General features: G+C 40.6%; 10 protein-coding genes, 6 non-coding genes and 2 pseudogenes across 16 annotated transcripts; 8 read left to right on the top strand and 10 right to left on the bottom strand.

Annotated features, from left to right (window-relative positions):
- Nucleotides 1–12,023: 12,023 nt before the first annotated feature.
- Nucleotides 12,024–45,428, top strand: LOC135708871 (uncharacterized). Its single transcript, XM_065231047.1, has 15 exons — nucleotides 12,024–12,311; nucleotides 21,792–21,992; nucleotides 22,050–22,351; nucleotides 22,415–22,591; nucleotides 22,650–23,010; nucleotides 23,070–23,700; nucleotides 23,764–23,944; nucleotides 33,777–33,849; nucleotides 35,882–36,157; nucleotides 36,473–36,660; nucleotides 36,724–37,012; nucleotides 44,131–44,415; nucleotides 44,470–44,625; nucleotides 44,688–45,171; nucleotides 45,234–45,428. Exons 1-15 carry the CDS (start codon nucleotides 12,306–12,308, stop codon nucleotides 45,419–45,421), a joined length of 3,798 nt encoding a protein of 1,265 aa, XP_065087119.1. The 5' UTR covers nucleotides 12,024–12,305; the 3' UTR covers nucleotides 45,422–45,428.
- Nucleotides 45,429–45,492: 64 nt separating this feature from the next.
- Ufm1 (Ubiquitin-fold modifier 1) lies at nucleotides 45,493–46,255 on the bottom strand. Its single transcript, XM_065231673.1, has 3 exons — nucleotides 46,097–46,255; nucleotides 45,977–46,033; nucleotides 45,493–45,907 (listed from the first exon to the last, which is right to left on the bottom strand). The coding sequence occupies exons 1-3, from the start codon at nucleotides 46,099–46,101 to the stop codon at nucleotides 45,706–45,708; spliced, it is 264 nt and encodes an 87-aa protein (XP_065087745.1). The 5' UTR covers nucleotides 46,102–46,255; the 3' UTR covers nucleotides 45,493–45,705.
- Nucleotides 46,256–60,360: 14,105 nt separating this feature from the next.
- On the top strand, nucleotides 60,361–91,292 carry LOC135708975 (poly(A) RNA polymerase gld-2 homolog B-like). The gene is made up of 10 exons (XM_065231171.1): nucleotides 60,361–60,760; nucleotides 60,921–61,464; nucleotides 73,483–74,904; nucleotides 75,266–76,329; nucleotides 78,139–79,338; nucleotides 79,405–80,174; nucleotides 80,239–80,426; nucleotides 80,490–80,608; nucleotides 89,707–89,822; nucleotides 89,897–91,292. Exons 3-10 carry the CDS (start codon nucleotides 73,999–74,001, stop codon nucleotides 90,073–90,075), a joined length of 4,542 nt encoding a protein of 1,513 aa, XP_065087243.1. The 5' UTR covers nucleotides 60,361–60,760; nucleotides 60,921–61,464; nucleotides 73,483–73,998; the 3' UTR covers nucleotides 90,076–91,292.
- Nucleotides 91,293–283,503: 192,211 nt separating this feature from the next.
- On the bottom strand, nucleotides 283,504–283,576 carry TRNAF-GAA (transfer RNA phenylalanine (anticodon GAA)). Its single transcript has one exon. It is a non-coding gene; the product is annotated as a tRNA-Phe (tRNA).
- A 15,781-nt stretch (nucleotides 283,577–299,357) lies between these two features.
- Nucleotides 299,358–299,431, top strand: TRNAT-AGU (transfer RNA threonine (anticodon AGU)). The gene has a single exon. It is a non-coding gene; the product is annotated as a tRNA-Thr (tRNA).
- Nucleotides 299,432–301,020: 1,589 nt separating this feature from the next.
- Nucleotides 301,021–301,094, bottom strand: TRNAT-AGU (transfer RNA threonine (anticodon AGU)). Its single transcript has one exon. It is a non-coding gene; the product is annotated as a tRNA-Thr (tRNA).
- A 998-nt stretch (nucleotides 301,095–302,092) lies between these two features.
- TRNAF-GAA (transfer RNA phenylalanine (anticodon GAA)) lies at nucleotides 302,093–302,165 on the top strand. The gene has a single exon. It is a non-coding gene; the product is annotated as a tRNA-Phe (tRNA).
- A 19,297-nt stretch (nucleotides 302,166–321,462) lies between these two features.
- On the top strand, nucleotides 321,463–321,535 carry TRNAF-GAA (transfer RNA phenylalanine (anticodon GAA)). Its single transcript has one exon. It is a non-coding gene; the product is annotated as a tRNA-Phe (tRNA).
- A 19,220-nt stretch (nucleotides 321,536–340,755) lies between these two features.
- Nucleotides 340,756–340,827, bottom strand: TRNAD-GUC (transfer RNA aspartic acid (anticodon GUC)). Its single transcript has one exon. It is a non-coding gene; the product is annotated as a tRNA-Asp (tRNA).
- A 65,753-nt stretch (nucleotides 340,828–406,580) lies between these two features.
- Nucleotides 406,581–426,167, bottom strand: LOC135708793 (cytochrome P450 4V2-like). The gene is made up of 5 exons (XM_065230943.1): nucleotides 425,814–426,167; nucleotides 407,670–407,928; nucleotides 407,482–407,602; nucleotides 407,245–407,415; nucleotides 406,581–407,181 (listed from the first exon to the last, which is right to left on the bottom strand). The coding sequence occupies exons 1-5, from the start codon at nucleotides 426,163–426,165 to the stop codon at nucleotides 406,591–406,593; spliced, it is 1,494 nt and encodes a 497-aa protein (XP_065087015.1). The 5' UTR covers nucleotides 426,166–426,167; the 3' UTR covers nucleotides 406,581–406,590.
- A 324-nt stretch (nucleotides 426,168–426,491) lies between these two features.
- LOC135708860 (cytochrome P450 4V2-like) lies at nucleotides 426,492–429,547 on the bottom strand (annotated as a pseudogene).
- A 16,095-nt stretch (nucleotides 429,548–445,642) lies between these two features.
- On the bottom strand, nucleotides 445,643–447,071 carry LOC135708786 (leucine-rich repeat-containing G-protein coupled receptor 4-like). The gene has a single exon (XM_065230930.1). It carries the CDS (start codon nucleotides 447,069–447,071, stop codon nucleotides 445,647–445,649), a length of 1,425 nt encoding a protein of 474 aa, XP_065087002.1. The 3' UTR covers nucleotides 445,643–445,646.
- A 38,759-nt stretch (nucleotides 447,072–485,830) lies between these two features.
- Nucleotides 485,831–486,868, top strand: LOC135708851 (uncharacterized). Its single transcript, XM_065231032.1, has 2 exons — nucleotides 485,831–485,976; nucleotides 486,016–486,868. Exons 1-2 carry the CDS (start codon nucleotides 485,846–485,848, stop codon nucleotides 486,866–486,868), a joined length of 984 nt encoding a protein of 327 aa, XP_065087104.1. The 5' UTR covers nucleotides 485,831–485,845.
- A 2,891-nt stretch (nucleotides 486,869–489,759) lies between these two features.
- Nucleotides 489,760–1,065,468, bottom strand: LOC135709260 (zwei Ig domain protein zig-8-like). The gene is made up of 8 exons (XM_065231563.1): nucleotides 1,065,242–1,065,468; nucleotides 1,053,257–1,054,112; nucleotides 1,018,285–1,018,332; nucleotides 539,151–539,320; nucleotides 503,771–503,981; nucleotides 501,708–501,835; nucleotides 501,412–501,580; nucleotides 489,760–490,709 (listed from the first exon to the last, which is right to left on the bottom strand). The coding sequence occupies exons 2-8, from the start codon at nucleotides 1,053,339–1,053,341 to the stop codon at nucleotides 490,582–490,584; spliced, it is 939 nt and encodes a 312-aa protein (XP_065087635.1). The 5' UTR covers nucleotides 1,053,342–1,054,112; nucleotides 1,065,242–1,065,468; the 3' UTR covers nucleotides 489,760–490,581.
- LOC135708777 (uncharacterized) lies at nucleotides 629,007–630,848 on the bottom strand. The gene is made up of 2 exons (XM_065230920.1): nucleotides 629,880–630,848; nucleotides 629,007–629,835 (listed from the first exon to the last, which is right to left on the bottom strand). Exons 1-2 carry the CDS (start codon nucleotides 630,740–630,742, stop codon nucleotides 629,757–629,759), a joined length of 942 nt encoding a protein of 313 aa, XP_065086992.1. The 5' UTR covers nucleotides 630,743–630,848; the 3' UTR covers nucleotides 629,007–629,756.
- Nucleotides 716,237–717,973, top strand: LOC135708750 (cytochrome P450 4c21-like). The gene is made up of 4 exons (XM_065230888.1): nucleotides 716,237–716,591; nucleotides 716,646–716,904; nucleotides 716,961–717,279; nucleotides 717,341–717,973. The coding sequence occupies exons 1-4, from the start codon at nucleotides 716,237–716,239 to the stop codon at nucleotides 717,971–717,973; spliced, it is 1,566 nt and encodes a 521-aa protein (XP_065086960.1).
- On the bottom strand, nucleotides 1,059,490–1,060,233 carry LOC135708930 (uncharacterized). The gene has a single exon (XM_065231115.1). The coding sequence runs from the start codon at nucleotides 1,060,231–1,060,233 to the stop codon at nucleotides 1,059,490–1,059,492; it is 744 nt and encodes a 247-aa protein (XP_065087187.1).
- Nucleotides 1,065,469–1,066,038: 570 nt separating the features above from the next.
- LOC135708921 (NADH-ubiquinone oxidoreductase chain 2-like) lies at nucleotides 1,066,039–1,090,045 on the top strand (annotated as a pseudogene).
- Nucleotides 1,090,046–1,108,881: the final 18,836 nt, after the last annotated feature.

The following is a 1,108,881-nucleotide window of genomic DNA, read 5'->3' as shown; positions in this document are numbered from 1 at the left end:
CCACAAGGGGCTCTATCGTTTCAATCGGCTTTCCCCCGGTGTCAAGTGTGCCATGCTAAGTGGACTCCCGTGTACATCTCCATATCTCGACGACATCCTTGTCGGTGGCCGCAACGCCGAAGAACACAAACAGAATCTGTACCGTGTTCTACAGCGCCTTCAAGAGTATGGATTTACGGTAAAATACGAAAAGTGCCGATTCTGGATACAGAGGGCATTCGTCCGGACCCGGACAAAGTGAAAGCAATCGTCAACATGCCTCCTCCTCACGATGTTCCTACGCTTCGTTCGTACTTAGGTGCGATAAACTATTACGGAAAATACATTCGGGAAATGCGTACACTACGCCAACCGGTGGATGAGCTGCTCAAGGAGGGTTCCAACTACCAGTGGTCCGACGCTTGCCAGTGTTCCTTTGATCGTTTCAAGGAAATCCTCCAGTCACCGCTCATGCTGACGCACTATAATCATAGGGGTAACTCTAAGACTAGAAGGTCCCGAAGAAACGTGCTCAACTTTTTGGCTCAGCTCTGGTACTCTCTTCGGTCCCAAGCTAATCGATTCACCTCTCGAAACATAGGAAAATCCACTAACCCCTCATTTTATCTGTCAAACTTTCATACCGAATAAAAACAAACATTGTGTAGTACTAGAATTTCGTCTAAAATGGGGTACGTTAATCGTTTGCTTGGGACCAATAGGCTAGTCAAGTAGTGAGCCAATTAAAAATCGTTAGTTTCGTATTGATTTTCTATAGTCCTCGTCTTGAAATAGTTGTGTCTGCATATGCGTCAAATGTGGGCATTGGTGCTCGCATTGCACACCGATTTCCAGACGGATCAGAGAAGGCTATTTACCATGCATCCCGAAGCCTGACGCCAGCTGAGTCCCGGTACAGCCAGATAGAGAAGGAAGCCTTTGGTCTGGTGTATGCGGTCACAAAATTCCACAGAATGATCTACAGAAGGCAGTTTGTTCTTCAGACCGACACAGCTAACCGGCTTCAAAGGTGGGCCCTCACTATGCTTCTGTAGGACTTTCGGATCGAGTACATTTCCACTGACCATTTCGGACATACAGACATCCTTTCTCGCCTAATCAACTCACATATTAAGTCGGACGAGGACTACATCATTGCGTCGATTGAGGTTGAAACTGTAATCTGCAACATCGTCTGCCAGTCCATCGAGCATCTTCCTATCAAGTCTCTCTCCGGAACACCGGAGGTCCAGCAGTTCTTCGCACGTCGAGATTCGCTGTATGCTGCCCACAAAGTCCTGATGTACAGTGACCGGATCGTAGTCCCGAAGAAGCTGCAGCAGAAAATTCTCCAACAACTGCACAGAGGACATCCAGGGATCGATCGCATGCGTTCGCTAGTGCGCAATTTCGTTTATTGGCCCAATATCGATGACCAAATCACCACGCTAGTACGCGCTTGTCAGGAATGCGCCTCGGTCGCAAAAGCTGACACTAAGACAAAGCTTGAATCGTGGCCGACCCCCGAAAAACCTTGGCAGAGAGTACACGCAGATTTCGCTGGTCCCATCCCATCACATACTTCCTACTAGTGGTGGATTCATTCTCCAAATGGCCAGAAATCATTCCGACCAAACGCATAACCACCGCTGCTACAGTGTCGAGTCTTCGAAAGATCTTCGGAAGATTTGGTATGCCGGAAGTTTTGGTGACCGACAACGGTCCGCAGCTTACTAGCGACACCTTCGGGGAATTCAACGGACAACGGACAGGCGGAACGCTTTGTCGACACCTTTAAAAGGACTGTCAAGAAGATTCAGGCTGGAGGGGGCTGAACGAAGCACTCGATATCTTCCTAAATTGCTACAGATCAACACCCTGTCGTTGTTGCGCCTGGTGGGAAATCACCTGCTGAAATCCTGCTTGGCCGACACATGCGCAACTCTTTGGAACTCCTGCGTCCACCCAGTTCACCAAGCATGACAACAGCAAGAAAGATCGTCAATTCAACACAAAACATAGTGAGAAGGAGAAGAACTTTGATGTGCAGGACAAGGTGTATGCACAAGTTCACCAAGGCAACAACTGGAGCTGGATCGCTGAAGAAATCGTAGAACGTGTAGTACGAGTAATGTATAATGTGTGGCTCCCGGAACGGCAACGTTTAATCCGCTCACACAGCAATCAGCTACGGAAACGTTATGACGATCAAGCAGAGCAAACCATTCCACTTAATATTCTGCTAGACACTTGGGGTCTGAAGCCGTCTGAAGATTCGACTGCTACTGGAGCAGCAACACCACCAGCTGAACCGGAAGGGTTAAATGAACTGCAGCGAGAGTTCTTGCGAGGGCTATTCGAACCGTCTACTCCACAACGTCGAGCTCGAGTTCCATTTCGAGTACCTGATCCAGAGGAAACACTCCTGCGAGCCGTACCAGCTCTTCTGAAAGGGGAGGTGTTGGAGTGCGACCCTATTCCCCTACACTCACGGCTGTCACCCGACAGCTGTCATTCGATCGGATGCTATTGCAGTCATCTAGTCATCAGATAATGAAACGTCATTAGTAATCGCCGGTTGAACAGTATTAATTATAACTTTGTATTCTGTCATAAAATAAAGTTTATTTGTTTGTTACGTTACATCACTCGGTTCACTCTTACATCGTAACACCACGCTTCCGCAATTGCCGGGATTGATTCCGCAGATTCAGACAGTTTTTCTGTTAAAAATTGAATCAAATCAGCCTTGTTGTTCTCGAACTCGATGTATTTTTTTCGCAACACTTTTATTCAGTAGCATTATGCCACAAACAAAATAAACTTTGACCAAAGAAATCTATGTCAACAATGAAAAATATCTAATTTGAAAAGTTCCCTGGAATAATATCCATTCCCTAGATATTGGTTTCAACATAGATGTAAGCAATGCTGACATCACATACACTTTAAAGAGCCTGAATTTATAAAGAGACGACATCTTATCGATTTGACAGGTCTTCTGCTCGATTGGAATGACTTTTCCTATGACTTTGACAGATAATAGATGGTTCCAATTTTGACATGTTGTCTCTTTATAAATTCAGGCTCTTTAATACACTTTTATAATTTGAAGCATAGCTGACACTTCTATTTGAGCATACGTGTACGGAAAGTAGGGGCATAAGGAACAGGTGGGGCATAGTGAGCTTCCTGTGCTTTAGCCTTAGATTTCTTATGGTTTGAAGCAAATTAATAGCAATGGTGATATTGAACCTACAACCAATTAATTTGATTTGAACAATTAGAGGTTTGGAACTGGAGTGCGGGATGCTTATTATGCCCCATCTGTTCACTATGCCCCTCTTAAACTTATGCACGATTAAAACTGTACAGACTTGAACGTGCTTGGCGTCCGCATGCGAGATTTGCGTTGGTAAGAAAGAGAGAGAGAAAAGAACTAGTTGTCGCTCCCATACCTGAATGCACCTGAGTAGGCAAAACCAGCAAATATAGCAAAACCATGCTGGAGGTGGCTGGGTTCAATTCCCGGTCGGTCTAGTTAAATTTTCGAACCAAATTAAAAAGAATGGTCGTCATTAAAAAAGGGATAACATTCAAGTTACTTAACAAATAAATCATGTAACAAGAGTACCGGTGAAAAACAAGGTTTATACTCAAACATGCCTAATTTTGGTGTTATAGACTATTGCAACCAATTTTCTGAGTATTTTGTACAGCGTTTTGTATGTCATTCAACATGAGCAAACTTGTATATGAGACACATGGATTATTTGACCCCACATTCTCCTATAAATGTTTCCAATAGTTAATCAAAGCTCACTTACTGGCTTCTAAATGGTATATTAGGAAATTTCCAAAGAAAGTTATTGTCTATTTAAGCCAATCAACCAGTTCAAATGATTTCAACTGATAGAGGATTTTGGGGTAAATCAGACGCTAAACATGTATTTATTTGGGGATTGGTTGGAAATGCTAACATGAAGCTATAGTGTAATAATTTATTAGCTAGAGAAATGATCTTTAGAAGAGGGTAGGTGGAAAGTTCCGTCAGAGTACTGCAGTATGAAAATTGAATAGAAGTTGAAAATGAGCGAAGGGCCATTAATGCGACAGTTTTTAAAGTCAGACGCACATCTTTTGCCTAACCCGTACGATGTACTTGGAGACTTGAAGTATGTCCGAGGGGGACGACACATCTAAATCTCAAGTTTAGATGATCAACAAATCTCACACTAGCGAATCAATCTTCGAAAAATCTTCTTTCATTTTCTCATCTACTTGCATCGCACATCATCTTTTTGCAGGAAATCTTCAGAATCGTCATCAATCTTCTTTCTATCTACTCAGCGTGTGTGCAGCCACAGCAAAACACAATCTTTTCTGCATTGTAGATAGAGTCGTCCCCCTCGAGTATGTCTTCAAGTCTACAGGCAAAAGATGTGCGTCCTCCATTTGCTCATAACTGACTGCGGCTTTGGAATAGTTCTAGCGACGTTTCATCACTACCTAAAGCCCCACGTTGCGAGAGCATTTCCAGTCGATTGTGTGTTATAATGCAATTCTTCTTTACCCAACTATTGTGTTGCTTGTATTTATTTGTCCGTATACAATATAAAAACAAGCACATTTCATGCTTAGATTCCTTTTTACTTCAAGAAAACCTAAATCCGTGTTAGCATTTCAGCGGCAAAAACTGTTCAGTCATCAGAAATCTTTCAAAAAAGTGAATTGTTTTGATATGAGATACCGGGGAAAAATACGCTCAAAACATGCACTTGAATCAGTTTTGTCCTTTAGACTATTGTAATCCACTTTCTGGGTATCTCATATTTTATTTTTTAATATGAAGTTTAAATTCGGAAAATTTTATATTTTATTACAAAATCTGGGGTCAAACATGCACTCCTATAAATGTTATCAACTTACCTTACCATACCTTACCAATCAGGCTAAGGCCTTGTTGTCCTCTGCTGTCCGAAGAAGTCGTCTCCACTCTACTCGATCCATGGCCACACTTCGCCAGCCTCCTAGTCTGCGAAGGGTCCGCAGGTCGCCTTCTACTTGGTCGATCCACCTTGTCCGCTGCGCGCCTCTTCTTCTTGTTACTGTTGGGTCGCTTTCTAGAACCATTTTCACTGGGTCGTCGTGCGGAATTCTTACGACGTGCCCAGCCCATCGTAGTCGCCCATTTTTGCAATGTGGACGATGGTTGGTTCTCCCAGAAGCTCGTGCAATTTAGTGGTTCATTCGCCTCCTCCACGTTCCGTCATCCATCTGCACGTCACCGTCAATCTGAACACGGGGTGGGAGGCTAACGTTGTCTTCCCTAGAACCTCTTCCTTTCATGTATTTTGTCTTTGATGCGTTGATGGTCAGTCCAATCCGCCTAGCTTCAGCCTTAAGTCTGATGAATGTTTCCGCCATCGTCTCAAAGTTCCGTGCGATGATGTCAATGTCATCGGTGAATCAAAGAAGCTGGATAGACTTTCTGAAGATCGTGCCACTCGTGTCTATCCCAGCTCTTCTGATCACACCTTCTACTTAACGCGATGTTGAATAGCAGACACGAAAGTCCATCACCTTGCCGTAACCCCCTTCGAGATTCAAAGGGACTCGAGAGTGTCCCCGATACTCGAACAACGCACATCACTCGATCCATCGTCGCCTTGACCAATCGCGTCAGTTTATCCGGAAATCCGTACTCGTGCATAATCTGCCATAGCTGATCTCGATCGATTGTGTCGTATACGGATTGGAAATCGATGAACAAATGATGTGTGGGCACGTTGTATTCGCGGCATTTCTGCAGAACCTGCCGAATCGCGAAAATTTGATCCGTGGTAGCGCGGGCACCCATGAATCCCGCCTGGTATTGCCCCACGAACTCTCTTGCAAATGGTGACAGGCGGCGGCATAGAAATTGGGAGAGTACTTTGTAGGCGACGCTCAGCAGTGCGATCGCGCGGTAGTTGCAGCAATCCAACTTGTCGCCCTTTTTGTAGATTGGGCATACGACACCTTCCATCCACTCCTCCGGTAATATCTCCTCCTCCCAAATCCTGGCAATTACCCAGTGCAGCGTTCTAGCCAGTGCTTAACCACCGTATTTTAATAGCTCACTTGGTAGTTGATCTACACCAGTTGCTTTGTTGTTCTTCAGCCGACCGATCTCCTCCTCAACTGCTTGAAGATCAGGGGCCGGTAGCCTGTCATCTTCTGCGTATGCTCCAAGGTCTGTTGCCGTGCCACCTTCGTTTTCTGCTGCTTCGCCGTTGAGGTGCTCGTCATAGTACTGCTTCCACCTCTCAATCACCTCACACTCGTTCGTGAGAAGGTTACCGTCCAAGTCCTTGCACATATCGGCTTGCGGCACGTAGCCTTTGCGCGAACTATTTAGCTTCTCATAGAACTTCCGTGTGTCGTTTACGCGGTACAGATTTTCCATCGCCTCGCGATCTCGGTCTTCCTGCTGACGCTTCTTCCTTCGGAAAACCGATTTTAGTCTGTTCTGCACTTGTCTGTATCAGCGCCAGCATTCTCGCCCGTGCTGCATTCTTCTCCTCTACAAACAGTTTGCATTCGCCATCAAACCAGTCATTTCTTCGGTCCGGGATTGCAGTACCTAGTGCCGCTGCAGCAGTACTACCAATGGCGGAACGGATGTCCCTCCAGCCATCTTCAAGAGAAGCTGCACCAAGCTGCTCTTCCGTGGGTAGTGCAACTTCCAGCTGCTGCGCGTAGTCCTGGCCAACTCCGGCGTCCCGTAGTTGCTCAATGTTGGGTCGCGGCGTTCGACTTCGACGGGTGTTATGCACCGTCGAGAGTTTTGAGCGCATTCATACTGCAACTAGGTAGTGGTCCGAATCTATGTTCGCACTGCGGAACGTGCGGACGTTGATAATGTCGGAGAAGAATTTCCCGTCGATTAGAACGTGATCGATTTGGTTTCCCCGAGAGGCTGCAACGCGTTGTCGTTCGATACGGCATGCAGGCTGTTTGGCCCGATTGCCGGTCTATACATTGCCTCCCGCCTGAGTGTTCATGTCGCCGATGACGATTTTGACGTCCCGTAGCGAACAGCCGTCGTAAATCTGCTCCAGCTGCGCATACAACGCCTCTTTCTCGTCGTCGGGTCTCCCTTCGTGTGGGCATGTTATCAATAGTTTTTAGAAGGCATAAGCTGAATAATAGAAGACAAGATGGCTAATTCTGAGATAAGAGGTACTGACTATTTGAATCAGTGAAGTATCATAATGGGAAAGAACTACAGAAAATGTAGGATATAGGGGAAAAATAGGCTCCAAACATGCACTTATCACAGCGTGCGCCGATTGACATTTTTCCCAAAGGAAGTCATGTGTTACAATGTGTGGTTTCAGCGGCAGACAATTTCAAACCTTTTTGTTAAGCAAAATCCCCAGTGTGCGTTGGTAGCATTGGTGCTCAGTACGGAAAACAAGATCGACGGAAAACAAATCAAAGAAAAAACTACAAGGGACAGCCCTATGGGGTTGTACGCAATGGTGACGTAGGACTACTTGGTCTTATATAAAGGGTGTCCACGATGAAATTGCCACACACAAAATTGATTCGCAAAATTCGAGTTTTCATCCGATTGCCATCAAATTTTCAGGGATTGAGAAATAACTATTAAACTTCATTTTACCATTTTACTCGTATTTTATTTACAGTCCATACGCAAATGCCCGCACCTTGGCCTTAACCCCGGCCATAAGATTCTGCACAACCTGTGAATCAACCGTTTTTTGCATGTAAACCCATACTTTCTTCAGTTCCTCGACTGTCTTCACTGTCTTAGGTCGTTTAAGAAGGTGCTGCTTCATAATCGCCCAGTACTTCTCGATGGGGTGGAGCTCCGGAGTGTTGGGAGGGTTGAACATTTTCGGCACGAAATTGACCTTATTGTCCGCATACCACTTCAGCACGTCCTTGGAGTAGTGGCATGAGGCCAAATCCGGCCAGAAGATTGTTGGGACGTTGTGGGCCTTCAGGAGAGGAAGCAGCCGCTTCTGGAGGCACTCTTTTATGTACACCTGTCCGTTCATCGTGTCCTGGGTCACGAAAGGTGCACTCCGCTTCCCGCACGTGCAGATGGCTTGCCAAACCAGGAATTTCTTCGCAAATTTGGACATCTTCTGAGTGCGGACATGCTCCGGAACGCTGAACTTATCCTTGGCCGTGAAAAACAGGTTGCCGGGGATCTGTTTGAAGTCGGCCTTCACATATGTTTTGTCGTCCATGATGCAGCATTCAACTTTCGTCAGCATGTTGAGGTACAACTTCCTGGCACGGGTTTTGGCGGACTTGTTCTGCTTCTCGTCGCGATTAGGGGCCTTTTGTACCTTGAACGTTCGAAGCCCAGCCTTAGTTTTGGCCTTCTGGACAAAACTTCGGCTTAGGTGCAGCTTCTTAGCCACATCCCTAACGGAGGCGTTCGGATTTCGGTTGAAGGCCCCAACTACGCGGTTGTGATTTTTGGTGTTATACGGAATACTTTTTCCTTCACTTCTGGGCTTCCGATCGGTGGTCAACCGTTCCTCGAACCGCTTAATCACTCGCGACACCGTGGAATTCGCGATTCCCAACGTTTGAGCGATGGAACGATGCGAGAGATCCTTGTTCTCGTGATGAATGCGCAAGATTTTATCACGCACGAGCTGTTCTTTCGACTCCATTTCCGCGAGTTTTGATCACAGGACTTTAAAACTTGCAGGATGTAAATAATGCACTATGAACTAAATCCACCCAAATTTTCATTATATTCTACCCAACGGTTAAAAAGTTAGAGCAAGTTCATAGTGTGGCAATTTCATCGTGGACACCCTTTAATAAATCTTATTTGTTAACTGCAGCTGGAGCTTGTGTTTTGTGCAGGAATAGGAATTTGAGCGGGGTTCTCTCTGTTTACACTCTTTTGTATGACGCGTTTGACAAAGATGGTCCACAGCGACTCACGAAGAGCTACTGATTCCGATCAATAGCGGTGCGGCTTCTTCTTCCTTCTATGGATGCTTATGTGGGCTGCAGCTCGCTGCTTACAGGCAGCTTTTCGTTGTGTACTGGAGAACGATGTCAACGCCACGTGCCTAAAGCACTGCTGCTGCTGCTGCTGATGCCGACGACCGGACAACACCACACACGGTGATTGGAACTGAATTCGATCAGCGGTTGTGGGCAGCCTTGATAGCAAGCTGCTTGTGGGGAGCCTTTCGTTGTGTACTGGAGAACATCACCACTCACCACCGTTTGGTGAGACCGGATGGAATTCAACTATGAAATCTGTGTTGGGGAAATCGCTTTTCCCAGGCAATCGGTGATAATTTGAATTATCATAGTAACAGTTGTACGTGTAATTTTCAAGAGTGACATCTTGAAGAAGTCCTCAATTAAACAGATCTTCTTCTTCTTCGCATTTCAAGCTTATTGCATATCGCATATTAGCTTATTGCGTGCTCTCAACTTAGTGTTCTAGATGCACTTCCACAGTTATTAATTGAGAGCTTTCGATGCCTGTACCATTTTTGCATTGATATGATTGTGTGGCAAGTCCAATCATACTTCTATGCCCAGGGAAGTCGAGAAATTTTCCAACCCGAAAAATTCCTAGACCGGTCGGGAATCGAACCCAGCCGCCTCCAGCACGGTCTTGCTTTGTAGCTGCGCCTTTACCGACTGAGCTAAGGGAAGCCCCAATTAAACAGATGCGTAGAAATATTTCTGATCGATTGGTGATAAAATTATTGAAATTGGTCCAGGGGCAGCTGAGTTATTAACGTTCAAAATCTTTCATAATTTTGTTACTTGTTCCATTTTGGTTTTTCACAAAGTGTACCCCCATATAGAAATCACAGACGTAGTCCTACGTCATTGTCACAAAAATGATGGCCAAACTATAAGGAACAGCTTTGTAGAATACATTTTTGGTCTAAAATTTCAATTTCAGGCTCAAAACTTATCCTTCCACCTAAATCTGCATTCTGGACCACTGTGCAATGCTATTACCAACACTAGGGGGCCACTCATTTGAAGCTCTCCTCTTTTAAAGAGGGGAACCAGCCTCTGGCAGAAATCCTCTATAATAAAGAAAAAAATGTTTGGGCTACAAACAGAAAATGTTAAAATTCATTTGGTTCATTATTTTACAAGAAATAACAATTTTCAAAAGAGTTAGCAAATATGATTCGTTTGACTATAAGTACGCAAACTTCTTACAAACAGAATCATTCAAAATAATACCAAGATGTGAAATTTGAATTTTTGATACACCAGCAAAAATAAATTCCAGAATTCCATACAAAGTCTGCTTTGATCGATTCTCTTCATCGACTTTCTCTTTTGATAACCACGGCTATGCAAACAGCTTTTGTGCTTTCTTTGTCACATAGCATGATAAAGGAGGTTTTTATCTATCGTCCAAATCGTCAAATACAACAGGGAATGTGGTTGCAGTTGAGTTATTAACGAAAGAGAAAGTCGATGAAGAGAATCGATCAAAGCAGATAGGCCCTTTTTCCAGCTCTGTATAGAATTGTGAATGCACATACTGGAAAGTTACAGCACTTTGAAGTTTTTGGAGTGGCAAAAAAATTACGATGATTACTTTATTATTGCCAGTACAGTACATAAAGGATGTTTATCTCATCCCAAGCCTCATTTATTTGGATTTAAATTATGTGCAATTAAGCTGGATCTTGTCAGTCATGAAGTAGCAATTACAAAACTCGTTTATCCATGTAAAACGTTTGTTTTCGAAAATTGTATGCAGTGTAAACCTGGGTGTCATCTGTAATGTAGTACTATTTTATCGGTTTTAACCAAAACAGCATATAAGCCTTTTCTTCATTTATGGACAGTGTAGTTTCGAAGGAAAAAACATGTGACACGTCAATTTGCTTTAACCCTTTGTCTGTACCTCTAACCTTAATTTGTCTAAAGCTAAGTTCATTGCTGGTATTAAATAAAATTTGAAATATGTCTCAACTAAGAGACAGCCATACCAAGAAGAATTTAGCATGTAAAAATGTTAGAGAAAAAATAGATTTGATGAACAATCAAGATTGCAAAAATTGCCTGGGGTCATATTGAAGCCAAGATACAGACAAAAGGTTAAGTGGACCCTACACGTTTGCTTTTATTGGCAATAATCGTATTGTCAATACATTCTATATTGACGTCAATACATCGGTATTGACAGTAATTCTGTATTCACATCATCAATATAATTGTCAATAGTTCCCCTTCGCGTCAATATATTGATACGTGTGGGGTTCGCTTTAACGACGAATTGGAATCTGAAAATTTTGTGTTTCAACCTTTCAACCTACGGAATGTTAGTGCCTTAAGCAGCGTGCGCAACAGTTAGGTTGCCTATGGGTAATTTTCCACACACAGAAAACAGGTCATCAAAACTTTCCACAACCAGTCCACTATATTGAACGATGAACACGCATTTTTTTGATTCGCAAGATCTGCCATTTCAACCGCTGCTTTTTTATCGTCATCGTCTTCGTCGTCATTCTACATTGGCACTACAACTACTGTTCTAGAGGTAAAACGGATAAAGGACCATTCATAAATGACGTGGCATTTTTTGTCGAGTGGAGGAGGGCTCTGCAAAAGCTAAGGTGTGAAGAAGAGATCTCAAATGTGTATAAAAGTGCTACGTCACTTAGTCATGCCCCCTAAATAGATTAACTATGATAAAAGCAACATGATTACCGGTATTAACGTGGGTATCAACTTAATCACTATTTGTGGTGCGGCGATTATTTTTAGCTGGTATGCTTTCAGCTCAAAGATTGTTTTTAACTTTTCATAAGCGTTTATAGGACTAAACCATAAGATAAAACAAAAACAAAATAAATTGATTCGCGGTTATTCCAGATCTACAACCTCGCTATTCTGATCGACCGAAAACGAAGAAACCTGACCCGAGCGCCTGTTGTTAGTGTGGTAGTTCTCGCTCCATCTCGATCCACCAACCGACATCTGTACAACGCAGCAGACGATCGTCAGGTACTTAATAAGCTGTTCATTACTTTGCCGATCTTTCTTCGATAAACTCAACCCTTCGGGAATTGGCTACCTGGACCTGGGGTTGCGAAGCAATATTAGTTGCAATTTTTATTCCACGCCGGTCGGATCGTGACTTCGGGTGCAAGTAAAAGTTGTAGGCACGCGTGTTGTCTGGCATTAGGGCGAGAGTGATTAATCGATCGGGGTGTAACGTGCAAATGGTAGTGCATTAGACGGAATTTAAGTGAAGAAGTGAAATTGAACTGCATGTTACTCGGGAGGCAGTCATGAAGGTTAATATAGGCTTAATCAATTTAGAATGTGAATAATGGCTCAATTTGAGAAATCTTACGACGGAAAATATAAAAGTTCATTTGTGCTAGGAAACAAGTTAAAGAGACTCAAACAATCTTCATGCATCCTTCTCGTCGTCGATCGCCTAGGATCAAGTTTCAGTACGTGTGGGGAAATACGTATATGTCGGATTATAGTGCGCTCGGTTATGAATACATTGATAGTGTTTTTTTTTAATTTATGAAACTGTTCATAGCGCATTAAGCTTTACGACTCTTTGTTGGTTCTTTCTGTGTGCTTTATTTTATTTATTTTTTATCCGTCGATCTTGTTTTCCGTACTGAGTACCAATGCTACCGACGCCAGGGGGCACACCTCTTACACCTAAACCCTACCTATCGACCCATCAAACTCATGGACCGCGGACGGCTTTACTGCCCTTCCGAAGGAAAACGGGATCAGTGATTTTATGCCTCAGAAAATCCCGACGGTGCCAACTGGGATTTAACCCAGGCCCTTTGGAGTGAGAGGCAGTCACGTTTATCACCGGCGGCGATGTACCGTGTGCTGCATAACTTCACTATAAATTTGATTTTAATAAGGAGCTATCGTGATCAAATTCATTTGAGAAAATTGAAGAATTTATAAATCAAGTATTCAACACTTTCTTCATCATCGCATTTGCGTACGTATTTTGGATTGTATTGGACAATGCCAAATTTACAAAAAATAAATGATAATGCTGTAAGAAGTGTAGGTAGGTTTAGCGTGTAGTAACGGAGCCCGAAATCACCTAAATACCTATAGGGTGGCAATGGCTTAGTCAGGTGGTGACTGTTTTAATCAGTTGAAGAAAAATGGGCCTAAATCTGCTACGAGACAGTGATTGTGAACCGAGAGCGGACGGTGAGAAATTTGAAGTAAGACGCAAATTAATATCTTGTCTATTTCGATTCGTCTTCCGATACGGTATTCCACGCATACAAAACCAGGTATTGTATCTTATACATGACGTCCCCATGCACACTATTGCCACATAGCGAGATAATCCTCAAATAATCTGCCCACCATTTGGAAAGCCTTGGTCAGCTTTCATCTATAAAAGTTAAATTTTGATCTAGTACTAATCCAAGATATTTCACTTGGTTTGACCAGGATATTGGAACTCCGTTCATAGTGACTATGTAACTACTACTAGGTTTCAAAAACGAAAGCTCTAGGCTTATGTGGAAATATTATAAGTTGAGTTTTGGAAGCGTTGTTAGAAATCTTCCATTTTTGTAAATAAGAAGAGAAAATATCTGAACTTTTCTGCAGTCTGCTGCAAATAACACGAAGACTTCTTCATGTAGTGGAAATGTCTATGTCATCGGTGAACAAAGATTTGTGGCAACCCTGAGGCAAATGAGGGAGGTCCGAAGTGAAAATGTTATACAATATAGGCCCAAGAATACTACCCTGAGGAACTCCTGCTCTAACAGGTAGTCGTTCAGATTTGGAATTTTGATAATTTACTTGCAGAGTTCTGTCAGTTAAATCATTTTGAACTAATTTCATAATATAGAGTGGACAATTAAACTTTTCCAATTTAGCAATCAAACCTTCATGCCAAACACTGTCGAATGCTTTATCTATGTCTAGAAGCGGCTACCAAGCCTTTGGGATTTTCCTTATTAGAGAGTTGTATAGATTTTTCTCCTTTAGTTTACTTAATTCTTTGGTTTTTACTAGTTAGGTAGGTTCCGATTCAACACATTGTAGTTTCATTTTCATACCTGTGATCTTGACTGTTTTACCTGGGGATGATTTTTATAAGTTATTTAGTGGGAATGACACTGATGAAGACTGCACATTGTAGTCGAAATACGTATCTGTCATGGATACCAAAATTAATTAAGTGGAATTAAATGGAAGAGAACCCTTTTTGCTGTTTTATTTAAGCATTTCCGCTAACAACCCATTTTCGTTACTTCATAACTCTATAGAGTTGATGAGTAGTTGAATGCCCATGGCGAAATCCAAACTGCTCATCTGCAAAAAAAATGAGCTCGTTTTGATGTGAAGCATCATTTTATTCAAAATTATCTTTTCAAAAAGTTTATTTTTTGAAGAAAGCAAACATATTGGACGGTAGCTACATAGAGGTAACTGTTGGTAGCTAGCAACTTCAGCTGGATTTTAATCCGGCTTCAAAATTGAATCATCTTTTGCGTTTTTTGATTTATTAGGAAAATAGGCCAAATAATTCTTCGCAAAATTTGTAGCTCAGAAAATATCAAGCAACTTTGTTTGAAAAAAAAACGTGTTTTATTCAAGAGTCCGATCTAGAACAAAATAATGTTTTACATCAAATTTCTAAGCAGATTGCCTGCAGATAACGTTTAGAACTTTTGAAGACGCAATGTTTGCCACGCAGATCTGGTATATCCAGCATAATACGAGCGCTTATGGCCACCACAATCTGACTGAGTTTTTGGTAGAGAACATATGATTTGACGTTTGGGTTGTGTTGTTTGACGTGTAAACGTTCAAATTTGAACGTTTACACGTCAAACGACACAAGCCAGATTTCAAATCTTATGTGCCCTGCCAAAAACTCAGTCAGATTGTGGCGGCCATAAGCCATAAACTTCGTCCAAATCAGTCCCCCAGAAATTATCAAAAATATTTTCCCGAGAGAAAATATTCAGATAATCTAGAGAAACCTGATTGTCAACAGGAGTTGTAAGACCCAAACTGAAATTATGGGAACTTTCGAATTGCTTAGGAAGTTTCTGTGCTTTTCCGAATTTGTGATCAACATTTTACCATTATTTTCAAAAGTTTTGTTCCTCAGGGCAGAGAATCACTTTTTAACCACCCCGATGGCCAATTTAAAGTGAAACCTTAAATTTAAGGAAGTTCAAAGGTTCCGTGTGAAGAGCATGTAAATCGGAAGTGGTTATCACAATAGTAGGGGCCTTTTCCTTTTTGGGATTAAGCCGATATTTATTCAAATATTGCCAAAAAATAACTCTTAAAGCTCGATGAATCGATTTATTGTCGGACAAATCCACGATTCGCTATCAATTCCGGTAGTCAATTAGGTCACCAATCCTCCGTGCAGATATTTTGGTTGCTTCCAAAGTTCCAGCTTGTAGGGTTTGAAATAATCACAAAAGCAGGTTCTCAGCAGCGTTGCCAACGATACCGATTTTCGAACTTGATACCGATATACAGATAAGGATTCACAGAATACCGATTTATGGGATTTTATAACTATTGATACCGATTTTTTTTTAATATTAAAAATTATTATTGCCTGTCCGTGCTGAGCTGTCAGAGAAAACTATTGTGAGCGACTTTTTGAATATCTCAAATTCTTTGAGTCTGTTCAAAACAAATATTCATCTATATAAATGTCTTATGCTTGATACTCATTCGACTAATGTTTACATTCCCCCGCCGGTTTTGTCTACCCATGAAACGAGAAACAGCTGATGGCTCATCTCGATAATTCGTGGGAACCAAGAAATACTTTTGTTCAGTGAACAAACAGGTCCATCAAAAGATTCTTTTTTTCACTTCCTGAATTTCCGAAGTTTCTACCAACTTGCCGCTAGAAACTTTCTTCCACCTAGCCCCGTAAATTATTTCCGATTCCTACCGGAAACTTATTTCAACTCCCCTTGGAAGCTTCTTCTGGCTTCGCTCGAAAGGTTCTTCCATTTTCTCCCACCAGTTTTCTTTTTCAACTTGCGCGGAACTTTAGGGATGCCTCCAAAGTTTTATTGCGGTTCCACTAGCGTCAGGAAAACTGCATGCATTGTTAAGAAGTTATGGGTAAGTTTAAAGATCTGTAAAGGTAACTTGTGTTAAAATTCGTGAACCCGGGAAACTTCGACCGGGATTTCAAGAAAATTCTGAGAGCACAAGAAAGTCTAGAGACCTTCAAAGAAGATAAGAGATTTTCCGGTAGTTTCCCAGTACTTCATGAACGATCCGACAACTTCAAAACAGCCTCATTCACTTAAGAAAAATTGCAGGAACCTTCAAGGAGTTTCGAGGAAGCATGGGATATTCCGAAGTGCATTTCCGAAATTTTCCGAAAAATTCAGCAATATTGCGGGGTCTTGTTTTATGAATATTAGAAAAATTTCAGGATAAAGAACTTCAGGGAATATTGTTCTAACATCTCCAAGAAATCTCTTTATTCCGGATTTTTTCCCAACTACTCCTTGAAGTTTCTTTCGACTGTTCTGTATGCCGTCTGGCTTCCGACTTTCTCCAGAAGATTCTTTCAATCTACCTTAGGATATTTTTTCCAGCACCTTCAGGAAATTTCCTCCGTATGCTCCAGGAAGTTCGATTAAACTTCTACCGAATGTGTCTAGAGAATTCTCCCAGAAGTTTCTTTCGTCTTCTTCTGGAAATTTCTCCATAGATTTTTTCCAACTTCTATTCGAAGGTTTTTCTGAGCTTCTTATGACTTCCCCTGGAATTGGCTATTCCAAAAATTCTTTACTATTTCCGATTTTCGAATCTTTTCTGGATTCCTCTGGATGTGCCATACGATTTTTTCTGAAAGTTTTTTCAAATTTTTGCCTGAACTTTCTCAATATTTGTTTTGCATGGCATCCGGGATGATTTTCCTACTTTTCTTAGAACTTTCTTCAAACTTCCGTAAGAAGAGCTTCTTAATTCTTTCTCTGTGAAATTTTTCGGCATCCTGGACAAGCTAATTCAAACTTTCCCGGACATTATTTCTGACTTCTTCTGGAAAGCAAGTTTTGCGTTCTTAGTCCAATAGTATTAATTTTCTCCTACAAGAACGGCACAAATATAAAATGAATTAAAATCGTAATTACCGATAAACACCGATTTTTAAAACATTTCATACCGATTAGCTAGAAAACAATCTGGCAACGCTGGTTCACAGGATAGTGACAGTAAAGAGCCTGAATTTACAAAAAGACGAGATGTCAAAATTGGAGCAATCGATTGTCTGTCAAAGTCATGGGAGAAGTCATTCCAATCGAGCAGAAGACCTGTCAAATGGATAAGATGTCGCCTGTTTATAAATTCAGGCTCTTTAAGTGACAGTTCTCATCACGCTACACACTAAAAATAATATCAGCATAATGCTCGATAATTCTTACACCTTCAAGATAATCGATGAATAGTGGATGAAATCGGATAATATCTACAGGCACGCGTTAATTCATAACAAATGGAATTGATCCAAAACTAATTCGAGGAAAATAAGCAAATTTAATTGACATTCGTTAAAAGACATATAGAATGGATCACTTTCGTTCCCCTCACATTACCAAAAATTTTTAATGGAATTTTGCCTCGATGACAGAACATTCTTATCATCCGTGAGCATATCAAATTGATTGTTCAATTGAATTTCATCATAAGGGGGCCAAGAGATTGTCCTTTTCTTTTACGTTTAGGCGCCATGGCGACAGAAGAAGGTTTCTCTAAATCGACTTCGAAGCAGATTACTATAAGAAGGCGAATGATCGAAGAGGAATTTTCCAAATCGATATCCAAACAGGTAGTATAGGGTCCAAACAACGATCGAATAGGAATAATAATCGAACAAGATAGAAAATTTATAGGTAATATGTAGCACGGGAAGTGCTGTACGGAATAATCATAAACACGCAGTGAACATTCAATTGTCATGGGATACGTTTGATAATGATTAGTAATGAAAATTTCTACTATTTTTTGTTAAGATAATTTGACAAAATCACTGATATAGTGGTTTACAACAGCCTCTATTTTTTTTTCGCTAGAAGTCATCTGAAGTTGATGTAGAAGTCCTCTGTTGCCAAGTGAAAAGAAAGGGAATCTTTCGAAAACCGTGATGCGCGTTCAACTGTTTTTCTCTTGGCGTGACTCATTATACACCGCGTGTAGGAAAATATAGTTCACTAGTTTGTTCTATAGATACCATAGATTCCATAGATAAGCGGAGGAAAAGTATAATGTAGCCAAACGAACTGTCAGTTAGTGTAGCCAAACGAGCATGACGTCATCATGGTGCTGTTTGAGGGAGAAGTATTGTAATATTATAAGCACAAAACGCTTTCCACACTCCACATTCTGATTTATTTCGCGGACAACGGAAGAAAGAAAGATAAAGCAAACCAGTGCTCGATTCATTGGTGCAAAGAATTGGTTTGCACTTCATTTTGAAGTTTTGCCCACCTTACAAAACAAAACTGCACATCGAAGAGCTCTATGATGGCATGAACGTTTTTCACGGATGCCAGAAAGAATATTTATTTTTCATGGTTGCCAAAACAACTTTTTGTGCCTCCGCTTATCTATGGAATATATAGTATCTATAGTTTGTTCTATAGTCGCTATATTCATAGTCTGGCGGATAGAATCTCGGGAACCAATTGAGCTGTCATATAGCGGAACAGCTATTGCGATCAAAACTTCGGAAACCCTTTTCTCGTGATTCAAGGCTCGCCTACGCAAACTAACATCTTTGGGTTGGGGAAAGTTTCCCCTATCCGATGATGCTGGTAGTTTTCGATCGATTGGCGAGGAAAGAATAACCAACGTTTATAAAAGTTGATAGTACCTTTTCAATTGTTGGTCTACAGTATTTTGAATTGGTTCCGCTTTTTGATAGATCAAAATTCTATCCACCAGACTATTCATATAGCGACTATAGTTTGTTCCACGTTTGAAGCAATCATCTGCCTAGAAGGAGGCTTGCTGAAGCCACCACCATCGGTGGTGTCAGCACTGTAGCCTATAGTTTTTATGCTGTGTTTATATGTGCATTGACGACACGTATGCGTTAAAAAATCTTGTGTGAATAATCATTAATGAAACTTGAATTGTTCATGATTAGCTTACCTAATTTAAAAATTATATAATACATATTTAATTCCTACAAGTACGCGCTTGTTGAACATTTATCACGATTATTTTGCCACACAACAAATCAAACATCTATGTGAACGGAGCATAATTTCTCAATGTTAGCATCAGCTGTCTTAAGGCCCACGCACATTAGATCCGGATCGGACGCGATGCGGAAAAGTGACCGCTAAATCTATTGTCTAACTGTCAAATTTACGTCAACGCAACGCAAACGGATCTAATGTGGGTGGCCCTTTAGATTGGCAGATAATCGAGCCAAAGAACCAACAGCTTTGGCTTCAAGCCAAATGTTCGTGGATGACGTTTCTGCCACCGGCTCTTTAGTTTGAAGAAAGCGATCGAGTTTTGCTTTGCACGGCCAATCATACCAACTCAGTGACCGAGATTAATTGACTCAGAGAATTTTCTTTCCATACGAAATTTACTCAGATTTGGAATAAACTGCAGTTACTCATAGCTTGTGTTTATTCCAATCCATAGTTTATTCCAATTCTCCGAGTCAATTAATCTCAGTCGCTGAGTTGGTATGATTGGCCGTTTGGATCTCGGTTTGGATACGGGATGAACAAATACACGTTTGAAACTGAAGTACTGCTAGAATCATACTGGTAGGCTTATAAATTACTGTTCTGATTGTTGATCTTTTCCTCTCTCGATGGTCCCGTCAATTTCGAGAAATAAAAAGATGACAGTACTTTCATAACCATGAGGATACAAAAACCGGGTTAGTCAGCATCCCTTTTTTATAAAAATCTACCACAAAAAAATTCGCAACTCCAGATCGATGAAAAGTACTAGATTTTGGATAATTTTCCTGGTCTGTAACAAGGTATAAAAACTTAAAATATTGTTATTTTTGACAGGATCATGAAAATTTTTCCAATAAAGATCGCATATGTTAAAACATTGGTCCGACTTATAATGTTTTTCGAGTGAGATGCTTATGTTACTGATACATGAAAACGCCTGGGAGTTGTGTTCAAACAAACTTAATGTCTAATTAAATCGGAAAATGAGACTAACAAAATGTTCAAACAATTCACCTTTGCGATGTCACGATACACGAAATCGATACTAAACGATCAAACCAGTATTGTCTACCACGATTGCTGTCTAAAGGGTGATACGGTCAAAATTTGGTCAAGGGAAAACGCGTGTAAATCGGTGAAATCGTTTATTTAAAAAATCAAATTAAATTTCTTTTTCATGTTCAATTAGTATAAAATTCAGGAAAAATATTCAGTTAGGCTTCCGCTTTTCCAAATCCGAATTGCCGGGCCTTACGCTTGACCCCTGCCATCAGATTTTGTACAGCCACCTTGTCCACCTTCTTCGCCGCAGAAAGCCAGTTTGCCTTGAACTGCTGCTCGCCCTTAGCAGTTTTTTGGTCTTCTTTAGGTTCTGCTTGACAATAGCCCAGTATTTCTCAATTGGGCGGAGCTCTGGCGTGTTGGGAGGGTTCTTGTCCTTGGGAACCACCTGCACGTTGTTGGCGGCATACCACTCCATGGCCTTTTTACCGTAATGGCAAGATGCCAAATCCGGCCAAAACAGTACGGAACAACCGTGTTTCTTCAGGAAAGGCAGCAGACGTTTATTCAAACACTCTTTCACGTAAATTTCTTGGTTGACAGTCCCGGAAGCTATGAAAATGCTGCTTTTCAAGCCACAGGTACAGATGGCTTGCCAAACCAGATATTTCTTTGCGAACTTTGACAGTTTCATGTGCTTGAAAACATCTGCTACCTTTCCCCTTCCTTTTGCCGTATAAAACTCCTGTCCCGGAAGCTGCTTGTAGTCGGCTTTGACGTAGGTTTCGTCGTCCATTACCACGCAGTCAAACTTCGTCAGCATCGTCGTGTACAGCCTCCGGGATCGCGCTTTGGCCGTCGTATTTTGTTTATCATCGCGATTTGGAGTCACTACCTTCTTGTAAGTCGATAGTCCGGCTCGTTTTTTGGCTCGATGCACGGTTGTAGACGATACACCCAGCTTATTTGCTGCATCTCGGAGAGAGAGGTTAGGGTTTCGCTTGAAACTACCGGCAACTCTCTTTGTCGTCTCAGCGGCTTCCGGTTTTCGATTTCCCCCCGATCCAGACTTCCTGGCTGTCGACAAACGTTCCCCAAACACTTTAATTACATTTGTAACGGTTGATTTGACAACTTTTAGCGATTTTGCCAACTTTGCGTGCGAGTAGCTCGGATTTTCGCGATGCGCGAGCAAAATTTTGATACGCTGCTCTTCTTGCTTGGACGGCATTTTGACAACTGAACAGTGAATTCCAAAATCAAAATAGGAGCAACATTCTACACACACACACCTTCAAAATGAGGGGTGTTCAGGTTTTTTAAATGCAAAATTGAAAGAAATACGTCAAGTTGAAATTGACCAAATTTTGACCGTATCACCCTTTACGTCTATAATCGATTGCTCAATCGACTTATATAATTATAGCGTAGCAAAAGAACCAGTTTCAAGCGTACCGTTCCCACACGAGAGAACGATCCATCTTGGACGGCATCTTAGAAGAACCGGAAATAACGATCATACTTGCTAATTTAAAACCAAACTTATTGTTTCAGTACCTATTCCTGGTAACACTGCTGACAGTGGCAGTATCCCGGAGCCATCAGAAAACTTCTCCATGTCCTGCAGTTTTCAGCTACGATGAAAAGGATGACACATCGGACACGTGGTACGGAACGTTACGGTTGAAAACGAACGTACCACTTCACGGAATCTTTGTTGATGTCATTTTCGACGGGCAAGTTTACGTTTTTGGGGTATGAAATCAGATTGTTCCCACTACTGTTCCTAAAATTTACAATCGAAAAATTTAGCAGGCATATTTTAAAGACGTTACAACCAAGGACAACCTCCGCTTCTACATCGAGGACAAAACCTACCAATTGAATGCAGGGGAAACTATGATCTTAAAATTTTATGTCAAGCATTCGGAGTATGGACGAACCCCGGCAATACGGCAGATCCGCTTCAATGGACAAAACATCTGTGTGGATATTCCCATCGTGCGACCCACCACCATCGACCGTCATCAAATCAAACCGATTGTGGCCAGTTCGTACGACAAACCCATTGTTTATCCGGATGATCCAGTAAGGCGAGAGAATCGACCAAACAAGTATGATAATCTGTTATTGTTTGTAGTTGCAAATTAATGAGTTTGTAAAAAATAACATTACAGCAGTGATAACTTGCATGAAATAACCGCCCATTCAGTCCAAGCAATCAATCCCGCTGTTCAGCATGAATCTGAAACTAACCTTCCTGCTAACCATACTTACTCCACTTTAAATCCTTCTTACTTGAATGTAAAACCCAACTCGGTGATTACTGAAGACTCCTCTAAAGTGGAAACAAGGTATACGTGTGTTGTAGCTTTTATGCAAATTTATGAATGCAACAAAAATTCTGTTCAGATTTGCAGAATCATCCAACGTTTCGCATGAAACCAAACGACCTTCAGTCGAGGAAAATCACAATAACTACGACCCGATTCAGGATCCAAACATTTGGAAGAAAGCGACAACGGAAGCTTCGACTACCAGACCCATCCGCCAACCGGTTCCAAACTATGAAAACAATCGCGATACTAACTACTACGCCAACAGTAGGACTACACCTCCCAAAAATGATCACCACTACGTAGCCGATCGTACGACAACTACCGAAACGTCCTATTACCAGGGTGACTACCAGCAGCACAATTCGCGAAGTACTACCAAAAAACCATCCTACTTCCAGGGAGACTACGCTTTCATCCAACCACTGGAGACTTCTGTATGATTATTCGAAAATGTATCCTCATGCATAGAAATTCAAACTATTTTCATCCGCAGACCCACTACATCAATTCCAACGACGAAGACATCTGCGGTTCGGTCGTACCTAAAGCAAACCCATTGGTAACCCACGGTTCATCCACCCAGCATGCCCAGTTCCCATGGCATGGAGCCCTGTACCTTTCATCCGTTACTGATCTTCGATACCTCTGCGGATCGACGCTGATAGCGGCCCGGTATGCACTCACGGCAGCGCATTGCGTTGCCCTAGAGAGAAGCCGTCGCCCGGTAGAAGCCGACAATCTACTGCTCTATTTAGGCAAGACCAATCTCAAGAAGTGGAACGGTCCGGAACAGGACGCCAAGATCAATCGCGTCATCATCCATCCGGACTACAATCACGAACGTTTCTTCGCCGACATCGCAATGCTAGTACTGAAGCAAGATGTCAAATTCAACAACTACATCCGACCGGCCTGCTTGTGGAACTTCGACGAGGATTACAAAGCTTTGATCAACAAGGTGGGATTCGTTCCGGGCTGGGGCTACAACGAGCGCGGTTTGGTGAGCGAGGATTTGTCCTTCGCCCAGATGCCGGTGGTGGCGCACGAGACGTGCATCTGGTCCAATCGGGACTTTTTCAGCAAGGTGACTTCGAATACGTCGTACTGCGCCGGTTTTAGGAATGGTAATGAGAATATTTTGAATATGAGAAAAAAGATATTCTTTTGAGATTTTATTCTTTCTACAGGAACGTCGGTCTGCAACGGGGATAGCGGTGGCGGAATGGTGTTCAAACAAAGCAGCCGCTGGTATCTTCGCGGAGTTGTGTCGGTTAGTGCCGCGCTGCAGGACAAGATAACCTGCGATCCCAATCACTATGCTGTTTTTACCGATGTGGCAAAGTTTTTACGATGGATCAAGAGTTATATGTGAAGGAATGAAAAGTTTTAAGACTGTTCTTTTATATACAAATTTGACGATAGAATTATTGTCAATTTACATTGTATTTCATGAAATAAACTTAATTTTAATATATGTTTAATGTTGGATATCTTTTAAAGCGCTTTATTATTTGCGAAAATGAAAAAAAAAAAATTGTGCGAAATGGCACCATAATTATGATTATAAGAATTATATAATTAAAATAGTAAGTGTTTGTGCAACTGTCCACTAAGTGTGTACTTACCCTACCCGCCGTACTGATGAACACTACACAAACAGGTGCCGCTGGTAGTGGAATGAATGTATCGTCCTCAGTGTATTGTATCCATTTTCACTATCAATAAAAGCAATAGTTCGTATGCCTCCGCCATGGCAGGGCGGCCAGACAATCGTTCGTCTTTTACTTTTGATTTATAAAATAACACAACGTAGGAAAAGGTCCTGTCCGTGCGCGATCAGTAGGATTTATACTATTATGACATAGTTCTATAGTATTGGCGTTGACGGCACCGTTGAAAAATCGTCTCGTCTAGCAAAGATTGACAGTTTCTTGTGGAAATTTTCAGTGGAGTGAAAGGATAGTACGAAGTCCGCCATGTTTCACGCACAGTCTGACGTTTGCTTATGGATTTTACCATTGGAGTAAAGAGCTACAGAGTCGCCGTCCACGCTAATTAGATGTACACATGGAATCGAAAACGCCTTTATCATGACAAAATGGCATACGACATACGAGCCAAGGATGATCAGTAACGGCAGCACGAAAGATAAAATTGTTTGAAAGATTGTTTGCAACAAACCCGGTTAATGACTTAGCTTGTTCGGAATGGTGGATTGACATAGCCAAAAATATTCCATTGATTCACATGTATAATCCACGGTGTTTATTTCAGTTGAACTTCCAAACAATTTTATCTTTTTGCTTCCACCGTTTCGATCAAGCTATTTTGCAGAGAAAGTTTGTCATAACGACGCCATTACAGAAAACACAAAATCTGCTCATATCGTTTCAAAACGATGACACCGCAAAAAAATAAAATAAATAAGCTGCTAAATCTGCCTCAATCGTTTCAAAACGATGCCATCATCTGCCTCAATCGTTTCAAAACGATGCCATCATTGAAAAAAAAAAACCTTAATCGTTTCAAAGCGACGCTTTTGCAAAAAAATCAATTGGCCTCAATTGCTAGAAAATGACGGCACGATCCCTAAATAGGGATTTCACGCCAACTCATCCAGTGGTTGGCAGCACCCTCTCAGGACCTTATGGAACTTTGTGGGTGTGGAGACTTAGCAATTTTAAGCAACTTTGCGTACTTATTTTTTTCAAAATTTATCTCGCCTAACATTTGATAAGGGTCAAAGTTTTTTGTCGATTTTTTTTTCAAATCGATATAGCTTAAAAATGACAAGCCCTACAAAAAAGTGATGTATGGCGAACTTTTAGCAAGTAATCTGAAATTTTATAAAAAAATTTAAATAAATTAAAAAATTGGTTTCTACACTCTAAAAAAATATATTTAAAAATTAAAAGTCATTTTCCCAAAAATGGTACCTCTCAGATTTGCTTGATATTTTTTCTCATGAAAGGCAATATAATTACCTAACTTTTCTTCATACATCGCAAAGTGGGCGCTTTTAAGGAAAAAAAGTTGTTCGAACAACAACTTTTTCATGTTAATTTTTTTTTAGCGTGTTTCACTCAAAGTCGAATAGTAATACGCGCACAACCTTATTAAAATTCGATTAAACTTTATGGGTATACTTTTCGATAATCTGGGCGAAATCTAGCCTAACATTTGAAAAGGGTACAGAGAAGTTACCTGCAAATCGTCCAATAAGAGTTCAGAACAAAACGTTCTAATGAGGAACAGCCATCTCAGCATGGTTTGCACTTTCCTGTGATGGATTGTATTATAATATATGCATACACTCTATCCAACTTCTATAAAACCACCCTCAAATTGTTCCAAATCAACAGGTAAACTAAGTAAAAATCACTTAGTATGTTTTATTCATGAAAAGATTTCAATTCATGTATTTATGATTAATTTAATTAGAAAAATAATCATTCATTTATTTTTATGTATTAGGTGTGTCCATTAGTAAGCAATATGCATATATGTTTATACCTCATCTCTCAAGTGAATACATATAATAGCGCAGGTTTAATGGATTTAATGATACTGAAAAACAAATTGTTTTAAATTTCTTTGACAGTGATGATATTAGTAGGCCTATGCCAGGAAGTAATGATTATGTTTCTGAATATCGAAATGGATATAAAGAGCATGTTCAGAAACGTTTATTGATGATGTCTCTTAAAGAGGCTTTTATGATTTTTGAAGAGAAATACAAAAGTGTTAAAATCGGATTTACTTCGTTCACTCAGCTCCGACCAAAGCATTGCATACTGTTGGATAGTACAGGTACACATAATGTATGTGTCTGTACTATACATGAAAATGTTAAATTGATTATTAATAGCGTAAAATTTGATTCATATAAAGAAATTGCAGACAAAATACTTTGCAGTAGTCCTATTAGAACCATAGATTGTTTTTATCGTACATGTGAAGAATGCATTTCCACAGATAGTATCGTGAGGGAACTTACATCAGTATTAGAAGCAGATGATATGGAAGAAGTTTTATTTCAACAGTGGTTGACTACCGACCGTTGTAATTTGGAAACTATTATTAAACCTGCAGATGAGTTTGTTCAATATTTGACGGAAAAAGTTGAAAAGCTCATAACCCATGATTTTATTCATAAAGAGCAATCATCTTACCTAAGTAATAAAAAAATTCTCTTCAAACGGTGAAATTTTAGTGATTTGCGACTTTTCTGAAAATTATTCATTTATTATTCAAAACTCAGCACAGGGGTATCATTGGAACAATAATCAAGCTACGATACATCCTTTCGAAATTTACTACATAAAAGAAAACAAGTTGGAAAATTTAAGCTTTATTATTATTTCAGAAGTATTGACCCATGATACAATAGCAGTTCAATTATTTATATCAAAATTGTTAGATTTCATTAAACAATCTATTAGTTTCACAAAAATTACTTTCATGTCAGATGGAGCAGCGGCTCATTACAAAAATAAAAAGAATTTTGCCAGTTTGTGCAACTTCAAGTCCAAGTATGGATTGGAAGCAGAATGGCACTTCTTCGCAACGTCTCATTGGAAAGGCCCATGTGACGCAATTGGAGGAACTCTCAAACGAATGGCAAAGAGAGCAAGTCTTGCTCGAGATTATGGAAACACAATCACAACTCCACAAGAACTGTATGACTGGGCAGTTAAACAAACAGATACAAGCATAACAAAATTGAACTTCTGCTTCATATCAAATGATCAATACACAAAGATGTCCGATGAACTCAAGGAGCTGTTCAGTCATGTAAAAACTATACCTGGTACACAAAAATTTCATTGTTTTGTACCTATTTCTCAAAACATAATTTCTACTAAGCGATTTTCACATTCAAAGGAAACTCCGAAAAATTTCACTCTGTTTCCGATAGACTAATAATCAATGAAAAACTCAAATTATGTATGGAGAATTATAGGAAAATAAATTATGCACTAAACAAAAACACTAGAGTTTTCATTTATTAAAACACCATTCGAAATGCCTCTGTATTAGGCCCTTTCAAATGTTAGGCTAGATTTTTGTTTTAAGCACGCCCAGATTATCAAAAGGTCAAAATCTTTATGCTCATTAAGTTTCAACGGATTTTAATAAGGTTGTGCGCGTATTACTATTCGACTTTGAGTGAAACACGCTAAAAAAAATTAACATGAAAAAGTTGTTGTTCGAACAACTTTTTTTCCTTAAAAGCGCCCACTTTGCGATGTATGAAGAAAAGTTAGCTAATTATATTGCCTTTCATGAGAAAAAATATCAAGCAAATCTGAGGGGTACCATTTTTGGGAAAATGACTTTTAATTTTTAAATATATTTTTTTAGAGTGTAGAAACCAATTTTTTAATTTATTTAAATTTTTTTATAAAATTTCAGATTATTTGCTAAAAGTTCGCCATACATCACTATTTTGTAGGGCTTGTCATTTTTAAGCTATATCGATTTGAAAAAAAAATCGACAAAAAACTTTGACCCTTATCAAATGTTAGGCGAGATAAATTTTGAAAAAAATAAGTACTCAAAGTTGCTTAAAATTGCTAAGTCTCCACACCCACAAAGTTTCATAAGGTTCTGAGAGGGTGCTGCCAACTCCGAAGACGAGTTGGCGTGAAATCCGTCTATTACAAAAAAAAATAACGCATACTATACATTTTACCAGCACTATCTAATGCATATCAGTACGGATGCACCAGCAGGACCGTTTGACACATGAAATCGCCGTCATGGACAGTAGCACTCCGAAAAAAACGGAAGGCAACCTCCCCCATCAAGGGTGTCCTAAAGGTCCGTTCGCTATCCAACGGCGAAATGCTGGTGAACGACCATCTGGCCAACGAAATGTTCTCCACACCGGTGTCCTCGCAGAAGATCCGCCGTAAAGCTGGCCAGCTGGCGAAGTTGAAAAGCAGGCGCTTTGCACTGCCTTCGTCCATCTAGCAGCAGAGGACAGCCGAAGCTTCTAATTGTATTCAACCTGCCATTGCATGAAGGGCCAACAACGGTTTGGGTGAATCCGTGAGCAACATCGCAACCACTTGCATCCACGGACTAAATGAGAATCTCCTTCCAATAACAGGATCATACAATCGGTCAAAAAACAGGCCATCCAACAGGAGGATATCCCAATGAGAGGGGAGAAGAGCCCACCCTCTTTTCACGAAATGTTAAAGACAGGGAGTTGGCATTTCCACTCTCCTCATCCATTTCGCGTCAATCGGGTGCCCTGGTGGACCGTCCTGTCACAAACGAAGTCACAGACGGAGCGGCTTTGGTGACGAACCTGCTATTGCAATTTTTCAGTTTACCACATGGCAACACTAATACTGGATTGTACCACATGGCAACACTACATGCATTAGAATGTTTTGGTGCTATCTCTTTTACTCTACTCAAAACTGAAATGCATAAAAAATGACACAATTAGGTTTTGCACCGTCGGGGTTAACCTCAATCTGATGACAGTTCAGTGGTACTGTTTACGTGGACTTAGTCGATTTTTTCTTGGGTGGATTTTCTCGATAATTTTTCAGACTGCAGTGAGATGCAAACCACACTTCTGCAATGTCCATGAGCAACATCCTTTCATCGCGCTGTTCCTCGACAATTTTCAAGTTAAAATTCTGAAATTTTAGAATTTGTTTTTTCGAAAAAACGACTAAGTGCTTGTAAACAGTACCACTGAACTGTCAAAAAGGTTCAGCCTATTAACACTGAGTTCATTTGTGACGTCACGCTGCAGAACCTAATAGACGAGTGCACGGATGGATTTGAGTTCACTCACTCGACAAAAAGTGACACAACAGCGGAGTCCTGTTTACTAAAAATGAACACATGAATAATACTCACGAAACATTTGAAATGGGTCTATCAGCTTATGTACACAAAACTTGTTAAGCCTTTTTCGCGCGAACCGAATACGCTCACGCAAACTAACAACACTATCGGGCAGAGGAAATTCTCCCCTTCCCGATAGTGCTCTTGGTTTGCGTGGGCGTACTTTGGTTCTCGTGAAAAGGACCTAGCAAATAATTTACAAAAGTTAATAGGCCCTTTTCAAATATTACGCGAGCATTATTCATGTGTTCATTTTTAGTAAGCAGGGCCCCGCTGTTGTGTCAAAAAAAAATCAGTAGATGAACTAAAGTTCACCCGTGCACTATGATACACTCTTTGCACACTTTCAGACATCATTGCACACAAAATCAACTTTGTTCAAATCAAACCAAAAATACTAGCCCATCTGGTGGCTGATGGCACAAGTTTTTAAGAAAATTCTATTATAGCGAACCACATTATTTTAATTGATTTCTTCGCCAGTTAGTCGTCTGCCACTTCTTTTGTGGTCCTGTCCACAACATTTAATGTTTCATATAATAATGGAATGAAATTTAAGACAAAATAAAGGAATGATCTCACCAGATATGTTGTAAAGAAATCCATGACATCATGTTGATCACGAAGATTTCTAAGAGCTCCCATAGATATGCTGCCACTATATCTTCAACAGCACTCTCGCTTTTCGTTCCTCACAGCAGCGTAAATCCCCATCAACCACGAAACACACTCTAGCTGCTCCAACTAGAGAGATCTCAGCAGAGAAAACAAAGCCTGCGTCCACTTTCCATCACCAATCACTCGTGACACAACGGCTTCAGTTCGCCAGTACACAGTCTACCAACATTTTGTTATACAACCATCCCACATTGCGCCCCAGGAGTCCCAGGATGCAATCGGGTCAATTTTTCTCCGAGCAACTATGGGATTAATTGAAAAATCATCCATTTCGATTTTCGAACGAGAGATTCCTAAGCTCCCTATCACCGTTCCCATTGATCTTCATGATGATGGTGATGATGGTATCAGAGCAATGGTGCATTCACGACTGAAAAGGAAAATCGAGTAAAATTCTTTTGTTTTGTGAGGAGAGAGGGACATGTGTGGCATATATAAGGTTTTGCACCGTCGAGGTTAACCTCAATCTGATGACAGTTCAGTGGTACTTTTTACGTGGACTCAGTCAATTTTTTCTTGGGTAGATTTTCTCGATAATTTTTCAGACTGCAGTGAGATGTAAACCCATGAGGTAAGTCACTCAGCACATTGTGCCGAAATTAGATTCAGCACAGCTTGGGCACATCCTTCGGCACAATCTTGTAGGCATTAGATTGTTGTAAATAGAATAGGAGCACTGCTGGACAACTGCTATTGAAGCTGTTCACTATATTACGTGCTGTTTGGCTGTATATTCAGGAACATCCTCTCATTGAATATACCTGAGGGACTCAGACCAGCAGTTACCTTCTCGGTTCACCTATAGATTTAAATCCGAAATTTAGGTTCTAACGTAGGCTCGAGAGAAAGAGGCAGTTAATCAGACCCAATTAGTACTCTTTATTCAAATAATGCTGCAACTCACACGAAACAAACTACAGAAGTCATATTCATCATCCTCTATATTCGGTCTCCAACAATGTTCCTCACCGATTTCAACTGGTCGTCGATAGACCATTGCTTTTCGCATCACGAAAGGCTAGTTTTCTGGTCTGCCTTTGAGGACTTTTAGGATAGAACATCATCATCAACATTGAGCATCATCTGCAACCGATGTAGACATTGCATTTCTCCATGGTTGCCACTAGACCGATTTATCCATGCGATTTTAAACCAAAACATTCTAGGTGTCAGAAATACCAGGTAGCCGGGTTGGGTATTTTAGAAACAATCGCAGCTTGCTCAATGACCGGTACAATCGGCACACCTGCGGCACACTGATAACAAAGATGACCCAAGATTGGTGTGCGGAGTGACCTACTCCTTGTGTAAGCTGAGCTGAGCCAAAAAGTTGAGCACGTTATTTCGGGACCTTCTAGTCTTAGAGTTACGTCTATGATTTCACCACGCATTTCCTTGACAATTTTCAAATTAAAGTTCAGGAATTTTAAAATATTTGTTTTTGAAAAAACGACAAGTGCTTGTAAACAGTACCACTGAACTGTCAAAAAGGTTAAGCCGATTAACATTGAGGTCATTCGTGACGTCACACTGCTGAACCTAATTAGCGCTAGTGTAAACAGATCTTTTTTATTTTTACTATAGAGATTTTTAGCCATATGGCTAGTTCATCTCTTCAAAGTATGTAAACAGGTCTTAACTTGACGCTTAATGAGTCAGCAAGCCATGTGTGCAGCCTGGTAAACAGAGGTCTCTATGGCAACGCTTCATAAACACACACGGGCAACTCTCCACTCACTTTCGGACTAGCTTTTCACAAGGTAAGTCGCACATTTGGAATCTGGATCGCCAATGTGTGACTTAGCTTGTGAAGAGCTAGTCCGAAAGTGAGTAGAGAGTTGCTCGTGTGTGTTTATGAAGCGTTGCCATAGAGACTTCTGTTTACCAGGCTGCACATACGGCTTGCTGACTCGTTAAGCGTCAAGTTAAGACCTGCTTACACTAGTGCTAATATATGCCACACAAATAGGGGGACTTTTATGAACGAATCACGGCTTACATATGCCAGGCTAGCTCATTAGAGAGTAAACATCAACCGAAGTAGGCCGAAGTTACGTCATCAGAATCGTTAAAGTAAATTGTGCAGAAGGGAAGTTTTTTTTTCACAGGTCTCGGGTTTTCTTCTTCTTATTTCCTTTATTTAACGTCGGTCTCTGTTCCGCAATCTAGTGCCAATCACCGACGGACATCGATTGCCATCCATTGACGGCAATCGAATGTGCAGGAAGGCAGCTTTCACACCTGCGTAGGATATCGCACCCCTTCAACACACATTGGCCTGGACCAACGGCTTTACTTCCCTTCCGAAGGAGTGACCAGAATTTTTTATACCTCAGAAAAATCCCACCGACCTCGGTTGGGATTGAACCCAGACCCATTGGGGTGACGAAAGCAGTCACGCTTACCACTACACCACCGGCGTCGGCGGTCTCGGATTTTCGACGTGCCTCACGGGATTTTAATTCATCCGGGTGTTGGCACATGGTGGCAAACCCCGAACTCAAGCAGCTCTAAGAGATGTTGTAGAGGTGCCTGATAGCTTCGTGGTCCGACAGCAGTTCCTTTTCCCTGACATCGAACATCTAACTCATCTTGAGCATCGGATCCAGTCCCTTCGGGGTAAAACAGCAAAAAAGGTTATCTTCCATTTAATTCCACTTAATTAATTTTGGTATCCATGACAGATACGTATTTCGACTACAATGTGCAGTCGTCATCAGTGTCATTCCCACTAAATCTGGACTTTTTTTACCTAGGGGATGAGTACTTAAGGGGGTTAGATTTTGATAAGTTCTTTAGTGGGAATGACACTTTCATTACTTCATTATGATGGCTACCAAGCCTTTGGGGATTTTCCTTTTTAGAGAGTTTTATAGATTTTCCTTTAGCTTACTTAAATCTTTGGTTTTTATTAGTTAGGTAGGTTCCGATTCAACACATTGTAGTTTCATTTTTATACCTATGATCTTGACTTTTTTTACCTAGGGGATGAGTACTTAAGGGGGTTAGATTTTGATAAGTTCTTTAGTGGGAATGACACTGATGACGACTGCACATTGTAGTCGAAATACGTATCTGTCATGGATACCAAAATTAATTAAGTGGAATTAAATGGAAGATAACCTTTTTTGCTGTTTTATTTAGCATTCCGCTAACAACCCAATTTCATTACTTCATTATGATGGCTACCTGTTCATTATGTTGGTTTGCCTTTGCGGACTTCGGTTCGCGAGAAAATGGCCTTACAAGGTTTGTTTACAAAATGGAGTTAAGGCCATTTCAATTGTTGGTCTTGACTTGTTTGTTTATTTCAACGATTCTCATGAAGAGGGAGAAGCAAATACTACACACAAAATCTAATAAATCAATCACAATATTGCGCAAGAAAATTCTTGGCAAATAAAAATTATCAAGTAATTTGTTCCCATAATGAGGGGTTTCGGTTTTTCGTGTCTCTGTTGTTTACGTGTTACCGTCGGATGACTTAATGCTTGTGAAAAGTTGGAGTTGAAAAATCACTCGTAGAGACTCGTACTCGGACTCGTAGTGAATCAGCCAAAATGAAGTGTCAGGTGAAATACTGCGGCCGGAACAGCAGGAATTATCCTGGATTGGGTTTTTTGCGCTTTCCTACTGATTATATCACAAGATCCCAATGGATTAAGTTCTGTCGGATGTATTCCGGAACCGGCGAAATTAAACCAAGCTCACGAGTCTGTAGCGTAAGTGTTGACGGTACAAGTGTTTTGCATTTTATCAATGTTGCTATGATCTTTTTTAATTATTTGCAGGCCCATTTCTTAGAGGACTGCTTCCGCGTCGATAAAAATGAGAAGAAAACGAAAAAAAAAAAGATGCCGTTCCGTCGATTGAAGCTTTCTTGCTACCTCCTGAAGACGAACCGAAAGAGAGCGATCGGTTGTTGGACTTTTATAAATCCCGTCCCGTGGATAGCCGAAGTATGTTGAGTTGATTTGAGCTGAAATTTTGTTGTTACCAACTGTTATGAAATGATGAATAAATGTGTGAATATTTTAAGCATTTCCTTTATTGACCAATAACAATACATCACATTAACAAACAATCCCATAAAGATGGTCAGATATAGACATTTGAATACCCGAACCAAACCCGTACCCAATTCATAAAAATTTCAAGAACCCGAACCCGACCTGACCCCTGTAATTAATGGAATTAATTTAATTACGGCTACTTTCTGTGCCGGAGTTGAAGTTTTTGCATGCCCCTTGATGCTACCCGCACCCAAGTATACCCCTTACCCCATCCGAACTCAAAAATATTTTCTTCGTATACTCGTACCCGACACGAACCCGAAAATTTAGAGTAACCGTACCTGAATATCTCTACAACCCCCTCCATTTTGAGAAAACTATCAAATTTACGATACAACATGCTTGATACACTACAATTTAGCTAAACTACATACCGATTCCTGAACTGAAGAAACGAAAATATTGCAGTGCAAATGGTTCAAGCAAGAAAATATTTTGTATTCGATATCAATACTTCCCATTGATTGATGTTTTGTACTGCTGGCTCCCACTGACAGTTTGTGACAGCTCATTTCTGGCTTCACTTGACATTCACATTTTCCGAGTCTGTTTCTCCCTACATATACCAGCTCATGACGTTACATAAAACATGACAAGAGCGGAGTAGCTAGCCTAGTATAAGTAAGCCGTGCTAGATTTCTAGCTGTCAGTTCCTCTGAGAAACGTCTCTTGGGTCACCTTATGGAACCACCGACTATCCCTACGATGGGACTTTGCACTTATTACGTAAGATTAGAAAAAATAAAAATTCTTACATTTTCTCACAAGGGAATCTCAGAAATACCTTACGAAGAACATGTTAATGCTAGATCTAACTAAAGGGGAGCTGAGATAGAAAAATCTTACGTAATAAATGCATGGGCCGTCCGCACAATGCACCATACTGACTTTCCTTCAATAAAAAGTCATTTAAAAACGTCTTTTCCTAAAACCAGAAACCTTCTGAAGACGCAATTGTCCGTTAAATCATGTTGCTTCATAATCCATCTTGCTATCTGTCTAGCCAGTTGTTTGTATTTCTTCTTCTACTTCAGTTATCAACACGCAAAAATCATGACCGGACTTAGCTAGCAAATCATACCGGGCAGGACTATTATCACCTTTAACCACGTCGCACACCCCGATGACACTCAATTTAAATTTGAGCTACTCGTGCAACGGTCACGATTTTACATCGTTTTGCCCGATCACCCTCGTCCATCCCAACGCGGCTCACTCTCTTCAGCTTGTCGATCTTCTCAAAGCATCACGCGAGCCACCGATCTGTTGTCGTATATAAATCACGCTTTTATAATTAATTGCAGTTTCAGTACAAAACATTTAGCACGTCATTAATTCAATACTGTTTTTCCATTTTATTTTGACTACGGTTCTTCGCCTCCGATTCAGACGGCGACGCATACCTTCCCAGTAGGAGCTATGAATCTCTTATCAACTCAACCGCCGTCACACGCCGCACAAATCTAGCAAAAACAACTCTCATTTCGCGAATAGCCTTCGAACCGTGAGGATGCTGTAAGGAACTTTCTTCCTGTTATCATCGTTGGTACTTTTCCAGAAAGATATTCTATACCTAGTGCTTAGTGAGCTATAACTGCCGTAGAAATGTTCGTAACAATAATGGCAAGTATATAATCCGGCTGTGAGCCTACAGTTTTCAAAAACAAATTCCAAATTCCAGCGATGCGTGTCGTTCCGGTCCATGCTGTTGGTGCTGATTCTACAATCCGCTGGCTTCTGGCGCCAATCCAACGGTCATTCATACTACATTCAACCTGCTGCCAGCGAAACCACATCAACTGCTTCGGAGAAGATCAGCTGTAGTGAGCTGTTCACCGTGGACCGTACAAACTACTATCAGAAACGATACGAGGGAAGCCTGCTACTGAAGAGTGATGTCACGCTGCATGACGTTGAGATCGACCTGCGATTCGATCGCCAAGTCGACCTGCTTGTAGTAAGTATAACGGAATGGCAACGCTGCTTTGCTGAACTTGAATTGGGCAGGGCGATCTCTCTCAAGTGTCTACTTACGTTCCTTCTATTTAAAGTTCGAAGGTAAACAAGTGCAACGGTGTTGGTGCTTTAGGTACCTACTCGAGTATCAATGAAGGAAACGATCGCAACAGCATGCAAAATAAGTGCATATTGATTACACGTTTTATTGTGATTCGCGGAACTTGAACGCATTCCTCAGGGGAACCCCCCACGACCGATGAAGATGAATAAATTCAAATGAATTCAAATCATTCACCTTGCTATGTGTTTTCAGAACTATTTCGGAGTTTCAAGCAGTGTGAACAACCGTGGTTTCCGTATAATGAAATCCGGTTACAAGTTATTCCCTCAAACGATTTTGAAACTCAAACTTGAAGTAAGCTATTCCACCTCCATACAACCAGGGTTGGAGGAAGTCCGACTCAATGGAGCTATACTGTGTCCTCTGGAGCCAGTCACCAGGTACGCTTAGAACTGCTTCTGCTAATTGGCATGCTTTCAAACTAAAATACTTCTCCGCCGTAGAATCAACGTGGCAGGGGAATCATCAACTCCAGTCTACCGCTATCCGCCAAGCAGCTGGAATCTTGGCATGAATCCCGTGCCACTGTTACGGCCAACGGTGGCCGTAACTGCTCCAAGGAACTTTACGGACACTCGGGAGGACAGATTCAATTCATCGTGTGCAGCGATGGGGCCGAACATTATCATCACTTCCGGACGATGGGATGGAGTGCTCACGCTCAATACCGATGTGGCCGTTGATCTCGTGCACATTGAGATTGTTTTCGATCGCCCGATCTATGTCCTTGGGGTAAGTAGGAGTAACGTGTTCTATGATAACAACCAGACGTGTCAATTTAGCCCAGACGTTCAAATGGAACAAATTTCTTCGAAAATGTTGTATAAATTTTCAAATTCAAATTCGTTAGAAATGGTTTGCTCACTAGCGCCACAAACGAAGTGACAGACGGAGCGGCTCGAAAACTTTGATGACGAACCTGCTATTGCAATTTTTCAGTGTACCACATGGCAACACTACTACCAACCGTTGGCAACTAAAAATTTAAATTGGCTAACTACTTCACTAGCCTATTGGTCCCAAGTACATCTATAAGCGTATCCCATTCTAGTCAAAAGTGTAGTACAGTAAAATTTCGCTCGTTGGGCTATGTTTAGGTGGGCTACGTTTTAGTTGGGCTCCCGTTAGTTGGGCTGTAGCCCACCTAAATCGAAGTCAAATGTCATTTTGAACAGTACTATTTCTTTTTCGAGGGGCTCATGTATGAACAATTTGGATAGTTACTAAAGCCTCGGCTAAAGCATTGTGATGATAATTAACAATCGGTGTTTCCCTCAACCAATTTTCAAGTTGACACCTCAACCCAACTAACGAAAGTCTTTCACTAAGTGGGCTACAGGTTAAGCACAACGAGCGAAAGTTGACTGTACTACATTATGTTTGTTTTGATTCGCTATGAAAGTTTGACAGATAAAATTGGATTTTGGATTTTTCTATGTTTCGAGCTCGGATTCGAGGGGTGCATCGATTAGCTAGGAACCGAGGATAGTACCAGAGCTGAGCCAAAAAGTTGGGCACGTTTCTTCGGGACCTTCTGGTCTTAGTTACCTCTATGGTACTACCATATCTTCGGTCCCAAGCTAATCGATGCATCCCTCGAAACATTGGAAAATCCACGAACCCCTCATTTTATCTGTCAAACTTTCATAGCGAATCAAAACAAACAAAGTGTAGTACTGGAATTTATACTAGAATGGGATACGTTAATCGATTTTCTTGGGACCAATAGGCTAGTCAAGTAGTGAGCCAATTTAAAATCGTTAGTTTCTAATTGATTGTTTGTTGGTACTACTGGATTGTACTAGTATTTTCACCAAATGTACTAGAATGTTTTGGTTCTATCTCTTTCACTCTACTCTAAACTGAAATGCATAAAAAATGACAAAATGATACACTCTTTGCATATTGTCAAAGATCATTGCACACAAAATCAACTTTGTTCAAATCAAAACAAAAATACTAGCCCATCTGGTGGCTGATGGCATAAGCTTCTAAGAAAATTCTATTTCAGCGAACCTCATTATTTTAATTGATTTCTTCGCCAGTTAGTCGTCTGTCACTTCGTTTGTATATTACCATTCAAAATTCTAAACTTTATGTGGAATATATCGCGGCTGGTGGACGGAGTAAGTCCAGACTGGTCTTAATTCTGCGCCCAAACATGGCTTCGGACGGAGATCTGCTTTGTGGTGCTGACAGGTTTGGTGTGGTTCGGTAGGTCAACAGAAAAGTGTCCAGTGCTTTCTGAATTGATCTTCTCCCCTCTCGAATCTTTTTGACCGCTCGCTTGAAGGTGTCCACGGAACGCTCAGCTTGGCCGTTGGACCAACAATCAATACGAAACTAACGATTTAAAATTGGCTCACTACTTGACTAGCCTATTGGTCCCAAGAAAAACGACTAACGTACCCCATTCTAGTGTAAATTCCAGTACCACACTATGTTTGTTTTGATTCACTATGAAAGTTTGACAGATAAAATGAGGGGTTAGTGGATTTTCCTATGTTTCGAGGGGTGAATCGATTAGCTTGGGATCGAAGATAATACCAGAGCTGAGCCAAAAAGTTGAGCTCGTTTCTTCGGGACCTTTTGGTCTTAGAGTTACATCTATGGTTGGACTGCGGATGAAACAACGCAGTTGTCACGTGATCGATACCGTTCTCGAGGCAGAATTGTGGAAACTCGGCGTTGGTGAACTGCGTACCGTTGTAGCGGACTCTTGCGTACGCGCTTTGGGCGGACTCTTGGCTGCAACTGCGCAGTGACGGCACGATTTGACATGCGCAGCGATATCGGAATCGATAGACGGCCAGTAGACGAAGCTGCGCGCAATCGCCTTCATGCGCTGGATGCCCGGATGACCACGATGGAGATGGTGTAGGCAACGCATCCGGAAATCGATCGGAATCACTAAACGTTCGGCAAACATCACGCACCCTTGAACCGTAGATAGTGAATCTCTTCGGTTGAAGAATTGTTGGATCTCTCGGTCCGAAATGGCCGTTTTAAACTGTGGCCAACCTTGCTGAACGAAGCGGTAGACCTTGATAAGTGCAGGGTCGAAACGGGTGGCGTGCTGTATTGCCCTGAAACTGAGAGGAAGTGCGTTAACTGCTGTTACCGGCGTTTAACATTTTGTTTTCCATCATTAGATGTGGGGAGTAGGGCAAATAAAATTGTTAGTGTAGCTAACGGTCGATTTGTAGTGGGGGCGATCAACACCCGACGGTGTGGATCGCGTGTGCCGTCTGATAGCAGTAGGTAGCTGATAGCGCTCTACGCTACCTACGATCGTGGGCGGATGGAGAGGATCGCAAACGACTGGCCGAAGGAGAACGGAGGAGAGGTTAAAACAGACGTTTTCGGGATCAAGACCCCCGTTTCGACCCACGCGGTTTGTGAAGTGTCCGGTATCAGTACGGCCGTCCAATCATCTCTGGGTCCGGGTTATCGGACCGAAAGTTATCCAGCAACTGTGCTTGTCGGGTCGTCACCAAAGCGCCTAGCAAGGATTGGCCTCTCGTTGCCTTGAAAGCGCGGACTGTTAGTTCCAGCAGCAAGTCGACCATTGCGGCCGCCAACCACCGCTATTACCAGGCCAAGCCGCCCACGTACCGGCCAGGTACAGCGATCATCCCCGGTTCTACTTCCACGGATTGCCCGTTCGTCGGTCGCCCTCCCGCCGGCCTTCCACCGGCGCCATAGCGCTGTCCGCTAGTCCCTCGTTACATCATCGGACAACGTCGGCCTATGCTGGCTCCGGGCGACCCCACAACCAAGGTCACATCGCCGTAGCCAGGCTTCCCGGCGGTTCAAGAATACGCCCTGCTGGTCCGCTATCCACCAAGCTATCATCACTCATGGTACAGCGTCGGCAGCCGACGACGCCGAATAGTGAACAGGCGCAGTTGAGCGCTGGGTCCATAGCCGTCACCATCGTCGCATCCATCACTGCCACCAACGCTGCAAGAATCGATTTCCTTCCTTGCGGCCGCCCGATCACCGTCTAGAGCGGCACTACCGCCCGTCATCCCGCCCGAGCTGCCAACCTCGGTATTCTTCAGCCACGTTGGGCCGAGATCTAACCATCACCCGATTTCTGCACTGCCCCCACTGTCATCACTGGCCGAATAAAGCGTAAGGTAACAAAATTCACATTTTTCTAGGTCTCCTCACATCCGAAAGGTCTCCCTCGCCCGAACGCCCTGAGACCCGGAACCTTAGTGGATTTGTGTGCCCACCCTGGATGCTACCGTCGGCTCTAGACCAGTAGCTTGGGGTCTTGGCTGGTCTTCTTCTGGGACACAGCGGTTCCGGGGCCAAAAATTGGTCTTATACTGCATCTAATGCAATGGATCTTACATCGTTCTCCGTGATGATGCTGGCTACGACGAAGTCTACCTCTGGTTTGACGTGTTGATTGATCTACCGGGACAGGATATCGGCGTTTCCGAATTTCGTCGTGTTTACGTAAACAATGTTGAAGTCGTAGAGAAGCAACTGTAAAGCCCAACGTTGTAGCCGGTTCGTTGTGTAGACTGGGATGCCATTTTTCGACCCGAAGATCCGAAGAAGTGGAGCATGATCAGTTTGTAGTGTGAAGCTCCGACCAAACAGCATCTTGTGGAACTTGGTCACAGCGAAGATGATCGCAAGCCCCTCACGGTCTGGTTGACTGTAGGCTTGCTCGGCGGCTGTCAGTGCTCTAGAAGCGTGCTGCACCCGCCTGGAAACTTATGACTAATGGTCGCACCAACTCCAACCGATGACGCATCCGCTGCTACCACTATCTCGCGTTGCGGGTTGTAGTGCGTCAGTGGTAAATCTGAGGTGAGAATCTGCTTGATGGTGGAGAAAGCCTTGTCGCATTCCACTGACTAGACAAACTTCTTGTCGGCTTTGAGAAGCTCATCCAGCGGATATCGCAACGTACGCATACTCGGGACGAATTTCCCGTAGTAACTGATCGCTCCCAGAAACGATTGAACTCCAGAGACGTCTGTCGGCGCTGGCAGATAGATTCAACTTTCGCTGGATCTGAACGCAGACCTTGCCCGTCGATGAGGTGTCCCAGATACTTGATTTGACGCTGGCCAAACGAGTACTTTTCTGCTTTGATGGTGAATCCGAACTCCTGAATTCGACGAAGGGCGGCTTGGACGACCAGAACATCATCGAGATACCCCGAAGTGCAGTTGAGTCCAGCGAGCATTGTGTCTATAAGCTGCTGAAACGCTCCGGGTGCTGCCTTAACTCCCGTTGGAAGCCGATTGTACCGATAGAGACCTCGATGTGTGCCAGCCTAGCGAAGATGTCCTGCGGTAGAGGAAGTGGGTACTGATACGACTGCAGCGCATCGTTGAGGCCCGTGGAGTAGTCACCGCAGATGCGGATTGCACCACTTGCCTTACGAACAACGACGATTGGAGCTACCCACTCCGAGAAATCGACAGGTGTGATGATGTTGGCACGTTCCAGCCAAGGATTTACATTCCCTCAACGTGAACTTAACCTTGGTCTACGAGCACAACCCTAGTTCATCATTGAACACCGTTGGAAAGCTGCTTGGAGGAAGCTGATCGATGTTGGATAGCTGCTGATTTGATTGCAGAACTGATCCATAGGCACCAACCCGAAGTTAAACGTGTCGATTAGGTCCAGTCCAAGCAGATTAAGCTGCTGCATAACCACGAAAAATCGACCTTGATGGTTCTCCCCTTTGATTGCAACTTCACAGGAACACTGAAAATCCAGTTTCAAGGGTTTGCCCGATGCAGTAGCGGCTTGAATCGTTGCAGGACTTGCTGTGACTGCACGCTTCTAGTTACCGGCTTGGACGAGTACCACTTGCCTAGAGATTTCACCTTTTTAGCGCTTTGTGGCCCACCTGACCACATTCCTCACACCGATTTTTGAGGAAAGGGCAGTCCTTGGAATAGTGTATGGCGCCACAGTTCCAACAAGTACTGGAACTGCACCTCGCTGATTCGGGGATCTTGAACCTGGTGATCCTCGTCCTCCGCGGGAATGCTTCCCACGAACTGCTTCCGTTTCAATGCTTGCACTACTGTCGACGAAGACGCTGCCTCTATCATCGCCGTGTCGTGCCTGAGGTTCACAAGTCGTTGACATTCGTCGGAAATCTGCTCCAGCGTGATGACATTCTGCATCTCGATTCTGCTCAGCAACTTGGTTCTAACCTCCGCATTGCTTTCCGCTTTCAGCCCGCAGACGAACACGAGGCATTCCTAACAAAACCTTATAACGCACGTACCATCCAGCAAACGTGACGTTATGATCCGTCTCGTACCGAAATTCGCGAGAAGTTGCTCAGGGTTCGTCGGCACTTGAATGTTGATAGCCGACATCACCGCCCGAAACATCTGCTCCTGCGGTTTCAAAAACGACTGTTGCTGCTGCATCTGCTGTTGCACCTGCTGCTGCATTTGCTGAAAAAAATGCAACATCGCTGGATCTATCGATGGAATGTTTTGTTGTTGTTGCTGCTGCTGGTGGTGGAGGTGAGGTTGAGTTTGCTGGAACATCGGCGGACGGATGATTGGGTTTAATTGCGGCTGGGTGTTCACTCCCGGTTGCTGGTTTTGCACTGCTGGATCCTGCTGCAGTCCATTTCCCGACACTGATTGTTTATGTAGTTCACTCCCAGGTGAAAACATACTGTTGTCCGCAATTCTTCTCCTCTTCAGTGAACGAAACACTTTCGCTCACTCGCGTGAAATGTTCTCAAACAATTTCGTTCTTCCGACGTCGCCAGTGTTACGAACGCGCTAACGGGGTGGCCGTGTACATCATGTACAATAAAATGAACGTGAACGTAAACTAGCAAATAAAATTTTATTAAAATGACGAACTAAAAGTATACATTGACTTGCGGGAAGCGCACACGATACAAGATGACGGACTCGAACATATTATATGCGGAGTGATTTGAGATTTAAGCGTAAAAATATACCGATTTTTATAGGGGAAAAGCTGGCTTCGTCAATACCTTAACCTATTATCGTCAGGGGGTAAACAACGTCCTTGAGAGCATTGTGTTTCAGAGCGACTATTGACCAAATTTGAGTGCTCTAGGACTTTGTTTACCTCCTGACGATAAGGTATTGCCGAAGCCAACATTTCCTCTACATCATCTGATAGAGCTTTGTTTTCTGAGTACAACGATATTTTTATCGATCCTGTAAGACATTCATCTCGATTTTTAATCCCACCAAGAGGCGCTAAGATGTTGATTTTTGCTAATGTAATCATACTTATTTATAATAGTTCCCAGTGTATCAAAATTTATGAAATTTTGGATTTCGGTTCCATTTTTAATGCATAGGTACCTAGAAATATTTCGTGTGATTTTTAAGGAGACTTTACTACGAAAATCTGAAGAGATGGCAAAGGATATTCAGAGCATAATAAGAAAGGATATTCTTAAAATACTTGATGGGAATGCTGACAATTGCAAGTAAATGGAATTCTACATATTTTTACAAAGAAATTTTGAGGATAACTGGAATTTTCGGAAGCATTTTTGACAATTATGAAGACAATATCAGAGGATAATTCAATGTGAATCGTAAGCAGAATTCCTAGAAGAATTCCAGAGAATTTCTTAGGACGATATAAAGACAATTTTGATGATTATTTTATGCAAAATCTAAGAGGAAAACTTGAGAAAATACTTAATGTATGCTAAAGAAAATTCCAATGGAATTTTCGGTCGAATTCAGTGGATTATATGTAAAGTTATTTATAAAGGTTGAATTTAACATTAAATTGGTAATAACCTGTAATAACTATGTTGATTCCAAAACCAATGCAATCTATATTTTCCTCAGAACCTATTCGGCGAAGTGCACACCACCGACGGCATTCGGTTCGTGCTTGAAAATAGCACACTGGCACTGGCTGCGGATGCCGAAGTGACGCTAAACTTTTTCGTCAAGTTCAACGAGAATGGTCGCATTCCGGACGTCCAGGAAGTCAACTTCAACGGTCGGGACGTATGCCGGCAGCGGAAACGGCGAGTTTCCATCACAACCGAAACCTCGCTCGGTGTATTTGGCGAATCTCGACCGTCATGGAGCAGCTCGACCACGGAATCGTCGTTTGAACGGTCGACTGTAAGTAGATGACGAAATGCTTGATCTAAGTCATTTAATAACATTGAACTTCAGACCAGTGGCAGAGGGGATTCGGAGGAACAATACGACGATAGCGACTGCGCCACGGTTTATCCTTCAACTGAACCGGTGGTGCAGTCTAGGATCATCGGAGGAACAAATGCCAAATCCGGTGAAATTCCGTGGCACGTTGCCATCTACTATGACGAGGTAGGTCTACATTCTAAACCATAATCTAGTTTAAATGAGTTGAAAATATTCCTGAATTTCAGCAATACCAGTGTGGTGGCAGTATCATTTCACAGCGGAACATTCTAACGGCCGCACATTGTCTTACGAAGGAAAATAGTAACGAAACGCTGGAAATGGACCTCTTCAAGGTGTACATCGGTATCGTGGATATCGGCCTGATAGATGACTATTTCTTTCATACCGCTGAGAGTGCAGTCATTCATCGAGACTACAATTCAGCCACACAGACGACCGACATTGGCATTTTAAAACTGAAACGAGATATTATTTTCAACAATTTCATAAAACCAGTCTGTCTGTATAGAAACACGACGGACATCAGTGCGTTCTACAGCCGATACGGAAAGGTAGCCGGATGGGGCATTAATCGAAGTGGAGTCGTTACCAACCATTTGAATTATCTGGATATGCCAGTGGTGTCGCAAAAGAAATGCTCACAGACAAACATACAGTACAATACGGTTCTGGCTTTTGGGGAATCGTTCTGCGCTGGACATGCTGATGGTACGTAACTTATGCTATCACTATGAACCTAACTTGACCACGATCATTTATTCCACTTCCAGGAAATTCTGTGTGCAATGGAGATAGCGGTGGAGGCTTGGTATTCGTCGACGACTATCGATACTATCTGCGGGGAATCGTATCGATCAGTGCCCAGAAACGCAATCAACTAATGTGTGACCCAAATCGATACTCGGTGTTTACCGATGTATCGAAATTTCTCAGATGGGTTCGACAAAACATGGATTAGATTATTAGCCAAGTATCATAGGAATGTAATATTTATTCAGAGAAAGCCCCCGCCTGACACGCCGGATTCCATTTCAATAAACTGATCTATCTATATTCTTGCTTTTAAATACTTACAAAACTCAAACAAATGGAACCGAGTTACAAAACAAACAAAAATCATCAGATAAGCTTCCATATGCTTTCGAAGCTAAAATTCATCTAAAATGCTCGTGATAGCTGGAATTTCGCATAGGTTGAATCAGGCTAATCCTATAAGCGCGTTATAAACCCTTCTCATTGCCTTCATTGTGGTGACCCCACGCGATCCCGCGGGATTAACCGGAGCTCGGAGCCGTGCTTCAGGAACACATTGCCGGCCGTTTGCTGCGGATTGATACCGATACCGTCGTCGGTGATGATGGCACTCGTTGCCGGCGGGACCTTGAACTCTTCGGCGGCAAACTTAAGGACGGCCGTAAAAGGAGTTGCCTCCGGGACGCTAAGCCTGGAGCGAGAATGTTTTTACGTTGGTCACGCAATCATATATAAACAGGCGCAAGTGATTGGTACTTACACTTTGAACGGGAGCTTGGGATCCGAAGTGAGCGTAATTTTAAATGTAACTTTCGATCTGTGGAATAAAGGAAAAAGTGAAAGTATAACCCGACATCCAGGAGTATCAGCCTGCACTTACGCCATGTTTAACGCACTTAACTGATTACTTCTTCAACTTAGTAACACTAGAAATATGTAGTCTCGAATCTCTTCAATAATTTTATATGCTTAAAACCTTTAAATTATTTAGCAAAATCGGACAAAAATCTGTTCACGTCTGCACTGAGAGCTGCTGCAGATGGAACGATGAAAACAAATTTTGACAGCTGTTTGTAGACACGTTGCGAATTATCGATTGGCTGCGTCCTGGACGAGCATGCATTCAGGTGATATAAGTCGGAAAGGCCTAACTCGAAATATAAACAATCTCACGAGACGATATTTTATAAGAGACGCGTGAAGACTGGAAACCAAAAGTTCAAATCAAACCGTCAAACGCGGTTCCAATCGAGCAATGTAAGTAAACACGAGCGCTTCACGATGAAAAGCATGAAAGCACCGTAGAAATCCGTTTGTTGGAACAGCTAAAATGGCAATTAAACTCAACTTAAGTATTTTCGACTCATCTACCCGACTTGAAAAGGTGTATCAACAATCAATACGAAACGAACGATTTTAAATTGAATCACTACTTGACTAGCCTATTGGTCCCAAGCAAATCGATAAACGTATCCCATTCTAGTATAAATTCCAGTACTACACTATGTTTGTTTTGATTCGCTATGAAAGTTAGACAGATAAAATGAGGGGTTAGTGGATTTTTTCTATGTTTCGAGGGGTGAATCGATTAGCTTGAGACCGAAGAGAGTACCAGAGCTGAGCCAAAAAGTTGAGCACGTTTCTTCGGGAACTTCTGGCCTTAGAGTTACCTCTATGCTACTACTGGATTGAACTAGCATTTTCACCAAATATACTAGAATGTTTTGGTTCTATCTCTTTCACTCTACTCAAAACTGAAATGCATAAAAAAAATGACAAAATAATACACTCTTTGCACACTATCAAAGAATCATTGTACACAAAATCAACGTTGTGCAAAACCAAAACAAAAATACTATCCCATCTGGTGGATGATGGCATAAGCTTCTAAGAAAATTCTATTACAGTGAACCACATTATTTTAATCGATTTCTTCGCCAGTTAGTCGTCTGTCACTTCGTTTGTGGTTTTACTGTGACGCTGAAGCAGACGACAGTCGCTCAAATTAAGTCACTCGACGTAACCACAAAATTGCCAGTTTCTAAACCTTGCAGACAAAATAACTTAGTTGGGCGGGCATCCAGATTAACTGTTAATCTCACCACGCGACTCTTATAAAACCTCGTCTCTGACCCCAGCGTACCTGGGGTCGATCCCAGCCGAGGTCGATGGATTTTTTTTTCCGTGCGTAAAAATCTTCGGTCACGGCTTCTTAGGAAGGGAACACAGCAAAAAAAGTTGTTGAATATTACATCGAAACTGCTGCAACCAGGTCAATCCCTCGGTTGTGTAATATCACATTGTACGATGTACATCGATTTTGCGAACAAAATTACATCCATTGATGTAAAATTGTATCTGCTTTTTGCTATTACATCATTATTTCATACATCAGCTTGAATTACGTTGATCGATATTACATTTTTTTTTGCTGTGAAGTAGAGCCATAGAGGTAACTCTAAGACCACTGGGTCCCGAAGAAAATCATTATTATTTTTGGCTCACTCAGTACCAGAACAACGGTCCCAAGCAGTCCCAAGCTATTTCACTCACCCCTGCATGTTCTGCATGAATCCACACACCCCTGATGTTATCTGTCAAACTTTCATAGCGAATCAAAACAAACATAGTGTAGTAATAGAATTTCAACTAGAATAGGGTACGTTAATCGTTTGCTTGGGACCAATAGGCTACTAAAGTGGTGAGCCAATTTAAAATCGTTAGTTTCGTATTGATTGTTGGTAGAGCCGTTGGTCTCGACCCACGTGTTGATGGATGCGATATATACCCAGGTGTGGAAGCTACTTAGGGCCCATGCATTAATTATGTCACGCTAAATATAGGAGAAATTTACCCCCCCCCCCCTCTATCGTGACGTTTTCCTATACCTAATGTATTGCTTGTCACAAAATCTTAGACCCCCCCCCTAGAGCGTGACATAATATATGCATCAACCCTTATCTGAAATTCGATTGCCGTCAACGGATAGCAAGTAGGTACCTTGACCACCTTAAACATCCACGTGGCCCCGGTTTGCTGCCAGGTAGTCATCTGATCTCCACTGCCAATTTTGATCCTCAAATTAGTTTCAGTTCAACATTAGCAACAACTTGCCCCGGTGGCTTTAAATTCTGAATGCCATCATATGCGTTTCGATGCTGTCTTTGCTAAGCATCTGCAACGGTCGGGTCAGTTTGTCCAGTTGGAGTGTCTCTGGATTATTGTCTTGGTTTGGATCCCACTGCTTGTTGGAATGGTAATGGTTCTTTACAACTCATTTTTGTAAGTATCACTTACAAAAAACCATAACACATAAGGTTGAAACTTTATCTCACAAACGTTCATGTTTAGTTCCATAACCATTTCAGTTAAAGTTTAGCCGGGATTATAAACAATTCTTAATAGTGCTGGAATTAGGGCGTAACATCTTTTGTAAACAATGACTTCTCTCGTCGATTTCTCGAAAGTCATGGCTCTCCCTGTCAAATTGACGTCACCATCGAGTAGGGGAAGAGTTCCCCTACCCGATGGTGATGTTTGTTTGTGAAGGCGTGCCTTGAATTCCTAGAAATCAACGAGAAAAGTCATTGTTTACAAAAGCTGTTACTACTAATTCCAGCTCTATCTAGAATTTTTAACCATTTTTGGTAAGGTCAAGCAATGGTTCGCATTTATACATGTAACAAGGGGTAAGTCACTCAGCACATTGTGTCGAAATTAGAGTTGGCACACCTTCGGCACAATCTCGTAGGCATTAGATTGTTGTAAATACTATGGGAGCACTGCTGGACAACTGTCATTGAAGTTGTCCACAACATTACGTGCTGTTTGACTGCTGCTGACATCCTCTAATTGAATATTCAAGAGGAACTCTGACCAGCTTACTTCTCGGTTCACTTATAGATCTAAATACAAAATTTAGATTCTAGAGTGGGCTTACGAGAAAGAAGCAGTTATTCAGACCCCATTAGTACCCTTACATTCAAATAATACTGCAACTCACACAAAACAAACTATAGAAGTCATGTCGATCATCCTCTAAAGTCGGTCTCCAACAATGTTACCACCCCCCACTATTTCCTGCCGCTGCTTTTCACATCACGAAAGGCTAGATTTCTGGTCTGCCTTTGAGGGCATTATAAAACACTAAAACACAGGACTTTTATTATCCTATGAACGCAAAACACCAACATTTCGCACACCCGCCACGTCATCCTCATTCCGATTTCAAACCAAAACATTCAAGGTGTCAGAAATACCGGGTTGCCGAGATTGATATTTTACAAACAATCGCAGCTTGCGCTATGACCGGAACAATTGGCACACTTGAGGCACACTGACAAAAAAGATGACCAAAAATTGGTGTGCGGAGTGACCTACCCCTTGGCATGTAATCAAATTTGTATGGTTATTTTGTTCAGGGTAACATTCAAAGCATATGCGGAAAAGTTCTATCATTTGGGTTATCGTTCGGGTATGGTATTTTTAATTGAGGTCTGTGGAAAGAAAAACGATTGGAAGAAGAAGGGAAACTGCGAGCATGCATATGTGTTTTAGAAAAATTTATAGGTTTACTTGGTTTTATAAGCACAAGGATATTTTTCGAACCCATAGACTTTCATCTCGATTATCAAATCAAGATACATAGCAACATAAAAACTGCACTGTTTGACACTAAACTAGCAAATTGACAGCTCACTTCCATACAAGGGACGCTAAGATGGTGATATTTGCTAATGTAATCACACTTATAATTTATATAAAAATAATTCCAGTGCTTCAAACTTGATGAAATTTTGGATTTCGGTTGCATTTGTAATGCAGATTTCGAATATGCATACACATAAAGAATAAAAATTGTTGCTATAAAAATAATGCATTATCAAACTAAAAGTACCCCAAATTTTGTAGTTTCATCTACGAAAATTTTCAAAATTAAACTTAATTTTTTGGTTTAAAACCAAGAGAGAGGAGCCAGCTCAAATGACAGATGCTTTGTTTTGGTTGTCTTCTTTTTCTTCCTTTTTGTTGAAAAAATTGTTGATGGAAAGAATCATTCAAGCGAGGATGCGCGTTTGTCACTCGGTTTGTTGATATAGTTTTGCCGTCGGAGTGTTCAAACTTGTCGTGAACTGTATGTTGTGAGCAAGTATCTTACTGCATATTGCTTAGAGCTATCGGGTTCGTATTAAACGGGTTTGATTTTGTGAATTCTGGTGATTAGGAGGAGGTTAAAAGTGATACACAGCAGATAAAATGCGTTGTCAAGTGAAGCGTTGCGGCCGGAACAAGAAAACCCACCCGGATGTGTTGTTTCACCGGTTTCCAAACGATCCATTGCTTCAAGCACGGTGGGTTGAGTTTTGTAATGTAGGAGCTGATTTTATTGTCACAGATGCAATGAGAGTACTGGGCAGAGCTCGTCAGAAGCCATTTGTTTTTGTTACACGATCCATATTTTATTTTTTTATTTGTATGGAAGAAAGCATCAACCAGCATTTTGAAAATAACCTCCAGTTAACCAAGCATCAATTTTCTTCTCTTGAAAAGTCTTTAAAATCATTACCTTTGGAAATTCCTGGTTGCCACAATTTAAAAACCAAAATTATCAAAAGGTTTTTGAGATTCAAAGCAAACTCAAATCGTACGAAGAAATCGCGTAAGCGAAAATATGATAGTCGAAGTATGCTAAATTGAAACAAAAACTTCAAATAAGAATCAAGAGATAACACAATAAATATGTCTTTATTTCACAAATTAACAATTATTTAGTCAGAAATCTGAAATAGACCACCCACTCCTTCACAGTAGTCGCCAAATAGTCAATGTATTGTGCAAAAAAAATGGTTATTTTTTAGGAGCTCGGAATAGCAGCGTACGAATATTTGAGCAACATTGTGCATTAGGTACGACTTCTAGCTTTTTCGGCATCAAAAAGATTGTTGCTTGCTCCGATTTTCATACTTCTAATGGATAGACGATAATCAATTTTTAATTACGTAACGATTGTTCACTTCAATCCCTACAAGTTGTCTCTATTTCAATGGAAAATAAATCCTTTGCGTGAAAACTACTAATAACACCCTCTCCCTGCTTCACAATAAGTAACAGAAACGCCGAACGTCCAAAAACATTTGTATTCTGCACCGTCATTAACTGCCATTTCAAAAGAACTATCTTGAAAAAAAAAACAATACGCAGATTTTTTTCCTATTAACAATACTTCCCCCACTTTATTGAATCAAAATTTCGGTTCGCAGTGACAGATCATGACTGGTTCGCATTGACGTTTACGCGATCGGCTTCAGAGTTAGCTGGCGCCTCTCTCTTGGGTTTAAAAGTGTTTCTTTCAGTACACTGAAACAAATCGACATGTACCGTTTATTGGATCCATCTTATAACATAGCAATGTCAGCAGATTTATTCATTCTATGTGATGATTGATAGATTCCATTGGATTATCACTTAAAAACTATGACTGCGATATGGAATGATTTCTATCGTAATTTCACATACTTAGTACTTGATAATACTTTGCTTCGAACGTGGTTAGCGAAGGTAAGAATTATATGAATATTGTCTGATTTATTTCATGGTGAAAAACCGTTGATATGTCATGGGTGGGAACAGACATCTAGAAACTAATGGAAAATCATATAAGTTTGCACTATGCACAGCAAAAAAAGTTGTTGAATATTACATCGAAACTGCTGCAACCAGGTCAATCCATCGGTTGTGTAATATCACATTGTACGATGCACATCGATTTTGCGAACAAAATTACATCCATTGATGTAATATTGTATCTGCTTTTTGCTATTACATCATTATTTCATACATCAGCTTGAATTACGTTGATTGATATTACATTTTTTTTTGCTGTGTGAGAAAATTCAGTAAAATATACCTGTTTTAATGATGAATATTGCTCACTAAAATATATATCTTATAAGATAATCATGTATGTTTTATTGGAGTTGCTTTTACTGATTTTTGACGTTTGTTGATATGTCGCGTGTAAATAGAAATGTAGAAACTATTGGACTGTCATTTAACTTTGCAGTATAGGAAAACATGTATATCTCATTGGAATAGCTTCCTTTGATTTTTGAGGTTTAGAGATTGTAAACAGATCTATCCCAATCATTAAATAGTCATATAGAAATGCCTTTTAAGAAATCCAACAGCAAGCATTTGTTTTGGCATGTTTTTCTGGGATGAATATCGCTCCCAATAAAATACATCTTACATGATTGTTCTTTATAAATTATTGAAACAATTTTCAACGATGTTAACGTACACTCATTAAAATGATTAGTTGAACTAAATACTACTAACCACAATGATACTGTATTGAATATTCTTTGTTTGTTATTGTTTCATAAGATAATTGGTTCCGGAAAAGAATGTATTGAGATTGAAAAAAAAATGATTCTACTGTAATATTTACTTTGCTATGATTCTAATTGTAAGCCTTCTACACGGCTAATTCAGATTCCAGCCCTGAGTAGTACTCGAACTTCATGAGCCAGTTCTATCAAATTATATAATTTAGTCGTTGATTTATTGCACACAGGTGCCTTAAGAAAGATTTGAACAAATCACACCACCAAAACGGAACATAAATTTGTCAGTGCTATTTGTCTTCACTCTAGCAAAACGAGCATAAAGTTGCACTACATTCCATGATGTTCTTACTTTATGCTATTTAAACGAGCTCAATCTTGAAGTCAGCCGTGGCCCAGTGGAATCGAGCACAGACACCGAAAGCATCACACCTCAACAGTTCTTGATCGAATCCCAAATCAGCTACAATAAAAAAAGGCACAACTGTGAAAGCTCCCACTGCCTGATGTTTATTTTTTCGAATTTATTTTTAGAAATCGATTAAATATATGTGTCAAAGAAGAAGTAAATTTCATGTTATTTTCACATAAACTTTACTTCGATTGATTAATGACACATATATTATATTGTGGTGAAAAGTATCCCGACCAACCATTTCGTTAGTTTTCTTTAATTTTCTATACATCGATCTTCAAAGCCATTCATAAGAAAAATCGATAGCGATCGTCACCATTTCATGAATAATTGTAAAGATGCTAAAAGTATAACCGTGAATCGTTTATAAAGATCTTTCTCAAAATATTGCTACCAATCGTTACCAATGTTAAAATATCGATTGTGTTGCCAGATCAAAATATCGATTTCTGTTGTAAAATCAAAATATCGATACACACACACAACTGCTGATTTTATTTGTGATTTTTTATCTGCATAATTTCTAGTTTCGATCCCATGCCATCTGGGGTGTACTGATTTCGTTGTTGGTTGCTAATCCTCGGGTCCACAGCTGCTGTTGATGAGCTTATCAACGACAGGCAAACACACTCTAGTATGTGGTGTATTGAAATTTCTGTACATGAATTCAATATTTATATAAATTTATTTGTCATAATCATCAACCAGTCAGCCATGTAATAGTCTCAAAAATGTAATAGAGGTCAGAAAGGTATCAATTTTCCTCATTGGGTTCCAAATGCCGAGAATCCCACCACGCATGCTATAACGGGTTATTAAATATATAGACGTAAACTTGTAGAACTACAATTGTAAACATTTCCTGCGTCGCGGCCATCGGTCTTCTCGTTTATTTACCGGCAGATTGCTTCTTCCGATGAAATGCCGAATATGCCGATAAATAATATAAACATTAACATCTGTCACCTGGTGTGTCTCGAACTCTCTTTAAAAAGCGATGCAAATCGATAACAAGGAGATTATAAATGTGCATCGATAGCAATCTTTGTTGTTCTTTGTCAAAGTTCAAAGTTACGATGATATCAGTATTTAAATATTTATTGATGAATATTTGCAAAGAATACTAACGCCTATGTGACATATCGAAATTAAAAGAAAATTAGTATGGCACCTTTATAGATTACTATCATATGACCGATGAATAAATAATCTATAATGTAAGTATCGATCAATAAAGATTTTTAAATGTGTACATCGAAATCATAGAAAATTTAAAGTAAAGAATTGCCGATATAAATCTTTATTTCTGTATAAAGAACTTTGAATAAGTTTCACGAATGGTTGGTCGGGGTAGCTTATGCTTACACACAAAAAATTATTGTTAGTAAAATTGAAAAATCCATTGGTAGAATTAAAAGTTTCCGTTGGTTCTTTTTGGTAGAAAGTCTTTAGCTTTCAAAACAAAGGTCAGCTAACTGTTAATTCAAAAGTAACTCGTTTTTTACTTTTAAAAGTTGAAACTTTCAAATCGAATTATAGAACTGTCAATACGAAAACCTATTTTGTTAAATAGACTTATGAAAGGATTTAATTTAAAAGATGGGCAGTTTTATCGCAATGATTTATGTTTTCATTTCAAATATGAATCTTTTTAATTAAATTGCTTTTTACTTTGAAAGAAATAAAGCATAGAAATATTAAATTTAATATATTTTAGTTTATTTATATGATGCTGACTGAAAGGGCACGGCATTATGGAACTTCAAAGCATGGGAAGCGTATTACGCAAATATACAGTTGGCTGAACAGCTGGTGATGGTGATGGTGGGAGCAGCCTTCCTTTCCGGCAATTCTGACGAGGCTGCTGGAAATCAAAACACATCAATTAGGAAAATTGGCAAGCAAACTCTTCGAAAATTTCATCATCTTACCTCCAAATCCCGCAGCTGGAGGATCTTTCCAAATTTCCAATCCTTCCACTTCATAGCGTCACCACGAATGTCTCCATCTTATTTTTAGTATCTTACAGAAGAGAAACAAGCGCACCGGTGGATGAAAATGTGGAAAAGTTCATGAAACTGCTGCTGCTCATGCTAATTCTCACAGCTGCTTTTGTTTTGTTTGTTTGTTTCGCATGTCCAATTTGGCGGGAAACACAGGTTCAGTACTGTCAAACACATCGCAAGGAAGAGATTTTTTTTGACAATTTTACAAATTTTATTCTAAAAAATAAACTTTTAAAATTACAAGCCGAAAGTGAAAGAAACACTTTTAAATCAAAAAAATTATTTTACATTTGAAAAATTTCATAGTTGAAACTACGAAATTTGGGAAACTTTTAATTTGATCATGCGTTATTCTTAAAGGAACAATTTTTGTTTTTTGTGTGTATGGGTTTCAAATCCATTTCGGTTAATTATTATAATTTGATCGATTTTCATTTATCATATGACGATCATATAAAAGTTACCAAATTATCAGCATTGTAAATGTATCAGATATTCATATAGAATTTACCTGACACATTTTCAATCATATCATTTTCAATGGATTATCTTATAGCGCAAATTTATTAGACTTCCACATAACAGGAATATGTCAAATTCGTTCAGTGTATCGACTTGTAATTTCAAAAGTGTTTTTTTTTTAACAAAAGTTGTAAAACCTTGTTGTAAAAATACCTCTTCGTTTCGAAGTCTTTGGCAGTACTGGACCTATGTTTCCCGCTAAATCTGGCATGCGAAACAGAAAACAACATGAAAGCAACTGTCAGAACTAGCAGGAGCAGCGGCAGTGTCTTTCACTTCACCTCATTTTTCATCCGCCAGTGCACTAGTTTCTCTTCTGCGCGATACGAATAGTACGCGGTGACGCTAGCAAGATGAAGGATGCTTCTGTTGCGGGATTTGGAAGTAAGTTGATGACATTTTCAAATACTTTCGATCTTGCTTCCGATTTTATTATTTGAAGTCCTTTGATCTTTACATGGAAATTCGTCAATAAAAATGTGTGGAATTGTATTAGTGTACGCTTAAAGAACCCTATTTTCAACCGAGTTTTAAGAATAAGAAGAAGGCAAATAAGCAGAAAAAGGATGTGGAACAATCAGAGGATCAAGAAGAAGAAGAGGAAGAATTTGAGCAGGAGGAAACACAGAAGAGGAAGCGAAAAGCGACGGACAAAATGGTGCAGATACGGAACCAGGAAGAATCTATGTCGGTTAAACAACATTTGGAACTTCGGCAACGATGGGAAGAAAAAATGAAACAGATGGCAGAACAACGAGAAATTTACAAGAACATGGCCAGCGAAACGTTCAAAAACCTTTCGACGGCTATTAACCGTAACGACGGGTCCAGTTATACGCTAATCGTACAGGCAATGAAAAGTTTGGCGCATTCATTAGGATATACAGTGGAAGAAGTCAAAGGGAATTCTTCTACTACTGGCAGTGAAATTCAAGGTCTTCCAAAATAACATCCAGAGTCTAGGAAAAAACAAAGTAGAACTAGCACACGAACTTCATTCAAACAAGTATGATGCTGCCATCTTGGCAGAAATCTGGGTTGATGATAACAAAGTCAATTCATTAAACATTTCCGGGTATCATAAAATTCTGGCTCCGCGTCCAACCGAGATAGGAGGTGGAGTTGGAATTTACCTTAGGGCTACATATAACTATCAAAAGCTAGATCTCACCACCACAAATATGTTTGAGGTTGTTGGCATAAAAATAACCAGTCTCCAATTTCATATAGTATCAGTGTATATCAATCCACGGATTACGACAGAAGATTTGAAGTTAGGTTTGAACAATTTGGTTACAGAAACTAGAGGCTCACATAGATTACTGGTCGGAGGAGACTTTAACGCTCACAATATTATATGGGGATGTAATAGTAATAACAACAAAGGCAACATAGTCTATGACACAATGATAACATCAGAACTTTTAATTCTTAACAATGGTCAGAAAACACACATACCTACTAATTTGTCACATAGACCAAGTGCAATAGATTTAACTTTTTGTAACGCTGCTATTTATAACGATGCACAGTGGAAAGTTTTAGAGCACACCATAGGAGGGTCAAGTCACTTAGTGATCCATATAGAGATTGGTAACAGGCAAACTAAAAAAGCTAGAGTAAAATACAATTACAATAAGATTAATCAACAGTTGAAAACAATCAGCAGTTCAGAATTCGAATCAATCCAAGAACTAGAAACAATAATCAAAACTAAAATGATAAACTGCAAAATTGTAAATGACTACATACCAAAATACTATTGGAGTGAAGAACTAGGCAAACTGTATGAGGAGAAAAAGGAAGCGAGAAAGAGATACAACCAGTGCTCTAACGTGAATAATCTTTGTGTGCTCCAGAGAGCGAACGCAAAATTTCTAAGAGCGAAAAGAGTTCTTATGAAAGAAAAGCTGGCCGAGATCACAAAAAACATTGACCCGAGAGACACCAAAGGGAACTGGAAATTAGTTAAAAATCTGAAACATCGTCATGAAGATAAACCGAAAAACAACCTAGTGATGACATCTAAAGAAACAGCACTAACGTTTTTGGAAGCCAACTTCGAAGAAACTCCGGTAAATGACCAGCTAGATACACGTATCTGGAATCTTGACGAATCACAACCACAAGCACTAATAACGCTAGACAGTTGGAATGAGTTCCTACAAAAAAAGAAAAAACATTCAGCCCCTGGTACAGACCGAATCAGCTACAACATGTTGAGGCAACTAAGTACAGAAGTCAAACAAAAAATAATAAAAGAGCTGAACGAGTATTATGAAAAAGGACACCTACCGGAACACCTTAAGGAAGTCAAATTAATACCGATACTGAAAGCAGGACGAGACCCAAGTGACTGCACGGCATACAGACCAATAGCAATGCTATCAACTTTAACAAAATCGATCAACGGAAATGTTTTGTTAAAAATAAAAAAGCATACTCAACAATATGATCTGCTACCTAAGCACTCGTTCGGTTTTCAAGCAGAAAAATCAACCGAAGATTGTCTAGAATATGCCACCAACTATATAATGCAAGGTAAAAGGAAAGGTCTAATTAGCATTGGGATCTTTTTTGATTTCTCAAATGCTTTTAACACCGTGGAATTGGAAATATTGATAAGGACTCTTGAAGAAATGAACTTTCCTGTAGATATAACTAGATGGGTAACAAACTTCCTTAGTAACAGGAAGCTAATCCTGCAAACGGAAGAAGGAACAGTACAAATGAATGTTTCGAAGGGATTACCACAAGGAGATGTGTTGTCACCGATGCTGTTCAACCTCTACACAGTAAAGCTGCACAATGAAACACTGGAAGATGTAATAACGGTTCAATTCGCAGATGATTTCTTCAAAATAGTTAGAGGAAAGACACGTGAAGAAGCAGCATCTAAAGCACAAATGATTATAAATAGTTTTGCGGACAAATGCGCAGAATTACAACTGAAGCTTAACGAATCGAAAACAAAGACAATACTATTTTCTCCTGCAAATGTTGATCTGAAACTGATGGTTGGAGGTTCGGAAATTGAAACAGTAAGATACTACAAATATTTGGGAATTAATATTGATAAAAATCTAAACTTCGGAACGCTCATCAGAACCACCACACAAAAAATCACAGACCGACAAAATATGCTAAAAATAATAGGAAGCATTAAAAAAGGTGCCACCCCCAAAGTCATGACCCTGTTCCACAAAGCACTCTATGGAAATTTTCTTCTGTATGGATCGTCTGTCTATGGAAGAACTCCCAAAACCTATCAGAACATGTTAGATGTATCTAACAGGCAATGTCAAAGGATAGCTACTGGTTGCACAAAGACAACACCAATAAACACGCTAGCGGCCTTGAGCAATGAGAAACCTTTAGACCTCACACGACAACACCACACCATGAAGAGAATTGCACAGCACATAAGGAGACAGGACCCGATTGGAGAGCAGCTCTTGCAATTAGAACAACCAGACAAGCTAGAAGACCATCTATACACTTTTATGGAAAAAGTGTATTTAGAAAACAGTAAACAACTTTTAAATGGATACCACAATAGTAAAAACAACGCGGAAATACAAGAGGTTTCAATCAAACCACTAGTGGCCGGAATTCCACTTTCAAAACAAAACTTAGCACCAATGGCCATACGGCAGATAACAAAAGAGATGATTCATACCAAATATGATAACTGGCAACATATTTACACCGATGCATCGCGTTCGGAGGAAGAATGTAGCATTGGAGTATACAGCGTAGGAAACAACATGGAGATAAGTATGAAACTACAAAACTGTTGCAGTATCATGACAGCGGAGATCTTGGCAATATGGATAGCTACGAGAGAGGCAACGATATTACAAAATGGCAAAACGGTCCTCTTGACGGACTCAAAATCAGCATGCTGGTATTTGATGGACCAGGCTCAAAAGGAAAAATCCGATCAAATATCAAATGAGATTTTCGAGAACATGATAAGTAAACGAATAACAATCCAGTGGATACCAGCGCATGTCGGAGTAGAAGGCAACGAACGCGCTGATCAATTAGCAAAAAAAGGATTAACAAGTCCAGCTATACTGGTAAATAAATTACTATGGCACGACATGGTACTTACATTAAAGCAGCTACTCGAAAAAAGAACAAACGACTGGTATCGACAGATGGCCTTAGCAGATGGAAAAGGCAAGAAATTCTTCGATTTAGTAGAGAACTTTCCGGACAGACCATGGTACTGGAATTTGCATATGAATGGAGAGGATGTCAGACTCTTAAACAGGGTTATATCAGGACATGACTATTCAAATTTTTGGTTAGCTAAACTAAAAATCAACGAATTCGAAGAATGTGATTTATGCGACGAAACGGATACGACAGAACATGCGCTATTATACTGCATAAAATATGGACACATCAGGAATCACTTCGAATGGGATAGATATCGAAACCTTAAGGACGTAATAGGAAATTTTGAAGAATCAAGGTTGAAAGACATGGTTAAATTCATCAAAATGGCCAGACTGAAATTGTAAAGCATACATCAAAATATACCAGAGGGCAGTCACTGGCGGATATGAGGCACCGATCCTCGAGCCATCAAACAACAAAATCCAACAACAACAACAACAACAACCGAGTTTTCAACACCTTATTTGCTGGATACAGTCATGGCTCTAAATAATTGGGATTCACTGTACCAAGTACGCAGCTAAAAACTCTTATTCCATCTTCTCTGGCAGCACTGGCCGCTGTTGTTTTGACAGTCCTTTTTTCGTCTGTTCTTTCCTCTCTCGCTCTTTGTTCGTCGGCTAAATTTTCTTCACACACTACTTGCAGTTTTCTCTCGGATGAAGCCTTCAGTGGTTGATACGGAAAGAAACCTCAGTTTTTAATTTGGAAGTGATTCGGTTTTATTCATTTTAGCTGAAAAATATCCTGTGTAAAATACTTCGTCGGCGAACGGTGATTACCACCCAGAACGGTCAGATGTTTTTTCAGTGCTGGTCACTTTCGTGAGTGAGAAATTGAAGCAAGGAAAAGTGTGACCGAATGGACAATCAGTGCCCGTTGCGTTGTTGCATATTTCTTTTTATCAGCTTCATCGCGGTCGGATTTCGGTGGAAGATCACGCACTAACGAAGAGCAGCGGAAAGAAAACAGTCGACTGCGAAGAGTGACAGTAGTTTGCACGAAGTGTCAGAAGCATCCGTGAAGAGGAGTCGGCGGCATCGCTGGCCGTGTTGTCGGCTTGTTAGGTTAGTTTTTTTTATATCGATTGGTCTGGGGTTTTACTTGATTTTTTCTAGTTTTTACTGTAGATGTTTCCGTTATAGGACAACAGTTATCTTTTATTTAATTTCATTTTCATCATGTTGTGATATAGTGTGAATATAATAAACATTCTTCATTTTACAGGTTCTGCAGCACTGGTCGAAAGGTTTTGAAAGAACGGCAGAAGCGGCAAAGCAGCAGTACGACAAAAACAAAGAGAGAGAAAGAGAGATCGAAAATCTCACGGCACGACACTGAGCAAGTAAGAGAGGCTTCTTGTCGATGAGAGTACGCAACCAGAAAAAAGAAGAGGAAATTCTATGCAGCAGCAGTGCGAAGACGAAGGGTGAGAGCGCGAGGCATTTTCTTGTGAAAAAGAAGCGATTTTTCAGTTTGGAGGATTTTCGGCCTGTGTGGTGCGTTTTCGGAGCTGATCTCCCAAGACAAGGAAGAAGGATCGAAACGTTCTGATCCGAACGAGGCTGGTAATAGGGATTGTGGTTCTAGCGAAGAAGAAGCCAGCGAAAGATCTACTACCGGAGGATTGTTCTACTGCCTAGGCTGTGGCGAAGGCAGTCCCAAAGTTCTGCTACTGAGGAGAAGGAGGAGACATTTTTTCGGCATCCAAGGATGGGAATGGTGCGAATTCTGTGCGATTGAAGCTGAGCAAAAATCAAGGGGAAAAAAGGTAAGCGTGTGTGAAACGATAGAAATGCTAGAAAACTCGCTCGACTCGAGAACGGAAGACATTTTTTCGTCGCTAGCGTGTGTGTATTTGTGCTGATATTGTGCCTTTAAAAGGACATTGTTGAAAATTTATTATTGTCGAAAAAGTCAAATGTTAGCCATTGTTGCGAGGGGCCAGCGGAGAGCGAAAAAATAGTTTCGATCTGAAGAAGGAAAAGCTGTGGCTCGTCTCGCCCTTATTAACACGTATTGTGTAATAGTTTGACTTTCGACGTTTCGATTCGATATTACTTTAAGAAAAAAAATCCCACAGCACCCCAAACATGGCCAATTAGCATGGTCTCGGGGGCTTCGGGGGAGAGGTGGTGCATTTTTCAGCGATTACTCTGTGTGTGCCAAGGTGTTTGCAGTGTATTTTTTCTTTCTTTATTCCTATTCTAATGCCCGTCTCGCGAAGGAGTGTCCTAACCTAGATCAGAGCGGTGATTAATTCGATGGTTGTTTTAGGTGACTTGTAGTCGTGCCCTAAGGTTGCTGCCCGGTGGATCGATCTGAACTGCATTGGTTCAGGCTAGCCCGTAGAGGGTCCGTAGAGCAGTGTTCAACCTCTGTGATTAAAATGGTGACCTTGGTGTGAAAAATTGAAATAATTTTGATTGTGTACAGCGTGAAATTCTTGTGTATGTGTGGGAACATCTCAAATTCATGTCGCAGAACCATTTTTGTATTGAGATAATTGATCCGATTAACTGTTCTTAACTACATTTAATTTGTTAAAAAGCTTTGTACATTTGTAGAGAGGGGGAAGTGAAGTGTTGATTAATCTAAGCTAGTAAAATAATGTTTCTTTTATTGACTGCCTATGTGATCTGAATTAATTTCAAATTATGCTTAACGAAACTTAACAAAATTTTAAAGGTTCACTTCACGCATGAAGTAATACGTTTAGTCAGAATATGCGTTGTGATATTTAGTAATGTTCATAAACTACGTAAACAGTTTAGGGGGATGAGTTGTTGATAGTATATGATTCATGCCAGTTCCTAGCGAAGCATCAAACTTTCGGATAGAGATTGCATGTAAATAATTTTTCACTTTACGGCTAGAGTATGACCAGAATCTCGGTTGGAATCGTTTCGAATATTAGTATTTAACCAGCACATTGTAGAAGAAAAATGTCGAGTATGAGTGATTATGATAGTGGATTTAAATGGTTGTTACTGACTAGAGCTACAATACTGTTTGATATTATAGCAGTGCATGCCGATTTTCATACAGAATTGACAACTAAGATCAATTGAGTTGAAACGTTCGCCACAGAACTACAAATATGTTCAATTTTACGATTACAAATTACCAAATTTTTGGAAGCCCTTGCCGAAAAGTGAGATACTCGGTAGAATTGAAATGCATGTTCAATCAATTTTTGATTGACCCTTGCGCTGTCCATAAACGCATAGCAGTACCATGTAGAAAACCAACAAGCCGAGAAAAACAGTTCACTTTATGTGCACATATTAAAATTTAGATATTATCGAAGATAACTCATTTTTGCCAAAAAGTCAATCTAGTTCCAATGCTTTTCACTGGTACGTTGAGCTAGTGGAAATTAAAAAAAAAAATGTTTGATTTGATGAGGAATTAAACTCAGAATATTACCATCACTGATCAAAGTTAACTTCTGAGCTCTGATCAGTTTTGGTAGATACGGAGAAAGATTGATGTACACTGAGGCAAAGGAACGTTAGCATTCCATAAGGATCACTTATGACATTTCAACAAAATGATTTCTTATGACAATCATAAGTTTGGCGTATGAAACAGAATTCATAAGTTAGCTTATGAAACTCAAAAAAATATAATATGTAGCAACCCGGAATCGCATTCTGAGCATTCAGATTATTGACGGTACGTGATTTTTTCTAATGTCTATCAACGATTGAGAAATATAATAGGTTAAAAGAGTATAGGAACCACTCGAAGTAGCTCCACCGACAAACAGACATGACACTTAATTTTCACTTATGCTCGATAATCGTAATTGCCAATTTAAATGTGCAGTGATTCGAACTGTCAAAACCAAAGGAGTTTTTCATCTAGATAAAAATAATTTGTCCAGAATAGATCAGACACGAACCAAATCAAGCTTAACTTTTCAAAAGGACGTATGTAACATTGGATAGGAAATTAGAAACATTGGATAGCAATGTCTATTTGAGATTATTTAATGCTATTTAAAAGTTAATGCTATTTTTGTAAATCTGTTTGTGCTATTAGTTGGAAAAAGGGATAGCGTTTAAGAGAATTGTGAAAAATGTCGAGTTTCGCAAACACGGACACTACTGTTGATAAAACAAAATCATACACCTTTTACTTGTGTACTACTCACATACACCCTGATTGATTCGTCGATATCACACCTGGATTGTAGCATACACCCTGCATGATTCTTGATTCGTCTATTTGACAGAAGGGTTTTCACATACGTCAAATCAGATACACCGGTTTTTTTTTAGATGGAGCGGAGATGAGAGGGTCACCGCATTATCTGCTGTCAGATGTTATACGTTTTGTGTTTTTCGTATTAGTATGTGAAGTTGGTATGTGAAGTTCAATATTAAAGTCAAGATTAAAGTGCAATTTTATTAGAATACTTTTGAAATAATAAACATGTTGCTCCCGGAAATACAAAAACAAACATACAAACTTGACGCATTTGCTGATTGATAGTGGTTGCTTTGTTTTTTCACATACGACGCTTCACTGTGAGTGTATCTGCAGTTTTTGTGTTATCATCAAATTTTAACTGTTAAGTCATGTTGACAATATAAGGGTGTATCAACACCATTTTAAAAACAATGAAAGAAGGTCACATAGGGCGTCCATTAAATATATTTTCTATAATGCATTACAATTTCAAACCTTGTTTTTCATTAACTCGTAGGAAAAGCATGTATTTTATATTCGGTTAGATGCAAAATATCGAATTGTTTATTTTTGCGACTTACCGTCCTTTTGAAAAGTTATGCTTGAAATCATAGCTTAGCTAAATATTTCCCGCAAACACGGAGCTGACATCTGGCATCTAGTGTGCTTTGGTCAGAACTTTTATTGTTTTTGCTATGGTCATTCATGTCGGTTTGTCGGTGGTACCTCTATTACGATAATCATTCATACGCCGGAATGGAATGCATAACTCTTACTTATGGAATTCATAAGTATCTTATGAAATTCAAATGGTCCAGGTTCATAAGTCATGTCTTATAAAATTCTTAAGATTTTTTTGCCTGGGCACTCAAGTCCCTTGTAGTTTCCGCGTCTCAGGGCCTATTGGCGTAGAAGACTTTTTGGATGTGAAAAGACCTATAATAACAGAAAGATATATGTTTCATGGAGCTTTATTCGGTAGCTGGGTATAGTGGACAGCGGGTGTAGAGTTGAACGGTTGTATCGGCTGATAGTTCAGCCAAACCTGGCCTCGGAATGGCGAGGAGGCGATGTGACCGGATCCGTGGCTAGCCGGGTGACTTGGCCGGTGTGATGTCGTTTCGACTGGCCAGCAATAGCCGGGGCCAGCGGCGAACAGTGGCAGGAAGGATTGTTGATCAAAGCTGATACGGCGTCGAGGCTAGCTAGCAGACCGACAATGTGGGTCCGCGAATAGCGGGATGACTTGCCCGGAGCGATGATGAACGTTCTGAAACTGGTTGACCACGAGAGAGGGCTAACAATTAACCGGGATAGCGGCCGCGATGGTGACAGATCTGACTCAAAGTGACTTTGACCAAAGCAGCCACACGATGTGGGCTAACCGTCTGGCAAACCTGCAATCCGGCCGTTCAGATTACCGAGTAACTTGCCCGATAACGGTGACGGGTCGGTGGACGATAGTCAGCAGCAATGACCAGGTTGGGCGTCGACTAAAGGCGGTGGGCTTCCGGCTCCATCCGCCCACGATCGTAGATAACGAACACGAGACTACCCCTACTGATCCACAACACAAGATGCACACATTGCCCGAGTAAGGTTAGAGATCAAATTGAAATCAGAATTTGCTGTTATGATGTAACTTATTTTGAATACACCATTTGATCTCATTTTGGTTGACTTAACGGTTAACACAGCAAAAATGAGAGCAACATTTTACACTATTGAATCAAACGGAAAACTAATCCTGCTTTCAATTAAATCAATGTGATTACTGATTTTGCATTCATAATGTTTAACTGAATACGGGCCTGGCGTAAATGGTTAGCATCCATGCTTCTCACGCTGAAACACTTAAGCTCAAATCTCACCTCGGGCTAGTCAGGAATGACCAAAAATGTGTAATACAAAACAAATAAACAATAACGACCGATGAACTTAAATCAAATTTTAAACAAGAAATTAACAGCAGAACTTCAAGTTAAGTTGCTTTGATTTAAAAAGTCTTGACTGCATAATGAAAGCACAATATGATATCAGACTTCTGTCGCGACAATTGAAATCAAAATGAGTTTTCATTATGATAGGAACTTCAAACTTTAATATCGATTTGCTTTCATTTTGTTAACCGACTTTGCTCGGGTGGTCTACTCTACTTAAAAATGACCGTTAGGTGGACATGGTTGGTCCTAAAGGGTGTCCACGATGAAATTGCCACACTATGAAATTGCTCTAACTTTTTAACCGTTGGGTAGAATTTAATGAAAATTTGGGTGGATTTAGTTCATAGTGCATTATTTACATCCTGCAAGTTTTAAAGTCCTGTGATAAAAACTCGCGGAAATGGAGTCGAAAGAACAGCTCGTGCGTGATAAAATCTTGCGCATTCATCACGAGAACAAGGATCTCCCGCATCGTTCCATCGCTAAAACGTTGGGAATCGCGAATTCCACGGTGTCGCGAGTGATTAAGCGGTTCGAGGAACGGTTGACCACCGATCGGAAGCCCAGAAGTGAAGGAAAAAGTATTCCGTACAACACCAAAAATCACAACCGCGTAGTTGGGGCCTTCAACCGAAATCCGAACGCCTCCGTTAGGGATGTGGCTAAGAAGCTGCACCTAAGCCGAAGTTTTGTCCAGAAGGCCAAAACTAAGGCTGGGCTTCGAACGTTCAAGGTACAAAAGGCCCCTAATCGCGACGAGAAGCAGAACAAGTCCGCCAAAACCCGTGCCAGGAAGTTGTACCTCAACATGCTGACGAAAGTTGAATGCTGCATCATGGACGACGAAACATATGTGAAGGCCGACTTCAAACAGATCCCCGGCAACCTGTTTTTCACGACCAAGGATAAGTTCAGCGTTCCGGAGCATGTCCGCACTCATAAGATGTCCAAATTTGCGAAGAAATTCCTGGTTTGGCAAGCCATCTGCACGTGCGGGAAGCGGAGTGCACCTTTCGTGACCCAGGACACGATGAACGGACAGGTGTACATAAAAGAGTGCCTCCAGAAGCGGCTGCTTCCTCTCCTGAAGGCCCACAACGTCCCAACAATCTTCTGGCCGGATTTGGCCTCATGCCACTACTCCAAGGACGTGCTGAAGTGGTATGCGGACAATAAGGTCAATTTCGTGCCGAAAATGTTCAACCCTCCCAACACTCCGGATCTCCGCCCCATCGAGAAGTACTGGGCGATTATGAAGCAGCACCTTCTTAAACGACCTAAGGTAGTGAAGACAGTCGAGGAACTGAAGAAAGTATGGGTTTACATGCAAAAAACGGTTGATTCACAGGTTGTGCAGAATCTTATGACCGGGGTTAAGGCCAAGGTGCGGGCATTTGGGTATGGACTGTAAATAAAATACGAGTAAAATGGTAAAATGAAGTTTAATAGTTATTTCTCAATCCCGGAAAATTTGATGGCAATCGGATGAAAACTCGAATTTTGCGAATCAATTTTGTGTGTGGCAATTTCATCGTGGACACCCTTTACTTCCCACATCAATATTTTAAACAACACAATGTTAACCGCCGTTAACAATAATATGGTGCAGAAGGTACGGGAACGCACTACATTTTTTCTACCGAGCTCGGCTGTGCAAATCTCGGCAAAAAAAGTTTTACTGAGATCTCAGCAAGCCTTTCATTTGTTTGCTCAGATTCAGCTAAGCACTATCCGAGACTCAGCAATCAAATGTCACTTTTGCTGAGATTTCAGCGAATCTTATTTTTACCGAGATTTGTACAGCTAAGCTCGGTAGAAAAAACTAAGTGTGTAATCTGTACATTATCGTACAGAAAAGCAAGTACGGGAACAGACCTATTGTTGAGATTCCTATCGGGCAGGCCTGTCTTACATGGTCGTGGTGATTCTAAAACAACAAAGATGAAGATAATCGATACTAGTTCATTGGACCTTTGAGGACATTGAGCAATTACGGGACGCCGGAGTTGCCTAGGACTACGCGCAGTAGCTGGAAGTTGCACTACCTACGGAAGAGCAGCTTGGCGCAACTTTTTGTTTTGTTTTTTATGTTTCTGGGGAATGGTCTATTCTGGAGAGTGGTTTTCCGAGGAATTCTCCATTCTGGGGAATGACATATAATCATATTGGCCATCAGATGTCACTGCTGTTGTTTTGTGGCGACATCATACCTCTCTCGCCAAAATCACGAGTTCAAATCTCATCCCCGGACAAGTCACCAATGAGTCAAGAGTGTCGATGTGATTATAATTATAAAAACTTAATTAATCCAACTATGGTGAGATCTGACCCTTCTTATAGAATTCTTATAGAAAATCCGACAAAAGTGCTCATATGATGTGAGGTGATAGATGAACACTGTCATGTGATTTGAGTTATTGCATGATGAATTTTGACCCTATTCAGAAACTGGTCACTTCGCCGGGGTACCTTTACCATAGCCGGATGTGGTCCTGGACACTCCAAAAGTCAACAATCCTAGCAATCCCTTTCACATATTACATAATAGAGTACCTGGTTCTGCAAAACATGTCCGGTACATCTATACATGCATTTAGATTCACATCCAAAATTCCAACACAAAAAATGGAGCTTAGGAAGCATTGTATGTGTTGAGTATGCTTAAAAGGAGGGACTTCGGATGTGAATCTAAATGCATAAATAAGGGTAACGACAATTGTTTCAGTTTCAGGTATTGTATTCTGGAGTCTGTGAGAGGGAAATCATAAATCGTGTGTTATCAAAATACATGGCATGTTGAGAGATTGAGCTCGTGAGACGTATTATATGGTTTGTAAGTTATTAATGTATTTGATATTCATTAAACACTCGCCTTTGTTATGAAATATTGATAGTAATATCTATTTTAAGTTTATTTTTGGAGTGGGCGGTGAAGGGAACCCTTGATCGTTTTTGGGTTTCTATTTAACGCTCATATGGATGTAAACAAAAGCATTTTTTTCTACAATAAACAGTGAAATAAAAGTTCCGATGGTTAAATATGATCAGCAGGCATCTTAAACTAGTCGGTTAATCGCTTAGAACTCATTTTGGAAACTTCTTCAACAAATGTTGATATAATGAGCGGTGAATGGAGGTCGAGAGGGGAAAGGGCACCACACGGAATTTAAAATTAAATGTTACAAAGAAGGTAGATATTTAATGATTGAAAATATTGATTTTCTCTCTTCTTCCATACTGATTTTCTACGATGACTACAAAGGGAACAGTGCCATCTCTGATAAAAGTTTTTATGGGAACCACGGAATTGGAATACAGGCTTCACAATGTTGCGTCTTCAGAATCAGTTTCCAACCAAATATAATTTTATAATTTTCAGATTTTTCAATTCTTCTATATAGCGGCGCCGGTGGTGTAGTGGTAAGCGTGATTGCCTCTCACCCCAGCAGGCCTGGGTTCAATCCCAGTCGGCGCCGCCGGGATGTTCTGAGGCATAACATCTCTGATCACGCCTTCCTTCGGAAGGGAAGTAAAGCCGTTGGTCCCCGGTTCATGAGTTGATGGGTCGATAGGTAGGGTCCAGGTGTGGGAGCTGCCTCCCTGGCGTCGGTAGCATTGGTGCTCAGCACGGAAAACAAGATCGACGGAAAACAAATCAAGGAAAAAAAAAAAAAAAAAAAAAATTCTTCTATATCAGAACTGGTAGCGAGTCACTTTTTAGTGACTTGGTAACTTTTTCACACCAGTCACTAAAAAGTTTCTTTTTAAAGGCCAAGTCACTAAAGTCACTTTTTCTTGTAATCAGTCACTATTTTAAACTTTTTTAATCGTGAATTTATTTCAAGATTGGTCATTCTTTGCTTTGTGGCGTTTAATCGTCTTTCTCTATCTACATGTTGTCTACTCATTTTTCTAAATAAAAAAAACCTGTATTTTCCAGGTTTTTCCAGTACTTAAACGGATAAATTTCAGGTTTATAATAAAAAAGCTATTTTTTAAATGCGTTAAAAATATGCTTTTTTTTTTGGTGGATCAAAACAAAAAAGCAAATTATACAAACGTTTAAGACATGGCAATCACTTTTAAAGAAACAGCTTTACAATCAAATCCATTCAATGTTGAAGTTTAAAACTTACTTAATTTCTCACTTAATAAAGTTAAAAAAAAACTTACTTAATTTGAGTTAGTCCAGGATCTAAAATTATTCAACATCTTGAAGTTTCGTATTCCATGTACAAGTTCAAGATATTGAAAATTTTCAGAGTGCCAGAACCAAGTAAAAAAAATAATGATTTATTTAAAGTTCGTAAACGTAGGAACTTTGGAGAAGTTCTGAGTAACGAAAAGAAATGTTGAGAATTTCAGGGAAGCTCCATAAACAAACTGCGGGAACATAAGGGAAGTTAGTACGCTGAAAATATGGGGAACTTACTGGAAACTTTAAGAACCTCAAAGCGGTTCTTTTAGCATTCGTAAATTTTCGGGAGCTTTTATGAAGTTCCTAGAATTTCAGAGAACTTCACAGGTGTCAAACGAACTTGAGAAACATAGAACACATGAGGGGTATTGTGCAAATTTTTAGAAGTTCTAAGTACCTCAGAAAAGCTAGATTTAGAGATTTTTGGGGAATTTCAGATCTTAAGAGCAGTTTCCGTAGCTGTCCTGGACGATTTGGAAAACCTATAATTTCCGGTATAGGTACATAGTAATAAGTCGTACATGATCCACAAAGTCACATATATACGATTCCAATATAATTTGACACCAAAAAGTGCTAGGTTCGGATTAGAAATAAAAAAAATATGAAGATTTCTCACCATTTGACAGAACCCAAGGAATATCCGTGTAAATACACAACTGCGACGTGACCAACAAGTGTGACTTATGAATCTCTGGTAATTTCTCGATTATGTGCAGGGTGCTTGGTTTGAATCGGAAAAAAAAATTGAGAATACTAGAGCCAAATTAACTACAACATTTAGGACAGCAAAATAGGTCAGCGACGCAAAGGTTAATTTTCAAGAAAATTTGCATTTCAAATGAAAACGCATTAATTAAAAAAAAAATAATATTTCATAAAATCTAGGCCGATATTATTCAATAGAATCTCATAATGTAAGGGTGTTTTATTATTTTCACTAATTACTCAGAATTTAAACTATACCTAAATAAATGAAGATGATACAATGCTATTAAAAAAATTAAAAAGTAACAAAAGGCGCAGCTACAAAGCAAGTCCATGCTGAAGGCGACTGAGTTCGATTCCCGTTCGGTCTAATAATTTTTCGGGTTGGACAATTTCTCTACTTTCTTGGGAACAGGATGGTACAGGCATAGAAAGCTCTCAATTAAAATGTGAAAGTACTTCAAAGAACACTAAGTTGAGGGCAGGCAAAAATCTAATATGCTACTTTATAAGCAAAAGGCTTGTAATGATATTTTTCGGCAATGAAAACAGTTTTTCTGTCGCGGATTAGTACTTGAAGTCGCGGATTTCTTTTGAGAAATCGCGGATTTCGCAGATCAAATTTAGAAAATCTTGTTACAGCCCTGGAAATGACGTTGTCATTAGCTGCTAATACCTGCTAACCTGCAAGGTACACCCCCTTAAAGATAGTGTGAAAAAAAAATGTAAAAACTGGCGTAAATCCTTTTAACAAAGAGATAGCGATTTACTGTCGTCTGCAAAAATGTGCATTTTATAAGCACTTACAACTTTGTAGAATATTTAAAAAACGAGAAAATTCAAAGAAAAAAGTTATGGTGAAGAAACGTTTTTTTAGGGGGTACTACCGTTTGTCGTCCATTTTCACCATATAACTTCGTCCACTTGAGAGATAGAAAGTTTTGGACAAAGTTTTTTAAAAAGACTTCATCTTCAATGTTTCCATAGGTGTTCATCAAATTTAACAAGACATAAAAAGGTTATTTTTTTATCTGAGTATATACCCTCCTTAACCAAAATTTTTACTACTTAAATAAACTACTTAAAAAAAGAAACATTCTAGAAGACAACAAAAAGCTATACTCAATAGTTTCGTCGCAAATAGCCATGTCCCACTTTTTTTGAATTCGTCCCACTGTGCAGCGTGCAGATTAGCGGGGTTCAAACTAAAAAGTGTTCGAATTAAAAACGGTCAGATTACTGGGGGTCCACGGTACACTACCCATTTTTCCCCTCTGTTCGGGACATAAATCCACTGCGACTAGTAATTTGATTTATTGTAATTTATCCCGTGTCCTTAGTTTAGAGAATGTCGTATTACTCCATCACTATTGAGAAATGATGAAGTATTTGGTTTTGATACAGTTCCAGACCAACAATTGAAAAGGCCTCAACTCCATTTTGTAAACAAACCATTTTCTCCCGAACCGAAACCTACATTCGCAAACGTAAAACACAATCGCCTTCATCACAAGGAATCGATTCTAATTTAAAGGTCCCGCTATTTATACCCTTCGAAGAGTGAGAGCACCCTCCAATGGCGCACCCCTATGTCAGTCAAAATTGGATTCCTAAGCAACGAAATTAAGCAATGACACCGATAATGACCATGCATCAGAACCCTAGTCTTAATCACTTCAAACTAGAGAACAACGAATAGAAGATTAGGAATCAAATAGATAAAGACTAACCCATTTTTTCCTTGTTTCAAGATCATCCTCGGTGATGCAACCCGAGGACTTGTCACTACTAACAAGGTATAAAACGTAACAAGTACACTGGAGTCGCTTTTTACGCGGGGGATATGTGCCGCGTAAAAAAAACCGCGTAAAAAAAAACTACCGAGATTTTGATTTTTCACATGCTTAAATATTTTTTTATAAATCGGATTTTGATGCCATTCGTTATTATAGCATGCTATGGTCCATATAGACATATTTTAAAAATTTCTGTATTTACACCAAAAATTGTGATTTTTTTAAAAGTATGCCATTTGATTAATAGTTTGAAACGGATAATGTGATTGGAATCAAGTCGATAGGACGTATCGTTGTCGAGAAATCGTTAAAAACGTACCGCGTAAATTGCGACTCAGCGGCACTAACCGCGTAAAAAAAACCGTTTAAAAAAAAACCGCGTAAAAAAAAAAACCGCGTAAAAAGCGACTCCAGTGTACAAAGATGTGTTCCTTTGATGACTAAAAAATCCTGTTCCCCTACTTCAAAAGTTCGGACTAGGAATCGGCGGTAGATCTTACATCTCGTAACGTACCACGATAAGGTGATCTACCCACGTTATGGGGCTACATTACCCATAATCGCATATCAGTCCCATATGGATAGGAAATCGAGCTAAGATAGGACTTATATGCGATTATGGGCAGTACAGTAATGATCCGATTTTGTCGGCCCCTGCGCGCAATCATATAATTGTGATTTCAAATCTTTCTCAGGTATACTCTGGTGCAATAAAACCACTGAAAAAGCGCATTGGTTTCGTAGAGCATTAACAAATATTTTCAAAAAGGGGGCTGTCAAAATTGGGTCATCACTGAATAAACTAGATTTTTTGTATATTGCCCGTTAAATGCGTGTACGGCGAACAACGTGCGAGAGTTATGTTTGTTTGCCTGTGATCTTAGTATACTTCGAACTTGTAAAACTAACTTAACTTGACGTTAATGGGTTTGTTTCTCTCTTTCCAGGATTAGAATGTGTAGCTCTCGTTGGAATGGTTCGTTCCACATCGTACGGTTATCAAAATGTAACTAAAACAGCCATCAATTGAGCAGTAAATCACCATCCAAGGTTTCGGAGAGCGTCAATCTGGCTGGTGGCATTTCGATTGACTGCCACAAGTCGTTTAACAATCATCCAGAAAAGAGAAACAATTCTGCTTTCGACGAACGAAAAGAAAACAAGCGCGGTATCAGGACCCCGCAAAGTTAATCTCAAGTCAAAACTGCCCCCCCCCCACACACACACACACACACATAAGAGTTGTGCGAGTCTGAACCGACGACGGATGCCGCAGTAGTAGTTATTATTTTAAAAGGAATATTTATTTATTTATTTAGTTCTATTTATTCGCCCTACCTTCCCTATCAATCTTCCTACTATTATTAAGTTGAGACATTGTGCTCATATGAAATTCGCTGCTAGAAAGTAAAAGCTACGAAGCTGGCAACTTTTAAAGTGGTTTAAACACGAGAGTAAGCTTAATGTCTACGAAGAAAATGCATCCGCCGGCAATGGTACATACGAATGGACCGATCGCCGTGAGCAAGGGTGGCAATTTGATAGCCACCGGGGGTGGAAAAGCGACTAAAGATCGCCAAAATGTAGAGAACATTGTTCCGTCGTTCCACCAGAATGGATCCAATGGCAATGAGCCGCAAGCAAACGGCAAGAAAGTAAGCAATAAAACATCCACCACGGCTCAACCGGCGGCAGCTGCAGCAGCAGTAGCTCCAACACCTGCACCAGTATCGGCGAATGCGATAAAGACTGTTCCGGCCAATGTGGCACACGGATCTTCAGTTATATCGACGCTGAACAGTGCCAATCGAAGGAAAAGTAATCGAACCAATTCGCCCAACCGGAAGCGGCGGGAACAGCAGAACATTTTCAATAGCCTGAGGGCATATAATGTGAAGATTGTGCCGAGTGGGCAAACGGCCGGACAGGAGAATCATGGGAAAAGCGAAAAACAGTCCGCTGGAGGCGGGGTTTTGAACTCCGCCGGAAGTGGCACCAGCAGTAGTGAGGCCAGTAAAGCTAACAGTGAGAGAAGTAGCAGTGTCAGTAGTACGGCAACTTCGGGAAGTGTGTCGAGTAGCGTTAGCAGCAATACTAGCAGTAATAGTAGTAGTAATAGTTTAAGTGATAGTACTAAAGACATTAACGGGCTGTTGAAGGGCAAGAAGCGAGCGGTGGCAACGTGTCCAACGGTAGTTCATGTCAAGGAACCAATAGCCACGGTTGTGGTAATTGCCCAACATGTGAAGAAAAAGGAAGAACCTGGCCAGCCGAATGAAGCTAACGGTGAGGCGAAGCGCAATTCGAATACGCCGGTGATAGGTGGCCTTAATGGCACCGGCGGTTCCCACAGCAAGGGAGAGAAGAAGGTAAGTTGGGAATGTTTGTTCTTTGTATGTGATGTGGTCCATTATTTTCTGTTTTGTAGTTCAAATCAATGTTTTTTTTTTGTTTTGTTCAATCAAAGCAAGCCAGACTTCTGCCATGTTGTATCAGCGGGAAGAGTTTGTGTTAAACGGATTTGAAGGCTAGAATGTCAGGCTTGGTCTGCTGCAACGAAGTACAACCGGAAGCCTCTTCTGGGTTTCATCGTGGTGTTTTTGTTTGTGTTGTTTTTTTCGGTTTCATTAACATCCTCATCAAATGGACCACAAGGCAGAGAAAAGCTTTCGACGCTTACGCAGAAATCTAATCGTACATCCGTGTGTTCCCTCTCCTCTTCTATTCAAGCTGTGGAGTGGAGGCTTCAGCACGAACCATCGTCATCCGGCAGCGACCATTTCGTCATCACATTCATCATCCGCGGGAACCGTCATTCCATCGCCATCGTTACCGTCCTCAGTCTCGCATTCATCTCAGACATCTCCAGTAATGTCGACATCATCGCCGGCAGTGCTAACAACATCACCAACAAATCATTCGAGGCACAACACTCGGGCAGCCAACGCTGGCAAGGTGCTACTGCCGAACGTGAACCCCATGTCCGGAACGCCACTGGATCCGATTGCGATGCTCCAGGGGAAACTGCGGAACTCGATTATCGGGCCGCAGCAACAGCCGCATCATATTTCCCATCATCATTCCACTCATTCGCACCTGCCGGGACAAGGCCAGCAGCAGCAGCATCATGGCCAACCGCAGCAGCAAATGGCACCCACTACTCCCCCGCATTATAGTTTGGACTTTTTGCACTACGTTGGCATGCGAATGTCTACCGCTAACGGAACTAGTCAGTCTGTGAATGCATCCTCGGCAGCCGCTTCCGCGCTTTTACGTGCCAATCCACATTTTAACTACAATCATTTCAACCAACAGCTGCAACAGCAACAGTTGATACATCAACACCAACAGCAACAACAACAACAGCAGCAGCAGCAACAGCAACCGTTTCAGCATCTGCAAAGGCACTATCCAAATTTTTACAACTGTGATGAACTGTTGCTTCAGACTTCCGGTGTGGCCGATCCAATGTACACTAATTTCAGCGTTTCGGATCACTTGGCCAGTGGCGGCAGTAGTGTCACAACCTTAACTGCTGCGGGGACGGGTGGTAACAGTGCAAATGATTCCGGAATGGCATATTGCTATTCGCAAAATCATCAGCACCACCATCACCAGCAACAGCAGCAGCAGCAGCACAATCATTCTACGCATCAACAGCATCACCCGCACCACCAGCAGCAGCAGCAGCACCATCAACAGCAACAACCGTTCAGCAATGGCGGTGGTTTCCATCAGAACAACAACTACCAGCAGCACAATCGGAATTACGGACGGGCTTTGCCAGGAGGCGGGTGAGTGAATCAATCTATATGTTAACTTCTTCGGTGTTTTCCGGTGGCAGGGCACTGTCCGTTGCTTGGGAATTTAGGGGTAGAACCATCAATTTGCATGATCGCTTGAACAGGTACGCTTAGTCCCATTTAGGCTGTGATCTTTCTATCAACACTTGGATGGCATGGTATTTTTTTCCGGAAACGGTCAACTTGTCCAGTTTTAGCGTGAATTTATTTCAAGATTGATCATTCTTCTTGCAGTGTGTAAACTGTTTAGTAGGCTCCAAAATAGGGGGAATTTCAGGGAGGGTTCAGTTTTATTAGTTTCAGAAAATCAGTGGGAAATTTTTAAGAAGTTTTCAGCGAAGATAAGAAGATCATTGTGGTCTTCACATGATTTCAGAAGTTCACGGAAGCTTAAACACTTTTTGGGCAGTTCATTTAAATTCAGGGCAGTACAACGAGGTTCATGAGAACTTCAAAGGTTTCGATAACTTCAGAAAATAACAGAGAACCTCAGAGCAGTACCGTTAACAGAAATTACTTAAGTTTAAAGGAAGTTTAGAGAACTTAAGCGAATTGTTTAAACTTTTGAGAAGATCCATGATCGTTATGAAAATTGAAAAAAACTTTAGGGTTTCAGGGAAGTTAAAACATTTGATGAGAAGTATTGTGAGCTAGTTTCTCAACCAAGAGATGAACCAGCCTCTGGCTGAAAGTCTCGCTAATAAAGATAACCTATCCTAACCTAGTTTCTCAAACTACAAAAGAACTTCAAGGCAGTTTCATTAACTTCAGGAGAAATTTGTAGTTCTGAAGACTTCAGAATAGTCCATTCCTTTGTTATTCTCCCGAAGCTCCCACGGAATTATTCTTGAAATTCACATGGAAATATAAACTTAGGCTATGTTCCATTTGGTGAATTTTCACTTAAATTTGACTTGGGAAATTTTCAAATAAATCTGCTATTGTACCAGATTTATTTCTGACATATCAGGAATCAATTTTGATAAACAGTTTCTCGAAAATCAAAAGATAACAACAGAGGGATTTTCGAATATTATAATTTATTTTCGAAGTGTCAAATTTAAGTGAAAATTCTCCTAATTGAACACAGCCTTAGAATACTTCTCGCAATTCCATTGTAATATTCCTCAAAATTTCGTTGAAACTATCCTCCGAATTTAATTTTCCTCGGAATTATCTCCTCAGTAAGAAATGCTTTCGAAAGATTCTCAGGATTTTGATTGAATTCATTTCAGAATTTCTTTTGAGTATCACTCCATCGCTTGGAATTCTACTGACATTGAAAGTCTCATATGAAATCATTCGCCCTTCTGCTCACAAATTTCTTTGATTTCTCTTCATAATTTGTTTGGCAAACTCTCCTGGAATTCTTTTCCGAATTGCTTTGAAGATCTCCTGGATTTATTCTCAGATTTAATTGTAATCCTCCTTGTAGCATCCTCCTCACCCTCTAAGCATTCGCAACAAAAAAAAAAAAAAATCCAAGCTTCATGAAATTATCTTCAGCATACCGTTGGAATTTTCCACCGAAGTTCCCAGGCGTTCTGCTCCTCAGAAATTCCTATGAGTTTCAATTAAATTTTACTTTGAACTCAATTCAGGATTTTCTAGAAATTCTACTCACAACTATCTCTGACTTTACGTGAAATCTAAAGTTCCTAAGTGCTCCCTTGAAAGCAGATTGCTCTTGATGTTTTTCTCAAAGATTTTTTTCCAGGAATCCCTTGGAATACGGTACTTGTAGATATTCAAAATTCCCGTCGTCCTAATTATTTACCTATCTTATCTTCTTTACAACAGCGGACATCTCCAAAATGGCGGCGGTAAGAAAACGTGGAACAGCAGCTGGTCGAACGGCAAGAAAATCATTCACGGAAAATACGGCAACAAGGGTTCCGGCTACAATTATGGCTATCGCAAGAGTTATAACTACTACAACAATAATCACTACGGTGGTGGTCATCACTATGACCATAACCAGAATCAACAGCAATCGGAAGCCCTTCGCAATCTGATCTACATCAAGGGCTACAACAGTGGTCAGCGGGCACCCGGAAGCCATGACAGCACAAGCCGGTCACCTACGCCCAGTCCACAGTCGGCGAGTCCCACCATCGAAGCGACCGAGGCAAGTCAAACGACTGTTCCCACCCGGAGTGCACTTCAAGATGAACGTTCCGACAGTGGAATCGAAGAAGCCGTAAACAAACACAAGAAATCGGGCACCGTTCCGAGTTCTTCGTCTTCCTCGTCCTCGATGGTGTCGATTCCGTCGACGGATTCTTCCACCATCTCGGCGTCAGCTGCGCAGAATCTCAGTTTGGAACTGGACTGCGGAAATGGACAGGGCTACGAATCCGACTCTTCACATTCCTCTAGCTACAAAAGTAACACCTACCGACATCGAAAGTACACCAACGGTGGTCAGGTTTACCGGTCTTCCTCGTCCACTTCTTCGGGTGTTTCATCGACAGCCACTTTTCCGCCGCTCACCTCGGACTATTGTTCGATGCCGTCATCGTCTGCGTCCGCCAACAACACACCTACGGCAATGACTGCTCAAATGACAGATTTCTTTTTGCGAAGTCAGAGTTATCACGGTTCACATCAGAACCTGACGGCAGTCAGTGCGAGTACTAGTCCCAATCCACCGGATTCACCCATCAGTACACCTCGCTCTATGATCGGAACGCAATCCATGCCAATGTTCAGTGAACTATTTACTGGAAAGCAGCATCATCAAGTACAACAACAACCACCGCACTCTCACCAACAAAAGCAGCAACGAAGTCAGCCAAGCTCGCACTACGGCAGTGACAACTCGCTGGAACTGGCTCTGCCAACGGGAAACGAAAGCTCGGGAGCGGCATCGACCAGTTCCAACAACAGTAATAGCAGCATTGCTAGTCACGGTGGAAGCAGTGGTTATGGAAGTGCTCCAGCGTCTACGGTGCCGCCCAACGAGGTTCACTCGATGCAGAGCGGACATCCGAAGAAACGGTAAGTCCTTTGAATACTAGGCATTCGAATGCTCAAATTCCAAAAAAACACATTCATCACTTTCAGCTACTCCGGTCGCACATCACCTGTTCCGCATGCCGCTTTCCAAAAAGCAAACCGACCACCAAGTGTAAGTGTTTCCGGCAGTACAACAGCTTCTAGTCAACAATCCAGTCCGACGGCATCTAACCGGAATGCTCAGCAACCAGCCGCTAATGCCGCCACATCCCCAGCAGCTTCACAACCAATGCCAGCTGCGCCCGTAAGCCCGATCGCCAATGGGCCATTTATGTATCCTTTCGATGGTGTCAATATGCACACACCGGCTGATCGGTTTTTGGCTCGAGCTCACCTGGTAGAACTAACTTCGCCACCGGCTGAATTGGCACCGAGTGGAAGCAAGTACGGTCCACTGTCGACAGCCATTTGGGAGAAATTCGCCGCCGCTCAGCAAACGCAGGACAAGTTCGTCCAGAAGATCCATCTCTGGAGGTATCTGTTCATGTGCATTAGGGTGACATTTCCGCGTTTCAGTCTGTATCTGGTTGGTAGTACCATCTCCGGGTTCGCTTCTGACAGTTCCGATGTGGATATGTGCTTGGTATGCCGAACCAACAACGTTTCGTTCGATATGCGAGGGGAAGCACTGGTCCAGTTGGGTCAACTGAAGAACTACTTTATGAACATAAGCACGTACTTCGAGGAATTCAGTGTCATCCAAGCCAAGGTGCCGATTCTGAGGTTCCGAGATTCCATCAACTCGATCGTTGTGGACTTGAACTACAACAATTGCGTTGGCATCCGAAACACCCACCTGCTGTATCTGTATTCGCAAAGTAAGTGTCCGTCATGAAGGTGGTTGGTTGTTTAATAATTGATAATTTTTTTGTCTATTTACAGTGGATTGGCGCCTGCGACCGTTGACATTGGTCGTCAAACTGTGGGCCCAGCATCACAATATTAACGATGCGAAGAATATGACCATTTCTAGCTACTCGCTTGTACTTATGGTGATCCATTTTCTGCAGTACGGAGTGAGCCCTCCGATATTGCCCTGCTTGCATGCAATGTATCCGGATAAGTTTCTGGTATGGTGCTTCTGATGCGAGGGGTTGTGGAATGTTTTGATAGCATATTGATTTCTATTGCAGCGAATGTCAGATATCAGCACGTTGGATCTTACGGAAACGGTGGAACCTTACAAAAACGATAATTCCGCATCTTTGGGCGAGCTTTTCGTGCAGTTCTTGGAGTATTATGCCAACTTTGAGTAAGTATATACATGAATGAAGATATTAACTGGCAAATGAGTGAGTTTTGGGCGACGACAGGATCTCTAAACGACGATTAAGGTGCTTAGGCGTCACTAATGTCAACTCTTGAAACCGGGAGCCAATTTTCCTTTGAATTGCCAATTGTGATATGCGACAAATTTTACCGTATTTTAATGGATTAAACGGGTAACTCTCATCGATGTCGGAGTACTGTTGGATCATTGGCGCCGGTGGTGTAGTGGTAAGCGTGATTACCTCTCACCCCAGCAGGCCTGGGTTCAATCCCAGTCGGCGCCGCCGGGATGTTCTGAGGCATAACATCTCTGATCACGCCTTCCTTCGGATGGGAAGTAAAGCCGTTGGTCCCCGGTTCATGAGTTGATGGGTCGATAGGTAGGGTCCAGGTGTGGGAGCTGCCTTCCTGGCACGTCGGTAGCATTGGTGCTCAGCACGGAAAACAAGATCGACGGAAAAAAAAACCAAAGGAAAAAAAAAAAAATACTGTTGGATCGGGATTATGTCCTGTCTATGTTAACGATTTGAAGTTAAAAAGTACCACTATGTAACGGAATAGCTAAAACAGATGTGGCAACTGGAGAATGTGCATATTATATGTTCCTTGAGAAGCTGAAACTACAGAGTGGCAACTACCTGAAAACCCTTGAAAACCTTGAATTATCAGGGGATCTAAAAATGTCTGGAAAACCAGGAAATATCACGACATATTGCCATCAATCAGGGAACTCTCCAACTACAGTAATAACCCGATTTTGTCCGGGATCACACTTTTATCTTTCAATAATTTCACATAGCTGGAATTCAAAATCTTTCTCATTCATCTTCAAGATGGATGTTTAAAGTATACTTTGGTGCAATAAGACCATTGAAAAACACATGGGTTACGTAGATCATTAAAATTGAGTTTCAAATAGGGGGCTGACAAAATCAGGTCAATATTGAGTTGTTGAGTTCTATTTTTTGATTTGTTGATTAATTGTATGTTCAAGTCCCGGTGTCTTAAAACTCCGTGATTGTCCATATTTCTTTAAATCAAATTGAAAAAGGGCTCTACAATTTTCAAACAAATTTAGGAAACGGCACTTTTTATCCGTACCGTAGGGACAGAGAAAGAAAAGTTAAAGCAAAGAACGAGAGAACTTCATTCAAGCAAGAAAATTCTCACGAGGAAAGTAGCCATGATAATTTCGTCTCACTCGGTAGTGACAGCCGCTAATTTCGTTTCCTTTTCGGCAATTCTATTATATGATTTTCACCCTTTCCGAGAACCCGATTTTAAGCTGTCTTCAGACAAAACCGAGCTTGGTTGCACGGGGCTGGATTCGCGGGAGGTACACTGTTCCAAAACATCATCCTCTGTTCAAATAAAACCTCAGACCATTCAAATCGAAATCGCTTTTTCGAATGATAGCTGCTTATTAGACCATGCCTGTTTTGGAGCAGGTCTGCTCAGAGGCACACAAGCCATTATTAATCGGCTCACAACTACGTCGAAGAAGTTAACGGCTTCATCAATGGACGAACAAAAGTCAAGCGATTGTCAGACTACCTGGACCAGTCAGTGATTCAATGCAACGAAGTCAGTTCTACGAAAGTCCGGGCTGTGTAGATCAGCGATGTCTTCATAGAGAATAGGAGCTGATGGATTGATTAATGCTTCCAACGCTGGATGATCGGCGTCTAGATGTATCCGAGGCAACACTGCACTCTAGTGCAACGGCTTCGTTCACCAGCACCAGACCAAGCAGCCGAGAGTTTCTGTTTGGTACAGAATTAATTTGCATTAAACCACGACCGTTCTACATTTCACTCTGTAGCTGTAAGCCTTTTGGATCATTACAGTATCGCCACTCTGAAGCAAATCAACCACGTGGTTAATGGGAGGATACTGCTCCGCATTTGTCTATGGCTGTTTCTCCGTTGATAAAGACTGTTCCACACCATCCTCCTTTAGTTATTGCACTTGAAGGCAACCAACTTCCTGAGGTCATTACACCCCCCTAGAGGTGTCCCAAGATTTCCGAAATGCTGACTACGACAGTATCGGTGAACTTCTTTTGAATTTGGACTGGCACAGGATCCTCGTCCCTGCCGATGTCAATGCAGCTGCCCAAACGCTCTCGCATATTTTGACTTAATTCATTGAGCGACACGTTTCGAAAAAAGTTCCTAAACAAGGTAATCATCATCCTTGGCAAACAAGTGAACTCCGTATGTTAAAGTCTTCCAAAAGAGCCGCGCTAAGAGAATACACCAAGTAACACACCCTACAACTCAAGAACCATTATCTTCTTCTTCTTCTTCGCATTTTAAGCTTATTGCATATCGCATATTAGCTTATTGCGTGCTCTCAACTTAGGGTTCTAGATGCACTTCCACAGATATTAATTGAGAGTTTTCGATGCCTGTACCATTTATGCATTAGTATAATTGTGTGGCAAGTGCAATCATACTCTATATGCCCAGGGAAGTCGAGAAATTTTCCAACCCGAAAAATTCCTAGACCGGACCGGGAATCGAACCCAGCCACCTCCAGCATGGCCTTGCTTTGTAGCTGCGCCTTTACTGACTGAGCTAAGGGAGGCCCCTGCGTATCACCGAACCAGTCGCCAATGTTATCGGCGTTATCAACAAGATGTTCAACGGAAGCTTCGATCTCACCCGAAAACTTTTTGGAAATATGTGAATGAGCAACGCAAGGAATCTGGCCTTCCATCGACTATGGTACTAAACAGCGAAGAAGTTTCATCCCCTCAGGACATTTGGCGTCGGTAGGTTCTCATCCGAGGATACACTCGCAAACTTGGTTGAGAAGTTTGCGAGTGTATCCTCGGATGAGAACCTACCTGGCGAGCACGTTACTCTAGCAGCCAGTAATGTTCTAATGTCTGGTCAATATTTGGCAGCTATCAACATCGACCTCGCTATGATAACTAGGGCGGCTTCGCAACTGAAGTCTTCATTTAAGCCTGGACCTGACGGGGTTCTTTCCGTCTTTCAAGCAACACATCGATAGCCTGGTGGCTCCTCTCTACCTTCTGTTCGAAATGTCCCTCTCCAGTGGGGTCGTTCCTTCCTGCTGGAAATCAGCTGAGATGTTTCCAGTGCATAGGAAGGGATGAAAAAGAAACATCGACAACTATCGCGGCATCACATCGTTGTGTGCCATATCTAAACTGTTCGAGTTGGTCGTTGGTCGACTACTTCCAACGTTCTGTGTCTCACCTCGTACAGTACGGAGAGTATGACAGACCATATGCAAACAGATGTCATCTATACTGACCTATCAGCCGCCTTCGACAAGTTGAACCATCCTATAGCGATCGCCAAACTGGATAGGCTCGGTATAAACGGCAGTCTCCTACGATGGTTCGCATCCTATCTATCTGATCGTCAGTTGGAAGTTTCAATCGACGACTGCCGATCTCCTTCGTTCCCTGCCACTTCGGGTATTCCACAAGGTAGCCCCTCGGCCCGCTGATATTTCTTGTGTATTTCAACGACGTCAATTTCGTCCTCGTCCACGACTAGTTTCTGTCGTTCGCAGACGACATGAAAATCTATTTCCGAATCCGAGCCATCGCTGACTGCCACCTTCTCCAACTCCAACTAAACGCTTTTGCTAATTGGTGCCAACTGAACCGGATGGTTGTAAAGCCAACAAAATGTTCAGTAATCACGTTCTCACGGAAGAAACATCCAATTAAATTCAGTTATATCCTAGAAGGCGTTGACGTACATCGTGTGAATCACATTAAGGATCTGGCAGTCATGTTAGATTGTCAACTCACATACAGCCAGGACATCTCGTACGTGATCGACAAGGCATCCAGAACGCTCGGCTTCATTTTCAGGATAGCTAAAAGTTTCACGGACATCTACTGTTTGAAGTCGCTTTACTGCTCCCTCGTCCGGTCGGTGTTAGCAGGGTGGCCAGCAAACCGGGAATACCGGGAAATATCCGGGAATTTGAAAACTAACCGGGAAAACCGGGAAAAACTCGGGAATTCGGCAAGGGAACCGGGAAAAATAAATTAACCATACCATAAGAACAAACTTTTACACCAGAGTTTCAGAATAAACCATTAAAACGGAGTGATCCTTTATCAAATAAATATCTCTATTAGTTGCATGATTTTCTTCAGTCTCCCGTTTTATTGTTTTTTATAATTTAATCACTCAGCAATATTGCAAATTGATTTTTGTCATTTCAATTTCAGATGTAAAGTGCATGGTCCTTAAAAGAAAATATTGAAGATGCTGGACTTTCGAAACAAATGTTTGTAAAAACCGGGGTTTTAATTTTTCGTTGGTTAAAATTCTCATGATATGAACTCCAAAATTAACTTGGAATTCTGCTCTGAATTACCTTGAAATTATTCTAAAATAAACCAGAAAACACTCAGTGTAATAATTACCGTTGAATTCTTTTTGGAATTTCCTTGCAACCACTTGTAAGAAGTTAATTGGAATCCTTCTTAGAATTCCCTTGAGCCTATCCGGAGACTTTGATTCATTTGAAAATCTTTTCAAACATTTCTTCTAACTCTATTCAAAACAGTAGAAATTTTTAGAAATTTTATTTAGAAACCCCTTGGAGTATTGTAAAGAATTTCTTTCTTAATATCAGCCATTTATTTTTTTTGCAATCAGTTCTGTGATGAATTTTTCGCTCTAGGGTTGAAATTATTGCCATAACACTCTTAGAACTTTGTTTCTTGTTGAATTCTGCTCATAATTCTCTTGGAATTCTTCTTAAAATTCATCTGTCATTTTCCTCACGATCCCCAAACAAATCTCCTCAAAATCACGTAGGAATTTTGTGTCAGAATAATTCAAGGATTCTGCTCCGAACTTCTCCTTCGAAAACTGTGTGGGAATCCTTCTCAATATTTGTTTGAAATCAACACTTTGAATTCTTTTAAATTTTTCTAAAAGTGCCAGGGTTTGTCCGCTAGATTCTATAGATTGTTCTGTAATTTGTTATGACTCTTAAAATGCTTCCAATTCTTAGAGCGTGACAATTATGACTCCACGACTCATAAGTATAATTTTTTTTTTAAATACTGTGATTTTTTTTTTCAAAATCTCACATTTTAGTTATTTTTTCTCCAAATCTTGCATCACAAAGATTGTATTAATCTCAAATTATGAAAAAAAAAGTTTAAGTTTCAGACTCTACACAAATTGTAAAGCCCAGAATCTTGGGAATCTTCTTAAATCATTTTTTTTTATCCTTTCACTAAATTCCTTTCAGCACGTTCTTAAAAATGCGTTCAATTTCGTTTTTTGTTGAATATTAACAACCGGGAATTTTTTAAGATTTGAACCGGGAAAACCGGGAAAAAAACAGGGAATTTCAAAATGAAAAAATTCACTGGCCACCCTGTGTTAGAATACTGCTCTCCTGTATGGAATCCCAATTACCAAAACAGTGTACAAAGAGTAGAGTCTATTCAACGGCGATTCATCTGGTTTGCCCTTCGACGATTGCCTTGGAGGGATCCTCATTGCCTTCCAAGCTACGAAAGTCGGTGCCAGTTAATTCACCTGGATCCTTTGTGGAGTCGAAGAGATACGACAAGGGCCCTTTTTGTGGCAGACTCTTCTACAGGACAGAATCAATTGTCCTTCTATTCTACAACAATTCGACGTTAACGTTCAACCACGAGCACTCCGTAACAACGCAATGCGGAGGATACCTTTTCGTCGTACAAACTATAGTTCGTATGGTGCTATCAATGGGGTACAAAGGGTACAAAGGGTTTCGTGATATATTTTTAAGAATTAGGAATTAAGTTGGACTTCACGGCCTTTGCAGCTTGTTATGTCTTGACTATATTGTATTTCCTAGTATTGCTTAATCCATCATTAGGACTAAACCCAAACTGTTGATGTAGAACCAAATAAACAAATAAACCATCCAAAAGAGCACAGCAGGAAGCAGGTATGTACGACCGAAGAATGTCAATGGTTGAATGATCATTCGCGGAAATATTCCAAACAAACCTAGACTGGTTGTAGTCGCCAAGTAGCAGAGCTAGATCATTTTGATGTAATCGAGACAATACAGCACCAATGGAACTGGCATGGTTATTAACGCAGCTCAAATAAGGTTTACGGTCAGGAGGAAGCTACATAACGCCGATGCTTATAGTGTTGTGTTATGTCGTAATCTTTACCAATAACTGCTCAAGAGAAGTACTGATCGGAGCAGAATCGAGGCAGCAGTTCAGTCGTTTGGAAACCGCAATCAAGACACCACTAGCACCTGATTTGGCACTGTTCATCCGGTTACGGTCATTGCGAAAAACTGAGAACATACTGCCAAATAATTGTGCTAAGTGAATTCGATCATCTAGCCAGGTCAACAGAATTCAAGAATAAGTCGTCAATCTTAGTTCGCAGGGCACGCACATTTTGATAATACACCATAAGTCCATCGGATAACATAGGTTGGCAATCGGAAAGGCGAGGTTCAGTCGGTGGTAAAGAAGATGTTATCATATGTTAGACAACCGGTCAAAACCAGGAAATAACCGGGAATTTAAATTCCCCAATGCAGAGGCCACTCTGAAGCTGTCAGTTTTTTGTTTGTTTTTTGAGCTGAAAATGCTCCATATAGGATGGAAGAATATATTATGGTGTTTTACAAAATAAATGCTATTTGTGCAAATCAGCGAAAGAAGAAAGAACATCAGCAAGGAAAGCAAGTTAATTGTTGTTTTGCTGATCGAGTCCGGGACAATGAACTCATCGATACTCACTGTCGGTCAGTTTTCACAGTTATCGAAAGTGCCACTCCAGTTGATGAGATATTCATTTTTGGTGACTTCAATCTGCCAGGCGTTTCGTGGAGTCCATCTCATAGCGGATTCCTGTACCCAGATCCTGATAGCTCTACATTTAACGCAGGAGCTATTAGCCTTCTCGACAACCCCAGCGCAGCGACGCTTTCTCAAATTAACCATGTAGTTAACGAAAATGATCGTAGTTTGGACCTCTGCTTCGTGAGCACCAGGACAGGGCTCCATTAATTTCCTCGGCTCCTTGTGCACTAACTAAGTTAGTTCCACATCACCCTCCTCTAACTGTCACTGTTGAGGACACACTCGTGCGTGATTTCGACGATTATCCTGCTACAGTTTCTTATGACTTCCATAAAGCTGATCACCGTAGCATCATAGATTTATTGTCTTGCATGGTATGGGAGAACAGCCTTGATCCAGATGACGTTGAGGCTGCAGCGCAAACCTTTTCACATGTCTTGGCATATGTCATTGACAGACACGTCCCGAAAAGAACTCACCACAAAGTGTCTCACCCTCCCTGGCAGACGACAGAGCTGCGTAGGTTAATGTCAATCATTGAGAAGATTTACGAAGTATCGCACGCTTCCTCTGAAACTACATTATGTGAGGCTGAATCACCAGCGAGTTAGTCGTGAATGCTTTTCAAGTTTCCAACGAGGCATCCAGCGCAAACTTAAGCTACACCCGAAATCCTTTTGGAACTACGTGAACGAGCAACGCATGGAATCCGGCCTCCCATCGTCTATGGAATTCAACGGAGAAGATGCTGCCACCGTTTAGGATATATGCCACCTTTTTTTCCGAAAAGTTTGCCAGTGTATTCACTAATGAGATACTAACTGACGACCATATTAACCTGGCTGCCAGGAACGTTCCAGTAAATGATCAAACGCTGGGTGCAATTGATGTTAATGCTGAGATGATTTCCAAGGCCGTGACTCTGCTCAAGTCATCCTTAAATCCTGGACCTGATGGAGTTCCATCTGTATTTTTGGAGAGACACATTGCTAGCTTGTTAATTCCGCTTCTTCGCCTGTTCCGAATGTCTCTCTCCAGTGGCATATTTCCATCTTGCTGGAAATTTGCGCACATGTTTCCCGTCCACAAAAAAGGAGGGAAACGAGCTGTGGATAACTATCGAGGAATTACATTGTTAAGTGCCGTTTCGAAGCTATTCGAGCCAGTGATTATGGAACCGTTGCTGTCCCATTGCAAGCAGTATTTGAGTGCTGATCAACATGGGCTTACTGTCGGCCGCTCTACAACCACCAATCTGTTGTGTCTCATATCGTATATCGGAAGCATGTCGGATCGGCTTCAAACGGACGTTATTTATTCAGACCTATCCGCAGCATTCGACAAGTTGAACCATGCTATTGCGATTGCTAAACTCGGTAATCTGCGGTAATCTTCTGAGTTGGTTTTGATCATATCTTACCGGTCGGCAACTAAAGGTTGCCATAGGAGATAGCAGACCAGCTAGCTTCGTCGCCACATCAGGTATACTTACCGCAGGGAAGCCACATGGGACAGTTGATTTTTATACTGTACTTCAACGACGTGCATCTGATCATCGAAGCTCTGCAGATGACCTCAAAATCTTCCTACGAATCGACCTAGAACTTCTCCGGACTAGAAGAGACAAAAGCAGTGACCTAACCGTGGCCGATATCCTGCAAGGAAGGACAGATTGCGAGGCTATCCTGAGGCAAATTGACCTGAATGTTCAATCCCGACCGCTTCGTAACAACCTTATGCTAAGGCTGCCTCTACGTCGCACAACTTATGGAGCATACGGTGCGATTTGCGGACTGCAGAGAACATTCAACAGAGTTGCAACTGTTTTCGACTTTCATCTCTCCCGTGATGCGCTTCGTCGAAAGTTTTCTTCTGTTTTTCGCTGGCAGGAGTATCTGACTATAAGATATATGTTTTTTTTTATGCTATGACCATGCTTGAATGTATTTTTTTTACTATAGTTGATAAGGTTAACATCATTGGAGCTTCATCCAGCCTGTTGATGTAAAACAACAATAAACACGACCGTAGATTTTATAGCTTACGTACATAATATATACTGGAATTAATTTTGTCAATGGAATAGATTAAACCAAAATCATGTATGCGCAAATGTTAAATGGTAAACATTTGTTTTTTTTTGTTGATCAATTAAGACATTTAATCATTTGCAATTTACTTTCTTATTATACCATTTGAAAACCGCGTGTATCTAAACTCTTTATGCTACTTTGACTCATTTACAGTTATGCGCACTATGCCATCTCGGTACGGACGGCTTCGGTGATTTCGATCGAAAGTGCACGTGTAGCGCGAAGCTACAAAAACGATCCTCACCATTGGCGGCAGTTGTGCATAGAAGGTAACTATCGAAAATCATCCATCCTCCCAATTCCAAAAATACGACAGCAAATCTCTAACGTTCACCCATTCCAGAACCCTTCGATCTGACCAACACGGCTCGGTCGGTGTTCGATGCGGACATTTTCGAGCAAATCAAATCCGTGTTTTCCACCTGCTGGCAACGGCTGAAGGATACGAACGATCTCAGTTCGATCTTCGAGTGTGAGCCACTGTTCATACCGGTGGCTTCGGCGCTCTCAATCACGTCATGATCGCTGCCATTGGCGATCCAATTTGTTGCTGCAGTTTGTGGCGGTTGACTTGCGCGTTCCGATGCAACTCACCTGATTGCTGATGGAGAAGGTGAGCTTCAAAAGACTGATCACTATACTATTAGGAAGAAAGGAAACAAACAAAAAATGCTAAACCATGCGTTCAATCAACCAACTCGGTGGTGATGAGTGTGCGTTCGCATTATTAATCCTCGCACGGTTTGGTGAGGATGCCGGGGGGGACCACACCTACACATATCATCGGCTATTGTGGCCGATATCACCCCCGCCCCATGTGTGAATGTAGGCAAACCAGCAAACAGTTATACAGGCTGGCACGTACTTTAGCTGCAAGCAATGAAACTAAAAAGGCATTAACCAGAGTCAACAAAAATGGCAAAAATGTGTTCATTTTATCGCCAGTCGAATTGTGCGAGTGTGTGACCCGAACGATAGAGTGCGCTGTTTGTGTGAGTGCTAACGAAAGTCACTAGAATTTTAAGGTCAGTTTTGCGACCTCCGCCGATCGCGTTCTAGGCCCTAGAAATCGGCGGAACGCTATATCATGAAATGATCTCTTTAATTATTACGTTTTTCTGTGCCATCGGTTTTTTGTTGTTTTGTACATTTGTACACTCGTAACGTACGCGGAAAGTTTTTCGTTTATTTTTTTTTGCGACTGAAGGGGGGCAACCCTGGAGAGATGCTCAATGTGAGGGGACCAAATGGTTATAGAAACCCAGAAAACTGCTTACAGAAAGAATCTTCCCCCGCATAGTTAGCAAACCAGCAACAAGTAGCAGTCCGGATATACATACATACAGATATATTTTCTCCTTTCGCCTCTAGTATTAACTCTCGGTAGACTTGAATCAAATACTCTTTCTAGCTAGTGCAGGCTTTACACATACACAAAGAAAGCTAAAGGACTAAAAAGGAAACTGAAAGATCCTAAAAGTAATAATATATAGAAAGAAAGTAGGAAAACGGCTAAAAGAGATACAATAATTCAGTGGGCGAAACAAAGACAAAGTTTGCAAACACGAAATGAATACACTTTTTAAGGGTTCATTTTTAAAACGAAAAAAAAAAAAAGATTTATATTAGAGATGAAAAAACACGGCTGTGAAAATTAAGAAATTTAAATTATTATTACAAAAAAAAAGAGTGAAGCAAAACTTAAGAAAACTAATTAAAGATATATTTTTAGATTTAATTTATATGAACAAGGGAAGATGAAGATGGTCAAGAAGAAGAAGAAGGAAGCGCTCGAGTCAAGAATGAAGGAGTAGGAGAGGAATGAAGAAAAGTAAAACAAAAAACAAAAAAAAAGTATTAAAAACAGAAAAAGTTTAAAACAAAAAAAAGTAAACAAAAGTAGGAAAACCGTCTGACGAAAGCCGCTCTAGTGCACGGAAGCAAATGAAGAAAATGAATCCGCGAAATCAAGAATCAATACGTCGCAGTTTGCAGTTACGGTAGTGTTCATGTCTGCCCGGCGGGCAGCTTTCGTTATACGAACCAAAAAAAAAAAATAATAAGAAAGTAAAAAATCCTCAAAAAAATAAGATCAAGGAAAGATGCGTTTTGTTTGGAGAGGTGAATTCTATCTCAATTTTTGTAAATCGGTTTAAAAATGCCAGGGCAAGAAGAGGACAGATAAGACCGGGCAAAAGAGGACGGGACGCCGGAAAGAAGTTTTTGAAGAGTAGCGCCTCGTATAAAAATGAATAGGGAAGAACGCTTTCGTTAGCAGATCCCAAACCGACCGAAATGTTAGTTCAAGTAGCTCCGACAGCATCAGTGTTCCGTTTCAAGTGCTGTCAACAAGCCTAGGAAAATTAATCATTCCCATATTTGCCCAATTTATGTTCGTTCCTTTTTCTGCATCACATATGTATAATAGCTTTTGTAAGAGGCAGATTACTTCCGTAAGAAAAGGTCAAAAAGTCTTGTGAACAAAAAAAAAAAGTTTAAAACACATCGGAGGAAAAAGTTTGTTTTGTTTCTATCAAAATTGCTTCTTCTTTTTTATTGCCACTTGAAGTGTACAAGCACTGTTAGTTGACCACTTTTCGTTCGTCGGAATCGGACAGCTGCGCAGAGGGCGTTCTTCTTTGTTTTCATGTGTTCTTTTTCGCGGTACGCCAAAGTTGAATATTTCAGATTATGGAAATGGGATCGTTTGGGGGGGGGAAATATGAGTGGATGATGTGGGATTGAGTTTGTTGGCGCTATAAAATGTCGACCCGAAGATGGAACGCTAAATCCACCCAAATCAAATGTGAAAACCAGAGACAGAGATGTATAGTATAGTAGGATTTATCTACTGTGTAAAACGGTAGGATGAAATAAAATCGTGCAAACGTTTGAAACGATACGTATTTTGCCAGTGAGCAGAAAAAGGTCGTAAAAAAAGTTGAATAAAAAGAGAAAAAGTGAAGCTTTTTGTGTTGTGTAATTATTTCGTGGGTTGTTAAGATCCGAAATGGCGGCCTTTATTTACATACTGGGGTGAATTTTAAAGCGTCCCAACAAGAACAACAAGAAGGGGCGTGCAGCGGGCTGGATCGACCAAGTAGAAGGCGACCTGCGGACCCTTCGCAGACTACGAGGCTGGCGACGTGTGGCCATGGATCGAGTAGAGTGGAGACGGCTGAATTAAAATCGTTTAAAGAACACTTTTTTTTTTTTTTTTTTTCATTTCGTTTATTTGGCAGGCTCAAATGTTATAAAAATAACTTAGCGGAGCCGAGTAACATAGAATACCAATTATGGTACTCAAAATACAAAAGAAAAATATGTACAAATATATTTTATCATATCATTTTTCTGGGTGGCGATCGAAGCGGCGACAAAGCGATCTTCTCCCGTGCACGCAACTTCTTTCTTTCCCGAATTTGTTCCTCATTTTCATTGAACCCGAATCGTGATCGCTGCTGCTGTTTCTGGACATCGTTTCCCGTTGCATGCTCTCCGCTACTCTCGTCGGTCGTCGGGGTAGTCACGTCCATTTCGTTATCTGCATTCAACATCTCCAACCCCGTATCCGTTTCCTGATCGCTAATGACAAACGACGCACCTTCCACCACTACACCAGCATACGTACTGCTGCTGTGTTGTTTTCTTTCACTTTGCTTTCCTTTTTCCTTCAGTTGCTTCTCCGGTTCCTTCCGAGCATTCCGCTTGGGACAGGAAAGCTTCCGGTGTCCGTCCGCCTTGCACAGAAAACATTTGTCTTTGTTGCCATCATAAAAAATGTTTCCTTTGCGATTGAAGAAATGTAATGACGTGGGGATTTCCTTCTTCACATCCATATATACACCGCGTATCCCTGTATACACCTCAAAACACAGATCAGTTGGAAATTTCTCCCGGATGATGCGTTTAATTTTCCCATATTTCCCCAGCACTTTATCCAGCTCGTTGTCGGGTACCTCTGGTGGCAAGTCATACACACGCACATATTGAATGAATTCACCAGCATGCGACATGCGTACCTTTGCCGTCGTTCCATTCGCATAATGGAAGATTAAATCCTCCGAATTGAATGTCAGAGCATGGAGCATCGCTTCCTCTGATTTGAACTTCATGAAGACTCCCCTTTCCTCACCAATGCGATAAACAGCTTCCATTTCAGCCGGATCCGCGTCGAGTGCTTTGGCGAAATTTACTATCTCTCCGATGTTTGGTTTGGCATCACAATGGCTGAAGCTAAACTTGATGGTGTTTTTTACTTCACACATCTTGCACCGTAGCAACAAAAGGCACCGAACTGCTAGCAACGAACAAAGAGCAACTATATAATAGCGAGTCTCGAAAACAGGCTATCGTGTGGTTCACAACGAAATAAAAAATCGACTGCTGCTGTAGACAGCTGTAGGGCAACTGTTTAAAGAACACTTAAGCTTCACATTGTTACCTGTGAAACATCGCTATAGCGTATATCTCGAGAAGGAGTGAAGATATCACAAAATGGACAAAATTTTCGCTAAGGGTCACAAAATCACGTGTTTACTTCTAGCAGGGCTGGTAGTGAGTAACTTTTTAGTGACTTGGTCACTTTTTTCAAGTCAGTCATTAAAAAGTCTCTTTTTTAAGGTCAAGTCACTAAAGTCACTTTTTCTTGTAATCAGTCACTATTTTCAACTATTTTAGCGTGAATTTATTTCAATATTGATCATTATTTGCTTTGTGACGTTTAATCGTCTTTCTCTATCTACTGGCTGTCTACTCATTTTTATAAATAACATTTCCTGAGTTTTCCAAGTTTTCCCAGAACTTTAACGAATAACTGGCTAAGGGCCTTATTACGGGTTTTCATAACACGGTGATAAGGAAGTGATAAATACTCAGAATAAGCACCGTGGTTGCCGTACAAATCAAATGGGAATCACTTCACCTTGACGACAAGTGACAAGTTTTCACCGTGAAGTGACATCCGTAATAAGCCCCGAAATCTTTTTTTAAATGCGTTCAAAATATGCTTTTTCTGGAAGATTAACAGTAATTAACCCAAGCGTTTTTAGACATGGCAATCAGTTTTAAAGAAACAAGTTTGTAATCAAATCAAATGTTGAACATAATTTTTCACTGTTCACAGTTTAAAAAAACGTACTTAATTTGAGTAAGTCCAAAATCTAAAAACATTCAATGTCTTGTAGTTTAGTATTCCATGTACAAGTTCATGATATTGAAAATTTTCAAAGTGCCTGAATTAAGGAAAACATTAAATGATTTATTTCAAGTTCGTAATTAACTTTATGAAATATTAAAGATCTTCATTGCAGTCCCATTAACTTCACAACAATTGTAGGAACTTTGAAGAAGTTCTGAGGAATGAAAGGAAATTCTGAGAATTTCAGTAAAGCTCCACAAACAAACTGCGGGAACATAAGGGAAGTTAACACACTGAAATTATGGGGAACTTACTGGAAGCTTTAAGATCCTCAAATCGGTTCTTTTAACATTCTAAAATTTTCAGAAACTTTTGAAGTTCCTAGAATTTCAGAGCACATCACAGGTGTTAAGCAAACTTGAGAAATATAGAAACCTTGAGGGGTATTTTGCAAATTTAAAAAAATCTAAGCACATCAGAAAAGCTAGATGTATAGATCTTTGGGGAATTTCAGATCTTAAGAGCAGTTCCCATGACTTTAGTTCAGACTTTTTAGAACGGTTTAAATATCTATAATCGTACATTTTGGAAAATTTAGAACCCTTAAGATGTTCAGAGAATTTCAGGGAAGTACAGAGACCATCAGATAATTTATGAAAACTTCATAAATATTTCAGGAACTTCACAGAAGTCCAAAGAATTTCAGGGAAATTTATCTTCAATAGAACTGAGAGCTTTAGGGAAGCTTCGAGAACATCAAAAGAGATCAGAGAATCAAGGGCAGTTCAAATAATTTAAAGAAAATTGTAGAAACCTTAAAGAAGTTCCGGAAACTTCAACAATGCTCCGACAGAACTTCTGGAACGTGATAAAAATTATATGAACATCCGGAAAACGTTAGAGTATTTTAAAGGTGTTATATCATGGAAATATCAAGAACTACGAAAGTTTAGCTAAGTTGATTAGAGAATATAAACGAAGTTCCATTCATTTAAAAAAAAATGCGAGAGCTTTTAGCAAGCAGCGATAAATATCTTCAAGAAATTCCAGGGAAGTTAGTATTTAGATAGTTTCATGATATTCAGCAGTTTCGAGTACTTCAAGGACGATCAAATAGCTTCAGAATAATCTCATTAACTTAAGCAAATTTGCAGTGACTTACAAGAAATTCCGTGGAATTATGGGGTATTCCAAGAATTCTATGATTGATCAGGGTCAGGGAATTTTAAATATATAATATATATATCAGAAAATTTGTCGGACAAACAAATTTAGAGAAATTTCAGGTAAGCATAGCTCAGGGAAAATAAGTGACCATTTTTAATGGTTAGAATACTTAAGGAAAATTGTCCAAACTTCAAGGCAAATAAATTTATTTCAGTAAAGTTGCAGGTTGTTAAAAATACTGATACATTCAGGGCAACCTAGAGAACTTGAAAGAAATTCGTTTAGGCAGTTTCAATAACACCCGGAAAGTCTAGACTATTGAAGAAGTTTTAAATTAGTGTCGATAATTTAATGGAAGATTCATGAACTTCAGAAAAATCATGAGAACTTGAGTGAAAATCATAAAACTATACTAATTATGTCATTCTAATTCCATGAAAATGGCGGGAGCGCAAAAGTTCCAGAAATTTAGATAAACTTCGAAAACTTCACAGAAGGACTGTGGTATTCAGAAACATTTCGAGAACTTCATAGGAAAAAATTGGGAAGTTCTCATTTCATATTCAATGGAAATTTCGATGAAGCTATCCTCCGAATTCAATTTTCTTTTAATTTTTATCGGAATTACCTTGAAATTCTCCACACCCTTTGGAAAGATTATCAGAATATTCATTGAATTCATTTCAGATTTCCTTTTGAATCTCACTCCTTCCCTTGGAATTCTACTCACATTGAAAGTCTCCTAAGAATTCATTGGCATTTCTACTCACAAATTCCTTAGATTTCTTCTCATAATTTGTTTGGCTAACTCTCCTGAATTTATTTTCCGAATTCCTTTGAAGATGTCCTGGAGTTATTCTCAGATTTAATTGTAAATATCCGTCTTTCAGTATTTAAAAAAAATTCCAACGACTTATGATCCGAATTTGTTTTCTACCACAATCTTTATGAAATTATTCTCAGAATGCCCTTGGAATTTTCCTTTGAAGTTCACAGGAGTTGTGCTCCTCAGAAATTCCTAAGAGTTTTCAATAAAATTTATTTTTAATTCAATTCAGGGTCACTTTTTAGTCACTATTTTTACAATTATCAGTCACTATTTAGTCACTTATTTCTTCAACATGGTCACTTAATCACTATTTTTGACAGCAGTGATGGCTACCAGTCCTTTTTGACTTAGACTTTAAAATAATAATTTACCTGCTTGCATCAAACTCACATGTAATTTGGAACATTCTGCGTCAACCCTATGCAAAATCATCGGCCCATGTGTGTTGAATTGGTGCGATATCTTCCGCATGTGTGGAAGCTTCCTTCCTGCACATTCGATTGCCGTCAATGGATGGCAATCGATGTCCGTCGGTGATTGGTACTAAAGAGCTTGAATTCATAAAGAGACGACATCTTATCCATTTGACAGGTCTTCTGCTCGATTGGAATAAATTTTCCTATGACTTTGACAGATTATCGATTGTTCCAATTTTGACAAGTCGTCTCTTTATAAATTTTGGCTCTTTAATTGGCACTAGATTGCGGAACAGAGACCGACGTTAAATAATGGAAAGAAGAAAAAGAAGTTCCAAGCTTACTATACGTACAAAAGCGTAAAATGGAATTTTCGAAAACTACAAAAAATTGCTTATTTTATTATTTTACAATAAACTGTTGGCGAAATGGGAATCGGAAAACAAAGCTGCCAGGTAATATCAACAATCAATACGAAACTAACGATTTTAAATTGGCTCACTAGTTGACTAGCCTATTGGTCCCAAGCAAATCGACTAACGTACCCCATTCTAGTATAAATTCCAGTACTACAATATGTTTGTTTTGATTCGCTATGAAAGTTTGACAGATAAAATGAGGGGTTAGGGATGGTTCATTAATTATGTCACGCAAATTTGGACCATTTTCAACCCCCCCTCCCCCTTTGTCACATTTTTTGTATGAACCTTAATTTTTTTTGTATGGCTCGTCACAGTTTTCAAAACCCCCCCTCCTCCCTAAATGTATGACATAATTAATGGACGACCCCTTAGTGGATTTTCCTATGTTTCGAGGGGTGAATCGATTAGCTTGGGACCGAAGATATTACCAGAGCTGAACCAAAAAGTTGAGCTCGCTTATTCGGGACCTCCTGGTCTTAGAGTTACCTCTATGGTAATATATTGTCTTGAAAGTTTTTTTTAATAGCATAAAGGGCGAACACGAAATTATTGCGACACCGAAAATGTCATGCCAAACCAAATTAAACCAAACCAAACCAAACCAAATCAAACCAAAATTTTAGGGTAGTTTTATACATATATTTACTTCAAAAATCAAAAGAAAAGTTAATCGATGGAGCCTTGAGTGTAAAATTGAACGCATTTTCGCTTGATGCCCTCCATCAAAGTCTTTACAGTGTCATCCGGTACCAGTTTCTCAGTTTTTTTTTCCATTTTCTTAACATGTCCTTCCCGTCTTTGACTGTCTTCTTGCTCTTCTGAAGTTCCCGCTTCATTATTGCCCAGTACTGCTCCACCGGGCGCAGCTCCGGACAGTTTGGCGGATTCATGTCCTTTGGAACAAAATGGACAGAATTGGCCTCATACCACTCCAGGACACTTTTAGAATAGTGGCATGATGCCAAATCTGGCCAAAATAGCGGAGCTTCGTCGTGCTGCTGCAAGAACGGCAAAAGGCGCTTCTCGAGGCACTCAGATTTGTAGATCTCGCCATTTACTGTGCCCTTTGTCACGAAAGGCTCACTCCTCAGTCCGCAAGAGCAGATGGCCTACCAAATGAGATATTTGGAGGCGAACTTCGACATTTTCTTCTTCTTAAATTTGTCGTCCACATCGAACTTGCTCTTGCCGGTAAACAACTCCAACCCCGGAATTTGCTTAAAATCGGCTTTTATATACGTTTCGTCGTCCATCACACAGCAGCCATATTTTGTCAGCATCTTCTCGTAGAGCTTCCGTGCCCGAGTTTTAGCCGTCGATTGTTGCCGCTCATCGCGGTTTGGGAAGTTCTGTACCTTGTATGTATGTAGTCCAGCTCTCTTCTTTGCATTAGCTCTGCGACATGCCGATCTTTTTAGCCAAATCACGGCTTGAGACGTTGGGATTTGCTTTAATCATCCGCTTCACCTTTCCCTCCGTCTTTTTGTTCTCCGGTCCCGGTTTTCTTCCAGCTCCTTTGCCGTGGTCCAACGTCAACCGCTCCTGGAACCGCTTCAACACTCTGGAGACGGTTGAATGGTGAATGTTCAACATTTTTCCCAACTGCCGGTGCGACAGGTCAGGAAATTCCAGGTGTTTGGAAAGAATTTGTTCTCTCAACTCGCGTTGGTTCACCTCCATTTTCGTTGAATCGAAAAACACGACTTCGAGTTTGACAGCATGTACACAATACACATCAATGAGAAACTGTGCAAAATTTGGTTGATTTTTACCCAATGGTAAAAAAGTTATGCCCTGTTAAATGTGTCGCAATAATTTCGTGTTCGCCCTTTATACCTAGGTAAATACCCTTTTTTACTTTACAGGAAATCAACAGCCTACCACATCTAAACATAATCCGACACAAATCGCTTTATTACGGGTGTCACTACACGGTGTTAAGGAAGTAATACTCATAATAAGAGCCGTGTTTGCCGTACAAATCAAATGGGAATCACTTTACCGTGACGACAAGTGACAAGTTTTCACCGTGAAGAGTGACATTCGTAATAAGCCCCAAAAAGAAATTGATATAGACTTCCAAGAAATACAGTAACATACGAAGAAGTTAAACCTGAAGACGAAGACAGTGAAATTGAGGATTTCATTGGGATTGACGACGACTCATTCGATGATTCAGGTCCATCAGGTGGTGGTGGAGGTGGGGGTGCTGTTGTTCAGAGATTGTCTCAAATGCAGCGGGTGGTGGTGATGGGTTGGTGTTGTTACTTGAGGTAGGATTTCATCCCGAACACTTCCTCTTACCTTGATGATGCCGGGGGTCGGTGGTGTGGTTGCTTGTGTTTTTAGGGGGACGGGTGTGTTTTCCAGAAGAAGCATTTTCTGAAAGATATCGGTTTCGCGAATTTGGTGTTTTCTCTTACGGTGAATGATGATGATTCTCCGGACAATTCTTCCAACAAACGCTTCCCTTCAGCGAAAGATGATATTGTGTATGGCAGGATAATTTCTCAAAATTGGACTATAGTATCTATTTTCTGTTTATGGCTGTACGACTGCGCCCATTGATTTAACACACGGCGACTCTTTATCCATGATTCGCTCCTCAAGCTGCTGCCATAAAATACTATCTTAGTTACACACCTGTGTATAATCGAAGACAAAAAAACAAGAAGACTGGCAACTTCGCCAGAATCCAAGCGACAGATACAATGGCGCTGCGCTTGAGTGAAGGTGGAAGCAACGCATAGAAAAAATAGCAAACACACAAACCCTTCTCCTGAGGGTGTAATCTTTGCCATCAAATTCGTTCGAAGCATTTACCTTTGAGCGGCAGATGACGCGATTGTACCTGTCTCATATAAAGCCCTGCAGTAAAAGTATGGACGTCTGTCAAAATTTGTTCCAATCGAACCGTCAAAATGCACCGCTTTGCTCGATTGGAACAGCTTTTTTCAGTTTTGTGGTGACAGTCGTCCATACTTTTACTGTAGGGTTTTAGTTTCATAGCGTTCGTATGAGAAAATGGAAGAGTTGCCAGTCTTCTTGATTTGTTGTCTTCGGTATAACCCCGCAGCGCGTTTATGAGCGGCGCGCTTCGACCGTCATCAAATGAGAATTTAACATAGCGCGACAATATAGGATTTCGTCTCACCGTACATCCGAACTTCAGTCATGACCTTTTTGGGTAGCTGTTTTCGTCACGGATCAATTCATCTTGTTCTGCGACACTGTTTGCGTTTGGCCAGAACAAAATGTGTCCACTTTTTGATTTCCGCAGCCATTGATCTGGAACGACCGACAGCTCTTTAGAGCCTTGAGCGTTCAATGTTTCTACTACGGCGAATGGTATTTCTGTAAGTAAAAAAAAAATACATTATTTTATTGAATTGTATTGAGGTTTGCGTTCCACTACCATACCTTAATGATTTTCTGAATAAAACAAGTCGCAAAACAGGTAAATTTACTGAAATTAAGTCGAATTGTTTCGTACTTTTCGAGGCTACTGAAACTTCTGCGGAAAACAAAACAAGCTGTCAAATGTCAAACGGCGTAAGTTCACAATAAGTTCCGTACATATGAACTTTTTAGCAACTTTAAAGTTCCGATAGGGTTCTACATGAACTAATCAGAGACTTAGAAGTTCAAAAATAGTTCTTACGGAACTTGAAAGTAGATTTGGCTACTTTGAAAACCATTTTCAAGAAGGAAATCAACCCATCGAGTAAAATCATATGACATTCCACTTCGTTCGCATAGAGCAGTGGTATGTATCTCGGTTTCAAAGAGGAAGACTCGAGGTCGAGACTTGTGGTAAGTAATTTAAAAACATATAGTTTAAATTACATATTTGACCATATTACAAACATTTATCTTCCGACGATGCAGCAGCACATATGTAAGTGCTAGTGTCTTTGTTTCGAGTATTTTTGAGATTATCGTGGTTTTTTTGTTTAGTTCCGTTAAAGTGTAAAAAAATAATGGCAGGTAATGTTCGTGAGTGTTGTGCAGTTTTCTCCGTTGTCAAACTCCCTAGAATGCAGAGGTAGGACAGCTTACTGTAGAACGCAACAATCCACCCCACCGAAAATTGTAAAAACCCGCCACCAGATGGACAAACAACTGCCTGTTCGGAGGCCATGGGGGGTGGCGATGGAGATGGCCATTTTGAATTGAGCATAACGGGCACGACAAACTGGCGATGAACGACGAATGGGCCGGGTCACTGACCGACAGCCTGGAGCAGTGACCCAATGACTCACTCAATTTTGAAATTAATAAGGACTGATCGTAAGACTACCAGCGAAAACGGTTTAACAAGAAAGCAAGCCAGCTAAATTTACGCAAGTAAGAGTGGAAACAGTGAAAAAGTGTGAGGAGAGAGTCAAGGACAGCAGGACCCCGCTGTATTTAGTACAGATCACTTGTACGCAGTGAAGTTCCGGTAGACGTACCGGAAGGTTACACCGTCATTGCCTGCCGGCCCGAGTTCGTCACCAACTCATAGGTCCAGGATGTGTAACCTGGTGCTCGTCATCGCCACCCCGTACAGCAAGCGCGCGAACGAGGTAAACGACGAGGAAGTGGAGAGGAAGCGGACGTCGACCGAGGACACGTAGTGTAGGTGTTGCGAGGGGCCCCGACGAAGAAAACAGGTCAGATAGATTGTAAGAAAGAGGGAGAATAAGGTAGTAAAGAGGGAGAATAAAAGTTGTCAGGACAGTGAAATAAATCTTTAATCTTGAGTAGTGAAGTGCTTGTGGAGTTTTTTCTGTGTGTCACGTGCGATCATTCCCTGTCCCGCGTAGTTGCAATCGGTAAGCGTGCCGACCCTGAGGCCATTGGAATCAGGGAGTCTCGAAAGTGCTCCTGACTGAGGTGGCTGACACTTACACATAATAAATTAGAAGAGAACGTGGTAAACAGCAAAATTAAAAAGATATATTTGTTTTATATTTTTGATTGTTGATTTCATTCAAGTTTTCATTTTGGGCTGAATAGCATTCCCTCCAACAGTTAAACGAACCTTTTGTGAACTTTCAAGTTCTCTTTAAAAGTGAAACAGCATTCTGTTAGAAGCTTAAACATCGAATGTGAACTTGGAAGTTTGGTTAATTACTTAAAAAGTAAGCTGAATAGAAATCTCTTCATAATCCTTCGATTAGCTGATGAAGCCAAAAAAGGGCTTTTATCCGAACTGTTGTTTGCTTGGGTATTCATCAACTCTGTATTCGTTCGATTAGTAAGTGGTATGTGTCTCCAGTGGATGCTTTGGCCCTCTTATCATTTTCAGGAAATAATATCTACTAAATTTACCTGAAAAAGAACTGGGATCACTGACAAGTTAAAGCTTCAGTGGTGCCACCAAGACAAATTCGAGCATATTCCCTACTAAAACTTTATTTGTGAAGTATGTGATTGTGAGTGATACGTCTGTTTATCTGTGCTTAAAGTGAACTAAATAAAAATCATTGAAAATCTCGTTGCGTGAATCTCCAGGACAGGATTTCATTTTCATTTTGATTACTTCAAGTAATTTAGTCAATTAATCTATATCTGATCCAGGGATTCACCACAAGGCAGACCTTTCAAGACAACCTTGTACAGACGTTCAGTTTTGATGTCATAAGCAGATATGGAAAAGTTCGCAAAAAATCACTATGACTCACGATTTTTTTCCTTGGTGAACTTCGTGAAATATCGCGAACTTTTCCAACACTGGTCATAAGTAAAAACTATGTGTTGCTTCTCAGTAAGGTACTCTAGAAGACTTTTGAATCCGTCCAAGGTTTCAGCTAACTTACGGAATTCACCCCGACGGCCAATTTGAAGTGAAAACTTAAATTGAACGAAGTTCAAAACTTCCTTGCGAAGAGTGTACAATGCTGAATAAAACAGGATGGCGAATTATGTGCTGAAAAAAGCTCATTGAGATCGATAGATGTGCCTTTATTCCGCCGTTTGCTCTGATATGACTAATTTACTTATTAAAAGCTTTATAAACGTTGACTGTCTTCCTGATTCAGAACCAGAAGTTTGATCTAATAACAAACTGAATAAGTGTAATTTGCACATACATTGTCGTTTTAATTTGACTGTTTTCAATCGATTTAATAAAATGCCTTATTAGACGTCTAATAGTTGTTTTCTAGCTCCATTATTAGATTCCATTGCATTGCTTTACAATATTGCTGAATAAAGGTGAATACAGTCAGCAAAATAGCTCTTAAACCACTATGCGTCCATGTTTTAATTGAATGCTTTGTAAATGCTTTATAAACGACGTATAAGATTCATTATTCCACAAAACTGCCCAACAAACAATTCAGAGTCACAAATAAGCATATAGATTGAATAAATGCTTTATAACAGTGTAAAATGCTGAATAAAACTGGTTGTCAAATTATGTGCTCAGAAAATCATTGAGATCGATGATGCGCCTTTATTCCGCTGATTGCTCTGATTTGATTAATATACTTATTAAAATCTATACAAACGATGACTGTCTTCCTGATCCAACACCAGAAGTTTGATCTAATAACACACTGAATAAGTGTAATTTTCACATACATTGACGCTTTAATTCGACTGTTTTAAATGGATTTAATAACATGCTTTATTATACGTCTAATCATTGTTTTCTAGCTCCATTATTTGATTCCATTGCATTGCTGAATAATATTGCTGAATAATGGTGAATACAGTCAGCAGAATAGCTTTTATACCACTATGCGTCCATGTTTTAATTTCATGCTTTACAAACGGCGTATTCATTCATTATTCCACAACACTGCTTCAGGCTAACAACAAAACGAAATTGGTAGCATACTGGTAAGTTTCCCCAAGTAGAAGGTCGCGAGTTCAATCGCAGCCTCAACCCTTTTTTTTTTTATTTATTTTCTAAGCCTTATTAATTTAAATCGTAATCATAGATCGTATAACTCACGACAACCAATTCATAGATCTATCGAAAAGAATAGCATCCTTTCCATCGAAATTTATAGAAATTGAGAGGTAACGTTGGTCTCATGCTAAACAATTATGAATGTATGAATGTATTAATCATTCTCACAACTCCTTGAATTAGCTAGAGTTACGGCTGGGAGTACTGATAGGTTTTCAGATTCAAGCTCTTATTACTTATTTAGCTGCCCATATGATGTATTCTAGGATAGCTCAGATGGCAAGGCAAGCGGCTGGTGATCCAGAAGGCCATAGTTCGAATCCCATCTAAGACATGTGTGTATGTAATAAATTTTCTAGCATCTATGCGTGCTACGACAGAAATAATGTGACACATCAATCACTAACGAGAACAAACCATGCTCTGTACCGTTCTTATTTTCGGTAATTATCCCGTAGTTGAATAATCGTTTAATAAATGTATAATAGTGTCTAATTAAACATTATTTCTAGACCAACATTTGAAAAGGGCGTAATTCCAAAATGACCATATCGAGAAAATCGCTTCTGAATTTTGTTGACCTAAAAATTAATCCTATTTCACGACTTTCCATTTTCTGGTTGATTTTATAAGCTTGACATATAGTTAATAGTGTAATCTATCATCATGCATCACTTAAAACTCAAAAAAAGTTTTCTTTGTCGTGAAATTGAGAAGAAAACATCATACGCCCTGATAATTTCATACATGTTGTTACCCCCCAGATCTTCCACCCTTTGAACTGCCAACACTGGTGATACGCCGTGGAAGTACACCCTCGGGATTTTTTGTTTGTTGTTCCGCCTTGGTTCTTCGTTCGCAAATTTTGTGAGAGTGGAATTACGCCCGGAGATTTTTTGGTCTTCTTTTTGTTCGTTGTTTACACGTGAACTATCAATCGGATGCATTTCAAATGAATCGGGTGTGACTAGATACTACAGAATCAAAACATTTGGCATATTAAAACGATATAATTCGTCGTTCTGGTGCAAGGCGTAACAACCAGATTCATCATAGAGTTGAAAGTTGGAAATACGCCATGTAAGAAGAAACGTTTTTGATGATTTGAAGTGATATTTTCTTCTACTTTTTCGTGTTTATCGAGTAGAACTATTCTCTCTATATGTGGCAAAATATGGTTTGTTTACATTTTGGCTCTTCCGCCCCTTTCAAATGTTAGTCTAGATTTCACATGAGCATGAAGCGTCTATATACACCTTTATACCATCGCTGTTTAAGGAAGAAATGATGTCTAGTAAACGCTGAATACTTAAAAATTTGATCGAATAAGCTCTGTCACAACTTTTGTAAGTCGAATAAAAGCTTCTCGACATACTTTATTCAACACCAAATATTTCGATTTTGTGGTTGAATAAATTCTCCAGATTTGTGTGAACAAAGCCTGAACAGAAGTTATTATTAAACATAATACAAGTATTATTAAGCATGAAGTGGATCAAAATCGTCAAGAAGTCGTTTCTTCAATAGGCAATTGTTTGTTGGGGGGAATCGAAAGTGATTACCGTAAAACGGGGTAACATTGATAGTTTTTCAAAGTGTATTTTAAATATTTTTCACAGCAATGAATGTTTTTCAAATTTTATATTTTTAGAATAAGTACTGAGGATCCAAGAGTTAATTCGTTAGTAATATGTTGAACGAAAATTAAAGCATTTGCACTATTTTTTTAGTTTTGTGACCGAATTTCAGTATTTTGATTTGGGGTTACTTTGATAAGTGTAGCTCGATAAATGTAGAAAAAAATGAATGAAACTCAAACAATTTAGCTCTTTAAATATGAAACTTTGAATGAGTATATAATCAGAAAACTTTATAAGCAATAAGAATACAACATTGAATTTGTGATGGCTGTATCGGAAATACATTTCATAAGTGATGGTTTGAGTGCTTTTTCAAAAGGGGGGAAAACACGAAAATTGTATTTTAATATGTTTGTAAAATATGCAACACATACCATATAAAAATTATATACGATATCAACGGAAATACCCTTAGCTACAATATGGAATCAATGTTTCTAATTTGGAAAACGCACAACGAGTAAATTTAATCTTCATATTATACTATCAAAGTTACCCGCATTATCAAAGATACCCCGTTTACGGTACTACAATAAGGGTAGCTTTTCCTTTTTGGCATTAAGTCGGGAATATTTAATGGAATTTTGCCTGGATGATGGATCATACCCATTGCTTAATTGAATTTCATCAGAAGGGGGATCAAGCGATTGCCCTTTTGTTTTGCGCTCAGGCCCCATGGCGGCAGAACCAAGTTTCTCCAAAACGACTTCAAGCAGATTTCTATAAGAATCCGAAGGTTCGAAGAGGATTTTTCTAAGTCGATGACCAAGCACGATTACCTCGAGTAGGGTCCAAACAAGGATCGATGGGGAATAAGAGTCATAAAAGGTAGAAATTTTACAGGTTGAGCACTGAAAAGTGCTGTCTAAATTCGTTGTACCTTTAGGTAGCTGTAACACTTCCTTCAGCCAAAAAGCAAATAATTCCGCACGGCAAGAGAGCACGATGTGGACTGTGGATTAATAAAGAATAATTGGCCCGGTTTCACCATGTTTCACTGGTCTGCCGCCATTGATTGCTTCTCTTGGAATCCCTTGTACTTTTTCTCTAACGCTCCGTATTTCATTCCGTACTTCACCGGCAATTTCCTTCCGTATGTCGTCCTAGGTCGGTTCTGGCATGATTCCGCCTTTTCCGGATCACCATCTGTCATTGTATTGCCATGGTCATCTGGCATAAGGCTCGCGTCCTGGTCCACCGAGCGCTCTGTACGTAATTGAATCAATGTAGAGATTAGTATGAGATGGTGTTATATGCAAAGTGCGAAAAGAGAATGAAAGAAATACGAAAGGGATTAGTTTCAAGAAATGATAGTTTAATCTGATTCCCCAACTAACTTGAGAATGGTTAGCAAAGTAAGTATATACAAGCTATATTGCGACTATATCAGGCATAACATTTGATAACGGCACAAAAGCATTTGTAAACAAACTTTCTAAGGCCATTTACACGCGAACCAAAGTACGCCCACACAAACCAATATCACTTTCGGAAAGGTGATAGCTGCCCCTATCCGATGATGTTGTTGGTTTGCGTGAGCGTACTTTGGTTCGCGTGTAGATGGCCTTGGAAAGTTTGTTTACAAATGCTTTTGTGTCGTTATCAAATGTTATATGGTTACTTGGGCTATGGCCGTCAGAATGGTTCATCGGTTGCCAAAAGAAGTATTTTTGAAAGTGATGCGTTATGTTTCTCAATGTTTTGATTGTATCCTATTGTTACCTCAATGTTATTTCACAGACAAACAGACGCAACACATTGAACGTTTCTCATTGTAATCCCTACCGCCATATGTCGTATGCACTGTGATGGGCAATACACTCAATAGATGGCTGTAGTGTGTAAACGTCAGAAGAAAGAGAATTGATTATGTGCACCACAAGTGGCGGTACTACCAACTAAAAGCGATTTCGATGAACATTTTAGGAGTGTTACGTCTGCTTGTCTGTGATCATACCTTCACTATCGCAACTTTGGGTAATCCGCGAAAGTACTTGCATTTTTCTCAGACACTTTGAATCTAACTGCAATCACTCTCTCATACTCGAAATGTGCCCCGACCAAATTGGCACATCGACGCCCTATACACTCTCTGACCAAAACGCAGGGAGCCTCTCAGTACCAAAATACCAGTACTCGCAAAAATGGTCCGGTACTGACAACCCTAATTGATATACTCGTAAACTGAGTAAACTTGTTATCAATTATTCTGTTATTCGAGCCGATTTTTGAGGAAAAGCGTGGAAAATTTTACTTAGGGTGGGTGAGCCAGTAGTGGAGGTACTAAACCAATTTATTAATTAAAAAATAAATATACGATGTACACACAATTTTTATACGTCAATCTAGAGCTTTCAACCACTATTTTAATATAAAAATATTACATTGTAATAAAATTGCATAAAATTTTAAAAAAGATCATCCTCCATTAATAGAACACTGTTCCAGTAGTAGTCGTAGTTGCTAACTTTGGTTCCTATAATAGTGGAATGCGTTGGTTTATTATGGGTTTCACTATTGTAGGAACACTACCACAACTATAGGTGCAAAGGAGTGAAAATCTTAAGGAAAATTGATTATTTTTCGTCATTTTTGGGCATATTTTAAGTTTGAAATATGCAAATATGCTTTATTTTAGAAGAGCTACCGATAAAAAATAATCTTATCCGGATCCTCCTCACTATTCCGGCACAACCTCCATACCGCAACTATAGGTACACCACCATTACTGGAACACCTACCCTATCCTCTTTCGAAATCAACTGCATTTTGAGTTACTCTCATCATCGTTGGTGATATTCCTCACGACCACGTTTGAAACACATGTGCGGTGGTGATACGATGCTACCCTCCTCAGTCGCTTATCTGTTATGCAATCAACCATTTATTGTTTATCTTTGTGTTTTCCAGTTAGTACCAGCACATCTGGAGGCTTTGGAAGCATTTAAGAAAAAGGTAAGATCATAAAAATCTAATTTCTTCGTAGAAAGCTTCGGAGGCTAAGCAGCCTCATAACGGAATGCAAACGAACGTGTCCAATGTTATCATCGCACAGCAGTGGTAAATCTAATGGTCTGGCTTCGTAATCTGAAATTACATCATTGAATCCGAGAGCACGCCGCGTTCGTAGCTTGGATTGGACAAAAGGGATCCACAGTGGGAAAATCTACTACTAAGCCACATACAACCCACAGCACGGGATTCCAGACTTCATAAAGAACATCAGCAATCATCTGGCAGCAGGCTACTTCCCTGAAGCAACATAGTAGAATACATACCGTCTATAAATGGAGACCAGCAGCAAAGTCAGTCATGCCATGCCGTGCTGTGTATATTCTTTGTTCCTGCTGGCTTGCCACTGCCGGAGGCTTGTCTGATGTACGAATATTTATGATGGACGAGACATGTGTGAGCTCACAAGAGAAAGAAATATGGGAGCGTAGCAGCAAACATCAAAAGTGGCTATGTTATGCAAATCCCCGCACGCATTAGTGATAATCCTTATTTGCGACAAAATTGTGAGCACAATTGTCTTGTTGGAAGTTGGAAGGTAGGAGTCTACGGCTATGATGCCACTCTACACACGCCGGTACATATTCGTCTATCTGAATGTATGAATAGCAAGTCTATCGCATTCATATATGAGTGAGTCTCCCCTTGAAGTCTGGTACAGGGGGTCGTTGCCGGAGAGGAAGAATGCTGATCCTACATATGTGATACTATTGGCTTCCTCTACATCCTCCGGAATGTTCCGGAGTATGCGAAATAAAAGGAACGAATGGCTTTAGATGAAAGTGACTGCTTGGTTGGTTCGGAGAGGAAAAGGAATGGATGAATGTAAAATAGATTTTTTTTTTTCGTCTAAGTCATATCGGTTGTAACACGTATAAAGTTCCTTTGTCGTTTTGAATACGAGCATATGTAAGTTGTGAATTATTTAATATCCTTCTCGAAAGCTAATGCCGAGAACATGATTGACTTCCTTGAATGTTGAGTGGTCTTTAGGACAGAGATGGCATATCTAGACTAGCTGCTTTTGCATTTTTTTTTTATTCAAAGCAGCCTTTAATCGTTTTACGCTCAGTGCTAATAAGGGATTCCACGTTCGAGGGAGCACATCGATTTCGACCAGCTATACAATTAGATTCAACTAAATGTTAGGAGGATAATTGCATGCTTCAAAATAATGCCATTTCCTATTTTACCACTGACGACTACAGGCGCAATCATTGAGCACGATGCATTCCCATGGTGACACCGCTAATATAAATTTGTTCTCGAATTCAAATTATAAGTGTTAATCTCTGCATAAACATGAAAGTCATCGATATATAAATAGGTTATGCGGAACGACGTGACGGTTACCAACTGCGACCGCGGCCTATAATATTGCATACGAACAATGCCACCAGGATATTACTCGGTATAGGTACTGCCATCGCATTCAATTAGTGCATAATTTGATTTCGGATCGTATGCAAAATCTAATCATTCCCGGGTCGGTCATCGTCACCACTCGGTGACTGCGGGAACCAATTTTCTGGTATGCTACTGATGATATCTGAGCTAACAAAAAGTAATTCCTCTTCAATCAGCGGGGATCACACCGGAATCGCATCGCATCCGTCGTATCGGCTCTGTTGTGATATAGGGCTAGACCGGTCCGCAATGCATGAGCAATTTTTTTCCACATATGATTATATGTTATTCAAAATCCATTTCAAAGCCAATTCGGCCAAACTAAAATTAGTGTACTCATACCTATCGAAACGGTCTATAGCTCGGTCAGTGACGAACCGAAATTCCAAACAAAAAAACCCGATTTTGTTTGGGATATGAAATTGTGATTTATTTAGTTTTATGAAGCTCATCGTCCGAACTACCGGCGCCGGCCGTCTTCCTGCTACCCTGCTGTCCATGCCACGACAGAAACGTGATCGTGATTGGGGAAACACATTTGCATCGGACAAAAAGCTGCTCCGTGTATGAATAGCTCATCATTTTCATGTCACTTGCTAAATATAGCCGTACAGCCTGGAAGGGATGAATATTGGGCTGATGGGACCATCGATAGAGGAATCAGGCGAGTTCAATTGGCTACGGCAGAGAACGATACATCAATTTTCATTTGTTCGCTAAAACCGTCCAGATTATCCCTTATCATTCGGTGTAGAGGCAATGCGTTGCCCGTTCTAAGCGAAGTATCGAAGCGGAAACACGATAGGGTTCACAATCTCTGTTGTCAAACTTTTCCCATAAATAGTTTAATAGTTTTAGTCAGAAAAGACATAAACAAGCCTAAATGAGCTTTAAAGTGTCCAAAATAGGACTGATCTCGAGGTAAATTCCTATAGTATGTACAATAATTTCATCGGAATCTCCTATATAGATTTTTTAAAGTGGGATGAGTGCTTTTGATTACAATATATTTCTAGCGTTCAGAATCATAAGGGCCTAACTGCTATGATCGATTCTCTTAATCGATTTACAAAAATAACTTGGCTAGAGTAACATTTCTCGATACGTTTGATATTGCTTTTGCTAGCTAATACAAGCTTTTCTACACTGTATTGTGATAATTTCGGAAAATTGGTTCACTGAATTGTGGTAATGCAAGAGAAAAATCGATGAGGAGAATCGATCATCGCAGCTAGGCTCTTATGATTTTGAACGCTAGATTTATTTATCTTTTGACAGATACTCTTATTTAGTGCACTTCCAGAAGACAAATGCGTTGTCAAGTACTCAAATAACGCTGCTGTTTCTGAGGATCGCTTGCATCCTCTCCTCTGGTCTATGGTGGGTATAATGTGGTGATACAGCTTTGTTGGTTAAGTGGTAAAGTGTGGTTTCAGAGCAAATTGTAAACAAACTCGGTCGCTCCTCCACATAAGAATCCAACATGGCATCGTGGCTTTGACGCATTAGAACACCTAAAGGGCGAACACGAAATTATTGCGACACCGAAAATGTCATGCCAATTTTCTTATAATGTTTAGAATCAAACCAAAATTTTAGGGTAGTTTTATACATATATTTACTTCAAAAATCAAAAGAAAAGTTAATCGATGGAGCCTTGAGTGTAAAATTGAACGCATTTTCGCTTGATGCCCTCCATCAAAGTCTTTACAGTGTCATCTGGTACCAGTTTCTCAGTTTTTTTTTCCATTTTCTTAACATGTCCTTCTCGTCTTTGACTGTCTTCTTGCTCTTCCGAAGTTCCCGCTTCATTATTGCCCAGTACTGCTCCACCGGGCGCAGCTCCGGACAGTTTGGCGGATTCATGTCCTTTGGAACAAAATGGACAGAATTGGCCTCATACCACTCCAGGACACTTTTAGAATAGTGGCATGATGCCAAATCTGGCCAAAATAGCGGAGCTTCGTCGTGCTGCTGCAAGAACGGCAAAAGGCGCTTCTCGAGGCACTCAGATTTGTAGATCTCGCCATTTACTGTGCCCTTTGTCACGAAAGGCTCACTCCTCAGTCCGCAAGAGCAGATGGCCTGCCAAATGAGATATTTGGAGGCGAACTTCGACATTTTCTTCTTCTTAAATTTGTCGTCCACATCGAACTTGCTCTTGCCGGTGAAAAACTCCAACCCCGGAATTTGCTTAAAATCGGCTTTTATATACGTTTCGTCGTCCATCACACAGCAGCCATATTTTGTCAGCATCTTCTCGTAGAGCTGCCGTGCCCGAGTTTTAGCCGTCGATTGTTGCCGCTCATCGCGGTTTGGGAAGTTCTGTACCTTGTATGTATGTAGTCCAGCTCTCTTCTTTGCATTCTGGACGTAGCTCTGCGACATGCCGATCTTTTTAGCCAAATCACGGCTTGAGACGTTGGGATTTGCTTTAATCATCCGCTTCACCTTTCCCTCCGTCTTTTTGTTCTCCGGTCCCGGTTTTCTTCCAGCTCCTTTGCCGTGGTCCAACGTCAACCGCTCCTGGAACCGCTTCAACACTCTGGAGACGGTTGAATGGTGAATGTTCAACATTTTTCCCAACTGCCGGTGCGACAGGTCAGGAAATTCCAGGTGTTTGGAAAGAATTTGTTTTCTCAACTCGCGTTGGTTCACCTCCATTTTCGTTGAATCGAAAAACACGACTTCGAGTTTGATAGCATGTACACAATACACATCAATGAGAAAGTGTGTAAAATTTGGTTGATTTTTACCCAATGGTAAAAAAGTTATGCCCTGTTGAATGTGTCGCAATAATTTCGTGTTCGCCCTTTATATGTACTCTCTGGTCCTTGGTCATCACCATGGTTGAAATATTAGAACATATGGCTTCATTTTGAAGACATGGCTTCATTTTGAAGACACTTGAAGTTCTGCGGAGACTTTTATTTTCTGCAGACATTTTGAAAACATTTATAGCGGTAGCTCAATCGAGGATAATACGCGATTTAATCCAGATTTTCAAAATTCTAGATAAAATTTTAATAACCCATTCGGTAAGTACCAAGAGAGGTTTAAACTTTTAAAGCACCAGTTATTCTCTATCGGCTAACTAGTAGCGAGTAACGGCGCCGGTGTTGTAGTGGTAAGCATGATTACTTCTCACCCCAGCAGGCCTGGGTTCAATCCCAGTCGGCGCCGCCGGGATGTTCTGAGGCATAACATCTCTGATCACGCCTTCCTTCGGATGGGAAGTAAAGCCGTTCACAGTGGTCCAAACGGCGAAAAACGTGATCGTGTGAGATTGCGCAAAATCCTTTGACTTTAGGTATATAGTGTCTTCAGAGAAGTTTTAAGGCATAATTGGCGCCATATTTTGACGGCAGCCATTTTGTGATCAATCCCCCTAAAAGTGGGATCCAACACTCATTTTTTTATAAAGTTGAGATAGAAGGTTTGTGTATTCAGCAAAGTTGTACATTATGTAAAAACAAACAACTTTGCTGAAGACATAAACCTTCTATCTTTTTGCTCAATTGATCTATAAAGCGTTTTTGGTGGACGTGCCCCTTAAATATATTTTTTTTTACCATAACTTTGTAATTTTTACAGGTTTGCAATGTTGCAAGGACTTCTTTGTATTGTTAAAATACATGTTTTTGTAAAACATTGTTTCTCGCTATTTCCTATATACTTGGAGATATTTGGGATTTTTCAATAAAATTGGCATATTTTTTAACTCAAATATTTCATAAGGTGGCAAATGGTGGCAGATCAAACAACTTACATTTGAAAGTACAACAAAAATGCTGCAAAATCATGCCAGAGTTGTCTACATTGGACTACATCCGGAAAAGTTACAGCTGTTTTAATGGCAACATTCAGCTATTCAATTTTCTTTCCCGTAAGGATTGCCATGAATACAAAAAAAAAAGAAAAATGCATCTCTTGAGTTAATGAAATACGAAACCAAATGTACAACCATTTCACACAACAGTGATGCCATGTTTGCAAAAGGTGAAATAGAGTTTGCTGTACCCATTGCAAAAAGCTATGACAGAAGCATGTCGCCATACTTTTTCTGGTCGGTCTGTCAGTTTCTAAGATGATCACAAAACTGAGCGAAGAAAGTGCTCATTACCGAACCGCCATGTACTGGTAAGTTCACACCTCCTGACAGCACCTTCGGTGGTTCGTTTATGAGCAATATTTCTGCAGGGAAAGTGTTTTAGGTTGATCACAAACCACGTATCGGTTACGTTTGTGGTGGTAAGAGAGCTGTCAGCAATCTCTATTGTTTAGATTTTTATTGGTTTAGTTTGATGTTTATAAAAAGCATCTCACGCACACTTGTTCAATTATTCCGATAGTACAATGCTCTTTGTAAAACCACGGCTTGAAGGTCACTTTGGAAGGAGCTTTCATCCGTAGTGCTCGGAAGTGTTTTTTGTGAAGTGCTCTAAGTTTTCTAAAATTCAGCCGAAATAACTTCTTAACTATCCGGTAAATATATTATAATGATTCTTCAGATATTTTCTTCTACTCTGGCGTTCAGCATAATTTGAATGCTTTCCAATAACATTAATATGGTAACACATTATTTACTTATATTATACTAAAATGTTCTATCAGTATCTGCAGGAGAAATGGATTATCGTCAGGTGTTTCTGCTTTGGAAAAATGCGGAAGGTGACAAAAAACCAAATTGGGTTTTTTGGTTAAAGAAATAACACGATGTCTTGAAATAGATGCAGAACTTGTTGATGTTATGTCAGAGATTGAAAATTACTTGGATAACATTTACAAATATTTCAGCCAGCTGTGGCAGATGCATAACCGCACAATGGCTAGAGTTCTGGAAAATAACGTTGCTTATTTTGACAAACCATTTTGTTTACCGCAACATATCCTTAAAAACATTCCATCAACGTCCAATGTTACACACAAAATAATTAAAGCGTTTGTCGAAACCTCAGACTGTGTGAAAAGACGTAGAACAGCGGTGCTTCGCTCAGCTCATAATGCTGATGAGTTGACCTATGCTGCACAAATGTCATTGCGTTCAACTGGGCAAAATGATGCTGCTTCTATTGTCAAAGAAGCCACACAAACTTGCCCAACTCGTTCGACAAAAATTTTAAAATCCTGGAAATCATCGAAACTTCCGGAAATAGTTCCATTCTCTGACTCGGAAGCGTTAGCTTTGATTATTGAACAGAATTTGACAAAATCTCAATACATCAATATTCGAAAGGGTGCAAGATTGAGAAATGCGCAATTATATCCTTCGTACCATAAGGTTTTAGCAGCAAAACAACAATGTTACCCTGATCAGGAATATATTCATGTTAGCGAAACTTTAATTGAAGTACAACTGCAACAACTCGTGGATCACACTAATTTACGGATTTTGCAATCTTCTGCAGATATAGTGAAAGAGCTTTCCGCCGATGAGCTTTTAAAAGTGGAAATGATTGTGAAATCGGGGTTTGACGGAAGCAGCGATCACAGCCAATATAAACAACGGTTTACAACGGACGAATATGCATCAGATTCGCACATGTTTTTAACGTCAATTGTCTCGATAAAGGCGGAAACTAACGGAAAAATTGTTTTTCAAAATCCCACCCCATCATCAACTCGGTTCTGTCGGCCATTAAGAATTCAGTTGATCAAAGAAACAACAGAAGTATCGGTAACCGAAAAACAAATTGTTGATCGTGAAATAGCAGATCTCGCTCCATTCAAAACGAGCATAAATGGGAAAACTGTGATTGTGGAATACAGCATGGTTTTAACAATGATTGACGGGAAAGTTTGTAATGCTATCACATCTACAGCATCCTCTCAAAGATGTTACGTTTGTGGTGCAACTCCGAAACAGATGAACCAAATTGAAGATGTTCAAAAACGCCTTGCTGATGAAACAACGTTCCAATTTGGACTATCGACTCTTCACGCCTGGATTCGATTAATGGAATTTTTTTCTACATGTTTCGTATAGGCTTGATATAGAAAAATGGCGAATTCAAGGAGTTGAAATTGAAAGGATGAAAGAATGGAAGAAGACAATACAGAATCGGTTCAAAAGGGAACTTGGATTAATAATCGACAAACCGCGTTCGACTGGGGCAGGAACGTCAAACGACGGTAACACAGCTCGTCGATTTTTCAGAGATGCAGAAAAGTCTGCAGAAATCTTAGGTAAATATATATCAGTTTATACTTTTCTTTATTCCAGCACGCATTTTTTATTATCTAGGTCTAGACTTACATGTGATTCAGCGATGTGGTACAATTTTGCAAGTTTTGGCTTCTGGTCGTACAGTAAATGTGGAAAAATTCAATATTTACTGTATAGAAACGGCACGAAAACTATTTCACCTGTATCCGTGGTTCTACTTGCCTGCCTCTGTGCACAAAATCCTGTTACATGGTTCGAGAATCATCAACCAATTTATGGTGCCCATTGGCAAAGATATCTAATAACAAGATATCCCACTAATCAATTCCTCATACAAGGCATATAATTACCACCCGTATGTGATCGCAGTGCCATCTGTTGAGTGCACATTGAAACCGTTGGGAGTTCCCCGCCAACTTCACCACCTGGGCTCAATAACTGACAGGTGTCAGCATGATAGATGTCAATGCGGACGTTGATGATCAGCCGAGGAAAGAGGACGATCATCCTCGAAGTCATCATCATTATATTGCGATAGCAAGATTCTTACTTGTTTGTGATTGTTCCGATTTTCAATTATTACCACTTTATATGCAACAGAAACACTTGAGAAAACAATCACACATCCAAGCGCGCATCATGATGTGCTTGTAATGTTTTGCTTTCGAGCGAAAGAGTTTCCAATATACCACCGGTATCAGTAAGATGCAAATCTCTAATAGTAATTGATGATTTGCGAAGCTGGTGCTCAAAAGAATCTTAATAAGCATAGAAGTAAACATGGGAAAAGCATTCACTTTCTCTAAAGAATTATTCCAACACTCCAGTCACTGGAAATGCAACGTATCGAAATCATTGCTAAACGTAATAAAATATGCCGTCTTCTTTGGCCAACGCAGCACGCATTCTATTCAAAAATTATATTGGAATAATCATTACTTTCCTATTTTATATTACATAGGAAGTATTTGTCAACGTCGGTGAAAGCAAACGCAAACGGAAGTAGAAGAAGCTGAATGAAGACGATGAATGATGACACCGCTTTTTGTTTTGATTTGCGCTGTACCGTCCGCTCAGTTGTGTGGGTTCGTACATGTATAGATGTTGGTGTGCGTGTTTTCTTCCAACGCTGCAGTTCAACGTTGTCTCGTCACAAACCGTTTGGCGCTGTTATCTGTCTCTAAAAAATCCAAAGAGTGAAGGGGGTCTGCCATTGGTCAACTTTCCGAGGAGGCACAAGAATCGATGAATAAAGTCATCCGACAGACACGAGCGTTCCATTCAAGGAAAATTTCTCGGGTGGCAACGAATACCGATCTGCTGCATAGATTGTTTGAGTTGTCTGATCCATTCCTTACAATGAATAGGATTAGTACGTGCAAGCCAAATATGTTATTTTCTAATGATGCTCGATTCCTACTAGATATGAACGACTCAAGTACTGGGTCTGATTCTGACGATACTGATAGCGAGTAAAGCAACATAAAAAGCGGGTTTTATTTTGTATTTTAATTCAAAAGAGAGTGTCATTAACGCAACATATCAATACAAGAATGTTCATAAAGCTTTGGAAAATGATCTAACGAAGAATTAAGATCTTTATAAACATACCAGACAGATAGTCACAGTATCTCGATTGTCGCCTTTTGAATGAAATCAAATATTTAATAGGAGACATTTGATTTCGATCCCTTCTTAAAACAGCTGTAACTTTTCCGGATGTAGTCCGATGTAGACAGCTCTGGCATGATTTTGCAGCATTTTTGTTGTACTTTCAAATGTAATTTGTTTGATCTGCCACCATTTGCCACCTTATGAAATATTTGAGTTCAAAAATAGGCCAATTTTATTGAAAAATCCCAAATATCTCCAAGTATATAGGAAATAGCGAGAAACAATGTTCCACAAAAACACGTATTTTAACAATACAAAGAAGTCCTTAGGACATTGCAAACCTGTAAAAATTACCTAGAAAAAGATATGGTAAAAATATGATTTAAGGAGCACGTCCACAAAAAACGGTTTATAGATAAATTGAGCAAAAAGATAGAAGGTTTATGTCTTCAGCAAAGTTGTTTGTATTGACATAATCTACAATTTTGCTGAATACACAAACCTTCTATCTCAACTTTAAAAAAAATTGAATGTTGAATACCACTTTTAGGAGGATTGATCACAAAATGGTTGACGTCAAAAGATGGCGCCAGCTATGCCTTAAAACTTCTCTCAAGACACTATATACCTACAGTCAAAGGATTTTGCGTAATCTCACACGATCACGTTTTTCGCCGTTTGGACCACTGTGCGTTGGTCCCCGGTTCATGAGTTGATGGGTCGATAGGTAGGGTCCAGGTGTGGGAGCTGCCTTCCTGGCACGTCGGTAGCATTGGTGCTCAGCACGGAAAACAAGATCGACGGAAAAAAACAAACCAAAGGAAAAAAAACTAGTAGCGAGTGTATATGTGTGCGTGTATTCAACTCGCTGGCAAAACTGGTCAAAGAATTGAAAAGGGGCTATCAGCTTTTCTAACCAAAACTTTGTAAACCCTTTCCTCGCAAATCGTAGGCCACCCTCGCAAACCAATGCAGGTATTCTTTCCCCAGAAAGATGATGCTGTTGATTTGCGTGGGTGACCTACGCTTTGCGCGGAAAGAACGTACAATTTTTGTTTTACAAAAACTGATGGTCCCTTTTCAATTATTGGACCAGAAAAAAGTCGCTTTGATTTTGGTGATCGTGAAACGTCTAGAAGCCTTTCTCTGAAGGATATCATTATCACTTTGAATTTTTCCGTGCATAAATATTAGCCTCCACACAACATAAAATGACTAAATATGCATCCAAACGTTTGCTGCAGTGTAGTAAATATGATAAAGCAAATTTCAAGCGCCAAGTCTCAATAATGTCCGAGATTTGTATTCTAGAAAACTCTAGAATTCCCCGAACTTCTAGTTGAAAGTTCTCTGAATTTCTTATCGAAAAATCTCTGAACCTATCTATCCTCAGAAGTTCTCTGAAGCTCTTGTGAGAAGTTCGCTGAACTTCTAGTCGGAAGTTCTATAAATTTATAGTGGGATGTTCTCTGAACTTCTAGTCGGAAGTTCTCAGAACTTCAGGAGTTCACGAAATCTTCTGACAAGTTCACGGAACTTCCGAAATGTTCCAACGAGAAGTTCATGGAACTTCCGATGAAAAGTTCAAAGAATTTCCAAGGAGAGGTTCAGAGGACTTCCGACTAGATGTTCTGAGAGGTTCTCTCGGAACTTTCCTTCCGAAGTTTTCTGAACTTGTCCTCGGAAAATCTCTGAACTTCTCGTCAGAATTTCTCTGAACCTTTCCTTGGAAATTCATTGAACTTTTCATCGGAAGTTCTCTGAATTCCTTTTTGAAAGTTCTTAGAATTTCTCACCAGAAACTTTTCCTCGGAAGTTCTCTGAAGTTCTCCTCGGAATTTATTAGAAATTCTCTTCAGAAGTTCTCTGATATTCTCTAACCATGTCGTCGGAAGTTCTAAGAACTTTTCGTCAGAAGTTCTCTGAACACCTCTCAGAACTTCTCATTTGAAGTTTTCTGAACTTCACGTTAAAAGTTCTCAGTACTATTTATCGGAATTTCTCTGAATTCTTGTCGGATGTTCTCCTCGGAAGATCCCTCAATTTTTCGTCAGAACCTCATTGAAGTTGTAATCGGAATTTTTTTGACCTTCTCGAACTGCTCTGAATTTCTTATCGGAAGTTCTCTTAACTTCTCCACTTTCCGGAAAATTCTCTTAACAAGCAAACGAAACTTCAGAGCAGTTTAAAAAAGTTCACAAAAATTGAAAGAAGCTCAAGGGACTTTAAAGACGCTCACAGATCTTCAAAGAAGCTCACGGTTCTTCAGAGACGTTATCGAAATTTCAGTTATGCTCAAGTATTTTCAGAGAAGTTAACGAAACTTCAGAGATGCTCAGGTATTTTCAGGGAATTTCACAGAACTTTAGAGAAGTTCACGAAACGTTCAAGAAGCTAACGGATCTTTTGAGAATCTGACGGATGTGTCGAGACGTTCACGAACTTCCGGCAAGTGCATGGAACTTTCGAAAAATTTTACACTAGAACCGAGGGGGGCGACTCTATCTACGATGCAGGAAAATTGTATTTTGCTATCGTTAGCTGCACGCACGCTGAATAGATAGAAAGAAGATTGAAGACTGAAGGTTTCCTGCAAAAAGATGATGCGCGTTGCAAGTAGATGCGAGAAATGAAAGAAGATTTTTCGAAGATTGATTCGCTAGTGTCAGATTTGTTGAGCATCTAGAATTGAGATTTAGATGTGTCGCACCCCTCGACTATAACCCTAAAACATGTTTTTGTAACTTTCAACTGGGAAGCTGGAATGGAACTTGTGGCCAGTACCAACGAAACTGCTTTGAAGTTCACCAGTTTTCTCAAAAATTGTTGGAATTTTTCTGCAGTTCCCTCGGAACTTCCCTGAAGATCCCTCAAAACTTTGCTGAAGTTTCCTCGCCACACCTCTGAATTCCTCTCGGCTCTCTTACAAATTTCCGAAACCTGTCAGAGAAAGTGCTTCCGGAACTTATGTTTAGTCCACCCGGAGCTTTCCTAAATCTTCCTCAAATTTGATTGATGTTGAATCTATGTACACTAACCCCGCAAAACACCTCCACATCTCCACACCTCCATTTTATTAATACCCTAAATCAAGGGATAGGTCACTCCGCACACCAATCTTGGGTCATCTTTTTTGTCAGTGTACCGCAAGTGTGCCGATTGTGCCGGTCATAGAGCAAGCTGCAATTGTTTGTAAAACCCGGTATTTCTGACACCTTGAATGTTTTAGTTTGAAATCGCAAGGATAAATCGGATTGAGGATGACGCGGGAAGTGGCGGGTGTTGGTGTTTTATGTTCATAGGATGATAAAAGTCCTGTGTTTTATAATGCCTTCAAAGGCAGGCCAGAAACCTAGCCTATCGTGCTGTGAAAAACAACGGTCTATCAGCGGCCGGAAAGAGATGCAACCGGTGGGTAACATTGATGGAGACCGACTATAGCGGATGTTTAATAGACTTCTGTAGTTTGTTTTGTATGAGTTGGATCATTATTTGAATTAAGGGTGCAAATGGGGTCTGAATAACTGCCTCTTTCTGTTGGGCCCACTCTAGAACTTACATTTCGTATTTAGATCTATAAGTGAACTGCTGGTCTGGGTTCCTCTAGTATATTCAATTAGGGGCTGTTCATTAGCTACGTAGACAGTTTTTTTTTTAAATTCTTGAACCCCCTCCCCCTGCGTAGAAAATTGTCCATACAATTTATTTAACCCCCCCCCCCCTAAACTGTCTACATAGTTTATGAACAGCCCCTTAGAGGATGTTCCTGAATATACAGTAAAACAACACGTAATTTTGTGAACAACTTCAATGACAGTTACCCGCAGTGCTCCCATTTAATTTACAACAGCCTAATGGCTACGTGATTGAACCCAAGATGTGCCGATGGATGTACCCAAGCTGTGCCAAATCTAATTTTGGCACAATGTGCTGATTGACTAACCCCTTGTCCCAAGATCCATAATTATTTTTAGCTAACCAAGCAAACCAACGTGTTCCTTTATTATAGGAACCAAAGGTGGCAACTTCCACAACTTGTGGTAGTTGCCACCTTTGGTTCCTATAATAAAGGAATACATTGGTTTCTTACAAGAACACTGCCGCAATCAGATCTCATAGATTTTCAGTAAAATGTTTGAAACTCTAGAAAATTTGTTTGCGTTCAAAATCTTGAAAATTGTCTAAATTCCAGCCTCACACATTTGATTTTTTTTATAAATGTTAAAAAGTCCAATATTTCAAATAATTGAGAAAATTATCCATCTTCGGGATATTATTGTGCATTCTTGATTTCTTTGTGTGCCTCAAATTTCTTTGGGATTTGTTCAAGAATTTCTTTAAAATCGTCGAAAGAATCCATGATGGTACTCCGACTTAACTTTTACTTAAAACACTCTAGAAATTCTCTAGAGGGACTTTACCCTCTATACCCTCCCACCGGGATTTCCGGGAAAACCGGGAAAAAATCCGGGAATTCAATGGCACCACAGCAACACAAAATTTGCTTAAAGAACCGATATCTTCACTTAAACCGTTTATGCAACATGAAATGTTAGCAACACTTTCGTTTAGTTGATTCTGTAACTTTTTCCGTTTTAAAATTGTTGCACAGTCTAACAAACTTTGACACATTTGGTTGGTTTGTTTGGATTCCTTTATTAGTTAACTCTTTTACTCGATGACACAAACTCTGAAATCTTCAGCAGCTAGCCATTTGTAAAGTACGTAATAAATTCAGCCATTTATTTTTAAATTTTTGATATAATAACAGAAACTGTCACTAGACTTCACTAGATTGTTTTTCCAACTTTCGCTGGTTTCTAACTACCTCCGAAAGTTTACTCCAATTTCCTTTGAATGATTCTTCAGACATCCCCCGGAAGTTTCTTCCGACTGCTCCTGGAAGTTTTACTGACTCCTGTGTGTGTGTCATCTGAGGTCATTTTTTGAAGACATTTTTTGAATTTCGCTAAACACTGTTTCTGAAAACACCTGGTATCCCTCAACACGTCAATTTCCATCGTATCTTCCTCAGGCACCGCAACCATTTCCTCTGTTTCCTGGTCGTTGTTGTCGCAACGATGCAATTTCAGCCACCACCATTCTGTTGTTCCTTTTCTTCCTGCATAAGAAGCATTTGTTTCCAATCCCGTCGTAGAGTATATTCCCCTTCCGATTGAGGAAATGACGCGAGGGGGTTTTCTGTATGACCCATTCGGTCTAAAAGATTTCATTCTCGATTTCATTCTTATGGCTTCCGGTCTAGGGTATTTCGGTTCAATGACCCATTCGCCCTGTTGGTCTTGGACAAATATACAGCTTTCTGGATCTTATTTATAAGGAACTTTTGCAGAGTAAAAGAAAGTAAGTCCACTCGGTTCGAGTGACTAAAGACTAGTGAAAATTTATTTCTAATCAACAACTACTGTTGCTATGTTGGTTGCTAAGCTACAGTAGTATATAAGGCATTATGTACAAAGTATAGGAAATCGTAGGTTGCTTCGATCTCTTCTAACACTCCCTCCTAAGCTACGAATCCTAATAATGTCTTAAATTCTTCCAGCTTCTGATTCATCAGCGGTTTGGTGAAACCATCTGCTGGTTGCTGCTTCGTGCTAACATATCCCAGCTCGACGACTCCTCTTTCTAGCACATCTTTGACGAAATGGTACCTGATGTCCAGATGCTTGGTCCTGGGATTGTAGCCTTGATTGCGGCTGATTGATTGTCGCACCGGAGCGGAATCCCTTGGATGCCAAATCTGCGACTGGAAATGATGCCACCATAATGCTTCCTGGATGGTGCGGGAAAGCGCGATATATTCCGCTTCGCACGAGGATAGTGCCACTGTTGGTTGTCGCTTAACGTTCCAAGACACTGCTCCTCCCATGAACGTGAAAACATATCCGGTGGTGGATTTCCTGGAATCCGGATCTCCTCCCCAATCGGCATCTGTATAACCAACCCTAATCCGCGCAGTGCTCCTTCGAGTATGTCAGCCGTACTGTACTAGTACCTCGCAGGTACCGGATGATTCGCTTAACAGCGTTCCAGTGGCTACGGCCGGGATTGCTGTTGAATTGGCTAACTTGGTTGACCGCAAAACTGATGTCTGGCCGCGTCGCTTGCGCCAGATAGGTGACACAGCCAACTGCCTCCTGGTAAGGAACTTGCTTCATTTCAAGGATCTCTTCTTGGGTCGCCGGTGCCATCGACTTATCCAGTCTGATACTAGCCTCCGCAGGTGTGGAGACGGGATTACAGTTCGCCAGGTTGAACCGTCGCAAAATGCTGTCGATGTAGTGCTCCTGATCTACCCCCGGCTTCCCTTTCTTCCTATCCCGCGTGATCTTCAATCCGAGACAGAAAGTCGCTTCACCAAGGTCCTTCATTTTGAAACGGTTATTTAGGAACATCTTCAGCTTCCGCTTTGACTTGGCATCGTTGGTGAAGATTAAGAAATCGTCGACATAGATGGTGACGAAAATCATTTTTTCACCGGCGATCCGAAAGTACAGGCATGGATCAACTTTGGACCGCTCCAGACCAAACTCTTTCAGCGCTTCGTCCAGCTGGTTGTTCCACACACGGCTGGACTGCTTCAAGCCATATAATGCTTTCCGCAAAAGACAGACTTGCTTCGAGTTCCCGGCAAACCCTTCCGATGCCTGGCCGCTGCGAGCACCCTTTGACGACCAGACGAGCCTTGTACCGCTCGATCGCACCGGTTGGTCATCGCTTCGTCTTGAAGATCCACTTGTTTTGAATGGGCTTCCGGTCACTTGGAAGGTTCGTCAACTCCCACGTCTCGTTTTCTTCCAGAGCGGCGATCTCCTCACGCATTGCCGCAATCCACTGCTCGCGGTCCGGTCCATTGATCGCTTCCTCGTAGCTTTCGGGGTCATCAGACGGCATCTCAGATTGTATCGGTGACGGCTGGGGAGAAACAGCTTCACCAGTAAACGAACTATAAGTAACGAAATCAGAATACTTGCCTGGAAATCGGCGCTCCCGGCCGCTGCGCCTAAACCCTTGCTGCTCTTCAGCTGGTCTATCAGATTGCGGCGGGAGCGCAGGCTCGTTTTCGACATACTCGCTGCCGGCGTCTTCGTATACAGCATCGCTTGGGTCGCTTCCCGATGTACCGTCCGTATCATCTGATGCTTCAATGGTGTCGTTGTTATCCATGCTTGGTTGTTCGATCGTGTACAGCTCCATGAACTGCACCTGTTGCACACTTTCGACGAGCTCGACCAAGTCCTGCGGTTTGCCTTCCTGAACCACAATCACGTCACGGCTGATCTGGATGTCACGCTTGACCGGATCGTATACCCGATATCCCTTGACATCGGCGGCGTATCCCACGAAAACTGCTTTCTGGGATTTTGCGTCGAACTTCTTCCTTCTGTGCTTCGGTACGTGGACCAGTACTAGCGATCCGAAAATACGCAAATGGCTCAGATCTGGCTTCTTACCGGTCCATGCTTCCTCCGGTGTCATCTCAAGGGGCCTCGTTGGACTCCTGTTAACGAGATACGCTGCCGTTGACACCGCCTCGGCCCAAAATTCCTTCGGGAGACGCGAATCGTTCAGCATGCTTCGGGCCTTCTCGATGAGCGTCCGGTTCATTCGTTCCGCTACACCGTTTTGCTGTGGTGTGTACGGACTGACGCACTCCATCCTTCTCCAAGCTGCTTCTGAACGGCGCATTGACGTATTCGGTCCCATTGTCCGTCCTCAGAACCTTCAGCTTTCGGCAGGTCTGCCGTTCAGCCATGGACTTGAACTTCACGTATGCTTCAAATGCTTCACTTTTTCGTTCCAGGAAGTCGAGAAAAACTTTTCGACTCGCATCGTCGATGAAAGTCATCACATAACGGCTGCCACCGAGAGATGGAACCTCGATGGGTCCAACCAGGTCCGAGTGAACTAAGTCCAGCAGACCTTCAGCTCGCGACACACTGGAAGGAAAAGGATTACGTGCATGCTTACCCTCGCTACAGGCGATGCACTCCGGGATAACGTCGTTTGCCAATTCGATGCCGTCGGCCATCGCCATCAGCTTCCGTAAACTTTGAAGGTTGAGATGCCCTAGTCGTCTGTGCCAGATTCTTGAACTCGTTGTAAGTAAGGATTCCTCGTTCCTTCGGTTGAGCATGTACAGGCCGCCTACCTGTGTGCCCAATGCGAGCACGTTGCCATCGCTTTCGTGTACCTCGCATTTATCTGCAGTAAACACCACTGTCAATCCTTTTTGACACATCTTGCTGACTGATAGGAGATTAGTGGCCAGTTCCGGAATCTGCAGCACTTCTTGAACTTCGATGAGGCCTTCACTTAGCTCGAGATTGACTAACCCCTTCGCGACCGACTTCATGCTGTCGTTGTTTGCCGTTCCCACAGAACGCGACAATTCTTGCTGCACCACAAAATCGCTGCCACTCCGGGACATGTGACATGTGGCACCAGAATCGAAGTACCACTCCGAGGCGCTTACATTACCGATCGCAAAAACGCTGCACAAAGCCTTACCAGACGTCCGTGGAGGATTTTGCTTCTGTGGACATTTCGCTGCAAAATGCCCACGCTTCTTGCAATTGTGGCATGTGTCGTCCTTCTTTGCAGAACCACAGTTGCCACCACGACGCTTCGATTTTTGGTTTGAGTACAGCGCACCGTCTGCGCTGTCATTCTTGGGTCCGCTCTGCACCTTCACGTCTTGCAAAATTTTTGCCTTTACTGCGTCAGACGTCAATGCAGTACCCGATGCCTCAAGTCCCATTATCATGGGTTCGTAATGCTCCGGAAGTCCCATCAGCAACAACGCAGCGAGCCATGAATCATCGACCTTGAATCCGATTCCCGCAAGTTTGTGTGTCGTGGACATCAATTCATCGACGTACGATTCCACGCTACCGCATTTGTCCAACCGGATCGACGTTAGCTTCCTCAGCAACCCGATTTTCCGCGTCAGACCGTTGTCCTGAAAAGCATTCAGCAGCTTCTCCCACGCTTCCTTGGCATCATTCGCGTCCTGGACCAGACTGTAATTTGTCGTCTCCAGGCTCAAGCAGATGGTGGCCAACGCCCGCAAACTAACCTCACCGTCGACTTGCTGACCTTCAGTCGGCGACACAGCGCACCAGGATCCATCGCGGATGAGCGTCATTTTCATGGCGAACGCCCACGTCGTGTAATTTTCACGACCCTTCAGCTTTTCGATGATCGGCATAGCGACCGCGTTGATCCGTCCATGTCCAGCAGCTGACACTCCGGCTCCGCCTCCAGCGGCCGATTGCCCAGTTCCTCTTCCGTTGGCACCGTTCATCTGCTTACCGCTTGGTATCTTGAGTTGGAGTTTTTACTGCTTCTCGAAGCTTCTTTCTTCCGGCTATGACCAGTTTGGGCCCATAACCTTTTGCAGAGTAAAAGAAAGTAAGTCCGCTCGGTTCGAGTGACTAAAGACTAGTGAAAATTTATTTCTAATCAACAACTACTGTTGCTATGTTGGTTGCTAAGCTACAGTAGTATATAAGGCATTATGTACAAAGTATAAGAAATCGTAGGTTGCTTCGATCTCTTCTAACAGGAACCCATCTGAGTCATTGTAGGTTTTTAGAGTTTTTTTTTAAAGTTCTTTATTTGTACAGGCTCAATCGAATAAACTTCACAGAGCCTAGTAATCGTTTGTGTTATAGGTTATTAAAGTTTTAAATCTATAGTTAAGGGAATTGAACCGAATACCTAAGGTTCAAGTTTTTTTTAGAGATAATGAACATTATTTCTAGCATTTTATATAGTCTGATAAGCCAAGAAAGTCTGATAGGTCAAAAAGGCATTATCATAAATGTGCAGAATTTTGTACAGAGTCTGAATAGATTTAAAGGTTATTTCACAAGTTCCTTAGTTGTTTCTGTTTGTTCGCTTATACACGGAAACAAATTCGATTCCATTTTCATGAATACAAAATCATGAAATGAAAAAAACTTACCATCCCATGAAATCGTAACAATGATTCATGATTTCGGGATGGAAATTCATGATCTCATAATGCAGAGGAATCAAGACCGCTAAAAGCGTTACTCGTACTTGGCAAACCGTGTTCATAAACCGCACTACATAGGTATCTGTTATACGCCTTTTGCCTTCCATATTATACAAGTACTGATAGTCTAGTAATCAAAGTATGGGTTTAGTGATCTCAAGGTTCTTGGTTCGAATCCAGTCTGATGCTTTAATTTATTCTTTTTACATTTTTTGGTTAAACCCATGAATTTAACTCATGATGTTTGCTGCATTACCCAAAAGTTGCTCATGATACCATTAATATTATTCATGGTGTATTTTCATAACATGAAAATACGCTATGTTCATGAAATCATGAGCCATTTATCTCATTTCGGAGATCGGATTTTTTCCCGTGATACAGTCAACTTTCCATAAATCAATATCTTGATACATGTGATTATTTTCTTCTCTATCTCGATGTTTTTTACAGTCCCTTCCATATTAAGATATGTATCCAAGTAACATTGCAAGCTTTATAGAGGTTTTATAGCATTCTACAAGTCTAAATCATGGTCTACAGAATCCTCATAAAACCAAAATCGTTACTTGGGTAGCGAAGACGATATAACATTACGTTTGTGGAAATCAATATCCCGAAAAGCCAGTTGGTTGACAGTTTGCTCAAAATTTTACCTCTATGGTTTTACTACTATCCTTATCCCGGAATAATTCACACCGAATAAAACATCCCATAAGGTTTCATATCATAAACAACAAACTACAGCTGCAGCGAGCACACTCTTATCGAAATCAATAACCCTATTCTCCCGCTGCTTTCTCATTCACAGTCACGGCAATAAATTCATTAGCCAAGCCTTGTACGTCCATTAACTCGTCCTCTTCCTCATCACCATCACCATCATCATCATCATTGCGCATATCCGGAAATCGCTTTTCTTTGACACAACTGCCAAAACCATCGGCAGCGGCAGCCAACGGTCACCAGCCAGCATCCGGCACAACCGGTTTCGCTTTTATCGAGCTCGATATAACGAAAAATAACGACTCAACATCCGGCACCATATAGGTAGAGGTAACGGTTGTATGGGATCCGATGGCAGACAATGATCACAATATATGGCGCTGCCGGTCGACTCTGCGGGAAAAGCCTACCTTGAACGATAGAAAAATTGGAAATGCCAACCAAAAGCACCACGCTCTGCACCCTGCGTCATTTGCATATTTCGTGGTGGGAAGAATTTCAGAATATTTACACAGCCACTGTCACCGGACTGATTCGGGTGCGTCCGTTGGGAAGGAATCGAAGGGTGAAACGATTCTGGTTTGGTCACCCTATTTTGGGTCTGTTTGGCAAAAAATTTCTTCACAATTGTGCCCAGCAAACTTTTTGACTTCTGTATGCCAGAAATAAGCTCTTGAGGTAAAGTAGCGTATTACTCTAGGAGTATGACGGTGAAAGAGATGGTTTTTGGTCAAACGAAATATGCTGCGAAGCGTGCGAAACTGATGCTAATTGATATACTATGAAGAAATAATGAACATGGTACATATGTGATGAGGATGAGCTGTTTGTGGCTTAGATTGGCCAGCACAAATACCTCTATGGAGTCTGAATGAGAAGAGTCTTATTGGCTAATTTGAATTTCCCGAACGACGGCAGCTCTAATCCTTTTATCAGAAATTTAAACCTCAGTAATGGTCTGGGAATTGCTTCCGTTGCCACAAAATGACAGGCACTGATGGGATTTCATTGTCCATGAAAAGTTAAATTAAGATATATACCAAGGAAGATTCTCTGAACGGTAATACTATGCTCGAGTGACTACCGATTGTTTCGAGAAGAGTTTCCACGTACAAGAACAACTTTGGATTGAACTTTCGATCGGATCAAATTTCTAACCGACATTTCCGGGTTGGTTTTCGGTGTCTGTGCAAGCCGTGAAAACAACTAGGCAGCGGTTGACTGAACAATGAAATTGAATTTTCCGGCCTTTTCGCCTTCATCAAAAAATAACTTCTTCGAATGAAAACCCGGAAAATAAACGCATAAAAACTTTACCCCGATTCTTTGTGAAGCTCAAATCACAGTGATTTATTTATTCACTAAGATTGTACAGAACTTTACCGAAGCGTATGGTCGAAGAGAAAACGGATTCTACACCAACTGTTGTTTGTTTCATCAGATTGCCTTGGATCAAAGGCGATGATGATGAAGAAGAACAACAACTGTGGCCAGTCAGATTCAGTCAAAGTCGTTCCAGCGGAAACTATTCCCCCAACAAAGCGAATCAACATTTCCTTCGAACAAGGCGCGGCTTGAAAATGTGTTGGTTCCTGCCGTTAGTAACATGTTTCTTTTGGCGTTTGGCATTGTAGAACCTCGAGGGGTTGACCATTGATTGCGGAATGATGGATTTTCTGGAAATCATTGGAAAGTAGCATGTGGTTGTAAATGGGAGATCAGTTTCTCGGCACCTATAGTCTGTGGCTATCACCCCCACGCTGTAGCGGCGTAGCATTCTTTGAGCTCTTCCACAATCGTTATGCCTGTGGGGCTTTTTAGACGTTGTAAACCCACCCTCATCCCGCGAAGACAATCGTCCATACATATTTTTTAGAAATTTGTATGGACTGTAAACACTCGTTAAACCCGAAACCCCTCTCCCCCCTAAGGTGTCTACATGGTTTATGAATAGCTCCTGTCCTATTTCATAAATTCAAATATTATTTGGCAAGTACATACAATGCTAGCGTAACGCCCCGCATAAATCGCCCATTTTATCACATCAATGAAATCAAAATAATAAAAACTGCAAGAGACAGCCCTATGGGTTTGTACGCAATGGTGACGTAGGACTACGTGGTCTTATATAATAAATCCTATTTGTGAGCTGCAGCAGGAGCTTGTGTTTTGTGTAGGAATAGGAATTTAAGTGGGGTTCTCTCTGTTTATAGTTTTATACTCTTTAGTATGATGCGCTTGACATTGATGGCCCACAGAGCCTCACGAAGAGCTACTGTTTCCGATCAATAGCGGTGCGGCTTCTTCCTCCTTCTATGGATGCTCATGTGGGCTGCAGCTCGCTGCATGCAGGTGGCCTTTCGTTGTGTACTGAAGAACACCACCACTCACCACGCGGTGATTGAATAAACACCGTTTGGTGAGACCGGATGGAATTCAACTTTGAAATTTGTGTTAGGAAAATCGCTTTTTGCAGGCAATCGGTAATAATTGTAATTATCATAGCAACAGTTGCAACAGAAAGGTTAATAAGTACCATGAAATCAGCTGAAATGTTCAGTAAAAATGCACAAATGCACACAATGATTTACTGAACATTTCAGCTGATTTCATGGTACTTATTAGCCTTTCTACAGCAGCTTTTCCGATGATATATGGTACAATTACACTTCAAAATGGTGCAAAGCGGTGCATACTAAGGAGCATTTTCAAATGCTTAATGTACAGTTTTCTCTATTTTAGGGAGCGTACTTTAAACATTTACTGATCATTTTAAGATTTTTAACGTATTTTGATCAATCATTTAAGGAGCAACCCGATCTATTTTAAGGAGATTTTATTTTATTGTTAAGGATAATTTCATCTGTTTTATTGAGCAAAAGTAGGGCTGCCGCCAAAGACTGTGCCACGTTCTTGGTGATCGTCGATTATTACAGACGGTTTTTAAAGGTAATTGAAATGTAGAACACGAACGCTGCTAAGACGATTGAAGCATTGGATGGAATTTTTCGTGAGCAAACTTATCCGGAAACTGTCCGCAGCGATAATGGCCCACCGTTTGCAAGCGAAGAGTTTGCAGCATATTGCGAGAGCAGGAACATAAGGCTGGTACGTACCATCCCCTATTGGCCACAAATGAACGGTTTAGTAGAGAGGCAAAACCAAGGAATTCTGCGAGCGTTGCGTATTGCGAAGGCTACCAATTGCGATTGGCGGAAATCGGTTCAAGACTACGTATACATGTACAATACTACACCACACTCTGTAACAGAGAAAGCTCCGTTGGAATTATTGACCGGACGTCCGGTTAAGGATCTTCTGCCTTCTTTGAGAACGGACCCACACTGGCGCCGAGATGTTGAGGTCCGAGAAAAAGATGCTATGAAAAAGATGCAAGGGAACCATTACGCGGATGGACGCAGGCAGGCTAAACCGTCTGATATAGAAGTAGGTGATTCCGTGATGCTTCGGAACTACGAAACAGGGAAGCTCGAACCAAAGCTTCGACTAGAGAAATTTACTGTTTTGAAGAAAAATGGGAGTGATACTATCGTTGCCAACAAAGAAGGTGTTATGTATCGTCGATCGGTAACACATTTGCGGAAATTTCCGATGCCCATTGAAAACGATGCTTCAAGAGATCCAACGCCGGAACCAGATAACGAATCTCAAGAATGCGATGATCCAGATATGGAGGTACCACGAACCCAGACAATGAAGCGGAAGCAAGTTGACAAGCAAAGCCATGGACAAGAACACTCATTGAAACGTCCAGTTCGAGAAAAGAAGGTTCCAGCAAGATACGTGTAGGGGTGCCTCTGCTTTTTTTTTTTTAATTTGTTTCCCACATGACATCAGTAAGAGAAATAAAATCAGTTTTACAAATATCTGCCTATATTTTTCTCGGAGAAGAAGAAAGATGTAGAGTTCAAACTATTTAATAGTGCCTTGGAGGCGAACCAGCCTAAGGCTGAAAGCCTCCTAAATAAAGCTAAATAATAATAATACTATTTAATAGTGACAATTAGGACCAGTGTTTATTTGTAGAATCCACCTACCCCGAAAAGGCCGATTCACCAATGGTCTGTGTTACTGTGTGAGTAAGATCGGCTTGCTAGTTGTGAAAACGCGCGAACAACAACGAGACAAACGACTAGGGCACTTGAATCCCGACCAGCGTAGTGAACGGCAGCAGAGTAGCTGAACTCCCGATCGAACCAACTCTACAGTAGGTCACAGGAGTGGAACTTTGGATCAGAAAGTGGCTCCACTTGTCATTTGCGAACACTAGCGCACCTAGCGGTAGAAGGCATCTTCTGCCTGCAGTTGAGATAGGCAGCATGCTATAATAGTGTGAGTGCACATAGAAAGCCCGTGTGGAACGCTACCACAACACATCGCTTGTTGAGCAGAAAAACGAACACTTTTTGATTCACCGATTTGTTTGCACTTCTCCTTCTGTTCTGTGAGTAGGTAGTTTAGAGCACTTCAAAATGCGGATCCATTCTTTAAATCTGGTGTCACTCTGTGCTGGAAAGCTGTGTAACTTTGTTTTTCCTTCAGTACGAGAACGGCATCCATTAACAAAGCATATCCGGTTACTCCTTGGTTTATCAGCATAGAAAATATAGTTGTGGGTACACGACATTAGGCATACGGTCGTTAGGCATAATGTACGATAGACATAATGGACGTTAGGGATAATCTACCCGATGAATTCCAGAAGGATGATAATGGGGACCCTTCTATTGATTGCTGACTTCGGTGACAATAATGAAAGAACCTTAATTTTTGGAACTCATGAAAACTTGCGACGTCTTGGACAGGCAAAGTATTGGGTTACATATAGATGGTACGTTTGCCACAGTTCCTTGTTTGTTTCGGCAACTCGTCACTGTTCATGGAACTATCGCTCCCTTCCATCAGCAGACGGTTCCTCTAGTTTTCATTTTCATTACAACAAAAACAGAATCGTTGTATCGAAAAGTATGGCAGGAAATCCTGGAAGCAGCAGGTATGTTTTTTTGTTTTTGAATGAAAAACTACAGAATTCACCATTCTTCATTTCATGAGCTGTCCTTTGACATCATACTTTATTCAACCTTAGCTGTTTTTTTGTTATTGAATGAAAAAATCACAGAATTCATCATTCTTTATGTCATGAGCTGTTCTTTGAGGCAAACCTTTTCTTCTTTGACAATTGCAATATGTGTGTAAGAATGTATTACAACAAATGCGTGATTTTTTTTTATTTCTAGATGCTATTGATTTCAAGATATAGTTCAAAACTATGCCTAGTTTTCATTGCCAGATTACTTAACCGCTATCGCTACTAGTCTTGGATCTAAGTAAATATATAGCTACGTTACTTATGATATGATAAATAATGGATTCCAAACTGTGTTTATTAAATAAACTATGTTTGTTTAACTTGTATCATTTTTTATTAAACGCTTAGCCTAATTCAAGCATTGGTTTACCATGCTCGAAACAGGTTGCTAGAGTTGCACAGCAGCAAGGTATTTTATGCCTAACATCCATTATGCCTAACGTATATTATGCCAAACGTCCATTATGCTTAATGACTTTATGCCTAACGTCCATTATGCCTAACGTCCGTATGCCTAACGTGTTTATGCCTAACGTATTAATGCCTAACTCATAGTTGATATCCGTAAGATGATCCGGAATTTTAATCTTCAGCAGAACTCGTCGTGGTACACGAATTAACCATTGAATTTTTTTAGACGGAACAGTGCTGGCCTTGAGGTATCTGGAAGTGACTAAAAGAAGTATGACAGGACAATGCAAAAAAGAGTAAAGAAAACAATATTAACTTACTTTTGACAAAATCCGTCTCACGGAAATGTTTCTTACACACCAAAAATCCACCTGTACTGGATTTATATTCAACTCCAAAGGCTATTTTCCACTTTCGCAGCAGTTTCTTTTCGGACGGGAAGTTTTTTTTGTCTTGCATCCGTCGACACTACATACTTGTCCAGTATGCAACTTGGGGCTCTTTTTTGGGATCTTTAATGTGGGGATTGCATCCTTTTTCAATTGTATACGGGTATCTAATCACAGAGTGAATAGAATATTATATATGTCATAGTGCACAATCTATGACAAAAAAGGTGGTTAATATTTACTTTCAAAAAAATCACACACAAATGCTGAGCACAAATTTTTTCTATTCGCCTGCCGGATAATTTGACAAATTTTGTCTATCGTTTGAAAACTTAATGCCCGGTCGATATGACAGAAAAAAAATCAACACAACAACCTGAAACTCCCTGTCGATTTTAACAGGTTGGAACGATGCACTTTTGCCTTGGATTTTGCACTGGATTTATTTTAACATTGACTGTTCAAGCATCGGAACTAAGCCCAGTTCTTCGTTTTTTCCCTTCTTAAAGTGATAAAAATTACCGGATTTAGAGTATTTTACTGGAATTTTTTAAATTAAATTTTAATATTTACATATAATCAAAGAATTTGACAGATGAAAGCAGAAGTATCATCACAAGGACGAAAGCGCCACCTACATGTCGGTACCAGCTTTTGAATGCGAATTGAATAAACACCGTTTGGTGAGACCGGATGCAATTGAACTTTAAAATCTGTGTTAGGGAAATCGCTATTCACAGACAACCAGAAACTGCCTGAACAGGTTGTGACGTTCTCTTCGCATTGCTCCACGTGAGCGTTCACGTACTCCACAAGACTACTTTGGAAAGCATGTCGTCCGTAAATGCACCAACTAAGTCGAGTTTTTGCTGCAACCAACTCTCCAGTACCGCTTTCTCGACTCTTGAGTGCACTAATCAGCTTAGCGTTGTCTACACCGATTATCAGTCGAGGAGCGACATCTGCGTATCCACGCAGTGGCAGTTTCTTCAGATATGGATGCACTTCGCAGAGCTCCTCGTAATCAACAGTCTGACTAGGTAGTTTCTACTGTTCTACCGTCCTTGCTTTCAACGGGAAACTCTTCTCCTCGCTCCGTCCTGAGATGGTTATCTTAATACGTTGCGATCCATTCTCGGTTCTTTTCACATTACCCGTCCAGCACAGACCCAACGGTTCATTGGGCCCTTTTACTCCTAGCACGTTCGAAACTTCCACTTCCAACATGGTTGACGAGGATCCGTCGTCAAGGAACGCGTACACGTCTACGCTCTTCCCGTTTCCGTACAGTGTCACGGGAATATAGCGCAGCAACGCAGATGAAGTTAGGGAGTGATGATGCTGGTGCGCGACGTTTCTGTTGGTAGATGTTGATGGTGATGGTGTAGTTGACTCTGGTTTCCTCGAGTGCAGCAGAGGATGGTGACGCATGTGACAGTCTCCGACTCCACACTCTTGTTTGGAGCGACATGGCCAGGAACTAAGCATAGCCGACACAATCCCTTCTGCCGCATCACCTTTCACCGTTCGTCTATATTCAGCTTCTTGAACTCTGGGCACTCAGCGATACGATGGTCCGATTTTCCGCAGTGTAAACAGGGCTTGCTAACTGGGCTGATGACTTCCTTTTGACCAGTGCTTCTTTCCGCAGGTCCCGTTGTTGTCGATGCTTGTTGATGCACGAACAGCTTCTCCTTCGTAGGTTTTTCCCGCCTACTTTTCTCCAACTTTCCCGAACTATGCAATCCCAGATCTACGTGTAGAGTTACATCACTTGCCATTATTACAAGCTTCTTCATGAAGTCGTTGAATGCGGCCAAGTTGACAGTATAGTAGCTGCGTTTGTAGGATACCCATTGTAGCTTCAGGTTCGGTGGAAGTCTATCTACCATCTCTTGCAGTAACATAGGGTTACTAATATGCTGCTGTTGGTCCGCCAGAATCATGTGCTCAACTAGATTTTCCACCCCCATACCAAACTTGATCAAGGTTTTGAGATCATCGCCTCTGGGAGAGGGAATTTCGCGCATCCGCCTCAGAAGTGAAAGGATGATAACTTCTGGCCTTCCGTAGAGTCTTTGCAGTGTAGCCATAACGTGAGGGACTGACTCCGGTATCAGCAAACGGCTGCGAACACTTTCCAAAGCATGACCGCGAAGGCACCGTTGAAGTCTTGCCAAATTCTCGGCATCATTGTAGAATTCCGGAAGGAGCTGAAGAAAAGCGGCCAATTCTGCGGATCTCTAGTGAATACGGGTAGCTCTCGTGGTATAACTTGACGAGCGGCTAGTTGTTCGGCTGTAGGCCCTGCTGCGCATCGTGGACGAAGTGGATTATGAACATTCTGCTGCACTGACACTGACTGATCGTTCTGGCTCCCCGATGCAAACGGCTGGTCAGGCCCCGGCGGTGGCTCTGGCGCCATCGAGTTTGGTGCGCGATACTGCTGACGCCCCGACGGTGGCACAAACACCGATGACGATGGTACCTGAAACGGCTGGTGCCCCGGCGGTGGCACAAACTCTAACGAAGTTGGTACCTGGTAATGCTGATGCCCCGGCGGTGGCAAAAACAACGACGAGCTCGACGCAGGGAATTGTTGTTGCTCCGGCTGCAGCAAGTACTCCACTGAATGTCGGTAACCCCCGGAATGTTGATAACCACGTGACATGATGGGTTTTGTGTGTTGCCCTTGATTCAAAACTGACGACTGCTCACGTCTGTTATCCCTCAGAAATTCTGGATGTTGTGATTGGCGATACAGGTTAGTTTCCTGCTGCTGTTAGGAACTCTGGACCGTCCCCTGATCTGGGACCGATGACCATGTATTGGGCACGAAATACTGGGTTTGTCCCATCGGTGGCTGCTGCACGATTGGAATCGTACACAAACTTGGATCGGTTGGTAATCTCGCTGGAGGCACTGTTGGTTTCCCCATAAAACTTTCGTATCCGACTGGTTGGGGCACCGACTGTTTCCACTGGGTACGTTGGTCAAGGCGTGGCTGCTGGATTGACGACTGCAGATTCGATCCTGTATACTGCTTGTGCCCCGACGATGGCAGAAGCACCGACAAATTCGGCTCGACGACTTGCGTGTGCCCCGACGGTGGCAGAAACACCGACGCATTTGATTCGATACCCAGCTTTTGCCCCGACGGTGGCAGAAGCACCGATTGATTCGGTTCGAAAAACTGCTCGTGCCCCGGCGGTGGCAGAAGCACCGACGAGTTTGACTTTGTCTGTCGGATGTTCCCTGGCGGCAGCACAGGGGCCGACGTATTGGGCCCAGGAGAAGGCTCGCCTTCATGTTGCGTTGCATTTGGGTGAGGAGGTTGGGATAATTCGTCCTTACTTATTTGATTTTCATTCCTACTCTCATTCCTACTTATAGGGTTTTTAGGTGTTCTAGTTTTAACAACCTCAACTGTAGGTTGCAATCCTACCTTTAAATTGCTCCTACTACTTCTCACCTTCACTGCTGACTGTCCTGTACTGGTGGGTTTACCGTTGTGTACTGATGTACTTCCCATGTACGTCGCCTTGTACATGGTGCTCATCGATGAAGAAGCCACTGGCTCCGACTGTGTACCTACAGTGGGCTGGGTCTCTCTCCGCGTCTGCACTGGCGTCCCGAAGTCGTTGTTGATGATGGTAGGATTTTCAGTCACATTAACTGTCGCTGCGATAGATGCCGGAATCGAAACTTCCTCCTGGAATATGGTGGGAACTAAATCTGCTTCTTCCTGCTCTCTTACGATGCTTGCTGACGTTTGCATTGGCACTTGAATCCCGATCGCTTCGGGGTTTACTTCTTGCTGCAATACTGCACCCTCGCTCGACGTCGCAGTAGCAACTTCTCCCAGTTGGGATGAACCTACGGCTTCAGCAACGCTGCCTATTGGGGTATTCCTCTTCGATCCGAACTGACTTCCAGACTGATTTTGTGTTACAGCATCCGTGTATGTAAGAGTGGCAACAGTGGTTGTCGACGTGGTAACTGCTCGACCCTCGGTCTGACTTGCTGCTCCAATCCACCTACCGGTATTCTCTCGGATGATTCTGGAGCTTACTCTGCTCCTCATGCTGCGATGCTCGTCCTCTTCAAGCAGTTGAGCTTTGAGCGTCTCGAAACGCTGCTTCTTAAAGTCAGCTTCCACTTGACGTCGTAGTCGCTGAAACTTTTCAGCATCTTCCAGTTCCTTAAGCTTAATCTGCCGGTTCGTGTTCAGCTGCTGTAGCCGCAACCTTAATCGCGTCGCACTGATACTACTGCCGGATGTCGTGTGGGAGCGTCTGCTAGTGGGGTGGGAAGATATGGTGACGACATCTTCCCTATCGATGCACTTCTTGCAGGTGAAACTCCGATCTGCATCGGCAATCGATTCACCCACATCTGCGCACGAAAAGTGCATATTTATCCGTCGCACTTGTCGTACTGGACTAAGTTGTCGACATTGTCTGGCCGATCACACAGCAGAAAATGGCTTTCCGGATTCATCTTTCCGAAACTCTGACCACGCCGTGAATCCGACCTCAAATCTGCCACAAAATATTTGAAGTTTTGTTCGGGAGAAAACTTTCTTGGCGGGATGTAAAAGAAACACCTCTCTGTTAGCAGGTTACTCAACACAGCTTCAAAGCTGAAAATTTATTTCGGGGTTAGCTTGGGTCAAATCGTTTTAAAGAAACTTACATTTTGGTGCCTTTTATAAATTTTTCCACGCGAAATTTTTCCAACAATCCTTCGTGCAAATCACTGCTTTTTTTACTACAAACTACAAAGCAGGTTTTTTAATAATATAAATAATTGAATAGATTTTTCTGTATTGTTTACTTTCCTTTCTCCTTTTCTTTCCCCTGACAGTTCCCATGACAGTTTAGCATGACAGCTGCGGTTAATGCTCGTGCGCACATTCGTAACGGGCGTAACCGGGACTCACTTGGTAGCCGGTGACGACTGCCCTGAGGGTTCGCCATCACACCTTAAACATCTGCAATATTCATCCTACACAGTCTAATGTCCTGAACATGTTCATAATTATTGCCTAGAACATCAGACAAAGAGCTCCTTAAACATGCCGCTTCATTAATTTTACCAAACAAGAGTATTTTATGGAATCTCCCTCCCCGCATAACGGTCCAACACTCAGCAAAGAAAACATCTTTGACGAAGCGAATAAAAGCAGGAAAATACGGCAGAAAAGTGCCAAGATGAAAATAAGTAAAGTTTATTGAGTTAAGTTTCGTGGCTCTCAGGAAGGTATCCGATTTCCGTTCGACCTGGCAGAGAAATTAAATGAAATGAAATTTTGCTTCATAGACACGGAGCACGGATCCCACACGGCCCACCGGTCGTCGGTCAAACCCAAAGATGATAATGACGATGAAGGCCCTTCAGGCTCTTGTCAGTGTCCGAGAAAAGTTGCCCAAACCGGGCTGAGCGAAAAATTATTTATTTTTTTATGATCCATTTCGTTCAATAAAACGTGAAAACCGATATAAACGGTTAAGCAGGAGAGGGAGGTTTGTGAATGGAGGGGCGCACCAGGGGGTTCATCATTTATAGGATCAAAAAACGAAAACAGCCGTTTGGTCCGTCCTTAACTTGCGTTAGACGTAGTTAGTATGCCACGTGGGTAAATACGTCGGTGGAAAAGTTTGCTCGTTAGAAATGGAAGGACCGGAGAAGCGGGCAAAAATATAGCTCGACTTGAGCAGAAAAAGATCATCAAACATGGCTTTGACGACTGTTTTATTACTTCGCAGCCCCGAAGCAACATGGAAGAATTGATGCTTATTTTTATATAAAATGGAATACCGCATGTGTTGTTACGCAAGCATACCCGAGGCAATTGATTTCCCATTACTGGGATGTACTCTCTGAGATCGGGAAGGTCCCTCGAAAAACCTTCTACCAGAATATACTATCGCATGAACCTATCTTGAAAGTTGAAAATAAGATCTTTCATACAAGGTCTTTTATTTTCGGTATCAGTATAAAAATCAGTGATCTGACACTAACGCACGTCCCACTGGAAATAAAACCTGATACCGGATGCCCAAATCGGATGTTAAAATTTGTTTTGCATTCATGCCGGGTGGAATATTTCGCAACAAACAGGAAAGATGCACAGTGGGAAAACGACGACATAAGGTCTGGTTAAAAACATTTTACTATTTGTGGTCAAAACATAAACTCAATTATGTTAGCTACAATCAATATGTCCAGTAAAAAAAAGTTTTATCAAAGCATTCAGTTTGCTGTGCGAAGTGGAATTCATCGTTTGGCTCCCGAGCGGGATCGATGCAATTTATTGGGATATTGATACGGATGCACTCAAAGCAACAACCAACAAACTTATAACGACGAGGAAAACGAGCCGGCATCAAATAGTGCATTCCATGCATTTATTGTCGATGCTGTCTGTATAAACTATTGAAACCCAGTAGTGCGGAAGGAAAACCGATACGAAGAATGTATGCAGCACTACCGGTGCCATAGCTACGATGCTGATTGATTTTTGTGCAAGTGCAAAAGTAAATTTTGATTGTCAACATTGGGATATATCATAATTGAGCATTTCCAGGTCAAATAGCGAAATAAAATTAATCGACCTGAAACTTTGAGAAATTCTGCAAATCGTCAAATATTATGGACGAGCTTGATAGAATCCACAAATTACCATTTACTAAAACATTGCATTTCGATTGAAAGTGACATTTTCTAGTTATGAAAATAAAGGTCACGTCAGATCGATTCGTCATTTGGTGTGGATCTCCTCAATTGCGTTAAGGTTATCATCAGTTCAGGACAAGATTGATAGAATCCAAAAATGGCCTCTATCAAGGCTGATCTTACAAAGCAAGGCAAGACAACGGGAATTTGTGGATTATATCAGCCTTGTCGTTAATATTTGATGATTTGCGGAATTTCATTACGGGAATTTAAATTTTCTCCATAGGAAATGGTTGAAAAATACAGTTCGTTGGTTGAGACTCTCAACTTAAGAGAATTATTGTCAAATTTGTTGTAAATTTATTGCATGCATGATACATATACATCTTGATATTCACTGATATGTTGGAACCGTTGCTGGAAACCGTATATGTATATCACCGACATCAGATCCCATTTTATTCGGGTGTTTTCTGCTCGGTATGATGCATCACACAACTGCAGGATAGCGCACTGGAAAATTGATATTTGCATAGGAAAAGGGAATGCACATCGTGCATGACATATGATGGAAAAACTATCTACTATTTGTACACACGTCGTATATGTGTAGGTTAGATGCTCAAAGGTGGCGTATGTTCCTACCTAGCTGTCATATGCATACCGTTCCAATAGATGCCTCTGTTCCAATAACGGATTACGGATAAAATGATCATGATAGTCGGATCCTTTTCACAATCTATTGGAGGAAATTGAAATGAAAATAAGTGTGTGGTATGGATGCTCCTACATGGTACGATTTATTTAAATGGCGCTTCGGTCTATAAAACAAAAACATTTAAAGTTTGAGTCATTTAATATCTGGATGCACCGTTTATTTGACTGCAGTGTTGTTTCCTTTTTCAGTGCTGAAAAGTTTGTCACGATTGATTTTGTTTAAAAGAAGTTATGCTTGATGGAAGCCGCGAACCGAAAATTAATTTTGAATGCCCACTTGGAAAATCCATCATGGTCAGGTTAAAAAATCGCGAAGTTGTTGGAATTGGCTAAATCGACCGAGTGCAGTGTTCTTAACGTTACCGTGAGCGGCATACTATCGATCGGCAGGATTTTAGCAAGCGTGTTGAGAACGGCTAGGGCAATCCCAGGGCTGTCGGATTATGATATCGCCAAGAAATTCAACGGCAACCAAAGCACCGTCAGAAGGATTCGTCAGCGAGAAGGATTTCCACCTTTTCGGGCCAGTAAGCAACCAAACAGGACACTGAAGCAGAATCTAGTGGCCAAAAGACGTGCCTGGAAGTTGTACAATGAGGTTCTTACAAAGTACGAAGGATGCATTCTCATAGACAACGAGACGTACGTGAAGATGGGTTATGGGCAGCTTCCCGGACAAAAGTTCCATAAAGTCGCTGGTCGAGGTGATGACCCTAGCAAGTTCAAATTCGTTTTTGCCAATAAATTTGCATGAAAGCTTATGATCTGGCAAGGCATTTGCAGCTGCGGGCAAAAAAAACCAGATTTTCGTGACAAACAAGACTATGGATTCCAAAATGTACAAGCAGGAGTGCCTGAAAAAACGTATTCTTCCGTACATTAAGGCTCACAATGGACCTGTAAAGTTTTAGCCTAATTTGGCAAGCTGCCACTACAGCGGAGAAGTTCTACAGTGGTATCGAGACAACGGGGTAGATTTCTTCGAAAAGAACATCAATCTACTCAACTGCCCTCAATTTCACCCAATTGAGAAATATTGGGCAATTGCCAAACAGAATTTGAAGAAGAGTGGAAAGGTGACTCTGGATGCGACAGAGATGAAGAGATGATGGAACAAAACGGCCGCTCCGGTTAGACAACAGAGTGTCCAAAATATGATGAGTGGTATTCGAACAAAAGTTCGAGATTTCATCAAAACCAAATCGGTGTAATTTTATTTGCTATTTTTCCTCTAAAGTGCAATAAATGACCTTCATTTTTGGTACTCAACATTTTTATTGCATTAAGATGGTTCCAAGATACATCCGTTTTTGTGTGTCCAGCTATTTTATGACTCAAGCTTTGCCATATGACAATGTGTTATTTTGTTCTAATTCCTCAATTTTGTATAAATTAAACCATCAGAAATGTTATTTTTAGAACATGAATGCTTGCTATTTTCATAATTCTCACAAGTACAAATTTAACAGGAAAACTAAATAACATTAATACGCGACAAAGTCGTACCAAACCAGATCAGCGCGCAGCGAATCCAAATACATAAAGCAACCAACGATACAGACAAAACGCTTGCTACGACTACCACGACAAACTTTCACTGCAACACAGCTCGATCGGAGTGGTAGAAGGATAATGATATATTGCTTGCCTGCTTTGTTGCAATATACACGGATGAGGATATAGCTTGATCTAAACCGAGAAAAGATAAAAAAAATCCTATTAACACACGTGTATCATCTTCGGCTTTGCTTCGTGAAGCAGGTTGCCAACAATTGGCGTTGACGGCACCTTCGAAAAATTGACAGTTTCTTATGGGATGTTTTTGTGGAGTGAAAGGATAGTACGAAGTACGCCATGTTTCACGCACAGTCTGACTTTTGCTTATGGATTTTACCATAGGAGTAAAGAGGTACAGAGTCGCCGTCAACATTAATTTGCTCGTTTCCTTCTACCGCCATGAGTGAGCTGTGTCGCACGGGCTGCTTGTCATGAAAAATAATGAAGAAGATTATATCATTATTGCTTTCCACTTCTGACATAGCGATATCATTCGGTTCGTTGATCGCTAGTCATTTTGTCATTTGGAGGTATTTTTGATTCCTTGCGTATGACATTTTAGTTTGGTACTGTTTTTTGAAAGCTTGTTTTGCAAATGTCGGAAGCAAAGGCTGTTTCGAATATTATTGAGAGGAGCGTGGATTTTCCATTCGTGGTCGGAAATTTAGATGAATTTACAGCTGTTCTTAATAACGCTTTAAAAACGTGTACCAATCAACTAGTTGAGCAAAAGCTTATTTCTTTAAAAAGCTCGAACAGCGTCTTAAACAGAAAAGGAACAAATGGTACAAAAAGTTTTGTAGATCAAATAATAACAATCATTGGAATAGGTACACAATCGCGCGTAATAAGTATTCACAGTCGATAAAGAAAACTCGTTGTGAATATGTTCAAAGGAAGATTGATCAGCATCAAAACAACAGCAGAGAGTTATGGAAAATTTTGAAATCTTTATTAAAACCCAGTAATTGCAAACCACGGTCCATAACTTTTAATGGCACATTAGAACAGTCTGAACAAGTAATTGCAGCTAAGTTTAGTGATTATTTAGTAGACAGTGTTTCATTGATTAATCCATCCATTGAATTGGTCGATGAACCTGACGAAATAAAACAGCCAGTTAATAGTAGTTGTAGATTTGAAGTTTTTCACCCAATTACATTAGATGAACTTAGAGTTATTTGTTTATCGTTAGGAAAATCGGCTGGAGTAGATAATGTTAATGCTAGAGTTATTCAAGATTGCTTTCATGTCATTGGCCACATCTTTCTGGACCTTATTAATGAATCATTGCAAACTGGACATGTGCCTCAAATTTGGAAGGAATCCTTAGTGGTTCCTATTCAAAAAGTTGCTGAAACGATTAAAACCGAAGAGTTTCGTCCCATCAACATGTTGCACACATTAGAGAAAATTTTAGAACTTGTTGTTAAAGGCCAGCTGTTGGAGTATTTAAACAGTAATAGTTTGTTGATACCAGAAAAATCGGGATATCAGGAAAATCATTCTTGTGAAACCGCGTTGAATTTGATATTAGCGAAGTGGAAAAATAACTTGGAGTGTAAAGATACGATTGTTGCTGTTTTTTGGATCTTAGACGCGCTTTTGAAACAATTTCTAGGCCCTTATTGTTGAGATCAAACAAGCGCTTTGGAATTACGAGTGCTGCATATAAATGGTTTGAAAGTTATTTGTCTGACAGAACTCAACGGACTGCTTTTAATGATTCTGTTTGCAGTCCCGTGTGGAATAATCTTGGAGTTCCCCAGAGAAGTGTATTAGGCCCCCTGTTATTTATTATGTATATTAATGACTTGCGACATGTTTTACGATTTTGCGACATTAATCTTTTTGCAGATGATACTGTGTTATTCATTGCAGCTAAGGATTTAGATGATGCCGTTTTACACTTGAATGAAGATTTGCGTTCTCTAAGTAGATGATTGAAGTATGAGCAATTGAAATTGAACACAAGTAAAACTGAATTTATGGTAATATCACGGAATCGAGTAAATGAGAACGTCTCTGTTGTAATTGATGATGAGACTATTAATCGTGTTTGCGAGATTAAATATCCTGGCGTGATTAAAGGGTGTCCACGATGAAATTGCCATACACAAAATTGATTCGCAAAATTCGAGTTTTCATCCGATTGCCATCAAATTTTCAGGGATTGAGAAATAACTATTAAACTTCATTTTACCATTTTACTCGTATTTTATTTACAGTCCATACGCAAATGCCCGCACCTTGGCCTTAACCCCGGCCATAAGATTCTGCACAACCTTTGAATCAACCGTTTTTTGCATGTAAACCCATACTTTCTTCAGTTCCTCGACTGTCTTCACTACCTTAGGTCGTTTAAGAAGGTGCTGCTTCATAATCGCCCAGTACTTCTCGATGGGGCGGAGCTCCGGAGTGTTGGGAGGGTTGAACATTTTCGGCACGAAATTGACCTTATTGTCCGCATACCACTTCAGCACGTCCTTGGAGTAGTGGCATGAGGCCAAATCTGGCCAGAAGATTGTTGGGACGTTGTGGGCCTTTAGGAGAGGAAGCAGCCGCTTCTGGAGGCACTCTTTTATGTACACCTGTCCGTTCATCGTGTCCTGGGTCACGAAAGGTGCACTCCGCTTCCCGCACGTGCAGATGGCTTGCCAAACCAGGAATTTCTTCGCAAATTTGGACATCTTCTGAGTGCGGACATGCTCCGGAACGCTGAACTTATCCTTGGCCGTGAAAAACAGGTTGCCGGGGATCTGTTTGAAGTCGGCCTTCACATATGTTTCGTCGTCCATGATGCAGCATTCAACTTTCGTCAGCATGTTGAGGTACAACTTCCTGGCACGGGTTTTGGCGGACTTGTTCTGCTTCTCGTCGAGATTAGGGGCCTTTTGTACCTTGAACGTTCGAAGCCCAGCCTTAGTTTTGGCCTTCTGGACAAAACTTCGGCTTAGGTGCAGCTTCTTAGCCACATCCCTAACGGAGGCGTTCGGATTTCGGTTGAAGGCCCCAACTACGCGGTTGTGATTTTTGGTGTTGTACGGAATACTTTTTCCTTCACTTCTGGACTTCCGATCGGTGGTCAACCGTTCCTCGGACCGCTTAATCACTCGCGACACCGTGGAATTCGCGATTCCCAACGTTTTAGCGATGGAACGATGCGAGAGATCCTTGTTCTCGTGATGAATGCGCAAGATTTTATCACGCACGAGCTGTTCTTTCGACTCCATTTCCGCGAGTTTTGATCACAGGACTTTAAAACTTGCAGGATGTAAAAAATGCACTATGAACTAAATCCACCCAAATTTTCATTAAATTCTACCCAACGGTTAAAAAGTTAGAGCAATTTCATAGTGTGGCAATTTCATCGTGGACACCCTTTATTGATGACAAACTTAAGTTCAATTCTCACATTGACAATGTCATGAAGAAAATTGCCAAGAAGTATGGAATTCTATGTCGACTGAAAAACGATTTAACTATTGCCGGTAAAATACAGCTATACAAATCAATCATCTCTCCTCATCTAGACTTTTGCCCTTCCATTTTATTTCTAGCCAATGTAACATTTGCGATCGAGATTACAGCGCTTCCAGAATAAAATAATGCGTTTAATTTTGAGATGTAATAGATTCGCTTCTTCAACTTTGATGCTAGACGCCTTACAATGGTTGTCGGTGTATATTTGACTTTGATGTTCATTTTTAAAGTAGTTAACGGTTTGCTGCCTCGATATTTGTGTGATCGAATTGAAAGAGGAAGTGACTTTCATAGACATAATACTAAAAACGCGGTTGGAATAAGAACACCACATTTCTGGACTTGTGCTTCACAAATTTCATTATATTATAAAGGAATAATTGTTTTCAATTCGATGCCTAGACATATTAAACGTTCAGCAACACTTACAGTTTTTCAAAGACACTGCATTTCACACGTTAAAACTGTCTTTTGAACAGTTATCCAGTGATTTTTTTTTATGAATTGACAAAAAATATGTATCTTGACGAAGTTATCTCTAACGGATAATTTTATATGGATAGCTGTCATAACGACTTTTTTAATAATTATTGTAGCACTGCAAAAACTATTTTTGTTCGCCACGATGGTGATGATGGATTTTTAATATTTGATTTAATAGTAGATTAATTAAAAAAAAGTAGTCTACGAAGGTTTAAGGCTCGCGCGCGTATTACGGATAAAGAGGACTGAATTTAACAATTGATAAAAACAAAATGCAATTTTGAAGCTTATTTGGAAGATACCTTGAGTTAGTAGTAAGTTTTCTGGCAAATGTTGGGGGTTCGTGAGCATTCCTGACATTGCTGAAAATTATGATAGCATCAGATTGCGGGGTTGCTAGTGTAATAGGATGCTTTGTTGATTGTTCATTAACTCTTGATTGCTTGTAATACTTATGAATATTTTAGGTGGACAAAAAGGCGAGCTAAGAGGTGAACGCCTGAACTTTTCCTCATTTATATCGCTGTGAAGCAACTGTGAACTTTAGAGGGAATTTATATCTGTAACTGAAACCAGTTCGATTTTGTTTGCTAACCTGCTTAAAATGTCATATCTAATTATTTTAAAGATAAACCGTCCAGCTCAAACCTTTGTAGGGATGAGAGGTGGGACCATCATCATCAAATGCAATCGACAATCCCAGAAAATGCGTCAACTGCGGTGACTGCTTACACCACGGGTTTCGATAAATCACCTTTCTTTCCAACACTGCCGGTGTACCAATGAAGGTCAGATTCCAAACTGTAATAATTTCCAACTTTCACAAGAAATCCACCGAACACAAAGTTCATCAGCAATATTTGTTTCAGGGGATCGAATAGCATCGAAAAGATTATCCTAAGAAATCGTAGAACATAGTAAACTGAAATATAATCATTACAATCCTATGACATTTGTGTGAAAACAACTGACATTGTATATTACCAAAAGAGTAGGGAAGGGAGTGGAGGTACCGTAAAACGTGACAACTTTGATAGTTTTTTTGAAGTGTATTCTAAATATTTTGAACCACTACACTCATAAAATAAATCACATAACCAGTGGAAAATATCCATGTGAATTTCACATAACTTTCATGTGATCCCATAATTGGAAATTGCACCAATGAAATCTATATGATTAGTCACATAGAATTTCTGATGTTATGTGATATTCACATAAAAATTATTATTTTTGTTTTTGGAAAATTATTATGTGCTTTCCTAATAGAAACTAAGTGAAAACTTTTTTCAGTGTATTAATATTTTTAAATATAACGGGTGTTCAATAAAAAATGAGATTTTTTTCAGTCATATTAAAGTAAATTTTTTTTTAGTTGGTGAATTAATGGCACAAAGAAATGTGCAAAATATTGCGATGTAATCAAGTATTATTTTGCACGTTAATCGAATCAAAAGTAACAGTCATGTGAAATGCTAGCTTCTAGCAAGGGTTGCAAGATTATTTAGGTACAAATCCCTGCTGCCGAATTGTATTATGTCTCCGCCCATCTCTCTCTCTGAGTATTTCTGGTAATTTCCATTTAATTCCACGGCTAACCACTCATTTATTTCATTTCATTGATTGATTGATTGACTGATAATTTTCAAACCTAAAATGATTTATATTGAATTTATTTGATGTTGATAATGACGCGAATATGAATGCCTAAAATACTTCAGTTTTCTTAAATATAAATTGAATAAAGGGTGATACGGTCAAAATTTGGTCAATATCAACTTGACGTATTTCTTTCAATTTTGCATTTAAAAAACCTGAACACCCCTCATTTTGAAGGTGTGTGTGTGTGTGTAGAATGTTGCTCCTATTTTGATTTTGGAAGTCACTCTTCAGTTGTCAAAATGCCGTCCAAGCAAGAAGAGCAGCGTATCAAAATTTTGCTCGCGCATCGCAAATATCCAAGCTACTCGCACGCAAAGTTGGCAAAATCGCTAAAAGTTGCCAAATCAACCGTTACAAATGTAATTAAAGTGTTTGGGGAACGTTTGTCGACAGCCAGGAAGTCTGGATCGGGGGGAAATCGAAAACCGGAAGCCGCTGAGACGACAAAGAGAGTTGCCGGTAGTTTCAAGCGAAACCCTAACCTCTCTCTCCGAGATGCCGCAAATAAGCTGGGTGTATCGTCTACAACCGTGCATCGAGCCAAAAAACGAGCCGGACTATCGACTTACAAGAAGGTAGTGACTCCAAATCGCGATGATAAACAAAATACGACGGCCAAAGCGCGATCCCGGAGGCTGTACACGACGATGCTGACGAAGTTTGACTGCGTGGTAATGGACGACGAAACCTACGTCAAAGCCGACTACAAGCAGCTTCCGGGACAGGAGTTTTATACGGCAAAAGGAAGGGGAAAGGTAGCAGATGTTTTCAAGCACATGAAACTGTCAAAGTTCGCAAAGAAATATCTGGTTTGGCAAGCCATCTGTACCTGTGGCTTGAAAAGCAGCATTTTCATAGCTTCCGGGACTGTCAACCAAGAAATTTACGTGAAAGAGTGTTTGAATAAACGTCTGCTGCCTTTCCTGAAGAAACACGGTTGTTCCGTACTGTTTTGGCCGGATTTGGCATCTTGCCATTACGGTAAAAAGGCCATGGAGTGGTACGCCGCCAACAACGTGCAGGTGGTTCCCAAGGACAAGAACCCTCCCAACACGCCAGAGAACTATGAACTAAATCCACCCAAATTTTCATTAAATTCTACCCAACGGTTAAAAAGTTAGAGCAATTTCATAGTGTGGCAATTTCATCGTGGACACCCTTTATTGATGACAAACTTAAGTTCAATTCTCACATTGACAATGTCATGAAGAAAATTGCCAAGAAGTATGGAATTCTATGTCGACTGAAAAACGATTTAACTATTGCCGGTAAAATACAGCTATACAAATCAATCATCTCTCCTCATCTAGACTTTTGCCCTTCCATTTTATTTCTAGCCAATGTAACATTTGCGATCGAGATTACAGCGCTTCCAGAATAAAATAATGCGTTTAATTTTGAGATGTAATAGATTCGCTTCTTCAACTTTGATGCTAGACGCCTTACAATGGTTGTCGGTGTATATTTGACTTTGATGTTCATTTTTAAAGTAGTTAACGGTTTGCTGCCTCGATATTTGTGTGATCGAATTGAAAGAGGAAGTGACTTTCATAGACATAATACTAAAAACGCGGTTGGAATAAGAACACCACATTTCTGGACTTGTGCTTCACAAATTTCATTATATTATAAAGGAATAATTGTTTTCAATTCGATGCCTAGACATATTAAACGTTCAGCAACACTTACAGTTTTTCAAAGACACTGCATTTCACACGTTAAAACTGTCTTTTGAACAGTTATCCAGTGATTTTTTTTTATGAATTGACAAAAAATATGTATCTTGACGAAGTTATCTCTAACGGATAATTTTATATGGATAGCTGTCATAACGACTTTTTTAATAATTATTGTAGCACTGCAAAAACTATTTTTGTTCGCCACGATGGTGATGATGGATTTTTAATATTTGATTTAATAGTAGATTAATTAAAAAAAAGTAGTCTACGAAGGTTTAAGGCTCGCGCGCGTATTACGGATAAAGAGGACTGAATTTAACAATTGATAAAAACAAAATGCAATTTTGAAGCTTATTTGGAAGATACCTTGAGTTAGTAGTAAGTTTTCTGGCAAATGTTGGGGGTTCGTGAGCATTCCTGACATTGCTGAAAATTATGATAGCATCAGATTGCGGGGTTGCTAGTGTAATAGGATGCTTTGTTGATTGTTCATTAACTCTTGATTGCTTGTAATACTTATGAATATTTTAGGTGGACAAAAAGGCGAGCTAAGAGGTGAACGCCTGAACTTTTCCTCATTTATATCGCTGTGAAGCAACTGTGAACTTTAGAGGGAATTTATATCTGTAACTGAAACCAGTTCGATTTTGTTTGCTAACCTGCTTAAAATGTCATATCTAATTATTTTAAAGATAAACCGTCCAGCTCAAACCTTTGTAGGGATGAGAGGTGGGACCATCATCATCAAATGCAATCGACAATCCCAGAAAATGCGTCAACTGCGGTGACTGCTTACACCACGGGTTTCGATAAATCACCTTTCTTTCCAACACTGCCGGTGTACCAATGAAGGTCAGATTCCAAACTGTAATAATTTCCAACTTTCACAAGAAATCCACCGAACACAAAGTTCATCAGCAATATTTGTTTCAGGGGATCGAATAGCATCGAAAAGATTATCCTAAGAAATCGTAGAACATAGTAAACTGAAATATAATCATTACAATCCTATGACATTTGTGTGAAAACAACTGACATTGTATATTACCAAAAGAGTAGGGAAGGGAGTGGAGGTACCGTAAAACGTGACAACTTTGATAGTTTTTTTGAAGTGTATTCTAAATATTTTGAACCACTACACTCATAAAATAAATCACATAACCAGTGGAAAATATCCATGTGAATTTCACATAACTTTCATGTGATCCCATAATTGGAAATTGCACCAATGAAATCTATATGATTAGTCACATAGAATTTCTGATGTTATGTGATATTCACATAAAAATTATTATTTTTGTTTTTGGAAAATTATTATGTGCTTTCCTAATAGAAACTAAGTGAAAACTTTTTTCAGTGTATTAATATTTTTAAATATAACGGGTGTTCAATAAAAAATGAGATTTTTTTCAGTCATATTAAAGTAAATTTTTTTTTAGTTGGTGAATTAATGGCACAAAGAAATGTGCAAAATATTGCGATGTAATCAAGTATTATTTTGCACGTTAATCGAATCAAAAGTAACAGTCATGTGAAATGCTAGCTTCTAGCAAGGGTTGCAAGATTATTTAGGTACAAATCCCTGCTGCCGAATTGTATTATGTCTCCGCCCATCTCTCTCTCTGAGTATTTCTGGTAATTTCCATTTAATTCCACGGCTAACCACTCATTTATTTCATTTCATTGATTGATTGATTGACTGATAATTTTCAAACCTAAAATGATTTATATTGAATTTATTTGATGTTGATAATGACGCGAATATGAATGCCTAAAATACTTCAGTTTTCTTAAATATAAATTGAATAAAGGGTGATACGGTCAAAATTTGGTCAATATCAACTTGACGTATTTCTTTCAATTTTGCATTTAAAAAACCTGAACACCCCTCATTTTGAAGGTGTGTGTGTGTGTGTAGAATGTTGCTCCTATTTTGATTTTGGAAGTCACTCTTCAGTTGTCAAAATGCCGTCCAAGCAAGAAGAGCAGCGTATCAAAATTTTGCTCGCGCATCGCAAATATCCAAGCTACTCGCACGCAAAGTTGGCAAAATCGCTAAAAGTTGCCAAATCAACCGTTACAAATGTAATTAAAGTGTTTGGGGAACGTTTGTCGACAGCCAGGAAGTCTGGATCGGGGGGAAATCGAAAACCGGAAGCCGCTGAGACGACAAAGAGAGTTGCCGGTAGTTTCAAGCGAAACCCTAACCTCTCTCTCCGAGATGCCGCAAATAAGCTGGGTGTATCGTCTACAACCGTGCATCGAGCCAAAAAACGAGCCGGACTATCGACTTACAAGAAGGTAGTGACTCCAAATCGCGATGATAAACAAAATACGACGGCCAAAGCGCGATCCCGGAGGCTGTACACGACGATGCTGACGAAGTTTGACTGCGTGGTAATGGACGACGAAACCTACGTCAAAGCCGACTACAAGCAGCTTCCGGGACAGGAGTTTTATACGGCAAAAGGAAGGGGAAAGGTAGCAGATGTTTTCAAGCACATGAAACTGTCAAAGTTCGCAAAGAAATATCTGGTTTGGCAAGCCATCTGTACCTGTGGCTTGAAAAGCAGCATTTTCATAGCTTCCGGGACTGTCAACCAAGAAATTTACGTGAAAGAGTGTTTGAATAAACGTCTGCTGCCTTTCCTGAAGAAACACGGTTGTTCCGTACTGTTTTGGCCGGATTTGGCATCTTGCCATTACGGTAAAAAGGCCATGGAGTGGTACGCCGCCAACAACGTGCAGGTGGTTCCCAAGGACAAGAACCCTCCCAACACGCCAGAGCTCCGCCCAATTGAGAAATACTGGGCTATTGTCAAGCGGAACCTAAAGAAGACCAAAAAAACTGCTAAGGGCGAGCAGCAGTTCAAGGCAAACTGGCTTTCTGCGGCGAAGAAGGTGGACAAGGTGGCTGTACAAAATCTGATGGCAGGGGTCAAGCGTAAGGCCCGGCAATTCGGATTTGGAAAAGCGGAAGCCTAACTGAATATTTTTCCTGAATTTTATACTAATTGAACTTGAAAAAGAAATTTAATTTGATTTTTTAAATAAACGATTTCACCGATCTACACGCGTTTTCCCTTGACCAAATTTTGACCGTATCACCCTTTAGTGGTGGAAAAATTAAAAACAAATTCGTCAGAGTAAACGGCAACCAGTTAGCATTGGATGACTTTCATTCAGAAGTGAAACATTTCATGTCGATAGCGGAGTTTCTGGAAGACAAAAACAATTATAGAACCTGAACAAAATTTAAACAAGTGCTTGGTATAACTTATAAATACTACAATGTACTAAATAAAGCGACGATATTTTTTTGCATCTAAAATTACTAAAATATTGTCAGTAATGAATGCAATACTTGTAGCATAGAGGTAACTCTAAGACTAGTAGGTTCCGAAGAAACGTGCTCTACTTTTTGGCTCAGCTCTGGTACTATCTTCGGTCCCAAGCTAATCGATGCACCCTTCGAAACATAGGAAAATCCAAGAGCCCCTCATTTTATCTGTCAAACTTTCATAGCGAATCAAAACAAACATAGTGCAGTACTAGAATTTCAACTGGAATGGGGTACGTTAATCGATTTGCTTGGGACCAGTAGGCTAGTCAAGTAGTGAGCAAATTTAAAATCGTTAATTTCCACCGGTTGCTTGAAGTTCACTAACTGTGGGAACAATAATGTTTATTTAATTTGCTTGTTTGGTACCACACTTGACAATTCGATTGGTACTTCTGGCTTCACTGTTGGCGGTACTCTTATTATAAAATTGACTCTGACCCACATTAGATCCGTTTGCGTTGCGTTGACGTAAGTTTGACAGTTAGATAATAGATTTAGATGTCACTTTATCGTTGGTATCATTGTGCTTTGTGCTTGCCTTGCCACACGATATACAAATTCACGCATTTGTTGGCATTGAGATCTCTCAATTAATAACTGCGGAAGTGCATCTATAGAACACTAAGTTGAGAGCCGATAAAACGCTCACTAAAGAAGCATAAAAAGCTTAGAAGAAGAAGTGACTGTGTTATAGACTAATGCAACATTTGAAAAAGCTCGCTCCAGAGTGCCCAAACGATTCCAAATCGGGTCATCATTAGCATACCAAAAAATTAAACCAATTTGATAAGAACCTGACTCGGCACAAATCATTTGAATTTATATGGAAATTACTATGTGAAATCCAAACTTTTTGTTCAATATCTTCTAGCATTTTTTTATATGCACTGTTAAAAAGATCTATAGCTATTTTAATGGGATGACGAAATGATCAAGCAGCTGTTTTCTGGGTAACACTGTATTCCGCAATGTAGCCATGATTTTATCTGCTTTATTCTACGCAGCCCAGTGGCAGACGCGTAGGTAACATGTTATACCGTGACAGCGGGCCCAGCACAGAAAAATAAATTATATGAGCCCGGGACATGCTACTGTCAAACGCTGCTGTTGGTTTAGGCCTTGTCACTGGCCTGATTCTACGTGCCAGAAACACTTATCTTGCCTGCCTAACAGTTGATTGAGAATATTCATAAGACATCAGTGACTTGAATCCTTAATACCATTTGTTGTCAACTTCTACTCAATTTTCATACTGCCGTACTCTAACGGAACTATCTACCTGCCCTCTTCTAAGATCATTCTCTAGCTAATAACATTATCACACTAAAGCTTCATGTTAGATAGCATTTCCAACCAACTCTGAAAATCGCAAACTTCGCATATGAAGTAACATAAAAACACTTTGAATGGATGAAATCATATCCTTCCTTAAGGATAAACAGACATCAAATCTAAACCACTTATCATCTACGTGCGGATAGGACACGCGTGGGCGTGTTTAACTTAATTTGAGCACAGTATCGTTCCTAGATAAATAGTGCAGATAGATTATGTAAACGAGCGATCGTTCCTTTTTCCCTCCTTCTCATTTCATTTTCTTGAATCTGCTATCATCATCAGCAACTTGTGCAACTATGTGGATTTGCTATTTTGGCTTTGATTTTAAATTAATTGCCTCGCGGTAGCAAGTGCAAATTTTCAATCGTCAAATTTCCGAAGCTCGTAGCAATCTCATGCAATCCAATACCATCTTAAGGAAAGATACGAGTTTCAACAAATTGACTTTTAAATCTTTGTTTACAGAAGCTTCTATTAGATAATTGAGCATGCATACAACATCGGTTAGATATGTGCACTTTCTCGAGAGATTGGTTGCTTTTCCATCCAAAAATGGGTGGCTCATATTATCGTGTGCTCAATTTCGAAATAGAGCATTTCCAGGCCAAACTACAACAGAATAAATTGAATTTCAGACTCGACCTTCTTCTTCTGCTCAAATGTTATGAACAATCATTTACGTTGGTTTGCTGAAACGGATGGCATATCCGGTCAGCATTCTTCCTGCCAAAGTCAAGCATCTAGGAATCCGAATAAAGGGATGCGGGGAAAAAAACCATCCGGGAATAATCCAAGTAGCATACTTCTCACAAACCGGTTGAGGTAACTGCTATAGGACTGATTTAAGTCACAATCAAGTTGCTGCAATTTTGTGTGGCAGATGTCTGCTTCTTGGCAAGGATTCAGCTATTTTGAATCTCGCGTATTAAAAAAAAAGCTAATGAACTTTTCAAATACTTGAAATATTGAAAACCTTTGACATTCGAAAATTGACGAAAATCATAAAAACAACTTTTGAACTTTTTGCTATTATGCTTTCTTTATTTTTTTGCTCTGCTCAGAATTCAATAGTTGATATCTTTTAAATCGATTTCTTTTTTTATAAAATAGACCGTGCATTTTGTAGTTGCTCCTCCGTGATTGATCAGAACTAATGCACTTGCTCAGAGAACCACGTAGATGGTGCATGGGATTAGTTTTCCATTTTCAATGTACAAGCTCACTAATTCAATCTATTTATAGATCAATCACAGCGCCGGCCAAGTCCTCACGGTCTTTTGGGGAGGCAATGATGATTAGTTCGACGTCCGTTGTTACTAGAGACCGAAAACACCTCTGCATATCCACGGTTTTTCAGTGTTCACTCGGCTGTCGACAAAAGCAGGCCACTCTTGATGTGTGCCACGTGATTGTCTATTTTCTCGGCAGCAACCATTGTGTGGTCCTCCTCATTGTTCTTTCGGTCGATGCGTCGTCGACTTTGGAAAGCAACCGTTTCGTGATGAGTGTGTTAGTGCTGACCATGTTTTGCGTCCATTGCTGAAATGGACGCGCTCTGACCCTCGTTGGGGTAACCGCCTTATAATGAAACTACTGGAAGCGGCTTTAGTTCTGATGGAGGAGGCTTTTTGGACAGCAGAATTCGTTTTTCATTTAAATCTAGTGGGGATAGAATAAGGCAAAGTGAAAAATTGCAAGGAAGGGAATTGTCCTCCCGACCTTCTGCTAAGTAAGCAGAAACGGTAACCACTGAGCTACCAAGCGTTGTCAGATCTTTCAAATTGTTTTATGTTCATAAATGACAAACAATATTTCACAACAAAATTTTTAAATTTGACTTATAGTTGTTGTTTTAAGCTTTCGTTTTTTTTTAAATTTTTAAGTGCCTTTAGGTTTTTAATATTTAAAAAGTTTGCATTTTTCATAAGCTTTAAAGAAAATAATCGAAAATATTGAACAAGTATTTTTTTTTGTTATTTATGTTTTTAACACTTTGTGTTAGACGTCATATCAATTTAAAGTGACGTTTCCGTGCTCCGATTCATTAAAAAAATGTCAAATACACCATTTTGAAAAAAAAAAAATTCGTTTCAAAATGACCTAATGTTAGCACAAATGTGAATCGCAGCCCATAACAAACAATTATGAAAAGTTTCATGTATATCAGAGAAGGTCGAGTCTGATCGATTCATCATTTTATATGTAACTGCTCAAATCTATTGAAATCAATTTAAAAATATCTATTTTACCACAGACAAACAGGCGTAACACACTGAATATTTTTACAGTAAAACCACCCTCAAACCGACGTGGCTGATTGATATTACAATAAAACCTTTTGAAATACTTCCCTTTTCTTCACTAGCTCCACCTATTCGATTGTGTACACATCTTACTGCTTGCTTATGTTTTCGTACGAGTTTACGTTCGAGCGACACGGTAAGATTATTGCAAACACACTATTGTGCAATCTAATCGAACGAGTGCGAGCAGGACGGGTTCACACGTGCTTTGCTTTGTCAAGTTTCTGTCACTCGAAAAATTACAGAACTGATTGCTTTCAGAGGAATGCGACGAATGCGGCTGACACGTGGTTTCGCCAAAATGGAAAACTGAGTCGTCGGTTTGTCGGTGGTAAACGTCGTCGCTAAAATAGTACCGCAATCTATTGAGTAAAGCCTGGCACGCCGCTGAAAAGAAAACGGAAAACTAATTTTTGAGGAATATTCCCAAAAGTAAATTTGGCAGCTCATCAATTCCATAGAAAAAAGTTATAGTGGGTCTCAGAATATCATGAAAATTGGTATAGTTCTTCTTTATCAAAAATATTAGACTCGTATTTTTTATTGCGCCATTAGGGTGACCATTTCCGTGTTAGGGTGCTCCAAAAAATCATTTTTTTTCAAAAATGTATTTTTTCAAAAATTTATAACTTCTGAACCTCTTGACCGATTTTTACAATTGACCCTTTAAATGAAAGATGTTTTAATGTAGTTTTAAGAAAAATTATGAAACACTCAGAGATATTTGATTTTGTAGGAAAAAATATGTTACAAATGCTTTTTCTTGATTTTCACTGCGAGGGTCTTCAACAACTTCTTATTTTTAATTGAAAGATCATTTAATTTTACATAACATATCAAAAAATTAGCTATGTCGGAGAAGCAGTTTTGGAGATACAATTTTTTTAAATAAAAAATTATTGTTCCGCAATATATGCACCACACGTGCATGGAAACGATGAAGACGCAAGGTAGTTCACAATGCGTCTCCATCGAGTCACAGCAGCTGTGACTAATGAAATCTATGAGTAACTTACAAGCTGGGTGCAACATTCAGTTCAGCCTGGAGGCTGTCCATAAACCACGTAGACCAATTTTTAAACATTGCAGATCCTACCTCCCCCTCGTATACTTTACTAAAATTTTAAAATATTTTTACCGAGCGTATACTGTGGCTGGACTCCCCTCTCCCATTGAAGTCTTCGTGGCTTTAAAACAGGCCCCAGTTTGACATTATTAATTTTGGTATCAAAATTCTGGGAGAAGTACTTAAATGCTACAAATAATGACGAGGTCGAAGAAAAATAAGTAAAACATGAAGCATTTATTTTCTTTAATTACAATTTCACACATTTTTCTTCCGTTGAAAATGAATACCGTTTGACAATAATATACTTTTCGTTTTGAGGCTTAAAACTATGGAATGACTGTGTCCCCGAAATTTGGTTCACATGTATATAACGGTTTTTCAATTTTCTTTCCATTTTATTGTAATCGGATTCCGAAAAAAACTGATAGTGTATTTTTGAATCTGGCTTAGAAATAGCTCATGAGTAAAGTTCTTGGGCCGTTGTTATATGGTGGCCTTGCAAACTCGCTTTCGCAGCGTTTCGTTTTAATACTCCTCCCAAAGCATCACAAGGGCCCTTTCCATGACAAGTTGCGAAAAAATTCCACTCGGCAGCAATGCCAAAATCTTTTTGCATGTTGCATAAATTAAAAGCGGTCATCTTATTTTTATATTGGCTTCCTGATCCATCTGAGAAAAAGTAAATCTTTAGTAAGCTTGGCAATTTACATTTTATGAACGCTAGACAATGCGTAAGAAATAAACGAACTGCGACATGATTATGTTTAGTGAAATCAGCAATTGCAATAAAACTAGTAAATTTCAAATCGTTAGATTCTTCGTCTTTAAAATAAATAGCACAAGGGTGAATAGTACATTGGGCGTTCGCCCAATGAAAGCCTTGAACTGCATCCTGCACAACGAAACGATTATGATGCATTCTGTAGCTTTCAAATTGCTTTTGACGTGTTTCATGTAATTTGCCTGTTGCTCAGCTATAAAGTTATGCGGCAATAAATTGAATAATTTTTCTAAAAAAGTATCAATAAATTCCTATGAGTCCATTTCAACTAAGTCCATAATGCATCTCTCTACTTGACGCCATTGTTTGAATTGTATTGATTCAACATGTCCGTTACTAAGAATAGTCATTAGTTCTGTGGCCAAAATTTGCGTTCCTGAACAATTTTTGCAACACTGCAGCCAGCATTGTTCACTTGGATTTCTGGGAGTGATTGTCTGCTTTGTAGTGTTTTAAAAATAAGTTTAACGTTCTGATGATATATACAAACGCATACGGTATGCGTGCCACTTGTCCCTGCCAAAATGCAGTGTTTTGGACGGCTACTCGCGAACATGGAAAATCATATTTTAATATCAGGATATGTATTTTTAAAGATGGAGTACGCCTCCTGCAAGTTACACAAAACTAATCTTCTTTGTACGTAGATATCGCCTATTAAATAATCTCTTTTCCCCGGACAAACACGACTTATATCGTCACTATTGTAAAAATCACGAACAAGCATTATCGTTGGTTCTCCTAATGAAGCTCTGCTGAACCTCTTTACAGGCACCGACATTATTCCTTTCTCTTGCTGCAGTGCTTTTGCTTGGTTGGCCATATGTTGGGAAACATTGAACTCCTTCATAATTCTATATGTAGACCAACTTTTGGGAAGTGTGGTTAAAATCCTGTATCACTCATTGCTGTCTCTTGTTTCTTTATATTTATCCTTAAGTTGTATAAGGAATTCATTTTCGTCCGACAAAGGTGCGTTGTAGGTGGTAACGATCGATTCAGAACTGGTTGTTTCCACTGATTCTGAAAATAAATATAAAAAATGATTGATTATTAGAAAAAAAACATACAAATGATTTATTTTTTATTATTTACCTTGGCAGGGAAAAGGAACCATTCTGGACGATCCCGCAACGGAAATTGATTCAATGCTGGTTGCTTCGATGGACTCTGAAAAATGATTGCAAAAAAGAAGAGTTTAAGTTAGTAGTTAGAAGAAAAGAATTGAAATTTAAAGAAGAATCACATGAATTTTCAAATAACGTACCTGCAGCAGCGATTCTGGATGGTCCTGCAACGGCTTCTTCGGTCACGGCATCATTGGGTTCATATAGTTTGTGGTAGCATCGTTGACAAATGAAGGAGCTACTCTCATCTATTTTAATCTTTTTTTCCACTGCATAATCGTACAATTTATTGGTGATTTTTCTGGCACATGAACTCAACATCCAAACATCACACATTGAACACTTACTATTCTTCAATTCAACTGTTCTAGTAGGAAACTTTGATTTCTAACTGATCATTTCTTTCATAACATTCGTTGTTTTATGTGAAGCATTATATCGTACCTACGAGTGAGTGATATACCTACGAGTCTAAGCTGTAACTCATAGGTAAATCACCTGTTCGTAAGCAATGACGTCACTTCAAACAGCTGATTCAGGTAAATAGATGAATATTGCGAATAAATACAAACACCACCAAACATTTCCAAATGTCACTAACACCGCGAAGCCTATTGGGCTGGAGCTTATGTAAAAGTCATTGCCTACAAACGAGTGATATACCTATGAGGTACAGCTTGGACTCTTAGGTACTGATGCAACTGCAAAAAAAAAATTTGGCATTGCTGCCGTGTGGCATTTTTTCACAACTTGTCATGGAAAAGGACCTATGGGAGGAGTATTGAAACGAAACGCTTTAAAATTTGAGTATACGAAGGGAAAGGTAGGATCTGCAATGTTTAAAACTTGGTCTACGTGGTTTATGGACGGCCCGCAGGTTGAACTGAATGTTGCACCAAGCTTGTAAGTTACTCATAGATTTCATTAGTCACAGCTGCTGTGACTCGATGGAGACGCATTGTGAACTACCTTGCGTCTTCATCGTTTCCATGCACGTGTGGTGCATATATTGCGGAACAATATTTTTTTATTTAAAAAAATTGTATCTCCAAAACTGCTTCTCCGGCATCGCTAATTTTTGATATGTTATGTAAAATTAAATGATCTTTCAATTAAAAATACTAAAATAAGAAGTTGTTGAAGACCCTCGCAGTGAAAATCAAGAAAAAGAATTTGTAACATATTTTTTTCCTACAAAATCAAATATCTCTGAGTGTTTCATAATTTTTCTTAAAACTACATTAAAACATCTTTCATTTGAAGGGTCAATCGTTCAGAAGTTATAAATTTTTGAAAAAAGACATTTTTGAAAAAAAAATGATTTTTTGGACCACCCTAACACGAAAATGGTCACCCTAATGGCGCAATAAAAAAATACGAGTCTAATATTTTTTTGATAAGGAAGAACTATACCAATTTTCATGAAATTCTGAGACCCACTATAACTTTTTTCTATGGAATTGCTGAGCTATAGGGAGGTGTCTTTTGCTAAATTTAGAGATCAAAGGGAGGTGTCGTCTAATTTTAAAATCAACAATTATCAGTTTTTATGTTGTTAGAATTCATCCAAAACATCATTTTACAATAACCGTTAAAATTACCTAACGGAATAATTGATCAGATCATCATCAGATCGCAAGGAAAGTGAAATTTCATTCAGACCTTAATGTCGATCACCATACTAATGTAATCAATCTTTCTTTTTTTTTTCCTTTGGTTTCTTTTTTCCGTCGATCTTGTTTTCCGTGCTGAGCACCAATGCTACCGACGTGCCAGGAAGGCAGCTCCCACACCTGGACCCTACCTATCGACCCATCAACTCATGAACCGGGGACCAACGGCTTTACTTCCCATCCGAAGGAAGGCGTGATCAAAGATGTTATGCCTCAGAACATCCCGGCGGCGCTGACTGGGATTGAACCCAGGCCTGCTGCGGTGAGAGGTAATCACGCTTACCACTACACCACCGGCACCTTTCCTTTATCGATTTCTTTTGAACTGCGTACTGGGTCAAGAAATGCTAAGGAAAAGTATTTTTTTTAGCATTCCGTGTCCTATCCCGCACGTAAAAACTTCATTACTTTTCAGCTGCGTACCAGGCTTAAACTGTAACGGGTAGTACGCTCAGGTAGTTTTTTTTTATATATCTTTATTAAAAAACGCTCAGGTAGTGTGTAAACATCAAACTCAAGGGAATTGACTATGTAGTACTGCCAACTGAAACAAATTTAAATTGACCGTCAAATGATCGATCGTGATCGATGAACTACATGTGAGTGTTGCGTCAGTTTGTCTGTGCTTTAACTATTGAACTAGCAAAAAAAGATCAATTCGAAATCGCAATCAAATTTCGCCAAACTAACCTTCCCCATTTATTGGCATCGTCTACAAACTGAATCGAACTGCATTTGGCAAAAGCTAGTCAATTTCCGTAATTAAGTTCCTTTCAGCATTCAATTGCATGTTGCTCGCAAAACGGGATCGGTGCATTCAAACAGTATGCTGCAAACAAAAACAGCAGCTGCTAGTACAAGCAAAACAAAAGCACCAAAACTTCGCACGCCGGAAAAGACCACTAAATTGAAACAACCACATTGCATTTGCTCCCTGCTACCACACCAGCACTAAACCACCCGTCGACGTCGTCGTCATCACCACCGGAAGCATATGTACATTTATCCTACCATCCGGGAATTAGTGCCAGAAACAATCACACGGTGGCTGGGTGGGGGGTGCACGTTGGCTTCCGATTCCCATTCTCCGCGAAAACGCACGCCCGCGTCATTAGAACAAAACCGAAAAACAAGCCAACAACTGATTGCATATTATTGCGCACGAATGCAGGGAAAGCTTTAGCTGCTCACATTTTCCATTTTGCTTCGAAATGTATCGAAGAAGTGAGGCAAATTACAGTTTCACTCGGCCGAACTCCTTCACAATCACCGGAAGTTGTATAGCTTGACCACGTGACAGTCGTTTTGGTAAAATTCGGAAGATGGACAAATTCCTGCATGGGTGAACACAGGAAATTTCAGAACAATGTGTCATGCCTGCCAGCTATTCTCTGATGGCATATTAAAAAAATAAAGTACATATGTACACCTACTCTTATGTTTTATTGAGTCAGTTTGCATCTCTACATCAGTGAATGCAACCTTCTGGTAGGGGTTGTACATAAAGGGTGTATTCTAAAAAAATGGCACACCGAAAATCTTCTGTAACTTTTGAACCTGAGTAAAAAACCTGAAAATTTGAGCAAATTTTATTCATAGTGTATTGTTTACATCCATCAAGTTTCATAGTTATTGATACAGTAGTTCCAGTCATGTCGTCGAAACAAGAAATTGTCCGTGAAAAAAATGTGTGCACACAATCAAAATACAGAGGCGTCCCACCGATGGTTCGCTGTCTCGTGTGATAAGAACCTTCAAGGAGCATCTGAGTTCTCGAAGGAAGGAAAGTGGTGCAACCGTTCAAATATGTCAATTTTAGATGGCGCTAAAAAGTCCAAGGTGTCAGTTGGTTTTGTGCAGAAACCCATGAAGCGTGCTGGGTTACATGTTTACAAGGTGCAAAAAGCCCCAAACCGGAATGAAAAGCAAAACATCACTGTGAAAACCCGCCCCCGGAAACTTTACACGAAGTTGCTCACCAAATCGTGTTGCATCGTGATGGATTATGTCAAGGCCGACTTCCGTCAACTTCCTGGGCAAGAATATTTCGTTGCCAAGTCTAAGTTCGATGTTCCGGAGGATGTTCGAAAGAAGAAATTATCGAAATTTGCAAAGAAGTTCCTGAAATAAGCGCTCCCGTCATCACTACCTTAAGAAGCGTCTCTTGCCATTCATAAGGAAGCACAAAGAATCAACTATGTTTTGACCTGATCTAGCATCCTGCCCAGGGGGACCCTATCCCTGTCAAGGACATATAGATGCACCATAGCTTACATGATTTTTACCTTTTTGGACAATCTAACACTTGGGCACTGACAGCAGTAAAACTAACGGTGGAACGACAGAACAAAACAGCTTACTCTTTCATACTATCATCGCAGTGCTGGATACTAGAAAGAGTAGTCTGTTGCAGTCTTCCTCACCCACTATATTTATCACGTTGATGAGAGCTCCGCCGAAATTCGTGATTGTTGCCCCCGTGATCCTGCCACTACGCTCGAAACGTTTTCGAGTAAAAAGGAAGGTGCGGGCATTCGGGGTGGGAGACGAAATTGAATAAAACATACTTTTTTTTTCCTTTGGTTTGTTTTTTTCCGTCGATCTTGTTTGCCGTGCTGAGCACCAATGCTACCGACGTGCCAGGAAGGCAGCTCCCACACCTGGACTCTACCTATCGACCCATCAACTCATGAACCGGGGACCAACGGCTTTACTTCCCATCCGAAGGAAGGCGTGATCAGAGATGTTATGCCTCAGAACATCCCAGCGGCGCCGACTGGGATTGAACCCAGACCTGCTGGGGTGAGAGGCAATCACGCTTACCACTATACCACCGGCGCCGTTTTTTGTTTATTAATTTATTTGATAAGGCTCAACCGAATTAACTTTACAGAGCCGAGGATTCTTGGTCACTATACAATACATCTTAAAACTATAGTCAAAAGGTACAACACAATAAACACTTTATCTTCCGCTATCCAAAAAGCCTCCTCCATCAGAACTGCAGCCGCTTCCAGTGGTTTCATTGTATGGCAAATTGTTGTACGCCAACGAGGGTCAGAGCGCGTCCATTGCAGCAATGGACGCAAAACGTGGTCAGCACTCACACACTCATCACGAAACGGTTGCTTTCCAAAGTCGACGACGCATCGACTGAAAGAACTGTGGTCTGCTTTTGTCGACAGCCGAGTGAACACTGCGGCCCCACCGGCGCCGTTGCATAAAACATATTTTGTAAATCAAAACTCATTACAAGGGGTGAGACAGGTTTACTCTGCTTTTTTGCAGCGAGTACCTCGCGAGTAACTCAATGTACCTATGCGTGGTAATGTTTGCATCATCGTACAAATAAGGTTCCCGTTTCACCTGTGCATACAATGCCTTGGTTTTCTTTGCATGCACGTAACCTATAGCTCATACCGTAGTAGGCTGTGTATAAAAGAAAATGATTTACTTAGTTTTACAGTTGCACCATGACGACGTGGCAGCGTATTCGTGATTTGTTCCACGCGCAAATGTCGCAAAAAGACATTTCAATCGCCGTGGCTATGTCCCGGTGGACCGTCAAAAGGGTTTTAGAACGAGAAAAGAAAGGACAACTATCCGCGAATGTGGCCACAGGTCGTCCGAGGTCAGCTCGGGTTCCGAGGGTTATCGCTGCTATCAACAGGAAGATTCGGGTGAATCCAGTGCGTTCAATAAGGAAAATGGCAAAGGAACACGGGATCAGTGACTTTACGGCAAGGAAGATCGTAAAGGAAGATTGCGGGGTGAAGCCGAGGGCACGGAGAAAAAACTCACATGATTATCAACCGCATCCGGGAGCTACGAGTCTTGAACTTCCTTAAGCGAAAAAATCCGGTAATCCTGTTCACCGACGAGAGCATGTTTACCGTCGATCCCGTATCAAATTCCAGAACAAACCGGTATATTAGTTCTCTTCGGGTAAAAGACGTGGCCAAGCATCTTGCTAGCGTTATGGTGTTTGGATTGGTGGCTTCCGATGGCAAAAAAGGACCCGGTGTTCATTCCAGAAGGCGACAACGTCAACACGGAGGTCACCCGAGTACAGCAAGCCTCAGACAAACATTATTAGAACCTGCCGTGCATTCCGGAAGCGTGTGGAGGCCGTAATTGCAGCAAGTGGAAACTCAATCGATGATTAACATAGTTTAAGACTCTGACCCCCTTTGAATAAATAAAAAAAACTCGAAAACGAAATTTTTTAGATTTTTTTTATAATTTTGACATTGCTCAATGGTGCAAACATTATCACGCATACGGTATACGTGTCATATTAGACGTCAGTTTTGTTTGTAAATAAAGTAATCCCAAGTGTATCCTGAGCCTTTCGAATAACTGGAATATTATGGAAGAACCTTTGTCGGTGCCTGCTTACTACCAATAACAACCTACACTTGCAACCAGCTTTAGGGGTTGTTCTACTTCCTCAGCAACCAGTCCCAGTCGTCACTCCGAAAGGATCATCTCTGATCAAAAAAGCTCTCCAATATTCTTCTAAACATCTAGAATTAGACCTATAATGCAGCGATCCCATCATCTTCAATTTCTCCAGTCGTAACAGCAGTCCCATTGGAAAAGGCATCACCAGTCAATGTGGTAATGACTAGCTCCGATCCCCTTTCGACTAACATTCCCGTTGGCACCATGGAGTAGTGAGCAATATTTCAACCTTGGTTCCTCCAACGGCACCCGCCGCCACAGTTTCCGGTATTGAAAATATCTCTCCAGTGGGGCAACAACCGATTAACACCCAATTCCAGCTCTGAATACAACGCTACAAACCATTACCCAGTGGAATGTTCAGCCAGAACATCAGAGCAGCCGCTGCCACTGCCAAAGCCGAAGAGGAGGATGACGATGAAGTAGCTGCTGTTTCCGATGAGTGCAATCCTCATTTGAACTTCAAACCCATTGACGATCTACCGGACGAAACCGAAGTGAAAACCCGTCAGGAAGACGAAGCACAAATCAAGCTGACAGATTACCTTCGTCGACTTTCTCTCTATATCCTGGAGACTTCGGTCGACGGCCGCAGCAAAATCTCAGTGGGGTATAGCAAAAACGGAACCGTATTATGACCATCCGGATGGCCCAGTAAAAGCACCAAAAGCGGGGATGGATGTCCCTTGTCAGCGAAACGACTCCGTGGTAATTCAGAGCTCGGTTCGCAGTTCCATCCTACGGCAGTTCGTCAAGCGATGGGACGGGATTGCTTCGACGACATCAATCAGATAAGCATTCGACCGTCGTAAGTGTAAGGTTGCAACAGGTTCCTTTCACGTTCACGGTTGGTAAGGGTCGAACGAAGGTTATTAAACTGAGATGATCTAAATGTTGAGTATATACAACGCAGTATGCCTTGCTTTTAGAGCATAACTTCATTTTCTTCAGTTCAAATTATACTACTGACAAATAAAGACGTTCCCTTCAATTGTAGTTCGAATAGTATTTCGAGTCCAGTCCGATTTTTCCCACTTCTGCCGATAGGTTATGGGCCCAGGCAGTGCAATCGGAACTGGTGAAGATAGAATTTGAATTCGTAACGAGATGGCGGACAAGCTAATGTCGTTTTCAAGGCTTAATGGATCCAATTACGATAACTGGAGTTTCCGGATGAAGCTGTTGCTGACCAAGGAAGGAAATTGGACGACCATAGCGGACGCAAGGCCAGAAGCGGTTACAAGTGCGTGGAAGACCAAGGATGATCAAGCGCTGGCATCGATTGGATTGGCCGTGGAGGATAACCAAGTAATCCACATAAGGAAGGCCAAATCGGCGGCGGAGGCGTGGAAAGCTCTAGAAAAATTCCATGTCAAGAAAACGTTAACGACGAAGGTCTCTGTGATGCGGAAAATGTGTAGTCAACACCTGGAAAAACATGAAGATATGGAAGCGCACGTATCGAAGTTGTCGGAATTGTTCGAGAAGCTCAACAATTTACAGCCGGAAAAGATCCTTGACGACCAATGGTTGGTGGCGATTTTGTTCAGCAGTCTGCCGGAGGAGTACGAGACGTTGGTAACCGGCCTTGAAGCTCGATCAGAGAATGATTTGACCCTGGATATGGTGAAGGGCAAGCTCATTGATGAATGGCAGAAAAAGAAGCAGCGCAACGATGAAAGCGATAATCCTGAAGCTGTTCTCTATGCAAGTTCAAAGGCCGAAAAAGACCGGTGCTTCTTCTGCAAAAAGTTAGGTCACCAGAAGGCAAATTGCGAAAAGTTCAGAGTATGGATGGCGGAGAAAGGAAACGGAGCTGTATCCAAGCACCGAAAGGCAGTATCCAAGCAACAGAAAGCCAACATCGTATCGCAGCAAGATGATGATGATAGCTACGCGTTTCTCACTGGATGCAATAGTCAAGCGGAAGACTAATGGATTTTGGATTCTGGTGCAACCTGCCACATTGCAAATTACCGGAACTTCTTCGAGGATTTGGATGATGCAGCTACTGAGGACGTTTGGGTCGCCAGCGGGACGAAGGTACGTTCGAAAGGCAGAGGTGCCGGATGGTTCTGGTCGACTACGTGAAGTTCCAATACAAAGCGCTTTGTATGTTCCTGAAATGAAGTCAAGTTTGCTATCCGTGAAGCGGCTGGTACAGAAAGGATTCATCGTCACATTCGACGCAACTGGAGCGAGAATCATGAAAGGTGAAAAGATATGTGCTATGGCGGAGTCCGTTGGTAACTTGTTCATAATTCGTCAATCAACCGAAAACGTATCCATGGTGATGACGAACGAAGAATGCGTGCAAGCATGGCACAGACGATTGGGACACAGAGACTGCGAAGCGGTGTTGAAATTGCAGACCTTGGTCAACGACGTGAGGGTGAAGAGATGCAGCTGCGCTGATGCATGTGAAGTGTGCATTGAAGGTAAGATGCACAGGACATCGTTTCCTAAGACGTCAGAATGTGTGTCATCGGCGGTGATGGATTTGGTTCACACTGATATCTGTGGACCAATGAGGACGGCGACTCTGGGCGGAAGACGATATTTCATTACATTCATCGACGACTACAGTAAGTACACGGTCGTTTATTTGCTGTGGAAGAAGTCTGAAGCGCTCCAGAAACTGAAGGAATATGTTGAGCTAGTCAAGACGCAGTTTGGAAGGAAGCTCAAAATTCTCCGCTCGGACAGGGGTGGTGAGTTTACTGGCAAGACATTCAATGCATTCCTGAAGCAAAACGGCCCACCCCACAGTACACCCCACAGCAAAATGGGATAACAGAACGAAAGAATCGTTACCTTGTCGAAATGGCCAGGTGCATGCTCATTGACGGACATCTGGACAAGCGTTTCTGGGGAGAAGCAGTGGTAACTGCAAATTACATGCAGAACAGGCTGCCATCACGGCGATCAGTGGCACACCATATGAGCGGTGGTTCAGGAAGAAGCCCAATCTCGGACACATTCAGCGGTTTGGTGTGGATGCGTACTGCCATGTATCAAATGAAAAGCGAGGTAAGCTGGATCGGAAGGCTGTCAAGCTCAGGTTCGTCGGATACAGTGAAGTATCGAAGGCATACCGCCTGGTGGACGAGACGAATGGAAAGGTAACTGTTAGCCGTGATGTTAAATTTCTTACTTCTTGCGGGCCCATGCCAGGTTCGGTGGGAGAAAGTCTGTTTGTGCCATCCATCTGTTTCGAACGAGTGGACCTAATAAGTGAGCCAGGATCAACTTAATCGGATGACGGCGATGTCTGGGATGATCCAGATGAACAACCGGACGAAGCAACTCTCCGTGAAATCGAAGTGCAGTTCGATGCCGTACGTGTGGACGGGAGCATGTCCAGTGTAGATGTCGATCCACCTCAAAGATCAAGAAGAGCTAATCTCGGAGCTATTCCAGAGCGGTATGCTTGTACAGCAGAAACTGTGGTTCAGCAGGAGCCAAAATCGTTGAAGCAAGCGTTATCCAGTCCAAACAGCGCCAAGTGGTGCACGGCTATGAAGAGTTAGCATCCATCGAAGAAAACGACGTCTGGGATATAGTCGACCTGCCGGCGGGTAGCCGCGCCATTGGATGCAAGTGGGTGTATAAACAGAAGCGAGACGAAAATGGCAATGTAGTTCGGTACAAAGCCAGGCTGGTAGCCCAGGGCTACACTCAACGTTTTGGGACGGAATACGATGAAGTTTTTGCGCCAGTCGTTCGACACGTTACGTTCCGCACCATGATGTCCGTGGCAGCCAAGAAGAAGATGATCGTCAAGCAATTCGACGTAAAAACGGCGTTCCTCAATGGCAAACTTGAGGAATAGATCTACATGAAGCAGCCTCTCGGGTATGTCGTCAGCGGTATGGAAAACAAGGTATGCAATTTAAAGAAAAGTTTGTACGGGCTCAAGCAAGCGGCTCGTTCTTGGAACCAGCGACTGCATGAGGTGATGGAAGCGGATGGTTTTGAGCGATGTGACGCAGATCCCTGCCTGTACAGAAAGCGAGCTGGTAGCAAGTGGTGCTATGTTCTCGTGTATGTGGATGATCTCATCGTAGCGAGCGAGGATGAACGCATGATCGACGCATTGAAGCGAATGCTTGCAAGAAATTTCCAGATCAGCTGCCTCGGTGATGTCTGATGTCAAGTTTTACCTCGGGATCGAAGTCGATCGAGACCATGCTGGAGATTTTCTTATCAACCAGCGGAAATACATTGCAGACGTCATCTGTTCTGTTGGCCTACAGGATGCGAAATTGTCAACCGTGCCAATTGATCCTGGGTACATCAAGACGGAAGATAACGATGGCCAGCTCCCAAATAATCAAGAATATCAAAAGGTAGTTGGGCAGCTGTTGTACATCGCAGTCAACAGCAGACCTGACATCGCAACGGCAATCTCAATCTTGAGTCGTTAGGTGAGTTACCCAACCCAACGTGACTGGAACGAGTTGAAGCAATGGTTTGCTACATGAAGGGGACGATTGATCTGAAGCTTCGACTGAGTAGCATCTGGTCTGGTGGGTTACGCTGATGCTGATTGGACAGAATGTCGCGACGACAGGAAGTCCAATAGTGGATATGTAATCAAATACTGCGGAGGAACCATTGCATGGGCATGCCGAAAGCAATCCTGCGTTTCAATATCTACAGTAGAGGCGGAATTCGTGGCTCTTTCCGAAGCATCCCAAGAAGCGGATTGGCTGCAGAGACTATTGAAGTACCTAGGGGAGAAAACAGAAGCAATATTATTCGAAGACAACCAAAGCTGTTTGAAGATGCTGGACTCCGAAAAGTTCAGTAACCGGACCAAACACATTTCAACAAAATTTCACTACTCCAAGGACCTGAAGACGAAAGGTGTTATCAAGTATGAGTACTGCCCTACGGAAAAGATGGCCGCGGATCTTTTAACCAAACCTCTACCACGAATACGGTTGGAATTTCTAAGGAAGCAGTGTGGTGTACTGTAGCAGCGTTGAGGAGGAGTGTTGAGTATATAAAACGCAGTATGCCTTGCTTTTAGAGCATAACTTCATTTTCTTCAGTTCAAATTATACTACTGACAAATAAAGACGTTCCTTTCAATTGTAGTTCGAATAGTATTTCGAGTCCAGTCCGTTTGTTCCCACTTCTGCCGATACTAAATGTCTCCGAGTTCCGCTTTTCTTGTTGTTTTGTTCGATCGCAGCTTTTCGGCTTCGCATGAAGGTGCACCTTCAAATGTTGCTGTGATGCGAAAAGTGGGAAAGCGAATGACAGCGATCTTGCTCACTGAGCAATGTGAGATACTCGAGGTGCCTGAAAAGCAACTCTGAAATTGCTCATGATTAGGAGCTGTCTTGCCCCTTGACCGATAATCGGTTTAATTTTGGTGAGTAAATATGTGTGTGCCATTTCGATCGAATACACCCTTTACTGTGTATAATATGTTACTAGGTTTCATACGTGAATTGTTAGGGTAGTGTACATTAAGGTTGGCAATTATCGAAGGCCCTGAGTCAATTGAATTCAGTCGTTGAGTTGTTCTGGTTGGCCGTGCAGCATCTCAGTCTCGCCTTTCTTATAATGTGTCAGTGTCTATTCAATGTTTACTTCGTACCGGGTCTACATTTAAAAATTATTATTTTTTTTCTTCATAAAGGGGAAATGCCTTAAATGTCGGCCTATGGATCTAAGATTGGACCCATCGCTAAAAATCTGTTATTTATCAATTTATCAATTTATCAACGCGCCATTAGGATGGTACTAATGGATATTTTTGGTCGCTATTGAAAATTTAGTCGATTGCTGAATTTATGTATGGGCCCAAATTAAGGGCATTTAGGCCGACATTACATCCATTTCCCCTATTTGATTGATTTTCCAAACATCATAACACCATTTATTTCCACCTACTTTAAATCTGAACTCTGTATCTAACATCTCGTTTCACTCTCTTTCACAGATTGCATGTTTCGAAAACTTTTATACTCTTGGCAATAACCTACAGGTTTCACTCGCTGCTCGTAATCACTTTTTTCCTGTGTATACATTTCCCCCGGTCAATGTCAACCGATTGAGTTGACGTATCTGTAAGAGTAAATATGTATGTGTTCATCTTTTCCTCTGCCCTCGGACAATCTCTCTCCACAATCCGCAGGGAGCATGTTGAAGTTTCTGGATGTAATAGAAAATGGACTTTTCCGGGAAAATATGGTAATGCTCAACAACAGACGGTGACCTCCCGTGCCTCCCTTTTCCGACTCGATGCCATTGTATGTATGTGTGATACGGTTGTTTTACTATAGATATGTACATGTGTCCCCTGGGAGTGAACAAGTCCACTCTGTATGCTGTCCGCCAACCTACCAGGCAGCGCAAGGATCCGATTGGTGTCGGAAATGTCGAGCAAAGAGGAAATATGAAAAACCTTTGACATTCGCCACCACCACCACCAGCCTCGTCCCGTCGTCGCCAGTATCGGCATAAGGGGGTGGAGGACATTTTTCCTACAAATGAACACGGCATGCCGGAATAAGAAATATAACTAACCACTATTGCTCACTAGAATACGAGGTAGCAATAAAATGCTTTCATGTCTACCATTTGTGAACAACACAATCCCAATAACTTCATATCGGTTACTACTAACCGTAGTGGTTTATGGAGAGCTTGATATGACTATGTTCTTTCCAATAAATATATATATAGGTCTATCAAGCTATACATTTCCGCCAAAAACTCAACAATTGAAGGAACTGAAAGCAAGATATCAAAACATTTGTTCACAAAATAGGAGAACCGAAACGCAAAACTTTCTTCCGCTCTCCACACCCGCGGTGTACCACAAGAGTGTGATGTGGATGCCATTTGAAATTCAATCTGGGACGATGCAATCATAGCGTGCTTTGAACGCCTTTTGGGAAACTAACTTTTTTTCAAGGTGGAATAAGAAGAAATGGCAGCTCAGCAAAATAAAACCACGCTCCCGAAACTTGTGCACCTTTCAAGAACGCTTTCACAACCACACCAACGGGTTTTTTTTCCAACACTAAGTAAAAACTTTGTCACCCGGAACCTTTCGAAAGTGTCCAGTAAAGTTTTGCACGGAAAACCGGAAGAAAGTGCAGGTCATCTGTAGCTATCTACAGTCAGTGCCGGCGCCTTGTGGCAATGACGTTTGTTCTGCAGGAAGGAGTTCGAGAGCAGCTATACTGTATTTTGTTGGGAATTTTCATCTTTGTAGGGGAAATGACTCTAATGTTGGCCTATGGATCTAAGATTGGGTCCATCGGTAAAAATCTGCTATTTATCAATTTTATCTAGATGAACGCGTCATTGGGACGGTACTAATGAATATTTTTGGTCGCTATTGAAAATTTAGTCGATTGCTAAATTTATGTATGGGCCCAAATTAAGGGCACTTAGGCCGACATTGCATCCATTTCCTCTACTTTATATTTTAATGCACGCAATGGTAGAAACAACTGAAAAATATTGTTAAAACAACACATTTTTGCTGGTTACATCAAAACAAATCATATGGTTGATTTTAATGAGTATATGATTGATTTCAACAACAGCTTGAATTTGATTAAATTTCTTTTTATTGTTGATGTTGGAGTAAACAGACAGATATGGAATTACTTTTGAACCATTATTTAGTTTACCAACTCAAACCATCTCCGGTTGAATTACAATAGCCGATGTTAATTATTTTCTGTAGAAGAAAAATCCTCAGAACGGTTTATCAGAATACAAGTATTTTGCTATCATTCCATAATTTCCACATTGCTTTTCCTGTAATTGCAGTAATGCAATCAACAATTCAGGAATTTATTTCTATAACCATCCGAACCAAACGGATAAAATTCATCCAGAAATTGGTATTTTTTTAAAACGCACCTGTAAAACTGCCATTCATTTAATCACTTCCATTGCATATAGGGTGTCCCAGAATGTCTAAGCACGACTTTGGAACACCACTGCTTGTTTCAGATGATGTTTAAATAGCTGATTATCACGCTGAATAATTGTTTACATTTCGACCAACAGTTTCGTGTATTGCAAGTGTCAGTTCTTTAAATCTTCGTGATAATTAGAAGCAATTCTTTGGAAAAGCGCAAACAGATCGTGCACAAATGGTGTACAATCCCCAACCTTTCTCTGAGTCAATTAGCGAAATTGAAAGGTGTATGTATCGGATCCGTTCGAAACGCGATTCGGAAGAACTTTCCATGACAAGCAAAAATCTGGACGTAAACCGTAATCTGGACCGGAAAATCGTCCAAGCTTTCACTCGCAAGAAAAGTGCTTCGGTTCGAGACGTGACTAAAACAGTGGAATCCTCTAAGACTAACGTCCAGCGGGCCAAGGCAAGCATGGGTCTAAAGACCTATAAGAAGCAGAAGAAGCAAAAGCGGAGTGAAAAACAACCCGCATCCGTCAAACCGAGGGGTCGGAAGTTATCCGACCAATTGCTGTGCAGAAAATCGATGTGCGGAGATTATGGACGATGAATCATATGTTGAATTTGATTACAAAACTCTTCCTGGTGTGATGGCAGAAGTGTTGACGGCGCGGATAAGTCGATTTTCACCGAAAAATTCGGTAAAAAGGCTGTGGTTTGGCAACCCATTTGTGAGTGCGGTATGCTTTCCAAACCGTTTGTGAAAACGGAGACAATGACAACCGATGTTTACGTACGTGAGTGTTTAAACAAACGTCTGCTACCCATGATCCGCAAACACGACGCCTCAGTACTGTTATGGTCGGATTTGGCCTGGTATAAAGCCAACAAGGTCATATTCTTACCCAAGGAGATGAATCCGCCAAACTGTTCCCAGGCCTGCACTTTTTGGGCCCTGACCAAAGCATATTTGCGGAAACATGTAGAGGCAGCGGATTCCGCTACAATGTTTGCGAAAGACTGGGAAAAACTATCCAAAATTGTTGGAAAGGCATCTGAAGCTGATGAGTAGCGTGAGATCCAAAATCCGCTCCTTGGCTTACGACTGATCGGATCTCAGATTTTCTACGTCAAACTGTAAGAGAATACTATAGAGAACATGAATACCGAATTTGCTGTAAACAGAGCTACGTTATCGTTTTTTTTATTCGTGCCTTTTTTTATACAAGGGGAATTTGCTCACAGACACCTGAGAAAGTAACTCAGGGTGTGGGGATGGGAGAATTGCACTCCCGACCCACTAAACTTAACTTGCATGTCCGAACCTATGCAAGTAACTCCTAAAGCAGCCATGGCCTGACAGGAACTGTGTCAGGCACGCGTTGTTGCGCACCCCTCGAACGGTCCTCGTGTCATAAAGGGTGATACGGTCAAAATTTGGTCAATATCAACTTGACGTATTTCTTTCAATTTTGCATTTAAAAAACCTGAACACCCCTCATTTTGAAGGTGTGTGTGTGTAGAATGTTGCTCCTATTTTGATTTTGGAATTCACTCTTCAGTTGTCAAAATGCCGTCCAAGCAAGAAGAGCAGCGTATCAAAATTTTGCTCGCGCATCGCGAAAATCCGAGCTACTCGCACGCAAAGTTGGCAAAATCGCTAAAAGTTGCCAAATCAACCGTTACAAATGTAATTAAAGTGTTTGGGGAACGTTTGTCGACAGCCAGGAAGTCTGGATCGGGGGGAAATCGAAAACCGGAAGCTGCTGAGACGACAAAGAGAGTTGCCGGTAGTTTCAAGCGAAACCCTAACCTCTCTCTCCGAGATGCCGCAAATAAGCTGGGTGTATCGTCTACAACCGTGCATCGAGCCAAAAAACGAGCCGGACTATCGACTTACAAGAAGGTAGTGACTCCAAATCGCGATGATAAACAAAATACGACGGCCAAAGCGCGATCCCGGAGGCTGTACACGACGATGCTGACGAAGTTTGACTGCGTGGTAATGGACGACGAAACCTACGTCAAAGCCGACTACAAGCAGCTTCAGGGACAGGAGTTTTATACGGCAAAAGGAAGGGGAAAGGTAGCAGATGTTTTCAAGCACATGAAACTGTCAAAGTTCGCAAAGAAATATCTGGTTTGGCAAGCCATCTGTACCTGTGGCTTGAAAAGCAGCATTTTCATAGCTTCCGGGACTGTCAACCAAGAAATTTACGTGAAAGAGTGTTTGAATAAACGTCTGCTGCCTTTCCTGAAGAAACACGGTTGTTCCGTACTGTTTTGGCCGGATTTGGCATCTTGCCATTACGGTAAAAAGGCCATGGAGTGGTACGCCGTCAACAACGTGCAGGTGGTTCCCAAGGACAAGAACCCTCCCAACACGCCAGAGCTCCGCCCAATTGAGAAATACTGGGCTATTGTCAAGCGGAACCTAAAGAAGACCAAAAAAACTGCTAAGGGCGAGCAGCAGTTCAAGGCAAACTGGCTTTCTGCGGCGAAGAAGGTGGACAAGGTGGCTGTACAAAATCGGATGGCAGGGGTCAAGCGTAAGGCCCGGCAATTCGGATTTGGAAAAGCGGAAGCCTAACTGAATATTTTTCCTGAATTTTATACTAATTAAGAAATTTAATTTGATTTTTTAAATAAACGATTTCACCGATTTACACGCGTTTTCCCTTGACCAAATTTTGACCGTATCACCCTTTAGCACTCATCATGCTCCTTAATAATGAGACCGATTGGCATCATCGGGATGGTGCGGTATGCACTGGCCACCCTCAAGCACATTAGCCTATGTATACTTTCTAATTTCCGCCTGTGGCAGTCAGTATCCAGTACCGCAGCCCACGCAGGGCCTCCGTATCTGAGGATAGATACTATGACCCCGGCGAGGAGCCTGCGCTTACTGGCACTCACCGCCGAGCTGTTTGACATCATGCGGGATAATGCCCCACAGCCGTAGACACTCTCATGCAGGCGTACTCGACGTGGCAGCCGAAGCGGAGCTTATCATCGAGCATAACCCCCAAGAGTTTCAGAGAGCGCACAGACCTAATTGTGCTCTCGCCAACTGTCAACGTCGCATGCTGCACCGACATGCGATTGTTGACTACGACCACCTCCGTCTTGTGGTGGGCAAGCTCGAGTTTCTTGGATCTCATCCATTCCTCCACAAGCTTAACGGAGTGAGCCGCTGTCAGCTCTACCTCTTCGAGGGATTCCCCGTAGACTACAAGCGTGACATCGTCGTCGGGAATTTTATCCTCAACGCTCCGTCGTACATGACGTTCCATAACACCGGGCCCAGCATGGAGCCTTGTGGCACTCCTGCGGTGACTCTAACGCATTTTTCGCCATCTTCTGTGTCATACTTCAACACACGATTCTGGAAGTAGCTTTCCAGAATCTTGTACAGCCTTCCGGGGATTCGGAGTTGGTGTAGCGAGCGGGTTACCGCCCCCAGCACGCGCTGTTGAACGCGTTCTTCACGTCTAGAGTTATCACCGCGTAGTAACGAATACCCCTTCGTTTCCGATGGACCTCTGCCGTCTGGATGACGTCGCGGATGGCTTCCACCGTAGATCTGCCTTTGCGGAACCCGTACTGGCTGCTTGACGGGCCGTCTACACCTTCGGTGTAAGCCGACATCCTGTTGAGGATGACCCTCTCAAGCAGTTTACCAGTAGTGTCCAGCAAACAGATGGGCCTGTATGCTGATGGGTCCCCAGAGGGTTTTCCTGACTTCGAGAGAAGCACCAGCCTCTGCCGCTTCCACGCATCTGGGAAGACGCCTACCTCCAGACAGGTCTGAAATACAGACCTGAACATGTCTGGATTTTCCGCAACGGCCACCGTCAGAGCCACAACCGGGATCCCATCCGGGCCCGGGGCCTAGTCCACCACCAGCGACTTGGAAATGTCGGTCAGTTCATTGTTAGTCACTCTAGACACTTCTTCCTGTTCCGCGACTGGGATACCCCGCGGCCAGGAGTCAACGTCCCTACGTGGAAACAAGAACTGCACGATCGACGCCAGCATCCCCGGTGATCTCTCCGGGGGTGCTGCCACGCCACAGGTCTTGACCATGACCACTTTGTAGGCATCCCCCCAGAACGACGTCCGCCAGCCTCGAGCGCAGGAGGGACTCCCTCCTCCTACTCGCCTCTCACCTTGCCCCACACTATAGCGAATCGCCTGATGGTCACTGTGGGTGTAACCCTCATCGACCTTCCAGTGTAGGTTGCCCTCCAAACACGGGCTGCAGTACGTCACATCAATGACGGATTCTGCACCATTCCTTCTGTAGATACTGACCGAACCGGTGTTGGCTAGTAGAACGTCCAGTTTGGCCATTGCCTCCAGTAGGATGCATCCTCTATGGTTGGTGTGGTGGCTTCCCCACTCCACCACCCATGCGTTAAAGTTGCCCGCAATGATCACCGGTCTTAGGCCGACAAGTACTGCAGTGAGTCTGTCCACCATCTGCAGGAACTGCTCGATGGACCACTTGGGCGGAGCATAACAGCTACTTAGATATACCTTAGAGAAATAATTATAATAGAGAGCTCATTTCGAAGGAAACTTCGCATCACTGAAACAGCGTCTCTTTCAATTATGACAGCCAACGGGTGAACTAATTCACAGCAAGCGTGCGCATTTTACATGTACGATGAACTACCAGCTGTCAACTTACCAAACAAGGTAATTATTTATTGATACACGCTTCAAGATTGAAAGGCAGGAGTAAACTTGTGAAGATTATACATTCGACGAAAATCAGATATCGAGTGTACATTGGACTACCGGATAGGCGTGCAGCAAAATAAAGCACGAAGCGTGTCTGAAACGGGCACAGTGACGAAGAATTCCAAAATCCGTTCGAAGCTGGTTCAACACCGGAGGAATGACAGTAACGGGATATAATTTGATAATATTAATTTTAGAAATGCAAAAAATGCTTTCCAACGCACTTTTTTCCGTAAAAGCAAAGATCTTTTTGTATCAATAATTACCACATAATTCTCGATGAACATTTTAAATGATCCTATCTGCTTTCATCGATTCTCTTCATCGACTTCAAATACAACAGGGAAAAGTTTTGCAGCTGAGTTATTAGCGAAAGAGGAAGTCGATGAAGAAAATCGATCAATGCAGATAGCACCCTTTGAAATGTTTATCTAGAATTAATAAAAAATGAGGGAAGCATCAAAAATTGAGGTTGTTTTTATTATTGTGGTATAGACTTTTTGTATGGACCTAGATTGATTTTAGAATAGGTCCTATCTCCATTTTTCGATCAAAGAATCGGATAAATTTATTCGGTTTCTACCGCAACCGCGATGGATTTGCAATATTGACTCACGAAATCAAAAGCTCAAACCTTGAACTGTTGATTGCATGCATAAGTATAACAAATCGATCGCTCAGATCGCGGTAGAAAGCGAATAAAGTAAATCGATTATTTGGTCGACAAATGAAGATCGGACCTATTCTAAAATTAATCGAGTTTAACTTCCAGCTGATCAAGTTGTCATCTCGGTTTTCATTGTCAAAGAAAATGCGCCGGTAATTAATATGCGTGCGCACGGTACGAACATAAAATGCACAGGGCAGGAACAAAAAGCTTCACCCGTTTATTAATAGATTGCGCTCATGACAGTGTTGAAATTATTTTATTGGGGAAATGATTAAGTGAGCTCTCTATTATAATTATTTCTCTAAGGATATACCAACAATCAATACGAAACTAATGATTTTAAATTAGCTCACTACTTGACTAGCCTTTTGGTCACAAGCAAACGGTTAACGTACCCCATTCTAGTCGAAATGTTTGTTTTGATTCGCTATGAAAATTTGACAGATAAAATGAGGGGTTAGTGGATTTTCCTATGTTTCGAGGGGTGAATCGATTAGCTTAGGGCCGAAGAGAGTACCAGAGATGAGCCAAAAAGTTGAGCACATTTCTTCGGGACCTTCTAGTCTTAGAGTTACCTCTATGGACATACTCCGTTGACCCTGGCGATCACGAATCTCTCGCTCGAGTTGGACGAGACCACCTCCTGAACAGGGAAGCTCCCCATCGTGCATATCGCTGTCATCCCCAACGCGTCCGTGACCCAATTTCCGTTGCCGGATGGGACCCGGTACGGGTCGAAGATGATTGCGACATCCACTCCCTATTCCACTGCTGATTGCCACAACAGTTGCTGGGCAGCCGCGCAATGGTTTAGGTTCAACTGCGCTACCTCTAACATGGCTGAGCATTGCTCTTAGCCCCCGGGCAGCGCGGGCCACTTGCCATGTGGTTGGTAGGGGATTTCCTTTTCTCCACGCATATTGTGCACTTTGGCGGATTTTGGCAACTTTGCGCCTTATGGCCCTCCGAGCCGCACCGTCTGCACAGCTTGCTTCTATCGGTGTTCTTTCAGTCACGAGCCAAATGGCCCTGAAGCACCTGAAGCAAGCCGTAACCGGTCGGGGAATGCTCACGGGGCAAACCGACCAACCCACTCGCACCCTCCCTGTGGCAGCCGCCTTTCTGACATCAGCTGCCGAGAGCTTGACGGTAGCCACCTGGGTGGAGAACAGTCCCTTCCTCAGGGTAATCGCTATTGGTGGTACCTAGATTTGGCACTGCTCCCTGAGCGCCGTGACTAGTTCGGTCGCCTCTGTCACCTCGTCCAAGTCCTTAACCTTAACGAGCCTAGCGACTTCACCTGCACCCCATTACCAATGACCTCCTTTGCCAGTTTCTGGTAAGCCGGTCCCTGGTCTTTAGCATCACGCTTAAGCACCAGGAGCATCTCGCCAGTACGAGTGCGCCTGATTGCTCCTCACGTTGCTGCCCATCTCGACGCGTCCGTCTTGATGATGAGAGCTTCGCCCTTCGTCTTGTTCTTGTTCCGGGCAGTGCTGCTCTTAGGGGTAGTTTTTTTAGGGGGTTTCGGGGGCCCTTGTTACCGCCCTGCTTGGAGCCGCAACTTTTCTCAATAGCTCTGTTTCCTACTTCAGACCTCTTCTGCGGCTCGCCCACTGCTGCATTGGACTGGTCAACCACTGCCACGCACTCTACCTGGACAGAGACTTTCCATCTCTTAGGGCGTGCCGCACCCTTGACTGGCGAGGGCCGGTCGCGCTTCTGCCCATGCGTCACGGCAAAGTGGAGGGCCTCGCTGGCCATCGTGCTGTTGCCTGCGAAGTTGAAGGCGTCTTGCCCTCTCGGCGACTTCTAGTCGCTTTTTAAGCCGCTCGTGGTCGTCCTGGGCCTCGTTCACAGTTGCGTGGAGCTGTCGCAAGGCCTGCTTGAGGTCCTTCGCGATATTGTTCCGCGTGCTCGTGAACTCGATGATGGCTGTCCCGCTATAGCCAGCATCCTAGAGAGGGCCCCAAAGCCACTCATGACTTTTATTAACCTGGGCCTTAGCTCCGCGTCTTGCAGAGATTTCGGCCGCTTGGTGTCCTTGTTCGGATCACTGGTTGAGGGAGATCTCGTAAGACCACCCTTCGCGAATGGGTTCGCGGTCGCCTCCTTGGCGACTCGATCTCTGGGTTGGTTTTTTGACTGGTTTTCTGACTATTGGGTCCCCCTTAGACCGCTATCCTAACCGTGCAACTGGAATAGTCGCTGTTTGATCCCCATGGGTGCCTATGCAAGCAGTGAGGTCCATGGCGACGGTTGACATAGGCCTTCATGGGGCGCTACGTTCAGCGACGGATCGCGTAAGACGGGAATAATTCATTCGAACCTATTCCCACCGCAGTTTCCCAACTGGGTGGCATGGTAGGAACATATTCTAAGGCCTGCCAGGGTTTTATGGGACGGAGACGGACAAGACATTAGCTCAAACGTCGTTTCGGTCGGTTCTATTCGACGGTACTAAGAGAATGAAATACCTAGGCCACCAGCCCGTAGCATGGTTTGTATAAACGGGTTTCCGCTCGACTTAGTCCTACATTAGGGCCAGTGTGTCAGTACACATACTTGTGATCTTACTGACATCGATCGCAAGGCGCCGTCTGGCGCATCCTCTCGTTTGTTGTTCGTTTAGCCGACTGGGTCAGTACCGCAGCACTGATGATCCATCGTTTCCAGGGTGCACCACGAGGAGGTGAACAACTCCATACCCCGAGCATTCTGGGATACCCTATAGTTATTTTTTGTTTATTATAGAGCTATCAGCTAATTTGAGCCTCCTACAATTCTAAACCTTGATAACCCAAATAACAATTTTCACAATGTAAACGCTTTACTCATTTCATTTATACAGTCTCAAGCTGTATTCAAACGTTATACGATATGAGGAAACCTTTACTCAACCTCTATACTAGCAAATCTGGCGAACTTAGTCAGCTACTTATGGCTGTTGGAACGGTCGGGAGAAGCTCTTATTGCATATCCATTAACGCTTCTATACAGCTGTTATCCTGCTGTTAAGTTGTGTGTGAACTTGAAAGGCGCTTATTCAACCTTTTCCCGGTTATCCAATAATCACTACACAGCTTTCTCTTGAAGCCGAGTTAAATACTGTTTACGCTTTTTTATGAAGGAATTTATTGAGTTTATTTTGCTGTGAATCAAATTAATCGAAATTAGTTACAAATCATCACCAAATTATTTACCCTGCACCGGAACCTAGAATCGAACTCGAGACGACCTCATTGGCAAACCTTGACACTACCAACTGTGCTACGCCAACACTTTGAACTTATGTAAACAAATCAACATTCGCTTCTACAACAAAATCGCTGAGTAGAGGCTTTATAATAGTACACATGAATCAATTTTCTCGACTAGTTATAAAAGAGCAGAGTAAAAGCTGTAAAACTTCACACGTCTAAAAATAAACCTAGTTGACTGTGAAAATGCTTTCGAATTTGCTCTAACACAGTTTATAAGCTGAGTACAGGTTGTTTAGTTGTTGAAAAAGCACTTTTGATGTTAATGTTATTCAGCAAGAGTGGTTGGTTGTGTAGAAGCCATCAAATGAGTAATATATTCACTTTGTAAGCTTTGTTTTGCAGCTACAAGTTGAAAGTTGGGTAGTTTGTGTATAGAAGTGACATTAGCGTTTATTGGCTGATTTTATTCAGTGCGACTGACAAATTGAATAATGGTTGTGAGAAAGTTGAGTAAACGCTAACCAAAACTATTATGCTAGCTTTTTCTAGTAGCTGTATCTGCAGCTTCTTTTCAGCTACTTTACAGCACAACGCTGGAAAAGTTGGCTTACAAAGCTGAAAATGTTAGTTGGGAAATAACCACCATCACTAAGGCCATCACAATTCACGGCAGTATCTAACAAATTATGTGATAAACCTCGACAATAACTCACGATGTTTACTGAAAACCAATTGCAATTTCAATTGCCAAAAAAAAAACATGACATTCTATTCAATGCCTAACAAATTAAAAAAATATTATTGCATTAATAGGTTCTGTAGGGTGTTTTCCCACTGACAGATCGTTTCGCTGAGCTGTCTTTCCGGTATCATGTGAAGTAATGAATCCTTTGGTAATTGAAAACTTTGAGAAGCTGCTCGACCGAAATTCTCAAACAAGACTCATGACTTTGTACTATGAGTACATGACGCTGGAGGTTGGTCCTTCTTCATTAATCTCCAAGCATGATTGCTTTCAAGCCTTCTATAGTTCCTTTGTAAATTTTGATCGGACCATGATGCAAGAAATCCAGATCACAATCGGTCGATGGTTGTTCCCTTATTTTTTGCAATCAAGTAACGGGTGTTCAATAAAAAATGGGAATTTTTTCAGTCATATAGCGAATAAATTTTTTTTAACGAATTCAGTATTTTTTATTAAAAACATAATGTTTATTCTTCAAAACAACGTCAATGAATATTGGAGAAGGGGCCCTGGTCAGCCGTACGACGCAACTTAGTCGCGATTGTCTCACAAGAGCGCTGGACGGCACTGAAGTCATTCTCATATTCTATTGAGCACCCGCTACCACCATGTAAGTAACGATAAAAGTTTTTTCCAACCATAAAGGCTTTCACTGGATTTCAACTTCTAATCACCATGTTTCAAAAAATAGTCCATTAGGGTGTACGCTCAATTTTGAGATACACTGTATATCTTTTAAGAAAGATTCGTTTTTTTCCGTTCGGTATACCTGTAATATTGTACTGGTTGTTAGTGGAAAGTGCAGTTCGTTGCGATAATCATCTAATTAGAGCATATTTTGTGTTGTGAAAACAGTGAAAAAGTGATCCAAACAGACATATTGTCTAGCATTGGGCGATCTTGAGATTCCAATTCCTCTTTGCGTATTAGAGCATCTCCACCGCTGTTTCTAAATCACTTTTGGAAACTGAGTCAGCATGACTTTCGCTAGTGACCAATGCGCTAAACCAGTTAAAGGCGATGAAGAATCCGTCTCCTGCATGGCTTTTTTGCGACAGGACAGTTTGTTCTCTGTTTTGTGCGTGCGTTCGCTCTCATAGTTTTCGGCTGCAATTGCCGGATTATCGCTGGCGCTCTACCTCCCGGACGTTTATACGTGTGTGATTGGTAGTTTTCTCGCTTTCCGGGAAGTTTTAGAATAGAGAAAGAAAACGTGATTCAACATGTTTGCAAGCATCAGAAGAGATGTCGCGATCTGCGTTGTTTGATTTTCTCCCGGACCAGAAATTAGTGGCATCGCGAGTGATAATTTTTAATTTCAGTTTATTTACGTGCTGCAAGGTGCGTGAAAGAGCTCGGCACATTCGGTGTTGATGTTGGCTCGCTTATAACTTTTTTGGTTGTGTTTTCCAAAGAAATTGATCGAAATTGTACCAAAAGTGCTTCTGAACGTGTTTCGCAGTTGGGGGTGGTGAAATTCGTGAATTCGCGGCTTATGGTCAGTGAAAATTCCGTGTCACAAAATTGCTCACCGAGTTCCCTTTTTTTTGCCGTTTGACGACGACGGGTTTGCGAGAGAAAAATAAGCATCGGGAATTTTCTCCCGGATGTATTGATTTGGTGAGTACGTTCCAGTTGGAGATTGTTCTTATACATATCTCGATTGCATTTTCGAGGGGACGTTCGGAGAGCTTTAAGATTTAGGCGTTGTTGCATTTGCGGGCAGATGAGTTGGTCACCGGTAAGGGCCAGCAAGTGCTGCCAGCAGATAAATCAAGAGGTATTCGAAACAAAATTGATAATAAATGTCCATTCAAATCGATTTAATACAGTTGAACAAATTTCAAAACTATATACGTGCCAGATTTGGAAATAATATTTTTTGAATCTGGAAGTGTGTTTATGATACCATTATCCATTTGATAAAGGTAGAGTGAACATGCGGGGCTTATTGTAAGTAAAAGTGACCTCGGAGTGGTCGTGAATTACCAGGCATTCTGAAATGGGTCACTGGAGCTGCAATAGAGCTAACACCTTCTAACTCCCGGACTAAACCTGCTTTAATTTAAGGGTAATAAAAAGCAGTTTTCTTCCATAATAACACTGCCGGACAGTGGGGGTTAGATTGTACACACACACACACACACATAAAAAGCAGTTTTCTTCCATAATAACACTGCCGGACAGTGGGGGTTAGATTGTACACACACACACACACACATAAAGGCTTTCACTGGATTTGGTGTATTTAATCAATTTCATAGCTCCTCCTAAAAACTGCAAAAACCATGCTCCGTATACGTTGCGGAATTCGCAGCCATATTTTACGCAGTAGAGCGAATTGCCTCACTACCTTCTGACCATTATATCAGCTTTTACGGATAGTCTGATGAAAATGATCCGTCATCCAGCCAAAACTCCACTAACATTTCCCAGATTAATCCCAAGAAGGAAAAGGTCCACCCTATTGTGATATCCACTTACGATTTCCATGCTCTTTGCACAAAACTTTTGAACTCCTGAACCATCCGTGCCAAACAGTGGTGGCTCAAGAGCGAACATTTGCATCCGTGTCGGACAGTAACATAAAAATCGTGGACTCAGAGGTGGTAAATGTCATCAAAATGTCGGTACGACGTGAACACTGAGAAATGTTTACTCAATTATGAGTACCGTGTATGCTCAATTCGTGGGTACCGTTTACTCGGTGCATGAGTATCCCGGTTTTGCGAAATTGAACGACATTCTAGCCATTATTCACTCCATTTTCAGCGGTCCCAGCGGTTTCGACTGGAAATATACGTATTCGAAATTGGATCCTGGTTTTGATTCAAAATCTATGCTCGTGCTCGTATATCTGTAGTTTCTAGATTGCCAATGATTTCCACCATAAAAGAGCTAATCAGAAAGCATTGTTGACAAATCCATCATTGTGCTTCGTGTTGACTCCGCGAAATAGTCATCGAATTTCAAAGTATCGCGCTAAACATTGCACGTTTTCAATCAATCGATTTATACCTGGAAAGGCATGCAGGTTGTGTTCGGCGTTTGGATGCTTTTGATGTCGCTCTCTATGTACCTTTTCAAAAAAATCAGCTCAATAGTCAGACAATGCCATTTGATATTCGATGATCAATGAATTTTGCCATCCACTCTGGATACGTCGGTCGTGTGAGCAATAGTGCAATCATGTTAAGTGGGAGGTGCTTGATTTTGGAAAACAAAAATCTACAATCATGTCAACCAGCTCCATATTTGCCAGTTTGATTCATAACCTAAACACATATATTGTGCAGGAAACAATACAGGTTGATGAAGGTTTAGGAATCACCCCAAAAGGATTAAAATTTGTGTGGAGAAACTGTGTCTCGAACAGTGGTCAACAAGACTGCCCCTGCACAAGAGCTTTAAATGTGTAAATTAGTCAAAATTGGCTACACGGTCCAAAATCATTAACTAGCTAATCATCTTTTCAAGATGGTATACTTTAAGATAAAACATTTTTTTATTGTCTTACTATTCTCTTCCATTTTCCGAATGAATCATCTAAACCGGGCTTAGCAAAGCTCAAACCAAGCACAAAAAGAGCTTTCGAATACATCGTCAATCAACAGTGGGCTTAATTGCCGGAACCTGTCGGAAACTACAACTGCTGTCCGGTAAAGGCTGTACTATTCAAGTGTGCTATGTTAACGATCTTTTGCTACTGGTTTCCGTAATCTTCCCACGAACTATCCGCAGGAGAAGAGATTAGCAATTGTTCGTCCCCCTTTGTGAAATTGATTGTCAGTAGATCGATTCTAGTGGGTACTGGTTGGTTCTTTGTAATAAAGCACTAACTACCACCGTTCATTTCCGTGACGCGAGCAAAATGGATCTGCATATTTGAATCGAATGTGTTCACAGTTGATGAGAATCTCCTGGCCTCAAGCAGTTAACCATAGCATGTGAAGCTCATGAGATTTTATTTATGCTGCATGTGGACTCTTACCGTGTGGACTCTATGGGTGCTTGCATTCAAAAGTTATTTATCTAATGGCATCGCCATTGGACGGACGGGCATCGTTTTACTTTTTCTCGGTGCTTGAGGCGAGCCGCACCTCACAGTGAGAACAGTGGCGATAAAGCGAGAGCACAATATGTTACCAACACCTGAGGGTTAATAATGAAAATGAAATAGGTACCTACCTACCTACCTACCTACTCCTGCCTCGAGTATATTACTGTAGATGTATGTATGCTTCTGCGGTTGGGACATGGTCCGTTATTTAATTAAAAAGGAAGTATATTACCGAGCCATTCATACAGAAAATATATTCTTCCGTGTGTTGCACTTGTGAATAGCGAGTAAAAAGTGCAGAAACCCGAAACGTGCCCTTACGGGGGTACACCTCCGGGGGACAGCAATCCACGTCCATCGCAGAACGACGACGCTGCTGGTTAGCCGGGCAGATCTAGTCGAGTAGGACTTACCTTCTACTTACAAGGGGGTTTCCGTTCCGGTCCAATCCAGCGATATGATATGGTTGATACAGGTTAGCCACAGCTGCCAACTTTTCACGGGTGGAAAATTGCACACGACACTGGTGGTTTGCAAGAGGCAGTGAGCGTCCTGTTGCTTGACAGAGGAAGTGGAGTTTCCTGCCGGAAAGTTACTCACTCACTGTTACATGGTCGTGGTACGGACGAATGAATGGTGATGATGATTGCATCAGTGATAAGTACATTTTTAGCTTATTTTACTCTCGGACATGTGTGGTTTGCTTCAAATGATCAGTATCAAATTTGACTTTTCTCTTAACGTTTGGTTCTGCTAAATGAAAGATATTAGCGAAATTAGTTGAACGGGGCTTAAAACGCTGTTTTTCTAATTTGAGGATGTTCTAAATGTTGAAAAGTATGTTTGGCTGTACCTCATCATTAATTGCTGTTATCTCTGCAAATTAGTGGTGTTTGTGTATTTCAAAACATTAAATGTATTTATCTCCCTTTTTAAGGATGTTTGGATGTTTAGAATCTTTATGCGCATTTATTTCCGTAAATAAGGCCTATGTTTCGGTATTCCAAATTTTTAAATGCACTCAACTCTTCCACGCCAAATGACGAATCGGATAAACTCGACTTTCTCCGATTTGTATAAACTTTGCATAATTGTGTGTCATGGGCAATCATTCATATTTTTGTAAATTTTTTGGCCATTTTTAATGTGGATTTTTTTTCTTTTCTTTTCTTTTTCATTTCTTTCAAAATGGCATATTTGTCATTTTCCAGTAAATAGCACGAAAACGTCACTTCTGATCGAAATGATACAGCCAATCCATAGCAAAAAGATATAGTTGTTCTCAGAATTTCGTAACAGTTGGTAGTTTTGTTTCTAATCGAAAAATATTAGATGCGTTTTTTTTAATTTTCTTATTAGGGTGACAATTTCCATGTTAGGGTGGTCCAAACAATTGTCGATTTTTTCCAATTTTTTTTTGAAATCATAACTTTTGAACCACTGGGCCGCTTTGAATGATCAAAATATCAAATAAAATGTTATTAAAAACTCGTTTCAGAAAAAATACAATTTTTAAATTGAAGTTTTGTATTGAAGAACTTTGATTGTATTTGTTTTTTTTTTATGATTTCCATGGTTTGTAGACAATGGGCATAACACGTTTTTACATTTTTCTTTGAAAATTTAGGCTTTTCTTCACAAAATCTAAAAAAAATCAGCAATGTATTTTTCTTCGTTTTTGAGTTACGGTCTTTTGAAATTATCATATTTAGAAATTGCGGGTTGTCAAAGATCCCCTAATTTAAATTTCAATTTTAAACTAAATTAGATAATTACAACCAGAATCAAAATGCTGTACCTTGGTTTTGTTTGACAAGTTGATAAAAAAATGCTTATGAAAAAAAAACAACTTCTGAAGAAATGAATTACAAATTAGGTGTAACCAAGGCAATGAATTGAATTTTTGGTAGTTCAGCTATCACAACTACCATTTTTCTTGAGCCAAAAAGTTGAACAAAAACTTGAGTAAATATTTTTAAATATTTTCAAAAATATTGAGATGATCATGTTGGGCTATGGATCTAAGATTGGGCCCATTGCTAAAAATCTGCTATTTATCAATTTTATCTAGATGAACGCGTCATTGGACTGTACTAATGGATATTTTTGGTAGCTATTGAACATTTAGTCGATTGCTGAATTTACAGTCAGGAATCCTTATTGCCGGGGTAACGGGGGCGTGAATAAGGAACCGCGAATAAGGATACCCACAGTAGGGTGTTTCATTTTGAAAAAAGTGATGAATTTTTGATAGGCCACCCTCCAGTTCGATTCATAGCCCCAAAATATGAACCTGTGCAAAAAATGGTAAAGATTGATGAAGGTTTAGAGGTCGCGCCAATGATTTGGATTTTGTATGGAGATTTTGGTGAATTAGTATGGGAAATTATTGATTTTCGTTTACATTGCTCTAACTTTGGTTGTAGTTGTCCAAACGTTGAAAAAAAAAAATATGTGGTTGTCATGACAATGATCAACAAGCCTGTTGTTGTTGCGATGAAATTGGCGTTGTTGCCTTGTACATATTCATCTGTCAATTTACCCTATTTTGCCATTTTTTCACATTTTTATAATTCTTGATACGCTGCAAAACTGAGCGTAGCAACTGTAGGCTTTTTGTTTATTGCCATAGCAATAACATACTAAATTTTTTCGACATTTGGACAAGTAGAAGCAAAGTTATAGCGATATAAGCGATTTTTTAAATTCTTCCATAGTAATTCCCATACAAATTTCAAATCATTGGCGCGACCTCTAAACCTTCATCAATCTTTACCAATTTTTGCACAGGTTCATATTTTGGGGCTATGAATCGAACTGGAGGGTGGCCCATCAGAAATTCATCACTTTTTTCAGAATGAAGCACCCTAACCCACAGCTTATGGGATTTTCACTAATGGGGGCTGTAGTGGATTATCTCATTTGTTTCAATACATAAAGCTATACTGTCTTGGACAAAGTTGCTGTACTGGGTTAGACCAACAAGCCTGTGCCATTGGATTCGGGTTTAATTGAGAACTACGCCGCTAGATGCGCTTCACTTTTATGTTACTTATGACGGGCGCTATAATATATGGATCATATTTCCAACATAGAATATTTCGTGATCCTGACCATATAGAAAGTTACTGTCTTGAGCAAAGTTGTTCAGGTGACCAAGTCCTTTCGGAAGGTGGCCATATTAGTTCAGAACTCTCTCACTACGCAGCGCTAGTATGCATGTGCAATTCCTATATAAACTGTATCTCGAGAGCCTGGCCATATAGAAAGTTGCTGTTTTCAGCAAAGTTGGGCAGGTGATCAAGTCCTTTTGGATGGTGGCCATATTAGTTCAGAACTCTCTCACTACGCAGCGCTAGTGTGCATGTGCAATTCCTATATAAACTGTATCTCGAGAGCCTGGCCATATAGAAAGTTGCTGTTTTCAGCAAAGTTGTGCAGGTGAGCAAGTCCTTTCGGATGATGGTCATATTATTTCAGAACCCTCACACTACGCGGCGCTAGTGTGCAAGTGAATTTCCTGTATAAGCTGTATCTCGAGAACCTGGCCATATAGAAGGTTACTGTCTTGAGAAAAGTTGTTCAGGTCACTAAGTCCTTTCGGATGATGGTCATATTATTTCAGAACCCTCACTCTACGCGGCGCTAGTGTGCACATGAACTTTCTTAATATGTTATGACTCCAAAGCTTGTCCATATAAGATGTTGCTGTGAAATGTGAGAACAGGAACCGGAAAAAGGATGATGTGTAGAGGCCGGAAATCGATGTCAGATGCCATTTTGGAATCCAAGATGGCGGTCATCGGTTCAAGAAAAACTGTCAAATACCGTACAATATGGATATTTTTGGAAAGGGGACATCGATTTCTCTTGAATAGCGGCAACTCAGTATAAATGTCAACGAAACTAGTATAAAAGCATGTTTCACAAAACATATGCACCAACAAAAGATTGCTGTCTCACTCATTCCTTCGTCATTCATAGCTTGCAGTAACTAAAACGTTGTTTTGGTGCTCCATTTAAATGCAACGGGAATCAATGAGACATTTCCAGGTCTGTTTTATTTGAGCACCGTAGAAAAAAATGTAAACAGGTTAAACCACCGTCAATTAAAAGTTATTTTTCAAGCTGAAGAAAATGCCTTTGAAGAAGTGCTTTAACCCATCTTGCTGCAATATCTCAAGAACAGCTGGACTCTCTTTTCACTCATTAGCCAAACGGTAGTAGGAATTTCGCAAAAATATGAAATTATAATTAATACTCACTGTTCAACCTTTAAAAATTGATATGCCCGGAAGTGCAAGAGTGCTGGATGCTGACGATAAATTCAAGCATGAAATTGACTGAAAAAGAAAAAGAGTCAATATTTATTTGTTCGGAGTCAAAAGGGAAGTAGAATATTTTCGTAGTGCACAAAATCTCCATCAACATAAGAACTGTTACAGTGGGTCTTTAGTTAGCACGGTGTAAATATCTACGCATTATTTTATTCACTTCCTTTTGACACTACAGTTATTACAATTTTTATTTTCATGACTTATAAATATTTTTAAGCTATCTGGTACGTACCACATAATAATACTATTGCGAAATCGGGAAACATATTTAACCATACACAGATGATGTGCCATATTTTAACCTACAATGGGGTTATGAAGTTAATTGTAAATACCAGAAAGCTTCATACAGTCGTAAACAAAACTATAATTATATTCACCGAGAATGTCCCACCGTAGGAACCATAATAACTTGCTAACAAGTAACCGCATATGAAGGTAACAAAATATGTGTACAATGGTATATTAATATACACAATATTGCAAAGTTTTTCATTTGACTGCGGTTAAACGCTTAAAGGAATCCCTTAAATATTGTATTGTGCAAAGGTAAGAATAATTAATAACTTTGACCATCTTTTCGTTAATACGGAAATTTTACTCCGCGCAAATACTGCTTTAACATTAATTATACCAGTTTTAAGAGGAACGACATATCAATCAGAAACATTTTATATTTTGTTTACGAATTTCAAGTGACAGATCGATGTCCAACTATACCAGTTATACAACCTTTATCAGCAATAGAAGGGGTCAGGTTTTGATAAATTTTTATTTAGAAGTTCCACATATGTTATGTGTCTGAGGTCAAGCTTCCAACCATTAAATAACCACTTGTTGCCTCTCTCATAGGTCACAAAACATAGTAAGAGAGAGCGCTGGCAGTGTTGAAACTAATCATACGACCTATCAAAGCATATGAGACTTCAAAAATAAGATCATTTTTTATTGCATTGTTCTGGGTATTCCCGGAGAAGTGACCAGAATTTGACTTGAGTCAAAACTCATCATGGGAATCATATAACCACATGGAAAAATTGACAACAAGATGATTAGTGATCATATTTTGTGTGTTTAGAATTACAATGACAACAACCATACATGTTCCGGGTGCTGTCGTAGAATATCACAGCTCTTTACAATATTATACACATCTAACATTCAAAAATATGATATTGATCTTCCAGAACTACATTGACCATTATCGGGCAGATAATTTATTATCTTAAATTAGAACAAAATCTAATTTTAGCCATGAAAAAATAAAAATATGAAAATCATTAGCGACTGGACCTCATTGGGTGTGAAGTATTTAGGGCTGCGTTTATCAATACATGGGTCGCGACCCACCGATGGGTCATGGGACAACCAAACAAATAGAAGCATTGACATTTTGTTAAACTAATTGAAGCATCTTAACGGAATTTTAAATTCTTGAAAATTATGGCATTTCACAAAAGTAATTTGTGTTTTGGTATGTTCAGGGCTGTTCTATTGCCGGGATATTTTGGCGTTTTGAGGCAATTTCATGATGATTCTGACATTTTAAAGTAAGGTTGAAAGTTCTAGGCTTTTGTGATATGTTTGGGCCATTTATTGGACCATTTTAACGTTTAAAATTATGTATTATGAGAGCTGTCGATTCGTTTTCAAGATTATTTAAAACTTGGCAGCGATTGTGAGTTCATTTTTGGATATTTTGATATTTTCAAGATTATATTATGGAATCTCAGGATGCTTTAAAAAGCCATTCCAGTGATTTATTACATATTTTTTGGTGTTTTGGCCATGGATTTTGTGGTGATTTATAACCATTTTGGTTTTACCGCATTTGTATTCAATATAGATGGGTCACGAGCTTATGGAATTTCACAAAGTGGGTCGCTGATTTGGAGTACATGTCGCTAATTTGGGTCTAATAAGCAGCTATGGTTAGTAATTTTAATCATATATCAACTAATTCATTGACCAGCAGACGAAATTCGTGTAAGCTTATTCATTTCGAACAATAGATCATGAAAAGCAATTACAAAACTTTCCATTATCACATGAAAATATTTCAGGAAAATGGATGTAATATTGGCCTACTGTTCCCATCCTAGGCCTATAAATTGATGCTTTTACGACCACTCGAAAAAGTCCTTGATATTAGATTGCTAGAATAAGCCGGCGTAAGTGGTGTAGTGGTCAGCGTGACTGCTTTCTCATCTTAATTGGTCCAGCCGAGGTCGGTGGGATTTTTCTGAGGCATAAAAATATCCTTTGGAAGGGAAGTAAAGCCATTGGTCCCGGCCCATGTGTGTTGAATTGAATGGGTGCGATATCCTACGCAGGTGTGGAAGTTGCCTTGCTGCACATTCGATTGCCGTCAATGGATTGCCACTAGATTGCGGAACAGAGACCGACGTTAAATAAAGGAATGAAGAATAAGATTGCTGGTTGTTTTTTTTTTTTCAAAACAGCTACACCAAAAAAGCCATGCAAATATTTTTTGTTCAATGATCTCTCATTTTACATTCAATTTTCGATCTCCAAAGGTTATTTGAATGGTATGAGGTATAGCATAAGTGTTCTACTACTACTTTTATTTCAAAATTTGGCCAACCCAATTCTGAGAAAATCAGTCACGATTCTTCAGAGTAAATTTTGAAAAATATTGTAACTTTAGGTGAACTTTAAGCACACAAAATTTGAAAAATTTATTGAACAATTTGCTTACGGGGGAAGTTCCATTCAATACCTTTCAAATGATCTAAAGAGAACGAAAATTGGACGTAACATGACAGAGATATGAATATAACAAATTTGTCCTGTTTTTTGGGGGGTGTCCTTAAACTTAAGATCGGGAGTGTAGGACCTATTCTTAAATTAATCGAAATTAATTTCTAGATAAACATATGTTAATAGGTCAGCTGCAAACGCTTTCCCTGTTCTATTTGACGTTCTGGATGGTAGATATTATCCTCCTTAATCAAACTATGTTGCAAAAATAGCGCGACATATATTTGCATAGCGGTGGTTATCAAAAGAGAAATTCTAAATAAATCGATCAATGCAGATTAGGTTGCTTCATTTTTAAATAAGAGATGAATTTGTGATAGGCTACCCTTCAGTTCGATTCGTAGCCCCAAAATATAATCCTGTGCAAAAATTGGCAAAGATTTATGAAGGTTTTGAGGTCGGGGTAATTTTGACGATTGTTACAAAACTGAGGGTTTGGATGCATTTTAACAACATGAAAACTAAGTATTGTTGAATTTAAAATTTAACGATCCCTCGCTATGATCTCAAAATTTAGCAAAAGATACCTCCCTATAGAGGTAAAATTTTCTTTTGGGGATAATCCTCAAAAATTACTTTTCCGTTTTCTTTTCAGGTGCGTACCAGGCTTAAATAGGTGTTGGCGATTTAAGCGTTCGCCCTCGCTTTTTTCGACCAAAGGTTTTTGGCCCGATAACTATGGCTTTTTAGGTCGTAATTAATTGATCCTGACTCCTCATGTAGCGGTATTAGCCGGAATTTGTTGCGAACTCTTTTCACTTCACTGTAAAACGGCAAAAGTTCTTAAACTCGTTTCTTATTCAGTAAAAGAGAACCTTCTATTTGGAGACGAACCAACCCAGGGCTGAAAGTTTTCTTAATAAAGATATATATATATATATATATATATTTATATATACAGGGTGCGTGACGAATTTTTGCAGTAAATGGCATATTTGAGAAAAAATACACCAGTTAGTTATTCTAGCAATGAATTTTGTGCGATTTATTTTCTTTCGCAACATATGGAAGTTGTAAGTAAATTTATTCATAAAAATTGCCTTCCCTTTCGACGACTGTAGTTAGACGCTTCCGAAAACTGCAGTATGCCCGTTTTAAAATGTTTGGATCCATAGATGTCATCACTGCCTTGATTTTAGCTTTTAGCGACTTAAGTGTGGTGTGAGGGGTTCTATTGGTATCCCGTTGGACGACGCCCTATACAAAATAATCCAACGGATTGATATCGGGACTGCTTGGGGGCCAAATTTCTTCCTCCCAAATTTACGAAATATTTTCCGTAAGCCATTTCTGTGCTTTATTAGCAGTATGAGCAGGTGCTCCGTCTTATCACTTTACCCAAGCCTTTTTTAATATTATACACTGTTCTTTCAGACACATTTACCGACCGAATTATTTCTTTCATGCATACTCCGGCGCGCAACAAAGCGACAACGGCTGACAGATTGCTCTCTTGTTTCGACATCTTTACGTTTACTCAACATTGTTTGTTTAAATCTTACACCTAACAGTATAAGCTATCCAGTGCTGCCAAATATATCTAAATCATGATGCACAAGCATGAGAAATTACTATTTGAAATTTACTGCAAAAATTCGTCATGCACCCTGTATATATATATACCTTTGATCAAAACCCATTTCTACCCATACCGTCACACTTTTCTACCACCTTTTTGTCCACGTCCTTCATCCTTACTCCTTCCCGTTACGTGTTCTGTGTTCTGTGTTCTGTGTTGTTTGTGTGATTGGGCTACAATGGATTGTTGCTACGATGTAATTGTCCTGTGCGAAACGTGGCTCGAATATCGAACGCTTTCCAGCCAAGTCTTTGGACCTGACTAAGAGGTCTTTCGTTGATATTGAATTCTTACAACAACCGTAAATCTACTGGTGGAGGTGTCCTTGTAGCTGTCCGTGGCGGGTTGGAGGCAAAGGCGATCAAGAAAGATTCATGGAACTATATGGAGCAGGTTTGGACAGCCATCAATCTGGGTGATCGCACACTATTTCTATGCGCTCTGTACATTCCACCTGATCGAGTCCGGGACAATGAACTTATCGATACTCAGTTTTCACAGTTATCGAAAGTGCCAGTCCAGTTGATGAGATATTCATTTTGGGTGACTTCAATCTGCCAGGCGTTTCGTGGAGTCCATCTCAAGCGGATTCCTGTATCCAGATTCTGATAGCTCTACATTTCGCGCTGGAGCTATTAGCCTTCTCAACAACTACAGCGCAGCAACGCTTTCTCAAATTAACCATATAGTTAACGAAAGTGATCGTAGTTTGGATCTCTGCGTCATGAGAACACAGGACAGGGCTCCATTAATTTCCTCGGCTCCTTGTGCACTAACTAAGCTAGTTCCACATCACCCTCCTCTAATTATCACTGTTGAGGACAAACTCGTGCGTGATTTCGACGATTATCCTGCTACGGTTTCTTATGACTTCCGTAAAGCTGACCACCGTATTCCCAAGTAGCTTTGCAAGTTTTATCGTGGTTTTATAGCATTCTATAAGTCTAAATAATGGTCTTCAGAACTATTACATTTTATCTTAAATTTTTCAAGTATTTCAATGTTTCGGTTATGGTTCAATGTTGGAGCAAGTATTTTTCCTGGAATGTAATAAATTATGAAAATAAAAATGTGGGGTCCAAAACAAGCCGTTATATATTTTGAAGTACCAACCCAGTATAGTCCACAAAGACGCCATGCATGTAGTGGGATAAAACAATTGCCAAAAAATACGTTAATTTTTTTCAGTAACTTCCATGATTTGAAATTCTTAACTGTCACGTACGAGCGAAATGAACCAATGAGTTCATTATACATCAACGAATACACGTTTATTGATATTCATCAGTGCTTGATTATCCAATCCAAAATTGTCAAAATCAGAGGCGATCCTCAAAAGCAAAATAATCAATTTCGTTTTGAGCTAAATGATTATTTTGAATATCGTCACCCCACGGCCTTAAACCTCGATATTATCATCAATTTAGCAAGAGAAAATAAATTTCCACCGATCTGTGTGAAAAAACCAACATGACACGTTCCTATATTGGTGTGAATCGAAAATAATCATTTTGCATTTGATCATCAAAATCATCCCCACCAAGATGAAGACGATTATTATTATTGACAACAACACAGGCGATAATCAACAGCCACGAATGAAGACAAAGTGTTTATTTCAGCAGACTCGTAAAGTAATATCCCATCGATTGGCGTACTTGGATTTTAATTTAATCTATAAATGACAAAGTTACAAGCGTTCAAAGCCTAACATTTTGCACCCCCATTATTTTTTGATTTGCACCCTAGTATAGTCGATTACTAGCTTGTCTGAAATTAACATAATGGGCACTTCAATATTGACCAAAATCGTACAAGATACACTTTTAGTATTTTTTTTTTTGATAGTATTGAAAAATATCGGATACGCCATTTTGAAGATTTAGACTTGCATCAAAATAGCCGAATTTCAGCACAAACTTGGTTCCTTAACCCTAGTGAACAATTACGCGAAGTTTCATGGGATTAGGAGAGGATAAAATAAAATCGAATCGTGACGTGGAACTGCTCACTTGGCTAAATGCAGTCAATGAGCAGCAGTGGTGATGTGTAGAATCATCAGCTTTGTTTTGCAAATTTTTGCAGCAGCAGCATAGATGTTGATTCCAATATGTTTGCTCGTTATCGGTTCAACATTCTGTGAAATAATTTAATTGTGTGTTGAAAACCCATCCACCATTGAAATGAGACAAATCATTACTGTTTGCATTACATTTCTATTCACGCGTTCATTTCGGAGGAAATCGAGACTTCCTCTCGCGATCCTAATTCATTAGGGATTCTGGACCAGAGATCCCGTTTGCCCGAACCCATTAATCAAAACCCCATCGCGAAACACCAAACACATTAAAATAATAAACCATTGTTGGAAGCAATTTGAAGCGGAGCGCATTCATTATAATATCAAATTTCCGGCCGTGACTTTGCTCCCATTGCAATTCTCGCCGTCGGTCGGGATTGTTTTCGTGAAACCCAAAATCCATCACTCTGAAAACCGACGCACGTTGCGGAAAAATATAGCACATTTCTATCTGCTGCCACAATTCACGCGGGTATCCGGATCCGGTGTAACATTATCAGCAGAGCATAACCCACAATTCACCCGAAAGTATCAAATTTCACTTACACATGAGTAGCGGGAATGTGTAATGCGTAATCATCACCCATACGCGGATGCCGATAGAGAATGCAATGCTAGTGCCCAAGGCTAGTCTTTTCTACAAATCATCAGAAAAGAAGGAACCACGCTTCCAAGCCGGTTCCAAGCGAAGAGAACGGAAACCGGGTAATCAATCATTGCAAGAAGGCGAAATCTAGCCGGCACGCGTATGCCACTCACTCCTACACATGGCAGCAGAAACCTTTCATCAGGAAGCTTTTCCAGGATCTATGAAATGCGGAATCACACATCAGCGTCGATGATGGTGGTGATGCGGCCGAGGTGGGGCGACGACATTGTATGCCAGTGCTATGTAGGCCTACGTGTTCCATGTTCCAATGTCTAGCGCCGCCGCGCCTGCTAGTGCGTGTGCCTAATTCAGTTGGAAATTATGATTATTATTAGCTGGCCCATACCTACTACCATTAGGCTGCAGCGGGCCCGCATCGTCAGCCGTTTGGGCTCCGGCAAATGTGCGGTAGATCGCAACTGCCAGAGGCACTTCGTCTTGTGGAGAAAGATGTACGAGCCTGTAGCCTCGTTACTGCAGATTCTGTATCCATCCCGTGTTGATGGGCACACAACGAGGGGTTGCTTTCAGCGGTTATTGATGGGATCATGTTACATCAATTCTTCAATATAAAGTGTTATATCAAAAAGCTGACCATGTGAGATTTCATTACTCAACGGAGTTTTACGACGATTGGTTGAAAGAAGACTTGCTGAGCGAACGAGACTACCCTGGCAAGTGTGGTAGTGCCAATAAATAGGTTTTCTAACAAAATTGATGTTAACCAAACATATTTTTAAAATGTTGAATAAATTTAGCGTGTTTTTGACCTGAATTTGATTGATAAAAAAAGAGGTTGTATCCAAGACACGACCGCAGATTAGACGTGCGATTACGAGCTCGCTATCAATATTCAGCGACTGCGTTAGGGAAACCACTTTTTCCTATCACGAAAAAGCCTCGTTTTCAGATGACAAAACTACGGTCATGTGGTCATGTGGAATTCGGTCATTGCGAGAAGTTGTATGTACCATTTCAATACTGTTACGCATTTTATCATAAAAGTTTGGTTCTGGGTACTGTGCAATTCCTAGTACGTTATCCTGGATTACTATACTGATTGTTGAGAAGTACTACGAAGATTTAAATCGCAACCGTGCATTCAACACAAAATTCTGCAACCGAATGCTGCATGGGATTGTGGAATGTGTTGAGCTGTCACTGTCTGGATGATCAGAAGTGTTAACACGATTCCACCACTACAACAGTCGGAGAAAAAAAATGAATTGCATATGCACTTTGTGGAAGGTTAAGAACCGAGAAAGAATAGGTATTTAGGTATTTTAGTGACGATTAAGTATTGAACTACCCGATTGGACCATTGTACGTACCTGTAGAGGAGAAACAGTTTTGTATTGTGAAGGTCAGTAGCTCTACAGTGTATGTCTAGTCGAGGCTAGGCGTCAATACGGAATACTACAACTGCTTTCGTTTTTCATTGAACCCATGAACAAATTCTCAGGCCGTTAGAAACCCTGCTCAACTCATTCTTAGAGATGTTCAAGCAAATCTATAAGTTCGCTGAGTCAATGAATGAGAAAACTACAGCTATTGAGGTGTCAGTTAGGTTAAATAAGTTAGAATAATTGTGGAAACAGGTCAACGATTCCTTAGTCGACTTACAATCACACGAAGATTATTCCGAGACGATGACAAATGTGCTAAGTAGAGAGAGAAGGAGAGTTAATTCAACATTATTTGGCCGTAAAAACTTCATTACTGAAGAAGTTTAAGGAACTGGAAGACAGCCACGCCTTGAATCAGTCTCTCATTGAAGGAACGCATTCTACGTTAGAGCACGTTCGACTCCCACAAGTTGCAGACCTTTGATGGTAACATTGATGAGTGGTTGAGCTTCCGTGATTTGTACACTTCTCTGATTCAAAAGGGAGCCTCACTGGTGAAGCTAAAGCCTTGATTGATCCGCTTTCCATCACAAAGGCGAATTATCAAGTGGCTTGGGAAACATTAACGAAACGATACAACGACAGCAAATTACTCAAGCGCCGCCAGGTCCAAGCGTTATTCAAGTTTCCTACGCTAGGTAAGGAGTCATCAGAGTCCGAGCTTCACACCTTGTTGGAAGGATTTGAGCGTATTCTTCAAAATCTGGATCAGCTTGTCCAACCGCAGGACTATAAGAATTTGCTGTTATTTGACATTCTTGGTTCTCGACTAGATCCTGTCACGCGGCGAGGATGGGAAGAATATGCAGCCTCCAAGGATCAGGATTCCATTAAGGATCTAACGGGATTTCTCCAAAATTCGCTTCCATCCAAATCTGTTGAACTCAAGGGAGATTCAGCAACATTTTTCAAGAAGAAGTTCTCCGTTCCACGAACAAGTCATAACCAGGCATACCAAAAGTACCGCCTCATGACAGTATTCCAACGGCTGTCGCTTTCTTTTCTCTACGACAGCCTTGAGATTGAGCTATAAGCGACAGCCCACAGTGAGGCTGTTATATGCAACGTTGCCGTCTTGTGCAGTACACGACAGCTCGTTCTTAGTCATGTATTTTGTTCGTTCGGCTATGACAGCCTCGGATGGTCATTCGTAACGTTCCTCGTACATACAACAAGCAGTCCGTCGAACTGCCGATTCGTTGCTGCTGTCTTTGAAATTTTGTTTGTATTTGTATGTCGTAAGACTGCTACTACACTACCAGTGTGGCGCCGGAGCTCGTTCGGTTGCTATCACGTTCGTGCTGCCCATTGCAAAATTTTCATCCGATATTTTTTTAAACACGCGCGGTCTCCGGCGATAAATATAAGCCTACCCGACACCAACCTGACTTCTACCAAACCCCAACCCGATGTTGGTCCGACATTGACCGGACATAAACACAAAATTGACCCGACATCGACCCGACATTTGACCGACGTCGACCATAAATTGACCTTACATTGATCCGACATCGGGCTGATATATCTGTTCGGGATCATTCTTCTGGGTTTCTTCCCTACTCCACTGCCGTATATAATGTCTCGTGACAGCCTTTTCGTGACAGCCACTTGGGTAAGCTGAGGGATGTCGTCGGTTTGTGAAGGCTGTCATGACGACAGAAACATTGAGAACCTGGTCATAAAGAAATGTATAAATACAGCCCATTCGGTTTACTACGTTCCAATTCTGAGATTCACCACCTGGCCGGTCTTCAAACACTCGAGGAGCGAAAGACTTCCACGCTGGAAAGGTTCAGAGTCGCCTGTCTGCGATCAAACCACCAGATCATTCGTGATTTGGCAACCTAGTATAAGTAGTTAGGTGCTCAAGTAGGTAGGTTATCAAATTTTTAAATTCAAACCAAAACAATCCCACAAAGGGTATCCTGTAAATTAGCGCTAAACGCAATCATCACATTAGAATAACCAATTAACTAGAACAAAGATGAAGAGCCAAAGGCTAACCAATTGAAATGTTAAATCAAATGTTGAAACATAAAACCCAGAAATAAACGTAAATTTTACTACTACTTACTACGTTCCAAGCACGATGATTTTAGCAAAGCGGGTATAGATGCGACTGTTCTAATACAGCTTTCATTCGTTCGTGCGTGCGCTGTTGCCAATACACTTCGAATTCAGATCTGAACGTACGGTAGCAAGCGGCAGAAAAGCACACAAAGCAACAGTCAATTCAGGTATAAACCAACTGTCGCGAGGAGGCTGTACTATTTGGAAGCCTGGTCATAACGTGGTGCAAGAATCTGGTGGTCATAAACGTGGTGCAAGCATCTGGCTTGTTCTGAAGTTCATCTCTTATACCAATGTCCGCCATTTTAACGTTTAACGGTGTCCGCTCGAGATAAGCTGCTTCGATATCACTCGCTTTGTCGCAACTGCTTCAGACGTGGACATCAGGCTTCCGAATGTTCATCTCACGGCGAATGAGAACGACTCAAATTTGAGTTTAGTTCACTCATAATCGCCAAAAGTGCAGGAACTCAGCGATGAGTAAAATTTGTCCCATGGTTTCCTGTGGAAAACCTAAAAAATCTGCTGGAAAATGAGGAAATTGACGAAAATTTTATTCAGTCTCGGAGTAGTACCAATAGACTGAGTGAATCCAATCTTTACTTTTCTCAAATTCGGGCATTTTTCCCTGGAAAATCCTGGAAAAACCTAGGAAAACATGAGACAAATTAACTCATCGCTGAGTTCCTGCATTTTTGGCGATTATGAGTGAACTAAACTCAAATTTGAGTCGTTCTCATTCGCCGTGCTCGCTTTGTTTGCCGAAGCTGTTAGGCGAATTATCATACAATGGTATGTTTCCGACCAGATGGGACAGAGGGGAATGCATCGCAGAAACCTACTCAAGCAGAGAACAGCAATTCTGCTACGGCGGAGCAAAATCCAAACCCGGCTACGGGAGCAGTGTCATCCAATATGGCGCACCATCATTCTTCGTCAGTACTGCTTGCTACGTCTTGGTGGAAAATGATCAAGGGATCAGTTTTCCTGCGGGGGCTTGTTGGACTCAGGGCAATGTTGCAAATTTTCGCATCAATGAAAACTCAGTACCAGTATTTGAGAGATACAACTCACTATGTTCATTTTCCTACCAGGCTCTCACTACGAATAGGACAGAGGCAATAACAGAAATATTCCGACTCAGCTCAGCGGGAGAACAGACAAATGCTGAGAATGTGTTCATCCAACCAGACTCTCTCTCTCTCAGTCATTGAGCTTAGTCGTTCTGATTCACCATGAATCTAACTCGAGCTCTGAGTCAGAGTGTGCTGATAGAGACAAATTGAGTCAGCTTGAGTCTACCTGTTCGCTGAAGCAGTTGTGCCTTTGTAAGTTGTTTTATCTTCAACTTTGTTTGTACGCGTGTGATGATGGCAAAACGCAAGCCGCTAAAAGAGCCAGTGTTGAGCGTAGTGAAGGAAGTACCGATGGAGGGAGGATCAGTTTTTCGGTACAATGCTGATCCCGACGCCAAGTGCAGTTATGAGCAAAAAAAATTCTTAGCGGGGAATTTCAAGCGACACATGGTGTCCCACCACGCTGTGGTGGCCAAAAGTTTGGGGTTTGGCCAAAGTGAAGATGCTGGAGAAGAAATCCCGTGCGAGTGGTAAATTATTGGTTGACACCAACAAAACCAACGTCATTCTAGGAACGTTGCAGCTTGTGACAAGCCATAGCTTGCCACAAAGATTCCCGGACTGGAACGGTGCCAAAACTCTGCTTAAACCACTATATGAGGCAGCCGGGGTACCTTTTACAAGAGTGTTTATTTCAAGCCTGATTGAGAAAGGGGCAAAGGAAATACAACAGCTCATTAGTAAGCGTGCAAAGGGGCGACTGTTGAACCTGAAAATAGATTCAGCGTCACGTCGGGGTCGCCACATTTTTGCAATAAACGCGCAGTGCATGGATGAGAATGAGAATATTGAAATCATTCATTTGGGTAAGTACCGAGAACAATTATTTTTAAAACTGAAAAAGAAATTTAAAATAATCTATTGCGATTTGCATTACAAAAAACGTAACATATGTGGGGAAAGAGTGATTTTTCGTTACTTATTATTACCATAGAGGTAACTCTAAGACTAGAAGGTCCCGAAATAACGTGCTCAACTTTTTGGCTCAGCTCTGGTACTCTCTTCGGTCCCAAGCTAATCGATTCACCCCTCGAAACATAGGAAAAACGAATAACCCCTCATTTCATCTGTCAAACTTTCATAGCGAATCAAAACAAACATTGCGTAGTACTAGAATTTCGACTAGAATGGGATACGTTAATCGTTTGCTTGGGACCAATAGGCGGCTAGTCAAGTAGTGAGCCAATTTAAAATCGTTAGTTTCGTATTGATTGTTGTTATTACTTAGGGGCGGGGAATATAGGGCCAGATGAAACAAGAGTGCCACCGAAATAAAAACTAATTTTGAATAAACTTTTACAAAGTTTAATTTCCAAACTTTGTACATGGGAACACAATTAATATTTTCATGGATAAACTAGCATTGAAATGTGTTTGTTGTCAAAAGTATTGAGGGATGGTACTTATTGTACTACCTGTAAACACCAAAAAATCCGGTAATTAAAATAAACGAAAAAAATCTTGGAAATATCAGGGATTTTTGTAAATTAGACAAGTAAAAGCTTATGATCTCGTGATTGTTTTACTTACTATAAAAATAAATAAGTTGTTACTTTTCTACCTACGTAAACTTTCTTTAGGATAAATGAAAAACGTGTTTTTGCTTCTCGTTTTTTTTAATATCAAAATGATTTTGTTTTGCATTGAGTCCGCTTCAACTTATTTTCTTGTTTTACGTATAATTATTCTAATGTTACAACAGCTACACATGAGATGACCGAGCGTCAAACGGCGATCAATATCAAGAATGTCATGGAAGCTGAACTGTCTGCATTTGATATTGACCTTAAGCAGATACTTGCTATAACCAGTGATAACGGTACTAATTTACTGGCAGCTGTCCGAGAGCTCAAGCAGATCCTGGTGTCGAAAAAAAATGATGTTGGAGTTCAACTTGGATTGATGATGCCTGATCAGCTTGCCCTGCTCACTGCAATTGCCGAAGATAATTGTTGCGATGATGAGGGGACGGATGACGATGGAAATGATAACTATGAAAAGGTGGACTGCGAGGAAGTTGAGGAACTGGATGATTTTGTCGAAGATGAAAATCTAAATAACGCTATTATATGCTCATCCATGGATCACAGCGATATTGACGATGATGACATTGAAATCCTAGAGAGTGTCAGGTGTGGAGCTCATACGGTTCAGCTAGCCGTATGGGACGTTATTAAGAATTACAAGAAAAGGCTTGGAAATCTCAACAAGAAATGCATTAAAATGCGCCACATTGCTAACCGGAAGTTATTTGTACTACACAAAATTCCATTGCCACCAAAAGTTAACGAAACGAGATGGAATATGTGGTATGTTCTTTTGAAATATCTACAGTCACTAAAGGAATCAGAACTACTGTCAATGTTGGCAAATCAAGATAAGGATTACAGTAAGTGAACTTATTTACTTTTAATGAATAATTGTCAAAGTCTTATATTGGTTATCTCTCATCACTTCAGCATAACTATATATAACAATTTAGAACTACTACATAAATAAATAGGTCTATCTAAATGGAACAGACTTATATTGGTAAAGACACGAAAAAATACGGAGCATCCTGAAAATCTGCATAAAAGTGCAACTTATACTTCCAAAACGCGTAGTTACTTTTTGAATAAGGATAAAATACTTTTTTTTATTTATTTGTTAAAGTGGTAAACGGGACATATCCTTTGAGCAAGGTAAAAATATGAGTTTTTCGTGATTAATTGAAGTGTAATGTTGCTATCATATACCAACCAACTTCCCTTTGTTTATCTATTATTCAAATCAACGAAGTTAGTTCTAAAGTTGTGATATATACAAACCAAAATACGCTTCTCTTTTAACATTTATTCATATGTTTCTTTATAAATTTAAGTGTGAATCAGAATACATTGAAACTATTTTTAATCTAGGTTTGTTGAAGCACTGGAAGTTCATCGATCAATTCTGTCAAGCATTCGAACCCATGTTCAACCTCACCATAAGACTACAGAAAACACATGTACCACTTTCTCAATTCTACACGGAATGGCTAGTATGCCAAGCTCATTTGAGTGCCGTTAGTGGATGTGGAAATAAGTTGGCGAAAAAGCTGCTAAGTGCTATGCAGGAACGCATAATTAAGCTGAGCAGCAACGCAGCGTTTAAGGCGTGTCTTTACGTCGATCCTCGGTACAATTTTTTGGGTTCGGGACGGTTGAGCGCTGACGACAAAAGTGAAGCTCAGGTACATCTCAGAATACAGAACGTCATATGCAGGATTAACTTTTTCTCAAACATAAATTTCACAGAAGTATCTACTCACTCTCAACAAGAGGTTGGATGATATTGCCGGTTTGACGGTATCACAGGATCCGATAATCAATAGTGCCGAAGTTGGACATTCCTCCAATTTCGTTGAAAACTATCTTGCAGACTTCTTCAAAGAAGATAGTGTTTCGTCTCTGGATGACTCCAATTCAGGAGATGAACTGCTTATGGAGTCTCAGGGTCGGAGTGTTCATGTACCAGTGTTTAAACATCCAACGAAGGCAGGCGTTCGGATATATCAGTCCTGGGGATTGTGAGTACATGCGCACAACCCTACCCACAGTGTGAAAGGGTTTTGCACACCGCTAGGAATACTACCAACCAAACCGCGTGAACGGCAATGATTTGACATCGACTCTCGGCATCGCTGTGAGTCGGCATCAGTGGTATTCAAGCAGTCAAGTAGGTAAGTGTAGTGGAGAGAGCTCGTCGTGCTCGACGATTTCTGCTGGATGCCGGAGGGTTTCCACAGGGATAAGACAATCAAATATGCGGGTAAAGCATAAAGTCAAGGCAACGGTCAGGTCACGACTTTCTGGAATCTCTCGTGATATGGAATTCCTTCGCCAATGTGCGACTTACCTTGTGAAGAGCTGGTCCGAAAGTGAGTGGAGAGTTGCCCGTGTGTGTTTATGAAGCGTTGCCATAGAGACCTCTGTTTACCAGGCTGCACATACGGCTTGCTGACTCGTTAAGCGTTAAGTTAAGACCTGCTTACTAGCGCTAATATATGCCACACAGGTACATGATCAAAGAGTTTTGGGGGTGATGTGGCTGGCAGCAAGGCGAGCGAACGTTCAATGAAAATTAACTCTTTTAAACAACAATAATTTATGGTGGTCCTGACAAGAGCTGTTTTGTTGTTATGATTGAGTAATGCTGAGCTATTAGGGTGTTCAACACGGATGAGGCTGGCGAGCTGTATGTTGTTTGGAACGAGGGTGACGCGCTTGGCATTGATGGCCCACAGTGGTTGACACCTCTCCAAAGGGGGAAGAGAGATGAAAAAACCGATTTGTACCTTCCTTAAAAGTTGTCCTAGCTCGCTATCTACTATCTATATGCAATTTTCACACTGCCGTATTCTAACGGAACTATCAATTCTATACTTTCATCTCCTCCATCTATCGTATAAAAATTACCACTTCAGTCTGTTATTTGAAATTAGCATCTTCAAGTATGTAAATCGTTGACTTCACGCAGAAGTAATACTAAACATATTTACAAAGTTTATAAACGTGTTCTTTCATTATCAAAGCAACCATAAAACCATAAGGTTAGGTTTTGCATTACAGTTAAAAGTATTTATTGTTGCTTTTTAGGCTTTTTAAAGGGCATCATAAACTCCCCAATTATTCTGTTTTTAAATTCGAGCTTAAAAGATGGTTCCTCATACTTAATAAAATCCAAATTTATGTCAAGAAAATCTCAAAATTCATGTCGATTTCAGAAAAATTTACTTCTTTAGAAGAACCAGCACACCATCAACGAGCGTGGCCCTCGAATTCATATAACATTGTCGAAAGTTTAAAAACATACCAGCCTTCTCCAGATCTTGCGAATAGATGACAATCGAAATAACAACCGACAGCCAACCACTGAAACTGTTAGTTAGCGGAGATAAGCTGGTTTCACAAACCAATCCCACCAAGGTGGTCATACTCTAATAACAGGCCTGATAGGACTAGGAACTGTAAATAATAATTAAAATTTCAAATGTATCAAAGTTGAAAAGACGCATCTGTGTCACACACAAATACAAGAGATAAAGATAATTTAAATGTCAAATGATAAGCTGGTTTCCGATCCATAGCAGAGATTTTATTCGGCGAAAGAATCAACTCTTTGAAAATTTCTTTCAAGCGTACATCCCTGCATCGTTGGATGGTGCAATTTTGTAAACAACCGGAAGAAGACCGCCTAGAAGAACCCTAGATCTCACAGCACAACTAAATATCGAAAGATAAACAAACTTTGACGTTTAACTTTTTGCAGGCAACTTTGCCTCCATAACTGCTGCCATAAATCTGAACGGGTTAGGGTCAAGCAAAATGGCTTTAGATAAATACAATTCAGACTGGAAGTTTTTTTTTTCATAAAAGCCATTTTAAAACCTTATGGATTTGTCAAGGATTTCTTGAAAGCAAAACAACTTTTTCACAAATGACCCATGAAAATCAACTTTTATGCCAGCGCCATGTTACAATCAATTTGCTTGGTTTTTACAATCTGCGATTTTCAATCTATGTTTCCTTGGATATAACTATATTTTGGTAAATTTAGCAATGAGCAAACATTTAAATGAGAAAATCATAAAAAAAATCTCGGCCAAGCTCGATCCGAAGAATTTTTTTTGCAACGTAAAATAAATAGTCAAATCGATGTTTTACGTGGGCGGCCTTATTTTTTCGATGTTTTCATGTACATTTCACATAAAATTTAATAAGGCACTTAAAACTAGGCCACTTAATGACAACTATTTAAAAAAAATTGGATATTCAACATTATTTTTATACCATCAGTTTCTATTTTATCTTATCAAAATAGATCGGATTCATAGCTCCTTTTCTATCTTGATTGATGCTTTCCTAGTGGATTTAGCAAGCGGCTAGGAGAAATGGCTCGGAAAGGGTTTTATTGTTGCTAAATGGGCTTTTATTGTAGCTTTCAAATGGTTCTCAATGCGTTCGTCATACAACCTTTTGCAGTAAATCAATCTTGAAGAGCTTCGAGAATTCACCCTTCAGAACCTTCTCCAGGGTGGGCCAACTAGACACATCCTAGTCTTAATGAGCTTTTGGTGGATGCATTAATGACAAAATAGCCTTGACCAGGAATTTATGAATGTTGTTTTATAGTTGCTTTGTAGTATTTCATAAAACTTAAAACGTTACTTGGGTTATTAATGTCTGTGTTGTTGTAAATATTAATATTCGGAATTATTTTGAGGATTGAATGCAAAATAATTAATTTTATTTTACAGGAACTTGTCGTGTTGGTTTTTACCCAAAATTATTGCCTCTTGCTGAATTGTCGAGGTGTTAGGCTCTGGGGTCGACAATTTTCAAAATAATAATTTTGCCCAAAATGAATTTCATTATTTTGGTTTAGAGGATAGCTTCTGATTTTGACAATTTTGGTTGGATAACCAAGCACTGGGAAATATCAACAAACGCACATTCGATGATGTGTAAATAGCTAATTTCAGTGCTAACATTTCAAAGGGGCGTAATTGCTTTTGTTAACAATGGCTTTAGCCGTCGATTTCTCGCAAATAAAAGCCCACTCTTCCAAATTACCAATGCTAGCTGGTACAGGAAACATTTCTCTACCTGCTGGTTTCATTAATTTTTATGATTGAGCTTTCAACCGCGAGAAATCGACGACTAAAAGCATTGTTTACAATTGCAATTACGCCCCTTTGAAATGTTGGCACTGATTTGTTCATTTCTCGTGTACGTGACAGCGAAGATTTTCTAAGCAAACGCAATTCATCTACACTGGATTGAAGCGCTACTCCTTGCGTGTGATAGTAAATGATAAACACATACACTGGTTCGGACATGATTAATTATGGCTATTTTGCAGCGTTTAGTTGAATAACATATTTTGTTCCTATTTACGAAAATTACTATATCAATTAAGTATGAAGAAATACTGAGTGAAATTTGCCTATTATTACTAAATCTAATATGTAATTTCGGTTAAAATGTTCAAGACAGTAAAACATAGCATGAGTTTTTTTTTATTTAAAATATAAGGAGAAGAACTTGCAGGGTATGATTAAAATCATAAAAATGTCTTGTTCAAAATTCTTTGTTTTCGAATTGTTTCGGGATTAACATTGTATGTTATAAAGATCCATGTTTCATATCCGTTGAAAAGCCCCTCGACGATGTGCTTTATGAATCGATTCCTTACAACCCGCTGGCTAAACATACCTAAGTGTGGCGCTCGAGTCTGGCTGAGTTATGTAGGCGTACATCTTCCCCATTATTTGCAGTTCATGATGCGGTTATTAATAAATAACGCTCGGTGAGGAACTATTCATTCCTCAGTTCGCACACACCCAAACGACGCATGTAGTTCACCTCGAAGCAAAGGGTTGGTTCAACGCCCAGAATAATACGATATCGAAGTTTATGATGGTGTTTTACATACCTACCATCAAGTATATAGTTAGAGAACCTTGCTATTCAACGCAGTTTGATTAGTGTAGTATTTTTCCCACTATGACGATGAATCAATAGAAACTACCCTTTGGGTGGAACTTTTACGCCTATTCAAACACAACGCATATTCATTAGCCTCCAAGTCAGAGCCAGTCCATCGGACGCCTTCTTTTGATCATCAGAAGGCAACGATTCCTTGGAAGCTAATTACAACCTTTACTTTGATGACGGAAGTAAAGTAGAAATTTGCATTCATTTACGATGCAGCGGGGATTTGTGGTATCAGGCCGTAAAAATCGACCAGCATTAAAACTAATTATACTGTCTGAGAAGGGAGCATACACATACACGCTGCCGTTAATGAAATACTCCCGGAGTTGTCAGCACCATGTCAGTCGAGTGATTTCCCGGCCCAAATGTAATACCCGAAAACCCGGCTAATCCCACCCCGAAAGCAATTCCATTGTTATACCCACGTCATCCGAAACACATCGAAATTAATCATTTACCGGCCGGAGCTCTCGGTTTCAATCTGTCCATGTTCCTGTTCCGTATGCCAGTAGGCATACAGAATACTCTGCTGGGAGCTACCTGGTCGAATCATTAGTAGCTAATATATTGTTGGTTTCAACTCTAACTGGACTGCTCCAAAAGTCAAAAATAGTGTGATAAAAGTACACGTTTTCGTCAAATCGCGTTGTTATCTTCTTGTTATGTGATTTAATGTAAACGTGCATTTTTATCACACTTTTTAATAAGTGAAAATGCGCTTATTAGTCTAGTTGGGTGAGAAATGCACAATACATCTACACATGTCGCTTGTTGTCGGTTCAGCATAGGCTCCAAAAATATACACCATCAACATCATTCATGTCAGCTACCCACTCGGGTGCCGGTCTATTAACGATTGTGGTAAAATAATTAAAATTTCAATATTAATAAGCAGATTTGCGGTGTATAACGCACGAAGGGAGTAGAATGTGGAGCTAATTAAGATTTTCATTCATTTTAGGAGACTGACACATTGTTCGAAAAACTTGAATACCTGAATATCTGTCTGTCGGTGTAATGAAAATTGACGGAGGTAGCAAATTTAGTGGCGAGTTGGGTGGAATTAATTCATGCGGATGGAAATGTGTTTGTAATTAGTAGCTTGTGGAAATGGTTTTTTCATACTCAATGCATCATTTGGAGTGTCAGTTGTTAGTTTCACCAAATAGGGTGTCTTTTTCAGCATTTTCCATTCAATAGATTTGTTGCAATAAAGCATGTCCGTGCCGAAATTTCTTCAATGATGATGATGATGATGCTATGGAATTACCACTCAATGTGGCAAGACTGTTGGTAGACTGTGGACTATCCTTGCTGTTCAACTTGATCAAGTTTAATAACCTCCAATTGTACTCAACCTGCCGAAAACGATTTGAGTGAATCCGTGGGCAACATCGCCCACGTGCATCCATGGAGCAAATAAGAATCTCCTTCCAAGAACAGAATCATACAGCTGGTCAAAAACCAAGTCATCCACCCTCTATTCACGAAATGTTAAAGACAGGGATTTGGTATTTCCACTCTCCCCATCCATTTTGCTTCAATCGGGTGCCCTGTTGGACCCTCCGGAGCCCAGCATCTGGTGATTCATTTAATAATATAATATAAATTTTAGAAATAAAAAAAAAAAAAAAAAAATTGACATACCTTTGTGATTAAGCAACTTACCTACCCGATAGTATATTTTTTATACATACATGGCATTATTTATAAAATGCACTGTTGAAAATTGGCCAACAGATTCACGGATCGGGGTGTAGCACGTCCAAAGTTTTTATCACTTCTCGGTTTCCTCTCGACCGTCAAACGTTCCGAAAATGATTTGAACACACCGTGTACAGTGGATTTAGGTAAATACAATTTTGTTGCAAGTTCCCGTATTGACAAGTCAGGATTTACGTGTTTTTCATTCGTCGCTATCTTGAACACTAAACATGGAATGTAAGCAGTGATGCCAGACGATTTTTTCAAAAGTCTGTATGAGTGTCAAAAAAATATGTCTGTATTTGTCTGTAATCTAGTAAAATCACCGCATTGCAGATTTCGTATTTTCCACATGTATTTTGACTATAACATTACTCGCCACACACTAAACTAAACAAATAAGCATTTTTAAACTTAAAAAAGTGCGTTTTTAGCGGTTTTTTAAATTTTAGTACAAAAAAAAATACGAAGTCAAAGCATTTTGCTGTTTAAAATCACGAGATAAAAAAAAATAAAATTCCGTTCAAGGTCCATGTACCGAACCATCGCAATTAAATGACAACGTAAAAAGGGAACATAGGCATGTGGGTAAGGCTAGAAGAGGGGAACATCTATTTTTTTAAATAAAAATAAATGAGAAATGATCAGAACTTACCGCAAGTTAAAATTAACGCAAACGTTTTTAAGACCTGACAATCAGTTTAAAAAACAGCTTTACTTTATTTTAGTAAGTCTAAGATCAGAACATGTTTAATGTCTTGAAGTTTCGTACCAGCAAAATTGTGGAAACTTAAAAAAATAAATAGATTTATTTTTCAGAAAAAGTTCTAGGTCTCGAGATCTTTGGGGAATTTCAGAGATCTTAAGCGGAAGTCCCCGAAATTTTAGCCCAGACTATTGGATTGGTTTGAAAATCTATAAACGTGAGTTTAGATAAGTTCAGGATAATTCCATGATGTGCTGAAAAATAAATTGAGAACCCTTAAAATGTTCTGAAAAATTCAGTACAGAGACCTTCAGAATTTTTTTTTTAAGACTTCAGAAATATTTCAGGAATTTCACAGAAATGCAGAGAATTCCAGGGATGTTTAAAAGTGTTCACCAGAATTCCATTTATTTTAAAACAGAACCGAGATCTTCATTAGAATTGAGAGCTTTAGGGAAGCTCCGAGAACACCAAGACAGATCATAGAATTGAAGGGTAGTTTAAAAAAATCAAGGAAATTGCAGAAACCTTAAAAAAGATTCTAGGAAATTTCCGGGAATTTCCGAAAACTTCGGTTTGCTCAGAGGAAATTTCTGGAACGCAATAAAAATTATATGAACATCCGGAAAATGTGAGAGTATTTCAAGGGTGTTATATCATGGAAATGTCAAGATCTAAAAAAATTCGACAATTTAGCTAAGCTGATTAGAGAACATCAACGAAGTTCCATTAATTAAAAGAAAATGCTAGAACTTTCAGCAAGCACCGCCATTTTCAAGAAATTCCAGAGAACTTCTAAGTAATTTATATATTTTTTATTGTTTTGTTATATTCAGTGAAGTTCCGAGTACTTCGAGGACGATCAGATAACATCACAAAAATCCCATTAATTTAAAGAAAGAGGCAGCAACTTACAAGAAGTTCCTTGGAATTATGGGATATTCCAAGAATTATATGATTGATTTGAAAACATTAGAAGATTCAGGGAATTATAAATATATTTTCATTGTCATATATTTTAAATAAAATTCACCGGAACATTTGATCAATTTAGAGAAATTAAGGTTAACATAGAAAACTTCAGGGCTGGACCTTCCATGGAAAATTAGTGATTTAGGGCAAATTCCGTGAACGTGTATAAATTTTTTAAAACTTAAGGAAAATTGTATAACTTAAAGGCAATTCACCCAATGCCAGTACAATTTTGGATTCATTTAAAAAATACTAAGATATTCAGGGCAGTCTAGAGAATTTTAAGGAAATTGAGAAATATTTTGGGCAGTTTTAAAAGCATCAAGAAACGCTAGACTATTGAAGAACCTACGAATTAGTTTCGAAAATTGACAAATCTTGAGAACTTTCGTGAAAATCAAAGAACTCAATTAATCATTTCGTTGCGGGAGCTTAAAGAAGTTCCTGAACTTCCCAGAAGTACAGAGATCTTCAGAAACTTTTCGAGAACTTCATAAAAGTCTATGGAACTTAAGGAAAGATCCGAGAACTCCAGGAACATATATGGACATTTCGGGAGCATTTCAAATTAGGTTAGTAAAGCTCAAAAACAAGGGGAGTTCAGTTCAGCTTATTTTACTAAATTAGCGGAAAATTTCAAGAAGTTCCCAGATTTTCAGAGAACTTTAGAGATGATAAGAAAATTATGGAGGTTTTCACATAAGTCCAGAAGTTCACGGAAGCTTAAACATGTTTAGAACAGTTCAATTAAATTCAGGGTATTTCTCATGAAAATTCGCTTGGAGTTCTCCTCATAATTCGCTCGTATTCTACCGAAACTCTCATGGAATTATTTCAGAAATTCACCTGGAATGCTTCTCTGAATTTTCTAAACAATATCACAAGAATATAGTTAAAATACTTCTCGCAACTATGCTCCGAATCCAATTTTCTTTTAATTTTCCTAGGAATTGCATTAAAATTCTCTTCAGTAAGAAATTCTATGGAAAGATGGAAATTCATTGAATTCATTTCAGATTTCTTTTTTAATCTCACTTGGAATTCTACTCACATTGAAAGCCTCTTAAGAATTCATTTACTTTCCTCACAAATTTCTTAGACTTCCCCCCCTTAATGTATTTGGCAATCTCTCCTGGAATTATTTTCCGAATTTCTTTGAAGATCTCCTGGACTTATTCTCAAATTTAACTGTAATCCTTCTTTCAGCATCCCCTTCACCCCCGATTTCAAATGTGTGAATGAAAATTACTAGTAATAATGAATGTTTTATTGTAAAATGCATTCTTTTCTTTGGAATATCCTTAGTAAAAAAAAAAATATTAAATTTCCTGAGTACTGATGAGATTCCCTGAGACTTCCAGGTATTTTCAGGAGGAATAAAGTTCCCTGAGAATTCCTCTTTTCTCAGGTAGTATACACTTGGAGGTTTAGTCGTAAACTTTCTATCGAATCTTTCGCTCTAAAGGTTCCTATCGTACATATTTAAGTGTTTATGAGATTTTAATTGAATAAGTCTAAAAAATCAAACATTTATTTGGTATGCCATCAGAACGACAAACGACACTAAAATCACTATTTTTGACTGCATTGATCGCTACCTGGCCTGATATTCCTTGGACACTAGGATTCCCTGCATCATAGCTGCATCCATCCTGTTACGCAGTTTAGTTTTGTTTAGGGTGATCGACGAAAACATCCTTTCAACTGCCGCTGAGGAGTGTGGCATTGGCAAGTAGGGTTGCCACAATTCGTCTGTGATGAGGAAAAGCGATTTCACCATTCACCCGTTAGGTGGCCAGTACCACTCCCCAAAATTCAACACCACCATCAAAATTAGTATCCATTGGCAAATCCATGTTTCTCACTTCGCGGTATTCGTCGTCTACCATTTGCATTTCGAATTTGTTGATAACATTTGGGAACATCCGCAAAACTGGGTACATTGAGGGGTGCGTTTTATTTTTGAGATTTTTTGGGTCAATGCCTTACCTCAAAAACCTGGCAATGGTTTACGAGAATCATATCATCATCCATATTGATACGTTTCCCGTTTTGATTTACAAGCGTTATGTAGAAGTTCATCGCCATTGTTCTGAAGTGATGAACATCCTCAAGCTTGATGCTATTGGATGACAAAACATCATCCAAATGTTTTTGTACGCCAGTACCCATATAAACCTTTTCCACAGTAGTTTTTGGGTTGCAAAATTAACGAACCCAGGTCTTCAAGCTTCGCAATGTAGTCTGGTCTCATGAAATTATCGTGGTAGTTAAATAAACGAACTAGCTTAGAATTGAGTCGGGATATTTAAGGCGCTTCCGATTGGAACAAGCGGTTTAGTTTGTTTACTTTAGCTAGAACAAATTCCAAAAACCTCAAGGCTCCTTCATGGGGTTCTCCAAGATACTGCTGATTTCTTTCATCTTCTCGGCATCAAGTCCACATTCGAATTAGTATAATTTAAGTATACTCTGAAAGCTGGAAGTCTTTCTAGCATCCGTTTCACCACCTGCTCTAATGACAACCAGCGTGTGGCAGCCGGGTGGAGCATTTTCAATGGTTTCAAGTCCATAATTGTTTGAATCTGTTCAAATTTGTTAAATGTCAGGAACCAATTGATAAAAATCTGTACAAAATCTGTATTAAGTTTCAAATATCTGTATAATGTCTGTAGTCTGTATTGGGTCTGTACGAAACTTCAAATATCTGGATAAATACAGACATATCTGTATATCTGGCACCGCTGAATGTAAGCACCAATCATAGTCTTTTTCATCGATGACTCCCAGCTATACATCAGCGAAATTTTTCACTCCTACGTGAAATATTTTAAAAGGTACAGTGATTTGAAGGTGCCGTATTAATGTGGATACAGTCCTTAATTGGTTGGTCGTTGGAAGCTCCATTTTCCTCTGTTGGCTGGGACATGAGCGATAACTATTGTCCTAGCCGTTTATGGCTTATGGCACCATTACTCGCTTTCTGAAAAGAGAAGAGGGAAAGGAAAAGGAGAAGGAGCGAGAGAAAAGGATTATACATTCCAAGCAACATTGCAAATTTTATAACGGTTTTGAAGCATGCTACAAGTCTAATTCATAGTCTACAGAACCCCCATAAAACCTTAATTGCTACTTGGGATATTCACGCTATAAACACAAACAATATTTTTGATTTAAAATATGTTTTGTATACAATGGCTTCATCCTACGATTTCTCACTTTAAAATTAACGATGCCAGCTGGTAGAGGAAACATTCCGGTGTCATTAATTTGCATTCGCTTGGAATCGACGGTGGAAGTCAATGTTTCCAAAAGCAATTTGCCCTTTTGGAATGTTGACGAAGAAGTAGTTTTTAAAATTATTTGTATTATGTTTTATTCACTCCACTCTGTGCACTGTGGTCCAGAATGCAGATGTAGGTGGAAGGATATGTTTTGAGTCTGAAATTGAAGCTTTAGACTTAAAAAAAAAACAAAAATCTATCTTTTTGGTGTTAAGAAATTAAGGTATATATTGATCGATTTAGAGCTATTTTCCTAAATTGAGTTAGGGTGTTTATCAAATTTTCTTGTTTCAAATTTCTCAGTAAAGGTGTCTTCAAATAGTTTTTTGATCTTTTGAAGGCACAATTTTTTGCTATACAGAGCTTGTCGATATCTTTCGCTGATCAAGAGTTATTGGCGTTTTTCTACTAAAAATATGCCCTTTCAAATGTTAATATCTTTAGCATTGGAAGCTGCCGCGGGAGCTGCATCGCTAATTCGTGTAGCCGTGGCCGACGCTGGAAATCTCGGGCCGGTCACGACAAGCGGTGCTTGAGTTTTAATCGGAAAGTTAACAACCAAACAAAAAACTATACCATCCGACCATTCGAACTGCTCGAATACATCCATGGCAGTGGCTGCAACACCAACCGTTCCATCGTCCAACATATAATGTAGGAGTACCGTCTTGGCAAAATCTCAAAAAGTTCAACAAATTATTTGTACTCTCCTGCCTTTTTGCACTTCCAACTAACACAATAAGAAATTACCTATAATCAGGCTTGCTTCCACTCACTTGCTATAAAAAAATATTTTCGGAATTTTAGAATCATTAAATGTTATAATGATATTTTGTACTTGCTAGATGCAAGAATAGGTTGAAAGACAAGTGGTTGAAACATAAAACTTGTCAAATTCGCTTTCAGGTAGTCACAATCAACGATTTAACGACTCGCGAGTACTCACTCTCAGCAGGGTTACTTCCACTCACTTGCTATAAAAAATTGTTTTTCAGAATTATGAAATCATTAGATGTTATAATGATAATTAGTACTTGTAAGTTACAAGAAGGGATCGTTACAACATATCGTTACATCATCTAATGATTTTATAATTCCGAAAAACAATTTTTTATAGCAAGTGAGTGGAAGCAACCCTGACTCTGAGTGAACGCTCACGAATCATAAAATCGCTACTTGTGACACTCTGAAAGCAAAATTGACAGGTTTCAATTGTCAAACACATACTTTACTACCTCTTCTTTTAACTTACAAGTACAAAATATCAAATCATCCAATGATTTTACATTTCCGAAAAACATTTTTTTTATAGCAAGTGAGTGGAAGCAACCCTGCAATTATGAATCAAAAAAATTTACTACACAGACACAGGCTTGCTTCCACTCACTTGCTATAAAAGGATGATTTTCTGAATTTTGAAATCATTAGCTGTTCTAATGATGTTTTGTACTTGTTGGATACAGGTGGAGCTTGAAAGGCGGGTGCTTGACACATGGAACCTGTCAAATTCGCTTTCAGATAGTTGCAATCGGCGATTTAACGACTCGCGAGCGCTCACTCTGAGTGAACGCTCACAAGTCGTAAAATCGCTGATTGTGGCACTCTGGAAGCGAGGTTGACAGGTTTTGTGTGTCAGATACTTGCCTTTCAGTATCTTCTTGTATCTAATAGGTGCAAAATATCATTGTTAACGTCTAATGATTTAAAAATTCAGAAAATATATTTTTTTAAAGCAAGTGAGTGGAAGCAACTCTGCACATAAAAAGGAAAATCCTTTCTTTTCTCAGAAAAACAAACTTCCGCTCTTTCAAAGCTAACGTGCCCCACACACCGTTCATCTTCTTGGAGGAGGAGAAGCACAGGATGAACGGGAATTTTGTGTATTTGTGATCGATCGCGCTGTGGTTACACTTCATGATGGCGTTCACCGCCAGGGCTACGCTCGGGAACTCGACCAATCCGGAGCAGGAAATTTCCGATTTCAGCGGGAACATTCGCACTTGCGACGTGTGGCAGTGCTTGGTGGTGAATGCAGTCAGCAGCAGATCCTCGGACGGCATACGAGTGGGGTATTGAAGAAGTCAAGAATGCGATTTTTGCTGGCGTGGAAAGTGATTGTTCTTGGAGGCGCTGTAGACCTTGAAGCTGATCGAATTGACCGACAGGGTGTACGTTCGACTGGTTTGACTGCGATGGCGTCTCCCATCAGGACCATGGTGGTACCCTCTTTGGTCTTCAGGAACATTATCCTGGCAACATTTCCATACAGGCTGAACAGATTGAACAGCTTATTGGTGTTGGCTGTGTTGTTATCGAGTCCGTAGACCATTATCACTGCCCCGGTTGAATAAAGTTGGCTGGTCCGTTTCGGGTCAGCGGTCAGTCCGACGTGTGTTGGTTTCCAGTTTTCCGATGGATGATACTCGGGCGGTGACAAATTCGGTGCAAATCTGATTCCTCTGCCAGCTGGTTGACTAATGATTGACATTCGTTGTGCGGGGTCGGCCTTACGCCGAAGATGGAAGGATCGTGTAACAATGGAGCTCGTCCGTTGCAGGCATCCTTGGAGACGGATGCACCAATATGTAGTCCCAACTGGAGTCCGTGTCGTTTTTGAAAACATTGAAAATCAAAACAAAAACAAAAGCTGTTAAAAAACCGGGTTGCCAAACAAGGCATTATTCACAAGCAATCAAAAGTCAGTTCAATGACTTCTTGGCACTGCCGATAAAGCTGCGGCAGACTGAGGTACACTGAGAAAAATGTTGGCGCAAAATAAGTGTGAAGAGTGACCACCCCTTGGGGTGGACGGAAAATTGATTTAATTTTTCAAAAATGACTTTTTGAAAGAAATCATAACTTCGATTTCAAAGATCTAAATAACAAATAAAAGGTAATTAAAAATATTTTTTGGGAAATATCTTATGATATAAAAAAGTTGGGATATAGTATTGAAAAAAAATTGATTGTATTTGTTAATTTGTATGGTTTTCATGGTTTGTAGATGGAGGGTGCAATATGTTTTTATATTTTTCTTTGAAAATTTAGGCTTTTTTCCTAGGGGCACGCAATAACAGTTAACTCCAACGCAGGCAACGGTTGCAATTAAATTAATTCAATTAACTACTGCTTTAATTACATTAATTACACAATGTAGAACATTAACTACTTTATAACTCCATTAATTACAGTCGAAAATTTGTAATTAAAGTACATTAATTACATTTTCAATACTTTTAATTACATTAATTAAGGATAGATAATTTTAATAACCGTCAGTACTACTTCAAAACGCATTAATTACTTTAAGTACGTTTGATTGTATTTTAACTTCAACGTACCGGTTCTTTGTATTGCGTGCCCCTTGTTTTTTCACAACATATAACAAAATTGGCGATGAATTTTTTTTCGTTTTTGTGTTATATTTTTTAAACTTTAAAAAATATAAAGTTTTGGGTTTTCGCTCAATACTCCTGCCATGACCATTGCAAAAACAATAAAATTTCTGACAAAAGCACACTACTGACATCTGGCTCCGTGTTCGCGAGAAATATTTAGCTAAGTCATGAACCCGCATGCAAAAGTTATGAATTGATTCGTGTCTGATCTATTCTGGAAAAAATATTTTTATACAGATAAAAAAAATCCTATGGTTTTGACAGTTTGGATCACTGCTCATTTAAATCGGCCGTTTACGATTTTCGGGCATAAGTCAGAATTAAGTGTCATGTTTCTCGGTGGTCTAGTCGCATAGGAGTATTGAGCGAAAACCCTAAACTTGATAACTTCCAAAAAATTCATCACGCATCGCTGATGTTTTAATATATTGTGTAAGAAAGCCTACATTTTCAAGGAAAAATATAAAACATATTGCACCCTCTGTCGACAAACCACAAAAACCTTAAAGAGGAAATACAGTCAATGTTTTTTAATGCATTTTTTTTTAAATATCATTATATTTTTATTTATATTTCATTAGATATTTCGATCTTTGAAATCGCTCTAGTGGTTCAAAAGTTATAAATTTTTGAAAAAAGTAATTTTTGAAAAAACAAAAATCGATTTTTTGGACATTCTTAGCATGGAAATGGTCATTCTAACGACACAATAAAAAAAAAAAACGTGTCTAATATTTCGCAGGAGCAAAATTTCAAATTTTTATGAAATTATGAGAACCACTGTACCGTTTTGTTATGGAATTACTACATACACTTATATTTATAATTCACCCATAATTACATAATTGCACTCACAGATGTTGGACTGCTTCCCATCCCCGGCGATTGTAAGGACGTGACCAGGTATATATTGCGATGCTCGTTTTGCAAATTTTGTTGTGTGGGGGAAATCACTAATCTCAAGTTATTTTTCGCAGCAAAACGTTGTGCTTGATAGGGTGGACCATGTGACCGATCTGGGTGTTGTGTTGAATTCGAAGCTCTCCTTTCATTCCCATTACGCATCGATTATTACCAAGGCAAACCGTCAACTTGGCTTCATCTCTAAGATTGCCAAGTATTTCACGGATCCACACTGTCATTGTATTGTATTGTTCACTCGTAAGGCTGATCCTAAAAAATGCTTCAGTTTCATGGGCTCCAAATGACGTTACATGGAACCTAAGAATCGAGCGAGTCCAAAAAAGGTTTATGCGGCTTGCTCGCAGGAATCTAATATGGCGTGATCCGTCTAACATTCCAGCGTATCCCGCGAGCTGCCGTCTGCTTGGTCTTGAAACGCTTGATCGAAGACGAAAATTACAACAAGCTTCTATCGCTCCTTGACTTATGTGCCTCAGGTAGGATATTACGTCAGCGGTCCCTGATGCAGCCGGGATCTCATCGTACGCTGTATGGTTATAACCAGCCTAAATATATCTGCCATGGTTCGATTGTTTGCATCGGTTAAATGCGCGTTTAATTTTGGTATGCCAACGCCTCAATTTGTAAATAGAGTAAGAAGATTGAACATAATTTAGGTATTCATTAAGATTGTTTGTCAGATGATTTACTAAACAATAACCACAAGCAACCCACGATTCGTACAATTTCATATGCTGTTATGCTATGCTTTTCTGCAGATGGTACTAAAATTTCGCGGCCAAGGCCAGATCTCGTGTAGTTTGCGATTTTTCACAGTCCATATCGTATAAATCTTGTAGATCGTCAGGTATGAATTCTAGAATACTTAAAATAGAATACATTAATGAGATAGATACTGGGTCTTCCCCTTTGGTAGGAGTTCATCAAATGCCCCTTCATCGAGCTAAAGATACTCTCGTTTTCTTATGTTCTCCTTCAGATTGAAGAAATGAAGCGTCGGTGGAGTTTCCTTTTCCTTTTTTCATACCACGCACACCTGTGTACATGTCGAGACCCAACTACGCAGGCATTTTTTCCCGGGTGACACAATTAGCTTTCCCGTATTTTCCCAGCACAAACGATAGTTTGTGGTCTGGCACTTCCGGTGGTTGATCATACACTGGCATGTATTGAACCATATCCCGCAGGTGATATGTGCACCTCCACTTCCTTTCTGTCAGTATAATGAAACATTTATAGCCCGGATTCAAGTATGCAACTGGGTATATTGCATACGGTAAATTACGGCTTCGAAAAATCCCTTAACCTATTATCGTCAGTGGAAGCCCTTGACCACTAATTATTGGCATTAAAGTCCATCATGTTTCAGTGCAACGCTTGGCCAATTACCTGAAGCCGTCAATTGCTCTACTTGTTTGTGATTTGAATTTGAAAAAATCAGCCCTTTCCGAAATTCTTAACTTCAACCGGCATCAACACCACTTTTTATCCTGATGAATGTGGGCGTCTTAGTGGAATACCTGTATAATGAGAGAGAGAAGGATTAGTATTTTCCATTTAATTCCACTACTTTATTTGCTTATCCTTGACAGATACGCGTATTTCGTCTACAATGTGTCGAGTATTAGTACAAGACACTGAAGAAGTCTGCACATTGTAGACGAAATACGCGTATCTGTCAAGGATAAGCAAATAAAGTAGTGGAATTAAATGGAAAATACTAATCCTTCTCTCTACCACTTTTTAGCTTTCACGGAAACGATAATAGGTGGCACCGACTGAGCTGCAGGCAATGAACAATGTGCACTGAAACAATGGCTTCTTTCAAATATAGGTAAATACGTGATCGCATGATCATCTCTGAGTGGTACAACCGCTAAGTGGAAAAGTATCTCACCAAAACGATTTAAACTACTCAAATCAGAATTTATTAATCATTTTTCATAGGAAATTTAACGCATTTTTCAAATCTGAAATAATACTTCGGGTTTACTTTTTCAGTTTAATTACACAAACTGAATAAAAAATAGGTCCAACCACTGTAACGTCACGGTAGAAATAGTCTTTTTTTTCAGCTGTGTGTAATGGTTCTTATTTTCAGTACAAAGTTGCTCAGCAAATGTAGCTGCAACTTTTCCATTAAAAGTTTCTGAATGTAATTAAGCGTTATGTCACACTAAAATGCAATGGGGCTTTGCTTTTAAAAATATCACGACCAACAATACCACCATGGTTCAGCTTCAAATGGGATCCAAAAACGCTACTCAAACCGCAACCTTGAAAAGTTGGAAATAGTTTTATCACGCCATCATACGCAGCACTTTAGTTCATCCCTCTCGACCCTTCGCCTCGTAATAAAATCTAATTACTCCATCGCAGACCCCTGAAGAAGTCCTCTTAATTACTATTGCATTTGATACTGTACCCAAATGCTCTTACACATACCAACTCTGACACCAGACCGTCAGAGAGAGCAATTTTCACCCCGAAAAACTATCCCCATTAGCAGCAGACTGCAGCCAGACAATTTATTATCTCCTTCCTCTGCAGAATGAACCATCCATATTCAAATGTGATTATCTGCCCGTGGGACCCTCGCCGGGGAACCCAAGAGAAAAGGATTCCCAACTGCGAGTCGGGGTAATAATAACGAAAACAGTCACTTTGCGGCACAAAAATAACGTCCATCGTTGTCGGAGTCCGCTACTGACGCTGACTACACTGTGTTCAAACAGAGAAAGGAAAACATCCCGTTGGCTTCGCACTTACGGATATAAGTGAAGTCATTTCTCAGCCCTGCTTGGTTCCCTCGGTTGTACTATTCTTACAACTACCCGGGCCAAGAAAACAGGGAAACTTCCACAACTACGGCGGATGAGCCTCATGTAATAACTTCCTTTGAACATTCACATGCTTCATTGCAAAAATTCTCTTTATTAATTCCAGTAATGTTTTTCTTAAATCTTCTTGGAAATCATTTAACTGTTTAGCAGTTCCAGGTCAAATACCAAAAAGAGTATTGAATTTTTGACTCGTCCTTCTCCGATTTGCATGAAATTTTCAGGCTTGCTGAAACTCCTCCAACTCACTGGAGGTTTTACAACACTCTTGTCCTGCGAGTTTTGCCAGCCCTCATCTCGAGTTAGTGGCGGCAGAAATATGGAAGAAGTAAACAAAACCTCCTCGAGAGAAAGGGAGAGGGAACTTCAGCGAGAGGATGATTTGTCGTGAGGTGCGCTTGTCGAGACTCCGGATGACTTTTTTGTGCAACGCAAAAAGCTCAGAGTTCACCCAGAGTGAGAGTAAGAGCGTGTGATAGAAAGCATGAACATGAATGGCAGCAAACTTCACTCTCATTTTATCCCCCTTCGCTCACATGCTATGAAGCTCAGTGGAATGAAATGGCAGTAGGCATTCTACTCCTCAGAAAAATGCTACTCTCGGCTCATTTCAAACTCGCGAGCGAGGCTCCATCAAGCCTGGAAATTTTGCGTTATTGTTTGTTATGGGCAATCATTCACATTTCTGCTAAAATTCGCCCATTTTGAATCATACACATTTTTTCAAAAGGCCTGTTCGAAATTTTTCATTAAATCGTAGTACGAAAACGTCACTTCTGACCGAAAAAAAAATGACTTGAAATTTTCAGAGAAGATTCTTGGACGACTTTTAGCAAGACAAAAGTAGACCAAGGTTCAATGGAAAACTAATACCCACTTTTCAATCAGGTAATCCAAAAGCTGTCTTTAAACTTTGTATAGTAGCAAAAAATTCCACCCTCAAAATTCCTTGAGGTTCTTTTCGAAATTTTTAAAATTCTTCTCAGAAGTCCTCTGGAATTATTTTTGTAACGCTTCTTGACTTTTACTCAGAACACATTGGAACTGAAATTCCCTTAGAGTTTCAGAAGAATTTCCTCAAAAAAAATATTCCCGGAATGAGGCAGAAACTATCGGTACTCCCTTGAAATTTTCCTCAAAATCCCGTTGGAATTTCACTCAAAATTCAATTTTCTCGGTATTATTTTCGGAATTATCTTGGAACTATCTGGAGGATTCACTAGAAATTATACGCAGGATTTTCCATGGAATACTTCCCAGAAATCCTTTGGAACTGTCCTCAGAATTCAATATCATATCCTTGAGGTTCTTCTCGGATTTTTTGAGAACTCTCCTAAAAGCTCTTTTGAAATTCTTCTCAGAAGTCCACTGCAATTATATTTAGAACTCTTTATAATTTTTTCTCAGAACACCATGGAACTGAATGAGCTAGAAATTATTCTCGGAATTCGCTTGAAATTTTGCTTAAAATACCTTTGGAATTTCACTCAAAATTTGATTTTCTCGGTATTCTTTTTGAAATTATCTTGCAACTATCTGCAAGATGCGCTTGAAATTATCCGCAGAATTTTCTTTGAACTCTCCCCAGAAATATTTTTGAACTGTCATAAGAATTGAATATCCTTGAGGTTCTTCTCGGAATATTTTAGAACCTTTTTTTCTCATAACACCTTGCAACTGAAATTCTCCTAAAGTTTCAGAAGAATTTCCTCTGCATTCTCCAGAAATTCTTCCCAGAATGAGCTTAAAATTATCCTCGGAGTTCCCTTGAAATTTTTCTCAACATACCTTTGGAATGTTATTCAAAATTTGATTCTCTCGGAATTATTTTCGAAATTATCTTGGAACCATCTGCAGGATTCACTAGAAATTATTCGCAGAATTTTCATGGAATCATCCCCAGAAATCTTTTCTTTTAGAACTGCCCTCAGAGTTCAATACCCTTGAGGTTCTCCTCGGAAGTCAAGTTTAGTTTACCCGCGCATTCACCAAAACGTTGTAGTTTTTCTACCAAAAATGTTCAATAAAGCTTGGCCCTCCATTCACAACTGTACATTTTTTACATCAGGAATTTTCAATTCAGCTTGCCTCTTGATGCAGCAGCTTGTTGCAAATCTTACACCAGAAATTGTTAATACAAACTTGCCCCCATACAATTTTACACCAGCAAATTTAAATAGATCAGAACGATGCAAATTTTCAACCGTTAATGTTCAATAAAAATTGCTTCTCCAATCTTCTGATTGTTACAGATTTCCTTTTTTCCATTTTCCATCAGACATTTTCAATATAGCTTGCTTCTCCTATCATCAGAATGTTGCAGGTTTTCCACCAAATAAGCTTGCCCTATTTTCAGATTTTTCATCATAAATTTTCAGTAAAGCAGCTTCCCTCCAATCATCAGAATGATGCAAATTTTACACCAGAAATTATTATTAAAGATTGTTTCTCTATTCAGCAGAAGGGTGTAAATTTAAGACCAACAATTTTCCAAAAAGCTTGCCCATCCGTTCACCAGAACGGTGCAGATTTTCCACCAGAAATTAGCTTAATTTTAAATAAAACTTGTGCCTTCATTTAATAGACCTGTGTAAGTTTTCCACCAGAAATTTTCCGTTCATTTCATTTATCAGAGCGACGCTAATTTTGCACCGGAAATTTTCAATAAAGCATGCTCCTCCATTCACCAGAACGGTCCACCAAAAATTTTCACGGAAGTTTGTTTCACCATGAACCTTTGTGGTGCAATTTTCAGGCTTAGCCTCTTCATATACCAGAATGCTGCATTCAGCAGAACGATGCAAATTATGCACCAGAAAAATGAATAAACCCTGCTTCTACATTCACCCCAGTGTACCGAACTTTCCACCAGAAATTTTTCAGTTAAATGCGCACTTCCAAATTTTTAGTGTGATTCATCTTTAATTCAATTTCATTTTAATTAGTCCCTCCATGCAACACCTTGTTGTTATTTTTACACCAGAAATATTAATTACAAAACTTTTTCTTCTATTTACCACCACGAACCTTATATTATTAAATACAAGAAGGGTTGCAAATCATCGGCGATGGATTGATTTCCTTTATTGCAGCTTCTTGGCCCAGAACTTTCAACGGTCGCGTTTTTCTCTGCGATTTTTTCTTGTATTCTGCTGCAAGCTACATTTTTTTAGTTTTAATTAAGTTCTTTCATTCGCTTCCATTACTCAAGTGGTTATTTTACTGGCACCGAGCTTCAATTTGGACTCCCATCTCCGGTCCAGAGCCGGCTGACTGCGGCAAAAAGAAAAAGCATCCTTTTTTGCTCGATTCATCTCAGTTCAACTGTATTTCACGGCCTGTGCCGCGCCATTGCATGGTCCTTTCTAAAGCGAATCGCTTTACGGTTAGTCAGTGTTACAAATGAGAGAAAATTACAAGCATCCTTATTTCTTTTCTTTTCCGCGGGATTCTTCTACGCCGGATCTGGGAGGGGGTCTAGTTTGAAGGGAGAAAAACAGCATCTCCTCGTTGGAAGTGGTCCAAATCATTTGTTTTCCAGCAAAATGGATTTTTTTTCGCCCTTTTATAACAGAAAGACCGGACTGGGGAAAATCACGAGAACAACTCGGTCCGGAAAAATAAACGCCAAAGTTTTACTCGCTGATTGATACATCAACTCTCGGGGTTGTTGGTGAATGGAAGCAGTCGCAATAGCGGCAAAAAGTGGTACTCTGGAGCAATGGAAAAGACATGATTGCTTTTCGCCTCTGGGAAAAATTGCGCCATTCCGGAAGTGGTTGAAACAAATTTGATGGCCTGACTCTTTCCGCAGTCGACATTTCCTTTTTTTTGTATATTAAGCTGAAATGATACCTTCTAGCAGCAGGTCAGTCGAACGGTGGCGGTACGGTTAATAAAAGGAGAAAAGCACTCAACAGGACTTTATTCAAAATTTATTTCAGTTAACGTGTGCTTTTAGATTTCACTTTTCCCTGCTGGAGGTGTACGCTTTTAAGTAGGAAAAATATTACCTCTACCTGACGAAGACCGGCGGATACTTTGAATGGGATCCGTGACCGGTGCTAGTTATGGGGAACGGATTCTGTGGAAGCGAAAAAAATAAATGGGGAGAGGTGATAATTGGCAATTTAAATTCCTGAACGTACCGATGGCAGCGGGGTCTTACTCCAGTTGTATAAAGCCATTATTGGACAGTGGGATTGAAAGCGGATGAATTATATTGAAGGAATGGAACGACAGTGCTGAATTTCACGTCGTTTAAGGGCAAGGGGATATCTAGACCTTTATCGTGATTTACGGCTGAACAACGGGGTCCTGCTGACACTGTTTGCCTCCTTAATAAATCACTCGGGTCAGTTAGGTGCCTCTTTTGGAACTAATTGTTTTTGGAATTGTGACAGTCGCACGCCAGTTAGATTTATTAACCAATAATATAAGCCTGTGCAAGAAAATGATTGATTGACCAAGGTATGGCAAGTTTTATCGAGGTTTCTAAAAATATACGTTTTCTTCTGCTAGGCTTTTTACGCTTCATTTGCAGGCCTTTTGTCGGCTCAGATAAATCCATGATTTCGGCGTTAACAGGTAAATTATGCGGTTGGTACGAAACTTTAGTTCAAATGCTACCGAAAGAAGTCAATAAGAACGCGTGATATGAATTTTTGCACCCAAATGAAGCGTTCCGACCGAATCAATCTTGATCTTCATCCGATAGCCCAAGTTAATTCATTAGTGTTTGAATGGCGTTTCAATGCGTTAGGCCGGGTTTAGTATCCGTAGGTCGAGTTTGGCGTCAAGAAGCAGTGTTAGACTTTTAACAATATCTTAACAATTTGTTACTCTTTATCAAATCTTGCTGTACGTAGGGAAAGGTAAATATATTTGGAAGCCATCATTAATATTTAATAACATTCAGTTTGGTGCTAAACTACGCTAGATTAAGGGGGATTTCCGGTTCAATTGACCTAAACTTTGGATTTTTTTTTCCAGGGAACTGGTAAGAGTTAGAGACCTGAGTTTTTTATCAAATCTTTATTCATTCTTGCTGGCGGGCATTCAAATGGCGGGCATTTGAAAAAAAGTCATTTACCTAGTTACCGCCATTTTGTCAAATTTTGAAATTTTTCAAAGATTCTAGTTTTTTTTTTTTTTTTTATATCTTTATTAAGGAGACTTTCAGCCGTTGGCTGGCTCGTCTCCGACAAGATTCTAGTTCATTCCATTTTCTGAACTATACTCTTCAAGAAACTGAGCCGATTTTCTTTCTAGGTGACAATTTGCGACCTCTAGGCTGCTCACAGTTTTGGGAAGTACCATAGTACCATATTGGACGCCATTTTGGATTTTTGGACTTGAAAAAAAATTCCCAGTTGTAGAGCAAGAATGAATAAAGATTTGACAAAAAACTCAGGTCTCTAACTCTTACCAGTTCCCTGGAAAAAAAATCCAAAGTTTAGGTCAATTGAACCGGAAATCCCTTAAGAAAGACTAAGTGCGGGTTGTTCTCAATAGGCCGGAAATGGGGTAGTTAACCCTACTTGTCAAAATATTACAGTTGAAAATTTTTCTGGCAACGTGATCACACTACCTACAATTTAAGTGACTGTCACTGGCAAATTTGACTGTCGACAGACAAGATTTTTGCACTCATGTTTTTTGACTGTTACAGACTTTTTAGGCATTTCTGAATGAAGATTACACTGTAAGGACAGAGAAAATCCTGTAAGCTGTGATCACATTCCAAGACAATCTGCGAGTTTCACAACTTGATGGTTGACAATGAACAGAATAGCGATTAAAATTCATAGAATTTGTTTCCAATTTGAGCGATAGAACGCTGGTAATGTAATGTCCTCATTTGACCACTTTTAGGTCACCGTTCGACGATTGCGATTGGCAGTTTTTGGCTCACTGCTTAAATTTTCCCCACAATCATCATTGTTCACGTCACTTGTGAATCGCACAACCAAATTCTGGCTGATCCAAACCAACCAAATCGAACACTGAAAATAAAAACGTACACGCTATTTCAAAACTACACAAATTTGGGTAGAATCTAGCGCTAGCAAATCCGCACAGATGCAAACACCACATTAACCGCAAACTTGCCCCTGTTTGCAGGACCCAATGCCATGCCATCCGAAGCGGTAATGAGCAGAAGCACGACAGCAGCGCAGTTTTATATATTTTTAGGTTCAAACAGAACGATATGCAGCCAAATGATACTCGATTATAATGACTGGGTTTGGGGAAAACGTTTATTTCAGAAAACAAAGACGTAGTTCTACGTCAAAAGTGTGTCGATTTTTATGAATCATCTGAAAGAGCTTAGTTTTTTTAGCACAACGATATTTTTTTTCGAAACCGTAGATTTTCATCTCGATTTTTAAATCAAAGTTTAAAGCAAAATATTAGCTCCACTGTTTGACACTAAACTAACAAATTGAAAGCTCGCTCCCATACAAAGTCCCACTGAGTGGCGCTAAGATGGTGATATTTGCTAAGGTAATCGCACTTATATAAAAAAGTTCCAGTGCTCCAATTTTGATCAAATTTCGGTTTTCTATTCCATGTTGAATGTAGATTACAAATATGCCTTTACGTCAATACCCTTAAAGAACCCAATTGGAAACAGTAGATAGAGCTTCTTTCTCTATGATGCACGGTATATGCATTTGGGTTAACATCCGAAGTCCATCCTTTTTTACATATTCTGCACAAAAAATACTTTCTAAGCCCCGCCCCTGACAGGATTTCCCACCGTCCCCTTAGTTGAACGGGACCCAAGTCTCCTTTAACCACTGACTTGCTCCTGCTTACTGCAGGACCAAGCGCCACGCCGTCCGAAGCGGTAATGAGCAGAAGCGCAACAGCAGCGCTGTTTTATGTTTTCAGAACGATGTACAACCAAGTGGTACTCGATTTTGATGACTGGGTTTGGGAAAATAGCTTATTTCATGAAAACAGTGATAAAATTATCATTTGTGCATTTTTCAAAAGTTTTATTACAGAAAAATTGGAAAAATATTTATTTCAGCAGGTTTGTAATGTAATATCCTATCAATTGACGTATTTAGATTTTAATTTCATCTGTAAATGACAAAGTTACAGGCGTTAAAAACCTAACACTACTTCAGCTTAATATTTTTTTGATTTGCACCCCATTATAGTCGACAAAGACGTAGTTCTACGTCAAAAGAAAGAGATGTCTCTGATTCAGCTTGTAAGCATAATTTCTTCGACTATAAATGTAAATAAAAGTCAACGCAATAATCAGTTGTCATAATTCTTTATCTTGTAACCTATGCAACGTTTCCTGAACATTTATAAAACCTATTTAAATTTTATAAATTTTCCCCAACTTCTACTAAGTTCCCTGAATTAATTTGAAGTTCCATATATATTCCATCTCTCGTAATCCTTCAAAGATCTCTGAGCATCTTTGCCCTTCTGTAAAGACATCTATCATCTACAAATATTCTTGAACATCTGAAAATTTCCTTGAAATTTAACGAAGTTCCCAAAAACTCCAAGAAGTTCATTAAGCTTTTTTAAAGAAAGATCTCTGACAAACTGCAACGAAGTTCCCTAAAATGTTGCAAGGATCGCTGAAGATCTTAGAAGTTTGCTAAACTATTTTTAGATATTCTACAAAATTCCCTGAACTTTTTCAAAATTCCAGTCCCACAAAATGCTACAAAATTCGTTTCTTTTTGATTTTCCACGAAGTTTCACGAATGAAATTTTTTGAATTTGTACGTAATTTCCATAACTATTTCAAGTCCATGAGGCTTCAAAAAGTGCCCTGAAATTATTTAGAGTTTTCGGATCAAAAAAAAAAATAAAATAATGTTCCCTTAACTTCTACGAAGCACCTCAAACTTAAGTGAATTTTCCACTTTACGCAGTTTTCAGAACTATTCCAAGTTCCTTGTTTCTATGATTTTTCTAAAGATCTATGAAGTTTTTTAAAATTTCCACTAAGTTTCTTCAATTTCTACGATGTTTCCTGATTTTTTTTAGAAGTCCTTGAAGTTTTACGAAAAGTTCTCAGTAGTTGAATAATTTGGCTCATGGCCAATTTGTAAAGCCTGAAGACGCCTTATTATGCCATCGATTAAATATCCACATAATATAATTTATTAAAACTTTTTCTTCTAGTCCAGAATATAATAAAATTATTCTACTTAAAGAACTTTAAAAAAATCGTTGTGTGTGGTTCAATTTTATTAAACGCTGCTAAATAGTAACATCGAACTTGACAAGCTTGAAAAAATAATGGCAAGTCAAAAAAAAAACACCTAAAATTCTGAGTAACGACCAATACAATTCTGGAGGAGGCCTGCCCAACAAACAATCGTCTTTTGAAGAAACAACTTCTTGACGATTTTATTCAAATGCATGCTTACTAATGCTTGCATTATTTTTAATGATAACTTCTGTTCAGGCTTTGTTCACAAAAATCTGAAGAATTTATTCAACCACAAACATCGAAATATTTGGTGTTGAATAAGGTATGTCGAGAAGCTGTTATTCGACTTTGTATATGAGTTGTATGTAACAGAAGCTCTGTTACGCTTCGATAACATTTTTGATTATTTAAGCGATTATTAGACATCACTGCTTCCCCTTAAATAAAACAGCGATGCTCTGTATACGCTTGATTCTCATGTGAAGTAACGTTTGATTAGACATTATTATACATTTATTCAACAATGGAAAATTTACCCGAAAATAAGAGAGACGGGGACACAGGGATGGGTGTTAGTTATCCTTCCCAAGTAACATTGCAAGTTTTAAAGAGGTTTTAAAGCACTCTGCAAGTCTAAATCATGGTCTACAGAACCCTCATAAAACCCAAATTGTTGCTTGGGTTTAGTAGTGATTGTTTTTCATTATTTCTGATGTGGCACGTATCACACAGATATTAGAAAATGAGCTACTACATACATATACATGTCGTTTCATGGGATTCGAACCATGGATCTTCGGATCACCAGCCGCTTGCCTTGTCATCTGAGCTATCCCAGAATGCATCATAAGGGCAGCTCAATAATCAAAAAAAGCTTGCTTGAAAATGAAAACCTATCAGCACTCCCGATTGCAACTCTAGCTCCTTCAAGACCCTGTGGGAATGATTAATTCATTCATCATTGTTTTACATGAGACCAATGTTACCTTTTCACCTCTCCAATTCCAAGGAAAGGATGCTCGGTTATTTTTTAAACTTGATCAATGCATTCATTGTCGTGAGTCATGTGATCGATGATTACTATTTGAATTAGGCGTAGAACAGTAATTAAAAAAAAAAAAAAAACAATTGAACTTGGGATTGAACTCACCTCCTTCTACTCGGAGAGCGGAAATGGTAACCGCTACTCTACTGATTTCGTCTTGTTGTTAGACTGAACTAGTGTTGTGGAAAAATACGTCGTCCCTAATCTAATACGTCGTTTATAAAGCATTCACAAGGCATGCGATTAAAACATGGATGCATATTGGTATCAGAGCTATTATGCTTACTGTATTCACCTTTATTCAGCAATATTGTAAAGCAATGCAATGAAATCGAATAGTGGAGCTAGAAAACATTTATTAGACGTCTAATAAGGTATGTTTTTAAATCATTTGAAAACAGTCGAATTAAAGCGTCAATGTATGTGCAAATTAAACTTATTCAGTTTCTTATTAGATCAAACTTCTGGCGTTGAATTGGGAAGACAGTTAACGTTTATACAGCTTTTAATAACAAAATTAATCAGATCAAAGTAAACAGTCGATTTCAAAGCTACTCACTTGTCGAACACTGTAATACAGCATGTATTCAATATGTATGTTTATTTGTCACTCTGAATTGTTTTTTGGGTGGCCCCCTTGGCACCTTAATTAGCATAAACAACAAAACTGTTTAAAAATTTGCATACAATATTGCTTATTTATGCGATGTTGCGCTTAAATTTACATGAAATATCGTGTAAATGTATGTCAAATCTAGCGTTAATTTTGTGTGCGCTATATCTCGCAGAAATTTCCATAAATTTTTAAAACGGTTTACAGATAATCTGTACTTAACTACTTATTATCATTTAAAGAGTGCCATCTAAATAAATGTGATAACATATGTTGGCAAGTTGATTAATTTTGGTTTCAACTTATTTACTACTGAGCTTTGTATCAAATTAGTTGATTTAAAGAACGTATCAATCATTTCAAGAATTCGCGACCGCACCGAACAAATTCTATACTACATAAGCTCAAAAGAGTTTGACAAGCTCTACCGAATTGCGTATCACTTTTGCGTAAGCTCCGTAGCCGTAGGCGCGTTAATTTCGTCAGCCGCAAAACGTGAAACATGCATCAACACCACATAAGGAAAAATTGATTTTACGGTCACGTAGGGCTTAGATCATAGATTAACATTGACTGCTATTTACAAATGTAAGTACTTTAACACTAAGAAATAAGTTAACTCAAATGCTTTAACCGCATATATCAGAGAAACAATACCTACAAAAGATTAAAAGTTATCAATTGTCACATACCTCTACTTTTACTTATTCCTTAAACTATTCCTCTCCGTGTTAATTTGCTAAATGCTATTGGTTTGCTTTCGTTTTCATATTGAAGTTCAATACTAAATAGGAAGATTTATTCTACAACCTTAAAGGTTAGTTGCCTCCCTAAGCGGACCCCCCGCATCGTCATTCTTTTGTTAATCAACTTAATGTTATTTGTCTTTCTGAAGTTGCCTATTTAAGTTCTTTTGATTATTATGATATCTCATTTGTCTAATTTAATAAATTATTGAAATCTCTAATTCACCTAATCAATCATAACCCATGCTTTATGTACCTGCCCTTGTGCTTATAATCTAAAATTAAACGTGTTTCAAGTACTTTTGACTTTGACCTATATTTATTATATCTTAGTTCGACCCAGGTGACTCCTTTAAGTGACTAAAATGCTTCACTTTGAAGTTTCCTAGCTGATTTTTAAATTATATCGGGTATATGCTCCAACTATGCTAACACGCTTCCACTATGTCGCACCACAAAAATGCGTATGGGTATGTCACAATAGAAGCACGCCATAGTGGACATCTCGAGCTATAGTTCAAACACTTATCTCAAATCAAAATGAAGCACATATAAGATTAGTTACAATACCATGTACAAAAATAATGTTTAACGTTGTTCCCTGAGTTATACCTCAATGAAAACAACAATGAAAGCTTGTCACGCATTTAGAAGGAGCACTGTTGGCACTTTCTGAACTATTTCAATAATATAATTCCCTTGCAAACCCAAATAAATCTATCTGTGTAAAAATAAATAAAATAAGAGTGATTTGCGACAAAACCCGCCAGTATCGCACCCAACGTCAGCGCCTATACGAAAGCGTACTACGACGCGGTTCTCAAACAAAGGAGTAACAAGTGTGATACTATCACTGCTCGACTAGATCTTTGGTTTTCTCATGTAGTGGTTCATCAGAGAGGGGGAAGCTTAGCAATCCCCATCGCCTGCCCATGGCACCATTCTATCGCGTCATAAGCCAGCAACGCCGGTCATAAACCTACCATCTCGAACATTCCACTATAAAGCATGAAATTAAGCCCGCCCACCAGCAACAAGGTGCAAAAACTAGCGAAGGGGAGGGATATTTATTAGGAGTTTTCTAAGCCAAAACCAATGCATGAAATTGTATATTGTGTGGCAAGCAAAATGATGCTCTATACCCAGGGGAGTCGAGAAAATTTCCACCCAAATGATATCCACCGACCGGACCGGGAATCGAACCCATCTCCCACCAACGGCTTGCTAATATCGTGCCTTCACTGAATAGTCTATCCCAACAAACAATTAAGAGCTACAAATGAGCATATATGCCGAAGTAATGCTGAACAACAGTGTACATTGCTGAACAAAATGGGGTGTCGAATTATATGCGTGTTTGTTCCGTTTTTGGCTCTGATATGCTTTTAAAACGTTTTATAAACATTGTCTTACTTCCTGCTTGCATAGCTGAAGGTTGGTTTAATAATAATAATAATAATAATAATTGAATATCAGCAATTTGCACCAAAATCGACAATATTATTTAGTTTTTTGCCTGAAAAGCTTGCTTATTAGATGTATATTTTATGCTATCTTGGTGCATTGTTACATTACATTAGATTACTTAAGAATGCTAATTATAGTTAACTTATAAGCTCCTATTCCAATATGCGTTCATTTTTTAGTAGCATGCTTAGCAAGCTTTATAAACTTTACATGAATTCATTTTTTCACAACACTGGATCAGCTTAACAACAAGACCAGGCTGGTTAATTTAGTGGCTTCCAGTCCACAGGACTTCAGAGAACTGTCAAGGAGAAGTTCACAGAGCTTTCGAGGAGAAGATCAGAGAACTTCTGGCGAGAAGTTCAAAGGTCTTCCGAGGAGATGTACAATGCTTCCGAAGAGAAATTTAGCGAACATCTGAGGAGAAGTTCAGAGAAGTTAATAGAAGTTCTGAGATGAAGATTTGAGAACATCTGACTAAAAATTTAGAGTACCTACAATGAACACTTTACAAAATTACTGACGAGAAGTTCAGAGAACTTCCGAGGAGAAATTCACAGAATCTCCGACAAAAAATACAGAGAACTTCAACGTTAAATTCTGAGAACTACTGAAGGTAAATTTCGAGAACTTCCTACTAGAAATTCACAGTACTTTCGACGAGATGTTCACTCAGAAGAGCAGCATAATCAGAAGCATAATCCTTCCCGAATAAGCAACAAGTTTCTAGGCAAACATGGAACATGAAATAGGGGAAATAGGATGTTGCGGAAAAGTTCGTTGTGGGATTTCACATTCTTGCCTACACTTTCAATCACTCGCTGCTTCCTCCCAAATAAGATGCGTTGGTATAACTTTTACAAAATTTGCAAGATGCAAGATTAAATATCTAGAATATTTGTCTGCATATATTTGTTGTATTTTTTTCAGTGTATCAATTCCTTTTTTGTAAATTGTAAGTGCACAGGTAGGGCAGAAGCGCAGCGATGACTAAATTTGCCTCATGGTTTCCTGTGGAAAACTGCAAAAATCTGCCGGAAAATGAGGGAATTGACGGAAATTTTATTCAGTCCGGGAGAAATACCAATGGACTGAGTTAATCCAATCTTAATTTTTCTCATATTCGGGATTTTTTCATGGAAAAACCTGGGAAAACATGAGGCAAATTTACTTATCGCTGAGCTCCTTCTCTATATGTGATTTATGAGTTAACTAAACTAAAATTTGCGTCGTTCTCATTCGCCGTGTATAATATCGTTTATTGCCGCTACCTACGGATTTTCAATCGCAAACACTCAAAACAAGTTCACGCAAATTACTTCTCAGTTTCTGACAAAAATCCATATCAGCGAGCAATTTAACCCTTCCTACATGCCATCTTATTTCATCTAAACTACACTACCGAAGGAAACGAAATCCTTATCGCATCCCATAGTTCCGCACATACGTAGCCATCTCGTACGTAGCTATTTTTAAATTATCTTCAGCCACACCTATCCTTACTATCCGGTCGGTTCGGTACGGTAACGACTGCCTTACGCTGTGCATGATTGGATCTAGGAGATCATCCGATAAAATATTCAAATTCAAATCACTGCAGCAGCAGTAGAAGCATCATCATCTATTCCGAGAGTTCCTTTTTCTTCCCAAGTACTAAAAGCAGCAAAAAAAAAGGCACCACACATGCCGCCTGCACGTTCACCTAGGTTCTCTACCGGCAGCCGTTCCGAGGGAACCTTCTGTTATGGTTTCCGTGCCCGTTCGAACAGGGACGTGATCATCGAGAGAAGGCAACATTAAACGGTCTGCCAGAAACGGCAGCAACGGTAAGATCCGCAAAAAAAAGGTTAACTTTTTAAAAACCTAGTTTATGAATATTTACTCAAATTGCCTCGAAATGGCTTCATCTTCGTGTGCAACCAGTTCCGATTTCTCGCTACGATGGTGGGGTGGGATTTTCCCTCCAGGATAAAACTGGGCCAATTCTATCCGAAATATTTCGATGGCGTGGGTTGAATTCCTGGAAAGTTAAACACAAGCCAAGCCAAGTTTGCCGAAGCGACGATCGGCGGAGCGTTGAAATAAGACTCCACCCCCGGGCTCCGGCCCGACTCTCGGTCGCTACACTCGATACTTTCGACATTTTTCGGTTGTTTCGAGGCAAAACTTCAGCTGTTGCAAATTTCTGCCATTCCGCGCGCATATCGGATGCAGCAGTTCTCCGTGTTTCCCCGGAAAGAGGTCGTTTTCGGTATCAAAACTATGGGAGATGAAAGTGCGGAGATAGCTGAGCTAAAGAAGAGCCTGTGTGTGGGGGGGGGGGGGGGGGGACAAAAAAGAGTGAAATTGAAATATAAAGCAGATTCGACGGACGACTGTGTTGTTGAAGCGAGTGTGGTGGAGGCCAAGAGTTGCTGAAAAAGAATATCGCTTTTTTGTTTGAACTCGACTTGTTCGCATTAGTCGCATAGCTTTTTGAAGGAATTTCACTTAGCATTGGAAAGTACAAGTCAATCGAAACTTTGCTCGCTGCTGGCAATCTTTGGAGCATTTGGAGAAAATCAAATCCGAACATAGCGACAGACGAAGTTGCGTCGATGAAAATTTGCTGGCTGGAGGTGGAGGAAATGTTGATTTTGATTTATTTAATGGGAAAACAATTGCGTAAATGGCACTGAGATGAATTAACGGGTAAACATTTATTTCAAGGACGGGGTGACTCTATTTGAAGCTCGTGGAGAGTTTGTCAAAACAGTACTCACCAATTTGAGCATCTTACACCACAAAATTATTGTTTGCATCAATTATCCCAAGTATCGTGAAACGGGGGGAAGTTGATTGCTTTTTACCGAAAAACCTGAATATTTTTCCAACCATATGTTTGGTACACTAACAAATACCTCTAAAACCTGTTCTAATAGTCGAATTTTGTTTTTGAAATCAAATGCTTGGTTAATGAGTTGGTAACAACGCGACCCGCTTCATTACTTTTTTTTTAATGCGTTTATTTTCCAGGCTCATTTGCCGTAGCTTTACGGAGCCGATATTCATCGTTTGGGTACAAAATTACTTAAAACTAACGTTAGTAAAGCGGGGGCCGATTACTCGCGGCTTTCTCGAGGTTAGGGGTAACAAATTGTAACAAACGGGTGGCAGGGTAGGGATTGAGAACACAAGGTTTTTTAGAGCAATGTGCTCTTGATCTAGAACTAAGCGACATACTGGAGAAAAAGACAAACATGGGGGTACACCGATGGAGACCTAGCAACTTGACAGAACACAAGATGACACTAACTACTAAATCCTCAGATCGATCCATTTTAAAAACACATAAATTAAATTAAAATATTCGAGATCTCGGCTCGCCAAGATGTCTCTAACGGGCCGCATAGGTTGTTTTCCTCGGGCCCTGAGGGATGCGGATAACTCGGATGTAGCAACACAATGTAGGGTGCATGACCAAAGCACGTGGTCGATATCGTGATAGCCACTACCACAAGCGCACAAATTGCTGCCTGCGAGCCCGATTCGGAAGAAATGCGAGTCTAACGAGTAGTGATTGGACATGAGCCTTGACATGACACGTATAAAGTCACGGCTCATGTCCAATCCTTTGAACCATGGCTTGTTCGACACCTGTGGGAGAATAGAATGTAACCATCTTCCCAGATCACTCTCATTCCATTTTTGTTGCCAGTTGGTGAGGACGTGCTGACGGGTAATTGAGAAAAATTCCGCAAAGGCGATTTGTCGATCAAAAATATCGCCTTCCATAGCGCCCACCTTAGGTAGCAAGTCCGCTTTCTCATTACCCGGAATTGAGCAATGAGATGGGACCCAAACTAAGGTGATAGTATAGGAGCAGTTAGATAAAGTACTCAATTTAGCTCGGATTTCGGTCAGGAAATACGAGGAGTGCTTCATCGGCCTCATTGATCGAATAGCCTCCAACGAGCTAAGGCTATCAGTAAAAATGAAATAGTGATCAGATGGTAGTGAGGCAATTTGCTCTACTGCGTAAAATATGGCTGCTAGTTCCGCAACGTATACGGAACAGGGTTTTTGCAGTTGATATGAGGCGCTATGAAATTCGTTGAATACTCCAAATCCAGTGGAAGCGTTTATAGTTGACCCATCTGTGAAAAACTCTTATTGTTACTAATATGGTGGTACTTGTTTGCAAAAATTAAGGGAACAACCATCGACCGATGGTGATCTGGTATTCCACGGATTTCTTGCAACATGGTCAGATCAAAATTTACAGAGGAACTATAAAAGTCTTGGAGGCAAACACGAGAGGAATTGAATGAAGAAGGGTACGCTTCATTACTTAGCAGATTCCCACCATCACACCAGATCCCAAACAATAAACACTTTCATCGATTAGCCGAGTCAGCTAATTGTATGCCAAGCCAAACGATAGTTTTTTTTTTTTTTTTTTTTTTTTTTTTTTTTTTTTTTTTTTTTTTTTAATAGGCTCAAATGTCAATAAGACTCAACGGAGCCGAATGCTATGAACAAATAGACAATTTATTTTAATTAGGAAGCACTTTTTTTCTTTTTCTTGTGCATTAACTGCTCTAAATAGGCGGCATCAATCCTCCTCTTGTTCTCCTCGATCAATGCACACCGTTCTTCTGGATCTTCAATGTGTGAAACATCTGGAATCACCACTCACTGGGATCAAGCTGCTATCACTTTCGGTGGAGTCGTTTGCGTTCAATTTTTTCGTTACATTGTTCGTAGTGTCCGAGTCGATCGATCTTTGGCGTTTTGTTTCAGTTTTATTGTTGTGCTGTTGCTCTGCAATAGGTGTTGATTTGGAAAGAGAGGGCCACTGCTTACCGTTGGCTGCGTTTGATTGTTGTTTGTTGACTGTTTGACTGTTCACGCTGTTACTGTTGTTGATGCCTCTATTCTGTTGATCAGTTGGGGGATTATTGTCCTCGTTTGCAGTTTCTGTTGCCACCTCAGAGCAACGTTGTTTGGAATGGGATTTGCGCCCGCAATTACGGCATGTTTTTACCTGATTATGGTAGGATACCATCGTAATTTCGTCGTCGACGGTTATGTACGATGGGATGGGGAGAGTAAGCTTAATTTTGACAACGCGTACTCCATTACTAAAGCCTGGAAAATAGCTCTTCCAGACTTCGCTTCTAATGGCTATCACTTCACCATACTGACGCATATGATCAATGATAGCCACATTATCCATGTCGTCCGGAAGATCATGCAAGCGCACGTCGACCGCACTGCTCTCGACGTAAATTGGAATCAAGATTTTCTTCCTTTCGTATTCCATGAAATGCTTCAGGTGATGAGCTGAAGCGATTCTTTCTGCTACTACGTCACTTTTCATACGAAAATACACAACGTTCTTGACATTATGTGGCTGGATACTTTTCACCAGTGACATGTCGAGCTGCAGCTCATTGTCCAAGAAATTTTTAATATCTGAGATACACAGTCGCTTCGGAAGAATTGATGTGTCTAACACGACACAATTTGCTCTTAAAGCCCGCATGGCAAAAAAAAAAACACACGCGCGTCGTACAAAAGATGCTCGAAAGTATTGTCTGGTGATACAACGTCCAATCAGTCTGAGAGATGGATAGCAACTGAAGCCAGACGATAGTTAGATTGAATCACTTTCATTGGAATCACGACGATCACCGATAGCATGTTGTCACCAGACCACCGAGCAGGAGAATCACCAGAACGCATTAGCAGCGTTTGCAGAAACAAATAAATACCCGCATTGTTCTCACACTTGATACTAACCCAGAACTAACTTCGTAGCATAAGTCGAAATTGTAATTTAGTCTTAACCGATCATTGAATAAAAGTGGAGCATAGCTCCAAGAATATATTTTTTTGGACTTCCTTAACCGGAAATCCTTAACTAATGTTTAATTAAAATTAGATTAAAAATGCAAATGACCAATTCTGCGTTGAAGTTGATCATGCAGGTATGTATGCAATGCAATATTCAGAAGTTAGCATTTATACTTGATTTGTGTCAGCTGAAGACGAATCTTGCGTTAAAGAAAATAAAGTAAAGTTAATGCAAAGTTAAAGTAAAGTTAAAGTAAAATTAAAGTTAAGTTGTGTTGGAGTGTTCGACTGTGAGGTTTTACAATAAACAGTTTCGGCTTGGAAGTCTGGCAATCACTCAATCAGAACAAATTAATTTTGTAATTTTACAGCCAAATCAATCAATGCCCAACAGCAATACCAATTATGCCCACCTGAATCCAACTAAAAAGCTCAACTATAATACCCGTTCCCACCATTTCACCATAGCCACCATAACCCTCGAAGAGTGCACAACCGCAAAAAAATTTTATACCCGACACAAATTATATAAAAAAATCAAAAAAAAAAAAAAAACTTTGAATATTCAACTAAAAACCGCTATGTATAAAAACTTACCACCAGAAAAACAGACGTTAGACTTCAAACAGTATTTAGACAAAGAACAAATCCAACAATTGTGAGTGTAAAATATTTATTAAATGTGAAATAATAAATTTAAAAAAAAAACAAAATTCCACTCAGTTTCCCCTGAAGAAGGCCCTAATCAGAGCCGAAACGTAACAAATTACAAAATTAATTTGCTCTGATTGAGTGACTGCCAGACTGCCAAGCCGAAACTGTTTATTTTTCAAGTTAAGTTAATGTTAAGTTAAAGTTTAGTTAAAGTTAAGTTAAAGTTAAGTTAAAGTTAAGTTAAAGTTAAGTTAAAGTTAAGTTAAAGTTAAGTTAAAGTTAAGTTAAAGTTAAGTTAAAGTTAAGTTAAAGTTAAGTTAAAGTTAAGTTAAAGTTAAGTTAAAGTTAAGTTAAAGTTAAGTTAAAGTTAAGTTAAAGTTAAGTTAAAGTTAAGTTAAAGTTAAGTTAAAGTTAAGTTAAAGTTAAGTTAAAGTTAAGTTAAAGTTAAGTTAAAGTTAAGTTAAAGTTAAGTTAAAGTTAAGTTAAAGTTAGGTTAAAGTTAAGTTAAAGTTAAGTTTAAGTTAAGTTTAAGTTAAGTTAAAGTTAAGCTAAAGTTAAGTTAAAGTTAAGTTAAAGTTAAGTTAAAGTTAAGTTAAAGTTAAGTTCAAGTTAAGTTCAAGTTAAGTTAAAGTTAAGTTAAAGTTAAGTTAAAGTTAAGTTAAAGTTAAGTTAAAGTTAAGTTAAAGTTAAGTTAAAGTTAAGTTAAAGTTAAGTTAAAGTTAAGTTAAAGTTAAGTTAAAGTTAAGTTAAAGTTAAGTTAAAGTTAAGTTAAAGTTAAGTTAAAGTTAAGTTAAAGTTAAGTTAAAGTTAAGTTAAAGTTAAGTTAAAGTTAAGTTAAAGTTAAGTTAAAGTTAAGTTAAAGTTAAGTTAAAGTTAAGTTAAAGTTAAGTTAAAGTTAAGTTAAAGTTAAGTTAAAGTTAAGTTAAAGTTAAGTTAAAGTTAAGTTAAAGTTAAGTTAAAGTTAAGTTAAAGTTAAGTTAAAGTTAAGTTAAAGTTAAGTTAAAGTTAAGTTAAAGTTAAGTTAAAGTTAAGTTAAAGTTAAGTTAAAGTTAAGTTAAAGTTAAGTTAAAGTTAAGTTAAAGTTAAGTTAAAGTTAAGTTAAAGTTAAGTTAAAGTTAAGTTAAAGTTAAGTTAAAGTTAAGTTAAAGTTAAGTTAAAGTTAAGTTAAAGTTAAGTTAAATTTAAGTTAAAGTTAAGTTAAAGTTAAGTTAAAGTTAAGTTAAAGTTAAGTTAAAGTTAAGTTAAAGTTAAGTTAAAGTTAAGTTTAAGTTAAATTAAAGTTAAGTTAAAGTTAAGTTAAAGTTAAGTTGAAGTTAAGTTAAAGTTAAGTTAAAGTTAAGTTAAAGTTAAGTTAAAGTTAAGTTAAAGTTAAGTTAAAGTTAAGTTAAAGTTAAGTTAAAGTTAAGTTAAAGTTAAGTTAAAGTTAAGTTAAAGTTAAGTTAAAATTAAGTTAAAGTTAAGTTAAAGTTAAGTTAAAGTTAAGTTAAATTTAAGTTAAAGTTAAGTTAAAGTTTAGTTAAAGCTAAGTTAAAGTTAAGTTAAAGTTAAGTTAAAGTTAAGTTAATGTTAAGTTAAAGTTAAGTTAAATTTAAGTTAAAGTTAAGTTAAAGTTTAGTTAAAGCTAAGTTAAAGTTAAGTTAAAGTTAAGTTAAAGTTAAATTAAAGTTAAGTTAAAGTTAAGTTAAAGTTAAGTTAAAGTTAAGTTAAAGTTAAGTTAAAGTTAAGTTAAAGTTAAGTTTAGGTTAAGTTAAAGTTAAGTTGAAGCTATGTTAAAGTTAAGTGAAAGTTAAGTTAAAGTTAAGTTAAAGTTAAGTTTAAATTAAGTTAAAGTTAAGTTAAAGTTAAGTTCAAGTTATGTTGAAGTTATGTTAAAGTTAAGTTAAAATAAAGTTAAAGTTCAATTAAATATCATTGTATATTCTGTTTATACTCACGAAAGCGTGTGTGTGCGTGTGTATGCGTGCGTTTTTGTGTTTGTTTACCTATTATAAATCACTACAATCAGCATTAGTCAAGGTTGCAAAGACTCATTTCAGCTAAAACAATGTTTTTCTAAATTATGAAATAATTAAATGCCATGATCAAATTTTGAATTGGTAGGATACAAGAAGAGGTTGCAAAGAATGTGTTTGACATATTAAACCTGTTTATTTCACTTCATGAGAGTCACAATCAGCGATTTTTCACAAACTCACTCACTCACTCACTCACTCACTCACTCACTCACTCACTCAGCGATCAGCAAATCGCTGATTGTGACTCATAGAGAGCAAAATTTACAGGTTTTATGTTTCCAACGCATACTTTGTAACCTCTTCTTGTAAGTTACAAGTAAAACATGCCATCATACCATCTTTTGGTTTTATTATTCCGAAAAACATTATTTTAGCTGAAATGAGTCTTTGCAACCTTGGCATTAGTATACCAAAAACGATCCCTGCTGCTGCAAACCTTTCCCCACATCCAACATCCCAGTGATTTCTCGTGGAAGCGCAGAGGATTTCTCGGTTTCCTTCACAGCGAGTATCACGTCAACACATTCCTTCCCATTCCCTATTGGACCTGCATTCGGACACGGCCGGCGCTGGTATTGCTAAATATTAGATCTTCAGTTTTTTCACATTGAGGATGAATGTTAGTCCCAAAAATCATCTGTTGGTTCTCTGTGTCATTGCAGCTGATCTGGTAATAACAGAGTAGCAACCGTGGGCGGTCAATAATGCTAATGCTTATGCTAATGCTAATGCTGAAGACGAATCTTGCGTTAAAATTTAAACAAAAGATGTGGTTTACGAAAAAACTGCACACAGTCAACTCTCCATAACTCGATATTGAAGGGCCAATCGAGTTATAGAATTGGGTTCTTAAGGTGTATTTAGTTAATTACATATTCGTAATCAACATTACGAATGGGACCGGAATCCAAAATATCATCAATTTTGGAGCATTGGAACTTTTTTAAATAAGTGTGATTACATTAGAAAAAAAAAAACATCCTAGCGCCCCTCGGTGGTACTTTGTATGGGAGTGAGCTGTCAATTTGTTAGTTTAGTGCAAAAAAGTGAAGTGATTGTTTTGCTTTAAATTTTGATTAAAAATCAAGATAGAGCAAATAGAATCGAAAAAAAAATTCTTGAGCTCAAAAACATGAAGCCCTTTCAAATTATGTATAGTAATCCATATATTTTTCAAAATTAAAGAACTCAATTATCGACTAATAGAATAAATTAAATATTTGTTTTGATCGTCTATACTTTTAATAATAATACCGAAATGCTCCATTTACTGGAATATCTAGCCTTATTTACTCATATGAATTTGGAAAATGGTTCAAGAATTAATGGAAGTTCTGAGTAGGTAATTTATAATATTGAGCCAATATGTACATAACACGCGATAGGGCTGCCTGTTCATGAAATATAATTTGTCGAGATATCTAAGGTTCTGGTGATAAAGTATACAATAATGAATACTGATTCTGGTATGTTTAGAAAAAGTTAAAAGTTGCATATTTTATCACCTCCACAATTGTACATTTAGAGTGGTAGAATGCATCATTTGTTAGGGTAAACGTTCCGAAAGTACTATTTAAAACTACTCAATGAAATACTAAACAAATTGTCTGATATTAATATCATGTAAAAGGATTGTTGAGAATTGAAAATTGAACGGCATAGGGATCAACTTCACCCCGTTTTACGGTTGGTACCCATGCATAGAACGAGCAGCTCAGTGCCGATGAAGTGTTCATGTAAATGCTAGAAAGTCCTTCGGGTGGTGCATATTTGCGCTTTCAACATTTCAATTTGCAAACCAACAGTTCCGCGAACAGTATTTGCGAAGATTGCAGGGAACATTTATCTGTTTGCGGTAGATTTCCCACACTTTGGTTGAGAAGTGCAACCTAGATCATAACATTCCAGTAGATTCCTAGCTGAAACCCAAAGTTGATTTGCGCGCAATATTCCTCTATAATAAACAGATGCGGAAATAATTCAAGTGGCTCGAATTAGTGCCGAGGTTAACATGCAAATTTCATGCAGCTGGAGCGCGGGAATGGGTCTCCCGGGTCTCGGGCTTGGATTGTTTGAATAATACATGATTCGCTCGGTAAACATCTTCTTCCCATCGCCACCTTTGGTGAAGAGTCTGCAGTGTGGGGAGATTTGCTCCCATAGAAGATGCGTAGAGTGAATATTATCATAAAGCAAATTAATTTCCTAATGCCAATGCGATGTTGGCTAGCTATGCTTGCTGCTAGACATGTCCGCGAGAACTATGCATGGCTGGGGGACGTGTGATGTTCAGTATCCAGTTTGTTACTATAAAGTGCCAACAAGGGAAAGTACAAGATCGGATGAATTTTGAACTTCTCCGAAGAGTTATCAGAGTGCAGTGCAGTGCGTCAGTGTCGAACACGTAACCCTTGGAAACAGATGGTGGAACATAAGCTTCCTGTGCTGTGTGTAGTCCTCGAGACAGACCGGGTAGTAGTTCACTTGTAAACATTGCGGATGAATTGTTAAGTGTGGGGAAAATTTGTACATACAACGCTTTCAAAGAGAATTTGTCGTTTCGCGTAATAAGGTTACAAACCCGACCGTGGTTTGGTGGTTCGGTGGTTGGTTAGCTGGTTGGTTGGATGGAAGGATGCAATCGAGAGCAGAGAAGCATCCACCGATAGGTACATCAGCAACGACGGAGGAAACGCGCCGGTACCTACAAGTTCAAGACATTGTACAACGGTTGCTTCATTATGCAGTAATTTGTCGCAAGGACGCGATGGCGATGGTGTACAAATTTGTAGAAATGTTAAATGTACCTGCTTGAAATTATGTTCAAGGGGGAATGATTGTGCTTGGCAGGCAGTGAGCGACAAGAAACTTTGTCTGTGAAATGACAAGCGTGCTGAATGCGAAATTCGTTACAACAGCTAGCAACTTTAATGATTCAGCTGTGACCTTGCAGATAGGCATTTGACCCCGCAAAGGTACCGATTGGCCAACTCTAATAAGCCTTTAAATTGACATGGAATTTGAAGTTAGTGCTTTTGTTTAAAGTCACGGTATTACCAAGCCAGAGGTGGCGGGTTTGATTGCACCATAATATACAAATTCATGCGTTGATTGGCATAGAAAGCTCTCAATTAATAACTGTGGAAGTGCATTTAGAACACTAAGTTGGAAGTCGGAAAATTGCTCGCTACAGAAGCATAAAAGTCTAGAAGAAGAAGAAGAATAAGCAGAAAATGGATAATAGAAAAGGGGAAAACTGTTGATAATCCGAAAGTTTTCTGCGATGGACTCTTCCCGGAGCAGGGCCCAATGACCTTGCCGCCTACACCGTACGGCGAAACAGAAGGATACAACGCTGAAGGTAGTGATGGGCGATTTTGAAACGAAACTCGGTTCGAATAGGCGATTTTTTGAATCGATCTCAAACACACCCACACAAAATCGACTCATTATAATATTTTTTTAAAACAAATTCAGTTAGTTTCATCCAAATTCAGGTAACTTCGACAGAGTTTAACAAAAATATGACAGATCACTTTAGAGATCTTCAGAAAAGTTCGGAAAGCTCCTGAGAATTTTGAAGAAATGGAACATCTTAAAATGACGTTTCCTACCAGTCGAACTTTGCCGCAGAACAATGTTTTGATATTTTTGCCTCTCTTACAAAGAACTGACTTTCAATCCGAAACCCGGAGAACCGAGTGTCATATACCAATCGATTTAGCTCGACGAGATCAGATAATGTCTGTGTGTTTGCTATCTGAAATAATGTGAAATTTTCTCTGCTATAACTTTGCTCAAGATCGCATTTGGATTGAACGTCAGAATGATTAGATATTAAAGGGTGCCCCACATCAAATTGCAAAAAACGCTGTAGAAAACTACTCATTGGGTATTTTCTCTTGAAAATTTTGTTAGATGTAATTTAGAGTGTATTGTTTACACTGTATTTTTATCGCTGTCAGTTTTTGGAAAGTTTAAAAAAATGGCGTCATCCGAAAAGCAACGGCTACCGGGACTGTAAACGGGGAGATCTACCTCAAGGACTGTCTACAGAAGCGTCTGCTTCCTCTGTTGAAGCAACACGAGGGCCCTACGATCTTCTGGCCGGATCTAGCTTCGTGTCACTATTCAAATGAGTGGAGTTAAGCTTAAGGGTTGATGCATATATTATGTCACGCTCTAAGGGGGGAGGAAAGGTCTAAGATATTGTCACAAGCAATGCATTAGGTATAGGAAAAACGTCACGAATGGGGGTGGGGGAGGTGGGGTTAATTTTTTGCTCGATTTAGCGTGACATAATTTATGCATGGGCCCTAAGGTGCGAGCGTACGGTATTGAAGTTGAATGAAATAAATATGCCAAAAGCTTACTAATGGGTTATATTTTATTGTCTGAAAGTTTGAAAAGGAACGGTCAACTAAGTAAGTTTTTTTTTCCGCAATTTGATGTGGGACACCTTTCAATTAATTATGAAGATTATATTCTTCTGAAATGCTCCGTAAACCGCTCAGCAGGCAACATTGGTCTGCTTGATGTGAAGAATAAATAGAGCAAACAATCCAGGCTACTATGTAATAAGTGCAAGATGCAGTGTTTCCCGGAAAGCCGTCGATTAATCATATCAGAAAGTTGTTGTCTTGGATATAAATTAATAACTAATTACCATGAAGTCTGTTACCGTTTTGGTTCCTGTACCCTATTGATGCACTTCGAGTGAGAAAAATCAGGAGATAGCGAGAGCGCGGAATAGGGTATATGTGTGTGTACTCATTGTGAATTAAATCAGTATGTCAGTTTCTTGTATGCAATATTGTATTGTTTTTGAATGTAAATATAATTAAATATGTAAGTCAAATGAAAGACCACTCCCAAACCAACGGTCCAATTAAATATTGTAACCCAGTCACACCAACAACACATAACACGGAACACCTAACGGGAAGGAGTAAGGATGAAAGTGGGCGTTGGGAACAGGAGAAGGATATGGACAAGGGGTGGTGGAAAAGTGGGAGGGAGGTGGAAATGGGCTTAGGTCAAGGGGGAAGCTACTGGGTCAAACTGAAAAGAAGGTTCTCTTTGCGCGAGATAGATCGATCTGCCAAGTTTGTTATAAGTTTTTGAAAAGAAGTGAAATATACAGAGTCGCCAACAAATACCGGCTAATACCACCGAATACGGAGTCAGGTAGGACCCAATTTATAACCCGGTAGCGGAAGTCTCAGCCCTAAGACCACCTCTCATATTCCCCTCAGGACCCATTAATTACGGGCTAAACCACGAGGGCGCCCGTTAACACGCCAACACCCGCGTAGCAAGCGTCCATCGGTAATACACCGACGACCACTGAGCGACGACCACCCGATCGAGCCCCAGTGCAACATCTGTCGTGCCACCGCCGAAAAACCCCACCCACTACAGAATTCCGTCATCGCTGGCCAGCAATCTACACACCCACAAGTGAGACAATAAAGAGTAAAAGTGATTAATAGGAGTTTTGTGCTTCTGATCAGTGTCGACTAGCCAGGAGCCGACCTTGAAGCTCTAGGGTTTCAAGCTCGAGCTAGCCAACAAAAGAGGCGAGTATAGCCCACCCCAGACGATCTCCGTGGCTAGACCAGAGGTTAGGGGAATCCCTTTAAACTAGCCCATCTGGTAATTGCTTGCAAAAAGTCAAATCAAAAAGTGGTCTACATCAAAGATTTTTTTTTTTCCTTTGTTTTGTTTTTTCCGTCGATCTTGTTTTCCGTGCTGAGTACCAATACTACCGACGTGCCAGGAAGGCAGCTCCCACACCTGGACCCTACCTATTGACCCATCAACTCATGAACCGGGGACCAACGGCTTTACTTCCCATCCGAAGGAAGGCGTGATCAGAGATGTTATGCCTCTGATCATCCCGGCGGCGCCGACTGGGATTGAACCCAGGCCTGCTGGGGTGAGAGGTAATCACGCTTACCACTACACCACCGGCGCCGTTACATCAAAGATGTAGTTGATGAAATTTCACATATGTGCAGTTAGCAACAATGCTCACCTTTTACCACAGAGAACAGACATCCAAGTAAGAATTTAAATTAAAATAAGTTAGAAACACTAGTGCCGCCATACGGAGTGTTGCGACTCACCTTTTGAGATTAATGAGTAAACTGAACTAAAATTTGGATTGATCTTATTGACCGTGTATACAAGTGAACTGTCAAATCAGTTCAAAACAAACAAGACAAAACAACGGAAATCAATCGAGTTTCTTCGGAACCATTGTTTACGAATAAAAAACTAAGCTCGCGGAGTATCAGCAAATGATTCAGTGAGGGTGTGAACTCCAATTAGCCCTCATTTAAATTCAGAAAAATGTGGTAAGATTTGAACACTGCTTACCCTGCATCTGTTCTTCCAGTAATGCAGAATTGGCATAACTTTTTCGTTGAAAGCACTTGGACTCCAAGTGAGAAGAAAAACTCCTGTAGTTCGGACAATTCAGCATCCTTAGGAAAATTGTGAAAAGATTTTCGCTTGGTAACACCTTGTTTATTTGCGCACCAATAAAACTCGCACTTGCGGCACATATTTTGATCAGTTGTAAACAAACAATGTTTTGCTCACAACAATTTTGAAATTTATGTTAAGATGACGTCGGTCGTCGACATCGATGGGTAGCGCCACCACGATATTGCTAGTTTCAAATGTATATTCAAAATAGCAGTTAAATTTCTTACACACTGTAGGAATTTGACTTGGATGTCTGTTCTCTGTGATTTAGGCGTTGTTGCTTTTGCGGACAGACGCGTTAGTTGCCGGTAAGGGTCAGTAAGTGCTGCCAGCAGATGAATCAAGAGGTATTCGAAACAAAATTGATAAGAAATGTCCATTCAAATCGATTTAATGCAGTTGAACAAATGCATTTATTTTTTCGTTGTAAAAATGAGGTGAGAAATGCTCGCTGCACATCTCGGACTGTAAGAGTAAAAAATCATTGGCGTTGATTCAGATGTTAAGATTTACCTACTCTTTGCATATCTAAAGTAAACTGCGATCCTAATCTATCAATTACTCTAAAGAAAAACAAATTTCAACAACTGACTGAAAAGTTATTAACAAATGAGCAGTTGGTGTGTAGAACAGTGTATGCCAAGCATGCCTGTGATTTGCTTTCCCTCTCATGGCGGTCAACTCCAACTGGGATGAACATTTCATACCGGTCCTGATTGAAGGATGTGCTAATTGTTTGTTAAGATATTTTTTTTCTTTATTAAGGAGATTTTTAGCCTAAGGCTAGTTCATCTCCGGAGAAAGGAGAGGTCTCTAAACTCCAAATACATGGTATATTAACATTTTGTAAATAACTTTGGTTGCTGGCTCTTCAACTTATATGGAAAAAATAAAAAAAATATATTAAATAGTGAAACAGAGGAACAACAGAAAACAAAATGATTTAAAACAAGCTACAAACGAATAATCCAAACAAAACAGAGCTCAGCTGGCATGGGTCCAATAGGGGAAATACATCCAGCTGAGATGTTCCGACGGCCGAAAGAAATTTCTGCTATACCAAGTGTTAGATTTTGGCTTCTTTGAAGAAGGCTACTAGTGCTGCCGAGGCCGGAGTATCTTTCCCGAGCAGATCCCTGATGCTGGAAGTTAGGCAGAGCGACTCCCGAAGATTTTATAACTCCGGGCAGTTGCACAGGGTGTGTTCGACGGTGTACCTAGGGTACCCCGCAGATGATGCAACTTCTGCGGAACGGCAGGCCACCATAGTTATAGAAGAGTTTGGTGTGTCCTGTCCGAAGCCTCGTGTCCTGTCACGCGTTGATATCTCAGGTTGTCCAGTTCGCCCCATGCTTCAGTTGACCCTTTGACTTTGCGGATGAAGGCAGTTCTGTTGCGGAACCACTCGGCTTCCCATGCCACTCGAATGGTCCGCATGATCCACCGTCTGACGTCTTGTAGGGGTACCTTGTCGGTGAGTCTGGGACCCGATGTCCCGACTCCGGCAAGGTGATCAGCAGACTCGTTACCTGGCACTCCGCAGTGTCCGGGAATCCATGTGTACACGGTGTTCGGTGGGGTGTACTTGATAATCGCCTGCATCCATGGGTGTTTTGGTACTTCCGAGGTGATCGCTTGAACGACGCTGTGTTAGTCGTTTAAGACAAGTATCGGTTTGATGGCTGGCGTCGTAGCGGCACGGAAGATCGCTGCAGCCTCGGCCGAGAAAGTCGAGCACTGTGGAGGAAGACTGCTGCTTTCAGCAATACCGTCTCTGGAAATCCCGATACCTACTCCGTTTATCGATCGGGAGCCGTCGGTGTACCGGTGTACGTGGTCGGCATAGTTGGACCGATCTGCGCAGAATCACGGATGCATCCCCTGCTTTTAAGCGGTTCTTGATCCGATTGTATTCGTGAAGAGTGCCAAATTTTCTCTCCATGCCAATGGACTTTGGCCACTGGGGAAGGTCGATGTCGGTGGCCGTGCAAAGGACTCTGTTCCCCTCGTCGAGGCGAAAGATCCTATTGTTTTCGGAGGTCTTGGCGGCAAAGGCGGCGGCTTTTGTGGCAATATTTGCGTTTAAGCAGAACCGGAAAGGCTTCGATACATGCAGCATCTGCTGGAGTGGATGGCAGGAGACCAGATATGAAATGTTTGTTAAATATGTGTTAAGGATCGTATTGATTAACATCGACATCGACACCATAACAGCTTGACATTCGTGATCAGGGGTGTAAACACAATTCCATACAGCGAGGTCTGGCAATATGATTTTGTCTACCTGTACTCATGCAATAGGTAGTGTGACGTCACATTTGTTGTTGTAGTGAAATGAAAGAGGAAACGAGATGGTTAAACTTTCCTCACCATACCAGTTGATATTTATGAAACATAGACAGATTTGGCGTGGTGACATGCATTTCCAATAGAGTTCTCTAACACCGTTAGTATTAGTGAGCAATTTCACTAATCCATGCGTTTTACTGGTTGAAAATAAAAATAAAACAAACCGCTGTCAAGTCGAACACTTCGACAGCTGATTTCAAGCTGAACATTGCATTAGGTCCTAAGTAACATTGATCGATTGTCTTCATCGACTTTCTCTTTCGTTAATAACTTGGGTATAGAACCATTTCTTGTCATGTTTGTCGTATTAGAAGATAGTTAATAGTTTCTTTCATCGATTTGTGAGCTGAAAATAGTTGGGAGAGTCTCCTTTTGACCTTGTGTAAGTATAAAATTTACAACAGTGTTAGCAGATGTTACTGTAGATGAAATTCAGCACCCACGGCTACTCAATATAACGAACGTTGAAGTTTGCTTTCCAGCCTACAAGACTAAACTCGCTCAACCACAACCAAATCAATTTGCTCGTCAAGTATCTGTTTAGTCGGCATGGGGTAGCACGAAGAGCTCTTGGAAGAAACTACGATATCACAAAATGTATTTTTAGGTGTACTCACAATGAACTGCTACTCTATTGGAAATTATTACACCAAGCGGGTTCCTTTCCTCAAAACAGCAACAACGGCAGCAACCACAAGTGGAGGCACGAGCAAACAGCACAAACAATGGACCCTTTTCGGAAAAGAATGCACTAGCTACTATCTGTTATGTAGGATTTTTCTAATAGTATTCCACCATAACACCACTTAGTTCACAGCAGCAACGGTATCACTATCAAAAGATACAATTATTGAAAATAAAATTGTTAATTTATAAATAATACGCGGACAATACGAAATTCGTGTCAACCATCAACGACAGTGTTGTCAGCCATTTCCAGTTTATTATATGTACTTAAATAAATTGCAGTTTCAAAAAAGATATACCAAAAAGAGGCGTTTTACTGAAATAGTCAAAAGTTCACTCACATTCTGTTGAATAAAGCTCAAAATTATATCGAATATTTTTGGATACTTGACCAACCAGCAACCAAGATTTTAGGACATTTCATGTACATGCTGATTACATTGACTACAACCATGGAGGAAGCTGTTCAGATCAGTTATATGGCATTTTCAAGTCGGTTTAGAGTATACCATGAGCGTTCTTAACCAGAAATGTTGCGTCCTTACAGATGCAAGATTCCTTCCTTACTTCGACCCTAGTTGAAGTGCATTGGACTCGCTACATAAATTGCGTTAATTGAATGTTGTGGAACTTAAACAATCTAAACATTTGCTTTTAAAAACAGTGCACTCAAGCAAATACCACATCAGCACTGTTGATTGCATATTTAGATTAAAAGATCACGATTGGCGATAAATCTGCATGCTCCTGGTCTCAATTGCTCTTCAATCGAACAAATGACGATTGTGCAAGTGTATGGTTTAGTTTATGTTGGCTATGTCGAACTGAAGAAGAATTACCAAATAGGTAGTCAATATCCCACCTAGCTGTAAAAAGAGAAATCGTTAATTCGACAAAACTGTATAACTAACCGCATTAGGAGCAAAACCGTGTAGAGAAGCGTCCAATCAAAGTCAAACATCTGGCAAGATATCTTCGGAGCATGATGGCTCAATTGCTGCGAGAAATGATGCAGCTCCCGATGAAGTCGGCTACGAAATGGAACGTATCCAACTATTTTATGAACCATCGATGATGACGTTTTGCACTGTAATAACCAAGAATCTCGATGAGTTCCATTTTCGTGTGAAGACAAAACCTATCTCACTTCATTATTAACCCGGGCAGCTGACACCACTAGCTGAATGATGAAGACAAAGCTAATTCCACTGAACAGCACGTTGACCCAAGCGAATCGAACGGTGTTATCTTCCGATCCGGCAGCGTAAGCATGAATCAACCCAAAAATTGTAAAGATTATAAATGATATACAGCACCATATACCAAACATTGCCCCTAAACCATAGCAATCATTGAACAATTCCATGGTGCAACTAAGGTGATCATGCATTTCAGCCATCTTGCTAATCAATCTGCATTGTTGCTCTTGGTGTGATATCCCATTTATCGTCCGAATATATTTCCTGCAAATATGAGCTAGCTAATTATCATTGACTTGATTGCAATCGAATTCACGTACGCCATAGCCTCGTTTAGTAAACTGTAGCGAATTTTGAGAAACATCAGCGTTAAACAAAAAATACAACCGAACATTATCGATCCACTATTTGATCTAATGAACGCTATCATCGTCCAGTGATTCGGAAAGACAGCGGACAAATTCAACCAGCTATTATCAGAGCCAAAGGTCAACGAAACGGCAATCGCGCTGACAGCAGTGCTCAATACCCAACACATGGACAGAACGCTGTGACGATGGCTTCGCTGATGGTCGACCGGAAACCCTAACTTGAGCATTTCGTCATCAAATTCCGCAATTCTATCTATCAGTTGGAAAATTATAGCTCCCTTGAACTGAATTATACACGATAAGCTTAAACCAAACGCGGAAGTCAACACGATTGTTCCGTAGATGCCAACGTTCAGAAGGTTCGAGTCTGTCATAGTCAGAAATCCGGAATTACCTCGAATACCGACTTGCAGCAAGTACAGGTCAACTAGCACCGCTAGGATGGAACAGAATTGGTCGAACAGCGTCCTTCGTATGATACGGTGCTGGACGTCGTAGGTTCCGAAGAATAAAAGATTAATTTTAGCCATCACTTCTATCGGCCGGATGGTATCGAAAATGCTGTGCACCCTGGGGTAGCGCATTTTCGACAGGACTGTGTTTGAATGTATGATACGATGGATGGTAGGAATGTTTTCCTCAGTCGTGGTGATTAATTATTCGTGGCGGGTAATCAAAACCATTGATGTGCTTAGTGTGCAATCCATTTAGTTGAATCCTGATCCAATCGCTTCCAGTGGCTGGATCGTTAAGCGATGTCTGTCTGAACCGGAATCGATACTATCTTCGTTTGTCGTTCTTCCGGCAGCCGTGCTATCTACCCTGATTACCGTAGATTGCCGTAGTTTATAAGCTTCGCACTTTCTTCAGTGGTCTTCTACTACTTCTTGCAATAGGATATGATCCAATTCTGGTCGGCTACCATGAAACCTTCAGTTTCTGCGAAGAGAGCACCTCGCACCAACCACGTATTCTACGCCATTTTGTCACCATTTGCTTCTTCCAACCGATGAAGCTTCCACGATCCGACTGTTTTTAGGCCGCAATATAACTGGTAGTCTTCTCGCGCTAGATGCAGGGCGCTGAACCTATGGTATGCCTCAAAAACCGCACGGTAGACTTCGTGACGGTTCTAGCTTTCTATGAAGTAGGGTAGGATGGGGATAATGCCCTCCTGGGGTAAAATGGTACCAGTGGGGGGAATACCCCTCACCATCCCTCTCCAACGGGGGAGTTTGGTAAAGAGAGATGATCAAATCAATTTGTACCTTCCTAAAGTTGTCCTTGCTCACTTTCTACTCTCTATATGCAATTTTCACACAGCTGGAAGTCTCCTTAATAAAGATATAAAAAAAAAATTTCACACTGCCGTACTCTAACGGAACTATCAATTCTATACTTTCATCTCCGCTTTAGTCTGTTATTTGAAATTATCATCTTCAACTATGTAAGTCTTTATCTTGTTTCCGGTAGAAAGTTACGAATGCAGAACACGCTTGACTCGATATCATCTTTCATTTTCATTTTGCAGCGTTTGGTGGGGCATTGGGGGCGCAAATCAATCCAAAGCCGACGATAAGGGAAGAGTAATGGCTGAATAGTCTATGCGGACCACTTGAACGCCATGGACAAAGGAAGGGATTGAAGAGGTCGGTTATTGGGATTTTGAGGAAATGACGCATATTACTAGCTTTGTGCTGCAAAACGTTGTGAACACTGATTCATCCTTTTACACAAATACCAAATTGATATTTAAAGCAACCTTCAAAATAAACAGACAATATAATCAGTGTTAAGCAGTTAATATAAATGTGTTACTTACTTTGATTGGATAAACTTCTCTGTTAATGCTGCTGTGATGTCTTTATTTTCGAAGAAGTTTCCATTATTTGCCCTTGCGTTGTTGTCTCTGGAACTGTTGACATTATTAAAATGCATGCTCAATACGTATAAGTAACGTATTGAAGCATGCAAACAAGACATATCATAAAAAGAAAAGAATAATATTAGTTAAATTCGATTATTATCTCTTGTTATATTAATAAAGTAAAATCAAAGCTTAAATCAAAAGTAATATGTTCTTGTTTCCTATTTTGTTTCAATGATTTTCATATTTTTCTGCTATACCTTTTTTTTTTTTTTTTTTTTTTTTTAACTCTTTATTTGTTCCAAATTCAAAATAAATTACATTTCATTTTAACCTAGGTGCTCCAGTTACTGCAGTAACGTACCAGCCTTAATTGTTATGATATATATCTAAGTGTTTTTACATTGTTCATGTCTTGGCAATTCAGTATTTTAAACAATTGATATCTTAAAACTAAAAACTAAAACTAAATCTTATCTAAGTATTAAGGGAATTAATCGTTGCAAGTGAGGATTGCAACGATTTTTGCCTGAAATTATTAATTATTTTGTTGGACATTTGTGCTAAAGTCTCAACATTCGAAATTCTATGTACTTCGGTTGTACTGTACCAGGGAGGCAACTTCAAAATCATTTTCAGAATTTTGTTCTGAATCCTTTGAAGTGCTTTTTTCCTGGTAGTGCAGCAACTAGACCATATTGGCACAGCGTAAAGCATGGCCGGTCTAAAAACTTGTTTAAATATTAGAAGTTTATTCGTCAGGCAAAGTTTGGATTTCCTGTTTATAAGAGGATACAAACATTTTATATATTTGTTACATTTGGCTTGAATGCCCTCAATGTGGTCTTTAAAAGTTAATTTTTGGTCAAGTATTAATCCAAGATATTTCACTTGGTTTGACCAGGAAATTGGAACTCCGTTCATAGTGACTATGTGACTACTACTAGGTTTCAAAAACGAAGCTCTAGGCTTATGTGGAAATATTATAAGTTGAGTTTTGGAAGCGTTGGGAGAAATCTTCCATTTTTGTAAATAAGAAGAGAAAATATCTAAACTTTTCTGCAGTCTGCTGCAAATAACACGAAGACTTCTTCCTTTAGCGGAAATGCCTGTGTCATCAGCGAACAAAGATTTGTGGCAACCCTGAGGCAAATCAGGGAGGTCCGAAGTGAAAATGTTATACAATATAGGCCCAAGAATGCTACCCTGAGGAACTCCTGCCCTAACAGGTAGTCGATTAGATTTGGAATTTTGATAATTTACTTGAAGAGTTCTGTCAGTTAAATAATTTTGAACTAATTTCATAATATAAAGTGGAAAATTAAACTTTTTCAATTTAGCAATCAAACCTTCATGCCAAACACTGTCGAATGCTTTTTCTATGTCTAGAAGAGCAACTCCAGTTGAGTGGCCTTCAGATTTGTTTGAACGAATTAAATTGTTAACTCTTAAGAGTTGATGAGTAGTTGAATGCCCATGGCGAAATCCAAACTGCTCATCTGCAAAAATTGAGTTCGTTTTGATGTGAAGCATCATTCTATTCAAAATTATCTTTTCAAAAAGTTTACTTATTGAAGAAAGCAAACTTATTGGACGGTAGCTAGAAGCTTCAGCTGGATTTTTATCCGGCTTCAAAATTGGAACAACTTTTGCATTTTTCCATTTATCAGGAAAGTATGCCAAATGGAAACATCTGTTAAATAATTTTACCAAGAAAGACAAGGTACTCTCTGGGAGTTTTTTGATGAGGATATAGAAAATTCCATCATCACCTGGAGCTTTCATATTTTGAAAATTTTTAGTTATAGACCTTACTTCGTCCAAATCAGTCCCCCAGGAATCATCAAAAATATTTTCCCGAGAGAAAATATTCAGAAAATCCCGAGCAACCTGATTCTCAATAGGACTAGTAAGACCCAAACTGAAATTATGGGAACTCTCGAATTGCTTAGCAAGTTTCTGAGCTTTTTCCAAATTTGTGATCAAAATTTTACCACCTTCTTTAAGCGCTGGAATAGGCTTTTGAGGTTTTTTCAAAATTTTTGTGAGTTTCCAAAAGGGTTTGGAACTCGGGTCTAATTTAGAAATATTATTTTCAAAAGTTTTGTTCCTCAGGGCAGAGAATCGCTTTTTAATTTGTTTTTGCAAATCCCGCCAGATAACTTTCATGGCAGGATCGCGTGTTCTTTGATATTGTCTCCTACGGACATTTTTAAGACGGATCAAGAGCTGAAGATCATCGTCTATTATAAATGAATCGAATTTAACCTCGCATTTTGGTACTGAGGCAGCTCTTGCTTCAACTATAGAAGTAGTCAGAGATTCAAGAGCATAATTAATTTCATCTTTGGTTTGCAAAGGAATGTTTGGATCGAAGTTATATTCCATAAATGTTTGATACCGCTCCCAATTAGCTCTATGGTAATTGAAAGTAGAGCTGTTGGGATTAGAAATTATTTCTTGGGATATTTCAAAAGTTACTGGAAGGTGATCAGAACCGAAGTCAGCATGGGTAACCAATTGGCTACAAAGTTGACATGAATCAGTTAAGACCAAATCAATAGTGGAGGGATTTCTTGCAGAAGAAAAGCATGTTGGGCTGTTTGGATATTGAATAGTGTAATAACCTGCAGAACAATCATCAAACAGAATATTACCATTGGAATTGCTTTGAGCATTATTCCATGAGCGGTGTTTTGCATTAAAATCACCAATAATGAAGAATTTAGACCTACGACGGGTAAGTTTCTGGAGGTCACCCTTGAGAAAATTCTTTTGCTGGCCTACGCATTGGAATGGCAAATAGGCAGCTATAAACGTAAGTTGTCCAAATTTTGTTTCAACAGAAACCCCCAAAGTTTCAAAAACTTTGGTTTCAAATGAAGAAAGAATTTTATGTTTGATTCGTCTATGAATAATGATGGCAACGCCACCACAGGGTCCATCAAGACGATCATTTCTATAAATCAAGTAATTTGCGTCCTTCTTAACCTTATGGGCAGGTTTAAGGAACGTTTCAGTTATAACGGCAATATGCACGTTATGAACTCTCAAAAAGTTAAATAGCTCGTCTTCATTATCTTTAAGAGATCGAGCATTCCAATTTACAATATTTAATGCTTTAAAATCCATTACTGAATTTTAAAGTCATGACAATATTATTTGCAAATTTTACTCCAGTTTGAATAGCATCAAGCATGGAGTTAGATTTAAGCATATCAGAAATCATGTCAATTAATGAATTCTGTAAAAATTCCATTTTGGGGGCAGTAATGCTTCCTAAGCCAAAATTGTCAAAATTTCCGTTAGAACGTTGGTTAGTATTTTGATTTCTACCCGCTGCAATAGCAGCATAGGTAGCTCCATTAACTCGCTGAACATTGTTAGCAGCGAGGGGAGTAGGTACAGATGAAACATTTGAAGCAGGGGTGATATTTGTACCTACGGGTACGAATGTAGAATTTGTTCCTCGCTGACCGTTGTTAACAGCAGAGGAATTTGTACCTGGTCGGAAACGTGGAGCGTTTCCTACCTGACGGTTAGAACGAGATTGTAGGATCGCTTTGCGAGTCTTACATTCCCAAAAATTGGATTTGTGGTTTTCACCACAATTTGAATATTTAAATTTCTTAGGATCTTCCTTCACAGGACAGTCGTCCTTTGCGTGAGAGGAATCACCACAATTCATGCATTTAGCTGGCATGTAGCAATTTTTAGTTCCGTGACCCCATCCCTGGCACTTCCGGCACTGAGTGAGGTTTTGGAAATTTCCTCCAGTCTTCCTGAAGTGTTCCCACTTCACTCGGACATGGAGCATAAGGCTAGCTTTTTCTAAGGCCTTAAGGTTGTTTAGTTCACTAGACTTGAAGTGAACTAAATAAAAATCATTAGAAATCCCGTTGCGCGAATCGCCAGGACGGGATTTCATTTTCATTTTGATTACTTGGAGTGGCACAACTCCAAGTAATTTTGCCAGTTCATCTTTGATCTGATCCAGGGATTCACCACTGGGCAGTCCTTTCATGACAACCTTGAACACACGTTCAGTTTTGGTGTCGTAAGTAAAAAATTTGTGCTTCTTCTCAGTAAGATACTTGAGAAGACATTTAAATCCGTCCAAGGTTTCAGCCAATACACGGCATTCACCCCGACGTCCAATTTGTAGTGAAAACTTAACTTTCACGAAATTCAAAAGTTCCATGCGAAGAGCATGGAAATCGGTAGTGGTTATCACAATAGGGGAAATCTTTTCCTTCTTGGCATTAAGCCGGGAAAGTTTACTAGAATTTTTCTTGGATGATGGATCATTCTCATCATCCATGAGCAAATCAAATTGATTACTCAAATTAATTTCATCAGAAGGGGGGTCAAGAGTTTGCCCCTTTCTTTTGCGTTTAGGCGCCATGGCGGCAGTAAATTTTTATCCAAATCGACTTCCAAGCAGATTACTATAAGAATCTGAAGGATCGAAGAGGAATTTTCCAAATCGATATCCAAGAAGGATTACCTCGGGTAGGGTCCAAACAAGGATCGAAGAGGAATAAGAGTTGAACAAGGTAGAAAATTTTTACAGGTTGAGCACTGAAAAGTGCAGTTTAAATTTGTTGTAGCTTCAGGTAGTAGTAACACTTCCTTCAGCAAAAAGCAAATAGATCCGCACGGCAAGAGAGCACGATGCGGACTGACTCTGCTATACCTTATTATCTAACTTAACATATGCATTCAAACATGCATAACTTATTCATTAACCGGCTAATGATCTGGAAACCCTTGCAAAATTGAAGAGCCGTCGCTTGTGAAATCTTCAAAGTCCGATGGAAGTATCTCATTATCCGTGTTTTCATCTTGCTCACTGTTGCTATCATCATATGATTCCCGGAGTGAGCCATATAGCTTTTTGGTTTCAGAATCCATTACTGTTTTATCATGGGCCCATTCTTGCCAGACTTGTGCAGGATTTCACTTCTCTCGATGTCTTGACGTATCGATGTTCGCCAAGTGAAAGCCGGTTTTCTAATTTTCTTCTTTTTTGGCAGCTTATACCGTAACGCAGTTCTTAGTATACCTTCATTACCACTCCTAATGACGTGGCCATAGAATTTTAATCTGGCTACTCTTATTTTATTGTTGACTGTACGGCCCTCTAGAATTTTCATTGGCGCAAATGGTTCCTCATCTTCTGCTGGTTCTTGTCTCTCCGCTCCTTCCATCTGTTCACTTTTCACATTTGCGGTCAACGTTGATGTTTTTACTATGTCGGTCTTGTCTTTTCTTAGTGACATTAGAGTTATCAGCATTTCCCGTTCCATTGTGCGAAGATAATTTCTATTTTGTTTCAGTACTGCTGATACTTTCATACTAAAGGGTGATACGGTCAAAATTTGGTCAAGGGAAAACGCGTGTAAATCGGTGAAATCGTTTATTTAAAAAATCAAATTAAATTTCTTTTTCAAGTTCAATTAGTATAAAATTCAGGAAAAATATTCAGTTAGGCTTCCGCTTTTCCAAATCCGAATTGCCGGGCCTTACGCTTGACCCCTGCCATCAGATTTTGTACAGCCACCTTGTCCACCTTCTTCGCCGCAGAAAGCCAGTTTGCCTTGAACTGCTGCTCGCCCTTAGCAGTTTTTTTGGTCTTCTTTAGGTTCCGCTTGACAATAGCCCAGTATTTCTCAATTGGGCGGAGCTCTGGCGTGTTGGGAGGGTTCTTGTCCTTGGGAACCACCTGCACGTTGTTGGCGGCGTACCACTCCATGGCCTTTCTACCGTAATGGCAAGATGCCAAATCCGGCCAAAACAGTACGGAACAACCGTGTTTCTTCAGGAAAGGCAGCAGACGTTTATTCAAACACTCTTTCACGTAAATTTCTTGGTTGACAGTCCCGGGAGCTATGAAAATGCTGCTTTTCAAGCCACAGGTACAGATGGCTTGCCAAACCAGATATTTCTTTGCGAACTTTGACAGTTTCATGTGCTTGAAAACATCTGCTACCTTTCCCCTTCCTTTTGCCGTATAAAACTCCTGTCCCGGAAGCTGCTTGTAGTCGGCTTTGACGTAGGTTTCGTCGTCCATTACCACGCAGTCAAACTTCGTCAGCATCGTCGTGTACAGCCTCCGGGATCGCGCTTTGGCCGTCGTATTTTGTTTATCATCGCGATTTGGAGTCACTACCTTCTTGTAAGTCGATAGTCCGGCTCATTTTTTGGCTCGATGCACGGTTGTAGACGATACACCCAGCTTATTTGCGGCATCTCGGAGAGAGAGGTTAGGGTTTCGCTTGAAACTACCGGCAACTCTCTTTGTCGTCTCAGCGGCTTCCGGTTTTCGATTTCCCCCCGATCCAGACTTCCTGGCTGTCGACAAACGTTCCCCAAACACTTTAATTACATTTGTAACGGTTGATTTGGCAACTTTTAGCGATTTTGCCAACTTTGCGTGCGAGTAGCTCGGATTTTCGCGATGCGCGAGCAAAATTTTGATACGCTGCTCTTCTTGCTTGGACGGCATTTTAACAACTGAAGAGTGAATTCCAAAATCAAAATAGGAGCAACATTCTACACACACACACCTTCAAAATGAGGGGTGTTCAGGTTTTTTAAATGCAAAATTGAAAGAAATACGTCAAGTTGATATTGACCAAATTTTGACCGTATCACCCTTTATATGTTACCACTGGTGTTATTAGTGTATGGTACGATTTCCCATTTTAATTTATATTTTCTTAGAAATGAACACAGCACATGGAAAGCTTTTTTGGCTTTCTTAATTCGTTCGGCGGTGATTTCTTACCGTGCCAGACTACTGGTTATAAATGCCCCAAGATACCGGAGCTTTGTAACCACTACTAGTTTGTATTCTCCAAACTGTCTAGTGTAGTCAGGATCCGTATTTTTAATATCGTATGGGTTTCTGAACAATACCTTGGGTTTGATTGTATTGATTTGAAGGACCACAGATGCCAGCAGTGGTTTTAATAGTTCTATTAGTTTTTCAACATCCTCCTCATTCTCGTAGAGAACCAAAATGTCATCCGCATATGCCAATATGCATGGTAGCATCATGTGCCCAATGTGTTCAAAATTCATCTCTGGGACAAATTCTTTTAGTGTCATCAACACATGGTGTAGCATCAGTATAAACAGAATTGGGCTAAGGGGGCATCCTTGTTTGATTCCCTTTCCTTTGGAGATAGTTGGGGTTCGTTGTCAATTCTACCAAACACGCTTCTACGATTCTATTGATCAATGCGGTGGACACTCCCATTTGTTGTAAGATTGGCGCCAGTTTTGAAACCTCTATTGTGTCGAATGCTTGCTTCAAGTCAATTGATACCAAAATAGTGGTACAAACTTTTCTCCATCTTTCGTCTAGAATTCTCCTCAATACGAATATTTGATCTGAAGCGCTTCGGGATTCCTGAAATGCCATCTGATACGATATCATTGCTGGTAGTTGATCTCTCAAACGGTTGAGTAGTATTCAGGCATATATTTTGTATACACTGGAGTCGCTTTTTACGCGGGTGATACGTCCCGCGTAAAAAAAAACCGCGTAAAAAAAACCGCGTAAAAAAAAACCGCGTAAATTCCGGAATCCGCGTAAAAAAAAACCGCGTAAATTCCGAAATCCGCGTAAAAAAAAAACCGAGTAAAAAAAGACCGTGTAAGAAAAAATCGCGTAAAAAGCGATATACCGCGTAAATTCTGAAATCCGCGTAAAAAAAACCAAAATCCGCGTAAAAAAAAACCGCGTAAATTCCGGAATCCGCGTAAAAAAAACCGCGTAAATTCCGAAATCCGCGTAAAAAAAAACCGTGTAAAAAAAAACCGCGTAAAAAGCGACTCCAGTGTACTACGTTGCATAGCGTTATACACCGTAGTCGTCTACTTTTTGCGGGTTGCCGACTTTCGGAATGGGAACTTGTAGAGTAGATGTCCAAGTCTTCGGGACAATATTTTCTTCGAATGCCTTTTTTTATTACTACCAGTAGTGATTCGCTTAGATTTTCGGTGCCGTATTTGAAGAGTTCTGCAGGTAGTCCATCCGTTCCAGGAGTAGCATTGTTTTTCATATGTTTAAGAATATTCTCAATCTCTATTGTTTCCTTCCTCATTAAAACGTGTGAATTATTTTTTTCCGCGTTCAGCGTTTCTCAGCTTCTCTTCCCATTTTTGGATGTTTATATATCTCCTTTTCTTTGACTTAACACCCCTTTTATGTGCCTTTATGAACCTAAAGGTGCGTGTCATTTGTTCAAAGGGTTAGTATCTTGGATGTCTTCTAGAAAGGCTTTAACCTTTGCTTCGAAATGCTCTGCTTCTGCATCATTTTTGTGCTTTCTCGCATAAGCTCTTTCTTTTTTAAGATGTCCATTGTTACGGTCCTCCAAAAGTTTTTGCCTAGCCAAGAAATATCGTTTTGAGGCAGCCACTCTTTTCGGCGTTTGGGGGGATGTTTTCGGTTCTATTGTTGTCGAGGCTGCTGTATGCAGCGCTTTTGACATTTTTCCCCATCTTTCATCTATTGTGTCATTCTGATTTTCATTGATTGTACTTAACCGCTGATCCAGTACGATTTGGAATCTATCGCGGCAATCCTTATCAGACTTAAGCTTGTCTAAGTCAAATTTCAGTTTTTCAGTAGGCACTCCTATGTTGCTTCTCGCTATTACTGTCCTGAATCTTTATTTTAAGCACGCATTCCAACAGTTTGTGGTCACTATTTAAAGTTGGATGGAAACATGTTTTGACGTCTGGAAATAACATGTCCTTCATTCTACTGATGAGAATGTGACCTATTTGAGAGCTTGTTCTACGATTGGCCCATGTGTAACTGACCGATTTTGATTTGCTCAACGATACGTAGTTTCTTAATTTGAGACAATGCAATGCTGTTTTAAGCTTTATCCAATTTGCATTGAAATCATTGTGAAACAAGTTTCTTCCGATATGCTCACGGTCACCCTCTGCCAAATCATTTTGAAGTAGGCCTACGTCTTTGATTTCTATATGGGGGTACACTTTGTGAAAACCGAAAATGGAACATATAACAAATTAAGAAAGATTTTGAACGTTAATAACTCAGCTGCCCCTCGTCCAATTTCAATAATTGTATCAACAATCGATCAGAAATATGGCTACGCATCGATAACAATGCTTCCGAATGTTGAATTTCAACAAGAAATTATTGAAAAACTGGTGAATGTCCAGCATTGTTCAAAAGCGTCGAATTAACTAACAAATCCTCCAATAACCTACATACATATGCTGCTTCCCCAGCACAGTCGTCAGAGAGTAGTAAGTAGACGAAACAAGTCGAAGTGGCATTCGCCTCCGATCCTCGGGCGCGTGCGAATAGGAAGGATGGAATTGCGTAATATTTTGCACACTCATCGCCATATTCAGAACCAAACGCAAGTTCTTCGAGATAACCACCATCCGTCGTCTGGCTCGCCGTTGCGGTGTCTGACGTATCTCCGGTCTGATTTACGAGGTGTGCTGAAGGTGTTCCTGAAAAATGAGATCCGTGATGCTGTCACCTATACTAAACACGCCAAGCGTAAGCGGCCATGGATGTCATCTACGTTTTGAAGTGACAGAGACGCACTCTGTTTGGTTTCGGTGGTTAAATCATCACCAACTTTGGTAACAAAATGGCTCTTTTCAGGGCCACCAAGTTTATTACAGTAAAGAGTAGGAATAGAATTCATCTGCCTGTTTGTCCATATTCAGAACCAACGATCACACAAAATGCTAATGTAATCAAACTGGAAGCAGGGCTACAAATTATTTTGATCAACCTTGATCAACTTTGAATCGCCATGGCCGGATATTTTCGATGGAAGAAGCAATAATCTAGCATCTAATTCGACGAAGACGGCAGGAAATACTTGTGAAGCCGAGTTATTTACGAAAGAGAGTGTCGATGAAGAGAATCGATCAATGTAGATAGGACCTATTGAAAAGGGACGCGAGATTTCTTTTCCGTACTGAGCTCCAATGCTACCGACGCCAGTTAGGCAGCTCTCACACATGGACCCTACCAATCGACCCATCAACTCAACCGGGGACCAACGGCTTTACTTCCCGAAGGAAGGCGTGATCAGAGATGTTATGCCTTAGAACATGCCGGTGGCGCCGACTGAGATTGGACCCAGGCCTGCTGGGGTGAGAGGTAATCACGCTAACCACCGGCGCCGATATCTTTCAAGGTGATATCACGGTGAATGAGATCGACCCAAATTTGAGTTTAGTTATCTCAGAAATCAGAAATAAAGTGCAGGAACTCAGCGATGAAAGTAAAGATTGGATTCACTCAGTCTATTGGTACTACTCCGAGACTGAATAAAATTTTCGTCAATTTCCTCAATTTCTGGCAGATATTTTAGAATTTCCACAGGAAACCATGAGACAAATTTACCCATCGCTGAGTTCCTGCACTTTTGGCGATTATGAGTGAATTAAACTCAAATTTGGGTCGTTCTCATTCGCCATGTACGCAAAAGGAAAAGAGCCAGTGTCGCTACTTGATAGCAAACTACTCATAATGGGAGGAGTCTTTGTAGCTTTAATACCACTTGGTTGCACATCATTCTGCTTTAACCTGAAAAGATATAAAAGAGCGCTGCTGTATGGCATTAGCTCAACATTCTCTGCTTGATCGTCAAGCAGTATAGTTCGGTCTTTGCTCGCTTTGTCGAGTTGTTCGATAAATCTATAGTTTGTTACAAACGTTTGCAGATATACTGCACGTCGCGTCGTCAGTAGTGTCGGTCGCATCGCGTGATGGGAAGACAGCGCTCTCGGAGCCGACTTCGTGAACAAGCGGAGAAGAAGAACAGTGGTGAGGGTAGCTCGGTACCTACCTCAAATAGGTACGCTACTCTGCCCACCGATGTTGGAAATACCAACCCAGTCCCTGTGAAGCGGACGAAAAAGAGGAAGAAGAACCAAGGTCAGTCCGATGGTACGAGCGGACGCGACGATGTTACCGCGACGAACGCCAGCGACATCGGTGATTTCGGCGACGCCGTCGAAACCGAGAATTCTGCCGGTCCGAGTGCGGCGAAAATCAAGCTTCCTCCACTGGTGGTGAAGGTAGTGCCACTCAAGACGCTCATTGGCGATTTCGCATCGCTGGGCATCGCAGCTGAGTACAAGATCAGCAGGATCGGCACTAAGGTGATGCTCCGGACGAAAGCGGAATACGAAATCGCAGTCAAATTCCTGAAGGATTCCAATGCGGAATACTTCACGCACGACATCCCCGGTGAAAAGCCCTTCAAGGTAGTCATCAGGGGTCTACCGGATGTTGATCCCAAGGCGATCGAAGAAGAACTCAAGGACCGGTACAAGCTGGCCCCAATCGCTGTCTTTCGGATGACGAGGCGAGACGAAAACGTGAAGACGTACCCGGATTGTCTTTTCCTGGTGCACTTCCAGAAGGGAACGGTGACGCTGAATGCGCTGCAGGCTATCCGCTCAATCTACTCCATAATCGTACGATGGGAGCCATACCGTGGAGGCCATCGCGATGTGACCCAGTGCCAACGATGTCTAAACTTTGGACACGGCACTCGCAACTGCAACATCAAGCCACGCTGTAGCAACTGCGCTCAAGAACACGCCACTTCCAACTGCCCTGCGGATGGAGCCGTGGCGTTAAAATGCGCCAACTGTGGTGGTGCTCATCAAGGTTCCGACAGACAGTGCTCCAAACGCGAGGACTTCAAACGCATCCGAAAACAGGCGGCAACTAACAACCAACCAGGACGCAAGAAGGACAAAGTCCCGGCATTTCGGACGGAGGATTTCCCGCCCCTTCGTGCTCCTCAGCAAAGGCAAGTGAATTCACGGGTGCATTCCGCTCAAGCAACTTCCGGTGATTCTGCTGGCCAAAGCTCTCCATCCCCCCCTGGATTCTGGAGACAACCAACAGCGCAAAACAACAACCCCGATCTGTTCTCAGCGGATGAACTGATGGAAATCTTCGTCAACATGTCCGGTGCTCTTCGTAAGTGCCGCAATAAGCCCGAACAGATCCAAGTGCTCGGTAAGTTCATCATCCAGTATGGCGTCTAAACCGCTAAGTATCGTCACCTGGAATGCTTGCTCTGTAAGAGCAAAAGAGATTGAGCTTGCCGACTTCCTCCGCAAGCACAGCATCGACGTGGGCCTTCTAACCGAGACCCATCTAAAGTCCGGTGACAGCTTCTGGTTGCCTGACCACAACATTATCCGGCTTGATCGCACCAGCTCCAGGGGGGGTGGTGTTGCGGTCGTCGTCAAGAAAGGAATAAAATACCACACTCTGTCCCATATCCGCACCACTATCATCGAGGCCCTTGGTGTGGAGGTGGAGTCGTCGACTGGATACGTCCAGTTCATCGCCGTCTACTGCCCTCGACAGTGTGCCGCCAGCAGTGGACTAGCGGCTAAATTCAAGAAGGACCTGTCCACCATCACCCGTACCGGTTCCCGCTTCGTAGTTGGAGGAGATCTGAATGCTCGCCATGAGGCCTGGCGGAACTACCAGCAGAACCAGAACGGTCGTCTCCTGTTCGACCACTCACAGCATGGGCTGTATTCCGTTTGGTTTTCGGATGAACCAACATTCATCTCACCGGCGGGCAACCCATCGACGCTAGACCTGTTCCTGACAAATATCGGCTTGTCCAAGCCGGTAGCCTTGAACGAACTCAGTTCCGACCACCAACCGGTGGTGTCTGAGCTGGGCTGCAACGTGGCTCCTGCTTCAAGCCTGCGCAAGGACTATCATCGCGTAAACTGGGCCCAGTTTGGACGCGTGGTAGACAGGCACATCATCGACAACCCGCCGCTTGACACCGTGGAGGACATCGACCGAGCGTTGGAGGGACTCCACCAAGCCATAACCGTAGCTGACGAGGCGTGCGTCCGACGAGTTCCTGTGAGGGGTAAGTTTATTGCTAGTGATTCCCACACCCAACTCTTAATTCGCCTGAGAAATGTTCGTAGACGCCAGTTTCAGAGGACTGGAGATCAAGCGATGAAACGTGAAATGGCCGATCTGAACAAGGAGATTGCTTCCAGAATGGTCTCACTCCGGAACGAAAGCTTCGGGCGGCTTGTCCAGAATCTGGACGACCGCTCCAGACCATTCTGGAAAGTTGCCAAGGTCTTAAAGACGCACCCTAAGCCCATTCCGCCACTAAAAGATGAAAATGATGACGATCGGCTCATAATCACCCCTCAGGAGAAAGCAAATGCGATTGGTGAGCATATTGCCAAATCGCACTTGCTTGGCTCCAACATCCAAAGTCCGCTCGAAGTTCAGGTTGAGCAATGCGTACTCAACTTTGATTCCTCCCCTTGTGCCATCCCTCCGGAGGATAGAATCACAGTGGAACAGATTTGCTCAGCGCTGAAATGCACCAAAAACATGAAGGCCCCCGGGTTTGACGGAATATTCAACCTAGTGTTGAAAAATCTCAGCATGAAGGTTCACTCTCTGCTGGCTGCTGTCTTCAACAGATGCTTGGAACTGCACTACTTTCCAAGCATCTGGAAGACAGCGAAAATCATACCTATCCGCAAACCCGGGAAGGACCCAACGCTAGCTTCAAGCTACAGACCAATTAGCCTCCTTTCAGCGCTGAGCAAATTGTTCGAGAAACTCATTCTCAATCGTTTGCTCAAGTTTGTCGAGGAAAATAACATTCTCCTTCCGGAACAGTTTGGGTTCAGAAAGGGGCACTCCACCAATCACCAGCTAGTGCGGGTGATGAATAACATCCGAAGTAACAAAGCTGTATCCAAGTCCACAGCCATGGCCTTGTTAGACGTTGAGAAAGCGTTTGATAATGTCTGGCACAATGGGCTTGTATACAAGCTCTGTAACTTCAACTTTCCATTACATCTGGTTAAAATCACCCGTAGCTACCTCCAGCAAAGGTCGTTTAAGGTATCGTTGAATGGTTGTCTTTCAGACACGTTTTCCATCCCTGCAGGAGTCCCGCAAGGCAGTCTGCTGGGCCCCTTGCTCTACAGCATTTACACTTCCGACATTCCTCCCCTTGGAAACGGTTGCGTGTTTTTCCTGTTCGCAGATGATACCGCAATAGCCGTCAAAGGAAGGATGCCTCGCGAAATAACGAACAAACTTCAACGATGCCTTAACGCCTTTGCTGATTATGCCACCACGTGGAAAATCAAAATCAATGCTTCCAAAACACAAACAATCATGTTCCTCCATCGACAATCACCCAAACTAAAACCGGCTCCCTCTTGTACTGTAATCATGGATGGCACAAGGGTTGAGTGGTCCGCCGAAGTTACCTATCTCGGGATGTTGTTTGACGAAAAGCTTCTATTCCGCTCGCATGTGGAGAAAACCGTAGTCAAGTGTTCCGCCTTGGTTAGGTGTCTGTATCCGCTGATTTGCCGCAGATCCCGCCTCTCAAGGGTGAACAAACTGGCCGTCTACAAACAAATCGTAGCACCTGCGATCCTCTACGCAGCTCCGGTGTGGGAATCATGTGCACAGACTCACAGGAACAAAATTCAGGTCGCTCAGAATAGAGTGCTGAGGATGGTTCTTGATCGTCCTTTTGACACTAGAATAACAAATTTACACGAAGAGGCAGGCATTGCCAAAATAGATTCCAAAATTAACGAAATTAAGACTAAATTTGCACAAAAATGTAATTTATCAGAACATGCTTTGATAAGCAATTTGTATATAGTAGGTTAGGTGTACATAGTAGTTGTAGGTTAGTTGTAGTTGTAAATAGTAGTTATACGTAGTCTCCTTTTTCCAATTCAAATTAAACCAATCCCACCAAGGTGGTCATACTTTAAAATAGGCCTGATAGGACTAGGAACTGTAAATAATAATTAAAATCTCAAATGTACTAAAGTTGAAAAGACGCATCTGTGTCACTTGAAAATTCATACATGTAAACCACACAATCACAAGAAATAAAGATCATTTAAATGGCAAAAAATGGCATTAGCTCATTTTCGCTTCGGACGGCGTGGTGAACAGCAATACCAGCAGTAGGAAGGCAGTGGCTAGTCCACTTTTTCACACCTAGCAAGCAACAATTGACTGGTCGTGGCAAAGTTCTTCGAGATAACCGCTATCGGTCGTCTGGCTCGCCGTGGTGGTGTCAAACGTATCTCCGGTCTGATCTACGAGGTGTGCTGAAGGTGTTCCTGGAAAATGAGGTCCGTGATGCTGTCACCTACACTTAACACGCCAAGCGTAAGTGGCCATGGATGTCCTCTTCAATAAAACGGCCCTTTTTAGGGCCATCAAGCTTACATCAGTAAAGAGTTGGAATAGAATTTATCTGTGCTTGTTTTTCCATATTCAGGACCACAAGCCCCCAACGATCACACAAAATGCTCTCCAGAGTTGTAATCTTGTAACCAAACTTGGAAGCAGGGGTGCAAATGATTTTGATTGATTCTCTTACTCAAAATTCTCTTTGAAAAAGATTACTACAAATTTGGTACGCCTACAATTCAAAAACGGAAAGAGTAGAGATAATAGATAATTGATCAATTAAAAGAACTAAATGCTCTTCACATTAATTCCGTCCACTAGCGGTCCTACGTCAAGCTTCCGTTTGTGCCCCTAGGCACAGACCCTTCTACTTTTTTTGGTAAGAAGGGTCAGGTTTCCCTTCTTAATTTTCTTAAAATTGCTGGTAGAAGATCGCCCCAAAATTGCTGGAATAATAATTGGAAATCCAGAATAATTGGAAATTTTGAGAAAATGGGAATTCAGAGGATTTAAGAGAAGTTCGAAGAAATTTAGAGAATTGTTTACAAGTTGCTCGGTTGCGTAAAATGAAATACAAGTTTACGTGAATGAACATTAACAGCACCATTAAAATTCAGAATTTTTATCAGTGTAAACACAGGAGTGGTTTTTCAATTAACTGGGACACATTTTCATCGGGAGTGGTTGGGATACCCCATACTACTGCATTATTACATATCAAGGCCAACAATTGAAATGGCATGTAAACAAACCTTGTGAGGCCATTTTCTCGCGAACCGAAACCTACATTCGCAATCCTAAATAACAATCGGGTAGAGGAGAATTCCCCCTACCTTTTAATTATGTTGGTTTGCCTTTGCGGACTTCGGTTCGCGAGAAAATGGCCTTACAAGGTTTGTTTACAAAATGGAGTTAAGGCCATTTCAATTGTTGGTCTTGATATGGCAGCTTTGTCTGACATTAGCTTCCATCGTATAAACATCACCATGCAATGAATTTTGTGATTTTTTCAAATGATCTATTTCACCTTTTAACTTTTCATTTTCTAACTCGAGGTCCTTAAAATCGGTAACAATCTCATCAAACTTAGCAGATAAGAATTCCTGGTATTTTTTGATTGTAAAAGTAATCTACATAACTTCAGCTGTAACTGATTGCATTTCCTTAGCAACGAAGGCTGACATGGTTGCCTTCATCTCAGCAACCAGTGAAGCCACCAGGAAATGATTACTATTCTGTATCGTTACAATTCGATGGTAGATCGAAGAACAATCTGATGAACAATTGTAATTGGTTTCTCTCATACGACGCACTGCATTAAAAAAATATTCCTACATTTGAAGTGGACACTCGAAAAGCAGTACATGCACGTTAAAACTACTATCGACTTTTTTTTTTTTTTGAAAAAAGGTGCAGAAAAATTTCGTTTGTCAAGTATCCGTTAAGGCGGCAAGGGCTAGCACGAAGAGCTCTTGGAAGAAACTATGATATCATAAAATATATTTTTAGGTGTACTCACAATGAACTTCTACTCTATTGGAAATAATTTCACCAAACGGGTTCCTTCACTCAATACAGCAACAACGGCAGCAACCACAAGTGGAGGCACGAGCAAACAGCACAAACAATGGACCCCTTTCGGAAACGAATGCACTAGCTACTATCTGTTATGTAGGATTTTTCTAATAGTATTCCACCATAACACCACTTAGTTCACAGCAGCAACGTTATCACTATCAAAAGATACAATTATTGAAAATAAAATTGAGTTGAAACACAATTAATTTATAAATCGACGACAGTGTTGTCAGCCATTTCCAGTTTATTATACTAAAATAAATTGCAGTTTCAAAAAAGATATACGAAAAAGAGGCGTTTTACTGAAATAGTCAAAAGTTCACTCACATTCTGTTGAATAAAGCTCAAAATTATATCGAATATTTTTGGATACTTGACCAACCAGCAACCAAGATTTTAGGACATTTCATGTACATGCTGATTACATTGACTACAACCATGGAGGAAGCTGTTCAGATCAGTTATATGGCATTTTCAAGTCGGTTTAGAGTATACCATGAGCGTTCTTAACCAGAAATGTTGCGTCCTTACAGATGCAAGATTCCTTCCTTACTTCGACCCTAGTTGAAGTGCATTGGACTCGCTACATAAATTACGTTAATTGAATGTTGTGGAATGTAAACAATCTAAGCATTTGCTTTTAAAAACAGTGCACTCAAGCAAATACCACATCAGCACTGTTGATTGCATATTTAGATTAAAAGATCACGATTGGCGATAAATCTGCATGCTCCTGGTCTCAATTGCTCTTCAATCGAACAAATGACGATTGTGCAAGTGTATGGTTTAGTTTATGTTGGCTATGTCGAACTGAAGAAGAATTACCAAATAGGTAGTCAATATCCCACCTAGCTGTAAAAAGAGAGAGCGTTAATTTGACAAAACTGTATAACTAACCGCATTAGGAGCAAAACCGTGTAGAGAAGCGTCCAATCAAAGTCAAACATCTGGCAAGATATCTTCGGAGCATGATGGCTCAATTGCTGCGAGAAATGATGCAGCTCCCGATGAAGTCGGCTACGAAATGGAACGTATCCAACTATTTTATGAACCATCGATGATGACGTTTTGCACTGTAATAACCAAGAATCTCGATGAGTTCCATTTTCGTGTGAAGACAAAACCTATCTCACTTCATTATTAACCCGGGCGGCTGACACCACTAGCTGAATGATGGTGACAAAGCTAATTCCGCTGAACAGCACGTTGACCCAAGCGAATCGAACGGTGTTATCTTCCGATCCGGCAGCGTAAGCATGAATCAACCCAAAAATTGTAAAGATTGTAAATGATATACAGCTCCATATACCATACATCGCCCCTAAACCATAGCAATCATTGAACAATTCAATGGTGTAACTAAGGTGATCATGCATTTCAGCCATCTTGCTAATCAATCTGCATTGTTGCTCTTGGTGTGATATCCCATTTATCGTCTGAATATATTTCCTGCAAATATGAGTTAGCTAATTATCGTTGACTTGATTGCAATCGAATTCACGTACGCCATAGCCTCGTTTAGTAAACTGTAGCGAATTTTGAGAAACATCAGCGTTAAACAAAAAATACAACCGAACATTATCGATCCACTATATGATCTAATGAACGCTATCATCGTCCAGTGATTCGGAAAGACGGCGGACAAATTCAACCAGCTATTATCAGAGCCAAAGGTCAACGAAACGGTCATCGCGCTGACAGCAGTGCTCAATACCCAACACATGGACAGAACGCTGTGACGATGGCTTCGCTGATGGTCGACCGGAAACCCTAACTTGAGCATTTCGTCATCAAATTCCGCAATTCTATCTATCAGTTGGAAAATTATAGCTCCCTTGAACTGAATTATACACGATAAGCTTAAACCAAACGCGAAACTTAACACGATTGTTCCGTAGATGCCAACGTTTAGAAGGTTCGAGTCTGTCATAGTCAGAAATCCGGAATTACCACGAATACCGACTTGCATCAAGTACAGGTCAACTAGCACCGCTAGGATGGAACAGAATTGGTCGAACAGCGTCCTTCGTATGATACGGTGCTGGACGTCGTAGGTTCCGAAGAATAAAAGATTAATTTTAGCCACCATTTCTATCGGCCGGATAGTATCGAAAATGCTGTGTACCCTGAGGTAGCGCATTTTCGACAGGACTGTGTTTGAATGTATGATACGATGGATGGTAGGAATGTTTTCCTCAGTCGTGGTGATTAATTATTCGTGGCGGGTAATCAAAACGATTGATGTGCTTAGTGTGCAATCCATTTAGGTGAATCCTGATCCAATCGCTTCCAGTGGCTGGATCGTTAAGCGACGTCTGTCTGAACCGGAATCGATACTATCTTTGTTTGTCGTTCTTCCGGCAGCCGTGCTATCTACCCAGATTACTGTAGATTGCCGTAGTTTATTCACACTTTCTTCAGTGGTCTTCTACTACTTCTTGCAATAGGATATGATCCAATTCTGGGTGGCTTCCATGAAACCTTCAGTTTCTGCGAAGAGAGCACCTCGCACCAACCACGTATTCTACGCCATTTTGTCACCATTTGCTTCTTCCAACTGATGAAGCTTTCACGATCCGACTGTTTTTAAGCCGCAATATAACTGGTACTCTTCTCGCGCTAGATGTAGGGCGCTGAACCTGTGGTATGCCTCAAAAACCACACGGTAGACTTCGTGACGGATCTAGCTTTCTATGAAGTAGGGTAGGATGGGGATAATGCACTCCTGGGGTAAAATGGTACCAGTGGTTGGAATACCCCTCACCATCCCTCTCCAACGGGGGAGTTTGGTAAAGAGAGATGATCAAATCAATGTGTACCTTCTTAAAGTTGTCCTTGCTCACTTTCTACTCTCTATATGCAATTTTCACACTGCCGTACTCTAACGGAACTATCAATTCTATACTTTCATCTCCGCTTTAGTCTGTTATTTGAAATTATCATCTTCAACTATCTAAGTCTTTATCTTGTTTCCGGTAGAAGGTTACGAACTCAGAACACGGTTGACTCGATATCGGGTTCAAATTTGATAATAGCAATTCCTAGAAATGTACTCGGAAGCCATTTGAGCGGTTAATCAATTTCACCCCACAACGATAGCTTCAATTTGAAATTTCAAAAATGTCTTAAAAATTAAACAAACATCCAGTACGATAAGTATTGAAGAAATCGATATTGAAGCTACCGAAGACTTTATTAGTTGTTAGCAAGTCCTCAGCAAACGCTACTGATTTCAAGTAACAAGTCGATAAAATCGTTCATTCCAATTGTAACACTCCACAAGATCAGTCCAATATAACACTTGTTCCCGTTTCCATACCGCTGCTGTTTATTTGCTCTCAAGAGGTTATGGGCGACTCACGGAAGGAAACTGTCCACAGAATAATTCCATTTTGCGGGACTGGATTTGAAAATTGGAAGTCCTGCGTGGACCAAGAGTGCGCCAACGGCTGCAGCTGAACTGGACTTGTTCCAGAAAATAGACAGCAAGGCATCGAATGAACTTTTGGACCTGATCCACGACAAGAATTTTGTAAAGGAAATCTGAACCGTGTTGGAGAACGTCTACACGAAGCAGTCAGTATCCTTGTATCGAGCAAGGAACATCTCAAGGTCTTTGATGAGCTCATTCGGCAACTCAAGTCTGCTGGTGCGAAGCTTGAGGAAGAACACATGGTCTCGCAGCTTTTTGTGACCCTGTCTGAATCCTATGATTGCCTGGTTACTGCGTTGGTGAATCTAGGTGAAGACCAGCTGACTCTAGATGTGATTCGTAAAGGTTTGATGGCCGAAGAACTAAAGAAAACCGACCGGATGGTGGATACTGGTAGAGAGAAATCTGCTGCCTTCGCTGGATTCAAGTAGAAGCCTAAGAAATTCATGGGAAAGGGTCATAGGTGCCACAAGAAGGGCGAACGTCGTTGCTGAGAACTAAGCTGTTGCATTCATGGTTGGCAAGAATAAGTCTGCGGTTGACAGCCACAGCAAAGTTACGTTCAAGCTAGATTCCGGGACTAGTCAGTCATCACTTGGTGAATGACAAGACAGTTTTCGAGTCACTGGAGAAGCTCAAACAACCTGTGGTGATCGGTTTTGCCAAGGACGACCAATCAATGACTGCTTGGCATCTAGGAACGATTTGTGGAGTCAATCTTCAAGGCGTTAGGATGACCATAAGAAATGTTCTGTAGGTACCGGATCTGCACCGGAATTTCGGTGAAATGCAGCATAAAAACTCGATGATAGCGATCTGCCCATTGAAAGGTGACTTCTACCTTAGAGAAATTATTATAATAGAGAGCTCATTTCGAAGGAAACTTCACATCACTGAAACAGCGCCTCTTTCAATTATGACAGCGAACGGGTGAACTAATTCACAGCAAGCGTGCGCATTTTACCTGGGGGAGGACGTGCTGTCAAATCAGCCTACTGATCATTTTGTATGAAACTGGTTCCAAACGTAAACAAACGCTGTAGGTTTCTTATGGCTTGTTTACGTTTTGAACCAGCTATGCGAGGTAGGCGACGATTGTTCGTATTTGACAGCCACCTCCCCCCTTGCATTTTACATGTACGATGAACTACCAGCTGTCAACTTACCAAACAAGTAATTCAAGAGCAAATTTTCATTATGTCGTAAGTAACATTCGCACCAATCCGAGAAAAATAAAGTTTTGTTTTGATGACCGAAAAGTTATTCCTATTTTCAATTAAACTCGTATAATCTCAAAGTGATAGCAATGTTTAACATATATAGCAGGGTTCTAATCATACAAATGCAATTCGCTAGCTTTCATGTTAAAAAATACTGGTTTTTAAGTCAAAAGTTATTATACGTCGTTTGGTGGCCCCTATTGTTACTTAAGTCAAAGTGTATTTACCAGAATATTCGGGAGAATTATCAATTACATCTCCTTACGTGCAGCCCATTCATCATTTTAGGACCATCGAAATCATCTTAGCAACAAACAGTTCGATTTATTCACTTTAATAATGAGAAAGCGAAACGACGAACGTACACTTTTCACGGGTTTCTCAGCGCTGTTACTTAAGTCAAACGGCATCTCCATAGAAATCGGGTGACTTAAGTAACATCGAAAACTATTTTGATCGGAAGGTGATTACGTCAAAAAGCAATTAAATAAAAAACAAATTAATTCAAATATCGAGTGTACATTGGACTACCGGATAGGCGTGCAGCAAAATAAAGCACGAAGCGTGTCTGAAACGGGCACAGTGACGAAGAATTCCAAAATCCGTTCGAAGCTGGTTCAACACCGAAGGAATGACAGTACCGGGATATAATTTGATAATATTAATTTTAGAAATGCAAAAAATGCATTCCAACGCACTTTTTTTCCGTAGCAGCAAAGATCTTTTTGTATCAATACGAAAGAAGAAGTCGATGAAGAGAATCGATCAATGCAGATAGCACCCTTTGAAATGTTTATCTAGAATTAATCAAAAATGAGGAAAGCATAAAAAATTGAGGTTGTTTTTATTATTGTGGTATAGACCTTTTGTATGGACCTAGATTGATTTTAGAATAGGTCCTATCTCCATTTTTCGATCAAAGAATCGAATAAATTTATTCGGTTTCTACCGCAACCGCGATGGATTTGCAATATTGACTCACGCATTCAAAAGCTCAAACCTTGAACTGTTGATTGCATGTGTAAGTATTGCAAATCCAGCGATCAGATCGCGGTAGAAAGCGAATAAAGTAAATCGATTATTTGATCGACAAATGAAGATTTGACCTATTCTAAAATCAATCGATTTTAACTTCCAGCTGATCAAGTTGTCATCTCGGCTTTCATTGTCAAAGAAAATGTGCCGGTAATTAATATGCGTGCGCACGGTACGAACACAAAATGCACAGGGCAGGAACAAAAAGCCTCACCCGTTTATTAATAGATTGCGCTCATGACAGTGTTGAAATTATTTTATTCGGGAAATGATTAAGTGAGCTCTCTATTATAATTATTTATCTAAGCTTCTACGAGAACTGGACGTCTTCTATTCCAACGATTCTGCAAATCGGTATGCAACGCAAGACGTCAATCTCTGGCATCGTCGATTAGGCTACAAATGACGTTGACGGTGACTCTGTAGCTCTTTACTCCTATGAGAAAATCCATAAACAAACGTCAGACTGTGCGTGAAACATGGCAGACTTTGTACTGTCCTTTCGCTCCACCGAAAATTCCCATAAGACGCTGTCTATATTTGCTGGAAGAGAAAATTTTTCGACGGTGCCGTCAACGCCAATGGTATGAGAAATCTGGACTTGTCAAGCAAAACATGGTTACAGGTATTTCAAATATAAATGGTGATCTGAAATTTTGCGATGTATGTGGAAAGCAGGGCGTGATCGATTCAACTGAACATGGCCACGTGCTAGCCGTCCATTGAAAAGGTTCGATTCTGATGTTTGTGGTCCAATCATACCTGTTGCCTGGAATGGATGACGGTACATCGTTTCGTTTTTAGATGATTTGCTGACCCATGACGCCATTGCTAAGCGAAAGAATTCCCTAGTGGGGAGCAGTGTGGTATCTGCCATTGCCTTTTGTACAAACATGGCCACGCGGTGACTGCTGCCATTGTTCCTAGGACAGAAGCTGCTGGAAATAATTTGTACAAGGCCTAGAATTTTCCAGTGACAGGTTAGTAGCTGTCCAACTCCATTCTGCTCCCCGCTGGTACGCTTTAGATCGCGTTTTTTCTCTCTTCCTACGTGTGAGCTATCAACATCGCTGCACCGTCATCCTTTGGAGCATGGTCATCCTGCGGTACATCCATTGGCACATTGTTGGTATACGACTATCAACAGCCACTGTTATCAGGCCGGCATTACAACCATTTCCTCTACATAAAAAATCTCTTTGAAGTGATTAATTTTTTAGTGTTTACTTCATTGTGATGGGGAGGCGGATAAACATGTGGTGTATTTTATTAAATTATAACTAAGGTAATTTTTAAATTGATCAATTACCTTACTTATGTTAAAATTTATATGATTACGCCCCGCACCGCCCCCCCCCCCCTTTCATCGATTCATGGATATTTGTACCTTATGAATTACTAAAATATTCGCTGCCGAAACCCGGGATTGAACCGGGGACCTTTAGATCTTCAGTCTAACGCTCTCCCAACTGAGCTATTTCGGCGTCACATCTAATATTGTGCATTGAGGCAACAGATGGCTCCAGTATTGATCCATCCATTACCATAATAACATTAATGAAGTCATGGAATAGCCAACTACAGACGACCAAACGAGTATGGTTATCTCTGTAGCATGTAACTGTGACAATGAAGCCATAACCCTCATAACCGTTGCGAAATGCACTGTCGATAGTAACACTATTACGACTGCCCTTGCTAGTTGCAGCACAATATGCACCAGTCCGATATGGCGTCCGATAATGATGATGGGTAATAATATTCCCATCTCTCAAATCGCGGTCAATTTCAATAGTGCTGGTTGGTTTACACCATCGACGACGGCCGGCGGCTCTATTTGCGCATGTGGTATTGCGGTGGTGAAATGGACCGAAAGTGCATCAAATTGCTATTTTATGCTCATAGTCTGTGGTCGGCAGTGTGCGGTCGCATAATCATCACATTGTCCCCTGGCTATGCCCGTGAACCAAGTGAACGTCCTCTCGTTTTGGAGACTTTCGTTTGCCCTCACCACCCACGTCGGTTGAGGTAGAAGGTCCATATTTCTAGGGACATTACAATCGGGGCTCGGCATTTTGGGAATCTTCTGTGAATTTAAGAACTAAGCTCTTCATACCTTTTTCTGTAGGATCATTGTAAAACAATGGTGAGTAACCAAAGCAAAGTTTTTATTTTAATCATCTGTATGTGATCCGATGCCAGTGCTGCAGTAGGTGATTTGCAATGAATAATATTTATAATTAAACGATAAATGCGCGAACGACGTTCTCGAATGAAGAGTTTAGTCTGATAGGACTGCGCTTGTGAAATAATGTATCACGTTTTCTGGGATAAGAAATTTAGTTCCGGTCGCTTTCAAATAGTCCCAATATTTATAAACGGCCATAAAGTTTACACTAACGTTGGATGCCAAAATGACGTTTTACATGCATCTAGTGAGATCCGGTTTTTATTCTAATAAACGATTAATCGATTAACGATCCAAATGTTCTAAGGAGGATCATAACTCATAGTTTCAAATATGTTCTGTAAAGGGTGTCCACAGTTAAATTGCATCACTTAGAAGTACTCGCCAAAAATAAGTCACTAAACCGATTGTCAGGAAATTTTCAGGGAATGTAATACTATATATAGATGCTTGGCTTACGTATCTTTATTTCACTCTATTTCTTCACCAAATCCAAATGCCCGAACTTTCTTCTAAATTCCACCCATAAGGTTTTGTACAACAGTTAAATCGACATTTTTTCCTGCTTTGAACCATGATTTCAACATTTCCTGCTCCGTAGTGACAACTGTAGGATGCTTACGCAGTTTGTGCTTCATTTTAGCCTTAGAGAAATAATTATTGTTCCCGTAAGCGACATCAAGAGGCGGTAAACAAATTTCCGTAAACTTAACGAACTTTATTAACAGTTGTTAAATTTTCCCTGTAGGTTAAATTTTCATCAGTTTTAAGCATAACTACTCCTACTGTTAGATGTGTTCTGTGACTTACGTTTAGTGTTTTCCTTTTAATTTCGCAACGTCCGGAAAGCTGTCTTGTACGGTAGTAGTTGTTTGGAGATCCTTGAACTAACGATTCTGCCGTGACCTTTGACCTCCAACTAATGGTTTTAAGTAATACGGCAGAATCTGTGCCATAGTGTAAGTTTCAGGTTAAATTTTGAACGAACTAATAAACAGCAATAAATATCTTTTTAAATTCATTTACCTTGATAAATCACTAAATCACTTATGCTAACCAGCTAACTAACTAATTAAATTCACAATTTAAGCTCCGACTAGCTTTTAGATTTGTTTTTAACTGCATAAGTATAAAGAAGTGTAAACACGCGTAACTATGTTTACTTATGCTGGTGTTGTATATTCATCGCTTTTTGACGGCTCTCCATTCCACCGAGTCGTACCAGTGGCGGTGTGTTCCGATGGGGTTCTGCTGACAGCGGAGGCGCGTTCGCATATTGCGTAACACTCCCCCCCAGTACGCAGGGTCCTGGTTCCTGCTTACTCGAATTTGCGCCGACGTCCAGAACTGCAAGTTTTACCACAGGCAGTGCTGAGATTTGTCATTGTCATTGACAGACTTTTGCACGATATTGACAAAATTGTTTTTCACATAGTCAATGATAGACTTGATCCTCAAAAAAATCTTTGTCAAAATCTCATTCATTTTTTCGTCAATGACAAAGATTCACCTGGTAACAGAAAGTGTAATTTCTTGCATTCTGAGTCACATTATTGTTATCCAAGCAGTTCAGGACGTAGATGCTTATTCACTTTAATGGCTCCATATAATTGTATTGCTCTTGCCATTTAATTTCATTTCAAATTTAGCTAATAAACAAATCAGCACATGTTCGTCACTGACAAAAATGCTACTGACAATTGACATGGTTTGCCTTGACGATGACTGTTAGCTCAAACGAGTGACCAAAGCAGAATTTTGAGTATCACCGTGTATTGTCGAAATTTTGCGGCACTGACCACAGGTCGTTCGTATACGTTGAGTGTAGTCTTCACCGTTGCGCTTCGTACTTGTCCGTCCTTACATTTGACGTCTACAACGCGTCCTTTTGGCCACGAGTTTCGTGGTAAATCCGGATCCACGATTATCACAACGTCGTCGATCTGGATTGGTTTCACCGGATAATGCCATTTTGTCCGACGGCATATTGACGGCAGGTACTCCCGTAACCATCTTTTCCAAAAGTGGTTGGCGTAGATTTGAGAAGTTTTCCAAGTGTTGGTTAGCGTAGCGATGCTGTCGTTGTATGGCACGAGAGGTTTCGAACCATTGGATGAACCCAACAAGAAATGATTGGGAGTTAGAGCTTCGTTTTCACCGTCTTCGATAGGCACGTATGTGAGGGGGCGCGAATTAATAATATTTTCCACCTCCAGCAAGCTGTTCCGAAGGACTTCGTCGGTGGGAGATCTTGGAAGCTGCATGTTATTCAAAACCTTTTTCACTGACTGCACCAGTCTCTCCCAGCTTCCACCCATGTGCGGACTGCTCGGAGGCAAGAAGGTCCACTTGGTATCTGGTGTCACGAATTCCTGCATAAGCTTATTTTGATCGAGAGACCGGAACGCTTCGGTAAGTTCCCGCTTGGCACTGACGAAATTCGTTCCCCTGTCGCTGAAGAATTCCAAAGGAGAGCCTCGTCTGGCCACGAAGTTCCGTATTGCCATGATGCAGGAGCTAGTGTTGAGAGAATGTGCAATTTCAATGTGGATAGCACGTACCACTAGGCATGTAATCAGCACGCCCCACCTCTTTTCAGTTCGTCTACCAACGACGACTTGCATTGGTCCGAAGTAGTCGATCCCGACATAAGAGAACGGTCGGGAATAAGCTGCTAGACGAGCCGATGGAAGATCAGCCATGATCGGCGGCTGCGGTTGAGCTCGGGCGTTCTTGCAGAACTGACACTGTCGACGGACTTTGTTGCACACACTTCGTAGCTGCGGGATCCGATACTTTTGTCGTAGTTCGTTGACGATGCTTTCATGGTTGAGATGGTGATAGCGTTGGTGGACAAATTGTACGACGAGTGTCGTAACCGGATGCTTCTTTGGCAGCACGATAGGATGGGCAGCATCTGAATCGATGAATTGACAGGCAGCAGTTCTTCCTTGCATACGAAGTACTCCGTAGTCATCAAGGAACGGCGAAAGTTTGTAGAGTGAACTACTTTTAAGAATAGGAATCACCTTCTTCTCGCTTGCCTCCTTGTGACAGATCAGCGACGATACTTCCTCACCGAACGTTTCTAGCTGGGCTTGTCGGTAAATGCAACATTCCGCTTCAAATAGCTCCGATTGATTGAGGATTCCGGTAGATGGTGGTTGACGCTGTAGTCTAGCTCGAAGGTTTTTCATGAATCTGAGAACGTACGCGGAGACCCGTAGAAGTTTACGCCAGTTGGATTATTTAGCGAAGTTAAGAACGGGTTCGCCGGCTACGTGGATGTTGACCGAAACTTTCATTTCGGAGGTGGTTTCTCCATGGTTTGCCGGCTGAACAGGCCAAGCGCTCCGCTGTTCCCACAGAAATGCTGGTCCCTTGAACCAGCGGCTTGATGGTGATAGGTCGGGAGTCCGCTGCCACTTAGTGCCATCATCGGCCACGTTCTGCTTTGTTGGTACCCAGAGCCACTCTGCCTGTTCAGTGCTTTCCAAAATTTCGCCAACTCTAGCACCGACGAATTTGCTGTACCTCCTGTGATCGGATCGTAACCAGCAGAGCACGTCCCTTGAGTCGGTCCAGAAGAACCGTTTTCGGATTCCAATGCGATGGGTTTCTCCTATAGACTTCGCCAGCCGGGTTCCGATCACCGCTGCTTGTAGCTCTAGTCGAGGTATCGAGACGTATTTTAAAGGAGCGACCCGAGTTTTCGCTTCAACGAAGGCGCACTCAACTGTGCTGTCCTCTTCGAAACGGAAGTAAGCAACCGCAGCGTAGCCATTCTCGCTCGCGTCTACGAAGACGTGTAGTTGAATTTCGTTGAACTCACTGGACGAAGTTGTCATCGTGCGATAGCACCGAGGAACGGAAACTGTATTCACCTTGTTCAATACACTGAGCCATGTTCTCCACTTTTCCAGCTGCTGGTCGGGTATCGGCTCGTCCCAACCAATATTAGAGCGCCAGATCTCTTGCAGCAAAACCTTCAGGTACATCAATACGTTGGAAAGAAGTCCTAGCGGGTCGTAGACTGACATGAGAATCCGCAGAACTTCCCGCTTCGTGGGAACTTGCTCTCCGGATAACAGCTCCTGTCTGCATCGGTTCGGGATTTTGAACGTTAACGTGTCGTTGATCGTATTCCACCACATCCCTAGAACTTTCTCGGTCACCAGCTCTCCGGTCTTGTTTAGATCCTTTTCAGGAGCTCTCTGCTCGCCCATGGAATCTGCTACTTTCTTGGAGTTTGACAGCCATCCTCGGATTTCGAACCCACCTTCTGCATGTATGTATCGCACATTTTGCGCGAGCTTTACCGCCTCTGCTTCAGATTCGACACTGCTGAGCATATCGTCCACATACGTTCCTTTGCATATTGCCTCCACCGCTTCCGGAAATAGAGTCCTGAATCGTTCTGCATTTCGCTTCATAACGTACTGTGCACTACTAGGTGAACAGCTGGCACCGAATGTCATCACCTCCATCACGTAAGTCGAAGGACCTTATCCGGGAACGTCATCATCCCACAGGAATCGCTGGCAATGCTGGTCTTTGGGTCTCATCCGCACTTGATGAAACATTTCACGAACATCCCCTGACACAGCCGTACGATATTCACGAAACCGCTGAAGGACATGTGGAAGGGGCGTGACTTGGTCAGGACCTTTTAGCAGAAATGTATTCAACGAGAGGTTACCCACTTTGGCGGCGGCATCCCAGACAATACGCAGCTTGCCGGGTTTGTTGGGGTTAACCACTGGAAAGATCGGCAGATACCACGAGCGTCCAGTGTACGTTGCTTCTTCCTGCGCCGAAAGCTTGCGGATATATCCTTTCGTTCGGTAATCCAGTATTTTTTCCTGAAGAGCTTTACCTAGCGCAGGTTCTCGAACCATGCGTTTACTCAAACAGTCATGTCGCTTCAGGGCCATGCCTTTGCTCTCCGGTAGCCGGATTTCTTCATAACGCCACAGTAGGCCAGTCTCGTATCTCTTATTCTGGAGAATCGTGTTTGTCTGCAGCAACATCATCGCTCGTTCGTCGTCCTTCGACATCAGCGATTTCCCAGCAAGTTGAACCCCGAGGCTGTCCAGAGAGAAGTAATTGTTGACTGCAGAATGAAGCCCATCACACTGACAGATATGGTAACTGTAGGTCACGTCTTTTTTCGCCATCGTTTGCTCTGACACCGAGCACGGACCGTATACCAACCACCCTAGCCGTGTTAGTACCGCGGTCGGCTGATTATCACTCCCTTCTCTGGAATCGAACGGATACTCCAGCCTAGCGTTGTAGACACCCAACAAAATGCGTGGTTTGACTGCGACGTACGATTCGATTGGCAGGCCCGACATATGCTGGAAATGTTTCGCTAGATCCTTCACCGACATTGACTGTGGAGGAAGGTCTAGGTTTCGCACCGTGTGCACTTCCGAAAGCTGGAAACTTTGGCCGGGAGTCTGAGCACCTGCGATCTCGGCGGAGAATTTCACCGAGTCTTCTTCGTATCTTCTTTGTCCGCCAGTCCATGACATGCACAATGGAGATTTCTCACCGTTCAGATTCAATTCCTCCCACAAGCTGTGCTCCATTAACGTCGAGGTCGATCCTGCGTCGAGGAATGCGTACGTCGTGATCGATTTACCCTTGCCATGCACCGTGACACGAATGTACTTCAACAGAACTCCTCCCAGCGAACTATGATGCGTGTTACAAGATGCGATCTGTGCTGGAATGATTGACGTCTGTTTCTTGTGTTTACTGTCATCATGCAATAGCTGGTGATGTAGGAAGCTGCACCCGTTCCGATTGCATGGAACCTTCCTCTCACAAGTTTTAAAGTGCTTAGTTAGACATTTCCGACAGATCTTCTTCTCATTTACCAACGCCCATCGTGCATTCGGTGTCATCTTGAGAAAACTACTGCACTTGTCGAGGGAACTGCACTCATTTCTGCACGCTAGGCAAGCTTTGCGGTCCACCTGCTCCGGTGAGTGCGTAGAATGCACATGTATATACGCTTCTTCTTTCCGACCTTTCCTCTCCGGCTTGTTCTCCAACTTCTGTGATTTAGTCCACACAGCCGGTCTGATCACCTGACTGAACGCCTCCTTACGGTGAAATGCCCATTTCATTTTCAACGCTGACGGTAAATTATCTACAAGCTCCTGCAGCAAAGCGACATTGTATAACCGTTCATCCATTTCGCACACTTGTATAGTTGCACACAAATTCTGAACTGCCACGCCGAAGTCAACAATAGTTTCCAGTTTATCAGCCTTCGGAGGCGGCATCGTCCGAATTCTCCGAACCATTGTCTCAACGATAGACTCCGGGTTGCCGAACAGTATTTTCAGCCGATTGATTATGACTGGAACGTTATCGGGATGTAGGAGGAGGCTTTTAACAGCATTGAGTGCCTTATCGTGCAGGCTCCTTTCGAGACGATCGAGTAACTCATCGTTCCTAAAGGCACATCCTGACAGTTCGCTCGTACGCCGCGATGAAACGTGGCCAATCTTCTGGATCTCCACCGAACTTCGGCAGATCTTTTACCGTCTGTCTTCCTGTCAATGGTCTCTGTTTAGCAGTACAGGATCACTACATGGTTGTTGCTGATACTGTTGCCGCGGGGTTGACGTTACCATCGGTGGTTGTCCAATGTTTTGAGACATGCCCGCTATATTCTGGAAGTTCTGAGCGCCTAGGTACGGATAGCTCATTGCCGGATTAGCTGTCGTCATTACCGGCTGCTGTGACGGTATAGTGTAGACTGGGGCCGACGGTTGACTGGATACTGGTGCTGAATATCCGCCAAATGTTGGATGATGACTCGCTGTTGCTCTTGGAAAGTTTTCGCCAGGTCGAGGCTGCTCGATGTACCTGCCACCATGACCGTAACTTCCACCAAAATGCTCCAAAACGCGTGGCTGAAACGAAGTAGGATTCACCACAGGTTGCTGAAGACTAGATGGTGGAACTGGGCCGCAGCTGCTAGTGAGGCACGGTTGGGTTGAAGACACCACCGGTTTTCGCAGAGATTCGTCATACACCGGCAGAGGTGTTCCATTTATAGAATTTCCTACACCCTTCCCTACGTTGTCCGTTTTCTCCAGCCACTCGTTGATCTTGTCAAAACTCGTAATCGACTCTACCTCGGAATCAGTGACCTCCAACATCTCATACTCAAACGCCAGTCGCTCTTCTAGCTGCCTTATTTCTAACGCTTGTCTCGCTTCCAGGGCCTTCACTTGCAGTTCCCGTAATTTCGCTGAGCGTCTTGATAACTTCGAAGATGCCTTGTCACTACTGTCGGATGTTCTCTCATTATTGCCGGTCGAGCTTGCCAGCGGTTCTGTGTTGCACTGTTCATCCGCTATGAACCCTTTTGGAACAACCTTCTCCACAAATTTGACCTGATGCTGTAACTGCTTCGGAATCGCACCAAGCAATCTCGAAGGTACTTCAAGTCTCGTTGCAGCATCTCCCGACAGCGAACTCTGCTGCTGCAACTGCAACATCCCCTTCTGCAACTGATCGAACTGCTCCTGCATTCGCAGCTGCCACTCTTCTGGTTTCTGCCGCTGCTCAATATGCTTTTGTTGTTCGTCAGTCTGCTGTAGGCGTTTTTGTTGCTCTTGTTGCCACTGCTTCTGTTGCTGTTCAAAGCGCTCCAACTTCTCACTCAAAGCATGCCTCTGCTTATCCAATGATCTCCGTACGCATGCGTTACAGCTCCAATCATCATCCTGGATACTGTCGTCCACGTTCACGCAATCATAATGATACCAGACGTCGCACTCATCGCATTGCACCATCCGACTGGTATCGACTTCATGACACTTAGGGCAGATGCATAAATGACGTAGCATTTGAGGGGGGAGGTGGGGGTTTCAGAATTTGTGACCGGCCATGTATTGGATATAGCCAAATACGCTACGAGGGGGGGAGGAGGGGTCTAAAATTGATCAAAAATATGCTACGTCATTTATGGATGCTCCCTTACCGCAGCTCGCCCCCTCACCACCAGGAGCATTACTTTTTCTCTTGGGAGACTTCCCAGCACTCGCTACGCTACCGTTCGACATTCCGGAAATTAAACGGAAAATTTAATTTGTTCCCGTAAGCGACATCAAGAGGCGGTAAACAAATTTCTCTAAACTTAACGAACCTTATTAACAGTTGTTAAATTTTCCCTGTAGGTTAAATTTTCATCAGTTTTAAGCATAACTACTCCTACTGTTAGATGTGTTCTGTGACTTACGTTTAGTGTTTTCCTTTTAATTTCGCAACGTCCGGAAAGCTGTCTTGTACGGTAGTAGTTGTTTGGAGATCCTTGAACTAACGATTCTGCCGTGACCTTTGACCTCCAACTAATGGTTTTAAGTAATACGGCAGAATCTGTGCCATAGTGTAAGTTTCAGGTTAAATTTTGAACGAACTAATAAACAGCAATAAATATCTTTTTAAATTCATTTACCTTGATAAATCACTAAATCACTTATGCTAACCAGCTAACTAACTAATTAAATTCACAATTTAAGCTCCGACTAGCTTTTAGATTAGTTTTTAACTGCATAAGTATAAAGAAGTGTAAGCACGCGTAACTATGTTTACTTATGCTGGTGTTGTATATTCTTCGCTTTTTGACGGCTCTCCATTCCACCGAGTCGTACCAGTGGCGGTGTGTTCCGATGGGGTTCTGCTGACAGCGGAGGCGCGTTCGCATATTGCGTAACAATTATAATAGTGAGCTCATTTCGAAGGAAACTTCGCATCACTGAAACAGCGCCTTTTTCAATTATGACAGCGAACGGGTGAACTAATTCACAGCAAGCGTGCGCATTTTACATTTACGATGAACTACCAGCTGTCAACTTACCAAACAAGTAATTATTTATTGATACACGCTTCAAGATTGAAAGGCAGGAGTAAACTTGTGAAGATTATACATTCGACGAAAATCAGATATCGAGTGTACATTGGACTACCGGATAGGCGTGCAGCAAAATAAAGCACGAAGCGTGTCTGAAACAGGCACAGTGACGAAGAATTCCAAAATCCATTCGAAGCTGGTTCAACACCGAAGGAATGACAGTACCGGGATATAATTTGATAATATTAATTTTAGAAATGCAAAAAATGCATTCCAACGCACTTTTTTCCTTAGAAGCAAAGATCTTTTTGTATCAATACGAAAGAGGAAGTCGATGAAGAGAATCGATCAATGCAGATAGCACCCTTTGAAATGTTTATCTAGAATTAATCAAAAATGAGGAAAGCATCAAAAATTGAGGTTGTTTTTATTATTGTGGTATAGACCTTTTGTATGGGCCTAGATTGATTTTAAAATCCTATCTCCATTTTTCGATCAAAGAATCGAATAAATTTATTCGGTTTCTACCGCAACCGCGATGGATTTGCAATATTGACTCACGGAATCAAAAGCTCAAACCTTGAACTGTTGATTGCATGTATAAGTATTGCAAATCCATCGCTCAGATCGCGGTAGAAAGCGAATAAAGTAAATCGATTATTTGATCGACAAATGAAGATCGGACCTATTCTAAAATTAATCGAGTTTAACTTCCAGCTGATCAAGTTGTCATCTCGGTTTTCATTGTCAAAGAAAATGCGCCGGTAATTAATATGCGTGCGCAGGGTACGAACATAAAATGCACAGGGCACGAACATAAAATGCACAGGGCAGGAACAAAAAGCTTCACCCGTTTATTAATAGATTGCGCTCATGACAGTGTTGAAATTATTTTATTCGGGAAATGATTAAGTGAGCTCTCTATTATAATTATTTCTCTAAGCTACACTGTGGTGCATAATTTGCATTGTTCTGATGAATGCAAGCTTAAAATTCATGGTGGAAAATTTATACCATTCTGGTGCATGAAGAGACAAAGCCTGAAAATTGCACCACAAAGGTTCATGTTGAAACAAACTTCCCTGAACATTTTTGGTGCAATGGAGGAGCATACTTTATTGAAAATTTCTGGTGCAGAATTAGCATCGCTCTAATAAATGAAATGAACAGAAAATTTCTGGTGGAAAACTTGCACCGGTCTGGTAAATGAAGGCACAAGCTTTATTTAAAATTAAGCTATGTTGTAAATTTCTGGTGGAAAATCTGCACCGTTCTGGTGCATGGACGGGCAAGCTTTTTGGAAAATTGTTGGTCTTAAATTTGCATCATTCTGCTGAATAGAGAAACACATTTTAATAATAATTTCTGGTGTAAAATTTGCACCATTCTGATGATTGGAGGGAAGCTGCTTTACTGAAAATTTATGATGAAAAATCCGAAAATAGGGTCAAGCTTTATTTGGTGGAAAACCTGCAACATTCTGATAATAAAGGAAGCAATCTATATTGAAAATGTCTGGTGGAAAATGGAAAAAGGAAATTTTCTGGTGTAAAATTTTATGAGGGCAAGTTTGTATTCAAAATTTCTGGCGTAAGATTTGCAACAATCTGCTGCATGGATAGGCAAGCTGAATTGAATATTCCTGATGTAAAAATTTCACAGTTCTGGTGAATGGAGGGCCAAGCTTTATTGAACATTTCTGGTAGAAAAACTATAACGTTTTGGTGAATGCGCGGGCAAACTAAACTTGACTTCCGAGGAGAACCTCAAGGGTATTGAATTCTGAGGACAGCTCTAAAATAAAAGATTTCTGGGATTTTGATGAAAATTCTGCGAATAATTTCTAGTGAATCCTGCAGATAGTTCCAAGATAATTTCGAAAAGGATTCAGAGAGAATCAAATTTTGAATAAAATTCCAAAGGGATATTGAGAAAAATTTCAAGGGAATTCCGAGGATAATTTCAAGCTCATTCTGGGAAGAATTTCTGGAGAATGCAGAGGAAATTCTTCTGAATCTTTAGGGGAATTTCAGTTCCAAGGTGTTGTGAGAAAAAAAGTTCTAAAATATTTCAAGAAGAACCTGAAGGATATTCAATTCTTATGACAGTTCCAAAATATTTCTGGAGAGAAATAAAAGAAAATTCTGCGGATAATTTCTAGTGCATTTTGCAGATAGTTCCAAGATAATTTCAAAAAGAATACCGAGAAAATCAAATTTTGAATAAAATTCCAAAAGGATTTTAAGCAAAATTTCAAGTGAATTCCGAGGATTCCTAGCTCATTCAGTTTCAAGGTTTTCTGCGAAAAAATCATTAAGAGTTCTAAATATAATTTCGGTGGACTTCTGAGAAGAATTTCAAAAGAGCTCTTAGGAGAGTTCTAAAAAATCCGAGAAGAACCTCAAGGATATTGAATTCTGCGGACAGTTCCAAAGGATTTCTGGGAACTATTCCAAAAAAAATCTGCGTGTAATTTCTAGTGAATCCTGCAGATAGTTCCAAGATAATTCCGAAAAGAATACAGAAAAAAAAAATAATTTTGAGTGAAATTCCAAAGGGATTTTGAGGAAAATTTCCAGGGAGTACCGATAATTTCTTGTTCATTCCGGGAATAATTTTTTTGAGGAAATTCGTCTGAAACTCTAAGGGAATGTCAGTTCCAATGTGTTCTGAGTTAAAATCAAGAAGTGTTAAAAAAATAATTCCAGAGGACTTCTGAGAAGAATTTTAAAAGAGCTCATAGAGTTCGAAACATTTCGAAAAGAATCTCAAGGAATTCTGAGGATGGACTTTTTTGCAACTGTACAAAGTTTTAAGACAGCTTTTGGATTCCCTAATTGAAAAGTGGGTAGGTATTAGTTTGCCATTGAACCTTGGTCTATTGTTGTCTTACTAAAAAATCGTCTAAGAATCTTTTCTGAAAATTTCAAGTCATTTGTTACCGTGGTTAAAAGTTACAGCTGTTCATGTGCGTTGCAAGAAATTCGGGTTTGTCCTTTATATCATCTTTAAAAAATCATTTTCTGTCACCCCGACTGGCGGTACTTTGGGACGGTTCATCATCGACATCGTCGATGGGATTAAATTGCCAATTTCCATTGGCTGTCTGAAAGCAGTTTGCATTGAAGAGAATGAACCACCACCAGAGCAAAAAATAAATAAAATTAGTTAAATTAAACCGTAGGGAAACAGTGGTGGGTGCACAGCACCATCTCCCACGCACTTTGGAGTACTCCTCATCCCCAGATAAAAAGCAGCATAGAAAAAAATGCCCATCCTTAACAAGATTCCTGCGGACGCTAGTGGATAATATGCTCTTGATCAAGGCAACCGCCGAGTTTCGAAGTCAACAATTGTTTTTGTTCATTCAAATATGTCAAGCATAACTTTTCAAAAGGACGTAAGTCACAAAAAATAAACAAATCGATATTTTGCATCTAACAGTATATAAAATACATGCTGTTTCTACGAGTTAATGAAAAATAAGGTTTGAAATTATAATGCATTATGGAAAATATATTTAATGAATGCCCTATGTGACCTTCTTTCATTGTTTTTAAAATGGTGTTGATACACCCTTTTATTGTCAACATGACTTAACAGTTAAAATTTGATGATAACACAAAAACTGCAGATACACTCACAGTGAAGCGTCGTATGTGAAAAAACAAAGCAACCACTATCAATCAGCAAATGCGTCAAGTTTGTATGTTTGTTTTTGTATTTCCGGGAGCAACATGTCTATTATTTCAAAAGTATTCTAATAAAATTGCACTTTAATCTTGACTTTAATATTGAACTTCACATAACAATCTGACCAGCGCTTTCTTAATACAAACAACACAAAACGTATAACATCTGACAGCAGATAATGCGGTGACCCTCTCATCTCCGCTTTTAACATCGATTATTTCACAACTCTGGGTAGTTATGTACATAAACCAACCAACCGACAATTCCTTAATGCTTTCCGAGCTGCCGACGTATCTTCACTGCAAAACAAAAACCGGTGTATCTGATTTGACGTATGTGAAAACCCTTCTGTCAAATAGACGAATCATGCAGGGTGTACGTAACAATCAAGGTGTGATACCGACGAATCAATCAGGGTGTATGTGAGTAGTACTCAAGAAAAAGGTGTATAATTTTGTTTTATCAAAAGTATTGTCCGTGATTGCAAAACTCTACATTTTTCACAATTCTCTTAAATGCTATCCCTTTATCCAACTAATAGCACAAATAGATTTAAAAAAATAGCATTAACTTTTAAATAGCATTTAATAATTTCATATAGACATTGCTATCCAATGTTTCTATTTTCCTATCCAATGTTACATACGTCCTTTTGAAAAGTTATGCTTGATGTGTATTCATTATCATCTGTTCTGTTGTCATATCAATATTCATTATCATCTTGGTGGGGATGATTTTGAGTATCAAATGCGAAATGATTATTTTTGTTTTACACAAATAGACCGTTGTGGAACATGTTATGTTGCTTTCTTCACTCAGATAGATGGAGGATTATTGCCTATTGCAGAATACATGATAATATCAAGGTTTTATACCCCGTACAGACTATGGCTTATATCATGTAATGTAGGCTGTCTTGCAATGAACACTCATACATCTAGTTTTTACTTGAAATCCTATGTATGAGTGCTCATTGCAAGACAGCCTATATTACATGATATAAGCCATAGTCTGTACGGGTTATTAGCATAGAGGTAACTCTAAGACTAGTAGGTCCCGAAGAAACGTGCTCAACTTTTTGGCTCAGCTCTGGTACTATCTTCGGTCCCTAGCTAATCGATGCACCCCTTGAAATATAGGAAATCCACGAACCCCTCATTTTATCTGTCAAACTTTCATAGCGAATAAAAACAAACATAGTGTAGTACTAGAATTTTAACTAGAATGGGGTACGTTAATCGATTTTCTTGGGACCAATAGGCTAGTCAAGTAGTGAGCCAATTTAAAATCGTTAGTTTCCACCGGTTGCTATTAGGCTCTGCAATCGATACGATAGATATTTTGTGTTAGAAATTCAAGCCTTGATGAATATCAACAAACGCGTATTCGTTGATGGACAATGGACTCATTTTTTGTTCATTTCACTCGTACGTTGACAGCGAAGATTTTCAAAACAACCAGAATTCATCTATACTGGGTAGAAGCGTGCATGTGAGGGTAAATGAGAAAAGCATACACAGCACCAAGATTTTTCCAGCTTAAAGGTTGATCTTATCAAGCGACCATTTTGAGAGTTTTTATCATCTTTACAAGACATTCTAGGACTCCCACGCGGTTTGTCCCTTTGAATGGTCTCGTTTCCAATTTATTACAATATAACACCAAAGCACTAGTCGAGTTTTATTCCATTGCATTGTATTCCACTAGACACTGACACTGTATATATATAGACTGGGCAATGCGTGACAAATTAATTAAAAAATGCTTATCAAAAATGGGCGATGCTCGTTTGGCTGCATAAGACAACCATTGCTCAGTCTATAGATTTATTGTCTTTCTCTTCCCCGCGCTGTTTCCCCCCCCACAAACTAACGATTCTGTTAAACCTCCTAACTGGACAAATCTTGCGATGACATAAACTTTACATACCTCGTCCCAGACAAAACCCGTAAACATTTGTGAGCATTTTCGTTGACATAAAATATTATCTCCTCAAAAGCATATCAACGACGAGTGACTGAGCGAGCTACATGTACGTCGTCATCGTTACTGCATTCCACTATTGTTGCCTCTACCTCTCATTGCGTTCGCCTTACTCTCCCCACATGTGGCTCACGAGTTGCTTTGCTGTAAGCACCGACCGCTTTAAAATTATGCCAGTAGTGATATTATGACTAACTGTCATGCCCTCCGTGTGCGTTTGCCGTCGTTGTCGTTCTACAACGATGATGACGACGGGGTCGATGAGAGATGTGTCCGTGTCGGTGAATCCGGTGTTACCCGCGAAATGTGAAACGCATGTATATCCACATAGGTATATCTGCTAAACTGAATGATACAGCAACATCATCATTTCGTTTTTAGTGGAACATTGTGAAGTTTGCTTGTTTTATGGCGATGACGATTGTGTTTTCGTCATTTACACCCCGTGGCGATGATAACAAGTTCGTAATACGTGCTGAATTTGCCCGAAATATTGGTCTTTGAGGAGCACCGGAACGCAAGCGGCGCCGTGGCTTAGTTGGTTAAAGCGCCTGTCTAGTAAACAGGAGATCGTGAGTTCGAATCTCGCCGGAGCCTATGTGTTGTGATGGAACTTTTTACAGAGAACACTGTTATATCGACCTGAGTCCAGGAGAAGTTCAGCCACACATCATTCTTCACATTCTCTAGTATCTGTCCATTATTATCGAAAAATAGAAATGCTCCGTGAAAACTGAGATTACCTGTCTATTTTTTTTTAGGCTATCCTCCATTCCTGAACAAATTTTCAAAATAAATCGTTGGTGAATTCTTTTTAGCAGTAATTTGTTAATTGAATTATTGTTACAAAACGATAGCTACAGTAGTCTCAGCTAAGTTATTACTTATACAATATGTTTGACGAGTTCAAACATGCCGAAGAAAATTTTTAGACCTACTTCATGGAAATTTGTTGCGAAAAGTTCAGGATAGTCTGAAATTTTTTGAATTTTTTTCTGCTATCGGACAGTCGCAGAGAAGTCAGTCAGCATCTAAAAAATACGATGTGAACACTGACAACGCGTGGCTGAGTACCGTCGTCAGGCTTGCCAAAAGCTGCATCAAGAGTCATCAATAATCTGAGCTCCAGCATATTTTGATGATGAAATATTTTGCCACTCCAGGGTGCTGACCAACCACATGTCTTTTCAAATTGAAGTTGTGTTTTGTTTTAATTTTTTTTTCTCACAAGATTTACACTTTATTTCACCATCTGCTGAATATCCTAACTTGCTGAAGAACAGAGCCGTACCAAAATTTGATTGGCGTTTCTGCGACATCTTGCAACCAACTGAAGGTTATGAATTAATCGATTCAGACTCCACCTGATTTAAACAACGCTAGACCAACAATTGAAATAGGCGGAACAACAAAATGTAAACAATGGCTTTAAACATAAATTCTTCTAAAATCAAAGCACATCCAAACAATCTAACGCCATCATCTGATAGAGTAAACATCCTTTATCAAATGGAAATTGTAGTTTAAGTGGTAGTGTCTTGATTCTCAAGAAGTTTGTGCCATGTCTTACGGTTGGTTGTTCTGCCTATTTCAATTGTTGGTCCAGAAAGATTTCCAAACTACCGTGTGTGCAGTGAGGGTAGCGAATTTAATGAATGGACATGTTAAAAGGCAACAGGAGAATACGAAGACAGCACCAAGGGATACTCCATAAACGGAGTAATTAGTGCTTTAACTAGTTTTTCCCTCGTACATTCTAGGTCTAGGTTCCATCATAATAATGAATGGAAGAACCGTGCATAAATCAAAGGCCGTGCGTGCTCTCTACGAATGCATAAAGAAGCTCTATATTTACAGTTTCAACGAGTGCATCCCGAAGTTCAAAATTTTGTTTGGTGAGCAGAGCCGATGTAAATCATGCCTCACTCAAGAACGAACCCCGCATCACCCATCATGATGCGTGTTTGTGGAAGTCCAGCTTGAGCATCAATCTGAGCTCGAGCTCTTTTGCGCTCTTTGGATTTGACACCATTGCTCTTTATATGTGAGGGATGGCCTAGCTCACGATGAATGAGCATCTCTATACGGCATAATCTGAGTTCGAGGAGTTTAGGGCAAAAGCCTGACCGTCGTTACCTCAAGTCGATATAACAGAGAACTGTAAAAAGTTGTTTTTTATTCCATATAGGCTCCGGCGAGATTCGAACTCACGATCTCCTGTTTACTAGACAGGCGCTTTAACCAACTAAGCCACGGCGCCGTTGAGGTGCAGTGCTCCTCGCAGGGGTTACAAAGGAGTACCTCGATTGCAGACACGTTCTACTCTTTCCTTCCCATGATGGTATGGTAAGGGCTGTTCAAGTTGTAAAACGGACACACACTTTCAGTTCCAACTTTTTTATTTGACTACTTAGCTTAATGCAAGTTTTAAGCTCTACTTATACGCAACATAGAAAAAGTAATAAAAAATATATTTAAAGCAGCATGTACGAAATTTTAAATCACATGTACTCTTAAATACAATATTTATACTCATGTCAATATAACTTGAACACCAGGATACATTTTGCAATTTTTTCAAGTGTGATATTTTTTATTTCAGCTCTTCTAAAAGATGATACACACCAACTTAAATAAATATTAGTTTCGTATAACAAAGTGCTTGTACGATTCGGCATTATTTTTAGGTGTCATTTTTCGTTAACCGTTTACAACTTTGCGAAATTGACAATGATATCTAAAAAATTCGGATTCTTCCTAATAACGTACACACTTCGAAAAAATCATGTAAATTTAGGTGCTCTGAGACTGACATATACGAGCATCAATTTTGACATAAAATTGAGTCATAATAAACGTGAAATTCAGCTCAATCAAACGTTCTTTTCGTCGAGTAACGAACTTTTCAGTCTCGGACACTTAATTTTACATGACATGTTTGTTTACGTCTCGTCCTTTCTGTCAAAGATGGATTTCGTCACGTATAAAATTAGATATTTCTAGGTGTGTAAGTTTAAACTTATCATTGACAGTTACTAGAATATTCTCGATTGAAACATATAAAATTAACTTCGTTCTAACTATTAACTATTTCAACTCACTTTTCATCACATTTTGTTCTAATGAAATGATTTGACAAATATAAGGGATAAGATTTTTTTTACCTAAAGTCGTATCCAGTGTACAAATCACAGATACTATAACAAAGAAGACACGAAGAGAAAATAATAACTCGATAAGACTTCCAAGGTATTCATTGCCGAAATAGCTCAGTTGGGAGAGCGTTAGACTGAAGATCTAAATGTCCCCGGTTCAATCCCGGGTTTCGGCAGACTTTTATTTTAAGAATATTTAAATTTTAAGAGTATTCATTAATATGATGGGTCGATCATCTGTTAATAAATCGTTGCGAGATTTGTTGTTAAATCGTTGCAGATTCTACTCTACGGTCGTGTGTAAATGATGGAAATCATCAGCAACGCGCGTAACCCTCCGTATACTTTTATGCAGCCCGCGGGCCACTTGTTGCATTTGAAGAAACCGGTTATATTCATTGAACAAATTGCTGTAACGGTCAACATCCAACGGATTTACTCGCTGCATTTGTGTTCGTGAGATTTTGCTTCGAGAACTCACATTGAAAATAAAAATTTAGTTTTACAACTAAATCGTTCGTATTGATCCCTAAATTTTATCGGACATTTCGATGATCTTCATGCAGGATTCACTTAAAAGCTACGTGAATTTTCAAGTACATGTAACTGGATGTTGTTGATCGGTGTACTGAGATCATCAAATATCGATACAAAGGGAAATGGCTATAACGTTGGCCTATGGATCTAAGATTGGGCCTATCGTTAAAAATCTGCTATTTATCAATTTCATCTAGATGAACGCGTCATTGCGACGGTACTAATGGATATTTTTGGTTTTGTTGATTCAGATTGTGAGGTGCTCAAACAATTCGATTCCACATTCTGCAATTTAATTTTGCATTTAATAAATAAGTATTAAATTATTAATATTGAACTCACACTTATATAAGTTCAAGTAGACAATCTGGGGATCTGTAACAGTCCAAATACTTATTTTTGTCGCCATATTGAATGCTATTTCATAAAATCTACGTGAATCTCTTTTCGTAAAATCATTTTCACCAGTATTACACTTTCACTCGACCAGTCAATCCATATTATGTGCAGTAAGTAATTCTAACTAAATTACTATCTTTGAGATGTTAACTGAATTTTCAGGTGAAATTTACGATTCTCGTTGGTTCAATGTAGATAAGAAGTTTATTTTTTATTTTTATAGATTCGCTAACACTCCGATTACGATGAGTAAAGAACTTAAAGCCGTCTACGAAACGAATGTGTAACGGCAAGTTTGCAATGGCAAAACTTAGCCATTTCTTAATGAATTTCAAAAAAATGTAGTATCTTTAGAATTCCTAGGGCTGTCGATGATTTGTAAAAATATTGAAAATAGAGTCGTCTAATTTTTTAAAAAGCGAACAGAGTTGTTACACGTTTTTTTGAAAGGTGTCTTTATAGGGTTTTGCAAGTGGCTCAAGAGCTGTAATTTAGATTATTGTTCATAATATTACCAGCCAGAAAACAATCATGGTTCCTATATATGGATCCTGGAGACAACGGAACGGTCCTCGAAAAATCCGGAGCATCCGTATTAGTGCTCAATCCATGAACCTGATCCTAGAGCTCCGTGGTTTTTTTGAAACCATTAGGAACTGTGATATTAGAATGAATTTGGGATCGTGACATAAACATGTACCTAGAAAGCCATGAGACCGTCCTCCACAAGATCTAGAACATCTTTAAAAATGGTAAATCCTCGAAACTGATCCTAGAGTTCTACGGTTTTTTCGTAAGCATGTGGAATTGTGATGTAAGAATGAATTTGGGGTCATGACATTAACATGGACCCAAATGGCCATGGGGCCATCTTCTGGTAAGTCCAGAACATCTTTAAAAGAGGTCAACCAATGAAACTGATCCTAGAGCTCCGCAGTTATTTTTTTCAAAAACCATTAGGAACTGTGATATAAGAATGAATTAGGGGTCGTGACATAAAAATGTACCTAGATAACCATGGGACCGTCGCCCGGAAGATCAACAACATCCGTAAAATGCTCACTCCATAAAATTGAGAGGTGGAAGCAGTACTATGACGAGCACCTCAACGGTGATGCAGCAGAAAACGAAGGTGGCACGGCAACAGACCTTGAAGCACGCGCAGAAGATGACAGGCTACTGGCCCCTGATCTTGAATAATTTGAGGAGAAGATCGGTTGGCTGAAGAACAACAAAGCAACTGGTGTAGATCAACTACCAAGTGAGCTATTAAAATACGGTGGTGAAGCACTGGCTAGAGCGCTGCCATGAGTAATTGCCAAGATTTGGAAGGAGGAGATATTACCGGAGGAGTGGATGGAAGGTGTCGTATGCCCAATCTACAAAAAGGGCGACAAGTTGGATTGCTGCAACTACCGCGCGATCACACTGCTGAGCGCCGCCTACAAGGTACTCTCGCAAATTCTATGCCGCCGTCTGTCACCATATGCAAGAGAGTTCGTGGGGCAATACCAGGCGGGATTCATGGGTGCCCGCGCTACCACGGACCAAATTTTCGCGATTCGGCAGGTTCTGTAGAAATTTCGCGAATACAACGTGCCCACACATCACATGTTCATCGATTTCATGGCACGGAACTTTGAGACGATGGCGAACACGTACATCAGACTGAAGGCTGAAGCTAGGCAGATTGGACTTGCCATCAACGCATCAAAGACAAAATCTAGGGAAGACAATGTTAGCCTCCCACCCCCAGTTCAGATTGACGGTGACGAAATCGAGGTGATCGTTGAGTTAGTGTATTTGGGCTTACTGGTGACCACCGAAAATGATACCAGCAGAGAAATTCAAAGACGCATTATGGCATGGAATCGTGCCTACTTTAGACTCCGGAGGAAGCCGCACGAAGTTGACTATCTACAAGACGCCGATAAGACCTCTACGGCCACGAGACTTTTTTTGGGGATGTCCTTAAACTTATGATCGGTAGTGTATAGGGTAACCAACTGATTTTGGACCCCTAGAGGAAGTGAGATCACGTTTATGTCAAAATAATATTATTTGTTTATTATTATTATGCAATTTACATGCGGTTGTGTTCGAAAGCTACTCATCTTGGATGTAAAATGTCACTAGATGTTTTATTTATTGATATATACTCGAAAAAATAATTCTTTTCACATCATGATATTCACATATTTTGGACCCTTCCACTTGATTTTGGACAGTGTCCATAATATATTTTGGACACACTGAATGGGAACGAATATATTTTGGACATGCTGAAGTTCTTTCAACCTATGAGCCTAAAATTAATTACGATGGTCACTTCTTCCTATCTCGCATTTGTTAGGTCCGTCTAGGTGGGAAAATTTTCAAAGAAGGTGCCGTAAAACGGGGTGAAATTGATCAGCGGGGTGAATTTGATCGCTGAGTATACCCAATATTGTACTTATGCATAATATTTTTACAATGTATACAAAGATACATTCGTACGCTTAGTAACGAAAAACATGTTACACATGAAAAAATATCACGAGAAATTTCAGCGATCAATTTTGCCCCGCTGATCAATTACACCCCGTTTTACGGTATGCATAAAAGATAACCCCCCGTTTCTCGCGCTGTTGTACTTTGTACAACACATATGAGTTTTCCATTGCCATTTTGTTGCTGCCAATCGATCTGAAACCAACTTGTATTCCTCAAAAAACTAGTTTTGAACTAAAAAAGCTAAACTTTGATTACAATCAACCCCCAAAATGAGGATAATAGAGAAAATGTAAATGGAAACCGCGTAAACGGTGTCGATACTACGTGGGATTGACTTAATTGGATACAACATGGAATATCTCGAGATCCTGACCAGATAGAAAGTTACTGTCTTCGGCAAAATTGTTCAGGAGGTCAAAGCCTATTTCTTAGTGGACAATAGTTCAGAATTATCTCACTTCGTGGTGCTAGTATACATGTGAAATTCTCGTGTATAAAATATCTCTAGATCCTGACTAGATAGAAAGTAAATGCCTTCAGCAAAGTTGTTCAGGAAGTCAAGCTCTTTTCGTTGGTGGAGTAGTTCAGAAATTTCACACTACGAGGCGCTAGTATATACGTGTAATTCTCGCTCGAGTTCTTGACCAGCTAGAAAGTTACTGTATTGGGCAAACTTGTTCAGAGGGTCAAGACTTTTCGACTGGTAGACAGTAGTTCAGAATTTTCTCACCACGTGGCGTTTGTATACATATAAACTTCTCGCATATGATATATCTCGAGATCCTGACCAAATAGAAAGTTACTGTCTTTGAAAAAGTTGTTCAGGAGGTCAAAGCCTATTGCTTGGTGTAGAATAGTTCAGAATTTTCTTAATGTAGTTCTAGTATACACGTTAAATTCTCTCATATAAAATATCTAGAGAGCATGACAAGATAGAATCTTACTGTCTTGTGCAAAGTTGTTCAGGGGATCAAGGCCTTTTGGCTAGTGGACGGTAGTTCAGAATATTTCACTTCATGGTACTAGTATATACGTGCAATTCTCTCATATGATATATCTCAAGACCTGCTAAAAATGTACTGTAATCGGCAAAGTTGTCCAGGAGATCAAACCCTATCGTTGGTGGAAAGTACATAATTTTCTCACTAGGTGACGTTGAAAGACACGTGAAATCCTTGCATATAAAATATCTCTGAATGACCCGCATACTAGTGCCACGTAAAAGGAAAATTCTGAATTACTGTACACCAACGAAAAGATCCTAACATCCTGAACAACTTTGCCCAAGACAGTAACTTTCTGTCTGGTCAGGATCTAGAGATATTTTATATGCGAGAATTGCTCATGTAAACTAGCGTTGCAAAGTAAGAAAACTCTGAACTTAAGTCCACCAGCAAAAAGGCGTTGACTTCCTGAACAACTTTGCCGAAGACAGTAACTTTTTATATGATCAGGATTTCGAGATATTTTATATGAGAATTTCACGTATATACTAGCACCATATAGTGAAAAAATTCTGAACTATAGGCTTTGAACTCCTGAACAACTTTTTCGAAGACAGTAACTTTGGGGGTTAACTGTAATAAATTTTTAGCTTGTTTAGTTAAAAGCAAGTTTTTTGAGGAATACTAGTTGATTTCAGACCGATTGGTAGCTCGGCTGCAAAATGGAAATGGAAAACTCACACTGTTGTACAAAGTACAACGCGTGAGTACTCGTGTTACAAAAGTTGGCGCGAGTAACGGAGGAAATATAATATAACATAAGGAAACAACTGATCATACCATAAAAAAATCATTCAGAAGTAAATCTTAATACGGAGACCTGACTCTATGCTTGCAGTCCATATTATTTTTGTATGGGCTGTTCATAAACTACGTAGACGGTTTTTGAGAGATTTCAACCCCCCCCCCTTCCGTAGAAGACAGTCTCAAACACAAAATTTAAAAAATTGTATGGACCGTAGACATCTGCCAAGCGCTCCCACCCCCCTAAAGCGTCTACGTAGTTTATGAACAGCCCCTTAGTTAAATGCCTTTGGGAGATAGGAAAACTAGGAAAACTCAGAGTGGACCATTCTACGTGTTTTGCCGTTTTTCCCATTTTGAATCGCCTGATAAACAAGAAATATATTTAAAAACAATGAATTCATATAATTTTGATTGATTTACTTACCAATTTAATCAGAAATCTGATATAATAGCACGATCGACCAACCGGAATTTTTTTTGTCGCTCTTTTGATGATTCTCATTTGATAAGTGTCCAAAATAAGTTGGTAACATTTTTTTACGATCTTTTTTGGACACTTTTTATTTAATATTTTTTAAGTAAAATCTTAAGGTGAAATCTTTATAAACACGTGAAATACATCTTCCAAAGTCAGATAAACTGATTTGATAAAAAAAAATCATTGAATTGTATATTTTAGACCAAATTTAAAACAAGTACACTAACGCCGATTCCTCTAGACAAACGTCGAAACATGAAACTTTTTCGATAACATTTTCTAAAACTGCATAAATTGAGCAATTGTAAGCAATTTGAGGTGAACTAATGATCTTGAGACATAGCAAGTAATTGAAAGAATGTAATTACAACATCAACCCAGATGAATTTGAAGAAACTAGACAGTAAGCGAGGAAAATATATGAAAAGGGTCCAAAATATGTAGGGGTCCAATTCAAGTTGGTTACCCTATATGCAGACGAAATGAAGCTCTTTATGGTAGGATGGACTTTCATAGCTTAAAATGTAAATAGAGGTACCGTCTGATAATTTCAGTGATTGGTACACAAATGTTTCCCTACCTGATATAGTGGTGTTAGTATGCGATGGCGAGCTATCAGCTACGCCAAACCGACGATAAAATGCGTTGTTTACAAAAGCTGATGTGTCCTTTCCAAAAAGTAATCAATATTTGTAGAACGCGGGATCGTTATCATTCAGGCAAGGAGCCTCAATTTTAGATTTTCGATTTACCCCCAGTACCTTCCCGTAAGACGTAGTCTACGTCAAAACGCAGTCAGTACGAGAAAGCATTCTTAAATATGATTAACGTAGATAATGATATTAAAATTAAAATATTGTTGGGGACTCTTTTCACGTCACTACTTGTTAAACTCGTATTAAACTTGGCAGATCGATGTACCTCGCGCAATGGTTGAAAAAAAGGAGAACCTTCTATTCAGTTTGACCCAGTAGCTTCCCTCTTGACCTCAGCCCATGTCCACCTTCCTTCCACTTTTTCACCATCCCCTTGTCCATATCCTTCTCCTGCTTCCAACGCACACCTTCATCCATTTTCCTTCCCGTTACGTGGTCTGTGTGATATGTTGTTGGTGTGACTGGGTTACATTATTTAATTTGACCATTGATGTGGGAGCGGGTTTTCATTATATACTATATAATATAAAAAAAAAAAAACAAAACATTATTGTATACATGAAACCGATAATAAACTTCCATGAGCATAATCGAGTTCGTAACGATTACACGTATACCCTATTCCTCGCTCTCGATATTTCCTGATATCTCGCTCGAAATAGATAAGAAGGGTATAGGAACCAAAACTGTAACAACGTATCGCCTCCCATGCAAGAACTAATCTTTGTCGTGAAAATTCCAGACGCATACATATTTTTTGATATTTATCCTGACTTCGAATAACCTGAAAAACGAATGTATTTGTAGAACAAACATTGTTCAGCTCAAAAAGCTCTATCTTTTACGTGGATTAGTTTTTGAACCTACTTTTTTTAACTCTATTTGTTCCAAATTCAAAATAAATTAAATTTTATGTTAACCTAGGTGTTCCAGTTACCACAGTGACTTACCAGCTTTAATTGTTATGATATATAGCTAAGTGTTTTTACATTGTTCCTGTCTTGGCAATTCAGTATTTTAAACAGGTTTTTTAAACCTGCATGTCAGTATTACAATTGAAATCTTAAAACGTTAAACTAAAACTAAATCTTATCTAAGTATAAAGGGAATTAATCGTTGCAATTGAGGATTGCAACGATTTTTGCCTGAAATTATTGATTATTTTGTTGGACATTTGTTCTAAAGTCTCAACATTCGAAATTCTATGTACCTCGGTAGTACTGTACCAGGAAGGCAACTTCAAAATCATTTTCAGAACTTTGTTCTGAGTCCTTTGAAGTTGTTTTTTTCTGGTAGTGCAACAACTAGACCATATTGGCACAGCGTAAAGCATGGCCGGTCTAAAAACTTGTTTAAATCTTAGAAGTTTATTCGTCAGGCAAAGTTTGGATTTCCTGTTTATAAGAGGATACAAACATTTAATATATTTGTTACATTTAGCTTGAATGCCCTCAATGTGATCTTTAAAAGTTATTTTTTGGTCAAGTATTAATCCAAGATATTTCACTTGGTTTGACCAGGAAATTGGAACTCCGTTCATAGTGACTATGTGACTACTACTAGGTTTTAAAAACGAAGCTCTAGGCTTGTGTGGAAATATTATAAGTCGAGTTTTGGAAGCGTTGGGAGAAATCTTTCATTTTTGTAAATAAGAAGAGAAAATATCTAAACTTTTCTGTAGTCTGCTGCAAATAACACGAAGACTTCTTTCTTTAGCGGAAATGCCTGTGTCATCAGCGAACAAAGATTTGTGGCAACCCTGAGGCAATATAACCCTGAGGAACTCCTGCTCTAACAGGTAATTTATTAGATTTGGAATTTTGATAATTTACCTGCAGAGTTCTGTCCGTTGAATAATTTTGAGCTAATTTCATAATGTAAAGTGGAAAATTAAACTTTTTCAATTTAGCAATCAAACCTTCATGCCAAACACTGTCGAATGCTTTTTCTATGTCTAGAAGAGCAACTCCAGTTGAGTGGCCTTCAGATTTGTTTGAACGAATTAAATTGTTAACTCTTAAGAGTTGATGAGTAGTTGAATGCCCATGGCGAAATCCAAACTGCTCATCTGCAAAAATTGAGTTCGTATTGATGTGAAGCATCATTCTATTCAAAATTATCTTTTCAAAAAGTTTACTTATTGAAGAAAGCAAACTTATTGGGCGGTAGCTAGAAGCTTCAGCTGGATTTTTATCCGGCTTCAAAATTGGAGTAACTTTTGCATTTTTCCATTTATCAGGAGAGGAAAGTATGCCAAATGGAAACATCTGTTAAATAATTTTACCAAGAAAGACAAGGTACTCTCAGGGAGTTTTTTGATGAGGATATAGAAAATTCCATCATCACCTGGAGCTTTCATTTTATGAAACTTAGTTATAGACCTTACTTCGTTCAAATCAGTCCCCCAGGAATCATCAAAAATATTTTCCCGAGAGAAAATATTCAGAAAATCCCGAGCAACCTGATTCTCAATAGGACTAGTAAAACCCAAGCTGAAATTATGGGAGCTCTCGAATTGCTTAGCAAGTTTCTGAGCTTTTTACAAATTTGTGATCAAAATTTTACCACCTTCTTTAAGCGCTGGAATTGGCTTTTGAGGTTTTTTCAAAATTTTTGTGAGTTTCCAAAAAGGTTTGGAACTCGGGTCTAATTTAGAAACATTATTTTCAAAAGTTTTGTTCCTCAGGGCAGAGAATCGCTTTTTAATTTGTTTTTGCAAATCCCGCCAAATACCTTTCATGGCAGGATCGCGTGATATTTGATATTGTCTCCTACGGACATTTTTAAGACGGATCAAGAGCTGAAGATCGTCGTCTATTATAATTAAATCGAACTTAACCTCGCATTTTGGTACTGAGGCAGCTCTTGCTTCAACTATAGAAGTAGTCAGAGATTCAAGAGCATAATTAATTTTATATTTGGTTTGCAAAGGAATGTTTGGATCGAAGTTATATTCCATAAATGTTCGATATTGCTCCCAATCAGCTCTATGGTAATTTAAAGTAGGGCTGTTGGGATTACAAATTATTTCTTGGGATATTTCAAAAGTTACTGGAAGGTGATCAGAACCAAAGTCAGCATGGGTAACCAATTGGCTGCAAAGTTGACATGAATCAGTTAAGACTGTTTGGATATTGAATACTGTTTGGATATTGAATAGTGTAATAACCTGCAGAACAATCTTCAAACAGAATACTACCATTGGATTTGCTTTGAGCATTATTCCATGAGCGGTGTTTTGCATTAAAATCACCAATAATGAAGAATTTAGACCTATGACGGGTAAGTTTCTGGAGGTCACCCTTGAGAAAATTGAATGACCTATAAACGTAAGTTGTCCAAATTTTGTTTCAACAGAAACTCCCAAAGTTTCACAAACTTTGGTTTCAAATGAAGAAAGAATTTTATGTTTGATTCGTCTATGAACAATGATGGCAACGCCACCACAGGGTCCATCAAGACGATCATTTCTATAAATTAAATAATTTGAGTCCTTCTTAACCTTATGGCCAGGTTTAAGGAACGTTTCAGTAATAACGGCAATATGCACGTTATGAACTCTCAAAACGTTAAATAGCTCGTCTTCATTATCTTTAAGAGATCGGGCATTCCAATTTAAAATATTTAAAGCTTTAAAATCCATTACTGAATTTTAAAGTCATGACAATATTATAAGCAAATTTTACTCCAGTTTGAATAGCATCAAACATGGAGTTAGATTTAAGTATATCAGAAAATGTCAATTAATGATTTCTGTAAAAATTCCATTTAAGGGGCAGTAATGCTTCCTAAGTCAAAATTGTCAAAATTTCCGTTAGAATTACGTTGGTTAGTATTTTGATTTCTACCCACTGCAATAGCAGCATAGGCAGCTCCATTAACTCGCTGAACATTGTTAGCAGCAAGGGGAGTAGGTACAGATGAAAAATTTGAAGCAGGGGTGATATTTGTACCTACGGGTACGAATGTAGAATTTGTTCCTCGCTGACCGTTGTTAACAGTTGAGGAATTTGTACCTGGTCGGAAACGTGGAGCGTTTCCTACCTGTCGGTTAGAACGAGATTGTAGGATCGCTTTGCGAGTCTTACATTCCCAAAAATTGGATTTGTGGTTTTCACCACAATTTGAACATTTAAATTTCTTAGGATCTTCCTTCACAGGACAGTCGTCCTTTGCGTGAGAGGAATCACCACAATTCATGCATTTAGGTGGCATGTAGCAATTTTTAGTTCCGTGACCCCATCCCTGGCACTTACGGCACTGGGTGAGGTTTTGGAAATTTCCTCCAGTCTTCCTGAAGTGTTCCCACTTCACTCGGACATGAAGCATAAGGCTAGCTTTTTCTAAGACCTTAAGGTGGTTTAGTTCACTAGACTTGAAGTGAACTAAATAAAAATCATTAGAAATCCCGTTGCGCGAATCGCCAGGACGGGATTTAATTTTCATTTTGATTACTTGGAGAGGCACAACTCCAAGTAATTTTGTCAGTTCATCTTTGATCTGATCCAGGGATTCACCACTGGGCAGTCCTTTCAGGACAACCTTGAACACACGTTCAGTTTTGGTGTCGTAAGTAAAAAATGTGTGCTTCTTCTCAGTAAGATACTTGAGAAGACATTTAAATCCGTCCAAGGTTTCAGCCAATACATGGCATTCACCCCGACGTCCAATTTGTAGTGAAAACTTAACTTTCACGAAATTCAAAAGTTCCATGCGAAGAGCATGGAAATCGGAAGTGGTAATCACAATAGGGGGAATCTTTTCCTTCTTGGCATTAAGCCGGGAAAGTTTACTAGAATGTTTCTTGGATGATGGATCATTCTCATCATCCGTGAGCAAATCAAATTGATTACTCCAATTAATTTCATCAGAAGGGGGATCAAGAGATTGCCCCTTTCTTTTGCGTTTAGGCGCCATGGCGGCAGTAAATTTTTATCCAAATCGACTTCCAAGCAGATTACTATAAGAATCTAAATGATCGAAGAGGAATTTTCCAAATCGATATCCAAGACGGATTACCTCGGGTAGGGTCCGAACAAGGATCGAAGAGGAATAAGAGTCAAACAAAGTAGAAAATTAACAGGTATATTGAGCACTGAAAAGTGCTGTTTAAATTTAGGTTTAAGTTTTAGGTAGTAGTAACACTTCCTTCAGCAAAAAGCAAATAGATCCGCACGGCAAGAGAGCACGATGCGGACTGATTTGAACATACTTTAATTTAATTGATGTTTCAAGCTTGGGTTTTCACGACGTTTTATAATGTATTTATATTTATTACTCGTTGCCAGTGCCTCTAAAATATAATAAGCATCGAATATTGAAATTATCATCATAATTTTTCAAATGACCAGTACCGAAATTCCGGTATTTTTTCATGCCAGTAACGGTATTTCGGTACCAGAAAATCACCCGCTCTTACCGGTTACTGGTAATACCGTCATACCACATCGCTTTGAATAATAATTTACACTTTTTTCAACTTACTTGATACATCCACTCCTCTCGACATTCTTTGTCAAAACGACAAAAAGCAATTCATTACAAGATTCTTGTGAACAGAACGACGGAAGAAAAGAGAAAATCACTTAAAAACAAATAAAAATAGAACAGAAATAAACACACGCAATCGCCGCACAGTGGGGATTTTAGGAACAAAAAAAGATTAAAATTCACTGCCGCTGAAATTCCAAACATGTAATATAAGAAATATATGTTTTAGTAATGGAAAAAAACCCATAAAATCAATTCTACTAGCGCACGCTACAGTGCGTATGTATTTTGGTGCTCTTTTTATTTAAATCTCCCGTATTTTTTTTATTTAAACGTGTTTAACAATCTTTTCAGTCAGTAAACTTCAGTATAAGTTACTAGTTATTATTTTATCGAAGTTTGTTGATTCACGGTATAAACACACTATAGCCAGCTTAGTAGGGTTAGCGTTACATGAAAGCTGTAGTTTAGCTTGCGCTGAACTACTGCAGTGTTGTACGAAAGTTCACGAAAGCTACCGATTGTACCGAACTTATACGAAGTGGCCGTTTCTTCTCGATATTGTCGATTGTAATAATGTAATATATCTCGCCCATGATTTAGGATTAGTTATCAAATAGTACTTTGGCACGGTTGGTCACCGAATAAATAATTAGAAGTAGTTAGTTTAATAAATGTAGTATAAACCGTTCAATAAAGTGTTTGCTTAAATGTAATAAGTGTATTAAACGAATAAAGTGGCTGTAAAGTTGTACGACAGACTATGTGTGATTGTGTGCGATAAGAAGAACACAACTTGCGCATCTGCTAAAGGGAGAGCTCAATTCTATCACCTGAAAGGTGTACTGCACGTCGGATTTTGTGTAAGAACGTTATTCCCGGGGGCCACAACATTGGTGCCGTGACCAGGATAGCGTTTCTTTGGAACTTACCGACGCCAAGAAGCCATTGGAACATCGGACAATTGGATTGGCGGCGCCATTCATGATCGCTTCAAAGGTACGAGGCGCCATTACGATCATTGAGCACACGCGATTTCACTGGGCGCTGCCATCACGAATTTCGTACACATGGATAACTGGGCACAGCCATAACGTTTTTTTGGAAATGCAATCAAGGATAGATTGAATAATTATACAAGGCTTATTACAGAGGACCTGTCCAACTACTTACCTTCCGCTTTCATCTCTACCTGGTCATTTCTTGGTTCTCGCATTTTAACTACTTCGACGGAGGATTCGGTGAAAGCATTGTTTTTTCTAAATTTCTTTCATCCAATTGGACCACAGGTGGACTCGGTAGATCGCCTTGAGGACCAACTTGGTGGACACTAAGCGCTATCGACCATACGTGGAAGGAACTGGACTGACTGGGTTACGCAAAACTCAAATATACACACTTAAAAAAATTCATGTAAATTTAGGTGCTCTGAGACTGACATATACGAGCGTCATTTTTGACATAAAATTGAGTCGTAATAGACGCAAAACTCAGCTCAATCAAACGTACTTTTTGTCGAGTACCGAACTTTTCAGTCTCGGAGCACTTAATTTTACATGACATGTTTGTTTACGTCTCATCCTTTATGTCAAAGATGGATTCCATCACGTGTAAAATTAGGTATTTCTAAGTGTGTAAGCACCAGACAAGAGAGGCAAGCAGATACCACGATAATTAAATACAAGGCCTGATTGACAGGCTCACCAGGTGAGTCACTGTCCAAACATCTTATTATCTGTTGGATGGTGCTTTTCTTGTTGTAGTTTTACAGAATAGTGTATTCACTACCGGGTCCGTGCTGCATGACGTCATCACAGACTGGATCATATCGTACCTTTACGACACGGTGGACGATTCTAGGGTCGAGGAAAGCCTCTACATACCCTTCCCTACTTACGATAGCTGTCGCTGCTCCAGGGACATACATTGCATACAAGGCCTATTTGACAGGCTCACCAGGTGAGTTCCTGCCCATAAATCCATTTTATTCTCTGGAAGGTGCTTTGCTGGTTGTTCTTTACAGTTTCTGCCTGTTAGCAGAGTGTCATTTCATTACGATAGTGTGGCTTGCTCTTCGTGAATTTCGTCGTGTTTGAGGACCATGTCGACGTCGAAGAAATACAAGAATCTGGTACGCAGCAGAGACAGCATTTTCGAGTTCGTAGAACGGATTGAACGATTCCTGAAAAATACCAAGGAGTTCGATTAGCAACCAGTCAAAATTCTTTGGGGAAACTCGAGCAAAAATGGAACGAATTCGAGGATCTACAGAGTGACATCGAAGGCATGGTAGACAACGAAGAGAGCATGCCAGAACATCAACAATTAAGGGCTGTTTTCCAAGAGAAATATTTCGAGGTGAGGGCAGGGTTGGCGAAAAAGTATCCCAAACGCATGCGACAGCAAACACTTCTACTGCACACACAAATCACGCTCCAAATATACAAGCTTCCGTACGACTTTCTCAAATGAATCTGCCAGAGTTTGACGGTAATTTCCAAAACTGGTTGCCGTTTCACGACACTTACGTGGCCTTGATCGATTCTTCAACAGAACTAACCGACATAAAGAAGTTTCACTATTTGAGTGCGTCCCTGAAAGGCGATGCTCTAAAGTTGATCGATGAGTGAGGCCAATCATAAGATTGCTTGGGATGTTATCTCCTCAAGGGTAAAGAGGGAGTCAGCGACTTGCTTACACGAACTTATAGATTGTTTTGAGCGTAACACGAAGATCCTGGATGAATTAGGAGAAAAGCCAAACGGTTGGGGATCGATGCTAGTGCATTTGATGGTTTCGAAACTGGACGAGGTTGTTCAGAAGCGGTGGGAGGGGAATGTAGTACCAGAAAAGGAACCGACGCGTCGTTTGGATCATTGGCCGATTTTCTCAAAAAGCATACTCGAGTCTAGGATGCGGTATCGGTCGATTAGCATATGTTCTCAACGACAACGTCGTCAAGTGGTAGCAAATTCCGTCCGGCTAAAGTTTCGGTAAACTCGGTGACTGAAAACATTCCCTCAAACTGCTTAGCATGTAGTGAAAAACATTGGATTACTCGATGTCCAACATTCGCTAATCTTCCGGTAGATAAACGGCTGCAGCTTACCAACTCCAAGCGGCTCTGTAGCAATTGCCTGGGCCAGAATCACTTAGATTGTCCTTGAAAATATCGTTGCAGAACGTGTTCGAAGAAACATCATTCGTTGCTGCATCCTGGTTTCCTTGGTTCTGGTTCTAATCCCACTCCTACCTCCACTCTAGCAGCGAATGAAAACGTGAATACTTCTGCTCCATCAACAACCGGCGGTGCTTCGAACTATGGTGAATCGGTTTCTAGTTCAGTGGCATCGGTTTCATCTAATGTGGCGGTGGGACAGTCAAGATCACAGTATTACTCCCAGTACTACTCAAGGTGAAGGATGCATGGATAAGGACACATAACGCAAGGGCGCTTCTCGACTCTGGGTCTCAAGTCAATATGATGTCAGAAAATCTCTGCAAGCTGCTCCAACTGTCTCGGTGCGACAAGAAGGTGGAAATAATCGGTATTGGACGATCACGAAGCCGCACAGCTTATGAAGTCTCCACCACAATCTCTTCTCGGGTGCTCAATTTCTCGACGTCAATGGATTTCTTGGTTCTGTGACAGGTCACCGATGACCAACCATCAGTTTCGCTTCCGCTAGCTCAATGGAAACTTCCATCCGATATTGTTCTAGCTGATCCAGAATTCAACGTCTCTGGTCCGATCGATTTGGTCTTGGGTGTACAATACTTCTACGAGTGCCATGTACGCGATGGTGGCCGGTTGCAAATCCGCAAATTTGGCAATACACGCCCAGTATATGTCAATACGGTCTTCGGATGGGTGGCAACAGGAGAAACGAAATGCATGGAGGAACCAACACGGGTTAGTTGTCACGTTACTAAAGTAGAATCCCTGGAAACATTTTGGGCGGTGGAGGAATTTACAGAAAAACTTCCACGCTCGCAGGAAGAAGAAGCCTGTGAGACGTACTTTATCAACACAGTCAAACGCGACGACACTGGCTGGTATATTGTGCGATACTCTAAGAGCATGAATTTCAATAGCATGATTGATGAATCGAAACAGACAGCAGCTCTACGACAATTTCAATAAACGGTTGGAACGGGACTCAAATCTACGATCGCAATACAGTGCCTTCATGAAGGAGTATATTGAGTTAGGCCACATGAAATGCGTCGGCGAGGCAAACGAACCCAGTTTGGATGAAGACAAAACGGTCTGCTACCTTCCACACCATCCGGTGTTTAACATTCCCAACACGATGCCTCCGGTAAAATGTGTAACGGCAAAATTGCAAGGTTTGAAAAATTTTTGCTCAGCAATTTATCGATTTTACATCTATTGATACCAAATGAATCTTTAAAGTCTTCAGTTTCAAATGGTGCCAACAAATTTGTAATTGGACAATAAATGGCTTTGCTTTGATTTTTCAAAGATTGCAAATTTTTCCGTTACACATTTTAGTGGAGGCATCGTGTTCGGAGTGTGGTTCTACTACGAAGATACGTGTGGTTTTCGATGGATCGGCGAAAATGTCTACGAACTATTCGCTCAACGAAGCCCTACTCACCGGACCTACGATTCAGGATGAACTTTTGAATTTGATACTCCGTTTCTGCAAACATGGCATTGCATTGATCGCAGATGTCGCAAAAATGTACCGCCAAATACGGGTCCACGAAGACGACACACCGCTTCAACGAATTCTCTGGCGATTCGATCCGTCGAAACCAATCCAGGTGTACGAGCTACAGACTGTCACCTACGGTTTGCCTCAATCGTCATTTCTCGCCACTCGGGTGTTGTAACAGCTGGTTGGATTTGGGACATAAATACAGTCTTGCAGCCAGTGCCGTGCAAGACGACTTCTACGTGGATGACTTACTATCTGGAGCGCATTGCTTCAAAGGGAAATTCAAGTTCTGATGGCAGAAGGAGGCCTCGAACTTCGGAAATGGTGCTTAAATAATTCGGAAATCATACAAAACTTACCCACCAAAGCACTTGGAGTTGACACAACGCTGCACTTCGAAACAGATCAGAGAATCAAAACACTAGGTGTGCGATGGGAAATGGGCCAGACCAGTTGTGCATCGAGGTTCAACCATCTACGAGCGAAGACAGTTGGACAAAACGCAAGACCTTCTCAGCGATTGCGTAGCTCTACGACCCACTCGGATTGGTCTCTCTGAATGCAACATCTTTGGTTAGTCACTGTTGACTTGGACGATCCAGTACCGGAAGATGTAGCAAGCAAATGGGATGATTTGGGGGGCACAATTGCCACTCCTGGAAGACTGCAAGGTTTCTCGATTCATCTTTCTACCAAATTCGGTCTCCATATAGTTCCACGTCTTTTCTGATGCGTCCGAAGTTAGGTATGGTGCTGCACTTCTGGGGACGAAACTTTACGCCAAGGTTTCAGCAGCACTGCGGATGGAACGCACTCCTTGCTGGTTCTGGTCAGACTCAACGGTCACACTCCACTGAATCCAGGCACCATCCAATACTTGGCAGACTTTCATCGGAAATAGAACTTCTGAAATTCAACAACTAACACACGGCCACCACTGGAATCATGTGAAAGGAATCGCCAACCCAGCGGACCTCGTTTCATGCGGGATTCATCACATTATACAGCAGAACGTCAGGTTAGATCCTACCTAAAAAATAGGTTTCATTTTGACATGAACGTGACGTTAACTGGCTCTGATTACCCAACGAATGGGACAGACAACATTTTAAAAACTTAATGTAAGGTGAGGATTAGATCGGGGTGGGAGACAGTGCCCGGTCCGGTGGAGAAACCCCGACGGCAGAAAAAAAAATAGAAACGTGACGAACACACGATCAGTGCAGCCACCGACGGGGGGCTAGCTTTGGTCATACATGTTGTCCATGTTGTTCGCGTAGATTCTGGAACTCCGAGCAGACACACAGCACGTGTTCCACCGAGGCGGGGATGCTGCAAATTGAACAGACATTGCGGAAAGGTGTCCCACCGAAATTACAGGAGATCCTCACATGGCCGGTCCGGAGTCTTGAAATGATCCGCTGGTCCTTGTACTTTTGGATGTCCGGCCAGGAGCGTACGGTTTCCTTGATCTTCTTGAGGAAAGGAGTCCGTGACTGGCACCATTCCTGCTGCCAGGCTTCCACAATCCAACGCCTGACGTCTAGGAGGGATACGTTCCTGGTGTAGCGGGGACGGGATGCGCCAGATTCCACCAGTGTGTCCGCACCCTCGTTTCCGGCAAAACCGCAGTGTCCGGGGATCCACGTAACGACGGTTGAAGGTGGGGCGTACCGTGTAATGGCTTGTACCCAGGGGTGGTTCGGGGCTTCGACGCTGTGTGAGTCAGTTAATACGAGGATCGGTTGATCTGCCGGAGTGATGGCTGCGTTTAGAATAGCTGCGGCTTCAGCGGAAAAGACGGAACACTCATCCGGTAGACTTTGACTCGTTGTAGTGTTCGGCCCTGCCACTCCGAGTCCGACTCCAGCCCGCGACCGCGATCCGTTCGTAAAACGATGAACGTGCCCCGGATGAACCGGCCCGGGAGGCTCTGCACGCGTAATTTGTCATTAACCCTATTTGGTGCTCTGCTCTGCTCAGTAATTTGTCATTAACCCTATCTGGCGCTATGGCCCACCATGGCTTGCAAAAGAGGGTGAAAATTGGCCAAACTAAATTAAAAAAAAAAATGTTTCTACTAAAATACTGAGAAAGCCATCCCCTTAATCTTTTAGTAGACACGATTTGTTTTTTACGTTCCCGGGTTGTAATATAGAAAGGCCGAAACCAAACGGTCGAAACGTCGGGAACGTTAAAAACAAATCGTTTCTACTAAAAGGCTGAGAAAGGTTATTCCAATCAACCAGTCGAAACCACCATTAGCGTTACTAATTATGTTTTAAATGGTCAATTTAAAAAAAATATGGGGTCAAATATGCCCGGTATGTCCAATTTAAGTAAAAGTGGATTTCAACTCCATTTTGATAAATTATTTGTACGATGTATTCAATTTTCAGAATGTTAAAAACCGAAAATAAAGTAGGCGCATGTTTTTTTTTATAATTCTTTATTGGGTGATTTTTGACCAATTCTGGGCTATTTTCGAGCTATTTTTGCACCGGTATTCCTTGTCCGAATAATCGCTTGATTCGAGAAAGTTCATGGAATTTTAGGGTAGAACAGTCGCAAAAAACTACTACCATAGCATGCGGCGAATGCAATTGTGCGAAAAGGATGCCTTGATCCATTAACCTAAATTTATAGTGTTTCATATTGGGATTTCAGCAGCAGCCAATTATAATCGTTTTCGCTTCGGAAATCTCCACTGTGCGGTCGACGATTCGCTCTTCAGCACTCATCGTTCACTCGCTGCTTCACCCTTCTTATAATAACAAACAGGTCGCCGAACGACACACTTGATAACGGAATGAAGTTGTTGTTGGTTTCCGCTCCCGTGCCGCCACTCTAGCCGAAACATATGTCGGTACATTTTTATCAGCTTCATAAAGCCTGCGCGCTTGTTGTGTGGAAGTTTATTTTTGTTGAAGGGGGGGGGGGGAACCCCAGTTTTGAGTTGCCGTGAGACTACAAAATTTCTATGCGCCGAAATAGCTCAGTTGGGAGAGCGTTAGACTGAAGATCTAAATGTCCCCGGTTCAATCCCGGGTTTCGGCAGCACATACATTTTTACACGGGAGAGCTCTGGTTTACCTATCATTAGAATTAATTTCGAATTCCCTGAATCAATCATATCGAGCTTTTTCTTCCAACATTCAACTCTTGTATGGTGGGGTACTACTTCGTCACACGGGACCCATTTCCGTCATATTTGCTATTTGTTAAATTAGGCTTAATTTAAAATAAATTCCACAGGCCGAATTACCGACTAAGGGGTGTGTGCCGAAGCGAAGTGAAGTAAATGTGACGTACCCTATGACAAAACACTCGAGGGCGGCACAACTCTTTGCCAGTCCCTGATTACATCAGATCTAGCGTGCCATTATCTCACTAGAAATCATGATAAATGGGCGAATTTCCATTTGGATTTGATTCGTTCCAAGCGCAATAACGCTGGCCCATAAATCATAGCTATGCTGATGCCACCAGCGTCATTCCACTGAGCACGTAAAAACTCAAATATTATTTCGAATAACAAACTTCTTCCTTTACGACGACGTACATAGATGAGGACGGCCGTTTCGGGGAGCAAAGGACGGGTGTCATCGTTTTCATTTTCGCTGTCGTAGAGCCGTCGTAGCAGCATTGAGTGTCATTGCCGAAGCGCTTCTTTTTCTCCGCGAGGCTCAATGGCTTTAACGAGAAGAAATTCGAGAGATGGTAATTTGCGGCACGACATTTTTGGGGTTTCGGTTTCAGGTTTCAGTTGGCTCTGTTTTTGGTGAGATGCCGCGAGATACCATCGCGACGCCTACGTACGGATTTCCGGCGAAGAAGTAAAGCTCGTATTCTAAATCAACATTCTTCCGATGGAAATCGTTAGGGGGGCTTTATAGCCATCGTTAGCTTGGGAAAATTTGCACGGGATGGAGAAGGATGACATCAATAATTTTTGCAAGACCCGTGCTACATCGCTGTTCTAAATGAGTTCTGCTGGATGAGACGCTCCGTGCTCGATAGATGCTAATGGATGTACAGAGTTTGCCCATTTAGGCACGACAATGCCAATCGCCAGAAACTGGCCATCCATCATAAATAAATGCGCCAATTGAATCGAGTTAAGAAATTGACATCCTGTTGATGGAAATGTTAGACGAAAGCTGATTGATTTGCTTTTACAAATTGTACACGATAGCATGCTTTAAATATTTCAATCCTCAGTTTTATAAGTAACTTAAACTGTTCGCTGTAGCTTTCAAATCGATCAATACTTGTAAAATTTTCTCAATCGAAATTTATTAAATATATTAAATTGGTCAGTACTTGTTACAGCAGTCTGTATTTAAACTCCCGATTATAGAGCCAAATCTCCAAACTCGTCTTTTAAATTAACTTCTTGCACCGAAAATCCCTGCAAATGACTACCGAAGAGCATTTCCAACTTTTCTTTACATCTATAGATTAGTTGCAATCGTTGCTGCTAGTACCTGAAAAGCCATTGCCCATCATGCTTGACCTAACTGGGAAACATGATAGACCCTTCAGATAAATCAGATACCATGCTGGTTGGTGAGGCCTATTTCGGGAAAATCGACTTTGTGGTTTGCAGTCAGATGAGCACAGTACACCTTACTGATGTAGTTCCAGCTGGTAAGCCTCCTCCCCTAAAGACTCCACATATTTGGCCCAAATTCTATTCCTCTATGCTGTCTACCGGGAATGCGCACCAGATTAAAGTTATAAACAAAAGTTCCGACGAATAATTCCATTCGTTTCATACCCATTGATAGTTGGAGCCAAGTGCCCTGGAGGTTCCCACCGACCTGCTGGGACTCTGTGTGAGAGAGACAGTCCAAAATGGTAGTTTATGTTGCACATGCACTGAACCAGACAGCTTATCATCAATCTTGCGTTTTTGATGCACCCTGCTACGAAGTGCTTCACCGAATAAACCAAAGCTATGCTCTGGACCATGAATATGTGAGAATAGTGAGTTCGAGGTTTGTGGTTCGTTGCATGTCAGGTCTGTATTTTTCCGATTCTCGTTCGGTCTTCCGAAAAACACCGTACACCAAGGCAAAACCGAGCGAGCTAAGTCCAAAACCGTAATATCTACTACCTCTGCCGGAGCTATTAAAATGTTGATTGTATGTGCTAACACCGTTGCTGACCTCATCTCATACCCCATCTCTGAACCTCTTCTATGCGGGTGCGTGCTCTTGGCAGAAGTGGATTTTGGTCATAATTGTCCGACACTCAGCTCAGCAAAACGGACCGATCTTACACGACCTGCCCCCCTCTCGGTTCCCTCTTTCAGGAGATTGTGGAATGAATTTTGCCGCAGCAAGCAAATTCCGACGTGTTTGTGGTCCGAGTTCTAATCTAGTGCCTTCTGATAACAGCATAGCATTCATTCTGGGCGGTGAGCTTTTCTTGGCTCGGCCGGTATCCACTCGGTAGTTTTATATGCATCACCGGATTTTGCTTACAATTTTGCAACTCAATGGTTTGTTGAAATTCGGAATTGAGTGCGATTTTGAACTTGGGAAACTTGGTCCCTGGCCTGAATCTATGTGGGTGGTTCTTTGGTTTCGATCAGAGATGAAGAGAGATTGGAATGCGGCTGGCTACAATGAACGCCACACGTTAATGCTTATTAGATTCTGTGGTCGGCCAAAGAGGAATAATTGTTGTTGCTAAAATCTCCTCTGCAGGGTGGAGTATGTGCTATCAGAACGACACATTAGAGAACTGTGAATATATCATGTAAATTCTTGAAATGGGCCTTTGTTGTGTCAGAAATTCACAATTACATTACAATAGATTACAGTAGGGATCTTTTTTATAATTATCGGACAGGTTTGGGCCGAAAGTTCCCAGAATGCTATGAAATTTCCCCCACAGGTATGGTTCAGAAAATTTGGGTTGGACAATTTTACGGAAAAACTTTAGCGCTTAGTGTTCAGATTTTCCCGGACATCACGAAATTTGAGAATTCATAACTCATTAGACAAGCATTGTAGAACAAATGTACAATGTCCAGACCGGCAATCGGGCCAAACAGCCAGCATGCCGTATCGAACGACAACGGCCAACGGTGCGTGAGCTGTGCAGCCTCCCGTGGTATAGAAGTCTGAAGCACCTTTTTCCCCCGCAAGGACATCCACAAAACAACCTGGATATCACCTGACCAACACACAGAAAACCAAATCGATCACGTTTTAATCTATGGGAAATTCTTCTCCGACATTATCGACGTCCGCACGTGCCGCAGTGCAAACATAGATTCGGACCACTACCTAGTTGCAGTATGCATGCGCTCAAAACTCTCCACGGTTCATAACACCCGTCGAAGTCGAACGCCGCGACCCAACATTGAGCAACTACGGGACACATAGATTCGGACTTCTAAAGATTGTACTCGAAAAAAATGCAACACTTTCTTTTGTGTATACATTTTTTTGCTTGGGTAAAAATTTATGAAATTTTGAGTAAAAATATTTAGAGTGTAATGTTTACGTGTGCAAACCTCGTCGGTTATCGAGATGGCTGCCAAGCAAGAAGTGCTTCGATAAAAAAAAATGGGAGATGTCGTGGAAAATCCAGACCACTCCCACAGGTGGATCCCGAATCGACAATTCGACCGTGTCTCGTGTGGTAAAATTGTTCAAGAAGACCCAAAAAACCCAGCGGCGAGCTGGCAGTGGAAGAAAAGCGAAGACGACTGACCCCGCAAGGAAGGTGAGGGATTACTTCAAGCGCAATCCGAACCTTTCGATTTGGGACGTGGCCAAGAAGTTCAATTCTTTCGTCTGGTTCGTCCAGCAGACAATGAGCCGTGATTAAATCCCGCGCCAGGAAGCTTTACCGCGAGTGGTTTATAATTACGTTATTAGTACAGGCTCAATCGAATAAACTTTACAGAGCCGTTAAAGGAACTGGACCGAATACTCGCGGTTGTCTCGAGGTTAATGGATATTTACAATATTGTGGATGGGAAAAAGGAGAAGAAGGTACCACGAGTGGTTGGTGCAGTCGAAATGCATCGTAATGGATGACGAGGTCCCCTGCCTGGGGTTCGCCGGGATGTTTCGGAAAAGTGCCGGAAGAAGAAGGTCGACAAATTTTCCAGGAAGTACTTAGTATGGCAGGCGATCTGTGAGTACGGCAAATTCAGCAAGCCGTACATAGCGACCGGCCCCATCATCGGCTAAATATATTAATAAGAATGCCTCCAGAAGCGCCTGTTGTCTTCCTCCGGTCCCACGAAGGTGACACTCTATTTTGGCAGGATCTGGCATCGTGCTATTACGCAAAACCAGTGATGGAGTGGTACGAAGCCAACGATGTTTTTTTGTGCCGAAGGAGGCAAATCTGCCAAACTCGCCAGAACTACACCCAATATAAAATTCTAAGCGATTAAGAAGGGAAAGCTTAGGAAAACAGGGATGTTCTTCAAACACGACAAGGATTTGAAGAAAAAATGGATGAAAGTGTGTAAGAAAGATAACGCACGTGTTGCACAGGATTTGATGGGTAGCGTTAAGTTCAAGGTGCGGGCATTTAGCCTAGGAGAGGAGGTTGAATAAACAAACTTTACAAAAACATAGTTAATATGTGTTTATTTATTCCCTGAGTGTTTCAAAAATATCCGACTTAAAATAAATGTTTGGTGATAATTTTTGTCTGTTGCAGTACAGTCTTTACTTAGTTTCAGTATGCATGCGCTCAAAACTTTGGACAGTGCCTAACAGGGGTTTGACATAGAGCTGATTACACGTACTCAACATCAAAACAACAAAACATATCATGGTACCGCTGACAACGTTGCAGATGTTCGGTACGCAGCAAACTTAAGCGATATGACAGCCATATCCATCCCCTGGTGCCTAACACCCATCGAAGACGAACGCCGCGACCCAACATTGAGCAAATACGGGACGCCGGAGTTGCCCAGGATTAAGCGGAGCAGCTGGAAGCCGCAGTACCCATGGAAGAGCACCTTGGTGCAGCTACTCTTTTTTTTTTTTTTTTTTTTTTTTTTTTTTTTTTTTTTTTTTTTTTTTTTTATACAGTGGGGAATCTGCTCACAGACACCTGAGAAGGAACTCAGGGTGTGGGGATGGGAGAATTTCACTCCCGACCCACTAAACCTTACCCTGTGCGCTTGGCCCTTGGCCTCCCCGGAACCGCCCGAAGGCATTACTTTGTGGGAGGGGCCGCTGTAGCGCTATGGCGCCTCTCTAGCAATACTCTAACGATCTGGTCGGGCAGTAGGTAACTGCTGCTCGGCGCGCCACTGTCGTTGTAGTACCGAAACTATGTGGGTGACCGCAGTCACCACCGCGCTCCAGTTCTCGGTGGTACCACACATCCTATGAACGATGTTGTCCGGACTGGTATCCGCTCCGCCTATCGCTAGCATAGCGCTCGATACTGGCTCGAAACGTGGACAGGCAAACACGACGTGTTCGGCGGTCTCCTCGACACCAGCACATGTGGGGCAGGTGGGAGTACTTGCATGTCCGAACCTATGCAGGTAGCTCCTAAAGCAGCCATGGCCTGACAGGAACTGTGTCAGGTGGAAGTTTACTTCCCCATGGCGCCTGTTGACCCAGCTTGATACGGAAGGTATCAAGCGGTAAGTCCACCTCCCCTTTGTGGAGTTTTCCCACTCCAATTGCCATCTCGCGGTCGACACAACTCGCGCGTTGTTGCGCACCCCTCGAACGGTCCTCGCGTCATAACACGCCACATCCTCCTTAATGATAAGGCTGATTGGCATCATCTCTGCTATGACACAGACGGCCTCTCTCGAGATAGTGCGGTATGCACTGGCCACCCTTAAGCACATTAGCCTGTGTGTACTCTCTAATTTCTGCCTGTGGCAGTCAATATCCAGTACCGCAGCCCACGCAGGGCCGCCGTATCTGAGGATAGATACTACGACCCCAGCGAGGAGCCTGCGCTTACTGGCATTCACTGCCGAGCTGTTTGACATCATACGGGATAATGCCCCCACAGCCATAGACGCTCTCTTGCAGGCGTACTCGACGTGGCAGCCGAAGCTGAGCTTATCGTCGAGCATGACCCCCAAGAGTTTTAGAGAGCGCACAGACCTAATTGTGCTTCCGCCGACTGTCAACGTTGCATGCTGTACTGACATGCGATTGTTGACTACGACCACTTCCGTCTTGTGATGGGCGAGCTCCAGTTTCCTGGTTCTCATCCATTCCTCCACAAGCCTGACGCAGTGGGCCGCTGTCAGCTCTACCTCCTCGAGGGATTCCCCGCAGACTACCAGCGTGACATCGTCGGCAAAACCTACAATTTTCACGCCTACCGGGAATTTTATCCTCAACAGTCCATCGTACATGACGTTCCATAACACCGGGCCCAGGATGGAGCCTTGTGGCACACCTGCGGTGACTCTAACGCATTTTTCGCCATCTTCTGTGTCGTACGTCAACACACGATTCTGGAAGTAGCTTTCCAGAATCTTATACAGCCCTCCGGGAATTTGGAGCTGGTGTAGCGAGCGGGCTATCGCCCCCCAGCACGCGCTGTTGAACGCGTTCTTCACGTCTAAGGTTAGCACCGCGCAGTAGCGAATGCCCCTTCGTTTCCGATGGACCACCTCTGCCGTCTGGATGACGTCGCGGATGGCGTCCACCGTGGATCTGCCTTTTCGGAACCCGTACTGGCTGCTTGACAGGCCGTCTACACCTTCGGTGTAGGCCGACAGCCTGTTGAGGATGACCCTCTCAAGCAGTTTCCCAGTGGTGTCCAGCAAACAGATGGGTCTGTATGCTGACGGGTCCCCAGGGGGTTTTCTTGGCTTCGGAAGCAGCACCAGCTTCTGCCGCTTCCACGCGTCTGGGAAGACGCCTACGTCCAGACAAGTCTGAAAAACAGAACGGAACATGTCTGGATTTTCCGCAACGGCCGCCCTCAGAGCCACAACCGGGATCCCATCTGGGCCCGGGGCCTTGCCCACCACCAGCGACCTGGCAATACCGCCAAGTTCACTGTTCGTCACTCTAGACACTTCTCCCTGATCCGCGCCTGGGATCCGCGGCCAGGAGTCTACGTCCCTACGCGGGAACAGGAACCCAACGATCGGAGCCAGTACCGCTGGTGATCTCTCCGGGGGTGCCGTCACGCCGCGGGTCTTTGCCATGACCACTTTGTAAGCATCCCCCATGGGTTCGTGTTGGCGCTTTGGCAAATGGCTGTCAAAGCACGCGCGCTTGCGTCTGGCGATCTCTTTATTGAGGGCTGCCTTAGCCGCTCGGAGAGCGACGCGGCGTTCCTCCCGAGATTCAGTCGTACGAGCTCGTTGCATCCTCCTTCTCGCCTGGAGGCAAGACGCCCTGAGTATAGCAATCGACTCGCTCCACCAGTACACCGGTCTGTGGCCATGCCTGGGATAGGCTCTCCTAGGTATGGTTGTATCGCACGCCCTTGTCAGTGCTGCTACCAGTTCTTCCCCCGTCAGATCCGGGGTTATTCGCTCCCGCCTCAGTGCTTCGCCGAAGACCTCCTCCTCGAAGAACGACGTCCGCCAGCCTCGAGCGCAGGAAGAATTTCCTCCTGCCACTCGCCTCTCACCTGGCCCCACACTGTACCGAATCGCCTGATGGTCACTATGAGTGTAACCCTCTTCGACCCTCCAGTGTAGGTTGCCCTCCAAACTCGGGCTGCAGTATGTCACGTCGATGACGGATTCTGCAACAATCCTTCTGTAGGTACTGACCGAGCCGGTGTTGGATAGTACAACGTCCAGCTTGGCCATTGCCTCCAGTAGGATGCATCCTCTCTGGTTGGTGTGGTGGCTACCCCACTCTACCGCCCATGCGTTAAAGTCGCCCGCAATGACCACCGGTCTTAGGCCGACAAGTCCCGCAGTCAGTCTGTCCACCATCTGCGAGAATTGCTCGATAGACCACCTGGGCGGAGCATAGCAGCTACTTAAGTATACTCTGTTAACCCTGGCGATCACGAATCCCTCGCTCGAGTTGGACACGACTACCTCCTGAATGGGGAAGCTCCCCATCGTGCATATCGCCGCCATCCCCGACGCGTCCGTGACCCAATTCCCGTTGCCGGTTGGGACGCGGTACGGGTCAGAGATGATTGCGACATCCGCTCCCCATTCCACTACCGATTGCCACAGCAGTTGCTGGGCAGCCGAACAGTGGTTCAGGTTCAACTGCGCTACCTCGAACATGGCTGAGCATTGCTCTTTGCCTTAGCAGCATTGCTCTTGGACCCCGGGCAGCGGGGGCCACCTGCCATGTGGTTGGTAGGGGTATTCCCCTTCTCCGCGCATATAGTGCACCTCGGCGGCTTTTGGCAACCTCGCGCCTTAGGGCCCTCCGAGCCGCACCATCTGCAAAGCTTGCTCCTGTCGGTGTTCTTACAGTCACGGGCCACATGGCCCTGACCGAAGCACCTAAAGCAAGCCGTCACCGGTCGGGGAATACTGACGGGGCAGACCGACCAGCCCACTCTCACCCTCCCTGCGGCTACCGCCTTTCTGGCCTCAGCTGGTGCAGCTACTCTTGAAGATGGCTGTATGTAATACTGCTGCAGTGGCACTAGGTACTACGATCCCGAACCGAAGAAATGACTGGTTTGACGACAAATGCAAACTGTTAGTAGAGGAGAAGAATGCAGCACGGGAGAGAATGCTGTAGAAGCACGAGATTTTTTTTAAACTAGTTCGTTTATTTACTAGGCTCAGTCGTATGTAACACTTTGCGGAGCCAAAAATCATTAATGTTTGAATTAAAATTTTAAACACCAGTAGTTCTATAGTAGTATCAATTACTTGTGGCGGGCTCGAGGTTAATGGGTAACAATTTCGATTGGAAGGATCTAGGTAGGAAACTGGTTTCTAAAGCCTCCTTCAGAACTCTCGGACGGTTGACCAAATCCTGGCTGGGCAGGGGAAAGTAGCCCAGAAACAGGAGGATAATAAGACTGGCGTTATGGCTGGAAATTGTTTGGAAAAGAGGGGATGGTCACATCAAACTTTAATATCAGACAAACAAAGGAATTCGTAGATCGGGGAAGATCACGGGTTCCATGGGTGCATGTAGGGAAGATCACGGGTTCCCAATACATCTCTTACTTCACGGAAGGGTTGTCTACCTCTGGCCACAAGGGTATCCAACAGTCGTGCTTTGGAGGCGTCATTACCCAAACTGCGCGATCGATGCCATCTTATCCGGTCTGCACCTACATATATTACTGTCAACGAGGTTTATTCTGTAGAGATGTGCGTCTAGCGAGTAGAAATTGGACATAAGTCTTGAAATCATGTGAGAGAATTACTTGTCCAATCGTTGTGCCAACTTAAAAGAGAACTCTGATGTACTAATGGGAAAAAATCATCATGTGAAATTCTTCTATCATAAATCTCGCCTTGTTGTGCCGCCCAGCTTTGCACGAGATTGAATGTGGAGCGATAAATAAAAGCGTGGGAACAGCAAAACTCAGGTTTTCGAAGGACGAAGTGTCAGCAGGAAACCCAAAATCGCAAGGCGATGGAAAATCTGTAGGGGTAACATCAAGGTTGCAAAGACTCATTTCAGCTAAAACAATGTTTTTCTAAATTATGAAATAATTAGATGCCATGATCAAATTTTGAATTGGTAGGATACAAGAAGAGGTTGCAAAGAATGTGTTTGACATATTAAACCTGTTTATTTCACTTCATGAGAGTCACAATCAGCGATTTTTCACAAACTCACTCACTCACTCACTCACTCACTCAGCGATCAGCAAATCGCTGATTGTGACTCATAGAAAGCAAAATTTACAGGTTTTATGTTTCCAACGCATACTTTGTAACCTCTTCTTGTAAGTTACAAGTAAAACATGCCATCATACCATTTTTTGGTTTTATTATTCCGAAAAACATTATTTTAGCTGAAATGAGTCTTTGCAACCTTGGGTAACATGCACCGTTGGGAAAAAACACTTCCTTCGTTTTAAGCATGAAATACATTTTTACAACACGGTGCTTTGGACATCGTGTCAATTTTGCATCTCTATGTTATCAGGTCCTCCGCATTGTTAAGGCTTTGTTAAATGGTTTGCTACGTTCCGAAGTTTATTACGCGAGCATAGACCTTTGAACAACTACGAGGTAGTCAAAAACGAAGACTTTGGTCTGCCTTATTGGTCGTCATCATTTATAAGACGGCAAGGATAGTCATACTGCCCCATTGTTGGGGTGCATTTTGCCTCATCATTATGGTGCGTCTTACTCCTTTGTTGTAGTGCATTTTACCCAAGCATGGGTGCATTTTGCCCTGATTAGAGGCATTTACAGATTAATTGATCAATTTCTAAAATCACTTTTAAAGGTATTATTTTTCAATGTTTTCATGTATGTTGCGAATATGAACAACTAAATAATGCTTAAGGTAATGTATTCAGTACACTATATTCACTGCTACTTTTAATTTTATCGGGAAAAACACCTTGATTTCCTTAACTGGCGCATTTTACCCCTACCGCGTAAACGACACACGGAAGTTCTACGAGAAGCCGATATGTGCAAGGACTTGGATGGTAGCCTTCTCACGAACGAAAGTGAGGTGATTGAGAGATAAGAGCAGTACTAAAGTCTGGAACGTGCAAAAATTGGTAAAATTCAAATTGGTGTATTTCTGTTAAAATCCATAAAAACAAACCTGAAATGCTGCATTTGGAAGTTGAGTGTATATGCAATGATTGCTGTGTTAAGTTTCCACCGTTTGCAATCCAGTTTGCAAAATGACGTCCAAGCAAGAGGAGCAGTGTGTCAACATTTTGCTCGCGCAGCAAGAGAATTCGACGTTCTCACACGCCATGTTGGTAAAATTGCTGGATGTGGCCAAATCGACCGTGACAAACGTTTTAAAAGTGTTCGGGTAGCGTCTGTCGACCGCCAGGAAGTCTGGAAGCGGCGGTAATCGTAATCCGGACGTGGCAGCAACGACGAAGAAGGTGGTGGTGAAATATAAGCGGAATCCTAACCTCTCCATCCGGGACGTCGCTGGCAAGCTCAAAGTCTCCCATACTACTGTGCAGCGGGCCAAGAAACGAGCCGGGTTGTCGACGTTTAAGAAGGGGAAGGTGGCGAATCAAGATTACAAATAAAACAAGTCGGCAAAGCAGCAGTCCCGAAAGCTGTATATGAATCTGCTCACAAAGTTCGACGACGAAACTTATGTGAAGGCGGATTTCAAGCAGCTTCCGGGACATACTGCATCAGGAAAAGGGAAGGTGGCTGAAAGCTAGGTGGATTGGACTTCCCGTCAACGCATCGAAGACGAAATATGTGCGAGGAAGAGATTCTAGGGAATACAATGTTTACCTCAAGTTCAGATTGATGGTAAAGCTATGTCCATTTAAAATCCGAAATAATAAAATCATCTCTATCTCGGTAACGGATTGACGTACAAATAAGGTTAATACATCAAAACAAAGTTTATTTACTGTACTCTTAGGAAAATATCAATACAAATCATTTCTCTTCGTTTCTAATGAAAATTCACACTTTATTCTTAATTCCTCCCACTAAACGCTGCACACCACGGAGTCAACTTCCTTGGCACATTTGTTCCACATTTTTGTCACCTGGATCGCGTCCCGAACCGTTTTTCCACTTTTCTTAAGCTTCCACTTCATTACTACCCAAAATCTCTCGATGGGTTGGAACTGCGGGCAGTTGGGTGGATTTATGTTTTTATCGATAAAATCTACTTTATTATCGCGGTACCACTGGATGACTTCCCGGCTGTAGTGGAAACTCGCCAAATCTGGCCAAAACTTCACGGGACCTTTATGGGCTTTAATGGTCCATGGTACGCGATTTTTGAGGCATTCTTCCTTGTACAGCTTAAAGTCCATCGTCTTATTCGTCCCGAACACTTTGGTCTTTGCTCCGCAGCTGCATATCCCTTGCCAAATCATCAGTTTATTGGCAAATTTGTCCCATAAAAGAAAACTTAAGCTTCGCAGGAACATCATTGTGCCGTCGCCATGTAGAATTTTCGGCCAGGAAGCTGTCCGAAATCCATTTTGACGTAGGTTTCATCGTCGATGAGCAGGCATCCTTGGTACTTCGTCAAAAATTGCTGGTAAAATTTCCGAGCTCGAGTTTTGATGACGAAACTTTGCTTCAACGTTCTGTTTGGTTGCTTGCTGGCTCGATAAGAACGATATCCTGCTCGCAAACGAATTCTTCGAACGGTACTGCGAGCAGCAGCGTATTTTTGTATTTTTGTCCAAGGTTTGCTCTGACGGTTCTCAACACCTTCTGGTTCAGCTTGCGGTCATATGTTCCACTACGACGCTTACCTTGAGGCACTCGATCCACGCTCTTTCGCTCCCTTAAACGTTTGAGCACATCATACTCGGTTGATTTGGCGATTTTCAACGTTTTGGCGTTTTTTTTTATTGCGGACTACGCTGGATTATCAACGTGGGTGTGCAGAATTTTTTCTCTCCTCTCGTCTTCCATCTGGAATAATTTTTGAGTCACTGCACGAAACACCGTGAAATTTATACCACAGAAAGTGGGCGCCTATTTAGGTAAACAAACCTCTGTAAAATAATTCTTGCAGCGGTCACTTTCCGTGCCGCTGCAACACAATAAGTGATTCCGGATTCTAACTGGACAGACCTTTACGCAATAGAAGTGGTCAACGAGTTCGTGTATTTGGGCTGGTGACCGCCGAAAATGATACCAGCAGAGAAATTCAAAGACGCATTTTGGCAGGGAATCGTGTCTGCTTTGGACTCCGGAGGACGCTGCGGTCGAATAAAATTCGCTGCCACACGAAGTTGACTGTCTACAAGACGCTGATTCGACCGGTGGTCCTCTACGGCCACGCTGATTCGACCGGTGTCTTCGAACGGAAGGTGTTGCCGACAATCTACGGTGGAGTGCAGATGGATGACGGAACGTGGAGGAGGCAAAAGAACCACGAATTGCACCAGCTGCTGGGAGAGCCATCCATCGTCCACATTGCAAAAATTGGGCGACTACGGTGGCTGGGTACGTCGTAAAAATGCCAGACGACGACCCAGTGAAAATGGTTCTCGAAAGCAACCCAACAGGAATAAGAAGAAGAGGCGCGCAGCGGGCAAGGTGGATTAACCAAGTAGAAGGCGACCTGCGGACCCTTTGCAGACTACGAGGCTGGCGAAGTGTGGCCAGGAATCGAGTAGAGTGGAGACGACTTCTTCGGACAGCAGAGGACAACAAGGCCTTAGCCTGATTGGTAAGGTAAGTAAACTATAACAAATTATAACGGCCCGTGCCTTGTCACTATTATCAAGGCATAAATGTAGCTAGGACTAGAATATGTTCCTTTAATTACTGAAAACTATCTGTTCTCCTAGTTAAAAGTTGTGAGAACTAGGGTTTAGGCCGGTAGATCTTATACCAGAAACACACCACGAAAAGGTGATCTACCAGGTGGTTTGAAAAGATAAAAATGGACAAAAAGGAACGAAGTCACCAAGTTTAGCCAATTGGTCCTAAAGTCCAAATTGTAGACGGTCCACTTGACGAACACCAGTATGAACTAGTCTGGTTTTGTAGAGCTAATTGAGGTTCGGATATAGTCGATTTTTGATGCGCAATGGCAAGCATTTTCGTGGCCAATAAATAAAGTTCAGCCTTGGGTTCAGCGCTGTAACTCAACGATGCGACGAATGATGGGACGTCAAGGACCTCATTTTGGTTCTACTTGTCATGTCAGCGGCAAATAACAGGGACGTAAGCTCTGGCAGAACTTCTTCCGTCTTAGTATACTCGATGAAGAACTTGAAATAATATCTCCTGGCCATGTTTTGGACCACATCAGCAACTGATTATAGAATAAAAACTCCACGAAAAAAAAAACAAACTTCACGTTAAATCACAAGCACAGCCTATTCTAGCAATACCGTTCAAAAGCTTAAAAAAATTATGATTCAGTAAATCAATCAAATTTAAAATAAAAAAAAAACTTTGAAAATCTTTAGGCATTTTAGACATTAACAATACAAGCAGCTACGAGGACTTGGATAATTTGCTGTTATCTTAAGGGTTGTCCATAAACTACGTATACAGTTTTTCATACAAAATATTTAAATATTTGTATGGACATTGGAACAAACGCATCCCATCGCATTAAGCTGTTTGTTGATGGACAGCTCCTTAGTCAAAATTCAGGAGTAGGACATTTTCAAAATCAAAATAAAGAGTGAAGACATTTAAATATATTTTGTCGATTTTGTTGAAGACTTTTTCTTAAACCTTCTGGCATCTCTGCTAGTACCAGGTCAAATAGGAAACAGGCAGGTTTAATTTTGGGCCTACTATGTACAAACTCGAGCAGAGGGTTCTAAATTCCGCCTTAGCGCATTGAACTACCATTGGCTTTACTTTGGCCTACGGATGCTGATAAAAATGTAAAAGAAAAATAGATTTGGTCCAAGAGTTTAATCTTTTTTAATTAATTTATTTGATAAGGGTCAATCGAATTAACTTTTCCGAGGCGAGGATTCTTGTTCACTATACAAAACATCTTAAAACTAATGTCAAATGGTACAACACAATAAACACTTTATCTTCCGCTATCCAAAAAGCCTCCTCCATCAGAACGGGAGCCGCTTCCAGGGGTTTCATTGCATGGCAGTTTCGCCAATAAGGGGGCAAAGCGCTTCCATTGTAGCAATGGAAGAAAAACGTAGTAAACACTCATGATGATGATGATGATAGTAGTTTACCACCCATTGTAGTACGGAAACTAATTCCGACAGCAGTGGGCTCTCTTCTCTGTTTGTCTTGATCAAGCTTAATAACCTCTGATTGTCCTCAACATGTCGCTGTATGAAGGGCCAAAAACAGATTGGGTAGATCGATAGGCAAAGTCGCCTATACGCATCTACGGAACAATAAAGAATCTCCTTCCAGCAACTTGATCAGCCAATTGGTCAAAAAGACAAGCCCCCAAACAGGAAGATGCCCTAATGAGTGGGGAGAAGAGCCCGCCCTTTATCCACGAAATGTTATCAACAGGGAGTTGGCATTCCCACTCTCCCCGTCCAAATCGCTTCAATCGGGTGCCCTGTTGGACCGTCCCTTCCCTTTTATTTATGTATTTCAATGTATATACGAGTTTATTGTAATGATTATTGTCAATAATACTTACATTTCGATGAAAATCGTGATACTTATCATTACAGAAACCAATTTTGAATCGTAGACCATGTCGTTCAACAATCGACTCGTTCCGAGACGGGGCTCTGTGATAAAGCCATCTTCTTCATCATGTTCGCTCGTCACCCGGAATGCATGCAAATGAAAAAGAGATACAATTTTTTTTTGCAATAGTCCTTGTTACACATTCTCTGTCGATCTTCTTCCTCTGTCGATACTCCATCTGAAATGTTGCTATCCTCATTATTATAAATTTCTTCCACTTTCTTTTTTTAATTTTTCTTTGTCCTTAGCTAGTTCTTCCCATTCTTCTATATCAAGTTCTTCATATCTATCAAAGTCCTGATTTAACGATTTCCTCCAAGTAAGGCTTGGTCTACCCTCTTTTTTCTTGTTGAATTTGAATCTATACGCTGATTGCAGTGGATGATTCATCTCTCTTCTTCTGATATTTCCAAAATAACTTATTCTGCCTACCCTAACTCGTCTATTTATTGTTTTTCCTGCTAAAATTTTTCTTGCATTAAATTTCATATTACTTGGAGCCTGTGGAGTGCAAGTTTGCACAAAAGTAAAATTTCTCATAAGAAGACGAACAAGTGTTAGGTATGTGTTGTAGGTAAAATTTCTTTTGGAAATGGAAAATAACAACAGCCAACAATGGTATTCAATTTCTATCAAATGGCAAAAATATATTTTTTTTGCAAACAAAATCAAGATTTACTTGCCTATTTTAGTTTTGGATATTACTTCGAAGCAGTGGAGGTTTAAAGAATATTTTATGTAGGAGCAAATCACGTTTAATTTTTTTTAATCTCACTTCTAGAGGGATCAATCGTTAATCTGTCTATGTTAAAAGAAGAACCATCTTTTCACAGTTCTGGACCACTGTGCGCCGCCACCGTCTCTGGTTTGGTCTCTATTTTAGCTCAGAAACTTCGAAATCCGACATCCCACCACACTCGCCTGAACGACGAGTGACGCCGTTAACCCCACGACCTCGCCACGCCATAAAATTGTAGCAGACTACTGTGTTACCTGACTCATAACGAATATACGATCTATCCGCGGGAATGAAGTCTAATTCAACATAGAATAATGAACGTAACATTAGACGAGTTCGTGTTTTTCGGATAATACGTATAATTCGATGTATTAGATCCTTACAATTATCACAAAAAATGTAGTAAACACTCATACACGTAAACAGACGATCGCGGGACACATATCGAGAGTGGCCTATTTCTACCGACAGCCGAGTTAACACTGTAAGCGCATCTTTTGTTTTTGAGAAAATAGTGTGTAGGGTAGGTAATCCAGTAATGGATGAACTAAGACAATTTATTTTTTTAAAAATTAAATAAAAGCTGTACATACAATTGTTATACGTGAATCTATAGCTTCCAATCTCTATTTTGCTAGAAGAACTTTACATCGTAATTAGATTGTAAACATCTTTCAAAAAGTTGTCCTCCATTAATAAGAACAGTAGTGGAAGTTCCTTTAATTCCTATAATAGTAGAACACATTGGTTTTTTATGGGTTTCCCTATTATAGAAACACAACCGCAACTAAAGGTGCAAATGAATTCAAATCATAAAAATCTATTAGTTTCCGTCATGTTTTTAGTTTGAAATATACCAATCTCCTTTAGATTAGGAGAGCTACCAACGAAACATAACTTTATCCGGTTTTCCCTCATTATTCCAGCACAACCCCCATACCATAACTATAGGTAGTTACACCACTATTTTAGTGGAAAACCTACCCTACATATTCATACTTTGCGCTCTTAAAGACTTTGTGTTGTAGCTTTTGAATTCAAGTATCGTACCAAAGATGTAATTGACTCGTTAATGTTGAAATCAATGATATATGTGATGTTTTCTACAAGATAGGGCCTAAATGGGTGATTAGACCGATGAAGTTCTCTACCCTAACAGGGGAAGCTTTTAGATTTATTTTTTGATGAGGAATTTAGTAAGTATTTGCAGGATATATTTTTTAAAAGTTTTTATTTAACTCCTTAAGAGCTATCACAGATTGGAGTTGAACATACTGGCTTTTTGACATTAAAAATTCATGCATGCAATGTTGAATCACGATGGAACTTTCAGCAATGTTTTGTATTTGGGTTTACTAGTTCCTAAATGATAAGCTCAATCCGGTGTATGGTCTGCAGACTTTGATCATGACTGTTTACAACAGTGGAGTCTAGGTAACTCGCTTCGGTTCATTTGAAGAGAAATAGCTCTTATATTAAGACAAATGAATCCAACTAAATGCAACGAACCGGCGAAAAATTTCCACAAACTTGTTCATCCATAACAACCATCTGGCATGAGTTTCTGGGTTGAACTTCTTTCGTAGAATGCCACCTCAGCTATTCTTGCATGCACAACTGCAACCTGCAGCATGCACTACTTACCACCAGTATCGCTTTCATCTGGTGAAAGCTAAGGCAGAAAAAAAAAATACCGGCTGCCATTATTGTAATTTAACTTTTCGCCTTACATTGCCACATGCACCGTTCTAAGGAGCCGGTTTTCGGAAAAGTCAAGTGGGAAACAGCCTCCTTCCTTCCTACGTGGCGGCAAACCCATACGGGAGAGATGCATGATTGCCTATTTTTTCTCGTTTAACACAGCCTCAACGATATTCGAATCACTTCGGTTCCGGATCGGTGGCAAAGTTCAGAAAAGCACTTTTCCCGAGACACACTAGAAGACGCCCTTGCCTGCCCGCACATGTAGCATTTACGTGTAACAGAATTGTGCACTGCTGTGCTATCGTTATAAGCGCCATAGTTAGGGTTAGGTCTGGATTTTGCCACGGTTCATGCGAGATGTGTCTCCGGCCGCCAGCACCATGCATTCTTGGAAACGCTGTCAAACCGGGCGGGAACATTTCGCACCCGATACCCACCTCTACGGTGTCGGAACGGAGAATTTTTCTCCGTTCAAAGGCGGAAAAGCACAATGTGAAATTCGATCACCTACAAAATGGGTACAGGGATGTAGTCAGACTACAGATCAGGATGTAATCAGACTACAGATCAATAGACTACCAGCATGGCTGATATTCACAACAGATGGCGCTAGTAAATAAAAGATACGGCCAGAGTTACGGCATTTTATTTTGTATGCAGCAAATCGAGAAATGTAAATTTTTATGAAATTAGAACCTTTCTCGAAAACATTTTTTGGCACATGTGGGAAGATGTTCAATCCTCCATTCATAATTTTTTGAATAACATTTCCCCCATGCTGTCAATAGTTGTGAGACTAAACCGGACAGCTCACGCTAATCCATTGAATCGCTCTCAAGTCCATCCCTGTCGTTCATTGCCACCGGTGCAAGCTGCAGGCTGAAGTGCATTGGCAGATGCACCAGGAACTTCTAGTGCCTGTTCTACTGAGAACAAAGCTTCTTATTGTCGGTGGCATTATGTGCCTCCGTTTGATAACAGTTTGAATACAGCAGTTTTTCGCTTCGGCTCGTTTGCTCGACGAGCGTGAGCATGCCAATAAGTACCCGCCTTTTGGCCTAGGTCGGAAATGCATCACTGCCAAAGTGCAATAACAGCATTCTCGCTGAGGGTATGAGACCAATTGTGTAGCTGGGGTCCTCTTCTGAGATGATTTCCCTCGTTGAACGGATCGACCGGTAAGTGAGGCGGCCGGTTCAAGTGGTTGGCAGGCGCGACACGGCATCCTTGAAGAAAAACAACCACTTTGAATGAGAACGTAATTTAAAGTTGGAGAGTTATTTTTCACCGGGTCAAGATGGGTCCTCTCCGTGCCCGTTGTGACGCGCATTTCGCGATGGGAAGGATTTCAGTCCTAGAGGGCTAGCGCACCGTACATACTTCAAGGATTCTTCGGGGTGAGTAGTTTTAAATTGGCCAAACGACAAAAAAGCGAAGAATTTATGATCTCGAAATGCGGGAAAACATTGTTCGGGAGAGTGCTTTTTGCTAGGTCCCGGAGAATTCGATAATGCCTATTTAATTGATTTTCGCTATCTGTGATTTATGGAAATTTTAGAGGAATAAAAAACTACTCCTCTCCCCGACGGGGAATTGAACCCCGGTCTCCCGCGTGACAGGCGGGGATACTGACCACTATACTATCGAGGACTGGTGTAGTCTTAGCAGTATGCTAACTGAGCGCTAATTGCATTTAGCGTTGGCCAGATCAAGCGACGATAGCAGTTTCTCAGCTCATTTCTCTATTGGTCGTACGAGCATGGCAACTAAATGTTAGCGTGAGGTAAATATTTTGCTTGCCTTATCAACCAGGCTGCTCAAACAGAGAGAAAGTGAGAGTGCACTGAGCGTGATGTATGGTTGGTAGCAACGCTGCCAATATAATGGTTGTTCCAATAATATATTATGAAAGTTACAACATTGGCTGATGGCGAGCGTGTTGGGTGCTAATTTGCTTGGTTGCAGTTTCAACTGCCTATAATGGTTATCATCTAATACAGCGGTTCTCAAGCTTTTGTCGATTGCGACCCAGTTTGAAAAAAATCATGAGTTTGCGACCCACCAACACTGAATATAGATTTTGTATGTACGCCAAAAAAATATGTATTCAAAATGTATGATTGCCTATCCAAAAACTGAATGGGTTTAAAACGCAAAAACTACGACGAAACTTAAGAACGCAAAATCAATTGAAAAACGGCCTTAAATGTGTGAAAATGGTCTGATACACAGAAAGTGAGCAGTATCAAAACGATAAAAACTTAATAGAAAAGCACCTCAAAACGATAAAAAGATAAAAGAAAACCAATTTGCAACTTAAAAAAAAAATACGAATTTCACCGAAGCTCGACTATGGAGTTGGCAGCACCGTCTCAGATTTCAGTGAAACATTGTGGGTGTATTTTTATCAAATTTTCTACAAAAACAAAAATTGAATAGAAGTTGAAAATGAGCGAAGTATAAAGTCAAACGCACATCTTTTGCCTAACCCGTACGATGTACGCGGAGACTTGAAGTATGTCTTCAAGTCAAAAGATATGCGTCCTCCTTTTGCTCATTACTGACTGCTGCTGTGGAATAGTTCTAGCGATGTTTGATCACTAGTTAAAGCCCCACGTTGCGAGAGAATTTCCAGTCGATGGTGTTACACACTAAAGCTTCATGTTAGCATTTCCAACCAACTCTGAAAATCGCTAACTTCGCGTATGAAGTAACACAAAAACACTTTGAAATATTTTGAGATTTAACAATGTAGCCATATCTTCAGTACTTGTTCTAAATCACCATGTAACCTTTCGTTTGTTGACCAATTCGGTCAACAAATTTTGTTATTTTTTCATACCTAGACAGAAAAAAAATCATAGTTTTAACTTGCATAAATATTCTAAGTCTTCGCATCAACAATATTGTGTTATGACCAGCGGGTCGTGGTCAGTAGATTGAGAAACGCTGATCTAATATAATGTTTGCACATCAAATTACTGGACGCAGAGGATTTATGTACCGATCAGAGCAAAAAAATGAACATTGTTAAGCGGTATTTGTAGGGAATAGGAAGCATGAATAAAATCAATATTTTAATATATGATGAATAGTTAACCTATTGATGTACCCCTTGATACACGTGGTAGAACGAATAGACTTCTCTGACGTTTGCTCATTTGGGTAAATTTTGAGTAATGGTGCGTGTATATGTACACTGAAACCTCCATTTACGAACCAAAACGGGGGTTCGTAAATCGAATTAGTGCGTAAAAAAAACCTCGTTATTTGGGATTTACTTCGTAAAAAGAAAACTCGTTATTTGGGATTTACTTCGTAAAAAGAGATGGCGGTTTCCGGTAACAAAAAAACTTGGACATTCTGCCAAATACCCCACAATATGGGTATTTTTGGAATCGGAGTGACGTGTAGGGACCGGAAATCGATGTGTGACGCCATTTTTTAATCCAAGATAGCGTATACACGGTTTTCGTGCACAGCAAATATCAGCGAAGTAGACCTGTGCAAATTTCAGCGAAGTAGATATTTTCGGCAGCGGCGTGATATGTTGTTTTCTGCCGGCGGCGGCGGCATGGCGGCGTCACGCCATTTGCTCTCGGTTGCGGCCGCGTGGCAGCGTTGGTCGGCGTGAGTATATTTCTAGATAGAGCTGGAATTAGGGCGTAACAGCTTTTGTAAACAATGACTTCTCTCGTTTATTTCTAGCAACTCAAGGCACGCCTACACAAACCAACATATCCATCGGGTAGGGGAAGTCTTCCTCTATTCGATGGTAATGTTAATTTGCCAGGGAGAGTCATATCTTTCGAGAAATCATCGAGAGAAGTCATTGTTTACGAAAGCTGCTACGCCCTAATTCCAGCTCTATCTAGATTTAAGGTTCAATTTACTTTGATGCGTTTTTTAAAAATTCAAAAGCAGTTTTTTTCGACGCATTATTTTAAATTGCAAAAAGCTCGCGTTATTTTGTGTAAAATATAAAAAGGAATCGAATAGTGCGAGCTTTTTGCAATCTGAAATAATGCGTCGGAAAAAAAACTGCTTTTGAAATTTTCATTAAAGCATCAAGTAAATTGAACCATAAATGATTTAGAAAACAAAATACTTTTCAAACCAATCATGTGCTACACTCAAAAATATTACAAAACGAATATAGATTAAATTTTATGCATTTTATGGTTTTTCAAAATTTATACATTGGTTCGATTAAAATTTTCGTCAAAATTATACTAAGTCCGAATAACGGAGTGAAATTCGATCAGTGTTTACTAAAATGACAGGAAAAATAACATTTGGATTCTCTTCGTAGCTTCGTGCTGGTGAAGAGCTTTGTTCCGGTGGATTTCAACTGCGCCTGTGATCTGCTGGGCAGCTAGACTACGTGAGCACGAGTTCATATTAATGAACATCGAAATTGTAAGTATTTTTTAAATAATAATTTTATTAAAAAATAAAACAATGAAAAAACCTTCCTAAGACAATTTTTATTTTTATTTGAAAACAATAATATTTACCATCAATGAAATAAAGAAGCGAAAAAGACATTCTCTCGAATAAACCGTATCTATGCATTGTAAGGGCATCTTTAGTGATGGTCTGATCTAGATCCAAATTTATGTCACATTTGAACCAGCTAAAATTAAAAAGATCAAGTCAAAATAGATCAAATTGTGTGCGTACGCACCGGTTGGTATATTTTTGGCCGTTCTATTTCAAACGTCAAAACCCGAATCAAAACCAACTCACACCCTGATTTTGTGGTCAGCCATTTTTTAATCTCGTGCGCATTCGTACACGGTTTTTTAATCCGGCAATTACCGTGAAATTGACCTCCGATGGTTGTCTCCGGGATTGATGTGCGGCTTTAACAAAAAGCCTTGAACTGCTCGTCCTCCTGCTCTTCGTGCTTCCCAGTGAGATAATAATAAAAACCTGTATTTATTGAAATTTGTCTGGTATGTTGTTGCGTGTTGTGTTTTGGCCCAAGTCAGAAACTGGAAAATTCCCTGCGGGGTACCCGGAACATACCAGAATGTGGCCAATGTGGATCTAAGCACTATATTTGACTTAAACTGATCTTGTTTTTTAATTTCTGTGATGTTTTATGTGTCAAATCACAGGGTTTGGACCATATCAGAAACTAGTCACTTCCCTAGGGGTTCCTGAAAGATGCCTGGAAGTAAGAAAGGTGGTCCTGACCACATTATTTGACTTTCATTGATCTTGGTTTTGAAATCTAATGTGATTTGCTATGTGTTTCATGATGGACTTTGAATTAAATCAGAAACTGGCCATTTCCTTGGAGGTGCCCGGAACATATCCTATAGGGGTCAACATGATTCTGTGCACTATATTTAACTACCATTGATATTGCTTTTGAAATCTAATGTGATTTGATGTGTCACATGATGAATTTTGGACCAAGTCAGAAATTGGCCACTTCCCTGGGAGTTTCCAGAACATGCCCGGAAGTGGCCAAGGTGGTCCTGGGTACTTTATTTGATTACCAATGATTTTGTTTTTGAATTCGCATGTGATTTGATGTGTCGCATGATAGGTTTGCAATCTCCAGAACCGGTTGACGGAATGCAAAAGTATTCAATAGCGTTCAATGGGACCACAGTACCTTTCATTTGACGCTAGTTGTGTCCAATTCGGTGCAGCGGTTGCTGACAAGCATGAGCGTATTATTTTCGTTACACACATGAACACACATACATTTTCCGATGTCGTTGAGCTGAGTCGATTGGTATGAAAAACTCGGCCCTCCGAGCCTCGAATCGAAAGTTGGTAAAAAATCTTGCAGAACAGAAGCGTCCGGATATTTCCCTTGTGATCCTTTCGCAGCTGCTACACCAACTACACCAATGTCAACAGCAGTCGATTGTTCCGTCCACGTTTCTTAGAAAATCGAGGAACTAAATCGGTTTGTTTTGCAGAAAAAAACCCCAACAACGAAACAAAACAACAAAAAATCTCGAGTGCGACAGCTGTCAAACTAGTTTGGAACAGTGCTTGCCTTGATCCAAATTCAGTTCAAAATAGATCGAGAATTATACTGATTTAAAAAAATTACATTTTAGAACTAGTCTAAAACAAAATATAGACCACCAGTGCAAGGGCTCGGTCTGGGTCTGTTCCAAAATTTTAGACCAAACCAACCAATTGGATCGCCGCTAAAGATGCCCTAAGTATATTTCGATTTTATACTATGGCACGCATAAACCATTTTTATACTAAGTTTGCATTCTCTCCATTTATACCGACCATTGCGTCGGTACGGAGAGTTGCGATTTAGCGTAACTTTTATACTATTTAGATTTCATTATTTTTTGAGTGTACCCACATTTGAGTTCAGATTACTCAAAATCGCTGAAGCGTAGGTTACTCATAGAATGAGTTAATTTTCCGACGCTTTTCCGAGGAAAACTTCTCGAATATGGGAAAAATTTAAGAAAATTGTTCACAGGTTAGAAGTGTACTAGTGGACAGACTTAAACCATTATCAGTTTTCCTCATATTCGAGAAGTTTTCCTCGGAAATGCGTCGGAAAATTTACTCATTCTATGAGTGACCTACGTTTTAGCGAATTTGATTAACCTGAACTCAAATATGAGTAACTTTTACTTATTTTTAAGTCGTTCTCATTGATCGTGCATGCGGAATTTGTTTAGAAAAGTAGGTCAAGTGCTTGTTAAGATTGCAGGGGGTGGAGTCGTATGACAAAGTGTTACAACTCTTTTATTAAGTATAAGAAAAGCAGGGGGATTAGGGGCATAATGAGCAGACGGGGTGGAATGAGCACCCATAGTTTCATGAAAACTATGCAATCTTGAATATAGTTTTAAATGCAAAACACTTCTGTACTTATTTAACGATCTGTTTTTCATTAAAACTATTCATTATTCCTTCAAAATATGTAAATAAACTGCGAAATGAAACGTAATTCTCAAGTGGTGAAATAATTATAATTTAAGAGCATCACGAAATAAGCTTTCACAAGCGTTTTAATGTGTGTATCTGCTTTTATTTTGAACAAGAACATGTTTCCAACATCAGTCCTCAGATTTGGCACCCATTGCATTTTGATTTATTACTTTGATTACTAAAAAACGCGTTTTGAATTTTTTAGTTTATTAGGGGCACATCAGCACCACTAGTCGGGGTAAAACTGAGCGTGGTCTATTTCACCATCTAACTTCAAATCTCTCTCAGCTGGCTTGACAGCTACGTTGTTTACCTACGGCAGTTCTTATTTACAGTGATGGTGCAAACATATAAAAAAAAAAAACATCCGGGAGGCAAAATTGGTTGGAAACGGCCTTAAAAGCGGCCATGGCAACTATCAAACGGGACGGAACATCCACAAAACGAGCCGCAAAGGACCATAATATTCCGAGACAGACGCTTGCTCGATACGTGAAATCAGAAGTGTCACCGAGGCAAGAGGTGAAACAAATAGGATCGTTTTAAAACAGTTTTCTCCCCCGATGAAGGAAACGAGCTACTGTCTCACATTTTTAAACTGGAGGTTCGATGCTATGGAATAACTACTCGCGAAATAAGATGCCTCGCATATCAGCTGGCAGAACTAAACGGAAAAGCCTATGTTTTCAACACCGAGACAGAGCTTGCTGGTTGGAATTGGCTGCATGGTTTCCGAACTTGCATTACGAGCTCCTGAGGCAACCTCTGCGGCACGTTTGCCAGGCTTCAACAGGGTAGCGGTCAATGAGTTTTTCGATGTTTTGATACGCGAGTTGGAAGGAACCAAATTTAGTGCAAGCAGGACTTTCAACGTTGACGAAACATCTGTAGCTACCGTAAGTTGTGCAATATTTATTTCCATGAGTTGAGCATTCACATTCCTTCATCTACTATATTGTTGTTAGGTTCAAACGAAAAGCTCTAAGGTGTTTGCCTTGAAGGGCCGACGTCAAGTAGGATCAGTGACTTCTGCGGAGAGAGGGATTCTGGACAGATACTTCTGCCAATGCTGATCTTCCCCAGGGCTCGATTGACGGACAACCTGAAGAAAGGTGCTCCACCGGACACAATTTTTGTTTGTAACTCCTCCAGTTGGATGACAGTGAAGGATTTCAACACCTGGTTCGAGCATTTTGTAAACCACACACGCCCGACATCTGATAACCCTGTGCTTCTTCTGTTGGATGGGCATAGCTCCCATACCAAAAACCTCATCTTCATCAAGAGAGCACGAGAGTGCTTTCTCACAGTTGTGTTCTTGCCTCCACACTGCAGCCACAAGCTGCAACCACTCGACAAAAGCTTTATGGGCCCACTTAAAACTTTCGAAATCAGTGGAGGATAATCTCAAGTCTAATCCGGGTTAAGTTGTGACTCTCAACGAAATAAGCCAGCTATTTGGCTTGGCTTTCATGAAAACTTCCAGTGCAACTCTAGCCATCAACTCTAGCCGGTACAGATTCGATTCCTTCATGCAGTGGAATGGACGATATATTTGCTGTACCAAAGAGATAGATTCCAAGCCAGGACCTTCACAGACCATGAGCAATTCATTCGGAAACGTTGAGGATGGTACCATACCATCAAACCTGAACCGTTTCCATCGAATTCAACACCTGATTCATCCTTTTAGAGCTCTTACAAAGTTTCACCTTTGGAAATTGTGCCAGTACCAAAAACGTCCACCAGAAAAATTGCACATGGCAGAAAGCGGGAAAAGGCACGCAATATATTTGAATGATATTGACCATCTGAAGAGGATTAAGAAATTGGATCAAAAACCCATTTCTACCAATGATTCCGAAACCCCCAAATGAAAGCGAAGTCGACCAAAAGGAACGAAAAACCACGCAAGATTCACTTTGTGAACAATGTGGCAGTTGTTTCAGTTCTTCTGACGATGGAGAAACTTGGTCGAAGTGTTCAAAGTGCTTGTTGTGGTTTCATGAATGTAAGGATTCACGATGCCCTTCGTGTGACCTTCCATAAATCCAGTTCGGAACCCTACATTGTTTTTGCTTATACTTTTATGATGTCTCAGTTGAAATAAATAAAAACTCAATAAACATGAATAGAAATGTTACCTAAAGTTCACAGAAAATCGGAGATTTTTGGTTGTGTTGTGTGTGTATGTATGTGTGTGAGTGTGTGTGTTGGTGAATCTATGCACCTCTAGAGTGATAAAATCTACTATTTAGTAAGGTGCTCATTATGCCCCATACGTCAACTGTTTGAGTGGTTTTAGACCACAATCCTTACTCGTATTTTTGCGCATAATACCTTGTTTTTTCTTACTCAAATCAGCTTATCCATATATGTATTTAGTTATTTCTGTAAAGACTTTTGAAAATTGCAGCTATTTTCTATGCTTAAATCAGCAATCAACTTAAGGTGCTCATTATGCCCCTAATCCCCTTACGTTATGTAGGGGTGTATAGTATATAAAAGCAATCTGTTGCATTACGTAACATTTTAATGGGCCCTAGGAATTCTTTCATTTATTGAGCATTACACGGTATTAATATGTGGATAGCGATAAATTATATGCTTTTCTACTCTGATACATATTTGAATCTACATGTATTGTAGTCATATAACTTTTTTTTATGAATTTGAAGATGATGTCTTTCGGACATACGTAGAATCCCGCACAACTTGGACCTTTAAGAGGTCCAAAATCAACGTGTTGTTAATAATAGTCACTTATTCATCTTTATTCGAATCCGATCCTCGTCAGAAAGCCACTGCTTACTGCAAAACTCTATTTTTGCAAATGCTGTAATTGTCATGAATGAAGATTGCTTTATCCGTTATTGTTATTGTTTGGGTGGATGCCTGACCGACATGCAGATACGGTCAGTCCACCCATGTTAAAACTCATTCACTTGGTTGGTGGCGGGCACACACAATACCTTGCGATCCAAGGCTGCCAACCAAGGATACTGCAGCTTATGATTTTCCAAAAGCATAGAATATCTCCTTCTACAACGTTGTTCGGGTATGAACATAATGCGCAGTAGTCCAATCTGAATGAAACATCCGGAGTTTTCGTCGGATCGAGAGAAACAAAGAGTCAACTAGTTTCCTTCTGTCTCACCTATAGGTCTCGCTCATCGAGATGAAACCACTAAGCTGAGATTTTTGACGTTTGATCAGCGTTCTCAGAACGTTCACTATCTCGAACAGGAGGAAAAATAATGATTCATCCGATTCATCCCTGTGTGCAAGATAGAGAAAGCGCGAACAAACTACTTTTGAAACATCAAATCATGAGTAGTTGTGATTTGTGAAGTTACTAAAACTCAATAATAAATAAATAAAGGTGGATAATGTAAAAATGCGAAGTTTGCCTTTCCGTAGTGGTAGAAAATTTGAAAAATTTCAAAAGAAATCATTCAACAATGGAGCAAATTGCAGCCGCCGTGGATGCGGAAACGTAACGCAAACTGAGAGGTAATAGTTTTGATTCTGTTTTCTATAAAATCAAATATTTTTCAGGTTGATTTATTAATCCCAAAGAAAAAATGAAAAGAAACGAAATGTTTGCCCATGTGTGCATTTTTGACTCATTTTCCTATATTTTGTATTTTATGGGAATTAGTAGAAATATCTCATAAACAAATATCTAGCCTCAACATTCTGTTCTGGCTATCTTACTCAATTTAGAGTAGATCTGGTTTTAATTAAATTGAGTGGTTTTTCACTCAATTTTGAGAAGCCACGAACGAGTGTGCACACAAGTTAAAATTTCAACGCGTTCAAGATGCATTTTACCAAATAGATGTTACGGAATTTTCATTGGCGTGACATAAATTTATTCGGCAGCGTGAACTATTTTACTGCGCTGGCGCGCCGGCTCAATTTCATCGGCAGCGGTGGCGTATGAAAATCTTCAGAGAAGGAAATTGACTCTCGATGAGTCTCATCGTCGCCCACTGGATCACTGGTCAGACGAAACTAGAACCGCACTACCATTGACACTGGTGACAACGCTCTGATGAGACAACGAAACCCCACTCTCTAGCTCCTCCCCTGATCCAATCCTTCGTCAATGTACCCGTATAACCACGGGTAAGCCGCGAGTATTCGGCCCAACTCCAAGTAGATATAGAAATAAGTAAATTTTGTGCAAACAATGAACAATGGAGTATCGACTCCGTAGAGCTAACGCGATTGAGCTTTCCAAATAAACCAACTAGATAAAAACAAAAAGTAAATTCACTCCATACTCATCCATTCTTGATTTGCCGAGCGATGGATAGTGGGCCGTTCTGACAAAAGACGGTCAAACCCTTTTTCTTTTCTTTCTTAAAGTTTTATAGGTTAGGTATCTTCAAAGAAGCTGCTTCAAATGTTACTCTGCATCCTTTTTAAATTATTACCTTAATGTGTATTGACCTTGTATGCAGGAGGTTTCCTGTTCGCTGATTCAACTTGTTGGAACATTTATATCGATCCGACACCTGTTCCGATGCTCTAGAACAGCTGTGGGTTAGAATCACTGATTGAATTGCTAGTGTAGGCGTGATCTATTTACCTCCTAACCGCCGCATGTCAGCAGATCATCAGATGTTATTATGATGTTTTGTGCTTGTAAGTTAAAAGAAGAAGTTGTAAAGTATGTGTTTGACACATAAAACCTGTCAATTTCGCTTTCAGGGTGTCACAATCAGCGATTTTATGATTCTTGATCGTTCACTCAGAGAGAAGCGCTCGTGAGGCGTAAAATCGCTGATTGTGATCATCTGAAAGCGAATTTGACAGGTTTTATGTGTCAAACACTTGCTTTTCAACCTCTTATTGCATCTAACAAGTACAACATATTTTTTATACCTTTCTTAAGGAGACTCTCAGCCCTGGCCATCTACAAAATCATTTTTTATAGCAAATGAGTGGAAGCAACCCTGGGCAGAAGTTTAACAAAAAGCCCGGTAATGCGGATTCGGTCAACCAGAAGTTTAGTTGAATACTTTTGTTGCATTTTTTACTAATTGATACTAAAAAAATTACTTGATTCTTTTAATACAAATTTTAATAAATTTACAAGCATTCTTTTCTGACCACATTTTGATCGTAACACCCGTTAAAGCAATGAACCATTTAGTCAGGGTTATTTTTCACACAAGATGGCGCTGTTCCATTGATGTTAAGTTGTAAAAATCCCCATATGCCTATTGAAATCAAAAGAAAGTTGACGACAACCTAGAAATCATTCATGGACTTTGTCATACGGTTTTTTCCCGAAAACTATTATTAAACAAGCTACAATTAAATAAAAAACGTTGTATCCCACTTGTTTTACCCACGGTACTACCAGCCTCCAGCCAAAAAATAAAATTTAAGGGAGAAAATTCTCTCTCACAAGCTCAGTCTCTCCACATACCTTCGATTGACACTCAATTTGTGATTTCTCTATCACGGACTTCAGAATAGAGTACCTTACACTAAAAATGTAGTTAGTACTCAAAGATCATGAAACTCAATGTCACCAAAGTTTGGTGACATTTGCAGCAGGCGATTTTAGTTGGCTTGATATTCCAACCACAGTTGTTTGCTTGTTGATTTTTATCTGACAAAATCAAGCGTGATCTTGTTCTTTGGTGAGATTTGATTTTTTTAATATTTTCCCAACACTGATCGTAATTATGGGAAGTACACACAAAAATAGAGCGTATCAGTAATCAATGTAATCATAAAAACTTAAAAATAACAATATTTTTGGATATTGGATTTTCAGTTTAACGGTGGATCAACAGGCTACGATGTTTGATGTCCAACGTACCAGTCTTTCGACTTGACCTTCTTCATGGGATATAAAGTTGTACCATCTTCCGTTCAGAGCAAAAAGTTTTACGATCGCCTAAAACTAGCCCTGATAATGATCCTTGCCTGGATCGAAACCCAAACATAATTAAAGTGCATGGATCGAGTTGAATGGATATGACTTCTTTGTACAACAAAGGCCACCAAGGTCTTCTTTAATCATTTTTGGGTGGCCATGAAATATAGCCTATAGGTACGCCTAATTGGTTTCAAGCAGAAATTATAATTTATATTTATGCTGCTGAAATGGTCATCTCGATGATAACACAAACAGAAGGTCCATGGTTCAAAACCAAACACAATCATGCTCTGCCATTATCGACAATCCATTCATGAATGGAAAATGCCCACAGCACATCTACTTCCAATTCCAATTCATTACATTTTTCATATCGATCCGATTCCGCGTACACGCCCCATCTCCTAGCGAGATGAAATTTCCATTAAGAAAATTGTTTACTCAGTGTTCCTTTTTCGTCTTCATGCCCCGCTCCCAAACGGAACAACCTGTGCGGTGGTGGCCTCGCGAGGAGTAAATCGACCTCCTGTTCAATTTATACAGCAATGTTCCTAAGTTAATCAACCTCGGTCGTCTTCGTCTGTATCGCCGGGTTTGGGGCCAAAATCTGATCTGAAAAATACAGAAAAAAGATAATTCCAAAAGCATACATCTCAGCATCCATTCGATCCGCTGCTTCAATGCTGCTCCATTAATATCATTAGCAATTTTTTATTCGTTGAATTTTATGCGAATCTTCGATGAGCGTGGTGAAATCTGTCAACGGGACCTTCAACCGTTATCAATCGGTCAACCGGAAACGAGAGTCGACCAATATGCGGGTGAATGCTTCTTCATTTTACTTCTTCCATAGGTTTTGGTTGGGGGCCATATCTTCCGGTCACCAGCTGCAAGCATCCCAAGCTACTGAGCTCTATAAGGTAAAGCAAAAAAAAAAGAGAATCTGGATTCAATTTAAAGTTTATCATTGATCGGGAGATGTGGTCTGCTCTTTGTTGGGTATTTCTTTCGAGATTTTCATTTTTATTTGGTTCAGTGTGGGATGTGCCGATAGGAAATTGGGAAGCTGTTTCAGGAAAAGGATCATTCACTTGGGGGTTGATGGAAATCAGAGCAAGGGAATCGTTAATCTCATCGAAGAATTGAGGTGAAACTTTGATGATGCCTCTTTTCGGATGAGATGAATAAATATCAGCTTCCAGTGAGTGGGAGCCTCCCACATTAGATTACATTAATGAACCATTGCACAGTGGTCCAGAATGGAGATTTAGCTGGAAGGATATGTTTTGAACCTGAAATTGAAACTTTAGACTTAAAGTATCCTCTACTAAGTTGTTCCTTATAGTTAGGCCCTCATTTTTAAGACATTTAATTCTAGGGTGGTTCTTATATCATTGAAATAAAAAAATTAACTTTTTTGTATGAAGAAATTAAGGTATACATTCTTCGACAAATTTATGGCTGACCTAATTTGAAGAAACTATAACAAACACTTTATTTTATCGTAGTATAAAATAAAGTTATCGTAGTATATCACCCAATCGGGAATCACTCGATTGGGGGATTTACTGAAGAAGTGGTGTGACGGTGACGGACGATGGGATCCTGGCTATTTACCTCGCAGATGATACGAAATCCGGATTATTCACCCAGGTTGACGGTGAATAATCCGATGCTCGATGACACATCTAGATAGATCAGACATTAGGGCGTAACAGCTTTTGTAAACAATGACTTCTATCGACGATTTCTAGGAACTCAAGACACGTCCACGCAAACCAACTGTCGGGTATGGGGAAGTCTTTTTGTTGTTGATTTGCCTTGCCGATCCTTAAATTTCTAGAAATCATCGAAAGAAGTCATTGTTTATAAAAAAAAACTGTTCTAATTCCAGCTCTATCTAGAAATATGAATTCGATCTGATTAGCCGTAAGTATTGTTGGGAATATGTTAGAGTTGTAGAGGAAATGTCGGCTTCGGCAATATCTTAACCTGTTATTGTCAGGGGTGTCAACAAAGCCCTAGAGCACTCAAATTTGGCCAATAGATGCTCTGAAACACAATGTATTCCCATGCCAATATTAAGCACTCAATGTCGTTGTTTACATCCATGACGATCAAAGGTTAAGGTATTGCCGAAGCCGTCATTTACCCTATTAACTACGATTCCATCTGAATCTGATCCTACCATTTCCAAGCGGAGGACGCAGCCGATCAGAAGGCGTGGATATCGGAGCTGATGAACTGTAAGGAAAAGGCACTGACAGTATTCTTACACTCAACCCCGCAGATGAGTCCTAGTCTTATCAAGCTACAGAAGACGGTGACATCCAGAACCTGCAACTTGTGAACGAAAAAGCTTCTGATCACCCGGTCTAAGGTAAACAACAGACATGGTAGGTTTTGGGAAACTAATACTAGATAGTTCGGTGTATGATGTGATACGAGCCTGCGCCGATGGTCCGGCAAAAATACTACCCCCCTCCAATGCACACAGCACGATCGACGAGAGTGCATGGTTACAGCTGTGATCCGTCTGTTATTACTGATTACGAGGTATCACCGATATATGCGGATGTTCCCAGTCAATGTACATTTGTATTATTCCTTTTTGTGGTATATTTTATTATTTATTAATGGTTTAAAAAATATTACTTAATCATTATTGAATCCTTTGTTTACTTTTTAACAATCAATATCTTGACAGTAGTCACTTAACGCATTTTGACGAGTAAATGGACTTCATACATCCTAGAAATATCGCAAGTTTATACTAAGCAGTAAATAAATAATTTGTATTCTAAGTTTATATTTTCTCCCATTATACGGATCTATGCGTCAGGCAGGAGAGTTGTCATTTAGCGTAGCTTTTAATCTATACAGATTTGAATATTTTTTGAGTGTACGTTTGGTGTTTAGAGATGGGCAAAATAGTTCTTTTCACTGAACGACTCCAGTTCACTGAAAAGAACTAGTACTTTGGAACAGTTCATTCGTTCTTTTTCAGAGCCAAAGAGCAATACAACCAGAGAGACTGGACATTTATTACAGATCATTTGCTCCTGAGGACGAAATCGTGATCGAGAGCGAAAATGTAAGAATATATAGATATAGACCTGAGAAGCGTTCTTGCCGATGGTTGCATTGCGTTAATTTCCCTATAGCTCTCTTACTAGCTCATTTTCGTAGGTGGGTACTAGCTTTTTACCATATCCTTTCATTCCTCTAGTTTTATTCGTTCCAAAAGAACAACCTTTATTTTTAAAAGAACGGTCATTCATTCGTTCATTCAGAAGAACTAGCTCTTTAGAACCGTTCGTGAACGGATCGCTCATCTCTAATCTCTAGTGTGCACTATCGAGTACTGGAATGGAGCGTAAAACGCGATGCTTCTTTTGTAAATTAATTTATTTGTTCAGGCTCAATCGAATCAACTTTACAGAGCCAAATTATCATTTGCGTTATACATTATTAATGTCTTAAATCTTAAGTTAAAATCTAAAGTTATAGGAATTGAGCCGACTACTCGCGGTCTTCTCAAGGTTAGTGGCGATTTACAGTTTCATGGATGAGGAGATGGAGAAGGAGGTTTTAAATATCATTTACGGTACAAATATTTCATTATTCCTGAAACATGAACTTATTCGTATTCTTTTTATTTATTTATTTATTTATAACTAAACATCAACAGGCGTCATTGGCCCAATGATGTAACCTAAACTTAACATGAAACGTACTAAAACTTAACATCAATACGTCAATATTCGTCTCGTACAAAAAGAGGAACATTGCCAGACAAACTAAACTGATTTAGAAAAAAAAAAAAGAACTAAGCCTCCGGCGAAGCAGCTGGCGAGTCAGGTCAAAGTCAAATAGTGCGGTGACCCTATTGAAGAGTCTATGTAAACCACCGATTGCGCTGAACATGTTATAATTAGTTCGCTGTATGGGCAGGCACAGCATTGAATTATTCCGTAGGGCTCTGGGTTGAACATTGATGTCAATTTGCGCAAGGAGAACAGGGCAATCGGTGCGTCCTTGCAAAATATCTGCAATTATCAATGCCCTTGCTGTATCTCTCTGGACCGACAGCAGCTTCAGATGGATTAGTTGCGAACGACTTTCGTAGCGAGACAATCGGTAGGGATCCGTCCATGGCAGTTTACGTAGCGCATATCGCAGGAACCGTTACTGAACATACTAAACACTTTTGGCACCGTTGATGTAGTGAGGGGTCCAGACAACCGAGCAGTATTCTAATATGGAGCGAGACAAGGAGCAGTACAACGATTTAAGACAGTAGATAACCGTGAAGTCTTTGACAATCATGAATATAAACCCTAGAATTCTAGAAGCTTTGTCGACGGCATACGAGATATGCTGCTTGAAAGAAAGTTGTGTATCCAAAATAACACCTGGGTACTTAATTTTGCTGACGCGCTCAATTTCAGTGCATAACAAAACATACCTGAAAATAATAGTCTCTTTCTTGCGCAAAAAAGAGATAACCGAGCATTTGGACGGGTTAACCTCCATATGATTCAGAATACACCAATCACCAAAAGCATTCAACTGACGTTGAAGGAAGGAATTGAGTTAATTCGAAAGAAGAGTTTAAGGTCATCCGTGTAAGTTAATCGTGGTCCCTCAATTATCAGATTCACGTCGTTGAAGTAAATCAGGAAAATCAGCGGTCCCAGGTGACTACCCTTTGGTATGCCGGACGTGGCAGCGAGCATACGGGACTGGTGATCACCAATGACAACAGTAAGTTAGCGATCGGTGAGACACGGCTGAAACTATAGCAAAAGGCAGCCATGGATACCAAGCCTGTCCATACTGTTAGATATGTAGAAAGTAAGGCACAGCAAATTAGTGGCAGTGGAGCGACCATGCTGGTCGATACTAATATACGGCGTACAGTGAGCGAGTAATGTAATAACAACGAGTTCGAATAGCAACAGCGCTAAGCGAAGTGATGCCACGGTAGTTGCCAACGTCCTGTTTTTTGCCTTACTTGTGTAATGGAAACATGTGCGCTGGCTTTCAACAGGATGGGAAAACGCCGACGTCCACGGACCGTTGAAAAACGTGCAGCAGTGGAGACAACAAACTGTCCAAGTGCGTTTTGAGGAACGCCGATGGAATTCCGTCAGGACCCGGGTTGTACGACTTGAGTTTCGAAGAAGCCCTGAAAAACATCTCGGGATTGATATCAATTCTGCTCATGGTACGTAACTGGCAGCCAGTCGCTCATCGTCGTCGAAACAAACATTAAAAACACACACTCACACAAAATACAAACTAAACAAAAGGTTAATCAAACTTACAATCTAAGGTTAATATTCTTCAAGAAAACATATATGAGTTTCATAAACTCCAGATCACGTTCAGCCAAAACATACCGAACTGGAACACTAGGTTGTCTACCTTGAGCCCGAAGGGAATCGTATAGCTCAGATCTGACTCCACGATGCTCAGCACAAAACCAAATAATGTGATCTGCGTCCTGGTAACCTTGTCCACATTCACAGAGATTGCTGTCCCCCAGCCCAACACGGAAAAAGTGACCGTTTAACGATAAGTGACTGGACATGAGGCGAGAAATCATACGATTGAAGTCTCGACCCATCTCCAACCCTTTGAAGCAAGGAATCTTCGAAACCTTAGGGATGATCGAATATATCCATCATCCCAAACACCCTTCACTCCATTTATGTTTGCCAGCTGGCGAGTGACTGTTATATCGTAAATATCGCCTTCTATAGCGCCCACCTTTGCAAGAGAGTCCGCCTTCTCATTGCCCGGAATCGAGCAATGAGATGGGACCCATGCAAAGATGATGACAAAAGATCTTAAAGATAAAGCACTAAGAAGCTCTGATATTTTCATGAGAAAATACGAGGAGTGCTTCACCGGTCTCATGGAGCGAATAGCCTCGACAGAACTCGATACTTTTGGTAATGTGCAAGGCAAGTGCAAGTGATGTACAAGGCAAAACTGCCACCCGTGCAAAATGTTTCGGTGTTTTGATCATGGCTGGTCTGAACAGCCAAATAAGAGCTGTTCATTCTTAAAAGCGTCGCATTTTCTCTTTTCTAACCAGCAACCAGCCATCCAACCAACTATCCAGACTTGTTCTGCACTGACAGGGACATTCCCAAGTAACCATAGGCACGTTATTTCGCCTTTTTGGCTATATACAGCTGAACAACGGCTACACCAGTGTTTGCAAGTTCTGATGAGGCCCATATCTATCCAAAAAAGACAAAATAACGTGCCTATGGTTACAGGGGTTGTTCTTCTGGTTGTGTGATTAATGCTTTAATGGGCTCAATGTTGACTGCTGCGAAAACCATTTGCAGCGAATCGACGGCGGCATGAATAATGTAGAGTTTTTCGATGAAATTGGTAAATTTTTTAAAACCGTAATTCGATTTTGTCACATACATTAATTGTGAATCACTTTAAAACGTAACAAAGATGAATTGTTAATTTTTTCAAAAGACCCCCTTCGATTTTTTTAAATTTTTGGTGCAAAAAAAGCTGAAGTTAGGCATTTAAATCTGGTGCAGGGTCTTAGATAGCGTAATACTAGCTCGAACCGGTGTAGCCGTAATTTGTTGTGATTTAAAGGGGCTCGGTCGCCCAGTGGAGACCAGTTTTACCAACTGAACCGAAGATCATAAGGTCTTTCATAGGCCCCCTTTACATTGTTGAATTGACAAGGTCGTACCACTGTCCAATGTGAATCCAGATCCAGTTTACTGTTGCCACTAGCAAAAACGTTTTTCCTGTACAATGAAATGTATGGGAAAAATAAACCATTGATTTTTTTAAATAGCCCATGTACCAAGGTTCAATGCCTTAAAAAAAGACGCTATGCATAATTTGGGCTCAATCGGACATGATTTAGGGGTGCTGCAAAGCGGTTTAAAGTATAAACTTATTTCATTGGGATACACCAAATCGAAAACTTTTTTAAAAAAATAATGAAACATCAAGATTTAAAGTCTGGTCCACTTAGAATCCGAATACTTTATTTACTCTATAGCAGCACCTCTAGTGATCGGATTTGAAATGTTTTGACAGCGGTTTGTTTTGAAAGTTCACGTGTCCACTTAGAATCCGAATACTTTATTTACTCTATAGCAGCACCTCTAGTGATCGGATTTGGAATGTTTTGACAGCGGTTTGTTTTGAAAGTTCACGTATTTCAGTGGTGGAAGTTTCATCTCGATACGTCCAGTATTAACAAAGTTGTACTTGATGTCGAAAACCCAACGTAGTCAATTCGAAATGTCGCTAAAATGTTTAAAATTGCCATCTACCATGGGAGATGTTCTCAAGTGGTTCCGTGTGTCGCAAGAATGTGACCCGGAAGGTTCAAAGCAAACGTCGTGCTGGAACATTGGATCGGCCGCTGAACTGGAAGGTGTTGAGGTCGATCAAGAGAAACCTAGGACTCTCGGATATGGATCTGACGAAGTACAGAGGATGTCTTCTCATGGCAGACGAAACCTTTGACAAGATGTATTTTAGGCAGGCTTCCGGACAAAAATTTTAACTGGCCACAGCGTGGGGTGATGTCCTCAGCAAATTCAGTTTATTTTTGCTGATAAATACGCCTGGGAACTGATAAAATGGCCACTGAGGTTGACCAGTTCGATGTGCGGCAGATGATCGCGGGAATTCCAAAGAAAGTCCGTGAGTTCATCCGAACACCTTCGGAGTATTTTTTTTTTATGAAAGTACAATAAAATACCTTCATTGTGACTAAATAACATTTTTCTTACGTCAAATCAATCTCGATAAACTACCGGTTTTATGTGTCCTGATTCTAAGACTTTAGTATTTAAGGGAAATGGCTCTAATGTTGGCCTATGGATCTAAGATTGGGCCCATCATTTAAAATTACACGACATTACATCCATTTCCCCTAACTATTTTTTTTGTCGAAAACCTACACGGCGAATGAGAACGACTCAAATTTGAGTTTAGTTCACTCATAATCGCCAAAAGTGCAGGAACGCAGCGATGAGTTAAATTTGTCTCATGGTTTCCTGTGGAAAACCTAAAAAATCTGCCGGAAAATGAGGAAATTGACGAAAATTTTATTCAGTCTTGGAGTAGTACCAATAGACTGAGTGAATCCAATCTTTACTTTTCTCAAATTCGGGAATTTTTCCCTGGAAAATCCTGGAAAAACCTGGGAAAACATGAGGCAAATTAACTCATCGCTGAGTTCCTGCACTTTTGGCGATTATGAGTGAACTAAACTCAAATTTGAGTCGTTCTCATTCACCGTGTAATGAAATTCAGGAAATCGCAAAAAAAAAAAAATCGATGCCAAATAGCTTAAAATCCATGAAACGTCTAGATCTAGTGTTAACCCATAAATCAACTTTCTGGGGCTTAGTGAATTTTAAGATCGAATTATATCTGTAAACTCTTTCGTCTAAGTTACTTTCTGGAACTAAGAATTTTTTCGTCTTAGAAAGATGATTTTTGGCAAACAAACATTTCGAGTTATCACACGCTCCTTCAATGTTACTCAAAAGTGACTAAAAATCTACTCTCTTTCGGTAAAAGTGGAACTACACATAAGTGAGAAAAGCTATAATTACTCACTTTTGAGTAATGCTAGCATTTGTCAACATCAGAGTAACTTGCACTCAGTTCTGATATGTGGTAAAACAGCATATCTGAGTAAATGTTACTCATTTCATGTAAAGTTACCGTTTTTCAAAATGAGTAATAAATTGTTTTGATATTGATAAAATATGAAATATCAAAACGATAGAACAAACAATTTTATTAAAAAATAAAAAAAAATCTGAGTAAGGAAATGAGCTTTCTTTCCTTTCTTTTTAAAAAACACAAAGCACTGTACTTCACTAAGCACTAAGGTTATTCTTATTCACTTTTCACCTAATTTAACCTGACTTACTGCACCGACGACTAACCGAATGAAAAAGAGAGCGAGCCGCATGTCGCGAGCTGCTTTATAGACTAAAACTGCTAACTAATCATTTTTATTACCTGACCACTGTTTGGCGCGCAACGTGGCACGATGCGCCTGCTGCATTTCCTAACGCTGCATTTCAATTATGTCTACGACGTCCGATGTATCATCCCATCACATTTGCTAAATAACCCTCTTGTTCCTGTTCCAATTCCGGAGGATGGTTCATAATGATGTGCCGCTTCATTATTTTGAACCGGGTGTGTAAACATCCACATTTGGAGTATTTGAACGGTAAATCAGCACTGCTGGTATTGAAATAATGATCATAATGATCACAAATCTTTGATACACGGGAAGATGGCAACCAAAACCTTCTAAAAGGATTTAACTTAGCTTTAATTTTCAAGTGCTTCATTTTCTTACCTTTTTAACTTACAGAACGAATCCTAACCTGCAGCCACTTGATCCATTCCTTTATCCTAAATTTACAAACATGAATGGGAAATCGGAAGTTCCATCACCGACGAGATTTTTCACTTTTGTCCACACGGTAACCGCAAAACATTATTGGGTGGGACTATAAAATACTCGATATTGACTACAAAGTACGCATTTTCGAGGGAGACTGGGACTACCCATTAAATGAGTAAAAATTTTACCAATTTATGAGTATTTGTTACTCAAAAATTAATACTTACTACTTATTTTTGTAGTTGCAATTACTCACAAATGGGTAACATTTTACTCATTTAATGGGTAGTCCAAGTTTCCCTTACGTGCACTAGATCTTGACGTTTCATGCATTTTAAGTCACCGGCATCAACAAAGAGAATCAGTTTCTGAAATTTATCTATGGTACAGTTGATCTTTGACATAGGGAAATTTACGTATTCTTATCAATCTAATCAGTGTCCGTACTTCTATTAGCATTTCCTCAGCGTCAGGGACACATAAAGGGTGTCCTACATCAAATTGCATCATGAAAAAAAAAACGCTGTAGTAAATTACCCATTGGGTATTTTCTCTTGAAAATTAGGGTAGAAGTAGTTTAGAATGTATTGTTTACACTGTATGTTAATCGCTGTCAGTTTTTCGAAAGTTGGAAAAAATGGCGTCACCCAAAAAGCAACGTCGTGAATAGATTTTGCGCAAGCACCTGGAAAATCCTCAACTCTCTCGGAATCGTGCAGTCAACGGTGAGTCGTGTGATTAAACGTTACTACGAAACTCTGAGCATCGAACGGAAGGAGAAATGCGGTCAGAATGGATGTTCTATTAGTGATCAGGATCACAAGCGTGTAGTGAAAGCGATTAAGTGCAATCCCAATGCTTCGGTCAGGGATGTGGCTAAAAAGTTGAATCCGTCCAAGTCTTTTTCAGAGAGCCAAGGACCGGGAGGGACCAAACTGTGGAAACTAACGATTTTAAATTGGCTCACTGCTTGACTAGCCTATTGGTCCCAAGAAAATTGATTAACGTAACCCATTCTAGTTGAAATTCTAGTACTACACTATGTTTGTTTTGATTCGCCATGAAACTTTGACAGATAGAATGAGGGGTTCGTGGATTTTCCTATGTTTCGAGGGGTCCATCAATTAGCTTGGAACCGAAAATAGTATCAGAGCTGAGTTGAGCTTGGTTTTTCGGGACCCTTTGGTCTTAGAGTTACCTCTATGGAGGGACTGCTAACAGGACTATTCAAATGTTGCTCTGGAGTGGTACGAAGTCAACGGGGTCACTTTTGTACCCAAGGACGTGAACCCCATCGAAAAATACTGGGCTATTATGAAGCAGGTAGTACGGAAGCATCCCAAGGAAGTCAGATCTGAGGAAGACATGAAGAAAAAGTAGATCTCTGTACAGAAGAAGCTGCAGCCAGTTGTTGTACAGAACCTTATGAGTGCAGTGGTGCGAGCGTACGGTTATGGTATTGAGGTTGAATGAAATAAATATGCCAAAAGCCTGCTTATGGGTTATATTTTATTGTCTGAAAGTTTGTCCGAAACGGTTTGTAAACGTTTTTACAGCGCTCCAAACTTCCCAGGTGAGTGTGATTATTGTCGGCAACCTCTTTTTCTTCGGCAACTTATCCATTTGAAATGTGGGTTTACCAGCTGTTCTATTATCGGCAACTCGAAATCATTCGCATTTTGTAGTGCGTTTATTTAATTTGTAGTACACCTGGCATAACAATTTTGCTCCGTCGTAAAAATGTTATCAGATTGAAGCTGAAAATCAAAGCAATCATTTAAAGGTGTTCAGTTCGCATCGCAACGAACTGAAAAAGGAAAAGATTTACAGCATTAGCCACGCCCTGATAAGGAAGATCACCAGCAACTCGACCACGAGAGAACGAACAACGACAACAATAAAGGTATAAAAGCACGGCTACCTGTCCGCACAGTTCAGAGAACTCATGATTCGATTCTCTGCTTGATCGTCAAGCAGTTCAGTTCGGTGTTAGCTCGCTCTCTCGAGTTGTTTTAAAAGTTTGTGGCGATAGTGTTCGCGCTCTCTCTTTCGCGGTTTGTTGTGCGTGAGTGTGTGCCCCGAAATGGTGAAGGTCCAGAACCCCGGTGAACCCAACAAGCAATTGCCTATTGAAGAAACGACTTTTTGACGATTTAATTCAACTGCATGCTTGATAATACTTGTACTATTTTGAATAATAACTTCTGTTCAGACTTTTTTCACACAAATCTGGAGAATTTATTCAACCACAACATCGAACTATTTGGTGCTGAATAAGGTATGTTGAGAAGCTTTTATTCGACTTAAAAGTGTTGTAACAGAGCTTATTCGATCAAATTTTTGATTATTCAGCGTTTATTAGACATCATTACTTCCTTAAACAGCGATGGTATAAAGGTGTATATAGACGGTTGATTCTCATGTGAAATAATATTCAATTAGACACTATTAAACATTTATTAAACTTCGGGATAATTAATCCAAACAAATAAGAACGACAGAGCAGGGTTGTTCTTGTTAGTAATTGTTGTGTCATTATTTCTGTCGAAGCACGCACCCACCACACACATATACTAGAACATTTATAACATACATACACACATGTTGTTAGATGGGATTCGAACCATAACCTTCCGATCACCAGCCGCTTGCCTTGCCATCTGAGCTATCCTAGAATACATCATATGGGCTGCTAAATAAGCAATAAAAGCTTGAATCTGAATACCTATCAGCACTTCCAGCCGTAACTCTAGCTAGTTTAAGGAGATGTGAGAATGATTAATTCATACATAGTTGTTTTACATGAGACCAATGTTACCTCTCCATCTCTCTAATTTCGATGGAAAGGATGCTGGGCTATTCTATTCGATAGATCGTGATGTCGTGAGTGATACGATCTATGATTACGATTTAAATTAATTATGCGTAGAAAATAAATAAAAAAAGGGTTGAGGTTGGGGGATTGAACTCGCGACCTTCTACTCGGAAAGCGGAAATGGTAACCACTAAGCTACCAATTTCGTTTTGTTGTTAGCCTTAAACAAGTGTTGTGGAATAATGAATGAATACGCCTTTTGTAAAGCATTTACAAAGCACGCAATTAAAACATGGACGCATAGTGGTATAGAGCTATTATGCTGACTGTATTCACCTTTATTCAGCAATATTGTTAAGCAATCCAATGGAATCTAATAACGAAGCTAGAAAACAATTATTAGACGTCAAATAAAGCATGTTATTAAATCAATTGAAAACAGTCGAATTAAAGTGTCAATGTATGTACAAATTACACTTTTTCAGTTTGTCATTAGATCAAACTTTTGGCGTTGAATTGGGAAGACATTTAACGCTTTTACAGCTTTTAATAAGTATATTAATCAGATCAGAGCAAACAGTGGAATAAATGTGCATCTATCGATCTTAATGAGCTTTTTCAACACATAATTCGACAACTCGTTTTATTCAGCATTGTACACTGTTAACCAGCATTTATTCAATAAATATGCTTATTTGTGACTCTGAATTGTTTGTTGGGAAGGAAGCTCCGGTGTGCCTACCTCGAACAGGTTTGCTGTTCGCCCCATGGATGGGAATATCCAGCCAGCTATGCAGCAAGAAAAGGAAGGAAAATCGAGGCCAGTCCGATGTCGCTGTGACGAACAACAGTGATGTTGGAGATTTCGGTGACGCTGCCGAAACCGAGAATACTGCCGAAATGATCACGGCAAAAGTGAAGCTACCTCCATTGGTAGTGAAAATGCCCATCTTAATGTGCTCATCGCGGATCTAGCGACGCTTGGCGTTAAAACCGAATACAAGATGGGCAGAGTCGGCACTAAGGTGGTGCTCCGTACCAAAACGGAGTATGACGTGGTAGTTGCCCACCTGAGGACTTCCAAGGGGGAAGTTTATCGAATCAGAAATCAGGGACCGGTACAAGCTGGCCCCAAGTGCCGTCTTCAGGATGACAAGGAGGGACGAGAATGTGAGGGCGTATCCGGATATCCTTTTCCTGGTACACTTCCAGAAGGGAACGGTAACGCTCAACGCACTGAAAGCCATCCGGTCCATCAATTCCATCATCGTCCGCTGGGAGCCATACCGTGGCCGCCATCGTGATGTGACTCAGTGCCAACGGTGTCTGAACTTCGGACACGGCACCTGCAATTGCAACACGCCACTTCCGACAGCCCTGTGAATGGAGCCGTGGCGTTAAAACGCGCCAACTGTGGTGGTGCTCACCAAGGATCCAACAAGCAGTGCCCTAAACGCGAGGATTTCAAGCGCATCCGAAATCAAGCGTCCACCAAAAATCAACCTGCACGAAGAAAGGATAAGGCTCCGGCTTTCCGGGCGGAGGACTTTCCGCCTCTTGATGGACAAGTGAATGCAAGGCTGCGAACCGCCCCTCCTCAAGAAACGTCTGGATCTTCTGCTGGACAAAGCAGAAGTCTTCTAACCGAGACCCACCTGAAGTCCGGTGACAGCTTCTGCTTGCCTAACCACAAAATTATCCGGCTTGATCGCACCAGTCCCTCGTTTCACCAAGCTGTAGAGATTGTGTGCAGCCCTTTTCAGGGCTATGAAAGAGTTAGAACATCCGCATTGATTAGTTGGTGGCTGACTGCAATGAAGGCAGTTCCTGGTTGATTGGTAATCAACAAAACTTGATTAGATTCCACTTGGGGAATCAGCATCACTTCTCTCCGCTGCATGAAGGCAGCTTTGGTTTAACGGCAGTTTTACAGTCCACTGCAATACCCCGCAACAAAAGGCGTTCAGCGAAGTGTTATGGTGAGAAAATACAGCGAAATTAACGTTTGATTTGTGGTTGCCGAAAAAGTACTGACACCAATGAGACCCTTACAACTGACGGCCATGAATGAGGTAAACCAGCTGGAAACCATTACCATACCATGACCAGCCCGAACTCCCATACTGACTCCGACCACCGCTAGGAACCTGCCCAACCTGCCATTTTCAGCTTTATAAGCCAACTTTTCCAGCGTTGCGCTGTAAAGTAGCTGAAACAAAGCTGCAGATACAGCTACAAGCAGAAGCTAGCAAAATAGTTTTGGAGAGCGTTTACTCAAAATTTTCACAACCATTTACCATTAATTTGTCAGTCGCACTGAATAACATCACCCAATAAACGCTAATATCGCTTCTATGCAAATATTAATCAACTTTCAACTTTTAGCTTCAAAGCAAAGCTAATATAGCAAATATATTACTTAATTGATGGCTTCTACACAACCAACCACTCTTGCTGAATAACATAAACATCAAAAGTGCTTTCTAAACAACTAAATAACATTTACTCAACTAATAAACTATGTTGGCGCTACTTTGGAAGCGATTTTACAGTCAACTAGGTTTATTTTTAGACTTGTGCAGTTTTACAGCTTTTACTCTGCTTCTTTACAAAGCTGAATGACCTAGTCGAGAAAAGTGATTCATGTTCACTATTATAAAGCCTCTACTCAGCGATCTTGTTGTAGAAGGGCATGCGTTTTTGTTTACGTCAGTTCAATGTGTTGGCGTAGCGAAGTTGGTAGTATCAAGGTTCGCCAATGCGGTCGTCTCGAGTTCGATTCCAGACTCCGGTACAGTGTAAATAATTTGGTGGTGTTGAACTAATTTCGATTAATTTGATTTGCAGTAAAATAAACATGATAAATTCCTCCAACAAAAAAAAAACGTAAGCAATATTATTTAACCTGACTGACGTCAAGCAAAAGCTGTGTAGTGATTATTGGATAATCGGATAAAGGTTGAATAAGTGCCTCTCAAGTTCACACACAACTAAACAGCAGAATAACAGCAGTACAGAAGCGTAAATAGATATGCAATAAAAGCTTGTCCCAACCGTTCCAACAGCCATAAGTAGCTGACTAAGTTCGCCAGATTTGCGTATAGAGGTTGAGTTAAAGGTTTCCTCATATCGTATAACATTTGAATACAGCTTGAGGCTGTATAAATGAAGTGAGTAAAGCGTTTACATTGCGAAAATTGTTAGTTGGGTGTACTTCTCTTACTTTGTTACTCAAAAATTAATACTTACTACTTATTTTTGTAGTTGCAATTACTCACAAATGGGTAACATTTTACTCATTTAATGGGTAGTCCAAGTTTCCCTTACGTGCACTAGATCTTGACGTTTCATGCATTTTAAGTCACCGGCATCAACAAAGAGAATCAGTTTCTGAAATTTATCTATGGTACAGTTGATCTTTGACATAGGGAAATTTACGTATTCTTATCAATCTAATCAGTGTCCGTACTTCTATTAGCATTTCCTCAGCGTCAGGGACACATAAAGGGTGTCCTACATCAAATTGCATCATGAAAAAAAAAACGCTGTAGTAAATTACCCATTGGGTATTTTCTCTTGAAAATTAGGGTAGAAGTAGTTTAGAATGTATTGTTTACACTGTATGTTAATCGCTGTCAGTTTTTCGAAAGTTGGAAAAAATGGCGTCACCCAAAAAGCAACGTCGTGAATAGATTTTGCGCAAGCACCTGGAAAATCCTCAACTCTCTCGGAATCGTGCAGTCAACGGTGAGTCGTGTGATTAAACGTTACTACGAAACTCTGAGCATCGAACGGAAGGAGAAATGCGGTCAGAATGGATGTTCTATTAGTGATCAGGATCACAAGCGTGTAGTGAAAGCGATTAAGTGCAATCCCAATGCTTCGGTCAGGGATGTGGCTAAAAAGTTGAATCCGTCCAAGTCTTTTTCAGAGAGCCAAGGACCGGGAGGGACCAAACTGTGGAAACTAACGATTTTAAATTGGCTCACTGCTTGACTAGCCTATTGGTCCCAAGAAAATTGATTAACGTAACCCATTCTAGTTGAAATTCTAGTACTACACTATGTTTGTTTTGATTCGCCATGAAACTTTGACAGATAGAATGAGGGGTTCGTGGATTTTCCTATGTTTCGAGGGGTCCATCAATTAGCTTGGAACCGAAAATAGTATCAGAGCTGAGTTGAGCTTGGTTTTTCGGGACCCTTTGGTCTTAGAGTTACCTCTATGGAGGGACTGCTAACAGGACTATTCAAATGTTGCTCTGGAGTGGTACGAAGTCAACGGGGTCACTTTTGTACCCAAGGACGTGAACCCCATCGAAAAATACTGGGCTATTATGAAGCAGGTAGTACGGAAGCATCCCAAGGAAGTCAGATCTGAGGAAGACATGAAGAAAAAGTAGATCTCTGTACAGAAGAAGCTGCAGCCAGTTGTTGTACAGAACCTTATGAGTGCAGTGGTGCGAGCGTACGGTTATGGTATTGAGGTTGAATGAAATAAATATGCCAAAAGCCTGCTTATGGGTTATATTTTATTGTCTGAAAGTTTGTCCGAAACGGTTTGTAAACGTTTTTACAGCGCTCCAAACTTCCCAGGTGAGTGTGATTATTGTCGGCAACCTCTTTTTCTTCGGCAACTTATCCATTTGAAATGTGGGTTTACCAGCTGTTCTATTATCGGCAACTCGAAATCATTCGCATTTTGTAGTGCGTTTATTTAATTTGTAGTACACCTGGCATAACAATTTTGCTCCGTCGTAAAAATGTTATCAGATTGAAGCTGAAAATCAAAGCAATCATTTAAAGGTGTTCAGTTCGCATCGCAACGAACTGAAAAAGGAAAAGATTTACAGCATTAGCCACGCCCTGATAAGGAAGATCACCAGCAACTCGACCACGAGAGAACGAACAACGACAACAATAAAGGTATAAAAGCACGGCTACCTGTCCGCACAGTTCAGAGAACTCATGATTCGATTCTCTGCTTGATCGTCAAGCAGTTCAGTTCGGTGTTAGCTCGCTCTCTCGAGTTGTTTTAAAAGTTTGTGGCGATAGTGTTCGCGCTCTCTCTTTCGCGGTTTGTTGTGCGTGAGTGTGTGCCCCGAAATGGTGAAGGTCCAGAACCCCGGTGAACCCAACAAGCAATTGCCTATTGAAGAAACGACTTTTTGACGATTTAATTCAACTGCATGCTTGATAATACTTGTACTATTTTGAATAATAACTTCTGTTCAGACTTTTTTCACACAAATCTGGAGAATTTATTCAACCACAACATCGAACTATTTGGTGCTGAATAAGGTATGTTGAGAAGCTTTTATTCGACTTAAAAGTGTTGTAACAGAGCTTATTCGATCAAATTTTTGATTATTCAGCGTTTATTAGACATCATTACTTCCTTAAACAGCGATGGTATAAAGGTGTATATAGACGGTTGATTCTCATGTGAAATAATATTCAATTAGACACTATTAAACATTTATTAAACTTCGGGATAATTAATCCAAACAAATAAGAACGACAGAGCAGGGTTGTTCTTGTTAGTAATTGTTGTGTCATTATTTCTGTCGAAGCACGCACCCACCACACACATATACTAGAACATTTATAACATACATACACACATGTTGTTAGATGGGATTCGAACCATAACCTTCCGATCACCAGCCGCTTGCCTTGCCATCTGAGCTATCCTAGAATACATCATATGGGCTGCTAAATAAGCAATAAAAGCTTGAATCTGAATACCTATCAGCACTTCCAGCCGTAACTCTAGCTAGTTTAAGGAGATGTGAGAATGATTAATTCATACATAGTTGTTTTACATGAGACCAATGTTACCTCTCCATCTCTCTAATTTCGATGGAAAGGATGCTGGGCTATTCTATTCGATAGATCGTGATGTCGTGAGTGATACGATCTATGATTACGATTTAAATTAATTATGCGTAGAAAATAAATAAAAAAAGGGTTGAGGTTGGGGGATTGAACTCGCGACCTTCTACTCGGAAAGCGGAAATGGTAACCACTAAGCTACCAATTTCGTTTTGTTGTTAGCCTTAAACAAGTGTTGTGGAATAATGAATGAATACGCCTTTTGTAAAGCATTTACAAAGCACGCAATTAAAACATGGACGCATAGTGGTATAGAGCTATTATGCTGACTGTATTCACCTTTATTCAGCAATATTGTTAAGCAATCCAATGGAATCTAATAACGAAGCTAGAAAACAATTATTAGACGTCAAATAAAGCATGTTATTAAATCAATTGAAAACAGTCGAATTAAAGTGTCAATGTATGTACAAATTACACTTTTTCAGTTTGTCATTAGATCAAACTTTTGGCGTTGAATTGGGAAGACATTTAACGCTTTTACAGCTTTTAATAAGTATATTAATCAGATCAGAGCAAACAGTGGAATAAATGTGCATCTATCGATCTTAATGAGCTTTTTCAACACATAATTCGACAACTCGTTTTATTCAGCATTGTACACTGTTAACCAGCATTTATTCAATAAATATGCTTATTTGTGACTCTGAATTGTTTGTTGGGAAGGAAGCTCCGGTGTGCCTACCTCGAACAGGTTTGCTGTTCGCCCCATGGATGGGAATATCCAGCCAGCTATGCAGCAAGAAAAGGAAGGAAAATCGAGGCCAGTCCGATGTCGCTGTGACGAACAACAGTGATGTTGGAGATTTCGGTGACGCTGCCGAAACCGAGAATACTGCCGAAATGATCACGGCAAAAGTGAAGCTACCTCCATTGGTAGTGAAAATGCCCATCTTAATGTGCTCATCGCGGATCTAGCGACGCTTGGCGTTAAAACCGAATACAAGATGGGCAGAGTCGGCACTAAGGTGGTGCTCCGTACCAAAACGGAGTATGACGTGGTAGTTGCCCACCTGAGGACTTCCAAGGGGGAAGTTTATCGAATCAGAAATCAGGGACCGGTACAAGCTGGCCCCAAGTGCCGTCTTCAGGATGACAAGGAGGGACGAGAATGTGAGGGCGTATCCGGATATCCTTTTCCTGGTACACTTCCAGAAGGGAACGGTAACGCTCAACGCACTGAAAGCCATCCGGTCCATCAATTCCATCATCGTCCGCTGGGAGCCATACCGTGGCCGCCATCGTGATGTGACTCAGTGCCAACGGTGTCTGAACTTCGGACACGGCACCTGCAATTGCAACACGCCACTTCCGACAGCCCTGTGAATGGAGCCGTGGCGTTAAAACGCGCCAACTGTGGTGGTGCTCACCAAGGATCCAACAAGCAGTGCCCTAAACGCGAGGATTTCAAGCGCATCCGAAATCAAGCGTCCACCAAAAATCAACCTGCACGAAGAAAGGATAAGGCTCCGGCTTTCCGGGCGGAGGACTTTCCGCCTCTTGATGGACAAGTGAATGCAAGGCTGCGAACCGCCCCTCCTCAAGAAACGTCTGGATCTTCTGCTGGACAAAGCAGAAGTCTTCTAACCGAGACCCACCTGAAGTCCGGTGACAGCTTCTGCTTGCCTAACCACAAAATTATCCGGCTTGATCGCACCAGTCCCTCGTTTCACCAAGCTGTAGAGATTGTGTGCAGCCCTTTTCAGGGCTATGAAAGAGTTAGAACATCCGCATTGATTAGTTGGTGGCTGACTGCAATGAAGGCAGTTCCTGGTTGATTGGTAATCAACAAAACTTGATTAGATTCCACTTGGGGAATCAGCATCACTTCTCTCCGCTGCATGAAGGCAGCTTTGGTTTAACGGCAGTTTTACAGTCCACTGCAATACCCCGCAACAAAAGGCGTTCAGCGAAGTGTTATGGTGAGAAAATACAGCGAAATTAACGTTTGATTTGTGGTTGCCGAAAAAGTACTGACACCAATGAGACCCTTACAACTGACGGCCATGAATGAGGTAAACCAGCTGGAAACCATTACCATACCATGACCAGCCCGAACTCCCATACTGACTCCGACCACCGCTAGGAACCTGCCCAACCTGCCATTTTCAGCTTTATAAGCCAACTTTTCCAGCGTTGCGCTGTAAAGTAGCTGAAACAAAGCTGCAGATACAGCTACAAGCAGAAGCTAGCAAAATAGTTTTGGAGAGCGTTTACTCAAAATTTTCACAACCATTTACCATTAATTTGTCAGTCGCACTGAATAACATCACCCAATAAACGCTAATATCGCTTCTATGCAAATATTAATCAACTTTCAACTTTTAGCTTCAAAGCAAAGCTAATATAGCAAATATATTACTTAATTGATGGCTTCTACACAACCAACCACTCTTGCTGAATAACATAAACATCAAAAGTGCTTTCTAAACAACTAAATAACATTTACTCAACTAATAAACTATGTTGGCGCTACTTTGGAAGCGATTTTACAGTCAACTAGGTTTATTTTTAGACTTGTGCAGTTTTACAGCTTTTACTCTGCTTCTTTACAAAGCTGAATGACCTAGTCGAGAAAAGTGATTCATGTTCACTATTATAAAGCCTCTACTCAGCGATCTTGTTGTAGAAGGGCATGCGTTTTTGTTTACGTCAGTTCAATGTGTTGGCGTAGCGAAGTTGGTAGTATCAAGGTTCGCCAATGCGGTCGTCTCGAGTTCGATTCCAGACTCCGGTACAGTGTAAATAATTTGGTGGTGTTGAACTAATTTCGATTAATTTGATTTGCAGTAAAATAAACATGATAAATTCCTCCAACAAAAAAAAAACGTAAGCAATATTATTTAACCTGACTGACGTCAAGCAAAAGCTGTGTAGTGATTATTGGATAATCGGATAAAGGTTGAATAAGTGCCTCTCAAGTTCACACACAACTAAACAGCAGAATAACAGCAGTACAGAAGCGTAAATAGATATGCAATAAAAGCTTGTCCCAACCGTTCCAACAGCCATAAGTAGCTGACTAAGTTCGCCAGATTTGCGTATAGAGGTTGAGTTAAAGGTTTCCTCATATCGTATAACATTTGAATACAGCTTGAGGCTGTATAAATGAAGTGAGTAAAGCGTTTACATTGCGAAAATTGTTAGTTGGGTGTACTTCTCTTCAGTCAGCCGTACTAGGTAACCACGTTCAATAAGAGAGACAGCCAACTCTGTGACATTCGTTTTATTTAGTTATTAATTAACTAGCTCCCCTTCTAGAGTTCAGCTTCGAACCTGTTCGGATACGGTTGTGTATAAGTTTATTTCTGTTTTGTGCATGCGTTCGCTGATTTTGCCAGATTAGCGCTGGCACTCTGCCTCCCGGACGGTTATACGTGTGTGATTGGTGGTTTTCTCGCTTTCCGAGAAGTTTTGGAATCGAAAAAGAAAACGTGATGCATCATGTTTGCAGGCATCAGAAGAAGTGTCGCTATCTGCGTTGTTTGTTTTTTTTTCTTCGCTTGTGCTCCCGGTACAGAAATTTGTGGCGTCGCGTGTGATAGTTTTTGATTTCAGTTTGTTTACGCGTTGTATGATTTTGTGAGCGGTCGCTTCGTGTTCGCGTCATGGAGCAATCGACTACATTTGACCAGAGGATTGACCCCCGTAGGGCGGGTCTATGATCGGAGCTACTACACCAAGCGTGACATAGCTGCTTGCAAGGGATTCAGTTGGACTGATTTGGTGAGATTGTTCCATTTTTTTACTTTTGTCTATTTAAACTTAATTTCTATGAATGCGTATCGTTTGGAATCATTTGATTCGGATGAGACTCTTAACTTTTATTTGTTTACATTGTGTTTCAATTGGTATTCTTAAGAACTTCATAAAATAAGGTTTCAATATTTAAATTGAGCAGATCGACTAGCCTGGTGGCTGCCGCTTTTGCTTACTGAGTAGAAGACCGTCGGGGATCCACATTGTAAAGATTCCCTATTTTCAGCTTTTTTACAGGCTAGAGTTGTTGTTTGAACCATTTAGTTTATCAATTTAATTTATCTGTATAACAATTATTCACAAGCATTCTTCCAGGTCAATTCAAGAATAGTTTGATGATGATAAATCTTCCTAATATTCACATTACAGTTATGACCCGATCCTGTCAATCTCTCCGCGCATCAGACTGTTATTTTTCAATAATTCCACATAATTGTAATTTCATACCTTCCTCCTTCAAGATGAATGTTTAAGATACGCATACTTTGCTAGCTGACAAAATGGGGTCATTGCTGTATAATTATTCTCTTTTTGCAGCCTTCATTCAGACTGGATCTATTGATTTAAATTATTTGGGTTTTCTTCCAGCTCTTTGATGATGGAACATCATTAGATTTATACTGTAATGATTCACTCTTACAGCTTTCACCCAAGTTTTGTCTGTTGATTTGATAGGTTTGAATTGGTTTTCAGCTCTTTGGTGTTGGCAGTCGCGGGCGATCAATTTTGCTCATGCTCATGCTCTAAGTTCATTTTCAGCATTTCGATGATGGAACGTCTTCAGATTTATATTATAAGGGGGCTTATTACGGATGTCACAACACGGTGAAAAGTTGTCACTTGTCGTCACGGTGAAGTGATTCCCATTTGATTTGTACGGTAATCACGGCTCTTATTCTGAGTATCACCGTGTAGTGACACCCGTAATAAGGCCCAATGATACACCATTTGATTTTGGCTTCGGGCAAATCCAAGTATAATGCATGATAACACTGATTCATTTAAAACCATGGTCGCATCACTTATCAAGGTGAATCCTGATCCAACGAACCCAACTTACTAACAAAATCTCCTTTTCTGTGTCTTTTGTTGGAAATTTCAGGGTTACATCTTCCTTATTGGGAGCTGAGGAGACATAGAGCTGCATCATATTGTATGTAAAATAATTATTATTTTCATTGCGGAATACCAGTTTTTTTATCCATATAAATGTATTTTCATTATTACGTATTTTAATGTTCTGATATATTTCATTTCTCCATTACATATGTTTACTATATATATATAAATAAATACTGGGTTGGGAGGGAGCACATCAGGGTATCATTTGACCTGAAACTGGACGATTGGAGTGGTATGACAACCGGAGTCTAGGAGGGAATAAACACTATCATTTTCTTTATCCTACCGATTCGATTGTGATGGTGTGAATTCTACTCCAACAGTTTCAGTGAGATTGACGCGCCCTTCTTAACAAACCATCCTGTAGGAAGCTTAATAAGTATTGCGAATTGCGTTATTCGATTTGTTGGATCGTATCGTTGGAAGGAGATTCTTAAATTCCCGTGGATTTCGCGTAAGTGTCTCTGCTTACGGGTCCACCCCACCGTTTTTGGCCCTTCATACAGCGATATTGTGAATTCAGATCGATAGCTCAAATTGATCTTGCTATTAAGTGGAGCTGCATACAAGACAAGATCTTCGAAGGGATGGTGGCTACCTTACATACAATTAACTAGCTCCCCTTCTTGGCCCTCTACCAAATTTTTCTAAAAGTCTGTTACTAAGGAGACCCCCTTCAGGAGACTCCTGAGGCGAACCAGCCCCAGGCTGAAAGCCGCCCTAATAAATTGGGATACATGAAAACCTAACCTAACCTACCAGGTGCTTTCAACACAATCAAAGCAAAACAAAAACTAAGAACTCGCAATAAATCATGAAGCAATTTTCAGGTTAGGTATTTATGCTGGTTTTACGTATTTCTCCTATCAAAGCCCCCCGCCGTTTCATCACTAAGCTGATAAATCCCTTCCATTTCGACTGCCATGAACCTTGGGCGGTTTAAATAGGCCCGCACTGTCGAATCAGGAAGCTCCGCTCCTTTGATCTCTTTAACTTGAAAACGGAACCTTCCAGCCCTCAATCCTCGGTGCCAAAGTCTGAAAAGAAAACAACGATCCTTTCACAAACCCGACCCACTTCAACCGCACTCATTACAACCTACTTATGAAAGCATTCAGCCGGAAATGCCCCTTCTGCCCCTGCCACCAAACACCATTGCAGCCGTCAGTGGGAGTCAAGCGTTTTATTTGCGTTCCCTTCCAGGAGCAGGAGCGCAAGCTGAAAAGCTATTCGCTGTCAGACCAATTTCCGGATGGTTTATGACCTTTCACCCATCTTCGCCTTCTCTGAAGGAAGATGGGGGGCTGGTCTGGTCGAACTAAGCCAGCCAACGACGGATATTCACTTCCACTCATCGATCGCTGGTCGCCTGTTCGTGGTCGCTGCCGGTGGGGTTTGGGATGTCCAAAAAGCTGCAGGCAATTTTTTAATCCTTTTTGTGGATCGATAGCTTTTCGACACGCTTGCTTCCTAGGGTAAGTGGTTCAATAGGGGAGGAAATAGATTGTTTTATTCGTATGAAATGAAGTGAAACTTCCTCCTAGCTATTGGCAATCCAATTTGTTGCTTTTCACGGGAAAAATGTTCATTTTGCAGTTGAACTTATCATTACATTAAAAAAAATTCCACCATCTTTACGAACCATGTACCCATAGTTGCGGCATTGCTACTATAGTTGCGGTACTGACTGTTCAATGTCACGCCGATACCTTTTCAAATCTACACTTGTCAATCATAAATTTTGGCCACAGGCACAACTTTTATTGAATCTACACACTACCTCAACTATTGCTGCAAAGAATATATCAGGAGCACTCGCAATTATTGGACTGTTTACCCTACCTACTTCACCATCGCATCTTCGCATCGGACTGGTAATGGATCGTTCCCAAGAAAATTGGAAAACGAGCTCGTAAACGGTTTTAATTGGCTTCATTTATTGGAAAAGTGGCATTCTTCGGCGATCCTTAGTTGGCATTTTTACCGGATTCGAAACGCAGAAACCATCACCCAAATTACAACAGCGGAGTTTTATATTCGTATATCTGCTGGATAATGGAATAGGTATCGGAGGATTCCCATCATCCACGTTAACGGCAGAATCGTTAAATTCCTGAATAATCAATTGGCGGATGCTGATGCTGCTGTTGATAGGCACGCTTTTTCGGCTGGATTTATTTTGAGCTAACCTGAGTTCTGGTAGGTGATGGTTTACGATCGGCAATTAATCGGATTAGAGTGCTTCTTCTAAAAACGAATAAAAATCGGAAAGACGGGAACCGATTTCGGCGTGGTTGGAGATAATAAATCACAATCTGATTTTTGTAATGGTGAGGTAGCCAAATTGTAAAAAACTGCTATATTCCGGAACCCGGGACTGCACCGGAGCTCAACTGAGCTATTTCGGCATGTGAGCGAAAATGAATGAGGCAATTTGAAGTATATTTAACATTGAGACTTCCCCACACTGCATCAATTAGCAGACGAACAATGTACCTTCAATTGCAATCACTTGCCATATAATTACTAGCTCCGGTCTATGATACTGATAGCCGGCGTAAATCGTGCCACTTGGTTTATCCCAGTCTGAGAAATTGTGGAAAGCCGAGTACCGCCCCCTAATCAGGAAGCTTTGTGCTGAGGAGACGGCTCGGCTCCTCCCCGGAACCGGAAAAGTAAACAATCAAGACTTTAACCGAGTGCCCTAACTTACCAGCAAAACCTCATTCGTACACGTGCCATGTTAGCCGTGATTGTATGCACTTTGCTGCATGTGTCGACGTAGAGCATGGGCAAACAGAGCGCAGTAGAAGGGCGCCCCTCGCACCTACCCACTATTATCGGTCGAGTGTATCTTGTGGCGTGATTGCATTTCTCAAGACTCTTTGCTTGCAATCAAATGGCAAGGTTCCTGGCCGGGCTGGACACATGAACGTGCAAGTGTATGGACCTAAAATCGTTTCCAAGACCGAGGCATGCAAAACAATCATTTGTCTTGCTGATGGTGCACTATACTGCTGCTCAAGGATCGCGTGGCCCACTGACCACATATTGTACACTATAGATGGCAGCGCAGCTGGAGGTGGTCCATCGGAAGGGTGTACAGCACATATATCTTTCCGATTGCTGTCCTTCCCGGGCGGTGGGATTGTTGGTATCCAAGAGGTTTTGGATTCCTAGAAGTTGTAGGATGCGTTTTGGTTCATTTCTGGAATATATGGTTTTTTCCTTTGGCTATATATTATTGCAAGGAGAGCTGGAAGATGTAATTTTGTGATACACAGATATTGTTGAGATTTAATTGATAAACAACCGCCGTCGGAGCTGTGTGGAGACAGTCGTCATTATTGTTGCAGTTACATTATTATCACAGGAGGCACAAGCATTGTTGTTCTACCCAAATTTCAAAGCAATGGAGATTGTCTTCTTCTTCTTCTTCTTCGCTTTTCAAGCTTATTGCATATCGCATATTAGCTTATTGCGTGCTCTCAACTTAGTGTTCTAGATGCACTTCCACAGTTATTAATTGAGAGCTTACGATGCCTGTACCATTTTTGCATTGGTATAATTGTGTGGCAAGTCCAATCATACTTCTATGCCCAGGGAAGTCGAGAAATTTTCCAACCCGAAAAATTCCTTGACCGGACCGGGAATTGAACCCAGCCACCTCCAGCATGGTCGTGCTTTGTAGCTGCGCCTTTACCGACTGAGCTAAGGAGATTGTAAACACTTCAAATGGCGCTTATGTAGCATGAAACAGTTAAAAAACATCCACGATACTTCACTATGGCAAACATACTTTTGCATATAGAAACTTATCATTCACTGACCCATAAAACATTGAAAAACGCTCCTTGAAAACAATCAAATAATCCAAAAAAAACCCCGGTAAAAATCCCGCTACCCTGACAAAACAAAAAGTTGAGGGTTGTGACCAAAGCACGAGCGCATTGTTGACGTAGAACTACGAGATTATTTTCCTGTTCCATTCAATAATATATAGGGGAAATTTCGGCTTCGGCAATACGGAACAAGGAGCTTGAAGCATTCGAGAGGCGCTATGAAATTCGTTATAAATACCAAAACCAGCGGACGCCTCTATTAGTGATCCATCTGTGAAGAACGATCTTGCGGAATCAACTTGGCCAAACTTTGCAGCGAAAATTGACGGAGCAATCATGGAACGATGATGCTCTGGGATTCCACGAATCTCTTGCGTCATGGATAAATCAAAATGAACATAATTGTCAAAGTCGGAGAAGCAAACACGATAGGGATTATGCTGCGAAGGGCTAACATCCTGTGTTATGTACACGTAGTACAATGACATAAAACGAGTTTGAGGGTTTAGCTCAAGAAGCTTCTCAAAGTTTGCAATCACCAGTGGGTTCATAATTTCACAACGGGTGAGGAGCCTGAGGGATAATTTCGAAAACCGATCAGAGAGTGGCAACATGCTCGCTAACACTTCGAGGCTCATCGTATGAGTCGAGTGCATGCATCCTAACGCGATACGAAGACAACGATACTGGATCCGTTCCAGTTTGATGATGTGCGTTTTAGCCGCCGACTGGAAGCAAAAACTACCGTATTCTAAAACCGATAAAATCGTTGTCCGGTACAACGTTAGAAGATCTTGCGGATGGGCTCCCCACCACGTTCCGGTAATTGTTCGGAGAAAATTGATCCTTTGTTGGCATTTCCGCTTCAGATACTCAATGTGGGATCTCCAGATGCATTTTAAATCGAACCAGACCCCAAGATATTTGAAAGACATGGAATGAGAGATCGGTTTACCCAAAAGTTGAAGCTTTGGTTGTGCTGGGCTATGCTTCCTAGAAAAAGCGACCAGCTCAGTTTTCTCCGTGGAGAATTCGATACCAAGCTGAATACACTACTCCGTCATCTGCAAGTTGTCTCACTTAGACAATTGTCAATTTCTCTGACGTAGAAATTATACAGAAGGCGGCTTGAACATGAGCCCTGGGGGAGACCCATGTAGCTAAATCGTGAAGCTGTAGAGTTTCCATGAGAAAAGCTCATATGTTTCTCTGACAGCAAATTGTACAAAAAGTTATTAATTAATGGAGAAAGGCCACAAGCGTGGAGTTTGTCTGAAAGGACTTCAACCGATACTGAATCAAAAGCCCCCTTAATATCCAATAATACAGAAGCCATTTGCTCTTTTTTAGCAAAAGCCAACTGAATTTCAGTGGAAAGCAACGCGAGACAGTCGTTCGTTCCCTTGCCCCTACGGAAACCAAATTGAGTATCTGAGAGTAGGTGGTTCGTCTCAACCCATTTGTCCAGGCGAAAAAGGATCATTTTCTCCAACAATTTTCGAATACACGATAACATCGCAATGGGACGGTACGAGTTGTGATCTGACGCGGGTTTTCCAGGCTTTTTAATGGCTATAACTCTCACCCGCCTCCAATCATCCGGAACAATATTGAGCTCTAGCAACTGACAAAACAAGTTCAACATGCGCCTCTTAGCGACGTCTGGGAGGTTCTTCAACAAGTTGAACTTGATTCTATCAGATCCCGGGGCAGAATTGCCACACGAAAGGAGCGCGAGTGAGAGCTCCAGCATTGAAAAAGGCTGGCTGATCTCGTCTACCGAATTCGTCGTTTCGCGAGGAATCAGGACATACTTTTCGCGCGAACTTGAGAATCCAACTATCCGAGTACTCCTCGCTCTCGTTGTTCGAAGACCGGTTACGCATCCTTCGCGCCGCGTTCCAAAGCGTATTCATCGACGTTTCGCGTGACAATCCGTCCACGAATTGCCGCCAGTATCCGCGTTTCTTGGCTTTGATGAGGCTCTTGAGTTCGCGTTCAAGAGCCGAGTACGCTTCGAAATGTACGGAGGTTCCACGTTTCCGGAAAAGCTTAACCGCGTCGGACTTTTTACGATAAACATCAGTGCATTGCTGGTCCCACCAAGGGGAAGGAGGTTTACTACGGAAAGACGTTCCTGGAACCGGCCGAGTTTGAGCTTGAAGCGCGCTGTCCAAGATCAGATTGGAGAGGAAGTTATATTCCTCCAGCGGTGGAAGCCCTTCTACCGACGTTAGGGCATCTTCTATCACATTCTTGAACTTTGTCCAATCGATATTACGGGTAAGATCGTACGCGACGTTAACGGGTTCCGACGGATTGAACCCACTGGCAACTGAAACTTTGATCGGCAAGTGATCACTACCGTGGGGATCTTGGATCACATTCCACGTGCAATCCAACGATAATGAGTTAGAGCAAAGTGTGAGGTCTAATCTACTGCCATTCGAGGATGGGCCAGCCAAACGTGTTACTTCTCCATTGTTAAGAATTGTCATATTAAAGCTGTCGCAGAGGTCATATATCAAAGTAGAACGGTTGTCATCATACAGTTCCCCCCAGCCTGTACCGTGGGAATTCAAATCTCCCATAATCAACCGTGGAGCAGGAACTACCGAACAGGGGAAAACGATATCACCTTGCATTTTCCTATGTTGACACTCATACCATTTTCTTTGCACCATAGAAGTAGCCCATTTATGTCATTTTGCAGGGCGAAGCAGTCGAGATGACTCTGAACATCTTCAGGTCGTCGGCGAACATTTGCTTAGATGAAGAAATCTGAAGGCACAGATCGTCGACGAAAAGGACAAACAGCATTAGGCCGAGCACATTTCCTTGCGGTACTCCCGAAGTAATTGCAAAGGTCTTCGAGCGTGCAGAATTGATCGAAACGAAGGAATGGCGGTCGGTCAAGTAAGCGAGAATCCAATCAACTAACCAAGTAGGGAATCCAATAGCTCTTAATTTTTCGGTAGCGTACACGTGTGGCACTGTGTCAAATGCTTTTGAAAAGTCGATGTAAATGGAGTCCACCTTGTCGTTACCGGACCGAGGTTTCCAGCCTCGGTCACGGCTACACGAATCTCGGCTGCTACGGCCGCTCCGTTTTAATTACTGCTGCTGCTACTATTGTTGTTACTGCTGCTGCTGTTGTTACTGCTGCTGCTGTTGTTACTGCTGCTGCTGCTGTTGTTTTTACTGCTGCTGCTGCTGCTGCTATCCGTCGCTTCCAAAGTTCGTTGCCATGAATTCCAATATTTTTAAGCTTCAACAATACCATAATTTTAAATATTATCATAATGTTTAATATATCCGTCTATTTTAACATACATTTCAACTTTCACATCCTCATCCATTTAAACATAACGATCAATTTCCATAAAGTCATGATTTTCAACACCACTATACACCAAGCTGGCTCCTCATAGGTTTATTTTTCCTACTTCAGGGGCTGTTCATCATCAAATCACTTTGGACATCAACAGTATCACGAAAATTAAGAAAAAAAAAATCACGGCAGAAATATCAACCTCAATATCAATACTACCATTCACATAACCATAACTAATAAATTCAATTCTGCAGAAGTTATCAACATTATCATCGATGTCAATAATACCATGAGCTACATCCTTTACTATGCCATTAACTTTAACATCACTTGTCAACTTCAACATTGCCGTTTGGTTCAGCATTATAACCAAATCCAATATTACCACAATTTTCAACAATATTGCTAACACAATTATTAATATCAACAACAATGTTGATCTCATCGCGAGAAAAAAATCATCTTTGCCCCAATTTAAAGACTACCGTTAACATCAACCATTTCAGCCTTAATTTTGATTTCAATAATATCATAAACTCACATCAATTTCATGTAATTTACCAATGCCAACGACTTCAAAATAATGCCATCAATTTTATCTGAGTTTTACACCTTTTCTAAGAATTTACTGAAACTCCCTTATTTTTTTTAAATTACTTGTCCTTAGAATTCCCATGCCATTCACATCTGAATTTTCTCACAATTTTGCTTAGAATTTTCATACATTTATACAATATTTTCACTATCTAAAACTTTTTTTTTTCGATTTGTCATTGAAATTAATTCGATTCGTTAGAATCTTACAATCCTTTATAATCGACATGGAAGTTTTCACAGAGCAACTTTAAAAAAATTGCTCTGAAATCACTCACTTGACTACGAGTTCTAGTCAAATCTGTCTTAGAGTTTATTTCAAAACTCTCAAGTACATTTTTACCGAAATACCGTGGTATTTTTCTCTACCGTCCTTCTGACGGGGGAGCTTTTTCTGTATCTCCCGGCCTACTCCACTGGCCGTTCTGCCAGGGAGCCTACCGGAGACATTTCTCCTCTTGCGTCCTTCTGACGGGAAGCTTCTTTTTTTTATCTCCCGGCCTACTCCACTGCCCTTCCGTCAGGGAGCCTACCGGGGACATTTTTTTTTGTTTTTATTTGTTTCCAGCCTCCAGCGTCAAGGAGCCTACGGAAACAATTTTTACTGCTCCGCCCTTCCGTCGGAGAGTAATTCTTTCCATTACACTATTCTTACTTACTGATCTACCGTCTGCGCCATTGTCGTGACCGGACCGAGGTTTCCAGCCTCGGTCACAACTACACGAATCTCGGCTGCTACGACCGCTCCATTTTCATTACTGCTGCTGCTACTATTGTTGTTACTGCTGCTGCTGTTGTTACTGCTGCTGCTGCTGTTGTTTTTACTGCTGCTGCTGCTGCTGCTATCCATCGCTTCCAAAGTTCGTTACAAGAATGTCTTCAATAAGTTTAGGTAGCTCATATTTATACCATCCGTTTTTTCTTCATTTATCCAGCACTGCATGCTGTGTCAGGATTTCCTTTCACATCTGTCATGCTTCACGCTAATTTAGCTCAACTCAAATGGAGTGTTGCATTGACACAACTCTCAAGTATTTTATTTATTTATTTTATTATTATTATTATTCCGCATCAACCTTATCTACCACACACCTGTCGCCAGGCTTCGACCTCTCGAAACAGAGTATTAGCAACAATCAATACGAAACTAACGATTTTAAATTGGCTCACCACTTTAGTAGCCTATTAGTCCCAAGCAAACGATTAACGTACCCTATTCTAGTTGAAATTCTATTACTACACTATGTTTGTTTTGATTCGCTATGAAAGTTTGACAGATAACATCAGGGGTGTGTGGATTCATGCAGAACATGCAGGGGTGAGTGAAATAGCTTGGGACTGCTTGGGACCGTTGTTCTGGTACTGAGTGAGCCAAAAATAATAATGATTTTCTTCGGGACCCAGTGGTCTTAGAGTTACCTCTATGGTATTAGTGTAGCACAGCAAATTTGTAGTAGTAGAGCGGTGCTGGACAAACCCATGCTGGAACTCCGATATTATAGGATGAACCACGTTGTACAGAGCATTGTGCACTAAGGTTTCAAAGACCTTGCTAATGCAACAGAGAATTGATATTCCACGGTAGTTTTCAGCTCGGTTTCGATTACCCGCTTTATGGATTGGCACAATTGAATCTGTCTTCCAAACATTGGGAAATGATCTTTCGCTCAGCGAACGGTTGAATATGCTGGAAATCGGAGAAGCGAGTGAGCGTGCGCAATATTTGAGCAGAGATGGGGTAATACCATCTACCCCAGGGCCTTTAGAAACATCGAGGTCATTCAAAGCTTTCATAACGTCATCCGGTAAGAAGCGCAACGTTGGGATATTCAGGTTGTACTCGTGGATGCGATCGAAACTTGAAGGATTTAGAGGTGGTGAGTTTGTGTTGTAAACTGATTGGAAGATGCTCGCAAACTAGTTAGCAACATCGACAGGGGAGCTAGCAGCGATACCGTTAAACTCAACTATGTCCGGAATACAATTACCAGACCGTTGTGATTTCACGAACTTCCAAAAGGCCGATGGGTGCTGCTTCAGATTTGCTTGCGTTCGCTGGACGTACTCACCATAGCTAGACTTCAACAGTCCGTTGTATCTCGTTTCGATTAATCGGAGACTATTTTTGCTCTCGTTGGTTCTGGTACTGAAATAGCATTTGCGCGGCTTACGCAATACGTTCCGCAAATAACGTAGCTCAGGGCTCCACCAGGGTTGCACTGAGGTTAACCTCGTCACACGCATCCGGAGAGGAACTCGCGAATAGAGTGTTTCATACAGATTGTCGTAGAATTGGTCGGCAATAGCGTTGAGAGAAACACCATCCAGAATCTGTTGCCAATTGATAGTGGACAGTTCATTATTCAACGAGCCGAAATCGCAGTGCCTGATACGAATCACTGTCCGATATCATGGGCGGATTGCAGTCGGCATCAAGTCGTAAGATGAATGGCTTATGATGATGATCGATATCCAGTAGAGGGACCGGAGGCTCAAGAAGGTTAACGTTATCCGGATCACGGATGAAGTCAAGCAGTCTTCCATTCAAATTAGACAGTGAATTGACTTGGATTAGCCCGCTAGCGAGCATCGGTTCCGTGAGAGCCAGTTCCTGTTCAGTGGACGCATTTGATGAATAACCGTTCACGTCCTCGTCGAAAGTCCAACTCAGAAACGGAAGGTTGTAGTCGCCCATTGCCAAGATGATATCGGCGTTCGAAGATCTCTTAAAGATAGTCTGTTGTGCAGTAGTATGAGACGTGTATAAAGCCGTGCTGGAGAGAGGACGGAGATAGATTCCGGTGATGAATAGCGAGCGGTGCTGCAGAGTGATGCGCACAGCCACTTGCTCCAGACGGTCGCAATTCTCGAGCGAAACTGATGTGCATGAATGCTTGGATTTTATCACAATAAGTACACCGCCGCCTCTGGAAAGCTGACAGGTAGCTCGATTACGGTCGCAGCGCAAGAAATGATAATCTGACGATAGCTCATAGTCCTGAATGTCCGCTCGAAGCCAGGTTTCGGTGAGAACCAACGTCGTAGTAGCATGTTGAATGCATTATTTAAACGGAGCTCGGTTGTCTTAGTTCGTAAACCTCTTACGTTTTGGTAGTAAATGGTAAAGATAGGATCAATTTGACTGCGAGGGTATGTGCATGCGCTGTTGCTGACATCGCTGGATAATGAGCTGGAAACTACGCAACTATCAGGAGGCGGATGGAACGTCGAATCGAAGTGCTTGCCTGGGAACGCTGACTGGAAGACCCCCTCACCATTTCCGACCGCAGGGCCGAGACGACTTTGATGGCAGGATACACCGGAGAGTGAAAGTGTGGAGGTTGGCGTTGCAGGCTCGACTGGGTCGGAGGGCTCGGGGGCTTCCAAGATACTTTGTGGCGTGCGTCTCGGTGAGGTGAATTCCAAGATTGTGGAATCAGTAGAGCGTAGGGCAGCAAAGACGTTGACATCGGTATGGCTAAAACACAGTGATGCATCAGGCACGAAAGGGTTCTTAACATATTGGTACTTGCCTGGCGTAGCGAGTTGGAAGATTCCACCACCGATATCAAAAGCAGGTCCGGGACGGCTAGGACAGGAATTGTAACTGCAAATCACGACTGCTTTGACTGGTTCCGGGACTTCCATGAGGCTTTTTTCAGTGCGTCCCGAAGATTGCCGGTTAGTACTCGTCAGGTTGTGAGCTTCCAAATTTGGCTTCCAAAAAGTTGAGGAGCCATAGTCTTCAAATTCCCTGAACAGGATACCTTCTGGCCATGTTGAGGGATCCAATGCCACGTTCTTCAACTCCGGGTCGAGGCCGATTTTGAACGAGATAAATGACAAACCCGAAATGTACTTACCCTTTGGTACGAGTTTCACCACATCAGACTCCGTGATGATTTCCAGACATTCCTTGGTCATCGCTGAGATTACATCGTTGGTTGTGTCGGGACGGATGCGTGACAAATAAAGCCCGAATTTGTCCTTGTCAGCCGAAGGGTTTTGATTCGTGACCGTGACAATGTTCTTGGTAGTTTCCTTGGAACCGTATTGAGCTGGTGTGATAGGCGTGTGACGTACTCTTGGAACTTGAGGGGGCTGGAGAGCAGGTTTGGGTGGAAATGGTAGTACAGGTTTAATGGAAAATTTGAAACCCTTGATATTTTTCACGGATTTACCTTGGAACTTTCATTAGAATTCACTTAACTTCACTTAACTTCACTGAACTTAAAAAATGTACTTGGCGTTGTAGTCAAAACTCTATAAAAATACTTCTAAAAACTCCTTTGGAATTCGTATCTAACACACATTATTATCTCTAGAATTCAATCTAAAATTTCCTCTAAATTCCTTTGGAACTTTCATTAAAATTATTGAATGAGTTCTTCAAAGTTAGTGTATCCGGAAAATCTAGTAGTTGAGTAGGTAATTATTTTCCAAAAAGAGGACGAAGTATATTTGTTCCCGGATCATCATCGAGATTCACGGATTCCTCCCGGTGATTTAGAATTTCTCGGTTCACTGGTCACCCTGTGTCCAGTATAAAATAGGTTTTATCCATCTGAATAACATCACTAGAGATAGCAATCTCCTATCTAGTCGAATCACAGAAAACGAAACTAACTAAGGGAGTGAGTAACTTTTGCTCATTCACAAGGATACATTTATAAAAGCGTTGGTCACTCAGCGCATGAGTAACCTACGTAAGAGAGGCTCACTCTCTGAATAAGATTCGTTTTCAGTGAATTTAGACTGCTTAAGCAAGCCTTTTGAATCAAATGTTACTAGCGCTGCAAGGTGAGTGAATTCTGAATTAAGAGGCCAATCATGCGATAGGTATTGTCCATTAGAATAACTTCACTGAATACAGAAACCTGCTTTCTAACCGTGCTGTTAAGTTAAAACATAAAATTTTATTCAAATTGCACACTGAGCTCGACTATCCAATATCCAATTTCTAGCCGAGATGGCAAGCTAAATATATTGAAAACAAAGATTACTCAGAGAATGATTCTCTTTTACTGATTTTATTTCTATGGAGATACTGTATACGCAGCTAGTACTGCAAAATTTACAACTTGAGGTACTAGCTTAAAAGAGTACAGTCATAGAGGTAAATCTAAGACCAGAAGGTCCCGAAGAAACGTGCATAACTTTTTGGCTCATCTATGGTACTCTCTTCGGTTCCAAGCTAATCTATGCACCCCTCGAAACATAGTAAAATCCACGAACCCCTCATTTTGTCTGACAAACTTTCATAGCGAATCAAAACAAACATAGTGTAGTACTAGAATTTCGACTAGAATGGGGTACGATAATCGTTTGCTTGGAACCAATAGGCTAGTCAAGTAGTGAGCCAATTTAAAATCGTTAGTTTCCACCTACCTTGGTACAGTGGCAAGGGGTGCTCAACTCTGCACACCTTAATTCATGCCGAGTTATTGAGCGTGCCGAGAGCTGTGCCAAGCGCTGTGCTAAACATGCCTATCAAGGTCAATCAAAGTGTCAATATTCAATGAGTTTGGGAACCCTGAAAGCTATGGCAAACATACTCCTTCATTCTCATCAGATTGATGGCTATATTGGCTATACGTTCAAGCACATTTAACTCATCCACAAGATTCTGGCTCGATTTCTCTTTGAACTGTTGATGGACAGGTGTTTAGACAAAAAAGAGAAATCCGATCGATGATTTTTGACGTAGGACTACGTCTTTGATTTCTATATGGGGGTACACTTTGTGAAAACCGAAAATGGAACATGAAACAAATTAAGAAAGATTTTGAACGTTAATAACTCAGCTGCCCCTGGTCAAATTTCAATAATTTTATCACCAATCGATCAGAAATATAGCTACGCATCGATGACAATGCTTCCGAATGTTGATTTTCAACAAGAAACTATTGAAAAACTGGTAAATGTCGAGCATTGTTCAAAAGCGTCGAATTAACTAACAAATCCACCAATTACCTACATGCATATGCTGCTTCCCCAGCACAGTCGTCAGAGAGTAGTAAGTAGACGAAACAAGTCGAAGTGGCATTCGCCTCCGATCCTCGGGCGCGTGCGAATAAGGAGGATGGAATTGCGTAATATTTTGCACACTCATCGCCATATTCAGAACCAAACGCAAATTCTTCGAGATAACCACCATCCGTCGTCTAGCTCGCCGTTGCGGTGTCTGACGTATCTCCGGTCTGATCTACGAGGTGTGCTGAAGGTGTTCCTGAAAAATGAGATCCGTGATGCTGTCACCTACACTAAACACGTGAAGCGTAAGCGGCCATGGATGTCATCTACGTTTTGAAGTGACAGAGACGCACTCTCTTTGGTTTCGGAGGTTAAATCATCACCAACTTTGGCAAGAAAACGGCTCTTTTCAGGGCCACCAGCTTATTACAGTAAATAGTAGGAATAGAAGGCATCTGCCTGTTTGTCCATATTCAGAACCAACGACCACACAAAATGCTCATGTAATCAAACTGGAAGCAGGGGTATAAATTATTTTGATCAACCTTGATCAACTTTGAATCGCCACGGCCGGATATTTTCGATGGAAGAAGCAACAATCTAGCATCTAATTCGACGAAGACGGCAGGAAACATTTGTAAAACCGAGTTATTTACGAAAGAGAGTGTCGATGAAGAGAATCGATCAATGTAGATAGGACCTATTGAAAAGTGACGCGAGATTTGTTTTCCGTACTGAGCTCCAATGCTACCCACGCCAGAGAGGCAGCTCCCACACCTGGACCCTACCAATCGACCCATCAACTCAACCGGGGACCAACGGTTTTACTTCCCGAAGGAAGGCGTGACCAGAGATGTTATGCCTTAGAACATGCCGGTGGAGCCGACTGAGATTGGACCCAGGCCAACCACCGGCACTGATATCTTTCAAGGTGATATCTCGGCGAATGAGATCGACCCAAATTTGAGTTTCGTTATCTCAGAAATAAGAAATAAAGTGCAGGAACTCAGCGATGATTAAATTTGCCTCATGTTTTCTCAGATTTTTCCAGGATTTTCCAGGGAAAAATTCCCGAATTTGAGGGAAATAAAGATTGGATTCACTCAGTGTATTGTTACTACTCCAAGACTGAATAAAATTTTCATCAAATTTCCTCATTTTCTGGCAGATTTTTTAGGTTTTGCACAGGAAACCATGAGACAAATTTACTCATCGCTGAGTTCCTGCACTTTTGGCGATTATAAGTGAACTAAACTCAAATTTGGGTCGTTCTCATTCACCGTGTACGCAAAAGGAAAAGAGGCAGTGTCGCTACTTGATAGCAAACTAGTCATAATGGGAGCAGTCTTTGTAGCTTTTATACCACTACTTGGTTGCACATCATTCTGCTTTAACCTGAAAAGATATAAAAGAGCGCTGCTGTATGGTGAACAGCAACTCCTTTACACCTAACAAGCAACAATTGTTGCAAAGAAGGAACAGATCTGGTAAAGGAGGCGCCAAGAGTCATCGAAAAGTTCTTCGAGATAACCGCCTTCGGTTGTCCGGCTCGCCGTGGTGGTGTCAAACGTATCTTCGGTCTGATCTACGAGGTGTGCTGAAGGTGTTCCTGGAAAATGAGGTCCGTGATGCTGTCACCTACACTAAACACGCCAAGCGTAAGTGGCCATGGATGTCCTCTTCAATAAAACGGCCCTTTTCAGGGCCATCAAGCTTACATCAGTAATGCGTTAGAATAGAATTTATCTGTGCTTGTTTTTGTATATTCAGAACCACAAGCCCCCAACGACCACACAAAATGCTCTCCAGAGTTGTAATCTTGTAACCAAACTTGGAAGCAGGGGTGCAAGTGATTTTGATTGATTCTCTTAATCAACTTTCTCTTTGAAAAAAAAATACTACAAATTTGGTAGATAATAGATAATTGATCAATTAAAAGAACTAAATGCTCTTCACATCTATCCCGTCCACTAGCGGTCCTACGTCAAGCTTCCGTTCGTGCCCCTAGGCACAGACCCTTCTACTTTTTGACTATTAAATTCTCCCCCAGAACCTGAACGGGCGAGAGTTCAATCCCACTAGAAACAACATCGTCGAACCACTTATAAAGCATCTGATCGACTCAGAAGTGCGTGTCCTCGAAGATATCCCTCAAACCTACACACTTAGAAAAAATCATGTAAATTTATGTGCTCTGAGAGTGACATATACGAGCGTCAATTTTGACATAAATTTGAGTCATAACAGATGCGAAATATAGCTCAATCAAACGTACTTTTCGTCGAGCAACGAACTTTTCAGTTTCGGAGCACTTAATTTTACATGACTTGTTTGTTTACGTCTCATCTTTTATGCCAAAGCCGGATTCCGTCACGTGTAAAATTAGTTATTTCTAAGTGTGCATGGTATCGGTGATTATTTTCGGCCACGGTTAGCGATTCATGATTCAAGAACTTATATGTTTGGGATTAATACGTATTGACATCCCCCAGCTGATTGAAGTCCATACTAAATGAAACTAATGACTGGGAATAATATCCGAGGAAAAATGCAGGGCCATCCCAGAAGATCCTCGGCAAATCTGGAATTAGAATCTGGCCGACTTCCCTATGATAAGTTTTTGTTCTTCTTTATTGCTCATTCTCCATAACAAAATTGTTAATGTACCTCAACTCTCGCAGAAGATCCTTCATTGTACGCTTCGAAATTGGATACCCGTGACGGTACAGAATGTTTCGTTCAAAAATAAGAAACGTATTTTGGAATAAGCCTCCAGTACTTTTGTGTAAGGCATGTGGGCGTGAATGTGGGAGCAGCATTGGAAAAGTTCGCGAGTCATATTGATTTTTGGTGAAGTTTTCCAATACTCAATGTGAGCTATAGATGCTCGATGCTCACCGTTCCAAACTTAAATTCGATATTCGCAGGGTGCATGGTATTCTTCTTTTCGTACGAATAACTGCATAGAGTAGGTGTTCCGTCATCCGTGTTAAATAGTTGGATTCCATTTGCTTGATATTGATGAAATTGTTTGTGTGGCCTTCCAATTTCACTCTTCCTCTCGCTCGAGGAGTTTTTGTTTACTTCTTCCATATTCTTGCCGCCACTCACTCGAGGTGAGGGCTGGCTAAACTAGCAGGACAAGAGTATTTTAAAACCTCCAGTGAGTTTGAGGAGTTTCAGCAAGACTGTCGTAGATTTGCTTTTTGTTTTAGTTTTTGCTTTCATTTCAGAAATTCGGAATTTCAGGAGGAGGGAGAATGTTGTGAAGTGAGGGATGTGGCTCTAAAGTTGACCTATGGATCTGAGATTGGGCCCATCGTTAAAAATCTGCTATTTATCTATTTTATCTAGATGAACGCGTCATTGGGACGGTACTAATGGACATTTTTGGTCGCTATTGAAAATTTAGTCGCCATTTCCCCTACTACGAAAAATTTAAGTCGTGCATCCATTTTTAATTAGTAAGACAGATACCAGAATGCCAGCTTGAGGAGAAGACGGAGTTGAACTTCAATAATTTCGTCAAGATATTTTATCTACCGAACGCGATCAATAGCTTCTTCATTAATTACAACCGAGACGTTATGATTTACTCGATTTCGCGAAATTACCATTAATTTAGTTTTGCTTGTATTCAACTTCAACTGCTTACACTTCAACCATCAACATAGAGAAAGCAAATCTTCATTCAAGAGTGAGACGGTAGCTTCTAAATGCTGCAATGAATAACACAGTATCATCTGAAAAAAAAAAAATTATGTCGCAAAATCGTAAAAGGAACCCTACTACACTTCCCTGGGCACTCCAAGGTTATTCCTCACGGGACTGGAAACAGAATTATTAAAAACAGTTCGTTGAGCTCCTTCACACTAAGAGCTTTCAAACCATTTATATGCAGTACTCGTAATTCCAAAGCGCTTGATTGCACTTAACAATAAGGGCCTGGAAATTGCTTCAGATGCAAACATTAGCAACAGTCGTGTCTTTACGCTTCAAATGGTCTTTCCACTAACTATTACTATTGAAATACTCCAACAGGTGGCCTTTCGCAACAAGATCTAAAATCTTCTCCGATGTGTACAAAATGTTGATGGGACGAAACTCTTCGGCTTCAATCGTTCCAGCAACTTTGTGAATAGAAACCAATAAGGATTCCTTTCAAATTTGTGGCACATGTCCAGTCGGCAATGATTCATTAATAAGGTCTGAATGCCATCTTGAATAACTCTAGCGTTATCATTATCTACTCCAGCCGATTTCCCTAATGAAAAGCAAGTAACTCTAAGTTCATCTAATGTATGAATGTTCAACACGAAACAGGCCTGTTTGAGCGAGGTAAGCCACATTAACTCAAACAGGCTTTTCCCCATCAGGCATCATTAAGACACATATGTCAGATGAAGATAAGGTAAATCATATCAGAATAATCTTCATTTGGTTTGTATTTAATAATGTGTATGCCGTTTGATATCACGATTCTCTACATTATGTGTTATATACCATATTTACCTCTCTGAAGACTCCGCCAATTGCAACGTGCATGGTCCCTAACGTGTAACGAGTGAGTCGGATGCGAGGTTAATACCCCGTACAGACTATGGCTTATATCAATGAGCAATGAAACATCTAGTTTTCACTGGAAATCCTATGCATCAGTTCTCATTGCAAGACAGCCTATATTACACGTTATAAGCCATAGTCTGTACGGGGTATAAGATGTTAAAATCAATGATCCAATTATTCATAACCAAACAAGGCGATCCCCAAACTAAGCGAGAGCTAATCTATTCTTAAACTCCATTCGCTTTCATCAACACAAGTGTTATGGTTAAATGGCTAAACGACAGCAATTATTCCACTTGGATGCGTGACCTTCCATTTTTTTTCGTTTTGTTGAATCCTTAAATCTATTAGCACCAATTTGCACGTAATTTGAAGCTGCTAATTTATTTTAGTGCTACGTGTACCTTATTGCAGAGTGGTTGCAGCTGTGGTCCAGCCGTGGCTTCCAACATTCAATGGACTGCATACATATATCCCATGTGGATGTCGAATTTCGAATTAGTCCGGTGTTGAACGTGGGCTCGTCGACGGTATTATTGAATTTGAGAAAGGTTCTCATGCATTAATGCACACTATTGGCAACAGGGGCGTTCCAACGTGGCATGGTCTGCTTCCACTGTAGGCGCTGTCTAGCATGAGAAACTCTAGTGGTGTAGGTACTGTCATGGAGATCCGGCTCGTTGAATGCAGAAATTTCGGAAACGCATCGAACTGTTTTTTTAATTCACTCCACCGATGCTCAAATCCCCCGGTGTCGATCGATGACTCCCATTCGGAATATATTTACATGCGTAATTTTAGCTAAGAGCCTTCATGCGCACACTATGTCTCCTGTTGAAGCCGGCAAGGGTGATGTTACACATATTCCGGCTGGTGGATTCTAAACGTAAGCGCTCGCGTTGCTATGGATAGCATTTCGCTGGTGTGAACACATCGGACTACACTGATGCAAAAGTTTACCGAATTTGAGCATAATTTAGGGGGAAATCATTGCTCCCGTTTTTTGCACAGTGCCATCACCCTCAAGTGCCAGTTGGTGCGAGAATGTTGAATTTTAATTAATTTTCAAATAAATTACATTAATCGATTGCAGCGTTGTTCCATGCCTCGTCGTTTTGTGGCCCATCCATTTTAGCCTAGTCGTAAAAACGCACCGCATTCGGTCAATTGTTCCCTAGTAGGTACGAGAGCTCCAGAGATAGATTACCATAGCTAGTGAGTGCCTTCTACCACCTACAATGTGTGAGCGAGTGGTGTATCCCCAAGTGGGTTATTGTGGTGGAAAATGGATTTTTCGCTGGATTTTGTGCTTCGTTACCACGGGTGAGTGTGCTAACGTGTTAATTAAAAACCAGACAGGGTGGATTTTAAAATTGCATTTTGATGCGGATTGGCTTAGCCGGTGGTGGTTTGCAGGGTGTTGTAATTGGTGCCATTTGGGGCATTTAGATCAAACCGGTGGTTTTTAGGACGGTTTGAATGCGCAGGAACTGTTTTGAACTTATTTAAGTAATGATCTAAATTTGTATTTCAAATTTATTAACGGTCAGTTTTAATCAATCTATATTTTTAGTAAACTCATTTCAATTTCAGTTGAATTTAAGATAAGGTGAACTGATTCTACACCGAACCGGGGGATGTAAGATTAGCTTTCAACTATGTGGGATTCATCATAGAAAGATGTTAGTGGAGACCACATGAACGGAAAATGAGATATACTGAGTTGCGGCCCAATGCAAGAAAATTGGAGACTGAGAGAAATTAGTCAATACGAAAAAAGTAAAAGATTCTGTGCCGAGGAGCACGAACGGAAGCTTGACGTAGGACCACTAGTGGACGGAACAAATAAGAAGAGCATTTAGTTCTTTTAATTGCTCGATTATCTATCATCTTTCCGTTTTTAAATTGTAGGTGATGAAGAGAATCGATCAAAATTTCTTGCACCCCTGCTTCCAAGTTTGGTAACAAGATTACAACTCTGGAGAACATTTTGTGTGGTCGTTGGGGGCGTGTGGTTCTGAATATGGACAAACAGGCACAGATTAATTATAAAAAGATGATGATGATGGTCCCACCTCTTACCCCTACAAAGGTTTGAGCTGTACGATTTATCATTAAGATAATTAAATATGACATTTTAACCAGGTTGGCAAACAAAATCGAACTGGTTTCAGTTACAGATATAAATTCCCTCTAGAGATTACAGTTGCTTCACAGCGATATAAATGTGGAAAAGCTCAGGCGTCCACCTCTTAGTTCGTCTTTTTGTCCACCTAAAATATTCATAAGTATTACAAGCAATCAAGAGTGAATGAACAATCAACAAAGCATCCTATTACACTAGCAACCCCGCAATCTGATGCTATCATAATTTTCAGCAATGTCAGGAATGCTCACGAACCCCCAACATTTGCCAGAAAACTTACTACTAACTCAAGGTATTTTCCAAATAAGCTTCAAAATTGCATTTTTTTTTTATCAAATGTTAAATTCAGTCCTCTATATCCATAATACGCACGCGAGGCTCAAACCTTTGTAGACTACTATTTTTTTTTACTACTACTACTATTAAATCAAATATCAAAAATCCATCATCACCATCGTGGCGAACAAAATAGTTTTTGCAGTGCTACAATAATTATTAAAAAGTCGTTATAACAGCTATCCATACAAAATAATCCGTTAAAAATAACTTCGTCTAGATACATAATTTGTCAATTCATAAAAAAAAAATCACTGGATAACCATTCAAAAGACAGTTTTAACGTGTGAAATGCAATGTTTCTTAAATTCTGCTAATGTTGTTGAACGTTTAATGTGTCTAGGCATCGAATTGAAAACATTTATTCCTTTAAAAAATAATGAATTATGTGAAGCACAAGTCAAGAAATGTGGTGTTCTTATTTCATTCCCGTTTCTTGTATTATATCTATGATAGTCACTTCCTCTTTCAATTCGATCACACAAATATCGAGGCAGCAAACCGTTAACTACTTTAAAAATGAACACCATAGTCAAATATATAATTCTTTGCTTCACCGACAACCATTGTAAGGCGTCTAACATCAAAGTTGAGGAAGTGAATCTATTACATCTCAAAATCAAACGCATTATTTTATTCTGCAAGCGCTGTAATCTCGATATTTGTGTTGCATTGGATAGAAATAAAATGGATGGGCAAAAGTCTAGATGAGGAGAGATGATTGATTTGTATAGCTGTATTTTACTGGCAATAGTTAAATCATTTTTCAATCGACATAGAATTCCATACTTCTTGGCAATTTTCTAGTCGTGATGAGGAAAGATGATTGATTTGTATAACTGTATTTTACTGGCAATAGTTAAATCATTTTTCAATCGACATAGAATTCCATACTTCTTGGCAATTTTCTTTTTTTAGTTTTACTTGTGTTCGATTTTAACTGCTTACACTTCAACCATCTACTTAGATACTGCAAACCTTCATTCAAGTGTGAGACGACAACTTCTAAATCCTTAGCTGCAATGAATAACACAGTATCATCTGCAAAAAGATTAATGTCGCAAAACCGTAAAACACGTTGCAAGTCATTAATATACATAATAAATAACAAGGGCCCTAATACACTTCCCTGGGGCACTCCAAGGTTGTTCTCCACGGGACTGGAAACAGAATCATTAAAAATAGTCCGTTAAGTTCTGTCAGACAAATAGCTTTCAAACCATTTATATGCAGTACTCGTAATTCCAAAGCGCTTGATTGTACTTAACAGTAAGGGCCTAGAAATTGTTTCAAAAGCGCGTTTCAGATCCAAAAAAACAGCAATAATCGTATCTTTATGCTCCAAGTTGTCTTTCCACTTTGCTAACACCAAATTCAATGCAGTTTCACAAGAATGCCCTTCCCGATATCACGATGGTTCTGATATCAACAAAGAGTTGCTATTCAAATACTCCAACAGCTGGCCTTTAACAACAAGTTCTAAGATTTTCTCTCAAGTATGCAACATGTTGATGGGACGAAACTCTTCGGCTTTAATCGTTCCAGCAACTTTTTGAATAGGGACCACTAAGGGTTCCTTCCAAATTTGTGGCACATGTCCAGTTTGTAATGATTCATTAATAAGGTCCAGCAAGATGTGGCCAATGACATGAAAGCAATCTTGAATAACTCTAGCATTAACTTATCTACTCCAACCGATTTTCCTAATGAAAAACAAATAACTCTAAGTTCATCTAATGTAATTGGGTGAAAAACTTCAAATCTACAACTACTATTAACTGGCTGTTTTATTTCGTCAGGTTCATCGACCAATTCAATAGATTGATTAATCAATGAAACATTGTCTACGAAATAATCATTAAACTTAGCTGCAATTACTTGTTCTGACTGTTCTAATGTGCCATTAAAAGTTATGGACCGCGGTTTGCAATTACTAGGTTTTAATAAAGATTTCAAAATTTTCCATAACTCTTTGCTGTTGTTTTGATGCTGATCAATCTTCCTTTAAACATATTCACAACGAGTTTTCTTTATCGATTGTGAATACTTATTACGCGCGATTGTATACCTAGTCCAATGATTGTCATTATTAGATCTACAAAACTTTTTGTACCATTTATCCCTTTTCCGTTTAAGACGCAAAAGATCCAAATTGTACCAGCTGTTCGAGTTTTTCAAAGAAACAAACTTTTGCTCAACTAGTTGATTGGTACACGTTTTCAAAGCGTTATTAAGAACAGCTGTAGATTCATCTAAGTTACCGGCCGCGAATGGAAAATCCAGGCTTCTCTCAACAAGATTCGAAACAGCTTGCTTCGAATATTTCCTCCAGCACTTCAATTTTACAAAATTATCGTTATCGTTTACATGGTCTAAGACATTAATCACTAAAGTCTCATGATCGGTTATTTTCAAATCAGTATCCGTAACTGAACAAAATGAATCAAAATTGGAATAAACGTGGTCAATTAAAGTTCTACTGTGCCTGGAAATACGCGTATACTCATTTACCGTTTGCTTTAAATTAAAAAACTCAGCTAAACGCTTCAAATGATTCGAATTATGGTTATCACGCCAAATAATATTAAAATCACCAGCCAATATATTTAATTTACTAGAATCAAGGAATGTCTCAAGCCAGTTCTCTAAAACTTCAACAAAACGCTGACCACTAGAACTGGGAGAATGATACAAAACACCATAATAACCCATCTTCATGCCACGTACAACTGTAATGCCCAAGAACCAGTTGCCATCAATAACTTCGTTGGTACGAAGGTTGAATTGAACTGATTCTTTGACATAAATAGCAACACCGCCAGTGTGTCTAGAATGTGATAAACAAGCAGCAACAATATATCCCGGAATACTATACTGATCAAAAGCTTCAGTTTCTACAATATGAGTTTCAGATAATAAAACTAAAAGAGGACGTTTTCCTCAGCAATCTGACGTAATGCTACGTAGTTTGTTGACAACCCCGCAATATTAAAATACAAAAAATCGAATTGATTCACATTCCTGGAACTTGGCTGCTATTTATTGAAACGTAAGCATTCAGAGCTAAATGCGGCATGGTTGACGTCCAAGTTCATTTTACGTTCTTTATTCATTTTCAAACAATTAATACATTTCAATACAGTTGACGTGCACTCCGACGTTTTGTGTTGTTGGCTGCACCTAGAGCATCTATCACAATTTTTGCAATCCATGCTCTTGTGCCCAAATTCTCCACATTTGAAGCATCTCAACACATTAATCGCGGGAACTATCGAGCACCGATCAAACCCTACATTTACTTTTTTCGCACATAACAAACATTTATAAGTATCGACATCGACTTCAATTACAACACTAAACTTGTTATAAGTGAAGCGTGGATTTTCAAACATGTTCACTACTTTTACATCATTAATAGCGATGTCTTCATTTTAACTTTTTAAGTAGTCAATGAAGACATCGGAGGAAAACTGATCGCTCATGCCCACTATTTTTAATCTCGGCACCGAAGTGGGAACAACAGCACTATATTTTTCACCCAGATTGCTTTCAATACCATTTTTCACATCACTTACGTTTGCTCCTGTTGCACACTCAACAATAATGGAGCCATCTTTTCCATTCCTAAAATGACTGATTTTGTGTGTTTTTGGATCCAACTGAGTTTTCAAAAACTTACGAGTATCTTCGCAAGGTTGTTTGGACTCTTTCGGTTTAATCACAATGACCGGACGAGTCTTACGATTATCTGGTTTGTTACTTTTACTGTTACTGTTACTTCTAGTTTTACTTTGACTAGCACGACTATGTCTTTTTACAACATCCGCAAAACTCGCATTTTCTTGAAAAACAACATCATCATCATGATCACTATTACTAATTACTAATTTACGTTTTTTGCGTCTGGTATTTTGGTCCGATTCCGACTGAATCGTCCTAGATGAACTGCACTGATCATTCTTTACAGCTAATTGGTTTTCCGCATCAATTTTAAAAAATGAACTTTTCATATTATCCAATTTCTCACAAATTAAATTTTCAAGACCATTTACATTTATTCTAATGTCTGCCATCCCACGCGATGTCCACCTGAGCAGCAATGTGATCTCGCATGCCAGTGATCGAGTCCGAGAGTTGAAAAACCTTCTTCATCTCTTCCTCTATCCTTTTGACGCGCGAGATCAGATCATTCTGCTCGTCACAATTCTGATCTGATAGACAACTATCACACTTGAACAGAACATTTGCATTATCTGCTATAAGCCTCGCCGCAGTCTTAGTGAGTGCCGCACTAGCGAAATGGAACGTTACATTGCACGGACCTACACATGTAACTGGGAGCCCACTCATAGCAATAGACTGCTCGCATACATTACACACATCCATTTTACCAAATTAAACGCTAACACTGTTAGCAGCAGACATATATAGGGGAGGAGAACACAAAATAAAATTTTACCACCACAGCTCACTATACAAAGCAAAAGCGCGCCGGGGGGGAAATACAAAATTAAACAAAAACTAGTTGCTAGGCAACCTTTCCTCTACTTATCCTGTTAGAAAAACACCACGGGGACGCGTTGGAATAATCCTTTCGCGGCACACGCCACTATTTCACACGAAATTATGAATTTATTTTCACAGCACAACTCAACAAAAACACTATTTTGTACGCCATACTACAAGATTATTCAATATTATGTTCCAACTCTTTACTGAAATAAGCTTTTTGGCCCCGAAAAGGGCCGTTTTGTTGCCAAAGTTGGTGATGATTTAACCTCCGAAACCGTACAGAGTGCGTCTCTGTCGCTTCAAAGCGTAGATGACATCCATGGCCGCTTACGCTTGGCGTGTTCAGAGTAAGTGGCAACATCACGGATCTCATTTTCCAGGAACACCTTCAGCACATCTTGTAGATCAGTCTGGAGATAAGTTCGACACCGTCACGGTGAACCAGACGACGGATGACGGTTATCACGAAGAACCTTGCGATGACGCTTGGCGCCTTCTTTACCAAGACCCTTTCCTCCTTTGCCACGACCAGTCATTGTTGCTTGATAGGTAGAAGAGTGGACTGCCTACCACCACCTTGCTACTGCTGCTATTGCTGCTTCTGCTGCCTGCTCACCACGCCGTCCGAAGCGATAATGAGTTGGTACTAGTAGTAGTAAAATTTACGTTTATTTGCTGGATTTTTAAGTTTCAACATTTGGTTTTACATTTCGATTGGTTAGCCTTTGGCTCTTCAACTTTTTTTTAGCTATTGGTTTTTCTAATGTGATGATCGCGTTTAGCGCTAATTTACAGGATACCCTTTAAAGGGTTTGCTTCCGTTTGAATTTAAAAATTTGATAACCTACCTACTTGAGCACAGAAACCTACCTAACTATTTGAACTAGGTTGCCAAATCACGAATGATTTGGTGGGCTCTGAACCTTTCCAGTGTGGACGTGTTTTGCTCCTCGAGTGTTTGAAGACCGGCCAGGTGGTGAATCTCAGAATGGCGAATTCGCGGTGGACTGTTGAGGATCATTCTGAGGAACTTGTTTTGGATCCTCTGAAGCTTTAGGTGGTGGCACTTAGCACAACTCTCCCAGATTGGCATACTACACTCAATAGCCGGCAGAATGATCTGCTTGTAGACAGCAAGCTTGTTTTTAAGGGACAGGGTGGACTTCCTGTTTATCCTGTTGATCAAGATGTTACACTTGATGGATGTCCTGTCCACATGGGCTCGGAATAGCATTTTGCTATCGAGGGTGATACCAAGGTAGACTTCTTCACTCGACCATTCAATGGGAGTGCTATCAAGATGGACCATAACGTTAGCAGGTGGAACAAGCCTAGGTGAATTCAAGTGTGGAAACAGAATGGTTTGTGTTTTAGCTGCATTGATACAAATCTTCCAGCTCTTGAAATATTCGGACAGAACATCCAGGTCTGGTTGTTGTTTACTCGCCAGAGCACGGATCACTCGACTCTTATAGATGATGAAGGTGTCATCTGCGAACATTGACAGGATACCACCACCCGGCAGGGGAGGAACGTCTGACGTTAAAATGTTGAATGCCCAAGCAGGGACCCCTGCATCAACGTTGAACGTATCAGAGGGGACATTGTTCAAGTAGACCTGGAATGATCTGCCCGACAAGTAGTTTTTGATGATCTTCATTAGGTAGATCGGAAAGTTGTATCGATGCAGCGTGTACACTAGACCATCATGCCAGACATTGTCGAACGCCTTCTCGACGTCCAACAATGCCATGGCAGATGTATTGGAAACGGACTTATTTCGCTTGATGATGTTAGTAACCCGTGCGAGTTGGTGAATAGTAGAGTGGCCTTACTTAAACCCGAATTGCTCTTTGAAAAAGATGTTATTATCATTTGAAAACACCAGCAGGCGGCTGAGTATAAACTTTTCGAATAGCTTCGAGATGGAGGACAAGAGGCTGATGGGGCGATAGCTTTTGGCACTGGTCGGATCTTTGCCAGGCTTAAATCACTTTGGCTAACTTCCAGCATGCAGGGAAGTAGCCAAGCTCCAAACATTTGTTGAAGATAACGGTAAGATGGTTGAAGAAGTCAATACTCAAACTTTTTCAACTCGAGGTTGACTACATCATCCATACCCGCGGCCTTCATGTTTTTAGTGCTTCTAATAGCTGCTATCACCTCATTAGTCGACATTCTACTATCATCATGCACTACTACGGGGGTGTCAGCGACTCTAGACATTGCCTCCAGTACGGCAGGCTCATGGGGGCTCACCATATGGTTTGGTCAAGATGATGTGAAATCACAAAATGTTGGCCAAGAGCATTGGCCTATTCAAAAAAGGTTTTGAGTAGGGATGGGTCCGAGTTCTGGTCAACAGAGGAGAGCGGAGGGATCGGTCTCGAATTATTTTCCAAAATTTTGGTCATCTTCCAAAATGGTTTTGCACAATCTGGGAGAGAGCGAATCTTGTTGGCAAAATATTTATTTTTGAGTTCCACCATCCTGGCCTGGATAATTTTGGTTAGCCTATTGACATTGGTATTCAAGTGGGGCAGCCCAGAACGCTGGAACTGCATACGAATGGTGTTGCGGAGCCTCATCAGATCTTTGGTTGGACTGTCAAGGTTCAGAGTAGACTCACCTGTATGGAAGCTGGTACGTGTTGCTCCCTGGCACGGGATATCGCCTCTTCGATGGTTTGAAGTCACCGATCGCCTTCTTCGAACGACTCCGGTAGGACGTCGTAGTTGATTGTTGTGTCCACACAGCGCTGGTACTGCTGCCAGTTGACACGATGGTAATTTCGCCGGGAAACTTGAAACCTATTAGCCGAGGAACCTACTTCGGCCACCACCGGATAGTGGTCCGAGCTCAGTTCCTGATAGGCGATAGGTTGAGAGATGTTATCGCCAATGTTGCTGATGAAGATGTCGATGTTGGCATGAGCTCCGGATCGACTCAACCGGGTGGGAGTGTCCGGACACAGGATGTTGTAGTGGGCTTCCTGCAGATCGTTGTGCAAGATTGTGCCGTTCTGATTTCGCCGACTATTGCCCCAGGCTTGATGCTTGGCGTTCAGGTCGCCAACGATGATGAAATTTTGTCACCGTCGTGTTAGCTTGATGATGTCTCTTCGGAGGTCTGCGGCCGAGCCGTCCCTAATGTTGGTTTGCTTGGGGCAGTAGACCACGATTATGGTGATTGGACCAAGCGATGTCTTCACCTCAACTCCGATGGGTTCGATAGTTTTCAGCTGGAAGCTTGGCAGTAGCCGGCAGCTGATGTTCCGTCTCACAGCGATGGCCACTCCCACTCTCCCGGAGTTGGTGCGGTCAAGCCTTACGTTCAGCTCGGGCTTCAAGTGAGTCTCGGTGATGACGGCTGTGTCGATGTGCCGTTTGTTGAGAAAGTCAACAAACTCGATGTTTTTGCTCGTCAAGGAGCAAGCATTCCAATTTACGATCTTGATGGCTTCACGATCCATACTTAGTGACAAGGGTCAGGACAGCATGTAGCTGTTCAGATCGAGTCTTACAGGTGCGCATGATGATGATGACCTCGGCCACGAGCGTCACAAGCTCCTCCGAGGTGAACGGAGAATCGTTGACAGGTTCACCTGAGACAGCACCAGCTGGCGGTGGATGAACCTGGAATTGGCTAGGCCGCAGCAGCAGTGAGACGATGCTGAACTGTCCGACTGTTGGGAACAATTTGGATACTCGCAGGATTGGCTTGTTGATTGTTGAGCGGAAGCAGGGCTAGGTTCGGAACATGTCGACGGGGCTGGAGAGCTGGGTACTGGACTTCCGTGAGTATAGGAGACTACCGATGATTACGACGGCGACCGGGCTGATTGATGATTGTAGCCTTCCGATGGATATTCATGAATTCGCTTGGGGCATCCGCGATTGGAGGCTTGGTGGTTCCCACCGCAGTTGACACACATTGGCTCGATGTCATCATCTTGCTCACACGACGCAGTTGAGTGAGTTCCAGCACACTTGCCGCAGTTTGTCTTCATGTGGCAGTTTTTGGTGCCATGGTCATAGGAGAGCCAGTTCATACACTGCGTTACATCACAATGCAATGTTGGGGTTTGTAATACTCCCAACTAATGATGACCTGAAACAGGTCCCGGATTTTTGATTTCAGAGCCGCAAGACTGGTGGATCCCTTCGTGAAGTGCACCAGGAACAACTGGTCACGGAAGCTGGTGTTGTGGTTGGAACGCCGGTTGTGGTTGGAACGCCGGTTGTGGTTGGAACGTCTCAGGCTTGAGCCCAAGCCGCTCCAGCTCGGATTTCACCGCAACCGCCTCGAACGACGATAATCCACGCAAAACCACCTTCAGTGGCTTGCCCGATGGCAGATCATGCGTGAAGAAGTCCACGTTGTTGTCCTTCAGGAAACATTATATTTGTGTGTACTCCTCCAGGCTGGAGGTCATGATTTTGGTACCGATGCTGCAAATCTTGAAGCGAGGCAGCAGCTTGTGTTTTACCAGTTCGGCACCCAGCTTGGCAACATCCTTCACCGGCGTAAAAAGTGGAGGAATCCGCTCTCTTCTAGCAATGGGAACGGCGTCACCATCGCCATTTTCTTCCGGGAGTACTGCATACTGATTGGCTTGCAGTACCGGTTTCCCGGCGTCATCGTGCGACGCGCTGGGATTGATTAGCACCTTCTTTGAAGGGCCCGCTGCTGTCTCATGTTTGCAAGTTCAAGTAAACTTGCCAGAACGCGAGAAGGTGGCGACACTTCCACGGCGCAACGCGACAGCACAAATCGAAACTAAATCGAAACGAGAACTCAAGCGGACTGGACAACTCAACAGTCGAGCAAAGAATGAGCAGTTAAGGCTAGGCAGCAGCTCTCTTTTATATATTTTCAGGTTAAAGCACAATGATGTGCAACCAAGTCTTACTCGATTAAGACGGCTGGTTTGGAAGCAACATTTATTTCATGAAAACAGTGCTAAAATTATCACTTTTTATTTGTACATTGAACAATGCTTGACATTTCCACTTTTTCAATAGTGTCTTTGCAACATCAGTCGAAAGCATTTATTTTGATGCGTAGAAATATTTCTGATTGATTTGTGATAAAGTTATTGAAATTGGTCCAGGAGCAGCTGAGTTATTAATGTTCAAAATCTTTCATAATTTTGTTACAAGTTCCATTTTCGGTTTTCACAAATGTACCCCCATATAGAAATCACAGACGTAGTCCTACGTCAAAAAAAGGATGCCGACTGGACTCGAACCATGAACGTCGCATTTATCAAACCTGTACTTTCTCCACTGCTCTCTCCATGCTTCGGAGCTTGAACAGGCTTAAAGCAAATAAGAAGCGATCGTAGTACGACAATTGATATCGCCTTGCTTTTTCTGCTGAACGGAAAATGGAGAGAATCGAAGCAAGTGCGTACGTAGTTCTGCAATGTTATAAATACAAAGATAAAAAATCATTGCATTGTCTGCATGGCCAACTAATATCATTTGCTGCGGTTTTCGCTGCGGAGGATGATAGGAAATGCAACTAACATTGAATGTAATAAATTTTTGGATTGCGTGTATCAAATCTAAAAGGGTTTGATGCCGCAAAAGACCAACTTGGATAGTTACGACAAGATTTGGATTCACTCGCTAGTGTTTTGAAACATCGCTTGTTTTGAGGCACACACAATCTCCCGGGAAAAATAATCAATAGCATTTATTTGCATCGCACCGAGGTAGGCCTACCAATCACACTGCGCATCTGAATTACAGTTTCAATCATCAACTGCCTCGTGTCGCTCGTAAGAGCCTAATGAACTCCAATGCGGATTTGCGGTGTTTGCGTGTGACATAATGTTTTCATATTGTATTGTAATCAGATTATCATTTGACAATTTGATTGCAGGATGGGCGATGTAATCATTTAAATGCATTTAGTTGCCGCCCTCTCGTCGTTATATGAGCAAAGCTGCCTCCTATACAGGTTTGTTCGGATCAGAGATTAGGCACCATCACATAGATTTTGAACTTTTACTACAATCTACAGAGCCCTTATCACCACTTCGATTATCAAACATGTTGCTTAATAAACAGTGCGATGGATCTTAAATGCTTATCATACCTCATTGTCTTCTCTAACAGTTGGTACGGATCTTATCAGACTATTTTCAAATCTCTGTTTCTGATCACTCAGAAACTGGTTGAACAGTAAGAACAGTAGAGTTCCTTTGAGTTCCTACAATATCGCTTAGAATCAACTTAGCAGCTACAATCCTTTGTTCCTCTTCACCAACCACACACTGTGCGGACCATCCAGCTTCAACGTGATTTCAAACTTAAACTTCAAATCCGACTGCTTCAGGTTGGTCCTCAGCTCGAAGTTTTGCAGAACGCGAAGCAGCATTATCCTCACGGAAAGCATCGCATACCGATGTCCGATGCAGTTGCGAAGGCCACCATAGAACGGCATGTACGCGTAGGGATGCCTCTGTTGGACGGCTTCCGGTCGAAACCGTTCCGGATCGAATAGTTCCGCATCGGGACCCCAGAACTCCTTCCGACGATGAAGCGTGTACAGATCGTACGCTATGATTTGATCCTTCGGGACTCGGATGTCATCGATGAGGATTTCCTTCGACGTCTGTCGTGCGCCGAACGGCACCGCAGGACACAGTCGCAGTACTTCCTTGACGACCATTTCGGTGTACTCCAGTTGCTTTACGGTGTCCAGGTTGATTTCGACTTCGGGGGAGTAGAATACTTGGTTCATTTCGGCCATCACTTTGTCTTGAATTTCCGGATACATCGCTAGAAACAAACAGGTGTATGCCACCGTGAGGGCTGAAGTGTCGTTGGCCTGTGAATGGAATAACTTTTATGTGTTGGTATTCAGAGGATAGATCATTGGGGGAATTCATACAGCGGACATTATACTGAACAGCTGATAGATAAGCTCCGTGTCGGTGAAAGCAGTTCCGTTACTTCTTTGGGCAGTTATAATCTGATCCAATGTATTCATTTGTTTCTTCAAAAATTCATCGTGGGTACTCTCCGGTTCAGTACGTAGTTCACGTCTTCTTTCCTGAATTATCTGTAAGTGACAAGAATGACGCTTTTGAAATACTTCCTAGCCATTGCATCCAGACTGACAGAGAACCTTATTCGTGAAAGCGAAGCAATTGTTTCGCGCCTGTTCGTCGATTTGGTATGTTTTGGAAAAGCGATAGAATAGCCAAAGGTTGACGTTCACTATGCGAGCTCCTATGGCGTTCATCATTCTGAAACGATAGGAATTGTACGTTAATTTAGAACCCAAGCACGTACAGCTCAATCACAACAACCGACATTTCCAAATTACGGATGTAGTCCTGTTGACCGGGTAGTTCATCTACAACTCGACCCATTGTGGTACTGAAGGCAATCTCCAGGGTGCAGGTGGATATGTACTGGAACAAGTCGATCTCGGTGTGTCCATCGGCTAGCGGTTGCAATTTGGTGATCATTTTCATCGCCCGTGCATCCATAGTAGGTAGGAAGCCCGTCAGCATACGGGTGTTGAAAGTTGGGCTTAGCAGCTTCTTCGCCTGGAGCCATCGTTCGCCCGCTGGTTAGTGGTTTGTATTTCATAGCAAAATCAGTGCTTGTTATTTTATTTAAAATGGATATATTATAGTATATGTTATTTTGATAACCAAAAATTCAATAGAAATGAAGTTGATAGTGTACCGAAGAATATGCAAGATGGGTTTAAAAATGAATAATTTTACAAAATGGCAGGTGCTATTTAGGATGACAGAACTAATGCCGACGATGTTGTTTTTCACAATGGCTAGGTTTGTACCTTCTGTTATTCTTGTAAAAAGAAATACCAGTCCTGAAACATTTTGTTTGCAGTAGACCTGAGAGAGTGACTGTATTAGTTGAGTTAAGTTATCTCATACTATCGTCGTGGAGGGCTTATTTCCACACTTTTTTAGGAGTAATAAATCGTCAATTTTTTTTATTAAGTCGATAAGTTAGATTGATTTCGATAAAACATATTTATTTCGTATAGTGGTACCCTTATGATGCGTTATTTGAATGATAAAGCTGATGATAAAGCTTTAAAAATTCAACCAAATACGATTTAGATTATGATAACGACGTACTCAACATCACTTCCACGAACTTCTGACATAAATATCAGCAATGGTCTGCAAATAAAATGTTTATAAAAGGGTGGCTACTGGATTTATGAACTTAGATTGACGGTTTTTCCCAATTTTTCCGGTTTGATAAAAACAGCTAGATTTGTTTTTTTTTTATTTAATTTAAAAGTAAACTGTATTTTCAATATGTTAAAAGATATAAAGATGATGGTCCCACCTCCCACCTCTTACTCCTACAAAGGTTTTAGCTGGACGATCAATCTTCAAGATAATTAAGTATAACATCTTAACCAGATGGGACCTCCCTTAGCTCAGTCGGTAAAGGCGTAGCTACAAAGCAAGATCATGCTGGGTTCGATTTCCTGTCCGGTCTAGGAATTTTTCGTGTTGGAAAATTTCTCGACTTTCCTGGGCACAGAGCATGATTCTACTTGTCACATAATTATACTAATGTAAAAATGGTACAGGCAACGAAAGCTCTCAATTAATAACTGTGGAAGTGCATCTAGAACACTAAGTTGAGAGCACGTATTAAGGTAATATGCGATATGCAATAATCTTTAAATGCGAAGATGAATAACAAGAAGAAGATCTTAACCAGATTGGCAATCAAAACGAACAGGTTTAGGTTACAATTATAAATTCCATCATCAATTTTCAGTTGCTTCACAGTGATATAAATGTGAAAAAGCTTAAGCGTTCACCCTTTTGTCCACCTAAAAAAAGGCAAAGCATCCTATTACACTAGCAACCCCGCAATTTGATGCTTTCATAATTTTCAACAATGGCAGGAATGCTCACAAACCCCTGAAATTCATAGTTGAAAATGCTAATTTCAAATAATGTAAATCGTTGACTTCACGCAGAAGTAATACTAAACATATAGTCAAAGTACCTGAAATTCAGCTAAAAAACTTACTACTAATTCAAAGTATCTTCCAAATAAGCTTAAACATTCAATTTTATTTTTTTTTCAAATGATGAATTCAGTCTTTTATGCCCACAATACGCGCACGAGGCTCAAACCTTTGTAGACTACTCACAATTTCCTTTTATTGTTTTTTTTTTCTTGTAAGGTATAAACCTTATCTTTTTCATAATCTAAGTTAAGCATACCAACTTTCTGTCTAAAACTTTTTAAATGCTAACTATTTTTTTCCAAAATCGGACCAAGACACAAACGGACGACAGTAAATTTCAAATAATATTAACGTTGCAACAGCGGCACCGGTGGTGTTGTGGTAAGCGTGATTACCTCTCAACCCAGCAGACCTGGGTTCAATCCCAGTCGGCGCCGCCGTGATTTTCTGAGGTATAAGATCTCTGATCGTGCCTTCCTTCGGGGCGTAAAGCCGTTGGTCCCCGGTCTATGAGTTGATGGGTCAATAGGTAGGGTCCAGTGTGCAAGCTGCCTCCCGAAAGGTTAATTTAATTGCTTGCAAACGAACAAGTGACTCTGACCATCCTTATTGCACAAACGATCATATTCCCCATCATATATGAAGCAGATGACAAAGAACGAAACCGAAAACGCTGACAACATTTTTTGCTCTCTTCATATAATATTTGTATCTTGATATTGAAACAACGAAAACTTCTGTAACAACTTTCATAGCTAAGCTTAATGTTTTATCTACCAACTTTGTGACTAGAGGTTGACTTTTCAAAGTGATTTTATTGAAGTTTGACTTAGTTTCCTGCTCGAAAATATCTTAAAAAGTGAAGAATTTTAAAGTATTTGTTCTATGAACTTTCCACCCATATGATATAAAAAATTGTAGTCTACGGCATAATGTTCCTTATACTGTTTTAGAAATTTTGTTCAAACATAGTTTTCGTGTAGATTCCATAGGTTGAGAGATAAAAAGGCCGTTACAGCTAAAATTCACAAGACAACAGAGCCAATAAAAGTTTCAATTAGATTGACAGAACAAAGTTGCATTGCTTTTCAATGACGACCGATGATTGTTTCATTGATAGATGATTTTTTTTTAGAAATATGAATCCTCAGTAGACGTGTTTTTTTTATCAAAGGCAAGTGCCACTCGAGCCATCAGACTTCAAACAGCTTCCTGGGCAGGAGTTTTATGCGGCAACCGGAAGGGGAAAGGTGGTAGACATTTTCAAGCATATGAAACTGTCGAAGTTTGCTAAGAAATATCTGGTTTGGTAGGCTATCTGTACCTGTGGCTTGAAAAACTACATTTTCATTGCAACCAGGACCGTCAACCAGGAAATTCACGTAAACGAAGGCCTGGAAAAACGTCTGCTGACTTTTCTAAAACAATCTGATTGTTCCGTGCTTTTTTTGCCAGATTTTGCATCCTGCCATTACAGAAAAATGCCATGAATTGGTATATCGCCAACAACGTGCAGGTTGTGCCCAAGGACAAGAACCCTCTCAACACGGCAGAGCTCCACCCGATGGAAAAAAAAAATTGGACCATCGTCAAGCGGAACATGAAGAAGATCCAAACAACTGAAACAGTTTAAGGCAAACTTTTACTTTTCTCATGTTCGGGATTTTTTTCCTGGAAGAACATGAGGCAAATTTACTCATCACTGAGCTCCTACGCTTTATTTGATTTATGAGTTAACTAAACTCAAATTTGAGTTGTTCTCATTCGCCGTTCGGAAAGTGTCGTATGACAATATCACGGAACATCACGGACTCCTGAAGCTGCTCCGATTTTGCTTCCCTTCGTAAAAAGAACAGGATCGTTCTTTTGTTCTCGAGTATCGCTAATTCATTTGGGTATGAATACTCGCTTTGTTAGATTTTATTATGTTGTAGAATATCACCTTGTTCTTTTATAGAATTTTTACATAAATTTGTACTAGACCAGAATGGCATGGCAGGTCCTTGAAATCGGATCAGCCGGTTTCAGTTGTTGAAATCGGATTTTATCGAACTCATTCCTAATCTTGTTTGGCAACTCACTAGGTAAGCCGCCTTCAATCTGATCGATCCCCCTTGTTCGCTGCGCACATCTTCGTCTTCTTCCAGTCGGGTCGCTACTATAGATACAATAGATTCCATAGATAAGCGGAGGCACAAAAAGTTGTTTTGGCAACCATGATAAATAAATGATCTGACTGGCATCCGTGAAAAAAGTTCATGCCATCATAGAGCTCTTCGTTGTGCAGTTTTGTTTTGTTTCGTGCGTAAAAGTTCTAAATAAAGTGCAAAGCAAATCTTTGCAACAATGAATCGAGGAATGGTTTGCTTTATCTTTCCTTCTTCCGTTTTCCGCGAAATAAATCAGAATCTGGAGTGTGGAAAGCGTTTTGTGCTCATAATATTACAATACATCTCCCTCCAACAACACCATGATGATGTCATGCTCGTTTGGCTACACTAACTGACAGTTCGTTTGGATACATTATACTTTGCCTCCGCTTATCTATGGAATCTATAGTCGTTACCAATAACCATTTTCATTAGGTCGTTATCCGATATGTTAACGATGTGCCCAGCTCACCGTAGTTGCCAGATTTTTGCATTCGATCTAAATTTCTTAACTTACAAACCTGCTGCAATGCTTCGTAATGATTCAATTCTTTTCTACAGTGATTCAACAATTTCCGAGCTAAATCCAACCTTTTCAAAATTAGTTCAAAATTTTTATAAGTGTCGAAACGATTCAGGAAATTCCTATTTGAGGTGACACTTTTCAAAGCAGATTCAAAACTGAGTCTGAACTTTTTTGAAGTGAGTTCAATCTTTCGAATAAGTCATCAACATTTTTCTATCTGAGTCCAAACTTTTCTGTTACGTTATTGAATCCTTTTTAAAGTTGGAAAAGCTCTCCTGAAGTGATTTCAACATATCCCAAATTCAAGCTTTAAAGAATTGGTTTCACATTTTCTTGAGTGGGGCCACATTAGCTGATTTAATCCCTTGCCTAAATGAATCCAAGGTTTCCTGCATTGATTCAACTTTTTCCGAACTGAATCCAAACTTATCAGAGCGATTTTTGTTAACTGCTTTGGCATTTGGCAAGGGCACAATCTTGTTTAGGTCATCCAGCTTCCCTAAAAGTGTAGAAAGTTTTCCGAAGTGAAACGACACTTTTTTGAGCTTAAATTTTCCAAACGGAGTCCAACCTTTTCTTAAGTGGTTCAATACCTTCCTTAGGGAATCCAAACTTTTCTGTTGAGTGATCGAATTATATTTAATATTAGTCTGAGATTTCCTGAAGTGATTTAACTATCTTTTAACGTAGATTCTGTTCCTCTAGACCCCTCCTCGTTGTTGTGAGATTCACATTCTTTGATTTAAAGACCTTCGTGTGTTCATACCTGATGGTAGATTTTTTTTAGCAAGCACAATTGTTGAGTAAACTACCTCGACAAAAGTACGTATTTTTAAAGAAATTTTAGGTTTCTTGATCAGCCCAATTGGATTTTGGCTCCGTCCTTTGAAAAACAGACTTGGATTTTATAGAACAGACCTTTGTGAATTCATATATGATGGTAGATTTTTTTTGAAGTCAGGGTGGATTTCGTGTGAAATTTGTGCTTGGATTTTATAGAATGGAACGTGCTGAATTCATACGTCAGGCTTGAATTTTTGAATTGTTGTGAAAACCGAGTTTAAATTAACAAAAATACGTATTTTGATGGAAGTTCGGGTTTATATTCAGCCAAGTTGGATTTTGACTCCGTCATTTGAAAAATTGGCTTAGATTTTATATAGGGTAACCAACTGATTTTGGACCCTTAGAGGAAGTGAGATCACGTTTATGTCAAAATAATATTATTTGTTTATTATTATTATGCAATTTACATGCGGTTGTGTTCGAAAGCTACTCATCTTGGATGTAAAATGTCACTAGATGTTTTTTTTTATTGATATATGCTCGAAAAATAATTCTTTTCACATAATGATATTCACATATTTTGGACCCTTCCACTTGATTTTGGACAGTGTCCATAATATATTTTGGACACACTGAATGGGAACGAATATATTTTGGACATGCTAAAGTTCTTTCAACCTATGAGCCTAAAATTAATTACGACGGTCACTTCTTCCTATCTCGCATTTGTTAGGTCCGTCTAGGTGGGAGAATTTTCAAAGAAGGTGCCGTAAAACGGGGTGAAATTGATCAGCGGGGTGAATTTGATCGCTGAGTATACCCAATATTGTACTTATGCATAATATTTTTACAATGCATACAAAGATACATTCGTACGCTTAGTAACAAAAAACATGATCAATTTTGCCCCACTGATCAATTACACCCCGTTTTACGATATGCATAAAAGATAACCCCCCGTTACTCGCGCTGTTGTACTTTGTACAACACATATGAGTTTTCCATTGCCATTTTGTTGCTGCCAATCGATCTGAAACCAACTTGTATTCCTCAAAAAACTTGTTTTGAACTAAAAAAGCTAAACTTTGATTACAATTAACCCCCAAAATGCGGATAATAGAGAAAATGTAAATGGAAGCCGCGTAAACGGTGTCCATACTACGTGGGATTGACTTAATTGGTTACAACATGGAATATCTCGAGATCCTGACCAGATAGAAAGTTACTGTCTTCGGCAAAGTTGTTCAGGAGGTCAAAGCCTATTTCTTAGTGTACAATAGTTCAGAATTATCTCACTTCGTGGTGCTAGTATACATGTGAAATTCTCGTGTATAAAATATCTCTAGATCCTGACCAGATAGAAAGTAAATGCCTTCAGCAAAGTTGTTCAGGAAGTCAAGCTCTTTTCGTTGGTTGAGTAGTTCAGAAATTTCACACTACGAGGCACTAGTATATACGTGTAATTTTCGCATATACAATAGCTCGAGTTCTTGACCAGCTAGAAAGTTACTGTATTGAGCAAACTTGTTCAGGGGGTCAAAACTTTTCGACTGGTAGACAGTAGTTCGGAATTTTCTCACCACGTGGCGTTTGTATACATATACACTTCTCGCATATGATATATCTCGAGATCCTGACCAAATAGAAAGTTACTGTCTTTGAAAAAGTTGTTCAGGAGGTCAAAGCCTATTGCTTGGTGTAGAATAGTTCAGAATTTTCTCACTATGTAGTTCTAGTATACACGTTAAATTCTCTCATATAAAATATCTAGAGAGCATGACAAGATAGAATGTTACTGTCTTGGGAAAAGTTGTTCAGGTGATCAAGGCCTTTTGGCTAGTGGACGGTAGTTCAGAATATTTCACTTCATGGTACTAGTATATACGCGCAATTCTCGCATATGATATATCTCAAGACCTGCTAAAAATGTACTGTAATCGGCAAAGTTGTCCAGGCGATCAAACCCTATCGTTGGTGGAAAGTACATAATTTTCTCACTAGGTGACGTTGAAAGACACGTGAAATCCTTGCATATAAAATATCTCTGAATGACCGGCATACTAGTGCCACGTAAAGGGAAAATTCTGAATTACTGTACACCAACGAAAAGATCCTAACATCCTGAACAACTTTGCCGAAGACAGTAACTTTCTGTCTGGTCAGGATCTAGAGATATTTTATATGCGAGAATTCCTCATGTATACTAGCGTTGCAAAGTGAGAAAACTCTGAACTTAAGTCCACCAGCAAAAAGGCCTTGACTTCTTGAACAACTTTGCCGAAGACAGTAACTTTTTATATGATCAGGATTTCGAGATATTTTATATGAGAATTTCACGTATATACTACCACCATATAGTGAAAAAATTCTGAACTATAGGCTTTGAACTCCTGAACAACTTTTTCGAAGAGAGTAACTTTCTATCTGGTCAGGATTTCGAGATATATCCCATGAGAGAACTTGACATGTATACTAGCGCTATGTAGTGAGTAAATTTTGAACTACTGTCCACCAGCAAAAAGGTTATGATCTCTAGAACTACTTTGGCAAAGACAGTAACTTACTATCTGGTCAGGATCTCGAGATATTCCATGTTGTAACCAATTAAGTCAGAACCCTCGTAGTATGGACACCATTTACGCGGTTTTCATTTACATTTTCTCTATTATCCGCATATTTTGGGGGTTAACTGTAATAAATATTTAGCTTGTTTAGTTAAAAGCAAGTTTTTTGAGGAATACTCGTTGATTTCAGATCGATTGGTAGCTCGGCTGCAAAATGGAAATGGAAAACTCATACTGTTGTACAAAGTACAACGCGTGAGTACTCGTGTTACAAAAGTTGGCGCGAGTAACGGAGGAAATATAATATAACATAAGGAAACAACTGATCATACCAATAAAAAAAATCATTCAGAAGTATATCATAATACGGAGACCTGACTCTATGCTTGCAGTCCATATTATTTTTTGTATGGACTGTTCATAAACTACGTAGACGGTTTTTGAGAGATTTCAACCCCCCCCCCCTTCCGTAGAAGACAGTCTCAAACACAAAATTTAAAAAATTGTATGGACCGTAGACATCTGCCAAGCGCTCCCACCCCCCTAAAGCGTCTACGTAGTTTATGAACAGCCCCTTAGTTAAATGCGTTTGGGAGATAGGAAAACTTTTGTGGAAAACTAGGAACTAGGAAAACTAGGAAAACTCGGAGTGGACCACTCTACGTGTTTTGCCGTTTTTCCCATTTTGAATCGCCTGATAAACAAGAAACATATTTAAAAACAATGAATTCATATAATTTTGATTGATTTACTTACCAATTTAATCAGAAATCTGAGATAATAGCACGATCGACCAACCGGAATTTTTTTTGTCGCTCTTTTGATGATTCTCATTTGATAAGTGTCCAAAATAAGTTGGTGACATTTTTTTGCGATCTTTTTTGGACATTTTTTATTTAATACTTTTTAAGTAAAATCTTAAGGTGAAATCTTTATAAACACGTGAAATACATCTTCCAAAGTCAGATAAACTGATTTAATAAAAACAAATCATTGAATTGTATATTTTAGACCAAATTTAAAACAAGTACACTAACGCCGATTCCTCTTGACAAACGTCGAAACATGAAACTTTGTCGATAACATTTTCTTAAACTGCTTAAATTGAGCAATTGTAAGCAATTTGAGGTGAACTAATGATCTTGAGACATAGCAAGTAATTTAAAGAATGTAATTACAACATCAACCCAGATGAATTTGAAGAAACTAGACAGTAAGCGAGGAAAATATATGAAAAGGGTCCAAAATATGTAGGGGTCCAATTCAAGTTGGTTACCCTAATGGACCTTGCTGAATCCATACGTGATGGTACATTTTTTGAAGCAGGCACATTTTTTTTTAATCCCTCCCCCCTCGACTGGTGCGAGCATCGAGTAACAAAAGAAAAACTTGCGATTTGTTCCGGCCCATGGTTCAAAAAAAAAAAAAATGAAAATGTCCAAAGCAAAGAATGGCACAGTCAACTTTCGCTCGTTGAGTTAAATCCATAGTACCCGTAGTGAAAGGTTTCCATTAGTTGGGCTGAGCTGTCATGCCAGAAATTGGTTGCGGGATACACCGATTATTTATTATCATCCAAATCTTTTAGTAAATTTCCAAATTGTTCCTTCATGAGCCCCTCGGAAAATATGACGTTTGACTTAGATTTAGGTGACCTACAGACCTAACGGGAGTCCAACTAAAACGTAGCTCAATTAAAGATAGCCCAACGAGCGAAATTCGACTGAACATAAATTTTTGTTTTACGATTTCCACAGAAAAAAAGAATTGTATCCGCGCAATTTAATGTAAGAAGAAATGAACACATGGAGTTTCCCCACTTTTTGGCCATAATTACAGAAAAACAATACGCATCGCTTTCAAAATTGGGCTGTTAACAGCTGGAGATCGCAGTAGCCCGCGCTTGAAAGCTGACGTGTTTTTTCTTTTGCTGCGTATTTTTCGTCAGCGAATTAAATATTTTTTGATTTAAATTTGTCAAATTGCGCGATAAAATTTAGTTTGAAGCGTTCATAAAGTTATCATTTAGGGTATTTTACTCTGCACGCCTTAATCCATGCCGAATGATTGAGCTGTGCCAAGCGCTGTGCAGAACTAGGTTTCAATCAAAGTGTGCCTATTAACCATGAGTTTGGTAGCCCCGCGAGTAATGAGCAAGGCCTAACAGTTGACCGATCGGTAGGCCACCCATCGCCCTGGGCTCCCTTGATACGAGCTAGTTCAAAAGAAGGATGATGACTGAGATGCATCTGCAAAATGACCGGATTTGGTAACGGGGATGTGCTTGATATCCCATAGAAGCCCATATCAATTTAGACCAATGACTGGCAAGAATATACTGGGGAAATCGCTGGGGAAAATTTTAAAAATTTCCACCCCGGATGATCTTGGCAAGACCGATAGACGAATCTGGTCACCCTCTATGGTAAGTTGTTTTTATTTATTGATTATTCTGCATAACAAACTTGTAAACGTACCTAAACTTTCGCAGAAAATCATGCTCTGATTCTTCGGAGTACGCTTCGAAAGACACAATATTTAGCAAAAATGCATTACTACGCTCAGCAGTGATGCCGTTTTATAATATATTGTTTGTGACCTACTTTTCAAAATGAGTTTGAAACATGTCCGGTTGGTGAATTAGCCCGGGAACGTGCTGATAATGTGTCCGTCGCTAGTTTTGGTGGTAATTCGGTGGCCGACGTTGCTGTGTATTAGCAAGTTTTCCTATTGCAAAAGTGCTCGGCAATGCAAGCAAATTTGTGTTCGTCGAAGGAAGTATTGCGACATAGATGCATCACGAAATGAGATGGTCATCCAATCCTTGGGCTTAGAAAAAATCGAAACTACGGAATGTGTGTGTATAATACTAATATCCAATTGATAGAGGTAATACAGTGCTTTCCCGATTTTGTCAGCCCTATCTGAAATTTTAGGCTGACAAAAACGGGAAACTGACAAAATCGGAAAATTTTGTTATTCAATATTTTATTAATGGACTTATTGATGAATATTTATTATTCTTACAACAATGCCCCAAATGTCTCAAAAGTTCATTCAAATTAATCCCATATTCCGAGAGTTCATTCAAATTAATCCAATTAACGCAGCGCAACAAGTTTTGTGATTAACTTTATTTAAAAAAAAAACGCAAGAGAATAACTATAATGAGTAATATGTAAAGTGTTTAATAATGTGTGTGTTATAAACACTCAGATTGATTCAAAAAAAGTTAATGTTGAGAAAAAGAAATGAAATTCTCACAGCCTCAAGGATAAAGTGGAAGTACTTCGGAAGCTCGAGACCAAAGCTATGACCAACATTCATCCTACAACCGTCAGAAAAATTCAAAGAAATGCTGAGTTTGCTGCATCAAACAAGAATCGTCGACGGAGCAAAACTTTCAAGTACGTTTCAACAGGTACGTGTAAACCTTGAAGATGCTTTGTTTCTCTGGTTCCTGAATCAAAGATACCTGAACAAAACAGTATCCACGACAATGCTAATTATGAAAGCCCAAGCATTCGCTGAAAGTTGCATGTTCTTGAAACATTTAAGTTTTCTCAACATTGGGCACATAATTTCAAAGTACGGTATGGTATAAGAAAGCTCAAAATATGTGGAGAAGTATTGTGAGGTATAAGTGTTGATGGTTTCTTGGAAAAGTTTCACGAGAAAATTCGCCATCGGGAGCTTACAGCTCAGATGGTTTACAATGCAGACGAATCGGGATTATTTTTCAAAATGTTTCCTTCGGAATAACTAGTTGGTACAATCGAGAAAAACGCTCGAGGGCGTACAATTATTAAGCAGTGGATTGAGTTTATGCCATGTTCCAATGCTACGGCAGATCACAAACTAAGCATGGTGATTATTGGGAAATCACGTAGCCCCCGAGCATTTAAGAATGTCAATCTTCTCGTTACGTATCTTGGGTTCAAAAATGCCTGGATGACGCGTGAATTATTCCAAACTTGGTTTTTTAATGATTTTGTTCCTGGAGTACGACGGTTTGCAACTGAAAAAAATGCTACCACCTAAGGTCATATTGCTTTTGGATAACTGTTTAGCCCATCATATGAACAATGAACTCCAGAGTGAAGACGGGTTAATCACAGTATACTTTCTGCCTGCCAACGTGACTGCAATCATCCAGCCGATGGACCAAAACGTGATACAGAATATATAGCTGCGATATCGAGAGAAGCTCTTGCTTCATGTGATGGCCCGCAACAACGAAGACAACACAGAAGAATGTTTGAAGCAGATGTCGTTGAAGAAAGTATGTTTTTGGATACACGAATCCTGGGCTGAATTACATGACGTTGTTATTCAGCAGTCATGGAAGAAAATCGGACAAGTGATTGATGGAAAATTTCTACACGAAGATGATATTCCGTTAGCGCAGGGACAATGATCGTAACGACACCATGATTGCCCACAATGTGGAAGAACGGTATGCTAGCAAAGCATACACGGACGAATATATCCTTAAACTTGTGCCAGATGACCATGAACAGTAGACTGATGCAAAATTTGAAATTTTCGCTCCACACTTTTCAATCGGTTTCAAAACAGGTCCTGATTAGCCTCCGAAAGTTTAAACTCATTTGATCAGAATCTGACTTGGCACAAACCATTTAAAGTTTATATGGAAATTACTATGGGAAAACAAAACTTTTTGTTCATTGTCTTTTAGCCTTTTCCATATTGCACTGTTAACAAATTCTATTGCTATTCTTATGGGGATTTTTTATCAGTTACAACTTTGCAGAAAATCAATTTTCAGTCAAACGTCAAATAAAATAGTTATTAATTGTTTAAGAGATTGATAATCTTATGGCAAGATTCAGCAACTGTATTGTGGGCAACACTGTATCCTGCAGTGTGACATAGTAGCCATGATTTTGTCCTCTATTCTACGCGCCATAAACACCAATGTTGCCTGCTGAACAGTTGATTGAGCATAATCATAAGACATCAGTGACTGGAATCATTAATAACTTTTGTTCCTTACATTTTATTGAAAAGTGGTTTTCAACAAAGTTGTAGCTGGGAACATTTTCTACAATCATTGTTATCGTTTTAAAAGCATAGTGATGTGGTGAATTGCTAGATAGATATGAACAAAACATAAGTTTTCCCATAGTAATTCCCATATAAACTTGAAATGGTTTGTGCCAAGTCAGTTTCTTTCTAAATTTCTAAAGTAGTCCAAATTTTGGGAGCCTTATCAGGGCCCAATTTGGAACCGTTTGAGCACTGTGGAGCGAAAATTTCAAATTTTTCATCAGTCTAATGAACAGTCAGCGATCAACGACGAATAAGAGCAGCTTGAAGAACCTGATCAAAGTGAATTTCAGCTTCCCGAACTGGGTGAACCATCAAATACGGGAGCTACCAGTAATGCGGAAGCAGTATAAATGTTTTATAAAATCATTGATTGGGCTGAAGAATCAGCCCTTGTAATTGATGACATCATCTATCTGCGTCGTATTCGAGAATTGGAAACTAAAGTCAAACCAACATTGATGTATTTTTTAACGATTTGTTACTACGCCTTCATACATTTTTCATGAATACATTATAATGTTGATAAAAATATAATAATGTTCATTTATTACAACTCAGTTAAGAAAACAATTCCAAGCGGTATAAAAGCTTTTCCAGCAGAAAGCAATCCAAAACATTAATTTAAATATTTCAACCAAAACACTACGGTAGTAGACTTAAATGACGTAGCATTTTTAAACAACTTAAGGCCGCTCTCCCCTTTTGTAGCGTATTTTTCTAAACCTCCTCCGCCTCCCTCTTATAATCCTCTCCTTGACCTACAATGTCACCCATCGCAATTTTTTAGTTGTGCTTCATCCGATTGAGCTGATCTGGGTGTGGCAAGCTTACTCTAATCACATACAAAATATCAACTTAATCGGATGAAGGACAGCTGATAAATTGCGGTGGGTGGCCCCTACCAACCACCGCGTAAATCAGGGGATTAGTGTATTATGGTGTGGCAAAACAGTTAAGCATCATTTCGAGCATAATGCTCGAGAATTCATGCTTAAAAACCGAAGAGTTCAGCAAAATATACAGGCTAACAAAATCGGGAAAAAAGCTGGCAAAATTGGGAGCTGCCATAATCGGGAAAGCACTGTTCATACATGCGGGGCTTATTGTAAGTAAAAGTAACCTCGGAATGGGCGTGACACTCCAGACAATCTGAAATGGGTTGCTGGATCTGCAATAGAGCTAACTCCCGAACTAAAGCTGTCTACAATGACCATAAATGCGACATTGTAGAGAGAGTTCTTCCATAATAACACTGACTGTCGGCCAGAATGCAGATTTAGGTGGAATGATATGTTTTGAGCCTGAAATTGAAACTTTAGACTAAAAGTCTCTTCTACAAAGTTGTTCCTTATAGTTAGGCCCTCATTTTTATCACAATGAATTCTAGGGTGGTTCCTATTATCATTAAAATCAAAAATCTAAGTTTTTTGTTTGAATAAATTAAGGTATACATTTTTCGGAAAAGTTATAGCTGAGCTAATTTCAAGCAACTTTGTCCAAAAGAACTTTTTTGTATCTCTTAAATTGGCCGATTTAGAGCTATTTTCTTGAATTGAGTTAGGGTGGCTCTTAAAAAAACAGGTTTTTTGCTCTATTTTTCTTATTTCGAATTTCTCAGCAAAAAACTTGTCAATATCTTTCGCCGATCAAGAGTTATTGACGTTTTTATACTAAAAATATGCACTTTTCAAATGTTAATATCTCTGGTTGGGGCAAACAAAAAAAAAGTTTTTTTGCAGCATTTGAAAGGGCGTATGTTATTCTCAATAATATGACAAAATTGGAGGTATGTTATTTTTTAAACTCGTATAAAATCAATTTGAATTTATTCATATTTTTTACTATATTTGAGTATATCTTTTCTATTAGAAGAGATACAGGCAAAAATTCAGCTATAAAACATTCGTCTTAAAGAGTTTTAAAAGTCTCTAGAAGATAACATTCATGAGAATTTTCAAATAAAAAAGTTATTGGCAAAATATGGATTTCATAGGACCACTCTGATGACAAATTTATATAAAATGTGCTAGTACATTTGTTTCAATATTTGGACATTTAGTGCCTTCGAAGAAGTTTTTGTTCTTAAAAATTCCCTTCTTTTGGTGTTTACAAACGTCAGGGTGGTCCTCAAACTAGGGAATTTTTAAAACTAACTTTTTTGTTCTACAAAATATAAACATGTGTTGTTCAACAAAGTTGTAGTTAAGTTACTTACAAGCAACTTTGTCGAAGAAAATTTTTTTCTATCTCTTAACGTTCTCATTTTAGAGTAATTTTTCGGAGTTGACTTAGGATGTTCCTGGAAAAAATAGTTTTTTAGCAATAACTTTTTTATTTGAAAATTCTCATGAATGTTATTTTCTAGAGACTTTTAAAACTCTTTAAGACGAATGTTTTATAGCTGAATTTTTTGCCTGTATCTCTTCTAATAAAAAAGATATACTCAAATATAGTAAAAAATATGAATAAATTCAAATTGATTTTATACGAGTTTAAAATATAACATACCTCCAATTGTGTCATACTATTGAGAATAACATACGCCCTTTCAAATGCTGCAAAAAAACTTTTTTTTTGTTTGCCCCAACCAGAGATATTAACATTTGAAAAGTGCATATTTTTAGTATAAAAACGTCAATAACTCTTGATCGGCGAAAGATATTGACAAGCTTTCTGCGGCAAAAATTTGCGCCTTCTTAAGATCTAAAAGTTATCTTAAGACTTCTTTGCTGAGAAATTCGAAATAAGAAAAATAGAGCAAAAAACCTGTTTTTTTTAAGAGCCACCCTAACTCAATTCAAGAAAATAGCTCTAAATCGGCCAATTTAAGAGATACAAAAAAGTTCTTTTGGACAAAGTTGCTTGAAATTAGCTCAGCTATAACATTGCCGAAGAATGTATACCTTAATTTATTCAAACAAAAAAGTTAGATTTTTGATTTTAATGATAATAGGAACCACCCTAGAATTTATTGTGATAAAAATGAGGGCCTAACTATAAGGAACAACTTTGTAGAAGAGACTTTTAGTCTAAAGTTTCAATTTCAGGCTCAAAACATATCATTCCACCTAAATCTGCATTCTGTACCACTGTGCACTGTCGGCCAGTGGGGATTAGAGGGAATACACACATACACACACAGTTACAGAAAAACAATACGTACCGCTTTCAAAATTGGGTGTCAACAGTTGGGTGGCCATCTCACAAAAAATCGGCAGAAAATGCTTACTTTTAAATGTAATATTTGTTAATATTTTCCTGTGTGATTAATGGTGATGAATTTACTATTTTAATTTATGAATTTACTAAAGCTAGCTAAATAAATATAAATAAATGACGTAATGGGTTCGGGAAATATAAATACATGAGTTCAGGAGTACTAAGAAGACACGGAATTATAAACCACGTTAAAATTATTTGAATAGAAATGATTACCGTAGAACGGAGTATCTTTGGTAATGCGGGTAGCTTTGATAGTAGAATATAATGATTAAATTTACACTCTACACTATTTCCCAATTAAAAATATTGGTTCCATTTTGTAGCTTATTACCTTTGATATCGTTTAGAGTTTTTTGCAGTATGTTTTACATATTTTCCAAATACCTCCAAAACAAATTTTTCTCGTTTTTCGCCTGACAATCACTTATTAAATGTATGTCCTATATAGTCATTGAAAAATTAATTTTTTTTATTGCTTATGATGTTTCTGATTATATACCCATTCAAAGTTTCTTATTCCTTGATCAAAATTGTTTGCGATTCTCGAGTGGTTTTCTACTTTCATCGAGTATTATTAAAGTAAACACAAAACAAAAATCTGACGTTCGGTCATAAGACAATAAAAATAGTGCAAATGCAATAATTCCTGGTAAACATGTTACCAACGAATTGACTCTAGGATCCCCAGTACTTGTTATAATAAAAATTAAAAATTTGAAAATCATTCATTGTTGTAAAAACTATTTAGAATATACTTCAAAAAACTTTAAAAGTTACCCCGTTTTACGGTACCCCCTTTCTCATTTTACAGCTGGTAAAATAAATTAGACCGATCGATGTCCTTCTATGCCACTTGAAACCACTGAAATGGAGTTGATTATTCCGTATCAAGTTTCACGTATGTTATGTGGTTTAAGTCTGATATTTACGTTTAGCATCTCCAACTATGAATTCTTGAATTTGTTTAAAGATATTTCGAGCGCCATGCCAATTGAAATTGAAGAAATAATTTAAATATATTTTAACATATTATAAAATACCAATATAATCTTTCCTATAATTATCAATGAAGTCCTCGGGCGCATGTAGGTGCATCATATTCCAGAGCATCTTTTATGCAAAAAAATAACACAGACTTCCTCACGATAATAAGCAAAAATGTGCCGAAGTCGTCATTTTCCAATAATAAATGGTAGGGTAACGGAGGTTTTTTGGACCGCTTTAGGAAGTCATTATACAATTTTTCGAAGCATGATTTCATTACAATAAATGATTATTTCATCAAGTCAAATCCTTATTCAACGCAATTCAGCAAACAAATAAGCAGGAAATATCACAAATAATGAAGACGCTTTTTAAATTACTTTGGACCGCTAAAGCTTATTTTGGCCCACCTTTTCTACTTCAATCGGGTTGTGGTAACATATTTTGGACCAGGTTTGGATCATATTTCCGACCACCTGAATGTACTGGTTAGCGGGTATGGCCAAAATATATTTTCTCTAGATAATGACGAATATATTTTCGCCATGTCTCAGATCACTATTTTAACACGTTTTGCGCTTCTTCGAGCTAAGAAGTGTTTTTGATCAGATTTAATTTACACAATAGTCGTATTCGCATGATCAAAATTTATACATTTAAAAATAATAACTCGTGAAAGTTGGGTTCAATTATGCCACCTCCTATGGATTTTGGACCGATTCAGTGTGAAAATGCGTGAGTATATTTTGAACTTACTACCACTAAATGAAACATTTAGTTGAAAACAAAAGTGAAAGACGCTAAATAGTGTAAACACTTTCACATAACTTTCACAATATTTAAAAACATTATTAATTTTATGTGATAAAATGAGCAAAATATATCCAGGTTAGCCAAAATATGATAGTGGGCCAAACTACATCTATAACCCTAACTCTCATTGCTGCTTGTAACGATTTGATTGGCATTCGAACATTTTCAATTGGTCACTTGCTTATTCTTCATGAACAGTTTTTGACTTAGTTTTCACTTGATGTACTGAAACAGTTTCCATATTTTCCCTCCTTCATTCGTTACACACCACAATCGTTCACATGTTTGCTAGTTCACTACCCAAATAAAAAAATAAAACTCTTCACATTTAACAAACACTTCTGTTATGATCCCAACACTCACATCTCTCGGTGATCAGTCCGCTGCCCAGCCGGAAAAAATCATACGGGAACGGCTTATCGTACATTTCGTTCCGCGTCAAAATCTGCTGCAGCAAATCCGGATGATTGATGATGATCCATGGCGAAGGCCCCAACAATATCTTTCCGACGCGTTCGGCGGACGCAAACAGTTTCAGTGCAATTTGGAACGCTTCGTGGGTACTCTTGCCCCAGAACAGTGGAATATGGCCGAGGACCGGATACACGGGTTGAAAGGATGGAATCTTTTCGGCAAAGCTGCTAACGCGTAGTAACTTGATGTACTGAACCACCAGCAGTGCTCCCACGATGGCGAGCAACAGCAGCAGAAACATTGTCACGTCACGAATCACTTATTGTGGAATGACAGGAATCTAGATGACCATACCGAGTTGGACGTTTGTGGAGAACTAGTCTTTACACTTGGTGTAAAACCTAGTTTTACTGTAGGTGAAGCTTGGCCAAGAAGTTTTTGTGTGCATGTTCTGCTGAACTGTTCTTACGCGTTGGAATTACCAGCAGTGTTCTTAATGTTCTGACCAGTTAAAAAAAACTTAACAGGTGCGACTAGCGGCGGCGCTGTAGCGTGAGGTGTGAATTGTACTGCGGAGGGCACGGTGGAGGACGAGATAAAAATTTACGGTTCTTAATTACTGCTTTATTAAGTAGATGATGACATGCATTTGTTTAAAAGTAATTTTCGCTCTGTCATCCATACTTTGTGAGGGCCTTCCAGTTTCAGCGTAATTTCAAACTGAAGCCTAAAATCCGATCGCTTCATGTTGGTATTGAATTCGAAATTTTGCAATAGCCTGATCAACATTATTTTCATCGAGTTCATAGCATACCGGTGTCCGATGTAGTTCCGAAGGCCCACACTGAACGGTAGATTGGTGAAAGGGTGCCTCTGTTGGATGGCTCGAATCGCTCCGGATTAGGGCCCCAGCAGTCCTTACGACGGTGCAGCGTATACAGACTGTAGATGATGTTTGTTTGACGTGGTCCGAATGGCACAGCAGGGAACAGTCGCAGTACTTCCTTGATGACCATTTCGGTGTACTCCATTTGCTTCAACGTGTCCAGATTTATTTCTACTGCGCGGGAGTAGAATACTTGGTCGATTTCGGATGCTACTTTGCTCTGGATTTCAGGATGCATGGCCAGAAGCAGGCACGTGTATGACACTGTGAGAGCTGACGTGTCGTTGGCCTGTGAATTGAATGCGTTTGTAAAGCTATTAAATGTACCGAAGAATCAAACTCACAGCCGCGATCAGGGAACACAAATGATCACCAGCTTCCGTATCCGAGAAACCGGTACCATCTGGCTTCCGAATTGTAGTGACTTGATCTAATGTGTTCAATGATTGCCTTGTGTATTCGTCATTTTGCCGAACATTTTCGCCAAGTGTTTTCAGTTATTGACGCCTCTTTTGAATGACCTGGAAAATAAGTATTTCAGTAGTTCGTATTCCTTTTGTTTGATTCAAAACAAAACGCAACTCTATCAGAAAATCCATTGCAAATTTTTAGCGCTTTCTCATGTCATCTGTATGATTTTGAAATCCGGTATAATGGACCAATGAATTGAATTATGTTAACCAATCGCTCACCCACTATGTTCATAAGTCTGAAATCATTGTTGAAAATTAATATTGCTCATTCATCTCCAAATAGATCCGTGCAAACAACATTTCCAAATTGCGCACGTAGTTCTGCTGCCCGGGAACATTGTCTTATCCCATCGTGGTTATGTACGCCATTTTCAGGGTGCAGCTGGATATATATATATTTGAAGATGTCGATCTCGGTGTGGCCATCGGCCAGAGGTTTCAAATCGTTGAGCATTTGCATTGCTTTGTAATTCATAATCGCCAGGAACCCGGTCAGCATACGGGTGTTTAAGGTTGTATTGAGAAGTTTGCGGGCCTGGAGCCATCGATCGCCGGCTGGAATGATTGATGGATGATTTTGCGTTGATGAAGAAGCTTGCTTAATCGGATTGCACGTAACTAGATTTTCATAAATATTAATTAATATGATATAGCCTATCAACCAGGAACTATCAGCACCTTCCCCAAAGATGATTAAGAATTTATTATCGATATCACTTTCTGAAGTCCACTTTCTGAAGTGGCCAATATTATAACGCTAGTAAAATCTGACTTCCGATGTCCAATCCTACTTCCTTTCCAACCCTACTTCCAACCCTACTTCCAACTCTACTTCCAACCCTACTTCCAACCCTACTTCCAACCCTACTTCCGAATCTAGTTCCAACCACACTTCCGATCCTACTTCCACCTCTACTTCCGATCCTACTTCGCACCCTACTTCCGACGCTACTTCCGACCCTACTTCTGACCCTACTTCTGACCCTACTTCCGACCCTACTTCCGACCCTACTTCCGACCCTACTTCCGACCCTACTTCCGACCCTACTTCCGAGCCTACTTCCGAGCCTACTTCCGACCCTACTTCCGACCCTACTTCCGACCCTACTTCCGACCCTACTTCCGACCCTACTTCCGACCTTACTTCCAACCCTACTTCCGACCCTACTTCCGACCCTACTTCCGAGCCTACTTCCGACCCTACTTCCAACCCTACTTCCGAGCCTACTTCTGACCCTACTTCTGACCCTACTTCTGACCCTACTTCCGACCCTACTTCCGACCCTACTTCCGAGCCTACTTCCGAGCCTACTTCCGACCCTACTTCCGACCCTACTTCCGACCCTACTTCCGACCCTACTTCCGACCCTACTTCCGACCCTACTTCCGACCTTACTTCCAACCCTACTTCCGACCCTACTTCCGACCCTACTTCCGAGCCTACTTCCGACCCTACTTCCAACCCTACTTCCGAGCCTACTTCTGACCCTACTTCTGACCCTACTTCTGACCCTACTTCCGACCCTACTTCCGACCCTACTTCCGACCCTACTTACGAGCCTACTTCCAACCCTACTTCCGACCCTACTTCCGAGACTACTTCCGAGCCTACTTTCGAGCCTACTTCTGAGCCTACTTCCGAGCCTACTTCCGAGCCTACTTCCGAGCCTACTTCCGACCCTACTTCCACTGCTCTCACTAATTACTTAGATTGCCCATCATTGTCGCATTTAAATAAACGGTGTATTCATAGAAATGTGAGGGGGTGTTTTATACACTCCTGGGCTAAAGGGAGGTGCATGAGCACTCTCCCCCTGAAAGTTAGAGGCGAGATTAGGTTTTGATGGGATAGAACCCCACACACGGGGCCTGCATTAGCAAACCTCAGCTGCTTCTGAGCAATTGCTGGAGTAACCTTATGAATTTTTGAATGTTTTCTCGTACTATAAAAAATCACACACACACACTGCACATTTTCAGCTTGAAAAACACCTTCCTTTCATACTCACATCGATCCGCGATCAATCCATTGCCCACACCAATAAAGTTGTACTAAAATGGCTTATCAGATTCGGATGGACCACTACAATCCATGGTTTTGGTCCGAGCAAAAGCTTACCCAGCCGATTGACGGATGCAAATAGCTTCGTAATGAGCACGAATGCTTTATGGGTCCCTTTGCCGCAGAGCAAGGGAATATGACCGAGAATCGGATACACGGATTGAAACGGTTAGATCTTGTCAGCTTAGCTGCCTGCGAGCAGGAGTTTCCGATATTGGAATGCCAACAGTGCTCCAACGATTGCGAGTAGCAGAAGTAGCATTTTCATAATGACTTTCAACAATCCCCATAATCGTTCAGTAATCGACCGTTCCAAAAAGGACCTTAAGAGCAACTAATGTAAAATTCAAATTTTAATCTAACATCAAGCTTTAATCGTTCGCAGATTTGTGCATACTTTTTCCAGCCCGTGAAGCGATAGTTGATGGTTATTTTTTTTTACTCCTTGACCACCCCGGTTAAGCGTCAAGTTTCGTACAACACTAGTTGGCCATCGATTGCAATTCATTACCGTTGTGGTGTGGCATGTTGTTGGAGTTCCTTTGTTAGCATTCGTCGGCCAGAGGCAAGCGAACCTAATTAGCAACGTACGGAGTTGTGCTTCCATACGCACAGCACGCAATTTTCCCTCCAATGGATTTTTCCATTTCGATACATTTTTTTGCTTTCCCCCTCCTGCCTGAAAATCATCCGCTTTCCGAGAGCCTTTGCTCGTTTGTCAAATTTGATTATTTTCATTAGACGCACAACACGTTTTTCGACTTTCGTTCAATCGGACGCATCAGCATCTTCTGTGGCGGGGTGGTTTGTACGGGAGCGAGCAAGCATAAGCACTGATGTAGCAGTTAGTCAGCAACGGTATCAGCAGAAGCTCCTCTCCATGCGATTGCTAAAAGAAGGGCAGGTGCCTGTGGAGCCGGTGGGTGGTGGATGTTGTTGGAAGGGTAGCAGGCAGGACAACGGCTTGCAATGCTTTTCTCGTGCTGCTGCGGAGTGTGCTTCGAAAGTATTTTCCTTTTTGGAGCTAAGCTTTCCGAGGATGTTGCCTTTGGGCGGTGAACTTTAGATGGATGGATGGATGGACGAAGGCGATGACGATGTATCTATCGAGTGAGATCGAATAAAGTGGCTTGATATACGAGGGGCTAGGCAAATGATTTCTGGGAATGTTTTAGGGGCCCTTGGGCTAGTACGTGTCCATGCACAGTTTATTAACATCATATTAAGATGGTTTTAGATCACCTGGAACTTGCTTTGTAGAATAAATATATTAGATGCTGCAAAGCGCAATACATATTGGGTCATTCCGCGCCAAGTGACCGAGAAAAATTGACCCTTTTTGATTTGGACGAAATTGGGAGGATATGTTTACTACTAAAATAAGTCTAACTTTTAGGAATCCACATTTTTAGGACGATCAAAGCATCCCTCGGTCCAGGGGAAAATTTTGCATTGTTCGTGATTTTCAAGAAAGAACTTCTTTCTTTTATGAATATATCAAGTGAGATTATAGAGTGTTTTTATGAGGAAATTAGACAAATAATCAAAATATGAATTTGATAATTTTGTACAGTGTTGCCAAATATTTTACATTTGCGTTTAAAGCTTAAAGCGCAATTTTCTCTGAAGTAAATATTGTTCCAAATTATGACAAAAAAACCTGTTTTTTCAATTTTATTTTCACTTGCTCTGGTGATTGAAACTGCAAGTGAAAGAGATATTGTCCGTGTAGCGGATCCATTCGACTTTCACTTCAATGATTAGCAATGTATGCTGGGAGAACCTTCTAGTTGATTGCAGTATTGATGAAGTCGTTTCGATCTTCTACAACAAGCTGTATGGGTTCATCAGTGAAGTCGTGCCTTTGAAACAGTGGATCTACGTCCACAGAAAAAGGCAACCTTGGTGGAACAATGAGCTGCAAAGGCTCCGCAATCGCCTACGCAAGGCAAGGAAACGTTACTTTCGGTCGAGAAATGAACAGCACAAGGCTGAGCTGCGTGCTTTAGAGAGCGAATATAACTCTATGCATGTTTTGGGGTTATGTGAAAAATCAGAAGCGGACCAGTGGTCTTCCTTAAAAAGTAATAACCGACCAGCTTCGACTGAATCGTACTTGACCAGTTTGCCACATAACGACTTGAACGTGACAGTTTACTATGAGATGGATAATAACTAGGTAGGTCATGACTTTTCTCACACATTTTCCTGTCAGTTGGTGAAAGGTCATTTTTGGATTCAGCTGCTGCACGGGTAAGTTGAACAATAATTAGCTGCGCCGTGAATGATTTGCCCATAACTATTATCGGCGGATTTTCACATTTCTGGCGATCCTGCCAGGAGACGAACCTGGAATCTTGGAGACCTCCGATAGGTAATAAAGGGCAAATCACTCACTTGCAAGGAAAATTGGAAATTTGAACGCGACCGGGACGGCCGTCCTAAGAAAACGAGTGAGGACGGATTTGCGAAAAATCGTCTCCTTGTGGTGACACGGCCACAGGATAAGAACGCGACCGGGACGGCCGTTCTGAGTGCGAGTGAGGACGGATTTGCACGATTTTTGCAGGCAAAGCCACAGGAGAGAACGCGACCGGGACGGCCGTTCTGAGAAGACGAGTGAGGACGGATTTTCACAGGTGTGACGCCAGTCAAGCCCAGCAAAAAGAAGAAATCGGAAAAGAAACCGATTGCTCTGGTCAGGCACAGACAAAGGTTTTCATGGCTACCGAAATGGCGAACAGTTGTATTTGTCGTTCTTGGATTCCATGTACAGCTGCAGGGGGGAAACAAGATTTTATGAAAAAAGATGCTCGATTGGCACAGCAAATGGAAGCAAAGGAAAAGTATCCCGTTTTGTTCAAAATGACCATCGAGGATTCCCCCAACCTGAATGAAATTATGGAAATAGAGTACGTGCTAACGGCGTACCGAAGCGAAATCAACGGCTGGGCTAAGCAAGCTCCGCAAGATCTGGCCTCGCATATGACTCGTCAAAAGCTAGCCGAAATGTATCCTATCATTGACGAGAAAGTCCTGGCACAAATCCTACATGCCCACAAATTCTGCGACACTATAACCGTCCTAAACAATTCCATTCCGGAAGAGCTGAGAAACCAAATCGCCCGCGAACGGGAAGCCCTTATGAAGCGAGCAGAAGGCGAAAACAGAAACCACTTCCTTCGTCCTCAACGTCGCCGCCTCCAACGGTCGAGCAGGTACCGTCATCCAGCGAAGACGACATCAATATTCACCTGAAACCGGCCGAAGAATGCCGCATTATGTCCCAGGACCACCAGGAACTGAAAAACGAATGCCACGAGAAGGCACGGAATGCCATTCAGCGGGGCATGGCCGGGGTGGCCGAGTACTACGTCCAGGTTGCCCGACTTCATCGAACCAAAATCGATATGTACAGCAATAAGGCCTCGAATGCCATCATGGAGGTGCACAAGTTGACGCTGAACAATGTGGACGTGTTGGATTTGCACTATCTACACTCGGAGGAAGCGCTGCAGTGTTTAGAGATTTTCCCAACAGAGCACGCCAGAAAGCTGACCCACCGGACGCAGCAGCTCAAAGAACTGTTCATCATTACAGGACGCGAGTTGCACTCGGCGGATGTCATATCGATCATCGAGCACCGGATGAAGGCTGTGCTGCGGGACCTGGGATTGAGGTAATAGGAAGCGATGGATCAAGATTCAGTAATTCGTTATCATTAATTATTGTTTAAAAATACTTTTTATAACTTTTATACCAAAGGAGAGGGAAGATATGAGATGGGTAATAACTAGGTAGGTCATGACTTTTCTTACACATTTCCTGTCAGTTGGTGAAAGGTCATTTTTGGATTCAGCTGCTGCACGGGTAGTTGAACAACAATTTGCTGCGCCGTGGGTGATTTGCCCATAACTAATATCGGCGGATTTTCACATTTACAACTTCTCTCTTTATGATGTTCGCACTAACCTTGACTCCGTAGACACTTCGAAGGGAGCAGGTCCTGATCGTTTACCTTCAATCTTTATTAAATAATGTGCGGATTCAGTTGCCTTACCTGCAAGTATGCTTTTCAATAGATCGTTAGCGGAGGGCATTTTTCCTAGTGAATGGAAGACTGCAGCTATCACTCCCATTCATAACACTGGAAGCGTTAACGATTTTGAAAGTTACCATGCAATTTCCATTTTGAGTTGCTTTCCCAAAGCTTTGGAAAGTCTTATCCATGATTCGCTGTGCCGTAACGTTCATCATGTGATATCAGAGAGTCAACACGGATTTGTAAGGAAGCGGTCCTCAACAACCAACTTGATGTGCTACGTCAATTCGCTCGTGAATAGTCTGGAAAAGCGTCAACATGTCAATGCAGTATATGTTGACTTCTCCAAAGCATTCGACAAAGTTCCACAGGCATTGGCTGTGGAAAAACTCACACGTATGGGATTTCCGGAGTGGCTTACTTTGTGGATTGAATCATACCTATCTGACCGCAGTGTTTTTCCCAAGTAACATTTTAAGTTTTATGAAATACTACAAAGCAACTATAAAACAACATTCATAAAACTCTGGTCAAGGCTATTTTGTCATTAATACATCCACCAAAACCTCATTAAGACTAGAATATGTCTAGTTGGCCCACCCTGGAGAAGGATCTGAAGGGTGTATTCTCGAAGCTCTTCAAGATTGATTTACTGCAAAAGGTTGTACGACGAACGCATTGAGAACCATTTGAAAGCTACAATAAAAGCTATTTAGCAACAATAAAAACCCTTTCCGAGCCATTTCCCCTAGCCGCATGCTGAATCCAATAGGAAAGCATCAATCAAGATAGAAAAGGATTTATGAATCCGATCTTATCAAAATAATTAAAATAGAAACTGATGGTATAAAAATCGTGTTGAATATCCAAATTTATTGCAATAATTCTCGTTAAGTGGCCTAGTTTTAAGTGCCATAATAAATTTTTTGTGAAATGTACGTGAAAACATCGGACAAATTAAGTCCACCCTCGTAAAACGTCGATTTGACCAATTATTTAACATTGAAATAAAAAAAAATATATTCTTCAGGTCGAGCTTGGCCGAGATTTTTTTTTATTATTTTCGCATTTAAATGTTTGCTCATTGTTAAATTTACCAAAACATAGTTATATCTAAAGAAATATTGATTGAAAATCCAAGATTTTAAAAAAACAAGCAAACTAATTGTAACATGGCGGTGGCATAAAAGTTGATTTTCATGGTTCATTTGTGAAGAAGTTGTTTTGCTTTCAAGAATTCCTTAACAAATTAATAAGGTTTAAAAATGGCTTTTATGAAGAAAACTTGCAGGCTGAATTGTCTTTATCTAAAGCCATTTGGCTTGATCCTAACCCGTTCAGATTTATGGCAGCATTTGTGGAGGCAAAGTTGCCTGCAACAAATTAAACGTCAAAGTTTGTTTATCTTTCGATAGTTGCGCTGTGAGATCCTGGATTCTTCCAGGCGGTTTTCTCCCGATGGATTGGGAGCAGTTACTCAGATAGTCTGCGATACTGTTTTACAACATTTCGCATTTCGAACAGCTGGAAGCGCAATCGTTCCCGAAAAGATCCCCTTAAAGAAGTGCACCATCCAATGATGCAGAGATGTACGGTTGAATGAAATTTTCGAAGAGTCTTTCGCCGAATAAAATCGCTGCTTTGGATCGGAAACGAGCTGATTTCCGCTAACTAACAGTTTCAGTGGTTTGCTGTCGGTTGTTATTTCGATTGTCATCGCAAGATCTGGAGAAGGCTGGTATGTTTTTCAACTTTAGACAATGTTTTATGAGTTCGAGGACCCGCTCACTTTACTCTTCTCCGATGGATGGTCAGTCGTTGGTGGTTTACTGGTTCTTCTAAAGAAGTAAATTTATCTGAAATCGACTTTATTTTTTCATCCTACTTCGTCTATCCTTCGAGATTTCCTTGTCAGAAATTTGGCATTTATTAACTATGAGGAACCATCTTTTAAGCTCAATTTGTAAACAAAGTAGTTGGGGAGTTAATGATGCAACAATAAATGCTTTTTTCTCTAATGCAAATCCTAATTGTTTTATGGTTGCTTTTATAATGATGGAACACGTTTATAAAGTTTTTTATCATGACATTAATAAACAATTTATTATGACGTTTATGCTTGAATTACAGAACAGTTGTAAGGAGGTTTTTAAAACAGCAAAAAGCTGAATTACTAAGCAGGAATGTTTTACACTTTTAAATGCTTTATTTAATCTAAATGGATTGTTCATTGCCGTTATAAAACCATCATAAATCAGAGTGGATGCTAAATGGTTACTGAATTGTTACTTGGGATATGAGTTTTCCATTGACAGTTTTGTTGCTGAGTTACCAATCGCTCTGAAACCAACGTGTATTCCTCAAAAAAACTTGTTTTGAACTAAACAAGCTAAACTTTGATTCCAGTAAACCCTGAAAAATGCGGATTATAGGGAAAATGTGAATGGAAACCGCGTAAACGGTGTTCATACAATATGGGATTTGACTTAATTAGTTACAGCATGGAATATCTCTGACCAGATAGAAAATTACTGTTTCCGATAAAGTTGTTCAGGAGATCATAACCTTTTTGCTGGTTGACAGTTGTTGGGTTACCGGACCCTTCCCAACACCGTTTAGGGGGTAATCAAAGGCACTGCCATTTCTGGGGTAGGACCTTCTGGGGCGCATTTATAAGAGTGGATGTAGGCGCTTCAATTGGTTTCCTTTTGAGGTTCCTTCGATCCACATGCTTTATAACACAGCACATCACATATATTTCCATGTCAAGTTTATTCTATTAACATACAATTTATTTACAACACTTAACATATTTACAAGGTTTGTTACACAACACACATAACATATTAAATCCTTGTGGCTCTACTCTATCCATTCTTCCTTGAGAGTCAGAGCCGACTAACTATTCCTAAATATATTATAATTGTTGATCCCTACACTGCTAGACGATCACCGCAGTGACGTCATTAGTCCCGATCGTTATCGCTACCTATCAAATCTGTTATCGGTTCCGTGGTAATGTCCGTACGAAAGGAGAGATGGTTCGATTCTACATGGTGGGAGTTTGGGAGAGTTTCTGTACAAACGACAGAGGCGTAGCTAGGGTAGGGTGAGGCTACTCCCGAACATACTCACCCACCCTGAAATTTCCTACATTTCTGAATAATTCTTCCTTGGTGCCAATTCTCGATCATTGTAGTATTCGCCTTTCTCATCCTTGGTCCAACGTGCTGTCCTTGAATCGGTATATTTCTGTTGACTTGCACAACTCACCCACCGTGAAGACCTGCGTCTGCCACTGATGACGCTATCGCACCGCTCTTCTCTCTCCGTTTCCATTCATGGTTTCGGTACCAGGCCGATGTTATTTGGCTATCTTGCAGCTTCTGCGCTCCTGTTCCCTATAAATATATCGGTTCTTGGGTGCTTGATCCTGGTTAATGTCCTTGTGACCGATTTCTGTCTCGGTAGTTTACGCCTTGACGATGTTCCTTGGTTGGACGGATGATCCTTCCGATGTTCACCGATTATGTTTGCGTTATTTGGATGACCTTTGATACCGCTAACCGTGAATCTGTGGGATGGAACTCGCTGTGCTTACATGTACATGTATTGCTTGATTCCTTTCCTTGGTTGATCTGACTCCTCGGTTGCCCGGATGATCCTTCGGTGGTTCGCCCATTTTGCGCCCATTGGATGGGTGCTATTATCAAATGGCTCACAGAATACGTCTTGCGGATGTCCTCAGGTTGAGTGAATATTCCATGTCCGTGTCCATGTGTGGGAAAATAATGTATGTAATATCTGGAAATGTCGCGTCGGCTGGTACATATACTGCTATTACTAACCTGGTAAAACATATGATGTCGTCCACAGCCAGTATTTGACGAAGTCCGGTAGATTCGCTCCAATTCGAATGTTGATGCCAAATGTTTGAGGAGGATTGTCTCCAACTATCCATATCCGTGCCAATATGGGACCATCCGACCAGTGACGATTAAGACGATTTGATTTATCTATGTCGTCCGATTGGTTGTTGGTTGAAATTATCGCGTGTGATATATCTCGAGATTCTGACCAGATAGAATGTTACTGTCTTGCACAAAGTTTATCAGGGGTTCAAAGCCTTTTGGCTGGTGGACAGTAGTTCAGAGTTTTCTCACTTCTCGGCGCTAGTATACATGTGAAACTAACGCATATAAAATATCTCGAGATCCTGGCCAGATAGAAAGTTATTGTCTTCGGCAAAGTTGTTCAAGAGGTCAAAGCTTTTTGGCTGGTGGACAGTAGTTCAGAGTTTCCTCACTTCGTGGTGTGTAGTATACATGTGAAACTCTCGAATATAAAATATCACTAGATCCTGACCAGATAGAAAGTAAATGTCTTCGGTAAAAGTGTTCAGGAAGTCAAGATCTTTTCGTTGGTGGACAGTAGTTCAAAATGTTCTCACCATGTGGCGCTAGTATACATGTAGGTTGAGTGTATAAACCACATGTGGTCGATGTCACCGATTTGAACCAAATTTTGCAAAACGCTTATTTTGGTAGTATTGGTCTCGCGGAAGCGTCTTGTAGTCAAATTTCATCGTCCATGATAACACACGCCAATTTTTCACACAGCATATAGCTGCCGAGCCCTCAGTTTGACGGATGCGGATTGTTTCCGACTCCGTTTCGGTTTCTTCTGCTTCTTGAACGTTTTCAGACCGTTTCTCGCCTTGGCACGTTGGGCGTTACACTTCGATGTTCTCAGTTTTTTTTTTGCCAAATCGCGAACAGAGACACTTTACTTATTGATGAAAACTTGGTGATCTTCTGGTCTACTTTTCGGTCCACCGGTCCCGACTTACGGCCATATTTTGATGTGTCCTCGAAGGTAACTTTTTCACCGAACTTTCGGATGGCAGTCCTCCATTTTCGTCAATTTTCTTACTGTTAGACTTTCCCGGAGAAATGCCTCGCATTTGGATGATTTTGTAAAAAAAAACCCCTTAGCGCACACAAACATGTTGTACAATGAATAAACAGCGACACACATCGATGAACAGCTGATAAACTTCATCGGAGTAGAAATGACGGTGAGTTGAAAGTGTGCTTGTTCTTTCTGGTACACCCTATAATGTCAAAATTTATTTAGTTTTAATAAAATCTCATATTTTCGGGACCTATTGTCCGATTTTGATAAAAAAAGGTCTTATGGAAGTCAGTTACGATAAAAATGGAACAGATTACATCTAAATCATTCCTACGATTTCTGAGAAAAGTGAATGCGTTTGATTGCAAAATTTCACTTTTTTGATTTTATCTCCGAATCTTAATGTTCGATCACGATGAAATTCAATGGGAGCCAGATACAATTAATATTATTGGTCTTATTGGTCAAGCTATCTCTGAGAAAAGTGAGTGAGTAAGGCTTGTACTTGAAAAAATGCACTATTTTTATCCGTGTGTAGCTTTTTTTATCCGTGGGTAAAAATTGATGAAAATCTGGGTATAACTAGTTTGGAGTGAATTGTTCATATGTGCCAAATTTCATAACAATCGGTTCAGTGGTTATTGAGATGTCATTGAAACAAAAAGAAAATCGCCGGAGAATTTTGCGCGCCGTCATGGAAAATCCGACTGCGACCATGAGATGGATCGGAAGACAGCTGGGAATCACCCATACAACTGTGTCTCGGGTGGTAGAATCGTTTAAGGAGTCCCAGACGACCGAGCGGCGGGCTGGAAGTGGAAGAAAATCGAAGACAGCTGACCCTGTGAAGGCCCGGAAGGTGTTGGATTATTTCAAGCGTAATCCGAACCTTTCGATTCGCGACGCGGCTCTGAAGGCAAAGTGTTCCGCCTGGTTCGTTCAGCAAACCATGAAACGAGCTGGGTTTCGTGTATTCAAGGTCCGGAAGGCACCGAACCGGCGTGATCAACAAAACACGGTGGCCAAATCCCGCGCAAGGAAGCTGTATCGAGAGTGGTTAACGAAACCGATGTGTGTGGTTATGGATGACGAAACCTACATCAAGGCAGACGCAAAGCAGATACCGGGGCTGGAGTTCTACGTTGCCAAATCATGGTTTGATGTTCCGGAAGACATAAGGAAGAAGAAAGTGGACAAATTCGCCAAAAAAAAAATACTTGCTATGCCAATGCGGTAAACTGAATAAACCGTACATCACAATGGGTACTATCAACAGCAAATTTTACTGCACCGAGTCCAGAAGCATCTGTTGCCCTTCCTGCGGTCCCACGGAGGCGAGACATTATTTTGGCCGGACCTGGCATCATGCCATTACGCGCGATCGACGTTGGATTGGTACAGAGACAATAACGTTGTTTTTGTACCAAAAACCGCCAACCCCCCAAATTCACCAGATATTCGTCTGGTGGAAAGATTTTGGGCCATAATGAAGGCCAATGTTCGAACATCGTCCAAGGTGCTTAAGAACGAGCTGGAGTTGAAGAAAGAATGGATGAAAGTGACCAAAAAGTTTGGCTCCACCAATGGACAAAATGTAATGAGGGGTCTTAAGAGAAAGGTGCGTAAAGTAAATATGCTGAAACATAATCCATATGTATTAATTCATTCCCTGAAAGTTTCAAGAAAATCCGACTTAAAATAATTTTTTGGCGAACACTTTTGTCTGGTGCATTTTTTTCGAGTACAGGCCTTAACACACACATTCGAGGACACGCACATCCACTTACAAGCATTTAACGATCTCGTCGAGTTGAGTCGATTGGTATGACAGGTGACCCCCCCGGTCTTTAATCTTTTGATATTATAGTATTTCGGTACACCTAGATATGCGAGAAAGGCAAAAGTGTTGTTATTTACACACATAGAACAACTAATGCAAAGTTAGGTGCTCTGAGACATATACGAGCGACAATTTTGACATAAAATTGAGTCATAACATACGCCAAAATCAGCTAAATCAAACGTACTTTTCGTTGAGTAACGAACTTTTTAGTTTCGGAGCACTTAGTTTTGATGAAATGATTGATTACGTTTCATCATTTATGTCAAAAATGGATTCCGTCACGTGTAAAATAAGTTATTCCTGGTTATTTCTAAGTGTGCACCAAGGGGTTGGTCACTCTGCACAGTGTGCCAAAAACAAGCTTGGGCACATCTGGGCACAGTCATTGACACAGTTTGACACCCATGGTTACAATTTTCCTGATCTTTAATGTGCATGTGTCAATTTTGTTTTTTATAGATGTTGCCACAATATAATCATTTTTTTTTTTCAAAACTCAACCGTGAATCTCCACCAAGTCTCGTCGTTGCTGTTGCTTTCCTTCTAAGGACATGGACTCCATCTTACATTTGTTTATCGTTTTTGAGACAGCTGCACGTCATCGAAATGAGCGTCCCACCACCGGAGACTGTCGCGGCCACTGCCGACATTGGGTTGCCAGGTGCCGATGCCATGCTCATGCCCATGTTTCCGATGTTCTTGTTGCTCCATGCACCGTTCATCGTCTTGGACGAGGAGAAGCACAGCTTCATAATGAACGGGATTTTTGTGCCTTTGTGGTCGATCGCGCTGTGGTTGAACTTCATGATGACGTTCACCGACAGGGATACACTCGGGAACTCGACCAATCCGGAGTATGAACGTTCAGGTGTATGGTTTGGTGGACTATGACAAGTAGTTCTGCTTGGAAAATGCAATCTGAATTTTGGTACCATCATTTCCGATTGGAATGTTGTTCAAGTGCTGGATGATGCGTTCGACTGCGATGGTGTCTCCCATCTGGACCATGGTGGTACCCTTTTTGATCTTCAGGAACTTTATCCCGACAACATTTCCGTACAGGCAGAACAGATTTATAGGTGTTGGCTGTCCGTAGACCATCATCACTTCATCCTGTTGCTGTGCCGGCTGAATGAAGTTGGCTGGTGCGTTTCGGGTCAGTGGTGCGTCCTTCATCAGTCCGACGTGTGTTCCAGCCGGTGTTGGTTTCCAGTTTTCCGACGGATGAAACTCGGGAGGTGAAAAATTCGGTGCAAATCCGTTTCCTCCACCGGCTCCCAGATGGGCTGGTCGGTCGTTGAAATTGAAATTGAGCTTTGTTCACTAGCACACACGGGCAAGCAAAGAGGAGGGAAGGGTTGAAAAAATGTCGCGACACCTCACTATGCTTTACTTATCACTCGGGACAGCCTACGATAAAAAGCGCTGTTGATAAACCTGGAACTTTTCTTCACTCAACGTAGACTCGTACTAAGTGAAACTTCACATGTAAGCAGCGTTGCCAGAATGTTTTAAAGCTTATCGGTATCAAAGGTTTTAAAAAATCGGTATTTGTCGGTATTTACTTTTTTAATTAATTTTATATTCTTGTCGTTTTTGAAAAAAGTTTAAACTTTTGGACTATGATCGGAAAATTCCGGAAGAAAACTCCGGGGAATGTTTGAATTAGCTTCTGGAGCAAGCTGAAAACAACATCCAGAGAAAGAAGAAAGAAGCTCTCCTGGAGGAAATTTGAGGAAAATTCTGAGAAAATTGGAAAAAAAACATCCGCGGAACTTCCAGGACATAAATTGAGGAACTTTCGGCGAAAATTTAAAGAAACTTTCAGCAAAACATTGGATTTCACATTTAAAGGAAGGCAGACAAGTTTCGGAAATCGGAAGTAATTTCCAGAAGTAGCCATTTCGAGGGGAAGCCAGAAGAAGCTCGGAAAAACCTTCCAATAGAAGTAAAAAAAAAAAACAACTGGAGAAAATTCCAGCACTAGACGAAAGAAATTTCTGGGAGAAGTTTAATTGAACTTCCTGGAGACGCTGGCAGAAACTTCCTAAGGTAGATTGAAAAAAAAAAAAAAAAATCTGGAGAAAGTCGGAAGCCAGAGCGCTTACGGAACTGTCGAAAGAAACAAGGACATAATTCCGGAAGAAAATGTTTCCAAATGGTCATAAAACATCCCTGAAGACCCCGAAATGCCCCTGAAGTTTTTGGAACATTCCTGAAATGTACTTAGGAATATTCCATGTTTCCTCGGAATACCTAAAAAGTTCTTGTAATTTTCCTTAAGTTGATTGGACTGTTTTGAAGTACCGTAAAACGGGGTATCTTTGATAATGCGGGTAACTTTGATAGTATAATATAAAGAATAAATTTACTCGCTGTGCTTTTTCCAAATAAAAAACATTGGTTCCATATTGTAGCTTAGGGTATTTTCGTTGATATGGTATATAGTTTTTATATAGTATGTGTTACATATTTTACAAAAATATTAAAAAAATATTTTCGTGTTTTCCGCCTTATTGAAAAAGCACTCAAATATCACTTATGAAATGTATTTCCGATACAACCATCACAAATTTAATGTTGTATTCTTATTGCTTATGAAGTTTTCTGATTATATACTCATTCAAAGTTTCATATTTAAAGAACTAAATTGTTTGAGTTTCACTCATTTTTTTCTACATTCATCGAGCATTATCAAAGTAACCCCAAATCCAAATACGGTTCGGAAGTTCGGTCACAATACTTAAAAAAATAGTGCAAATGCTTTAATTTTCGTTCAACATATTACTTACGAATTGACTCTTGGATCCTCAGTACTTGTTTTAAAAATATAAAATTTCATAAAAAAAGAATTGTTGTGAAAAATATTTAGAATATACTTTAAAAAACTATCACTGTTACTCCGTTTTCCGGTACTCTGATCATCTTTGAAATACTTGGAACTTCCCTGATTATAATGAGACTACCGGAATATCTCTTATCAATATTGACGGTCTCTAGACTTTCTTAAAGATTACGAAACTTCTTAAGCGCTCTCACAATTTTCTATCTTTCTATTGTAACATCAGCATTGAAGCTCTCTGATCTTTCCAATTTTTCTAATTTTTAAAAGTTATCAACACTGCCATTACTAAACACGGAACTTCCTATAAAATGAACTCACAATGTGCTAATGTTCATGTAACTTCCCTTACATTTCTTAAATTTGCATGAGCCCCTCGGAACATTGCAGAAGATTTTGGAAATCGCCTGAGTTTCTCGGAACTCCTTTAAAATTTCAGCGATTTCCTTGAAATTTATTGATCTGTTCTGATGTTCTCGTAGCTTCCTAATGTTATTTTAATTCTTATGAAACTAAACTGTCCAGAAAACCAATAAATGTTCCGGAAATTCTTTGGACTTGTGAAGTATCCAAAATATTTATGATGTTTCCTTAAGTTCACTGGAGTTTGCTGTACCGGGTCTTAGCATTTTAACAGAAGTTATTGAAACATTCTTTAATTTATCGAAACTTGCTTAAAAGTCTGGACTTTTCTGAAGCTTTAGAATATCTTAAAAGTTCCTGCACCTAGTGTGGATCCGCAATTAAAATCTTCAAATCTGGCGGGACAAGATGGAAGAATCATTCGAGCGAAGACGGAAGAAACTTCCAAGGGAAGTCGAAATAAGTTTCCAATAGGAATCGAAAAAAAAATTTACGATGCAAGGTGGAAGAAAATTCAGAAAGTTGGAAGAAAATTCAGAAAGTTAAATAGTGTTTAAAAAGTATTTCCCGATTCCCTCGGAATTACCAGAAAAAGCCATCGACTGTTTATCGATTCATGGGTAGTCAAAAACGGTGAGGAAATTGAAACATTAATCGCCAGAGTATCCATAAAACATTTTTGAGGATGATTTTTTTTTAATTTTAATGGCTCAAAAAATGTGAAATATTCAAAAAGATACGAGTCGTTCACAATAATTTTCTCAGAAACTCGAGCTCGAGCAGAAAATAATCATAATCGGTATAAATCGGTATAAAACCTCAAAAATTGGTATTCTAGGGAACCTTATCTGTATATCGGTATCTAGTTCGGAAATCGGTATAAATACCGATAAAGCGGTTTATCTGGAAACGCTGCACGCAAGGTCCATATCTTAGAACAAAAATGTTGTTCCTAGACCCGGGTCATCTCAGGTTTCGAAAAACAAAACAAAAACATTATTAAAAAGCAAACAAAAGTCAGTTCCATCATGAGTTCTCGGCACTACCGGCACAGCTGTGGCACACTGAGGCACACTGAAAAAAAAATGGCGCAAAATAAGTGTGTAGAGTGACCATCCCTTGGTGTACACATATCAAACCATGCTTATACTTTCTGGGACGCTCTATAATAGTGTCAAGGACAGGAAGAATTATTATTATTATTTATCTTTATTAGGGAGGCTTTTAGCCTTGGGCTGGTTCGCCTCCAATGGGCAGGAAGAAGAAGAAAGTTCTTGCACCGATTATGAAAATAAAAAAAATAACGATAATTTACCATAATGGCGTATACGACACATTGTTGTCTCATGGAAGCTATTAACTATACATCCTGAATAATTCAAGGAACGCTTTTTCACTATACCGGTGTAGTACAGCATGTAGCATGAAAATGACATAAGAAATTTGGTTTTATTTTTAAAGTTTTAACTCTGACCAAGTTTTTATAAGAGCTATTTAATTATTGATTAGCTGATCCTGTTTAAGAATAACGAAAGCCTATTAATCAGTGATTTATGCAAAATGAATAAATCAGCACCAACTACCATTCAAGCACCCCCCGTACCATAATTGGTTCACGTCGTCGGTTGAGCGATGAGATCCTTTCTACAAACTGTAACAGCAAGCTGCGGAAAAAAAATCGCTGCATAAACGGAACATGGGAACATGCGTATTCCTTTTGCTCCATCATCGCCATCGCCTACCGTCTTCAAGCAACAACGAAAACGACATGGTTACTCACTCGACCGAACGACTACGGAAAGGTTTGGCATGTCAATTAGGATGAGAAAAGAGCTGGTGTACCGTACCCCTTTGCCTTCTTTGTTTCGAATAATGAGCCGTACGGTCGAGTCAATTTCGTAGGAAGCGAATTTACTCGAAAACGAATTGAATTTTTCGGGCTTTTCTAGGAAAAACTGCCGGAATATGAGGAAAATCGATAATGAATTAAATTGCTCGGTAAATTCAACGCACTCCACTTCCACAATCCACTGACACTGTAATATCGGTGCTTGCTTGCGCCTTATGCTATGTTCCATTTGGTGAATTTCCACTTAAATTGGACACTTCTAAATTAAATTATAATGTTCGAAAATTCCTCTGTTGTTGATCGTCCGATTATCCAAATTGATTCCTGATCGGTATGAAATAAATCTAGTCCTAAAGCAGGTCAATTTAAACATTTTATATCTGTCAAATTTAAGTAAAAATCACCAATTACCGCCTTCGAAACTGGCCTGGCACGTGTCAGCTTAACGATATTAACAAACAAGAATCTCAAATGCCTTCGAAATCGGTAAGTTTATTTGCAATCTTGTTCAAGGGTTACACTTAATTCCATCTATATTGGGTTCATGGGCGACAAATTCTCTTCCATCGAGAACCAGCTTGAAGATGGCCAGCAGGTCGATCAGGTCCGAGCAACGGATCGGATTGTGTTGGATGCCAAAGTTCTGGAGACTTTTGTTCCGCTTCAGGTGGTTGGCGTTGACGTAGGTGATTTGGTTTCCGTGGAGCAGCAACGTGCGGAGATACTTGAAGGGTACGAAAACCAGGTAGTTGACGTCGGTGATGTCGTTGTAGGATAGATCAATTTCATCGATGAGGTCGTACTTGCGGATGGAGAAGGTCCCAAATTCGACGTGAGAGATCCGGTTGTGGCGTAGATTGATGAAATTCAACGATGAGAGATCGGAAAATATCCCGATGGGCAGCTGCGAAATATCGTTGAACGATAGATCCAGCGTTGTGAGAAGATCCAACTCGCTGAAAATGTCCAGTGGGATGCCATTGAAAGTGAAATTCATATGGGCCATGGTAAGAGTATGCAGAGATGGCAGGCTTTTTAGGAAGTTGAAATTCTTCAGCTGTCTGTTGTTGGAGAGAATCAGTGTTCCCAGTTCCGACTTGTTGTAGAAGGCCGTGGGGCTGATTCCGATCAATTTATTATCGCTTAAATCAACCATATCTACGATCATGAATGCTTCCTTCTCGATAATAGAAATATTATTGCTGGCCAAATTGATCGTCAATTGATGACGCTGTTCGATTTCCGGATCAATCGTTCGGAAGTTTATGATAAACGCCCCCGAAGATATTCTCGAAATGTAGTTCTTACTCAGATCCAGTTTTTCCAAAGACTCCAACTTGTTGAATATCCCAACAGGAACGGTCACGATCTTGTTATTACTCATAGTCAACGTTTTCAGAAGCTTCATCCCTGAAAAAATATCCACATCAATGAAATCCAAATCCAGCTTCATATCCGACAACTGCAGATCCATCAATCCAATAAGTGCCTTCAGAAAGCTCAAATCCTTCAACAATGGGTTCCCGCTAGCTACCAGCGTCTGAAGTTCTGCGGGCCATTCGAAAGCCTTCGTTGAAATATCCCTCAGCCGGTTGTACGACACATCCAGATGCTGGATGGTCGAAAAAGTGTTCTCAACCACCTTCACCAAGTTGATGCCTTTCGCTTCGACCGATTTGATGAACGGAATCTTCGGCAGCGTGTGAATGTGACAGTCGAAAAACTCGATGATATCGCTATGCTCGGCATTGTACACATCCTTGAAGCGGTCGTCCTCGGTTGCGTAGATGTTCTTCAGGTAGCACACTCGATTTTTCGTTTCACAGTTCAGTTTGATGAAAGTAGTCGAAGCCACGGCTAGGGCGCCGGTGATAAGAGATGCCGTCACCGCTACGAGGAGCAGCAGAGCGATTGTGGTCCGTAGTGGAATCATTCTGACGATGAACTGATTGGAGTTGATTCTCGAAGGACGGTTTGAAATTATTAGAATGGGAATGAATGCGCTTATCAGAAGTTGTACGTGTCTATGGTTGTGTGCTGATAATGGGGACGTGATTTGTTCTAAAAGTCGGTTGTTTTATTGTAGTTGAGGTTCATAGAATGATTCTTGCACTGATTAAGTGACATCTGCTTGTCAAAAGCTGGTTGTAGGATCAAGAATATTTTTATTAACCCTCTGCTCGCATTTTTTTTCATTCTGCAAGTATTTTGTTATATTTTTTTTTCAATTTTGTCACGAACGATTGCACGAATTCTATCAAAACTTGTTCAGATAGAACTAGAACTTACTGATCAAAGTTTCATAAAAATCTGTGCAGTTTAAATGTTATTACGATGGAGTTTTCTTTTTTAAGTAAACCGCAGTTTTTCAGCAAAATATTTTTCCCTGAAAAATATACACCCAACCAGGGGATGTTAGACTTGCTAACAATAATGAAGGATTTATCTTCGCAGTGGAGACCGCATGAATGGAGGATGAGATATACCGAGCTGCGGTCCAATGCAAGAAAATGGAGAAAGAAAAATGTGGAGTGTATTAGAACAACGTCAAAAAAAAATAATTTAAAAATAAATATTGCCGACTGGCTTGAACCACGAACGATGCGAATATCAGACCTGTGCTTTGCTTCACTGCTTTCTCCATGCTTTGGAATATCTTCTCTCTTTCTTCATCGCATTTCAAGCCTATTGCTTATCGACTATTAGCTTATCGCGTGCTCTCTAACTTAGTGTTCTTCTAGATGCACTTCCACAGTTATTAATTGAAAGCTTTCGATGCCTGTACCATTTTTGTGAAATAAAGTATGTGTTTGTTCTCAACCAGTTTCCAAATCTATTTTATAGATTCGCGCCGAACCCACCATTCTGGTACTACAAATGAGTGCTATACAAATGTAGTAGTACTGGAAATAAGTAGAGTAAAAATTAATTACGTTAGTAGTAGTAGCAAATTAGGTTAAGAGTTAATTGAATTATTAGTAATAAATCATTCCAAATTGAGCTATCCAAAAAACCAGACCTAAAGTGTATCCCAAGTTAAAACTTAATAAATCAAAATCCAAGTTGCAAAGTGTTTCCTTTCAAAAGAAGAAGTGACTCCTAGTGGCGGTTAGTCGCAAACCTAAAAGTTCGGTGCAAGAATCAACTGGAGTGTTAGCCCATGCTCACACCCCCACTCAGCATAGTTACAGTGCACATTTGATTTTCCCGACGGTTAAATTTTTAACGGAAATCACGAACCTGCCCCAACATTTTGGTGCCATGACCAGGATTCGGTTTCCAATTCGCCATTGTGTCCGCGTTCCGAGTGACGCCAACCGCCATCATACAAAATTAGTGCTATTGAATTTCCGCCATCGTTCCAAGTGCAACCGACGCCATCCTTGCCGAATAAGAATACGAGATTGAAATATGTTCCTGCTGTTCGAGATTTAATTTAATACAAGGCCTATTTGATTCAGGCACATGGTACGTGTAATTCCATAGTGCGCAGATATTGTCCACGGGTGCCTTGAGATTTTTCCGATTTTCTTTACACGCTATTCCGTCCGCTCATCGAGGATTTCCAACTGTGAAGCGAAGTGCCACCATCTAGTGTACCGTAAAACGGGGTACCCCCGCCCGTCAAGAAAATCATCCAACAAGCTACCGCCGTCGTTATCATCCGTTCCGCCATCCTGCCACCCGCTTACCTGCTCCAATCATAGGTGCTCTATCAATAAAATACAAGGCATTATCCTAGCCTTGAAAAGGTTAGTAGTATTCCAACCATCCCAATCCTTTTGTTCGGTTCTACCGGGTCCTTTTTGTGTGTCTTCCACCTAGAACCGCCATTTTGCTACATCGCGTTCCAACCGCACCGCCATGGACGAACAACGGATGTTACAACTTACGAACCGTCGCACCGCCTTAACAGCATCAATGTGGAGAGCCGACCAGTTCGTTTCAAAGTACCAGGCCGATCGAGACCAAGCTCAGGTGCAGCTACGCATCGAGAACCTAAACGACGTGTGGACGGAACTGGAGGATGTTCAGTCGAAAATTGAAGATGAAGAGACCACCAATGAAGGTAGGGAACAGAACAACCAAACCCGTTACAAATTCGAATCCCTATACTTCAAAGTAATGGCTGCTCTGAGATCCTCCTTACCCGCCAACCCTATACCGACTCAAAGCGCAATCCCTGCCCCTGCTGGGTTATCTGGCATCAAGCTTCCCACCATTTCGTTGCCAGAGTTCGATGGCGACTACAATCAATGGCTGACTTTCCATGATACTTTTGTTGCCCTAATTCACGCCAACGTTGATGTCCCCGACGTACAAAAGTTTCATTACCTCCGTGCTGCCGTTAAGGGTGAAGCGGCACAATTAATCGAATCGATCTCCATCAGTTCTGCCAACTATTCCATCGCTTGGCAGACGCTGACTTCACGCTACGCAAACGACTACTTGCTCAAAAAACGTCACTTGCAAGCGATTTTGGATTGCCCTCGCATGAAAAGGGAATCTGCCGAGGCTTTGCATAGCCTAGTGGATGAATTTGAACGCCATACCAAAATTCTCCGCCACCTAGAGGAACCTGTTGACCAATGGAGTACGATTCTTGAGCATCTACTGTGCATTCGCCTTGACGATGGAACCCTCAAAGCATGGGAAGATCACGCCACTACCGTCGATGATCCTAATTACGCTTGCCTCGTACAATTTCTCCAACGTAGGATCCGAGTACTTGAGTCGATGTCCGTCAACCACCAGTCGCAAAACTCTCACACACCAGTGAATCAGTTCCTTTCCAATAGAAGGCCATTTCCGCACAAAGTTGCCACCCACACTGTCTCGGAGGACCAGTTGCCGAAATGCTATGCTTGCAATCTACGTCATTTTCTCATCAAATGTCCCCGATTCGAGAGGATGAGTATTCCTGACCGTCTAAGACTAATCGATACCAACCGTTTGTGCCAAAATTGTTTCCGCCACGATCACTTTGCCCGAAATTGCCAATCCACATACTCTTGCCGACACTGCCAGAGAAGACACCATACCATGCTGCACACCACTAATAACTACAACGAAGCTCCTAGCCACTCGTCTGCGCAACGCCCTAACAACCAAGCTCTTCATCCGTCTAGGCCATCATCAAATCGAAACTACGCTCCAGTCTCCTCTACCACCTACACATGCACGAACTCCATCCCCAGTCAACAACTCAGCAACCCCACACCACTTTCCAATTCGAATGTTTTGCTGTCCACCGTCGTACTTTTGGTCGTCGATTCAAACGGTGATACGCACCCTGCACGTGCATTGTTAGATAGTGGCTCTCAGTCTAACATAATGAGCGAGAGATTCTGTCAGCTTTTGAAGCTAAGGCGCCGAAATGTGAACGTTCCCCTTCACGGTGTTGGTGAAGCGTCGTCCAACGTGAAACATAGCGTTCATTCTTCCATTCGCTCAAGGAAAAATGATTTTGAAATCGACCTCGACTTCCTCGTTCTACCTCGCATCACGATAGACTTGCCTGCTGTGACGTTTCCAGCTAGAAACTGGCGTATTCCACAAGACCTATTCCTTGCCGATCCCAGCTTCAATAAGACTGGAGCAATCGATCTGCTCCTAGGAGCAGAGCACTTTTACACCTTTGTCAATCCTGGTACCAAAATTGAACAGGATCAGAAGCACATGCTCGTCGAGAGTGTATTCGGTTGGATTGTTGTTGGGAGAAATCAGATGCCAACGTCAGTTCCACCTGTCACCACCTGTCACGTGTCCATATCAGATCCGCTTCAAGACGCCGTCGAACGTTTCTGGAAAATGGAAGCAGTTAGCAACACACCAAACCTTTCTGTTGAAGAACAACAATGCGAGTCGCATTTTGTTTCCAACGTCACCCGCACACACGATGGTAGATATATGGTTCGCTTACCACGTCACCCCGATTTTGATCCAATGCTGGGTGAGTCGAAAACAGTCGCCTTGCGTCAGTTCATGTCGCTTGAAAAACGTCTAGATCGAGATCCTGATTTGAAAATGGAGTACCAGAATTTCCTTTCCGAATACCAATCCTTGGGCCACTTGCGAATCGTTCCAAGCAGCGAGCCCGAGCCTTCTCAGGCATTCTACATTCCTCACCACCCTGTCGTGAAGGAATCAAGCACGACAACGAAAGTGCGCGTTGTGTTCAATGGATCGATACATTCATCATCTGGATACTCCTTGAATGATGCTCTCTTGGTAGGGCCGGTAGTGCAAGACGAACTACTCGCCCTCATCCTTCGTTTCCGCAAGTACCCAATTGCACTTGTCGCAGACATTGAAAAAATGTACCGCCAAATTTTAGTCGATCCTAAAGACACTACCCTGCAGAGAATATTCTGGCGCTTTGTCCTTGGTGGTCCCATCGAAATATGTGAACTGCTTACGGTGACCTACGGTTTGGCATCTTCATCATTTCTCGCCACTCGTACCCTCAAGCAACTTTACGAAGACGAAGGGCAGAATTATCCACTAGGAGGACCCGCATTGCTCAAGAACTTCTACGTCGACGATTACATAGGAGGCGCCCAAACCATCGAAGAAGCAATCCAGACTAGGAAGGAACTGGACGAATTACTGGCGAAAGGTGGATTTAAGCTACGAAAATGGTCCTCGAGTAACCCGCAAGTTTTGGAAGATCTCGATCCGTCCCAAGTTGAAACTCAAGCTTTCCTGAAACTCGATCCCGAGAAACCAATCAAAGCTCTTGGTGTCAGTTGGGAACCCCGAACCGACCAACTTCGGTTTGACTCCACTCCCATCGAAAACAAAATTCATCCAACGAAACGTTCCATTTTATCCGATGTTTCCAAGCATCCGATCGATCCCCTCGGCCTTACCTGCTCCGATTTGCCGAAGCTATCCTCCTACGCAGTAAGCCGATGTGTGTTTCTCTCTAACGCTACTGTGCAACTCCACACCTTTGCTGATGCATCCGAGCAAGCTTACGGTGCATGCACTTACGCCAGATCAACTTTACCCAATGGCCAAGTACACGTCCAGCTGCTCTCCGCAAAATCCAGAGTCGCTCCACTTAAACGCCTATCGATACCACGGTTGGAACTTTCAGCTGCTGTACTAGCTGCCCAGCTGCACGCAAAGATTGTCGAAGCGCTCGATATGCCAATTTCTGCGTCTTATTTTTGGTCCGATTCCACAGTTACCCTCGAATGGCTTCGCTCCCCGCCACACGTTTGGAAAACTTTCATCGCTAATCGTGTGTCCGAAATCCAAACCACCACCCAAGGATCGCAGTGGAACCATATCGCAGGAATCCAGAACCCGGCCGACCTGATAACGAGAGGAATGAAAGTGGATGAGTTTTTAGGCAGTGATCTGTGGCATAACGGTCCATATTGGCTTCGTCTCTCACAGGGAAAGTGGCCAACGTCAACAATAGAGTTGAAAACTTCTGACGAGATTTTGGAACGACGAGTAACGGTGGCGGCCCTTCAGAACACACCCGCCGTGAACGAAATATTCCAGCGTATATCATCGTACCAGCGACTGCAACGTGTAACAGCGTACTGCTTACGGTTCATCAACGCATGTCAGCAGCGAGAGTCATCTGATCGACCAGCAAGCAGCAGCATACTCACCGTGGAAGAATTATCGCAGTCTCGACTAAAACTTGTGAAATTGGCCCAGGAGGATTCGTTCACCGAAGAAATCAGGAGTTTGAGAGCAGGGAACCCAGTTTCCAAACAATCAACTTTGCGCTTGTTGAGTCCATTCCTCGATTCTTATGGCATTCTCCGAGTCGGAGGCAGACTAAATCTTTCTGAGCAGCCTTACCTTACCAAGCACCCCATCCTACTCCCCAGTTTCCATCCGTTCACACGTTCTGTTGCTACCGATTACCACCTCAAACTGTTGCACGGTGGCGGCCGTGTAACGTTAGCAACAATGCGACAAGAATATTGGCCAATTAACGGGCGACGATTGATGAACAGCATTATGCGCAACTGTTTTCGATGCACGCGCGCATCTCCTACGCCAGCCACACAACAAACAGGGCAGCTACGAAGGATCACACCGAGTCGACCTTTCACCGTCACTGGCATCGACTATGCTGGACCGGTGTATCTAAAACCACCCCACAAAAGAGCATCGACAATCAAAGCATACATCAGCATATTTGTTTGCTTTGCAACGAAAGCGGTTCACATAGAACTAGTTAGCAACCTCTCTACTGTCGCATTCCTTGCCGCTCTACGGCGATTCATCTCACGCCGTGGACGTCCGACCCACATATACTCCGACAACGGAAAGAATTTCGAAGGGGCACGAAACGAACTGCAACAACTTCACCAACTACTGCACCGTGAGCAATCATCCGGAGAAATTGCTACATTCTGCGCGACAGACGGGATCCAGTGGCACATGATACCGCCGAGAGCCCCACATTTCGGTGGGCTATGGTAAGCGGCTGTTAAAACAGCGAAGAAACACCTCTACCGACAACTTGGGAACATCACTCTTTCTTTTGAGGACATGTCAACAATCCTAACACAGATCGAGGCTTGTATGAATTCGAGGCCTCTTACCCCGATGACTGAAAACCCGGACGATTTGGCAATTCTTACTCCAGCTCATTTCCTCGTTGGATCTTCGCTCTCTGCTCTGCCCGAAGCTGATGTCACTGTGGTTCCTCTCAATCGACTCGATCATTATCAGAAGCTTCAGGAACGAGTTCAAACATTCTGGCATCTGTGGCGGACGGATTATCTACAGGAACTGCAGAAAGAAGGCAAGCGAACAACACCGAACTATGCTTTCCAAACAGGAAAAATGGTTATCGTCGTCGATGAATTCCTTCCACCCGTTCGATGGCCGCTGGCACGAATCACTGAAGCACATCCAGGGAGCGACGGACTGATCCGCGTCGTTACACTTCGCACCAGCAAGGGAATCATCCGAAGACCGATCACCAAGGTTTGCCTACTACCCTACGACGACATTGAGCCTGAAGATTAAGAAAATGTTTTAGTATTTTATGGAAGCACGAATTAAATTAGCATAAGATTATGCAATCTCGTTGAACTATGTAAACATTCAATCCAGTTTGACAGGAGGTAGAACAGTTGAAATTAGGAATTTCAGGTGGCGGCGATGTTTGTTCTCAACCAGTTTCCAAATCTATTTTATAGATTCGCGCCGAACCCACCATTCTGGTACTACAAATGAGTGCTATACAAATGTAGTAGTACTGGAAATAAGTAGAGTAAAAATTAATTACGTTAGTAGTAGTAGCAAATTAGGTTAAGAGTTAATTGAATTATTAGTAATAAATCATTCCAAATTGAGCTATCCAAAAAACCAGACCTAAAGTGTATCCCAAGTTAAAACTTAATAAATCAAAATCCAAGTTGCAAAGTGTTTCCTTTCAAAAGAAGAAGTGACTCCTAGTGGCGGTTAGTCGCAAACATAAAAGTTCGGTGCAAGAATCAACTGGAGTGTTAGCCCATGCTCACACCCCCACTCAGCATAGTTACAGTGCACATTTGATTTTCCCGACGGTTAAATTTTTAACGGAAATCACGAACCTGCCCCAACAGTATGTTATTGTAAATTCGTCTTCACGAAGGACGGCTTCGACGGCGGTGGATTTCCGGTGGACTGACTAGACTGTCACTGTAAACAGTCTCCAGATGGAGAGACTGTCCACCAAATGGACAGTTAGATAGGGACCCTAAACGGTATCAAACGGGGAGACTTCTGGAGCCACTTATGCTGAGCTCAGCGTGACAAAATAATCAATATTTCGCGTATAGAACTTTGTACTCAGCGATCGATTGAACTGCAGTGCACTTGCCGTGGCGTGGTGCCTCGATACGTATCGGCGTATCGGCGACGAAAGCATAAAATTATATGCGCACCGTATTTAATTTAACAAAGAATGGGCACATCTTTTATTTCGTGCACCACAATAGCGAATAAAGAGCGCTCATTTCCTTTCATACTTGAGTTTGTATGCTGAACGGGAAGTGGAGAGAATCATGGCAAGTGTGTGCGTCGTTCTACAATGTAATAAATTATATGTTTGCTAGTAGGGGAAATGGATGCTATGTCGGCTAATTTGGGCCTATACATAAATTCAGCAATCGACTAAATTTTCAATAGCGACCAAAAATATCCCGTAGTAAAGTCCCAATAACGCGTTCATCTAGATAAAATTGATAAATAGAAGATTTTTAGCGATGGGCCCAATCTTAGATCCATAGACCAACATTAGAGCCATTACCCCTTTATTCGAAAGCATAGACAGAACACATATAATCCGCTCCGGAATTCACTGCAGGATGATAAGAAATGCATCCATTATTCAATTTAATACATTTATGGTTTGCGTGTGGAAAATATGTTCAGATAAATGGGCTACAAAATGGTGAGTTGACAACCTGGAAGGAGCGGAATACCTAGCCCTGGTCCTCACAAGTTCCTACTTCACGCCTCCCCGAGTCATATGATAACAAAAAAACTACCAGCTGAAACATGGACACAGTTGGGTGGCGTAGCCTGGGCAATGTTGCCAGCCCGGCAATAGCAAAGTGAAGAGATGCAACGCGAACACTGGCGCGGTAACCATATAGTACGTTGATAGAGGAAATGCTTCACCAAACCCGAGCGTCTATTCACCATGGAGGTGCGGCTCAAAACGGCGTCTGTTCTCCATGTTAGGAGCGGCTGATCACCGTCCTAGTGCCAGCGTGGGACTCTAAACAGAGCTGTGCACAATGGTCCCCCGACGAGACAGGGGGTTGGGGCAGGCCCAACAAGCCGCCCTAAAAAAAAAAACAAAGTTGCAAATACTGAAGAAAGAAATACGGATCGGAACAATCGGCACAGACCGACGCGACGAAATAAGGACTACGATTGGAAATTTGGAACATGGAACTGCAAATCGCTCGGCTTCCCGGGCTGTGATAGGTTAATCTATGACGAACTTCAACTACGCAACTTCGAAGTCGTAGCACCATCAACGAGCTGGGAACCGGCTTTGTAGTGCTGGGTAAGATGCGCCAACGCGTGATTGGTTGGCAGCCGATCAACGCGAGGATGTGCAAGTTGAGGATTAAGGGCCGTTCCTTCAACTACAGTATCATCAACGTGCACTGCCCACACGAAGGGAGACCCGACGACGAGAAAGAGCGCAGCTGGAGCAGGTGTACGACGGCTGTTCACAACGGGACGTCAAAATCGACATCGGTGACATGAACACTCAGGTAGGACGGGAGGCAATGTATAGACCCTAGGCGAGTAAGAGAGGTGCCACAGTCGGAAGAAGTGTTAGTTTGTTTACTAAAATGAACCATGCCCATTTTGTTATGGCAAGTTTGCTATAAGAAATGCTCCTCGTGTTTATTAGCGAAATTCACATCAAAGATTGATTAATTGCGTAGGAAATCAGTGTGGCACGGCATTTGTGACCAGCATACACCTTCCGGTCGTATGAAACAGGTCAAAAACTGTCCAAATCCGCAGATAAAAATTTTTGTTTTGAATTTCTGTATAGCAAAATAGTGAACTTTTCGTGAACATTAACGGCAAAGAACTCACCAACACTGGGAGACCGTGAGTTCCTGTCCACCTGTCATCTCCCATCTCGGTATAGACCGGCAATCGGGCCAAACAGCCTGCATGCCGTATCGAACGACAACGGCCAACGATGCGTGAACTTTGCAGCCTCTCGGGGTATGGTAAGTCGGAGTACCCTTGTAACATGTGCATCGCACATATTATGAAATCCTTTCAGTGTGGCCCAAAAGACCACACCAGCAGTATCCATTTCTAAGAAATATTTGTTCCTATGCCATCGAACTGCCTATGCAATAAAATGCAAATGGATGCATAAGCATGGTCGATGACTCCCAACAGTTCACAATAATTCTGACAAGACACAAATGTGTCGTACTCATATTTCACACGTAGACAAGCGAACTTGGCGCATCGTTGTCAAGCGAGCTTGTTGTTAAGAGCCTTCTCCACATTCTCTCATTTTCTCTCTCTTCGCTCAAAAATAGTATCGATCACTGATTGGTGATCGAGTAAATAAGAAACATACATAACTGATTCCCACTACGTCCTTAGGCTAAGCAGGGTAGCTTAAAACAATTGAATAAACATTCTTAACCAACCATCAGTTGAGTACGCACGTATTTTTACCACTGCCGAGTGATGACAGCCGTCTGTGCTACGAAGTATTAAGCAACATAATTATCCCTTTTCCCCCGCAAGGCACGCTATGTCTGAAACACTTTTTTTGCAACTTTCATGTACCTCAGTTTTTTCATCACATGAAGTTAACATTGATCCTAACAATCAAATCTGTGAAGGTATTAAAATATTTCATCTAGGGTTTTTTGAGAAAATGTGTTTTGAAGTATACTTAGGCGTTTATGAAGGCGTATATGGACTACTGACGATACAAAACTGTTGAGGATCGAAACAAATTCAGCTGAAAATGATACAAAAAGAGATTAAAGTTGTCAAAATACAACGTTTCACTGGAACAGTAAGTTTCTCTCTTCGGTACCGTATGATATCGTAGCTTTGTCATTTTTAAATAAATTATCTAAGTTAATAACAATGGTTTAGTCTCTAAATTTACTATTATTAACTATTATTACACTAGTTTACAGCATGTTTGAAATTTGTCGTTGATGGTCATTTCCCATGTAAAATCGTGCGCTGAATTCAAAAATGTAGTCAGAAAAAATGTCAGTCGGATAGTAGCATCGTTATTGTCCCAAATCTTTAGCTGATGATCAAAATTGCATCCTTCCAAAACTACACGTTTATCAAGCGCCTACAATGGCGACCAGCGAATCCAAATTGCGTATGCTGAGTCGCATTTGCAGCAACCACCCAATTTGAAGCATTATTGCGATCACATTTCATAAGAGAAGCGTAAAAGAGAAAGCGATATCACAACAAATGCTCTGTATCATACCTGTTTTCTGAGACATGCAGTGTAAGTTGTTTCACCAGCGACGCAATGAGACAAGTTACATTCAAATTCAACTCCATGTTCATAAGTTTTTCCTTGATTTTGTTGAACTTCGATGAAATTCTTCAAACTTTCCTGGTATTCTTAGAACTTCTTTGAAGTTCACAGAACGTTTCCGAGTTTAGCATTTCCTGGAATTCTCAGATATTTCTTTAAGTTCCCAGTATTTCGCAAATGTTATCAAATTTTCCCTGTGGTTCACAGACCATCCTAAAGTTTACAAACATTTCCTGATGTTTAAAGAACTTTTTGTGGAGTATAATTGAAATTCATATAATGTTGCTATAATTCAAAGAACTCTCTTGAAGTGCGTAGAACTTACCAGGAGGACATTGCACCCCCCTGAAGTTCACAAAACGTCCCTGAAGTTGGCAGAATTTTCCAAAAGTTTAAAGAACTTCTCTGAAGATCGAATCATATCTTTAAAGATTAAAGAATTTTCCTGAAGTTTGTAAAACTTCCCTGAAGTTCAATAAACTTCTCTCAAAGTTACTAAAATTTACTACAGTTCCATATACACTACCCGTCATAAGTGACGACTCGCGTGGAAAAGTATTGCAACACTCATTTGAATATTGCATCACCTGAAAAAGTTTTGCATCACCCAAGAAAAGTTTATATTTTCACTAAAATTTGAACAAATTCACTGCATCACTGTTAAATTATTGTGGTAAACATTCAGAAACCTCTTAATTAGACTAGGAAAGTTTTGCAGAAAGTGATGGCTCACGGTAGAGAAGATAGATATCACTATGGATAGTACTGAATCATTTCGAGCTAGAAATCATTTCAAATTTATTTGATCCTTAGTAGATAAGTTTGAAATCACTATGAAAAATAGTAAATCATTAAATATATTTTACCCGCCATAAGAATAATATCGCTCCACGGAGAATCAGACCTAAAAAGTTTAGAATCTCGTGCAGCCGTTGCGATTCTATACACAAAAGTTTGGTATGATATGAATTTGAAGTGAATCAGAACTGAAAAGTTTGAAATCACTTGAATTTGATGTGAATCAGAGCTGAAAAGTTTGAACTCACTTGAATTTGATGTGAATCAGAGCTGAAAAGTTTGAAATCACTTGAATTTTATGTGAATCAGACCTGAAAAGTTTGGAATCACTTGAATTTGATGTGAATCAGACCTGAAAAGTTTGAAATCACTTGAATTTGATGTGAATCAGAGCTGAAAAGTTTAAAATCACTTGAATTTGATGTGAATCAGAGCTGAAAAGTTTGAAATCACTTGAATTGGATGTGAATCAGTCCTGAAATGTTTGAACTCACTTGAATTTGATGTGAATCAGAGCTGAAAAGTTTGAAATCATTTGAATTTGATGTGAATCAGACCTGAAATGTTTGAACTCACTTGAATTTGATGTGAATCAGAGCTGAAAAGTTTGAAATCACTTGAATTTGATGTGAATCAGACCTGAAATGTTTGAAATCACTTGAATTGGATGTGAATCAGGCCTGAAAAGTTTGGAATCACTTGAATCGATGTGTATAAGGGCCCAATTTTCCAATTTCCCAATTTTTTTTAATGCACTGGATCAGTTGAGGAAATTTTAAATTCAATTTGTTGTGTACTGAATCACTTCAGGAATGTATGAAATTTGATGATGAAATATTTGAAAAACACTGAATGACTTGGGAGAAGTAAAGAATCACGGTGAAATATATTGATTTTAAAACCAATATGTAAAATGGAGATTTTTTTTGGGAAGAACTGATTTGGAAGTGAATAAGCGAAGTAAAAAAAAACTCTTCAGGATATTTTGAAATCACTTTCAGGAGTCTTGAAACCACTTCACTTCAGAAAAATATGAAATACTGAAATGCTAAATAATTCTAAAAAAGTTAAAAATTATTTCGGATTCAATCAGAATACAAGTTTCTTGTACAGCTTAAATTTACTCTAGGATCGTTTAAACCATTTTTATTTTAACCAATCAAATTTAAGATTCCTCGAAATATGCTCCATTCACTTTTATCACCGCCGTGCACACCCTGGGCATCCGCTCGATCAATTTTCTTATAGCATCATCATCTATTTGTTGCCAACACCGCATCACCGCAACACGGCATTCCCAAAGATGTTCATGATTTTATGGTCTAATTTTTCGAGTGGCCCGATCCAGCTCATCCCAGAGCAACTCGATGGGATTTAGATCAGGCGATTGCGCTGGCCAAACCATGTTGACCATTTCTCCTTTTTGTTCCTTTCCACTCTGATTCACATCCAATTCAAGTGATTCCAAACAGTTCAGTTCTGATTCACTTCAAATTCATATCATACCAAACTTTTGTGTATAGAATCGCAACGACTTCACGAGATTCTAAACTTTTCAGGTCTGATTCTCCGTGGAGCGATATTATTCTTATGGTGGGTAATATATATTTAATGGTTTACTATTTTTCATAGTGATTTCAAACTTATCTACTAAGGATCAATAAATTTGAAATGATTTCTAGCTCGAAATAATTCAGTACTATCCATAGTGATATCTAACTTCTCTACCGGGAGCCATCACTTTCTGCAACACTTTCATAGTCTAATTCAGGCTTTCTGAATGTTTACTACAATAATTTAACAGTCATACAGTGAATTTGTTCAAATTTTAGTGAAAATATAAACTTTTCTTGGGTGATGCTAAACTTTTCTGGGGGTGATGCAATATTCAAACGAGTGTTGCAATACTTTTCCAAGCGAGTCATCACTTAAGACGGGTAGTTTAGTTCGCAGAATTTCCTAGAAAGTCGCTGAACCTTCCTGAAAGTTCTCTTCAGACAAAATATGCGAACTGCAATGAAACTGCAGCAGTTCTGTAGCAATTCAAGGTAAGGGCTACCTAGACTCACTGGGCAAGAGTAGCTAACCACATGTGAGTTTAATTCCTGTATTATCAGCGTTATCGGTTAAACGATTTTCAAACAAATTCGTCATGGTTGCCAGAATTTATTTTCAATCTCGCCGATGAGTCAAACATGTCTATTTATTTTTAAAAATACAAGCAAATGGTTTGCTGCACAGGATTGCAAATGCCACCTGCTGAGTATGGAACACAAAAATGTCAGATACTTACTATCTCCTTTATTGAACTCCGATAAAAATCTTTCAATGATCGTCGCTACTAAAGTGGAGTGAAATTTTTTCTTGACAGAGTCACTTTTTCGAAGCACAACAAGCGAACGCTCTATTTTGTTCGTGATTTTTTTTTTTTATTTTCCGGATTTTCTACACGATACATCTATAAAAAATCACTCGGAACCGGACGAAAATCAATGCCTACTATCATTACGTGGCTGTCCTATACTGTACTGCTCGTCCTTTATCTTTTACTCTTATGAGGGAAGAGAAATTAAACAAGATGTTGCTCTAGCAACAAATATTAATTGATTTTGCGTAAACGGATCAATACGAATCTTACTTGAGAGTCGAAGAGAGCTCTTTAAAGCCATTTGGATTTAACTCCTAAGTTCAATTCGTAATAGTTTTGCATCGTCAATAGGGCCATATACTCCCTCATAATCGGCTTTGTAAACTTCAAAACACTTTTTCTCAAAAAACCCAAGGTGAAATATTTTAAAACTATCACAGATATAATTGTTAGGATCAATTTTAACATCCTGTGAAGAAAAAACTGAGTTACATGAAAGTTGTAAAAAAGTGTCTTCAGACATAGCGTGCAAGGATATCCACAATCACTGGAGATCACCTGATCAACACACAGAAAACCAAATCGATCACGTTCTAATCGACGGGAAATTCTTCTCCGACATTATCAACGTCCGCACGTACCGCAGTGCGAACATAGATACGGACCACTACCTAGTTGCAGTATGCATGCGCTCAAAGCTCTCGACGGTGCATAACATACGTTGAAGTCGAACGCCGCAACCCAACTTTGAGCAACTACGGGACACCGGACTTGCCCAGGACTACGCGCAGCAACTGGAAGTTGTGCTACCCACGGAAGAGCAGCTTGGCGCAGCTTCTCTTGAACATGGCTGGAGGGACATCCCTTCAGCCATAGATAGTACTGCTGTAGCGGCACTAGGTACTGCAATCCTGGACCAAAGAAATGACTGGTTTGACGGCGAATGCAAACTGTTAGTATAGGAGAAGAATGCAGCACGGGCGAAAATGCTGCAACACCGCACGAGATTGAATGTGGAGCGATACAGACAAGCGCGGAACAGACAAAACTCGGTTTTCCGAAGGAAGAAGCGTCAGCAGGAAGACCGAGATCGCGAGGCGATGGAAAATCTGTACCGCGTAAAGAACACACGGAAGTTCTATGAGAAGCTAAATAGTTCACGCAAAGGCTACGTGCCGCAAGCCGATATGTGCAAGGACTTGGACGGTAACCTTCTCACGAACGAGTGTGAGGTGATTGAGAGGTGGAAGCAGTACTATGACGAGTGACGGTGAAGCAGTAGAAAACGAAGGTGGCACGGCAACAGACCTTGGAGCATGCGCAGAAGACGACAGGCTAACGGCCCCTGATCTTCAAAACGATGAGGAGGAGATCGGTCAGCTGAAGAACAACAAAGCAGCTGGTGTAGATCATCTAACAAGTGAGCTATTAAAATACGGTGGTGAAGCACTGGCTAGAGCGCTGGGTAATTGTAAACATTTGGGAGGAGGAGATATTACCGGAGGAGTGGATGGAAGTTGTCTCATGCCCAATCTACAAAAAGGGCGACAAGTTGGATTGCTGCAACTACCGCGCGATCACACTGCTGAGCGCCGCCTACAAGGTACTCTCCGAAATACTATGCCGCCGCCTGTCACCATTTGGGGCAATACCAGGCGGGATTCATGGGTGCCCACGCTACCACGGACCAAATTTTCGCGATTCGGCAGGTTCTGCATAAATGCCGCGAATACAACGAGCCCACACATCATTTGTTCATCGACTTCAAATCCGCATACGACACAATCGATCGAGATCAGCTATGGCAGATTATGCACGAGTACGGATTTCCGGACAAACTGACGCAATTGGCGACGATGGATCGAGTGATGTGCGTTATTCGAGTATCGGGGACACTGTCGAGTCCCTTTGAATCTCGAAGGGGATTACGGTAAGGTGATCGACTTTCGTGTCTGCTGTTCAACATTGCCTTAGAAGGTGTGATCAGAAGAGCTGGGATAGACACGAGTGGCACGATATTCAGGAAGTTCATCCAGCTCCTTGGCTTCGCCGATGACATTGACATTATGGCACGGAACTTTGAGATGATGGCGGCTGAAGGCTGAGGCTAGACGGATTGGACTTGCCATCAACGCATCAAAGACAAAATACATGAAAGGAAGAGGTTCTAGGGAAGAAAATGTTAGCCTCCCACCCCGAGTTCAGATTGACGGTGACGAGTGGTCGATGAGTTCGTGTATTTGGGCTCACTGGTGGCCGCAGAAAATGATACCAGTAGAGAAATTCAAAGACGTATTGTGCTATGCATCTTCCCATGCAATTAATTATCCAGTACCAGCAAGAACATTTCCATTTCAATCACAGTCAGATGGCCAGCACAGCCATCGATGCAATTTCGGAAACATACCATTTAACACGCAACTAAGGAACAGCCAGGCATGTGCGTTATGAACGTAGCAATATAATAACCCAACACATGTTTTGCTGACTCAAATTGCATACCGGGATGGTCTCGCACCACAGCCCCAATAAACAGCATAAGCAAAATAAATCAAAACAAAGGCATCGATGGGCGCGCAAGGGCAAAAACCCAAATATCAATATTTGTCAGCATTATGTCCCAGGCGTCTCTTTCGTTCTCTTTTTAACCCATTAGAAGATAGGAAAATTCAATGTAAATTGTTGTAAACCGAAGGCTATAAAAGCCAATGAAATTTGTAGAATAAAACAGTCTTTTTCCAACCAGAGACTCAGCTTTCCTCAAAGCGATTTTTGACTGTAACCAGTCGTAAAAGACCGCTAACTGAAGAACTCCTCCCACGGCGAATCTAAGTCCTCGCGACTGAAGATAACCGCCTGAGTCTCCATGCGCACGTGCGAGTAAGTTGTGATGAGCGCGCCAAAGTGAGTGCGTAGTGTTGTTCACCGCAATGTTTCCTTAAGGAAGAAGGAACATTGCACATGGCGACCGTTAGAGAAGAAACTGCAAATAAGTGTGAATCTAAAAAAAAAAAATGGAGTTAATCGCGACACTGGTGATAGTAGTGTGTCCCAGAACAGGGCGTACCCTGTTCAAGTATTACGAACTGACCTACGACGAAAAAAAAAACGATGATTAAGTGAAAACAAAATATATATATATATATATATGAAGTGCGCGAAGCCTTTTAGGGCTGAAAGAAAAAGTGTGTCAACATGGGTAGTCTGCCATGCCTCTACGGTATAAAGGGATGAGATACCTTAACATCTCAAAAACCATGATCCGCAGTGCGCATCGAAGCGAAGGAAATAATAAAAATATTATCCGTGGAACAAAATCGGTACATAGTGAAAGTGAACATTTCAGTAAATAAAGTGATGCCAGGTGAAAATGAGGCAATAAAAGCGAAAAACATTCTAAAACACTCGGCAAAACTGTTACCATCCATAACAGGGACAATAATACTGTCGACGCCGAAAGGAATAATGAGCCATGAAGAAGCCTATGACAAGAAACAGGGTGGACGTGTACTAGTGATAGTGTATTGAAAAAAAAAAAAAAACAAACGGGACAAAGTGCACGTAAAATAATAACTTGTAATAAAATGGAGAAGACACTCCAAGAAAAACTGGCAGAAATAAGAGCCAGAGTGGACAAAAAACGAAGGATAGATAGCCAAATGATAGTGAAACCTAAAGAACACAAATGTAATTCGTATTGCGTATTCATGACATACAAACTTCACGAGATATACGTCAACAATATGTGACTAACCATTAAAAATGTGAAGCAAATGAACATTACACACGAAGAAAAAGCCCTACAGTAAAAATGCCCAGCGTTAAAAAAAAAAAAAAGAAGCAGCCATCTATAATATAGCAACGTTAGGCGTGCACGTGAGCTTGGAAAACTAACGAGTGGTAACATAGAAGACATTCGCACCGCTGGAGCAGCACGAGTGGTAACCGAAACGGCACTCGCTACGTGGGAGCAGCACGGATGATAAGCGAAAAGCCATCCGCAACGAAGGGATTTCGACAGTAAAGCAGATACGCGATACAAGGAAGAGAAACACACCAGAACCGAAACTCGGTGAGCGAATTTTTTTTTCATATATATGAATATTTATAAAGAAAACATATATCATTTTTACTATTAGCCAAAAATTTTTTATGTAGCAAAAAAAAAGAGAGAAAAAGAAAACTATATTGTAAACAAGATTCATGGAAAATTCCGTCGAATCACAACTCGAAATATTGAACAAAATACTGAGTAACTTGAAAAAACAACCAAAGAAAAGAGAATATTTGAAGGAAACATTGGAAAAGAAACTAGAACTATCACTCGAAAGCAAGAATAAAATTTATAATACACTTAAAACTAACGAAGCGAACCTAACGGAAACACAATACAAATATGTTATTGCAATTACAAAGCAAATTTATGACGAAATACAAGTACTCATAAAAGGGGAATTAATTAAGCTCAAGGAAGAGAGTAATAACACCTTCTTCTCAATAACTTGTACAATTCTTTTTATCTCAAAATTAAAAACAAGACACAAACATAAAATGGCTTCAGAAGTAATCAAAATAGCTTCATCCCTCATTCCGCAATACGACGGGAGTGGAGAAAAGTTAAATAATATAATCGCTGCAATAACAGCTCTCAAATCTGTTGTAACAGCAGCAACAGAACCCACAGCAATTCAAATAGTCCTTTCTAAGCTTGAAAAAAAGGCGCGTTCCGCTGTTGGGAATAACCCACTAACCATCGACGAAATTATACAAAAACTGCAGGATAAATGCAAACAATATGTCTCACCTGATTTGGTTATGGCTAAATTGAATTCCACTAGACAGAATGGTACATTTAATAAATTTACAAACGAGCTAGAAGAGCTCACTGCTCAGCTTGAAGCAGCCTATCTAAATGATCAAATACCGCTGGATACTGCAACAAAAATGGCAAACAAGGCAGGTATCAAAGCGTTGGCCAAAGGCTTAAAAAATGTAAATACCCAAATTATAGTCAAAGCAGGTACTTTTGCAAACCTTAATGAGGCAATTGCCAAAGCTGCTGAAAATAGCGACAATAACGAAAGCGATAATATAATTGCAAAAACTCTGCAAGTCAGAAATAATACTTACAGACATAATCGTTTTTCCCAAAATATGAGGGGAAATAATAATTACCATCCACAGCCTCGAAATACGGGCTGGAGAAATACACCGTCTTGGAATGAAAACTACCAATCAAGGCGACGATATCCTAACTGGGGAAATAACGGTCCAAGTTATAATTCATACCAACAAAACCACGAGTCGTACCAGAGAAACCGTGATCATCATCGTGATCAGCAACAAAACCAACACCGTGATCAACAACGTGATCACCGACAAGACCGACAATACAATCGAAATACTGACAACAGGAACAGTTCAAGTAGAGGTAGAATTTTCCATGCTACCTCTGAAGAGAATCATTCTGAAGACCGCAGGGAAAGACAAGACGACAGACAAAATTTTTTAGAGGAAAGGGCGGATCGTATTACCCGATCCTCACAATAAATCTCAATGCATCAAATTTTGTGAACGTGGAAACTCAAATGTCCATCTCAAAAGCAACTTTGATATTAGATACCGGAGCAGATGTTTCACTCTTTAAATTAAATTAAATCAAAGGAGATCAAAAAGTTAACTCGAAAAACAAAATTTCATTAACAGGGATAACCGAAAATCAAGTAGAAACGTTAGCATCCACTGAAACACAAATAATTTTTAATAATGAATTAAAAATCAACCACACTTTTCAAATAGTACCCGCAGAATTTCCAATTCAAGCTGATGGAATTCTGGGACGAGATTTCCTCACAACAAATAGATGCAAAATAGATTACGAAGCCTGGATGTTGCACTTCAATGTAAGAGGCGCATCAATATCTATACCGATAGAAGACAATTTCAAGAATGGATTCATTTTACCACAAAGAAGTGAGTCCATTCGACGATTAAATCAAACATATCAATGCGACATGATCGTACGCTCTCATGAAATCCAACCAGGAATTTTTATGGGTAGTACCATCATTTCGAAAGACGAACCTTTTGTAAAATTCATTAACACGACAAATAAACCGGTACACGTAACTTACAATCAAATTAACCCAATAACAGAACCAATTGACAATTATCATATTCTTAAATTTACGAAAAATTATACGCAGGAGACCAACCGCAAAGAAAATATTGCTAATGAAATTAAATTTGACAACATACCTGCATACATACACAAGGAATTCAATAAACTAGTAGAGGATTACGCAGACATTTTTTGCTTACAGAACGATAAACTATCGACAAACAATTTTTACGCTCAGGATATACACCTTACAGATAATGCCCCAACGTATATTCCCAACTACAAACAGATCCATTCACAAACAGAAGAAATTCAGACGCAAGTTGATAAAATGCTTAAGGAAAATATAATTGAACACTCAATCTCATCTTATAACTCACCAATCCTATTGGTGCCCAAAAAATCCGAGAATTCTGACAAAAAATGGAGATTAGTTGTTGATTTTCGACAACTGAACAAAAAAGTAGTGACAGACAAATTCCCTCTACCCAGAATTGATACTATACTAGACCAACTGGGTAGAGCAAAATATTTTAGCACCCTAGACCTTATGTCAGGTTTTCATCAGATACCTCTCACCTCAGAATCACGAAAATATACAGCTTTCTCAACTCCATCAGGCCATTATCAATATACGCGAATGCCATTTGGACTAAATATTAGCCCAAATAGTTTCCAGCGTATGATGACAATAGCCATGGCTGGATTGACACCTGAACATGCATTCATTTATATTGACGACATTATTGTTATAGGATGCTCTATCAAACATCATTTGACAAATTTAACCAAAGTTTTTGAACGACTAAGAACTTACAATTTAAAGTTGAACCCGAGCAAATGCAAATTTTTTCAGTCCGAAGTAACCTACCTAGGACACAAAATTACCGATAAAGGAATTTACCCTGATGAAACTAAATTTTCTGCAATAAAAAAATTTCCCATTCCGACAAACGCTGACGATATACGCAGATTTGTCGCATTTTGTAATTACTACCGTAAATTTGTACCTAATTTCGCAGAAACAGCTAAACCTTTAAATGACTTGTTGAAAAAAAATACAAAGTTTAATTGGACTGATAACTGTCAAATAGCTTTTGAAAAATTAAAATCACACTTATTATCACCGCAAATTTTAAAATACCCCGACTTCACACAAGAATTTACTATAACCACTGACGCATCTAACGTAGCATGTGGTGCAGTGTTATCACAAAATTTTGATGGTGATGACTTGCCTATTGCTTACGCTAGTAAGACCTTTAACACAGCAGAAGCAAGAAAACACACTATACTACAGGAAATGATAGCCATTTACTGGGCTATTAACCATTTTAAACCATATATATACGGACGAAAATTCAAAATAAGAACTGATCACAGACCTTTAGTGTATCTCTTTGGTATGAAAGAACCTACCAAAAAGCTTACACAAATGCGATTAGATCTAGAAGATTACGACTTCGAGATTGAGTACATCAAAGGCAAAAATAATGTAGGTGCAGATGCACTCTCAAGGGTAGCAATCACATCCGACGAATTAAAGCAGATGTCAATCTTAACTGTGAGCACTAGATCTATGACTAGAAACCGAACTATGACAAAGGAACCGAATTCAAACGATCTGTTGGGTGGCCAACCAACAATCTATGAAACGGACTATCCTTCAAAAACTTACCAACTACCAAAAATAGTAACCGAAATGAGCTCAAACAAAATAACTATGATAATCACGGATCCAAAAGAAAATAAAGAAATATGCGCAATTAGAACCGAAGAGATTCAGACACTCGAGTCAGTCTATTCAAGGTCAAATAAAAGTAAAGCAGTCACAACCGATGGAATTCAGACTCTAGAGTCCGCTTGTCTAAAGTTGAATGGCATGCTGAAACATTTAAAAATAAAGAAGCTAGCAATGTCAACAAGCAATACAATATTTGCGATTTTACCAGTAGAATCGTTTAAAAGGGTCGCGACCAAAACATTAAAAGATGTGGAAATTTTACTATACAAGCCACAAATTAAAATTACAAAACCAGAAGAAATTGAAAAGATATTATATGACTACCATGTGACACCTACGGGAGGTCATATTGGGCAAAACAGGTTATATAAAAAATTAAAAGAAAAATATACATGGAGAAGTATGAAAAAGACAATGACAAGGTTTGTAAAAGATTGCAAATCATGCAAAGTAAATAAAGTATGCAAGCATACTAAAGAACCCAATATAGTGACAACAACACCTGCTAAACCATTTGACGTCATATCAATTGATACAGTAGGACCATTACCAAGAACAAACAACCATAATCGATATGGCATTGGACATTGCACAGTATTATGGCAGGGAATCGTGCCTACTTTGGACTCCGGAGGACGCTCCGGTCGAATAAAATTCGCCGCCGCACGAAGTTGACTGTCTACAAGACGCTGATTAGACCGGTGGTCCTCTACGGCCACGACTATGCTCGTGGAGGACCAACGCGGCCTTGGTGTTTTCGAACGGAAGGCGTTGCGTACCATCTACGGTGGAGTACAGATGGATGACGAAACGTGGAGGAGGCGAATGAACCACGAATTCCACCAGCTGCTGGGAGAACCATCCATCATCCACATTGCAAAAATTGGGCGACTACAGTGGGCTGCGCACGTCGTAAGAATGCCGCACGACGACCCAGTGAAAATGGTTCTAGAAAGCGACCCAACAGGAACAAGAAGAAGGGGCGCGCAGCGGGCAAGGTGGATCGACCAAGTAGAAGGTGACCTGCGGACCCTTCGCAGACTACGAGGCTGGCGAACTGTGGCCATGGATCGAGTAGAGTGGAGACGACTTCTTCGGACAGCAGAGGAAACAAGGCCTTAGCCGGATTGGTAAGGTAAGGTCAGATAAATGTTCAATAAATAAAGTATGTATCCATCAATTGGCACAACATTTGTTAAACAATTCGATTTGTGTGGTTCCAGCTCTTTAAATGTTCCTCATTAAAAGGCGGACTTGCGCAGTAGAGAGTTAAATTAACCTTTCGTGAGTCTTGTGTGAAATACAAAGGAATTTTTATTATTGATTTTATTCTTAATATTCGATTTCACGCATCGCTAGACGCAACGCTCTCAGTGTTTCATCGGCCTAACTAATAAGTACTCTACCAAAAGCTCATGTATATTTTGATACACCGAGACCAACAATTGCAAGCGACACAAAGCTCCTTCACAATAGATAAGATATTCGCTTTGATCTTCCTAACACATTGGGATCATTTTTGGCCTGCAAACGCTGTGTAAATTGTTCCTAATGCATTTGGAAAGTTTATCTAATGTGCTTTTCGTTACGTTGAATACTTTTCGACTCATTGAGCACTGAGCAAAATATCTTCTCTGAACTTTCTGGAACGCACTTAAAGCTCTAATAATATGGGCATCTTTTTTTTCCTTGATTTGTTTTGCGTCGATCTTGTTTTCCGTGATGAGCACCAATGCTACCGACGCCAGGGAGGCAGCTCCCACACCTGGACCCTACCTATCGACCCATCAACTCATGAACCGGGGACCAACGGCTTTGCTTCCCTTCCGAAGGAAGGCGTGATCAGAGATGTTATGGCTCAGAACATCCCGGCGGCGCCGACTGGGATTGAACCCAGGCCTGCTGAGGTGAGAGGTAATCACGCTTACCACTACACCACCGGCGCCGCTGAGTTTTTAAACATGGATTCTCAAGCTTTACGATGTGAATAATTTTTATTCTTACACTTTGCTGAAATGTGAATGTTAGGGGAAGCGGGGATAAAATGTGCATACGGGGTAAAATTAACAATTGACGATTTTAAGTGATTTTTCATTCAACTATCAATCAATTCAACGTACAGGTCTTTCATCCAATGTACCTTATACATTTTAATTCATTAACATTAATTTAATATTCTCCTACTAGGAATTATTAGTTTTGAATTGCTGTTTGCTGGAAAAATCATTTTTGCCACGGAAAATCTGTTTCTTTTTTTGCAATTGTAATAAAAAACAATGCTTCATTGTCAGCAACATTTACTCTTAGGACATAAAAAAGAGCATTATATATTTCATTGAATTGTACATAATAGTTTTGATTGACTTTAAATATTCAAGAGATTTTGTCATCGCGAATTCTCGAATTCAACGGAGATAAATAAAATCATCAATTGAAAGGGACAACGCTTCAACCTAATCAGCCCTATCATCTTTTTTGCTTTGTCGGAGAGGCAGTTTGGATTTCGGAAAGGGAGATCAACGGTGGATGCAATTCGGACAATGGTCGAGAGAGCCGAGAAGGTGTCCAAACAGCGAAGCGAAGAGAAGATCGATATTGCGCCGTGATAACAATCGACGTCAAGAATGCGCTCAACAGCGCAGCTGGAAAGTCATTGCTAAAGCGCTGCACAGAATGAAGGTCCTTGACTACCTGTGTAGGATTCTGAGGAGCTACTTCCAGAACCTGATTCAGGTCTACGAGATAGAGATCGATTAGGATCACAGCGGGAGGTCCCCAAAGCTCCATCCTTGGTCCAACGCACGCCTTTTCCTCGAAGCGCCTGTTGAAATACCTGGGAGTGATGATCGATGACCGGCTAAACTTCACCAGCCACGTCGAATATGTCGGTGAGAATGCTTCGAACGCCATCAACACAATGGCTAGAATGGAGGTCTAGCCTGGTGTGCAGCACTGGAAACGAAGCAGACCCAAAGGAAACTGAGCAGTACGTTTCGGCTCATGGCCATGCGAGTCGTGAGTGCATACATAACCATCTCATCGGAAGCAGTATGCGCTATCACCAGGAATGATCGCTATCGGCATCACCCGCGGAGAACAGTGAGTGCTACAGTCGGAGAGAAGTAGGTAGAGTACGGAAAGTGGTGAAAGCGGAGTCTACAGTGCACTCTCTACAACTCGATAATGAAGGGACCATCGAGTTATAGAATAACAATACCATACAAATTAGCATTCGCAGTAACCATGTCATTAATTTTTACTATGGTTCTATAACTCGATATCGAGCTAGTGGACATCGAGTTGTGGAGAGTTGACTGTACTTCATCTATGTTCCCAAAATCGAGACCTTTTTCGATGTATCACAATTGAGTACTAATATGGCTTAGCGATAAGAATCAATGCTCCCTTAAGTGAATCCTGTTGAAAAACTATTGAAAAATGCGTGGAAGTGAGGAGGATTTTTCGGTTTCCAACAAAGCGAGAATCACGTCAACACATTCCTATCCATTCCCTAATTGACCTACATTTGAACGCGGCTGGCATTGTTATTGCCAAACGTAAAGTATGAGATCACCAGTTTTTACACATTGCAGATGCACGCTAGTCGTATAATTACTCGTATATTATGTTTTCGTCACGGTTTTCCAAATTTTATCTGAAGATGATTTGCCAGTTTTGAAAATCGAAAGAAGATATTTTCCAAGTGCATTTATGACCGGTATTCCGATTACAAGTAGAATCAGCTTCTAAAAACAAATTAGGATCCAATTTTGTGCAAGATTAGCTTGTGAGATCACCGAAGTTCCGCTTTATTCAACCAGTTTTACCACTATTTGATCAAGAAAACAACCAGCAAAATGGATTGGCTGTTCGGTAAGAAAATGTCTTCGGACGAGATGAACGCAAGAACCAGCGGACTCTGCATAAAGCGATGCGGGATTTGGATCGGGAGAAGATGAAAATGGAACACCAGGAAAAGAAGATCATCGCCATTTTCCCTGATCATGTTTAGCAGGGGCGCATACTTTTTCAAATTTTGAGTTTTAATTTTTTTTCTTATTTAAGATTTTTTTTAATTTTCTTCCGGAACTTGTCTACCAAACTAGCTACCTATTTGAAATTTATATGTTTTTCAATTTTTTCCTGATTATGTTTGCCGTTTTAAATTTAAAATTTTTACTAAATTTTTACCTTTACTTGTCTACCAGGTGCGCTAACAATTGCAAATTTTGACATCTGTGATTTAAATATGGGGGTACACTTTGTGAAAACTTTAAATAAAGCATGTAACAAAATTATGAAAGATTTTTAACTTTAATAACTCAGTTGCCCCTGGACCTATTTCAATAATTTTATCACCAATCAATCAGAAATATTTCTACGCTTCTATTAAATTTAAGACTTTGTCATTTTTCAAAAATGTCTTTATTGAAAACTGCACAAATGTGTAATTGCTGATATGATAGTTAAAATTATCACCGATGGCCTGCGAAAAGCGATTTCCCTATCACAGATTTCAAAGTTGAATTCCAGCCGGTCTCACTAAACGGTGTTTATTCAATCACCGCGTGGTGAGTGGTGGTGTTCTTCAGTACACAACGAAAGGCTCCCCGCAAGCAGCGAGCTGCAGCCCACATGAGCATCCATAAAAGGAGGAAGAAGCCGCACTGCTATTCAGTGCTGTAAATTTTCATATCATTCGGTTGAAGATGAACCAATACAACCATTCAATCAATTCTGTGTAAACGAATTCTCACATGACCATAATTTGAAGAGCCTCTTTCTCATTCGAAGCTCATTGTCACTGTCAATTGAGTCACTCACTATCATTTGATATACAACAGTGGAGTATGGAAGAAACCCAGCAAAATGGTCCCGAACAGACAAGTCGACCCGATGTCGGAGCAATGTACGACTAAATTATGGTCGATGTCGACCCAATGTCGTGTTGTTGTCGGGTCAATTTTGAGTTCATCTCGAGGCAATGTCGGGTCAATGTCGGGTCAATGTCGGGTCAACATCGGGTTAGGGTTTAGTAGAAGTCTGGTTGGTTTCGGGTTGGCTTTGCTTTTTTGCCGGAATGTCGACCAGAGCTCTGTTTATGTGTAGGTTACACTCAATTGAATGATATATAGCGTCATATCAAATGAGAATGATCCATGCCTTCGTCAACTGATATCACCCATTCAAAGGAGGAATAGCTTCTTTCCTAATTTTCATCAAAAATGTTCCAATGATTTTGAGAATTTACAGCACTGCCACTATTGATCGGAATCAGTAGCTTTTCGTGACTCGCTGTGGGTCATCTATATCAAGAGCGTCATTCTAAAGAGTATAAACAGAGAGAGCCCAACTCAAATTCCTATTCCTACACAAAACAAAAGCTCCTGCTGCAGTTTACAAATAAGATTTATTATATAAGACCACGTAGTCCTACGTCACCATTGCGTACAACCCCATTGGGCTGTCGCTTGTAGTTGTATATAATTCTTTTTATTTTCCCAGATTTAATTTTTTTTTAATTTCCCTGGACATGTATATTAGGGCTGCTAGCCACTTAAAATTAAACGATTTTAATCATTTCATACATGATTACTAAGGGCGCAAGCCTTTTAAAACATAACCTTTTTAATTTTTTTCCAGAACGTATTTATCAGGAGCGCAGCCGTTTCAAATTGAACAATGTTTTATATATTTACCTCTGAATGTGTATGTCAGGGGCGCAAACCATTTCAAAATTTTACGATTTTGGAATTTTGTCCCTGAACCAGGGGCCATTTCAAATTAATCAATTATTCAATTTCCACCTGAACATGTATATCAGAGACGCTTAGTTATTGGATTTGATTGCTGTAATTTACATATCTTGTATTTTTTTCGGTTTGGAGCTAAGAAGTCGTCGACTACCCTCTACTACCCACAACCACAGCACTGTTTGCGGATTACAATTTCAAGAGAACTGTGAACTTTTTTGAAATTCTGATTTATTGCTGAACATGGATGTATTTGCAATAAAATTATCAAAAGGACACAAATAATCTTAGCCAAGTACTCCCGATTTCATGAAAGGAAGACCTTTCAATCTAACGAATTATTTTAAAAGCATCAAAAAGGGTAAACACATTTGAGCACATACTACTTACCTCCGCACGAAATTTACATCAAGTACCCGGAAAACTATTTGCTGAATCTACCTAAGCATTGCACTCAACTTCCTATCCCAGAGCACCTTCCGTGTGGAGGAAAACTTTTCGGACCGTTCGGAGCGAAAGAAAACGTAAATTGCATTGCTTAATTTTCTCGCTCACTGTTTCAGTTTCAATTTTTTATTCAATTTGTTTACACTTTTTAAATACAAAGTTAGTATAACTTCAAGTTGTTGGATTTCTCTGTTTGTTCATTTCTCTTCTGTCGTCTTTTTCGTCCTCGTGAGCGCGCGCACTGATCCAGCCAGTTGTTGTCGTTGTTCGCATTTGGACAACTTTTCCACCATCGTCATCGTTTGGCTAACTTTGGGCAAATTGTTTGCTTTAAACTCTTGTTCCGGTGGCTGCGTTAGTGCCACTCTAGCTTTTTGTTCATCAGTCCTTTTTCCCTTATTTTTGCGTTGTGCCACCCACCAGCACCAAACCGTGGCAGTGCATTTCAATCACCCTGTCCTATCCACCCCACCTCCCTATCCCTGATAAGCCAACTGTGTGCAAGTGGGAAACTTTGTTTCCCTCTTCATTATCCTGCTCCAGGGGGATCGCTTAACTACTATTTGCAATCAGATGTTTTTTGAGTTTATTTTGATCAATTTTCGGTACACATCCATCTTCTTTAATCTTCCGTCCTCACTAATTTACATACACTCTTTTTGCAACAACAAATCTTCAAGACCAAACGGATGATTAAAATTTCGCACAGTTTCAACAATCGCTCACAGTTCGTAACATTTCATTTCGTTTTGATTTATTTATTTTTCTATCAAAGAGACATATAATACAAACAAAAACATATAATTAATTCTCTAAGCCGCTTGCATTGCCAAACGCGAACATGTCAACCACCAGGTCTCTGGTTAGAAAAGTAATTAAAACTCGAGATATCGATTTTCTTTCCTTGCTACTCCATCCTTTCATGCTTCCAGACCGGCATTCACGCATTCATAAAGGTCGATCGAGTGATATGTTAGCAAACACGTTTATTTTTTCACGCCCACCGGAATCGGCTGGGTGCTGGATCTTTCCCTCTCTTTCTCTCTTGATTTCTTTTGCTTCTCTTGGAAAATGTTTATTACTCGGGTTGGTAAGAGATGTGAACTGGCTGATTGATGTCTGTTTGAGTTTAATGGCTGATGGTAATGTTTTTTTTTTTTAAATATATTCCAGGTTGGTTGACTTGATCAATAAAAGTTTTCAATGTCAGAACGAGTTTTTGACGTTTTTGTTTTTAGATTAGTTATGTTTTTTTTTACTGTGTGAATCTGTTTCTTCTATTTACACAATTATTTGCACAAGAAATGGCTTGTATGGTTTTCAGATCAAACCATCTTCACCAGTTGATGATTTTGGGTTTATGTTGAAGCGCAGGTTCCTGGCCTGGATTACTTTGGATTTTTTTGCTTTTATTTATTTTTTGGTATAAATAAACAAACGAAAGGTTTTGGATTTATATAGAATTATTTTGTTTGCATAAATAAATAAACATGAGTTACCTAGTTGAAGATGCTAATTTCAAATAACAGACTTAAGTGGTAATTTTTATACGATAGATGAGGAGATGAAAGTATTGAATTGATAGTTCCGTTTAGAGTACGGCAGTGTGAACATTGCATATAGAAGTAGAAAGCGAGCTAGACAACTTTTAGGAAGGTACAAATCAGTTTTATCATCTCTCTTTAACAAACTCCCCCTTTGGAGAGGGATGGTGAGGGGTGCCTCCCCTTCCGCCACATCTATCGTATAAAAATTACCACTTTAGTCTGTTATTTGAAATAAGCAATCGTTGACTTCACACAGAAGTAATACTAAACATATAGTCAAAGTATGAGTTACCTATTCAAAACATTTTTCCTTCTCATTACCTTCTTCTTTTTGAATAGCTATGTTCTTTCACAGCTATATTTCAGCCTATTAATGCAACAACTAGGTATATGAAATCCATACAAAGTTGTAGCATTAAGGAGACGGAGTGTTTGTTGGGATGGTCCCTTTTGAAACTCCAGCCTTAATATTTAGCAACAAATTTTTGCATACCCGTGACATAAACATGACCATTTATGGTCATTCTACTTGAGCATGACGGATTACAGGTTGTGGGGCATAAAGTCGTACGACAGAAGGTTGAAAGGAAACATTTCTGAAGGCAGGAGGTCGAAAAAGGTCAAAAGGGACAAGTAGTCGAAAGGACAATTTTATTCTCGATATTTTGTTCATTTGAACCTTTTGTCTCTTTTGACTTTTCGTTCTTTCGGCCTTATTTCCTTTGGACTTTTTGTCATTCATCTTTTGTAATTCAACTGTTGTCATAGATTCCTGAAGACAGCAACATTCTAGATGGTCGCAATCTCGAAAATTGGTACACACTTGGAGATCACATTCATACCTACTACAACTGTACACAATGCATTAACAACGTCATCGTAACTTTGAAGAAAGAGTAGCTCCACGCGAAATAGGTGAATTCTCGAGAAGCATTTTTAAAGAACCAATGTCCAAAATGTAAACAATCGAGAAAATTAATTATAATTTTTTCAGCCACCATAGGTTGACCACGAAAACATCCCGATACAAAAAATCTTGGTGGAGTTTAAAAATGCGTTTTATTTTTCATAGTTCTATGTAACAGCTAAGCATTAAACGGGCTCCTTCGCATCTGAAATGATAAGACTGGGTTTTTTTCTAAATTTATTTGTTGTTATTCATCTGGCAGTAGTTGTCTTAATTAATAAAACTTAGATAATACACAAAAAGCAACAGATAAACAGATTGCAAGAAGAATCACAATCTTCTCAATCGGTTTCGAAATTGGTTCGATGTTTCTCCGAATCCAAATGCTTCTTCCACTGCGGAGAATGCCCAAATCATCGCAGACATTGTCTCATGGTATCCATATGCAGTCCGATGGAAACTTGGTTGTATTAAGAATGATTGCCGCAACATCCTTGAGTTGAGGCCAGTCCACATCGCCATTTAAAAGATTCGCTACAAATAAGCCTTGTTGCATTTTTCTTCTGTGTTCCAATGTGTCCAGTTCCAATAGCATGCATAGGTCTGCACAAGGTGGTAAATTCAATGGGTCGCGCCACGGCAGGCTGCGCAAAGCCAACCTCAAAAATCTTTTCTGAACACGTTCTGTTCGGAGATTCCACACTAGCTCATATGGAGACCAGACCACAGATGCATTCTCAAGTATTGGCCGAACTAAAGAGCAATATAGTGCCTTCAAGCAGTGAGGGTCTTTGAAATCTCGTGCAATCTTCGAAATAAATCCCAGTTGACGATTCGCCTTAGAGATGATCGAGGAATAATGAAGATTGAAGGCCAACTTTGGATCCAAAAGAACACGAAGATCAGTCATACGTTCTACTCTGCGAAGCGTTACATTGTCAATGCAGTAGTCGTAAAGGATTTATCAGAATTGAAAATACATCTTGAGAGGATGTGTTACGATAGTGGAATGAATAAATTTATTTAACCTTTCATTATCATGACATACTAACTACATCGCGGAATACTTTGATTCCAATACTCCTTCCTAATCCTCGATGCCTATTTGTTGCTTAAATTCGGGTGTGCCAATGGTTTGGTAAAACCGTCGGCAGCTTGTTGCTTGGTGTTCACGTACTTCAGTTCAATCATACCGTTATCCAGTGAATCGTGCACAAAATGATACCGTATATCGACGTGCTTCGTTCGTGGATTGTACGATCCGTTTTTGGCAACGCAGATCTCAGATTGACTGTCGCACAGGATATTTATTTCTTGCTTGCCGAAAATCTGCTCCAGCATGTTTTGCCACCATAACGCTTCTTGAATGGTCCGGGACATCGCCATGTACTCAGCCTTTCACGATGATAATGCAACCGTTGGTTGACGTTTCACGTTCCAGGAAATTGCGCCACCTTGCACTATGAAGACGTAGCCTGTTGTAGCAGCTATATCCGGACTTCCATTCTTTTTGTAGCGTAATCATCGATGACCAGCAGTCCCTCGCAGGTATCGGGAAATTCGTTTGACCGCCTCCCAGTGCTTGCATCCTGGATTGCTACTGTACTGACTTACAGCATTCACTGCGTAGCTGATGTCGGGTTTTGTAACCTGGGACAAATACATCAAACTTCCGATGGCTTCTTTGTAGGGTACATTCTTCATCTCGTCTTCTTCTTCCTTCGTTTTTGGACACATTGATTTGTCCAACCTGAGGGGTTTGAACGGTGTAGCCACGGCATGACAATACGCCATTTGAAATTTCTCCAGCATTGCTTCGACATAAGTTTCTTGATCTAGTGACAACTCACCTTTGACTCGATCTCTTCTTATTCGCAGACCCAAGCAATGCTTCATTTCACCGAGATTTTTGATCTCAAATCGACTGCACATGAACTTCTTCAGCTTCTTGTCGTTGGTCACAGTCAAAAACGTCATCTTGTTGCCTTCGATCTTGTAATAAAGGCAAGCATCCACTTTTGAACGTTCTAGTCCAAATTCTCGAAGGGCATCATCCAACTGCTGGTTCCATACACGACTGGACTGTTTTAGTCGTACAGTGCTTTCTTTAGTCTGCAAACCTTGGTTGAGCTCTATCCCTCGCTGAATCCTTCAGGCTGATCCATAAAGATTACCTCGTCAACCAGTGTGCCTTGCAGGAAAGCGGATACAGCGTCCATTTGGTTGATCTCCAAATCGTGCTTAGCTGCCATTGCCATCAGGTAACGATTCGTTGAATACCTCACCACTGGAGCGTAAACTTCCTCGATGTCTGGTCTCTGTGAACATCCCTTCACAACTAAGCGGGCCTTGCACCGCTCAATCTGTCCATCGACGCCTCGTTTGGTTTTAAACACCCACTTATTCCGGATGGCCTTCCGTTCTTTCGGTAAGTCTTCAAGCACCCATGTGTTGTTGCTCTGGAGGGCTTCGATCTCCTGCTGGATTGCTTCTATCCATTGATCTCGGTCCGGTCGCTTTAGTACCTCACTGTACAAACTTGGATCGCTCTTCTTTTGAACTCGCTCAGCTCTCTGCTGATGTTCTATGTTCCGATTCGTCTGTTGGGAAACGTTTGGGCAAGTATACGTACTATATGAAACGAAATCACTATACTCGCTGGTACATCTTTGATCCATTCAAAAAAATCATTTTCCACGAAATCGACTGGATCCTTCTGGGCTCTGAATTCACTGCGTTCTTCATTGACAATGATAACGTCACGACTAATGATGATGTTGTCCCTCTCCAGATTGTATACCCGAAAGCCTTTCGTATCTTCAGCGTAGCCCATGAAAACACATTTGATTGATTTCACGTCCAGCATTTAACGCTTCTGCTTTGGTTGGTGTACCATTGCCGTTGCTCCAAAAATCTTCAAATGTCCCAAGTACGGTTTCTTACCTGTCCATGCTTCTTCTGCACTGCACACATTGCACGACCTTTGTTACGCTGCGACGATTCAGATTTTTCCGGACAATTTACAGCGTAATGACCTGGCTTGTTGCAATTAAAACAGCAATTGTCCTTTGCCTTGCTTGAACCGCCGCCCTTTCAACGACTCTGTTGTTGCTCACCACTGTAGAACCACGTAGAACGCTCCTTCATCGTAGCTGCAACAAAGTTCATCTCCGCCAGTTTGCTCGTTGAAACCATGGCATCCACTTCCGCTTCGGTTGTTTGGAAATTTCCCAATCGAATTGAAGTAAACTGCTGCAACAAATTGATCCGCCTGTAGATTCCATCATCTTGAAAAGCTTTCTTCAGCTTGTCCCAAGCTTCTTTGGTAGTTGGTCTTCTCCAAACTGAGAGTGATGGTGGCCAACGCCCTCAGCTTCGTATCTTCATCCACGACCTTGCCTTCGTGCGGCTCCCCCGCGCTCCACGTACCTTCTCGGATCAGGGTCATTTTCATCACGAACGCCCACGTCACAAAGTTCTCTCTTTCTTACAGTTTCTCTACCGCCAAAGCGACGCTGCTCCCAGCGGTCCGTACGATCCGGCGATCCAAAGCCGCTGCGCTTCAATTTCACGATTGTTTAAGAAAACTTTTAAGAAAAACTGCTGGAAAATCTTCTGGTAATGCCCGTCGGTCTGGGCCCATAACCTATCGGAATTGAAAAGACGTCTTGATAGGTTGAGTTACGATAATGGAATGAATAAATTTATTTAACCTTTCATTATCATGACATACTAACTATATCGCGGATTACTTTGATTCCAATAGGATTGAACTCTTAGAGCGGTGAAACGTCATCACTGCACACTTTGGAACGCTGATGATGAGCTTATTGCGACGGCAGAGCTTGAAGACGATGACAATCCTCAATCGAGTGAACAATGACGTATAGCTTAAGATCATCTGCATAAACGAGCTTGCATTTAACTCCTAACAAAGCTGCTCGTTGAAGAAGGACGTAAAAAAACTGGACCTAGGTTACTTCCCTGTGGTACTCCAGAGGTGCTGGTAAACGTAAAAGAGACACAAGATCCTAGTCATACTCGAAGAGTTCATCCAGTCAAGTAGGAATGTGACCACGACCTAAGTTGCTCAAACGCTCCTAGTCGGGAAAGCTTGCATAGCAAACCTTCTGGTCGATTTTGTCGAATGCGGCTTTCAGATCAGTAATTATATATGACGTCGACTTGTGCCTAATCCTCCATCGCGGTAATGCATGTACTGGTGAAATCCAAAAGGTTAGTAGCTACCGATCTACTGGGAATAAGTCCATGCTGGTCAGTTGAAATGTAGTTCTTCGAGTGATTCAGGACAAATTCGCTCTAGATGATCTCAAACAGCTTGGACGCTGCTGAAAGACTGGTGATACCTCGAAAGTTCTTAATATCCCGTTTATTGCCAGCTTTGAAAACAGGAAACAAATATCCGACTGCTTCCACAATGTTGTGAATTTTCCTTGCTCAAAGGATGCATTAAATATGGCTGCTCAAGGTTCTGCTAAGGCAGCTGAGCAACGGCAGAGCACCACTGCCAGAATTCCATCTGGACCAGGAGAGAGTGAGGTTTTCAGTCTCCTTGCTGCCGAAAGTACCATATCCCGAGTTACTTCGGATGTGCTCAGTTCCACCATAGAGCTAACTCTAAGACTAGAAGCTCCCGAAATAACGTGCTCAACTTTTTGGCTCAGCTCTGGTACTCTCTTCGGTCCCAAGCTAATCGATTCACCCCTCGAAATATAGGAAAAACCAATAACCCCTCATTTTATCTGTCAAACTTTCATAGCGAATCAAAACAAACATTGCGTAGTACTAGAATTTCGACTAGAATGGGGTAAGTTAATTGTTTGCTTGGGACCAATAGGCTAGTCAAGTAGTGAGCCAAATTAAAATCGTTAGTTTCGTATTGATTGTTGGTTCCACTAAGTCACTAGCCGTATCAGAGGCAGCAGATTAAGCTTCAACGTCACTTGTTTTTTTTTTTATCGAAAATAGATGCAAAGTGTTTAGCACGCTTCGCTAAGAGAAGTGGACTCTTTCCCATCGAGTAGCAAGTTGGACGGTATACTCGTATCTTTTCTTTTGCTGTTGACAAAGCTCCAAAAATTTCGGGGGTTACGCCGCAAATTCTACTGGACTCTGAGGACGTGTGATTTGTACAAGGCACTGTTAAGTTTAATGTAAGCGATACTGGCACGCTTGAAGTCACGCTGAGGAGTACTCCAAGCTGGGGAAATTGATCGTCTTTTGAGAGGAGCATTTGATTCCAACCAATATTGAATAATGCTACATAAACGCACGCACAGTCATCTTATCAACATCAATGCATTCAATGCAATCGACGGGAAATTCTTCTCAGACATTATCAACGTCCGCACGTACCGCAGTGCGAACACAGATTCGGACCACTACCATAGAGGTAACTCTAAGACTAGAAGGTCCCGAAATAACATGCTCAACTTTTTGGCTCAGCAAAACAAACATTGCGTAGTACTAGAATTTCGACTAGAATGGGATACGTTAATCGTTTGCTTGGGACCAATAGGCTAGTCAAGTAGTGAGCCAATTTGAAATCGTTAATTTCGTATTGATTGTTGCCACTACCTAGTTGCAGTATGCATGCGCTCAAAACTCTCGACAGTGCATAACACCCGTCGAATTCGAACGCCGCGACCCAACATTGAGAACTACGCGCAGCAGCTGTAAGTTGCACTACCCACGGAAGAGCAGCTTGGCGCAGCTTCTCTTGAAGATGGCTGGAGGGACATCCGTTCCGCCATAGGTAGTACTGCTGCAGTGGCACTAGGTACTGCAATCCCGGACCGAAGAAATGACTGGTTTGACGGCGAATGCAAACTGTTAGTAGAGGAGAAGAATGCAGCACGGGCGAGTATGCTGGCGCTGATACAGACAAGCGCGGAACAGACAAAACTCGGTTTTCCGAAGGAAGAAGCGTCAGCAGAATGACCGAGATCGCGAGGCGATGGAAAATCTGTACCGCGTAAACGACACACGGAAGTTCTACGAGAAGCTAAATAGTTCGCGCAAAGGCTACGTGCCGCAAGCCGATTTGTACAAGGACTTGGACGGCAACCTTCTCACGAACGAGTGTGAGGTGATTGAGAGGTTGAAGCAGTACTATGATGAGCACCTCTACGGTGAAGCAGCAGAAAACGAAGCTGGCACGGCAACATACCTTGGAGCATGCGCAGAAGACGACAGGCTATCGGCTCCTGATCTTCAAGAAGTTGAGGAGGATATTGGTTGACTGAAGAACAACAAGCAACTGGTGTAGATCAACTACCAAGTGAGCTATTAAAATACGATGGTGAAGCACTGGCTAGAGTGCTGCACTGGGTAATTTCCAAGATTTGGGAGGAGGAGATATTACCGGATTAGTGGATGGAAGGTGTCGTATGTCCAATCTACAAAAAGGGTGACAAGTTGGATTGCTGCAACTACCGCGCGATCACACTGCTGAGCGCCGCCTACAAGGTAATCTCCCAAACTCTATGCCGCCGCCTGTCACCATTTGCAAGAGAGTTCGTGGGGCAATACCAGGCGGGATTCATGGGTGCCCGCGCTATCACGGACCAAATTTTCGCGATTCGGCAGGTTCTGCAGAAATGCTGCGAATACAACGTGCCCATACATCATTTGTTTGTTCATCGATTTCAAATCCGCATACGACACAATCGATCGAGATCAGCTATGGTAGATTATGCACGAGTACGGATTTCCGGATAAACTGACGCGATTGGTCAAATGATGTGCGTTGTTTGATTATCGGGTCACTCTCGAGTCCCTTTGAATCTGCTTGGAGGCGAACCAGCCCAAGGCTGAAAGCCTCCCTAATAAAGTTAAATTAATTAATTAATCCCTTTGAATCTCGAAGGGGGTTACGGCAGGGTGATGGACTTTCGTGTCTGCAATTCAACATCGCGTTAGAAGGTGTGATCAGAAGATCTGGGATAGACACGAGTGGCACAATCTTCAGGAAGTCCATCCAGGTTCTTGGCTTCGCCGATAACATTGACATCATGGCACGGAACTTTGAGATGATGGCGGAAACGTACATCAGACTGAAGGCTGTAGCTAGGCGGATTGGACTTGCCATCAACGCATCAAAGACAAAATACATGAAAGGAAGAGTTTCTAGGGAAGACAATGTTAGCCTCCCACCCCGAGTTCAGATTGATGGTGATGTTCGTGTATTTGGGCTCACTGGGGACCGCCGAAAATGATACCAGCAGAGAAATTTAAAGACGCGTTATGGCAGGGAATCGTGCCTACTTTGGATTCCGGAGAACGCTCCGGTCGAATAAAATTGGCGCCGCACGAAGTTGACTATCTACAAAACGCTGATTAGACCGGTCCTCTACGGCCACGAGACTTGGACTATGCTCGTGGAGGACCAACGCTCCCTAGGTGTTTTCGAACGGAAAGTGTTGCGTACCATCTACGGTGGAGTGCAGATGGATGACGGAACGTGGAGGAGGCGAATGAACCACGAATTGCACCAGCTGCTGGGAGAACCATCCATCGTCCACATTGCAAAAAATGGGCGACTACGGTGGGCTGGGCACGACAACTCAGTGAAAATGGTTCTAGAAAGCGATCCAACAGGAATAAGAAGAAGAGGCGCGCAGCGGGCAAGGTGGATCGACCAAGTAGAAGGCGACCTGCGGACCCTTCGCAGACTACGAGGCTGGCGAAGTGTGGCCATGAATCGAGTAGAGTGGAGACGAATTCTTCGGACTGCAGAGGACAACAAGCCTGATTGGTAAAATAAGTAAGCATTTAAACCCATCGGCCCAGTCTTGATCAAAAACATACTGCAGTAATGAGACATAAAGACTGGACACGGGAAAAATGCGACACTTTGTTTTGGGTGTAACTTTTTATCGTAAAAATTAATGAAGTGGGTAAAAATTAGTTTGTAATACTAGTTTGGAGTGTTATGTTTATATCTGTCAAGTAGTTTTCAAGATGCATTCGAAACAAGAAGAGCTACGCCAGCAAATCTTGGGCGCGGTGATCGATAATCCTGGTCAGTCGCACAGATGGATCGGCAAAAGGCTTGGAATCCACCAGTCCACCGTGTCCCGCGTTGTGAAGATGTCCCAGATGACGAAGACCATCGAGCGGTGCACTGGAAGCGGCCGAAAACCGAAAACGGAATACCCAGAGAAGGCGCGGAAGATAAGGCAGTACTTTAAGAATAACCCGAACCTTTCCACCCGAGACGTGGCCAAAAAGATCAATTCGTCGAAGTGGTTCGTCCAGCAGACCATGAAGCGGGCTGGGCTACGTGTTTTTAAGGTCAGGAAGGCGCCAAACCGGACTGACAAGCAAAACACGGTGGCCAAATTGCGTGCGCGGAAGCTGTACCGTGAGTGGCTGGTCAAGCCAGGCTGTCTCGTCATGGACGACAAGACATACATCAAGGCGGACACCAAACAAATCCCCGGCCTCGAGTTTTTTGTCGGTACGACCCGCATGGAGGTTCCGGAAAAGTTCTGGAAGAGAAAGATGGACAAATTCGCGAAGAAGTACCTGTTGTGGCAGGCGATCTGCGAGTGCGGACGGTACAGCAAGCCGTTCGTTACAACCGGCACCATAAACGGGCAGATTTATCGAGAGGAATGCTTGCAGAAGCGCTTGCTGCCCTTCCTCCGCTCTCACCGTGGTCCCACGCTGTTCTGGCCGGATCACGCTTCGTGCCATTACGCCAAGCCTGTAATGGATTGGTACGAAGCGAAGGGCGTTAATGTGATCCCGAAGGAGGTGAACCCGCCAAATACACCAGAACTTCGTCCGATCGAAAAGTTTTGGGCGATAATGAAGAAGAAGTTGAAGAAAAGCGGAAAAACATTCAAAACCCATGAAGCTTTGAAGAAAAACTGGGAGAAATTGTGTAAGGAAGATGGGCAAAGCCTCGCCCAAGATCTCATGAGCAGTCTTAAGAGAAATGTACGAGCATTCGGCTTGGGGAAGAAATTCAATAGATAAATAATGCCAAAACATAGCTAATATATAGTTATTTAATCCCTGAAAATTTGAGAAGTATCCGATTTAAAATGAATTTTTAGTGATCATTTTTGTGTGTCTCTTTTTTGTGTGCCTCATTTTTTCCGAGTCCAGTCTTTAATCAATTTTCTTGAAGTCTAGAAGCCCTGCTCTATCATCCACGTTGCAAGCCAGTCAAATGGAGCAGGTAGCGACATAATTAAGGAAGGATGGTGAGCATCAATAGGTAAAAGCGGTACAGCGGATTCGTCGATATTGAAATCAATTTCACCGTTGCAAAATACCAAATCCAGCGTGCGGCCAAGTTCATTTCGGACTGTATTGTGTTGACTGAGCTTAACAAAATCCATTCCATCAACGATAGCAATACTTGCAGCGGTCAGCGAAGATGTTTCGGTGAGGTAGACCCTGTTGTCATCGATTCCCCACTGAAGACGAGGCTGATTATAATCGCCACACACAAGAATCTTATCATCACAAGATGCCTTGTCGCACAACTCTTTGACTGAAACATATCTTTTTCTTCTTCTTCTTCTTCTTCTTCTTCTTCACATTTCAAGCTTATTGCATATCGCATATTAGCTTATTGCTTGCTCTCAACTTAGTGTTCTAGATTCACTTCCACAGTTATTAATTGAGAGCTTTCGATGCCTGTACCATTTTTGCATTGATATGATTCACACAATCATACTTCTATGCCCAGGGAAGTCGAGAAATTTTCCAACCCGAAAAATTCCTAGACCGGACCGGGAATCGAACCCAGCCGCCTCCAGCATGGTCTTGCTTTGTAGCTGCGCCTTTACCGACTGAGCTAAGGGACGCCCCTTGACTGAAGCATATGCGCTGCCATAACTTCAACATCGTGACTTCGGTCGGGTGGGATGTACACAGCGCATAAATATAGTCCATAGCCATGTAGCCATGACTCAGCTTCATCACAATTCGGTTATGGTAGAAGACATAATCGTTCAACAGGACGTTTCAAGAAACCGCTACTGGTCTTGAGTGTGACTACTCTAACAACGGCATGCGGTCCAGGGTGCAGCTGGTGAATTCTGGCCATTTTCCATCGCAGTGGCGGTTGGCTATCATCCTGAATCACCACTAGTTTTCCTATCTCAATTTTTACTGCGGGTTTCCAACGTTTCATCCTACCTTGAAGTTGAGCAAGATATTCCCTCTTCTATCTTTTCCAAAACTGTTGGGCTTTTTGTTGAACAAAATGCCATTGTCTCAAACGATTCGTGGGAATATCAGTGAAATCACATTCTGGTAGGCTCTGTAGCGATGAACCAATAAGAAAATGAGCTGACGTTAATGGTTCTAAGTCCCCAGGATCTTCCGTCAATTGCGTTAAAGGTCGCGAATTAGGGCAACCTTCAATCTGAGTGATCAGAGTGTTCATGTCTTCGAAGTTCAGAACGCTATCTCCCATCAGCGAAACACGTAGTAGCCAGGTCCAAAAATCTGAGTCGAATTGATGCTATCGTCAAGTCCGGTTTCAATCTAGATGATAACGTCATACTCGCAATCAGCAGCAGCCAGGAATAGATCATCAATTTTTGTCCGAATACTTCGTACATTTTGGTAGTACACCCAGATTCGATTTCGAACCAGGCGGTTGTTGCTCTTGAGGTGGTGAGGCGCTCGAAGCAATGGGTGATTCAGGAGCGGAACATACTTGCCTTGAGTTGCAGGTTGGAAGACGTCTTCTCCAAGAATTTTTATAAAGTGGTTCAGTGAATATAATTTTTTAGACCGGCCATGCTTTACGCTGTGCCAATATGGTCTAGTTGTTGCACTACCAGGAAAAAAGCACTTCAAAGGATTCAGAACAAACTTCTGAAGATGATTTTGAAGTTGCCTCTCTGGTACAGAACTACCGAGGTACATAGAATTTCGAATGATGAGACTTTAGACCAAATGTCCAACAAAATAATTAATAATTCCAGGCCAAAATCGTTGCAATCTTCAATTGCTACGATTAATTCCCTTTATACTTAGATAAGATTTAGTGTTAGTTTTTAGTTTTAAGATGTCAATTGTTATACAGACATGCAGGTTAAAAAACCTGTTTAAAATACTGAAATGCCAAGGCAGGAACAATGTAAAAACACTTAGTTATATAACATAACAATTAAGGCTGATAAGTAACTGTAGTAACTGGAGCACCTAGGTTAAAATGATATGTAATTTATTTTGAATTTGGAACAAATAAAGAGTTAATAAAAACTATGTTTTTTTCAGAAGAATTGAATATAAATTCGACTGGTTGTACCACAGATTCCGTATTTTATTTCGTAGTTACTAATCCATAGCCTCAAGCTAACTAGCACTAGAAGCGAAAAATGTAAGGGATTATAATTGTACCAACTAATGCTATGAAAATTAAACGAATGCTTTACATTTGATCGAATCAATTATCTCCAATTATTCATCCAACGAGCCAGAAACCTTTCAAGCTTTTAACGTAATGATTGTGCATATATGATATACACTGTTCGTTTGTGACCTATTCGGGTTGGTTGTAATTATTTTTTTTTGTTCCTGTTACTGTGTAGCTTCCACAGCTGTGATTCGAAATCATTTCTCACATTCACACCAACTTTCATTCACTGTACAACAACCGAATGATTACCATCAGCGGTGGCACTATGCATTTCCCAACACCCCCAACTGTGGAATTTGAGTTACGGATTCCATTCAACGAGCATCGTTCAAATGTGCTAGGTATTCAACAATCATTGTAGATTATCTGCAATAAAACTGTTACTTCCGCCACTCTGGAACACATCAATCAATCATACACCACCAGTGTAAACCCAATGGAGTTCACCGGTCGTCCCATGCCGTTCCCATCCACTGAAAATGATCTACAATGGAATTTAATAAAAAAAAAATGCCATATCTAACAACATTATCATCCCAAGCTTAAAAGCAATTTTCACGCCGATCCGCGTCGCCCGATGCATCCACGCTCCCACCAAAGTCAAGTCCGGTCGGTCACCATTCAATTATTATTGTTTCCCCACCTCGCCACGCTTTCACGTTTCATCCATTGCCTTTCGCTTTGTGTTGATGATTTAAATTTAATTAATAAATTCAACCTATCGGCTTTGTTTATTCATATAAATACCTATTGTTTAGCAATGTAGTCATTCGATTTCACAACTGATTAAAAACTGGAAAACGAATTACGGACACCCTCTCGCTCGTACACGTGCTTCCCCATTTCGACTCTTTTGTTTGTTTTGGTTGGAATGTACATTTATATAAAAAATCTTTGCTTCACATATTTAACCTAAATGTTCTGAACTAGACGATTTTTTGTTATCGATTTTTTTTTCTTCTTCTGCTTGCTTTTGACACGATTTTTTTTTAGTGCTTAACATGTGAAAAATTCCGTTCTCTGCGTTCTGTCTCGCCTTTATTTCCTACTAGTTGCTCTGCTGCTCATTCTCTTAGATAATGTAGTATTAAATAGTGGTGACTGTACAAAAGAATGACCTCTTTGTGACATCTCTGTGAGGGTTTGGTATGGATATACGCTTGGTTGAGTGTGTGTGTGGGTGTGTGTTTATGTGGTTTTTGGTTTGCCTCTGTGACAGTGAATGAGAGATCGATAGATAGAGTAAAAGATTTCTGTCGGCCGCTCGATGTCCCGACGGTGGAGATAGACACAGATAGATAGATTACTACGTCAGCGGATGCTTCCACCGGATGCTGTGATGGTAGTACAGCAGCAGACATGACAGCACGAACGCCACTAAGCTCGGACCGGCCAGGATGGTCGACATGCCGTGATGCATGGCCGCTGGGTGTTCTCCTGAAACGAAGGGGATGCATTACTAGTAGAGAGGTTCGGAAGCGTGTGGTTTTATGAATTGATGCCATTTTCGGACTTGAGAGTTTTCGTGATGCAAGAACAATGTATGAGAATTTTTCTTGTCTCATGAACATCATTTATAACTCATGAGAACTCCTTTGCCTAAACATGGCGCAACTGGATACAGAATGGCTTATTAGGTTTCTGTCAGGAATTTAAAATACGTGCGTCGGCTGTAAAGCTCTAAAGTATATTTTTTTTAGAGTTGGTTGGAAATGCTAACATGAAGCTTTAGTGTGATGATTTATTAGCTAGAGAATGATCTTTAGAAGAATGTAGGTGGATAGTTCCGTTAGAGTACGGCAGTATGAAAATTGAATAGAAGTTGAAAATGAGCGAAGGGCCATTAAAGCGACAGTTTTTCAAGATGACGCACATTTTTGCCTAGCCCGTACGATGTACGCGGGGACTTGAAGTATGTCTCCAAGTCCACAGGCAAAATTTTTTGCCTGTGGACTTGGAGACATACTTCAAGTCCCCGCGTACATCGTACGGGCTAGGCAAAAATGTGCGTCATCTTGAAAAACTGTCGCTTTAATGGCCCTTCGCTCATTTTCAACTTCTATTCAATTTTCATACTGCCGTACTCTAACGGAACTATCCACCTACATTCTTCTAAAGATCATTCTCTAGCTAATAAATCATCACACTAAAGCTTCATGTTAGCATTTCCAACCAACTCTGAAAATCGTTAACTTCGCGTATGAAGTAACATAAAAAACACTTTGAATGTAACAACTCAAGGCGGGAGTAGCCGTCAACAATGCTGATGATGGTACAGCACGCAACAACCACCCTACTGCTTTCTCTCTGAGATGATCACGTTGGTCATGACGAGAGGAGCAACACAATAGTTGGGTAAAGAAGAACTGCATTATAACACACCATCGACTGGAAATGCTCTCGCGACGTGGGGCTTTAGGTAGTGATGAAAACGTCGCTAGAACTATTCCACAGCCGCAGTCAGTTTATGAGCAACAAGAGGGACGCACATTTTTGCCTGTGGACTTGGAGACATACTTCAAGTCCCCGCGTACATCGTACGGGCTAGGCAAAAATGTGCGTCATCTTGAAAAACTGTCGCTTTAATGGCCCTTCGCTCATTTTCAACTTCTATTCAATTTTCATACTGCCGTACTCTAACGGAACTATCCACCTACATTCTTCTAAAGATCATTCTCTAGCTAATAAATCATCACACTAAAGCTTCATGTTAGCATTTCCAACCAACTCTGAAAATCGTTAACTTCGCGTATGAAGTAACATAAAAAACACTTTGAATATTTTTTTTAATTTCATTGAAAAAGAAGATTTTTTCCTTGATACAATAAAACTAGAAGTTATCTGTTTTTATTTCTATTGTGCTATTCTGATGATCTCAGTTATTATTGTAAAAAGACCCATAAATTAATGAATGAAGTTATTGTGTGTAAATCAATTACGTCTATTTGAATAGTTGTGCTTGCATAATTCTAAAGTACCGTTGTTTGAGAATGTAGTTCTAGACACACTATCACAATCACGATCGCCAAACAGCTGATGGTAGTAACGCTTTCCTATCAATGTGGTCGTCGAAGCTCTCTCCATGACCATCCATCAAGTTGACGAAAGAAGTAAAAAGCAACTGGTCAATATCGTCTTCAATCCGACACTCATCTGTGCTCGTTTTGAAGCAGTTACTGCTTTGCTTGCTTATCTGAGTGTGTTGGTGAGTGAGCCCAACAGCTTCCGTTTCATGTTGCCTGCTTTGTTTGTAACTCACACAGTCGCGCCTGCCGAGACGAACTTGGAATGCGTAGGCATTGTTTTCATTTTCTTCTGTCGTTACGCTGTTTCTCATGATCGTACTGTAGAAGTCTTCACTGTTTTCGTTCTGCTTTTCATCATCAGCAGCGAGTGTAACGTTTTGCTTGTGAGCAGCGACCATTACTGGTGATTGTTGTTTGCCATGGCTCTAACTCTCACTGCGTGACAAAACGATCTGTCAGCGATAGTCGGTTGATGCGAAGACGAGTGTCACGTGAGTGTCATGATATTTTGCATCACTGGTTTTAGACGGTATCCCTTTAGAAGGTATGTTTTTTCCCCATACAGTTTTACCCACTTTACTACCAGTCCCTAGAGCACAAAAAAAATGCAAATTCGAGAGAGAAAATTCGCTGTCACGAGCTCAACTGCCTAGAATCGCACATCAGTCCCATATGAAAAACTAACAAACAGAGAAAAAAGCGATGAAAGGTGAAATCATTTTAATCGTTTCACAGCCTGTCTCGCATGTTTGTTGTATTATGTTATTACGTTATACTATGAGAAGTAATGTTTTTAATACTATTAGGTGAAATAATTCTAAAATTTAATTTATTGTAGAGAAAAAATATCGATGCGACTGACATGTGTTTATTTTGCCTATCATGTCACAAAGTAACCGCATATCAGTCCCAGCATGCCTTGACGCTTTTAGTTTGCTGTCGGCGTTCGTTGTTTTATACGGTCAAAAATAAGATCTGTCACGATCTTCTCTGTGTAAAAGAAATTATTTCTGGGTTCTTACACAATGTCTGCTTTGGAAATGATAAAATCTTACGAGTACGGGGAAAGTTCCGGTGAAGAGTGTCCAGGATTCGATGTTGAAGTAAGGGACAGTTAGCGGTTTTCGCGTTACGAGCATGAGACTTTGCAACAGTCTTTTTGTCGAATCTTCTCCATTGGTGGTGTAAGAAAAGATCCCCAGCAATAATTCAGTTTCAGAAAACCGGTGTTCACCGAAGTACGTTCATGATTCGGACGACAGCTTTTTTGAGATGGACGGAGATATCGAGGCGTCAATCCAGCTCCGAGAAAAAGGACGTACCCGACATCGTTTCAACGACGATAAGCTCAGGAAGCGTCACTCGTATGATTTTCACATTTCGGTACTTCAACATCAGAAAATTCCGGACATACGACCAACCGGTGAACACTCGTGTTTGTTTCAGTTACCGTGGGGACGTAATTTGTTATTAGCCCCGGTCCCTTTCAAATTGTATCATTATTTATGTATTTGAAATGACGTTTCACATTCATCTAGTGATGGTCGATTTTCATTCGAATAATCGATTTATCGTTTAACGAACCGAAAAGTAAAATATTTGTAATCGGTTATATCATGCCGATATAAGCATTAACAAAGGATGATCACCGATCGTTGCAAACATGTACTGCACTCTCATCGGTGGAAAAATGACAGCACAGCGAACAAAATATAATAGATTAGTTGTTAATCGAGTAATTAAAAATGGGACATCTCTGATTTTGGTGTGATTGCCAGAAGTTTCTTAGAATGCTCTTCAATTATGGTACCAGAGCTTTCAAGTTCTTATAATAGCCGGCGCCGGAGGTGTAGTGGTAAGCGTGACTGCTTTCTAACACCCCGATGGGTCTGGGTTCAATCCCAGCCGAGGTCGGTGGGATTTTTCTGAGACATAAAAATCTCTGGTCACGTCTTCCTTCGGAAGGGAAGTAAAGCCATTGGTCCCGGCCCATGTGTGTTGAATGGGTGCGATACCCTACGCAGATGTGGAAGCTGCCTTCCTGCACATTCGATTGTCGTCAATGGATGGCAATCGATGTCTGTCGGAGATTGGCACTAGATTGCGGAACAGAGACCGACGTTAAGGAAAGAAGAAGAAGAAGAAGAAGTTCTTATAATGACTAAAAATGAGGCCGTTTAGAACTCTATAGATTACCTCTAGCAAAGCTGATTAAGCCACAAATAGCCTTTTATCAGAAATTTTGGTAGCTTGGGCATGGCTCCCTGAAAACCATCATTTGTCTTTAACTTTTTTACTTCAAATGATTCATGAAAGTTATCTTCAAGAGACTTTTGAAGCTTATTAAGACGCGTGTTTTGCAAAACATTGTTACCGGGATATCTTTTTGTAAGGGAGTTATTCACATATAAAACACATATATTAGACTGCCAGCGAAAATGGTAATTTTTAATTTCGCTAACAAACCATATACAAAATGTTTATTGCCTCAAAAAATGACCCTATGCAAAATTTGAGCTCAAGTGGACATGATTTAGGGGTGGCGCAAACGCTTCAAAGTTTGACTTTTTCACTCTCAAAAATCTCCCAGGGGAGGGGGGGGGGGGTACATGAAATTTCGGAAATCAAAAAAAAAATTTGATGTGAAATGTCTTAAAAATGCATGAAACGTCGAGATTTAGTGCAATCTCGATAATTTTTTTTTTTTCAAAAATCGACTTTCTGGGACTTTTTTTCATGAGTTCTATATGGAATATAGAAGATTGTTGAGTCGGCTTCTAAAACTGTTCACAATTGTCTCCAACCTGCTTATATATCGAATTAAACCACCATTTAGGATCTAAGACGAAATAATTCACTAGGGTGGTCCAATTATTCTTCATTAGGGTGGTCCAAAAATCAAAATAGGTATGTAAAAACCATTACTTTTTACCAAACGCATGTATCTGAAAATATCATCATGTTGTGTTTTGGAATTTTTAAGAATCCAAACTTCAAAACATTTGATGATTCCTACCCTATAGAGGTGCCAAAAAATTACCCGCATAAAGCATATTGTTTATCTGGCTTCCTTTTGGGTATTAATTAAAAAACACACACTAACAGTGTTCTCCTACAGGCGAGCAACGGTCTCAATTACTTTCTTCTACGTAAACTTTTCTACCTTGGCTTTTTCTACCTATGCTTTAGTATAAAAAAGGATGCGATCTGAGGATGTTTGATCAATCAGTAGTGCGTTTGAAGAAGACAACAAGCAGAGAACTGATATAGAATAGTACGACAGTTTGTTAAAAATGGTTGACATTTGGCTAGTTGGAGAATATCTGCCGTCGTTCGGCCATTCTGTTAACTTGCCGACGTATAGTGAAGTTTTTCGTAAATATATGTTTCATTTGCGTGCTGAAAAAAAAAGTTGTAAGCTTAGTGTCTTCCTAACAATAAAGGAATTAAAGGATGCTTGGAAGAAAAAAAAAACTTAACACATTTGGTAAATGACATAAGCATAAAGAAAAAAAAACTGTTGCTATTTTTCAATACCTGGAAAGCCTTATTAAAATGCAAACTTAGAATGGCTAAGAAAGACGTCAAAAAAAGGAACACATTTCATGGATCATTGAGGAGTTTGTTTGATATCGGGAAGAATTTTAAGGCAAAAACCCTTGAAGCAAAGCAGACGATGCAATATTTGCAAAAACAGCGGGAACAAGCTCATCTTGAAGAAGAAACTGAGGTTCTCCCTACCAATGAAACCATTTCGTGTAGCGATTTTGAGGAAGAAGGGTCAAGCCAAAGACCGGATCAAATTTGTAGTGCAACCTCAATTGAAACATCATCACAAAACGACAGCCAGGCTGCGTCAGTGTACTCGCCTAGTACATCCGAAAGAGCTTCTCCAAAAACAGGTACGTTGTGATGTTTTACTAATGTTTTTTTTTTCTTTTAGATTATACACCTATTACCATCCATATTAATATATTTTGAACGTTCTAGGTTCTCCAAAACCAGCTTTGACACGTAAATCGCAACTGATACGAGTTGTTACAGTTGAGGTAGCTGCTGCATTGGACCGCTGTAAAGTGAGTGATCGAAATGCTGTGTTTCTAATATCATCGATCGCTAAAGCTTTAGGGCACGATGTTTCATCAATATTGTTGAACAAGGAATCTGTCAGAATCGCCAGAGCAGGAATTCGCTTACAAATGCAACATGATTTAAAAGCGTCGTTTAAGCCAGATATAAATTTAACAGTACATTGGGATTCTAAGCTGTTATCTAACACATTACCATCCAAAGCTCTACCAAAAATCGTGCGCTTGGCCATAGTTGTATCAGGCGAAGGCATTAGCAAATTATTGGCTGTTCCACCCATCGAAAACTCTACGGGGGCACAACAAGCAGAAGCGGTGTACAATGCAGTCGTCGAATGTGGGCTTGCGGACAGGTATGATCTTAAATCTTGTATGTTCACCTCAGAATTCTGACTATTTTATCATTTGTTTTCAGAATTATGTTTACATCTTTTGATACTACTGCATCAAACACCGGTAGAAAAAAAGGTGCGTGTCAGTTAAGAGGCAGCTTATAGGCCTCCCTTGTAGACACCACATACATGAACTGCTACTTGGCAAAGCTTTTAAAATTCTGAAATTTGAAAGTCTCCAAATGTTGAGATTTTTAAGGAATTCCAATCAAAATGGCACATTTTGGAAAAGACTTCATACCACTCAGGTATGTATGATGATTTTTTTAAAATAGCTATTTCGGAGTTAGAAAGATTGGCGTTATTGGAGTTTTATGAAAAACAAATTAGAGAGCAACACCACCGTGGTGATAACCGAGAGGTTCTACAACTTGCCATTTTATATTTGGGTGGAAAAATCGATGAAAAATTACAAATAAGAGCTCCTGGTGCGTTCCACAATGCAAGGTGGATGGCCAAAATCATTTATTCTTTGAAAATGTTTATTCTTCGGCATGAATTTGCTTTACCAGATAAAACTAAAAATCAACTAGCTCGATTTTGTGTGTTCATTGTAAAAATTTATTTGAAAAGTTCGTTTCTTTCTCCGTGTGCTGCGATGGCACCCAACAACGATCTGAACTTGTTAAAAATATTGAAGGAATATGAAACTGTTGATGAAGACGTTGCGAAAGCAGTACATAAAGGAATTTCAACTCACTTGCAATCGGACTATGTCTGTTCGACGAAAATGTAGACCTCCCGGTTAAGAAAAAGGTCATCGAAGCCTTACTTCTATCAGGTTAATGGTTTAATTGATACATTTGCATTTAATTTTCTAATGATTTTTTTTTTACAGATACTCATAAAAATATTACAGCCAGATCCATTGTTGAATCCAACGATATTTCAACGATTGAACTACACTCGTTTGTACAAGGCAGCAGTGGTATTGAAAACTTATTCAAAGCTCTCCAAATTCCGAAGTCGTTGCTGAATGTCGATGTGGAGCAGTGGAGTAGTTCCATCGAGTTTAAAAATGCCAAAAGACGGGTTCAATGTTTGGAAGTAGTTAATGATAATGCAAAGCGTGGTTGAAACATACAATTCAAAACTATCAACGGATGAAGATCAAAAGCAGTGCATTTTACAATTAGTTGAAGATCATCGAAAAAAATATAAGAGTACCAGTAAATCTGATTTGGTGTAACTAATAAGGAAATATATGGCAAAGTATAAAACAAGTATTTTTTCATCTTTTCTGGCAAATGTTCCTCTTGTGTAAAACTCATGATTCCCAAAAAAAAAAACAGATTAACGCAATTCAAGATATTTTTACAATTGATTTTAGGAATTTCTGATGAAAAGTTGTGGTTTTTCATATATTTTTGAATTTTTGGACCACCCTAATGAAGAATAATTGGACCACCCTAGTGAATTATTTCGTATTAGATCCTAAATGGTGGTTTAATTCGATATATAAGCAGGTTGGAGACAATTGTGAACAGTTTTAGAAGCCGACTCATCAATCTTCTATATTCCACATAGAACTCATCCCGGAAAGTCGATTTTTGAAAAAAAAAAAATTTCGAGATAGCACTAAACCTTGACGTTTCATGCATTTTTAAGGCATTTGGCATCAAAACAAATTTTTTGATTTCCGAAATTTCATGTACCCCTCGGGGGGAGGCTTGGGAGATTTTCGAGAGTGAAAAAAGTCAAACTTTGACGCGTTTGCGCCACCCCTAAATCATGTCTGATTTAGCTGAAATTTTGCATAGGGTCATTTTCGAGGCAATAAACATTTTGTATATGGTTTGTTAGCGAAATTTGAAATTACCATTTTCGTTGGCAGTCTTATGTATATGCTGCAGATGCACAATCCTTAACATTGTTAATGTTAAAATGAAAATAGTTTTGTGATCCCAAACCCATATGTTTTCAAGAAAAATTTATTACAATATAGCTAAAACACCAAGGCCTAAGGTCTTGCCTATAGAGAATGTACAAATATGGCCATATAATCAAGATTCTATCTGATTCCATTAGCTGGACAATTTTTGAATGCTTCCTGATCAACCTACAACCTACCAAATATCCAGTGAACTTTACTAATATCTTGGACTATATGGAGATCTTTTGAATATTTCCTGATGTCTAGGAAGGATTTTTGAAAGAATATTCTGTAACTTATGCAACGTTTCCTGAACATCTACAAAACTTAGGTCTTACAAAATTTCCTCAACTTCTACAAAGTTCCCTGATTTATTCCACATTCTATATTTTTTTTTCATTTCTTTAAATTCTACAAAGATCTCTGAACATCTTTGCACTTCTGGAAAGACACCTAAGACATCTACAAATATTCATGAACACCTAGAAAGTTCCTTGAATTTAGCGAAGTTCCCAAAACCTCCAAGAAGTTTATGGAGCTTTTATGGATTAAGATCTCTGAAAACTGGAACGAAGTTCCCTAAGCTGAGGCGAAGATCCCTGAAGTTCTTAGAAGTTTATTGAACTATTTTTAGATCTTTTAAAAAATTCCCCGAAATTTTTCAAAATCCCTTACACTTATATGAAGTTTACGCAGCTCCTCAAAATGCTACGAAATTCGAAAATCTTCTACAAAGTTTGCTGTTGAATTTCCACAACTATTCCAAGTCCATGAGGCTAAAAAAACTGAAATTATGTAGAGGTTCCCGATCAATAATGAACTTCCCTAAAATAAAATAATGTTCCTTTAACTTCTACGAAGCTCCTCAGATTTAAATGAATTCTCTACTTCTACGCAGTTTTCAGAACTGTTCAAAGTTCCTTTTTTCTACGATTTTTTTCTTAAGGGGGTAGTACACTTTGAACGTCCAAAAAGTAAGGCATTTTCGTTAATTTTTTAAGCAATAAACACTCAGGGAGGGCAAATATGTTTTAACCCATTTATTAGTCATCCTTCGAACTACAATTTGTATTTTTTTGAACTCGATTGGCGTCTCCCCGTGGCCGGTGCACCAGGTCGCGAGGGCGTCCTCGCGTGGAAGTCGGAAAACGGCGTGGGAAAATATTCCTTTTCATGTGATCCTGGAACATAAATCGAACAAAAATCCTGATTAGTAATGAAATTTGGGTTAGAAATACGTATTCCGATTTTTTTTAAATTAATTTTTTCAAAAGTTGTGGAATTAGGAAAAAAAAAGTCAACTTTTTCACCCTAAAAATGCTTACGAAATCGTGGATTAAAAATCCATTTTTGACAAAATCGAAAATGTGGATACGTATTTCTAAGCAGAATTTAATTTTGAACAAGAAAAATTGGGCGATATCCAAATTTGATTATAACTGGTTAGAGTTATTTCCCACGCCAGTTTGAAAAACCCCGTTTCGAGATAAACGCGTTTAAAGATAAAGATGCTCTCTCAGCGCGCCGGTACATGTTTTAGGAAATCACTTTGTAAAGCGGTAAAGAATATTCTGGCGGACTTGGAGTCTTTTCTAAATTAAAGTATACATCCCAAGGAACATTTTAGGCAAAAAAAAATGCCTTTTTTTTTTTTGAAAAATCAAAGTGTGGGGGGAGTAGGTCTATGAATTTCCCAGAATATCTACCAAGTTTACTTAATTTCTACGATCTTCCCTGAACTTCTATTTGAAGTTTTACGAAGTTTCCACAAGTTCAAGAAAAATTCCTGGGCTCATGGCCAATTTGTAGAGCCTGAAGACGTCTTATTGCCATGGATTTGATATAATATAATTTCTAAAAATTGTTCCTTCTGAAGATTTTTCAAAGTCCTTAATGTTGATTACTGTTGTTATGTTCTGGAATAGAACACAACAAAAGTAATCAAAATTCAGGACTTTGAAAAATCTTTGCTGGTGGTCCAATTTTATTAATCACTGTTAAATAGTAGCATTGAACTTAATAAGCTTGAAAAAAATTCGGTTAATCAAAAACAAACACCAAAAATTCTGGAGGGGGCTAGATAATTTTGTAGGGGGCCTGGCCCCCCATTAGTTACGCCAATGCTGATTGCTCACTTAATGCGATTGCTCTTTACAGCTAAAAAAGCTAATTGTGATCCTGTGAACAAACAAACACAAACTTAATCTCCTTTTCTTGCATCTTACACACACAAATTATTACTATAATATCTCATAGTTTCATAATTCCGAAAAATAGCATTCTAGCTATAATGAGCATTTGCAAACTTGGATTTATCACATCTTAAAGCATCTTTTGAAAATGTTTCTAGCGTGCTTGGAATAGGTTCTTGGGGGGACCGAAGCCGTTCGTAAATCTAAGTAGTTTCCAGAATCCGAAACACAACATTCTATGGCTCGACCGCACCCTACTGGGAGCCTAAGCGGGAATAGAAACATAGTCGCATCACCCTCTAAAGCACAAAGCATCGTTGTGTGAAAATCCCACAGTCAGACCATGGATCTAGCATTGTTGCTTGAAATCCAGATGAATTGAGCCTGGGCCTTGAGGCGGAACCACTGTCTGCACAACATTGTAAAGCACACTCAATGCTACAATTTCTCAATACTCGCGTACGTGACATTTCCAGATTCTAATCTACCAAATAGCCGATTCGAAACCATCCATGACGACTGATAAGCATCCTGCAGTTACCACCATGGTGCAATCGACACCTACCATTCAGTATGTGCACCCGGACCGAGGCCGGATTGGCATTGGAGGGTTCACACGTGTACAGCCCGGAATCGCTGGCTATCGCTTTCTGCACCAGCAATCGGCTGCTGGTCAGCACACCTTTCTCCGTCACCAGCGAGATTCCGCCCCGGGGTGAATCAAAGTTGATGTCCTGGAATATGCAGAAAAACAAGCGGGAAAATGGAAAACGTCACGTTGTGTCTCACTGTGCAGGTAAGTAGATGGGAATGTAGAAGCCACGTCCGACCTGCGGTGGGTAGGGTGGCAGAAATACTTACGTCCCGATTGTGCTTCCAGATCACGGCCGGCGGTGGCTCCGGGGCGTACTTGACGATGCAGGTGAGATTTATCGTCGAGCCTTTATTGATAAATAAATCAGGCCCGCCATTAATCTCTGTCACTGGTTCTTGACGCAGAAGATGACCTCCCAGATGTGGCGGTTGGCACGATATGGTGTCGTGGAGGGAGTCCCGGTGCGATGTCAGGTCACGGATTGTACCAATCGATGAGGGCGAAGCCATGCAAAGAGAAAAGGGGAGGTCAAAGGAAAAGATGAGAAACAGACGGTTCGATTGATTGGAATAAATCGTTTCTATAGCTTCCGTTGAAAGTGTCCTGATTTACAGAATCCACCAACGCACGCTCCACCGGGACGAGCTGACATTGCTGTTATATTTATATCCTCCAGGCGCTTCTCGAAACAGGATATTAACAACATTTTCTTTATTGCCAAGTTACACGAAATGAAAGCAAATCTTGAGATCCCGGGGAGGTGGCTCTTATAAAGTGGAGGGAAAATTCATAAAAGAACTCCGAATGAAGTTATTGTTCACTACACGAAACCCATCATTCACTCTTGTACCTACTGTTGGCAAAGTGGAAAATTTTCTAGGTCGTGTTGAAGCGTCGTCGTCGTCGTCAGACAATCTGGGAAAGGATACGAAGCATCATTCAAAGTAAAGAGCATTTCCAGGCCAAATAGCAAATACAATTGAACTACAAACTGAACCTTCTCCGATTTGCATGAAACTTTGCTGATTGATTGTTATGGCCAATCATTCGCAATTGAGCCAAACTTCGGCCATTTTGAATCGCGCAAAAAACTTCAAAATGGCGAATTCGATATTTTCAACAATTCATAACTCTAAAACGTCACTTTCAATCAAAATGGCGTCTGAGACAGTCTTAAAACTTAAAAAATTGCTTTTCAGGAAAATATACGGTTGAAAATCACACGTTATTGTGGGTTTAAAGTCCAAAAGAGTGTATGAAACTTAAATATCAAAAAAATAAACGACCCTCTGAAAATAGAATTATAAGCTACTAAATTAGAAAGATTTTAAAAATATAGAAATGGGTGATTTGTTGTTATTTAAGTTGGAAACACTTTTATTTAATTTTCAGCTCATAATAACCTGAATTTTGTCTCAGGCGTCATTTCGATTGGAAGTAACTCTTGCGAGATATGATTTGTTGAACAATATCGAATATGCCATTTTGAAGTTTTTTTTGCGAGATTAAAAATGGCCGAATTTTAGCTCAAATGTGAATTATTGCCCAAAACAAACAATTTCGGAGAACTTTAAGATTTGGGCGTAATTGCTTTCGTAAACAAACATGTCAATCGCTGATTTCTCGTGAATAAAAGAACAATCTCGTGAGCAAGCTATACCAAATGATAGAGGAACCATTCATCTACCTGTTTGTGTTGTTATTTTTTTAGATTGATCTTTAATTCACGAGAAATCGTCAAATAAATTGTTTGTTTACAAAAGCAATTACGCCCTAATGTCGAAGTTCTCAGGAATTATGGACAGTTTTAATAGATTGTTCGACTGGTATGTAGGGAGATTTCTGTTTTATGGTTTTCTCAGTCTAGGGTAATCCAAACGGTCAGTTATGCATTGTCCGACGTTTCGGCCGTTTATTGGGGCCTTTTTCAAGGGTAAAACTGTCTAACATAATTTAAAGGCAAACGGTTGACAGTTTTACCCTTGGAAGGGCCACAAAAAACGGCTGAAACGTTGGACAATGCATAACTGACCGTTTGGATTACCTTAGATTGAGAAAGCAAAAATAAAAGAAAAATATGCACAGTTTCATGCAAACCGGAGATGGTCGCATCAGATCGATTCGTCATTTGGCGTGGAACTGCTCTAAAACAACAAAATGAAAATGCAGACCGACTGGCGGAGGAGAGCTTCGTTATTTATTTCATTGTTTTGCTGCGCTTGTCTTAATTACACAAGCAACACAGAGAACAAAATTGATTGCGCTGACAATGTGCTTTCCTCGTTCTGCTATTGCTATTGCTATATGGCTCTACATTGATGAAACTCACCTACAACCGTAAGATAGACAAAGTGTCCGATGGGAGGTGTGGTGGAAATCTGGCACTCGTAGATACCGGAATCCTTACGCTGGGCGTATCGTATCCGCAGGGTCCACTCCTCGGTGTGCGGAGAGTGCATGGCTTCGAAGCGTTGATCCGAGGTGTACGTGTACCGACCGACTGTTAGCAGGTGGATGTCTCGATGGCGAACCCAGGACACCTGGAATGGGAAATTGGAAAACCAGGGGGGCATTTGAGTGCGAATCCATTTAACAGACTTTGTAAATGTATACTCATATAGTCTGGATGCTGTTAATGAGATGAAGCAGTACTTATCGGTTGGCATTGTTGTGTGATATATTTCGAAAGCAATGACAATTTAATTCAATTATTCTATTAAAATTGGGACAATCTCGTTAAAACGCCAAGTGACCGAGAAAAAATTAAAAATTGTAATTAACCTCTTCCGATGTGAGCAAAATTTGTTGGAGATGTTTGTGTTAGTCTAAATTTAGAATACCAATATTGTTGCTTCAGAAAACATTTCAAAAAGAAGGCACGAAAAATTAAAAGAGCGAAGAGCAAAACATGTATTTTCACATAATTTTTGACATGCTTTGCTCCAATGTCAGGAAATACGCAAATCACTTTTTTTCGATAAGTGTTTCCTATGTAAAATGGGACAAAGAACATGCTGGTGCTGTCAGATTGGAAATCCTAATGTACTCTTTATGCGAAAATTGGTTTTAAGTTTTTGATCGCAAACATAGAATATTTGGCAACACTGTACAAAAGTAACAAAATCATATTTAGATTCTTTGTCTAATTTTCTCATAAACGCGCTCATTAATGCTAACTGTAGCTTTTTATGTTCCGTAGATATTGATAAAATAAAGTAGTGCTTTCTTGAAAATCACGAAAAAATAGAAAATGTTCCCCTGGGCCGAGGGGTTCTTTGATCGTAACAAAAATGTGGATTCTTAAAAGATAGACTAAAATAAACATAACCTCCAAATTGAGGCTGCATCGAAAGAAGTATATTTCATCTGCCTCGGTCACTTGGCATGGAATGACCCACATGTATTATTTGATGATCATTATTCATAGGCTGAACGGTCATTCGGAAAATGATTTCTTAACATTTTACGAACACAATTAAATATATTATATTTAAGTGTTATACACCTGAAACTCAGGACAATTTTCACAGTTTGTGGAAGGATCACTCCCTTATTGCCTTCCCTGTACACATTATCTGTTTTAATAATTGTTTTACTATGATCTAATGGACAGTTTGAAATTACCACGTAGGTTTTTCCCATTCGTGCACTTTCTCCAAAAGTTACAGTTCCAAAATAGAAACTGGACGAACCAGACGGAAGAATTGACCTTCTTAGCCACGCCCCGAATCGAAAGGTTCGGATGGATTTCTTATTCGCTTTTAGCCTATCCAAATTCCGAAGCATGGAGAGCAGTGAAGAAACCACAGGTCTGAAAATTGCAACGTTCGTGGTTCGAGTTCCAGTCGGCAACCTTTTTTTCGACATGATTAAACTCACTCACTAATAGGGCTTAGATCTAACTTGGGGCCTACTAAGCACAACCCGCCCTGTGCCTCTGTTTTCCGAACGGATTTTTTTTTTACAAAATGTAATCACTGCTTTTTTTGTATTAATTTATTTGTACAGGCTCAATCGAATAAACTTACAGAGCCAAGTTATCATTTGCGTTATACATAATAGATGTCTTAAGGCTAGAGCTAAAGGAATTGAACCGATTACTCGCGGTCGTCTCGAGGTTAGTAGAGATATACAGTTTTATGGATGGGGAGAGGGAGAAGGAGGTTTGAGTTATGATTTACGATACAAATATTTCATTATTCCTAAAACATGAACTTATTCATATTCAATTTGGTATCCGCAGTGTAATTATACAATTATTAAAAAAAAAACCACACGAACAAAACAAAAACTAAACACAAGGTTAGTCAAACTTACAATCTAAGGTTAATATTCTTTAAGAAAACATATATAAGTTTAATAAACTCCAGATCGCGTCTACCCAAAATATCCCGAACTGGAACATTAGGTTGTCTACCTCGAGCCCGAAGGGAATCATACAGCTTAGATCTGACTCCACGATGCTCAGCACAAGACCAAATAATATGATCGGCGTCCTGGTAACCTTGCCCACATTCACAGAGATTGCTGTCCCCCAGTCCAACACGGAACAAGTGAGCGTTTAACGAATAATGATTGGACATGAGGCGAGACATCATACGAATGAAGTCTCGACCCACATCCAACCCCTTGAACCAAGGACTCTTCGACACCTGACTGTTGACGATAAATGAAGAAAAATTCATCGTAGGCGATTTGTCGATCGTAAATATCGCCTTGCATAGCGCCCACCTTAGCAAGTGAGTCCGCCTTCTCATTTCCCGGAATCGAGCAATGAGATGGGACCCATGCAAAGGTCATGAGAAAATACGAGGAGTGCTTTATCGGCCTCATGGAGCGAATAGCCTCGACAGAACTGAGACTATCCGTAAAAATAAAATAGTGATCTGGTGGAAGTGAGGCGATCGTTTCTAGCAGGAACAGGAAGCTTGAAGCATTCGAGAGGCGCTATGAAATTCGTTATAAATACCATAACCAGCGGACGCCTCTATTAATTATCCATCTGTGAAGAACGATCATGGAACGATGATGTGCTGGGATCCCACAAATCTCCCGCGTCATAGATACATCAAAACTATCTGAATTGCCGAAGTCGGAGAAGCATACACGATGAGGATTATGCTGTGAAGGGCTGACATCCAGTGTTATGTACACGTAGTACAATGACATAAAACGAATTTGAGGGTTCAGCTCAAGAAGCTTTTCAAAGTTTTCGATTACCAGTGATTTCATAACTTCGCAACGGGTGAGGAGCCTGAGGGACAATTACGAAAACCGATCCGATAGTGGCAACATGCCCGCCAACACTTCTAGACTCATCGTATGAGTCGAGTGCATGCATCCTAACGCGATACGAAGACAACGATACTGGATACGTTCCAGTTTGATGATGTGAGTTTTAGCCGCCGACTGGAAGCAAAAACTACCGTACTCTAAAACCGATAAAATCGTTGTCCGGTACAACGTCAGAAGATCTTGTGGATGGGCTCCCCACCACGTTCCGGTAATTGTTCGAAGAAAATGGATCCTTTGTTGGCATTTTCGTCTCAGATACTCAATGTGGGATCTCCAGGTGCATTTGGAATCGAACCAGACCCCAAGATATTTGAAAGACATGGAATGAGTGATCGGCCTACCCAAAAGTTGAAGCTTCGGTTGTGCTGGGCTATGTTTCCTAAAAAAAAACGACCAACTCAGTTTTCTCAGAGGAGAATTCGATACCTAGCTCGATAGCCCAAGTAGACAAATTGTCTAAGGTATCCTGTAAGGGTCCTTTCAGGTTGACCCCTTTGGGTCCTGTCATAGACACTACACCGTCATCTGCAAGTTGTCTCAACGTGCAGTTGTCACTTAGACAATTGTCAATTTCTCTGACGTAGAAAATATACAAAAGGGGGCTTAAACATGAGCCCTGGGGAAGAGCTCATATGTTTCTCTGACAGCAAATTGTACAAAAAGTTATTAATTAATGGAGAAAGGCCACTATCGTGGAGTTTGTCTGAAAGGACTTCAACCGGTACTGAATCAAAAGCCCCCTTCTTTTTTAGCAAAAGCCAACTGAATTTCTGTGGAAAGCAACGCGAGACAGTCGTTCGTTCCCTTGCCCCTACGGAATCCAAATTGAGTATCTGAGTGGTTCGTCTCAACCCATTTGTCCAAGCGAAAAAGGATCATTTTCTCCAACAATTTTCGAATGCACGATAACATCGCGATGGGAAGATACGAGTTATGATCTGACGCGGGTTTTCCAGGCTTTTTAATGGCTATAACTCTCACTTGCCTCCAATCATCGGGAACAATATTGAGCTCCAGGAACTGACAAAACAAGTTCAACATGATCTCCTTAGCGACGTCTGGGAGGTTCTTCAACAAGTTGAACTTGATTCTATCAGCCCCCGGAGCCGAATTTCCAACGAAAGGAACGCGAGTTGCACGTTTCCGGTAAAGCTTAAATTCGTCGGACTTTTTTCGATAAACCTCTGTGCATTGCTGGTCCCACCAAGGGGAAGGAGGTTTCCTACGGAAAGACGTTCCAGGAACCGGCCGAGTTTGAGCTCGAAGTGCGCTGTCCAAGATCAGATTGGATAGGAAGTTATATTCCTCCAACGGTGGAAGCCCTTCTACCGACGACACGGCTTCCTATATCGCGGTCTTGAACGTTGTCCAGTCGATATTACGGGTGAGGTCGTACGCGACGTTAACGGATTCCGACGGATTGAACCCACTGGCAATCGAAATTTTGATCGGCAAGTGATCACTACCGTGGGGATCCTGGATCACATTCCACGTACAATCCAACGATAATGAGTTAGAGCAAAATGTGAGGTCTAATTTACTTCCATTTGAGGATGGACCAGCCAAACGTGTTACTTCTCGATTATTAAGAATTGTCATATTGAAGTTGTCACAGAGGTCATATATCAAAGTAGAACGGTTGTCATCATACAGCTCCCCCCAGCCTGTACCGTGGGAATTAAAATCCCCCATAATCAACCGTGGAGCAGGAAGTACTGAACATATATCTGAAAGTTGTTTTCGATTAACAACGGCTCTAGGGAAAATATAAACAGAAGCAATACAAAGGCTCTTTCCTTTAATGGTAGCCTGACATGCGACAACTTCAATACCTGGAAATTGTGGAAGATTCACTCTATAGAAGGAATGGCACTTTTTGATCCCCAAAAGTACCCCTCCTCCTCGCGAATCCTCACGATCCAGTCGAATAATGTTAAAATTATAAAAAGGAAGATCTATATCTGAAGAGAGCTAAGTTTCACAAAGAGAAAATGCATCACAATCATTATTGTGAACTAAAAACTTAAATGAGTCTAATTTAGGAATAAGACTTCGACAATTCCACTGTAGAATAGTGATCAAATCCCCGACCTCGTTTGGAAAATTATCCATCGAAGGAAATGATTGCTGCAATGAGGGGCCACTTCAATGTCAATTGCTTCAAGAGGGTCTTCACAGAAGGAAGCATTGCCAGAACAATGCTTTTGAGAGGATCAGAAATATTGAGGTACTTGAGGATATCGTCCACAATTTTATCAAATTAGAACAACCCAGATGAAGAAGGGGCTTCTGCTCTTAAAAATGGGACATCAGGGGTTTTTGATGTCCCCGGGAGAGGTGGAAAATCCTGTGTATAGTCAGTTCTTCTGAATCCAGGAGGAGTAGAAGTCTCCTTTTTTCCACCACTCCTTGATTTGGGCAAGCTGATTTGGGATTCTTCATTCTCAACTTTCCACGAGCGGATGCGTTTTCGTTTCCGTGCAGAAAAATGGAAAGAAGTTCCCTCCTCCGCCAAGTCAGAGTCAGTCTCGTCATCTGACAAAAGAGAAAAGGGATTGATCGATGGCGTGGTCGTCTTAAGCATTTCTGCAAAAGACTGCCAGGAACGTTCCTTAAGTGAGCGTTGTAATTTCTCCCCGCGTTGCTTGTACACCGGGCACAACGAGAGAACATAAAGAGTTCCCTTACAGTACACGCATTTTGGTGCGGTAGCTGTACAGGTGTCATCCCCATGCTTCTCCCCGCATTTTGCTGCCACAGTGGGAGGCCGTATGTCCCAACTGCTTACAGTTTTGGCAGTTCATGACCCGGGGAACGAACAAACGCACAGGTAGTCGAAGTTTTCCCAGTTCGATGTAGTGAGGAAGGGCTGAACCAGAAAAGGTCACACGGAACGAGTCTGTGGGGGTAAAACCGCTGACAGATACTGAGCCCAGTTTTGGACATCCAGTATCTTCACCGGGGGAAGCGAAGGGTTCTTGAAACGGCCAACCGCCTGCTTCTCCAAGATCTCGCGGGTCAGACTCGCTTCGGTGACCACACCTTCGATCTCCACATCACGAGCTGGGATGTAAACTCTATACTCGAGCGTGAAGAGATGGGAGGCAGCAATCTCGTTAGCCTGCTTCAGGTTAGAGACGGACACACGAAGTTTATTGTGCCTAACCTTCGTGATTTCAGTCACGGCCGAGTATCGCTTCGTCAGATCATTATTAATTTGCATTACATTCAAAGGTTTGTTTCTGGGCTGAAAGTAGACAACCCATGGGCCAGTCAAGTCATCTGGATAGACTCGCGATCGGGGGTTTATCTGAGCCTGTCCTTTGCCAGACTGAGACGATGAACCAGGGATGACATCATCTGTTTTCTGAGATGACGTACGTTTTCGACCCTTCTTGCCATCGCGTGGCAAAGTGGTGTCATCTTCCGACAAAACGTCCATTTCTTCTTGCGACAAAATGTCCATTTTGCCGTACTAGTGGGAGCAAAAAACGCTGAAACGATAATCACTCGGACACAATACACAAAAAAAAACTACAAACACAGAACACAAACTTAAAATTTAACTGATGGGCGAAAGAGAGAAACAAGAACAAAAACTTATCTGATAATCCTATACTACTACCACCGAGCGTTTAAACGGCAGCAGCGGAGCGACGCGCAGCGTGGATGATCTTCGATCAGCGTGTGCGGGCGGTCGTCGTTGGTGTGTGCTTATGTGAGGGTCGGCACTCAGCTGAACACACGATGAATGATGAGCGGTGTAAATGCGGAGGCAGATGCTGACACTCGATGACGATGATCCGTGTGCAGGTATGCGTTACCACGCACCGATGCACAGTGGGGAATGGCTGGCCATTAGACAAAATTGAAAAATTTGCATTTCCTCCTCCATTCTATTTTTTCTATCATTCTATACTATTGACCCGTTCAAATCCAAAATATGAACGCAATACAAGAAAATTTGAATTATTTATGCCTTTTTGAAGTTGGTCACCTTGAACTTTTTTCGCATTTTTTCGAAAAAACGGCATTATTACTCAATCAACTGGAGGTTTAACGGTAGCTTGGATTATGGTGACGTCTGAGAGAAAGTTGTTTTAAAAACAATGCATAACAAATTTGTTTCATTAAATTTTGTAGAAAATTATTAAAGTAGGCCTAAATCTTTATTTGATTAAAAAAATAGTGATTTTTCCATATAAATGAAGCTTCAAAGTTATGAAGCCAGGGTTTGCCATGGTTGACACCAGTTGTAAAAGGTAGTTTAAAATGTAAGGTTTCGAATGAGCATAACCTGATCTTGCGCAGACTTGCGCAGGATGCTGATAGTGCGAAATGAAAAAAAAGTGTTTGTACTCAGGTGGCATTCTACAATTTTAAATTAGAATCACGATCAGCAGATTGGTTGATTGCGCATTTTTAGTGCATAAAAACAGCAAATTTTGCTTTATCTATACCTCATTCATGAACCATTTTCTGTTATTACGGCTCATACACTAATTACGTAATGGTTTATGCAAGCACAGAGAGTTCTAAGATTTTCTTACGTGCCATATTTTTTTTGGGATTTGTTACAAAAAATTTAAGGACGGGGTTTGAAAATCATAGAAAATGTGTAACGACCCTTAGGCTAAATTTATCTCCTCCTAAGAAGTTGAACACAGCATCGAAAAATAGAAATTATTCAATTTGGACCAGCACTAATCTGCAAAGGCCCGTTTTCAATCTGCATTATTCTTTGTGTCTTTCAAAAAGCAGTGATAAGGCAGAGAGTCTTTTGTTAAAAGAATGATAAAAAGTGCTCGACACTCTTTATCATACCACTTCATCTCTCTCCCAAACGTAGTAGCGCAGCAGTAAAAAGATACCGTAAAACGGGGTGTCTTTGATAATGTGGGTAACTTTGATGGAATAATATTATGATTAAATTTACTCGCTGCACTTTTTCTGAATTGAAAACATTGGTTCCATATTGTACCTTAGGGTACCTTTGATATCGTAAGAGTTTTTGTAAAGTATGTGTTACATATTTTCCAAACATATTAAAAAACAATTTTCTTGCTTTTCGCCTGTTTGAAAAAGCACTCAAACCATCACGTATGAAATGTTTTTTTTTTTCAATAAGGCCATCACAAATTCAATGTTGTCTTCTTATTGCTTATAATTTTTCTGATTATATACTCATTCAAAGTTTCATACTTCTTGAACTAACTTGTTTGACATTCACGTATGTTTTTCTATATTCATCGAGCATTATCAAAGTAACCCCAAATCAAAATATCGATGTTCGGTCAAAAGACTAAAAAAATAGTGCAAATACAATAATTTTCTTTAAACATGTTACTAACGAATGGACTCAAGGAACCTCAGTACTTGTTTAAAAAAAGTTAAATTTGAAAACCATTCATTGCCGTAAAAATATTTAGAAAATACTTTAAAAAACTATCAATGCCCCGTTTTGCGGTATCAGTTTATCCATATATTTCACAAATACGTTTATCGGTTTGAATTTATTATTATTATACGTTATCATCGAAATTAATTATGGAATCCAAATCAGCGATGGATACAGATAATGTAAATACAAGTAAGTTGCATTTGGAGAACAAATTAATTGCGATGAATCCTGAATATCCACTGTCTATACGAGAGCGATCGCCCGTACCGTAACAATAAGTTTTTTTTAGTATGGTGAATTTCTTTGCGTTTTATGTCGTGAAATAGTGATCTAACATTTCGTTTTAATTCATATATTTTCAATACCGTTATAAAAATCATTTTGTTTTCATTTAATCTAAAGGAAACGGACTAAAAAGAAAACAGATTTACGAGACGATGAAACATCAAGAATCGCTAGAAAAGACGAAAGCAGCCGCGGAAAAATGCTTTCCTTCGAATGCGAAGAAAGAGTTTGAGATTTTTTGGAAAGCATTCAACAGGAAATTTCTACAATCCCAACGGAAGTGCGACCACTTTGAGAAGGACCATTCAGATTGGTTAGAGAAATATGCAATACCACCATCTGAAGCACCTTGGCGGCTAGGAAAATCTGAAAAAGCTTTTGAAGAATGCAGTGATCGATCGAAGCGGCGCCGTACTGAGGAAATAAGAGCAAAATATTCGTCAAATCAGCAAATAGACCCAGCTAAATTCAAAATTTACTGTATTGATACCGCAAAGCGCTACGTAGAGTTGTACGCGTGGTTTTACATGCCGTCGTCGATGCACAGAATTTTGATTCATGGGCATAGCATTGTTCAGGCGGTGATACTGCCGATTGGAAGAATGACGGAGGAGGCTCAAGAAAAATGTAACAAAGTCATTAAAAACACTAGAGAGCATTTCACTCGGAAGGATAAGCGTGAAAACACAAATTGAGATATTATCAATCGCCTTCTTATCACCACCGATCCAATGATTAACTCTTATTATGAGAAGGAAAAACATAATTTTAAAAGTCTACCAGAGGAAGTTAAATTTCTGATGAAGACAAAAACTGACTTAAGCGAAATGGTACCAGAAGATGATGATGATGATGATGATGATGACGATGACGATGATGAAGAAGAAGAAGAAGAAGAAGAAGAATATGATGATGCTGATGATGAGGAAGAAGTTTAAGTAGAAGGAAAATACAAATTTGACCAATTGTGATTTTTTAATTTGTGCTGCTTTTTATAATAACTTTATTGTTAGGGATATTTTAAGCAAATAATAAAGAAATATGTTTTATAAGCATTGTTTAAAAATAAAAATCTTAATTGTATGACTTGTTTCATGACCATCATTCACAGTTACAACGTATAAAAAATTTAACAAAAAAAACATACAAAATCGTTTATAACGTAAAAAGTACCAGTTATAATGCAAAACTTATGACATATTTGGATTCAGCGCCCCAAAATTATCCAAGAATCATGATTTTTTTTCATAATTTGGAGAATTTTTTGCTTGGCCAGACTTTGTATGGAGTCGCCCCACTGTGCGATGGTGCGCAAAATGGTTGGCGAATTGGCAATCACAAAAACAATTTTCCTTCCGATGATGCCAAAAACACACTTTCTTCTCAGAAAAAAAAAAACTCACTTTTAGTTAATTGTTTAACTGGGAACTATGTCAGGAAACACTAAGCGATAAATCAAGCGAATAGCGAGAAAGCTCCCAAAATAGCGGAGCGCGAACTAAGTCGACCGTACTTCTTGCTAGGACGCAGTGGAGTGTGTAATCACTGCTGATGCCTTCCAATATTTTTTTTAATTTTCAGTGCGTATCGTAAAATTTAATAAAGCGTAACACAGAGCGTGAGATATTCTTAAAAGTCTAACACTGCTTCTTGACCCCAAACTCGGCCTACTGATTCTAAATATGTCCTAACGCATTGAAACGCCGGGGATCAGAAAGACGGTGAAATCAATGAAATCATTAGAGATGAACCGGCAACAGTAGATGAAATTGTCAGCGAACTGGACCCATCTACAATGAATATGCATTATATTTTCATCCCACCAACACCTATCCGAGTTCAAAAGCTTCTGCACATTGGACAGTTATGTCGAACAGAGTGAAAAAATCCAACATTTTCTTAGGGAAGTCGAAACGTTGCCATCTTGCTCAATGATACGTTAAACACATTGTAGCCGTCACTGGTCGATCTCGAATAAGTATGCGGCTTAAGCGCCACTCCGATAAAGGAGACCGCATACCATGTTGAGTTTGCCCGGATGAGACTGCCTCAAGGGCGAGTCCAAGTGTAATCTTCCTAAAAAGAAGAGATCGAGCCAGCTTCACTACCACCGAAATTGATCGGGTAGAAAACCTTATTGCTAAAACAGCATAATCTCTCACACCCCGAAATATTTCCCCGAAGCTCACGGTAAGAGATCACACAAACCTAAACGACGTTACACGTCAAGCTTTCCTCATCGGTAGTTCCACTTATTTCCGCCAGAGGTGCAGCTTCAACAAAAGAGGTACGCCACATACAAGTCAAATTCCGACCACGCGGAAGACAACATAATTACCCGGACCCGAAACAACGTGAAGACACTTTCTTCCTTTCATTCAAAAGTTTTAATAGGACTGATCAACAACATTACATTCAATTCAAATCAAACATTCATTTTATAACGGAAAACGGTAAGTTGAGGTTTATTGTAAACTCATGCTTTTCAGAACTTTGGATTGCTTGTATTTTCCTACTCCTCTTTATTCTATTCCTCTACCTATACTTGTGTGCGTGCGGTTTTTCTATCTACCTATCATATTGTGCTGTGCTCTTGTGTTTTTCTTCTCGGTTAATCTCACGACGATGCAGCAAGCGGGGAACGGCAAAGCTTGGCACCCGGGTGTCTCACATTAAAGGGTTGGGTGGGCATCCATATATTACGATACGTGTGCACGTTGTCCTGCCGACACCCAACCTCACAAATATTGGACTTATCCAAATCTTAACAATTCATGCTTTTCGACCTGATGGTCGGCAAAAAAGGTCCTCCGTGGCGCCCTCGCCGGACGCCACACTCAACAAAGAAACAATTGGAACGGACTCACCAGTTGATGCTGCTGCTGTTGACTGCTGCGCTGCTGTTACGGGCGGCGACGGTGCTACTTAGCGTTCGACCGTTGGTGATTGAACGGCCAACGATTTCCACGTGGTTGGACGGATGGTAATTCTACCACAGGTGGCGCTTGACAACCACCAAGCCCCGACAAGCGATGTGGATGCGGATCGCTTTCCACCGGCCAAGGTGACGGTTGCCGGAATCTTTCGCCCCGAGGATGCAGATGATGGCGTTGGAAGAGGATGTAGCCGTCGGCTGTTGAAAATACCATTAAGCACATTGCACAGATTTTCTTTACCGAGCAGCACATTACCTGGTCTAGCTTGTTTTTTGCACACACAAAGTCTAGCCTATGACGCACACTACTTTTAGATTGATAGCTTTAACTAAACAATCAACGAGGAGAAATTAGAATTCAAGAATAAAGTAAAACCACGTTGCTTTAACTCACTATACAAAACTATCAAATAACGCGAACAAAAAGGGATACACTTCCACTGTTATATGCGGTTCGGACGAAAGTGAGGCGAAACCGTGACCCTCAGATTAGGGAAGGTGACCTCGGCCGAACTTAACGGAAGTTCGATTTTCCCGTGAACTTCTTCGAACTAGATCGGCAATGCGAGAGATTATTCCGATCGCTGGTCCTTCGTTCAATGTCGGGTGTAGCCACAACTCTCTCTTTTCCCAACTTTCCCGAAGATTTCACTGGACTCGGCCTTGGGAGAAATTGCACAAGGTCGTGTGGCTTTACTCACGAGATATTCTATTTTTATAGTAAATCGACCAGTGTCGTTTCGCTACTGGCGTAGTTTTTGGCGTATAGATTAGATCCATTTCATCCTACTTTAATTATAGCTAATTTGATATTTACAACAATGAGTGACTGGCTGTTTTAATATTTGCAACATGGAGTGACTGACTGATTTAATATTTACAACACGGAGTGACTGACTGATTTAATATTTACAACAAGGAGTGACTGACTGATTTAATATTTACAACATGGAGTGACCGTTACAACATTATACAAATCTCGATTACTTTTTCGAAGGGACGCATCAGCTTTTGTAAGCAATGCATTTGATCGTCGATTTGACGTAACTGGTAGCTAGCCTACGCATTCTAACACTACCCACATATAGGGAAATTTAGGGATTTTGAGCTCCAAAATACCCTAAAACATTAATTAGACAAAATTCATCTTCCTAGTGGATAACCGCCAAACCTACCCCATACACGGTCCACGTTAACTGTGCTTAATTGATACGAGGCTGTCCATAGCCACCATTTTGGATCCCAAAATGGTGGCAGACATCGATTTTGGGCCTATACACGTCGTCCCCATTAAAAGTTTACGTTAAAGCAAAGGCCGCCATTTTCAATTTCAAAATGGAGTCTGGCATCGATATCTGATCTCTACACGTCGTTCCCATATTTTGGAATTTGACAGATTTTATTGAACCGATGCCCGCCAGATTTGATCCCAAAATGGCGACTTGAATCGATATACAGCCTCTATACGTCATCCCCTCTCTGAAAATACCCATATTGTAGGGTATTTGACAGTTTTTCTTGAATCGATAATCGCCATCTTGGATTTTAAAATGGCGTCCGAAATGGATTAACAGCCTCTCTACATGTCATCCCTATTCCGTTTCGTGTCCTCACATTACACAGCAACATCTTATATAGACAAGCTTTCCAGACATAACATATTAAGGAAGTTCATGTGCACACTAGAGCTGCGTAATGAGAGAGTTCTTAAATAATATGGCCACCATCCGAAAAGACTTGGTCCCTTGAACAACTTTGCTCAAGACAGTAACTTTCCATATGGCCAGGTAGTAGTAGTAAAATTATGTTTATTTCTGTTGATTATGGTAGTACACTGATTTATCATTTTAATTGATTAGCCTACTTGGCTCTTCATCTTTGTTTAATTTGATATTCTAATTTAATATTTGCGTTTTTCAACTAGTTTACAGAATATCCCTTTGGGGATGTGTTTTATTTGAATTGAAAAAGTGATAACCTACCTAACTACGAGTATAACTTAACCTAACGTGCTAGATCACGTATGATCTGATGATTTGATCTCAGACAGGTGTCTCTGAACCTTTCCAGGATGAATACTCTCCGTTCTTCTAATGTCTGAATTCCAACCAGGAGGTGGATCTCAGAATTTCTAGTCCGCGGGGGACTGTTTAGGACCATCCTAAGGATCTTGTTCTGGATCATTTGGAGTTTGCAGTGATGGCATTTGGCGCAACTCTCCCAGATTGGCATACCGTACTCGATTACGGAAAGGATGATTTGTTTGTAGACAGCAAGCTTATTTTTCGGGGGCAGGGTAGACCTTCTGTTGATGAGTGTATACAGTGATCTTATCAGGATGTTACACTTGGTTTTGGTTTTGTCAACGTGCTCCCTGAAAATCAGCTTGCTGTCTAGTGTTAGCCCGAGGTACACGACCTCTTTGGACCATTCCACCACTGTGCCGTTCAGGCAGATCTTGTTATTCTCCGACGGAACAAGTCTAGGAGATTGAAAGTGATAATGACCTGGGTTTTTGCCGCGTTGATAGGGATCTTCCAGCTGTTGAAATATTCAGACAGGACGTCCAGGCCTCTCTGAAGTTTGGCAGTCAGAGCTCCGATGACCCTACCCTTATAGACGATGGATGTGTCATCTGCAAACAGAGACAACGATCCACCATCAGGGAGAGCCGGTATATCGGAGGTGAACAGGTTGAATAGGATGGGGCCAAGGATGCTTCCTTGTGGAACCCCGGCACCGATGTTGAAAGTACCCGATGTGATGCCATTCAGAGAGACTCGGAACGTCCTGTCTGATAGATAGTTGTTTATGACCTTCACTAGGAAGATTGGAAGACCGTACTGCTGCAATTTGAACACCAGGCCATCATGCCAGACATTGTCGAACGCTTTTTCAACGTCCAACAACGCCATGGCAGATGTTTTCGAAACAGACTTGTTCCGTCTGAGAATGTTTGTTACTCGAGTCAGCTGGTGGACGGTCGAACGACCTTTCCGAAAACCAAACTGTTCCTCGAGTAACAAGTTGGTTTCATCGGCAGATGTTAGGAGCCGGTGGTACAGTGCTCTTTCGAACAGTTTTGATAACCCTGAGAGAAGGATGATTGGTCGATAACTTGAAGGAGAGGACGGATCCTTCCCAGGTTTCCGGATGGGTATGACTTTAGCTGACTTCCAACACGAGGGGAAGTAGCCAAGTCTGAGGCACTGATTAAAAATCAGTGCCAGATGGTTGCAGAATGTGGAACTCAAGTGTTTGAGTTCCAGATTCAGGATATTGTCGAAACCTGGGGTCTTCATGTTTTTAGATGATTTGATATAGGCCAACAGTTCGTCAGCCGTAATCTCGGATTCCTCTGGAAAAATGTTAGGAATCTGAAGAAGATTGGTTGCATTTTCAGCAACCTCAGATTCATGAGGGCTGACGATGTTTTGTCCGAGATTGGAGCTGACGAAGTGTTGACCTATCGCGACAGCCTTCTCTTCAGGAGTTATCAGATGAACCACTGGGTTGCCGGGACGATCCAGTGGGGTCAGTGGGGGAATGGGCCTAGGCTTGTTTTTAAGAATGTTTTGTAAGTTTCCAGAAGGGGTTAGCACAATCTGGGAGCGAGCGGATCTTACTAGCAAAATCGTTATTTCTGAAATCCACCAACCTGGCCTGAATGATCTTTGTTAATCGATTACAATTGGTCTTCAAGTTAGGCAGTCCAGTACGCTGGTACTGCCTACGAATGGTGTTACGGAGTCTAATGAGATCTTTGGTAGGGCTGTCAAGGTTCAGAGTGTTACTCTCCTGTCTGGATACTAGCACGTGTTGTTCCCTGGCCCGTGGATAAAAATCGCCTCCTCGATGGTTTGTAGGCACCGGTCAACATCTTCCGACGTCCCCGGTTGGACATCGTAGTCGATGGTTGTGTCGACGCAGTGTTGATATAGCGCCCAGTTGACTCGATGGTAGTTGCGCCGGGAAGCTTCGAATCGGCTTACCGAGGATCCAACTTCGGCCACCACCGGGTAGTGGTCCGAGCTCAGCTCCTGGAATGCCACAGGTTGCGAGACGTTGTGTCCCATGTTGTTTGCGAAGATGTCGATGGTCGCATGGACCCCAGACCGACTCAACCGGGTGGGAGAGTCCGGGGCCAAAATGGTATAGTGGCCCTCTTGCAGGTCTTCATTGAATATGGCCAGGTTCTCGAGATATAGTTTATATAAGAAGTTCACATGCACCCTAGCGCTGCATGGTGAGATAGTTCTGAACTAATATGAACACCATGCAAAAGTATATGATCACCTGAACAACTTTGCTGAAGACAGTAACCTCCTACAAGGCCAGAATTTTGAGATGCAACTTATATAGCAAGCTCATATGCACACTAGCGCTGCGTAGTGAGAGAGTTCTGAACTAATATGGCCACCATCCGAAAAGACTTGGTCACTTGAACAACTTTGCTCAAGACAGTAACTTTCCATATGGCCAGGATCACGACATATTCTATGTTGGACCTATGATCCATATATTATAGTGTCCGTCATAAGTAACATAAAACTGAAGCGCCGCTAGCGGCGAAGCTCCCAATTAAACCTGAATCCAATGACACAGGCTTGTTGGTCTATCCCAGTACAACAACTTTGTGGAAGACAGTATAGCTCTATATATTGAAACAAATGAGATAATCCACCACAGCCCCTATTAGTGAAAATTCCAAAAGCGGCAATAAGGATTCCTGACTGTAATTGACTTGTAAACGCTGAAATCATAGTTTTATTTGATGTGTTTTGCTCGATAGGCCAAAATGGGCCAAAATGCCGAAGTAGTTCTCTACCCTACACTCCAAAAATTTTCATTCTCCATTTTCTTGCATTGGACCGTAGCTCGGAATATCGCATCCTCCGTTCATACGTTCTCCACTAAAACATCCTGCGATGATGAATCCCATAAGCAAATCTTACATCATCCGGTTGGGTGTAGGAAAATTTAATTTAGTAAGAATGGACAATCTCACCATAGGTAGATACATTCAGGTTATTTGTTCGCTAAAATGGTAGAGAACACTAAAGTAACTAATTACATACATTTGACGAATAAACGGAAAGCGATTGTGTCAACAAGGTTGAATGTGTCACCGGACAAATTGCACCCGTTTCAAGCTGACTGCCATACCCGTTGGAGTCAAATAGATTATGAGTGACGCGAACATAAATATTATACCACGAAATCAGGTAACGAATAAAAGGATTCGCACTAAATACAACGTGCCGCAGCATATTATTATCATCTACTGCACAATTTAACATAGCCCTAGAATCGCCTGGCAGGGGATACGTCCAACCGACGTTAAACCAACAACCTCGGGCCTTATCCAGGGAGCTAATGGAACCAAACACATGTGTGTTGTTTACGTATGACCTATGGATGGTGTGTACATTTTCTATTTTCACTTCATTCGCTAGCCTCCACCTCCAGTGGGGCTCGTCAGTAGGAATATTCAACGAGCAAACCGAGCGGGAAAGCACCTTTCTGCCCTGGGATTCACTTTGAACAACCGAACACCATCGTCCTAAATGTACACTGAATGACGCAGTCAGCTAGGCTCTGTTGGTGGTTTCTGTTGTTTGCGGCCTTGCAGTTTGCTGCGTGAAGCATGCCACCACCGCAGCAACAGCGACCGACCGTACGTACATATGTGTATGTTAAAGTACCGGAAGATGTTGAACCACCGTACAGCAACGTTTCCTATGCGGAGCAACGTGGCAGCTAAGCCAACATGGCATTATAACCCATTATAAGCATTTATGAGCTCAACAACGAACCGCTCTTTGAACAGTCAGTGCTGCGCTGCTCGGCCTGTCCATTCAGGAAACCGCAATATGTAAGCATGCCACTCGCTATGAATATGCAACCATCATCAGCTGGTGAGGATCTTCCCATCCAGTTATCTTTGCGATCCGCATGAGCTACGGTAACGATTATCGTTCTCGACTGCTGCTAATTTTTATCCGCTAGCCTTTTGAGCTCTCTGAATACGACATTCATTACTTGATAAGCTAGCCGGGATCCCCATTTCGAGACGATACCAAGCCAGATCAAGCGTTATTACTTTCGGGCCGTTTGGTTTTATGACTCCATTGTTCTACACCATTGTCAGCGGCTCGAATCTGTTGTTGTAGAATCAAATTGGACCATTGACCGTTCGGCTTTTCCATCACTTTCTTTCACGACCTTCGCCAACAAAAAAATAAAACGACCCTAAAAATCAACAATCCATTTCTAATCCCTTTCCATTTTCCAGCTCTTTCAATGAACCCCAGGGAAGTTTTCCAATAAAACTCTGTCAATTGAATCAACAAAGACGCTTTTTTTCTCCACACCGCGCAGTCTATAATTCTATAATCCTAGCCTGTTCGAGCTCCAGGTGACGTTTCGGTTGAAACCAGTCAAACGCAGCCTGCCCCGTCAGACGGAGAGTATTAGCTTTGAAGTCAATCTGAATCCCACTGGTTTGTTGCACGGAACACAGCGTGAAAAGAAAACCAGATCAGACACGCTTTAGTCGGATGAATAGAACTCGGTCCCGAGGCTGAGGCCGACAGAAGATTAAGATGAAATAAAAGCATTTTCCTAATGCCAATTAAGATTCTATCTTCAGAGCGCGCTACAACTCAGTTCTGGAATTGTGCTGGAGTCGCGTCCCAGTTCTTGTGTTATGGTTCCACTTAGTCGATCTAGCGCCAGCCAGACCATTCTCTTAGCTTGTGTCAGAGGAAAAAAGCTCCAGCTTAGCGGTATTGTCGATTTTTAATTAAGACACCCGCAGATGCGGTTGTACAGCGCGTCTTCCTCTCCGTTGTTGGACGGTGGAACAAGGCTGAGATCAGCAGGATTACTTGATTGGACAATTATAATGAACGGGATATACGAGAAGGGGTTTAGCAAGACAAATAGTAATCCGAACCCTCAGTCAGGGCATGGGAGCAACGGGAGATGTGATTTTCCTACAAGTTGGACTTCATGGGATTATGATAATGAACCTGTCGTGGAATTGGAATGGTTGTTTTACGCACCGGTGACAAAGGACTGGGAAAAGGTCAATAGATTAACAGCATGGTTGATGACACGGAGACGAGCCAGCCAACGGCTGAAAGTCCCCTTAATAAAGATATAAAAAAAGCATGGTTGATTTAAGAGACGAACCAGCTCAAGACTGAAAGTCTTTCTGGTATAGCAAAAGAAAAAAAACCTGGTTGATTATTGCAATAGATGCAACTAGTAAAAATAGTTACAGCATTTTATTTGGTATGCAGAAAACGAACAAATAACTACAGAACTATCACCTCTATAAATTTCATATCCTTATCTATCGTATAAAATTATCTCTTTAAGCAGGCTTGCAATTGCTCATTACAGCTAAAATGCTATTTTTCGGAATTATGAAACTATGACAAACTATAATGATAGTTTTTATTTATAAAAAGCAAGAATGGGCTGTAAATTTTGTGTATGACATAGAAAATATGTCAATTTTGCTTTCAGATGGTCACAACTAGCAATTTTATGATCGCTGATTGCTCGCTCATCGCGTTGCTAATCGTTACAGCTAATCACTATTGTGACCCTCTGAAAGCTAAACTGACAGCTTTTATGTATCATACAAATGCTTTACCTTCTCTTCTTGCTTCTTGTAAATACGAATTATCATAAAAATATTTCATAGCTTCATAAATCCGAAAAATTGAAATGCTGTATGCTGTAATGAGCATTTGCAAGCTTGTCAAAAAGTCTGTTATTTGAAACTAAGCATCTTCAACTATGTAAAATCAGAGTTGGTTGGAAATGCTATCTAACATGAAGCTTTAGTGTGATAATTTATTAGCAAGAGAATGGTCTTAGAAGAGGGTAGATAGATAGTTCCGTTAGAGTACGTTAGTATGAAAATTGAATAGAGGTTGAAAATGAGCGAAGGGCCATTAATGCTTTCTCTCTGAGATGACCAAGTTGGTCATGACGAGAGGAGCAACACAATATTTGCGTAAAGAAGAATTGCAGTATAATACACTGGAAATGCTTTCGGCAACAAGGGGCTTTAGGTAGTGATGAAACGTCGCTAGAAATATTCCACAGCCACAGACAGTATATGAGCAAAAGTGGGCGCACACTTTTTTGCTTGTACATAGATTGAAGACATATATACTTCTATACTATACTATACTTCAAATCACAGCGTAAATCTAACGGTATAGGCGAAGAAGTGTGCCTTTGACTTTGTACTGTCGCATTAATGGCCCTTCGCTCATTTTAAACCTCTATTCGACAGAGAGCATACATAAGGGCGTAAAGGTGATGACCGATTTTTTCATTTGACACTCGCTCGATTTAACGTTTCTCGGTGCGTTTGCTGTTGCTTTTGATAGTCAATACAATCTGTTAAAACTCTACATTGAACAAATTCTACACACAGAGATTATTTTACTGGGGTCAGTAATTTTTTACTGGGTTTTCAAACAGCTGAAAAAGTCAGTAAACTGAAAATAACGGTCACACGTAATGCAATGAACAATTTTAACATATTTTATTTTTATCATCAAATAAATGTAATAAGAACACAGTCTGTATAAATTTCAAGAAAAAATCACTTTTATACAATTTTTTACAATTTTTTTAAGTTTACTGACTTTTTCCGCTGTTCAAAAACCCAGTAAAAAATTACCGAACAGGGAGGCCGTGATTTTGTGTGTAGAAAATTGTTTCGCTTAGCTAGAGCAATGCAAAGAGAAAATCGATCATCACGTATACGCCCTTATGCATGCTCACTGTCTAATTCAATTTTCATACTGCCTGTACTAACGGAACTATCTACCAACCGTCTTCTAAGACCATTATCTAGCTAAAAAATTATCACACTTAACCTTCATGTTAGATAGCATTTCCAACCATCTTTGAAAATCGTAAACTTCGCGTATGAAGTAACATAAAAAACACTTTGAATGTATGTAAAATCGTTAACTTCGCGCAGAAGTAATACAAACATAAATAGTTAAACTGCAACAAATATTGTTGTTTCCGAAATTAGAGCGTTAAAAAAAAACATTTGGGACAAATGGTAGCATATACTTCTACCGATCTGCAACTGAATTCCGGGAATTCATTTAAACAAAGAGAAATATGTTTTTACATATAAGGTGTATTAAGAAATTTAATTTTATTCAATGAAATTTGTGCCCGGAATTCAGTTACTGAACTACCAAATATATGTTTCTGTTTTTGTTCTAAAATCTATAAAATCTTCAAATTTCCATAAATATGTCTTTTTAAATAACTTTTGCGCATAGGAAGGTGATTCCATGCTGTCAGTAGCTGTGAGATTAAAACTAACAGCTAATGCTAATCCATTGGAAATGTATCTAAAGTCTGATCCACTTAGAATCCAAGCACCTAAAAGCAGGTGTTTCTCGGGATTGATTTGACGTAAGCAAAATGTTATTTAGTCAAAACGACGGTATTTTATTGCACTTTTATAAAAAGAAAAATGCAAAATTACTCCGAAGGCGTTCGGATCATCTCGCGAACTTTCTTTGGAATTCCCGCCATCATCTGCCACACACTGGACTGGTCAAACTCAGCGGTCTTTTTTTTTTCTACATCGCGCCATCTGTGCAGCGTCCTGAGTTGTCTTTCTACACTAGAAAAATTCACGTAGATGCTACGTGGAAACATACGTGGATTTTTGAGGTATGGGATGGAGGTACACTTTGTGAAAACCGAAAATGAAACATGTAACGAAATTATAAAAGATTTTGAACGTTAATAACTCAGCTGCCTCTGGACCAATTTCAATAATTGTATCACCGATCGATCAGAAATATTTCTACCCATCAATAAAAATGCTTCTAACTGTTGATTTTCAACAAGAAAGTATTGAAAAAGTCTGTTAAAGTCAAGCATTGTCCAAAAACGTCGAAATAACTAACAAATCCATCAATTACGTACATGAATATGCTGCTTCCCCAACACAGTAATCAGAGAATCGTTTCAAGACGAAACATGTCGATGTAGCATTTCTGCTTCCCCAACACTGTCATCAGATAGTTGTTTGTAGACGAAACAAGTCGAAGTGGCAGTCGCCTCCGATCTTCGGGCGTGTCTGAATAGAGAGGATGTAATTGCGTACCATTTTGCACACCCATCGGCATATTCAGAACCGCACGCCCCCAATAACTACACAAAATGGTCTTCAGAGTTGTAATCTTGTAACCAAACTTGGAAGCAGGGGTGCAATTGATTTTGGTCGATTCTCTTCATCTACTTTCTGTTTCACCCCTCTGCTTCTAAGCCCCTTAATTCAGTCGTCGTCATAGCAATGAAAACTACCATCGCACCGCTTTTGGTTCTTGGGTTACACTTGCTGGTTGCAATTCAGCTGGTCGATGTTTTCGAAGAACCACCAAAAAACATGAAATTACACGATTTTCTAGGGATGCTTAACAGTCCTATTCAAATCGACGTATCTGCTTTTGTAAACAATCACTTCAATCGACGATTTGTCTTAACTGCTAACTCACCCACGCAAACAAACACCATCATCATGTAGGGGAATCTTTCTCCTACTAGCTCGATCTTTCCTTTATTTAACGTCGGTCTCTGTTCCGCAATCTAGTGCCAATCACTGACGGACATCGATTGCCATCCATTGACGGCAATCGAATGTGCAGGAAGGCAGCTTCTACACCTGCGTAGGATAGCGCACCCATTCAACACACATACACATGGGCCGGGACCAACGGCTTTACTTCCCTTCCGAAGGAAGACGTGACCAGAGATTTTTATGCCTCAGAAAAATCCCACCGACCTCGGCTGGGATTGAACCCAGACCCATCGGGGTGTTAGAAAGCAGTCACGCTTACCACTACACCACCGGCGCCGGCCTCCTACTAGCTGGTGTTGTTAGTTTCTGTGAGTGACCTAGCAGTTCCCACAAATCGTCGATTGAAGAGATTGTTTACAAAATCAGATACGTCGATTTGAATAGTTACGCTTGAATTATTCGATTAACGATTATTCGTTAAGATTTTTCCAGCTATTCGATTAAATATTTCTCGAATTTTCAATTATTCGAGCGCGTAACCGACATTCGTTCTTATTTCTACTCGTTTGATTTAGCGCAGTAGAGAAAATAAATAGAAGTACTAATTTATCTCAACAGGCATAGCGAACACGTGACGTAAACCAGGATCATAAATTCGCCGCAAAAAGTGTTATGCGGCTTTCTGCTAAAGGCTAAGATTTACCAACTTGTTGAGATAAGGCGTTTAACCAGACTAAAAAGAGGAGGAGCTTTAGCTGGGTGGACACTCATATTCTACCGACTGTTTCTATACAACGCATAATTTAGTGTAGAACGGCACAGCAGATGAAGTGTATGACAAAATACCCAAAAATGGTGGGGCATGATGTTCTATCTTTCGAAATATGATTATTTTTCATGTCCGATTGACAAGCAACAAAACCGTAAAAAGTTAGTTAGTTTAAATGATCTTTATTTTAGTTTAACTTGGGCGATTACCATATAAATTTTTACTAAGTGATTTAATTGCTTTCTTCATCTTTAGGTATGGGCAAAATTCAAAATTTGTTTTACAGAATTAGTCCTAGACTTAGTACACGGTCGACCACCTTGGTGGGATTGGTTTGTTTTGTTTTTAGAATTTGAAGAGAAACTACTTAATACTACTATTTACAGCTTAAAACTAACCTACTCTACTATATACACTTAACCTACTATGTACAAATTGCTTATTAAAGCATGTTCAGAAAGATTGCATTTTTGAATAAATTTAGTTGTCATATCATCAATTTTGGAATCTACTTTGGGAATTTCTGCCTCTTGATGGAGGTCTGCTATTCTTGTGTCGAATGGACGATCTAGGATCATCCTCAACACTCTATTCTGTGCAATCTGGATTTTGTTCCTGTGGGTCTGAGCGCACGATTCCCACACCGGGGCGGCATAGAAGATCGCGGGGGCTATGATCTGTTTGTAAACAGCCAGTTTGTTTTGCCTTGAGAGGCGGGATCTGCGGCAAATGAGCGGATACAAACACCTAACCAAGGCGGAGCACTTAACTAGGGTTTTCTCTATGTGCGAGCGGAACAGGAGCTTCTCATCGAACAACATCCCGAGATAAGTAACATCAGTGGACCACTCGACCCTTGTACCATCCATTATTACGGTACAGGAGGAAGACGGTTTAAGTTTTGGCGATTGTCTGTGAAGGAACATGATCGCTTGGGTTTTCGAGGCGTTGATTTTGATTTTCCACGAGGTGGCATAATCAGTAAAGGTGTCAAGGCATCGTTGCAGCTTGTTCGTAATTTCACGAGGCATCCTACCCTTGACGGCTATCGCGGTGTCATCTGCGAACAGAAAGAACACGCAACCGTCTCCTAGAGGAGGGATGTCCGACGTGTAGATGCTGTAAAGCAGTGGTCCCAGCAGACTCCCTTGCGGAACACCTGCTGGGATCGGAAATTGTCCCGAAAGGGAACTATTCAACGACACCCTGAACGACCTTTGCTGGAGATAGTTACGGGTGATTTTCACAAGGTATGGTGGAAAGTTGGAGTTACAAAGCTTGTATATAAGTCCGTCGTGCCAGACATTGTCAAACGCCTTTTCGACGTCTAACAAGGCCATGGCTGTGGACTTGGATACAGCTTTGTTACTCCGGATGTTATTCATCACCCGCACTAGCTGATGATTGGTGGAATGCCCCTTACGGAACCCGAACTGTTCCGGAAGAAGAATGTCATGTTCCTCCACAAACTTGTTTAGTCGGCTGAGGATCAATTTTTCGAACAGCTTGCTCAGCGCTGAGAGCAGGCTAATCGGTCTGTAGCTTGACGGTAGTGAAGGGTCTTTCCCAGGTTTGCGGATCGGGATGATTTTTGCCACCTTCCAGATGCTTGGAAAGTAGTGCAGCTCCAAGCATCTGTTGAAGGTGGCAGCTAGCAGCGAGTGCACCCTCGGGCTGAGATTTTTCAACGCTAGGTTGAATATTCCGTCAAACCCGGGAGCCTTCATGTTCTTACTGTATTTCAGCGCTGAGCAAATTTGTTCCTCTGTAATCCGTTCTTCTGGAGGGACGGCACAAGGGGAGGCATCTAACGTCAGGACGCACTGCGCAACCTGGTTCTCGAGTGGACTTGGGATTTTAGAGCCAAGCAAATGCGACTGGGCAATGTGCTCCCCAATCGCATTGGCCTTCTCTTCGTTGGTGATAAGCCGTTCGTCATTGACTCTAAGTGGTGGAATGGGCTTGGGGTGAGACTTCAGCACCTTGGCAACCTTCCAGAATGGTCTGGAACGGTCGTCCAGGTTCTGAACGAGCCGCCCGAAACTCTCGTTCCGGATTGAGACCATTCTGGAAGCGATCTGCCGATTCAGATCGACCATTTCGTATTTACGCTGCAGATCCCCAGTCCGCTGAAACTGGCGTCTACGAACATTTCTGAGCCGAATCAAGAGTTTGGTGTGGGAATCAATTGCTTGAAACTTACCCCTCACAGGAACTCGTCGAACGCACTCTTCGTCAGCCACGGATATGGCTTGATGGAGACCCTCCAGGGCCCGGTCGATGTCATCCACTGTGTCGAGCGGTGGGTTGTCGTCGATGTGGCGGTCGACCACGCGTCGAAACTGGACCCAGTTGACTCGATGGTAGTCCTTCCGCTGGCACGGTGCAGGGGCCACGTTGTAGCCCAGCTTGGTCAGCACCGGTTGGTGGTCCGAACTCAGGTCGTTGACGGCAACCGGCTTGGCTAATCTGGTGTTTGCCAAGAACAGGTCCAGCGTCGATGGGTTGCCCGTCGGTGATGTGAAGGTTGGTTCGTCCGGAAACCAGACGGAATAGAGACCATGCTGGGAATGGTCGAATAGCAGGCGGCCGTTCTGGTTCTGCTGGTAGTTCCGCCAGGCCTCGTGCCGGGCGTTCAGGTCCCCTCCGATTACAAAGCGGGCATTGGTGTGGGTTATGATGGCAAGGTCGTTCTTGAACTGCTGTGCTGTACCATTGCTAACGGTACATTGCCGGGGGCAGTAGACGGCGATGAACCGGACGTTTCCGGTCGATGTTTCCACCTCAACGCCGACGGCCTCAATGATGGAAGTGCGGTAGTGGGGTAGGGTGCAGTACTTGATGCCTTTCTTGATGATGACCGCGACACCGCCCCCCCTGGAGCTGGTGCGATCAAGCCGGACAATGCTGTGGTCGGGCAGCCAGAAGCTGTCACCGGTCTTGAGGTGAGTCTCGGTGAGAAGGCCCACGTCGATGTCGTGCTTGCGGAGGAAGTCTGCAAGCTCAATGTTTTTCGCCCCTACGGAGCGAGCGTTCCAGTTGGCGATCTTTATGGGTTCACGGTCCATAATTAGCGACAAAGGAGATGATAGCTTGGAGCTGTTGTGTTCTTGTTGCGCAGGTGCGCTTGATGATGATGGCCTGGGCCAACAGTGTGACGATCTCATCCGTTAACAGCGGAGAATCGTCTGTAGCTTCACCGGTTGTACCGGCCAATCCCGGAGCAGGGGGATCCGTCGATGGCCCGGAGGCTTGACCGGGAACTGCAGCGGCAGCCAACTGTTGGTTGAGCGGGAGCGGCGGCAACACTGGAATTGGCCGTGATTGGACCGGTGATAACGGAGGAAAGTTCTGCGCGTTGTTTTCTGGAACCTTCTTGCGACCGGGCTGGCTGTTGGACGAGGCCTTCTTCCGGATCTCGGCGTATTCGGCCCGCTTCGGACAGGCCTTACTTGTGGCCTTGTGGGCGGCACCGCAGTTGGCGCATGTGGGAGTGGCTTCCTCGATGCTGTCGCAGTTGTCGATCTTGTGGTTTTTGCCGCATTTGATGCAGCGGCTGGCCATGCGGCAATTCCTGGTGCCGTGCCCGAACAATAGGCAGTTCGAGCACTGAGTGACGCCACGGTGGGTGGGTTTATACCGCTCCCACTTCACTACGATGTGGAACAGTGTGCGTGTCGTCTGGAGATCCTTCACGGTTGTGGAGTTCTTCTCCAGATGGACCAGGTAGAGCTGGTCACGATACTTGATGGCCTTGCTGCGGGTCATCTTGTGGACTTCGACCGGCTTGAGGCCGTTCGCCTTAATCTCGTCCATTAAGGTGGTGGTGTCCATGTCGTGGAGCCCGCGCAGCACCACTTTCAGCGGCTTGGTGGCCTCGATGTCGTGGGAGAAGTACTCCAGCTTCATCCTGTCCAAGAGGGCCTGGACTGCGTTGTAGTGATTTTCGGCCGAGACCATCAGTTTGTAGCCTTCCGTGCACCGTTGAATGGTGCAGCGAAGGCCCTGCTTAATGTAGAAATCCAGCTGCTCCCATAGCCCGGGAGGGAAGCCCTTCACATAGAAGGGTGGCAACTTAACTTTTTTCGGCACCGTCTCAGGGTCCGACTGCGGCTGGGCTCCGTTCTGCAGGGCGGAGAACGGATTGTTGCTCAGCAGCTTTTTTGCTGCTGATACGGTGGCGCTGCTGTCTTCAGGTCTGGGTCGTTTAGTTCCGGGAGGCCCCGGCTGCGGGTCCGCAACGCCTGTCGGGATGGGCAATGGGGTTTTCTTCTGCTTCTTCTGGGCTGGCTCGGTGGTCGCGCCGTCTCCTGGGAGAGTCTGTTTTCCCGGTAAACCGGCACTCGCGTTACCGCGCGATTTCTTACCCATGGCTGGGTCAGCGAGAGCGTCACTACACAACGCGGAGCTAATTCGACTTGCGAACGAACGAACGAAACTAGAGAGAATTCAAATCGACTGAACTGCTCAACAGTCTGGCAGCGAATCAATGTCCAACCGTAAAAAGAGAAGCAACTCCAGCTGATATGCCCTCAATTGTTGCTTTCGTCCAAACAGTAGCTGACCGAAGCTCCTCCCATTTGTTGGTGTCGTTAGCATCTAGTGTTTCGTTCGATGTCCAGTGCCGTATTATTTATTGAATCGCATCCCTGTAGTATCTTTGCATCTCTCAGCTGAATCACATTTCATCGTCATCCGTCCGCCTGCCATTTCTGGTTCATGCAATTGCAAGCAGCAAATTACTGCTCTAATAAAGGCTTTTGTGTACGACCAGAAGCAGAAGACCAGCTGAACTCGCCAGAGAAAACGGAGAAACAGCAAACTATTCATGGACCGGAAAATTCGGGTACTTGGTAAAAAACTGTTTGTTACTTTCAGCGTCCTGCTCATTTATGTTCACCTGTCACATCTAAACCAGTTGAATGGTTGATTGAATTTACACAAACGGCCCTTTCCAAGGCCACCAATTTATCTTCAAGAGAGAGGATGGCTACCAATATTTTCCAAAAGAGTTAAGTGAACTGTCCCAACTAAAATTCAAATCAAAAGATTCTTTTCATAGCAATGATAGTCATATTAAAGAGTATAGACAGATAGACCTTTGAGCTATTCCTACACAGAATACAAGTTCCTGCTGTAGTTAACAAATAGCATTTATTATATAAGACCACGTAGTTCTACGTCATCATTACGTACAACCCCATAGGGCTGTCCCTTATAGTTTTTTTTCCATCGTACTTTTCACGTAGCACTTACGTGAATTTCATGTAGCGAAGAAGCGATGGGAGTTTCACGTACAAGCTACCTGATTTGAACAAAATGGTCATCCTGGTCTACAGCTACGGTCAGTGGGACCAAATGATTATCAGGTTTGCGGACATCATGGCTACGTTTCCATTGCTCAAGGACAACTGCCCAAGGCTCACCATTCAACATGAGCCATTCTGCAGCACCTTCGGCTTTTGCATTTATCGCCGTTTCTGAATCGACGATTTTTTGCTTGTTGATCTGGTATTCGTTTTCCTTAGTTTCACGCTTCCGCTTCCGTTGCTTCAGATTTCCAATTTCATTGGTTATTTTCCCACCGTGGTTTTTGCGATCTACACTTCTCTGGATGAAATAGTTCTCCTTATATGTTAAACAATTTCTTTTATCGTTCAAATATTATTTTACCTTCCACTCGTTTTTAAACAACAAAGTTACGGATAACGCATATACTTCAAGGTCTTCAGTATGCAGCTTACTTTTAGTGTTCAAATGGTACTTCGCGATTATGCCAGCCAATTCCAATTGCTTAGTTTCAGAAAGCTCTGAAATGTTTGCGTAGTTGATGATATCTTTACCTTCTTCGGTGTTTTGGAGTAGTTGCAGTAGTATTCTGGGAGTAAACACGTTAGCAGAAGAAACTTGTGGCGCACTGGCTAGACTGTTCTCGTCCGACGGATTATCATTCGAGTTTCGAACGTTTTGATGTCCGGCCTGCAGGGTGTGTGAATTACTACAGCATGCTACTTCGGTTGAAAGATTAGTGAACGTTAAACGCTGAGCTGAGTCGGAAATGATGGCCTGGTTCCAGCAACGGTAGCGTTTCGTTGTCTTGAGAAGTTGAAGCAACGATGATGTAAGTTTGACCGTCACCTTGGATTACAATTTCTGCCTCACTGTCTTCTTCTAACGAAATATCATCCGGGAGATTTTCTTCCTGCACAGATGACTCACTGACTTTCTTTTCTTCTAGATCTTTTGGGTGGTTAACCGGTTAATACCGCTTGATTCGAGTTGCAAAAGTTGTTGTTGTGGAACGAGCGTCAGTGCTCCCGAGACATCTGTTGAGATATATTGGCAAACTGCAGAAGTTTCTCCTGATTTTTTTCATCTGAAGCCAACACATTCACTTCCGTTGCGGATAAAAGATTATCGCAAACTGGAATTCCTTCGCCATCAAGATTTTCGTCGCTGCCTGAACTTCCTTCTGGTTGCTCGTATGCCTGACTGTGTTGTGCTGTTTCGACAGACGGATCAGGGTAATAAATTTGGTCGGTTAGTCGCAAACGCTGTCCCGGGGCAAGCGACGTCAACAAATCGATGATTGCAGATTTCTATCAAAAACAAAACATCGTCAGTTTTCAAGCATTTCTTTTTTAAAGCATTTTACTTAGGTTTCGTGTGCACCAAGAGGAAATCAGCTCAATTAATACAGAGTACTTCCATTTTATTTTCGTTGGTTGTAAAAACTCTTAAATCTGGTCGGCAGTTATGGCCAATAAGTCAAAAAACTGAACTCCGCACTCTGTAAAATGAAATAATAGTAGTTACAGATGTTTATTTATGCAATAAAATCACTATTTACCGTCCAATATCCCCAAAAGATGATCAGCAATCTGCAAATCAGTTGAGAGCTCTTGCACTACGTTCTACATAGTGGCCATGTTTGTTATTTTTCATACGTATAGAACACGTAGCATGTACGTGAAAGTCGAGCTGTCAAAATGATGATTTCAATGTACGTGGTATTGGTCAACAAGGTAATTATCAAAAGTGTTCCAACTAAATTTCAGGAACGGGCATCTAATTTTTTCTTGTGTCAGGTGAACTCTCAAAGAAGATGATGTGTTTGGATCTACGTGATTTTTAGCTTTGACGTGTAAAATGTTTTGAGTGTAGATTACTTTAACTTCCACTTCCGCAATACTTTTCGATTGGGCGGAATTGCGAGCAGTTGAGTGGATTGATATCCTTGACGATGAAATCCACCTTATTGTCGCGGTACCACTGCAGCACCTTCCGGCTGTAGTGCCAGCTTGCCAAAGCTGGTCAGAACACACTAGACCTTTGTAGGCCTTAATGAAAGGTAGTATACATTTATCCAGGTACTCTTGCTTATACAACTTCAAATTCTTCGTTTTGTTGGTGATGAAAGGCTTGGTTTTTGAAGCCGACGCCGGTGGTGTTTTTCTGAGGCATAAAAACCTCTGATCATGTCTTCGTTCGGAAGGGAAGTAAAGCCGTTGGTCCCGGCCCATGTGTGTTTGAATGGGTGCGATATCCTACGCAGGTGTGGAAGCTGCCTATCTGCACAATCGATTGCCGTCAATGGATGGCAATCGATGTCCGTCGGTGATTGGCACTAGATTACGGAGCAGAGACCGACGTTACATAAAGAAAAAAAATAAAGGCTTGGTTTTGAGTCCTCAGCTGCAAATTCCTTGCCAGATCATCAGTTTCCGGGCAAATTTATCGGCAAAAACACGCATGAATTTGTTGGAGACATCACCTCGTGCTGTGGCCAGATAAAGCTTTTGTCCGGGAACCTGCCTTAAATCGGCAATTTTCAACTTCTTCGCGATATTTCGAATTGACCATGTCGGGTTTTCGATGTGTGTGTGTGTGCAGGATAAATTTTATTTTCTCATCTGCCATCAAGTACGTAATTTTTGATATTGCACGTATCGAGACGACACTTTCACCACTGAAACACATGTACTTTCAAAACAAATCGCTGTCGAAACATTCGAAATTCAACCACTGGAGGCACTGCTATAGAATAAATAAAGTGTCCGGATTCTAAGTGGACCAGACTATAGGAGCTCACTATATGCTTCTTTGAATAGATGCCTCTAGTCTTGTTGCTATACTACTTGATAATTCTATGTTTCAATGATTCCTTGTAGTGAGTTAACTAAATTGTGGAACAGTAAATGTTGAATTTCACTTTTAGAAGGGCTAATCACAAAACTCATGGCTTCAAAAGATGAAGGATGGCATGCCCATCAAATTTGTTCGAAGACGTCATCACTCTAAATCCACGTTTTCATGGTGCTATTAACTAAGAGAGTGAAATTAGACTTTCAACCTACTGTTCGGTAGTTGCTAATCTGGGGCCTCGTTGTAAGCGCCAAAAAAAAAAACCCCTTTTTTATAGAAGGGTTCAAAAAAAAAACTTCGTTTTGATTTCCGCAATGAATTCTCGTGGGTTCTTGTCGTAGAACTTTGAGGTGATACTGATTGAGAGGTTGTAGCCGACACTGGCCGATCTAGGTTGAGCCTGCGGCTTAAGCGCCATTCCGGTAAAGGAGACCGCAGGCCACGTTGAGTTTTCCCGGATAAGACTGTCTCAGGACGAATCCAAGTGAAAATCTTCCTAGAAAGAAGAGATCGAGCCAGCTTGACTACTACCGAATTTGATCGAGTAGAAACCCCTATTGCGAAACAGCATAATCTCTCACAACATTGAAATAATTCTGAAAAGCTCCCGGTAAGAGAATACACAAACCCTAAGCGACGTTCCACATCAAGTTCTCCTCATCGGTAGCTTTACTTAAATTCCCCCAGAAGCGCAGCTGCAGCAAAAGAGGTAAGCAACATAAATGTCAAATTCCGACCACAACATATTTACACGGACCCAAAACAACGTAAAAATACTTTCTTCCTCTCATTCTAATATTGGATAGGACTGATCAACAACATTACATCGATTTCAAATCAAAACATTTATTTACGAACGGAAAACAGTAAGTTGATTTTTATTGTATTTAAACTAAAGCATGCTTTGGCGGATTTGTGTGCGTGCGGTACAACTACCTCCTATCTGTGTTGTGCTCTTCTCTGTCTTCTCGGTTAAACCCACGACGATGCAGCAAGCGGAAAACGACGAAGCTTGGCACCCGGGTGTCTATTATTAATGGGTTGGGTGGGCGTTCATATCTGACGATACGTGCGCACGATTTATATGCCTACACTCAACCACTCAATCATTGGACTTGTCCACATATTAGCAAAGCATTATGCTCTTCGACCTTATGGTCGGCAAAAAAGGTCCTCGCCGGACGCCACACTCAACAAAGAAATTGGAACAGACTCACCAGTTGGTTTTTGCTGCTGTTGTTTGCTGCGCTGCTGTTATCGGCAGCAACGATGATGTTCGACCGTTGGACGGCCACGAGGGTGGACGGTGATCTCTCCAACAATGGCAGTTGGTATCCACCAAGCCCCGATACGCGATGAGAATTTTAATCGCTTTCCACCGGACAAGGTGACGGTTGCCGGGATCTTTCGCTCCGGGAAAGTAGATGATGTCGTCGAAAGTTGGATGTAGTCGTCGGCTGGCCTAGATTGTTTTTCTACGCACACAAAATATAACCTATGCCGCACACAACATTTTGCTTATGATTTGATAAAAAAAAATACAAAAAATTATACATTAACGCGAACAAAACGACTCACTCCCACTGTAAGCTGCGGTTCGGACGAAAGTCAAGCGAAACCGTGACCCTCAGATTAGGGAAGGTGACCTCGTTCGAACTTAACGGAAGTTCGATTTTCCCGCGAACTTCTTCGCACGAGATCGGTCATGCGAGAGATTATTCTGATCGTTGGTCCTTCGTTCAAAGTCGGGTGTAGCCACACTCTCTCTTTCCCCAACTTTCCCGAAGGTTTCCCTGGACTCGGCCTTGGGAGAAATTTCGCAAGATCGAGAGGCGTTACTCGCGAGGCATTCAAATTTTAACGTAAATCAGCTAGTGTCGTTTCGCTACTGGCATAGTTTTTGGCTTTTTCTGCTTCTTCACTATTCAAGCTTATTGCATATCGCATATTAGCTTATTGCCTGCTCTCTACTTAGTGTTCTAGATGCACTTCCACAGTTATTAACTGAGAGCTTTCGATGCCTGTACCATTTTTGCATCGGTATAATTGTGTGGCAAGTCCAATCATACTCTCTGCCCAGGGAAGTCGAGAAAATTTCCAACCCGAAAAATTCCTAGACCGGACCGGGAATCGAACCCAGCCACCTCCAGCGTGGTCTTGCTTTGTAGCTGTGCCTTTACCGACTGTGCTAAGGGAGGCCCCTGGCTTATGGATTTGATCTATTTCGTGCTAATTTTATTTATGGCTAATTTAACATTTACAGCATGGAGCAAAGGCTACAAGGTTCGTGATTGTTTTTTGCTAAAAGTTCAGTACTAGAGATATAAGAGTACATTTGAGGTTGTAAGGTCATGTACTCTGAGACCACAGGTTGGTACTCCTTAGGAAGAAAGGATGAGCGTCTGACAAACTACCTCTACCAGATTGTGGGGTCATTTTGAATGAATGAAGCCTTACCCGCTAGGAATCCTAGTTTAAAGTTATTGGTTCCATATGACACATAGGCCCTTTTCACAAGTTGGTCTAGAATTGATTTCTGGACCCAGATCCAAATTCATTCCCATGTAACTACTACAAGTGATTTCAATAGAACAAGTGAAGCTGATGGAACATTCCGATGAACTCATAACTTTTCCGAATGCTTCGGATCTACCTGCGGGCCACCAATGATTCCGAGAGTTCACATTTCAAACCCAGCTCGAAATGCGTTAATGTAGGCTCAGTACAAGTGATACAAAAGAAATCACGGGGCTCAAGAATCAATTTCATAAATTAATCACTTTTACGGATGTTCTGGATCTCCACAGTCACAGTCACTGGTCACAAGTGCAGTTCCAGATCCAAATTCATTCAAATATCGTCATTTGAATTGATTTCAAAAGAAATCACGAAATCATCTGTAAAAATGATAGACTCCGGAAACTGATCCTAGAATCATACAATCCATGAATTTATCATTTTTACGGATGCTCCGAAACTTCGTGAGCACCACCCTGAGGCCTAGTAGGTTGATGTTTTTTGCATGATGTACGATTTAATTGTTGGACAAAAGTATATCACCTCGTAAATTTGTTTTCTCCCAAAAAAAAAAAAAAAAATAAAGAGCTTTTCCAGATGAACTTAAAATTTTCTGAAATCTTGCCTTCAAAGAAACAACTTTGACTTGGATATATTTTGGAGTTTGCTCCTATAATAAGACGATGTTACATACTTATGCCAACAAAGGTCAGTGCTAACTGCTGAGTAAGCTACCTCATTGTTTCAATTAATCACATTATTGCTGTCTGGTCCATTGCTCATAGTGAATTCAACCTGAAGAATTTAAATACACATTTACTTACTTAGCAAACAAACACTCTCCAGTTCCCAACTCTGCTCCCAACAGTGAGTAAAACACTTCTAGTGAAAATGTTTACATATTGAGTCAGTCAGTTTGGTGTTTGGTATCCATGGAAGCACGACGATAGCAGACCTCATGGAGATGATAAGCATTTATGAATGCCAATATTTCCATACATAGTATCCATGCCAATGGGCACCCTGCTGGAGCAACCCACAGACGCCGTCGTCCTCGTTCACTTTCACATTCACTACGACACGATGGTGGTATGTAAGGCTAAGTATTTCTACATAGAAATAAATGCGAATCTCACATGAAACCAACATTCACTTGGTTGAACTTGTCTTTTGATATTTCTGCTACACATTGTAACCCATGTACCTAAACCCTTGCCCACACATAATCGCCTGCATAGCCTTGAATGCAGTATCATTCCATACTTTCTCTCACACACTCACACGTAGTGCAAATACGAGGTCACAGTAGTTAGCAAGCAACCCGATCCGGCTATTAGCATCATCCACACCCTATTCACAGACGGGGGTGTGCTTTTTTCACCATCATAAAGTTTCATTTTATTCGCAACTTTTGCCAACCGTAAAACTCTACCCTAGACGACGATGCAGAACGAGCAGAAAACTGCTACGATGAGCCCGATGCTGGAAGGAAAACTTCTACCAACTGACTCCGATGAAGGGGAAGCTGGCTTAAATTAGTGGGCGGAATGAATTCATACATGTACTCCCATATTCATAGCTACGCTGACTAACCAACAAGTAATATGATGATACGGATCTCCTGCGACAGACCGTCGCTGCCGCTGCCGCTGATCGAGTTCGTTCAAAGTGGTAATTCAGTTTGAAACTCAAAATTATATTTATTCAATCCCCCTTCGTAGCTACGTGCAGCATAATCACCGGGTAAACGACGTAAAATAGATGGATGAGTACTCACCGTTCGGTTGCCCAGGTTCTTGACTTTGCAGATCAGTAGCACCGTCTTGCCGACCAGCCCGGTGATGTTGGAGGGAATCGAAGTGGTATCGAAGTAAGGCCCAGTTCCCGGCGTTGGCCACTCCTGGAGAAAGTCGGTCCGGAACTTGCGTGACGCTCCGACCAGTTCGCCTGTAATGAAGTGGAAGGTAAGAGGGAAATGCTGTTAGTATGTCGATATGACTGGGGGAGCATTTTAACTATTTGATTCAGGCATGGTTTTCCACATTTTTTTGCGGTCATAATGTATCAACTTGCAGCAAACCAGTATGCTATCCAAAATGCGTTTAGCCTGGTGACGCACGAGAATGTTGTTTTTCATATTAATTTATTTGATAAGGCTCGAGCAAATTAACTTTACAGAGCCGAAGATTCTTGTTCACTGTACAATACATCTTAAAACTATAGTCGAAAGGTTCTACACAATAACACTTTATCTTCAACTATCCAATAAGCCTCCTCCATCAGAACGCGAGCCGCTTCCAGTGGTTTCATTGTATGGCAGAACCGCCAACGGAGGTTAGAGTGCTTCCATTGCAGCAATGGACGCAAAACGTGGTCAGCACTCACACACTCATCATCAACGACGCGCAGTGGGACGAAATAAAACAAGAGGGACATGACCATTTTCGGCGAAACTATTGAGCGTTGTATTTTGATGTCTTCTAAAATGTTTCTTCAATTTTTAAATACTTTATTGCACTGGTGAAATTTATTGCTCAAGGGGGCTTTACACTTAGATAAAAAAAATAACTTTTTTATGTCTGATGATCATCTATGGAAACATTGTAGATGAAGTCATTTTAAGAAACTTTGTCGAAGACGTCAATTTTCCATCTCTCGAAGTTATAGGGCAAAATTGAAGTACAAACGGTAGTACCCCCTTAAAAACCGTTTATTTTACCATAACTTTTTAGTTTGAATATTCCATTTTTTTTTCAATGTTCTACAAAGTTGTAAGTGCTCTAAAACTGCACACTGCTGCAAAAAAAAAAAATGCTATCTCTTTGGTTTGAATATTTAAGTCCCTTTCTATAATTTTTAAAACGCTATCTGTAAGGGGGTGTATCTACCAAGTTAGCAGGTATTAGCAGCTAATCTCAATGTTATTTTTTTCAGCATCTTCTACTCTGTTGTTGCATATTCATAGGGGGATCCAAGGGGATGCCTAATTATTTTTTTTTAAAGTACCTCAATGTTTTGTTAAGTTTTACGGTTTTATGACAATTTTTAAAATTGTTTACATCAGAGTGGGTTTCCCACTGCCCTTTGTTTATGCTTATTCTGGTCCCCAACTACTGGGCAAAATTTGAATTTGCGGGAGAATTTTCAATTTTGTATGGGAAACCGAACGATCCTAGTCATTTGCTTTTCAAAAATCCAAATATTGCTCAAATTTCACCAAAACTCGGACTGAGATTGAGAATACTATACCAAACAACTTTGTCGAAGCTGCAACCTACTCTAATGTACATACTTGGAAAAAAGATTATGAAAACAGCAAAACGTTGCAAAACATTGTGGTACTTAATTAGAAAATTCATTAGGCATCCCCTTTTATCCCCCTATGAATTGTGTATGTAACAGTAGGATATAAGTTGCTGAAAGAAGTTACGTTGAGCTTAGCTGCAAATACCTGCTAACATGTAAGATACACCCCTTTAAAGTTAGTGTTGAAAAATTATAAATGCGGTTGTTAATCCTTTACATGAAGAGATAGTAATTTGCTTTATTGAACAAAAATGTGCATTTTTAGAGCACTTACAACTTTATAGAACATTGAAAAAAATTAAAAATTCAATCTTTAAAGTTATGGTAAAAAAATGGTTAGTATCGTTTGTATTCCTCTTTCACCCTTTACCTTGTCCACTTGAGAAATAGCAAATTGAGTTCTTGGACAAAGTTTCTTAAAATGACTTCATCTTCAATGTTTCCATAGATGTAAATCAATTTCAATAAGACATAAAAAAGTTATTTTTTATCTAAATGCACTACTCAACTTAAGAACTCAACAAATGATAAAACATTTTAGAAGACATCAAAATGCTACACTCAATAGTTTCGTCGCAAATAACCATGTCCCAGTATTTTTGATTTAGTGCCACTGTGCGACGCATCGACTGAAAGAACTGCTGATGAAGAACCAAGGAGCTGGAAACCCTATATCAATAGTTGAAGATGCTAATTTCAAATAACAGACTGTAGTGGTAATTTTTATACGATAGATGGAGTAGATGAAAGCATAGAGTTGATAGTTCCGTTAGAGTACGGCAGTGAGAGGATTGTATATAGATATTAGAATAGCGAACTAGGACAACTTTTAAGGAAGGTACAAATCGGTTTTTTCATCTCTCTTTACCTGTCCCCCCCCCCACCACCACCGGTATACACCCCTCACCATCCCTCTCCAAAGGGGGAGTTTGGTAAAGAGAGATGAAAAAACCGATTTGTACCTTCCTTAAAAGTTGTCCTAGTTCGCTATTCTAATATCTATATACAATCCTCACACTGCCGTACTCTAACGGAACTATCAACTCTATGCTTTCATCTACTCCATCTATCGTATAAAAATTACCACTACAGTCTGTTATTTGAAATTAGTATCTTCAACTATGTAAATCGTTGACTTCACGTAGAAGTAATACTAAAAACATATAGTCAAAGCCTATATCAATCCTATACGTTTGACAATAGGCAACATCACAGGCCTTATTTAAATACGGCCCGCCTGACGTATACATGGTGGAAAGGGACGGAAAACCGTGTTGTAAGCAAAAAGACAACAGCAGATGATGACATCAACAACATGGCCGCCAGTCAGGCCCCTGTGAAGAACAATGAGGAGGACCACACAATGGTTGCTGCCGAGTAAATAGACGATCGCGTGACACACATCGAGAGTGGCCTGCTTCAGTCGACAGCTGATTGAACACTGCACGAGAATATGGATCTGATTTTGCTGAGATTGCGATTGAGCTTGAATGATCGCACATATCGTAGTTATTACTCCATGATTATTAAAGCTAGGACAACCAACCAAATAAATGTAGCTTGGCTCGCGATTTAGCCGAAAATTTTCACTTACAAGATTTGGAAGCTCATTTACATTAATTTTTCAATTGCGCCGGCCACTGGCATATAGACTGTTAAATAAGATTTAGATTCCCGAAGGCAAGCGGTATCATGGTTCCTTTGCATACCGGCATTAACAACCCGCCTAGGATTGACGCAATGATCTTCTGCTCAGTAAGCCAAAACGGTCGCCGCTATGTCACCGAGTTCTTTATGTCACAATAAAAGAGGAAACATCGAGTCTTCGGTCGAGTTGCAGTTGTTCCGGTTTACAAAGTGTATTCACACATAAACAGCTGTTACTTTTTAACTGCTACATATACCAAATAAATTCAAATTTTCAGAGAAGATTTTTTATAGAATATTGAACATGTGAAAAATATATCATGATTAACTTAATCAACAAAACAAAATATTTTTCGTATCGGAAAGCTGATCATAGTAGTATCATCAGCGTGCTGTCTAGCATAGACTGGGGAAGCGTCCTGGACCCTGATAACGTTGAAACCGCTGCGCAGCTTTTTCACATGTCTTGGCGTATGTCATTGACAGACACGTTCCAAAGAGAGTTCACCGAAAAGGGTCACATCTTCCTTGGCAGACAAGCCAATTGCGAAAGTTTTAAATAGACCAAGCGAGCGGAACTAAGGAAATTCACCAAGTATCGTACGCTATCGCTGAAACATCATTACGTTAGGCTCAATCATGAGTTCAAGCGAGTTAGCCGTCGATGCTATTCGCGATATCAACGTGGGATTCAGAGTAAACTCAAGTCACACCCGAAGTCCTTCTGGAATTACGTTAACGAGCAGCGTAAAGAGTTTGGTCTACCATCGACTGCCGCACCACAACTTAAGTCGTCCTTCAACCCAGGACCCGATGGTGTCCCATCAGTATTTCTGAAGAAGCATATCGCCAGCTTGCTGACACCGTTGCAGCGTCTATTCCGCATGTCCATCTCGAGTGGTAGGGTATACGTCCCTAACCTCGGTCTAATATGCAGCCATCGATTACGTTTTTAATCATAACTCATCAATGAATTTACCTGCAAACGATATTCTACTGCTAAATGGTATGCTTAGATATGCTTATCATGTCGTTTGCTATCAGAAACCACGAAAAGTTGAAAAACTTACTTTTTTTAAGACAATAACTCACGAGGGAAATGTATGTAATATGGGTCTATTGTCCCCAAATTGGGTCTATTTATGGATGCAACTTCGTCCTATCTTGTTTGATCCTCAAAAAAACGCTCTTGGTAACGTTTTCTGATGTATTTTTTTTTATCACTATCACTGTTAACTTAATGCTCTTCATTCCTCAAAACATTTCTTAGAGAAAATTTTACGAAAACTACATTAAATCACTCAATTTAAAAATTAAAAATTAAAAATTTCGCTTATCGTCTTTTGACCGCAGAATATCTAAATCAGAACATTGTGATGTTCATTATACAGGTTTGGCAGAAAAAATCTCCCTTCCTGTTCGTTCCTTATCATCCAAATGCAAAACAACATTGTTGACGTTACTCTTATTGCTATATGCTGTCAAATGAATTTCATGGGCCATAGTTAGGAACATAGAAAAGAAATGTGTCCCTAAAGTTGGGTCCATGTTTTACTTGTGAAAACGTTGTTAAACAATTAAAATAAACATAAAATATTCAAACAGCAACTGTAAGTTTTACGTCTAGTGTGTATTATCAGGTAATTCCAATCAATAAATGCCATAATCAGGCCATTTGATGATCGTCAGTCAACCTTCCCATCTTAACCTTATAAGTCATGGCGGCTAAAAACTCCGAACATTGTGATATTCTCAACCAGTTTTATTACTTACGAGAGCTGAAAATGTATTGAAATGTTGTGATATAAATTGATTTGTGTGTGGTACACATTTATCAACCATCAGTGATCAATATTTTCCTTATTTTTTGTGTAATATTCCTTAATTAATTATTTATTTGCGTGATAGGCCGAATGAAAGGACTAGACCCACATTACATACCGTAACCCTATATTTCCATCTTGTTGGAAATTTGCACATATGTTTCCTGTTCACAAAAAGGGAAACAAACGGGACGTGGATAATTCCCGTAGAATCACATCGTTGAGCTCACTTTCGAAGTTATTCGAATTAGTCATCATGGAGCCCCTGCTCTCTTATTGTAAGCAGTATCTAAGTAGTGATCAACACGGCTTCTTTTCCGATCATTGTACTACCACTAATCTACTTTGTCTGACATCGTATGTCACGGAAAGCATGCCAGAACGGGATCAAACCGACGTAATTTACACCGACTTGTCGGCTCATTCGATAAACTGAACCATGCAATTGCGATTGCTAAGTTAGATGGACTCGGGGTAAATGACAACCTCCTGCGATGGTTTCGCTCTTATCTCAGTGATCGACAGCTGATGGTAACCGTTGGTGAATTTCAGTCTGCTACTTACCCAGTCACGTCAGGGATACCTCAAGGAAGTCACCTAGACCCGTTGATTTTCCTGTTGTAATTTAACGACGTGAATCTTGTCCTCGAAGGCCCTCGTCTATCGTATGCAGATGATCTTAAAATCTATATCCGGATCCGTTCTATCGATGACTGTCACTTCCTCCAATTCCAGCTCGAAGCGTTTGCTAACTGGTGCAACTTGAACCGAATGGAGGTCAACCCCGCGAAGTGTTCAGTTATCACCTTCTCTTGCAAGAAGGAACCGATCATGTTCAATTATGTACTTCAGGAAACAACTATCAGCCGTGTCAACCACGTAAAAGACCTGGGAGTTATTCTGGATTCCCAGTTAACGTATAAGCAACACATCTTGTTCATTGTCGACAAGGCGTCAAGATCTTTGGGATTCATTTTCAGGATTGCAAAGAATTTTTCCGATATATATTGTCTCAAATCGCTATACTGTTCCCTGGTGCGGTCCACCCTGGAATATTGCTCTGCAGTATGGAACCCAAGCTATAACAATGGTGCTGAAAGAGTTGAGTCCGTTCAGCGTCGATTTTTTTCGATTTGCTCTGAGGAAGCTGCCTTGGAGAAACCCTTTTCGTCTACCCAGTTATGAAAGTCGATGTCAACTGATTGATCTAGAGCTTCTACGTACTCGGAGAGACATTTCGCGGGCCCTGCTCATCGCGGATAGTTTACAAGGTAGAATTGATTATTCTACAATCCTGGAGAAGATCAACGTGAACGTCCAACCCTGAGCGCTGGCAAATAACGCTTTGTTAAGATTGCCTCAGCATCGCACCAACTATAGCATTAAAGGTGCTATAGACGGCCTTCAACGTGTGTTCAATCGAGTTTCTTCAGTGTTCGATTTCAACCTGACACGATAGATGCTACGCCGGCGCTTTTCCCGTATTTTCTCTGACGTAGTAAACCGTGGAATGACCATGTATTTTATTGTATTGTGTATTTTAGTAAGCTGGACTATGTATTTTAATGTTATTCACTTAAACATCATTGGAGCTACACTCAGCCTGTTGATGTAAACTAATAAATAAATAAATAAATAAATAATATTGGTTTGGTTCCATCCGTCAATAGCAATAATGACGATTGAATTTCCTTGCATAACCGCTGATTTAAAACTGGAGACTGTACAACATTATATAGACAGCATGTTGTTCTCATGACTATGACTCGAGATAAAGTACCTCCAAGAAAGTTGCATGTGTACGTTATGGACTAAACAATCTTCACTGAATATTTCAAGTCTTTTGGTATAATGGTTTGTGTGTGTCCATTTTTATCGAATACGCCCTTTACTAAAGGGAGTTTCATGTAAACTCCGAGAAAAATTCCATCTGAATAGAGTTTTACGTATGCCATACATTTTTTTTTACCAGAGAAGCACCAAGGACAATGGCAATGACCGTTACGGGAATTGAATTAAAACGATAATAATAATAATGGAAATCGTAAAATGTTTAAAAAAATCGATGCAACCCTCGGAACTCTGAAACATGATGGAGCCCGGTATGATACTAATGATCTACTTCTCAGTAAGCAAAAATGGTTGCCACTAGGCCATCACGCTCCTTTCATCTCACAACAATTGTGACCAAGTTATTGATATAATCCTTCAATTCCGTTGATGCTTTTACCGTTACAGAATAGACAAACACAATATTACTAAAACTTAACGATCTCGAGGAGACACGGGTAGAGGAGGTGCTGCTACATCGAAGATTTCATCGAAATTTGCTCATTTGGGTTAGTTATATGTATAGGTATGCGTATATGTACACGGTTTTCTTGCACTTAACTTTGCATGAACTCAATCAATTCCAGAGAAGTTATAGCTGGGAAAATAGGTGGTACTTCGCGTATTTGAAGGTTATAAAATAGACCCGCAAGTGAAAGTGGTCCTTAGCCTCTTGCCCAGTAACTTCTATCCCTTCCTCCCCGCGGCGCCGGCTGGGATACGAGTAACCTTAGGGAAGATCGGGTAACCAACTCCGGTGAGAACTTTGGTCGTATGCAGACAGGGAAGGGGGAGTTGCATCCTTTTCGGAGGATGTGGCTTACAAAACCCGAGCGTCTGTTCTCCATGTTAGGGGCGGCTCAAACAACGTCTGACTGGCATCCATCGGCTAAATACGAAATGCATCTCCCCAAAAGCTATACCCAAGATGGCAGTCCCATCACGGCGGATAGAAGACCTTAGGCCAACCACCTACTGTCTCCGAAACCGTCAAATTGTTACAGAAACCTATTGTGAAAGATTAGGAACTGATTTTATGGCGCTAAACAACGGACAAGAATTGGAACATGGAACGTACTGACGCTAGCCCAACAAAGTAAACTAGCCCAACTCACCAGTGAGGCCCGCCGTATGAAGCTAGAAATCCTGGGACTTAATGAAGTCCACTGGCCGAACTTTGGAGAACACAAGTTGCCTTCGGGACAGGTACTTTTATATTCTGATATGCGAGGTGAAAACGCTCCGTGACAACGTGGAGTTGGCTTTCTGCTTAGGGCCCAAGCACAGGCTGCGCTCATCAAGTGGGAACCTATCAATGAGAGAATAATCGTTGCCAGATTCAGAACACGGGTCCGAAAACTTTACCATAATCCAATGTTATGCGCCAACCGATGCTGCCGAATTGCAGGACAAAGAGAACTTTTACAGTCAACTGAATAAGACCTCAGAGGAAGGAGTGGATCACCGATGAAACCTGGAGGAAGATCGAGGAGCGGAGAGAAGCAAAAGCCGCGATGGAGCGAACAAGGACCCGAGGAGCCAAGAACGAGGCCCGTCAGCGGTATTCGGCTCTAGAGAGGGAAGTTTAGCGTTCCTGTATACGGGACAAGTGAGCGTGGGTGGACTCCCTGGCTGATGAAGGGGAAAAAACCGCAGCAACTGGCGATATCCGCCTCCTCTATGATGTTTCACGACGGCTGAGCGGGGCAACGATGCCTGTGAAAGACGCGACTGGACAGTTGCTCACCGACCCCACTGACCAGTTGAAACGAGCATTTTGAACAACTTCTCGAAGTTTCAACGGTCAACCAACCATCAACATCTTGGCATGATCCGCCAAGGGTGAGGCGCGTTACTCGCGTCAACACTGAAGCTCCATCATTGCAGGAGATAAAAGCAGCCATCCGAAGTATGAAGTTCAACAGAAATGCTCAAAGCTGACATCATGCTATCCTCACAAATGTTGCAGGGCGTCTTGGTAAAAGTCTCCAAGAAGGGGAATCCAACTGTATGCGACAACTGGCGAGGCATCATGCTACTGTGTATTGTTCTCAAAGTTCTGTGTAAAGTTATCCTCAATCGGATACAGGAGAAGATCGATGTGACTCTCCGACGACAGCAGGCAGGAATTCGTGCTGGAAGATCCTGTGTGGAAAATATTGTCACGCTCCGCATCATCCTGGAGCAGGTCAATGAGTTCCAAGAGTCCCTGTACTTGGTATTCATTGACTACGAAAAAGCTTTCGACCGACTAAACCACGAAAACTTGTGGGGCGCTCTGAGATGCAAGGGAGTCCCTGATAAGATGGTCAACCTCATCGAAGCGCAGTACGAGGCTTTCTCATGCAGAGTGTTGCACAACGAAGCTTTGTCTGACCCGATTCGGGTAATCGCGGGTGTGAGGCAAGGATGTTTATTTTCATCGCTACCGTTCCTCATCGTAATCGACGAGATCATGGTTGGAGCCGTTGACCGTGTACCGAACCGTGAGTTGCTGTGGCAGCCTATTACCATGGAGCATCTGAACGACTTCGATTTGGCTGATGACGGCGCTCTGACATGCAGAGTAAGCTCGACGACCTTGTGGAACGCTCCTCTGAAGCAGGTCTAACCATCAACGTCAACAGGACCAAATCGTTGGATGTCAACACGGAAAACCGTTCCAATTTCACGGTAGCTGGGCAGGCAGTGGAGAAAGTCGAAGGCTTCCAATATCTTGGCAGCCAGATAGCGTCGGACGGCGGCACCAAGAGCGACATAAGTGCACGGATTAAAAAGGCGAGGCCTGCTTTTGCCAGTTTGCGATATGTATGGAGAGCGAATCAGGTCAGTCGACGCACCAAAATCCGAATTTTTAACTTGAATGCCTGCGGTACATAATTTCGTGCCTGGTGGCCTCACAATTGGATCTCAAATTCCGAGCTTCATCGTTTGTGCCATCAGAAGCCGATGGAGACAGAAATTCATAAACGGAAGTGGAGGTGGGTCGGCCACACACTACGACGGAGTGAAAACGAAATCTGCAAGCAAGCACTGGAATCCAGGACATCGCAGCAGAGCCAGACCCAGAGCTCGTGGTGGCGGAGCCTTAACAGAGAAATTAAGAACGTTGACCGAAATTTGACTTGAGCACAGGTCAAGGCTAACGCTAGTAATCGCCCAGGATGGAAATCTTCCATAAAGACCCTTTGCACCCCTGGAGGTGCGCAGGATCGTTAAGTAAGTAAGTAAGAGAAGTTAATAAAGAGATTTAAGTACGCTCAAGTGTGAGGCAAGAATGGGGATAACTTCTAAAACACAATGACGTCAACAAACCAGACCAAGTCATTGTGACTAAGGAGCTAACAGCATTCTAGCACTTACACTCAAGCGTTCAGAAATTTCTATTATGTCCTTTTTTCGTACCGTGCAAGCGTAATAGAATTTGAAGTGTCATAGCCAAGCGCACGAATAATTTTGGCATCAGCATTTCAAAACAGTGAATCTGCTTTTGTGAATAATTACGGTGGCGTAAGCCGTAAGTGGAAGTTCTTTACTTCAATCTATTCAAATATCTAGATTTTTGATTTTGCATAATGGCAACAGAACAGAACAGAAGTGAGAGAATTCCAAACTTCTGTCCACCAATCATTAGGTCTTGATCCAATGAACAACTCCACCAAAGGCAGCAACTTTGTAGATGGCAAGGATGTCAAGTTATAACATAAACTAGGAAATCACAAATTTGATCACACTAGCGCCGCGTAGTGAGAAAATTCCGAACTTCTGTTCACTAATCATTAGGTATTGATCCAATGAACAACTTAGCCAAAGGCAGTAACTTTCTAGATGACAAGGATTACAAGATATAACACAAACAAGGAAATCATAGATTCAAGCATACTAGCACCATGTAGTGATAAAATTCCAAACTTCTGTCCACTAATCATTAGGTCTTGATCCACTGAACAACTTCACCCGTGACAGCAACTTTCAAGATGCAAGCATTTCAAGATATAACACAAACAAGGAAATCATAAATTCAAGTTCACTAGCGCCGCGTAGGAAGAGAATTCCGAACTTCTGTCCACCAATCATTAGGCTTGATCCAATGAACAACTTCGCTCAAGACAGCAACTTTCTTGATGGTAAGAATTTCAAGATATCACACAAACAAGGAAAGCACAAATTCAAGCTTACCAGCACCGCGTAGTGACAAAAGTTCAGACTTATGTATATCAATCATTAGGTCTTGATCCACTGAACAGCTTCGCTGCAGACAGCAACTTTCTAGGTGGCAAGGATTTCAAGATATAACACAAACGAGTAAATCATAAATTCAAGCACACTAGCACCGCGTAGTGAGAAAATTCCAAACATCTGTCAACCAACCATCAGGTCTTTATCCACTGAACAACTACGCCAAAGAAAGCAACTTTCTAGATGGCAAGGATTTCAAATTATAACGTTAACTAGGGAATCACAAATTCAAGCACACTAGCGCTACGCAGTGAGAAAATTCTGAACTTCTGTTCACCAACCATTTGGTTTTGATCCACTGAACAACTTCACCCAAGACAATAACTTTCTAGATGGCAAGATTTTCAAGTTATAACGTAAACTAGGGAATCACAAATTCAAGCACACTCGCGCCGCGTAGTGAGAAAATTCTGAACTTCTGTCCACTAACCGCTAGGTCTACTGAACAACTTTGCCGGAGACAGGATCGCGAGATATTCCATGTTGGTCCCTATTAGGTCAAATATGCTACGTGTACTCCATTTACGCGATTCCCTCGCGTAAACGGAATCATTCGAGACCAACGTAAATGGAATTCGTGTAGACCGAGTTCGCTTTCTTTGGGGGGAGAGTGTACAATTTTCACACTGTCGTACTCTAACGGAACTATCAACTCTACTTTCATCTCCTCATCTATCATATAAAATGAACCGTAAGTCTGATATGTGTCATTTCATCTCCTTATCTATCATATAAAATGAACCTTAAGTCTGATAAGTGTCGTTCAACATCTCCAACTATGTAACATTGTTAACTTCACGCTTGGAGCAATACATACATAACTAGCTAAAGTGAAAAGGAAGTTAACATGTATTAATGTTTGCATGCATGGATGTTTACATCACCAGTAAAATTCATAATTTGTTCATGTGTACCTTGAATGACCGTAGAGCTGATTGGGAGCAATATCGAACGTTTATGGAACACAGCTTTGATCCAATCATTCCTTTACAAACCAAAGATGAAATTAATTATGCTCTTAAATCTGTGCCTACTTCGATAGTTGAAGCAAGAGCTGTCTCAGTACCAAAATGCGAGGTTAAATTCGATTCAATTATAATAGACGACGATCTTCAACTCTTGATCCGTCTGAAAAATGTCCTCAGAAGGCAATCAGGCGGGATGTGCAAAAACAAGGAAGGAGGAACAAAACTTTTTGAAAATAATGTTTTGAAATTAGACCCGAGTTCCAAACCCTTTTGGAAGCTCTCAAAAAAAAAAAAACCTCAAAAGCCTTGTTCAACGAGCTGGGATGTGCACTCTATAGTCGAGACCAGGCATGGAAAATCATTTGCATTCATTTCGTACATTCATTTACATTCATTTGCTCCTAACTTTTTTCATGACCAGAATTCCACAAATTAATGCATTGAATTGTTGTAGGTTTTGTTATTAGCTACAACTTTTATTAACAACTAAAATCCGTATCTCTTATGCATGACGAACCAGAGCAAACAGAATCCACTACTGTTTTTCAGTGAATGTATTTTACATTCACTGAAAAACAGTAACGAGTTCTGCCCGCTCTAATTCGTGATGCATAAGAGATACATATTTGAGTTATGGGCAAAAGTTGTAGCTAATAACAAAACATACTAAAGCTCTATACATCATTTTGCGGAATGCTGCTGATGAAAAAAGTGAGAGGTAAATGAATGTAAATGATTTTCTATGCCTGGTCGAGACAACAATCTCGTTAGCTTGCTTGCTATTGTACCTAACCTTCGAGATTTTGGTCACGGCCGAGAACCACTTCGTCAGATCAGTCGTTATTTGCATTACATTCAAAGGTTTCTTTTGACGTAGGACTACGTCTGTGATTTTCATATGGGGGTACACTTTGTGAAAACCGAAATTGGAACATGTAACAAAATTATGACAGATTTTGAACGTTAATAACTCAGCTGCCTCTGGATTAATTTCAATGATTTTATAACCAATCGATCAGAAATATTCCTAAGCATCTGTTGAAATTACAACTTTATCATTTTACAAAATATCACTAGTGAAAATTGCACGAATGTGCAACTGTTGCTATAATAATTAAAATTATCATCGATTACCTGCGAAAAGCGATTTCTCTAACACAGATTTCAAAGTTGAATTCCATCCGGTCTCACCAAACAGTGTTTATTCACTTACCGCGTGGTGAGTGATAGTGTTCTCCAGTACTCAACGAAAGGCTCCCCGCAAGCAGCTTACTATCAACCTCAACCGCTGATCGGATTCAATTCCAATCACCGTGTGTGGTGGTGTCTGGTCGTCGGCATCAGCAGCAGCCCACATGAGCATCCATAGAAGGAGGAGTAAGCCACACCACTATAGATCGGAATCAGTAGCTCTTCGTGAGTCGCTGTGGGCCATCTATACCAAGCGCATCACCCTCATTCCAAACAACATACAGCTCACCAGCCTCATCTGTGTTGAACACCCTAATAGCTCAGCACTACTCAACCATCACGACAAAACGGTCCTTTTCAGGACCACCATAAATTTGAAAAAGAGTATTTTTTTAGACATTTGTCAAGGTCATCAATCGGATGTCAGTTCCCATATCAAGATAGAGCTGAAATTAGGGCGTAACAGTTTTTGAAAACAATGACTTCTTTCGATTATGTCTTGGGTAATGTTGGTTTGCGTGCCTTGAATTCCTAAAAATCATCGAGAGAAGTCATTGCTTACAAAAGCTGATACGCCTAATTCCAGCTCTATCTAGATATGTTTAAATCTAACATACCATGTTCTTGAAGGCTACATTGGGGTGCAATTTCAAAAACCAAAGTCGCGGCATGAAAGTGGTCTGATTTTGATCCAGAGATGTTGGAATTTGATTCATAATACGCCAATCGACAGGATTTTTTTCTACGAATCTGTTGAAATTAAGACTTTATCATTTTTCAAAATGTCACTAGTGAAAGTTGCACGAATGTGCAACTGTTGCTATGATAGTTAAAATTATCACTGATTGACTGCGAAATGCGATTTCCCTAGCACAGATTTCAAAGTTAATTTCATCCGGTCTCACCAAGCGGTGTTTATAAAATCACCGCGTGGTGAGTATAGTGTTCTCCAATACACAACGAAAGACTGCCTGCAAGCAGCGAGCTGCAGCCCACATGACCATGCATAGAAGGAGGAAGAAGCCGCAGCGCTATTGATCGGAATCAGTAGCTCTTCGTGAGTCGATGTGGGCCATCTATGTCAAGCGCGTTATATTAAAAAGTATAAACAGAGAGTACCACGCTCAAATTCCTATTCCTACACAAAACACAAGCTCCTGCTGCAGTTAACAAATAATATTTACTATATAAGACCACGTAGTCCTGCGTCACCATTGCGTACAACCCCACAGGGCTGTCCCTTGTTGTTTTTGGGCTGAAAGTAGACAACCCATGGGCCAGTCGAGTCTTCTGGGTAGGCTCGCGATCGGGAGTTTTTCTGTCCCTGTCCATTGCCAGACTGAGATGACGATCCAGGGATGGCATCATCTGATTTCTGGGATGACAAAAGTTTGCGACCGCAGACGTTTGCGGATTTCGCAAAAAAAAATCAGGGGCCCCACGGGTGATTCATACGGCCCTGAATCACCTTGAAAATAACCTCCTCTATTTCACAACTTGCCTACGCCATCGACCACGAGGCAGCTCCAGCTAAACAAACCTTTTTTTTTGCTTTTCACCAACCATCTAGTTGTAAATCCACTATCTATTCATTAGCTAGTCATGCAGTATTATTCCACAGTCGCTCTTGTTTACATTGCATCGAAAGGTTCATGATACTGGTATGGTTTACCCAGCAAATATGCATCGTCACTCACTGCTTTTTCAGCTCTTTCGGAATGAAGCAAAAACGACTTCTCCTGAAATGGTTCACCCACTCCGTTTGCTAGGGAATTTCCGCTCCATTAGCACGCAACCTTGACGTAATCTGTTTGTCGCCTTGAATTACCTACATACTTCTGTAAGCAAATAATTTGGGCAAACCCCACACTAATCGAGTGAAGTTGGGCCATATGAAAACAAATTTCACTCATAGAAAGTCGTCCCAGGCTCGTGTAACCCCAAACAAACAGGCGACTAAAGCCGATTACAGCCCAAACGGGCAACCCATTTAATCCCATCGTGCATAACATGACGTTTTCTGTAGTTGGTTGCAGCCTGGATGAGTGATGTTTGGCATGAACGAGCCATTCCTCTCCCTTGACCTGAATGGTTTAATGTAATTATGGCGAACATTTCTATTAAATCACTTAACATTTGGCGTGATTCGATTTGCAACACGATAAAAATTACGTTTCCTGATTTCGATAACACGCATGCCCGCAGTGAGGGAAGCCGCACTCTTGCGGCCATTTGTCAGTCGATATTCCGGGGAAAGGAAATTAATCAAAATATTAATGAGAATGAGCCGAGCATGACGCGTGTTCGAAAAATGTCATTCCGGCATGTCAATGTTTGAAAGAAATTGTGCGCAACGGAAATCTCTGTGGCCGCGAATGATTGTTTAATGAGGTTTAACTGTTCCATTTGATGTGTTGATAATTGTGACGCATGATGATTGTCCAAAAATATGACCTGTTAAAAATGACCAACTACGCACGCGAACGGCAGGTAATGGATAATGGATCATGAACATTAATACCTAGCAGTCCTAAAGTCCACTTGCTTTCCGCACGCAAATGGCTTCGTTGACATCCGTGGTCACCACAAACACAAACATTAATCCACATTCATCCTGTGACACATGGACGACTAGTTGTAGCAAAAAAAAAAAGAAAAAAGTTTCAATTCCGGTCTGTCGGATTGTCGTTCATGTCAACCATGGATGTGCAAAAAACCGAAAAACAAGACAATGCAACATGCAACAAAGCATCATCCCTTTTTCTAACTAACCCGCAAACAATGCTGCAGGTGGTCAACGACGAGGAGCCATCCGTGTACCGATCAACCCAGCCAGCGTCGGTCGCACCCCAGTCCGGAATAATAATGTGGCATTAATTGCATAATGAACATTTTTATTCCAACCTCCGGTGATCCGGATGCGGTTGGAAATGTTGTACTCCACCTGCCCGCAGCCCTAACAATCTACTCCGACCAGGGGCAGATCATAGGTATAGTGCTTGCACCAGGTTGTGCAGCTCAACTATTTTCCCCATGCTGGCCTAGGCTGGCGGCTTTGCATTTTTTTTTTGTGTTGTTGCAATTGTTGACATGCCTGTGGGAAGGGATTATTTTTGTAGCTTGTTTCCGTTCCTGTCCTTTGCTGTAAAATGTTGCATTGTCACTGGGATTAAGTTTGTTTCGGTATTTGGAAAAAAAATGTGATGTTGGAATTTGCTATTAAAATATTTCCATAGCGGTTGAAATTCTTTTTCGATAAAAAAAAATGCTATGCGTTTCTGTATTTGTGATCAGATCAATTCAATGTATAAATAAACACATTAAATTTTGTTTGCAAACGTGGGATTACACAAGCATTGTTTGTATCGATTGAATCAGAATCATGGGAAACCTGTAATCCACTACTTGCAAATAATTGAAATGAACTACGCAGAATTTTAAATAAGGCAGGCTTTGACCAAATTTGATTTTTTAAGATATAATCCTAAAAGGTTCAAGAGTATTTTAATACTCTAGTAAATCCCACTTCCATGCTCCATCACAACATTGTGATGTGTCAATACTCACTGGGTGAAGTTTAACCCTCCGTTACTCGCGCCAACTTTTGTAACACGAGAACTCGCGCGTTGTACTTTGTACAACAGTGTGAGTTTTCCATTGCCATTTTGCAACCGAGCTACCAATCGATATGAAACTAACTAAACAAGCTAAACTTGTATTACAGTTAACCCCCAAAAAATGCGGATAATAGAGAAAATGTGAATGAAAACCGCGTAAACGGTGTCCGTACTACGTGGGATTTGACTTAATTGGTTACAACATAGAAAATCTCGAGATCATGACCAGATAGAAAATTACTGTCTTGGGTGAAGTGGTGAGGTGGTTCTTTGGTGAAGAGTAGTTCAGAAAATTCTCACTACATGGCGCTAGTATACACGTAAAATTCTCATATAAAATATCTCGAGATCCTGACCAGATAGAAAGTTACTATCTTGGGCAGAGCTGTTCAGGAGATCATAACTTTTTTTCTAGTGAACAGTAGTTCAGAGTTCTCTCACTTCGCGGCGCTACTATACATGTGAAATTTTCGTACATAAAATATATCTAGATCCTGACTAGATAGAGAGTAAATGTATACGGCAAAGTTGTTCAGGAAGTCAAGATGTTTTCGTTGGTGGACAATAGTCCAGAATTTTCTCACTACGCGGTGCTAGTATACACATGCAATTCTCGCATATACAAAAGCTCGAGATCCTGAGCAGATATAAAGTTACTGTCTTCGGCAAACTTGTTCAAGGGGTCAAGACTTTTTGGTGGTTTGAAAAGTAGCCCAGAATTTTCTCACCACGTGGCGCTAGTTAACGTGTACAATTCTCGCGTTTGCTATAACTCGAGATCCTGAACAGGTAGGAAATTACTGTCTTCGAAAAAGTTTTTCATGAGGTCAATGCCTATTGCTTGATGCACAATAGTTTTTTTTTTTTTTTTTTTTTTTTTGTAAAAGTGAAGTTTTATTTGTCAGTTTAGCATACAAAGTTTTTTTTGTTTTACCGTCAATTTGCTACATCAAGATGAAAGTTCAAATCAGCTAAATCAATTCTACCGTTACAATCGTTAACGAAGCAGATATATGTAATAAACATATTCAGAATTGCCACTCTATGTCTGTCGTTTATTCCTAATAGGGCAGGTCTTAACAAATCTTCGAACTCGAGTCGCCTCCATCCACCCAAGATGACAGCTATTCTCTGCTGAAGAACCGTCCAAGCCGGGCCGGCGCGAGCACAAGCGCAAAATTTGTGGGAGATAGTTTCTGCTGTACGGTTGCCACAATGCGTACAGTTTTCGTCATCTACTCGCAGCATCACGAATAGCAGTTTGCGGTGCTCTATCTTCTCGTTCACCAACAAGTAAAGCTTCGTCCTCTGCGCTGAAGTAAGTTGCCTTGATGCAATGTTTCGCCATATGCGTGACCAGCCACTTGCTGGACTGTTACGTTCCACCCTTGGTAGCTCAGTTTGCTGGACGAAGTACTGGTGAATTTGATCGGTGGAGGGGTTCTGTTGGATTTGGTGGGGAATTTGGGATAAGTTTGATAGGATTTGTCTAAGGTCGGGAAGATCTATTGAGATGGCTGGGCGGGGATTATCGTGGAAAAGAAGGGATCTATAAAAAGGAAGGGATTCGATCTCTTGTAGGTGTCGGTTGATTGCGAGTGACTTACATTTCAGAGCTGGTAATTGCAGCTTCAGGCCTCCATTCTCTCTGCTGCGTGCCAGCTGCATCATTGGGACACGGGCGACAGTCCCTCTCCAGAGGAACGTACCCATTGCTGATGTGATTTTTGCCGTATGCACTCCCAACGGCGGTAGTATGGACGCGAGGTACCATATCCTGGACGTTCCGAACGTGTTGAGCATGATGACCCTTTGGTGCAGCGTCAGCGTGCGCAGAGAATGCAGCCACATTTGTTGCGCGAACTTCCCCACTAGCGCATTCCAGTTCATCGTTGTCATCAGTCGTATTGAATTTGCGAAAACAACACCCAGAATTTTAACTACATTGACTGTTTGTAGCCACTGAGTGTTGATTCTGTTGCCTTCGCAAAGGCCAACATCGACGGCAACAGTTTTCCGCAAATTTAATTTTGCGCCAGCAGCTCTCTCGAAACGAGTGAACAGCCTATTTATCTCATCGATTTGCCTGGTCGATGTGACGATCACACTGATGTCGTCCGCATACGCCACTAGCAGATCATTCCCGCACACTCTTTCGAGTCTGCACACTAGTGGATGCAGGTAAAGAACGAAGAGATGCATTGATAGCGGATCCCCTTGCCGTACAGAGCGTTGAATTTCGAACGGACGAGAAAGGTGCCCATTGATCAACAGCCGAGAGGTGGACCGGCTGGCGATTCGCGAGAGTATTTTTTTTTTTTTTTTTTTTTTTTTTGTGTATTAATTTATTTGATAAGGCTCAACCGAATTAACTTTACAGAGCCGAGGATTCTTGGTCACTATACAATACATCTTAAAACTATAGTCAAAAGATACAACACAATAAACACTTTATCTTCCGCTATCCAAAAAGCCTCCTCCATCAGAAATGGAGCCGCTTCCAGTAGTTTCATTGTATGGCAAATTGTTGTACGCCAACGAGGGTCAGAGCGCGTCCATTTCAGCAATGGACGCAAAACGTGGTCAGCACTCACACACTCATCACGAAACGGTTGCTTTCCAAAGTCGACGACGCATCGACCGAAAGAACTGCTGATGAAGAACAATGAGGAGGACCACACAATGGTTGCTGCCGAGAAAACAGACGATCGCGTAGCACACATCGAGAGTGGCCTGCTTTTGTCGACAGCCGAGTGAACACTGATTCGCGAGAGTAGAGCGATGAGATCCTGGTTGAAGCCGAGCGAGCGCATGGTTTCGAATAGAAAAGAGTGCCGGACCCGATCGAAAGCGTGATCGAGATCAAAGCTGATTAACTTCCCGGCACGGCGGTGGTGGCGGAGATGTGCTATCCGGTCCTTGAGAGCAAGAGTGGCTTGAAATATGTTGTGCTCTGAGTTGGAGCATTTCTGCCCGTCGCTCAAGACGTGGTGCTCTCTCATCACTTGCTCGAGTCTGGTTTTGAGAATGCGGGAGAAGAGCTTGTAGTCGCTGTTGAGCAGCGAGATCGGACGATATGAACGGGCTGTGTCGTCGCCGCCTCTCTTCTTAACCAGCACAACCAACAGCACTTAACCAACCAGATGATGCCATCGACAAACGCTGGAGGAAGATTACCGCTGAGTGCCTCATTCAGCAACAGATTCAACTCTCGGTGGATGACGTCGAACATGCGGTGGTAGAACTCTCTCGGAATACCATCGCAGCCGGGAGATTTTCGTGGGGCGCTCGCTTTTATTGCAGACCAGATTTCTGCCGTCGTAATGTCGTCCGTGCAGGCTTCATTCGATGGGTCGTTGGGTGGGATAACACTCTCGCAGACGAAACTGTTCTCATTCTCTTCTGTTTGCTCCTCCGAGTACAGCGTCGAGAAGTAGTCCATCATATGCGTCTCGATCGCTCGTGGCTCTGCTACCGTTTCGTCTTGCTCTGTCTGCAGCTGCGTGATGACGGTTCTCTTCCTTCGCCTCTCCCCCAATTGGAATATTGACATGGGTTCTCCCGCCACATGTGTTTCATTCATTCGCATGAACGTGTAGGAAAATCTCCGTTGAAGTGCTAGCATTTCACCTTTCAACCGGTTTATGGTGGTTATCATTTCAGGGTGCTGGTAGTACCCGTCGTAGGCTAACCGAAGCTCGCTGTAGAGATACTGATGTTCACTGTGGAATTCATCGAAGACGGCTCGAGATTTCCACTTGAAAAAGCATTTGATCTTGGGCTTAGCGAACAAAATCCACCATTCGATCCAGGAGCCATAGTTTCTGCGCTGCCGGGTCCAATATTGCCACTGGTATTGGAACTCGGCAACGTTCTCGTCACTCAGAAGATAGGGCCGAAGGGACCAAAATCCACGGCCATGCTCTTGACCAAGATGGGGGAGACAAAGTCGGAGTACCAGCGCTTTGTGGTCGGTAAATGAGCAGACGTGTGCATGTGCTGCTCGCAGGTGATCGCGCAAATCACTGCTGACGTAAATACGATCGAGTCGCGACTGTGCGTTACGGCAGACGTACGTGAAACCTGGATCACGCGGACACAGTTTCTCCCATACGTCGTGGAGCTGCAGTTGCTGGACGGCTGTTTTGAGGGCGGGACTAGTGTTTGGGCTGCTAGAATCACTTGTTCGAAGCACGCAATTGAAATCGCCGGCCAGAATGACATGCGTGGTACGATGGCGGAGATAGTAGGCAAGCGTCCCATTGAAAAAGTTCTCCCGAGCTGCACGTAGCGAAGAGCCGGAGGGAGCGTAAACATTACAGATCGTTGTGTCTTGCACTCTCAGCGTAAGCAGTCGGCCGTCCAAGCTTCTCTCGATGTGAGTGGCCTGGATGTGTTCCTTCAGGGCAATAGCTGTTCCCCTTCTCGTATGGTCCACATTGAAGAAAACGACGTAGCCAGGCAAGGAGAGCTGCTCGTTCTCTACTTCTTGTAGACACACGATATCGAGGCTATGGCTGTTTATGAAGCTTCGGAGCGCGTTCAGTTTCGTGGGGTTCGTGATGGTGCCGATGTTGATGGACGAGATGTTGTACGACGTGAGAGCCATTTATAAGCGATTGTCCTCGTCCCTCTCGTCGTCGTCGTCATCCCGGCGGGGTTTTTTACCGGCTGGTTTTCCTCAGCTTCGTCTACTGCTCGTGGAAGCGGAGGATTCATCGGTTTCGTTCCCGTTGCCGCTTCTGCTCTGCGATCGCAGCGCATTTTCTGGCTTTTTGAACACGTCATCCAAAGCCACGACAGCTTGTGGTGGTGTTAGGAACGAACTTGACACATTGTGCGCTCGTTGTACTTGCGCAGACCCTGCTGCAGGCTGGCTGCGTGTGTGTGTTTTCGGGCCTGAGAATTCACTCTGGCTCTTCGGCAGTTCGGGGAAAACGTCTGACTCTAACGATGGCGGAGTAGTGGATTTTTGACCGACTAGTTTCGTGTTTGGTGGTTTCGCACCAGCTTTTTTGGGTTGCTGACCGGCTGTTGACCTATTGGCCTGTCCAGTTTGCTTCGTGACATTCGCGTAGCTTTTCTGGTACAGTAGCTTTTTGTTCTGGACACATGATATGCCAGTGTGCGCTTGCTCTTTGCAGTGGCGGCAGGATTGCAGCTGTCCCTTGTAAACAACGAACGCTTGCTCTCCATCGACGGTGACCCACGAGTCAATGTTCCGCTTCACTAGCATACGAGCAGACCATATGCCGAGCGGTATGCCTTCACATTCGTTACTCTCACCCCACGATACCTCGTGAACTGAGATCACTTCCCCGAACGCACTTAGGAAACTAAAGACTTTCTCTTCAGACACATATTCGGGAAGGTCGTAAACCCGCACTTCAACACTACCATCTTCCAACGTGATCCGAAGCTTGTGTTTCTTCCCCTCACACTCCACTTCATGCTTCCCGTCATGTTCGTCAACGACTTTTTGTGCCAGCGTCAAGTCACTGACTTTGACGAAGGCACATGCTCCACCTCTGTGACACTGAAGTCTTTTAATGTCTTCCCTATTTAGACCGAGAACCGAACGACAAAAACCATAGAGTTTTTCGACCGACGGCTTGACGGAGAACTGCGAATAGTCAATCTTAAAAGTGTTTTCTCGCCTCATCGCGAAACACTTTTGCACGCGACGCGGCGCAGCGGATAGAAGGGTATCCAAAACGTAAATGCTTCACTAGTGATAAGCGCAATCGAGAAAAACGTCTGCACGTCTCAGAAGCTGAGCGATAACTGACAATAGTTCACAATTTTCACACTACGTGGCGTTAGTATACACGTGAAATTCTCGCATGTTAAATATCTCAAGATTCTGATCAGATAGAAAGTAACTGTCGTCGATAAAATTGTTCAAGAGGTCGTAACTTTTCCGCTAGTGAACAGTAGTTCAAAATTTTCTCACTACGTAGCGCTGGTATACACGTGAAATTCTCACATGTGGTTTTTTTTTCGAGATCCTGACCAGATAGAAAGTTACTGTCTTCGACAAAGTTGCTCAGGAGGTCAAAGCCTGTTGCTTGGTGTACAATAGTTGAGAATTTCCTAGTATACACGTGAAATTTTCACAAAATCCTGACCAAATAGAATGTTACTGTCTTGGGCAAAGTTGTTCAGGGGGCCAAGGCCTTTTGGCTGGTGGACAGAAATTCAATTTTTTTGTCACATCATTATTAGGTCTCATTAGGTCGAGGTTCGTGAAATCTTCGCATATATAATATCTCGAGATCCTGAACAGCTAGAAATTTACAGTTTTTGGCCAAGCTGTTAAGGAGATATAGATCATTTGGCTGATGAGCAGTAGTTTTGAAATTTGTCAAAACATGGCGGGCAATTCTCTCATATCAAATATCATAAAATAAAAATTCAATTTACATCAGCCTAAATGGGATAACACAAATATATTCTGGATTTCTTTAAATGGTGAAGATTTTCATGCAGATTTATGGATACATAAATTAGGGTGAGTCGTTCCACTTGTATACCTCTGATAAATTAGTTGTAACACGTATCTCAGATGGAAAATATTATCTTAAAAGATCAACATCGCTGAAACTTCCACCAAATGAATGTTTAGAGTCTCTCTTTAATTTTAGCCTTTTTTAAAAATGTCTTATCGAGGGGTCTAGAACAAAAAAAAATCGTGTGCACGGACAACGGGACTAACTCAGAGAGTGATGCACTTTTTCTCAGTTGAATGGAGAAATTAATAAAACCGTACACTCCCGATTATAAGTTTAGGGGCACCCCCAAAAACATGCAAATGTGTTATGTTCATATTTTTGTAATTTTACGTCCAATGTTCGTTCTTTTCAGAACATTTGAAAGACTTTGTATGGAAATAAGAAGAGGCATATTGCTCAATATAATTTTCATATTTATTATTTTCATATCCAGTTGAAAAAAAAATTGAAATTAAAAGTAGTTTATTGTGATTGTTTATTATTGCCATACATCAACAGGCTGGCTGTAGCCCAAATGATGTTAATAATACTAATCATAATAATAATAATAGTAAAATTACATGTCAAATAATCACAGAAAGAAAAACAAAGCAACATGGTCAGAATGTAAAAAAAAAACATAAATGGAAATACACTAATTTTCTCTGTCAGTCACTGCGGCCGGCGAAAACAGATGAGAATCTCCGACGAAGCGCATCACGTGTGAGGTGAAAGTCGAATACAGATGCGACTCTATTGAACACACGCTGTAGTCCGCAAATCGCACCATATGCCCCGTAGGAGTGTACCCCATTAGGCATAAATACGTTAGGCATACGGACGTTAGGCATAATGGACGTTAGGCATAAAGTCATCAGGCATAATGGACGTTAGGCATAATATACGTTAGGCATAATGGACGCTAGGCATAAAATACCTTGCTGCTGTGCAACTCTAGAAACCTGCTTAACCTGTAAACCTGTAAACAATGCTTAAATTAAGCTTAGCGTTGAATAAAAAATGATACAAGTTAAACAAACATAGTTTATTTAATAAGCACAGTTTGGAATCCATTATTTATCATATCATAAGTGACGTATCTACATATTTACTTAGATCCATGATTAGTAACGATAGTGGTTAAGTAATCTTACAATGAAAACTCAGCTTAGTTTTGAACTATATCTTGAAATCAATCGCATCTAGAAATAAAAAAATCACACATTTGTTGTAATATATTCTTACACACATATTGCAAAAGTCAAAGAAGAAAAGGTTTTCCTCAAAGAACAGCTCATGAAATAAAGAATGGTGAATTCTGTGATTTTTCATTCAATAACAAAAAAAAGCCAAGGTTGAATAAAATATGATGCCAAAGAACAGCTCATGAAATCAAGAATGGTTAATTCTGTGGTTTTTCATTCAATAACAAAAAAAAACATACCTGCTGCTTCCTAGATTTCCTGCCATACTTTTCGATACAACGATTATGATTTTGTTGTCATCAGAATGAAAACTAGCGGAACCGTCTGCTGATGTGAGGGAGCGATACTTCCATGAACAGTGACGAGTTGCCGAAACAAACAAGGAACTGTGGCAAACGTACCATCTGTAACCCAATACTTTGCCTGTCCAAGACGTCGTTCATGAGTTCCAAAAATTAAGGCTCTTTCATTATTGTCACCGAAGTCAGCAATCAATAGACGGTCTCCATTATCATCCTTCTGGAATTCATCCGGTAGATTATGCCTAACGTCCATTATGCCTAACGTCCTTTATGCCCAACGTCCATTATGCCTATCGTACATTATGCCTAACGTCCGTATGCCTAACGTACGTATGCCTAACATCCGTATGCCTAACGACCGTATGCCTAACGTCGTGCACCCGCCCCGTAGTTCGTGCGACGCAGTGGCAGTCTCAACATGAGGTTGTTACGGAGTGGTCGGGATTGCACGTTTAGGTCAATTTGCCTCAGGATAGCCTCACAATCTATTCGTCCCTGTAGAGTGTCGGCGATAATCAAAGCTCTGCTGGTGTCCCTTCTAATCCGAAGAGGTTCAAGGTTTATCAGTTGGCAGTGACTCTCGCAGCTGGGCAGCCGAAGCGGATCTCTCCAGGGCAGTCTCCGAAGCGCAAAACGAAGAAAGCGACGTTGAACATATTCGATTCTTTCGGCACCATTGTTATAATTCGGATTCCCAACCGCAGAACAATACTCAAGCGTCGATCGTACGAGGGAGCAGTAAAGAGATTTTAAGCAGTAGACATCGGTGTAATTCTTAGCTATCCTGAAGATAAATCCTAAAGTCCTAGACGACTTATTGATGACATAAGAAATGTGTTGCCTGAATGTTAGCTGTGAATCCAACACCACACCCAGGTCTTTCACCTGATTCACGCGTTCGAGTGTCGTTCCAAGCAGGTCATAGCTGAATACAATCGGTTGTTTTTTTCGTGAGAACGTTATGGCAGAGCACTTTGCTGGGTTCACCACCATTCGATTTAAAGTACACCAACTGGCGAAGACATTAAGCTGATGTTGAAGATTGTGGCAGTCAGCGATCGAGCAAATTCGTAAAAATATTTTGAGGTCGTCTGCATATGCTAATCGAGGTCCTTCGATAACCAGGTTCACGTCTTTGAAGTAGAGTAGAAAAATCAACGGTCCCAGATGGCTTCCCTGCGGTATACCTGATGTGGAAAAGAAGCTAGCTGATTTGCAATCTCCTATAGCAACCATAAGTTGGCGACCAGTAAGATACGAACGGAACCAACTCAAGAGATTATCGCTCACCCCAAGCCTGTCAAGCTTAGCAATCGCAATGTCATGATTCAACTTATCGAATGCCGCGGATAGATCGGTATATATAACGTCCGTCTGTACCCGTTCAGTCATACTATCGGTAATGTAGGATGTGAGGCATAGCAGATTGGTGGTTGTAGAGCGACCGCCAGTAAACCCGTGTTGATCAGCACTCAGATACTGCTTGCTGTGAGAGAGCAACGGTTCCATAATAACAAGCTCGAATAGTTTCGAAACAGCACTCAGCGATGTAATTCCACGATAGTTATCCACGGCTCGTTTGCTTCCCTTTTTGTGGACAGGAAACATGTGTGCACATTTCCAGAAGGATGGAAATATACCACTGGAGAGATACATCCGGAATAGACGGTGAAGTGGAGTTAACAAGCAAGCAATATGTTTCTTCAAAAACACGGACGGAACTCTATCGGGTCCAGGGTTGAAGGACGATTTGAGCTGCGTTGCAGCGTTAGAAATCATCTCAACGTTGACATCAATTGCACTCAGCGTTTGACCATTTAGTGGGATGTTCCTGGCTGCGAGGGAAACATGGTCGTCACTTAGTCTCTCATCAGTGAACACACTGGCAAAATTGACAGAAAAAAGGCGACAAATATCCTGCGGAGTGGAAGCGACTTCACTGTTCAATTCCATTGACGATGGGAGGCCAGATTCTCTGCGTTGCTCGTTCACGTAGTTCCAGAAGGATTTCGGGTGAAGTTTAAGGTTACGCTGAATACCTCGTTGAAATCGCAGAAAGCATCGACGACTGGCTCGCTGATACTCGTGATTAAGCCTCACGTAGTGATGTTTCAGAGGAAGCGTGCGATACTTCGTAAATCTTCTCAATGCTGCTCTCTTGATCGACTTCAACCTACGCAGCTCAATCGTCTGCCAGGGAGGGTGAGAGTCTTTGCGTTGAATTCTTTTCGGGACGTGTCTGTCAATGACATATGCCAAGACATGAGAAAAAGTTTGCGCAGCGGCCTCAACGTCGTCATGATCGAGAATGTTCTCCCAGTCCATGTTTGACAACACATCTACAATGCTTCGATGGTCGGCCTTTCGAAAGTCATAAGAAACCGCAGCAGGAAGACTGTCGAAATCACGAACGAGATTGTCCTCAACAGTGACAATCAGAGGAGGGTGGTGCGGAACAAGCTTAACTAGTGGACAAGGTGCTGTGGAAATGAACGGAGCAGTAGTAGCAGAACCCTTATGCTATACTATTCATACCATTCAAATAACCTAAGGAGATAAAAAAAATAGGACGTAAAATGAGAGAGCTTTGAACAAAACACATTTGCATGTATTTTGGGGGTGTATTTAAGCTTATTATCGGGAGTATAGCTTACTCAGCGCTGAGTGAACTACGCTTTTGGAAATTTCTCCAGACAACTGAGTAAAGCAATCTCATGACTGAGATAGTCCTATGGCTCGACTGGCTAACTCGTGTATATATATGTTATGCATTTTACATTACGTTAACCAACTTTATGCAAAATTTTCGGTTGCATGAGTAACAAACAGGTGGCCCACGGTTATCTTCAATTCAATTTTGAATATTTCTGGTAATAAAATTTAGATAAGAAAGTGGTAGTACTTTACTAACGTACAATACTTGATTTGGTTTTCATCAGGTATAAATGCACAAATCATTGATAAATCAATAAAGAGAGAGGTCTCGCCGAAATTCAGAAGAGTGTTTCTTCATAATTTGGCTGTCGGTCTAATGAATGCGCAATTAATCTCGAGGACGGTTATCCAAAGTCTCCCAAAAGACGCTAAATAAATCTTGCATGCAGTTGTGCTAACAAACCATGGAATCACAGAAGAGAAGTCATCTGCGAAAAAAAATGAAGGGAACTTGTAAAACCTGCGGACGTACCCGAAGCACCTCTATTACCCTCACGTGTGGTAGATGCAATGGATTTACATGTAAACAACACGCTACGGTTACAACGCTGTGCAGCAGTTGTGCAATAGATGATGCTAATGAAGATGATTAGAAGATATAGTTGTGAATATCATATGTAGAAAAAATCTGTTTAAAATATGTTACGTTAGAAGAGAAAAAAAACAATAATTAATAAAACAATATGTGGTACAAATTGAAATAATATGATCACATCGAACTATATGCATGACTTCTAAACCTATATTGGGTATAATGGAGGCATCTAGTTCCTTTTCACATCGAAATAATAAAGCTGCTGATTCAGTATATTTTACAATTCACATGACTACTAACGCTGCAAAGTGATAAAATTCTGAACTAATCAACTCACCATCCGGAAGAACTTTGCCGCATGTACAACTTCGACGATGACAGTTACTTCATGACCTTAAGCTAAAGCATATACAAATATTTTACATGTCCACTAGCGCTGCATACCGAAAATATTCTGAACTATTTACTGTTCACTAGTCAAAAAGCTTGGATCTCCTAAACAACTTTGCCAAAGACAGTAATTTTCTAGCTGTTCGGGATCTCGAGCTGTAGCATATATAAGGATTGCACATGTATACTAGCGCAGCGCAGTTTGAAAATTCTTAACTACTGTCTACCAGTCAAAAAGTCTTGATCCCCTAAACAACTTTGGCGAAGACAGCAACTTTCTAGCTGATCAAGATCTCGAGCTATTAAATATGCGAGAAAGGCACGTATATATTAGCGCCGCATAGTGAGAAAATTCTGAACTATTGTCACCCAACAAAAAGGTCTTGGCTTCCTGAAAAACTTTGCCGAATGCATTTACTTTCCATCTGCGCTCTGCCCTTCGTTGGCAATACTGCCATACAATGAAGCCACTGGAAGCAGCTCCCGTTCTGATGGAAGAGACTTATTGGATAGTGGAAGCTAAAGTGTTTATTGTGTTTTACCTTTTGACTATAGTTTTAAGATGTACAGTTGTGTTCGATAAAATAGCAGCGCATGCCGATTTTCATACAAAATGGTCAACTTTGACATGATGTAACTTTGTTAACTTATGATCAATTGAGCTGAAACGTTCGCCAAAGAACTACAAATATGTTCATTTTTACGATTACAAAATATTAAATTTTTGGAAGCACCTGCCGGAAAGTGAGACACCAGGTAAAATTGTTCAAAATAACAGCAGTTAACACATCTGACACATCTTCCAAATATCATATCTACGTAAACCCACAAAATCGCACCCCAGACTTTTAAGGGCTGGTGAATCAGGGATGAGCATGGAGGAAGCTTGGAAACAAGTTTTTGCTAACGCTGTTTCTGGGACTCCAAACACTGCTAAAGCTATCATCACATTGTTTGACAAAACGCCAAATATTTGGCATATTTGGACAAAAATATTTGACCAAAGTATAATGGCCAAATATATTTGACAAATTTTTGCTATGGCAAATATTTGACGTACATTTGACATTCAATTATTTGGCATTTGTAGGCGAACCAGCCCCAGGCTGAAAGCCTACCCAATAAAGTTAAATCAGTTAATTATTTGGCATTTTGATACCTTTTGTTATTGTTTGTCAAGCATGTTTGCTCAATACTATCAAATAATTTATTTGACGCTCTGAAACTTCTTGAGTAGCAAAAATCAACAAATAATTGTGCAATTACCGGTTCTCAAAAAAAAAAAAAAAACAAGCATTTTGATGATGGCAGAAGACTATTTCGGTGCTACTTTCGACGATGTGGATAGTGTTGGATCTCCAAGTACAAGTGGGACATCGAAATGTGCACGAAGAATCCGGAAAAAAGTGACGGCAGAGTGGAGCGAGAAAGCCACTTTATCCTTAATCGCAGCCGGTTATAAGCCGCATGGTTATAACAATGGTTATAAGTTGTTGAGGAAGTCAAGATCTTTCCGCTGGTGGACAGTAGTTCAGAGTTTTCTCCCTTCGTGGCGCTAGTATACATGTGAATGTCTCGCTTATTAAATATACCTAGATCCTGACTAGATAGAAAGTTACTGTCTAAGACAAAGTTGCTCAGGAAGCTAAGATCTTTTCGTTGGTGTTCAGTAGTTCAGAGTTTTCTCCCTTCGTGGCGCTAGTATACATGTGAATATCGCGCTTATAAAATATCTCTAGATCCTGATCAGATAGAAAGTTACTGTCTTAGACAAAGTTGTTCAGCAAGTTAAGATCTTTTCGTTGGTGTACAGTAGTTCAGAATTTTTACACTACGTGGCGCTAGTCTACATGTTGGTCATTCCAGCTCAAGTGTATACACCACCTGTGGTCAATGTTACCGATTTGAACTAAACTTTGCCAAAACGCTTATTTTGACATTCTGAACAAACGACTGTTTTGGTTTTGCTCTTAAGTGCCTGGACCCATCTGGGCTACAACCCTGGATTTTTAGATTTTTAGATATGTTATCTTTAAGAAGATATTACTCCACAACCAAGCAAGCTATTTTTGATCTTGGTACGCAATATTGAAGGTATTTTAATTTAGATTTTTATAAGTGTACTGACAATACAGTAACTACAGTAAACAGAATGATTTCCGGATGGTATTCAAACTATCAAAATATGGGCTAATTTCACCCAGGGCAGAATTATTTATTTCAAATTTTCACTACTTTTTGGAAAACCCTTCTGATGCTACCTACCTTTAAGAAATTTTGCTTCAAAACCAGATAGATGGTATCCAGGACTTCGGGTATGATATTTGAAATAGATGGCTGTGGGATGCGAAAAAGGTACTGGAGCGACATGAAGCTTTCGCCGGAAGCCATGTACCGCAAAGTCAGAGCCAGCCTTTCTCCGGCTGTAATCGCTTCCCGCATATACGTGTCCTGTTTTTGAATATGCGGAGCTACTAAATCCAACAAATAGTCAAAATCAGCAGCCGTCATTCTCACGAAGTTTCGGAATAAATTTGGATGATCAACTCATTCAAAAGGGTTGCATAACATCCTTCAGTTTGCCGTTTCTTCACCCACTCCTGGACCCAAACACTACGCCCTTTTTTTCGATTCGTTCTCCTCCAGCAACAGATATGCTGCTCCCATAACTGTAGCAAACTCAGAATAATTCATCCTGGTTATTTTTACTTCGATTTCAACTTCACAGCAACACAACAACAATCAGACTTTAGCTGCAAACAGTTGAAAACAATGTGATGACATGTCAAATATATTTGTTGACCGTTGGTCAAAACACCTTACTTCATGTTTGGCCAAATAATCTTTGCTCAAATATTTGCGAAATGTTATCATAGTGTAATAGCATTGACAAACAACTTTGCCAAATTGCATTATTTGGCAAAAGTTAACGAAGCAAATATTCGGCATTTTGTCAAACAGTGTGATGTCAGCTTAAAAGCGATCGAGAGATGGCGATCAAGGTAGCAGTTAAGAGGACAAAGTCGAATCTTTATCCAAAAGTGCGCGCTGGATTATCCAATACTGGCAATCAAGCAAAATCAATGAAGGAGGCTGACCAGAGTGAAGGAAAAGCTGATGGAAATGGAGGAGCTTCAGGATATCCCAAAAATTCATCAGCTGATTCTAACTCAGGTGGTCGCTCCTTCAAAGATGTTGCAAGTCTAGTTAAGATTGGAATAATCGTAAAAGGATACCCGGAACAACAAGTGAATACAGCACAACTCGATGCTGTACAGAATGCTCTGCTCTTAAAAATACGAAGTACATTGTGATCATAACCAAGTTTATTCTTAATAGCTACGTTACATTTACATATTTTAAGATATTTTATCAACAATTTGTGTTTTGGCCCAAATGTCTTAAAATTGTATATAAACAAAAATTAGGGTAACTGTCAGCTTCGGCACCGATTGACTGTTTTCGGCAACCAGCAATTTAACGTAAATTTTACTGTATTTTCCATCAAAACACTCCGCTGATGTATTCACACGATCCCTTAGTCTTTCAACTTCAATCTGATTTCAGTTTTATGACAAATCAATCCCGCTATGCCATATTTTTCTCTAAATAAAAAATGTGCACTACAATATGCGGCTAATTTCGAACAGCTGGTTGAAACGAACTTTAAAGGGTAAGGCTGCTGAAGCAAAAGAGGCTGCCGCCAATAGTCACACTCACCTGAAAAGTTTGGAGCGTTGTAAAAACGTTTTCAAACAGTTTTGGACATTTCTTTCGATTGGAATGAATAGAGAAGCAAGCAAAATATAAATGTATGCAAAGAAACACGTTATATGTGCGCTTGATGCTGAGGAAATGCTAATTGAAACGTGGACGCCGCTTAGATTGACGAGAATACGTAACATACCCTTATTAAAAATATACTTTTAAGCATTTTACCAACAAATGTTCTACACCAGCATTCTACAAAAAACAAAAATGGAAAACTTTTAAGCGCGATTTCATAGCAATTTTTCTCTCAGTGTATTTTCTCGGATGGACCACCTACAAGATCCAAATACAATAATAAAGGGCGAACACGAAATTATTGCGACACCGAAAATGTCATGCCAATTTTCTTATAATGTTTAGAATCAAACCAAAATTTTAGGGTAGTTTTATACATATATTCACTTCAAAAATCAAAAGAAAAGTTAATCGATGGAGCCTTGAGTGTAAAATTGAACGCATTTTCGCTTGATGCCCTCCATCAAAGTCTTTACAGTGTCATCCGGTACCAGTTTCTCAGTTTTTTTTTTCCATTTTCTTAACATGTCCTTCTCGTCTTTGACTGTCTTCTTGCTCTTCCGAAGTTCCCGCTTCATTATTGCCCAGTACTGCTCCACCGGGCGCAGCTCCTGACAGTTTGGCGGATTCATGTCCTTTGGAACAAAATGGACAGAATTGGCCTCATACCACTCCAGGACACTTTTAGAATAGTGGCATGATGCCAAATCTGGCCAAAATAGCGGAGCTTCGTCGTGCTGCTGCAAGAACGGCAAAAGGCGCTTCTTGAGGCACTCAGATTTGTAGATCTCGCCATTTACTGTGCCCTTTGTCACGAAAGGCTCACTCCTCAGTCCGCAAGAGCAGATGGCCTGCCAAATGAGATATTTGGAGGCGAAGTTCGACATTTTCTTCTTCTTATATTTGTCGTCCACATCGAACTTGCTCTTGCCGGTGAAAAACTCCAACCCCGGAATTTGCTTAAAATCGGCTTTTATATACGTTTCGTCGTCCATCACACAGCAGCCATATTTTGTCAGCATCTTCTCGTAGAGCTTCCGTGCCCGAGTTTTAGCCGTCGATTGTTGCCGCTCATCGCGGTTTGGGAAGTTCTGTACCTTGTATGTATGTAGTCCAGCTCTCTTCTTTGCATTCTGGACGTAGCTCTGCGACATGCCGATCTTTTTAGCCAAATCACGGCTTGAGACGTTGGGATTTGCTTTAATCATCCGCTTCACCTTTCCCTCCGTCTTTTTGTTCTCCGGTCCCGGTTTTCTTCCAGCTCCTTTGCCGTGGTCCAACGTCAACCGCTCCTGGAACCGCTTCAACACTCTGGAGACGGTTGAATTGTGAATGTTCAACATTTTTCCCAACTGCCGGTGCGACAGGTCAGGAAATTCCAGGTGTTTGGAAAGAATTTGTTCTCTCAACTCGCGTTGGTTCACCTCCATTTTCGTTGAATCGAAAAACACGACTTCGAGTTTGACAGCATGTACACAATACACATTAATGAGAAAGTGTGCAAAATTTGGTTGATTTTTACCTAATGGTAAAAAAGTTATGCCCTGTTGAATGTGTCGCAATAATTTCGTGTTCGCCCTTAACAAGTTTCAATACATTTTTTACATAAGCTCTTTTTTATCTATGATTAGTATTTCCATCGATCTTGTTTTCCGCACTGAGTACCAATTATACCGATTCCAGGGAGGCATTTTCCAAATCTGGACCCTACTTATCCACCTTTCCACTTATAGACCAGGGAGCAACGGTTTTACTTCCCTACGTGATCAGAGATTTTATGCCTCAGAAAAACCCGATGGCATCAACTGGGATTGAACCCAGGCTACTTACCACTACACAGCTGGTGCCGAAAAAGTGTCAATTTGTTAATGGAAAATGACATCTTGGGTAGCAACCAACATACAGGGAGGAATCGTATGGTTTTTTGGCCGTATTCCTTTTTCTGCATTGCTGGACGCCGTTGGATCACTAATAAGGATGACATATGCGGACGGTATTCTTACTGCCGATACTCAAGCATTTAAGAATCCATACGGGAATATGTGCAAAGTTTAATTCAAATCGAAGGGAGTCATGTCCAGCCGATTTGCTATTTGGTGTGGAAATCCTGCATACTAATAATAGCAAACCGTTTTGTCCGACCACTGACTTTTAGCTGCCGGCCGTCTCCTCTGAGTCAACATCCCGTTTTCTAAGGGGTTTGTTTTGCCCAATTCCGAACCGTTCGTTGGTTGTAGTCTTTCAGTGTTATTTATAGTTGATTCAAGGAATCTTGCATTTTAACTTTTGCCTACAACGTTTCCCCATTTTTAAAAACATAGCTCCTCTCTGGTGGCCATTCCCTTGATACTACACAGTGAGTCGTTATATTGTTAAATGGATTCCATCCCGGTCTGAAATTATCATGATTCACGACGAAAGACCAGTGCAGGAGTGGCACAAGCAGAACAGCATTATTTATGCAAACGGATGTAGAGGAGCAGCATAGCAGCAGCAACAATAGTCAGCAGTCGCTAACTTATGGCGAACGCCTGAACTCGTTTGTACAAGCAAAGCAACTGAGCAGTTCCAGGCCAAATATTGAAACAATAATTCACGCACAGTCTGACGTTTGCTCATGGATTTTACCATAGGAGTAAAGAGCTACAGAGTCGCCGTCAACGCCAATGACCGTCTATAACAGAGGCTGCTCGTTCGTGTGGTGGATTTGAAAACGTGTGAATTTCTAATGCGTGATGCAAGATGCGTCGCACGTGTTATTTGATTAAAGATGTAAAACAGTGTACACAAATAAATTAAAAAAATAATAAAGTGTGTAAATATCTGTGAAAAAAACTTAAATGTCTGTAAATGTCTGTAACGAAACAAATGTCTGTGAAAAAAATAAACGTCTATACACTACCGATCATAAGTTTAAGGACACCCTCAAAAAAACCATGCAAATATGTTTTGTTCGATGATCTCTCATTTTACGTTCAATTTTCGATCTCCAAAGGTTATTTGAATGGTATGAATGGTACACAGAAGTGTTCTGCTACTACTTTTATTTCAAAATTTGGCCAACCCAATTCTGAGAAAATCAGTCACGATTCTTCAGAGTAAATTTTTTTAGCACACAAAATTCGAAAATAATATTAAACAATTTGCCTGCGAGGAAAGTTCCATTCAATACCTTTCAAATGATCTAAAGAGAACGAAATTTGGACGTAACATGACAGATATATGAACATAACAAATTTGTCATGTTTTTTTGTTGGTGTCCTTAAACTTATGATCGGGAGTGTAAATTCACAGACATATCTGTAAATCTGGCATCTCTGCCTAAACTTTGTATTTGACGTCATTTCGATCATATGAGCCGTTTTCGTGCTATGAATTATTGAAAAATATCGAACACACCATTTTGAAAAATTAGGCAAGAGTATAAATGGCTGAATTCCAGCAAAAAGCTTGTCGGTGGTGCTACATCTACTGGTGGATTGTACTATTTGACTATTGCTTACGAAGCATTAGCGTCAAGAGAGAGCAAGCACACATCAAGTTGTCAACACACGTGGCATCGCATCTTAGGACACCGTGATCATGATGCCGTTCGAGAGCTCGAGACCAAGGAATTGGCGACCGGAATGAATGTTGAAGACTGTGGCTGCCGTGCAGTGTGCGAATGTTGTCTGGAAGGAAAGCTGACACGTCTTCCGTTCCCGAAAAATTCAAAACGCAAATCAAACAAGGCGCTGGATCTTATTCACTCGGACGTATGCGGTCCTATGCAAACACCAACGCCTGGGGAATGTCGATATTTCCTAACTCTGATCGACGATTTCACCCGCTATTGTGTCGTGTATTTCCTGAAAAACAAATCAGAGGTGAGTGATCGGATCAAGGAATACGTGAACGCTGTTTGGTAGAACGCCTAAAGCCATCCGTTCGGATCAAGGTGGTGAGTTCCAAAACGACGCGTTAGACTCTGCAAAGAAGAAGGGAATCAAGCAGCAGTTTACCGTTGCATATACCCCCCCAACAGAATGGTGTATCGGAACGAAAGAATCGTTCACTGGTGGAGATGGCGCGTTGCATGGTCATCGATTCACGTTTGACGTTGAAGTACTGGGCCGAGGCTGTCAACACAGCCAATCATTTGCAGAACCGTTTGCCAACCAAACCTTTGCAGAAGACTTCGATCGAAATGAAGAGATCCAAGCTAGAGGCGAAATCAAGAAAACTGGTATTCGTTGGATATTCTCTACAGCACAAGGCTTCATGGATCCTGAGAACGACAAGCTGGCTGTGTGTCGTTATGCAGTATTCCTAGGGAACACGACGAAGATGGTGATTCCAGCGATGAGGATTTCTACGGCTACGAGTCAACTTATGATGATTTTCAAAATCAAACGACCGACGATGAAGACCAAACTCTGGAGGAGAGTGGATCAACCGATGGATAGGAGGAGAATGGTGTTGACACTGCACGGCGGTCCGACCGTGCAAATAAAGGTGTACCGCCGAGTCGTTATCCCGATGAAAGCGAGCACTGCCACTTGGGAAGTAGTCAGACTCCCCGCTGACAGGAAGGCCATCGGAAGCAAGTGGATTTTTAAGCAGAAGTTCGATGATAACGGTAACATAATACGCTACAACGCTCGTCTAGTTGCCCAAGGATACAACCAGAAGTACGGAACGGACTATGACGAAGTATTTGCACCGGTTGCGAAGCAAACGACTCTTCGTACCCTCCTGAGTATCGCTGCATGTCGGAACCTCATAGTGCAGCACGTTGATGTCAAAACGGCATACCTTTATGGCGAATTATCCGAGACGATCTTTATGAAGCACCCTGCTGGATTTGCGTCTGGTGCCAAGAATGATGTGTTACAGGAGCTCGAATACGTACCATCCGAACCCGATCCTTGTCGCTACGTGAGAACTTTCGTCTTGGTCTATGTAGACGATATGCTGATTGTAACGCAAAACGAAGAAGAATACGGAAGGGTTTGTAAATTTCTGCAGCGACATTTCAAAATCACATGTCTTGGAGCTGTTTCCAACTACCTCGGTATCCAGATTCAGAGAACGCGAAGTGGCCAGTTCCTGTTGAATCAGAGCGCTTACATCCGGAGGGTAGCGGCTAAGTTTGGACAAGACAAAGCGAAGCCGTCTCACATTCCAATGGACCCCGGATATCCGAATCTACAACAAATGGAGGAGGATCCGATGCCGCGGAACGAGGAGTTCCAAAGCTTAGTGGGTGCTTTGCTATATATTGCGGTGAATACGAGGCCTTACATGGGACATTCTGGGACGCAAGGTTAGCCGTTCCACCGAAGCTGACTGGACGGAACCAAACGCACATTGCGATATCTCTACACCACCGCCGACTTGAGATTGAAGCTAGCAGATGCAGGACCACTAGAAGCATGCGTAAACGCTGACTGGGCTGGTGATCGTGCGGACCGGAAAAGCAACAATGGATTCGTTTTCCGACTTGCCGGATCAATTTGCTGGACGGCTAGGAAGCAGCAGTGCGTCACACTTTCTTCAACCGAAGCGGAATATGTCGCCTTATCAGAAGCTAGTCGTGAGTTACTCTGGCTTCTTAAGCTGATGAAGGACGGAGGACAGATCGTTGCCAAACCCATCACGGTACAGGAGGACAATCAAAGCTGCATTGCAATTCTGCGGTCTGAAGGAGGAAATAGCCGAACGAAGCACATTGACACAAGGTACAATTTCGTCAAGGAGCTGGTATGTACCGGTGTCATGGACGTCGTTTATTGCCCTACGGAGCTGACGGTTGCTGACGTACTCACGAAGCGCTGTTAGCAAGAGTCACACTAGAGCAGTGGTTGCGGAAGAAGATTGACCTTCAGTGCGTCGAGCTTGAGGAGGAGTGAAGGCGAAAGCTGAAGAAACTCGACTGAAGGGTCCTATTCCCTCCAAAACGTTTCACTGAAGCTGTTCAGGATCTAGGAATAAATAAAATTCACGGTTAAGGAAGGGATCTTGTAGTAAGCCTTGAATTTGATATTGAATAAAATGTCTGTAGTACTAGTCATTACCAGTCGTGTTTCAATGACGGTCTAGAAACCTTTAAATTTCAATAGGATTTCTGAGAGAATTTAAAGGATTCTTTAAGAAATCTATGCAGACTGCAATGAGAGCTTCAAGAGAAATTTGTACAGCAGAAAAGGAAGCTCAGGAAGTATACAGAAGATAACAAGGAATCCGCAGTAGAGTCCAAAAGAAATTTCAAGGAAGAAGGTGTTGGAGGAATTTCCTGAGTTATTTAAAAGAAAATCATTGAATTGTGGGTAACATGTAATAAGTAGTTCGGAAATAATTATTTGAGTAGCATGTTCGAGAACTTACATGACAGTTCAGACAGTTATTTTGGAAGAAGACCAGAAATTGTTTCTAGATAGGCTCAGGAAAGATCCATAGTCAAGATTGTACTTAAATATGTGTATTCTGCGCGGTGTGCGAGGTGAAGTGATGGTGAAGTGACAATTCTAGATAGAGCTGGAATTAGGGCCTAACAGCTTTTGTAAACAATGACTTGATGATTTCTAGAAATTCAAGGCTCGCCCACGCAAACCAACATCCTCATCAGGTAGGGAAAGACTTCCCCTATCCGATGGTTAGGTTGGTCTGCGTGGACGTGCCTTGAATTCCTAGAAATTATCGATAGAAGTTATTGTTTACAAAAGCTGATACGGTCTAATTCCAGCTCTATCTAGAATTGTCACCTCGGGTGAGGTGAGTCCCCGTGCAAATCAAATGGAGAGTCACCTCACGCGAGGTGACAATTGTCACTTCAGAAGTGACAGCGAGTCACCTCACCTCACACGCCGCGCAGAATAGGCCTAAAAGCCGTGGTGGAATTCATAACTAGAGAACTACATGCGGAATCACTAGTAATCTTCAGTCCTGGAGAAATTCACACAGAATTCAGAAGTATTTTCTAGAGAAGTTTAGGAGGAATCGAACCCGCCCTGTCTGTCCGGCTTTGTAATAGATCAGTCCACGAATATTTTCCGCTCCCTATCCGTAAATATTGACAGTCTTGATTCATTGTCGCTAGCGAGCAATTATGCAAAGTTTCGCGGAATTCGGATAGCGCTAAATAAAATCGATTCATCAGTTGGCGTGGAACCACTCAGCTGCGTTGCTTGGGAATCCTTTTCTGAATGCTCCGAGGTTCCTCCCACCGCAATCCAAAGAGGACTGAATCGAGCCGTTTTTGGTTGTATCATAGATGTGCGGTCATTTTTCTATGTGATTTAGTAGTATTTTTCGTTGGTAGGTGAGTTTAGATATTTTTGTAGCTAGAAACTTCCTTGTTCTGTAATTTCCCTATGTTTGAACTTTTGTGGGTACCTTACTTCACAAAAAGCTAAAAAAAAGCTATCCGCACTGGATTGAATAATAAATGTCGCTGAATTTATTTCGCAAATATCTTATTATGTATACCGAGCAGAAAAGTTGGAATACTGCCTTCCTACGCTCTTTTCTTCGGCAAGAATAGTTTGCTTTGCACTACAGACGATATGCAGGCGGCCGAATTGTGGCTTTCCTGGCGTCGTCGTCGTCGTCGTCGAGCGAACCGAAGATACCTGGCCAACGCATCGCAGCGTTTTCTGTTCACAGTCTTGTGCAACCCTGTATCCCATAAATTCATATCATCGCGTTTAAAGTTCGGAGAAGGGGACTTTTGGAAGTTTGGGGAGGGACGGGAAAAACAGTGGACGACTGCAGCTGAAAAAACTGCTACGGAACGTCGTTTGCACTGCCGTACCTGTTTAGCTGGATGATGCTTGAATGAATGAGATTCTGCGGGGGTGGCGTTGTGAGAACAGGATGGCGAGCAGAGCAACAACTGCATGCATAATCGACGATGAAAAAAAAACAGGTGTGCAGACATAGATTCCGCCTGTCTGAGCGACAGAAAGGATGGTTCGACATGGCAGCTATGCACAGGTTGCTATACACTGATTGTGATAAGCCGAGCGATCGTCTGCTGGCAGAAATAGTGAAACGAGTTGTCTGTTAGCCTCCAATGCAATGTAGTGCTCTGCCAGAGGATGTTCAAGATGTTCAGAGCAGAAGGAAAATGATAATGATTAAGGATTTCTTGATCTAAAGAAGTGGATAATATTTGACGAGTTTGATATTGAAGTTCAAGCGCAATCTGTTCTCAGTGACGTCTTGCGAATAATTTTAGCTTTAAACAATTTTTCAGACTGCACATTTTGTCCTCTCTGTTTGTAGCTTTGTTAGAGTCACTATCAATCTCTCCGCCATGCACACGAAGCATAATTACGGCAACGGAAAAGGTGCATTGTTCTGCGTTATTGTTTTGTCTCGGTGTGGCTCATCTCCCGAACAAACAACCTTTGTTTTTTTTTTCTTTTGATACTACAAACAAAGTGCGAAAACAATTTGCGTTTCATGCTAACGTCTGAGGTTCATGAAAGGAACCAACGTGAATGGGTCGGGTTGGAGAAAAATTATGAATGGGTAGGCTTATGGGTTTACAGCTAACAGTACTAGGACATGAGCAAAATTTCACTATTTGGGTTTCGATTTAAAATGTTTAAAAAGGTTAAATATTCAGAATACTTTTTGAAGATTAAGCATTTTTGATCCCTTCGTGTATTTTTCCTTAATGCCTTCTCACAATCTGTTTATAAATTGTAGCACATAACCTCGAGTAAGTTACGAGTATTTGGCCTTCTTCAACTAACATTAGTCTTAAGAAACATCGCAAATCGCATTATGTGATACGGCTTCGCAAAGCTACTGCAATTGAGCCTTGATAAATAAATCAAATATATAAAAGAATTTGTGAGCACTGTTAACACTTTTCACTCATCTTACAAAGAAGGGTGTACAACATACTGCTTGGAGAACGGGTTTTTGACCCGAGGCCTGGCCGGCCGAGTTTCATATACCAATCGACTCAACGTGACGAGATTAGAACATGTATGTGTGTATGTGTGTAGCAAAATAAAATAAATCAGTTTCTTCAAATTGGATGCAACAACCACCAAAATCAAAGGTCCCATAGAACGAATATTTTTGGAAACGGTAAACCGGTTCAGGCCTGGAACATGTTTTGGTGAGTACGAGTCAGGAGGCTACCCAAGCAACTCACTGTCAACTTCCAAAAGTTCAAGTAAAGTTCCGACATAACCTTAAAGTTCCATAAAGTTCGAAAAAAGTTCTGATACAGCTGTCAAGTTCCATAAAGTTTAAAAAAAGTTCCGACAGAACTTTCTTCCCAAGCGGAACTTTTGCCGCATTCCACGATAAAACCCACTTTCAAGTTTCATAAAGTGCATATAAATTCCAACAAAATTGTATGGCTTCTTTAGAAGCTTTAGAAATCACACGACGAACTTTAGGCTCCAAAAAATGCCAATGCGTACTCTTAGCAATTTGAAGATAAAAAAAAATCCAAGAATCAATCTTAAGCACTTCTTAGGAACTTAAAGCAAGGCTGTAAACATGGCCGCAACAAAGTTCCGGACAAGTGCCCAGTGGAACTTCTTAGCAACTTGAAAGTTTCTATAAAGGTTCGTCAAAGCCCGCATGAAGCAATTCGCACAAGTCTTTAATCGTATCAAAATTTAATGTACGTTAATATTAAATCATCAGTGGCTCAAATAATTCATAACTCTTATATTTATGAAGTGCATCAATATTCTATCCCAACATAAAAAAGTAAGATGTTGTATCCAAGACACCATAGGATATTTGACGTAGGATTACGTGCTTGGTATCAATATTCGGCGACTCTGTTAGGGAAACCACTTTTTCCCATCACGGAAACGCTTCGCTTTTCTGATGGCAAAATTACTCATTTTCGTGCCCACAACGCACGGAAGTTTATGCAATAGATAATTAAAAAAAAAAAACAAACATTTCTTGGAGAAATTTCTTGTTTAAAATTTCCAATCGCGAGATATTCGCGTTTATTCAAATAAATTCGAGAATTTTTTGCCTTTTTCTAGCGTCCTGAAGAAAATTTTACCTTAATTCGAAGTTGTTCTGGGAAATTGACAAGGTCATATTGTATTCGGTCATTGCGAGAGTGTGTATGTACCACTTCAATAATGTTATGCATTTGACCAAAAACTTTTAATTATTGAGTACATTATCAAAAAGCTTTGCAGATGATGTAACTGGCAGCAAGGCAAGCGAACGTTCAATGAAAATTAACTCTTAAACAACAATAATTTATGGTGGTCCTGAAAAGAACCGTTTTGTCGTGATGGTTGAGTAATGTTGAGCTTAAGGGTGTTCTGAAGCTGGCGAGCTGTGTGTTGTTTGGGACGAGGGTGACGCGCTTGGCATAGATGGCCCACAGCGGCTCACGCCGAGCAACTGAATCCGATCAGTAGTGGTGCGGCATCTTCCTCCTTCTTCGGTGAATCAAAGGCAGCTTTGATAGTTAGCTGCAGCTGGGAGCCTTTTGTTGTGTATTGGAGAAAAATGTATTACGTCACGCGCCGAAAGCACAGTTGCTGCTGCTGCTGATGGCGACCGGACACCACCACTCACCGCACGCGATAATTGAATTAACACCGTTCGGCGAGACCGGATGAAATTCGATTTTGAAATCCGTGTTAGGGAAAGCGTTTTTCGCAGGCAATCGGTGATAATTTTAACTATCATAATGACCTTTGAAAATGTTAATTTTAGCAGATTCGTAGAAAAATGTCATATCGATTGGCGTCCCAACAAACATTGGAAACTGAATAAGAGCTTATTCCACCAAAAATATTCTTTTTTAACTTAAACATGGCTTATTCAGCCCTCTATCAGCAATAATTGTTTGTTGGATTATTAACAATTAAAATCCATCATCTTTGGATCAAAATTAGACCACTTTCAAGCCGCGATTGACTTTGGTTTTTGAAATTGCATCCCCAATGTTGCCTTAAAAATACATGGTATGTCAGATTCAAACTTATGGGTACTGACATCCGATTTATGACCTTTATAAATGTCAAGAAAAAAAACTCTTTAACAAATGTATGGTTGTCCTGAAACGGACCGTTTTGTCGTGATGGTTGAGTAATACAGATGAGCTGTATGTTGTTTGTAACGAGGGTGACATGCTTGGCATAGTTATGTACTGGATAATAATGTTCAACGCCACGCGCCGAAAGCACTGCTGCTGCTGCTGCTGATGATGATGACGACCAACTGGACACCACCACACACGGTTCAGTGAGACCGGATGCAATTTGATTTTGAAATCTGTTTTAGGGAAAGCTAACAATTTTTATCACCATTGCAACAGTTGGACATATGTGTAATTTTCAATAGTGACCTATTGAAAATTGATAAAGTGTATTTTAGCAGATTTGTAGAAATATTTCCAATCGATCTGTTTATTTAGAATTAAAATTCATCCGTTATTGACAGAACTATAAACGATGAAAACCTGACCACTTTTCGTAGCGCAGTTGACTTTGGTTTTTGAAATTGCACCCCCAATATGTTGCCGAAACAAGTAATCCTACGTCAAAATAAAGAACAATTCCCAAGATTCGAAACCGGGGATTTGACATACGATCTACGAACGCTATCCACAAACAGATTAGTGCGAAAACAAGCTGTCCATTCATCCATTTGTGCTTGATAGAGAAAGATGATTGAACGACAAAAAGGTCTATGCGGGCAAAAACCAATTAAAAATTCATCAAGGTGTTTTGTTTCGTATTCAAGTCAGTCAGCTGGCACTAAAAGCTTCAACTGTAGGTGGGACAACAGCTCACTTTAATATATCTCAGATGGCGCAGCGGTTCGTGCTGGGGCTCTCACGCAGAAGGTCTGGATTTGATTATACAAACAGCTCTAATACTACTACTAATGCTGATAAATCAATACACGTTCATACCTGGCATAAGGATTAACTTCCATAAAGACCTGACTTTTGAATTAACTTTAATAAAAGAGCGAACTAATTGTTAAAGTGCACATTTAGAAAAATTCATGTAAATTTAGGTGCTCTGAGAGCTACCCATACGAGCGTCAATTTTGACATAAATTTGAGTCATAACAGACATAAATTTGAGTCATAACAGACATAAATTTGAGTCATAACAGACATACCATTCGGCAGATGTATCTGCAATCGCACCTGTTTCTCCAATTCACCAATCAGTCAACCGTACACAGTTCATGCTATGGACTGAACTCGGATTCAATTGACTGTGGGGGTCTCTCTACGCTCTTTCGCAACTGTTCGTATCACCGACGGCAACAGCAACAGCATTAAGAAAGATGCTCCTAACAGAATTGTGAAGGTAACCACACCGGAGGTAACAGAGCCAATCTGAATCGCAGTCTTAATGAACGCAATCGGAACCGGCAGCAGTTTCAGGGAGACTAATATGCGATTCCGGCATGACCAAGTTTAAAAAATATGATGGAACAACAGGCACAAAGAGGAGGTAATCATCAAACGACGCAACTATTATCGAGATTCTGGACCGACATTTGGATAATCCATGGACGAAGTAGGTTGATCCACCTCCCCACCATAAGGGGGGGGGGGGGGTCAGACGAGTTTAGTACCTAACCACGACTACTGATACTGGGAAGCTACTGCAGGTCTATTCCTGCAACTACTACCGCCGGTGGGCATTTTATGTCGAGTCCTTCCTATTTTTCAGATTGTAGCATTGCCCGAGTAGGTCCTTGGTTTTGGCAAACTTCTGCCAGAATGACGCACGGTAGAGAACTGTCTTCTCCTGGATGGGCAGCTTCTGCCATCTGTCATCCTTCTTCTTCTCGCGGAGGGGCTAATCTTCGAGTGCCACTTCCTTGAAGCGGATTACCAGTAACCAGCTCGTTGAATATTATCACATCTTTTTTCCGTCCTTGACTTGAAAATGTAAACACACAATCTCAAAAGTCATAAGTGCAGGATTACTAAACTCATGGGCTACTGAGACTAGGTCAGCACAACGCTTGACCTAGCTTTCGGCACAGATAAAGTACTCGGCACAGATTGGGATGTCTTCTTCTTCTTATTCGCATTTTCAAGCTTTTTGCTTAGCGCATATTAGCTTATTGCGTGCTCTCAACTTAGTGTTCTTAACAGGACTGGCAAATGTCATTTTCAATGAAAGATCTCACGCGATATTTACAGAGATATTTCTGTCACTGTCTTTGGATGAGAAAACGATGATAGAGATTTTCTTTAAAATCTCATCGAATTTTTTGTCATGACAGAACGTGACAGTGTTGTGATTGTCGTAATTACTAGCTCATTTAATGCTATTTAAGTTACTTGTACCGAAGAAAGCTTAATAATATAATCACTCTACCGATTACATACGGTTTTTTGCTTAAATTCCTCTAAATCAGTTAGAAATGGTGAAGTCAAAACCGTATATGAATTATTCTCATGAGTGCTTGATCATTGAAAAATGACAAGAAAGCTAATGATAGGTAGTTTCGTCTCGTGATAGTGAGAGGACCTGTTTTCTCATCGTCACATGACGGCCGTGATATTTACCAGCTCTGGGTCTAAATGCACTTCCACAGTTATTAATTGAGAGCTTTCGAAGCCTAGGGAAGTCGGGAAAATGTAAAACCTGAAAGATTCCCTCGAACAGACCGGGAATCGAACCCGCCGCCTCCGGCTTGGTAATACCGTGCCTATACTGACTAGGCTATGAGGCTCCAGATGGGGTTGTGCAGAGTTGAATACCCCTTGGGCTGCTTAGAATTCTATAGAGATCTCCAAGCGCAATCTCACGAACACTAAAATCCAACATCCATACATAAAAATAAAGAAGAAGAAGAAACAAAAAGGTATCGCGATATCACAACTACTTAAAAAGGTAGCGCGCGGTCTCACGCACACTTTTGTGCATCTGGAGAACTCTATAGACCACCTTCTAGGATTGGGCGATCTTCAGAGAAAGATCGATCTTATATTTGGCTCTAGAATCGATCCACTGATTAAATCGGTGCCAAAGAATCGAAATTTTAATAGACTTGTTCATGTTGGTACCCAAAGATTTTTTTTCTTTTTAATATTCAATTAAATGTTGTCGTGACGGTTAAGAGCAATGAGCAAAGGAGAGCGGTAGTGAAAATCATCAAATGTTGCTGTATTCGTAAATATCGGAAACACAAATAATGATGCTGATGTGACGTTATGTTTGTCAAATTTACCACGCTGTCAGGGGTAAGAGTAAATCGTTTTCTCGATGTAAATTAACTTAAAAAATTAAATACGATATTTTTTAGATCGGAAATATTGAAAGAAGAGATCGATTTTTTCGATCTTTTCGTGGACAAAGAATCGATCAAAATAATCGGAAATCGGGATGAAAAAGATCGATCTTCTTAAGATCGAACCAAGATCGCCCAGTCGATTCTTTTTGTTAGATTTATCGATTTTTTGAATCGATCTCAAACACGAAAAAAATCGACAATTTAATATTGATTTTTATTTGTCTTCACCTTTGCCCATCACTTGCCTTGAACATCGATTCTGATATCAACCAGTGTGACAGTTCAGTAGGCAAGAACGAGAAAGAGAAAGTTTGGGGCTCCAGAGACGATTATAGACCTTTGTGACGTTTAATTGTCTTTCTCTATCTAGCACACATGGATGAACGGACGGTTTGTTTTCCCCCTAATCTGTTTCCGTCATGCTCGCATTCATTCGATTTAAATTGTGCAGTAGTGTGCGCCGACTAAACATCAAAAAGCTCTTTAATCGTCTCTCTGTGCGGTTCTCGTATAGAGTTCTCCAGATGCACAAAAGTGTGCGTGCACTACCTTTTTAAGTAGTTGTGATATCGCGATACCTTTTTGATTTTTCTTCTTCTCCTTCTTCTTCTTCTTATTCTTCGTTTTATATGAAGATGTTGGATTTTAGTGTTCGTGAGATTGTGCTTGGAGACCTTTATAGTACTTCGCATTCTCTTCCACTTCTGTCTTTCACATCATTGAATGTCAATAAAACGAATATTATAATCTGTTAAATCACTCACCTAATCAAGTATCCTGACCAGGCATGGAAAATCATTTGCATTCATTTCGTGCATTCATTTACATTCATTTGCCCCTAACTTTTTTCATCAACAGAATTCCGCAAAGTGATGTATGGAGCTTTTGTAGGTTTTGTTATTAACTACAACCTTTGTCAAGAACTCAAATCCGTATCTCTTATGCATGACGAACCAAAGCAAACAGAATCCAATTCGTGATGCATAAGAGATACAGATTTGAGATGTGGGCAAAAGTTGTAGCTAATAACAAAATCTACTAAAGCTCTATATATCATTTTGCGGAAAGCTGTTGATGAAAAAAGTTACGGGCAAATGAATGTAAATGAATGCACGAAATGAATGCAAATGATTTTCCATGCCTGATCCTGAGTAAAAACTTCCACGTCAAATGAAATCAAAATAGTCATTTACTTTATTCTCATCATGTATGTATGTTACACTCACAACTTTTACTGCGTACGTACCACACAATTTATTTCTAAATGATATCAATCATCACACTAAATTACTATTATAAGTGAAATGTCATAACAAGATACCGTATGTAAACGTAATACAAACTTTAGACTGAACTTGGCGTTAATCTGCACCAACTTTCCTATGATCTGTTATATTTGAAACATTTTTGGGCCATTGTGAAAAACGAATCAATTCAAAAGATCGATTCAAAATGATTGATTAAATCGGTGAATCTATTATTTAAAAAAAAAATTAATCGATTCGCTAAGATCGATTCTTGCCTCAAGATCGCCCAATGCTAGTCCATGCACTAGAAAAAAAATCCTCAAAACGTATTTATGTGTCCCGCATATGAATTAGTCCATTGTGACCAACAAATGGTACCTAAAACTCCATCCACAAATAACGGTACCTCCCAAGTAACCAAGAAGCCTGCTAATTCACCTTTTTGCAATATAAGGCTTATATAAATCTTAGCATGCCCATTGTTAGCCGTGTATCAGCCTTATATTGCAAAAAGGTGAATTAGCGGGCTTGTTAGAACTAACTTTACTTGGGCTCTCGGTATGAGGACAATTTAATATGGATTGTAAGGAGAAGTCCAGGAGTATTCCAAGGAGAAATTCTGAGCTACATTAAAAAAAAAACTCTCTGGACAGTTCAAATATCAATTATTCGAGATTTTGAACAACAAAAATTCCAAGAAAACTAGGACAGGAGCTCCAATAAATTCCTGACATAAAAATCCAAGAGAAATACGATGAAATTCAACGGAAATCTGAAACTGAAAACAATTGCAATCGCTCTCTAAAGGAAGCATACATTTTTGGACAACTTACCAAATTGTGATAAATTTGGGAATGTTGAGGAGAGTTCCTACGGAAAAGTTACAGGTTTGGCTTTAAGTAACGTCTTCTATCCGTGTAAGCAACTATCTAGCCTAGTGATAGGTAATCTTTGATCCCTATAATTCCTATGCATCATCATCAGCGTACGCACAATAGTCAAGTGGACAAATCCTAAATATCTAACGAATCGCTCCTTCACTACAAAGGCCCAGCGATGACAGGGGACCACTGCCGTAGAATGGAAAGCAACCGCCCAACGTAATCTGATGAAGCCCATATCCAACACTTTCATTCCTGCAAAATGGATTATCGAGAATAAATCGCACAAATTGCATCAGGAAACTTTGGCTATGCCCTGCCCCACGATAGCAACGGCTATAGCATGGATCATAATCGCAACTTCATGGAACGACACATTTTGACGAAAAAAAAAACTTGAATCATAAAGTCATAAAAAGCTCACAAAGGCAATTATGGCAAATTAAGTATCGAAACTCACCAAGTCATCGTTCAGGCTGAGCGGTGCTGGTTGGACTTTGATGAAAAGCTGGTTCTGGTTCGATTCCCTCCCTTCCTTGAATTATGTAACAAAGACTAAAAGCTTCGCGTTCAGAGAAAAAAAAACCCCGTCGACGGCCGAGGAGTAGTAAAATATGAGCATTACGTGAAAAATGAACTTCATCCATTGAATCAGGCCGTCGCCGATCGGTTCTTTGGATGATTTTTTTTTTACGATAGGTACTCACAATTCTGATTGATGGCGCACCAAGCATCGGTTTCGGGGTAAGTGAGTATGTGTGTGTGTGTGTCGCTTGCAAAGAACGAGTGTAGATGACGTCGATCTGATATGCGTTTCATCATGCTGGGGTTAGTAAAAGGAAATTGCCGTATCATATTCTTGGTTGCTTTTGCTGCGATAGAACGGAACGCTGAAGATGAAAGCTGGAAATGGGTGTCGGAAAAAAGGTGTTACATTTACTACGCCCTGGGAGAGTAATGAAAGGTTCAAAAAAAGGGAATTGAGTGTGTGGGAGGAACGAGCAGTGTGTGGGAGGAACGAGCAGTGTGTGTTCGAAGCATGCAATATTCAGAAAATGTTGGTTACGCAATGAACCGTTTTCACGTGTGATGTTCGTACAGGGAATCGGTCATTCTGAAAAAAAAACTATGAGGCAGAGCTAGAGGACTACAAAGGCAGAGGGATGTAAGTGAAAACATTATCCGAATCAGCTTGATGCTATCAAAACAGACTCTAAGTAGTGGTTATGTTGTTAACAACATAAAGTTAATAACATTTGATTTTCTATTGAATCTCAATCTGAACCGAAAATTTAAATCTATATGAATTTTTAAATTTTGAGAATCTAGCTTTAAACCAGATGTTAAAATGGCGGTATCGTCGAAACTACCATTGTCAAACAGCCATTGAAATGCAAGATACATCGTTAAATATTTGAACTGTTAAAAACATCAGCATGCTAAAATAAAATTTCATCTCCGTATATTTTTTGGTCTGAATTAAAAATCAAATTTCCAAGCATGTCAACAGAGTTAATAAAAATAAACAAATTACTGGTCACAGTTGTGTTAGCTCCCGAACAGAGGGAAACAATGGTCACACTTGTAAAGTTTTTGTATAGCGCTCATAATTATTATACAACTAATGCTCATGTTCATAGTTTGTCAAACAAGTGTATCCGCGGCATTACTTTGTTATAACTGTCATAACTACACATCGAAATGTCAAAATTGAAAAACAGAGTTGAACTAAAATTTAATTCAAACAACTGAAATTTGAAAACAGTTCGGATGCCTGCGAAAAGTATTAGTTGAATACTAAATAATTTTCCAATAGCTTAATCTCACAGACCAACTTTGAAATTATTTGACTGGGGACGTGTACGAGTAGTATTGCTTCTTTATTAACCGAATGATATGTCTCGTCAATCATATTGGTTATCTCCGTAAATCAATAGTGTCTCTCAAACTCAATAAAGTCTAGTGACATTTTATTATGCTTGAAAAAAAAAAAGATGTCTCCCATAAACACACAGCTCCTAACTTAATGCTAGGCTAGAGGATTTGTAATTCCAGTGGATTCATGCTATTGCAGCTCTTCGTCCACCTTGGTTTTCTTCAACATCAAATTGCCAACGTCGAATTTTCTGCTCTCACTTCTCCGAAAACTACGAAATGGCCATTGGATTAAAAAAATACCTATATTTTTATCTGTTTACATATTGCCAATTCAGAGAAAAATAGCATTTGGCGTCAGATTTGACAACCGAAATTGACAATTGCAAGAGTCTCGGCCCATGGCCTGGTGTCTGCGACAGGTTGGAAGGCCGCAGCGAGAGAAACCTCAACCTTGCTACGATGAATGGGCACTTGGAAGAGTCTCGGTCCGGCTACTGCTGAACACGGGTTGGAAAGGCGTAGCAAAGGATACCTCCTTTCCTCCTTTTTGGTGGATTTCCAATTAAGATATTGCAGATTTTGCACCTGATAAGACTCTTGGTCTAAAAATATGACACAGTTGAGGGGCATGCTCAAATCTTTGAATAATACACAGTACAATCAACAAATATTTAAAATCTTATCATTATTGCATTCGTTACGTTAAATACACTCTTCAATTCTATGAATAATTAAAATTCTGTCCAAAATCAGTATTTAAAATTCATTCAATACCACACAAAATATTATGAATTAAATTAATTATCGCTAAACATTTGTTTATTATTATCAATACTGGATTACTGTTCGTCATGGTAATTTCAACTTCTTTTCAAATTTTCAACAAAATCGGTGATGATTTAGAGGTGCTTCAAGTTAATTTTATGTCATTTGTGGTTTATACAATTTGTATCTCGCGACTGAAACAACGACACCTGCTGTAACAACTTTCATAGCAAAGCTTTATGTATTATCTATCAACTTTGGTACTAGAGGTTGACTAATGAAAGTGATTTTATTGAAGTTTGTCTTAGTTTCATGCTCGAAGATATCTTAAAAAGTCAAAAATTTTGAAGTATTTGTTCTACGAACTTTTCACCCATATTATATAAAAATGTGTAGCTTACGGCATAATGTTTCTTATCATGTTCTTGTAGTTTTGTTTAAACATTGTTTTCGTGTAGATTCCATAGATTAAGAGATAAAAATCAGAAAAGAGGCCTTTATAGCCCAAATTCACAAGGCAACAGAGACAATAACATTTTCAATTAGATTGACAAAACATAGTTGCATTAAATAAAACAGCAAAAAAGGTTATCTTCCATTTAATTCCACTTAATTAATTTTGGTATCCATGACAGATACGTATTTCGAATACAATGTGCAGTCTTCATCAGTCTCATTCCCACTAAAGAACTTATCAAAATCTAACCCCCTTAAGTACTCATCCCCTAGGTAAAAAAGTCACGTCTAAAGGGTGATACGGTCAAAATTTGGTCAATATCAACTTGACGTATTTCTTTCAATTTTGCATTTAAAAAACCTGAACACCCCTCATTTTGAAGGTGTGTGTGTGTAGAATGTTGCTCCTATTTTGATTTTGGAATTCACTCTTCAGTTGTCAAAATGCCGTCCAAGCAAGAAGAGCAGCGTATCAAAATTTTGCTCGCGCATCGCGAAAATCCGAGCTACTCGCACGCAAAGTTGGCAAAATCGCTAAAAGTTGCCAAATCAACCGTTACAAATGTAATTAAAGTGTTTGGGGAACGTTTGTCGACAGCCAGGAAGTCTGGATCGGGGGGAAATCGAAAACCGGAAGCCGCTGAGACGACAAAGAGAGTTGCCGGTAGTTTCAAGCGAAACCCTAACCTCTCTCTCCGAGATGCCGCAAATAAGCTGGGTGTATCGTCTACAACCGTGCATTGAGCCAAAAAACGAGCCGGACTATCGACTTACAAGAAGGTAGTGACTCCAAATCGCGATGATAAACAAAATACGACGGCCAAAGCGCGATCCCGGAGGCTGTACACGACGATGCTGACGAAGTTTGACTGCGTGGTAATGGACGACGAAACCTACGTCAAAGCCGACTACAAGCAGCTTCCGGGACAGGAGTTTAATACGGCAAAAGGAAGGGGAAAGGTAGCAGATGTTTTCAAGCACATGAAACTGTCAAAGTTCGCAAAGAAATATCTGGTTTGGCAAGCCATCTGTACCTGTGGCTTGAAAAGCAGCATTTTCATAGCTTCCGGGACTGTCAACCAAGAAATTTACGTGAAAGAGTGTTTGAATAAACGTCTGCTGCCTTTCCTGAAGAAACACGGTTGTTCCGTACTGTTTTGGCCGGATTTGGCATCTTGCCATTACGGTAAAAAGGCCATGGAGTGGTACGCCGCCAACAACGTGCAGGTGGTTCCCAAGGACAAGAACCCTCCCAACACGCCAGAGCTCCGCCCAATTGAGAAATACTGGGCTATTGTCAAGCGGAACCTAAAGAAGACCAAAAAAAAAACTGCTAAGGGCGAGCAGCAGTTTAAGGCAAACTGGCTTTCTGCGGCGAAGAAGGTGGACAAGGTGGCTGTACAAAATCTGATGGCAGGGGTCAAGCGTAAGGCCCGGCAATTCGGATTTGGAAAAGCGGAAGCCTAACTGAATATTTTTCCTGAATTTTATACTAATTGAACTTGAAAAAGAAATTTAATTTGATTTTTTAAATAAACGATTTCACCGATTTACACGCGTTTTCCCTTGACCAAATTTTGACCGTATCACCCTTTATTGCCAATTCAGAGAAAAATAGCATTTGGCGTCAGATTTGACAAACGAAATTGACAATTGCAAGAGTCTCGGCCCATCTGCTGCTGCACAGGGGTTGAACTGGTGTCTGCGACAGGTTGGAAGGCCGCAGCGAGAGAAACCTCAACCTTGCTACGATGAATGGGCACTTGGAAGAGTCTCGGCTCGGCTACTGCTGAACACGGGTTGGAAAGGCGTAGCAAAGGATACCTCAACTTCGCTACGAGAAATGGGCACACAGAAAAGTCTCGGCCCGGTTGCTTCAGGATTAGAAGCATGGTTGCTACCGTTTTGCTGGTTCCTTTTGCTGATCGTCATCGACATGCTTCGTCTAGAAATGATTATCTGATGATCGTGTTGGGAAAGCAACATATGCATATGCGTAATTGGTGGATTTCCAATTAAGATATTGCAGATTTTGCACCTGATAAGACTCTTGGTCTAAAAATATGACACAGTTGAGGGGCACGCTCAAATCTTTCAATAATACACAGTACAATCAACAAATATTTAAAATCTTATCATTATTGCATTCGTTACGTTAAATACCTACACTCTTCAATTCTATGAATAATTAAAATTCTGTCAAAAATCAGTATTTAAAATTCATTCAATACCACACAAAATATTATGAATTAAATTAATTATCGCTAAACATTTGTTTATTATTAGCAATACTGGATTACTGTTCGTCATGGTAATTTCAACTTCTTTTCAAATTTTCAACAAAATCGGTGATGATTTAGAGGTGCTTCAAGTTAATTTTATGTCATTTGTGGTTTATACAATTTGTATCTCGCGACTGAAACAACGACACCTGCTGTAACAACTTTCATAGCAAAGCTTTATGTATTATCTATCAACTTTGGTACTAGAGGTTGACTAATGAAAGTGATTTTATTGAAGTTTGTCTTAGTTTCATGCTCGAAGATATCTTAAAAAGTCAAAAATTTTGAAGTATTTGTTCTACGAACTTTTCACCCATATTATATAAAAATGTGTAGCTTACGGCATAATGTTTCTTATCATGTTCTTGTAGTTTTGTTTAAACATTGTTTTCGTGTAGATTCCATAGATTAAGAGATAAAAATCAGAAAAGAGGCCTTTATAGCCCAAATTCACAAGGCAACAGAGACAATAACATTTTCAATTAGATTGACAAAACATAGTTGCATTAAATAAAACAGCAAAAAAGGTTATCTTCCATTTAATTCCACTTAATTAATTTTGGTATCCATGACAGATACGTATTTCGACTACAATGTGCAGTCTTCATCAGTGTCATTCCCACTAAAGAACTTATCAAAATCTAACCCCCTTAAGTACTCATCCCCTAGGTAAAAAAGTCACGTCTAGAGCAACATGTGAAAAGGGTCTTTGTTTCAAATGTAAACAATGGCTTTAAAGGTTGATTTCTTGCGTATTAAGACTCATTCATGAAAACCATTAGCAGCATCTGGTAGAGTAAGTTTTCTATATCAAATGGTGTAGTTAGTTTGCGTGGACGTGTTGTAATTCGTGAGCAATCCACGTTTAAAGTCATGGTTTAGATTCGGCACATAGAACATATCAAATATTGCTCTAGGAGCAGCGTTGTTAAATATCAAAAGATCAAATCTCACCAATGAGCACGATCTCACTTGATTTCCGTAGACAAGAATCAACAAGCAAACAACTGCGGATGATATTACAAGCTTAGATACGGTAGGTCTGAATATCAAGCAAACAAAACTCACCAACTACAATTCTAACCAAACTATGGTGAGTTTGAGTTTCAAAATTTTTGCTTTACACCTGAACACGAAACGAAACATCACCACTGCTGCCAGCAGTAACATCGTGTCTACCATCGGTGAAGAGTAAAGAGAGATGGCAAACTATGCTTTCTCTTTCTACGAAAACGATGTGCAATGGAATCAGTTTTGTGTTGAGTCTATTCGCAGCTACATTTTTACATGTTGTGAATAGTCTCGCAATATCAAAGGAGCTTGTAAAATCAATATCATGCTTGATATTTTGTTCCAATATCACGCGAGATATTTTGAGCCTATGAGAGTGGAAAAAAAACTCATTTGAGTGATGATTATGCCATCACTGTCTAGGAGTAATAGTCCGAAGGGCCTACTCGGAATTTTAACGTTTTTCACCCACAATCACAAAAATGTTGATTACTCATAGACTGACTAATATATGTTCCTCGTACAATCAATCTACGAAAACTTTCTTTGATTTCTCGCATCAACTCGCATCGCGCATCATCTTTTTGCATTAAATCTTCAAATCGATGTCAATCTTCTTTCCTGCATCGTATATAGAGTAGTCCCCCTTGCCTTTTCCTTATACATCTGCTCGAATATGAAGAAAATCGACGAAAATTTTACTCAGTCTAAGAGATACTAATAGCTTGAGTGAAACGTCTTTGGGTTTTCCTAATATTCGAAAAGTTCCTGGAAAACCGAGAAAAATTTTATTTAATCCTAGTGTGACCTGCAATTTTTTTTCAATTTTAGTGAACGGAAACTCAAATATGATTCAAATTCAGCGGCGTCGGTGATGTAGTGGTAAGCATAATAGCCTCTTTCCTCAAAGGGCCTGGGTTCAATCCCGGGCGCTGCCGGAATTTTCTGAGGCTTAAAATTTCTGTAAACCTGTTGGTCCCTGGTGCATGAATTGATGGGTCGATAGGTAGGGCCCAGGTGTGGGAGCTGCCTTGTCGGTAGCATTGGTTCACAGTATGGAAAAGAAGATCGACGGAAAACAAATCAAGGAAAAAAATAAATCAAATTCGACGGCCGTGTGCCTTATGAAGCTACATAATATTTCTAAAATATACTGATCCCTCCTTTCAATTAATATTAATTTTTGGAATAAACATCACTGTTACTGTTACCCAGTGAGTGGCAATGATAAAACGGATTAGTATGTTTTAACACTCTGTCCTTCAGAACCTACTGGGCAAGCACCCTCTTTTGAACAGCAATAACACACTACGACACTCTCTAACACATTTCCACCAGCGATGATTAAATACAAGAGACACACAAGGAATTATAGTCAATAACTTTGTTCTGAAAAAGTTTGGAAAGACAGCCAAATTGGTTGTCTCATCACATTAGAAGCAATGGTACGAATCAAACCTAAAATGCGATTTTTTCGGCTTGCTGATTTTCTCCATGCGACGAATATGCGAAGAGTGGCAATATAGTTCATTTTACGGGATGACAGCAGTCATTTTGCCTGACATAACTGATAATGTTGTTGTTAATTTTTTAAGCGGGTAAGTAACTGTACAAGTTCATTAATGAATTGAAAAGTCAGTTCATCAGAAACGTCTCGTGTAATGATATTTTCCCCCAAAACCTATGAAAAGAATCATATTTCAGTTAGTTAGCAAAACATTGCATTACTTCATGCAGTATTTTTTAGCTTTTCAGATGAATGTATAGAGTTGACAGTTCCGTTAGAGTACAGCAGTGTGAAAATTGTATATAGAGAGTAGAGAGCAAGCAAAGGTCAATTTTGAGGAAGGCACGATTTAGGTTAATCATCTACTTTACCAAACTCCCCTGTTAGGGGAGGGATGGTGAGGGGTATCTCTGGAGATCATGTACCCGATTCGTGCCTTCCTCCTTTCTTCCTGAACGATAGCCACTTCAAATCTTAAGATTATGATAATTTTTTCCCTGAAAATGTTTATCAGGCAGCGCGCCATTTCAAATGAAACATATTTTCTTAATTTTTCCCCCTCCTGGTAGAAAAGGAGCGGTAGCTATGTAAACTAAAATCTTCGTTTCTAATTTTTCCCTCATCGTCTACATCAGGGGCAACAGACACTTCAAATTTAAACATTTTTTATCAATTTTGACCTGAAATGGTTTACCAGGGGTGCTAGCATTTTATTTTATTTTATGATTTTTCCCTTGTCATATTGACCAGGAGCGCAGATATTTAAAATTCATCATTATTTATGAATTTTTCCTACATCATGTTTACCAGAAGCGCAAGGCATTTTACATTTAATTTGTTTTTTATTTTTTCCGTAAACTTGTTTTCCAAGGTTACTTTAGCCATTTCTAATTTATATATTTTTTAAATGATTCCCTGGTCATGTTTACCAGGGGCGCAGCAACTCCAAATTTAGGTATTTTTTTTAATCAATTTTAACCTTTTAATCAATGCTTGCCGGGGGCGCAAACCATTTCAAATTTTACATATATAATTTTTTTTTCCTGAAGTTGTCTTCCAAGGGCGCGAATCATTTCGAAATTCAATGACAATGACAATGGGCGCAAACTATTTCAAATTATTGATTTATAATTATTTTTCTGAATTAAGATTTTTGTACATTTTAACCTGAACATGTTTACCAGGTGCACTAGCCATTTCTAAGGTAAATTATGTTTTTCAATTTTGCTCGCATTCGTCTACCAGGGGCGTAAGCCACTTGAAATTTAGCATTTTTCTCCTCAACATGTCTACCAGACTACATATTTTAAATTTATATTTTTTTCAATTTTTTCCCAGGGGCGCTAACCATTTCAAATTTTATATTTTTTCAGATTTTCCCAGATTTATCATTTTTTTTTTATCCTTTTAAACATGCTTACCAGGGGCGCAATCCATTTCAAACATAACCTTTAAAAAAATTTCCCTGAATGTGCATTAGACTTATGCAAAATTTGAAATTTTCACTCCATAGTGCTCAAACGGTTCCAAATTGGGCCCTGATTAGCCTACCAAAATTTGAACTCCCAAGTAAAAAACTGACTTGGCACAAACCATTTGAAGTTTATATGGAAATTACTATGGAGATACCATAATTTCGGTTCATATCTATCTAACAATTCACCAAATCACTATGCTTTCAAAAATGATAGCAGTAATTGATTTGAGCTACAACTTTGTTGAAAACTACTTTTCAATCAAATTTAAGGAACAAAAGATATTAATGGTTCAAGTCACTGGTGTCTTATGATTATGCTCAATCAACTGTTCAGCAGGCAACATTGGTGTTTCTGGTGCGAAGAATAGAGCACAAATATCATGGCTACTATGTCACACTGCTGCAGCCGGCGCCGGTGTAGTGAAAAGCGTGACTGCTTTCTAACACCTCAATGGGTCTGGGTTCAATCCCAGCCGAGGACGATGGGATTTTTCTGAGGCATAAAAATCTCTGGTCACGTCTTCCTTCGGAAGGGAAGTAAAGCCGTTGGTCCCGGCCCATATGTGTGTTGAATGGATGCGATATCCTACGCAGGTGTGGAAGCTGCCTTCCTGCACATTCGATTGCCGTCAATGGATGGCAATCGATATCCGTCAGTGATTGGCACTAGATTGCGGAACAGAGACCGACGTTAAATAAAGGAAAGAAGATGTAACACTGCAGAAAATAGTGTTGCCCACAATACAGTAGCTCAATCTTGCCATAAGATTATCAAGCGGCGCCGGTGGTGTAGTGGTAAGCGTGATTACCTCTCACCCCAGCAGGCCTGGGTTCAATCCCAGTCGGCGCCGCCGGGATGTTCTGAGGCATAACATCTCTGATCACGCCTTCCTTCGGATGGGAAGTAAAGCCGTTGGTCCCCGGTTCATGAGTTGATGGGTCGATAGGTAAGGTACAGGTGTGGGAGCTGCCTTCCTGGCACGTCGGTAGCATTGGTGCTCAGCACGGAAAACAAGACCGACGGAAAAAACAAACCAAAGGAAAAAAAAAAATAATAAGATTATCAATCTCTTAAACAATTAATAACTATTTCATTTGACGTTTCGCTGAAAAACGATTTTTCTGCAAAGTTGTAGCTGATAAAATTTTCCATAAGAATAGTAATAGAACTTGTTAACAGTACAATATGTAAAAAGGCTAGAAGGCAATGAACAAAAAGTTTTGTTTTCCCATAGTAATTTCCATATAAACTTCAAATGGTTTGTACCTAGTCAGTTTTCCTCTTATGATATGATATGTAACTGTTTCAAACTAAAATGTATAAATCTTGATGAGAAAAAAGATTCTTGCTGCAACTGAAGAAAACTGACTGTTAGTCAAATCTTAACTTTTCTACGCTTAATTCCATCAACACAAACAATCCCATTTCCTTCGTTAAGGTATCTACCCGACAAGTCACCCCTGCAATGAAGATGTCCTTCTCGAAGAAGATTAAAGAACCAGCCCAGTTGCTGCTTGCCGCTTCGCTCTGTCAAATGCAGTGGATTTATAACGTTGAGATGAACACTGCATCAACAAGGGGATCCTTTTCCCTCACCCCAACCTACCAACAACTCATGCTAATGGCAATCGAGTGCATCATCATAACCACTTTTGATACAGAATACTGAGCAGCTTGCGCTTCTCTGCAACCAACTTCAAATTGAAGAAAATTAAAAAGGAAATGAGAAATATTTCTCGGCGCTCGGTCGGTTGCCGGTTCAAAGAGTAGAAAAAAAAACCGCTCAAAATCTATTACTCCAACCACCCGAGATAAAGAACCCCCGACAAGGAAGGACCCAAGTCGCAACTATTTATCAAGGGTTTTGAGGGTTATTTTTTAGGCGCCCGCTACGTTCTCTACCATCGCCAGCTGTTGTCGTCGTCGTCAGGATCAGAAGGATCAGGAAGGAAACGACTCAGCTGCAATGCAATTCGAAGGAATCAGAAGAAACATTTCTTGTCTCGTGGCGAAGCTTTAACTCGGTCCGAAGTGTGCATCCCAAATGGCTGCAGGAAATGAGAAAAATGTAATTCCATTTCTGTTTGTGTCGATTTTCGCTGACTTTTGGCTTCTCCTGCATGGGAGCAGAGCGGAGATAGCTTCGCAACGATGTTGCTGGTGTCTTTTTTTTTGTTTGCCTTATACATTTAGGAGTTCGCTGCAAATCCTGCTTGCTGTAGAGGATGAAAGGATTCTGTTCCATTTAGCAGTCAGTTTTCAGTGGAAATTGCAAACAAGATAGCATCTAAACAACTCGAAAATGGTATCCACTTATTCCCAGTGAAATGAGATGCTTGTTAAGTACAATTAAGCAACATTCGCAGTAACGGATTATTTACGATTATGTGGCGGAAGGTGATTTTTGAATGCTGGTTGTTTTTACTACCCGTTCAAACTACCTCCCACAAGCCGTTTTCTTGAATTTTATCAGAAGTTTGAACCATTCATGAAAATTTATCGATGCAAAGTTTCACGTGCGTTAAGACCCATTGAGCGGGGAGCTCGCCTCAGCAAACTCTCTCGAGTGACAGAAGCAGTCTCTTCCCTATCGCGACGTAACACCAAGCCACGTGGAACCAATGTCGAAAAATTCTATCTTCCTAATAATCATGCTGTTCCTCGGAAAATTTATGTGTTCTGCTCACAAGCCTCGACACATTTTCCAACCTCACCGTCTAAGACCGTACAAGCAACTTCGTGTGCGGGTGTAGTTATTGTGTTGTGAAAAGGGATTAAAGCCACCCTCGATCTCACCGAAGGTACACGGTTCCACGCATCGTTTCAGTTCGCTAGCAAATTCCAATATTTGCAAATTAAATAAATGTAGAAATCTTACCAGCGGTAAAATGCCTGCACTGACGGAATACTGATGAATCGATGATCATAAGCGTTGGTAGGTTTTTTAATGCTGGAGGGACTGCATCTGAGAAGAAATAATGTATTGACAGCGTACCTCTTAAACTATGCCTTGTTGGTTGAGATTTAGGGGTGTCAGTTGCCAACCTGTTATGTTAAGACGAAAGGCAGCTATAATCTACATTTTCTTTTATTTGTTTGGATCGCTTTTAAGCTAATTGTATTGTCGGTCAAGATTGACACCAGGGTGTTTCCGTTCACAAGCGACCTCCCACCCCGTGGTGGGATGAGGAATGCACTGACGCGAACAGCGAGAAGTCCGCCGCGTTTACACACCCAACCGGCGGATGTAAGATTCGCTTACAATTATGTGGGATTCATCATCAGAGGATGTAAGTGGAGACCGCATGAACCGAGGATGTGATATACCTAGCTGCGGTCCAATGCAAGAAAATTGGAGACCGAAAAATGTAGAGTGTATTAGTGAGGTAAATTAGTTATGTCGAAAAAAATAGGAATCCGATTGCCGACTGGACTCGAACCAAGAACACTTCGATTATCAGACCTGTGCTTTCTCCACTGCTCTCTCCATGCTGCTGAATATGGATAGCCTAAAAGCAAACATGAAGCGCTCATTTTCTCGCATGCTCGACTTCGTATGCTTTTTCTGCTGGAGAGATTCGAGACAAGTGTGTGCGTCGGCGTAATAGGAGGGGCTTAAAATTTGCACCAAAAGGCATAAAGATCGGTACCGTCTGGCATGCTCAGTGCTTGGTATCAATATTCGGCGACTGTGTTAGGGAAACCACTTTTCCCATCACGGAAACGCTTTGTTTTCTGATGACAAAATTTCGCATTTACGTGCACAAAACGCACGGAATTTAGATAATAAAAAAGAAGGGGTTGATCGGGTGAATTTCTTGCTCAAATTTTTGCTCAAAATTCGAGTTTTTTTTTGCATTTTCTAGCGTCCTGGAGAAAACCTTACGAAGTGTCTCTGGTTAATTGGCATGGTCATGTGGTATTCGGTCATTGCGAGAATTTGCATGTACCACTTCAATAATGTTACGCATTTGACGACAAACGATTGGTTGCTGGATACATTATCAAAGAGCTTTGGGGGTGATGTGGCTGGCAGAAAGGCGAACGAACGTTCAATGAAAATGAATTCTTAAACAATTATGGTGATCCTAAAAAGGACCGTTTTGTCGTTATGGTTGAGTAATGCTGAGCTATTTAGATGTTCCAACACGGACGAGCTGTATGTTGTTTGGAACGATGGTAACGCGCTTGGCATAGATGACACACAGATTGCACCAATACATTTAGACCTACAATTCCACACCTTCTATAGACCAGATTGAGCCTTGATAGTTAGTTGCTTGCGGATTCATCCGATTGATGACCTTGACAAATATCCAAAACATACTCTTTAACAAATTTATGGTGGCCCTTAAAAGGATCGTTTTTTCGTGATTGTTGAGTAATGCTGAGCTATTAGTGTGTTCAACACGGATGAGCCTGGCGAGTTGTTTGTTGTTTGGAGCAAGGGTGACCCACAGCGACTCACTTGTTTGGTGAGATAGGATCGAATACGATTTTTAAATCTGTGTTAGGGAATGCGCTGTTTGCAGGCTCATAATAATGTTGATCACCATTGCAACAGTTGGACATTTGTGTATTTTTCAACAGTGACCTACTGAAAATTAATAAAGTGTTAATTTGAGCAGATTGGTAGATAAATTTCCAATCGATTGGCTTGTTTAGAATTAAAATCCTTTTGCTATTGACAGAGTTATATGTGGTCCAAACCTGAACTCTTTTCGTAATGCGGTCGATTTTGGTTTTTTTGAAATTGCACCCCCAATATGTTGCCGAAAGACGTAATCCTACGTCAAAAGGATATAATCTCCTGTACAACTTTGTCGAAGACAGCAAATCTGGTCAAATCCCACGTTGTATGGACACCGTTTATACGGTTTCCATTTATATTTTCTCTATTATCCGCATTTTCTGTGGGTTTACTGTACTCAAAGTTTAGCTTACTTAGTTCAAAACAAGTGTTTCGAAGGATATCCGTTGGTTGCAGATCTATTGGTAGCCCAGCAGCAAATTGGCAATGGAAAACTCACACTGTTGTACGAAGAGTACTCGTGTTACAATAGTTTGCGCGAGTAACGGAGGGTTAAGAAGGGCAACCGAGTGCCTCGGAGAAGCCAAAATCCACTGTGCCATTGCTTCGGTTAGCACTGTGGAGGGCGCCGTGGCACTCCACAGGCTTCGTTAGCGATTAGGTTTTTGTTAGGGTAGGTACCTAACCATTCATTCATGGCACGGTAGGCTGAATTAGAATAAGAGGTCACCTTGTGAGATGGACTTCTGCCATTGGAACAGGTGGTCCGCAGTGCTATTCTTAGTAGGTCTTAATAACCACTACCGATAATTATTAGAAGGAATGCATAGAAACTGCACCAACATTGTGGAAGCTCAGTGATTTTGGTAGAAGTTCTGGGAATTTAATAGAAACTCAGCTCAAGCTTGTTCGCGTTCAGCATACCACTTAAAAACTTTAGGATTTGATATGGTAACTTACTGCTAGTTTTGGGAACTGTGTTTTGCCCATGAATGTGTAGGAAAATGTTTTGAAAGGGTTCAAGTTTTTCCCTGAAGTTTGGAGATGTATGTTATGACATAGCTATGAAAAATATGATGGTGCTTGGAAAATGTTGACGGAATTGTAAGAAATTAAGAATAATTTTTAAAAGAAAGGATAAACGGACCTTGTAGATGTTCAAGGAGCATTAGAGCAATTGTCTGCTTCTCGGGTTTTTTTTGTATGACAAATGCCATCTTCGTTACCTGAAGAGTACGGTGCTGCTCATTGTGCAGCAGTAATAAAGCACAAATGTTTTTCTACGGTCCATATCGACTAGATAATACACTATTTGAAACAACGTCATCAACGTCAGGGGGCGCATCGTTATTTTAGACAGATTTATATTTAAGGGCACAGGTCAATATTGGATGCGACTGCTAAGCTCAAATTTTAGGAACACAGCACTGGATAGCGGACAAGATTATTCGTATACGGTATACCGTAGTTTTGATTAGAGGGAACACAACTGTGAGAACAGTGTTCACTTGGCAGTCGACATAAGCCAGCCGCTCTCGATGTGTGTCACGCGATCATTTGTTTACTCGACAGCAACCATTGTGTGGTCCTCCTCATTGTTCTTCATCAGCAGTTCTTTCGGTCGATGCGTCGTCAACTTTGGAAAGTTTCGTGATGAATGTGTGAGTGCTGACCACGTCTTGCGTCCATTGTTGCAATGGAAGCGCTCTGCCCCCCGTTGGCGATACTGCCATACAATGAAACCACTGGAAGGGGCTATTATTCTGCCAATGGCTGAAAGCCTTGTAAATAAAGGAAAAAAAAAAATATCTGGTCATGATCTCGAGATATATCACATGCGAGAATTTCACATATATACTAGCGCTACGTAGTGAAAAAATTCTAAGCTACTGTCCATCAGGTTACAAGGCTATAATCTCCTGAAAGATTGTGGAAGCTCACTGACTTTGGTAGAAGTTCTGGGAATTTAATAGAAACTCAGCTCAAGCTAGTTCAGGTTCAGCATACTACTTGACAACTTTAGGATTTGATTTGGAAACTTACTGCTAGTTTTGGGACAGCCGGCGCTGGTGGTATAGTGGTAAGCGTGACTACTTTCTCACTCCAATGGGTTCAATCCCAGCTAAGGTCGGTGGGATTTTTCTGAGGCATAGTAATCTCTGGTCACGTCTTCCTTTGGAAGGGAAGTAAAGTCATTGGTCCCGGCCCATGTGTGCGATATCCTACGCAGGTGTGGAAGCTAACTTCCTGCACATTCGATTGCCGTCAATGGATGGCAGTCAATGTCCGTCGGTGATTGGCACTAGATTGCGGAACAGAGACAGACGTTAAATAAAAGAAAGAAGAAGAAGATGCTAGTTTTTAGAAATTAAGTATAATTTCAAGATGAAAAATAAGGGGACCTTGTAGATGTACAAGGATGTACATTGTATGGCAAATGCCATCTTCGTTACCTGAAGAGTACGGTACTGCTCATTGTGCAGCAGTAATAAAGTAAAAATGTTTTGCAACGTACCATATCAACTAGATAATGTACTTTTTTGAAACAACGTCATCAACGTCAGGGGAGGATAGGGAGTGCGGATCGTTATTTTAGACAGATTGATATTTAAGAGCACAGGTCAATATTGGATGCGACTGCTAAGCTCAAATTTTAGGAACACAGCACTGGATAGCGGACAAGATTATTCGTATACGATATACCGTAGTTAAGATTAGAGGGAACACAACTTTGAGAACAGTGTTCACTCGGTTGTCGACAGAAGCAGACCCCTCTCAATGTGTGTCACGCGATCGTTTGTTCTTCATCAGCAGTTCTTTCGGTCAATGCGTCGTCCACTTTGGAAAGCAACCGTTTCGTGATTAATGTGTAACTGCTGACCACGTCTTGCGTCCATTGATGGAATGGAAGCGCTTTGCCCCCCGTTGGCGATACTGTCATACAATGAAACCATTGGAAGTGGTTCCCGTTCTGATGCAGGAGGCTTATTGCATAGTTGAAGATAAAGTGTTTATTGTGTTGTACCTTTTTACTGTAGTTTTAAGATGTTTTGTTTAGTGAACAAGAATCCTCGGCTCTGTAAAGTTAATTATATTGAGCCTTATCAAATAACTTAATAAATAAAAAATCTGAGACCAAAAATACAATTATGGGCCCTCCTCAGTGAGTAATCAGTTCCAAATGTACCATACAGCGCTGGTGCAAGAAACATTATCTGGTCAAAGCCAAACCTCACACGTTTTTTTTCTCATATCTTCATACCATTTCCAGTTCTGTCACTGTTGAAACAAATCCTCTTTCAAATTCCCCCGAAAACTGAAGACGGTAAAGTTTCATATTCCATCGTTTTTAATATTCCAAATGCTGTGATTGTGGGTGAGCGTGTGTGTGTGTGACCAAGGAAACTCGAGCAAATCTAACGCTGTCAGATTCTCAGCAAAACCCCGTTCGACAAGATGTGCTGCCTGTCCTGGGTGTTTGATTTGGCAGCAGGAGCAGCCGTGTAACAAAAAGAGCAAACAATATTCATCACGGTAGGCCGGATGAGCAAATACCTTCTTCACCTAACCGACTCTTTGCATGGAATAATGTCAATCTCGGTTGATGCGTGCGACGGAAGCTAGTCGATTTTGGATGATGGCGAAGAGCTCCGGGGAGAACTTGATCAAATTGTTATTTGTGTTCTGACTTTCGACAGAACGATTACATTTTGGTTTTCTGGAAACTGTAATCACACGGTTTGTGGGAGAATGTTGGAACGAGAACGTGCGAGGCCGCCTCTTCTCCAGTGATGCCACATTTTTCATCTGGAAAACTCCACGCATATTTTTCGATTTTCAGCTTCAAAAATCTTTATTAATCTGTAGACGTTTTGCACAAAATCTGTATAAATCTGCAGTGTCTAAAAATCTGTGCCATTTCAGAAAATCTGTATATTTGTAGCAACACTGTTCTCCCCATTTCCGTCCCCAGTCCAAGCCATTGTTTGCTGAGTGGGGGTGGGAAAAGAGTGGAATGGAACCGAATGAATTCATGTGTTTGTGTGCGTTTGTTTGTTTGTTTGTTTGTTTGTTTGGTCACCGGTCTCTCGGGTATGCTGCGTATGCTTACGGGTAAGAACCAAAGAATGGAAGCTCTTTGGAGAATTGAACTGTATTGCGTAGGAGGAAGGCAATATGGTAATCTAAAGAGGTCCCAAACAAACATACAAGTTTTCTGGAAGGTTGAGTTCGAATAATTTGTTGATGAATTCTTGGTTCAACAAATGTTTGTTACAGTTCTTGATTTATGATACGAATCAGCGGTGATTGGAAGTTGTTGAATAAGGTCGGTATCCCTTTTGTAGTGCTTGAAAGACATGTTTGGGAAATCAAATGACTTTTCGAGGAGTGAGTGTTTGAGTGTTTTTAACGGTCAACTTGTAGCAGCTGTTAAGAGAAATGATTTATTGCACTGCACGTAGCTGTGGTGTAGTGATTAACTTTTTCTATTCACGAACTATGAAAAGACAGTTTTTGAGAGATTTTAAACCCTTCCCTTTGCGTAGACAAAAATATGAGCCTGAGCAATGGTAAATATTGATGAAGAGAGGTCGTGCAAACCGTTTGAGTTTTTATGGAGATTAAGGATAAGATATCTTTTGAATTTCACTACTAGCCCCGCCACCAGCTGAGTACGGTGCTAAAACTGAATAACTTTAATTTGCAGAGTTTCTATTTATCCTGCAATGGAATAAAATCTGCTTACTTCCTGAAGCTCACTACGGTACGTGTGCCATAAACGTAAAATTCCTTGGACAGGTTGTTCAAGTGTCCGGAAAATTATATCCGTGTCCTCGTTTTCACTGCGGGAACATAAACAAATGCTAATTCGTAGCGCAAAAATGTTCCCCGACTCAAAAGTCGAATTGAGGGGGGATCATCATCTAAGTAAGGACCCAGTTGTACGACATTTGTATTTGGGAGTGAAATTGCACCACTTTGGCACTTTGCGGCAGAGAGCAAAAGGTCGACCATAAATCGTATCGGACCACGAAGTAGGGGCGGTGTCAGGTCGTATGAGGATTTATGGTTTGATGGAATGTTTTGCATTTAGACACTTCCTGGATTGTCGCGGTTTTGGAATATTCGACATTTCCCCAGTTGCTTTTGCTAAGACTTGAGCTTTAAATTATCACAAGCAAAATTTGATATTAAGTTGTTACGAAAGTTCACATTCAAACATCAACGACCAGCGAAATTTTCCATTCAGTTTGAATTTTAAACGCAGCTCTTCATGAATCCGAAATCATCATTTTCCACTTCAAGAGCATTCTCTCCTCCGTCGAATGGCAAAGCTCATTTGCTCGTCGGTGGAATTTTCCGCAAGTCGAAAAGAATTAGCTCCACCAGGCAAGTCCTCTGCACACGAGAGCAAAAGCTACACCACCCCAAAGCGAAGCCACATATTTACTCACGCGAGTGCCATTAGAATCAGTTGCGGGTTTAATGGTCTGAACGTAAAGATTTTGGCACTTGGGGCACTCTCCTAGTTTATTTTTTTTTTGTTTTCTTGAAGCCTGGCGGATCCAGCAGCCAGTTTTCCATTGCAGCAGCCTTCCAGCTCGTTTACGTTGAGTCTTTCGAATATTGCTTCCAGTGCCAGCACCTATAGTGCTGCCATTAGTGGCGGTGCTGCTGCTGCTGTTGGTGGTGGCACACATTCGATATCACTTGCTCTCGCTTTCCAATCCATTGCCGGGGCTTGGAAGCTTGGGGTGAGAACAAACAAGCCACCAGCTGCAGAGTTTCAACAGGATTAGCCACGAAGCTTTAAAGTTTGCTCTGATTCGACATGGTATTGGGCCGGGGATTGGGGGGTGTGTGTGTATGTGTGGTGGGGAGTCGTACGGGTGCGGAAATTATCGATTTGTGGCGGTTTTATGAATGGGAGGCGAAAATTGACGTTTGAAAAAGGAGGGTGGATTTATACGATTTGTTCTTGTGGGACTATTTGTGTGCAATTGCCAGTTGAGCCGGATGGTGAGTTTTGATGTGGAAGGTGGGATGATTTTTATTATTGGATGTCGGTGGTTGCGGCTGCTTAGCAGTGTGAGGATGATAACTATAAGGATGGAAAATTATGCATAGAGTTGTGTAAATTGTCTTAATAAGCTTAGTAGAGGAAATGGCTCTAATGCTGGCCGATGGATCTAAAATTGGGCCCATCGCTAAAAATCTGTTATTTATCAATTGTATCTAGATGAACGCGTCATTGCGACGGTTCTAATGGATATTTTGGTCCCTATTGAAAATTTAGTCGATTGCTGAATTTACGCATGGGCCGAAATTAGGGGCATTTAGGCCGACATTACATCCATTTCCTCTATATCAAGATTGTACTCGAAAAGAATGCAACACTTTCTTTTGTGTATAACTTTTTATTGCATGGGTAAAAATTGATGAAAATTTTGTGTTGAAACTAGTTTAGAGTGTAATGTTTTCATGTTCAAAATCTCGTCACAATCTGTCAAGTGGTTATCGAGATGATTTCCAAGCCAGAAGTGATCCGGTCGTGGAAAATCCAGGCCACTCCCCAAGTGGATTGCGAAACAGTTTGGAATTGACTATTTGACCGTGTGGTAAAATCGTTCAAGGAGACCCAAATGACCCAGTGGCGAGCTAGCAGCGGAAGAAAAGCTAAGGCGACCGACCCCGTGATCGCAAGGAAGGTGAGGGATCACTTCAAGCGCAATCTGAACCTTTCGATACCGGACGTGGCCAAGAAGGTCAATTCTTCCGACTGGTTCGTCCAGCAGACAATTAAGCGGGCTAAACTTCATGTCTTCAAAATAAGGAAGGCGCCTAACCGAACCGATAAACAGAATACGGTGGCCAAATCCCGCGCCAGGAAGCTGTACCGCGAGTGGTTGGTGCAGCAGAAAAGCATTGAAGCGGACGCCAAGCAGATCCCCGCCCTAGAGTTTTTCGTCGGCAAGTCCCGCCTGGATGTTCCCGAGAAGTTCCAGAAGAAGAAGGTCGACAAATTTGCCAAGAAGTACTTAGTGTGGCAGGCGATCTGTGGGTGCGGCAAATTCAGCAAGCCGTACATAACGACCGGCACCATCAACGTCCAAATATATGAAGAAGAATGCCTCCAGACAGAAGCGCCTGCTGTCCTTCCTCGGGCCCCACGAAGGTGGCACTCTGTTTTGGCCGGACTGGCATCGTGCCATTACGTGAAACCGGTGATGGAGTGGTACGAAGCCAACGATGCTATTTTTTGTGCCGAAGGAGGCAAATCCGTCAAATTCGTCAGAACTTCGCCCAATAGAAAAATTCTGGGCGATTATGAAGGGCAAACTCCGAAAAACAAGGAAAAGTCTTCAAAAACGACAAGGATTTGAAGAAAGAGTGGATGAAAGTTTGCAAGAGAGATGGCGCAAGTGTTGCACAGGATTTTATGGGTAGCGTTAAGTCCAAAGTGCGGGCGTTTGGCCTAGGAGAGGAGGTTGAATAAACCAACTTTGCAAAACATAGCTAATATGTGTTTATTTATTTCCTGAGAGTTTCAAAAATATCCGACATAAAATGAATGTTTGGTGATCATTTTTGTCTGTTGAATTTTTTTCGAGAACAGTCTTTAGTAATGCTGCTCCGAATATTCGGCCAGCATAGTATTCGGCCGATTAATTTAGCCGAATATCAAGCTTGAGCTAACAAAATTTCACTCAATCGTTTTGTCAGTCACTCATCTGTAAGAAAATAACCGAATATCAGCAAAATTTCTTATGTAAACACCGAACACTAGGCCAAATAGTAGTATTTAGATCAGCATGCATCCCACCAAGTGATTTTTGTGGCCCGCGAAATCTGTAGAATGTATGCCCGTAGACTGATCAAACATTTCAAAGATGCTTAACGTGTTTTTCAATTTCATAATAGTCAATATGCCCAGAACTATCCTTGAATTTTCCTAAAAATGTGTCTGTTGATTATTTATGTTGACAATTATTTTCAGATTTTCGTCTAATTTTTTTTTTTAAATCCTCTCGAATATTTCATAACATGTTGTTAAACTATGTCTCAAAACTCCGTTCGAAGTTTCCCAAAATTCCGTTTTAAATATTTTTGACGTAGACTACTGTGGTGACCGACTGTGGTACGATCCAGCTGTTTATCTCCATGTTCCCAAAGACATGGGAAATGTCCGCGAAATTTCCACCCACACATCAGCTCGAACGGAGTTACCAACAGTCTCGAGTGTGGAACAAGATTGTTGTGGTTATAGGTGTGTAGTTAAAGAGCACGGCTCCAGTTAGTGCCCTCAATTTTGGATGCTGCAAGAGCTTTCACTACCCCTTGGTTCTGTCGCTCCACTGCCCCATTTGACTGTGGGCTAAGGGGAACGGACTTACGCATTTTAACACCTTTGTCTTCCCAGAATGGGGGAGAGGTAGCTCATCGATTCTTCCGGTTCGCCTCCTAGCATCGTGCTATAAGGTATCAGGCGATAACCAGGGTAGTTGATCGATAGCTCGATGACGTCATTTCGTTGACGTCTGCAATGGGAAATTCTCATAGCAGGCGTTGACGATGGGACGTTGTCGAGTTGTTGAATAGCAACTATCGTGGTAACTCACCGATTACCTGTCGATCTGCCAAATTTGGAAAGACGTCTGCATTGAATTGTCTCATATAATAATATTCCGCCCACTATATCCAGGCTTCCGGAAATCTCACGCGTACACAAATGCGACAGCGAGCTGTGAGACGGAGCGTCGCATGACTCTCAAATCCATGGTGTGCTACATTATTGTACAAAAGAGAGACCAGAACGATGCGCGCGACAAGCTACACGCTCTCAACAAATTCGAGCGTTTCAATTTTTGTTTGTCTCATCGCATTGCTCTCTCAATGCGACGCATGTATTCAATCACATGCGACTGTTTCATTGAAACATCTCAATGCGCTCTCACAGGGCGCCATCGCCGTGCGCTGTTTCGCATGCTTTGACTCTCGCGGTCCCATCATAAGTGATGTTGTCGGGTGACGAGATAAAGGACTGCAAGGGTTTGTTCACAGAATACTTGTGTGCCCTTTTCACATGTGGCTTTTGAAATGGGGTGAAGTTTTTAGATGGTTCCAGAAATATCTTCTAGTATAGATTCAAGCAGACTCAACACATGGTTCCAGAGATATACTGGAATCACCGTAAGATCACCACTAATGATCCTAGGAAGACGCCATTGCTTGTCGAAAGGATGCTAAAGGAAGGTAAAGGAAGGCTACGTGAGCGGTGGATGGCAACCTTACGGTAGTTGGGATACCGTTAGCATGTTAGCACCCAAATAATACCGGAATATCTGTGGAACTATATGTCCTTCAACAAGTCCTTATGCGGAAATCTTCTAAAATACATTTTTTGGAAGCCTCTGAAGCTTTCAGCCCATTTGGTGGAAAAATAAACAAGTTATTGCGTATTTGCACCAAATTAAACTCAGAATCCCTCAGAATACTTTTACTCAGACCAGTAAAAATATAAATGGACGATTTTGAATGTAAAACAGCACTATACTATACAAGATCATATGGTCGGCCTTAAGTCAGAAGGGACTAAGTAGCAAAATAAAAACAAAAAATGAGTTAATGATATCATAAGATCAAGAATTTCCTCAGCTACATTTCAATTTTTCAGCCAGATTTGAAAAAAATAGAGTAGCACGAGAAAACGGGCAAATGATTTTTCCCATTACATAAGACACAATATTGAACAGCCAACTTTAAATTCGTTTTTCTCAAAATCAAATAAAAAATTCTCATTTCGGTCTAACTTGACCGATCATATCAACACGCTAGTAATGATAGAACTCTGAAGATTAATATTTTTATTTGTCTGGCTTGAGTGAACACTATTTTAAGGGATTATTTTCAACGCAGAAGTGTACTTTGCTGCAAAAACGTTGGTGGTGACTTCTCATTGCATACACACAAGTTTGCACTTATGTTCTGTCAGATCAATTGAGTTGAAATTTTTGATTCAAAACTTGCTTTTCCATTGAGCTTTGTCCGATCAGCTATGCACAAATTTTATTTTTATTGTCACCTTGCAGCAGGTGCTTCAAAAAGTTTGGTATTTCTTATACGTGAAATTCAACATATTTGTAGTTTTGCGTCAAAATTTCAGCCCAATTGATCATTATAGAACACATTTATAACATTTTAAACTTGGCTAGTTTGTATGAAAACGACCTTTATCCGATCAACTTTGCACCACAGTGTACGTAGGAACGAAATGCTGGATTAAGGTTAAAGTAATAAATTTAGGAACAATTTGTGTCATATCTGTATTACGGATTGTTGCTAAGCTTCTTGCTTCAGGAATTGTATTGAATACCTGTCAATCAACAAAACTTACTACGGCAGCAACTGAATTCTTCAGATGTGTTAGCGCTCACAGTATAGTTCATATCAGCCACCATGATGCTAAATTGAAACAATCAATTTGCGACGACAGATTTCTAAATAGTCTTAGTGTTAGTACCGTGGACCCTCGGTGAAATAAAAAAAAGCATATTAACGAGCAAATAAACCATAACTTGATTGTACATTTCGCTTACCAAAGCCATATCTCTTACTTCGTTCGTTATGAATGGGCTATTTTTCAAGTTAATCCTTTAATCAACGAAAATTGCCGCTAGGAAAACTTTGTTGGTCATAACCATCCGACACCTCTTCTCCATGTTCGATAAGAGTGTAGTAGCTAGGTCGCTTTCCATCGTTTCCAAAACAAAACAACACTTTCCCCACATCAAGAACACGAGTTGGTCTTCCAGTTGAGTTTGTTATTTCGATGTCGCATTGAAACGTCGCTTAGCGACGTCTCATTGCGAAAAGCGCATGAGCTTCGGCTCACGCGACGTCGCATGATACTCGTTCTCATGAAACGCATACATCCGGAAATGTGCTGTGCTTACAAAACAGTGCGACACACAGACATTATGAGAATGTGAGATGCGACAAAACTGAAGAGAGAGAAACAGAGTGCTACAAATCTCTTGCGCATGAGACTGCTATGATTATGAGACTATTCGTATTGCGTCTCGCATACGGTAGCGCGCGCACTGGAAGCCTGACTATATCACAAGAAATTGCGAGTAGCTGAGTGGAATGGAGATAAGTTAAGCATTGGGTACAGGACCAAGTCTCCCCTGGGTGGTGCCAAAAGATGAGCGCAATAGAATCATCAAGTTGCCATAAGTCACGGAATGAGACTATTGCATGGCTGGGTAGTCAAAGTCTTCCATTCGTTAGTAATTTCAGGTGGACTAGAACAGGTTTAGGTGGGCGTTGGCTAGATTTGGATTTTTCAGATGTAATCCTGGATAGGATCCTGTCATTGAACGTTGCGTGAAAGTGGAACTTAATGAAGGCCTAAGTACTTTTTCGTAGTTTTTAGTTTTCGGATTTGAAAGATCGTTGGTTACAGTGGCCTGCTTACTGAGAAGAAAAACGCGGTCCCAGGTCTTTACATATCAAAGAGATTTATGGTAAAATCGCTTGTGTATCGTGTATTTTGCGAAACTCGTTGTTGTCGTTGGTTCCGGGTTTGAATGGATGCACAAATTTGAGCAACGGTATTATGTGATATGAGGGGCTCGGTGGCCTTAGAGCAACCGTTTTTGCTTGCTGAGCAGAACATCATGAGTCTAATCTCAGGCCCATCCACATTCAAGATTCGTCAATCGTTTTATTTGTTAATATGACTACATGGTAATAACAGCAACTCGGTGATTAAAAAGGTGCTCGTCTGCCTAGTGGCAAACGTTTTTGCTTACTGAGCAGAAGACCGTGGGTTTAGTCCCAAGCTCCTTCGCGTTATATGTTTGTTAGGACATCAATTCAGCTTATCGTTTACCAAAACGAACCCTGCTGCAAACTCAACCCTCTTATCCAACATCCCAGTGATTCCTCGTGGAAGTGCAGAGGTGTTCTCGGCTTCCATCAAAGCGAGTGTCATGTCAACACAATCCTTCCCATTCCTTTCTTGGGCCGGCGCTGGTATTGCCTAATTTAAGATCACCAGTTTTTACACATTGAGGATGATTGCTAGTCCCAAGCATCGTCTATTGGTTCTCTTTGTAATTACAGCTGATCTGGCAGTAACAGAGTAGCAACTGTGGGCGGTCAATCAAGCTCAAGCTCAAGCTCAAGCTTAACACCTTTGTCTTCCCAGAACTTAATGAATTGAGCACCTTGAAAAGGAGGGCCATTGTCACTCTGGAGGATGAGGGGGCAACCCCAGATCTGAAACACTTTGCAAAGCGCAGCGTTCGTGCTGTCAGCATCCATGTGCTTCATTTCAACTACCGATAAGTAGCGCGAGAAGATGTCAACAACAACTAAAAACTCGCCTGATCCAAATCCGGGAATACTGAGAAAATCTACTTGAAGAATCTGCCACGGGCCAACAGGCAATTCTCTGCTGCTTAGAGGAATAGGAGGATTCTTTCTGGAAAGCCGAAGACATGTTTCACATTCTTTGACAAAACGTTCAACATCACTAGACATTCTCGGCCACCAGAAGTATTCCCTCGTAATCCGATTCATCGCAACTTCATCGACGTGACCTCCATGTGCCGTTAGCATGACACGCTGTCGTAGGGATACTGGTGAGATGACACGATTCTCCTTGAAATTCAGGAATCCAAGAGCATGAAAGTGCTTCTTTTGAGCCTCATACTAGAATGGCGGCACGCAACAGTTGGAACTCGCCATCGTTCTCGGAGCTGATTTCAATTTCTTCCCATGTAACGCCTAAGGAACCTGAATCAAGCGCAAACAGAAAATGATTATCGTCATCCTCATCAAAAGGTATGGCCTCTTGAGAGTGATGTATCAGTCTTGAGAGTGCATCTGCCACGTTAGATTTTCCAGGGATCGTTTTCATTTCAAAATCAAAAGGCTGTAATCGAAGAGCCCATGCATCTGCCCGTAACACCGCTCGTTTGCCGACACGATGGTCTGATCCGAATATGAACTCGTTTGCCTCCGCATCGGTTCTGATGATGAAATGTCTGCTTAGTACGTACGATGCAAATCGCTCTACACCCCAAACCACAGCCAGCGCTCCTTTATGAGCTTGAGGGTACTTTTGCTCGGTGGGAGTTAGTGATTTTGAGGCGCATGCTATAACTCTGGGTACATCATCATTATCAAATTGTACTAACACCGCACCCAAGCCAATGGGCGATGCGTCCACATTCAGTTCTACAGCATCTGTTGGGCTTTAGAATCCAAGCGTTTTTATAGCATTGAGTGCGTCGTCTTGAAGAAAACGAAACTCCTGTTCTTCCCGATCTGTCCAATAAAAATTGTCAGAATTTGCCAATGCCCTCAATTGTTCTGTTTTATCCGCCCTGTTAATGATAAACCGGTCGATGAAAGTCACTAATCCGAGGAAGCTTTTTACTTCCGCGCAATTCATTGGCGTCCTGAAGGTTTTTATGGCGATTAGCTCCTCATCATCAATTTGCCAGCCTTCGGGTGTAAGGATCAATCCCAAGAATAGAACTGATTGAGTACCAAATACACATTTTGCCTCATTCAACATCACGTTATGCTCCTGTAATCGAGCTATAGTACTTCAGCGAGATTTGCGTCGTGCTCCTCCTTTGTGCTCCCATGAACCAATACATCGTCCAGGTAATTTGAGACTCCTCTGCATCCACCGAGTATTTTCCTCTGCAGTACCTCCTGAAATATATCGAAATGGCAGTCACACACAACGGAACATCCCGACCTCGGTAAAAAAATTCGTCAAATGACGTAATTCAACATCAAGTTCGACATGGAAAAAAGCGTTTATCAAATCAATCGTTGAAAACCAGTTGGCTCCGTTTGAATCCGGAATTATACTCTCCAACGTGGGCATGCTGAACGGAGTTCGATAGATATACTTGTTCGGTCCTTTGCGGTCAATTACAAGTCTGATGTTGTGCTTTCCTTTTGGTACCGCGATCATGGCCAAGCAGAACGAGGTATCCATGTCATCTGTCACCGTTTCAATAGTATTGGCACTTACTAGCTGATGTAGACGTTCTTCAACTAGCGGTCCACCGCCTGTGGTATGCTAAGGTAGATGTTCCAGCAGGGTGGTTCTGATTTGTTATAAGCGATTTTCACCGGAGGAATGTTGAATTTAGGGAAAATATCATTCGTGTAGATAGCAGTGATTTCTCCTGTCAAGAACGATATCGTAGAACTTCCATCAATCGTCACTGGTACCTTAATTCCCAGCATAAGTAGTCTGTATCTTGTAGCCGTTGTTCTACTTAATAGAAATCGAATCTCTCTTACAACGTAGAACATTGCTATAACTTCTATTTCTCCCGAAGAAGCATATGCTTCAAGAGAACGGTCTGATTTCTTCTGTAGATTGAAAAGTCCCTCGCAATACTCAGGATTGGAGACCATAATGCGAAAAATACCGTCCGTTGATGTATTGACCTGTGCTGCAGAATCAATGAGGAACTGACATGGCATGCCAGCAACGGTACCTTCGATGATTCCTTCATCTGGCGTATCTGAGACAGTAGTGATATGAATAAAACTCTTTCCTTGTGCTGCAACGGCTACGGCCTGTCAGAAGAATATCACAAAATGCTAGATAAGTGGCTTATTCCCTTCTTTTTTTTTATTTATTACTACTTATATTTGTAATTCACGTCCGGTGACTTTATTTATCAAGCAAAAAAATATTTACGAATGACCATTTCTGAAGTAATCCAACAGTTCAAGTTTTAATAATAATAATAATGGTCTCGATTTTCCGTAGGTACATCATTGTTGCCCTGTTTCTGGATGGCATCAATCTTACGCGGTGGAACATCTGGAGTGGACATTTCATACTCAGCCTCTCGTTTAGTTCCCGCCTGAACTTTTGTCTTGCAAGCGATTCTGATATGACCCTCTCGTCCACAGCTCCGGCATATTTCATCGATGGCATATACACTAGTACATCTCCAGCATCTGGAACCTTGAGCCGATCTCTGATTACCTGCATGTGTGAACAGTGGCCTGCCGTTGTCGACGTAGCGTTGATTTCCTGAACGACTGTACTGACGCCCTGAGTAGCCACGAGACTTACCACGTTGATCAAAAGAACCATTGAAGTTCGGTCGTCGATACTGCTGAGTGTTCAACGAGAAATCGGCGCTAACTGGAGCGACACTGACTTGTTCTGACGGTGCATGTCTTTCCTTAAAGAATTGCTCACTGAGGCGAATGCACTCAATTTCACGCACCTTATCGATTAGTTCCATGAACGCTCATTTGCGATGCAATAATTTAAGGGCAGCTGTACGAACGTCCTTGCATCTGGCTTGATTTGCTACGGTACCCAATATAGCTTCGGACTCTCTAGCTGCTCCATATTCGCACAACCGGGCTATAGCTCCAACCCTAGTTATGTAAGCCGACTCTGACTCTCCTTGCTTCTGAAACGTGAGAGCTAGTTTACGCCGCTGCAAGATTACGTCTGAACCAGAACCAATGTAGGTATTTAGCCGGTGCATCGCGTTCGAAAACGGATTAGAAACTGCATCTGGCGCAGTTTCGTCTGATTTAGTATTCCTGTAGATGTCCCACAATTGAATCTCTGCCTTTACCAGCCAGCTGCATCGAATCCGCCAACAGATCTTTCCATTGTTCGAACGCGTGTCGATGAAGTTCTCCATCATCACCAATAGGCTTACACTCCGGAACCTTGACGGATGAAATGGACAGCTGGTTGATTGATGACATGAATCGAGACTCATCGAATGAAGCTGATGTGTTGTGTTGGGTACTGTGTGGTCTGAAGTGCTCACTAAAATTGCTCATGCTCTGGTTGGCACCATCACTTGTAGCTGGCGTTCTAGCGGCCGCTTCAAGTTGCTCCTTCTCCATCTCCGGATTTTCTCCAATTCATTACGATGCTCAGCAGTGAGCGATCTTTCAGCCTTCAAATCACTTGCCAGAACTTCGCAATATCGGGATTTACGAACATCTACCTTCTTCCTTTTCTTCATCAGAGCATCATTGATTTTTCTTGAAGTCGAGTCTTTTCCTTGCACCAAAGACACATTTGTTTGCTTCGTTTTCTTGTTGGTTGCCATTTTCCAAAAATAAATGGACCACAATTCTTATAAATATTCAACCTATTTTTTATGGATTTGTATTTATTCTGTCTTTTATTTCGTCAACCTACTATCACTCATACTTCATGGTGAGCTTACTGAATTTCATTTTTTATGTTTAAGCTTTCTCATCACCACCGTTGTGACATGATGAGTCTACTGAATTTAATTTATTTTTTTATTTTTCAGCCTACTCATCACCACCATTGTGACATGATGAGCCTACTGAACTTAATTTGCTGCTTTGCCTATGCCATGATGAGCCTACTGGGTCAACCCCTATCCAGCCTACTCATCACTATCAGAAATATATTCAGTTTCTATAAAGCAAAATGACTGCCATCAATTTTTTTCTGTATATCAGAAAAAAAATCATTTAAACATGGAAAATATACTTTCTTTATATTGTATTTCCATTAGAATACTTACTTAGTGGGAGCGTTAGCTGCGCCATTGTGGTGACCGACTTCTTTTTCTCTAACCTCTAACACCTCTAACGAAACTCTTAACTGAAAACCCGTTTCTTGTCTCATCCCATTATCTTTGATCTTCATTCACATACAAACAAGCGTGATAATTCGTGCGCTTGCTGATCTATTTTGGTCATAACACAATTAGAACATTGTCCTTCAACTAATACAGTTCGCTTTCAAAAGCATTCAACACACACATTTAATTCATCCAAAAATATACACTTTTATATCTGATATATTGGTTTCCATCACTCAGCTTTCATCCGATATTCATAACAACTTTCACATTGAAGCTCTCCTGTGACTCCAACCATAAGCAACACGATAATTTATCCAAGATCGTCCAATACTATGTATTCGCAGTAAACAGTGTGAGAAGCGAGAAACGTCAGTTTGTTTATTTGCTTCTGTTTGATCTGTGGATCCCATTCAGTTTCAGTCATTGTGCCATGTAATAAATCAATCCTCAATTGGTGAGACATTTTTTTTATAGGTCTCATCTACATTACTACAACTACGTCTTACAGGAAGGTACAAGAGGTAAATCGGAAATCTAAAATTGCAACCGTTACGAAAAGGTGTAAGGTTTTGAACGCTTATAATGTTGTCATTTATAGATGAATTTTAAATTCAAATACACCAATCGATAGAAAATAATTCTTAGAATCTGCTACATAACGGATACAGGAGAAGATCGACGCGACTCTCCGACGGCAGCAGGCAGGATTCCGTGCCGGAAGATCTTGTATGGACCATATTGTCACGGTCCGCATCATCCTGGAGCAGGTCAATGAATTCCAAGAGTCCCTTTATTTGGTATTCATTGACTACGAAAAAGCTTTCGACCGTCTCAATCACGAGAATCTGTGGGGCGCCCTGAGACGCAAGCAAGTCCCGGAAAAATCGTCAACCTCATCGAAGCGCAGTATGAGGCTTTCACGTGCAGAGTTCTGCATAACGGAGCCTTGTCCGACCCTATCCGGGTAGTCGCTGGTGTGAGACAAGAATGTATACTATTACCGCTACTGTTTCTCATCGTAATCGACGAGATCATGGTAGGTGCAATTGACCGGGTACCGAACCGTGGGCTGCTTTGGCAGCCTATCACCATGGAGCATCTCAACGACTTCGATTTGGCTGATGATGTTGCTCTACTAGCACAACGACGCTCTGATATGCAGAGTAAGCTCAATGACCTAGCCGAACAAGACCAAATCGTTGGATATCAACACAGGCAACCCTTCCAACTTTACGGTAGCGGGGCAAGCAGTGGAGAAGGTCGAAAGTTTCCAACATCTTGGCAGCCAAATAGCGTCGGACGGCGGGACCAAGAGCTACATAGGTGCACGAATCAAGAAGGCTAGGGCTGCCTTTGCGAGTTTACGAAACGTATGGAGATCCAACCAGATAAGTCAACGCACCAAAATCCGAATTTTCAACTCGAACGTGAAATCTGTGTTGTTATACGCCAGCGAGACGTGGTGTGTATCAGCGGAGAACACTCAAAAGCTGCAGGTCTTCATCAACCGATGCCTGCGGTATATAATTCGTGCCTGGTCACCTCACAACTGGATCTCGAATGCCGAGCTCCATCGTCGATGTCATCAGAAGCCGATAGCAACAGAAATTCGAGAGCGAAAGTGGAGGTGGGTCGGCCACACACTTCGACGGGGCGGAAACGAAATCTGCAAGCAAACGCTGGATTGGAATCCGGCAGGAAATCACAGCAGAGGCAGACCCAGGAGCTCATGGCGGCGGAGCCTCAATAAGGAAATTAAGCAAGTCGATAGAAATCTGACCTGGGCCCAGGTCAAGGCAAAAGCGAGCAGCCGCCCAGGATGGAAGTCTTTCACGTTGGCCCTTTGCACCGCTGGTGGTGCACAGGACCCTTAAGTAAGTAAGTAAGCTTGGCTACTTCCCTACAAGTCTGGTGGAAAAAGACCAGTGCCAAAAGCTATCGCACCATCAGCCTCTTGACCTCCATCTCAAAGCTATTCAAAAAGTTCATAGTCAGCCGTCTGCTGGTGTTTTCAAATGATAATAACATCTCTCTCAAAGAGCAATTCGGGTCTAGGAAAGGCCACTCTACCATCCACCAACTCGCACGGGTTACTACTACTACTACTACTAACTACTAAAACTACTTGTCGAGCAGATCATTCCAGGTTTTCTTGATCAGTTCTCATTCTGATACGTTCAACGTTGATGCTGGGATTCTTCATGGGTAGCCTCCTTGGTCCTATCTTCTTCAACATCTGCACGTCAGATGTTCCTCCCCTTCGGGTGGTGGTATTTTGTCAATGTTTGCCGATGACACTCCCATCATCTATAAGGGTCGAGTGATCAGTACTCTAACGAGAAAACTTCAATCAGGCCTGGATGTTCTGTCCGACTATTTCAAAAGCTGGAAGATTTGTATCAATGTAGCTAAAACACAGACCATACTATTCCCACACTCCAATTCACCTCGGTTTGTCCCGCCTGGAAACTTGAAAATCCACGTCGTCGTTTCCGCAGAATACTTCAATGCTCATGCCGGCACGAACAGACAGCACAGATCACCACGTGCTGCCTCAAGCAACAATCCCCATCCGCTCTTAGAGTTCCTGTCAACCGCAGCCTTTACGAGTTTGCACACCGAATCTTGCGCGTCGTTCCCGATGGCTTCGATGGTGCAAGCACTCCGAATTGGATCAACCTTGTGGTTAAACGTGACTTTTCAAAAGTTAATTTCAATGTTCGCAAATCCCGGTGTTTTCGATCGATTGATTTTCAAACAGAACTAAGCCAGGGTTACCCAAATTTAGTTTCTAGTCGGTCAGAAATAACTACGCTCGAATAGGAGGGTTATTCGATAGCTTTCCATCGATCACTTTTAACTCGCCAATCGGGACACAGCCTTGGAAATAAAATGAGGGACCATCCACATTAATGACGAAGCATTTGTTTTTTTAAATAATTAAACGCCCCGTGCTCTTATGCCAAATGATGCATGTATGTCCACAAAACGCAGTATTTAGTATTTTTTTTTGCTCAATCGGTATACCAAAGATGTATCGCGAATTGAATTTAGTGGTGAATTGCTGTGGAAACCTTATACACAAGGAGTCCCAATTTCATGAGTGATGTCACAACAGCGTCTAAGATTTGTGCTCTAGAAATTTTGAAGTGATAGAGAATATCAGCCATCATGATGGCCATTGTTGGGTGCTTCAAGGGATCACCTGAAGAAAGTCCTACCTTCATATCTGATATCATATCATATCTGTAATTTAGGAACGAAATGTAATAGCATGTGTATTCGCATTTTTATGAGGTCCTGAATTTAACCAAGATTTACTAAACAGGAAATCAAAAATATGTGCATGGGGCCCAAATCATACGTTACTTCTACTGTAACGTAGTCTATGTCAACCATGCGGTCGTGTTTTGTACACAACGTCACCATTTTTGTTGTTGTTTTTATTCCGTATTTGGGCATATTCATCACTGCGATCATTTCTTAGATCTTTTGTGATATATTCCCCATTTTAATATTGTTTTATCAGTACGTCGTCAGTACCGGCATGGACTGACCAAAAGCATTTTCCCTGCTAGGTATTACATTTCTTATGAAGGGGTTCTGCCATCCCTTTATCCAGCAAAATATGCCGTTTATTGAAGATTGCCGCTCATGCTGCATGTACCTACTTGATTCCTGTTTGCGACACAGAAGTAGTTTGATGACTGGATCTTACCTGTAAGATAAACAGAATAATGAAAATTAGTGATTTGTTTGTTGTGAATATTGATGCACTATTGTTACTATGAGTGTTTCATTTGGGGGAATTCTGTAATTATATCAGGCATTATATCCTTCAAGTTTAGAGAACTTTCGATGAGAAATTCAGAGTACTTCCAACGACAAGTTCAGAGATCTTCAAAAGATAAGTTCCGAGAAATTCACAGAACTTCATTTGAATTCCCTGGAGTTCCGACGGGAGGTTTACAGAACTTTCGAGAAGAAGCAAACAGAACTTTTGACGAAAATTTCACAGACCGTCCCTGAAGCTAATGAACTTTGTTAAAATTTCCGGAAGTTCCAACGAAAAAGTCCACAAAACCGTTGAGAAATTCAAAGAACTGCTGACAAGAGGTGCTAATAATGTCTGACGATAAGTTCAGAGATCTTCCGAAGAGAAGTCCAGAGAACCCCCGATGAGAAATTCCAAAATTTTCTGAAGACAAGTTCTGAGAATTTCTTTTAGTACTTCTGACAAGGTGTGATCTTGTTTTAGCGGACGGAGTTCTGTTGAAAATCCGAGATTTTCTTTAATACTCCAAAATCGACGTATTAAAGTTATTTCCGAATTTAAAATTGAGGATAATACGACATGGTGCTTAGCAAAACCGAGCATAATTCGGGATTGGTGTATTTTGAGATTTGAATTTCAGCCTCGGTTCGCTCATGAATGCGTGAGCGCTATTAGACATTGTAAGGGAAATGGCTCTAATGTTAGCTGATGGAAAATCTACTATTTATCAATTTTATCTAGATAAACGCATCATTGGGTCGGTACTAATGGATATTTTTGGCCGCTATTGAAAATTTAATCGATTGCTGCATTTATGTATGGGCCCAAATTAGGGGCACTTAGGCCGACATTTCATCCATTTCCCCTATTTACGTTCGATTCAATCATTGATTTTAAGCTACACACTAACTTAAGTTGACCCAAAAATCTAACGTCACCAAGCATATCGGAAAACAGAAACATGACTCCACAATAGGACAACAACCAACAGCAGCATGGTTTCAACAATTCACCGGAATTCACTCCCCCCACCGACTGCTGCTAGTGAACAAAACAAGCGAAACGTGATGAATATATTAGATAGTCCGCTTTCACCGGGCAACACAACGGACTGGGAGATTTCCCCTAGGTTCCAAGTCGGTGAGCAGTGATGAAAATACAAATTTCTTACCCCCTTTGTCTCATAACCATAATTCTCCGCTCGTTCGTTCGTTCGCTCGTATGCTATGCTATGCGGCGATGGCGATGGCAGTACACCTTTCCGCTTGGCATGAACAAGCCAAGCAACCTACAAGGATGCCTGTATCGCTTCGCTGCTCTGCCACTAAAGCGGCTGCTTCTGAACGGTCGGTTGTCATCAAATTTACCACCGACATCGGTTCGGTACGCTCCGCCGCAACTTGTTGTGCTGTCCTGTTTTGTCGAGGATTAAGGAATGGGTTCGAAGATTGGCTCAGGTGTACCGTTTCAGAAAAGGAGGATGATTGTTCCACAATGAACATCTTGGATTCGTCCCTGACGGAGCAAGCAGCTAAACCCCTTTCTGTCAAGACCAGCATCCTTGTTATCATATTGTTGCTGCTGCTGCTACTACTTGAGAATGCCATTTCTTGGAATTGTTGCGTTGTGACACGTAATGGAATTCGGTACACACTTCTCCTCGGAGGTGACAGCAATCTACACCGGCAAACGACCCCAGCCAGCACAATTCGTACTTATGGCAACTGGGCCCCTTCCAGCAGTGGCATTTCCCAGACGCCACTGCAGCTGCCGGCCAAGTTTTTTCTCGTTTTCCACCACATTTATCTTGTTCTTATTTATTTCTCCGCACCATCCAACCTGACCTAAAGCTAAACTCACTTTTGTATGAATGTATGTAGGTGGGTACCTAGGTATCTACGGCATGCTGGGCCCGTGCAACACCGTAGGGAAAGTTCGTGCGGCTCGTTCGTATTCCCGCATTTCCTGTTTGTCGTTGTTGTACATACCACTAGCACCGCTAGCAGCCACGCTAGTAGTAGTTTCATTCTTGCGATGGTTACAAGAGCTATACGTTACTGGAATAAAATATATCCTTATTATAATACCCGACAACAACGGAAGCAACCACGCAGCAGACAGGAAGGAACGGCAAAAACCGGGACTCTCTAATCAGCCAAGTCAATTTGTGAATGCTAATTTGTGGCTGTTTTGGAAGTTGAGCAGGAATGCTTCGCTTAGATTGCCGTATGAGGGAATGATCCGTGCACGCACAACAACAAGGCTTTCTGTAACCGAGAGATTGGTAATCGAATGGATTCAATTTCGGGGATAGCCAAATCAGTGATTTTACGATCGTTATGCTTTTGGCTGGCAAAGACTTTAATCAAACAGTAAGATGGCACTGGTGAATGTTCTAGGCACGTATGAACTTTGTAAATGTTTAAGTATATACTTGTTGTACTTAGAAAACTGCAATCAAATCCGAATGTGCGATCCTCATCGACTCCCATCGCCATACTGAACATATTTTTTCGTTAATTTTCTCACGCTCATTTCTCAGAATCACAGAATTTCGTAGATGAAACAATTGATTTGTTAAATACACATTAGACTGATGCAAAAAATTTTCGCTCCACAGTGCTCAAACGGTTCCAAATTGGGCCCTGATTAGCCTCCCGAAATTTGAACTCATTTAGTGAGAAACTGACTTGGCAGAAACCATTTGAAGTTTATATGGGAATTACTATGGTGAAACCATAATTTCGTTTCATATATATCTCACAATTCACCAGTTCACTCTACTTTAGGAAATGATAGCTAAACTTGTTGAAAATTTTCTCAGCTACAACTTTGTTAAAGACCACTTTACGATCAAATGTAAGAAACAAAAGTTATTAATGATTCAAGTCACTGATGTCTTATGATTATGCTCAATCAACTGTGCAGCAGGCAACATTGGTGTTTATGGTAGAATAGAGGACAAAAATCATGGCTACTAAGTTACACTACAGAATACAGTGTTGCCTACAATACAATTGCCTTATCTTGCCATAAGATTATCAATCTCTTAAACAATTAATAACTATTTAATTTGACGTTTGGCTGAAAAACGATTTTCTGCAAAGTTGTAGCTGATAAAAATTCCCATAAGAATAGCAATAGAATTTGTTAAAAGTACAATTTGTAAAAAGGCTAGAAGACAATGAACAAAAAGTTTTGTTTTCCCATAGTAATTTCCATATAAACTTCAAACGGTTTGTGCCAAGTCAGTTTCTCACTAAAAGAGTTCAAGTTTTGGGAGGCTAATCAGGGCCCAATTTCGAACCGTTTGAGCACTGTGGAGTGAAAATTTCAAATTTTGCATCAACCTAATGCGCATTCGTATTGCATGTCGGCAGGTGCAGTACCAACATTACACATAATCCGTAAAATACAAGAACTGTATTTCGTACGGACGTAAACACTGCTCATTCGTTTATTCGTGAACAGTACAAAAACGATCGTTCTCATACGTAAATAATTCGTGCATACTAGCTAGGAGCGCTATTCGTGAAAATTATGAAACATTCGTTATTAAGTTGTGAGGCCTCCCTTAGCTCAGTCGGAAAAGGCGCAGCTACAAAGCAAGACCATGCTGGAGGTGGCTGGGTTCAATTCCCGGTCCGGTCTAGGAATTTTTCGGGTTGGAAAATTTCTCGACTTCCCTGGGCATAGAAGTATGATTGGACTTGTTTATGTTTATGTTTTATAGGAATACAGACTTTGTTGCAAGTCACAGACTTTACTGAAGTTCTCAGGCTTTCTTGAAAGTTCCAGATTTTCCCTGAAGTTTGCTGAATTTTCCTGAAGTTTGCAGACCTTTCCAAATATATGCTTAACTTTCCTGAAGCTCGCAGAATTTTATTTGGGTTTATACAAGTTATCTGGGTTTTCAAATCTTTCCAGCAGTGTATTGAAATATTCAAAAGTTTTCGGAACATTCGAATTTTTATATAGATTTCTAAATCTTTCTTAATTTAACATAATTTTCTCGAAGGCTTAGAACTTCCTTGGAGTTGGTAGAATTTTTCCAAAGTGATCTGATGTATTTTGAAGTTCGCAGAATATACTTGAAGTTTGTAATATTGTATTATAGCATTTAAAACATTCTTGTATATGTGCACTGTACTGTAGGAATCTCACAGATATTTTTAAAGGAATTGTTAGCAGATTAATTTTGGAACTTGCAGTCTTCCTTGAATTTTGAAGAATTTTTCAAAAATTCAAATACATCCTGAATGTCGTAGAATTTTTCTGAAGTTCATGAACTTTCCAAAGATAAAATTTTCTTAATCTCGTTAAATTTTCGTAAGTTTACAAAAGCTCCCTGAAGCTTACTTAACTTTCATGTTGTTCCCTAAGTTCACAATTTTTTTGACGTAGGACTACGTCTTTCATTTCTATATGGGGGTACACTTTGTGAAACTCGAAATAACATGAAACAAAATTATGAAAGATTTTGAACCTTAATAACTCATCTGCCCCTAGACTTATTTCAATAATTTTATCACCTTTCGATCAGAAATATTGGTACGCATCTTTAACAACTGATGATTTTCAACAAGAAGCTATTGAAAAAGTGGTAATGTCAAGCGTTGTCCAATGTACACATAAAAAGTGATAATTTTATCACTTTTAAACGTTTTTCCCAGACCCAGTCCTCATATAGTCGAGTACCACTTGGTTGCACCTCATTCTGCTTTAACCTGACAAGATATAAAGCAGCGCTGCTGTCTGGCATCAGCTCATTTTCGATTCGGACGGCGTGGATAGCAATAGCAGCAGTAGGAAGGTGGTGGCTAGTCCACTCTTGTACAACCCAACAAGCAACAATTGACTGGTCGTGGCAAAGGAGGTGCCAATCGTTATCGTAAATTCTTCGAGATAGCCACCATCCGTCGTCTGGCTCACCGTGGTGGTGTCTGACGTATCTCCGGTCTGATCTACGAGGTGTGCTGAAGGTTTTCCTGAAAAATGAGATCCGTGAGGCTATCACCTACACTAACCACACCAAGCGTAAGCTGCCATGGATGTCATCTACGTTTTGAAGTGATAGAGACGCACTCTGTTTGGTTTCGGAGGTTAAATCATCACCAACTTTGGCAACAAAACGGCCCTTTTTAGGGCCACCAAGCTCGTTACAGTAAAGAGTAGGAATAGAATTCGTCTGCCTGTTTGTCCATATTCAGAACCAAACACCTCCAACGACCACACAAAATGCTCATGTAACTAAACTGGAAGCAGGGGTACAAATGCGTTTACCACTACACAACCGGCGCCGCTAACTTTCCAGGTGTTTACATTGGCAAACTGCACAAAAGGAAAGGAGCCAATGTCGCTACTTGATAGCAAACTACTCATGATGGGAGGAGTCTTTGTAGCTTACCTGCGTCGTCATAATCGAGTACCACTTGGTTGCACATCATTCTGCTTTAACCTGAAAAGATATAAAAAAAGCGCTGCTGTCTAGCCTCAACTCATTTTCGCTTCGGACGCCGTGGTGAGCATACAGCAGAACCAGCAAAAGCAGTCGTCTGGCTCGCCGTGGCGGTTTCAAACGTGTCTCTGGTCTGATCTACGAGAAAACACAAGGTGTGCTGAAGGTGTTCTTGGAAAATGTGATCCGTGATGCTGTTACCTATACGGGACACGCCACGGCCATCGATGTCGTCTACGCTTTGAAGCGACAGACGAACTCTGTACAGTTTCGGAGGTTAAATCATCCCCAACTTTGGCAACAAAACGGCCCTTTTCTGAGCCAACAAGCTTATTATAGTAAAAGGTTAGAATAGAATGTATCTGCCTGTTGGTCCATATTCAGAACCACATGCCCCCAACGACCACACAAAATGCTCTCCAGAGTTGTAATCTTGTAACCAAACTTGGAAGCAGGGATGGAAGTGATTTTGATTGATTCTCTTCATCAACTTTCTCTTTGAAAAAAAAAATACTACAAATTTGGTACGCCTACAAAAAAAAACGGAAAGAGTTAAGATAATAGATGATCGATCAATTAAAAGAACTAAATTTTCTTCAAATTTGTTCCGTGCCCTATCGGTTCCCCTAGGCACAGACCCTTTTACTTTTTTGCACGTTTTTAGATCGTTCCGGAAGATCAGAGATGTCTATGAAATTTTCAGTTTTTTTAGATTCACAGACTTTCCTAATATTTTCAGAGATTTCCTGAAGTTCATTGAATTTTATTGGAATAAGCAGAATTTACTTAAGTTTCCAGTATTTTTCCTGAAATACACTAACTTCACTGAAGTTGACAGAACATTTTCCCAGACTTCCCTGTATTAAGTATAATTTACTGAAGTTCATAGATTTCCCTAAAGTTTTCAGACTGTCTTGACGTTCACAGACGTTTCTGAAATTCCCAATTTTTTTCCTGAAATTTGCCGAATTTACCTGAAGTTTTCAGTACCTTCCAAAACCTTGCTATGATTTCGAAGTTTACCAATGTTGATAGGCCCTTTTCTATTGATTCGCCAGGACTTTGGAATAAATGCTAGAGATGATGGCGGGACTACAATTTTGACAGTTGGATGTGTATGTATTGATGAAAATGCTTGCATGTTACCCATATGTTACCAATACATAGCAGCAACGATCAATTCTCCCGTAGCTTTTCAAAAGGTCTTAAGTAACAAATGTAAACAAATTGAGTTAATCGATACAAACTATTGCCTTTCTATGATTGTATGTAATACAAAAACACTAGACTGCCAATGAATGTGTGGGAAAAATTTGACCATCAAATTTCGCTAACATTTTCGTCGAACAGTACTTACCTTACCAAGGCTAAGGCCTTGTTTTCCTCTGCTGTCCGAAGAAGTCGTCTCCACTCTACTCGATCCATGGCCACAGTTCGCCAGCCTCGTAGTCTGCGAAGGGTCCGCAGGTCACCTTCTACTTGGTCGATCCACCTTGCCCGCTGCGCGCCTCTTCTTCTTGTTCCTGTTGGGTCGCTTTCTAGAACCATTTTCACTGGGTCGTCGTGCGGCATTCTTACGACGTGCCCAGCCCACCGTAGTCGCCCAATTTTTGTAATGTGGACGATGGATGGTTCTCCCAGCAGCTGGTGCAATTCGTGGTTCATTCGCCTCCTCCACGTTCCGTCATCCATCTGCACTCCACCGTAGATGGTACGCAACACCTTCCGTTCGAAAACACCAAGGGCGCGTTGGTCCTCCACGAGCATAGTCCAGGTCTCGTGGCCGTAAAGGACCACCGGTCTAATCAGCGTCTTGTAGACAGTCAACTTCGTGCGGCGGCGAATTTTATTCGACCGGAGCGTCCTCCGGAGTCCAAAGTAGGCACGATTCTCTGCCATAATGCGTCTTTGAATTTCTCTGCTGGTATCATTTTCGGCGGTCACCAGTGAGCCCAAATACACGAACTCATCGACCACCTCGATTTCGTCACCGTCAATCTGAACTCGGGGTGGGAGGCTAACATTGTCTTCCCTAGAACCTCTTGCTTTCATGTATTTTGTCTTTGATGCGTTGATGGCAAGTCCAATCCGTCTAGCTTCAGCCTTCAGTCTGATGTACGTTTCCGCCATCATCTCAAAGTTCCGTGCCATAATGTCAATGTCATCGGCGAAACCAAGGAGCTGGATGGACTTCCTGAATATCGTGCCATTCGTGTCTATCCCAGCTCTTCTGACCACACCTTCTAACGCGATGTTGAACAGCAGACACGAAAGTCCATCACACTGCCGTAACCCCCTTCGAGATTCAAAGGGACTCGAGAGTGTCCCCGATACTCGAACAACGCACATCACTCGATCCATCGTCGCCTTGACCAATCGCGTCAGTTTATCCGGAAATCCGTACTCGTGCATAATCTGCCATAGCTGATCTCGATCGATTGTGTCGTATGTGGATTTGAAATCGATGAACAAATGATGTGTGGGCACGTTGTATTCGCGGCATTTCTGCAGAACCTGCCGAATCGCGAAAATTTGGTCCGTGGTAGCGCGGGCACCCATGAATCCCGCCTGGTATTGCCCCACGAACTCTCTTGCATATGGTGACAGACGGCGGCATAGAATTTGGGAGAGTACCTTGTAGGCGGCGCTCAGCAGTGTGATCACGCGGTAGTTGCAGCAATCCAACTTGTCGCCCTTTTTGTAGATTGGGCATACGACACCTTCCATCCACTCCTCCGGTGATATCTCCTCCTCCCAAATCTTGGCAATTACCCAGTGCAGCGCTCTAGCCAGTGCTTCACCACCGTATTTCAATAGCTCACTTGGTAGTTGATCTACACCAGTTGCTTTGTTGTTTTTCAGCCGACCGATCTCCTCCTCAACTTCTTGAAGATCAGGGGCCGGTAGCCTGTCGTCTTCTGCGCGTGCTCCAAGGTCTGTTGCCGTGCCACCTTCGTTTTCTGCTGCTTCACCGTTGAGGTGCTCGTCATAGTACTGCTTCCACCTCTCAATCACCTCACACTCGTTCGTGAGAAGGTTACCGTCCAAGTCCTTGCACATATCGGCTTGCGGCACGTAGCCTTTGCGCGAACTATTTAGCTTCTCGTAGAACTTCCGTGTGTCGTTTACGCGGTACAGATTTTCCATCGCCTCGCGATCTCGGTCTTCCTGCTGACGCTTCTTCCTTCGGAAAACCGAGTTTTGTCTGTTCCGCGCTTGTTTGTATCGCTCCACATTCAATCTCGTGCGGTGTTGCAGCATTCTCGCCCGTGCTGCATTCTTCTCCTCTACTAACAGTTTGCTTTCGCCGTCAAACCAGTCATTTCTTCGGTCCGGAATCGCAGTACCTAGTACCGTAGCAGCAGTACTACCTATGGTGGAACGGATGTCCCTCCAGCCATCTTCAAGAGAAGCTGCGCCAAGCTGCTCTTCCGTGGGTAGTGCAACTTCCTATGTTGCTCAATGTTGGGTCGTGGCGTTCGACTTCGACGTGTGTTATGCACCGTCGAGAGTTTTGAGCGCATGCATACTGCAACTAGGTAGTGGTCCGAATCTATGTTCGCACTGCGGTACGTGCGGACGTTGATAATGTCGGAGAAGAATTTCCCGTCGATTAGAACGTGATCGATTTGGTTTTATGTGTGTTGGTCAGGTGATCTCCAGGTGGCTTTGTGGATATGCTTGCGGGGGAAAAAGGTCCTTCGAACTACCATACCCCGGGAGGCTGCAAAGTTCACGCATCGTTGGCCGTTGTCGTTCGAAACGGCATGCAGGCTGTTTGGCCCGATTGCCGATCTATACATTGCCTCCCGTCCTACCTGAGCGTTCATGTCACCGATGACGATTTTGACGTCCCGTTGCGAACAGCCGTCGTACACCTGCTCCAGCTGCGCATAGAACGCTTCTTTCTCGTCGTCGGGTCTCCCTTCGTGTGGGCAGTGCACGTTGATGATGCTGTAGTTGAAGAAACGGCCCTTAATCCTCAACTTGCACATCCTCGCGTTGATCGGCTGCCAACCAATCACGCGTTGGCGCATCTTACCCAGCACTACAAAGCCGGTTCCCAGCTCGTTGGTGGTGCCACAGCTCTGGTAGAAAGTAGCCGCTCTATGCCCGCTTTTCCATACCTTTTGTCCCGTCCAGCAAAGTTCCTGCAGTGCTACGACTTCGAAGTTGCGTGGTTGAAGTTCGTCATAGATTAACCTATCGCAACCCGGGAAGCCGAGCGATTTGCAGTTCCATGTTCCGAGTTTCCAATCGTAGTCCTTATTTCGTCGCGTAGGTCTGTGCCGATTGTTCCGATCCGTATTTCTTTCTTCGGTATTTGCAACTTTGTTTTTTTTTTTTTCCAGGGCGGCTTGTTGGGCCTGCCCCAACCCCCTGTCTCGCCGGGGGACCATCGTGCACAGCTCTGTTTAGAGTCCCACGCTGGCACTAGGACGGTGATCAGCCGCTCCTAACATGGAGAACAGACGCCGTTTTGAGCCGCACCTCCATGGTGAGCAGACGCTCAGGTTTGGTGAAGCATTTCCTCTATCAACGTACTATATGGTTACCGCGCCAGTGTTCGCGTCGCACCTCTTCACTTTGCTATTACCGGACTGGCAACATTGCCCAGGCTACGCCAACCAGCTGTGTCCATGTTTCAGCTGGTAGTCTTTTGTTATCATATGACTCGAGGAGGCGTGAAGTAGGAACTTGTGAGGACCAGGGCTAGGTATTCCGCTCCTTCCAGGTTGTCAACTCACCATTTTGTAGCCCTTTGTCGTCGAACAGACATAGTCCGATAAGGCTGTTTTCCAAATATTGCAAGTGAGTTAAAATTCCTTTATGTACTGCTTTCGCAACGTCTTCATCAACAGTTTCATATTCCTTCAATATTTTTAACAGGTTCAGATCGTTGTTGGGTGTCATCGCAGCACACGGAGAAAGAAACCAACTTTCAAATAAATTTTTACAATGAACACACAAAATCGAGCTAGTTGATTTTTAGTTTTATCTGGTAAAGCAAATTCATGCCGAAGAATAAACATTTTCAAAGAATAAATTATTTTGGCCATCCACCTTGCATTGTGGAACGCACCAGGAGCTCTTATTTGTAATTTTTCATCGATTTTTCCACCCAAATATAAAATGACAAGTTGTAGAACCTCTCGGTAATCACCACGGTGGTGTTGCTCTCTAATTTGTTTTTCATTAAACTCCAATAACGCCAATCTTTCTATTTCCGAAATAGCTATTTTAAAAAAATCATCATCCATACCTGAGTGGTATGAAGTCTTTTCCAAAATGTGCCATTTTTATTGGAATTCCTTACTTGAGACCGTTGCTTGCCTGTAGGAGAACACTTGTTAGTGTGTGTTTTTTAATTAATACCCAAAAGGAAGCCAGATAAACAATATGCTTTATGCGGGTACTTTTTTGGCACCTCTATAGGGTAGGAATTTAAAAGAAACACATATAAAGGGTTGTCCCGTATTAGGTGGATATGATAAAAAAAGTCATTGTACTTTCGTCTGATTGTACTGTAAACTAAACAGCACTAACGGTTGTCCTGTACAATTTTCGGAATTATTCTACGATTTATGTCTGTCTATGCTTCTATTTTAGGTGGTCTCAGATACTAAAAAGTAATATCATCAAATGTTTTGCAGTTTGGATTCTTAAAAATTCCAAAACACAACATGATGATATTTTCAGATACAAGCGTTTGGTAAAAAGTAATGGTTTTTACATACCGTTCATGCAGACGACTACTACTGCCTCTACCCTTAACATAAAATAGGCACTGTGCCTACCCATAGATGTCACCACTTTTCGTTATAGCTTATTATGTACTGTTGTTGTTATGTTACAGTAAATAAACGTCTGTAGTACTTTTACCTCCGCCATGGCAGGACGGTCAGTAAATCGATCGTAAATCATTATTTTCAACTATCACACAACCTACAAATTGGGGCCCATCCGTGCGCGATCACATACCTATTTTGATTTTTGGACCACCCTAATGAAGAATAATTGGACCAGCCTAGGGAATTATTTCGTATTAGATCCTAAATGGTGGTTTAATTCGATATATAAGCAGGTTGGAGACAATTGTGAACAGTTTTAGAAGCCGACTCATCAATCTTCTATATTCCATATAGAACTCATGAAAAAAATTCCAAGTCCCAGAAAGTCGATTTTTGAAAAAAAAAAAAAAAATTTCGAGATAACACCAAATCTCGACGTTTCATGCATTTTTAAGACACTTGGCATCAAAAACATTTTTTTGATTTCAGAAATTTCAAGTAGGAGATTAGGCGGTTAGGTACTCTATTTTGAAATCTGTGAAAGGGAAGCTAGTATGTATCATGTTGAACAAAACGTCCAATGCAACACTCATTATTATGTCATTTAGAAAAATCGTCCAATGTAACACGTCCGATGTACATCTTGACTAGTCAAGTTTTTTTTTTTATTTATTTATTGTAATGATTGTGATTGTGCTTTTGTCGTTCCTACTAAATTTTCAACGTTATTTTCCACTGACTACGTTAAAAGTAATATTGCGGAATGTATTATTTCTACCAGTTAAAATAATAATCTGTCGAAATTCAATTTTAATTTTCTCAAAATTGTAGATCTGTTACATCGGTCCTTTTGAAAAGCTACGCAAGAAGTATTGCTCTTTGCCCGTATAGATCATGTTCTGCTCGTTTTTCATTCAAAAGTGCAGAAAAACTGTCAACCAATATTTTAAGGGTAAAAGTTGACGATCTTCGATTTAGGTCAATTTTGAAATGTCCATAGTGTTTATTTAATAAAAGTTAGTAATTTTGCGAGGCTAAACATAAGTTCATAAACCTTAAAAAGGCACTTCATTTGTTAATGAAGTTTATGACAGTTTTTTTTTCCACAACAATCCAGTTTTCCACAACTTTGTCTCAAACGTAATTTTGATCATAAGAGCCGTTTTCAAGCTATGATTTCTTTAATAAATAAATACGTATTCCGGTACATTTTCCCTAGTAAATAATTATGTGTCAGCTGGCGTGGAACTACTCAAATCTAACGTTAAAACACTTGAGGAACTTCTCTCATTATTTTGTTTTGGAGTCGTTGAAGTCGGTACCATAAATGGAGGGATTGCTGTACTCTATGCCCAGGGAAGTCGAGAAAATTTCCAGCCCGAAAAATACCTAGATCCGACCGGGAATCGAGCCCAGCCCGCTCCAGCATGGTCTTGCTTTATAAATGCACCTTCTTCAACTGAGCTAAGGGAAGTCCCAAGACAATGTGTGATCTCCAATAAATATGAGTTGAGTTTGCCCAGCATCGATCGCAACATTGATAATATTTTACTTTAACACAGCGCTGCCTCTGATTCGCAAAGAAAAACACTATAATCCTGTCCCTGTAAATTTGAAAATAACTTTTATCAACGCATTCACATGTCGGTACGCATACCAGCCTTCTCTGGAAAAAGAATGCTTCTGCATCATCCGCTCCAGTAGCACCAACCTTCGCAACTTCGACTCAGGTATGCGGGTCGGGTTGCCCTTGTCGAATTCAAACAATGTTCGCAGAAATACTTGTCGCCATGCGTAACAACTCAATGAATTCCGGCTGGTAGCATGAACCGTGTGCTGTTATCACTCACATACGTCTTGTTTCGGAAGGCGAATAAACGACATATCCTTTTTGTCCTTTATCTTTCGCAATTCCCAGAAATCGAAACACAAATGGGAAAAGAGCCAAGTCAGGGGTTATTTTATCTGCTTGGAAAAAAACAGACTTCACAGCAAATGGCTACGCTCCGAAGACTTTATTAAACAAAACAAAACAAAAAACTCCCAGCAACAACGGCTTAAGGTAAAAGTCACTCGGAATTTGTTTGCTCGGATAAACACTGGGCTGGGAAGCGGGAGTTTATTTTTTTGCTCGATCCTGGAGAGATTTGAAGGGTTGAACTTCTTTGGAAGGGAAAGCTTGCCGGGAAGTTTGGGATTGGAAGATTTACCTTCCTTTTGATAAAGGGATAATCCTGGGCCCGAAAGGTGTGAGCTTCGCAGCAGTCAATCGGATAAAGGAGTGTTTTGCGGAATTGGGAAAATACAAGTAGCAAATCAATTTTATCTAAATGAAACGAGCCCTATCTCATAATTTTCCCCCGTTCATCAACTAACATTCTCGCAGTCAATCAAAATCATACTTGCATAAGCAACCAATTTGCATTCCTTTGTCATAAAAGCATTTCACCCGGGTCACGAAAACCGAGTTCAATCAAAAGCGGATCCTCTTTGCGCACTTCGAATACGCTCCCTGAGGATGATTTATTCAACGGTGCCTGACGGCCTACGCCGCACTATGATCGAAGACGTGCCACAATTCCCATTCCATTCATAATGCATATTGCTTAACTGTGGTGTAGCTAGAGAACCTGGTCCCAGGATGAAAGTTGTCACATGGAGTCGTATAACCATTGTGAGCAATTTATGGCTCGCAATACCGTTTGGCGAAAATGCCAAACCGGAATCGATGGTACGCGGCAAACCGAGTGCACTGTCTTCTTGGTGGCTGAGACGGTCTGGATCTGGACGACGACGACGACGACGAACGTGCGCTCCAAGACGAATGTTTGCTACGTGTCGCCCGGTTATATTAGGGGAGAACAGTGCATAATGCACCCCGGGGGTAAAATGGTGCCGCGTGGTTTCTCGTTGATAATTATGGGATGATATGTGCCAGAATGCTGGTTCAAGTACTGAACCAGCAATGCTCTGCTTGATAAATTCACGAAGCTATGAACAACAGTTTGGGGCCATTTTACCCCGTGGATGCGTTTTTGACCATCCTACCCTACATAGTAAGTCAACCTATTGCAGTGGCAAGTGGGTCAGGAAAGAGGCAGAGAAAATAAAAACACTTATGGGAAAGCCAAAGATGGGTTATTGGATTTTCGGTTTGTTGTTTTGTTAATTTAATACGTTGGGGATAGGATATTGTGAAAATTACTGCTAGTTCTTTGTCATGTTTTCCCCATTGGTGAATCGTTTGATTGTCAGTCCGAGGCTTTAGCAGAACTTCTTCTTCTTCTTCTGCTTCGCTTTTAAGCTTATTGCGTGTTCTCAACTTAGTATTTTGATGCACTTCCACAGTTATTAATTGAGAGCTTTCGATGCCATTTTTGCATTAGTATAATTGAGTGGCAAGTTCAATCATGCTCTTATGCCCAGGGAAGTCGAGAAATGTTCCAACCCGAAAAATTCCTAGACCGATCCGGAGATCGAACCCAGCCACCTCCAGCATGGTCTTGTTTTGTAGCTGAGCCTTTCACGACTGAACTAAGGAAGGCCCCAGCAGAACTTGTTCTAGTTGAATGTTTCGTCTTCCACTCACACGTCTTTCGCGTACTGGTCACTGGTCTTCTTCTTTGGCTTTTTTATGTCCCTAATGGGACCTTGCACTATTTATCAATTTTATCTAGATGAACGCGTCATTGGGACAGTACTTATGGATATTTTTGGACGCTATTGAAAATTTAGTTGATTGCTGATTTTTTTTAAATTAATTTATTTGTCAAGGTTCAATTGCGTAAGCTTTGCGGAGTTGTTATTCATTTTTTTTTTTCCTTTGGTTTGTTTTTTCCGTCGATATTGTTTTCCGTGCTGAGCACCAATGCTACCGACGTGCCAGGAAGGCAACACCTGGACCCTACCTATCGACCCATCAACTCATGAACCGGGGACCAACGGCTTTACTTCCCATCCGAAGGAAGGCGTGATCAGAGATGTTATGCCTCAGAACATCCCGGCGGCGCCGACTGGGATTGAACCCAGGCCTACTGGGGTGAGAGGTAATCACGCTTACCACTACACCACCGGCGCCGTTAGAGTTGTTATTCAATATATATATACACTTTTTATTTTAACTATAATTAGTAGAACGGGAGCCAATTTGTTTGCGGCTTACTCGAGGTTAAGGATTACAACTTTTAAACAGCTTGGACGAAATGGGACGAAATAAAAAAAAAGTGGGAGATGACCTTTTGCGACGAAACTATTGAGTGTAGTATTTTGATATCTTTTGGAATGTTTCTTCAATTTTTGAGTACTTTATTTGAGTGGTGAAATTGTTTGTTTAAGGTGGGTATTAGACCTGTTTATTTTAACAGAAATGTTCGGGATTCACCGGGTCAACCGTGATTACTGTTCGTCATGTTAATTTGAACTTCTGTGCAAATTTTGAACAAAATCGGTGCTTCAAGTTAATTTTATGTTTTTAAGGCAATTTACGGCTTATAATATTTGTATCTCGAGACTGAAACAACGAAAACTGCTGCAACAACTTTCATAGCAAAAGCTTAATATGTTATCTACCAACTTTGTGACCAAAGGTTGACTATTCAAAGTGATTTTATTGAAGTTTGACTTAGTTTCAAGCTCGAAGATATCTTAAAAAGTGCAGAATTTGCTCTACGAACTTTCCACTCACATGATATAAAAATGTCTAGTCTACGGCATAATGTTCTTTATACTGTTCTAAAAATTTCGTTAAAACATAGTTTCCGTGTCGATTCCATAGATTGAGGGTTAAAAATCAGAAAAGAGGCCGTTATAGCTAACATTCTTAAGGCAACAGAGCCAATAAAAGTTTCAATTAGATTGACAGAACAAAGTTGCATTGCTTTTCAATGACGACCGATGACTGTTTCATTGATAAATTATATTTTTAGATATATGAATCCTCAGTAGACGTGATTGTTATCGCAGTGTCACTCGAGCCATACAAAATGTTAGTTATTTTATAAATTGCTGTTATGCCTCGAGTGCCCTATAAAATTTTAATTTATGCAATATTTTTTTTTTGTTAGGAAAAACACATCATGGCAATCATTGGAGTCTCATGAATCAGGGTTACTTCCAATCATTCACTATAAAAAATGTTTTTCGGAATTATGAAATCATGAGATGGTATAATGATAATTAGAATTTGTAAGCTACAAGAAGAGGTCGTGAAGTATGTGTTTGACACATAAAATCTGTCAATATTGCTTTTAGTGCGTCACAATCAGCGATTTTACGACTCGTGAGCGTTCACTCAGAGTGAACGCTCACGAATCATAAGATCGCTGATTGTGACGCCCTGAAAGCAAAATTAACAGGTTTTATGAATCAAACACATAATTTACACCCTCTTCTTGTTATTTACAAGTACAACAAATCATTATATCATATAATGATTGCATAATTCCGAAAAATATTTTTTTTTATCGCAAGTGAGTGGAAGCAACCCTGCTCATGATGATATAATTTTAAGATTTCTCCTGATATCGACCACCAACCATGTTATACATGACAATTGAAAGTGCAACGCATTATGATCTATTTCCCCCCGGATGACGGTACTTCCTGAAGAACATACAGAAAAGAAAAAGAAGACACACAGTCTTGAAAGAACGTTGATTTTTTAAACAGTTGGAGATCCTCAAAACTTGAGACGGTGGATGTCTGGTGAGAACCTGCGAAGGGTCTCGCTCCGTTTGGTAGACGGATACACCTCACAGATAGTCCCAGAGGCAGTGGATGCCTCGTCAGAATTCCCGTTGTCAACGGAGTCATGGATAATCGAAAACTGGAACCATATGTTGCACAAAATTAAGGGGCGCAGTATCACCGGTGTCTTCGGCCAGACATATCCCAAGCAGGCTTCCAAAAAGTACAGCCTCCTCACGACAGTTGGTTTATACCTGTATTGACTGTTGCTTTGTGTGCTTTACTACCGCTTGCTACTGTACGTTCAGATCTGAATTCGAAGTGTATTGGCAACAGCGTACGCACCAACGAATGAAAGCTGTATTAGAACAGTCGCATCTATACCCGCTTTGCTAAAATCATCGTGCTTGGAACGTAGTGAACCGAATGGGCTGTATTTATACATTTCATATGACCAGATTCTCAATGTTTCTGTCGTCATAACAGCCTTCACAAACCGACGACATCCCTCAGCTTACCCAAGTGGCTGTCACGAAAAGGCTGTCACGAGACATTATATACAATTGATATACGGCAGTAGAGTATGGAAGAAACCCAGAAGAATGATCCCGAACAGATATGTCGGCCCGATGTCGGATCAATGTAAGGTCAATTTACGGTCGACGTCAACCAAATGTCGGGTTGATGTCGGGTCAATTATGTGTTTATGTCGGGTCAATGTCGGACCAACATCGGGTTGGGGTTTGGTAGAAGTCAGGTTGGTGTCGGGTAGGCTTATATTTTTCGCCGGAGACCGTCGTTTTTAAAAGAATATCGGATGAAAATTTTGCAATGGGCAGCACGAACGTGATAGCAACCGAACGAGCTCCGGCGCCACACTGGTACTGTAGTAGCAGTCTTACGACATACAAACAAAATTTCAAAGCCAGCAGCAACGAATCGGCAGTTTGACGGACTGCTTGTTGTATGTACGAGGAACGTTACGAATGACCATCCGAGGCTGTCATAGCCGAACGAACAAAATACATGACTAAGAACGAGCTGTCGTGTACTGCACAAGACGGCAACGTTGCAAGTCGTATAACAGCCTCACTGTGGGCTGTCACTTATAGCTCAATCTCAAGGCTGTCGTACGAAAAAGAAAGCGACAGCCGTTGGAATACTGCCATGAGGCGGTACTTTTGGTATGCCTGATCCCAAGTAACAATTTCGGTTTTATAAGGGTTCTGTAGACCATGATTTAGACTTGTAGCATGCTTTAAAACCTCCATAAAACTTGCAATGTTACTTGGGATAGCAGTCTTGTTAGCTGACAGAGGGCTGGTGTCCTACTAGTCCGTAGACCCGATTATTATTCCCAGAGGCTATCGATGTCTGGTTAGATCCTAGGTGTTTGATGTCTGTTCTGCTATGTCGGTGCCGAAATAGTTTCTCGATGTGGGGTTTGCAATTTGTTTTGTTGAACTGGTCATAGGACATAAAAAGTTTGCAGGCAGTGGAATTGGCAGATTTGCACCCCCAGTGAGAATGGATCTCTTTGAAGGGGCTAGCTGGCTAGCTTTTAGTCACTGAATTCATTTAACGTGTATAGTTCTGAAGTTTGCTTCTTATTAAACGCGTCACAGTATCTTTGAACTTTTTAAAGTTTCTTTCTGCTGGAAGAGGGTTGTACTGCTTTTTTCCATAGTATGAGAACGCCCTTTTACCAAGTTCGGTATTTGCTCTTGCTATCGTTAGGTTGGACTTAGTTCTGGTGAAGTGACTATGCTGAGCTTGCTGATATATATATTGATATAGCTGCCTCTTGATACAAGCTGAGTGTAGAATGCAAACGACGTTTCTGGTAAACTACTTTCAAACAACGGTTTTGGATGGTTTGCAGTGACATGATTTTGAATTTACTGGCAGCCCCCCAGATTGAAGTACATGGATAGACTGGACAAAAGCACGATACATGGTAAGCATTTGTTTCCTTGGCAGGCATTTAGAAACTTTCCGCAGAAGACCGCAAGTTGAGCTGATTTTCGTCTGAAGATGGCTTATGTGGCTATATCAGGTGATATTGGCATCAAATGTTAATCCAAGGTACTTGAATGCTTAAACTTTCTCTATCGTTTCAGAGTTGACAACTAAAGCAAGGTTTACAGGTGGTCTAGCCCGGGTGGATTTGAAAATCATGTACTTCGTTTTTGATATGTTGATAGACATCAAGTTTTCGGCAAAGTATAGCTGTAAATTCTACATGTAATCCGTCATTTGTTGGATAACCTAATTTGAGTCAGTAGATGCATATGTAAAAAGACGTGGCTTTCCATGCAACCCAATTTTAGGAAGATCGTTGACATATATCAAGAATTAGAGAGGTCCCAGGTTGCTTCCTTGAGGTAATCCAACGGTTGTGTTTAGAAGACTGCTACAGGCATCATTTGCAACTACGAATTGCATTCTTGATGATAGATAGCTTCTTATCAAAGTGTTTGCTGCTCTCCGAATACCATAGAAATCAATTTTTCGTAACAAAATGTCGTAGTCAATCTATCGAACGCTTTTTTCAAATCCAGAAAAAGCACACCCATGGATTGTCATCAACTAGTTCATTGGCCGCAGTTAAAGTGCTTGATCCGGAGCGGAATCCATACTAATGACTGTATAGAACACCACAGAATTGATATTGGCCTATAATTACTGGCAAGTGTACTGTCACCTCCCTTGGGCAAGGGAATTACTTTGCCAGTCTTCAAGAAATCAGGAAAATGTCCTGTATCGATGGAATTCTTGAAGATATCTCGCAATAAATCAGAGAAGACATTGTGATGCAGCTTATTGAAGGATGCTGGAATTTTGTCTGGACCACAGCTCCTGTCAAGATCCTTTATTAACACGATGCCTTCTTGCTCGGCGGTTGGGTGTAAGAAAATCGAATTGCTCAACGGTGGCTTGATCAGTCTGAAGTCTTGTAAAAATATCGAGAGAACTTTGCTGCTATCTTTATCTATATCGAGATCTTTTGAATATTTCATGCTGTCTAGGAAAGATGTCTGAAAGAATATGCTGAAATTTATGCAATATTTCCTGAACATCTACAAAACCCCCTTTAGTTTTACTCAATTTCCTCAACTTCTACGAGGTTTCCTGAATTTATTCCAAATTCCATATTTTGTCGATCTCTCCTAATTATACGAAGATCTCTGAACAACTTTGCACTTCTGGAAAAGCACCTATCATCTACAAATATTCTTGAACATCTGGAAAGTTCCTTGAAATTTAACGAAGTTCTCGAAACCCCAAAAAGTTCATGGAGCTTTTTCGAATGAAGATCTCTGACTAACTGCAACGAAGTTCCCTACCCAAGTAACAAATCTAGAGCTGCTTGGCTATATTCAAAATTTATAAAGGTTTTATTGCAGCTGCAACCATTACCTACAGCTTTATGACGGTCATATACAATGCAAGTCATGGCACATTTTATAGCTATCTACAAAACCCCTATAAAGCTTATAAAAAAAACCAACTGATGCTTATGCTATTTTCATTTATTAATGGTTTTATGATTGCCTTGAAGTATAAAAAAAGCAATATGAATTGCCGTTATAAGACCCAAAAATAAATCCTTATATTGCTATATAAGTAAGCGCAATAAAGCTAGTTGGCCATGAAACAGTTATTTTAAAACAATTATAAGCATTCAGTTGCAACTTGTCAGAAGTGTAAATGTGCGGTTTATTTCTACAACATAGAAAAGAATCAGAATTTACTAGTCAGCCTTAAACCTTCGTGAATAACTCCAACCAAGAAAAAAATGCCGCTGCATTTTCTGCGGATGTCACAAGCTGTAAAGAGTGTGCTTCCTCACCATTCCATTGGTCGAAATACATGGAATGGTAACAGTTCTAGGACAAAAAAGTTGAAATCACGCATAACCTTTCATAAAGGTTAATGTACCATTCAAAACTTTTCCAAATGTTTGTAAAATTCATCGGTTGCACCCGTAGAATAGGAGTATACATTTGCCCTGAAATTAAAAAAAAAAAATGAATTGTTCTTGTAAAAAGAAAATAGTGCTCGTAATAAAATCATGCATTATGCTTTTCTGTTCTGCTTTCATTCAATGCAAACTGGCACTGGGCCAGGAATACAACCTAGCGGAGCAAAATTAATAACTCCGAAACGAAGCATTTCCGCGACTTGGTGCCTTGGGCAAAGTTTCTCATCATAATAAGGACCATCTATTGACATAAACAAATAGTTCAAAACTCTTTCGCAAAGATGGCGCCACAATCAAACTTCTTTCTCTGACGTTTTGGAGACTTGATGTTTTCCGCAAAGTTGTTTATCTTGACAAAATGAACAGCTCTTTCAAAGACGTGAAATTTCCACAGCCTACTGGTTCCAAGTTATATGGAGTTAAAAAAATGTTGAAAATATGGTTTTTCCTTTCTGTTTCGGTTTTTTTGCTTACAGCCATATAATGTTGTATTTTTCTCTTATGCAAATGCATTAAATTAATAACTTCTGTCAAGAAACATACTGGATTAAGCTTCAAATTTCAAAGATATTGTTGAAAAAACGAAAAAAAAAACACAATTTTTGAACTTTAATATCTCCCGAAGCGCAAAAATCGCAATCTGACATTTTCAGCAAAAATTAAGCAATACTCAATAAAAAAAAATATTAAAATTTGAGAGAGGTATATTTTGGAGTGTTTTAGATTTCTTCATTTTAGTGGAACATGATTTTTTTTCTATAAATTCTTTTAATGCATTGAAATGGCGTTTTAAAGACTTGACAACTTTGGCAAAGCTGTTTATCGTGATAAAATAAACAACTCTTCTTAATACGTTAAGACTTCACAGCCTACTGTTTTCGAGGTATATGCATTTAATCAATATATTTAAAATTAAAACACTTATTTTCAGATTTTTTTTGTATTTCCATTTAACTTGAAAACAGTAGGCTGTGAAGTTTTAACGTCTTAGGAAGAGTTGTTTATTTTATCAAGACAAACAACTTTGCCAAAGTCGTCAAGTCTTCAAAACACAAGTTCAATGTATTAAAAAAATTATAGAAAAAAAAACCATGTTACACTAAAATGAAGAATTCTAAAAAACACCAGAATATACCTCTCTCAAAATTAGATATTTTGTTTATCGAGTATTGCTTAATTTTTACTGAAAATTTCAGGTTTCGATTTTTTGCGCTTCGGGAGATATTAAAGTTCAAAAATTGTGTTTTTTTTTTCGTTTTTTCAACAATATCTTTGAAATTTGAAGCTTAATCCAGTATGTTTCTTGACAGAAGTTATTAATTTAATGCATTTGCATAAGAGAAAAATACAACATTATATGGATGTATTTAAGCAAAAAAACCGAAACAGAAAGGAAAAACCATATTTTCGACATTTTGGAACCAGTAGGATGTGGAAATTTCACGTCTTTGAAAGAGCTGTTCATTTTGTCAAGATAAACAACTTTGCGGAAAACATCAAGTCTCCAAAACGTCAGAGAAAGAAGTTAGATTGTGGCGCCATCTTTGCGGAAGAGTTTCGAACTATTTTTTTTATGTCAATAGATGGTCCTTATTATGATGAGAAACTTTACCTGGTGCCCTGGGTGTCGCGGAAATGCTTCGTTTCGGAGTTATTAATTCTGCTCCGCTAGGTTGCATTCCTGTGTAAGCATTAGACATTTTAAGAAATTGCGCTTGGTGTTTTTCTTGCCTGCTGTCCTCTGTCGCCATATTGTGATTATGAAAATGCCATTAGCCTTGGAATAAAATCCAAGAAATTTCAATAAAATAATGGCTAAACTAGATATTCGAAATGATTTCCAGTGTGCATTGTATGAATTTATTTATTGAGATCTATTTTCTGTAAAATTAAGATGATTCCATCAAATTAATTTGATTTCTGAAACAATCTTTTTTGTTAACTTGAATTATTTTAGAGGCGCATTTATTTAACGCTCGTATTATCCCAATATACACAATAAAATTTCAAGCGCATATGTTTTGGAACTTCCAAAAAGTCATATATTTTCTTTAAGATTTTCACTAATGTCGCCATAAAACAAAATTAATTACATGGTGTGATCTTGACACCAACACTTAAACCTATTTTTACCGCTAAAGATTTCCATATGGAAAACAAAGTTTCAGCAGAACAGAACAACAACAAGCTAATTTATGGCTATAAAACTGCTTGGATACAATATTACTCTTATAGAGGCTATGAGAACCTTTTGTAGAGTATGAGGCTTTCTGACAAAAGGTTTTAAGACAGCTTTATTGTTATTTTCAAACATGCTTTATAAACCTTATCAAGAGTGGTCCACTAAGCTGTATGACGATCTTATAGCGGTTATCAAAAGGTTGTGCTGGTGCTATTAATTTTATTGGCGGTTTTATAAAATTTATCTCAAAAACCACTAATAGAGTGTAATAAAACAAGAAATGCTACTTAGGTGTAGACGTTTTATTATGCCAATATATAATTAATCAAAATTCCTTCTTCTAGTCCAGCACGTTAGTAAAGTAGTCAACATAAAGTACTTTGAAAAAGTAGTATCATCAAACTTGAGACAAGCTTGACAAAATACCGGTGAATAAAAAAAAACATCAAAAGTTCTGGAGGGGGGGGGGGGCTTGATAATTCTGAAGGGGGTCTGGCCCCCTTGGCACCCCCAGTAGCTACGCAAATGGGAAACATTGTAGATGACATCATTTTATGAAACTTTGTCTTAGATGACAATTTTCTATCCCTCAACTGGACGAGGTTACAGGGTGAAAATGGAGTACAAACGGTTGTACCCTCTTAAGTCTTAAAACCCATTTTTTAGAATAACTTTTTTGTTTGAATCTTCAAAAAAAAAAATTAAGGTTGTACAAAATTGCAAGAGCTTTGAAAAAGCACATTCTGGCTGGAAAAAAAAAATCGTTATCCCTTCGTTTAAAGGATGCCTAATGAATTGTCTAATTAAGTACCACGATGTTTTGTTACGTTTCGCTGTTTTCATGAGCATTTGTCCAAGTATGTAGCTCTCATGGTAAAGTTGAAAACACAGAACTATTTATTTTCGCTCACATATTACAAGTTCGTTGCAAACCACAAAACTTGACATGCCCTGAACCTTTTTTGAATACCTTCCAACAATTGAAGGACAAAGTTCCAGATTATCACACCCTGCTCGGGTTTCTCCTCAGCATAAATCTCCTCCATTCACATCAATCCACCGGAATGGACAAATTTTTTAGACCTGTGCGCCGGTCAGTTGATCGGTGGCGGCAGCGGCAGCGGTGTAGGATCTTAATTTCTCTAAGACTCTGGCAATTTTCCCTGGGGAATTTAGAACGCTTCCAGGGGTGGCCAAAGCGGTTCTGAGCACTCAACATAACTGCAATCGGTTGTTTTGTTTTTGGTTCCTCATGTGATTTGAGGTGTTGCTTGATGTGTTAAGGTATAAGTCCGAATTTTTTTCCTTGGGGAATATCTGGTATTATGTGGATCTTGACACTCAATGCAGCTTGTTCTCAAATAATCATGAGGTGTTACGTGTTACATGGTAAGTTTAGGCTAATTTCATTGTTCGGCACGGATGGCAGAAGGCTTAAACAGCTGTCCTGAGTTTGTGTAATCACGCGAAGGTTTAATTACCATGCCGAACGGCTTGGATGGTACGCCGTTGCCCTGCCGGGACTGCTTCTCATGCATTTAGCACGTTGTCTGCTCAATTGGAATGACTTTTCCCATTACTTTAACAGATAACAGATTGCTGCAATTTTGACAATCTGTTCAATATTTGCCATTATGACACTTTTTCCACCAATTAAAGATATTGTTATTGAATTCTTATGCGTCTTAAAGCTGAACATGCTTGCTTTATTTTTCAATTTGGTGTAGTTTGCGGCTAATACTTTTAATAAAATTTAGAAGCGAAATAAAGCCTTTATATCGTAGGCGTAGTAAATATTATACTGGCGGCGCGTCAAAAATCATCGACGGTGGTGGCGTGTGAAAAAATTTTCGGCGGCGCACAGGTCTAAAATGTTTGCCTCGGCTATAAAACTATTAATTAAATTTGTTTAAAATTCCACCAACTAAGGCGGCAAATTTGGCTTAGCTTATTTATCAATTAAATTACTCCCCAACGTATCACTCACAACCTTCGCACACATGTGCTTTACGAATGCATGAAGCACACACCCATGCTGAATAGTTTATCTGGAAAACCTTCAACTTTTTTTGCCACCCCCCAGGGGAAACTCTACCGAAGCATGTAGGTCCTACCTACCACCTCTAGACGACGTTTCATGTGGTTTCGTTTCAACTCGGCATTGGTACGAGCGCAATATACTTTCCGGTACATGCGGAGAATATTTCATTTCCACTTTCGGCAGCTACAAACTGAAAGGTATTAGATTTGTACTTTCCGGTCTGGATCAAGCCAACTATTTGCAGAGAACTCGTGTGTCGGTCAACTCCGTCAGTTGAGCCAGGAACTTTTTTGTTTTATTACAACGCAACCAATGCTTGAGAAGTGAAAGTTTTGCACTGGATTCACCGATGTTCGTTTGAGGTCAGATGATGCTGTCGTTTATGTTAACCAAACGTTCATTTGTTTCCAAATTGCGGAAAGCAATTTAAACACCAACATTGCTACAATGGACAACGCTCTAGCCTTAGCTGCATGGCAAACGATTGCAGTTTGTCTTTCTGTAACTGCGATCGTAATCTAAATATCTCTTCACACAGTACCAAAACCTGACCTGCCCGCAGTCGAACAATCGAAAGGAAGCAACATCGTAAAATTGATTTCACGAAAATGATGGGTCGTAAACCCTTGGATGCACTCAGCGAGCAGAAATTGGCCGAATGAAAACGAATTATATGAGTCGTAACATGAGGGTTCTCTTATGCCTTTACCAAGGTCGAGGATTGACCAAAGAAAAAAACAAATCTTGCCTTTCCATAGCTTAAAGGGTAGCTCAAATGCAACGAGATGATGACACTGCTGACGATAGAGTGCAGTCGTGCGCTCTTTTATAGCTTCGCTCAGTAATGCTAAGGTTTTATGACTGCTGCTTGCACCAGATATTTACTGCTGTTTTGTTGTTGCCATAAGGGCTTGAATGCGTGATTTGTTTTTGAAGCTGAACATTATCCGGTGACTGATTTTCTGTTGCTCGAAAGCTTTAAATCACAGCTTTAGATTTAACACATCATCTATCCAAGCAATGGGTACTTTTCAAAGCTCTCAAAACAATGCTTGTAAATTGTCACGCAAATGAAGCACATTCATTTCGCAAATGAAATCTATTAATCTGGTCTATGTTTTTCCAGAAATCACTACAAAATGCCATAAATCACTTCAGTCGGCATATGGTGTGAGGCAAAACTGGGAGCTAGAGCATATCCAGGGACAATTCAATCCAATAGTTTCACTAAGCAAATCCATAGTGTTCTGTTCTAGGAACTTTATCAGTTCATTGAAACATGAAAAATACGAGCAATGCTGATATTACAGTTTAATTGAGCATTTCAATTTATGTGCACTGGAGATTTTAGTAAATCAAATCCATAACATTATCTAATATTCTAGGTATCCATTCTCCATCAATCAACTTTGACAATACTTTTAGGTTTGGTATGGCTCCTCTCTTTGTTGTAATATCGTTAACATCAATGAAGAAAGAAACTTAAAGTACCGTTAGACGGGGGGACATTGGGCCAAAATTTAAAAAAAAAATGCTTATTGATACAAATGTTTTAAATATACTGAAAATTATTATAAGAATATGAAAGTAGTCTACAAAGGTTTGAGTCTCGCGCGCGTATTTCGGATATAGAGGACTGAATTTAACATTTGATAAAAAAAAATGCAATTTTGAAGCTTATTTGAAAGATACCTTGAGTTACTAGTAAGTTTTCTGGCAAATGTTAGGGGTTCGTGAGCATTCCTGACATTGCTGAAAATTATGATAGAATCAGATTGCGGGGTTGCTAGTGTAATAGGATGCTTTGTTGATTGTTCATTAACTCTTGATTGCTTGTAATACTTATGAATATTTTAGGTGGACAAAAAGGCGAACTAAGAGGTGGACGCCTGAGCTTTTCCACATTTATATCGCTGTGAAGCAACTGTAAACTCTAGAGGGAATTTATATCTGTAACAGAAACCTGTTCGATTTTGTTTGCCAACCTGGTTAAAATGTCATATTCAATTATCTTAAAGATAAATCGTCTAGCTCAAACCTTTGTAGGGGTAAGAGGTGGGACCATCATCATCAATCAATCAATAATGTGAAGTCCCTCCAGAAGCAAATCAACTCTGCACTTCGTCTAGAAGTAAATGAATTTCTATGAGATTTAGCTGAGAGTCCTTTGAAGTTGTTTGATAATTGCTAGGGGCTTACCCAGAACTTGCAAGCTCCCAAAATTGATATTATAATCCTAACATATTTTGATCTACTATTTTTTAATTTCAGTTGAGTTTATATTTTGATATCTTTTTGACATTTCTAAAAAATATAATTAAAAACAACATTTGATATTTTTTAAAAAGAGCTTCCACATTTATCACTGAAATCTACATTTTGTTATTTTTTTTTCTTACGAGTCAATCAGCATGCTTGCTATTTTCTTTATGAACTTCACAAAGACAATTCAAGCTGTACATTGCATTAGGTTCTAAGTAACATTGTCTAACTTCGTCGACATTTTCATTCGTTTGTGTGTTTGTCGTATTAGATGCAAGATATAAGCTTCTTTCACAGATCTCTGTGCTGAAAATACCTGGGAATGTCTTTACATGGCCGTGGAGATACAAAGAGAAAGTCGACGAAGAGAATCTGCCAATGTTACTTAGGACCTAATGCAATGCTCAGCTTGAATTATGAGTTGTACAGTTATATTTAACAACATTTATTGATATTAATATACCTGTGAATTCAATTTACTAATCGATATAAGATAGATATCGATAGAACTTATTGAAATATAGGTTTGTTTTTAGTTTGAATAAATGAAAACTTATTGATAACATTTTTTGATTTTGAATCTTTATATCAACCAATAGATTTCAAAACATTCAGATTACTTAATTCGATATCATGATATCAAAATAATTACTGATTTAGTTTTATTTTTTTATTTTTTGTTTTCCTACCATTGTTATAATAACATATTGATTACTTATTTTGCTTACAATAAACGAATTACTGATATCAAAACACATACATGGATTTGTTATCAAGAAAAAATGATTTGTTAACTTTTTGATATCCTTCATTTACCATTTACCATTTGTTATGATTACTGTTAGCTCGACCACACGGTAGGCAAAATGCACTCAAAAATATTACAAAACGAATGTAGATTAAATTTTAAGCATCTTATGGTTTTTCAAAATTTATACATTGGTTCGATTAAAATTTTCGTCAAAGTCCGAATAACGGAGTAGAATTCGATCAGCGTTTACTAAAATGATAGGAAAAAGGACATCTGGATTCTCTTCGGAGCTTTGTGCTGGTGAAAAGCTTCGTCCCGGCGGATTTCTACTGCGCCTGGGCAGCTAGACTGCGTGAGCACGAGTTCATCCTAATTAACATCGAAATTGTAAGTATTTTGTTAATAATATTCATAAAAAATAAAATAGTTACAAAAAAGCCTTCCTTAGACAATTTTAATTTTTATTTGAATATTATTGCCATAAATAAAATAAAGAAGCGAAAAATACATTCTCTCGAATAACCCGTATCTATGCATTGTAAGTATATTTAGATTGTATACTATGGCACGCATAAACCATTTTTATACTAAGTTTGCATTCTCTCCCTTTATACCGACCTTTGCGTCGGTACGGAGAGTTGCGATTTAGCGTAACTTTTATACTAATAAGATTTCAATATTTTTTGAGTGTATGTTATCACGAACGCTTATATCAAAAGATCAAAATTAGTTTTCATTTTGTTTTCATTCTCTGCTCGGGCTATTCTCGAGCAGGAGAAAATAAATAATGAAAACCTAATTTTGATCTGATTCAAAAATTTGGTATTGACCAGCATTGCAGTAGAGGTAAAATAAAAAAAAAATTGCATGCAAAATACTTTGTAAATAACAAAAAAAAAATATTTGCATACCAAAAGAACACCTGTGTGGTATTGTTTTGGTATTGCAATTGCATAATTTGGTATTGGATCCTCACAGCGAAGTAAAATTCGTTATATATTCCTCTCGCTGTTGCTGAAGTAGTGCTACAGTAGAGCGGCTCTCTTCTGGTGCACGAGAATATATCTCACACGAATGATGTTACTTCGGTTTTGCGCTTCTTTTACATTCTCTCGTCGTTCGCTGAGTTACGGCTTTAGGCAAAACAACAATCGCCACTCATCCGCTTGTTCGTTACTGGATGAGTATAGCGGGGTCCGAGATGGGAAATGACAGGTGGGCAGGAACTCACGGTCTCCCAGTGTTGGTGAGTTCTTTGCCGTTAATGTTCACGAAAAGTTCACTATTTTGCCATACAGAAATTCAAAACAAAAAAAAAAATATCTGTGGATTTGGACAGTTTTTGACCTGTTGGTCGTATGAAACAGGTCAAAAACTGTGTATGCTGGTCACAAATGCCGTGCCAAACTGATTTCCTACGCAATTAATCAATCTTTGATGTGAATTTCGCTAATAAACACGAGGAGCATTTCTTATAGCAAACTTGCCATAACAAAATGGGCATGGTTCATTTTAGTAAACAAACTAACACTTCTTCCGACTGTGTCACCTCTCTTACTCGCCTAGAGCGGGGTCCATTCAATTCGATTACTATTCGTTTCTGGGTAATATTCACAAAGAATGCAAGATTCCACTTGCCACGAGCGTTCACGGCGATGCAATGTACTGCGCTGGAGTGAATCATTTTTAACATTCAGCAAGCACACTACTGTGGGTACAGATCAGGTGTATGTATGTGCGAGAACCTAACTTTGAGTTAGAAAACGTCATTAGCGTAGATAAATGTTATGTAAAAATATTGAGAAGTTATCTCAGCAATCCATAAAACAAATATAATCAGAAAAATTATATCCACGAACATTTTCACAGTATAGGAGAATGGCAAGAAAATTAAGGAAAATTCATAATCAGGGTGATGGAAATTTGTCAAATGATTTTTGTCATGGAAGAAAACTTCTTTCTTTTCAATGGTGAAAGCTTCAGAGTGGTGTTTTTGACTGGCCATTAGTTTTTCGGCGATTACTCAAAAACTTCATCAACTTTTAGGCAAATTACCGTCTGCAAATATTTTGCAGACACAATTTGCCGCATTATTTCAGCGCTTCTCTGGATTAACGGAGGCAGAGTATTCCGGGAGATTTTCAGATCGCACGCCTTCCACAGGTGGTCCAAAAGCAATTCTGGATACCATATGGGAAGGTTGTGCTCCGTTACCATTTGCAACGTACCCAGGAGCACAATCAGGAGTGGTGTCCGCGTCACTTATCTTCCTTTTTTAAATTTCCATGATTCGTCTTGCTCATATCGGCAACTCGTAGCACTCGCCGCGAGTATTAAAATGACTCACCGTGAACGTTCATTGAGGCCTGCACTGCACTCTTATCCGATCACACCAGTTCGTAAAGAACGTTGAGAATGGAAGGCAGCACGAACACCCTTCGCACACAGGTCACTCACGAAGACTCACGTCAATGGCATCATTCGGTTCGTTCAGGAATGTATGCTTTGCTTTCGTTATTGCAAACGCGTTCAGAGACGGTAAGCGCTTTTGAGTCGTACGATGCAAGTATCAGTAACCTTGTACTAATTTAAGGTATCGGGTTCTGCTACCCAGAGTTGCGACCAACACAATCACGATCGTCAAACAGCTGATGGTAGTAATGCTTTGTCCATTCCTATCAATGTGCTCGTCGAAGCTCTCTCCATGACCATCTATCAAGTTGACGAAAGAAGTAAAAAACAACTGGCGAATGTCATCTTCGGTTGTGATCCATCACCGATCTGGTCATTCCCAACAATCACGACACTCATCTGTGCTCGTTTTGAAGCAGTTGCTGCTTTGCTTGCTATTGTGAGTGTGTTGATGAGTGAGCCCAACAGCTTCCGTTTAATGTTGCTTGCTTTGTTTGTAACTCACACACTCGCGCTTGCTGAGACGAACTTGGAATGCGAGGGCATTATTTTCATTTTCTTCTGTCGTTTCGCTTTTTCTCATGATCGTACTGCAGAAGTCTTCACTGTTTTCGTTGTGCATTTCATCATCAGAAGCGAGTGTAAAGTTTTGCTTGTGAGCAGCGACCATTACTGGCGATTGTTGTTTACCTTGGCTCTACATCTCGCTGCGTGACGAAACGTTCTGTTAGCGAAAGTCGGTTAACTTGTAGACGAGTGTCACGAGTGTCATGATATTTTGCATCACTGCTGCTACTAACACGCAAACCAAAAATCTATTACAATGAATGTTAGTTCCGTTTCCTATCATCCTCTGTTCATGAACATCGCAACGAATGTTAGAATTTGACCATGCGGGCGATGTAGTGGGGTTTTGTTTTTTTTTTATTTCGTGTTCTATCTACGCTTTCGACTATACCAGTAACCCGAGCAAAGTAAAATATCAAATTGATAACAAGTTCTATTACCCGGTTATCACTTTTCGAAAACTGGATATGTTATCATTATGGTTGAATTAACAGCCAACATAACAAAAATGATAACAAAAAATTGCTCGTTGGATATCACAAAAATAACTAATTTTGTTATCATTGAAAATATCTTGATAACAAATTCTGTAAGCCATACAAATTTATTCCATAAATTTCAAATCATGTTATCATTTTGATATCAAAGCCTTACGCTGATAACTGAAATATGATTAGGGATTAAAAGCACTATTTTTTATTGTTTCAATGCGAATAATATTTAAAGTTTTGAACTAACCTTGCATCGTTAGTAAATATATAGTGAATTTTCCATGATAACAACTGATAACAAAATTGATCAAGGCTGATAACTAAATAAGTTATGAGATAACAACTGAAAACAAAATGATATCTGGGGTAACAAGACTTGTTATTTAGATGATATCGGGTTGTTATTCTACTTTGCTCGGGAAGCTTGTAGAACGACGCACACACTTGCCTCGAATCTCTCCAGCAGAAAAAGCGTACGAAGTCGAGGCGAGAAAATGAGGTGGTAAATGTAATGAAAACGTTATTGGGAAAAATGTCGTGACGATATTTTCCCCATACACTTTAGTGGTGACTATCTGTAGTAAAAATTTACATTTACCACCACTGAGTTTGGTTTGATTTCACACAAAAACCCAGGTAGAGGGGACTAGCAAAAGCAGAGGAAAATAATATCTAATTTTACTATCAATATCTTATTATATTATTGTATTTAGCACACACCTACTCTGCTATCAGAGCTTAACATGCTATTGTTATGATATTTTGAAAACTAAATCAAATGTTTAAAAATAACAAATCGTGTTATGATAACAGAATGAGTTGAAACATCAATTGGGAAGAATACTCGAACGCGGTCCGTGACGGATATTTTGAAAACTAAATCAAATGTTTAAAAATAACAAATCGTGTTATGATAACAGAATGAGTTGAAACATCAATTGGGAAGAATACTCGAACGCGGTCCGTGACGGTTCAGAATTGGTCGACGTTCTCTCTCCGTTGGATGAGTACTCCTTCCTATCGCGGCTCATAGTGGATTGCGCGCTTCAAGCACAAACGAAGCCTGTTCCTGGCACTACCATTCGCAAACGTCCTCCCACTGTGTGGTGGTACCAGGAATGCACCGACGTGAATAACGAGAAGTCTACCGCGTTTAAACAGTTTTGTAAATACGGCTCCCGCGAATACTTTGAGTGGTATACGGAGCTAGAGTTACTGGCGTCGGTTCGTCTAAGGGCTATCGCGAGAGACTTCCATGCAAACGCTCTGGAATGTCGGCAGGAGAATGCGTAACGCGGCATCGTCGGTCAACGAGGACAAGGAGTACTCTAACAAGTGGATTTTCGACTTCGCGCGTAAAGTTTGTCCCGATTTGGTTCCGGTTCGATGCAACCCTCGCGATCCGCCGCTGGAAAACGATGACATGGACTCCCCGTTTTCGATGGTAGAATTCTCAATTGCTCTTCTTTCATGCAATAACTCCGGGAATTGTCAATCGAATCAAGTTCAACCTGCTCAAGAACCTCCCAGAAGTCACAAAGAGGCAATTGTTGAATTTGTTCAATCGGTTCCTTGAGCTCAACGTTGTTCCGGATGATTGGAGACAAGTGAGAGTTATCGCCATTCAGAAGCCCGGTAAACCCGCGTCGGATCATAATTCGTACCGTCCCATCGCGATGCTGTCGTGTATTCGGAAGCTGTTAGAAAAAATGATTCTTCTTCGTCTGGACAAGTGGGTCGAGGCGAATGGCTTACTCTCAGATACGCAATTTGGATTCCGTAGGGGCAAAGGAACGAACGACTGCCTTGCGTTGCTTTCAACTGAAATCCAATTAGCCTATGCTGAAAAACAGCAGATGGGTTCAGTTTTCTTTGACATTAAAGGGGCGTTTGATTGTGTTTCCATCGACATCCTTTCGGACAAACTCCATGCGAGTGGGCTTTCTCCGATTATCAACAATTTCCTGTTTAATTTGTTGTCCGAGAAACAAATGAGCTTCTCTCATGGCAACACGGAAATTGCACGAATCAGCTACATGGGTCTTCCACAAGGTTCATGTTTAAGTCCCCTCCTGTACAATTTCTATGTCAAAGACATTGATGAATTTCTGGCCGAAAATTGCACGCTAAGGCAGCTTGCAGATGACGGCGTGGTTTCCATGATTGGACCAACAGCACCGGACCTGCAAGGAACATTGCAAGATACCTTGGATAATTTGTCTACTTGGGCAATGAATCTGTGTATCGAATTCTCTCCGGAGAAAACAGAGATGGTTGTTTTTTCTAGGAAGCTTTATTCAGCACAGTTTCAGCTTCAACTTATGGGTAGAACAATCACTCACAGCATGTCGTTTAAGCATTTAGGTGTCTGGTTCAATTCCAAGTGCACTTGGGGAAAACACATAGCGTATCTGAGGCAGAAATGCCAACAGCGAATCAATTTCCTTCGTTCCATTACCGGCACTTCATGGGGAGCCCATCCGGAAGATCTGATAAGACTCTACAAGACCACCATTCTCTCGATTTTGGAGTACGGTAGCTTTTGCTTTCAATCGGTGGCGGGGACGCACATATTGAAGCTCCAAAGAATTCAATATCGTTGCGTTCGAATCGCACTAGGTTGTATGCAATCGACGCATACCATGAGTCTTGAAGTTCTTGCGGGCGTCCTCTCCTAGAGAAATCGTTTTGCGGATTTATCGTTCCGGTTCCTCATCCGCTGTGAAGTCATGAATCGAAAACTTTGAGAAGCTGCTAGAGCGGAATCCTCAAACACGATTCATGAGCTTGTACTACGAGTACATGACTCTGGACATCGGCCCCTCCTCGTTCAACCCCAATCGCGCTGTCTTCCATCATTTCAGTTGTTCTTCCGTGAGATTCGATCTCACAATGAGGCAGGAGATTCAAGGAATTCCAGAGGTTCACCGTTCCCTGATTGTCCCAACTATTTTTGCGAACAAATACAACCACGTCCCCACCGAGAAGAGATTTTTCACAGATGGGTCGGTGATAAATGCGTCCACTGGTTTTGGAGTATTCCACGATCTTCATAGCGCCTCATACAAGCTTCAAAAGCCGTGATCGGTATACGTTGCTGAACTAGCAACTTTATCGTATACGTTAGAGCGTATTGCCTCACTTCCACCTGACCATTATTTCATTTTTACGGATAGCCTAAGCTCCCTGGAGGCTATGCGTTCAATGAGGCCGATGAAGCACTCGGCGTATTTCCTCCAGGAAATACGATCGTCATTGAGTGCTTTATCAAACAGTCACCTTGGTATGGGTCCCTTCTCATTGCTCTATCCCAGGCAATGAGAAAGCGGACTCGCTGGCCAAGGTGGGCACTATGGAAGGCGATATTTACGAGCGACAAATCGCCTACCACGAATTTTTCACGATTTCTCGTCAGCAAGTCCTCGCCAACTGGCAACAAATGTGGAATGATGGTGATCTGGGAAGATGGCTGCATTCTATTGTCCCACAGGTGTCGATCAAACCCTGGTTCAAAGGGTTCGATATGAGTCGTGGTTTTATTCGTGTAATGTCTAGGCTCATGTCCAATCACTGTTCGTTAAACGCCCACCTCTTCCGTATTACGCTCGCCGACAGCAACTTATGTACCTGTGGAAACGGTTATCACGACATCGAGCATGTTGTTTGGTCCTGCTCCTTGCATCATGAGGCGAGATCCGTTCTGTGTGATTCCCCTAGGGTCCGAGGAATACAACCCTTTAAGCCAATTAGAGACGTCTTGGCTTGCCGTGATATCGACTTTATGAAGCTTATTTACGACTTTCTTAAAGCTGTTGATGTATGTGTTTAATGTTTTGTGTTTTAGTCATCCTTTACGTTTAAGTTTTAAATAAGTTCAAAATGCTTTCCCTTTTCCTCCCTCCAAATGATAAATAAATGTAATCTCTAAACTCGAGTAAACCGCAAGTAATCGGCCCCCGTTCTACTAACATTAGTTGTAAGAAAATGATATTCACACACAATAATGTAAAAAATATTCGGCTCCGCAAAGCTAACGCATTTGAGCCTTGACAAATAAATGGATTATAAAAAAAAAAACAGAATGAGTTATTAATATGATATTGCCTACCACCCTCTCAGCATAAAAGTTGTAAAATCCTGATCATTCCTCTTCCTCTCGTTCTGTTCCTCAAAATCTCCTACCGTTTCACCACCATTCGCTAGTCCGCATATCCTTAATTTCATCTAAAAACTCACAGAGCTCCTCTTCCAGAACAATAGCTATGCAAATTTTTAGCACTTCAACGGTTTCACTTCTGGCATTTTTATTTAAATCATCCAAAAATGAGCAATACATCCGAAAAGAAAATGCCTTAAAAATACCCTTGATGTGAAAAATGTTAGGATGAAGATTAAACCAGTAACTGCTCCTATTTCATGACCGAAAATCTACGCATAAAAAAAGATCTAAAGAAGGTCAAATCCCGTTTTCTGACCTTTCAGGGGAACCAACCCACGACGGTCGGCCGTCTGAATCCGGCTACTGTTTTGCCAAACGCTCATCGACTTCTCTGGTAAAACAATGTTGTTATTCTAATCCCTGTAATTTCATCTAGAACCGCCCCTTCTCGTTGTGGAGTAGGGCAACAAACTTTTCCTGACCTGTTTTTAGACACAATAAAGCGACGACGACGACGACGACGGTCGATGGTCGCGTGGCTGTTCCGGCTTTTGATTTCATTGCCGCGGACAGTTAACTTTAAAAAGGTCGCTCGCGGAAACGTGCGGAAAATGAAGGATAATTTCGCCCCGACGCTGGGTACTTCCAGAAGGGACATTACGATCTATGGCCGTCGCAAACTGGAAGGATAACGACTTTTCACTGTTTGGAGACGTCCCCAATGCTCATTGCTCAGCGATAGAATGGATGGCCTTAACTTTTCCTGTTTTCGGAGATGGAACAGAGGGAAACCGAAAAACAATTCCATTAGGCTTTAGGACGAATGGCAGGTTTAACCTTTTTCTCTGTGTGAACTTTCAGTGTAAATAGATAGACAGAAAGGCAGTAACTGTTAATCCAATCACTTTTACGACCGGTGACAATGCGGAATAGTCGAAACGATGTTAGTTTGGCGAAAGTGGAAAGTACACTGAATGAAAATTTATCGTTTATATGTTCAAATGAACCCATCAGATCCTGACATTCCTTTTCCCACAGTGCACTCCCGGAAGCGGAACAAAATCTTTTTAATGTTTTCACTTTCTTGGGGGATTTCCCAGTCCATTGCATCGTGTGGTGAGGCGTTTTATTCTCCTACCACTTTCTACATCGCAAGATCCCCCCTGTTGGCAGTTGTCTTTGTTCTTGGACAGAGCTAACCCGGCTGGACACCGCTTTGGCAAACTGGACATGGGGGAGAGCTTTTGTTTTCTGCAGGCTACTTTGCACTGACTTTCTACTGCTAAAGTGGTCCGTCGCTGCCGGACTCTTTTGGGAACGATTTGCTCACGTAATAAATTTAAAAGAAGAGCATGATTTTATGTTCTCCATGAGGGCCTTTTCATTTCTGTCCTGCCATTGCTGGGTCCATCCTTCCATCTGTTTGAGTTTGTTTTCTTTTCTTTTTTCTTGCTTCCTGGCTCTTTTATTTCTTAAGGGATGAGGGTGCTTCTGTGCGATGAATTAGTAATAGACAGCTTGGAGCTGAATAATTTATGGTGCTCTTGAAACTGGAGCCCAAAGACGTTTCATCGTGTTTCCTGACGACGACGACGACGACGGTAGGTACGACGAAGGTCTGATGGGAGTTTAAAATAATGTCCCGCTAGATCCCGAAATTGGATGATTTGAGCTGTCCGGCGAGTTTTCTGCCTAATCAAGGCGGGAAGGAAATTAGATTTATGACTTTGTTTTTGTCTTGGGGGGGACATTGGCAAACCTAATTTAGGGACATAAAGTTGGGTAAATGAAGCAAAGCAGATCTGTTGAGTTTTTTTTATCGGATTAATAAGACGCAGTCAGTGTGGGGGTAACTTTTGGAATGCTGCTCAATGGAAATTCTAAGAGCTGATGATTGTCAGTTTGGTTGACTCGGCGTTACAGTTTTATTGATAGATGACACTTGTGTGAGCACCACGGAAGCAGCTCTGAAGGTCCACTCACATTAGATCCGGATCGGACCCGTTGCGGCAAAGTGACAGCTAAATCTATTGTCTAACTGTCAAATTTACGTCAACGCAACGCAAACGGATCTAATGTGGGTGACCCTTGAGTCCAAAACATGACAGAATGAATGTAAATTTCATCAAATGAGCTACGCTGAGTGAAGAAATAACTAACATTAGTAGAATGAAACAGGAGTGAAAATGAAGAAAAGTGTCTGTTTTCATTTTGGGCGATGCGATTGTTCTTGACAACCCAAGTTGCATTGCAAGTTTTATGGAGGTTTTAAAGCATGCTACAAGTCTAAATCATGGCTACAGATCCCTTATAAAAGCGAAATTGTTACTTGACAAAGATGAAAAATACATCAAATCAATGTGTCACATCATGCAAAGTAGCTGCTTATCAGCCTGTTCGGGATGGTGCTGCAGAAATGTCTGGACGAGGGTTAGTTCCCTGATAGGTGGAAGTTACAAAAGCTTGTGCTGCTGCCGACGCCCGGAAAACCTCCGGGGGATCCTGCATCGTATAGGCCAATATTCTTGCTGGATACTGTCGGAAAGCTCTTGGAGAGGATCATCCTGAATAGGCTGATGAAATGCACGGGGAGTGAACACGGATTGTCGGAGAGGCAATTTGGATTTCGGAAAGCGAGATCGATGGTGGATGCAATTCAGACAGTGGTTGACAGAGCCGAGAAAGCTTGCAAACAGAAGCGGAGAGGAGATCGATACAGTATCGATCTCCTCTCCGCTTCTGTTTGCAAGCTTTCTCGGCTCTGTCAACCACTGTCTGAATTGCATCCACCATCGATCTCGCTTTCCGGAATCCAAACTGCCTCTCCGTTAATACGATTGGTGTGAAGAATGCATTCAATAGCGCCAGCTGAGAGGCCATCGCCAAGGCGCTCCATAGAATAAGTGTTCTAGTCTACCTCTGCAGGATTCTAAGTAGTTACTTCCAGAAATAGCTTAGAATTACGGTGGGAGTTCCACAAGGCTCCATTTTAGGTCCCACGCTGTGGAACGGGACGAATACCGGCGTACTGAGGCTCAAGCTGCCCGAAGGAGTCGATATCGTTGACCTTGCGGACGATGTCCTCTTACCCTGGAAGAAGTGGAAATGTTGGCGGCCGAGGTAATAGATAGGCAAGGAGCGAAGCTGAAGATAGCCCACCACAAAACAGAAGTGACGTTGGTCATTAACAGTACAGCAATGCAGCGGAATAAAATCATCGTCGGAGAGCACGCCATTGCTACGAGGCGCTTGCTGAAGTATCTGGGAGTAATGATTGACGACCGGGTGAACTTCAACAGCCACGTCAAATATGCGTGCGAGAAGGCGGCGAAGGCGAACGCGATAGCCAGAATCATGCCGAACAATTCTGGTCCAAGCAGCAGCAAGAGGCGTCTTCTGGCTAGTGTGTCCTCATCGATACCTAGGTTCGGAGGTCCAGCCTGGATTGAACCGCTGAAAACGAATCAGGCAGTATGCGTTATCGCCGTTATGACCCCAATCGGCATCAGCTTAGCGGAGGACTACGAGTGCTATATGAGGGGAGAAACCAGAGGAGTACGAAAAGTGGTGAGAATGGTGTCAATGGCTAAGTGGCAGCAGGAGTGGGATGCAGCGCAGAACGGTAGATAGACACACAGGCTCATACCAATTCTTTCGACCTGGGTGAACAGGATGCATGCTTCAGGAAGTACCTGCATCGGTTCGGACACACAACGTCACCCTTCTGTTCGGAGTGTGGTCTTCGAATGTCTTAGATTTTATGCTGTGCGAGAGGAGATGCTCTCCCTTAGCGTGGAGAATGTCGTCGAAGAAATGTGTCGATAGGAGCGCACCTGAAATGCCGTCAGCAGAGCAGTAACACAGATCATGTCAGCGCTGTAGCGAAAATGGCGAGAAGATTCAAATCTCCTTCTCCCTCTCCCTATCCTTCAAATTGTAGATATCCACTTACCTCGAGACGACCGCGAGTACTCGGATCATTTCCTGTAACTCTAGATTCAAGATTAGGATTGATTATGTATAACGCAAATGATAACCTCCCAGACAACCAAAATGCACGTATGATTGCAGTATCCAAACGATTCAGTTGTTCCATTGATCCTACCCCAGTCTGTTCTTCCCTCGAACAGCTGTGGGTAAAGATAACGACACTAGACAGAGTGATTCGTCGTGTGCTTACGTCCAGATCGCAAATAATATTTAGTCTGTGCTGAAAATCACATCCGTTCTATTGGTGCTGTACTCTCGCGGTTAAACAATAACGGCCTCGCTTTGTTATTTGGTGACTACAATTAATTTGGATGGATTTGGAATACCTCTTGGGAGAATTACCCATAGATAATTTCAATCTGCATGGATTAACGCAAATCAACACAGCAACGAATACCAACTCTCGATGGTCAGATTGCTCCGGTTTCGGAGCCGCTGATAATGTGGTGTTAACATCTGTGCCTTTTTTGCTAGCGCTAGTGAATCTAGTACTATACTAAAAATTGGCTGTTCACTAGCTCAGCCAGCTCAACAAACTAGCACGAATTTCAGTTGTTCCTGAAATCTCATGCTAGTAGATGCTGATGCCCTGTTTACATTATGCTGGCTACTTTTTAGTACAGTGCTAGTACACTGGCGCTAGCAGAATAGCACAGATGTAAACACCACACAAATCTCGACGTTTACCACCCCGCACTAGAAACTCGCATCAGTCTGTCTGTTCCCGTTCTCTTCAAAAATTCAGTTGATTTGCGGGATATGAATTTTCGCCAGGCTGATTTCAATGCGCTAGCTAACTCACTTTCCAAGGCAGATTAGCAGGTCCTTGACTCGTTCCCGTCTATTGACGCAGATGTGGAGTCAGATTTTGAACCATGCAACAGCCAATTGCGTCCCGTTACGCAGAACTGCTTCAAAACCACCGTGGAGCAATTCTCCATTACAGCACAAGAAGCGCTTAAGATCTAAAGCTCTGCCAAGCTCGCAACCCGTTAACCAAGCGTTTGGTTTCTGTTGCCAGCAACGAGTATCGAATGTATAACCGGTTTCTTTATAAACGCTATTCAAGTCGCAGGCAAGATAATCTTCGCCGCAATTCAAAACTATTTTGGTCGTTCGTAATGACGAAAACAAAAGAGGATGGTCTACCGACAGAAATTCATCTTGGAGATACACGCGCTCGCACGTCACTGGAGAAATGCTACCATTCTGTCTGAACATTTTAGGAACGTGTTCAACGGCTTTTCCGCTTCGTCGACCCAAGTTGATGAAGCTATCAGAGAAATTCCCGGCGAGGTGCTTAACTTCAACATTTTCACCGTTACTTTTAAATTCGTCGAATCTGAAGTAAGGAAGCTGAAATTCTCCTATGTTGTTGGTCCTGATGGAATCCCTTCTTGCGTATTGAAGAAATGCTCAACTGACCTCATCATTCCTTTATCAAAGTTTTTCAAAATTTCGCTGCAGCAGGGTGAGTTTCTAACCGGCTGGACATCTTCGTTCATGCTCCCAATTTTCAAGAAATGAGACAAACGAAAGGCTGACAATTACCGAGGGATCACATCATTTTACACCTGCCTTAAGTCTTCGACATCATCATTAACGATGCCTAACATGGTTTTCACCCCAAGAGTTCGGTCTCAACAAAAAACCTTGCTCCTTTCATCACAGGTAGACGCAGTATATACGAATATACGGATCTAAAAGCTGCTTTTGACTGGGTTGACCACGCAATACTTTTGGCAAAGCTTAATAAGCTTGGCGTGCCGGGTGGCTTCATTCGTTGGTTTAAATCCTACCTTACCAATAGAAAACCGTGTGTGAAACTTGGGTCAGATCATTCGGACTACTTCACAAGCATGTCGGAAGATCCTCAAGGTAGAAATTTTCGCGAAGTTATTACGGTCGTTTTATTACGAAGATTTACGTGGTCGTGCGATGCTTCGCTGACTGCTGAAGAGTGGTTCTCTAGGAATTTTCTCTCCTTGTACTATATTATCTATATTATCACATTCCATCGTAAGTCGAAACCAATTGCTGTTCGTGACCTTGGAATTACGTTCGACACTGCTTTAACATTTAAGAAACATTACTCGGGCATAATTGTCGAAGCTAACAGATAACTCGGGTTCATCTTTAAGATCTAAGACGAGTTTCGTGATCCTGCCTTCCTAGCGCAGTGATATGGTGCCCGTATCAAGCAGTTTGGATAGTGAGAATTGAATCTGTTCAAAAGAAATTCGTACGTTACGCCCTTCTTCACTTTCCTTGGAATGATCCAGTGTACCTTCCACCATATGGGGATTGTTGTCTTCTTCTGAAAAAACACTACAAGGGACAGCCCTATGGGGTTGTACGCAATTGTGACGTAGGACTACGTGGTTTTATATAATAAATTGTATTTGTTAACTGCAGCAGGAGCTTGTGATTTGTGCAGGAATAGGAATTTGAGCGGGGTTCTCTCTGTTTATACTCGTAAGTATGACGTGCTTGACATAGATGGCCTACAGCGACTCACGAAGAGCTACTGATTCTCATCAATAGCGGTGAGACTTCTTCCTCCTTCTATGGATGCTCATGTGGGCTGCAGCTCACTGCTTGCAGGCAGCCTTTCGTTGAGTGCTGGAGAACTCCACCACTCACCACGCGGTGATTGAACAAACACCGTTTGGTGAGACCGGATGGAATTCAACTTTGAAATCTGTGTTAGGGAAATCGCTTTTCGTAGGCAATCGGTGATAATTTTAAATATCATAGAAGCAGTTGCACATTCGTGAAATTTTCATTAGTGACATTTTGTAAAATGGAAAAGTCTCAATTTTAACAGATTCGTAGAAAAAATTCCTATCGATTAGCGTATTAAGAATTAAAATCCATCATCGCTGGATCAAAACCAGACCACTTTCTTGCCGCGATCGACTTTGGTTTTTGAAATTGCACCCCAGTGTTGCCTTAAAATACATGGTATGTTAAATTTAAACATATCTAGATATAACTGGAATAAGAACATAACAGCTTTTGTACACTAGGGATTCTCTCGATGATTTCTAGGAATTCAAGGCACGCGCACGCAAACCAATATTACCGTCGGGTATGGGAAGACTTACCCTACCTCATGGTGATGTTAATTTGCGTGAACGAGCCTTGACTTTCAAGATATCATCGAAAGAAGTTATTGTTTACAAAAGCTGTTACGCCCTAATTCCAACTCAATCTTGATATGGGAACTGACATCCGATTGATGACCTTGACAAATGTCCAAAAAATACTCTTTTACAAATTTATGGTGGTCCTGAAAAGGACCGTTTTGTCGTGATGGTTGAGTAGTGCTGAGCTATTAGGGTGTTAAACACATATGAGGCTAGTGAGCTGTATGTTGTTTGAAATGAGGGTGACGCGCTTGGCATAGATGGCCCACAGCGACTCACGAAGAGCTACTGATTCCGATCAATAGCGGTGCGGCTTCTTCCTCCTTCTATGGATGCTCATGTGGGCTGCAGCTCATTGCTTGCAGGCAGCCTTTCGTTGTGTACTGGAGAACAATGTTCAACGCTACGCGCCAAAAGCACTGCTGCTGCTGCTGCTGCTGATGCCGACGACCGGACAGCACCACACACGGTGATTGGAACTGAATCCGATCAGCAGTTGAGGGTAGCCTTGATAGCTAGCTGCTTGCGGGGAGCCTTTCGTTGTGTACTGGAGAACACCACCCCTCACCACGCGGTGATGGAATAATCAATTGGTGAGACGGTATGGAATTCAACTTTGAAGTCTGTGTTAGGGAAATCGCTTTTCACAGGCAATCGGTGATAATTTTAATTATCATAGCAACAGTTGTACATTGGTGCAATTTTCAATAGTGACATTTTCAAAAAATGATAAAGTCTTAAACTTAGCAGATCCGTAGAAATATTTCTGATCGATTGGTGATAAAATTATTGAAATTGGTTCAGGGGCAGCTGAGTTATTAACGTTCAAAATCTTTCATAATTTTGTTACATGTTCCATTTTTGGTTTTCACAAAGTGTATCCCCATATAGAAATCACAGACATAGTCCTTCGTCATAAGTGATACCAGGTGTAACCGACTCTCCTAGAGTTTGGACCGAATACGAAATCTACGCTTTTGAGCATGTTCTTCGAACTACGGCCTACAATACGGTTCATGTCATCGCGATTCGACGAATTCTACACATTGTTTGACTTCAACTGTACAGCCGAAATCTTCCGCCACCACATCTAGTGTAGGCCGATAGAAAGGCGATTAACCCTCCGTTACTCGCAGTGTTGTACTTTGTACATCACATATGAGTTTTCTATTGCCATTTGTTTGCTGAGATATCAATTGATCTGAAACCAACGTGTATTCCTCAAAAAAATTATTTTGATCTAAACAAGCTACATTTTGATTATAGTAAACCCCAAAAATGCGGATAATAGGGTAAATGTAAATGGAAACCGCATAAATGGTGTCCGAAGTACGTGGGATTTGACTTAACTGATTACAACATGTTATATCTCGAGAGGGCTGGAATGCACCTCAGAGCGTTAGCAAAGCAACTTTGTGCATGCACTCGACAAAGAGTGTGTGGTTCTCCCATTTACTTCGCACACTCTAATCTGCGAGAAAGCGATCCACACTATGAGCGGTACACTCCGTGCGGCGCAGGGAGCGAATATAATACAACAAGCGCAAATGTCTTCTTTGAATTCTTTGCAGATATTGCTTACCAGGACTGCATGCATAGGAGATGAAGAAGGGCATAACAAAGAAGAATTGTGTCTTTTTGCTATGTTTCCCATTTGCAACCCTACACTGAGTGGCGCTTTTTGCGTCGGAGCCGTTGGAGCGATGATTACACATTGAGCTTTCGTTAAATATGGGTGTGTGTTTGTCTTCTCTTCTCCGCTGCTATACACTTGCCCAGGGTGAAAAACAAGCCAACTTTGTGTTTGCTTGATTCTGACTTTGTATGTTTCAGGAAATCAGTACATTGTGCGCATTGAGTGATCAGATGACAACCTTCCTCGAGATTCTGACCAGATAGAAACTTACTGTCAACGGAAAAGTTGTTCAGGAGATCATAACTTTTTCTGACCCATATGTATACTAGCGCCGCGTGGTGATTAAATTCTGAACTACTGTCCATCAGCCAAAAGTCTTGACCAAGTTTGTGCAATATAGTAATCTCGGGCTGTTGTATATGCGAGAATTTCACTTGTATATTAGCGCCGCGAAGTGAGAAAACTCTGAACTACTGTCCACCAGCCAAAAAGCCTTGAACTCTTGAACAACTTTGCCCAAGACAGTAACTTTCCATCTGGTCAGGATCTCAAGATATATCACATGTAAGAATTTCACGTCTATACTAGCGCTGCATAGTGAAAAGATCTGAACTACTGTCCACTATCGAAAACTGTGGTAAGAAAATTCTGAACTACTGTCCACCAGCCAAAAGTCTTGAGCCCCTGAACAAGGCAAACAGTATATTTCTAGCTGGTCAAGATCTCGAGCTATTGTATATATATGCGAGAATTTCATGCGTATACTAGCGCTTCGTAGTGAGAAAATTCTGAACGACAAGATTATGACTTCCAGAATAATTTAGTCGAAGACATTTATTTTGTATCTGGTCAAAATCTAGAGATATTTTATATGCGAGAATTTCACATGTATACTAGCTCCACGTGGGTAGAAGATTCTGAGCTACTGTTCACCAGCCAAAAAGCCTTGACCTTCTGAACAACTTTTCCGAAGACAGTAATTTTCTATCTGGTCAGGATCTTGCGATATTCCATGTCGTAACCAATTAGGTCAAGTCCCACGTATTATGGACACCGATTCATTTGTTTCCATTTACATTTTCTCTATTATTCGCATATTGAGGGGGTTTAATGTAATCGAAGTGTAGCTTGTTTAGTTCAAAACAAGTTTTTTAAGGAATACCCGTTGGTTTCAGATCGATTGGTAGCTCGGCAACAAAATGGCAATGGAAAACTCACCACACTGTTGTACAAACTACAACGCGCGAGTACTCGTGTTACAAAAGTTGGCGCGAGTAACGAGGTTAATGGTTTGGAACGGCTCATGAAGTAATCCACTTATGGCGCAGTCCATTTATTTACATTGATGAAGTTTGAGCTACATGTTGTTGCCTTGAACTGCTCCGCAATTTAAAAACCCTGGAATTGCCTTAGCTCATTCAGATCAGTCAGAACTACAATAGCCTAGACTAGGCTCCGCATTGTTTTATGCTAAGAACAAAAAGTGAGTAGGGTAGCGAACTACTTCGGCCTAAGCGCCCATTTTGGGCCTATCAAGCAGACAACATCAAATAAATCCATGATTTCCGTGTTAACAGGTAAAAAATACTTTATTTCAAATGCTACCGAACGAAGTCAATAAGAACGTGTGATACGAATGTTTGCATCCAATATTCTCAAATACAAATGAAGCGCACCGACCGAATCAATTTTTATCTTTATCCGATAGACCGAAGTGAATTCATTGGCGTTTCAAGGGCGTTTCAATGCGTTAGGCCGAGTTTGGCGCCAAGAAGCAGTGTTAGAATTTTAACGATATCTCTACAATTTGTTTCTCTTTATCAAATCGTAATCAAATCTTAATCAAAATCTAAATCACTCTTGCTCGTTGTTTATTCTTAGCTGGAAATAAATAAAAGATTTGAACAGTACCGAGCACTTCACATAAAATTGTCACATATTTAACAGCAATGCTTATGAAACAAATCATCCCCTGCATTAGCCTGTCTGTTGAGATTGAGGAGCCTCTTAACACATTACACCCAGATATGCTCAAAGCAATTTGGGCACCCGCATTTTACCTCTCGGATACTAGCAAGCATGCTTTTTTTTATCATCCACTATGACAGGAAAAATCGCTTACTTACCAGAAAAAAAAATCGTACCACAACACTCCGCTCAAAGCATACATGCACGGTGAAATGTACAAAGAGTGAATGCCATGTACCACTTACCTCCTACGGTAGATGTGCGTTGGAATCGTAGCACGTGTCGCAGGGCTTACAAAATGGGTAGTGTCTGTGTGCAGCATTTGAGAGCCAATTGTGTGTCGAATAAAAAAAAAGATGGTTCGCGCGAAAATCGTTGCGTGAGCGAAAATTGTCCCAGTTCTAATGCCCCTATACTGCTGCTGGCTTCTAAACACTGCAAACGTTACAAACGGAGAGACACACATGTGGTTCCACTCGACACTCCATTCAGTGTTGCCAGATTGTTTTCCAGCTTATCGGTATCAACAGTTTAAGGTAATCGGTATTTATCGGTAAATTAATTTTATATTTTTTGCGAAAATTCAATCTTCTTATCTTAGAACGGAAAATTTGTTTTCCAGGAGAAGTCGGAAGAAATTTACAGGCAACAATAAAGCAGCTCTTCTGGAGGAAGTTTGAAGAAAGAACTTCCAAGACAAATATTGAGAAACTTCTGGTGACAATGTAAAGAAGCTTTTGAAAAAAAAAATCGGATGACACATTCAGAGGAAGCCAGACAAGATTCGGAAATCTGAAACAAATTCCGGTAGTAGCCATTTCCAGTGAAAGTCAGAAGAAGCTCTGAAAAACCTTCCAATAGAAGCCGAAAAAACCTATAGAGACCGGCTTATGGAAAAAGTTTCAGAGGAAGACGAGCGGAATTTCTGGGCGATATATTTAGCAGAAGCTTAATTGAACTTCCTGGAGAAGACAAAAGAAACTTCCAGAAGACACTGGATGAAACTTCCTAAGGTATTCAATCCAAAGTGTTTTTGTGTTTCTTCATACATGAAGTTTACGATTTTCTGAGTTGCAACTCTTAAAATCGTAAAATTTACGTATGAAGTAACATAAAAACACTTTGAATGTAACAACTCAAGGCGGGAGTAACCGTCAACATTGCTGATGATGGTACTGCACCCTACTGCTTTCTCTCTACGATCACTACGTTGGTCATGACGAGAGGAGCAACACAATAGTTGGGTAAAGAAGGATTGCATTGTAATACACCATCGACTGGAAATGCTTTCGGCAACGTGGGGCTTTAGGTAGTGATGAAACGTCGCTAGAACTATTCCACAGCCACAGACAGTATATGTACAAGTCAAACGCACACTATTTTGTCTGCAGATTTCAAGAAATACTTCAAATCTTCACATCCATTAATGGTTTAGGTAAAGAAGTTTGCGTTTGACTAGTACTGTCGCATTAATGCCCCTTCGCTCATTTTCTACTTCTATTCAATTTTCATACTGCCGTACTCTAGTGGAACTATCTATCTACCCTTTTTAGGCTATCATCGAGCTAATAAATTATTACATTAAAGCTTCATGTTATATAGGATTTCCAACCTCTTCCTAAGGTAGATGGAAGAAACTACTGGAGGAAGTCGGAAGTCAGAGGGCTTTACGGATCAGCCGAAAGAAACTTAAAGGAGAAGTTGGGGGGAAAATCCGGATGAAATAGATTTCTTGGGGATATTAGCACAATATTCCCTGAAGTTCCTTACATGTTCTAATGATCCTGAGTAATTTTCCTGTTTTTTTATAAAACATTCATGAATACCCAACAATACCCCTGAAGTTTCCTGTACATTCCTGAAATGCACTTCGGAATATCACATGATTCCTGTAAACTCCTTGAAACTTTGTAGCGCGCAAAATGCGGCTATCGGTTTTCCGTCTCTTGTAACATTCCCTGGCGCGATAAACGGACCGACCTCAGGGCGAGTTTGTTCAATCAGAACCAAAAATTAAAATTGAGAATGAACCAGAAGACTCAAATGGTATGATGGGTCGAGATTCTCCACAAGTAGAGTGGAACAATGGAATGGTTGATGCTACGAAAAATGCCACTCACCAGTATCATCACCGGAGGAACTCACTTATCCAAAAATCCCCGCCGATCGAGACACGTGAGTGGAGAGACTGATTTCTCAGGCAGTCTAACCTAGCGTAAAATACCACAACAATAAAAATGTAGAACGACGCGAAATGTGAGAGCTCTCGAAACCAAAAATTAATTAACATGGAAACCTTTAACATTTATTCGGGTAAACTACTTTAAATCACATAAGTATTCGTGTTTTTTCGTCTCTAGTTTCCATACTGTGCGCGGATTTATTCTAGTGATCGCTAGCTTTTTTCGCTCATAGAGCTCTTCTTTCGTGGTGTGTGTGTGGTGTCGTTAATGCATGCGCATGGTTTGATTAATTGTTTGGTTTACTCACGGTACCGAAACAGCTGCCCGATGAATTGATCGGTAAAGAAGATACCGGCTGGTTTGCAGCGGTATTGTGGCTATCGCCCGAAATGTGGCGATCGACCTCGTGTGGTAGGAATGGCGAAATGGCTGCTCTGTCAGAACAGTTTGTTCCCTTCCGGCTTTCTCCTCATACCGGGAATCTTGACGCAGAAACGTGGGGTCGAGAGCGTCTAACTGAAGATGCATGAGGTGTGCCGAGCTTCGGCCGTATATTCCTAGAAGCGAATCCTAAATAAAAAGCCGTCGAATGGGTTTTCTCTACACAAACGCACACACACAAATTTGACGGCAGGTCAACTTTGACCTAAGTGCTGAATTTTTAGGCTATGTGAAGGAAACGAAAGCTAACATTAAATTCAATCACAAGACTTCTTACATTTTAATTACTATCAATTTAAACACCCCACGACAAAAGAACTATTTCACGCACTCTCGCCTCTTACACGGTCCTGGTCAAAAGGGACGAGTAGACGTTCCAAAAACCCTCAGATCAAATTGTGATTCGTGAGTCTTCGCGGCCGGAAGAACGTCAAATACTGAAGTAATTAACGACCGTTTCAAACGACAAATCTCATCAACTACGATCTTGAGCCGATTGAAACTCTGCCTCTTTCTTGCTCATACCGTTTGATTAAACTGTTTGCTTCAATCTATTTCTGGTTCGATTGATTTTTTTACGAACCTTGGACTTTACAACGAGGCAGCTGGTATGCAAGTTTTTCGTTTTTATGCGAATTTACAATACGTTTTATTTGTAATAGAGATTTGAATTTAATTTACGTGAGCATGTAATTATTCCACAAAATGAATAAATGGAAATTGTAAATAAATAACGCGAACGATTAATATACATACAATATGGCAAAAACAAATTATAAATTCAAATAATACTTGGCAATTCTTAAATTATATTAACATAAAAGTGATCATGCTACAAGTTCTTGCAATTTTCATAAAGTTGATGGAGCTGTTTTTTAGTTCTCTGATCATCCTTGAAGTTCTCGGAACTTCCTGGATTATGATGAAACTACCAGAAAATCTCTAATCTTTTTTGAAGGTATCCGAACTTTCTTGTATATTTCAGAACTTTTAAAGTGCTCTCACAATATTCTTGAAATTAATGGAACATCAGCATTGAAGTTCTCTGATTATCTCGATTTTTTTTAATTTTCAAAAGTTCTCGAAATTTTCGATAATATGATCTGAAAATTTTCTAATCTTCATGTTACTTCTCTTACGTTTCCAAAATTTTCATGAACCTTTCGGTACTTCACACAAGTTTTCGAAAACTCTTCGAATTTCTCGGAACTCCTTTAAATTAATTGTTCTGAGAGCTTCTCAAAGTGAATTTCCCCAGAAAAAAATGGAACCGTCCTGAAAACCATTAAATTTCCCTGAAGTTTTTTGCACTTGTGAAGCTTTCAAAATATGTATGATGTTTACCTACCCAAAAGTCTGGACTATTCCAAAGATGAGGAGCTTCTTAAAAGTTCCTGCAGTTTTCCTGAAGCATAAATGGAAACAAATAAAAAGCATTCCTGAAGTTCCGAGGATGTTGAAAAAAAAAACTTGTAGGAGAAGACGGAAGAACCTTTCGAGCGAAGCCTGAAGAAACTTCCAAGTGAAATGGAAATATTTTCTCCGTAGGAATCGGAAAATAACCTAAGGGGCAAGGTGGAACAAAATTCCAAGGAAGATTGAATAAGCTTCAGGAAGTTAAAAAATACATTTTGATGGACCTATTTATTCACTGAATAAAATTATTTTCATCAATTGTTTCTCGATTTCTGGGTAGGAAAAGGAAACATCAGTCGAAAGAGTATCAAGCATAAGACGTTTTTGATGAATAATTTTTTGAACAGGCTCTAAAAAATTGGGATATTCAAAAAGATAAAAGTCTCTATCAATGGTTTCCTATGACAGCTCGGCGTGTCCAGGCAATTAAACGCACTCATAGTGGTTGTAGAACCAGTAGCAGTTATATTGCAAAGAAATGCGTCATATGTAATAAATAACTGTATTTGCACAAATACATTTACTGCATATCTATTATCCTGTATCTTTTTTTTTATCCATTTCGTTTATTTGGAAGGCTCAATCGCGTTAGCTTTACGGAGCCGATAGTTCATTGTTCACTGTTTGTAACAAAATTCACTTAATTCTATGTCTAGTAGGAGTTGGGCCGATTACTCGCGGCTTACTCGAGGTTAGAGGGGTACATTGTTGAAGGATAGGATCAGGGGAGGAGCTTGGGGTAGGGTTTCGTTGTCTCATCAGAGCGTTGTCGCCAGTATGAACGGTAGTGCTGTTCTAGCTTCGTCCGGAGTTCGACCGGCTATGGTGGGTGACCAGTGGGCGACGATGAGACTCATCGAGACGGGGGGACAAGACAAACAAAAACTAATAAAGAGAGACAAAAGACAAAAGGAATTAAACTCTTATACTAGACATTTGAAGAAAAACATAAACGGACTGCATATAGCAGAGATCACGGGTTGCCAACACGTCTCTGATAGGAACATACGGTTGTCTTCCTTGGGCCTCGAGGGTATTCAAAAGTCGCTCTCTGGCGGCGTCATTATCCGTACATTGCCAAACTGCGTGTTCGATGTCATCGTAACCGTTTCCACACCGACAGATGTTGCTGTCCACGAGGTTTATTCTATTGAGATGAGCATCTAGCGAGTAGTGGTTGGACATAAGTCTACTCATCACGCGAATGAAGTCACGACTTAAGTCCAAGCCTTTAAACCACGCTCTCGAAGAAACATTAGGAATAATTGAATGTAACCACCGTCCAAGATTTCCATTGTCCCAATCGGTTTGCCAACTCGAAAGGGTACTCTGACGCACTAAATGGTAAAATTCATCGTGTGAAATTTGCCTGTCATATAATTCGCCTTCCTGCGCGCCCACCTTTGCGAGAGAGTCCGCCTTCTCATTGCCTGGGATTGAGCAATGTGAGGGGACCCATACAAAGGTAATCATATATGATCTTTCGACCAGTACATTCATCTGCTCCCTTACCTTTGAAAGGAAATAAGATGAGTGCCTACCTTGTTTCATCGACCGAATAGCCTCAATCGAACTGAGACTATCCGAGAAGATGAAGTAATGGTCTGTGGGCATATTGGAAATCATCCCCAATGCGAAGTTGATTGCTGCCAGCTCAGTAACAAAAACGGAACAAGGTTCCTGAAGTTTGCGGAAGGCGCTAGAGTTTTCATTGAAGACACCGAAGCCAGTGGATCCATTGAGACGGGACCCGTCTGTAAAATATCTTTTCATGCAATTGACTTGTTGGTACTTTTCAGTAAAAATACGCGGAATTATAATAGGTCGAAGTTGATCGGGAATCCCATGAGTTGCTTGTTTCATGGTCAGATCATATTCAATTGAGGAACTGCGATTGGTGAAGTGAACACGGTCTGGAGTATAACAAGGAAGACACATATCTGATGATATGTAGTGGTGGTAGATTCTCATAAATCGAGATTGTGTGTTCAGCCCAAGAATTTCTTCAAAATTTGCAATTATAAGTGTGTTCGTCACTCCGCATTTGATTAGTATTCTGAGAGAGAGCTCCCAGAAACGGTTCTGGAGGGGTGTTACTCCTGCCAGAACCTCGAGACTCATGTTATGCGTTGAGTGCATACAGCCAAGGGCAATACGCAGACAACGATATTGAATTCGTTCCAATTTTATTAGGTGACTTTTTCTTGCCGAGAGAAAGCAGAAAGAGCCGTACTCTAGAACAGAGAGAATAGTTGTTTTATAAAGCGTTATGAGGTCTCCCGGATGAGCACCCCACCATGTGCCGCATATTGAACGGAGAAAGTTGATCCTCTGCTGACATTTTTGCTTCAAATACGTAATATGGGCATTCCAAGTGCACTTTGAATCAAACCAGACCCCAAGGTACTTGAAAGACAATGATTGGGTAATGTTTCTGCCCAAAAGATTAAGCTGCATTTGGGCTGGGTACCGCTTTCGAGTAAACACTACCAGTTCAGTTTTCTGCGGCGAGAATTCGATCCCTAGATTCCTAGCCCAAGAAGACAAGTTATCTAAGGAATTTTGCAATGGTCCTTGCAAGTCCACGGCATGTGGACCTCTTACGGAAACCACACCGTCATCTGCAAGTTGTCTTAGCGTGCATTGTTCTGCCAAACAGTTGTCGATATCTTTGACGTAAAAGTTATAAAGAAGAGGGCTGAGACATGAGCCTTGGGGCAGGCCCATGTAACTAATTCTGGAAGCTATCAGTTGTCCAAGGGAAAAGTTCATTTGCTTTTCTGACAACAAATTGTACAAGAAATTATTTAAAATTCCAGAAAGTCCACATCTGTGCAGATTGTCTGACAGAATTTTAATGGAAACTGAATCAAAAGCCCCCTTAATGTCCAAGAATACTGAAGCCAATTGCTCCTTGTGCGCAAAGGCCAGTTGAATATCTGTGGAAAGCAGCGCTAGACAATCGTTTGTTCCTTTGCTCTTGCGGAACCCAAACTGTGTATTTGATAGCAAGTTATTTGATTCGACCCACTGATCGAGTCTCCGAAGGATCATTTTCTCCAACAATTTTCTAATGCACGAAAGCATAGCAATCGGACGGTATGAGTTATGGTCAGACGCTGGTTTGCCAGGTTTTCGAATGGCTATTACTTTGACCTGTCTCCATTCAGGCGGTATAATGTTGTTTTCTAGTAAGGAATTGAATAAGTCTAGCAAGCGTCTTTTAGCGATATCTGGGAGATTTTTCAGAAGATTGAATTTAATCATATCGCTTCCCGGTGAGGAGTTGTTCGATGAAAGAAGAGCCATAGAGAAATCCAGCATTGAGAATGGTCTATCCAGAGAGCCGCCGCTAGGAGACGCTTCTCGAAGAATATTTTGTGCTGGAACTGAGTCCGGACAGACCTTTTTAGCGAAATCGAATATCCATCGATTGGAGTATTCTTCACTCTCATTGAAAGATGAGCGGTTACGCATGTTGCGAGCCACCCTCCACAAGGTGTTCATTGAGGTTTCTCGTGAGAGTCCCTCGACGAAATTGCGCCAATAACCGCGTTTTTTTGCTTTGATTAATTGTTTCAGCTTGGTCTCAAGCTTTGAATATTCCTCGAAGTAAGTGGAGGTTTTGTGTCTACGAAAAGCTTTGAAAGCATCAGATTTTTCTACATACAATTTTGTGCATTCTTCGTCCCAACCAGGTGTGGCTGGTCTCCTTTTAAAGGGTGCACTTGGAACTTTTCTTTTTTGTGCTTCCAGTGAGCTTTTGTAAATCAAATCGGCTAGGAATCGATATTCTTCCAATGGTGGAAGCGTATCTATTGATTCGACACCGATTGTCACCGCCGTTGCATATTTCTGCCAGTCGATGTTCCTTGTAAGATCAAATGGAACCCGAGATGGTTCTGCAGAGTGAGGGCCACACTTTATTGAAATGATGATTGGCAAATGATCGCTACCATGGGGATCATTGATAACCTTCCACTGACAATCCAATGATAGCGATCTTGAACACAAAGATAGGTCGAGTCGGCTTTCTCGAGCCGGAGGTTTTGCTATACGTGTCGCTTCACCAGTGTTCAAAATAGTCAAATTGAAATCGTCACATAAATCGTAAAAAATAGCCGCTTTATTGTCGTCATATAGATCGCCCCACCCAGTACCATGGGAGTTCATATCACCCAGAATTAATACTGGGGATGGAAGAATCGAAACTAGATTCCAGAGTTGACTACGGCTAATGGAGGTTCTTGGTGGAACGTATACTGAAGCTATGCAAAGATCTTTGTTCTTCACATTTATTTGGCAAGCGACGATTTCGACGCCGGATAGAGCAGGAAGGGAAATTTTGTAGAAAGGGTAGCACTTTTTGATCCCTAAAAGTACTCCTCCATAAGAATCGTCTCTATCCAGGCGTATAATGTTAAAATCGTGGAAGTTGAGTTCTTTATCGGAAGAAAGCCATGTTTCACAGAGAGCAAATATATCACAATCAGAATTGTGAAGTAAAAATTTGAACGAGTCTAGTTTAGGCACTAGACTACGGCAGTTCCACTGTAGCACAGTGATCATATCTTCAACCTCGTTCGACGAATTATCCATCGAAAGATATGATTGATGCAAGGAGGGGCCATGAAACAGTCAATTGCTTAAGATATGATTCTAACGTTGGAAGCAAGGCAGAAACTAAGCTTCTAAGAGGGTCTTGTATGTTGAACATATTTAATATGAATTCCACAATGTCCGAAAAAGCTAGCAAACCTCGTTCGGACTTGGATTTCTTTTGAGAAGTTTGAGGAGCAGCTTTTTTATTTTTTTTATCTTTGTTGGGCAATGGCGGAAAATTCTTGCTGCATCCAGGGATTGGATCAACAGGAGCCTTCGGTTTTGTTTTTTCATCCCCATTACCCTGGGAATTTGGCAATCGTCTGGACGTGACTTTAGTTTTCTTACGGCGCACTTTCGGGGAGGGGCATTTTCTTTTTGAGGAACCGTCCATTTTTGAAGGTGCGTGTACCACCGTAGAATCACCTTCATCGGATGAGTCAGAGTCTGATTCTTCAACTAACAAAACCGAAAATTGGTTTGCATCTTGGACGGCTGATGCAGCCTTCAACATTTGAGCATATGTCTGCTTGGAGCGTCCAGAGATTGAACGCTGCACTTTATCGGAGTGCTGTTTGTACATCGGGCACTCCTGCAAGGGGTGAGGATTCTCGCCACAGTAAGCGCATTTTACTGATTCTTTGTGGCAAGAATCCTCTTTGTGGTTTTCACCACATTTGCCACAACGAGTTTTATTGCCGCAATGGCTGGCCGAGTGTCCCAGCCTTTTGCAGTTGGTACAATTATATACCCTCTGTACAAACAACCGCACCGGAAAAAAAGCACCATCAACTTTGACAAAGTTTGGGAGAACTGAACCAGCGAAAGTCACCCGAAACGAGTCTGAATGCTGATAACCTTTCTTGCCATCTTGTAAAGACACTGAATGCAGTTGCCTAACATCCAGTATCTTTACAAGCTCGCTTGTGACTTTTCTGTTTTTAAAACAACCCGAGGCACGTTTCAAGTCTTCGACAGACAGACTCGCGTCGGAGACCACGCCTTCTATCTCCACATCTCGAGAAGGGATGTAGATGTTGTACTCAACACTAAACAACTCGTGATCAGCTATTTTATTTGCTACATCATAATTCGGTGCTTCTACACGCAGTTTGTTGAATCTCTCCTTATGTACCAAGATTCCCGAATACTTACGCAGCAAGTCTCTCGAAATATCGAGAGTTTTCAAGGGTTTATTTTTAGGCCGAAAAAAGACAACCCATGGTCCTTTCGAGAGTGGTTGGTAATACCTGGTTCGCGCAACGTTGGCATCGGAAGATGCCATAAGTGTTGCGCAAAAGCGGTGCGCAACCGCTTAAGAAGGAAAAAAAAATAAAAACCTTCTCCAATTGATTAATTTCAATTACTATTAAATTTAAGAGAAAAAAAATCGAGAAAAAAAAACTTATATCTAGTTGCAACAAGTTGTCTCACTATGAACCATACTCCCTTACCAGGGGTGAGAGACAGAGCCACGCGCCACGAGGCAAAACAAAACTACAATAGAGAGGCAATGGACTTGCAAAATGTATTGTACTATACTTGTGCCGGTTGTGTAAACAACCTATCAGCCGGTGCAGCTAGATATTCCGTTTGCTGCTGCTACTATTGCTGCTATTGACGGAGATGGTGCGATGATGATGGTGATGATTTTATGATGATCGATCACTGGGTTAAAGATGAACAGTCTATACGTAAGACTCAGCTTACGATAGCTGCTTCCGAAAACCGTGCGCGATTCACCTGAACACTTTTTTTAACACGAGAGCGATGGAAACACGGTAAAAAAACGAGTGTCGTATGAAGAGACCAGGACGTTGTTAACTGGCTCAGCGCTCGATACGGAATGGTGATCCTGTATCTTACCGATGAAGGCGAAAGTGTCTAAATTTTGATATAAAACTAGTTGGAAAAATTTAAAAATTGAGGATATATTTATCATACTGAATTCGTTAAGATTTCTCAAGCAGAAACCAATTTTTCTTGAAGGCTAAAAACTTTATGAACCACATAATTCTGCTGCTAATTATCTGGAATACAACCTATTTTGGCAAATTGAGTGCATTTCACGAGGAGTGCGACACATCTATTCTGTAAAGAATCGAACCGCTTTTTAAGATCAGTGAACATTCGTGAGATTCATTACCCTAGCATCCGCTGCATCAACTTTTTCACCGCTGCCAACGCTGCCGAAGATGGAAGTAGATGCGGGCAAGGATGTGGAAAAATGCTAAATGAATGACCAGATAAAACTAAGAAAAAAGGCAACAGCAGGCGAGATAGCGAATGAACTGTAGCAGCTTTGCAAGCCACAGGAAAAAAAATCTAGGCTAACATTTGAAAAAGGCGTAGCTCCAAAATGACCATATCGAGAAAATCGCATCCGAATTTTGATGAACTAACCACATGTCGTGGTAGGGGTAAACAATAGTTGCAATTTCCAAACCTACGACTGGATGCCTTCCTTCAAATAACAACTGAAGTGTGGTAAAAAATCGGTAGAACTGTTTCAAACACACAGTTGGTACTTGAGCGGGTCGGTTTTCATCTCTTTTTGCCAGTGGTGGCGGGGGGGGGGGGCACCCCTCACCATCCCTCTCCAAAGGGGGAGTTTGGTAAAGAGAGATGAAAAAACCGATTTGTACCTTCCTTAAAAGTTTTCCTAGCTTGCTATTCTAATATCTATATACAATCTTCACACTGCCGTACTCTAACGGAACTATCAACTCTATGCTTTCATCTACTCCATCTATCGTATAAAAATTACCACTACAGTCTGTTATTTGAAATTAGCATCTTCAACTATAAAAATTAATCCTATTTCCATTTTCTGGATGATTTTATAAGCTTGAAATATAGTAAATAGTGTAATCTATCATCATGCATAACTAAAAACTAAAAAAAAAGTTTTCTCTGCCGTGAAATTGAGAATAAAACATCATATGCCCTGATAATTTCTTACATGTTGTTACCCCCCGGATCTTCCATCCTTTAAACTGCCAACACTGGTCATACGTCGTACAAATACACCATCGGGATTTTCTGTTCGTTGTTCCGCCTTGGTTCTTCGTTCGCAAATTTTGTGAGAGTGGAGTTACGCCCGGAGATTTTTTTTGGTCTTCTTTTTGTTCGTTTTTTACACGTGAAATATCAATCGGATGCATTTCAAATGAACCGGGCGTGACTACAGAATCAGTACGTTTGGCATATTAAAACCAGTACTGCAAAATTTCGACAATACACGGTGATTCTCAAAATTCTGCTTTGGTCACTCGTTTGAGCTAACAGTCATCGTCAAGGCAAGCCATGTCAATTGTCAGTAGCATTTTTGTCAGTGACGAACATGTGCTGATTTGTTTATTAGCTAAATTTGAAATGAAATTAAATGGCTTGAGCAAAACAATTACATGAAGCCATTAAAGTGAATAAGCATCTACGTCCTGAACCGCTTGGATAACAGTAATGTGTCTCAGAATGCAAGAAATTACACTTTCTGTTACCAGGTGAATCTTTGTCATTGACGAAAAAATGAATGAGATTTTGACAAAGATTTGTTTGAGGATCAAGTCTATCATTGACTATGTGAAAAACAATTTTGTCAATATCGCGCAAAAGTCTGTCAATGACAATGACAAATCTCAGCACTGATTAAAACAATACAATTTGTAGTTCTGGTGCAAGGCGTAGCATCATCATGTGGCATCATAGAGTTGAAAATTGGAAATATGCCATGTAAGAAGAAACGTTTTTGATGATTTGAAGTGATATTTTCTCCTACTTTTTCGTGTTTATCGAGTAGTTTGTGAATTGTTCGCTCTATATGTGGCAACATATGGTTTGTTTATATTTAAGAATTATGCCCTTTTCAATAGCTAGTCTTGAAATCTCTATTTTCAAAGTTGAGTTTGAGTCGATTTTCGAGGATTATTTAAAAAATAACTGATTAAGTAAGTGCAGTGAATGTAACTACAGTTATCAAATGAATACAAGTGAGGAAGTGAATGCTAGTGTCACAATGGTTAGTAACGTTTACAAATCTAAACATAAAAATATACATACAAGAAACCTACTTTCGAAGGAGGAGTTTTGGAAAGCAGCCGAGAAAGATTAGGGTAGGATCCCGCTTCCCGTAAAGTGTGCCTTAGAATACACGGGTTACTTGAACGCTGCATCGACGACCACGAAATCGGCAACATTGAAAAAGACGTTCAACGAGTGTCAACTAAAACAACCAACAGGGATCTTTTGAAGTCCTTCGAAAAATTTAAAAAACAATCCCGCAGATTTTCATTTTCTTGCTGGAGAAAGAGCTATCAAGAAGATGCTGGCAGCAGCAGTTAGGAAGCGAGGATTAATTATTTCTTTAGGAGAAGCAAACATCAAATATAACAACTTCGAGAGCATCGCAGCTTCATACACAACACAGTCCGGTTACAGATTTTGAGTTTGCAATCAAGTTGTATGAAAAAGGTAACTAGGTTTTATATTCTTTGAATAAGTTTTTTTTAAACATCAGTTTCCTAGGTACGATGGTTCCGAAAAACATCGAGCGTTCCTACTATCGCTTAAGTCACTAACCATAGTTGCTCCGATTGAACATGAGGATATGATGGCGAAAATCAAGTGTCCTTTGTGCACCACCGAAAGCTACATTTCATGTAAAAATGTCCACAAGCTTGAAACAACATCAAAGCTATGAGCAAGCCATCGAAAGCGAGCAATCTTTGAGCTGGAAGATACTGATCTCATCGAGCTGGCTGAAGTTCCTCGGAAATCAATAAGGATAATTCCAACGGAAGTGATGCAAGAAAATTCATCGAACATGATTCTCTAAAGTTCACAGGAAGCGATTGACGAAAGTTTACAGGAAGTAATTTACGAAAGTTCAATGGAAGAAATGCTCAAAAGTCCAACGGTAGCGAACGAAGCAACGAATCACGTTTCCTACTCGTCCACAGCAGACTGTATTACCGTTCCGATTCAAATTTCGGACGATTCAAATTTCGGACACTTTCATTTTTAATTAAATATTACATCCAGTTAGAAACAAAGTAATAATGTTAGATGATCGTGGAGGGCACTAGTCAAAAAAAATTAAAATTTACAAGACATGTGGATCATATTCGACCGAGATAATCAACTTTTAAAAGTGTCCGAAATTCGAGTTTAAGTGTCCGAAATTTGAATCGGCACGGTACTCAGGATCCGTTGGCTGTAGAAGAGGCTGATTTTGACGAAGTTTTTGGAAGTTGAGTGTATATACAATGGTTGGTATGATGAGTTTTCACCGTTTGCTCTCCAGTTTTCAAAATGACGTCCAAGCAAGAAGCGCAGCGTGTCAAAATTTTGCTCGCGCAGCAAGAGAATCGGACGTTCTCACATGCCAAGTTGGCAAAATTGCTGGATGTGGCCAAATTGACCGTGACAAACGTTTTAACAGTGTTCGGGGAGCGTCTGTCGACCGCCAGGAAGCCTGGAAGTGGCGGCAATCGTAATCCGGACGTGGCAGCGACGACGAAGAAGGTGGCGGTGAAATATAAGGGGAATCCTAACCTCTCCATCTGGGACGTCGCTGGCAAGCTCAATGTCTCCCATACTAATGTGTAGCGGGCCAAGAAACGAGCCGGGTTGTCGACGTTTAAGAAGGTGAAGGTGGGGAATCAAGATTACAAAGAAAACACGTCGACAAAGCAGCGGTCCCGAAAGCTGTATACCAATCTGCTCACAAAGTTCGACTGTGTCATCATGGACGACGAAACTTATGTGAAGGCGGATTTCAAGCAGCTTCCGGGACAGGAGTTTTATTCCGCATCAGGAAAAGGGAAGGTGGCTGAAATTTTCAAAACCATCAAACTGTCGATGTTTCCGAAAAAAAATCCGGTCTGGCAGGCCATATGCACGTGTGGTCTAAAAAGCGGCTTTTCCATTGCTACGGGAACCATCAATCAAGAGATCTACGTCCGGGAGTGCCTGGAAAAGCAGGTGCTACCATTCCTAAAGCAACATAATAGACCTGTGCTGTTCTGGCCGGACTTGGAGAGCTGCCACTATGGGAAAAAGGTAATCGAGTGGTACGATGCGAACAACGTGGTTGTGGTACCACAGCCCTCCCAAAACAGTCCAGAACTCCGGCCTATCGAACGGAATTGGGCCTTGGTGTATTCGCAAAAAAAACTGATAAATCCATGGAAAACGAGCAGCAGTTAAAATCTAATTGGCGTTCGGCGGCTAATAAGGTCGATGAGACCACTGTGCAAAATTCAATGGAAGGGGTTAAGCGGAAGGCACGACAGTTCGGATTTGGCATACCAAAAGAATAAACGAACATTTTTTTCCTTTAAATATATGAATTGAACTACCAAAAGAAAAATTAGAAAATTTTTGTGATATGAATTTTGAGTGAAAGAAACGATTTTTTTGTCGACCAATTTTTGCGCGTTCTAGCCTTTAGATCTGCTTCTACAAAAGTTAAAGGGATGCGATACTCGTCGCTTGAAAAGGGCTTCTATGCCTATTCAACCTTACAAAATGATTCATTTATGATTATTAATTTTGATTAAAGATTCATTCAAGGTGGCAGAGCGCTCTATCAATTTGATAAGGTCAATGCATCATCTCCACATATTTGAACACTACAACGGCACCTAAAACAAAATGTCTCTCAGCTTAATGAAGGACAGCTTATGGCCTCAGAGCTAAAATCATACATCGTTGCTAATGACTAACTGAGTATCGGCTGGAGCGAAGATGTAACGGTGATTTCTGGAGGGGTAGAATATAGGTCAAACACCGACCAGCTAAAGTGGTCTCGTGACCACACTGGTTAGCAACACTGGTCTACCTATAAGAGGAGTTTTGAATTGCTCAACGCCACAACAAATTATTAAACACATTCGAAATTATCCAATTGCAAGAAATATTGAACTGGGAATGGCTCAACCTACACACTTAGATTTTTTGCCGAGATGGGCACCACCGAGCAGCTCGGCATTTTATTTTGCTGGAAATTCAGCAAAAAATATGTTTGTTAGCTGAAATCTCGGCAAAATTACCGTTTGTTAGCTGAATCTCGGCAAGTTTTTCACTGAGATCCAGCAAAATAAAATGCCGAGCTGCTCGGTGGTGCCCATCTCGGCGAAAAAATCTAAGTGTGTATGGCTACTGATGCTGCACCATTTTGTTGTTTATATTACTGTACGGGCAATAAATTCGATACAAAATCTGTTACAAAAAATGGCACCATATAAAATGCGAACTCCAGAAGGCAGAAATCCAAGTAGTGTGCAAAGCGACAGATGGCGATACCCGCTTGATAAGGGCAATTATCGACGAGGACACCTCGTTTACCAATTCATGCTATATTTTAGAAAGTAACACTGTTAGGGAACTTCTACTAATTATAAAATTTACCCTAAATGAATTTGCGCCAGTTGAATTAGGGCACTCATACTCAATTTACTTTGCATGCCAAAAAGCAGAGCAGAATGCCCGTACGTAAGATTTCTCACACACCATATAGGGCTCACACAAACTCTCTTCACTAATAGCCCTTATCAGAGGATCGAAATAAAATCAGTACAATAAAGCTACCGACGAGTGCACATCTAAGACTCTATCGCAGTAAGTAAAGTTCCAATCATAGTAGTTCAGTGTACCACGTATCATCATAAGTTCACATTTTTGGCTACGGTTAAAGCCACACTCGAAAGACACTATCCGCCGCGAGTCCACCACTAGTGCGGAGAACCAGCTCCCCTTCAAACACTCTTTTAATAAAAAAATGCTCCAAAAAAGATCTTTTTTTTTGTACTGAGCGCATGATGGACAGTCATGAAATTTCCATGCCAATAGGTCATAAGAATAATTTAAATAATTGTGTTGTATATATTGTCCCAATGACTACCTTATAACGTATTGGGCACGTCTGAATACGTCCCGGTTACCCCAATTCTCGTATTTCTACAAGTCAGACAAAAATTACCTTAACTTGAAGCCAGAAAGTGACACAGTGTATTTTCGTAGAAACTTTCAATGATAGGGTCTCATTTTTAATGGCTAAGAGCATACTTATCACATCCGTTTATATCCCGGGTATCCCCGGAGAAGTGGCTATTTTCTAACCTCTGTCAAAATTCACCATGCTTAAAATAATCACATGAGCTATCAGAATCCTAATCAATGGTAGTCATTTGAGGTACCCAGTTTCACACATTTGAATTACCTGTACTATAGGTAAAACCCGATTCAAAGTAAATTTGGACGCATTCAAGTGATCATAACTCAAGAATTAAACAACATACACGGTTGATCAAAACGTCAAACAAAAGGGTATTTGTGATGAAAACCTTGGTTTCAAGGGCACAACTGCAGATTCTTTGCCAAATCATTAGTTTCCGAGCAAACTTATCAGCAAAAACAAATTTATACCTGGAAGGGACATTCCCGTTGTCAGGTGAAATTTTCGTCCGGGGGTTTGTTTATAATCCATTTTGACATATGTTTCGTCATCCATTAAAATACAGCCATCAAATTTCATCTAAACTCGTTCGTATAGTATTCGTGCTCGCTTTTTGGCCACTAAATTTTGATTCAGGGAGCGATTCGGATGTTTACTGGCACAAAGAGACTTATATCGTTCTCTTGAAAGGATGTTACGCACGGTGAAAAAGTTGGAATCGTATTTCTTTGCCAAATCACGTATGGAGACACCTGGGTTGCTTTTCACGTACCGCAACACCTTTCTCCTCAGCTCTTTGTCCCTAGTGCCACTTTTATGATAGATGCGCTGTGCTCTATCCACACTCAGAGTGTCCTTGTATCGCTTGATTACAAGACTCACCGTTGACTTTGGGAATTTTAACACTTTTGCTATTTTTTAAGGCAGTCCACGAAGGGTTCTCTAGATTTTTGTACACAATTTATTTTCTTCTCTCAAGTTCCATGATCCGTAATTTTGGGATGCGTCGATCAATCGAGAAAAACTATTCACCAATTTCTTCGTCAATGAAACATCAACAAATGCCTGTCAAACGTTTTTTTGCTCCAACCACCAGGGGCGCGGTGGTGTATTAAACCGTGCGTCCAGATTTACTTTGAATCGAGCTTTAGTCGTTGTCACCATTATAGGAACCATATCACCACTAAAGGTACATAAAGTATGCTACAAACAAAGAAAAAAAAAATAACATCTGAAACATCGGTATTCTGAGAAACCATACCTGTACATCGGTATCAAGTTCAAAAATCGGTTTATCTGGCAACGCTGACTCCATTCACTCCCACTTTGGTAGTGCAGCATTGATCGAAACGCACAGATAACCAAAATGCACGTACAGAGTGGTACAATTTTTTTTAGGATGGAATGTTAGCCAGTATTCCTTTTTTCTAATTCCCTAGCTGCCTGATCTTTGGTAGTTATAAAACAGACCGCAAATGATATCTTTATTACTATGAACCAGTTATCAAGGTATCCAAAAAAGCGGTAAACCAGCTTAAAATAATAACACATTCAATATGAAAAATATTACGATGTAATCCGATTTAATTTGTGATACACAGTACGTTTGAAAAATGATTCATCGCATATAAGCATGAAATATGAATTCTATATGATTTAATTTAATCATACTGCGATGTGTGTCATTCTCTTATGCAATGTTGACTTAAACTGTGAAATAATCTAAGTGTTAAACGACTTCTGGTTGTCTGGACGGTAGGAAAACAGAAACGGCAGGATGAGTTGGTGAAATTTTGAAAACCTCACGATTACAAGGATCACCTCACGGTGCGATTGACAGCGTTCAATCCGATAACTCAATTACAAAGTTGAAGACACTCCCCCCAAAAAAAGCAATCCACCCGTAGGCCAAGCAAAATCTTCCATTTCATTTCGTCACATTCGGGCAGCACAACAAACGGGCTAAATAATGGCATTTCCACAAATCACGTTTCACTGCCGCAGCTTAAAAGCGGAAACGGAAGCTAACAAACGAGTTCCAATCCAACTTGCAAGATTTGGGAGCAAATTTTATTGCCAGTTCATCATTCGGAAAACTGTGCTGCGGCGTGGTTGCTCATCGTGAAGCAGACATAGACCCACCGAGAAGAGCGACAAAAGAGCCATTAGACTAAATCCACCGAAAAAAGCGGGATCACTTTTACGACGCCGACGACGACGACGACGATACCACAATGTGTGTGTGTGTGTGTTTCAGTGCGTGCGTGTGTGCCCAAGAGCGACTTTTAAAACAAAAATATAGCCGAAAATGAGGAAAACACAACTCCAGTTCTTTCATTTCGTGGGGTGGGGTTGGAAAACGTGATTCTTCCGAAAGATTAAGTTAATTTCCACGCGCGGAAGAAGCATATTTCGCGTGAGCTTTGATTTAATGGGAGTGCGTGATGGCTAAAGTTTTACTGGGAAGCAAATTTTTTAACGCGAGTTTTACAGCGGTGAGTGGATTTCCCGGCAAGTGTTGTGAAAAATTGAGCGATAATAATTAACTTGTTTGTTGTCGTAAATTTTCATTTCATATGTGCGTCCAAACGGTACGTGAAGGAGATGGTTATCTGGATTGCGATGAGAAGTTAGGCAGTTTTATCATTCAGTTTGATTCCTGTTTTGTGGCAGCTGTGAGCACTGCAGGGTTGTTTGTCACGTTCGAGAACGAAAAAGAAGATATTTGATTTCTTTATTAAAGAATTAAATGCATTGCGGCTAGAATGTCATCTCGTGATGATTTTATAACAAAATAAGCATTCTAGAAAAATTTACTTGTACGCTACAGTTCATTACACGAATTGCCGTTACATTTGTTGTATGCAACATATGCTAAGGATGTAATTAATCCAACCTCACATTGGAACTCGGGTTTCCAACATTAACTTTAAACTTTGAGGGTGTTAAAATAATTTCAAATGTAATTTCATGTTGCACTCGACTAGACTAATAAACTTCACTAAGGTCACTGGAAAAGTTCATTAATTTTTATTGGATTTGAAACACTGTTTTAATTATTGAAACTGTTCTTAAGTTCTCTAATCTTCATCGAACACTCGGAACAACTCTGAACAACTAAACAGCCCAAATTTTTTAATAATGGTTACCGGGACTTGAGAGAAATTTCTTGGTTTAACAGCTTTTCCAGTCTTAACTTATATTAACGACTACGATGTAATCTGCCCAACGTTTTGACCATGGGTTGTGGCCTTTTTCAAGGGAAAATATTTTCCATTGAAAAAGGTCTCAACCCATGGCCGAAACGTTGGGCAGATTATTTCGAAGTCGTTGGAGTAAGTCAAGATGAGAAAGCTGTTAAACCAATGCCTAGATATCTGTAAAATTCTCTAAAATTCGATAGAATTATCTGAAGATCTTGGAGTTTTTCAGAAAATTTCCGAAATTTCTTGACTTTCCTAGAACTTCTGAAAAAATACCTGCATTTTCCCTGATCTTAGATGAAGTGTCCAGAGAGTCTCTGATCTTCACTGATGTATTTGAAGCCACTCTCAAGTTCTTGCTACTATCTCGAAGCTCTTGGTACTTTGTGTGTGTACCATATAAAGCCCACTGTCCGGCAGTGTTATTATGGAAGAAAACTGCTTTTTATTGCCCTTAAAATAAAGCAGGCTTAGTCCGGGAGTATGAAAATGTTAGCTCTATTGCAGCTCCAGTGACCCATTTCAGAGTGCCTGGTAATTCACGACCACTCTGAGGTCACTTTTACTAACAATAAGCCCCGCATGTTCAGTCTACCTTTATCAAATGGATAATGGTAGGGTGGAGAACTACTTCGGCCTAATCGCTCATTTTGGGCGCATCGAGCAGAAAACTTCAAATAAATCCATGATCTCAGAGTTAACAAGTCAATTATGCGTTTGGCACGATACTTAAGTTAGTAAGCTACGGAACGAAGTCAATGAGAACACGTGATATGAAGGTTTTCACCCATTATTCCCAAAAACAAAAGAAGCACTCCGACCGAATCAATTTTTATCTTCATCCGATAGGCCGAAGTGAATTCATTGGCGTTTCAATTGCGTTTCAATGCGTTAAGCCGAATTTAGAATCCGTAGGCCGAGTATGGCGTCAAGAAGCATTGTTAGATTTTTGATAATATCTCAACGATTGGTTTCTCTTTATCAAATATTACGGCACATACGGAAAGGTACATAAATTTGGAAGCCATCAGTGATAAAAAAAATCCGTTTGGTGCTAAACTGCGCTAGATTCAGAAAGGTTAAGTGCAGGTTGTACCTAATAGGCCGGAAATAGGATATTTAACCCTATTATAAGCACACTTCCACATTAAAAAAAAATATTATTTCCAAATCTGGCACGTATATGGTTTTTAAATTTGTTCAACTGTATAAATCGATTTGAATGGACATTTCTTACCAATTTTGTTTCGAATACACTGGCGTGCAGCTTAGAGATGAACTAGCCTAAGGCTAAAAATCTCTTTAATAAAGCCTTTGGAGGAGCATGTTCTATTGTAAATTTCAGGTGCAAAAATTGCAGCGATCTGATAAAAAAATGAAAAGAAAATTTCTGGTGGAAAATTTGCCCTAGTCTGGTAAATGAAGGCACAAGCTTTATTTGAAATTAAACTAAATTTAAAACTTTTGGTAGAAAATCTGCACCGTTCTGGTGAATGGATGGGCAAGCTTTTCGGAAAATTTTTGGTGTTGAATTTTCTGAATAGAGAAACAAATTTTAATAGTAAATTCTGGTGTAAAATTTGCACCATTCTGATGATTGGAGGGAAACTGGTTTAATAAAAATTTATGATGAAAAATATGGAAATAGGGACAAGGTTTATTTGAAAATGTCTGGTGGAAAATGGAAAAAGGAAATCGGCACCAATCAGAAGATTGGAGAAGCAATTTTAATTGAACATTAACGGTTCTGGTGTAAAATTTTCTGGGGGCAAGTATTGAAAATTTCTGGTGTATGATTTGCAACCTTCTGCTGTATGGAGGGGCAAGCTGAATTGAAAATTCTTGATCAAAAATTGCACAGTTCTGGTGAATGGAGGGACAAGCTTTATTGAACATTTCTGGAAGAAAAACTACAACGTTTTGGTGAATGGACGGACACATTTAATTTGATTTCCGAGAAGAACCTAAAGGGTATTGAATTCTGAGGACAGTTCCAAAAGAAAAAATGTCTGGGGATGATTTCATGAAAACTCTGCGAATGATTTCTAGTGAATCCTGCAGATAATTCCAAGATAATTTCGAAAAGAATACCGAGAAAATCAAATTTTGGATGAAATTCCAAAGGGATTTTGAGGAAAATGTCAAGGGAATTCCGAGGATAATTTCAAGCTAATTCTGGGAAGAATTTATGGAGAATACAGAGGAAATTCTTCTGTAGCTTCAGGGGAATTTCAGTTCCAATGTGTTCTGAGAAAAAAAAAGTTCCAAAATATTCCGAGAAGAACCTCAAGGATATTGAATTCGTAGGACAGTTCCAAAATATATCTGGGGAGAATTCAAAGAAAATTCTGCGGAAAATTTCTAGTGCAACCTGCAGATAGTTCCAAGATAATTTCGAATAGATTATCGAGAAAATCAAATTTTGAGTGAAATTCCAAAGGGACTTCAAGTGAATTCCGAAAATAATTTCTAGCTCATTCCGGGAAAAAAATCTGAAACTCTTAAGGAATTTTAGTTTCAAGGTGTTCTGAGAAAAAAATATGAAGAGTTCTAAATATAGTTCCAGTGGACTTCTGAGAAGAATTTCAATATAGCTCTTTGGAGAGTTCTACAAAAATCCGAGAAGAACCTCAAGGATTTTGCATTCTGAGGACAGTTCCAAAGGTTTTCTGGGGAGTGTTCCAAGAAAATTCTGCGAATAATTTTTAGTGAATCCTAAAGATAGTTTCAAGATAATTCTTAAAAAAATACCGCGAAAATGAAATTTTGAGTGAATTCTAAAGGGATTTTGAGGAAAATTTCAAGGGAGTACCGATAATTTCTAGCTCATTCCGCGAATAATTTCTGGATAATACCGAGGAATTTCTTCTGAAACTCTAAGGGAATTTCAGTTCCAAGATGCTCTGAGAAAAAGTCAAGAAGAGTTCTAAAGATAATTCCAGAGGACTTCTGAGAAGAATTTCAAAAGAACTCATAGAGTTCTAAAAATTTCGAAAAGAACCTCAAGGAATTCTGAGGATTCGTCATTCGTCATTCCGTTAACGTCGTCGTTCCGTTAACAATCCTGTACCCGCTTGTCAACATAGTTTTGTGCGCATTTGTTTGAATCGTTACATATTTTTTAAATCTTTTTAATGATCTTGGCATTTAGGTCAAAATTAAAAAAAATAGAAATTATTTCCATTGGCTGTCTGAAAGCAGTTTGCATTGAAGAAGATGAACCACCACCGGAGCAAAAAATAAATAAAGTAAGCTAAATTGAACAGTAGAAAAACAGTGGTGGGTGGACAGCACCATCCACCATGCACTTTGGAGTACTCCCCCATGCCCAGATTAAATGCACCAAAGAAAATAAAATGCCCCTCCTTTACGAGATTCCTGTGCACGCTAGTGTTCGAATACCTCTTGATTCATCTGCTGGCAGCCCTTACTGGCCCTTACCGGCAACCAACGCGTCTGCCCGCAAAAGCAACAACGCCCAAATCTCAAAGCTCTCCGGACGTCCCCTCGAAAATGCAATCAAGAAATGTATAAGAACAATCTTCAACTGGAACGTACTCACCAAATCAATATATCCGGGAGCACATTCCCGATGCTTATTTTTCTCTCGCCAACCCGTCTTCGTCGAACGGCAAAAAAAGGGAACTCGGTGAACAATTTTGTGATACGGAATTTTTACTAAAAACAACCGCGAATTCACGAATTTCACCACAACCAACTGCGAAACACGTTTAGAAGCACTTTTGGTACACTTTCTGGTCCGGGAGAAAAAAAAATCAAACAACGCAGATAGCGTCTCTTCTGATGCTTGCAAACATGATGAATCACGTTTTTTTTTCTCGATTCTAAAACCTCCCGGAAAGCGAGAAACCCACCAATCACACACGTATAACCGTCCGGGAGGCAGAGTGCCAGCGCCAATCCGGCAAATGCAGCCGAAAACTATGAAAGCGAACGCACGCAAACAATGGAGAACAAACTTAAAACACAACCGTATCCAAAGGGGTTCGAAACTGCACTCATTATCTCGAAGCTCTTGGTACTGGCCTCAAATGAATGGCAATGTCCTAAAGATAGTTGGACTTATGTAAAGCTACCAACATACTTCCCAGGAGTTCTCTGGACTTCCCTGAAATTCTCGAAACTTTTTAAAGTTTCTCGATTTTTTTTCTGAAGTCTGAGCAACTGCTCTGAATTAATCAATCCTGACCTTAACAGATGTTCAAACTTCTCCGAAAGTATTTCAACAAGCTATTGGGGCTACCCTTCAGATCTCAGAGCAGTCTTGAAGATCTCTCTAGGATTGTATGACAAACAGTCGAATTACAAAAGGTCGAATGAAAAACGTCGAATTGTCAAAAGGTTGAACTACCCTACACATTCTGTTTTGTTTGTTCGACTTCTAATCTGAATTCTAATTATTGGAGCTTTATTCCATTTGATCTTTTGTCCATTCGACATTTTGTCGCTCTTGGGAAGTTCCAGGTCAACCTTCTCCGGTTTGCAACAGGGCTTAAACAATCGTCAGGTTAGCGAGTCAGTAAAATCCGCCGTCGAACAAGGTATGCATCAGTAGGTTTCTCATAGCCTCTAGTGGTAGGTGGAATCAGGCGTTTACCTTGGGTGTTCCTATCGCTTCGTGGTTTGTATACCACAATAGGTACATTTGGAGTGCGTTAACTGTAAAGTTGAAGCCTCGGCTAACGAGCATCACACCACGAGAAGGTCCTTACAGGGGAAAGAATCCTAATGGCGGAGTAATTTGCCTCGGCTCACGTGTTTGAAGATCGGGAGGCTCGCGTACGATTGCCCGCTACCGTTGCTTCGCCGGAGAATCTTCTGTGGCATCCCCCTGGCGACACTGACAGCAACCGCATCCTTCAAAAGGCTCGATCTTCGATCTCCCTCGGGCAAGCTTTACGCCGAGCGGTTTTTCCGATCACAATTAGGACCACTCCAGCGCCCTCGACAATTCCCATTGGACGAAGCGCTGGCCATCTGAGTTTCTCAGTCAGCGATCAGAACGATCGCTGCACTCCCTCATCGGGTCGACGAATCTACACACGGGTGGGTGAACAGGTACCAAAACAACAACAGCCTGTAAGTGCGAACGAACCCCACACATGCATACGAATACACCACCAACAGAGTAATGACTGATACATTGTCAATAGTAAGGGAAGAGACCAAACGAAAGGATTAGGATCGACTCACAACAAGAAACAGTAGTTTCTGAGAAACAATCAACGAGTTCAATCCCGTTGGCAAGTGATACACTCCGGGAGAACCACAAATTGTTTCTCTGGACACAGCTAGTTTTGAGCATTAGTTAGCGGAAGAGAATTGCATAGATTTTTTTAAAAGTAGCCGATGAACTTTGGAATTCTTTCAATTAGTTGACCGTTCCAACTAATGGCTAACTAAAAATAAATTGATGCGTCTCTTGCCGCTAGCACGTTTCTAGTTTTGGAATCGAAATTTTTGACAGTGGTTTGTTTACGCTTCAATAGAGAACAACTCTAGATAGAGCTGGAATTATGGCGTAACAGCTTTTGTAAACAACGACTTCTCTCGATGATTGCACGGAATTCAAAGCACGCCTCCGCAAACCAACATAACCAACGGGTAGGGAAAGTTTCCCCCTACCCCATGGTGATGTTGATTTGAGTGGACAAGCCTTGAATTTTTCGATCGCGTTCAGAAATAACGTCAAATGGAACTCGAAAGAAGAAAATATTGTGCACAAACACCTGAAAAATCCGGAGTGGTCCGGTTTCAAGCTGGCTAGAGCGCTGAAGATGACGAAAACAACAGTTTGTCGAGTGCTCAAAACCTTCAAGGAAACCCAGGGTGTGGAAAGGAGTCAGATTTTTTGTTCATTTATTTATTCGATAAGGCTCAACTGAATTAACTTTACAGAGCCAAGGATTCTTGGTCACTATACAATACATCTTAAAACTGTAGTCAAAAGGTACAACACAATAAACACTTTATCTTCCGCTATCCGAAGAACCTCTTCCATCAGAACTGGAGCCGCTTCCAGTGGTTTCATGGTATGGCATTTACGCCATCGTGGGGGCAAAGCGCTTCCATTGCAGCAATGGACGCAAAACGTGTTCAACACTCACACACTCATCACAAAACGGTTGCTTTCCAAAGTCGACGACGCATCGACCGAAAGAACTGCTGATGAAGAACAATGTGAAGGACCACACAATGGTTGCTGCCGAGACGATCGCATCGCACACATCGAGAGTGGTCTGCTTCTGTCGACAACCGAGTGAACACTGAAAGGACTCAGATGACTTACGAAAAAACTGGAACCAGGGGTCGTCAGTGTCGTGAACTCAGATCGAGGTTGCAAGCCTCGATCTTTTGTCACTGGAACGACGCCAGCCAAACCATCCCGCGTTGATCAGCTACGTCCATCTGCTTTAAAATTAGATACAAGAATGCGAGACGAGCAACTAGCCAGCCCAATGGGTTGCTAGGCCAGCGTTTTTCTGTTGTCTGCTATTATTCACTCACACACTTACAACCAACGCAAAACAAACACATGCGGTGTAAGCGACAGCTGTATAATATGCAATACATCTGCAAAGTTCGTATGTGTTGTTCAAGTTTGTTATGGGCCATAAATTTATAGACCAGTTAAGAGGGTACTGTCAAATTTGTGAAATCCCACAGTGGAAACATTTGATATCAGTCCCGTGAGCCAGCCTGAATCAGCTCGATGAATCAGTCATCCATCCTTTTGCACTCTTCTATCCCAGAGCATCATAACAATCATTTGTTCTATCTCCCTCGTCTGATGTCTGATGTCGTCTCGAAGCCGATCTTCGTTTTCCATGACACGAATCACATTAGTGTATTCGGAGCTTTCCGAAGCTCATACTCAACTGCTCTCGGCGCGTATGAATCGTCCAGTTATGTCATGTGTGTCGACTCCCAGTGTTGCCAAATGCACTTTGTCGACTTCACACGAAATTAAAGTAAATTAATTTTTATTTTATATCAACCATATCACATACACTACAGTCAGCTGCGCAGCAAGGTGTTGAGGTGCGTTTAAGCTAACCCCGGTCTTTCGATCCGAGATGTGGCCAGAAGGTACAACGCCAACTTTCAAACGGTGTGGAACATCCTTGCCAGGGAAGGATGCAAGTCGTACAAAGCCAGAAAACATCCAAACCGGCACTCGAAGCAGAATTCCGTGGTCAAAAAGCGTGCAAGGCTCTTGTACGTCCGTGTTTTAACGAAACATACGTCAAACTCGATTTTAAGCAGCTTCCTGGTTAAAAGTTTAACATCGCGACTGGACGTGGGGATGTGCCGCGAAGATTCAAGTTCGTGTTTGCCGACAAGTTCGCGAAGAAGGCCATGATTTGGCAATCGATTTGCATTTGTGGCCTGAAATCGGAACCATTCGTCACATCCTCGACGATGACATCCCAAGTTTACAACGAAGAATGCCTGAAAAAGCGTGTTTTGCCGTTCATCCGCAAACATAGGGGCAAAGTCATCTTTTGGTCCGATTTGGGCAGCTGCCACTACTCCAAGGTGGTTCTGGAGTGGTACGCTGCCAACAAGGTCGCTTTTGTCCCCAAGCGATTTAATCCTCGAATTGCCCGGAATTTCGACCAATCGAAAAATACTGGACAATTTCAAAGCAGCGACTTCGACGAAGTGGCGGGACAGTCAAGGACATCCAGTAAATGCGGGCAAAATGAAAAAAATGCGCTGATTCCGTGTCCGTTTCCAGTGTGCCGGCGCTGATGGGCTCCATCAAGAGGAAGGTTCGAGATTTTGTTCGAACTGGAGAAATGTATCTAATGCTGTAACTTTGAAGTTTTAATAAAAGTACTGTAAAGCAACCATTGATGAACTTCTTAAACTTATTTAATCGTGAATTACAGGTTTTCAGTGCGTACCAATTTACATTTAGTCAGCACTTATTTATTGAAACGCTAATTTTCTCCTTAAAATAAATAAATTTTCTCGTTCACTTTAACCTTGGAATTTATAATTAATTGAAAGAAGAAATTTTACTCTACACAATTCGAAAAAGTAGTGTAAATTTCCGTTACTTTGATGCACATAAATGAAGTGTCATATATCATCCAAGATGCCCCGTAACGTGGGTAGATCAGTTTTTCGTGGTACGTTACGGTATGTAAGATCTACCACCGATTCCTAGTCCTGACTACTTCAAACTAATGGGACAGGATTTTTCAGTAATCCAAGGAACACATCTTAGTCCTTTTTACTTTTTATGCGTTGTTGATAGTGGCAAGACTCGGCTTTGTCCACCGAGGATGATCTTGAAACAAGGAAAAATGAGTTAGTTAGTCTTTATCTATGTGATTCCTAATCTTCTATTCATTGTTCCCTAGGTTTGAAGTGGTTAAGACTAGGGTTCTGATGCATGGTCATTATCGGTGTCATTCCTTAATTTTGTTGCTAAGAAATCCAATTTTGACTGACAAAGGGGCGCGCCTTTGGAGGGTGTTTCAACACTCCGAAGGGTATAAAAAGCGGAACTTTTCATTTAGTCGGATCCTTGCAATAAATGCAAGAATGACAACTGTAAAAAAAAAAAAAAAAAAAAAAAAAAAAAAAAAAAAAAAAAAAAAAAAAAAAAAAAATACCTCCACTAACCTCGAGACGACCGCGAGTAATCGGTTCAATTCCTTTAACTCTAGATTTAAGACATCATTCATGTATAATGCAAATGATAACTCGGCTCTGTAAAGTTTATTCGATTGAGCCTGTACAAATAAATTAATATATAAAAAAAAAAAAAAAAACTGTGAAAAAATCGAATACTTCATCATTTCTCAATAGTGATGGAGTAATGCGACATGCTCTAAACTAAGGACAACGGGATATACTACAACGGATCAAATTACTGGTCGCAGTGGTGTTAGATGCCGAACAGAGGAAAAAAATCATCCAAGATTACATTATAGATCATGTAAATGTATGACACATGTCATGAGATATTCCATATATTGTTCGTTCAAGAAGCAGAAGAAGCCTAAGTGAAGTCAGAAACAATCTACGTCCGTCAAACCGAGAGCTCTGATGCTGTATGATAGCCTGGTGTGTTGAAAATTGGCGTGTGTTATCATGGACGATGAAACATACGTCAAATTTGACTTCAAAACGATTCCGGGAGACCAATACTACACAGTCCGTGATGGTCAGGAAGTTGACGATGCCGATAAAAAAATCGTTTGGCAAACGATATGTGAGTGTGGCAAGCTGTCAAAACCATTTGTGACGAAGGAGACGATAAACACTGAAATTTACATTCGGGAGTGTTTTCATCGGCGTCTTCGTACTATTTTGACTCTATTTGGCGTCAATACACTACTCGAAAGACACAATGTGCAAAACGTCCCAAAAAAGATGAATCCTCCGCAATTTTCGGAAGCCTCGCCAATCGAAACTTGTTGGGCCCTGTCCAAGGAAGATCTACGGAAACACTTTAAGGTAGCGAATTCAATCAAAGAATCTGAAAAAAGACTGAACAAAGGTGGTCAAAATTATCTGTTCTGAAGCTCATGAGCAGCGTCAGATCAAAAGTTCGCTCATTGGCATACGATTAAAGGAACTGTGGATTATTTTCTTCCAATTAAAAGAGAATACTACACTAATAAAAATTAAATGATTATTTCAATGTGTCCCACACATTATTTTTTTCAATGTGATAAAGAAATGATATAAAGTGGAAATGGCCGGCCAAAATACATCTAATTTGGGCACATACATAAATTCAGCAATCGACTAAATTTTCAATAGCTACCAAAAATATCTATTAGTACCGTCCCAATGACGCATTCATCTAGATAAAATTGATAAATAGCAGATTCTTAGCGATGGGTTCACCCGAGTCTTGTCATTATTATCAAGGCAAATAAAGTAACTTGGACTAAAATGTGTTCCTTTAATTACTACACTCATAAAATAAATCACATAACCAGTGGAAAATATCCATCTGAATTTCACATAACTTTCATGATCCCATAATTGGATATCGTACCAGTAAGTCACATAAACCTTGTGTGTCCAATGAAATCTTTATGAAAATTCATATAGAATTTATTAAGACATGTGATATTCAGATAAAAATCATTAACTATGTTATTGGAAAACAATTATGTGCGTTCCTAATAGATACTATGTTCAAACTTTTTTCAGTGTAAAACATCCTGTTCTCCTAGTATGCATTTGTCTGGACTAGGGTTCAGTGCGGTAGATATTATACCAGTAACGCACCACGACAAGGTGATCTAGAAGGGACTTGAAAAGATAATGGACAAAATGAACCTTAAGGAATCAAACCTAAAGGCACCTTGGCATGTGTTGATGTAGAATTCCAAATTGTAGACGGTCCGCTTGACGAAGACCAATATGAACTAGTATGGTTGGTGGTAGAGATTGCACGGAACGTCTTCCCTCGGTTTGAGATAAAAGATGTTCGGATGTAGAATGGAGGGTTTACTGTACATAAGGGTGTATCATTTTGAAAAAATAAAAGCGTTGAATTTCTTATAGGCCACCCTCTGCACGATTTATTTTTTCTTTGATTTGTTTTCCGTCGGTCTTGTTTTCCGTCCTGAGTTCCAATGCTACCAACGGCAGGAGGCACACTTGGACCCTACCTATCGACCCATCTACTCATGGACCGGGTACCAACGGTTTTACTTCCCTTCCAAAGGAAGGCATGATCAGATATTTTATGCCTCAGAAAATCCCGGTAGCGCCGATTGGGATTGAACTCAGGCCTTTTGGGATGAGAGGAAATCACGCTTACCACTACACCACCGGCGTCGCTATGGGTTGAAATTACTATGGAAGATTTAAAAAATCACTTTTATTGCCCTAACTTTGATTCTACTGGCCTAAATAGCATAGCATAAACCAGGTTGCACAATGTCGTAGGTGGTACGAGCTCCAATCTGTAGTTAAGACGGAGACCCACCTTCATGATAGTAATTTGTGATTAATCACTACCTCTTAGATAAAGGATGTGTCTCCCTCCAACAGACCAGCGCTGTCCTGGCCACGTCCTTGCATCTGGAGGGGAGAGGGAAGGAATGTTAGTCCGCCACTTACTTAAGAGAGATGCAGCGAACTCTACGACCCCTCATAAGTGTCACGGGGAGGGTGGATTTTTGTTAGTAGGGAGGGCGTTGCTGGCAATCGTTATATCAAGCATTTAATAAATAGAAGCTGTAAGAAGTTTATCTGTCCGTTGGTGCTGCCCATTACCTAAACATGTTATTCAAAACAGTCTCAAAAATAGTATGTGGAATCGTAGATTAGAATGAAGATTCGCCCTTGGACTAACTCCTACTGTCTGGCAGTCATGTAGGGTAGGATGGTGCAAAACGCACCGTTTAAGCAAAATCGTCAATGGCTGGCGAATGGAAGCTAAAATCAAGAAGAAAGTAATGGCGTTTGGTTCATTACCATGTTTTCTACAAAGATCAAGTGATTTAGAACTACAAAAGGATGATTTTCCATGACTTTCAAGGTATTTTTTAAATTGCTTCCAAAATGATAGCGGGGCAAAACGCCTGATTCATGATGCAATATGCACCACAACATTGGGACAAGACGCACGACAACAATAGCCAAAACGCACCACAACATTGGGGTAAAATGCACCCCATGGTAAACAAACCATAACCCCTGCAAGTAGATAATGCAAAGGGATGCGGTATTTCAAATGGCAGCCCTACTTTTGCTCAATAAAACAGATGAAATTATCCTTAATAAGTAAAAAAAATCTCCTTAAAATAGATCGGGTTGCTCCTTAAATGATTGATCAAAATACGTTAAAAATCTTAAAATGCTCAGTAAATATTTAAAGTACGCTCCCTAAAATAGAGAAAACTGTACATTAAGTATTTGAAAATGCTCCTTAGTACGCACCGCTTTGCACCATTTTGACGTGTAATTGTACCATATATCATCGGAAAAGCTGCTGTAGAAAGGTTAATAAGAACCATGAAATCAGCTGAAATGTTCAGTAAATCATTGTGTGCATTTGTGCAAAAATGCTGAACATTTCAGCTGATTTCATGGTACTTATTAACCTTTCTACAGCAGCTTTTCCGATTATATATGGTACAATTACACTTCAAAATGGTGCAAAGCGGTGCATACTAAGGAGCATTTTCAAATGTTTAATGTACAGTTTTCTCTATTTTAAGGAGCGTACTTTAAATATTTACTGAGCATTTTAAGATTTTTAACGTATTTTGATCAATCATTTAAGGAGCAACCCGATCTATTTTAAGAAGATTTTTTTTACTTAATAAGGAACATCGTCATTGTTTAATGATTCATTTACCTTTTTACCATTTCAAATGATTATTTCTTTATGTTACATCAGAAATAAGGTCTCAAAATCTCAATAGAATGTTAAACTGTGATTCATCAAGTAAAATATCTAAAAAATATACGAAACGTAAATTTTTTAATTTTTTTTGTGATACATGATGATAAAAGCTTAATTTACAGTCGATGATTTTAACAACTGTGTCCTGTTTTGCACAAAATGCAATTTTTTTAAGGAATCAGTAGGTCAATACATGATTTTATGATCAAGAATTATTTGTTAAACCTCCAGTTGAAAACAATCACAAACAGTTACCCGGAAAATGCATCTGAGGAAAAGTTATCGCTGTTTTTCTATAAGTGGGCATTTTACCCCAGGGGTGCATTATGGGCTGTTCTCCCTTATTATGGATAAAATCTGCCTGCAATCATTTCTTATGAAAGCAAAGAAACTTGAACCCGGGAGTTATAAGGTGAAAGCTCTACCGCAGCCACAATAGTCCATTTCAAGAACGCAAGCATTCCGAAGCTATTTTCACACATGATAAGCCCCGCTCCAATACATTATCGACGCAACGTCAGTCATTCGCTGCCAGACTGTTGAGCAGTTCAGTCGATTTGAATTCTCTCTAGTTTCGTTCGTTCGTTCGCAAGTCGAATTAGCTCCGCGTTGTATAGTGACGCTCTCGCTGACCCAGCCATGGGTAAGAAATCGCGCGGTAACGCGAGTGCCGGCTTACCGGGAAAACAGACTCTCCCAGGAGACGGCGCGACCACCGAGCCAGCTCAGAAGAAGCAGAAGAAAACCCCATTGCCCGTCCCGACAGGCGTTGCGGACCCACAGCCGGGGCCTCCCGGAACTAAACGACCCAGACCTGAAGACATCAGCGCCACCGCATCGGCAGCAAAAAAGCTGCTGAGCAACAATCCGTTCTCCGCCCTGCAGAACGGAGCCCAGCCGCAGTCGGACCCTGAGACGGTGCCTAAAAAAGTTAAGTTGCCACCCTTCTATGTGAAGGGCTTCCCTCCCGGGCTATGGGAGCAGCTGGATTTCTACATTAAGCAGGGCCTTCGCTGCACCATTCAACGGTGCACGGAAGGCTACAAACTGATGGTCTCGGCCGAAAATCACTACAACGCAGTCCAGGCCCTCTTGGACAGGATGAAGCTGGAGTACTTCTCCCACGACGTCAAGGCCACCAAGCCGCTGAAAGTGGTGCTGCGCGGGCTCCACGACATGGACACCACCACCTTAATGGACGAGATTAAGGCGAACGGCCTCAAGCCGGTCGAAATCCACAAGATGACCCGCAGCAAGGCCATCAAGTATCGTGACCAGCTCTACTTGGTCCATCTGCAGAAGAACTCCACAACCGTGAAGGATCTCCATACGACACGCACACTGTTCCACATCGTAGTGAAGTGGGAGCGGTATAAGCCAACCCACCGTGGCGTCACTCAGTGCTCGAACTGCCTATTGTTCGGGCACGGCACCAGGAACTGCCGCATGGCCAGCCGCTGCATCAAATGCGGCAAAAACCACAAGATCGACGACTGCGACAGCATCGAGGAAGCCGCTCCCACATGCGCCAACTGCGGTGCTGCCCACAAGGCCACGAGTAAGGCCTGTCCGAAGCGGGCCGAATACGCCGAGATCCGGAAGAAGGCCTCGTCCAACAACCAGCCCGGTCGCAAGAAGGTCCCGGAAAACAACGCGCAGAACTTTCCTCCGTTATCACCGGTCCAACCACGGCCAATTCCAGTGTTGGCGCCGCTCCCGCTCAACCAACAGTTGGCTGCTGCCCAGTCGGCTGCCGCTGCAGTACCCAGTCAAGCCTCCGGCCCATCGACGGATCCCCCTGCTCCGGGATTGGCCGGTACAACCGGTGAAGCTACAGACGATTCTCCGCTGTCAACGGATGAGATCGTCACACTGTTGGCCCAGGCCATCATCATCAAGCGCACCTGCGCAACAAGAACACAACAGCTCCAAGCTATCATCTCCTTCGTCGCTAATTATGGACCGTGAACCCATAAAGATCGCCAACTGGAACGCTCGCTCCGTAGGGGCGAAAAACATTGAGCTTGCAGACTTCCTCCGCAAGCACGACATCGACGTGGGCCTTCTCACCGAGACTCACCTCAAGACCGGTGACAGCTTCTGGCTGCCCGACCACAGCATTGTCCGGCTTGATCGCACCAGCTCCAGGGGGGGCGGTGTCGCGGTCATCATCAAGAAAGGCATCAAGTACTGCACCCTACCCCACTACCGCACTTCCATCATCGAGGCCGTTGGCATAGAGGTGGAAACATCGACCGGAAACGTCCGGTTCATCGCCGCCTACTGCCCCCGGCAATGTACCGTTAGCAATGGTACAGCACAGCAGTTCAAGAACGACCTTGCCATCATAACCCACACCAATGCCCGCTTTGTAATCGGAGGGGACCTGAACGCCCGGCACGAGGCCTGGCGGAACTACCAGCAGAACCAGAACGGCCGCCTGCTATTCGACCATTCCCAGCATGGTCTCTATTCCGTCTGGTTTCCGGACGAACCAACCTTCACATCACCGACGGGCAACCCATCGACGCTGGACCTGTTCTTGGCAAACACCAGATTAGCCAAGCCGGTTGCCGTCAACGACCTGAGCTCGGACCACCAACCGGTGCTGACCGAGCTGGGCTACAACGTGGCCCCTGCACCGTGCCAGCGGAAGGACTACCATCGAGTCAACTGGGTCCAGTTTCGACGCGTGGTCGACCGCCACATCGACGACAACCCACCGCTCGACACAGTGGAGGACATCGACCGGGCCCTGGAGGGTCTCCATCAAGCCATATCCGTGGCTGACGAAGAGTGCGTTCGACGAGTTCCTGTGAGGGGTAAGTTTCAAGCAATTGATTCCCACACCAAACTCTTGATTCGGCTCAGAAATGTTCGTAGACGCCAGTTTCAGCGGACTGGGGATCTGCAGCGTAAATACGAAATGGTCGATCTGAATCGGCAGATCGCTTCCAGAATGGTCTCAATCCGGAACGAGAGTTTCGGGCGGCTCGTTCAGAACCTGGACGACCGTTCCAGACCATTCTGGAAGGTTGCCAAGGTGCTGAAGTCTCACCCCAAGCCCATTCCACCACTTAGAGTCAATGACGAACGGCTTATCACCAACGAAGAGAAGGCCAATGCAATTGGGGAGCACATTGCCCAGTCGCATTTGCTTGGCTCTAAAATCCCAAGTCCACTCGAGAACCAGGTTGCGCAGTGCGTCCTGACGTTAGATGCCTCCCCTTGTGCCGTCCCTCCAGAAGAACGGATTACAGAGGAACAAATTTGCTCAGCGCTGAAATACAGTAAGAACATGAAGGCTCCCGGGTTTGACGGAATATTCAACCTAGCGTTGAAAAATCTCAGCCCGAGGGTGCACTCGCTGCTAGCTGCCACCTTCAACAGATGCTTGGAGCTGCACTACTTTCCAAGCATCTGGAAGGTGGCAAAAATCATCCCGATCCGCAAACCTGGGAAAGACCCTTCACTACCGTCAAGCTACAGACCGATTAGCCTGCTCTCAGCGCTGAGCAAGCTGTTCGAAAAATTGATCCTCAGCCGACTAAACAAGTTTGTGGAGGAACATGACATTCTTCTTCCGGAACAGTTCGGGTTCCGCAAGGGGCATTCCACCAATCATCAGCTAGTGCGGGTGATGAATAACATCCGAAGTAACAAAGCTGTATCCAAGTCCACAGCCATGGCCTTGTTAGACGTCGAAAAGGCGTTTGACAATGTCTGGCACGACGGACTTATATACAAGCTTTGTAACTCCAACTTTCCACCATACCTTGTGAAAATCACCCGTAACTATCTCCAGCAAAGGTCGTTCAGGGTGTCGTTGAATAGTTCCCTTTCGGGACAATTTCCGATCCCAGCAGGTGTTCCGCAAGGGAGTCTGCTGGGACCACTGCTTTACAGCATCTACACGTCGGACATCCCTCCTCTAGGAGACGGTTGCGTGTTCTTTCTGTTTGCAGATGACACCGCGATAGCTGTCAAGGGTAGGATGCCTCGTGAAATTACGAACAAGCTCCAACGATGCCTTGACACCTTTACTGATTATGCCACCACGTGGAAAATCAAAATCAACGCCTCGAAAACCCAAGCGATCATGTTCCTTCACAGACAATCATTAAAACTTAAACCGTCTCCCTCCTGTACCGTAATAATGGATGGTACAAGGGTCGAGTGGTCCACTGATGTTACTTATCTCGGGATGTTGTTCGATGAGAAGCTCCTGTTCCGCTCGCACATAGAGAAAACCCTAGTTAAGTGCTCCGCCTTGGTTAGGTGTTTGTATCCGCTCATTTGCCGCAGATCCCGCCTCTCAAGGCAAAACAAACTGGCTGTTTACAAACAGATCATAGCCCCCGCGATCTTCTATGCCGCCCCGGTGTGGGAATCGTGCGCTCAGACCCACAGGAACAAAATCCAGGTTGCACAGAATAGAGTGTTGAGGATGATCCTAGATCGTCCATTCGACACAAGAATAGCAGACCTCCATCAAGAGGCAGAAATTCCCAAAGTAGATTCCAAAATTGATGATATGACAACTAAATTTATTCAAAAATGCAATCTTTCTGAACATGCTTTAATAAGCAATTTGTACATAGTAGGTTAAGTGTATATAGTAGAGTAGGTTAGTTTTAAGCTGTAAATAGTAGTATTAAGTAGTTTCTCTTCAAATTCTAAAAACAAAACAAACCAATCCCACCAAGGTGGTCGACCGTGTACTAAGTCTAGGACTAATTCTGTAAAACAAATTTTGAATTTTGCCCATACCTAAAGATGAAGAAATCATTAAATCACTTAGTAAAAATTTATATGGTAATCGTCCAAGTTAAACTAAAATAAAGATCATTTAAACTAAAACTACATTATCGACGCAAATATACACCATTAATAATGTACTGAAACTTTCAATCAAGCAGTAGTGCAATACTTGACTTACACGTATTTAGTAAGTTTTGAAATAATCGTCTTTAATTAGATGGATATTTCCTATCGAGGACACAGGAACGAAAAGATTAATAAACTTAGCTGAGCGTAGCTACGCGTAGGTTAGAGCAGTCGGCACCACATGCAACGGATAGGAATTTGAAAATTTTCACTTAATTCACTTTTCAACATCACTTCTGTACTTTCAAATTAACACTTTTTTAAAATGAAATTGTAAATTTATAACGTATTCACTAGAACGAAAACCACGCAGCAAAATAAAAACACTTTGGTTCTACTAGCCTAAATGTTGATAAAATTTAATATGTTGTTGCTGTTGTTGACGATCACTTTAAGAGCATACTAAGAAGGATATAAATGCGGGAAATATGAGAAAATAGGGTCGATTAACCGATGAAAATGTGCAAGCCACCAGCACCAATTTCATCACAACAAAATCTTGCTTATTAATCATTGTCATGGCAACCACATATCAATGTCATGGTTTGAACAGCTACCGAAAAAGTTAGAGCAATGTAAGTGAAATAATTTCCCATAATAATTCACCGAAATCTCCAAACAAACTTCAATCCATTGGCACCACCTCTAAACCTTCATCAATCTTTACCATATTTTGCATATACTCATATTTTGGTCTAGTTATTAAAGGGTGGCCCATAAGAAATTTACCACTTTTTTTCAAACTGAAGCACCCCACAGTAATAACAATGTATTTGCCCACGTGCAAAACGGTTTCATCTCAAAACCCATATAAGAGTCACTTTCAGAAATTGCCACCAATTTATACCTACGTATGAAAAAGAAAAAAAAATCCCGGCTGCAATCCCGTCACTATCATTACTCATCTCGTTTCCCGTTGTCGGTAGCCCATCGCACCAGCACCCCGCCACAAACCGACGGACGGACGGCCGTCAACTCCATTCCGGAAGCAGCAGCGCTCTGGAAAAAATATGAAACACTTTTCCTGATGACAACGACGATGGTGGTGGTGGGGCAGAATCTGCCACACTTTTATTCACAGAACGGCAGCATAAACTTTACGACCACTTGCTTGCATTGCGTTCGTTACTATTGAGAGGTAGGTAGGTAGGTAGGTAGGTACCGTTGTGTTCGCGATTGTGGCGCGGTCGCCGTCGTCGTCGTTCTTTGTTGAGGTGAACTTGTTGTGCAGGAGTGGAAAATCGACGGAAATGGAGGAAGTTTGTGTCAGACCCTTCTCAAAGCGAGCGAGACAGAGAGTCCTTAAGTCGTTTAGACACTTTAGGGGCATTCCTGAACAGACAGCCGCTTTGCTTTTATGTGCCCACGGGAAGCGGGAGTGATTTTGTTCAGGAGGAATGCTTTTGGTGCCTGCCATGAATCTGTTGGGAAGAGTGTTCTGCATCGAAGATGATTGGAAGATTTTATTTACATACCGGCCCAAACGGGTGATAAATGATTTTAATAAAGATTAAGCCTGTGGGTTTATGATGTATGGGAAAATTTTATTCTTTAAAGAGCAAAAAACGTGAACAATTCCTTCGTTAAAGAAGATCTCGCTAAATGTATGTTGATTCTAAATTTCACAAAATTAACGAATAAATGTCTAAGAAGTTGGAATTTCTACTCATGATTTCCTGCCAAAATTTAAATAGAAATTACTATTGCTATTGGGACGGCCCCCGGCATAGTGGTTAACATCCATACCTCTCACGCCAGAGTCATGAGTTCAAATCTCATTCCCGGACATTTCAAGGATGACCCAAGAGTGTTTAAGAGACCACGATTAACAAAATAACAATAATAATAATAAAAATAATTATGTATATGATCCTAGAGGTCTATCCTTGGATGATAATATGATTGCTGCCATTTCGTTTTCAGTAGGTACTAAAAGTCAGCAGGTATCAACTGCCATGTCACAATTTACCTAACCAGGTACCTAAATTTAGTCTCCAACAGGTAGATGCATGCTGCAATGTGTGGTTTTAGGTAGCATCCTAAAGAGTCTCGAGTATCCGTTTCCTTGATCTCTATTAAGCAATGCTGATGGATTATGCTTAAAAGTCGAAGATACACTCCGCAGGATATTAATGTTATCCTTTGTCAAATTGTGCCCCTTTGTAACAATATGTTTTGCAACCTTGGATTTAGATTAATAATGAAGTCCTTTATCCATAACTTTGCTAGCCTCTGTCATCCACGTACCTATACCAACACTTGGGCAACCCACTCCTATCCTACAGAAACTTTTCTAGGTTAGCCATGGACAATTGACATGACATGGGGAAAGCGGATTGCCCATAGGAGCGCCTTTAGTTTGTTTATAAAAATTTCCTTTGAAAATGACAGAACTTTGTCTTTCCAAGTAGAATCCTCACGTTGCTTCAGAAGCCAGTCGTTTAGAAGGCTGATGACTTCCTTTACTGTTACACTCGGAAAAAGTGCTATGACATCAAATGAAACCATGACTTCATCTTACCGAATCTCTCGTGATGCCAGAAGTTGATTTGCGAATTCCTGTGCGCTGTTAACTGAACGAGTGGTAAAGTGTTCTGGCATATTTTGAAATTCCTTTACTAGTCATTTGGCACGCTTATTAGTGGGGGATCCTTCAGCCAAGATAATCTTCCTCATTTCGTTTCCTGGCTTGTGAATCTTTGGTAAACCTTTGATCTTAGGTAGAGTAGGATTTGAAACTTTCAATTGATTCGTAGTGTAGTACCTATTGATTAGTATTTAACTCGTAGGCAAAAGATGGATTCTTCAGTCGTGTTGAGTACTTGGCACTGATGAAATCTGCAAGTAGTAGACGAAATACGCGTATCTGTCAAAAGATAAGCAATTATAACGGAATTTAAAGGAAACAAACCAACCCACTCAAAGCTCTTCATAAAGGGATTCCGTTAAGAGGTTCGACAAATTTAAAGGATTCCATTGATACTGAAATCAGATTCAGCACGCATGATACTATCTATACCCACCACATCAAAGGCCTTGCTCATGTCCGTATGTACACAGTCGACTTGATACCCTATGGATATGAAATCCGTGACAATGGAACTGTATTCACACAGGTTCGTGACGACTGACTTTCATTTCAAGAACCCATGCTGTGTTTTTAATTCTCTCAAAGAGATGGGAGTAGTCAAGTCACCCGAACAGTTTTGGCATCGCGAATCAATACATCCAATCTCAGCAACAGAACGAGAGCCCTTCTTATGGATTGGAATTATGTGTGAGATATTCCATAGAGGCGGGAAATAACCAGACGAAAGCGATGAAAGGAAAAGACTAGAGAGAATTCCTTAAAAAACTTATTTGAAAATCTGTCTGGTCCTGCTGACTTTCCGACAAATCTTCTTCACGAGATAACTCTAACGAGTGTATAAAATTGTTAATTTATTAGTAGGATTAATTGTTTTAAATTTGAAAATTGTATAAAACCGTACAACGGTACAGTGGGTATGAGTATTAGATTGATGCAAAATTTCACTTTTTCGCTCCACAGTGCTTAAATGGTTTCAAATCGGGTCGTGATTAGCCTCCAAAAGTTACATCTCATTTGGTTAGAAACAGACTTCGCACAAGCCATTTGAAGTTTACATGTAAATTACTATGGGAAATCTCAACTTTTTGTTCATTGCCTTCTAGTCTTTTTCCATATTGAGCTGCAAAACAGCTCGATAGCTATTCTTATAGAAAATTTTTCCAGCTACAACTTTGCTCAAGATCGTTTCTATGGTAAACGAGACAGGAAATAGTTATTAATTATTTAAGCGAATGGTAAACTTATGACATGATCAAGCAGCTGCTCTGTAGGCAACACTGTATTTTACAGTGTGACATAGTAGCCATAATTTTTGCGTCCTATTCAACGCCCCAGAAACACCAATGTTGCCTGCTGAGCAGTTGATTGAGCATGATCATAAGACATCAGTGCATTGAACCATTAATAACTTTGGATCCTTGTATTTAATCAAAAAGTGGTCTTGAGCTGGGAAAATTTCCTACAAGTACAGTTAAAAGCTTTTGAAGCAGACCGATATGGCGAATTATTAGATAGACATGAAAAAAAAAAATCTTGGTTTTACCATAGTAATTCCCATACAAACTTCAAATGGTTTGTGCCATCTCAGTTTCTCACCAAATGGGTTCAAATTTTGAGAGGTTAGTCAGGATCCGATTTGGAATCGTTTAAGTATTGTGGAGCGAAAATTTCAAATTTTGCTTTAGCCTCATATATAAGCTAACCGACGCGACGTCGTAGAAAAGTTGAGCGATCCGAGGGTTGAAATCCCACGGGGTGAAGCGGAATTTCATCTATACCACCATCCGTCGGTACCAGGACACGGGCGCGGCCATGGACCGTGTGAGATCGGCGAGGACGCCAGCAGCCATCAAGGCTCGTCGAAAAATGAACCGCTCGATCCAGACCGCTGCTGACCTGGATGTGTCGATCGGGACTGCCCACACCATCATGACGAAGGAGCTGGGATACAAGCCGTACAAGAAACGCATGGTTCACAGGATAACGGAGGCTACAACCAAGAAGAGGCTGGACAGAGCCAAACTGATACTTTCGCGGCACGCAGGTCAGGAGTTTGTGTTTTCTGATGAGAAACTTTTTGTCTTGCAAAAGCCGCACAAGGTCCAAAATGATCGGCTGTGGGCGCCGACGTTGGCCAGCTTCCCCCCGTCGCAAATAAACATCCCGCGATTCCAGAGCGCCGCGTCGGTGATGGTTTGGGGGGGCGTATCCAGGCGTGGGAAGCTTCCACTGGTGTTTATCGAGAAAAACGTGAAAATCAATGCCGCGTACTATAAGGTGCGTGCCGCGTGCGATTCATTTGAGAAACATCTCAAGCTCGTCATACAGCACAAAGGGGGGGGGGCTCCCAGCTAATATGTCTTAAAGGTTCTCAATGAACAGTGCTTAAACAAAAATTGACTCAGAAAAGAATATCTTCTTGCTACGCTTCTCTGTGTAACACTTTGATCCACCTGGATGGATGTAATGTCAGCCAAAAATCCCTCAATTTGGGCCCATACTAAAATACAGCAATCGACAAAATTTTCAATAGTGACCAAAAATATCCATTAGTACCGTCCCAATGAAGCGTTCATCTAGATAAAATTGATAGAAGACAGCAGATTTTTAGCAATGGGCCCAATCTTAGATCCATAGGCCAACATTGGAGCCATCTCTTCGTTGAAATTTATGCCCAGAATTCAGCTGCTTGTGTGCTAATTCTTGACAATGTAGCTAAATCACCAAGGCAAAGGTTTTCCCTATAAATAATGTACAAACATTTCCAAAAAATCTACATTCATCATTCACAATTCCAGAAGATTGAATTAGCTGGGAAACTTTTGAATACTTCCTGAACAACCAACACTCTTAAAAGAATTTGATCAACCTGAAGTCTTGGAAAATATCAAGAGAAATTCATTTAAATCTTCGTTTAAATGGAGATCTTTTGAATATTTCCTGCTGTCTATGAAGAATATCCGGTAGCTTATGCAACGTTTCCTGAACATCTATAAAACTTCCTTATGCTTTAAAAAATATTCTCAACTTCTACGAAGTTCCCTGAGTTTATTCCAAATTCCATATTTTTCTATGTCTCATCTATCTATCTCTATCATCTAAAAATATTCTTGAACATCTGGAAAGTTCCTTGAAATTTAACGAAGTTCCCAAAACCTCCAAGAAGTTCATGGAGCTTTTTGGAAGTAAGATCTCTGACAAACTGCAACGAAGTTCGCTAACCTGAAGTGAGGATCCCCAAAGCTCTTAGAAGTTTATTGAACTATTTTTAGATCTTCTTCAAAATTCCCTGAACTTACTTATATGAAGTTTTACGCAGTTCCTCAAAATGCTACAAAGCTTGTTGCACTTCTAGGTTTCTCGTTGATTTTCCGCGAAGTTCCTCGGACGAAATTTCTTGTATTTTTTCGTAATTTCCACACTCATTGCAAGTCCATGAGGCTTCAAAAAAGGGCCCTGAAAGTATATAGAGGTTTCCGATCAATATTGAGCTCCCTGAAGTAAAATATTGATCCCTTAACTTCTACGAAGTCTACAAACTTAAATAAATTTTCCACTTTGAATTTCTTAGTTTCTACGATTTTATCTAAAGATTAATGATGTTCCCAGAATTTATACTACGTATCCTCAATTTCTACGATGTTCCTTGAACTTCTTAGAATTCCTTGAAGTTTTACGAAGTTCCCAGTAGTTAAAGAAAAATCCCTGGGCTCATGTCCAATTTGTTTAGCCTCAAGACGTCTGATTATGTCATTGATTAAATATCGATCTAATATAATTTCTCAAAATTGTTTTTTCTAGTTCAGAGCATAAGAAAAGTAGTCAAACTTAAGATACTTTCAAAGTGTTTTGATGTTACTTCATACGCGAAGTTAACGATTTTCAGAGTTGGTTGGAAATGCTAACATGAAGCTTTAGTGTGATGATTTATTAGCTAGAGAATGATCTTTAGAAGAGGGTAGGTGGATAGTTCCGTTAGAGTACGGCAGTATGAAAATTGAATAGAAGTTGAAAATGAGCGAAAGGCCATTAATGCGACAGTTTTTCAAGATAGACGCACATTTTTGCCTAACCCGTACGATGTACGCGTACGTACTTCAAGTCCCCGCGTACATCGTACGGGTTAGGCAAAAATGTGCATCCATCTTGAAAAACTGTCGCATTAATGGCCCTTCGCTCATTTTCAACTTCTATTCAATTTTCATACTGTCGTACTCTAACGGAACTATCCACCTACCCTCTTCTAAAGATCATTCTCTAGCTAATAAATCATCACACTAAAGCTTCATGTTAGCATTTCCAACCAACTCTTAAGATACTTGTTTGTGGTCCAATTTGATTAATCGCTGTTAAATAGTAACATCGAACTTGACAAGCTTGTCAAAAAACCGGTTAGTTAAAAAATACCGAAAATTATGGGGGGGGGGGCTAGATAATTCTGGAGAGAGCGTGGCTCCCTTGGCATCCTCATTAGCTACGCCAATGGTTATTTGTCTTTTAAATTGCGGTGACACGAACAGTAACTATTTGTTATCTAAATTTTCCAAAGAACTGAGAGTTAGCCACCCATTTTATCGTCCATTAATTTGACCAGATTATCCATTAAGACATTTTGTCTTCTCGACGATTTTTCCAATTGTCCATTCGACCTTCTTCCATTTCGACCTTTTGTCCATTTCGACCTGTTGTCCTTTCGACCATTTGTCCCTCTATGTTTAATTCAAACTTTTATCCCTTTGACTCTTTTTCGATTGAACCATTTGTCCATTCGACCATTGGTCCATTCGACCTTTAGCCTAGTCGACCATTTGACTATTTCAACATTTTCTCCACTTCTTTTTTTTTTTTTTTTTTTTAATTATGGTCACTTTAACGCTCTTGGGTCATTCGTGACTTGTCCGGGGGTGAGATTAGAACTCATGACTTTGGCGTGAGAGGTATGGATGCTAACCACTACGCCGGGGTCGCCCCCCATTCTCCACTTCGACCTTTTATGCAATTCAACTATTGTTCAATTCAACCTTTTGTTCATTCGACTTTTTGTCCTTTCGACCTTTAGTCCTTTTAACCTTTTGTCCTTCGACCTTTTGTCCTTCGACCTTTTTTCCTTCGACCTTTTTTCCTTCGACCTTTTGTCCTTCGACCTTTTGTTCTTTGTCCTTATGTCCTTCAACCTTTTGCCCTATAACCCTCAGATATTTAAATGAGAGTGCAGTAAAATATGTTGCAATACGTATAAGTGTGGTAAAACGATCGCAGATAAAACGGTTTAGAGACTTCAGGTCGAAGGGGAGAAGGTCGAAAGGACAAAAGATAGAAAGACAAAAAGTCGCTAGACAAAAGATCGAATGGAGAAAAGATCGAAAGTCCATTAGCTGATGTAAATATTATGATTCTACACTTTTTTTAATTCTTTATTTATGAGATTTATGATTTTTTACTATATTCTCATCAATGCTTTCACTATTCATTCATTACAATTTGTATAACATTGATTTTGCTGTAATATTGAAGGATGTATTAAAAATTTCTATCTATTCATTATACCCTTCTTAAAAAGTTTATTCGTGAGAATTATTTAAGAATCTGTGATTGAAATTTGCATTTAAGTCTTTGACCTTTAAAAATGTACACCTTGAACTTTGGAAAACTTGTGAGTTTAAGGATTTAAAAAATTGATGATAAATCAAAATCTTATATTTTAATTTGATTTTTCTTTCTTTTAGACATGATTAAAAAAAAACTAAGATGAAATATTAGAATCTTATATTTTTCAGATGTGGAGAGTAACATTAAATTTCACTAGATCTTTAAAAAAATCAGTCATCGTCCTTTTGTCTTACGACATTTGTGTTTCGACCTTTTTTCCTTTCAACCTTTTGCCTTTCGAAATTTTGTCTTTCAATATTTTGTCTTTCGACCTTTTGTCTTTCGACCTTTTATCTTTCGACCTTTTGTCTTTCAACCTTTTATCTTTAAACCTTTTGTCTTTCGAACTTTTGTTTTTCGACCTTTTGTCTTTCGAACTTTTGTCTTTCGACCTTTTGTCTTTCGAACTTTTGTCTTTCGACCTTTTGTCTTTCGAACTTTTGTCTTTCGACCTTTTGTCTTTCGAACTTTTGTCTTTCGACCTTTTGTCTTTCGACCTTTTGTCTTTCGACCTTTTGTCTTTCGACCTTTTGTCTTTCGACCGTTTGTTTTTCGACCTTTTGTCTTTTTTACATTTTGTCTTTTGAACTTTTATCTTTTGACCTTTTGTTTTTTGACCTTTTGTCTTTCGACCGTTTGTCTTTCGACCTTTTGTCTTTCGACCTTTTGTCTTTCGACCTTTTGTCTTTCGACCTTATGTCTTTCGACCTTTTGTCTTTAGAACTTTTGTCTTTCGACCTTTTGTCTTTCGACCGTTTGTCTTTCGACCGTTTGTTTTTCGACCTTTTGTCTCTCGACCTTTTGTCTTTCGACCTTTTGTCTTTCGACCTTTTGTCTTTCGACCTTTTGTCTTTCGACCTTTTGTCTTTCGACCTTTTGTCTTTCGACCTTTTGTCTTTCGACCTTTTGTCTTTCGACCTTTTGTCTTTCGACCTTTTGTCTTTCGACCTTTTGTCTTTCGACCTTTTGTCTTTCGACCTTTTGTCTTTCGACCTTTTGTCTTTCGACCTTTTGTCTTTCGACCTTTTGTCTTTCGACCTTTTGTCTTTCGACCTTTTATCTTTCGACATGTTGTCTTTCGACCTTTTGTCTTTCGAACTTTTATCATTCTACGTTATTGCTAAGGAATAAAAATGATCTTTTCACACGCAACCTCCTTGCTTGGATAATCCACACAATAGCCTCACAGCATGATCAACGACAAAGCACACAAGTTGAACTTCACGGTGATGCGTTCGAACAGGTTACCCGAAGAAAGCTCACCCAAAAAAAAAACAATCCTCACAAAATTGAAACGGGAATCGGAAATTGAAACAATTTCCAGGCTCTTTCAAAGTGCCGAATATGTGAGCTTCCGATCCCATCCCATTGGAGGTAAGTACACACCTGTCTGTCCGCCTGTCGGCCTGTCAGTCAGTCCATCAACGCATGTCAGAGTTCCAAAAACCAGCCCCCGCTGCCATCAAAGGGGAAGTTTATGCCAAAATTGAGCGCTTCCTTCTTTTTCGTCAATGTTTTTCCCGGAGAGGTAAACGGTTTCATTTTCCCTTCCGGTGTGTGTGTGTGCTGGAATGGGAAGGGGGTGTGCCACTGAGCCTCGTAAACGTTCGGAAGAGATGCGTAATCAAGTGTGGTTCGTAGGAGGACGAGGCGGGAAAAAGCTGCTTCGCTTCGCATGAAGACAAATGAACCGCCAGCCGGTGGTGACGTGCTTCGGCATGGGAAATAAAGTGGAGCGGATTTTTCCTGGATTACCTGACAGGATTTGCGGAGGGAAGACAATTTGTTTGGTTTTCTTCCGTCTGTCGATGAGCTGATGCTTACAGCAGTCGAAGTGCCACACGTTGATAGATTCGATTTTGGTTCCGGGAAATTACCTGGAAGAGATAAGAAAGGATGATGGGTTTGTTTATTCGAGCAAGATTGGAATTGCATCTGTGTCAATTGAATTGGAAAATCATAAAGTTCAATGCCAAAGGGCAGCGAAGGCTATGTGTTGAACAATTAACACAGACATATGACATAATTCGCTTTCAATCAAGCTCAACTAACTTTAACACCCGTATTTATGGGTCAATCAAAGACAAATTGATTCAATTAAACACAGCTCCACTCAATGAATCGATAGCTATTTGAATCGCTGGACAAGCTCTGTTTTCTGATAACTATGAGGGCTCAGCTTTAAATCTGTTCAGTTCGGTCCGTGCTGTGGAAAAGTCGTAAGCTCATCAATGGAACTGGTGCTTGCATTCGTACTCCTGGTCACATTCGCCTTACTCGGGGTGATTGTGAACCATCTGCTGACGATCAGATATGCGTGGAACATTCCTTCCTATCCCGCTAAGATTCCCTTCCTGGGACATGCTATGATGTTCTCCGGTAAGAACACCGAAAGAGCCTTCCGGACGATGGCGAGAGTTTTCAACACCAACCAAAGAATGACAAAACTTTTGTTGGGCCCCATTCCGGCCGTGCTGATTCACCACCCGGATTTGCTGCAGAAGGTTCTCACCAACGCCGAGCTGTACGATAAGCCATTTCTGTACGACTTGATGAAGCTGGGTCGGGGTCTCATCACGGAGCGAAGTAAGGTAAGGTAGATCGGATGAGCAGGGGAATAACATTTCGTGGATTTTTCAGATGGTTTGTATTGGAAGCAAACCAGAAAGGCGGTTAATCCAGCTTTTAGTATGAAGATACTTGGAGGATTTGTTCCGATTTTCGATTCACGGGCTAAAGTTTTGGTTGAGCGGTTGAAACCTTTGGCTGATGGTGTGACGGACTTAAATCTACTCCAGTACGTGGCACAATGTACTCTGGAAATGATATTCAGTACAACGATGGGCTGCCACTTACACGTACGTCCGGGAGAGAAGGAGTACGTTTATCACCTGGAACAGTAAGTACAATCATGCTGATAATGTGACTCAAGTTGACTGGTCTCAATTCCCGCAGAATTCAATCAAGCCTGGGAGAACGCATGCTAAACGTTGAAAAGCAATTGGACGCCTTGTACAGATTCTCAGCCAGCTATCGTCGGGAAATGAAATCTCGAGTCATTTGCGATGCATTCACCGACAAAATCATCCAAGAACGACGAGCTCGCCTTGCTGGAGAAAAAAACAACAACGAAGTATCCGAAAAAAATCTGGACAGCCTGGAGCAACACCTGAAGTCGAACATTTTCCTGGACGAAATATTGAACTACAGACAGGAAGGCGTACCGCTCGAAGATCAGGAAGTGTCTGAGCATCTTCGCACCATGATGGCGGCGGTACATTGTCCCTTAATCATAAAAAAAATCCTCACCTTAATTTCTAAATCCTTCTTCCTAGGGTAACGAAACATCCGCTCTAACCACCTGCTACGTGTGCCTGTTCCTTGCTCAGAATCCAGAAATCCAGGACAAAGTCGTCTCGGAAATGCGCGAAATCTTCCACTCACCTTCGGTAGAGCTCAACACCGAATCGCTTAAGCAGCTGCTCTACACCGAGATGGTCATCAGGGAAACCCTCCGCTTGGTGCCGGTAGTTCCCTTCATAGCCCGGGAAACTGGTTCCGAAATCGAACTTGACGGAGTCCACATTCCCCGCGGTCAAATACTGGTCATGAACTTCTACAGCCTCCACCGGCGGAAGGACTTCTGGGGCGACGAACCGGAGCGATTCGATCCGGAACGGTTTCGGCCGGAAGCTGTGCGGGAGCGGCATCCGTATGCATATTTGCCGTTCAGTGCCGGCTTTAGGAACTGCATCGGCAGTCGATATGCGATGAATTCGTTGAAGACCATGCTGACACGGTTGCTGATGGCGTTCGAAGTGAGGACCACCATCAAGCAGGAGGATATGAAGTTTAAGTTTGAAATTACAATGAAGCTGGTTGGGGCTCATACGGTGCAGCTCGTTAGACGGGAGCAAAAGTGGGCCGAAGGTGGTGGGAGTCAGCCGGGTGATTTGTGGACTAAGTGAATTGTTTGCTATGTGGTAGAGGTCTAACTGTTTGGAAAATTGGGTAAATGTTAGTGAACAATTGTCACATAGGTGGGGTAAAAGTTTGACATTAGTTTAAAGCTGAAAATAGCTCAAAACTCACAACATTTGAAAACAAACTAATTTGAAACACACGATCCCTAATTCCATTGGCGTAATTAAGAAAAAATCATAGGGGTGGGTTAATTTATGTTTCGAACTTCCCAATTGGGCAATTAGCGCCCAATTTGATGTGTAAGGAAAATTAGTAATTGTAGGAACGATTCTAAAGGTACAACTTCTGGTTACAAAGCTTGGAAGAATTTTGAGGAGCAACAGTTCGATTTAGCAATGAGCAAAAGTTCGCAAACTTAATGGCAGTTTTTGAGAAGTTTTGCTAGAACAAATCTTTAAATACCCCATGGTGGTGTGAAGGACATAAAGAAATCACATGTTTGTGCCCAGATATTGCCAGAACTTGTTGAACAACGAAATCTACCCTAACATAATGGTTTTTCTCAATAAATACTACATTTTGCTTCACTTATGATTTTTTAGAGTAAATTATATGCTTTTTAGACATTTGTAAATAATAACATGGGTTTGAGATACGACTTGAACTTTTTGCCACCCCCCCCCCCCCCCCTGTAGGAAATTCAGGCTTCTTGATAACGTAGCAAAATTCTGATACTCATTAAATAATCTTCAAGAAAATCACAATCATGCTCTGAAATAAAATAACCCCTTCACTATTGATTTTTTAATTTATAATCCCGAATCATACTTTTGCCTTAAATTCTTCGAAATCATGACCAGCAAATTTGGATATTTTTTTTTATCAATTTCATAAAGATATCATATATCATATGATATGATATCATTTCAGATATAGTACATACATATCGTTCTACTAAGCACGAGCGTTAGTACGATTGACGGTCGACGGATGCTACTCCATTATTATCAGATTAGCTGTAATTACACAGAGAACCAACAGATGCTGATTGAGACTAGCAATCATCTTTATTATGGAAAAACTGGTGTAAGTATTGGGTAGAAATGTGTTGTTGGAAGCCGAGAAATCCCCTGAACTTTCACGAGAAGTCATTGGGATGTAGGATAAAAGGATTGGGTATGCAGAAAGGTGATGGGTTCGAGTGGGGAACAAAACAGCTAACGTAGCTCATTATGTTCAGCTCAGTAAGCAAAAATGGCCATTCTCAGGCCATCGAGTCCCTTACATCACATCACACCACTTATGACCGAGTTGTTGCAGTCATTCAAACTCTTTTATATGATGGAGTAGGGTAGGGCTTATTTTTCAAAATCTTTCGGGGACACGTTTTCTCATCTGGAAAATGATTACTAGGGCCAAACGAACAACATATCCAAAAATGAGCGTTTTTCGTTAAGATTTAGAGGTGGCGCCAGAGGCCTTAGTCCAACATATCGAACGAAGCTGATTTTCGAACAAGTCTAGTGCGTCTTTAAGTAAACAGATATCTTTAACCATTTTCGAGATATACGGCATAGTAGGTTTGGACTTACACCCACGAATATGATCTAGGGCAAACAGTATTCTTGGCAGTGCTAGATACAGTGAGCGTATGAGTAAAAAAGAAGAAAGTTTCCAGAATCTTATTATAAACGTGAACTTCCACAAGAAAAACCTAACTGACTTGAAAAAAGTACTATTGTTGATAAGTATTCGTCATAGTGAGGTCATATTCGAGGATTGGATTTTATGGATTAATAAAATTTGACACAAATATAATGAATACATTTCTAGATAAACATTTCAAAATGTGCAATCTGCATTGATCGATTCTCTTCCGTTAATAACTCAGCTGTAAAAGCTTTCCCTATTGCGTTTGACATTTTGGGTGCTAGATAAGAACCTCTTCTTTTTTTTTCCTTGATTTTTTTCCGTCAATCTTGTTTTCCGTGGTGAGCACCAATACAACCGACGCCAGGGAGACAGCTCCCACACCTGGACCCTACCTATCGATCCATCAACTCATGAACCGGGGACCAACGGCTTTACTTCCCTCCCTTACTTTACTTATGCCTCAGAACATCCCGGCGGCGCCAACTGGGATTGAACCCAGGCCTGCTGGGGTGAGAGATAATCAATGCTTACCACTACACCGCCGGCACCGCTGGATAAGAACCTCCTTTATCAAACTATTTTGTAAAAGTAGCGCAAAATCTGTTTGCATAGCAGTGGTTATCAAAAGAGATAGTCAATGAAGAGAATCGATCAAAGCAGATAGAACCATTTCTATATAAACATTTCAAAAGGTCCTATCTACATTGATCGATTCTCTTCATCGACTTTCTTTTTCGGCAATAACTCAGCTGCAAAACCTTTCCCTGTTGTATTTGACGTTTTGGACGCTAGATAAGAACTTCCTTTATCAAACTATGTGGTAGAATTAGCGCGAAATCTGTTTGCATAGCAGTGGTTATGAAAAGAGAAAGTCGATGAAGAGAATCGATCAAAGCAGATAGGACCATTTGAAATGTTCATCCTGATTTGAAATGTTCATCGAGATTTAATCATTCTCTCTCTCTCTTCTCTCGCTCTCTCTCACACTCTCGCGTTCTCGCTCGATCTGTATCGTACTCATACGCTCACTGTATCTAGCACTGCCAAGAATACTGTTTGCGCTAGATAATATTCGTGGGTGTAAGTCCAAACCTGCTATGCCGTATATCTCGAAAATGGTTAAAGATATCTGTTTACTTAAAGACGCACTAGACTTGTTCGAAAATCAGCTTCGTTCGATATATTGGTCTTAGGCCTCTGGCGCCACCTCTAAATCTTAACGAAAAACGTTTATTTTTTTATATGTTGTTTGTTTGGCCCTAGTAATCATTTTCCACATGAAAAAACGTGTTCCCGAAAGATTTTGAAAAATAAGCCCCACCCTTATGATGGAGCCTGGGTTTGATCCCACGATGTTTTTATCTGTAAGCAAAAACGGCAGTCTAAGGCAGCTGAGGCCTCCATATCACAGCACACCTTTATTGATGGAGTTGATGCTATAGCCGTTCAAGCCCGATGGCAGTGCCCCTTACACCAGAAGAAGCCACGGCAGCCGACGATCTTTTATGGGAATTCTCGAATTGCTTAGGAAATTTCTGAGCTACTTGTTTGTGTTTGTTTGTAAATGTTTGTGAGCGTTCAAAAGGGTTTGGAACTCGGGTCTAATTTGGACACATTATTTTCAAAGGTTTTGTTCCTCAGGATGCGTGTCAATTTATATTGCCTTCTAAGATCATTTTTCAGGTGGATCAAGAGCTGAAGATCGTCGTCTATTATAATTGAATCGAATTTAACCTCGCATTTTGGTCAGAAGTCAGAGATTCAAGAGCCTTAATAATATCATCTTTGGTTTGCAAAGGAATATTTGGATCAAAGTTTTATTCCATAAATGTTCGATATTAATCAGCTCTATGGTAATTGAAAGTAGAGCTGTTGGGATACAATTATTTCTTTGAATATTTCAAAAGTTACTGGAAGATGATCAGAACCGAAGTCAGTATGGGTAACCAAATGGCTACAAAGTTGACATGACTCAGTTAAGACCACATCAATAGTTGACGGATTTCTTGATGAAGAAAAGCATGTTGGGCTGTTTGGATATTGAATAGTGTAATAACCTGCAGAACAATCATCAAACAAAATATTACCTTTGGAATAGCTTTGAGCATTATTCCATGAGCGGTGTTTTGCATTAAAATCACCAATAATGAAGAAATTAGTTTATGAAGGTCACCTTTGCGAAAATTCTTCTGCTGTCCTACGCATTCAAATCGGGAGTCCCACAAGGCTCTCATTTAGGACCTCTTATATTCATTCTTTTTGCAAGCGATGTATCATTTATTAAAAAAAACTGTAGGTTTTAATTTACGCTGATGAAATGTATATTTTTTTTTTAGAAATTCAAAATTCCAAAGACATCAACACATTCAATACTGAAATACAGATATTTCACGCTTTGTGTAGCAAAAGCTTGCTACAACTCAATGCAAAAAAAGTGTAACTCAATTACTTTTACTATAAAATGGATCATACCCAATATAACAATTACCTTAGGACATCAGAATTTTGAAAAGTGTAATAAAGTTAGGGACTAAGGTATTATCTTAGACTCTAAACTTACATTCATTGATCGTTATAATACAACTATAAACAGAGCCAACAACATGCCAAGTTTAAAAAAAAACGCTTCTGCTATAACTTTCATGACCCGTTTACGATAACAACATTGTACATTGCATATGTCAGGTCAATACTAGAATATTGCGTATCAATACAAAATCCCACGTGCAGTACACCTTTCAGGTGATATAATTGAACTCTCCCTTAAGCAGATGAGCAGATGTGTTCTTCGATATAAAAGCTCATTGAAAGAAAATTTCTTCTTATCGCACACAATCACACATAGTCTTTCGTATAACTTTACAGCCACTTTATTCGTTTAATACACTTATTACATTTAAGCAAACACTTTATTGAACGATTAATACTACATTTATTACACTAACTTCTTAAAATTATTTATTCTGTGACCAGCCGTGTCAAAGTACTATTTGATAACTAATCCTAAATCATGGGTGAGATATCTCATATTATTACAATCGACAATATCGAGAAGAAACGGCCCCTTCGTATAAGTTTGGTACAATCGGTAGCTTACGTGAACTTTCGTACAATACTGCAGTTGTTCAGCGTAAGTCACAACACTACAGCTTTTATGCTACGCCTACCCTACTACGCTGGCTATAGTGTGTTTATACCGTGAATCACTTTCTATCACTTTCAAGTTCACGCACTTCACACTGTAGGGCGTTTAACTTGTAACTTTTCAAAAACGTTCAACACGATATTATGCAGTTAGTGCCTTCGCTATCCAGCTCGAAGGACCAAATGTTAACACAAAGAACTAAAGATCTTCTTCTGTTTCATTTCTTTATTTAACGGCGGTCTCTGTTCCACAATTTAGTGCCAATCACCGACGGACATCGATTGCCATCCATTGACGGCAATCGAATGTGCAGGAAGGCAGCTTCCACACCTGCGTATAACATGGGCTGGGACCTACGGCTTTACTTCCCTTCCGAAGGAAGACGTGACCAGAGATTTTTATGTCTCAAAAAAAATCCCACCGATCTCGGCTGGGATTGAACTCAGACCCATTGGGGTGAGAAAATAGTCCCGCTTACCACTATACCACCGGCGCCGGCAAACTAACGTTGGATAGTTCTGGAAGGCACCATGGAAGACGTGGAGGACTTTCTTTTGGATTTGTAAGCTGGGACACTGGTGTGAAGTGAACAGTGTTCACGCTTAATTCCCTTAATATGAATTATATCGAGTATATGTTGTACCTTCGTGAACAAGACATCTCTAGTGAACAACTTAAGAACCAAAATTAGAAAAATTAGGTTTTGCACCGTCGGGGTTAACCTCAATCTGATGACAGTTCAGTGGTACCGTGTACGTGGACTTAGTCGATCTTTTCTTGGGAAAATTGTCTCGATAATTTTTCAGACCGCAGTGAGATGTAAACCGCACTTCTGCATTGTTCTTGTGCACCATTCTTTCATCGCGCTTTTGCTCGACAGTTATCAAGTTATAATTCGGAAATTTTAAAATATTTTTTTAAAACGACTAAGTACTTCCTGATGTATGTGGGCGTCTTAGTGGAATACCTGTATAGAGAGAGAGAGAGAGAGAAAGATTAGTAATTTCCATTTAATTCCACTACCTTATTTGCTTATTCTTGACAGATACGCGTATTTCGTCTACAAGTCGAGGATTAGTACAAGACAATGAAGAAGTCTGCACCTTGTAGATGAAATACGCGTATCTGTCAAGGATAAGCAAATAAGGTAGTAACATTTAATGGAAATTACTAATCTTTCCCTCTCTCTTTAGACTAAGTACTTGTAAACAGTACCACTGAAATGTGAAAAAGGTGCAGCCGATTAACACTGAGTTCATTCGTTACGTCATGATGCAGAACTTAATAGAGCTTAACCTTTGTATCATCACACTTTTGAAAGCTTTATATAATCACTGTTCTTTTAAATGTTTACTCAAATACGTACAAGTGTACCATTATAAATAGGCTATCAAATATAATAAAGAACCCATTTATCTACGATCTGTTACCAAAGAGCATACGAATCTAAGTGTGTACTTCGTACCAGTGTTCCAGCGTACAAATCCAAAAGAAAGTCCTCCACGTCTTCTATGGTGCCCTCCAGAACTATCCAACGTTAGTTGTTTGTGTTGACAGAGTCTAATAATCAAATTTGTTTATTTGTTTATTTGTATATTGAAAAATTCAACTGACAGTTATTGTCTAAATGAAAAAAAAACTTTAACTAAATAGTTACGGTCAACTGTACGGAAAAGACCAAGTAACCGATGACGAAACACGTCAGATGATACATTGAAGTCGAACATATGAAAGAAATTGTTGAATTACCTTGTGAATTGGCTCGTGTTGTGTATAATTTCGGCGCCGTGGTTCCAAAAACAGAAAGTTGCGTTGACGAAGAGGCCTCTCAGGGGCTTACATATTTAGCTGAGCCAGCAGTGTTGGACAGTCAATGTCACCCGTAAGCAGCTTTCCAACGAACATAGCTTGAGCGACCGTCCGTCTCACCTCTAATGGTTCGATTCCCAGGAGACGACAACGTTCCTCGTACGGTGGCAAGTTGGTTGGGTCACGCCAGTTGAAGAAACGAAGAGCATATCTCACAAACTTGCGTTGAACGGATTCAATTCTAGTGATCCAGCTAGCATGGAAAGGGCACCAAACAACTAAACTTGACTCCAATAAGGATCGCACAAGCAAGCAGTACAGCACATAACACATGGTGAACTCGATCATCAAAAATCGACCCATTTCAGTGATTTCAAGTGGTATAGAAGGACCACACGGGCCTCCCTTAGCTCAGTCGGTAAAGGCGCAGCTACAAAGCAAGACCATGCTGGAGGTGGCTTGGTTCGATTCCCGGTCCGGTCTAGGAATTTTTCGGGTTGGAAAATTTCTCGACTTCCCTGGGCATAGAAGTATGATTGGACTTGCCACACAATTATACCAATGCAAAAATGGTACAGGCATCGAAAGCTCTCAATTAATAACTGTGGAAGTGCATCTAGAACACCAATAGCGAATTCGTTTATTATTCAGTTCCAACCTGGATCGGGTATCAAGATTGGCTCTGCTTGTTTTCTGACAAACGTCAGTTTGCTAGTTTGTTTTTAAAACCTAGCTCAGGTTGAGGTTCGCACTGACAAAAAGTTCGGTTTCGCACTGGGTTGGAACTGGTTCCAACCCCGATAATAAACGAATTCGCTATAAGTTGAGAGCACGCAATAAGCTAATATGCGATATGCAATAAGCTTGAAATGCGAAGAAGAAGAAGAAGAAGAAGAAGAAGAAGAAGAAGAAGAAGGACATCGATCTGTCAAACTGATTATACCAGCTGTAAAATGAGAAAGGGGATCAAGGGACTTGTCAATTCTTTTGAATGATTCTACCGTGGTTTAAAATTATATGTGTTCCTAGCACTCCTGAACTTATGTCTTACTATTTCATTAACCATTTATGTGCTTTATTTATAATTATATAGCTAACTTTAACAAAGTCATCACCTTGATTCACACAACAAAACTGTGGTAAACCTAGAAAAAACATGTATGTAACATTTCCTTCTTTGAACACTTTCTATTTTTTGGAACCAATTGCATCAAACTTTGATTTCATTAGGTTTCGTAGGAGAAAAACATGACCGCGTAAATTTGGAATTAAGTGTTTACATTTTGAAGTCTAGAGAGAAGCAGCAAAATTTGGAACAAGAGTCAGAAGTACCATTTGAAAAATATTCAGTGTTTTGAGCTGACTTTGCATCGTTCCATTCGCAAGAATTTTGTAAGCAGAACGATAAATGAAATCGAGTGCTTATCGATACCTGCAATATCCAAGATTTTCCCTATGTTTCTCAATTTCAATCTCATGAAAATTTCCTCAAAAATACCACCACAAAGAACTACTCCAATTACCTATTAACAAAAAACATGGTAAGGTTGATCCTTGTTGATTGAAAGGGCAAAAGAGGAGCTACACACAATCATAACAAACTTTTTTTTCTACCACTATGCCTAAGGTCCCAGGGTGGGCCTCCTAGCTAGCTGTATCAAAGTAAAGCACTATCTACTAAAGAAAATAATCGTTAATATGCATCAACTCGATAATTCGTGATGTTATCATAAGTTGACTCACTAAAAACACAGTTAACAATATTTCAACATACCACGGACGAAATGATAGTTTTACACCTATTCAACATAATCCTCAAATCTTCGAATTGTTTGCATTAAATAATATTCAATTAACATAATTTCCGTCATGAATGCATCTATAAATAGGCAATATTACTGAATGACAACGCTCTTGATTGGGTTCTGACCGACGTGAAAATACTAGCTAAAAAATCTTTTGAAAAGCCCCCTGTCGAGCTAGTCGAAAAAAGGATGCTCACACGTCAAACTTCGTCAAGCATTTAAACAGCGGACGAACACCATCTCATTACACTCAAAAAATTCCACACGTTTGATCGAAGTGTTTATTTAAACATTTGATTTTTTAAACGCACAATCACATTTACTTTAAGTGTATTTCATCTTGGTTCAATGTGTTGTACACGTTAATTTTTAGTGTTTCAAACTTTGAAATGTTGAAAATCTTTCACTATCTATTCAAGTGTATTGCACATTGAATCACACTACTGTTCAAAACAGATGGATTTAAAGTGTTTTGCATTGTGAATTGCTTGCTCAGAAAGGTAAACACAGAAAACAAGAGTTGTGACTTTATCCTATCAACCCCCTCATATATGAGAACAACCGTGGCACTGTGAGATCGAACGAAGACTCCGGCAGCAGCACACCCCAACAGTCCGTGATCGAATCTCAAATCAGACCCATTCAAAAGATATGTGAAAGCTCTGGCCTCTGGCAGTTTTGTTTATATATTTGTCGATTCATTTTTAGAGTCGGTAAAGTAGAAGTCAATAAAGACGAATATTGAGTTTTTGAGTGTACGCATTACCGTGACTATTGACAGTTCGCCTCTTCGTCAACGCCAATGCTTACTTTCGTAAGGGCCAATGCTGCAAAAGTAAACAATTACTTTTTGTGTGAATTTCTCGAAAATGAAAACTCCTTCAAGAAAACCAACAGCATGATTGTGTAGAGAAAGAGTCCTCCTATCCGATAAAATTAGTGGCTTACATGGATTGACTTTGACCTACGAGACATTTACGAAAAAAACCATTATTTATGTTTTCGACATTGGTCTTTATGAATGCTCATTGTCGATATCACGAAAATTTTATTTTGGCAGATCGATGTCCAATGTAAGTTATACCACTGAGGCAGAACAAAAAAGGGGTCAGCTTTGAGTCAGCTTTTTGCATGAAATTCCAGATATGTTATGTGAGCAAAGTGACCTGAGACATAGCGGGTCACGGAACTCATCGGCGATTTTGAAAATAAAGCCTAATTGCAGAGTTACATTTTCCTCGTGTGTGCAAAAATATACTGCCGAGGCTCTCAACAAACCGTCTCCCGTCGCAACGAAAACAACATGTGACGAGAGAGAAAGAGACACGTGAGAATAAGATACGAGCGAGAAACAAATGCGACACCCAAAAATCCTGGCGTGCGCGAGGCTCGCGCTGATCTTATGTGCCTCATCTCATGTGCTACCATTAATGCTAGATCTGCAGAGCTCGAAGTTCTGGAAGGTGTGGGTAAGCGAAATACAGGTTGTTGAAACTTGGTTGCTTCGACCGACATTTCATTTGCGTTTGCACAAACCATTCCTATTTTAGAGGATAGGTAGCATATATTTGCAGTGCTTGAATTCTTAAAATCCTCTAACAGCCAAAGCCATTAATATGCCGGTCAATTAGTATATTCTTTGTTTATTTTCCCGGTTCAACACTTAAATGCACTTGCATGACTAACATCTTTTGACACGTTATTTTCAAAATATGTAATGGACAAAAATTTTACAAAAAGTGTATCGGTATTGTTTAGTACGAGGATTTGACCGTGGCAAGACGTTCACAAATTTTCAACGTAATTCAACCATTCATTGGCAACACAACTGGTATGCATTGTTAGAAGAATGTTACGTATTTTGAATAGATTATATCGGAATGCTACAACTGCAGCAATGTAATGCAGTCAATGGGTCGAAGAATTTTTTGCAGAACATTTTTTCTTGGCGTATTACCTTTACGCTTTCACTTTTACTTTGTTACCATTACGTTAAAAATGTTCAGATATTTTTAACGTGCCTCATGTGATCGAGTATTCAGATTTTTATATTGCCTTTGCATACCAACAGTGAGTATCGGTACCAATTCCACAAAGCGACCACCAAGCGCCACCATCTACAACAAACGGTTGACCCGAAAGTCGTACAGCCATCGCTACACCTGCACCAGATAAACCAATCAAATCCAGGAGAGGGGAGGTGGCTGTCAAATACGAACAATCGTCGCCTACCTCGCATAATTGATTCCGAACGTAAACAAGCCATAAGAAACCACCAAGGTTTATTTACGTTTGGAACCAATTTCATACAAGAATGATCAGTAAGTTGATTTGACAGCACGTCTCCCCCCAGATCAAATCACCATGTTTCCACCAGCATCGGCGCAGGACTGGAATATTATTCAAAATCTCGTCGCATCCGCTCGCTGGATTTCTAGATTGTATGGTTTAAATTTGGAAAATACCGTGTTGAAAATTGATCTATCAATTTGAAACAATATATTCTGAAGTCATCTTTTTTTTTAGCAACTCTCTTATTCAGATCAGAAGAACATCAGCCAATACTGATCTTTTTATACTTCCAGGCTGTCTAGGGAGCATATCTGGAAAAATATCTTGTTACTTATGCATCAATAAAACAGTAAAAAAGGTTATCTTCCATTTAATTCCACTTTATTAATTTTGGTATCCATGACAGATACGTATTTCGACTACAATGTACAGTCTTTATCAGTGTCATTCCCACTAAAGAACTTATCAAAATCTAACCCCTTAAGTACTCATCCCATAGGTAAAAAAGTCAAGATCACAGGTATAACTTTTTTACCTATGGGATGAGTACTTAAGGGGTTAGATTTTGATAAGTTCTTTAGTGGGAATGACACTGATGAAGACTGCACATTGTAGTCGAAATACGTATCTGTCATTGATACCAAAAATAATTAAGTGGAATTAAATGGAAGGATTACCTTATTATGGTTTTATTTAAGCATTCCGCTAACAACCCAATGTCATTACTTCATTACTTATGCATCGTTTCCTGAACATCTACAAAATTTGCATAGGTTTTAGAAAATTTACTCAAATTTCTAAGTTCCTTAAAATAAAACGATGGTCCAAAATCTTCATCTTCACGAAAACTTCATCAAAGTTTACGTTTTTCATTGATTTTCCGCAAAGTTCGACGCACGAAATTTCCTGAATTTGTGCGGAATTCTCTGAACTATTTCAAGTCCATGAGATTTCATCAAAGTGCTCTAAAATTATTTTAAATAGGTCCCTGAAAAATAAAGAGGTTCCTTGACATTAAACAATGAACTTCAACGGAGATCCCTAAACTTGTATAAAGTTCCCACTTCTACGAAGTTTTCTGAACTTTTCCATGATCTCAGAAATAATTTCACTAAATTTTGCTCATGCATCAATCTTGGTATTAATGCATAAAACAAAACATAATAATAATAGGGTTAACTACCCCATTTCCGGCCTATTAAACACAACCTAGCGCAACCAACTTAGTCTTTGTTAATCTAGCGCAGTTTAGCACCAAACGGAATGTTATTATAACTGATGGTTTCTAAATTTATTTACCTTTCCGTACGCGTAAGATTTGATAAAGAGAAATCAATCGTTGAGATACTGTCAAAAGTCTAACACTGCTTCTTGACGCCAAACTTGGCCTACAGATTCTAATCTCGGCCTAACGCATTGAAACGCCATTGAAACGCCAATGAATTCACTTCGGCCTATTGGATGAAGATAAAAATTGATTCGGTCGGAGCGCTTCTTTTGTTTTTGGGAATAATGGGTGCAAACCTTCATATCACGCGTTCTCATTGACTTCGTTCCGTAGCTTATTAACTAAAGTATCGTACCAATCGCATAATTGACTTGTTAACTCTGAAATCATGGATTTATTTAAAGTTTTCTGCTCGACAGGCCCAAAATGGGCGATTAGGCCGAAGTAGTTCTCTACCCTACCAAAGAAACATTCAAAATCAGGACAGTGTTTTCAGGTGCGTAGGAAAAAAAGTTACCGTAGTAGTTCGATGAAACTCTAATGAATAAAAAATCACGAAATCTTAAAATTTGCTATCCCATGATATCATAACAATGATTCATGATTTTGTTTTGGAAATTCATGATTTCAAAATGACCGCTCTAAGCGTTACCTAGAAAATTGTGTTGATCGCACTACATAGATATCTCTTAAACGCCTTTTGCCTTCCATTTTATACAAGTACTGATAGTCTAGTGATCAAAGTGTGAGTTTAATGATGGTAAGGTTCTTGGTTTGAAACCAGTCTATTGCTCTACTTTATTTTTTATAAGTTTCGGTTTAAAAACTAAAACGACGAGGCTCGGTAGCTCAGTGGTTACCATATCTGCTTACTGAGCAGAAGGTCGGGAGTTCAATCCCAGGCCCGTCCCCTTTCTTGCAATTTTTCACTTTGCCTTATTCTATACCCACTAGATTTTAATGAAAACAAATTCTTCTTTAACACCGATCGCATCACTTACCACAGTGTGGGTCCTGATCTAAAAAATAGAAATTGGATGAGTGCGCGCGTGTGTGTGTGTGTGTGTGTGTGTGTGTGTGTGTGTGTGTGTGTGTGTGTGTGTGTGTGTGTGTGTGTGTGTGTGTGTGTGTGTGTGTTTGTGTTTTATATCGCTCTACCAAAAACGATCCCTGCGTGTGCGTGCAACCTTTCCCCACATCCAACATCCCAGTGATTTCTCGTGGAAGCGCAGAGGATTTCTCGGTTTCCTTCACAGCGAGTACCACGACAACACATTCCTTCCCATTCCCTAGTTGACCTGCATTCGGACACGGGCGGCGCTGGTATTGCTAAATATTAGATCTCCAGTTCTTACACATTGAGGATGAATTTTAGTCCCAAACATCATCTGTTGGTTCTCTGTGTAATTGCAGCTGATCTGGTAATAGCAGCAACCGTGGGCGGTCAATCATGCTTTGCTGCTCATGTTTCGGTTTAAAAACTAAAAGTTAAAATCATGAATTTAGTTCATGATTTTAACTCGGTTAATTCTTGATTTCGGGAATCTTGGGTGCGTTACGCAAACATAGCTCATGATAACATAAATATTATTCATGGTGAAAGTTCATGAAATCATGAGTATTTATTGGTTTTTCCTTTCGGATTTTTGATTTGTTCCCATGTACGAAGTTCACTGACGTTCGGTGAGCTTCTACAAAGTTTGGTGCACTTTAAAAAAAAAAATCAGCACTTCATACTACAGTGTATGAACTGACAGTACGCTGCTTTTACTGCATTTGTTTATTTTTGTGGCCATAAAAAATACATGAGATTTTCGACAAGATTGAAGTGCATCCTCTTGGATGTAATATGAAAATTTATGTTTTGCTGTGTGGTGTAGTGACTGTAGATGCATTGTCAGACAGCACCAGTAAATCAACAGAGAAAGTGGTAGAGGTCCAGCATGAAGAGGTGGTGATAATGGACGTGCACTCAGGAGACCGATAAAGCATGCAAAAACGAAACCGAGCATCCTCGACAGAAACGGTTTGCGGATCGGTCGAGATTCGATGCGTTGCAAAAAAAAAAAGGAAATTGATTTAGATCTCCATTTTAATATTTGTTTAGTCCTTCGGCTCCGCAGAGCTTTCAAAGATATTGAGCCTGCTATAAAAACATTTTGTAAAACATGGTTTTCAATTCAGAGTGTGACAAATATGTTGGATTCATCCTAAAATTTACAATCCAGTTTTCTTATGTCTCATCATATTTTCAGGTTGACAACTACTTGGGATGAACACACCATGCTTTTTTCTAAATATATTTGAACAATTCTCAAATTTAAGTACATGTTTGAATTAACTAGTGATGTTATCAGCTGCAGCTTGAAAGGCTGAAATTGCAGCTGGATGAAGTCACACGAATCAATTTCAACAGCAAAGACATTTTTTAAAGGGCCTTCTGAACTATTGGTTCTCTGCCAGCTGAAAAGTACCTATTATAATATGATGGTTTCAATTTGATCAACCAAGCTCTATTGGTTCCAAATCAGGCTGATCAATCTCCCAAAAGTTGAGCTAATTTGATGGCGAACTCATTATGCACTGTCTCTATGAAGTTTATATGGGAATTGCTATAAGAAGTGTACTTTTTGTCCTCCTCGTACTAGCCCTACATCATAATGATTTTCGTAAAAAGTTGTCCATTGGAGCCCCACCCCCATACGTGGTCCAAGCAAAAACCTTGTTAAAAACCACGTTTTAATTGAATGTCTAGAAAATAAGTTGTTAATTTATTTCTAAGTTGATAACTTCCTGGTAGGATTAATCGGCTGCTTTCAGGGCAACACTGCATCTTGCTTTTATGACATAATAGCCTGGATTGTTTTTCCTATTATTCCAATGTTGTCAGCTGAGTAGTAAATGGAGCATGTCAGAAGAACATCATCTTCCTAATCAATTAAGAACTAATTATCCTAACGTTCAATTTTTCAATTCCCACATAAACTTCAAAGGGTCAAGTGCAGTATGAGCTCACATTCTAATGAGATCAAATTTTGTGAGAATGATCAGGAGCTGATTTGAAATCGTTTGAACTTGGTGGAGCAAAATCAATATTTTGAACCATAAAAATTCCATGCGCATGGATCGGTAACAAATAACCCCGCCGATAATTGATTTTTAATCGTTTCACTCATCTTCCGCTTGAAATACTTCTATAAAACCACAATCTCTTAACCCTCAAAAACTGAATACTATCTGGTTCAAATCAATCAGCTGTACCAGCAACACTAGAGTGTGACAGGACTACTCGATCAACAGTTCTCCGTTGTCTTCTTTATCACCAACCAACCACTTTTAGCATGCACGCAGGACGTAGGTACGCTGCCGATCTCCCTCATGAGACACAGCACATGTGACACGAATGAGACACGTAGGAATTAAAAAGAGACGCGAAATAATTCGTCTCGAAATGTACCAGGCACCTACGATCTGATTAAAAGCGTGTCTCTATCACGCGGGATGGATGCACGTGTACATTAACTCTGCCTAATTGTCGATTAGCTCTGGAGATGATGTAATTGAAGTGAGTCTGCACTCCAAGGTAACGCCGAGATCCTTTATGTGCTCTACACGAGCAAGACAGCGGCCGTAGAGAACATAGTCAAACATGATTGGTTCGATTTTGGGTGATAGGAAATAATGTTACATTTTTCGATGCTTAGACTCATCAAATTTCTTGAGCACCAGTCAGCAAAAATACCGAGCATATTCTGGAGATCCCAACAGTCCGAGATATTTTTAATAATTTTGTGGATTTTCGTATCGTCTTCATAGAAAATGCGGCATCCTGGTGGTATCAGAAAGGCGACGTCATTTAAAAAGATCGAAAACAGTAGCGGTCCTAGGTTACTGCCTTGCGGAACTCCCGAGTTGTTTGAGAAAACGATTCACCAAGTAAGATCTGAACCAATCTACAGCCGTTGACGAGACACCAAGTATCTCCAGCTTGGGATTGCTCTATTAAGCAATGTTGATGGATTATGTTTAAATATTTATAAACTTTCTGCTACGTCTAGTTTCCAAGGCGAAGATACACTCCGCAGGATATTAATGTTATCCTTTGTCAAATTGTGCCCCTTTGTAACGATATGTTATGCAACCTTGGAATAAAATTCACAATGAAGTCCCTTATCCATCACTTTGCTAGCCTTTTTTACCTCTGCGATGTGTTCCTTAACCCTTGTTTCCAAAGTCCTTTTCGTCTGACCAATGTAGATTTATTGAAATATTTAAACATAATCCATCAACATTGCTTAATAGGTATCTGGTTAGGTAAATTGTAACATGGCAGTGGATACCTGCTGATTTTTAGTACTTCTTGATTAGTATCCCAAGTAATAATTTTGGGTTTATTAGGGTTCTGTAGACCATGATTTTGACTTGTAGAATGCTTTAAAACCTCGATAAAACCTGCAATGTTACTTGGGATATAACTCGTAGATAAAAGATGGATTCTTCAGTGGTGTTGAGTACTTGGCACCAGTGCTGCGAAATCTCGACAGTACACGGTGATATTGACAATTCTGCTTTGGTCACTCATTGGAGCTAACAGTCATAGTCAAGGCAAACCATGTCAATTGTCAATGACAATGCTGTCAGTGACGAACACGTGCAGATTAATTTATTAGCGAAATTTGTAACGAAATGAAATGACTTGAGCAAAAAAATTACATGGATCCATTTTAGTGAACAAGTATCTACGTCCTGAGCTACTTGGATAACATTAATGTGACACAGAATGTACTAAATTAAACTTTTTGTTACCAGGTGAAGCTTTGTCATTGACGAAAAAATGAATGAGATTTTGACGAAGGTTTTTTTGAGGATCAAGTCTGTCAGTGACTATGTGACGAACAATTTAGTCAATATCACGCGAAAGTCTGTCAGTGACAATGACAAATCTCAGCACTGCTTGGCACTGATGAAGTCTGCAAGTAGAACATGAAATACGCGTATCTGTCAAAAGATAAGCAATTATAACGGAATTAAAATTATGAACAAATTTAACTCCAGTTTGAATAGCATCAAACATGGAGTTTGATTTAAGCATATCACTAATCATGTCAATTAATGATTTCTGTAAAAATCCAGAAGAAGTATTTCTACCTAAGTCAAAATCATCAAAATTTTCGTTAGAATTTGGGATTGAATGTCTACCAGCTGCAATCGCAGCATAGGTAGCTGCATTTCCTTTTTGAACATTGTAAGCAGCAGTTATATAGGAAGACTTTGAAGCTTGGGAGCTGTTTTTGCTGACGGGTACGAATGTAGAATTTGTTCCTCGCTGACCATTGTTAGCAGCAGAGAAATTATTGCCTGGTCGGGAACGTGGAGCGTTACCTACCTGTAGCTTAGAACGAGATTGTAGGATCACTTTGCGAGTCCCAAAAAAGATAACAAAAACCCCCGTTACGTGAATCACCAGGACGGCATTTCATTTTCATTTTGATTATTGGCCTGATTAGGTACGGTAAGTATGTATGCTGCAGTGTAGCAAAAGCTTCACCCTCGTTTTTTACGCTGCGACAATCCAACGCCGAAATGTCGATCATTCACGAACGAATATTTGAACATCCAGCTCAACTTCGATTCATCGTGCCTTTCAATTAAAACGTCAACCACATAATTCAGCTAGAAATTCTGAATCATTCCGAACGTCCGGTCGTACGTAAAAAGCACCCCATTCAACTATAATAACAACGTGACACACCCATCTGGCAACTGGCCGTCGTCATGCCGCTCAGCTGCTCGTAAAACGATGACAAAAATGAACATTGAATTATTTTTATTCTACATTATACCACATTTTCCCATATGTACAAATTCGGCTCATGCAAAACGAGCAAAGCACGAAACAGAGGATTACTATAAAAACCAGCCTTCCTAGCTTGGTGCCTAGCCAAAACATTATTTTTTTTTCTTCCGGGCACCAAATCTGGACAGCGAGGGATGGGCAAGGGACGAAGCAATTTGGACAATGTTTGGCCAAACCACGAATCGTTGAGCGAGCACGAAAAAAATTGAATGAATGTGTTATAAAAAAAAATGCTACACACTGCTGTTTAGAGAGATGAAAAACGGTTTCCATCTAACAGTGCTACAGCGGGAAACAAAACAACCCCGACGCTGCTGCTGGTGGAGGGAAAAAATATGTTGTGCGAAGAGATATGACAAACGTTTTCGGAATGTTGCTGCTGTCGGTCCGGGCTGCAGTATGGAGCACTGCCCCCCCCCCATGAGGACCCTCGGGGATGTGAAGAGGCGTTTGTATCGTGTTGAGAGGGGGATACAAAGTTATGTTGGGATCGTTGCTTGGCAAAGCTTTAAATTGGACTTGACACCACATGAGCACGAACGGAAATTGAATTTCAAAGGATTCTTTACAGCTCTACGCTGACAATGTTTATTGGCATTTGGAGCTACTGGTACAGGTCACGTTTTGTCAGTCGCACAGCGTGTGGTCCCACCAGCTTGATTGTAATTGCCCACCGAAAACGAAGATCCTCTCGCCGCAAGCTGGTATCGATGTAGAAGTTCTGAAGTGTCCTGAGTAACATGATCTTGGCGAGTTTATGGCGTACTGAGCTTCTATACAGTTGCGAAAGCCTCCACTGAAAGGCAGATATGCGTACGGGGGGTGTGCTTTGGTGGCCTCGGGATGGAATCTTTCCGGATCGAATCGTTCTGGATCCGAGCCCAAGAAGTCCTTCCGTCGGTGCAGCGAGTAGAAGTTGAAGCAGATATGCTGTTTCTTTGGAATGCGAATGTCATTCAGGTCGATGGAAGTGGCGTTGCTGCGGGCGGCAAATGGGATCGCTAGGCAGAGACGGAGCGTTTCTTTGATCACCATTTCGGTGTAGACTAGCTGGTTGAGAGTTTCCGAAGTGACTTCAACTTCAGGGATGTTGGATTTCAGATGTAATTTTTGCTTGAATTTCCCAATCCATGGCCACAAATAGGCAAGCGTAGGATATCGTTACGGTGGATGTTTCGTTTTCCTAAAGTAAAATTGAGTTTTAATTCTTGGTAGAAAATTACGCCGACTGACCAACGTACTGCACCAACTATACTGTATAAATGATCAGACACTTTGAGACTAGATAAGACTCACCCTAGTGGCTCAACCAAGACTCCCGGATAGCTAGCTCAGTAGCATGAGACCCCTGAATTGTGTCACAGGGCCGGCATGCTACTGGGTAATTCGGAGAGGTACGCGGAACAAACTGTGCAGAAACTGTGGGATTTCTTAAGTGATGGTGAAATTAATTGAAAACTAAAGTGCGGGTGGAAAAAGTCTAGAAATTTATTCAAATAGGGCTATTATAGGGTGTGTTCTATGAATTTCTGCTTCTTTGGTACGTACCGGTGGTGTTTGCTGGACGATGGCGAGCGCTCTCTGGTGGTGATTGTATTGGGCAGCTGTTGTTTGAACGCGATGGCGGTTCATGGCTAGATCACTCAGTCGACAATGTCGGATCGTTGTCTTCAACTGGTCTGGAAGATGGCGCCTGGTGACTGGAGCTGTGGTCACTACAATGGTGGATTTGAGGCTTGGGTTTGCACGTTGCGATGGCGGTTCGCAACCAGGGAATGTAGCAATCCCTGTGCAGCTACCGAAGTAACCTTTTCGGTGTCATCTCCCTTCGTTGGCGAATATCAGCTGGCCACCTTGGTCAAGCCGAGAAGGGTCTTCCTCCTTAACAATTAGGACTTCCGAGTCCGATGATGCTCTTCTTTCTGGCAATTATTAAGCAGGAGAGTGGAAGGTCCTTGACATTTACACCAAGACAGTCGAGACTGACTTGGTCGAAAAGTGCCGACCGTGAGGATATCCGTGGAATAAATCAAAAATGTCCTAAATGAACACCAGGAACATAAAAAGGTCGTTCACTGCACTTTGGCTCACTTTTGTACTCCACTCACGTCTTCTAGGCACAAACGCCGGTTTACCATCCCAGCTATCAAAAGCCCTCTTTTTCCCATCCAGTTTTCAATTCGTTCCTTATTTCCTCCATTTTCCTTCCTTGTAGTTTATCACCACGCATCCATATCATCTCCTTCGACTATTGAGTTTTTCTACCACAGTTGATCATAACACCCTTTCGATCCTGTCTCGCCAAATTAAGTGTGTAAACAAATATCAATTTCAAACTACCTAATAACACAAATTTATACATTTTTCAATTACAGCAATTTTACCAACAATCCTACTAATCCTACTAACTCAACACTGACACTAAAAACACTACAGTTTCCTAAAACAACATGCGCAAATTAAAACCTAGGACATTGTAACTAAACGGTTACAACTTCTTCATCTGAGAAACTCGTCCCGCCCGTTTCCGGTATGGTGAGAATTTGGCCCAAAAAATTCAACGATTTGGCACAACTATCATGCGTTGCTCCCGTAGTCAACCGTTCGCCCGAAGAATTGTTATTTTCAGCCAATTCGTGTTTCCTTTCTTGGATGATCTAAAAACATCAATCAATCATGTTGATCACAAATCCTCAACCTCCTTTCCGCCAATTTTTAACTCTACCTTTTCAGTGAATCCATTACACGTATCCCGGAATACTTTCTCCATCTGGTACACCCTCGCCAGTCTGTAAACTGGCTCAAGATATCTATCAATATTCAATATCCTTTCACCCATACATGTCATCAATCCTTCCAAGCTCCAAACGTACTCCTTCTCTCCCTGTCGTTCTTCCATCCTGCAGCCCATCGTCGTACTGAACACCATTGCCAATGTGCACTGAGCCGTAATCGGCAAGATATCGAATTCCGTCTTGCCGTCTGCCAGCTGTGCCAAGTTGCCCACCATCTTCCGGACCCTAGCATCCATAATCGGAAGGAATTCGTTCAGTATCTTCAGTAAAGTAGGATTCAACAGCTTTCTACTCTTGCGCCACGTTTGACCTCCTGCAAATCACACAAAACAACTCATAAATTACTCCATCATCCCAATGAACTTTCACTTTTGTCGTACCCATGTACTCGTAGAAGTTCGGTTTATCGTACAGCTCAGGGCGGGTCATCAAGTCCTGTATCACATCGGGAGGGTTGCCCAACAGTACCGGAATCGGTCCAAAGTGCAACTTGGCCAACCAAACAACTGCCGGGTATTTTTGTATTTTACCGGATGCACTGGGGCGACAGTGGGGATTTACAGTGCATACAGATTTTCAATCACATGGCGTCGAATTAGAATCAACAGGAAGTAGAAAGCGGTAAATGGTATAAACGCCAAAAGCACTGCCATGATGGGCTGCGAGACTTACGTAGCGGCTAATGCACGAGTGAATAAGCAGTCAGTTGTGATCGATGCTAATATTTATGACTTTATGCTGTCAACCGATGGCGGCAAGTAGAAGTGAGCGTTTGTCTTTGAAATACATGACAGTGGGACTTTCGAATTAGCAAGGTGTACGTTTAATTAACTGCTGAACGTTGTTATCAAACAGGTCAATCCGAAACGTGCCTTGTTGAAGCTGCTTATCGTTTAGTGTTCAGATGTGAGGTGTGCTGCAGAATGTTGTCCGAAATGCAACTTCAAGGAGAGATGTTTTTTGACGTAGGCCTACGTCTGTGATGTCTATATGGGGGTACACTTTGTGAAAACCAAAAATGGAACATGTAACAAAATTATGAAAGATTTTGAACGTTAATAACTCAGCTGCCCCTGGATCAATTTCAATAATTTTTGTCACCAATCGATCAGAAATATTTTTACGCGTCTGATTAATTTAAGACTTTTTCATTTTTCAAAATGTCACTATTGAAAATTGCACGAATGTGCAACTGTTGCTATGATAGTTCAAATTATCACCGATTGTCTGCGAAATTTCCCTAACACAGATTTCAAAGTTGAATTCCATCCGGTCTCACCAAACGGTGTTTATTCTATCACCGCTTGGTGAGTGTGGTGTTCTCCAGTATACAACGAAAGGCTGCCTGCAAGCAGTGAGATGCAGCCCACATGAGCATCGATAGAAGGTGCACAGCTATTGATCGGAACCAGTAGCTCTTCGTGAGTCGCTATGGGCCATCTATATAAAGCGCGTCATACTAAAGAGTATAAACAGAGATAACCCCCCTCAAGTTCCTATTCATACACAAAACACAAGCTCTTGCTGCAGTTAACAAATAAGATTTATTATATAAGAACACGTATTTCCTACGTCCCCATTGCGAACAACCCCATAGGACTGTCCCTTGTAGCTTTATTTTTTATTAAAGATATCAATCACAAATTCATGTTGATAATGTAACTTAAAAAAACTACAAGAGACAGCCCTATGGGGTGTACGCAATGGTGACGTAGGACTACGTGGTCTTATATAATAAATCCTATTTGTTAACTGCAGCAGGAGCTCGTGTTTTGTGTAGGAATGGGCATTTGAGCGGGGTTCTCTCTGTTTATACTCTTTGGTATGACGCGATTGACATAGATGGCCCACAGCAACTCATGAACTGATTCCAATCAATAACAGTGCAGCCTACGGATGCTCATGTGGGCTGCAGCTCGCTGCTTGCAGGCAGCCTTTCGTTGCTTACTGGAGAACACCACCACTCACCACGCGGTGATTGAATAAACACCGTTTGGTGAGACCGGATGGAATTTAACTTTGAAATCTGTGTTAGGGAAATCTCATTTTGCAGGCAATCGGTGATAATTTTAATTACCATAGCAGCTGTTGCACATTCGTGCAATTTTCAATAGTGACATTTTGAAAAATGATAAAGTCTTTAATTTGAATGCGTAGAAATATATCTGATCGGTGATAAAATTATTGAAATTGGTCCAGGGGCAGCTGAGTTATTAACGTTCAAAATCTTTCATAATTTTGTTACATGTTTCATTTTCGGTTTTCACAAAGTACCATACATACCCCCATATAGAAATCACAGACGTAGTCCTACGTCAAAAAAGTCATCCAATATGGTTGGTCTTTGACTGTCGCTTTATATTCCATATGAAAAAAAAAAATGAAAAATTGACATGAAAAAATTACTCCGGGAATAATAAAGCTATTTGCATTACCACCAACAAACAGCACCGTAGGAACTCACTACAGTATTTCTTAAGTATTCTGTATAAATTCGGTTGAAATCCTCTGGAAAACTTTTAATCATTTCAATTGATTTTTTAAACATTTCAATGAGCTTCTTTTTCAAACCGGCCCATGGTATGTTTCCAGAAGTTCTTTGATATCCTTCTTAGAATCTTCCTCATGATTCACAAGACACTATCCTCTGATTTAGAAGGCGCCTTTGAATTCTGTTCAAACTATTATCAGATCATGTGAATCCCTTGAATTTATGATCAGAATTGTTTTGGAACTCTTTACTGGATGCACCATCAGGCAGACCAAAATCAAAAAACCGACTACAACCAATCCTTCTTTTAACATTTGTTATCGACAGTAAACACTTCAACTAAGAAAAACTCAAAATGTCAATCCTCTAGCAGTGTCGTTCCTGATATATCGGAGTCAAAAAATGGTAAGAAATGTGCTTTTTTGTCTCAAAAACACGCTTCAACTCAAACCAATTTTGGGCCACATTTACCAAAATAACTGCAAGGTAATTAAACATCGTAAGTAGACTAGACACCATAAGATACATTGAAAAAAATGGTCATCCTAGAAAATTCTCAGCGTTTACGCGGTTGTCGACAGAAGCAGATGTGTGTCTCGCGATCGTCTGTTTATTTCGGCAGCAACCACTGTGTGGTCCTCCACATTGTTCTTCATCGGCAGTTCTTTCGATCGATACGTCGTCGACTTTGGAAAGCAACCGTTTCGTGATGAGTGTGTGAGTGTTGGCGATACTGCCATACCATGAAACCACTGGAAGCGGCTCCCGTTCTGATGGAGGAGGCTTATTGGATAGCGGAAGATAAAGTATTTATAGTGTTGTAGCTTTTGAATATAGTTTTAAAATGTATTGTATAGAGAATAAGACTCCTCGGCTCTGTAAAGTTAATCCGATTGACCCTAATCCAATAAATTAATAAAAAACCAAAATAGAAAATTCTTGTCAAACAACATTTTTTTGTCGCGTGACAAGATAACCAAGACAAAATAAAGAATCCAACCAGTCGGGACTATCTATTCTAGTCCTATGTCACTCATACTGTTCCCTGTTACAAAGTACTATAGATCACACTCTCGGCTCTGAGATTATCACAACTTTAAACCCCAAAGCAAACTTCTTCGTTCATGTCCGAATGTATGGGTTCTGTCTCTTCTTTCGTCAACCAAGCAACTTTCAAATCTCATTTCAAAAGGAGCATCACGACAAGAAACCATCCATGCTAATACGGTATTGGTATTTTCAGAAACGGTATTTCAAGATGGTGGCTTCAGGTTCCAGAAAAAATGGGAAACACTGCCAACTATCCTTCAATATAGGAGTTAAGAGTGTATGGGGTTTCGAATATTGGAAAGAGATACACATGAAGTTACCTCTAGCGTAACACTACACAGAATAATCTTTATTTCCTATTCCACTCATATTTAAAGGTTACTCAAACTGCTTATCCTATTTCCTATTTCCCTGTTCTGTTTATCTAGCTAGTTTCACTCCGGCTCCGATGATGCTGCGCTGCTCCGTTGTGGTCCATATGGTTCCAGCCTGCGTCCCGATTGTTATTGTATCCTTGTTGCGTTGTGTCGTCTTCGTCTGTCTTGTGTCCCAGACCTCGGCTCCCCTTACAGGATGTTTCCTGGTGGTTCAATGTTTATTGTGATAGAATGATACAATGATTCCTGAGATCCTTTTCATAACTTAGGTATTTTCGAAATCGAGGTGACTTCTAGAGACCGAAAATCGATGTCCTATACCATTTTGAAATCCAAAATTGCGGATTCCGATATCAGAAAAAGTAGAAAATACTGCCAAATACCTTTCAGAATCGGAATGACGTCTAGAGACCGTAAACCGATGCACAGCGCCATCTTGAAATCAAAGATGGTGTTGCTGGTTTCAGAAAAAGTGGGAAATACTATAAAATACCCTTCAATATGGATACTTTTGGAATCAGGATGACGTCTAGAGACTGAAAATCAATATCCGACGCCATTTTGAAATGCAAGATGGCAGTATCCGATATCAGAAAAAGTGGGAAATACTGCCAAATACCCTTCAATATGGATATTTTCGGAATTGAGAAGATGTCTAGAGACCGTAAATCGATGTCCAGCGCCATATTTAAAGATGGCGGTTGATGGGACAGTGGGAAATAGTTTCAAATACCCTTCAATATAGATATTTTAGAAATCTAGATGACTTCTAGATACCAAAAATCGCTGTCCAGTTACATCTTGAAATCTAAAATGGCAGCATCCGATTTCAGAAAAATTTCAAAATACTGTCAAAAAATCTTAAATATAGGTATTTTTGGAATCAGGGTGACATCTTGAAAACGAATATCATTGTCCAACGTCATTTTAAAATCCAATATGGTGGCTTCCGGTTTCAGAAAAAAAAATAGGAAATACTGTCAAATACCCTTCAATACGAATATTTTTGGAAATGGAATGACGTGTAGAAACAGAAAATGAATGTCTTGAAATCCAAGATGGTAACTGTAGTATAGAAGAAAAATTTGGAAATACTGTCAAATATCTATCAGTGTGGGTATTTTCAGATTCACGGTGATAGCTGCGGACTAGAAACTACTATTCGATTCCATATTTTACTACAAGATGGCTGCTTTAACTATTTGTTTGTATTACTTCTGCGTGAAGTTAACGATTTACATAGTTGAAGATGCTTATTTCAAATAACAGACTAAAGCGGTAATGTGTATACGATAGATGAGGAGATGAACGTATAACGGAACACTCAACTCTATGCTTTCATCACCTATGCACCTATGCACCTATCCTACCCGTGTCTTCTCGATATCATCAAGTCGACGATGACAGGAGCACATACCGTGGTAGAGGTAACAAAAGCTGCAATATCCAAACCTACAACTGGATGCCTTCCTTCAGATAACAACTTGAGTGCGGTACAATCGATAGAACTGTTTGAAACACACCGTCGGTACATGAGCAAGTCGGTGATCATCTCTTTTTGCCATTGGTGTCGGGTGGGGTGATACCCCCCACCATCCCTCTCCAACGGTGGAGTTTGATAAAAAGCGATGATCAAACCGATTTGAACCTTCCTAAAAGGTTTCCTTGCTCGCTTTCTACTCTCTATATACAAATTTCACACTGCCATACTCTACGAAACTATCAACTCTATACTTTCATCTCCTCATCTATCGTATAAAAATGTCTATTTCAGTCTTTTAATTGAAATTAGTTTTTAAATACCCCCACAATATGGGTTTGGAATGGGGACGATATGTAGAGGCTCCGTCCGACTCAATTTTGGAATCTAATATGGCAGTCATCTGTTTTTATAAAACTGTCAAAATACCCTAAAGTAGACGGAAATTTGAAAGCTGGCGCCGTTCCGGAACTTATCCAAATTTTAAGTATTTACAGTTTTTCTTAAAAAATGGCGTCGGACATAGTTGTTCGGCATATACACGTTGTCCTGGTTCTGAAAATACCCACACGGAAACAAATCGGATTCCATTTTCATCAATAAAAAATCATGAAATGAAAAAACTTGCCATCCCATGAAATCGTAACAATGATTCATGATTTCGTCATTTTTTTTCCTTTATTAGCCATTGGCTGGTTCGCCGTGATTTCGTCATGGAAATTCATGATTTCATAATGCAGTGGAACCAAGACTGTTACAAGCGTTACACGTACTTGGCAAACCGTGTTCATATACCGCACTACATAGGTATCTGTTATATGCCTTTTATCTTCCATCTTATACAAGTACTGATAGTCTAGTGGTCAAAGTATGGATTTAATGATTTTAAGGTCCTTGTTTCGAATCCAGCCTGATGCTTTGTTTTATTTTTTTTTTGCATTTTTTGGTTAGAAGCTAAACCCATGAATTTAGCTCATGATTTCAAGTCTGATCATTCATGATTTTGGGAATGTTTGCTGCGTTACGCAAAATTTGCTCTTGATATCATGAATATTATTCATGGTGTATTTTCATAACATGAAAATACGATGTGTTCATGAAATCATAAGTAATTTTTCTCATTTCGGAGATCAGATTTTTTCCCGTGCATATTGTAAGTTGTTAATTTTGATCATTGCGCGGATTGAATTGGTAAAATATACGCCCAGAATCTTCACCTTTTCTGCTGTTTGCAGCCACGGCACGTTTAGTGGGTCTCCATCAATTAAGCCAACGTCTATGGCGATAGTTTTAAGCCGATTTAATTTCGAACCGATCAAACAAATCATTGATGCATTCTATTATCTCTGTGTTGGTGACTATTACAGATACATCATCTGCGTATGCCACCACAAGGTCGGGACCGAGTTGTCGCTCTAGCTGTTGGAGGAACGGGTGGAGATAGATGACGAAAATTAGCATCGATAACGGGTCTCCCTATCGCACCGACCGTTGGATGGGAAAATGCTGCGGAAGATGTCCATTTACAAGCAGCCGAGATGAGGATTGTTCGGCAATTCGTGCCAGTAAGCCGACAAAAGCTGGGTTTATTCCCAGCTGCCGCATTGTTCCGTGAAGTAAGGAAAGGGATACCCGATCAAAAGCGTGATCGAGATCGTAGCTTATCAGTTTCCATTTTCGTTTCCTCGCTATCAGCTGTGCAATACGATCTTTCAGAGAAAGAGTGGCTTCGAAGATTGAGTGCCCTTCGTTTGAACACTTTTGTGCATCACTCAATATGCGGTGAGTCTTCATCACGACCTCGAGACGTGCTTTCAAGATTCTGCCGAGAATTTTAAAGTCCGCATTCAGAAGGCTGATCGGGCGGTATCCTCGAGCGGTATTTGCCGTCCCTGTCTTTCGTACCAACACGATTACTCCGTTGGCGAATTCAGAGGGAAACTCCGTTGTCATAGCCTCGTTTAATACAAGGTTCAGCTCTCGGTGGATGACGTCGATATACGTTGGTACGCAGCCTTCCTTTTAGCTGATGTACGAATAGATGACAAAATCTCTGATGTTGTTATCTCAGCCATGCAGAGTCGTTGCTCCCGTCGTTTTCGGGTACCACTCTCTCGCATTGGAAGGAGTGCTGTGCTTCCTCATTTTCCACTGTCGCAGTGTATAGCTCTCTGAAGTATCGGAGCAGATGGGTTTCGATTGCTTCGGAAGTGTTTAGAACTTTGTTGTTTTCGCCACACAGCTCTGTGATGACGGTTTTTGACGTAGGACTACGTCTGTGATTTTAATTAGGGGGTACACTTTGTGAAAACTAAAAATGGAACATGTAACAAAATTATGAAAGATTTTGAACGCTAATAACTCAGCTGCCCCTGGACCAATTTCAATAATTTTATCACCAATCGATCAGACATATTTCTACGCATCTGTTAAATTTAAAACTTTATTATTTTCAAAATGTCACTATTGAAAATTGCACGAATGTGCAACTGTTGCTTTGAGCACCGATTGCTTGTGAAAAGCGATTTCCCTAACACATATTGCAAAGTTTAATTCCATTCGGTCTCACCAAACGGTGTTTATTCAATCGCCGGGTGGTGAGTGGTGGTGTTCTCCAGTACACAACGAAAGGCTGTCTGGAAGCAGCAAGCTGCAGCTCACATGAGCATCCAAAGAAAGAATCAGTAGCTCTTCGTGAGTTGCTGTGGGCCAAATATGTCAAGCGCGTCATACTAAAGAGTATAAACAGAGAGAACCCTGCTCAAACTCCTATTCCTACACAAAACACAAGCTCCTGCTGCAGTTAACAAATAAAATTTATTATATAAAACCACGTAGTTCTACGTCACCATTGCGTACAACCCCATAGGGCTGTCCCTTGTAGTTTTTTCCTTCGTCTTTCTCCCAGCAGGAAGGTACTTATGCTTTCACCTGCAATAAAGTTCTGCGAGAAAGTGCGCTGGTGAGCAAGCATTTTTGCTTTCACGCGATTGATGGTGACTATCATCGCTGGATTAAGGAAATATCCATCATACGCTTGCTGAAGCTGTACATACAGCCGTTGGTGTTGTGCATGAAACTCACTGTATGCCTCGTGAGATTTCCATCGAAAAAAGGACTGGAATTTCGGTTTAGCGTAGGATAACCACCACGTGATCCAGTTCGCCATATTGCCATCTGATCTGGAATTCGTCAACGTTCTCTGCTGTCAGAAGATGGGGACGTAATGACCAATAACCGCGACCAGGTTCGCGGCCGAGGCTGGGGAGGCATATTCGCGAAGTAAGCGCTTTGTGGTTAGTGAAAGAGCATACAAGTGTGGCTGCATTTCGTAGCTGCGCGCATTGTCCATGGCTGACGTACATGCGATCCAGTCTGGAGACGGAGTTGTGCGTGATATATGTGGGCGAGGGGGTCGTGGGATACAATTTTACCCAGACGTCGCTGAGTTGCAGTTGTTGTATGGTGGACTGCAGAGCAGGGCTGTTATTGAAACCCGAAGCATCACATGGTCGCAGAACACAATTGAAATCGTCAGCGAGCAGTATATTTTCGGTGTTGTGCCGCAGATAGAAAGCTATCGTATTATTGAAAAAACGCTTTCGTTTGGCACGCATAGCTGTGCCCGACGGTGCGTATATATTGGCCAATGTCGTGTTTTCAACCCGGAGAGCAACAAGTCATCCGTGCAAGCTCTTCTCTACATGGGAAAAGTGTATATACTCCTTCAGCGCTATTGCCGTCCCTCGCCTTTGATGATCCACATTTGCGACGATATTGTAGCCAGGAATGGAGAGCTGCGCGCTCTCCACTTCTTGCAGAAAAACGATGTCGAGATCCATTGTTGTACAAAATGATCGGAGAGCGTTGAGTTTCGTTTCGTTGGTAATCGTGTTAATATTTATAGTGGCAACGTTGTAGCTGGTGAACTGATCCATTTTAATAGTTCTGCTCCCGCTCGTCGTCGCTGCCGTCTCGCCGCTTTCTAGTTTGGCGCCGTCCTCTTGGACGTGTGCTGTTGGTTGATATTGCCGACTCGTCTGCTACTTCTGCTACTTCGGCGGCGGACATCTCAATGCCGACGTTTGGCTAATCGGCAACGATGATTTTGGGGCTTGCGGCTTCGCAGAAGTTCTTGCCGGCATAGACCTTTTTGACGTTTAATCATCTTTCTCTATCTAACACACATGGATGAATGGACGGTTTGTTTTCCCACTAATCTGTTTCCCTCTTGCTCGCGCTCGTTTGCTTGAAATGGTACAGTATTGTGCGCCGATTAAACGTCAAAAAGCTCTATTGCTGCTGGCTGTTTCGACGCATCGGCATACGATTTCTGAACAAGCAGCTTTTTTTTCTGCACACAGGACGCACCGATGTGAATAAATTCTCGGCAGTGTCGGCAGGTTTGACGTTCGCCAAAATAGGACAGAAACGTCACTTCCGCACATCTGCTCTCGCACTGAGATGACGTCACCGTAGACAGATAAGAATTTGCTGATCGCATCGTCCGACACGTCCTCAGACAGATCAAACATCTTCACCTCCACTGCTCCGTCCACCAACCTTATTCGCAGGGGGATCTTCTTTCCTCCTTCCACTACCACGTCGTGTTTTCCATCATGTTCTTCGCACAGTTTTTGTGCCAGCGCCAAGTCGACGACCTTCACGAAGGCACATCCTAGGCTCCGGCTACACTGTATTCTCAACACTTCACCTGGCTTTAAGCCCAGGACAGTTCCAACGAAACTTTGCACTTTCACATAGTCCGGCTTTTTCGGCATCATCGCATAATCTATGCGGAATGTGTTCTCGTGGCGCACCATCGCAGAGTCGTAGAACGTAGGAACACGCAACAGCTCGGCGATGAAAAAACGCAACGAAAAAAGGGAAAGCAAGCTTGTAATCGACTTCCTGGTTTAGCTATAACGTAGACGCGTCTGCTTGGCTCGGAAGTTGAGCGCTAACTTATAGTAGGTATACTCGTTATTGAGTGGCATCGCTTGCGAAGAATGATTATTGGCGTTGACGGCACCGTCGAAAAAATTGCTCTTCCAGCAAATATAGACAGTTTCTTATGGGAATTTTCGGTGGAGTGAAAGGATAGTACGAATTCCGCCATGTTTCACGCACATTCTGACGTTTGCTTATGGATTTTCTCATAGAAGTAAAGAGCTACAGAGTCGCCGTCAACGCCAATTGGAATCGTGTTGCTGCCAACTTGTGAGTGAGTGACTCATGCGTGAATTGGTGCATATGGTAACTCAGCGAATGAAGAGAAGGTAGGAGAGGTAAAAACACACGTAACTTTTCAAACAGACTCTTTCGTTAATAACTTGGCGGCATTGTCTATGTAGTTGACCCTTTGACATTTGGAGAACAACTCCCAGTACGGTAGTGCACTGTATTCGAAGTGTAATGCCTTACTGGGATAATGCTATTAGTCAAACAATGGCGATCACTCCTAATAATAGTGATACGGCATCTTGACACAGCTAAAACAAATGGGGACTATATCACAAGAGATCAAAAAAAAAATGGTCGCAGTGATGAAAATACCCGACAGGGATTAAAAAAACTCGGGTAAGCCGCGAGTATTCGGTCCAACTCCTGCTAGACACAGAAATAAATGAATTTTATTACAGACAATGAACAGTGAACTCTCGACTCTGTGAAGCTAACGTGATTTACCTGCCAAATAAACGAACTAGGGTAAATGGCTCTAATTGTTTATTGTTTTTTATTGTTTTTTGTTTATTAAAAAATTCAACTGACAATTACTGTCTAAATGAATAAAACTTAAACTAAATAGTTACGGTCAACGGTACGGAAAAGGCCAAGTAGCCGATGACGAAACACGTCAGCTGATACATTGAAGTCGAACATATGAAAAAAGTTGTTGAATTGCCGGCTGATTGCTCGAATTGGCTCGTGTTGTGTATAATTCCGGCTCCGTGGTTCCAAAAACAGAAAGTCGCGTTGACGAAGAGACCTCTCAGGGGCATACATATTTAGCTGTGACAGCAGTGTTGGGCAGTCAATGTCACCTGTAAGCAGCTTTCCAGCGAACATAGCTTGAGCGACCGTCCGTCTCCCCTCTAATGGCTCGATTCCCAGGAGACGGCAACGCTCCTCGTACGGTGGCAAGTTCGTTGGGTCACGCCAGTTGAGGAAACGAAGAGCATATCTCACAAACTTGCGTTGAACGGATTCAATTCTAGTGATCCAGCTAGCATGGAAAGGGCACCAAACAACTGAACTTGACTCTAATAAGGATCGCACAAGCGAGCAGTAAAGTGACCTGAGACATAGCGGGTCACGAAACTCGTCGGCAATTTTGAAAATAAAGCCCAATTGTCGATTAGCTCTGGAGATGATGCCATTGTAGTGGATTCTGAAAGTGAGTCTGCAGTCCAAGGTAACGCCGAGATCCTTTATGTGCTCTACACGAGCAAGACAGCGTCTGTAGAGAACATAGTTAAACATGATTGGTTCGATTTTTCGGTGATAGGAAATAATGTTACATTTTTCTATGCTTAGACTCATCAAATTTCTTGAGCACCAGTCAGCAAAAATACCTAACATATTCTGGAGATCCCAGCAGTCCGAGAGGCTTTTAATAATTTTGTAGATTTTCGTATCGTCTGCATAGAAAACGCGGCATCCAAATGGTTTAAAAAGATCGAAAATAGTAGCGGTCCTAGGTTACTGCCTTGCGGGACTCCCGAGTTGTTTGAGAAAACATCCGATTCCGACGCGCCAATCTTGACTTGTACATAGCGATTCACCAAGTAAGATCTGAACCAATCCACAGCAGTTGACGAGATGCCAAGTATCTCCAGCTTGGCCAGCAAGATATTATGGTCCACCATGTCAAATGCAGCTTTTAGATCCATATACGCCGTATCGACTTGCCATCCTGAATCCATGCATCGCAGACAGTTAGAAGTGAACTGCACCAGGTTCGTGGACACGGAGCGCTTCGGGTAGAAACCGTGTTGTTCTGTATCGATATAATTTTTGCAGCGTGCGAACAGAGCACCATTTATGATAATCTCGAACAGTTTTGAGCAGGCACACAGGGAGGTGATTCCACGATAATTTATGACATTCCGTTTATCTCCTTTTTTGTGCACTGGGAACAGATAAGAAAGTTTCCAGCGGCAGGGGAACTCACATTGCTGTGCCGAGAGATTGAATAGCCTCGCAAGTGGAAGGCAGAGATTGGCTACACAACGTTTTAGAACTGATGACGAAATGCTGTCAGGTCCGGAGGCGAACGAGAGCTTCAGTTTGCGTGTTGCGGCTATCACCATGTCTTCTGAAATGTGCGGAATAACGAAACTAAACACATCACGTGGCATCCCAACAGCAGCATCCAGCACTTGTGTTGGCGAAGCGGAGAAATCGTTGAACACTTGCTTGAAATGTCGAGCAAACAAGTCGCATTTTTCTCTTTCACTATTAGCCGAGTCATTCCCGAGAAACATGGAACAAGGCAACCCGGATTCCTTCCGTTTTGAGTTGACAAACGACCAAAAACTTTTCGGATTCGTGCGAAGGTTCGCTTCCGTGCGTCTCACGTGTCGATTATAGAGAAAACGATTGTAATTTCGATAACTACGACTCGCAAAATTGAACAGTCGTTTGTAGTACGGCGAGCGAGAGTTACAATACTTTCGGAGGGCGGCAGAGCGTTGACGTTTTAGCACGCGTAGGCGTGGGTTAGACCATGCAGGCTTTAGCGGAGGTCGTCGAGCTGGGACAATGCGGAAAATAGCATCTTCCAGTGCAGCACTGAAAAAATCAACTGCATCATTCACGCTAGCGGCAGTTTCGATAAATTGCCAATCAATTTCTGCAAGCGCATTGTTCAATGCAACATAATCGGCCCGGCGAAAGTCCAAAGAGTAGCACTCAGATGACGGCGTAAAAAGAATCGGCGCAGGTAAACTAAATGACACGACGAGAGCGGGATGATCGGCATCTAGATCAATCAGTGGCTCGACCGGCAAGGAAACAGAAGTGCCCGGTAGTGCGGAATCATTTGCCAGGACAAGATCTAGCAAACGTCCATTTCGGTTCGGAAAAGTATTCACTTGTGTGAACCCGTAAAAGTTAAAGCCGTCCAAAAGAGCACAGCAAGCAACCGGCATATGCGAAAGCAGTGGATCAATTAATGGAGTGCCACTGTCTGTAAAGTGCCACTGCAGACCAGCTTGATTGTAGTCACCAAATACGAAAGCGGGAGAGCAGGGACTTAATTGTGACGAAATTGACCCTAACGATTCCACATGCTCACGGATGATCGTGCAGTCGTTTTTGCGGGCGGGAGGCAGGTAGATTGCGCCTACACTAAGCTTGCTTTGTGGAAGTTCTACGACAATCCACAGCTGTTCCAGTTGACTGGAAATGGGTGACGTACTTACGTAGCTGGTTAGTCTAGTAGATACTGCAATCAGGACTCCGCCACCGCGCGATTTTTGACTGTTTAGGGCAGACCGGTCAGTTCTGAAGACGGAATAGAGTGACCCGAAAAGTTGCGATGAGTAAATTCGGTCGTCCAGTCACGTTTCCGTCAGCACAATCAAATCATATTCGGCCTCCGCAACAGCCAGGAAAAACGAGTCGATTTTAGTCCTCAGCCCACGCACGTTTTGGTAGTAGATCCGGAGACCATTCGAGGAGCAATCACGGGAACTAGAAATCGAAAGGACATCAGGTACCGAAAGCTCGGAATCGCTAACATACTTGCCTGAGGTTGCAGGCCGGAAGCCCCCGATACCATCACCGACCACAGGACCGGGACGATGACGATGGCGGATGTCTGCAGCAAGCGCGACTGGGTCGGGAGGTTCGGATACTTCCTCAGTGCCTGTTTTAGGGTGTCCCGGATCCGAGGAAGAGCAGGTGGCGGCATAAACTTGCTGGTAGTTGGCAGGACGGATGCATGGACATGATGTGGCTAGTGTGGAGATCGCAGAACCGGAAACACAGCTAGAAGTTGAAGCGGTATCAGGCAAAGGAGAAGCTGAATCGTCAATATACTTGCCAGTAATAGCTGGTTGGAAGACCCCCGACCTACATCTACACTCAGGGCCGAGACAACTATGCAGAGCGCTGGCTGGAATAAGCGCGACTGAGGTAGAGAAATCAGGGGCTTCCACAGTGCTATCCACGATGCGTCTCGGTGGTGATGGTGGTGGCCCAGAAGCAATAAAGGTAGCAGCATTATTCTTGGAAATCGTGTAAACATCATGAAGCGTTGCACTGGAACACGGAAACTGATCAGGCAAATGACTGTAACTAATGTATGCATACTTGCCTGACGACGATGCTTGGGAGACCTCACCACCGAACTCGACCGCAGGGCCAGAACGACTCTGATGGCAGGAAATAGAACGGCTTTGTTGGCGGGAAACAGCTAGTGCGACTGGATCGAGTGGTTCGAGGTCTCCCATAATGCAACAGGCAGTGCGTTCTGGTCTACAGCGCTCCAATTCACAACGCAAAATCCAATTCTGAATCAGCAGACTGGGTCTAGTCCAGAAATGGGAGTTGAGAACTCGGAAGGTCCCGGAATAGGAGAGATCGTGATGATAGGCGTGTTCAAACGAGGCAACCACATGTTTTTTGAACCGTCTTCAAATTCACGGAACAAAATTCCTTTCGGCCATGTATCCGATCTAAGAGCAGCTTCGCAGTTTGGGATCCATTCCGACTTTGAACGAGATGAAGCTCATACGGCTGATGTCGGATCCTTTTTTGACTAGCGGCACAACCTTAATCGGATCTTCACACTGTACACAACCTTTGACCAGCTTCTCGATTGATTCAGATTTCACGCTAGGATGAATACGAGAAAAATACAGCCAAAACAGCTCGGTGGGTTCAGGGACAGTAAGGACCTCGGTAAAGGCATTGTCGCCTGTTGCTGCTTTAGAACCACCAACAAGTGGTTTGCTAGTGAGCGAGCCTTCATCGCGGCGCCGTTTTAATGGCGGTTGACGCATGAAATCGGAGTTTGTCCGAGTTGTCAATGCGATTCGTTTCGATAGCTGAGCGATCTGCTGTTCTTGCTTAGCCATTTCCTTCCTAAGCTCAGCGTGTGCGATTTCCTGTCTCTCGGTGATAGAATTAATCACACTGCCAAACGACGAGACGGCAGTTTTGAACCGAGCACATTTCATCAGCTTGGCGCACTCGTTACACATCCAAAACAGGTTCGGGCTAGTGTGGACAATATTCAAAAAAGCCTTATTCAACTTTGTGCCGCCGCACTTTAGGTGAATCATCCTGTCGCAAAAAGCCATGCAGGAGATGGATTCTTCATCGCCTTTAACTGGTTTAGCGCATTGGTCACAGGCGGAAGTCATGCTGACTCAGTTTCCAAAAGTGATTTAGAAACAGCGGTGGAGATGCTCTAATACGCAAAGAGGAATTGGATTCTCAAGATCGCCCAATGCTAGTCTGATATCGACAATATGCCCGATTGAATAACTTTTTCACTGTTTTCACAACACAAAATATGCTCTAATTAGACGATTATCGCAACGAACTGCACTTTCCACTAACAACCAGAACAATATTACAGGTATACCGAACGGAAAAAAAAACGAATAACGATAGCCCGTGTGATAAAAAATCGACAAATTTAGCAGTGCACAATCACGACGATGTGAATAACAACAACTGCTATGAAAGACTGTTGGCATATGGATCTAAGATTGGGCCCATCGCTAAACATCTGCTATTTATCAATTGTATCTAGATGAACGTGTCCTTGGGACGGTCCTAATGGATATTTTTGGTAGCAATTGAAAATTGAAGTCGATTGTTGAATTTATGTATGGGCCCAAATTAGGGACATTTAGGCCGACATAACATCCATTGCCTCTAGTCTATTAAAATAAAGTATGGGACGAATTGGACGATAAGAACAGCTGAACATGTTTTTGGAGCCGAATTATTAACAAGAGTCGATGAAGAGAATCGATCAAGTGGGTTTATTTGAATGGTGATGAGACAAATAACACGCGTTCACACATAGAGAATACACCGAATACGCATTGCTGTAACTATTCTACAGCGATGGAGGAATATAGTGAGATAAAGCGATCATCAGCACTCTTCCAGGTAACTGTGAATAACAAAATATACTCTTATTGTTATTAATATTGTGAACACGAATATGTCAAACGTTTCCAAATCCGTCCACTAGGAGCGCTGTACTCTCCGAAAAAGTTTGTTTCATTTCTAAATGGTCTAAGCTTTTTTTTTATTAAAAATCGGCACAGGCTTAGAAAGCTCTCCATTAACAACTGAGGCAGTGTTCACATAACACTAAACCGATAGCCAAAGTAAAGTCCAAATGGGGAGGTAATAAACTCAAATAAGACGAATGCATCATATTTAGTTCGCAGATAACAGCACATATTTCAAGTTAATCTGAGCTGGATTCTTGTAACTGAGTCGAAATATCCTCAAATTACCTTCTAAATATAACGCCATTCACTGCAATATCCCAAAATGGACATCTTCGTGAACGACATTGATGCCATACTCAGTACCACTAGAGAAAAAAAAAAACCGAAACGTTTGCGCAAAAAGCACCCGGACCGGAAATGGAAGTAAAAAAACCGGGGACCCAACGGAAATAGATGTCGGCAGTCTGCCAATCCCTGACTATAATTATGATTTATTTCCGTCCATAAGTCCCGGATAATTGAGACCAATCTTGCCTGGCCGGATGATGATTATGGTGGATGGTGGCGGTGGCACAGGTCGTTATCGTTTAGAAAATGGTTGCCCTTTTTCTGCGTTCTACTTCCAAGTTTAGGAGCCTTCACTTCCCTCCGATATCTATTCATCTGCGGGATTTTTTCTTTTCCCGACCCGTCTAGGGAATTACTTTTTCCTCAATTTGGGAAGGAAGCCAACCAGCAGCAAAGTGATTTAAATCAAAAGCACAAATCACAGTGGGGATTGGGACAGCCGGCGGTCGGTCTTCGGATGGCTTACGAGGATGAATGTGGTGAAAGTTTGGGATTCGGGTCCTACCCCAAGCGTTCTCTCTGTGTCATCCTAATGATCTGCGTACGTCACATTTGTGCCGACAGTGGTGCTTTCAACGACGACGACGACGACGTGGCTGATGGTAATAATGATAAATGCCACCATAAACCGGCACAATTTATGGTATTTGTTCGGGATGGTAATGCATGCTCCGCTTCCTGAAGTGAATAATTCATCGAAAGCGTTGCCATATTCATTGGTTATACGCCCGGATGCCTCGGCTGGAGGACCGGGTAAGGTTAATCTAATTGATTGTTAAGATTCTGTTCCCAAGCTGGTTGCACGCATGTCTGGTTATTATGGTGGTCGTAGCGGTGCTGATGATTAGTGCCGGGATAAGAGAATTGAAAATTAAATCTTGATGTATTTCCATCTCGTCAGCAGCATAAGGCCTGGCTTTGCTTAATTAAATGATAATGGATGGATAAAGGCCCTCAACGACAACAGTAGAGCTACGCATGTATGTGAAACGAGCAATTAGTTTTGAGAGAATTTCATCCCATGTGGGATCGTTGATAAATAATGTGGCAGTAGACATCAACCGAATTTTTCCGCTTCAGTAGATTCAATTAGGAAAAGTATTCGTGTGGAATTCTTCTGCTGACATACCACTCCAATGATACAATCAATCAAATTCCTCTTCAAGTCGATGGGAAAATTCACCCCCGACACCGGCAGAGGTAAGTTTTTCCCATTAGCTTTTAATTAGAACTGGATAGAAGAAAGCCGCTCGACTCTATCTGCTGCTGCTACAGCTTCTTAATCAAACAACTTTCGTTTTCTGTGTGCCACGTTGAACGAGGCCAACCCAAGGTCGAGTGGTTCCAGCGTCAGAGCGCTGGAAGGGGTACTCTCTGGTTCAATAGCCTTCGACATACCACCTCCGGGTAATGCGATTAATTAAACGACTTCACTTGTTCGTTCTCGGCTGCTATCGACCGTTTGAAAGTGGAACAGTGGCGTGCTAAGGGCTTAAATTAGTAGTCAGGGTTGACAGTATTTTGCAAGGAAATAAAATTTGTTCAAATCTGGCACGTTTTTGTTGTCTTCAGGACATATGAAATTCTACAGTACAAATTCGAAAATAGAGTGGTTAGAGACTTATCGAAAACATGTTAAGGGTGGCCCACATCAAATTGCATCACGGAAAAAAAAAAAACGCTGTAGAAAATTACCCATTGGGTATTTTATTTTGAAAATTTGGGTAGAAGTAGTTTAGAGTATATTGTGTAAACTTTATTTTTATCGCTGTCAGTTTTTCGAAAGTTGAAAAATGGCATCACTCGCAAAGCAACGTCACGAATTGATTTTGCGCAAGCACCTGGAAAATCCTCAACTCTCTCATGAGCGGTTCCACGAACAAGTGGGAAATTTTTCCAGTTTTTATTTTTTGTATTTTTTGATTTGCATGAAACCTTGCATACAAGTTTTTGGGGAAGAAAAACGCCGTTTTGCATACTTGGTTCGCCATTTTGAATCTAGCCTTACTTATGAGAAGGGCCTATCAAAAATGCACATGATATCTTCAAAAAATTGTATCTCGGAAACGGTTTGTCCGATTGGTTTGGTGTCCTGGGCAAAGTTTTAGGCAATTGTTGGTGTTATATGGAGAAAATATGCACGGTAAAAAAAAAGTTTGGTGTTTGTGTTTTGAACTAAAATATAAATTTTCCCTTTAAAGTGACATGTCAATAATTTTTTTATTATCCTTATGTTATAGCTGACTGAAAATGCTATCTAGTGCACAGTAAGTTGTTCTGGAGAAAAATAGGTTACAATGAAAAAAATTGTTTTTTAAAAAAATACAATTTTCAAAAAAGCTATTAAGAAAAGTCAAAAAAGTTTGTCACCCTAATTTTATGAAAGTACATCAAATTTGCAAACAAAAAGTACTTCAGTAACATTTTTCTAAGATGCACCGTTTAGAAGATATTACTGATTTAATATTGTTTTTTTTTGATAACTTAATAAGTTTTGGCCCTTTTCGGATGTACTCCGTGTTTTTTCAGTTTCAAAAGTATTTTTTTCGGAAAGATTGGAAAATTTTGAGTTAAAATGACACTGACAGCTTAAAGATTCGAGTGAAATTCTCTGCCTTAAAAGTATTTTGAAAAACAAGTTACAAAATCCCACTATCAGGAACAATGATTTCTTCAAATGATTTTTGGTGCGTTGTGCTGAAAACGTGCTAACAAGTATTAGATACAGGTAATCAGATACCAGTTAGCCAGTTACTACGTACAGTTGGTGATTGTAAACATGGTCTTTGTTGGAACTAGTCCACCATGGCCACGCTGGCCATAACGAGGCTAGCTCCGTCGTTGACCGTTCCTTAATAATAAATAAAAAGAACGCAGTAGTCACCTTCCATCAAACTAGAGGACTGCCGACTGATACCTCAATCAACAACCGCCGCACTCTTTATTCATTCCAGGTATATACAATTTACAATCTTCTTCAATAACAATATACCTAAGCCAGCAAATCTACCTCGCTCCAACTCTCCAAACTCGTACCTGAAGGTTCGACGATACCTGAGCGTTCAACTCTACCTATCTTCGAACAGTCTTTACCCAGCATTCTATGATTTCTACCCGTGAGCTGTATAATAATGTCTGACTCGGTTATGAATTCATCCAGTATCTACTAGGGAAAACCAAACAGTAAATGCAGAAAGGTTGCTAGTAGCATAGTGATTATAGTAATTTCAGCTCATAATCCTGTGTTTTTGAACGAGATCCAGTGTTGTTTGATAACATAATAATTGTAAAGGAAAGTGTAACACGTTTTGGTGCAAAGGTAAGTTTTAAATACACATTTTAATTATATGTTTTGTGATATTTTCGTACAAAACTAACAATTGGAAAATATTTTCTATGTTACAGATTACAAAATGAGTAAAATAAGATGTATTCGCCCATTCAAAGACATTCAGTGTTCAAACGAGCTGCGATATCTCACGGATGGTATCATCCAAAAACTAAAATCAATTGGATTTTCCAAGGTATCCACACTGAACACCAAGGATTTTCGTGTTTGTTCGTCTTGCCGTCTACATATTGATTCAAGAGCTCACCTCACCCAAAACGAGGAACAAAGCGTAGCCGGCGGCTCAAGGATGCCAACTGTTCAGACCATACCTGATGTATCTGATTCGCAAAGCTATGAAAGTTTGGTCACGATACCATCAGAGTCAACGCTAAGCACAATTAAATCAAATGAAGACTTCACGATGCCTGTAGACGTCGAAATATTCAACCGAGGAATAGCAGCTATTCGTGTTTCGCCTATAGATTTAGGTAAGGTTAAAAATGTTCACTATCCTGAAAAAAAGTGCGCTGAAATCGTCGAAGGTGTACGAAGAAATCTTTTTAAATTAGACGCTAAAACAGAAAAAGCAAACGAGTTTGATGAAGTCATAGAAAATATGAAAATTAAATTTTTAAATTCAGCCACAAGGCAAGAAAAACTATCAATTTTATCATTGTTGCCAAAATCATGGTCAGTACAAAAAATTGTAGACGAATTTAAAACCAGTAGAAATATGGCATCAGATGCAAGAAAGGAAAGAGATAATGTATTTGATTCATCTCAAGGTTCAAGCTCTGGAAAAGCTTTGAGTAATGAAACAAAAGAACTGGTTTTGAATTTTTTTGAGGACGATGATATAAGCCGTGCAATGCCAGGCCAAAGAGATTTTGCTAGCGTAAAGACAGGAAATAAGAGATTAGCTGTTCAGAAAAGATTGTTAATGATGACATTGAGAGAAGCTTTTAATCGCTTTAATGAAATGTACGTCAATGTAAAAATAGGGTTTTCATCATTTGCAAGCCTCCGGTCAAGGCAATGTAAACTATTGACTATCACAGGAACACATAATGTTTGCGTTTGCACTACGCATGAAAATGTCAATTTAATTCTACATAGCTTAAAAAAATACAATGTCTTGAATGATCTAAAAACATTAACGAATAGATTACTTTGCGAAAATAAGACAACTCATTGCCATCTACGAAGATGTAAAAACTGCCCAGATACCTCAGTTTTAGAAGACAGTTTATTGAAACAACTGGAAGAAAACTTTGTTGAAAAGCTTTCATTCGAACAATGGGTTACCACTGACAGATGTGATTTAGAAACTATTGTAAAGCAAACCGATGAGTTTATTTCATTTTTCAGCTCAAAATAAGAAAATTTGATTCCGCATGATTTTGGAAAAACCGAACAATCCAATTTTTTGAAAACTACAAAACAAAACTTGCAAGATGGTGAATTTTTAGCTATTTGTGACTTTTCTGAAAATTACAGCTTCGTTTTGCAGCATGAAGTTCAATCACACCATTGGAACGTGCAACAGGCCACAATCCATCCTTTCGTAATATATTATACTGAAAATATGCAAATTAAACATTTTAGCTTCATTATAATTTCTGAAGAACTAAGACATGATTCAGTCGCTGTCAATTTGTTTATTGATAAAATGATAAACTTTTTACAAATTGATCAAAATAAAAACATAAAAAAAATTATTTTATGTCAGATGGTGCTGCTTCACAGTATAAAAACCGAAAAAACTTTTCTAGCCTTTGTAAATTTAAGTCAAAGTATGGTATTGACGCTGAATGGCATTTCTTCGCAACATCGCACGGAAAAGGTCCATGCGATGCTATTGGAGGTACGATAAAACGCATGGCTACCAGAGCAAGTTTAGCCAATGAACGCGAACACCCGAAAAAGATTGCAAGAGAGTTGTTTAATTGGGCAAACAAACGAAAAGAAGAAGAACTTACAAAGTTGTCATTTTGTTATTCTACTACAGAAGAATACGAAAATATGTCTTTGCAGCTAAATAATCAATATAATAATGCAAAAACAATTCAAGGAACTCTAAAATTCCACTCATTTCTTCCTCTATCAGAAAATACAATAAAGGCAGCCCTACTTTTGCTCAATAAAACAGATGAAATTATCCTTAATAAGTAAAAAAAATCTCCTTAAAATAGATCGGGTTGCTCCTTAAATGATTGATCAAAATATGTTAAAAATCTTAAAATGTTCAGTAAATATTTAAAGTACGCTCCCTAAAATAGAGAAAACTGTACATTAAGCATTTGAAAATGCTCCTTAGTATGCACCGCTTTGCACCATTTTGAAGTGTAATTGTACCATATATCATCGGAAAAGCTGCTGTAGATAGGTTAATAAGTACCATGAAATCAGCTGAAATGTACAGTAAAAATGCACAAATGCACACAATGATTTACTGAACATTTCAGCTGATTTCATGGTACATATTTACCTTTTTACAGCAGCTTTTCCGATGATATATGGTACAATTCCACTTCAAAATGGTGCAAAGCGGTGCATACTAAGGAGCATTTTCAAATGCTTAATGTACAGTTTTCTCTATTTTAGGGAGCGTACTTTAAATATTTACTGAGCCTTTTAAGATTTTTAACGTATTTTGATCAATCATTTAAGGAGCAATCCGATCTATTTTAAGGAGATTTTTTTTACTTATTAAGGAACATCGTCATTGTTTAATGATTCATTTACCTTTTTACCATACAATAAAGGCAAAGCTTTATTCAAACTGTCCTGACAATGATGCCAAAATATTCAATATTGTTAAGAAAGTTGTGTAAACAATAATTTTATAAAAATACAGGAATAAAAATAAACTGATGATATCCAACATATAATGTTATTTTTTATTGCGCACAATCACCATCCCTGAAAAATAAGCTTAATTCGCTCTTTTGAATCTTGCTAATTGAGGAGCTTACATTTGCAGTTCTCAAAAAGGTGTATCTCGAAATCGAGTTGCCTCATCGGTTTGATATCTGTGGCGATGTTCGGCAATAGAGAGAAAATATGCACAGTATAAACACATCCAGTTTAAATGGATTAAACTGTTAGGCGATATGCAAAAGTTGAATACACATTTTCAGCACAACGCACCAAAAATCACTTGAAGAAATCATTGTTCCTGATAGTGGGATTTTGTAACTTGTTTTTCAAAATACTTTTAAGGCAGAGAATTTCACTCGAATCTTTAAGCTGTCAGTGTCATTTTAACTCAAAATTTTCCAATCTTTCCGAAAAAAATACTTTTGAAACTGAAAAAACACGGAGTACATCCGAAAAGGGCCAAAACTTATTAAGTTATCAAAAAAAACAATATTAAATCAGTAATATCTTCTAAACGGTGCATCTTAGAAAAATGTTACTGAAGTACTTTTTGTTTGCAAATTTGATGTACTTTTATAAAATTAGGGTGACAAACTTTTTTGACTTTTCTTAATAGCTTTTTTGAAAATTGTATTTTTTTTAAAAACAATTTTTTTCATTGTAACCTATTTTTCTCCAGAACAACTTACTGTTCACTAGATAGCATTTTCAGTCAGCTATAACATAAGGATAATAAAAAAATTATTGACATGTCACTTTAAAGGGAAAATTTATATTTTAGTTCAAAACACAAACACCAAACTTTTTTTTTTACCGTGCATATTTTCTCCATATAACACCAACAATTGCCTAAAACTTTGCCCAGGACACCAAACCAATCGGACAAACCGTTTCCGAGATACAATTTTTTGAAGATATCATGTGCATTTTTGATAGGCCCTTCTCATAAGTAAGGCTAGATTCAAAATGGCGAACCAAGTATGCAAAACGGCGTTTTTCTTCCCCAAAAACTTGTATGCAAGGTTTCATGCAAATCAAAAAAGATGTAAATTACTCGTTGCTTTAATGATATGGAACCGCTCTCATCGGGACATCGGGAAACAACTTGGAATCGTGCAGTCAACGGTGAGTCGTGTAATTAAACGTTACTACGAAACTCTGATCATCGAACGGAAGGAGAAATGCGGTCAGAATGGATGTTCTATTAGTGATTAGGATCACAAGCGTGCCGTGGAAGCGTTTAAGCGGAATCCCAATGCTTCGGTCAGGGATGTGGCCAAAAAGTTGAATCTGTCCAAGTCTTTCGTTCAGAGAGCCAAGAACCGGGAGGGACTGTATACGTACTAGAGGTGGGCAAAACAGCTCATCTGGCTGAGTGTATAAAAACCATCCAGCTCACTAAAGGGAGTCGATTCTTTTGAACAGCTTTTCAGCTCACATTTAAATTATAGAAATTATGACACAAATTCAAAATCGGTAAATTAGTGGTTTTCTTGCTTAAAACTGCATAAAATCGTAAAAGTAGTGTAAACCAGTAAGTCCGTACCTTACAACATGGCTTTACTTTTCAATGGAAAACGCTACTAAAGCAACAACTGATCAACCATCGTGTAATACCCCGTTCACATTAAGCCTTTATCACGTAATATAGGCTGTCTTGCAATGAGCACTCATATATAGGATTTCCAGTGAAAACTAGATGTATGAGTGCTCATTGCAAGACAGCCTATATTACGTGATAAAGGCTGTAATGTGAACGGGGTATAAACCAAAATGCGCGCAAAATGTGCCAACAACATAGCAGTATAGCAAAAAAAAAAATATGCGAGAAAGCTACACGTCACACGTGATGATATGATTGACTTCGTGGCACACGATGTTACGCCTTTTCTCAAGCTATGCAATCCAGTTTACATTCAAATTTTATTTCTGATGTTAATTCTCCAGTAGAATTTATCTCACTATTCTCGGCATCATCTCCAGATCATCAGCTCAGATCCGGATCCGGAGCTTAATCGTGAAGAATCGAGATAGAAAAAAAAAGTAAAGAGGTTGTATCCAAGACACGACCGTAGATTTGACGTAGGATTACGAAAGGTAGTTATGATGTCACAGCAAAAGTATAGTAAATATTAAATTGATTTCTTAACTCGTTATTAGTGAAAAATTTCGATTGGTTGAAATTTGGAAGCAATTTGAGAATTCTGTTTTTAAGGTGCTCTGTCGATGTCCACTGGCTAGTACTACGCCAATCCTGGACGATATGTCTTGGATTCAAGCTCTTACTCTTTAGTTTACTATTTTATTAGTCATTTGTGGTACTGAAAAGGACCGATGGGTTGGAAGCTTGGAAGCTAGTTAAGAAGAATACTGTTAAAAATTTTCGTCGATGTTTTTGGAAATGATAGCAGTGCGGAAATGAAATATGTTGGGGAAATGGATGTAATGTAGGCCTAAATGTCCCTAATTTGGGCCCATACATAAATTCAGCAATCGACTAAAATGTCAATGGCGTCCGAAAATGTCCATTTGAAACGTCCAAATAACGCGTTCATCTAGATAAAATTGATTTTTAGCGATGGGCCCAATCTTAGATCCATAGGCCAACATGCCAACATGTGAGGAAAACACATCAATCACATAATATGAGCCTTTTATTTAGTAAATCTATGTTTATTTCTGTTGATTATGATAGTACATTGATTTAACATTTTATTTGATTAGTCTACCTGGCTCTTCATCTTTGTTTAATTTGATATTCTACTTTAATATTTACGTTTTTCAACTTGTTTACAGAATTCCCCTTTGGGGGTGTGTTTTGTTTGAATTGAAAAAAGTGAAAACCATCCTTACTTCGAGTATAACTAAACATCGATAACTTTTTTATTTAAAAATTCTCATGAAAGTTATCTTCTAGAGACTTTTAAAACTCTTTAAGAAGAATGTTTTATAACTGGATTTGTTGCCTGTATCTCTTCTAATAAAAAAGATATACTCAAATATAGTAAAAAATATGAATAAATTCAAATTGATTTTATACGAGTTTAAAAAACAACATATCTCCATTTTTTCATATTATTGAGAATAACATACGCTCTTTCAAATGCTGCAAAAAAACTTTCTTTTTGTTTGCCCCAACATTTGAAAAGTGCATATTTTTAGTATACAAACGTCAATAACTCTTGATCGGCGAAAGATATTGACAAGCTTTGTGGAGCAAAAATTTGCGCCTTCTTAAGATCTAAAAGTTATCTGAAGACACCTTTGCTGAGAAATTCGAAATAAGAAAAATAGAGCAAAAAGCTGTTTTTTTAAGAGCCACCCTAACTCAATTCAAGAAAATAGCTCTAAATCGGCCAATTTAAGAGATACAAAAAAGTTATTTTCAACAAAGTTGCTTGAAATTAGCTCAGCTATAACTTTGTCCAAGAATGTATACCTTAATTTATTCAAACAAAACAGTTAGATTTTTGATTTTAATGATAATAGGAACCACCCTAGAGTTCATTGTCATTAAAATGAGGGCCTAACTATAAGAAACAACTTTGTAGAAGAGACTTTTAGTCTAAAGTTTCAATTTCAGGCTCAAAACATATCATTCCACCTAAATCTGCATTCTGTACCACTGTGCAGTGGTTAACTGAGTGTGACAACGACAACATCCAGTAGGTAACTGGTAGCGACACGAATCAGTGGTTAACTGATCGCCAACAGACGAGCCGGACGACCCAGAAGACGACCGTTGGACCAGCTGAGCGCAGAGGAGGATCGTTATACCTGCCGAGCCAGAAGACGACCGTTCGTGAAGCCGATCCAGCAGGCGACCGTGTGATTTGCGGAAGGATGGCCCCCGGTGGACAAGGAAGTGGTGGCAATGGCGATTACGAGAGGGGAACTCTCGAACGTGCCTTGCCATACACAGCAGTAGTCCGAGGCGCGGATCGTGCCAATATTTTCGACGGCACTGAGTCCTTGTTTCCCGCTTGGAAATGGCGTGTGGAGCATCACCTAGCAAAGTTGAAGTTATCGAATACGCTGGTGAAAACTCCTGACGAGGAAGACTATTTCGAGCCGACTGAAGGGGCTACTGCGGAGGTGGAAAAAGCGCGAAAGGAGAAGCTGAAGAAACGGCTGGATGATGACATCGAGGCACTCGATGAAATACTTATGCTTGTAAACAATGATGTCCTGAATAAAATCATTGGCGTGGAATATGCGAAACAAGCCATGGATATATTGGTCAAAACGTACCAGAAGGCGGGTACCGCGGCTATGGTCAGTATGCGGGAAAGATTATTCTCGATGAAGCACCGTAACTTAGACTCACTTCGGAAGATATTTGATGAATACGACGTCATTATCAGAGAGCTGGACAGGATGGGATCGGGAATTTCTCAAGCCGAGAAAATCCATGCTCTCCTGATTGCAATACCGGACAGGTTCAAACATGTAAAAGGAGCTTTGCTGGTGCTTCCGAATGATGAGCTGTGCAAGAAATCGACAGTAGATATAAAAAGAATGTTCTTGAACGCCGAAGCTGGGGAAGAGAAGAAAGAGGAGAAGAAAAACGTCGCTCTGGCATCGAAGCAGGTTATACGATGTTTCGGATGCAACGAAACTGGGCATTATAAAAACAAATGCCCTTTAATGAAGAAATTCATCGCCAAGGAGAAGGAAAAATGGATGCGTGGTCAACAATCCAATGGGAAAAAGGACAATAAAAAAAGCCATGCCATGATGGTGAAGCCGAATGCCCCGCGTAATCGTGCCAAACGCGTGAAATTCGTTGTTGATTCAGGTGCCAGCGATCACATGATCAACGACGAAGACTTGTTGGACGAAGTAAAGGATTTGGAGGAGCCAGTGATTGTCTCAACCGCCAAGACAGGTGAAAATCTTCGGGCAACAAAGATGGGTAAGTTGAGATTGAAGAGCGTTGTTGGCAAACATTCAATAAAGAGTCTTGAATTGTACAATGTTCTTTTCATTCCTGGACTTGAAGAAAATCTTCAGCATGGGAAAAGGGTCACTTTTACGAATAAAGAGGTTATCTTTGAGTCTGAAGATGAAGTCATTGCTTCAGGAAGTTTCATTGATGGTTTGTTCTACCTTGCTTGTATTTGGGATGGAAAGTCCTCAGAAAATGCAACATGTTCTGCACTGATTGGAAAACAGATGAGTCTTACTACTTGGCATAAGAGACTGGGACACCTGAGTGCTACAGGTTTCAAAAGGGATGGTTGAGGGTATCAATCTATCATATGGAGAACGGAATCAAACAAGTATTTGTGAGGGCTGTCTGGCAAGAAAGCAATCCGCTTTCAAATTTCAGGATATGAAATTGCCAAGATCAAAACGACCATTGGAGTTAATTCACTCAGATGTTTGTGGAAGTATGGAAGAGGAAACGTATGATGGTTACCGCTACTTTGTAACCTTCATTGATGACTATACTCATTTTCTCGTGGTCTACCTCATGAAACACAAATCTGAAGTCTTCGAACGATTCAAGGAGTTTGAAGCTATGGCATCTTCATATTTCCAAGCACGTATTTCTATGCTTAGATGTGATAATGGCGGAGAATACACAAGTACTGAATTCCAAAATCATTGTAAGAAAATCGGAATTCAAATGATGTTCACAGTCCCATACACTCCACAGCAAAATGGAGTAAGTGAACGAATTAATAGATCGTTGATGGAAAAGGTAAGAGCAATGCTTTACGATAGTCAATTGCCTAAAGCAATGTGGGGTGAAGCATTATATACAGCAACATACCTAATCAACAGATCTCCTACGAATGGGATAGAAGAAAACAAAACTCCATATGAAATGTGGTTTAAAAAGAAGCCAAACTTGAAGCATTTGAGAATTTTCGGATGCAAAGCTTTCAAGCAAATCGCCAAGGAAAAACGTCATAAACTAGATCCGAAAACTAAACTATTGATTTTTGTGGGCTACGCAAACAATGGATTTAGATTGTGGAATGCAGATACACGTTCAATTGAAATAGGTAGAAACGTTGTATTCGATTAATCCACGATACTCTATCATGAAATCGAATCAGAACAACAGGATTTGTTTTTTTTGTACACAATTGCATAGAAAAGAGAACTATGAAGATCAAAGACAAGATATTGAAGATCAGGTATCAACTTCTGACGAAGAGCAGAGGAATGAAGACAGTACGCTGATTGAAGAAAATCAAGAAGATAACGTTTCAGCAGAAGAATCAGTTGGTGAAACTGATTATGAAAGTCAAGTCGATGAAAGAGACGATGATGAAGACAAGCAGCCATTAAGACGTAGCAAGAGGGATAGGAAAACTCCACGTTGGTACTCGGAGTACACAGCGAAAACGGCAATAATTCGTAACGAAGATATTCCGCAAAATATTGAAGAGCTGAAAAATCTTTTTGATTGGCCTGAGTGGAAACGTGCACTCCAAGAAGAGCTTGATGCATTGCATCATAATAACACTTGGACAGTGGTAAACTGTGTGCCAGAAGGAGTCAAACCAATTTATCCGAAATGGATTTTCTCAATGAAAGAAGATGGACGGTATAAAGCACGGTTAGTGGCAAAGGGATGCTCACAACGGCCAGGATTTGACTATAGTGATACATTCGCACCTGTTGCCAAACTGGAAAGCGTTCGTTTAGCTCTTACACTGGCTAACGAACACAAATTGCTTGTACACCAAATGGACGTCAAAACAGCATTTTTGAATGGGAATCTAGAAGAGGAAATCTTCATGAAACTCCCACCGAAAGAAAACGTACAAAGCCAAATTGTTCGTTTACATAAAAGCTTGTATGGACTTAAACAAGCAAGCAGATCTTGGAACAAACGTTTCGATGATGCGATGAGAGAACTAGAATTTGTTCCACTCAAAAATGACTGTTGTATTTACAAATCAAAGTCCAAAGGAATCATCCTAATTCTCTATGTACACGACATTCTTTTAATTGCCAAAAATATAGATGATATATTGTGGATCAAAGAAAAACTTGGAAGGTTATTCCAAATGAAAGATTTGTCTGAGGTAAAACATTTCCTAGGATTGGAAATAAATCGAGATTTTGACAATCAAACCATTGAAATCTCACAAAGTCAGTATGTTGAAAGGTTCCTGGAAAGATTTGGAATGGCCGAGTGTAAACCAGTGGGGACACCATTGGACACTAATACAAAATGGTCGAAATTTGAAGGAAAACTTACTGATCAACCCTACAGAGAATTAGTAGGATGTCTACAATACCTCTCATTGACATCCAGACCGGATATATGCGATGCAGTGAATGCGTTAAGTAAATATACCAACTGTGCAACCGATTGGCATCGGACAGGGCTAAAACGCATCTTACGGTATTTGAGAGGAACCAGTAACACCAAAATAGTTTACTCTAAACAAGCCAATAGACCAGCATTAGTAGGATTTGGAGATGCGGATTTTGCGAACGATCCAGACGACAGGAAATCAATATCTGGCTATGCATTTCAACTCTACGGCAATCTTGTTTCGTGGTCAACGAAACGGCAACCAACAATAAGCTTATCAACGAGTGAAGCTGAATTAATAGCATTGTGCGCTGCTACGAAAGAAGGAATGTGGATAACAAAACTTCTGAATGAATTGGACGTAGTCATAACACCATTCATTATTATGGAAGACAGTATACCATGCATCCACATAGCAGAGGAGCCGAGATCACATCAACGAATGAAACACCTGGACATCAAGTATCTCTTCATCCGGGAACTCATCAAGGAAGGAAAGTTGAAGCTACAATTTATCCCGAGCGTAGATCAGCCAGCTGATGCATTCACAAAGGGGTTACCTAAAAATACACATCGAAGGTTATTCGAGCTGTTGAATGTAAAAATTGTGGGGAAGTGTTGAGAAACAAACTGCGGTGATATTATCACCATCGTCTTGTGGAGTAAACAATAACAATTTACCATTCAACTGATAGATCGGTACTGACACATCGGATGACAATTGTCAGTGTAAACATGAGAGATGCGAGCCGTAACTGTTATTCGCATATGGTATTGTATGCAATATTGAATGGAGAAGCTTAAGTGGTTAGCTAGAAGCTTTGCCTCTTGCATACAAACTTGCTAGAAGTATTTGAATGTGTACTATCTCATATATAGGCAATAGGGAGATAGGGAGTGTGAGAATGTGAAGCAGAAATGAACTATGTAAATAATGAACTATCGATATTGTACCATGTCTTCGTAAGATAACCTGACGTATTGAGTTTCAATAAAATCAACCTTAAAACCAAAAGTATTCATGTGTTTATTGCAACTCTCGAATCACAACAGATTGGAGCACACGCTGATGCTGCTGCTGATACTGACACCGACGACCGGACACCCCCACACACACTTTCAGTGAGACAGGATCGAATTCGATTTTTAAATCTGTGTTAGGGAACGCGCTGTTTGCAGGCAATCGGTAATAATTTTGATCACCATTGCAACAGTTGGACATTTGTGTACTTTTCAATAAAGTTTTTTATTTTAGCAGATTGGTAGATAAATTTCCAATCGTTTGGTTTGTTTAGAATTAAAATCCATCCGCTATTGACAGAGTTATATGTGATGCGGTCGATTTTGGTTTTTTGAAATTGCACCTCCAATATGTTGCCGAAAGACGTAATCCTACGTCAAAAGATCCGAAGAGCTGGACTGGTCCGAGAGTTATCCTAAATAGTTCCCAGTGAATCATTCGAGTCGATTATTCGGATCCGGAGCTGAGCTGATAAGCTGTAGAGCTGCATTTCGCTTTTCGGTTATTTTCTTTTGTGCGGATCTTCCGCTCCACATGAAAATGATGGGAGAAGAGGTGAGAGCACATATGCTGGAGGAATAACATCAGCAATAAGAGCCGGGTACATAAATAAATGGGATAATACCAGTAGAAAATTAAAATTGTGTAGCACATTTACTTATTTCTCTGTCTCTCTCCCAAACAGCTGCTTGGAAGTTTGCTTTTACCGTTGGTTCTGTCGATCAGTAGGCACATGTTGGTTTACGCGGTAACTGTTCAATTTGTAAGTGAATGAGTCCTTTTTTGAAAAGATCCGCTATGAGTGATGGATTGAATGGTTTAGACTTGTGATATCAGTGAGCTTATGAGCTACGGTTCATAAAAAATCAACCACGTGTCATCAGCACACTTTAGATAATCGGGTCTATAGAACAGCTCGGGAGCGGATCGCGCATCTCTAATCAGAACCCTAGTCTTAACCACTTCAAACTAGGGAACAACGAATAGAAGATTAGGAATCACATAGTTGAGCCGGCATAAAGTCGGCTAGCCGAAATCGGTCTTCTAGGGTGTTCCGTAGATTGGTTTTTAAACAAATGGCTTAAGCGCCACCTCAATAGAGGAGTTTCGGATGCCCGGCAAATTCAAAACCTCAGGGCGAGTTCAGTCTAACACAAAGGATTGGAACGCGCTAGTAGACATTTAGTGCTTGGAATTCAAAAGAAATACTAAATCCAACCGAGTGAAAACTAATCAGAAATAGTCTTTCTAACGGAGCGAATTCACTTGGGCGACCTGTTCTCATCACAGGTCAAGGTCTTCTCCAAACACAAAATCTACACGCTTCAGGACAGAAATGGTGGACTGAGATTCCCAAGCAATCCGACGTGGAGTAAAACCAAACAACGAAAAATTACAGCAACGAACGAAACGTGAGAAGCTTCTTCAGACCAGTGCGCTCATTGAAGGGTAGTGACAATAACGAGGGGGTGCGGTATGCCGAGCGAGAGGTTGGGCGAAACTGTTGACAAAAAACCGCCAAACGGCTGTTCAACTGGATGAGCGCATTGTTGCAAAACTGCATAGCAAATAATTTACCTTATTGTTGAAACTTAAATCGCGCACAGTACCGCACTAGCCTACTAAAATAATTCAATAGTAACTACACCTAATCAAAGAAATTAACTAACAATTAATTACACTGAACTTAAAGACACTTCTCACATTTTAAATATCTCTACAAACACACCGCAAAACTATTTACAAAAACTTCACAGTCCTGCCTCTTCCGAGAAAGAACTTGGGATTCCTCAGATAGGCCGCTAAAGCAAATTCTTGGCCTTCGTTCCGGAAACCAAAAAAAAAACGATTCGATCAGAGATACCATCTCTTTTCCTCTCAAGTATCCCACATCTGTCTAGCGCATTCTAATCTTTAACTTAAAGGGTTATTCTTATTATTAAATTTCCAACGACAAGTAATCCTACTGGGAGATTATACTCAATCCCACGGATCAAATTTCATGCCACCTCAAATGAGAAAACTTACGCGCCTAGTGAGCGGATGAACAAAATAATGAGTGAAATTTTTTAAGTAGGAATAATTTACTCTTGATATGAGTTCACCAGTTGCATACAAGTGAATTGGGATAGTGCGTATCGTTTCGCATAGTAACAGTGAACATTAGTAGCATTTGAACTTCATGCTACATTAATTTAATATCTAATCAGAATACCGCTACAATAAGTGAAGACTAACTAACTCATTTTTTCCTTGTTTCAAGATCATCCTATGCCCTTCTGTTTTCTGTATTTAGCTGATGTAGGGGAATTTACGTATTCTCAGCAACCTAAGCAGCTACCTTCTTTCTATAGCCTTTTTCTCTAAGGAACGCACACATATGCAGTATTGGTTTGTTTACAATCTTTTGCTGCCAGCTGCTCTAACAATTTCAGTCGAAAGAATTGTCAAAAACTGTTTTGAAACGCTTTTACAAAGCGCCAATCTTCTCTAGTGAGAGCGAGTATTGTCGGCAACCAGTTTTTCTTCGACAACCGTTCCATTTGAACTGCATGTAAATCTGCTGTTCTATTATCGGCAACTCGAAATCAGCTACTATTTGTAGTACGTGTGTTTCATTTCAAGAAAATCTTGCTAAATTGCTTTTTCTCAGTGGTAAAAATATAGTCAAATTGAAGCTGAAAGCATAAAGAATCGTTTGCATGCATTCAGCGAAGTGTTTTTGTAAGAAAATCCAGTGAAAATAGTGTTTCAATTTGGGTTGCCGAAAATAGTCTGGCATGTCGAAGCCGTCATTTCCCCTAGGTGAAAGATTATAAAACATGCTACGATGTCCACGCTGCAGCGAACAAGTTAGAGGTAGACCCGTCAAACGTGCAACGCTGAATGATTATCAGGCTTCGGCTTGTGTTGTTAGGGACCAACTTTCTGATGGCTGTGCTTGCGGTGAGATTTTTAAATATTTAACATTTATAATACCTGACATACCACACAAGTTTTTATAAAACTGCTGAATCAATGGACACACAAAACATCAAAATCCATTGATTATTGGCCAAGTTATTAGCATTTAAAGTCTGACCAATTTTCGTTGCGTATCCATGGCACCCTCCCGAAAGACGTAGTCCTACGTCAAACATATATATGACAGTAATATTAGTAATCTTCTGGGTCCATAACCTGTTGAGGTTCGTGAACTAATCGAATGGATTGTGTAAAATAATAATCTTCGTCTCGATTCCAAAGATAGTTTATTTACGTAAAATCTAGTCATTAATATCTATTAAACTGATGCAAAATTTGAAATTTTTGCTCCACAGTGTTCAAACGGTATCAAATCGAGTCCTGATTAGCCTCCGAAAGTTTAAACTCATTTGATAAGAAACTGACTTGGCACAAACCATTTGAAGTTTATATGGAAATCACTATGGGAAAACAAAACTTTTTGTTCATTGTCTTCTAACCTTTTTACATATTGTACTGTTAACAAATTCTATTGCTATTAATATGGGAATTTTTATCAGCTACAACTTTGCAGAAAATCGTTTTTCAGCCAAACGTCAAATTAAATAGTTATGAATTGTTTAAGAGATTGATAATCTTATGGCAAGATTAAGCAACTGTATTGTGGGCAACACTGTATTCTGCAGTGTGACATAGTAGCCATGATTTTTGTCCTCCATTCTACGCGCCATAAACAGCAATGTTGCCTGCTGACCAGTTGATTGTTCATAATCATAAGACATCAGTGACTTGAATCATTAATGCAGCATAATCTATTGTGGCTCTTTCCTTACCCTCGCTTAGGGTATTTCATATGCTTAGGGTGATACGAAAATTTATTTTTCAACACAAAGCAGTTAGAATATGATGGCTATTGCGTTTAAACAATTTCATAAATTTTCGTAAAATTATGACCATGCGTCAAAACGACGGTGCAATCATTTACTAGTTCCCGACGACTGACTATGATCAAATGTTGAATTTTATTCCCTCCGGTCTGATGGAAGCCTTCAACTACGCACACCACCGGCCGACCAACCAACGAAAAAGAAAGACACACTCTGCCAGCAACGTTCGTTCCTTCCTTCATAGGTATTTCTCGATCAACGTCGACGATTGGGTGGCTTCATTTCCAGCACTTGACTTTGCCCTGTTTTGCTATCATCAGGCGCCTTGCCAAAGTGTAGCACCTGAGTGATAAGGGTGCTGGATTATTGAGCTGCTCTTAGCCGATGCAAAAGGAAACAACCAACCGACCACACCGAGCGTAGTCAACACTGGAAGACGTGAAAATTGCTTCATCAGCTCATCTTTTCCAGATCCGGTTTCTTGGCTGTATTGCGTGACACATCGCGTTTCGTGTCTGCCTGAACACTCAGGTGTGCGTGGGCGCATGGGTGTGAAAATAGGCAAAACTTCTTCGGAAACGAACGGAAACGTGATAGATTTACTTTGTCCGGGTTTGGTCTGTCTGTGAACAAGGAATTGAGTCAATTCGTGTTGGCTAACAAGGACGAGGGTTCCACGTGGCACTAGGAAGCACGCAAAAATAGAAACGACTACTTGAAGGAGAACAGGAAGGACGAACTGGAATAATCGCAGACAGGATAAGTAATTAGTATTATTTTCTCAGATACTTTGCTGGAGCTCTTCGTGCACGGCAGGCGTTCTAAGTGAGGAACAATTCAGATAAGAGCTTTTCCGATGACAAAGTATGCGCACAAATGATTCATTAGGGAAACGATCCCTCGTTTGGACCGGTAGCACGCTACACAGCTAAAAAAAAGTAGTGTAAATTTCCGTTACTATGATGCACATAAATGGAGCGTCATATATCATACAAGTTTAGATTATAGATCGTGTAAATTTATGAGACATGTCACGCAATATTCCATATATTGTACGCAACTGTCCACTTTTGTTTGCAACATTTCTTGCAAGCTGCTAGTTTACGTGAAAAGGAAGTTTACATGTATGAATGTTTACATGCATGGATGTTTACATCGCCGGTAAAATTCAGAATTTTTTGGTGTGTAGGCTTTCGTGTGGAATGGTTTTATTTGTACGAACTAAAAGCATTTGCTATTGATTTTTGTTTTCCCACTACTAACTAACCGTAACGAGCTTAAACAAAATCGGGTTAACCTATCGATGGCATTGGCAAAACAAAATAAAAACACGCTTGAAAATATCCACCGATTGAATAACCTACACAGGCTGAAAAAACTCTACATAGCGAATAAAAATACATTGAAAATTGCAAAAATTCATCACAACGATACACGGCAGGACGGGAACGACATGGTTTGCGTTTGATGTCCTCTGAGCGCGCAAGATAAATACAGCAAACTTGAACAAATATAAAAAATTGTATTTTTTACTCACTCGTCGATTTCCCGATCACAAAACTATCGTCGTCGTCGTCGCCATTCGTGAAAAGGGTGCAATGAGTGAGCTCGTGTTTTCAGAACATCGCTAAACTTCTGCCATTCTAAACTAGCCATCCGAATCAGATTAGTTGGCGAACCGTGTGCCTGCCTTCGTTCTATTGTTGTTGTTTGGTCTGCTAACAGAGGATGTTGTGTTTCAGCTTTTTTTTTTGGTTGTGAAATTTTTTTCACCTCTATGATGATAGGAAATATAAATGGATCAGAATTTTTCACTCGGTGCTACGGTGGCCAACTCATGCGGAGGAGATCACGTTTAAAAACCGAAACAAAGGGTCACCGGTTTGCGCGCTTCAAAGACCTTGTATGATTTGATAATGCGGCTTAAAAATTAATATCAGCAGTAGTGGATAGGTTTTAAAATTTCAACAAGCACTATACAAATGCATAGTTCACTTGCAAGCGTGATTTCCTTTCATTTCAACGGGCCTGGGATCAATCCCAGTTGGTGCTGTCGGAATTTTCTGAGGTATTAAATCTCTGGTCCTTTGCAATAAGTAGGTGCTTAGTACAACATTAATTGAAAATTAGGGGGATTAAATTATTGAATTTCAAAGTCAGAGCAAAGGCTCATATGAGGCATGATGCGAATTGCGTATTTGGTAGTCATTTGTGGGTCCCAGTGCCACATTGGTCACACCTGGCCATGTTTTGATCCCCCGGAAAAGTGCCCAGTTTCTAAATATGGTGAAAAAATATTGAATCACATTAAAATTTAAAAATCAATCCAATGGCAGATATTAGGAATAGCCAGGATACAGTCAATTTCCGGAAACCCCTAGGAAAGTAGTCAGTTTTAGACTTGGATCAAAATCAATTATGCGATGCTTCAAATCACATGAGAATTCATCTACTTCCTCTATGCTCTGTTTAAGAAAGTTGTGACTAGGAAATTAAACAGAAAATTATGTTGCTGCGCGCGAAGGAAATTGTAAACAAACCGAAACACACCTGAGAGTCAATGCAGGAAACAACTAGGTCCAATCATGATACATATATAAATTAGGAATTTTTCCGAATATTCAATATTTTCAATAAAATTAATGCAATAATAGTCTGCTAGCATGAAGCTTACATCTTTAAGTAATATTATACTGCACAAAAACTTTGAAGATGTAAGTAAACATTCCTTTTGTGGACGTTCGAAAGTGAGCCAGATTGATGAGTTACAAGTGAGTTATTTTTGAAAATATATTAAAACCAAAATTATGTTAATCATTAAAGCAAATATTTTTTGTTTATAGTTATGAGCTTTTAGAAGAAGTTTCTTACACTTTCTTGGACTAAATTAGTGCCGCTAAAAATAGGAGAAACATGATTCATTGATGGATAGGTCCAACCAAAATTCATAACTCCAAAGGTTGTTACAAATTAATTTGAATTTCTTACCTCGAGTTCCCTTCACCTTCTCCAGCGTCCCAACCAGTAGATGGTGACGCATTACCTCTAACTGCTTTCATGTTGGCTTGATAACACCGAACTCTCTCTACAGCGGTCTTGGGTCGTTTCGGAAAACCGTCTGTCTGACGATCCTTCGCGTCCAAATGATTGTAAAATATATCTGGTACCTCTACATATGCATCTAATTACATATTTTTTTACATATTCTGCACAAAAAAAAAAACATTCTAAGCTCCGTCCCAGACAGGATCTCCCGCCGTTTTTTTTTTGTGAATGGGGTGGGGCAAAAAGTATCTTTTGTGCAGAATATGTAAACAAGGATGGACTTCGGATTTAATCTAATTGCATATAACGAGGTGCCAGATATGTTTTACCACAGCCAAACAGACGTAACTCTTCATTTTGGGTCATCTTTCACGCATGTAACGTTTGATTTGAATACTATCATTTGTGCGAACTGCTCACCGTAGCGCTGGAATCGGATCACTTTGACGTTTCTTTATATTCTGTTTACCTTGCATGCAACATTGTTAGCGACTTAGCGAGCAAGCTTGTCTTCCGCGAAAAGCTCTAGATATGTCGTTACTGATGTCCTATTTATTGAGGTACAATGTTTTCAAGATAAACTTATTCAAAGAGTTACGTCTGTTTGTCTGTGGTTTTACAGTTAGTGGTTGATAAATTACAAACAGAGTGTCATCCTGATGCAGTCATGAGCAAATTTTTCCCAAACCTCATGTCTTCTTTGAAGGTTGTCATTAAAAGGAGGAGGAAGGGTGTTTTGTATAAATAATTTCCGCGATGAACCTGTTACTGATTGTCAAGGTAATCACGCCATAATCCACCTCTAGGGAGCTGTTCATTAGCTGCGTAGACAGTTTTTGGGATTCTTACCTCTCCCCCTGCTAGTTAATGAACAGCCTCTAAGAGTGTTTATATTTGTGCGGTTTTGCAAGCGCCAGTATACTAGCCAACTAGCACATGCTGGTAAAGCCGCTGATACCCTGCTTACATTATGCTGGCTACTTTTTTTGCACATTGCTAGTACACTAGCGCTAGCAAATCCGCATAGATGTAAACACAACATTAACCGCTGACTTGCTCCTGCTTGCTGCAGGACACAGTGCCCCGCCGTCCGAGATGGTAATGAGCAGAGGCAGTAGTAGTAGTAAAATTAGGTTTATTTCTGTTGATCATGATTGTACATTGATTTAACATTTTAATTGATTAGCCTACCTGTCTTTTCATCTTTGTTGAATTTTGATATTCTAATTTAATATTTGTGTTTTTCAACTAGTTTACAGAATACCCCTTTGGGGATGTGTTTTATTTGAAATGAAAAAAGTGAAAAACCTACCTTACTACGTATGATCTGATGATTTGATCTCAGGCAGGTGTCTCTGAACCTTTCCAGGATGAATACTCTCCGTTCTTCTAATGTCTGAATTCCAGCCAGGAGGTGGATCTCAGTCCGCGGGGGACTGTTTAGGACCATATTAAAGATCTTGAACAGAGGCACGACAGCAGCACTCTTTTATATCTTTTCAGGTTCAAGTAGAACGATGTGCAACCAAGTGGTACTCGATTATCGGCTGGGTTTGGGGGAAACGTTTATTTCATGGCTCTAATTTTGGCCTTTGGATCTAAGATTGGGCCCATCGCTTAAAAATTATCAATTTTATCTAGATGAACGCGTACTAATAATTGGATATTTTTGGTCACTATTGAAAATTAAGTCGATTGCAGAATTTATGTATGGGCTCAAATTAGGAGAATTTAGGCCGACATTACATCCATTTCCCCTATAAACCTTTTTTCGATCGAGCGCGAGACTCGTTCAAGTCTTAGTCATCAAAATGCATTGCAGTGTAAAGTCGTGCAATATCAGTGACGGTCGCATCCTATGGAAGCGTAAATTTTGTAGTAAATATTATCATACGGCTTGTGTTGGAGTTCAAGATCATCAAGAGCTCGTCATATCATCATACATGCTAACACTTTGTGTGGACTGCCAACATCATCTCAAAATAGGAATCGACACACGTAAGGTCCTTTGCCAACAAGAACAGCTGATCGATTCAATTGAGTCCCAAACTGATGCCAACCTTCGCCAACATTGAGCTCCAGCTAAAATAATTGGTGACGAGGGTAAATAAGAATACATCGTCGAAAGTAGCAAACGCTGTGTCGACCTTATCGCCCGATATTCAAAACAACTCGGGTAGTAAAGCTGACAAAATCATCAGTGTAAAAACCATTTGACGTCGCTGTTCAATATTACAATGAAAACTACGAGAAAGCGCATTGAGGAGTATGTGAACGACCTTACAGATGATTTGTCACGTGAGCTGAAATCAATGTGCAGTAAAGTTCAACATTTGAGCAACGTAGCTATTGACATGGCTGCTCATTGTAATGAACATTTATAACATTTTTACTAGGTAACATGTAAAAAAATTATGAACGATTTTGAACGTTAATAACTCAGCTGCCCCTGGACCAATTTCAATAATTGTATTACCAATCGATCAAAATATTCCTACGCATCTATTAAATTTAAGACTATCAGTTTTCAAAATGTCACTATTGAAAATTGCACGGATGTACAGCTGTTGCTATGATAATTAAAATTATCACCGTTTGCCTGCGAAAAGCGATTTCCCTAACACAGATTTCAAAGTTGAATTCCATCTGGTCTCACCAAACGGTGTTTATTAAATAACCGCGTGGTGAGTGGTGGTGTTCTACAGTACACAACGAAAGGCTGCCTGCAAGTAGCGAGCTGCAGCCCACTTGAGAATCCATAGAAGGAGGAAGAAGCCGCACCGCTATTGATCGGAACCAGTAGCTAAGTAGAGAGTACCCGCTCAAATTCCTATTCCTGCACAAAGCACAAGCTCCTGCCGCAGTTAACAAATAAGATTCCATCACAGTGTTTTTATGTTACTTCATACGTGAAGTTAGCGATTTTCAGAGTTGGTTGGAAATGCTAACATGAAGCTTTAGTGTGATGATTTATTAGCTAGAAAATGATCTTTAGAAGAGGGTAGGAGGATAGTTCCGTTAGAGTACGGCAGTATGAAAATTGAATAGAAGTTGAAAATGAGCGAATGGCCATCAATGCGACAGTTTTTAAAGTTAGACGCACATCTTTTGCCTAACCCGTACGATGTACGCGGAGACTTGAAGTATGTCTCCAAGTCTACAGGCAAAAAATGTGTGTCCTTCTTTTGGTCATAAACTGGTTGCGGCTGTGGAATAGTTCTAGCGACGTTTTCATCACTACCTAAAGCCCCACGTTGCGAGAGCATTTCCAGTCGATGGTGTGTTATAATGCAATTCTTCTTTACCCAACTATTGTGTTGCTCCTCTCGTCATGACCAACGTGATCATCTCAGAGAGAAAGCAGTAGGGTGGTTGTTGCGTGCTGTACCATCATCAGCATTGTTGACGGCTACTCCCGCCTTGAGTTGTTACATTCACAACTTTGAAGACCATAAATTTGATCCAAACATTCCTTTGCAAACCAAAGATGATGTTAATTATGCTCTTGAATTTCTGAATACTTCTATAGTTGAAGCAAGAGCTGCCTCAGTACCAAAATGTGAGGTTAAATTCGATTCAATTATAATAGACGACTCTTGATCCGCCTGAAAAATGTCCGTAGGAGGCAATATCAAAGAACACGCGATCCTGCCATGAAAATTATCTGGCGGGATTAGCAAGAACACATCAAAAAGCGATTCTCTGCCCTGAGTAACAAAACTTTTGAAAATAATGTGTCGAAGTTAGACCCAAGCTCCAAACCCCGTTTGGAAACTCAATTTTTTTGAAAAACCCTCAAAAGCCTTTTCCAGTGTTTAAAGAAGGTGGCAAAACTTTTGATCACGAATTCGGAAAAAGCTCAGAAACTTGCTAAGCAATTCGAGAGTTCCCATAATATCCAGAACAACATGTGAAAAGGGCATACAAGCTTTTTGTAAACAAACCTTCTTATGCCCTTTTCTCGCCACCCATATGACACCAACGTAAACCTTTAACATCACCGTGTAGGGGACACTTTCCCCTTCCCGATGATATTGCTGGTTTGCGTGGGCGACCCTCGGTTGGTGAGAAAAGGGCCTACAAAGGTTTGTTTACAAAAAGCTTGTATGCCCTTTTCACATGTTGTTCTGGATATCAGTTTGGGTCTTAATAGCCCTATTGCGAATCTGAATGCTCGGGATTAGCTGAATATTTTCTCTCGGGAAAATATGTTTGATGATTCCTGGGGGACTGATTAGGACGAAGTAAGATCTATAGCTAAAAAGTTTCAAAATTTGAAAGCTCCAGGTGACGATGGAATTTTCTTTATCCTTGTTTAATGTTCTTATTCACTGCACTACCAGAGTAAACCAGCAACCATCCGGCTCCTCGAATTAGTGGAGCTTCGTGTTGCTGGTTTACTCTGGTAGTGGAGTGAATAAAACGACTGAACGTATGGACGGATTAATAGTTACTGGTTATGTATTTTTTAATGTGCGCACAATTTTATACATATCTAGACTAACATTTGAAAAGGGCGTAATTCCAAAATGACCATATCGAGAAAATCGCTTCTGAATTTTGATGACCTAAAAATTAATCCTATTTCACGATTTTCCATTTTCTGGATGATTTTATAAGCTTGACATATAGTTAATAGTGTAATCTATCATCATGCATCACTAAAAACTCAAAAAAAGTTTTCTTTGTCGTGAAATCGAGCAGAAAACATCATACGCCCTGATAATTTCATACATGTTGTTACCCCCCAGATCATCCACCCTTTGAACTGCCAACACTGGTGATACGCCGTGGAAGTACACCCTCGGGATATTTTGTTTGTTGTTCCGCCTTGGTTCTTCGTTCGCAAATTTTGTGAGAGTGGAATTACGCCCGGAGATTTTTTTGGTCTTCTTTTTGTTCGTTGTTTACACGTGAACTATCAATCGGATGCATTTCAAATGAATCGGGCGTGACTAGATACTACAGACTCAATACGTTTGGCATATTAAAACGATATAATTCGTAGTTCTGGTGCAAGGCGTAACAACCAGATGCATCATAGAGTTGAAAGTTGGAAATACGCCATGTAAGAAGAAACGTTTTTGATGATTTGAAGTGATATTTTCTTCTACATTTTCGTGTTTATCGAGTAGTTTGTGAACTATTCTCTCTATATGTGGCAAAATATGGTTTGTTTACATTTTGGCTCTTACGCCCCTTTCAAATGTTAGTCTAGATATCTCACAACTAATAAAGCCGAGAGAGAATCTCCACATTTTCGTTATTGCTAGCCGGTTTCGTATACATAACGAACACAACGATGACGATGGATGCTCGATGACAATGGGTGTTCGATAACAATGAATGCTTGATGGCAGCAGGTTCGTCACTCATCGAAACGATCAGTTTGCTGCGTACGCTCGAAGTAGGGTAGGTTGACTCCTTACTACCGTTGATTAGAAGAACATTAAACATCCTCCCCCCGTTGGAAGGTGGATCTTCCAACTGTCTGTTATGGATCGATTGGAAGGAAGAATAGTTTCGAAACAGGTCTTGGCAGGATTCCATTCTTGGTCTTGACGTTGACCACTCTCGTTACTCCATTGGAAACAGGAAACAATTCGATAATTCGACCAAGCAACCATTTTTGCACTGTCAAGTTGTCCTTCTTGATTAGTACCAGTTGTCCAATCTTGACTTCAATCCGTGTGTGCCATTTGTACCTTTTTTGTAGCGACGATAGGTACTCGGAACTCCAGCGATCCCAAAAGTGCTGGATGATTTGGGTGATGTGCTTGAAACGCGATCTCGGATGTTTGGCTCGAACGTTGACTTGCGGACGTGTGATAGCTGTCAATGGTCTGAAGATTAAAAAATGACCCGGACTTAATGGCTCGAAGTCCTCTGAGTCGTCGGATAGCGGTGTGATAGGCCGAGAGTTCAACACCGCTTCGATACGTGCCAATACAGTTGATAACTCCTCGAAACAAAGGGTTGCGCCTGCTGTGTGTTTCACCAGCAAGGATTTGGTCTGTCAAATGTTCGCCTCCCAGATACCGCCGAAGTGCGGAGCCTCTGGGGGATTGAATTGCCATTCAATGTCGTTACCTGCTCGTCGAATACCGTCTTGATTATTGATACTGTCGAAGATGGATTTCCATTCGTCGAGTACGTTCGCTGTACCGACGAAGTTTGTACCGTTTTCGGTCCAAACGGTTGCTGGTTTGCCTCGTCGACTGACAAACCGATGAAAAGCTGCCATAAATGCTCCGGTGGACTGACGATCTCGAGATGGATGGCCTTTGTCTCGAGACAAATGAACAGCACAATTTGCCTTGCACAGCGTTGTTTGATCAAGATTGGTCCGCAGAGATCGATGCCAACACGATAGAACGGGTACTCTCCCTCCAGTACTCCCTTCGGATGGCACATAAAGTGGTTAAAGCGCCTGCGTGCATATTGAGCTAATGCGCCGAACGGCTGATGGCAGTGGTGAAGGGGTGGCTTGACGGTAGGATCATGTGGTACTTCTGATTGAACGAGCAGGTCTTCTTCGCCAGGCGTCCTCCGACCCTGAGGACACCTTTGAAGTCTACGAAGGGAGAGAGCGATATGAGTGAGCTGTTCTTTATCGTTAGCTATTTCTGCAATTGGGCGAATACTTTCGGAAAGGATTCCAACTGGACGAGACGAACGAGTGTCAGCATGGGTTGCTCTCCATAGAGCCTTTCTTCAGAGCGGTGCTTGTGGTTTTGGAACAGCCGCTTGATCCGTGCTATGACTCGAACCATAGTTTTGTAACTGCTGCAGTCGTTGAATAGCTGGAACCTCTCAACCAACACAGGTAAGGCAGTGCTTGACATCAGCTCGAGAAGACGTTGTTCAGGAACTTGTTCTACGTCCTTTGGCCAGGTGTTGTCGGGATTCTTCAGGAACGGTGGACCTTTCCACCAGAGTTTGGCTGTTCTCAGTTTGCTGGGGCAGGTGTTTATCCAGCTAAGTGCAATTATTGAATCACTCCAAAGTCTGACTTGGTTGATTTCAACTGGTAGGGATCGTGTAACTTGATGGACTAATTGAGCGAGCAGAGCGGCTCCACAAAGTTCTAAGCGCGGAATCGTGGCTCGATTAGCCTTGAGAGGTGCGATGTGCGATTTCGAACACAACAATTTATTTGAAATTTGACCTTCGACATTTCGTGACCTGAGATACAGACAAGCCCCATAACTCTTATTGGATGCACCACTAAAGCCCAATAGTTCGACACAGTTCGTGTTCTCGAGCGGAAGCACACAGCGGCTGATCCTGGCAGTTTCGATCGTGTGCAGTTGACGTCGATACTCGTTCTATAGTTGTTCTTGTTCTGGATGCAACACTTCATCCCAGTTTTGCTTCTGTCTCCATAGCATCAGCAATTTTCCTGTCATCAGTACTGGTCCAGCGAGGCCAAGCGGATCGAATAATTTGGAAATGTCGGACAGTACCTTCCGCTTTGTGGGAACTCTTTCGCTGAATGCTGCTAACGGGATCTCGAAACTAAAGATGTCTTGAGCGGGTGTCCAGGTTAACCCAAGTGTTTTTGTACGCCCTGCTTCGCTGAACAGCACCTTCTGCTCCAGTTTTTCGATAGGAAGATCCGCCAATACTTTTTGACGGTTCGAACACTACTTGTGCAAGTCAAATCCGGCCGTTGCCAGCATGCCTTCGAACTGTCTCCGCATCTCCAAAACGTCCTCCACTGTCTCAGCACCGAACAATGCATCGTCGACATACACACAGATTTTTTCCCAAATTGTGCAGCTAATGGAAATTTTCCGGCTTCGTCTGCACATATTTGGAACAATGTACGAATGGCTTGGTAGGGCGCGCATGCTGTACCGTACGTCACAGTAGTGAGTTGATAGATGCAAATTTCATCCTCGGGACTGGATCTCCACAGAAAAGTACAAGAATCGACGATCTTTCGTCCGAACAAGCCTTTGGCGGAAAATTTTCGAAACATCTGTTGTTGCGACGACCTTGTGGACTCAAAAACCAAGAAGAATGTCCACTAGATGGGGCTGAAGGGTTGAACCCACTCATAGAAGATCATTTAACGATAATTGCTACTTTTTGCCGACGCATCGAAAATTACTCGAACCTTCGTCGTACTACTTTCCTGTCTTTGAAGGATGTCCTTGAATGGCAGAGCAGCAACCCAGCCGAATACGGTTTGATGAACAGTTGGTTGACCATCTGAAAGTTTGTAGGTGCGACACAACATCATTTTGTCCCAATCCAAGATGCCAAAAAGAATTTCCACCTTGGCCGTATGATTGAAGAGAGTTTCGGCGAGATCAATCCACTCTGGAATTTTCCAATTGCTTATACTGAGGGATTGTAGCGGAAGTTTGGTTGTTATGTTGGGAGTGAGGAGAAATTCAGAGATCGAATCGAAGAAAGCTGTTTTCGACCTCACATGTGCGTGCAACGACAGATTCTCCAATCTTCCTGCCAGCTCCTCCGAACCCAACAACCGAGACATTTGAAGAGAAGGTTTTGAGACGTAACTTCTGCGCACAGGACGTAGTCATGAAGGTAGACATCGCGCAGGAGTCTAATACTGCTCCCACCACGAATGTACACGATAGCTGTATGCAACAACGCTTGATCGGTGGATACGAGAAGTTGAACCCTTTTAGACATTGTTTTCGAGTTTGATTACCGCTCGGAATATGAAACGCCTCTGGTCCGGGCGCTTCCATCGAGACTGGAGAGCTTAGCTGATTGGAGTCGATGATTTTGGTAACACACAATCCGACACGGCTTGGACCAGCCTCAGGTTCAGCTTGGTGTTCGTTGCTGCTACCGATAACCTTCGAATTGTAGTTATTTTTCGATGCACTGTTGGAAGGGTTCGATTACTTGGGTTCAAAATGGAGAAGGATATTGTGACGTTGTCCACAGTCTTTGCATGAGCTACTTTTGCACTCAGCAACAATATGGCGATTGCTAAAACAATTGACACACAAATGAAGCTCTTTGATTCGCTGAAAGCGTTGCGATGCGGTTTTGGCCAAGAAAGATCGGCACTCGTTGATGTAATGGATAGCGATACAGTGGAAACAATCATACCTCTTGCGGACGGTGTCGACGTCTTGAACAGTCCTCATCAAAAAACTCCCAGAGAGTACCTTGTCTTTCATAGTAAAATTATTTAACAGATGTTTCCATTTGGCATACTTTCCTGATAAATGGAAAAATGCAAAATTTGTTCCAAATTTGAAGCCGGATAAAAGTCCAGCTGAAGCTTCTAGCTACCGTCCAATAAGTTTGCTTTCTTCAATAAGTAAACTTTTTTAAAAGATATTTTTTTAATTAAATGATTAAATTTCGCCATGGGCATTCAACTACTCATCAACTCTTAAGAGTTACCAATTCAATTCGTTCAAACAAATCTGAAGGCTACTCAACTGGAGTTGCTCTTCTAGACATAGAAAAAGCATTCGACAGTGTTTGGCATGAAGGTTTGATTGCTAAATTGAAAAAGTTTAATTTTCCACTTTACATTATGGAATAAGTTCAAAATTATTCAACTGACAGAACTCTTTTAAAATACTGAATTTCCAAGGCATGTACAAACACTTAGATATAGGGGAAGTGGATGTAATGTCGGCCTAAATGCCCCTAATTTGGGCCCATACATAAATTCAGCATTGATTTTAGCGATGGGTCCAATCTTAGATCCATAGGCCAACATGAGAGCCATTTTCCCTACATCACAACAATTAAGGCAGGTAAGTTACTGTAGTAGCTGGAGCACCTAGGTTAAAATGAGATGTTATTTATTTTAAATAACAAGCAAACAAAAAAAACTTTCCCCGAACCACCCAACAGCAAAGCAAATATAGGTCTAGACACCAGCAGCTTCCAATCATTTTCGTTAACCACCATCAGCAAGTCCCAGACAGATTTCCAGTGCAGAAAAAAAAAATCCGTAACGCATTGCTCGAGTTGCTTTCACCCATTTAGAAGCTTATCGCCCGGAAAGCACCAGATTAGAGCACGCTGGTAATAAAATATTAATTTATTGCCTTGCTCTCACCGAAAGCGACCGCGGCTTTGCTCAGATGCTGCAAACCGCAGTGTTCCAAAAACGGTCGCCCATGACCATGACAGCGTATTTTTGTTCCCTCTCCATTTGCGACTAATCCGGGCATTTTTTTTTGCCTTCCTCAAATCGACCCAATAAACACAAACAGCTGCGCCACATGGCCCCCTCCCTCATCCTCATGGCGCTTCATCGTTGGCCTAGCAGGGCGGGAAAAATCATATTTCACGGTCAATTTCAATATCGCTCCAAATTGGCTGGAGTAATTTTACAACAAATTATGAAACCCGCCCCGCTCACTACCCAACCGTGGAAAACCGGCCAGCTTCCGGTTACACACGCAATCATAATATAATAACAGCAACACTCCACCACTGTTCCAACGAAAAGCTGCACAAAGTGTTTGCGTGAAATTGCCAACGATGCCATTATTAGTCGAGCCTCGGAATTACACAAACCTGTTGTAGTACTGCAGTAGTGTACATTTCACTTTGGGCTTTGAGGGGAGGTTATTTCCCATGAAACAGATTTCCGTTGCTCGCCTTGAATGTTGATTAGAAACGCTAGGAGGAAGGGAGGAGTGGTTGGTCAAATTACCATAATTCCGCCGAAGTAATTTACTGCTCCATTGCTGAAGCACAGGAACTGTGAAATCTCGGAAAATGGATGAGGGGCAGCATTTTTTTTTCTAAATAAACATTCGAACCACTGGGATTTGCGGTACTTTAGATAGCACCCGAAGATGAATGCCCTCACTAATGAACGATTGAAAACTTTCCCAATCCCAGTCCGCCCTTATCGGGCTGAAGATTCATCGGAATTCATTTACCCTTTCCATCGGTGGTAGGTAGGTACGGCTCCGCTTCCGCGTGCAGCTCTCAGCCAATGCCAATTTCCTTGAATTACCTGAAACGGAAACGAGAGAAAAAGGAAATCATGAAAAATTGGCCAGCGCATCGTGGTTTTCCCAAAACGACCACCGATCCGAAACTGCTGAGGGCGGCAAACACACAAAGTAAGCAAACTGTATCTTGATCTAAAATAAATCACTTTTCACCCGAAAACAGGAAAGCTGGATAGAACACACAAACACACACACACACGATCAGACACACCCACACACATGAAGGTTCACCGGCTCCCGAAGGAAACCCCCAGAAAATGGGCTATATTTTAAAAGATTAATTGAGTTATCTTTATTGGTAATATGACCTATTTCCTCAAGCAATCCATTTTGGGACTTCGCCTCCCTCGGTCTGCGGCGGAATGGGGGTTCGTGGCATAAGATGGACTCTTGATGTTAAATGATAAAGTGGGCAGTGGTGCTTTGCTAGTGGAATATTTGATTGAATGAATTGCAAATGTAAAACTTGAGAATCAGAAATTGGAATTTGGGTATCTTCGAATTTGAAGGATTCCAAATTTGAGCAATAAGGGGGCTGTTCATTAATTACGTAGACACTTTAGTGGGGGGGGGGGACAAGTAAGAACGACCCATACAAATTTGAAAAACTGTGTGTGGACAATTGTCTACGCATGGGGGGGGGAGCAAGAATCCCAAAAAACTGTCTACGTAGGTAATGAACAGCCCACTTAAAGGTGTATGCTGGAATGTTTGGAAAATTGTGGGGTATTTGACAGTATTTCGCAAATTTTCTGTAGCCGGTAGCTGCCATCTTGGATTTTAGAATGGTATCTGACATCGATTTCCGGTTCCTACACCTCACCCCGATTACAAAAATACCCATATTGTGGGGTATTAGACAGTATTTTTCATAGTTGGAGATGCTTAACGTCAAATATCAGAATTAAAGAGGTAATTTTATACGATAGATGAGAGTATAAAATTGATAGTTCCGTTAGAGTTCGGCAGTGTGAAAATTGTATATAGAGAGTTGAAAGCGATGCAAAGGTCAATTTTGAGGAAGGCACGAATTGGGTTGATCATCTCCTTTACCAAACTCCCCTGCTGGGGAGGGATGGTGTGGGGTGTTTCCTCCCGCCATCACTGAAAAAAGAGATGATGCCGATTTGCTCACGTGCCTTCGATGTGCGGAAATAGTTCTATCGATAGTTTCACACTCAAGTCGTCAACTGACGTAAGCATCTAGTCGATAGGTTTGGAAATTGCAGCTTTTGTTACCTCTACCACTATATGTGCTACTATCATCGTCAACCTAACGAATTCGAAGAGACATGGGTAGAGGACGTGCGCATACAGCGGTAGAGGTAACATTAGCTACAATTTCCAAACATGCAGAAATTTGATCTTTAAAGTAAACGGAAAGTTTAGAGAATTTTAAGAATAAGAAAGTCTTTTGGAGAATTCAAAGAATTTGATGAATCTAAAAAATGTTATAAATCTGAACATTTTAAAGAATTAGATGATCTTAGTGAATTCGGAGAATAAGGTGAAATTGGAGAATTAGGAGCATTTGTAAATTCATGAGCATTTTGATATTAAGAAGAAGTTAGTTAATGAGGAATTTAGAGATATCTTAAAATTTGGGAGCATTTGGAAAGGTTGGTCAATCCATAAAATTAGGGAAACGTGAAGAATTTTGAGGGTTGGGAGAGGTATAGAGAGCAGAAATTGTGTTTTATAGATTGAAAAATTTGGAGATTTTAAAATTTGAAGAGCCTATAATTTGTAGATCTTGGAATTTAACTAAATTGTCATATAGAAAATTTCGGGTATTACCAGAATATATAAGCCGGATGATAAGGAAAGTTCGAAGAATTCTAAGAATTAACGAGAAAATTGACAACGTGTTGATAAATCGGATTTAGAATAACTTGAAATTGGGGAAATTCCAAGAACTCATTAAATCTATTTAACTAATGTTTTATGTAAATAAGTGAATAACTAAAAAATCAGGAATTTAATTTATAAAAAAATAAACATTAGAAGACTAGTAGGGTATGGAGTTTCTGAAACATTGGAAGAATATTGAAGAATTAGCAGAACAATTCAATGTTAGACAATATTGCAAAATTGAAGGATTACGAGAACAAGACAAATCAGTCGTATTTTGAAAATCAGAAGAATTAAGTGAATGAGAAGTTCGGGGAGAACCAATAAAATAATGTAGAGAATCTAAAGAATTTTGAGAGTTGGAAGAGCTTCGAAAAAAATTGCATGTTTTCTGTAGAATTAAGAATTTGTAATTTCTTAGATATGAAGTAATTTGAATTTGTATAATTCGTTTTTAAATATCTGAAATTTGTAGCGATTGGAGAACTGCCGCAATTTTTAAATTTGATAGGGTAAGCGTGCCAGATTATTAAATTTTTCATCCTTTATAAAATTTATTTCGATACAATGTGCGACCCAAGATTTTTCAAAATATCTACGGAAGTACTTACTCACCAATCAGGCTAAGGCCTTGTTGTCCTTTGCTGTCCGAAGAAGTCGTATCCACTCTACTCGATCCATGGCCACAGTTCGCTAGCCTCGTAGTCTGCGAAGGGTCCGCAGGTCACCTTCTACTTGGTTTATCCACCTTGCCCGCTGCGCGCCTCTTCTTCTTGTTCCTGTTGGGTCGCTTTCTAGAACCATTTTCGTCGTGCGGCATTCTTACGACGTGCCCAGCCCACCGTAGTCGCCCAATTTTTGCAATGTGGACGATAGATGGTTCTCCCAGCAGCTGGTGAAATTCGTAGTTCATTCGCCTCCTCCAAGTTCCGTCATCCATCTGCACTCCACCGTAGATGGTACGCAACACCTTCCGTTAGAAAACACCAAGGGCGCGTTGGTCCTCCACGAGCATAGTCCAGGTCTCGTGGCCGTAGAGGACCACCGGTCTAATCAGCGTCTTGTAGACAGTCACCTTCGTGTGGCGGCGAATTTTATTCGACCGAAGCGTCCTCCGCAGTCCAAAGTAGGCACGATTCCCTGCCATAATGCGTCTTTGAATTTCTCTGCTGGTATCATTTTTGGCGGTCACCAGTGAGCCCAAATACACGAACTCATCGACCACCTTGATTTCGTCACCGACAATCTGAACTCGGGGTGGGAGGCTAACGTTGTCTTCCCTAGAACCTCTTCCTTTCATGTATTTGGTCTTCGATGCGTTGATGGCAAGTCCAATCCGCCTAGCTTCAGCCTTCAGTCTGATGTACGTTTCCGCCATCATCTCAAAGTTCCGTGCCATAATGTCAATGTCATCGGCGAAGCCAAGGAGCTGGATGGACTTCCTGAATATCGTGCCACTCGTGTCTATCCCAGCTCTTCTAATCACACCTTCTAACGTGATGTTGAACAGCAGACACGAAAGTCCATCACCTTGCCGTAACCCCCTTCGAGATTCAAAGGGACTTGAGAGTGTTCCCGATCTCGATCGATTGTGTCGTATGCGGATTTGAAATCGACGAACAAATGATGTGTGGGCACGTTGTATTCGCGGCATTTCTGCAGAACCTGCCGAATCGCGAAAATTTGGTCCGTGGTAGCGCGGGCACCCATGAATCCCGCTTGGTATTGCCCCACGAACTCTCTTGCAAATAGTGACAGACGGTGGCATAGAATTTGGGAGAGTAACTAGTAGGCGGCGCTCAGCAGTGTGATCGCGCGGTAGGTTACTGTCCAAGTCCTTGCACATATCGGCTTGCAGCACGTAGCCTTTGCTCGAACTATTTAGCTTCTCGTAGAACTTCCGTGTGTCGTTTACGCGGATCAGATTTTCCATCGTCTCGCGATTTCGGTCTTCCTACTGACGCTTCTTTCTTCGGAAAACCAAGTTTCGTCTGTTCCGCGCTTGTCTGTATCGCTCCACATTCAATCTCGTGCGGTGTTGCAGCATTCTCGCCCGTGCTGCATTCTTCTCCTCTACTAACAGTTTGCATTCGCCGTCAAACCAGTCATTTCTTCGGATCGGGGATTGCAGTACCTAGTGCCGCTGCTGCAGTACTACCTATGGTTGAACGGATGTCCCTCCAGCCATCTTCATGCGAAGCTGCGCCAAGCTGCTCTTCTGTGGGTAGTGCAACTTCCAGCTGCTGCGCGTAGTCCTGGGCAACTCTGGCGTCCCGTAGTTGCTCAATGTTGGGTCGCGGCGTTCGACTTCGACGGGTGTTATGAACCGTCGAGAGTATTGAGCGCATGCATACTGCAATTAGGTAGTGGTCCGAATCTATGTTCGCACTGCGGTACGTGCGGACGTTGATAATGTCGGAGAATGTGATCGATTTGGTTTTCTGTGTGTTGGTCAGGTGATCTCCAGGTGGCTTTGTGGATATCCTTGCGGGGGAAAAAGGTACTTCGAACTACCATTTCTCGAGAGGCTGCAAAGTTCACGCATCGTTGGCCGTTGTCGTTCGATACGGCATGCAGGCTGTTTGGCCCGATTGCCGGTCTATACATTGCCTCCCGTCTTACCTGAGCGTTCATATCGCCGATGACGATTTTGACGTCCCGTTACGAACAGCCATCGTACACCTGCTCCAGCTGCGCATAGAACGCTTCTTTCTCGTCGTCGGGTCTCCCTTCGTGTGGGCAGTGCACGTTGATGATGCTGTAGTTGAAGAAACGGCCCTTAATCCTCAACTTACACATCTTCGCGTTGATCGGCTGCCAACCAATCACGAGTTGGCGCATCTTACCCAGCACTACAAAGCCGGTGCACCAGTTCTGGTAGAAAAGTAGCTGCTCGATGCTCACTTTTCCATACCTTTTGTCCCGTCCAGGAAAGTTCCTGCAGTGCTACGACTTCGAAGTTGCATGGTTGAAGTTCGTCATAGATTAACCTATCGCAGCCTGGGAAGCCGAGCGATTTGCAGTTCCATGTTCCGAGTTTCCAATCGTAGTCCTTATTTCGTCGCGTAGGTCTGTGCCGATTGTTCCGATCCGTATTTCTTTCTTCAGTATTTGCAACTTTATGTTTTTTTTCAAGGCGGCTTGTTGAGCCTGCCCCAACCTCCTGTCTCACCGGTGCGGTGGTTCATCGTGCACAGCTCTGTTTAGAGCCCCACGCTGGCACTAGGACGGTGGTCAGCTGCTCCTAACATGGAGAACAGACGCCGTTTTGAGCCGCACCTCCATGGTGAACAGACGCTCGGGTTTGGTAAAGCATTTCCTCTATCACCGTACTATGGTTACGGTGCCAGTGTTCACGTCGCACCTCTTCACTTTGCTATTGCCGGACTGGCAACATTGCCCAGGCTACGCCACCCAGCTGTTTCCATGTTTTAGCTGGTAGTCTTTTGTTATCATTTGACTCGGAGAGGCGTGAAGTGGGAACTTGTGAGGACCAGGGCTAGGTATTCCGCTCCTTCCAGGTTGTCAACTCACCATTTTGTAGACTTTTCGGAACGAGTGTATTGTTAACCGACCTGAACCATTTAAATACATACAGAAAAGGGAAGGGAGGGTCCAACAGGGCACCCGATTGAAGCGATTTGGACGGGGAGAGTGGGAATGCCAACTCCCTGTTGATAACTTTTCGTGGATAAAGGATGGGCTCTTCTCTCCACTCACTGGGGCATCTTCCTGTTTGGGGGCTCGTCTTTTTGACCAATTGGCTGATCAAGTTGCTGGAAGGAGATTCTTTATTGTTCCATAGATGCGTATAGGCGACTTTGCCAATCGATCTACCCAATCCGTTTTTGGCCCTTCATACAGCGACATGTTGAGGACAAGCAGAGGTTATTAAGCTTGATCAAGACAAACAGAGAGGAGAACTCACTGCTATCGGACTTAGTTTACGTGCTACAATGGGTGGTAAACCACTATCATCTATAATCTATTATCATCTATCGCGTAGCCTTCGACTACCCTCGACTACCCACAACCACAGCACTGTCCTGAGGTATGGAAATTATCTTTCTTGCACAAAAGTATTTGAAATTATCATCAATAAGGCTCTTTTACGTTTTTGTACATCGCCACGGTTCACCACGAAATCTATCCGAAACGGTAAGAAATGACGAATATCACCAAATTTGTATCCTTATGACTACGCACCATGGATTCTGGAGGACAATTTGATGCCGTTTACACTAATCTCAAGGCTGCAATTGATTGGATTGACCACTGCATTTTATTAGGTATATATAGACTCCTCAGATCTAATACCGTATGCGTGAAAATATTTGCAATGCCAAAATTAAAAAAAAAATCTCAAAAATTTCGGGTTCGACTTTTTTTATTTATTCAACGAGGGGATGTTTCTCAGAGTCTTAAACTATGTTAATCATCGATCGAGTTTCCACTTGCTGCAATTACGGCCTCCACACGCTTCCGGAATGCACGGCAGGTTCTAATAATGTAGTCTGGATCCATTTCTCTCCAGGTACGGGTCAATGTTTGTCTGAGGCTTGCTGGACTCGGGTGGCGTTTGGAACAGGCCTTGGCCTTCATGACACACCATATTGAGTAATCCAGTGGATTAAGATCTGAGCTGGATGGCGGCCACATATGCTTCACCCAGAACGGAAGATGATCCTGCAACCACTTCTGAGTGCGGTTCGAGGTGTGACAGAGAGCCCCATCTTGTTGAAATACAACATTTGGCTTCGGACCGTACTGTTGTTTGATCCACGGAAGAACATACTTACTTAAAATCCCGATGTAGACCTCCGTGTTGACCTTGTTGCCTTCTGGAATGAACACCGGGTCCATTTTTTGCCATCGGAAGCCACCAATCCAAACACCATAACGCTAGCAGAATGCTTGGTCAGATACACGTTTTTGTGCTCGTCGGCAACGTCTTTTACCGGAAGAGAACTAACCAGAACCAACCAGTGTTCTGGAATTTGATACGGGATCGACGGTAAACATGCTCTCGTCGGTGAACAGGATTACCGGATTTTTTCGCTTAAGGCAGTTCAAGATTTTCTTGCATCGTTCGACTCATAGCTCCCGGATGCGGTTGGTAATCATGTGAGTTTTTTTTTCTGTGCCCTCGACTTCACCCCGAAATCTTCCTTACGGTCTTCCGTGCCGTAAAGTCACTGATCCCGTGTTCCTTTGTCATTTTCCTTATTGAACACACTGGATTCACCCGAATTTTCCTTTTGATAGCAGCGATAACCCTCGGAACCCGAGCTGACCTCGGACGACCTGTGGCCACCTTCGCGAATAGTTGTCCTTTCTTTTCTCGGTCTAAAACCGAGAAAAGACCCACGGCGATTGAAATGTCTTTTTGCGACATTTGCGCGTGCGACAAATCACGAATACGCTGCCACTTCGTCATGGTGCAACTGTCAAACTAAGTAAATCATTTTCTTTTATACACAGCCTACTACGGTATGAGCTATAGGTTACGTGCATGCAAAGAAAACCAAGGCATTTTATGCACAGGTGAAACCGGGACCTTATTTGTACGATGATGCAAACATTATCACGCATACGGTAAATGGTCACACATACCGTTTATGCATTCTTATAGGACCTATGTGGTTTGTCTTATGGAATGTATAAGGCTGATGTTTTGGCAAAAATATAAATATATATATTTGGCAATAAATTAAATTTCGTTCCGTGATTCTGGGATGTCGTGAATAAGCAAAGTTTAATTAATTGTTTATCTCGAGCCATAAAGATTCTTTATTGGCGTAGCCGTTGATATATTGGGTGAATTTGCCAAGAAATCATTCAAACTGGTCTTAAAATATTTAAAACTCAATGTCCATAAAAAAATCAATAAGGCATTAACCCCCTTTTACCTCAACTCATATATGCACCATACATTAATTCGTCTTGGCCAGCCAGCAACAGTGCAATGCAACCACAACGACGACCACAACGACTACGAATACGAAGGGAGGCAAGGCACGGCAATAACAAAAACGCAACGAACCATTTTCAGACCAAAAGCTCCCACCAGCTCTCTCTCTCTCTCTCTCTCGATGGCGGTGACTATCTTCCTCGAACCGACTTGGTTTTGGTTCGTTACCAATGTGGGTTGATTGCGCTCACAATGCCACCTCCCCCGCACTCTGAATACTTTGGACCTTTGGAGGTAGATTGTTTGAAGAAATTCGACGGGATTGCACTACTCCTTCGCCTTTGCTGCGAGTCGGTCGGTTGGGAGCCAAAAACAATTTCAATTGGCCTTGTTTTCCGGTCCATCGTTCGACGGGTAGGTTGTATGATGTTTCTGAGCTTGTTTTACTTTGTTATTCTTTTTTACCGAGCTCGGTTTGTGGAGTGCAATTGGGTGGTGTTTCTGGTTATGGTTCTGCATGGAGGCGTGCAATTTCGTTGATGTTGCTTGCATTTGCAAACCAAACTTTTACCGGGGCCAACTTTGCTAGTTCTATTGACTTAGTTAACAATTTAAGTTTCTAAGCTGATTGGTATTTGATGCGGTTTAGAGATTAGCATACCTCGTACTTAAACTTGATTGGCATAATCGACAACGTTTCCTGAGGCAATTATGTCAATCTTCCAAATTGAGTCGATCTACCCACGATAGGCATACTTTTCATCTGAAAGGTAATACAGCAAAAAAAATGGTCCCACATCGGAGCTTTGATCTTATAGCGGTAGTCCCCCATGGATTCCTAGACGAAATTCTGTAAACCATCGTCGCTCACTGCTGGATATCAATCAAAAATCGATCAATCGTCGCCATGCGTGCACTGTGAAGCTCAAGGCGATCTATTTAATCATGCAGCATCGGAAGCTTCTACAAATTCAAAAGGCGGAATGCCTTTGATTTCCCTGCCGAGTGAGCTTAGTCATTGATGTGTGCGTTCTTGTTTTGAGAAAAGCAATGAGCGATGGTATGGAATTGGATTCATTCCTTTCATTCCGATGCGTGAAATTAAGGTTGGATTTAAGGCACGATGATAGGCGGGTTTGCAAGAGTTACAACTTCTCCGAAATAATTTCTTTTGATTAATCTTGAATTCCTAGTCCCATCCAAATCTTCTTTACAAGTCTAGCTTTCTGAATTGATTGGAGACTAATAAAGTCTACTCCGAAAAAAAAAATACACACTTTCACCAACAACATGCCACTCAATTCGCCTAAACACCAATTCAAAGGAAAAACCACAACAGCAGCCCCAATTAACGGTCATTTACAACCCTCCCGACATTCCGTACCATCGGCAATTAGACGCCGAACCCCCACGCACAACCCATTAAACTGTCGATCGATCGGGATTGCAAAGAGCCCCCCTCTATTAGTCGAAAGGGGCTTATTGGAGTACGTGCCTTTCCATTGATTTTTCCTCGCGCTTTGCACGGCTGCCTACACACTGCCAGATAGGGTGGGTCAAGTTTGTATGGCTCTTTCGATCTGTATTGAGGTCCTCAACAACTGCGTCAAATTTGAACGCATTTAGTTATGAACTGGACCCACCCTAGTACCCACCGTATTGTCTTTCGTTTACAAGAATAGTTTCGCTGACAGATTCAATTATCCCTCGGCGTCCAACGACGGCGAGGGTCACCAGAGAGTGCACCCGTGTCCTTCCAATTACTTGGGTTGGTTGTGGACAGTCGAAAAAAAAATCGAATATCAAAATAAAGAGGTATGATAACAGTTGTCCACTGAAATTTACTTTTTTTTTTCAAGAACCCACCCTTTTTTCCCAGGGATCCAGTGAATGGTGCTGCATCAAAATGGACACGTATTCATTATGTCGTCGTCAAATTATCGGTCGACCACGCAGAAATGCGGTCGCTGATAGGATCGTCGAATTCTCGGAATGACCCAACCCTTTCGCCGTATCGTTTTTATACCGTTTTTGGCTTTTTTTTCTTGTTCAATCGATTAATAAAAATTAATTAAACTCATCATAACACACGTTTCTGGGGAACGTAAAAATGACCCCTGGAAGCTGAACGGCTATAAAAATAGCAGTTGAAGGAGAGAAAAAAGGCAACGCATTTTGACCGAAGCTGCTCACAATAGTGTTAAATGGTTGTCTGTCCATTAACAGGTGATTTTCCATAATTATCTGACCGAGTTGTTTATTTGATGGCCTTTGACAGCTTTTGTCGAGATTGCTTGAAATTTAAATTGCTGGCAGTGCTGCATTTTTTCCACACATTCAAGCAATTCAGGTCCTCGTATTTTGTATTGATATACGCATACCAAAAAATTATTACATCCGATGTTAGATGCATTTCCTAAATTTCCTGCGTTAAAAGATCTTAAGAATTCCACGTATGAATTTAGCCACAATAAATCGGTGTAAATTTAACCCTGCGCTTCGGTCAGAGAGCGTATGAGAGAGTAATTGCAGTTAGATCAAAAGTGCCTGAGAAAAATGCAAATACTTTCGCAGATTACCCGAAGTTGCGATAGTGAAGGTATGATCACAGACAAGCAGTCATAACATTCTTAAAACCTTCATCGAAATCGTTTTTAACGGTCAATTTAAATGTTTATTAGTTGGTAGTACCGCAACCTGTGGTGCACATAATCAATTCCCTAGCGTTTGACGTTTACACATTACAACCATCTGTTGAGTGTATTGCCCATCAAAGTATATACGACAGATGGCAGTAGGGTTTACAATGATAAATGTTCAATGTGTTGTGTCTGCTTGTCTGTGATATAACATGGAGGTAACGTTAGGATAAAATCAAAACATTGAGAAATATAACGCATCACTTTCAGAAATATTCACTTCGTAACCGATGAACCATTCTGACGGCCATATGAGTACCCAAGTAACCATATAGTCGCAATATAGCTTGTATATTCTTACTTTGCTTGACTATGGTTAGTTGGGGAATCTGATGAAACTGTCACTTCTTGAAACTGATCCCTTTCGTATTTCTTTCATTCTTTTTTTCGCACACGGAGCGCTTGGTGGAACAGCGACTTTGGACGTGAGCCTCGTCCCAGATCACCATGGTAATTCAATTCAATTCAATGAAGCCGACCAAAAAAGGCGGAATCATTTAAGAAAGCTTTTCAATTATTAAAAAAAAATATATATCAAAAATAAACTAAATACATGCCAGGTTTGAGAAAATATATTTTCAAACCTGGAAGCGTGTATGTAATACCAATATCCATTTGATAACGGTGATGCATACATGCGGGGCTTATTGTAAGTGAAAGTAACCTCGGAATGGGCGTGACTCTCCAGACATTCTGAAATGGGTTGGTGGATCTGCAATAGAGCTATCACCTTCTAACTCCCGGACTAAATCTGTCTACAATGACCATAAATGCGACATTGTAGAGAGAGTTCTTCCATAATAACACTGCCGGCCAGTGGGGGTTAGATTGAATACACACACAATAAATCGGTGTAAATTTAATAAATTTTTCTTTTGAAAAATAATGGTGACAAAAAAATAATAAAACAAAGCGGACTGGAACCGAACCTTGGACGTTGAGATTGCAATTTTTTTTTAATATTATTGAGAATAACATACGCCCTTTCAAATGCCGTAGAAAAACTTTTTTTTTTTTTTTTTGCTCCAACCAGAGATATTAACATTTGAAAAGTGCATATTTTTAGTATAAAAACGTCAATAACTCTTGATCGGCGAAAGATATTGACAAGCTTTGTGCGGCAAAAATTTGCGCCTTTTTAAGATTTTAAAGTTATTTGAAGACACCTTAGCTGAGAAATTCGAAATAAGAAAACTAGAGCAAAACAATTGTTTTTTTTAGAGCCACCCTAACTCAATTCAAGAAAGTAGCTCTAAATCGGCCAATTTAAGAGATACAAAAAAGTTGTTTTCTACAAAGTTGCTTGAAATTAGCTCAGCTATAACTTTGCCGAAAAATGTATACCTTAATATACTTATTTGTTAGATTTTTGATTTTAATGATAATAGGAACCACCCTAGAATTCATTGTCATAAAAATGAGGGCATAACTATAAGGAACAACTTTGTAGAAGAGACTTTTAGTCTAAAGTTTCAATTTCAGGCTCAAAACATATCATTCCACCTAAATCTGTATTCTGGACCACTGTGCACTGGTCTCATAATAGAATCGTATGTGGTTGGAGTCCAGTCGGCAACGTGTTTCTTTATTTTTTCGTCATAATTTATTACTCTCACTCACATTTTTCGGTCTCAGCTTTTCTTGCACTGGACCGCAGCTCATGCTCCGTTCATGTGGTTTCCACTAACTTCCTGCGATGATGAATCCCACATAAGTGTAAGCAAATCATACATCATCCGGTTGAGTGTAGTAATTGAAACTAGCCATCTAACAATTGGCTAAAAATCTAACTTTTACCAGCATATGCTGGTCAACAGGTAAAATGTATTGTCCTTGAAAATACTGCCATCGTCTTTCAATTGTAACACATTCACTTTAAAATTAAGGCACTGTGCAGTAAAATACAAAAATTTGACCTGATTACACATATTATCCCAATAACACTGTGGTTTAGGTGGAATAAATGATATGTGCATAAATCATTATCTATAGGTACCTATAAAGTGTCTTCCGGGAAGTTTATTTTGCATTTGAAACTGGACTTCTCAAACGTGAGGAATCGCTAATAAAAGTGCGTTTTTACGTTGCATCGTCTTGGTGTCTTCTGGTCACTTATCTCTTTTGAATCAAAGATGTGCCCTTATAAAGTGTACAATGTGCGATATGACAGCAAATCTTGAATTGAATTGTTTATGACAATAGGGTGGTCCTTACGGTTGATGAGTTCTAAAAACCAACTTTTGAAGTAGAACTACGTCTTTGTCGACTATACTGGGGTGTTAATCAAAAACATATGTGTGGTGAAATAGTGTTAGGCTTTGAACGCTTGTAACTTTGTCATTTATAGATGAAATTAAAATACAAACACGTCAATCGATAGGATATTTAATTACAAATCTGCTGAAATAAATATTTTTCCAATTTTCCATTAAAAAAAACTTATGAAAAATTTACAAATGATAATTTTATCACTGTTGTCATGAAATAAATGTTTTCCCAAACCCAGTCGTCATAATCGAGTACCACTTGGTTGCACATCGTTCTGCTTGAACCTGAAAAGATATAAAACAGCGCTGCTGTTGTGCCTCTGCTCATTATCGTTTCGGACGGCTTGGCACAGGACCCAGCAGTAAGCAGGGGTAAGTCAGCGGTTAAAGGTGGATCACGGCGTGATCACCTCGATAACCAGTGATGGGGTGGAAGGAGACTTGGGTCCCGTTTATTTAAGGGGCTGTTCATTTACTACGTAGACAGTTGGCGGTTGGGGGAGGGGCCGGTTGGCAATTATCCACGGCACATACAAATTTAAAAAGAAATGTATAGACAATTATCTACGCAGCAGAGGGAGGGGGGTCATGAACTTTGACGATCATTTTTTTCCCGGAAGTAATTGTTAAGCAAACTACACTTAAGTAAAAATCCCGGTAATTTTTTACCGCTTACTACCACTGCCCAGAGAGCTTCAAATTTGAGAAAAAAAACGCCTGATATTTTGATATTATTAAGTTGGTGATTTATCACCAACTAACTGTAAATCATATCTGGTACCTCTATGTATGCAATTAGATTAACATTCAAAGTCCATCCTTTTTTACAAATTCTACACAAAAGATACTTTCTGCCCCGTCTAATTCATAAAAGAACGGCGGGAAATCATGTCAAGGGCGGAGCTTATAAAGTATTTTTTGTGCAGAATATGTAAAAAGGAGGGACTTTGGATGTAATTTTTGTGCAGAATATGTAAAGAAGGAGCGACGTCGGATGTTAACCTAAATGCATACACCGTGCACGAGACCGTGCATCATAGAGAAAGAAGTGAGTGTGCAAGTTGAAACGGTAGATGTATTTCTTAGCGGAAGTGAATAATCACTGAGATTATTTCTAATATAGTAGTTTGTGGTAATACATTAGGATTGGGCGATCTTTAGAGAAAGATCGATCTTATATTTGGCTCTAGAATCAATCCACTCATTATATCGGTACCAAAGAATCGATCTTTGATAGATCGATCTTATGGTCTTTAGTTCAATTGACCTCTCTGACGCTTATAACTCGCACACTTGCATAATCCCAAGTGCTTAGTTTGCTATCCTCACTTTCGCTGTAGCCAAACATTTTGGTTTGTTGTTGTTATCCTCACTTTCCGACTATGTATTCGCTTGTTTACGTTGGTACCGCAAGAAATTCTTTCAATTATTTTTTTTATTTCATTAAATGTTGTCGTGACGGTAAGGAGCAATGAGCACAGGAGGGAGGTTGCTGTATTCATAAATATCGGAAACGCAAATAGTGACGCCATTGTAGGGAGCAATGCTGATGTTGACTTATGTTCCTTAAATTTACCTCGCAGTCTGGGGTGAGAGTTAATCGTTTTTTCGATGTGAATTTAACATCAATTGTTTTTTGAAGATCGAAAAGATCGAAAGAAGAGATCGATTTTTTCGATCTTTTCGTGGACAAAGAATCGATCCAAAATATCGGAAATCGGTTTGAAAAAGATCGATCCAAGATCGCCCAATCCAAAAGTACACAATGCTTCTCAAAAATAATTACAGTGAATATTCACTTCCACTAAGAGATACACGTACCGTTGCAACTTGTCCCGGTGTACCTTAACTATGTTGCTTAGTATCAAAACATTGAACAGGTGGAGAACCTGTACACGAACTCTTGCTCTGACTTTGAAATTCAATAACTGAATCCTCCTTATTTTCACCACCTACTACACCTACTAACCACCTACTTATTGGAAACCAAGCGTTAGATTTGAGAAAAGTCACAGCATCATTCTACAAAGACGCTGTAGAGTACTTAATGATGATACATGATAATTTTATGTTAGGGTTGACCTTCAAATTGGAGAACAAAGAAGGGCTTTAACCCCGTATGATCGTTATAACCCTAACTCAATGTAGGTATGAAGGGAAATTCTGTCAATTCTTAACGATTACATTAAATTTAAATACATTATCTCATGCGTAAGAAGAACTGTGGTCTGATTATGCTAACATGAATTGCCGCGAGTTTTGAACCATAACTGAAACATTGAAATACTTGAAAAAAATTAAGATAAAGTATAATAGTCAAAAATGCATGACATAGGGGAAATGGCTCTAATGTTGCCCTATGGATCAAAGATTGGGCTCATCGCTAAAAATCTGCTATTTATCAATTTTATCTAGATGAACGCGTCATTGGGACGGTACAAATGAATATTTTTGGTCGCAATTGAAAATTTAGTCGATTGCTGAATTTATGTATGGGCCCAACTTAGGGGCATTTAGGCCGACATTACATCCATTTCGGTGTAGATCTAAGTCATGCTGTGGTCATGTCTATGACACAAACCTTTAATTGTTTAGTTATTCAAGAAAGACCAACACAGTGTTCCACAAAGTTGTAAAACAAGCTATTTAAAACAACATTGCTCAAGAAAGAAATTTTTATCTCTAATGCATCACGATTTATATTTATAAGTAACTATTATTTCTTTATGTTTTTTCTTTATTGGAGTGACTTTTAGCCATTTTCTGGTCCGTCACTTAGCAAAAAGTAACTTAAGGTGGCCCTTCAAAAATTGGTTTTTCAATAGTTACTTATCATAAATTGTTTTCACGTAAAAGGTGCACGCACACCAAAAATTTATTGCATTCAATGTAAGTTGTATTTCCATTCATTCTCCGCAGCAAATACCGTAGAAAAAGATACAAATTGGCCATGCAGACGATGCAATGATTTTTTGTCTTTATTATTTCGTGTTCTGTCTACGCTTTCGACTATATCACCAAGCTTTTTATTTATTACATTGTAGAACGACGCACACATTTGCTTCGATTCGCTCCAATTTTCGTTCAGCATAAATAAAAACCATTCGTAGAGAGAAGAGACTGGAACCGAACCTTGGACGTTACGGGACCCGTGTGTTGACCAGTCGTCTTTTGACGCTTGGGAAAATGAAATGGTTAAAGGCGTATAAGAGCTACCTAATGTTACCCGAAAATCATTCATAAGTCACGCTTATAAAATTCATCTGTGTTTTTCATAAGTCGACCCTTCTGAAATCCAAATGTCCATTTGCCTTAGTGTGATAATCGCAATGTTCATGGTTCGAGTCCACTCGGGACCCTTTTATTTTTTTCGTCATAATTAATTTCTCTCACTTATACACTCCACATTTTTCGGTCTCCAATTCTTGCTGACCGCAGCTTGGTATATCTCTTCCTCCTTTCATGCAGTCTTCACTAACATCCTGTTATGATGAGTCCCACATAATTGAAAGCAAATCTTACATCCCCCGGTTGGGTGTATGTTCTAGATACTTTTTCAAACAAATATGGCTCACATTTTTGTCGAGGTAACCAAGTAGCATCTCATTTTGTTGGACAGTTATAAATGATCTTCATTAAAAAATATGTTTAATTTCTAATGGTTATATACAGCATCTTGCACAAGAGGGGGCTAGGAGTGCATGCACCCCCCAAATTATTTTTAGTTCACACCTTATGCGTCCTTATGATGTTATTCATCCACAAAAATACGTTTAAGCTATCCAAACGATTTTAAAATTGAAATACTTAGACATTCCAAACTCCCGGTTTTTGCAATTAAATCAATCTCTGAAGATTTTCAAAAGATCAATATTCATCAAATATCGTCAGTTGCAGTTGCAGTTCAACCTCCAAACGCATTTTTGAGGAGATCTACCGTGCTCCGAAGCGCCCTGCATCATCTTCAAAAAGTCATAAAAAAATCTAAAATTTTCTTAACACCCCAAACGCTATTCTTCTGCAGATTGACCTCCCAAAATGTTGGTATAAGTTTAATAGTCATTCTTTATGCCGTCCTGCTGATCCAAAAAATCTTCAAATTTCACACCTTAAACAACTTGTTGTTGCTGGTCAACCTGCCAAAATTTCTAAAGAGAACAATAGTCACATAGAACAACTTTCTGCTACTTCAAAATCATCCGACAAATCACCAAGTTTCTATAGACACCTCATACGTCCTGCTGTTGCAGATCAAACTATCATCATTTTTTCAAGTGTTTTGCAATCATCCTTAAAGCCTTTTTACTACAGCCATTGCATAGCAAAACGATAGAGTGTTTCTCAGAATTTCGATTTTTTGTTGTTTTTTTGTTCCTCATAGCAAAATATTAGATTCATATCTTGTTTATTTTGTCAGTGACCAGTGGTCCAAAAATCGTATTTCAAATGACTTTTTTTTTTTTTCAAAAATTCATAACTTTTGAACCGCTGGGCCGAATTCAATGATCAAAAATTGGGATTTTGTATTGAAAAACATTGATTGTGTGTGTATTTTTTTATGGTTTTCATGGTTTGTAGACAGAGAGTGTATTGGTTTACGTTATCTAGTTTTGGGTTTTCGCTCAATACTCCTATGCGACTAGACTATCAGATATTTTAAAATAATCAATTTGCGCCATATTATATAGATGGATCCTAGTCATATGGATGCTTCTTGTCTTCCGCAAAGTTGTTCAGATGTACTACACCTTTTCTAAGGTAAACTCAGTTCAGTTCAGTTCAGCTCAGAATGCACTCACCCCACGGTGCTAGGGTGCCATCCATTATCAATTTGCTTAAACTCAACATCTTGACTAGATAGAACGTTCCTGTTTTAGGCAAAGTTGGTCAGATGGTTATAAAGACTGTACTCGAAAAAAGTAAGACACACAAAAATGGTCGCCCAAAATTCATTTTAAGTAGGATTTTCTTCAAACTATTAGGAATTGAACTACAAAATTATGGTTAGAATTCTACTTCATTGCTTTATTGGATCTCCGCTCCAGAACCGAATGCCCACACCTTGCCCTTGACTCCACTCATAAGGTTTTGGGTTTTGGGACTTCTTTTGATAAATTTATCCACTTCTTCAAAGCCAGCTCGGTCTCGAACACCTTAGGTGTTTTACGAAGTCTGGCCTTCATGATGGCCCAAAACTTCTCAATCGGGTGAAGTTCCGGCGAGTTCGGTGGGTTGACGTCTTTTGGTACAAACACAACATTGTTGTCTCTGTACCAGTCTACTTAATACCGGCTGGCGTACATAGTGGCAGGATGCCAAATGCGGCTAAAACAGCTTCTGAAGGCACTCGTCCCGGTAGATTTGCCCGTTGATGGTGCCCGTAGTGATGTAAGGCTGGCTCATCTTGCCGCACCCAAAGATGGCCTGCCAAACCAAGAAGTTTTCTGGCGAATTTGTCCACATTCTTCTTCCTTACCTTCCTTCCTCCTAAGGAACGACCAACCGTGATGTGGCAAATGCTTTGCTCCACGGTACAGCTTCCTGGCGCGGGATTCGGCCACCGGGTCGATCGGGCTCGGTGCCTTCCCGACCTTGTAATCATGAATTCTGGCACGTTTCATCGTTTTTTTTTTTGGATAAACCAGATGGAAACATCCACCTTCTTAGCAGTATCGCGGATCGAAAGATTCGGCCGATGCTTGAACAGACTGTCTTCGGTTTTCTGCCGCTGGGTCGTCTGGGTCTCCTTGTACGACCTCACCACCCGGAAAATCATCGAATGACGTATTCCTAGGTGCTTCCCCATCCATCTGTGGGACGCAGTCGGATTTCCCACGACGGCGCACAAGATTTTTTGGCGGATCTGATCTGGCTCCGATGCCATCTCGATAAGTGCTGAGATGCGTCATTGTCATTGACAGGCTTTCGTGCGATATTCCCACGAGAGATCTACCCTCCATAAATAAGTTTGCTGCTGTCTAGCCTCAACTTATTTTCGCTTTGGACGGCGTGGTGACCAGGCAGCAGAAGCAGCAATAGCTGCGGTAGGAAGGTGGTGGCAGGTTAGGTAGTCCACTCTTCTAAGAAGGAAAATGTTTTGGTAAAGGAGGCGCCAAGCGTCATCGCAAGGTTCTTCGTGATAACCGCCATCCGTCGTCTGGCTCGCCGTGGCGGTGTCAAACGTATCTCCGGTCTGATCTACGAGAAAATACGAGGTGTGCTGTTTTAGGAAAATGTGATCTGTGATGCTCTCACCTACTCTGAACACGCCAAGCGTAAGGTGTTGACCAGGGTAGACGCGACCAATTCAAAATAATCTTAGGCCGCGGCCAGGGCAGACGTGAATTGGTCGCGTCGCGTCGCGTTTCGCATCTACGCCACCTAAGCGGCCATGAATGTCGTCTACGTTTTGAAGCGACAGGGACGCACTCTGCTCGGTTTTGGAGGTTAAATCATCACCAACTTTGGCAAAAAAACGGCCTTTTTCAAGGCCACCAAGCTTATTACAGTAAAGAGTTGGAATATAATTTATCTATGCCTGTTTTTCCATATTCCATACGCCTCCAACGACCTCACAAAATCCTCTCCAGCGTTGTAATCTTGTAACCAAACTTGGAAGCAGGGGTGCAAGTAATTTTGATCGATTCTCTTCATCAACTTTCTCTTTGGAAAAATTTGGTACGCCTCCAATTCAAAAACGGAAAAAGTTAAGACAATAGATGATCGATAAATTAAAAGAACTAAATGCTCTTCACATTTTTTTCCGTCCACTAGCGGTCCTACAACAAGCTTCTGTTCATGCCCCTAGGCACAGACCCTTCTACTTTTTTTTTTTCAAATTCACCCGGAATCTTCATCCGACTTTTCTGCAAGATCTTTCCAAATGCTCAAAACAAAATCCATCAGGTTCCACTGGAAAAATTTCCTGATTCCTACAAATCGACAATTTCCGGAAAATGGTTTCCTAGTCGGTGTGCTCAATATTTAATGAAAATGAACACTTTGTATCCCAGATAATCGAACTAGCTTCCCAAAAATAGAGAAATTTGATTTTTTGTAAGATGCCAAATCCGGCCACTAGGAGCGCTGTAATCTTCAAAAAAGGGTGTTCCATTTCTAGGTGGTCCAACTAGTTCGTTTATTTACTAGGTTCAGTCATGTGTGACACTTTGCGGAGTTAAAAATCAGTAAGGTTTGAATTTACATTTTAAACAGCAGTAGTTCTAGGTTAATATTACTCGTGGCGGGCTCGAGGTTAATGGATAACAACTTCAATTGGAAGGAGCTAGGTAGGAAACTGGTTTCTGGAGCCTCCTTTAGATACTACTCTCGGACGGTTGACCAAATCATGGCTGAGCAGGGGTAATCAGCACAGAAACAGGAGGATAATAAGACTGGGACACAATGGCTGGAAATTGTTTGGTAAGCAGGGAATGGTCACATCAAACTCGAACATCAGACAAACAAAGAAATTCGTAGATCGCCTGCATATAGGGAATATCACGGGTTCCCAACACATCTCTTACTTCACGGAAGGGTTGTCTACCTCGGGCTACAAGGGTATCCAACAGTCGTGCTCTGGAGGCGTCATTACCCGGGCAATGCCAAACTGCTTGATCGATGTCATCATAACCGGTTCTGCACCTACATATATTGCTGTCAACGAGGATTATTCTGTAGAGATGTGCGTCTAGCGAGTAGTGAGTGGTTGACCTGTGAACCACGCTCTCGAAGAAACATTTTGAATAATGGAATATAACCAATCTTTAACAGCAATTCAGTGCCGGTCAGTGTCAGTTAGTCAGTCGATCGTTTTTTTTTTCTGTGTGATCGATAATAGAGATCCACTTTGGAGTAAATGGAGAAACAACATAGAATGAATTTTTGACAATGATACAAAACAAAAATCATATCATATCTCAAATTATACCACGCATCGCAACGTTCTCATCCGGACGCTCCAATTTTCAATTAATTTGGAAACGATTGAGGAATCCTACTTCAAAGGAAAAGGCAAAACTTGGCTACGAATTCGAAAGAAATTCCTCCAAACTTCAGTGCAACAATTCTAGAGATTCTAAGTTCCCATGATGTCAACTTGCTCTACTATCCCAGCACGAGAAATAAAGTAGCAAATAATCCCGAGAAATAAAACACAATCACTCTACGGCGCATTCGCTTTTCCTAAATGAAGAGGCAAATTAATAGCGACCTTATTTCGGTGACATTGCTGCTTCATTCATCCATCGGAGAGAATGCGGTGGTTGGGCGAAAACCAGTGCTAGAAGTAAGGACTTTATTTTTCTCCGAAGCTGCTTCGGGTGTGGGTGTGGGTAGCATCGAAAATTCCGTCCCTGAATGGCACTACGCCTGTCAGAGTATCAAAGTTCATCAAGCATCGAGTATTTCCAGTTCGATGAGCGTTTGGGGTGGTGTGAAGACTTATGGAATGATTATTGATTATGTGCCCATCAAGGTATATATATATTTTCCCAGGAGAGATTTGTTAGATCTTCTTCTCTCACGTTGTCACGCCTTTTGTAGCATTTGGTGATTACTTTTACACCCACCGGAAGCCGTGTCCCTTTGATGATGGTTTTCTGTGTAACTTCCAGCCCGTCCGTCCATGATGATGAAGGTGCGAGAGTCGTTATGATTAATATGTCATGGTTCGGTAGTTGGGTGACATGTGTCAGTATTGCTTTGCAGGAGATATGATCCGATCAGAAATTGAAAAAAAAAACTGTGTTCAGTCACACGGGAAAATGATCCTCTTTGGCAGTTTCTGGACGATATCTGCGTCATCGTGGGATTCTTGTGTGCATGGCGGTGAATCCACTCGACTTGGCATTATCTTTGCATCAGCAGTTTACGTTTCCAGAGTCTAAGGGAAACTCTCGAGGGGATGGACAACTTTCCGGAAGACTCAAACATGGCAACAAACAGGCGGAAGGCCAATTATGTGCTCCCCGTTAGCAAGAAAACATTGTTGACTTTTTGGTTCGTCGAACGTCGAAGTTGAAACGCTGCCAAAACAATCTTTGACCGCTGATCTTGCTGCTTTGGCAGTACATAACAACTGGGACCGAACAAGGAGGGTTTTTTTTTTTATTTTTTCTGTTGCCAAAGAAAAACGTACAGAATCGGCGATGACGGTGTTGTTTGGGTCGGATACCATAAATCTCCTTGAAATCAATTTGGCATTATATTCATCGCTTGCAGTTCCCTGCGCTGGCATCCGGGTGGGTCTGAACTGTCGGTAAGAGGAAGCAAGTTTCGCGGAACTGTTTCGGTTTTGGGCGTCTCGGTGACGAGGGTGTGCGCTACGTTCTAAGTGAATTGGGAATTTTGGAAGTTATCGAATGGAAATTTTGGAAGTTTTGAACTCGATTTGGTAAAATCCTTAGAGCTTTGGAATTTTTCCAAATGATCATAGAACATCCCTGAGAATTCTGCATTTTTACTGAAGTTCTCGGAATTTTTCGTGAATTTCTCTAGACATCCGCAAAGTTCTCTGAACTTCGTCGAAATTCTCTTGTCTTCCCTAAAGTTCACGGTACTTTTGAACTTATTTAAAGTTTTTTCGAAGTTTTAGAAACTTCTCGGTTGTTCGCGGAACTTCCCATTAAATTTTGATTTACGGTTTAGCGACTTTGCAGTCAGTTTGATTATTTATAAGATGGTTTGAACATACTGAGAGGTTAGCACATATATCATCGGTAAGAGACGTGTGTGTGAGAAAATTAGCGAAAAAATCTAAGGGCACCATATATAGGACTCGAACCCACAATTCCCATTCAGTACACGGGTGCATTGCCAATTATACAACGGTGGACCTGTATGATCTATGGATGTATTTGGCTAATGACATTTGAGTTTCGAATCCGTTTTCCACCCTAGTTAAGCGTTCCACACAACAATGGTCTAGTATCGACGATGTGTGCCTGTACCGCAACCACTCAGTATCAGTCGATGTGAACAAACACAGCTCATTTTGTTGTACATCTTACATGCTGAAGTATGTCCAGTACAGTATGAATATAACATTTGAGCTGCCAGCCTCACCTCCGACCACCAAGCCGTAGTGATGAATATCATCAATTACTTATACTTTGATTTACGGTCTACTATCTTGTCTACTTGATATATTTTTCACATCGAAGATGCGTCACACATATCAAAACGGCCAGGCCTACCGTGCAACATTTAAGGGGCAAAATGATTCAGAAAACATCGGGCCTTCAAAATCTAATAAATGGATGAAACGTGGACATCTCGTACCGTACGTTCCGATTTTGGTAATTATATGATTGGTTGGTCGTTGGAAGCATCAAAGCTAGAAGGGTTAAGTGATTCTTCATTTTTTTTGACGGTTGGGGCATGAGCACTAACTCTTGTTCTAGCCTTTTATGACTTATGGCTATGAGAGATGAACTAGCCTTTGGCTAAAAAATTAAAAAAAAACTTATGGCTATAGCACTATTACTCGCTTTCTGAAAAGAGAATAGGGGAAGGACAACGGAGAAGGAAAAAGGGAAAAGGATTATGAAAAATCTATGAACATAAAGAACATAAACAATATTTTTGATTTGAAATGTACAATATAGAAATGCATAACGGCGGTGGTCACTACCCGAGTCTTGTCACTATGATCAAAAAAAAAAATCAGTTTGACCGCCCACGGTTGCTGCTCTGTTATTACCAGATCAGCTGCAATTACACAGAGAACCAACAGATGATGTTTGGGACTAACATTCATCCTCAACGGGGGGCAACCTCGGCGTAATGGTAAGCATCCATACCTCTCACGCCAAAGTCATGAGTTCAATTCTCACCCCGGACAACCAAGAGCGTTAAAGTGACCATAATAATAAAAAAAAAAAACATCCTCAATGTGTAAGAGAACTGGATATCTAATATTTAGCAATACCAGCGCTGGCCGTGTCCGAATGCAGGTCAACTAGGGAATGAGAAGGAATGCGTTGACGTGGTACTCGCTGTGAAGGAAACCGAGAAATCCTCTGCGCTTCCACGAGAAATCACTGGGATGTTGGATGTGGGGAAAGGTTGCACACGCACACGCAGGGATCGTTTTTTGGTAGAGCGATTATAATACACACACACACACACACACACACACACACACACACACACACACACACACGCGCGCGCGCGCGCACTCATCCAATTTCTATTTTTAGATCAGGACACACGCGATCGGTGTTAAAGAAGAATTTGTTTTCATTAAAATCTAGTGGGTTTTAGAGAATAAGGCAAAGTGAAAAATTGCAAGGAAGGGGACGGGCCTGGGATTGAACTCCCGACCTTCTGCTCAGTAAGCAGAAACGGTAACCACTGAGCTACCGAGCCTCGTCCAGAGTCTTGTCACTATTATCAGGTCATAAAAAGTAACAAGGACTAAAATGTGATCCTTTGATAACTGGAAAATCCTGATTCCCTAGATTGAAGTTGTCACGACTAGGGTTCGGTGGTAGATCTTATACCAGTAACGCACCACAAAAAGGTGATCTCCCAACGTTACTGGTTTGAAAAGATAAAAATTTACAAAATGGAACGAACTCACCAAGTTTAGCCAATTGAACCTGAAGGCTGCTTGACATGTGTTATATAAGTTCAAATTGTAGACAAAGCTTGACGAAGATCAACATGAACTAGTCCGGTTTATGGTAGTTGCGCGGAATGTCTTCCGTCGATTTGAGATAAACAAATGTTCGAATGTATGTAGTCGATTTTTGAGGTACATTGGCAAGCCTTTTCGTGGTCAATAGTCAGTGTTGAGGAGCAATACAAAACAAATAATCATAACCGTGCGTTCAACATCAAATTCCACAACCGAATGCTGCATGGGACTGTGGAACGTGTTGTACTGTCACCGTCTGGAGGATTGAAGTGTAAACACGATTCCACCACTACAACAGACTAAGAGAAGACCATGTAAAATTAATTGCATATGCACTTTTGTGATAGGTCAAGAACCGAGAAGGCATAGAATTAGGTTTCATTTTTAATAAGATACAAAAGGGCCAGCTCGATGAGCAGACGGTCACCGGACCAGTTTTTAATTTTGTAATAGATGTAGTTAGTTGTAATAAATGTTCGATGTTTAGTGTAGTGATTTTAAATAAAGTGTTTAAATGTACAGAGTATTAATGTAACAAAAATAAACTGTAATTGTGTTGTGTGCTGAATTGGATCCCATTACTCATCGCATAAGGAAGAAATTTCTGCGCCCAATCTAATTCAACCAAGAAACCAATCCTGGAAGGAAGAACCAGTTCCGAGGTAAAACATTTTGGTCCTTCGAACCGGATATCGAGGAAAGGTCATCCTAATTCATCAACTTCCTCTACAATCAACGAGGACATCCGCCATTGGAATCACTATATAGCACCAACGATACAATTCGCCATCTCGATCATCACTCTTCGAGATCAATCGCCATCGTGAAAGGATCACAAAGCCTCTATCAGTCAACCATTCTGCGCATCGAAAATAAGGAACAAGGCTGGATACGGACTAATTAATTGGTCCCACAGGTGGGTACACATTAGTAGTATGTCCAGCCGGAGATAGGTTAAAAATATTGGCTAACACTAATTTCTTCGAACGAGCACTACACTCATCTACCATCGATCAACAACAATCGGTAACCACGTAGGATAAGGATCCTCACCACTAGAATCTGCTAGAAGGAGCATCGAAGTATTCATCAAATCAACGGCAATCCGCCCTGGTTCATCCAGGTAAATATACACAAGATATATGTCCAGCCGTTGCTTGGATTTCTGGATAATCTAACACCAATTATTTTCGAGTGAATTCCAACTTATAACTGCATCAAAACACCATCCGAGAGAAAACCAAAACAACGGTTGCATCTTCACCACACAATCAACGTTATCATCGCTCACCACTACTACCGAAACCGGATCGATCATCCATCAGCCAAATCGTGACGTCATCAGCCGAATCAGAGATTACTATCCTCCACATAAAAATATCCAACATTGGAACGTTTGGATCATCACTCCAGCAACAGAACCTATCCCACTTCATCACTGGTCATCAGTAGACGACTTGGTTGCACAGGTTAGTTTGAATTAATTCACTATTGCACCAATTAGTATATGGCCAGCCGATGCTGGGATAACACAGATATTACATGCGGCACTTTTGATTCCTCTTTGAACACTGTATGATGCATGCGTAAACATTGATCGATTAATTTTGTGGAACGTGTGTTCGAGGGGCCCACCGAAGCATACTCAGCACGTTCTACGCATTAAGGCACAACAGTTGTGATCCCGTGAATAGCCGGCACTCTGTTTTATTGAAATACCAGTATCGTGAATTATTCTCCCAGGTAAAATTAATGTAGCAGTATATGCCCAGCCGAGGCATGGGAATTGGTTGCTTACTACATGGTTATTTCTCCCTCGCGAACCTTGATACTGGCAATTGACTGACGATCTATCGTATGCGTGACGGATAAGCGTTGATTTACTCCATTGGACCGTTGTACATACTTGTAGAGGGGAAACAGTCTTCTGTTGTGAAGGTAATTAGCTCTACAGTGTATGTCTAGTCGAGGCTAGGCGTCAATACGGAATACTACAACTGTTTTCGTTTTTCATTAAACCCTGGAACAAATTCTGCTGCACGATGCCAAGGACGACTGCAACGAAGAAGGAGCAATCCCTCAGGCCATTAGAAACCCGACTCAACTCATTCTTAGAGATGTTCAAGCAAATCTATAAGTTCTCTGAGTCAATGAATGAGAAAACTACAGCTATTCAGGTGTCAGTTAGGTTAGATAAGTTAGAAGAATTGTGGGAACAGGTCAACGATTCTTTAGTCGACTTAGAATCACACGAAGATTATTCCGATGACGACGGTAAATGTGCTAAGGAGAGGTCAGAGTTCATTCAACATTATTTTGCCGTAAAAACTTCATTACTGGAGAAGTCTAAGGAACTGGAAGACGTTCACGCCTTGAATCAGTCTCGCGTTGAAGGAACGCAGTCTACGTTAGAGCACGTTCGACTCCCACAAATCAAGTTACAGACCTTTGATGGTAACATAGATGAGTGGTTGAGCTTCCGTGATTTGTATACTTCGTTGATTCACTGGAAGCCCGATCTGCCCGATATCGAGAAGTTTCACTACCTGAAAGGGAGCCTCACTGGTGAAGCTAAAGCCTTGATTGATCCACTTTCCATCACAAAGGCGAATTATCAAGTGGCTTGGGAAACATTAACGAAACGATACAACGACAGCAAATTACTTAAGCGCCGCCAGGTCCAAGCGTTGTTCAAGCTTCCTACGCTGGGTAAGGAGTCAGCGTCCGAGCTTCAGTCCTTGTTGGAAGGATTTGAGCGTATTCTTCAAAATCTGGATCAGCTTGTCCAACCGCAGGACTACAAGGATTTGCTGCTATTGGATATTCTTGGTTCTCGACTAGATCCTGTTACGCGGCGAGGATGGGAAGAATATTCAGCCTCCAAGGATCAAGATTCCATTAAGGATCTAACGGGATTTCTTCAAAAACGGATTCGAGTTTTGTGTTCGCTTCCATCCAAATCTGTTGAACTCAAGGGAGATTCAGCAACATGTTTCAAGAAGAAGTTCTCCGTTCCACGAACAAGTCATAACGTGGTGCAAGCATCTGGTGGTCGATGCGTGGCTTGTTCAGAAGTTCATCTCTTATACCAATGTCCGTCATTTCAACGTTTAACGGTGTCCGCTCGAGATAAGCTGCTTCGATATCACTCGCTTTGTCGCAACTGCTTCAGACGTGGACATCAGGCATCCGAATGTTCATCTCGCTTTGTTTGCCGAAGCTGTAAGGCGAAGCATCATACAATGGTATGTTTCCGATCAGATGGGACAAAGGGAAATGCAGCGCAAAAACCTACTCAAGCAGAGAACAGCAATTCAGCTACGGCAGAGCAAAATACAAACCCGGCTACGGGAGCAGTGTCATCCAATATGGCACACCGTCATTCTTCGTCAGTACTGCTTGCTACAGCCGTCGTCTTGGTGGAAAATGATCAAGGGATCAGTTTTCCTGCACGGGCCCTGTTGGATTCAGGATCAGAGTGCAATTTCATGACTGAAGGATTGTGTCAGCGTTTGAATATCCAACGAAGGCGTTCGGATATATCCGTCCTGGGTATAGGTCAATCCAATACGCGGGTAAAGCACAAGGTCACGACGAAGGTTAAGTCACGAGTTTCCGGATTCTCTCGTGATATGGAATTCCTCATCTTACCGAGGGTAACAGCGAACCTTCCAACAACAGACGTGCAGGCGACAGGTTGGGAATTTCCTGAAGGTGTGGAATTGGCAGATCCAGCATTCTTCAATTCCAAGGCAGTGGATATGGTACTCGGAATCCAGTATTTCTTCGCCTTCTTCAATACAGGCAACGAAATCGAGTTGGGGAACGGATTTCCCACACTAACGGAATCAGTATTCGGCTGGGTGGTATCTGGTTTGGTGAAAACTGATCACCCAAATCCAAGGATCTCCTGTAACATGGCGGTTACAGATAGTCTGGAGGAAATATTAACTCGATTCTGGGCCTGCGAAGAAATCGAGTCTCCCAATAATTATTCACCAACGGAGGTAAAGTGCGAGGAGCACTATGGTCGTACGGTACGACGTGGTACAGATGGTCGATATACAGTCTCACTTCCGAAGGACGAAACCGTGCAAGCTAGGATGGGCGAATCAAGGGATATCGCATTCCGCCGTCTTCAAGGGATAGAACGACGATTGCTTCGGGAACCAAAGCTGCGGGAACAGTACGACCAATTTATGGAGGAATATTTGGAGTTAGGACACATGCGCAAGGTAGACGCTACTGCAGAAGGAGATGTAATTCGGTGCTATCTACCACACCATCCCGTAGTTAAGGAGAGTAGCACGACCACCAAGGTCAGAGTGGTGTTCGATGCGTCTTGTAAGACCACTACAGGAGTTTCGCTCAACGATGCGCTGCTGGCAGGGCCAGTAATCCAGGATGACCTACGTGCTATGATTTTGCGATCTCGGATCAAGCAAATTCTGATGGTAGCTGATGCGGAAAAAATGTTCCGTCAAATTTGGGTAGACTGGTTGGATGTGGTACTTCAATGCATACTATGGCGCAAGGATTTCAATAGCAGAGCCGAAACCTTCGAGCTCTGTACGGTTACTTACGGTACGAGGCCAGCACCGTATTTAGCAACGCGAACCCTTAAACAGCTGGCAATGGATGAAAAAATGCACTTTCCCATGGCAGCAAGGGCAGCCATGCAAGACGTGTACATGGATGACGTTTTGACGGGTGAGGATGATGAAGAAACAGCAAGGCAGCTTCGAATTCAACTCGATCAGATGATGGAGAGCGGAGGATTCCGTTTGAGGAAATGGGCCTCTAATTCAGCTGTTGTATTGGAAGGTATACCGGAAAACGATTTAGCGCTATCGAAAGAGGGAATTCAACTCGATCCAGATCCAGCTGTGAAAACTTTGGGACTTTTATGGCTGCCAACAAGCGACGTCTTCAAATTCCAGTTCAAAACCCCAAGGATCAGCGAGAATGAGCAGTTGTCGAAACGGAAATTATTATCCATGATCGCAACTCTCTTCGATCCTCTTGGATTGATAGGTGCAGTTATAGTAACGGCAAAAATATTCATGCAGCGTCTATGGTGCTTGATGGATGAAGAAGGAAGGAAGCTAGAATGGGATCAACATCTAGCGCCCAAGGAATGTGAAGAATGGATGAAGTTTCACAGACAAATCCCGCTATTGAACGAGGTACCGATCAAGCGCTGTGTCGTACTACCGAAGGCAACATCCGTTCAGGTGCACTTCTTCTCCGATGCTTCCAAGTTGGCATACGGAGCGTGTGCATACGTTAGAAGCACTGACGTTTCAGGGAATTGCTGCGTTGCGTTACTTACATCAAAATCCAAGGTCGCCCCACTAAAATCACAATCCATTCCAAGGTTAGAGCTATGTGGAGCCCTATTAGCGGCACAGTTGAAAGAGAAGGTTCTGATTGCATTGAAAATCGAAGTTGAAGCGTTCTTCTGGGTGGATTCTACCTGTGTTATACAGTGGCTGAAGGCAATTCCTTCGACATGGACTACTTTCGTGGCCAATCGTGTGGCTAAAATTCAAAACGCAACGGAAAACTGCATGTGGAATCATGTTCAAGGAGTGGAGAATCCAGCGGACCTGATCTCACGAGGATTGTTACCAGAGGAGATTAGTAACAATGAAGTATGGTGGGAAGGACCTTCTTGGCTTAAGGAAGAGCAATGTAATTGGCCAAATCAACCTGTGGAAAGGGTCACAGAGGAAACTGAGGAAGAGATTAGCAGATCCTCAGCACACTGCGCTCAACCAAAGCCTGAAGAATTTGGAAAATCATTCGTCACGAAGTTTTCGAGTTTCACCAAGCTAGTTAGGCATACGGCTTATTTGTTAAGATTTATTGAGATTTTGCAAAAATCAAGGGAAAACGTAGGGTTTGAAGTTTTTCTAACAACGGAAGAGATTAGCAAGGCGGAGCATGCTGTCATACGATGCGTACAACGTGAGGAGTTTGAGCAAGAATGGATGGCATTAACCAAGAACGAACCGGTAGCAAGAAGTTCACCACTTCGTTGGTTCAATCCACAGTTGTCAAGGGACAACTTGATCCGAGTAGGTGGACGGCTTGGACATTCCGTAGAAGCTGAAGACACCAAACACCCTGTTGTACTTCCAGCAAGGCATCCGTTGACCAGATTACTTTTCCATCATTACCATCATAAACTTCTACACGCAGGACCACAGCTTCTCTTAGCAACCGTTCGGCAACGCTACTGGCCATTGGGAGGTCGCAACGTAGCACGTTAAGTAATACATGATTGCTTACGGTGCTTCAGAACCAAGCCCAAAACCGTTGAACAGTTCATGGGAGAACTACCAGCATCCCGTGTCACTGTAGCTCGACCATTTTCCAAGACAGGAATCGATTACTTTGGACCCGTCTACTTTCGACCTGGTCCTCGTAGGACAGCAGTGAAGGCGTACGTTGCACTGTTCGTCTGCATGTGTACAAAGGCAGTTCATATAGAACTTGTAACTGACCTTTCGACGGATCGATTTCTGCAGGCATTTCGAAGGTTCATTGCCAGAAGAGGACGTTGTACTGACGTCTATTCCGATAACGGGACCAACTTCGTAGGAGCCCGTAACCAACTTCAACATTTGTTCGAACTTCTCAAGAGCAAGGATCATAAGAACGAAATAGTGAAGGCATGTAACTTGGAGGGGATAACCTGGCATTTCAATCCACCTAGTGTGCCACACTTCGGTGGCCTCTGGGAAGCGGCCGTCAGATCTGCAAAGATTCATTTGCTGAAGGTTTTAGGCGAAACCGTTGTGTCATTCGAGGATCTTAACACGTTACTAGTGCAGGTCGAATCATGCCTGAACTCGAGACCTCTAACACCCATGTCAGATGATCCGAATGATTTAGAACCCTTAACTCCCGGACATTTCCTTACCGGAGCACCGTTGCAACAATTACCAGATCTGGACTTCACAGATATTCCCATGAACAGGTTACATTACTGGCAGCTAATTCAACAGAAACTGCAACTGTTTTGGAAACATTGGAGAATGGAGTATTTAGCTCAATTGCAAGGCCGGGTCAAACGTTGGAAACCTCCTGTACCGATATCCATAGGAAAACTGGTGATCATCAAAGAGGAAAATACACCACCACTATGTTGGAAAATGGCCCGTATTCATGATATCCATCCAGGAACAGACGGCGTAGTACGAGTCGTAACGTTGAAGACCACCACTGGATTCCTGAAGAGGCCTGTTGAAAAGATTTGCCCTTTGCCAGTATCGCGTCAGCTAGCTGAAACTGGCATACAAAGTTGATCATCATGCTATCATGTGTTCGAAGAGGTAGTTTTTTTTTTCTTTCATTTCAGAAATTCGGAATTTCAGGAGGGGGTAGAATGTTGAGGAACAATACAAAACAAATAATCATAACCGTGCGTTCAACATCAAATTCCACAACCGAATGCTGCATGGGACTGTGGAACGTGTTGTACTGTCACCGTCTGGAGGATTGAAGTGTAAACACGATTCCACCACTACAACAGACTAAGAGAAGACCATGTAAAATTAATTGCATATGCACTTTTGTGATAGGTCAAGAACCGAGAAGGCATAGAATTAGGTTTCATTTTTAATAAGATACAAAAGGGCCAGCTCGATGAGCAGACGGTCACCGGACCAGTTTTTAATTTTGTAATAGATGTAGTTAGTTGTAATAAATGTTCGATGTTTAGTGTAGTGATTTTAAATAAAGTGTTTAAATGTACAGAGTATTAATGTAACAAAAATAAACTGTAATTGTGTTGTGTGCTGAATTGGATCCCATTACTCACCGCATAAGGAAGAAATTTCTGCGCCCAATCTAATTCAACCAAGAAACCAATCCTGGAAGGAAGAACCAGTTCCGAGGTAAAACAGTCAGGTTCAACACTGCGACTCAACAAATGATGGAACTAATGATGGGACGCCTCGTGGAGGTTCTACTTGGCTTCGGAACAGCTTCTCAGCGGCAAATAATACGGACTGAGGAACTAGAAATTGTCTCTTGGGCCTGGTTTTGGCCAGATCAGCAACCGATTATAGATTCGGATCAGTCTCACCAAATTCTACCAGTTACTCAATTTTATCCAAAGCCGTCACGAAACTCCATTCTCTATTCTTTTAAAGTACGCGAAATCTTCACTCTTCTTGTAAATTGTCTTAATGCACGTCACACAGGTTTTTTACACATTCACGGGTACCTCCGGTTTGCCCGCGAATCGGTTCCAGAGGATTCCCTCCTCGACAATTAATTTTTCGGAATGGGTTTCCCTCGACTAGGAAACATTTCTAAATATTTCATCGCGGCCTACCACGATCCCATTGCTTTTTTCGCTGGACTTCCCAAAAATTCTTACAATTTTTCTGGAACTCTAGGAAGTTCCTGAAGTTGTAACAATTTCCTGGAACTGACCTTAAGCTCTCGAAAATTACCAGTTCGATAACTGTCCTAAAATTCACTGAAAACTTCTTGCAGTTTTCCTGATGTGAACGGAACTGCTCGCAAGCTCTTTGGTGTTCTTCGAAATTAATGACATATTTGGAAGTTTCCTGAAGCTATCGGATATTTTTGAAATTTTTAGAACTTCAATTAAATTTGCAGAATTTTTTAAGGCCCCTGAAATAATGCTTATGTCACAACGCAAAGATGGCAAGACTATCTAACATCAAACTGCTGATCATGCTGCTGAAAATGCCCTGAAAATAATGGAACTGCCAAATGATCCTTAAACGTCCAGGAAATTCTTTGAACTATCGTGAAGTTCCGGAAGTTTTTCTTATGCTTGACAATTTTCCAAGAAGTTCTTTGGGCTATCCATAAATTATTGTAACTTCTTGATAGTTCCCGTTATTTTCCTGAAACTATTGGTACAGCCCTTAAGCTCTCGAAAGTTACCAGAAGTTTTCAAAAATTTTCTGATATTTTTGCAATATTCACTGTTTTTAAACTTTGTTCAGGAGATTTTAAGCCACGGGCTAGTTTGTCTCTGACTGAAGTTCACTGGAAAGCTGTTGCGATTTTTTTTTAAATAAACTAGAATTCACCCAACATGATTTTAAATTCGAATTTCTATAAATATTAAATAATATTTTTCCTAAGAAACGCTGCCCTAATAATCATTAATGTCGATTTGTTTGGTATCCACCTTGAAAGTTTCAATATTACACACCCTTGCTTCATAACCGGGAAACGAAAATAGGGGAAGATAACTGCAGTCAGGTTTGGCTTCTTTTTAAACTTCTCGATGAAACAGAAAACCCGCACTGCACAGCATCAAACTCTGGACGAAACTGGAATCAATGGAGAGATGAATGACCGCAATAGGGGCTCTCCTGACGATATTCTCCTGCTACACAACGACCCATCCCAGGTTGATGTTCTCTGCGTACGTGCTGTGATGAGCTTTTTTTTTTGCCGTCATAACCAGAAGTGAAAATCACTGTAAAATTTCAACAATACTCCATTAGATAATCCTCTTACCAACCACCTGTGCTTCACGGCACATTAAGGGCATACCTCACACCGAAGGTGACAATTTGATGGTCACATTCGACGATAACGGCGACCGTGGAATGCCTGCTTTCCACGCCTTGCTCACACTTTGACCGTCCGTGGACTAAATACTGCAAAGGTATTCGGCAGACGACGCCCATCATCCACGTCATTAGCATTCCTTGCGCACCAGGCAGCGGGTGTGAGGCGGCGTTCTCGTTTCAGGCCAAAAGGTGTGGTTGCAATGGATAGTATAGTCCCACGTCAAGGACGGCCTCGAACCCCCACATGAAATACACAGCTTCGTATAAGTAATAGTAGTAGTTACTATTCCCTGTAATGGTCCGACCTTCAGCAGATTCTCTTGTGTCCCTCTTGCCCTAGTACGTAGTTGTAAACGTGTGGCGTCGAATTAATGTGCAACCTATCAAGCTTTGTCATCGTCTGTTCCGGAAAGGCCGCTCGGCGAAGGTGTGACCAGTGTGTAGTAGGAGTGAGTGTGTCTGGATGCCACTTTGTTATATTGCTTGCTTCTAGGATGACTTCGACAAAAGGAGAGAAAATGAAGCACTTTTGATTAAATTAGTTGCACCTAGTTTTAAGCTCAAAGGCGTAGTCAGTAGACTGATGCAAAATTTGACATTTTCGCTCCACAGTTCTCAAACGGATTCAAATCAGGTCCTGATTAGCCTCCCAAAATTTAAACTCATTTGGAAAGAAACTGACTTGGCACAAACATATTCAAAGTTTATATGGAAATTACTATGGGAAAACCAAACTGTGTGTTCATTGTCTTCTATATTGCTTTTTCGAAAAATTTTATAACTATTCTTACGAGACATTTTAGAAGCTAAAACTTTGCGGAATATTGATTTTCAGCCAAATCGCAAATTAAATAGTTATTAATTGTTTTAATTGTATTGTGGGCAACACTGTATTCTGCAGTGTGACATAGTAGCCATGATTTTTGTCCTCTATTCTACGCTCCATAAACACCAATGTTGCCTGCTGAACAGTTGAATGAGCATTATCTTAAGACATTAGTGACTTGAATCATTAATAACTTAATAAATTGTAGCTGCGTAAATTTTCTACAATCACTGCTATAATTTTTAAAAGCATAGTGATGTAGTGAATTTTTAGATAGATATGAACAAATACATAAGTTTTCCCATAGTAATTCCCATATAAACTTGAAATGGTTTGTGCCAAGTCAGTTTCTTACTAAAGTAGTTCAAATTTTGGGAGGCTAAGCAGGACCCAATTTGGAACCATTTAAGCACTGTGGAGCGTTTTGCATCAGTCTAGTAGCCAGGCGTCTGAGCCCCTCACGACCAAATTCTCAATGTCTCATAACTAGACTTGATTTATTCAAACTTGAAGTTTTTCGAAGGCCATCAGATCAAACGTTATTGGGCTACCTGAACATTAGACTCAAATATTGTAAAGTAAAAATTGCTCTAAACTTGTTGCTGGAATCGGTTCATTTTATTTAACGATTTCAAGGAAAAGTTTTTTGAATAGCAGACACTGAAAAACAAATAATATTTCATATATCTTGTATTATTTCATATATCATATATCATATATATCAAAAACTTGGATTATAAACAGATGTTTTCCCGTCTTGGGATTTACACAAATATTGGATTAAGGTGTCGATGTCATAAATTGAAGCTGCATTCTCAAACAAAATAGAAGAATTTGGATTTTTGAATATTTTGAAACCTTTCAGAATTTTAGTTGTTTTCAAGGCACTATGCAAAATTTTATTCATAATTTTGAGAAAAATTCCAAAAGTTGGGGAATAATTCAAAGTGATTCCCAACAAAAAATATTAGCATCCAGACAAATCTAGAACCGAACTACCATTCAAACTGGCGACAACGCTCTGATGAGACAACGAAAACCCACCCCTAAGCTCCTTCCCTGATCCTATCCTTCGACAATGTACCCTTCTAACCTCGAGTAAGCCGCAAGTATTCGTTGTTACAAACACTGAACAATGAATTATCAGCTCCGTAAAGCTAATGCGATTGAGCCTTCCAAATAAACTTACTGGATAAAAACTACAAGGAACAGCCCAATGGAATTGTACGCAATTATGACGCAGGACTACGTGGTCTTATATAATAAATCTTATTTGTTAACTGCAGCAGAAGCTTGTGTTTTGTGTAGGAATAGGAATTTGAGCGGGGCTCTCTCTGTTTATACTTTTTTAGCATGACGCGTTTGGCATAGATGGCCCACAGCGACTCACGAAGAGCTACTGATTCCGATCAATAGAGGTGCGGCTTCTTCCTCCCTTTATGGATGCTCATGTGGGCTGCAGCTTGCTGCTTCCAGGCAGCCTTTCGTTGTGTACTGGAGAACACCACCACTTACCACGCAGTGATTGAATAAACACCAGATGTACTTTTCGAATCACTCGAAGGAAACCGCTTTTCGCAGGCAATCGGCAACAGTTTCACATTTGTGCGATTTCCAATAGTCAAATTTTGAAAAATGGTAAAGTCTTAATGCGTAGGAATATTTCTGATCGACAGGTGATAAAATGATTGAAATTGGTCCAGGGGCAGCTGAGTTATTAAAGCTCAAAATCTTTCATAATTTTGTTACATGTTCCATTTTCGGTTTTCACAAAGTGTACCCCCATATAGAAATAACAGACGTAGTCCTACGTCAAAACAGGGGCAGATTGGCTTATACAGGCAAACATTGGCTCATACAGCTACGTTTTGCCTGCTCAAGCTAGACTGCAGCTAAAATTGTTTGTTGGTTTGTGAATAAGAAGAATTTCAAGATAGATTTGAACAGATCACCACGATAAATGCGAGTGAAAATGTGAGTTCAAATGATAAACTCTACGTCATTCTTTTCAGAATTATATTTTTTGCAATGCGCAACACAATTCTCAACTTTCATTCGCCTGTCTACTTCTTCGCATTTCAAGCTTATTGCTTATTGCATATTAGCTTATTGCGTGCTCTCAACTTAGTGTTCTATATATACTTCCACAGTTATTACTTTAGAGCTTTCAATGCCTGTACAATTGTTGCATTACAATAATTGTGTGACAAGTACAATCATACTCTTATTCCTAGGGAAGTCAAGCAATTTTCCAACCCGAAAAATTCCTTCACCGGACCGGGATCCCAGTCACCTCCAGCATAGTCTTGCTTTGTAGCTGCGCCTTTACCAACTAAGCTAATGTAGGACATGTATTTATCCTTTAGTGAGGATGAATAAACAAACACAATTGCTTTAAAAATTCCACTACCATAAGAATCTAACAATAATCCGGTTGTTATATCAAATCGCAGTAATTGAAAAATCTAGGAAAATCCCATTTCTTCCAAAGAATTCCGAGAAGAATTCGAAAGGAATAGACGTCCAAGGAAAGCGTGATTTTTTAGTTTCCAGAAAAATTGTATAACACAGAATTTTTTAAAGAATTTCTGATTAGCAATTTTACAAATTCTTTGGGAACATTCCTTGAGAATATTGCGTTGAATAATTTATATTTTGAAAATATTTTCAAGAGTGACATATATGTATACAATTAATACGAACAGTGTAGGGAAAATATTAAAAAAAATATATATCTCAACAATGGCCATGATCACGCTTGATCTTCGATAGGTTTTGAAATCAACAATACTGGGGATGATATTACAAGCTGTGATATCGGAGCTACAATTCTCACCAAACTGTGCTGAGATTGAGTTCCAAAATTGTTGACGTGGACTACGTATTTTGGGAAGGTACAGGGAATAAATCAAAAATCTAAAATTACGACCGCTACGAATGGTGTTAGGTTTTGAGCGCTTACAACTTTTTCATGTATAGATGAAATTAAAATCCAAATTCACAAATCGAGGGAAAATAGCTCTACAAATCTGCTTCAATATATAGTTTTCCAATTGCCTATAAAAAAAAAAACTAGTGCAATATGTGCAAATAACAAGTGAAAAATTTATCACTGTTTCATGAAATAGCCGTTTTCCCCTAACCCAGTCGCCATAATCGAGTATCAATTGGATGTGCATCGTTATGCTTGAACCTGAAAAGATATACAAGACAAGTTCCTGTGAGGGGTAAGTTCATTGCTTTTGATTCAAACACCCAATTACTGATTCTGTTGAGAAATGTTCGTAGACGCCAGTTTCAGAGGACTGGAGATCGGTTCAAAAAACGTGAACTGGCCGATCTGAACAGGCAGATTGCTTCCAGAATGGACTCACTCCGAAATGAAAATTTCGGGCGTGTTGTCCAGAATCTGGACGACCGCTCCAGACCATTCTGAAAGGTAGCCAAGGTCCTGAAAACTCATCCCAAACCCGTTCCACCTCTCAGAGTCGAAAATGACGACGATCAGCTTTTAATCACCCCACAGGAAAAAAAAAACAAATGCGATCGACAAGCATGTCGCTTCATCACATTTGCTTGGCTCGACTATCCAAAGTCCGCTCGATGATCAGGTTGCGCAATGTGTTCAAAACCTAGATGTCTCCCCTTGTGTCGTGCTTCCGGCGGATATGATTACAGTACAACAGATTTGCTCAGCGCTGAAATGCACCAAGAACATGAAGGTTCCCAGGTTTGACGGTATATACAACTTTATCTTGAAGAGACTCAGCATGAAAGTGCAGTCTCTTCTAACCGCTATCTTCAACAGATGCTTGGAACTGCACTTTCCAAGTATCTGGAAGACACCGAAAATCATACCAATTCCGCAAACCCGGAAAGGATCGAACGCTAGCTTCAAGCTGAACACTGATCAGCCTCCTTTCAACCATGCTTGGCATATACAGCTGTACACACCAACTGCTCATTTGCTAATAACTTCGCACACAGTTGACGTAACATAACAATAAACTTTATTTGTTTTTGCGAAGTGAGAAATGCTCGCTGCACATCTCGTACTATAAGTTTAAAAAAGCATTGGCGTTGATTCAAATGTTAAGATTCACCTACTCTTGGCATATCTATAGTAAACTATGATCCTAATCTATCAATTGCTTTAAAGAAAAACAAATTTCAACAACTGAGTGATAAGTTATTAACAAATGGTGTGTACAACTGTGTATGCCAAGCATGCTTTCAACGCTGAGCAAATTGTTCGAGAAACTCATTCTCAATCGTTTGCTCAAGTTTGCCGAGGAGCACGATATTCTCCTACCGGAACAGTTCGGGTTCAGGAAGGGGCACTCCACAAATCATCAGCTAGTACGGGTGATGAATATCATCCGAAGTAACAAGGCTGTATCCAAGTCCACAGCCATGGCCTTGTTAGACGTTGAGAAAGCGTTTGACAATGTCTGGCACAATGGGCTTGTATACAAGCTTTGTAACTTCAACTTTCCTTTGCATCTTTTAACGTAACTACCTTCAGCAAAGGTCGTTTAAGGTATCGTTGAATAGCTGCCTTTCAAACACGTTCTCCATCCCAGCAGGTGTTCCGCAAGGAAGTCTGTGTGGCCCTTTGCTTTAAAGCATCTACACTTCTGACATTCCTCCCCTCGGAGACGGTTGCGTGTTTTTCCTGTTCGCAGATGATACCGCAATAACCGTCAAGGGTAAGATGCATCGCGAAATAACAAACAAGCTCCAACGATGCCTTGACGCCTGTGCTGATTATGCCACCACGTGGAAAATCAAAATCAATGCCTCCGCATTAAACCAAATACAAAAATGTTGATGCAACATCCTCGTGTATATTGAATGAGCGAAAGGGAATCCGGTTACAATTCCGGAGCCTATTGAGTAGGGTAGATGTACCAGTTATGGCTATACGTTCCTATTATGGTGTGTTCCAATTATGGCCTATGGAATTCCATAGGCCATAACTGGAACACACCATAATAGGAACGTATGGCCATAACTGGTATACCTACCCTATATGTTTGCATACCGGTAACGGTAGCGCCTTTGTAATCATGGCAACATGAATCAGTTTTCTTCGAGAAGCCAACAAGAAATATCGGAAGAGGTTTCTTTTCTGTTTTACTGTCACACTAGCCATGGAAGTCTATCATAGAGAGATATGGGTGGACAGGCTGGACAGGTTGGAGCATGGTATTAAATTGCTGTGTCGATATTCTCAGGTAAAAATAACAGCAGGTCTCCAAGGTTCAGAGTTTCTAGTCGATAGATTAATGTAGGTTAGGGGAGTCGGCCAATTAGATCCGTAATTTCGGGATAAAGATTGGCTCTGAAGACTGTGACGACTCGGGCTATGCTCCCGCTTCGCGGTTAAGGTTTGATGATGATGATGATGATGGTCCCACCTCTTACCCCTACAAAAGTTTGAGCTGGACGAGTTATCTTTAAGATAATTAAATATAAATATTTTAACCAGGTTTGCAAATGAAATCGAGCTGGTTACAATTACAGATATAAATGTCCTGTTAAATATGCTATAGACATCAACAAAAACATTCAAAGGTGTAACTAGTTATCAAGAGTCCAAATATAGTCCTCGACAATACTTCCATTTACACGTGACTTGAGATTTACACGTTTAAACTTCCGCATTGCCAGGACTATATCCAAGAAAACGACTTCCAGCCAACCCTTTACTAATTCAAGGCTTTTGCCACAATTTCCACGTATTAGTCATTTATACCTCAAACCATTGTAGACTACTCAAAGCTATTTTTACTATTACTTCTACAAAATCAAAAAACTAAAAATCCATCATCACCATCGAGGCAAACAATGTATTTTTTTTGTATATGCTACACAAATTACTAAAATGTCTTTATGACAGTCTCCATAAAAAATAATCCGTTCGAGATAACTTTGTCAAGATACATGATTTATCCATTCATAAAAATTTAACTGCTCAATAAACAGCTTTTACGTGTGAAATGCAGCGTCTCTTAAATTCTGTAATTGTAGTTGCACGCTTGATGTGTCTAGCCATCGAATTGAAAACATTTATACCTTTGAAAAATAATGAATTGTGTGAAGCATTATTCAAAAGATGTGGTGTTCTAACTTCATCCGCGTTTCTAGTGTTATATCTATGAAAATCGCTTCCTCTTTCAATCCGATGATACAAATATCGGAACAGTTCAAAATCGAGGCAGCAAACCTTTAACTACTTTAAAAATGAACACCATAGTCAAAAACACAATTCTTTGCTTCACTGACAGCCATTGCAAAGCGTCCAGCATATGTTGAGGAAGTGAATCTATTACATCTTAAAATCAATCGCATTACTTTATTCTGCAAACGCTGTAATCTCGATATTTGTGTTTCATTGGCCAAAAATAAAAAGGAAGGACAAAAGTCTAGATGATGATTTGTTTAACTGTATTTTAATACCAATAGCTAAATCGTTTTTCAAGCAACGTAGAATTCCATACTTCTTGGCAATTTTCTTGATGACATTGTCCATATGAGAATTGAACTTGAGTTTGTCTTCAATAATCACGCCAAGATATTTAATTTCCTGAACGCGATCAATTATCTCATCATCAATAATAACAGAGACATCATCATCTACACGATTCCGCGAAATTTCCATGAATTTAGTTAAACTTATATTCAATATCGATTGTTTATACTTCAACCATCTACTTAGATAACGCAAATCTTCATTCAAGCGTGAAACGGCTTCTTCTAAATCTTTAGCTGCAATGAATAACACAGTATCTTCAGCAAAAAACTCGTCGCATGTCATTAATATACACTTCCCTGAGGCACTACAAGGTCATTGTCAACGGGACAAGATACAAAATCATTAAAAACATTCCTTTGAGTTCTGTCAGATAAATAGATTTCAAACCAAGGTTGCAAATACTCATTTCAGCTTAAACAATGTTTTTCTAAATTATGAAATAATTAGATGCCATGATCAAATTTTGAATTGGTAGCATACAAGAAGAGGTTGCAAAGAATGTGTTTGACATATTAAACCTGTTTATTTCACTTCATGAGAGTCACAATCACTGATTTTTCACAAAATCACTCACTTACTCACTCACTCACTCAGCGATCAGAAAATCGCTGATTGTGACTCATAGAAAGCAAAATTTACAGGTTTTATGTTTCAAACGCATACTTTGTAACCATACGTGAGTGACTACCGACTGAGTCGGACGTGTGTGCTGTTTGCTGCTGCGTCCAGGCTGTTGCTGGTTCGAGGAAAGTGTTCGACGGAAGGCTGGTCCGGTAATACGGATTAGGAGGCGGATTGGTGGAGTGATACGAAGATAAGGTGGCGGTTAACATCCGCAGGGGATGCGCTATAATTTGCGTGACGGTTTCAATCGGTGGCGGTGATAGAAAAAGAAAGAAAAAGCGTGATTGAGACTGCTTTTGGCAGGATTGCTGCTGAAGGGGCGAAGGGTCTATGCGGGGAGGCCCAGTGTGCATATGTGTGCGAGGGGAGCGCAAGGGGAGTGCGTTTAAGAGTGGAAATTGTGGCTTCCACGCCGAACGGTAGTGTTAATTTCGAGTGCGAGAAGGCAGGAAAGGGGAAGAAAAGAAGAAGCTGATAGGGCGGGGAAAATAAAAAGCGGCAAACAGTAGTGTGTGAGTGAGCACCCTAAAGGAATACAGAGTAAAGCGGTGGTGAAATTCTGTGAGACGAAGAGAGTAGAAAGAGAAGCAAAAAGAAAACGGTGAAAGAGAGCGGCAGCGGTTTTAATGCAGCGACAACCGATAGTAGGAGAGTGAGTGCCACATAGGTGTTTCATCTTCTCGTAGTAGGGGTTAAAAGAAAAAAAAGAAGGAGAAGAACAGTGAAGTCCGACCGCAACGCGGTCCGCAAGAAAATAGTTTCCCTAGAAGCCCTTCAATTTAGTGAAGAGGTAGAAAGTGCTGAGTGGTTGCGATGATGCGCGTTGGTGTCTGCCAAATGTTGTAAAGGATCATGATCGGATTTACCGGGAAATACCGATTGGAGCTTATGGCCATTAAGGACAGGTAAGTAGTTGGTCCATTAAGGTTAGATAAATTAATAAACATATAAAGTATCCGTTCGATTTTGGCAACACGTTCTCAGTATATTTAAACTGCTTGAGCTCTGCAGTTATATTATTAAATTCTATTTAATAATTTTCTTAGATTTTCAGTAAAATTGTGGAGCTTTAAACGTCTCCTGCAGGCCTGTTCTGCGAGTAGTATGGCTCTCTGTCGCTAGTAGGGTGACGGTGGTCGCCTCGTGTGAGGTGACTCTTCATTTGATTGCACGGAGAGTCACCCCACTAGTGCGTGACTTTTGTTGACTCATTGGTGGTGGAGATTCGCACGACTCGCGGAATAGGTCAGATGATAAGATTTGCATTTATTAAAGATTTTGAAAAGCTAAGAAGGCAAAATTATGTTGACAAAATCTAACGGGTAATGCCGATATAAATATATATATATATATATACACACATTAAATGCAAAGGGGAGGGATGGGACCACCAGGGCACCGGATTGAAGCGATTTGAATGGGGAGAGTGGAATTGCCAACTCCCTGTCATTAACATTTCGTGAATTGACGGCGGGCTCTTCTCCCCATTCATTGGGACGTTCCCTCGTATGATAGCTTGTTCTACATCGGGTTGTAGGATTTTATCATTGGAAGGCGATTCTCCTGATCCCGCGGATTGCGCGTAAGTGTATCTGCTTACGGGTCCGCCCCTCCGTTTTTGGCCCTTCTTACAATGGTAAATTGAATACAACCAGGTATCGTACTTGATCAAGTCATGCTTGGAGGATGATCCACTGTCTAATGGCTGTGCCTTGCAACAATGAGTGGTATCCTTTACATACATACATACAAACGCATACTTTGTAACCTCTTCTTGTAAGTTACAAGTTAAACATGCCATCATACCATCTTTTGGTTTTATTATTCCGAAAAACATTATTTTAGCTGAAATGAGTATTTGCAACCTTGTTTCAAACCATTTGTATGCAGAATTAAATGGAATTTAACCTTTTTGCTGTTTTATTAAAGCATTCCGCTAACAACCCAATTTCATTACTTCTACATAGAGCTGGAAACAGGGCGTAACAGCTTTGGTAAACAGATACTTCTCTCGAAGATTTCTACAGATTCAAGACTCGCGTACGCAAACCATGATCCTCATCGGATAGGGGAAGACTTTCTCTATCCGATGGTTATGGTGGTTTGCGTGGGCATGCCTTGAATTCCTAGAAATCATCGATAGAAGTCATGCTACGCCCTAATTCCAGCTATATCTAGACTTCATCATAAGTGACGATTTCTTTCCCCTAGTTAGCTCGTAGATACATTTTGCTATATTTGTATTGACTCACGTAACCTACCAATCCTATCGGCTCATTTAGTTTTATGCTTGATTTAAATGTATACCGCTAGCGGCGCCGGTGGTGTAGTAGTAAGTGTGACTGCCTCTCACTCGAATCAACCCCAGTCGGCACCGTCCCCGGTCCATGAGGCGTCGATAACATTGATACTCAGTAGAAATGTATAACGCAAATTGGAAAAATACTTTTGCAGTTTGACAGAAGTTTCATTTCCGATAAAATTTCTCATTTGACCTAGTTACCTCAGAATTATCACGGTCGACATTATGGCGTTTGAAGTAACGGCATTATGGCCTAATTGTCCATTGTTTAAAATAATCATCCTCCCCTGCTTAATTTCGAAACCTGGCTACGCCCATGTTTAAGCTTCTTTTAGTATTGTTTAAAATGGCTTTCGTGATGCAATACCAGTTGTGTCGTCTCCCTTGTCTCAAAATGGAATAATTGATTTTCTGCTGATTTTAAATAGCTCAAATTTCAAACGAAATTTTATAGACATATTTTAAAAGGAAAAAAATCAGACGACTTAAGTGTTAAACGTTTGAATATAAACGGGAGCCATTTTAAGCTCAACCGTGCCTCCCCCAGACGTATTCTTTGATCAACGGCTCCCGAATCATTCCGGTTCGTTGCTGTTTATTTACCAATCAAACTTCTATTCGAAAGCATGAAAGTACAACTCAAAACCATTCAATCAATCAATTTCGATGCGAAGCACCCTCTCCGGCTCCATCCGGGTGAAACTGATTTCATCTTCCAAGAACTGCGGTGTCCTTTGTCGATCCTACGGTATTGACAAAAACATACAAGCGCAACGACCCATGAAGTACAATCCCCTCCGATCGGATCAATTTCATTGACACATGTTCTCGCCGAGACCCACTATATTCCATTTGCTAAACTGAAATCTGTTTAGTCAGCATCATTTTCATGTTCCCTCGCGCGGCAAGCTCCCCGAAGAAGAAGCACCGAGCTGTCGCTGTTGATTTTCGATTCCATAATCCTACGCGTTGTCCTTAATGCTTCATCGATTCCGTTCGCCTTTTTGCGAGCTGAACATTCGTTTTTTTTTGTGCGACGCGCTGAGGATGCCACTTTTCAACTCGTTGCTGCACCTTTCATCCCTTTATACATATTTTCTGAATCTCCAAGATCACACCCTAGAGCTGGCATCAATAGCATAAAAAAAAATGCTAAGTGGAAAACGAAACTCGCTCGCTTCTGTTTCTTACCGTCACGTCCCAACTGACATCTGGTGCTGGTAGCTACACTGCTTCTGCCATCCAGAGCACCACCTTGAGATCGTTTCATCCTTGGCCTATCAGCCAACGGTGGGATGAGAGATCCTGGCCTGAACATTCTCGACCCCCCCACATCTTCGGTTGCGAATTTATTCTCTCCTGCACTTGAATGAAGGATGAGCTGGAAGAATTTATTTAAATTCTCTCATGAAAACATTGATTCACTACTTTTTTATTCATGAGCTGAGCATGAAGCGAGCCACTTCCCCTTCCGCCTTCCATCCAATCGGTCGTTGAAATGGTCGTAAAGAGCCATTTCCATGTGCAAAAGCGGTGTGCCTTTTTGATAAATTACATTTTAATAACTTTGATCCAGATAACGAATGGCGAAAAGACTGAGTAGCGTGCTCGTTTATGGCATTGATTCGTTTGCGTGATTTCATGCAACGGCGGAGGTACCCTATAGTTCAAAAGAATTTCAGAATGTTTATATTTATTTTGTCATCATCCATCAAAGGCGATTGATGAAAAACTGCGGACTCCTGGATTACATGTACCCATAAACTTGTTAGCACAGTCTGTGCTGTAAGGTTATTCGGATCAGTCATCGTCCAATATTTGAAAGCTGTTGCGTAAAGTTCGCATCTTGATTTGTGCTGATAGATGACGTAGGTAAGAAAGATGGTCACGTAACAAGACTCCAAAAGTTCAACAACAGACCCGTCGGTGTGTGATGGTTTTGTCTTCGAAATGTGATTTGTTCGTGGTAAGGATTAGAAAGTATTCAAAAGTTTCCAGACAAGAGTGGATGTTGGGATCCTTTTGTGTCATAATGGGAAAAAGAATACAGGAAAGTTCTATCTAGAAGCGAGTCAGCAACGTGCCGGATATTTATGATTATGAATTCGCCAACGTGTTCAAGGCAACGATGAGGAACGTGTTTGAAATGATGTGTGTAATCAAAATCAGCTGATCTATGTAAAGAAAGGATACGAGTTTCTAACTCAAGAAAAAATGCAGCATATATACATAAAAGCCTGTCCAATTTTTTCGCAGAGATCTAAAATGGAACCTTTTCGGGGTATCCAAATGTGGCCAGATCCACCTGTTGGTCCATGACATTGTGTCTATTTGCTTCTGGTTGATACATTATACATTTTGAGTCGTCAGACGGTACCAGTACATGCGGTTTGGGAAGTGTGCTTTTGAACCGGCTGTTCGGAACCGCTGCATTTAAGTAACCATCATTTTTCATTTGATGCCAATAAATCAAGAATCGGTTCCAAAATGGGATTTTGGGAGGGAGTTGACCCAATAATGCACAATGTGTCACTTTTTTTTATAGCACCAGAGGTCGCTGAAAGCTTCATTTGTCAACAAAATGTTCGATACCAAATGTTGGAAACTGTTAAAAAATTCAGGTCTTTATCATATTTCGTTACAAAGATACAGCTTTTTTAAAGTGACGCCGGGTCTAAAAAAAAAACCCTTACGCACTAGGAATGTTGAACGGCACTTCTTGATCAAACTTGAAAACATAGAACTTTTGAATCATCTTCGCTTGATGGTGATGAAACCGACCGAGTTAGTTCCCGATGTGATAACCTTTTTGGTTGAAAACCATAGCTATAAAATACAATTTAAATCAATTGGGTGTTTTGAACCTATTTTAATTCATGTGACATCTTGCGGGATCTTGATGCTGGTTCTTCCTCCTGGGCAAGATTAAAATATAGGAAAATTCGGGAAGTCAACAGTTCCGTTGAGACTATCTGAGAAGCCTCACATGAAACAGCAGCTGCTGTCGATGTTTTTCCGAACGATCTATTGCTTCCGAACAGGGCGTCACAATATCAGCTTCAATCGACCAAATCGATGCGAAGACTACTGGCTTTTGTTTCCTGTTAAAGTCGAACAGCTTCACAGCATTCCAGAACCTCAGTCGGCGTCCACAATCAAATGTTCAATCGCTTGTCTCTCTTTATCTCGTCGCTCCATTGATCTTTCTTTCAAGCTTCGGTGAAACGGACGGGCGAAAGAGTACTCGACTTGGATAGTTTCGTCTTTCATGAAATACATCAACAGAGTTTTCACGACGTATATAGCGGAAAATGACAATAAATATTAAAAGCAGTGATCATGTGAAAACACTTGAATGCTACACATAATTTGTTTAATTATCTTTCATCCAGGGATGGAAAACCATTAACAATCATTTCGTGCATTCATTTACATTCATTTGCGTCTAACTTTTTTCATCAACAGAATTCCATAAAATAATGTTTAAAGGTTTTGCAGGCTTTCATTTTAGCTACATCTTTTGTGAACAATTTAAATCTGTATCTCTTATGCATGAGGAATCAGAGTGATAAGAACCCACCTTTGTTTTTCAGTGAATGTAAATTGCATTCACTCAAAAACAATAACATCTTCTGTCAGCTCTATTTCGTCATGCATAAGAGATACAGATTTTAGTTATCAACAAAAGTTGTAGTTAAAAAGCTACAAAAGCTTCATACATCATTTTACGGTATTCTGTTGATGAAAAAAGTTAGTGAAAGGGATTGAAAGCTTTAATGAAGTTTCATTTAACTAGAAAATCAACGTTATATAAATTGAAAGCGATGACCAAAGCAACGACGAGAAGAACTACAACCAGCCCTTTCTTCTAAGCGTGCTTCTTTTTCATTTTCGTTTCTTGCTGATAGTCTAACTAGGCGATATTGAAATGAAGCGTTGAACACGTTGTATGAGAGGAACAAAACTCGAGATCATTTTAGAGCTTCGAAAAATTAAAGCCCTGCATGCAATGAGCTTTAGATATGTGAGTCTTTTATTATTATTATTTTCAATTTGCTTATCTGTTTAAATGAGTTTAAATGTTTATAAATCTCTACGGATTATGGATGGTCTGTGTTTGAGTTTATTTCTTCCCAGGAGGCGACTGCTTTCTTCTTACCTTCTCCCGTGGCCGCAACTTTCTTCTATTTTCGATTTTTCTTTTTTCACTGCATTGTTGCTATTTCCTAACCTCCTTTGCAGATAAGTATGACGCATTTTTCTGGTAATCAAAAAATGGTCACTTTAATTTTTTGGCACTAACTTTTTTAGTTAAAATTTTAAATTGAATTCAAAAGACTTTTAAAGATTTCTAAGACGTATAATTAAAAAAAAAATGTTTGTTTCTCTTTTTATTAACAAAAAATACTTAATTATATTTAAAAAAATGAACAAAATCAAAATGATTTAATATGTGTTTTATAAATTACACAACTTTAATTTTTGCCCCATGCTGGGTAATTTGTATTTTATAAAAAAAAACTTAAAAATCACGTGTTCTTCAATGTAAATTTTAACTATTTATAATAGTTAATTCAACATGACTTTCATGATAACTTTGTAGCAACATAATTAGAGCTCAGAAACTTATTTTTCCAGGTACACCCTAATTCAATGCTGTAAAATTTGAACGATAAGATAAAGGTTAGATTTTTTTAAATATGGAGGCTTTCAGGTAACGTTAAGAGATAGGTAGCATGTTTCTTAACAAAATCGCTCAACAATAACATCAAGATCAAATGTCTTTTTTATTATTAAGAATAAGAAAGTTTGTTTTTGAATATCAATTAATTTGAGGATCACTCTCATGTTTACAACCACTGAATGGAGCAAATATTTAAGCAAAAAAAAAACTTCACCAAAGATACCCATCGTGTAAATATAAAAACTAAAGTTCGAGGACTGCTTTCTCTCTTACAAACTTGCGGAGATACATACGCTCCATTTCCTAAAAAAAGGTAGTTTGTTTATTAAAATCAGTTTATTCAAAGCAGTGCTCACTCGGTTGTCGACAGAAGCAGACCACTCAAAATGTGTGTCACGCGATCGTCTGTTTACTCGGCAGCAACCATTGTGTGGTCCTCCTCAATCTTCTTCATCAGCAGTTCTTTTAGTTGATGCGCCGTCGACTTTGGAAAGCAACCGTTTCGTGATGAATGTGAGAACCGAAGAGCACTATCGGGAAGGAGAGAATTTCCCCAACCCAATTGTGCTGTTAGTTTGCGTGGGAGTATTCAGTTCGCATGAAAAAGGCTTAACAAGTTTTGTGTACAAAAGTTGGTAGGCCCGTTTCAAATGTTACGCGAGCATTATTCATGTGTTCATTTTTAGTAAACAGGGCCCCGCTGTTGTGTCAAATCCATCCGTGCACTCGTCTATGGAAGCGCTCTGACCCCCGTTGGCAAATCTGCCATACAATGCAACCACTGGAAGTGGCTCCCGTTCTGGTTAAGAAGGCTTATTGGAGAGCGGAAGATAAAATATTTATTTTGTTGTACCGTTTGACTATAGTTTTAAGATGTATTGTATAGTGAACAAGAATCCTCGGCTCTCTAAAGTTAATCGGTTGAGCCTTATCAAATAAATAAACCAACAAAAAACCGGTGAATTTAAAGAACCACCCTAATGTTGACAAGGTACAAAAGAAGGAACTTTTTAAGCAACAAAATTTCACCGAAGACAGCAAAGAAAAAACTATTTGTTTAAGAGCCACCCTAGGTCAATTGACGAAAATTGCTCTAAATAAGTCAATCCAGTTAATAACAAATTACCTTGCAGTCTATTGAAGAAGTAGTCCTGTACAAGTTTGCAGCTTATTAAATTTTACACAAGATCAGATAGCAATCTTTTCCGTAAATTATATTGAGTGGAGTTCACTGTTCTCACATTAATTCCCATATAAATTTCAAAGGGTCAGTGCAGTATGAGTTCGCATGCAAATAATCTCAAATTATGGGAGAATGGTCAACACCACATTTCCCCAGCACCAACGCTAGATCACGGTCAGGAGCTTCGGGGGGAAAGTAATAAACACACATGTGACTTAGAATCAGATTTATCTGGCTTGAACTGTATGAAAATTGCTTTGTCCTCCGCATTACCATATGTTCCTACCAATTCAACGGGATCCACATCTAGTGCATTCGAAAAATTAACAACACTGTGCTTGACGGTATTTTTAATTTCAGCGTCAGTCATTATCAAATTGTTTGAAATTGTTCTTGCAGCGATTGACAGCCAGTGATACAACTGCTACCTCTATAACAGCTGTAAGCAAACTGAAGACTTCTTTCTTGATTTAACATCTCTCCGACGTTCTGCACTGAGCATTGATTCGCCAGTGATCGCTCTCAAGAATAATTAATCGCAAACGGGAATTCCTCGGTGTGACGCCGCGTAATATATATGCAAAAAGAGGAGGTAAAGTTTCTGTATGACACAAGACAACCTGTCCATTTCGCTCTCAAATGGTCACAATGAACTATTTTAGCCGTAATGAGTAATCGCGATGAGTGAGTGCTCTTCGCTATAGCTAATCGTTAATTGTGACATTCTGAAAGCAAAATTGACAGGTTTGATGTGTCATACACAAACTTAACCTGCTTTTCTTGCATCTTACATATATATATTTTTATTATAACATCTCAGAGGTAGTTTCTTTATTTCGAAAAGTAGCATTTCAGCTGCAATGAGAATTTTTAAGCCTGGTCAGATATAACGATTTTTTCGGTGCATAATCATGAAAAGTGGTTTTCGAAATCAGCCATTCCATCACAAAACGATATAGCTAGTTTTGTTCCTTATCGCAAAACATTAGACCCGTGCTTTGTTATTAGGATGACCATTTCCATGTTAGGATGGTCAAAGAAAACGATTTTTTCATAACTTTTGAACTACTGATCTGATTTCAAAGATCAAAATACAAAGATTAGAACACTTCATCCAGCGATGAACAGCTACTCTTTCAAACGGGACAGTAAAACAGTTGAAGAAGGGAATTCTGAGGCTCATTTATACGGGAATTTTCTGCAAAACGGTCCACAGTACTAATCCTATTTCTAGAGATTCGCGGTAATGGTCATTTTGAGCCAATCGAGCAGCAAGAACTGTCAAAATGTGATCCAAACGGGCATTCTGATTAGAAAATATTTAGAGGATTTCTTATTGAGTTGAAAAGTATTGTAATCGGGGGGAAATAAATTCAAACTAAAAGCAAATATGTATTATAGCAGTACAATGCGTTTGACATAAGAAAGATTTATGCATAATTAACAATTATATAATACATTGTGAATTGATATTTTTTTTTATAAATTTTTCAGTTCGGATAATATTGCTGATTACATCTGCTACAGGAAAGTCCCAAAAATTCAAAAAAGTGTGATAAAATGCACAATTCCGTCAAATCGTTTTGATGTCTTCGGAGCACTTATTGTTTCCTTATTATAAGGAATGAGTGCACTGCAGATACCAAGGCGATTAGAAGAAAACTCGCACTTTCATCACCGACAAACCGACATGAAACTTAAACTTCACTCTTGATCAAGAATCCATTACGGCCGATTCAAGTGTGCAGCGATCCCAAATCAAAACCATAGAAATGTTTTATCTAGATAAAAATAATTTGTCGGAAATAGATGAGTGTTTTCGTGGCTAGGATGTCAGTTTTATGCTTTGATCAGAAATTTCTTTGTAATTTGTATGATGATGCATGTCGGTTTGTCGGTGCTTTTATCACCCTTTTTAATAAGTGAAAACGCGCTTATTTGTCCAGTTTGGTGTAAAGGTGTACAGTACACAACCTCATCCACAAGGGACAAATCCGACGGCAGTCCGACTTTTTTTTGCGAAGTTCAACGTTTTCTGGAAACGGGAAAAAAAACTCACCTAGTTACACTTCGTTGCAGTTCCACGACCGTGGTTAGGGCAAAACATGGCAAAAATAGTCCACCAGTTCTCTGAGAGTTCAAACGAACTCATACCGTAGACAACGATAAAGTCACGAACATTTTGCTCCACGGCAAGCGTTGGCAACTTTTGTAAACAAAACATATCACGTTGCCAAATCGTCTGAAAATATTTTCGCGAATCTCTGTATATAGGATTACGAGTCCACAGAAGCTCAAGAGCCGAGGCAATGCATACTTTTAACATTTCAAAGACCGTTTTCGAGAACATGTTCATGATATCAAACACAACTCATGAACGTTGATCACGTTTACCAGAACTAAAACATGATTTTCAGAATAGAGCTCACGTTTCCATGACTGTTGAAGTCTTTGCTGGTGCCAGGGCTGGCAAATGTCATTTTCAATGAAAGATTTTTTTTCTTTGGTTTGTTTTCCGTCAATCTTGTTGTCCGTGCTGAGCACCAATGCTACCGACGCCAGGAAGGCAGCTCCCACACCTGGACCCTACCTATCGACCCATCAACTCATGAACCGGAGACCAACGGCTTTACTTCCCTTCTGAAGGTAGGCGTGATCAAAGGTGTTATGCCTCAGAACATCCCGGCGGCGCCGACTGGGATTGAACCCAGGCCTGCTGGGGTGAGAGGTAATCACGCTTACCACTACACCATCGGCGCCGCTAATTTCAATGAAAGATCTAACACGATATTTACAGAGATACTTCTGTCACTATCATCGGATGAGAAAACGATGATAGAGATTTTCTTCAAAATCTCATCGATATTTTTGTCATGACAGAACGTGACAGTGTTGTGTTCATCGTAATTACTGGCTCATTTATTACTATTCAAGTTACTTGTACCGAAGAATTCGTAATAATATATTCACTCTACCGATTACATATGGTTGCTTGCTTAAATTTATTTAAATCAGTTAGAAATGTTGATGTCAAAACCGCATCCGAATTTTTCTCATGAGCGCTTGATCATTGGAAAATGACAAGAAAGCAAATGATAGGTAGTTTATCTCGTGATAGAGAGGGGACCTGTTTTCTCATTGTCACATGACAACCGTGATATTTACCAGCTCTGGCTGGTGCACGGTACACCGTAACGCAGGCGTTACGATTATTTTGCGGAATCATCTTCACGATTCTATGATAAAATAAAAAAGCAAAAAAGGTTATCTTCTATTTGATTCCACTTAATAAATTTTGGTATTTATGACAGATACCTATTTCGCCTACAATGTGCAGTCGCGGAAGACGTGGTAAAAACGCCCGGTGGGGTAAGACGGACCACATCTAGTTAGGATAGAAATCCTTATGATTCATGCAAATACGTTATACAGGATGGATTAGCAACATATATTTATCATTTTGAAACACCCTGTAACGCCTATAAGCAGAAAACGTCAAAATAATAACCAAAACAAACTTGTCGTTCGTTTCGGCTCATCGCAATCTAATTCCAGTGCCATCCACTTTACGGATTTTTCCGCGAAAACGGCTGTTTTCGACGATTGTCGATCTTCATTAAACTGTTCTTCTTCTGTGTGTGTCAAGAAAGGTATCTAAAATTGCTCAAAATATGTAAAAAATACATAATAGTGCAAATTGTGAACCGGAGGAAAGCGTCACCCTTAATAGTGTTTTTGATTGAGCTTGGATTTTTTTTTTTTTTTTTTTTTGATAATGTGATGATTTCTCTCCGCACAGATGCCTCGAAAATACGTAAGGAAGACGTTCTGGATGCAATAGACTGTAGATCAGCTGAAGCATGCTAAAGCGGCAATCGCAAGCGGAATGTCCGTCCGTCTGGAGCAACGACCACTTTCGAAAATCCCAGGACAACCCTTCTTACTTCATCCGGAACATCAAACTTGTGCTGGGCGGTGAAGAACAGTAGCCCCGAAAGCTGCCGGAAGTCCACCTTGACGTTAGTCTCATCATCCATGATGAAATGAGACCCGAAACAAAGACAAAAAAATTAACTCTCCGCAGAATCGTTTCATTTCGAGCAATATCAATTTCGTGGAAGTCATTGTGTTTCTTGTTATCAAGTCACTATGAACATTCTTCCTGTCAAACATGACTTGACTATGGCTTGTTTCGTTCGTCAAGCGCATCAGTTCATTTCATTTGGAGCAAAGACTTGTTTCAATTGTCGCGTCTTCAGGCATCAAAATATAGTATCCGTACAATATCGGGTGCCGATAGGGATGTATATGTAGAAATGAAGTAGAAAAATTTCACTTAATTCTACGAAACCTAATCTTAGAAACTGTACCATCAAAAAAAAGAAGACGAACACAAAACAATAAACTACCCGCATGGTTCAATCCACAACTGAAAAATTTGAAGAATAAAAAACAGAAAGCTCATAAACTATACAAAAAAGAAAAAACTGAAACCAATTTGCGAAACTATCACAACTTATGCCACCAATTAAATACAGCCACCAACTCTGCATATGAGGACTATAACCGCAAAGTCGAAAATGAAGTCAAATCATGTCCTAAGAACTTTTTTAATTATGTAAACACGAAATTAAAAAGCAGCAATTTTCCTTCGCGAATGAATTTGGATGCAAATGTAGGCGAGAATTCTTCTGAAATTTGCAGTCTCTTTGCAAATTTCTTCCAAGAAGTATACACCACATTTTCCGAAGAAGATCGTGACCGCGATTTCTTTGCATTCATTCCTGAAATTTCTAAAAACATCTCTGTCAACCAACTTTCTCAACATCAAGTCCTCAATGCACTAAAAAACTTAAACGCGTCGAAAGGGTCTGGACCTGACGGCATCGCACCCATATTTTTTAAAAACCTTTCTGAAGAACTCTCATTTCCTCTAGAGCGTCTTTTCAACATGTCTCTTAAAAATGGAAAATTCCCTGAAATTTGGAAATCATCTTATTTGGTACCTATTTTCAAATCAGGTGCAAAATCAGACATTCGAAATTATCGTGGAATTGCTATTATTTCTTGCATTCCAAAACTTTTTGAATCAATCGTAAACGGCAATATTTTTCAGCAGGTGAAAAATCTAATTACAAGTAAACAGCACGGCTTTTTTAAAGGTCGCTCAACTACCTCTAATCTTCTAGAATATGTATCTTTCATTATTAAAGCGTTGGACAGTGGCAAGCACGTTGAAGCGCTATACACCGACTTCAGTAAAGCATTTGACCGCATCGACATACCATTATTAATCCTCAAATTGCAGAAAATAGGAATGGAGCCTGGACTTTTGAATTGGCTTCAATCATACCTAACACATCGTAAACAAATAGTTCGCTTTCAAAATAAACTTTCAGAACCAATTTCAGTCACCTCTGGGGTACCCCAGGGTTCTCATTTAGGCCCACTTCTTTTTATTTTGTACATAAACGACATTTCCTACATACTTAAAAAAATAAAATTGCTTGTATATGCAGACGACATGAAGCTCTTTATGGAAATAAGTAATTCTAGCAATGCAGAAGAATTCCAGAATGAAATCAATATATTCCACACCTGGTGTAGTAAAAGTCTACTTAAACTGAACGTAAAAAAATGTACTGCAATAGCATTTAGCAGAAAAATAGAAACACCGCATATTGAAATATCATTAGGCAACCAAATAGTAGAAAAAAGCAAAATTGTAAGAGATCTAGGTGTAATCCTAGACTCCAAACTAACTTTTATAGAACATTATAATACTAGCATTAGTAAAGCAAACAGAATGCTAGGCTTCATCAAAAGGTTCAGTCATAATTTCGAAGACCCATACACTATTAAGCTTTTATATACCACATATGTAAGGCCAATTCTGGAATACTGCCATTTAGTATGGAATCCATACATTTCCATACACGAAGAACGCATAGAATCTGTCCAAAAACAATTCCTTTTATATGCTTTACGTAAATTGAATTGGACTGCATTTCCATTACCATCTTATGAAGCGCGCTGCATGCTCATCAATATACAAACACTTAAGGAGCGCCGCCAATTTGCAATGCTTTTCTTCATCAACGACATTATTTCAATGCGCATAGATTCGGCAGAAATTCTCGCACAATTAAATTTTTACACACCTTGTCGATATCTTAGAACACGGAATTTATTTTCAGAAACATCGTACAGAACAAACTATGCAAAAAATAGCCCAATCAATCGAATGATGCGCCTATATAATTTGCATTGCGGAACTATTGACATCACTATGTCCAAGCAGCAAATACAAACTAAGCTAAAACAGAATAGAATTAATGCATAGTATGTAAGTAAACATTGTAATAATCATTGTATGTAGTCTACACTGGCTTGACGAAATGGAAATAAAAAAAAAAATATCATAATATGTAGTAACAAAATTCTATTTTATATTAAACGAAAATTAAACTAACGAGGCCATTCTGGAGTCCAAAATGGCTGCCATCGGGCTCAGGAAGAGTCGCAAATACACTACTACCGTGGTTCCCAACCTGTTTGCTACAGCGGCGCATTTTAAAAAAATTCTAAAAAAGCCGCGGCGCACCAATATTAAATAGAAAAAAAGGCGGATTTCTTTATAGAGAATGAAGATTTTTTTTGTTTTTATATAGGGGAAATGGATGCAATGTCGGCCTAAATGCTCCTAATTTGGGCCCATACCTAAATTCAGCAATCAACTAAATTTTCCATAGCGACCACAAATATCCATTAGTACCGTCCCAATGACGCGTTCATCTAGATAACATTGATAAATAGCAGATTTTTAGCGATGAGCCCAATGTTTAGATCCATAGGCCAACACTAGAGCAAGTTCCCCTACTTTTTCAACTATTTTCCAAGCTTTTTGATCACCAAAAACGGACAAAATAAGGCAAATTTACAATTTAAAATGTTAAAATTCTGATGTGAGTTACGTTTGACAGATGTTTTACATTGTTATCACCGCTACGACAACAGCGCGTAGACGCCAAAAATCTATATTCGACGCCATTTTGGATTAAAAGATGGCAGCCATGGGGTTACAGAAAAAGTGTCAAAAACACTAACACTTTTCGGAACGGAGACGACGCGTTGAAGCTGAAATCAATGTTCAACGCCATTTGTAGGGGATTTGACACTTCTTCTGAAATCGGAAGCCACCATCTTGAATGTCAAGATGACGTTGGACATCGATTTCTGGCCTTAAGACGTCACTCCGATTCCAAAAATACCCACATTAATCATTATATATAAAATTTTGAAATGGCGTCCAACATAGGTTTCTGGCCTCTAGACGGTACTGAGATATCGAAAATACCAACATTGATGGGTATTTGACAGTATTTCCCACGTTTTCTTCAACTGGAAGCCGTCATCTTGGATTTCAAAATGCCGTCGATTATCAATTTTCAGCCTCTAGACGTCAATACCCATATTGATGGGACGGCATCAGAATTTTCCACTTTTTCTGGAATCTGAGGCCGCCTGGATTTCAAAATGACATAGGATATCAATTTTCAGCCTCCAAACGTGACCCCGATTAAAAAATACCCACATTGATGGGTATTCGACAGTATTTCCCAGTTTTCTTGGAATCCAACATCTTGGATCTCAAAATGCCGACGGATATCAATTTTTATTCTCTAGACGTCATTCCAAGTCCAAAAGTACCCATAGTGATGGGTATTTGACAGTATTTTCCGCATTTTCTCGAACCGGAAGCCACCATCTTGGATTTCAAAATGGCGTCGGAATAGTTTTTTATTCTGTAGACTGCGTCCTGGTACCAAAAATTCCAATATTGATGGGTATTTGACAGTATTTCCCATTTTTTCTTAAACTGGAAGCCACCATATTAAATTTCAAAATGGCGTCGCATAACAACTTTCGATCTGTAGACTTCATCCCGATTCCATAAATACCCATATTTATGGAAAAACAAACCACCCGACAATGATAAATTTGACATGCACGTGCGCAGAAGTCTGGAAAACAGCGCGAATCTGGATCGAATAGCTTCGCTTCAATACGAAAGTAAGCTCATTTGACAATGGAAGACGAAATGAACAAGAGTCAAATCAAAACAAACAGCATGAAAACTGATCGAAAGTGATTCTGTTGATGTTGAAGGGAAGATGCTCGAAGAGAAGATAGAATGACTTTCATTTGAAAGCAGGCTTGCTTCCACTCACTTGCTATAAAAAATTGTTTTTCAAAATTATGAAATCATTAGATATTATAATGATAGTAAATAGTTGTAAGTCACAAGATAAGGTTGTAAACTAGGTGTTTGAGACATAAAACCTGTCATTATTGCTTTCAGTGCGTCACAATCAGCGATTTTACGATTCGTGAGCGCTCACTCTGAGTGAACGCTCACGAGTCATAAATTCGCTGATTGTGACGCACTGAAAGCGAAATTGACAGGTTTTATGTGTCAAATACATACCTTCCAACCTCTTCTTGCTTCTGACAAGTACAAACTTTCATAAAAGCATCCAATGATTCCATAATTATGAAAAACATTTTTTATAGCGAAGTGAGTGGAAGTAACCCTGTTTGAAAGTGAGGGTTGACAGCGTCGTCGTCGCTTGACGATTTTCAATTGAAATGGACTATGTTGGGCCCTGGATGAGACAATAAGGCTTCGTCAGCACCTGGATGCACAGTTTCCGGACCCATGATTTTCCCACCGTATTTTGCCGTTCGTTACGATTTTGAGCCTTCTGCACTTTGACGTATGCAGTCCCTCCCGATCCTTGGCTCTCTGAACGAAAGACTTGAACAGATTCAACTTTTTGGCCTCAGCATTGGGATTCCACTTAAACGCTTTCACGACACGCTTGTGATCCTGATCACTAATAGAACATCCATTCTGACCTCATTTCTCCTACCGTTCGATGCTCAGAGTTTCGTAGTAACGTTTAATTACACGACTCACCGTTGACTGCACGATTCCAAGTTGTTTCCCGATGTCCCGATGAAAGAGTTGAGGATTTTCCAGGTGCTTGCGCAAAATCAATTCGCGACGTTGCGTGGCGAGTGACGCCATTTTTTCAACTTTCGAAAAACTGACAGCGATAAAAATACAGCGTAAACAATTTCTACCCAAATATTCTAGAGGAAATACCCAATTGGCAATTTGATGTGGGACACCCTGTAGAAATCGAGCAAAGGTCAATTTTGAGGAAGGCACGAATCGGTGGTGCTTGTTAAGCATTCTTCACTCAGCCAGTTTGTTCTACTATTTATAATGTGAGATGCTAATACTAGACAATAGATAAGAACAGTAACTAAATTTATGGATTCTGAATGTTTGGCTCCCAGATGACAAACATATTGAGTGAGTCCGCACAATCCAGGAATATGTACGTACTTTAAAGCAATTCGGCCCCTTGCATATTCGACCTTACGTCAATTCGATCTTTATTCGTTCTATGTTCAAATCAAACTTTTGTCCATTCGACATATTATCTCTTCTACCTTTGTCCATTTGAGTTTTTGTCATGAATTCGTTGAAGAGATGTTCCCGGCGAATTTAAGTTCGTTTTCACCGAAAAAATCGCCCGGAAGTTTATGATCTGGCAGGGAATCTGCAGTTGTGGCCACAAAAACTCAGAATTTCCCCACAAAAAAAGAGGATGGACTTGAAGTGGTACACGGCGAATTAGAATGACCCAGATTTGAGTTTAGTTCACTCATAATCGCCAAAGGTGCGGGAACTCACCGATGAGTAAATTTTGCCTCAAGTTTTTCTGTCGAAAACCTCAAAAATCTGCCGACAAATGAGAAAAATTGACGAAAATTTTATTCAGTCTAGGAGTAGTACCACTATCATGTTCGGGAAATTTTTCCTGGACAATCCTGGGAAAACCTGGAAAACATAAGACAAATTTACTCATCGGTGAGTTCCTGCACTTTATGTGATTTATGAGCTAACTAAACTCAAATTTGAGTCATTCTCATTCGCCGTGTACAAGCAAGAGTGCCTGAAAAACTCATTGTACCGTTTATTAAAACATATAAAGGACCTGTGAAATTTAAACTAGATTTGGCAAACTGTCAATATAGATGGGAGGTGTATCAGTGGTACCGTGACTACGACGTGGATTTTTCGAAAAGAACGATATTAATCCACCCAAACGCATGGAATTCCGTGCTATCAAAAAAGTTAAGCTAAAGTTGAGAAAGACTGGCAAGGTGGCCGAGGATGATGCAGAGTTGGCCAGATTTGATGATTTGTGGTTATTTTAAGTCCAGCTTAATAATGATTTATAAATTTTTTTTTGCTGGTGAATTTTCTTTAAAAAATTAGAATAAATGTGATTACTTTGACTATGACTATATGTTTTGTATTACTTCTGCGTGAAGTCAACGATTTACATAGTTGAAGATACTAATTTCAACTCACAGACTAAAGTGGTAATTTTTATACGATAGATGAGGTGATGAAAGTATAGAATTGATAGTTCTGTTAGAGTACGGCAGTGTGAGAATTGCATATAGAGAGTAGAAAGCGAGCAAGGACAACTTTTGGAAGGTACACATCGGTTTGATCATCTCTCTTTACCAAACTCCCTCGCTGGAGAGGGATGGTGAGGGGTATTCCTCCCCGCCACCACTGGAAATAGGGGGAATGGGCCAAGTGGAGATACAATACAAAAACCCATCAGCATGAAGTTTACATCAAGTACTTTAAAGCTATGAAAGTTTGGTTTGACATCTTCAGCCCTTTTTTGAGTACGGTAGCCTTATTTTTTTCATGTTTTTTTTTTTCATATTCACTGGAACGTGTAAAAAACTCCGCGCAAATTTTAACTTTATTTTTCATAATGGAAAATGGGGAAAGAGGAAATACAATATCAACTAGTTTTCTTGAAGCTTATTTCATGAACTATAAAGCTGTGAACCCGAGCAAAGTTGGTTAACAAAATGAAAGCAAATCGATATTAAAGTGTGTAGTTCCTATCATAATGAATACTCATTTTGATTTCAACTGTCACGACATTAGTCTGATATCATATTGTGCTTTCGTTATGTAGTCAAAACTTTTTAAATGAAAGCGACTAAACTTGAAGTTCTGCTGTTAACGTCTTATTTAAAATTTAATTTAAACTCATCTGTCGTTGAACTAACTATTATTGTTTCTTTGTTTTGTTTAACACATTTCAGATCATTCGTCACTTTCCCGGGGTGAGATTTGAGCTCAATTCTTTCAGCGTGAAGAGCATTGATGCTAACGATTTACGCCAGGCTCGTATTCAGTTAAACATTATGAAATCAAAATCAGAAATCAAATTGATTTCATTGAAAGCAAGATTAGTTTTTCGTTTGATTCAACAGTGTAAAAGTTTGCTCTCATTTTTGCTGTGTTTACCGTTTAGTCAACCAAAATGAGATCAACTGGAGTATTCAAAATAAGTTACATCATAACAGCAAATTTTGATTTCAATTTGATCTCCAGCTTTGCTCGGGAGGGCACACTTCGATTACCACGTCATGATGAGGTGGGTTGTATTGAGAAATTCATATTTTTGCGATACGTACCCAAGTAATCACCAAGTAACCACCAAGCCCGCTAACTACCCGATAATCGCCCTTTTTTGCAATATACGGATTTCCGAACTTTATATCAGTCGTACGTCAGTCTTATATTGCAAAAAAGGCGATTAGCTGACTTGTTGGTTACTTGGGTAATATATAAAAGGGACTTAACATGCAGAATAAAATGAGTAAGTCGTTCTAAGCGTTTAATTTAACCTATCTATTAAAACATTTAAAGCATTTTTTTAACTTGTCGTGTAGTAATATTTTCCCAAAATAAATCAAATTAGCAACGAACTCGAAACTCAATCCCTTTGTATAATACTTGGCTATTACTCCCTCAAAACTCATCACCCAGAGGATTAAGCAGCAGCAGCTGAAGCGCGTGTTAAAAATGACATTACTCGAAACAAACAAAAAAAAAATCACATTTTTGCCGGTTCCACGCCCGACACTAAAACGCGTATACAACCATCGCTCTGGGGCACACCCATCATGCAGCTTTCCAGGTTTTGGTAGTGGACAGTCAGTGTGCATGCAGTGCAGCAGCGGCAATCAGAACTTTTTTTCTCATTTGCCTTTTGGGCTGCAATTTTTCACATTCCCACAACGCATCAGAGTTGGAATTTGAGCGCAAAAAAAAAAATAGTAAAACTAACGGGAAGCAATTTTGACCAAAACTTGACAGTTGCCGTCTCACACCAATACGGGCTAGCGAGAGGGAGCATTTTCTGGTTGTTGCTGGCCGGAAAAATGACTGCCTGCAAGTTTTGATTAATTTTAGTGACGGAAAACTTTACTCCAGTTACAGTTGGAGGCTGCTCGCCGTGCCCAGGACCTACTTGTGGAAGAAGGGAAAACTTGCACCGCTGCACAGTGGGGTGATTCTTGGCAGAACCTGGACAAAATTGTGAAATGACTCGGAAATGACCGGTAAGTGTTTCCTTCGATCGACTAAGACTAAGAACCAGTTCCGGGACAGGTACCCGCATAAAACGAGCCAAAATTTTCTGACATTTGTATTGAGTTCTTTATTTTGAAAAAAAAAAATCGGTTTTATATAGGGTGGGTGAAGCGGCGCCGTTGGTGTAGTGGTAAGCGTGATTACCTGGGTTCAATCCCAGTGGTGCCGCCGGGATGCTCTGAGGCATAACATTTCTGATCACGCCTTCCTTCGGTTTTTTTTTTTAAATTCTTTATTAAAGAGATTTTTAGCCTTAGGCTAGTTCATCTCTAGTCAGTTGTTGAGGTCTCAGAAGGAGAACCTCCTACGGAGTAGTTGGACATAGTAGGCTTAAACTGAATTTCTACTGACAATGCCTGGGGGGAACACCTCCATGAGGGCCAAAAGACTCATCCCATGTGATGCCCCTCCGGCTGCTGAGGCTGTAAGGTGACAGCTCTCCTGGCTCTTCACGAAGACGACAACAAGTTCAAAATGAATGACACAAATCTGAACGAGACGACACCGTGACGAGGTCCAAAGGCTCATCCCGTGCGGTGCCGTCCCGAGAGTCAAAAGAAATTAAACATATAAACAAATGAACGAGTATACAAACGAATATAACAGCCATGGTTTTCTTAGATCCCATGGTATAGGTTAGCTTCCCTGAGGGAAACTAGCAGGGCGTCTGCAGCGGGTGAATCCTCTCCGAGTAGGTTCCGGATGCTGGAGGTGATCCCATAGGCTTTCCTGAGGTCCTGGAATTCAGGACAGATGCAGAGGATGTGTTCAACGGTGGCCGGGACGTGGCAGATGGCACAGCTTTTGCGGAAGGGACCTCCGCCGCAGAAATTATAGTATAATCGACAGTGTCCAGTCCTCAGCCTCGAGAGCACTCTCTGATCCCGAAGGTTTGGGAGGTCCGTCCATGACTCCGTGGTTCCTTTGATCCTCCGGATGAAAGGCTCTCGGGTGCTGAACTACTGGTCGGCCCAGGCTTTCTGCACGGTTGTTTTGATCCATCGCCGGAGATCTGGAAGGGGGACTTTGTCCGTGAATCTCGGACCCGCCGGTTGTTAAATAAATAATCATAAATAATCATAATAATAATTAAGTAAATTACTCACAACAAAGTGTTGTGGCCAAAGTTAAATTCTGACGAAAAGATCTTTAAAAGAAGCCCTCTGCTGCCTCATTACCGGGTATTCCGCAGTGGCCGGAAATCCATGTAAAAATGGTGCTGCTCGGGGCGTACTCGATGGTAGCTTGAATCCACGGGTGGGTGGGAACTGCTGAAGCTAGCTCTTGGATAGCACTGAAGGAGTCGGTTAGTATTACGATTGGCTGGTTTGCTGGTGACGTGGCCGCATGGAAGATTGCGGCCGCTTCGGCCGAGTAAACGGAGCATTGTTGTGGTAAGCTGCTGCTAGCGAGTATGCCACTTCCGGATACTCCGATGCCAACGCCCGTGTTGGATCGGGAACCATCGGTGTACCGGTGAGTGTGTTCGGCGTAATGGGTTCTGATGTGTTCGACTACTGTGCGACGGAGGGCCGCGGAGTTGTCTCCTGCTTTGAATCGATTTTTGATGTGGTAATCGACATGGATGCTGGAAGAGAGCCAGCTCTTCTCTCCGTGCCAGTGGGTCCTAGCCACCGGGGGGAGGTCGATGCTGGCGATCGTCTGCAGGATTCTGTCCCCCTCGTCGAGGAGGAAGATTCTGCCGTTTCTTGCTGTCTTGGCGGCGAAGGATGCAGCTTTGAAAATGGTAGCGTTGATAATGCGGTACCGAAAGGGTAGAACCCCTGCTTCGACACAAGCGGAATCGGCGGGGGTGGAAGGTAGGAGGCCAGAGATTATCCTGACGCTGCTGTTGAAGGTTGGACCGAGAATCTCAACCTGCTTCTCCGAATTGATACACGTAAGCTCTGTTCCGTACAGCAGCCTGCTATCGATGATAGCTTGCGCTACCCGGAAGCGAACTGCCCGATTATTGGTGCGATGAGGCCTGGAGATGGTCCGGATCAGATTGACCCTGCTTCGACAATCTTTTTTGACCTGGTTGAAGTGCGGCACGAAAGAGAGGGTGCGGTCCACAAGTACCCCCAGGATCCGAATGGAGTTCTTGACGGGAATAGCCTGGTCGCCAATCTTAATGGCGGTCCCATTGACCCTGTGTCGTGAAGGGCAGACGTGGCATCTGATGCTTTTTCTGGCAGAGAGCTGATAACCAGCAGCTTGGGCCCATTTTACTACGGCTGTGACCGCGGCTTGCGTGAGGTTCCTGGTGCGTGTTGTGGTGGGCCCGTACACAAAGATGCGGACGTTCTTTGGTAACTGGCGGAAGATTCCGTTCATCGCGATTAGGAAGAGTGTGACGGAGATCACTGATCCCTGGGGGACCCCCGTTTCCTCCTGAAAGCTCCTAGATTTGGCATTTCCGATAGCAACACGGAAAGCACGGTCAGTGAGGAAATTCCGAACGAAGTGGACCATGTGTCCGTTAAGTCCCCAACTGACGAGTTTGGCAAGTCGGAAGGGAAGTAAAGCCGTTGGTCCCCGGTTCATGAGTTGATGAGTCGATAGGTAGGGTCCAGGTGTGGGAGCTGCCTTCCTGGCGTCGGTAGCATTGGTGCTCAGCACGGTAAACAAGATCGACGGAAAACAAATCAAGGGAAAAAAAATAGGGTGGGTGAGCCAGAAGTGGAGGTACTAAGCCAATTTATTAATTAAAAAGAATTTACGATCTACACGCAATTTTTATACGTCAATTTATAGCTTTCAACAAATATTTTGAAAAAAATATATTGCAGTGTAATAAAATTGCATACAATTTTAGAAAACTCATCCTCCATTAATAGGAAAACACCTACCCCATCATCTGAAAGAGCTTCGTTTTCTGAGCACAGTATTATTTTTTTTTTGAACCCATAGACTGTCATCTCGATTATTAAACAAAGATTTAAAGCAAAATAATAGCATCACTGTTTGACACTTAACTAACAACCTGATAGCTCGCTCCCATACAAAGTCACACCGAGGGGCGCTAAGTTGGTGATTTATTTCAATGTAATCGCACTTATTTAAAATAGTTCTAGTGTACCAAGATTGAAAAATTTTTGGATTTGGGTCCTATATTTAATGCCGATTATGAATATGCAATAACCTCAATACCCTTAAAGAACCCAACTGTCTTAATTTATTTAAAAACATAGTTAAATATCTGCATAGCCTACTTTGATGCCACGCTTGTTATGACGTCAAAATGGTTTGCACTATTTATCAAACTTGATATCAAAAAAGAAGTGTAAAATCATATTTTTCACTAACTTCCAAATGTTTCCGAAAGATTTGGATGTGACTTTTGGATAGCTGATAAAAAATTATTTGAGGCAGTGCCAAATGGGTAGATACTATTTTTTTTTTGCAATTCATGATTGAACATTGACGGTTATGACAAACCATCAAAAAATTAAATTTTATCGATGAAAATAAGGTGACGCCTTCACAATTTAATTATTTTTTATTTGGATGTGTGCACTTCAAATAAATATAAACTGTAGATAAAAATCAAGTCCCCATCAAAAATGGAATGATGGTGATTTGGGAAGATAGCTACATTCTATTCTCCCACAGGTGTCGAACAAACCATGGTTCAAAGGGTTGGACATGAGCCGCGACTTTATACGCGTTATATCAAGGCTTATGTCGAATCACTGCTCGTTAGACTCGCACTTCTATCGAATTGAGCTCTCAGGCAGCAATTTATGTGCGTGTGGCAGTGGATATCACGATATCGAGCATGTTGTTTGGTCGTGTACCTTACACCGTGTTGCCAGATCTGATTTATCCGCATCCCTCAGGGTCCGAGGAAAACAACCCACCATACCCGTTAGAGATGTCCGGGCGAGTCAAGATCTCGACTTTTTGAATTTAATTTATGTGTTTTCAAAACGGATAGATCTGACGATTTAGTAGTTAGTGTCATCTTGTATTCTCCCAAGTTGATAGCTGCCCATCGGTGTACCCCCATGTTTTTTTTTTCATCAGTTTGTCGTTTAATTCGAGATCAAAAGCACATTGCTCTCCAAACCTTATGTTCTCAATCCCTACCCTGCCATCCATTTGTTACAATTTGTTATCCCTAACCTCGAGATAGCCGCGAGTAGTCTGTAAGTTACGGCTAGCTCGAACCGGGTACTCTTACCTATATCTCAAGGCCGGCTTCTTACCTTAGCGAGCTGGTGTTTCTGCTGGGCTTCCAGACATTCCGACGGGGATCAGGTCCGATGCTGGTACTCCTGTCAGCGTTCCTCGTGCTCGCTTCCGGGGTGGTAGCTCATCGGATTTTGGGCACTAGCAAGCGGGGGTGGACTCGTCAGACCTCACTAGACCCTCACCTATAAGGCTTCTGCTACCACTCACCCGACGCGTATGGTGTGGCAATCAGGGATCGGGTGCTACTCAATTTTTTCCGAGTAAAACACACGCTGTTGTGAGACTGCACTTTCATTTCCAAAGAGACGTTAAAGAGCATTTTAAATTGTGCAGCACATTTCATTTTTCTTGTGTTGGAGAGCTGCCGCTCCAACGGTGTTAAATCACTTATTCTCTCTCTTTGTTTCTCCGACAGTGTACTTTCTCTATAACTGTAGCGTTCGATTGAAAATGAACCAATACAACTATTAAATCGATTCTGTGAAAAAAAAAATCTCGTGCCCATCATTTGAAGAGCCCCTTCCTCATTCGAAGCTCATTGTCACTGTCAATTAAGTCACCCACTATCATTTGATATACGACAGTGGAGTGTGGAAGAAACCCATCAAAATGGTCCCGAACAGACAAGTCGACCCGATGTCGGATCAATGTAAGGCTAATTTAAGGTCGATGTCGACCCAATGCAGTGTTGTTGTTGGGTTAATTTGGGGTTTATGTCTGGTCAATGTCGGGTCAACATCGGGTTAGGGTTTGATAGAAGTCAGGTTGGTGTCGGGTTGGTTTAGATTTTTCGCCGGAATGTCGACCAGGCCCCCTTGTGAAGAAAATTACAGATCGATCTTTAAAAAATCTCTTTAGGAAAAGCATCAAAATTTGCATTTTCCTACGCTTTTGAATACCATATAGTCACTGCAACATATATTAAAATATGGGGCCATTCTTGTAAATCTCTAAGCCACGTCTCTCCCCATTGAAAAGTGCTACTCCCGTCATAACACTACTCGATACTGTGCTATACGCAAGTAGCACCTGAGCTGTGCAACTACGCTCTCCTAAATATGAAATCTCTCTCTCCTTAGTCTCTTTCTCCTTCCAAATATAAGAGACGCGCTCCCTTATTTAAGAGTAGCACCAGTGTTTTTTGCACCACTCTGAGTTTATAGTCGATCCCTGGTGGCAATAGCTGACGAGCGAGCCACTAGCACTGGACACTCGCCGAACAACCGGGCAATGGCTCACCGGGGATCCTCTCAACCGATAACGTTGGTTGGGATGTTCGTCCTCTCCACTTCACTCGAAACCCGGGTGGATCGATCACACGCGGTAGAAAAACTCCGACTACGTTCTGTCACAGTCTTCTGCACTTATTTTCTTGTCCTCGCAAACTTTTTCTTTTCTTGGTCGATTCGTGATCCGTCTTCTCCGGTGGTTGGAAACTGTCTCCTCGTTTTTTCGTGTATCAGCTCCATTCTGCCTTTTCTTTGTTTCCCTCTCTCTCTCTCTCCCTAGATCTATTCTCCTTCTTTTTCTCTCTCTAAATCTCTCTCTGTTCCGGATATCCATATGCCAAACATGAAATGACATATCCGGAGAACTTTGAGATTTGGGCGTAATTGCTTTTGTAAACAAACAAGTCTATCGCCAATTAATCGTAAATTGAAACTTATTCTCGCGAACAAACCATACTAAATGATAGAAGAATCATTTCTCTACCTGTTTGTGCCGTTAATTTTTTAGATTGAGCTTTAATTTGCGAGAAATTGGCGATTGACGTGTTTGTTTACAAAAGCAATTACGCCCTAATCTCAAAGTTCTCCGGATATGCCAATTTCGCCTGCTGATGTAATAGCAGAGATTGCTTCATTTTGGTTTTAATTTAATTTTAAGTCCTAATCTAAGGGCATCTTTAGCGGTGGTCTGATCTAGATCCAAATTTATGTCACATTTGAACCAGCTAAAATTAAAAAGATCAAGCCAAAATAGATCCAACTGTGTGCGCACGCAGCAGTTGGTCTTTTTTTGGCCGCTCTATTTCAAACGTCAAAACCCGAGTCAAAACCAACTCACACCCTGATTTCGTGGTCAGCCGTTTTTTAATCTCGTGTGCATTCGTAAACGGTTTTTATCCGGCAATCACCGTGAAATTGACCTCCGATGGCTGTCTCCGGGATTGATGTGCTCCTCGTGCTTCCCAGTGAGTTAATAATAAAAATCTGTATTTATTGAAATTTGTCTGGTATGTTTTTGCGTGTTGGGTTTTGGCCCTAGTCAGAAACTGGACAATTCCCTGGGGGGTACCCGTAACATACCAGAATGTAGCCAATGTGGATCTGGACACCATATTTGACTTAAACTGATCTTGTTTTTCAATTTCTGTGAGATTGTATGAGTCCAATCACAGGGTTTGGACCATATCAGAAACTAGTCACTTCCGTAGGGGTTGTTGAAAGATGCCTGGAAGTAAGAAAGGTGGTCCTGGGCATATTATTTGACTTCTTGGTTTTGAAATCTAATTTGATTTGCTATGTGGAGCATGATAAGTTTTGGATTAAATCAGAAACTGACCATTTCCTTGGAGGTGCCCGGAACATATCCGATAGGGGTCAACTTGATTATGTGCATTATATTTGACTATCATTGATATTGCTTTTGAAATCTAATGTGATTTGATGTGTCACATGATGAGTTTTGGACCAAGTCAGAAACTGGCTACTTCCCTGGGAGTTTCCATAACATGCCCGAAAAATCCTGCAGAACAGAAGCGTCCGAATGTTTCCCTTGTGATCCTTTCGCAGCTGCGACGACAGGGCCGGCAGCAACAGCAGCAAAAACCCCAACAACGAAACAAAACCAAACAAAATCTCGTGTGCGACAGCTGTCAAACTAGTTTGGAACAGTGCTTGCCTTGATCCAAATTCAGTGCAAAATAGATCGAGAATAATACTGTTTAAAAAAAATACATTTTAGAACTAGTCTAAAACAAAATATAGACCACCAGTGCAAGGGCTCGGTCTGGGTCTGTTCCAAAATTTTAGTCCAAACCAGCCAATTGGAACGCCGCTAAAGCGCTTGAGCTTGAGCTTGATTGACCGCCCACGGTTGCTACTCTGTTACTGCCAGATCAGCTGTAATTACACAGAGAACCAATAGACGATGCTTGGGACTAGCAATCATCCTCAATGTGTAAAAACTGGTGATCTTAAATTAGGCAATACCAGTGCCGGCCGCGCCCGAACACAGCTCAAGAAAGGAATGGGAAGGATTGTGTTGACATGACACTCGCTTTGATGGAAGCCGAGAACACCTGTGCACTTCCACGAGGAATCACTGGGATAAGAGGGTTGGGTTTGCAGCAGGGTTCGTTTTGGTAAACGATAAGCTGAATTGATGTCCTAACGATCATATAACGCGAAGGAGCTTGGGACTAAGCCCACGGTCCTAAGCTCAGTAAGCAAAAACGTTTGCCACTAGGCAGACGAGCACCTTTTTAATCACCGAGTTGCTGTTATTACCATGTAGTCATATTAGCAAATAAAACGATTGACGAATCTTGAATGTGGATGGGCCTGAGATTAGACTCATGATGTTCTGCTCAGTAAGCAAAAACGGTTGCTCTAAGGCCAGCGAGCCCCTCATATCACATAATACCGTTGCTCAAATTTTTGTATCCATTCAAACCCGGAACCAACGACAACAACGAGTTTCGCAAAATACACGATACACAAGCGATTTTACCTTAAATCTCTTTGATATGTAAGCACCTGGGCCTTCATTAAGTTCCACTTTCACGCGACGTTCAATGACAGGGTCCTATCCAGGATTACATCTGAAAAATCCAAATCTGGCCAACGCCCACCTAAACCTGTTCTAATTCACCTGAAAAGACTAACGAATGGAAGATTTTGACTACCCAGCCATGCAATAGTCTCATTCCGTGCCTTATGGCAACTTGATGATTCTATTGCGCTCATCTTTTGGCACCACCCAGGGGAGACTTGGTCCTGTACCCAATGCTTAACTTATCTCCATTCCACTCAGCTACTCGCAATTTCTTGTGATATAGTGGGCGGAATATTATTATATGAGACAATTCAATGCAGACGTCTTTCCAAATTTGGCAGATCGACAGGTAATCGGTGAGTTTATTTATTTATTTATTTCTACTTGTCAACAGATAAAATAGTTACCCTAATGACAATTTTCTATATCTAAACATCAAAACTGCTTCAAACACAAAATTAACGCAAACATCTCTTAAAGCTACGCTTATTTTTCTCGCGGGACACATTAAAATCGAACACATAATAACAACTATTGAAAACGCGGCACATACTCGACATTGGTTCGTGTACGCCATAGTTGGTCCTCAAACGCCGGTTGTTGAAGAACGCATGCAGCCGGAGGTCCCGTCGTTGAGTGTTGATGTCAAGAAGACTGAGAAGTGTGGAGCAGTCGACGTTCCCTTGCAGAAGATCCGTAACGAAACAAGCCTTCGCCACATTACGCCTTCCTTCCAAGAGCTCCAGGTCGATGAGGTTACAGCGACTTTCATAGCTCGGCAAGTTACGCGGGTCGCGCCAACGAAGGTGTCGCAACGCAAAGCGAATAAATTTTCGCTGAACAGCTTCAATTCTATGGATGGCATTCTGATAGAATGGCGACCAAACAACGGCAGAGTATTCTAGTATAGGTCGAACCAGGGAACAGTATAAAGCCTTCAGGCAATACACGTCCTTGAAGCTTTTGGCGAAACGGAATAAAAATCCTAGCTGCGATGAAGCTTTGGATACAACATAATCAATGTGATCCTTGAACGTTAATTTGCAATCGAGCATGACTCCCAAGTCCTTGACAGTCGATTCGCGTTTCAAGCTTATTCCTCTTAAGGTGTAATCGTGGAAATGCATCGCCCGTTTACGGCCAAAGGAGATGACCGAGCACTTGGACACATTTAAAGACATCCTGTTTATCCGGCACCAATCATCAAAGACTTCAAGTTCTTGGTGGAGGAAATGAGCGTCTTGAGGCCCTTTTATTACGTAGTAGAGCTTCATGTCGTCGGCGTACGAGAGTTTAAGGCATTTGAGGATCAAGTTCACGTCGTTCATATACAACAGGAAAAGCAATGGCCCCAGGTGGCTGCCTTGAGGATCACCAGATGTAACAATGAAGGGTGGAGAAGCGTAGTCACCGATCTTAACAGACATAGATCTGCCAGTCAGATAGGAGCAAAGCCAGGTAAGTAGACTCCCATGAACACCCATTTTGTCATATTTAGAGATGGTAATTTCATGGTTCACTCTATCGAAAGCTGCAGAGAGGTCGGTGTATATGGCGTCAACTTGATGGCCACGTTCAATCTCACGAATAATGAACGATGTAAAAACAGTTAGATTAGTCGTCGTCGAGCGCTTAGGCATGAAGCCGTGTTGATCCTGAGAAATACTGTGCGAGCAGTCTTGAACCAACTTTTCCAGGACAATTAGCTCGAATAGTTTGGAGATAGCACTCAATGCAGCTATTCCGCGGTAATTGGCGACAGTCTGCTTGCATCCTTTTTTGTGAACAGGGAAAACAAACGAATCCTTCCAACATTCTGGAAAAACTCCGGAGGTCATTGACAAGTTGAAGACCTTAGCTAAGGGCTCTGAAAGAGAGTCTAAGCAACGTTTCAGTACTAATGAGGGAATGCCATCTGGACCAGATCCTGTTGATGTTTTCATCTGTTTCCCGGCTGAAATCACCATGTCGCTGTGGATGGTGAATGGAGAGCCAAACACCGACGTACGAGGGACATTACTCGTGGCAGCAGCAATTTCCTGAGCATCAAGAACTTCGTCTGAAAAAACGCTGCTGAATTGTGTGTGAAACATATTGGCGATATCTGAGTTACCACGATAGTTGCTATTCAGCAACTCGACAACGTCCCATCGTCATCGCCTGCCATGAGAATTTCCCATTGCAGACGCCAACGAAATGACGTCATCGAGCTATCGATCAACTACCCTGGTTATCGCCTGGTACCTTATAGCACGATGCTAGGAGGCGAACCGGAAGAATCGATGAGCTACCTCTCCCCCCAATTGGATCGCCGCTAAAGATGCCCTAAAGTTCCACTTATAGAATTTATTATTCACTAGTTCTCTAAAAGCATTACATTTTTTAAGCATCAATATAATTCCACCTGGATGTAGCATTTGACTGCAAAGATATGTTACCAGTGTATTGGTAACAAATCGGTCCCCGCTTTACTAACGTTAGTTTTAAGTAATTTTGTGATCTTAACCATGAATATGAGTCTGGAAAATTAAACACATTATAACAAAATAAAGAAAGAGGTTGTATCCAAAACAAGACCGTAGATTAGAAGTATGATTACGTGCTCGGTATCAATATTCGGCGACTGTGTTAGGGAAAACACTTCTTCCCATAATGGAAACGCCTCGTTTTCTAATGACAAAATCACGCATTTTCGTGCACAAAACGCACAGAATTTTTGGTTTATCTATATATATAAAAATGAATTTCTGTCTGTCTGTCTGACCCTTATAGACTCGGAAACTACTGAACCGATTGGCGTGAAAATTTGTAATCAGGGGTTTTTGGGGCCGTGGAAGGTTCTTATGATGGTTCGAGACCCATCCCCTTCTGTAAGGGGGGGCTCCCATACAAATTAAACAGAAATTTCTGCATAACTCGAGAACTAATCAAGCAAATGGAACCAAATTAGACATGTGGGGGCGAGTGTGGGGTTATAAGGAGATAATCATAGGGGGTAGCCCCTTAGATAATGGGGGGGTGGGGCTACGTACAATATAGCATGCTTTTTTTAAATCGGCGCATAAACTCAAGCTAATATTGAATCCCGAGCAAGACCGGGCACACTCAGCTAGTACAAAATATAATAAAAAAGCGAAAATTTACTAGAGGAATTTCTTGTCAAAGTAACCTTTTGAAAATTGACAAAGGCTAAATTTTATCAGATTCGAGTCAGTAAAGGCACGGAAATACCAAGCCGGAGGCGGCGGGTTCGAGGGAATTTTTCGGGTTGGAAATTTTACGACTTCTATGGGCATAGAGTATCATTGGGCTTGCCACACAATATACAAATTGATGCATTGGTACAGCCATCGAAAGCTCTCAATTAATAATTGTGGAAGTGCATTTAGAACACTAAGTTGAGAGCACGCAATAAGCTAATATGCGCTAAGCAATAAGCTTGAAATGCGAACAAGAAGAAGAAGATTTCTTTCAGCATCAGTTTTCGGCTGCTTCTTCGGAGGTTTTTTCGCTTGTAGTTTCGTGACCGGCGTTTGTATTGTGTAGCCAAATGCTGCGACAAGGCTACATCGATAAACTCGCAAATAATATCTCAAATATCACTTTGAAACGGTTGAACTGTCCATTAATTTTGGTATGCGGAAATTAAATCTGTGTTAGGAAAAAAACATCAACCACATAATCTGAGCATATCGTACGGTACCTACGTTTATGCCTTTTGATGTACATTTTAAGCCCCTCTTATTAAGACAGTTCGGGAAGAATTTTATTGCATCAAAAAGGCAATCGATGATAATTTCAATTACCATAGCAACAGTTGCACATTCGTGCAATTTTCAATAATGAACGTTTGAAAATTGACAAAGTTTTCATTTCAGTAGATTTGTAGATGACATTCCAATCAATTGGCTTGTTTAGAATTCATATTCATCCGCTATTGACAGAGTAATAAGTGGTGATAACCTGCACTTTTCGTAACGCGGTCGATTATGGTTTGTGAGTCTTAATTTGAACAGATATTTAGAAAAAAAATCTACCAATTGGCGTATTAAGAATTAAACTCCATCACCTCTGGTTCCAAATCAGACCACTTTTATGTCGCGACCAAATTTGGTTTTTGAAATTGCACCCCCAATGCCGCTTTAAAAATACATGATATGTTAGATTCATACTTATGGGAACTGACATCCGATAAATGCCCTTGACAAGAAGTGTCCAGAAAATACTCTTTAACAAATTTATGGTGGTCCTGAAAAGGACCGTTTTGTCTTGATGGTTGAGTAATGCTGAGCTATTCAGGTGTTCAACACAGATAAGGCTGGCGAGTTGTATGTTGTTTGGAACAGTGACGCGCTTGGCATAGATGGCCCACAGCGGCTCACGACGAGCAACTGAAATCCGATCACTAGCGGTGCAACTTCTTCCTCCTTCTTCGGCGAATGGACCGTTCAGTGGGCTGCACTTTCATGGTGTACTGGAGAAAATCTTCAACGCCACTCGCCGAAAGCATTGCTGCTGCTGCTGATGATGACCACTGGACACCACCACAGTGAAACCGGAGTGAATTCGATTTTTAAATCTGTGTTAGGAAAAGCGCGTTTCGCAGTCAATCGGTGATAATTTTCATTATTATAGCATCAGTTGCACATTCGTGCAATTTTCAAGAGTGACCTTTACAAAATTGATAAAGTGTTCATTTTAGCAGATTCGTAGATGACATTCAAATCGATTGGCTTGTTTAGAATAAATACATATCCATCCGCTATTGACAGAGTTATAAGTGGTCAAAACCTGACCACTTTCCGTGACGAGGTCGATTTTGGTTGTTGAAATTGCACCCCCAATGTATTACCGAAAGACGTAATCCTGCGTAAAAAAAAAGACAGGAGATAAAACACGTCAATGGAAATTCTACCAAAAATACATTGCTCTACCGATAGGGCCAAAAACTTGGACCTACCTCAAGAAATAAAAAAAAAAAACGACTTTGGGAAAAATATCAAGAGATTCGAACTACTTATTAAAAAAAAATTCAAGGAAACAATCATTTTCAGTTATGTCCGCCCTCGACCCACAGTGCACTGCCTAGTAGCAAGTCAAGTGGGCTAAGCCATAAGCAAAACGGATTACAGTCAGTAACATTTGTTTCGCCTTCCCCCCCTCCCCTGTGGAGAGTGGGAGATGTTATGCTCGGGGGGTAGCGGGAAGGAGTGCAGTTTTCCGGAGGAAATCTGATGAGTGCAATCTCGGTTCGGATGGTGAACAGGGTGCAAGAGAGTGAGTGACATAATACAGAGGTGCAGCGACGGGGGAGGAGGACAAATTCGCACAAGATAGAGCACTCGGTGAGTGTGTGTCACGAAAGTTTTTCGTTTGCAGCTGCTCGTGCTGGCTTGTGTAGTGTTACGGGCTGACTTTTTTTTTTATTTTAATGAGTGGATGGGAAATTTTTCACAGTCCTTTCTTCTGCAAAGTTTTTAATTTCAAAGTAAGGTTGAACAAGAGCTTATAGTTTTGCATGATTAATTTCGGTTGTCAGCTTTCTGCAGAGTTCTTTCCTTTCTCGCACTGGTTTCATGTGAATAATGAATCACAGATGAGGTATAATACGAGACTGGCATATGGTTGTGCAAAGTTCGTGGGCACGCAGAGATGATGAAAAATGCTTGCAGAGAATGTTTTGTGGCAGCAATTAACTTCTCCCAAGCTTATTAAATGATGCGTGTAAGTAGATCTCCAAGCTGATGCAGACAAAAAAAAACAGGTATTTTATTCAATTTAATTTAATCTACTGTCAAATTCACAATGCTAATACCTCCGGATGTTTTTCCCTGTTTCTCAACCTGAACACAATTTTCACAAAATTAACCCCCCCCCCACCCCTTCCAAACCCGTGGCACTGTTTAGGTTTGCTGCTCTGACGCCCTCTTGCAGATATTTTATCATTTAGGTGAATTCAAATTCAGCGCTGCTCTGCGATGATGAAATTTCCTTTACCTTCTGTTATTTTGTTTTCCTCCACATTTGGATCCGAAGCCGTACATTTTGTTTCGAGTTTCTATTAATTTTTAAGGTGAGTTTTCCGCGTCCATCGTTTTATTTGCAAAAGGGAAACTTTGCTTCTCCGTTATCCCTTGTTTGTATTTGACTGGTGTAGGTATGATGGAAATTCCAGCACCGAATATGCATGAGATTTCCGAGGATTCACTTTCCAGTTTTGATACAACAAAAAGTAAGTGGTTTAGCTTCAGTACCTATCGGTGCCAGAAGCTTATAAACATACGCAAACAGGATACCCACTTGGATATTCATTTTTATTCCCCGGCATTCGCCACTTTTGCAGCTGCTCATCGGTGCGCGGTGGTTTGAAAGATGGATGGCTGAATGGAACCGTGTCCGGTGAAATTCCGGAGCTTGCAGCAGCGCAGGCAGAAGCGGAAATTATATGCATAAGGAAAATAAAATATGGTAATGATTTCCTTCAGTAAGCGAAGGAAGAAAAGCCCCACCGTCCTGCTTTGATGGGAGAGGTTATGGGGGCTGGTTGGATGGCAGGAGATTTTCTGCCATGTTGTTGCTTGTACTTTCTACCTTGGTTGGTAGTTAGCCAGCAGCGTCTGACATAAAACACGAGACGATGGGAATCAGAGAATCAACACCAAGGCGATCGGAACGAAGCCCTGTTTTATTTAGATTTTACACTTCAAGCGTTATTGGCAGTGTAGTGTAAATGCAATGTTCTGTCAGAGAGATGGCCAATAGCAAGCTGCCTTCGAGGAATGGGACCTGTATTTAATATACTTCGATTGATTTAGGCGACAGTTCTGAGTAAAATGCTTTCACTTTCCATTTTGTTTACCGATGTTCTTCATGTTCGTGAGAAAAAGAAAATGCATCAGTCGAAAACTAACAATATAGCGGGAAAATCAGACGAGTGATGACTTGAACTTTGTGTAGGAGGGTTCATCCTTTGATGATATACATTTTCTGCGTGGACGGACAAGCACTTCAATGAAGCAACTCTCAGAGCACACCCTCGTATTTAGGAGGAGAGTTTTTCTGGGAAACATTGCTTCATCTGTCGATTGGGTACAAAGGTCCGAACACTTTTCAGAATAGCGGATACTTGAATGTCAATCTATTTAACATTGTTTGTCCCAATCTTTCACTGGGTTTGTCATTTGGTTTCGGGTTATGTTAGTAACAAATATATATATTATGATAAGAAACATCTTTGAAGAGGCTGAAGACCCTGAAGCATAAAGTATTCAATCTGGGCTGAGAAGTCGGAAAGATTTAAAAGAATTAAAAGCACTGAGAAGTCGGAAGGGTCGATGAAATTATGCCGTCTCCGGCTCATTCCCATAGATCATAAGATTGCATTGAAAATAATGCATCTCTAAAATGCACTTGAACATTCCTATAAATGTTACCTTGTAGTTCTGCCTGGCATTTATCGAAGACTACAAATCAAGAAGACTGGCAACTGTTGCCTTCTCCCATGCAAATGTCAAACGTCACTGATAACAGCGCCACTGTCAATCAAAGGTGGTCAAAGTGTTAGTGAGATTGCACATGAACAGTGACTGTGTGTGTGACCTAATGTCACCAAAACGAATAATCATAACACGGTACTCGTTGTTGTTTTTGTTTTGTTCTACAAAATTTCACAGCGATTTGTATCCTTACCACAGGAAGCCGGTGGTTTTCCAACTCTAAACCGATTTTTTTGTCATGGTGCATCAAGTGGAGGATTGAAACTTGGATTGATACCTAGTGAAAGTAACTTGTACTTGTGAACGGGGAACCGGATTATTGTTTACTTTGCCTGTTGGAAGCAATCAATTATAAGGAATTGGCGGCGGGCGGAGAAACTTTCACCACCGTTGAGTGAACTACCGTCATTCGGAAGCGGCTAAAAATTCAAGGATTCAAAAAGAAGTAAGATCCGGTACCCACATCACGATCCGACGGAAAGCGTAGCAGGATCTTATGTTCGAGAAAATTAAAATTAAATGTTAAACGACTACAATCCCAAACGGTACGTATTTATAAAGAATATATTTCCATTTTAGATGTTGTCAGAATATGAATCCACCGGATAGTGATCCCCTGTATGGTTTAACAATTCTTGGAATCGACCAAACCCCTTTCAGAGAATGATAACAACCCAAGTAACATTTCATGTTTTATAGTGGTTTTAAAGCATGCTACAAGTCTGAATCCTGGTCTACAGAACCCTCATAAAACCAAAATTGTTACTTGGGAACAGTGACATTCAAATGGTCAGCGTGCCAAGTTGCCGAGCGTCGCAGCTTAACTCCCCCGGTGTCAAAGCCATGTGGAACGCGCATGCATTTTACTAATGCACAATACGAATGCCCATAAATGCATCACTTAAGGGCTTAGAAAAAGTAGAAAATAATTCTGAGAAAGCAAATTAATGATCCCACCATCATTGTGAATGGCATCATTGCCCTCATTCGGCAACTTCTACACACACCATTAAAAACAGGTTCCACTTTTGCTCAGAAGAGGCGTTGCAGTTACTCTCTCCTGATTTTTGGCAGAGTTGCCAGTCTTCTTGATTTGTAGTCTTCACTTTTAAGCTCCATACACTGGAACAAATCCGCATGTACGGTTTATTGGATCCATCTTATAACACAGCAATGTCAGTAGGTTTATTCATTTTATGTGATGATTGATAGATTCCATCCACATTCATATAAATTTGCAATACAATAAAATCCAGTAAAAATACCTGTGTTCATGATGAATATCGGAATTTTATATCAAAATAACAAATTGTTTCTTGGATGCATACTTCTCGCAATAAGACATATATTAAATAGTCAACTTGTATATCTCATCGAAATAGCTTCCGACGATTATTGACGTTTGTAAATTGTAAACAGATCTACCCATATATGATAGTCTAATAAATATGTTTTAACCATCAGCAAATATTTGTTTTTGGCATGGTTTTTGGGATGATTGTTGCTCAGAACAAAATTAATCTTATATGACTGTTCTGCATAAATTATTGAAAAAAATGTCAACGATGTTATCGTATACTTATTGAACACTATACAAATTAAAAGCAAAATTCTTAATCCAACAATATGTTGCTAACATCATCAATAGTATATTTAATAATCTTAATTTATATTGTCCCATATTATAAGGGCTTCCGAAAAAGAATGTATCAAAATTGAAAAAAAAATGATTGTACTGCAATATTTACTATGGCTTCTTCACGACTTATCACTAGGCCAAACACCGTCGGACTTCATTGGGCCATTAGATCATATTCTAAACAAAGAGGCTTCAGAAATTGTTTAGAAAACTTGAATTTGATATCAAATGTGATCTAGGTGAATACTGTGAGGTATTGACATTTGTTTAGAATCTGAGATTATGACATTTTCTCGAGATTTGTAACTTATAAAAATCGGGGTGTGCCGGAATTTAGAGAAAAAATTACAGCTATGGTAATATTTTCATCAATTCGGGACTAAGAAAAATCCATTTAAAACAATTAATTGTCAGGCTTCTAAACTTTAAATATTGTTTTGAAGATTTCTGCCGAGCATACCAATGGAGTTTTGAGGAAGAATTCAAAAGAAATCAAAGAAATGCAGAAGAGGATTTCTAAAAAAATAAAGGACACATGACCAATATTCCAAAATAATCTTAAAGTCCTATCACACTCTGAAATGGATTCCAGTGGATTTCTTTGCAAAAGAATTGAAAAATTCCTAGGTGTATCTGATGAATTTAATGGGAATTGTGAGGAAAATAGCAGGGGAATTTTTAGTTGAATTCAAAGAGAATTCCGATTAGAGTTCAAAAAGAACAACAACTTTTTCATGTTAATTTTTTTTTAGCGTGTTTCACTCAAAGTCGAATAGTAATACACGCACAACCTTATTAAAATTCGATTAAACTTTATGGGTATACTTTTCGATAATCTGGGCGAAATCTAGCCTAACATTTGAAAAGGGTACAGAGAAGTTACCTGCAAATCGTCCAATAAGAGTTCAGAACAAAACGTTCTAATGAGGAACAGCCATCTCAGCATGGTTTGCACTTTCCTGTGATGGATTGTATTATAATATATGCATACACTCTATCCAATTTCTATAAAACCACCCTCAAATTGTTCCAAATCAACAGGTAAACTAAGTAAAAATCACTTAGTATGTTTTATTCATGAAAAGATTTCAATTCATGTATTTGTGATTAATTTAATTAGAAAAATAATCATTCATTTATTTTTATGTATTAGGTGTGTCCATTAGTAAGCAATATGCATATATGTTTATACCTCATCTCTCAAGTGAATACATATAATAGCGCAGGTAACTTAACGATTATTTAAGGCATGCCTAAAATAATCGTTAAGTTACCTGCTATATAGCAGTTATATAACAACGCAGGTAGTCACATGAGAGATATAAGGTATAAACTTAAAGCACCGCAGTCTGTTTCTACCGACATAATCTAATATTTAAGTTTGGTGATATCACAACAATGCTCATAGTTGCTGTAGTGCATAGTTGTTGAAAGTGTAGTGCTGCATAGTTGTTGAAACGAAAAAGTGTTTATATATACAACAATGGAAAAATCTGCTGAATTGATTATTAAAAGGGTGCAATGTAGTGCCAACATAAACAATCCCAATTGCAGCCGCAATAATTTACGTAAATTATCATCAAGTCTCATAGAGAAAATAACTTTCATGGGGCTTTGATCATCAATTGGATGTAACAATGCGTATTTGTGAATCGTGTCGTGGAATTTTAGTGCACAATAGGACACCTCTCCCGAAAAAGAGGCGATCGGATGGAAAAGAATCAAGCCATGCTCGGAAGTTTGAAGAGCCGCAACCATCAACAAGTCATCAGCAATCAGAACATCAGGAATTTGATGATACACTAGGTAAATAATAATAACTTTAACTGTTTCAACTGTGTGGTTTAAGGATTGTACATCGAAGATACAACTTCATTTTCAACATTTTTTTAGAGCACGAGCTGGATGAACCGCTTATCGTACAAATTTGATCGATTGGTAGGCCAACCTCGGTGAACAATCTATCAAATTTTCACGACTGTACGATATGCGGTTTATGCAGCTCGTGCTCCACAAACATGGGGAAAATTCAGATGCGGCTTCGATGTACCGTAAACGGGGATGTCTTTGATAATGGAGGTAACTTTGATAATGCAGCTAATCCAAAAAGTTATGACTTAATGCTCTTCGTATTCATTATTTTGGAAGGGAACATCGGTTTCCTATCCAAAATATTGCGTACGATGTGCCTTAAGTCATAAATTTTTGGCTTAGCTGCATTACCAAAGTTACCCCTATTATCAAAACCACCCCCGTTCATGGTACTATCACCTTAACAGCGTTATATATTAATGTGTGGTAATATTTTTTTTTCTTTTCTTTAATTTTACAGATACAGATCCATCGCTAGAATCAATCCCATCAGCGGATCAGATCCAAGGTCCATATAATGTGGAACAATTCAATTGTATAGCTTCAACCTTACAGTTATCACCAATTTCATCGAGAAGTATGAGAAGTATGAATTATCGTGTTCAAAAATCTGCAGAGATCACAAAGGCAGTGCGTAAAACTATATTTGGGATGGATTCAGACGATGTCAACAAATCAAATGATTTTGACGAAATGATCATGCAGTTAAAGGAGAAATTTAATTTGCCTTCTACGAGTACAAATGACAAATTAAAAGTGTTATCAGTGCTCCCTAGATCATGGTCAGTGAATCAAATAGTTAATGAGTTTAATGCACCCCATCATACAGTGAAACAGATGAAAAGGCTAGTCAGAGAACAAGGTATTCTTTGTAGTAAGAAAGCAAGAAGTGGTCATGGATTTAATGATACTGAAAAACAAATTGTTTTAAATTTCTTTGACAGTGATGATATTAGTAGGCCTATGCCAGGAAGTAATGATTATGTTTCTGAATATCGAAATGGATATAAAGAGCATGTTCAGAAACGTTTATTGATGATGTCTCTTAAAGAGGCTTTTATGATTTTTGAAGAGAAATACAAAAGTGTTAAAATCGGATTTACTTCGTTCACTCAGCTCCGACCAAAGCATTGCATACTGTTGGATATTACAGGTACACATAATGTATGTGTCTGTACTATACATGAAAATGTTAAATTGATTATTAATAGTGTAAAATTTGATTCATATAAAGAAATTGCAGACAAAATACTTTGCAGTAGTCCTATTAGAACCATAGATTGTTTTTATCGTACATGTGAAGAATGCATTTCCACAGATAGTATCGTGAGGGAACTTACATCAGTATTAGAAGCAGATGATATGGAAGAAGTTTTATTTCAACAGTGGTTGACTACCGACCGTTGTAATTTGGAAACTATTATTAAACCTGCAGATGAGTTTGTTCAATATTTGACGGAAAAAGTTGAATAGCTCATAACCCATGATTTTATTCATAAAGAGCAATCATCTTACCTAAGTAATAAAAAAAAATCTCTTCAAAACGGTGAAATTTTAGTGATTTGCGACTTTTCTGAAAATTATTCATTTATTATTCAAAACTCAGCACAGGGGTATCATTGGAACAATAATCAAGCTACGATACATCCTTTCGAAATTTACTACATAAAAGAAAACAAGTTGGAAAATTTAAGCTTTATTATTATTTCAGAAGTATTGACCCATGATACAATAGCAGTTCAATTATTTATATCAAAATTGTTAGATTTCATTAAACAATCTATTAGTTTCACAAAAATTACTTTCATGTCAGATAGAGCAGCGGCTCATTACAAAAATAAAAAGAATTTTGCCAGTTTGTGCAACTTCAAGTCCAAGTATGGATTGGAAGCAGAATGGCACTTCTTCGCAACGTCTCATGGGAAAGGCCCATGTGACGCAATTGGAGGAACTCTCAAACGAATGGCAAAGAGAGCAAGTCTTGCTCGAGATTATGGAAACACAATCACAACTCCACAAGAACTGTATGACTGGGCAGTTAAACAAACAGATACAAGCATAACAAAATTGAACTTCTGCTTCATATCAAATGATCAATACACAAAGATGTCCGATGAACTCAAGGAGCTGTTCAGTCATGTAAAAACTATACCTGGTACACAAAAATTTCATTGTTTTGTACCTATTTCTCAAAACATAATTTCTACTAAGCGATTTTCACATTCAAAGGAAACTCCGAAAAATTTCACTCTGTTTCCGATAGACTAATAATCAATGAAAAACTCAAATTATGTATGGAGAATTATAGGAAAATAAATTATGCACTAAACAAAAACACTAGAGTTTTCATTTATTAAAACACCATTCGAAATGCAGGAAAATCCTCTGTATTAGGCCCTTTCAAATGTTAGGCTAGATTTTTGTTTTAAGCACGCCCAGATTATCAAAAGGTCAAAATCTTTATGCTCATTAAGTTTCAACGGATTTTAATAAGGTTGTGCGCGTATTACTATTCGACTTTGAGTGAAACACGCTAAAAAAAAATTAACATGAAAAAGTTGTTGTTCGAACAACTTTTTTTCCTTAAAAGCGCCCACTTTGCGATGTATGAAGAAAAGTTAGGTAATTATATTGCCTTTCATGAGAAAATATATCAAGCAAATCTGAGGGGTACCATTTTTGGGAAAATTACTTTTAATTTTTAAATATATTTTTTTAGAGTGTAGAAATCAATTTTTTAATTTATTTAATTTTTTTTATAAAATTTCAGATTATTTGCTAAAAGTTCGCCATACATCACTATTTTGTAGGGCTTGTCATTTTTAAGCTATATCGATTTGAAAAAAAAATCGACATAAAACTTTGACCCTTATCAAATGTTAGGCGAGATAAATTTTGAAAAAAATAAGTACTCAAAGTTGCTTAAAATTGCTAAGTCTCCACACCCACAAAGTTTCATAAGGTTCTGAGAGGGTGCTGCCAACTCCGAAGACGAGTTGGCGTGAAATCCGTCATTGGCATATAAGCCTGCCAGAGCAAGTATTTTTTGGCGAATTTGTCCACTTTCTTCTTCCTTATGTCTTCCGGAACATCAAACCGTGATTTGGCAACGTAGAACTCCTGCCCCGGTATCTGCTTTGTGTCTGCCTTGATGTAGGTTTCGTTATCCATAACCACACACATCGGTTTCGTTAACCACTCTCGATACAGCTTCCTTGCGCGGGATTTGGCCGCCGTGTTTTGTTGATCACGCCGGTTCCGTGCCTTCCGGACCTTGAATACACGAAGCCCAGCTCGTTTCATGGTTTGCTGAACGAACCAGGCGGAGCACTTTGCCTTCAGAGCCGCGTCGCGAATCGAAAGGTTCGGATTACGCTTGAAATAATCCAACACCTTCCAAGCCTTCACAGGGTCAGCTGTCTTCGATTTTCTTTCACTTCCAGCCCGCCACTCGGTCGTCTGGAACTCCTTAAACGATTTTACCACCCGAGACACAGTTGTATGGGTGATTCCCAGTTGTCTTCCGATCCATCTCATGGTGACAGTCAGATTTTCCATGACGGTGCGCCAAATCTCTGGCGATTTTCTTCTTATTTCGATGACAGGTCAATAACCACTAAACCGATTGTTATGAAATTTTGCACATGTGAACTATTCACTCCAAACTAATTATACCCAGATTTTCATTAATTTTTACTCACGGATAAAAAAGTTCTGCACGAATAAAAATGGTGCATTTTTTATCGAGTACAAGCCTTATGTTTGTGTAGAAAAATAAACAATAAACTTGTTGATCCATAAGAAATAAAAATCGCCATATAAAGATTGTACTCGAAAAAAATGCAACACTTTCTTTTGTGTATAACTTTTTTATTGCATGGGTAAAAATAGATTAATTTTTGATTAAAACTAGCTAAGAGTGTAATGTTTTCATGTGCAAAATCTCGTCACAATCTGTCAAGTGTTTATCGAGATGGCTTTCAAGCAAGAAGTGCTTCGACAAAAAATTATGGGATCGGTCGCGGAAGATCCAGGTCAGTCCCACAGGTGGATCGTGAAACAGTTTGGAATCGACAATTCGTTCAAGGAGACCCAGACAACCCACCGGCGAGCTGGCAGCGGAAGAAAAGCGAAGACGATCGACCCCGTAAACGCAAGGAAGGTGAGGGATTTCTTCTAGCGCAATTCGAACCTTATAATTCGGGACGTGGCCAAGAAGGTCAATTATTCCGTCTGGTTCGTCCAGCAGCCAATAAAGCGGGCTGAACTTCATGTCTTCAAGGTAAGGAAGGTGCCAACCGAACCGATAAACAAAATACGGTGGCCAAATCCCGCGAGTAGTTGGTGCAGCCAAAATGCATCGTAATGGACGACGAGACGTATATTAAAGCGGACGCCAAGCAGATCCCCGGCCGTGAGTTTTTCGTCGACAAGTCCCACCTGTATGTTTCGGGGAAGTTCCGAAAGAAGAAGGTTGACACAATTGCCAAGAATTACTTACTGTGGCAGGCAATCTGTGGGTGCGGCAAATTCAGTAATCCGTACATAACGACCAGCACCATCAACGGCCAAATATATATATAAAAAAAGAATGCCTCCAGAAGTCCCTGCTGTCCTCTCCGGTCTCACGAAAGTGCCACTCTGTTTTCGCCAGATCTGGCATCGTGCCAGTACGCGAAACCGGTGATGGAGTTGTACGAAGCTAACGATGTTGGTTTTGTTTTAAATTATTTTAAAATTTACTTTTGTAAATATATCTATGAACTCTACCTATGGGCAAAACTTCATAGAAATTGAAGACCCTTCGGCCCAATTCACCCGATATTAAAAAAAAATCCCTATAGGGCTTCCAAGTTTTATATCAGCCGTATCTCAGCTTAATATTGCAAAAAGGGCCTTGCTGGTTAGTTTGGAAATGCTCATCTAATACCAACATTTTGTAGACATTGAAAACACGCAAAAGGACGATAAGCTCAAAAGGATTGATCTGTCTTACAAAAGAGTAGATTGGCTTAGGGACTGTTCATAAACTACGTAGACTCTTAGGGGGGGGGGGGGGGTGGGGGGATTAACAAATATCTGAAGTCCATACAAATTTCTAAACAAAGGAAAGACGCCGGGGGAGACCCCTGTGGGTCTACATTGTTATGAACAGCCTCTTAGCTATCTGGCTGGTGTAGTTTTCGTATTAGCAAGTAAATCATTAATGAGAACATTCAAAGTGTTTTTATGTTACTTCATACGCGAAGTTTGCGATTTCCAGAGTTGGTTGGAAATGCTATCAAACATGAAGCTTTAGTGTGACAATTTATTAGTTAGAGAATAGTCTTAGAAGAGGGTAGGTAGATATTTTCGTCAGAGTACGACAGAATGAAATTTGAATAGAAGTCCCTTGTGACTGATGACCGAAGGGCCATTAATGCGATAGGGTAAGTCAAACGCACACTCAGGAAATCCAGGATACCACCAGGCAGCATTCACACAGAACAGATCAACGGATGACCAAATGTATTTTTCGAGGAGATAATTGAAGTAAAATTGGAACTGGTGAAACACAATTATTGTAGCATCGGTCGATATTAAGAAAGCGTTCGATTTTGTTGAAATTGCTTCGGTGCAGCAAATTCTGGTTGAATTGAATGTACCTAGTCATTTAATCAACATAGTGATACAGGCGCTGAATGCAGAACGTACGCGTGTTCGCTGGGAAGGAGTATACTCAGAGGAGAGGATTAAGGGAAAGGGCATTAAGCAAGGATGCCCACTATCTCCCTACATCTTCACATTAATTATCCAAAAAGTTATGAAGGAAGTCAAAAGGACATGTCCCAATTTAATCTTGCTACAATTAAATAATGGTAAATTACCAGTAGTTTTAGCATTTGCTGATGATTTGTTAACTATAGTGGTATCAGTAGATCAAAAAGAATCTATAATCAAACAGTTAAAACAAGAATTAAGGAGAATAGGATTAGAAATCAATGTAGATAAAAGCCAAATAATGATAAGAGAGCCATTGTCAGACAGGAACATACCAGAAACAATTAAAATAGATGGAGAAAAGGACGTGGCAGTTAAAATATGAGATATCTAGGAACATTTTTAACAGAAACTTTCGAAGTGGTTAATAGTAGTGATATAATTATAGAATTTATGAGACGATATAAGCCCCCGTAGGCACTTTCCAAACTTATTTATAAAACAGTAGTCTCACCAGCTATTACATATGGATTGAAAGCAGCAGCGCTGATAAAAAGAAATAGAAAGTCAATCCGTAGGTTTGAATTAAAAATATTAAAAGAGATGTTAAGATATTCAAGGAATAAACCAAAGGGAAAAATAACAGTTTCAAGCTTATTAGATGAAAAATCAGCAGTTAAAAAAGTTAGGGTAATTTGCATAAGCTATTGGGGACATATAGAGAGAAGACCAGAAGGACATCCACTAAAAATAGCAAAACAAAAACTCAAATTGTCTTGGAAAAAAGAGGCAGGCCCGCAAAAACATGGAAGAGAAGAAAAGGAGAAGTTACCTGAGATAACAGAAGAACAATGATTAGAGTTGGTTAAGGACAAAGAGAAATAAAAAAAAAACAAGTAGAGGACATTTATAAAACTATAGGAAGCGAAGAAGAGTCAGAATCAAATGTGGAAGACTAGAGAATCTCAAAAACTTAAAAATAAAATAAAAGAAGGATTAAAAGAAAGGCAAAAGCTGTTAATGAAGGAGGAAAAAACAGGTTTGTTATTTATGGATAGTTGTTTGGAGAAGATTAAATGGAATAAACAAAAAATAAGTGACACAACAGCAAGCAACAGCAGAATAAAATATATTTAATCAACAAAGAAAAACATTGAACAAATAGAGTACCATAAATAAAAAAAAAATATTCAGTTTGACTACAAATATGTTTATTACAGGTTACAATATTCAAGAAGAGATACGAAAAACATCGAAAAGTGATGGAGAAAGAGAGAGCGAAGAGTATTCCTCTACGGATACCGATTATTCAACAGGACTCAACGCGAATGGAGATGACAAAGATTTAGCAGCACGGACACAATACATAAGCGGTGAGATCTAACTGATTACAACTAGATATAAAAATATGAAATGCATCCTACTAAATACGTGCCAAATACAGAGCAGGAATTGCTTTGATGATGGAAGTTTACACGCAGTACCAATTTGCATTTTATATCGGTACTACGTGTATGCGGGGCTTGTTGTAAGTGAAAGTAACCTCGGAATGGACGTGAGTGATCAGGCATTCTGAAATGAGTCACTGAATCTCAACAGAGCTATCACCTTTCAAATTCTGGGCAAAAACTGTTTGCCATGGGATCAGTATAAGATAATAATAGATTATATTGCAAATATTTTTCTACCATAAAAACACTGCTGGTCAGTGGAAGTTAGCAGCAGACAAAACATAGATAGCATATAAGTAATAATTCGCGCACTAAGCGTTTTTCATTAAACCCTTTAGTATATAGCACATTGTAACTTTTTGCTTTAGAAGAATAAATTCATTCTAGTTCAGACCTTCAGTCGAGTAAGTTGGTAGTTCTAATTTTATTTTTTTAAAACGCCCCCCGAAGGCCCGAACTAATAACTGGCGCAGTCGGTAGGATTGTGCTAAGTATCCGCGAGTGTTTTTATAAGTGTTCCGTGAAGATTAATCGACGGTTTATCGAAATCAACGCCTTGACGAGTGGACATCGCCAAGTTGAGGACATCTGTACCAGCACCGGAAGACGCGCAATCCAGAGAACCAGATCGAAGGAACATCGGTCAAAGTAAATCGTAAGTACCCATTTCCTATCCTTCAAAACCAATTCAGAAATAGAAACCCGGTATAGGTTCACTACTTCTGACCATCCTCTAAACACTACTAATAGCACAGTCTGGCGGCCCCACCCGTGGTAACCAATTGACTAAAATATCACAGTTAGGCCGCGAACTAACCTTAACAACACAAAAAATAAATAAGAAATCCAACAACAAATAAATTAGTGAACTAAATAAATTAGCAACAAAGTGAATTATTTATAAGCAGTCAGTGAAGTGAATAATTTTTTTTAGTGCATGTTAACAAGAAAAATGTCCGAGACACTAATGGACAAAATCGAAGAATTGGAGCAAATGCTGCTTCAGCAAAGAAGGCAAATCGAATCGTTGCAAAACACCCCGCGAAGCGTTGAGCAGCGCCCACAACAAAATTTTGATGTAACGCGTATTCCTGACGTGATTAAAATGATCCCAGGATACGATGGTGAAATCAAGGCTTTGCCATCTTGGCTTGCCTCGGTCGACCAAAAATTAGAATGTGCAATAAAATTTGTACCAGATGGTGATACGCGCACTGTGCTACCTATCTGGACATCAATTATCCGAGATAAAATCACTGGTAAGGCCAATGAAGCCTTAATCAGCAACAATACTGAGTGCAAATGGGATGCCATAAAGCACACATTAAAGGAAAGATTTGGTGACAAACGAGATCTATCCACAATTTTGAGCAGGATACCTTACTTGAAGCAAGGTTATCTTAGCGTAGAAGATTTTTACTACAACTGCGATGGATTATTAGCAGATATTCGAGCTAAGGTTATGTTGGACGATAACCTCAAGCCCTGTTCTACAACTGTCATGGCAACATACGAAAGTATGATGACCAATGCTTTCATTGACGGTTTACATGATCCGATATCTGCACTTACCAGAACCAGTAGACCTGATAGTTTATTTTCAGCATACCAGCATGCCCTAGATCAAGATAATGCTGCTAAAAGAACAAAAGTTAGTCAAAAATCAAATTCAGAACCTTCTAGATTCTCTCGATTCCAACCACCGCCTAATCAAAATAGAGCATGGTATCACAATAACCTACAACCAGCTGGACCACAAAATCCACCTGTATTATCTAGACCTCAGCCAATGAAAAATGCGTTCTATACGCATCGACCCCAATTCTCGACAAATTCTTTCCCTACATCAAAACCACCGTTTAATCCAAACCGAGAAATCCCAGCATACATGCAGAATACCGTACAACCTGGAACACGGTTCCCCTCCATAAAACAGGAAAAACCATCATCTTCAAATTTTAAACAAGTTAGAGGCAATCAAATTAATATGCATGACAAATATCTTGATTCTGTTGATGTCGGCACTGAAGAATTCACTGAAAACGAAAACCAATATCAGGAGGAAGAATTAAATTTTCCTTCAGATGTGGGGCATCAATAAATGGATTGAGTTTCCTTCCTTATTTAGAAATCCTTTCCAAATCAAAACCTCCCCTTAAACTACTTATCGATACAGGAGCTAATAAAAATTATATTTCTCCTGAAATCGTCCCCTTGCAATCTATACGTTTAGGCTCACAACACAAAGTAAAGAACATAAATGGATCACACAAGATAGAGCAATATACCTTCTTCAACCCGTTTTCGAAATATTTTAAAAATATTCCTTGCCAGAAATTTCACCTATTCAAGTTCCATGATTTCTTCGATGGATTGATAGGATTTCAAACTCTTCATAGATTAGGGTGCATTATAGATGCATCAGCAAATACGCTTGTTCTAGACAATACAACTATACAACTAAAAAAAAATTCCTGGTACAATTGAATTAAATTTTCATGAATCAATGCATATGATTCAAGAAATCCCAATCTCTATAAACTCACGAGACTTCTTTCTTGAAAATGACTTAGAAATTACATCCAAAGTTTATGTCCCGCCTGGATTATACAGCGTTCACCAAAACAAAGCCAATCTACTCTTTGTCAATATACATCAAGAACCCTCTGTAGAAACTATAGACTATGAAAAAATTACCACTGAAATAAATAACTTTGAAGTAATGGATTTCCCATCAAAAGTTCCCCCTACAATTACTAAAATAGCACAAGATATCGGAAAAGAGGTGCGAACTGATCACCTTAACTCAGAAGAACGCTTAAAATTACTTAGATTGCTTCGAAAATATCCCAATGTTTTCTACACGGACGGTGATAAATTGTCATTTACCAACGTAGTTAAACATTCTATAAACACATGCGACGAATTACCTGCCTATACTAAAAATTACAGGTATCCGTTTGTCCATAAAGATGAAGTACAAAAACAGATTTCAAAAATGCTCGACCAAGGTATCATAAGACCTAGCACATCCCCTTTGGTATCACCCATATGGATCGTACCAAAAAAGGCAGATGCATCTGGCGAACAGAAATGGCGTTTAGTAGTTGACTATAGGAAGCTCAATGCAAAAACTATAGACGACAAATACCCTTTACCCAATATCATAGAGATGCTGGATAAACTGGGCAAATGCCAATATTTTAGCACGCTCGATTTGGCCTCAGGTTTCCATCAAATCGAGGTGGATCCCAGAGATGTACCAAAAACAGCATTTCAAGTAGATCATGGTCTATACGAGTATTTGCGTATGCCATTTGGTCTAAAAAACGCACCAGCTACTTTCCAGCGCGTTATGGATCATGTACTCAGAGAATATATTGGAAAATGTTGTCTCATTTATATGGATGATATTATCGTTTTCTCTACCTCTTTGCAGGAGCATTTAGAAAATTTGGAAAAAATATTAAAGGCCCTTGAAAAAGTAAATTTAAAATTACAGTTAGACAAATGTGAATTCCTAAGAACAGAAGTAGCTTTCCTAGGTCATATTGTCACCGATCAGGGAGTCAAACCGAACCCCAATAAAATCGAAGGTATTGGCCTTTACCAAGAAACCAAAAACAACTTAAAGGATTTCTTGGAATTCTCGGGTACTATCGGCGGTTTATTCGCGACTTTGCGAAAATTACCAAGCCACTTACAGCTCAATTACGTAAAGGCGAAGTAATTGAACACACACCTTTATTTGTGAAAACCTTCGAAAAATGCAAGGAATTGCTTACACAAAGTGATGTATTGCAATACCCTGACTTCAATCAACCATTCGTCCTCACTACTGATGCAAGCAATTTTGCTCTCGGAGCAGTTTTATCGCAAGGCTGTATAGGAAAGGACAGACCAGTCGCGTTTGCATCTCGAACGTTAACAAAGACTGAGGAAGGTTACTCCGCCATAGAGAAAGAACTTTTGGCCATAGTATGGGCGACACAATACTTTCGACCATATTTGTTCGGAAGGAAATTTACCCTATTTACAGATCATCAACCACTTACCTATGCACTAAACCTGAAGCCACCAAATACCAGATTAGTGAAGTGGAGGTTAAAACTTCTCGAGTTTGATTTCGAAATCAAACATCGACCAGGGAAGCAAAATGTGGTGGCAGATGCTCTTTCTAGGATCACTCATGAAATTAATATTAACGAAGATGACCCTACGGATGAAGACTCTGTACATTCCGCTGATTCAGACTCTTCAGATCTTATAGAATTTACAGAAAAACCAATTAATTTCTTCCATAATCAAATTATCTTGAAAATTGGAGAAAATAATTCTGAAACTTTTGAAACAATCTTTCCAAAAATACATCGTAGAACAATTACCAAATTACACTTCGGGGTCCCCGCCTTAATTAGAATTTTCAGAGAATGCATGGATCTCAAGAGGCAAAATTGTATAATGTGCCCTGAGAGCATGATGCAATCCGTACAAATGGTCTATAAGAATTATTTTAGTAGGTGTAGAACTTTTCGAATAAAAATATCCCAGAAAATACTTATTGATGTCCCTGATGAGAATGAACAAGATTTGTTAATCGAGGAAACTCATGAAACCTCTCATCGAGGAATTCGGGAAAACCATGCCGAAATTCTGAGAAGGCATTTCTTTCCCAGAATGAAATCAAAAATTAGAAAATACGTTATTTTGTGCGAAATATGCAACAAAATTAAATATGAGAGGAAGCCATACCAAATCCAGTTAGGCGAAACTCCCATTCCCAAGAAACCATTGGAAATCGTCCACATGGATATTTTTATATCACAGCCAAGCATATTTCTCTCGGCTGTTGACAAATTCTCAAGATTTGCATCTTTGATTCCAATTAAGTCCAGATCTACACCAGACATAAGGAAAGCATTAATTAAATACTTTTCTCTTTACGGACAACCGGGTCTCATCGTTTCTGACAATGAGCCAGCCCTAAAGTCTATTGAGGTTCGAGGAAGGCTCGCCGACTTAAGGATTCAACAATATTTCACACCAGTGAATAATAGCGAAACCAATGGCATAGTGGAACGCTTTCATTCAACCTTGATTGAAATATTTAGGTGTAATAGGCACAAATATGCCAACCTTTCACTTAAAGAGATGTTTTTACTTGCCTGCACATTATTTAACAACGCAATCCACACTTTCACCAACCTAAAACCACGTGAAGCGTTTTTTGGAGTAAAGGATGGGGAGGAGAGACCTCTCAACAGAGAACAATTATTTCTAGCCCGAGATAAGCTCTACGATGAAATTTTATTGACAAATACTAAAACGCAGACCAACCAGCACACCTATCATAATACTAACAGGGAAACACCACCCGCACTTGAAATAGGACAACCAGCTTTCTTAAAAAGTCAAGGCATAAAAGCTAAACGCAGACAACGGTTTGAACCGACAAACGTACAGAATGACAGAGTTCAAACATTCTACGACGAAAATGAAAGAAAATTTCATAAAAAAAAATGCATCGCATGAGGAAATAGACACAGGTTTGAGTGGAACACCCGCTCTTAAAATGTCACCACCAGCAGCTGTAAGACCTTGACAAACTTCCTCGTAAATAGTTGTCTTAAATCATTAATCTATATTATTCAAACCATACTAATAAGGCATTCCTTTTAGGAAACCCAACGAAGAGAGAAGAAGAAAAACCCAACTTGACGTCGCGATGGAAGTACGCATCACAGTATGTATCGGCATCCTATCCTTCCTTCTTTCAAAATCCCATGTCCATACCCAATCAATCCATAAAAATTACAAATTTAAATCCAAACCATGGTTAATCACACTCCAAGAGGGATTTAGCTTTTTGAAGATAGGAGAACACAAACTATTCCATACGATCAACTTAGATAATTATAACCCTATCTTCAGGAAGCTACGGATAAATATTAACGGAATTAACTCTTTTGGCAATTTTACCGAAATGATGGACCTCCTAAGCACAAAACTGAGCAATACCTTGCAACTATTCACTGAGCTACAGCTTAGATTTAGAGCCAAGCGAGGACTGTTCAATTTTGTAGGGAGCGGAATTAAAGCTATCACTGGCAACCTTGATGAAAATGATTTAATTGAAATTTCAAAAAGTATTCAAGATTTATCTATAAACAATAAAATTCTTATAAACGAAAATAATGAGCAGAGGAAAATCAATTTTCAATTTCAAGACAGAATAAACAAAATAATCAATCAATTATCAAGAGAACAAACACAAATTAGTCAAAATTTGATACTAGCTAGAAATAATAACGCAGGAAAAAACTTTACTGTTTTTAAGGAAATTTTTAAAATACATTTCAACCTAGATTATTTAAAGGATCATTTAGAAGATATTTTTGAGTCAATTAAATTAGCAAAAAATAGGAATTCTGTCAAAAAACATTTTGTCACCCCAAGAATTAGATTTTGCAGCTAAGAAATTAGAAGAGAAGGGAGTTGTACTCACCAGTCTCGAAGAAACATATGATTATTTAGATTTATCAGCTTTTCATAATAATTCGAAGATCATTTTTGTTATTTTGATCCCTCTGATAGAGGATTCTGTTTATGAAAAATACTATCTAGAACCATTGCCATTAGGAAATAAGATTCTAAAACTTCCGGAGACCCACGCCATGAGGAACGACAAGACTACTTTCATCATCATCAACAAATGCAAACGTATACAGAAATTATCTTTGTGCACCCGGGATAACGTACAAAATATTACCCAAGATAAATGTCTACCAAACCTACTTCAAGGACATTCAGCAAATTGCTCTTTTACAAATTACAAGAACCCTACAGAAATTAAACTGATCACAGGAAATTTGCTAGTACTGAAGGAAGTCCAATCATTGGAAATTAAATCCACCTGTGGAATTACGAGCAGGAACCTAACGGGATCATATCTCATTGAATTCCATAATTGTTCACTGAGCACAAACGGATCAAAATTTGAGAATGTTGAATTTTTTCAAGCCGAGCCTCCAATAATGTTACCTTTGGATGGTCTCATAATTGCAGAAAGTAATTTCGAACCACTATTGAGGGTGAAAGAAGTCGACATAATAAACAGACATGCGTTGGAGAATTTCACTAATCATCATGAAATTCGAACCATCACATCCCTAATCATGTCAACCATAAGCATCATGATTATCGTCATTATCAGGACATACGTAGCTAGGAAAAAACTCAGCCGGAAGCTCAACAGTGTTGCTAGACAACAACCGTTAGATGCATCCACTATCCTCTACAAAAAAGCCGACGGTCATTCAACCTCAGAAACTGAATCGGGACGATTCGAACTTGAAGGAGGGACGAGTTAAGTACAGCACTTTCCTGAAATCATACCAGAACCCAATTACAAGCAATTCAACAAATTCCGAGACACAGCAACGACACTATCGACAGGAACTTCAGTCGATATCAGCAATAATAAGACACAACGGCAACAACAACAACAACAAAAACAACAACAACAACAACAGCAGAACTGCATCCCAATGTATAATCATATTTCTGTATATCAGCATACCCATTCCTTTCCACGAGGCGACCATCCATCAGCGACAACGAGCTGGTTAGCAGCAGACAAAACATAGATAGCATATAAGTAATAATTCGCGCACTTAGCGTTTTTCATTAAACCCTTTAGTATATAGCACATTGTAACTTTTTGCTTTAGAAGAATAAATTCATTCTAGTTCAGACCTTCAGTCGAGTAAGTTGGTAGTTCTAATTTTATTTTTTTAAAACGCCCCCCGAAGGCCCGAACTAATAACTTACATACATACAGTGTAAGTCAAACGCACATTCTTTGCCTAGCCTAGCCTTTGCCTAGTTCGATGAACGCGAAGATTTTAAGTATGTCTTCACATACATGTCTAGACATACCGCAAAACGGGGTATCTTTGATAATGCGGGTAACTTTGATAGTATAATATAAAGATTAAATTTACTCGCTGCGCTTGTTCTAAATTAGAAGCATTGGTTGCATATTGTAGCTTAGGGTTTTTTCGTTGATATCGTGTATAGTTTTAATATAGTTTGTGTTACATGTTTTACAAACATATTAAAAAACAATTTTCGTGTTTTTTGCCTATTTGAAAAAGCACTCAAACCATCACTTATGAAATGTATTTCCGATATAGCCATCAAAAATTTAATGTTGCATTCTTATTGCTTATGAAGTTTTCTGATTATTTAGCTATTTAAGTAAATTGTTTGAGTTTTACTCATATTTTTTTCTACATTTATCGAGCATTATCAAAGTAACCCCAAATCAAAATACTGAAGTTTATTCACAACACTAAAAAAAAAAAATAGTGCAAACGCTTTAATTTTCGTTAAACATATTACTAATGAATTAATTCTTAGATCCTCAGTACTTGCTTTAAAAATATAAAATTTGAAAAACATTCATTGCTGTAAGTAATATTTAGAATATACTTGAAAAAACTATCAATGTTACCCCGGTTTACGGTACTTCAAATCTCCGCGTGCGTTTGACTTGCACTGTCGCATTAATAGACTTTCGTTCATTCAAAATGTAATATCTCAGGAACTACGCAAATTACATTTTGTCGTTAAGTGTTTTTTTTTATGTAAAAAAAAGGACAGAGAATGCGCCAAGTACTCAGTGCCCAGTGGTGTTGAGTACTTGGCACTGATGAAGTCTGCAAATAGTAGACGAAATACACGTGTCTGTCAAAAGATAAGCAATTAAAACGGAATTTAAAGGAAATAAACCAACACACTCAAAGCTCTTGAAATTCTACTGAAAACTCAGGCTTCACATGAGAATTAAAATTCCTCAGATCTACTATGAAAGCAGATTGAAGCTGATGTTTTTCTCAAAGATTTTTTCTTAAGATCTCCCTTGGTCCATAAAAATTATAATAAAATTCCATGAGCCTTTAAAACTGTGCAAAGAATTTTATTCCAAATTCTTGAATATTGCTTCATAACTTTAAGGTCCAGAATAACGGAAAACAGTTCGAATTTAATAAAATATGTGGGAAATGAATGATGTATGATGTATGATAATTGTCTACCACTCATTGTAGCCCGGAAACTTAGTACGATAGCAGTGGGCGCTCCTCACTTTTTGATTTGATCAAGCTTAATAACCTCTGATTGTCCTCAACATGTCACTGTATGAAGGGCCAAATATGGTTTTGGTGGATCGCCTTTACGTCTCCACGGGATGATAGAGAATCTCCTTCAGCCACATGATCATACAAAACGAGCCGAAAGGATATCCCATTGAGTGTGGAGAAGAGCCCACCCTTTTTCCACGAGATGTTAAAAACAGGGAGTTGGCAATTTCACTCTCTCCATCAAAATCGCTTCAATTAATCATTTTGTCAAGCTTCTGCATTCATGTTCCATCAGATGTCACAGCTGTCGTTTGCGGTGACATCTATCGGAAACTAGACACAATCTGTTTTCCTATAATTGTTCACAGAGGACACTGCAGTGCAAAACATGTCTGGTACCTCTATATATGCATTTAGATTATTATTCGAAGTCCCTCCTTTTTTACACATCCTGCACACAAAATAGCTCACCCCTCACAGAATTTCCCGCCGAATTGTATGTATGGGGCGGGGCGTAAAGTATCTTTTGCGCAGAATATGTAAAAAAGGAGGGACTTCAAATGATAAAGCAAATGCATTTATAGAGGTACCAGACATGTTTCGTAGTGTCAGGTACTCTATTTTGTAATCTGTGAAAGGGAAATCACAAATCGAGTGTCAACAAAATACATGGCATGTTGAGAGATTTAGCTCGTGAGAGAGAATTTCTCTCTCAAATTTGATTTTTTTTTGCTCTCTGGGGACTGGTAGTAAAGCAGGTAAAAATGTATGGGGAAAAATAATTTTTATTTAATTGTAGCTTGTTAAACAATAATTTTCGGGAAAAAACTGAACGACTAAGTCCCTGATTAATTTCTTTAGGTTGTCGTTCACTTTTTTAGTCCTGAATATGCACCGAAAGCGAATTATTCCCACTTCTCTCAATTTCAATATGGGGATTTTTATCACTTCCTACCAGCGGAACAGCGCCATCTCTGTGGAAAATGGTCGAACAAAATGATTAATTGGGTGCCCTGGTGGTCCCATCATTTATTGGTTCATATAATAATATAATGTTTTATATGTATATGCTATCATTTTGTGAAAGTATAAACGGTGACTTACCTTTGATGATGAAGTAACTTACCTAACTGATAACCATCTTCCTTCTTGTCTTTTGTTGATTTTCTTGTAGGTAGTTGGCCTAAGGCCTACTATCCCCTGATGGGACTACCATCTTAGGTGTAGCTGCCAGGGAAGAGAATTTCTTATTCAGCCACTGCATGCTAGTCAGACGCTTTTTGAGCCGCACCTCCGTGGACAGACACTCGGAGGCGAAGCATTTCCTCTACCGCCGTTACCGCGCCAGTGTTCGCTTCGAACCGCCTCATTTTGATATTGACAACATTGCCCAGGCTACGCCACCTAGCTGTGTCCATGTTTTAGCTGGTAATCTTTTGTTATCATATGACTCGAGGAGGCGTAAGGTAGGAACTTGTGAGGGCTAGAGCTAGATATTCTGCTCCTTCCAGGTTGTCAACTCACCATTTTTTGCTCCATTTTAAATATGTGGGAAAGATGCATATTCCAGAACCGGAAAAAAAACTAGTCTCTGAATTCTTAAATTTATTTGTCACTGAAGATTATTCCACTCTGGATCTATAAAATTTATTTATTTATTTATTTCGTCAACCAACGTAGACTAGTACAATTAATACAGTTTTGTTTTCTTAAATTTATATTTATATAAAAAAGTAGTGTCAGCTTTCTTGTCTTTTCTTTTATGAGTTGTTATTTCTTATGGAATAAAAATATTGCTTTAGTTTATGCCGAGACATTGTAAAGTCAATGGTTTCGCAGTGTTTATTGTAAGAGGCCATCATGCGGTTTAATGGCCCATATTTTGCATAATTTGTGCGATGATGTTTTATGGCAAATAAATTTCGATTTCGGAGTTGCCGAGTGGGTGCATGGAAGTTTAATTTTGATAAAAGTTCTGTTGAGTCAATTCGCTGCGAAACGATATCATTTACAAATGAAACCATTGCATATTCACGACGCTCTTTTAATGTTTGTGTGTTTATAAGCATGCAGCGTGCTTCATATGATGGAAGAGGAAATGAAGTCCAACCTAATTTACGAAGAGCGTATAATAGAAATTGTTTTTGTACTGATTCTAATCTTTCTTCGTGCGTGATTGAAAATGGAGACCATACAATACTGCAATATTCCAGTATTGACCTCACATAGGCAATATATAGTGTTTTAATTGTGTAAGGGTCCTGAAAGTTATAGCAAAAGCGCTTGATAAAGCCTAGCATGTTATTTGCCCTGTGAACAATTGTATTGTAATGGTCTATGAAAGTTAGCTTAGAGTCTAAGATAATTCCTAAATCCCTAACTCTTTCACATTTGTCTACAGTTTGATTTCCTAATGCAATTGAAATATTTGAAGTTGTTCTTTTTCTACTAAATGATATTAAGTTACATTTTTTTACATTCAATTCTAGTAGACTTTTTTTGCACCATATGTAGAATATGTGTATTTCATTCCGGAATATATTGATGTCTTCTTCATTGCTTGTTTCCAAAAAGAGCTTCATGTCGTCGGCATAAATAAGCAATTTAAGTTTTTTGAGAATGTAAGATATGTCGTTTACGTATAGAATAAAAAGGAGAGGTCCCAAATGAGAGCCATGGGGGACGCCTGAAGTGACTTGAATTGGGCTCGATTTCTTTCCGTTGAATTTAATTATTTGTTGGCGGTTAGTTAAATATGATTCAAGCCATTTCAGGAGCCCTGACTTAATTCCAATTTTTTGCAGTAATTCAAGGTAGGAATGAAATTAACGAGAAAAAATTTAATGTAATTGCATTCTTTTTTTTTTTTCAAATATCCTAAGTACGAAAATGAGACATTCAGGTAGTGTCAGGAAAAATAAAATGCCCTGAGAATTGCCGGTTTTGCAGAGTTTTTTTCAGCTACTAGGCACCCTGGCAAATACTTTGGTTTTGGTCATAAGCTTTCTATTGAATCTTTCGCTTTAAAGGTGCACAGAGTACATAAGTGTTTATGAGATGCGAATTGAATAAGTCTGAAACATAAAACTATTTATTTAGAACGACAATGTTTCACGTCTTAGTTCACTTTTTACAACTATAGGTCACTATTTGGTCACTTTGATCACAGCATTGATCGATGCCAGCTAGCCGCATTATACTGGGGACGTGTCAAGAGAACTGATCGCTCGATTATTGGTGTCCGGTTTACATGACGCGTACATTAAACCGAAGACAGTATATCAAGAAGACTGGAAACTCCACCATTTTCTCGTATGACCGCTATGAGACCGGCACAGTCGCGTCATCTGACGTGAAAAGGTAAATGCTTCGAACGAATTGTATAGCAAAGATTACAACCTCAGATGAATGGTTTGTGTATTTGCACATTTCTCTATGCATTACTTCCACCTTCACTCGAGCGCAGTAATACCAAAAATCAATACGAAACTAACGATTTCAAATTGGCTCACTGCTTGACTAGCCTATTGGTCTCAAGCAAACGATTAACGTACCCCATTCTAGTCAAAATTCTAGTACTGCACAAGGTTTGTTTTAATTCGCTATGAAAGTTTGACAGATACAATGAGAGGTTATTGGTTTTTCCTATGTTTCGAGGGGTGAATCGACCGAAGAGAGTACCAGAGCTGAGCCAAAAAGTTGAGCACGTTATTTCGGGACCTTCTAGTCTTAGAGTTACCTCTGTGGTAATACTGTATCTGTCGCTTGGATTCTGGCAGAGTTGTCAGTCTTGTTGATTTGATGTCTTCGATTAAATACAAATACACTGGAGTCGCTTTTTACGCGGGTGATACGTCCCGCGTAAAAAAAAAACGCGTAAAAAAAAACCGCGTAAAAAAAAACCGCGTACAAAAAACCGCGTAAATTCCGGAATCCGCGTAAAAATAACCGCGTAAATTCCGAAATCCGCGTAAAAAACCGAGTAAAAAAAGACCGTGTAAGAAAAAACCGCGTAAAAAGCGATATACCGCGTAAATTCTGAAATCCGCGTAAAAAAAAACCAAAATCCACGTAAAAAACAACCGCGTAAATTCCGGAATCCGCGTAAAAAAAAACCGCGTAAATTCCGAAATCCGCGTAAAAAAAAACCGCGTAAAAAAAAAACCGTGTAAAAAAAAACCGCGTAAAAAGCGACTCCAGTGTATACTACACCGTTTGAAAAATCCATGTAAATTTCTGCGATAAATAGCACACACAATGCTAACTTTATCTCATAATCAAACCAGGCGAGATTGCACGCAATGAACAAATTCAGTTTTTATGTCTGTGTTGCAGTGTTTTAAAAATGTTGGTCACCTGGTTCTGCTGGTTTAATTTTTTCCGCTATCATCTACTTCGGCTTCTCACTCAATCCATCGTTTCAGATCGTACTACTAATTTCATGTTTCTGTATTCCTAAACTACCAACCCCGATTTATTTTCAATTCCAACGCTCCAAAACAAACCCATTTCAGAGCAATTCGTTTTATCACCAGCTCACTTTTTACAACTGAAAATTTCCCCAAATTACCTTCTCCACCAACTCGACTCTTCCGGCGAAGCGTATCAAACCGACAAATTATAAAATTAACACCCATCCTCGATGAATTCCACAGATACAAGTCGAAATGACGAAAGCATTCGTTTCATTTTCTGTGGGACACGTGGGAGAACAGGACCACGCTGAAAAGAAGATCACGCCCTCAACGAATGATAAAACGAGCTTAAATTAGCTCCCGTCAAGATTAAGTACCGGCCGTAAAATATTCCAAGTGACATTCCCCATCAACCTGTTCCTCTTCACCCGACCGACGACAGGAGAGATACATTTTATTTCAAACCTCCAACATCGCTTTAAGTTCGAAACACGCCTCCTAAGCTTGCCCCACCCAGTTGTCATTCACAATCCGATTGTGCCAACAGATCCAGCAATGAAACTGAATAAATATTTGCAACCGTTATCACTGAGACCATCGTTCCTACAACGAACGATTCGCATCGTACCTGTATGTGTAGTAGATTGCACCTGTTCGGAACGGGAACGAGATAACATTTGTTGTGCCAAGAATTTCCATTTTCCGAAATCGAGCAGCGGCAGAGTGGAGAAAAAAAATGCTTCGGATAGAAATCAAATGGCTCGATTCGCTTGTCCCGAGATGAACTTATTTTTTCCGCCGTCAAGCTTACGCTGATTCGCTCGCACGCCTGCTCGTTCGCCGTATTCCCAACGTCCCTGGTTGGATTTGTTATTACCGTTGTCGGTTGATTTGGAAGTCCTGGGCCAGAGTTTGCATATGTGTGTTTATTTTTTTTTACACTCACCGAGGACATGCGGATGTGTCATCGATGTGATTCATGTGTATCGCTGTCGTTGTCCCAAATAACATTACCCCTGGGGCAGCGGAAATCGGCCGGGATGAGATTGCGAGAGGAAATCGGTGACCTCGGATTCGAGTTTTGTGTAACAAGCGATGAATTGAAAAGCATAGCATGAATTTAATCTCACGTGCTTTACTGAAACTCAATCGCTTTCGATCAGAGTTTAGCTAGAATTGGTTTTAGTTGATGGGCTAATGTGGATTACTTTGCGATTGATTTCAGAAATTGCATCTGCAGTATTGAAGCTCATCCCTCATCGATACTCAATTTTAAAAGCCCTGATTCATTCCATTAAAAATAAACCAGCTGATATCCACTGGATTTCAAAATACTTGAAACCAGTTTTTCACTTAACATCACATTCAACGTTTCTCTTTCATTGGGGATTTGCTGCTTCCTTTTAAAATTAAGGTAGGTTTTGGGTTTGTTGAAGGGAAGGATTATTGATGCTGGCTTCATACTCACTCTCTTTTTTCTTCGTCTCAGGAGATGATCCCCCATTGGAGCAGGAGAATGGAAAATATGCGTACAGCACACTGTTGAGAAGATATTTATTTTTTTTATCTTTTATTGAATTGATTGGCCTTATTGTGCCCGTTCGGTTCAACGGTTTAGGATCTTATAAGATCTGTTTTTGAGTTTGTTTTCTTTTTTCCCCCTGTACCCACCTATGCATATATACACTGAATCGAAGGTTGGCTTCTGGGAATCGATCTACTACTCCTTCGGAGAGGCAACTAAAATGAAAACAGCAGTGGACCTTTTTTCGGGGAAATTCCAACGCGATGCGTGCGGCGTTCTCCCTTGTTGAGGTTCGATATTTTCTTTCTGGCACTTCAACGAAATCTTAAAACGGTTTTGATGACATGCGACGGCATTGAAGCTACTTTTGATAGAACATGAGCCATGAATTTTCCACTCCGAAAACGGTGGGAGTTTTCGATGCTGCGATTGATGGAAAAATTTTCATCTCGACGAAGAAATGTCTTGGAATAGGAGATTGGTTTGTTTTTTTGAGTCTGTCTCGGAGCAATTGAGAAGCATCTTTCTGATGAAAAAAAAACCAATTCTACAATTCAAATAATGTCTACTCTTCCAGTTAAGATTATTATCAAATAATGGGACTGTTCTGAAAATTGAAAAACATGCAATGGAAATAAGCAAGCTCAATGAGTTGTTTCCTGTGAAAAGAGCATGTGCATCATCCGTGCATGGTGTTAACGAGAATTTTGAATAGGCCTTTTGCTCTCTTATCAAGCCACTGAGTTCGCATATATTACTATACACGAACCAGAATTGTATCAGTCGAAAATAAACCTACAAAACGTGCACGTCGATCAAACTATCTTGCGATAATAAGAGGAGTGTAATAAATAGAAGTGATGTTAAATAAAGTGATCTTTCCTTACACGCTAATTCAGTCGCGATTTTTTAGTGCCTAATCCGAGCGTCTCGTAAGTGCCCGCGCCAACATTTTTGGTCCTTTGAGCCGGATCAACCGTGAGAAATGCGATAAATCGCGGTGATCAACTGCCGTTGCGGGTAACTGTTCGGTACTACAAAGTACGGACCATAGTGTAATTATTGAAGCAATAACTTTCGCACGTGAGTTTTCGATCGCAGTGCTTGAATAAGAGATGAACTAGCCATATCACAGTGATCTGTAAAGAGCCTGTAAATCAACGCGGGTTGAAGTTAAAAGAACAATAAGTACGCGGAAGATCACGTAATTAAACGTGATCTCGGAAGGATTTTGTGATCGTTGGGAGTTTATCGATCTACGAGGGAGAAAGCTCCAGGCAAAGCAGACGGACATCGCGTGAGGACGCTATCGTGGCTTGGCTTGGGTCCTTTGTGCACCACTGGACAATAGTACAAAGAGGGGACATTGAACTGACGCCGACCTGGGTAAAGCGAAGCAACCGTAAGTACCGCATGCGAGCTGAAGCGTCGAGTGATAACGGGCTCATTTGAAACGAAATAAAGGGAATTACCGTTGTTTGACTTATTGCATACAGCTTTTTGTGCAATTCCACTAAAGCAATTTTCGATTTTTTGGATTCGTTTGCTTTCATCCCTGCTAGTTGAGGTTGCGTAGTGTGCTCTGGTGGTTCAGGTTGGTCACCTGTGTCGTATTGTTGTACGAAATATTGTTCGCTGGTTGAAGAATGGCTTTAAATTTGAGGCAGCTGAGCTGGATATGATTGCCAACTTGAAGCAGTTCATGGATCGTTTTGATGCGGATAGAGATAAGAACAAGACCTGTGCGGTATTTGTTTATGAGTTATTTCTACTCATTCCCATAAATCCAAAATAGCAGCAAAGATGCTCAAAGCTGTATCCATGCTATCCGCTCAAATGTTGCATCAACTATTCTGTAATATCTGAAACACCGCGACTTTTCCGGCCGACTGGATGCAGGGCGTCTTAGTGAAGGTCCCAAAGAAGGGGGATCTGACTGTGTGCGACAATTAGCGAGGCATCATGTTACTGTTCTCGAAGTTCTGTGCAAAGTTATCCTGAATCGGATACAGGAGAAGATCGACGTGACACTGGTGGCAGCAGGCTGGATTCTGTGCCGGAAGATCTTGTGTGCACCATATTGTCACGCTCCACATCATCCTGGAGCAGGTAAATGAATTCCAATAGTCCCTTTATTTGGTATTCATTGACTGCGAAAAAGTTTTTGACCGACTCAATCACGAGAATCTGTGGGGCGCCCTGAGACGCAAGGGAGTCCCGGATAAAATCGTCAACCTCATCGAAGCACAGTATCAGCAACACTCAATACGAAACTAACGATTTTAAATTGGCTCACTACTTGACTAGCCTATTGGTCCCATTCTAGTAGAAAGTCTAGTACTGCACTATGTTTGTTTTGATGCGCTATGAAAGTTTGACAGATAAAATGAGGGGTTCGTGGCTTTTCTCATGTTTCGAGGGGTGCATCGATTAGTTTGGGACCGAAGATAGTACCAGAGATGAGCCAAAAAGTTGAGCTCGTTTCTTCGGGACCTTCTGGTCTTAGAGTTACCAAAATGGCCTGAACCGATCAACAGTTAGTAACAACGCGACCCGCTTCATTTCTTAGCAGATTCCCACCATCACACCAGATCCCAAACAATAAACACTTTCATCGATTAGCCGAATCAGCTAATTGTATGCCAAGCCAGACGATAGTTAGATTGGATCACTTTCATTGGAATCACGACGATCACCGATAGCATGGTGTCACCAGACCACCCAGCAGGAGAATCACCAGAACGCATTAGCAGCGTTTGCAGAAACAAATAAACACCCGCATTGCTCCCACACTTGATACTAACCCAGAACTAACTTCGTAGCATAAGTCGAAATTGTAATTTAGTCTTAACCGATCATTGAATAAAAGTGGAGCATAGCTCCAAGAATATATTTTTTTGGACTTCCTTCACCGGAAATCCTTAACTCAACAATGACAGAACAGCCAACTGAGAAGAGTGAGTGCATGTGGTTTACGAAGCACTGGAAGCCGTCAAATTAGACGCTTGAAATTGATGGAAATACCCAAAATATTGTCAATGGCGTTTGCCTTGCGATCTGAATAAACACAGACCAACCTTCTCCGGAAATCGGATTTCGGTGATGATTCGAATATTTAAGATGCATCAGTGCCAAACTGGGACTGCCGACAGGTAACTTCAGAAGCTGTCAATCAGCTGGAAACTGCTGCCTTCCGAACAATAGCAGCGGTTTCATTCGGCAAAAGGGTCAAATGTTCCAAAAAATCCAAGCAAGTGCACATTAACTTTCTCGCATCATCCGGGAGAAGAGAAACTTTTCGGGAACGATTGAGCTTCCACCTGTTCCAAATTATGCAGACACACTTTCTGATTAACTGCGAGGATGCCACGAAACTTGTTGATTCAACGCAGGAGTAGAAGCTCGGTGGTGGCGCAACAGAACTATCGAAATATAAACAAATTTTGACGTTTAACTTTTTCCAGGCACCATTAACGCCGTCATTAAACTAAACGGAAAAGGATCAAGCAAAATTACCTTAGATACATAAATACAATTCAGTCTGAAAATTGTCTTCATTAAAGCCAAATTAAAACGTTTTGTATTTGCTAGCGATTTCATGAAAGCAAAATAGCTTTTTCACAATAAGCCTATGGAAAATCAATGTTTATACCATCGCCATATTGCTATTATCTTTTTACTATCTTCGTTTTTCAAGATGTTTTTCCATGAAAATAACTTTAATCTCATAAATTCATCATTGATCAGTAATAGAGATTCCGAAAATCATTTTATACCTCAGCTGGACGTAATGATTCATATGAAAATTAACTATACGTTGTTTCCTAAATTAAAAATAATAAGGAAAATCAACGATTTCCGAAGGCGGACCTATTTTTTCGATCTTAATCTGTCACCCAAAATAGACCACAAAATGAGAACTACTTTCAAAATGTTGGTAATTCTTTCGCATAAGATGAAGAAATTTAAGAAGATTTTTGAACAATGATTTTGGCAAGATAATATGATATTTATGTATCCCTTTTTATCTTGATTCATGCTTTATTTTCAGTGCGGTTAGCAAGCGTCAAAGGCAAATGACACAAATATTGATGCCAAATGGCTTTTATTGTAGTTTTAATAAGGATTTATAATGGTTTTCAATGCTTCCGCCGCATAAACTTTTTGCAGCAAATCAATCTTGAAGTGCCTCGAAAATATGCCCTTCAAAGCCTTTTTCAGGGTGGGCCAACTAGATTATAGACTAAAGGGGGTATTCCCAATCTTTTGCCTTTTTTCGGCCTGTTTTTCAATTAATTTTTTTTCAAGGAAAATGAATAGTAATGCGCCTAACTCTTTGGGATTCTTGTTTATTGAACATTAAAGTTTACAAATAAATTTTTTTCGACATAAAAAAAGACATTATTGACGTCACAAAATGGCGGCAAACAGACCCCTGTTCGCCGCAAACGCCTGGACGGGCGAAGACTTTTCTCTGGAACGGCTTCATCTGAAACAGATTTCGTGATGAAATTATAATCTGCATAAGATTCTCTGGAGCTTCTCCCTTTGGCAGCAAAAAATCTTGCAAATTAACAAAATGGCGGCCATATGAAAAAACAGGCGATTTTTAGCCCGCTTTTTTGCAGCTTTAAGGTGCTTCAAACAATGTTAAATGTTAATATTTTTGGCTGAAAGTGGGAGAAGCTCCAAAGAATTTAATAAGGAACAAAATGCGCAAAGATTCAAGTCAATATCTCTTATAGTTTCTGAGAAAAATCTTCGCCCGATAAAAAAAATGTGGTTTCGAGAAAAACGCGTTTAAAGTTTTGACTTTAGTTAAAACCATTTGGGGGTTCTTACCATTAGTCAGCTATGCCTGGACACCGAATTCGCTGATCGGAAAACGGCTTGGGGGGATGAAAGTATATAGTCTAAAGTACAAAAAAACGTGAAAAAAAAAATTTGATTTTTTGAAAAAAAAGATCGGGAATACCCCCTAAATGAGGTTTCGGTGGATGAAATAAAAGCAAAGCTGTCTTGACCAGGGTTTTATGAATGTTGTAGTATTTCATAAAACGTTAAATGTTACTTGGGAAGGATGTATACTATCACTGCTACTGTTCCTCATCGTAATCGACGAGATCATGGTGGGTGCAATTGACCGTGTACCGAACCGTGGGCTGCTTTGGCAGCCTATCATCATGGAGCATGTCAACGACTTCGATTTGGCTGATGATGTAGCTCTACTATCACAATAGCGCTCTGATATGCAGAGTAAGCTCAATGACCTAGGCGAACGCTCCTCTGCGTTTGGTCTCATCATCAACGTCAACAAGACTAAATCGTTGGATGTCAACACGGGCAACCCTTCCAACTTCACGGTAGCGGGCAAACAGTGGAGAAGGTCGAAATGCCAATATCTTGGCAGCCAAATAGCGTCGGACGGCGGGACCAAGAGCGACATAGGTGCACGAATCAAGAAGGCTAGGGCTGTCTTTACGAGTTTACGAAACGTATGACGAACGTGAAATCTGTGTTGTTAAAGGAATGCGAGACGTGGTGTGTATCAGCTGAGAACACTCAGAAGCTGCAGGTCTTCATCAACCGATGCCTGCGGTATATAATTCATGCATGGTAGCCTCACAACTGGATCTCGAAAGCCGAGCTTTATCCTCGATGTCATCTGAAGCCGATAGCAACAGAAATTCGAGAGCGAAAGTGGAGGTGGGTCGGCCACACACTTCGACTGGGCGGACACAAAATCTGAAAGCAAGTGCTGGATTGGAATCCGCAGCAGAGGCAGACCCAGGGGCTCATGGCGGCGGAGCCTCAACAAGGAAATAAAGCAAGTCGATAGGAATCTGACCTGGGCCCAGGTCAAGACAAAAGCGAGCAGCCGCCCAGGATGGAAGTCTTTCGCGTTGGCCCTTTGCACCTCCGGTGGTGTAAGTAAGTATCCTTGGTTGGTACCCGTGGTTCGCATCAAGGTATTGTGTGTGCACGCCTAGTGATTGAGTTTTCAACAGGGTTCTGCATTTTCGAAACAAAGAAAAGATAATGAACTCTCCGCAGAATCGCTTCATTTCGAGCAATATCATTTTCGTGTAAGTCATCGTGTTTCTTGTTATCGAGTCACAATGAAAATTCTTATTTTGAAACATGACTGGACTATCACTTGTTTCGTTCGTCAAGTGCTTAAGTTCATTTCATTTGAAGCAAAAACTTGTTTCAATTGACGCAATGAATGACTCGAAAACTGCTTCCTTCGTTTTTTCCACTTTCACTTCAATTCGGGGCTCATTCGACTTTTCACGACCTGACGGCGCAGGCATCAAAATACAGTATCCAAACAATATCGGTTGCCGATAGGGATGGCATCTGGATTATATGTTGTAATAATATACTATTTTATATTAAACGAAAATTAAATTAACGTGGCCATTCTGGAGTCCAAAATGGCAGCCTTCGGGGCCAGGGAAAGTCTCAGATACCCTACAATACGTGTCAGAAAAAGTGTCAAATACCCTACAATAGGGTATTTTCGGAACAGGGATGCCGCGTAGAGGCTGAACATCGATATCCAACGCCATTTTGGAATTCAAGATAGTGGCCATTGGTTTTATGAAATGTCAAATATCCTACAATATGGGTATTTTCGGAACGGGGACGACGCGTAGATACCGACAATCGCCATTTTGGAATCCAAGATAGTGGATTTCAATATAATGAGAGAGAGAGAGAAAGATTAGTATTTTCCATTTAATTCCACTACTTTATTTGCTTATCCTTGACAGATACGCGTATTTCGTCTACAATGTGCAGACTTCTTCAGTGTCTTGTACTAATACTCGACAGTCGAGTATTAGTACAAGACACTGAAGAAGTCTGCACATTGTAGACAAAATACGCGTATCTGTCAAGGATAAGCAAATAAAGTAGTGGAATTAAATGGAAAACACTAATCTTTCTCTCTCTCATTATACAGGTATTCCACTAAGACGCCCACATTCATCAGGATTCAGTGGATTTCAAGTTTCATAAAACGTGTCAAATACCCTAAGATATGAGTATTTTCGGAACGGAGACAACGCGTGGCTGCCGAAAATCGATATCCGATGCTATGTTGGACTCCAATATGGCGGCCATAGGGTTTCAAAAAAAGTGTCACATACCCTACAATATGGTTATTTTTGGAACAGGGACTGAAGGTAGATGCCGAAAATCGATATCAGATACCACTTTGGAATCCAATATGGCGGCCATCAGGGCTCAGAGTGTGTCAGATACCCTACAATATGGGTATTTTCGGAATGGGGACAACGTGTGAATGCCGAAAATCGATATCCGATGCCATTTTGGAATCCAATATGGCGGCCCACGGGTTTCACAAAAAATGTCGAAAATCGATATTCGATGCCATTTGTAGGCTAGTTGGCACATCTTCTGTAATCGGAAGCCACCATCTTGAATTTCAAGATGGCGTCGGACATCGACTTCTGGCTTCTAGATGTCAGCCCGATTCCAAAAAACCCACATTGATCGGAATTTGACAGTATTTCACAGTTTTTCTGAATCAAAGCCACCATCTTGGATTTAAAGACGGCGTCATCCCAATTCTGAAAATAACCATATTTTAGTATATTTGACACTTTTCCGCAAATCAGAAGCCACCGTCCTGGATGACAAAATGGCGTCGGATATCGATTTCTGGCTTCTAGCCGTTACCTTGATCTAAAAAAAAACCGTTTGTATGGGTATTTGATAGAATTTATAACTTTTCTCAAACCGGAAGCCATCATCATGGATTTCAAAAAGGGGTCGGATATGGATTTCCAATCTCCAGACGTCACCCCGATTCGAAAAATATCCATATTGATGGGACGGCATCAGCATTTCCCATTTTTTCTGATATAGAAAGCCGTCATATTGGATTTCAAAATGGGCTTCAAATATCGATTTCCGGCCTCTAGACGCCATCCCGATTACAAAAAATACCAATATTGATGTGTTTTGATTGTATTTCCACTTTTTCGTAAATCGGAAGCCGCCGTCTTCGATTTCAAAATGGCGTCGGATATCGATTTTCATCCTCTAGACATCATCCCGATTCTAAAAATACCTTTATTGATAAGTATTTGACAGCATTTCCCACTTTTTCTTAAACTGGAAGTCGCCATCTTGGAATGCAAAATGGCGTTGCATATCAATTTTCGATCTCTAGACGTCACCCCGATTAAAAAAATACCCATATTGATGCGTAAACAAACCACCCGACAGTCATAAAAACTGTACGGATTTGATTCGAACAGCTTCGCTTCAATGCAAAAGTAAGTTCATTTGACAATGAAAGAAGAAATGAAGACTAGTCAAGCCAAAATAAACAGCATGAAAACTGATCGAAAGTGGTTCTGTTGATGTTGACGGGGATCTGCTCGAAGAGAAGACAAAATGACATTCAATTGAAAGTGATGGTTGACAGCTTCATCGTCGCTTGACGATTTTCGATTGAATGTGACTTTGTGGGGCCCATAGCTGGACTGACCGTATCTGCACGACGCATCCACCCTAAAATGTGGATAAAACAATCTTCATTCATGAAAATAGCAGCATTTGCAAAAATAGAGTTTTGCAGTAAGCAGTGGCTGTTACGTAATGCAACAGATTGCTTTTATATACTATCCACCCCTACATACGTACTTTTCTTATACTTAATAAAAGGGTTGTAACACTTTCCCATATGACTCCACCCCCTTTAATTTTAACAAGCACTTGACATACTTTTCTAAACAAATTCCGCATGCACGGCCAATGAAAATGCTCAAAATTGAGTAAGAGTTACTCATATTTGAGTTCAGGTTACTCAAATTTGCGAAAACGTAAGTCAATCATAGAATGAGTAAATTTTTCGATGCTATTCCGAGGAAAACTTCTCGAATACGAGGCAAACTGATTGTGGTTTTTGTCTGTTTACTAGTGCACTTCTAACCTGTGTATAATTTTCTTGAATTTTCCCCATAGTCGAGAAGTTTTCCCGGGAAAGTGTCGGAAAATTTACTCATACTATGAGTGACCTACGTTTTAGCGATTTTGAGTAATCTGAACTCAAATGTGGGTAGAACTTTTTGTGTCCATGTGCCATTGGCTTGGAAAGTTTTTTTTCTTAATCATTAAAAATAAACTCACGCAGACCAACGCCGCCAGGCCACCGCCGCTGAAAGCAAACGGCATGACGCCGCCACGCCGCCGCCGCCGGCATAAAACAACATACCACGCCGCCGCCGAAAATATTTTGATCGGCGCACAGGTCTAATAAGAACCAACTGAAGGGATGGAAGCAACGAATTGAGACGGTTTACATGGAGTTCCAGTTGAATCGTCTTAAACTCGAACTACTGTTCGATGAAACAAAGGCGGCAAACGCAGACGAAACCATTTGTTATGAGGAAACGGAGAATAGCAACCGTGAGTTGAATGTAGCTCCACAGCCAAATTGCTCAAGCTCTGGCGGTCGTTAATACGCCAAATCTACCCCAGTCCTGAATTAAACTTCCTGAAGTGAAGCTTCCAACTTTTGATGGATCAATTTCGGAATGGATCACATTCAGGGATGTATGTATCCCTAATTGATTCCAGCACTTAATAATCGCAGATAGATAAGTTTTCTTACCTTCTTGCATCATTAACCAAGAATGCCAGAAAGGTGATTGTATAGATTGAGCTGACTGACGCAAACTACGCCGTTGCGTGACAGTTGTTGGAGAAGCGGTTCGTCAACAAAAAGTTAGTTGTTACCAATGAAAAGGGAATGTCACGAGTCCCTTATGTGTCTGGTCGACAATTTTGTGCGCAATTTGTGCCCAATCGACAAAATGGGCATCCAAACGGATGGTTGGAGTGTGCTTCTATTCCACATGGTCTGTAGTCGCCTTGATTCGTTTACCTTAAGGCAATGGGAAGCTCATCACAAATCCACTGAGGTTCCACAGTATCGGGAGCTCATCGATTTCCTGCGTGCGCATTTAATGGTTCTCCAGTCATTGGCGCCTTCGAAGTTTCGCTCATCTGATTCGCAGAAAGCGGATTCATACCGTCCGTTGAAATCATCGAAGGTCAATACAGTCCACACCATTACTAATTCGACACCCGGTTCATGTTCGTTCTGTTCGAAGTCTCCACACTCACCATTAAAGTGCGACGTGTTCCAGAAGCTGGCCGTTTCCCAACGCTTTGACCAAGTGAAGAAAAAGAACCTTTGCATAAATTGTTTGTCCTCCTCTCATTTTTTGAAAGGATGTTCGTCCAGCAGTTGCAGAGTTTGCAACCAAAAATACCATACTATGCTACACCAACCTCCTAGCGATCGTTTGTCCATACAACAAAAACCCAAATAATGATCCCGCATTCTACAAATCTCGATTACTTTTTCGAAGGGACATATCTGCTTTTGTAAACAATGCATTGTATCGTTGGTTTGGCGTAGCTCGTCCTCGCATACTAGCACCACTATCAGGTAGCGGAAAATTTTCCCTATCTGGTGGTAGTATTAGAATGTGTGGGCGAGCTATCAGTTACGCCAAATCGACGATCAAATGCGTTGTTTACAAAAGATTATTCGTCCCTTCGAAAAAGTAATCGAGATTTGTAGAATGCGGGATCATTATCACTCAGGCGAGGTTGATGCACTTCGGAGTGCTTGCGCCATCCGACGGGGCTCTCTGCCAGCAGCCGTTTCGACGGGAACAATACGCAAGGTTCGGGGTGCAAACTCGTGGTTGACAGGACCTCTGCCTTCCTACTGCTGCTGCTGCTTCCTGCTCACCCGCCGTCCGAAGCGAAAATGAGTTGAGGTTGTAAAGCCGTTGGTCCCCGGTTCATGAGTTGATGGGTCGATAGGTAGGGTTCAGGTGTGGGAGCTGCCTTCCTGGCGTCGGTAGCATTGATGCTCAGCACGGAAAACAAGATCGACGGAAAACAAGATCGACGGAAAACAAGATCGACGGAAAAAAAAAATTTTTCCCTACCCCTGTTGAATAGCTTTTGTTGAAAAAATATCCAAAAATCAAATCTTACCAATGCCCAAGATCACGCTTGATTTTCGTGGACAAAAATCAACAAGCAAACAACTGCGGTTGATTGTGCAAGCTGTGATATCGCAACTCGAAATATCAAGCTAACAAAACTCACCAGATGCAAATCTCAGCAAACTGTGGTGAGATTGAGTTTCATAATTTTTGTTTTACACCCTAATGCAACCGAAACTTCCATAACGGTTGACAGCAGTCACTTCGTGTCTACCATCGGTGAAGAGTAAAAAGAGATAGCATACTATACTTTCTCTTTCTAAGAAAACGATGTGCAACGGAATCATTTTTGTGTCGAGTCAACTCTCAGCTTGATTTTTTGCACGTTGTGAAAAGTCTCACAATATCAAAGGAGCTTGTTAAATCAATATCAAGCATGATATTTTGTTCCAATATCACGCGTGATATTGCGAGCACATGAGAGCGGAAAAATATCAATTGATTTCTGATTTTGCCAACACTGGCTTTGATCGACTCGAAATTTGGCATCATCAAAATACCGAAAAGGTTTCACAACTCAAAACAACACGCGAATCAAAGTGCGAGTTCTTATTCCGAATGCCTGTGCCGCTTAAGGTCATATTAACGGTCAAGAGTTTTTACCTACTCCAAGGTTATTTGTTATCAGTGAATGAGCTTGAATAATTTATGCTGCCGTTGGCGAAACCTTTTTGAGGTTTCCCAAGAATCCATCCGTCTGGAAAATTACTGCTGATTCATTTTTACCCAGAAGCCTCGAGAGGAAAAAGCCTACATTGTTTCATTTGATTAATTCACGTCATTCGTCAAAACAAGAAACCTCATCAGGCGTGTATCAAGAAAAAAAAAATCCAATTCAGACGGTCGTTTCATCCCGTTAGATTTGATCGACAAACCACTTTAAGGATACAATTTTCCGGCTGTTTACTGTTTTTTATCGGATACTGTGCAGAAGCCAATCAGAAAGCATATTTCAAAGAAATTAGCCGCTTCGGGTCACCACCGAACAAGAACAAAAAAGAAACTACCTCACATCAATCAGACAAACGAGGTTGAAGTTACTGGAAAATACATTTAGAAAGACAACGTGAAAAGAAATATGAACTCCACCCTGCTCACGAAAGTAGCGTAGCTTTGTTTCTGAATTCAGCGTTCTACCATCTGTTTGTGAAAACTAATTAAAAGTGCCAGAATGTACCATTTTCACCAACAGGTTGATTTCAATGGCTCTGATTAAAAATAGCGACCCGGTGCTGGTTCTAGACATCGGCATCGGCTGAAACTGCTTCTTGCGGTGAAACTTTTTAAGCCCTAGGTAGATTTTTTTTTTGGGCTAGTCGACGACGCTGACGAATGGGGACGGAAACGGAAGACTAAACGGAAGCACTCGACGGAAAAATCCATCGAAATCCCAGACATCTAACCCTCTGTGGTGCTGGTGGTGGAACGGTACTACAGTCATGCAGACGGCCGTTTCATCACCACGCGTCACAGAAGGTGAGGGGGGGGGGGGGTGGTAGGTAGAGGGTAAAGTTACTTTTCAATTTTTCGTTCCCCATCGAGGGAATAAAGGCGAGAGTTTTTTTTTCGCGCTGAATGATTTGGTAGTCCCAGCCTCAGTGGCGAGTGGAGAAGATTTACACAAATCTCGATTGAGTGATTTCAATTCTCTCGGTGTTGTTCAATAAAAGTTTCGGAAAATAGGATTACCGGGGAATGGCAGGGAAAATTCGGTGATTTGGTGAGCACGTGTTTTAACGAGGGATTTCTTTTGAAAGCTAACTAATGTCCGAGGAACGCTCATGGGGTTATTGGTTTATGTTTGTTGATTGGGATGCTATGTCTTAAACTCAAGCTTTCTAAGAATTGATGAACAACAGTAGCACCACTCGGGACTTTTGGTAGCATAAGTTTTGTATTTTTGTACTGTATCCTGATCTTGTCTTTGTATCTGATCTAATCTAATAGCGATTTTGTTTATTATCCAGGTTGGAACCAGTTCCAACCCGTGCGAACCCGAACTATTTGTCAGTGCGAACCTCAAACTGAGGTAGGTTTTAAAAACAAACGTTTTGTCATAAAACAAGCAGCCCCAATCTTGATACCCGATCCAGGTTGGAACTGAAGAATAAAAAAATTCGCTATAACTCTATTAAAGATATTGCTTCAAAAATATATTACACGATCAATTTTTATCACATATATGCGATGTGATATTTGTGTAGTGGTCGATACGAAACGCAACGAAATGGTTATCATCAAATAGAAGGCGTATCCTCGTCAATTTTTGCAGCTTCCGCGCTTCTATTAGCATTTTGTCAGCGACACGCACACATAGGGGATATTGATGTTATGTCGGCCTAAATGCCCCCAATTTGGGCCCATACATAATTTCAGCAATCGACTAAATTTTCAATAGCGACCAAAAATATCCACTAGTACTGTCCCAATGACACGTTCATCTAGATAAAATTGATAAATTGCAGATTTTTAGCGATGGCCCCAATCTTAGATCCATAGGTCAACATTAGAGCCATTTCCCCTATATGTTGCTTGCTTCTCTATCCATTTCAATCGACAGAATTGTCCAAAACTGTTTGAAAGCGCTCCAAACTTCTCAGGTGAGTGTGGACTATTTTCTTTAACTTGTTCGTTTATTTACTAGGTTCAGCTGTGTGTGACACTTTGCGGAGCCAAAAATCAGAAATGTTTGAATTTACATTTTAAACAGCAGTAGTTCTAGGTTAGTACTGGATACCAATTACTCGTGGCGGGCTCGAGGTTAAGGGGTAACGATTTTTACTGGAAGGAGCTAGGTAGGAAACTGGTTTCTGAAGCCTCCTTCAGATACTACTCTTGGACGGTTGACCAAATCCTGGCTGGGCAGGGGCAAGTAGCACATAGATGGATAATAAGACTGGGACACAATGGCTGGAAATTGTTTTGAAAGGATGGGATACTCACATGAAACTCTAACATCAGACAAACAAAGGAATTCGTAGATCGCCAGCATGTAGGGAAGATCACGGGTTCCCAATACATCTCTTACTTCACGGAAGGGTTGTCTACCTCGGGCCACAAGGGTATCCAACAGTCGTGCTCTGGAGGCGTCATTACCCGGGCAAAGCCAAACTGCGTGATCAATGTCATGATAACCGGTTCTGCACCTACATATATTGCTGTCAACGTGGTTTATTCTGTAGATATGTGCGTCTAGCGAGTAGTGGTTGGACATAAGTCTTGACATCACTCGAATGAATCCCCGACTTACATCCAGACCTTTGAACCACGCTCTCGAAGAAACATTTGGAATAATGGAATGTAACCACCGCCCAAGAGAATTACTTGTCCAATCGTTTTGCCAACTTAAAAGAGAACGCTGACGTACTAATGGGAAAAAATTCATCATGTGAAATTTTTTCTATCATATATCTCGCCTTGTGTGTGCCCATCTTTGCGAGAGAGTCTGCCTTGTCATTGCCTGGGATTGAGCAATGTGAGGGGACCCATACAAAGGTAATCCTATATGATCTTTCGACCAGCAAAATCATCTGCTCCCTTACATTTGAGAGAAAATAAGATGAGTGCCTACCTTGTTTCATCGACCGAATAGCCTCAATCGAACTGAGACTATCCGAGAAGATGAAGTAATGGTCTGCGAGCATGTTGGCAATCATCCCCAATGCGAAGTTGATTGCTGCTAGCTCAGCAACAGAGTTGAAAAGGCAAAGGAGTAGCCAGGTTTCGAGCTAGGGAGGGGAAAAAATGGGGCCGAATGCCTTTTCACCGAACGCCATTTTACCGAAAGCCTTTAGTGCGGTTTGAGGACGGTACCGAAAAGGTGGTTGTGAATGTTGTGCTTTGCAGGGCAAATGGAAAAACATTAAAAGTGGTCACGGTATTCATTTTGAAGCGGCATCTCGTCAATATTCATTGGGTGTTCTGGTGTTGCTAGATCGCTGCTCCTCTCTCCATTTTCGCTGCAGCTGCTGACGGCATTCCAAGTGCCTTCCTATCGACACATTTCATCGACGATATTCTCCACGTTAAGGACGGGCATCTCCCTTCACAAAACTGCCTCGAACCTTGGACAGTCGAAGACCACATGCTCCGGCGTTTCATCCACGTTGCCACACTCCAAACAGAGGAGTGACATTGCGTGTCCGAACCGATGCAGATACTTCTTGAAGCAGCCGCGGCCAGACAAGAACTGCGTTAGGTGGAAGTGGACGTCTCCGTGTTTTCTGTTCACCCAGGTCGAGAAAAATCTGTATTAGTCTTCGTGGTTAGGTTAGGTTATCTTTATTAGCGATAATTTCAGCCAGATGCTGGTTCATCTCTTTATTAGTCTACGTGTCCATCTACCGTTCTCTGCCGTGTTCCACTCCTGTTTCCACTTAGCAAACGACTCCGCTCTCACAACTTCCCGTACTCTTCCGGCTTCCCTCCGCCTGTAGCACTCGCTGTCTTCCGCTTTGAGCCTATGGCACGCCCCCGACGGTGATATCTTCCCGCTGTACCGCTTTACATTTACTGTCCAATAGAACTTCCGTTTTATGCTGGACTATCTGCAGCTTCGCTCCTTGCATCCAGTTACCAATCATGTCGATTGCCTCGGTCGCCAGCACTTTCACCTCTTCCAGCGTCTCACCTGTTACCGTCAAGACGATGTCGTCCGCAAAGCCAACGATCTCAACTCCTTTGGGCAGCTTCAGCGTTAGCGCGCCGTTGTACATCCCGGTCCAGAGCGTTGGACCAAGGATGGAGGCTTGTGGAACTCCCGCTGTGATCCTAATCGATCTCTGTCCCATGTCTGTCTGTCGACTAAACTGAATCAAATTTCAATAATGGTGCGCTGGTGCACTTCCCGTATTCGCATTTCCAAAATGTGTACAACACCAAATTTTAAAATAATTGACTACTGTACGTTAATAGAAAAAGTAATCTTTAAAACATCTTTGTATGCAACAAACCTAAGAGGAAGGGAAGACAATACGGGGGCGAAAACGAATCACTTTTCTGTCAAACGCGAACCAGCTCGTGATTGGCCGATTTTAAATCCGTAAGGTAGAGATAGAAATAGAGATAAAAGAGTAAGAAGCCAGTTGTCTCCTCTTCCTCTTAGCAACAAACTAACAACCAAAGTCTTCACCGGGATGATTCTCCCCGGTGAAGCAAACGAACTCTCTACGGTGCTCCCCGCTCCGGTGAGTTGGACTGGTGGAGGTGCGAGGTCAGAAACTGTATTTGTTTGCGAAGTGGGAGAAGCGATAGAAACTGAAAACAAAATAAAGATCTCTCGGGTGAGTTTGCTTTTGTCATAGTGCGAGGTGTCTTTTCAACTCATCACCCTGCTTACACTGGGGAGAATGGCATCCCTGCTCAGCAACATAAACGGAACAAGGTTCCTGTATTTTCCGAATGGCGGTTGGGTATTCATTGAAGACACCGAACTCAGTGAAAAATCTTCTTTTGCAATTGACTTGTTGGCACTTTTTTAAAAAAAAAAAATACGGGGAATTGAGATAGGTCGAAGTTGATCTGGAACTCCTTGAATAGCCTGTTTCATGGAGAGGTCATAGCCAATGGGAGAAAAGCGTATACGGGGGAGGTGGTTATAGCACGGAAGGCTAATATCCGATGACATATAATTAAGATAGATTCGCACGAATCTAGACTGGGTGCTCATTTCGAGAATTTCTTCGAAGTTTTCAATCACAAGGTTGCAATTGACACTAAATTTTATCAATATTCTTAATGAGAGCTCCCAGAAATGATTCTGCAGGGGTTTTACTCCCGCTAGAACCTTTAGGCTCATATTGTGTGTTGAGTGCATACAGTCAAGGGCAATACCACATAACATATGTGGGACCTCTCTTAGCTCAGTCGGTAAAGGCGCAGCTACAAAGCAAGACCATGCTGGAGGTGGCTGGGTTCGATTCCCGGTCCGGTCTAGGAATTTTTCAGGTTGGAAAATCTCTCGCTGGGCATAGAAGTATGATTGTACTTGCCACACAATTATACCAATGCAAAAATGGTACAGGCATCGAAAGCTCTCAATTAATAACTGTGGAAGTGCATCTAGAACACTCAGTTGAGAGCACGCAATAGCTAATATGCGATATGCAATAAGCTTGAAATGCGAAGAAGAAGAAGATATGTGGAGCTTCATGAACTGCTGACTAAAAGTTGACCTCATTTTTGTGTTGCCTCAGTAGTATAACTGGTACAGTCGGACATCGATCTGTCAAAATTAAATTTTCGTAATTCGACACTGAGCGTTCATGTGGGCCAATGTCGTAAGCGTAAGCAATGGCTTCTTTCGTAAATATCTTGTTGAATTAAATCCATGCCAATGAAAGAAAAGCAGATATTTGGTTGTATGCTCAGTACACGCTGTTTGAAAACTACTCAAAGTTGAGTAAAATCCACTCAAAAATGAAACTATCAAAAAATTGGTAAACTATGTTGGGAGTGACAGGTTATCAATTGAACAACGTGGGTCGGATCTAAGCCAATGTTGTTCTTTTTTCAACTTGTCACTACCAACATAGTTTACCCATTTTGAGTAGGTTCAGTTGTGACCGATCTGGGAGGATTCTACCCAAATTTGAGTAGTTTTGAAATAACGGGTAAGTATTGACGTTGAGGGCGGCTCTGTTACTCTTTACTCCTATGATAAAATCCCATCTGTCAATCTGTGCTTGAAATCTAGCGGATTTTGTCTTATCTCTTCACTCCACCATGGTACCAGCGAGCCACTATCTCTTCATGCAAAGATTAAGATGGGATTTTTCACTGGAGTGAAATGTTAAGGAAATGTTGAGCAGAAACGTTCAATCGTACGCAATTGAGAAACATAGGCAGGGTTGAAACCTTGGGTGTTAGAGGTATCGATAATCGCTCGATTTAACTTGTCCTTCTTGTAAAATTCTTACGAATGGAAAGATGCAAGGTCAGCTCAAAACACAAATATCCAGAGATTTATGGCTGTTTTTCAAATTAATTCCAAGAAGAGGAAGTTCCATTTCCATTTATTGAAAAAAGGTGGATCTATTTGTTATCTAACTTTATCACAGAGAAAGAAAATTGAAAAAATTACCCACGAAAATTAAAAAAAAAAAAAAATAAACAAGTATTCGCTTGGAGTTTCTCTAGTACTGGTCATAATTACAAAAAAGTAATACGTATCACTTTCAAAACTGAATTGTAAACAGTAAACACATGGCAGCTTAAAATTAAATATTTTATGTGGCAGGTCATCGCTTAAAAAATCGGCAAAAATGTCTACTTTTTTAAGCAAAAGTTAATTTATGTTTTTTCGTTAATAATAACTTTATTTGTACAGGCTCAATCGAATAAACTTTACAGAGCCGAGTTATCCTTTCCGTTATACATTATTACTGGAACTGGACCGAGTACTCGCGGTTGTCTCGAAGCAGTTAATTTATGTTATGCTGTGTGAAGAAAGATGATGTTTTTGTTAAAACTAGCTTAAAGATCTTAAATGAAAAAGGCAATACAAAGACATGAGTTCAAGAGTGATAAGAAGGCATAGAATCATAAAACTCGTTAGAATTTTTTTAAAAGCATTGACTACCCTCTTGATCTCTTTTCTCATTTTACAGCTGGTATAATCAGTTTGACAGATCGATGTCCTACTATACCACTTGAAATCACTGAAATGGAGTCGATTTTTGATGAACGAGTTCCATAATTGTTATGTGGCAATACGTAAACAACAATGTTGAATGCATTCCAATATAATTAGGAGCCTTTTTCTTGCTGAGAGGAAGCAAAAAGAGCCATCCTCAAGAACTGAAAGAACAGTCGTTTAATATAATTTAATGAGGTCTTCCGGGTGAGCATCCCACCATGTCCCGGAAATTTATCGTAGAAAGGTGATCCTTTGTTGACACTTTTGTTTCAAGTACTTGGTGTGGATACCCCAAGTGTATTTTGAATCAAACCAGACTCCAAGGTATTCGAAAGTCAAAGATGGGAAAATGTCTCTGCCCAACATATTTAGACGCAGTTGGGCTGGAAACCGCTTCCTTGTTAACACTTCTAATCCAGGTTTTTGCGGTAACAACTAGATCCCTAAATTTCATGCCCAGAAAGACAAATTAACTAGGGAATTTTCAATGGTCTTTGCAAGGTTTCCGCACGAAGGACCTCTCAGGGAAACCACGGCATCGTCTGCAAGCTGTCTAAGCGTGTATCGATTATCTAAGCAGTTATCAATATCTTTGACCTAGAAATTATAAAGTAAGGAACTTAAACATGAACCTTGAGGTAAGCCCATGTAGCTCATTGGCGTAGCTAGAAACTTTTACTGGAGGGGGCCTAGGTGGGGCCTGTGGCATTTTTTGTTTAGTTAAACTACGGTTAAATAGAAACTCTTGAACTGCTATTCCCAACCCTACGACAAGGCTATTTTTATTTTATTTACCTGTTAGAAACTTTTCCACTAAGTCGAATAATATGAGCTATTATGGCGAGGCTTGCTATTATTTTAATGGTGAAACATTACATTTAATCAAGGAATCAAAAATATCTCCAAATGAAAAAGTGACAAGCGATCAACGAACCGAATAATAACGCTATGTCAGAAGTGAAAAGCAATAATGATAGAGGGTAACTGATGATGGTTGGACCTATTTAGGCCGGTTTCACCTGACGTCAATAATCATGTCGTATTTTTTTTATGAATTCAACATATAATTATGAAAAATGCGTGAGTAGGGGAAAGATCCACCTTTCTTGTTTCTAATAATAACATAAAAAGTTAAATATTATCAACAAATGATTTTACAAAACGTTTTTATTCAGCAAAGAATTATGATGTTGGTTGGACCTATACTGATCTTGGTTGGACCTAAAAAACGATGATGGTTGGTCCTATTTTTGCAAATGCTAGTTTAGCCCATATTTGTTCAAAAACTTTGTTTAGAGCTTATTGGTATCATGAAAAAACCCTTTTTATACAGTTTTTTTTTATGAATTTGTTATTTAAAAAAAATCAAGAAATTTGAGTTGAACTTCGTTTTTAAAAAAAGTTCAATTTCCACGCATTAGCTATTCATCATGGCTCATTTTCTCGGAAATCATTGACCCGATTTGGAAATTTTTTTAACGTCAAACTATAGGTATTGTGGTTCCATTGCACAGGCAAAAACTCATCGAATATTTTTGGAATCGGTCAACTGGTTCCGGAGATATGGCCGGAACAAATTCAGGGTATATGGAACATGGACCTAATTTTGACATGGAAGGAATAAAACCTATCATGAGACACTTCACATTACTTCCAAATTCGATAACAAGATCAATAACATAATTGAGTGCCTTGGACCACATTGGCCACTTCCGGGCATGTTCTGGGTGCCTCCGGGGAATTTACGGTCTTAAAATGACAGGTTATCAGAACTTAATTCTGGTTTTATAGTTTTTTTTTCTCCTAGGAGTTTTTTTTTTAAATAAGTTTCAGTCAGCAATTTTTAGTTTGTTAACATTTTAGTTCAAGTTAATTCACACACAGAAGGTGTAGGTGAAAGTGCCTAATGTAAATTCATATTAACAGATTCTTTCGGCTCTTTCGTGGTAGTTTGGAAATAGGTGGTTACCCTTTCAACCAACATGACGATGGAATTCCTCCTTTAAATTTACGCCCAACTAGTGACGCAAGGTCGTTAGCAGCTTCCAAGATCTTTTTGGTCGTCTTAGGACTGCCAGAAGCAGCGCACATACAAACCCAATCCCCTAGCTGGTTCTCCAAATCAACACTCAACACTATTTCCCTTCTATATTTCTTGCCGTGGTTTTCCTTAACTTTTGGGTGAAGTGTCGTTTTCGGAATATTATACCTTTTCTGTGCCTGATACGCGGTAAGTGATTTATTTCTTACTAAAAGAACAGCCTCTTGAAGATTTTCGACCGTATAACTCTTTTCTTTCGCCATTTTTTCAATCGAAGAAACTGATCACTCGGAAAAACGAAATCGAATTTCAAATCAGCTGCGCATGAAGGATGTAAACAAACCGAAGTGCACCTAGCGGCCGTCTTAGGAAACACATAGGTCCAACCATCATCATGCGTAGGTTCAACCATGATCATATTTATCTATTCGAATTTCGTCAATTATTCAAAAATTTGAGTGAAACCAATGGATAAATGGCGTACTAACGTGTTGTTTACACCTTAAAGCAGTATTTTACTGCATGAAAATAAAAATAAATGTGAAAAATATTCCCTTTTTGTATGTTTGAAAGTAAGGTATGATGACGAGCTAATGCGTGAAAAGTGAACTGTTTTGAAAACACATTGAAACTCAATTGTTTTGAAGTTTTTTCAATAATACACCCATGCAAATTGAAGAAAAAGAGTTTTTTATGATAGTAAAGTGATCTTTGAAAAAAAAAAATAGCAAAGGTTGACTAAACTAGCGATTGAAAAAATAGGTCCAATCATCATCAGTTTTTGGATAGGTCCAACCAGAATCAATTACCCTAATCTTCTTTGTACTTTTTCATGACAAGCAGCCCGTGCAACAAAACTCATTCGGGGCGGTAGAAGGAAACGAGCAAATTGTTGGCAAGCTGCTTCACGAAGTAAAGCCGAAGATGATACACGTGTGTTAATGGGAATTTTTTTGTTATGTCTTTTCCCGATTCATATCAAGCTATGTCCTCATCCGTGTATATTGCAACAAAGCAAGCAAGCAATATATCATTATCCTTCTACCACTCGGATCGAGCTTTGTTACAGAGCGAGTTTGTCATGGTAGTCGTAGCAACCGTTTTGTCTGTATCGTTGGTTGCTTTATGTGTTTGGATTCGCTGCATTTAATTAAAATTATATCAAAAAGCATATTGTCCAGATCTCATAAGGATTTCAATGATCTCAAACTTAAGAAAATTCTGGTGTTAGGTGATTCTGCGAGTTAGATAATTCCATTAATTTTGTAACTTGACTTTTTTTTTCGGATCTTCTATATTCAATCATTAATCAAATCACAGTCATGGGTACCAACGTTTAATTGAAGGACGTACAATTTATAATTATAAAATGTCTTGCATTGAAATATGGTAATGTGCACTTAGAACAAATCTCAATCATTTAGGACTTAGGAAAAAGTTCAAAATATATATCAACACAGTTCGAAAAGTATTGTAAATTTCTGTTCAATATGATGCACACAAATGGAGCGTCATATATCATATAAGTTTACATTATATATCATGTAAAGTTCTAGCACAATTCATGCAATGTAGCAAATATTGTATACAAAAGCCCATCTTTGTAAACAACATTGTTTACAAGTTGCTCGGTTGTGTGAAATTAAATTTAAGTTTACGTGAATGAATGTTTACATCAGAATTAAAATTCAGAATTTTTATCTGTGAATGAATGATTCTCAAAATTCTGAAAGTTAAAATAAAAAAAGATTTGAGATCTCAAACCCATATGTTTTCAAGATTTTGTAACAAATAAATAAATATCTCTGATACAGATTGTAAGTAAAAATTCTTCAAATTCAAATGTTAATGAAAATTCGCAAAATTTGGTCAACTATCATAATTTTAACACTTATATAAAATAGCAAGCTTATTCATAGACTGTAATTTCTTAAAAGTTGAAGTACATGAACATTAAAGAAAAATTAATTGAGAATTTTAATAATTATTCTATGTGCTGCCAAATCTAACATTGAAATTTCATTATAACGCCAGGAAAAATAATTCGGCCAAATGTTTGTCAATATAGACGAAAACCAAATAGGGGAAATGACTCTAATGTTGGCCTATGGATCTAAGATCGGGCCCATCGCTAAAAACCTGCTATTTATCAATTTTATCTAGATAAACGCGTCACTGGGTCGGTACTAATGGATTTTTTTGATTGCTTTTGAAAATTTAGTCGATTGCTGAATTAATGTATGGGCCCAAATTGGGGGCCTTAAGGCCAACATTACATCAATTACCCTTAGTCAAAAGTTTCGAGCTCATGGATCAGTTTTGAATCTCCCGGTCTTCAAAATAAAATCGTAATTTAAGACCTTGGAAAGCTTACCTAGATTTATTTCGAGAGGAAATAAGGACTTTCCTGATCATGGAGTTTGACATTAAATCAAGAATAATTCCCAAATTTAACTTTAATGCTAATCTAATCGAAAGGAATGAATTTCAAACATGTATGATTGTGCCCTTGTTTGTAACTAGATATTATTTTATTTCTACAAAAGCTTATTGGTTTATTTTAATTTTAATTTAAAACGGAATTAGTTTTGGTTGAACCCATTTTTTATTTACTCGTAGTTTTTTCAGTGCTTTTATATCAATAAATATACACATGATCAAGGAATCAAAAATATCACCAAATAACAAAATGACAAGCGATCAACGAACCGAATAATAACGCTATGTCAGAAGTGCAAAGCAATAATGATATAATCTTCTTTGTTCTTTTTCATGACAAGCAGCCCGTGCGACACAACTCACTCGGGGCGGTAGAAGGAAACGAGCAAATTGTTGGCAAACTGCTTCACGAAGTAGAGCCGAAGATGATACACGTGTGTTAATGGGAATTTTTTTGTTATGTCTTTTCTCGATTCATATCAAGCTATGTCCTCATCCGTGTATATTGCAACAAAGCAGGCAAGCAATATATCATTATCCTTTTACCACTCGGATCGAGCTATGTTATAGAGCGAGTTTGTCATGGTAGTCGTAGCAACCGTTTTGTCTGTATCGTTGGTTGCTTTATGTGTTTGGATTCGCTGCACATGATAGAATGGACATTTCATTGAATTTATTTTAAACAATGCTGAAGTGTTAATTCTTGACAAAATAGCTTAATCACCAGAGGAAGGGTCTAACCTATAGATAATGTACAAATATGTTCATTTAATCTAGATTCATCATTCAAGATTCCATCAGAATCAACTAACTGGCACAACCTACAGTCTTGAAAGAATATTTGAATTTTTAAACAGTTGGAGGTGCTCAGAACTTGATCAACCTGAAGTCTTGGAAAAATATCCAGTGAATTTTACTAATGTCTTCGTCTATATGGAGATCTTTTGAATATTTTCTGCTGTCTAGGAAGGATGTCTGAAAGAATATCCTGTATTTCATGCAACGTTTCTTGAACATCTGCAAAACTCCATAAAGTTTTACAAAATTTCTTCAACTTCTATAAGTTCCCTCCGTATTCTATGAGTATTCCAAATTCCAAATGTTTTTTTTTTCTACGAAATCTGAACATCTTTGAACTGTTGGAAAGACCCCATCATCTACAAATATTCTTAAAACATCCGGAAAGTTTCTTGAAATTTAACGAAGTTCCCAAAACTTCCAAGAAGTTCATTGAGCTTTGTTTGAGGCGAACATCAGCCCTACCTTGCTACATCCTCGTACTGGCCATGCACAATTGTGACCTACTTTCAACGAGGTTGCAGCATCGCTTATTGTGTTCTCATCTACACACCGAGCAAAGGATAGATGGTCATCGATCAAGCCAGACGAGAGGGATTGGATCGTTTCGCTTATATACATACGTCGTTGCAAGAGGCTGCAGTGGTGAGCAATTCAGGAGCGAATGAGAGCGGTCACTCTCATGGACCCGACCGAAAACATCCCATGAGTAGCGTTCGTGGTTGGACGATGACCAGTGGATATTGTTTACAGCAGAAACCTATCGACCATCGATCGTTTGTGGACTCTGCGCGCAGACATTTTTAATCTGTTGTGTGTGTTAGGACTAAGAGAAACAATGTTAGAGTTTTAGAAATGAATGTGTTTTAATTAGTTGTTTTAAAATAAATGTAGTGATGCAACTGGGGTTTCCATAATTCGTCACGTGAGTAATTTATCGAAGAAGAAGGCCTTGTATGCAGCCATAGGATAGCTGCTATATTATTATATCTCCATCCACCGGCGAGTGTTGGGGAACTTTCCCAGAACCCACATCGAAGGCAGAGGTAATTCGGTTCCCCAACAAGCTTTTTTGAAGAAAAATTTCTGACAAACTGCAACAAAGTTCCCTAAGCTGAAGCTAGAACCCATGATGATTTTAAAAGATTGCTTAGCTATTTTTAGATCTTTTTCAAAATTCCCTTCACTTATATGAATTTTATTCAGCGTTTCAAAATGCTTGGAACTTCCAAAACTTCTACAAAGTTTGCTGCAGTTCTACGTTTCTCATTAATTTTCCGCGAAGTTCATCGTATGGAATTTCTTGAAATTGTACTTAATTTCCTGAAGTATTCCAAGCTCATGAGGTTTAAAAAAGTGTCCTGAAATGATATTAAGATCAGCGAGTAATGATGAGGCTCCCTGAAATTAATGTTGTATGAATTCTACAAAGATTAAAAACGTATTAGAGCTCCCCTTTTCTACGCAAATAAGTGAACTTTTCCAAAGCTCGCTTAGTTTCTACGCATTTTCCTGAAGCTCTATGAAGTTCCCAGAATTTATACTGAGTATTATTAATTTTTACGATTTTCCCTGACCTTCTTAAAAATCTTTGAAGTTTTACGAAGTTTCCTGAGGTTAGAGACAAATCCTTGAACTATTCGCCAACTTGTAGAGCTCTCGTCATTGTTTCTTCTAGTCTAAAACCATGAGAAAAGTAGACATTAATAAAAACCAATAATAATAAAAGGTAAACTTCTTGGCCATTCCTGGAGGGCTTAGATTATTCTGGAGGGGGCCTGCACCCCTTGGCACCCCCATTAGCTACGCCAATGATGTAGCTAATTTTAAAAGTTGACAGTTGACCTAGATTGTGGGTCATTTGTTTTTCTGACAGCAAATTATGCAAGAAATTATTTCAAATACCAGGTAATCCACTACTGTGAAAATTGTCTGACAGTATGTCTATGGAAACTGAATCAAATGCGCCCTTAATATCCAAAAAGACTGAAGGCAATTGCTCCTTGTGGGCAAAGGCAAGTTGAATATCAGATGAAAGCATCGCTAGGCAATCGTTTGTTCCTTTACTCTTTTGGAAACCAAACTGCGTATTTGAAAGCAGGTTGTTTGATTCAACCCAATGGTCACGTCTTGATAGGATCATTTGTTCTCAGGCATGATAACATAGATATCGGATGGTAAGAATTGTGATCAGACGCTGGTTTCCTAGGCTTTTGAATAGCTATTACTTTAACCTGTCTCCATGCTGGTGGAACTATATTGAATTCCATAAATGAATTATATAGGTTAAGTAATCGTCTTTTGGCGATATCGGGGAGGTTTTTTAGAAGGTAAAATTTGATCATATCGCTTCCCGGAGCAGAGTTATTCGGTGAAATAAGTGCCATTGAAAATTCCAGTATTGCAAATAGTTTGTCCAGAGAACCGTTACTTCGGGCTTTATCCCGTAAAGTTGGTTGAGCTGGGACAGAGTCTGGACAAACCTTTCTAGCGAAGTCGAATATCCATTGGGAGGAGTATTCTTCACGCTCATTGAAAGATGAGCGGTTTCGCATATAGCGAGTCTTTTTTCAAAGCGTTGTCATCGAGGTTTCTCTATAAAGTCTCTCGATAAAAATACACGAGTAATTTCGTTTCTTTGCTTTTAGCAAGTGTTTAAGCTTTTTAAAAGCTTCAGATACTTTTCAAAAAGCTCAGATCTTTCATGTCTACGATAATCTTTAATGTTTGCGGATTTCTCAATATACAACTTTGACGATCGATAGAATCAATATCAAGAGTTACCGCCGATACAAATTTCGTGAGGTCAAAAGGAACTTGAATTGATTGATATGTTGTTAGACGACCACTTTTGATTGAAATAATAATTGGCCAGTGATCCCTATAATAGGGGTAATTTATAACCTTCCACAGACAATCTAATGATAGTGAGTTAGAGCACAAAGATATGTCAAGACGGCTCTCTCGAGCAAGAGCTTTTGCTATACGTGTTGCTTCACCAGTGTTCAAGATAGTCAAGTTGAAATCGTCGCACAAATCATAGAAAATACCCGCTCTATTGTCATCGTATGATTCGCTCCAGCCAGTACCGTGTGATTTCATATCACCGAGTATTAGAACTGGAGATGGCAGGATTTTAACTAAACTCCAAAGCTAACGGCGGCTTATGGAAGTCCTTGGAGGGGCATATACTGCAGCTATGCAAAGATCTTTATTCTTCACATTTATTTGGCATGCGACAATTTCAATGAAATTATTGGGATTGAGATTTCATCGAAGGAGTAGCACTTTTTGATCCCCAAAAGTACGCCACCATATGAATCATCTCGGTTCAGGCGTTCTTTTTGTCCGCTCGCCAGTGCGATTATGATGTCATTGTATTGACGGAGACATGGCTCGATGACCGTTAATAGAGTGCTCAACTGTTCGGGAATGCCTTTTCGGTTTATTGCACAGACCGTAATGCCTCCAAGAGTGCAAAAATCCGGGGAGTTGTCCTAATCGCAGTTTCATCTCGTTGGAATAGTTATATCGATCCGACACCTGTTTCCGATGCTCTAGAACAACTGTGGGTTAGAATCACTACGCCAAGTCTAGTTATCAATGTAGGCGTGATATATTTACCTCCTGACCGCCGCAACAATGTCATAAGTATTCAGCACTATGTGAACTCTATCGGTTTCGGTGCTATTGTTTCCAATTTGGAATTCAATGACCAAGCTCTGCAGCTCGGAGATTACCAGCAACCTTTGCTCCGGTGGAGTAAGTCGTACGATGGGTCTTTCCAGGTTGTGCCTCAATCGGTTCTATCGGCTGCTAGTTCAACGCTTATCGACAGTTTCGCTTTACATGGCCTCACGCAAAACAATGATGTATTGATAGGAACACTCGCTTTCTAGACCTTGTGCTGTCTAACAAAGCTGCAACTCTGGCATGCACCGTTTCGGGAGCCATAGAACCTCTGATCTTTCTTGATGCGGACCACCCTGCTTTAGACGTCTGATGAACCTCCCAGCGCCAATCGTTTTTGAGGATTGTTCCGAAAATATTCGTACACTGGATTTCCGTCGAGCCGACTATGTTGCGATTAATGCTGCTATTTCCGGTATAGACTGGCGACAATTAGAATTAATTGGATGTGTTGACGATGCCGTTAAATATTTCAGTCAAATGATTTGGGATTTTTTTTTTGTATTAATTTATTAGTACAGGCTCAATCGAATAAACTTTACAGAGCCAAGTTATCATTTTCGTTATACATAATAGATGTCTTAAAGCTAGAGTTAAAGGAATTGAACCGATTACTCGCGGTCGAGGTTAGTAGAGATATACACTTTTATGGATGGGGAGAGGGAGAAGGAGGTTTGAGTTATGATTAACGATACAAATATTTCATTATTCCTAAAACATGAACTTATTCCTATTCAATTTGGTATCCGCAGTGTAATTATACAATTATTTAAAAAAACACACACGAACAAAAAAAAACTAAACACAAGGTTAGTCAAACTTACAATCTAAGGTTAATATTCTATATATACAAGTTTCATAAACTCCAGATCACGTCTACCCAAAATATCCCGAACTGAAACGTTAGGTTGTCTGCCTCGAGCCCGAAGGGAATGATACAACTCGGATCTGACTCCGCGATGCTCAGCACAAGACCAAATAATGTGATCTGCGTCCTGGTAACCTTGTCCACATTCACAGAGATTGCTGTCTCCCAGCCCAACACGGAACAAGTGAGCGTTTAACGAGTAGTGATTGGACATGAGGCGAGACATCATACGAATGAAGTCTAGACCCAAGTCCAGCCCTTTGAACCATGCAAACTTCGACACCTTGAATGTAGCCATCGTCCCAAGCTCCCTTCAGTCCATTGATGTTGCCAGCTAACGAGCGACTGCTGACGATAAATAGAGAAAAAATTCACTTTAGGCGATTTGTCGATCGTAAATGTCGCCTTCCATAGCGCCCACCTTCGCAAGTGAATCCGCCTTCTCATTGCCCAAAATTGAGCAATGCGAAGGGACCCACGCGAAGGTGATGATGAAAGAGCGTACGGATAAAGCACTTAGCAGCTCTCGTATTTTCAAGAGAAAATACGAGAAGTGCTTTACCGGCCTAATGGAACGGATAGCCTCGACAGAACTGAGACTATCCGTGAAAATAAAGTAGTGGTCTGGAAGAAGTGAAGCAATAGTTTCCAAAGTGTAGTGAATTGCTGCCAGTTCAGCCACATACACAGAACAAGGAGCTTCAAGTTTTCGAGAGGCGCTATGAAATTCATTAAATACAGATTATAACATGTGGAAACTGACATCCGATTGATGACCTTGACAAATGTCCAAAAAATACTCATTATTTATGGTGGTCCTGAAAAGGACCGTTTGTCGTGATGGTTGAGTAATGCTGAGCTATTAGGGTGTTCAACACACATGAGGCTGCCGAGCTGTATGTTGTTTGGAACGAGGGTGACGCGCTTGGCATAGATGGCTCACAACGGCTCACGATTTCGTTATTCACAATGTTCAACGCTACGCGCCGAAAGCACTTCTGCTGCTGCTGCTAACGACCGACCAGACACCAGAAAGACAGGATCGAATTCTATTTTGAAATCTGTGTTAGGAAATGCGCTGTTTGCAGGCAATCGGTTATAATTTTAATCATCATTGCAACAGTTGGACGTTTGTGTAATTTTCAGTAGTGACCTATTGAAAATTTATAAAATGTTCAATTTAGCAGATTTGTAGCAAAATTTCTAACCGATTGATTTGTTTAGAGAATTAAAATCCATCCATTATTGACAGAGTTATAACTGGTCAAAACCTAACCACTTATCGTAATGCGGTCAATTTTGGTTTTTAATTTGCTCCCCCAATATGTTATCGAAAGACGTAATCCTACGTCAAAATCAATTCAATTCTGTTGTACACGAGCGAAAATTCCGTTTCATTGCGAAAAAATGGAAATCATCCCATTCGAAATGTTCACCTCTAAGCGAAACGAATCGAAGCAAAAAGCAAGCATAACAGCTTCAAAATATTCCGCGAAATTCCGTTTCGAAGCGAAATAAACGGATTTATTCGATGCATCGCATAGCCTTAGCATTCTTGCCAACGCAAACGTACCTACCACCAGGTATCAAATCCACCAACCAGCAGCTATTGATTTTTCGCCCCACTTGGTAAAATAGCAATTTTGCAATGTACCTGCTACTGCTGAAAACTTACTTAATTACGGCTTTCCCACTATTAAACTTGGCGCCACAGTTCCTGTGAACACGCGTTCGTCCCTGGGTTTCTAAGCCCGGGCACAACTTTCCTCGGCGGTTTATCAGATTATCGCAACCTGGCAACTTGAAGAAGTTCTGCTGCACCACTCGAGAAGCTTCACATTTTACAGGTTTCGCTTGAAGAACGCAACCAACTCTGTGAAACTGCATACTTGAGACTCGTGACGGGAAGACCAACTTTTCTTATCTGCTGTAGTAGTACGAAGTGATGGGGTTGTTTTTCTTTCCACTTCATTTCTACCTCAACCATCCATTTCGTCATATTCCAGTGTCGGGCACACCGCGAGGGAGTATAAACAAGAAATTCCGTCATCTGCACAAGTACACCGCGCGGGTACTAAAACTTTAGCTCGATGAATTAACCCCACACTTGATGTCGAATGGAGGTGAACTGCTTGATAGTCATAAAGTATGTTAAAGCGACTACACCATTATTATCACCCTTCCCTTCCTCCTACGGCAGAATTTAATGTGAGACATTTTTGAGCTAAGAATATACCTACGACCGAAAGTGACAAGAAACGGAAGCGAGAAACTTTGCACCTTTTTACCTCGTAGGGTCGTGCTACCTGTGTACTCGTTGTTGGCACCATCGTAAAGCAGACTTTGCTCGCTCAAAACAACGAACGCATGAATTGTTTTTCGTGATAAATTACTTTACAACCGCCAGCATCAAGTGTATTCGCGTGTTCTAGATTGTATGTACGTAACACGGAGAACATGTCACTAAAAACGGATTCCACACGTTGTGATTAGGGGATGGAACTGGCTATGGAATTTGATGAGAATGTTTTTTGCCGGTAGAATGTTTTCCCTGACTTGCCGCATCATATCATGTTGAGTCAACACAAACTGGATCTCATTTGTTTTGTTAAGTAATGGAACCATTATGGCTTGTCTTGTAGCTCGTTTAAATTTCAAACGAGTTATGTAAGCCACATGTAGCCAATAAGCGAAGTACGTGTCCCTTCCTGTCTTATACGGGCCTCAACAGAACTTACAAACACAGCGGCACAGCTGTGTGTAGCCAGAAAGGTGAAATATAGTAACATTGGTTACTTGCGGCATGCGGTCGAAGAATCGTCACTTATTTTACTCACATTCACACGAAGGTAGGATGAATTACCTGAAATCGGAAAAGAATAGCAAAATTAGTTTTACAGCGAAACAACTCTGGCAGTTACTTATGCTAATTATTAAAATTAAATTTTTAATATCGAACTTCATTAAATTATGACAAAATGCCAAATCAAAAGGCGGTGATGATTTTAAGTAAAAGTTAACAGTGAAAAGTGACCTGAAACTATAATTAACAGGTTTAGGCTGCAGGGTAGCTTGCCAACTTCACCACGAAAAAAGTAAGAGGTTCTATCCAAGACACGACCGTAGATTTGACGTACGATTACGTGCTCGGTATCAATATTCGGCGACTGTGTTAGGGAAACGCCTCGTTATCTGATGAAAAAATTACGCATGTTCGTGCACAAAACGCACGGAATTGTTGGTTTATTCAACTGATAATAAAAAAGCTTAAATTGATTGGAGGAATTTTTTGCTAACATTTCCATTCGCGAGATATTAGCGATCAATAATATAAATTGGAGATTTTTTTGTTTCTTTTTCTAGCATTCTGGAGAAAACCTTACCTTAATTCGAAGTGTTTCTGGTTAATTGACAAGGTCATGTGGTATTCATTAAATTATCGCAAATAATAGTTATTCAATAATAGATAGTTCATCCATATATTCGTACTTTGACGCGAAGCGCTGTGGATTATAAGATGCTCGATGACCCTCGAGGGATCGATTTTGCTTACTGAGCAGAAAATCATGAATTTAACTCCAAGCTCTTCTACAGCAGAATAAATCGCCACCATAATTTGTATATTTGATATTGCACATTAACCTCGGAAACTATTTGTATATCAAGCGAAAACGTAGTCGTGTTTTGTTGCGAAGCATTATGGTTATGAGATGCTCGATGACCCTGGAGGGATCGTTTTTGCTTACTGAGCAGAAAATCATGGGTTTAATCCCAAGCTCTCCGTCATGACTCCTATAATTCATTATCACTAAACAAAATGAATATGTTCTTTCGAAAGCCGGCTATCGAGAGATTAAATAAACAGCAAATAAACAATACATACTCTTGGTTGCATCGCCAACATGAGGTGAATCCTAACCGAATACCCTACCCAACCCTCCAACTCCGTAGCACTTATGAGGGTTTCGCTAAGTCGGTGGCCTCTCGTTAAGTAAGTACTACATCAACAATTCCTTCCCTATCCCTAGTTATGGTAAAGATGGACGTGGCACAGTGGGGCACCGAAGCCATTCGCATGGCCAAAACCTCTAGCGCCGTTGGTTTGCTTTCTACAGCGATACAATGTTCTACAAAGTTGCTCAATATTAAAACCACCATCTTTTGAAAGTTTCATATTAGTTCATTTTTACGCCACATAGGTGCGCTCGAGTCTATCTTTTGAAAGGAGCATTCTAGCCGAATGGTTTTTCCAGAAAAGTTGTGTAATTTGAAGTTTTAAGAAATATTGTCGAAGATATTGAAACTCTATGACTCACATTAGGCGAGATATCAGGCAATTAGGAAAACTAACCTCTAAAATTGCGTTTTTTTCTTTGCTTATTATCAAATTCAAATGGTTTGACTCGTCCAATAAACACCCATTATTTTATACATCATGCTTTATTATAAAGCTATTAACATAAATGTCTCAAAAAAGTGATGAATAAAAATATCAATTACTCAAATATAGCAAAAAGTAGCAGCCATTTTTTTTACAGTGATTAGTGTAGGCCTTGTTTGGTAAAATAACGACCACAAATCAACAAGCAACTGCAGGCATTTTCATATAACATCATTTGAATATTGCATATGGTAAATTCTTTCAAATTTGATGAAATTTTGCTTTGTGTGTAAAACATGTTATTGATTTTGATAGATTAGACACAATCAGAAACACAAGCATAGAAACACGCAGATTCTTCACTAATGCAGTCCAAACAAGTGCAATAACTGGTATTAATGAAGAATTAATCGACCGATGCGATACAACTTCGTACGTTATCTTCCGGATTTTCGATCAACATAACAGCATTTCGAAATTTTGCTGAAGAAACTGCTGGTCTTTATGTTAGCCTTTATAAATGGTATCCAAAGCCAGCCTCTGTCCATAATGTTTCAATCCACGGATAGCAAGCAATCCAAATAGCATTGCTTCCAATTAGTATGTTAAGCGTGTATGCTCAGGAAGCCAGAAATAAAATCTTCAGAAAAATTCGGGAACCATACAGTCGCAAAACAAGTCAAAAGGACACTATGGAGGACGTTTTCCATAATATGCTGCTTTCATCAGGTCCACTTCTATCCACAATGAGATCCATTCCAACGAGAAAAGATGGACATTTTAAACCAGCAGTTTTATGTCTCCTAGAGTCACCAATGAGATCGAAGTAGGTTCTGCTCGCGAATGGTTGACTTTCTTGCGCTCCTTTCACGATTTTTACTAGCTTGTCTGTGTAATACTTAAAAAATTAAGATTTTTAGTGGTGGTCTCATTAAATTGATAAAGTTTGCGAATAGTTCTGGTGTCGTGTTTGCCCTCCGGTGTTTTAGACAACATTGATCAGTGGTAGAAGTTCAAGAGGATCTGGCAGACCAGAAATGTGGAGGATCTGAATCTGATTATTGTCGTTTTAACAGCGTGAAAACGAGCAAAAAGTGCTATAATCAGGACATACTAAAGAAAAGTTTAAAACTGACCAAGGACGATCTACGGAAGGAAATTGCCGCGTGAAGCACGGAATCACAGAACAGAAGGGAAAGTGCAAACAAATCGGTGAATCAAAAAGTGGTTCGTTTTTCTGCTCAACAAGCAATGTGTTGTGGTACATAGGTGAAAATTCGGTAAGATCCTTCCATTGCATTATTTTATGATTCTTCAATATTGTACAAATATTTACACATTACACACAACTACACATAGTAACTCGGTACGGTATGTCCACGCATCCTTCCACCCCTGTAGATTCAAGAAATGTTCCCATTCCTTTCCAAGAATCATCTTTGCGGCAAATTCAACGCAGTAGGCCTGGCCGTATTGATGTTTATATTATATCTCAGATATGCTGAAAACATCAATTAGACAAGAAAAATGATTAGACCTCATCTAACCTAATCATTTTCCAGGATGCTTTCTCGTACTGGCTGCGTTTGTATTAGATTAGATTAGATTAGATTAGATTAGATTAGATCCTATTTACCCAACAAGGCCTACACTAATCACTGTAAAAAAAATGGCTGCTACTTTTTGCTATATTTGAGTAATTGATATTTTTATTCATAACTTTTTTGAGACATTTATGTTAATAACTTTATAATAAAGCATGATGTATAAAATAATGGGTGTTTATTGGACGAGTCAAACCATTTTGATAATAAGCAGAGTATAAAACTCATACATTTGACGTGTATAGGGGAAAAAAAAGGAAAAACGCAATTTTAGAGGTTAGTTTTCCTAATTGCCCGATATCTCGCTTAATGTGAGTCATAGAGTTTCGATGTCTTGGACAACATTTCTCAACACTTCAAATTACACAACTTTTCTGGAAAAACCATTCGGCTAGGATGCTCCGTTCAAAAGATAGACTCGAGCGCCACCTATGTGGCGTTAAAATGAACTAATATAAAACATTCAAAAGATGGCGGTTTTAATATTGAGCAACTTTGTAGAACATTGTATTGCTGTAGAAATCAAACCAACGGCGCTAGAGGTTTTGGCCTTGCGAATGGCTTCGCTGCCCCATTGTGCGTGGCCAGGAATAGCGACAGTCATGCTTCTGTTACTCTTGTTTAGATTGGAACCAATGTTTACTCCTCAGCATTATTCTTGAAAATAGTCTAACTGAGAATTTCAGAAGAGACGTGAGTGTCGCTAGTATCCAATCTACGAAGTATATCATAACAACGCTAACCAGTTTTCACACATTGAGGATGTTTGCTAGTCCCAAGCATCGTCTATTGGTTCTCTGTGTAAGTACAGCTGATCTGGCAATAACAGAGTAGCAACCATGAGCGGTCAATCATGCTCATGCTGATGATCATACTCTCTGTGTAAGTACAGCTGATCTGGCAATAACAGAGTAGCAACCATGAGCGGTCAATCATGCTCATGCTGATGATCATACTCTTTTCCAACAGCGAAAGCAACACGTACTCGAATTATTCGCTGATGATGGTGGAATGATCAGTACAGATTGCAGGATTTCCTCAACGTCCACGAATGGGCTCTCGAAGAACATCAACACGTACAGTGTCACACCGAGAGCCTACATTTCCAGTTCCGGGTCGGAGTAGTCTCTATATACACTCCCCTGTGCGAGGATTTGTTTTGTTTTTTTTATTGGTCTGATGGGATGACGCGGATGACGGGAAAGAGATATTTAATGCCAAAAAATAGCGACCAGCTGTACCGTGACCTGGTTGCCAGTCGATGCTTTTCAGGTTTTTATCAAGTACACATCATGATATGAGCTGTATCAAGTATTAATCGTTATATAGATAGACAGATCGCTTATATGGGATATCACGTAATATAAAACGTTATATGGGTCATTCCAGCTCAAGTGGGTACACCACCTGTGGTCGATGTCACCGATTTGAGCCAAACTTGACCAAAACGCTTATTTTGGCATTCTGAACAAATGTCTTTTTTAATTTCGCTCTAAAGTGCCTAGATCCTTCTGCGCTACAACCCTGGATTTTGGAGATTTTTGAAAATTTCATCTTTTCAGAAGAGATTACTCCACAACCAAATAAGCTATTCGTGATCTTAGAAAGCCAAAGCAGATTTTTGTAGGTGTATCAATATTTTGATACTGAGGCTGATTACCAGCAGGTATCCAAATTGTCGAAAAAGGCCTATTTTCACCATGTGCGGGATTTTTTATTTCTTAACACTTCAAATTTTCACCACACGTTGGAAAACTCTTCTACTTGATGTGTTTCCAAGGGCAAATGGTTTGGACAAATAGTTTTTGAGATATGACCAGATGAGTGAGAGGTTGTTTTGAGCTTTTCTAGTGTAAAATAAATGTTGTATAATATTTTTATTTTTTATTTAATTCCTTCACGCTGATGTCACAATAATATTTTTATGTTACTTTTCACATGTTCTGGGCAGGTTTCTCATCTTATGAAATCATAACCCTTCTTCAACAACTTCCGAGCTACGCATTTACTATCAGAATGCACGAGGACTTCGGACAAAGATAGATTCTTTCTTCTTAGCTACAACTGACTCGGAATATGATGTTATCGTGCTAACTGAGCCTTGGCTGAACGATTGCATCTTGTCTACTCAATTATTCAACGACTCTTACACTGTGTTCAGGACAGATCGTAGCTCTTTGAACAGTTGAAAAACTCGTGGTGGAGGTGTATTGATAGCCGTCTCTTCTAGATTGTGTTGCTGTATTGATCCAGCTGCTCTCGAGCAGCTTTGGATCAAAATCAAACTGCAGAACTATGATGTCAGCATTGGAGTGCTTTATCTACCACCTGATTGCAGAGACAACCTGTCGCTCATACAGCAGTATACTGACTCAATTGATTCAATCCTTTCCGGCTTGAGGCCTCATGACCTTGCTTTCCAGTTAGGAGACTATAATGATCCTGAAATGCACAGAGGATGGTGGCCTCACAATAGATTCCCATACATCGAGATTAACGAATGCTAGTTGTGCATTGTACGATGCCTTCTGCTTCCAGGGTCTGACACAAATCAATACTGTGAAGAACTCCAGTTCACGGATTCTCGATTTAGTACTCGTGAATGATTCAGCGTTATCAAGCTGTTGCGTATCCGAAGCGGCTGAATCGCTCGTAGAAATCGATACTCCACATCCTGCTATTAACGTCACCGTTTCTATTTCGGTACCAGTGTCATTTGAACCATCTCTAGACGACTGCCGGTTCGATTTTCGTCGGGCTGATTATAGTTCGATGAATGATGCGCTATTATCAATCGATTGGCAATTTTTGGATTCTGATCAGGATCTGGACGATATTGTATGTATTTTCAACACGGAGATACGTCAAGTCATCGAAGCTCACGTGCCTCTTCAGCGCCCTCCACTGAAGCCTCCTTGGACGAACAGGAGCCTCCGCCAGTTGAAGCGCCGTAGGCGATCTGCACTTAGAACGTATAGTTGGAGTCGTTCGCAGCACTCCAAACATCGCTTTGTAATGGCCAGTAACAAGTACACACGGTATAACCGTCTATTGTATGCTCGATACGTTGATAGTACGCAGAGAAATTTACGACTACATCCCAAACAGTTCTGGTCTTCTGTTCGTACTAAACGCAAGGAAGATGGATTGCCAACGTCCATGTATCTCGGCGACCAATTTGCTAGCACAGCCTCTAGTAAATGTGAGATCTTTGCTGAACACTTCAAGGATGTCTTCTCAAATACGCCTGCTACGCCATCGCAGATAGAGGCTGCTGTTCGTGAAACGCCGCTAGACAGCATCGACTTTGGAATTTTCCAGATCAGCGAGGAGCATGTCGAAAATGCATTACGTAAGCTCAAACATTCCGTGTCACCCGGTCCTGATGGGATTCCTTCATCTGTGTTGAAAAACTGCTCGAGTTCTCTGATGACACCGTTAGTAAAACTGTTCAATCTCTCGTTCCAACAGCAAAAATTTCCTGCTGGATGGAAAACTTCGTTTCTGTCACCGATTCACAAAAAGGGTGACAAATGTAACGTCGTCAACTACCGTGGAATAACGTCCTTGAGCGCTTGCTCTAAGGTTTTTTAAATAATTGTAAACAACGCTCTCTTTGAAGCCACCAAAAACTACATTTCATGTGCCCAGCATGGATTCTACCCGAAACGATCTGTTACTACTAACCTCACTCAGTTCACCTCACTCTGAATACGCTCTATGGACGATGGTTCACAAGTGGACGCCGTATACACAGACTTCAAGGCTGCATTCGATTGTGTGAATCATGATATCCTGTTGCAAAAACTCGAGAGGCTGGGGGTATCTTCCGCGCTTGTTAGCTGTTTTAGATCATATCTGTCTGAAAGATGCGTGAGAGTAAGGATTGGTTCGTCACATTCGGAGCCGTTTATGATTCCTTCTGGTGTACCGCAAGGGAGTAATCTTGGACCGCTGCTTTTCTCATTATTCACAAATGACATTGCCTTTGTGTTGCCACGTAGACAGCAAATATTCTATGCCGACGATGTTAAGATCTTTATGATCATCACGTGCACTGAGGATTGGCTGGAGTTGCAGAGGTTATTTTTTTTTTTTATTATTATTATTATAGTCACTTTAACACTCTTGGGTCATTCGTGACTTGTCCGGGGGTGAGATTTGAACTCGTGACTTTGGCGTGAGAGGTAAAGATGTTAACCACTACGTCGGGGTTATTAGATTTGTTCGAGGACTGGCGCAAGCGAAACCTACTCGATTTATGCATAGCCAAATGCAACACAATATCATTCAGCAGGAAGCGGCAACCAATCAATTTCAACTACAGCTTGTGTGCACAAACTCTCGAGCGCTTGTATCAGGTTAGGGATCTCGGTGTGATATTGGACCGCGAACTCACTTTCCGACCGCATTACGAAGACGTGATTGCAAAAGCCAATAAACAGCTCGGTTTCATGTTTAAGCTTGCTGATGGATTTCGTGATCCTCTCTGCCTGAAGTCTTTTTTCTGTGCACTGGTTCGAAAGGCGGTGCAGAAAAAGTTTGTGCGCCTCGCTCTTCGCCACTTACCCTGGCGTGATTCGTCAAATCTTCCTCCATATGAACATCGTTTGACTTCAATGTTTCTACTGCCACTCAATGCACAGCGGTGAGTATCTGTCCAATCACTGCTACTTCGAAAGTGTGTATTACCTGCTGTTTTTTTTATTACATGGTCCTTCTACAACACTACGCCGAGTTTCCAACCCTCCGACGCGTGAGCTGCGACGTATTTGCAGATTGTTGTGTTCAATTATTTTAGATTATTGACTTAGCTTTTAATATGTTTGTCATTTGTATTCATTTGTATTCAACGTATTCTGTGTATTGACTATTTCTAATTTTATTTATTGATATATGTATGAAAAGACATGGGGTTTTTACGCCTCCTTGAGCCAACTGAATGGTTTACTCAAAGAGGCTTTTCCCCATCCTAGATTTCATTAAGACTGAAAAAAGTCAGATGAAATAAGAATAAAAATAAATAAATAAATAAATAAATAACTAGCTCATAACTTCTGTCCATAATTTAATGGTGGTCCTAAAAGTGAAAAATGTGTTCCTATGGGATACAGCCAAAACGGTGTGCTTTAGAAGTACGATAAAATCAGATAGATTAGCAGGCATATAAAATTTCAGTTGTGGATGGCAGCTGCTACTTGAATAATACCCTTATTTGAGTAAATAATTTATTGTTTTAGATACAATCTCACGAGCAAGAATTCTTTTTTTTTTTATTATAGTTATAAAGAAAATAAACGTTGAACCTTTATTTTTTTCGTTTTTGAGAACGCACTTTCCATTCATGTAACGTCATCTTCTTCTTTTACGCATTTGAAGCTTATTGTTTATCGCACATTAGGTTATTGCGTGCTCATTACTTAGTGTTCTAGATGCACTTCCACAGTTATTAATTGAGAGCTTTCGATGCCAACATCCATTGTGTCCATTACAACAACAATCAGGCAACATTTTATCCATTTGCATGTTATACATCATCAGATCAAGGAATCGTAGCGTTTAATTGCATCATAATCTAAGACCACTTAAATCACAACACTACGGCAGTTCATACATTTCAAAGTAAGCTGGTTCATATGCTGAAGGCTCGACGGTCCTAATCTAAGAAAAGTAATTTACTTTTCGGATGGCGCATTAAGTCAGTATAAAAATAGGTTCAATATGCTCAATGATGAGTGTTCACTCGGCTGTCGACAGAAGCAGACCACTTTCAATGTGTGTCACGCGATTGTCTGTTTACTTGGCAGCAACCATTGTGTGGTCCTCCTCATTGTTCTTCATCAGCTGTTCTGTCGGTCGATGCGTCGTCGACTTTGGAAAGCAACCGTTTCGTGATGAATGTGTGAGTGCTGACCACTTTCTGCGTCCATTACTGAAATGGAAGCGCTCTGCCCCACGTTGGCGATACTGCCATACAACGAAACCACTGGGAGCGGCTTCTGTTCTGGTGGAGGAGGCTTATTGGATAGCGGAAGATAAAATGTTTATTGTGTTTTACCTTTTGACTATCGTTTTAAGATGTATTGTATAGTGAACAAAAATCCTCGGCTCTGTAAAGTTAATTCGGTTGAGCCTTATCAAATAAATTAATAAACAAAAAAAAATATAATCAATGTTCTTTATCATAATGAAGACTTCGGTGTGCCAGCTGAGTGGCACTTTTTTGCCACCTCTCATGGCAAAGGGCCAAGCGATGGTCTAGGAGGGGCATTAAAGAGCTTGCAAGGAGTTCAGATCCAAACAGCTAAAGAGCTGCTCCTCTCGTCATGACCAACGTGATCATCGTAGAGAGAAAGCAGTTGGGTAAAGAAGAACTGCATTATAACACACCATCGACTGGAAATGCTCTCGCAACGTGGGGCTTTAGGTAGTGATTAAAACGTCGCTAGAACTATTCCACAGCCGTAGTCAGTTTATGAGCAAAAAGAGGGACGCACATTTTTGCCTGTATACTTGGAGACATACTTCAAGTCTCCGCGTACATCGTACGGGTCAGGCAAAAATGTGCGTCTATCTTTAAAAACTGTCGCATTAATGGCCCTTCGCTCATTTTCAACTTCTATTCAATTTTCATACTGCCGTTCTCTAACGGAACTATCCACCTACCCTCTTCTAAAGATCATTATCTAGCTAATAAATCATCACACTAAAGGCCCAAGGTTGTAAATACTCATTTCAGCTAAAATAATGTTTTTCGGAATAATAAAACCAAAAGATGGTATGATGACATGTTTTACTTGTAACTTACAAGAAGAGGTTACAAAGTATGCGTTTGAAACATAAAACCTGTAAATGTTGCTTTCTATGAGTCACAATCAGCGATTTGCTGATCGCTGAGTGAGTGAGTGAGTGTGTGAAAAATCGCTGATTGTGACTCTCATGAAGTGAAATAAACAGGTTTAATATGTCAAACACATTCTTTGCAACCTCTACTTGTATGCTACCAATTCAAAATATGATCATAGCATCTAATTATTTCATAATTTAAAAAAAAAAAAACATTGTTTTAGCTGAAATGAGTTTTTGCAACCTTGGCTAAAGCTTCATGTTAGCATTTCCAACCAACTCTATAAAAATATTATTGTGCCATCGTCGTGAAGGAAACAAAAAAAAAACTCATTGATTTTCCACCAAAAAAGCTCAAAACTATCTGTCACTCATCTGGTCATATCTCAAAAACTGATTGTACAAACCATTTGCCCTTAGAAACACATCAAGTAGAAGAGTCTTCCAACGTGTGGTGAAAATTTGAGCCCAAAATGTTAAGAAATAAATAATCCCGCCCATGGTGAAAATAGGCAATTTTTCGACAATTTGGATACCTGCTGGTAATCAACCTCAATATCAAAATGTTGGTACGCCTATAAAAATCTGCATTAAAAACCCTTCCAATTGGCGTTCTAAGATCACGAATAGCTTATTTGGTTGTAGAGTAATCTCTTCTGAAAAGATGAAATTTTCAAAAATCTCCTAAATCCAGGGTTTTAGCCCAGAAGGATCTAGGCATTTTAGAGCGAAATCAAAAAAGACATTTGTTCAGAATGTCAAAATAAGCGTTTTGGCCAAGTTTGGCTCAAATCGATGACATCGACCACAGGTGGTGTACCCACTTGAGCTGGAATGACCCATATAGCAGCTAAATATATCACGAATCGCTCAATTTCAAGTGATATAGAGCATAATTAGACCAGGTATAAGGCTCTATGCTACTCAAACGGAACGTTTTTTCATATTTCATCAGTTTCTCACCTGTTTCGTTCTACTGCACTGTCATATCTGAGTCTTGGAAGTTACGTTTTCTTGCTGGAATTTAAATTCAATCAGCAATATTTTGGCGAACGAGGATTTTTCCTTTAGTGATCGCAAGAGTGAATAAATTTTCTCATGCTTGTTCCTGCGAATAATACATCACCATCTCGAAAAAGCACTTTTGATGTTTTTCCTTAAAGAATTACAACGCTACACAATTCGATTTAAACTTCCACGCGTGCTCACTCCTGAATCGAGTGTATGCAAAGGTCCTCCTTTGAGCATCCACTAGCAAAAGCGATCGCAAATTGAAAGAAACACAATTTTTTCAAGAACCCCATCCCGTATCTCGTATTCAGTACATATCCTTTCTCGAATCCCATTCTCTATAGTTGTTATTACACATGCATGTGTACGCTCCAGAAACCGTCGTCAAGCGTTACTCGTAAGCATTCCGGCAAAATACAACATCGTCATTCCCTTCGACGACGACGACGACGACGACAGGGACGTCCATTTTCCACCACCCTGGTGACTTGCAGCCCCGTATGCAGTTTTCACTTGAAAGAGTGAGTTGTATGTGTTCAACAAATTCAAGAATGTTGTCCTCCCGCTATCGATGAAAATGGAACCGCAAATTGATTCCATTCTTATTCGTCATGCTGTAGAATTTCCTTATATCTACCAGAACAGCAGTAAAAACTCCGAACGTTGAATGCGGAGGATGTTGGATGGGGGTATTTTGAAAAGCATTCCAAAAATACCAACGTTTCCAGATCCAATTGCCGATAACGCCAGCGACGACGACGACGAAACCTGTGAAGCGATCCCGAGCTGATGATTTAGATTGCAAAGAATAAATCGATACACAATTTGAAGAATCAATGTTTGCTTCCGAAAGGACTCTCGCATTCATTGTTCTGCTTTAAACGAATTCATTATGCAAAATTTAATCACCGGCGAGGGAAGCTGCCTCATTTTCCGCCGAAATATGGAAATGTGGTCACATAGCATCAACATTGTTTAGTTTTTTTTATGTTGGGCAGCGCATGCCACAAAATTGGTTTAATTTACGCCGTCGCGCATACGAGAGGTCAACCACTAGGCTGGTTGGTGCACCCGTAGACAGACTCCCGGCAAAGGTAAACATGTGGAAAACCACACTGCGACCGATGGAAGACAGCCAACGACCCGTGTGTGGGTGTGTGTGTGTGTGCGTACGTGGGATGTGGGTCGGTTGAATTTCCCTAATCAGGAAGTGAAACTTTGCTTTGTTTTTTGTTGTTGTCCTGCTCAATGTGGGTAGAGTGGTTTCGGTGCATGAACTCTGTGACTGAGAACTTTCAGGGTCGACAGAGCAAGAAAAATAATTTCCATGTTTAAAAAGGCACAACGTTATTTTTTGTAAGGTAAGGTTGGGAGGTTAAGTAGATTCGCGGAATTGACACTGTGAAAAAAATAGTTACCTGGATGTCCCATCACATGAACATCGATTTCTTCAAATTCAAATAATTCAATTAAAATCAAATACCTACAAATTGTGAAAATATCGTCTGAAAAAGAGTAATGGTAAAATGTAGCGAATGCTTTCCTCCGTGTACCACCTCCATCCTCGAAAAGCTACAAACAAGTGCAACTTCCCGTAATAATTAAGCGTATAATTTTTATTCTGCCACCACGCTCCGTGGTTTATTTTTTCATTCCACATTCAAACGGGTGTGTCACAAAACATTCACATTCAGTTTCTGAGCCTTTCTTTATCCTACATGCTGGCAAACGACTCCTCCAACCATAGATACCATATGCATCCACGAGAGCACACGGAACAAACTACGAAGCTCATTTCGAATTGAATACGCCGAGAGCGGAACTTCTTTGGAAAACGAACTCTGGGTGGAAAAAGTGCTTCGCGTGCTAGGACCAGCTCCCGACCCACTTTGGAAAGTGGAAAAACATGAATAAATTAACATAATAACCGTTAGGAAAACTGTGAGCTGTTTCCATTTTGTTTACCCGCGGAGTCCAACTAAATGTGGGTGGGATTGCTGGCAGTTGGGGCTGGGAAAATCCTCTCACAGCGGAAGCACGGACATGGACAGCTCGTATGCAAACATGCATGGCATGCATGTGTCGGTTCGTTCCGTGAAGTCACCCACATCGAGACATTGGCGTGGGAGGAGAAAAATCCTCGCTCGAGGCAGACTGAGATGGCACTCATTTAAATTCATTTACTTGTGCCATTGAAGAAATGTTTGGGATGAGCGGTGAAAAGTTAGACGGGCTTGTTTTTCAATGTAACTTTTATGTGGTTGCGAAACGGCACTGTCAGTTGGGGGTTTAGAATGGGCGCTGTGCTCAGCTATTATCATATTCATGACCGTATGAAGCGATTGAAGCCACGAATTGTGCGGCTTATGGTCAACTGCTTGGAAGTGAGTCGCTCTAGGCTGCTTTCTCTTGCATGAGTTTCTGTTTTTTTATGTATGCGAGCATGGGCGTAGCTAGGTTTTCAATAGACTAATATCATCGCCAGCAATAGAAGGGGAAAGATTTTTAAATTTTTGTGATATTTGGTTAGGCTAGAATATTTTTAGCCTTCCTACATAACATTGATTTATCAGCGAAAATAATTTCAACTGGACAAAAAGTGCCTACAAATGCTTTTTTTTTTTTTTTTCTTTGGTTTGTTTTTTCCGTCGATCTTGTTTTCTGTGCTGAGCACCAATGCTACCGACGTGCCAGGAAGGCAGCTCCCACACCTGGACCCTACCTATCGACCCATCAACTCATGAACCGGGGACCAACGGCTTTACTTCCCATCCGAAGGAAGGCGTGATCAGAGATGTTATGCCTCAGAACATCCCGGCGGCGCCGACTGGGATTGAACCCAGGCCTGCTGGGGTGAGAGGTAATCACGCTTACCACTACACCACCGGCGCCGTTGCCTACAAATGCTGAACCAATTGTTATTATTTAGCTTTGTGCATACGAACAACTCAAGTATTTCAATTGACACCACCCAAGTAGAGGTGACGATGATGCTCTAAGCTCTTACCCCTACAAAGGTTTGAGCTGGACGATTTATCTTTAAGATCGATAAGCATGACATTTTAACCGGGTTAGCAATCAAAAACGAACTGGTTACTATTACAGATATAAATTCCCTATAGACTTTACAGTTGATTCACAGCAATATAAATGTGAAAAACTTAGGCGTCCAGCTCTTAGTTTGCCTTTTTGTCCACCTAAAATATTCATAAGCATTACAAGCAATCAAGAGTTAATGAACAATCAACAAAGCATCCTATTACACTAGTAACCCTGCAATCTGATGCTATCATTATTTTCAGCAATGTCAGGAATGCTTACGAACCCCCGACACTCAGTCCACTACATCTATAGAACGCGTGCGAGGTTCAAACCTATGTAGATTACTTAAAAAAATGTTTAAACTACTTTTATTAGATAATATATCAAAAATTCATCAACACCATAATGGCGAACCAAATGGTTTTTGCAGTGCTACAATAATTATAGAAATTTCAATATGACACCTATCCATATAAAATAATCCGTTAGAGACAAATTCGTTAAGATACGTAATTTGTCACTTAATAAAAAAAATAACTGGATAACTGTTTAAAAGACAGTTTTAACGTGTGAAATGCAGTGTCTTTTGAATTATATAAGTGTTGCTGAACGTTTGATATGTCTAGGCATCGAAATGAAAACATTTATTCTTTTAAAATATAAAGAATTTTGTCAAGCACAAATCAAGAAATGTGGTGTTCTTTTTTCAACCGCGTTTCTAGTATTATATCTATGAAAGTCACTTCCTCTTTCAATTCGATCACACAAATATCGAGGCAGCAAACCGTTAACTACCCAAGTAGCATTTCTTGTTTTATTGCACTCTATTAGTGGTTATTGAGATCAATTTTATAAAACCGTCAATAAAATTAATAGCTCCAGCACAACCTTTTGATAACCGCTATAAGATCGTCTTACAGCTTCGTGGACCATTCTTGATAAGGTTTATAAAGCATGTTTGAGAATCATAATAAAGCTGTCTTAAAACCTTTTGTCATAAAGCCTCATACTCTACAAAAGGTTCTCATAGCCTCTTTAAGAGCAATATTGTATCTAAGCAGCTTTATAACGCTTTGGTGAAAATCAGTTATAAATCCAATTTAATTTTTATTGCATCAAAGCAACCGCCATAAATTAGTTTGTTGTTGTTCTGTTCTCCTGAAACTTTTTTTTCCAAATGGAAATCTTTAGCGGTAAAAATAGGCTTGAGTGTTGGTGTCAAGATCACCATGCAATCAATTTTGTTTCATGGCGGCCTAAGTGAAAATCTTAAAGAAAATAAATGACTTTTTAGAAGTTCCAAAACATATGCGCTTGAAATGTTATCGTGTATATTGGGATAATATGAGCGTTGAATAAATGCGCCTCCAAAATAATTCAAGTTAACAAAAAATATGGTTTCAGAAATCAAATGAACTTGATGGAATCACTTTAATTTTACAGAAAATAGATCTCAATACATAAATTCATATCAATGCACACTGGAAATCATTTCGGATCTTTTATTTAGCCATTATTTTATTGAAATTTCTTGAATTTTATTCCAAGGCTAATGGCATTTTCATAATGACAATATGGCGACAGAGGACAGCAGAGAGAAAATCACCAAGCGCAATTTCTTAAAATGTCTAATGCTTACATTGCACACTGGGTCAGGAATGCAACCTAGCGGAGCAAAATTAATAACTCCGAAACGAAGCATTTCCGCGACTTGGTGTCTTGGGCAAAATTTCTCATCATAATAAGGACCATCTATTGACATAAACAAATGGTTCAAAACTCTTCCGCAAAGATGGTGCCACAATCTAACTTCTTGGGCAAAGTTGTTTATCTTGACACCAAAATATACCTCTCTCAAATTTTGATATTTTGTTTATCGAGTATTGCTTAATTTTTTGCTAAAAATGTCAGTTTGCGATTTTTTGCGCTTTGGGAGATATTAAAGTTCAAAAATTGTGTTTTTTTCGTTCTTTCAACAATATCTTTGAAATTTGAAACTTAATCCAGTATGTTTCTTCACAAAAGCTATTTATTTAATGTATTTGCATAAGAGAAAAATATAACATTATATAGTTGTAAGCAAAACACCGAAACAGAAAGAAAAAACCATATTTTCGACATTTTTTCTTTAACTCCATATAACTTGGAACCAATAGACTATGGAAATTTAACGTCTTTGAAAGAGCTGTTCATTTTGTCAAGATAAACAACTTTGCCCAAGACATCAGGTCTCCAAAACGTCAGAAAAAGAAGTTAGATTGTGGCACCATCTTTGCGGAAGTGTTTTGAACTATTTGTTTATGTCAATAGATGGTCCTTATTATGATGGGCAATTTTGCCGAAGACACCAAGTCGCAGAAATGCTTCGTTTCGGAGTTATTAATTTTGCTCCGCTAGGTTGCATTCCTGGCCCAGTGTGCATAGGATGAAAGCAGAACAGAAAAGCATAATGCATGATTTTATTACGAGAACTATTTTCTTTTTACAAGAGCAATTCAAGCTGAACTTTGCATTAGGTCCTAAGTAACATTGATCGATTCCCTTCGTCGACTTTCTCTTTCGTTAATAACTTATTCACCGAACCGTTTCTTGATGTGCTTGTCGTATTGGATGCTAGATAAAAGCTTCTTTTATCGATTTATGTGCTGAAAATACCTGGGAATGTCTTTACATGACCGTGGGGATGCAAAGAGAAAGTCGGCGAAGAGAATCTGTCAATTTTACTTAGGGCCTAATGCAATGTTCAGCTTGAATTATTTTTTTTATTTAAGGGCAAATGTATATTCCTGTTCTACGGGTGTAACCGATGCATTTTACAAACATTTGGAAAAGTTTTGAATGGTACATTAATCTTTATGAAAAGTTATGCGTGATTTCAACCTGTTTGTCCTAGGACTGTCACCATTCCATGTATTTCGACCAAGATTCGACAGTGTCACCCCATGTATATGCGAGCGAGAACGGAAGAATTATAGAGACTGCTGACGTTTTTCTTACGCACAGTACGTCGCGTATACGTATACACGAAATGTTTTCATGCTCATGCTAACAATTTTGTTGATTTTCTTTGCGCTCCGCTTGGAAGTACCGGAAAGTTTTGATTCTTTTCTATGTTGTAAAAATAAACCGCCTATTTACATTTCTGACAAGTTGCAACTGAATGCTTATAAGTGTTTTAAAATAACTGTTTCATGGCCAACTAGTTTTATTGCGCTTACTTATAAAGCAATAAAAGGATTTATTTTTGGGTTTTATAAGGGTAATTCATATTGCTTTTTTTTATACTTCAAAGCAATCATAAAACCTTTCATAAGTGAAAATAGCATCAGCATCAGTTGGTTTTTTCATTAGCTTTATAGGGGTTGTGTAGATAGCTATAAGAATGTTTCATGACTTGCATTGTATATGACCGTCATAAAGCAGTAGGTAATGGTTGCAGCTGCAATAAAACCTTTATAAATTTTGAATATAGGCAAGCAGCTCTAGATTTGTTACTTGGGTACTTTAAAAATGAACACCATACTCAAAAAAAACAATTCTTTGCTTCGCCGACAACCATTGTAAGGCGTCTAGCATAAAAGATGAGAAAGTGAATCTGTTAAATCTCTAAATCAAACGCATTATTTTATTCTGCAAGCGCTGTAATCCCGATATTTGTGATTCATTGGCCAGAAATAAAATTGAAGGGCAAAAGTCTAGATGTGGAGAGATAATCGATTGGTATAGCTGTATTTTACTGGCAATAGTTAAATCATTTTTCAATCGACATAGAATTCCATACTTCTTGGCAATTTTCTTGATGACAATTTCGTTGTGAGAGTTGAACTTAAGGTTGTCATCAATAACCATGAGCTTGCTTGAGCTTGAGCTTGATTGACCGCCCACGGTTGCTACTCTGTTATTGCCAGATCAGCTGTACTTACACAGAGAACCAATAGACGATGCTTGGGACTAGCAATCATCCTCAATGTGTAAAAACTGGTGATCTTAAATTAGGCAATACCAGCGCCGGCCGCGCCCGAACACAGGTCAAGAAAGGAATGGGAAGGATTGTGTTGACATGACACTCGCTTTGATGGAAGCCGAGAACACCTCTGCACTTCCACGAGGAATCACTGGGATGTTGGATAAGAGGGTTGGGTTTGCAGCAGGGTTCGTTTTGGTAAACGATAAGCTGAATTGATGTCCTAACGATCATATAACGCGAAGGAGCTTGGGACTAAACCCACGGTCTTCTGCTCAGTAAGCAAAATCGTTTGCCACTAGGCAGACGAGCACCTTTTTAATCACCGAGTTGCTGTTATTACCATGTAGTCATATTAACAAATAAAACGATTGACGAATCTTGAATGTGGATGGGCCTGAGATTAGACTCATGATGTTCTGCTCAGTAAGCAAAAACGGTTGCTCTAAGGCCACCGAGCCCCTCATATCACATAATACCGTTGCTCGAATTTTTGTATCCATTCAAACCCGGAACCAACGACAACAACGAGTTTCGCAAAATACACGATACACAAGCGATTTTACCATAAATCTCTTTGATATGTAAGTACCTGGGACCGCGTTTTTCTGCTCAGTAAGCAGGCCACTGTAACCTACGATCTTTCAAATCCGAAAACTAAAAACTACGAAAAAGTACTTAGGCCTTCATTAAGTTCCACTTTCACGCGACGTTCAATGTTTCAATTTGCTCTTTACGTATTGTTCAGGCTATAAATAGGCTCTTTTCAAAAGTTACGCGAGAAATACGCTCAATCGTCGCCTACCTCGCAATACCTCGGCATAAGCAACGATGGATTGTTGAGCTTTGCTGGCTGGTGTAGTGCTGCTGAAAAAAGATAAGTCTATTATTTTGGTTAGTGATCGTTTGGATTTGGGTCACCCCACGTTGTGTTTAGGTTAGTATAAATAAATAATACTATTTAGTCATATAAATCACCACACCTCATTATCTTCAGCGTTATCGGTTTTCGTTTCTGGATCTTTAGTTGCCTCTGTGATATACTTACTTGCGGCATACTATTTTGGGAGTGTATATGAGCGTGTACCATGTACGGTAGCTCATCTCTCATCGTGATGGTGGGACATAGTAGACAAATTAGAGAGAAAACAAGGAGGTATTAGTATTAGTTATATGTAAACAAACAAAACAAAAGAAGAGAAGAGGAAAGAAGAGCAGACAAATAAAAAAGGGATGAAGTAGATAACAAATAAAAGAAACGTAGGCAGATTATTAGAAAAGGCATTATCCGAGACTCGGCAATCAAATGTCACTCCCGCCGAGATCTCAGCGAAACCCCCTCCCCGCCGAGACCCACACAGCCGAGCTAGGTAGAAAAAACTAAGTGTGTAGATAGATTAGTAGGAAAATAAATAAAACTACTTTATGACTCAAAGTGCAATGAATGAGCGTTAGTTTCGGGATCATCTCAGTGTAAGAGTTATGTTAGTTTTGATCCGTAATCAGCCCTGCTGACCCCTCCAACATTAGTTGCAGGCAGTGGTTGTTAGATAATGCGGCACTGTAACTACTACTATTTTAGAGGTATAATTCGTCAAGTTTATACAACTCAATGTTTCAATTGAGCCAAACTATCTATCTTACAATTACAAAAGCAAACCGAAACTTACAATTATATGCAAATGCAAAATGAAACTTGACAAATCATCGTCAATCCCCTTATTACAGGGCAGGGCCTGACGATTTGAATCTAATTTAATTTTGATCAGTGAACGGGCACCATATGGTATATTTTCTCAACATGAACCTATCATTTCCAGCCTATCTGAACTATTTAATAAATGGAAGCCATAACATGGGTTACGCTCCCCCTAAGCAGGCCCTCCGCATCCTGTCTCTGTCTTATCTCAAATACAAAATGCCAATGGTATGAATGTATCTATATATATATTGGTCAGGCTTCAGAATCGTCCAGTGGGCAGTGCGCTCTACACTCCAAGTTACCTTTTTTTTTTCAAATTTACCGCAAATTTGATATTTTACCCATTGAGTGTTGATTAGTCACATTGTGACAGAAGTTGAGGTTACTAGTGTATTAAATAATCTAGGTCCTATTTAGGATTATATTATTATTTAGCTTTATTAAGGAGGCTTTCAGCCTTGGGTATTTAGGATTATATCTGAAAAATCCAAATCTGGCCAACGCCCACCCTAAACCTAAACCTGTTCTAATCCACCTGAAATGACTAACGTATGGAAGACTTTGACAACCCAGCCATGCAATAGTCTCATTCCGTGCCTTATGGCAACTTGATGATTCTATTGCGCTCATCTTCTTGCACCACCCAGGGGAGACTTGGTCCTGTACCCAATGCTTAACTTATCTCCTTTCCACTCAGCTACTCGCAATTTCTTGTGATATAGTGGGCGGAATATTATTATATGAGACAATTCAATGCAGACGTCTTTCCAAATTTGGCAGATCGACAGGTAATCGGTGAGTTACCACGATAGTTGCTATTCAACAACTCGACAAAGTCACATCGTCAACGCCTGCTATGAGAATTTCCCATTGCAGACGCCAACGAAATGACGTCATCGAGCTATCGATCAACTACCCTGGTTATCGCCTGGTACCTTATAGCACGATGCTAGGAGGCGAACCGGAAGAATCGATGAGCTACCTCCCCCCATTGTCATCAATAACCATGACAAGATATTGAATCTCCCGAACGCGATCAATAGCCTCATCATCAATTACAACAGAGACGTTCTCATTTCCTCGATTCCGCGAATTTACCAAAAAATTAGTTGTACTTGCATTCAATTTCAACTGCTTATACTTCAACCGTCTACTCAGAGATCGCAAATCTTCATTCAAGTGTAAGACGGCACCATCTAAATCCTTAGCTGCAATGAATAACACAATCTCAACTGCAAAAGGATAAATGTCGAAAAATCGTTAAACACGTCGCAAGTAGTTAATATGCATAATAAATAAAAGGGGCCCCAATACACTTTTCTGGGGCAAATAAATTGCAAAATCATAACAAAGTAATATCAAATTTTGCTATCATATCTGTTTAAGGTATTGGTATTTTCTTCAAAAAATCAGCTCAATAACATAGCCACACAGCAAAAAATAAATTTTAATATTAAATTCAAGAGAATGCACATCAATCATGTCGAAAATCTCTTGTGCTTTTTATGGCCACAAAAATAAATAAATGCAGTAAAAGCAGCGTAATATCAGTTCATGCACTGCACAGTGGTCCAGAATGCAGATTTAGGTGGAATGATATGTTTTGAGCCTGAAATTGAAACTTTAGACTGAAAGTTTCTTCTACAAAGTTGTTCCTTATAGTTGAGCCCTCATTTTTATGACAATGAATTCTAGGGTGGTTCTTATTATCATTAAAATCAAAAATCTTACTTTTTTGTTTGAATAAATTAAGGTATACATTGTTCGACAAAGTTATAGCTGAAATAATTTCAAGCAACTTTGGTGAAAACAACTTTTTTGTATCTCTTAAATTGGCCGATTTAGAGCTATTTTCTTGAATTGAGTTAGGGTTGCGCTAAAAAAAAACAGTTATTTTGCTCTAGTTTTCTTATTTCAAATTTCTCAGCAAAGGTTTCTTCAAATGACTTTTAGATCTTTAGAATACTAAAGCTATAACTTTGTCGAACAATGTATACCTTAATTTATTCAAACAAAAAAGTAAGATTTTTGATTTTAATGATAATAAGAACCATCCTAGAATTCATTGTCATAAAAATGAGGGCCCAACTATAAGGAACAACTTTGTAGAAGAAACTTTTAGTGTAAAGTTTCAATTTCAGGCTCAAAACATATCATTCCACCTAAATCTGCATTCTGGACCACTGTGCACTTTATTAACGATTGTATTGTTTTTTTTTTTCAAGTAATATTACACCATATTTTGGACACTTGCATCCACTTTGATGTGATATCAAAATTAATTTTTTGCTGTGCATAGCTTATTTTGCCATTAAATCATAATTAGCTATTATTATGATATAGCTATTATTAAACGAAAGCAGGTTTCTGTATTCGGCGAAGTTATTCGAATGTACAATTGGCATAATTGGTTTCTAAGTTCAGAATTCACTCACCTTGCAGCGCTAGTAACATTCGATTCAAAAAGGTTTACTTAAGCAGTCTACATTCACTGAAAACGAATTTTATTCAGATAGTGCGCCACTTTCACGTAGGTTACTCATGTGCTGAGGGGGGGGGGGGGGGGAGGTGATTGGGAGGGTTTTCAGCACATGTACCGAGTCCTCGCGCAGAACAGGAACCCACGAACATCCCAAGCATCATGGAAATCATCTATAAACGCCCTTAGCGGCAAGCGGCGATCATCTCCACTCCAGATTCGAACAGACACCGTCACCATCACTGATCCAACCGTCGTAGCCGATGAACTGGGCAAATACTTCGCCAAACTATCTGGCATCTCGGAGCACAGCGAAAGCTTCCGACAGCGAGTCAGCCCCTCTCTGTCCTCTGTCTCTGCCTTCGGAATTCCTCCAGACAACGACGACCTACCGATCAACAGCCCACTCTCCTGGGAAGAACTCGTGGTCACTCTCGGCCGGACCGGACGAAATCGGCTACCCACTGCTAAAACACCTTCCATCCGGAGGCAAAACGAAACTTCTCGACCTTTACAACCAACTCTGGGCCGCTGACGAATACTCGGAAAACTGGAGAGAAAGTCTTGTTATACCGTTACCGAAAACCAATGTCGGGACCAAGGACATCACTGGGTTCCGTCCCATTGCACTGACCTGCTGCATGGCCAAAGTACTGGAACGGATGGTCGACAGGAGGCTGAAGCAATATCTTGAGGCCAAGGGGCTGCTTGACCATCGGAAGCACGCGTTCAGGCAAGGGTATGGCACCTCAACCTACTTTGCCACTCTTGGGGAAGTCCTGAAGGAGGCACAGGACCAAGTTCATCACGCGGAGATCGTCACGCTGGACATTTCCAAAGCGTTCAACCGAACATGGACACCAGCTGTATTGAAAAAGCTTGCTGATTAGAGCCTGAAAGGACACATCCTTCACTTCGTCCGGAACTTTCTGACCGACCGATCTTTTCGGGTTTCGGTCGGAAACGTGCAATCTGGAAGTTTCAGTGAGGAAACCGGAGTGCCACAGGGTTCAGTGATCGCGGTCACCCTCTTCCTGGTGGCCATGAATGGGGTCTTTGACCAACTACCCAAAAACGTTTACATATTCGTCTACGCGGATGACGTCCTCATTGTAACGGTGGGTCGAACGAACGAAACTGAGAGCGCAAGCGGCAGTTTCCTCGGTGGTCAGATGGGCTGACTCTGTTGGTTTCCAGCTTTTTTTCCGGCAAGAGCGTGCGCTGCCATATATGTACCACCAGCAATACCGACCAAAAACATCCTGAGGGTCTTGGGAGTGCTCCTCGATTGGATTTTATCCTTTGAGCCGCAATTCCAACAAGTAAAGAAGGACTGTCGCAGTCGGTCCAACCTGATTAATACCATCTCCCACCCCTACCGATCCAACAATCGCGAAATCCGCTTCAGAGATTACATGCTTTGCCGCCGAGAAAGCCGTCCAGATTCTGGAACCGGTGTACAACGGCTACGTTCGAACATTCTCTGGTCTCCTGTCCTCTACCCCGGCCGACGCTGCATGCGTTGACGCCGGTATCCTACCTTTTCGGCTCGTTTTCACCTCAGCTACTGCTACCAAAGCCGCTGCCTTTCTCACTAAAACGTCGGGAAACAACAGGATCGTTCTCCTCGATGAGGCGAACCGACTCCTCCGCACGGCCGCCGACGTAGATCAGGGTCCACTGGCACGGAGACAGAAGTTGGCAATCGCACAAGAACAAAATTGACATGTACTACAAAGAGCATCGAAACTGTATCCAAAGTGCCCTTCGAAAAACATTCAACGGGGCTGTACACACTTATATTTTATCGCCGAGATTCCAACAGCCGAGCAGTTCTGCAATTTATTTTGCTGAGATTCAGTAAAACAATTGCCGAGACTCAGCTAACAAATAACATTTTGCTGAGATATCAGCTAACAACCAGGCATTTTGAAGAGATATCAGCAAAAGTAAATGCCGAGGTAATCGGCTGTGGGAGATTTTACCGAGCTAGATTAAGTGTGTAAGGGGCAGATTCTGGAAGTTAAGAGCATCTTTTGATGTTTCAGACACATTTTTAAAATTCATGGAGGTTCGTGAGATGTCTTACAGATTGAGAAATCATATGAATATCAGATTTGTAGTAGTTTCTGTGGGCTTTACTTTCGAACACAATGCAAAAGGCTTCAAAATCTCCACTTTAAAAGCTCCAAATTCGCTCAAATGATCATCACTGAGTTATCATTACTCCATCGACTTTTTTTTATCCATATTCTATGCTACCTACTTTTGCCATCCATAAACTTCTCCAACCTCCCATAGAAGTGTAATTGCAAGTTCAGCGAAAAAAAAAATCAGCAGCTTCACCCACTACCCGAGCAAAGCTGAAGATCAAATTGAAATCAAAATTTGCTGTTATGATGTAACTTATTTTGAATACTCCAGTTGATCTCATTTTGGTTGACTTAACGGTTAACACAGCAAAAATGAGAGCAAAATTTTACACTGTTGAAGCAAACGGAAAACTAATCCTGCTTTCAATGAAATCAATTTGATTACTGATTTTGCATTCATAATGTTTAACTGAATACGGGCCTAGAGTAAATGGTTACCATTCATGTTTCTCAAGCTGAAAGACTTAGGCTCCAATCTCACCGCGGGCAAGTCACGAATGACCTAAAATGTGTTAAACAAATCAGATAAACGATAATCATTAGTTCAACGACAGATGAATTTCAATTAAATTTTAAACAAGACGTAAACAGCAGAACTTCAAGTTAAGTTGCTTTCATTTAAAACGTCTTGACTGCATAATGAAAGCACAATATGATATCAGACTTATGTCGCAACATTTGAAATCAAAATGAGTTTTCATTCTGATAGGAACTGCACACTTTAATATCGATTTGCTTTCATTTTGTTAACCGACTTTGCTCGGGTACCGAGGAGGCTGTCAAGCGTCCTTCGGCTAACCCAAACAGTGCGGAATAATTCGCATGACTTATCCAGCCATGAACAACGTCGTGACTCTGGCAGGCAGCAGCATCCAGCAACAGTCCAACATTCGAAACGTTTCTTTTTTTTCCCGATGCTTTCTCCGCACAAATATGGAAACTGTGTGTCCCAAACTCGGAACCGAGAAAAATGGATTCTTTTTCCCACTCCACCACCAACCATTCCCGTCGTTTCCGTGGAATGTTTGTTCTATGAATTTATGGAGCACTACTACGGCCAACGACGTCGCAGAAACGGGTGGACGCGAATGGACAAATGTTGTGTTTTCCTGAATTTGGCTTTTTTCCGCCATCCGTTTTCAGTGTATATACAGTAACCCTTCCGTATATGCGGTGGGTGGTCATTGATCACATCAGGCATAACATTTGATAACGGCACAAAAGCATTTGTAAACAAACTTTCTAAGGCCCTTTACACGCGAATCAAAGTACGCCCACGCAAACCAATACCACTTTCGGAAAGGTGATAGTTGCCCCTATTTGATGATGTTGTTGGTTTGCGTGCGCGTACTTTGGTTTGCGTGAAAAGGGCCTTAGAAAGTTTGTTTACCAATGCTTTTGTGCCGTTATCAAATGTTCTGCCTGACATACAAAAATCAGCCGATAAATAGCGGTGGCTGGACGGTACCACCCACCGCATTTACAGACGGGCTACTGCAGTTAGTCGGTGGAAGCATACAAACCAGGAAAAGTGCTTCAATGTGCGTTTTGTGTTTTGCCTTCCGCCAGGCCAACGTCGTCGTCGCCATCCGTGCTTATCTCCAGCCGAACTCAGGAGACGCACACAAGTCCTAATTCAATTTTCCGCGCCAACGGTGGCTGCCGACCTGCTGCGGTACAGAAATAGAAAGGGACCGAAACAAAAAACACAAAACCAGAGGACGAACTCCGGAAAATCAGGTCAAGCCTGCACGGGGATACGGTGCGGTGTTTTTGTGCACAACGGAAATGAATTGGATTTTGCCGTTCTTCGCTAATGGTGCATCGAAGTGGATGTTGTTGCCTTTCAGTGGGCGCTCGGTCGAAGTACCACAGAGCACCATTTCTTGGAAGATAATATTCATACTGATGGGATTTTCCCTCCGTAAGTGGAACGTACCATTAGACATTGGTGGGAACTTTTTTTTTTCTATATACCTACTTCATTCCACGAAAACATCAAACGATCGGTTGGGGGGCTCGAGCATGCTTGGAAGACATATGTGCTTCCTATATGGCGATGGTATGAGTGCGTAAGTTTGCTACTGAATACGAATCGAGATAAACATTTTATTTTCAATTTGTGTCAAGAAAAACATGTTTACACCAGATTCCGGTTGGCAGAGCTTTCCTTGAACCTGGAAGTGCGTTTCCTGTCGGAAGGAATCGCTTTAGAAGGGAAACTCTTCTGAATCATAAATAGCGATGATGAAAGGCAGAGTTGAATTTGAACGATGAATATGAAAAAAAGGAAAAACTGATATGGCGGAATGGATGAAAATCATGCAAGAGGAATTATGTAAAATACTCAAAAGTGTTATGAACATCCCCAAATGTTTCTGAAATTTCATAAGCTTTTATGAACTTCCTCGACCTTCGTTGTAGCTTTTTGAATCCATCTAGAAATTTCATTAACACTACTAATGCTATTTTTGAACCCCTCCGGAGTCTACTGGATATTTCTGAGGATCAGAGTATTGCAATGAAGTTCGAAAGTTAGCTGAATCTCTCTGAGAATCGCTAAAAATTGCCAAACCTCTACGACCATACATGAAGCACTTCGACTCTTTCAGAAGTTTTTCGAAGGGCTGGGTGCTTCTACGAGACTTTGGATACAGGTCCGTTGTCTTTGGAATCAAATGTGTCGTGCAGAACGACTGAAGTAGAACTTTTATGTGACTGACTGTGAATGTATATGAGCAGTTCCTGGTCAAATAGCCAAAAAATAATTTTTTGACATGATGATCTCCGATTTGTTATCAGAGATGTTATGCCTCAGAACATCCCAGCGGCGCCAACTGGGATTGAAGGAGAATCACCAGAACGCATTAGCAGCATTTGCAGAAACAAATAAACACCCGCATTGTTCCCACACTCGATACTAACCAAAAACTAACTTCGTAGCATAAGTTGAATTTGTAAATTAGTCTTAACCGATCACTGAATAAAAGTGGAGCATAGCTCCAAGAATATATTTTTTTGAACTTCCTTAAAGAGAAATCCTTAACTAGTGATCACAAGAATATGCAGAATTGAAATCGACCTATTTGCATTTGATCTAAAATAAATAGAAAATACTCATTTTGGATTGATTTTTGATTTTTTTTTTCGTCTGCTATGTTCCGGTTAACTGCCGGAAGGCCGCTCGCAAGGGCGTAGAAGTTTTTTGCAAGTAAGCTTAAATAATTACCTTCCATGGGAAATTTATCAAAAGAAATTATCTGTCTTAACATAACCTCCATACCGGAACTATAGCTGCACCACTATTACTGGAACACCCACCCAATATAAAACACATCTTTCATAAATGGTACGAAATATTAGTTTTTCCTGTCATCTGGCACAATGCTAATTGGCGCTGACGGCGACTCTGTAGCTCTTTACTCCTATAGTCAAATCCATAAGCAAACGTCAGACTGTGCGTGAAACATGACGGACTGCGTACTAGCAACAATCAATACGAAACTAACGATTTTAAATTGGCTCACTACTTGACTAGCCTATTGGTCCCAAGCAAACGATTAACGTACCCTATTCTAGTCGAAATTCTAGTACTACGCAATGTTTGTTTTGATTCGCTATGAAAGTTTGACAGATAAAATGAGGGGTTATTGGTTTTTCCTATGTTTCGAGGGGTGATTCGATAAGCTTGGGACCGAAGATAGTACCAGAGGTGAGCCAAAAAGTTGAGCACGTTTCTTTGGGACCTACTTGTCTTAGAGTTACCTCTATGGTACTAGCCTTTCACTCCATCAAAAATCCCCATAATAAACTGTCAATCTTTGCTAGACGAGGCGATTTTTCGACGGTGCCGTCAACGTCAATATTACGCCTTATAGTAATAGAATTACCATTCTATGAGCGCTTCTTATGTTCCTTTAGCCCGTAGTAGTTTTATAAGTGGTCGTTTACCATGTTTGATTCCGTAACGCTTCACCACTTCGTTGATCAGCCAACTGACATTCACTTCCTTGATTTGTTCCTCATCGTAAATGACATCGATAAATTCGCCTTGGATGATCACTCGGACCATGTTCGGAGGTAGAATCTTCACCGGTGTTAGCTTTCCTACCACTAGAACGCTGACGACGCATCATTGACTGAGTCGATCAGAATCTGAAGAGCAGCTGGACCAGTTTCCTCTGATGATGCACGCTCGCTTCGTCTACTTACCACCGTCACCTGTGGTTCATCCGAGTCTTCACCATACGCCAATCCAGTAGAAGTTATTGTCCTGTCGAAAATTGGAAGTGCCTCCCCCGGAGAAAGTTTTCACTCGAAGCTTCGATTCGGTGATATTACCATAGAGGCAACTTTAAGACTTGAAGGTCCCGAAGAAACGTGTTCAACTTTTTGGCTCAGCTCTCCCAAGCTAATCGATGCACCCTCGAAATATAGGAAAATCCACGAGCCCCTCATTTTATCTGTCAAACTTTCATAGCGAATCAAAACAAACATAGTGTAGTACTAGAATTTTGACTAGAATTGGACACGTTAATCGATTTGCTTGGGACCAATAGGCTAGTCAAGTAGTGATCCAATTTAAAATCGTTAGTTTCCACCGGTTGATATTATTATACATAAAAAATATACCCAATTCAAGCAATTTGGATGGGGAGAGAGAAGATGTCAACTTCCGGTTGCTAACATTTCGTGGATAAAAGGCGGGCTCTTCTCCGCATTCATTTCAGGGAATCTTCTTGTTGGATGGCTCGTTTTCTGACCAATTGGCTGATCAAGTTGTTGGAAGGAGACCCTAAACTGTCCCATGGAAATGGCCCTTCATACGGCGATTTGCCGATGACAATCTGAGGTTATTTAGCTTGATAAAATTCAACAGTGAGGAGAGCTCAGCATGGCAAGCTGCCACAACAGGCGCGACGCACGAAGCTGAAAATCCTGGGACTTAGATACGTTGCCGAACTCCCATTTTATTTTATGAACAATCCAATCTATTGCTAATAATGTATATATCTATATCTTTTCCGGTACCATAGAGTCAACGAAGTAAAAGTGAAAGCAGAGCAGCAAAATGGAGCACATGCGATACGACAATGGAGTGATACTCGTTACGAAAATACCCAGAGATGGGTATTAAATTTTCCGCAGTGGTTTATAAGGTGCAACTTGGAACTCAAGATTAGCTTTTGGGAGACTAGCAGCGATGCAGAGAAGGACAACGAGTTCACAAATATGCACGAAAATTGGACAAGAGAGAAGAAACAGCGAAGGTAAGTGAGATCGTTTTAAATTTCTATTATGATAAAAAGGTAAATGAATCATTAAGCAATGACGATGTTCCTTAATAAGTAAAAAAAATCTCCTTAAAATAGATCGGGTTGCTCCTTAAATGATTGATCAAAATACATTAAAAATCTTAAAATGCTCAGTAAATATTTAAAGTACGCTCCCTAAAATAGAGAAAACTGTACATTAAGCATTTGAAAATGCTCCTTAGTATGCACCGCTTAGCACCATTTTGAAGTGTAATTGTACCATATATCATCGGAAAAGCTGCTGTAGAAAGGTTAATAAGTACCATGAAATCAGCTGAAATGTTCAGTAAAAATGCACAAATGCACAAAATGATTTAGCTGCAGATAGCCCACCACAAAACGGAAGTGTTATTGGTCAGTAACTGTAAAGCGGTACAGCGGGCAGAAATCACCGTCGGGGAGCTCACTATAGCCTCGAAGCGTGTGTTAAAATACCTGGGAGTGATGATCGATGACCGGCTAAATTTCAACAGCCACGTCGAATATGCCTGTGAGAAGGCTTCGAAGGCCATTAACGTGATAGCTAGAATTATGCCGAACAACGCTGGTCCCAGCAGTAGCAATAGGCGTCTTCTGGCCAGCGTGTCATCATCGATACTGAGATATGGAGGTCCAGCCTGGGTTCCAGCGCTGGAAACGAAGCAGAACCAAAGGAAACTGAGCAGTACGTTCCGGCTCATGGCCATGCGAGTCGTGAGTGCGTACAGAACCATCTCGTCGGAAGCAGTATGCGTTATCGCCGGTATGATCCCTATCGGCATCACCTTGGCGGAGGACAGCGAGTGCTACAGGCAGAGAGAAGCCGGAAGAGTACAGAAAGTTGTGAGAGTGGAGTCATTGGCTAAGTGGCAACAGGAGTGAAACACGACGGAGAACGGTAGATGGACAGATAGACTAATACCGATTCTTTCGACCTGGGTGAACAGAAAACACGGAGAAGTCAATTTCCACCTAACGCAGTTCCTGTCTGGCCACGGCTGCTTCAGGAAATACCTGCATCGGTTCGGACACGCAGCGTCACCCCTCTGTCCGGAGTGGGACAACGTCGATGAAACGCCGGAGAATGTGGTCTTCGACTGTCCAAGGTTCGAGGCCGTGCGAACGGAGATGCCCGTCCTTAACGTGGATAATGTCGTCGTTGAAATGTGTCGAGAGGAGGACACTTGGAATGCCGTCAGCAGGGCAGTCACGCAGATTATGTCGGAGCTGCAGCCCAAATGGAGAGAAGAGCAGCGATCTAGCAACGCCAGCTAGCGCTGAGAGTACGACAAGTGCATGAGCACAGCCACCCCTCGAAGTAGTCGCTTTACAGTGGTCCCGGGGGGATCCAGGCAGAGGAGAGAGTAAGGAATGGGTTTTAGTGGAGCTGTACTAGGCAACTAGTGGATACCACACCGTGCTAACTTCACTACAGGCTAGGCTTCTTGAAGCTTTCCTAAACCTTACTATAAAAAAAAGAAAAAAAAAACACATGCATAACGTACATAATTTTCAACTAGCCCCTCAACCCCCCTCCCCCTGCTTTGATTTTGCCACCACTGCACATTTAACTCTCGAAAAATGTCATTATTGAGCTAGACAATCAATAAAATACGAATACGACTGTACAAAACAGTCCACCTCAACCAAAACTAATTGAATCATATAGGCTGACAAAATCGGGTCAAAAAGCTGACAAAATCGGGGGTAGACAAAATCGGGGGTAGACAAAATCGGGGGCTGACAAAATCGGGTCACCACTGTATAATCAATTTTCTGTTTTTTTCCTTGATTTTTTTCCGTCGTCCTTGTTTTCCAACGGCTTTACTTCCCCTCCGAAGGATGATCAGTGAAAAGGAAAACAAAACATAAAAAAATTGGCCATATTATTTCCGGAGTGATTTGAGATTTGGGCGCAATTGCATTTGTAAACAAATACGTCAATTACCGATTTATCGCGAATAAAAGCTCAATCTCGAAAAGTAATAACGCTTTGAGGTAGAGGAATGATTCCTCTATCATTTGGTATAGTTTGTTTGTGAGATTGAGCTTTTATTCAAGAGAAATCAGTGATTGACGTGTTTGTTTTCAAAAGCAATTACGCCGAAATCTCAAATCACTCCGGATTTTTGAATCAATAAACATATTTTTATTTCTACTGCGTGAATTGTCTGACTTCATATAATAAATATGATTGAATCAACAAGAAATCTCTTTTAAAAACAAACATATTTTTGTTGTTGACCCAGCTGCCAAATTTGACAGCTTACGTCAAAACCATGAAAGCTCTTGTAAATTCGAAAAGATTTTCTTTTTGATTTAACAATCCATGGGTTTTGAGGAACAAAAATACTGGATTGTTGAAACAATAATGATTTCTTTTTGCAGCCAAAACAAAATGAAATTCTTATTGATTTTACGTCAAATATTATTACGTTTAAAATATTTTTTCCTGCGTGTAGCTTGTCACTCTGAATTGTCCCCCTTTTCAGAGTGAAAAATTTAATTAAATCCTGGAAGGATAAAGGAGTGAAGATCCATATAAATTTTCTGCTCTATGCGCAGTTTAATGGTGCAGTTGAACGCCCAAACAAAGGTATTAATAATGCTTGCAGCTGTAAAACTCGACAAAATTGGAAGCAGGCTCTAGGCTGTCAAATCAACCGATCGTTCCACTGCGTGTCCCACTGCTTCACGTTTAGATTATAGCGACTACTTACATCGAATGTCGACGCAACAGTCGAATCGAGCCCTACATATAACATGGTCTTATCTTCTTTCAGTGCACATGTCATTACTTCTCTACAACTTTTAATCCAAGGCTGAATGCTTTCTTGTCGAGAACACTTCCAGCATTTACCAGAAATGGTGTCAGGTTTCCTCCGTGTTCATTCATGGTGAACTGAATTGATCCGATACCATGGTTTTTCGCAGAAGACTATTGTTGGTGATGTTTTTCCGGAAACATCTTCCTACGTGTAAATTGTGTGTCGAAGCGTGGGTGTTAATATTGTCGGGTAAATGTGTGATACCATTGTTTCCAATGTAACACAGATCTCGTACCACACTAATTGATATGAGTGTTTATACCTATGCTATTTTGATGACTTCCTATTAAAATCTAAAATCAAAGCATCTTCTGTTAGCAACTAAATGGATTGCATAATCTAGTTGACATAAAAAGAGAGAAGTTTCATCGATTGAAAATATTCATTGTAACCTTTCGATGAATTCTACCATGCAACCACCAATAATCATCATCGTTCATTCTGTTTTCTATGTCTACACTCCCAGTTTTACCCTTGATCAGCATTTTTTATTTCCCCCAAAATCGCTGATATCCCATCTACTTCTAAAAAATGCCTCCCCATTCGCGATCAAACTCAAGTGATTGCAGCATTTTATTCAACCCCATCAGACCGCGTCAAGTGGTTCCTGTCAGCCCCTTGCCAAATCCAAACACTGCTGTTCCCTCCGAAGACACGATTAAGGCTTTCACCTTTCACGCATTACTGTTTCCACCTTCTTCACCTCTCGGAGGACGCGCATTCCATCATGATGTAGCGTTGAGAAATCTTTTCACACACACACACACTTCCTACTTACAGTAACAACCCAGGCAGGGATATATCATTGTAATTTATGACTCTCCATAAATCATGCCACCAAGTGGAAGCAATCATGGAGCAAGAAAAAAACCAAATCGAACGAGCATCCTGAATGGTGATGTTTGGCACGAAGAAAAAGTAGGATTAATCCCCTTAATGATGGGGTTAAGTTGATTTAGAATAAGAGGACCGATTTCTTCAAGACCTTAGCTATCTTAAAGACAATCAAAGTCCTTTGTTTATTGAACCGTCTCGTTATTCACATCAAAATACATAAACCTGGCAACCGTTTTCAACTCGCACAGGACTTTCCCATGCCTCCGTGCGGAATAATTTATCGATATTTTATGGAGAATTTACGCAGGACAATTCCACCATTCGAGTCAAGTGCCACCCATCGACGACGACTCGGTAGTCTGATGACGATGATGATTATGATGATTTCTTGTTTCCCTTTTCGGGCAATTTTTCCAGCCATCCTTTTTGGAATCCATTCACAGCAGCAACAACAACAACAACAACAAGGCTAGGGGGCTTCCCGGGGAGATTTATTGTGATTACAGTCCCTACCGCTCCTCTCGACTGGAGACGGGCACGCTTGTTAGCGCTCTCTAGGGCCTCTCAGACTGTGATGATAATGTCAATCTCAATCAGTTGGACTCTTTTTTTTTCGTTCAACGTTTGGTATGTTGACTGCTGTGCCAATGTGACACGGTAGGAGGTCGGTTACGACAATAACATCAACATCAACAGCAGCAGGCATTTAAGTTATTCGGAATGACTCAATTCAAATATTTATCCTTGAGCCTGTCGGTTGGGAAAAAAGCAACAAGTGGTATTTTTAAGGTTGAATTCGTCGCGAAATTTTCCGTTCGCAGGAAACAGTTTGATTGACAACAGCAGGTGTGAGCTTGTGTGGAAAGAATTACCTACTGAAAAGTTGTACTTAATGATGATCGGAGATCCCAAACCACCAACTGGCAAATAATTGTCAAAATTTTCTCAGATTGCAATACTTTCATGGAATTTACATCATGAATTAGTTCAAAGCATCAAAGCCACACTTCCAAGAAAGTAAATCGACACCATACTCACCACGCAAATGTTGTTGAGCTGCCGAGTAAAAGGAAAAAATAAACCGGCTGCAAACGGAACATGATGCCGATTCTGATATCAAAAAGTGTTCCGGGATTTATGTTACATTGGAAACGATGGTATCGCACATTTTCCCAACACCCGCGCTTCGACACACAATCCACACGGAGTAAGATGTTTCCGGAAAAACATCGCCAACAATAGTCTTCTGCGAAAAACCATGATATCGGAACGATTTAGTTCGATGTGAACGAATAGGAAAACGTACGGAGGAAATCTGACACCATTTCTGGTTAACGCTGGAAGCGTTCTCGACAAGAAAGCATTTACCGGATTACGGTTGCTTGGCACCAGAACCGAAAGGTTTCGAAATTCAGAGCACTTGAAAATGTTGCAGTAGCACATCGAAAGGAAAAAAAATCGGAAACCCTGATCAATCCAACTATTGGTGACCAGTTCCTTTTTTGATTTAAATTTTATAATATTGATCTTCATGTCAAAAATTCACGCTCCCTTAGCTCCCCAAGTCACATAGAAAACAAAGTCAATTTAAAAAAAAAATTAAGTTAGGTTGTCCAGAAATCCGATAAATGGTACAGGAAAAACGAACCTGTTTCAAGGTTGTTGCTTGATTTGCTTTAGGTCTCAATAATGAAGCTCAATGACTTCTCAAATCCTGCATCAAATGAAAGGAGCAAACATGTCACACTAAAATTGATATGAAGTTATATGCTACGTGATAACGGCGCCGGTGGTGTAGTGGTATGCGTGATTACCTCTCACCCCAGCTGGCCTGGGTTCAATCCCAGTCGGCGCCGCCGGGATGTTCTGAGGCATAACATCTCTGATCACGCCTGCCTTCGGATGGGAAGTAAAGCCGTTGGTCCTCGGTTCATGAGTTGATGGGTCGATAGGTAGGGTCCAGGTGTGGGAGCTGCCTTCCTGGCACGTCGGTAGCATTGGTGCTCAGCTCGGAAAACAAGATCGACGGAAAAAAAACAAACCAAAGGAAAAAAAAATATGCTACGTGATATTGTGTGAAACACTTGAGCAAACAAATTTAACTTGTGTTGCATTTGTTGCATGAGAGTTCCATAAAACACTATGTGTCTTGAAACTTTGATGCAACAGAGGGTGTATAATATGTTTTTTTGAGCCACTGTTTTGAGATGCTACTAAAAAGTTCGCGAAGTAAGATGTGTTGAAGTACCTATTTGCAATCTTGTTCCAAAACTATAAGTGTCCAAACTTCGTTTTGCAACCTACTGTTACTGTAAAGGTTTATTGCAACCACCTAGTGATGTTTTTTTTTTTTTTTTTTAAGGATTTTTTTTCCGTGTTGGGTGTATTCATCACTGCGACCATTACTTTGATCTATTGTGATATTCCCCGTTTTTATATTGCTTTATCAGTTATGTCGTATCACTATTTTGTGAAGCGACCGACATAGACTGACCAAAAGCATTTTCCCAGCCAGGTATTACATTTCGAATGAAATGTACTACTTTATTGGGACCTGCATTCCAAATATCAAAGGGTTCTGCCAGCCCCTTATCCAGAAAAATACACCTTTTATTGAAGATTGCTGCACAAGAGGATAGCAGGTGTTCAGAGTCTTCCTTTTCTATACCACAGAATCAACACATATTCTCTTGAAGTTTTCCTATTAGCTACAAATGATATTAACATGGACAATGTCCTTTTATCAAACCAGTATAGACACTGAGATCTTTCTTTGATAATTCAAGAATTTTGCTAGTCATTGAAATGTTCGGAATTATGAACCGTTTCGACTGCCTAGCAATGGAAGTGTTGTTCCAAATGGTCTCCACTTTCATTTTTTTCCATTTCTTGATCTCCATTTTAAGAGAACAAGTAGAAACTCCACAGAATGGTTCTGGTCCTATGAATTGCTGAGATGATCCTAGCCTGGCTAACGTATCGGCTTTTTCATTCCCTTTCAATTCCACAGTGGCCAGGAACCCAATATGAGTTTACTTGGTTTTGACAGGCCAATTTGTGAAATGACATTGCACACTCCCATACGAGTTTGGAATTGCATGTTGCTGATTTTAAAGCATTTAATGCTACTTGACTATCAGACATAATGCAGATATTCGAATGTTTATAATTCCTGCGCAAGCATATTACAGAGCATTCAAGAATTGCTTGAATTTCTGCTTGGAACACGGTTGGCCAGTAACTCATGGATATTGAGATATCAATCCCTGGACCAGTTACCCCTGCTCCCACACGGTTGTTCAATCTTGAACCGTCTGTATAAAAAACAGTTGAACCTGGACGGATGTTTGGTCCCCCACTTTCAAAAACATTACGATCAAATTCTGCTGCATTGTATAAACGATCGAAATTATATTTTTTCTCCATCCAGTCTTCATTTTTTAATACAAGAGAATCAATATCAAACATTTTTAAAATGCTTAGGTGTCCTGTAAGATCACCTTCAAGGAAGTACTTTGTTCGTTGAATCCTTAAAGTGCTCCTTTCAGCTTCTAATTGGATAAATTGATGCAACGGAATCAGATAAAGTAGAGCATCTAGTGAAATACTCGGTGTGCTACTCATTGCACCAGTTATTGAGAGAGTAGCTAGTTTTTGCAGTCTCCCCAGCTTCTTCTGAGCCGATTTTTCATTAGTTTTCGGCCACCAAACTAATGATGCGTAGGATATTCTGGGTCTTACAATAGTCAAATAAATCCAGTGGATCATTTTTGGTGTTAGGCTTGGTGTTTTTTTTTACTTATCCAAAGATCATTTATTGCCTTATTAACAACCTGCTCTATATGTGAATTCCAGTTAAGTTTACTGTCAAGAATGACTCCCAGATACTTGACTGTTCGTGAAAGCTCTAAAGAGGTTTCTTTCAATTTTAAGTTATTTATAGAAAATTTCCTTTTCCGTGAGAACGGTACAATATAGGCCTTAGAAGGGTTTATATTCAACCCTTCTTTAGCGCACCATGACGAAACATAATTTAAAGCAGTTTGCATTCTATTTGAAATGACATTATCAAATTTTCCTCGTAATCTTATGACTATGTCATCAGCAAAGCCAATTATCTCGAAGCCCTTTGCTTCTAAGTTTTTGAGAAGTTCGTCAACAATTAAAGACCATAAAAGAGGTGAAAGCACACCTCCTTGAGGACACCCTTTTACAGCTCTAACTGTTATGGATGAGCTTCCAAGATTTGCTGAGATTTCTCTTTTAGAAAGCATCTCATTAATCCACTTAACGGTGCTTTTGTCGAATTCACGCTTCAACATATTGTTTTTCATGGAGTTATAAGATGCATTATCAAATGCTCCTTCAATATCAATGAATGCTGCTAGTGATATTTCTTTTGATTCAAAATATTTTTCTAGTTTTGTAACAAGCGTGTGAAGAGCTGTTACTGTTGATTTACCAGCTTGATATGCAAACTGATATTTGCTCAAAGGAATTGTAATCAAGTACGTTGATTTTATATGCTGATCTATTATTTTCTCCATTATTTTTAGCATAATGGATGATAAACTGATCGACCAGAAATCCTGAGAAGTTTTATCCTTTTTATTAGCCTTCGGAATAAATATAACCTTTACTTGACGCCAAGTTATCGGAATATAACTTAATCTTAAGCTTGCTTTTAACAAGCCTGTTAGAATGGGTGTCAAAGTTTTTTTTTCCTTTCTGAAGTAGTACTTGAAAAATTCCGTCCCTACCTGGTGATTTGAAAGGAGCAAAAGAATCAATCTCCCATTCAACTCGTTTTTCTGTAAAAATTCTATTGGCCAGATTACGAGCGACTTTCCTGGCAGTCTCTAACCCAGTCGATTCATTCATTGTCATTCATTCGTCCTGATTTTTCCCGAGCCAGTTTGCGCTGCACGTGTATTTTGGTATTCATTTATGTTGGTAATTGAACATGGAAAGTGTGTTTTCATCATTGTTCTTAATGTTTCTTCCACAGACTTAGTAAAAGGGCCGTCTTCATTTTTAAAAGTTCCTAAGCCATTTGAATGACATTTTGAAAGGACTTTTTGCAATCTGGCAGCAACTGAAGTATTTTCAATGTTTTCACATGTTCACATGTCCAGTCCTTCCTTTTAGATCTTCGGATTTCCTTATTATAACATGTGAGGGCTTCCCTGTATTGATCCCATTGTCTTGTTATTTTCGCCCGGTTAAATAGCTTCCGGGTTTTCTTCCGAAGTTTGTTGCTGCTAGGGTGGGGTACCAAGGGGGCTACCAGGACAAACACCTCGGCGGGCTTGGCTAAGCAACGGCCTACCAATGAGGGTGGGTTATCCAACAATCTCTTTTAATGGCTAGCAGAGCTGGAGAACTATTTCTGAGTCTCAAGGTCGGCTGGTGTACTTTACTCGGCAAATCAGACCTCGGATAAGGTGTAGTAAAAAGAAGCTGGTGAAATACAATTTTACCATTTATTTCCCTAATTTAACATGGTGTGTGTGTGTGTGTGGGGGGGGGGGGGGGGGTGTGTAATACCTGGCCGGCCGCTGCTGGAATTTACTGGTGGGGGTGATGGTGCTGGTGGTGGTGGTCTCGATGACGGTGGCTAGCTTGATGGCGGGAAACAGTGAGGCTGATGAAGACTCGGTGAAAGCGTCTGGCGACGCCGGTCAGTTAGCACAATGGCGGACATTGGCGATCAAATGTTGGCTATGCTGAAAGTCTGTGGTTCCAGGCTTGGAGATGGCAGACTTGGATTTCACGGGTGTGTGGAGACCTGCTCGGTACCATTTGGGGTGGAACCCAAATCCTAATCTTACCGAGTCCAACCTCGGTATCGTCGAGAGGCCAGTTCTCCACCAAAAGCTACCCTCACAACTAACGGGTCCTGACTCTCTCTCTCTTCCTATCCACTCCTGCTACTACGACACTCTTACTCTTCTTCAATAAACTTTTAACGGGTTTTAGCTTATACAACTGCTCTTGTTTGAGTTTACTTGGCAAGTGGCGGAAGAAGTTTCCGTGCTACTCGCCGTTCCCTTTCTCTGTACTCTTATCTTCCACTGAACTCCAATTTGTTGGCTCATCACCTATTCCAGCAGTTGGTAGTAAACTGTGGTATTGTATAGTGTACTAAAACTAGGGGTTTCAAATTGGCAATTATTATTCAAATTTAAATGGACATGCAGAATACGATAAACATACAGAAATACATCAACAAATGTTACAAACGGTAACAAGTTTCTCTAAGGTTTTATTCCACCAAGGTACATCCCTATTCATAGAGCGTTCCTTTGCAGGACAAATTTTTTTAAATTTTTCATTTACTATAATGGCAGCTCTTGGAGATAGCTGCCCTTCATCATAAATTAACTTACATGATTTTGTAGGAATTCCTAGAATCCTACTTTTGTTTGCCCATGGCTCCTGGATTAGCGCTACGTCCAGTTTACTTTCTGTGAATCGTTTGTAAAGTACAGCGGTTGCTCCCTTTCATTGGTGCAGATTCACTTGAATACATTTTATTTGCTTACTTTTCCTTTTGTTGGTTGGATTTGCTGCGCTTATTGGGTCGAACTTTCTCCCCAACATTGGTCCTGCGGTTACCGATCGGTGGATTTATATTCGCATGGAGATTTATTTCTCTGTATCCCAGCGCTGATCCTGTATTCCTGTCACTCGATCATCGTTTGTGCTCTCGTTAACTGTATTTGTAGTATGACCAGAATCTAGTTTTTCTTCCATGTCCTTGACACCACTGGATCCTGGGATTTTATCTGAATGATCTACGACCATTCTGTTTTCACCAGTTTCCTCGTGGGTCTTATCGGAGTCATGGTCACTCCTGTGTTATGGTCTCCCAAGATCATTTGATTCATTTCTTTGAGCTAGATTTCTCTTCTGGAATTTCTTCCTAATGTGGGCGTTGCCAAATTTAAAATCCAGCACAAAGTCGCAATCTTTGATAGAGTTCATAGAAACTCCATCCACGGTGAAGATTAATTCAACGTGTTGTTGGTTTATAATGTTGCGCTGGAATATTCTCCATGCATCCACTAACCCATCGTTTTGACTCTCTAAGAGTGCTAGAATCCCTTCGTTTCTGTCTTCAGCACTCTATGGAAAGAACCCAATTAGTATTTCTGGACGAGGGATGTCTTTTTCCTCCACCACAGTAAGTTCCGCCCCAGTCCAAGGTTTTAAAGTAGGAATTATGCTACACAACCAGTCTGCTGTTTCCTGGTTTTTACAAATAATCACTAAGTAGCGTGACTTGAAGGCACAATGTCCAAATTTTGGGTTAAGTGCTTCTTTCCTTTGTCCAGCAACTTTGGTAATGATAGCTTTTTGTGTGGCCATCAATTGTTCTGTAGTAAGTTCCACATTGGGATAGTCTTTCGGAAGGATGCCCAGCTTCACACCACAAACTACTTGCTTGTATGAGGGGTTGATCTTACCCTCAGACCCTTTATGTTGTCCTGAGTGTTCGGATCTATGCGCATCAATTCGATGCTGTACAGAGCTTCTTGATGTAGAAGGCATGTTATTGCCACAGCTCTGTCGAGGAATTTTTGGTGGACGTGGATTACCACTGCTGTTGGAACCGTTTAGGTCTTAATTCCTCGGGTGTTTTGATAAATCCGCCGGTTGCTGTGGTGTTTGAGCCAAACGGAAAGCTTCTTCTCGACTATGCCCACTCTCCGCTCCTCTAAACTTTTTCCCCTTTTTATCCTTCTCTTCCTTTGATGGGGTTTTTGGTTGTTCCAGTAATCTTCCTTGGAACTGTTTCGGTGGTAGTAGTGTTGGTGGTGGTGATGATATCAACGTTGCATTAATGCCGTCTTCGTAATCGTCGTCATCATCGTAGTCATCATCATTACCGTCACCATTCCTTTCTGGAGTGTTTAAGATGGATGAAGAACAGGAAGGTACATCATCGACGGATTCGCTTTGCAGCTGTAACTCCTCGTCCTCCCTTTGTCTATCAATTTTCATCTTCGATCCACTCATGATACCGAGAAAATTTGGTGTTGCTAGAAAACCACGCGAAAAATATGTTGATATTGTATGATAGTAGATTTTAATAATGTTATACCTTGTTTCAAATATTTATATGATATTAATAGTTGTATTTTTATTAATAATACTAATAACTAAACATTATACTGAAAAAATAATTATGTACAAGAAAATAAGTTGGAAAAATATTGAATTATTAATATATTTTACGGCTTTCCACCTTGTATGTAATGTAAAGAAAGCCTGAATCCCCCAGTCTCCCCTAATTTCCACATTCTTTAGTGATGATAAACAATCAAACACTTGTGAGTATAGTTACCTCGCTCACTCATCAAAGCAATTATCCATTAGAAGGACAACAAGTAAAATCAGTTTCAATGTTGATATTGTATAGACTGCCACTATCACACACTTTCATTGATGTTATGCAGCATGCATACGCTGATAATTGAATAACATTTTGGCGAAAATGGCCCGTTTAGGTTGCACGACACGGTACACACTGCAATAAGTATGTGGTATTTAATATTATTTATAGTTATCACCACTCAATATTATTACAAACACCATTTCATCTGTGACCGTAGATATGAATCCAGCATAAACTTGCATGCAAGGCGGGATTTTGCAATTCAATTGATTGCATACGCCGCATGCCATTATTATTATTATCGCAGATCACTTGGAGTTTAAAACTGCTTATTTCAATAAATATTTGCCCTCCTGACCTACTTACGTACAAATAATGATCCTTGGTACTAGAGTACTGCGTGCACTAATCACTTGCAAATAAATTCTCACTTGAACAGCGAAAATAAACGATCAATTTGTGATCCGTTTAGAACCGCACTTGTGTAGTAGGTCAACAGAGTTGCCAGGATGACTCAAACGTCTAAGATCCAAAGCACTCCGAACCTACTGCCAGTCTCGTTGTCCTTTTGCCAAGCAACAGTTTGCACGTCTTCTTCTTCTTTTCCAACCCGAAAAATTCCTATACCGGACCGGGGAATCGAACGATAACTGGGTGGCCGATGGAGCAGGGATGGCGGCAATACACGTTATGGGCAGGTATCCCATACAAGAAGTGTTGACAAGGTCTTACGAAGGTTTTGTGATCGCCAAAATTAATGGAACCTTCGTATGTAGTTGCTACGCACCTCCGAGATGGAAAATGGAGCAGTTTCACCAGATGCTACATGGACTCACCGGGGAGCTCATCGGACGAAGACCAATCTTGATTGGAGGAGATTTCAATGCAGTGGATTGGGGGAGCAGGTGTACCAACGCAAGAGAGTATAGCCTGCTGGAAGCTCTGGCAAAGTTGAACGTCAGTCTGTCCAACGAAGGAACCATCAGCACCTTCCGCAAAGATGGTAGGGAATCCATTATCGACGTCACTTTCTGCAGTCCGTCGTTAGTGGCAAGTATGAACTGGAGAGTGTGTGAGGAGTACACTCATAGTGACCATCAGGCGATTAGGTATAGCTTTGACCAACGAATACCTACGGCAATGTGGAGATCGAAAGTAAGCAAGCGTAGGTGGAAGACGAAGGCATTCGACAAGGATCTCTTTGTAGAAGCTCTCCGGGCAGACAGCAGCGTCCCAGACCAAAGGGTGGACGAGTTGACCGAATCGTTAGCGAGGGCATGGGACACAACCATTCCGAGGAAATCGGAGCCAAGGAACAGACGGTGCCCATAAGAGATGAACTAGCCTATGGCTAAAAATCTCTCTAATAAAGGAACAAAAAAAAAAAAGACTCCGCGCTAGTTGTCTCTGACCCAGAAGACGCGTTCAGAGAGCAAGAACTGATGCAGACAGAGCAGAGCGAAGGGTGGTGTTTCGAGCAGCCAGGGCCGCTCTAAAACGGGAGATAAAGTCAGACTGCTTCAAAGAGCTGTGCCGACCCCTGGGGTGACGCATACCGAGTTGCGATGGCTAAGATTAGAGGTCCAAGAACGCCCGTTGAAATGTGCCCAGACAAGCTGAAAGTCTTTGTGGAGGGACTTTTCCCGAAGCACGACTAAATAACCTGGCCACCTTCACCGTACGGCGAGGTAGAGGCAGACAACACCGAAGGTAGACAAGTCTCCAACGAGGAACTCGTAGCAGTGGCGAAAGGGCTGAAAACGAAGAAAGCTCCCGGTTCGGATGGAATCCCCAACGTAGCGTTGAAGGCGACAATCCAGGCGTTCCCGGACATGTTCAGGATAGTGCTGTAGAAGTGTCTGGATGAAGATACAAAAGCTAGTGCTGCTGCCGAAGCCCGGAAAACCACCGGGGGATCCAGTATCGTATAGGCCTATATGCTTGCTGGATACAGTCGGAAAGCTATTGGAGAAGATCATCCTCATCCTGAACGCTGAAGCTGCCCAAAGGAGTCGAGATCGTAGGATTTGCGGACGACGCCGTCTTGGCGGTAGTAGGCGAGACGTTGGAAGAGGTGGAAATGCTGGCAACCGAGGCGATTGACACGGTTTCCAACAGGATGCAAGGAGCGAAGCTGCAGATAGTCCACCAGAAAACGGAAGTGCTATTGGTCAGTAGCTGTAAGCGGGCAGAAATTACCGTCGGGGAGAACGCCATAGTATCGAAGCGCGTGCTGAAGTATCTTGGAGTGATACTCGATGACCGGCTAAACTTCAATAGCCACGTCGACTACGCATCTGAGAAGGCGGCGAAGGCCATCAATGCGATAGCTAGATTCATGCCGAACAACTCTGAACCAAGCAGCAGCAAGAGGCGTCTTCTGGCTAGTGTATCGTCGTCGATACTGAAGTACGGAGGTCCAGCCTCGGATGCAGCGCTGAAAACGAAGAAGAACCAAAGAAAATTGCGCTATGAGGTTGAACTCATGGCCATGCGAGTCGTGAGTGCGTACAGAACAATTTCGACGGAAACAGTATGCGTTAACGCTGGTATGATACCCATCGTCATCACCTTGGTGGAGGACACCGAGTGCTATATGCGAAGAGATACCAGACATTGGTGAGAACTGAGTCGATGGCTAAGTGGGACGCAGCAGAGAACGGTAGATGGACACACATGCTAATACCGATTCGATCGACCTGGGTGAACAGGAAGCATGGATAAATCAACTTCCACTTGACGCAGTTCCTGTCTGGTCATGGCTGCTTCAGGAAGAACCTGCATCGCTTCGGGCACGCAACGTCACCCCTCTGTCTGGAGTGTGGCAACGTGGACGAAACGCCGGAGCACATGGTTTTCGACTGCCTAAGATTTGAGGCAGTGCGGAGATGTCGGCCCTTAGCGCGGGAAATGTCGTCAGTGAAATGTGCCGGGATGAGAGAACGTGGAGCGTCGTCAGCAGGACAGTGACGCAAATACTGTCGGAGCTGCAGCGAAAATGGCTAGCTGAGCTAAAGAGAAGTGCTTGAGCACAGCCCCCCCGACGAAATACTCTAGGAGAGTTCCGGGGGGATAGTGGCTAGAGGCGAGTAAGGTTTAAGTGGTTAAGAGTCCCACACTGTGCCAGAAGGAGAACACACACGCAACACAGTGACAGGCCGGGCTTTTAAAGCTTTCCTTATTATAAAAAAAACACAGGCTGAATCCACCATCGGGGTTAACCAAGTAAAACGCAACGCTGAGAGCTAAATGGCTCACAAATTGGAGTGCCGATCAGCGAAGTGGAAGCGCCAGTTAGCTGAGGTAAAGTGAGGTGCGAAATGCAGCCCCCTCCGAAGTAATACGACAAGTGGTTCCGGGGGAAAAAGGGCAAGGCGTCCAAGGAGGTTTCAGTGCGGTAAGAATCCCTCACACCGTATCACCGCGACCGTGCGCCGGGTCGTCAAGCGGTGACATGATGGCCTTTTGAAGGGATTTTGCATTCTTTCGAAGCACTTTTCCAATCAATCGAAGTATAAAATTCCTGCCCACCCAGACAACCAGAATGCACGTATATTCAAAGTTGTTTTCGTGATATACAAACATATATACAAACAAACAGTTCGTATAGAATGTCAAGAAATAGCTTATACGTACAAAAGTGGAGGCCATATACGTGCATATTTTCGATTATTTTTAATCGAGTTGATTTAACATCATATACGATTTAATTTGTAATAACAAATTCATTTTGAAAAGTCTTACGATGTAATCCGATTAAATTTGTGATACAGTACGACGGAAAAATGAGTCATCGCATATAAATCGGAAATTTGCATTATATGCGATTTAACTTAAGGGGGTATTCCCAATCTTTTGCCTTTTTTCGGCCTGTTTTTCAATTAATTTTTTTCAAGGAAAATGAATAGTAATGCGCCTAACTCTTTGGGATTCTTGTTTATTGAACATTAAAGTTTACAAATAATTTTTTTCCGACATAAAAAAAGACATTATTGACGTCACAAAATGGCGACAAACAGACCCCTGTTCGCCGCAAACGCCTGGACGGGCGAAGACTTTTCTCTGGAACGGCTTCATCTGAAACAGATTTCGTGATGAAATTAATAATCTGCATAAGGTTCTCTGGAGCTTCTCCCGTTGGCAGCAAAAAATCTTGCAAATTAACAAAATGGCGGCCATATGAAAAAACAGGCGATTTTTAGCCCGCTTTTTTGCAGCTTTAAGGTGCTTCAAACAATGTTAAATGTTAATATTTTTGGCTGAAAGTGGGAGAAGCTCCAAAGAATTTAATAAGGAACAAAATGCGCAAAGATTCAAGTCAATATCTCTTACAGTTTTTGAGAAAAATCTTCGCCCGATAAAAAAAATGTGGTTTCGAGAAAAACGCGTTTAAAGTTTTGACTTTAGTTAAAACCATTTGGGGGTTCTTACCATTAGTCAGCTATGCCTGGATACCGAATTCGCTGATCGGAAAACGGCTTGGGGGGATGAAAGTATATAGTCTAAAGTACAAAAAAAAACGTGAAAAAAAAATTTGATTTTTTGAAAAAAAAGATCGGGAATACCCCCTTAAACATGATGCGAGGTATATCATTCTTATATGCGATTTGGACTTAAACTGTAGCAATTTACGATACTGTCTGTGAATTGTTATACGACTTCTGGTTGTCTGGGCAGGAATTTGATCGAAAACTGCCCGGAGCGGATAGACCGGGGTTTTTGTTTCGAGCGTGCAGGATCGAATCGCAACGTGCTTGCTTCGGTGAAGCCATGATGTAAACAAATTACCTTATCCTGACAACCAATGCCTACTTTGATTCTCTTCACTCTTAGCTTGGTTCAGTTAAATTATGAAAAACTTTACTCAAAAACTGCCTGAATGGTAGTGTTTTTAATGTGTGCGGATTTTTTCGTGTTCCACTTTTATTGTACTGCTATACAAAGATAAAGCAAACCGAAATAAGGAACATCAGTAACAGACTTACACGATCTAGCATAAATGGACATGGACAAATCAAAGGAGTTATTAAAATAACTAATGAAAAAAGGAACTGCTTACGAAAAACGACTGTGGAATACACAACTGTGCTATTTTCTTGGATGAATCTAATATGGTCAAAAATCTGGGAGAACTAATAAGGCTTATGACAACGAACAAATGTTAGTCGTAGCTTCTGATTGCACCTGCAAATCGATCGGTACTCTTCCACCGAAACCTCATCCCTGAATACCACAAAATATTACTGGATACAAAGAAATAACCCCATCATCTTAGGTCAAACAGAATTTCATTAAGTTTACCACGATTTCCACGACCTGAAACTCATTCCAACCCCTTCCTCCATCGCACGGAAGCACAATCCAGCACCTGCAAGAAGTTTCACCTGATTTTCTATTCCGTTAACGGAACCCGGTAGAACTTTACCCGTTTTGGCAGCCAGCGGACGAGAACTTTAATCAAGGTAGCTCCTTCCCCCCCCACTTCCTGCTTCGACGGGATGTGTGCCTCCTTCTTTATTTTTTGTTTTCTGTCACGCAATTTCCAGCAACATCTTCGAGACAACTACTAGTTCCCCCTCGAATATAATGCAGCACACGTTTGTCGCTTAGGGTTATCTTCTAGTTGGATGCTTTTCTCACAACTACAATGCTCCGGAATGCATGGCATCAATTTGAGCATCCCTACACGGAACGACAAGTGCAAGAGCATTACTACGTAGGTACCCACTAGGTGAGCTAGATTTAATGCTTACCCGGACCTTAATGAAAAACATGATTATCACACTCGCTGCTGTCTGGCAAGACGGGACTGAAGAGCCTTTCTTCGACGGGACGGGACAGATTCAAGTGTTTAGTTTCTCAAATGTGGAAATGGCACTACTGGAGAAGTTGGACCGACGGTGGAAAAAGGAGCTCATCGTTCTGAGCACGTTTTGCACCTCAAACGAAGCGGCAGGTGAATGAGAATTTGTGCTCATTTATTCAGCTTGACCCGAAGGAGGTTGCATTTTTTTGTGCGAAAGATTGTTAACAAAGAGTGGCACTTTCTTTAGCAGCAATGGGGTTTTTGTTTAACTTGATGTTTCAGAGGGTTTTAAAAGGAATAGGAAAAGTTTAATTTTCACTGCTAATCGTCGTAAATTGAGCAGTTTTTCAGCTAGAAAACTTTAACAATTAAGTTTGAAAAACGAAACAGTTCATCTATGGTTGTAAAGAAGATAAAAATCAATCAGAAATTCCTCTCCTTAATGAAAACATCCAAGCTGTAGCAATTTCCAATAACCATTAAAAAGTAAAATGTAATTTGCACTTTATCAGCCAAAACTGCTCGATTAGCTTACTTTCGATAATCGTATGCCTGATAGTACATTCTTCATCACCAGCTTCTCGTCCCCAATCCGGTCCAAACTGATAGTTGCTGTATCCACTTTCATCCAAATCATAGCCCCTCCACTCCTACTCGTAGAAAAAGCGGGAATCGATTTCCGTTTTTGCTACCTCGCGGGCATAAAAGCTTTACGTTCTCCACCCATAGGAAGAGCTGTTCTTTCATGCGAAGCATAACTGAATGGAAACGAACCAGAACAAACGCAATCCTAGTCTTTACTGTGGAAGGTTGAGGTGCATGGATTCTCTCCCGGAGCGTTCCGGAACTAAATTAACAATTTAAATTATGGTTTTATGAAATTTTACGTTCGCTTAAAATTTCCGGCGCTCTCCTGGCAAAGGTATCTGAACTCTGCTTGGGTCTTCCCCTCAAGTCAAACAATATTCGATACGGAGTTCGGAACTGTGTTGGTATGGTTGTTTGCATTTGACTGCGGGGTATCCAATCTGGTCCGAAGCAAAAGCAAACCTTGTCCACATGTCCAAGCCCACGTTTTAGAATGGCACACAAACAGAATATCGGATGCAACAGTCTGGGTAGATAGTTGATCGAGATCCTCATCAAGGTCTCCTCTGGTTCAATAGCGTCAAGGTTGGAAAGGGGGGAGGAGAAGGTGGAAAATAAATGTTTGTGTAAGACGTGGGAGATTTAGGTTTGCGAGTAACTTTACATTACTTGACTCTAAAGTTTTTGAGCAGTTCCACGCCAATCGATTTTTTTGACCCCCATCTTAATTGCATATGAAACTTCGCCTAATTTTTTGCTAGGGGCAATGGATCAAGTTTGTATTAAAATTCGGCCATTTGGGCACCTAGTTTTTAAAAATGGCGTATTCAATATTTTTCAATAAATCATAGCACGAAAACGACTCATCTAACTGCAATGATGTCTGAGACAAAGCTGTATGAATCTGAATGGTCTTTTGATTAAAAAATATACACAACAATAAAAGTATCATAAATGTTTGTCAAACCTGAAAAAGAAGCTATTAAAAACTTATATAACAGAAAAGTCGATAGCAACTACACACTTAGAAGAATTCATGTAAATTTAGGTGCTCTCAGACTGACATACAGGGTGCGTGACGAATTTTTGCACTAAATGGCATATTTGAGAAAAAATACACCAGTTAATTATTCTAGCAATGAATTTTGTGCGATTTATTTTCTTTCGCAACATATGGAAGTTGTAAGTAAATTTATTCAAAAAAATTGCCTTCCCTTTCGACGACTGTAGTTAGACGCTTCCGGAAACTGCAGTATGCACGTTTTAAAATGCCTTGATTTTAGCTTTTAGCGACTTAAGTGTGGTGTGAGGGGTTCTATTGGTATCCCGTTGGACGACGCCCTATACAAAATAATCCAACGGATTGATATCGGGACTGCTTGGGGGCCAAATTTCTTCCTCCCAAATTAACGAAATATTTTCCGTAAGCCATTTCTGTGCTTTATTAGCAGTTTGAGCAGGTCTTATCACTTTTACATCTCTTTAATAAAGAAAAAAAAAAAAAAAACTTTCCCAAGCCTTTTTAATTATACACTGTTCTTTCAGACACATTTACCGACCGAATTATTTCTTTCATGCATACTCCGGCGTGCAACAAAGCGACAACGGCTGACAGATTGCTCTCTTGTTTCGACATCTTTACGTTTACTCAACATGGTTTGTTTAAATCTTACACCTAACAGTATAAGCTATCCAGTGCTGCCAAATATATCTAAATCATGATGCACAAGCATGAGAAATTACTATTTGAAATTTACTGCAAAAATTCGTCACGCACCCTGTATATACGAGCGTCAATTTTGACATAGCATTGAGGCATAATAGACGCTAGATTAAGCTCAATCAAACGTAGTTTAACTCGATGCCTAGTTCCAAGTACTTCAAACTAGTGGAACAGGATTTTTTTTTGAAATCAAAGGAACACATCTTAGTCCTTTTTACTTGTTATGCCTTGTGACACGACTCGGCTTTTTCCACCGAGGATGAACTTGAATCAAGGAAAAAATGGGTCAGGTAGTCATTTTTCATCTACGTGATTCCTAATCTTTTATTCGCTGTTCTTCACTATGAACTGGTTACACTAGGATTCTGATGCATGGTCATTAACGGTGTAGTGTCATCTATTCGATCATCGTTGCAGCTTCCGTGCGACATCATCGTTGCAACATTTTTGTCGCATGCGCAATTGCCTCAAATTACCTGCGTATTCGAATCATTTTTGTACAAATTGAATACACAATTTTTACTTCTTACTTTACCCCTATTGATGATCAGGACTATAGAAATGAATTGGTTTATTGTTTGACTCCTTATATAAGCCATATGGCAAGATCAAAATATAGTTTAGTGTTATACTAGAATTGAACGCGCCGTTTCAATCCAAATAATCCGATCCCGCGTAAGCCATATTGGTGACCCCGTATTTGCGAAAAATGCCATCGGAAGATAAGCACCCACCTGAAGGCAATGTAGACACGATTAGCATACCACGACTCAATCCGCCGGTTATGACTGAATCGAACATCGAATCATACTTCCTATCGCTGGAATTCTGGTTTGCCGCCTCTGGACTTGGAAATCAACACGATACCAGGATATACAACATCGTCATGACCAGGGCGTTACAATAACAGCTTCAATCGACCAAATCGATGCGACGAAGAGACTGCTGGCTTTCTTTTTTCTGTTAAAGTCGAACAGCTTCGCAGCATTCTAGAACCAAACAAATGTTCAATCGCTTGTCTCTCTTTCTCCCGTCGCTCCATTGGTCTTCCTTTCAAGCTTCGGTGAAACGGATGAGCGAAAGAGCGCTCGACTGTAATAGTTTTCTCTTTCATGAAACACATCAACAGAGGTTTCATGACGTATATGACGGAAAATAAAATTACACATTTAAAGCATTTCTCACGTGAAAACACTTGAAGATTACACGTAATATGTTTAATTTATGTTCCATCCACATATTTATCTAAAAAAAATTAACGAAAACGGGACATAACGCATTTTAAACAAATTGAAAGAGCGGTGATAGAGTGTTCATGAAAGGGGATTGAAAGCCATAATGAGGTTTCGTTTAACTAGAAAATCGACGTTACTTACATTGAAAGCGATGAGCAAAGCAACGACGAGAAGATCCACAGCCAGCGTTTCCTTCTAAGCGTGCTTCTTTTTCATTATCATTTCTTGCTGATAGTCTAGCTAGGCGTTATAGAAATGAAGCGTTGAACACGTTTGCATCAGAGAAACAAAACTCGAGTTCATTTTAGAGCTTCGAAAATGTAGAGCCCTGGTCATTACACAGGTGCCACCGAGTAAGCTGACAGAATTACGTTCCATCATAGACGCCACACCCGCTATCGACAAATATCCGTACATCAAGGAAAAGCTGACCAACCATTTCACCGATAGTCAGCAGAAACGATTGCAGCGTGTACTTTCCGACATGCCTCTTGGTGACATAAAGCCTACACGGCGAATGAGAACGACCCACATTTGAATTTAGTCCACTCATTAATCACATAAAGTGCAGGAACTCAGCGATGAATAAATTTGCCTTATGTTTTCCCAGGATTTCCCAGGATTTTCCAGGGAAAAATTCCCGAATTTGAGAAAAGTAAAGATTGGATTCACTCAGTCTATTGGTACTACTCCAAGAATGAATACAATTTTCGTCAATTTCCTCATTTCCTGGCAGATTTTTTAGGTTTTCCACAGGAAACCATGAGACAAATTTACTCATCGGTGAGTTCCTGCACTTTTGGCGATTATGAGTGAACTAAACTCAATTTTGGATCGTTCTCATTCGCCGTGTAGTCAACTGTTTAACAAGATGAGACGAATAGCTGGAACTTCATTGTGTGAACCTGTGCTGCTAGACTTATGGGCCTTCAGACTTCCAACTCACGCTCAAACAGCAGTGATTGCTTCAAAAGGCGACCCATCAGAAAAAGCAACAATTGCTGAAGCAATCGTCGATTTCATGGGCCTCCGTAGCATCAATGCCATGAGAATACTCTCTCCCAGGCATGGCAAATATTTACATTCATTTCGTGCATTCATTTACATTCATTTGCCTTTAACTTTTTCCATCAACAGAATTCCGTTACATGATGTATGAAACTTTTGTAGGTTTTGATATTAACTACAACTTTTGCCGATAGCTCAAATCTGTACCTCTTATGCATGACGAACTAGAGCGGGCAGAACTTGTTACTATTTTTCAGTGAATGTAATTTACATTCACTGAAAAACATAGGTAAGTTCTGTTCGTCCCAGTTCATCATGCATAAGAAGTACAGATTTGAGTTATCGACAAAAGTTGTAGCTAATATCAAAACCTACAAAAGCTGCATACACCATTTTATGGAATTCTGTTGATGAAAAAAGAAAGAGGCAAATGAATGTAAATGAATGCACGAAATGAATGTAAATGTTTTGCCATGCCTGCTCTCTCCATCGACACCAGTAATCGTCCCAGAAATACCAACTCCGAGCAGTGTTGAATCGCACAGCTAAGCTTCCGGGACCGTTCGCGTTCTCGCAACCGAAGTAGAATGGATCAACGCTACGCTAACGAAGCTTCGTATGATATGTGCTGGTTTCCTTTATTTAACGTCGGTCTCTGTTTCGCAATCTAGTGCCAATCACCTACGGACATCGATTGCCATCCATTGACGGCAATCGAATGTGCAGGAAGGCAGCTTGCACTCCTGCGTAGGATATCGCACCCATTCAACACACACAGGGGCCGGGACCAACGGATTTACTTCCCTTCCGAAGGAAGACGTGACCAGAGATTTTTATGCCTCAGAAAAATCCCACCGACCTCGGCTGGGATTGAACCCAGACCCATTGGGGTGTTAGATAGCAGTCACACTTACCACTACACCACCGGCGCCGGCTGATATCTGCTGGTATCATCGTACATTCGGAAGAGAAGCACGTACTTGCAGAATACCGTGCTCTTTCGGACAACCACCAAAATCCAGCCAGCAATGACGTCATCTTGAACCTGCGTTGGAAGTTGGCGATATTTCCGACACAGCAACGATATTTCGCCTGAAAATTGTGGACACATTTACCAACATAAACTTTCTCATCGACACCGGAGCCGATGTGTCCGTTATACCGAGAGAGTCGAATTTACCAGCATCAAGTTGTTCGCCGCAAATGGAACGCCGATAGACGAGTGCACGGATGGATTTTAGTTCACTCACTCGACAAAAAGTGACACAACGAAAAATGAACACATGATTAATGCTCACGTAACATTTGAAAAGGGCCTATAAATTTTTGTAAACAACTTGCTAGGTCCTTTTCACAAGAACCGAAGTACGCCCACGCAAACCATGAGCACTATCTAGAGGGGAGAATTTCCCCTACCCGATGGTGTTGTTAGTTTGCGTACGCGTATTCGGTTCGCGCGAAAAGGGCTTAAAAAGTTGTGTACAAAATATGATAAGCCCGTTGCAAATGTTACGCGAGTATTATTCATGTTTTCATTTTTAGTAAACAGGGCCCCGCTGTTGTGTCACTTTTTGTCTAGTTAGTGAACTCAAATCCATGAGTGCACTCGTCTATTATAGTTTATGGAGAAACGCTGTTGAAGGTTAGCCTCGGGCTCCGGCGTGTATTTTTGTGGGACATTCTTATTGCAGACGTTACAACAGGCATTATTGGTGCCGATTTCATCTGCTACCATGACTTACTTATCGACTTAAAGCGACATCGTCTAATCGACAACACAACGAAGCTCGAAACAGCACAACATCTCCTCACGCTGAATTGGTAGCTGAGTTCCCATCCATCACGATATTGGCACCGCCCGGCACAGTAAGGAAAACTTCCATAGTTCATCGCATCGAAACAACTGGCAAACCAACATACGCTCGGCCGAGACGGCTTGCACCTGAAAAGCAGCTCGAAAAGAGTTAGAAAACCTCATGAAACTGGGACTAGCCCATTGCACATGGTAAGAAAATCAGATGGATCTTGGCGGCCCTGGGGAGATTATCGATCATTAAATACTCAAACAATCTCTGACAGATACTCTTTACCTTACCTGCAAGATTTCACCACTATTCTACAGGGAAAATGATCAAGTGCCTATACATCCTGACAACATCCCGAAGACTGTCATCACCACCAGTGATGCCACATTTTTTCGAAATTCAATCTGTATTTTCATCGCAAAAAATCTTTTTAATCTGTATCTGGCTGACAAAAATCTGTAAAAAAAATTTGTATAATTTCTATATTATGGTATCAGTACGGATTACCGTAAATCTGTATTGAGCATATTCACAGTTCAGATGGAGTTTGTTCAATCTTTAGAATCCTGAAAAATTACTAAAGTTTGCTTTCTAAAGAATTTGTCTATTTCAAAAATCTTGAAATCCTACAATCTTGATTTTTTGTAGTGTTTTGTATTCTTTTACTGTCTGAAAATACAAAACATTAAGTACCAGTTGTAAGAGACAAATCTGTTTCCGATTGATAGTTTCCTTAATGAAGTAACTATCACAATTCCCTAGAATTTGATTTATTTATGTCTCAGATTACGCAAACCTTTATCTGGACATTGGACATAACACAGAACTTTTACAGGAAGTTTAGTCTAATTGCCAGGGTTACTTACACTCACTTGCTATAAAAAATGTTTTTCGGAATTATGAAATCATGAAATAGCATAATGCTAATTAGTACTTGTAAGTTACAAGAAGAGGTCATGAAGTATATGTTTGACACATAAAATCTGTCAATATTGCTTTCAGTGCGTCACAATCAACGAATTTACGACTCGTGAGCGCTCACTCTGACTGAAGCTCACGAATCATAAGATCGTTGATTGTGACGCTCTGAAAGCGAAATTGACAGGTTTTATGAGTCAAACACATATTTTACACCCTTTTCTTGCTACTTACTAGTACAACATATCATTATAACATCTAATGATTGCATAATTCCGAAAAATATGTTTTTTATAGCAAGTGAGTGGAAGCAACCCTGCTAATTGCATGCAATATTCTTTATTTCTGTAATTACGCTTTCTAAATATAAAAATATCCAGTTGATTCTTCGACTCACAAACTGTAATCAACCACTTTGTGAGTTTTTTAAAATGGCTTGTTTACCGAGTTGATAAAAATATATTTAATTAACCTTCGTATCTGTCACCATGTGACATGGTTGATTTAACAAATAGAACGAGAAACTAATATTCCTTCCAACGACAAATCAGAACATTTGAACATCAGAAGTCCATTCGCAAGATTCCAAGTCCATTCGAATCTAAAAAATAATAATTTATTTAGTGAAAAATACGATTTGGGTTTGATGCTCAGATTGAATTCAAGCTGCTCGAAAGGAAGAAACGATTATTTGTCGAAATTAATAGATATAAAAAACAATACAAAATATATTCCCTTTATTTGAAAAATCTGAAAAATCTGTATATTTTTGAAAAATCTGTAATCTGTATATACAGATATCGGTATCAAAATATTGACAAAAATCTGTATTATTACAGATAAATCTGTATATGTGGCATCACTGATCACCACACTGTTTGGGTTATTCGAATTCACCTATATGACATTCGGGCTTCGCAATGCTGCTCAAACTTTCCAACGACTCATTCGTGAAGTACTACGAGGACTGGACTTCGTATACCCATACATAGACAACATTTTCATCGCTTCATCGTCACCAGAAGAACATCGAGATCTAGGAAATGAATGAAAGGTGACACACAAGGAAGAAGTATTAGTTTGTTTACTTAAATGAACTGCCCATTTTGTTATGGCAAGTTTTGCTATAACAAATTTTATTCTTGTTTATTAGCGAAATTCACATCAAAGATTGATTAATTGCGTAGGAAATCAGTTTGGCACGGCATTTGTGACCAGCATACATGTTCCGGTCGTATGAAGCAGGTCAAAAACTGTCCAAAACAGCAGATAAAAAATTTTGTTTTGAATTTCTGTATAGCAAAATAGTGAACTTTTCGTCAACATTAACGGCAAAGAACTCACCAGCACTGGGAGACCGTGAGTCCACCTGTCATTTCCCATCTCGCATCGAGATCATCTCCAACGGCTTTTTACCCGAATACATGAGCATCACCTAGCGATCAACGTAGCCAAATGTGAATTCGGTCGGGAGTAAATAATTTTCGTTGGTCACTCAGTCTCGGCCCTAGGCGAGTAAGAGAGGTGACACAGTCGGAAGAAGTGTTAGTTTGTTTACTAAAATGAACTGCCCATTTTGTAATGGCAAGTTTAGCTACAAGAAATGCTCCTCGTGTTTATTAGCAAAATTCACATCAAAGGTTCATTAATTGCGTAGGATATCAGTTTTGTACGGCATTTGTGACCAGCATACACCTTCCGGTCGTATGAAACACGTCAAGAACCATCCAAATCAGCCCATATTTTTTTTTTAATTTATGTACGGCAAAATAGTGAACTTTTCGTGAACATTAACAGCAAAGAACTCACCAACACTGGGAGACCGTGAGTTCCTGCCAACCTGTCATTGTGTCAATACCACGATGTTAGGCTTTGATTTCCACTCCAGTCTGAAGAATTTTACTTTAAAATAAAATTGTCTTCGGCCTACTATGATGTCAAGAATTACATTGTAAGTCTGAGCAACCTCAGGGTAATTTTGAGAATTATTTCGAACTATTAAAATAATTAAGACATATTATGGTACGGCATCAAAAAGTAAGGACTACATAGACTTTTATTTTAACAATCCATCCCATCAAAGTTGCTAGATTCTTTGCTTTTCATTCTTTTTTTTTTAAAGTTACAGTTTAAAAGACAATTCTTAAAATATTTTCTGCAGTATTTTACCAACGATTTAACTCAACTTTTGAAATGCTGCGTAATGTATATTCAAACTTTTTGGACACACTGTGTCAATACTTTTCTTAACTTTTGGACGATTTAAGCAATGCTAACAAGTTATTTGTTTATATAATTTTTTTAAACATGAAATTCATACACATTCTGGTACTTTCAATTATTTCCAGATGATCATACTGACCGATTTTCACGGGAGATTGGCACATCACTTTGATTTCAATAGCATTATGTAAAAAACAGGATTTTTTGGAGCCTTCCATATTTTTCCAGATTTTATATTTTAACTGGTCTAGATTTTTATGAAAATTACCTGGCAACACTAGATGTGATTGTAGTGACGAAAAACTACAAGGGACAGCCCTATGGTGTTGTACGCAATGGTGATGTAGAACTACGTGGTCTTATATAATAAATCTTATGTGTTAACTGCAGCAATTGGAACTGATTCCTATCATTAAAGGTGCGGCTTTTTCCTCCTATGGGTGGTCATGTGGGCTGCAGCTCACTGCTTGCAGGCAGCCTTTCGTTGTGAACTGGAGAACTACGCGGTGATTTGAAATTGCACCCCCAATGTTTCCTTAAAGTACATGGTCTGTTAGATTTAAACATATCTAGATAGAGCTGGAATAAGGTGTAACAGGTTTTGTAAACAATGACTTCTCTCGATGATTTTTAGGAATTCAAGGTACACCCACGCAAACTAACATTACCGTCGTGTAGAGGATGTCTGACCCTACGTGATGGTGATGTTGATTTGCGTGAGTGAGCCTTGATTTTCAAGACATCATCGAAAGAAGGCATTGTTAACAAAAGCGGTTACGCCCCAATTCCAACTCTATATTTATATGGGAACTGACATCCGATTGATGACTTTGACAAATTTACAAATTGTCCAAAATCTTTTACAAAATTAAGGTGGTCCTGAAAAGGATCGTTTTGTCGTGATGGTTGAGTAATGCTGAGCTTTTAGGGTGTTAAACACAGATGAGACTGGTGAGTTGTATGTTGTTTGGAATGAGGGTGACGCGCTTGGCATAGATGGCCTACAGGGTCTCACGAAGAGCTACTGATTCCGATCAATAGCGATGCGGCTTCTTCCTCTTTCTATGGATGCTCATGTGGGCTGCAGCTCACTGCTTGCAGGCAGCCTTTCGTTGTGTACTTAAGAACAATGTTGAACGCCACGCGTCGGAAGCACTACTGCTGCTGCAGCTGATGCTGACGACCGGACACCACCACACACGGTGATTGGAACTGAATCCGATCAGCGGTTGAGCTAGCTGTTTGCGGGGAGCCTTTCGTTGTGTGCTGGAGAACACCCCAACTCACCACGAGGTGATTGAATAAACACCGTTTGGTGAGACTGGATGGAATTCAACTTTGAAATCTGTGTTAGGGAAATCGCTTTTTTTCGCAGGCAATCGGTAATAATTTTAATTATGAAAGCAACAGTTGCATATTCGTGCAATTTTCAAAAGTGAGAGTTCCAAAAATGATAAAGTCTTAAATTCAACAGATGCGTAGAAATATATCTGATCGATTGGTGATAAAATTATTGAAATTGGTCCAGGGGCAGCTGAGGTATTAACGTTAAAAATCTTTCATAATTTTGTTACATGTTCCATTTTTGGTTTTCACAAAGTGTACCCCCATATAGAAAACACAGACGTAGTCCTACGTCAACACGTGGGCTTGATCCCAAGCCCATTTGCGTTACTTATTTGAGAAGGTTGCATCATTTGCTTATCATGCTTAAAAAGGTCCAAAGTGAATCGAGATGTAATTCACCCTTCCCACTAACAAGAACGTGCTTCACGGGACAACCTTGAATATTCAAAAATAAGTTCGGTCTATACTAACTACGGGTTTTCAAACTAACAATCCTTTACCTCTTTGATTACCGTAAGGACGTTATTGACAACGAAAGCCCTGATCCATCAGAGCTTGCACACTGAGAATCGATTGATAATCAAAAGCTTTAAATTTCTACCAATCAATTACGAATTGTATGGTCATTGTTTATTGCTTATTAGACTGATGAAAAATTTAAAATGTTTACTCCACAGTGCTCAAACTGTTCCATATTCGGTCCTGATTAGTCTCTCAAAATTTGAACTTATTTAGTAAGACACTGACCTGGCACAAACAATGTGATGTTTATATGGGAATTACTATGGCAAATTCAAAATAAGTATTGATTCACTCAGTCCGCATCGTGCTCTCTTGCCGTGCGGATCTATTTGCTTTTTGCTGAAGGAAGTGTTGATACTACCTAAAGCTACAACAGCACTTTTCAGTGCTCAACCTGTAAAATTTCTACCTTTTTCAGCTCTAATCCTCTTCGATCTTTGTTTGGACCCTACCCCGAGGTAATCCTTCTTGGTTATCGATTTGGAAAATTCCCTTTCGATCCTTCAGATTCTTATAGTAATCTGCTTGGAAGTCGATTTGGTTAAGAATTTACTGCCGCATGGTGCCTAAACGCAAAAGAAAGGGGCAAACTCTTGATCCCCCTTCTGATGAAATTATTTGAGTAATCGATTTGATTTGCTCACGGATGATGAGAATGATCCATCATCCAAGAAAAATTCTAGTAAACTTTCCCGGCTTAATGCCAAGAAGGAAAAGATTCCCCTATTGTGATAACCACTTCCGATTTCCATGCTCTTCGCATAGAACTTTTGAATTTCGTGAAAGTTAAGTTTTCACTACAAATTCTACAAATTCAAGTATCTTACTTAAAAGCAGCACAATTTTTTTACTTACGACACCAAAACTGAACGTGTGTTCAAGGTTGTCATGAAAGGACTGCCAGTAATGAATCCCTGGATCAGATCAAAGATGAACTGGCAAAATTACTTGGAGTTGTGCCACTCCAAGTAATCAAAAGGAAAATGAAATCCCGTCCTGGAAATTCACGCAACGGGATTTCTAATGATTTTTATTTACTTCACTTCAAGCCTAGTGAACTAAACAACCTTAAGGCCTTAGAAAAATATAGCCTTATGCTCCATGTCCGAAGTGGGAATACTTCAGGAAGACTGGAGGAAATTTCCAAAACCTCTCTCAGTGCCGTAAGTGCCAGGGATGGGGTCACGGAACTAAAAATTGCTACATGCCAGCTAAATGCATGAATTGTGGTGATTCATCTCACGTAAAGGATGACTGTCCTGTGATGGAAAATCCTAAGAAATTTAAATGTTCAAATTGTGGTGAAAACCACAAATCCAATTTTTTGGGAATGTAATACTCGCAAAGCGATCCTACAATCTCGTTCTAAGCGACAGGTTTCTCTCTCACTCCACGTTTCCGACCAGGTACAAATTACTCTGCTGTTAACAACGGTCAGCGGGGAACAAATTCTACATTCGTACCCGTAGGTACAAATATCACCCCTGTTTCCTCTGTACCTACTCCCCTCGCTGCTAAGAATGTTCAGCGAGTAAATGGAGTTACCTATGCTGCTGTTGCAACGGGTAGAAATAAAAATACTAACCAACGTTATTCTAACGGAAATTTTGACAATTTTGACTTAGGAAGCATTACTGCCCCTAAAATGGAATTTTTAAAGAATTCATTAATTGACATGATTTCTGATATGCTTAAATCTAACTCCATGTTTGATGCTATTCAAATATCAAACAAAATTTGCAAATAATATTGTCATCACTTTGATATTCAGTAATGGATTTTAAAGCATTTAATATTTTAAATTGGAATGCTCGATCTCTTAAAGATAATGAAGACGAGCTATTTAACTTTTTGAGAGTTCATAACGTGCATATTGCCGTTATAACTGAAACGTTCCTTAAACCTGACCTTAAGGTTAAGAAGGACTCAAATTATTTAATTTATAGAAATGATCGTCTTGATGGACCCTGTGGTGGCGTTGCCATCATTGTTCATAGACGAATCAAACATAAGATTCTTTCTTCATTTGAAACCAAAGTTTTTGAAACTTTGGGAGTTTCTGTTTTTTTTTTTTTATCTAGGTCGTTTATTTGGGAGGCTCAATCGCGTTAGCTTTACGGAGCCGATAATTCATTGTTCACTGTGTGTAACAAAATTCACTTAATTCTATGTCTAGTAGGAGTTGGGCCGATTACTCGCGGCTTACTCGAGGTTAGAAGGGTACATTTTCGAAGGATAGGATCAGGGGAGGAGCTTGGGGTAGGGTTTCGTTGTCTCATCAGAGCGTTGTCGCCAGTATGAACGGTAGTGCTGTTCTAGCTTCGTCCGGAGTTCGACCGGCTATAGTGGGTGACCAGTGGGCGACGATGAGACTCATCGAGACGGGGGGACAAGACAAACAAAAACTAATAAAGAGAGACAAAAGACAAAAGGAATTAAATTCTTATACTAGACATTTGAAGAAAAACATAAACGGACTGCATATAGCAGAGATCACGGGTTGCCAACACGTCTCTGATAGGAACATAGGGTTGTCTTCCTTGGGCCTCGAGGGTATTCAAAAGTCGCTCTCTGGCGGCGTCATTATCCGTACATTGCCAAACTGCGTGTTCGATGTCATCGTAACCGTTTCCACACCGACAGATGTTGCTGTCCACGAGGTTTATTCTATTGAGATGAGCATCTAGCGAGTAGTGGTTGGACATAAGTCTACTCATCACGCGAATGAAGTCACGACTTAAGCCCAAGCCTTTAAACCACGCTCTCGAAGAAACATTAGGAATAATTGAATGTAACCACCGTCCAAGATTTCCAGTGTCCCAATCGGTTTGCCAACTCGAAAAGGTACTCTGACGCACTAAATGGTAAAATTCATCGTGTGAAATTAGCCTGTCATACAATTCGCCTTCCTGCGCGCCCACCTTTGCGAGAGAGTCCGCCTTCTCATTGCCTGGGATTGAGCAATGTGAGGGGACCCATACAAAGGTAATCATATATGATCTTTCGACCAGCACACACATCTGCTCCCTTACCTTTGAAAGGAAATAAGATGAGTGCCTACCTTGTTTCATCGACCGAATAGCCTCAATCGAACTGAGACTATCCGAGAAGATGAAGTAATGGTCTGTGGGCATATTGGAAATCATCCCCAATGCGAAGTTGATTGCTGCCAGCTCAGCAACAAAAACGGAACAAGGTTCCTGAAGTTTGCGGAAGGCGCTAGAGTTTTCATTGAAGACACCGAAGCCAGTGGATCCATTGAGACGGGACCCGTCTGTAAAATATCTTTTCATGCAATTGACTTGTTGGTACTTTTCAGTAAAAATACGTGGGATAATAATAGGTCGAAGTTGATCGGGAATCCCATGAGTTGCTTGTTTCATGGTCAGATCATATTCAATTGAGGAACTGCGATTGGTGAAGTGAACACGGTCTGGAGTATAACAAGGAAGACACATATCTGATGATATGTAGTGGTGGTAGATTCTCATAAATCGAGATTGTGTGTTCAACCCAAGAATTTCTTCAAAATTAGCAATTATAAGTGTGTTCGTCACTCCGCATTTGATTAGTATTCTGAGAGAGAGCTCCCAGAAACGGTTCTGGAGGGGTGTTACTCCTGCCAGAACCTCGAGACTCATGTTATGCGTTGAGTGCATACAGCCTAGAGCAATACGCAGACAACGATATTGAATTCGTTCCAATTTTATTAAGTGACTTTTTCTTGCCGAGAGAAAGCAGAAAGAGCCGTACTCTAGAACAGAGAGAATAGTTGTTTTATAAAGCGTTATGAGGTCTCCCGGATGAGCACCCCACCATGTGCCGCAAATTGAACGGAGAAAGTTGATCCTCTGCTGACATTTTTGCTTCAAATACGTAATATGGGCATTCCAAGTGCACTTTGAATCAAACCAGACCCCAAGGTACTTGAAAGACAATGATTGGGTAATGTTTCTGCCCAAAAGATTAAGCTGCATTTGGGCTGGGTACCGCTTTCGAGTAAACACTACCAGTTCAGTTTTCTGCGGCGAGAATTCGATCCCTAGATTCATAGCCCAAGAAGACAAGTTATCTAAGGAATTTTGCAATGGTCCTTGCAAGTCCACGGCATGTGGACCTCTTACGGAAACCACACCGTCATCTGCAAGTTGTCTTAGCGTGCATTGTTCTGCCAAACAGTTGTCGATATCTTTGACGTAAAAGTTATAAAGAAGAGGGCTGAGACATGAGCCTTGGGGCAGGCCCATGTAGCTAATTCTGGAAGTTGTCAGTTGTCCAAGGGAAAAGTTCATTTGCTTTTCTGACAACAAATTGTACAAGAAATTATTTAAAATTCCAGAAAGTCCACATCTGTGCAGATTGTCTGACAGAATTTCAATGGAAACTGAATCAAAAGCCCCCTTAATGTCCAAGAATACTGAAGCCAATTGCTCCTTGTGTGCAAAGGCCAGTTGAATATCTGTGGAAAGCAGCGCTAGACAATCGTTTGTTCCTTTGCTCTTGCGGAACCCAAATTGTGTATTTGATAGCAAGTTATTTGATTCGACCCAGTGATCGAGTCTCCGAAGGATCATTTTCTCCAACAATTTCCTAATGCACGAAAGCATAGCAATCGGACGGTATGAGTTATGGTCAGACGCTGATTTGCCAGGTTTTTTAATGGCTATTACTTTGACCTGTCTCCATTCAGGCGGTACAATGTTGTTTTCTAGCAAGGAATTGAATAAATCTAGCAAGCGTCTTTTAGCGATATCTGGGAGATTTTTCAGAAGATTGAATTTAATCATATCGCTTCCCGGTGAGGAGTTGTTCGATGAAAGAAGAGCCATAGAGAAATCCAGCATTGAGAATGGTCTATCCAGAGAGCCGCCGCTAGGAGACGTTTCTCGAAGAATATTTTGTGCTGGAACTGAGTCCGGACAGACCTTTTTAGCGAAATCGAATATCCATCGGTTGGAGTATTCTTCACTCTCATTGAAAGATGAGCGGTTACGCATGTTGCGAGCCACCCTCCACAAGGTGTTCATTGAGGTTTCTCGTGAGAGTCCCTCGACGAAATTGCGCCAATAACCGCGTTTTTTTGCTTTGATTAATTGTTTCAGCTTTGTCTCAAGCTTTGAATATTCCTCGAAGTAAGTGGAGGTTTTGTGTCTACGAAAAGCTTTGAAAGCATCAGATTTTTCTACATACAATTTTGTGCATTCTTCGTCCCAACCAGGTGTGGCTGGTCTCCTTTTAAAGGGTGCACTTGGAACTTTTCTTTTTTGTGCTTCCAGTGAGCTTTTGTAAATCAAATCGGCTAGGAATCGATATTCTTCCAATGGTGGAAGCGCATCTATTGATTCGACACCGATTGTCACCGCCGTTGCATATTTCTGCCAGTCGATGTTCCTTGTAAGATCAAATGGAACCCGAGATGGTTCTGCAGAGTGAGGGCCACACTTTATTGAAATGATGATTGGCAAATGATCGCTACCATGGGGATCATTGATAACCTTCCACTGACAATCCAATGATAGCGATCTTGAACACAAAGATAGGTCGAGTCGGCTTTCTCGAGCCGGAGGTTTTGCTATACGTGTCGCTTCACCAGTGTTCAAAATAGTCAAATTGAAATCGTCACATAAATCGTAAAAAATAGCCGCTCTATTGTCGTCATATAGATCGCCCCACCCAGTACCATGGGAGTTCATATCACCCAGAATTAATACTGGGGATGGAAGAATCGAAACTAGATTCCAGAGTTGACTACGGCTAATGGAGGTTCTTGGTGGAACGTATACTGAAGCTATGCAAAGATCTTTGTTCTTCACATTTATTTGGCAAGCAACGATTTCGACGCCGGATAGAGCAGGAAGGGAAATTTTGTAGAAAGGGTAGCACTTTTTGATCCCTAAAAGTACTCCTCCATAAGAATCGTCTCTATCCAGGCGTATAATGTTAAAATCGTGGAAGTTGAGTTCTTTATCGGAAGAAAGCCATGTTTCACAGAGAGCAAATATATCACAATCAGAATTGTGAAGTAAAAATTTGAACGAGTCTAGTTTAGGCACTAGACTACGGCAGTTCCACTGTAGCACAGTGATCATATCTTCAACCTCGTTCGACGAATTATCCATCGAAAGATATGATTGATGCAAGGAGGGGCCATGAAACAGTCAATTGCTTAAGATATGATTCTAACGTTGGAAGCAAGGCAGAAACTAAGCTTCTTAGAGGGTCTTGTATGTTGAACATGTTTAATATGAATTCCACAATGTCCGAAAAAGCTAGCAAACCTCGTTCGGACTTGGATTTCTTTTGAGAAGTTTGAGGAGCAGCTTTTTTATTTTTTTTATCTTTGTTGGGCAATGGCGGAAAATTCTTGCTGCATCCAGGGATTGGATCAACAGGAGCCTTCGGTTTTGTTTTTTCATCCCCATTACCCTGGGAATTTGGCAATCGTCTGGAGGTGACTTTAGTTTTCTTACGGCGCACTTTCGGGGAGGGGCATTTTCTTTTTGAGGAACCGTCTATTTTTGAAGGTGCGTGTACCACCGTAGAATCACCTTCATCGGATGAGTCAGAGTCCGATTCTTCAACTGACAAAACCGAAAATTGGTTTGCATCTTGGACGGCTGATGCAGCCTTCAACATTTGAGCATATGTCTGCTTGGAGCGTCCAGAGATTGAACGCTGCACTTTATCGGAGTGCTGTTTGTACATCGGGCACTCCTGCAAGGGGTGAGGATTCTCGCCACAGTAAGCGCATTTTACTGATTCTTTGTGGCAAGAATCCTCTTTGTGGTTTTCACCACATTTGCCACAACGAGTTTTGTTGCCGCAATGGCTGGCCGAGTGTCCCAGCCTTTTGCAGTTGGTACAATTATATACCCTCTGTACAAACAACCGCACCGGAAAAAAAGCACCATCAATTTTAACAAAGTTTGGGAGAACTGAACCTGCGAAAGTCACCCGGAACGAGTCTGAATGTTTATAAACTTTTTTACCGTCTAGCAAAGATGCTGAATGCAGTTGCCTTACATCCAGTATCTTCACTAGCGCGGTAGCGAATGTCGAGTTTTTAAAAGTTCCCGAGGCATGTTTCAAGTCCTCGACAGTCAGACTCGCGTCGGAGACCACGCCTTCTATCTCCACATCTCGAGAAGGGATGTAGATGTTGTACTCAACACTAAACAACTCGTGATCAGCAATTTTATTTGCCACATCATAAGTCGGTGCTTCTACACGCAGTTTGTTGAATCTTTCTTTGTGTACCAACCCTAATAAAAAATAACCATAAACGAACGATAACCCAAATCATTGAACTATTCCACAAATGGTTTGGATGATACCCAGAACACGTCGTTAAGCAAATTAACCATACAATTTTTATTAGGGAAGATTCCCGGATACTTACGCAGCAAATCTCTCGTTATGTCGAGAGTTTTCAAAGGTTTATTTTTGGGCCGAAAAAAGACAACCCATGGTCCTTTCGAAGACGGTTCATAGTATCTGGTTCGCGTAACGTAGGCATCGGAAGATGCCATAAGTGTTGCGCAAAAGCGGTGCGCAACCACTTAAGAAGGAAAAAAAAATAAAACCTTCACTAATTAATTAATTTTAATTACTAGTAATTAATTTTTTTGCCCGACGTACGAACAAATCAAAAAGAAAAAAAAAATCGAAACAAAAAAAAACTTATATCTACTTGCAAAAAGTTGTCTCACTATGACCCATACTCCCCTACCAGGGGTGAGAGACAGAGTCACGCGCCACGAGGCAAAATTAAACTACAATAGGGAGGCAATGGACTTGCAAAATGTATTGTCTAATACTTATGCCGGTTGTAAACAACCTATCAGCCGTTGCAGCTAGATGGTCCGTTTGCTGCTGCTGGTGGTGATGATTGGTGTTGGTGGGTCGGCACGATGATGAAAAAATGGCTTGACGACCGGATGGATTACCGGGGTGGATTAAAGCTGGATGGCAACTCCAAGGGGCTCGGCCCATGGAATTCCACTTCCTCTGTTGCACACTGGTCACTTGGGGCACCCAATGGGGGGGTGAAAAAACCGCTCGGGCGGAAAAAACACCGAAAAAAATTAGATGCCGCGCGACTGAGACCGGGACGTTGTTAACCGACTGAGTGTTCAACTAGGAATGGGAGTTTCTGTTGAAACACAATTTGGACAACTTACGTTTAAAGCTGCCTATTTGCCATTCCAATGCGTAGGCCAGCAAAAGAATTTTCTCAAGGGTGACCTCCAGAAACTTACCCGTCATAGGTCTAAATTCTTCATTATTGGTGATTTTAATTCAAAACACCGCTCATGGAATAATGCTCAAAGCAATTTCAATGGTAATATTCTGTTTGATGATTGTTCTGCAGGTTATTACACTATTCAATATCCGAACAGCCCAACATGCTTTTCTTCTGCAAGAAATCCCTCCACTATTGATTTGGTCTTAACTGATTCATGTCAACTTTGTAGCCAATTGGTTACCCATGCTGACTTCGGTTCTGATCACCTTCCAGTAACTTTTGAAATATCCCAAGAAATAATTTGTAATCCCAACAACTCTATTTTCAATTACCATAGAGCTGATTGGGAGCAATATCGAACATTTATGGAATATAGCTTCGATCCATACATTCCTTTGCAAACCAAACATGAAATTAATTATGCTCTTGAATCTCTGACTACTTCCATAGTTGAAGCAAGAGCTGGCTCAGTACCAAAATGCGAGGTTAAATTCGATTCAACTATAATAGACGACGATCTTCAGCTCTTGATCCGTCTTAAAATGTCCGTAGGAGGCAATATCAAAGAACACGCGATCCTGCCATGAAAGTTATCTGGCGGGATATGCAAAAACAAATTAAAAAGCGATTCTCTGTCCTGAAGAACAAAACGTTTGAAAATAATGTTTCTAAATTAGACCCGAGTTCCAAACCCTTTTGGAAACTCACAAAAACTTTGAAAAAACCTCAAAAGCCTATTCCAGCGCTCAAAGAAGGTGGTAAAATTTTTATCACAAATTTGGAAAAGCTCAGAAACTTGCTAAGCAATTCGAGAGCTCCCATAATTTCAGTTTCGGTCTTACTAGTCCTATTGAGAATCAGGTTGCTCGGGATTTTCTGAATATTTTCTCTCGGGAAAATATTTTTGATGATTCCTGGGGGACTGATTTGGACGAAGTAAGGTCTATAACTAAAAAGTTTCAAAATATGAAAGCTCCAAGTGATGATGGAATTTTCTATATCCTCCTCAAAAACTCCCAGGGAGTACCTCGTCTTTCTTGGTAAAATTATTTAACAGATGTGTCCATTTGGCATACTTCCTGATTAATGGAAAAATGCAAAAGTTGTTCCAATGTTGAAGCCGGATAAAAATCCAGCTGAAGCTTGTAGCTACCGCCCAATAAGTTTGCTTTCTTCAATAAGTAAACTTTTTGAAAAGATAATTTTAAATAGAATGATGCTTCACATCAATACGAACTCAATTTTTGCAGATGAGCAGTTTGGATTTCGCCATGGGCATTCAACTACTCATCAACTCTTAAGAAGTACCAATTTAATTTGTTCAAACAAATCTGAAGGCCACTCAACTGGAGTTGCTCTTCTAGACATAGAAAAAGCATTTGACAGTGTTTGGCATGAAGGTTTGATTGATTAATTGAATAAGTTTATTATTCCACTTTACATTATGAAATTAGTTCAAAATTATTTAACTGACAGAACTCTGCAGGTAAATTATCAAAATTCCAAATCTAATCGACTACCTGTTAGAGCAGCAGTTCCTCAGGGTAGCATTCTTGGGCCTATATTGTATAACATTTTCACTTCGGACCTCCCTGATTTGCCTCAGGGTGGTCACAAATCTTTGTTCGCTGATGACACAGGCATTTCCGCCCAAGGAAGAAGTCTTCGTGTAATTGTGAAAGTGAACAGTGAATTACTGAACTTAAAGTAATATAAAAGTAGTAGGATTAAAAGGAAAACAACTCAATAAGGTATAAAATTATGGTACTAAAACGCTCATCAGTCATTTTTGATAATAATATGTGGCCAAGTTAATTGTAATATTTAATTAAAATTTTAATGTCAGGATTAAAACACTATCCTGTATTCGGTGCATTACGGCACTAGAATGGGTAGAACTACGCAATTTGCAAAATAGCGTACACCTGAACACACATCCCCAGTTTTACAGCTACAACTCAACTCTTGACGTAAGATGGTGATTTACTTCTACACCGCCAACCGTACCGGCACAAAAGTTAAATTATGTGCAAAAGTGTTTTACCGGCTTTCCCTCTGTCAAACGCAATTAGTTGCGATGAGCTACGACGCCTTTAATGGGCACTCAAACAAGTGTCATGATGAATCCTTTCTCTGCTCTCTGGAAGCCTAATTAAGTGATCCAAGATGTCAAACTAAATTTACAGCGCTCAAATTTCCTTCCGACATGCTTCCCAGGAATTTTATCATCACCATCGCATCCTTTTAGCGCACCGTAAAGTGGAGCGATAACTTTTGCCTTTGGATTCGCTGCTCTTCGAAGCAGGCAGCTTAATTTCCGCTTCACTACCGAAAGCGCGGAGGGCTATTATCGTTAATTACCACGATTGCACGCGCCTCCAGCCCGGTTGTCGTTGGGAAATCGACAAAAGTTCGCCGTCGTCCTTCGCGATTTTAATTAAATATAAATTTTAATTGTTAGCTCATTACACAGCGGCGGCAGCACCAGCACCAGCAGCAACAGCGGAAGCGTCCATTGTGGTGAATGGTGGTTTTTCGATCACAACTTTGCTTTGGTATGATTCTTCTCGCGATGGATGGTGGCCCGGAAGCGGTGGCAGTTATTAGATTGTTCGGGCCGCGCTCTTCTGGGGCTTGATTTTTCATTTTTCTCCGCATTCAAGGTCGTACAACCGGCTTCCTTTAGGAACGCAGCAGTAAAACTGTTGATCCTTCTGTTAATAGCAAACAGCAACAATAGAATAGCCAGCATTTCAAACAATGGATTCGTGTGGAGGGGGGGGGGGGGGGGGTTTACTTTTCGGAGAATTGGTGCCGGGTGGTGGCGGAAAATGAAAATCGATTTTTTTTTTCATCCGTTCGTTCTGCAAACAGCAGCGCCGAGATCCAATATAATTAGTTTTGGCACTTTGGTGCTGCTGTTCCACTTCCGCGTTTCTCATCCGTGTCATGATGGTGCCAGCTCGAAGAACACGGTGCGGGGTGTGTTCTATGCGAACATATGCTGTGCACCGCACATTGGTGCAATGAATAGGATTAAATTTTCTGTCTTTCATCGGTTTTTGACAGAGTGAGATAGAGGGGGGAACAAAGATAGGAAACTAATTTCGGAAGCTTGCTTTTAGATGCTGCTGGTAGATAACGTACGCTTTTCGGTATAACGCTGTATGTGCATTAGACTGATGCAAAATTTAAAATTTGGGTCCTGATTAGCGTTCCAAAATTTGAGCTCATTTAGTGAGAAACTGACTTGGTACAAACCATTTGAAGTTTATACGGAAATAACTATGGGAAAAACAAAGTTATTTCTTATCTATCTAACAATTCTCCATATCACTCTGCTTTAAAAAAATGATAACTATGCATGTGGGAAATTTTTACAGCTACAACACTTTTCGAAAAAATTTTATGAGCTAAAGTTATAAATTATTCCAGTCACTTATGTCTTATGATTATGCTCAATCAACTGTTCTGCTGGCAACATTCGTATTGCTGGCACGTTTTATTGAGCACGAAAATCATGGCTACTGTCACACTGCAGAATACAGTGTTGCCCGCAAAACAGCTGCTTGAGCAAGTCATAAGATTATCAACCTCTTAAACAATTGATAACTATTTAACGTTTGGCTGAAAATCAATCTTGTGCAAAGAAAACTTCCCAGAAGATTAGATACAGAATTTTTAAACAATATGGAAAAAAAAGCAAGAAGTCAATGAGCAAAAAGTTTGGGGTCCCATAGTAATTTCCATATAATCATCAAATGGTTTGTGACAAGTCAGTTTCTTCCCGAATGAGTTTAAAGTTTGGGAGGCTAATCAAGACCAAATTTGGAACCGCTGGGGAGCGAAAATTTCAAAATTTGCATCAGTCTAATGTGCATGTGCATGTACTCGTGGGTGCAATACGGCAGATGGTGGATTGACTTCAGACTGGCTGCTCAAATATGTTCACACTTTTGTAGACACACTATTAATTGAACTTTCAAAGGACGAGCAATGCATATATGGAGTTCTCTGAATTTTGATCATTATTTGAATCTCGCAGACTGGAGGTCTTAGAGTTATCATCGCAGTGAAAATAAAATTTTGTTTACACAACGAAATTGCTCGTTTGTTCTACGAACGCATTCGTTGCTTTCTACAATAAATGCGTACTTTTTTTTATGCCACATTCACAACTGGTTTCATTTCGTATTGGGTACGAGTGATTCATTTAAATGTGAAATCTTCGTGTTTATATAAAAAGTACAAATAATTCATATTCTCCGAGAAGAATTCCAACTAATAAAGCTTTATAAGCCAACTTTTCCAGCGTTGTGCTGTAAAGTAACTGGTGCAAGTTTGATCAATGTAGTCGATCGCGTTCAGAAATAACGTCAAATGGAACTCGAAAGAAGAACAAATACTGTGCACAAACACCTGGAAAATCCGGATTAACAATAAAGGAAATTAATTTCAAACCAATAAAATATATATCAAAAGAAACTAAGCACAACTAAAGAAAAGTGTTCAAAAAGAACATTCCAAACAAAATTCGAGTTATATAAAGGAGACGCGTTGTCGTTCACGCAAAATCATATTCAGACGACCAAATCTTCATGGTTTTTTAAAGGATTAAATTCGCATAAGAGTGTAAAACAAAAACTACGGACTAATGGCACCTAACTTCTAATTTACTTTATATTTACAGATTTGTACAATTATTTACAGCCTCGATTTTTTAACATGTGCACACAGAACGTTCCTATTTACTTGGGAGCCGACGTGGCTTGCAGGTCCAACGATGGCTGACTCGTGATGGCGTCGACGCACTGAAATATTTCGGTGTGCTTCCCAATCGTCGTAGTCTAGCGTGGCTGCATAGCGGATTCGGCGGGTAAATTTTCGCCCCGGAATCGAAGTTGGTGGTTTGGTGCTTGCCACCTAGTGACGACCGAGTATTCGAGCGGCACAAACGGGACTTTGTCTATCCAGACTAAACACCCACGTTCACCCGAGTCTCCTTGTAATCCAACCGAATTTGCTTGACACTCTTTTTAACTTTATGGTTCACTATCGAAAATATTAATCAACGAAGTTACAAATCAACCATTCAAGATCAAATAAACGCGAAACAATTTTGGTCTCGAAATGATTTCACATTATCTCGTAAACGGTTTCCACCAGACTGGCAACTCTGGTACTTGCTATACAAAGTGCGATTCTAACCGGCTCTCAAATTTAACGTTTTTCTTCGCTGTTAAAGTGAGAAACTGTTTACGATTGTTTAGTTCACATAGTGTCATAGTGCTAAGGATCATTTTTTGTATCAATCCAACAGCTTACGAACCATGAGCGAATCGAAGATGGAGATCGATAGAGAAAGGTGCGAAGAAAATCTACTGCTGCTAAGCAAATCCGTCGAAGGTGTACCTTCCTGTTCCTCATCCACATTAAACTCTCCGAATTACGAAGACGGCATCAATGTAACGTTAATATTATCACCACCATCACCACTATTAAAAATTAGAATAGTTCTCAGGAAACCTGTCGGAACAACCGAAAGTCCCATCGAAGGATGAAAAGAAGAAAAAGGGGAAAAAACTAAGTGGAGCGGGTAGTTGACGCATGGAGAATACTCCAGCGTAACATTAATAACCAGCGTAACATTATTAATTATTGTTGTTGAGCTCGTGTTCACTGTAGATAGGGTTTCGATGAACGCTATCAAAGATTGTGAGTTTTTGCTGGATTTTAAATTTGGAAATGCCCAAATAAGGAAGAAGTTTCAAAGGAAAAATCAAGCGGAAAAAACTGAGTCAAACTATAAAAACAAAGATCATTGTGGGAGGCCAGAAATTAGGAGCGACCCTGGATCCGATAAGAGCCACGAAGAAACTGGAGATAATAAAATGATCGTAGATCAAGTGGTGCCGGAAACATTGAACAGAAACTAAATTCTGGTCATACTACAAAGGTAGTTAATGAAGAACAAAATGATGATCAAACGGTAACTAAAGGATCAGCTCCGGGATATAGAGACATAAATCCCCAGGCTAATAGACATCCATCTACTGTTAACCGCGAAACCGATGTAGGGTATAAAGCAAAACCCAGCAAGCGCGGCAAATCAAATCAACATTGAACACAGGAAAATCAAATTCATCTGCAAATGTGAATCTGCATCACGCAAAGGGAGCAACTGCTGTACTTTGCAAACGATTCACAGAAAGCATACTGGATGTAGCCTTGATCCAGGAGCCATGGGTTAATAAAAGTAGGATACTAGGAATTCCTACAAAATCATGTAAGTTAATTTTTGATGAAGGGCAGCTATCGCCTAGAGCTGCCATTCTGGTAAACGAAAAAGCTAATTTTTTTTTTCCGATTAAAGAATTTATCAAAAGAGACATCGCAGCTTTATCATGTTAGAGGTTTTAGATTATTTATTTATTTCCATTTATTTCGTCAAGCCAGTGTAGACTACATACAATGATTATTACAATGTTTACTTACATACTATGCATTAATTCTATTCTGTTTTAGCTTAGTTTGTATTTGCTGCTTGGACATAGTGATGTCAATAGTTCCGCAATGCAAATTATATAGGCGCATCATTCGATTGATTGGGCTATTTTTTGCATAGTTTGTTCTGTACGATGTTTCTGAAAATAAATTCCGTGTTCTAAGATATCGACAAGGTGTGTAAAAATTTAATTGTGCGAGAATTTCTGCCGAATCTATGCGCATTGAAATAATGTCGTTGATGAAGAAAAGCATTGCAAATTGGCGGCGCTCCTTAAGTGTTTGTATATTGATGAGCATGCAGCGCGCTTCATAAGATGGTAATGGAAATGCAGTCCAATTCAATTTACGTAAAGCATATAAAAGGAATTGTTTTTGGACAGATTCTATGCGTTCTTCGTGTATAGAAATGTATGGATTCCATACTAGGTGGCAGTATTCCAGAATTGGCCTTACATATGTGGTATATAAAAGCTTAATAGTGTATGGGTCTTCGAAATTATGACTGAACCTTTTGATGAAGCCTATCATTCTGTTTGCTTTACTAATGATAGTATTATAATGTTCTATAAAAGTTAGTTTGGAGTCTAGGATTACACCTAGATCTCTTACAATTTTGCTTTTTTCTACTATTTGGATGCCTAATGATATTTCAATATGCGGTGTTTCAATTTTTCTGCTAAATGCTATTGCAGTACATTTTTTTACGTTCAGTTTAAGTAGACTTTTACTACACCAGGTGTGGAATATATTGATTTCATTCTGGAATTCTTCTGCATCGCTAGAATTACTTATTTCCATAAAGAGCTTCATGTCGTCTGCATATACAAGCAATTTTATTTTTTTAAGTATGTAGGAAATGTCGTTTATGTACAAACTAAAAAGAAGTGGGCCTAAATGAGAACCCTGGGGTACCCCAGAGGTGACTGAAATTGGTTCTGAAAGTTTATTTTGAAAGCGAACTATTTGTTTACGATGTGTTAGGTATGATTGAAGCCAATTCAAAAGTCCAGGCTCCATTCCTATTTTCTGCAATTTGAGGATTAATAATGGTATGTCGATGCGGTCAAATGCTTTACTGAAGTCGGTGTATAGCGCTTCAACGTGCTTGCCACTGTCCAACGCTTTAATAATGAAAGATACATATTCTAGAAGATTAGAGGTAGTTGAGCGACCTTTAAAAAAGCCGTGCTGTTTACTTGTAATTAGATTTTTCACCTGCTGAAAAATATTGCCGTTTACGATTGATTCAAAAAGTTTTGGAATGCAAGAAATAATAGCAATTCCACGATAATTTCTAATGTCTGATTTTGCACCTGATTTGAAAATAGGTACCAAATAAGATGATTTCCAAATTTCAGGGAATTTTCCATTTTTCAGAGACATGTTGAAAAGACGCTCTAGAGGAAATGCGAGTTCTTCAGAAAGGTTTTTCAAAAATATGGGTGCGATGCCGTCAGGTCCAGACCCTTTCGACGCGTTTAAGTTTTTTAGTGCATTGAGGACTTCATGTTGAAAAAGTTGGTTGACAGAGATGTTTTTAAAAATTTCAGGAATGAATGCAAAGAAATCGCGGTCACGATCTTCTTCGGAAAATGTGGTGTATACTTCTTGGAAGAAATTTGCAAAGAGACTGCAAATTTCAGAAGAATTCTCGCCTACATTTGCATCCAAATTCATTCGCGAAGGAAAATTGCTGCTTTTTAATTTCGTGTTTACATAATTAAAAAAGTTCTTAGGACATGATTTGACTTCATTTTCGACTTTGCGGTTATAGTCCTCATATGCAGAGTTGGTGGCTGTATTTAATTGGTTGCATAAGTTGTGATAGTTTTGCAAATTGGTTTCAGTTTTTTCTTTTTTGTATAGTTTATGAGCTTTCTGTTTTTTATTCTTCAAATTTTTCAGTTTTGGATTGAACCATGCGGGTAGTTTATTGTTTTGTGTTCGTCTTCTTTTTTTTGATGGTACAGTTTCTAAGATTAGGTTTTGTAGAATTAAGTGAAATTTTTCTACTTCAGTATCGACATTTCCTTCAATACTTATTAAATTTTGCCAATTTATTGTACATAGTCTACGTTTGGCTTCTTCGTAATTTGCTTTACGGTATTCCGGCACTTCCTCGTATTCCCAGTCGCTGGAGGAGGAAGAATTTTGTACGAAGATTGAGTATTCAATTGCTGTGTGAAACACTTCATTTTTCCATAAAGGTGCTAATGATGTATCCACACAGAAGTCTTCAGTACAATTTGTAAATAAAAGGTCTAAATATGAGTTTTGTTGATTTTTTACATGGTTTATTTGATTAAGACCAAAATAAGATATTTTGTCGAATAATAATTGTAATGCTTCGTCTTCACCTACGACCGGGAGTAAAAATGATTCATTTTCAATGTCTGTAATAAAGTCTGCGTTTCGTTGATTGAAGTCGCCATAAATATGCAGTTTTACTTCTGGTTCCATATTTGACATTATAGTTTCAACAATTTGAAAAAATAGTTCAAAAGACTGCTTGTGGGCATGTTTAGGTGGAAAATACACAGAAGAAAAAATGTGTATTTCACCGGCAATACGTGCTTTGACCCAGACATTTTCGAATTCCTTGTGCTTATTTGTTATGATTTCTTCAGAAGTAAAGTCAGCATTGATGGCAATGAGCACGCCACCACCAGACTTTTTATTACAGAGTTGAAAATTCCTGTCGTGCCGGAATACATTAAAATTGTTTTCAAAAATTTCTTCGCTTCTGACGCTTTCGTCCCAGCTTGTTTCAGTTCCAAGAATTATTTGAAAAGAAGAAGATAGAATGTTCTGGTGGATTTCTTTCATTTTAGCTGGGCTTTTCATGCGATTGAAATTTTGGCAATACACCAAAATTTCAGTCGCATTCTGTTGAGGAAGTGAAGAGATTTTTGGAGGGTCAGTATTACTTACATTAGTAGGGTCTACCTCATGTAGAGTGTCGTCATTCAATAATAATAATTCCCTTGCATGGGAATAGTCGTCGTTACTTCCTTTAGTTGAGTGCGTCAGTGCCGTTGAAAATTCGGAGGACTGTAAAATTTGCGAGCGGCCTCCCTAGTTTGCTGCAGTCGTTGTGTGCGTTCACTAAGTAGGAACGCGCGGTGTGAATTCAGGTCTGCCAAAGCGTCGGTGCGTGGAATTCCGAGTTCTTCGTGAACGTCCAGGAAAATTTCGCGTAAAAGGGCTGTTTCCGTTGGTAGTCCTTCTGCTGCCAGCATTAAAGTTGCACTAGTTTTAGTGATTCCGCGAATGCATACTGAAGGTGGCTGGTCGTGCAAGTATGAAAGATAAGTCCGCACAATGTCCATAATTTTGGGGTCCCGCAGCCGTGCCTTCAAAAAGCGTCGGTCGCCAATTGCAGACTGTTCCGTGAGTCTGACTATAGGCGGACGCATTGGGTCCAGGATTGGAGGGTGTTCATGTCCGGTTGGCCTTTCGGCGCGATAAGGGTGAAAAGTTTCCCCTTTTTCGAAGTTAATGAATTTTAGTCCATTGTCTGTGCTTGGTGGACGAGAAAATTGTATACGTGCAGCAGCCAAAAGCTTTTTGTCCAGAGGTAATGCCGTATGTGCATGTGTGGAGTTAATAAGTGTCGACGTTCTTATTCCATTGCTATGATTGTTGGAATTGCTGTTGTTGTTGTTGTTGTTGTTGTTGTTGTTGTTGTTGTTGTTGTTGTTGTTGTTGTTGTTGTTGTTGTTGTTGTTGTTGTTGTTGTTGTTGTTGTTGTTGTTGTTGTTGTTGTTGTTGTTGTTTTTGTTTTTGTTTTTGTTTTTGTTGTTGTTGTTGTTGTTGTTGTTGGTGGTGGTGTTATTATTGCTGTTGTTGTTATTGTTGTAGTTGTCTGTTTTGTTCTTGTTGTTGTACTGATATGAATTTTCCTGGTGATGTTCCTTTCGTTGCTTTCGCCTACGTCTGGCTTTTTCCTTTTCTTTTTCCTGAAGGCGACGGGAACGCTGTTTGGTGTCAAATGCAGTCCAGTCGCGTTTCCATATTTTTTTATTTCCTAGCATTCGCCAGCTGGGGGCTGGTTCGGCACCGACGTTCTGCAGTTCAATTTCTATGTTGTTACATGCAATTGGATTGCCAGTATGTGCTGCTTCAGAAAAGGTTTTTGCCATTTCTTCCATATGTGCTTTTACATCGGAAGCTAGAATAGCATTTGAGTCCGCTAAGTCGTTCTTAATTTCCATAATTAATTGTGGAATTAGGTCAATTGAGTGCACTGTTGCTGTTGTTGTTGATGTGATGGCTTCTACTGCTGCTGTTGCTGCCGAGTTGACCGCCTTTTCTACAGCGATACAGGCGTCTGCTGGAGGTGTGTCCAAAAGTGCTGACAGTTTACTTTTTATTTCAGTGGAACTAGTCTTGCTGCTGCTGGCGAGGTTGGAAATGGCTTGTTTTACGTCGACAAGCATTTTCTCAATGTGGTCGAGCGTTTCGTCATGAGTCGCGCTTAGGCTTTTGAAATTTATGAGGAGTTTGTGGTTTGCTGCCAATGTATGTCCGATGTTTTCCGTGATATTTCTATCTACGCTTTCGACTATACCAGTAAGCTTATAGAACGACGCACATTGTAGAACATTGTAGAACGACGCACACACTTGCCTCGAATCTCTCCAGCAGAAAATGCATACGAAGTCGAGTATGCGAGAAAATGAGCGCTTCATGTTTGCTTTTAGGCTATCCATAGTCAGAAGCATGTAGAGAACAGCGGAGAAAGCACAGGTCTGATAATTGCAACGTTCGTGGTTCGAGTCCAGTCGGCAATCTGATTCCTATTTTTTTTCGACATAACTAATTTACCTCACTAATACACTCTACATTTTTCGGTCTCCAATTTTCTTGCATTGGACCGCAGTTAGGTATACCGCATCCTCGGTTCATGCGGTCTCCACTAACATCCTCTGATGATGAATCCCACATAATTGTAAGCGGTTTGGTGTAGTGAAAACAAACGGCCTTTTTCAAGGCCATCAATAAATCTTTACATTAGAGCTCTAATTTATTGTAAATGAAACTGAACCGTCCTCAAAAGTGCAAAACTTCCCTAGCAGCACACTTGTCACTGAATAATTGTGGTTACTTGTGTACAACTTATTCCAGTCACTATCAAGTTGCAGCAACTTATTTCGATGGAAGTGTGCTGCTTGGGTTGTGTAATAAGTGGATGATTTGACGTGAGGTGCGCTTTTTGAGACTCCGGATGACTTTTTTGTTCGACGCAAGAAGCTCAGAGTTCACCCAGAGTGAGCGTAAGAGCGTGCGATAGAAAACATGAACATCAATGGCAGCAAACCTCACTCGCATTTTATCACCCTTCGCTCACAAGCTCTGAAGCTCAGTGGAATGATTTGACAGTAGGCATTCTACTCCTCAGAAAATTGCTACGCTCGGCTCATTTCAAACTCGCGAGCGAGGCTTCATCAAGCCTGGGTATAAGTTTCGTGCACCAAAGATACCGATAAACGATTTTGACAGAATTTACACCAACCAGAAAGTGCTCCGGCCGGAATCCAATGTGTATGCGTGTATCGTTTGCGTGATAATGTTTGCACCATCGTACAAATAAGGTTCCCGTTTCACCTGTGCATACAATGCTTTGGTTTTCTTTGTATGCACGTAACCTATAGCTCATACCGTAGTAGGCCCTGTATAAAAGAAGATGATTTACTTAGTTTGACAGTTGTAGCATGACGAAGTGGCTGCATATTCGTGATTTGTCACACGCGCAAATGTCGCAAAAAGACATTTCAATCGCCGTGGGAGTGTCCCGGTGCCAGGCGAGTAAGAGAGGTGCCACAGTCGGAAAAACTGTTAGTTTGTTTACTTAAATGAACCATGCCCATTTTGTTATGGCAAGTTTGCTATAAGAAATGCTCCTCGTGTTTATTAGCGAAATTCACATCAAAGATTGATTAATTGAGTAGGAAATCAGTTTGGCACGGCATTTGTGACCAGCATACACCTTCCGGTCGTACGAAACAGGTCAAAAACAGTCTAAATCCGCAGATAAAAAAAATTTGTTTTGAATTTCTGTATGGCAAAATAGTGAACTTTTCGTGAACATTAACGGCAAAGAACTCACCAACACTGGGAGACCGTGAGTTCCTGCCCACCTGTCATTTCCCATCTTGGTCCCGGTGGACCGTCAAAATGGTTTTAGACCAAGAAAAGAAAGGACAACCATCCGCGAAGGTGGCCACAGGTCGTCCGAGGTCAGCTCGGGTTCCGGGGATTATTGCTGTTATTAAAAGGAAGATTCGGGTGAACCCAGTGCGTTCAATAAGGAAAATGACAAAGGAACACGGGATCAGTGACTTTACGGCACGGAAGATCGTAAAGGAAGATTGCGGGGCGAAGTCGAGGTCACGAAAATAAAAACTCACATGATTACCAACCGCATCCGGGAGCTACGAGTCGAACGATGCAAGAAAATCTTGAACTTCCTTAAGCGAAAACATCCGGTCATCCTGTTCACCGACGAGAGCATGTTTACCGTCGATCCCGTATCAAATTCCAGAACCAACCGGTATATTAGTTCTCTTCCGGTAAAAGACGTGGCCAACGAGCACAAGAACGTGTATCTGACCAAGCATCCTGCTAGAGTTATGGTGTTTGGATTATTGGTGGCTTCCGATGGCAAAAAAAAATGGACCCGGTGTTCATTCCAGAAGGCGACAAGGTCAACACGGAGGTCTACATCGGGATTTTAAATAAGTATGTTCTTCCGTGGATAAAAGAACAGTACGGTCCGAGGCCAAATGTTGTATTTTAACAAGATGGGGCTCCGTGCCACACCTCTAACCGCACTCAGAAGTGGTTGCAGGAACATCTTCCGTTCTGGGCGAAGGATATGTGGCCGCCATCCAGCCCCGATCCTAATCCGCTGGATTACTCAATATGGCGCGTCATGAAGGCCAAGGCCTGTTCTAAACGCCACCCGAGTACAGCAAGCCTCAGACAAACATTGACCCGTACCTGGAGAGAAATGGATCCAGACTACATTATTAGAACCTGCCGTGCATTCCGGAAACGTGTGGAGGCCGTAATTGCAGCCAGTGAAAACTCACCTCGCTCACCTCGCTGTGTGTTACCATGTTCCATCAGGATCTCTTGTGGTTGTCTCCTCAAAGATGGATTCACAGGCAGACTCCTCGATGGATAAGCAGCTCGTCGTTCGACAAGATTCTAAATCCCAGAACTTAGTTAGTTCCTCGAAGACTTCTTCCGTAGTTTCCGATGACGAAGCTACTGTGCTGTAGCTGACAACAGAGGTTTCAAGTAATTCTCCAGCGACAATCCATCCTAGCTCCGTGTGGCGTAGAATCGGACCCGAATTAGAGAGTTTCAACTGTGCACTTAGCAGCAGCTCGTAGAAAACAGCTACACCCAGAATCACATCGATAGATCTAGGTTCATTGAATGCTGGATCTGCTAGGCAAATTCCTGGAGGTATATTCCACGATTATACCTCAATGTGCTGCTGCGGCAGGCTTGATTTAATCTTCGACAGTACAAAGAACTTGACCTCGCAAGACGTGTACGACGAGTTGCATGACAACACCGTTGCTAATATTGCTTGTTTAGCAACAGAAAGAGCACCACCCACTCCTTTCACTGGTACATTTTCCCGAGTTCGTCGGAAATCCAACCTTTGAGAAAAGTTTTCGGTCATCAGACTAATCTGAGATCCGTTGTCCAACAAAGCGCGTGCAAGAACGGTGTTTCCGTGACGATCACCGAGCTTCACGATAGCGGTTGATAACAATGCATTGTTTGTATGGTGGTGTGTTTTGGATGGTGTAGCAGTGTGGTGTACTGTTGGAGTGTTGGTGGGAGGTGACAAGCATGCATTTTGTGAAGATGTACTTGGAGTTGGTGTAGACTGTGTGTGTGTGTTGAGAACTGTTCCGGTTTTGAGCCTGATTTGATTGCTGTGACTGAAAGTTCGCGGCTTGAGGTCTTTTGGCACGCTTCTGAGAGGAGGGCTGATGATGATGATAATGATGATGATGATGATGATGATGATGATGATGATGATGATGATGATGATGGTCCCACCTCTTACCCGTACAAAGGTTTGAGCTGGACGATTTATCTTTGAGATAATTAAATATGACATTTTAACCAGGTTGGCAAACAAAATCGAACTGGTTTCAGTTACAGATATAAATTCTCTCTAGAGTTTACAGTTGCTTCACAGCGATATACATGTGGAAAAGCTCAGGCGTCCACCTCTTAGTTCGCCTTTTTGTCCACCTAAAATATTCATAAGTATAACAAGCGATCAAGAGCTAATGAACAATCAACAAGGCATCCTATTACACTAGCAACCCCGCAATTGATGCTATCATAATTTTCAGCAATGTCAGGAATGCTCACGAACCCCCAACATTCAAGTGTAAACCGGCATCATTTAAATCCTTAGCTGCAATGAATAATACAGTATCATCTGCAAAAAGATTAATGTCGTAAAATCGTAAAACACGTCGCAAGTCATTAATTTACATAATAAATAAAAGGGGCCCTAATACACTTCCCTGGGGCACTCTAAGGTTATTCCCCACGGTACTGGAAACAGAATCATTAAAAACAGTCGGTAGAGTTCTGTCAGACAAAAAGCTTTCAAACCATTTATATGCAGTACTCGTAATTCCAAAGCGCTCGATTGATCTCAACAATAAGGGTCTAGAAATTGTTTCAAAAGCGCGTTTAAGATAAAAAAAACAGCAACAATTGTATCTTTACACTCCAAGTTATTTTTCCACTTCGCTAATACCAAATTCAACGCGGTTTCACAAGACTGACCTTCCCGATATTCCGATTGTTCTGGTATCAACAAACTATTACTATTTAAATACTCCAACAGATGGCCTTTAACAACAAGTTCTAAAATTTTCTCTAATGTGTGCAACATGTTGATGGGACGAAACTCTTCGGCTTTAATCGTTCCAGCAACTTTTTGAATAGGGACCACTAAGGATTCCTTCCAAATTTGTGGCACATGTCCAGTTTGCAATGATTCATTAATAAGTTCCAGCAAGATGTGGCCAATGACATGATTCGATGTCTGCCCCTTACTTGCGAATGGCCCCTCCGACCGAACTCGCCTTCATCCGGCAGTATACCCGGCCGTGGTACTACCTGTCACTACCCGGACACCACCCGGCCACCACCTGGTCACCTACCAGACACCGTCTTACTACCACCCGAAAAACACCCGATCGCTACCCGTCACCACCAAAGCCCAGTCAGGTTTGTTTGCCATCAATTAATCAATCATTTAACCGTTGACCGTAGCGTTGGATAGGATCCCTTGCCCGAAAACTCTTTCACGCCCGTACGCCTTGAGACCCGGAACTATCAGAGGCCGTGAGTGCCCACCCCGGGAGCTGTCGTAGGCTTAGGCCGGCAGCTTGGAGCTTTGGCAGGTCCTTCTCCAGGTCCTAGCGGTTCCGGGGCCTAAACGTGTCTTATAGTGAACTGTATTTATTCAACGCAATCGAACTGAATCGATACCGGTACCGTCGGCGGTCGGGAGCTAACTGGCTATTCTCCTATCTCTATTTACAAGTGATGCTGCGAGAGCACATCACTGATAGGCTATCGTGCCTATCTCTCGTGTATGTAAGTAGAGTTATGATCTGCAAACATGCAGACGATCGTGGTCACTCATTTATCCAGGATTCCCTAATCTACAATGATGCACACAATTATGAATTCTAGTTTCCCTAACAGCCAGAAGGTACAACGCCAACTTTTAAACGATGCTGAACATCCTTGCCAGGGAAGGATACAAGTCGTAGAAAGCCAGTAAACATCCGAACCGGCACATGAAGCAGACTTTCGTGGCCAAAAAAGGGAGCAAGCCTCTCGTACGACCGTGTTTTGACGAAACACAAGGGCTGCACTTTGATCGATGACGAAACATACGTCAAACTCGATTTTAAGCAGCTTCCCGGTCAAAAGTTTTACATCGCGACTGGACGTGGGGATGTGCCGGGAAGATTCAAGTTCATGTTTGCTGACAAGTTCGAGAAGAAGGCCATGATTTGGCAAGCGATTTGCAGTTGTGGCCTGAAAACTGAACCATTCGTCACATCCTCGACGATGATATCCTAAGTTTGCATCGAATAATGCCTGAAAAAGCGTGTGTTGCCGTTCATTCGCAAGCATAGGGGCAAAGTCATCTTTTAGCTTGATTTGGCCAGCTGCCACTACTCTAAGGTGGTTCTGGAGTGGTGTGCTGGAAACGAGATCGATTTTGTCCCCAAGCTAATGAATCCTCCGAAACTCCCGGAATTTCGACCAATCGAAAAATACTGGGCAATTTCAAAGCAACGACTTCGACGAAGCGGCGGGACAGTCAAGGACATCTAGCAAATGCGCGAATATCACTAGATTAAAGAAATGCGCTGATACCGAGTTCGTTTCATCTGTGCGGGCGCTGATGGGCTCCATCAAGAGGAAGGCTTGAGATTTCGTTCGAACTGGAGAAATGTAACCATATAATGCTGTAACTTTGAAGTTTTAATAAAAGTACTGTAAAGCAACCATTAATGAACTTTTTAAACTTATTGCATCACGAATTACAGGTCTTTTTGTGCGTACCAATTTACTTTTAGTCAGCCACTATGTGCTTACTTCCAAGTATCTTCTAAATTTCTTAGAAACTCAGTTTACAAACGTATTTTTCACTGAGATCTCCACAATAATAAATGCCAAGTTAATCAACTGTGCGAGTGGTGTGCAGTAATCTGTTGTTTGGTGTGCCTTCCAATTGTGCTGGGAAATTTTCGTTCTATTAAAGCGTTAGCGTTATTTGATATAAAGGATAACATTTGTTTAATTTGGTGCCATTTTCAACTAATTACGATGAGATATATTTCACATCAACAAAATCAGATTTTGATAATCCATTACAAACCATACAAAATCAGGCCTGACGTCTTCCATTGATTCAAAGCTCTATGGAAACTTGAATTGGAGCGCGGTTATCGATTATGGCATTTTTCAAACATGGCCAAAACCAAACCACTTCTCAAGCCTCCTTTGTCACCATGTGCGCGTGCAATGTGCAATGGCTAAACGCTATTTGTCTTGCCCTTAGCGAGCAGTGCCAGTTCTTGCACAAATTGATTCGATTCATGTTGACATCGAATAAAATGGTGATTTATACCGACAGTTTCAAGCTGCTCCGACTGCTGGCCCGAGGTTGCATTTCAAAACATGTCCCTTCTTGAGCACGCAGCGCTGACTACCGTTGACCTATGCAACTCCGGAATCCGTCCATGGTAGGTTCAAGGTGTATAATGGGTAACATCACATGTGCTTGTCGAGGCGAAGGGACGAAAAAAACAAATTTTGCTGCCCTCGATTTCGGAGCAAAAGCGAAGGAAAAAGCCCGCCGGCAATGATTTACGACGCCGTCGTGCCATTACGGGTCGCTGGTTGGGTACGTAGGTAGTTCGAGTGCCGTTCGAAGAGATCATCAACCTACAACTCAGTCAGGAAATGGTTGAAAAATCACATGTGTGCTGGTATTTTCCATTCCCGGGGGCGGTGGCTCCAATACACTTGCAGCTCTGCCAGTATGGTGCGAGTCATAATTTATGATGGGTGGAACCAGTGCAGTGTCGTTCCCCGTATTCCGGAACTGAAGCCGAAGGTGCAAATTTCTGGATTCCGCAATCAAGTTGATGCAATTTCCAATATATATCGGGACGTGCTTTGTGATGCCATCAACGCAGCAGTAACAATAACATCAACAGATTGACTGCATCACCATCACCACCCCTATACGCCTCCTATATGTCTAGTGTTCCGATAAAGCACGTCATCGTTCGGGATTGGGGAGGGGGCGAAGAGCACCTGGAAAATGGCAAACTGATGTGTGCATGTGATTGCAGTATGCAAATCATTTGCTGGATTTGATTGGAGCGAAGGATGGTGCTTTTTTTTTTTTGATTTTCTGCTTCGTCCTGGCGCAAGCGATCGGCAAGCTTTGCAGATGGCGAAAATGCTTGGCGATGCAAATTTGTTGTTTATGTGAGTGAAGGAGACGGGATGGAGAACTTAGAATTGGTGCATCATTCGATGCATATTAAATTATGGTTACAAATGCGAATGTGTTGCTTCCGGCGTTCGAGAGGAGAATTATATGATTTGATGGGATTTTTTTCCAGTGGCTTCGAATCATGACGCTAGGTGAATGTTTGCGTAGTGATTTTGTGTAATTGAAGCGGATCGTTAAATATTTGCTGCAATCAGAGGAGGTTTGATTAGAACAGCCTTTTCTAATTAGGCAGCTTGCTCATTTTGCTCACCACATTTGTCATCTGGTAGATTCTCGGTAATGCAATTCTTACAAGCATCCAACTTCCTCGACGACGCGGATTGATGCCTTAATTTGCCTCCAAGCTTCATTAGCAATCTCTCATGCAAACTTTTGCAATTTATGCCAGCAGAAAGGAAGGAAAAACAACGCCATTCGTTATGACAATAATTGAAACGAATGGGCAGTGAAGCCATTCCGTTTAATTTCCTCTGCGAGTCACACAAAAATAGTAGCATAACTCTCTGGCAGCCAATGGCGCATCCACTTTCACTCATTAGAAAAAGACTGCCGTGCGCTTGGTCCCTCGTGATTCAATTCATTTCAAGCTTCTCCCGACCACCCCCTTCCGATAATGTGCCAGCGACATTTGTTTAATTAAAATCACTTTAATATTCATTAAATTTATTCGAGCTCATCTCCATTTCCCCCGATGTCAGCAAGAGTTATTGTCAGTTTCGTTTCCTGTGCACTGTGTGTTGATGCCAGAGCCATCGTTCGAGAGTTTCGAAGGAGGCGCAGCCTCCAGCGAGCAAGCAAGGTGAACTGAACATATTCATCTCACCCTCCCAGCCATTGCTCGATGTCGGTTATCCTGGCAGCTATTTTTCTTCCGCTCAGACACTTGAACCTACTGCTGGCAAGATTCTGGCGGGTCTAGACCCCACACCCTTCTCATCCACCTCCTGGGATTGCGGAAACAGCAAAGTGTCTGATTATACCGACCGAGCAGCTCCGAGCCTCCCGAAGGGGGAATATGATAATAAAATTTGTGTCCTCTCCCAGTCGCTTCTCATGGCTTCTCCATTTCCGACCATCAGACATGCGACGTACAAACAAGCAAACAAACAACGGGAGTCAGAGTCACATATATGGATAGAAAACAGCTCATTTTCATAAACATACGTTCTGTTCCAGTCTCAAGGCAACTTCCAGCACGAGTATCTTCGAGTCCCACCCGATTGTGGGTAGGAGGATTGTAGATGGCAGCAGCAACAGCAGAAGCAGCATTAGCTGAGAAATTCCCCTGAGGGACATTTGAATCATTTAGTGTAGATGTTTTTAATGAGGGAATGTACTGTGTGTACGATACTAAGAAACATGCAAATTTATAGTCACTTTATGGAAATACGGCACTGTTTGTCGTGCTTAGGATCTGCCTGGTGTAGGAAGGTAGAGCAGATCGTCGATTCCCGGAAAATATTCGCATCGGCGGATTGAGTGAGTTTATGTTTATGTATAATTTAATTTTCAAATTGTCATTGGTAGTACATTAACTGTAAATCCACGCTAACTGACGGGTCGATCAGACTCTACCCTCTCCAGTTTTCGTGAAACTTTGCATAATTTTTCGCTTGTTGCGATGAACCATGATAATACAATTTTATACATATGTTATGTTATACAATTTTACTCAGTGACTGAGTTATATTGATCGGCCGTGTAGCAAAGTACGTACATCTCTATACCCAAGTAGCAATTCTGTAACGAAAAGTTGCAGCAGCTTGATTGTGACTTAAATAAATTGCATAGGCGTTGCTTTAACTGTTTGGTGCCAAGTGTGCTGCTAGGGTATTTTTTTTTTGTTTAGATGCCAATCATCAATAGGTGCTCTTGTACGTGAAGAAATTTTGCTCCACGCATCGCTATAAAAACAAACCTAGCATGTGAAAATTACAGGCAAAAACATTTAAGTTTCGAAACGTTCAGAAATAATTTCGATAACTTAGGGAATGTTCCGGGAACTTAAAGAAAATCTAGACATTTATGGATGTTTTAAAATCTCAAAAGGTAAGTTTCGACATCATTAAAGCAGTTTGATAATATTCAATAAAATAAAGATGACAATCAGAGAACTCCAGGATAGTTCCATTCAGATCAAGAAAATTGCAGAAACTTTACAGAAGTTCAAAGCACTCCACACAGCAAAAAAATAATTTTGATATCACATCAAAGTGGATGCACTACAATCATGTCGAAAATTTCATGTAATTTTTATGACCACATAAATAAACAAATGCAGTAAAAGCAGCGTAATGTCAGTTCATGCATTGTATTAATGATAATTTTGTCCTTTTTAGCAAGTAATATTACACCATATTTTCGACATGATTGTAGTGCATCCACTTTGACGTGATATCAAAATTATTTTTTTGCTGTGCATGGTACTAGAGAAAGCTTCAGGTATGTTTAAAGACTTTGTGGAACGATCGTTAAACTTTAAAACCGTTCTGAGAACTTCAGAGCTGTTCCATGAACATCAAATACAACTTTATAAATTTTTATGGGAACTTTATAAATGTTTTATGAACAAAAAAAAAAGTTAAGAAATCTTCAAAGAAATTTAAATATCTTGAGGAAAGATATGCAGTTATCTTGAGGAAAGTGGTTCTTAGAATTTCGTAAAAATTGGTAGTTTTGTTGCTTATTGCAAAATATTTGATCTGTATTTTTTTTTGTCTTACGATGACCATTTCAAAAATTCAAAACCAGTAGTTCGGGCCGTTTTGAAAGATCGCAATCTCAAAAGAAAAGTAATTAAAACTACTATTTGGTAAGAATATGATGAAATTGACCATGTAACGGTCGCTATAAATCAATGTAGATGCATCAAATTTTCAAGAAAAATATAAAAACATGTGGCGGCCTCTATCTACAATCCAAGAAAAGCATAAAAATAAAACATTAAATGCTTTTTATTACAAAATATTTTTTTAAATATTACTATCTTTAACCTTATTTTTTTTTAATTACCTTTCATTTGATATCTTGATCTCTGAAATCGGCCCAGTGGTTATAAAGCTATGAAATTTTGAAGAAAATAATTTGGAGACCTTTAGGGCACATCAGAGATTTTGAAAGCAGTTCCAAAATGCTACGAAAGTCCATACTTTTCGGAACTTTAACTTGGAAATGCGCAATCGAATTTGAATTACCAGAAGCTAAGCCAAATTTTACTTGGAAAAGCACAATCGAATTTGGATTACCAGAAGCAAAATCAAATTTGACATCAAAAAGCACAATCGAATTTGGATTACCAGCAGCAGAGCTAAGTTTTACATGGAAATTCGCAATCGAATTTGGATTACGAAAAGTGAGGTTAAATTTAACTTGGAAAAGTGCAATTGCATTTGAATCATGAGCAGCGAAGCCAAATTAACTTGAAAAAGAGCAATCGAAATTGGATTACCAGAAGCAAAGCCAAATTTTACATGCAAAAGCGCAATCGAATTTGGATTACGAAAAGCGAAGTCAAATTTATCTTGGAAAAGTGCAATCGCATTTGGATAACGAACAGTGAAGCCAAATTTAACTTGAAAAAGCGCAATCGAATTTGCATTTCCAGAAGCGAAGCCAAATTTTACTTCGAAAAGCAAAATCGAATTTGAATTACCAGAAGCTAAGCCCAATTTTACTTGGAAAAGCACAATCGAATTTGGATTACCAAAAGCAAAACCAAATTTAACATCAAAAGCACAATCGAATTTGGATTACCAGCAGAAGATCTAAGTTTTACATGGAAATGCGCAATCGAATTTGGATAACGAAAAGTGAAATCAAATTTAACTTGGAAAAGTGCAATCGAATTTGGATTACAAAAATCGAAGTCAAATTTTACTTGGAAGAGCGCAATGAATTTGAATTACGAAAAGTAAAGTCAAATTTAACATGGAAAAGTGTAATCGAATTTGGATTACCAGCAGCAAAGCCAAATCTTACATGGAGAAGCAAAATCGAATTTGGATTACGAAAAACGAATTCAAATTCAACTTGGAAAAGCACAATCGAATTTGGATTACCAGAAGCAAAGCCAAATTTTACATGGAAAAGCGCAATTGAATTTGGATTATGAGCAGCGAAGCCAAATTTTACTTGGAAAAGCGCAATAGAATTTGGATTACGAAAAATGAAGTCAAATTTTACTTCAAAGAGCGCAACGAATTTGGACTACGAGAAACAAAGTCAAATTTTATTTGGAAAAGCAAAATCGAATTTGCAACGAATTTGGATTACGAAAAGCGATGTCAAATTTTACTTCAAAAAACGCAATCGAATTTGGATTACGAAAAACGAAACCAAATTTTACTTGGAAAAGCGCAATAGAATTTGGATTATGAGCAGCGTAGCAAATTTTACTTGGAAAAGCGCAATAGAATTTGGATTACGAAAAGTGAAGTCAAATTTTACTTCAAAGAGCGCACCGAATTTGGACTACGAGAAGCACAGTCAAATTTTACTTGGAAAAGCACAATCGAATTTGGATTATGAAAAGTGTAGTAAATTTTAACTTGGAATAGTGCAATTGCATTTGGATTATGAGCAGCGAAGCCAAATTATACTTGGAAAAGAGCAATCGAAATTGGATTACGAAAAGCGATGTCAAATTTTACTTCGAAAAACGCAATCGAATTTGGATTACGAAAAACGAAGCCAAATTTTACTTTGAAAAGCGCAATAGAATTTGGATTACCAGAAGCAAAGCCAAATTTAACATAGAAAAGCGCAATCGAATATGGATTAAGAGCAGCGTAGCAAATTTTACTAGGAAAAGCGCAATAGAATTTGGATTTTGAAAAGTGAAGTCAAATTTTACTTCAAAGAGCGCAACGAATTTGGACTACGAGAAGCAAAGTCAAATTTTACTTGGAAAAACACAATCGAATTTGGATTACGAAAAGCGTAGTCAATTTTAACTTGGAATAATGCAATCGAATTTGGATTATGAGCAGCGAAGCCAAATTTTACTTGGAAAACCTCATCGAATTTGGATTACGAAAAGTGAAGTCAAATTTTGCTTCAAAGAGCGCAACGAATTTGGATTACGAGAAGCGAAGCCAAATTTTACTTGGAAAAGCACAATCGATTTGGATTACCAGAAGCAAAGCCAATTTTAACATGGAAAAATGCAATCGAATTTGGGTTATGAGCAGCGAAGCCAAACTTAACTTGGAAAAGTGGGACAAGATTTGATAATGAAAAGTGAAGTTTAATTTAACTTGGAAAAGTGCAATCGAATTTGGATTATGGGCAGCGAGGCCAAATTTTACTTGAAAGAGCGTCACGAATTTGGATTATAGAAACGGAGTCAAATTTTACTTTGATAAGTGCAATTGAATTTAGATTACCAGAATGAAAGCCAAATTTTACATGGAAAAGCGCAATCGAATTTGGATTACGAAAAGCGAAGTCAAATTTTATTTGAAAAAGTGCAATCGAATTTGGATTATGAGCAACGAAGCCAAATTTTACTTGGGAAAGCGCAACGAATTTGGATTACGAAATCGAAGTCAAATTTAACTTGGAAGAGTGCAATCGAATTTGGACTACGAGAAGCGAAGTCAAATTTAACTTGGAAAAGCAAAATCAAATTTGGATTACTACACACTTAGAAATACCTAATTTTACACTTGACGGAATCTATCTTTGACATAAAGGATGAGACGTAAACAAACATGTCATGTAAAATTAAGTGCTGAAAAGTTCGTTACTCGACGAAAAGTACGTTTGATTGAGCAGAATTTCGCGTCTATTATGACTCAATTTTCTGTCAAAATTGAGGCTCGTATAAGTCAGTCTCAGAGCACCTAAATTTACATGAATTTTCTATGTGTGTAGAAGCAAAGCCACGTTTTACATGGAAAAGCGCAATAGAATTTGGATAACAAAAAGTGAAGTCAAATTTAACTTGGAAAAGTGCAATCGAATTTGGATTATGGGCAGCGAAGCCAAATTTTACTTGGAAGAGTCCCACAAATTTGGATTATGAGAAGCGAAGTCAAATTTATCTTGGAAGAGTGCAAACAAATTTGGATTATTAGCAGTAAAGCCAAATTTCACTTGGAAAAGCGCAAGGAATTTAGATTACCAAAATCAAAGCCAAATTGATCACAACGAATTTTGATTTCAAGAAACGAAGTCCAATTTTAGTTGGAAAAGGTACCATCAGGTTGAATACCTGTATAATAAATTTAAAAACAAAAATACATGTCCACCTCTAAAAGTACAACGCCCAGCGATACGCTAAAATGGCAATTTTAAATGATAATAAACCTGCCATAAAAAATTGGCTAATATATCAGACTGTATTTGGAGATATTTTATAAAAAAATGCGATTTAAGCCGTTATAAACAAAGTTGTGCAAATTGCAGCACAGTTTTGATCTGAAATCTTCTTTTGAAAGCTTCTTTTGGAACCTTTTTCTAGAATCTTTATTTGGAAGCTTCTTCTGGAATATTCTTCTGGAATCTTCTTTTGGAAGTTTCTTTTGGAAGCATTTCTTGAAATCTTTTTTTGGAAGCTTGATTTGGAAGCTTGATTTGGAAACTTCTTTTGGAAGCTTGTTTAGATGCTTCGTTTGGAATCTTGTTTGGAAGCTTATTTTGAAAGCTTCTTATCGAAGCTTCTTTTGGAAGTTTCTTTCGGAAACTTCTTTTGGAAGCTTCTTTTGGAAAATTGATTTGGAATCTTCTTATCCTAGCTTTTTTCGAAAGCTTCTTTTGGAAGCTTCTTTTCGAAGCTTCTTTTGAAATCTTCTTTTCGAAGCTTCTTTTGGAAAATTTTTTCAGAAGCTTCTTTCTCAAGCTTCTTTTGGAAGCATCTTTTGGAAGCTTCTTTTGCAAGCTTCTTTTGGAAGCTTTTTTTGGAAGTTTCATTTGGAAGCTTCTTATCGAAGCTTTTTTTGGACGCTTCTTTTGGAAGCTTCTTTTGGAAATTTTTTTTCGGAAGCTTCTTTTGGAAGCTTCATTTGGAAGCTTCATTTGGAAACTTCTTATGGAAGATTTTTTTTATGATTTTTGGAAGCTTCTTTTGAAAGCTTCTTATTGAAGCTTCTTTTGGTAGTTTCTTTCGGAAGCTTCTTTTGGAAGTTTCTTTTGGAAGCTTTTTTTTGGAAACTTCTTTAGGAAGCTTCTTTTGGAAGCATCTATTGTAAGCTTGTTTTGGAAGCATCTTTTGGAAGCTTGTTTTGGAAGCTTCTTTTGGAAGCTTCTTTTCGAAGCTTCTTTTGAAATCTTCTTTTCGAAGCTTCTTTTGGAAAAAATTTTCAGAAGCTTCTTTTTCAAGCTTCTTTTGGAAGCATCTTTTGGAAGCTTCTTTTGCAAGCTTCTTTTGGAAGCTTTTTTTGGAAGTTTCATTTGGAAGCTTCTTATCGAAGCTTTTTTTGGACGCTTCTTTTGGAAGCTTCTTATCGAAGCTTCTTATCAAAGCTTCTTAACGAAGCTTCTTTTGGAAATTTTTTTTCGGAAGCTTCTTTTGGAAGCTTCATTTGGAAACTTCTTATGGAAGATTTTTTTTATGATTTTTGGAAGCTTCTTTTGAAAGCTTCTTATTGAAGCTTCTTTTGGTAGTTTCTTTCGGAAGCTTCTTTTGGAAGTTTCTTTTGGAAGCTTTTTTTTGGAAACTTCTTTAGGAAGCTTCTTTTGGAAGCATCTATTGTAAGCTTGTTTTGGAAGCATCTTTTGGAAGCTTGTTTTGGAAGCTTCTTTTGGAAGCTTCTTTCGGAAGCTTCATTTGGGAACTTCTTATGGAAGATTTTTTTTTTTTTTTGATTTTTGGAAGCTTGTTTTGGAAGCTTCTTTTGGAAGCTTCTTTTGGAAGGTTCTTTTGGAACCTTCTTTTGGAAGTTTCTATTGGAAGAATCTTTTGGAAGCTTCTTTCGGAAAATTCTTTGGAAGCTTCTTTCGGAAGTTTAATTTGCTATCTTCTTATCCTAGCTTTTTTCGAAAGCTTCTTTTGGAAGCTTCTTATCGAAGCTTCTTATCGAAGCTTCTTTTGGAAATTTTCTTTCGGAAGCTTCTTTTGGAAGCTTCATTTGGAAACTTCTTATAGAAGTTTTTTTTTTTTGATTTTTGGAAGCTTCTTTTGAAAGCTTCTTATTGAAGCTTCTTTTGGTAGGTTCTTTCGGAAGCTTCTTTTGGAAGTTTCTTTTGGAAGCTTTTTTTGGAAACTTCTTTAGGAAGCTTCTTTTGGAAGCATCTATTGTAAGCTTGTTTTGGAAGCATCTTTTGGAAGCTTGTTTTGGAAGCTTCTTTCGGAAGCTTCATTTGGGAACTTCTTATGGAAGATTTTTTTTTGATTTTTGGAAGCTTGTTTTGGAAGCTTCTTTTGGAAGCTTCTTTTGGAAGGTTCTTTTGGAACCTTCTTTTGGAAGTTTCTATTGGAAGAATCTTTTGGAAGCTTCTTTCGGAAAATTCTTTGGAAGCTTCTTTCGGAAGTTTGATTTGGAATCTTCTTATCCTAGCTTTTTTCGAAAGCTTCTTTTGGAAGCTTCTTTTGAAAGCTTCTTTTGGAAGTTTTTTTGGGTAGCTGCTTTTGGAAGCTTCTTTTGGAATCTTCTTTTGGAAGCTTCGTTTGGAAGCTTATTTTGGAAGTTTCATTTGGAAGCTACTTATCGAAGCTTCTGTTGGAAGTTTCTTTTAAAATCTTCTTTTCGAAGGTTCTAGTGGAAGCTTCTTTAGGAAGTTTCTTTTGGAAGCTTCTTTTGGAAGTTACTTTCGGAAGCTTCTTTCGGAAGCTTCTTTTGGAAGCTTCTTTTGGAAGCTTCCATTGGAAGAATCTTTTGGAAGCTTCTTTTAGAAACTTCTTTTGGAACTCCTGCCTGTCGCTCTGGTCCTCTAACTAAAAATAAAACACAAGCAGTATAGTTATTAAACACATAAAAAAAAATGATTAAATTTTCCCTAAAAAGTACTGAAACTTTTCATGAAAAATATCAATTGAGCTACTAAAAAATACGAAATGTTCCATAAATTTCAGCAATTTCTTTGGATCAATTAAATTTAATATTTCCAATCATTCAGTTCCATTCTTGCAAAACTTTTCATTTAGTGTGTGCTTTAATTGGTGTTTATCTCGGAAATTATTTAAGTAAATTATCTTAGAATAATATTTAATACAACAATTTTTTTTTTCAAGCTTAATTATATACTTGGAATCAAAATGTTTGAAAAAAGGATGAAAAATTGTGTGGAAACTGACGATAAATTAAAATTATGATATGTAATAACCCTAGTAGTTCTAAAGCTGACTTTCTGTAACATGACTATCCACAACAGAACAATCTTAAACTCCCTCAGTAAAGAATTACCCTGTTTTCCCCCACCTAGCCTATAATAACTATTATGATTCATGATCTCAAATACCTCTTCAAAAAATGTCCTCAAATGGGGCAAAGTGAACAATAAGAACACATAAAAAAAGCTCATATCTACCTTTTTGACTCTGATAATCGTCTACCCTATTGTTGCCGCAGGTGAGCTCTGCATGGAAAGGAAAGATGAAGCAGAAGAAAAAGCGATTAAATTTTACAGCGAATCGTTTCTCGTTGACAGCTGAAAAGGAGTAACAAGGAGGAAAAGATTAGAAAAAAAAAAGATCGAGCATCAAATTTATCCACCCGGAAGGTGAAGCACACAAAACACTTGTCAGCGGAGGAAACAATTTTTCTCCTACGTTATCTCACGGTTGAAGGGCGCTGCTTTTTTTTTTCGAAATCTTGCCGTCAATCCACTTTCACAGCTAGATTAATCACGGTGAAAATTCTTCCACCATCAGCGTCTCTATAGCTGCATGGCCTTTTCCAGTTCCAAAGAGGGCATTGAGACCCCCTGAAGTGTCTCGTGTTTTGTTGCTTTAGTGAAAGACGATCGTTTGGTTCTGATGGTCTTGTTCTTTTCCGCTGTCGTCAAAAAGCTTATCAGTCAGTGCTTTCTGAAGACTAGACCAGAGGAGCTTTAGGACATAAAAGAACCGGAAATCCTGCCAAAAAAGATCTCTCGCAATCTAAGTGATTCACACTGTGAGAGGGGTTATTTATTCGATTTATTTTTCTACGAAACCGACGATGCTCAAAGTCTCCCCTCTGTAATGGAATAACTTGGCATCAAGAGTGGCAATAAGGAAGCGCCACCATTCATTTCTCCAAGTTTGCACTCTTTCAGTCTCGTTAGGTTTAACAACAACAAATCTAAATAGAAGAACCAGCAAATGGCCGTGGCGTGCTCGGGAGCGTTTAATACCTGCCATTTGGGTTGATTGTTTTCCACCATCATCGGAGCATTATCATCCATTGCCGTTTGCTGGCGGTGGCCCTTTGCGTGTCGAATAAAACAAGCTGTGCCATTATGTCTAAGTACTCAGCGCGCCGGCTCCCACACACCAGGCCAGAGTGTTCCAGCCCTTATCCGGTGGTTGTGGCTGGAAATTACTACTAGCAAATTTGCTCTTTTTACGATCCGACCATCAATCAATCCCTTCATTTGAATGCCATTTTCTTTTCAAACGCACCCGGGAAGGGGATGTTACTGCTGCTGCCGGTTTTGAAGTAGGCTTTTAGCATAAAACAGGCAGTTCTTTGCTGGATTAATTGTCCTGAATTGCTGGTAAACTATGGTATTCCAATTTCAGCAGATTGTTGGAGCCTTCTTGATGGCGGTGTAGTAAAACACTATAGTATGCATTAGTCACAGCTAAGCATGGTCTTCTCTTAAATTATATGTGGTAGTTATTTTTTTCAACAACAGCTCAAGATAAAAGGTCATTGCCTTTACCCGGGTAAAAACTTTACTATTGATATCTAAAGTTGATAGGGATTAGCATGACATAAGAGGATAAATCTAAGCAATGTTGGCGCCAGCGTTGCCAGATAAAGCGATTTTAAAACTTGATACCGATGTACAGATAAGATTTCTCAGAATACCGATTTTTGAGTTTTAATACCGATTCATACCGATTTTTATAATCAAAATGATTGCTACTCACCTGCCCAGAAAAATTCAAATATTAAAGGCAACTCTAAAAAAAAAATCTTCAAAAATGTCTTATGCTTGATACTCGTTCGACTAATGTTTCCATTTCCTCGCCTTTTTCGGCTACCAAGGGGTCGAGAAACAGCTGATGACGCGTCCCGGTAATTCCTGGAAATCAGGAAATACATTTATTCAGTGAACAAATAAATCCATCAAAATGTTAATATTTCAACTTCCTGGAATTTCTCTAATCTTCCATTCGATGTTTCTTCCATCTTTCCTAAGGAACTTTCATCCACCTTACCCTGTAAGTTCTTTCACAATTCCTTCCGGAAATCCATTTCGACTTCCAGGTTCTTTCGTCTTCTCCCTTACCTTAACAATCAGGCTAAAGCCTTGTTGTCCTCTGCTGTCCGAAGCAGTCGTCTCCACTCTACTCGATCCATGGCCGCACTTCGTCAGCCACGTTGCCTTTTTTTTAATACTGGGGGGAATCTGCTCCCAGACACCTGAGAAGATAACTCAGGGTGTGGGGATGGGAGAAGTAGCGCTCCCGACCCACTAAACCTTACCCTGCGCTCGTGGCCCTTGCCCTCCCCGGAATCGCCCGAAAGCATTACATCATGGGAGGGGGCCGGTTGCGCTATGGCGCATCACTAGTGGTGTATTACACACGTGACACTCGCTACTGCACAGAGTACAGCTGTGCAGGGCCTTCCTCTTATCGTTCACCGTTAATTGTTCGCCTGAATTCTAGAGCAGACGTGGCAGCATACCAGCTGCGTGTGCTGCGACTTGGTCAGAGTCGTCTACACTCTAAGAACGAGGGTTTGTGCAGGGCTTATCGACCTCCTGGGACGAGCTGGATGGGGTTCCAGCGTCCTTACTCTGTTGCAGTTCGTTTAGCCGCAATATCTCTCCCTTGGGTTCGATACTTAACGTTTCCAGGGCACACCTCGAGGAGGTGAACTACTTCATGCTCCTCAGCCTCGTAGTCTACGAAGGGTCCGCAGGTCACCTTCTACTTCGTCTTCTCGCGTCAGTTTTTGAACTTTCCCGGAACTTCAGAAATGCTTCCAGAGATTTACTCAGGTGAGTGTGACTATTGTCGACACCCTCTTTGTCTTCGGCAACCTTTCCATTTCAACTGGAAAGCCAAGAAGGCAGCTCCCACTCCTGGAACCTACCTATCGACCCATGAACTCATGAACCGAGGACCAACTGGTTTACTTCCTGTGATCAGAGATGTTATGCCTCAGAAACATCTCAGTGCTGCTGGGGTGAGAGGTTATCACGCATACCACTACACCACCGCTGCCGCTAAAATGAGCATTATAAAGCAACGATATTTTCAATCTGAAATCAATCAAACCAACAATTTGAGCTGTTTTAAAGTCGAATAAGCTATTTTTAGCTGAGTAAGCTTATCTTAGGCATAACCAGCTTTTAATCAGCTATTTATAATCGTTGAGAACCTACTTAGCGGCAATGATGGTGTCCACTACAGCATGATTGCCTCTCACACCAAAGAGCCTGGGTTCAATCGCAGTCGGCGCCGCCGGGATTTTCTGAGACATTAAATCGCTGATCACGCCTTCCTTCTGAAAGAAAGTTAAACCTTTGGTCTCCGATCCATGAGTTGATGGGTCAATAGGTGTGGGAGATTTCTCCCTGGCGTTCGTAGAAACAAGATCGATGGAAAACAAATCAAAGGGAAAAAATACTGGGTTGTTTACTTGAAAGTAATCCAGTCAAATGTTACCGACTTTGGTGTGAAGGCTTTTCATTTTTAGATTCAAATGGGTTTGAAAGGCTTTAGGGCATTACATCCAAGTGCCTATTTCCCTGAAAAGCCCTTTACGTAATGAAATGTATAGATGTATACAAACAAAATGGAACTAGTTGCACTCAAATCAGTTCGGGTTTCCGAGAAAAATGAATGAGTATTTCCATTTCGTCGTAAAATATCGAATTTTTGTTTATATCTTCGGAACCATTATTCCGAAATACAATAAAATTGTAAAATTAAAGAAAAACAAAATGGATTCATACACCCACACTGGTCCAAAAAATCGATGCTTTCCAAAAGCACTTTTTTTTTTAATTCTAAATTTTTGAACCGCTGGGCTGATTGTAAAGAGCAAAATATCAAATTCATGTAATTAAAAAATTAGGATTTTGTATTGAAAAATATTGGTTGTATTTTTTTTACGTAGGACTACGTCTTTAATTTCTATACTGGGGGTCACATTAAAAAAAAATCAAAATTCAGACATTCAACGAAAAATCCCAAACACGGACGTAAAGATTGACCGCTAATCGAACACACGACACATTGCGCATGCTCACATGAGCGAGCTCACCGCTCGGTTGACCGCTCACCATTTCACCAATGGATGGAAGGAAGGAGAAAAGCAGCGGTAATAAAAACGCTTGCCAAATCGTTTTCTTCGTCATTTGCTGTCGAGCAACGGTCGGATATGAGTGGAACAGCAAGCATCGCACCAATACAAAGCCGACGACGAATGCATCCACATCGACCGGAGGAAAGGCTTTCCGCAATAGGCAGCATGACTGTGCCGCCGTCATCCGCTCTACATCGACTTGCACTGGTGTGAAAAATTCAAGTAGCGCTAGTTGTTCTTTCACAACAATCCAATTCAATTCTGGTTGGAGCACATCTTGGTCTGGTGTGAATTCTGTCATATACTTGCAACTAGGAACGCTCTGATGGAAAATACTCCGAAAGGGAGGGGCCTAATTAGCTATTCTGCAGGTATAAAACAGACTGTAATTCAGTGAACGTGATCAGTTGCTATTCCATTAGCTGTGGAGACAGTCGTCACAACTAAAATTTGAAAGACCCAGAAAGTGGACGCGGACATCGGAATGAGAAGTATTATTAACGGCAATGACATCCTTCGAACGTTCGACAGCTGAGTTTGACTACAATGATCACCTGCGTAATGCTGAGGCTGCGAGGAAAGCCAACTGAGCAGGCTGTCTCTGGAGATACCCAAGTACACCAGTTTGTTCGATTCGATCCAAATGGCAGTTTCAGCAGCGACGGAGATGGTCACTACAAATTTAGTAGGACCCTGAATGACGCGGACATTGAAGGCTTTCTGAGTAGCTTCACTATCTTTCGGACGTTCCACTGCAGTCGTTCCGTCAAGCTGACTACTACATTGATCACCTGCAAAATTTCAACCGCTGTGCAATGGTGAAAGCACGCCATTCCGAAAGAACCAGCAGGGTCAGGGCCACTATATTTCTACGGTATAGAATTTATTTTAAGATCCCGAGATGGTGGGTAAAACAGGTTCACAAAATTGAAATATTTTTGAATCATGGAGCGAAATGACAGCAAAGAATCATCAATCAGTGCCAATAGCAGTGTTCGGAAAATCACTATCAGTTTTGGGTCGTTGAGTCTCCGTCAGAGAATAAACTTGTGAAAATTATTCAGCTCTAAACCTTCCCGCAGACGTCAATTGGTAGCACGTTTATGCATTTCGTGTTAGTTCTCCATACGCTGAAGCAAATACAACAGCAATATCAACAAATAGTGCCAAAATAAAAGGAGCGCCAATAGGCAACAGTGATTAGTCCATATTCGTTCCGTACACTCCAAATTGCTACCGTTTTGGTTCCTGTACCCTATTGGTTTCCCTTCGAGCGAGAAAAATCAGGAGATAGCGAGAGCGAGGAATAGGGTATATGTGTATTCATTGTGAATCTACGTTCTCTTCTACTTCAGCGATTGCGCAAGATAGTTCATATAAATTATCAGTTTCATAGTGAAGAGTTACCAACAAATACCGGTTAATACCACCGAATACGGAGTCAGGTACGACTCAATTAATAACCACGTATCGGAGTTCCCAGCCCTAAGACCACCTCTCATATTCCCCGCAGGACCCATTAATTACGGGCTAAACCACGAGGGCGTCCGTTAACACGCCAACACCCGTGTAGCAAGCGTCCATCGGTAATACACCGACGACCACTGAGAGACCACCGTCGATCACCCGATCGAGCCCCAGTGCCACATCCGTCGTGCCACACGGTGACAACCGTCGAGCACCGGCATCCAATGTGAACAGTCCGTTCATCCGCCGCCGAAAAACCCCACCCACTGCAGAATCCCGTCATCGCTGGCCAGCAATCTACACACCCACACTACAGACATAACAAGTGAGTGAGACAATAAAGAGTAAAAGTGATTAATAGGTGTATTGTGCTTCTGATCAGTGTGAAACGGGCTCACCGTCGTTTCATAAAGAACCTTATTTGTGATTTAAATTTGCGCCTTCGTGGTAGGCAACCAATGTGCTCGAATCAGTAATGATGGGTGTTAAGTGGGTGGGGTTTACACGTCAGTGATCAAAAGGTCAACTTACCGATCAAATCGCGAAGAAAATTTAGAATATATAATTTTAGAATCAAGAAATCAGAACCGGAATAAAAACCGAAAAATAGGAAAATTGAGGCTTCTGGATCAAGAAAGAGCACCCGCTCGATCTTTCCCGTTCAGACCGCCGAACAGTAAAGTCTACATTTTAACAAGTGAATATCGAAGCTAAATTCGGAGTGATAGTTAATCAATTGAAAAGTAATTTAAAAGCAAGAAGTGCAGTGAATTGAATTGAATAGTAATTTATAGTTTTTATGTATTTCCAGAGTTTATTTAAAGTAAATTGATAAATTAAGAAAAAATCGTGAGTCGTGAATAACTTGAAAATCCTGTAAAGTAAGCGCGTGGTGAATTTGATTGCAGTATATAAAACTAATCATAAAATTTTAATAGGGAAGAAAACGTGAGTCCAAATAAAAGAACTGATAAGAAATCAGACATTGCAGTTAAAAAAAAACGTGAGGTAATTGCTGGAAAGTCGTTTATTTCGTGTTTGGGGGTACTAATGTGAATTCATCCACAGTCACCACACGTGAACACGTGCACCATTGGGGTTTTGGCGAGTGCGTTTCGTGGAGATTGTGCGGGCTGGAAGTTTCTCTTAGCTACGGCTTCAACAGCATCCAAAAGCTATCCGCGTGCTATCGGTGAGACTGGGGGCGATCCCCTGGGACTATTCTTCGCCTCGCGGCTGCGTGCCGCTAAGAATAGTTGCAGAGAGCGTGGTCATCGGTGAAGGAAGTTCGGCCTCGAGAGCACCACTCCGCTACAACGTGGTTGCCACAATCCGCGAGTAATCTGTACGGGGAAAGCTTGCCACCGCCAGAGAGAATCGCCCAGACTCACGTCCCGGGTAGAAGGTGTTGACCAGTCCCGATCAGAGCCCAGCAATCAAGTGCACATCTCCGACGTAGCCTGAAGAAGCCGCGAATCACTTTCCTGGTGCTAGAGAGCACCGAAGTCCCGCTCCGTGCGAACCGCATGGGCCTATGAGTCGGTATTTCGCCGGCCTGTATCAACGAAGTTTCATTCACCATCGGCGCCGAAGGCCGCCCCTTCCCGGTGCCATCGAACGCTATCTGAGCATCCAAATTGTGTGGTGGGTACACTGCATGGTCCCTGAAGTCGGCACTCCGCCCGGCTTGCATCATTGTGTGACGAACCGTCGTCGGAGTGGGCGTCAGCAAAATATCCGCCCACAGGAAACTGGCAGTCCCCTTCCTGAAGAGCATTCAAGTCGTCCGTACGGGCAACCCGCACCCCTGAGCGTCGAACGGCGAGGACGTCGTTCTCGGTCAACCAGCCGTTGGCCGACCAGGTAACCTCCGATCAACGACGAGTCCTGTAAGTACCTGAACCGCTTTTTAGTACCCACACGAACACACCCCACCACCAGCATTAGTAGGGCAAACTATTATATTAGTAGGGGAAGAAATGGGGGGGAATCTATTGCAAGTAGGTTGACTCACGTTCAGGGAACACACTTACTGAATGACGTCACCCGTTAGGAGAAAGTAGGAAAAGGGAAGGTTTTAAGGAAATCACCATGCAAACATAAATCCAACTTTTATAGACTTTGGAAATCAAAGGTTTTGGGACATTATAGGAGGTGGATTCCGTTGTGGGGTTGAAAAAGAGCTAGCTGGGCAATCCAACCTTCCCTAGCAGCACACATGTCACTGAACAATTGTGGTTACTTGTGTGCCACTTATTCCGGTCACAATCAAGTTGCAGCAGCTTATTTCGATCGAAGTGTGCTGCTCGGGTTGAGTTCTGGCAGACGACTCTCGTCGTCTGGCGCATAAGTCGGAATTTGGAGGCCCTACCAGGATCCTACTTACAAGTATTGAAAAGCCAGGAGCCGACCTTGAAGCTCTAGGGTTTCAAGCTCGAGCTAGCCAACAAAAGAGACGAGCCCACCCATGACGATCTTCGTGGCTAGACCGGAGGTTAGTGGAATCCCTTTAAACTAGCCCCTCTAGCTAGCCATTAAGAAACTTCAACAACCCTTTCGATGGACACTAGGAAAAAAACAACAAACGGTCCTTGTCAGGGCCACTATTTGAAAAACAAAAGGCCCTTTTCAGGGCCACCAATTCTAATAAAGAAGGAGTTAAGATAATAGATTTTTAAATAATTAAAAGAATTAAGAGCAAACACGTTTGTTCCGAACACTCACGACCTTTGCGATACATATTCCAGATCTAAGAAAAAAAAAAAAAGGAAAAAAAAAAACAAATGGTCGGAGTTGAGGGTATGACAGCGTGCAATGACAGCGGTAATGTTTCGGTCGGTTGTAGTCATATTTGGGAGAACAGGCCTGCCTCGCGGAGGAAAGCCAGTAGGGCCACTGAGCGGCAAGGGTCTTCACTGAGGGCGTCTCGGATGCTGCCGGGGATGTCGAACAGGTTTCTAGCTCCTTGATATTGTGGGCAGTGGCAAGTAAATCCGAGCAGGAACCGATAGCTAATCGATAACAAATGAATGTCTTAATGTGGTATGATACCAGATTTTGGTATGCTTGTGGTATAAAACCTTATTTTGATATTATTCAGCTATCGAAATATTTTGTAAAATATCAAATGAATACCAAACTAACAAAATATGATCTTTCAGTTTTGAGACAATAACACCTAAAAGAGTTATTGAATTGGTATTAGAAGACCTTCAAAATAACAAACTTTGGTATTCTGGCATCATTAAAGCGTCTGTTATCCGTTTGTTATTGTAATAACTAAATTATTTATTAGTTCGTTATTCGTAGAACATGTTTGAGGTATTATTTTTGGTATTTTACTTCTTATGTCAGCCTCACTAATACTATACTGAGGTTGCCAGTTATGCTGTTTTAATACCTGAATTTGGTATTAATAAGTTATTTCTTCCTGCTCGGGAAGTGTTCCACAGAATGGTGGATCTGGCACAGTGGACAGGGTTGGTGTAATTCACCGTTTCCCGTTATGTTGTGTGAGTGACAGGGTACATATATAAGTTGACAGGGTACATCTATAAGAGTCTACATTAAAAAAATGTTCAAATTGACGTCCTAAGATCACGAATAGCTTATTTGGTTGTGGAGTAATCTCTTCTGAGAGATGATTGTTTTAAAAATCTCGAAAATCCAGGGCTGTAGCTGATAGGGATCTAGGCACTTCAAAGCAAAATAAAAAAGGCGTTTGTTCAGAATGCCTAAATTAGCGTTTTGGCCAAGTTTGGCTCAAATCGGTGACATCGACCACATGTGGTGTACCCACTTGAGCTGAAATGACCCATATTTTGTTACACCCTACAGCTTTCCCCCGAAAAACGCGTTACCCACTGAGTTGCACCCACCGCTTTTTCTCGAGTAATGCGTTCTTCGTGGGATAGCTGTACTATATTTCTAGATAGAGCTGGAATTAGGACGTAACAACCTTTGTAAACAATGACTTCTCTCGTTGATTTCTCGGAATTCAAGGCTCGCCTACACAAACCAGCATATCCATTGGGTAGGAGAAGTCTTCCTCAACTCGATGGTGATGTCGATTTGCCAGGGAGAGCCATGAATTCCGAGAAATCATCGAGAGAAGTCATTGTTTACAAAAGCTGTTACGCCCTAATTCCAGCTCTATCTAGATTTGCAATTTGAAATGACTATGACTATGCTCTGCAGCTCGAAGAGTATAACCAACCTTTACTTCGGTGGAGTAAGTCAGACGATGCGCCTTTCCAGGATGAGTCACAAATGGTTTTATCGGCTGCTAGAAGCAGCATCTCTAGCATGCACCGTTTCAAAAGCTATATAATCTTTAACTATTCTTAACGCTGACTACCCTGCGTTAGACGTCCTGATAAATATCCCAGCACCAATAGTTTTTGAGGATAATCGTACACTGGATTTCCGATGAGCCAACTATGCTGCTGAATTAGTGCTGCTATTGATATGGGACATCATGGGTGAATTTATACCTATTGCCCACCCTAACATCAAAGCTCCCTTGGTCCAAAGGTCACTTGCATCGACTGAAACAGTGCAGAGCAAAAGTGCTACGAAAATACGTTCTTACATTTCGAATCAGTAGTTTAACAGCGCATGTAATGACTATAGGAAATACAACAGATTGCTGTATCAACGGTGTGTTCTCCGTACGCACTCATCTCTTTGCAAAAATCCAAAGCATTTCTAATAACTTATAAATTAAAAAAAAGAACGAAGTGGGTTTACCATTTGGCAGTTCATCACGGTGAGCAAACCGCTGATTCTGAACCTGAGAAGTGCTGCCTCTTTGCTCAACATTTCATGAGTTCGTTCAACGAAACCTCGGCCTCACCAAATCAAGTAACAATTGCTACCGAGTAGCACACTTGTCGCAAATCGGTCGAGGAATCTTCTATGTGACTTATTTCAGTAGCAATCAAGTTGCTGCGACTCGTTGAGACTGAAGTGTGCTACTTGGGCTATTACTGATTCTCCAATAGATGAATTCAAGCTACGTCCGTGTAACATTTGGCTCTTCAAAAATTTAAACCCTGGTTTGCTGTCGGCTCGAACGGCATCCCTGCAGCTGTTTTGAAGTTATGTTCGGAATCGTTGCTCACTCGTTTTGTAAAACTATTTAATCTAACATTACAGGAGAGTAAATTTTCTGATTGTAAGTGCAAAAACCATTATGGGCGAAATTGATAATTTCGTGAAAGCACTGGATGTGGATCCCGTTCAAATGGAAGCGACGTACAGGATAATTGAGGATAAATTCAATTTCATAAAGTTCAAGTCCAAAAAATCGATGTTCCGTACATTGACGATTAATTCGTAGTGCGAGTTTATGATTTTCCACCCGAAGCTCCTCACCACAATCTAGAGTTGGTACTAGGGGAATAGTGTTAAACGAAGCGTGTCATCTGGGGAAAAAATCCATTTTTTTTCAATCGGAAGGGGAATAAAGCTTGTGTCATTAGATAACTGAACGCACTGTTTATTTACTGCAGTAGGGATGAATGACCTTAAACGTTAAAATCCCTCAAAAATAAATAAACAACAAATTTACTGCAGTGCTCCTAACGGTCGGATCTGGAATGTTTTGACAGCGGAGTTCAGAGTTGAAAAAATCATCACAATCCATTTTGTTTAAAAGACGTTACACTTGATGGAAGCCGCGAACTAAAAATTAATTTCGGACACCCACTTGGTTAATCCGACGTGGTCAGGTTCAAAAATCGCGAAGTCGTTGAAATTAGCGAAATCGTCCGTGTGCAGTGTTCTTAAACGTTTCTGTGAGCGGCATACTATAGATCGGCAAGATCATCGCAAGCGTAGTAGTGAAGCTAAGGATCGGAAGCCGCATTTGAAGGTGTTGAGAACGGTTAGGGCACACCTAGGGCTGTCGGATTATGATATTGTCAATAAATTCATTACCAGCCAAAGCACCCTCAGAAGGATTCGTCAACGAGAAGGATTTCGAGCTTTTCGGGCCAGTAAGCAACCAAACAGGGCACTGAAGCATAATCTTGTGGCCAAAAGACATGCCCGGAAGTTGTACAGTCAAAAGGATACCAGAAAAAAAAACCAATAACGGCCCTTCTAAGGGCCACCATTCGAAAAACAACCGGCCCTTTTCAGGGCCACCAATTCAAAACCTGAAAGAGTTAAGATAATAGATTATCGATCAATAAAAGAAAAAAAAATTGCAGTACCTCTAGAATACCTAGGGTCTGTAGATTATTCTGATCTTAAAACGATTGAAAAGATTATAGAGCTGCGCAGTTTTTTTTTTTTTTTTTGAAAAAATATTAAGAACTGTGATATTAGAAATAATTTGGGGTAGTGACATAAAAATGGACCAGGATGGCTATAAGACCATCCTCCACGAGATCCGGAACATCCATAAGAGTGCTAATTCCATGAAACTGATTCTAGCGCTCCGTGTTTTTGACGTAGGACTACATCTGTGATTTCTTTATGAGGGTACACTTTGTGAAAACCGAAAATGGAACATGTAACGAAATTGTGAAAGATTTTGAACGTTATTAACTCAGCTACCCCTGGACCAATTTCAATAAATTTATCACCAATTTATCAGATATATTTCAGCGCATCTGTTAAGACTTTATCGTTTTTACCCTTCATACAAAGAAGGGTATAGATATCACTTGAAAAACCGACTATCGATCCGAGGCCCGGAGGGCCGAGTGTCATATACCATTCGACTCAGCTCGACGAGATCGGAACATGTGTGTGTGTGTGTGTGTGTGTGTGTGTGTGTGTGTGTGTGTGTGTGTGTGTGTGTGTGTGTGTGTGTGTGTGTGTGTGTGTGTGTGTGTGTGTGTGCGTGTGTGTGTGTGTGTGTGTATGTTTTTTTTTTTTTTTTTTTTTTTTTTTAGGAAACCTTCAAAAAGGCCATCGTGCCACCGCTTGACGACTGGGCGCACAGTCGCGGTGACACGGTGTGTGGGATTCTTACCGCACTAAAACCTCCTTAGACGCCTTGCCCTTTTCCCCCGGAACCACTTGTCGTATTACTTCGGAGGGGGCCGTGCATTACGCACCTCACTTTACCTCAGCTAATTGGCGCTTCCAGTTCGCTGATCGTCTCTCCAATTTGTGAGCCATTTATCTCCCAGCGTCACGTTCTACTCGGTTATCCCTGGTGGTGGATACAGCCTACTCTGACGGAGAGTTCTCCCGGCTTCGGCTTTCAGTTCGCACTTGTGTGAGCACATTACTACTTTCTAGTTGGTCTTCCCGCCATTTTCGCTGCAGCGCTGACATGATCTGCGTTACTGCTCTGCTGACGGCGTTAAAGGTGCCCTCCTCTCGACACATTTCTTCAACGACATTCTCCGTGCTAAGGGCGAGCATATCCTCTCGCACATCATCAAATCTAGGACATTCGAAAACCACGTGCTCTGGTGATTCTTCCACATTCCCACACTCCGGACAGAAGGGTGACGTTGTGTGTCCGAACCGATGCAGGTACTTCCTGAAGCAGCCATGACCAGACAGGAACTGCGTCAAGTGGAAGTTGGCTTCTCCATGCTTCCTGTTCACCCAGGTCGAAAGAGTCGGTATTAGCCTGTGTGTCCATCTACCGTTCTCTGCTGCATCCCACTCCTGCTGCCACTTAGCCATCGACTCCGTTCTCACCATTTTTCGTACTCCTCTGGTTTCTCTCGTCATATAGCACTCGTAGTCCTCCGCCAAGGTGATGCCGATTGGGATCATACCGGCGATAACGCATACTGCCTCCATCGAAATGGTTCTGTACGCACTCACGACTTGTGTGTGTGTGTGTGTGTGTGTGTGTGTGTGTGTGTGTGTGTGTGTGTGTGTGTGTGTGTGTGTGTGTGTCTGTGTGTGTGTGTGCGTGTGTGTGTGTGTTTGTGTCTGTGTGTGTGTGTGAGTGTGTGTGTGTCTGTGTGTGTGTGTGTGTGTGTGTGTGTGTGTGTGTGTGTGTGTGTGTGTGTGTGTGTGTGTGCGTGTGTGTGTGTGTGTGTGTGTGTGTGTGTGTGTGTGTGTGTGCGTTTGTGTATGTGTGTGTGTGTGTGTGTGTGTGTGTGTGTGTGTGTGTGTGTGTGTTTGTGTGTGTGTTTGTGTGTGTATGTGTGTGTGTGTGTATGTGTGTATGTTTGTATGTGTGTGTGTTCGTAACGAAATGAATGCGCTCACGTTTCTCAGCAACCGCTCAACCGATTTGGACAAACTCGGTGCCAAATGATAGGTCTTCGGGTCCCATTGAACGCTATTGAACGGTTTTGGAATCGGTGAACCGGTTCCGGAGATATGGCCGGAATAAGATCCGGTGAATATGGACCTTCACGCTGGATTTAACGGAAAACGTATCAAAACCATCATATACCATTCGACTCAGCTCGACGAGATCGGAACGTGTCTGTATGTGTGTGTACGTGTGTATGTGTGTATGTGTGTATGTGTGTATGTGTGTGTGTATGCACCGAAATTAATGCGTTCACGTTTCTCAGCAACCGCTCAACCGATTTGGACAAACTTGGCGCCAAATGATAGGTCTTGGGGTCCCATTGAACGCTATTGAACGGTTTTGGAATCGGTGAACCGGTTCCGGAGACATGGCCGGAATAAGATCCGGTGAATATGGGCCTTCACGCTGGATTTAACGGAAAACGTATTAAAACCATCATGCGACACATCAAATTACTACAGAATTCAAAAATAAGATCAATGCAAGTCGTGTTAAGTGTTCCAGACCACATTGGACACACTTGGACATGTTCCGGGTACCCCGGGGAAGTTGCTTGAATATGAATTGAATTAAAACCCATTAAATCACATTAAAATACGATGACAAGGTGATTGGTAGCCTCACCAAATAGACTACACCCGGATATATTCCGGGTAGCCCCAGGAGATGGCGTAGCGTCACTGGATGACACAGGGGTGGGGGGCTTGGTCACTGATAATGACAATAAAATAAATAAACTTGAATTAGTAAGAAGGGTCTGATCACACCATAGGTAGATAAATTCGGTTTTTTATATATCACTATATTGAAATTTGCACGAATCTGCAACTGTTGCTTTGATAATTAAATAACCGATTGCCTGCGAAAAGTGATTTCCCTAGCACAGATTTCAAAGTTGAAATCCATCCGGTCTCACCAAACGGTGTTTATTCAATCACCACGTGGTAAGTGGTGGTTTTCTCCAGTACACAGCGAAAGGCTCCCTGCAAGCAGCTAGCTACCAAGGCTGGCCTTAACCGCTGATCGGATTCAGTTCCAATCACCGTGTGTGGTGGTGCAGCAGTGCTTTCAGCGTGAGGCGTTGAACATTGTTCTCCAGTACACAACGAAAAGCTGTCTGCAAGCAGTGAGCTGCAACCCACATGATCATCCATAGAAGGAGGAATCAGTAGCTCTTCGTGAGTCACTGTGAGCCATCCATGCCAAGCGCGTACCCCTCATTCCAAACAACATACAGCTCATCAGCCTCATCTGTGTTTAACACCCTAATAGCTCAGCATTACTCAACCATCACCATAAAACGGTCCTCTTCAGGAACACCATAAATTTTTTAAATAGTATTTTTTGAATATGTGTCAAGGTTATCAATCGGATGTCAGTTCCCATATCAAGATAGAGCTGGAATTAGGGCGTAACAGCTTTTGTAAACAATGACTTCTTTCGATGATGTCTTAAAAGTCAAGGCTCGCCCACGTAAATCAACATCACCATCTGGTAGGGTTAGACTTCTCTTACTCGACGGAAATGTTGGTTTGAATTCCGAAAAATAATCGAGAGAAGTCATTGTTTACAAAAGCTGTTACGCTTAATTCCAGCTCTATCTATATATGTTTAAATCTAATATAACATGTACTTTAAGGCAACATTGGGTGTATTTTTAAAAACCAAAGTCGGTCGTGGCATGAAAGTGGTCTGATTTTAATCCAGAGATGATGGATTTTAATTCTTAATACGCCAATTGATAGGAATTTGTTCTACGTTAAAATTAAGACTTTATCATTTTTCAAAATGTCACTTTTGAAAATTGCATGAATGTGCAACTGTTGCTATGATATTTAAAATTATCACCGATTGCCTGCAAAAAGCGATTTCCCTAACACAGATTTCAAAGTTGAATCCCATCCGGTCTCACCAAACGGTGTTAATTCAAACACCGCGTGGTGAGTCGTGGGGGAGGTGTTCTCCAGTACATAACGAAAGGCTGCCTGCACGCAGCGAGCTGTAGCCCACATGAGCATCCATAGAAGGAGGAAGAAGGCATCCCGCTATTGATCGGAATCAATAGATCTTCGTTAGTCGCTGTGGACCATCTATGTCAAGTGCGTCATACTAAAGAGTATAAACAGAGGGAACCCCGCTCTAAAATTCCTACTCCTACGCAAAACATAAGCTCCTGCTGCATTTGACAAATAAGGTTTATGGAGCTCTAGGATCAGTTTCGTGGATGGACCACTTTTAAGAATGTTTTGGATCTTCCGGAGGACGATCCCATGGCCATGGAGGTCCATGTTTATGTCACGACGTAAAATTCTATCTTATTTAAAAATTCCTAATGTTTTCGAAAAAAAAACACCGAGCTATAGAATCACGTTCGTGAATTGACCACTTTTACGGATGTTCCGGATCTTTCGAGGACCGTTCCGTTGTCTCTTGGATCCATATATATATATATATATAAAACTTGACTGCATTCTGGCTAATTATGAACATTTATTCCCATTTGTTTAAATTATAGACCTTAAGCCACTTGCAAAACCCATAGACATACTTTTTTTTTAAGTAGACGACCCTATTTTCAATTCAATCTTATAATAAAAATAATCTTTAGACCCTAAGAATTCTCTGAGGTTCCAAAATTTATGAAATTCATCAAGAAGTTCATCAAGAAGTTATGTTATTGCAAACTTGCCTTGCCTTGCCTGGCTTCGTAGTCAGCGTAAAGTTTTTTACACACCGTATTCGGAGTGTTAAAAATAAAAATAAAATGATTGACAGCAGATGTCAAAGTCAAATAGGTCAGATACTTCGTTGAATTGATGAATCATGGCGACAAAAGACCTTTTTGCAGCATAGTTGGTTGCATGTACTAATTCATGTAGCAAGGCTCTCGGGCGGAGTGTTCGGGCAGGAGCATAAAGGGCGAACACGAAATTATTGCGACACCGAAAATGTCATGCCAATTTTCTTATAATGTTTAGAATTAAACCAAAATTTTAGGGTAGTTTTATACATATATTTACTTCAAAAATCAAAAGAAAAGTTAATCGATGGAGCCTTGAGTGTAAAATTGAACGCATTTTCGCTTGATGCCCTCCATCAAAGGCTTTACAGTGTCATCCGGTACCAGTTTCTCAGTTTTTTTTTCCATTTTCTTAACATGTCCTTCTCGTCTTTGACTGTCTTCTTGCTCTTCCGAAGTTCCCGCTTCATTATTGCCCAGTACTGCTCCACCGGGCGCAGCTCCGGACAGTTTGGCGGATTCATGTCCTTTGGAACAAAATGGACAGAATTGGCCTCATACCACTCCAGGACACTTTTAGAATAGTGGCATGATGCCAAATCTGGCCAAAATAGCGGAGCTTCGTCGTGCTGCTGCAAGAACGGCAAAAGGCGCTTCTCGAGGCACTCAGATTTGTAGATCTCGCCATTTACTGTGCCCTTTGTCACGAAAGGCTCACTCCTCAGTCCGCAAGAGCAGATGGCCTGCCAAATGAGATATTTGGAGGCGAACTTCGACATTTTCTTCTTCTTAAATGTGTCGTCCATATCGAACTTGCTCTTGCCGGTGAAAAACTCCAACCCCGGAATTTGCTTAAAATCAGCTTTTATATACGTTTCGTCGTCCATCACACAGCAGCCATATTTTGTCAGCATCTTCTCGTAGAGCTTCCGTGCCCGAGTTTTAGCCGTCGATTGTTGCCGCTCATCGCGGCTTGGGAAGTTCTGTACCTTGTATGTATGTAGTCCAGCTCTCTTATTTGCATTCTGGACGTAGCTCTGCGACATGCCGATCTTTTTAGCCAAATCACGGCTTGAGACGTTGGGATTTGCTTTAATCATCCGCTTCACCTTTCCCTCCGTCTTTTTGTTCTCTGGTCCCGGTTTTCTTCCAGCTCCTTTGCCGTGGTCCAACGTCAACCGCTCCTGGAACCGCTTCAACACTCTGGAGACGGTTGAATGGTGAATGTTCAACATTTTTCCCAACTGCCGGTGCGACAGGTCAGGAAATTCCAGGTGTTTGGAAAGAATTTGTTCTCCCAACTCGCGTTGGTTCACCTCCATTTTCGTTGAATCGAAAAACACGACTTCGAGTTTGACAGCATGTACACAATACACATAAATGAGAAAGAGTGCAAAATTTGGTTGATTTTTACCCAATGGTAAAAAGTTATGCCCTGTTGAATGTGTCGCAATAATTTCGTGTTCGCCCTTTACAGATTAATTTTGACCAGTAACTCAGGAACATCATACTCTGCGAGCAAGACTTTAGCAACGAAGACGACCTGCGATACGTTTCGTCGCTCAGCAAGAGTATCCAAACCCAGTAACCGACAGCGGTCAGCATACGGTGGTCACTCCAAGGAAGATAGCACAGTGCGTATCTGACGAATTTGCGTTGAACAGCTTCGAATCGTGCACTCCTTACTGCTTGGTAGGGATTCCAGACAAAACACACGCGAATTCCAGTAGTGAGCGTACCAATGAACAGTAAAAGCAACCAACAATACGAAACTATCGATTTGAAATTGGCTCACTACTTGACTAGCCTATTGGTCCCAAGCAAATCGATTAACGTACCCCATTTTAGTCAAAATTCTAGTACTACACAATGTTTGTTTTGATTCGCTATGAAGGTTTGACAGATAAAATGAGGGGTTATTGGATTTTCCTATGTTTTGAGGGGTGAATCGATTAGCTTGGGACCGAAGATAGTACCAGAGCTGAGCCAAAAAGTTGAGTACGTTTCTTCGGGACCTACTACACCCAACCGGTGGATGTAAGATTCGCTTACAATTATGTGGGATTCATCATCAGAGGATGTAAGTGGAGACCGCATGAACCGAGGATGCGATATACCTAGCTGCGGTCCGATGTAAGAAAATTGGAGACCGAAAAGTGTGGAGTGTATTAGTGAGTAAAATTAATTATGTCGAAAAAAATAGAAAAAAGGTTGCCGGACTGGACTCGAACCACGGACGTTGTGACTATCAGACCTGTGCTTTCTCCACTGCTCTCTCTATACTTCTGATTAAGGACAGCCTAAAAGCAAACATGAAGCGCTCATTTTCTCGCATGCTCGACTTCGTATGCTTTTTCTGCAGGAGAGATTCGAGATAAGTGTGTGCGTCGTTCAACAATGTTCTACAATGTGCGTCGTTCTACAAGCTTACTGGTATAGTCGAAAGCGTAGATGCAACACGAAATAAAAATGCTCGACTTCGTATGCTTTTTCTGCTGGAGAGATTCGAGACAAGTGTGTGCGTCGTTCTACAATGTTCTACCATGTACGTCGTTCTTCAAGCTTGCTGGTATAGTCGAAAGCGTAGATGGAACACGAAATAAAAAAGACAAAAAACCATTACATCGCCTGCATGGTCAATTTCTAACATTCGTTGCGATGTTCATGAACAGAGGATGATAGGAAACGGAACTAACATTCATTGTAATAGATTTTTGGTTTGCGTGTAGTCTTAGAGTTACATCTATAGTAAAAGGCTTTGAAACACAGAAGCTCACGGAATTCTTTAGAGATCTTGAACATGAATCCAAGCTGACGATTTGCTTTGTCGATCGTGGTTGAGAAGTGGCGAGTGTATGTGAGCTTTTCATCCAACATGACACCGAGGTCTTTAACGTGATCGACACGTTGAAGTGCTGTCCCAGCAGCGTTATCATCAAACAAAATGGCAGTCCTAGTTCGACGGAAACTAATTACGCAGCACTTTGACACGCACAGGACCATAAAATTACGTTCACATCAATCATTAAGAATTTCCAATTTTACATCGTTCATAAATAAAGAGAAGAGCAGTGGTCCTAAAGTGCTACCCTGTGGAACTTCTGATCTGTTCGAGCAGCAGTACGATGAGTAGTATACGTCTACTTGCCAGTGTTTAAGTTCAGAGAACAATATTGCAATCAAGACATACAGCTATTATAAATTCAAGTTAATAATTAACAACCTTATTGATCATACAAAATCTAGACCTGTATCGTAAACAATTTTGAAGGATAGCTTTTCAATTTAATCACCACTACCATCATTGGCACCGCTTCGTTGCAATTTATTCCATCAAAAAACCAACCCAAAACTGGCTCAAGGCGACTTCCTCTGTTTCCCGAATAAATAATGACCGTAAAGCTTCGTCCAGACGTCCTCGTCGTCGTCATCATCATAATGGAACATAACAAATGACTATTCATATTACGACAAAGCAGGTCCCCAGACCGACGCGCCGCCATCAAGTTGGAAAATGGAATTTCACGCTTCGCTACGACGGTCCGTCCCTCCCTCACCTGGTTGGGATGAGAGGGACCACCCATTTATTTTTACGGATTTCTCACCATTTTTATTCGTCAAACTGTTGCTCGCCTTCGGCTCGAACGGGTGGGTGTGCATTGCACTAACCACTATAATTGAAAACAAGAAAAAGGGGGGGGTGGGGCGTTGAACCAAGCCGTTCGTCCGTTCGTCCGACCATCCATCGGTGGAGTATGAACGAGCAGCAGAGATTTATGAAACTTCATCTTTTGAAATTTTATTGTTCCACACACCGACGGCTTGTTGCACACCTCGTCGTTTTGCCGGCGGAATCTTGAAGCTGCGGGCATCATCATTCAACTGAATCCTTTGAGTTTGCCGGCTGCTCCGATAAACACCAACAGCGAACGAAGGTAGGGCGAACAAAGCCGGGCATCATGCAACCGAAAAATCCACATCAAAAATTCATATTTCTTGCTTTTTAATTTTCCCAGTCGGCTGCCTCCGAGTCAGCCCTGCCACCTCACGAGCCAACCAACCACGACGATGAACGAGGAAGCCTTTGGCTAGCACGCAAGGGAGCTTTTTAATTTCTAGAACTTTCGTTCTCGTACCTGAAATAAGTGGCGTTTGAAGGATGGGGTTGGAACCTTGCTGGAGCACCCCGAACGCCAAAAGATTAATGAATCCAACCAAGTTAAGCGAATGTCGGATTTCGGGTGACGAGAGACGAAGAGAAGCGTGAATTGTGGCAGAGTTTGCATCATTTATAATCGTAACCGGGACGTCATATTAGTCAGTTAAAGTCAACAGACGTGGGACGGGGTGGGTGGTAGGGTCTGCGGGAATGAAACTGTGGAAAATTAGCGGGAGCGAATTGGTATAATTACTTTGAAAGATGATTTATTTTAGGAGTGCGTCGCCTGTCACGTAAAAGCGTTCGCAAGTAGAAGGCAATTAAAAAGTGGAGCTGTAGGCTGTGATGCGACATGAAGAGCTGTGTAAACACGAGCTGAAGATGAATGTTAATCCCAGAATAAAGCACAAAGTGCGTGTTCGAATCACCTCCGAGAAGCACGATTCATGGATTCCAATAATTCTGCCTCTGTGATATTCATTTTAAGCATCAAGAGAGCATGTATCGCATAACTTTGATGAGCATACCTAATGCATGCAACCCGTCGTTCACCTTCTGGAGTGGGTCAATATTTACCGATCTGCTTCGGATTCCACCCATATCGGAAAAGTTGATTGGAATTTACGGACAGAAATACCCTGAACAGTGCTCTTCGTCATACCGAGAAGGACCGATTTTTGTTTTAGCTTCTACGAAGAGCTTTCGGTGTACCCGTTCTGCTTTCAGCTACTGTTTGCCCCATGTCCCATGAAATTCTTCGGAGGGTCACGGACTGAAAAACACATTGCATAATTACAGAATATGCTACATAATAACGAATACTGTATGACTAGAACGCTAGAGCCACAGACAAAACGAGCTTATGAAACTTTCCCGTTATTGGCTATTGGTAGGGAAATAAAATGTTCGTCGACTGCTGTTCCACCTGTTGTGAGTTATGAATCGAGAAAATGTTGAACGGTTGTGATAACTTAAATTTCACTTACGTGAATCACCATCACCATCACCATATGCGATCAGGGTTGCTTCCAGTCACTTTCTATACAAAATCGATGTTGGGAATTATGATTTCGTTAGATGTTATCATGATAATTAGCACTTGTAATTTACAAGAAGAGGTTGTAAAGTATGTGTTTGTCAATGTTGCTTTTAGAGTGGCACAAGAGCGTTTAAATGACTATTGTACAAGTAAAAAAATAATTTAATAAATAATCTGACTTTTTAGGGGCACTCTAATTGAAAACTGAAAATTATTCTAACAAGGTCAAATGGAGAGCTAGCAAATAGTGTCTTAGGCAAAATTGCTAAAAGTTAATTTTTTGAGGTTTCGTCAAAGCAAGCAATTCTCTTCTTCTTCTTCTTGTTCGCATTTCAAGTTTATTGCTTTGCGCATATTAGCTTATTGCGTGATCTCAACTTAGTGCTCTAAATGCACTTCCACAGTTATTAATTGAGAGCTTTCGATGCCGATACCAATGCATGAATTTGTATATTGTGTGGCAAGCACAATGATACTCTATATGCCCAGGGAAGTCAAGAAAATTTCCAACCCGAAAGATTCCCTCGACCGGACCGGGAATCGAGCCCGCCGCCTCCGGCTTGGTAATACCGTGCCTTTACTGACTAGGCTATGAGGCCCCACACAAGCAATTCTCTATAACCTTCAATAATTTTCGATTCAGGATTCAGTATTACTTGGAGACCACCCTAGTGATCTTTACCAATAACTGAACGACCATCTCAAGCGTAACTAATCCAATCAACGTATCTGATTTTGTAAACAATCACTTCAATCTACGATGTGTGTAAACTGCTAACTCACCCTCGCAAACAAACCTAGATAGAGCTGGAATTAGGGCGTAACAGCTTTAGTAAACAATGACTTCTATCGATGATTTCTAGGAACTCAAGGTACGCCCACGCAGACGAATGTAACCATCGGATAGGTGAAGTCTTTCCCTACCCGATGAGAATGATGGTTTGCGTGGGCAAGCCTTGAATTTCTAGAAATCATCGATTGAAGTCATTGTTTAGAAAAGCTGTTAGGCCCTAATTCCAGCTATATCTAGAAACACTATAATCAGGTAGCGAAATTTTCCCCCTACTAGCTGGTGTTGTTAGTTTCTGTGAGTGAGCTAGCAGTTGCCACAAATCGTCGATTGAAGTGATTGTTTACAAAATTAGATACGTCGATTTGAATTTTTACGCTTGATTAAGGGGTGGTTCTCATTCAAATGGTCAAACATAAAGCAAAGTTTGTCATTTTTTGAGGGTCAATAAAAAATCAGAGAAGGACGCGGTTTTGAAATTAAAAAAGCTTAGAACTTCGTCTTTATTTTCAAATTTTTACAAGGCTAAAAAAACAAAATGGCGCCTGTGGTCACGTTTTGAGTAAGATAGTGTACGACTGGAATTTTCAAACTGCGTACAGCTTAGTACCTCAGGATCGATCTGAAACACAGCACGATCAATGAGGCTTTAAAGTGAACTAAATTTATTGGAGGAATGGCCAAATAGGTTTTGAACCCCACTGAATCCGAATCTGAAGTCAGTTTTTCGAAATTCAAAATAATCGATACATTATTGCGGACCATCTTCTTAAAAACAACTATAAGGGACAGCCATAAGCTTTCATAATGTTGTTACATGTTCCATTTTCAGTTTTCACAAAGTGTACAACCATATAGAAATCAAAGACGTAGTCCTAAGTCATAATAATATTTCAGTCAAAATCGAGAAATGAAAGTTTGCACGATTTATAAACACGAATTTGATTTAATTTTTGTCAAAATCAAAATAAAATAAAATAAAATGGCAATTCCAATATGGCGAACTAAAACATGACTTTAACTATTTTAACTGAAAGTTTTCGGTTTTTACTGTTTTCCGTGGTTGTTTGATAACTCACGATTAGTCGGCGATGCCAGGTCCGTATAATAGACCTTCCTCCAGCTCGAATTGCTCCATGATAAAAATGGATCGACTCTTCTTCATAAGCCACCCTCGCGTAGCTGGACACCCTGAGTTTGGCAGCTTGAAGACGTTGTTCATCAGAGATCCGGGCTTAGGTTTCAACAGCAACTCCTCGCGCATCAATGACGAGCTTCCTTCATTGAACAAGTTTGCGGCTATGCAAGTCACACTTTTGATGGTTTGAGAAGCAGAATGCAAATATTTTGGAGCCAGTCTCCACAAGCACGCGTTGAAACATTCATTGGAATTCTGAGTGTTTCCTCCAGTGCACCGCTGTAGCAAATCATCTGCGTAAAGAACCTCGTACAAAGGGGTTTGATGGCATCTTGGACGATCTTTTGAAGAGGATGGTCGTGTTTGAATGAAGCCAGCTCACCTTTCGCCTCCGCCGCACGCCACTTGCACCAGCTGTTGGCACCTCCTTAACACTTCATATGCTACGAATCCTTGTCAGTTGAGCACTTGTGGAAGAACGTAGCCCAGATAGCATTTTTCATGTTCGCTGCAGAGTTAGAGTTCCGTCTGATCGCCAGTCCATAGTATGTCGTCAAATCCGCTATCAGCTTACCCGCGCCTTTTCCTCCGAGTCCCTTGGTTCCTTGATTCACCGCTCGCAGTCAGCTGCCCATCCGCTTTTGCACACGCATTACTTTTTGAGCTGATTCTCAGCTTGACCGTCAAGCTGTTCAGTTCAGTTCGGATTCCTGCTCACCTTCTCGAATTGTTCGGATTTAGTTTGTTTCGTACTTCGTTTTTTCGTTTCGCGCTGTGGAAGTGCCGTCATCGTCACATGCTCTGGCAAGTTTGGTCCAACTCGCCAAAAACCAGATGGTATGTCAGCGTACAAGAGCATCAGCAGTAGGGGGCCCTACGAAGAAGGTCCGAACGCAGATCGGAGCGTCAAAGAACGACGCTGAAAACCGTGTGCTACAAAGCAACCAGTTTTCAGTGCTCGAAGAAGACAATGGAGGTGGTGGTGACGCTGTTTCCATAACAAAAAAGAGCGGATTCCCCCACTCTTCAATTCAATGAAGGATGTCGACCAGCTTAGAACTGTGTTGACAGATCACAACCTACAGCCTCGGTTTAAGCTCTGCAGCGTCGGAACAAAAATTATGTGCTCCAGTCTGCACGAGTACAAGGCTATGGGAAGTTTCCTGAAGTACAACTAGGTGGATTTTTACACTCATGATTTGCCATCACTGAAGCCACTGAAGGTAGTTTTGCGAGGTTTGTCGTCATTCGAGGCAGCCATTGTGAAGGTTGAGCTGGAGCGGCTTGATCTACAACCAGAGGCAGTGTATGCGATGAATCGTCGACCCTTGCAAAACACTAGTTACCGGGACCAGTTATTCCTGCTCCACCAGATCGGTCGCTACACTGATGCACACTAAGAAATACCTAATTTTACACGTGACGGAATCTATCTTTGACATAAAGGATGAGACTTAAACAAACATGTCATGTAAAATTAAGTGCCCCGAGACTGAAAAGTTCGTTACTCGACGAAAAGTACGTTTGATAGAGCTGAATTTAGCGTCTATTATGACTCAATTTTATGTCAAAACTGACGCTCGTATATGTCAGTCTCAGAGCACCTAAATTTACCTGAATTTTTCTAAGTGTGTGGTTAACACCCTGCAATCCAGCCCCGTCGACTGGTCCCGGACCTAGCACCGCTTCCCCTCAATAATCAACGAGCCCTTAGCACCTCAGCTGGGTATTCTCCAACAGAGCATGCGGCCCCCAGTCGCCAATAAGCCCAGCATCGCCTCACAGCTGCAGCGGCCCAGCCGAACCAAGGTCCCTCCACTGCCCCTGGTTTATCGAATGCCAGTGCTGTGTCAGGTGAGTCCGTCGACGATTCCTCATTTACCACGGAAGAGCTTGTGACACTCGTGACAGAGGTCATCATCATCCTGCGCACCTGCAAGACCCGATCTGAACAGCTTCATGCTGCCCTGTCCCTTGTTACTAAGTATGGACCGTGAAGTTATAAAGATTGCAAATTGGAACGCTTGTTCGCCGAAGAACAAACATATCGAACTACTGGAATGCCTTAACTCCAAGGAAATCGACATTGCCATCATCACCGAAACCCATCTAAAGCCGGAAGTTAACATCTACCTATGGAACTTTCGTCTCTTGAGACTCGACAGAACCAGTGCAAGAGAAGGGGGAGTAGCCGTTGCTGTGAGGTGTAACATCAGTGGCAGTGGCATCAACTCAAAAGTATCGAAGCCATCGGGGTTGAAGTCGCCACATCGCTTGACCCCATCACCATCATTGCGACTTACTGCCTCAGACAAGTCAACAACAGGGATGGGTCGGCAGCGGACCTTTGACGAGATATCATCAAGCTGACTAGGCGGCGGGAAAAATATATCATTGCTGGTGACCTGAACGCCAAACATCAAGCCTGGGGCAACAGTTGGCGCAATCAAAGTGGCACCATCCTGAACAACGATCTGCAGGAAGTTCTTGCAGTACAACATCTTGAGTCCGAACACCTTCATCCGGTTGAGTAGGTCCGGTGCTCACGCCACCATCGATATCTACATCAGCAACATGGGCAACATCTCGCAACCTGTCGTGTATCAAGAACTCAGCTCGGACCACTATCCGGTGGTGGCTGAACTGGGTTCCTCAGTCAACAAGTTCCAAGCATCGCGACGAAACTACCATCGGGTAGATTGGTCGCAGTTCCAACATGTTCCAGTATCGAGGCAGGTGAGTAATACTCTGAACCTTGACAGGCCCACTAAAGACCTCATTAGACTCCGCAACACGATTCCTAGGCAGTACCAGCGTACTGGGCTGCCTAACCTGAAGACCAATTGCAACTGTTTGAACAAAATCATCCAAGCCAGGATGGTGGATCTCAGAAATATCTATTTTGCAAGCAAGACTCGCTCGCTCCCCGATTGTGCTAAGCCATTTTGAAAAATGGCAAAGATTTTAAAAAAATAAGCCGAGGCCCATCCCTGCCGTTTCCGCACCTAATCACAATTCGGATCCATCCTTACTCATAACCCCAGTAGAAAAGGCCAATGCTCTTGGTCAAAACTTTGTGAATTCACCACCCCCGTAGTTGTCTCTGACGAAAGAAGATTATCGGCTGATGAGGTGATAGCAGCGATTAAATCAACCAAGAACATGAAGGCGATGGAGTGGTCAACCTCGAGTTGAAAAACTTGAGTGTTGACTTCTTCGAGCACCTTGCAGCGTTGAATACCGTGTTTGGTGCTTGGATATTCCTGCATGCTGGAAGTTCGCCAAAGTCACTCCAAACCGCAAGCCTGGCAAAGACCCTACCAGTGCCAAAAGCTATCGTCCCATCAGCCTCTTGTCCTCCATCTCGAAGCTATTCGAAAAGTTAATACTCAGCCGTCTGCTGTTGTTTTCAAATGATAATAACATCTTTCTCAAAGACCAATTCGGAGTTAGGAAAGGCCACTCTACCATCCACCAACTCGCACGGGTTACTAACATCATCAAGCGGAACAAGTCCGTTTCCAAGACATTGGCATTGTTGGCATTGCCATGGCATTGTTGGACGTCGAGAAGGCTTTCGACAACCTCTGGCATGATGGCGTAGTATACAAGCTGCATCGATACAACTTTCCGATCTACCTCGTGAAGATCATCAAAAACTACTTGTCGGGCAGATCATTCCAGGTCTACTTGAACAATGTCCCCTCTGATACGTTCAACGTTGATGCAGGGGTCCCTCAGGGTAGCCTTCTTGGTCCTATCCTCTTCAACATCTTCACGTCAGATGTTTCTCCCCTTCCGGGTGGTGGTATTTTGTCAATGTTTGCGGATGACACTCCCGTCATCCATAAGGGTCGAGTGATCCGTGCTCTGAGGAGAAAACTCCAATCAGGCCTGGATATTCTGTCCGACTATTTCAAAAGCTGGGATTTGTATCAATGCAGCTAAAACACAAACCATACTATTTCCGCACTCCAATTCACCTCTGCTTGTCCTACCTGGTAACTTAAAAGTCCACCTTGATAATACTACCATAGAGTGGTCAAATAAAGTCATCTACCTTGGTCTCACCCTTGATAGCAAGTTGCTGTTCCGTTCCTTTGTGGAAAAATCATCCACCAAGTGCAACATCTTGATTAGGTCTCTCTATCCACTTATCAAAAGAAAATCCACCCTTTCCATTAAAAACAAGCTTGCCGTCCACAAGAAAATCATCCGCCCCGTCATTGAGTACGGAACGCCAATATGGGAGAGCTGTGCTAAGTGCCATCGCCTCAAACTCCAGAGCATCCAGAACAAGATCCTTAGCATGATTCTCAAGAGTCCACCGTGGACTCGAAATTCTGAGATTCACCGCCTGGCTGGTCTACATACACTGGAGGTGCGGAGAACGCTCATCCTCGAAAGGTTCAGAGACGCCTGTCTGAGATCAAATCACTATACGCAATCTTGCTAATTAGGTTAAGTTATTAGTAGTTAGGTAGGTTATCAAATTATTTTTAAATTCAAGAAAAACACACCCCACAGGGGTATCTTGAAAACTAGTTGAAAAACAAAAACTCGTAAATTAAAATAACAAATTAAACAAAGATGAAGAGTGCTTCAGGCTAATCAATTGGAATGTATGAGCAATGTAAAATCATAATCAATGGAAAATAAACGTAATGTTACTACTACTTCCTTTTAGAGCAGAGTGACGTCTTCGTATGGGTCCCAGTCCAAGAGAGCTTTGCAGGTTTTGGAGTCGCCATCACCGATGTAATTAGTGTATTTCACGCCCGGCAGTTCCTCGGAACGCGTGAACATTTCTTGCATTACATTCACCTCCATTTTCCCTGCAATGGCACTGCCATGATGATTTGCCGCGCAGCTTTCGCCGTGAGATTCCAGCCATTCGTCGTACTCAGCCGTTTCTTTATTCGCCGTCCAGTTAGCGCAAGATTGACTGTTGCAGACGCAGCCATCGATGCAGTAGCCCCTCGGTCGACATAGCTACCAGATCTACGAATGTCATCAGTGACGGAACGGAATAATCGATAATTTGACATCTAGCAAGGTAAAGGGAATCATTCATCAGTAGTGACAGTGAGAGAAAAAGCATTTGAAGCCAAATCTAAAACTTGCTCTGCAAAATTATATTTAATTAGCTTCTCTACTGATGTTAATAGATTTGTTGGATTTATATTGCGTTTAAAGAAACCAAATTGTTAGGATTAATATAATATGTATAGGATTATTTAAATGTATTTGTTGAACTAAAATAAAATGAATTCGTTACAGCTTTAAGTTACGGAAAGCTGAGCTAGCTTGTAACCCGCCAGCCTGTCGAGCTTTCCGTTCACAACATGGGTGGTTAAAGCGCCACTCTCAAAGGGAGACCACCCAGCAGATTGCAGGTTTGCCCGGCCTGAGACCTTCCTGAGGATTGGGTCGATGTTTCCCGAATACGGGGAGAATGCTGACTGGCTGCGGGAAAGATTCGCCCAAGAAGATTTCCCGCGAAGTCCCTAAAAATTACAGGTGCACAAGAACAACAATTGGTCCAGAACAGAAGTCACGTGAGCGGGGTTTTCATCACGGGCCTAACCAGAACGATCTATCGTACCAACTGTTAAGATTCGAGAGACGCCAGAGACCAGAATCGGGCTGATCATCCCAGTAAACTACCAAAGCGAACGGTTGTTGCCCTTTACCTAAGCTCATCTCCACTCGAATAAAACAATCTTTCCCGATCGGTACATTCGTTTGTGTATTGTTTGCTCTCTACATGTCTGCTTGCCTTGGTCTTTATCTTCCCTTCCCTTTCCTCTCCTTCAGTGTGCACGACCAATGCTATTTCCCAGACGTGTGTTCAGCGTGTGTCCTCCTAACCATTCATGTTCTTCGGGTGCTTCGGGTTTTCAGTGGTTAACCCATTGGCGTTGACGGCGACTCTGTAGCTCTTTACTCCTATGAAAAAATCCATAAGCAAACGTCAGACTGTGCGTGAAACATGGCGGACTTTGTACTATCCTTTCACTCCACCGAAAATTCCCATAAGAAACTGTCTATATTTGCTGAAAGAGCAAATTTTTCGACGGTGCCGTCAACGCCAATTCAGTGAGACTCTCACGGACTTTCGTTCGGTCTCATGCGCATGGACGATACAACGAGAAATGGGTTACATGCATGTACTCACGATTGACTACCTAGGATTTATGTCGCTGCAACTTGACGAGGAGACGGCGGCGCGCGGTACCAAAGCTGCGTACGCACTAGTTCGGCCCAGAAACTATCGTGGATGCGATCATACGATGCTGATTGGTCTCACTCACCGGGAACGCGGCACATGCGTTCGTTCGTCCGTATCCACGACCACGTGTTTCGTTGGTTGTTCGGTGTTCCGACAGATACCGATGACGGTTTCGTTTGGCCTGCCTGTCCAGGTCACGTAGATTAACGGACGCGATCCTTCCGACCACGTGTGTCTCGGGGATACTCCGAAGTCGACAGGTGGGGTCAAAAGCAGTTTCTCACGAAAGGTGGTGTGTCGACAAATGGCCTTCGCTGCCACGAACCTATGGGGATAACACACGTGCACGCTAGTAAGTCGACCTATTTTGTAGTCTAGGAATTACTACCTTTACCTCATGAGCTTCTGGATTCACACACTTTGCCGCCCACTTTACTGCACTAGCTAGAGTTTGCCTAACTTGTCTCTAAAGGAAAGGGAAATGTTTTAACAATCCTACTAAGGATTCTCATGTCGTTAACTACCTGTTTAAACACACCACGACACGATAAGAAAACTGACCACTCTTGCGTCTTCCACAAGTCGATTCGAATTGAACGATTCAAGCTAGGACATTCCTCAGTTAGCCGCTAGTACAGAACTTTGCCCCGGAATCGTGGAATTGAACGAAGTCCAATTTCACGAACGCCAAAATTCTCGTAATTGTGCACCTGATTGTTAGGGCTTCGCAGCGTCTCTTTCAAACGAGCTGTTCAAGCATCCAGACAATTTCTCGCCGAGGGGGAGGGGGAGGTCGCAAAGCCGAACGGAAAAAAGGTCAACGCTCAACAGGCAGTTACATTTTATTTTGCGCTTGCAGCTGAACGCAGGGAACTCACAAAAACGAAACTTCATGCAATTTGATTAAATGAGTATATTGTATAAATATGAATTCTGAACTAATTAAATAAATAACTATCTATATGGAAAGCGTACTTGTTACAAGCTTTTGAAGTCTCTCTCAAGAGATCCGAAAGAGGAAAATCCAACAAGCTTAAAGAATTTTCATTGCAATTTGCCGTTGGAACAGCAAACCAATGCCAGAGACGGAGAGAACTGACTGCAAGGTCGACCACTGTCGAGACTGGTACCACTTTGGATGCGTCAACGTGGACGTCAGCGTCATCACACAGGAATGGATTTGTGCTGAGTGTGAGAAAATCGTTGGAGCAACGGCTACGACCGTCAATTCTACGGTTTTGCCAATTCCAGTCATACCTACGATCATTACGTCGTCGAATGGAAATGCAGTCGATACGCGGGAAGCGCAGATAAAGATTCTCTACTAGCAGCAGGATCTTTTTGAAGGATAACTGATGATGCAACACGATCAAGAGTTGACGAGGAAGAAGATGCAGCTTGAAAAACTGATGCTGAAAGCGAAGTAGGAGATTCTGGGAGGTGCGGAAAATCGAACGATTCTACCGGACTCGTTGCAATCAACTGGTGACGGAGTCGCGAAGGTGGAAAGCTGGATGAGGAGGATGGAAATCGAGGCGAAAAACTTGTCGATTACTCCCCCGAGTGAGAAAGCGAAGGTGACGTCGTCGATCATACCCTCGTTCGGTCGTAGCTCCACTCCGACAGCTGTAGCAGTTTCGAATGTACCACAGTTTGATGAATAACTATCTCCAGCTATTCAAGTCACCAAGGCCGCTCTACATGAGCAATTCCGAAGCAAGTGAAGTACCCTTATGCGTCAACGGGATGGGATGAACTGACATTCTCCCAAATGGGTTCGATTCCTACAGTATCGGCCTACAACGAGGTGAGATAAGCGACTGCCGAATCTGTTCGCTGCCGGACAATCAACGGTCACCACCAATGCAATGTCAACGAGTATGCCACCAATTCCAGCTCCCTTTTCTTCACCGATTCCTGTACCGGGTATGCCGCCCCAACCAGTACCACTGCATTAGCAATCGAATCCAAGCTTTGCAACACACCGGTTGGACCATCATCGCAGCAGTTACTTGCCAGGCAGGGGATTCCACGAGAGCAGCCTGTCTTCGACGGGAATCCGGATGATTGGCCAATATTTTACAGCTCCTGTGTCAACTCATCAACAGCGTGCGGTATTTCGGATGTGGAGAACTTGACCAGGCTACAGAAATCTCTGAAAGGTAGAGCGTTTGAAGCACTGAAAAGTCGGTTGCTTCTCCCAGCGTGTGTACCACAGGTAATTGCAACACTATTCACGCTTTTCGGTCGTCCGGAGCTTATCATACACACGGGCGGATAGGCTCGATACATTAATTTTCTTTGGAACTGCGGTCCAAAACCTGTGCGATCATCTGGAAGCCGCTGAACAGGTAGTAAGACGATTTTACAACGAAGTCCACACCTTTGCCGGAGTACTTCCCAATCAGTGATGACATTCCGAACCGTCTCCGGAAACGGTCAAGTGTGTTGCTTCAGTACCGTTTTCAGCATTCAGCCTCACTTCCTCGGCGACAGCCTTCTACAGTGGCGCCCTCTACAGACCAATCCGTGAAATACTTTCTTAAGCCTTGTAAACAAGTGCAGTGCTACGCGAGGCGTTCTGGAAACGTGCATAATGCCGTGAAAAGGTTTCTACCTGAGGCGCGCGTCTCGAACCGAGGGCGTCCCATGGCGGCCGGGACGCCGCTTCGAGCAATGGCCTGTTGGAAAGTTTTCTTGTGAGCGGATCGAAAAACCCTTTCAACACAATATAGTAGACACCTATACAGCCATTCCATAGCAAAACGATATAGTGGTTCTCAGAATTTCGTAACGATTGGTACAGCCAGGAATCCTTATTGCCGGTATCCCTTATTGCCGGATCCTTATTGCCAAGCTATCCGCGAATAAGGATACCCACAGCTTATGCGATTTTCACTAATGGGAGCTGTGGTGGATTATCTCATTTATTTCAATCCATAAAGCTATACTGTCTTGGACAAAGTTGTTGTACTGGGATAGACCAACAAGCCTGTGTTATTGGATTCAGGTTTAATTCAGAACTACGCCGCTAGAGGCGCTTCACTTTTATAACATTTATGACGGGTGTTATAATATATGGACCGTTGGACCCAAGTTATAATATTTCTTAATCCTGACCATACAGAAATCTGCTGTCAATAGCAAAGTTGTTCAGGTGACCAAGTCCTTTCGAATGATGGCCATATTAGTTTATGAATTCTCCCACTACACAGCGCTAGTGTGCACATGAGCTTCCTGTATAAGCTGCATCTCAACATCCTGGCCATATAGAAGGTTACTGTCTTCAGCAAAGTTGTTCAGGTTACTAAGTCCTTTCGGATGATTGTCATATTATTTCAAAACTCTCTCTCTACACGGCACTAGTGTGCACATGAACTTCCTTTATATGTGATGTCTCGAAAGCTTGTCCATGTAAGATGTTGCTGTGCAATGTGATAACAGGAATCGGAAAAGGGATGCATCAATTATTGCGAATGAAAAACGTCACGCGCGAGCTTGATCCTGCTGACGGGGCTGATGGTTTTTCTTGCTAATTCATTCATGGATCGCCCCGTCGTGTGGCTTTTTTTTCGCTTCTCTGTTTTGTGCGAGGGTTCCAAATCACATTGTTCTTCAACCTGGAGCATGTTCGGTAGTAGCATCCCACACCCAGCGCTACAACCCGGTTCGGGGAAGTATTGCATTTGCTTTCATCAGCCGTCTCAGGTAATATATCCAATCACTGATACTAATATTCAACACACTGTCAAATATAACGGGAGATTGTAGATCGCCGGTTGCAGGTTTATCTCCCGCTTTCAATTTAGGTCCGTAGAATCTGATATTAGGGACTCTCGATAGGTTTGATAAACAACCAATTTAGGTTGCAGAAGGTTCTCTGGAAAATCCAGTATTCAACTCCGTAGCGTTGTGGTTGGTGATTTAGGTGACACACTGGATACAAAGAAATACTTTAGTATCTAATGGGGATTCCAGCTTTGGCAGGACATATAGCAGAAAGTTCTAATAACCTGCGTAACTAGTTCTGTTGACCGATGTCCAGGAGAAATCCTCCATAAATCCTGCAGTTGGTCCCGTAAGCTGTGCCCATGGTAAATCAAGCCTCGAGGAGAGGTTAATTGAATAATTGTTCGTCAGCAGTGTTTCCACGATGGCGCTAACCCAAACGATCCTTATTGTGCGTTTTTCCCAATCCTGATTATGGGTGATGCTAATCTGATCCTAATGGTTTCTGATGTTGAACGAAACCGTTGAACCGATCGTACCTTGGCATGGTCGACCTTCGTGAATCGTTTCCTAGTGTGTTTTACAAACCTTCAATTACAGTGTGTAGAAATCGCCATTGATTCAACCGAATCGAATAATATCCTTATACAATTTTCATTGGAATCGTTGTGAAATGGCGCCACCTGAACCAGTTACTTGCGCCTTTGTAATGTTTGAACAGTGGGGGCGACCCCGGCGTAGTGGTTAACATCCATACCTCTCATGCCAAAGTCACGAGTTCAAATCTCACCCCCGGACAAGTCACGAATGACCCAAGAGTGTTAAAGTGACTATAATAAAAAAAAAAAAAAAAAAAAAAAAAAAAAAAAAAAAAAAAAAAAAAAAAAAAAAATGTTTGAACAGTCGAACCAGCCGCCTTTGCCATTAGATTGGTGATCCTAGATGTTCCCATCGCGCCAAGTTGATTGAGTTCACAATTGGGTTGAATTCCAAGGGATCTGAGGGTCGATCCACTGCTTATGAGTCTATCCCAGTATGATTCCTCATTCCTTAGAAATCCAGTTCCACCGAATCAATTTTCCATCAACGTTGGTTTGGATTATCGAAATACAAAGGGCGATTGTTGGAATCCATTATGGATCCCAGTATAGGAGATTACGAACTCGACCATACTGATAGTAGTATCAGTGATTGGATATATTTCCTGAAACGGCTGATGAAAGCAAATGAAATACTTCCCCGATCAGGATTGTAGCTCTGGGTGTGGGATGCCACTACCGAACATCCTCACCTACCCAGAAATTGCTGAAATTTGATTATGATCATAGTGAAAAAAATACCAAATTCCTGATTTTGGCAACATCCTTATTTTAGTAACATGTGGGAAGACACTGAAGGGCCATCAAGACTCTCCTAAAACTGGCACCGTTGGAAAAGTATCCACCGCTTCCTTCAAAGTCACCATTATTTCAACCTTACCAAGTCTTTAACTCACCTGAACACATCAGCAGCAGTAATCCCAGCAGCACCCAGTGGCATCCGCCAGCACAACCGATGGTGGAACTTTTTCGCAGCACCATTGTTGACTTTTGGATCTAGTTGAGGTAACAAAAACGACAAGCTCTTCTCTTCTCTTCACAAACACATCTACCGTACGATGGCGACGCACCCACACATCCTACGCTCTTGCACTCCCCGATGAGTAATGATAACTTTTTTTTCCCAGCTCTCAACTCGCAACGCGCGTCGTCGTGTAGCTAGGCAATTGATATTTATCTTCACTTTTCCAACAAGAACAGAAAACCCCGTTCCCAGAACACACTCCCACTCGCGGCTGCGCTAGTGGCCCACTGCAGCCGTCACTTCGTTGACAACGGGTTGTTAACAACTTCACTTTTTGTCACTTTTCCATTTCGCTGTATTTAATCTTCAAACATTCGCTTCTCACCCTGGTGCCTCCCATCGTCATCATCAACATTGTCACCATCGCTGCCGAGAAGGTGAGGGAGGGATGGTAGGGTTTGACGAAATGACAGAAAAAAAGGAAGCTTGAGCTAGGAAAACGTGGAGTGATTTTCCGGTTTTTTTCCTCTCTGCTGTCCTAGTCCAGATCGGGGAATAGGAAGCTAAACTCTGATGGGAAATTGGTGCAAACAAGCAAAGTCCAACTGAGGAAAACTTTGTTTTCCCCACTTTATTATGTTTCCTCGTAGTTCAGGTCGAAAGAGCTTTCCTTTAGCTGCAAGGATAGCGACGAGGACGACGCGCGAGCAGGCGGCAGCGGTCGTGGTGAGTATGGTAACTTTTCCGAAAATTGTCTCCAGAGGGGGCGTTTTTCCGATTGGAGTAACCTGTAGAGGAATGATAAAAAAAATGTTTTTTTCAGAAATGGGAATGGTGTTTGCAAACATGAAATGAGAATTTACTCATCACATTGTTTTTTTTTTCTTGAAGGATTTCATCCACAAAACTATAATGCATAGAACGTTGTTATTTGTGATGTGTAAACCGATCAACAAAGCGAATATAATATATAGAAATTATCTTATAAGGACTAAACTGCCTAATCTCATATCAGTCCCATATGGAATTACTAGACAAATGGTAGTAGAAGCTACGAAGTGCGATTCCCATGTTATTATTTGAAAAGCCATACTAAATTTATTATAACTTTTCGTAAGTTAAAATCAGTTTTATTAACGCTTAAATGTTTTATATAGGGGAAATATATGTAATGTCGGCCTAAGTGTCACTAATATGGGCCCATACATAAATTCAGCAATCGACTAAATTTTCAATAGCAACTAAAAATATACATTAGTACTGTCCCAATGATGCGTTCATCTAGATAAAATTGATCAATACCAGATTTTTACCGATGGGCCCAATGTTAGATCCATAGGCCAACATTAGAGCCATTTCCCTATCAGCAAAAAATATGGGAATTCAAAGAGCAGATCTGTAACTTGACCACTGAACGATTGTATTTCAGGATGGGACTTACAGTGTATCTCAAAATTGAGCGTACAGATGTCCTTAAATTTTAGAAAAACAGTTGTAAAAGCCCAATTTAAAAAGATACTATTCTGAATTTTTGGTTGCTGAATCATCATACATTCATAAATCATTGGTACAGCATTGGGATTGTTTGATTGTGTTTATTAAAAGTAAGAGCTATTTGAGACAAAAACATTGAAATTCCTTAATATATTAAAAAAAAATGAACTAAACCTCTTGAAGTTTTTGCTCATTGTTAGTCGTAATAAAGTTCATTAATAATTTACTATTTTTTTTTTTTGAAATTCGTCCAAAGGTAAAACGATGAGAATCGAGCGTTTTACTAAAATATAGCTAACTTCATAACTAGAAACCGATAGCTTATAGATAACAATTGCATATCTTATTGTGTTATGATACCAGATTTTGGTATGCTTGTGGCATAAAACCTTGTTTTGATATTATTCAGTTATCGAAATATTTTGTAAAATATCAAATAAAACCAAAATAACAAAGTTTGATCTTTAAGCTTTTAGACAAAAACACCTAAAAGAGTTATTGAATTGGTATTAGAAGACCTTCAAAATAACAGGCTATGGTATTCTGGCATCTAAAAAAGCGTCTGTTATCCGTTTGTTATTGTAATTACTAAATTATTTATTAGTTCGTTATTCGTAGAATGTTTTTAAGGTATTATTTTTGGTATTTTATCTCTTATGTCAGCCTCACTAATACCATATTTGGGTTGCCAGTTATGCTATTTTCATACCTGAATTCGGCATTAATATGATATTTTTTCCTGCTCGGGTTTGCATGATGGGACAAACTGACTTGATGTTGATGATGATGATGATGATAATGATGATGATGGTCCCACCTCTTACCCCTACAATGGTTTGAGCTGGACGAATTATCTTTAAGATAATTAAATATGACATTTTAACCAAGTTTGCTAACAGAATCAAACTGGTTACAGTTACAGATATAAATTCCCTCTAGAGTTTACAGAGTTTTATATTATTCAGCAAGAGTGGTTGGTTCTATAGAAGTCATAAAATGAGTAATACATTCACATTATTAGGTTTGCTTTGCAGCTACAAATTGAAAGTTGATTAATATCTGCATAGAAATGGTATTAGCGATTATTGGCTGCTGTTTCTCAGTGCGACTGGCAAATTGATTAATGGTTGTGAAAAAGTTGACTAAGCAATCTGTATTGTATTGGGCCGTGAGCACAACGATGTTATTGACGGAACGGTGGACTGGAAGATACGGACAGAGATAATCCAAACAATTCACATATTTAGTTCTTTGTTTTTGAAGAGTTGGATCGAAGGAGCAGTTGATTTCTATAGTTAAGAATTTGTTTATCCGTTATCAACAACTGAAAACTTTAATGTAGTATTAAACCAGACTTCCAACTGAACACACGTCTTTCTCTAGAGGTTATGGGCCCAGTTAAGTCCGGCCTCAGAAGTTGAATCTAATTGATTTTAAGAATCCAGAAGTTCGTTACGGAATTACGGAGAAGATGGGAGTGAAGATGTCAAGCGCGGCGAAAGTAGGAATAGTCCAGTTTGCTGGTGAAGGATACGACGTGTGGAGGTTCTGGGTCGAAACGCAGTTGTCGGCTCACGGCGTGAAGGAAATGATCACGAAGGATGTACCAGGTGACGAAGCGCAGAGGAAAGCTTTGGAAGAAAAGGACGAAAAGGCGAAGGCTCTTCTAGTTGCGTACATCGCGGATTCTCATCTGGAGTACGTGCGTGACAAGAACAGTGAAAAGGAAATGTGGTACTCCCTGGCAAGCACGTTCGCGAAGAAGGGTTTTGCAGCGCAAACATACATTCGGAGGTCCGTTAGAGGACCACTTCCGAAAATTTGAAGAGTTAGTCCGCCAGTTGAAGGGAGCTGGTGCTACTGTCACGGAGTTAGATGCCGAAAGTCAACTGTTCGTTTATCTGCCATCGACGTACGATGTTGTCACCACGGCTATGGAGAACCTGGGAGATGATCAGTTGAAGTTGGACACGGTGAAGGTTTGCTGGCCGAAGAGCAGAAACGAATGGGAAGAGGAGACAATTCATGTGCCAATGGTGTCTCGGATGGATCAGGATCAGCATTTGCAGCGAAGTCGGAAAGAAGCAAGGAAAAGTCCAAGTTTCAAGGAAAATGCTTTGTGTGTGGTGAACAAGGGCACAAAAAGGTTGCATATCCAAAGTTCAAAAAGCGGTATGATCGAGCTCAAGTAGCAACTGTTCCCGTAGACAGAGAAGTGGCGTTGATGATTTCCCAGGAAGCGAACTACAAGTCGAAATTAGACATTAAATGGATATTGGACTCGGGAGCAAGTCGTCACATGGCCAATGATGAGCGGTATTTTCACGAGTTCAAAGAGTTCGACAGACCGCTGCACCCAACCGGGGGATGTAAGATTCGCTTACAATTATGTGGGATTCATCATCAGAGGATGTTAGTGGAGACCGCATGAACCGAGGATGCGATATACCTTTACTCCAGCTTCCCACAATCCTCCGAAGTTTGGTGATCTCGGTGGGATAAATTCCCATTCCACTTCTCGACGTAGCAGGAAATTGTTGATTTTGTCCTTTTCGAGCTCATTATTGAATAAGGCACGTAGCTGGCGTAACTCCTTGAATGCACCAACGAAATTTGTTCCGTTGTCTGAGAATATCTTCCGCACTATACCCCGTCGATTCACAACCGGACTAGTGCAGCTAAGAATGCCTCCGATGTTAGGTCTGACACAAGTTCAAGGTGAACCGCCTTCGATACTAAGCACACAAATAAAGCGATGTATGCCTTCACGACCTTTGTCTTACGTTTACCTTCCTTCACGAAGTCGATGCCAGTCAGTTCGAATGGTGCGGCGATGTTCACTTGGGATTCAGAAAGATTCTCGATTAGGGGTTGGATCATCTTTGGCTTCATATGAAAACATCTCACGCAATTATGGATTACCTTGCGGATGATTGAACGGGCGTTGATGAGCCAAAATTTCTGACGAATTGCTGCCAATACTCCGGACTGGCCTTCGTGGAGTCGTTCTTCGTGAATTTTCTTGATAAGCAACTCCGTTACTCGGTGTTTTGGTGGAAGCATCAGTTGATGTTTAGCGTCAAAGGACAACTTCGAATTTTGTAGACGTCCGCCGACTCGTAGGAAACCGTCCTAGTCTATCAATGCAATGCGGCCAGACGGTTGAAGAAAACGGATGATGTAACTTGTCGCTTTACGCATGTCCTGCACGGTCAATCGTCCACAGGAATCTCGCTTATCCTTAGGAGTTCGCACACGGCGAACGAGGCGTGCTATGTGAGCGTAAACACGCTGCAGCTTGTAGAATGAATCAAACCGTTCAAAGCCAGTATCGAGTTTCTTCACGATGACGGGTTTGCGATGACCACAGCTCAGGAATCAGGTCGTCGGGAATCTCTTCTATCGGCTCCATCCTATAGGTGACTTCACGTAGAAAACCTGAACCGTTCCACCACAGCTGAAATTTGCTTAACGGGGTTGGTTTCATTCCTCGGGATACGATGTCCGCTGGGTTTTCATCAGTGTTGACGTAGCTCTAACGGCAGTGTTCGGTCAGTTTGTTGATTTCGGCCACTCGGTTGCGAATGAAGACTTGCAGCCGATCCAAAGGATTCTTCATCCAAGCCAAGGCTATTTGACTATCGGACCATAATCTGATTTCGCGGATCTCCAGTTTTAACGTCGGGATCACCTTATCCACCAGTTTGGCTAGCAGTAGAGCAGCACGCAACTCTAGTCGAGGGATGGTCAACTCACGAAGGGGAGCTACCTTGGATTTGCTGCAAAAGATGAGGCACTGCTGACCCGTCTTTTCGAATGCAGCGAAGGTAAACAAATGCGCCATACGCATATTTAGAGGCATCAGCAAAACCATGAACCTCCATTGTTTCCGTATCAGAAACCACGACGCATCATGGAATTTTGACATTGTTGAGGTGGCTCAATGGTGTCTGGAACTTGAGGTGGCTCAATGGTGTCTTCATTATCCGTTGGTTCAGATGACTTGAAGAACAGGAACAGGTCTTTCTTCGGATCCTACAAAAGTTCCAAAGCCTTGATTACTTCATTTGCGCTGGAGTCCTGGATGGGCACTAGGGTCTCTGAGTTGAAACACCACTTTCGAATTGGAAATCCACCTTTCAGCATCAACTCCTTCAAATCACGACGTAACTTCTTGGTTGACTCTATTGAATCCGAACCAGACAGAATGTCGTCCGTATAGGAATCATTCAGGATAACTTAGGCCGCATCCGGCTAGCTGGATAAGCGATCTCACAGCGAGAAACGATGCCGCTGATGTACCGTAGGTAACGGTCAATAACTCCAAGACCTTCAATGCTTCCGACAGGTGTCCTGGCCAGAAGATTCTCTGGTACCAAATCTGGGAGGGATCGACGAGATTTTGTCGGTACATTTTGGATACATCTACTTAGTTCGAAAAAAGTAGTGTTAATTCTGTTCAGTATGATGCACATAAATGGAGCATCAGATACCATATAAGTTTACATTATATATTATATCAAGTTCTGAGACATTTCATGCAATGTAGCAAATATTGTATATAAAAGCCCATTGTTGTAAACAACATTGTTTACAAGTTGCTCGGTTGCGTGAAATGAAATACAAGTTTACGAGAATGAATGTTTGCATTACTATTAAAATTCAGATTTTTTATCTGTGTACGGTGAACACGTAGGTATGGGTTCGGAAACGTAGTACGATGCTGAACAGGTCACTTTGGCTGCTGGTTCCAGTCATTAGTACGTCATTCTGGGACAGTTCACTCGCTTTGGCTGTTGCGTCAAACACAACACGAAATCTTGTGCTGCTACTGGATGGCTTGAAGACACAGTGATGCGGCAGATAGTACGACTGTAGGCCAGGAGGATCTTCTTCCTCCCTCACTTCACGGCAGTGACCCAACGATTGGTATTCGTCGATGAACTCCGCATACTGAGCCTTCAGGTCAGGATCTCGTGCCAATCTTTTCTCCAACAACAGGAATTGTTTCAACGCCAGGGATCTGGAACTTTTCAACTGGTCCACTGATTCACGGAATTGTAGCCGGACAACGAATTGTCCATCATCATTACGACGATAAGTCCGTTTGAAATGTTCTTCGAAGCGTTCTTCTTCACTCGTCATCATTGCTGGTTCAGCGATTTCCTCTTGGTCGAAAAACCGCTGCAAGCATTCTTCCAATCCATCGGTCACAGCAAGGTTGACACATACTGGAGAATCTTCTTGCGTTTCCTCGTACAAGCCAACCACGACCCATCCGAACTGCGTTTCATACAAGGTAGGCAGGTAGTCGGCAAGTTTGATTTGGCCTTGCTTCAGAATGTTGAAGAAATGTTCGGCACCAATCAGCATTTCCACTTCTCGTGGACGGTTGAATGAAACATCGGTCAACATTACACCGGATGGAATATGCCACAGGATTCTTGCCTTCCTGCGTAGTCAATTGTCCATAAACAATTTTTAAAATAAGTATGGGTCGTGAAAAATTGACAACACCGCCCCCCTCCCTCTCCTAAACTTTCTGCGCAGTTAATAAACAGCCCCCAATTCAGAAATCGTCCGAAAAAAAATCTGATAGGAATTTCAATTGGCTCAGATTTTGACAGTTGATTTGGCGCAAAACATTATCTCCGCTCATTTCTTTATAACACTTTGATATTTTGTCTTTGTTTATCGTCCTCATCGATCTCACTGGTGGGTTCGTACTTTTTGATAGAGAAAGACTGCACTCCTACACACAAGACAGCAAATATGTGCGAAAAATAACTGCAACAGCCAAAGTGATGCATGCAAACATATTCTTCATTATCTGCCGCTGCTGTCTGTTACTTCGTCAGCGACTTTACCCCCCGGAAGGGATAAAAGTTGATCTGCTTCCTTCTGTTCCATGATACTAGCTCAGAAGAAAATATACACACCTTTCCAAATATAATAATAACAAAACCTCTTATTAGCAAACTTTCCGCATCCAGCCATTTCCTTCGTTCACCGTTTGCTGTTTATCTACCGAACGTCGTTTATCCTCCCCGATAGGCTTTCATACGCGTGCACGCCGCCTAACAATCGCACAATGTGCGCCCCGGAATGGAAATCTATTTTCCTGACCTGGTTTATTTTTCCACCAGCTATTTTTCTAACGCCCCCTTCCCTAACCAGATTGGTTTAAAAATGATAATAGACCAATGGAAAGCAAAAGAATAAAAAACCAACGAAACTGTTTGTCTTCACCACGAATTCAAAACAACCAGAAAGATCTCTGGAGACTGCAAGAGAAACACATTCACACAGGCTCACCTTTAAAAAGCACAGCCCAGCAAGGTTGCCAAAAGGAACTCAGGGTTTTAGTTCCAAAAAATCCATTCATCTTATTTTCCCCTACCTGATAGGGGTGTTAGTAAGCGTGTGCGAGCTAGCAGTTACGCCGAATTGACGATCAAATGCATTGTTTACTAAAGCTGATACGTCCCTTTGAAAAAGTTATCGAGATTTGTTTTTGTTCATTCGTGGCTGTATCTTCATGATCGCCTGTGTTGTTGTCAATATAAATATTCGCCTTTATCTTGGTGTGGATGATTTTCAGGATAAATTGCAAAATGATTATTTTCATTTTAAACAAATAAAGCGTTGTAAAATGCGTTGTGCTGGTTTTACACATAGATCGATGCAAAATTATTCTCTCATGTTGCATTGATGATAAATTCAAAGTTTTAGGCTCTGGGGTTAACAAAGTTCAAAATAATAATTTTGCCTAAAATTATTTCGATTATTTTGCTTTTGAGGATCGCTTCTTATTTTGCCACTGTTGGGTTGGATAATCAAGCACTGGTGAATATCAACAAACGAATACGTTATGTATTTTTAACTCATTTGTTCATTTCGCTCGTATACGTGACAGCGAAGATATTCAAAACGAACACCATTCATCTATACTTGGTATAAGCGCTACTCCTTGTTTGTGATGGTAAATGATAAAAACAGGCACTGTTCGCCAGGCTCTAAGACAAGGCTTATTTGTATTCTTCTTAGCATGTTCTTCATTTGCTTCTGCAGTACCTGTTGCACATTCGTGCTTAATCAAAACAATCAGTTTTGGTCTAGGGGCATCTCACTCTAAACTTTAGACCTAATATCTATTAAATATTTTTAAATTCCTCGTAAGTATCGTAAGTATTTTAAAGTATTTTAAACTAAGATTATATTTTCTTAGAAGTAACATTTTTTTTATGACGTGTTGCTAGTGTAGAGGTTTGTTGTTGACTATTTTTTATATCGAATCGTTCGCCGTGTATTTATTCAAATTCATACGAAAACTCACGTTAATGGGTGGATATTTTTATTATGTCTATGAAATAGTATTACTAATTTATATTTTTCAGCCATTCAAAATGTTAAAATGCAAAGGTCAAGATCGACGTAGCTACAAAAAACGATGTTTTGCAATCGTTGGCATGAGATGCACCCGAGTATAAATTATGATGTGTCTAATGATCGAGAGTACACAGATTGTTCATTGGCTCACATAAACCCCTTCGGTGGACAAAGATCCTACTGATGAATATATATTTCCACAAATGGATACTACCCCTACCTTCCTAGCAGCGAATCATCTGAATAAGTAGTTTTTTTGCAGCAGTACAGATGAGGAACTAAAAGTAAGCTCAAGATGCCGAGAAAATCGTGTCACAGAATATTCCTAAGGAAACCAAGATGACCAAGCGAATGGGTACTGGAGGAATGGGTCAGGAGGGTCAAAACGTCTAATCGAAAGCAAAAATAAAGTTTATCAATCTATCGAGTTTCTCAATTAACGAAAATGTTCTATTAAAATTCTAATACCTACCTATTAGAATTTTAATAATTGTATTGCTTGTTTCTATTCTACGTACGAAATCCTAAAAGTTGAATCCAACTATTTTAATCATTCCCATAATGCAACGAGAGAATGGAGATCAAAATCGATATTGGAAATAAACCATATCCTCCTGGAAGGTTAAAAAGAGAGCTGTGCTGAAAACTAAAAATGATCAACATTAGTTTCAAACACGCTCCACATTTGGTTCAAAGAAGATATCTTGCTTCGATGGTATCCAGCTAAACAGCCTTGATGATTTTTAATCTTCTGTAATAAACATGTTCTACATTTATAAGGTGAGAAGCTACGAGATCCGGTTCCGTATCTTATTATGGTGTGACTTCCGATTTTGCTTGGGCTATATACCCGTAGTTATCGTTTTACGGGCAAGAACCTAGCGGATGAACAATAAAAATATATCCCCGATTATAACACAATACTTACATGGAGATAAAGAATACAAATGATATAAATCAAACCGAACGAGTAACAGGTATCTTAGATATCACTAAAAACTTTATTTGTATATGAGGGGAAATACAAAGTTTAGAGTGGGACTAGGAGCATCCCACTCTAAGGTTTGTATTTCCCCCAGTATACAAAAAAAAATTCTCAGTGATACGTAAGATACCTAAAACTACTTACAAATACTTAAGAAATATCTAGCATTCCTTTATTTGTTCGGTTGCTATAAGGATTTCATCTGTTTGTTTACTAATGTCAGGAGAATGTGGAGTTTGGAAAACTTGTTAAGAAATTAACGTTCATTTTATTAACAGCGTGAGCAAAGCAGCTAGGCATATGTCACGGACCGTTTTCGGTGTAATCTGTTCGTCCTATTCCAGAAAAAATTAATTCTGGTCTGATAGATATGAGAAACCTGTCATTTTCATTTCCTATCTCAAGGTGAGTTTTGCTTTATAATAGAGGATGTAATTGTTCTTTTCGTCCGCTAGATTCTTGTCCGAGTGACGATGACTACGTGTTTATAGCCTAATCTAATCAAAATGAAAAGTAAACAAATCTTTAAACTAATTTTTCGTAGCTTTTCGCCTTCTAAATGCAGTACATTTTATTTCAGAAGAGAATAAATAATCAAGGCCGCTTAGCTGAATACGATCGAAGCGAGATGTCCTTTTGATCCAAAAGTGGAACCTCTTTTTAAATTATTTTGAACCGTTTTATGATTTCTTTTAACTTCCGGGAGGATATAGTTTATATCCTTCATCGATTATGAACTCCATGATCTTTTAATCATTTTTTTTAAAACGATTTGGACGTATGATATAATGATTGACTACCCAACAAACAATTTTAGCTGCAGACTAGCTTATACTGGCAAACATTTGCTGTATCAGCCAATTTTCGGCTGTATAATCAAATCTGCAGCTAAAATTGTTAGTTGGGTAATTTGAAATAACGGTAGTGGTATGGTCAAACAATAACATGAAACTATAATGGGAGTGATTCAAATAATCGGATTTAACTATTATGTTTTTCCTACGTATAATCCAAAAAAGCAATACATTTCTTTAAATTATTTATTATAATATTAATGGAACATTTTCGTCAATAGAAACACCCGGAAGATTGTCAAACTTTCTACCTTCTTTCGATCAGACGTTTTCGCACTCCTGCCGATTTAGCAGCGCTTCCTCCACGAAGACTTTGCTTGGTCAGGTTGAATTCCTTCGGATGATTCTGCGACACGTTTTCAATTCCTCACATCTACATTGTGAATCGCTGAAAAATGTAAATAAAGTTATTATATTTCTAGACATAATAAAAATACTTACCCATTTACATGAAATTGCATATGAATTTGAAAAACCAAAATGACGAACGGCTCGATCTAGCATACAACAAGTCAATAAAAAACAACTAAACTAGCAACCCGACATAAATAAAAATAAGTGTTATTACGATGCAAATATAATCTTGGTTTAAAATACTGAAAAATATTTAAGAATATTTACGGGGGATTTAAAAATATTTGATTGATATTAGGTCTAAAGTTTAGAGTGGGATGCCCCTAGGTTTTGGCAGTTATTTTGTCCACATTTAAAGCAGAAAAAAAAAACAATCTGAAAATCAACCAATTTGTGACTGGATCAGAAACTGGATCCAACTCCATACCCCAGTTGTCTCTCCTTAAGGGCCACCCACATTAGATCCGTTTGCGTTGCGTTGACGTAAATTTGACAGTTCGAAAAGAAAAGTCATGTGAAATGCTAACTTCTAGCTCTCCCTCTGAGTATTTCTAGTAGATATAAAAGAAAGCTATGAAAAAATGACAGTGAACTGAAAATATAAGTTGAATTTTTAAAACAACTTAAGTTTTCATTTCGCAAAGTTTGATTAAAATTTTAAAATATGTGTAATCTGATTGAATCCTAAAAATCTGTGATCAGTAAGTATAGATTCTTGGTGAAACATTTGCAAAAGCACAGATTAAGCAGATTAATCGGCAGTTTTGGCAACCCTGCAGCTCTTGTGACATCGTCGTCGTCGTCGTCATCGTCTGCAGTGTTATGGGTTCTGATATCCTACCGTTGTATTCCTCCTCCTTCCGTTTCCTTGCGAAGTCTGTTTATTTAGCCGACCGGAATAACGGTCCGGTTCTCGCAAAGTTTATCCTTCAGTCGTTTTGTCCTGCCTGGCGCGGAGGACACCGGCGAGAGCTCGGGTGCGGTTTATGCGTGCACGTACTTTTCTTTCGTTCCAGCACCGCTTTGAACCGGTGAATCCGGTGAACGGTGACCGCAGTTTGGCAGTTTTTTTTTTGTTTCGCCTGAAAGTAGAATCACAAATGAAAGACATTTAAATGAGGTGCGTGCGGTTTATTTACCGAGGGTGGAAAAGTTCGAAACGGTTTCAGTTATTTGACGTGGTTTTGTGGTACGGTGGGAACAGAAGCATGGTGGTTGTTAGTGTGACATTTTTGGGTGTCCGGAAGCTTAAAAAATCGTGGTTTTTCCATTTTTCTCGTACACCGAGATGTACCGAAAGTCTGTAATGTCACTTGAAAAAATATTTTTGATCCAAAACTCGCACGATCAAATGTCTTATATCAATCAAATTATCCGTCGCAAGTCAAAATTTGTGTTCTTCGCGTTGCTACTCGTCCATATTATACAATCCCCCTCTTGCGCTATGGTTGTGTTCGATACGGTCACCCTCGTGTCCGCTGTCCAGGTCCTAAACGTTGTTTGAATTGTTCCGCTGAACATGAGTTGTCGTAAGGTGCAGAGTGTGTAGCTGCTGCACACTGTATGAACTGTGGTGGACCGCATCGTCCGAACAACCGGCAATGCCCGGTCTATAAGAAAGAGATATATGTAATCCGTATGAAGGTGGATAAGAAATTGTCGTACCCCGAAGCCCGCAAACGTGTCGAAGCAGGATTGGAAAATTACGCCGCAGCCGCCACCCAGAAGACTGCAGACCGTAAGAAACTGGATGAATTGGAGAAGAAGATGCAGGAGAAGGATTCTCAAATCGCTCAACTCCTGGACGCGATGAAGAAGAAATACGAGAAGATTGTAAATATGTTGGTCCACGTTTAGATGATGCAAACCCGACAAGTTCAGCAGTCCCAGCAAGCCAAGTTCAGATTCAACCATCCTCGACTCAAAGGAGCCAGTCTGCCGACCGGAAATCCGGAGACTCTCAGGTAGCCGGAACATCGATGTAGCTTAGAACCAGATCGCCAGTAACGGAATCACGAGCCAACAACAAGAGCAAGAATAAGAAAATACTCACCAGGAGCAACAATACATCGCCCGGATGGCAAAGCCCACTGCTGAAGAAACCCGCCGAAGCAGAAGACACGTCCGATCAGGAAGCCATAGAGATCGATGAAGAGTTCGAGATCGATGAAACGCCCTATAGCCAGCATCACCGATAGAAACGATCCCTCAAAGCAGCCCCCGACCAACAACGCCAACCTGACAAGTGAACCGGACAACGAGAACAATCGACTTGAAGGGAGGGAAAGTGTAGTACCCCCTTCACTCTCACAGGAGAGAGCGCAGCAGGCTGGAGGATCCGTATCTGCCTTCCGTCCCCTATGGCGGTGGTGTCGATATACATCCCTCCGAATTCCCAGCAACAATGCCAAGCCGAACTGAATGACCTTTTCGAGCGACTGCCAGCGCCACTGCTGCTACTTGGCTACTTCAATGCGCACCATATCCCGCCTGGGGATCCACGATGTCAAATGCACTCGGTCGCTACATCGCCGAGAAAACGCTAACTAAGCAGCTGATGATCTTGAACGACGGATCGCACACACGAATGGACCCAGCAACTGGTTCATCTTCAGCTATCGATATCTCGATCTATTCGGAGGTGCTAGCTTCCAGATTTATCTGGCGAACTCTTCCGGGCGCCCACAGCAGCGACCACTTTCCGATCACCGTCTCTTCACCTGAATGCTCACAGGTGACAACGAAGCGGACAAGATGACTCTACGACCAAGCGGATTGGACATCGTTCGAACGGCTGGACTTCCCGCAGCTTGGCGTTGATAGGTTCGTCGATCGGGTATTCTCCTCCCGAAAGTGGCTACGTAGTGTTTATCCTTAATTTAAAAATATGGAAAATAGATTTAAACTCAGCAGTTAGTTTTTGGATCTGGTGGGTCCATGTATCTGGGAAATACAATTCACCGTCACTGAACTCGGGATCTATGTACCGTTTCATCACAGTAACTGAATCATACAACTTTAAACAGAATTCTGTTTCTACAAATAAATAATGGTTTCACAGTTCTGTAGTAGATAAGACGAGACATGACAAAATGAAAATAGAAATCATAGTAGGCTATTGACAAATAATCGGTAATAAAATCAGTCTTGTAAGAGAGTTTGTAGAATACGGAAGTAAATTGAAACTCTACTTTATTCGTTCCCGAAAATCCCCGAAAATCAAACCAATTACGATGGAAGGCAATTAACCCAGTTAATTGTTTCAGCTGTCAAGACGACAACTTATCGAGAGAAGCTGATGTGTGCCATAGTCGAATCGTTTCAATGAATGAATATGTAAATTTACTCGTTCACGTAAATTTGATTGTTTATGAATTGCAAATGCATGCGCATGTTTATTTTTACTGAACTATAGTAAACGCACATGATAATGCGTATTTCAATGGAAATATATGTATTATCAATGCTCAGATTTTGTGCATGACTATCAATTTAAAGTAAAACAAATGTATGCATTGAATAAGCCATTTACTCCAGTTTCTGCATTCATTTATCATCGGACGTCACTGCTGTTGGTTGCGGTGACATCTATCGAAATCTATGCGTAATCTGTTTTCCGTTAGTTTTTCACAGAGGTCAGTGCAGTCAAAAAACCTAAAAATCCCTTACACAGACTACAAAACATAATACCTGGTACTGAAAAACAAGTCTGGAACCTTTATATATGCATTTAAAATAACGTCCGAAATTCCTCCTCTTTTGCATACTCAAAACAAAAAATACTTTCTAAGCCTCGCCCCTAACTGGATTTTAGACCGTTTCATGAATGGGGCGGAGTTAACGGAATATTTTTGTGCCGAGTAAGCATACAATTTGTGAAATATTTTTAGGTAATTTTTTGGGTCACCTTAAGCCACTTTTCAGTCACTTTTTTAAACTATTTGGTCAGTAGAGTCACAGTTCGAAAAAGTAGTGTAAATTTCTGTTCAATATTATGCACATACAGGGGTTGTGAGAAATACAGGGTACTAGCAAAATTTTGTCCAACTTTGGACTGTTATAACTTCGCTGAATATTGTTCGATTTTTAATCTTCAAGAAGCATTCCACTGGACAACTACTAATTTTAGGGTAAGGCAATGGAAGTAAGCATGGTTACTGGATACCGGAGATATTCCGGGTTTCTTGAGGGCATGTCTAAATGGCTAAATTTGTGATGAGTTTTTCTCAGGGTGTCCGTTACCAATCTGTGTTTTTTGTTCATACGCCAAAAAAAAAGAACTTTTTCCAAAGCAAATGACGTACCAAGAGCTAAAATCGGCTCAGAATCAACCAAGATATGGCTATTTCCCTGGAATCGGTCCTGAAGGAGGGTTCTGAGTGCGGTCAGTTCTTTCATTCACTTAAAACATGCCATGTGACACCTCTTTCTTCATGGTTATTTACCAATAGGCTTTTTATAGAATTTTAATGGAGCCATTGACCACATGAAGAAAGAGGTGTCACATGGCATGTTTTGAGTGAATGAAAGAACTGACCGCACTCAGAACCCTCCCTCAGGACCGATTCCAGGTAAATGGCCATATTTTGGTTGATTCTAAGCCAATTTTAGCTCTTGGTGCGTCATTTGCTTTGAAAATGGTTCTTTTTTAGGCGTATGAACAAAAATCACAGATTTGTAATGGACACTCTGAGAAAAACTCATCACAAATTTAGCAATCTAGACATGCCCTCAGGAAACCCAGAATATCTCCGGTATCCGGTAGACATGGTCACTTCCATTGCCTCACCATAAAATTTGATTGGTTTTTCAGTCGAATGCTTCTTGAAGATTAAAAATCGAACAATATTAAACGAAGTTACAACAGTCCAAATTTGGACCACTACATGAAAAGTCTCAATATTGCAGTATTGGTAAGATGACATCAAGGGGTAGGTCACTCAGCACAGTGTGCCAAAAACACAGTAGGGCACACCATGGCTCACTCATTGGCACTGTTTGGCACCCATGGTAAATATTTTTTTGTGATCTCTAAAGTAACTGACATCACTGCATTATTTCTGCGCATGTGCAGTGAGGATGTATCATATTTCATAGTTAACACAAACCAATTTCGGTATCCGCAACAAATAATTTCGTTGGAGCCTCTAACTCGCCCTTACTGCTATGATCCGCACCCGGAAGATGCCGCCATCACGACGACGACCGGTTGGATTTAATATGAATCTTTGAAAGTCAACGCAAGAGTGCGTCAACTGCCACGAAATTGGGAAATTTATGCACTTCTGTATAGACTTCCAGATGTTTCACTGATTTTGAAGCAAGAACATTCACTAACATTGCCTGTTGTAGAGCTCCAGATACGCTATCCGGCACACCAACAGAACACTTATCGGTCGAATCACCAGGAAGCATTTAACGCTCAACCTGGACTAGTTCATGATTGATTAACATAGAATCACTGCTACTCTGCCACTAGACATTTTTACCTCAGTCCCCGAACAAAAATGATTAAAAATGAATCCAAAAATATATTAATTAAATAGCAGTAGGGTTAACTACCCTATTTCCGGCCTATTAAGCACAACCCGCACTGCTGCACTTAGTCTTTCTTAATCAAGTGCAGTTTATCACAAAACGGAATATTATTATTACTGATGGCTTCCAAATTTATTTACCTTTCCGTACGTACCGTAACATTTGATAAAGAGAAACCAATAGTTGAGATATTGTCAAAAGTCTAACACTGATTCTTGACGCCAAACTCGGCCTAACGCGTTGAAACGCCATTGAAACGCCACTGAATTCACTTCGGCCTATCGGATGATGATAAAAATTGATTCGGTCGGAGCGCTTCTTTTGTCTTTGGGAATAATAGGTGAAAACTTTCATACCACGCGTTATCATTGACTTCGTTCCGTAGCTTATTAACTAAAGTATCGTCTTCTTCTTCATCTTCGCATTTCAAGCTTATTGCATATCGCATGTAAGCTGATTGCGTGCTCTCAACTTAGTGTTCTAGATGCACTTTCACAGTTATTAATTGAGAGCTTTCGATGCCTGTACCATTTTTGCATTGGTATAATTGTGTGGCAAGTCCAATCATACTTCTATTATGCCCAGGGTAGGCTGGAGCAGATATTTGCATCTACGTAGCACTTCTACGGATTGATTTTGTACAGTTAGCTGGGGACGATTTTGGGAAAATTGAACTGTGACGATTTGATTTCCTGCGTCATCCATTCCGCCTCCAGTAGCTCCTGGATGATGATCCGAGTTTTGGGATTCTTGTCAACGGATTTCCTCAACTTCCACGAATGGGTTCTCGAAGAACAACAACAAGTACAGTGTCACACAGAGAGCCCCCATTTCCAGCTCAGGGCAGGGGTAGCGGTTGCCTGCAACACTTCCGGACTGCAGTACTCGGTCGTTCCGTAGACGGTAGAAAGTAGTTGCCCTTCCTGTACGAACGTAGCTGATCCGAAATCAATCAGCTTGATATGGAAATGGTGATCGATGATAGCGTCCACATCTTTGATGTCCCGGTGCAGAATGTTCAATGAGTGCATTCCCAATTTTTGTCACCAGCGTGTAATATTTGCTGTACTCTCCGTGGATCAAATCTTCATTGCACTGCGACATACGGGAGACGGAACTAGGGCGATCCGAGTGCTGCGCAGCAGCAGTTTTCTTGATGACCTGACCATGTTGATCTGGCGTTGACGTGATCATTGTCTTCGACAGCACGTACGGTTTGATTTACCAACAAAAAATGCATTTGAATTGTCAAAATACCGGGTATGTGACATGTAAATGTTACATTTCATCAAATTCCAAGAACCATTAGTTTCAAGACCACACTCGTGGGACCTTGTTTCAAATATTTTCCCAAGCTAACGAACTGCGGTTCGATGATCTAAGACACATGTCAACGAATCCACTTTCTGTCCCATAAGGATCATGTTCACATTTAACTGTTGCCAAGGATTTGTTACCAAGCAGCTCCATTACACACACTGTTCTCTCAGTTAACCACACTCTCAATTTAAATATCCATCGCTGATTGGTGATCGTTTACATAAAGCAAGAGAGAAGGTCTCCACTTCAGATGTCTCCCGTAGGTAAAAATTGTATTTCGAATTTAGCCAAATAAAACAGAATCGTTCTAACCGTCAACCGAGAACGGTCTATCAATATACAAGTATCACATCCCTTGTCTCGGCAGAAACCCAATAAGTTAAAACGTAACACCAAGCATACAATTATTCACAACAAAAATCAGTCCGTTGAAATGGCACTCTCGGCACAGCGCGGCACAGCACGGCACAGCGCGGCACAGCGCGGCACAGCACGGCACACATGAGGCACACTGAGAAAAAATTTGGTGCACATACAAATTAAATTGTTGTCCCTAGTAAAGAGCCTGAATTTATAAAGAGATGACACCTTATCCATTTGACAGGTCTTCTGCTCGATTGGAATGTCTTTTCCTATGACTTTGACCGATAATCGATTGTTCCAATTTTGACATGTCGTCTCTTTATAAATTCAGGCTCTTTAATCCCATGCATGAAACCCGTATGGCCTACTTCTCGTTTAACAACACTGAAATCGTGACTAAACCGGATGTCACTTGAAATAGCAACATCCATCGTCTGTCAAACGGGATGTACAGCGAAGAACAGCCAGGCCTTTGCCTGAATGGTATGGTAAGTTGTCAAACGTGGGCATTTGTGTCATCCTTCTCGGAAACGGTGTGAAACGTGCTGGTAATGAAATGCCATGCCAGCGCCGTCGGTGGGGCCGTGACACCTCGCTGTCACCGTTGTTAAACGGAAATAAATTGCCCGAGGGAATCCTAGCTAAAAAGTACGAGACACGGCAAAGACGCTTTTATTGCCAATGATCGGTGGGAGTGGCGGAGTACAGTTAATTGAAATGGATGATGGCGTGGCAAATTGCCTTGATCAATGGGAAATTTATGCTAGCACTTGACAAAGCGGAACAAGATTGATTTCAGGTAGAGCTCTTACATTTATTGCTGTTATTACGGAGTCATCGTCCAAATCATCTCATAAAAAGTCGGTTCCTATTAGCAACTGCAGCAATTCTCAGCTTCCATCAACTCTTAATCGATGCAATCCCATCCAAATAATAGCCATGTGGTTTTGCTCCATCGGTTTGTATTGTTCCTATACATGAGACAATCAACCCTCGTTCCAGCAAGCCAACAACAAGGGCATCGTTCTCTTTGGGTGCTACTATTTCCCACAACGCTAGAATCTGTTTCCCAACATCAGGCAGCAGCAAAACCACATTCTGAAACACGCATACAGACACAAACTTGAAGGGTAAGGCGGGTTCATCGTGGTGGAACTATTGATTCATTACCCCCTCGGTCGTCGTCAGTCCCAATCCCAATGCTCCCGCACGTAGAAATACCTCCGATCGACCATTGACCGAGCATCGAATGGTTCTTGCTAGAGTGTGACATACATATCGGTAGATTACGTTTGAGGTTGTTCTGGGGAAATGGAAAAAGTTGGTCTTGTGCTAACACACTCACCCGGGTCAATTGTTGACCGATAAATCTTGCCGGCGCTTATCGCTTTGGGATCCATTATCTGAACCGGGCCATCCCAGGCTTGAGGGTCAGCAGCTATCGATGCATGAATGCAAAGAGATAAATGCTGCGGTTAAGAAGCGTCAATTGTGGTTTTGCGACTGAAGCACCTGTCGGTGCAGAAAGGAGTTGATCCGTTATTGACAGGTGGCAGATGTGTTTATCCGAGAGTGAAGCCTAGCGTTGTGATAGAAGATTATCTGGTTTGATTGGGGATACAATGCACAACTTAATCACATATGAGGTGAAATGGGATTTGTTATGCGGATTTGTGATCTCAATTACTTCAATCAAGAATTCACTCATGGACCGGGGATCAACTGTTTTACTTCCCAGGGATTTTAGAGAACCTGAAAACTCAGGCCTTTTGGAGTGAGATGCAGTCAGGCTTATTTATTTATTTATTTATTTAATAAGTCATCTGGCAAAGTTGTGTTAATGAATAAACTATTCTATTCGTATTAAATAAGGTTCAGTGTGGACATACCAAAATCAATCGCGGACTAGACGCATACAAACATACGAACCATTGCACAAATAGGCTGGTTGTAGCCATAGAGAGTACGATGAAAGCTCGGTTGCATCAGGGATTGCTGACGTAACATCCTACCTGAAGCACGGAAATCAAGCAGTGACAGAAGATGAGAGCAATCGACGTCACCGTTGAGTAATTTAGCTATAAACGTAGCCTGTTGTAGCTTACGTCTTACGCTTACGATCAAGCATTTCGAGGTCAAGCAGACGGCATCTATCGGGATATGCTGGAAGGTTCAAAGGATCACGCCACGGTAGGTTTATGAGCGCAAGTCGTATGAACCTTTTTTGCATAAGCTCGATTTTTAGATTCCATGATACGTCGTTTGGTGTATGGGCTGCATTTTGGAAGCATTTTCTAGGATCGGCCTTACGAGTGAACAATACAATGCTTTTAGACAGTATGGATCCGTGAAATCCTTGGCAATCTTAAGAGATGAAGCCAAGTTGACGATTAGCCTTGTTAATAATCGATGCATAATGGGAATGAAAGAAAAGCTTCGAGTCCAATACGACACTAAGATCCGTCACTTGATCCACTCTGCTAAGAACAGTCTCATCGATGTGGTATTCATAAATTAACGGGTATTTGGACCGATAGAAGGTCATCACATGACATTTCGCGACGCTGATGACAAGCGAACACGTTGAGCAACATTTGCAGGTGAAAACTGTCCTCGATGCGGTGGTACGCATAGATTTTCAGATCATCAGCATATACGAGCTTGCACTTCTGGCCAAGAGTAGATGTAGCGTCATTGAAGAATAACACAAACAATAACGGTCCCAAATTACTTCCTTGCGAGACACCGGACGTGCTAGAAAATGGCGATGAAACATAAGATCCGTGTTAATGTTAAAGATGCAGAGGCCTCCCTCAGCTCAGCCGGTAAAGGCGCAGCTACAAAGCATGCTGGAGGTGGCTGGGTTCGATTCCCGGTCCGGTCTAGGAATTTTTCGGGTTGGAAAATTTCTCGACTTCCCTGGGCATAGAAGTATGATTGGACTTGCCACATAATTATACCAATGCAAAAATGGTACAGGTATCGAAAGCTCTCAATTAATAACTGTGGAAATGCATCTAGAACACTAAGTTGAGAGCACGCAATAAGCTAATATGCGATATGCAATAAGCTTGAAATGCGAAGAAGAAGAAGAAGAAGAAGAATTGTTTAACATACAGCGCTCTGCCAGTCAAGTACGATGACAACCACGACACCAATCGATTTGAGGTTCCCAATCGCAATAGCTTGCAGAGCAACACTTTATGATCAATTTTGTCAAAAGCCGCCGTAGTAGTTAGATCCAGCAAGTTAGTAGCAACAGACCTGCCGGGAATAAATCCATGTTGATCTGACGAAATGTGGTTTTTTTGTAGCGCGTAGAATTTGATCACTGACGATAATCTCGAGAAGCTTCGATGCGGAAGAAAGGCTGGTTATCCCACGGTAGTTTTTAACATCTCGTCGGTCACCACTTTTGTGCACAGGAAACATGTACGATAGTTTCCATCTCATGGGAAATTCACCTAGCTCAAACGAACGGTTGAAAATGAAGGCTAGCGGCTCAGCTACTACGCATGCGCAGCGACGGAAAACAGCAGGAAGTATACCATACGGGCCTGGAGCAAATGAATTCTACAACTTTTTTGAAGCACCGATGATCATTGCAGATGAAATTTCGAACGTGTCTAAATCAACTACATCCAGCGCGACATTTGACGCAGCCAGTTCAGCCTCGACGTCGGACGATGACACTGGTTCGAAGATGGATGCGAAATGCATCGCGAAGAAATTGCATGCTTCCTCTTCACTATTGGACTCTTTGCCATCATAGATCACATTAGGCGGAACTGATGAGCTTTTCCTCTTTCTGTTTACGAAACCCCAAAACGATTTCGGATCCTGGCGTAAACCAAACTGCACCCTCAAAACGTGTGATTTGTAAAGTGAAGCATTCAACTTTCTGTAGCCGTCGCTTGCTCGTTTGAAGTTAGCAATACGCAAATACGGATTTATGCGCCCGGAAATAACGTTGCCACCGATTGCGTTCTTTCTTAGATTTCCGAAGAAGGGGCGTACTCCAAGGAGGAGAGACAGGTTTTCTCTTCGTAGGAACGTTTAAGTTCAACCATTGGCGGATGATGGCACACAAATTTGAGGCCATGTCATGGACATCCACACTGTCGTAGATGCAATTCCAGTCGAGGCCTGACAGGTAAGCGAAAAGCACATCAAAGTCGATTTTGCGTTAATTGAGTGCTCTTTCGAATTCATTTACCACCGGAAGTGGCCTAGGACATTCAGCTGCAGCATTAACGCGAATATTAAGTGGGGGGTGGTGCAGATCTACTGGCAGCAATGGATCAAATCGAGAGTGCGACCTAAATTATTCAGCTGCACGTTAATTTTATTCAGGTTCAAGAAGTCCATACCGTCGAATAACGCTGTACTCGCCGAAGTCAAAAGCGTCAAAGAAGCTTTTCATCCTCAGACCAGGCAGTACCGAGATGGAAAATGAGGCAGTACGAGGTTGATTGTAATCGCCGCACACGAGTACAATGTGATCCAAAGAAGCGTTGTCGCAGAGTTCACGAACGGTGCCGATGTGTTCTTCAATCAGATCGACACTACGGCTCTTGTCCGGTGGAATGTAGATATTGCACATCAGGAATCGACGACCACGAATGTCGGCAGAAACACACACTTACTCCAGTCTTCTGCCATTGTTCGTATCAATGCGCGAGCTGCCATGTCGTTCGGCAACGGCTATGAGCGCACCACCAAAGCAGCGCTTGTCGCTATTCAAAGGGGAACGATCACAACGGAAAACGTAGAATGAATTTCCAAAAACCTGCAGAGAATTGATGCTGTCGTCTAATCCTGTCTCCGTTAGCATAATGACATCGTAGGTACTGTCGAGAGATGCCAAGATGTCGTCCAGTTTAGTCCTCAAACCTCTCACGTTTTGATAATAAATCCAGGCATCGATGGTACTGGAACTCCTAGGCAACGAGAATTCTTCAGAGCGAAAATTGCTGTTACTGCAAAGATACTTGCCATGATTGGCAGCTTGGAAGACCCCATCACCAGCACTAGACTCATGGCCGGGACGACTTGGGTGGCAGGAACGAGAAAGCTGCGAGATATTTTTCATGACGGTTACGGGCTCGACTGAGATAGGCGGGTCAGGGGCTTCCGCACTGCTGTGTGTAGGGCGTCCCGGGTCAGATGACGATGAGCTTGGTTGTGTTGAAGAGTGGCGTGAAGATGAAGCGTTGAAAAGTAATGAAGGGCTATGCGTTGGTATATTGCAACAAATAGTGTCCTCGAACGGACTTACGCTGGAATCGGAAGGACGATCAGGAAGTGAGAGTTTATGGAAAAGAACGTACTTGCCTGGGAAAGCAGGCTGGAGGACCTCATCTACAGTCTCGACAGCAGGACCGCGACGACTATGATGAACGCTGACAGCAATAGACCGGACTGAGAAGAGGCCTCCAAGGTGCTTTTTAGCATGCGTCGCGGGGTCCGTCCATCCGACAGGAAGCATCAGTTTTTTTTTAGGAAATTGACAAACTCCCGTAAACGGATACCAACGGGCCAAGTCGAGGGTTCCAACGCCAATTCCTTCAGATTAGGGTCCAATCCGATTTTGTAAGAAACAAACGTCAAGTTGGTGGTATCTTTGCCCTTCGGAACAAGGCGTACCACATCAACAGCATCCGAAGTACACAAGCAGCGCGTAACAATTTTCTGCGCGTCATTGTCACTGATTAGTGGGATTACGCCTGTCATGTACAACCAAAACTTATCCGGCACCACAGCTTGCACAATAGAAGGCACAGAAAGATGAATCTCGCTAAGGTTAATCGCATTCGTTCCGTTCACGGCAGGCACAGATGCTTCCGATCGGTCTTCACGGCGGCGCTTTACACTCAATCTTGGTCAAAGTGACGGAGAGGGAGCGGGATTTGTTCGATGCGACTGATTTGCAAAATAATAAATTTTCTGGCTAAGTTTTTCAACCACAACGGACAGATCCTGGCACTTAGGATTGTCGGCAACCTGCGAATGGATCGGCCGTTCAGCTCAATTCGACAGGGAGGACAAACAAACATTGCCTTTCCAGCTGTGAATACTTCTTTCCTCGTGCGAGGGTTCAAACCACAGCTGGTTAAAGTGAAACGCAGTCTCACAAAAAACCACACATGATTGGTTGGAGATCATTGATCACTTGTTTGCACTCGCCGCATTGTTTTTTTTTTTTGCCATTTCACTATCAGTTGACTTCCCGCTTGAAGTAGACAATAGGTGGTGAATGATGACGGTAACAAAAACAAACAACCAAGGATCAACACTTTCTGATGCTACAGCAGCGAACACAAAACGACGAAAAAAGCGCGACAAAACTGGAAATAGCCCGAAACTTTATGGTGATAACACAAAGACGCACTATACGTAAACAAACAAATATAGTCGAGTATTTAAAAACGCGTAGTTATGGAAATTAAAAAGGAAATCGGGAGCATAAAAAAGAAACGATTATCCAACGCAAACCGTGTTGCCAAATCACTACACCATGTGCGCTGCTGTGAATAACTTTTTTCTAACATACCAGATTTGATTGAATTCTACTTAGTTTTATCTCACCTTAAGAAAGACAGTGATACAATATTAATTACTATATAATAAAACAGCTAAAAAGGTTATCTTCCATTTAATTCCACTTAATTAATTTTGGTATCCATGACATATACGTATTTCGACTACAATGTGCAGTTTTCATCAGTGTCATTCCCACTAAAGAACTTATCAAAATCACAGTACTCATCCCCTAGGTAAAAAGTCAAGATCATAGGCTGCACATTGTAGTCGAAATACGTATCTGTCATGGATACCAAAATTAATTAAGTGAGATTAAATGGGAGATAACCTTTTTAGCTGTTTTATTAAGCATTCCGCTAACAACCCATTTTCATTACTTCATTACTATATAATGTGAAAGAGTCTGGGATTGAACCATACAATCTTTTGCTAACTTTGCAAAAACGGTCACTACTAGTCCACCAAGCCCCTCGTATCACAACACATAACTTACAATTGAGTCGTCGTCATACCCAAGTAACCACCAACTAAGCACCCTTTTTGCAATATAAGATTAATATAGAGCTTCCAAACAATATATAATCTCTTCACCGTCTTTCTCTTCGATCTTCTACACTATCATTAACAAGCTTCTAGTGAGATTTTCCATTCAGGCCAACATGTTATGCTTTTAAGTAGTATCTTGACAAATTCACTCGACAGAAAGTATTGTTCCCACCACGTCATCAATATACAAGGAAATCATCAACATAATTGACTAGTTTTACCCTGCCTTTTTTTTACTATTCCTTATTTGCATATTGTTGTGGCCCGTATTTCCTCCTATATCAATTTAACATTTTAAAATGTGTTCCATCCTTTCTCATCAGGTCCACAACCAATGGCAGTTTTCCATCTTCATTCGTTTCGAGGGTTCAGGATTTGGCTTGATTGCTTTCGGGTGAAATAAATGGCCACACTCTGTTCGTATATAAATTAAGCTTATTAGATGTACACGGGTATATTTTAATCCATCGATCCCGTGGGTCCTCTCAGCATCACCCGTTTCGGAAACCGTTCGCTTCCGCTTCCTCCAGAGACTTCCGCTAATGGAAACGCTCTTCTCCACGAAGTTTCAAAAGTACACAATGTGAAACGCAGCTCTTCGATCGGGGGAACAAGATTCTTCTTTATTTATATTTATTGCCACCTCTCTGCGCGCCGTTTGCCCAGAGCATGGTGGGATGATGCCGTTTCCCCCATTGCCTACGACTGGTGGATTCGATGGAACACGCTATCAAATTGATTTTTATTTTATTTGTTCGGCTCGAATTCTGTTTTTTTTTTTCAAGTGAACGCTTGGTTGGAATCGGGAAAATGTTAGTCTCCGGAGAATCTATTCAACTGAAATTTGATCGGTTATCGCTAGCGTTACATTACAATTCAATAGAAAATACATTATGAAGTGAGAAAATGACTTCGAACAGTTGTCATCTGGCAAACAGCCCGACTACATTTTGTTAAATGATACTTCTTCATTATTGCTTCGAATGACTGAATACACAACGCACTCACACCAATTAATTAAAAATACTTCATATATTATGTCACCTTCCAATTCCTAGTTGTTCAACCATAATCCGCAAAAAAAAGTTAATTTAATTTTATAACAACAGCTTTAATTCGTCCGACAGGCAATTGTTCTTCATTTCCGGCAATTTGTCTAATCCCTCGAGGGAACTATGCCGACAATCGTCTGCGTGTGTAGTGTGAGTGTTTATGTGTGCCTACAAGTGGACATCCTTCCCGAAAACCCTCCAGATCCTAGATACTCGGAAATCCACTCACACCGGCACCTTCAGATCCTGTTGTTCGCCAAATAAAACGCCGTCTTTCCACCTTTTTATGATGGTTGTAAAATTAGTTCCATCGAGTTTCTATCCGGGCCCAGGACCGGTTTCGTTTTTAGTGCCCAAAATGTGCTGCTGGTCGACTGTGCCGCCGGCCTGAGCGACAGGATATCCTGTCCAATAAAATTCTAGGCTGCTCCGTAGGGGTTTTCAGTCCGATGCTAGGACAAAACAGAACCGAGCCAGGATCGTGTTTTATTGTTTTTTTTTTTTTTTCGTTTGTCATATTTACATTACGATTATGGCGACGACAACGGTTCAACGGCGCCGGTGGTGTAGTGGTAAGCGTGATTACCTCTCACCCCAGCAGGCCTGGGTTCAATCCCAGTCGGCGCCGCCGGGATGTTCTGAGGCATAACATCTCTGATCACGCCTTCCTTCGGATGGGAAGTAAAGCCGTTGGTCCCCGGTTCATGAGTTGATGGGTCGATAGGTAGGGTCCAGGTGTGGTAGCTGCCTTCCTGGCACGTCGGTAGCATTGGTGCTCAGCACGGAAAACCAAGGTTGCAAAGACTCATTTCAGCTAAAATAATGTTTTTCGGAATAATAAAACCAAAAGATGGTATGATGGCATGTTTTACTTGTAACTTACAAGAAGAGGTTACAAAGTATGCGTTGGAAACATAACACCTGTAAATTTTGCTTTCTATGAGTCACAATCAGCGATTTGCTGATCGCTGAGTGAGTGAGTGAGTGAGTGAGCGAGTTTGTGAAAAATCGCTGACTGTGACTCTCATGAAGTGAAATAAACAGGTTTAATATGTCAAACACATTCTTTGCAAACTCTTCTTGAATCCTACCAATTCAAAATTTGATCATGGCATCTAATTATTTCATAATTTAGAAAAACATTGTTTTAGCTGAAATGAGTCTTTGCAACCTTGCGGAAAACAAGATCGACGGAAAAAACAAACCAAAGGGAAAAAAAAAAAAAAAACGACAACGGTTTTTACTGCTGTTAACGTGGGTGGGGTGCCTATAACCTATGAAGGGAGCTTTCAGTCGTCAATCACCCTTTTCTCTTCTTTCGATTGTTTGATTCCAGCTTTGCCCTAAAAAAGTCCATCCAGATAGGCTCCTTACACGAAACTGCCATCATCGGTAAATCCAATCGTTTTTCATCGTTTTAGCTCGCTGTTTCGTTGGGTGAATTGCTTCAACCCTCCCGGATCGCATGCTGGAGTTATAACTGATTACGTGTTTTGTACATGAATCTAGACACGTACTATTGTTTTTGCGACACTGTTTACGGTCGATTTACGACGCCTGACTCTAGGAAGGGGGGACCTTGACTGAATGCATTATTAGACCCAAACCAGGAAATGAAAGAATTTCATTTAATTTTGTAGGTAAGGAACACAGCTTCTGCAATCAAAGTTGCCACGACAATTCAAGGAATGATAACATTTGCGTAATTGATAAAATTCACAATATTAACAAAATTTATCAAATTTTAAAATTCACAGAATTTACGTTGAAATTAAAATGTTTGAATCTCATCCCAGAATCGGTGGTGAGTAGTCGTGGGTATTCGACGACCACTTAGCACCAAACAGAAAAAAAAAAATTAAGGGCAAGGTTGTTGATTATCGCAACATTAGAGCCATTTCCCCTATACGTTTAGTATGATGATTTTTTGAAAAGTATGTCAATTGAAAGGCTTTGAGCGATTAGATAACCCTATAAGGTCTACACATATACGTACGACCAAGAGTGCTTACAATTGAGGTAGGTTACGGGATGTAATGTATCAATGTGATGTATCCAGCAAATAAGTCATGCATTCAGCAATAATACACTATAGTTATAAAAAACTAATACCACATTTGCTACAAAATTTTAATCCGTAAATCAATTGCCTATTTTTGGGACAAAATTTGAACATTTATTGCTCTTTTTCAAAGAAAAAATTTAGTGAAATTATCTTATTTTTAGATTTCTAGGCGCCATGATCTTGCCGTATTATTGCACTAACGAAAATCTACACTTCGGTGGTCATCAAAAAATTTGATAAAGGCAAGAATTGAATAGACTTACCTTTTTGTAACATCCTAGCCTAATAACTCAATATCACTCCTTATACCTATGGACCGAACTTTAGGGATATAATTTTGAGACGTGTCCCCTATTATGGCTTATGAACTTTATTTGATAACTTTGTTTTGGTATTGGTAAAACCATTCGCGTTGACGAGGAATCTGCAGCTGTTCACTCCTATAGGAAAACCCCACAACAGAGTTGCGACCTATCACAATCACCATCATCAAACAGCTGATGGTAGTAACGCTTTGTACATTCCTATCAATGTGCTTGTCAAAGCTCTCTCCATGACCATCCATGCAGTTGACGAAAGAAGTAAAAAGCAACTGGTGAAAGTCGTCTTCTGTAGTGATCCATCACCGATCTGGTCATTCCCGACAATCACGACACTCATCTGTGCTCGTTTTGAAGCAGTTGCTGCTTTGCTTGCTTATGTGAGTGTTTTGGTGAGTGAGCCCAACAGCTTCCGTTTAATGTTGCCTGCTTTGTTTGTAACTCACACACTCGCGCCTGCCGAGACGAACTTGGAATGCGTAGGCATTGTTTTCATTTTCTTCTGTCGTTTCGCTTTTTCTCGTCATCTTACTGCTTTCGTTGCGCTTTTCATCATCAGCAGCGAGTGTAACGTTTTGCTTGTGAGCAGCGACCATTACTGGTGGTTGTTGTTTGCCATGGCTCTACCTCCCACTGCGTGACAAAACGATCTGTCAGCGATAGTCGGTTGATGCGAAGACGAGTGTCACGTGAGTGTCATGATATTTTGCATCACTGCCCCACAAACAAATTTAGAATGTCGTGTCGGAAAAATGTTCATCTCTGAGTGAAAGGAGGTGTCGAAACGGTACACACGCTGTCTCTGAACAACCCAAATCTGAGAAGGATCTTCTCATATTCGTCAAAACTAGGACTTTGACTAATAAGATGACGAATGGAAAACATCGGCCTGAATCCGAACGATGTTGTTCATTTTTCATCTTGTCAGTTCCAACTTTGTTTGCTCAATTTAGGTTGGCCCTTTTTTTGACGGATATGAGTAGATCCTACCCAAATTTAAGTTGTTTAGAAATAGCGTGCAGTCAATCCTTCCATCAAAACAAACTTCACGGCAGATGATACAATCTCATATTTGAGAACCGTCCACTCAAACTCGCGAAAGCATAGGTCACTCGTAGAATGAGTATTTTTTTATCAAATTTGAGTAAATGTCGCTCATATTTGATTGACATTTACTCGTACCGTATACGTGATAATGTTTGCAACATCGTACAAATAAGGTTCCCGTTTCACCTGTGGATATTATGCCTTGGTTTTCTTTGCATGCACGTAGAAGGCTGTGTTTAAAAGAAAATGATTTACTTAGTTTGACAGTTGCACCATGCAAAGTGGCAGCGTATTCGTGATTTGTCCCACGCGCAAATGTCTCAAAAAGATCGCCATGGGAGTATCCCGGTGGACCGTCAAAAGGGTTTTAGACCGATCCGGACAGAAAGGACAACTATCGGCGAAGGTGGCCACAGCTCGGGTTCCGAGGGTTATCGCTGCTATCAAAAAGAAGATTCGGGTGAATCCAGTACGTTCAATAAGGAAAATGGAAAAGGAACACGGGATCAGTGACTTTACAGATTGTAAAGGAAGATTTTGGGGCGAAGTCGAGGGCACGGAAAAAAAAACTCACATGATTACCAACCGCATCCGGGAGCTACGAGTCGAACAATGCAAGAAAATCTTGAACTTCCTTAAGCGGAAAAATCCGGTAATCCGGAAATCGGTAATCACCGACGAGAGCATGTTTAGCGCCGATCCCGTGTTAAATTCCAGAACCGACCGGTATATTAGTTCTCTTCCGGTAAAAGACGTGGCCGACGAGCACAAGAACGTGTATCTGACCATGCATCCTGCTAGCGTTATGGTGTTTGGATTGGTGGCTTCCGATGGCAAAAAAAATGGACCCGGTGTTCATTCCAGAAGGCGACAAGATCAACATCGGCATTTTAAGTAAGTATGTTCTTCCGTGGATGAAAGAACAGTACGGTCCGAAGCCAAATGTTGTATTTCAACAAGATGGGGCTCCGTGCCACACCTCGAACCGCACTCAGAAGTGGTTGCAGGAACATCTTCCGTTCTGGGCGAAGGATATGTGGCCGCCATCCAGCCCCGATCCTAATCCGCTGGATTACTCAATATGGCGCGTCATGAAGGCCAAGGCCTGTTCCAAACGCCACCCGAGTACAGCAAGCCTCAGACAAACATTGACCCGTACCTGGAGAGAAATGGACCCAGACTACATTATTAGAACCTACCGTAATTGCAGCAAGTGGAAACTCGATCGATGATTAACATAGTTTAAGACTCTGAGAAACATCCCCAATTTGAATAAATAAAAAAACTCGAAACGATTTGAGAATTATTTTAATTTTGACATTGCTCAATGGTGCAAACAATATCACGCATAAGGTATGTGAGTAAAAATTTACACATTCTATGAGTTAACCAAGTTTTCGCTAATTTGAGTGAACGCGATTCAAATATGAGTCAGATTCATTTACCGTGTCAGCCCTTCCAAAAAATATAAAACAGAAAAATGGTGCACATGGTGGGCCAAGCTGGGGCAGTTGCCCTCCTTTTATAAATAAGATTTTTATTTCCACACTTACAAAATTATGATATTAAGTAACTTGATTTCTTGATAACTTGATTTGATGTTAAAATAACTTAAAATAAATTGCACCACATAGGTGCATGAAGCGACAATCTGAAATGATTTTTTTTTTGGTCAAGTGGTGCATACAAAAAAATCCTTGTGTAATTTTTTTTTCAAGGGTGTTCATGGAGGGTTAAAAGAAAAGGGTAAATTTAAGGTTGAAAAAAATTCACCTTCGTGGTTAATCTTTTTACTGAATATTTCTGGTGTAAAACTATCATCTAGGTCGTGCATGGAGGGACTAATCAAAATGAATAACTTTTTTCTGGAAAAATTGAATCACGCTAAAATTTTGGAGGTGCACACTCAACTGAAAATTTCTGGTAGAAAGTTCGCAACACTGTGGTCAATGTAGAAACAAGGTTTATTAATTTTTCTGGTGCATAATTTGCATCTTTCTGATAAATGCAAGCCTAATTGAAAATTTCTGGTGGAAAATTTGCACCATTCTGGTGCATGAAGAGGCAAAGCCTGAAATTGCACCACAAAGGTGCATGGTGAAATAAACTTCACTGACAATTTTTGGTGCACCGTTTTGGTAAATGGAGGAGCATGCTTTTTTGAAAATTTCTGGTGCAAAATTTGCATCGCTCTGATCAACGAAATGAACGGAAAATTTTTGGTGGAAAATCTGCACCGTTCTGGTGAATAGATGGGCAAGCTTTTTGGAAAATTTTTGGTCTTAAATTTGCATCCCTCTGCTGAGTAGAGAAACAAACTTTATTAATAATTTATGGTGTAAAATTTGCTCTATTCTGAGGGAAGCTGCGTTACTGAAAATTTATAATAAAAAATCTGAAAATAGAGGCAAGATTTATTTGGTGGAAAACCTGCAGCATTCTGATGATAGGATTAGCAAGCTTTATTGAAAATGTCTGATGGAAAATGGAAAAAGGAAATCGGCAACAATCAGAAGATTGGAGAAGAAATTTTTATTGACCATTAACGGTGGAAAATCTGCATAGTTCTGGTGAATGGAGGGGCATGCTTTATTGAACATTTCTGGGAGAAAAACTGCAATGTTTTGGTGAGTGGACGGACAACTTAAACTTAACTTCCGAGAAGAACCTCAAGGGTATTGAATTCTGAGGACAGTTCCAAAAGAAAAGATTTCTGGGGATGATTCCATGAAAACTCTGCGAATAATTTCTAGTGAATCCTGCACATAGTTCCAAGATAATATCGAAAAGAATACCTAGAGTATCAAAGGAATGTTGAGGAAAATTTCAAGCTCATTCTGGGAAAAATTTCCGGAGAATACAGAGGAAATTCTTCTAAAACTTTTGAAGAACTTCAGCTCCAAGGTGTTCTGAGGAAAAAAAAGTTCAAAAATATTCCGAAAAGAACCGCAAGGATATTGAATTCTTAGGACAGTTCCAAAATATTTCTGGGGAGAATTCAAAGAAAATTCTGGGGATAATTTAAAGTGCATCCTGTAGATAGTTATCTATGATAATTGATAATGATAATTTCGAAAAGAATACCGGCTTTAATTTTATTCTAAAAGCATCGTGAACGTAAACACATTGTTGGCGTCACTTTCACTTCTCGTGGAAGAACTGATATGGATGAAAGAGACAGTGTTTTTTTTTCGGTTGATCCAGATAACATAAAATCTGGATCAACCGAAAAAAAAACACTGTCTCTTTCATCCACATCAGTTCTTCCACGAGAAGTGAAAGTGACGTCTACAATGTGTTAACGTATGAATGATAAGGAGTCGCAGGGCTGGTAGCGATCAATGCTATCAAAAATAGTGATTTTAGTGACCATGTTGAAGACATAAGTGACCAAATAGTGGCTTATAGTTGTAAAAAAAAGTGACCAAAAAGTAACCTAAGGGAAGAAAATTAGTCGTTTTGATGGCAGACCAAATAAATGTTTGATGTTTTAGCCTTATTCATCTACATTCTCATAAACACTTTTATATGTACGATAGGAACCTTCGAAGAGAAAGATTCAATAGAAAGTTTATGACTAAACCTCCAAGCTTCTACTACCTGAAGAAAAAAACAGGAAACTTAATAATTTTCTTACTAAGAATGCATTTTAAAATAAAAACATTGTTCACAGTTATTTTCATTCACACATTTAACTTTATAGATCCAGAATCTTCAGTAACAAATACATAAATTTATAAATTCTGTAATGAAAAGTTATAATACTTCAAGAAATTTTCAAGAATCTGGAGTCAAATTATTTGCACTTAAAACTGGCTCATATAATTTTATTATAATTTCTAAGGACCTCATTCCAAGGGAGTTCTGGGAAAAAATCTATGAGAAAAACATCAACTGCAATTTGCTTTAATGGTACTTATGAGGAATCTTAGACTTCATGTGAAGCCTAAGCTTAAGATAGTAAACTCCATGCGAATTTTCATAAAAAATCTCCGTTGAATATGGAATGGACTGAGGTCTTCATTCTTCTGAATTTAATTAAACTGCCTTGAACTTCTTTTGTGGTTTGAGAAACTAACCTGATGATAGCAATACTTCTCATCATTTCTTTTAACTTCTCTAAACTTTTTCGGATTTCCGAAAGTTTCCACAATTTTCCTAACGATCATGTATCTTCTCTAAAGTGTACACAACTCACCGAATTTCTCGAAACTTTTTTAAAATTTATGTAATTTCCCTGCTCTGGAATATCTCTGCTTTGAGAATATCCGTTTTTTTTTTTTGTTTAGAGCTTTATTAGCGAGATCAATATCTTTCTCAAAGCTCTCGAAACTACTCTAAAGAGTTTGCAGTTCTGAAGTGAAACTAATTGAACTGAACTCCCCTGAAATTACCTTTTTTTTTTTTTTGAGCTTTACTAAAGTTATTTGAGATGCTCTCGAAATGTCCATAAAAGTTCCTGAAGTTCTCGGATCTTTCCTTAAGTTCCATAGACTTTTATGAAGTTCTCGAAATGATTCTGAAGATCTCTGTACTTCTGTGAAATTTTCGAAGTTATTTTGAAATTTCAGGAACGCCGCTCCGCAGCGAAATAATTAATATAGTTCTATGATTTTCCCCGAAGTTCTCAAGATGTGTCTGAGGTTTAAATTATCGAAACTATTTCATAATTTCTTCAATAGTCTAGAGTTTCCTGATATTTTTAAAACTGCCCAAAATATTTCTCAATTTCCTTTAATTTTTTAGACTGCCGTGTCATTTTTTTTAAAGAACCCACCATTTTACTGGATTTGATTTAATTGCCGTTAAGTTCTACAATGTTCCCTAAGTTTTATAAAGTTTTTAAACGCTCACGGAACTGTATCTTAAACAGGGAATCAAGAAAATGCTATCTTCCGATGCTAACCGACGATAAAAATACTAGTTAACGGAATCATGATCAGTGTACAGTAAGATCATGGATTATCATTTGTGTTGCACATCATGATCAGCAACAAAAACGATAATCTACTGATATGATAACAATCACTTTGTAATGTTTCTCAAAATCTAGGAACTTACTGTCTTCGGAAAAATTGTTCTAGAGGTCAAATACCCTACAATACGGATATTTTTGGAATCAGGATGACACATATATTTTGAAAATCAATGTAGGTCGCCATTTTGAAATCCGTCATCTCGGCCGTTGGTTTCGGAAAAAAAAAACTGTCAAATACCCTACAATATGGGTATTTCTGGAACTGGAATAATGTGTAGATGTTGAAAATCGATGTCAACCGCCATTTTGGAATCCAATTTGGCGATCTTTGGTTTTAAAAAGAACTAACAAATACACTAGTCAACCACATTCAGGCCGACATCAATTTTAGACATCGACACGTCATCCCGGTTTCAAAAATGCACACATTGTAGGGAAAAGTTGTTTCTAAAATCAATAGCCGCCATCTTGGATTCCCAAATAGCGGCAGATATTAATTTTCTACATCTGCATGCTATCCCTGTTCCGGAAATAACCCCATTGCAGGGTAATCTTGCATTTCCAAATGGTGGCGGACATCAATTCTCGACAGTTTTTCTTATGTCGTTTTCGGTTTTTAACCTGGGTGAGAGTCAACCCTGACTCTCAATAAACGAATGAAAATGGATCCGAGTAGGATCTGAGGTCGAGTCAGTATGATGGTGTTAGTGCAATCGTTCAAACTGTCAAAGTCAGAGTAAAGAAATCGACGAAATCCTAACAGCCCATTTTTGTGCAGTGCTTCAGAAGTTCAGTATTTTAAAATTGTAAAATGATAGAAGCGTAAATCGATTTGTCCAACTATCAGCTTGTCCTGAATGAGGAAGGTAATGTGCTGCAGCAAGAAGGGGGGGGGGGGGAATTGCCTGAAAAATAGGATTACCTTGATAGGGTTAATCATAAAGGTTTAATGCTTTTTTATTATTATATTTAATAGAATTAAACTATTTCCAAAAGCTTCAGAAACTTTTGTGCATCTTACACCAAAATATAAAAAGATTAGCTTATTAAGTTATTGAGTTCATACTGTAGTTATATAGGTTAAAATTCTTTTCTTTTTATTTAAAATTAAAATAAAATTAAAAATAATTTTCTTAGTATATTAATTTCAGGTTCTTTAATTGCAATTTCCTAAAATTCTTGAATTATTGTAGCATAAATAGGATTAGAAGTTAATTTACTTTCATTTATTGCCTTAATAAATGAAGGTAAAATCTTTTAATAACCTCAGAAAGTAGATTAAAATATTTCTCAACTCAAGCTTTTGCTTCATCTGTTTTATTATTTGCAATTATTTTAATAATATTATTTTTAATAAAAATTGAATAGTTAATAATAATTTTAATGATTTATTAATTTAATCAACTATTACTAAAAGAGGAGGTGCTCTTTTCCATTTTAAATTCCCAGGAGTAATAGAAGGCTTAAGTTCAATTAATAGTTTAATTTAAATAACTTGACAAAAAATAATTTCCTTTATTGTTGATTTCATAAAATGTAATTTGTAATTTGATCTTAATTTCTTTTATTTTATCAATAATTGCTGGAGCCATAGGAGGATTAAATCAAACTTCATTACGTTAATTAATAGCATTTTCTTTAATTACTCATTCAGGTTGAATACTTATAGCTATTATGAGTAATGAATTATTATGATTTACTTTTTTTTTTACTATGCTCCATTTTATCAATACCTATTTTTTTGATATTCAACAATTTTAAATTATTTCAGTTTAATCAAAATTTTAATGTTTCTATAATAAATCCTTCAATTAAGTTTTCCATCGACTTTAGTGACTGGCTTGAAAAAAGTTACAAAGTCACTAAAAAGTGACTCGCTAGCAGCCCTGCTTTAAAGGAATTCCTGGAAGTATCCCAAGGCAATTCTGAGAAATATTCACACGTAGTTCTTTTATGTATACCAAGAGGCTTGTCAACAAATTTGCAAGAGAATGTTGAAGATAATTATAGAGAGAAACCTAAGCGGATTCTAATAATTATTAAGAATTTGAACAGAATTGCTGAACGAATATTAGCGTTTTCTGTTGTTAGAATGTTATAGAGAAAATTACAGAACCCCAAGATGAGGGGACTAGAAGGGAAGAACTTTGAGGGAAGTTGCTGCTCCGTTTTCATATAATGTCAATGATTTCAATTCGATTGCATTGAGGTGAAAATACATGGAAAAATAGATAATCGGGTTAGGACAAGCTGCCTACATTTTGATAAGTTGTATTCGATTGTAATTTTGAAAATTCCCTGAGTATTCCAGGTTTTCCAGGAAAAATAAAATTCCGTGAGGATTCCTAGTTTTTATGTAGTAGGCACCCTGCTTTAGTACCCCAAGGAATTCCGGAACATTTTTCTACCAGGTGTACTTTAATGAGTCTATATGCGTGAATCTAAACAAGAATTCCTTTTTTGATGACTTCAGAACATTTCAGCCCAATCTTCAAAATTTGTCTATGCTAATTTTTTTTTGCTTGTTACCTTGATAAATCGCTCGGAACACTTTGCAGAATATCTTCGGAATGTTCTCAAGTTCATTTGAATCATTTCCCTTCTAAGAGTTCTTTTTAGAATACCACTAAAACTAAAATAATCTTAAAATTTGCAATGGTATTCCTTTGAAATTTTCTTAATAACAGTCGACAAAATTTTCGAATTTTTTAGAATAGCCAAACAATTCGCAGAAGTTTCCTTTCATAATTCTACTTAAACTTCGCATGCAATTCATTTCAGATATGCTTTGAAATTCTGCACAGTACTATCTTGGGATTCTCCTCTGCAATTGCCCTTGGAAACTTCCAATATTTCCCTCCTCTTCAGAATGCCTTGGATTTATCCTCAGAATTCCTTGAAGCTTTCCTCAGAATCCCTTTCTAATTACCCTCGAGTTCATCTCGGGTTTTTCTTAGATCTCACCTCAGAACTTTCTTGAAATTCTTCTCAGAACTCCTTCAGTGGGTGGTATTATTGGGCAGTATTATGGGCCACTTCCATTTGATTAACACGCAGAAATGACTGTAAAACCTTATTTTTTTCCTTTGTGGGCCATCTGAGGAATCAAGATTACTGAACAAGATCTCGGTGTCGGAGTCATCATCAGACGAACTTGACGATGATGATAATAACATTTCAATAAATTCCATGTTCTGTAACGAAAGCGTACGAATTAAATACAATTAAACAATCTTATCACAACACTTACCTCAATTTTTCTATGCTGATTTTCAATCCGTTTAACATTCGATTACATTCGCGAATGGTGAATAATGTAAACAACATTTGATTTTGACAGCTAGCGTTTGTGTGTATTGGTGAACCCAGGTTGGATCTCAAAAAATCGACAGAGCGAACCTCTTCAAGTTTGAGTCAGACCCAGGGCGGATCTAGATCCAACCCACTCGAATAAAGAAACGTTTTGACAGCTGTTAGGGCGGATCTAGGGCGGAACTAGTTTCGCACTAGAAATAACCGAAAACGACATTAAATTGATGGCCACCATCTTGGATTTCATAATGGCGGCAAACATCGATTTTCGATCTCTATACGTCATCCTCATTCTGAAAATTCACATATTATAGGGTATTTGATTAGCCTTGTCTTACATGGGGAATTTTCAGTGACGAGAGCTGATGATGATGATCTGAGATTATCGCTATTTCATATGATCATGATCTGTTACACAAATGATAATCGCATTATCGTTTCCAGAACTGTCCATTGTGATTTATGGATTTGTACTAATCATGAGTGTAAACAAAATGAGAATGCCATTATCTATATCTGAATCGTTCATTTTGATTCCCTGATCTTAAATCACTAATTTTCCCTGCAAGTAGTATTCTGTGCTTACCTTAATTTCTCTAAATTGATCAAATGTTCCGGTAAATTTTCTAATACATATTTTTAACTCCCCGAAGCTTCTTTAGTTTTCGGATCAATCATACAATTTTCGGAATATCCCATAATTCCAATGAAATTTTCCTTAAGTTAATGGGATTTTTCTACTGTTATCTAATCGTCCTCGAAGTACTCGGAACTTCACTGAATATAATGAAACAATCAAAAATATCAAAATTTCATAAAGTTCTCAAGAATTTCCTGAAAATATCGGTGCTTGCTAAAAGTTCTCACCTTTTTTTATTAATGGTACTTCGTTGATGTTCTCAAATCAACTAAGCTAAATTTTGGAATTTTCTATAGATCTTTTAATTTCCATGACATAACACCCTTGTAATACTCTTACATTTTCCGGATGTTCGTGTAATTTTTATTGCGTTCCAGAAATTTTCTCTGAGCAAACCGAAGTTTCCGGAAATTCCAGTTTCTGCAATATCCTTGATATTTTTTGAGCTGCCCTTTAATGCTCTGATCTGTCTTCATGTTTTCGAAGTTTCCCTAAAACTCTCAACTCTAATGAAGATCTCAGTTCTGCATTAAAATAAATGGAATTCTCGCTAACACCTTTAAACTTCCCTGGAATTTTCTGAATTTCAGTGAAGTTCCTGAAATATTTCTGAAGATTTCATCTACTTTCTGAAGGTGTCTCTACTGAATTTCTCGGAACATATTAGATTTTTAAACCAATTTAACAGTCTGGGCTTAAGTTTCGGGGACTTGCTTTTCTGAGATCAATAGAACTTCATTAAAGTTTCCACATTTTTGTTAGTACGAAACGTCAAGACATTGAAAATGTTGTGGTCTTAGACTTACTAAAATGAAGTAAGTGTTCAACTTCAACATTTATTGGATTTGAGCTATTCTTTAAAACTGATTTTCATGTCTTGAAAACGTTTGCGTTAAAAACACATTTTTAACGCATTTCATAAATAGCATTCTTATTATAAACCAGGAAATTATCCACGAAAGTTATGGAAAAGCCTGGAAAACTCAGGGAACTTAATTTAGCCAAATGAGTGGACATCCTGTAGATAGAAAAGAACGATTAAACGTAAAAAAAACTCTATACCAGGGCGTCAACTTCGAATTGTTCAAAAATATAACAAAATATAGGCCTATTCAGAAGAATGATCAATCTTGAAATAAATTCACGTTTAAAAAAGTTTGAAATAGTGACTTATTACAAACCTGGGAGTGAGAAAGAAGGGCGATTTCACATGCAGAACCTTTGTAGATCGAGGTTCATCTTCTATAGGACGAAGTTGCATCCATTTATATAGAGTCGATGTCACGGAGATGAACTAGTCTACGGCTAAAAATCACCTAAATAAAGAAAAGAAAAAAAAAAGTACAGAGTCGATGTTTTAATAAGGGTACAGCCAAGAGAAAATGTTGCATAAATCAGCACTGTTTGTGATATTTTTTTTCGTGAGAGTAAACGGCAAACAGATTTTTTGCGTTAGCATCGGATGACTTTCATTCGGAAGGGAAAAATTGCAAGTCGATAACGGAGCTTTTGGGAGACAAAAACAAGTATAGAACTTGAAAAATGTGCAAATAAGTGCTTGATATACATACCACATTGTACTAAATAAAGCGAAGAAATGTTTTTCATTTAAAATTACTAAAATATTGTCAGTACTGAATGCAATACTCGTAGTTCACTGACTGTGGGAACAATAATGTTCATTTACTTTGCTTGTTTTGTACCCCGCTTGACAGTTCGATTGCTACTTCTGGCTTCACTCTTGGCGGGACCATTATTATAACATTGATTCTGCATTTATAGACCCAATTTGAGAACAGTAGACCGACATTACATCCACGTACCTGGAATGTTTTCATGTTAAACTGGTGAGGTTAAACAATTTTCAGTCGTGCCTAATCAATATCCAAATAATAAGAATATCTAAGCTTACATATTGACAATGAAATATCGACTGAAGTTCAATTATTACATAAGATACGGTATAAAATGTAAATGAAGGTTTCATATTAGGCCGAGGTTAGGGACATATACCCTATAACTGAAATGTAAACTAACAATTTTCCGCAGCTTCATGCTGTAAATAACTTTCCTCAGCTTCCTTTTCCGACACTCTGTGCGTCAGTTAACTGTTAACAGTTAGTACTATTCCTGTATCCTGTATTGCGAATACCCATCGCAGGTGAAATCAATCGTTCCAATATTCCAACCTTCTTGCCAACCATTTGTTGACTGTCACACATTTGCACCTTCTCACTCTATCGTCCCGGAGCATGAAGTTCTTTCCCATCCATCACGCACCAATCCCTCAAACAGACGTCCCACATCCACCCTGGGAGCTGCCATCCGGAAAAAAAGGAATACCGATACAGCATTGAGAAGAACTTCATCGTCAACGTGGATTATGTCTGCTTCGGGAAAAACTGCCAGTCTGGCAATGAACCAATGTCTATGCGGATAATGAACCGTTCACCGCATTCCACAACATCATTCCAATTGGATTCTTTATTCACTCTTCTGTAGGTATGCGAACAATTTCCGGGAGGAGAAAATAAATATACTCAAGGAGGACGAACGAATTGCGCTGCCTCGATGACACAAATGTGCTAAGTGATAGAGTGGCTGTCACTTTATACCCGGAGCTTTCTTCGGCATGCATGCATGCAATCCTTCGTATATGTACGACGAGGACACCCCAATGTGGAGAGTGTGTGTGTGCGGTTTTCTGTTGATCCAGCATCCTTCGGCACAACCTTGCGCTAACACTGATGAGGCCCTCGAGAGATGGAGATGTAGATAGAATAACTTTACCCGCAAGCGAAAACGTTGGCAAGAAGAAAGTGGAAAATACATCAGAGCGGATGTAATTGAATCAGACGAGGACAAATCCGGAGCCACGATAGCGAATTGAGTGACAAGATAGCAGTCGGTGTTGCTGTTGGGAAAAAGCGGCAGAATTGTTATCAGTACATGGATGGTGAAGCTCTTCGTAAATGTTTCCTAGAATTGGAAGGAAGAAGAAAAGTTGCGTCCCAGCTGCTGCTCACCAGCTCGGCGATTCGGATTGAAATGTATTACTTCGACGAATCGAGTGCCCAGAGCATGCAGATCAGCTTACACGTGCGAAAGATATGTCTCACTCCGTGTAGTAACCGCCCGTCACATTTCCATTCGTCCAACAGAAAAGAAGACTACTTGTGGTATTATTTTTTTTTTCTCTGCTGGCCAAGAACCGTTTGCATGGCACATAAAAATGCAATCTGAGCAGATTGCACTTGACACACCGCAAAGTGGAGCAAAGTTGTTGCGGATTTTTCCCTCTACTTTTGTCACGTGCACCACCGTGTGCGTCCAGGAAATGGGAAAAAATACCTAGTCCTGCCGAGATCAGCAGACCACTGTAAAGAAGTGTCAGCCCTGGGATGCTGGATGGCATGTGAACGAACATGGGTTATCATTTTTATCCATCAGCAATTTGCATTGAGCAAGGCACTTGTTAGATGGACAGAGCTTCTGCTACTGTGTGGTGCAGCTATACTAATGAAGATTCACTTGAGATGTTCACTGGGGTTTCTTGGCATAATTGAATATTGATATCCCTCTGGGGTGGTCTGGTCATGTGTTGTGTTCGACCTTAATGCTTTGTTCAAGTTTAAAAAAAATTCCAGTGCCTAGTCACACAAACGCATATCAATTCGTTTATTTAATAGGCTCAAATTTTTATGAATAGAGCAGTCCCTATCCGAGTTCCATGAAATTTCGCATAATTGTTCACTGTTAGTGTGTTTTCAAATTGGCGTTTTTTATATTTTTAAATATACCATAGCACGAAAACGGATCATCGAATCGAAATGACTTCTGCGACAAATTTGTAAATTAATATCAACTTTGTAGTAACTGTCTGGTACCGGATGGAAAATGGTCAATGAAAAACGCGCAACAACCTAAAAATAATAAGTTTATTGAAAATTTTAATAAATCAGAGATACTAAAGATGTTTCATAATTTTGCTTTGCTTAATTGTGAATCCAAAATATTCTAAACGCTTATCGTTAAGAGTTGATTACATGGAAAACAATAAAAGGACTTATATTGCAAGGTTATGATCCTTTTATGTGTCCTGGTTAAAAAAAAAAAAATTCAAATTATATTAGACTCAGAATTTTAAAAATCTGTCATTGTCTGATGTAAATAAAATTCAGATATCGAGCAAAACATGAGTTCGAAACCTTGACAAATCTATTCTGTGGATCTTTATTTCTTGCAAGGTTTAGATTCCTCAAACCATTCGTTAAACCAATTTATCGCTTTTCCACCCTGGTTAGATATTAATTCTGGTTTTCTTCCTGATGTGAATGAGCATGATTTCCGTCATCTTTATCAAAAATTTGAATGAGATAACTTGAAAAAAAGATCCGGGAATGGAAAATCAGGGCATTGTAGTTTTATGGATTGTAGTAATCCCTACGGTATAATAGCGTTCCGTATAATGGTGTTCAGCTAATCGGCGTCTATCCTAATTCTCCTTAAATTTTCTTTTGCCCCCCCCCCTAATTTGAAACCTGGATACGCCTTTGAGTGGGTACGCATGTTTGTACGTGACACTCGCTTAGAAGGCTCAGGCACAATATCTACAATTAATCAAAAACGAAATGAAATTTTCGACGATTTTTATTTTGAGTCGTGACAGCATTCAGATCAGTTTACAATTCATTCACTAAGTGGCACTAACTTGAAATTTGAGTTTAAATTATTTGCTTAACATGACTCCTCGATTAAATATAAGGTGTCTTAGGAAAAGTTGTTCAGATGAATACATCAAATACATCAGAATGATACGTTTCATATAAACTGAATTTAAGTTAACTTATATAAGCTACAGTTGAGAGCCACTTGTTCGTCATAGTTCGGCAGCATAAAGATTTGTGATGTCAGGTGCTCTTTGATTTCTAAAGTTGTTTTGCCATGACTAACAACATTTCTGAAAGTTGGGCGAACAGGTACTTACCTTAACAATTAGGCTAAGACCTTGTTGTCCTCTGCTGTCCGAAGAAGTCGTCTTCACTCTACTCGATCCATGGCCACACTTCGCCAGCCTCGTAGTCTGCGAAGGGTCCGCAGGTCGCTTTCTACTTGGTCGATCCACCTTGCCCGTTGCGCGCCTCTTCTTCTTGTTCCTGTTGGGTCGCTTTCTAGAACCATTTTCACTGGGTCGTTGTGCGGTATTCTTACGACGTGCCCAGCTCACCGTAGTCGCCCAATTTTTGCAATGTGGACGATGGATGGTTCTCCCAGCAGCTGGTGCAATTCGTGGTTCATTCGCCTCCTCCACGTTCCGTCATCGATCTGTACTCCACCGTAGATGGTACGCAACACCTTCCGTTCGAAAACACCAAGAGCGCGTTGGTCCTCCACGAGCATAGTCCAGGTCTCGTGGCAGTAGAGGACCAACGGTCTAATCAGCGTCTTGTAGATAGTCAACTTCGTGCGGTGGTGAATTTTACTCGACTGGAGCGTCCTCCGGAGTCCAAAGTAGGCACGATTCCCTGCCATAATGCGTCTTTGAATTTCTCTGCTGGTATCATTTTCGGCGGTCATTAGTGAGTCCAAATACACGAACTGATCGACCACCTCGATTTCGTCACCGTCAATCTGAACTCGGGGTGTGAGGCTAACATTGTGTTCCCTAGAACCTCTTCCTTTCATGTATTTTGTCTTTGATGCGTTGATGGCAAGTCTAATCCGCCTAGCTTCAGCCTTCAGTCTGATGTACGTTTCCGCCATCGTCTCAAAGTTCCGTGCCATGATGTCAATGTCATCGGCGAAGCCAAGAAGCTGGATGGACTTCCTGAAGATCGTGCCACTCGTGTCTATCCCAGCTCTTCTGATCACACCTTCTAACGCGATGTTGAATGGCAGACACGAAAGTCCATCACCTTGCCGTAACCCCCTTCGAGATTCAAAGGGACTCGAGAGTGTCCCCGATACTCGAACAACGCACATCACTCGATCCATCGTCGCCTTGACCAATCGCGTCAGTTTGTCCGGAAATCCGTACTCGTGGATAATCTGCCATAGCTGATCTCGATCGATTGTGTCGTATGCAGATTTGAAATCGACGAACAAATGATGTGTGGGCACGTTGTATTCGCGGCATTTCTGCAGAACCTGCCGAATCGAGAAAATTTGGTCCGTGGTAGCGCGGGCACCCATGAATCTCGCTTGGTATTGCTCCACGAGCTCTCTTGCAAATGGTGACAGACGGTGGCATAGAATTTGGGAGAGTAACTTGTAGGCGGCGCTCAGCAGTGTGATCGCGCGGTAGTTACAGCAATCCGACGTGTCGCCCTTTTTGTATATTGGGCATACGACACCTTCCATCCACTTCTCCGGTAATATCTCCTCCTCCCAAATCTTGGTAATTACCCAGTGCAGCGCTCTAGCCAGTGCTCCACCACCGTATTTTAATAGCTCACTTGGTAGTTGATCTACACCAGTTGCTTTGTTGTTCTTCAGCCGATCGATCTCCTCCTCAATTTCTTGAAGATCAGGGGCCGGTAGCCTGTCGTCTTCTGCGCATGCTCCAAGGTATGTTGCCGTGCCACCTGCGTTTTCTGCTGCTTCACCGTTGAGGTGCTCGTCATAGTACTGCTTCCACCTCTCAATCACCTCACACTCGTTTGTGAGAATGCTACCGTCCAAATCCTTGCACATATCGGCTTGCGGCACGTAGCCTTTGCGCGAACTATTTAGCTTCTCGTAGAACTTCCGTGTGTTGTTTACGCGGTACAGATTTTTCATCGCCTCGCGATCTCGGTCTTCCTGCTGACGCTTCTTCCTTCGGAATACCGAGTTTTGTCTGCTCCGCGCTTGTCTGTATCAGTGCCAGCATCTCGCCCGTGCTGCATTCTTCTCCTCTACTAACAGTTTGCATTCGCCGTCAAACCAGTCATTTCTTCGGTCCGGGATTGCAGAACCTAGTGCAACAGTACTACCTATGGCGAACGGATGTCCCTCCAGCCATCTTCAAGAGAAGCTGCGCCAAGCTGCTCTTCCGTGGGTAGTGCAACTTCCAGCTGCTGCGCGTAGTCCTGGGCAACTCCGGCGTCCCGTAGTTGCTCAATGTTGGGTCGCGGCGCTCGACTTCGACGTGTGTTATGCACCGTCGAGAGTTTTAAGCGCATGCATACTGCAACTAGGTAGTGGTCCGAATCTATGTTCGCACTGCGGTACGTGCGGACGTTGATGATGTCGGAGAAGAATTTCCCGTCGATTAGACTCGTCAAAGGATTAAATTATTAATGGCTCGATAACTAAAGCCAAAGGTGGTTTACCTATTCCGACGCCTAAACGTCCATTCGCACATTCGGAATTTCAGTTTAATTGCAGAGGCACTAGATAGCCAACTTCCCAAGAGCTTTGTTCCAGCCACAATGATCGATCTCTGTACCATTTTGGGCCGACTATTATTATTGCGTTGAGTGTGCGCAAGAGGGAGACCTATCTATTTTCATCGAACTATATCCATCGGATAACGGCTCTGAGAGGAAGTTGATTGAGTTTATTCAGCACACCAAGAAATAGTTGATCTATTTGTATCGGTATAATCTCAAATGTCTAGCAACTACTTTAAACATCAACTTTATGAGGTTTCTTGAAGCTATATAACATTCCCTAAACTATTAAAAAGTTTCCCAACAATCTACGAAGTTTTGTTTTCCGTCGATCTTGTTTTCCGTGCTGAGCACCAATGCTACCGACGCCAGTGAGGCAGCTCCCACACCTGAACCCTACTTATCGACCCATCAACTCATGAACCGGGGACCAACGGCTTTATTTCCCGAAGGAAGGCGTGATCAGAGATGTTATGCCTCAGAACATCCCGGCGGCGCCGACTGGGATTGAGCCCAGGCCTGTTGGGGTGAGAGGTAATCACGCTTACCACTACACAACCGGCGCCGCTGTATCTCTTAAGTCATAGCTTCTGCAATTTTTTATTGATTTTTAAAGAGAAACCCCTGAACTTCTGTTTAAAATTCCATTCAATGCTCAGAGCAATTAATTTCAGACATTACTTGCATCTTCGTAGCATAGAACTGTTTTCAGTTTCAGCTTGGATAAATTACAGTTTCGGCACTACTAACCTTTACCTTTATTGTCAGGGGCTAAAAGAAGTCCTTGAGCGCTCATTCTTTACATGAGGATACATTTTCAAGTGTATAGACAAAACAGACGTAACTCTTTGAAAAAGTTTTTCTTGAAAACATAGTATCTCAAAACATAGGACCTCAGTAGCGACATCTTTCAGGCTTCTCGCCGTAAACAAGCTTGGTCGCTAACTCGCAAACAATATTGCATAAAAGTTCTATAGAATGCATAGAAACGTCAAAGTGATCCGATGCCAGCGCTGCGGCGAGTAGTTCGCGGAACTGATAATATTCAAATCAACCGTTAAATGCGTGAACGAAGATACACAATGAAGAGTTACGTATGTTTGTCTGTGATATGATGATGATGATGATGATGATGATATGGAACTACCGCTCACTGTAGCAAGACAACTGTCGGAAGGCTGTGGACTATGCTCGTTGTTCTACTTCATGAAGTTTAAAAGCCTCTAATTGTACTCCACCTTTCATTGTATGAAGGGCCAAAAACGTATCATACAACCGGTCAAAAAACAGGCCATCCAACAAGAGGATGTCTCAATGAGTGGGGAGAAGAGCCTGGCCTCATTTCACGAAATGTTAAAGACAGGGATTTGGCATTTCCACTCTCTCCATATATTATGCTTTAATCGAGTGCCCTGGTAGACCCTCCCGTACCCAATATATAATGTTCCATAAAATAATGGAATGAAAGTTAAGACAAAATTAAAGGTAAGATCTCACCCGATCTCATCCTGTTTTGTAGCCAGAATAACTTCTTTACTCTCTTTAATGAATTCAAGGATGAATGGCCTACAAAATCGAATACTTTGAGGCATGGGATTAAACCACATAATTTCCTTTCGATCATTGTACATGAACAACTGAATTGGTGTTAAAGTGGACGAAAATACATCTGAATCGTCCTGACATCCTTCTGGTAGCACTTGATGATATTGCGAATATCCAGTTGATCCGTCCAAACCCCAGCTATATAGAAGAACCAGTTCCGTAGAAACTAGATCGTTGCTATCCATATACTCGTTGAGCTCTGCATCAATTATTTGGACGATTCGTTTCACAGTATTTTCCATCAGCGCCTGGAGTTTCACTCTTATTTTCAATGCACTTTCTTCGATGAATTCACTAGGAGGGGCGCATATTTTTTTCACTGCTCCGATCACATAGTAAGGTGGAAATCTTGAAGGTGATTCACTATGTATTACTTCGTATTGAAATCTACTCAATCCAGCCACGATAAGTACACTAAAAGCCTCTTCTGGTGACATCATCCCTCGTTGATCAGTTAGTTGAGCCAGCATGGTTTTAGAGCTTTTTTGGTTTTTTAAAATATGCCCAATAATTTTAACTAAATTAAAATCCTTACGATTATAACCAGTCCGTCTTGCAAATAACAAAGCTTTCTCGATGGTATCGAATTTTGGATCAACTGCTTCTTTATCGATGACGCGACGTTTTCCTCTTTCACTCAAATCCAAGAAAGGTTTTGAAGGTCGTCCACGTTTTGTTCCCGAGGCTGAGGTTGAGGCAACACATTGCTCCTGTTCGAGGAAATTCCTCGATGCCAAATTCTCCATCAAGCCAATTCCGAAAATACGACTCAAATCGCTCTTTCGTGCGATTAGCTTCATGCCATTTGTTGATGTATTTAGTAACGATTTTCTGGATCTTTTCATCGAGACGTTTACGTTTTTCCACCGAGATGTTATAATTTTCACAAATGAATGCAATGGCACTGTGAACATTGTCACTGTGGCTTAATGTTGCGTCTAATAGATTAATAATGGTTCTATTATCCATGCTCACACTTGGTCTCAACCGTAAATTTGAATTACACTGTAGTAGTTTAAATAAAAGCTACACAAAATACACTATGGCTTCAAATTGACACTACAGTAGGTTAAGTACAGACTTAGGTATAAATTAAACTCATCCGCGCATATGCGTAGGTACATACTTACGCATATGCTTCTATAATCGTCATAACCCAGGTACTTACTTTAGAATAAAGCATAAACGAATGTAGTTTTACGTTCATCCAACAGTGAACTTTATGATAATGATGACTTCTTTTTGTACAAAAGCTTAAGCCATTTTTAAAAGTTGGTCATGAAATATTAGAAAATGTTCTTTAACAATATATTTCGACTATACCAACCGAATATAACTCCAAAAGTTGCAAAATAATTGTTGAAAAAGTTTGTTTCCAAGCCGGCTCTTGTACAATTTGAAATCTCCCATAATAACCGAAAATTTTCAAATCGCTTATATTTCCAATGGGGCAGGTTGAGGCAGGCAAACTCTTCAGTACTTGTTAGAGTACACTCAAAACTTCATCCAGAGCAGAGAATTAGCCTGGGAATGTGTGAGACTCGAAAGTTTGTGATCAATAAAGTTAAATTTTCATTAATTTTCAATTATTTTTTTTTCTATTTTTATTTTTAAATTTTTTTGTCTCCATCAAATTTCCAAATTGATTTTATTTTCGGAAAGCTTATTAAATTACCTTTCCAACGATGTATAATGATGTGGTAGTTATATGATAAATAGTTGATGACATTTTATTTGAGTGGTAGTGTATTTTTGCGGCAAATTTTTTACTTTTCTTACTCTTTTTTGACTTCGACATCCGATATCTCAGAAACTAAAACTGCTAGAAGCTTGAAACTTTCAGATTCTCTTAGTTGAAACGTTTTCTATCGAACAAAAATAACAAAATAAGGATTTGTGAAAGTCGATTTTTTGATTTTTGACCGCCTGATATCTGATAGTAAATGAACTTCAGTGAAATTTCGTGAACTGAGATGAAGAACATAGAACTTTGCGACAGTTTTATTTCTTTCAAAAGAATTTCCGGAACATTTGAATTATGATTTTTCATTCCTAGTATCACCAAAAATAACATCACCACGACTATTAATACACCCAAACGGGGGATGTAAGATTCGCTTACAATTATGTGGAATTCATCATCGTAGGGATGCTAGTGGAGACTGCATGAACCGAGGATGCGATATACCTAGCTGCGGTCCAATGCAAGAAAATTGGAGACCGAAAAATGTGAAGTGTATTAGTGAGTGACATTAATTATGTCGAAAAAATAGGAAAAAGGTTGCCGACCGGACTTGAAGAACCACGAACGTTGCGATTATCAGACCTGTGCTTTATCCACTGCTCTCACCATGCTTCTGAACATGGATAGCCTAAAAGCAAACACGAAGTGCTCATTTCTTCTCATACTCGTATGCTTTTTCTGCAGGAGATATTCGAGGCAAGTGTGTGCGTCGTTTTACCATGTTAGAAATAAAATGCTTACTGGTATAGTCAAAAGCGTATATAGAAAACGAAATAAACAAAAAAAAAAAAAAAAAAACCATTACATCGTCTGCAAGGTCAACTTCTAACATTCGCTGCGATGTTCCTGAACAGAGGATGATAGGAAATGGAACCAACATTCATTGTAATAAATTTTTGGTTATCGTGTATAGTCAATGACATTTAATTATTTATTTATTTATTTATTCACCAATCAATCAAATCGTCGACTACATATTAACATTAGGACCTACGTTCTATGACTTCACAGGTTTCTGAAATATATGTTTAATTCTGTTGAGGGCATATTTGGGTCAATCATTTCACAACGTTGATTATAAACAGTGATCATCTGATTTACCGGTCAAAACTAAGCGTAATTGGTCCGATGGCGATCTACTGCGAACAAGTATTGATTGCGTAATTGTCGGGAAGGTGCATACAAATTTAACCTTGACAATAGATCAGCTGAGTCAATGCGTTGCGAAATGATATTTGTTTAATCTTTGCGTAATCCCGACGTTGCCCCGTAACGTGGGTAGATCACCTTTTCGTGGTACGTTACGGGATGTAAGATCTACCACCGATTCCTAGTCTTGACTACTTCAAACTAGGGGAACAGGATTTTACAGTAATCAAAGGAACACATCTTAGTCCTTGTTACTTTTTATGCCTTGTTGATAGTGATAAGTCCTCGGGTTGCGTGGACCGAGGATGATCTTGAAACAAGGAAAAAATGAGTTAGTTAGTCTTCACCTATGTGATTCCTAATCTTCTATTCGTTGTTTCCTAGTTTGAAGTGGTTAAGACTAGGGTTCTGATGCATGGTCATTATCGGTGTCATGTCTTGTTTTTTTGCTAAGGAATCCAATTTTGACTGACAAAGGGGCGCGCCTTTGGAGGGTGTTTCAACACTCCGAAGGGTATAAATAGCGGGACCTTTCAATTAGAATCGATTCCTTGCGCTAAAGGCAAGAATGACAACTGTATCAAAACCGAATACTTCATCATTTCTCAATAGTGATGGAGTAATACGACATGCACTAAACTAAGGACACGGGATATACTACAATAGATCAAATTACTGGTCGCAGTGGTTTTATGTCCCGAACAGAGGAAAAAAAAAATCCCGACGTTCTTTCAAAGTTTGAATGCTGATCAACAAGCAACGTGTTTCATATGATGGGAGAGGAAAAGCCGTCCAACCTAACTTACGTAGTGCATATAATAAAAACTGCTTGTGGATTGACTCTATTAGTTCTTCATGCTTTTTCATATAAGGTGACCAAACAACGCTACAATATTCTAATATTGACCTCACATAAGCAAGGTTAAGTGATTTTATTGTATAAGGATCTTTAAAGTGGAGACCAAAACGTTTTATAAAAATAAGCATATTGCCTGCTCTATGTATTATTGTGTTGTAATGGGCCACTAATGTCAATTTAGAATCTAGAATAATACCTTGACTTGATCGTCAAAAAAACCTGTGTCAAAATTTAAATAATATTTTCGTCAATGACAAAGATTTACCTGGTAACAACAATTGTTATTTCGTGCATTCTGAGTCACATTACTGTTACTGTCTCGATAGTAAAGAAATCTAAACTAAACTTTATCGGCTCTATGTAAAGACTGGAACGCGCAAAAATTGGTCGACAAAAAATCGTTTCTTTCAGTCAAAATTCATATCACAAAAATCTTCTTATTTTTCTTTTGTTAGTTCAATTCATATAATTAAAGGAAACAATGTTCGTTTATTATTTTGGTTTGCCAAATCCGAACTGCTGTGCCTTCCGTTTAACCCCTTCCATTAAATTTTGCACAGTGTTTTTTTTTTTGAATTCCGTTTGACCAAGGCTCAATACCGTTCAATAGGGCGGAGTTCTGGGCTGTTGGGAGGGTTGTGCTCTTTAGGTACCACAACCACGTTGTTCGCATCGTACCACTCGATTGCCTTTTTCCCATAGTGGCAGCTCGGCAAGACCGACCAGAACAGCACAGGTCTATTATGATGCTCTAGAAATGGTAGCAGCCGCTTTTCCAGGCACTCCTGGACGTAGATCTCTTGATTGATGGTTTCCGTAGTAACGAAAATGCCGCTTTTTAGACCACACGTGCATATGGCCTGCCGGCTCGTTTCTTGGCCCACTGCACAATAGTTTGGGAGATATTGAGCTTGCCAGCGACGTCCCGGATGGAGAGGTTAGGATAAAATTTGGACACGCTGCTGCTCTTGCTTGGACGTCATTTTGAAAACTGGAGAGCGAACGGCGAAAACTCATCATAGCAACCATTGTGTATGCACTCAAATTCCAAATGCAAGGATTTCAGGTTATTTTATGCATTTTTAACAGAAATACACAAATTTGAAGTAGAACAATTTTTGCGCGTTCCAGACTTTAATTGTTTTGCTCAAGCAATATAATTTAGGTTCAAATTAAGCTCATAAACAAATCTGCACATGTTCGTCACTGCAAAATTTCCATTGAAAATTAACATGGTTAGCCTTGACAATGACTGTTAGCTCAAATGCGTGACCAAAGCCATGTATTGTTGAAATTTTGCAGCACTCCCAGCAAACAATTCAAAGTCACAAATAATCATACATATTGAATAAACGCTGTGTAACATTGTACAATGCTGAATAAAACAGGATGTCAAATTATGTGCAGAAAAAAGCTCATTGAGATCGATAGATGCACCTTTATTTTACTGTTTACTCTGATATGATTAATTTACTTATTAAAAACTTTATAAACGTTGACTGTCTTCCTGATTCAGAACCAGAAGTATGATCTAATAGCAAACTGAATAAGTGTAATTTGCACATACATTGACGCTTTAATTCGACTGTTCTCAATTGATTTAATAACATGCTTTATTAGACGTCCTATAATTGTTTTCTAGCTCCATTATTAAATTTCATTGCATTTCTTTCCAATATTGCTGTATAAAGGTGAATACAGTCAGCAAAATAGCTCTTATACCACTAAGCGTCCATGTCCATGGGAGCGAGCTGTCAGTTTGTTAGATTAGTGTCAAACAATGAAGTTATTATTTTGTTTTAAATCCTCAAAATGAAATTATGTGGGTTCGAAAAAAATATCGCTGTTCTCAGAAAACGAAGCTCTTCCAGATGATGTATAAAAACCGATGCATTTTTCAAAATTATAGAACCCAATTAATGAATCCCACTGGACCTTGGGACGATCGGGAGTGCTGATAGGTATTCAGTTTAAAGGAAGTTTTTATTGAATATTGGGGCAGCCCATATGATGTATTCTAGGACAGCTCAGATGGCAAGGCATGCGGCTGGTTATCGGAAGGTACATGGTTCGAAACCCATGCAACGTACATGTATATGTAAACAATAAATGTTCTAGTATCTGTGTGTTGCGTGCTTCGTCATAAATAATAAAAACAATCTCACTAAAGAAAAGTTAACAACTCTTGTCTGTCGGTCTCTATCGTTCTTTATTTTTGGATTAATTTGCCTGCAGTTCAATAATCGTTTAATAAACGTTTAATAGTGTCATATTTAATTGTTACGAAACAAAGATGTCAGATAAACGCTAAGTAATAAAACATTTGATCGGAATAAGCTCTGTTACAACTCATGGATGTCGAATAAAAGCTTCCCGACATGCCGTAAATAACACCATATTGTGGTTGAATAAATTCTCCAGATTTGTGCGAACAAAGCCTGAACAGAAGTTGTTATTAAAAATTGTACAAGTATTATTAAGCATGCAGTTGAATAACATCATCAAGAAGTCGTTTCTTCAATAGGCGATTGTTTGTTGGGCCGTTTCTAAATGCACTTCTACAGTTATTAATTGAGAGATTTCGATGCCTTTTTTCATAAGTAAAACCAGGAAGTCGAGCAATTTTCCAACCCGAAAAATTACTAGACCGAACCGGGAATCAAACCTAGCCACCTCCAACATGATCTTTCTTTAAAGCTGAGCCTTTACCGACTAAGCTAGGAGAGGTTCCAACTGCAGTACCTTTTAGAAGTCCCATAACTTCAAGAATTTCCTGAAAACTTCAGAGATGTATAAAAATCATCTGAGGAGAAGTCTGCAGAAGTTTAGGAGAGTTGTTGAAACATTCAAGAAAGCTTACGCTAGAGATCTCCAGGGAAGATCTTAAGTTCAGACTTTCGGGGAAGTTGAAAGATCTGTAGTTTTTGGGAGAGGATACCCAAGTAGCATCTGTAACATCTTTTTATAAGAGAGAAAGAGAAACATCACACAATGCTTACATAAAAGTAACCATGCAATATATGCAGTTACATATCAAGTCAACGTGAAGTTACGTCATGACCTTCTAAGTAACAAGATACACTAATGTCACACAATGGTCATTGGTAACTTCATAGTCAGTTTGTCACGATGTTGAGATAAAATGCGACTTATCTGGTCTCAATGCTGACACAGTGTAACCTTTTTGTGTCGATCTAATGTTATCAATTGGTTGAACTGTAACTGAGTTGCCATACAATAGTGACCGAAAAGTTACGAATCCTGTCAATCTTTATTTTTATGACGAATATGTAACTTGGCATCTATTGTATGCCACATTACAGCTACATTTTTGTTTCAGAGTGACCCTAATAGTCACATGTGTCCTGCTGGTAACGCAAATGGAATCTCTATGATCTGAAAAAAATGAATGTGACACTGCAGCTCTAAAATGTTTCTCCAATCGCAAGCTAATTTTTTATTCCTTTATTTTTTATCAAAATGGTAAAATATTTAATTAATGGTGATGCTATTGTGAATGCTGGCCTTATGGACAAAGAAACAAGTTTTAATTCTAATCTCAAATAATTTTCATAATTGAAATATATGATGGTGTATTTATTTTATATATATGAAACTCCTAACTTCACCGTTAATATGAAGCTGCATATTTTTTTCTGATACTCAAAATTTTTATTCTATAAGGGTACTCTGTAAAACAATCTTCATCGCCGAAATTAAACTAAAGTTAATCAACTTGTAAACTTATTCATAATTGTATGTAATCCAATATTGTTATTGCGTTACTAATGTGTAACTGGTTTTGTTATATTGAATTGGTTACATATCAACTCACATCTTGCGCTTTTCTGGTTGCATTGCTGTTGCCTTCATGGTTGCTGTAATGATCTTACGACAAATAATTTGTGGCAGCCACTTTTATGTGACAACATGTGCAATATGGGTACTAACGGGTGTTCAACAAAAAAAAATGAGAATGATTTCAGTTCCGTCCAGTGCTCTTGTGAGAGTTGCGTCGTACGGCTGA

Source organism: Ochlerotatus camptorhynchus, unplaced genomic scaffold (assembly GCF_037179485.1).
Source record: "Ochlerotatus camptorhynchus isolate MF236.1 unplaced genomic scaffold, CSIRO-AGI_Acam_v1.1 ptg000033l, whole genome shotgun sequence".
In the NCBI taxonomy this organism is placed as follows: Eukaryota; Metazoa; Arthropoda; class Insecta; order Diptera; family Culicidae; genus Ochlerotatus; species Ochlerotatus camptorhynchus.
The sequence above is the reverse complement of the archived record's forward strand: the minus strand, read 5'-3'. Positions and strand labels throughout refer to the sequence as shown.

Bases quoted from the DNA above. Each gene is read 5' to 3' on its own strand.
- LOC135708871 (XM_065231047.1), top strand. The intron at 22,352-22,414 runs GTATGATAATCT...ATAACATTACAG, and splicing joins CGAGAGAATCGACCAAACAA to CAGTGATAACTTGCATGAAA. The intron at 36,158-36,472 runs GTAAGTATAACG...ATGTGTTTTCAG, and splicing joins GCCAAGTCGACCTGCTTGTA to AACTATTTCGGAGTTTCAAG.
- Ufm1 (XM_065231673.1), bottom strand. The intron at 45,908-45,976 runs GTAAGTACCAAT...TTCTCGCTCCAG, and splicing joins CCCAAGCTCCCGTTCAAAGT to GCTTAGCGTCCCGGAGGCAA.
- LOC135708975 (XM_065231171.1), top strand. From the start codon at position 73,999: ATGTCTACGAAGAAAATGCATCCGCCGGCAATGGTACATACGAATGGA. The intron at 76,330-78,138 runs GTGAGTGAATCA...TCTTTACAACAG, and splicing joins CGGGCTTTGCCAGGAGGCGG to CGGACATCTCCAAAATGGCG. The intron at 89,823-89,896 runs GTAACTATCGAA...CACCCATTCCAG, and splicing joins GCGGCAGTTGTGCATAGAAG to AACCCTTCGATCTGACCAAC.
- LOC135708793 (XM_065230943.1), bottom strand. From the start codon at position 426,165: ATGTTTCTGCTGCTGTTGCTCGCCATCGTGGGAGCACTGCTGGTGGTT. The intron at 407,603-407,669 runs GTCGGTTGTTGT...CTATCGTTTCAG, and splicing joins TACATCCGTAATTTGGAAAT to AATGATGAACGCCATAGGAG. The intron at 407,416-407,481 runs GTTCTCTGTCAG...TGTCACTTACAG, and splicing joins GCTTCGCTTTCACGAATAAG to ATAATTCAGGAAAGAAGACG.
- LOC135708786 (XM_065230930.1), bottom strand. From the start codon at position 447,071: ATGATTCCACTACGGACCACAATCGCTCTGCTGCTCCTCGTAGCGGTG.
- LOC135708851 (XM_065231032.1), top strand. From the start codon at position 485,846: ATGCATTCGAAACAAGAAGAGCTACGCCAGCAAATCTTGGGCGCGGTG. The intron at 485,977-486,015 runs GTCCCAGATGAC...GTGCACTGGAAG, and splicing joins GTGTCCCGCGTTGTGAAGAT to CGGCCGAAAACCGAAAACGG.
- LOC135708777 (XM_065230920.1), bottom strand. From the start codon at position 630,742: ATGGAAAATCTGTACCGCGTAAACGACACACGGAAGTTCTACGAGAAG. The intron at 629,836-629,879 runs GTGTGATGGACT...TCGCGTTAGAAG, and splicing joins TCTCGAAGGGGGTTACGGCA to GTGTGGTCAGAAGAGCTGGG.
- LOC135708750 (XM_065230888.1), top strand. From the start codon at position 716,237: ATGGAACTGGTGCTTGCATTCGTACTCCTGGTCACATTCGCCTTACTC. The intron at 716,592-716,645 runs GTAAGGTAAGGT...TGGATTTTTCAG, and splicing joins GGGTCTCATCACGGAGCGAA to ATGGTTTGTATTGGAAGCAA. The intron at 716,905-716,960 runs GTAAGTACAATC...CAATTCCCGCAG, and splicing joins TACGTTTATCACCTGGAACA to AATTCAATCAAGCCTGGGAG.
- LOC135709260 (XM_065231563.1), bottom strand. From the start codon at position 1,053,341: ATGGTGCTGCGAAAAAGTTCCACCATCGGTTGTGCTGGCGGATGCCAC. The intron at 539,321-1,018,284 runs GTAGATATGAGC...ACTTCATTACAG, and splicing joins CGATTATCAGAGTCAAAAAG to GCGAACTGGTCGGAGCGTCA. The intron at 490,710-501,411 runs GTAGGTGTCGAT...TCGTTTCAGGAG, and splicing joins CCGGGTGCACATACTGAATG to AACACCCAGCGGCCATGCAT.
- LOC135708930 (XM_065231115.1), bottom strand. From the start codon at position 1,060,233: ATGTTGACCGATGTTTCATTCAACCGTCCACGAGAAGTGGAAATGCTG.